General features: G+C 41.6%; 2 protein-coding genes, 2 long non-coding RNA genes, 1 other non-coding gene and 1 pseudogene across 9 annotated transcripts; 2 read left to right on the forward strand and 4 right to left on the reverse strand.

The window, feature by feature from the left end:
- On the reverse strand, window positions 355–118,076 carry LRGUK (leucine rich repeats and guanylate kinase domain containing). 3 transcript variants are annotated; one of them, XM_003134660.5, is made up of 20 exons: window positions 114,654–118,075; window positions 108,678–108,785; window positions 106,353–106,434; window positions 102,608–102,708; window positions 99,541–99,622; window positions 89,427–89,551; window positions 85,317–85,460; window positions 79,369–79,449; window positions 77,711–77,797; window positions 76,308–76,414; window positions 69,111–69,230; window positions 62,170–62,266; window positions 57,169–57,282; window positions 54,590–54,791; window positions 53,547–53,642; window positions 32,215–32,354; window positions 18,043–18,131; window positions 16,145–16,264; window positions 6,927–7,075; window positions 355–1,738 (listed from the first exon to the last, which is right to left on the reverse strand). In XM_003134660.5, exons 1-20 carry the CDS (start codon window positions 114,972–114,974, stop codon window positions 1,608–1,610), a joined length of 2,496 nt encoding a protein of 831 aa, XP_003134708.2. In that variant the 5' UTR covers window positions 114,975–118,075; the 3' UTR covers window positions 355–1,607. The 3 variants fall into 3 exon arrangements, 2 of the variants coding, with proteins under 2 accessions (XP_003134708.2, XP_013841069.1); XM_013985615.2 differs by having other exon boundaries at window positions 32,215–32,357; window positions 114,654–118,074; XR_001302322.2 differs by lacking the exon at window positions 355–1,738 and adding an exon at window positions 14,748–14,948 and having other exon boundaries at window positions 6,944–7,075; window positions 32,215–32,357; window positions 114,654–118,076.
- EXOC4 (exocyst complex component 4) lies at window positions 148,250–949,832 on the reverse strand. Of its 2 annotated transcripts, XM_021078821.1 has the most exons (18): window positions 949,681–949,832; window positions 925,778–925,967; window positions 912,477–912,671; window positions 890,717–890,901; window positions 876,618–876,727; window positions 854,990–855,233; window positions 833,913–834,087; window positions 727,387–727,532; window positions 721,881–721,969; window positions 591,252–591,348; window positions 390,244–390,463; window positions 322,286–322,422; window positions 299,252–299,407; window positions 273,508–273,686; window positions 226,011–226,152; window positions 215,507–215,685; window positions 210,080–210,239; window positions 148,250–153,994 (listed from the first exon to the last, which is right to left on the reverse strand). In XM_021078821.1, the coding sequence occupies exons 1-18, from the start codon at window positions 949,764–949,766 to the stop codon at window positions 153,757–153,759; spliced, it is 2,928 nt and encodes a 975-aa protein (XP_020934480.1). In that variant the 5' UTR covers window positions 949,767–949,832; the 3' UTR covers window positions 148,250–153,756. The 2 variants fall into 2 exon arrangements, with proteins under 2 accessions (XP_020934480.1, XP_020934481.1); XM_021078822.1 differs by lacking the exons at window positions 148,250–153,994; window positions 210,080–210,239; window positions 215,507–215,685; ... (3 more) ...; window positions 322,286–322,422; window positions 390,244–390,463 and adding an exon at window positions 520,979–523,155.
- On the reverse strand, window positions 203,902–203,979 carry MIR4337 (microRNA 4337). The gene has a single exon (NR_038592.1). It is a non-coding gene; the product is annotated as a microRNA 4337 (primary transcript).
- On the forward strand, window positions 474,561–474,938 carry LOC100524776 (annotated as a pseudogene).
- Window positions 1,012,359–1,031,123, reverse strand: LOC100511483. 2 transcript variants are annotated; one of them, XR_002340412.1, is made up of 5 exons: window positions 1,030,965–1,031,123; window positions 1,024,094–1,024,196; window positions 1,023,465–1,023,557; window positions 1,016,076–1,016,226; window positions 1,012,359–1,013,972 (listed from the first exon to the last, which is right to left on the reverse strand). It is a non-coding gene; the product is annotated as an uncharacterized LOC100511483 (long non-coding RNA). The 2 variants fall into 2 exon arrangements; XR_001302325.2 differs by lacking the exon at window positions 1,016,076–1,016,226 and having other exon boundaries at window positions 1,030,965–1,031,116.
- LOC102164216 lies at window positions 1,031,241–1,055,984 on the forward strand. The gene is made up of 3 exons (XR_001302323.2): window positions 1,031,241–1,031,454; window positions 1,053,057–1,053,295; window positions 1,054,999–1,055,984. It is a non-coding gene; the product is annotated as an uncharacterized LOC102164216 (long non-coding RNA).

Here is a 1,094,156-nt window from a genome sequence, read left to right on the forward strand (position 1 = left end):
TTGTTCTTCCTTCTACCTCTCAGTCTTGTGCTTGTTTTATACATAATTTCTAGGATTTTAGCTGCACTTAGTAGGAGAAAATTTTTAATGCATCTCTTCTACGTTGTCTGAAATTGAAACTATTATTTTTAAGATTTTCAGTGTGTCTAAAACATTTCATAAGAAGTTTTTAAAAGATTAGATGAGGAGTTCTCACTGTGGCTCCACTGTGGGGGTTAAGAACTTGACATGGTGTCCCTGAGGATGCAGGTTTGATCCCTGGCCTCGCTCAGTGGGTTAAGGATTCAGCGCTGCTGTAAGCTGCAGCATAGGTCACAGGCACGGCTCAGATTCGGCACTGCTGTGGCTCTGGTGTGTTGAGGCTGGTAGCTGCAGCTTCAGCTTCAATTCGACCCCTTGCTTGGGAACTTCCACGTGCCATAAGTGTGGCTGTAAAAAGAAAAAATTTAAAAATTAAAGAAATAAAAGATTAGATGATGCTGGTGAAAGTTAAACCATTCTTTAAAATTCTTGGGGCACAACGGCTCAGTCTCTGTACCCCTTCTTCTCCAGAGAGGATTGCTTCCCTGCTCCAGCTCAGCCTGGTCCTCTCCTCCACGTACCCCCTCCTATCCTCTCCCTTCAATCCTAGGGAAAGAATGTTAACCAGCTCCTTTTGAGAAAAGGGCTGGGTAGGAGGGAGGAGCCAAGAGCCAAGCATGTCACATCCAAGTGTGAGTTACGGGAAAGGAGGTTATCAAAGGGGGTGGGGGTTGATACTTTTAAAAGGGAAAGCATTAGAGGATTCTGACGTTTAAAATATTTAACACTTAGTAGAGCTGTCTGTGAAGGCTTTTGTTCCCATGAGTCATCATGCACAGAGGAGTCAGAGAAGCGTCCATTTACCAATCCAAAAGGATCGCGTTTCAACATCTTTACCAACCAGGATAGTCTTACTCGCACAGATTAGCTGAACACCAGCCTCATCTAGAATCACTCAATGTTTTTTTTTTTCCTGCAAACAGCAGGTAGTGAAGCCACAAAGATCAAAGCTGTATATAAACCTTTTATAATCAGGGTCAGGAAAGGGTGAAATAAAAGAAATATCTGATACTCTTTATGCCTTCATATTGCTTAAGCAAGTCAAGATGTCATGTTGGTCATGAGCTAAATGGCACTAACTCTACAATCCTTTCATAATCAGAAGGACAAATATTTCAATCCCCTCGAGTATATACTGATGTTATAAACAGACGCATTAAAATTCCAAGAGCACACTCCCCATTCGTTATATCCAAAAATCACTAGGCACATGGCAATGCAGAGATCTTGGGGGATTTTGCCATCTCAGATTTTGGAGCGGGAAGCGGCTGAAAAAAATCATTAACAGCTATGGGAAAAACAGAAATTACATTTATAAAAGCTAAGAATCACTTACATTAAAAAAAAAAGACACTATTCAGAGAATCGCAAAAGAAAATGATCAAGAAAATTAAGGCATGTAGAGCATTCTTTTGTAGTTAGTTGGCTGAGTGAGGAACAGCCAGGATCCACGGCCAGGTAAGACAAGGGGATTAGACATGATGTGAGCAAGTTTTCCACATTAAGATAAAACGTCAGGCACTGGTCTACTTGCAGCCATGAGGGATTGGAGGGAGGGTGGGTTTGGTGTTGGAACCTGGGCGACTGATGACTGAGATCGTGTGTCTTCTGTGTTGGAGAGACCCTTTTTCACTTGGAAAGGACGGTTTATGTAGCGCTGTAAAACATGAAGGGAAAAAAAAAAAGATTATAGTTAACCCTTTGGTACACTAAACAAAGAAAATGAATATTCCATGATGTAAGTACCAGAATAATTTTTAGAATTCATTTATAACAAACTGTAAGGAACACATGACATCCAAAAAAGAAAAATAGGTGATGAAGCTGAGAATATATCATATGCATGGCTGGACAAACCTTGGGTGGGCAGACCTGCCTAGTGACCAGAAGGTTGCTGCATTAGGCAATTCCTATGCTACGCTTTTACCCGGCTCACACCCTCTGTAACAATACCTGCGCCAATTTCCTTTTCAATCACACATAAGCCGACTTAGCACAGACACGCACAAAGCCCCCCAACTCACACACACCCTGAAGTCCTTCCTAGAGAAAGCTCATCGAATGCCCTTTAAGGTTGAGGTGTTCACCAAGGCGGAAGACCCAAACACAAACCATGGAGCTAGGTTCCTTCAAGGACAGTGGGGACAAGGGGCGTTTGGAAGCTAGAGACTCAAGGTCGAAGCATGGTGGTCACCGAGGAAGCCGAATTCTCAGTGGGGAGAAAGCAGCATAGGAGGGATTGAGAGAGTGAAGCAGAGGATTCTACAGGAAGTGAGAAGGATGGAGTGACTTAGAGCGTAAGATCAGGAAGACTCGACTTATTGGGCAAACTGAAGCAATCCAAAATGTTAAAGGCCAAATGGACCTTTAAAGGTATATTCAGAGCAAGAATGGCACAGTCCTTGAGAAGACGATATCGTGTTAATAAGAGGACACAAGAGAAAGAAAGAGAAAAAAGAAAAAGACTCTTCCTTGATTTTTTTTTTTTCTTCTTCACCACGGAGATATTTTTTAAGCTGGAAAAGAGTAAGAAAGCCATCTTAAGTGAATAAAGGCCCCGAGGAAGAAAGAAGGCAGTCAGAGAGCTGGCCTCCCTTCCCAGTCATTTCACCTCTCTACTCCCAGCTAAGTCACCTGCTGGCTGCTGAAATAACTTACAGACGCAATTTTAGAGTGTCTGGTCTTTGAGAATTCATTGCAATGAGAAAAGGACTGGAGGCAAATATCACTGCCATTTTTAAAAATGGAAATAAAGATCTAAAACCAGCACACCTGACTTTAACGCTTGGCGACTGTAAAGCTTGGCAAATTCAAGATTATTCAAGAAAGGATTTGTGTCTTAAGAAACTACTGTAGTGAGTGTTAAGTGTTGCAAAGAAAAACTATTTAGAATTAACTCATTTCCCTTTTACTTAGGCAGGGATCAGCACACCATAGGCCAAGTCTGGTCTGCAGTCCCTTTTAATAAATACAGTTTAATGGAACCCAGGCCATACCCATTAATTTACATATTGTCCATGGCTGCTTTCACATGGCAGTGGTAGGGTTGAGTGGTTGCAAAAGAAGCCTATGTGCACCACAAAGCCAAAAGCATTTACTGTCTGGCCCTTTCCAGAAAGCTTCCTGAACTCTGAGTTAGAAAATACCACTGATATAATGCAAGGCACACATCCAAGTTTGTCCTGCCAATACACTAGCAAGATGTGAGCATGAATCACAAAGCAGGTGGACTCTTCCTGGAAGTGAGTCTCCAGAGGCTTGTCACAGGACGATGCTACTCTTGGCCAAGTCTCGGGTCTCGATGTTGACAGTGACTGTGACAAAAACATAGGTGGCATGCTGGCTGGCTTCATAAAAATCTAGAAACTAGTAAGTCAATTCAGAAGATGAATGAAGACCCCAAAGGATCTGATCAAGTTGAAATGTGGGGCTGGAACCAAAGTGATAAAAAGATGAAAACCAAAGTTGTATTTACTTTTAAAAAATCAACTACACATATATTAGATGATAAAAACATGGTTTGGCAGTTCATGTGAAAAAAAATATGAAGGTTTAACTGACCCAGTGCCAGTAGTGTGATGTGATTTCTAAGAAAATCACCACAAAAAGACGTGGGCAGGGGTTCCTGTCCTGGCTCAGCGGAAACAAATCTGACTAGTATCCATGAGGACGCGGGTTCAATCTCTGGCCTCATGCAGTGGGTTAAGGATCCACTGTTGCTGTGAGTTATGATGTAGGTTGTAGATGTGGCTCTGATCTGGTGTGGCTGTGGCTGGCAGCTGTAGCTCCAATTGCACCCCTAGACTAGGAACCTCCATATTCAGTGAGTCCGGCCCTAAAAAAAAAAAAAGAAAAAAGAAAAAAATAAAGAAAAAGAAAAGAGAAAAAAGAAGAAAGAACATCCTTGGCAAGATGTCAGGCTAGGAAGCTCCAGGCCTTGTTCCCCAGGGAAGCAACAGGTAAGCAACTAGAGACCAGCTAAAATAACTTTACAGGACCTCCAGAAACCAGTCAGTGATCTACAGCAACCAAGAGAATGCCATCAAGTAAAAGCCACATTAAAAATGGCAGAAGTGGGATGGACAGGGAGTGTGGGGTTTGTAGATGTAAACCATTCCATTTAGAATGGATAAGCGATGAGTCCTGCTGTACAGCACAGGGACCTATACCCAGTCTCTAGGTACAGAACAGGATGGAAGACAACACGAGAAAAAGAACGTGTATGTATATGTATGACTGGGTCACTTTGCTGTACAGTAGAAATTGGTACAATATTGTAAATCAACTATACTTTAAATACAAAATAAAAGAAAGAAAACAGTAGGAAATCTGATGACATTTTTATTCACCTTTGCCTCTCCGCCTCCCAGTAGATTGAGGTACAGTTTGTGGGAAGAGAGGCCTCGCTCCTAGTTCCCTCCGGAGAACCTGGGACAGTAATATTGTAACCTGTCTAGGGGCAGCCTGAGGGGTCTCCATGTCACCTGACTCAGAGCCCAGGGGGCTAAAAGTGGCATAGCTGGGGTCTCAGGCTAGAGGAAGCCATGGGAAGCAGTGGGCAGGGCTCCTGAAAAACCTTATCGGGGCAGAGACCCAAAGATGCCTGGGATGAGAGATTCCTGCTTGCGGAACACAACAGAAGAGCTAAGGCCCCAAGAGGAAGCAGGAGGAAGACATGTAGGAAAATTAATACATTCATTAAAAAGTATCTGTGTTTACTGGGGAACTGGAAAAATAGCACATACAGAGGCCCAGGGAAAGGCCAAGTCCAGAGAGGGACTGAAAAGACCACAGCCCTTCACACTGGGCTGATCCTGGGCTCAGAAGATGCTCCGCTAATTAGCAAAGGTCTTCCCCCTGCACTGAGCCAGTCTTCTGACTTAAAGAGGAAGTTGCTGTTTCAAATGCCTGATTTTCAACCAAAAAAAATTTACAGTCTTAATACCCAGCAGGTATCTAGCACTTTACCTCTTACTTAGACCACATCTCATCTTTGCTGGTCCTGTATATCATGTATTACTATATTATGTATTAAAATACATTATTATAGTAATGTATAGTAATATAAGATATTACTTTATTATTGTGGGACAGATATTATTTTCCCAAGGCTCAGCCATTAACTGATTTGCCCAACATTGGGCAGCCAGACAATTGTAGAAAGGGAACCAGAACCCAGGTCTTCGGATTCCTAATGCAATGTTCGTTCCACAGCCCCACCCCACAGGTAACAGCCCTACATTGCTCTGACTGGACTGTGTTGGGAATGCAGCTTTCGACTCTATCCTATTTAAGGAAAGACACAGGCAGAGGAGAGAAAGTGAGATGGGAAAGGTCCGGGAACACTGTCCTATGGGAAGCCAGATCCATGATGGGTCTTGGGGATATGTTTGGTCCAGGGTCCTGGATTCCCTCAGGCAGGTCACAGCTTTTAAAGGGTTCCTAGAACACTCCCCACATTCCGTGAGATGACAGAATATGTTTACTTGAGAATTTGGGATTATTTCCTGGAACTTTGGTCTTGGGACTTGTCGAAAAAAAAAAATTAATAAACAGAAACTTCAGTGAAATGGAGTTGGGTCACCAGAAGGGGGAGCTCTCACACCCTGCAACCAAAGCAGATGCCAAGGGGAAGCAGAAAGACTCCTCCTCTCTCCAGGCAGGGACTCAGCCAATGGAAAGCCGCTGACTCCTTGTTTGCCAAAGCTTTCCCAACTTCCTTTATCTCCCTATAAAAAGCTTTTTCCTTCCCTTGCACATGACTCACCACGGTTATGGACCCTGAACTGCAACTTTCTGCTGATCCCTAATAAACCCATCTTTGCTGGAGCATCACCCGGTAGTCTGTTTCCGGTCAACAGATTTTAATTCTCATGTATTGCTTGTGTCCTCCCTTGTGAGTAAAATCCTTGAAAATACCCTATCTTGGTCAGCTGTCCTGAATACAACTACATCTGAAGAGGGAGTCCACTTCTGAAATGGTTCGATGGTCCCTGTTTTAGGAACTCCGTCCTTCTGGGAACCTAAAAAGTCTATATTCTCTTTCTCCTTCCCATGGTCACGTGAGCAAGCCGGGAACTCTTAAGTCTTCTTCTGGACTCAGGCAGACCACCCTGCCCACTCCTACCCCCCACCGCAACCAGGCTACCAGGGGTGGCTCCTCCTAGCCTCCAGGTCCTAGAGATTTCCCCCCAGTCTATTCATTCCTCTATCAATTTCTTACAAAGCCTCATCACACTGGGTTATTTCTCCCTTTCCCGTTTTCACCTCTACCTCTTCAGCCCCCTCCCCCCCCCACTCTTTACTCAATGTCATTTATGAACATTGCCAGGGACAAGAACACAATGAGCATTCCTTCCATGCCAGGAAATATGCATTCACAAGTGTGTTGGGTAGCAAGGCGCAAAAAGGAGGTGAAGGGGAGGGGTTGGGACTGAGCCTTCAAACCTAAAAAAATCAGGATTCTGCCAGACCCCCAAAGCAAGAGGGTGGCAGGCAATACGAAAACACCTCTGCTTTTCTTCACCTTCACTGAACGGAGCCCAAGATGCCAAAACTCCCTTCAGAGAGCACAGGCACCTTGCCCCAGAACACCTCTGCAGGGAGTGTGGCCAGATGGGCAGAGCAGCAGCACCCACTCTTAGTAGCTGAGGAATCTTGGGCACATTGCCAATCTTTTTGCACTTTCTCATCCATTACAATGGGGGATAAATAAACCCTGCCTCAAAGGAAAGATTTTCACTTGAAATACTCATTCAATTAAAAAAAAAATCCAAAACAGTCAGAGACACAGTGGGAAAATATGTATAATATTTATATGAGAATTGTATGTAAATGACTCATACCTTTTAGGGCTGTATCCTCAGCATCACTTGTTGTTGACTCTGGGTGTGAATAAATACCCTCCTTTGGAGGCCAAAAAGGCAAATCTTTTGACCATGGACGGGACTGAAATAATGTAGAATGTTTCATGGTACCACTGGAATCCACGCCACTGGAAAATGAAAAAGGAATGATACCTTTGAGATGCAAACCCACTAATGGCCATGTGATCACGGGGTTGCCTTTGTGAAGTCATTTCACTAGTTTGCAAACACATCCCTGTTGAGCTAAAGTGTTTAATGATACATAGGTTCATGAGACTTATATAGCAGCTGACATTAAATATCGTACACATGAGCATAACCCTCTCATCCAGGATACAAAACACTTATTAAGAGTAAAACATCTTGCCAGGTACTGGAGTTTCAAACAAGATGTGTCAGGCACAGATCCTAATTCCCAGGACTTCAGAATCAAGTGCCATTTATATACGGCAGCCCCTGCTGTTTAAAGGAGAGAGAAAACGAAAGTGTGTTAGGGAACCAGATCTGGACCACACACTGGGCATACCTAATGCTATTATATAGTGTTTTGTTCCCCTTTTTAGGACAAGGTTAGGGTGTGATCTGGTGCTGAAGTCACTGTGTCTGGGCCAGTGGGCTTCCTGCCGGTAGGCGGCTCTCCTCTAGGATCCACCTGCTCCCTGGCTTCCACCAGGGAAGGCAGCTCCTATGAGGCAGAGCTCATGCCACAGAGCACTGCGAACAGCTGAGCTTTTTTTGTTCATGGCAAGATTAAATATTATATTTTTGGCTATTCTGGGCCTTTTGTGCTTCCAAACAAACTTTAAAATATTTTGTTTGAGTTCTGTGAAAAATGTCCTTGGTAATTTGACAGGGATTGCATTGAGTCTGTAGATTGCCTTAGTTAGTATAGTCATTTTGATAATATTAACTCTTCCAATCCACAAGCATGGTATATCTTTGCATCTATTTGTGTCATCTTTGATTTCTTTCATCAGTGTCTTATAGTTTTCAGACTACAGGTCTTTTGTCTCTTTAGGTAGGTTTATTCCTTGGTATTTTATTCTCTTGGATGTGATGGTAAGGGATTAATCTCCAAAATTTATAAACACCTTCTGCAGCTCCATACCAAAAAAACAAACAACCCCATCAACAAATGGGCAGACAATCTAAACAGACAGTTCTCCAAAGAAGACATACAGATGGCCAAAAAACACATGAAAAGATGTTCAACATCACTCATTATTAGAGAGATGCAAATCAAAACCACTATGAGGTACCACCTTACACCAGCCAGAATGGCCATCATCCAAAAGTCTACAAACAATAAGTGCTGGAGAGGGTGTGGAGAAAAAGGAACCCTAGTACACTGTTGGTGGGATTGTAAATTGGTGCAACCACTGTGGAAAGCAGTATGGAGATTCCTCAGAAAACTAAACATAGAACTACCATTTGATCCAGCAATCCCACTCCTGGGCATCTACCCAGAGAAAACCACGACTCGCAAAGACACATGTATTCCAATGTTCATTGCAGCACTATTTGCAATAGCCAAGACATGGAAACAACCTCAATGTCCATCAACAGAGGAGTGGATCAAGAAGATGTGGTACATATACACAATGGAATAGTACTCAGCCATTAAAGTGAACAAAATACCGGCATTTTTAGCAACATGGATGGACCTAGAAATTATCATGCTAAGTGAAGTCAGCCATACAATGAGACACCAACATCAAACGCTTTCACTGACATGTGGAATCTGACAAAAGGACACAATGAACTTCTTTACAGGACAGATGCTGACTCCCAGACATTGAAAAACTTACAGTCTCAGGAGGAGACAGTTTGGGGGGTGGGGGATGTGCTTGGGCTGTGGGATGGAAATCCTGTGAAATCAGATTGTTATGATCATTATACAACTACAGATGTGATAAATTCATTTGAGTAATAAAAAAAATAAAATAAGTATTATATTTTTAATTAGCTTTTCTCCCATTTTTTGTGAGCTGTTTACACTTTTTTTCATTTGTCTTTTGAGGATCTGAAGGTTTTCCATATCAATTTGTGTGAATACATAGTATATGTATATGGTTATAAATTATAAATTAAATATATACCATGACACATTGAATGTTATATTACATATATTTTCTATGCTATATATCAAACATAGTATATTATATATATTATTAATACATATTTTATATAGTTTGCTGTTTTACTTTTAAAATTTATTTCGGGCTTAGAGAAACTTAAAAGGTTTATGTAATGAAAATATGTCCATCTTTTCTGTGATTTTTCTCATTTCTTCAGCAACGTTTCATAGCACTTTCATCAGCCTACTAAATACATATAGTTAAAACTAAGTCATGTTGCATAGAAGGGCTGCTAACAGAAAGTACAGTTTCTTTCTCCTGAGAGCCAATCATTCTTAACTGTCTGTTTTTAGACATTCTGACAATAATCTTTTCATTTCTAAATACCATGCCACCGACTTTTATGGACTTATCAGTTTAAAACCTGTCTTTGGTGGATAGGGATTTCTGCTTCAACAGGAAAGGATTTAGCTCATAATAACACTCCCCACAAACAGTTCTATCACTATTTTCAGTTCCTCCATCTTTCAGATCTACGTTTTCACGTATCATATGTAAAATCCCCGTTTCTTGGCGTTCCCCTTGTGACTCCGTGGGAATGAATCTGACTAGTATCCATGAGGATGCAGTTTCGATCCCTGGCCTCACTCAGTGGGTTAAGGATCCGGTGTTGCTGTGAGCTGTGGTGCAGGTTGCAGATGCGGCTTGGATCCCACATTGCTGTGGCTGCGACATAGGCCGGCAGTTACAGCCCTGATTCAACTCCCAGCCTGGGAACCTTCATATGCCGTGGGTGTGCGGCCCCAAAAAGACAAAAAAAAAAAAAATCCCCATTTCTTGTTCCATCAACAACAGACGATATATATTGACTTTCTACCTCCACCTCCTCAACTTTGTCATCAAAACTTTTCACAAAGTTGACTGTATTAAGTTTTGTATTCACAGCTATGCCTTTTCATGATTCAGCCGAAGGTTGATTTCAAATGTTGAAAATCAGAGTTCCCATTGTGGCTCAGCAGGATGTGAGTGTCCATGAGGATGTGAGTTCGATCCCTGGCCTTGCTCAGTGGGTTAAGGATCTGGCATTGCCACGAGCTGTGGTGTAGGTTGCAGGTGTGGCTCAGATCTGGCGTTGCTGTAGCTGCGGCGTAGCCTGGCAGCTGCAGCTCCAATTTGACCCCTAGCCTGAGAACTTCCATATGCCACAGGTGTAGCCCTAAAAAAGAAAAGTAAATGTTGAAAATCAGTAGGTAATTGTTTACTGCAGAGCCTAATAGTTGCTATGATTATGCTTTTTTCTCTGGACTTCCAATGAAATGATTCCCATCTCAGCAAAGAAGTACATTTCTAGGATCAAGTTCAAGTTGACCTCCATTTGTTCACCCTCCACATTTAATTTCAGTTCATATCTGGCAGTAGCAAAGGATGATGCAAATTGGGTCTGTTCAAGATAAAGCCTGTCATTTAAATGAGGGTGTTCACGTCTGTGAGGATGATGTTATGACTGGAACAGAAATGGAAAGGGTAGAAGCAAGTCCTAATGAGGTGGTCCCAGGGGTTCAGGGCTCTATCACTGGAATCACAGTCCAATCAGTTTTCTGGGCCTGTCCTTGACCTAGGATGAAATATAGTGCCTGGTGTAGGCAATTCTAAGGGGACATGTCCAACATGTTTGAATGACAAGCAGAGGCTGCAGCTCTTGGGTCGTTCGTGGCTGGAATCCAGAACCAGCTCTCCATCAAAGCTCCCATCCTGCTGAGCATGGACACTGACCTCTCGCTGGACCTAAGCTTCCTATCAACTAAAGCCAGGGCGAGATGGCACCAGCATCCCTAGGCTGAGATATTCCAGGATGGGGCGATCTTCCTGTGTCTGTGGGTTCCGCTTAGAAGTTTTTTGTGTTTTGTTTTTTTAATTTTTATTACTCAAATGAATTCATCACATCTGTAGTTGTATAATGATCATAACAATCTGATTTCACAGGATTTCCATCCCACAGCCCAAGCACATCCCCCACCCCCCAAACTGTCTCCTCCTGAGACTGTAAGTTTTTCAATGTCTGGGAGTCAGCATCTGTCCTGTAAAGAAGTTCATTGTGTCCTTTTGTCAGATTCCACATGTCAGTGAAAGCATTTGATGTTGGTGTCATTGTATGGCTGACTTCACTTAGCATGATAATTTCTAGGTCCATCCATGTTGCTAAAAATGCCGGTATTTTGTTCACTTTAATGGCTGAGTAATATTCCATTGTGTATATGTGCCACATCTTCTTGATCCATTCCTCTTTCGATAGACATTGAGGTTGTTTCCATGTCTTGGCTATTGCAAATAGAGCTGCAATAAACATTGGGGTACATGTGTCTTTCTGCTCAGAAGTTTTTTTTTTTTTTCTTTTCCCTTTTTTTTGTGTCTTTTTGCCATTTCTTGGGGCGCTCCTGCGGCATACGGAGGTTCCCAGACTAGGGGTCTAATTGGAGCTGTAGCCGCCGGCCTATGCCAGAGCCACAGCAACATGGGATCTGAGCCGAGTCTGCGACCTACAGCACATCTCATGGCAACGCCGGATCCTTAACCCACTGAGCAAGGGCAGGGATCAAACCCGCAACCTCATGGTTTCTAGTCGGATTCGCTAACCACTGTGCCACAACGGGAACTCCCTCTGCTCAGAAGTTTTGATCTACTTGTTGTCGACTAGAGAATTCTAATGGCTTGCTTGAAGGCGGCGGTCCCTCTTACTAGGTTGGACAGTTTTTTGGGTCTGTCTTATTGCTAGACAACAGCTTTTGGACCCCCTCATAGGATGCTAGCACCATTCAGGTGGAAGACCCATGCTCCTGGAAAACCTTGTTTCCTAATCTCTTGCTCCCATAGAAGGTAAGTGTGCTTGTCCAAGAAGCACTCTCTAGAGAAATACATAAACGAAGACCAGTACTGTCAACATCTGGATTGTCCAGTCATGGAAAAAAACCCATCCACTCTGCAGAGGAAAAAGGCCATGGTTAACCTGTGCTTGGGGTCTTCTCTCTAGAAGGGTAACTAGACTGAGTCTTTTCCTCCTGAACATAGCCTTAGATGCATTTACATTTTATGGGCATGATCTTTTTTTTTTTTTTTTTTTTTTTTTTTAAGGTCCACAAGTGTAGCATATGGAAGTTCTCAGGCTAGAGGCTGAACTGGAGCTGCAGCTGCTGGCCTACACCACGGCCACAGCAACGTCAGATCCAAGCTGCCTCTGTGAGTTACATGGCAGCTCACAGCAATGCCGGATCCTTACTCCACTGAGCAGGGCCAGGGATCAAACCCACATCCTCATGGACACTAGTCATGGATACTAGGGATCATTTCCGCTGAGCCATGATGGACATGATGGGAACCCCTGGGTTATATCTATAGAAGCATAAATATGTTCTTCCTTCTTGTAGTTAAAAAATAATAATCCATACATTTTATGGCCAAATCTCCAAAGTGATCAAGAAAGAGTATGTTGAAAGGAACGTACAAAGAAAATGGCATGAGAAACTTCTCTGGATTTTTAATATGTATCGTGTTTGTTTGCTAGGGTTGCCGTAACAGAGTGCTGTGCACTGGCTGAATGAATGTAGTTGTTTCTCAGTTCCGGAGTCTGCAAGCCCGAGATCAATATCAGCAGGGTCGGTTCCTTCTGAGGCCGTGAGGGAAACTCTTTGCTGGGCCCATCCCCTAGCTTCCAGTGGTTTGCTGGAGATCTTTAACCATCCTTGGCTTCTGCATCACCTCAAGCTCTCTCCCTATGTGTGTGTCTATATCTGAATTTCCTCTTTTTATATGGACACCGATTATATTGATTAGAAGTTCATGCTTCTCAATTATAACCTCATCCTAACTAAATACATCTGGAATGACCCTACTTCCAAATAAGGTCACATACAGAGGTTGTGGGGCTAGAACTTTAGCGTATACATTGGGGTGCAGGGGTGGGGGGGATGCAGTTCAACCCATAACACATATGTTTTGGTCTCTTATTTTTGGAAAAGAATAGCTCTTAATTTAAAACACACCCCCTTGAAAAAAAAGGGGGGGTCACAGAGCTAGTTCTGCCTTTTGACAATTACTTTTCTTTTGTATCAAAGGGAGTAGTAAATAAAAATGCTTCAAAAGTCACAAGTCAAAAAGTGGGGATGAAAGGTGCATATGTTACCATAAGGGAAGGGTCAGACTTGAGTGACAGGTCTGATCCACCCTTTTCATATCAACCAAAGATATATAGCGGAGAGGCCAAGGAAAGATTCTCCCTCACAGCCTCAGAAGGAACCTGCCCTGCTAATACTGATCTCAGGCTTGTGGACTCCAGAACTATGAGACTATTACTCTCAGTCATTCACTGCAGCCTACTGGGCATTTTTAATTCTATATATGTATGTATGTCTTTTTAGGGCCACACGCACAGCATATGGAAGCTCCAAGGCTAGGGGTCGAGTTGGAGCTACAGCTGCTGTCCTACACCACAGCCATGGCAATGCCAGATCCAAGCCATGTCTGCGACCTATACTGCAAAGCAGGGTCCTTAACCCACTGAGTGAGGCCAGGGATTGAACCCACATCCTCATGGATACTAGGTGGGTTTGTTACCACTGAGCTACAATGGGAACTCCTTCATTCTTTCTGTTCCCCTGCTACAACCTGAATGTTTGTGTCCTTCCCCCAAACCACCCAAATTTATGTGTTGAAATGCTAACCCCCAATGTGATGGTGTAAGGAGATGAGACCCTTGGGAGGTAATTAGGTCCGGAGGTGAAGCCCTCATGAGTAGGATTAGTGCCCTTCTAAGGAAAGACAGAAGGCAGCTTGCTTCCTCTCCCTGCTTTCCACCATGTGGGGACACAGCAAGAAGCCAGCCATCCCCACACACCAGGAGGAAGACGCTCATCGGAACCTGACCATGCTGGCCTCCTGATCTCAGACAGCTCAGCCTTTAGAACTACAAGAAATAGGAGTTCCCGTTGTGGCGCAGTGATTAATGAATCCGACTAGGAACCATGAGGTTGCGGGTTTGATCCCTGGCCCTGCTCAGTGGGTTAGGGATCCGGCATTGCCGTGAGCTGTGGTGTAGGTCACAGACGTGGCTTGGATCCCACATTGCTGTTTAGGGCCACACCCGTGGCATATGGAGGTTCCCAGGCTGTGGGTCTAATCGGAGCTGTTGCTGCTGGCCTACACCCGAGCCACAGCAATGCCAGATCCAAGCCATGTCTGCGACCTACACCACAGCCAAAGGCAACACTGGATCCTTAACCCACTAAGCAAGGCCAGGGGTCAAACCTGCAACCCCATTGTTCCCAGTCAGATTCCTTTCCACTGCACCATGACAGGACCTCCTGGTGTATTTGTTTTTAGTATTTTTTTTTCTATGCATTACCCATGAATATTTTTAAACCTACATGATACTGGATATACTTTTGCATCTGACTTTCAACACACTATTTATATTATAAGCATTGAGTTGTATTTAACTTCATAATTTATCTAAAAGGTGTTTCAATGTAGAGAGTGATATGAGAAAATGAATGGGATCTGCAGGACCAATTTTCCCCCTTTATTGAATATTTCATCAAATGCTCATGGATTTTTAAAGTTTTGGGGGGATATAAAATTAAAACGTATATATCCTGTGCAGATGGTTTAGACGTTACAGAAAAAAGATAAAGAAAATAAAAATAACAAATAATTCTCGAGGGATACCCACTGCTCATGTCTGAGTGTGCTTCCTCCCAGTCTTCTCTTGGCATTATGCTGCCTCGAGTTCAGGGACCAAACCCACGGACCCCTTCTGAAGAGCTCTTGGTTCTCTGTCACTGCTCCGGCCACAGGTGATTGGATAAAGGATGAGGGCTTGTCCTAAGGGCAGCCAATCTGCAGACCAGCCTGTTTCTCCCCAGAGGAGCACCTGTAGTAGATGGTGATTGATCCAACAACCAGATCTTTGCTTGGGAAGTTTGGATTCAAGGCCCAGAGAGAGAGTTCCTGTGGTGGTTCTATGGGATTGGCTGCCTCTCTGCATGTCAGGAGGCACATTGGATCCCGGGCCTGGCACAGTGGATTCAAGGATCTGGAATTGCCATCAGGGATCAGATCTGATCCCTGGCCCAGGAACTCTATATGCCATGGGGCAGCCAAAAAAAAAAAAAAAAAAAGACCTACAGAGAGCAGTCATGGTGGTCACAGGCACAGCTGAATTAGAAATGGAATGGAATGGAATGGCCACAAAGGCCAAGCACTAACATCAGCGGTGCAGTGTCTGCTGTGGTTGTGATCAGGCTCAACATACATGTATTCGGGTTTTGAGTTACGCTTTGACATACTAAGCATAGGGATCCAGAAAATGGCCTTTTATAAATGGGGCATCAGCTGGTACACATTTCAGAATACCACACTGTACTCATCAGAGATATGATTGCAAATTACAGGCACCAACTCAGGCTAATTTAAACAACAAAAAGGGAGTTACTGAAAAGCTAATGAGTGGTTTATAGATTGAATGGAAAACGAAAGAACCAGGTTCAAAACCTGGGCAGGAACCACGATAAGCGAGGTGCCAAGAACACAGTCAATCTACAGGACAGGAAGAGGCAGTAGACACATTTCTTATGTTCCACAGTGGATTCTCTCTCTCTCTCTTTTTTTTTTTTTTCCTTTTTAGGGCCACACCTGTGGCATATGGACATCCCCAGGCTAGGGGTTGAATCAGAGTTGCAGCTGCTGGCCTACACCACAGCCACAGCAATGCAGGATCTGAGCCATGTCTGTGACCTACACCACAGCTCTAGCAATGCCAGATCCCTAAGCCACACAGTGGATTCTTGATTCTTCTATCACTGGAGACCTGAGTGATCTCCGACTGCCGCCGCACCACTGTCTCATCTCAAGTTTCAAAGTCCCAGAGAGAAGCTTCCTTGCTTCCAGTGAACTAGGTTATATGCCTGGGTCCTCCCTAGAGAGCCAGGATCTACCCCATTCAAATTCCACGTCGGAGGTGGGGCTCTGCTTCCCAGTTTCAGGACTTCTCTGAAACGGAGGGCTGAGGCCACTATTGTAACTAGCCAGCAGAAAACAACGGATTCTATCCAACAAAACTCAACTCACCTTTTTTCAGGAGGTCCAAAGGGAGTTTTAAAATAATCTTCACAAAACTCAAAACTTCTCCTTAGTTCTAAAGCTGTAAAATAACGCAGACTACTGATGGTGGGTGCTGGAACGAGACCCCTGAAATTGGAAATTAAAAAAAAATCCAAAAAATTTTGAAATGATACCAAGCATACACGCATATGCAAATGCCAATAAAATCTATGTGGAATACGGTAAGGTATTTACTCATAAACATTCATGTCACAGCTTGCCTTAGACACGGGCAAGACACATTCCGATATGTAGTTTAAGCAAATTTGGATTTTTGTGACTATTCCTTATCCTTAAAAGACATTAACATAGGCAAATGATCTTCCTACTGATTAGTACATATTCTATTATAAACCCTCATCCTTTTGTTAATGGGAAGTCCAGTATGTATCAACTTCTATAAAAAATGAAATAGGTATTTTCCAATTTTGTTTATAATCCAGTGCTTTGAAATGATACCAGAGTAAAATATCCCTAAAAATTCTAATACTGTATTTTCAACTTCAGCATAAAATATCTTTTTTTCATCTACACTGTTCGGCCTGCCCAGAATGATTTGGAAAAAATCAGTAGCTATTTTTAGTGAATAAATCCTACTGTTATTCATTCTAGACTTGCTAAATGGAGTTGCTATGGGCAAAGTAGCCCAACTGCATATAAATGCATGCAAATTCAAAGCATGGCTCTGCCCTAGTATGACCCATTTGGAGCTCTTATTTAAAACAGCTTCAGGTCTCAGTCCACAGTGTTTTAATACGCATAGCCATTCTGCAGGTCAGAGGTCACACAGGCCCCAGCTTTAGCTGCTCTGGGAGACACTGCCCATATTCTGACCACTGCCCTCCCGACAGAGCTTTGTGCATTCCACACGGCATCTCTTCTGACCCAGACTATCTAGAGATAACCTACCAATCTAGGGAAAATTAATCACACTATTTTTTGGATATATAGCAGATCAAGATAAAACAATTTTATTTATATTGGTTAAGGATTTTCAACAGATAGCTTAAAATGATAGACAATAAAGAGAAATTGAAAAACATTTTAAGTGGCTTTTTTATTCTGCTTCATTGAATCTCTGCATTTTTAAAAGCTCTTTAAAACACTATAATTAAGGTCTTGTCAGCGCTCTTAGTAACTTTCTGAAACCAGGGACTTCATTTCAGTACTCAAATTTTCCAAAAGGTCACACAGAAAAGAGAATTCAGAATACCGATGCTTATAACATTAATGAGAAAATAAAACACAAACATTACATAAAAATCCTGATTATTCATTTTAAGCAAATCTTAAAGCCTAAAGGTGCTTCTTCACATGGACTAATTAATAGTACAATGATTGCTGTAGTCACTAATACCTACGAAGACTTGACTCTGCACCAGGGACTAAGTGAAACATTGTACATGAAGGACCAAGAATTTGCCAATTAATAAAGAAATTACAGTTTAATATGGAAAGGAAACATTAACCAAATGATCCCACAAATCATTAATTACTATCGTTTTGAGATTCATGAAAGACAAGTGCGGGGTATTCAATAGGATATAATTAAACTTCCATCATCAAAGTCTAGGTGAAAGCCTATAGCTACATTCAAACACCGCCAAAAATATCATTATTTAGTCTCCAAAGACTGCAAAAAATCATCAGTTTCTGGTAGCTATGAGTATATCATGCCTTTAAAAACACATATAAATGAAAGGGAAATACAGCTTCTAGGACTAGGTTTACTACTGAATAACTGAGTCTGTTTTGGTACAAAATTCCCTCTTCATGTTGATGATTTCGGAGCCTTTTTGTATATTGGCATACTAGAAAATCAATCTAAAGATGCCAAGGGGTAAATAAAAGTGACAAATCGCTACCTTTGAAACAGGAGTGTATGACGAGGCGGCGTCTTTCCCATGAGGGCCTGGCGGGCTGTCTCATACTGTCTCTCCATGGACTCTCTTTCCTAGGCAAGAAATATGACCTAAAATTACACGGATGTTAAAAATATATCAGATGATTAAAATAGCTATAATCACTCTCTTCTTGCTAGAGACTGCCAAAGGTGTGCAAAGAAAAAGGAAAAAAGGATAGGCTGAAAAAAACACAACAACAATATTTGTTCAGTGGAAAGAAACAAAACTTTATATAAAGTCAAAATATTTTTATGAAGAATGCAACTTAACAGGTAAACCTTATCTGACATCTAAAATAATAATGGAGCAATTTTTATTGACATTTCAGGTTTAGACTTTTTATCTTTCTAGTGAGATTATCTCTCGAGGATACAGATTTTTATTGTCTTTTTAGCTTCAGCAGATCTTGGCGCACATAGTAACTAACTGAGTGAGTATATCCAACAATGCTACGTAGGATCCTGGAACAGGACAAGTTATTTTACCGACATCCCATCATCATCACCAAATGCTTGTAAGCATTTGACATTGATGTTTTTATATTATATATTATATAGATCATATATTTATATATCATGTATTAGATTTATGTTTATATATTTATATATTACACATCATATTTTTACATTTTATATATTTATATATCATATACCTTATATTTTATATATTTTATATCTTATACGTTATATGTTTTATAAAATATATAAAATATTATACATTTATATATTATATATATATTTACAAACAAACACAGTCTCTGCATTCAAAAGGTTTATAATCTGGAGGCAAAAGGCAATCAGAAAGAGGGAAAAAAGCAAGATGGAGCATGCTTTTTATGAATACACATGCTGTTGAGAAACTGCAGGTCAAGCTTTTCAAGTTGGTCCTTAGACACATGACATGAGAGCTACCATGTGGACTCGCTGAACAGAGGCTCTCAGGTAGATATTTGCTTGCCAGGACCATGTTTCTGTTCCCCTTCTGTGTAACTGTAATGAAGCGAAAATATCTGCTGGGTAGGAGGGAGGGGATTTATAATGGGATGAGAGAGGGAGAACCTGACTCTACTTAAATTTCACCATTTAAAAACTGTATGTTCAAATAACTCCATAAACACATCTAAATTGTTTCATACCACTATGACACTACAATACACCAACCAAACCTGCTTTTGTACCCTCAGAATGATTTTCGACTGTATTGCCTCAGATCACTCTATGCTAGTACACACACTTTCTACTGTGATTTTTCTTTATACCATCCTTTTTTTACCCCATACGGATCCTTGATTTAAATTACATCGTGAGTGGGAAGGCAACAGTGGTATCGGGAGCATAGTTTTTGGACTTCTCAGAATTTCCACGTTAAAAGATAGATACGGCAACTAAGCAGCAAAATGAAAACATCAGAAATTTACAGAAAACTTGGTGACACGCTCCCCTCAAGCTCCCCCAATACAGGCAATGAGAGCCGAGATACCTGCACAGCATCCGTATCTACGCAAGAGGAAGACAAAGAAAGTAATAGGGTGACTTAAAGACCTGAGAACAGGACAACTCCCAAACAGCTAAAAAGTCTTCACTGGAAAGTAAAGCAGAACAATTTGGGAACCACAGGTGAAACATGGAGGGGTTGTTCCCATTCTAATAGCAGGTAAGAATAAGGGGTCCACAGTGAGTTCTGAAGGAGCTGGATCAACAGTGAATTCTTGGAATTGACCCACTATGCCGCCCTTATAAGATAGGGTCCTACACTAAAAAAAAAGCTGGTGGGAATGGAAGAAAAATTAATTAGTGCAGAGTAAACAGACACAAAAGAAAGGAAATCGAGACCAAAGTAGGGGAGGGGAACAGAGTCAGGAAATCTCAGGGAACTGCCACCTATTTTAACACTATTTGTAAAAAACCCCACTTCTTTCAGTAAGTTTGATAAAGCAAATTTCACTTAAGAATGAGAGATTTTGGGGAGTTCCCTGGTGGCTCAGTAGGTTAAGGATCCAGTGTTGTGTTGTTACCGCTGTTGCATGGATTCGATTCCTGGCCCAGGAATTCTGCATGCTGTGGGAATGGCCGAAAAAAAAAAAAAAAAGAATGGGAAATTTTCTGGTCAAATCCATTACAAAGTTATTATCAGAAGTAAGAGGAAAGGGGCAGAATAACACTTCTTTTACATACAATGAAAGGAAACGAATATATTCTATAATCTATTATTTCAAAATAAACTAAAAGGCATTAAGATAATGACACAAAACATTAAGGAACAAATAAATTACAATTTCATAAATTCACAAGTGAGGCAACAGAACTCAGGAAACAGAATATAAGAAGAAAATCCCACTCAGGAAATAAAAAATAAGCCAGAAGAAATACAAGAGGGAAGAAACACAACAAATAATCACTTCAGAGAAGCAGAAGCTGAATGAAGAAAAAAATTTTAACTCAAAAAGAAATGAAAAAGGTAAAATGATTCAAGAAAAAAGTGACAAATATTTGACATAGACAAGGAAGACCCAACACATCAACAAAAAAGTTTTCTATAAACTGTCTTCAGTTTTTATAATGGAGGCTGATAGTATTTAGCATTGCTATTCTGACACTCTTCTGTGTGTAAGGTGTATAAAACAAATGAGAGGAGTTCCTGTCGTGGCTCAGCGGAAACGAATCTGACTAGCATCCTTGAGGACGCAGGTTCGATCCCTGGCCTCGGTCAGTGGGTTAAGGATCCGGCATTGCCGTGAGCTGTGGTGTAGGTCATAAATGAGGATCGGATCCAGTTTTGCTGTGGCTGTGGTGTAGGCCAGTGGCTACAGCTCTGATTGGATCCCTAGCCTGGGAACCGCCATGTGCTGTGGGTGTGGCCCTAAAAAAGACGGTAATAAATAAATAATAAATAAATAAAACAAATGAGAAATTTAGTGAGATATTATAATTCTGTCATCTCCTATGTCTTTGAGAAGCAGGACTCTCAATGTGGAGAAAAGAAAAATATGTAATAGAGAAGAAGTTGAGTAAAATCCCCAAGTCTTGAATCTGAATTGGAAATATTCATTTGAACTCCTAAGATATATTATCTAGCCACAGAAAAGGTCTAGAAACAATGGCCACCCCGCAAGCAATGAACAGTCCTTGCAACCATGATGTGTTCTTTGCTACTCAAAGAAATCAGGGCTTCTTGGCAAAAATACTGATTCCAGGTTTGGGACAGGTAATGAACAATACAGTATAGTTTACCTGGTCACACTAGCTAGCAAGATGGCTACAAAGACTGCATGGGTCACGTCGGAAACACCGGGGCCAACTTGCAGAGGCTCTAGCTGACAAGACAGGACAATCTATGCTTTAACCAGGATAAGAAAATGCAGTATGCGGATACCCTTCCCTATGCACACATCAAGATCATAATGCTAATAAATGATATTTTAAATTCGTTGGTCACTTTCCAAAAATAATAGGAAACCAATTCATTATCTGGAAAAAGGCATTTATATTGCCAGTCCTGCATGAACTCTATCACTTGGTAACCAGGTGGCAGGTAAGAGAAGCATCTCTTGATAGCATTATTCCAGCTAATAAATGTGGTGCTGAAGACCAGGCCCTAAAAAATGCACGAGGAGAAGAAAGCACCTTTCTTTTGGAGTCAAAATAGACATTTCTAGAATGAGTTTGGGAGTGTTTCTTCCTCTGCAATTTTTTGGAATAGTTTCTGAAGGGTAGGTATTAGCTTTTCTCTAAACGTTTGATAGAATTTGCCTGGGAAGCCGTCTGGGCCTGGACTTTTGTTTGTTGGAAGTTTTTAAATCACAGTTTCAATTTCAGTACTTGTAATTGGTCCATTCATCTTTTCTATTTCATCTTGGTTTAGTCTTGGAAGATTGTACTTTTCTAAGAATTTGTCCATTTCTTCTAGGGTGTCCATTTTATTGGCCTATAGTTGCCTGCAGTGGTCTCTTATGATCCTTCGTATTTCTGTGATGTCCGTTGTAACTTCTCCTTTTTCATTTCTAATTTTATTGATTTGAGTCCTCTTTTTTCCTTGATAAGTCTGGCTAAGGGAAAAATAGACATTTCTAAGCTGTGTCATCTTAGACAACTCCCTGGGCTGACTGGCCTCATAGTATTGAAAGGAAGTAGTGCTTAATAGATGCAGGGCCCAATATTCTGTCATCACATCCACTTTCCTACTGGCATCCATATCTTTGGGTGCTTTATAGGATTGTACTGGCCTTATCTGCCACACACACATTTGCTGAACTGGCTTTGAAGGAAGTGGTCATTCAGCAGTTTTTTGTTTTTGTTTTTCTGGAGAATTGGCTTTCAGTGGCTTGGCCTGTTTCAGGAGTAAGAGTGTTCCCTAAGGAGCTCAGAGACTGGCTGGAGAAATAGATACAAGTGAAGTTCTGAAAATCAAGCTTCTCCGATAAGACAAAGATCTAGTCAAAACAATTCCAGAGCAAAAAATCTGCAGCTACAGTTCCGATTTGACCCCTAGCCTGGGAACCTCCATATGCTGTCGGTGTGGCCCTAAAAAGACAAAAAGACAAAAAAAAAAATAAATGAATTAATGAAATTTAAAAAAACCCTTCACTAAGCCATTATAACTTTCAAGTACGTTTTCCAGGGAGCCAACCATGCAAAATGGGGTGGCTATCAAAGGGAAATAGAAGCATAGTGATACCATGAAAACTTAGATTTCAGTAATCAATATTTTGTATAGGGAGTTCCCATCACGGCTCAGTGGAAATGAACCTGACGAGGATCCATGAGGACACAGGTTCAATCCTGGATTCACTTAGTGAGTTAGGGATCCGACATTGCTGTGAGCTATGGTGTAGGTCGCAGACTCAGCTCTGGTTCCACACTGCTGTGGCTGTGGTGTAGGTTGGCAGCTACAGCTCTGATTCGAACCCTAGCCTGGGAACTTCCATATGCCGTGGGTGTAGCCCTAAAAAGACCAAAAAAAAAAAAAAAAAGTATGTATAAATAAAAACCTATCATTGGATTGTGTTTACTATATACTTTTTGCAGAGCTGGGTTTTGTTTTGTTTTTTGTTTTTGTTTTGTTTTGTCTTGTTTTTGCCTTTTTGTCTTTTAGGGCCACATCTGTGGCATATGGAGGTTCCCAGGCTGTGGGTCAAATTGGGGCTACAGGTACCTGCCTACATCACAGCTACAGCAATGCCAGATCCGAGCCAGAGTCTACAACCTACACCACAGCTCACGGCAATGCCAGATCTTTAACCCAATGAGTGAGGCCAGGGATTAAACCTGAAACCTCATGGTTCCTAGTTGGATTCATATCTGCTGCACCATGATGGGAACTCCTGCTTTTTTTTTTTTTTTTTTTTCTCAGACTTAAAAATTGTGAGTATTTAAGAAGCAAGGGTGGTTAAAATTATATTTGTAGTTCTCTATGAATCTTTTAGAGACATTCCAATTGATGTGCTTTGGGAGTCATTCAGAAAAGTAAATACCATTTGAGCTATAAAGAGAGAAGAAATAAAGGAACAAAGGTTTACATAAGCAAAAAGGAAGAAGTGAGTACCTTGACTGTGTTATTAAATTGTTTTAATTCATATTCATAGAAAGATTTTATATTGATGAACTATTAGAGTAACAAGCAAGAAAAGTGATGTTAGCAGATTTTGAAGAGCAAAGAATACTATTCCTTCCTAAAAAAGACAAGTCCTTTGGGCCCTGGATTAAATCCCCAATGACCATAGATAAGGAAAAAAAAACCAGCTGTCGCTGTATCAGGAGTCAGTCACACTGAGGATCTCCGTCTCCAGCAGCCCATTTTCTACCTAAAGAAAAAAAGGCGGTCGTAGAAGGGCTGCAGATACACTGCCCTCACCCTACCCATGAACAGAGAGCAGAGAGTCTCACTGCTACACTATAGAGTCCATGAGGGCAAGGACCAGGACATTCTCCTTCAAGTATCTGAGCAGGATCTCATCAGAAAATTCTGCTCTATGCTGGGAAGCAAATCCAGACCTTACACACGTGGTAGGAATTCAACAAATTCGTAATGGGTAGATAGAGGAACGCGTGAGAAGGAAGGAAGGGGAAGGGGAGGGAATCTTGTGCCATTGGGATGGTCAAGGGTGGCTATGAGAACAAAAGCCTTTCCTAGGCTTCTAAACTAACAAAGACATGGGAGTTCCCATTGTGGCTCAGCGGTAATGGACTGGACTAGTACCCATGAGGATGCGAGTTTGATCCTGGCCTCACTCTGTGGGTTAAAGATTGGGCATTGCTGTGAGCTGTGGTGTAGGTTGCAGACGTGACTTGGATCTGGCATTGCTGTGGCATAGGCTGGCAGATTCAGCCCCTAGGCTGGGAACTTCCATATGCTTCTGGTGAGACCCTAGGAAAAAGAAAAAGCCAAAACATGAACTCATCCTCCAATGAAGTATCACAGCGACCATGGACATGCCTCCTGTCACACAGGACCACACTTCCCTTAGCTCAGTATTTCACCTTTCTCAGATTTACATCTATGGGATAGTAAGCTAAGCCTCAGCCCTTAAGAGTTTCCTCCTTAATCTGGTCTATTGCTGTGAGCTGAATTCCTTTCTTCAAACCTTTCAGATTGATCATCCAGCTGGACCTTTGCTGGCTTTGGTTTCAGCATCACCCTCAAACTCCCAACTGAAAGATTTCTCTTGATCTTTCAAGCTGCAGGAAATCCTGCCCAACCCCAGCATGGTTAAGTCCCTCTCTGAGGCTTGTCCAGCTAATGAACAGACAAGTGACACTCATTCCATAACCCCGGGTGTCTTCCTAACCTCCCTCCCCCTGCAACTGTCAGCCTCCCTCAAGTCTCTTGAGACCCTTTTCAGCTATTACCACCTTCTTCCCCCTCCAGAGGTAAGTACTCTCCTGATTTTTATGGCAACCACTTCTCTTTATATTTTTATTACCTGAACTTGCATCCGTAAATAACATGGTTTCCTACTGCCTTATTTTTAATTATACATTAATAGTATTATATCACATGTATTGCTTGGAGTCAAGGATTCTTTGGTCTAAGAGCATGAAAGATACATCTGAATTCCTCTTGTGGTGCAGTGGAAAACAATTCCGACTAGGAACCAAGAGGTTGCCGGTTCGATTCCTGGCCTTGCTCAGTGGATTAAGGATCTGGCATTGCCCTGAGCCATGGTGTAGGTCACAGACGAGGCTCAGATCTGGCATTGCTGTGGGTATGGTGTAGGCTGGTAGCAACAGCTCCAATTAGACCCCTAGCCTGGGAACTTCCACCTATTGCGGGTGTGGCCCTAAAAAGACAAAAGACAAAAAAAAGAAAATAAATAAAAGATACATCCATGGAGTGAATTGTGTTCATTTTCATTACTATATGTTGTGATATGAATATTCAGAATTTTACTTGACTCCTCTACTGCTGATGGGCTTTTGAGGTCTCAGTTTTGGACTGCCATGCACGGTGCTGCTATAAACACACCTGTTCTTCTCTGAAGGTGTGCACGGCTACTTGTTTGTAGTGGGTACATATTTCAGGATGACCACTGCTGAGCCTAGTGTATGTGTGTTCAATTTCAGTGGATAATGCCCAGCTACTATCCAAAGTGTCCAAACGGAACTTCCCACCAGTGGTCTTATGAGAATGTCCACTGCTCCACATCTGAAGAGTCAGTCATTGTAGCACTTCTAGTGCCCGCATAGTATCTCATTGTGGTCACAATTTGCATTTTCCTAATAACTAGGTTCAGGATCTCTTCATATATTGTTGGCCATCTAGATAGTATCTTTTATGAAGGGATTTTGCTATGGATTATTTGTTTTTTCCTTAATAATTTATAGGAGTTTTTTGCTTTGTTTGTCTTTTGTCTTTTTAGGGCTGCACTCACGGCATGTGGAGGTCCCCAGGCTAGGGGTCTAATGGGAGCTACAGCTGCCAGCCTACACCACAGCCACAGCCACAGCCACACCACATCCAAGCCGTGTCTGAGACCTACACCACAGCTCACGGCAACGCTGGATCCTTAACCCACTGAGCAATGCCAGGGATCGAACCCACAACCTCATGGTTCCTAGTCGGATTCATTTCCTCTGTACCCCAATGGGAACTCTTATAGGAGTTCTTTATATATTTTGCATACAAGCATTTTGCCAGTTTTACTTAATGCAAATTTCTTCTCCCTCTTTTATTCTCTTTAATGCTGCTTTTTTGATTAACAGAAGTTCTTAATGTTAGTGTTCCTCAGTGTTTCCAATTTTTCCTCTATAATTTGTGCTTTTTGCACATTTAAGAAATCTTTCCCCACCTCAAAGTCCTCCAAGTCTTCTCTTTCATTAGCTTCTGAAAGTATTATTGCCTTGTCTTTCACATTCATATAAACAATCTCCCTTAGATTAACTTTTCTGTATGATGCGGGTTCAGGGTTAAGTTTAACTTTTTCCATATTTATATCTAGTGCAAAATACCATTATTTTCACACTGCTCAGCAGTGACACTCTTTTCATCGATTAAACTCCTTTGTGTGGAGGTCTGCTTCTGGCCTCTTATTTAGTTCATTAGCCTATTTTTGTCCCTATTCCAGCATTTATATGTAAATATTAAAAGCTACTTATAAATCCCCACAAAAATTTATGAGGATTTTGGACTGGCTTGCACTGAGTCTACAGGCTTCTTTGGGGAGAGTTGACATTTGTACAAAACTGAGTCTGATAACCCATGAACATGGTCTCTACTGATTTAGAGCTTCATTGTTTCCTAATTAATACGTTCAGCATTTTTCCATGTAGAGATATTATATAACTTTCAAAAGGTTTATTCTTTTTTTTTTTTTTTTTTTTTTTTTTTGGTCTTTTTAGGGCCGCACCCGTGGCATAGGAGGTTCCCAGGCTAGGGGTTGAATTAGAGCTGTAGCTGCCAGCCTGCACCACAGCCACAGCAGTGCTAGATCCGAGCTGCATCTGCGACCTACACCACAGCTCATGGCAATGCTGGATCCCCAACCCACTGAGCGAGGCCAGGGATCGAAACCGTGGAAACCTCGTCCTCACGGACACTAGTTGGGTTTGTTAACCACTGAGCCATTATGGCAACTCCTAGATTTATTCTTTTTTTTTTTTTTTTGTCTTTTTGCCTTTTCTAGGGTCACTCCCGCGGCATATGGAGGTTCCCAGGCTAGAGGTTGAATCGGAGCAGTAGCAGCCGGCCTACGCCAGAGCCACAGCAACGCGGGATCTGAGCTGGATCTGCAATCTACACCACAGCTCATAGCAACACCGGATCCTTAACCCTTGCTCGAACCCTGAGCAAGGCCAGGGATCGAACCTGCAACCTCATGGATACTAGTCGGATTCGTTAACCACTGAATCACGATGGGAACTCCCCAGATTTAGTCTAACATTTGATTATTTTGGGATGCTACACAAAACATAAAGTTTTTAAAATATGAAATTATTGCTATTACAGACTAAATTTGTTTTTGTATATTGACATTGTATCTAACAATCTTGCCAAATGTACTTAATAACTGCTCCTAAATTAATATTATTTCTTTTTTATTGATAATATAATTGACATACAACATTGTGTAAGTTTGAGTTGTACAAGAGCTGAGAGCCTGAACCCCTTTCGCCTTTCCCTGCCAAACATTATCTTCAAAACAACAAAACATTTGTTTTGTGGTCAATAACATATAAAGAAATGTCATATGCATTGGATCCAATAACACTGTAAAGCAGGTGTTACTAGTCCCACTTTACAGGAGAGGAAATGATACATCATAGCAGAGAAGTGACTTTGTAAACTCAACCCAGCAGGTGGCAAGACTGTCACATGAACTCAGAGTTACTGCCTTTCCTCTTAGGTCAAGGGGTCAATACTTAAATGTAGATAGAAGCAAGAAGAAACTAAAAATACACACAGGCACACACGTAAATATATACTTACCCACCTAGTTATAACATGTGACTACCCCGGAATAGACTGGTTTCAGAAGATGTACACAAAACCAGCTACGTTATTTTGTAATCACATCTTGACAGCTATATAGTTACTAAACCTTGGACAAAGAAAGAGTGGAAAAGTAGAATAAAAGCGTAGATTGAAAGATCTCACACGGTGAGTTTAATCTAGTTTAAGAGCGTGGGCTTCAACCTAAGCTGGAAAGGATGCTTTGGAGAAACAGAACCAACAACGCATTGACAATGGGAAGTCCTACTTAGTCCACCACGACCAAACAGCTCTCTTGATAGTCTTAAAAGGTAAATATGAACACATTAAATCTACAGTTAAGATAGCAAAAAAGCACAAACATTTCTACCTTTTGGGGGGGGCCAATTTATAAGTTTTTCGACAGAGAAAGTTGCAATTACTTTCTCCAGTCTACTAAAAAAATTCCAAAAATATGTGGGAATTTATGTTGGGAAAGAAAAAGGAGGAAAGACCATCTTCTGAGGGGTTGCAGTGAGGGATACATGAGATAATTGACATGAAAGGCCTTCCCAAATTATAAGGGATGTTTAAAGGCTATTTATGGTCTCCAACATAACACCGTAACATCTCATTAAAGCTTCTGTTGTGATGATCTTAAAAAAGTTGTTGCCCATTTCATAACATGATAAGCCATACAAGAGATGAACAACTTACAAAATATCCTAAAATTTGAAAAATACTTAAAACTTCAAAATACCATTACATTCATAATCTTTATAAGAAAATGAGACACTAAAAATAACCTTAGGCAAATTCACCCTATATATATATGACAGAGGCAATTTAGTACTACTTTTGCTCTAATTTCCAAAGAGTGAATCTATCTATTTGTTCTTGGGGATTTAATTGCTTTCCTTTCTTTCTTTTTTTTTTTTCTTTTCTGGACTGTACTCGTGGCATATGGAGGTTCCCAGGCTAGGGGTTGAATCGGAGCTGCAGCTGCTGGCTCACACCACAGCCACAGCAACACCACATCCGAGCCACCTCTGTGACCTACACCACAGCTCAGAGCAACACTGGATCCTTAAACCACTGAGCAAGGCCAGGGATTGAACCTGTGTCCTCATGGATGCTAGTCAGATTCGTTTCTGCTGAGTCACGACAGGAACTCCTTAATTTGCTTTTCCATGAAGCTACTCTGTTATATCTCCACCAGTGCTGACAAGTTAAATTACCAGGACCTTGGGCTGCAGGGGGTTTGAATATTGTTGCTGTCGTGGATCAAATGGCTAATCCTCTAACACAGGACATAGTATATTTCCAGACTAAGCACTAGATGCCCTGGATTATGGGGGCTGAATGGTTTCTTGGGGTTAGGGGGTGACTGCAGGTAAAGAATAGCACTGGGCATGTCAAAATTCATTAGAATTTTTGACAAGTGGTCTGTATGCCTGTTCCCCCACTGCCACCAAGCTGGCCCTTCTACTGCTACCCTGCCTTTTTATCATACTATCTGCTCTCCAGTTTCTCCATACTGTTCATTAATTTAATATAATTTAATTAATTTTTGCTCTTTAGGGCCACAGGTGTGGCAAATGGAAGTTCCCAGGCCAGGGGTTGAATCTGAGTTATAGCTGCTGGCCTATGCCACAGCTCATGGCAATGCCGGATCCTTAACCCGCTGAGGGAGGCCAGGGATTGAACCCACGTCCTCGTGGATACTAGTCAGATTCATTTCCACTGTGTCACAAGGGGAACGCCCCATCCATTAATTTTAAATTGAGATTCTGGAGATGAATTGTAGCTGAGAACACATTGTGTGTGTGTGTTTCATCTCTGTTCTTCTGTTCTCCCTCCTGGGTCCCTGAGTGCCCTTGATCAGAGAAAAGCTGTCTTTAATTAGGCCTGAAAGTTTTCTAACAGGTAACATTTAGATTGGTCATGTTTAAATAAATCACAGATACCCACTGGTCAACAGAAGGTGCAAATCAATGGTGTATGTTTTTCATGGGCGTGTGTGAGGTTGGGTGGCAGGAGAGCCCAGCTGGGACATGAGCCAGTTCTGGCTGCAGGACACAGACGTATCATTAAAGAATAAAGGCAGTCAAGGATGTGTGTTCTAGAGTTTACGGTCTGGATACGCCGTGTGTCCTGGGAGATTAAAAATGAACTTAGATATCTGAAAGTCTAAGCTCTAAGAAGCATAAAGCTGTACCATCCAAGGAGGGGGAGAGAGCAGGTACAGAGACAAAGGGGTAGGCTGACCTGAAGGAGCTGGGTTTCCCAGGACTGGAAGGACAGACGCTGATGGGATCCCTGGGTACAGGGAGCTTCTAGAGTGTGTGGCACGTTCTCAGGGTCGGCACTGGGCAAAGGGACTGGGAGGAGAGGACAGGGAGAACCCCAGAGCCACTGGCTCAGAAAGGAACGCAGGGATTTAGACAAGGAGCATCTCCATGGCAACCGTGATGGTCTGGAGACCAGGGGCCCCTCCCTCACACCTCAGGATTCTTGAATTTAATCCAAAGAAGGCGCGTGATCTCCATTCCTAATGATTGCTGTTTGATTTCTCACAGATCCAGGTAGAAGGGAACAATCCCAGACTTACTTCGTTTTGGATAAATAAATAGGACATTTCTCACATATTATTTTGAGAAATTTAGAGGGCACCCACCCACCGCTGCTTCTAAGAAGGCAGAATCTGTGCCAAGGGGCCCTGCCTTCTGCCTTGCCACAGGGGACCGGACAAGCAGTTTAATGTGATCGGGGTAGCATGGCTTGAAAAGTCCAGCCAGGCCACATAGATTGCTTTGCTTTCCATAGCACGAATTAAGGAGACAGAGAGAAGTGGCAGGGAAGAGTGGGCATGGAGCCAAGAGGTCATGGAGAGTCAGGACGGGCAGGCCTGTGAAGGAGTGCAGGTTATGTGGCAGGGAACTGAGTGAGGGGAGGAGGCTGGTCAAGAGGGAGAGGACAACAGAACACAGGAAAAACAGAAGCAGAGGTGAGAGGAACTTGATGCCTCTGGGAGAAGAGAAACCTTAGCACACCACTTTCCAATCTGATTTCCGGTTCCTGTGAGATCTGTACTTCATCTTTGATCATGATGCACTGTGAATCCACTCATCATTTTTTTTTTTTTTAAATAATGGAACTGCTGCTTAGGATGACTTGAATGGGTACCTGTTCCTTGTACCTCAAACAGCCCATTCTTTTGACTCAGAGCAGAATGCGTAATTGTACCCATATACACCATGGCCCTAGACTTTTCATCTAGTGTACCCAGCCTAATTCCATATGGAAGTTCCCAGGCAGGGATTGAATCCGAGCTGCAGCTGCAACCTACACCACAATCCGGGATCCTTAACCCACTGTGCCACAGCAGAATTCCTAAAGTCATCAGTCCAAGTCTTTCAACCAATACCTATGGTTCTGACTTTAGGAGACAATGCGATTAGAACATGCGAGGCTTAAGGAAACACAACCAAGGAGCTGACAATCAAATTGAACGTTCTGCCACTTTGGGGGCAACTGCAATGATTTAGGTCGCTGTATTCCAGACCATCACAGGAAAACTGTAACAGACAGAAAATGGGCGTGACCTAAGGTGAATGCAGGGCCAGCTCTCACACATCCTAACTTCTCTGATTCTCAAAGAATAGGATCAGCAGTAAGTTATAGGACTAGTTTAAGTACTACAAGGTTATAAAACACAGACTCTTTGAGTGGACTTGCTTTGAAGGCTCAGCACAAGAATACTCAAAATTATATCCCAACAGCAAAGCAGGTTTTCCTCTGAAATTCATATTTCACGGTATTAGTGCTATGCATTAGAAATGCATTTTTTTTTCTTTTTGGCCATGCCTGCTGCATGCAGAAGTTCCCAAGCTAGGGATCAAACCTGCGCCACAGCAGTGACCCAAGCCACTGTAGTGACAACAGTGGATCCTTAACCTCCTGAGCCACAGGGGAACTCATTTCTATTCTTGCTAACAAAGAATTAAAAGAGTTTTGACTAGGACCCTAGGGGAAGGGAACTCACAAAATCTATACTGGATATTCTATTTTTAGAACTCATATCTATTTTGAGAGGTGTAGAAGGGGGCTGGGAAGACTTGGCTTCAGCTGACACCAGTCAGGGAAACTTAGTCTCAAAATATCAAATCCCCTTTTTATCCGAACAGTGTAACGCTCAGTTACAGCTTCCCCCTCCTCATCCATTCTTACCACTGGTGTTTTTTTGCATGAAAGTTTGGCCCATAATTTCACAAAGTAGTTTCTGTCTGTTGAATCCAGGGACTCATGCTTACTTGCAATTCTAAACTTCCTGGAAGACTTTTCCGATTTCAGCTGAGGTGTCGTAATTTCTACTAGAGGAAAAAAAAAAAAGTTTAAAGGCATAAAATAGGATAAAGCAACTTTTTGCAGTGAGAGAAATGTTTTATAACTGGATTTGCTTCAACACAACACAGTGTATACTTAAAAGTCTGTGCATTTCACCCTGAAAGTGAGATAACTGAAAACATATATGTCTTAGAATACGATGAAAATGATTATTACTCAAAATTATAAAGTCACCCACAGCATCTCGTAGACACATCCTGGAAATATACTTAGTGCTCAATTAATACAGACTTACGAATGGAATTACAGGAAATAAAACATGGCAAAGATAACGGCTTCCAGATACATACCTACAAAATCCCCTTTACAATTAATTTTCATTTGACCACATTGCCCTAAAAGGCTAGAATCATAAAAGAAATGTTTTTTAAATAAATGCTAAGCATAAACTTTAAAAAAAAGAATGGAATGGATGATGAGGTCACTATTTAATAGAATTTATAGCAAAGTAATACCTAATGCTTCCTTTAAAACGCTAGAACGTCCAGAGACATAGAATATAAAGAATCTAAATTTCTCACATAGAGCAGGCCTGGGTGTAAATACTTTTGGATATATTGGGCCATCGATACTTTCACTGTTGCTATAAAAATGCCAAAATAAATCATCTCCACATGTACCACCAGCCAATATGGCTGGCTGAGCAGATGTGGGAAGCTGGCTCCACTCACGACAAAGTAAACTCTGGATAACCGAGAACAGAAGTTTGTTTGTACCACATCGCAAAGCTGAAACCAAGAAAGAAACATTTCCGGATGCTGGAGCTGAAGCGAAGATTCCAAGGCGGAGGAGCAGGAATGGATGCCAAGAGGTCAGAGTATCTTGGGGGCCGAGGTTTCTGGACTGAGCGGTGAGGCCAGTCCCTGGGCGCTCAGTGTGCAAGACCTGGGCTCTGATTAGGCGAAGAGTTGCAAGGGAGTGTCTGGAGATCTCAGCCCTCAGACCTCAAGATGTAGCCTGGACACAGTCACACTTGGACTGAGAGTGGAACCACCTGTAGGAAAGCAGACCTCCCATCTTGTGCCGTGGGCTGGTGTGAAATCTCAACTTGAACTCACACCAAAGCGTGTGGCAATCCTGAGCCAATACAAACAAGGTAAAAGCTGTGGCAGACAAATAAAAGTATTTAACCACGGCAGGGACGTCTAAAGCTCTACAGCCCAGAACATGTCTTGACAGAAGGGGGAGAGACTCAGAAGATGCAACACACGGAGGAACAAAATCCACAGCCGAGGACTCCCAGGTAACAGTGCAGTCCGAAAAGAAACACTGAAGTAACTATGTGCATAGCAATTACAAATAGGAGACAACTGTTACGTGGAAACATTCTCTGTACATCTTCACCATGGAAAAGCCATTCAACCCATATTGGTTGCGCACCTGCTATGTGCCAGGCGGTGCTCTGGGTGTAGGCGATACAGCAGTAAATAAAATGTCCTTGACCTGTGGGATTTACATTCTAATGTTGGAGACGGACAAATTACACACTAGATAATGTCAGGTAGAGATAAGTGCAACGAAGGGCCAGGCAGGTGGATAAGGAGACAGAAGAGTAAGAGAAGGCGTGATGGTCAGAGGAAGTCCTCTCTGAGGTCATGACATCTGCACAGGGATCTCAAGTCATGAAGAGGGAAGGCGTTCAAATATCTGGGATGAAAGCACATCAGGCAGAGAGAGGCTTTGCAGGAGGACCCAGAACCATGCCTAACACAACTGAGTCACAGTACAGAATTCAGCATGGCTGAAACAAGCACACAGATGAGCTAGAAGGGCTGAATTCCATGCTCATCAAACAGACAAACAAAAAACCCCAAATACTTGTCCTTTTGGTGGGACTCTAAGAACAGAGCATTATGAAAAAGACCAGATGAATTTGAAAAAGTTAAGATTAAAGTTTGAAGAAATAGAAACTATATTTATAGAATTTCCATAGAAATGATCCTATATGTATATAAGCTTATTTAAAATAGAATACTTGGTGCCTTTTTCTAGCTTTCTCTCACATAAGTCTTTTGCACTATAATATAAACAAATCAAGTTCTATCCAATGATACAGTGCAGCTGTAATTCAAGAGTTTAATGTCTTAATGCTTCTCAGCAATGAAACATTTTGGGTAAAGGCAATGTGCTTAGATTACTATTAAACTATATTGTAATGCCACCACTGTAGTGACTCAACTCCCATAATAAAGAGTTTCGTACTTTCTTAACATAGTCTCAACCGTCTTAATACATTAATGGACAAGAGCGCTTACTTCTCAATTAAAAAAAAACCCATAATTACCAAGCTTATGATACCCTGCAACAAAGTTTCTTAAAGTGACCTTCTTCAAAGTATCTAAGTTAAAATCCACCTTGAGGCAACATTAAATATGCATATATAAAAACATATATAAAAATTACTGTACGGTCCAGAAAAATGAACAAGTTCTTCAGTATAAAGGTTAAATGGACTTAAATACCATAAATGCATTTAATGATTCATGACAGATTTTCAAGTTATTTTGTAGATTAGTATTATTACCAAATGCAGGAAATACAAAAGAAATATCTGGAACAACCAGAACTGCATCTCAAATTAATTCAAAATAACTTAGACCTTTTATCTAGACTTATATCCCTATCAGTCAAATGACTTTGAAATTATATTTGTATAAAACATTTTAAAAGAATAATCACAAAATCCAAACAAAATAACAAATGCAGTAGAAGCCATGTACCTAAGATAAAACATGAGTACGTGTATTTCATAACACATTTTCATGCAGACTAAATAGGGCCTTTACTGAAAAAAAGAGTGGAGAAAAGAAATTATGCTGATGACCTGATATTATGGGTTCCCAGCTATTTCAATAACTAGTAATAAAATTAGAATTTGGGGGTCAGATTGTGACATTTTGAAAAATAAAAATCCCCCTCCCCACCTTTTTTTCTTTTTTGGCCACCCTGTGCCCTATGGAGTTCCCAGGCTGGGGATCGGGTCCAATCCCTTTGTGCAACAGTGGGAACTCCAAATCTCTGTTTTAATAACCAATTTTTCTTCAGTAGTAACATTACTTGTACAGCAAAGCAACGAAGTTACTCCCTTGTCCAAAAACATGATGCTGAACACTTTTAAGTATACATCTTTTGAAATTTAAATAAAACCTTGCAAAAAAAAAAAGAAACAACACTAGAGTTTGTCTCTCTATGAAAACACTTGGAAATGGGCTTTTATTTTCAGACAAAAGTTCTCAGATAGCTAGAATCATTCTTTTTTTCCCACTCCAATGAGACCTTAAAAAAATATTTAGGTAGTAGTGAGGTTTTTGTTTTGTTTTGCTTTGTTTTTGTTTTTCTGGCTGCACCAGGGTACATGCAGAGGTTCCTGGGCCAGGGATTGATCTCACACCACAGCAGCCATCTGAGCCACAGCAGCGACAATGTCAGATCCTTAATCCACTGAGCCACAAGGGAACTCCAAGTACACAGACATATATAAAATGTAAATGGCTGTAAAAGCCCCTGTAAAAGAGTCTCAGTGCTGAAATATGTAACCATAAAAGACCCAAAACATATTAAAACACAATAATCTGCTACACAATTTAAAATATTTATTTATTTTTAAATAGGATCGTTACATAATTTGTAGTGGAAAATTAAAGGAAACGCTCAGTTCATTAGGAAGTAGTATCATAAAACTGAAGGTGCTGAAAAAAGCCATTTATTCCCCCCCGGGACAGAATTAAATCTTAAAAGTCTTGTGTAAATGTGCTTCAGAGAAAGGAACAAGAGCAACTACAAAAATAATCATTTCACATAATATCCATAATAATTTTCAATAGCAAAATAAGCATTTATAGTAAAAAACTACCATATGAGTCCAAAAAATATAGCCGTAATATTCACATTATACATGGTAAGATGAATACATTTACTAAACTAGTTTAACAGTAAAGTGCTATATTTTTGAGTGTCTGATCAAAGGCATAATCAGCTATTTCAACAGAGAGCAGACTCTACATCAGGACAAAGGAAAGCATGTGAATGTGTCTTCTCACACTGAGAGAATGAGCTACAAAAAGAATGCTTCTTTCCTGGAGTTCCCATCGTGGCGCACTGGTTAACGAACCCAACTAGGAACCATGAGGTTGTGGGTTCGATCCCTGGCCTTCTCAGTGGGTTAAGGATCCAGCGTTGCCGTGAGCTGTGGTGTAGGTTGCAGACGCGGCTCGGATCCTGAGTTGCCATGGTTCTGGTGTAGGCTGGTGGCTACAGCTCTGATTCGACCCCTAGCCTGGGAACCTCCATATGCCACAGGAGTGGCCCTAGAAAAGGCAAAAAGACAAGACAAAAAAAAAAAAAAAAAAAAAGAATGCTTCTTTCCATTGAACTTCATCCTGTGAAATGTCCTCAGCAGAGGTGAACTAAGGGTTTGATATTTGTACACTGTATCCGGGACGTCCTAAATGAAATATATAACAACAGTCCCTGGAATTTCAGATTGTTTTAATGGGTGAATTTATCATGAAGTAGTTGTTGGACAATTTGAAGGAAACAATGTAGGAGAGAGAAATTTCAAGAGTGGAAACTTGATGCGTAACATCTGGATGCAGAGAATTTGGGAAGGGGAGAGGAAGTGAGAAGGGTAGAAGGAAAAACAAGATGGAAACATTTAGGAAACTTGAATATACACTAAAATTTTCCTCTCCTTTGAGCAATGCATTTTTCTGGGGGGACAGGGCGCTGCAGGTGCAGCCTATGGAAGTTTTCAGGCTAGGGGTTGAACTGGAGTTGCAGCTGCTGGCCTATGCCACAGCCACAGCAATGCCACATCCCAGCCGTGCCTGTGACCTACACCACAAATCGGGGCAATGCTGGATCCTTAACCCACTGAGCAAGGCCAGGGATCAAACCTGCATCCTTAGGCGTACTAATAGAGTTTGTTTCCACTGAGCCACAGTGGGAACTCCGGAGCAATGTGTTTGATAACTAAATATCTGATGTGCTTTCCACCCGACCCTACACTGCCGCCCTGCCCCGAAGTGTGGCCTTTGCTTGCAAGGGCGCATCCTTTAAGAACATTTTCAAAGATGTTTCATCTTTGAAAGGCATCTTTTGTCACTTCTCAACCAAAGACATCTTTTGTCTTTCTTTCCTCTGCTATCTTTGTCCTTGGAAACCAAGGGTCTTTAGATCTGGTCGTTTGTGAAAAGCTTGTCTGTGTTTCAGCACACAAAGAGCAAACAACATGCCCACTATCTGGTAATTCATTCCTGAATTAAGTAACTTAATGGCATTTACCACTAAAGCAATCTGAAACACAGAATGCTTGTGATGTTATCAATGACAGGGTAACAGGAAAAATAACAGACATTTATTGGGCAAGTACAATGTTCCAGGTGCTACTATAAGTCTTTTCCATGTATATCCCAAATCAACTTTATAACAACCTCAGAACTTGTCTCCCCACTCAATTCTCTTAAGCCGCAATGATGCTACCTGTGAATCAGGCTACCAGCGAATTATGACCTGAAAGACTCTCTTGATCTCAGTAACATTTTACTGAACTGCAACTTCTTTCCAATATTATTCTGTTTAATTAATTCTCTTAATTCAATCACAGTTGTCAAAAATTTTAAAAGGATTTTCAGAGGAGACTATGCCATTTGCCCAATATTCCCACCTAGTTTGAACAGTGTTTTCCTATTCCAATTAAGGACAAAATATTATTAAAATATTTTTAATGATTTTATTTTTTCCCTTATAGTTGGAAAAAATTTTTTTTTGCTGCTTACACGTTAATGCTAACCAACACTCATATAAGCACTGAATGCGTTCCAGGCATTGTTCTGGATGTTTTTCAATATATTAACTCATTTAATCCTCAAATAATCTTGAGATAGGTCCTATCATTATCTCTATTTCACACATGAAAACTTTGTAACTTGCCCAAGGTTAGACTGCAAGTTAGATTGCACTGGAATTAGAAATTCCAATGATAATTTTGACTTTTGGTGTGATCTGAAATCATGAAATTCTAAGGCTACAAACTTTAAAAGGTCTCCAGCTTTTGTTAGTCACATCTGCTCTCTCTCACAATCCCCTTTGAGATCAACTATTTGGTGGTCTAACATTATTAATCAGTAACACAAAGAAATAGTCTCCTCTTATTTTCATCTCTCAATGAAAATAGTAAAGAAATGCAAACTCTAGAATGATGTCCTCGAACGGAACTGAGCAGTTAATCAAACACATTTATGGACACCCTCTCCTAGTCCTTTCAGAAATGATACAATCATCTGAAATGGAATTTAGAGGAACCTTTATAGGATCAAGGTGATTTTCAGCATTGTCCTGGAGCAAAAGGAAAGGGAACCAGCCAAGTACTTAGTGGTCAAGACACTATCAAGATCGTTTTGAAGCTGGTTTTTTTAGCTTTACATAAGAACTTTATATGATGTATAAAATTTTTCAATATACCTTATCCAGAGCCCAAACACTGGCAAAAAGCATAACTGCCAATACACTGAATTCTTCTATTGTCACGGAAAATATTCAGTATAAATCATGCCAACCCAACCCAACCTACCTCACTGGAAAGCAAGGACAGCAGGGAAGCATCTGGTCATAGGCCTCTAGGAACAGCACCAGAGCAAAGCTCCAGAGCACTCAGCGTAGGATTTTTCAAATTGCAGATACAGAATAAACTGTGAAATCAATTTAGTGGTCATGACCAGCATTTTTAAAAACTAAGATTGAGCAAAAGTATCGCATTACACTTTTGTTTCCTGTGTGTGTCTATGGGTAGGTCATGATATTACGAAAGGCAGTCCTAGTTATGGGTTCTGGACGAGACACTTTGAAAGCCCCTGATCTAATGAGTACTAACTGTGTGACATTTTCTAGTACTAAGCTCTCTATTTAATGAAACAGCCTGCTGGGTTCTTCAGAGCTGGCAAGAAGAGCCAATTGTAGTGGACAGATTATAGTTAGAAAAGGAACCTTAAATTTCAGCCAATCCGACTAATCCCCCAACCTAAGGAGACCTTCTGTAGATTCCATCACAGAGCATCTATGTTCTGGAGAGAGCCTGTTTGCTCCTCCGTATATGACTCTGACTCCTAGAAAGTTCTTCCTTATGCCAGATCAAAACAGAACATGAGAACTGAATTCCATGTTAGTTTTTCTGAATAAACAAAGGTTCACTGTAGAAAATTCACAAAAGACTAAAAAGCACAAATGAGAAAATAGAAATTACCATAATCTAACAACCTGGAGCAGACCAGCTAGAACCACTTAACCTGTCTTCTTAATATGTGACAAATAGTTTCCTTGTCGACATGAGTATAAGGGCAACGTACGCTGTACCAGAAATGGTTCCCCAAACTTATTTTTTAAATCCCATCAGATGGCTAGATTATTTCCAGATTTTATTATAAGGACATTAATGGGAACATGCTTGTACATGAATTATTTCCTTATGGTCATTCTTGCATTAGAATTGCTGGGTTAAAGATACCCAACATTTTAGGCTTTGACAGACACTGCAGAACTGTCCCCAGAAAAAATTGTGCTAGTTTACTTTCTCAGTGATGACACAGAGAGTGCATTTATCCTTAGTCTCACTAACAACAAGCATTAATTTGTCTTCTATCATTGCCATTTGGGGTACCCCAAAAAAGTCTACACTGTTTTGACTTATTTCAGTGATAGTGGAAGGTAAATACCTTTTGACAAATTTGGGAACCATTTTTACTTCCTCTTTTTGTAAATTACCCAACCATACCCTTTGTCCAATTACCGTTTGAGGTTTGAAAATAATTGATTTAGCTCTTTAAATATTTGAAGAAGGTTCTTGGCGCCCAGTGGAACTATTATCTCTATTGATTTGAATACCAGGTGCCAGACATTTTGAAAAAGCTGAAGATTGTATTAGCTAATGGAGTGACTCAAGCCCACAATGTTCTTTTCTTTCCCCATAAAGATCACTTTTCTGAGGAACAGAGCAAATGAAAGCGATAGGAACTTTGTAAATGTAGACGGACAATGACGGTTTTCAAATATTTATATTTTATAATTAAAAAGCAGACGTTTCCCTTCTACCAAGAAAACCAATAACAGCAGTAGGACCTCTCACCGGGGAGGAGCTGGCCATCTTTTCCACTCCTTCCCTTGAACCACAAACAAAATGCTGTCCAGCTGCACTCAAGTGGAGATGTTTCTACCACCCAAACGCAAACACAAACCTGACACTGTCATGGGCGCCAGGGGAGGGCGCTAGAGCGTCTTCCAAGTCAAACGAAGGGAAATGGGGCATCTCGCTTTGCCTGAGAACCCTAATGAAAATGCAACCCCACGTGCCTTAAGGAGCCTCAGAAACAGTTGCCCAAGGAGGAAATCAAGTAAGTTTCTCAAGTCTTTCACTTAAGGGAGATATTCGTGCCTCTAAAGTGCCCCATACGGAGCTCATAAAGAACGGCTGGTAACCTGATTCTCCTCCTTCCACAGTCTGTACTCTCCCTGCATCTGATCCGAACAGCCTGAATCTGCCCATTCCACCCAGAATGCCTTATTTCAGGCCCTTACCATCTTGTCAGGACTGATGCAGCAGTTTCCCAGCCATCCTTGCTGCCACCTGTATGGCTATCCCTCATCAAAGTTGTCCTCTATGCCAACTCATCTTAGAGGACAGATGCCTCTAAGATAAACAATTTAACCATTCAATGGCTTTCCATTTTAGAACATCAAGTTTTCAAGCTCATTAGCATAGCACACAGTGCTCTGTGGGCTCACAGACACGTACAGCTCTCCTGACATTTGGGTCCTTAGAAGATGCTATGCCTGTTCCTGCCTCTATGCTTGGACATATGCTAGTCCTTCTTCCAAGAGAACATTCCTTCCCCCTCGTCAGTACTGACTACTCAGCAGCCTGGATGACTCAGCTGAAGGATGACTTCCTCTTGGAAATGCTTTCTTTCTTTTTCTTTTTAGAGTTGCACCTGCAGCATATGGAAGTTTCCGGGCTAGAGATCCAAAAGGAGCTACAGTTGCTGGCCTACTGCCCTCCTACACCACAGGCACAGCAACTTGGGGATCTGAGCAGCCTGCAACTTACACCATAGCTCATGGCAACGCCAGATCCCCGACCTAATGAGTAACGCCAGGAATTGAACCTGCATCCTCATGGATATTAGTTGGATTCGTTTCTGCTGCACTCCAACGGGAACTCCCTGGGAGTGTTTTCTGACCCAGTTCTCATCCCAGTCTGAATTCAGTGTCTTTCCTTAATGCTCTTATGACATTACAGAAAAGTGAACACCTGGGTTTTTGTCTCTATTGGATGCTAAACCTCTCCTAGCGTGCTTTGGGGCCTCTGGTTGCCATAATCACGTGGTGTTGTAATGAACCCCCTTATCTGTCTCCCTTGAGAAAAGAGAGCACTCCTTGAAGTGTCCTGATCATCCCTCTCTGTGTGCAGCAGCTGTCACAGTGGCTGGCATATAGGAAGTACTCAGCGCTTACTGCTGAACTTGAACTAGCTTAATAAAAATAAGTTATGATATATTTAAAAATTCATCTTTTTAAATTTTGCTTTGGACAAACCAGATAAATGAGAGGATAACTGCTAGGAAAACATGGCGCTTCATTATACAAAAGAGTCCTGCATCCTGGATTATAAAAATATCAATTTGGAGTTCCCACTGTGGCTCAGCCGATTAAGAACCCGACATAGTGTCTGTGAGGATGTGGGTTCGATCCCTGGCCTCACTCCATGGGTTAGGATCTGGTGTTGCTGCAACCTGCAGCGTAGGTCACAGACACTGGCTCAGATCTGGCGTGTGCCATGGCTGCGGTGCAGGCCCGCAGCTGCAGCTCTGATTTGACCCCTAGCTGGAGAACTTGCATATGCTGCAGTATAGCCATAAAAAGAAAAAAAAAATCAATCCCTCTATTGTGCTGGAAATAACACTTGACATACAATTTTTGTGGACGCATGCCTTTTGTGTAAGATAAGACACATGTATACAGGCATGTAGTAATGTGGTTACATTTTTTGGGGGAAAATTCCCGGGCCAGGGGAATGAAGTCACAGCAATGACAACATTGACGTCATGACTGCTAGGTCACCAGGGAACACCTAGTTACATTTTTAAAATACTGGATGCCAAACACAGCTTAACATGCTGCTGAATACAGAGTAAGTACTCAATAAATAGCTTGTAAAATTTTAAGAGTCAAATCTTAGGTTGGCTGCTTTGCCTCAGTTATTCCCTTTTGTGTGAGTGTAAGGCTCACAGGACTGAACCCAATGAGTATGTCTAAATGTGACCCTGTCCCCAGCCACAATAGATTGGTCAGAAGCATCTGACCCACGGGGGCCAATCAGAGTCTTTCCCTGAATATGTACTTTTAAATCTCACAACCAAGGAGCATGTGTGCTAATCTCTTCTTAGTAATAGGAGTTGCCAGATGTAAAACCAGATAAGAACGTTTAAGAGCTGCTGATGGTCATGATTCCTGCCATTGGCAGAAACTGACGCAGAGTCCTCACATCCTAGAGAATAAAGCGGGGTGGAGAAATAACACACACGAGAAATGAAGACAGCCCTGGAGATGACAAGGGTCTAGGAGACAAGAGTCCAGTAGATGCCAAACACACTGGAGATGACGAGAGAACGAGTTGGGTTCAGAGACGGTGCCCAGTCTCGCTCCGGTTCCGCTGCCCCTCTGCCCTCCCTTCCATCTGGTGGTGTGAGACCACCCTTCTAAGGGATGCACAAGAGCTGGCTCAGGCTGAGTTCCTACCACTTGCCAGCCAAAGAATCCTGATGGTACACGTAGATAAATGCAAAACTGATTTGCCTGAATTTTTACCCCACTCTTCTTTCAAGCAATTCAACCAAACGCTTTGGCATAATGAAGGCATGGGCTGATTCACATGAGGTTCCTGTTCAAAGAGATAAGGAAGGGCTTCATTTCAAACAAAGCTAAGTTGCAGGCAGTAGAGACCAATGCACATTTGAAGCACAGTGTGGTGGGCATAAAAATAGCACTTGTCCCTTCCTCCCACAAATTTATTGTGGGTTTGGGTCTTTGGGGGAGAGACCCAGACCCCAAACTGCAAAGACTTCCTTTTTCAGCATTCTTTGCTTCGGGATCCCTACATAATGCAAGACGCACAAGAGAATCTTCTCATCCACAAGTGAATTTTTCGAAGGGCAACATGACATGCTTCAGCCAGAACCTGAAATCATGTCAGAATCTGGGTGAATCTGGACGCAAAGGCTCCTTGCCGCACCGACCCTCCAGGCAATGACGAGCCACAAAAGAGGCTCGGGTTGCACAGATGGGCTGCCTCCTAAGAATCCAATGGCGGGTCCCCCACTCACACTGACTCGGGGTTGCAGAGGGCAGCTGATGTACAGACACAGCGCCCTGGCCACAGCTTTCCATTCTGGATGGCACCACTTTAGGGGTACAGATGTTTATGACCTGCTGGCCTTGGGATGGCTTACACCTTGATGCTCTGACTGCCCCTAGCCGCAGCCTTCCCTTCTGGGTGCCCTGCTCCTCAGCAGCCACCTGCCTCTGGGGTGTGGCCAGGCTGTTGTCCCTTGGTGCTCCCTGGTGTTTCCAAGTGCGTCTCTCCTTGGCTTGCTGCCTGGAAGTGCTGTCCCTTTGGACAGAGCTTCCTGTGGTCCGACTGGCCCCCTGATGGGCTTGTGTCGCTTGGACAGGCTGCTGGCGGGGAGCCATGCCATCCTGCTCCGGGGACCTGAAGTAGTCTCTGCCTTCTGAGACCTTCCCCTTTTATGAACCTCGTTTCTTCGCCCTGGATGCTCCCTGGGAGCAGAAGCCTCTGGTGTGGATCCGTAGAGGCCTCTTCACTCTGGAGAGGTCTCCTGGGCAGCGGTTGACCTTCTGGAGGTGGTTGATCACTACTGAGGGTAGTTTTATTTTCTTGAGATAATCCTCCAGAATTTTCTCTTTCGGAGATAGTCCTTTTTTAGACACAGTTGCCTTCTGAACCAGGTCATTGGGGGTGCTTGGCATGGGCCTTTTTTCCAGAATAATGTACTTTCTCCCCTTTCTCTTCCTGTATCTGGGCATCTTTAGGCAATGGTTCAATGCGGGCTGCTTCAAGAATGTCTGGTGTATGATCTTGTCCTGGCTGGTTCCTCTGAGGGCTACTGGGAGGGTTGGGCTGCGGGCGGCCAGCGTTACTCTGGGATTCTGACTGCAATGCCTCCTTGTGGCCTCCAGGTGGCGCCCTTTGCAGCTGTGCAGGCCCTTTAGCTGTCTCTCTGTGGAGAGGGAGTTTTTTTTTTCTAGCTCCTCTCTGCGGCACCAGCTCTTGATTTGGGGGCGGGGCCTGGATATCTGGAATCTTCTTGCTGGAGGAGTGGACTGCCTTGGGAGCTTGTCTTTCCTTGGCAGGCTTCAAATCATGACGAGCTGCCCCGGTGTTGTGTGGCAGCTGCTGTTCTGAGAAGGGAGTAGGAATTCGAGGAAGCTTGACTCCCTGAGCCGCCTCTTCCTGGGGCGGATCGGGGGCGCCTGCGGTGCCTGCTCCTGCACTGGGGGACTGATCAGAGGGAGTTTCACCTCCCTGACTTTCTCCCCCTGGACTTGCTGGGGACTGGGGCCCAGGTGGGGGCTCAGATTGCGAGGCTGTTTGGAATGCGGGGGGCTGATGGGAGGCAGTTTACTGGGGTCTCCTTCCTGAGCCAGCGGGGGTTGCTCTGAGGCTGGTCCTGGAGCCTCTCCCCTGCTGGGTGAGAGCAGTTTGGGTATGGGCCTTGGGCTCTGGAGGGGAGCGAGGACCCGGGGCTGGGGCAGCCTGGTGGGAGCCAGCCGGCCTTTGGGCAGCACCGTCACCGGGTCTCCCCTGTCCTGGGTCTGGCTGGTGTCGGTTGTGTCTGGGGGATGTGGCAGTTCGGGGTAAGGAGTGTCGGCCCGGACAACTTCTGCTTTGGGGAGTCCCTCCTCCAGAGGTTGTTGAGAGTCCTCCGGAGGTGATCCAAGCATCTTGGCTTCATCAGGGTGGGAAGGATCTCCTGGAGGACGGGGACTGCGTGGTGGCTCACTGGTGGACCCAGGTTCCTCATCCTGGGTACCCTGGGGGCTGTGGGATGTTGGGCCAGACCCCTGCGGAAGCTCAGGCAGGGGAGGGCGGGTGGGGGTGACCTTGGCCTCTCCTGACTCCTCATCCTGGTCTAGCTGAGGGCCTTGGCCTGGCTCTGGGTCAGGGTGCCCAGAGGCTCCCTGGGAAGGAGCGGGGGAGGGTGGACCTCCTTCACCTGCCTTCACCTCCGAAGTCTGGGCCTCACTTTCAGGGAGACTGATGGTTACTGTCTCTGAAGCAGGACCTGCTTGCGGAGCATCCTCTTCCTTCTGGTTTGGGGCTAAGTCTTGGGCCAGCTGGGCAACACCAGTCACCAAAGAGCTGGGTTGTGGAGGAGGCTCGGCGCTGACACGGCTACCAGGAGGAAGCTCTTTTTGAGGGTTAGCTCCCTCCTGAGTCAGCTCTTGGGTCTGGGAGGGAGCTGGGCTCTGATTTTCAGGGAGTTTTGCAAGAATCTGCATTCCAGAGAGATGCTCTGTTATCTGGCCATCTGCTTGCAGTTTTGCCAAGCGCCTTGGGGATGGGACCAGGTGTGCTGGCACCCCAGAGGCAGTCTTCTTGCTAGAGGGAGCTCCTGCTTGAACATAAAAAGAAGTTAGCTAAAAATGTCTTAACAAATACAGCCATGTAACTTTAGGAATTCTTAACAAAAAATATTGTTCCCTTTTTTGATGTGCATAAGCCTTTTTGAAAAAAAAGATTTCAGTGATTTTATTGCTTTTTTTTTTTTTTTTTCTTTTTAGGCCCGAACCCAAGGCATATGGAAGTTCCCAGGCTAGGGTCAAATTGGAGCCACAGCTGTTGGCCCATGCCGAGCCACAGCAACATGAGATCAAGCTGCGTTTGCAACCTACACTGCAGCTCATGGCAACACTGGATTCTTAACCCACTGAACGAGGCCAGGGATCAAACTTGCATCTTCATGGATACTAGTTGGGTTCTTAACCTGCTGACCCACAATGGGAACTCCTTTGCATAGGCCTTTGAAAGGAAAAAATTACACATATTTAGAAGAATTTAACCTTCCTTCTTCTTAGGAATTCTAAGCGCCAAGATTCTCTTATTTAAGTGGAATTCGAGCAATTTCTAGTCAACTGAAAACATAAACTTTAACGAATAAACATAAAAAGGGTTATTCACAGAACTTAAATTTATATCCAGGTCTGAGAGTGGCAAGAACATTTTTTAAGTGAGTGAGATTTTAAATTTGCACCACCTGAGAGGTCAGTGCTGCTTTTGATGGTAGAAACTAGAGGATGGACACCAAGCCAGACGTAGTCCCACTAGTTTCCTTGTTTGATGGCCTTTTTCCTGTCCTGTCAAGAAAGTGTGAGCTCTGTAAGGTATCATAGCAAGGTGCAGGAGAGTTCAGCAGGCACTGAATAAAAAGTAAGTGATGGATGGAAAAGGAAGGAAAGAACAGCTCCAATGGAGTCACTAGGCATCATGGCTCGGAGGAACTACTGCTGAGGATGCACTGTCCAAGCTACAACCCCAGCCCCCCGACCCACCCCCAGGGCTACCTCATCCCTCCAGGTCTACTCTGGCTTCAGAAAAGGGTCTCAGAGGCCCTGAGCAGTGCGGATGCTGCAGAGAGGGATTGCTTCCTTTGGGAACCACCGTGGGAGCATGGTCTCCGAGTGATTCTGGTCTCCCGGGCTCTGTCAGCCCAGCGGATAGACACCTGTATAGTGTATCATTTTAACCCAGCCTTTAGGACACAGGTCTGAGATGCTGCTGGTGGTCAGAGGTGGCGCCCTGGTCTGAAACAGCCGTGAAGATACTAGTCTCAGCTGACTTGTTTGTGTGTGTTGCGGAGGGATCTGATGCTCAGAGATTCCAAACTCAATCAGATCTCTGAGGCGAACCCTGGGTGGTCCACCCCCAGAGGCAAACCAGGCTCTTGGCCACGCCCCCTTTCCCCACAGAGCAGGATGAGCTTGGACCACTGGAGATCTCTCTAAATCTCCTGGTCTGGGCATGTACCCCGTGCATCCGGTCAAGCCAGATGTTTCCAGGAGGAAAGTGGAAACAAGGAGAATCTTGTTACTTGGTGGGGTTTCTGAGGGGCTGCACTGTGCCCCATTCTTATCAGTCTCCTTCCTCATGGTTATAAATTAAAATAGGAGTTTATTAAGAAACAAGGTTAAAATAAAATATAAAAATGATAGAAATATCTCAAATAGGCAAATGCATAGAGATAGAAAGTAGATTCGAGATAGCCAAGGGCTGGGGGCAGGGAGGGTTGGTTCTTGGTTAAGGCCTGTGGGGTTTCTGTTTGGGGATGAAAAATATGTCAGGTAGGTGACGGTGATAGTTATGCAACATTGTGAATATAATTAATGCCTTTAAGGTGTACATGTAAAATAGGGAAAATGGCAAATTTTATGTTTTTTTTTTTTTTAACCACAAGAAAAAAGAAATTAAAAAATAAAAAGATATAAGACTGGTGAAATCCAGTGCTGAAGGTTCTTCCCATTTTAAGCCCTCCTAGTTTCCTGTAATCAGACACACAAGCAATTTCCCCCTTACTTTCACAATTTAACAATTCACATAATTTGGCAAATGATACCATGCCCTTTATTAGTGATAAAGGCACCACTTTATGGACGAGTAAATTGCGCAATTTTCCCATTTGACTCATCATCACCATCATCATTTTTCTCTATCATTAGTCAGAATTCTGAATAATGATTTTCAAATAAAATTTTATTTTATGATCTCTATCTATAGCGAGAATTCAGGGTGATAATTGGATCAGTTTTTTCAAAGCTTTACTGAAATTACTGACTATTCCAGAAATCAGCTGTATAGAGACAAATGGGGAGTAAAGACATCCCTCAAACTGGGTTATGAATATAGTGTTTTTCCTTATTTTGTTGGGACAATATTGTTTACTCAGGATTTTTAAGTCTTCCTGCTTTAGAGGTGAAAATTATCTGGGGAGAAAAAAGCAATTCTATACCTTAATTGATATATATTTTTAATTAATGGTACGTCTAAAGATCTCAAGGGCCTGTAAACATTCTATACTTGTATTAAACAAAAATTTAATTGTCTCTCCTCCAGTGAAGGTTTGCTGAAATGCAAATGGGCTGATGGGCTGCTACACTCAGAACAGATAAACCTTGGACTTACTTTCCTCACCTTCTTCTACTCTCATTGTTAAGAGTAGAATTATATTGTATTCTCCCCCTGATCAAGGAGGGAGCTGGCCTTTGGACATGAGTCCACCTTCTCCCCCTGTTGCTGGCCTCCTGAATAAAGTAAACTTTCCTTTCTAAGTAAACAAAATGCATACTCAGTCACAAATTAGCAACATAAAATCCCTAAGATAAAGCTATATATTATTACTTCAAATATTTGGCAATTATTTTCAGTTTGCATTGACACAGGATTACTGCTTCTATGAAAAGAATGCCATTGGCCATCAGATTTCTGTTGTTCAGAAGCCAAATATACAGACGGTCTAACCCAACTGGGGAAAACCTCAGTTCTGGAAGATCAGATGCTGAAACATTCCATAGTACTATATACAGCTGTTATGAGACTTTGTTTCTTAGAAATGGGAGTTCAGGTGATTTCTCTCATCAGATTAACAATTATTTTTGAAAGTTGGGGTACGAAGCTTAGGCTTCCTATTTCCAGTTTTCTAATTGCTCAGTCAAAGCTGGATTTCATAGAATCTTTAATATTTTTTATTTCAATTTCTTACCTTTGACAGCTGAATTATGTATAAAAATTATTCCAGTATACTAAAATTATGGATTTTTGCTGCCAGGGATCCCATTTTACATTTATGTAAGTCATGTGTCAGTCTTTATGTAGATTTATCTAAGTCACAGAACCTAAAATCAGAGTGACCCAGCTCCGAGGGGAGGCAGAGAGTTGAGACTCAGCTGGACCTGTGGCAGCAACCCTGCTGGGGCTCTGGGTGCTTCTCACAGAGCCACGCAGTTCATCTTGAGGTGATTATGGTTGGGCCCTGTGCTGCTACAGTGAACCTGTTAGCATCTGGCCTGCACTCCCTGACACATCACTCACAGCCCTGAGGCTCAGAGGGGCCATGGGCCACTAGAGACATGGTATATGCTCATTAGTAAGGTTTATGTTAATTAGAATTTTAAAATACTTGAATAATATCTGGCCTCCACGAAATTACTCAACGTGCAAGTTCATCCTTAAACCATCAACTGAAAAAAAGTAACTTCCTCCACAGGTTAACTGTATAAATTAAATGAAATGTTTGGCTTCTTAAGAAAACACAGTACTTTCCAAGTAGTAAACCTGACAGAAAATGGGTCTATCAAGGTCAGTTATTTGATATATTAAGTACAGACTCTCTCATCTATTTTTTTCTTTCTTTTGGTCTTTTTAGGGCCGCACTTGCAGCATACGGAGGTTCCCAGGCTAGGCCTATACCACAGCCACAGAAACAGCAATTCAGGATTCGGGCCACATCTGAGATCTATACCACAGCTCACGGCAATGCTGATCCTTAACCCCCCAAGCAAGGCCAGGGATCGAACCCGAATTCTCACGGATACTAGTTGGGTTTGATACTACTGAGCCACAACAGAACTCCCCTCCCACCTACTTTTAAAAGCTGGGGGTGGGGGGTTCTATGGGACAATAACTAGATGGCCCAGTGGTTTTTTTGTTTGTTTTTTGTTTGCTGTTTGTTTGTTTTGCTTTTTAGGGCCAAACCTGCAGTATATGGAAGTTCCCAGCCTAGGGGTTGAACCCGAGCTATAGCTGCCAGTCTACCCAACAGCCACAGCAATGCCAGATCCTTAATCCACTGAGTGTGGCCGGAGACCGAACCCACGTCCCCTCATGGATGCTAATCGGGTTTGTTTGTTACTGCTGAGCCGCAACAGGAACTCCCCTCCCATCTACTTTTAAAAGCTGGGGCTCTAATGGACAATAACTGGATGGCCCAGTTCTAGGTATCAAATGTATCTGAGAGTGCTAACACTTTACAAATTCCATCATTTATATTTTTCATTAAATTGGACAGACCTAACCTAAGTGGTCCAAATAGACAAGGTTGCATGATACCCTTTAAACTGGGTGTCTATTTTCCTATGCACGCATTACTTAACCTATGAATTTGCCAAATGGTAGCTGCACCCAATAGTCAGTGTTGCTGATGGTTGTAGAATAAGCAAAGCCAGGGGCTGGCACCCTGATGACTGTGGAGGCTGCGTCCCGCTCCAGAGCCACAATTCAGAGGTACCTTTGGTGCTACAGCTTGGGAACAACACTTTCCTTAGTTTCTCAGAAGTGCTCAGGCTCAGGGGACTGACTCATGTTTCCCCAAACCCACGAGGGGCTGATTTAAAGGACAGAATGCTTATTAATTTACAGTGGGAGCTGGGCTTGGCACAGGGATGGGGCGGGCTGCTCCACTGTGTTCACCTCTGGGGACAGCTCCACTGGGACACGTCCCAGGAGACCAAATTAAACATCAGAAGTTGCTGGGCTAGCAAAGATTTAAAGCAAAGGGAGTCAGGTTTCCTCAAAAGAAACTTCCATGGAGCTACAGAAGCCTCATGTGATACACTGCGCAACTGGACAGCCGTAGCCTTCTAAAGAACAGAGTCTGCTGTGGCGCAGGGGGGCCGTGTTGGGTAAACACTGGCCACTCCCACCTGAACATCCCCCTCTGCAGGTGGAGTGCAGCCCTCCCTCTGCAAGGGGTGCCTACCTTCACAGCGTGCACTTTTTTCAAGGTACTTTTCTGGTCACTTGTCTCCTATGAGACACCCCTATGAGGACAACCTTCGGTCACTATTTGTTGGTTGTTAGCAGTTTCACACTAACCTCATTCCAGAATTCCAGGGACACCTGACTTGGGACAGGTGTGTGTAGCTGCAACATAGCATGATGAGTGGCTCTGGCAGAGAATCATGACCTGGCCTGCCTCCACCTAACCAGGATGCAACCTGGCCAGCAAGATTCTACTTGGGGAAGAGTCACAACGGCTAAGCCACACATACACACAAAGTTGGGAAATATCTGCTCAACGTCCTCACAGCAGCAAGAGTCTCACAGTAACAATCTACAAATGTGCGATGTGAGGATACATTTCAGTCCCCTAGGGAGACATTCTTTTATTATTATTATTATGGTAAAATATATGTAACATAAAATTTGCCATCTTATCCATTTTTAAGTGTATGGTTCAATAGCATTAAATACATTCACAGTGTTGTGAAATCAGTCCCCAGAACTCTTTCCATCTTGCAAACTGAAACTCTGTTACCCTTAAACACCCCAATTCCCTCTCCCTCCAGCCCTTGGCAACCACCCTTCTTCTTTCTATCTCTATAAACTTGACTAGTCTGCGTACTTCATACAATGGAATCACATAGTCCCACGTGTTTTTGTTGCTGGCTTATTTCACTTAACATCGTGTTCTTGAGGTTTGTCTACGTTGTAGCAGGTATCAAAATTTCTTTTCTTTCTTTTTTTCTTTTTTCTTTTTTTTTTTTTTTTTTTGGTCTTTTTGCCATTTCTTGGGCTGCTCCCGCGGCATATGGAGGTTCCCGGGCTAGGGGCTGAATCAGAGCTGTAGCCACCGGCCTATGCCAGAGCCATGCAACTCGTGATCTGAGCCATATCTGCAACCTACACCACAGCTCACAGCAACGCCGGATCCTCAACCCACTGAGCAAGGCCAGGGATCGAACCGCAACCTCATGGTTCTTAGTCAGATTCGTTAACCACTGAGCCATGAAGGGAACTCCAGAATTTTTTTTTAAGACTGAGTAATATTGCCTTGTACACATAAACTGTATTTTGTTTGTCCATTCATCTGTCAATGAATTTTTGGGTTACTTCCACATTTTGGCTATGCTGCTGTGAATATGGATATACAAATATCTGCACAAGATCCTGTTTTCAATTCTTTTGGGTATAGACCCAGAAATGGAATCACTAGATCATACGGTAATTCTATTTTTAATTTCTTTAAGGAACCACCATACTGTTTTCCATAGCAGCCATACCATTTGACATTTGTAATTTCCCTGCATCCTTGCCAACATATTTTCTTTTCTTTCTTTTTTTTTTTTTTTTTTTGTGCATATGTGTGTGTGATAGTAGCCATCCTAATGGGTGTGAGGTAGGTTTGGGGTAAACTATTAAATACATCTCCAAAGACTCATGTATTAAAATCCCAAATTAGGACTAGAATTCCTAGAGTCCAAAGAGATACACTCATATATTCCATGTCTTTTGCTTGCGCATGATTCAGGAAGCAGGTGGGGAGCATGAACTTCATCTAACAAGACAGCAAACTGAAGCTCAGAGCAGCTAAGCAGCTTGCCATGCTCACCTCCTCCAACCAGGGCTCTTCCATTATACTCTGCAGGGAAACATTTTGAGGACTATGCCCACACAAAGAAAGGAGGAAAGACTCTCTTGGATGATGCAATGCTACCAAGCAGAACACTCCCTCAGCCCCCAAAGGAGCCAGACGTCCAAAAGGTTGAGTTCTGAACTGTAGGGCTGACCCTGTCTACATGAGCCTCCAAGGTGCTGGCCAGCATGTTCTTGAGAGCTTATCTGGAGGTTCTAGCAGGAGAGCACAGCTACCTGTATACCCTTGACCGAAGAACGGTCCTCCCCTATCAGGGATGACCATCCTCCTCGACTGAGTGCGCAGCTTCGGGAGGGACGCACATGGAGCAGTGAGGGAGGAAGGGGACACCCGCCCAGCCAGCCAGATCAGCCGTATCAACCCTGGTGATCAATGGGTGACAGATGTCACAGCCAGACTGCCCTCACATCCTGCCCAACATGCTCTTGAAGGGCAGTTAATCTGAGGTCAAATATGGTCGCCAAGACAAGCAGAGGTCCAGGTCCAGAGGGCCGACTGATGCAACTCATTTGGGGGGCACTTGCACCAGAGGAAGTATAGGGATTAAAGTGTGAGAACCAGTTCCAGCCTGCTTGAGGAGTCCCCACATAACAATTCACAGATTTGTTTTCCTTTCCATGAAAAATAAACAATTGTGGCTCAAAAGGGATAGGATGGTACCTTCAGGCGGAGCCAAACTCTTGGCAGTTTCCTCAGACAATCCAAGGTATTCTTTAACGAGCTGGCTCAGGTTCTCGTAGGCAACATCCAGATCATCTACAGTAAAGGAGCAAGAAAGTGATGTCAGCATAGAGTCAATCTGTGGCAATGATTTTTTAGCTCTATCTAATTTTAGGAATATTGGGATAGGCAAATTCTAAGACCTAATGACACCTTACCGTTGTGTAATCACCTCTCCTTGAGTGTGGGCAGAAGCTATGAAACGTGATGAGTTGTTACTCCTATGATTACGCTAGAATAGACAGCAAACAGGACCTTGGCAAATGTAATTACGGTTACTTATCAGTTGAGTTTGGGCTAATCCCAAAGAAGATGACACAGGTGGGCCTCCTCTAATCACATGGTCCCCATAAAAGGAGGTTTTCTGGCAGCAAAAGAAGGCAGAGACTCAAAGCATGACGTGGATTTGATGGGCTATCACTGCCCATCATGTTGCCTACAATAAGCTGAGCCAGCTCATTATAGAATACCTTAGATTGTCTGAGGAGACTGTCAAACTAAAGACAGAGGGGGCCAGGTGGATAGGACCTGGGAGCAGCTCTAAAACTGAGGGTGACCCTTGGCAGAGAGCCAGCAAGCAATCAGGGACTTCAGTCCTACAGCCACAAGAAACTGCATTTGGTCAGTAATAAGAATGTACTGGTAACAAACACAACTAATATCCGTGAGGATACAGGTTTGCTCCCTGGCCTCACTCAGTGGGTTGGAAATCTGGAGTTGCCATGAGCTGTGGTGTAGGTCACAGACACGGCTTGATCTTGTGTTGCCATGGCTGTGGCGTAGGCCCGCAGCTGCAGCTCCAATTTGATCCCTAGCCCGAGAACTTCCATATGCCACAGGTGTGGCCCTAAAAAGACAAAGTAAAGAAAGAAAGAAAGAAAAATAAAAAATAGAAAAAAAAAAAAAGAATGTGCTCTGGAGCAGATTATTTTTTCCCCAGTGACTTCACACTTCAAAAAAAAATTTTGATGGAGGTTACTGACCTGCATTGATGACTGCATCAAAATATCCTGGATATTCCTGATTAATTTTAATATAAAGGTCCACTCTGGAGACAGCAAATTCAATCTCTATACGACTAAATAATCCTTTTCTCCTCAAGTGTCCCTCATATTTTTTCTTGTCCATGGGTACCACCAGAATGTATCGAGGCTCAAAATAGGAATATTTTAAACTTCTTACACCCTGTCCATTGAAGGAAAAGATAATAAATTAGAAACAGAGACACAACTTAGAAATCCTTTTAGGAGATATGTGACAATGCAGGTATAATAAGCAGTACTGTACTGAAGAATTTATTGTATATGCATAACTTGCTATTATTTTCCTACAAATATCTCAGGATTGGATGACTTCTCTCTGTTCATCAAATACTACATTGTCATTGGAAAAATAAGGATTCATTCTACCTGGCTGTCTTCTAACTAATCACTGTAATGAATACAACTGTTAAAAAAAAAGAAAATTGCTAGATACAAATAGGTGTGCTTATGGCACACTGTATCTTTATTACTGAAAAGTAACTTCAGTTCTAGATTTCAAAGGGCATCCTTGCAGCATCAGGAGATAAGAGATCCTACTGAGAGAAAGGCTCCTTTGCTACCCCTTATTGTCAACCTGGGCCCTTCCTGTTCCTAAACCAGCAACCTGGTTGGCTGGTTCCTGTTCCATCTCACAGCCTGGACCCAAAGCATGGGAAGGCCAAGCTCACATAACCAGGGAAGCAGTGGCAGGAAGTGCTCTGTGGATCTGGGGGGCTGAGTCATGACTGCAGCTCTCCAGCTACTGGACTCGGCAAATCCCTCCAACTCCCTGAGTATCAGTGTCCTGATCAGAGAGATGAAAGAGTTATTCTAAATAGACTCTAACACCCATTCCATCTCAACTCAAAAATCAATGGAGTTCCTGTCATGGCGCAGTGAACCCTGAGGTTGCGGTTCGATCCCTGGCCTTGCTCAGTGGGTTAAGGATCTGGCATTGCCGTGAGCTGTGGTGTAGGTTGCAGACATGGCTCAGATCCCAATTGCTGTGGCTGTGGTGTAGGCCAGCGGCTACAGCTCTGATTAGACTCCTAGCCTGAGAACCTCCACATGCCAGGGAGCAGCCCTAGAAAGGCAAAAAGACAAAAAAAAAAAAAAAAAAAAAAAAAAAAGAATCAAAATCCTTGTTTTAAAAAATTCAGGGAAAGAAATTAGGCCCTTTTAAAAAATAATGTCTAAACGAGTCAATGACAACAACAGTTTGGTAAAATGGCTTAGCTGGAGAGAATCAGGAATAAAGCCTGGCTTAGAGACTCCGCCTTTTGGAAATGAGTAGGAAAAGCTCTTAGGAAACAGAAAAGTCAAATGGGAGCCAGCACTGAGAATCATTGAACTCGAAAAAGAGAGACACAAATTGCTGGAGACACACATTTCTGCAATTCCAAGATGTGTTCATATTGCTTCTGCTTCGTCTAAGGAAGCCATTTTGGGGAAAAGATCTCTCTCTCTCTTTTTTTTTTTTTTTTTTGCTAATTAGTGTAGAAACAAAGTAAACCTTCTTAAAGATGTAAAATCCATCAATTGCCAAACGATAAGAACTTCAGGATTTTGTAGGGAAATCAATGAGCTGGGGGAAACGTGACCAGTTTCACTGAAGCAAAGCAATGCTTAGATCAATACAAGGGACCAAAAAGGAATTGCAGTCTCCTGTTCTTCCAAGTTACAGAGGAGAAAAGTTTTAAGGAAGATTCAGAGTCAATAGTAGAGGATTACCAGACTTGCCTAGACTGTTTTCTGTAAGTCTGGTCTAACAAGATCCTTTTTCTAACTTTTTTTTTCTGACTCCAAAAATGTTACACTGCTCAAAGAAGGTAACTTGGGCGGGGGGCGGGGGGGACAATCACCTATCTTTAAAAATCTCAAATATTTAATAAAGCCACATACATTTAAAACAAATGAGGGAGATACTCCTGGTTTCACTCTGAATTAGATTTTGGAGAAATTTTGTATATTCTAAATACAGCAGATCATTGGTGGGGGGGGATGGGATACTGTGGAAGAAAGAGAAAAATCTTCTGAAACTGCAAATCTCAATTCCTAAGAGAATGAAAGGACTGCAGCCAGTGAGCAGCTGGACGCAAAGGGCAGCATCTTCCCTGGAGAAGGGAGGGACAAGGTCAGCTTCAGGGACCTGCTCCTGTCCTGGGAAGGGACAGGGAAACGGTTCCACACCCTGCAGGAGACATCTGATGTGCTATCACTTAGCCAAACAGAGAACCCTGCTCTAAAAAGAAAAGGGGCTAGTTTAGCGAGGAAATCATTTGGAAAATAAATCTTGTGTGGCCGTTTGACTCCATAGTGTTTGGGCAACATTTGTATTGTCATCTCGCTCCTGTCATTTGAATTATTTATATCTGGCCTCTCCCCAGCGCACTGCGAACTTAAAATTTCCGACTTTTGCATATTTTCCTCTTGGACCTAGCAGTGTGCTGCCTGAACACTGTAGCCCCCTCCCCAATCCCAAATATACACAGACACTTAGACACACATGAGACATACACTGAGTGCACAAAAGTCCTTACTTCCATTTCCATGTGAACGCAGCTTGCTAAACCATCTCTGGCGATGCCTTCCACGGTGTCCCTACTTAATCCATACTTGTGATTGCCATAATCAAAGGTCAGAATGAATTTCCCCTGAAATGGAAGACATACAAAGAGTTTCCTAGAACAGCTGCCATGGTGGAATTTAACATCCATCAAATGATGCGATGTCTTACTTCCGCATGATTCCATAACACAAAGGTTAGCAGGTATATACAGATGACCATGGGTTTATGAAGCTTAATATCAAACCGTGACAGAGTCATTCATTCCGAATCCTCAGCTGGCAAGAATAAAAAAAAAATAGGCTGTTAGAAATAATCTGCTGACCAGTGAGAGCAGAGTGAAGGCACTGGTGCTTACGGCAAACAGATCATTTTGCCTACTTACCCACTTCCTGCCAAACCTACACCATACACGTCCATTACTGAGACAGCAAAGCTAACAGTTCACTTTTGCCTCCGCCGTTTCAGCTCTGCCAACATGCCAGGTCTCCCCCCAGAAGCTTCCATTCTCAAAGGCCTTGTGTTCCCAGATAAGCCTGAAGGCCATGAATTACAGGGACATTCTAAAACCTTTGCATCCTGAGATAAGCTGTGAAAAACAGACTCATCCTGCTCTTCCTTATAAACACACCTTTTTATCGAAACTGCCCCAGATGTATTCAGCAGCTTTGTTGTGTGCCCTCTAGTCATTTGAGGTATAAATCTTGCCTTCTCTCTGTTTTCTGGAAGCCCAGTTCTTCCCAAAGCTGCACTCCCATGCCAAATGTAAAAAAAAAAAAAAAAAAAAAAAAAAAAAAAAAGCCAGTAGAACACATCCCTCAAAATCGTCTGACTTTTTCTCTGATGGTATTTATTAAACTGCAAGGTTTAATCTAAACAAGGGGGCTGATGACAATAGAAGGAAGAAAAATGTGGGCCTCCTTGGCACCTGGGACTCTTTAGATACATGATTTTCAAATAAATAATGAAGTGAAAACTCCCAGGGCTGAATGCCAGCAATGGAAGCCTGTCAAATGGCAGTGCTGTCATCAAAACCAGCAGCAGATAGGAGTCTTTTGTGCTACCCTGTGTCTCCTGGCCCCAGCTGTTCTGGACATCTGTGGGGATGCCAGAGGGTGGTGTGGGAAGGCTAGGAGATGGGGTGTCCCTCAGGTAGGATGGGTCTCTGGGGGACATGTCTGTTGCTGGTGATGAAAAAGATCCATACACACCACCAGCAAAAGAAGTTTAAGTCATGTATTCTAAAGGTGAAACATCTCATCAGTAAGTATCCTTAATATTTTGCTCCTCGATGTCCTACTGTCTTTGTTCTTTGGAACAAATACCTGTGCCTCCCTTCCTTTTAATGTCAATATTATATCTATATAGATAATAGATATCTGAACTCAAATGCACACATTGTCTTGTCTATTGTGCCTCAATCTGTTTTCATAACACACGTGAGTCACTTCTTAGCTATACCATGAGTCTGTTTCACTGTATGTACAAGTCCTCCCTCTGCGGATCCCAAAGCCTCTTCTGGAAGGATGCAGGGTTGGGAGGGTCTTGCATTTGGACTCGTGTGTATAAAACAGGCCTTGTTCAATGACTTGTTAGGACTTAGGAAGAAGTGAACCCTCAGCTTCTAGATGGTGATACTCTTTTGTTTTGTTTTTAGGGCTGCACCCCACAGCATATGGAAGTTCCCAGGCTAGGAGTTGAATCGGAGCTGTTCTGCCAACCCACACCACAGCCACAGCAATGGCGGATCTGAGCCTCGTCTGCAACCTACACCATAGCTCACGGCAATGTCAGATCCTTAGCCACTGAGCAGGGCCGGGGATTGAACCTGCATCCTCAGAGATACTAGTCAGATTCTTAGCCCACTGAGCCACAACAGGAACTCATAGATGGTGATACTCCTTTCACTGATTCCTGCCTGTGGATTTCCTAGTAAATACTAATCATCATATTTCAGAAACCTCCAGATCTGTGGTATTATTTCTACAAGAGAAGAAGGGTTTCTGCAGGTAAGTAAGTGGCTCTGTCTGTGTCCTTAAGGGTTGATGCATCTGTAGGCACAGGGTGGGGGGTGGTGATGTGCGTTTGGGGGGCAGTGTGGAATATACACAGAAGGGTGTGCTAGTCTGTGTGTACCCATCTGAACAGGTAGGAGTGCAGGGGTGGGGCATGCCAGGGTCGTCTGTCACGGGGGGACTATAACTTGGGAGGGGGACAGCCTGTCTGGGTGACTGGTCCATTAGAGGGGGGTGTGCAGGGGCTGAGTGTGTGCGTGGGACTGGCGAAGCTGACAATGGGTCATGAGTTTCAAATCTCTAGGTCTGTCTCTCTTTGTGAAACAGACTCATGCTTGTTTTAAAGAAAAGATTTGAGGCAAAATTCAAGTTGAAGATGACGACATTATAGCCAAGTAATGTGTGTTAGCAGATGCCATAAAAATGAGTACTTCTGGAGTTCCCATCATGGCACAGGGGACACGAATCAGATTAGGAACCATGAGGTTGAGAGTTTGATCCTTGGCCTCGCTCAGTGGGTTAAGGAGCCAGCATTACCATGAGCTGTGGTGTAGGTCGAGACGTGGCTTGGATCTGGTGTTGCTGTGGCTGTGGTGTAGGCCAGCAGCTGTAGCTCTGATTAGACACCTAGCCTGGGAACCTCTATATGCCACAGATGCAGTCCTAAAAAGAAAAAAAAAAAAATGAGTACCTGTCTCTCACACAAGAACTTTTGGAGAGAGAATAAAACTGCAAGGCTAAATAGAGTACAGAAAGAGTGACTTCTTAGACTAGGAACTGAAGACTTGATGACAGATACTGTAAGATGTGAGATATCAGTGGAGCACAGGGGCACAGGGTTCAGAACAGATGAACTAAACCAAGAAAAAAAAAAAAGAGCCTCAGACGCTAATGAGAGAACTTACCATCAGTTTTGGGAACTAATTGTCTTTGAACCCAATGATCCTAAGAGAATGCTTCTTACTAACAGAGAGATAATTCCTCAGATTTTTGTTACAGTTTTTAGAAATATCAAGTCTCAGCGTACTCTTGATACACGAAACTGAACTTTGAAAATGTAGCTCTGGGAGAGAAAATCATAAAGAATTTCCAAGATGTTCTTTTGACAAGATTAGAGGGGAAATGGCCTAGGGATTAAAGGATTTGCTCCTTGGGGTTTCTCTGTGGATGAAAGAGAAAATACACACTGTGTGTAAAACTGGTCATTCAAAATTAGCAACTGTAGCAACTGCAGAGCCTATGCTTAAATATGCTACAACTACGTGCCTTGAGGTATAAGCCAAGTCCATTATTTGACTATCGGGCAGAGAGAGGATGGAGGAAGGAGAAGGGGAGAGGGGAGACAGGGGTGTAGCTGTGCGAGCATCATGGGTTGGATAGTAATCATTCAAACAGAACATAGACTGGTCCTTAATCCAGGCCTTCAGCAGTCTTCGGGGCCTAAAAGAGGTGTCAGGAGCCATTTGGTGGTGGAAAAGATGATGATATAAACAAAATAGAGGCCTGGGGTGAAGGGACGATAAAAGGCTCGTCGACTCAGCAGTGGCGATGAAGATACGAGATACTCTTTCCATTGAGCTGAAGGCATGGGTGGATGTGCACTGACATGAGCATACACTTTTTTTTTTTCCTTTCCTTTTCTTTTCTTTCTTTTTCTTTTTTTTTTTCTTTTTACAGCTGTACCTGTGGCATATGGAAGTTCCTGGGGGCTCAAATTGGAGCTGCAGCTGAGACCTATGCCACCAGCCACAGCACCACCAGATCTGAGCCTCATCTGCGACCTACACACACTACAGCTTGTGGCAATGCCGGATCCTGAACCTGGTAGGCGAGGCCAGGGATCACACCTACATCTTCATGAACACTATGTAGGGTTCTTAACCTACTAGGCCACAACAGGAACTCCGGCATGTACTTTTGACAGAGATTCCCTGTGCGTGCGAAGGCCAAGAAAGGACAAATAAATTGTTCTTGAGGAAATGAACTCAGAGACAAGGGTTTCGTGAGCTATTAGCAATGACTAGATCATTAGGGCTTCGAGGGGGAAAAAAAATCTTCAATTGAGTAAGACTGCCCAGAGTGCCTATGAAATGGCCCAGGGCAGGGTAGTTGCCCTCATTGGGTAAAGACACAGACCTCAGTGAAATGAGGCATCTGCTCCTCTAAGGGCCATGGGGGCTTCCATCTGCATTAGTGACCTGCCTGCCCTCCAGGACCAAGGACTTCTCACACAGGGATGTTCTGGTGGAAGGTTAAGGCTGTCTTCATGTCCAGGGAAGACCAACTGGATGAGACACATCAGGGTGAAAAGGTGCTTAGGCTTGAGACAATTAACAAGCACTGGTGACAGCAAACAGAGGACGTAGTCTCTGGCCAGGACATGCCACCCCCTTGGAAGGATTCAATTCCTAAGCCTGGTGCATCGCATCAGGTCTGTGGGAATTGTTTATCTTGAGCAAAATCTGATAAACACAAGATTGCAAGAATTTTCCACCGTGCTTTTCCTTCCATTTTCTTAAACTATTTATTCCATTTCATTAGAAATTTATAGTATTTTCTCCAAGAGTGTAAAATAAAGCCACATGTGAACAATGACGTGTTAAGCGATTTAAGAAAAAAAAAAAAAAAAACCCTGTAAGAACACATCTCCCTGCAAACAAATACATGTAGGATAGAGAAACAGCAATATCTTCCTGTATAGCACAGGGAACTATATTCAGTAGCCCGTGATAAACCACAAGGCTAAAGAAGATGAAAAAATGTATTTTTTCGGTACAGTAGAATTTAACTCAACAGTGTAAATCAACCACACGTCAATAAAGTTTTTAAAAAACTGAGAAAAGGAACACATCTCTTGCGAAAAACGTCAACATAATGGTTCTTGTTCTTATCACTATCGCCTAAGATCTCTACTGGAGGCTACGTATTTCTCATGCATTCAATGCAAAGATCATTCTTACCATGTTTAGCATTTCATCAAAAACTTCTTGGGAGATGAAATGATAATCGACTCGATCCCCTTCTCCAAAGTAAGGCGGTCTTGTGGTGTGACAGGCCCTGCAAACAGGAAGAAGACAACCTCATCTGTGCACGAACTTGAAATTCGAAATGGAAAAGCTTTGGGTGGGAGGTATGTTTCAAAAAATTAAAATTGATCCCCAAGTCCTAGATCATCAAGTCACATAACTGTGAAAACCCTGAGGTCTGACCGCGCTCGTCTAGGTTCACGTGCTCTCGTCTAGGGGGGTTACATAAATTTTTGATTATCGACACCCCAATTTTCACTCACGGTTCTTTACCACCTTCTGAATCCCCTCCTCTGACATCACATCTTTAGGCTTTAAGAAGGGTAATAATATTTATTACCTATGTACTTCCCACCCAAGTGCCTGCCAGGATGGCAACACTGAATGGCATTCCCGGCTCAACCACAGAGGCCTTTTCTGCCGCCCATTCCCACCACACCCCCAATTACTCGCCATCATCACAACTGCCCCCTTTTCTCCACGTATCTACCCCAGTAGGGATACGAATCATGAGGGTTTATCTTGTCCATCTTTTCTGCTGCTGCATTCCCAAGGCCTGGCCTAAATATCTACAACATGAGTGAATGAAGCGTGCGTGGGACAGCGGCTGTGATGGACTCCATTTTAAGGTGACCATAAAAATGACCCATCCAAGACCACAGAGAAGGCCAGTATCAGCCTCCAGACAAGACGGTGGGGCTCCCAACGAGCCCAGGACTCTTGATTTCAGATCTTGCTAACTTCCCAAGGTTAAGTTCTGAGACTGCAAACTCATTTTTAGATTATGCTCCTGAGGAGTTCCCGCCGTGGCTCAGCAGAAATGAACCCGACTAGTATCCATGAGGATGTGGGTCCGATCCCTGGCTTCGCTCGGTGGGTTAAGGATCAGAGTGTTGCCATGAGCTGTGGTATAGGTCACAGATGCAGCTCGGATCCCACAGCATTGCTGTGGCTGCGGTGTAAGCCAGTAGCTGCAGCTCTGATTGGACCCCTACCCTGGGAACTTGCATATCCTGCAGGTGTGGCCCTAAGAAGCTCCCCACCACCAAAAAAAGGTTATCCTGTGGTTTTTAAAACAGGAGATGCAAGACGCTAGACACGCGACATGCTATTTCATTGCCTCCTCACACTCACACACACACACACACAAACATGCAGTAGGTGTTACTGTTTTATTTCATAGATGATAAAACTGCAGCACAGCAGTTGAGTAACAACAGGATGACACTGAAGTCAAGTCCATTAGTAGCACGGACAGCGGGTAAAGTCGCAACCTCAAAACCCGTTACAAAGTCAGAGACAAACACATCTTTATAATTCATACCACTGTTCCCCTTCTACTAGCATCAAGAATTAAGGATAGTATAAATTGGAAGGTCTTAGCATTACATTTAAATTGTATACTTGGGAGAGACCACATTCTAAGAGAACATGACATGACACGTGTTGGGTTGAGGGCAGTGGCGTTTCTTCACACCTCCCAGCAGGGACCTGAGACCCTCTGCCTAGGTATCCTTGACAGTCAGGACAGATAACTCAGTGACTCGGCACAGCCTGTACTGCACACCCTTACCTTTACTGGCTGCTCAAAATTTGCATTTTCCAACAAAAGAATTGAGTGGCAGTTTTTTTTTTTTTTTTTTCCAGAATATCTGAAAGGAAGACGGCACAGTAGCAATTTGAAGCTTCTAAGCAGGTAAATAATGAGATGGCTTAATGTGGAGAATGCTGGTGACAGAACCAGAATCCACTGCGGAACTTGCTATTATTAAGAAGGACCTGAGATGACCTGCAGTTTGTTGAATGGGCCATCCAATTTTCACATATGGAAACATTCACTGGAGAGTTGGCCGCCTAAATATGAACAACTTGGAAATACCTCACAGTAAAAGCAATGTTTCACTAAATTTAGAAAAAGATGATGCTGGATTTTAGACAAAGAAATTTGCTCAGGCCATCACCTTCGACATCTTTCCTCGCCCCGTCTAAATATAATTTCAGTCATAATTTCCATTTCCATGAGTTTATTATCTACTCATTAATACACTAATTAAATCACAGTAAATTAGTTAAATCATGTTTGTAATTGGAGCCATACTCTGTGTAGTTTCACTCCACTGACAAAAGAACTGAGTTAACAATTAATCCTAGGAGTTCCCATCGTGGCCACAGCGGAAACCAATCCTACTAGGAACCATGAGGTTGCAGGTTCGATCCTTGGCCTCACTCAGTGGGTTAGGGATCCAGTGTTGCCATGAGCTGTGGTTGTAGGTTGAAGACGCGGCTGGGATCCTGCATTGCTGTGGCTGTGGTGCAGGCCGGTGGCTGTAACTCTGATTAGACCCCTAGCCTGGGAACCTCCATATGCCACAGATGCGGCCCTAAAAAGACAAAAAGACAAAAAAAAAAATAATAATAATCCTAGAATCTAACCCTGGTGCTACAAATTGAAGGGTGATTTAGATATTCTAAAGGCCCATTAATTGGCTGGCCCTCATCTAGGATCCCAACAAACCAAGTCCACGGAGAGAAGGAGATGAGCAGGAGGGGAGAGGAATCTGGAAGCCCAGACCAAATAATGAAATATTAACATATCCAAGAAAATAGGAAGGAAAGAAAAGATATCTAAGAAGGAGTAGCAGGCGGATGAGGAAGTAGAAATTTTTTCAGTGTGAATCAGAAGCGTGCAGATTTAGCATCTCAATTCTGGACCAGATTGCCTCAGGAAATTATGAACTTCTTGTTACTGCAAATATTTAGGCAGAGGCTGGGCTGTGAGCGCATCCAAATTTAAGCACATTATTGCATGCCACGTTGCTACTAAGGGGACTTTTTCACTGGGTATCCACAAAAGCCCAGGTATTCCTAGGGCATCGGGTAGGCAAGTTAAATTGGTTCCAATGCTCAATGCAAATGGATGTCAGTAAACTACTGGACGCCAGTTAAGAGCTCAGGAGCACAGAAGACGCCAGCACATACTGAGTATCAAATGCCGGGAAGCCACCACCACTCTGTTCACTTTCCAGTAACGACATATCACTTTGTATTTCATGCCATCGTCACCTGTCCCTATATCCTAACCAGTCTCCTTGTCTCTGGCCCTCCCCTCCAAGTCCTCTCACAACCTGCCCACAGGGGGCACTTGCGAAAATGCAGCTGTGGTCATGACACCCGCCTACTGAGAGACCCTTCACCATCAGACCCCTGCTTATTTTTCTGGTCCTATCTTCTGCCGTCTTCTCCATGCTTCGAGCTTAGCCACACTCCACGGGGTCCCTTCGGTTCATCAAATGTACCTGTTGTTCTCTCTGCCTGGCCTGCACCCCCCAACTTGCCCAAGTCCCGCATCCCACTTTCCTTTTATTTCTTCTGACACACAGGCTCCTCACGCCCTCACCATTGCAGCCATCAAACCATCTCGCGAGACAGCATTCATGTGTCTAAATCCCACACTAGATTGTAAGCTGCCAGGAGGACAAGACCTGCGTCTCTTGTTTTACAGTTTTATCAAGGCTACAAGTTACATGGATAGTACTCCATATACACTGACTGCAGGCATACACGAAATAAATACAGACTGTCACATCTGTATAAACAGACATCAGATTAGATGACACTTAGGGACTATATAGAGCTCATGCCATCTCGTTTAGCTATATAGCTGTGGGCTTTTAGTTTACCATGTTATAGGGCTAAAAGTAAAACATATTTAGTAGTCCACATCAGGAGAAAGGTTATAAAAATAGAGATGGCTATAAAATAGAGATCCAAGGAAGAAGAATAAACTTTTGCTTTCAGGACAATTCAGATTGCCTCCAAGGCCTTACATTTGGAAGATGAACAGGTGTGCTGGTATTGTTTTATGTGCTTTTCCTATTCCAGCACTCTTCTGGGAAGCCACTGATTTGTGTGGTAATATTAAGATTGAAAATAAATGGGGAGACTCTGAAGGCAGTAAATGCCCACCTCCGGGCCAAATAACTTATACGGGCAAAGAACATCCAACCTATTTCTAAAACCAAGAACAAATAATAATATCAGAACCTCAGACAAGAGCATAATCTCTCAGCCACTCCAATATTTGTTAGACCACCAAGCTGCGTTTTTAATATTTATACATCTGGGTAGGCAACTTCACATGTGAAAATTTCATTGAATGTCTTGGTCTTGGGTCAATGCAATTTTAAGAGGCAGACAAAAAGCCAGGAGAAAGTGAAATAAATAGGAGGGAAAGAAAAGATTCAAGCAAATAGCAGAGAAAGTGGCTTTGTAAATGTTTTTGAGTTTCACAATGAGACTGTACTCAGGCATTTTTTTTCCCACTTAATTAAAAATCAATAAAATTTATGTTGGTTAAAGAATAAAAGAAAAGAAAATCTAAACAAGAGCAATGACTTGCCCCTAAGGATGTGCTTTGTTTTATGATTTGTTTTAATTAGAAAGTCGCTGCATATAACGGCAGTACCATCTGACTTTTTCTCAATGCATGAAATTACTAGCTCCCAAGTACCGTATTTCATCCAATGATAGGCTCTTTGATCCATGCTTCGGTGAAATTCTTAGAAGGATTAGCCATTGAACAAGCCTGACCTCTAGGGCCGTGAAGATGCCAACATATGGTTGGATGGGGCTTTTGCACCAGTGAGGGTGGCGGGTTAGGGGAGGGGAGCACTTGGAGTGCCCGCCCACTCACCACTCGTCCCATCCAGAGGAGGCAAAGAGCGGTGGCAGCAATAACAGTATAGTAGCAGGGAACTAATTTTAGCATTTGGTTTTGCCGACTTATGCCTCCACACAAATTGTGCATGATACTAAATATTTCAGATCAGAGCTCCCCACCAGATTACAAATCTCATTAAGGCAAGATTGCTCCCGCTATCTCTGCAGGGCTTAGCATGGGGAAGAACTCAACAAAATACTTACGGAACGAATAGGTGAAGAAATAAATGAATCCCTCCATCTCCCCATACGTCCATCAGTGGAGGTTGGAGGAAACTACTTACGCTTCTGTCACACTTATTTCCCCCTCCGTGTTGCATACAATACCTTTACTTCATCCATCTATTCACTCGCTCAATCACTTTCTCATTTGACCACTATTTCTTAAGCATTTATTAAGTGCCGGGCCATCTGCTAAACACTGAGAACTCTGGGGTGAGCAAAGCTGACTTTGGTTCCTACCCGCACTGGGCTTAAGAGTTGAACAAGGGAAACAGGCATTAAATACATCGTCATGGGCATGATGGAGAGACATTCTAAGAGGGAAAAGGCAAGATTTAAGGAAAATGAACATGGTTGGGGGAGGGCTATCCAGGTAAGAAGGCAGATGCAGACTGGATCGGAACCCTGATGGTAAGTTAATAAAAACCTCCAAGAACACATCTGGACCAGCGTGCCTCAGAGTGCAAATCCCAAACAAATATGAAGGATGGGCTACCAACCAATTGCAAGAGAACTGGTGTCAGACACGTGAAAGGAATTCTGACATGGGGAAAGCCTGGATTCTTGTAAGTCACTTTGGTTTGCGAAAAGGTTCCAGGTTTACCTATAAGCACTACGGTCAGGACCCCCTTTCTGCCCTAATTTAATGGGGTCCATTCCTCTGCTCCACTAATCTTCTGAACTAGGTTCTGTACCGCTGTACAAGCATAATGACACTCCCTACTTTTTTATTCTAATATTAAGTTTTAATGTATTGTTGTTCCTTCAGGGTGTTTAGAATATATTGATGAGTAAATTATTCTATAGTATTTGTATCCTAGAGTTGTTGTTCGAATGAGGGATGTAATTTTAGATCTCTAAATAAATGGACCTGTTTAAAATAGTATTTATCTTGTTTGAACATATCTAGCTTAAGGGAAGGAACTTTTTTGCAACAGCATTAGAAAATTTGCATTTCTTTTTCTTGCCCCCCTATATATCTCTGCAGTCACATTCTCAACTCACTGACAAAAATCACTAATCTAGAAGTGATGTCTTTGAGTTCCTTGAGTGGTGCGGTGGGTTAAGAATCCAAATCCAGTGCCTTCAGTTGCTGCAGAGGCATGGGTTCGATCCCCGGCCCAGCGCAGTGGGTTAAAGAACCTGGCATTGCTGCAACTGTAGCGTAGGTCACGGCTGCAGCTCAGATTCAATCCCGGGCCCAGGAGCTTCTATATGCCTCGGGCGCAGCTACAAAACAAATGAACAAAGGTAATACCTTTGCCATACATAAAAAATAAAAGAGGAAAGCAGCTAAAAGAGCACATTAATAACTAAATCTGAGTCCCAGAAACCTGTAAAAAGTCTGTAAGTCCAGCTGAAGATTTTCTCGAATGGTTTTTTGGATGCCTATCTCTGTTTTAACCGAGTCACTAGCGTTTTGCTCTAGAAAACTAAAAGTGTATTGCATGCTAACCTGAGGGAAAGGAAAAGAAAATTTTTTTGCTGCCATTTCTCTTCCTTCCTCCTAAAACACATCTCAAAGAGGAGGATCTGTGTGGAAATAAAGCAGTTGACGTGCTGGCAGCATGAGCTCCTGCAGAGCCAGAGAGAGGCTGTCACCGGTGCACAGACCCACCCACCACCCATCACAACATTGTGACTCGTGTTGTCACAGCACATGGCAACAGGAGGGGCTGGTGTTCCAGCGCCACGATGCTTAATGAAAACCACGTGCATTTTCAAACCTTGGCGCATGATTTCGGCTGTCGCAGAATTAAGTAAAACATTTGGAAGATTAAAGTAAAAAAAGAATACAGTGTATATCACAGTGTAATAACTGGCAAAGATGCTCATAAGCCTTCTATGTATATGTTTTAATGTGTTTAAAATTAATAGCCAACATGAGCAACTTTCAACATTTTACAGCCTTACCAGCCAATGAAGACACTTACCCGTATCTGAAGTAAGTGCTGAGCTGTCTGCAGAGGCGGTGAGCCAGCTCTCGTTTACCACACGCCTGAGGACCAGCTAATACCAGCATGGGATAGGGGGCATCCAGGCTGGGAAGGGTGCTGCAACACGGGCAGAGGCAGACACATGTGTTAACTGCCTCCAGTGTATAAAAGTGTCCATGTTCAGAATCATGATTAATCCAGCATCCAGCACAACATCCCGTTATGTGTAGACACTGTATGGATGGATGGTCCTACTTTCCAGCAGCAAGTTGATTACCATATGCCAAAAGCATTTACTGTAACACCAGGGAAAATACGGTAAGAGATGTTAATTCTTGGTTGATAAAGCATTCTCCCAGGAATTGCAAAATGAAAGAAGTAAGACTGCCCTCTGAGAGATAAACATTCATACCTACTGAATTAGAACGCAGCTGTGCAAAGAAAACAGTAATCACAGAAATTTACCTGGGCAGGTGTTATGTGCCAGACACCATTCTAGGAGTCTTACCTGCGTTACCTCATTGAATTATCACAGGAAGCTAATAAAGGTGTTTCCATCATTATCCTCACTTAACACAGGAAGAAACAGAAGTACAGAGAGGTTAATTAACCTGCTCAAAGTAACGACTCGCAGGTAAGAGCTGATGTATGAATCTAGGCATGGCTTCCGGGTCTAAAAGATCAACGGATGAATTTATTAACAAAATCTCTTGCAACAGGCAGCCCTCAAGTGTTTGGGTTCCACCCATGACACAGATTATAGGAATACAGGATAAAATAAAATATCTTGAGAAATACATGGCTAAAGTGTAGATTCTATGAAGAACAGGGGCAACGCAGCCTAATTTTTTAATCTCTCCGAATACCCTCAGAGAAACAGAACAACTTGAGAACAAAAGCCCTTGGAAAACATGTATAAGAAAACCAAGTGAAAAGCCTCAAACTCGCAAGACTTTTAATGCACTAGAGTCTGTGCAGGAGGAATTGACAGGCAGCATCTGAGAACAAGGGAACCCTGAAATAACGGGGAACCAGCAGAAAAGGCAGGTTGAGACTGTACGTGTGCAAAGGCCTGCACGGCAATGTTCATAACAGCTGAATGTGCAGTAGCCGAAATCTGGAATCAGCCCACATGTCCTTCAACAGATGATTGGTTAAACTAACCGTGTACAACTGCTCAGCAATACAAAAGAATGAGTCATTGATACATTCAACAGAGGCTAAGAAAAAAAAAAAAAAAGAAGTCAATCCCCAAAGATTATACATATCCTAGATGATTCCATTTATATAGCCTTCTTGAAATGACAACATTATCAAGATGGGGAAAAGATGACTCATTGCCGGGGGTTCAAGAAGATGAGAAGGAGGGAGGTGGCTGTAGCTATAAGAGGGAAGCAAAGGGATCCTTATGACAAAACTCCTGTATCTTGACTTGAGTGGTGCTCCTATGAATGTGCAAATGTGATAAAACTGCATAGAACTAAACCAACTAAACCAACACATGCCAAACTGGTGAAATTTGATAAGGCTGGTGGAGTGTATTCAGGTCAGTTTCGTGATTTTGATATTCTACTAGAGCCAAGCAAGATCCTACCACTGGGGGAAACTGGGGGAAAGAGATTTAGAATTTTTCTGTATCATTTCCTTCACTGCATGGGATTCTAAAATTAACTAAAGATGACTATTCAAGTAATTAAAGAGAAACAACCTTGAAAGAAAGTGTTGCATATTGAGGATAGGCAAAGGCGAGCTTCCTGAAGAAGAAAACCAAAGCAAAGGAACAGAGCAAATAGTAAAGATCGTCATTCAAGAAAACTGCCCTGAAATAAAAAATAAAACAAAATTATATAGCGTAACTGAAAAAATTAGCCCAGAACAACTGGGCTTCAAATGTTATGACAATACATAGTCTAGACATAGTCTAATAAAATTATTGGACTTTAAAAAAAAGGGGGAAAAATCATTCAGCTAGAAAAAGAGAACCCAGGATTTATAAGAGAAGGAAAATTAAATTGTCATCAGATTTTTGACGGCAGTGTTTTGCACCAAGAGAAAAGTGGAGAAATACTTTTAATATAGTCAAAGAAAAAAGATTGATCTGCGGACTTCATATATAGCAAAAATGACTTTCAAGTGTAAAGGGCAGAGAATATTATCAACACGGAAGAGTCCAAGAAATACTGATTCCATAGCCCTTCCTAAGGACTCTGCTGGAGAACAACCAAAATGACTGGAGACATCCGTGTAACGCAGGCAGCAAGCAATAAATATGCAGTTACCCATGGAACTAAGACTAAATGACAGCAAAGGAGAAAGCACAGTGTATGATAGAAATATGTCCTGACAATATAAATACAGCACACTATTTTTAAAATGAAATGATTGACACATATTAAATATATACAGCCGGGAAATTCGTAGAGACAAAAAGCACATTAGAAACTCCCAGGACTGGGAGTTCCTGCTATGGCTCAGTGGGTTAAGGATCTGGCACTGTCTCTGCAGAGGTACAGGTTCGATCCCTGGCCTGGCACAGCAGGTTAAGGATCCGGCATCGCCACAGCTTGGATTCAGTCCCTGACTGGGGAACTTGCATATGCTGCTAGTGCAGAGCAAAAAAAGGAAAGAAAAAAGAAAAAAAAGAAATTACCAGTGACTGAGAGTAGGAGGAAATGGGAAGTTATTGTCTAGTGGTTAGAGAGTTTCTGTTTGGGGTGATGAAAAAGTTTTGGAAATAGAAGTGACAATAGTCACACAACATTGTGAATATAATATATATTGTGAATATATATATTCACATTGTGAATATAACATATGTGTATATAATATGTATCATATACATATAATATATAATAAAAATATATAATATATAATACATATATATATAATATAATGCCACTGAACTATACACTTTAAAATGCTTTAAATGGCAACTTTTATGTTATATATATTTCAAAACAATTAAAAACAATGGTGAGGGCAGTAGAAACAAATCCGACTAGTATTGCTGAGGATGTGGGTTGGATCCCTGACTTCATTCAATGGGTTGGGGATCTGGTGTTGTCGTGAGCTATGGTGTAGGTTGCAGATGCAGCTCAGATCCCATGCTGCTGTGGCTGAGGTATAGGCCAGCAGCTGTAGCTCCGATTCGACTCCTAGCCTACAAACTTCTGTATGCGGTGGGTGCAGCCTTAGAAAGGCAAAACAGAAACAAAAAACCAACGGGGGAATGGTCAACAGGAAAAGCATAGGCAAAATATGTTTGCAATTTTTCAGTCCCCATTAGTATTAGTACTGTTATTTGAGTACTGTTGTAGTATAATACGGGATTTTTTTTAAAAAAGCAATTATGGGATATTCTAATTCTAACTCCCTCTGAGTCTTTGGTGAAGAAGAAAAGGAGGTGCAGATGTAACAGAGATGAGATTAAGTAAAAGCTTAAATGTAGTCTTGAAATTGAATTCTATCAGTATGAATTCAGGTGTTTACCATCCATCTGTAGACAGCACTATCTAGATACAGATTAGCTAGAACAGATCGAATAGATGTAATAGATAGGCCCAGGTAGGATGGATGATGGATGGATGTAGAGAAGGATAGAAAGATAGAGAGACAGACAGAATAGATAGAATAGATGAATGGATGGGTGGACGGGTGGAGGGAAGGAGGGAAGGAAGGAAGGGAGGGAGGGAGGAAGGAAATGGATTTCTAGCTCTGTCTACTAAACAGTGACCAACCCAGTAGCCATGATAGTGCTTGGGGAAAATCATTTCTCACTAAAACAAACCAGGGCTTCTTAGAAAAACTGCTGATTTCAAAATTTTAACAGAGCATGTACAAGATGAGCCTGGAGAATGCTGTCATAGGAGAGAACAAGAAAGCTATCACAGACTACAAGGCCAGAGTCAAGCTTCTGCCCTGTTACTTTAATATAGGATTGTCGCCCTGATCCCACCAGGAGAGGAGACAGTGATTCCCCAATATCATAACTTAATAGTCCCAAGATCAAGAGTTAGGGTTCCTCCTACACGGTTGGTGAGAATATAAACTGGTACATCCGCTATGGAGAACAGTATTGAGGTTCCTTAAAAAACTAAAAATAGAGTTAACATATGATCCTGAAATCCCACTCCTGGACATCTATTCAGAGAAAATTCCAATTTGAAAAGATACATTCACCCCAATGCTCATTGCAGCACTAATAGCCAAAATACAGAAGAAACCTAAATGTGCATCAAAAGAGGAATGGATAAAGAAGATGTGGTATACATATACAATGGAATATTACTCAGCCATAAAAAAGAATGAAATAATGTCATTCGCAGCAACATGGATGGACTTACCATATTAAGCAAAGTAAGTCAAACAAAAACAAATATCATGTGATATTATTTATAGGAGGAATCTGCAAATGAACTTACAAAACAGAAAGAGACTCACAGACACAGAAAATAAATTTATGTTTACCAAAGGGGATAGTGGAGTGGGGTGGGGGGAGATAAATTAGGAATTTGGGATGAACATGTACAAACTACCATATATAAAATAACCAACAAGGACCTACTATATAGCACAGGGTGCTATACTCAACAACTTGTAATAACCTATAATGGAAACAAATTTGAAAAATTTAGATAGATAGATAGATATAGATAGATAGATAGATAGATGTATAACTGAATCACTTTGCTGTACACTTGAGACTAATACAACATTTTAAATTAATTCTACTTCAATTTAAACAAAAGAGAAAGAGTCAGGGTTTCTCTCCCAGAGACTGACTTCTGGGGCTGCTGGGGAGCCCAGATCCTGCCTCAGAGTGGGGAGGGCATGGCAGGCTCACTCCTGCCTCCATGAGTTTTGTGTAATGGTCCCTGCTTCATCCCAAAGCATCTGGGGCCGCTTGGCCACTTGCTATTGTCTGCCTGACAGCCAGAAGTGATCAAGAAATATGTGTTTATCAGACACTGCTGTAAATTTCTTTGATACATATTTTTATATAAATGTACCCTAAAGCATGAAACAACTTACAATTTCATAAACTAGAAAAGAAATACAATGAGGACATAAATGCCCTTCTTTCCAATCAAATGTGCTTTTCCAGATGTATGCAAATAAATGATAAATCATTTCACCTAGAGGGTACCATAAATATATAAAACTGTCAGTGTCTATATTTTTAAATTACATGTAAAAAAATCATGTCCTGGATGTAAAATAAAACATTTTCTCTCTGTGGGAAACCAACCGTATGCAGTACAGGAGCAAACCACACAAAGAAGAGAAGCCGTTTATAACCAAGAGATTTTATAAGTATTTTTAAAACGCCTTTGGGTATTGATAGAATTTCTGTGGTATACTTACAGCATAAATGGCCATCTGCTGCAACAGATTGTTTAAAAAGAAATGGAGAAATCGTGGTAAATCTGTCTTTGAACTTAGAGGTGAGAGACTCTATTCTCGTGTTCAACCAAGCTGGGGGATCCTCCCTGCTGAGTTGATAGCAACTGAATGCAATCACTGTGAAGGCAGTTTAAGGTTTCCCTTAGGTGAGCAGGACCTCCTCCTAGGGAGGCTCCACACTGGTCAGAATGGCCATCGTTAGTAAGTCTACAAATCACAAACGCTGGAGAGGGTATAGAGAAAAGGGAATCCCCCTGTGCTGTCGGTAGGAATGTAAATCAGTACAACCACCATGGAAATCGGTATGGAGGTACCTCAGAAACTAAACACAGAACTACCTTATGATCCAGCAATCCCACTCCTGGGCATATATCCAGACAAGACTTTCATTCAAAAAGATACGTGCACTCCTACGTTCATTGCAGCGCTATTCACAATACCCAAGACATGGAAACAACCTAAAAGTCCATGGACAGATGAATGGATTAAGAAGACGTAGTACATATACAATGGAATACTACTCAGGCATAAAAAAGAACAAAATAATACCATTTGCAGTAACATGGATGGAACTAGAGACTCTCATACTAAGTGAAGTCAAAAAGAGAAAGATAAATACTATATCACTTATATCTGGAATCTAATATATGGCACAAATGAACCTATCTACAGAAAAGAAACAAACTCATGGACATGGAGGAGAGACTTGTGGTTGCCAAGTGGGAGGGGGAGGGAGGAGGAATGGACTGGGAGTTTGGGGTTGGTAGATGCAAACCATCACATTTGGAGTGGATAAGCAATGAGGTCCTGCTGTATAGCTCAGGGAATTATATCCAATCACTTGTGATGGAACATGATGGAGGATCATGTAAGAAAAAGAGTGTGTGTGTGTATATATATATATGTGTGTGTGTGTGTGTGTGTGTATGTGTGTAGATATATATATGAATATGCATAACTGGGTCCCTTTGCTGTATAGCAGAAATTGACAGAACACTGTAAATCACCTATAATAAAAAATTACAAAAAAAAGACCTCTCTCTAATATATAACCTGAGGTCATGGGTGCTCCTTGGCAGGGATATCTAGCAATCTCTCACAGCTAAGGAAAAAATTGAAAATGGATAGAAAGCATCACAATTCTCTATTATGAGACTAAGGTCTGTGGTTCTAGCCTACAGCAGAAAAACTGGCAGGTTTTCTCCCTTTTTTTTATTTCACCATCGAATGTCACAAGCTAGCCACCATTCAAGGATCCAGATGAAAGACGAGGTTGAATCCACTCATTGCCATACCCAGAAAAATGCCAATAAGTGAGCTCCATATTCAAGCACATGATGACAGTACGTTATATCTGAGACAACACTGCCTTTTAAATAAAGACCTGGACTTCCTCTGTGGCTCAGTGGTTACGAACCCGACTAGTATCTGTGAGGATGCTGGTTAATCCCTGGCCTTGCTCCATGGGTCGGGGATCCAGTGTTGTCATGAGCTGTGGTGTAGGGCACAGACACGGCTCAGATCCTGGGTTGCTGTGGCTGTGGTTAGGCCGGCAGCTGTAGCTCTGATTAGACCCCTAGCCTGGGAACTTCCATATGCCATGGGTGCGGCCCTAAAAAGCAAAAACAAATAAATAAATATAAAAATAAATTAAAAAATAAAGACCTGATCCCTTCCCTCAGGGAGGTGAGAAAGGAACAGGTCACAAAATAGAAGGCTAGGTAGGGAAAATGACGAGGTCATCCCATGCTTGCCGCCCTGAGTTCTACCCGAGGGATCCCTAAGGAATACCTGTCAAAGATCCTCTGTGGCTGCATCACGCTGTTGACAACATGGGTCATGTGATCTTGGGCTGCAACGACTTCCGGGGGAGGGCTGTATTTATTCACTGCGGCAACCTTTCCCGGAATTAGACAGGCGAAGGGAAAAAATTTTTTTTTTTTCATTTTAAAAGCAAAACAAGGTTTAGATTTTCTGTGATGAAATGTTCTAGACAAGCAACCAGGAATCTTTGCGTTCAGTCTTCTGCTCTAACTTTCCTAGAACCCTAAAGAATAACAGTTACAATATTGAGCTGGAGCCCCTTGGTCACCTACTTCTTTTTAGCACAAACAAAAACCAAACCTCTCAAGTCTAAGATTACCTTTAATATAGTAAACATTTCAACCTTCAGTATGAGAAGGAATAAAATTTGTAGTTTCTAGATTCTAGGTAGTTGTTACTAAAAAATATTCCCTTGTGCCGTCTCCCCAAGACCTATTCCTATTACCTAAAATTCTACCCAAACCTCCTCTTCTTTTAGTACCACTTTCTTTGTTCTAAGAGAAGGACTTTTTGCTTCTGATGTAGCGTTCTCTGTCCCCCCATCTTTGCCATCCCTCCAAATACACTCTCACCTACCGCTCCTCTACTTAACGTGTGGTTTTATATATTATTCCCTTTACAAAACGTGAAAGGGAAAGAGAGTTCTAGTAAGTGCCTTCCACTGTGAGAATAATAACAGACCTGCATCTATAATTATATTTAACCAAGATTCCAGAACTGGAATACCTGCCTCTCTGCATATTTATACCTGCTTTTTCATTCCCATCTCAAATTTGCATTCAGTGTAAGAAATCCCTCATTAATGGAGATTTCAGCTGACACCAGTCACAAAAGCCTGACAAAGGAGCTACCAGAGCTATGGAAAGGGGAGGCCGGTGAGAGCCTTCAAGGTCTGGTTGCTGTAGAGTTGTGTGTCCAGAACAATCATTATCTTAAGGGGCAGAATAAAGGATTTAAAATATCAGAGTAGTGATTTATTCGGGTCTGTTTTGGTGATGGAGTAGAATGACATTATAATTCATTTCATTATTAAACGACTTTTTTAGAGTAACAGATAAAATCACATACCCTCCAAATATGACATTTACCCAAACTAACAGTCGGCTACATTGCTGCCGGCCTATATACATGGGGGCTGCTTCTGTCCCCCACTGCCAGTCAACTCACTGTACCAAGAGCAGGGCTTTCACTGCATTTGTGTTAATGCTCAGCCTTGCAGAGGATTAATCAGATTGATCCTAGGACAAGGAAACGCTCTCTAAATAAATAAATGCACATATTGTTACATGTATCATCTATGGATTATATTGGTCCTGCAGTGAGCTTCTGAGCCTATCGTCATAAGCACATGAAATGCTACGATTACATACCTTTTCTTCCACTTTAATCTTCCTCTGATCTAAGTCTGTTAATCGGAGGAGCATAAAAATAACGAAGGACCAATAGTCAGATTTTTCCTGTTTAAAATATCAAGAAGGTTATTCAGTTGTCTTCCTTTGCCTAAATTAACAAGCTCTAGCAGGCTACTTTCATGAGCTTAGGGCTTTCACCCACTAACTCTGTCATCCACACACACACAGACCTTTACATTTTCATGCTTACCAACCCTCTTATATTAACAACTCAAATGCAGACTGTGCCTTGACTTAATAAAACCTTCAAATGCATGATCTCATTAATCTCCCTGTGAGATAAGGACGATAAGTCTGATTAACTTCCTTTCGAAGAAGAGAAGCAACTAAGGTTCAGAGAAGTGAAGTATTTCATCTAAGGTTCCATGAACAATGATTCCAACCCTACCTTCTAACTCCAAAGAGTTTCATTGTCACAAATAATGAAACATTATTTATTACTTTGTATTGCTTTATGTTAACTTGTACCATTACTTATGAATTTGTTTTACAATAAAATATTATTCATTTACAAAAGAATTTCCTTATTCTCTGCTGTGTTAGGATTATCTACCTTTTAGAAATATAATTTCATGGTTTGGTTTTTTTTTTGTATTACGAAGCTACATCTCTTTGAAAGGAAAGCTATTAAGTGGACGATGCGTTTTACAGATGAGCATACCCATGAATTGAATACAAAAGCTATCAATGTGCTTCAGTGTGCAAACGTGGGAAGAGTTTATAGATAATGAGTTAACATGTGTGAAAGCGTGTGTGCTATTTATTTATGCAAACACTCAGACGCTCTTCATGGATCTGGACCTGGGAGGGGCGGCCAGGGCTCTTTCTTTCCCAGAGATGCTTTTAAACTGCCTGGCACTATTCTCATACCAAGAACGTTTTCATTTTAAAATCTTAGTTCTCATTTTTTATTTATTTATTTATTTATTTTCGCCTGTCCAGGCATGTTTCTCAAGACATACACACAAAGAAATTTACTCAGAAATACATGCAAATTTCAGTCTATGGAAAGGTGAGCAAAGGATACAGGTGGAAAGGGGAATGAATGACAAAGGCAGAAAGAGGGAGAGACAGAGTCCAAAAGAAAGGATCCATCACTGGGGGGGGGGGGGAAATCCTGAAAAAGTCACAGATCTTTGATATCCAGAAGTGAAAAAGCAGTAGGAAATATATTATTTTTTCCTATAATCATTTTCCAATGCCAATGCCAATGTCATGGCTATCCCCAGGCAAGTTTCTTGAGGTGTCTATCTTGGACTTTCTTTCCTGTTATAAAATAGGAAACACATTCTGTCTACACCTCTACACCTCAGGCACCGTGCATTCTCTAATGTGAAAGGACAATGCTCCACAATCTTCAATAGCTCCCACCTGAAATCTTTATTACCCCCAGATGAGTCATAAATGATCACACAGAGGAGGCAACCAAGAGTCAATCTCAGGCTTGACTTGCACCGATGGTTGTGCATAGGTGTTATTTTGCTTACCTTTCTAATAGGGAATGAAGATAAATACACCTTATTCACATTCCTGATGTTCTCTCAAAAGTATTTCATGAAGAATTCCAAGTAAGTCTACACCCCTCTCCCTTTCCCCCAACATCAAGGATCTCTCACCTGAATTGGATTTCTTAGCAGACTGAGAACTCGAAGGAGAGGTAGGTTTTCAATGTATTCTATTTCACTCAGCTCAGCAACCTGTTTAATCAACAAACACACACACACACACACAATATTATCAACAGACTAAATGCACCAAGACAACAGAAAACGTAACATAAGAGGAGCTACAGTGGATCCTTTAAACTCAACTTTTTAAAATTGCTCTGTTGAATAGCCAGCTTTTTAATGAGAATGCCACAAAACAAGGAAGTCACTGCACGTCCCTTCTATACATGCAAACACACGGTCACATTTTCTTTTTCCCCCTCTCTGGACTGAGAAGATCCAGGCAGGTGTTCCTCATCTCATCTGGGTTTATTTTAAGGCAGAAATAAAATTGTACGTAGAATCAGAGAAACTGCAAAAGTACATGAAAGGGCGCCAGGGTTCTCCCCAGCACTAATCCTTCCCAGCTCCCAGCTCCCAGTTCCCCGGTCTCCGACGCTGCTTCTGCGGGTTACTGTGGTTATTTGTGACTGGGAAGACTTCATGTACACGTGCAGCTCTATTGTTTTTCCAATGAGATAATCGTTTTTAAAAAAAGATAAAATGGGAACTTGGATGGCGTATTTCTTGATGTGAGTGTTACACGGCTGTTCACCTAAAAATTCTTTGCTAAACTATACATTTTTGAGTTTACACTCTTTTGGTATAGGTTATGTCTCACACCTTTCAAAGATAAGGGGAGAAAAAGGTCTCGACAGTTCTTTCACTTGGCCAGGGATAGAGTTTGAGTTGCAGCAGGGCTGAAATCTCCACAGAACTAAAGACCAACAATTTTCCCTAAATGCCCTGTAATTAGCATGATTATAATCTTATTTCAGATGTAGATGCTGAACTTTGGCAAAAAAAAATTAATCAGCACTTTTTCATGTCCATGCCTCCCCCGGTCCTTTCAGCAGGCACGTGAAAAGCGCCCCAACAGCAGAGGCGCTGATAATCCCTGAATTATCCAACTATAAAATGCAAGTGAAACGTCAACTATCTCCAAAGTTAAATCGGGGGGAGAATGCATGCCCCACATTCAAAGGATGCCATTTTCCAAGACATAATATGAAAGGTGAATTCCAAGATACAATATACAACCTGCACATGTTAATCTGGTTGTAGCAACGCTATGCTTTTTCCATAAGGCAACTAGCTGGACGCTCCATCAGACTGTCGTTTCCATCATGGATAAGAATTAAGGTTCAGTTTTTTAACACTGACTTATTCAGAAAGGTGGAAGAGTGACCTTGGTTGACACCACTGTCAGAACTCTTCTGTTTGGACCTAATGCAAACACTGAGAGGAGATGTTTCCCCCAGTCAACACGTCTCACTGACACATCCTGGCCATGTGCACTCGCAGACATTGCTGGTGGGAGCGGAAATTGGCAGTCTGGGGTGTTATCTATGCATAAGCTCTAAAGTAACCATCCCACTTCCAGACATTTATACCGAAGAGATCATCAGACAGGCAAAAATTAGATACATGAACATTCGGTCTAAGTCAAAGTTTAAAATCGAAATTCCTAAAAACTCCATCATTATGTGATTAAATGAATCATGGCACAGTCCCATAGTGGGAAAACTATGCCCCAATTTTAGAAGATGGTGATGTTATCAATGGTGCTTGACATGGAAAGATCTCTTTGAAAATGTTGCAAACAGGAGTTCCCATTATGACTCAGCAGGTTAAGAACCTGACTAGTATCCATGCGGATGCTCATTCAATCTCTGGCCTTGCTCAGTGGGTTAAGGTTCCCGTGTTGCCACAAGCTGTGGTGTAGACTGCAGATGTGGCTTGGACCTGGCATTGCTGTGGCTGCGACACATGCCAAGAGCTGAAGCTCTGATTCAACCCCTAGCCCCGGAACTTCCATGTGTTGCAGATGTGGCCCTAAAAGAAAAAAAAAAGAAAGAAAGGAAGAAAGAAAAGAAAACGTTGCAAACCATGTGAAGAATGATCATAGCTATATAAAATATTATCGGTAAAATATCAGCTAGGATTGGCCAGGTTTTTAAGGGTCGTATGAGAGGGATCCAGCTCCCCTCCCTGGTCTTTCAAAAGTAGGATGAGGTGGGTAAGGGCAGAGGGGAGCATATGCCAAGTCGCCCGGCTTTCAGTTTCCACATCAACTGAATTGATGATGTGCCCAGGCACTGGCCATCCCACGTGCCCTCTCCTCCGTAGACCCCGCCCCACGCAGACCACCTCACATCTTCCTCTTCAAATGCCAGGACCTGGGGCTGTGTGTGTCACCAGCGATTAACAAAAGGTATAGAGACACAGTGCCCCAAACCACCTAAAGAGAAACTTTGCCAGAAAGGTTACATTCTGAAAGGCACTGCAGCCATCAGCTACCAAGAATGTCACACCAGCAGGGCTGATCCCTAGTTTCCATCTCCCCTCTTCTCCAAACTCTTCTGCCCCTGTTGGCTACTCCCTACCCTGCAGAAGCCTGTCAACTTCTGCTATGTGGGGACATCAGCTTGGTTGACTTCTTTTTGCCATTTCCTTTTAGGCCATACGTTCCAGTAATCACCATCCAGACCTAAAGGGGCCTGATAAGTCTTTTTCTTAAAATAGATGATAGATAGATAGACAGACAGACAGAAAGACAGGTAGGTAGGTATGTAGACAGACAGACAGATAACAGGTAGAAAGGTAAAAAGAAAAGAAGAAAAAGAAAGAAAGAAAGACAAAGAAAGACAAAGAGGAGGGAGGAGGAAGGAAGGAAGAAAAGAAGGGAGGAAGGAAAGAAGGAAAAGAAAGAGAGAAGGAAAGAGAGGAAGAAAGAGGAAGGAAGGGAGGGAGGAAGTGAGAGAGGAAGAAAGAAAATACGTAAGTAATAGCTAGCCAGCGAGATAGACAGACAGATAGATGAAATAATGACACCAAGACTCAGAGAAGTAAAACAGCATTCTCTAAGAAACTTTCATAACAATATTTTGCTTCCAGAAGTAAAGACTGAGGTTATACTACAGTTAACATTTTGGGGATACATTTTAAATGCTAGAAATGATCATAAAACTCTAACAAGGACTGTAGAGTGAAGAGTGACCACGGCCCCCAAATCATCAGCTAATGGTGAACATTTGCAAAGGAACTTAAAACAGATGTTCAAATGACCACATGAAGGTACAGCAATGTTTCCACAGCTAAAAACAAGTAAATGATACTGAAAAATATGCTTCTAATAAAGCAATGTCGCTAACATCAAATTACTCATATGAGAAGCAAGAGCTATGACATGTTTCTTTTAAACGATAAATTTTCCATCCCTGATACAGAGTATTCTCAGCAGTGCTGGAGAAATCCCTGAGGACATTGCTGGATGGCTCATAGAACATTTCAAAGTACTGCTGGTTGCTTCCCAACCTGCCCAGCGGGGAGTAAGAGACTTGTGTTATTGTTACAGATCGATTGTTGCCAAAGGACCCCTCCTTGGGGACATGTGGCCACTTTTTTTTTTTTTATTTTAATGGAGTCTGTTCAACACTTGAAAATTATGAACTCTGTTCTTCACTTAAGGTTCCCTCATTTTTCCCTCAACTTTCTCAAATGTAATTTGAAAAGCCTTCTGAAATGGAAGCGAACACATGAGGTCTTTCTAGACCTGTGCCATCCAATGCAGAGGCGGCTAACCCTGTTGGTGACTTACCCCTGGGAATATGGCCAGAGTGGATTCAAATGTACTGTAAGTGTAAAATACACAACAGATGTCTAAATGTAGTATGAAACAAGACAAGAGCAGGTAGCTCATCAATAATTTTTAAGTCGATTACATGCTGACAATATTTTGGGTGTATCGGGCTCAATAAAACGAATAATTTCAACTGTTTCTTTTTACCTTTTTATTGTGGCTGCTAGGCAATTTAAAATTACAGGTGTGACTCATATTCATGGCTCATATTACATTGAAACCACACAGCATTCTTCTAGGTCCTGACATGGCACACCTGTCTGAAGGGAGGGCCATTAAGCGTTCATTTATTGCGTCAGCCTGCAAGCTTAGGGACCCGGACTCGGGAAGTCAATCATTCTCTGTTTGAGCCCTGGCTTTGCTATTCACTGGATACAGTATAACTTTGGACAATTTACTTAACCTGTCTTTGCTCCACTTTCTTCATCTGTAAAATAGCGATAACAATAGAGTTATAATGAGGATTAAATGAGATGATGTATGTAAGGTGCTTAAACCAGTGCCTTGTGCCTGAACACGCAATGCAAATCTCTGCAGTATTTTATGACTGCTATTGTTAGCACTATTATTATTGCCATTACTCCTTTTCCTAAACACTGAGATGCACTGAGCGAAAATTTAATGAGTGCATTCCATCTTCTTAACACCCCCTATATATATGTACAAACCATTTTAATGGTCATCTCATGAAAAAAAGACACTAAAACTATACAAAACAGAGATTGTGCTGACTTCATAACACACATGGGACAGTGAACAAAAGTCATCCACTAGAATTAACTTTAGAAGTTGATGAGACAATGTAGCACACAAATCTAGTAAAAATGAGGAGGAAAAGTTTTGCCTGTGACAAATAAAATGTCCTTTTTCTCAGACCTAAAGACTGCCATTTCTTTATTTTTTAAAAACTCATATGTATAAGTGAACACTTGAAACTAACATAACTAGAAATTTTTTTTTTTTATTTTCCCACTGTACAGCAAGGGGGTCAGGTTATCCTTAGATGTATACATTGCAGTTACAGTTTTTTCCCCCACCCTTTCTTCTTAGAAAATTTTTAAAAAGAAAAATAGAAGTCTTTTCCTTAAAAGAAACTAGCTTTTATTTTATGTTTCTAGATTCAAAGATTTTATATATTGATGTAAGATATTTTAAGAATAAAATGATTGAAAATTTGCCTGAAAAAAAAAAAAAATCTAACAGCCAATGGAAGTTCATTGGAGAGTCGTCAGAGCCAGCTGATAAGCACCATCACAGCCAAGCATAGAAACACAGCTCACTTCAGCTGGGATCTACGTCTATTTTAGGCTTCTCCAAACTTTTCCTTTTCAAGAAGAAATAAACATTCAACTTCCTTATGAAATCTTTCCAAAATATTCGACAAAAGTACTCAATATGAATAAAATCACAACGTAGATCTTATTGCAGGAGAAGTAAGCTAAAGGTGCCAACTTACTATCAACCATGACTGGGAGCACAAATGCTTTATTTAAAAAAATATAATTAAGAGTGAAAGCCAACTGATATAATTTTTGAAGTCACATGTACATTAAGCCAGATACCCAAATTTGAATAAATCCAATCCTCAATTCATATAGGTTAGGAACATACACTATTGGTGTTTTTTTACTATTATTTTTATTTTTGTTTTTTTGGAGGGGGAGCTGCACGTGCAGCATGGGGAAGTTCCTGGGCAAGGATCAAACCCATGCCACCAGAGCGACCTGAGCTGCTGCAGTGACAATGTCAGATCCTTAACCCACTGCACCACCAGAGAACTCCTAGACACTATTGTTACAAATAGGATTCAATTCCTGTGCCTCTTCTCTTTAAATGATGCTATTCTCTTGTCTGCCATTTCCCCGCTCCGACAGGTCAGACATTCCTAATGCCATATTTCCACCCCAAATTCCACAGGAACACACATCTACTTCACAAAGTCATGTGCATTTGGATGTAGTTTAAACCTTCCAAACAATGTAATTAGGAATCCTATCTTCAAATTTTCAAAAATTAAGAACTTTAAGTATTTACTTTTAAAAAAAAACCCCAAACAGTCCTTCAACTATTGTTCCAGGAGGTTTTCTGGCATAACACATCTAAGCTGACACTGAATGGGATAGCACTTGGGAAACCAAGAGTAGGTCCAGTAGGTCCTAATATGTCTTCTTACGTAGACGACACCGATACCAAGACACACGAAGTATGACGTTACCTTATTATCCTCTAGGTTGATCACTTCCAAGAAGTCATGACTCTCTAAGCCTTGGAGGCTAGTGATCTGATTGTGGGACAGATCCAGGATTTGCAGGACTCTTAATTCATCCAAACCTGTGATCTTCTCAATCTGGTTATTGCTCTAAAATTGATAAAACACATTTCATGTCCTAAAGGCATCTAGTAGGGAAACACGTAAGTTTTCATTCTGGATATTACCCCAAACCTCTTAAAATCTGTAACACATTCTTGTCCCATCTCCTATTCCCATCATTCTCGTCCCTAAACAAATATACACTACACCCCAGCAAGAAATCCAGTCTTCCAACTGAAAGAAGATGAATGTTTAAATCAATAGGAAAGACCAAAAGTATAAGCTTTTGACATTGGTACCCTCAAGCCTAATGACAGCAGAGCTGCATGCTTATCTTCAGAAATATAAATTTAGAACAGTTCTTTTGCCACCATCACAAGAAACCACTTGAACACTGTAACTCCCACATACACTCTGTTTCAGACATTTTCTGAATGTATGACTTCCTAGCACCAGGCTGTGGTGGTCTGACACATGCCTCCGCTTAGCCAGGCGCTTGTACAGTTCCCTCCTCCTGAATCCAGGCTGGATTTGCTTTAACCAAAAGAAGACGTCAGAAGGGCCCCAGTTCCATATTTAAGACTTAAGAAGGCCTGGCAGCATCTTCTCTTGTGTCTGAGAGCCCAAAGCTGCCATGTAAGAACTTGAGCTACTCTGCTGAAGAGAAAATATGGAGAGGTCACATGGAGAGGAGCCCTTGGGACTAAATAAAGAGGAGAAACCCAGTTATTCCAGCATCTCGGCTGAGCCCAGGCCCCAGTCAAGGGCTAGCTGAACGTGGCAAGACCAGCCGACCCACTCAACTGAACCCAACGCAGATTATAGAACCAGTAGCTAACAAAATTTCTCCAGCCCACTACACATAGGGTGGCACGTTATGCAACAAGAGAAATACAAACTACGTTCTTTAATAATTTACCCATAAGCGTCTTCTTAGACAATACCTTGAAACAAAGAAAGATCTAAGACTTAAACATTGTTCTCTTTCCCAACCCCAAGTACCTGCAACAAATTACAGTGATAAAAATAATTTGCATTTTCTCCTACATTTTCCAACATTGCACAATTCCTTGGGTTCGTTAGCCTTTGAGGTATAAGAATATGCCACAGTACAATTAAACTTTGAGTTGAGAATCACAATAAAGAGTAATTCTGAAGTTTCAACTAATGTCATGTTATATCCATCCTTAAACTTTTAAAACTTGTACAGAGCACTTTAGATCTAAACATTTAAATTATAGCATTCTCTACCATCTATAATATTTTTCCTGGTACATGCTTCCTGATATATTTAATAGTAAGGGCTCATTTTCACACATTTTTCATAAGATTTCACTTCAATAACAAGCAAGATTTATGTTCATTAGTATAATTCTATAGCTCTTTAAAATATATTAAAAGAATGTTGATACTCTATAAAGTTGGATGATAGTACATGGGGGCTCATTAAACTATTCCCTTTACTTTTATATATGTCTGCCAAATTCCATAATAAGAAGGAAAAATACTCATAACCCCATTTGTTTAAGTCAAATTCCTACTGTTCAAAAAGGTCTCAATAGCGTCACAGAAAAGGGAAAGAAAAAAATTACTCTAAACCGAACATAATATCCATATTAATTTGACTTATTGAAATAAGATCTGAATATCCTATTTAAAATAGGCCCACATATCAAATTTATATATTATACAGTTCTTCCCAAAGACTTCTGAAGTGCTGTCAATGTGGAAGATAAACTGTAAGTCTTCTTTAGAGGGTCTCTGATGGCTTTCAAAGTGGTGGACGCTCGAGAAGAGAGTGAGGCACAGAAAAGTTTAATTAGACAGCCTATGGTCATAAAAGGAAGCAGGATGGAGAAATATTCCAAATCAGAATTTCTGAGTTGAAAGTCAGCCAGTCAAACCCTTTTTCCAATGATGAAAAACTGAGATGTCTCTCCTCAAAGGGCATGGCCAGTTCCTGCGTGAACAGTTCTTCTTGCTTGTTTCATCATGATTAGCAGGGAGAAGGGGGCCTTTAGAGAGACACTATTGTATTAAATAGATGAAATGAGAAACATTCTCAATCTCCCAAGTTAGGAGGGAAAAAGAAAAACAAAGGGCTTTGACTAAGACAAAATGATTTTTAAAGTTGGGAATGGATTGTCCTTACTTGCAAAAGGAGGTGGTTGACAGAACAGCCCATAAGTAAACCACATTTTCTCCTAACATTTATTGTAAAGTTGATGACAGAGAATTAACAATTGGTTTGTATACGGAATTATTCTTTTTCACCTAAACTGTACAGTGAATTATTTTCAAGGCAAACCCATTGGTTTACTGATTCCACAATTCTTTTAAAAGGATTAAAAACCGTTGAAACAAATGTGTGTCATTTAATAGATTTTATTAATATATGGAAAAGAAAACTTTCCTATTCTCATAAATGTTAAGGAAAGTGAATGATGGCATATTCTGTATTTTCTAGTTCATCTTGGGTGATACCTCTGAGGGTTGGGAACAATTCACCTAATTTACTTTAAGGGAAAATAAGTCTTTTATGCTTTTTCTAAAAGCTACATGCGATAGACTTGTCCACACAGATTATTTATTTAGTTATTGAAACAAAGTCTTAGGATGAAGGTGCCACGTGTTATTATTCTTAATAATGAGTTCAATGTGACTTTCTTTTGTAATTTGGTCATTTACAATCTAACTTAGAAAATTCATTTTCATTTATGCTTTGTCAACACACCTTAGTGGGCAGAGAACACAAAACCTCAGGGGAATTATTAAACCTCTCCATGCCTCATGTCCAACCCTGGTACCGGGAACCAGTATTTAGCTCCACCAAACTCACTATAAGGAGGGAATGGTCGTGAACAAGTACTATGGGCTCCAAGCTCATGGAAAGAAAAATTAACATGTGGCCAACCTTTAGCTGCCTATGGTTAAATAAAACAGGAAGCGGACATCGTGTATGTCAAAAATCTGCAGATAACCCAAGATGTCCTTTCAAACAACAGCTCAACACTTTCCCGTGGATAGTTCACACAAGAAATTAACATGCTGCTGGCCTCATAGCTTAAAACCCCCTCTGTCCACCTGGTAATAGACATGATAGAGGACAGCAAAGCCATCCAAGGGGAAGAAGTCAGGAGGAGGAGGCGAGGAAGGAGAACGAATCCTAGTCGATCTACAAACTAGAGTATCAGCCTCCAAGAGAGTGAGCTAGACTATTATTTCAAAAATACTACATCTCTGAAGTGGTAGGATCCTGCTGAATTTTTTAAATAAATTGTGTGCATTTTCATTCAGTCATAGTCACATAGCATGCCATATAGCTTAAGAAAGGTGCTCTCTGTGGGAAAAAACTAAAATTTTAACTTTCTGATTGGAATTGTTCATTTATTCTAAGCACTATTTCTGGTTCTCTAGAATAGGAGACCACCATAGAGTGCTACAAAAGGACTACCGAAACTCAGTGCCCAGTGGTTCATCTGAGAGCAATGGCATGTTAACTGCAATATATAGAATGCTAAAATACAGTTAAATGATATTTCATCAATAAGACGTTATAAATATTCAAAATTTTTTTATGGCTGTACTCAAGGCATATGGAAGTTCCTGGGCCAGGGACTGAATCTGAGTTGTAGCTGCTGGGCTGGGGATTGAACCCATGCCTTCAAAGCAACCCAAGCTGCTGCAGCAACCCACTGTGCAACAGTGGGAACACCTATAAATACATTTTTAATATTTGCTATTAAATACTATCTTTCTCAATGTTAAAGTCAATCTTTTAAAAAATGAAATTTATATTCCAAATTAGATAATCATTTTCCTTTAGCATAAAACATTCATCACACACACACACACACACCCCAGATATGGAAAGGAGCAAACAAAACTGAAGACAATGACATTTCATGAAGGAATTAGATCTTTATAAAATTGAAAAATCATAATTATCATTCATATATTTACTAAGGCACTAACTAGTACTTCTACAAGGAATAACATTTTTGTTAGACTTACCAGACACAGTATTTTGATGGGTAACATGCCTAAGCCATTAATGGCTGTGATCTTGTTCTTGGCCAGACTAAGGTGGGTAAGACTGCTACACATTTCCAGTCCGGTGATTTCGGCTATCTCGTTGCCTAGGTACCATGACTATGTTTAAGGAAAATGAAGTGTGTTTTGAAGGAAAATGAAGAGTTTTGAAGAAAAAAAGAATCAGTGTCACATGGTCACTAGAAAAATCAGACAAGAACATAAATTTAAAAAGGACTCTATGCCAACAAACAGAGGAGGAATGCTAAATCTTAAAATACACGTTTTCATATAGAAGTTAATACTAGCACCACTTAAAATTAGCTGTTTTTTTTTTTTTTAAGGCATAGCTTTTGATTGTACTCAGTTGCATCTGCATTCATATATATATATATATACTCATATATATATATATACTCATCAATCCATGAGGAAAAACATAATGTAGGTCAAGGCTACACTGGCAGGGTTTTCTCCTGGTTCTTTAATGGTCTCCATGAGAAACTCATGGGCTTTCTCACAGGCAAGACTCATGAATCCAGGGTCCCAGGATCACCCTGGAGAAGCTTGGCACCAAGCTCGAGCATCCCCACAGCCAGAGAGACAGCCTGAGAGGCATCAGATATCATCGGGAGGGACAGCTTTTTTCTCTATGTTGGCTTCTCTTCTTTCATTAACATAAATGAGGCCTAAACTCAGCCTTCATTACTTCGTCTGTTGATTAAGTTTCCAGTCAGTTTAAAATTTAACTTCTGGAGTTCCCGTTGTGGCACAGTGGTTACCGAATCCGACTAGGAACCATGAGGTTGCGGGTTCGATCCCTGGCCTCACTCAGTGGGTTAAGGATCTGGTGTTGCCGTGAGCTGTGGTGTAGGTCGCAGACGAGGCTCGGACCCTGTGTTGCTGTGGCTGTGGCATAGGCCGGTGGCTACAGCTCTGATTAGATTCCTAGCCTGGAACCTCCATATGCCTAGGGAAGTGGCCCTAGAAAAGGCGAAAAGACAAAAAAATAAAAAATAAAATAAAATAAAATTTAACTTCTTCCTTTTTGAGTTCCATCCTTATTGTCACCTGAAACTGCAAACTCACTCAAAGTCACCAAGTCTACTTCTCTCTCACCATCCTCCATCTCTGCGGCAAATTTCTAGGATTTAATATCATCTCCCGTCAAAGCTCAGTTTCCCCTCCGAGTAGCCTAAAGATCACCACTTTCTCAGCCATCTGTAATCTTCAGGGCATCTCATCATCACCAAGACCTGGCATTTGTGGCTTTTTAAAAAACATCTCTTCAAATACACCCTTTCCTTTGCATTCACTCCTCTGGCAAAACCCAGTTCAGCTTCAGCACCAACAGGTACTTCTCACATCAAGTCCCCTGACACACTATAGTCAGGTTAATTTTTTTCAAAAAATACTGACTAGATATCATGCTCCAACTAAAAAATTCTCACAGGACGAACTCCAAATGCCTCACTCTGGAATTTAAGGCCTCTCACGTTAGGCAAAACCTATCTCTCTAATTTCATCCCCATTATAATCCAGTGAGAATTCTCCAGTTCTGCCAGGTCAATCTTCTCCATAGTTCTGGACTATTCCATGGATTTTCTTTTTCTTTTTTTCTTGTTCATATTACTTTCCTACTTCTTTCTAAACCTTGTCCATTCTTCAGGACTTAATTTCAATTCTACTTTAAAATTTTTCTTTTTCTTTTTTTTTTTTAACCTTTACATTAAACCAACATCTTAAGGATTTCTTTTGAAAAATAACCTAGTTTCCCTATTTCAATACTTTTTAATTACATAAGTAAGTGCCAGTGACAGGCTGGGAGAACATATTCACAGTATATATAGCAGACAAAGAATTGCTATCTAGAAAACATAGAGAATGACAATAACCCAATAGAAGATGGAGAAAAAATATGTCCAAGAAATTGCCAGAAGAGCACATCCAAGCGGCTGACATAATAACACATGAAGACACCGCCTCACCTGGAATCAAGAGAAACCAAATTAAGATGCCATTTTCTCACCTATTGGTTTGGAAAACATTTTAAAACTTTTGAAGCACAGGTTCTTTCACGCCACTGGGTGAGAGGGTGCATTATGGGATGGCCACTTTGGAGGCAATCTGGCAGTGCCTATTACAATTGTAAATATCACAGCAATTCCAATTCTTTTTTTTTTTTTTTTTTTTTTTTTTTTTGTCTTTTTAGGGCTGTACTCATGGCATATGGAGGTTCCCAGGCCAGGGGTTGAATCGGAGTTTCAGCTACCGGCCTACACCACAGCTGCAGCAATGCTGGATCCCAGCCATGTCTGTGACCTACACCACAGCTCAGGGCAAACGCCGGATCCTTAAACCACTGAGCCGGGCCAGGGATCAAACCCACCACCTCATGGTTCCTAGTTGACTCATTTCCACTGCACGCCATGATGGGAACTCCAGCAATTCCAATTCGTAGTACCCCTCCAGACACGCTATTTCCTCCCAAAGTTTTTTCTGGTCAGCTTCTAACACGGCATCTATCTCCTTCATTATCACAAAATCAACTTTTTTTTTTTTTTAAGAGAAGGAAGGGATCATAAGTATCACCAAATATACATTTTTACCTTACATTTTTTGCAGTGATCCTAACTCTACTACTTCCTAGTTACATGATGTAATTTGTCTCTGTGCAGATTTTCATCTGTAAATTGGGGATAATATCAGATGGCCAAGAAGGCCAAGTCAGATCATGAGAAAACATTTTTATTTGTTTCTGTGTTTAGTTATTTATTGGCCATGCCTACGGCATGTGGGTATTCTGGGCCAGGGACTGAACCTGTGCCACAGCAGTGACAATGCTGGATCCTTAACCACTATGGCACCAGGGAACTCCAGAGCAAGAGAAAACATTTAGAAAATGGATGGGGATGAGGTGCACAAAGCACCTCAGGGTTACAAGGCTTGTTAGCAGCACTAAGTGACAAGCACACAAGGCCAAAGAATCACGTCCTCTGCCTCTCGGCAACAGCACAAAGTGGAAGATTCAAGGCCAGGCCTGATTCTGCAAAGACCTAGGCCAGAGAAATAGGTGAATCGGGAAACAAAAAGCAACCACGAGGAAATATTGCCAAATGAACCAGAAATTCCTCGATTTTCTTCACAGGTTCCAGATTCAATCCTTGGGCTGAAGCCTCGTTCTCTTTGTCATCGATATGCATTTCAAAACCACTTCCACCAAGCTTCCTGCCAGACTAGCTCTACAAATAGACACTTGTGCTCACAGACAGGATCCATCTTTCTGCTTCCATCTGCTCTGGGCTATTTAAACAATCATTCCGGGAAGTACCCATTGCGGCTCAGCAGGTTACAAACACAGTGTCCACAGTTTTGATCCCTGGCCTTACTCAGTGGTTAAGGATCCGGAGTTGCCCTGTGTTGTGGTGTAGGTCGCAGACGCGGCTTGGCTCTGGCGTTGCTGTGGCTGTGGCTGCAGCTCCTATTTGACCCCTAGCCAGGAACTTCCACCTCCTGCAGGTGTGGCCTTAAAAAGAAAAACAAACAAACAAACAAACAAAACCCCCAAACCAATCATCTGAACTAGAACAAAGACCAGGTCTTTGTAAATACAGGTTGCAACAAAAGATGTGCAATGTAGGAAATAGAAATTTAAACTCTCACCCAACTACAGAGGAAATAAAATATCCTCGGAGTAGCAATCTTTAGTAAGAAAAATTAAGTAGGGAAAACTTCAAATGGCCATCTGTCTCAATCTAGCAGAGGAAGCAATTGTCTCTGAGTCCTATTTCAGGAGCACTAGTTGTCTTAGTAGCTCCACTTGAACCAAAATAGATACTCTGGGAGTTCCATTGTGGTGTAGCGGAAACAAATCAGACTAGGAACCATGAGGTTGCAGGTTCAATCCCCGGCCTCGCTCATGGGTTAAGGATCCGGTGTTGCTGTGAGCTGTGGTGTAGGTTACAGACGTGGCTTGGATCTAGCATTGCTGTAGTTCTGGTGTAGGCTGGTGGCTACAGCTCCGATTAGACCCTGGCCTGAGAACCTTCATATGTCATGGGCTGCATTAAAACAAACAAACAAAAAAAAAGATACTCTGAATTATGATGGAGAGTAAACAAATGCCTGTGGGCAGTTGAGTCAGGAAGCATATTCCCATGGGAAGCAGGCAGGGATTAGAAAACTAGAAAACATGGAATCCAGAAACTGTCAAGAGATCCTGGGAAGAGAAAAGGAAGACTGTTTACTGTGATACAGTAATTTTCAAGACACTAGAGACAGTTCCCTTGGTGCATCTGGCTTACTCTCTAGCACTGACTAGCAGGGCAAGTCATGTTTTCTGAAATTAATATTGCAACGGCCAAACGAGGAAGAATATAGATGCCTCCCCGCAGTCGTGGCTACGACCATGGCCGTGGCCTCTGCAGCTGCCACTGCTGTCACCCACAGCCCTGAGGCAAAGGATCAGGAAGTGGCTGAACAGCTCTGCTGAGAGATGTGTTCATTTCACAAAAATCGCCTGTTTCCCAACTCTTTGCTTCCCTTTCAATGTCAAGGAATTTCAGGTATTATAAATTATAGTGGACCCTTGAAAAACACGGGTTTGAACTGTACGGGTCCGCTTATAAGATTTTTTTTTTTTTTTTTTTTTTTTTTACCAGCTACAGTGGCACACTGTAGGTCGGTTGAATCTGCTGATGCAGAATACATCATGCATGCAACACGCCATGCGGAAAACTGTGGATACAAAAGGCTCACTGTAGGGTTATGCGTGACAGTGGTATTTGACTGCTCTGGGGTCAGTCCCCTATTCCCATCATTATTCAAGGGTCAGCGCAAGTAGGTTCTTAAGTAAAGAATGTTTTTAACAGTGTTCTTTAAGAGCTCTTCCCCGGTTACTCCCAGAGTCACTTCATATGGCATCATGTGACCGGCAATGACGGTGGCCAATATGCAGGACAGGTCCGTCCAGAGCTCTGAGTTCAGGAATACCTTTTTCTCTCCAATCTCCCATCTTCTTAAGAAGCTTCCTGAACGAGGACATGCCCTTCCTCTGAAAAATGATTCTTTCGTGTTTTTTCATAGGTCTTGGAACTTTCTGATATGAAGAATATAATCAGATAAGACACTCAACTTTTCCAACAAATTAGCTTACGGGGTTAATCCTCTTCGGAATATTTTAATTTTAAAAGGCCCCTATCAGGAGAGATTCAAAGAACTCAAAATCATCCTACTGCATTCCAGCTCTCAAGTTTTATGATTCTGTGAATAAATCTTTCACAGTGGAAGGTTAGAGCCTCGTGGACACTGAGTAAAGAAACCCAAAGGCACAAAAGCGTAACTTTACAGCCAGGGAAAAGCCCAACAATATATTTTTACATGTTGGCGATGCTGTCAGCAGTTCACAGGGCCTGACATGAATTATTCACTAATTCAGTATTGGCTCTTATTCATTTGTCTACAATCATAAAATATGGGCTGGGTGGATAAAAAACAGTTACTAAAAAATAAGTGGGAAATCCATCACAATTCTCTTACTGGAAAGAGCCACAATGATGGCTTTAATCAAAGCCAATCCTGAAAGATCTACATCACCTCACCAGGGAAAAAAGCTCCTCACTACACGAGTGAGTCTCTTTAGAGAGGAAACATGCATGCATTCTAAGGGGCTACGTGGTAAAAGGAGTCATTATTCATGGAATTGCAACTTGGAAAAAACAATGGAATTCTAAAGATGAGGGTCAGTTCAACCATTTACCAAATAATTTCTGACATGTTCCTGAACCTTCCTGGGTCTCCAGCTTCTTTTCCACGAAATAATAATACCAGATGACCCCTAAAATCCTGTCTGGATTTTTAAAATTCTACGAACCACTTTCTTTAAATTTCATGATTCTTCATACAGAATAAATTCCAATGAACAATCCGTCAATATTTGCAAGTAAAGAATAAACTCCTTCCTTTCTTAAGTCTAAATAAATGCGCTTGTCCTTGGCAAAGTTTATCATCTTTTGATTATCTGTTAATCATTAGTTGCCCATATACAAGGACAAAATGATGTAACATAAACTAGTTAATGATTTATTCTGAGGTATTAATAGAATCTATGATAATCACATTGTCAGAATTACTAGCTTGATTAACTGATTTGTTTCTATTTTAAATAACTACCCTTTTATTTCCTTAATCTTTTTAGGGCCGTACCTGCAACATATGGAATTGGAGGTGCAGCTGCTGGCCTATACCACAGTCACAGCAACTCAGGATCCAAGCCCCTTCTGTGATCTACACCACAGGTCAGGGCAACGTTGGATCCTTAATGCACTGAGCGAGGCCAGTGATTAAACCCACATTCTCATGGATACTAGGCGGGTTCATTACCACTGAGCCACGATGAGAACTCCTTAAGTAACTACTTTTATTATTGATAATTATGCTTTTATTTACTTTGATTTTAAACAAAAGTGCACTTTTCCCCCTTCAATAGAAAATACATATACCCACTAAAGAAAGCTCAAACAAATGTAAAAAGTTTTAAAAAGATAACAGCCAAGTTTCTAAAGCAATTTAAAAAGGACAGATGGAATGGCATCAGATAAGAAAAGCAGGACATTCAGGAAAGGGGGGGGGAGTTCCCATTGTGACACAGCAGAATAGAACCCAGCTAGCATTCATGAGAATGCGGGCTCCATCCCTGGCCTGATTTGACCCCTGGTATGGGAACCTCCTTATCCTGCAGGAGTGGCCCAGAGAGGACTAATTAGCTTAGAGCGGTGAATCTCAGATAAGCAATATTGGCATGCCTAGGAACTTGTTAGATATGCAAATTCTCAGTACTACCCCAGACCTACTTAACCCCAAGCTCAGGAGGGTGGGGACCAGCAGCAGATGTTTTAACAAGCCCTCCAGGCAACTCTGACAGAGCCAAAGTTAGATGTTTGGTAAATACTTGTTTTCATGGAAATTAGTTTTTAATTTTCAAATTAAAAAACATTTTAAGGAGTTCCCATCATGGCACAGCAGAAATGAATCCAACTAGGAGCCATAGGGTTTTGGGTTAGATCCCTGGCAACCCTGTGGGTTGGGGATCTGGCACTGTCGTGAGCTGTGGTGTGGGTCGCAGATGCGGCTCAGATCTGGCGTGGCTGTGGCTGTGGCTGTGGTGCAGACCGGCAGCTGTAGCTCCGATTTGACCCCTGGGAGCCTCCATGTGCTGCAGACATGGCCCTAAAAAGCAAAAAAACCAACCACAACAACAACAAAAAACAAAAAAACAAAAAATATACACACAAAAAAACCCATTTTAATAGCACAGCACTGGCCACACGTGGCCTGTTAATTTCATTTACTTTTAAAAATGTAATGAATACTCTTGAAACTACTACCTCCCCCAGCCCAAGAAGTAGAACCCTAACGATAATTAAAATCTCCCTGGGCACACCTCTCCTGTCACAGCCCAACGTCTCCCTCGGAGAGAACTCCTATGCTGAACTGTCTATTTCTGCTTCCCTTCCCCTTTGGTTTCACACCCAAATTATATTTGGTTTTATTAACAGTCAACTTTATTGGTGCATGGGGATATATTTCATTCATTTTCACTGTTGCGTGGTAAGGCTACCATATCCGTATAACGGAATTTATTTATGCTTTCTCTTATCAAGGGACATTTGGGCCATGTCCATTTTGTGCTATTACAAGCAAAAAAAAAAAAAAAAAAAAAAAAAAAAAGTTGCTATGAGCATGCTTATACAAGCCTCCAGATACACGTAGGCTAAACTTCCCACATATGGGAATGAAAGGGCGATGTCATAGAAAACTGTGGGTGTTCAATCTTACAAGACAGTACAAACCATTTTCCAAAGTGCTTGAACTCATTTCATACCCTCAAGGAAGAAACACAGAGATCCTCTGAAGTATTCCCTGATACTCGGTCCTCCGGGACTTCCTACGTCCTGCCAGTTGCATGGATGGGATGTGGTGTCTCATGGTCTTGAGTTGCAGTTCTCTGAACACAAATAAGGTCGGCTATGTTTACTAGCCTTTCTGATTCATTTTCCCTAACATTCTTTTTACTCATCTCCTCCCATCTTCATATTCAGGAACATGGTCTATATTCCCCTTTAGAACTTTAATACTCTGTTACGAAGTTTCATGAAACCACTAAGAAGCAGTGTGTGAACAGCAGTGTGTTCCAGCTACTTGTCTCTGCATTTTTAAAAACAAGTGAAAAGCTGGAGACGATGGCGGAGTTCTCGCCTCCTCTCCTAAAAACACCAAAAGCACAACTAACTGCTGAACAACCATAGACCAAAACACTAAAAACAGAGGTGAGGACTGGTGCCAGGTTACATTCTAATTATGTGTCCATGTTTGAATCTCAATTGGTTCTGATGTATTAATTACAGCTTTTTATATTTTGGAGACGAGACTTAATTGCTGTACCCAAAGTCAAGTTTAACACAAACAAATAAACAAACCTGATTCCTTCTGCCACTGCCACTTGCAACGTCATAATGGTTCAGTTTTCTCCGTGGAAAGATAAATTTATATCGAAATTAAGACTTTCATGATAGAAGTGTTTCAAAGTACATCTTATGTTTTGAGTTCAAAATACTGTGGAGTTGCTTTCTCTGGCAATTGCATGCTGGACATAGAGGACTGTTTTCTGGGAGACAGAACTCCAGACTGTCATGTCACCATCCTGATCCAGGGTACCCTGGACAGGCAATCCCTTCTGGTTAGTTGGAGTTTACGGGGCAGCTGATTCCTAGACCAGTTGATTTTTCGACTTTTAAAATGCACTCACATCAGCTGGGAGGTCTTGTTAAAAATGCAGATTCAGTTTTCAGAAATCTGAGGTAGCATCTAAAAGTCTGCTAATGTCTAGGAAGCTCCAGCCCATGCTGACGCTGCTGTGGTCCTTGAGCAGCATCCTTCTAGATGGCCTGAGAGGAGTAGATCTCTGAGCCAGACAGCTGCTCAGCTGTCAGACTCTTAGCCCTTTGCAAATGCAACATGTACGGCAGTCACGCATAAAGCGAAGGTGATCTGGAGGTGCTGCTAATGGGTATTACTTTCAGTTTGTCCTCAAAACATTTTGGTTTGTTCATTTCCTCATCAAGCTACATTCAGGAAAACTCGCTCGTTTCAAGAGCACCATCTCAATGGCCACAAACCATTCAGTTTCACACGCAAGTTCCAAACAGAGGGATGCTATGCTTTAAGCTTTTCATCACATTTTTTTTTCCTACAAAACATGTCTTTACGAAAACGTACCTTCTGCTCTCCCCACAGCCCATCCTTATTACAAGTGTCGTGTGTTCTAGCTGCTGCCACATCCCTGGAACGAGGCACCCGAGGGCAATCAATTCATTCTCCACTCTGCCCTGAGAAATCCTCAGGTGGGTAGAAAGATGCTTACGGAGGAAGAGAAGGTGCTGCTCCCTGATCACGTGAAGAACATCGGTCTCTGGCGTAAAGAAGAGACTCGAGCTCATTAAACTCACAGATCCCCAGTGAACCCCTTTGGCTCTGGACACTGAGGTGTGCCCACTTTAAAGCAGGTGCTCTGTCTGCACGGAAGCCCCGCTCATGCATTAGAGATGTTCCCGAAGTTGGCTGCACATCGAATGGTGTTGGTTGGACTTTTTATTTTAATGCAAGCACCATTTGAAACACACTAGAGAAGCTTGCTATTGGAAGGGAGCTTAGTAGGAATTCTTTCGTAAAATAAATAACCACTCATTTGGGCCATATGTGGCTTTTCAGATACTGAGTATGTATAAAATATGGCATCAGTTTAAGTAGATTTGAAGAAAGGGGTCAAGAAAAAATGGAACGTCTTATCTGGTTCTGCAATTAAAAATAAGCTTTCATCGATCAGAATGACTGTCTTACTTAGTTTTTAAGATGTTCTTGGCAAACTGTGATTTACAAACTCACTCCACGGTGAGCAAACGACCTTTCTCCATTCTGTGATTATCAATTCGTCACCATTTAAACGAGTCACACATCTCTAGCAGCTGGCATATCTGGCACTCTTCCACGTATTAATGGGCTAGGAATCACATTTTCCCTTCACTCATGCAAAGGATACTGTCCAAAATCAGCTTCGTCAGAGTCTGGTATGCTGACAAGTCACACATTTCAGAAATCTGGTTGTAGGAAAAATCCACTTTCTGATGAGAGAAGGAGAGCCGTCCGTTACACTCTATGTCTCGTTCATCGTAACCACTCAATTACCTGCACAAGAGGGATGCGCTTTCTGACTAGCGGGCAGCTAACTCCCCTCCCCGTGCTGACTCCTTTCCTGGCTGGGACCTTGTCTGCCGACTTTGAGGGGCCCTGAGGAGGAGACCCTCCCCGAAGCCAGCTCAGACACCCCCACGCCAGAGACGAGATCTGTTTCGACAGCCAGTCTCTTCATGTGCAGCATGTATGGTGAACCTTCTTGGGCTTCCTTCAGAAGTCACCTCGGTGTCACCCTTAGCACCACGTCTTCATTTTCTCTGATGCCTGGGAGCCTGTGTTCACTTAGTTTCTAAGTGTGTCCTGCTTCTGGAGTCTCCGCCTTCTCTGTTGCGATCTCAATTTACTCTCCTGTGTCACCCCCTAAAGACCAGAAAAAGGTCTTTCTAGTCACCCCTCAGGCCATTCCTCTGGCCCTCTGCACCTTTTCTCAAAATTGACTATTTTAGGAAAGCATTTTCAGCAATAGACCAAAGAAAAACAACAGTAAGTAAATTGATTTACTCACTTACCAGCCAAAGATTTAAAAAAAATTTTTTTTAAACAATGCATGGAGGCGTTCCCGTCATGGCACAGCAGAAATGAATCTGAATAGGAACCATGAGGTTGCAGGTTCGATCCATGGCCTTGCTCAGTGGGTTAAGGATCCAGCGTTGCCGCGAGCTGTGGTGTAGGCTGCAGACGCGGCTTGGATCCTGAGTTGCTGTGGCTCTGGCGTAGGCTGGTGGCTACAACTCCGATTTGACCCCTTGCCTGGGAACCTCCATATGCTGCGGGTGTGGCCCTAAAAGGACAAAAGACAAAAAAAAAAAAAAACCCAAAAAACAAAAAACAAAACACTGCATGGATAACTTGCTGGGCACACTGAAATTATTTCCTGGAAAACCATCAAGCAATTATGTAATATGTACAATTTTTATCATCTTGTGCCTTTTAAAACAGTGATTCCACCCCCAAAACGCGCTAAGATTATTTTATCAACGTGTTAAATACTACTTCACTACAAATTTTAAATACTGAATACTAAAAAAAACAAAAAACAAGCCAAAAAAAAACCACCTTTTTTTTGAAAACACCTCAAGTGCTAAGAGTAGAAAATGGGGCAAGTTGACTGTAGCAGAGCAACAGGGACTCCACAGTCAGTAAAACACGAGTGTACAAACCAAGGGAGGGGACAGAAATGTGCCAACAAAGTGTTGTTAGTAAAAAACAAACAAACAAACAAAAAAAGGACAGAATATGACGCATATACAAATGGCAACTTTTAAAGGCATCACATGACTGAATTCAGAAGTCACTTTGGCAGATGGAATAGTCTCGTAGTCATTTTCTTCTATATAATAATGATGGGCTAGAAATAAACGTGTAGTTACCTAGACTCACTCACAACTGACATTTTTTTCATCCACACCTTTCATCCTCAGGTCACAGCTTCTGTGCGTTCTTGATACCTGCCTACACACTGTCAGGACCATATGCCACGACTATGCCCTACACGCTCTGATGAGATTGGGTTTGTTGAGAGACCTTAAAGGGGTTATGAGCCTGTAAGAAGCGCCCGTCGACCGAATGAACTTTCTTCTCAAACTAAGAGCAAAATCATGGCAGGAAATGCGAAAAGGGGCACGTGCGAGCTCCTGCTCTCTGGGAAAAGTATGCTTTCCCTGGTTGGTGGCACCAGGCACAGAGATAGCAAATGGAACACCAGCAGAGCGTCTCAAGAGGGTGGGACACTGTACACAAGCCTAGCTTACAGGAGAATGGGCTTTGGGCCTCAGCCATGGGCTTCAGGACCAGCCCTGCCTGTGGCAATGGTTCCCAAATCTGCCAGCACATTAGAGCCACCCGGGTGGGGCCTTTTAAAATTTCCCACACCCGGGCCTTATCTTGGACCCTTTGAGTCAGAACCTCTGGAGCAGGATCCAGACATCAGCAGTCTTTAAAATTCCCCAGGTGGACTGCAATGTGCAAAAACTTGGGGGCACCATTAGTCTACGACCTCTCTGCTTAAGTGCGGTCCATGGACCAGCAGCGATGGCTCACCTAGAAGGCTGCTAGAAAGCACAGTCTCGGAGTTCCCGTCATGGCTCAGCAGTTAGTGAACCCGACTAGCATCCATGAAGACACAGGTTTGATCCCTGGCCTTGCTCAGTGGGTTAAGGATCCGGCATTGCTGTGAGCTGTGGTGTAGGTCACAGATGGAGTTTGGATCCTGCATTGCTGTAGCTGTGGTGTAGGCCAGCGGCTACAGTTCCAATGGGACCCCTAGCCTGGGAACCTCCATATGCTGCAGGTATGGCCCTAAAAAGTCAAAAGGACAAAAAGCAAGCAAGCAAGCAAGCACCGTCTCAGCCCCAGTCTAGACCTACTGGGTCAGAACCTGATTTTCCCAAGAGCGTCACGTGATCTCCATGCATGTTAAAGCAGGAGACACAACACCCTGCTACAGAGCAAGCTGCTCAGCCACCCTTCCCCGAAATGCAAAAGCAGGTGCAGAAAAGCAAGAACGAACACCTGAAATCAGTGCTTTCTAAACAAAAGTAGAGGTTGGATCTTATTATAAGGAAGGCAAAAGTTAAGCCCCTAGGAAATTTTTTTTACCGACTTTTCTGGTATAAAACTCTTCTGCCATAATAAAAATAGACAAACAATAACTAGTATTTAAATGAAGGAGAGAGAAAAGAAAGTTAGTTCTTCGGTTTTTGAACACTAGGTTTCAGCAAAAGATGACCTCTTGACAGCCCATCTCCTTTCCTAAAATTATAACACACAACTCCTCCTCCTTTAACTGCATTTCAGACACCCACTATTTACTCCCACAACGTATTCTCTCTCAATGCTCTTTTCGCGCTGTTGTGATTAATGGACTTTGCAAACCAGTTAACATATGTAATTAGTGTATTAATAAAGTCTACCTTGAGATTTTTGGGTGGCTTGAAATTGAAGAATGCAGTCAGTTTATTCTGAGACGCATTAAGTTCTAGAAGATAAGGCATACAGCTCACACAAGACAAATCTGGGAGGGGCGGGGTGGGACAGGAATACAGAATAAGGGAAGCCAATAAAACAAAAATTAGACAAAGTCATTAAAAACAGCATACATTATATCAGAACATTTTTTAATTATGCCAGTTGCGAGCACATCTTAATTATTCCAGATGAGTGATGAATGAAAATAGGATTATGCAAAACACACACACCCACCGAGTGGAAAACGCACCATGAGCCCATAATTTAACCCTCTTCCCCGAGGCCTCCCCACCCCTCCCATCCCCCTCTCGCAGCAGAGCTGGGAGAGAAGTGACCGAGGGCTCCCCCCTGTCCCAGCTCCCTCGCCTTGAGCTGCTAACAGTCAATGCCAGCCTTGAAGGAACTGAAGCCTTAGATAATCCCCTGGATAATTACCCCTAAATAATTGAATTAGGTCTTTTCAGAAAGACTGAAAATGCCACCATTAGCTCTTTGGTATAAATTAAATTTTGTTTTAGATGGACTCAATCTTAAATCTCATTCATTATTGGGAAGGATTTAAATGATTGCCTTTGGTTTACTTTGACTCTGGACTGGTTCAAAACCATGGCCAAGGCTGCCTGATTTAAAAGACAGCATAGGCTTTAGGGGGTAACAGACAAGGGGACGCCTCCCACCCCCCACCTCCCCAAACACACAAAAATACGTATCTGAGTTCTGCAGTTCTCCCAAGCCAATATTCTGAACCCAGAATACTAAGTAAAAGACTATTAGGCTAACACTCAATGCTAATGCATTTACATATACCACATAAAACAGTGAAGCACCGAGCTGCCTTTCTCTGCCGCTCTACAGAGGGTGGACTTTGGGCCAGCAGGAGACTCGGGGAAAGGGCCAAGAAGAATCACTTGGTGGGGGTTTACAGCCCCACCTCTACCAGCAACTTGCTTCTCCACCGCCTTTTCCTTCTCCATCACACAACCCCTCAGAAGAGGGCCTCTGGCAGGAGAGAGGAGCCCGTCAAAGTGCTTCTACCTTTCACCAGGGGACAAAGACACACCCAGAACAGAAGAAGGAAGCACAGCTGAGCACTGGGGCCCTGCCTGGAGCAGGCAGGTGCCACGGTGCAGCACCTACCTGCCCACAGAAAGATCAGCCTCCTTGAGCCTGTCTTCTTAACGAAACTGTTCTAGGAGGGACCATGCACTGAACCATTAACACCTTGGTGGGAATTCATGAACAAATCCAGAAAGCTTGCCTGCGAGAGAACACTCTACAGAGAAACTGTAATAGCTTTGCAGGTTGTGCCTGTCTGTCTGATCTAAGCTCAGCTGTCCATCAGTGGTGGTCTCGACCCTCTTAACTTCCCTCCACACCCCTTGGAGCTGATCTTTCTGTGGGCAGAAACCAGTGGAGCTCTGTCTTGAAGCAGGCACAGTAGCTATTGCTTAGATGGCCAGTACATTTCACACTTTGTAGATGGCTGACACTTCGAAATCGCTCTGTGATAGGAAAAATTCAGGTCTGGGCTGCTGGGCCTCTGATGCTCCCTACTTGGTGTAATGACCTCTGTGTCCACCAGATGGCAGGATGTCCTCATGGCTACAGCCATGGTTCTCAAAGTGTGGTCCTGGACCAGCAGCATCCACTTCCCCAGGCACGAATCAGAAATGCAAATCCTCAAGTCCCACCCCAGATCTACTGCATCAGAAATTCTGAGGGGGGGGGAGGCACAGGCATCTATGTTTTAACAGGCCCCCTCCAGGCGATTCTGGTGTGAATTGAAATCTGGTCTCTATCAGGTCATAATAATCTTTCATAATTTTTTAATATAATCTTTACCCACTGTAGGTTCTTAAACACTTGATGAATTAATAAAAGTGGCCCTAAAAGATTGAAGGAGACAGGAGACAGATCTGAAGAGGAAAGCTTCATTTGCTACCAGAGACTGCTTGCTCAAGGGGCAAGGGTATGAAGTCACATCTTGGCAGAGCACTAAAGATTGCTGAAGCTCTCCTTCCCTGCAAGTAACTGAAACCAGCCTTGGAGGTGGGTGTGTGGAAAGCTCCTGCCAATAACACTAAACAGTCTTTCCGATGATAACAACGAAGCCTGGGATTTGCTTTAAAATAACCCTGGGAAGGGGGGCGGGGAGAGAGGGATGAAGTAAGATGGGCCACGGGGCAGATAACTGTTGAACCGGAACATTCCTTACAAACCTAATTGTGCACATTTTTCATTTTCCATAAAAGTTTTATGACACTAGAAAAAAATAACAAAAAGTCAAAAAACAGTAGCATTTTAAGAAGTAAAATATGCTAATATGTTATTAACCATTGAAAAGAATGAATTTTAATTATCACAGTCACAGAAGAGGAAGAAATCAGAAAATGAGTCAGAGAAGACATTATCAGAAACCTTAATCATCCCCCCCAAAAAGTCAAAGAAGCCAGTAGAAAGATTATCAGGGAAGAAAGAAGCAAATCAGAAATTTCAAATAAGGGAGTTCCTGTCATGGCCCAGCAGAAGCAAACCCAACTAGTATCCATGAGGACGCAGGTTCAATCCCTGGCCTCACTCAGTGGGTTAAGGATCCCGCATTGCCGTGAGCTGTGGTGTAGGCCAGCAGCTACAGCTCTGATTGGACCCCTAACCTGGGAACCACCATACACCTCGGGTGTAGTCCTTAAAGAAAAAAAAAAAAAAAGAAAAAGAAAGAAAGAAATTTCAAATAAGATCAGAAAATTAGAAATAAGGATCATTCACTCTTTAAAGAAAATGTGATGAATTTCATTAAATAAGAGCAGGGTATCACAAGAGATACCTTATATGAAACTACAGATGGCAGAGTTAGACTTTCAAGAATGCACTAACTATACAGAGACAGTGAAGAGAAGGGAAAAAATAAATTTCTGAATCCCTGGTGCTCAAATAAGAACAGAAGTAGCTGGCTAGGATTAAGATGTAGATGCAAATGCAAAATAGGAGTTCCCGTCGTGGCGCAGTGGTTAACGAATCCGACTAGGAACCATGAGGCTGCGGGTTCGATCCTGCCTTGCTCAGTGGTCAAGGTTCCGGCGTTGCGTGAGCTGTGGTGTAGGTCACAGACGCGGCTCGGATCTGCGTTGCTGTGGCTCTGGCGTAGGCTGGCAGCTACAGCTCCGATTCGACCTCTAGCCGGGAACCTCCATATGCCGCAGGAGCGGCCAAGAAATGGCAAAAAGACAAAAAAAAAAAAAAAAAAAAAAAAAAAAAAAAAAAAAAAAAACAAATGCAAAATAAAGAAAAGGATCCATTAAAGGGAAGGGGGATTAATTTATCTACACTGAATAAACTGAGAGAGGGAAAGAAAAGGGAATCATCAAATATTCAGGAAGCATTAAAGAAGTAATGATCCATCTCTTAAAAGGAAAAAGCAAAGCAAACATTCCATCTGATACTTTTTAATATCACTGAGTGTGTCTCAGTCATTGCATCATAGAGCCTGTTTGCTGAGCTCTGCCTTTCTCTTTACTCATCAGTCATAGGCGCTTCTTGTTCCCCCATGGAAAACAGAGGATCAATATGTAAACCGACCTACAACAGCACTTAGCTCAAGTTTGGTAGCACTGCAGTATAGTACATTCGGCCAAGCTTAAATTTTGCCATAATTCAGCAATCCATCAATTTACTAGAACGAGAATTACATACCTTCAATTTTATTTCCTGCAAGATTCAACTTCTGTAGGTGAATGTATCCACAGAGGATGCTGATGTCAATTAAATCAAGACCCTGAGAAAATAAAAGGGAAAAGACTTTAACGTTGCCTCACTAGGTGAGTACTGAGGCTTTTCAAAATCGCTGGAAATAAAATGTGGTAGAAAGAAAATTCAGAATTTCCTGTGAAAGTATATATAGGAGAAGTGAGAGAATAAAATCTGAAGTCTACTAGCAAGAGGATCTCAAAACGGACTATAAACCCCATCTACAGATGCATTCCTCTGAAGGAAATAATAGCTTGGAAAATGAGTGTTGTTAGCAAGAACAAATACAACATGAAAAGGCAAATTAAAGCAGTGTTCATGAAGACCTCTAGAGCAGCGTTTTATAAGAAAACACACACACACACATGCATAAAAGCAATAAAGCCACAGCCTTTATCTAGGAGAAGAAAAGAAAAAGCAAATGCTTAGAATTCAAATGAAATGTTCAAAGAGCTCACACCTAACAGGGAGATCATTAATAACAACACCGCCCACACTTTGTCAGGGTTCCATTTTCAAAGCTCTCTAACGATAATCCCACTGGATCAAACCAACCTGTGAGATCCAGAGGGTAGATTGTCCCCAACGTGGTGATGAGGACTGGGCGGTCCAGAGAGCTCTGTCAATAGCCTAAAGTCACTTGGCAAGTTTGTGGTACAGAAGCATCAAGCCTCCCGAATCCTTGTTGAGGCCCTTTCCATGAAATCTTGCTTCTGCACAGAGGGGACCTGGGTCCCTCGGAATCAAGCCTCAAGTCACTGCTTTATGTGGCAATACCAGAGTCAGAAAAAGCCAACCAATAAAGTGCCAGTATAAGCAATTTCTCAAATACAAGAATAAGAATGTTTAATGATGACCGCTAGAAGGGTGAAAAAAGAAATTACTGAGAGCATACTCTGTACGAGGCATCGTGTTTGGTGTGATGAAAAATGCCTACAGTGATGGACTGGAGCTATACTGTGCCCTTAGGAAACCTATGACTTTGGTGGCAGAGAAACTGGGTACACAAGTAATAAGAGAAGTAAAAAAAAATTACATGTATAATGTAAGTAAGACGTAAGGGGGAAAAATCACTAGCCTGGCCAACCCTAAGAAAGTGTCTTCAGTAAGACCGGTTATTAGGACAAAGGAATTCAACATGTGATACCTCAAATGTAAGCAGGTCAGTGGCACAGTAAGTTAAGCTTGGGTCCATCTGGCTAAAATAAGATTTAAAGGCTTGAGCTTTTTTCGTAGGTCAATTTTAAGGCATAGCACTATGTACGTAAATAGGCTATAAACTGAAGGAGATTTATGTGGGGATGGATTGGTTACTGGACAGAGCGCAATGCACCCAGGGGGCTCCGTGTATGTTACTGCCTGACTGGCTGAGTCATCCAAAAAACGTAAAGTGAAGAGAGTAAAAGACTAGGGCCTTGGTATACAGTTCTCAAAGGACATGCCATGGAACCAGGAGGGGTGAAACGAGCTTAACCTTTCTTGGAGAGTTTACTAGTGCAAATCCAAGATGAAACAGCCTTGCTATGAATTAGGCATGCTTGAGCCAAATTATGGTGCTATAGCAAAAATGCAGTGCACTTTTTTCACCTACCTATCTGCATTTACTCTGGGGACCTCCAAGGAATAGTTACTGTTTTACAATACAAGGAAGCAAAAAGAGATACATTATTTTTCCAGGACTATAGAGAAAAAAATGAGGAAGGAAGCTGAAATACCCTGGGTATTCTGCCCTTACAGCTTCCCTTATGATAAAACTAGAGCCAAGATTCTGGACTAGCATCAAGATCTCAAAAATTGAAGAATAACAATGCATTTTTTTTCTTGCATCTTTTGGAAAGTGAGCTTTAGCTCAGAGCTCCTTATTTCTTGAACCTGCTTGGGGTCCGGGGAGTCAATATCAAAATACTTTGTTCCCTTGGATTCAGACGTAAATTTTAGTCCTGGCACTGATCAGAGAGAAAATTCTAAAGAGTTTTTGATTGGTTTTACAGAATCAAATTCAACCTCTTGGAAGGAAAGCATTGATTACTATAAAATAGACTACTTATGAGGAAAGAACTAGACGGTGAAGGAAATGAAAACAAAGGAATTTGTGGGGGTGGGGGCTGATATCAAACATAAAAAACTCTTATCACTATTCTCCACCAAATGCAAGACTGTCAGATTGGCAGCCACCAAAAAAGCTGTGAGTACCGGGGAAAATGGATCAGGTCCAACCAGGGTCAAGATGCAGCCAGCCCAAGGCCATAGGTGTGACCTTGTCATACTTACTGATAAATTTAGACTGAGGTAGACCTGCTCAGTCCCAGAGCCTGAGCGTCCCAGTTGGTAGAGTTTCTCGGCCACAACCTCCTCTCTCAGGACCCCATCAAATTCCCCCTGAAAAAAAAAAAAAATCAGAAAGGTGGACAAAGAAAGGACTTCCATTAGAAAAGAAACAATTCACCTCATCATATCCATAAATTATTTAGCATATTACATATCTGGGAGCTGAGCCCTCCAAAATTAACTGGCACCAAAGAAAACTCTGTACTGAAGACCCACACGTATCATGTATGATTAAAATACCTATCAAGTCAATGTCTTGCCACTGAACTTGCAGGTGGTTGCTTGAGTTAGGTATTCAATGTGGAATGAACACAGCAGTGGTCGAAATGTCATTATTAGTGGTGACAGGTATGTGTGATTCCTTTTCTGTTTGGGGCACTGAGCTAAGAGCTCTCAATGGGTCCATGAATTTAAACCTCCTGACAACCCTCAGTTAGGTACTAGCTCCATTTTACAAATGAAAAAAGTAAGGCTCGCGGAAGTTAACTGGCCTGAAATCGCATAGCTAGTATGTGACGGGGCCAGAATACAAACCCAAATCGGTCTCACCCCAGGGCAATGCTAGCCACTACACTTGACTGCTTGTCCACACCCCAAAACGATGGTTAGATCAAATTAAGGCCATTACATTCCCACACCTCCTATCCTTGCCGGAGAAAAGAGGTCCTCAGTTCACTTTGTATTGACTGATATTGCTGGATTCCTGCAATTTACCAGATCTGTTAAAAGGATCATTCTCATCTCTAGAAGGAGGTTGGCCCCTGGTCTACAGACACCGTGGACCAGTGATGGTCCAACATGTCCCTTCCCCGGTAATGACACACAGAAGAGAGAAAAGCTGGGCTAGTGCTATTTGTGGCCAGCACATTAACACTAACCTCAGCATGAGGACACAAGATACAGAAATCACATCAGTGACACCCACATAACTCATCAATGTAACAGGTCTATGGACCTTGGCAGCAAAATACTCTCTCAGGTCATCTGCATTAAATCAGGAACCAATGATGCTGCTCGGGCTGCTGGTACTGAGGACACAGGTATGCAGGGTTGTGCCATTGTAAAGTTTCTTTCCTCCTGAATCGCCCCTATCCCAGGAAGCAAGTATCACTCACACAGAGATACTGTACAGCTGGTCAGGCTTGGTTTAAACCCCAGATCTGCCAGTTTGGATATGATTTTGAGAGCTGAAGTTTTCTCTGAGCTTCATATTTTTTCATCTATAAACAGGACACATTATTACGCTCTCTTAATGTTTTGGAGAGAATGAAAAATAATTGTCAACGTAAAGCTCTTAGCACAGTGCCCGAAACACAGCAAGAGTTCCCAATAAATGGCATTTGTTACTACAAACTGATGAATCCAGAAACTCCACATCTTAATGTTTCACTCATCCACATCCAGCAGCCTGGTCACCAAGTGGGGGAAAGAGATCTACTTTTCTGAATAAAGTTGCAATGTTTTATAGAAAGCCTGCGAAAGAAGAGAGGTGACAGAGTGTTACCTTCCCTCTAAAACCTTCCACCCGGCCCACCCCCTCCATTTCCTGGGTTCAAGAAGATACAGTAGGTGGGTGTCTGTTTTTCAACACAGCCATTGATAAGGGGACTGGCCTCGCTGTCAGCATTTCCCCAGATCCCCAAGTCAAGACTTCCATGGCCCTCCCCTCACACCTCTTTTGAGGTTCCCGCCACTGGTTAGTGTTGGATCTCTCCCTTCTGGTCGTTGGTCATTTTCAGATCTTGACCAACCCTACCCGTATCTCAGGTGGCTTCAGAATCCTTAGGAGGGCCACTCAACACCCCTACCACTCCAAGCATGGGCATACACAGGTGTTCCTTACTCTCTCAACACCAGACACCTTAAAATTGATCTCCAACCAACTTCAGCCTCTCACTCCCCCCAGCATGTCCTAGACCTCATCATCGTGCTAAACTGCTCACCCCAGAAACCTCAGACCCCGGTCTTCCATTGCTCTCAGATCCCACAGCTGCCCATCCTTCAACCTTTCCAGCACCTACTGAACTTGGTCTCTGACCACTACAAAATCTCCAGTCTGTTCATGCTTCCCTTTCTCAGAGTCTATCTGTTCTCTCCTGACTATACTTCTTTCCCTACTTGGTCTCCCAGGGGCAATTTCAGTGTCTCTCAACTCCTTGGCCCCTGATTACATCTGCCCCATATGTACTCAGACCTGAATCAACTTCACGATCACCACTGCGCTAAGGCAGAGATTATGCCGTGCTCATTGCCCATTTGGGATAAAAATCGTTTTAGCATGCAAGCACATGCCAGACAAGTCCACAAGCCATTTCAAGGGTTTGCATTTGCAGCTGCTGGCCTACCCCACAGCCACAGCAACGGGATCCAAGCCATGTCTGCAACTTACAGCACAGCTCACGGCAACGCCAGATCCTTAACCCACTGAGAAAGACCGGGATCAAACCCACGTCCTCATGGATACTAGTCGGGTTCATAACCCACTGGGCCACAACAGGAGCTCCTAATGAGAATTTTTTAAGCCTCTTCCCACCCAAACTCTCAGTAGCATAACGAACCCATTCTCATGCTGACACTCTTCTTTCCCACCCAGCTCTTCTCCCGTCTCTTCCTTCTCTCACCAGTCCTTTCCAGCTTCCTTCCCTGAATCTTCTTCATCTGCCTGCCTCGGAAATGCATCGACTCCAGAGATTTCTTTCTTGGCCCTCCTCTGCTTTCTCTCCTCTCCCTGGATGATCTCACAGACTCCCATGCCAAGGGTTCCTAGGTCTCCGACCCTGAGCCCCCTCTCCACAGTCGTGTGATTCATGTAGCCAACGCCCGAATGCACAGCTCCACCTGTCCTGTTTCTCACGGTGGCTAATGGCCTTCACAGCCCCCTACACCATGCCATAGACCTAGCAGTCAACCTAGACTTCCAATGTTCAATGAATAATAGTCTCATCTTAAATATTTTATACATGTATTTATCTCTAGCTTCCTTTCCATTCCCATTGCCTAAATCCAGACTCTTCTCCCTCCCCCATAGATACTGCTAGTCTTCTCACTGGTGCACCTGCCTCCAGGCTTACCATCCTCTAATCTAATCCCACTTGGCCACAAGAGCAGTTGCCCATGTCTTAAGAGTCAAGTCCACAATCCCCACAGTGGCACAGAGCTCTCCCCCATGTGGCCCCTGCCTCATTGCCTTTTCTGATCTCACCTATCATGGGTCACTAGGAGAAGCTGCCATCTGCCTGCCCACACACCACCTCCCCACCCCAACAAGGGTGTATGTCCCTTCAAGGCTTCCACCATCTGCAATCCAGCTCTTATATCCACGTCTCTTGACGTGCTGACTGGTTTGATTTACTCATATTCTTATCTCACCTTGAGAGCTGGGACCATGTATGTCCACCAGCACACGTTCATCTGTTCATCTTCTATCACAACTGGTGCTATTACGGATGACATTTCTCATTTTTTTGAGAGTCTGCTCTTTGTCAGACACTATGCCAAGAACTTTAATGTGGACTTTCCCCATTCAATTGGATGTTCGTAACTCTCCAGGGAGTCGGCGTTCTTACCCACATCAAGTTATTGGCAAAGAGGGGTTTTCATGCAGCAGAAACATATCACAGGCCCAGACACCCCTTCTGCCCTTCACAGTCAAAAAGTACTTCTTATATAGCAATCATTTGTGAATGTTTGTTTAATGAAGCCTAAATTAATGAAATCACTTAATGGGCTATAGTTAGCAGATAAGAACAGGGAAGTTATTACTTAAATTAGTAGCAGTGTAAATAATATATTGTGCTAAGTAGTTTACACATAGGCTCTCATTTAATTTTCACAACTCTCCTATGACGTAGGTATTATCATAATTCCCACATTGCAGATGAGACAGAAGGCGCGTGAGTAACTTGCTCAAAATCTCACAAGTCTATGAAAATCTTTGATTCCAAAGGCAATATGCTAAACAGCTGGTCTGCCCTACCTCCCTCCAGTTCATTGAGGCTACTGTGCATGATACGCACTAAATTATCACTGTGTCCACCAAAGCATCATAAATCTTAATCAGGCTAAAATATGAAAAATAAATCACTAAACATAAAAGCCCAAATGGTTCCTCTTAAAACTTTCCCATTTCTTCAGCTTATCAAAACGTAGAGACACTATAAAAAGCTAAGTGAGAATGTAAGAACACAAAATACATATTAATATTTTGAATATAAATGGAAGAAATAATAAACATTTTCCACATGCAGCCTATAAACCAAAAAGGATTAACTGGTTCACGTCATCCCCCTCCCTCTATGTTTGTTAATGGCATACTGAAGACAGATTAACAACCGCCCTAATGAACCCCAGAGCTAAAGAACATGCGTTAATTGGAATAATAAAGTTAACTGGTGATTCATTTGTTAACTCCTCTGGGGTTGGAAGCTGGTGGAAACCATACAAACATCTTGAAGTTGTAAAAACATTGCTACAGTTTTGCAATAGTCACCTTTAAGCATGGCAAAGTAGATCAACAAAAGGTAAACAAAATAAGTAATAAATTTCTATGGTCCACTTTAACCAAAATTGATGTGTAATTCAATAGCTCATGTAGAAGGAGGTAGAAGAGGAAAGACCAAATGGGGGGTGAGGGTGGGAAAAAAATGTGCCAGACGTGAAAAGTGAACCAAAGGACGTGACAGAAGAAGAAAACCCAAAGTGGGGACACAGTTTAAGTGGTTAATGGCAGAATCGGAGTAACAGAAGACATTACAAGATACAGAAAGGAGACTAAGAAAAAAAAAATCAGACAAATAAGGAAAGGAGATAGTGGAAGAGAACAGGCATAACAAAGAGAAATCTTTTTGGCCTCAAGGGGGAAAGAAAGGTGACTAGGAAAAGGTCCAATGACTCAAAAGGGATGCTAGAAGAATATCACAGAACGAGGATGCTCCTATTTCTCTGTATTATGTCTACTTCTGAAAAGAACTTGAAACAATTGATACTATGAAGGAAGAGGAAGGGGAGAGAAAAACCTAATCTAAAGAAAAACTATGAAATTAAGACAAACACTGACTTAAGGAAAAAAAAAAGTTTCCTGGAAGCCAAGACAAAGAGGAAAACCTAAGAGTTTATGGAAAGAAAGCAAATTTATTTCTTTAAAGAAAACAAACAATTCATAGAAAGCCAAAAGAAAGAAGTGATGAGCCGTGGAAAGTGACAAGTGGGCTAAGGAAGGAGCAGGACGATAATAAGTGTAAGAAAGGCGTGGAATTGCGGGGTGTTTAGAAGGATTGTAGCAAAGAAGGATTTTGTATTAATGTCAAAGGCCGAGCTGCCAATGGGGCATTACAGGTGGGAATGTTGGAAATACGCCTCACATCCTAAAATACTCCCACAGTAAGCAGTGTATGGGTGTGTGTGTGTTGCTTGTATAAGGCATCATATACCCCTGACAGAAATAATATATAAAACTTTCAAGTCACTTGGTCTTTGAGGAAGCACTTAGATTACTTCCAGAGAGTAATTTTTTTCCCCCTAGAGGAAGGAGGATGAAGGGACTAGAAGTGAGGAAGAGTATTTCACAAACACGGGGACAAAGGTGCAGAGGGTGCTGAATTCTGCCTATTCACAATACTGTCAAGGTTTAATTTTGGAAAAGGTAACTCCCAAATGCTTTTCTGTAACCATGTTGTATAACTTGACTCTTAAGAAATCAAATGTGCCAAAGAAAAACAGAGGAGATACTTGGGTATTTCAGTCAAAGGGTAATGAAACTGGGTAACAGAAATGGGAGGGGAGTGGGGGGGGTCTCGGAACAGAAAGGGAGAGGTGCTCCTGGAGATGAAGAGCCCTAGGACTGGGGCCAGCCATGGGCTGGTGAGAGGTCCAACTTCTGGAGAAGGAAGCGAGGGGATGAGGGGTAGGGGGAAGGCACACCTCCGAATTCAGCATTTCTGACTCCGAGGACGTCTCGGATTCCGCTTCACCCTCGCCCTCGCCCTCCTTCTCGTCCTGGTCCACGGATTCTCGGTCCACCTCCGACTGCAGATAGCGGTGAATGAGCTGCTCCAACAGGTAGGAGGAGGCTTTGCGGAAAGTATTTTTCGGCTTCTGCCCCATGGGAAAAGAAGACCAGCAGGCCTGATGTGCCTTTTCTGAGTACAACAGTTTCGATTGCACTCCAGTTCGTGAACTGCATAAGCTTCCCTGGAGAGAGGACAGTCTCGGCACCTGAGGATCTCTCCTGGGGGTCGCCATCTTGTTTACTGGGGTTGCCTAGGAGACTGGCCTCTGGGGAGGAGGCGCCGCAAGGGATTTTGGGGGCTGTAGTCTCCGTCCCTCCACACCTCCTCGCTTTCAGTCTGTGACTGCTGATGCTCGATTTTCCTTTATTTTTCTTTTCGTCCACCTGTTGTAGTCTGTTTCTCTTTTTCGTCCGTTCAGTTGCTGGCTTTGTTTCTTTATGCTTGTCTCTCTCGTTTTAACCCCTTTTCTCTGCACCCCCTTTGGTCCATCCGATTGTCTGTTTTCTCTCAACCTCAAGGTTCCTTTTAGAGATTTTTCATCCCACCTGAGATCACAGGTGATCGCCCCATCCTGCTTTATTCACGAAGCTCTTTCTGCAGAGTCCTACTTGCTAGGGTTAGACCTCTCTAAATCTGTCGAAAAGCTAGTAACACCGGAATTTTTGTCTATGCTGAGTGCGGTGAACATAAAAGAAATGGAAGGCATGAATGGTTCTTGTCCTTATGATTTATTTGCGGATAATAAAGAGAAACTATCAGGCGATGACCAAGAGCTGATGTGCAATTAATTTACGTTTTTAACCTGAAATGATAAGCCACATTCTTGGGGAGAAAAACTGGCAGTGGTCTAACAATCCAAATTGGGGGTGGGGGAAGGAACGACCGCCGAGCTAACACTATCTAAAAGCCTCCATAAAGCTGTTAGCATCGCATAAGTAATTGTATTCATCAATGACCTGCACTGGTAATTATTGTGATCTTGTTGCCTGAGTCCTCTTTGCAGTTTTATAAAATACTCTTGCAAGATTGCGAAGCATGATTTTATGCCAGTGTGATTTCATGTGACCCACATCCCATAGCCTTGAGCTCCACAAAGTAGACACTCTATAGAAAAGCAGAATGAAAATTATCGTAACTATTATTGCCATAGTGATGACAATAGAGATCCTTGCAGGGAAGTCACCCTCATTCTCCTGGCCTTACAGGGCTTTTTCTCCATGCTTCAGTGACAGCAGTTGCAAATACACAATGATCCTGTCAATGGCTGTCAGGGGAGAAGGAGATGGAATCCTTATGGACACCATCCATTGACTATTATCTTTCTCAGTGCTGGAGGGCCCGTTAAAATGGACATAAAGCTTCCAGAATTACCTTCCTTCATTATCTTGCTGGTCATAAATGTAAAGGCCATAATGAAAGTATCTTTTTCTGCTAGGCTTATCTTCCTGCTTGCTCGCTCCTTTTTCCAGTGGGTAGGAACTCCTGCAAGGGATTTTTCCTCATCCTCACCCCCACAGGACCCGGCCAGCAAACTGACAGAAGGATGAAAGGGGCAGAACACAGACAAATGGAAACTCAGTGTGTTTTTTGTTTTGTTTTGTTTTTCCAGTAACTAAATCAGCATTTCCAGCAAAGCAAGCTTTGCCAGTGTCAATCTGTTGAGAAAAGTGTCTTCAGGCAGAGTTTGGACCTGTGGCAGAGTAATTTTCAAAAAGTTAAAAAAAAGGATTATTATGCAAAAATAGAATGAAACACATGTGAAAGATTTTATTCAACTCGTTAATTAATGAGCGAGCCAGTAAGATGGTAACAGGGTATTTATAGTCCCAAGGAAAGACATTCTGAAATAAGTTCACTAAGTGAGAGAGAAAACTAGTTAATGTCCTACTAGGCATTACACTGTAGCCTTTGGAGTTGTATATTTCTAAATGTCTTCTCTCTTTCATCTTCCCATCTACTCTCTGTCTGTCCCAGTTTGACAGATAAGGTAACTGAGGCCCAGAGAATTTAAATAACTAGCCCGAGAACAAGTAGTGGTGCTGAAATCCAAACCTAGGAAAACCAAACTCCACGGTCTACCTTCCACTACCGCTTCTGCAGGTGGTAAATGCGGAGCCAGATAAAAGTACACAAGAGGTCTCAGAAGGAAAAACCCTCTATCAGTTAATGTTCTTAAGTGTAAATAAAAGTTCACTCAGAGAATAAGCCTTTCGTATAGAACCATAACATGTCAGACCTAGAAAGAACTTAAAAGCTCATCTTATCCCAACACTCCTCTTTAGAGAAGAAGAAATTGATGGCCCTCCAGGGACAGTGACTTATCCCAAATCACCTGACTTGTTAGCAGCCAAGCAGGAACTAGAGGCTAGACTTCCCCTTGCTCAATCTTTTCGCTTGCCAGTTTGCCAAAATGCCCCCCATGCTGGAATTGTATGAAGAGCATCCCTACTTTGGGATTCTGGGGATCAAAATAGAAGGCATCATCTCTATAAAAATTATTTTACCAGGCACAGGAGATAGAATTAGACAGAGGGAGACAAGGTAAGCCGAGGGAATATTTTATTGGAACTCTTCCTCTTAGCATAAGACATCAATAATTACTTCCATTTATTCATTGGTTCCTATAAACCTGGCCTGCGCTAAGTGCTGTGGACATATCTCAGTTAATTCCACCAACTGCTCTCTGAAAGAGGAATTGATAATCCCATTTTACGAAGGAGAAGAATGATGCTCAAAAATGCTAAGCAAGTTGCCCAATCACACAATTTCTGCTCAAACCAAAATTCCAACTCATCTTCCTAGATCCAAAGTCCATTTATCTTAACCACTAATGCTTTCCCCAGAAATATGAATTCATTTCTCAGGATGGAATGATGAGGCACAGAGAGCCTGACCCTATGAGATACTGAAAGTGTGTACGTGCATGTGCATGTGTGTGTACACGCGGGTGTGTGTGTGTGTGTGTGTGTGTGTGTGTGTGTTTTGGGGCCAGGCAGGAAGACCTGAGATTTCTGAAGCCGGGGAGGTACAGTGGGGTGGGCAAAAACAGTGGGATAAGATAATCCAGGAGAGCAACGTCTTCTGTGACAGCCTTAGTCTCTTATTCACTTGGGTGAGAGGAAAGAGACAGGGGAAGAGTATCACCATAGCACCCAAGGGCGCCTCTCATGAGAAGACTTCCAGGACTGGCTATTTAAAGGGGAGAATCAATGGGGTAAAGAGCTTAAGTTTATTTTTTTCTTTTTTACCATCGTGCCTATGGCGTATGGAAGTTCCAAGCTAGGAGTCGCATCAGAGCTGCAGCTGTAGGCTGACGCCATAGCCATGCTGGATCCCACTGCATCTGCGACCTAGGCCATGGCTTGCAGCAACCCCAGATCCTTAAGCCACTGAGCAAGGCCAGGAATGAAACTCACATCCTCACAGACACTCTGTTGGGTTCGTAACCCATTGAGCAACATTGGGAACTCCAAGAGCTTAAATTTAAAAGAGGGTGCGAACTACCAGCTTCAGCTGCTTGGTAGCTTTACCCTGGTGGTATTATTTACCCTTATCCCTAACTTTTATGTGTAGAACCGGGCTCTCCCCCAGTCTGGAGCCAGCACCCTGCTATATGACCTTCCTTCATTGAGAATGGAAAGGAAAAGCAGGGATGCACCCTCTGCTTCCTGCATGTGGGAAGAGGGTCTTCCAGGAGTGTGGACCTTGGGCAAAGCAAAGAACATACACCCCTCCCCATTGTCTTGAGGGAAAAAACAAGATCGAACAGTGCTTCTCAGGGATGCTGGGATGGCAGCACCTTGCATTCATGGTGATTTTAACAGAACACTTACATTTTCACAGAATATCGTGACATGGGGAGAGCAGATAGGCTGTGGAAGCCGCCAGTGATATAATAAGAATAAAAATAGAACCACAACTCATGTTTATGACTAATAACTATGTGCTGGGCACCCTGATAAATACTTTACATATATTAACTCCTTGTATGCCTACAAGGACTCTGTAAGGTAGAGATGAATATTATTATCCCCATATTATAGATGAGGAAAGAGAGGCATGGCGAGCTTGTATAAACCGCACAACCCACTTTGTCACGCAGAGGCAAAGCCAGACGGCAAATGGAGAGAGTCTGATTTCCTAGCCCCTCATCCTAATCAAAACGTGGTACTTCATCAATTATTTGAGTAAAACTTTAGTGGGGCGGCAGCGGAGGTGGGGTGGGGCGTGCACGTGTACAGATTGAATGTTTGTGTCCCCCCCCCCCAAAATTTATGCATTGAAATCTAATCCCCAAAGTGATGGTATGAGGAGGTGACTGGGTCCTGAGGGTAGAGCCCTCATCAACAGGATAAAAAAGAGGCCAGAGAGCCAGCTCCCTCTGTCCACCATGTGAGGATACCAGGAGCAGGTGGCTTCTGTAACCTGGAAGAAGGTGTCTTACCAGAACCTGAACCTGGCACCCTGACCTTGGTCTTTCAGCCCCTCAAACTGAAAGAAGTAAAGTTCTGTTGTCTATAAACCAGACCATATACTCTGTTAGAGCAGCCAAACGAAAACAGGGAGGAACCTTAAATGTGATGCATTAATGTCATATCCTTTCATGCTTTGTTATTCCTTTCTATTAAGAAGGGATAAAAATTCATAGGAAGGGAGGAAGTTTATTATCCAATAATAGCCAAGTGGGTCTATAGACATTATGCAGATAATTACACAATTTCAGTTGCCATAAGGGCTACGAAGGGAAAATATAGGAGCCACAAGAACATCATCTGGGTCCTACCATCATAATCTGATTACGCCTGATTTTATGATGGCAGATACCCTGGATCACATACTGGTGTTGAGCTCAAAGATAAAAATCGAAGCCTAAGATGAGATCATCTTAAAAAGCTCATAGACAGGCAGAAAAATCAAGCCAATGAAGAGTTGTCTGCAAAGAACTGCAAGCATCAGGTCGTGAATAAAATCTGAACGGAGGACTAGCTAAGGATGATGGAGAATTTCTAGGTCAGACAGAAAGGTGGGTTTCATCAGGGAAGTCACAACAACTTAAGATCAAAATGATTACAACGTTAAACTGATAGCCAGGAGGGACTGTACGAAATCTTTTGGAGAAAGATATGAAGACTTGAGGATGTCACACTATGACATTCAGAAGAAGATCAAAGAAGACCAGAAGGAATTCTGGAAGAAATCATCGCGGAAGTGATGGAAAAGAAAGGGCTTTCGAGAGACATGAGGTTTAATAACCAAAGCATCCCAATGGCACTAAATAATAAAAACAGAAGAAAGAGCAAACAGATACCAGGTGAATGAACCGTGCAAGAATTCCCTCCATAGCCATACACTTCGAAAAGCACAATGTACCTCAGTTAAGAGCAAGTTTGGAACAGTGGTGTTCTGCAGAAAAGCAAATCACGGGGGCTGTGATGTAAAGCACAGGAAACATCCAGATCGTTATTATCAGCAAGAAGAGAAGTCTGTTTCAGGTGCCAGGGATATAAAGTTTAAAATCTCGGTCTCTTTAATCAAGAGATTTGCATTATGGTTGGGGCAGCAGGATACAGAGATTCTTCCAAATGAAATCAGAAGTATAACAGGGGAAGCTAAGGCCTACCCGATTGATTTCTAATTACCGTTAGAAGTTCTCAGGGTGGGACTGAGTTGGAGGCAACATGAGCCACGACCACCTCTTTTTCTTTAATACTCTTGGCAGAAAGGACTCACTTCTTGAGGCAGATAAAGCAGTGCCCCCAGGCCGGTCCATGGGTGTTGTCAGGTGAGATCACATTTGTGTCCAAGACAGGGATGCTCCAAAGATTCATAGATGAGGTAAGAGGGGGAGCTAAGTTTTCAAGAAAAAACACAGAAAGAGGTGCTGGACAGTCCCCAAAGGACAAGTGGCATAGACAGAGGCAAAGAGGCTGGCCTGGCTGTGTTTCAGAGAGTCTCTGAGAAGTCACTGACAGAGAGGTAAAACCTGTTCTCAGTAAGGTGGGAAGGAGGAGGAGGTTGCCGCCTTCCTAGGAGACATGAGGTTGAGTGAAGAAGTGAATCCAGCTACACCATGTGTCAGATGTCTTACAGAATCTAGGGGATGAGACTTTTTAAAAAGGGGAGAAAAGATGGGGCTGGTGAGAGATTCTGACAGCTGTGAGAGGAAGGCAGGAACTTTATAATTCTGGTAATGGACAAAGTACATTTCACATAGGTGATGCTTTTCCATGAGAGGAATAGGAGACTCTGTTAGTCTCTGATATACTGTATATTTTAGGCACTTTACACAATTTACATCTATACCGTATGGCCAGACTTCCTTGGTTAACTCTCTCCACTGAGGATGCCTCCTTTCCTTGCAAACAGTACCTTGCACATAGTAGATGCTTTATAAACATGTAGTGACTACACACGAGCTTGGCTTTATGGTGAGTATATGGAAGGCAGCTGCCCCTTCATTCTTCCTGAGTGAAATCACATCCTTGCAGAGGGATGCAGGAAGAACAGAGTACCTAAATGCTGAAGTTGCCAAGAAAATAAAAAGACACAAACCAGCATTCAAGGGATCTAACAGGACTTTTTTAGAGTCAGACCTGGTGAAGCCAAGCCAGTCCTCACTCTTGCCTCTCAAGGTCACAGGGAGAGTTAAATGAGGTGAGTGTGGAGATGGCTGACTCAGTGGGGTAGACTGCACCTAGGGCCACCAATTCTTCTTATCCCTGTACACACCCCTTGCAGTGTGACTTTAGCCCCTCCCACCAAGAGGTAGAGTCTGCTTTTCTACTCCTACAGTCTGGGCTTGGCCATGTAACTCACTTGGGCCAATAGAACAGTAGCAAAAGTGGCACCAGCAGCAGAGACTTGGAAGGGCTCCGGCATTGGGACATTGCAAACATCCTATAAAAAAGCCGGGGCCAGCCTGCTGGATAATGACAAACAATGGCCTGGTTATCTGGGGCCTTGGCCAGCTCCCCCTGTTGCCAGACATGTGAATATAGGCAGCTTAGATCACCCAGCGTCAGCCAACCTGCCAACCGATCCAAGATGCCTGAAGGAACCCAGCAAACAGTGGATGAACAAAAACCCAGCAAAAACCAGACCGGAAGAACCGCAAAGTCAACTCAAAAAACTACAAACTAAATAAATGGTTCTTTTAAGCCACTAAGATTGGGGATGGTTTGAAAGGCAGCGAAAGTTCACTTACACATATAATGAATATCTAGATTGCCTAGAGTCTCACCTGACGATTCAGTAACAGACTGAACTTAGACGCTTTCTCTTCTTGCCTTTAAAGGATTGTTTTCATATTGGCCTTTGCTACTGTCAGTATTATCTTTCATCAAAAACAAATCTTTGCTACTATAAAGGCCAAAAGAGAAGCTGCGAGTCTTTCCAACAAGGCAGGTATATTCGTCAGGGTTCTCCAGAGAAACAAAACCAATAGGATATATATTTATAATAAAGAATTGGCTCACATGATTATAGAGGCTGGAAGTCCCAAGGTCTGAGGTTGGCAAGCTGGAGACCCAGGAGAGGTGATGGTATAAGCTCCAGCCTAAGAGCAGAGGAAGACAGATGTCCCAGCTCCAGAGTCAGACAAGCAGAGTTCCCTCCCACTTAGTCTTTGTGTCTGTTCAAATCTTTCACTGATTGGCTGAGGTTCACCCACACCAGGAAGGGCGATGGGCCTGACCTATCTACTGATTGAATGTTAATCTCAACCAGAAACTCTCTCACAAATGCACCTAGAATAATGTTTGACCAAATGTCTGGGCACCCCATGGTGCAGTCAAGTTGACATTAACCATCATACAGGCGGACACTTATGGGCGGTTTGTAAGTAAGGTACACAAAGAATCCTTGGGAATCTCTGAAAAAGAACAATTCTCCTATCTTTTACTGTAATTGTACCAACCACCCTGTGCAGCCAAGTGGACCGCATGGATGCTCTGTTTGAGCATCATCTTCCACGCCCCCCCGTCTGAGGACCACTCTTGCCTTCCTTAAGGTCTGTGATGATGCAAAGCACTAAGAATATTTTTGAAAAAGTCTAGGATGCACAGAGAAATAACAATAATTTTAAAAGTCACTCTTGCTTGAAAAACATGCAAATAAACGAGAGGTGGCTTTGCAAATAAAAAGAGGTGGCTCTGGAATTCTTTTCCCTTCAAATGAAACTCCGTATATTCAAAAGTAGAAAGAAGGTAGTAAAGAGAAATCATACCTTGAGGTGCCCCACAGGGTCTTTTAGTGAGTCATAGGACACTGGCAATGTTCTGGAGAACAAAAACCAGAAACCATCAGAAAAATAGGACAGGATCCTGACTTTTGACATCTTACTGCCCTTAGATACCCAGGTGAGCAAATCCGTGTTTGAATTATTTATCTGCTTTGTCAAGAGTCTTGCAGATACAAACTGTTCTGAATATGCATGGTATTTTCATGATAAATAAATGGAGGCTTAGGGCATTTTTCAATGTTCATTAATTATTGAGGTCCCCTCAAGCAGCTCTCACTCTGTCATGTTTTGATTTTTGTTCCTGACCAAGTCAAGTTACTAAAGACTCCATCTTGATCGGGAATTCATTCCGAAGGTGATTTATGGCTTTTATAAAATTCTTTTGCATCAAAATCATGTTGAAGAAATTGGATTTTAACTATTTAGGTACTGAGTTGCTTTTAATACTATATTTTAAAAAAAATGTGATAAAGGAGTTCCTGTTATGGCTCACCCGGTTACAAATCTGATTAGTATCCATAAGGATGCAGGTTCAATCCCTGGCCTCGCTCAGTGGGTTAAGGATCCAGCATTGCCGGGAGCTGTGGTGTAGGTCACAGACACAGCTCAGATCTGGCGATGTGGTGGCTGCGGTGTAGGCCCATAGCCAGAGCCCCGATTCGACCTCTAGCCTGGAATTTCCATGTACCGCACCTGTGGCCCTAAAAAGACAAAAAAAGGGGGGGGTAAAATATTATAAAATTTACCACCATAACCATTTTTAAGTGTACCATTCAGTAGCAGTAAGTATATTCACATTGTCATGCAATCATCACCACTGTCCATCCCCAGAATTCTCTTCATTGCACAAAACTAAAACTCTCTACCCATCAAGCAATAAATCCCCATTTGCCCCTTGCCTCAGCTCCGGGAAATCATCACTCTACCTTCTGTCTCGTCCACGTACCTCATATTAAGTAGAATCACACAGTATATGTCTTTTTGTGACTGGCTTACTTCACATGGCATAATGTCCTGAAGGTTTATGTGTGTCATGTGCCCAAATTTTCTTCCTCATTAAGGCTGCATCATAGTTCACTGTACATATACATCATATTTTGCTTATCCATTAATTTGTCAAGGGGGCACTTTGGTTGCTTCCACCTTTTTGCTATTGTGGATAATGCTGCTAAGAACGTGGGTGGGCAGAGACCCTGCATTTGATTCTTGAGGGTATATACCTAGAAGGGAAGTTGCTGGATCATAAAACAATTCTATTTTAAACTTTTAAATGAAATGCCATGCTGTTTTCCATAGCAACTTCACTTTTTTTTTTTTTTTTTTTTTGGTCATTTTACGGCCACCCTGCAGCATATGGAGGTTCCCAGGCTAGCGGTAAAATTGGAGCTGTAGCTGCCAGCCTACACCACAGCCACATCAATATCAAATCTGAGCTGCATTGCGATCTACACCACAGCTCATGGCAATGTTGGATCCTTAAACCACCGAGCGGGGCCAGGGATCGAACCTGCGTCTTCATGGATCCTAGTCAGGTTCATTTCCGCTGAGCCACAATGGGAAGTCCCATAGCAACTTCACATTTTACATTCCCACCAGCAAAGCACAAGGTTTCCAATTTCCCCACATCCTCACCAACACTTGTTATTTTCTGAGGTTTTTTTTTGTTTGTTTGTTTTGGTTTCGTTTTGTTTTATAGTAGCCACACTAATTGGTGTGAGGTTGTATCTCCTTGGGGTTTAGTTTGCATTTCTCTAATGATGAGTGATATGGAGTCTCTTTTCATGTGATTATTGGTCATTTGTGTATCTTCTTGAAACAAATATTTATTCAAATCCTTTACCCATTTTAAATCTGCTTGCTTTTTTTTTCTGTTGTTGAGGTGTAGGAGTTCTTCATAGATTCTGGAGACTCATCTTTCATCAGATATATGATTTGCAATATTTTCTCCTATTTTAAGGGCTATACTTTCACTCTGTTGATTATATCCTTTGATGTAGAGTTTACTTTAATTTAGTCCAATTTATCAATTTTTACTTTTGTTACCTGTGTTTTTGGTGTCATATCTGCGAAGTCACTATGTCATGACATGAAATCGCTATGACATGGCCAAATCCAATGTCATGAATGAAACTTTTGTCTTATGTTTTCTTGTAAGAGTTTTATAGTTGTAGCTTTTATGGTTTGGTCTTTGATACATTTGGAGTTAATTTTTACACATGGCGTGAGGCAAAGTCCCAGCTTCATTCTTTTGCACATGGACATCTGATTTCCCCAACATCATTTACTAAGAAGATACTACTCCTTTTATTTGTTCTCGGTTCTCAAAAGAAACAAAGGTTTTCTCTTTAGGCAGAGAGCATTAACACTCTACAAGATGGGACTAACTCTAGGGCAGACATTACTGAGCACCTGATCGGGATTAATTATAATCTGTAAGACACAGACACCGGTTAGTCTCCACTCCTCCTTGTCCCTTCTGTTTCCTTCTGGTCTCTGTATCTCTGGAGGGGCTGACTCCTGAAGAAGGTATTACCTGGATCTCTTGCCCTGTGCCCTGTAATTGCTTTTGGCCAATGGAAGGCAGAGGATGGGGGGGACAGGCAAGAAAATGGTCAGAATTTCCCTCACATCTGAATCTCTGGGACTGTGGTTCCTGTCTGAAGGTCCCCTTTCATACCCTCGACTAAGGCATTGTTCATCCTCCAGCCAGCCACAGATATATGCTTACACACGGAGCACAGGAAGTATGCCCAAAGTATGGGTTACAAACAACAATTTATATCAGAGGCTCGGAGAGATGGCACAAATCTGGAACCACTCAAGTTTTCTACTTTTTTAATCATGTTCCTTTAGTCACCCCTCAAAGGAATTATATCTTCCACGTCTCATTTCTCTTCTATGCATTTGAACCTAAACTAATGGGTAAACTCAATCCACCCCCAAGCCTGTCTCAGTTACTGAACTAATCTGACTGTGTCCAGAAAGGACTTCTACTATCTAGCTGGAATTGAATTAAGACATTCTATAGGGGTTGGGGATGGGAAGGGTTGGGAGTTTGGGATTAGTATATAGTGTATATACTAGTGTATGTATGTATATATGTATATACTATATATTAGTATATAGTATATATTCTAGTATATATAGGATGGATAAATAAGGTTCTACTGTTTAGCACAGGGAACTATATTCAATAGCCTATGATAAACATAATAGAAAAGAATATGAGAAAGAATACATATATATCTCTGAATCACTTTGCCGTACACCAGAAATTAACACAACATTTTAAATCAACTATACTTCAATATTTTTTTTTAAATGAAATCTTGCTGTTTGCAACAACATGGATGGATCTGGAGGGTATTATCCTAAGTGATATAAGTCTACTATATATAAAATAGATAATCAACAAGACCTACCATATCACCCAGGGAATTCTATTCAGTATTCTGCAATAATCTGTATGGGAAAAGAACCTGAAAAAGAATAAGATATATGTATATGTATAACTGGATCACTTTGCTGTACACACCTGAAACTCACACAACACTGTAAGTCAACTATACTCCAATATAAATTAAACATTAATAAAATATCTATAAACTACACCTAGAATTTGGTGCCCTAGGGATGAATCCTGGGCACACATGTATTCAGAATTAGAGCACTTCCCCATGCCTGCCATCTACCCTCATTGCTGATTCAATTCATAAGATGATGCTTCTGCCTTCACAACTGTCTTCCAGTACCTCTGGGCAGCAACTATCCGAACTGCACGTCTATGCCTCAGAAGAAATAATGAGTACACTAATGGTGGAATATTTTATAAACCCAGCCCTTTTTTTTTCTGCACCCATAGCATATGCAAGTTCCTGGGTCAGGGATCGAACCTGTACCACAGCAGCAATCCAAGCTACTGCAGTGACAATGCCAGATTCCTAACCCACTGTGCCACAAGGGAACTCCAATTCAACCTATTCCAAGGATAAAAATCATTACCACTTGCCAGATTACATGGCTAATTCTTGGTCCTTTGCCATCTCAAAAAATTACCTTTCATGTTAAAATTTTAAAGAAATAAATGGATATGGGTCATAGTTATAGCTATGGATGGAGAGATCTTCTCCACGCCCAATCAGTTCATACTCATTCAAATAATGACTAGGGAGCTGGGAGAGAGGGCTTCCAAATTTGATTCATATCTCCCCATCCAACCATTTCTCACAGAAGCTGCCAAGTCCTCTTAGATAAATCCTAAACAATATTTTATATTTTCATTATGCTTGTTTTAAAAAAATGAAAGCAAAAAGACAAAGTATTTTTCACCCTGGCAATAAACCTGCACAGGCAGAGAATTAGGTGTCAGAATCTTTAGCAGCAGCCACATTATTTAGCTGATGAATTAATAGGAATTTGTGGAAGAGGAGGTAGGATTTCAAGTTAAAGCTGAATAACAATGAGGTTTTAGGGTCATTAAAATTCTACTTTCAGCTGCTACTAATTTTCTTTTTGACCACCAAAGACATTCGTTTTTTGGAGTAAAGAGGAGAAAGATCTATATTGTTTTACAACACGACCCACTGAAGAGGCTGCTGCCGTAATAAGAGGCAGTCATTTGAATTGCATGGACAGCAAGAGATGAACAGAAGAAGGGAAGATGGGGGCGGGGGGAGAATGTGCTGGGATGCATGAGAATCTAGAAAAGCACAAGAAAACTCAGATTGGAAACAGTACTATTGTTTCTACTGGTAGGCAAACACATGAGAGAAAGGAAGAAGAAATAGTTTCTGGACCTCCCTACCCCAACACAGGGCAGAGAACAGGGGGCACCAAAGGGTCCATCATTGAGAAAAAGATCAGGTCCTTTGAAAGGGAAGGTGAGAGTATCATGTAAGGCCAAAGACAAGTCCACTTAATGCCAAATGATGGTGTGGCTATTGGTTTCAAGGTTTTAGCAGGTTTCCATCACTGAGATACCAGTTGGTATTTGGAACTTACATGGAGAGAAGGACTTGGCTTCATAGTGTGGTCATGCTCTCCTACCCTTCCCTCTGCTGCAAATGCTGGTAGTCACCAGGTCCATCTCTTCACCTACTTCCTGATTTGCAATAATAAATATGGAAATGGACTACCTTTCATTGTTAAGCACGTCCATTAATGTATTCACTGAGAGCAAAAGAGCAGAAGCATTTTAATGACGTGACAGACTGTAGCATCTGAGATGTAGTCTGTCCAAGTTAGGATTCTGAGCTCCACCATTCAAGAAATGAACCATCGGAAGAGAGGAAACATCACAGCATGCGTAATGTGTGGAAATCCCAAAATAGGGACGAGGCCACCACTGCCGAACTTCTATCAAGACTATTTAGAAAATTGGACATTCTTCTTAAAGGGAGTCTGGTAAACATACAGCTCCTGGAGAAAAGCAGCAAAGTGAAGAGAGCCGATCCCATAAAATCTGAGCCACTCTACCTGAAGAGAGGAACAAGAACTCCCTCTCAGGAAGCAATAGTTTAAAAGAGAGCTGCCCAGAGAAGCTCAGACAAGAAAAGAATGACTCAGCAAGAAGATGGCAGTGTCTTAAAAATGAAATGTGGGGGAAAAAAAATGAAATGTGGGTCAGAGCCTCAGCCCTTCCTAAGCCTTTTTAATGGCTCCCCGGAGGGCGGTTCTGTTCGCTTGGCCATCATCCCTTAAAGACAAAAGTGAACATCCCATGACCTCCTCATGGCACTAAAAGGGGTCACATTTTAGTTAGCAAATGGCAATCTCCTTTATAATTTACATACTAAGCAGACACTTTTATTCCTGGAATTTCTCTTAGGGAGACAAGATCAATTTAAAAAGGTTCCTATGCTCACCCTTGGTCTAGTAGGAGAAACTGAACTAAGTACAGAAGATTCATGAAGATGGGTGGGTTCTGTAAGACAATGTGAGAGATGTTAACGATGGAGCTATGGACAAGGAGCAGAAGCTAAGCGAAGGTGCGTTGGAGGGGGGTGGCTGTGGCTCCCTGGGCCCTTTTAGAATCCAGCCACTCTTACTGACAGTGGCCAGTGAACAAGCACAGTGTCGAGTCCTGGTAAGGAGACAAAGGGCACGCCAGTGTGTGCTCTTTTGTCTGGGCCCCCTAATTTGCTAGATGGACTCTAGATGCCTCCCTTCCTCAGTATTTATGAAAAATACTTCACTGTCCCTGTTTCCTCAGAAGACTCCTTGGAACTGTAATTTCATGTGTTTCCCCTGAAAACAAATCTAGGATGTCAACTCCCCAGCGAATGAATAAGCAGCTGGCCCACCCCGTATCACCACCATTTCTAACACAGAGAAAGGGGTTTCACGACAAAGGCACCTAGTATATGGCAGGCACTATCCTGGATTCCTTATATACTTTCTGTTTCTTAATATTCACAACAGGAAGAATTATTATCCCCATTTTGCAAGCCAGAAGAAAGAGTTTAAGAGGTTATGTGAAACGCCTATGAGTACATACTGCCTGTAGGCGGTACGCAAAAAAGTAAACCCAGGTCTTCTGACCCCAAAACCCATGCTTTTGCTACCACGTTCTATCATATAATTCCACAGAAAACTGAACACTCTCAGAGGAAAAAAGCTGAGGTTTCATCAGTTTAACAAGTCAAATTAAAAACTGATACTCAGGCTGGAGCATTCGCTGTTGTTAACAGACCTAGCATCTGTTACCTCTGACCTCCACTCCACACCTTCCTAACAGAACTTCAGTCCCTCCAGAAACTCTTCTTTCTATCAGCCAAGTGCTGCTTCCGGGAGGCTGGTCCCATTGCAGCCCCTGCTGAGGGCCTTGATTCATTTCAACCAATCAGAGTGTTCAGTGCCTTGCTGGTGATTGGTTTAGAAGGATCACATGGCACTTGTCTGGCCAATGATATGTCTCTACTGAAGGGGCTTATGGGTTTCCTTTAAAAAAATGGTTCAGAGGCAGAGATGGTTTCTTCTTATATGGATTGGTGACTCCCCTACACAGGGCTTTTTGAACTGTGTTAACATAAAATCACCAAAGTTTATAGTGACAGGATGGGTTCAGAGGGAGCAGAAATGGGCCACATTCTGCTCAGGCCAAGGACCATCTTGTGTCTTTCATTATTTCCCTTGATGATGGTACTCACTCTTAAATGTTTCCAATAGTTTAACCAGTTACTTGAGCCATTTTGAGATTTTTTTCCTTTTAGTAGAATCTGGGGCAGTTAATCACTTCACATTCGTTCCAGTTTGGGGATTGAGAGAGCTTTTCTGTGAAATGCAGAGCAATTTCACAGAAGCCATAGGAAACTTCTCTCACCATGTTGTTTTATAAGATCAAACAGGTATCCTGTCAACAAAGGGCAGTCAACCCAAGCTCAAGCTCTTTAATGTGATAATGAGATAATGCCGGGTCTCTGATTTCTCTGGGGCTCTTCAAGGGTCTGCCGACTGCCCCCCATGTGCACCTCTTCTCCCAATTCTCAGCATCCTCCTCCCATGTCTCTCTCTCTGAAATTCAAATGAATTTCTCAGTATTCTCTGTGTTCTTTCTACTCTTAACCTTTTCACAGTGCAAATTTATGCTCATAGGGCACCCCGGATTTTTATCCCTATAACTCATTTCAACAAATGCTTATGGAGGACTTATGTGCAAAGCACTGTGATAAGCATAGTGCAAGATTCAAGCCTGAAGGAAGTCCCTGTCCTCAGGTAAGCTCCATAAAACACCTCAAAAATTAAAAAAAATACATTAACTACATGTTGAAATGGTAATATTATTTGGACATACTGGGTTAAATAAGATATTTTATTAAAATACTAAATGTTGTCAGCATTCATTTCTCCTGTTGCCTTTTATTGTAGTATTGTTATTATTTTTTTTTGGCCGTGTCCATGGCATGTGGAAATTCCTGGGCCAGGGGCTGAACCCACACCACAGCAGCGACCTGAGCCTGCAGTGACAATGCCGGATCCTTAACCTGCTGCACCACAAGGGAAAGCCCTCTTTTCACCTTTTCAAATCTGGCTACTAAAAATGAATTGCTTGTGGTTTGCTGTTGTGTGTTGGTTTGATATGATTTCAAATCCACTTGTTTATGACAAAGCCCAAAAAAAAGTTGGTTTTAGAAGTTGCTTTGATATAAGAATGAAGGAAGCTGTGTCAGGATGTCAACATCTCATCTACTGTCACTGATAAGCACTCAGAGCTCAGCTACCCAGGGGCCCTGCTGGGAGCTTATTGATCAAAACATATGAAGAAGCAAATATGGTGAGGGGACATTTAGGTTTTAATTCCCAGAGTTTGTGAGGACCATCCCAGAGTTTTGTTCTGGGCAAGGCAATTCTTTGCTGACCTAAATAGTTCTCCAGATACCCTTGGGGCCGTGGTAAAGGTGACTCTTTTAGTGGCAGTGGCGAAAGTCATGCAGCTGCTCCTGGAGATCACCTTACCCATGGCACCAGGGCACCATATTCCCTAGCAACATACTGGAGCCACAAGGGGTGTTGGTTTTGCATTGGCGACTGGACATCAGTTCTTGGTTGGTGAAAGCATCCCTTCCAGTACCAACTTGTCTAAAGGTACAGCTCAAATGAAATTTGGACTTTATTCCTTTTGTCTCCCCTTGCCTGGAACTATAATGTGATTCATCTATCCTTGGGTTGGAGTATATTATTTCTTTATTAGCTTATTAAGAGACAATAGCCTGTGTGCTATTGGCTTCTGGAGTTATTCTAATCCTTGCAGTGAACTTATTGGCAAATCTCAGTCTCTGAGCATAATCTGCCCCCAAAACAATACACTCATTTTACATTTTTATTGATGAGGCAAGGAGTTTGAGTGCCGTTGGAGCTCTTACCCACTTTTTTTTTTTTGGCTTAATAGGTTTTGGCGATGAGCTGGTATGAGCTTTGTTCACTTTTACTTGGTGTCCTGAACACTTAAGCAAAGAAGTGGAGTATGGTCAGGTATGATTTAAGTCTATTCTTCTACTACCCTTCACTGTCAGACTTCACCAAGGCTTTTATTACTCTGTCTTAAAGAAAGTACTTCTCATTCTGGTGCTAAAAGCATCCAAAGTCTTCTTCCCAGATGCTCCTTCTTTTGCCTCTTTCTCCCAATGCGTCAATTAAGATTACTTTGATGACCAGAGCTTCCTCCATGTGAGAGCTCAGTGTTCACCAACTAATTAACTTGCCCAAGAAATCCGAGCCGAGCTGCTGCATCGGATTTTGCTTTCTTACTCCCTTGATATCTCTACCTCCACTTCTTGCTATGGTCTGGGAAGCAAGGCAGGGAGGTCACCCTTGCAGGCTGCAGGGCATCAGTCTTGAGTTCATGCTTTTGCTTTTCCAGCTGGGAGAGACCTTCCTCGACAAACAGTTATTCATTTCATCACTTCATCCTTCCAAAGAGAGGGATGACTTTGCTAAATGCAAAGTTCAGCCACGGATTAAATCTTTTCTTTGTTAATAGTAATTTAAAGAAAGACAACTCATATTTCAATAGATTAAAGCAAACTTTAAATGGATTAATATTTTTCCCCCATTTCATTTCACTTCTTATATATTACTTTTCAGCTGGGTTCAAAGTTTCAATTTTCTTGTCTGGGTGAAGGATGTCATATTTTCTTCCAAGTTCACTAGCCCACTGCACACCTTTGCTTGGGGGCCCCCAGAGACATCCCAAAGTCAGTGTGTACCAAGGAATCCCTCTTCTGCCCCCACATGGGAAGGAATTCCTTACTGAGCCTGTTAATGGCACTGTCGTCCTCTCAGTCACCAGGCTCAAAATATTAACAATGTTCTGGTCAATTCCCCCCTCTCCCTCCATGAACATGTGCCAGGGGCAATACAGACATCCATCTCTTTTCTTCATCCCTCTTCTCTGTTCTGCTGCCATTTGCCTGTTTCTGTCCTTCTTTGCTCCTTTTTTTTCTGGATGATTTTCACAGCTTCTTACCGAGGCTGCCAATTGCCTCTCGTTTCCCTAAGGAGGTGGGTCCAGGTTCATTTTCTGGTTCAAGCTCTAATCAAGTCCCTTCCCAGCACCCAATCTGGTTCCCCAAGACCTGAAGATTAGAGGAAGATAATTCAAATCTCTTCATGCCCAAGTGGATTGTCAATACATAAACACAACACAAACCAGCTGAGAAGCAAACTCCCCCAGATGAAAAATGTCCTGGCACTCAAAACTCTCTGTGCCTGAGCCCCGCATACCTCCTCCTGGGTCCTCTTCAGACTCTTGGTTCCAGTCAGACTGAGGTGTAGGATGTTTCCGAGATGCAAGCTCACTCTTGATAAGTCTTTGCTTTTCTCTTTGCCGGAGATTCTCTTCTTTCAGGTCTAAAGATATAGTCCTACAAATTAGTATTAGTTTGCTAGGGACACTAATATACATTAGGCTGCCATAACTAAACAGCACAAGCTGGATGGCTTAGAACAATAGAAATTTATTGTGTCACTGTTCTGGAGGTGAGTGCAAGGTCAAGGCGTCAGCAGAGCCATGTTACCTCCCAAGGTACTAGACAAGGATTTGTTCCAGGTTTCTAACTTCTGGTGAAGTTCCTTGGCTTGTGACAGCAAAATTCCAATCTCCATGTGGCATTTGTGTATGTGTGTGTGTGTGTGTGTCCAGATTTCCCTCCTTTTAATTGGATTGGTGCTCACATTGGATTAGGGGCTCTCTTGACCCCAGTATGACCTCATCTTCACCTCTTACATCTGCAACCACCCTTTTCCAAATAAAGTCACATTCTGCAGTAACGGGGACGGGGGTAAGGGCTTTATCATATCAATTTTGAGGTGATACAATTCAACCCATAACTCTATCCTTATAGCCAAGCTCAAATGTCATCTCCTTATGGACACACCTCAGACGTGTTCTCCGCCTCCTGCCTCCCAGCTTGACGAACTCTCCATTCCTCCTCGACAGCCTCTGGCTTAAGTAACTCCTGTAACTCTTCTGTGCTTTATGTCACAAGCGCTGGCTTTGTATCTGGTTCAGGTACTTGAATGGACTCCAAGCTCATTTTTGAAGGGAGTGTGGACTCTGCTGGCAGGGTGTCTAATTCCCTTGTGCGTCTCTCATCCGCCCGGAAGATGGAGGGGAGGCATCCATGCTTCAAAGACAGTTCTCCTTGGCTCGGGAACCTGCTGTGTGTGATGAGGGAATGCTGGCGCTCTGAAGACACTTCTGAGGACTCCTTCACTTCCAACTGCTCCCTCAACAAACTGAGACTGCTCTGGGCTGAGCCTGCCTGCTCATCCACCCACCCACCGGCAGCTCTCCCAACCTGAGCAGTTAATCTGCTCTTTAAGATGCAGATCTTGATTGCTCTCCAGAGCCTGCCCAGCCACACTTTGTGGTTTTGATCAGGAAACAGCACCCTGTGGGCAAGAACTGGGTCAGGTCACACCATTTAATAAAGCTATCATGACCCATGTGAGCACTACACACCAAAGGGAACAGGCGTCGCACGGCTGGACTCTTTGTGGCATGAAATCATGCAGCTTCCACTTGGGTAGGGACCTTTTTTGATGTCATGGGGTGAGGGATTAAGTCATAATTATGTAGATCGAAATTACCTTCCAGCAAAGCCACTGGCGCTTCTTCATTAACATCGCAGCAGGCTTTCATTCCAGCCGAAGACTGATCCCCTTTCCGCTGCCGACGCCAGCCTGCAGAATCTGTTTGGAATTAAGCAGGGACGTCGGTTGAAAAGAACATCAGGTGCCATTTCTCTACTCCCGTCTCAGCCTTGACTTTGATTAGTAAGTGTGCATCCTCCTTTCATGATCGTGTTGGGGATGTGAATTTGCTGGGTTCCATGCATTTGCCTTCACTACCCAAAGTCTGCAGCACTGGAATCTGGGAACCAGTAGTTGTTAGGACTGTTTATATCCCTGATCCTCTGAGTTTTCATCAGAAGGTAGGACAACTCCAAGTCAGATTTCTCCCAGAAACTTTTATGACCAACATGGGTCAACCCATACAACCATGAACAATTTCTATGCCCAAGTCAGACTCGGGGTCAGAGATATGACATCCTTAGTTTCTTCTTTGGGGGCACAGAAATAACCAGGTGGAGAGGCTTAGGGATAAGAGGGATCTGCTAGAAACTTGGATAATTCTATCCCCTCTCATGTTGTGGCAGGTGATCCCTGGTCAAAGTGCAGGGTGCCTTAGGATTGGTCAGTTGACTCTTCTCTGGGGTCACCCAGAAGCTCATTTCAGCAAGGAGAGTCTATGAGCCAAAACTACTTCCTCCATCTTCCACTGGGGTGGACCAAGGAGGCTGCCTGCCAGTGTTCGCAGGGCTAAATAGCCCTGTTTTAGGAGAGTTCCAGGCAGTTCCTGGAAGCCATAGACAGTGAGATCTGCTTTTCTCCATCAAGGAGGGAGCTAAGCTTTCTCATACTCACTCTAAGATGTTACAGACAAATATTTTTTCTCTCTGTAACAGGGAATTTTCTTCAGTTTACCCTATATTGGGTAATGTTTAGCCCCTAAAAAAAGCATAGAGGAGATGACAAAGTTGGGAGGAACATTCTGGGTCAGTAGCTCCTCCAAACAGAATATTGCCAGGTCCCACTCTAGTTCTTCCAAGTCAACATCTCCAGTGGTTGGGAGTTGGATTGTCTTCTTCTTGAAGCTTCTATCAGGCTTAATTTTGATGGCAACAATTCTCCTAATTCTTCTCTGTGGTTTATGGTCCCCACTTTTTTTTTTTTAATCTCAGCTTATTTATATATATGTGTCTTAATTCCATAGTCCTTCAAATTATTTCTGGAAAAATGCAGCAGCAGTAGTGATGGGTGCCAAATTATAAGTAAAGTTGAAAGCAGAGGTCATTCACAAAAATCGTCTACCCACTAGTGAAGGAAACCACGTTCATCAGCTATGATAAGGGACCATCTATCTTTGGTTGAAATCTTCAAGTGACAAGCAGCTCACTACTTTAAAATGCAACCTACTCCATTGTGGGCCACTCTCACAATAGAAAGTTCTTTGTTTTAAAACAAAATGAGCTTCCTACTAACATTTCTTACTAGGAGTGATCTTAATTCTTTTGATTACTTTAGAGGCCTTTCCTCTCAGTGTGTATTAGTCCCTATTTGGGGATAAAAGATTATCCCCAAACTTAGCTACTTAACAGTTTGTGTGAGATACACAGTCTTTGAGGGTCAGGAATCCAAGAGCAAATTACCACAATGGTTCTAGTTCAGGGTCTCTCATGAGTTATTATGATATCAGTTGGTATGATTTGCTTCCCAGGTGACTCACTCGCTTGGTTGGTGGCAGGAGGCCTCAGTTCCTTGCCATGCAGATCTACCCATAGGGCTATTTGAGTGTTCTCATGAAGTGGCAGCTGGCTTCCCCCAGAACAAGCACGGCAAATCCTCAGTGTTCACAGGAACTAATACGGTCATATACCATCGCTTCTGTCATAGTCTTTCCACTCAGTAGAACTGAGTTGCTTACTGCAGCCCAAATCAAGAGGAGTGGAATTAAACTCTGCCTCATGAAAAAAAATCTTTTTCACTTTATTGATTTTTTTTTTTTTTTTTTTTGGTCTTTTGCCTTTTCTAGGGCTACTTCCCATGGAATACGGAGGATCACAGCAATTCTGGATCCTCAATCCACTGAGCAAGGCCAGGGATCGAACCCACAACCTCATGGTTCCTAGTCGGATTTGTTAACCACTGCGTCACGACGGGAACTCCATTTTTTTTTCTTTATTGATGTTCTTTATTTAGTGAGACATTATTCTCATTCTTGACTTTAATTCTTTTTTTTTTTTTTTTGTCATTTTGTCTTTTTAGGGCCGTACCCTTGGCATATGGAGGTTCCCAGGCTAAGGGTCTAATCGGAGCTGTTGCCACCAGCCTACACCACAGCCAGAGCAATGCCAGATCCGAGTTGCATCTGTGACCTACACCAGAGCTCATGGCAACGCTGGATCCTTAACCCACTGAGTGAGGCCAGGGATCGAACCCACAACCTTATGGTTCCTAGTTGGATTTGTTTCCACTGCACCATGACGGGAACTCCGCCTTTAATTCTTTATACAAAGTTTTCTTTAGTTCTTTGAACATATTTATCATAGCTGATTGAAAGTCTTTATATAGTTAAGTCCAACATCCAGGATTCCTTAGGGACAATTTCTATTGACTGCTTTTTTTCCTATTTATGAGCCATACTTTCCTATTTCTCTGGCTTCTTATAATTCTTTTCTTGAAAGTTGGACTTTTTTCTTGAAAAAAAATTTTATTGAGCCATATACCACAATATTCACACTTTTAAAGTAGACAATTTCAATTGATTTTACTATACAGGTATACCTGGGAGATGTCGGAGGTTCAGTTCCAGACCATCACAATAAAGTGAATATTACAAGAAAGTGAATCCCATGATTTTTTCCAGTACATATAAATGTTATGTTTACAGTATACTATAGTCTATTAAGTATGCAGTAGTATTATGTCTAAATAATCTATGTATCTTATTTAAAAAATACTTTATTGCTAAAAAAAATGCTATCACCTGAGCCTTCAACAAATCATGGTAGTACCATCACAGATCACTATAATATAATAATAATGTAAAAACATGAAATATTTGAGAATTACCAAAAGGTGACACAGAGACAAGAAGTGAGCAAATGCTGTTGAAAAAATGGCACTAATAGATTTGCTCATTACAGGCTTACCACAAACCTTCAATTTGTAAAAAACACAATATCTGTGAAAAGCAATAAAGTAAAGCACAATAAAATGAGGCATTCCGATATTTACAAGGTTGTGCAACCACCATCACTAATTCCAGTACATTTTCACCACCCTCAAAAGAAACTCTATACCAATTAGTTGAAAACTGGACATTTAAAGTAATATAAAGTGGCAACTCTGGAAATCAGATACCACCCTCCACCAGGGTTTGTTGTTGCTGGTTAGTTGTTATTGTTGTTTGTTAGTAACTTTCCTGGACAAATTCTATAAAATATGTATTCCCATGCGTGGCCACTGAAGTGTCTGCTCAGTTAACTTAATGGTCAGCTAATGAATGAACAATTAGCCATTCCAAAGGGGTTGTGTGTGTGTGTGTGTGACCGTGCATGCACGTGTGCATACACACACATGCACTGAGACACACTTCGATGCTCCTGCAGTTCACAACTTCCTGCCTATGTAGGTCCTCAAAAGCATATACATAGCTCTTTACGTGTGTAGCCTTCCAGATGCCCAGTGATATAGTAAAGCTTTTCAAATCCCCCTATGACCATCTCATTCTCAAGGTCTTTTAAATTTCTGGCCAGGCTCTTGTTTGCCCCAAGGTATGCTTCTTTAGTCAGCCACAATGTTAAACAATTACTATTCACTGTTTTCGACAAAAGCCCTGGGTATTAGATCTCCTTTCCATCCCTGCCCCCAGTGAGCTGTGAATCAGGTCAAATAATAAAAATATCTTATTAATAAGGCTTTTTCATGGAGCTGCAAGACAGGTAAAATGGTGACAATCCTATGGGTATGGGGTTTTTTGAGGAGCCCCAAATCATGTCTACCCTTCCAGTGGCTGCAATGCTATTCATACTCATAGCTACTGAGACTGTGAAGCTGCCAGTTTTCAAGCTATTTCAGAATGGGGTTAGGGGTATGGGAATAGTGCAAGTTAAAATACCACGAAGGTTGCTATTCCTACCGAGATTCAGCAATTTTTCTTGAGTAAGTGCTCCTTGGGTTGTGGCAATTCTTTGGTTAATTTCCAGATTTCAGAAAAGTTGACTTTGATAACTTTTGCAAGTGTTCTTGTTGCTTTTATGGAAAGACAGATTTTCAGTAGTTCTGACTCCACCATTCTGGAAGCCTCCAAGGTCCACCTCTTTAAGGGAAGAGTACCAAAGAATTTGTGGGCATATTGTAAAACCTCCACACAACATCTATACTCAGAACCAAAATCCAAAGTCTTAACTTCCAACCTGGCTCATAGCTGCCCCTAGCAGTTATAAGATTTAACAGTAGATTTAAAGAGGTGGGGAGGCCTTACTGATGAACATTTTCCTTACAGCTGAACCAGATGTTTTTTATGGGGACTTTATCCTCTATTTGACCACTTGGAAAGCCTGTGCCCTCTGAAACCACCTGCCTGCCTTTTAGGGTAGGGAGGCCTCTACAATCAGGAGGACTGCTGGAGCCTCTCGTGATATAAAGATGAGCCAAGGGCAACCCAGGTGTCAAAGATCCATGAGCCTCTTGGAACCTCTAGGCTTTCCCAGTGAGGTTACCCAGTGTGCCTGGTAACACTTCTCCTTGCCTAGATGGTGCCCTACCAATTACTAGTCATATTCTTACTCTTGGCTAGCCTTCATGGCACTTTCTGTGTAGTCCATGGCACCTTGATAAGAGATTTTATGTGGTCTATAATACTGACCAGAAACAAGCCTCTCTGCTATTGGACAAATGAAGAAGTATTGTGGCTTCCATGGGATTATTTTGGAATTGTAACTTAGATCTGTACATTTGACCTAGAAGTAGCTGTCTTCAGAGTGGCCCATTATAAATTGTGTTCAGTGTGAGAACTAATCAGCAGAAGCTCCACACCCTTGGCTGAGCCATGTTTCCAGAAATGAATGGCTGAGACTAGGCTGATTATAACCCTTTCATGATGAAGGGCCTTCCTAGGAGATCCAGGTTGACAGTTCACTGGAGGCAGGTGGCCTTGGTTTGTGTCACATGTAAATATTAGATTGATACTACAGGGAATGTTTTTTGTTTGCTGTAATAAACCTAATATTCTATGGGGAAAGAGGCTGAGAGATTTCTGTTTTGCAATATACTTACTGGGAGGAAATGGCCCACACTGTAGAGGTGCCGAAGTATAACTGGAATGTACCTGCCAGACCTTGACTTCCTGTCAGTCCGTAACTAGGGAGTGTGGCAGATTAAAGATGGCTGCAAAGTCTTTGCTATTCCTCCTATGGAGAGTTGGAATTATTACTGGTCTATTACTTTCAGACCTTTAGAATATGGCCGAAGTGATTATATGCTAGTTTTAGGACTGGCCTTGGTCTTTTGGTTCCCTGAATCATCAAGTAGTAAGTCCAACTGGCCTGCTGTAGAGATCATGTGGCCATTGCAGCCAAAGTATCAGGCATAGGAGTGAAGCCATCTTGGATGCTGTGGACAGACCAGCAGCCAACTCAATACCACCAACTGACCCTAGTTGATACCACACAGAACAGAATTCCCTAAGCAATCTCTGGATCCATAGAACCATGAGATATAATAATAGTTTTAAGCCATTAGGCTGGGTTAGTTTGTTACATGAAGATATATAACTGGAACTGGGAGCTAGTGCCCTTCTGTGAGTGTCTTAACATGAGCAAGGGTCCAGAGTTAGACTCTGACTTTTCTGCAGCTCCATCTAAATGGGGTCCTCCTAGACCCTCCTAGGGTAGCAGGACTAAGGGGACTGCCCTGTGCATCACAGGATGGGGCTCCTAGGAGGCTGGGTGGTGTGCAAGCCAGCCACACTGAAGGAGGGTCCTCTTGGTGGATAGACCTTGTGCTTATGACCAGCAAATGAATATCTAGATAGGAAATTGCTGCGTTGTGAATGTGTCAATTTCTAAGGTTTCTGATGCATCCTGCCAAAGCGTATTCGGGAAAGATCCTACCAATTTCTAGTTCCTCCCACAGTCTATGAGAGTGCCTACTCCATGTCCCTTGAGTGAACACTGGTTGTTCTCAACTGTCATCTTTTCAGGAGTGTCATCCATTTGCACAACCTCAGTTTGTTCCCTTTGTATCCATTGTACCTTAGTGTCTGGAACAAAGAATTACACAATAAATTTTTGAATGTACAAAGTCTCCTAGGGCTGCAAAGCCCTCTCCTGTCTCTCTACTCCTGTCCTAGACGTCCCGCAAGGGCCTCACATTCATCATCCACTCAAGCTTGCTTCTCCCCCGCAACACAGGGGTTTCCCATCACACTGCCTGGCTCATCCTCTCACCATCGGTTCAGTTAACCCAGCTAGAAACCTGGGAACCTTCCTTTGCACCCTTACCACCTGTGCTTACTCACCCCCTTTGAGCCAACACATGATCACATCCTGCCACTTCTACCATTCTTTACCTATTCGTACATTCTAAAATATTTCTTGATGATCTACTATGTGCCAGAAACTGTTTAGGTGATAGAGATACAGAGAACAAAAGATGCAAAAGGCTCTGCCCTCTGAGAGTGCATATTTTACTTGGGGGAAAACAAAAATAAACAAATTAACAATGACATTATCTAAGATGTCTGATGGTGATAACTGCTATGCTATGGAGAAAATTAAGCAGAGAAGGGTGATAAGGTATGGGGGAGGGGCTGCTGTGCTTAATAGGTGGTCAAGGGAAGACTCACCTGGGAGATGAAACTCAAGTAGAAACCTGAATGAGCAATCACGTTTTTCAGTATCTTCTACGTCTATCCACTCTCTGTACCTGCACTGCCGTCACCCTAATTCAATCCACCACCATGTTCCTCCTGGATTATTACTAGTCTCCTTGTCATCCATCTTCCAATTCACTATTTATCTTCTTCCCAGGGTAATGCTTTTTAAGTCAAAACCTGATCCCACTCTATTGTTTAGAACCCGTTAGCGGTTACCCCACACTTCTCAAGGTAAATACCAAAAACTCATTAATATCTCCAATGGGTCCCTAAGTCCTTCTCCAACTGTATGTCCCTATGGCTCCCCTCCCCACCCCAATAGCTCCAGCTACTTTTCATTCCTTCAGTAAGTATGACGCTGAACTTTTAAAAACCTTTTTTTTTTCGCCTTTTCTAGGGCCACTCCTGTGGCATGTGGAGATTCCCAGGCTAGGGGTCTAATCCTCCCTATAGCCACTGGCCTACACCAGAGCCACAGCAACACGGGATCTGAGCCACATCTGCAATCTACACCACACCTCACAGCAACACCGGATCCTTAACCCACTGAGCAAGGCCAGGGATCGAACCTGCAAGCTCATGGTTCCTAGTCAGATTCATTAACTACTGTGCCACGACAGGAACTCCTTAAAAACCTTTTTAAGCCCCTCTCTTCTTATTCTACAAAGAAAGTTATGAGATTTTATTTTCGGTGTTGGTTCCTTCTGATTTGGATGTAAGACACATTTTGGAGAACTTGGTTCCCTTTAAAAGAGCCATTCATTCAGAAAGGGTGGGTTTAGGGGCAGGATGAAATTTCTCATCAGTAAGGTAAGAGCTAATCATGCAAATGAGGGACGTTTCTAGCTTAACTAAGTCAGGGGCTGCAGCTTTACATTATTAATAAGCTATGGGACGGTGGCATGGCCCTGGATATTAATAAGAAAAGCTAGATGGACTCTAAATCTTGGTGTGACAAGTGTACAAAGCTCTGCATCCTTGAACAGGGAGTCAGTTTGCCCACCAGTAGGGGTTAGGTTGTGGGGGCGCTCTCTGCACTAGCTCGTGGGGTCTCTGAGTCAGGCTTCCTGAATGGGTAGTTAGAGTGAGGGCTTAGTGGGTCAGAGAAGCACCGTATAACTGGGGCTGAGCTCAGCCTTGTTTCCAGTGGACCAAGTCAGTGTCCTTAAGCTCTGAGATAGGTTGGGACTGCAGCCTGCGTCCTGCCTTGCAAATTTGAGCTGTGGGTCTCAAGGTCTCAGGGACTGCTCAGTGCAAAGCCATGTCCACAGCTAGGAAAACTGACAGTTACTACATGTCCTATTGTGGGGGTTTTAGAAACTGGTACTAACACAGCATCTGAAGGGTCAGATATTAACAAGGGGCAGGAGAGCCCAGGCAGGTAGCTCCCTGCAAAATGCTGTCCCAAAGACCAGCCTCAGAGGCATCCTTCCAGAAGCTGTTCTCCATAGGCGGCTGTGGGAAACTTGTAAAATCATGGCCTCTAAATCTGACCAGTATCAGAGCATTGTTTAATTACCACGAGAAGGGTTAGAAATGAGTGGTGAGGGAGTTCCCTTCATGGCACAGCGGAAAAGAATCCTAATAGTATCCATGAAGATGCAGGTTCGATCCCTGGCCTCACTCAGTGGGTTGGGGATCCGGTGTTGCTGCGAGTTGTGGTGTAGGTCTCAGACACAGCTCAGATCCTGCATTGCTCTGGCTGTGGTGTAGGCCAGCAGTTGTAGCTCCCATTTGACCTCTAACCTGGGAACTTCCATATGCCCTGAGTACAGCCCTAAAAAAGAAAAAAGAAATAAAGAAATGGGGGGTGAGATGTGTTCAAGACATAAGCTTTAGCTGATAAGACAATATAGGCTTTACAACCATCTCATGAGTGAATTCAAAAATAAGAAAACCTAGAACTTGACAGCTACAGGATAGTACTTGGGGTCCTTGATCCTGTTTAATTATGGAGAATTCTGTCTCTAGATCTGCCTAGAAGATGAGGCTGATCCAGCTGTCAAAACATTTGTGTTTGCCTTGGAATGAACATTCCAGGAACCATGGTGGCAGGGAGGAGGGACAGAGAGTGGGGACTTGGCCGAACCTATGGAGCATGTTGAAAGGTGACTTGCTAAACGTTGTCCGTGGCTCACTTACTGTGCAGCAACCTATCCGCCAGCAAAGCTGTGCAGAGGAGGTATATTCCTCCTACTCACTTCCTACAGCGGAAGGAAGGCTACTGATCTTTACCGAAGGAATCCTACAAAAAGGAATCTCAAAGTGGCTTAGACCCATGCCATGGCCTAAGTGTGTGTGTTCCCTCCAAATTTATCTATTAAAATCTTAATCTTTAAGTGATGGTATTAGGAGGTGGGATCTTTGGGAGGTGCTTAGGTCATGGGGTGGAGCCCTCATAAAAGGATCAGTGCCTTTGTAAAAGAGACCCTACAGAGCTCCCCGACCCCTTTCACCGTGTGAGGGCACAGCAAGAAGGTGCCAGCCATGAATCTGAAAGCAGACCCTCCCAGACATCAGATCTTTTGGTGCTTTGATCATGGACTTCTCAGCCTCCAGAACTGTGAAAGATAAATGTCTGTAGCTTATAACCTACTCAGTCTCTGGTATTTTGTTCTGGCAGCCAGAGGGGACTAAGACGATCAGCCCCAGACGGAGGGTGGAAGATGGAGTGAATTACTTAGATGCTCTTTCTTGTCTTCCAAACTCTGAGTAGAGTTTGGGACGGTGTGTAAGCATCTGAGAGACCTGCTGGAGCACCACCTGCAGCACGCATAACTGTATCCAAGAGACACAGGAATGAAAATCTAGGAAAATTGTAACAGTTCATAATCCTGCAACAAACACTTAAGGATTTCTCTAAGCCCTGTGAAAATACTTTAATGTCTGTTATATCAGAGATGAGCGAATCAGAGCTCTTTAAGCGCCAAAAGGCCTACTACCTTGTACTTTATTAGCCTCTTAAAAATGGCTGAGTTAGCAGGATTTCAGTGCGACGTTTCCTCATTTTCAAAGAGCAACATCGCATCTCCTTCAAAGTCATTACCATTTCCTTCTACTGGGACATCAGAGAAATACAAGCATCTCAGAGCTGTTGGAGAAGAGGGTGGGAAAAAAACCAGAAAATAGATTTTTCTCCCAGTCTTTTCAATGTTTCGGTGAATGGGCCTGGGTTGTCAGAGGATAAAAACTCAATTCTGAGGACTGGCACTGACTGGAAAGCTTCCAAAGAAAAAGGGGCTGATAGAGTGAGGTGATTAGACCTCAGTGAAAATATAGAGGTTTTAAGCCTTAATAACTGCTAATTGTAATAGATATTCATTTTTTCTCTTTGGGCGTTGGATATCTATAGAAGCTTTCCTATGAACTGTTAGAAACACTGCACTAAGACCTATGTATATGTTTAGTAACATTATAGGAGTTCAAGGAAGGAGGCAGAAAAAGCCAAAGACATAAATAAACCAGGGGCGCCAGGATTACCTCTTGAGTGAACATCCCTGTTGCTTGTCTCAAGGACAAATACGCTGACCGAGGATGTGACACTGACAAATCACCACCTCTTTTCTCCTGACCTCCAAATTTGGCTCCTGTTCCCATCACTCCACCCAAATAATTCTCTTTGACGTGATAACTCATCCTTCTTTAAAACTCCCATGATCTTTCCATTCTCCTTATCATGGTCAGTCTCTTTGCTATGTGCATTAGTCAGGATAGGCTAGGTTATGCTGCACTAACAAACACCTTCCCAAATTTCAATGGCTTAAAACAACAAAGATTCATTTCATGCTTACATCACATGTCCACTGAGGGTCAGCTGGAGCTCTGTATCTTCCTCTCTCTGGGACCCAAACACTGAGTGGTCACTCTCTGGAACATTGCTGGATGTCATGGCAGAGGGGGCAGTGAGCCCTGGAGGGCTGCACAGAGGTAATTAAATGCTTTGGCTGGAAAGTGGCACTTCTCGACTCAAATTCATAGGTCACCTAGTCAAATGGTCCCAGCCAAACAAAGGAGCCAGGAAATGCAATCATACTATATTCCTGGAAGGTAGAGAACAGGAAATATTGTAAATCTGACTAAAAATTTCACACCTTTGTTTCATATAACACACACATAAACCATCCCTCCAAATGACACATGTCATCCCAAGAGATTCAAAGTTCCTGTGTATCCACTGACTCTCAGCAAGGTTTCGAACAAATAATTAAAAGAACAACCAATGTGCTGGCCCTCCTTCCTGACTAGTTTTCCCTCTGGACTAGTTTTCAGAACTGTACTCTGCTGATCCTTCTTATACTTCTGAGAGTTTTCTTTGGTGTTTAATTTCCTTTGCTTCCTTTTAAAAGAAAATTGCAGGACTTGTGAAAACACACCCCTTCAGCTCAAGTCCTCCCACCACTACCCTAGCTTGACACTTTCTTCAAGACTGTGGTCTAGTTCCTACCCCTCCATTAAGTTGTATTTGGCTAAGAGTAGTCAACAGTATTCTTTTTTTTTTTTTTTCCCTGAATTCCTCAAGTATTTGGTCTAAACCCTCAATGAGCTTTCAGCACCATGTTGGGTTGCAATATTCCATTGTTGGTTCATGTCTGTTGCCCTGTTCTTTCCACGTGACAGTCATATATTTGAAGGCAGGGTGTTGCCTTCTACCCCTTCACCTGGTAGCCTAATAGCTCCCAATGCAGGCTCCCTGGGATTGGCACTCAAAAACCTGGGTGCTGGTCTGCTTCAGTCACTGAGTGTCCCCACTATCTTGTGTTCATATTTTTCACTTGACCCCCTCAGCAAACTGAGATGGTTGGGATGAAAACTCTCCAAAATTCTGTCTAGGTCTTATAAATCCATGACAGAGTGAATTACCGAGAAATTAATTGATGTCATCTCTTAACCCCCAGGTAAAATAAATACCCCTGGAGTTCCCGCTGTGATGCAGTGGGTTAAGGATCTGGCATTGTCTCTGTAGCTGCTTGGGTCACTGCTGAGGCATGGTTCAATCCCGACCCAGTGCAGTGGGTTAAGGAACACCACAGCTGTACCAGATTCAATCCCTAGCCCCAGAACTTCTATGTGCCATAGGTGCAGCTGAAAAAAATAAGTAAAAAATAAATCCTCCCTCCCTCTTCTGCCTATGGGAAGGTTATCTGGGGACTGCTCCTGGAGCCCAAAGGGGCAGAAGAGGGAAGAGACGGGGCTCCCTCAAGCAGGATATTGCTATGAAACATCTAGGATCTCCCAGTGGCAGAAAGAAGGGATTTTGCCCTTTGGAAGAAAGAGGGGAGAGATGTCCAACCTGGACCGGTGCATCCCTGAAGCTGAGAAGAGACACAGGGGCTGTAGATTCCACGGTGACTCCAACCCATGCCCAGCTCAGTGCCTCCCAGAGGGCAGGACCTTGGGTGGGGGTCCTGACCGGGGGTCACCTGTGGAGGCTGGACTCTGAAGCCTGGGAGCACTGGAGAGGACCTCCACATCCAGAGCTGCGGCACCTGAGGGCAGCTGGCACGCAGAGCAGGTGATCAGGACACGCTGCAGACCACGTCCCCTCCTGGAAGCCTCCCCTTCCCCGCCCCAGGATGAAACCACAAAAAAACCCAGAGGTTGGACGTTTGCTGAGAATGGTAACTGAGAGCTCGGAGTTAGATTGGATTTTGGAAAAAAAAAAAATTTAAGTGATGTTTCCCACCTTGGTTTCCCATTTGCGAACTTGGAGATCCAGGATGGGACATTCCTCAGCAGAGGTGGCAGGAGTGACAGCAACCTCGAAGCCCAGGCAGAGGCCATTTCATCTGCTAAGACCTGGTCCCTAGATCGGACTGGAATCTTCGCTTTTAAGGAGAGGCGCATAATGCATGAGCAGACAATGACAGCTAAAAAGGAAGCTGGCCTGAGGAGCCAGACACGGAAGGCAGGTGTCCTGTGGTGGGGAGGGGGCCGAAACAGCGGAGTGACAGAACCAAGAAGGGTTGTTCGGCGGGAGCTTCAGGCTTCTAAATCCTGGGCTCCACCTGGCAAAACTCAGCCCTTTTTAACAACAGGGCCTGTCAGGGTGGCTGTCCTGTGCCATAGCAACAGGGCAGGTTTCCAGAGAGCCAGTCAAGAGCGCCTCAAAGAAACAGGTAAGATAATACAATTATTAAAATATTATATATCATGTATCTATAATACTTACTATGCGCCAGGCACCAAACACCCTCTTTTACTTGACAGAGTGACACTACTGGAGAGGAGCTATTACGGTGACTATTCTTCCATCTCGCAGATGAGGAAACTGAGGCTTAGGGCATGTAACGACTTGTGCAACAGCAATCCCCTTGTAAAAGACGCAGGTGCCGTCCAGAGCCGAGGTGGAGCAGAGTCTAAAACCCAAGCATCTTAGGCCCCGCCCTCCTGGCGACTCCATCCATTGGCAGAGGTCTGTGTCATCTTCCGTCTCCAGCCGGCTGGCCTCGGCCCCTGGGCCAAATGCTTTGGTTTCCAGGTTATGGTGATGTACAGGGGTGGGCGCTGGCGGGCGGGGGACTGCTGAGGAGAAGCTGAGGAGAGAGGTGACCCCAAAGCCAGTCCAGGTATGGCTCTGTCGGGGTTTACAGGAGGGGACAGAGCAAATGACTAGAGACTGTCCCCTGGACCTCCAACACAGCATGTGAGGTACCCTCTCTTTTCTGTAGGGATGAGGAGTTTTGGCCCCCGCTAAGGAACAGAGGGGTTCCAAACACGAACATCTGCCGGGGGTCCAGTCCTTACTCTGAGCCTTTATTTCCTCTGTGAAGGAGGGTGACCCTAATACCTGTCTCACAGGATTAGCGTGGGGATTTTTTCTTTTTTCTTTTTGCTTTTTAGGGCCGCATCTGCGGCAGGCGGAGGTTCCAGGCTAGGGGTTGAATGGGAGCTACAGCTGTCGGACTATGCCACAGCCACAGTAATGCAGGATCCGCACAGAGGCTGTCACCCACACCACAGCTCACGGCCACGCCAGATCCTTAACCCATGGAGCAAGGGCAGGGATCGAACCTGGGTCCTCATGGATGCTAGTCAGATTCGTTAACTGCTGAGCCATGGGAGGAACTCCAGCATGTGGATTAAATGGAAGTCTATGGTAAAGCATTTAGCACAGCATCTCACACATATTCAGTGTTCAATAAATGGTGTCTAAAATAACAGCAACTGTAAAATAAAAACCGTGAACAGAAAACAGGTATTAAGGGGTTTCCTGCTCTCTGGCGGTAAATAAATCCTCGTGAAAGAAAATGTGGCTGGTAGGTAATGAAAGAAGTTTGAGATGAGGAGGTTGCTAATTTTTCTCCTCCTGGAGTATCTATTTGCAAAGTCAGCAGGAATCTGAGGCCACATTTCTAAATGAGATGGAATATAATGGCCACGACACTCACGCGACAGCACCTGACTTGATTTCTTTTCAGTTGTGTGGACATAAATAAACCATATACACATTAAAAGAAATCCATGTGCAGCTTTTCCAGGTCATGGTGTTCTCAGGTTCCCAGGGACTCCTGCTCCAGGTGGGGGAAGGTCCTGGCATCCTGTGCAGTTTCAGACAGAAGTCTTCGGCTCAGGGGCGTGAAGGCAGGTCTTTCAATCAGGCACACTTCCTCCTACTCACACCCGGCTCCATCGGTGGAAATTCTTCTCTTGGGTTTGCAGCTTAGCTCACTTTGAAATTTCCAGCTCAACTCCAGGGGCTTTGGCATCTCATTACACTCCTGATAATTAGCTCCATCTCATTACACCCCGGCCCAGTCGGAATAGGATGAGCTGCTTTCAGGTGTACGGCTCTCGCTGCACCTCCTCAAAACTCCAGGCGGGCCTTCTGCCTCCGCCAAATTAGAACAACTACCTCCAGCTGTGCACACTTCATCACCACGTCCAGCGCCGGAAGAGCCGCCGCTGTACTTCGCATCTGGTCACACGCTTATTAATTACGTACTTCGTAGAACAACTGTGCCTAATTAGAAGGGAGTCGAGACCTTCGCGGAGCGCAGTCATCCTTTGTTTTCTTGCTCTTGGTCCCTCATTACCCTCCCTCCAAATGATGCCCGGTTTGTTGTGCATCCCTGCCACATTAAGACAGCTGCGCCCAGGTGTGCGTATTACTGCACACGCTTTGCTTTCCAAGCAAAATTGTGTTGATCAGTTCGCTTCTTGTTTTCACATCCTGCCAGAAGGACCGCCACTTTGCTGGTCTCCTCATCACGTCTGCCTCCAATGGAGGGCTTGGTGTGAAACCCTGGTAACCCCCGCTGTTGACTGTGAAATATCCGTGCCCTGGTCCTGGGGAACCAGCCACAGCGCTATCTCAGGGCACGACTGCTGAATGCAAATGGCCTTGGTACATTCCTAGGAACTGAGGCAGGAATCCATTTGTTCCATCAACTTCCAGGTACTTTGCTAGTTAAGGAGGGAACAGCAAACAATGAGATACAGTCCTGGGCTTACAAGAAAGGCAAAAAGAGTAGCGGAGGGTTGGACTGAAGATTTCAGTTCTCAATCCTTAATGAAGGGTAGCCTTAGGTAATCTGGGCTCTGGGGAGGACAAGACCGGAGTGGAAGTTGCGTGACTCTTCATCAGAGTGGAAGTACCAGCACCTCGTCACAAGGGACTGTCTCTTTTGTTGGCCATTGCATGAATCCGTGTCAGGATTTGTTACTGCCATAACAGGCAATTATATCTCTTGGACTGACAATGGATACCTTGGTGCTAAGACATTCCTGGATATGACCTGACAGTAAGAATGATCAGGCTTTGGTTGCCAATTCAACTTGGCTGTATTTGTGGTTTTCTTCTCAAGCTATCTGAAACATAAATAATGACTGGCTGAGAAAGCATCCGGCAAGAAGGAGAGGTTCTGGAGAGAGGCTGGGGAGTCTGTGCACGAGGTCACTCTACAGAGGGCAGTAATTCCAAGTGGGGGGGGGTCCCCACCAGATTCTTCATGACTGATTGTCTCAAGGGTATGGGCTGTGGGAGCTTAGGTCTGATCCTAGGGTTGATCCTCAGGTCAGAACTTGAGCTGACCTGGCCACTCCAACATGATCTTGTCTTTCATAGCCTGGAAGCAGGTCTTCTTCGGCCAAGGGCTGCATGAGGAACATATAACCTTGCTCCTTGTGAATCAGCAGAGATGTAATCGTATGCGGGAAGGAAACGTTCCACTCGGGCAATAAGATTAAAAAGCCCCATTGTAAATGTGGCATAAAAGCACGGTCCTAGGGTGAACGTCCCTGAGAGAAACTGCATGCATAGCACAGGTATCAATGAATGGCTCCTGGGGTGAAAGGGCACAGTATCAGAATACTATTTATAAATTAAGAGGTCCAGTGACAAGGGATAATAAGAGAATTAAAAGTAACAAAACCCTGCAGAAGGAGAAACCACAATCAGCAGTTCTGGGAACACAACTTGATTTACAAAAACCTCTCAAGCGCTGGATCCGATCCTCTGAATGAGTACCTCTGCTTCGCGGAGTTTATTCCAAGGGGTGCTAAGTTGGGAGAGACGCCATTAGTATTTTCTGATCCCCTGGATATACGAGGAAAGAAAGTAGTATGGGTGACACGGTTGCTGTGAGTACAGAATGGGACAACGTGTGGTACTTTACCAGAGAGTAGATGACAGTGACACAGAGAGAAGTGAGCTCTCTCGGTTGCTGGAGCTCGGGGAGCTAGTTCTCTGATGACCAGGCTGGACCTCGCCCCACAGTCCTCCCTCCTCTTGCTCCTGTCTGTTGTCCACCTCAGGACGCTTCCTCGTGCGCCTTCTCCATGGTGCTGTGACAGTCGTGTTTTACACCTGTTGATCCCCCTTGTCACCTCGTAGGAGAGAAAGACAAGAGTTTGCTTTGTTTTAGTGCCCTTTCTGGGGAGGCCTATTTTCCTGACCCTTTAAGCTGCAACAGGACCTTTGGGGAGTGGTCTTCATGGCTGGAAATGAACTCCTGTGGCTACATATCGGTGTGAGCACATGCTGGCCTCCACCCGCGGGGGGTCTGGCGCTCTCTAGCGATTTCCGGTCACGGCTTCGAGCAGCACACAAGCAGTCACACAGAATATCCCCAAACTAGGACCATAACAAGAAGAAATCCTCACTGTGTCCCCAGGGAAGGCAGGTCCTGAGGTGGCTGTGCCATCTCCATCCACCTGACCACCCACGGACTGTGGCAATGGCTATTCTTGATCAGTTGGCGAATAATGACGGATGTACCATCTTGCATAGAAATGTGGGCCTTGAAGGTCTTGGAAAAAGAACTCTAGATTGTTTTTTCTGTGCAGAATCACCATTTTTCAATCCCGTCATTACTATAAGCAAAGCAGGGAGTCTACTTTCCGAAATGATCTCTTGAAGCAGCATGTTCACCATTTGTCCGCTGGTTCTCAGTGATCTTGGCCTTTGACTGTCAAAACCCACATCCCTTTCCAGAGCCAATAAAATGCTCCTATAAACTCCCCCAGCCCACCCCTGGCTCTTCTGGCCTTCCTGTCACCACTCCAAGGTTGTTTTTCTAGGGAGGACAGAAGAGGGCAGGGGCAAGGCACGGAAGCTCTGGGCACAGGCCACGGCCACGGCGATCAGCACTGACCTCCCCCTGTCTCCTGCCTCCCGCCCCACTTCCAGGGAGATCACCTCCAGCAATGCTGCTTAGGACATTTTTCCATGATGGTCTCCCACACAGATTCAGCTTCTTCCCACCTGGGCCTCTGACGCCACATAGATTTACAACACTCCTTCCCGAATCCCCTGGAAGACTGTCCTCCAGCTGCCTGCTGAAGTCCCTACACAGCTACCCCACTGGCTTGATTTCCAACCCAGCCCCAAGTGCACACCTCTTGGGATCTGGGTCAGAGTCCAGATCCCATGCTGTCTTCGATGTAGGTGGAAAGAGTGTTCTCATTATCTTATTTCTGCTCCCACGCCCAGCAGCATTGGGTAAGGCTCTCAGGGAATGTTTGCTGAATAAACACAAGAGAAACAATACACGACACCTACGCTTCTCGAAATATTTTTTAATTTTCTGCTTTTCCCACCAAGACCTAAGTTGAACAAACAGGTGCGAAATTCTGGACCATCAGATCATGAGATATGACCTCATCTGGTCCGAGTTCTTTCAGCTCTCCCTTGCCTGTGTTTGCAAGCTGTGTCCCAGTCAGTGCATTGCTTTCTTCTGTGATATGACAGCCAGAGGCAGCAAGAAGGCTTGGAGATGTGGGGTCAGTGGGGAAGGCAAATGTGCCAGGAGCAGCGTGCTCCCGCGCCAGCCCAGTATACCTCAGAAACATCCTCAGCTGGTGGCTGCACAGAGGAAGGATATCGTGGTGGTTTTACCTTCCCTGCACCCAGTTTGGGTACCTTCTAAGGTGAGAAAGACCTTGGGTGAAATTGGTACAACACTGTAAATCAACTATATGTTAATTCAACAAATATGTTAAAAAAAAAAAAGTACACACACACATGCAAGAAAGAAACAGACAAAAAGAAAAAAAGAAAAGAAAAAAAGACCCTGGGGCTTATAAGGAGGGTGAGCATTTAAGAACCAGTCACACCCAGACAATCTTTCCAGTGAGATTAAAAATTCTCTAACAATCATTTTCTCTTGGAGAGTGAGGAAAAAATCAGGAAGAGGGTTGAATTACCTTTTGTTCTTGCATTTTCATCATTCATTTCCTGGTTCTCAGTTTTAAGACAGTAGAAATAAAAACAAAAAGGCATCAAACCAATCCATAAGCTGTGTCCAGGCTACTGCATACAAGACTCTCCCAAGGTCTGACATAAGAGGACTTCCTCCCCCCAGCCCCAAAGGGGAAATTTGCTGAAAACTACCGCCAGCTGAGAAGCCATGGGCCCTGGTGACAGAAAGCAATGCACATGCACTTGCTTCACTGAACTGTCAATGGACAAGGTCAAGAGCATAAAAACCCTACTGTTTATGCAATAGAACCCTATTGAGAGGTTTACATAGGCAACAATCTATACTTATCCGAAACGGCTGGGCATTAGTAATCGTGCATGCATCTTGTTCTGAGTCCAATGTCACACAACCTTCCTTCCCATCCCACCCCCGGACCCTTTGCAATGGACGGCATTCCAATAAACGGTCGATCCCAACATTCTGTACTGCAAATTCCCTTGAGAGTTTATATGAAAAGCCAAAACCAAAGCGGAAAAAAAAAAAAAAAAAAATCCTTCTACCTTCTCTCCACTTGAGCATCCGTGTCGAGAAAACTAAGTCAGCTCAGACTACACCCAATAACACAGCCAGAAAGGAGTATGACTAAGGAGACAAAAACAAGCCGTGCCCCTGTCCCCCTTCCACGGGGCGGCGGTTACACTGTAGTTATCTTCTTATCCTTGGTGGCTTGCTTGATGGCCGCCTGCTCGCAGATGATCTCCTTGAGCCGCTGAAGCCGCATGTTCTGGGTGGTCTGGTCTCCCACCCCCGTCTGGCTGCGGTGCAGCAAGGTCAGGGCGTGGATGTACTCCAGCTCCGTGTACTTCACGCCCTGGTCCACCACCAGGTTCAGGAGCTCATCGGCCGTGTTGTAGAGCATCTCGTAGTACTGCCTGGGAAAGCGAGACACAAGACCGGCTCTGTGGTCAGCAGTTTCTGTTCTATCGGTGCCAGGGAAGGCGCTGTTTCTAAGCCACTCAGTCCACCTATTCAATGAACATGGACTGATCATGAGACATTGTTCCAGGCCCTGTGGCAACAGCAGAGAACAAGACAGGCACAGTCTGTGTCCTCCTGGCACTCACCTCATGAGAAGCCGACCTAAATGAAGACCCAAGGAGACCACTCATCATTCACAGTCTCAGTTGACGCAAGACTTTTTCCTAATTTTGCATTTGCCTCAGGGGATCAAAAGAAAGACAAGTTTGGGCAGAGAAGCAAGAGAGAAAAATAATCACCTGGTAGGTGTTGCTAGCAGTTTCTGTCTCATTCAGTCCTTCATTCATTGGCTCATTCTTTGGAGGCTCTGAGAAATACATAGTTTTCTCCATAAAGTAGGCTAATAACAGGACCTCTTAGGGTTACAGGACCTCTTAGGGTTATTGGAAGAATTAATTAATCCATATCGAGTACTTAGAAAGGTGCCTGACATGATTCTACATGCTCCACACACATTAACTATTATTGGCAATATGTTAATGATGACGAGCGAATGGTAATGCAATAGTAGTAATTGTAGCATAAAAAAATGATGAGGACACGGTCCTTCCCTCCAAGAGCTCTGAGACAAGTAGAAAAGGTAGCAGAAAGCGAGAAATGGTGATTGCATTTCCATTGGCAAAGTTGATTTCTGTGTACGCTGTCAGGTAACCCTTACGACTCCTGGTAAGGAGTCCTTACCAGGTAAGGACACTGAAGCCCAAGGCAGTTAGAGGATGTGCCCAATGTCATAGAGATAGCCAGTGGCTGTGCCAGGATGAACCCAGGTTTCTAAGTTCAATACTCTTCTTCATGGACATGGACAAGCATGTTCCAAGGGCCTCGAGTGAGGTGTCAATGCTGTGAATTTACAGCAGAGGGGGAGTTCCTGCTGTAGCTCAGTGGAAATGAACCTGACTGGTAACCCTGAGGAGGCAGGTTCGATTCCTGGCCTCGCTCAATGGGTTGAGGATCCAGCGTTGCCGTGGGCTGTGGTGTAGGTCACAGACGTGGCTTGGATCCCACATTGCTGTTGCTGTGGCTGTGGCTGTGGCCAGCAGCTACAGCTCTGATTCCACCCCTAGCCTGGGAAGCTCCATGTGCAGTGGGTGTGGCTCTGAAAAGACAAGACAAAAAAAATTACAGCAAAGAGAAATCACTCCCTGATTGAAGGGTCAAGGGAGATTTCATATGGGGTAGGATACTGTCAGGCAGGGCTTCTGGGAAGGAAATTCTAGATGAAAGGAACATAAGAGAGATGAAAAAAAACAGGGAAGAGTCATCTGGTTAGCTTGAGGGGTGCAGCTGAAGAGCGGAGAGGCGTGGGCAAAGACAGTTAAAACCAGAGATAGAGAGCAGCACATCAAGCTAGTTAAGTCAAAAAAGAACTTTAGGCCTAGCTAAGTCAATAAGCATCCCCTACCGTGGGGCCTCAGGTATTAGTGAGAACAGAGGCTGTGCTTTGTTAATAAGGAACAGAATACAGGATGGACTGGGAGGGGACCAGATGCAATTTCGCAGTAAGGAAAGGGCTTGGGGTCCCGCTAAGGCACAAGGCATTGAGAACCTGAATGCAGCAGCTCAGGTGGCTGTGGAGGCATGAGTTTGATCCCTCACCTGATCCAGCATGGATGCGGTGTGGGTTGGATTCAATCCCTGGCCCAGGAACTTTCATATGTTGTGGGTGTGGCCATAAAAATAAAAAAAAATTAAAAAGTTTTTTAAAAAAGAAAGAGAAGAAAGGACTTGAGAATCATCTGGCTCAAGGCCATGGGCCCCGGTGCTGGACAGGAGTGGTGTCTGTGAGGTGGCAGGGGTTAGGGTGGGTCTGCAGTGCAGAGAGATGAAGGCGGGGGTCGGGGAGGGAGAAGGCTGCTACTCGCCAAACTTAAAACCAACAGGATGGGACTTCCCGTCATGGTTCAGCAGAAATGATTCTGACTAGCATCCATGAGGATGCAGGTTCGATTCCTGGCCTTGCTGAGCGGGTCAGGATCCGGTGTTGCTGTGAGCTGTGGTATAGGTGGCAGATGTGGCTCGGATCTCATATTGCTCTGGCTGTGGCTCAGGCCAGCAGCTACAGTTCCAACTCAACCCCTAGCCTGAGAACTTCCACGTGCCACAGGTACAGCCCTAAAAAGACAAAAAAAAAAAAAAAAGACCAACCCAACAGGAATGCACTAGCATCCCCCACTGAGTCTGCTGGGCCCTGAGGCCACAACCTGCCCAGCTACTACCAATGACCCGGGAAGGAGAATTCAGGTCAGGCTCTGAGCCAGTGACGCTATCTATCCCAGCCAGTTAGCCAAGGGACTGAGAGGCCTCCTCAGCTTACTTCCTTTTCTCTTCCTCACAGGAAGGGTAGTTTGGCCAGGATCAAGGGGACAGAATAAGACAGTGGGTCCAAGGCAACCCAGGGGGTGAAGGGACCTTGCCAACCAATAGGGATCATTTACTCAAACATCCTGTACCACTGGACATGGGGCCTTGGGACCTTGGATTTCTTTATCAGGAACGTCTTGGAGAAAGGAATATCCTTTGGGAGAAACAAGCCGTCCCTGAAGAAAGAACCATATCCTGGGAACTTGGTAATTTCAAGAGTGTTTTATAAATTGCTGCTACGCATGGGGATGTGGTAAGGGTGCTGGTGTCTTTTCAGGTGGCCGGTTCCTTCTCCTGTTCTGCTAAATCTCCTTTTTGAATGAACACTATCTCTTTAAATGGGACAAATGATATTAAATGATACTCGTCTTAGATTGCAGAATTTATGAGTGATCCTTGGCAGCAAACAGCTCAGCTTCCTAGTGGAGAGGATTTTCCTGGGGCTGGTCTTCTGCGGTGGTTCCAAAAACCTCATGGGGACACCTACTTAGGACAATGGTAACCTTGAACGTGGACAGAGGTACTTCTGAAAGAAGAGGTGAAGGAACTCTAACCTCCAGAGGTCTGGAAGTCCAGTGTGAGCCATAGGCAAGAATTTTCTTTTTATCCTTTTCAGGGCTACATTGGGACATACAGAAATTCCCAGGTTGAATCAGAGCTGCAGCTGCCGGCCTACACCACAGCCACAGCCACAGCCACGCGGGGTCCAAGCCGCACCTGTGACCTATGCTGCAGCTTGCTGCAACGCCGGATCCTTAACCCACCGAGCAAGGTCAGGGAATGAACCGCAATCTTCATGGATACTAGTCAGGTTCTTAATCTACTGAGCCACAGTGGGAACTCCTGGCAAGACCTGAAACTTCTCGTTAGCATAAAACTCATGTGAACTATCCCTACTCTGTAATACCTCTGCCGTAATAGAAACATACTATTTTTAAGAAAAACTTGATGCTGAAGGAAGATGCATCACGTGGACCCCATGCCTTCACAGGTCCCCGGCACACTCTGGCTTCCTTCCTGACACCAGCCCCTTTTGAGAAACGAGGCCCTCCATCCTCTAATTCTTTTTCCTTCAGATGCACAGTTGAGGGAGAGAGCTGTCCTTTCAGAGAACCACCTAAACCTACATTTGAAAAACTGTTCAAGAAGAACACATCCCTGAATCTAGATTTGCCACACGGAATGAGGAAGAACTGGGGGCTCATGGATCTTTCAAAGCTAGAAGGGACTTGATAGCTGTAGTTCTAGAATGATGGTTCTCAAACTGCAGAGTTAGTGGGGAGCTCATGAAAAGTACAAATTCCTAAGGCCCCATGTTCAGATACCGTGATTCCCAAAGGCTTGGAACCAGCCAGGACTCTGAGCCAGGGTCTGTGTGGTGCTGGAACAGTTACAGAACTATTTCCATCACCTTGAGCCCAGGATGTAATAGCATTAGAGAAAGAGACAGAAGCAATAAGTGGGTTGTTATGCTTTTAACTGAGATTAAACCAAAAGAACTGGATTTCTTTGTATTACGATGTTGATATTTTCATCATTTATCTTAAGAAGTAACAATGAGCCCATCAGACCAAATGAAATTGGATTTCTTTTGAAAAATCTGTTGAATTGTTTCCAGGGATACGGGCTGATTTTCTACAGAGACTGCTGTTCCATGCTGGGAGTGGACAACAAAACAAAGATGCCTGGATTTCTAGTCCTGGATCCTCCAGTGTGATAAGTGATAAAGGGTATGCCACTTAAATCCTTAATGTCTCAATATCCTCTGTGCAATGAAGACCTTTATAAATCCCAGAATGACACTCTGAAGGGGCCTGAGAGACTAAAAGAGTCCTCAAGAGCCTCGGATGAACAGTGCCCCAGAATTGCAAAGCTGAGTTATTAAACAAAATTGACAGGTAACTGATGGTGTATTTTCTATAGTTACCGGGAAAAAATTCCCCATAACCATGATGATATATTAGATCATAAAGAGACATAAATATTTAAAGACAGAATGAAATTCATTCATCTTTCAGAATAGTCCCCGGGAGCAAAGACTATACTAAATCAACACGGCAACAGTTCTACTTGGAGGTAGAGAAAGGGTGCTACGAGGTGCCCTAAGGAGGAAAAGAGGAAAGTGCCGCCAACTATACAATTAGAATGAGCTTCCATGATAAACACTGACACACTCAAATGAACACGTAACCCATCTGGGATAAATAATTTATCAGAGCTTACTGAGGCCCCCCCAGAAAATGAAAGCTCGATCTTTATCATTACAAACTAAAACAGCAGCCAAGGCTTCCAGGGGACCGTGTTTCATACCGGATAGCACTTTACCGAGCTCCCTGGATGGGACCAGGGAACACACATTTGATTTAGATCTTTTCTGGCTCCTGACTTGTGGAGCAAGTTTCTTCACAGCCTGTAAGATTCAGGGCCCAACTGCTAGACATGGACCAAATATCCCATTCCAGAAACCACAGACCTATGGTCCCCCTGAGGCGGGGAACATGCTGTGAGGAGATGGTTCTTTCCCGTGGTTTCTCACTCCCTTTGCTGTGTGCCTCTGAACGGAGTTCCCAACGTGTAATGAGTGGAGAGGGAGGGGGTGCAGAGATAGAAAAGTGACCGCGGGATGTCACAAAGGCCGGTCTCCCGGCCTGTAACACGGCAACATGTATATTTTGTTCTGGTACAAATTATTTTCTCATATCTTCCTCATGTTTCCTTTATCCACAGACTGTTCTTCCCCATGTTTTTTTTTTTTTTTTTTTTTTTTTTTTTTTTTTTTTTTTTTTTGTTTTTTTATATGAGGTTCAGCTAGGTTGAATTTTTAAAAATTTTTAGTTGTATTTTAATGCTATTGTATTGCAGCCTTTTCTCCCCAGTGATTATGTCTGAAAACATTCATACCGGCAAGGCATTTGGGTAAGGTGGGCAGATCTCCTTTATAAAGTGTAAAGTTAAGTTTAGTTTGGGGTTCTGTGATTGGAAAATTAACATGTGTGTAATATAGGATACAGACTATACAGAAAGATTGAGCAGAAAACATCACTCATATAATTCCATCGTAAGACATACCCCGTTTTGGCATCTTCTTCTAGATTTCCCTCCCATATGCAGTGTTCTACCTAATTCTTTCTTATAGTCGAAATATTTAGGTTGACACACTATTGGACACTTCAGTGGTTTCCAATTTTAAAAACCTTCCTTCCTGAGGACAGATTTCAAAAAGGAGAATTAGTCAAAAGATAAGTATATATTTTTAGGACTTTGGCAATGCTGGCAAATTGCTTTCTAGAAAAGTTGTATCAGTTTATCTTCCTATCAACAGCATATGACAGCATCTATCACCTCATGTTCTTTTTTGATTTTTTTTATTATAGTTGATTTACAATGTTCTGTCAATTACTGCTGTACAGCAAAGTGACCCAGTTGCACGTGTATGTGTGTGTGTATGCATTCTTTTTCTCATAATGTCTTTCATCATGTTATATCACAAGTCACTGGATATAGTTCCCTGTGCTATACAGCTCCTCATATTCTTTTGATTTACATGAGGTTGACCAATTTTTTTTATCTAAGTATCAGTTTAATGTACATGAGTATGCACATATATATAAGCAAACTGTGGATCTTTGTACCTTTTGCATGTCAGTGGTTTTTTTTTCTCTTTAAGAGCTCTTCATAAATTTCCAGACAAGAAGCAAGGAGCCTTCTTGTTTCTCATCCCTGGTTCTTCCTCCCACTTTACCATACTCAGTGTCAAAGCTTTCCCTGCATCTCTGAAAGCTACTAGAAACAGGTTCAGTTCTCTTCTTGGTCAAGTGATGGAAGAAAGCCCTAATACCACCAGTTATTTCCAACCCAGGCAATTCTCATTCCTGAACCTGTAGGTGGTCCATAATGTTTGGGTGAGGGGGTGAAAGGAAGGCACCAACTGGGGGGACTGTCCATGGTCCCCGGGGAGTGCTCTGCCACCTGCCTCCCTCTTGTAGGTGGAGTGCAGATGCCTAGATCCCCAAATGGAAACTGTATTTTCCACAGATATACAGCCATGTCTCATGCTGACTTTTAGAATCCGTCTTGACTGTATTAATTGCTACTGGTAATATCCAACTTTTAGATGCCTGAGCATATTCAACCCTTTGAAATAGCTACCACCAACACTCACACTTTATCGATGAGCAAACGGAGCTACAGACAGAGTGAGTGATTTGTCGAAGGCCTCAAAATAAAGGACTTTGAATCCCGTACTTGCTCCAAAGCCACCATAATTCAGAAACATCTGAAACTGTAAAAAGCAAATGTACTCACTGCAAAGGATATTTGTATAATTAATTCACTTTGGGTCATGATTTAGGAACTATGAATTAAATAAATATTCACATACTAACTCAATTCTCTGCCTTCCATTGTAAAGGAACAAGCCGGTATTGTGGCATTTCAAAATTCATCTATACCCTTCGCAGTAATATTTGAATAGCGCTGGATTTGATCTGGGAATTCAGTGCTCTAAGCCAAATAATGAAGTCAGGTGGTCTATTCAGCACTCGAGGGCTACAGGAAGGATTTTTGGCTTCTTCATTCTGCCACCTCTCTTTATGTCTCCATTTTTGCCCTTCCACTCTGGTAATGGACAAGATGACCTTTCTTCCCCAAAGTTGGCTGCCTTTCTGATTCATTACTTCCTCAAGGAAGAGGGATAATTAAGTCGTTTCATTTTGAAGACCTTCTGTTCTAGGCCTTCCTGAGTTAACGGTAGTATTAACGCCAATAAGAGAACTGGCTCGGAAGCTGGCTTCTTACATGTACGTTTCAAAGGAAGGAAAATTTACCTGAATGTAACTTAGTGTTGCCTGTAGCTCCTCAAATCCTTTTAGGCCAACAGGTGCCGCAGCATTATGAGCAACTTAATAAAAATCCTGTAGCAGGTGGGTCACTAAATTGTTAGGTAAAACATTCAACTCCTGTTTCCTCTGCTTCCTCAATAGGATATATGGTAACAAGCAGGGAAATGGGAAGAGAAAAGAAAGGAACTGAATAATCCATAAACTAGATAATCATCCCATAAATAATTGAGAAGTAGTTACTGCAGAAAGACACAGAGAAGTAAATACTCAAGAGATCAACTAAGCTCAGATTCTAGTTATGTCTTTCATTCTCCCCCTAACTAGCTGTGTGACCTTGGTCAATTGCTATCAGCTCTTTGAACCTTGCTTCCCATATGAAAGACAAAGAGGCTATAGGAGATGCTTTTAAGCACTGGTATTTTTGGATTTTTAAGCCTTTACAGCATCTTCTGCTTGGTCCTTTACAATCACGGGCTTCCATCAGAATTAGGTGGTATCGATTTTCCCTAAACCATGGTGAGCAAGATGTAGTAGTGATGGATTTGAAAACATTCTGAACAAGTGTAAACTTAGCTCAGATGTACTTTCCAGACCAATAATAAAGTAGATGGTAATTCTGTGTGTCAGAAGAATAAATTAGTTTATTAAAAATATAATATAATTGCTCTCATTTGTCTTCCCCTTCAAAGAGCTTAGAGTTTATTACAGACATGATTGAAAATTCTAATTTGAAAGAGTTATTTCCCTTTCAGCAGTGAGAAAACCAAGGTGGAGAAATGCTAAATAATGTTCAGAGAGTTAGGGGCAGAATTAGATTCATATTCCATGTAGGGATACTTACTAACACTCCTTATAACAAATTGTGCAGTTTTTGTTCGGACCAGAACAATCCAGAAGGAAAATAAAGAATGTTCTTTAGAAGAAAACAGTGCAGAAATTCCCTCAGCTGAGCGAGGCCAGGGATGGAACCTGCAACCTCTTGGTTCCTAGTCGGATTCATTTCCACTGCGCCACAATGGGAACGCCTACCTACATTTTCTTTATACAACATGGTGTGCGTACACACACACACACACACACACACGCTGCCTCCATCAATGGCCTGGAGTTCCTTACATGGAGTTACCCACTGGCCTGGTTCTGATAACCACCATGCTTCAGCAGTACTAGGGGGTGTGTGTGTATGGGGGTCTTTCCTGTGAAAATTTAAGTCAGCTGCAGACCTTGGTACTTTTGACAGCAGCGGTCAGAGCCTTGCTTTCTTTTTCTTCAGAAAAGACAACCACTCAAAGGAATCCCTCTGAGATTCAGCTCTTTGGAGACACTGACCCTCTCCCAAGCTCAGTTACAGATACTGAAATGGGGAGAAAATGTCTTTCTGTTCCCTTGGCTAGAAATTTTGCTCCCCACCTTTGAAGCACATCCTAAATCTATACATTTCTATGGTTAAAATTGCCTCCTCAACAACTTAAGGATTCACATGTCATTCTCTGCTATATCAGATAATTTTTTAAATTAAGTTTTCTACAACAGGGTTGGAGGAAGATCTGCATTTTAAATTCGTACAATTAAAACTGTGTCTCTTTGGTCTGGCACTGCCTTTGGTCAAACCCCATTTGTATGAATAATTATTCAGTCCATTAAGAAGTCTGCTCCACTCCTTCTCCCATTTTGAAGGTTTTAATAAATATTGATCAGGCACATTTCTGTTTGCACTTGCCAAAGCAATTCTGATGGATTCATCTTCTGATGTTATCAAATAATGAAATATGAAAGAGTGAATAGAATTACCCTCTTGTTCTGTGATTTTTTATTTAGGTCCTTCATTTTACTTTCATAATTGTGTTTGTCCCATACTCCTGTAAATGCTCTTTTGATTATCAAAAGGTGAGTCCAGGTTAAGGAGAGCTATGCTGTGCTGAATATCAGATTCTTTTCCATTAAAAATATATTTATTGAATATCACTTTAGAGAGTCTTTTCCATTAAAAAAAATTTATCTAATATCACAGGTTGATAAAAAGACACAGCAGGATGTATTTCAACGGCCTCAACAAGACACATTGTCTACCAATTAGCACAAGGCCTTTCGATTGGATATTATCTATATTTCTCAGATTAGCCATCTAGAAATAGCCGAATAAAAATAAATCAAAGGCCTGATGGCTTTTTCGGTTTTAAGTAATGAAATGGAATGATCAACTTTTCAATAAATAATGCAAAGAATTTCTTCAAAGGAAAATCCAGTATTATTATTACTAATGCTTAGGAAGAAGCTCTAATAACACTTTAAATGCTAATATAATATACGAAGGTATAGTCCTTGGCTTCAAGAAGCTTTTTTAAATCTTTAAAAAATAAAATCCAACCCAAACCTAGATCAGAGGTCTCTAAGATACCAGGCAAATGTTTTAACTTCAAGTACCAGCCTGCCTGCTAATTCTGCTACTTTCTTTTGGTACAGGAGAGAGGAGAGGAGTTGAAGGGTCCTAGCCAACGTACAGAAACCAAGGTTACTGCTTCAAGTGGCAATCAGAGTTAGGAAAGGGATGGAGAAGTGAAGCAGTAACAGGTGGTGGGTTTCTGTATGTATAACACAGAGGTTCTGCTCTACCTGTAGTATTTGGGGAGAAAGTCAGAGAGGACTGCATGACTTTGAAGGAAGAGCAGAGCATACCCATTAGAGTATTATGCCAATGAAGCCAGGATAATGGGTTGATTCTGGCAGGTGCCAGTTAGTTGTATTCTTTAGCTACCTACTCTGCCTCTAGCCAGCTACCTCGCAAGTGTGTTAAGACAAAAACGGGGTAAGGATAGGTCACAGCAAGCCATTATCACTGCTGGGGGCTTAAGATGCACATGTGCTATTCAGCCAGCAGTTGGCTGAGTTACTCAAACCCTGACTCCTAACCTTTGGGTCCTAGTATGCTTCTCCATAATATTATAGGAAATTTCTCTACTTTGTCAAGACAAAAGACTGTATCTTTTAGGACTGAGGGGCCAGAAAGAAAAATGGTTTTGGCAGAGGAACCAAAAAAATCAGGGGATTATTAGAAAAGTAAGAACATATGCAAATCAGTAGCGAACACCTGAGGGTGTATTTACTAAACCCTTACGTTATTTATGAAAGAGAGAAAAACTAAACAAACCAAAGCTACAAAATGGGCCACCTGAGAGTTAAGAACACGTGACTCAGAATGCGTGTCAACTGGGAAATAACAGACTACATCAGAAGGCGCTAATGGAAATATGTACAATATCCAGCAGGGTTTCCTTAAAGATCCAAATACTCTGACAACTGTGATGGATAGCTTTGGAGAGCCATATGGATTTGGTGGATGGAGAGGCCACGGTGGCGATACACATTTGGATGTCAGAGAACTATCTGACACTGTGCCTCTAAAAGATAAAACTAGCAAAATGAATTTATTCTGAATGGCTACCCCCATAGGACACAGACTGAAAAACAAACAAAGGGTAATGGTGGAGGCAAATCAAATTCAGAAGAGCAAGCCTCTCCTGAATGCTAAGACACCGCCTTATAACTCATCGCACCTAATACTTTAATCAATGCGCAAGAACATACAGAGTGTTGAAAGGTCAAAAGTTATGAAATGGGGAAAGGTCAGGAATAGCAACAAAGTAACAGAACTAACATCGAGGACCCCAGGAAATGTAGAATTAGGGGCAGCAAAGAACAAAATGAGATTTATTTTAGGAAACCCAAGTAAATTTGTCTAGAAGAAATTCTAACCTCCTATATTCAAAAGTTGGCAGACTGCTTAGAACAGCACTGTTAAAAATGGGCCAGGAGGGTGGGGGTAGGGGGAGGCATGGAACCTGGGGGTTTTCTTATATCCTATTAAAAAAGTTCCAGTTATAGGGCAAGGAGGTGATGATAATCCCTGTCTTTGTTGGACTTCATAGTTCAGCACTGCTTTCTACTACAAGCCAAATGAAATAAAATCTGAAGAGAGCATCAAATGGGATTAAAGGGACAGAAGGCTAGAGGAAAATAGAAGATTAAAAGGGATTCAGTCCCATTTTTGCTCAAATGTCAGCTTATCAATAAGTAAGGTTTTGCCTGACCACCTGAGCTAAAATGATAGCTGCCCCAACCTCATCAAGCTTTGTCCTTTTACCGAGCTTTCCTTTTCTTTTTAGCTCCCATCCCTGTCAAAAAAAAAAAAGAATTCCAAATATATTTTAATATATATTTGATCAACTTAAAAACGTGTGTATATGTACAATTAGAGACACGGCATAATATGGTGACAAAGGGCATGGATTCAGGTGTCGAGGGCCTGAGTTCAAGTCTCAGTTTTGCTTCTAAGAATTTGCACGGGCTCGTGGAATGTATGAATCTCTAGGTACCTTCCTTTCTTCATCTGAGAGAGGACAAAGTCAATGAGGTTGTTACAAGGATCGAATGACGAAGAACAGTGGCTAGAGCAGGGCAGGTGCTGCGTCAATATTTATGACGTTGGTGTCTGCCTCCCTCATAAAAGGGAGGCTCTGAGAGAGGAGGCTGGAATCCTCCCACTCGCTGTTACCCCTGGGGCTGAGAGGAGGACATCTAGTGAGTGGTGCACACGTGAAAAGGGGTGAAGGAGAGAGCCAGGCAGTCAGCTTCACTAGGTGACACAGCACAATGTACAAAGCGGTCGATGGTCCGCTGACACTGGGAGGGAGGAGCTGGGAACCGGAGGCTGCATAAAGGGCCTTCTGATGGAATCCTGAGACCGGGCAGTGGATGTTTGGATTAACTGGTTGCCAATGAGAAAGGGGGAGGGCCCAGAGGGGAGACCTCTGCTTTTGGCTCATGATCTGCAATCCTCCCCAATTTTTTTTTTTATTCTCTGGAAGGAATAAACATGAACCCCATACCTTTGACTGAACCTCTTGGACCTTAGAAAGGTCTTAGCCTATATGAACTGCAGCATCTTATGCAATGCGGTAAATAAAATAATATCACAGGGTAGGCTTGAGGATTAAATAAAATGGCAGGCTAGGATACCTGCTATGTAAAAATGGTAAAAACAGCACACACACACATATTACAACGTTTATGGTACTTTGTACTGGCCACATAGATTATCGCTTTGGATCTTACCCTGCCATAATTGTGTAAGGTATCATACCCCCACCACCGAAAGGATTTTTTTTTTTTTTGGCTTTTTAGGGCCGCACCTGCGGCATATGGAGGTTCCCAGGCTAGGGGCTGAATCGGAGCAATAGCCACCGGCCTACACCACAGCCGTCGCAATGCAGGATCCGAGCTGCGTCTGTGACCTACACCACAGCTCACGCCAACACCAGATCCTTAACCCACTGAGTGAGGCCAGGGATCGAACCTCTATTCTCATGGATCCTAGTCAGGTTCATTAACTGCTGAGCCACAAAGGGAACTCCAAGAGGATTTTTTAAACCTTCCCACTTGACTCTTGACTCAAAAGAAGGGTTTTTTTCCTGTCTGTTTGTTTTTTCTTTTTAAGATTGGCCTTAAGTCTTTGATCCCAATCCCTCCCAATGGATCCTGCTGGGGCTTTGTTTTTATTTCTAATTTTGTATCTAGTATCTAACCCTTTTACTGGTTCTTCCATATCTGCCTTCAAACATCATTATATTTCTCATATTTTGGAAAAAAACCCAAAAAACTAAACCAAACAACAAACTCTAAGCCCTTCTTATAAGCCTTGTATCCACTCTATATCTCCTCTTGTTTCTTTTCTCCCTTTCATTGTCCAATTTCTTGATCAAACTCATTTGTATCTGCTATCCTTCAAAAGCCTCCACTTGGTCTGAAACTGTTCCAGATGGTCACCAAAGACATCCTAGCGGACAAACAGTGGCATCTCCCTCAGCATTTTCCATCCTGCATTCACCCCCTTTGAGCCCCGTCCTTAGTCTGGCTCTTCCCCCAGCTCCCTGAGCTCCTTCCTGCCCTTTGTCGGCTCTGATTCTGTCGGTCCTGGGCAGGCTCTCCCCTCAGACAGGCACTTGCCCTTTGCTCTTCTCTCTCTGCTTCTCAAAGTCTTTCTCTAAAGATTTGGTCTCTGAATAGATCAAAGCTTCATTTTCACTGATCTGCAGACATTTCTACTGGAGGCCCTACCTGATGGGTGGTTTCTGTAACGTGCAAATGTTGCTTCCTGGAACTGTGGAAAATGTCAGTGTCACTTATGAGTCTTTACTCTTCATTTCTTTGCCTGATGATCACCAGGTCTGTGGAAGCAACGTCTTATATATTCATTTCTTCTTTCCAGTGTCATTATCACGGATCTTATCCACATCACATCTCCTACTTGGTCTCTCACAATCACTAACTCCTTTTAGACTAATCTTTTCCGGTTCTAACTGGATCAGGTCACGATCTCATGTAACACAACAACAACTTGTGCATTCACTAGTGTTATAGGATAGAGTCCCAACCCCTAACACTAACATCCAAGGCCTTGGATTTGGCCCCCATTCCACCCTTTCTCCTACGTTCCCCCTCTATCAACCTTCTCTTTAAGTTAAACAGCTACCAAAGTTCTCTGAACAAAGTTAGTACTTTTTGGCCCTGGATTTGTGTATCCAAAGCCTAACCTTCAAGATTGCTGAAATCCCCTATTGTCTATGAAGCTATCCTGAAAAATTTCTTCTTTCTCTATTACTTCTGGCATGGGTCACCCATTTAACATGTATCATGCAGAGGAGTATCTGTTTTGTAAAAAAATAACTAAGATTTTTCTGGAACTAATGATGCAATTAAAAAAAAAAAAAAAAAAGAAGGTACCAGGGTATTTACTTACTACCTAAGTACACTTGTGAAAGTTACCTCTCTGGCCTTCAGTTTTCTCATCCCTAAAATAAGGATATTGGCAACACCTACCTTATAGGGTTATCAGAAGGGTAAACAGTTAGTCTCTAAGTGCTGAGAACAGTACGCAGGACATAATACCTAAGTGTTTGTTAAATAAGGAAAATAAAAGTTGAAAAAGCATACGGTGCAGAGTCTCTCTTTTACTCCGGACTCTTAGTCCCCGGCCCTGTCTCCTTTTCTGGAGATAATCGCCGTTAGAAAATTTCCAGGGTATCCTTCCAAATACGTTTCATACATATACAAGCATAGGGGTGTGTGTGCACATGTGTGCATGTGTATGAGTATTTACAAACACACACACACACACATATTTAAAGAAAAATGGTGTTTACAAGCGCTTCTGCGACTTGCTTTTCCACGTAACAATAGATCTTAGAGATGGTTCCGTTTCAGTACATATTGACCTGCCTCATTCTTCTTAATGGCTGCAGAGGATTCAATTAGATGGATGTACCATAATATATATTTACTATCTTCTCCCAGAACGCAGCCTTCTTGATGACAAAGACTATGGCTGATGCCTCCCTGTAGCGTCCCCAGTGCTTATATAGTACCTTTCAAAATTCTTTTTTTTTGTTTATTTGCTCAACAAATAGTTAAGCATCAGTTACTCACTAGGTAGCATATAGTAAGCACTGTGGATACAGAAATGAGTAAAACACAGTTCTTGCTCTCTGGAGATGCAAAATCTGGTGTGACAGTGGCCATGTAATTATAGTTAAGGTGACAGTAGTTGTAGTAAAGGTACAAATAAGACTCTCTCAGATCACCAGCATGGAGGGTTGGGTACTTCTTACATCTTTCAGGGAAGGCTTTTTTGGAGGAGACATTAATGAGGAGGCAAACATGAGGGAAAGAAAGTACTCTTACAAGCCAGAGAGGTGGAATGTATGAAGTGCGTGGGAAAGTAGGAAGAATACGGTATTGGGGGGGAGGGGGACGATTCAGATGGTTTATCTCGCACAAGGGGTGTGTGGATGGGGAAGGAGGGAGAAGAGTTACCCAAGTAAGCTAGGGCCAGATGACAGTGGAGACTCTGGACGTCTATGACTGGGTGGAAGAATGGACGCAGGGTAACTCAGTAGCCTTGTATTTTGCCCAAGTTATCAAGACAAATAAGTATCATCTTTATCACCAGGATTTAATAAAAGACAGTATTTTCATACTCCTCAAGCAAAAAAGAAATAATCTCCGAACAAAAGTTACATGTTTTCTTTTAGGAGACTCACAAACTCACTGCATTGTCATCATTTTCGCATTTTTCTCAGGATGGTGAGGATGGTCTGGCTTCAGTTTACACCCTGGCATTGAGAGAACAAAAGCTGTAGTTGATGGGGAGGAATCTGGGAGAGAGGATTCTAGGCAGAAGGCAGACATGATGACACCTGGGCTGTCTCCAGGTCCTTCTGCAGTGGAGGGGGCGGTCTGAGAAGCAAGGGAGACTTCGGAGTGTTGGACTACCCAGCTCCTCGGCTTGCTCAAATCTTCCTCTCTCAGGCCCTATCAGTCGTCTGGGTTTCCTCACAACTCCTACTCCCGAGCTTGTAGCTGAAAAAATCAACCTCAAGGAGAAGGAAAGGTGCCAAGACGCTGACAGAAAACGACCTCCGGGTGCTCACCTCCAGGAGCACTCCTGGCACGAAGGGATGAGAGTACCCACTGCGGGACTGAGGTGAGGCAGACAGGAAGGGGAAGGCTGGGCAGTAAGAACAGAAGAAAGCAGGAGGGGTATTTTTACCAGAAGGCATATGCTATCCCTACTCCTCCACGGGTCTGGTTGATCTAAGATACTTACGATGACATATACAACTATAAATCAGGAGGACAAGCACCATCTCATTTAACCTGCTGACAACCCACACAGGAGGCCTGATAACCTTAGCATGGCTGACAAACAGAGGGTCTGAGAAGAAGGTCAAGTGCTTCATGAGATGGACATTGGATTCAGACACTGGCCCTTTGGATTTGCCGCTACAGTTATGGGGCGCTTCTGGGAGCTCCCGTATGCAGACTGTCATATTACCTAGCAAAATTGGCACCAGATTCTTAGTTTAGAATCCAGATTTGAGTTCTGAGAGGGTATCTGGAGGGAAATGAGACATAATAGGATAAAATTAACCATAGGGAAATTCATTCTTAGGGTCAGCAGAGAAAATAAGGCATTGAGGGACAGAACAATAATTTTTTTTTTTTTTTTTGGAAACTGACCCTTTCCATTTAAAAAGACTAATAGACTGCTCAATAATGCCATTCTCTGACGTCTGTACATAAAGAAAAGGGCCTTTGATGGTGAGAATATATATAGCATTTGCATTCTTTTTTTAGGAAGAAAAACGTATCAGATTTGGAAAACCTCCTAGAAAGGGCAACTTATGAGAGAAAGGTCTTTGAGTGCGCTTAATACCTCTATTTAAATGCTAATGCTAACCTATAGCTCTGGACCACACAGAAACTAAAGTTTTCAAGGAGCAGAAAGTGAATTTAAAATGAAAATTTAATTTCTGGAATAAAAGACTTTTTTTTTTTTTTTTTAATTTCCGCAGAAAAGCTGAAGCACAGAATTTCATGAGAGGGTTACCCTTCTGATCAGAGTAAAAACCTGCCAGCGACCCAGTAGGTGGGTTTAATGGCAGAACGGGGGCTGCCTCTAGTGCAAATGGGAATTTCCCTCTGAAGACTTGCTTCTGGAGGTGACTGTTTTCCACAAATTATATCTGGTGGAGGGCGATGCTTTTTCCCCTCCTCTGTAATGGTCTGTGCCAAGGGAGCACCGCTACTTGGAAGGAACAATGGAAACCAAGGTGGGGGTGGGGGGGAGCACAAGGTCTGGGGTCAGGTAGCCCAGAGTAACCGGGAGGACACAGGACACAGTCAAGGGCTCCTGGGAGGTTCAGTGCTGCTTTATTTCCCCTGGGAACCAGCAGGAATGAATGCAGTGACCGAGGCCAGGAGTGCTGGGGAAATGTCTGTTCTAAAATCTGAGTCCAGCAGAGGCTGGGAAACCACATACTGCATGTGGGGTGCAGGAAACCGAACTCAGAAAAATAAAATGACACAAAATCAGGAGATACCTGTGCTGGGGTAATGACTAGGAAGGGGGCACAAAGAGGCTTCTGGGGTGATTCTGTAACCAAGCAGGGCCTTGTGGGTTTCCGGGCACAAAAGCCCTTCTGTGTCCCCCATTTCTTGTTCTTAGGAAATGGGTCTCATTCAGCCTCCATGACCTTCCCTGAGTTCCTAGGGACAGGTTCAGACAGTTGCTGATCAGGGAAGGAAGGGGATGCAAAGACAGGGGAGGAACAGGCGAGAAACAATAGTGCAGCCTTGGGGCAGGATCCTGGTTCCCTTCAAGGGAACACATAAAGTGGACGCATCTTATACTCCTAAGAGAAAACTGATATACCGTATGCTTCTTTTAGAAATGAGTACTTTAAAAGTGAACAGCTTAGGGTCCTTCCTTGTCCTTCTGCCTGGCTTGATTGCACCCTAAACTCAATCACCCATAAGCTACCATTGCCTTCGGGTTAAACATTATTAGCACACGATGTTTTTCAGGAACTTCCCTAGTTTGTTCTAACCCCTGATCAATATGCCCTTTTCGCAAGTAGTGTTATTTTAGGCAATAACCCAGAAGACCCCCGTTGTGATCATGCCGAGATCTCCTGGCTCCAGCTTTGATGACGGAGATTCCCCCAAAGAATCTAAAGCCATTTCGCAGGGTTCCACAGAGACAGGAAGAAGGCATATTTGCCCCAATCCTGATTCCTATCTGAAACCTTCTCTCTCTTTTTTAGTATAAAACTCCTTGCAATTCTTTCCCATGGAGGGCACAGTCTTTAAGGCATTAGCTTGCTGTGGCCTCCTTTGCCTGGCAAAGTAATAAAAGCCATCCTTGTCTTCTTCCCCCGCAACTCTTTCTCTGGGTTTCAGTTCGGCACTGGCAGACAGAGGCTGAATTTTGGCAGCAAGTCTAACGTCCTGTGCTTTTATCTGGTGATGGTTATGTGAGTGTATTCACTCTGCAAAAGTGATCAAGTTGTATAGTTAAGATTTGTACAGTTCACTGTAGGCAGGGAATACTTCAATAAAAATATATTACCATCCGCCTCTACCCCTTTCTCCAGCAAAAAAAGAAAAAAAAAAGAAAGAAAAGAAAAAGAGAGTCGGCAACAGGCCAGGGGCTGGGGTTGGCACCCGAATGTGTAGCCCGGTCTCAGATCCTAACACTAAGACAACTGCTAATCTTGTGAACCTTGAAAACAATGCTAACTAAAACCAGTTCATCACTGAAGATTACACGCTATATTTCATTTATATAGTATTCAGTATTTATAGAGTTCAGAATAGGCAAATCCACAGAGACAGGAAGTAGGTGAGGGGTTGCTAGGGATGGTGTGGGAGGTTGGGGAGTGACTGCTCATGGGTACTGGCTTTCTTTGGGGGGGGTAATGAAAATGTTCTGAAATTGGCTGGTGATGATGGCTATACGACCCTATGATCATACCAAACCAGCCCCCTCCCAAACTCCAAAAGATCCCCAAGTGACCGGCACACTTTAAAAGGGTTAATGTTTACGTTATGTAAGTTACATTTCAATAAAGCTACTACAAAAGTGCTAGTTCTGTGAACTAGAACCCTGTCTTAACTATACAGAGGACCTGGCCCCAGTCAATATTGTTGTGACGATTGATCCACTAATCGAGACATTTGCTCCAGCTCCGTGTTCGTCTGAGACATTTGCAGAAAAGATGCTGTAAGCTGACAGATACAGCAACATTTTCACCAGCTCACATTTTCACTCAGTGACCCTAAAACGAACTAAAGCCATTTCACAGGGTTCCACGTTTTTGTAGGTTCTATGACTCTCTGGCATCTTTGCACTAAATGCCCTTGAACTCCTTGCATCCTACATTCTATGGTCAAGAAAAATTTATAACAACTAATAATAAATAATCTCTACTAGAAAAACAGGTTAGGATTGGGAATAATTCTAGGTATATGGTTACAGAGTAACTGAAATATAATTGAGCCAAAGATCCACTAATGACCATATGAATGCTTTTACGAAGGGGGACAGTGACCACTTATTGAACTCCTACCACATGCCAAATGCTTTACCAGTGTACCTGATTTCATCCTCACAATTGAGCAGCACAAAGGCGAAGTACCTAAGGTCAGCAGGCTGGTGAACAACGGTCAGATCCCCATCCTCCCTCCCCTGGATCATTCCAGAAAAACTTTGAGGTGGGGCACGAGAAAACAATTTCCAGCCAGAATCAAGCTTGGGGAGACAGAAATGTTTACTCATAGGCAAGAGACTCATTATGATCGTATTTGTGACAGCCTTACATAAATTATAAAGGGCTATGCAAATATAGATAGCTGGCATGATCATATGGATATTATATATTATCAGATGGGGGAAATTAGAAGCTGAGGTGCAGAAGACCGCTCAAAGTAAGACTGGTGGACTAACTTATGCTGAATTAAGGTTGAAAGTTGTGGTTTCTTGCCATCATCTGCTCTTCCACACAGCTGATTTCAGATCTTTATTCATGCCAATGAGGGACTCTTTAAGGTTGAGCCGAGGCTGTACTAGGGAGGAAGGTACGGGCGGGATGGGTACAGTTTTAAAGGAAAAATATATTGATCCTTAATGGGAAAAGTTGAATGTTATTTAGAAAGTAACAGAAATAGTCTGGATTCCTGAAGCCCGTTTTCTACAAATACTGCAGGAGAAGGTGGTAGGAAAGAGTGAGAGGGTTTATTCCATTTCCTTTGCACTTGCTACCTGCAGAATTAGGGTCTCATAAATTCCAGTGCTTTCAAAAACTCGAATGAACTTCCAGAGTGCTTCACATACAGTCTAGTGGAGCTCTGTCAGCAAGCAGGATGGAGCCTATGATAATTCTCCTATGTCCCCAGGGAAACGCTGCCTTGGTGATCTGAGCATCAGTAGAGGAAATGAAATGAGTCCCTCTAAAATCAAGTTCCCCTGCTGAGTTTATGAGTAACCTCTTTATCCAAAACTTTATTCCCTTTCTTGTCCCACCCCTGTTCCCTGCAGGATTGAGGAATAGCAAAGAAAAGGGGGGGGTCGAAATCAAGCAGGATGCTGCAGGACCTTCCTGGGTACAAAAGCCACTTGGTGTACCTTGGTCCTTCTTTGCAGGTCCTTCTTTGCAGAGAAAGTCTTTAGTCTACTGGACCTTTCCTGAGTTCCAAAGAGCATGCAAAGGCTATTACCAATCAGGAAATCGAGGGAATGCAGAAGCAAAGGAAAAGCAGTCAAATAAGAAAAGTAATGATAGCTTAAACAATAGTGTAGCCATAAAACAGCATCCTAGTCCCTCCTCAAGGGAGATCCGTAGTAATCTGACGCCTGTCTTTGAGTTGTTCTATAGAAACAATGACCCTCACCCAGGCAGAGGATGGTGACTACATAAGGACACCAGCAGGTAGACCCTAGACTGGTTGGAACCAGAAGCTCGATGGTTCTCCAAAAGAGCCTATCACCTCGCCGCCAACCAATCAGAAGAAAGTCTATAGACTGCAATCCTCACTCCAAATATTGCCTTTTAAAACCCTTCCCCGAAAGCCACTGGAGAGTTTGGGTCTTCTGGGCACAAGCTGCCTCTTCTCCCTGCTTGACCCCTGCAATAAATGCTGTGGTTTCCTTCTCTACAACCTGGTGTCAGACTGGCTTTGCTATGCTGCAGGCCAGAGGACCCACGTTTGGTTTGGTAACAGCATTATTTCAGGTCATCTACAAGTCAGGAGTAGATACGAGATTAAGCTGCTCTGCTTGGACCCCAAAGTTACTGATCTAGTCACTAGTTTATGTCCCGTCATTGATCAGGCCCATGCCACGAACCAAGATCAACTTAAAAACCCTGCTTGGGAGTTCCCGTCGTGGCGCAGTGGTTAACGAATCCGACTAGGAACCATGAGGTCGCGGGTTCGGTCCCTGCCCTTGCTCAGTGGGTTAACGATCCGGCGTTGCCGTGAGCTGTGGTGTAGGTTGCAGATGCGGCTCGGATCCCGCGTTGCTGTGGCTCTGGTGTAGGCCGGTGGCTGCAGCTCCGATTCGACCCCTAGCCTGGGAACCTCCATATGCCGCGGGAGCAGCCCAAAGAAATAGCAAAAAGACAAAAAAAACAAAAAACAAAAAAAAAAAACCCTGCTTGAACTCAGCGCTACCGTGACACTCAGTAGGGGAGTGTGGCAAAAAATAAGGAAGGAACAAGTAAGCTGGCAGTCTGTCCTTTCTACACTAAGTCTCTCTGGTCAGTTTCCTGTCTCATCTCTCCACATTTCTCAACACCTTGTCTAAATTCACAGGTACAGGCGGGAACTCGTCTGCTCCCCCTCCCCTAATCTGTAGCACTTCTCAGTGTACCTATTATAGTTCAAAACCAAAGAATGTCACAGTCTAAGGTCATGCTGGGAGATGGTGCATGTTCCTTCTGGACGAGGAAGGAATTGCACTGCCCCGGGGGGGGAGGGGTCCCTGATTGTCCCAAACCGGGTAGCTAAGGGTGGCTTCCCATTCCAGGCTTATATTTCTGTTGCAGTGTTGCTTTACTGGCAAACATTTCGAACATTTTCAAAGGGAAACACTTCAAATGTGGTGGTGAAACAAACACTGGTTTGTGACCCAAATGTTCCTGCAAATGTTTTCTCAGACGGTGGGGGGGGTGCAAATGTTTACAAAACATTTGGGCAGGAGAACTGTGGTGACATGTTTCAGAAATAGTTGCTCCGGGAGGCGAGGGAAATCCCAGCGTTACCAAGTGCAGCCAGGATGTCACTGAGAAAATGCCCATGTGTTCTTTTATATTCTACGGCACAGGATAGACACGCTGTGACATCTCAGGGGCATCTATTCCAGTCCCGGCCCGGCCACTAGCTAACCAGTGATCATAATCATACCACTTAACCCCTCTGAACCTCAGTCTCCATATCTGGAAAAGTAAGTGGATTAAAACTAGGATAGAGGACATTTAACCCCACCCCCCAAAATAAATAAAAAATAAAAACCATCCCAATCCATGAGGGACACTGATGCAGGTGGAAAGGGCTGCATTATTTATTTTAGAATAATATTATAAATATATATTATATATTTAAACATATATTTGTATATATTTATATTTAATATATATTTAAATACATAAATATATATATATAATATTATAATATATATTTTATAACATTATTTCCATTTTCCGGGAAAAGAAATTGAGGCTTGGGGAGATTAGGGCCCAGGTCACACAGCTAATCAACAGCAAAGCTTTAAATCGGTTTCTTCTAAGCCTAAAGCCTGGAACTTTTCTATCCTACCACACAGGCTCGCCACAGTTTTTTCTGGCCCGTTGGCTTCTGAGGTGTCTCTTTACAAACAACAATGCGCCCAGTCATAGATGGCCCACATTTGTTATTTGTTCTTTCCTTTTCATTCTTTTTTTTTTCCTACCACACATTGTGTCACTCGGTCTGCACTGGGAAAAAAATGTGCTTTATGACAAGAGCATTGAGCTCCCTGGGAGCGTGGTAGATGCAGCTTTATCTCAGTGCATATTCAATGGGAAGTCATAGTGGCTTCCTTGTAATAAAAGGCTTTATTGTGCTTTGTAATGAAGACACAAAGCACTTAGTTGAAATCACAGTCTTTTAAACTAATCTGCTTTCTATTCTATAGTGGAGTCACAGATACAAGGGAATTCAAAGCGATTTCTACAAAACGATTTACTCAAAGAAGCCATATGCGGCAACCTCTCTGATGCCCAGGTACTCTCTCTGGGGTCAGAGCTTCTCCCCCTCTCCCTTTTCCTCCCGCGTTGACGGTGTGCACGCTCTGATCTTTCTCAGTGTTTATCCTGCTTGTGAGGGCTGGTAGATTTCCCCACAAAAACCATTACATATTATATGATCTCAACCAGGGCATAAAAATCCTGTACCACCCACAGTCTCCACACACACACACACACAGGCACACACACACACGCCCTTGCACACCAGAATACAAGAGAGCTAGCTCAGTGGAGGGGAGGATTTTAAAGCTTTTAAATAAAGATGATAACTGTTGTTGGACTGCACAAAGATACAGAGTAATTAAAAAGCTCTTCAAAGAATGGTTAAATAATTTTTCAGAAACACTGTAAGAAACACTTCTTGCTGTTTCGTTCTCTCACAATGAAGCGAAGGAAGAATATCTCATTTTCCAAATGGAACTTTATGGAGTTTTCAATAAGCCCCCTCAGCACTTATCTAAATCTTTAATTAGTTCTATAATATACTGATGATATCAAGCCTAATTAAATTTATATAGATAAGGCGCAATGAAATTCTAACCAAGTGAGCTGGAAAGCATATATTAAATAGTAAATTTAATGGTTCAAGCTGATAACTACAATTTTATATCAAAAAATTAAATTCAATTTACATGTTGTATTCAAATTGATTTTGAGTGTGCAAATTATTGGAAAAATCTCTTGAATAGATCAGTAAAATTGCTAATCCAGCCTGTTTAAATATCAGTTATTAATGTCTGCATTTGCAAATAAGCCACACACATTTGCATTTTTACTGCACATAGTAAAAAATTATCTAAACCTTATGCCATTTTATTAAGAATACGAAGTGATTTTTCTTTTGGCTTCATGCATAAATTAAGGAGGCAAAGAAATGACTGACTATTGGCCTAAAGAAGAAAGAGTCAGCAACTTAGTATATGGCAAGGCAAAGATGACACACACATATATGTATATAGGTTATATATACATATTTTTTTTTTACTAAAGCAATATATCTTACCCTTTGGGAACAGCAATTACAATGGTAAAATTCCCTCTTACTCACTATCAACTAGACTGGAACTGTACATAAACATGTGATGTCATAATCACAGGTAGAGAGGCTGCACACAAATATGGTGGTGTCTCCCACTAGTTTGGGGAAGAGAAACGCTTTGCTGTATTTATCAGAGGGTAAAGGTAGAAATATGCTTAGGAAGTTATATTAAATATTCACTTGACTAGTCAAAGAGAAGGCCCAGCGACTTTACCATCTATGTTGATTGACAGTAGTACCAATTCTTCATTTCCACCGGTGACTGGCTACCCCTCAAAAGCATCAGCATTAAGCATGCATAAAACATATATGAGTAGTAAGGATATGACAAATATTATTAATGGAGCCTCAGTGACCTCAGAATTAGCTGTGTATTTGTAAAGTGTGTGCAGTGATCACTCTGGGCCAGCCGTTATCTGCTTTTCCCCAAACATACCTGTATTAAAGGATAATAAAGGTGTCTTTGATGCCACTGGTTAGAAAGCTATCTTTGAAATAATCAAATATTTGTTAAACACCCATTATATGTCATGTGCTTGCATCATGGGAGATGCAAAGACTATGCCAATGACTTTAGAGGACAGAAGTAAGTAAGCGAGATGATTTTAGATTAGTAGTAGTTAATCATTCCAAAAAAAGGGGTGGGAGTGTGAGGCGTTTTAAGAGCGGGCAGTTTAAGAATGAGTAACAAAGGCCAGAAGAAAGGCCTGGAGACCAGACTCTAAATCACATGTAAGGAGGACTGTGAGATCAGTGGGAACAGAAGATTCTGGAAGAAATAATGGGAGAAGAAGCTAGCCATTTAAGAAAGGACAGTAATTAACAGAATTTTTATTCAAGCCTACAAAGTCTGTGCTGGAGAGAGTGCTTATTCAAAAAGTCACTCTATGGATTGTGCAAAAAATTAATTTAAGGGAAACGGTATCACAAAGGATGGCTAAAGTGACGAGACTAAAAGACATAAACATCAGCTACTGCACTGTTGTTTTATTTCAGGTGTGATGTGGTAGTGCTGGTGGGAAAAACAGAACAGGGGTCAAATGGAGCACCATTTTGAGGAAGAGTCCACGAGGGTATAATAGGCTCACATGACACATGGATGAACCACAACAGGTGTTAGTTTTTGCAATGTAAACACTAAGGTTAAGGGATGGGGAATACAACTAAGATCCAGACCTGGCCGATCTTGAGCCTGCTCTTACAGAGAACCCCAACCAAAGAGAATGAACCTATTTTTACTGTCTGAAAACATGGAGGAACAATTGCTAGGACCAGAAAAGAAGGATAGAAGAGAATTAGGAGCCAACACCTGTCTGGATTTCCCCACTGAGTGGACAACACTGTCAAGTTTAGAAATGAAAGGTTGCCTTATGAGAAGATGAGTTTTTTCGAATGTAAACTCTTCAATAAAGTGAAAATCTGTGTCTTCTGAAATTCGATGCCCATGGTAGTTCATTCCATGGGGACAGCTAAGCAAAATGATATGAACCCCTTGGTGGGGGTGGGGGGTTATCTGCTCTGAATGGAGGACCATGACGGTGGACAGTGCGGACAGGTAAGATTGGACCATTTCATCACTAGCAAGACTGTCTATTATGATCCCTAACTTTCTGTTCGGAATGTTCCAAGGATGACAGAGGGCCAAAGAGAAGGGCTTTAGAATTTCACAGCACTTTACGAGAATTTGGTAAAATCATGGACTGTTTCGTCAGAAAAAATTAACATCCACATCCAGATTTTGCACATAATTTGGGGGTGCTTATGGACCCCCTGAAGTTTCATCAGGCACTTCAAGTTAGGATTGTATGGTTTTTACTCAGAATACCAGACACACACACACCCAACTTATATCTACATAGAGAAACACTCATCTTCTCTACATGAACATACACTGATGTGCATGCATATGTATTTAGGTACAAGGCTGCATGTAGCTCTCTCTCACCTACTTCTTTTTCTGATCAATCAGAATCTCTATTCAGACCAGATGGAAGCAAAGGTGGGTGGATCATTCCAAGGTGCAGCAAGGAAAGTGAAGGTAGAAACCTTAGTTTCATCGGAAGTAGCAAGGCAGGTTATGGGATTTATTGCATGGACACACATATGGATACCTTTATACATGCACTTGAGTGCTTTGAGATTGCTGGGTAAGCAAGTGTTCAGTTATCTTGATTTTTAGGGTCCTTGCCTAGAGCCAGTCAAGCTCTAGAGAGGGCTTGGATCAAACTGATAGCCCAGGGGTCTTACAAAAAGCCCTCATTATCACTGCTGGTGACATGTACAGGTTGGGAGTGTGCTGTGCTACATGTGTTCTGCTTTGTGGAGGTCAACACATCCTACTGCCTGGGAAAATGAGGGTTTGGGGGGCCCTGGAGGACAGCAAAGGAACCTAAGGCAAGAAGAAGTGAAAGACGTAAAACAGGAGTTCCCGTCGTGGCGCAGTGGTTAATGCATCTCACTAGGAACCATGAGGTGGCAGGTTCAATCCCTGCCCTGGCTCAGTGGGTTAAGGATCTGGCGTTGCCGTGAGCTGTGGTGTAGGTTGCAGACACAGCTTGGATCCTGCGTTGCTGTGGCTCTGGTGTAGGCCGGTGGCTACAGCTCCAATTAGACTCCTAGCCTGGGAACCTCCATATGCCGTGGGAGCGGCCCAAGAAAAGGCAATAAATAAATAAATAAATAAATAAAGTAAAACAGAGCTGAGAAGGCAGAGATAGGGAGAGATGAGGAATCAGAATGTTATGCAAGTGATTTCTCAAAAAAGATTAACTGACCCACATAATTTAGCTCGGCATTCTAAGACAACTTAAGAAATATGGAAGACAAATTAGAGAGGCCAACGACTCCTAAAAAACTGACTCTATGCAGTGGTTTCCAAAGAACAGAAATGCAAATGTAGATGTCTACGGTATCAACACAGCCCTTGGGGAAAATATTTTTATGTTACAACGCTGGAATTAACAAAGGCTTAAATCTTTTTATGTGTTCACTGGATCTTCATGGGCAAAGACTCAGGCTGCACGTTAAAATCCTAAATCTGACGTGTGAAAGTTCAGCAATGCCAGTCCGCCCTGGTGCAGAATGACTTCAGACAGTCTCCATCTGCCAGATATGCTAATTCTTACACAGTCAATAGTGCAACTCCTTAGCCTCGGGTTTCTCAGACCAGCCTCAGAAAATGCAATGTCTGTTCGTTCCACTGTGCAGTCTTCTGTGGGTGAAGGATGCAGACACTGCACTGGATTTTGTTCCCATTTAGACCTTTTAAAAGCAGGCAGTGGAGGCATTCCTTTCATGGCACAGTGGTTAACGAATCCGACTAGGAACCAGAGGTTGCAGGTTCCATCCCTGGCTTCACTCAGGGGGTTAAGGATCCAGTGTTGCCGTGAGCTGTGGTGTAGGTTGCAGACACGGCTCGGGTCCTGCGTTGCTGTGGCTCTGGCGTAGGCCAGCAGCTGCAGCTCAGATTCGGCCCCTAGCCTGGGAACCTCCACATGCCATGGGTGTGGCCCTAAAAAGCAAAATAATAATAATAATAAAAGCAGGTAGCGGAAAGACAAGTTACTTATTTTAGTTCCTTGTTATTCACAGGGCTAGGTATTTTGAAGACAACTCCCTGGGTTTGGAATCAGTTTGGGTTAGTAGTAAGATGCCAAGGAGTACTCTTTCATAACTAGAAGACAGGAAATAAAAACATATGCCTCTGCAAGAACTCCTGGGCTGCAGGTGGGGATGACAACTTGTAGAAAGTCTCAGGCACTCTTCAGTTTATTTTGTTGTGACATCCTTTTCAACTAGAGCAACTGCTCCAAGGACATTTAGAGACAGAACAAGAAAGGTGACTCTTCCACTCAGGACCAGCGAAGCCCCTGAGGAGCTGCTACATTGTGCCTGAAATGTTCGCGTAGAAAGCCACGGTGCTAAAGCTACAGGGACACTGTTGTGCCTTGTCGCCTCAGCCTAGGATGTGAAGAGCAGAACGTCTCACGCCAGGCTCTCATCGCCATTGACTGGTGACTGACACGTGTTGTAACTCATTGAGATGATATGTTTGAACTTCTCTGAGCTTCTCTACCAGGGGAAAAAATGCTTGAGAAATTCAATTATTATTGAATTATAATCCTATAACACATTTCATCCATCATCTCACGCTTTTTGATTATCTGAACCTGATTTCTTTTTATAATTCAAAGTGTCTCCATGAAAAAATAAAGTTACCGTGGTCTCCTTCTGTGAGGAGACCATTCCACGGAAATGCCCTTCAATGATGCTCCCTAGGATCCAGCTCAGGGCCATGTGGGAGCAGCTTGCGATCTTTGATTGAGAAAACTTGGTCAAAACCGCTGATACCGTCTCCCTTTGGTCTTTATCCTTGCTGCCTTTCATCTCTCCCCTTGTTACTATATTCAGGTTTCAGATGAAATTAAATTCCTCTGCCTTGCCCCCCAATTTGACTCACTTTTCAATTATGTCAACCATCAAACACATAAAAACGGGGAAACTGGATGCTGGCTATCCCTTGGCATGTTACAACAGGAAGAAACAGAATTAACAACTGCCAACACCCTCCTCATATTTATCCTAGGTACTTCCACTTGTTGTTTCATTTACTCCTTAAAACCACCCTAAAAGTCTCAACAAGTCATTTCCATTTTATTTTATTATTTTTTTAGTCTTTTGTCTTTTGTCTTTTGTTGTTGTTGCTATTTCTTGGGCCGCTCCCGCGGCATATGGAGGTTCCCAGGCTAGGCGTTGAATCGGAGCTGTAGCCCCCGGCCTACGCCAGAGCCACAGCAACGTGGGATCCGAGCCGCGTCTGCAACCTACACCACAGCTCACGGCAACGCCGGATCGTTAACCCACTGAGCAAGGCCAGGGACCGAACCCGCAACCTCATGGTTCCTAGTCGGATTCGTTAACCACTGCGCCACGACGGGAACTCCTCATTTCCATTTTAGAGGTGAGATAACTAAAGTGTTCAAAGGTTAGGAAACTACTGCATATTATACAGCTAATATAATAAGTGGTAGAGCTGGGATTCAAATCTGGGTTTGCATGTTGTTTCCACTTTACCAAGTTAACAAGACAAGAAAGTTTGGAGAAGAGATAAAAATCCTTCTCCCCCTAAAGAATCTATATAGTATGCACAGGCTATAGATTACCTAAAGAGAAGAAGGATCTTGTAGAATCTTTGTATTCTATAGAGCTGTTTAATTAAAGAAACAAACTCACTTAGCAGTTCCAAGAACCCAGATTTGACATACAAACCAGAAAGAAGGAAACTCTATTTCTCTATTTCACAGGAAAACAACCAAAGGAGGAAACCAGACAGAATGGGCTCTGTTTTTTTCTGAATTATGTCTGTAATTGAACCGAGGACAGGAATAACACGGACAGCTTTCCTTTACTAGGTCCACTGCTATGAACACTTATCAATCAAGGGAAAGATGAGATTCAGTGTGGCCATGCTGAAGTCTTAGGTTCAGGCTGAGATAGAAATTGCCATTTTCAGGGACTTCTTGCCAAGTCAAGTCAGCTGAAGAGTGGCTGTAAAAGGGCAGCTTTCCATTTCTGCTGCCAATGACTGGTTTAGTGGAGGGTGTGGGCCATACATGACATGAGGGAAAGTCAGCTGAGGAAGTGCTGGAAGTGTCTCCTTGCTGACAAACATTTGGCACAGAAGGGTGATACTCTTTCTCCACTGGATATTTTGTGATGCTTGGAAAGGCAGGGACCAGCCCTGGACCACGGAGGGCGCAGTAGAGGACGAGGCCAACACATCTTGAGGGAGAAAGAGCAAAGAGATGGCATGAACCTAGGTTCTCAGTCACATCATTGGGCCACTGAATTAGCCAACCCTCAAGCCACCCTATCTTGGCACTTGACATTATGTGGGAGACAATATTTTTTAAAATACATTTTTTAAGTCACTTAAGGCAGGATTTGCTGCTACACGCAGTCAACAGTGTCCTAATAAACCTCTTGATATGAAACATAAACACAGAGCTCACTTGTAATATTTCTCTCCTCTTCCTATATTTTATTGCTTTAGTGTGAAAATGCTGTACTTAGTAATTTAAATATATTACCGAAACCATTATTTTTACTTCTAGTGTCCTGCGTGTCTCTGCTTTTTGAGATGAAGCTATTAATGACCCTTTGAAAACCCTCCTTCCTCTGCTGTCCACGAATCAGCCTTCACGCTGCCCCCATCTTCCATCCCAGCTACATTTTTACATTTGCCCGCACTGTGCTGCAACCACAGTCAAGTCTTTCAGGCTTTGTCTGCATTCGTCCTGAAAAATTATGAAAAGCATTTACATTGCTGTGTGCTCTAAGCACCCCTCTGTGCTCGGCCGGTGCCTGTAGGTATTACATTCCCATCTCCATTGGTCAGCCATGGCCCTGGGGCCTCTCAAGGAGGACGCTTCTAGAAGTTCACTTTGTATATGGACCATACATTTCTTGTATAGCTTCCCCTGAACCCCAAAATTTCCAGCTGACTTTCCTTTTTCTTGCAGCATTTGCATGTATCATCCTGAGGGGTCCCCTGCCCCCAACTTCTCAATCCTCCTCTCTACGGTCTTGATTCTTGCCCCTCCCAGAGACCCTTCCGAGCAGGGGTAGTGTGAGACTCCACCTTGGATGGTTTCTCTGTCCTTTCACTGCTTTTCTGCATGGAATCAAGCATTTTGTGAACACTACATCTTCTAATTTGGGGGGGGGGGTTATTTGCTTGCTTTGCTCAAATACATGCTTAATTAGTTCCCTAGGAAGAAGAGCAAGAAAAGCAAACTTTCTGAATCCTTACCAATCTGAAAATGTCTTTCTCTTGCCCTCTGAATCGGCTGATACACTCTCTGGATATATAATTCTAGGTTGAGATCATTCTTCAGAGCTGAGAGGACACCAGTTCATTATTTCCTGGCTCTTAGTGCTATTGATCGCAAGTCTGACGCCAGCTGACTGTTTTTCCCCCTCCCTCCCTCTCTGTAGCGTTTAGTAGCTTTACTTTTGGCATTCTGACCTTTGCTGAGGTTGTGTTTGGGGAGGCTGGGTTTTTTTGTTGTTGTTTTTTGTTTTTTTTTTCCATTCACCACATCAGGCAGCTGGTACATGCTTTTACGATGAGGACGTGTGCCCTTCCCCAGTTCTAGAAAAGCATTTCTACTAATTCTGCAGTGCTTTTCCTTCCCCTTCGTGTTCTGATCTTCACCCGAGACTCCAATTAGTGGGATGCTAGGCCTCCAAATATCGGCTCCTAAAACGCCTCTTCTCTGGGTGGGAGGTGTTCTGCCAGGGAGGATCACGTGGGTGGTGCAGCAAGGAGTGCTAACAGGTGGCTTTCTCCTTAGGGTGAGCAGGTAGGGTGCCAGCTGTCAGTCTGGGCACTTCTTTCTCCAGATGCTATGATGAGGAGGGTTTATTCTGGGCTCCAACATCCACACCAGAAGCCTCAATGTTCCTTAACTATTTCCCAAGATGGCTCTTTCAGGAGTAAATCCTGGATGCTGCCATGTCGGAGGGGTGAATAAAACAGTGCCATGTACTTTCTCATTTATAACATTTTCATTAATTCCCCTGTTTTCAGTTTCATTTGGTCCTCTCATTCTTCACTCTTTTTTGGGGGGGTGGGGGGATGGGTGGTAGGGGGTAACTGTTGATAGTGAGCCTGAAACTTCTCCAAAGCACTCACTGAACTTCCCAGACTGAGGTTTTATCCATTAACCGTGCCCCATCTTCTTCCCATCTTCCAGAAATCTGTTGGCACCATTTGTTCACTGGGAAATCTCTTCTAATTCTCTCTCTCTTTTTCTGTTTTTTGCTTTTTGTTTTTGGCTTTTTAGGGCCACACCTTGAAATTAGGGGTCTAATCGGAGCTGTAGCTGCCAGCTTATGCCAGAGCCACAGCAAGGCGGGATCTGAGCTGCATCTGTAACTTACACCACAGCTCACAGCAACGCTGGATCCTTAACCCACTGAGTGAGGCCAGGGATCAAACCCGCATCCTCATGGATCCTAGGCTGGTTCGTTAACTGCTAGGTCATGAAGGGAACGTCCCCCATTCCTTCTCGATTGTGGATTTGTTCCTTTCTGTTTCTCTGTGAAAGTACAGCAGTTGGTCTGCCATCTTGAACCCTACATATTGTGTAAGCCTCACCAGCTTTGTTAAAAATATCAGAGAAGACGCAGAACATTAAAAAAACTTTTAACGTATGGCACTGAAATTTGATGTACAGACAGGGAGGAGCCCAGTTTTGCTTAGGTGCCTTCATCTGCAGAAACAAAGAAAGAAGAGAGAGGCCAGGCTCCGATGTGCTGACTCTTAAAGGTGCAGGAGTCTGTGAGTGCCAGGGCCAGCCTCATGGAAGGCCCCCCTGTTTCCACAGGTAGCAAGGTGACTATCACAGCGCCCTCACCAGCAAAGCGAGGGTCCTGGCTGGCATCACTGCTGGGAGGGTGGTGATGAGCAGTGGCAGTAAAGGGTGTCAGATGGCTCTGCTCCTGGGGTGGGCGAACAGCTTCTGCACCTTGACGTGGCATGGAGAGGTGCCAATCCATCCCATTAGCAGCAGGATGACAGTCGCAAGGGCAACAGCTTGCATGTGATGGTGATGACAGCAGCTACAGTGAGAACAGGCTGGCAGCTGCCATAGACACCCGAGAAGCAGCCACTGGACAGTGACAGCAGCTACAACTGCATGAGAAAGTGGTGACAGGCTTCGAACAATACATCCTAACACTTGAATGTAACAGATAGAAAATCACTTGCAATATATAAGAAACCGCTTTTGCGGCAACGTGGTCATGAGACTTCAGTATGCTTCAAGATCCCTATGACGAGGGGCCTCTTTCTAATACCTAGGTCAGAGGCTCTTATATAGGGCTTTTGTCACCATCTCTGTGTCAGAGTCTGATTCTCAGCTTGCAAGGAGTTAATCTGTTTCTAAAAAGGCGTGTTCTCTTTGCAAGGGCTGTACTCTTTGTTGTCATCAGGTGGCAATAAAGAGTCATAATTTATAATCCCAGCTGCTCTGGGTCACCAGGGAGATCAGACATTGAGCATTTTAAATCATGACTTTGTAACTAAACTCACTGTTTGTTAAAACAACCTGAACTGAGAGATTCGGTGAGAAACAAAGCTTAGGAAAGACAAACCTTCAATCGCAAATGCAAAAAAGAATCCCCTTACATTTCTGTAGCTGTGCTTAACTCAGTGGATCTAGAATGGAGTCTCAGATTCATTTGCACAGAAGTGTCTTTCTCTTCATTAGATGTATCTATTTTAACTTTGGAGTTCTTATTTCATGTAGCTTCTTGCAGCCGGGCTCATTTGCTATAATAAGAATGTCTTCTTCCAGTTGGGATGAAGTGTGTGTCGGATTTGGAATCAGCAATACCTGTTTCTTCCTTCCCAGTGTAGTCTATTCTTCCTCTGCCTGGAAGTTCTTTAGTCTTAATTAGATCCATAATCAACTCTTAATAACAATTTTTAAAAATCACTAGGACGAATAAAAGCATTCCCTTGCTACTAGAGGCAGTGATACAAACTTTGTGTCTTTCTTCAGAGAGAGAGAGAGAGAAAGACAGAGAGTCAAGGGAGGGAGGGGAGGGAGAGGCCGGGGGAGGGGGTAGGAGAGAGAGAGAGATGGGGGGGGTCCCTGACATTCCATACCACAACTCTCAATTTTTGTTCTTATTAGGTTTTTTGAAAACAGATTTATTGAGATATAATTCACACACTACATAATTCACCCATTTAAAGTGTATTCTTCAATGGCTTCTACCATCTTTATCGACATGCGTGGCCATCACTGCAAATTTACAACATTCTCATCACCTCACAAAGAAGCCCTGTACCTTAGCTGTCACTCTCCTGCCCCTCAGCTCCCCACCCAGCCCTAGGCAATCGCTAATATCCTGAATTTATAGACTTCCCTATTCCGGACTTTCATATGAATGCAATCATATAGTAAATGATCTTTTTTTTTTTTCTTTTTTTTTTTACAGCCATAACTGTGGCTATGGAAGTTCCTGGGCTAGGGGTTGAATTGGAGCTGGAGCTGCCAGCCTATGTCACAGCCACGGTAACAGTGGATCCAAGCCGAGTCTGCGACTCACGCCACAGCTCAGGACAATACCAGCTCAGGACCAACCCACTAAGTGAGTCCAGAGATCAAACTTGTGAACCTGTATCCTCAGAGACAATATCAGGTCCTTAACCTGCTAACCCACAACAGGAACTCTAGTGCGTGATCTTTTGAACTGGTTTTTTCACTTAGCATGATGCTTTCAAGGTTCATCCATGTTGTCGCATGTATCAATACTTTAATCTTTTATGGCCAAATAATAATCCATTGTACAGATATACCACATGTGTTTATCCACTCATCTAATGATGGGCATAAGGGTTGTTTCCACCTTTCGGATATTATGAATAATGCCGCTATAAACATTTGTGTACAAGTTTCTGTGTAAACTTATGTTTGCACTTCTCTTGGGTATGTACTTAGGAGTGAATCCTAGGAGGTTTTAACATCCTCTCTCATCTCAGCCACCTCTCTCAATTCTTATCCTACTGTATTGCTCCCATTAATGAGCCCACCCTGCAACATAGTGTGTAAGTGGGAACTGTATCTACATTTTTAAAACTCCAGGAACAGGAGTTCCCATCATGGCTCAGTGGTTAACGAATCTGACTAGTACCCATGAGGATGCGGGTTTGATCCCTGGCTTCACCCGTTGGGTTAAGGATCCAGTGTTGCCATGAGCTGTGGTGTAGGCTAGCAGCTGTAACTCCAATTTGATCCCTAGTCTTGGAACCTCCATATATATATATGCCTTGGGTGTGGCCCGAAAAAGACAGTCAATCAATCAGTCAATCAATCCTCCAGGAATGGTTAGCTCACAAATGTTCAATAACTACTTGATATATGGACACATAGCCCCTTGACAATTTGTCATAACCACCTCGAGCAACTGATTTCCTTAGGAAATGATACAGACATTGAAACAGTTTACATAACATGCTTTGGTGCTTTTACCTGGCTCTGGTCATTAAGGATATCACTGGTAAGAAGCTCCCCATGGTAGATGGTTCCAGAGACATGTGTGAGCTTGCGAACAGGCTGTTTTAAAAGGACCACCCAGGTGCTAAAGTGAGGCAGAGGCTTAATGTACAATAAACGAGGGAGACATCCAGCAATGTATTTTGGATAATGAGACTATTTAATATCAAGGAACACGAGTGTGTGTCGATAGTGAAGAAAAGTCACAACTGTTATCATTTCTGCTTTAATTGACTGAAGCAAAAAAGGTTCAAATTGATGTGGGCAGAGCAGATTTTTTTTTTTTTTTTTGTCTTTTTGCTATTTCTTTGGGCTGCTTCCGCGGCACATGGAAGTTCCCAGGCTAGGGGTCTAGTCAGAGCTGTAGCCACCGGCCTATGCCAGAGCCACAGCAACGCAGGATCCGAGCCGCATCTGCAACCTACACCACAGCTCACGGCAACGCCGGATCGTTAACCCACTGAGCAAGGGCAGGGACCGAACCCGCAACCTCATGGTTCCTAGTCGGATTCGTTAACCACTGAGCCACGGCGGGAACTACGGCAGAGCAGATATTTCTAGCTCAGGGAGAACATGGCAATATCGATAATAAAAGCTAATCAAATGAATACTCTTTCTGAGCTTATTTAATCACAAGGAACACGAGTGTGTGTCGATAGTGAAGAAAAGTCACAACTGTTACCACATAGTCATTTCTCTTTGTAAAGACATGTCCAGCAGCAGTGTTATTCTGGTTAGTCTTAGAGAAGGCAAACATTAAGGGGAGTGGGGTTAACAAGACATCCTGAGGGTTGTATCAGAAAATGGGAGGGGGCGGCTTCAAACCACAGGATGAGGCCCCTTCTCCCCAGGTTGTCTGTCACAGCCCTAGGGCATCAGCGCTTCTGATGTGATGGTGCACTTGTGAGCCCTTTTGATATCAGCCTGCAGGAGGCATCAAGCTCTCCAGGAGGGAGCCTTGAATGGGGAGTCATGCAATCAGGGCTCTAGTCCTGTCGGGACCTGTCACTGACCAGTTGCTCCATCTTGCTGTGCCAATCTCCTGCCTCTTAAAGGAAGGGGCCAGATCATACCACCTCAAAATTCTATCTAGCAAAGCCTTTCTAGGCTTTTGGAAAGACCATATGATCTAAGAGGTCTGAGAGCTCATCAGAACTCTTTTTACCAAATTCTATTTTGTTTTCTTTCTGTTTTTATTGATATAATTTACAATACTGTGTTAGTTTCAAGGGTACTGCAAAGTAATTCAGTTGTACATCTATCTATCTTCAGATGTTTTTCCATTATAGGTTATTACAAGATACTGAGTATAGTTCCCCGTGCTATATACACAGTAGGGCTTTGTTGTTTACCTATTCTATATATAGTAGTGTGTACCTGTTAGGCACAAACTACTAATTTATCTCTCCTCCTCCCCTTCTTACCACATTCTAAACCCCTCTCTACCCTCTCTGGCTTTCTCTTTTCACCAATCACTTGAAAACTGCAGTCAGTGTAGACGGTTCATTTTTTGATACTCTCTCCTCATACTCTCAGTTATCTTTCACTGTCTTTGAGACAGAGAGGAAGAGCGAGAGCTGGGCTCCTTTTCTTTCCCTCCTCTGCACAGGAGACAGGGAGTAAATGAATTCATATTCATGGAAACTTTCAGCTTCATAGGAGGACTATAAATGCAGCAATGCAGATTACTATTACATCTGATAATTTCAGCATCTATTGTTGATCAAAGTGACAGAGGACAACAAATGAATATATATTTGACAAGATTTTCTTTTCCTTTGATAGCAATGACCTGGGAAGTTTTATTTTTGTATGAGCCCCCGAAATACTTAAAACACCCACATGTTACACTCAAGGTTAAAAAAAAAAAAATCTTCCTTAGAACCAGGAAATCTGAAACTGTATAGTATGACACCCTTCAGTAACCAAACTCTCATTTTCTTAAAGGTACAGTTTAAGGAGAGCAGTAGCATCCCCCAATTATACTTTGTAACCTTCTTTTTAATACCTTTTGGTTCTTGAGAAAGCAACCTTTCCACTCTCTATGATATCCTCCCATGGTTTTCTATATCTTACCACTTTCAAAGTACAGGTAAAAAAACTGCTTCTACATTTTCCTCTAATTATTCCAATCCACTCTGACTAGTGTCCCAGAAACACCTCTAACTTTTGTTTAAAATGCCTTTTCATAAAATAATTTTTTTAATCATCTATCTTCTTTGGCACATGATAAACTCACTTATTGGCTGTGCTACTCACATTAAATTTCACTCATTCACCAACTGCTATTGGATGTAGTGGTTATCTCTTTTTGTTCATCCAGCATCCATCTATTTCTTCTGGTAACAGAACCTTTCCTTTTCTCTGGAACCTGTTCCATGAGGTCCAGGTTGGACTGATCTCTTCCTCCCTGTCTCAGTGGGGATCATGGCCAAAGTCACTTCAGAATCACTCTTCAAGGACAGTGGCATGAAGATACCAACGCTGAACACAGAATACCACATCTTGCTCTGCTGCCAGCAGAACTGGATGCTGACCGTGCCACAGCCATGGCCACTGCTGCTACCCCAGGTGACTGGAAGTTACTACTCCTGTTGCTGCCACGTCACAAGACTCTCCATCATCCCCGCACTCGGAGCCCCGAGCTCTCTGATCAGAGCTCAGAGTAGGTGCATCTGACTGCCCAGCTGCAGGTGGGTTCCGGTGGAGTAAGCAAGCCTGGATTGTGTGTTTTTATAATGGAAGGTGGGCTCTGCCTCCCTCAAAGGCCATATTGTGGGGAATTCACCGAACAAAGCATGAGATCTAGTAGCTAGGTGGTCAAAAAATGACAAATGTCAACCATGATCACAGGTGTATTTTCTTTTCTAAAATGACTAGTTTCTCTGGAAAGAATGAAAACGCATGGCTTCTTTCTCCCCCTCTCCTTTCTGAATATGTTAAAATCTTTTGGAAAAAAACATGGCTTCTTAAAAGCTCTTTGAAGACAATTTCATCCGTCATGGTATCATCACCACATGCCGGTGTCTTACTGATACTTGACACTTTGGGAACTGAGGTTTGCATTTGGCAGTAACCGCTCTCCCCCTGTGCTGTCCGGTCTACCTTCCTCCCCAACTCAGACACCCCCTAATGCTGCTGCTGGACCAGGTCTCTTGGTGGACCTGTCTCCCCTTCTGGCCCGGTTGCGCCCAACAGGGAATGTGATCATTCCTAGACAGGGCTTAGGTGCTGTGCTAAAATCCATTCCCATGACCTTTTTGGTCTTCTTTTGTTTATTCCCACAGGCCAACAAAACAATCTCTCCTTTCATTTTCCCTCAGGAAAGATAAAAAATTGTCACCCCTCCTTTAAGCCGTTTCAGCAAGGAACCCACCATCATCATCATTTTAATAGGCTCTGTAAAATCATGGAGGCTGTGGTCTATCTTCTTGAAATACTAATGCATAACATTGGCATGAGCTGTACAGCACAACAGCTAAAGTGCAGACAGACCTGGCTTTGAATCATGATTCTGTCATTTACTAGTTGAATAGACCTCGGGTTATTTAATCTTTCAGAGACTCGATTTTCCCATCTGTAAAATGTAAATGCTAATAGCGAAGCACACCAGGTTATTACAAGGATTAAATGAGATAACGTGTGTAAATCACCTAAGTAGGGTGCTTAGTAATAATAAGAGTAAAATCATAAAAAATACTTATTTTAAGCAATTGGTTGTTACTACCTCGTTTTACTTATATGTGGAAAAATGAAGTGTGATGACAAGACTTATAGAGGAATGAAAACTTCATGATGAAAAGAAAACAAAGGGTATAGTTAATCAAATATTCTGGTCTATACTGAGATGCCATGTTGAATCATCAATTGTTTTCTTTCCTTTTTTCTGGCTGCATCCACGACGTGTGGAAGTTCCCAGGCCAGGGATCGAAGCTGAGCCACAGCAGCAACCTGAGCCACAGCAGTGACAATGCTGGACCCTTAACGCGCAGTGCCACAAGAGAACTTCAAGTCATTAATTTTGAAAAAGCAAAACTCATTACAATATATTTACTTTAGCACAGTAATACTAAAACTATGCTAAATGCCGCAGTATTCTTTAATGAAGGACAGGGTCTTCCATTCTCAGGGGCAAACGTCACAAGCCCCAATTATCACTGCGATGAGAAAACACCGACGTCCCCATTAGCTGATTTTTCATACACAAGAATGCTTAATAACCAATTCTTACTGCTTTTCTATCTGGTTCTAAACATGACCAGTACTGCAAAGATAGAGACCGATGCAGAAAAGGGAAAAACAAACTCACGTTCTAAGAAAGGGATAGCCTGATATGGGAGGGTAAGCAAACCTTTGAAGTTAAGATGTATAATGGCTCACGGATCAGGAATGGACAAGACAGATTAGACAGAATAGAAAAACTTACTATTAATATTCATTATTTGAGTTAAAAAGAACTGTGGACATGTATAATGTATAGTTAACATTTTTAGGAGTGAGCCAGCCTCAGTGCCAACAGCAGGATACCTCTCTGCGATGGGGAGTCACACTGGCCCGTACAGAGTCCTCCCTCCGGTACCTGTGTGGGTGAGGACCCCTTTTAAGACAGGGGCCCCAAGGAAACTTCTCTCTCATTCTACAGGTGAGCTAACACAGGGCTGGGTATGATCCACGCAGATCTGCACAGGTCCTATCAGAAGAAAGAGACCTCAGGAAAGGGAGCTGCAGGTTTTACTGGAAAACTTTTTTTTTTTTTTTTTTAATTTAAAAAAGGCAAAAGAGCTATTAGAGCGCTTTGGCTTCAGGGCCCATAATTTAAACACATGCCATCGGTAAGGAGCCTCAAAATGCCTGAGAGCACGTTCTTTCCCTCTGCACAACAAAAAGTAAATATTTAAAGCTCATTTGAGGAACTGGCAAATAGCTGATAGCCAATGGCTACACATCTAAGAAGGCAATCAGCTTCCTGGCAGACATATGCCTCCCTTGTTCAAATGTTAGTTATGTGTCATTATCATTTCAGTACTTTCATCCCTGGAGAACTAGGAAACTAAAAAAGGGGAGAAAAAAGCAAAATTTCTGAAAACTGAAAATTCTCCTATGGTCTATAGAGTTAACAGCTGAAACAGACCCACCGACCACATACGTGATGTGGAGGAGAGAAGCTGAGACTCCAAATGACTGATTTACCACAGCAAGTAATTACTTTATGTTTTTCACAAACATTTGAAACCTATTATTACTTTCACAGCGGCACACATCAACAGAAGACTGTCACCTAAGGGAGAAATGGGGAACTGGGCTGTAATTAATTTCTGGTCGAATATATCACGAAGCCTTTAACGTTGTCAATAACCTGCTCTAGCCACACACACAAGAAAGAAAGTCCCCCACACCTCACCCTCCATCCTTTGTCCCCAGGCCCCTGAACTGTTTAATCAGCATCTTTGTGAACCAGATTGCTGAAAGAGCATGAGATGCCAGTATTCATGCCAGCTGCAGAGTTGGGACCATTGATGGACTCCTTCCCGTGACCCAGGTATCCAGAGAGAGGTGTCAATCAAGAGCTGGCCTCTCCTACCCCCACTTTTTTTTTTTTTTTCCTTCCCTATTTGACTCCATTTCCAATTGAGAAAAACAGAAGGTGTGCGATTCTTTGGAGAAATTTAAACATTCAGATGCCAAGCAATGGAAATCATTACGGCAGCAACCGAAGCCTGTATCCTTAAAGGTTAGAACACAAAGATTAAGGGTGCCTTCAGGAAAAAGTGAAATGGCTGATCTGAATAAAACCTTTCCATCAATTGGGAAACCACAGCCCGGCAAAGGCAATGAAGAGCTACAGCAGATGTGACATTTATATTTCTGAGTACCTACATGTTTATTTTTTGAATTACTGTTCAGAGCCTTATGAGACCTTTATAGGTCATGCAAAAAAGTAGGAGCCAGCTTCTCTAAGTGTCCAGCACATGTGAGAGCAAATGCTACAATCATGATCTTGGCTGTGAAAAGAAACAGGCCTACATTGCCTCATTCATTCATTCATTCATTCTTATCCACACGCATTAGTTTGTCCATGCAGTCAACCAATCCTAAAGTGCCTGTTATGTACTGTGTATCTCCGAAGCCTTTACAGGGTCCTTATGGAATTTGACTGAAGTTCTCTCTCTTTAAAAGCCTTTACTGTGATCACTCTTTTGAGAGCAGTGGTGGAGCTGGAGCTCTAGATCCCCCAACTCCATCTCTGGCTCTACATCATGGAAATCAGGGCAAGTCTTATCTACAAGAGACCCTAGAGTTGATCTTCAAGTCAAACCCTCATTTCATAGATAAGGAAACTTCAGCCAAGAGAGCTCAAGTGACCTGCCCAAGTTGACGCAAAAATCAGGGGTTCGACTTGTTTACCAGACAAATGACCTAACATTTTAGTTCACCCCCATACTTCCAAGAACACAACTTGACTCTGCTGAATATAATAATGATAAGTAAGGAGTTTTAAAGGATGATTTAACTTAATCCAGAAAGTGCCTTCAGGTCATTTTTACTTTCTCTGTCTGCAGCAGGAGAAAAAAAAAAAAAAAGAGTAAAGGGGACTAAAGGAGAATAAAAGGCTGAGAAAAAAAAAATGGCCTGGGTACTGTAGAGTCCCAAAGAACGTGCAGTTGGGTCAGTATTTCTTCAAGCGTGTCCGAGAGCTACCTGGACTGGATCCCCTGGGCACTTGTTAAATAAACTGCATGTGCCTGGCCCTTCCCCTCAACTTTTTAAGTCAGAGTTTTTACGGATGGAATCAGAGAATGCCACCCAAAACAAGTTCCCCAGGAAATTCTAATACCCTCTAGCTTTTGAGAATCATTTGGTTAATGGTCAGGTATTTCTGCTGTGGCACAGAATCTGACTGCAGCAGCTTGGGTCACTGCAGAGGTGTGGGTTCAATTCCCGGTCTGGCGCAGTGAGTTAAAGGAACCAGCATGGCCCCAACTGCGGCGTAGTTTGCAGATGCAGCTGGATTCAATCCCTGGCCTGGGAACATCCATATGCTACGGGTACAAGCATTCAGAAAAAAAAAAAAAAAAAAAAGAGTGAAGGCATAGACAGTTGGGATTAAGGACAGTTTACCAGTGATGTGAATCACGTGCTGGTTCTAATGTGCAGTCTAGTTCCAGGAGCGTGGTCTTGGGTGTCCAGTGCTACTGCTCCAGGACAGTTGTGTGGAAAGTGGGCAGAAGACCAACAGGTGGCATAATACCTGATGGTGAGCAGAACCAGCCCCAACACATTCCAGCCTAAGAGGGTTTGCAGAGTCTCCAGTGACACTGTTAATTAAAGCTAATTACAACTGCTGTGACCAGAACTTGATGGAGACACACAACAGAAAAAAATAAAGGAAAATAAAATGTTTGAGAGAAGAGCCTAATTGAAATAAACCATGTATATATATAGAGAGAGACATATATGTCTCTCTTTCTGTACATATATATATGTATGTGTATATATATTTTGTGTTTTTAGGGCTGCACCCATGGCATATGGAGGTTCCCAGGCCAGGGGTTGAATTGGAGCTGTAGCTGCCAGCCTACGCCACAGCCACAGCCACGCCAAATCCAAGCTGCATCTGTGACCTATGCTGCAGCTTTCAGCAACGCCAGATCCTTAATCCACTGAGCGAGGCCAGGGATGGAACCCACATCCTCATGGGTACTACTGGGGTTCTTAACCCAATGAACCACAAGGGGAACTCCGAAACCATATTCTAATTAAGCGAATCAAAACAGAGACCTAATATTTACCAAATGACAGCCCAGATTCAAGTGGTTAAGAAGTTCACATTCTGGGATTGAACTGACCAAAATTTAACTCCTATTATTATGTAAACTGAGAATTTACTTAGCCTCTTCAAGCTTTAGTTTTTTAAACTAAAAAATGGGGTAATATAACTACATACTGAATCAGGGAGGATTGAGTGAACCAAGGTAGGTAAAGCATTTCCTACTGTTAATGTCGTATATTGGGGTCCATGACATAACAGTAAGAATAATTACTCTTTTATTAAAATGGTAACAAAGCATCATCATCACTGGGAGAAAGCACATAATTTAGGCCTCTAGGTGATTTACACTAAAGTTGCTTGAATTCTAAAAGTTTTTATTGTTGTAATGAATGCAGTTTGCAGTCAAAGATCTATAAGTCCAGGCACAGAGCTAAGGAGGTTCTCGGAAACGTGCATGGAAATTCGTGGAAGTTCATATTTATCAAACATGACCTGAAACTTAAATTACATTCATGAATACCTTTTTGTTGCTGTTGTTTCTGTTTTTTAGCGCCCCGTCTGCTGCATGTGGAAGTTCCCAGCCTAGGGGTCGAATTGGAGCTACGGCTGCCAGCCTACACCACAGTCACAGCAACTTGGGATCCAAGCCGGGTCTACGACCTACACCACAGCTCACGGCAATGCCAGATCCGAGACGCATGAGCGAGGCCAGGGATCGCACTCCCGTCCTCATAGATACTAGTCAGATTCATTTCTGCTGCGCCACAATGGGAACTCCCATTCTTGAATACTTTAGATTGCTGATTATTACAGAGAGTACAAGAAAACAAAGTCTAGAAACCAAAACTACCAAAATATAATCATGGTAACCAGTCACAAGAGTTTAAAATAAAGTGGGGAGGAAGAACATGTTAATAAAACATAGAACAATAAAATATAAATGATGGGTAATCTGCACCCATATGAACACAATGTATTAATTTCAGAGAAGAGAAAAGGCGGAGGGAATTATACAGAGAGAAATCGATCTGGGGCTGACTGTTAGGGCAAGGTGAGAGTCCCCTCTCAACTTGGGTTTAGCCCTAGGGACTGGCTGGGTGCCGACCACTGAGTTCACTGCGGCCCCGACGTCCTTCTGCGCTGTGGTCTTACCCCTAGACTGGCAAAGGGTGTTAAGCCAAGCAGAAGCTGGGAACAGAAAGGCTTTCTGAATCAGATGAAAAGAAAGGGGGTAGAGATCCCTTCATGGCTCTGTAGAAACGAATCCGATGAGTATCCGTGAGGACACAGGTTCCATCCCTGGCCTCGCTCAGTGGTTAAGGATACAGCGTTGCCATGAGCTGTGGTGTAGGTCACAGACAAGGCTTGGATCTGGCCGTGCTGTGGCTGTGGTGTAGGCCAGAGGTTACAGCTCCAATTCGACCCCTAGCCTGGGAACCTCCACGTGCTGCAGGAGCGGCCCTAGAAAGACAAAAAAAAAAAAGCGGGGGTCGGCGGGGGGTGGTGAGGCAGGACGTCTGGCCTTGAAATGGTCTGTAAGGGAGGGTAGCTCTACTTTTACCACTACAGCCGTTGTACCTACTTCCTCCTCCTAAGCGTCAAAATTAAACACTCTATCTTTATTTAGACAACAAGAAAGGTCAGCTTCCAGCCTCCACTTTTTTGGTAAGAATTCTAACAGAGCCAGTAAATGACCATTCTTGGGCTTTAGTCACCGAACAAGCGTAAGGTCTTTTTCTAGAACAACACACTATTTTCCCAGCAGAAAAATGGGCCTCCCTGGGGGAATTCATTTAATTTCCAAACTAAGGCGACTTCAGAGGTAGTGGGGGTCTATACATAGCACAATTTGATGAGAGATTTTGGACGAGTCACTTCTGATTTCTGTTCCTTGGGATCTTTATTGGAATAATAACACCTGTCATCTCTGCTAATCTCTGAACCATTCCAATGTTGCAGTGGCGCTACAAAGGGAAGAAGATGACCGCTGGCTGCCAATGATCTTGGGGAATCCTAAATTATACATTGATATTTTACATATATACAAGGCACGGTGACATTAATTGAGCATAATCAAAAGAAACCTTAGTTAATCAAAGCCTCACACATGAGATAGGTTTATGAGGAATCAAACCCCAGTACTGCCGGGTATGATGAGACCCTTCCGAGTACTCGCAGTTCCCCGGTGCTCTCGGGGGATATGAAGATCGGACGGCTTACTCACCTGCCTTCAAAGAGCCTAATTAAGCAATTAATTATCAATTAATTGTCAGAGTGCATGAAACCTACCGTAAGTGCAATAAACACAGAAAAAGGAGATGGGTAGAAAGTGGTATGGTGAGAAACAGGTATGCTCAGAAAGTCCCGTCAAGGTTTGATTAGGGAGACAGAATGCTATTTAAATCTGCTTAAAAAGATTTTTATGAAAATTTTTTCAGAGATCAAGCCATACAAATTTGTGTTTTGTGATTCAATCTTGGTAGTCCCTTCCTCCAGGCAACAAAAGCTATTTAACCCCTCGTGTTTCCCAATTTCCTTGGGGACCCGGCTAGCAAGTCTGGGCTAGCTCTGCATCGCCATTACATTCAAGGGAGCTAACAAAACTTTTCGTGTCATCAGTGAAAGAATTTTAGTAGCAAACTAATCTCTCCTATAAAATGAATCACAACGCCTCACGATTAACAATCTTGAGTCAAAAAATCAGGGGTATTAGGGGTAGAGGTTGGAAAAAGGATAGGGGACTCCAAAGGCAGAATAAAAGTTAGGGACAAATGTGAAAATGATATAAAAAAATATATCTTCAGAACCAGGAAGTTGCTCTTTAAGCAAGGTAGTCAAAGACAATTTTTTCTGATAAGCGAGGGAATTTCCTATTTGCAGCCAAGTCACCTCTGAAGCCTGCCTATAGCCTAGACAGCCCCCACCTCTGACTCAGAGAGACAGGGATTTTAGAGACCGCAGGTCCGTCTGGATGTCTGTGGGTGTCTCCAGTAGATGGCAGCATGTCATTGCTGATCCCTGTCTATTAACCCGCGCCCTGGTCACTCCAAATAAAAAAACCCATAACCTTCCCTGCAGAAAACCAAAGTATCCTTCCTGGTACGGTGGGTTTGTAGGAATTAAGTCCACTGAAGCAGTTCCCTTGAAAGGAATTCAATATTCTCAGCTATGCCAGAGGTCATTCTTGGCCTTGGAGAAAGGCTAAGATCAAGGATACAGCCAGGGTCTGAACGGATACACTTCATTTCCAGGCTGCCTTTGCTACCTTGAGGAAAGCACCTGAACAGTTTACCTCAAAGGGGGAGGGGGGGTGTTGGAGAAATTAAAATGAGAAGATGCTTTCATTTACTAAGAAAGATGCCTTGCCAATTTGTGGGCAAAGCACCATTTCAGGGCAGGCAGCCCTGTCCTTTTCCGGCTCCTGTGCTGCCGGGCCTTCCCTTCCTTATCCCCTTCAAAGGTTCCTCTTCCCTCTCATGCCTTTACACGCTGGGGTTGCTCTGGAGATGGTCCTCCAGTTAGAAACAATCGTGTGAAGCAGTTTGAAACAACGCCCCTAAACTGAGGATTCCCCAAACTGTTGGATCCAGCCCCTCCGCCCCCCAACCCCCCCTTCTCTGAGCTTCTAGCCTACACCTCCAGGTGCTTCTGAGCCATCTCCACTTGGAGTCTCACAGGCACCGTACACTTGTCACCTCCACTGCGGATCCTCCCTCCACCAAGCCTACTCCTCCCTCCCCCAGGAGGCGTATCCTGTTTGTTGGTAATGAGATCCAGTGAGACACCCAGGGCAGAGAGGGGAGGGGCATCCCTGACTCTCTTCTTTTATCCGCACCATTCAATCACTCTTTAACCCCCCCCACACACACACATTTTTGTTCATTCACACTTCTTAGGTCTGCCCCCACCTCCCCACCAGCACTGACCTAGTTCAGGCCCTGCACATCTCTCTCTTGACCGTCACCTTCCAACCGGTCTGCAAAGTCTCCAGTTTCATTGCATGGTCCATTGCCTACAGAGCTCCTGAAATAATCTGCTTAGAATCCAAATCTGACCATCTCACCCTCTGCTTAAAGCGCTTTAGTTCACCAAGAGGATCAAGTCCAAGCGCCACAAACAGTTACGGGCACGCCTCCTGCAGGCCAGGTACTGTTCTAAGCCCTGAGGCTACAGGAGGGAACCAGAGTCCCAGCTTTCGGGAGCTCACATTCTACTTCCGGTAGACAGACAAGGAGCAAGTCAACAAGTAAATATAAGACAGGTCAGACGGTGATATGTGCTGAAGACAAAACAAAACCAGGGCAAGGGAATCAGGGAGCTGGTGGGAGAGGAAAGCACGTTTAGAGAGAAGGCCTCGGACAAGGCGGGGTCAAGCCGAAGCTGGTTTTGATTTTCCCTCAGGTCTCACAGTCTGCCACTCCCTTCCTGATCTGCTCCTGTCCCCCTGAGCTGCCCTTCCTCTTCCAAAGGGCTCTCTCCCCACTCTGGATAATTCTATTGAAGGTTAATACTAATTATCACCTCCTCCAAAAATCCCCCCTGATCTCTTTTCTCTCCAGATGCGTTAGGGAAACTCACAAAGAGTCAGTTCCTTTACCAAGTTCCCCATGAATGTGATTGTAAAACTTGGGCTATTCATTTCCTATGACAAAACATTCAGGACTTTTAAAGCTTTACAACTCAATCTTTTTTTTTTTTAATTGAGGTACAATGGACATAGATTAACTTTTTTAAAAAAATAGCTGTATTGAGATGTATTTCACATGCCATACAAATCACACAAAGTGCACCATGAAATGTCTTTTAGTGTCGTCACAAGGTTGTGCAACCATCAGCACAATCTATTTTAGAACATTTTCATCACCACAAAGGGAAACCTTTAACCAAAGCCCCCCATGCCCTTCCAATCAACCCACTCTAAGTAACCTCTTCTCCTTTCTCTCTAACTTTGGCTATTTGGGGCATTTCATATGAATGAGTTAAACCACACATGGTCTTTTGTGACGGGCTTCTTTCATTAAAAAAAGGCTTCAAGGTTCATCCATGTTGCATCATATATCAGTACTTTCGTTTTCATAGCTAAATAATATCCACTGTATGTATGGACTGATTATATTTTATTTATCAGTTGATGGTTATCTAGATTGTCTCCACTTTTTGGCTATTACCAGAAATGCTGCTGTGAACATGTGTGGACAAATTTCTGTGGACAGGTATGTCTTCACTTATCTGGGGTATACACCTAGGAGTGGGACTGCTGGGTCATATGGTAACTCTATGTTTAACTTTCTGAGGAACTGGTGAATTGTTTTCCATAGCAGTGGATTCGTTTCTGCTGCACCACGATGGGAACTCCCTGTCTGTCTTTGTGATCATGGCAGTTCTAGGGGGTGTAAGGTAGAATCTCACTGTGATTTTGATTTGCACTTCCCTAGTAACAAGTAATGCTGAGCATCTTTTTAGGCATATCTCCTAAATCCTTTGCCTATTTTTTTTTATTAGTAGATTTTATTTTTTCCCAATAGTTTTAGATGTATAGAACAATTGAGAAGATAGAACAGACTTTTCCCATATAACTTACACCAAGGTTCTATCATTAACCTCTTACGTTAGTATTATATAGTTATCACAACTGATGAACCAATATTGATACAAGATTATTGTCTATGGCCATACCACAGGGAGTGTGCTCAAACTCGTCTGATAAAACATCATTATTAACTAAAGTCCATATTTACATTTCCTTAGTTTTTAATCTAATGTCCTTTTTCTGCTTCAGAACCCAGTCTGGATACTACATTATAGGTAGTTATCATGTCTTGTTATGTTCCTCTTGACTATAATAGTTTCTCAGATTTTCCTTTCTTTTTTCTGGCTGCACCTGCGGCATGCACAATGTCCCTAGCTAGGGATGGAAACTGAGCCACAGCAGTGACAACACTGAATCCTTAACCTCTAGGCTACTGGGGAACTCCCTAACCTTGACAGTTTGAGGAGTACTGGTCAGGTCTTTGCAGCATCTTCTTATGTAAGAATCTGTCTGATGTTTCTTTCTCTTTATTATATGGGTGTAATGGGTTTGGGAGAAGATCAGAGGTAAAGGGCCATTCTCACCCCCTCATATCAAGGGTACAGCCATCAACATGATTTATGCATGGTGATGCTGTGCCTGACCACCTGGATGAAATACTATTTGTCAGATTTTTGCACTATCAAGTTATTCTCCTCCATTCCATACGTACTCTTTGAAAGGAAGTCACTATGTGCTAAGAAGTGGGATGCTAGGCTCCCCTATCTTGAGAGGTAGCTATACAATCTATTCAGAATGCTTCTGCACACACGAGTTGTCCTTTCCTCATTTATTAATCTATTCAATAATTTATTTATATTAGTATGGACTTAGGAATATTTACTTTATACGTTGGGTTATAATCCAATAATACTTTATTTATTTTGTTGCTCAAATTGTCCCAACTTTGCCATTGGGAGCTCTTTCCGCTGATTCCTGTGCCTCTTTGACACAATGTGTTACATGTGCGCACGTTTTTAGTACTTCCTTATTTGCTGGTACTACAAGACGCACGAGGGTCATCTTGTGTATTTCCTTCCCCAGTCCTAAAATGAGCCATTGTCCCCAGGAGTCCTGCTTCCTTTTATGGAAGAATAGTACTTAGAAACCAAATTGGGGTACCAGGTGTGCTCATTGCTACTGGGATGCCTTGACCTAGTCTTTAATTAGATTATCTGTTTTTGTATTATTGAGTGGTAAGAGTTTTTATATATTCTGGATAGAAGTCCCTTATCATATATATGATATCCAAATATTTTATCCCCTCCTACTGGTTGTCTTAACATTTCTTGATTCAGTCTCTTACTGAGTGAAACAAATATGGTGTATTGTACTTCTCCATATAAACCTATGTCCAGAGGAGGCAGCTCAGGCAAGATTTTTTTCTCCTTTGGATCCTAGGTACCAAATGGTTCTGCCTTTACCACTGAGATCTTTCTGTTGTCTTCTGTGAAGCAGATGTTCCCATGTGTGGGCACTAGACAAGATATATAAGCCTTCACTGTATGTTGATTTAACCAGTGAAGGCTTATATACCCTGTCTAGTGCCCATACATAGGGCACTAGGAAGGATATACACATCAGCATACATAGAAATGGCTCCAAAGCTAACACAGAGCTGCTGAAGAGGGACTGGGGCTAGAGAGGGGTAGGGCCTTAGGAGCAGAGACTGCCCATCATTAAAAATAAAAAACCACTTGGTTAGAATCTTTCTAAGAATGATCACAACTCTGCTTCATCATAGGAAATGCAAGTTGAGAACCTATGCTGGGAAGAGCAGGGCTTTCTTAGAAACCATTCAATGAGAACAGAGAGGCTGCCACTGTGGTCTTTTATATCACATTAGAATCACTCTAATTGCATTTTTGTTTTCCCTGAATGCTTCAGATCCTACCTATGGAGTTGAGGAGTGAGAAGCTTCCCCATATATGTGTGAAGCTTGTTCCTGTACTAGGTAAGGTGCGTAGGGAAAATAAAGCAAAGCAAAAGCAAAGCATTCCATTCTCTTAGCAAGTTCACTGGTGGCCAATTCTCTGTCCTAAGCTAATTTAACCAACCAGCAGAATCTGACACAGATGAAGACCTTCCTCTTAGAACACTTTCTTCCCTTCTGGGACACACGCCTCTTCTGGTTGTTTTCCTACTTCACCGGCTGCTCCTTTTCAGGTTTCTTTGCTGGTTCTCCTGCAGTACGCCAACATCTAAACAGCAGTGGACCCAAGGACCAATTCTTGGACAGCCTTTATTTTTTCTCTACTTGTGTTCTCCTTGAGATCTCACCTCTCACTCTGTCTCATTGCTTTAAATCTCATATATATATATGGTAATGAATCCCACACTCCTATTTCCAGCCTAGACCTCTTTCCTAAACTCTTGACTTCTATGTCCAGTTGTCTCTTCTTTGTCTCTCTTCAGATGTCCAATGGACATCCCAAACTTAGTATTTCCAAACCCAAACTCTTAATAGACCCTGTGTATTTGCCCTTTAGCACCCCCACCTCAACTCAACTGCCTTTCCCATGGTCTGGCTCCTTTTCGTTTTAGGAAATGAAAACTCTTATTTTTTGAACTGCTCAGAACAAAACCTTTGGAGTCATCTGTTCACTTCCAATCTGTCAGCACATCCTGTCAGCTCTACTTTTAGAATATTTCCTAAGCTGACCACTTCTCATCCCTTCTACTGCTACCATCTTGGTTTGAATCACCTTTCTCTTTCACTTAGATTATTGCAGTAGTTTTCTAAAGGAACCTTCTGGTTTTGCCCTTGTCTGCAACCTCCTCTCCTAAGGAAAAACAGAAAATTCTCTATTTTCAACAGAGCAGCCAGAGTGATTCTTTTATAAGTCAGAATATGGCACTCGTCTGTTTCAAACCCTCTAACAGCTTCAAACCTCACTCAAAGTAAAAGCCAGTGTTATTACAACCATCTTCTAGATGGCAGCTTCTTAGATTACACCTCCGGCTTTATTTCTTACTTTTTCCCTTGTTCATTCACTTCAGCCATAGTAGACTTTCTGCTGTTCTTTAAATGCCAAACATACGCCTTCCCCTAGTTCTCTGCTCTCAGAGCGCCTTTCCTGCTCTTCTAGATTACCCACGTGGCTTGCTTCTACTCTCCCTTTCAGTCTCTCCTCATTGTTACCATCTCTTTAAGGACTTTGTGTCTCAAACATTCCAAAATTGCAGGTTACCTTCCTCATACCCTGGCACCCTCTCCCTCATGTCTCATTTTTTTACCAGAGTGTATGTATCACCATCCGACAGACTTTGTATTATACATATTTATTAGTCTGTCTGTCTTGCTCAAAATAATGGAAATTCCACAAGGGCAGGACCTAGAGAGAAGGCACACCCAATCAATATTTGTTGAACAAATGACTATAAGGAGGAGGAAGCTTTCTTTTTCTTTTCTTTCTTTCTTTTTTTTTAGGCTGCACCCACTGCAGATGGAGGTTCCCAGGTTAAGGGTTGAATCGGAGCTGTAGCGCCGGCCACAGCCACAGCCACGTGAGATCCAAGCCGCATCTGCGACCTACACCACAGCTCATGGCAACGCCAGATCCTGAACCCACTGAGCGAGGCCAGGGATCAAACCCGCGTCCTCATGGATGTGAGTCAGATTTGTTTCCACGGAGCCACGATGGGAACTCCTGAGGAAGCTTTCTCATGGGGTAGAACCTAACCCCTTCCTGAACCTCAGCTTCCATTTCCTTATTTTTTGTCAGACTCAAGAATGAGATACACGACTAGTCTAAGGAAAACCAAAAGGACCACAAAATCAAGGAGACATGAGAGAGGCAACAGGAGAGATGAAGGAGAAAAGACGGGCGACACACACAGAAGGGAGATGGAGAAGGAGATGGGAGTTCTGGGAAGGAAACGGGGATGTTTTTTCAATGACGCCTTCATGCGAACTGCCGGATCCACCCTGGGCACTTCAGTGCCCATTCAGACGTCTCCCGTCATGCACTGCCTGGACTCCTGGGTTGTTTCAATGACTCAGTTCTGGAGAAGCACCTGGCAGCTGAGGATAAGATGATGTGTGATGAAGAGCACACTCGGAAAGGCCTTCCACTTCCTAAATCGTCTGTACTGATTTTTCAGGACAAGGCCCCTTGGGAGTCTAAAAATCACCGGTTGGGTAAAAAGTGTCAAAACTCCAGCAGAGATCATTACCACAGGGGACAGGGGCTCTGCAATCCCCGTCATGTTATAAGCTATCCTGATCTCACCCAAGATTTATCCACATGAGTGATTAGAGAAAAGGCGTGTATTTAAAAAAAAAAAAAAAAAAAACAAGAGCGAGAGAGACAAAGACCACAAGTAGAAGAATCAATACAGATGGAATCAGTCCAGATCTCTCATTTCTTTATGAGAAAGAGTGTTCTTTTTTCCAGTGGCCAGGAAGGCCATGAAAATGAAACACTACAAGAGCCTTGGAACTTCTTGTTAAGTTTTCTGACACACGGCAACTAGTGATTAATTACTGTGTTAGAAGGTAACATTCCTATGGAGACTTGCTGGAAATACAGATGCTATCCATGCTTGATTAGACATTGCTTAAAGAATGCTGAGACACGCTACTGCAGTCTATTATTTCTGGCTATTTTGGTAGTGCTGTTACATTTATTTTACATAGCTTCAAATTTATTTGAATTGATGGAGCCCATTTCATAAAACCTGTCCCTACTAAAAGCAAGAATAGAAAAAAATAAGTCTATAAAGTGTGTTTATGTATATGAGTTTACATGAGAGCAAAAGAAAATGAAGCTGAGACTATGAATGGCAGGGATACAGTACTCCTCTCCTTTTTCTGGTCTTTTTAGGGCCACACCCGTGGCATATGCAAGTTCCCAGGCTAGGGGTCAAATCGGAGCTGCAGCTGCTGGCTTATGCCACAGCCACAGCAATGCCAGATCAGAGCCTCAACTGCGATCTATACCGCAGCTCATTGCAATGACAGATCCTTAACCCACTGAATGAAGCCAGGGAGCAAACCTGTGTCCTCATGGATGCTAGTTGGGTGCATTTCCACTGAGCCATGGCAGGAACTGCCCAGTATTTCTTTTTGAAACACTTCCCTCTACAAAGAAAGAATTGTAAGGGAGATGCTCTGTGTCTCATCAATCCACCTCGGCTGGTTAAAATGTTCAGTGCATTAAACATAAACTTAACTTTGTCATCATCTAAGCTCTTTACCACAAAAAGAAGTCTTCATTTGCTACGTATTCATTCATCCAATGTACAAAAGGAACACTTATTCTAGACCGTGTACTGAGGAAAAAAGAAAAAAATCTGGGCCTCTTGGAGCTTGCAAGACCAGTAAAAATGATGTGGTATCTATGCTAGCCTACCTCCCTTCAAAATCCATTCAGAGTAAAGAGTAGGGAGTCCCTGTTGTGGCTCAGCGTAATGAACCTGACTAATATCCATGAGAATATGGGTTCAATCCCTGGCCTTGCTCACCAGCTTAAGGATCCAGCATTGCCGTGAGCTGTGGTATAGGTCACATACTCAGCTCTGATCCCACATTGCTGTGGCTGTGGCATAGGCCAGCAGCTGCAGCTCCAATTCGACCCCTAACCTGAGAACCTCCATATGCCACAGGTGTGGCCCTAAAAAGCAAAAAAAAAAAAAAAAGTAAATAGTAATAATACTAGTATTTTTCCCAGGCAGTCAAATTTCAGCTAATCCACTTCCTTGGATATCATTCAAAAGTCCAACTGTGAAAGGCATGGTTTTTCCTTTGCTGGTACATGGCTCATCAATGCCAACCTCAATACTGCCCAGTCAGCATTTCACTATTCAGATGGTAGTTTTTTTTTTTTTCCCCCAGTATGTGTTCGGGCCCCACACTGTCTGCCAAAAGCTGTGTTAACTTACTTACTTCAGCTAAATAAAAAAAAAAAATCATTTAAAAAAAGGATGATTGAATTTAGGAATTATATTCCTCAGAGAATTAGTAATGCTTCTCTGTATCCCTCAGGCCTCCATGTTCTTAACGTCTGCTTGTCAATGTTATTATGAATAGACTAATTCAATAATGAGCTCATTCTCCAAAAGAGAGACCAAGTAAATGCAGCATTCGGTCACACCTGGTTTCCCTAATCTGAGCAAGTAAGGCTTTCCACCAAATTTAGCCTAAAATCGGGAATTTAATGAACACACATATGCACAAACAGGAAGAAAAAAGACAGGGAAGCAGGACAGAAACACAAAAGAACAAGGTAGCAACAGAACAGCTGGAGTGATAAATGGGAGAAGAAAGATTAAAAATGAAGATACATGGTTATATGATTTCAAAACAAAGAGCTAGCTTCTGTGTCTTAATAATCGTCAAAGTAAGAGCACATTTCGTCATCACCTTAAACATCTCAACAATTAGTTCAAATTTTCTTGGATTTCTCTTGGAGTCAAAAAATCATGTGAAAAGACAAAGAAATGCTAAATATCAGACAGGAGCATTCTGGACTATTAAAAACAAATGACTTCCCAGCCACATGAAGGAGTTCATGGCAGGATGCACCTAGGTATAACCAGCAATAAAAAGCACCAATACCGTAATCCTCTTCAAAACCAAAGATCTGCTGCTTTAAGAAAGGCAGGGAGAGTGTTCAGACCATCAAGAGAGAATACAATTAACTCTTACGTTGGAAAAAGTGTATTACAAGGAATCACTAAAATCTGAGATAAACAAACCTAGAAAAGCGAAAGGGAAAATGTTATTTAAAAAAAGAAACCTCAATTACATGAAGGAATAACCTGGAAGGAGATGAGTAACCACTCCCCCCTCTCCCCTGTCCCGAGTGAAAACAAGAAGAGAAGACGGGTTTCAACTGGTAAAGAGAGAAGAGGTGAAGAAATAGACTGATGTAAAAATACATTCACCATGTTATTAATGATGAGAGAAAATGTAAAAAATATCCAAGTGTCTACAATTAGATAAATCAGATTTACTTAGCTCATGGAACATTGGTTCAGGTGTTAAAAATAATATTTTCAAGGGATCCAAATGGATATGGGAAAAATCATGTTTTCAAAGTATATTATTGATACTGATAAACAGTTAAATGAATAAGACACCCATTAACAATTTTGTAGAGAGAAATGATATACATGCCTAGGTGTGACAACCCACCTCCACACACAGCACATGTATAAAAACCAGGAGAGACTGTATCAAATATCAAAGTCTTTAGATTAAAAGCTTATGAGTCATGTTTATAGTCTTCTTCGTGTTTTATATTATGTATTTTATGCAGTGAGCATGCATTACTTTTAAATTGAGGAAGAAAAGTTATTGAAGTTTTATAGTAAGAGAACTTAGGTTAGACAACAGGAAAAATTACCTGCTTAAGAGCTGTTAAACATCCAGTAGAACTACTGTCTCTATGACCAAAGAATATCTAATTGTTCTATTTTCCCTTTCTTTAAATGGAAGTATAATTGACATACTAGTTTCAGATGTACAACCTAATAATTCATTATCTGTATGCATTATCATCAAAATAAGTTTAATTAACATCCATTATTTGTTTCCCGTTTTTAACTCACTTTTTAAGAACTAAGAATGCATTTAAAAAAATGACGTTGTGGACAATGAGGGCTTAGCTTTGGTGTAAGGAACTGAGCCCAGTCTCCCCTCCTACCTTGCAAAATCCAGGTCTGCCTCCCGTGACATGGTGATGTTGGTCAAATTCTGCTGAAGGACAAAAATGTTCCGACACATTTTCTTGATGCCGGACTCACTGATGCGCCTGAAGTACTGGGCACCATTAATAAGGATGCAGGAGATCAGGTGTCCTAGGCCTGAGGGATCAGCACAGGGCAGTGGGGAGCAAAGAGAAGACGGATTAGTGCCATCCTGCAGAGACTGACTCAAAGGATTTCTCTCCTCCACGTCTCATAAATGGAAAACTTATCTCTGATGGTTATACCAGCTGATCTTACAATGATTTCAGAGTATGTATTCACAGCCCAAGCAGTTACAAATGGGGATACTTTTTGCTAGCAAAACAATCTGGTATATCTGTAGCTCCAGTATTGCCATACACAGCTGAAGCCACCATGCTAGGGCTTAGCGAATATGCCTGGTGGTTTTAAACTACTGATCTGCATACAACGCTTGTTTTTCTGTCTAGTTTTTGTTTCGTTTTTCTTTTTATAGCTGCACCTGTGGCATATGGAAGTTTATGGGCTAGGACTTGAATTGGAGCCGCAGCTGTGGGCCTACGTCACAGCCACGCTGGATCCAAGCCACAGCTGTGATCTCTGCCAGGTCCTTAACCCACTGAGAGAGGCCAGAGATTGAACCTGCATCCTCACGGTGACTATGTTGGGTTCTTAACCTGCTAAGCCACAAAGGGAACTCCTCTGTATAATTTTTTTAAGGTGGAGAAGAATACATGTAAATATATTCTTGGCTTCCTTTTCCTCCCACAGGACAGGCAGAGGTGTACTTTTGGCACAGAGGTGGACTGGGAACCTACATAGGTAAAAATAAATCAGTAAGAGATCAGATTATTGGTGTTAATGTTAAAACACCTCCACCCTGACAATGGAGTACATTCTCAAAGTAGTGACTAGAGAGTCTGTAATAAGAAACAAAGTGGGAGGGAAAAGCAGATCATGCATTAATTGTTGAGTGCCCATGACACACGGGCGGATTTTTCACAAGCGGCTTGTTCTCAAAGCCAAAGGACCGTCTTAAGGTCTATGAAATTTGGTAAAGGGCTGGTTAGTACATCAACAAACGAAGAGGTCCTATTCAGGTTATCCTAGGTGGTTAAGCTGCCGAATGCTGGTTCAGACAACCTGAGGCACACGTGGCTTACCTTTTCTAGAAGTTAGATTTTAACTCTAACTACTTGAAAATAAGTAAACCTCTTTTCCTTTTCTTTCTCTTATTCTTACACAGCTGGACTCCAGCAGGACGCTTCCCCCAGAATTCTACAGCTGGGTGGACTATTTGGGAAGGGTCTGTTATTTTTGTTTTGCAGTTATTGGGCAGATCAGAGCTCAGGGTGTAACTCAGGTTCAATGGTTCCTTCTGTCTTCAAAATGAGTTTTCCACCATAGCCAAGACATGGAAACAACCCAAATGTCCATCAACAGATGATTGGATTAAGAAGATGTAGTATACATACACAATGGAATACTACTCAGCCATAAAAAAGAACAAAATGGTACAATCTGCAACAACATGGATGGAACTTGAGACTCTCATACTAAGTGAACTAAGTCAGAAAGAGAAGGACAAGTACCATATGATTTCACTTATACCTGGAATCTCATATATGGCACAAATAAACCTTTCCACAGAAAAAATCATGGACATGGAGAATGGACTTGTGGTTGCCAACAGGGAGGGGGAAGGAGTGGGAGGGACTGGGAATCTGGGGTTAATAGATGCAGACTATTGCCTTTGGAATGGATAAGCAGTGAGATCCTGCTGTATAGCACTGGGAACTATGTCTGGTCACTTGTGATACAGCATGATGATGTGAGAAAAAAGAATGTATAAAGGTATGCGTGACTGGGTCATCTTGCTGTGCAGTAGAAAATTGACAGAACACTGTAAACCAGCTATAAGGAAAAAATAAAAAGTCGTTATATATTTATAAAAAAAGAAATCAGTGAAAAACAAAAAAATTTATCCTGATTAGGATAAATGTAGGGAAAAAAAGGGACAGGAGAAGGCATTCTTTCCTGCTTCAGCTCCACTCACCCCATGTTGCTTCGAGACCTGTGACAGATTCACTTTTATGTGCCACTATTTGAAAGTGAAGTAAAAATCTTTTCACGTGAAGAAAAAGAAACGCAATATGGATTGTACACTTAAAGTTAGATAATTTATTTATGTGAAAAAATCTCTGGAAGTCAAGTTTTGTGGCAATTCCCATGAGCCTGTAACTTGAGGCAGAATTTTGTTCTGCTGTGGCTTAATGTGGTCTCCACCCTAAGTGTAGGCCGTGAGGGGAAGCAGTGTTTGTAGAGAATAACAACGGATCAAAGAAATAAATGTATATAATAATTACAATAATAACACCAATTAAAAGTTGGTCTGCCTTATCTTTTCACTATACACCAGGAATTCTTAAAGTATCTGTGATAAAAATACCCCTCCTTGGGGGAGTTCCTGTCATGGCTCAGCAGAAATGAATCCAACTAGCCTCCATGAGGATGCGGGTTCGATCCCTGGCCTCACTCAGTGGGTTAAGGATCTGGTGTTGCTGTGAGCTGTGATGTAGGTTGCAGACGAGGCTTGGATCTCAAGTTGCTGCGGCTGTGGTGTAGGCCATCGGCTACGGCTCCGATTTGACCCCTAACCTGGGAACCTCCATTTGTCTTGGATGTGGCCCTGAAAAGCTAAAATACAAAACAAAACAAAAACCCTCCTTGAAAAGGGAACCCTCTTATACCGTTGGTAGGAATGTAAACTGGTGCCACACTATGGAGAAGAGTATGGAGGTTCCTCAGAAAACTGAATAGAGAACTACTATATGATGCAGCAATCCCACTCCTGGGCTTTATCCAGACAAAACTACAACTCAAAAAGATCCATGCACCCATGTGTTCATAGCAGCACTATTTACAATAGCCAAGACATGGTAGCAACTTGACCATCAACAGATGAATGGAATGAGAAGACATGGTACATATATACAATGGAATGCTATTCGGCTATAAAAAAGAATGAAATAGTGCCATTTGCAGCAACATGGATGCAACTAGAGATTCTCATACTAAGTGAAATAAATCAGAAAGAGAAAGACAAATGCCATATGCTATTACTTGTATGTGGAATCTAAAATATGGCACAAACGAACCTGTCTACAAAACTGAAACAGATGCACAGACATAGAGAACAGACTTGTGGTTGCCAAGGGGGACAGGGGAGGGAGTGGGATGGACGGGGAGTTTGGGGTTAGTAGATGCAAACTATTACATTTAGAATGTAAGCAATGAAGCCCTGCTGTACAGCACGGGGAACTATACCCAGTCACTTGGTATAGACTAGGATGGAAGATAATATAAGAAAGAGAATGTATTATGTATGTATGACTGGGTCACTTTGCTGTACAGCAGAAATTGGCACAACACTGTAAATCAACAATACGTTAATAGAAAAATATGTAAAAAAAAAAAAGTACTTCTCCCTAAAAATAGAATAAAATAAAATCTCTCTTTGTCACACACAAGAAGACTGGAGCCACTGCCACCTCCCCTACTTGGGAAACTCAACATTATGTCCTTTAAATTTAGAAAATGATATCACAGATTTTTATATAGGAAGTCTCAAATATATGATTTTTTTTTAGATAAAAATCTCTCCTATGTCTAGGAAGTTCCCATTGTGGTGCAGTGGAAATGAATCGGACTAGGAACCATAAGGTTGCAGGTTTGATCCCTGGCCTCACTCAGTGGGTTAAAGATCTGGCTCTTCCATGACCTTCGGTGTAGGTTGAAGATGTGGCTCAGTTCTCGACTTGCTGTGGCTGTGGTGTAGGCCAGCAGCTACAGCTCCAATTTGACCTCTAGCCGGGGAACCTCTATATGCCATGGATGCAGCCCTAAAATCAGCAAAAAAAAAAAAAAAAAAAAAAAAAAATTCTCTTCCATGTTAAAGGATTAGACCTGTATTTGAAGATACTGTTTCCCAGTAGGATTAGATGTTAAGAAATGTCTGGGGTAAGATGAGAGGACAGCACTGGCAATGGTGAATGTTGATACACAGGGCTTGGAAGAGCCACAGTTAAGAGCAAAAGGGAATTTTGTGCAGTAAGGGAAGTGATTCCTCAGACAGGTCCTGCAACTTCAAGTACAGAGTATTGCTGCTGCCTCCAAAGTCACAGTGCTATGGGGTTGACTAATAGCTAAGTTTTAATCACTTTTACTTTTTAGCTAAAGTCTTTCAGGGACATTCTCCCTCAGAACATATCTCTATCAATACTATATCATTCAATGGAAAAATAGTGGGGTTTTTTTTGTTTTTGGTTGTTCCAAATTTGCTGGAACAGAACCATTTCAGGAAGCAATACATGGTGATGCATTGACACTTTCTTTCCATCTCGGGCTGCCACAATTCTTTGCACTAAGTATCTTCTTAATTGTTTTAAATAACACTGGCTGAATTCTGTGAGACGTCACAGACACTTTTGGCCCCCACATCTTTGTACAAACTAACCAGAACAAGAAAAAGGGGGACATGATTTGAAGTCCTAAAAGGAGTCCTTTGGAGGAATCATCACGAAAATGATTTGGCTGGCAGCAGATTTGGTTAAATGTTGAAGGCAAATGCCTTTGGATGCTTCTGTCTTTCACATCCTTCCTGGCTTGCTTGACCCTGAAGCATGGATGTTTTTTAACACCTCCACCTGTGGGATATGGAAGTTCCCAGGTCAGGGGTCAAATTGGAGCTGCAGCTGAGATCTACACCACAGCCACGGCAACACTGGATCTGAGCCTCATCTGTGACCGATGCTGCAGCTTGCGGCAATGATGGATCCTTAACCCACTGAGTGAGGCCAGGGGTCAAACCCACATCCTCACAGAGACAGCATCAGATTCTTAACCTGCTGAGTTGTACGGAGAACTCTGGATGCAGCCTTCTTAAAACTACTGCTCATCAGAGGTTTCTGTTCTTTTTAGATAACAATTCATTCTCTAAGAGAAATTTTCCCCTTCCAGTGATAATTTTAGCCAATGAGGGGATCTGCCAGGGTTCGTTCTTTATTGTGTGTTTCTTTTTCCTTTATGAGCTCCTCTTGAGTTAATTTGTGGTCCGCTCCATATATTTACCCAACTCTCATGAGCGGCATGTCAAGGGGGCAGCCGGGCTGCCATCTGCCTTATCTTGGATTAAATCTCCTTATCAAGAAGGAGCAGATGGCAGCCATATTTCTGCCTACCTAGCCTTGCACAGAGAGCCTAGGTATCACAGCTTTAATGCAAAAAGAAAAAAAAAAAAAAAGCAACCTTTTTCTACAAGTTTTGAACTTCAGCAATAGAGGAAATCAGAGAAACCTTCACCCTTCCTTCCTCCCAAACTCCGAGGGCCAGGGCCAGGGTCTGACCTTCAAATATATACTGGAACTTGTGTTGCTGGAGGCTGGCACTCATGGCCTCTTCAATGGCGCTGATGTCTTTGTTGAGCTTGACCACCAGAGGGTCATAATCCATACTTTCCACATTGGCCACAATGGCATAGTTCCCTTCCTTCGCCAGAGGGATGAGATAGTGGAAACAGTGAACCCTGAAAAACAGAGGGATGGGGAGAGCAGTTGGTAATAATTCTTTCTGATGACAAGAATCATCTTGTCACAGAGCAGCCAAATATTTAAGACAGCAGTGGCCTGGTACATTTTCATGTATCCTGCCCTCTTTTCACCAAAATGCCATCTCAGTGATTCCATAGAAAAGATCAGTGCGCTTGAGCAAGTCAGCTTCTGTGATCCCTGCATGTTTAATCAGACACTGGGGGTGAGAAAAAAGATAAGCTCTAAAATCTTTTCAATGATGAGATCGTGTGCACCCTGTGAGAAGCATTATCTCTTTCGGAAGAATCTCTTGTAGTGAAAATGAGAGGCTGAGGACCCAAATTTTTGAAACATTGGTTCCAATTCCCATTTACTAGCTGTGCGATCTTTTTTTTTTTTTTTTTTTTTTTTTTCCAGAGTCGCACCCGTGGCATATTAAGATTCCCAGGCTAGGGGTCAAATCAGAGCTGTAGCCTATGGCCTACACCACAGCCATAGCAACACCAGATCCGAGCCATGTCTGTGACCTACACCACAGCTCATGGCAATGCCAGATCCTTAACCTGCTGAGGGAGGCCAAGGATCGAATCTACATCCTCAGGGATGCTGGACAGATTCGTTTCCATTGAGCCGTGATGGGAACTCCAGCTGTGACTTTTGACCGCTCTTTCTAGGCCTCGGTTTCCTTATCTGTGAAATGGGGATGATAACAACACACACCTCATAGGGTGCTCTGAGGAGCTACCGCTAGAAAGAGTACAGCGCAGGGCCTGGCACTATTAGGACACTTATTACTGTTACTCTATTACCTAAACAAAACACTTACTGAACACATAAATCTATCAGAAATTGTGCTAGGCCCTGGGAATGTAAGACACAACTTGTGCCATTAAAGATGGCAGCTTAATGGAGTTGACCTTGGAAAAATAACCCCAAGAGGACAGTTTCTCATTCAGAAGCACATGTACCCAGGGCACCATGGAAGTGTGCGGAGGCTGTGAGGACAGGTTCAGAACGGGAGGTGATACTAGTCATAGAGGACACAGCTAGGTGACCCTGAGGAAGGAGTGCATCCCTATGGTTGACATGCCTGAGTCAGTCTGCTCATGCACAGTTCTTAGGGTCTTTTTGGTAGGTATCACTAACTGCCAAAGAAGTATGAGATGGGGAAGGATTGGCTACACCATAACCTATGTACTAAGCTGTAATGAAAGCAAGTTTCAGGCCAAATAATTCTACCACACACAGAAGTATTTACTAACCCCCCCACCCGCCCCCCCACACAAAGAAACCCATCATTGTTGGCAGACATAGTTCAAACAGGCTGTTCTGTAAGTTCAGTGATTGTTTTAGGTGCTCTGTCTGACCTTGCCATGGGAAGTTCAATGGAAGAAGACATGGTGACAATCCAGAGTCAGGATTCTGTTCTGCTTAGAGTTGGCATCAGGTAACAAGAACTCTTCCTCAATAATTGGCCACAGCCTTGGGCATTATCCCTAACGACTCAACTATGGCCTTAACCTTAACTTACATCTTTGGTAAACAGTATGCATTTGGGTTTTATCGTGTTATTCAGTCTGACAATTTTAGTCTTTTGAGTATTTAACCCCTTTATATTTAATGTAATTATTGATAAATTTCAATTTTAATATCTTTTTTTTCTTATTCATTTTTTAATCTTTCTTTTTAAAGTCAGGTTTATTGACAAATAATTTACAAACAGTAAATTCACCTTATACACAGTTTTATGAGTTTTGACAAAGGCAACTGATTGTATAAGTATGACCATAATCAAATTATAGAGCAATGCCATCACCTCCAGAATTCCCTTGTGCCCCCTTGAAGTCAACCCCTACTTATATCCCAAGGTTCTTGCAACCACAGACCTATTTTCTATGCCCAGAATTTTGTCTCTTCCAGAATGCCATTTAAATGGAATCATACTGTATGTATTGGGAGTTTATTTCAGTCTGCCTCAAGCCTTTGAGGTTTGTCCATGTTGCTATTCATTCCTTCTTACTGCTGAGTGGCCTCGCACATGTCGATGTGCCACAACTTAACCAATCACCAGCTGACATCTGAGTGGTTTCTAGTGTGGGATGATTATGAATAAAGCCGCTTCATGTACAGATTTTGTGTAAATAAAAATTTTCATTTTCCTTGGGTTAATACCGAGAAGTCCCTTGCTGGGTCATATGGTAAATGTATGTTTAATTTCCTAAGAAACGGCCAAGCTGTTTTCAAAAGAAGCTGTGCCATTTTGCTTTCCTACCAGCAATGTACAAGAGTTTCCATTGCTCCGCATCCTTACCAGCACCTACTGTTGTCAGGTTTTAAAAAAAGGAAATTCAGCCTTACTGAGGTACAATTATAAGATATTGTAGTGATTTGACATTGTGAAATGATTCTTCCCATCTACTTAGTTAACACACCCATCACCTCACATATTTATCCTTTAAAAAAAAAATGAATCCAACATTAGAGTACCACTCTCTCAGCAAATTTCAATTATGCAATACAGTGTTATCAACTATAGTCATACCAGTTTACATTAGATTCCCCAGACTGGGAGTTCCCATTGTGGCTCAGTGGTCAACGAATTCAACTAGGAACCATGAGGGTGCGGGTTTGATCCCTGGCCTCGCTCAGTGGGTTATGGATCCAGCATTGCTGTGAGCTGTGGTGCAGGTCACAGATGTGGCTCGGATCTGGTGTTGCTGTGGCTCTCTCTGGCAGAGGCCAGCAGCAACATCTTCGATTAGACCCCTGGCCTGGGAATTTCTATATGCTGAGGGTGCAGCCCTTAAAAAAAGATGAAAGACAAAAAATAATAATAATAATAGATCCCCAGACCTTATTTATCATAAAGATTGTACCCTTTTACCAACCTCTAATTTCCCCCATCCTCTAGCTACCACTTTTATACTCTGCTTTTATGATTTTTTCTTTTAAGATTTCACATATAAGTGATACCATACAGTATTTGTTTTTCTCTGTCTAGCTTATTTCACTTATCATAATGACCTCAAGTGTTTGTTAGATTAAAAAAAATTAGTCATTCTGATAGATGTATAGTGTTTTCTCTTTTATTGGCTGCACCGGTAGCATGTGAAGTTCCTGGCCAGGGATTGAACCCTTGCCACAGCAGTAACGGCACTGGATATTTTAACTGCTAGCCTACCAGGGAACTCCCAAATGTATAGTGGTTTTAACCTGTATTTTCCTAGTGACTAGTGATCTTGGACATATTTTCACATGCTTATTTGCCATCCATATGTCTTTGTGCTCACATCATTTGCCTCATTTTTTATTGAGTTGAGGTCTACTGAGTTGTTTGTTTTCTTATTATTAATTTCTGAGAGTTGTTTATAAATGCCGGATACAAGTTACCAGACATGCATTTTGTAAATATCTTCTCCTAATCTTTGGCTTATCTTTTATGTTAACTAGGTCTTCCAAAGAATGTTTTTACATTTTGATGAAGTTCAATTTATCATTTTTTTTCTTTCATGGATGGTATTCTAGGTGCCAGCTTTAAGAAATCTTTGCCCAAACAAAGTCACAAAGATTTCTTTCTATATTTTCTTCTAGGAGTTTTACAGTTTTAGGTTTTACATTTAGATTTATGATCCATTTTAAGCTAAGTTTTGCATAGGATGTGCTGTATTCTTATAACCTATTCATGTAAGGGAATCCAAATATCTTGACTACCAATTCATTTTCATGATAGGTGATCATCTTAACAGCTGCTGGTCAAGAAATGATTAATTTTGCCAATAAAACCTCCCTTCTCACCTTCCTGTGCAAATGATCAAAATGTATAGTTTTGATCCAGGATACCAGTAACTGCACCAGGGGCATCCCCCTCCAGAATGTGACCTTTGTGAAACAGTGAAAGTTGACCAACCCTGGAGTGGTATTCGTGACCAGGGAAACTGACTGCTACTATGGTTGAAATTTAAACTAAGAAGCTCCTAGTTGAAGATCAAATCAAGCCATCAAAGCTAAAGTGTCTTCATAGTAAATTCTAACTGCAGACTATGGAAGAGCATGTACAAAGACATGAGGGTGTGAAAGGAAGACAATTCCTTTTGATACAAACAGATCACATGACAGAGGCATGAGGTGAGCCTGGGGAGATGGGATGGGGTCAAGTACATAAGCTTTGGGGGACATCTAAGAACTCTGAACCTTATCTGAGAAGTCACAGGGAGACTTAAGAGGATTTTAAGAGGTGAAATGATATACGGTTATGAGATTTGGCAAGATGATTCTGGCACAGTATAAAGGGTGGATTAATGATGGAGAATGGCAGAAGCTGAAGATGAGACCACTTAGGAAATTACTATGAATTGGTGGTGAGTTCTTATGAGCTCCTGAAGTGAGAGGCAGAGAGGGGAGATACAAACTGTTTTAAGGTACTACCCTCCTCTCCCAAAATGATTAGAGATGAAAGAGAAATTAAAATAGTCAGTGGCAAATGTCAAGTGCAGAAAAACTAGGGTTTTTTCATTTTGAATCCTGGCATGTTATTTCTGACCTTAACATGACTTTGGCATTAAGGTTTTCTGCAAATATGGCTGATTACATGGTGGGACGGTTGATTTTCAGAAAGTGCATACTCCTACAGCGACAGGCAGTTACTTAGAACCCTCCTGATGGTGAGAGAAACAGCTGATAAAGGTGACATTCTTAGCATCTTAGACTCAAATGGCAACTTAATTTTCTTCTAAAGTTCAAATAGGGGAAAAAAAACCTCAGCAGTTTTTAATGGTCTCACCATGTCTTTCATGTCTTGGGGGTGTCACATGCCTTAAGCTTCAAACTGTAAAAAGGCACTGCTTGGTGGTTAAATGTGACTTATAGTGACACAGGTAAAATGTCGAATGCTCCTTGGATGGGTCCTTCCACCCAGAACCCACTGGATTTAAGAACATTTTTTTGGTTTGAACTTTAACAATGCTAGAGAAAAAGACAGGCTGTGGATATAAACGTATTTGGGGGAATAAGACAAATTTTTGGCACTTGAAGGTGTTGTGAACTTCTTGCTAGCATCTCCCATTCATTTTTTTCCCATTCATTTCTGTGGGGGTCTGTTCTATCTGTGCTTTCTTATTACAGTGACTTCTTGGGTAAAAGTGCCAGAGACAGTGCCTAGCCAGCCATGTCTTCACTGCACCAGCTCCTGGACGACAAGGGCCTGAGTTCGAGTTTTCTTTCACAGCAGGATAGGAACAAAACAAACATTAGCTGGTTATGATGACAAGGATGATGTTGGCCCTAAAGTCTCTGTCCCTCTTCAGTACGTGGTGTAGACCACCAAGCGAAATAATCTCTAAACCAATTAATGGTCTTTAGTGAGCAAGGGGTTTTGTTGAGGGGAAGTGGCACTTACTTTATCTGGGTTTGATTTCAAGCCAGTTAATTCTCAAGAGTCACTGAAGGTTTGACTGAGCACCCATTATACAGCAGGACTGTTCCATAGCCATGAATGGTGCGCACCTGATTGCTGTCTTCTAGGCACTAATGGTTTCTTCTACAATCACCCTCTGCAGGTACCCAGGGTGCTAAGCCATCTCTATTCTAGCACTGGAATACTACTGTAAAATAATTTACTTAAGATTTTGTTTTTGGCTTTTTTAGGGCCTAAGGAAGTTCCTAGGCAAAGGTTGAGTTGGAGCTGCAGCTGCCAGCCTACACCACAGCCATAGCAACGCCAGATCCGTGCTGCATCAGCAACCTACACCACAGCTCATGGCAATGCCAGATCCTTAATCACTGAGTGAGGCCAGGGATCAAACTTGCAACCTCATAGGTGATAGTCGGCTTAGTCACTGCTGAACCACAAAGGGAACTCCAGCTTGAGATTTTTCCTATTCACTTTCTATCGTCAACTATACAAACAAACAAAAACTGTGTTACTGTGACAAGGAATGAATAAAGTGTGTCAACCTTCACTATCGGAGCCATTCCTAGAGGCTTGAAAAGGGACTAAGACAACCTGGAGCACTTTCATAAGAAAGCAATCTGAATGGTGAAACCATGTTATAGGAAGACATAAGGAAATTTAGTTTAGAAAAAATAAACACGATTAGTGTTTTCATTGAAAGTCAAGAAAAGCTAATTCTGCAGCCAGGACTCTTAAACTCAGTCTTTTTTCATTTAGCCTTAAAATGATCTTTTTTTCTTTTTTCTTTCCTGTTTTTAAACTAATGGTGTAAATACAGCAATAGGTGTTACAGTATTGAATATGACCAAGAGATACAAAAATAAAAAGGGCAGAAGAGAGGTTAAGGATTTAAAGGCTCTCCCTCAAATGCCTTGAAAACATCCCACTTGGAATTAACCGTACCATAAGCTGATAATTCTGAACGTAGAATACATCATGTACCCACACGATCAATAGTGTACATTTCCGGAGCTGTGAGAGTAATTAATGTGATGTTCCCTTGCTTTTCTGTGTAGCCCACGTAGCAAAAGTATCAGAGTGTCACTGGATGTTTTTTCTCCCCCGTCAATTGCATTTATCTATTCACAGAAAATACCTGATTTATTTCACTCTCAGCTTGTAAATAAATAGAAAACACATCTAAAAATTATCATCAAACAAATTAAAAAGCACAGAGGTAAAGTATTTCTGAATAGCAGAATGTCAGAAATAAAATCAGAAACAGTGCTGAATAAATAGATTCTAAATCTACAATGCCACTTCTCTTGCTCTAATCACACAGCGTTTCCAAGCCATAAAGAAGTATCTCGCTGGACAAGATAATGAAGAATGAAAAAAGCAAGCAGCATACAAAAGTACCATCAATACACTGTCAGTTAAGCTTTGCCTGAGCACACGTGAAAGACAGCCAAGTTCTAACCGGTGTCCAAACATACAAACCAAAATCCTATTTACATTTTTAAAACCTCAATCTAGTAAAGACTCTAAATGAAAAGACGATACTTGGACTTCCCGTTGTGGCTCAGCAGAAACAAACCTGACTGGTATCCATGAGGATCCGGGTTCCATCCCTGGCCTTGCTCACTGGGTTAAGGATCTGGCATTGCTGTGAGCTGTGGTGTAGGTCGCAGACGTGGCTCGGATCTGGTGTTGCTGGGGCTGTGGTGTAGGTTGGCAGGTGCAGCTCTGATGTGACGCCTAGCCTGGGAACTTCCATATGCTGAACATACAGCCCTTAAAAAAAAAATAGACAATAGTGTATCCACTCTAATAATGTCTCTTGGTAATACAGAAGATGGATTACTATACACGGTCTGATCCTGGGGTTTTTGATCCTGACATTTCAAAGGTACATACCCAAATGTCGATGTGACATGGCCACCTAGATGTCTAATAAGCATCTCGAACTGAACAGCTCTGAAGTGGAATTCTTGATTCTACCCCCCTGCCCCCCACCAACCTCAGTCTCTCTCACCTCACTCAATGGCCTAGGCATCCACATAGTTGCTTTGACTCCAAAACTGGTGGTCGCTCTGGAGTCCTTTCTTTCTCACTGCCGCTGCTCTTGCACCCAATCCAATCTATCAATCAATTTTATCAGCTCTACCTTGAGAATATGTCCCAAAGCCAATACTTCTCACACCTTCACCTCTGTCACTCATATCTGGTCTCAACCAGTCACTCTGTGTCCATTCATATTTTTCCCTGCATTTTTCCCCCATACAAGAGCCAGAGTGATCTTTTAAAAATGTGAATGGGGGAGTTCCTGCCATGCTCAGTGGTTAACGAATCCAACTAGGAACCATGAAGTTGAGGGTTCAATCCCTGGCCTTCTTCAGTGGGTTAAGGATCAGGAGTTGCCGTGAGCTGGGGTGTGGGTCACAGATGTGGTTCGGATCTGGCGTTGCTGTGGCTCTGGCGTAGGCTGGTGGCTGCAACTCTGATTCGAACCCTAGCTGGGGAACCTCCACATGCTGCAGGTGTAGCTCTACAAAAGACAGAAAGGCAAAAAAAGCAAAAACAAAAAACGTGAATGACTAAATGAATGGATGGCTCTCTCTCCCCTGCTTGAAACCCTTCTGTAGCTTCTGGATGTAGTTGGAATAAAACCTGAACTCTTCCCTTGGTCTGTAAGACGCTGTCATGAGTGGGGCTCCATGACCCCTTGTGATCAGGCTCCCGTCTGCCTCTTCGCACCTTTCTTGCCACTCTTCACCAAGCTAATCACACCGGATTCCTCTTTGTTACTCAAAACTGCTCAGCCTGGTTTTGTCTCAGGACCTCGTGAGCGCCGCTGCCTCTGCCTGAAACGTCTTTGCACAGATGGATCCTTCTAGTTACCTTATCACAATTTCTCTGACCACTTTATCTGAGAAGCAAAATACCAAATCCACCTTTCTAGTCCACGCCAGCCATTCTCTGCTCTGTCTAGTATGACAACACTAGCTCTATGTGGCAACTGAGGACTTGAAATGTGACTAGTTCCCATTTTGATGTGCTATAAGTGTAAAAGATGCAGGAGATTTCAAAGGCTTAGTCCAAAAGAATGCAAAATAGCTCATTAATAAATTTTATGTTGGGAGTTCCCATTGTGGCTCAGCAGTAATGAACCTGACTAGTATCCAGGAGGACGAGGATTCGATCCCTGGCCTCACTCGGGGGGTTAAGGATCTAGTGTTGTCGTGAGATGTGATCTAGGTCACAAATGCTGCTTGGATCCTGCGTTGCTGTGGCTGTGGTGTAGGCTGGCAGCTGTAGCTCTGATTCGACCCCTAGCCTGGGAACCTCCATATGCCATGGGTGTGGCCCTAAAAAGACAAGAAAAATGATAACTTGTATGTTAATTGCATGTTGAAATAATATTTTGGATATATTGGGTTAGGTAAAATATATTATTATGATTTACATGTTTCTATGTTTTCAAATGTGATTATTACAATATTTAAATTATTTATGTGGCTCACTTTATATTGCTATTTGATAGCACTGTATTGTTTTAGTTACCCCAATCTGAAATTTTCCCTTTTATTTACTCATTGGCTGTTTACCCCCAATAAGAATGTAGCTCCATAAGCACAGGGATGTGACTGCTTTTTTCACTGCTCTATCTCAATCCTGAGAACACTGCCTGGCACAAAGAGGCACTCAATAAATATTTATTGAATGAATAAATGAAAGACTGGAGATTTCCCAGTCTTTTCTTCCTACTATTTCTCCAGTGTGAGAATAGTCTACTAAAGCTAATCAGAATATTCTGCCCTTCAGAGGAAGAAACATAAGTCCAAAAATACCACCTCTTTGAAACTACTTTCTTGAATTATTATCAAACTTAATCTCTTCAATTGGGTTGTAAATTTTCCCCCCCATTTCTAGGGCTGCTCCCGAGGCATGTGGAGGTTCCCAGGCTAGGGGTCGAATTGGAGCTGTAGCTGCTGGCCTATGTAGGATCCGAGCCGCGTCTGCAACCTACACCACAGCTCACGGCAACGCTGGATCCCTAACCCACTGAGCAAGGCCACGGATTGAACCCGCAATCTCATGGTTCCTAGTCAGATTTGTTAACCACTGAGCCACAATGGGAACTTCTGGGTTGTAAATTCTTAAAGGAAGGAGTCATGGTTCTTGCATCTGCATACTCCCTGATTAGCAGAGTACCTGACCAAAAATATTGACAGCAATAAAGTCACCATAGTCAAAAAGCTACCGTATTTTGAGCACTTCCTTTATGGCAGGCATTGTACTTACTACTTGTTATTTCATTTATAAGGTCTCTAAGTTAGAAATTATTGTTTCTATTTTTTTTTTTTTCTTGTCTTTTCAGGGCTGTCCTTGTGGCCTATGGAGGTTCCCAGGCAAGGCGTCGAATCAGAGCTATAGCTGCCAGCCTACACCACAGCCCCAGCAATGTGTAGGATCCGAGCTGCATCTGTGACCTATACCACAGCTCACTGGCATTGCCAGATCCTTAACCCACTGAACAAGGCCAGGGATCGAACCCACAACCTCATGGATACTAGTTGGGTTTGTTCACCACTGAGCCACAACGGCAACGCCTATTGTTTCTAGTTTTAAGCAGAGGAAACTGAGTTAGTAAAGTTAATGAGCTGATTTCCAAAGGCCTAGCCAACTGGCATGGACATTCCAATCCAGATCATTCATGTAGAGACCACGCAAACTCCGAATCACCGGATTCACAATACGGCATGTGCTTTCACACTGTGAAAGTGACTAGGACCAAAAACACGGCCAGTATGATAAAAAGAACAACCTCAACAGTAAGAATTAAAACCTGGGGTCAGAGTCTCCGCGAGAGGTGATTTGCGACCCACGGCACATTTAAATCACAAAGTCTTACGCGTGGCTGTGTCATACCTGACTTCTAGGTGTAGGACCAGCAAGCAGCGGTCAGCCATATCCTGGAAAGATTTGGCAAGTTCACTCAGGGTCTGCATGATCTGCTCTGACACCGCAGGGAGATCCATGTTCACGTGGTTATCTTGAGCAGGAGACAGATCTGAGAGAAGGGGAGAGGAGAAAACACCAATCATTTCATTAGATGCCTACGGATATTTTTTAAAGCGCCGCATGATTTTTGCTGTTCATCATGTATCAATTGGGCTAATGCTAGTGTTGGCAGCATTAGTCATCTGAGCCGTGATAGACTGTTTCTGTACTTGATTAAACATAGAAGCCCAGCTGATTGTCTTAAATCAATTCACAGAATGGCAGAAGCAGAATCTCAGAGTTGGAAGTGAACTTAGTCATCTGGCCCAACCATGTGGGTCTATGCTTGTCTTATCTGTACATCTTCAAGTGGCTGTTGAGCTTCTGGTTGGACACCTACGCAGATGTTTGTGAAAGGAAACTCAGCGCCTTTGGAGGCAGCCTATTCCATCTCTGAAAGATGGGACCATCTCCCCCACGCTATGTCTGTTTTCATTGACTTTGAATCATTGGCCCTCATTCCGCCAACTTTACAATCACTCCTCTGTGTGGGGGTACTTGAAGTACTAAAGAATGGTCTTTTGGCTTCCTTGAAGTCTTCTCTTTTCTGGGCTAAATGTCCCCAGATTTTCAATGATTCTTCAAATAATACAATTGAGTCATTTTATAATTCTCCTAATTCGCCAATGAAAACATTCCAATTGTACTCTATCTCTCTTGAAAGGTGAGCATCAAGATCAAACATAATGAATGCTACAGAGTAGGCCAACCTGTCCCGAGAGGGTGGTCAACTCCCCTGTTCTAGATGCCACCCTTCCTGTGTGCAAGCCTAAAATTTGGGGTGGGGGGGCGCAGTGAAGCAGCCTTGGGCTGCATTTCCCTTACCATCAGCTCATAGCCCTGAAAAGGTCTTTTTGGAAAATTTGATAAACCTACCTTCTCTCTCTCTCCCATTTGATACAATATTTAATAGCACTTGGACATTCTCTTCAGGAAAATACTAAGCAGCAGAAATGTGAACTACATTTATTTACGTCTAGACTTCTGTTGTGTATCCAGTTCCCCACAATGTCTCAAAGACCACCACCAATAATTTGGGGGCATTCCTTGGTTGTCTAGGGGTTGGGATCCAGTGCTTTCATTGCTGCAGCCTGAGTTCAATCCCTTGTCTGGAAACTGAGATCCCATATTACGAAGCTGCACACCACGGCCAAAGCAACAACAGCAACAACAACAAAACCAAAGCCCGAACAAACAAACAAACACCCAATAACTTGGCATTTCATTCAAAAGTTCTTTGAGTTCTCTAGAGACTCAAAGGCTGGCTCTGAGTCCTGTCCACACTACTTACTTATAATTGTGACCAAGAGCTAATTGCTTAAATTCTGTATACCTCAGGTTATTCTGTAAAATGGAGTTAATAGCTAATAGTCCCAATGTTTTGTTGGGAACACTGAATGGTTAATGCAGATGAAACACTTAGAGGAACTTCCTTGTGGCACAGCAGGTTGAGGATCCAGTGTTGTAAATCTTTCCTGATTCTCCAGGCAGGCTCACTGGCTGTGTTTTTCACACAGTTCTATTACACTAGTTATCACATTCCACTGATACTATATGTTTATCAGGATGTATCCCTACCAGACCATTGAGTCTGTCAAGGAAGGGGTTTTATGTATAAATAGACACACACACATACACACACACACTCTTTCAGAGCCAGCAGAGTAATAGGAGGTATTATAGGAGCTCAATCAATGCTTTTCAAACAGAACAAATGATTTAATTGGCCAATATAACATGATACATGATTCACATAAAAACAGATGGACAAAGATCAGGTAAGAGAAGACTTGCCATTTACAGCTGTAACTTTTGCTGTAGTTTTGGGAGTATGTTCTAGGGTGAGAGTAGGGTTGGGGAAGCAATTTATTATAGCTGGTTTCCTGAGCTGTCTAGGAATCTTGCAGAAGTACATTTGAAAGCAATTCGGGCCAATCCCTATAGCCTAAGCACTTTTTCTATAAACTGTATTGTCTTTGGAAGTCACTTTAATTTCATGAGCAGCCCAGACCCGGGGGGGGGGTGTGTGTGTCTCTCTTTTCTATTGGCATAAAATCCCTGGCATATCAAATACACAGCATCTCTCAAGGAAAGCCATATACTAACTGTCATGGAGAAGCCATCAGCCTAGGACATTAGGACGTCTCAAGTGGTTCCACATCCTAATATTAACCAGACTGAAATCTGTTTAGGTCTTAAAATTAGTCAAAATTGGACTCATTCAGACCCAGAAGAGCATCTGTTTTCAAGGATGCAGCTGCTCCACTCTCAATGGCAACTTACTGTGACTTCTTTAATTGACTCATATGAGGACGTCCTTGTGCATCTGCAATATTACCTAAAATTGTTACAACATTAGCTTAGACGAGTATCAGCTGTCACGAAAGCGATAAATTGCAAAGGAGAAGATGGTTATCATGGCAGGCAAAGAAAGGTTAACTCCGTGAAGTCAAACTTTTTAGAAGATGGAAAAAGACAATAAAGAATGTTCTCATGCCATTTTCTCACTGGAAAACATTTTAGAAGATCCAATGTTGGAATCATCCTTATTTCCGATTCCCCTTCCTATCTGTACAGAGAAATGACAGATACCACATAATGATCTCTGCTTGAACCTGGGATAAAACTATTTAACTTTCAATCTTCAGTTTGCCCATTTAGAAAATTGTGGCAACAGGACCTTCCTAACTCCTGTGTATTTTTAGGTTTTGTAAATAATTTTGAGATCCTTTGATGTCTAATGTCTGGCAGACGTTATTAAAAAATAAAATTAGGGATACTGATTAGACCTCTGACATGAAGAACTCATGCGGCTAATGGAGTCAATGGACGTTGTGATAGGAGACCCTTCATTTAGCCTCTTATTTCTCCTTAAATATCTGTGCGATATGTTACTATCAAGGCCAGCGCTAGGGTAGGATTTGAAAGTGTCACACGGCTAGCTCTATCCTCAGCTTTTTTTTTTTTTTTTTTTGCTTTTTTTAGGACCGCACCCACAGCACATGGAGGTTCCCAGGCTAGGGGTTGAATTGGAGTTGTAGCCGCTAGCCTAACCCACAGCCATAGCAACACAGGATCTGAGCCGTATCTGCAGCCTACAGCACAGCTCAAAGCAACGCCAGATCCTTAACCCACTGAGGAAGGCCAAGGATGGAACCTGCGTCCTCATGGATGCTAGTCAGATTAACTGCTGAGCCACGAAGGGCACTCCATATCTTCAGCCTTCTTAATTTCTCTGCACCCAGTGTCTCTACTCTTACTCATTGCCTTAAACTTTTTAACACCCAGCTCCTCTTTGCTAACAGTCCTAGCTTTAGCCCCATTATCAAGTCATTTATTTAGTCACTCTTTCCCATCGTCCTAACAATTTAGAACCTCGTTTTAAGTTCTTTTCGACATAAGGATGGGGCCTTATCTAAGGAACATGTTTGGTAGGTTTGCTCCAGTTTGCCTATTTCAAAAACAATGGTTCTTCTGTCCCTAAAAGAAGGACTACCTCTTTTTAGTCCTGGTTACTCCAGAAATTCTGGTTGAAGCTAGCAAAGTCAGTTGATTTAGAAAACAAAAATGCCACCTCAGATTGTTTCTTGATCTGTAAAAGATCTATGACTGCAACGGATGGAAACATGTGACACATTATTCAGCCAAGACCCTGTATGTCCATGCAGACACGTGTGTATAACCAGCCCTGGAAAATCCGCCTGCTCTGAGACTTAACGCCCAACCAACGGATCCTTTTATATCTCACAGCTGTGTGACAAGAATGCCAACCCTTTTCACGGCTGCCTTCGAAGGCAGCTCTCTTTTGTCCACGCTTATAGGGGAGGCAAATGGAAGAGATTTTTTAAAAGCTGGGGCAGAGAAAAGTAGAAGCAATTCATTCCTGGGAAGGAAAAAGGAGTTAAGAATGGGGGAAGTGAAGGATGCAGGGCAGGTGTCTTATTTATATTTGCTTTCCTAGGCCTAATTTACCTAAATTGATAACACATTTATGGTCAAAAAACAAAAAAAACAAACACGCTTCCATTGGGCATAAGAGGTAAGACCCACTTTCTTTTCTGTGGTACTATTTGTTATTTAATGATCATCTGTTTGAAGTTCCTGTGTGGCACAGCAGGCTAAGAATCCAGCGCTGTTGCGGCTGTGGTGGCATGGCTCACAACTGTGGCGCAGGTTTGATCCTTGCCCTGGACACTTACACATGCTGAAGCTATGGCCAATAAAAAATGGTCAGATGGGAGTTCCCACCATGGCTCAGCAGAAACAAATATGACTAGCATCCATTGAAGGCCCAGGTTTGATCTTTGGCCTCACTTAGTGGGTTAAGGATCCATCCAGTGTCGCCGTGAGCTGTGGTGTAGGTTGCAGATATGGCTTGGATCTGGCATTGCTGCGGCTGTGGCTAGCAGCTACAGCTCCAATTTGACCCCTAGTCTGGAAACCTCCATATGTCAAGGGTGTGGCCCTAAAAAGACAAAAAAAAAAAAAAAAGATCAAGTGTTCCATCATTTCCCTCTATTAGTCATAAGATGATGGGCAATATAAATTCTCAATGTTCCTTAGAACATCTCCTGCTCATGCCTCTCTCTCTCTGAAATACCTTATAGCACCCTAACTATAGACAGAACTCTTTGGGGAAGAAAGGATATGCCAGGCTCACTCACTGCCCAGCCTAAAGTCTCAAGTGTTCGGGAACATTTATTTAGGAATTTGTTATCATATGGCAAAAACAAAAATCCAAATAAAAAAAAATCCAAAGATCAAACTTTTAAAGAACTTGCACTCGAGTCCAAGTATGATGCCTAATTAAGAGTCGTTTTCGTCTCCATGAAATCATACTCTATTTGGTTGCTTCCCAAAGGAGTAAATTTTATCCTTCCACTTCTTTTTTCCTTAAATTATTTTTATTTTTTTTCCATTATAGTTGGTTTACAGTGTTCTGCCAGTTTTCTCCTGTACGGCCAAGTGACCCAGTTATACACATAGAAACATTCTTTCTCTCACATTCTCCTCCATCGTGCTCCATCACAAGTGACTACACACAGTTCCCAGGGCTGTACAGCAGGATCTCATTGCTATCCTTCCTCTTTTTATCACCACTAGAACACGTTTCTTAACAACTCTAAGTCTTGTTTTCCTCACCTCTTCCTCCTAGAGAGTTGTGAGGCCCAAATGGGGAGGGTGGCCCCTAATTCTGTGCCTGCCACAAAGCTGGAGACCGTCCCCCGAACTCTAGTAACTCCGCCTTCTTCTTTCAGCCTCACCGCTTGCATCTCGCGCTGTATTTGCCTAGAGAATCCCTGGTAAATTGTGAGATCCATGACAACAAAGGCAATAATTTATTTTCCTAGCATCTCTTGTATCCTATAGCCTTCCTTACACCCAGCAATAATGGCTGTTGAATTTAATCTTCAAGTTAAGGACACATCAAAGAATTTCACAAACTTTTTTTCTCATTACCTCTTCACAATGCTGTTAACCTAACATCTTCCAAAGAGTTCATCAGCCTGTGACATTATTCTATTTCAAGATAAGAAACCAAAGCTCTAGAAAGCCTATGAGGGTTTGAAACTGCAGAATTATTCCAAATACTGACCTATATGGGAAAAACAAAGGAGATTTGTATAAAGCCCATTGTGAAGAACAAATCCAAAATAAGGACCAAGGCTGCTCTCCTTGGCAGGATCATCTATTCCCTATTTTAGAGTCCACAGATAAGTGGTACCATGTGGTATCTGTCATTTTCTTTCTGGCTTACTGCACTTAGTACGAGAATCTCGAGTTCCATCCATGTTGCTGCAAATGGAGGGGGGAAGGAGGAGGGAGTGGGATGGATGGGCATTTTGGGGGTTTGGGGGGTGCAAACTGTAATATATAGTAATATATATATGTGTGTGTGTGTACGTGTGTGTGTGTATGTGTGTCTGTGTGTATATATTTGCTTTTTAGGGCCACACCCATGGCATATGGAAGTTCACAGACTAGGGGTCAAATCAGAGCTACAGCTGCCAGCCTATACCACAGCCACAGCAATGTGGGATCTAAGCCATGTCTGTGACCTACACCACAGCTCACGGCAACACTGGACCCCTGACCCACTGAGCGAGGCCAGGGATGGAACCCACATCCTTGTGGATACTAGTCAGAATTGTTTCTGCTGCACCACAACAGGAATTCCCATAAATTGTTGTATTTGGAACATAAATTGTTGTATTTGTGTGACTGGGTCACTCTGCTGTCCAACAGAACTTGAAGAAGCACTGCAAATCAACTATACTTTAATAATAATACAAAAACAAGAACCAAGGTTAAGAAGGATAGCCGTTGTCTTCGGCTACCATAGGAAAAGAGGCCAATTCTGAGCCCCCAGTTTCCATGACACGTCACACAGTTTCCTAGTGGGAAGATCACATCTAGTGACTCACGAAACATTGCTTGATGGTCACAAGGCTGAGCGGGCCTGGTCCTCCACAACATTTAGCTTTAGAGTCCTACCTCCATGCGGTGCAAACCAGAGCACGGACACACACACACACACACACACACACACACGATTTCTCCACCTTGCAAAGGACAGAACAGACCTCAGTCTCTTTGGGTCCTGGGGGGAAACATTAAGATTGATTTTTCTTTTATTCCAAATAATCCTCCCTGAGGCTTGGTACAAAGCTAATCATCTACTAAAAAGGCATGCGGTGTGGCCAATTCAGGTCCTGCCAGACATGAAAGAGAAATAGGGGGAAAAGCTAATGAACAGCTCCTGTCCTTCTGCTGAAAGGCACTATTGTGGAGCTATATTAGATTTCCACGGACCGTGTAAGCCTTTTGTACGTCTGCAAAACCCTGCGCCAAAGAGCGTCTTAAAATGTTAATAAATACTTAACCAGCCATTTTAACTGAAAAAGTGACACAGATTTAAGTTTTAACAGAATTTTAGAGGCAAAAATATTATATGGCAAAGAGACAACATTTATCTGTGTGTTCAACTGGATCCCTCCAGCTTTGCACTGTAAATCCTCCAAAGAGCCTTAGGGGATGGCTTATTCTCTGCGTAAATTAGAAACATTAGGTCCATTTGCAAATGGTGAAACTGAACCAAACAGAAATGAAGCACGGATCCCAATACGATAGCAAACAAGGGCGGCAAATAAAGATAGAACTAAAGAAGTTCAAATGCAAGTCCTGAATGTGGTCTCTCTTCAACTGAATTTTTTTTCTTGTGGCCTTTTGTTCATGAGTTTCCTGTTCAGGCAGCTGCGTCATTCATAAATATGCGCCAAGCTGAGAAAGAACCATCACCTTCTTGACTGACAGCAGGTACACCTCCCTTTTGTCTTTCTAGACCCCTGTACACAGTGCAGTTTCTGGAGCCAGCAGTTAAGTATCAAGTTCTGTGAACAAGAAGGTACCCTTTGGAGAGAGACAGACTTGAGTTCAAATGCTGACTTTGTCTTACACCATTTGGGTGTAACCGATTCCCCACTTACAAAAGGAGACTCTTCATACCTACCTCATGGGATGATGGATATTAAATGAGAAAATGTATAAATGCTTAGAAGAGCATTTGGCACACAAGGACTTCATACACAGCAATGACTACTACTATTACATATCAATAAAGATGTGTTGAATGAAAAACTGATAAAAATCCAGTATCTTTCTCCTCTATCTATAACTTTAAGCAGGTAAGGGAACTATTAAACTAGTTTTATACCTTTAATGGCAAAACCCAACAAGCTACTGTCATTGCAGAAGAAAAACAGGCAGCATCCTAGAAGCAGCGGTCACTCTGATCCTACTGTTATGTGGACAACACATAGACAACTGACTTATCTGCAAGCCAGAGCTGTCCAGGCCACCAGCCACACCATCACCGAGGCTAGCTGTGTCGTGGGTAATGGCCCCCTTTGAAGCAGGCTGGAAGTAAGAAGCATAGGGAGAATGGACTTGCTAACACACAGTGCAGGATTTGCAGTTGTCAATCTTACGAAGAGAACGCTTGCACAGTGAAGACAAGTGCGGCCATTTCTCCAGTACGTGGTAAAGGTAACAGTTAAGCACCTCTCCTTTCATTTCTCTGCCTCCGATTTTCCCTGTGCAGCCTGAATTGATGAAGGGGTGCCACACGCCCATTGACTAACGCCTCGTGACGGTGCATAAGACACAGCCCTATTTCTGTCTTTATACATTAGTAACACGTGCGTACTGCTCACGCATCCATTCTAGTCTCGCCATATAATCCCTAGGAAGATTAACAGTTCACAGAGATGCTTCCAGAATCAACTTTCTGAAAACCGAAAGATGAACCATCTATTTTTATGCCAGTTAAGGGTAAGCTACACAGAAAAGCAATCATGTATGTATCAGAAAATTACCCTAACTTGAGGATAGTGCCTAAAAATCTAAATAATTTTATTTCCCTAAGTAAACAGATACGTGTTCTCATATTAATTACGAACCTGATTTTTCTACCTACCACAGCACTTCTTGTGGGTTTTTAGGCTCAGAAAGTAGTGGTTAAGTTCTGACTCAACTACTCCTGAGTGGAATAACCTTGGGCAAATTGTGAAAACTTTGCATTAAAGCAGTTACTGTTTTGGCCTCCAAGGGTCACTGCAAGGATTCAATAATATACAACACTCAAAGCTTTTTCTTTTTTCTTTTGTCTGTCTGGCTGCCCCATGGCATATGGAGTTCCTGGGCCGGGATCAGACCTGAGCACTGGCTGCTCCCCATGCCACAGCTCCTTTAACCCACTGTGTTGGGCCAGGGATCGAACCTGCACCCTGGCACTGCAGAGACACCACTGAGCCTATTGTGCAGGAACTCCAAGCACACATAAAGCTTTTAGGACAATGTTCAGCACATCATAAGTGCTCGGCGCTGGCCTTCTCAGTAGGAACCCTGGGAGAGTCAAACTCCAAGACTCATCTCCTTACGCATGAAAACACCTTGCAGAAAAACAGGGGAGCTGTGGGCTTAGGTGCTCATGTGGTTAATAGGCCAAAAGGAAATGACATATTGAGATATTAAGACATTTACACCATGGCAACTCATGACATTTTGACCTTCAAATAAGGAACTGCAAAGGCCTGAGAACGCCGCGGAATTTTCAAAATGTTCAAATCAGTGGAGACATGCAGGAGGACAACGGGATTCAGGGTGGCAGCCTTAAATTTTACCCTTTCATCCACAACAGGGGGAGAATGATTTTCCCCAGAGCTGCAAATCCAGTACAAGACGTGGCCTTTGGGGCGGGCATGAGAAGGTGGCACTTTGCGGGAAAGCAAGAAAAGACATTTGGAAGCAGCTTGGGAGGGGACAGGTAGTGTTTCTCACCTTATTTTGAGGGAGGAATGACAGGGATCACTCCTTTCAAGAAAAGGGTATCCCGATGCTTGATTCTTTAGCCAAGTGAACCTGGGTGTTACCTTAGGAATTCAAAAGGATAGTCAACAAAGCTCTGAAACTGTGTTTCTGAGATCACAGGGCTGCCTTGCTCACATATGGACTGAGAGGCCATTTTCCTATTTCTTTTTTTTTCTTTTTTTTTTGGTCTTTTTAGGGCCGCATATGGAGGCTCCCAGGCTAGGGGTCGAATTGGAGCTGTAGCCACTGGCCTACACCACAGCCACAGCAACTCGGGATCCGAGCCGCATCTGCGACCTAGACCACAGCTCAACACTGGATCCTCAACCCACTGAGCAAGGCCAGGGATCGAACCCGCACCTTCATGGTTGCTAGTTGGATTCGTTTCTGCTGTGCCACGATGGGAACGCCTCTATTTCTATTCGAATCAGCATTTATTTCATGGTCACGATTTATTTCCCCTCCTGCCAACGGCATTGTGACGAGAGAGAAGAAACACACATGAGTGTGTGTCCATGTGGTGCAGGCAAGGGGGTAATGACTATGAACCTATACAGCCTCTGAGATTTTGACCTGAATGATAGAAACTGGGATTTCATGTGAAGAGATGGAAACTGCATTATAAATTATCTCAATATGCACATAAAGACACCGACAAGTCAGGTCTTCTATTAAGGCTAACACAGCTGGAGTTCCTGTTGTGGCGCAGTGGTCAGCGATTCTGACTAGGAACCATGAGGTTGTGGGTTCGATCCCTGGCCTTGCTCAGTGGGTTGAGGATCCGGCGTTGCCGTGAGCTGTGGTGTAGGTTGCATACAAGGCTCGGATCCCGCATTGCTGTGGCTCTGGTGTAGGCTGGTGGCTACAGCTCTGATTAGACACCTAGCCTGGGACTCTCCATATGCTGCAGGAACAGCTCTAGAAAAGGCAAAAAGACAAGAAAGAAAGAAAAAGAAAGAAAGAAAGAAAGGAAGGAAGGAAGGAAGGAAAGAAGGGAAGAAAAGAAAAGAAAAGAAAGAGAAAGAAAGAAAGAAAAAAAGGCTAACACAGCTGAATCGGGCTTCTCTTGGAAGGCTGTTTTTCCTATTTACTATCTAGGAGACCTATTATTTTATTTGCTTTCCTGGGAATAGGTTGCCTTTGATATCACCCTAGATTTAGGTTGTGGTAGAACATGAGCTAGGAAAACACCTTGTGCCTCTCTGACTTGGCATCCTCCCAGCCCCTTTTCTGGAAGCATAGGAACGGCATTTTCCAACTTCTTGCCGGCAGGGTTTGGAGTTTAGACTCCGCCAGTGGGAGGCACTCCCCGAAGATGTGGAAGGCGAAAAGAAAGCAAAGGCATCCTTTTCATTTTGCAGTGGGAGAAAGATGCTCAAGCAGATGGCAAATAAGAGGCTTGTGGCAGCTTCCAGGAGAGCTCCGGCAACAGCTGCTTCCTCACTGCAGGCACGTGAAACCAAGGCAAGTTTTTCTATATTTCCGCGTCCCCCTGGAAGCCAGCAGCTAGTTTCCTTGCTCTCTGCTTCCTTCCAACTATTTTCCAAGCCCTTTTAGCAATTTTTAAAACATTGGATTTCTTGTATTAAATTTCCTCCTGCTTGAAATCCCTAAAATGACTTTTATTTTCCTGACTGACCCCTCTTTTTCTTGCCCTTTTTTTTTCTTTTCTTTTTTTTTAGGGCTGTACCGGCAGCGTAAGTTGGTTCCCAGACTATGGGTTGAATCAGAGCTGTAGCTGCTGGCCTACGCCACGGCTACAGCAATGCCAGATCTGTGCCACATCTGTGACCCACACCACAGCTCACGGCAACGCTGGATGCTTAACCCACTGAGCGAAGAAGCCAAGGATTGAACCTGTGTTCTCATGGACGCTAGTCAGATTCGTTTACGCTGATCCATGAAGGGAACTCCACCTAAGTGACTCCTGATGACCAAATACAACCTTCTACTTACTCATGAGGTATTTCTGCTCTAAGGCAACTCTGATCTCAGAACATCTGGAGCAGGAAGGAGTGGGCTGAAGGATCGCTAAGACTTCCTGGGCTGCTCTTTAAAAGGTGGGTTATGACCACGAAGGCAAGGATTTTCAGCGTGTGCTCTGTGGCGTTCCTCATCTCCCAGGCTCCATCCTCTCAGTTCTGTCCTCTGCCACCTGGTCACAGAAGCTCCACTTTGATGTGTTTCCCCTAAGACTTGGCAGGACAGGTCTGTTGCTTAAAGAGCTGTTTGCAAACCACTGCCCTGGAAGAGGAAGGATCTGCACAAGCAAACGACTTACTCCAACCTCTGTGCTCCAACCTCCAAGTGTCGGCCAAAGTGGGAATAAAGCCCAAACAGTCAAAATACAGTTCAACTCCTAATTGCTGGGGAGGAACACGGGTCTTGGTTCTTGCTTTCTCTTTATCATTGCTCTCATTCTTGGTAACTCTTGCCCAGAGCCCCCTGCAAAATAGATTCAGTCTTCCCTTTGGAAAATGAACCTTTTTTTTTTTTTTCCCCCGTCTTTCCAGGTCCACACCCGTAGCATACGGAGGTTCCCAGGCTAGGGGTCTAATCGGAGCTGTTGCTGCTGGCCTATGCCAGAGCCACAGCAATGTGGGATCCGAGCCGAGTCTGCGACCTACACCACAGCTCAGGGCAACACCGGATCCTTAACCCACTGAGCGAGGCCAGGAATCAAACCCTCACCTCATGGTTCCTAGTTGGATTCATTAACCACTGAGCCACGACAGGAACTCCCCACAGACCCATTTTGCTGTCTAATTCTTCAGGAAACTGTACCAAGGGCTTTTCTACTATTTTCTGAAGAAATCCCAGAGCAAAGATGTGGGATCAACAAAGCAGACTTCTTACCTCAGTGAGGTCACTCAGTTTGGAGTTGCTTTCAGTGACTATACAAAAGACTCTGCTTTAATACTGAGCTATCTGACAAAATGCTCTATGCCTGTGAGAACACTAATTATGTAGGAACTCTGGGTTTCATAGTTTGGATCACCAGTCCTTTGGCAACCAGGTTAAAGGCATGAAATTTAGAATCATCTAAGTATTGAGACAAAAAAGGCTTAGATCTCTTTGTTTTTAGGCTTATTCCTTAGAACACGCACTTTTAAAAAGTTCATTATTGGAGTTCCCTGGTGGCTCAGTTGATTAAGGATCTGGAGTTGTCACTGCTGTGGGTCAGGTTACTGCTGAGCTGCGGGTTCCATCTCTGGCCCTAGAACTTCCAAATGTTGTGGCCAAAAAAAAAGTGCATAATATTCTTGAATTTTTACATCTTCCTCTCTCAGACTGACTAATAGAATTTCACTTTCAGAGAAACAATATTCTGATATTGGCAAATCTTGGGATTTTTTGGTCTTTCTAGGGTTGCGCCTGCGGCATATGGAAATTCCCAGGTTAGAGGTTGAATTGGAGCTGTAGCTGCTGGCCTACACCACAGCCACAGCAATGCCAGATCCGATCCACATCTGTGACCTATACCACAGCTTGTGGCAACCCCAGATCCTTAACCCAGTGAACAAGGCCAGGGATCGAACCTGCGTCCTTACAGATACTAGTCAGATTTGTTTCTGCTGAGCCACAATGGGAACCCCTTGGTTTGATAAAACGTAGGAGCTAAGCTGAAGATATATTGACGTCCACCTGGAAATTAAACATACACATTTGAGAATGTGGCTAGACTCGCCTCTGCCACCTAATTATATGCATCTATGCATAGTGCACCCATTATCTCCACTGCAAATCCTGTCCAGTCTCTTTCAGGGGCCCCTGGGCAGCTAGGATGCTTTTCTTTGCCTCTTGTGAGCCCATGTTTGCTCCCAGTACTCACCACATTCTTTTCTAGGTGCCAACAATCACAGTGGTTCTAGGGATCATTGTCAAACTTTTGCCTATAGTTTCTAGAATTTCTTCAGCTTTCATCATTCGAAGAATATGACTACCTGCTGTAATTTGGTGTTGTCATCTTTCACATGCTCTGCATTTTCTCAAATCCAGCACATTTCATTAAACACCGGAAATAATGTATTTGACCTCTGCTTTAGATGCCAGATGCCATCTGATGCTTGCCTCACAACTGCTTCTGACCACAACCTGTCCTATCCTTTCATTTGATAAAATAGTCCCCTTTCTAAATAAGACAGAAACAAAAGAGAAGTGGACGGGGTGTGCTTTCTCCTAAGGAGCTTCACCACTTTAGCAGCTGTGGGGCTCGTTCCTGTTTTCCCGGCCTGAGCATCCTCAGCATCTCTAACGACCAGCGAGTCGTGCTGGGTTTTTACCTCCCTGACGCTTTACCTACAGGCTCACCTTGCATTCTGCGTGCCTGCCACACACTCACCTAGGATTCCTCTAAGCGAGCTCATCGGAGAGTCTGATGGCTGCTGCACAATAGTGTCGTGGTTTAAAAGGTCAGAGTGGAGGCACACGGCCCAGGTTCAAATTCCGGCTCGACCAATTGGCAACTAGCTATGTGTCCTTGCGTACATAATTTCACCTCTCTGTGCCTCAGTTTCTCAGTATGTAAAAAAATGGAAATAACCATGGTATCTACGTTATGAGTTATTCTAAGGATTAAGTGTAGTGAGTGTGTGTGTTTTAAGAATACCCCTTGGCACAGAGTGCATTTGATATATATATAGAGAGAGACATTTATATTTTGTCTTTTTAGGGCCGCACACGTGGCATACAGAGGTTCCCAGGGTAGGGGTCCAATTGGAGCTGTAGCCACCGGCCTATGCCACAGCCACAGCCACACGGGATCCGAGGCACATCTTCAACCTACACCACAGCTCATGGCACTGACCACTGAATGAGGCCAGGGACTGAACCCTCATTCTCATTCATTAACCACTGAGCCACAACGGGAACTCCTTGATATTCTTTTTTTGTTGTTGAACTTACTTAGCATTTTATGGTTCGCATTTTATGTTGTATACTCTCCCACCCCTATAGAGTCATGAACTATATTCATATTCCCTTTGACTGGTTCTAACTACTGGATCATATCTATATTTTAAAACCTTTTTTATATTTTTTCCGAAGGTGTAAAAATGTATTTTGCTATCTTTGTTGTGTAAACTCTGATTTGTAATATTCTTCAAAGGCTATTATAACTATTTCTCAGTGAATTCTTTTTTTTTTTTTTTTGGTCAGAATTAACCACAGAACATTGAGTCTCTACATTTTTTCCCCTCTTGAGAAAGAAAATCCATCAAAAGACAAATCAAGAACTTACATCTTATCAAAGTTTAGTTGAATCAGACTTTTGAAAACGTCAAGTTAATTGAAAGCTCCCATCACCACTATCACCATGATATCGAGAAAGCATCATCCATAGTCTAGACCTCACTGAGCGGGCTGCAATATCCTTTTACAATCATATAACTGGCTTCGTCTTTTTATGTTTGTTTCACTCTTCAAATGAATGTTATTTCCAACCTCTGCTCAGAGAGGCGAATTTTCATGAAACATTTCTCGCATTTTACCTATTAGCAAAGATGGTTACTAAATTGTGGTTTTCTTCCATAGGAGAAAAAGAACTCAAAATAAATGTACAGACATTTCTACAGTGTTTTAATTGTCAGGGGCACTACAAATGGTCCATTTTGTACTTCAGCATTATTTGACATAAAAGCACTATAGATATAGCAAAGATCTGGGTAAGTAATTGCAAAATCAGTTGTAGAGTCAAATCCCAATGAACCTTACACTGGATCTCACATTTTCATTTTAGTTGGTAGCGTCAACCTCTTCCTTCATTAAACCCGTCACGAGAACTACTAATAAGTTTATTGTCCAGTGTGGGAATTACCTCTGAACCCTTACAGGTTATATATCTTATAACAAGCTTATAATTTCACATATTAATCCATAAAGAAACTCCTGTTTCACTCTATCATCTCCCAATATGGGGCAAATACAGGGCATGAAAAAAAAAATGACATGCGAATGAGTCCATTTTGATACATCCAGCAGGTCTGCTAGGAAAACACTATTAATAATTTAATAACGATGCTCCTTGCCAAAGATTAGATTTGTGTATGAGATCAATTATTATTAATACCACTATCTCTCTAATTAAAAAAATTTCTGTGAACCAGTCGATTGACTATATGTCCTAAGGAGAATTTTAGGCAATAAATTTCTAGTTCAACTAAATAATTTGCATAGCTTCCTTTAGCTGATGGATTTAGATTTAAGCTGTACTACACAACCATGATGGGCAGGAAGAGTCTGATTTTAACGACTGTCATTTTAACAAACAGCCCTACTGGTAGAGCTAATTCCAGATCCTGGCACAAAGCTTGGCATCACCAGAGAACACCCAGTTGTATCAACAAGGAACCTGGAAAGGCTTTGGATGCCTCTGTCTCCTGCCCCTCCTACACCCAACGAGGAAGGTCTGCTGATCATTCTTCCATAATATCTCCGAATCCATCCTTGCTGTTTCTGTCTTCGTCCCGTCTTTCACCATCCATCAGCCATACTACTGTAGCAGATTTCTAATTAATCCCTTTGTCTTGGGAATTAGTCCTCTCCAATGTACTCCCCTATATGGTCTTGCTGAAGAAATCGCTCTGTCTGAAATCTTTCTAGAGCTCAACACTATCTTCCAAATAAAATCCCAACTGGCCTTTGCCCAGATCTCCAGCTTCACTGGCTACTGCTCTCCCACAGTAGGCTTTCTGTTCTAGCCTTATGGAATGTGTGAACTCACTGGATTTTATTTGACTTTGTAGCCTTTTCTCCTCCCTCCCCTTTCCTTTCTTGGTTCTGCCTCTATATAATGCCTTTCTGTCTTGGTAATTACTATGTCATCGTTTAAGACCCAGATGAGCTGCCACCTTCTCCAGAAAGCTTTCTCTGGTAATTATATGCTCCTTTAAAATGTATACGTTATATATGCTCATCATATGCTGGGCTTACCCCAAAGTTGCCCAATCACAATATGGTATAATTACTCTCATGCCTGTCTTTTCCAGGACTTAGAAACCCCCTGCAAGCAGGGTCTGAGTCTTGTTTATTCACGTCCCCAAGGCCCAGCACATAGCTGGCACTGTGTTATTTGTTCAGCTGGGTTGATCCACAAATATTTACTGAATGAATGAGTATCCTCCCTGATGGCCCCATAAGACAGTGCTTCACTGATCTAGTAAATTAAACTAGATAAAGTTTCCATTTATCCAGTAGAAATTAAGTATTAGATAAATTCAATAGAACACATGATTTATGAATCCTTGTCTATACCTGTAACCACTGTGACTCACCAGCTACATGACCATGTGTCTTTTTTGTCTCCTCAGGGGTGGATACCTACTGGAGAAGATGGATGGAGGGTGAAGCAGCTGGCAAAGCCGGGGAACACCAAAGACTAGACAGAGGTCAAAGGCGAAAACAGAGAAAGGCAGATTTACTTCTCTAGGTCACACACTTCCAGCCCTTCCTTATTCTCTGCAGATTCAAACACCCCATAACACAGAAAATCACAGAAACTCCCCTAATATAGAGAGTGAAAAATCTCTAAATTTTTGCATTTGCAGTATTCATCTAAGAGCTGCTTTATGTGAACCTAAAGACATGTGAATAATGCTCCCTCCGCACATCCTACCACAGTGCGCCTTCACATAAGCTTTGAACTTAATGAAGCAATTCTGAGGTTTGTTCAAATGTCACTATACTTCTTTTACTAGGTAAGGAAATACCTTAAATGATAAGGAAGAGAAGTAAAGGGCTTTCTAATGCAGCAATTAGAAAGCACATCCAAGAATCACTAACAAATTTTTTAAGACGGCATTATTTATATAAGGCCCTTCAGATGAATGTTTAGTGAAAATCTGTCACAGGAGGAAGTGGGCATCGCAGAACAGACAGACCCATCCTGTACGATGAGGTGCGCTGAGAGGAGGCGAAGGACAGAATTTGAAAAGAAAAAGTTAGAGAAGTAGAGAAAAATGTCTTAGTTTAATGAAATGTAATGTGGCTCCACCGTCAGTATCCCAGCTCTGTCACTGGTAAGCACAGTTCCTACTTTTATGCCTCAGTTTTTCCATCCATGAAATGGGAATAAAGACACTAGCTTTCTACTTAGCTCAGAACGTGCCTGTGGGGATGAACCAAGGGATGAGTGTAGGATAAGTTACAAATGTATAGCACTCGAGAGTTTCTGTTGGGGACACAGCAGCAAGGCAAAGGGAAAGGGAAGAAAATGTTTAACTGGACGGAACAGCTTCAGCGCTTCTTTGGTAGCCACGGCGGCTCATTTCAATGAAGTCAGGAGGGATGGCCAACGGCGCTCGGAGGGTGACCTCAACTCATTGAGATGAGCTGGGCTGAGCAGGCCCGACCACCAGCTCAGCAAACACTAATGATGAAGAGACTGCAGGCTGCCACTGGCGATAAAGAGCCAGCTAAACACTCTATTAGTTTTTCATTTTGTGAATTAATGTCCTTCATGGCGTGTGTACACCAACCAGTAATGAATGGGCTCCTCGGAACTGCCTGGAGTACGCCTCTCTGCAAGAAGGCATGCATGTCACATGGAAATTATAGCACTTTTAGGGGGGGCAACAATTCCTTTTAAAAAAAAGTTTGTTTTCAATTAGTTTGTGCCAACATCCTGCCTTAAGAAAATGTGCCCTCTTCCTTCCCTCCTTCCTCTTCCTATTTTACAAAACTTACAGAAACAAGAGGCAAAACAATCTTCCATAAAATTTTATCGATACATAGATCTGATTTACATAAGGGCCCAGACAGAAGCTAGGGATACGTTTAAAAACCAACAACCTGGACACCCTGTTCGTCTTTTCCAACAATATAGGGAAATCAGTCTTTCACTAGTCAAGCCTCACACTTGAACTCCGATGATTAAGGTCCCTGAAACCTTCTCTCCCCGCACAATGAGGCAGCCAGGCCGGGGCCTCTGAGGCCCCCCATCACACGTCCTATCTCTGGAGCCTGTCACTGCTGTCGCTCACAAAGGACTTCAGGGTCAAGGCCCAGGTTCGCTTGAACCAGCCTCTCCCTGGCTCCTGCACCCAGAAGATCTTTCTTGAGAAAGCCAGGTCTGGGGAAGGCCATTTACAAACTGGGGGCTTCCTTCCAGGGGTGGCTGCTGGCTCTGTGGCTGATGATCTTGAGCCAGGGAGGTACAGACGGATAAAAGTTTAAAAGCCTGAGAGGAAAAATACGGTTGTTTCTTCAACTCGGCTGGCTTTCGCTTTTACTACGAAAAGTTACTATCAAGGAGACAGTATCGTACTCTGACATAAAGATCTGTAGCCAGAAGCCCTGAGTTCTGTGATTGGTCCTTCTCCTGATTTTTCTAAGAGGCCTTTGGATTATGTTTATCCCTAGTGATTCATATACTGCCGATTTTCCTAAGAATGTGAAGTTCTTTCTCCTATATTCTCTTGTATTAGCCTTGAAGATTTTAATTAAAAAGACTTCACAGGGGCATACGCACACATCAAAAAACCATCTCATAAAATGTATAAGACAAGTCGCTGTTTCTAAACTTAGTCTTAACATTCATCCCTCGCAGTGGAACGAACTGCCTCTTTCTTTGCTCCAGCATCTTCAACATATCCTAGGTGACTGTGTCAAAAATAAAACAAAACCCTCTGTGTTCCTGTAACCATGTATCTGCATTCCCTTATGCAGATAACAGCCTGACCAGGCTCTAAGGCCCACAGGGCCTGGACCCCAGGTCTCCTGCTCACCTGAAGCCCTCTGCCTCCCCCAGGCCCTGGCACAGAGCAGATTGGATGACTGAAGGCTCCACCGCACCCACTTCACCCTCCTGTTTCCCTTCGCTGGAAGTCTCATCTCTTTCTTTTTTGACACTTTACTATCATGGATTCCTCTCTAATAATTTAAGTATAAAATCGGTTTTTCCCCCAAATCCTTGCTAATCATCCCACAGTCTAGTGCCCAGAGCATGTATGTTTAGGGCCACACCCATGGCATATGGAAGTTCCCAGGCTGGGGGTCGAATCGGAGCTGCAGCGGCTGACCTATCCCACAGCCACAGCAATGCGGGATCCGAGCCGACTCTGCGACCTGCACCACAGCCAAAGCAACACCAGATCCTTAATCCACTGAGCGAATCCAGGGATCGAACCCGTGTCTTCATGGATACTAGTCAGGTTCATTACTGCTGAGCCACAGCGAAACAACTCCTACCTGTCACTTTCCTGAAACTCCTTGCCTTACTTGGCAGACACACTTCTGAGTGCTAGCATTTCTTTTGCCCCCGGACTGCCTCTGGTCTAAAGAGAGGTTCCTACAAGTTCAAAATTCCTGCCTTCCACTATGGGACATCTTTTGCAGGTGATCATGCCGCAGTGGTGCTTATGTGAGGCTGATGGTTTTTGGGTTGGTCGATTCGCATTTATTAAACACTTAAGGGTATATTCTAAAACGTGCTCTAAAATGAAAAGGCATTCACAGAGTGGGTTTTTAAAAACATTTCTGAGCCCTTTAACAGGAGCCCCATGACAACTTTTCTGGGGCACCTGATGAAGGGAGGAAGATGAGGCGCAAAGGCAGGGGGCGATGGGGGTGGGGATGGCTGTAAAGGGAGGAGCCAGGGGGAGTGGCCACAGGCTCCCTCCTCGAGGAATCAGCTCCTTGTTTGCATAATGCCTGCCACCCTCGCATCTCAAAGCCATCCCGGCATGTACAGCATGAGAAAACATATTGAAAGCCTCTCTGGATCACAATACATCTGTTCTAAGAGGCTGAATGAGAGATGCCAGGGGAACATTAACTCAGAATTTCCTAACTCGAGTGCAATTAAAATCTCAGCCACAGTACGGAATTAATGTAGCCCTTTGCATTTTAAATACATATTTTAATTAAATGACACCCATCTGTAGAATATGAGACCGCATTTTTATTGAGGATTTCAAATGATATAATCTGTTCCTATGAAGCGTAAATGGCTTGGTTCATGTTTCCAGAAACCTCCAAAGAATTATATAGATCTGGCATAAGCACATGTGGTGACACTCAATTTTGCTTAAATTTAAATCTGTTTAACTTGCATGCTAAGTGTTGTTTGTGTGCTAAGATTTAGATTATGTATAAAAGTGACAGAAAATAAGAGCACAGCCCTTTCAACGTCTTGAACCATTTCTCTGGCGAGTCTGGCAGAGGAAACACAGGGTCAAGGGCAGGGCATCTCTGCCCTAGCTCGAGCTGTACATTCGCGGTGATCATCTTTTAATTCATTTAACCTAATGAGAGGCTTCATCTAAGGTCAAAGATATGTTAATGAGCCTCGTTACTAAATTATAGACAGGACAGCTACCTGGGAGCTGCACAGTGAGTTTTGACAGAAATGATTTGGGATAGGTATGCAGTGTCTCAGGAACCTGAACTACACTGAGAGGCAGAGAGCAAATGCACCCTTGTCTCTCTGCAGCATCTTTGTTCCAGGAATTTTTTTGTTTCTTGTCACCTCTGTTTCCACATTAAGTACCTTCTTCAAGAAGATGAAGCCCTGGGAATTCCAGTTGTGGCTCAGTGGTTAACCAATCCTACTAGGAACCATGAGGTTGCAGGTTCAATCCCTGGCCTTGCTCAGTGGGTTAAGGATCTGGTGTTGCCGTGAGCTTCGGTGTAGGTGGCAGACGCGGCTCGGATTCCGCGTTGCTGTGGCTGTGGTGTAGGCCGGTGACTACAGCTCCGATTAGACCCCTAGCCTGGGAACCTCCATATGCCTCGGGAAGTGGAGGCATAAAAGGCTCTAGAAAAGGCAAAAAGCAAAAAGCAAAAAAAAGAAGAAGAAGAAGATGAAGCCCTGGAGGAGGCAGCAGGTAACCCGGGTTCTCAACCTAGTTGTGGCCCCACATTGATGTATCACCTTGTGAAAATCAGACAGTTGGTGCTCAGTTTTCTTGTCCATCAACTGCAAGAAGATGGCAAAACTCTGTTGAGATTTAAGGGTGTGGGCCTTGAGTCTAACTGCACAGATTTAAATCCTGCCTCCATCACTCTCTTTACCAGCGCTCAGCCTCAACTTTTGCATATAAGCCATGAGGATAATCACCACCCCTGATAGGCTGCTGTACAGACTGGACAAGACGGCACGGGGGAGATCTTAGACCAGGGCCTGCCCCGCTCTTGGTTGGGGTTCAATAAATGCAGCTACAATTTCAAGTGGAAGAGTGAGGTTTCATGCTTGGGAGACCCAGGAATCACACTGTCCTAGCTTCCAGTCCCAGCTTTGCCACTTACTACCAGCACGCTTTTAGAGAAGCTACTAATCTCTCTCTCTCTCTCCCCTTTATTTTTAGAGCTGCAGATGCGGCATATGGATGTTCCCAGGCCAGGGGTCCTACAGAACTGCAGCTACAGGCCTACGCTACAGCCACAGCCAACTGGGATCCAAGCCGCATCTGTGACCCATACCACAGCTCACGGCAATGCTGGATCCTTAACGCTCTGAGTGAGGTCAGGGATTGAACCCTCACCCCTCATAGACACAGGGTTTGTTATCACTGAGCCGCAATGGGAGCTCCTCATATCTTTTGAAACTTATTTTGGTCATCTGAAAAACACACAATAATATGTCTATATCAGTTTCCTATTGCTATTGTGACAAATTCCTACAAATGTAGTAGCTGAAACCAACATAGATTCATCATCTTTTTTTTCTTGCACCTGTGGCATGCAAAGTTCCTGGGCCAGGAAGTGAATTTAAGCCACAGCAGTGACCAGAGCCATAGGAGTGACAATGCCAAATTCTTAACCTACTGAGCCACCAGGGAACTCCCAGATTTATTATCTTCCAGTTCTAGAGATTAGAAATCTGATACAGGTCTCACTGGGCTAAAACTGAGGTGTCACAGGCTCTAGGGGTGAATTCATTTCCTTGCCTTAGCTAGCTTTTGGAGTCTGCCCACATTCCTTGGCTTGTGGCCCTCCCCCCAGCCCAGCCCAGCCCATGTTTAAAGCCAGTGATGGCGGGTTAAGTCTTTCTCTTATTGCATCACTCTGGCCTATTCATCTGCCTCCCACTTCTGCTTCTCCCCCTCACCCCAGTCTTTTTAGGAACGCATCTGCAGCATATGGAAGGTCCTGGGCTAGGAGTTAAATCAGAGCTGCAGCTGCCAGCCTACACCACAGCTTGTGGCAATGCCGGATCCTTAACCCACTGAGCAAGGCCAGGGATCGAACCTGCATCCTCATGGATACTAGTTGGTTTGTAATCTGGCCTACACCATAGCCATAGCAACACAGAATGTGTGTCTGCAACCTACACCACAGCTCACAGCAATGCTGGATCCTTAACCCATTGAGCAAGGGTAGGGATCGAACCCGCAACCTCACGGTTCCTAGTCAGATTCGTTAACCACTGCGCCACGACGGGAACTCCTCTCGTGTGTATTTATGCATGCGTGCAAGCACGTATAACATATGGGCTTAAAATGTTTTATCATACCTAAAAGCAAACAAACAAACCTAAGACAAATGATGAGAGTTCTACTACTTCTCATGGAATTATTGCTAATAAACTGAACCCAGCTCCATCTACTCTATGTTGGGCATCCTATTAATTTTAGCTATAACAATTCTTATGAAACCAGAAAACATCTTGGTCGAGACAGGGTATCCATGAGCAAGACAGAATATGGAAGAAGCCACCTGGGATCTAATTAAACACTGGATAGTAAAGCTTTTATCATCTCACCTAAACTCAAGCAAATAAATTCTTCTGGTAAGATTTGGGTTTGGAATAAAGATTTTTAAGGACCTATGGTTCTACAGCTCTCAGGCTGCTGATTTATATGTAGTAGTATGTGTATTCTTACAGTTTGAAATTCTTACCTCTTGAAAATCAAAATAAAAGTACAGAAAAGATTTATAATCAAAGGTTTTAAAGAACATGAGTTTATTACAGTGAAAAATTATTTCACAGTCTCAGTTTTAACCTTTCTCCACTAGGCTGGCTTTTTATTATATTATTCCCCTGCCTCCGTAAATCTTTTCAAAGAATTCCTTTTCTGCTGAACAGATTGTATTTATTAATAATAATTATTTTTTGTGTATAAAACATGATCCAACTGGTCAGCTACTGATAAATAGGAAGGAAAAAACTAGAAACAAAGAGCTTGTTTTTTAAAAAATTAACCTCGCAATCAACAAGGATCTACTGTAGAGCACAGGGAACTCTACTCAATATTCTGATAAGCTCCATGGGAAAAGAATTTAAATGGATACGTGTATATGTATAACTGAATCACTTTGCTGTACACCTGAACCTAACACAACATTGTAAATCGACCACACTTCAATAAAAATTTTAAAAAAATTAACCTCAAAAAAAAAAAAAAAAAGATTTGGGGTGGAGAGTTAACTAGGACCCCAACTAGGATCCATGAGGATGCGTGTTTGATCCCTGGCCTCGCTCAGTGGGTTAAAGATTCGGCATTGCTGTGAGCTGTGGTGTAGGTCACAGACTAGGCTTGGATCTGCATGGCTGTGGCTGTGGCTGTAGCTGGCAACTTATAGCTCTGATTCAACCCGTAGCCTGGGAACTTCCATATGCCACAGGGGTGGCCCTAAAAAGACAAAAAAATAAAAAATAAATAAATAAAATAAAACTCAAGTTTCACAGGAGAAATTGCGAAAGCCCAGATTCCAACCGACCCTGGGAAAGTCTGTTTTTCTCTAATCTGGGGATTTCTGGAAGACTGAACTAAAACTCTGTGGACAGTAGGTTCGTCACTGATTGGATCTACCTAACCTGCTCACAGAGTAGGGTAAATTATTCATTAGCATTGATTAAAACTTAAAATTGAGGATCTCAGTGAGGACTTTTGCTACTGTAATCATTTTTCAGTTCACTTCTTATTTTAATCAAATCTAGATATGTACATAGATGAAAGAGGCCAAGTAATTTTCATAAACTTCATCATCAGGCAATGACTTTTAACTCTTAGTTGAGTTCCTTAGTTGATCCCTATAGAGTTAAGGAATTTGCCTAATGTGCTTTTTGTTGTTTTTTTTTTTTTTTTTGGCTGCACCTGCAGCATTTGATGCAGGCAAGGGATCAAATCTGAGCCACAGCTGCAACCTACATTACAACTGTGGCAACGCCAGATCCTTAACCCGCTGTGCCACAGCAGGAACTCCATACTTGGATGTTGCTTGATTTTTCAGGCTTAGGTGTTTAGATGAGGATTTAACTCCCTCCCCATACACACTCGCTTTACTTTCTTACCAAAGTTGTCTCCTAACTGTGGTGAGAGCAGTATTTCATGTTTCGGTTACAACGATATCGAGGGCCATGACTATGGCGCATCTTCTCCCTGCACAACGGGTTTATTTTCTCCAGTGCCAATAATAATGGCCTAGTTATTTTGCATAGTTTTTTACATACTTAGGGATTGTTCAACCCCAAACGCTTCCCTGATTCAACACTTTCCTCTCAATAAATCCCAATACATTGGGTTTTCTATCAACGTCACCTTCCTGAGCAAATCTCTCCCAAGACCTTCTGAATCGCTTCTCTCTGGGCCAGTTCCTCCCTAGGCCTGCTGCCATCTTGGCACCTCCAGCCATGATCATTTTGGGTTTCTTTCTCTGTGTTAGACTCACCATTTCTTGTATATAAGGCCTTCCTATTTTTAGGTAAAATCTTTCATTTTGGTAGGTTTTGAGGAAGGCTGCATGGCACATAAGTTTTTTGAGATCTTGTGTGTCTGAAAAAGTTTTATTCTTCCCTCACACAGAACTGATAGCATGGTCAGATATACAATTCTAGGTTGGAAGTCATTTTGCTTAAAATCTAAAAGGTATGTTTCTATTGTCTTCTAGAATTACCTTTGAGGTGTAAGTGCTTTTTTGCTTCTTGATTCTTTCTCTAAAACCTTTTCCATGCCCTGGACACTTGTAGAATTTTCTTTCTGTTCTGAGGGCTCTGACATGTTGCAATGGCTACCTTGGTGTCAACCTAGGTCTATTTTCATCCACTTTGCTGGGTACTCTTGGCCCTTTCAACTTGAAAATTTATGTTTTTTTGTCTGGGGAAGTTTTCTTAATTTTTCTTCGATGACGCTCTTTTATTTCTTTTTTCTCTCTGTGGCCCTATTATTCAGTTGTTGGACATACTGAACTGCTCCCGAGGGTCCTTTATATTTTCTATTTATCTTCATGGTATACTTTCTGTAGATATCTGTTCAAGTCCTTCTTCTAACCTTTCTTATGAGATTTTTATTTTCACTATTTTTTTAGTACCAAGAGTTCTTTTTTGTTTTCTGAATATGCCTTTCATGTGGTGTACTACTCTTATTCCATGGAGACAAGATCTTCTCTTGCTTCTTCTTCTAGGGATAGTAACTAGAGGTTTTTTTTTAAGTAATTTTTCCTTTCTGGAGAATCCTTGTTCCAAGTTATTATTAATTATTATTATTACTACTACTACTACTACTTTGGTTTATTTCAGTCGCTGTGTTTCTGATTATATGGTCTCCTTAAATGTCTACTGTCCTTGGCTGTCTGCTCATATTTAAGTGGGACTGACTGAAGTTTTGTGCCTGCGAAGATGGAGCTTATGGGTTGAGGTCATCATTGCAGGTGATCCGGCTGGTCTGTTTCACTAGAGAACCACAGATGTCAGTGTCTTATGGGTTTTGTTTTTATCTCCTGGGCTGATCAGATTCCTCAGGGAAGACTTTTCAGTCTCTTGTCTGAAGTTACAGACTTGGCTGCCAGCCACTCTGGGGAAGAAGAAAGGTATCAACCGTCATTGAGGTGAACTTTGAATTAATTGTCCTAATGTCAGGATGGTGGCCCCACAGTCAACTGTGTCTTAATGTCTCTCTGAGCAAGGAGTTTCTTCTTAACCATTTTTAGAAAACAAATCTCCAGTGCTCTGTTGTCATTGTGACAGGAGAAATGTCACAACTATGTGAAGTAGGGGAGAAAATCTGAGGGTAAATGTCAAACATTCTTTCAGCAAGTCTTCCTAATTTTAGTGCTATCTTCTTTTTCTCAGCAGTAGCTAGCTATGCCATTTTTTTTTTTCTTTTTAGAGCCGCACCCACAGCATATGGGGGATCCCAGGCCAGGGGTCGAATTGGAGCTACAGATGCCGACCTATACCACAGCCACAGCAACACAGGATCCGAGCTGTGTCTGTGGCCCACACCACAGGTCACAGCAACGCCAGATCCCCAACCCACTGAGCGAGGCCTGGGGTTGAACATGCATCCTCACAGATACTAGGTGGACTTATTTCCACCGTGCCACGACGGGAACACCTTTTTTTTTTTTTGAATGTTACGTGGAATAACTTCGTGTTTTCTCCATTACTGGATCCCTATTTTCTTGGATTTTTCTCTTCTGTTTCCTTTACTCCCGTAGACTTATACCTTAACACTCCTTTTTTTGTTCTGTTTCAGTGGGGTTGATGGACGGAGCAGAGAGAAACGCATTTCTTTGTCTGTCATATTTTTTACAATTACTCAAAGCTCACACTAACTGACAAATTGTTCACCTTTATTAACTTCATGGTTATGTTACCGCGTGCTTGGACCTGGAGTGTACTTGACTCAAAATGGTTTTCTTCCACTTTCCCAGGCTATAGGTCCATCAATTTACCGAATGTCCCTCCTAAATTCTATGCCTGCCCCCTCCCTGGCAAACTGCATGCCTCGATGTACCAAAGCCATAGTCTACGTAAGGAACAGGCGGGCTTCAGGCATCACAACCCATCACTGTTATTTCAATGTCTTGGGAGGAAATCTGCCAGGAACAACATAAAGGATGAAGATGGCAGCTTTTATTGATTTTTTTTTTAAAGCCTCTGACTCTGGACATGAACGAGTCACAGCTGAGTCTATGAGTTGAGTTAAACACGAATCTCAGTCATCGCCTAACATTTAAGAAGGGGCTCTGGAGAAAGCCCTTCTGCTCTAGACAGAAATCCTAGAACTTGGCCTGCTCAGAACCCCTTTATCCTGTCTGTAAACCACTGCTTTGGGGCAAAAACAAAAACAAACAAACAAGGAGGGTCTAAGTCTACAAGGCATTCATCTGCTGGAATGAACTTCGAATTATTTTTTGAGAAGATACTTGACCTTGTCCTTAGCACCTCCTTTAGTCCAACTGCAGACAGGTTTTCTTAACTGGCTCTCAGAAATGCTTCCTGGATCTATGCCACAATATTCCCCTAGTGATGGCACTGCTGGTCGTCCACATCACATTATGACGGTGGGATCTCACGGTAAGGAGATGTTAAAAATCAAAACAATGTATACATGTAAGGATAACCTGACCCCCTTGCTGTACAGTGGGAAAATTAAAAAAAAAAAAAAATCAAAACAAGGGTGCTCTGGGGACCTGTAATGCATCTGGGGAGGAAAGTTCTCTCTGAGATTCAGCACAGGGGACTAAGTGCTTGGAGACATTCAGATAGAAATGTGTATTTCCTCTTAGTATTATAATATGAATAATATTATTAATAGAGGTTAAGGTCTATTGGTCGGTCCGTTTATTTGCTAACTGATAAAATCCCCACCTTTTTTCGGTCCCTTCTGTGTACTAGTTGGTGGTGTAACAAGGAAAGAGGAAAAAAGCACATACTTTCAGAGTACTTGCAGTTTGGTTGGAAAGGCAGATACAGATAGATAAATGGCATAATGCAGCATGTAAAATGCTAGAGATAGCTCTTGGGTATTTTTAGAGCTCAGATAAAGGTTACTTAATTCAGTCTGAGAAGGCCCAGTAGAGTTTCCTGAAGTGGGGATGCTTCAGCTCAATTGTAAAGGAGGAACAGGAATTAACCAGGGTGATGGGGCAGGGAGAATGGAGGCGAAAGGGCACTCAGAGGGGACACCCTGAAGAAAGGCAAGGAGGTGAGGAGTGGCATGGCATCAGGAGAACAAAGGGCAGTTCAATGCCCATAAAGTCATCTAGACTGTGAACGACCTTCTACGTCCTGCGAAGGATCTTGGACACTGGCCACAGGATGACAAGAAGCCACTGCAGAGAGTTAGCCTATCTGCATTTAGACAGATCACTTTGGTATCGCCGTTGTATCAGAGGAGGATGAGGAGAATGGGAACAGTACAACCAGTGGGAGGCTATCAAGACAATTCGGGTGAGAGAGAATGAAGGCGCACAGGTGTAAATTAGGGCTGGGACAGTAGGGATGAAGGAGGGATGTCAGATGTATAAATGTATGCTTAGAAAGTAAAATTAGCAGCTCCTCATAGGGATTATCAAAAATAGGCATTATTATTATCTCTGATTTGTAGATGAGAAAATTGAGACTTAGTGGAGATGAAAAATCATGTCCTATATCCTATAACCAGAAATAACAGTGTTTCTATGGAAGAACCATATCCAGAGCTTCTAGCAGTCAATTTACAGAAGAACTTCTGGAAGGGAACACACTCAGTGGCTGCTGAGCGACGACTGGTGCCAAAACAGGTGTTGAAGGAAAGACTGTTCGAGGAAAGGAAAGGTAAGTCAAAGTAGAAGCTCCGAAAGGACATTTTCAGTAAATAAAATGCATATTTAACAAGAGAAAATTGATATATGATTACACACATTGCTTTAAATAAGGACATTAATGACTAACAATATTGTGGTAATCGTACTGGTTAATCCTAGGGGAAACCCTTTTTTTTTTTTTTTTTTTTTTTTTTGCAAACCAGAGCCACAGCAGTAGCCCAAGCCACAGCAACACTGAGTCCTAATGGCTAGGCTATCAGGGAACTCTCTTCATTTTTTATTTTGGCTGCATCCACGGCATGCAAGAATATCTGGACCAGGGGAACCCGAGCCACAGCAATGACAACACCAAATCCTTCACCACTAGGTCACCAGGGAATCTAAGGGAAATTCTTATCAAAGATAAATGGATGACTTGGGAGGAATTTTCCTGTGCTTTGTAAGATAACTTTTACTAACAATGCTTGAAATAAGAGAGGAGGAAAGAGAATGGCAGTACCTGCAGGAATAAGAAAGGGTTGGCTCATTTGGAGACAAAGATTTACCAGCCAACTCAGCAAATGGAAGAAGAGTGGCAGATTTCAAGCCCTCACTGGAAGCACTTTGTTAATTTAATTCAATTTGATAAAACACTGACTGAGTACCTGCTATACTCAAGGAGATATGCCGTGGGAGTTCTCTCATGGTGCAGCAGGTTAAGGATCTGGCACTGCCACTGCAGCACCTCAGGTAGCTGCTGTGGCATGGGTTCGATCCCTGGCCCAAGAACTTTCACATGCTGTGGGTGAAACAATTGGGGGGGGGGAAGAGCTGTACTTTGAACTGGCTTTATTATTGATACGGATAATTAATACTGGCCTTGTCGACATCGGGACTGACACGGAGTATTACTTCACTAGGCCCAGTGCGGCACATCTGGCTGAGGGCTGATTTCTACTTGGTGCTTTGATGTACAATCTGAGCCAACATGGAGTATTTGTGTGTGTGTGTCTTTTTAAGGCCACACTTGTGACACATGGAAGTTCCCAGGCTAGGGATCGAACTGGAGCTACAGCTGCCAGCCTACACCACAGCCACAGCAACAGGGGATCCAAGACACATCTGCGACCTCCACCACAGCTCAGGGCAATGCCAGATCCTTAACCCACTGAGACCAGGGATCGAACCCGCGTCCTCATGGGTACTAGTTGGGTTTGTTACTACTGAGCTGCGACAGGAACTCCCTAACATGGGGTATTGATGAGGGAGAAGAGTCTCGGTGCTAGCTGGTCTGGCAGTGGTGGCTGGGCTGTTAACTAATTCACATGACTAATTCAGTGTGGAAAGCAGAAAATTAAGTGAATTGCAACATGGGTAATTGATCCCTAATGAATTTAGGCTGAAGAGCCATTTCCACGATTCTTATTTCTCAGCCCTTCTAAATATATTATTGGGATGCATTTCTCAACTGTTGAGATGCTGCAAATTATTCTGCTGAAGTTAATAGAAGCTCTGTGATAATGAAGCCTTTTTGTTGTTTCACAATGTAAGTGAAACCTTAAGATGTGATCCCTAGTAAACGTTTGGTATACAGAGGCAAACATGGAATAATCCGTTACGTCAGTAGTGGACATAGAAAATACTATATCAGCACTCAAGAATCTTAACTCTTAGTTGAAAGACCAGAATGGCTTGAACTCCTTGGACCCTTATGAGAAAAATCCTGCTTTGGACTAAATTATCCTTTGCCATCAGGATTGTATTCAATACTACAGACTACAGTTAATATAATCTCAGTGTGTTAAAGTTACAGTAGATGTTTTAAATTAATGCATATTTATTTCTCATTTTAAAACTTCCACTGTTTACGGCATTAATGACATGTCAATATCCTGCTGTTCACCTTCCTAGGGATATTAGGGCTACTTAGATATTTAACAGTCTGTACTAATTGTGCTTTTAAAAAACAAAATAATTTATGACAGCTAACTAAAAGAAGTCCATATAATCAATCAATTCAATGTAACATGCTACAAGTTAGTCCCTAGTGAACAAGAGAATGAAGCGAAACGCACAGACTCCTTTGATGCCTCTAAAAGGCCCAAGAGGTTTAGAGCCACTACCGGCTCTGCAGTTGGACGGTCTGTCGTTTTTTGTTACGGTTTTTACTAAAACTGCAGTGCAGCAGCTTCTTCATTTCCGTATCTCCTGATACATGGAAATGCATGTCTACAGACAAAGTCATTTAATGAAAGCTGAGGTTTAACCTTAAGTTTCATTCACGGTGGCCCTGAATAAACACACTCTTACTCTGTGCCTCAGGTTCAAGGGCCACATGGATTTTGGAAGCCTGTTAGACATACGTGCTCTGATGCCATTCACGAAAGATCCCTTGACGGCAAAATGAAATGAGCAAGCAGAACGGCCCAGTTATCAACAGAGGGACAGGAGAAGGGGGAAAACCTTGAGGCAGACTGGGTGCCGCACACTGACAAACACTGTGGGCAAATATCGACAGTAAAGTCAAAGGGGCAGAAAGGAAATATTCTTAGGATGGTTACGAATAAGGAAATGAGTTTAAAGAGAGAAGCATCAGGAGTTCCTGTGTGGCTCAGTGGTTAACGAATCTGACTAGGAACCATGAGGATGCGGGTTCAATCCCTGGCCTTGCTCAGTGGGTTAAGGATCTGGCATTGCTGTGAGCTGTGGTGTAGGTGGCAGATGCGGCTCAGATCCCGCATTGCTGTAGCTGTGGCATCGGCCAGCCAGCTACGGCTCCAATTAGACCCCAGCCTGGGAGTCTCCATATGCCATGGGAGCAGCCCTAAGAAAGACAAAAAAAAAAAAAAAAAAAAAAAAAAAAAGAAGAATCAGAAGAGGAAAACTACCATTTATTGAGATCAGTGTATGGCAGGCACTGGATCAGGTGTTGTGTGCACAATAGTTGATTTGATCCTAAAGGCAATCCTGTGAGGGATTTAGAAGACAGACAACACCGTCATGATGGTAAAAGGGCCTTGTCCAAGGCCAAGGCCAAGCCCGTGCTGCTCTGTGGAGCCAAGGAAGAGAAACAAGGCCAGATGGTAATGTTAGACGTCAGCCTTGCCTCCGCAGCCCATGGCAGGGCTGAGCCAGGGGAGAGAGAGTCCGGGCACAGTGTCGAAGAAAAGCATTCCTCCCCCTGCGAGTGTGGGAACAGGAGGTGGGGTGGGAGGAGTTTCCAGCCACTGGTGGCGTTGGTGGCAGCCATCTGTCTGCTGGTGACCGGTGCTCTGCTTCCTGGAGCGAGGCAGATCCAGCAGCATATGCAAAACTCTTTTGTGGGGGCGTTTCTCTAGCACCCTTCCAAGATTTCTGTGAAAAGCCCAAAGGCTGCTGGCTTGAGCCAATGCGTTAATTGGGCTTGTGGTACCTTTAAACAAAGAATACGATGGATGGTGGATTTTTCGTTACATTCCCTCTTTCAGAAGGAGACATGACAGAAATTCCGAACATCTCTCTCTGGGTAAAGATTGAGCAAATATTTTCCTTCTAATTAGTGTATGAAAAAAAAAGAAAAAAAAATCTCTAATGTTATTGCTGTTTTGATGCTTATAATAATCCATAAATCTTAAAATTAATATTCCAGCGAGAAGTTCTCTCTACAAAATCTTTCTCAGTATTCTGATACCACTATTTAAAGACCACAGCAAAAAAGGTCCAAAAATCTTGTCATCGGTTCTTGAGGGATGTTCCCTATTTCTCTAAAAATTGCGTAAGAGATTCCCCTTGCAGAAAATGGAAAGGTCCTCAGTTGGTCCAAGGAGAGAGTCTCAACTTTATTCTGATCCTTCGTTCAGGCTGCCTCATCTAAACCTCCCGGGGATTCCTCATTACAAAGAGGAGAGACTTGATCTTAATTAGAAAATACAACTATGCCAATGGGAGGGGCCAAGACAGAACCTGGAATGAAATGTAACCACCTAGATGCACCTGCTATGAATCAGGTCCAAAGCTGGAATAAAGTACAAGCGTCTTTTTAAAAATCACTGATGGTGAAGCACAGGGAGCTGAATCTTTCCAGCCTTAAAATGGTAAGATTCTCAATAATGAGCTATACAGAAAGAGAGATTATTTGAACTAGTATCTCCTGCCCCTTTCGCCCCCCCCCAGGTGTTAGGCTAATGACTTTATCAATTTCCTTTCACTGAGTTTCTCATATAAAGACAATTTTTATATACAGAGACCCACTTACATAGCTTATCACCACCTTTCCTGAGGTTCATTGATATAATAATTCCGATAATACCTTGTCTTCTGCCAACATCAGGCTACAGAATACCTCATTTTGGCCATAACTGTGTGTTTTAGAAGAATGAGGTTCCAAAGAGACACAGAATACACATATATTGGAAAATAAAAAGAACAAAAAAGAAGAGAGGAAACCCCCAACTGCAATTAAAACACAATCGTCTTCCACGGCGTGTCCCATGCTAGTTAATACAGACGTTTCCAATAACTTTAATCTTTAAGTGGTGATTGTGGGGGAAAAAAAAAAAGAAATCAAGTTTGCGTTTCTTAAAAGACAAGAGGGAAGAAAATGACTTGTCATATCTGACTGGTTCGGAAATATAAAATCCAATTCTGAAGAAGTAGAGATAAGAAAAGTGCTGTGGAAGTGCCATCAGCTTAGCAAACACTAAATAATGAACAATGCAGAGACTGTCCAGCATGATAAAATACCCTATTAGAGGGACTGTTTTTAAATGAGTGATAATTGTGGCACGTCCACAGTGAAAGGTTATTGAATTTTTATCTGTAGCAGGAAGCTTTTGACAGACTTGCTGAAAAGTCACCTACAAATCGCACCTTCTTTAGATGAATTTGACCAAAGGGGTTTTGCAGCTTGTAACATCTTTCTGACATTTACAGGACTGTTTTGCTTCCTTGAAGAATCAGATCAGATATTCTTGGTTTCTAGACAGACACTTAGGTTTTTCATCAGTCTTAGAGGAAAGTCCTCATTATTCTTCCTTTCGGAAAAATTGGATTAAGCCGTTAGTTAAGAACTCTAGTCAAACCCACCTAGGATTCCAGGACCAGAGCTTAGAGATGTTAGTACACAGGATTAACTGCTTTTCAAAAACAGCAAAACAACACTGTGCCTTGGAGACCTACACCCGACGCATCCCTGTACCTCAGGTGAAGGAGGAAGGAGATCTTTTACATTTTGATCGCACGGTTCATAACACTGGATATAAGTTACAGTATTGCATTTAGAATAATAAAGTAAAAGAGAACCTTTTCCTAAACACCTAACTACAAAATCTGGCTACAAAATAGATCCTTGGCGGGGTGGGGGTGGGGGGGTGTTCCAGCATTGAAGCTCCAGTTTCCTGCAGTGGGTGAAGGTGAAGACGACCCCTTAGGAAGTGCATCCGATGTCATTCACAGATGCGCTCAGGGACAGCACATGGCATTCATCTCGCTGCTGGGATCGGGGGAGAGGACTGGAGAGCAACATCATCCCTGCGGGGAAACAGAGGTGCGCCGGCCTGGGGGGACGAGGCACACGAGCAACAGGCGAGTATAGGCTGTTTTTCTAGATGCTGTGGTCTGCAGTCTGAGACACAGTTGAGTTCAGTCTAAATTTTGTCACCATCTCATTGTGACCTTGGGCCAATGGCCAAACTTCTGTTTTGTAAAACTGAGAGTGTAACGGTTGTTAATTCCAGCTTTAGGCGGGGATCAGGGATTAAGAATTAATGATGATAAAGGTCCTTGAGAGTATGAAATGCAATCTAAATGCTGAGTGCCATTATTGTCATCGCGGCATCCTCTGGGACTGTCACATGCACACACATTTGCACATCCCGTCCCTCTGCTATACTTTCCTGGGGCTGGCCGTCTGGAAAGGGTCTTTATGCACTATTGATTAATAAGTAAGCTGTCTGACAAAGCAGATCCAGTGTACATTTGGGACATTTTTCTAAATCCAATCCCACAAAGGGATGGAGTTTTCTTCCATTAAATCCAGGCCAGTCCTCTATCGTCTTTCAGCCTTCGTCTCTCCCACCCACTGCATGTGTGGTAGTTTCAAGGGTGAAGAAATGAAAAGACATACTCATTTTCTGATGAGGCGTTCATTAAGTCATGGCTTCATGGTGGCTAGGCGGCTTAGCTCACGTTTTAAAGCACCCAACTATCTGAGGGCTTTTCCAGATAAGAGCTTAGATCTAATGGCACAATCAGTGTCTTTTGGTACAATCTGTGGCTTGCTTCTCATTCACTGTGAGAAGCTTTGTCTGTTGGACAGCCACAACAGTCCCCTCAGACTTCTCATTCAAGTCCTGCTGCCTTAGAAGCCACGCCTCTCCACCTTGGCTCAGCATATCAGCCTCGGGGTGTGTGTGTGTGTGTGTGTGTGTGTGTGTGTGTAATTCTGCATTTCCACCTTCAGTCCGGCTCTGCTATTTCTGCTTGCCATTTAAAAAGCCCTCTCTTACTTTCTACCTTCCTCTGCCTCCCCCTTTCCTGAGAGATTTTCATTTCTTCCTTCCTTCCTTTCTTTTCCTCCCCTCAAGTCTATGCCACAGCCAGAGCAATGCCGGATCCAAACCACGTCTGTGACCTACACCACGGTTCATGGCAACGCTGGATCCTTAACCCACTGAGCGAGGCTAGGGATCCATCCTGCATCCTCATGGATACTAGTCAGGTTCATTAACCACTGAGCCACAATGGGAGTTGAACTCCCAGAGATTTTCGTCTCTATTTTGTCTTGTTTCCATTTTAGAGTTTTGTTGGAAGATGCAATTATTCAGCTGGAAGCTCACAGCCACCACACTTAAGTCATCCATGATATTACCACATTTTAATAAAATATTTCCTTTATGGACACAAATGTTGGCATTTTCAATGAAACAGGTCCATAATTCTTTACAAGTAGATACTTAGAGCTCCAATATTACATCAAAAACACCCACAGCACGAGCCTCCTGTAGCTTCACAACTGATAGTCACCTCCTAGTGGAGAGAGGCAGGGTGCTGTTTTCTAATCAGCACAGGACAATGAAATCTACAGATGACCAGCTGATTGACAAGAAGGAATTGTAGGTGGTTCTGGCTTGTTTTTCAGCCACATAAGAATGCTCTTTTCACAGTTTTGAAGGACACAAAGGACAGATGTTAAAAGAGCTTTAAAAGCAACCTCAAGACTTGAGATAAAAGAGAACCCTGAAGGGGCAGGAGAGCACAAAGACCCAAGACTAGGACAGCAGTGCACTGAGCAAGAGCCCTAGGGACAGGATTCACAGTGGTGACCCCAGGAGCCCCATACTGAGTTCCCACTGTTTGTCACACACTGCTAAGAACGTCAAGTTCATCATCTTATGTAATGGTTGTGTCAACCCAATGAGTATGCACCACCTTATCTATTTAACATGTAAGGAGGCCTCTTGAGTTCAGATAGGCTAAATAATTACCCGCTGGTGATACAATACCTTGCCTCATTTGTCCCCAAGTGTGCATGACTTCAAAGTCATTATGTACATATGCCTCCTAGACTAAGGGAGAAGCCTGGGAAAGAGTCTATGAGTTAGAACAAGACCACAGAGGTTAAGAGAGAGGCAAAATGATCATGATCAGCGACCATGTGAAGGTATTCAATGAGAAAAAAGAGGAAACAATAAAATAAAAGGAGAAATGTTTTTAAAGGGGACTGACCCTCGTGTATCAGTACATAAGATGTGCCAAGAACAAAGGGACCCACGGGGTCAGTCTGAAGCCTAGATGAGGATCAACAGAATAGCACCTAGGACACCAAATGGGGGAGGAGTCAGAGGGCTCTGGATGTCTCCCTTATAAAGTGAGAGGATTACCGGCATCTCCACTGTTTTGGAACAACAGGGGTCTCAGAAAATTCCCAAGAGCAATCAGGTAAACACCCCGAGCCCAGGGACTTTCCACACAATTCTTTCTCCATTAAGATACATTTCCATCAGTTTACAAGTGATAAAAGCGTACAGTTAAGACTGAAAATGAACAAAGCTGAATCATCGTAAAATTATCATTTGGTGTTCTTATTCCTACAAAACATATAATTAGTTCTGAAAGTGGTATGACATGGAAAACTTGGCCACTTTCAAGTTTTGTTTTTTTGGGTTTTTTGTTTTTTTTTTTTTTTTTTTTTGTCTTTTTAGGGCTGTACCCACGGCATATGGAGGTTCCCAGGCTAGGGGTCTAATCAGAGCTGTAGCTGCTGGCCTGCACCACAGCCATAGCAACGCAGGATCCAAGCTGCGTCTGCGACCTACACCACAGCTCACGGCAATGCTGGATCCTTAACCCACTGAGCGAGGCCAGGGATCAAACCCACAACCTCATGGTTCCCAGTCAGATTTGTCTCTGCTGAGCCAGGACGGGAACTCCTAAGTTTCTTTAAAAGTGATAAAGGCTCATACTAAAGAAGAAGTTGTATTAGTCAGATAAGATCAAAACCAATTCCAAACTGGACAGTAGGTGGGAAAGTCATGATCAAGGCAGAATACCAAGGGTAACATAATTACCTCAGTAAACAGCCTGCTTCTGCACCTAACCAGTGACAATGAACTTGGAAGTTGGCACCCAGAGCGGAAGAAGAAAGATAAGAGACCACAGAATGAGAGTCAGCTGGAGAAAATGACAACTAATAAGACCAAACAATGATTACGGCAGAGAAAGTCCAGCCCCAGAAAGATGATTAGAAACACTAAATACGTAGAGTTAGGCTAAGCAACTGCTGAGGAGGAGCTGGCTGATAACAGTCTACAAATATTTGAAACTTGTAAATACCGAAGCAGGAGAGGAATTACCATGCATGGAGTTTTAATTAAAAATAATCAGATGAAATTATGACAGGAAAACTCTGGCTTAATGGTTTGACAAAAGCAAAGCTGAAACAGGACAAGGTCCCATGAGATCCCAGCTAGGGACATTGCTATTCTCCTTTGTGTCAAGGCAGAAAAACAAACAGCAAGGGGAGGGGGAAGGAGTCTGCATTTTATCTTTCATTTGCTATTAAGGCAGAAAAAGCCTATGATAGCACGCTCTATTCATTTTCAATTCCTATTCTACCTTCTAGAAAATGTTAAATCCTCACTGGCCATGCACAAAGGCCTGTTGGTTTGCCACAAAACCATGCCCTTGAGGGATGGGGGTGTAAAGACACCTGCACCTTGTTCATATTTATTTTCAATGATCTAATGGACTTGTAAACACTTCCGCATTCATTCAATCCATTTGGCAAGGGCAGCCTTTCGTGTTAGGAGAGAGGCTTATTTCTGTGCTTGTTTCATTTAACTGATTTGAAAAGGGTAAGAAAGTTTTTATTTTTAATCCGACATGGGGGACAGTTTGGCTAACCAGGAATTACTGACCAGAGGTGGGTGGCTGTCCTGACTCCGGCACAGACACGAAGTACAATACTCTGAGCCGGTGTTCCTCTCTGTAAAATGGGAAGTCACGTTAACACCAAATTTTTGAGACAAGAACTGGCAAAATAACTATAATGCATTTCCCAAATATAAGAGCCCTAGAAATTTAAGAAATTTGGGGAGGGAGGTTTTCAAAAATTAGTGGGTCTCCACCTTGGCTAATTTGCTGAAATTGCCTGAGGTGATGGTTAAAAGCATGGTACCTGGGCACCTCCCCCAGAGAGTCTGACAGAGGCTCAACAGGTGTCTCTAAGAGAAGCCAAGCTTGAGTGCTAATCCTTTCCATCTGTGGTTTTCCACCACTGACCTGAATGGTCTGGGGATGCCCAGGCCGCACCTTGGAACAATTCACTGTCTATCTCTGGGAGTGGGACACGGCAACATTATTTTTAAAACTCCCCAGCTGATTACAGTTGATGTGCAGCTAATTTTCAGAAATGATATCGTAAAAGGACATTTCTCTGGAAGTACATTTCATTTGTCAACAGGTTTTTGAGTCAACATTGCATATTAGAGAAACTATTTATTTTTAATTTTTATTTTTTGGGGTCTTTTTAGGGCTGTACCCATGGCATATGGAGATTTCCAGGCTACGGGTCGAATCTGAGTTACAGCTTCTGGCCTCCACCACAGCCACAGCGACGCCAGATCTGAGTTATATCTATCTGTGACCTGCACCACAGCTCACGGCAACGCTGGATCCTTAACCCAGTGAACGAGGCCAGGGATTGAACCTGCATCCTCATGGATACTAATTGTGTTCATTACCACTGAGCCACAAGGGGAACGCCATACAACTTTATTTTTAGGGAAGAGAATTTGGGTAACTCTTAATCTCGGCATGGCTTTGTCTGAAATTAGCATGGTTACAGACATTTACTAAGGAGGGTTTAGCACACGTGGCACCAAGAAGTAGCTGCAGGTCCTGAGTGGCTTAGGGTAGGAAAAAACAGCTCCTCCCCCATAAACCCTTTCAGATACACAATCTGGATCTGATATTATAATCTTACAATATATTATAAGATATTGTAATATTTTATCATATATAAAACACATAGTATATGCGATATATAAATACACTATTATAGATGTAAATAATTATATATAATAAAATTAATATATATAAAATCATGTAATACTATATATGAAGATATAATCTTTATCAACTGCATAATCATTGAAAGTAGACTATTCTTTTTTCAGCAGTTATTCAACTTATCCAAACACTGAGCTTATAATAGACGCATCTATCACTTTAAAAAAATAGTCACTAGAGGGACAGACAAAAGCAATTCGGGGCGGGAAAGTGGAAAGTCGATCTAAAATTCAGAAGGAACTGTCTAGAAGGGACTACATGAATTGGAGGCGTAAAAATCAACCCCAGAAGATCAGCAGTGATAATTGCATCGATAGGCGCTGTCCTTGATAGATGTGATGGGAATGGTTTATCCTTTTCCTTCCCCAAATCCACATGCCCAGTCTAGTCACAAAAGGAGATTACACAGACCCCTTGTTTTTGTTTTTTATTTTTTGGGGTTTTTTTTTGCCATTTCTAGGGCCGCTCCCTTGGCATATGGAGGTTTCCAGGCTAGGGGTCTAATTAGAGCTGTTGCTGCCAGCCTACGCCACAGCCGCAGCAATGCCAGATCCAAGCCGTGTCTGCGACCTACGCCACAGCTCACAGCAACACCAGATCCTTAACCCACTGAGCAAGGGCAGGGATCGAACCCGCAACCTCATGGTTCCTAGTCAGATTCGTTAACCACTGAGCCACGATGGGAACTCCACAAACCCCTTGTTGAAGGACATTCTGCAAAATATCTAGCCAGTGCTCCTCTGAATTATCAAGGTCATCAACAACCAGGAAAGTCTAGGAAACTGTCACAGTCTAAATGAGGCTAAAGGGACAATGACTAAATGGATTAAGATATCCTAGATGAGATCCTAGAACAGGAAAAGGACATTAGATAAGAACTAAGGAAATAGTAAAAAAAAAAAAAAAAGTATAGACCTTTGTTAATAATAATGTAACAATATTGGTTCATAAATTGGGACAAATGTTAAGATGTTAGCAATTGGGGAAACTGAGTATGAGAAACACAGGAAGTATGTCCTGGAATTATGTACTATCTTTGCAACTCTAAAAGTATTCTAAATTAAAATTTTTCTTAAAAAAGTCAATTCCTGGGGTCCCACAATGGACATATGAGCATTCGTCAGTGAAGTAAGGTATAGAATTATATTAGTAGCTGGAATTTTTGAGAATTGTGAGGAAAGTGTTAATGACTGGTGAGCAGTCAGGTTTGAATCAGGCAAAAAGAAAGCCACAGTCATTTTATATGGGTTGACCTGAACATTTCTCAAAATAATTAAATCAAATAATAAAATAACCAAATTGCAACAGAAGAGCCATCTGATGGTGTGCAAGTTCGCCAGTAACATGGAATCACATTCCTACAGTACTGAAACCTGTCCTGTCTTGTGGCTGACTACATCAGGAGAAACAACAGATTCTGAACAAATTATATAAACATAGCATAGGCAGGATAGCAGTTCCCAGAAGTTCCACGTACGAAAATTCTTGTAAGACACTCTGGGTTGAGACAATTCCATTGATAAATAAGTCTGGGAAACTCTGCATTGCTAGAATTACTCTGTTAATATATTAAAAACCTTAAGTTGTACTGTGTGCAGGAACTAGATTTCATGTTCTTTAACCTAATGTTTCTCTGGTATATTTGACCATTAAACTCTTTTCCCTTTAGCATCAAGAGGAAAAATTTTGGACAATGCTAAGCCTCAAACATACTTCTCTGTCAAGGGATTTGGAGACTGAACAACTGAAGTATTTGTGCATGTCTTGATTTAACTAAGGTGGACATCTCAAGTATGTTTCAAAAAGCTAACTGTACAGACTGGCATTACTTTAGACCTTTCTCAGTAGCGACCTAGGTGATAAGTTATAGCACTAGCCGACAGAACTTTCTGTGGTGAAAGAAATAATCTGTAACTGCACTGTCCAAAACAATAGTCGCTGAGCATCTGAAATGTGGCTGGTATGACTAAGCAAATGCATTTTATATTTTAGTAACTTTAATTGATTACAACAGCCACGCAAGATTAGGGGCTGCCTAAAGGACAGTGCAGCAGCTAGAACATGTTCCTGGGGTCTCATAATGGACATGTGAGCATTCGTCAGTGAACTGAGGTATGGAATTATATTAGTAGCTGGAATTTTTGGAGTTCCTAACTTGGAAAACACTTGGAGAACAAAAAAAAAAAAAAAAGAGGGTGAAAAATTAATAAGATACTTTATTACAAGTAAAATGAAAGTCAAAAGGGATATGGGCAATACTCCCATATATTTAAAGCATAGAGAGTCTGCTTACACATAAGATAATGATGGTTAGGAATGACCATATGTGAACGGTAAGCGGTAAGCATTAAGGTGCTTCCCTTAAAACACATATCATGACCTTCCTGGACGGTTTAAGAGAAATACTTTCTCATTGGAATTGCTATCAGTGCCAGTACTTAACCTTGGTGCTGGTCAAGACACTGATAAGAGAAAATTAAACTGGCAGTTTGAGGACTTGTGTCCCTCCCAGTTCAGGCACAGACATCCCAGTTCAGGCGTGGACACGCAGACATTCTGAAGCCTTAATTTCCTCATGTGCAAAATAACTGATGATGATTTCGAGATTCTCTAGCATTAGTTCTACTTTAAGAGAGAAGTATATTTGCACACGCATGTGTCACTGCAGCATTATTCACAATAGCCAAGAGATGGAAGCAATCTAAATGTCTACTGACCGAAGCCTAGATAAAGAAAATGTAGTATAGCCATACAACGGAGTATGATTCAGCCTTTAAAAAGAAGGACATCCAGTCATACGCTATAATACGGATAATATGCTATAATATAACATGGATAAACTTTGAGGACATTACACTAAGTGAAATAAGCCAGTTACAGAAAAACAAATACGGAATGACTGCACTTAGATGGGGGTGTCTAAATGCAAAGAAAAGATAGTAGAAAGTATTTACCAGGGGCTGGGGGTGCGGGGGAAATAGGGAGTTGTTCAGTGGGTAGAGAGTTTCAGTTACTCTGAAAAAGTTCCAGAGATCTGTTGCATAGTAATAAACACATAGTTAACACACTGCTGTACACTTAAAAATGGTTACGATGGTGTATTTGATGTGCTAGAGTTCTCACCACAATAAAAAAGTGAGAAAAAAGAATGGGTACATGTATGTAGTAACTGGGTCACCATGCTGTACAGTAGAAAAATAAGTGTATTGGGGAAATAATAATAAAATAACATATAGAAATAACTGCATGACTAATACTGCAATTCCTGAACCAATTCTAGGAACCCAAATTATGAGATTTATTCTAGCTGAAACTTAGAGGGATGTTCAACCCCGTGGTTTCTTATATTAAAAAAATATGATGGTAGGGCTCTTTATTACCCATGCATGTGGGCGCAGCAAGAACTGTAGTAACGGGAGCTGAGGGAGTCGGAGACGAATAAGCTTGGTGTCAGAGGAACTCGTCAATTGGACCACGTTCACAAAGGCCCACAGTCAAACCACCATCCAAGAGAGTGTTCGTGAACTTGGGCTCCTAATTCTGCTGGATTTGGTTGCCCTGGACTCAGGCACTGGGACCTTTAGGCCCCAAAATCTTTAATATCCAGAGATGGGCAGGTAAAGGCCAGGGGAATGTTTTTGGACACATTAAAGTATTTTATAGAAAAAATATTCAACATTTAATGTCTGAAGAAGAGGATAGAAGAAAGAGGCTTAGGCTGAAGCAAAGGGACTTTAATAAAAAATAGATGACCTCCTTGATGGTAAGGTTACTTAAAGAGCAGAATATATAATCAAGGAAGTTTTAGATTCTCTAATCCTAGAGACTTTTTACAGAATCCAAGACAGAGAAGAGCCCCCGCCCCGAGGAAGCAAAATAGACAAAATAAGCCTCGGAATCCCCTTCAAGTTCTCTGTAGTCTATTTGAAAAAGCAATGCATTCTTAAAACAAAAAGATAAAATACGAAAGAAAATCTTTAGTGTTCCAATTGAATACACTCTAACAATTTTTATGGAGGTCACATTAGGCTGAGAATTTTCTTAACCATAACACTTAATCTCTGCGTTTTTATTTACGGTTCTTATAGCAGATACTCCAGAGGACAGATTATTATTCTGTACGTTTGCTACAAGGTTGAAATTGAGATCAGTGGGAGAAACTGTATAAACCCAGATCTTGAATGCCCAATGCCAAACAGGGGCCTGCCTAACTTCCTGGCACTGAAAGCATATTTGTTAGAACAGATCCTGAAAATGAAGAGATTCTAGAAGAGGGAGACTGAGTCATGGAAGGGGGGATAAAGAGTCAGAAAATATGGTGTCTACAAAGAGAACCTGAGAGACCCACGAGAGAAGGTCAAACTAGATCAATCTAAGTCTTCTCTAGGACTCTTTTGGGATCTCTTGGCAAAAATGCTTTTCAGAGGGGATCAAATAATCTTGGGGCTGTGGTGGCCAAGGATGTGGTCATATGAAAAGGTCTTACCTGGGATGGAAAGCAATAGAAGGACTATACCAAGAAATACAGAAAGGGAGAGAGAGAGAGCGCGGGTGTGTAAACATGTTTGTGATGTGACATTATCTTGTGAACCTCTGGATCCAGCCACACCTGAAGTCTTTAGATGTACGAGTTTTATAAATCAATGCATTTTTTTCCCTTTAACTGGGTTGTAGGCTTTCAACAGAAATTAACTTTTTTTGGAGTGGGGGTGGGGGGAAGGCTGCACCTGCAGCATAGGGAGGTTCCCAGGCTAGGGGTCGAATCGGAGCTATAGCTGCTGGCCCACACCACAGCCACAGCAACACAGGATCCAAGCTGTGTCTGTGACCACAGCTCATGGCCACGCCAGATCCTTAACCCACTAAGCAAGGCCAGGGATCAAACCTGCATCCTCATGGATGCTAGTCAGATTCGTTAAGCACTGAACCATGACGGGAACTCCATCGGTAGAAATTATCTTAAGTAGAACAGGTTAAAGGAAGATTGAGCAGTGGAATACCACAAGCAGTGGAGCAGGAATCATGGAGTGGGATAGGATAAAAGTAAGAGCAGGTGTAGTCATATGAGGTGAGAAGACCCTTTTAAATGCAAAGACAGAGTTAAGGCAAATACTGAAAGAGATGGAAAGACTATCTTTGAAAAAAATGGTTAACTCTTATCTCCTGGACAAAGGACCAGCCAAGCCCTGCAACTAAAACTGAAACATCCTCTTCGGTATGACACAAAATATTTCAAGTGGAGGAGACTCCTGCTGTAATATCTAGAGATATTCTACTAGAAAGATAATTTTCTGCCAGCTTCATTCCCTCCCATTCATAGCTTCTTAATTATAATAAGGCATGGAATGACCATACCAAATAGTTAAAATGATGCAGACAGAAAAATCAAACTTTCACTCTTCTCTTTTAGACTTTGGCGCATCCTGAGTATCCATGAGGGCGAGCTAAGCAAAAGGCTGGCATTTGCTTCATGCTGTCTCATCTCCAGACTTGGCAACCCTTTTGTTGAGGTAATCATTTGGTTCACTTTTCAAAAGAATAATAAAAAGCTGTCCCTTATGCCCTCTCTCAAGTCGCACTGACATGGAGCCATCAAAGTAACCCATTATCAGAGAATCCCCTGCTTTGTTCAAATTATAAACATCAATGGGCATTTCTCCTGGGAATTCGTGTGGGTACACGAAGCACATTGTTCGAGAGAATAAACCAGGTTCGCTGGGTGCTTTGTTTAACAAAGACAACATAAGTAGTGATTACGGTTCACTTGGGTTTTGCACCGATCGTCAAAATGCTGCCAGTCACTTAAATCACTCACTGGGTGGAATAATCACCCTGAAAGGAACGGAGAGGGTACAAGTTGCATTATAAGATGGAACTGAGCCCATGAAAGGTATTCACGGGCATGGCCCAAGAGATCTTTGTCAGAAGAACAGAGCTGATGGACCTCATAAATTAGACATCAGCTGTAGTGGGGACTCTTCGTGCCATGAACGCGACAGGTGAACTGTACATGCACAAAGCTGAGCATAGCTGTATCTCATCCTCCTCTTTGGGAGAACAGCTGAAGCCAGGTGAGCTGGTGGGAATCACTCAGTGGCTTGTTCTAGCAGTTACGTCCTATTTTGCCTTGTGGAGCCTTTTTAGAAGGGACAGAACAGAACTCTGGAAGACTGTGCTGCTCAAAATAAGAGACTGCATTATTAATTACCAGATGGCGATGGGCCACCAAGCGAGAGGACCCCTTCTAGTCACCACTAACAAACCAGTCCATGCAGCTCTGGGTTTTCAAGAGTCAAAGGACACCAGGACAAGAGGCCTCTGGTCCCTTTTCAGAGCCGTTCATATTGCAACGAGCAAGGGGGACCATCAGGGCCTTCTGACGTTTCCTTTTTTCTTTTGGTGGAGTGGGCTGAGGCTGGGAGATAAAATGGCTCATTTCAACAACTACTTGTGACAGGTTCCCTGATCTGATGGGATTATACAGTCGAACCCCTCTCAAGGATACCTACTTAGGCAGTTTGCTCAGACCCCTTCCTGTGCCCCACTCTCCATAGTGGGTGAGTGCAGCTGGAAGAATAAAGATGTATAATCTCACCATCGACTAGAAGGAATATTTTAAATTACAAAAAGTGTAAAAATAAACATATAAACAAAAAGTAGTATTTTAAGAAAATGTCTAAAGCAGAGTATATGATCGCAGAAGCCCCTTCCACCCAATTTCCTCGCCTCTTACCGACCCCCAGCAGAGCGCCAAAACCAGCACAAATTTGTAAGTAATTAGCATGCAAAGGTCCCCTAGACTCTGTCTGTGGGGCCTTGTGTTCCAGGGAATAATTTACGCCAGTGAGTTTCATCCATATCTCTCCCTTCTCTGGGCTGGAAATCATATTTACCGCCTAAGAAGAACTTAACCAAAAAACAGTGATAAAAAAATAACTTTGAAGATCAGAGTCCAAATAATATAAGCATTTTCCTTCTAATAATCTTTCAAACAGCTCACTCTAGTATTAAGTTCAGAGCTGATTTCGTCTCTTTCATGTTCTGGCTGTTATTATGATTTGGTTTTGTTTTGTTTTTTCCTGTCCTGCTTTCTATCTCTCCGTTCAAGCATTCAAATCTGCCATCTCTTTATCCCTTCTTCATATTATTTTTTCTCTGCCTTTATTTTAACTGCTTAATATTTCTGAGCCAATGCTTTTAAAAAGTATTTATGCCATAGTTCTTATTATCATTTTTGGGGCCGCAGCACACAGCAGCTTGATGCGGGGTCTCAGTTCCCAGACCAAGGACTGAACCCGGACCACAGCGGTGAAAGCGCTGAATCCTACCCACGAGACCATCAGGGAATCCCCTCTGTAGAGTTATTGAATAAAATACACATGTACTAAAGTTTTCCAAATTATTTTCTCCGAAACCCTGGTCCCTGATAAAAGAGGTTTCCTGTTTTTACTTCAAACCCTATCCCTTAATTTCCTTGAAATGTACAATGAGGTTATCTTTCAGCCACCTCTTTTCCAGAATAAGTGTTTTTCTCATTGTCTTTATTTTCTAGCACCTTAATCACGGTTATCATTCTCTTTTTAGACACTTTTTCATTCGTTTTATATCAGTTAAAATAAAAACATCAAGCACGTGCTCAGCTTGGAGTTCTGAGACACAGTTTCTCCCCTGGAGACGTTGTAACAGGACACAATGTATTGCTTTCTGTTCTTGAGTCACAGTGGTTCGATCTTACACGATTCTGTGTTTCTAAGGTTTAATATCAGGCTATGTTAACATGGCCCGTTTTTGGCTTCCCATGTCCCGCACAGGGAAGCTGAGATTACTTCCTTTCACAGAATCGCAAAGGGCTGGAGGCTCGGCGCGAGCAGAATTCTTACACGGACCTTCTGACAACTGAGACACCATAGGAGACGGGGAGACACACTCACATTTCAAATGCAAGCACTCAATCTAGTGTCTCGGCGGTTCTCGCAAGAACTGCCCTGCAAGTACTTACTCTGGGATGTGGAAAGGTTGGAGAAGGCTGCCTTTGTTCGACCTGCCAACCATTCCAGGCTTTCATGCATGTTGGCCAAGGCTTTGAGGTCGCTGACGTCACGGAGGATGTCTTGTGGAGGGATTAACTTATCACCCAGGTTCCCAATAAGTACTTCTGACTCCTTGCCAAAGGCTGCCCTGCAAAACAAATCAGCATGGAAGAAAACGGGTGGGTAAAACTCTCGAAGGCATATCTAGCAAAATGGTTATTATCATCACTACAGCATGCTATTTTTCCTAGCCTTCATTTTGAGAGAAAATTATCATATATATATATATGTGTGTATATATATATACACACACACTGGCTCAAAATTACTCTGGTGGGAGAAAGAGCCCTTGGAAGAAGAATGAAGGGACCCTGGTGTTTGTATCTGCAACAGAAACTAGCGTGGGCCCTACCTACAAGCGACGGTCCCTGAGGAAGGGGACCGTCCATTCCTGCTCTTTTGTAGGTGTTTCCCTTGTCTCGTCTGCTGTGGAAGTTGACGAACAGCTTAGGGTGTTAAGTATATACATCATTTGAAGGTTGTTATAATATATAAAACAACCAAGCTCACCTGGAAGTGAGAAACTGTTTTAAGCTGTTCAAAAGCAGAGAGATTCTTAAATCTCCCTCTTTAAGAAAGGAGATTGTGAATTCCCACTGTGGCTTGGCAGGTTAAAAAGCCAACTGGTATCCATGAGGATGCAGGTTCAATCCCTGGCCTCACTCGGTGGGTAAAGGATCTGGTGGTGCTGCAAGCTGCAGTATAGGTTGCAGATATGGCTCAGATCTGGTGTTGCTGTGGCTGTGGCATATAGGCCAGCAGATGCATTTCTGATTGGACCCCTAGCCTGGGAACTTCCATATGCCATGGGTGCGGCCCTAAAAAAAAAAAAAAAAGAAAAGAAAAGAAAGTAGGTTTTAATTGCAATGTATACTAAGCATCGGTCATTCATTCTTTCATCCATTTACTTATTCTAAAAAGGATCTGAGGGGGAGTTTTCTCTAGTAGCCCAGTGGTTAAGGATTTGGCATGGTCACTGCTGTGGCTTGGGTTTTACCCTGGCCGGGGAACTTCTGCATGCTGTGGGTGTGGCCAAAAATAAAAGAACCAATAAAATCATAAATAAATAAAAACCACCTGAGGCAAAGAAGCTATAAAGCATGTAGGCATTCATTATTTGGACAAAGAGTCCAGTAGAAACCAGCAAAAGATTCTTTTACTAGCTGGAAAAATATAACAGAGTGGATTTCACAGAGAGCCCAGTGTCTTCACAATATTTTTTGTTTTGCAGGGGGTGGAGGTGTTGAAAAAATCAAGATGTATGGGGTTCCCATCGTGGCACAGTGGAAATGAATCTGACTAGGATCCATGAGGATGCAGGTTTGATCCCTGGCCTCGCTCAGTGGGTTAAGGATCCAGCATTGCCATGGCTGTGGTGTAGGTCACAGATGAGGCTCTGATCGGGCGTGACTGTGGCTGTGGTGTAGGCCACAGGGTAGGTGTTGGCAAAACAAAAGAAAACAAAACAAAACAACAAAAGCCTGGGATTACAGAAGAATGAAATTGCAAGGGACCCTAGAGACCACAAGGCACAGCCACCACATAGAGAAGGAACTGGAGGCTCAGAATGTTAACTGTTTGGCCTACATGACACAATTCTCACTCTCTCAAAAACAGGGGTGAAGTCACACATGAGGACAGAAGATGCTAGGGAAAAAACAAAAAGCAACAACAAAAAAACATGTCTTTTCAGGAACGTTCAGGTGGGTATGCAGAGCTGATGAGGATAGAGCCGATACCGAAAGGGTTTTCTGCACGTCCCAAAGCTTTCAAACCTCACAGCACCTTACGGAAACAGAAGCAAGGGTTTGTTTAAGCAGAACCAGCCAAAGTCAGTTTCAGGCAGGCAGCGATGATCAGCAGCTGACAGAGAGTCAGAACACTGCTTCAATGACACAGAGGCATTCAGGGCCCAGCACTACAGCAGACACCGAAAGAATAAATACTGGGAGTTAAATGCTTATTACGTTATTATTAAATGCTATCAAGTAGGGACTCATGATCAGGATTTTTGCTTCCAAAGACAGTAAGATTTTTTTTTTATTATTATTAAGGAAAAGTCAGGAGTGACTGACTGGCTTGGGTAAGTCATGGCTATGGAGGCAACAGCAGTGCAGTGGGCAGAGCACAGGAACCTTGACCGTGCGTACAAACTTACTCTGGGGTCGCGTAATAGGTCTTGGCGGGGACAGGGGACCCAAAAGTCTGCATTTCTATTCAGTTTCAGTCTCCTTGTCTGGGAAGCACACGCTGAATAATAAGGGTTAGAGCACCAGTTTCTAAAACCTGGGTCTGCATCCTGAATCTGCCCCACACTCACTACGTGGTGCTGCTTAAATGCCCCGAGCGTTGTCAGCCAGGGCTAATAGTACCAACCTCCTACGAAATAATCTAAGAAGATCTTTACGGGGAAAATTTCAATTAATACCAAAGTAGAAAGAAGAGCACAAATAATAATAAACTTCCATGGAGCCATTGCTCAGCCTCAATTATTAGCAACTCATGGCGAGCACTAGTTCATTTATCCACATCTACCCCCCCACTGGAATATTTTGAAGCAAACCATTGCACTGATGCTAAGTGCATAATACAGCACAAGGAACTTGGTGAAGGCTAATACACTGTAGTTATTGTTATTCTTAGGTCTGCTGAGATGGCTAGTTTACTCAGCGTCAACCCAGGGTATGCTGTGACAAATCAATTGAAACAGAAGGGTGATCAGAAGTAAATAAATTAGATCTCAGGGCCTAGTTTTACAAATGGAATCTTGTAACATTATAGCAAACGTCACTGTGTCTCAGAGTCCAGACTTCTCAGAATCTTCAAGAGGTCAGTCATTGGGACAGAAACCCTCCATTGCCTACCTGGGGTCATGGCTGCCATAAGCCATGTACCCAGATTAAAAACAAGATGAACCGAACCAAAAACCCTGCTCGATTTCCCAGCCCCTCCTGCAGATATGGTGGTCAATGAGAGAAAAACTGGAATCAGGAAATGGGCTTTCGAGAAAATTCTTTTGAGCAGTCTTAGTTGGCAGGGACCTCTTCTGCCTTCCCCTTTCTGGAATGCAGCCATGGTAAGTGAAGCTGCAGCGGCTCTTCTTCAAACACCCGATGACCTTGAGCATGAAAATAATGCTGAGAATAATGAAGCCAGAGACGGGAGGGCATGGGGGCACTGATGACATCATGGAACTGCCAAGCTGGCCCAGATGATACACTTCTGGGCTTCATGTTATAGGAGAGAAAATGAAACCTTATTTAAGCCACAGCTATTCCAAGTTCCTGCTACTAGCCATGAAATATAATTTCAACTGACACAATTATCTAATTAGCATAAGTGATGCCATCCTCAGAAAACTTTCTCTGAATTCAGCTGTCCTAAAATCGAGTTACTGGGGAAAGCAAGACAATATCTCCTCCATGATTTGAGCCCAGCAGGCAGTTATAATATCTTCCCCTTGGCTGTCACTCAGTCAAGTTGTAAATATTTAGTTTTCTTAATCTGTCCTTATATATCAACTCTCCCAGCCCCTTAATCATCTTTGATAGATAGAACACAAAAAAATGCCTTGGAGCTGGGTGGTTTAAAAAGCAACAAGAGAGGTGAACGGCTTTGAAAACCCAACTCGGAGCCATTTTTATGCATGTAGGTGTCACCCTGGGTGGAATGTGACAATCAAGACAAATGTATTTATGTCGCAGTCTAATCTGCTTATGTGCGGATCCTGGGCCCTGGGCATGTCTGCCCCGTGCTTCCAGGGCTCGCTGCCTATCCCATTTCCCTTCGGCTCACCAAAGATTGGCTCAGCCTCCTCCTCCGACGGGAGAGCAACAGACTGAGAAAAACACAAACTGCCTCACGTTGAATACAGAGTAGACATCTCATTTGACAGGAATCCGTAATCACCCCCTAACGACCTGGAGCGAGCACAGGAACCATGACATGGAGGGTACATGATTGACAGCCAGGACCATTTCACACACACAAAATCAGTCCTTCGAGGGTTTGTGTGTGTCAGAGAGCTTGGTGGATGGTTTTTATGTGTTACAATAACCTTCAGGGGATGGCTTTAGCTGCTCAACTTCAGATTTTTTCCCTAAACCCTCTAATTTATTAAATAAATGATGTCATTTCCACACTATGGGAAACTATGCCGCTGTTAGAAATTATACAGTATAAAATACTTGGGACCCTAGAAAAATGTTTGATATAGTTGCTTTTTAGCCATAATATGCAGGTAAGTAAAATAAACTTATAAAACTGTATGATATTCAAAAAGAATATAATTATGTATCTATACGAACTGGAAAAAAGACTACATATCTATATACCCACATGTTAATTGTGTGACTGGATTATGTTTTGTGTTTCTCTGTATTCTCTATACTTTTTCCAAGAGACATATTTACTTTTTAAAGAAAGACAAAAAAACTGAAAACGCTATCACAGATGAGAAAAACTTTCAAAGGAACACATCAAGTATTTCAGCCTGGAAAATTGGAGGACTCAGGTATTACAGCTACTTGAGCCAAACCAGAGGCACTAGTTGGTCAGTCTAAGGGCTGATTTGGACTGTGGCTGCAGGCTTGCTGAGGATGCAGTCTGAAGGGAACCCTACTAACACTGCTGGTGCAAATGTAAAACGGTGCAGTCATTATGGAGAACAGTGCAGAGGTTCCTCCAAAACCTAGAAACAGAGCTACCCTATGATCTACCAATCCCACTCCTGGGCATATATTCAGAGAAAACTCTAATTTAACATGACACCTGTACCCCAATGTTCATGGCAGAACTAGTCACAATAGCCAAGACACGGAGGCAACCTAAATGTCCATTGACAGGTGCATGGATAAAGAAGATGTGGTACATAAATGCAATGGAACGTTACTTGCCACAAAAGAATGAAATAATACCACTAGGGGCAACACAGATGGACCCAGAGATTAGTTTACTAAGTGAAGTAAGTCAGATAAAGACAAATATTATAGGATATCACGTATGGATGGAATCTTAAAAAAATGATACGAATAAACGTATTCACAAAACAGAGACTCACAGACATAGAAAACAAATTTATGGTTACCAAAGGGGAAAGGTGGTGAAGAGGGTAAGTTAGGAGTTGGGAATAACAGATATACACCACTATATATTAATGACAAACGAGTACCTGCTGTAGAGCACAGGCAACTATATTCAAGGTCTTATAATAACCTAAAATGGAAAAGAATCTGAAAAATAATTGCTATATATATATGTATAACTGAATCACTTTGCTGTACACTTTCAACACTGTAAATCAACTATACTTCATTTGTTTAAAAAGCTCTCCTAACCCCCCCCCCCAAATACAGTGTCCACTGCAGGAGTGGACTTACTGCCAGCATCAGGGTCAGTATGAATTCCACTTTCTAGATCTGAATTTATATCAGGCCTCGTCTTCTATTTATCATGAAAACACATTATTTAATGAAGATATGCCATATGTCTGTGTGAAATGAGCAGCAGAATAATCATTATCCAGAGATGGTGAAGGAAGAGGGGGGCTCCGTTATGGACCGAAGACTGTCGGTCACATCCAGGAAGAGATCTCAGAACCCCAAACCTGTAGGTTTCAGGCAGAGATCCTTACAAGTGAGTAGTCACCTTTATCATCAGTAGGCCAACATCCTCAAGTAGAAGCCTAAGAAACTGCAGCAGAGTGTTAAACCTGTTAAGCTTAATTTTACCACACAATTATCATCTTTAAAAAGCTTGATCTGACAAGAATTCATTTAAGAGGATTTTGCCAAGAGTGTAAAACCTGTTTCACTTAATTTCACCATACAATTATAATCTTTAGAGAGGTCTGTCTGACAAGAATTTGTTTAAGAGAATTTTGCGAAGATGCTGAAAATGGTCTCCATTTAGTCTTTAAATAATTCTGTTATTCCCTGAAATCTTAGGAAGGAAATAAAAATGTGCACTTTCAGCAGGCCAAATGCACTTATGGAAGAAACATCACAAACACTTTCAAAGGGATGGATTTGCAGATCTGGGCTATATCTGACCCCATAACCTATAAGATCAGACCCTGTCCCCCTCCCCAAATCTTCTACCATGGCTTCCCACTGCTGACCCCGCTGAAAGATAACTGCCCCAAGAGGCAGGAAATACTGCCCCAAGAGCAGTCCCCTAGGATCCAAACAGGGCAGGAGAAGGATACGGACTGGCTCAAATGGAGAAGCAGACTGACTGCTCCTCCCTCCTCCTTGCGTCCTGGAGGGAGCAGTGCTGTACCCACACTAAGTATGGAATTGCTTTCTTCACTTCAAATGTTTCTAGCAGCACCACTATCAGGAGATTTACTCACGGTCTTATTTGTAATCACGCTATTCTATTCAACAATGTTCCTGGCCTAGAAACTTACTGGGTGAAATGGCTGATGCAGGACTCAGCTATGGTCCAGTTGGAAAACAACATTTATAAGGCTGGAACACTGGAGCACTCTGACCCAGGGACTAATATATAGTACTGTTATTCCCCACCCCCACGCCCGTAACAAGAAAATATGGATTTGGGAACCCAAGGTTTAGAAGTAGGGATGGTCCCTCTTCTCGTTATTAATATCACTCATGGCGTTTCTGCGCTTCCCCCTGCAATGCTCGGCTAAATTGGTCTAGAAGTAACCCAGGAAGGAAAGCTTCCACCTGAAAACACAACTATGACCGAACTGTAAGGGCTAGAGAGATTGTCATCCGGCTATTTTGGGCTTCTCACACCGCTGAACCAACACGCCAAGACAGGGGTCACTTTGATGCCTGGAATGACTGACGCCGACCACCAAGGGCCAAATGAATTGCTTCTATGCAGCAAAGGTAGACAGGACTATGTCGGATTCACTGGAACCCCTTTTAGTATTTCCAGGTCCATAGTAATAGCAAAAGGGAACAAAACCAAAAAAATAGCCGAGTACGAAAGACAGAACTGCAAGAACTCAGCTTTTCCAGGAACAAAGGCTCAGTTCAACGTGAACAGGTAAAACAGAGGCTGAACAGCTGGCAGAAGGTCAGGGCAACAAGGGATGGATGGCAGAAGAAGGAAGTGATAAACGCCACCAGTTAGAGAAGATACGGAGACTGCAGCAGCCCTGCATTTTTCTGCATGTGTTAATCAATGGTATCTTTCTGTTTTCCACTTACTGTACTATTTTAATTGAGTTATCATTGATGTACAATGTTGTGTTAGTTTCAGATGCACAGCAAAGTGATTCAGTTATACGCACATCTTCGGATTCTCCATTAGGGGTTATTACAAGATACTGAATACAGTTCCCTGTGCTATACAGCAGGTCCTTGTTGTTTATCTACTTTATATACAGTGGTGTGTCTCTGTTATTCCGAAACTCCTATTTTTTGTGGCAAGACAGACATAAGGTAAAACTTACCATTTTAACCATTTCTAAGTGCACAGTTCAATGCCATTAAGTACATTCATAATGTTGTATGACCATCACTGTCTCTTTTCAGAGCATTTCCATCTTCCCAAACAGAAACCCTGGACTCAGTAGCTTCCCATTTCCTCCACCTCCTACTAAGTCCCTGGTAACCACTATTCTAACCTGTGTCTATGGATTTGCCTATTTTAGATACCTCATCTAAGTGGAATCATGTATGTCGCTTGTGTCTGGCTTATTTCACTTAGCATAATATTTTCGAAGTTCACCCATGTTGTAGAACGCATCAGAATTGCATTCCTTTTTAAGGCTGCACATTTCATTGTGTGTACATCCCACATACTGTTTATCCTTTTATCTGCTGATTGACATCTGCATTGTTTCCACCCTTTGGCTATTGTGAATAAGGCTCCAATGAACATGGGTGCACAAGTATCTGTTTGAATTTCTGCTTTCAATTCCTTTGGGTGTATACAGAGAAGTGGGATTGTTGGATCATACAGTAATTTTATGTTTAGCTTTTTGAGGAACCATCAAACTATTTTCCAGGGTGGCTGGAAAACATTCCCCCCCAGCAATGCACCAGGGTTCCAATTTCTCCAAATCCTCACCAAAATGTTTCTGTTTCAGGCTCAATTTTAATTTTTTTATACTAGCCATCCTAATGGGTATGAGGTGGTATTTCTCCTAGTATTTTACATGAGGAGCTGGTAGTATTAACTTTTCATTTTTGTTCAGTGGTCACCACATATGAGGAATCACATCTGACTTGATGCGAGGGATTGCAGAGACCCTGGATTTAAGATTAAATTCAATGACAGATGAGGCTGACTCACCTTTGCTGAGGGGGAAGGGGAGAATGCCTTTATATGAGGACTAGTTAGTTACTTTGCGTCAGGCAGAAGTACCAAGTTTTATTGGATACAAAATTAAAAGGGGGTGAACCCTAAAATCCTAGGCCTGTTCACCCTAAGATTCATTCCTCACCTTTCCTCTGCTCTGATCGGCATTAGGGGGAGCTGACCCTGCCAGCTGTTTTCTAGGTTCTCAGCTGGATGCTGACAATGGGAAACCTCAGTGGGAAACTGAAGGCTAACGGGTAGGAAGTACCCAAGGTGTATTCTACTTCTTTCCCTCCCTGGCTGCCGTGGGTGATATCACCAGAGACAGATGCATCTCCTTTTTGGCTCTAGCTCTACCATGCTTCAAATTCCTTTGGGTGCCTTTGTGCTTCAGTAAATATCTCTTTGTCTCAGCACTCCATGGCTGCTTGCTACTGCTAATCTGTGGGTTCTCTAATTGCCTCCTGTTATTTTTTTTTTTTTTTTTTTGCTTTTCAGGGTCACACCCATGGCATGTAGAAGTTCCCAGGTCAAATTGGAGCTACAGCTGCTGGCCTCCTTCACAGCCATGGCAACATGGATCCTTAACCCACTAAGCAAGGCTGGGCATTGAACCTGCATCCTCCTGGTTCCTAGTTGGGTTCATTAACCATTGAGCCATGAAGGGAACTCCTTAATGTCTCCTGTTTGATGCTCAGACCCTCATTTACCTGTATAGCCAACTGTCTACATTTAATCCCCACTCGAAGCAATTTAAAGGGATACCTGAAGCAGTTTCTGTTTTCTGGGTCAGATGTATACGAGACTTACATAAAACCTAATAAGATGTCTGACCATAGGCTAAAGATGTCAGTGTGGCTGGAAATTGATTATAGTCTTTGGCATGGGATTAATTAGTTCTGTTGTATAGGTAGAGAAACAGAGACATGTTAAGGTGACCCACAAAGATCACTTAGCTATTAGCTGTCAGAGCTTAAACTGATGGAGATTATAAAAGGGTCAGGTCACCTACCTAGATTCCTAATAATACTGACTCTTACAAGATGCGACAATGACATTTCCATCTATCACTTCTGCTTTTCACAACTGTTCAATCTTCAACACGTCCAAAACCTGTCTAATTTGTCTGTGTCAAAAATAATGGAGGTGGCACCATTCTGATGGGTCCTTTAACCAGGTTTCCAAAAACTGTTTTTTCTAAAGAGATCTTGGCTAAACCCTCATAAACAGGAAGAAAGAAAACAGTCCAGTTATCTTGATTACAGTATTATTTTTTCCTTCCTAGAAACTGCTAAATCTCATCACGAAGTCTACCCTTCAGTAGTTTTCATCACATACGATACTGTGAGTAGCTATTTTTCATATTTAAGAAGTAATTGCTCCTCTTCAGAAATGTGTCTCTTTCTTCAATAATCAAAATCAAGAATTTTTTATTTGCTTTCTTTGCCTACTGTCTGTCTGCGATTTAGAAACTTGCAACACTTTGGACTGGCTGGATGTGGCTGAACAGAGGGAGAAGCGAGAATGAGGTGGGAGGGTCCTGTGTGTGTCCTTTACAAGCAAGGTGAATATGCGCGATGCCAGCAGCTTCCCCTGGGTTCTGCCTGAAACGTGTGTGTGTGTGTGTGTGTGTGTGTGTGTGTGTGTGTGTGTTTTGGTGGCAGAGAAATTGGGGTTTCTGGGTGTCTACTCACTCAGAGATGTCGGCCAAAGAAATTAATCATGACTATTACAAAAGTGTGTTGAGGGGTGACCACAAGCTCTTTCCCCTGTGCATTCATTCATTCATTCATTTTTGCTTTCGAGTCACACCTGGAGGTTCCCAGGCTAGGGGTTGAATAGGAGCTGTAGCTGCTGGCCTATGCCAGAGCCACAGCAATGCAGGAACCGAGCCGCATCTGCGACCTACACCACAGCTCATGACAATGCCTGGTCCTTTAACCCATTGAGCGAGGCCAGGAATCCAACTTACATCCTCATGGATGCTAGTTGGGTTTGTTAACCACTGAGCCACGACGGGAACTCCTCCCTTTTATTTTTAAATCACCTTGGCTATTGGGTTAAGCACAAAATATCGGACTTAATAGACTGATGGTGTTTGGGCACTAAGGACCTTGGTAGTCCATCTAAACTAGTAGCTAAAACCCTGGCTATACATTAACAATTTAACTAAGGAAGCTCGAACATAATACTCGATGCCAAACTCTACCTGTTGAAATTCTGATTTAATTGGTTATGGGTGGGCTCAGTCATGGGCATTTTTTTTTTTAATGGCTTTATTGATACAGAATTCACATACCATAAAATTTACCCACTTAATATGCGCAGTTCAATGGTTCTTAGTATAGTCACAGAGTCACACAATCCTACAAGTATTTGGGACCATTTTTATCACTTCCAAAAAGAAACCCCACACCCCACAGACTTCCCATTTATCTCCAAGCCACCAAGGCGACCACTAACCTACTCTCTGTCTTTATAGATGTCCCTCCTCTGTCCATTCATATAAATGGAATCACACAACAAGTCATCGTGTGTGACTGGCTCCTTTTACTTAACATGGTTTCAATGTTCATCCCTGTTCACGCATGCAGCAGTACTTCTTTTATTACCAAATAGTATTTCACTGGATATATCATGGAGCTATCTTGTGTTTCTCTGTTCATCCCTTAATGGACATTTGTCTTTTTTTCCAAATTTGGCTATTATGAATAATGCTGCTGTGAACATTCACGTCTAAACTTTTGGGTGGGTGTACGTTTTCATTTCCTTTGGTATATAAACCAAGGAGTGGAATTGCTAGGTCACACGGTAACTCTAACCTTTTGAGTATATGCCAGACAGTTTTCCAAAATAGGTGCATCATTTTACATTCCCACCAATAGTATATGAGGGTTCAAATTTCTTTACATTCTTGCCAACACCTGTGATTACCCGTCTTTTAAAATTATAGTCATCTTAGTGGGTGTGAAGTATGATCTTGTGGTTTTGATTTGCATTTCCTTGATGGCTAACAATACTGAGCTCCTAGTTACTGACCATGTGTCTATCTTCCTTGGAGAAGGGATCATTTTTACATTGGGTTACTTCTCTATTATTGAGTCATACATTCTTTAGCAGACATTTACTGAGAATGCACTTTACCCAGACCTTGTCCTAGTTCCTGTAGTATGTTCAAAGCCCACAAGAATGATGTCATAATTCGTTAATATGCCATGACTCAGAGTTTGAAAAAATATTGCGTTAAAGTCTGCCTGGCTCCGCACATATGTTTTTTTGACTGGGCCTCCCACCAAGATGACAAGCTTTTATCAAGTATTTTATAGAGAAGCTGAAGCCCACAGAAGATGTGCTCATTTTGTACAGGTGGAGCAAAGATGAAAGCAAAGCTAGTTTTTTTTTTCTTTGTTTACTAATCAGGGCCACAAACCATACTCTCTCACATAAGTTATGGTAGCTTTAACATTTCCCTTTGCCCAGGGATTTAAATAGGACCCCTTACCAAGACATACAACAATTGCTTATCATGGAATTGGACTTTCTTGAAGATTCAACTCTCAAATAGTGTTATAAGAGGGGAGACATACAGAGATCTCAGCATAGAGCCCCTTAATAATAATAGGCATCTTCCTACTTTTTAAGACAAAGATGTTTAATTGATGGGTAACTACCTAGCAAGAAAGTGAATCAAAAGGCTCAAAGAGAAAACAGTGTTTGTTTCAGGTGTGTGATGTGTTCATAATTTACAAATAATGCAAGAGTTTATGTGGGGGCAGAGAGAAGGAGGACACAAAACTTAAATTCAACATGGGTGGACTCTGAAAGAAGAGAAGGGTTTTCTGAGGCTTCCTGGGGGACAAAGGCAGCTACTTGTCCCCAACTCTGCCATCCTGGCCCTTAATCTCAACATGTAATAGGAAGGAAAACACATAGGTGGGTTAAAGAAAGTATTTGTAATCAGTCATGATCATCTTCAAACATTTAAATCATCCGGATGTGACAGCACAAAGACTGGCCCAACACCAGGCATCCACGTTAAAATTAGGTAAGGAATACATTCTCCAGTGCAAATACTTTCAATTCTCTTACCACCATTCTTCCTTTTTATAGAAGGCTTTCCTTCCAATTATGCCTGAAGCAATGGCTAGTTGAAAGCCACCAATGAAAAGGGGCAATTAAGAGAAAGAGGCGATGTTGGGAGGGAGGAGGGGAAGGATGAAGAGAGAGACGTGGAGGAAAAACATTTTTACAGAAGGATGTCAGCTAATGTTTTAGACCAAGTTCATCAGTGGATGCTACAACCGCTGGTTGAAAGGTTATAAGAGAATAGAAAAATCACATGGTCTGAAGATATTACCCCAGAGATCACTAATCACAAAAGGAAATAAATGCATCTTTACAATGGGACACCTGGCAGTCACTACCTTAACCAAACAGGCAAGCTTGGCACTGCTGGTAGCAGCACAGTCAGACTTCACGTGAAGTGACACAGTGGGAGGAACAAAATACCACTTACATGGTATTTTTGATGGAAGTGTTCATTCTGGATATAATCACAAAGAAACTTTTGGATAAATCTCTACTTGGTAATTGGCCTAGACTCTTTATCAAAGAATTCCATGTCATGAGAAACAGAGGGGGCTGATGAAGATGTTGTAGATTAGTAGAAACTAAAGAGACATAATGTGTGAATCTTGATTGGATCTTGGATTTTTAAAAATCTAGATGACCCATTTTCAGTAATTGGAGAAATTTGATTATAGACTGTATGTTGGATAAACTTTGAATAAAGGCTGATTTTGTTAGGTTTGGTGTGGTAGGCAGAGTAATGGCCCTTCCAAGATGTCTATTGAATCTTGGAAACCTGTGACTATGTCACTTTATAAGGCAAAAGAGATTTTTCAGATGTGGTTAAAGTTAAGGACCTTCAGACAGGGAGATTATCCTGGATTATCTGGATGAACCAAATCCAATCACAGCAGTTCTTCAAAGTTGAGAAGCTTTCCTAGCATGGTCAGGGGAAGAGATGTGACGATGGAAGAAGGCTCAGAGAAATGCTAGGTTGCTGGGTTTGAAGATGGAGGAGGAGATGACAGAGAATGAGGTTGGTCTCCAGAAGTTGCAAAAGCAAGGACATGGATTCTCCCCTAGAACCCCCAAAAAGGAATTCAGCCTTACAGACACCTTGATCTTGCCTCAGTGAGATCTGTGTTGGACTTCTGACCTACAGAACTGTAAGAAGATGAATCTGTGTTGTTTTAAGTCACAGAGCCTGTGATAATTTGTTATCGCCACAACATAAAGCTAATAGACATGGTAATGCTGTGGGTGAGGAAGAGAATACCCTTGTTCCTGGGAGAATCATGCTCAGGGTTTAAGAGTAAAGAGTTGCGCCTACCTCTGCATGGTTTGGAAGGAGGGAAGTGCGGGTATATATTTAGAGAGAAAACTGAGAGGTATGGCAAGACGTTAACAGTCAATCCGAGTCAGGGTATATATGCATTCGTGGGACTGTTATTTTAACTTTTCTAAGGATTTTAAAAATTTCAAATTAAAAAAATGTTTAAGCTTGGCAGAAAAATCAGAAGCAGGCAATATAGATGGAAAATTGACCCACGTTTCAGACAGGAACCCAGGGCTCGGCTCTCGGTTTTCTCGACATTCCGTAGCCCCTTTTTTGATACCAAGTAGATGAGTGCACTGACCGATCAGTGTGTAAAGACAGTGAAACATTCCATGAAAACCAGTACTAGGGAACAACAAGCAAAGAGCCAACTGTGAAGCAGCACGTTATTTTCAGGTGGATGGCACTGCTCAGACCTCTGCTATGGACTTAACTTGGAATAAAGCTGCACATGAAATGCTCTGTTAGCTCAGAACATGAAGGCGTTTGTCTTTAGCCAAATCACTCAAATGGGTCTGGCTACTAAATTTTCTTTGGAGGATGTTTTCAGGCCACACGTGATAGAAACAATAAGGTATAAGGCTTTTTTCTGTACGCGCTGGGACTTCCAGAAGTGTGTAATTTCTCTGCCAGGAGCCAAAAAAAGTTCTGCTTTCATATAAATAGCAACAGCTTTCCACAAGAACACTTCTTAAAGCTTCAAAACCAATGATCAATATACAGGATTAAAATAACCAATAATTATATGTTATACATTGAACATATACTTTTGTTTTTCAACTACTGAGAACGATTCCAGATGTGAAAGTCAAAATTCATATAGCACGAACTTGCTCATTGAATAGTCCAGCTTATTGATGATTCTGGTTATTTCTCAAAATGCCATACAATTTCGTTTTGAAAAATTTCAATCTATTCAGAATAGAGACATTGAACAATTGATCTCAAGCAGTAGCAATGATTCCGAAACTAAGCAACTAAGTGTCACGTCTTCAAGGTAGCTCTCTGGGGAAGGGGTTGAGGAATTGGTGGGGTTCTTAGGAGGAAGACAAAGAATGAGATGGGAACCTCTGGAGCAAAGTAAGATGCTACAGAGAGGAGTAAATACTTTGCATAAAACTGGCAGAAAAAGTGGAGATGGCTCAAGATTAAGATTTTTTTTTTTCAGGGATTAAAAAAAAAGTTAGAATATCTGTGTAGAGTTTGGAGAACTGGCAATAAACAGTAACAGGGTTTGAGGGCATGTGGAAATGTTTTGTTTTTGTTTTCATTTTATGGCTGCACCTGCAGCATATGGAAGTTCTGAGGCCAGGGATTGTATTAGAGCCACAGCTGTGACCTCTGCAGCAGCTGTGGCAGTGCTGGATCCTTGAATCCACTGCACCAGGCCGGGGATCAAACCCACGCCTCTACGGGGACTTGGACCGCTGCAGTCAGATTCTTAATCCCCTGTGTCACAGTGGGAACCCCTGGGATACTTCTTTAAGCAAATAAAAATTTTAAAGCTAAGTACTCATTACTCACGGTTAAACAACCAATATTGATAAGCAGTGATCCCCTGTCCCAAACCTCCTCCTCTCAGTCTTGTGCCCCAGAAAGAAGCACCTACAACTTAAAAAAAAGAAAAAGATTTCTGTTTCTAACTCTTCTACTGCTACATAATTTGTAGAACCGGCCACTCACTGATATATTCATTTGGGACATTTTATACTGACCTCCTGCTCCATGGATGGGTGAGGAATTAGCTTACTCATGCCCCCTCTTCCCACCCTCCAATAATACCAATTTCCCCTTCTTAGCGTGCGCACACACACACACACACACAAACACATATAAAATATAAAATATGTATTAATATATTATATGAATAATATAAATATAATATATATTTCAGTGTTTCTACTCATCTCTTTTTATATATACTTACACTTTATCTTTACCTCTAGTAATAGCGCTCACACTCTATAAACTATTTAACTTGCCCGCAGACTGTGAGATCCTAACACAGGAGGAAAGTGGAGAAGATGCTGTAGGAGTTGACACCTGAACTGCATCTTGAGAGCTGAACTGGACAGGTGCAGGAGGCAGGGGTGGGATGAAGAGAGGACATCTCAGGAAGAGGAATGGGCAGAGGCAAAGGTGAAAGAGCACGGTAGACCGGGAACCCGAAAAGGCTCCATGAAATCGAGGTGAGAAGGCCAGTGGTCCTTCATCACCTGGCAGGGAAGGAAGCCGCAGCAGAGAGCAGCCGTCAGTAGAGATGGCACTGGGGCGCAAACAGCGGGCAAAGAACTTGGCAGTGGTAGGTGCGGACTGTCTCATGCTGGTCCCTGTCTTAGGAAGACCCTTTCCTGCTCCCACCCAGGCAAGGCAGGTGTCCTTCCCACCGTCACAATAGCACAGAACATCCTTCTCAGCCTCGCTTTCAGAGGGGACTGAATTAGAAGGATTAAGGTTTTTTTCTTTTGTTATGATTCCAAATGAGAGAAAGAGGAATAGCATTCAATGTACATCTAAGAAAAGTTAAATAATTCCATGATCTAAAATTAAACAAAAAATGAGATGTAGAAAATACTGTATTGGTGACTTTTTAATGATATTAACAAATAATGATAATCCTCAAATAACTGTCTCAACAGACCAGCGTTTACGTACTATATAGAGATTTACATTTTTTCATTCACTGCCAATCTTATGCTAACGAGAGTACTATGATTTTGATATAACAACAAAGTGCCTAATTCAATAATCTCGAACATTAATTGATATGTTTGTAGCTGGGTCTCCAGTTAATTACCTGTCTTTTCTGTTTAATTTTGAGATTTAAGTCTGCTTCTCATCGTCTCGCCTGTCAGTGCCTGACATACACCTATGACCTTCATCTCGTGTAATCGAGATGGAAAAACATTATTTTAGCAAAGCATTTTCTACTCTTGTAGGTATTTCATATAGTCACCTTTTTTAAATTCATCTTTCTTTTTATATTTTAAAAGTCATATCGAGCCTGCAGAGACAGCAAAATAAATGGGTCTAATGAAGGTTTTGTTCTAGCTAGCTAAAGTCTTTTTTTTTTTTTTTCCCTGCATCAGATCTTTTATCTATTCCTTCAAATTTATCTAAAGATTCTTCAATAGCTATAGTTATCTGGAACCTTTTTATAGTCATTGCTTATGTTGTTTTGAGAACCTTTAAATCTCCAAGGGGAATTTTTCTGAAGGTTATTTGTGCTGTATTTTATTAATACCATGTTAACATCCAAATACATTCCTAGGCTTACTAGATTTCGACCTCTCTTAATTGATTAATCTCAGCTACAGCTACCAAAGGCAAAACAAAACAAAACAAAACAAAAGACATTAATTTATGGCACTGCTGAGGATTAGAACTCAGGCCTAAGAGCTTCCAAAAGGAACATGTTACTACACCTGTAACTTTCAGGGAGGCCACTGAAAGCGTTTCCTTCCGGTTAAGGTCTTTGGCTCTTCATTCTTTATTTTTTATCTGAACAGTGAATGAGCCTTCCTATTTTTTTTTTTTTTTTGGTCTTTTTGTCGTTTTCTAGGGCCATTCCCACGGCATATGAAGGTTCCCAGGCTAGGGGCCTAATCACAGCTGTAGCTGCCGGCCTACGCCAGAGCCATAGCAACTCGGGATCTGAGCCGCATCTGTGACCTACACCACAGCTCATGGCAATGCCGGGGGGATCGTTAATCCACTGAGCAAGGCTAGGGATTGAACCCGAAACCTCATGGTTCCTAGTCGCATTCGTTAACCACTGAGCCATGATGGGAACTCTTAAATTCAGTTTCTTTCATCCCACATTTACCGAGGGTCTACAATGTACTCTTTGGGTCCACAGAAGGTCAAAATGCAAACCTGCCCTCTTTTATTCTGACGCTTTTTCATTAAACATCTAGCACAGAATTCATGCCAAATAAAATCTTAGGAATTGCCTTGCTCTTTGAAAACAATATTTGTGCTGTTCTTTAAGCACTCTGAGTTCATAATTTCAAAAAATAAAAGTCCAAAATCAGTCTTGATAAACACATCACTGATATATTTCTCCAGATAAAATAAAAAGTTATCTTCTAAAGAACTCTTCAACTAAAAAGAGCTAAAAATGTCCTTTTGTTTCTCTTCTTTATTCACGTCTGTATCACACACTATTCGAAACCTATATAATTTGTTTTACATCATTTTTATATTTTTGTCCCCTTTGTATCTTTTTTCAACAGTGATTGCTTACTCAGAGGAAAGAGAAAACAATAAATTTGTTTTTTTGTTTTTGTTTTTTGTCTTTTTAGGGCCTCACCCATGGCATATGGAGGGTCCCAGGCTAGGGTCAAATCAGAGCTGCAGCTGCTGGTCTACACCATAGCCAAGGCAACGCCAGATCTGAGCCGCGTCTGCCATCTATACCACAGCTCATGGCAACGCTGGATCCTTAACCCACTGAGCAAGGCCAGGGATCAAACCTGCATCCTCACAGATGCTAGTCAGATTCATTTCCACTGAGCCACGACAGGAACTCCCAAAACAATAGGTTTTAAAGCAGCTACATTTCTGGTTTTGATATGTTGTCTTTTCCTCAAATTGCTGTCTATTCTGTTACCAATCTGTTATTGAAAAGGAGAGAACCAGCAACACCATAATACATGAAATATAATACAATTAATTATCATTTAACAAACTAAATCTATAGTAAAAGTACCTGTGTGATCAATGTCTGTGGCATTAGCATAAAATTACTAGGATGTCAGCCAAGATTCTGATGATCAATAAAAATGAAGGCATAACTCAAATGTCCAAAAGTACAAATTCTTGACCCATTTTTTAAGGCTCATTGATCACACTGTGGTAGGTCTGGGAGCCAGGATATCTGACCTCAATTTCTAGCTCCATCACTGAGGAGCCCTGTAAATTGGGGGAAGTCACTTAATTTCTTTGCACCTCAGTTTCTTTATCTGTTGAATGGGAATAACAGTGCCTGAAAATGTCCAACACTGTTGTTTAATGCCAGGTACTTACTGTCAACTCTGGCTGTTGTAATATATTACATGATCTTTCTGGAAATTCTATTCTTTATCTGCTTTCTGCATGCTAGAGCTCGAGACTCATTTGTAGGTTTCATATATTCCTTGACTTCTATCATCTAAATACTCTCCTCCCGGTCATGCCAATCACATCTATCCACCTAAGGATTTTCAAACCTGGGTCTACGGAAATGATTCTCACTCTCTGAAATTCGGGGGTCCCCGATGAAGTGGGGGTAACAAATTTGGGGGACAGCACCTCTAAGACACATGGTCTCCCCACCGCCTTTACTTCAACACCTTACCGCTTCTGCTAATTACATCTCCTGAAAGAAGGACTGCTTTTTATCAGCAGACATTCATTGATCTCAAAAGGATAAATATATACATATATATGACAGGTGCAAAGACAATGGGCTAAAAAGCCTGCTTTCGGCTTCTTTGGGGACAAAGGGATATTTGCTATTTTTCGTTTTTCTATCAAAGCCCTGGCCTGACCTATTTTCTTTTCCCTTTTATTCAAAGTTAAGCCAGGAAATAATACATTTTATTTCTTAGTCAAAAAAATAAGAACAGAAAAGGGCCTCATTTAGTAATGAAGGGAACATACCCTTTATTCAATGCAAAGGGCACTGGGTTCGATATTCATCTGGGCGCCAAACAGCCCTCTAAGCTTTAAAAACTAATTACAGGAGGAGAGTGTGATTTTTCAGTCTTTTTGGCTCACGCCACACGCTATGGTGCTCCAGTGTGCTAAATCAGGGCTCTGTCAACTCTACCACATTGGAATATCAATGAAGAGTGGCCCCCTCTACTTACCTTTGCTGTGAACTTGTAATCAGGAAAGAGAATGCGACAGGTTTACAGAAAAGAACCAATCATATACAAAACAAAATAGATCTAAATTTTTTCTTCTTCCATTAAGGCAAATATAGTTCGTTTTCAAACCATGGATGTCTGCATGCAAAATGGACAGATATCTTGAGCATGACGTTCAGCAAAAGCAATCAGACACTATGGTTAAATATATATAAAATTCGAAGGCGGTCAAAACTAAATTATGTGGTGAAAGTCAGAAGAGTGGTTACCTAGAGCGCAGGACTTCCAGGGTGCTAGGAAAGCTCCATATTTTGATTTAGGAGGTGGTTACATGAGTAAAATCACACATGAACATTTCACCGAGTCATACATCTACGATGACAATCTACTTCGTGGATATAATAATTCACCAAACCCTGAAAAAACATGTGTAATTTGTTTTGCCTCCTAATTCAAGATGGAAGGTGACGATTCAGGGAGCAAAAAAAGGAGAAAAGCAAACCAAGACCTCAAATTCTAGCTCTTCTGACTCAGAAGAATTGGGGGTATGAAGAGGTTCCTCTCTGGATTAGCGTTGTCCCTTCTGAAATCGGGTTAGAAACCCTTCCTGTAATTCTAAGCTATTGAAGATAATTAACACAATTGATTGAAAATTACTTTGCAGGGATAAAAGAAAACAAGGAGTCATATCATCATAAGCTAAGGAACATTAGGAAGAAGACTCACCATCATTTAAAGTAACCTGAAAAGTTGGGGAAAAAATTATCCTCCAGAAGTTACTTCTAATACAATTAATCAGGTTATGGCTACATTAAATGAGTACACTTCAAGAGAAAGAGTGGGGTGATGTTTACCCGGACCCCTTAAAAATCTGGCAGCAGGAAGAAAGGATAGTAACACAGCCCGACCTCTTCCTTAAGGTCAATTCGATTATTCCTACTCGGTGCTGCAATTAATCAATGTCGCCATCATTCTTTACCTCTCTTGACTGAAAAAACCATGAGGCCACTGTCTGCTACTATTGCTATGACAACATGATCTAAATTAAGAGGAAGTGTAGAGAACGGAGATAGGAACAAAAATTTTAAGAGTGTACAGCTTATTTCAGATGATGGGGAAAAACATATTTATTGCAATAAAAGTTTTAGAGAAAAACACCCCGTCCTTTAGCATAAGCAACATTCTATTTATTAAAAAATAAATTTCACTTATTAAAATTTTAAAAGTCATTTTATTTAAAGACACCACTAAAAAAGTAAAAAGGTTGGAGTTCCTGCTGTGGCTCAGCAGATTAAGAACTAGTATCCATGAAGATGCAGGTATGATCCCTGGCCTTGCTCAGTGGGTTAAAGATTCAGCATTGCTGTGACCTGCAGCAGAGGTCACAGGTGCGGCTTGGATCTGGTGTTGCTGTGGCTGTGGTATAGACCAGCAGTTGCAGCTCTGATTTGACCCCTAGCCCTGGATAGGCGGCACCCCATATGCCACAGGTACAGCCATTAAAAAAAGAGAGAGAGAGAGAGTAAACAGGCAATTTGTAAAGTGGGAATGGACATTATATACCTGCCTGTCTACCATCTACCCAGCACAAAGTGTTACATTCAAATATATATATTTGTATTCGATGCATACAAATAGATAGGGAAAATATAGACAACTTAATTAAAAATAGGCAGTAGATCTGAACAAATATGTTGTAAAAGCAGATAGTCGAATGGCCAATAAATACATAAAAGTATATTAAAATGTGTTCAACTATTCGTCATAATAGAAATGCCTATTAAACCACAATGAGCTATGTCTGCAAACCTACTAGAAGGCTAACATTAAGCAGATGGAAAATATCAAGTACAGACAATATACAGAGTCACTGGAACTTTCATACACTGCTCCGAGAGTGCTCTTGCTACCACTTTGGAAAACTATTTGGCAGTGTGCACTACAACTAAACATATGCATATTCTACAACCCAGCAATTAGATTTCTAGGATATGAAGCACAAGAAACATATACATATGACTACCAAAAAACATATAAAAGAATCCAAATTCCATTTAAAAAGAATCCAAAAACAGATTAAACTAATCTATGTATTTAAAGGTCTGGTATAGGTAACTCAGAGAGGCAAACAGTGACAAGAAGGAAGTACGAACAGGGTCACTATTGCTTTGTTCTGTTTTTTGTTGCTATCATTCTGTTTTGCGATCAAGATACGGGTTACACAATGGAAGTATGAAAGCATGAAAAATTTCCAAGTGGTGCCTTTGATGTGTGCACATATAAACTACAGGCAATGTAAGCAGAGAGATGGGAACTCTAACAAAGAATCACAAGGAAATGCTAGAAATCAAACATGGCATAACACAAATGAAGAATGCCTTTGATGGGCTAATTTAATAGACTTGGCATAACCAAGGAAAGAATCAGTGAGCAAAAATTTGCAAAATCAAAATCCAAAAAGAAAAAAAAAAACAATGGAATAACAGAACAGAATATCCAGGAACTGAGGCACAATTTTAAAAGCTGTAATGTATGTATAATGAGCCTCCCAGAAGGAGAGGAAAGAGAAAAAGAAAAAGAAATATCTGAAGCATTATAACGAGTGAGAATTTTCCCCAAAAGAATGACAGACATCAAATCACAGATCCAGGAAGCTCAGAGAACACCAAGCATGAAAAACACACATACACCCAAAAATCTACACCTATAAAATATTCAAATGACACAACCTTTAAAAAAAAAGCACGGGGGGGGTTATCTTGCAAGAAGCCAGAGGGAAAAACTGCCTTACCTATAGAAAAACAAGGATAAAAATTACATTGGACTTTTCTTCAAAAACCATGGAAGCAAGAATACTTAAAGTGTTAAAAGATAATTACCAACCCAACCAGAATTTTGAACCTTGTGAAATTATTCTTCAAAAGTGAAGAAAATATATACACTTCCTCCCAAGAAAAACTGAAGGAATCTGTCTTTAGCAGAAAGGTTGATCAAAGTTCTTTAGAGAGGAAGAAAATAACATAGGTGAGAAACTTGGACCTACAATTAAGAAAGGGAGTTAAAGAAGGAACCAGTGAAGGGAAATAACACATTTAATTTCTCTTTTTCTTCATTGATCTAACAGGTAATTACAACTTATGGGTAAATAAAGTGGAAGGCAGAAATGTTATAATAAAGGTTTGGGAGGAAGGAATGGAGACTGCTTTGTCATAAGGTACTTGCATTACTTGTGCAGTTGTATAGCACAATTTAAAAGTAGACTTGGAGATTAGTTACAAATGTATATTGCAACCTCTAGGGCAATCACTAAAAATGGTTTTTAAAAAAAAGAAGTATAATTTATATTCTAAGAGAGGGAAAATGTGGAATCATACAAAACTTAAAATCCTTAAGTTTGACTTTGCTAAAATTAAAAACTTCTGCTCTATGAAAGACACAGAATGAGAGGACAAGGCAGAGACTGGGAGAACATTTGTGCACAACACCTATCAATTAAAGGACTGGTATCCAAAATATTCAAAGAACTTTTAAAACTCAACAATAAGAAAACACACAATCCAATTAAAAAATAAAAACAAAAAGCAATTAAAAGATCTGAACAGATATCTCACCAAAAATACATATAGATATCAAATAAACATACAAAAAAGATACTCAACATTACATGTCATTAGGGAAATACAGATTAAAACAATGAGATCACCATACACCTGTTAGAATGTACCAAATCCGACTGACAACACCACATGCTAGGAGGATATGGAGCAGTGGGAATTCTCATTCATTGCTGGTGGGAGAGGAAAATGTTACAGCTCCTTTGGAATACAGTTTGACAATTTCTTACAAAACTAAACATCCTCCACATACAACTTAGTTCCATTCCTCAGTATATACCCAAATGAACTGAAAACCTACATCCACACAAAAGCCCCCACTTGAATGTTCATAGCAGCTTTATGTCTAACTACCAAAACTTGGAAGCAACGAAGATATCCTTCAGTAGGTGAATGGATAAATAAATTGTGGTACACCCATTCGAGGGACTATTATTCAGAGATTTTTTTTTTTTTAAAGAACTATCAAGCCACAAAAAGACATGGAGGAACCTGAAGTGCATACTTCTCAGCAAAAGAAACCAATGTGAAAGTGCCACACACTGTTCGATTCCAACCAAACGACTTTTTGGAGAAGACAGAACTGTGGAGGCAGTAAAGGAAATGGTAGTTGCCAGGGCTTGGAAGGGAGGAAGGGGAACAGAGGATTTTTAAGCCAGTGAAACTATTATTCTGAATGATAATGAAATACTGCACTCACTGTAACCAATGAATGCATAAAATTATTACACATTTCTCAAAACTCATATAACATACAACACAAAGAGTGAACCCTAAAGTCAATGTCAAAATGTAAGCTAATATTGATACAGTACTATTAACTAGTTGCATTACTACTAGTTGACAATAATATACCAATACTAGCTTAACAGCTTTAACAAATGTGTCAAACTAATGCAGGATGTCAAAAACAGAGGAAATTTGGAGTGAGGGTGGGTGAGGGGATATATGGGAACTCTGTTTGTATTCAATATTTTCTATAAACATAAAACTTCTCCCCTGTGCAAATAAAGTTTATTAATTTAAAAAGTAAGCTATATATATATATATTTTTTTTTTCCTACATTAATGTAACTAGCTTACAAGTGTTTCTGAGTTAATGTGAATAAGAGCAAGAAAACAAAAAAGGAAGGCTTTAGGTTAAATCACAGGTGAACTTTTGAGTCTCATGAGTTTGAGAAAGTTTTAAATGGCATGATAGTAATTTTTCATGATCAAGTCTTGGCAAAAATATGGCACTACAGTGTGTGAAAATGGGAAACCTTGTGAATAGGGAAGACCTGTTTACCTACAGTTGCAATCCACGTTCTAAGAAAGAGATGAGCTCATCATACCATGATGAATTAAAAGGAAAATACTGGTCACTATTTCTCTTATTCTTTTTCTGGTTTTTGCTTCTTTAAAGCACTTTTATTTTATTTTATTTATTTATTTATTTTTTTTTTTTTGCTATTTCTTTGGGCCGCTCTCGTGGCATATGGAGGTTCCCAGGCTAGGGGTCGAATCGGAGCTGTAGCCACTGGCCTACACCAGAGCCACAGCAACGCAGGATCCGAGCCGCGTCTGCAACCTACACCACAGCTCACGGCAACGCCGGATCGTTAACCCACTGAGCAAGGGCAGGGACCGAACCCGCAACCTCATGGTTCTTAGTTGGATTCGTTAACCACTGCGCCACGACGGGAACTCCAAAAGCACTTTTATTTTATTTCATTGTTTACTATTTATTCATTCACTTGGATAGGCAAAAGAAAATAAGAATAAACCTAATTCAAATGTGACAAAATATCGCCTCTACGTTTTTCCCCTACTTCACACAGCTCTAAAATGCCAGAGGGGAAACTATTTCACGCTGGCAATCCAGCCATGTGAAAATGGGGAGCTTCATCCAATGAAGCCACATTTTCATGGCTAAGTAAATAATTTAAATTGTACAAAGGTAAACACTGATTGATAAAGTTGAAAGAGAGACCTTACTTTTGTCAAAATTAGTAGAAAGCAATTGGAGATGATACACGGTATAGGAACACATTTAGGAAGCACCTTCATATTTCTAGAAAGTTCGACTAACAGCTCTATGAACTAAAGAACATGCCGAGAACAACTGCAACAGACTTAGGGCAAGACCTTGATCTTATTGTCATGTTAACTAGGTATGGTACATAAGAAGGTCCATATAGCTTTGCTGAATAAATACATAAATTAATGAATAAATTATCTGTTTCCCCTAAGAGGGGGAAAGGACCTACAAATTAAAAGATGTTTCAACTTGATTTAGTAATGTTCCAAATTTGATTCATAGCAATCCCTTCCTTTTATAGTTATGCACACAAGCTGTACTTGCACGGGAGATGAGGTATGGTAGGATTAAAAAAAGACTTTAATAAGTTCAGTTCACTGCTGTTGGATATTTAGAATTGGCCAAAATGTCACGTAAGAATTAGCTAAATGGATGTTTCTCCCCCCCCCACCCAGGTTTAGTGCCACATAGAAGCAGATCTTTTACCTTAAGAAATCTTCTTCCTCTTCTCTCTTGGACCTCAGCTGCTTGGGTTGAGCCATATTAACCCAGTTTGGAAGAGATTTCAAGAGCCTGCTGATATCATCATCTTTCGCCCAAGATGCGCTTATGACAAGTTTTTCTTCCGACTGGACAATGCCCCTAAATATGACCAACAGAAAAGAGACACTTCAGGACACTGCCTGGTTTCCAGTGAGCATTTCCCATCTTCCTTTGCTGTGGAAAAAGGATACCCCACCCATTTCTCTGGTTAACACCATCCATTATCTAGTTGGAGGCATGACATGCATTAATCAGTCACCTTTGTGGGAAATACCATTTCTAGATGCCACTCTTAGCGTCATCATTTTTGAGTGACTGCGAAACTAATAAGACGAATTTGTTCCCCTTATAATTAATCCTTTAGGATAAATGCAAGTGTATGGTAGGTTTGTTCAACAAGAAAGATGTTGGACAAATCAGTGTATTAACTGTCTAAGAAAGTGCAATTCAGTAACAACATAAATGATAACTGCGAGGTCATGGAAGCGTTACACAAGGCTGTTCTCTGACATCTTGATTTAAACTACCCATTAGCTTCAACTTGAAGGTATTTTCTGAATCATGGACACCCCAATATTCAAAGCAAATCTACCATCACAGAGAAATCTTCTGCCCCTGATGCCAGACAGGAAGAATCTCTGATTACTGCTCTCTCCAGTGGGCTTTGACCAGTGACCTAGAGTGACAGCCTTCAAATCCTGTCATAGGGCCCAGGGGTGAGATGTTAACACTCTTCTTACCGAAATGGACCTGAAAATTCATGGTACATGTTCAATTTCAGCTTAATTAAAAAGCTTCCCTTTCTGTTCAGCATTTCTCTCACTATAATTTTGATGGTCTAAAAATCCTCATCAGCAATTTTAGGTGACAGAATGACATTCATTTATGAAGGGACTGCCAATGAGCTGACTAGCCCTCGGGAGTTGATCAGAACTACAGGCGTTTTCCCTCCACCACAGGCAGGAATTTATCTTGGCAGAAGGGTTATACTGGAGGACATGATGCACTCCTAAATATTATATATTATATAAGCCTCCTTTACCCAACAGACAATTAATGTTTGTAAACACAAGTCATTGAAGCCTAAACTCCTTGACTCACGACAACCTAACTTGAGTTAACATGATTTCACACTGTAGGCAGCAATATGGCCCTGGTTCCCTGAGAATAAGCTAGAATAAATAATTGACCCAGAGTTGGTTTCCAGAAATCGCCTAACTCATTCTAAACAAAAGCAGAAATTTTCTAAGAGTAGCCATGGTCGGCGATACAAAAATTAAACCATAGACCCTGCTTCCTGGGGATCTCCCAGTGGTATCTTCTCTTACTGTTTTTTCCTTATTTTCTTGCATCTTTCCTGCAATATCTATGGATTAATCCCACAATATAATTTTAACATTTTTGTGCAAGGAGTGCTGGATGCAATATTATAGAAGGGCACCATCTCAAATTTATGGTAATCTATGTCAGAAGAAAGTTCAGTGTTCTTGGCGTTCTTCTCACCTGTCTTTGATCAGCTTCCTCTCATTCCTTCTATGGCTATATACATATTTTTAAGGGCTGCACCCATGGCATATAGAAGTTCCCAGGCTAGGGGTCTAATTGGAGCTATAGCTGCGGCCTACACCACAGCAACACAGGATCTGAGTGTGGCAAGGCCAGATCCTCAACCCACTGAGCAAGGCCAGGCATTGAATGCCTGTCCTCATGGCTACTAGTTGGGTTTGTTATCATGGAGCCACAACGGGAACGCCTGTCCATGGCTTTTTTTAAAAGCATTGCCCTTCCTTTGTCTCCTCATTGCTTACCCTACACATTCTTCCTACCTGATAAAGAAAGGAAGGGACCTAATTATATACTTTCTAACAACCCACCACCTATCCCCACAGAAACATGTTTCATCCTCATTCATTTTCAGTAATCCCTCTACCTAGTGCTTAGAGATACTTTCTCCTGTACACCTAGGGTCTCTCTCAATATATTCCTTAATCCACTATGTTATTGATTGATTGATTGATTGATTTTTTAGGGCCGCACCTGTGGCACATGGAAGTTCCCAGGCTAGGGGTCGAATCGGAGCTGCAGCTGCCAGCCTACACCACAGCCACAGCAACGTGGGATCCGAGCTGTGTCTGCGACCTACACCACTGCTCTCACGGCAGTGCCAGATCCTTAACCCACTGAGCGAGGCCAGGGATCAAACTCGCGTCCTCCTGGATTCTAGTTGGGTTCATTTCTGCTGAGCCCCTGCGGGAACCCCCATGTTTTTTTAAATAAATGAATGTCCTGCTGTCTCTAGCATTTCTCTGCAGTAAAGCACCTCTCCCTCCTTCACACACACACTGTCATCAAGTGAGTGTGGCCTCCATTCAGTGACTTCATGTTCTCACTTCCCAATCACTTTTTCAATTCACAAAGTCTCCCTCCAGGATCTGTTTTGTGATGTAACCTATGTATCCCTTTTTGCAAATTTTTCAGTGATGGTATTTTTTACTTCTAGATTTTCTATTCAGCTCTTTCACAGATCCACTGGCTTCTCCCCTCCAAACTCTCCTCTGCTGGTATCATGGATTCTGTTTCTTCCTTCATCTATTTGCAGTCTACCCCTGAGCTATGCCCTGCTCTTCCTTTATCTTTCTGAATATTTTTAAAGCAGTCATTTTAAAGTTCTTTCTATGTGGCTCTGTATTTTTGGTTAGTTCTTTGGATGTCAAATGTCCTGTTACTCGCATTTCCCTTCTTTTCTCACGATGGTGAGTTTTCTAATGCGGCTTGCTATTCTGGTCTGCAAGTTCTAGTTCAGTGGGACTTAGCCCTTGCAGGAATCCCACATGTGCCCTGCACTTTGGAGATATCACTCTTAGGTCAGTTGTATTTGTCTCTCCTGAATCCTATAGGTTTCTGGAGTTCCAAGTTAAGTTTTTAATTTCTTTTCCTTCCTTATGTTGGCTTAACACGTTCTCTCCCTACATGGGTAGTGCAAAACGAAATACTTAGTTGCACATGTCGCATGTGTAGGATTCTGATTTGTTTTAGGGCTACTTCTACTCCAAGTACGGTGGCTCATTCCTAAGCACAGAGTTTTCCTGGTTCCATTTATGGGGTAAAGAAAATGCGTAACTTCTGCACAGATAAAATTCTAGGCCATTCAGGTGTTAGTTCCTCTTTCATTTCAGGCACATGGAGAATTCTCTTTCTTTCTTGTGACTTTGGCTACATATTTAAAATATATTTTTTAAAGCATCTATTTTTATCTGGACTTTCTATGTGTTAAGAGCAGGAAAAGGGTTTCTTAAATCTATCCATTTCACACTTCTCACTGAAGTCAAAACTGAGTATTAAACCAACTGCAGTCAGGGTTCTAGAACCACTCCTCCCTGAAAACTGCTTTATCAATCCATGGGCAGGTTTTACTTTAAACTCTGATTATACAGAAGCATTTGCTATTTTTGACCAGTCTTCTTCTTAAAACATTACTCATTTGATTTCCATATTATCATCATCTTCTCCTAAGGCCTTTCTTAGTCAAACTGAGGGTTCTTTTCCTCTGTCCCTACTTTAAATATTGGTATTCCATAGCATTCTGCATGTCTCACTTGGGTCATTCATCTTCTTGCCAGACCTGACCGACCTACATTCTGTTGACTCTCAAATTAACATCTTCAGGGCAGCCTTCTAAATCTTCAGATCTGCATATCTAAAGGCTAACTGGAGAACCATACTCAAAAGTCTTAACCAGAAAATAAAATCAAAATGGGGAGCTCCATTGTGGCTCAGTGGGTTAAGAACCCATCTAGTACCCAAGAGGACGTGGGTTTGATCCCTGGCCTTGCTCAGCGGATTAAGGATCCCACCTTGCTGTGAGCTGTGGTATAGGTCACAGACATGGCTCGGATCTGGCATTGCTGTGGCTGTGGCATAGGTTGGCAGCTGCAACTCTGATTGGACCCCTGGCCTGGGAACTTCCATTAGCCATGGGTGGGGCCCTAAAAAGAAAACAGAAAAAAAAAAAAAAAGCAAATCGAAATGAATCAAAAGGAGTTAATTTATTATCCACCTTTCCCTCTCTCACTAAACATCTAATAATCCCTATTTTGGTCAATAGTCCAATTATCCATTCTGGAACTCAGAGTGAAGCTCATCACCCACAGAAACCACATCCTGCCAATTCCACGTCCTTAGTATCTTATAAATGTGTCATTTCCTGTCCAGATCCACTGCTCTTAACCTATATTTAGACCTTCATCACTTCTTACTTGGACCTGGCAGTAACCTGGTTGGTAACTGAGTGTCTCGCCTGGAGCTTCGAGACCACGGTTCAACTCACCACACTCATCAAAAGACTCATCTTTCCACAATTGTACAAATGCAATCATGTTTTCTCCTTCTTAGACTTCTTTAATGATTCCTAAATCTAAGACCAAGTCCAAACTTAGCAAAGCATGAACATCTAACTTTTACAGTGTCATCTCCTGGAACTGCTTTCCTCTTCTGTCTGCTCACTACTTCCTCCCAGCCAGACCCCTGCCTCTGTTGGCTGAACACCATACCCACAATGAGCACTCGAATCATTTCAGAATGGGACATTCGGTTTCCTGCTTCTGTGTATTACTTCTGCCTCAAGGGCCTTTTTTCCGTCTTCCTTGTTTGCCTCTGCGGATCAAATGTTTTGTCAGCTCTTCCCTTGAGATAGCAGAGGCCTCTCTTTTGTGCCTTATCACCCTTTTCCTGAGGTTTTCAACCCTGACCGCAAGGGGGCTTAAAAAAACAAAAGAAAACAATACCAAAAACTAGATGGTCTGGCCACATCTAAGGCTTAGTAGATCAGAGTCTCTGGTGGGTGGTTTCAGGGCATGAGAATTTTTACGAGCTTCTCAGGTCATGCCAATGCCACTCAAAGGTGAGCGTCACTGCCTGACACACACTCTGCTTTCACGGGCCCCATCACCCTTCTTGACGCGTTGGCATCCCTCACTAGCTGATGTGTTCTCCGAGGAAGGAGTTGATTTCTCATTAGTTTTTGTGCCCTCCGTGCCCAGCATGCTACCTGGTATTTGGCAAGTGTATAAGCACTGAACGGGACATAAAAATAAGCTCTCTTTAGTGTTAGAGATTTAGATACCTGATGAATTAGCTAAAACCATTCTAGTGGTTTTCCTTTACTACTTCTCTGCACTGAACGACTTGGGTGAGCCATCAAGCCATCTGGCATTTTGACCAAATTACAGCTCACTCTGCTATGCTCTCACCATACTTCTCTGAATTCAATACAAATCAGAATAATGGCTACAGATGTGTCCCCCTCTGGAAAAAAAAAAAAAAAAGCCCAACATAAAAAAGTCCTGACTCACAAAACAAAGAACCAAGAAAGTGATTACTGATAAGCTCTGCCCTTCCACTCCTCTTATTCACTGGTGCTCTATTATTGGAGAGTCTTCTCAAAGCCTCACTTTCTCTGTGAAGAATTGTTGACTATGTCAACCAACAGTCATCTCCCTCTTTGGAAAGCAAACAAATAAAAGTCCTCCTTTAAAATCTATCACTTATAGGAGTTTCCGTCGTGGCTCAGTGATTAACGAACCGAACCGGACGAGTCTCCATGAGGACATCAGTGCGATCCCTGGCCTCGCTCAGTGGGTTGAGGATCTGGCATTGCTGTGAGCTGCGGTGTAGGATGCAGACACAGCTTGGATCCTGCGTTGCTGTGGCTGTGGTGCAGACCAGCAGCCACAGCTCTGATTCAACCCCTAGCCTGGGAACCTCCATGTGCTGCAGGTGTGGCCCTAAAAAAACAAAAAAGACAAAAATAAATAAATAAATAAATTTATCATTTATAACCTCATAATTAGACCTTTGTCTGTATAAATGGGTTGGAAAAATAATGGTCTGTTAAATCTGCCCCATCAGCTGACTCTGTATGTGTTGTCAGCTATGAATAGTGTTGACCTTAAAAAATTTTTTTAATCAAAAGAAGAAGAATATTTTCTGACATGTGGAAATTATATTAAAGTTACAATTCAGTGTCCATATGAATAAAGAACATTGGTTGAGTGGTTCGCTTACTCCTATATCCACACTATAAGACAGATTCTGCTCCACAGAGTTAGAAGACCAAACCCAACTCAGTATTCTAGCATCTAAATCTTTGAGCCCATCCATGCTGGCCCACATCTACCCTAGGGTTCAGGGAAAACTTTGGGTCTATAAGTGTGAGATGGTACTGTGCATTTGCAGAATCTAGAATTTTTCTCTTTAGCATTGGCTGGAATGGAAAAAATAGCATAGTAGAACACTATATTAAAAGTATTCACATTATTTAGTTATGTATTTTTTAAAGACTGGTTTAATTCAATCATATGGTATTACATTACTGCCTTCACTAACATCCATAGATCCCATCTTATTAAAAAATAGTAATCCAAATTAACTAGCATGCTACCTACATACTGCCCTCAACAATACATTATTAATTCATATTGCAATGAACATCATCCCAAAAGCAATTCCAAATATTCTAATTTGAAATATTAGCATTGATTAGCAACACACGATTGCCCTAAAGGGAATTTGTTGTTCAAATAGCAAAGTCCCCATCCTGACTGAGTGCATTTATTAGTTTATAATTTTGTGCCAAACTAGATTATATGGGTTACAAAATTCCAGCATGTATGCAAAGAGCCTCAAAAAAAAGGAGAACTAAATCTACAGCAATGATTCCACAAGAGGAGCAGGGTTAATCACCACTACCAGGACCATCATCTACTAATTAATTCACAGCTCAATGGGCCACAGACAGAGCCATCTGTGTAACTATTTGTACCTGTTCCCAGAAGGAAGAGGAAAAGAGGTATATACCTCTTTGGAACAGGTGATAAGGCTGCCATGGGAAGAGTCCACCCTCTAGACACAGCTGAGTGAATTTCATTCAGAAAACATCTGTTGGTGTCAGTGGCTTTGATGTGCACTGCTTCCTCTCCGGAACAGTTGGGAAGTACAAGTGTGCCTGGTCCCTGGACACAGCTGGGGTGCTGAGTCTTTCATTAGGTAAACAACCAGGGGCAGGTGGGGCTAATTGGATTCATCGGTTTGGTGACAGCCTGGGCATAATGTTTACTTTCCCAGACTGAATCTTCTAGACACTTCAAAAACTAGGAGCCAAGCTAGCCAAATGAGCCCTGGACAAGGCTGGTCCAAATTAAGCTACTGTAATTGATATTTGACCAGTTGCAAGCCAACTGGGTAATGTCCAGTAAGACAGTGATAATGACAATGAGGGACAAAGAAATAAGAACTGGACTCTGCTATTGATTAAAACAAAATAAATGGGAGTTCCCGTCGTGGCTCAGGGGTTAACAAATGGGACTAGCGTCCATGAGGATCCAGGTTCGATCTGTGGTCTCGCTCAGTTGGGTTAAAGATCTAGCACGGCCGTGAGCTGTGGTGTAGGTCGCAGACACGCCTCAGATCTGGGGTTGCTGTGGCTGTGGTGTAGGCTGGCAGCTACAGCTCCAATTCAGTCTCTAGCCTGGGAACCTCCATATGCCATGGGTGTGGCTCTAAAAAAATAAAAATAAACAAAATAAAAAAGCAATGACTTAAGAAACTCCTTGATAACTCTGGAGATGGTAGATAGAAAAGCAAACATTTTAAGAAGGCCCAGGGAAAAGGACTTGGAATTTGAGAGCTTACAGAAGCTAACCCTCAGGGACAATTTCAGAACAACCTTTAAATAAACAAGTTCTCAAATGAAGGTTCATGACTGTTTGATATTTAAACAAACCAAGAAGAAAATAATTATATCGTAACATAGTAGATCAAGAATATAAAATCTGTCTCAACTGCCAACTGTTCACATTTTTAAACAAGCAAATTTATATGAATATCTTTAAGGTCTTTATGAAAAGATTCCAGACCAGGTAACCTCTGGTTTCAGCCTTATGTGAACATCTTGCAATTGCATTGAGACTAAAACTCAAATTCCCTGGTCTTCAAGTTCTTCATCAATGGTCGTTAATCCTGGCTGCACATTTAAAACCCTTGGGAAGCATTTTTTCAAATACATCAATTGCACATTCTGAAGTGGGGCTCAGCATGGGTATTCCTTAAGCTCTCAAGTGATTCTAGCGTGTAGCCAGAAATAATCTACATGATCTAACCCCTCTGCCTACCCAAGTTCACTCCATATTCATATTCAATCTCCTTGCTCCTTCTGTTCTGGTTACAGTAACCTTCATTCAGTTAAGTCTGTTTCCATCTGCATATCTGCTCCCTCCTCTGCCTGGAATGCTCCCCCTGTCTCTAGGTGAGTCCTCTTCATCCTCTAGAATTTAGCTCAAACATCATGCCTTCAATGAAGTCTTTCCTGATGCCAGCCCTCAAGATGAATCTTTTGTTTGTTAACCACATCACCCTTATGTCTGAGAAATTTATTTTGTGACTTGCTTATTTTCTACGTCCCTCCATTAATGAGTGTAAAATCCATCAAGGCAGGACCTTGTCTAGTTTACTCACTTATATACCCTAAGCTCTAGAATAATGATGCGCTCTGGAAGTGCTTGATAATTACGGGATGGATAAGGTAATGGGCTGAATGAGTGAATGATTGCAACTACTAAAGGACAGAAAACCAGGGATATAACAGAGGGCATAAAAATATTCTTTTTTTTTTGGCCATCTTATCAGAAAATATCAAAAATATTGTCAATGAATTAATTCAAAAGTAAATAATAACAAGAACAGCAGCAGCAATAATAAATAATAATACTGGCTGAGATTTATTTAGTATTTACCATGTTTATTTATTATTTATCAACTGGTTCAGTGGGCAGGATCTTTATTTGGCAGGAAGGCAGCTGATGTGCACTAAATGTTGGAACAATTAGGTGGAAAAAAATCATAGTAACTTCCTTCTAGAGCCCCAGAATTCAGATCAGTAACACATATAAGAATCACTTTGGGGATATTTTTAAAGTACTTTTGCCCAAGCCCCAGTGCTCAGTGGGTCTGGTGTGGGAAATTTAGTTTATGTGTTTTTTTGAAATCTCCTCAAATAACTCTGAGTCCACAGCTGAAAAATAGCATTTTCAAGAGAAAGGCATGTAAACCAACAACTGATCAAATAATACATAAAATTTCTTTAAATGTCAATACAGTTGACATTTAAATACCAACATAGAACGATGCATAATAAGTTTTAGGAGCACAACTAAAAGCTCTCATTTTCTGAGTGCTCTCTATGAACCAGAACCTGGACCTATTGTTACAAGTGTTCTTTTGTATCTCTTCAATCTTTAACAAAAATGAATATACCAATCGTAGGTAAGCCAAGAGACTGAAGGATATAACAGTTTCAAGAGGCAAACCAGAAGGCAAGCTGTCACAGAGCTTACAGATCACTTCCCTGGCCTATGCCTTTGGATCTTGTGAGGATCCAAATTAGTTAGCTGGTAAAGGCCAACTCAATTAGACTCTCACTCCTGCAGGACCCTGGCCTCTGTCTACATCAGAAACCCAAAGAGCTTCACAAGCCATCACAGCCCACGGTGTCCAGTCTCTGCTATTTATTTAGTGAGAGCTTCTTCTTTTTTTCTTTCTTTTTTTTTTTTCTTTTTTTTTAGGGTCACACCTGCAGCATATGTAGGTTCCCAGGCTAGGGGGGTAAATCAGAGCTGTAGCTGCCAGTCTATGCCACAGCCACAGCAACGTAGGATCTGAGCCATGTCTGCGACCTACACCACAGCTCATGGCAACGCCAGATCCTTAACCCACTGAGCGATGGATGCCAGGGATGGAACCAGCATCCTCATGGGTACCAGTCAGGTTCATTAACTGCTGAGTCTGGATGGGAACTCCCTAATGAGAGCTTCTTAAAACACCATTTTGATCACGGAGGTAGTAGGTCATCCTCTTCCCCAAGATCTGTGATAGTGCTCCTTTAATTACCATGAGAATTAAAACAAACAAAAACAAAAAACCTCCAAAACACCCAAACCCTATTCTTCCCATTCTTGCCCAACTACACCGCCCACTCTGGTCATTTTCATTTCTCAACCTCTCCCCCCACTCGTCCTGTCCACCCGTGCAGCCCTACTGCCTGCTCGCCCTCTTCGTCTATTGGGAATTTCCTCCTTCATTCAATAAACATCTTGAGGGCCTACAGGGATCCAGCCCTGTGCCAGCCCTGTGCCAGCCCTGGTTTCTGCCTTTGGTGATTCCAAGTTTACCTCCACGTCACTCTGCCTTCATGCTCTAGCATGAGTTCTCAGGCTTCTGTGGAGAAGTGGTGAAAGGTGGGCCCTGGTGATGGCTACACCTTCTCTTAATTAAAAAAAAAAAAAAAATGCTTGTGTTTTATATCAACTGAGCTTCTAAGATTCAAAAATGTTTTCTTTGTATTTTCCCACCAGGCCCAACACAATGCAGGAAGCCCCCTCTCCGATTTTTGATTAATGAACTAATGCTAAATTGGAACACACAGAAACCTTAAGAAACTGTGATTTTTTTTTCCATCTTCAAATGACTATTCTGGGACACATAAGCTGCTGCTGGTACCTCATGGCAAAGAGAGAGATGGAGCTTTGAAGGAGTGGACCAATATACCAGCTGCCTGGTCACTAATGTAGAGCCCCAGAGAATTCGCTGCCGAGTTTTCCTTTAAGCCCCAAGGGGTGTGATAAATTAAGAAAAAGACTTCCTAGTCCTCATCTCCCTTTTAGGAAACCTCTCTTTATCCAAAGCATGTAACATGACATTGTTACATAGAATGAGCTCTCTCTCCAGAGTGAGGTGCTCTCAGAAAGGTGAGATGTTTTTGACCTTCCTCCAGGTCGCTAAACTCCCAGAGGAAGCTCGGGTTCCCATGGTAAACTGGGAAAACACGCCAGCTCTCAGCAGAGGGCATTGTGAGCTTATGGATTGGATCATTTCTGTCAAAGATAGCTGCTGAGAAAAAAATCAGATTGCCATGTCTCCCAGCTCCCTTCCTCCTTCCTCAATGTTATATCATTTGGGATCATTTGAATTGTATATGGCTTTCTATTTAAGTCAGTCATTTGCTGGCAGCAAAACTAGAACATTTCCTGTTTTTCCTCTCACTGTAATCAGGAGTTGGCTGTCCAAATTAGGACCGCCCTAATTACTCCCTGGCAGGTGCCAATCTGGGGGAGGGCAATGAAGAGGAAGAGAGGAAGTAAGGACACTCCGCATCTTCAGGCTCATTCCATGAGGAAACACCTTCTCCCTGGCTTGAAAACCTGATTAAGTAACAGGTAACAGGCACCAGGAGGTTATATGTTGTGTGTGTGTATACACGCGTGCAGTTGTGTAACAACCACGTAAATGATTTTCTATATAATCCCCTCCAGAGCTTCACTGAATGACTTTTCCCAGTACTGAGATAAATTCATCCAAGGCCTCTAACTCAGCAGCTATGATAGACAACTACAGGTATTACCCTGTATAAGGAAGGATCTGACAATAGGTACCAATAAGTGGGCATCATTCCAGAGGATTTGGCCAGGTGGGATACCAAAATGGTACAGTCTCTTGGGGGGAGAATCATGATACTCGATGACAGTGTATCAATAATCAAAAACCACAGCTATGCTGTTCCCAAGATGCAATAAAACAGATACAGTTGCATTGCTTGGACTAATGGTGAAATACAAATGAGAAAGGGATAATTTAATTCCTGTAAGAAGGACAGAGCATGGTGAACAAAACTATTCACATTCCTATCTAAAGCTTGTTCCTACACTTGCTCCATTGCCTCCCACTCACAAACATCAGTAATTTCTCCTTTATTCTAAACGATTTTCTTCAAATATGAACATAGACTTATTTCTACTTAAAATAACACATAAAACAATACCAAAAAAACAACCCTTCAGGTGACCTCAGCTTAGCAGCTATTCCCCCATTTCTCTGTTCCCTTTTGCAGCAAAAATCACTGTAAAAGTTTTGCCTAGAAGGGATTAAGATGGCAGAATAGAAGGACTGGAGCTCAACTTCTCTCCTAAAAACAACAAAACTTACAACCAAATGCTAAGCAATCTTCAACCAAATGGACCGGAAACTTTCAAAAAGATATCCTATTCCAGAAGACAAAGAGGAGGCCACATCAAGAGGTAGGAGGGGTGATTATGCAATATAAGCAACCCCATACCTCCTGGGTGGGAAGCCACACAGACTGCAAAGTAACTGTATTACAGAGACTCACCTACAGGGGTGAGAGTTCTGAGCCCCACATCAAATCCCCATGCATGGGGATCTGGCACTGGGAGAAAGAGCCCCTGGAGCATCTGGCATTGAACGCTAGTGGGGCTTGTGCGCAAGAATTCCACGGGACTGGGGGAAAAGGAGACCCCATTCTTAAAAGGCACACACAGACTTCCATGTGCACTGGGTCCCAGGGCAAAGCAAAGTCTCCATGGGAATGTGGGTCAGACCTGACTGCAGTTCTTGGAGGACATCCTGGGAAAACAGGGGTGAATGTGGCTTGTTGTGGGAGAAGGACATTGGAAGCAAAGCTCTTAGGAATATTCATAGGTGTGCCTCTCTATGGAGGTAGGCATTTTGGGAAAATATGGCTCCACCCATCAGTGCTGAGAAGCCCCAGGCCAAACAATACTTCAGGTGGGATCACAGCCCCGCCCATCAGTAAACAGGCTGCCTAAAGACCCCCCAGGCACACATCCCCTTCTAATCCCAGCCAGAGACAAAGCCCTACCCACCAGAGGGAGAGGAATCAGCTCCACCTACCAGGGGGCAGGCATCAGTCCCTCCCATCAGGAAGCCTACAGCAAGCCCCCCATACCAACTTCAGCTACAAGAGGGGGTAGAGGCCAGAAGTAAGAGAGGCTACAATTCTATTATCTGTAAAAAGGTCACCACACCAAAAACCTATAAAAATGAAAAGACAGAGAACTATAACTCAGATGAGGGAGAAAGAAAAAGCACCAGAAAAATAGCTAAGTGATCAGGAGATTCTCAGCCTCCAGGAAAAAGACTTTAGACTGTTGATGCTGAAGATGATACAAGACATTGGAAATAAGCTGGAGGCAAAGATGGATAATTTACAGGAAACACTGAGCAAAGAGATACAAGAAATAAAACTTAAACAAGAAGAGATGTGAAATACAATAACTGAAAGAAAAAATTCATTAGAAGCAGCTAACAGCAGAATACAAGAGGCAGAAGAACGAATAAGTGAGGTGGAGGACAGATTTGTGGAAATCGCAGAGGAGGAACAGAAAAGAGAAAAAAGATTGAAAACAGATGAAGAAAAGTCTCAGGGAACTCTGGGACAATGTTAAACGCACCAACATCCATATTATAGGGGTGCCAGAAGGAGAAGAGAGAGAGAAAGGGACAGAAAAAATATTCAAAGAGATAATAGCCGAAAACTTCCCTAACATGGGAAAGGAACCACTCACTCAAATCCAGGAAACGCAATGAGTACCACATAAAATAAACCCAAGGAGGAATACCCTCAGACACATATTAATCAAACTGACCAAAATTAAAGACAAAGAGAAAATACTGAAAGCATCTAGGGAAAAGAAACAAATAACATACAAGGGAACCCCGATAAGGTTACTGGCAGAATTTTCAGCAGAAACTCTGCAGGCCCAAAGGGAGTGGCATGATATACTTAATGTGATGAAAGGAAAAAACCTCCAACCAAGATTACTTTACCCAGCAAGGCTCTCATTCAGATTTGAAGGAGAAGTTTTGCCTATATTTACATGTTCTCTACTCCCAGACTCTTAAGTCTACATCAATTCAGGTTTCACTCCTACTAGTCTATAGAAACAACTCATGTGACAATCACCAACGGCCTCCATGTTGTTAAATTGATCACTCGATCAAAACTCAGTCCTAACACTGACTAAAGAGCAGCATTTGGACCAATGATCCCTCCCTCCCAGGATATCACATTCTCTTGGTCTTCCTCCTACTTCACCAATTGCTGCTACTCAGTCTCCTTTGTTGGTTTCTCCTCATCTTGCAAACTTCTTCAGGTTCCTAGTCCTCTTCTCTGCCATATTTATACTCATTCCTTTAGAGATTTCTTCTAGTCCATGGTCTAAATTACCATTTAGATCTACTACTTATATACTGATGGCTGCCAAACATCTATCTCCAGGAAAGACCTCTCCTTTGATTCATATATCCAACTACCTATCCGTATCTCCATGTGGATGTCTAACAGACACTCCAAATTTAAATCCCGATCTGCTTGCCCCTGAACCTGCAGGGTCTTCCATCTCAAGAGCTGGCAACTCCAACTTTTCACCATTCAAATGAAAAATCCTGTGTCATTTTTGATACCTTTCTTTCTCTCACTCTCTACATCCAATCTGGCAGGGAATTCTGGCTGGCTGGCCCTTCTTAATACAGTTGACCTTTGAGCAACATGGGGGTTAGGGGCACTGACTCACGCACAGATAGAAAACTACAAACTGCCATTTCTACCTCAAAAACAAAGGATTAATAAGTGACTCACTGAAGGGCAAAAAGTTGTATATTTTGGATAGGATCAGGACCCAAAACTTAGTTCCTTGGATTCCACCAGTTGTGATCTCCAACCAAACACAAAATTTTCCCCATACTTAGTTAATTTAAAGATGTGCAAAATAAAAATACAGGTACTATATTTATTGAAAAGCCCTGCATATTAGTGGACCCATGCAGTTCAAACCTGGTTTGTTCAAAAGCCAACCATACATTCAGAATTCAACCAGTTCGCACCTCCTGTGCCACCACCAACCAGTATGAGCTGTCATCAACTCTCACCTGGATTACCATATCAGGCCTTAACCCATCTCCCTGCTTCCATACTTGTCTCCACACAGCCTATTCCCAATACTTCCATTTTAAAGTACAAGTTTGATCATGCTGCTCTTAAGCATAATCCTGCAATGGCTCCTCATTTCAGAGTAGGACCCAACATCCCTACAGTGGTCTATAAGGCCCTACATGGTCTGGCCCTTTGTTTCCTTTTGGATGTCTTTCTAGTGCCCTTGTGGATCACTTTACCCCAACCACACTCTTCTTCCTGCTATTCCTGCAAAGTGTCATGCAGAGTCATGCCTTTGTCCTCTGTCAGGGCACTCTTTCCAGGTATATTATCTAACTCCCAAAACTCTTCTAGCTTTTTATCAAATTTCAACTTGACAGGGTCTACCTGGACACCCTATTTAAAACCGCAACCTGGAGTTCCCATCTTGGCTCAGAGGAAATGAATCGGACTGGCATCCACAAGGATGCAGGTTCGATCCCTGGCCTTACTCAGTGGGTTAAGGATCTGGTACTGCTGTGAGTGGTGGTGCAGACTGCAGATGTGGGTTTGATCTGGCATGGCTGTGGCTGTAGCTGGCAGCTGCAGCTCTGATGTGACCCCTAGCCTGGGAACCTCCATATGCTGTGGGTATAGCCCTAAAATAAAAAAGACAAAAATAAATAAACAAACAAACAAACAAATAAAAACTGCAACCTCCTTCTCCTATACTTCAGGCACTATTCACCCTCTTCCATTTCTCCCTGCAGTACTTACTAACTTCTAAAATTCTTTATAAGATTATGTATTAGATTTATTGTCTGTCTCCTCCCTCTCATCTCCAACAGAGTATAAACCCCATGAAAGCACTATTTTGTCTGTCTGGTTCATTGCTTTTATCTACAAACTCTTGTATAAGTAAGCAATAAGCATTTGTTGAATGAATGAAATTACAGAAACCAAGTAAATAAATAGTTTTAAGGATGGAGTAATCAACTATGCCAAAAGTAACTCAGGTCAAATAACATTCTGACAGGTTTAATAAATTTAGGTAAGAACTTCAGGGCACAGAAATAATTCAAAGTTTAGAATCACAGAACCACTGTTAATAATCTTTGAGGCTTCCTTGGAAGATGGGAGAATTCCTCAGAGCAAATGCCCTGATATTCACAAAAGAAAAGAAGGTAAATTACAGAAACTGGATGAGTTTGGAACTATAGGCAAAATTTGAGAACTGATTATTTATTTATTTTTTGCCTTTTCTAGGGCCACTTCCTGCAGCATATGGAGGTTCCCAGGCTAGGGGTCTAATCGGAGCTGTAGCCACCGGCCTACATCAGAGCCACTGCAACTTGGGATCTGAGCCGCATCTGCAACCTACATCACAGCTCACGGCAACGCTGGATCCTTAACCCACTGAGCAAGGTCGGGGATCGAACCCGCACCCTCATGGTTCCTAGTCAGATTCATTAACCACTGTGCCACAACAGGAACTCCGAGAACTGATTATTGATGATGGTTTGTCAACTCTTAGGAAGAGTTGAATGAAGACATGGTAAATTTGACTCAAGGTCAAGAGACCATGTTTTCAAGGGTAATTTGTACACTGTGTCCAAGATGAGAATTTTTAACAAAGAGTTTCGCAGGGCAGGGGGCAGTGCGTCCTAACAGTGAAGATGAGAGGATTCTAGAATAAACAAACTAAGGACTGACCATTGTTGGGTTGTACATGCCTATCTTGAGGAGACATGGGGGAGGGTTAGCTGCATTGAAAGGATCAGAACTGGAAGGACACCAGTAAGAAAGAAATCTAAGCCCCTATTAGAGTGAACGATGCAATACAGTGGGTATTGTCATACCTGGTAAGAAAAGGTAATCTTTGTCACCATCATCGTCAATATCCAAAGAAGCGCTAATCATTTGGGGGAGGGGCTTACTATTTTACTAAAAACAGTTATAAAAGGTTGACATTTTCAAAACCCTCCTATGAGGGAAGAAGTACTATTATCACTTTTTGCACATGAGAAAACAAAGGCACAGGGAAGCTAAGCAACTTTGAAAAGTCATGTAACTATTAGGTTAAAAAAAAAAGCAAGTATATAAATTTAGGTCCCAGAGACTGCTCTTGAGCTACAGTCTGGGTTTACTGTTACAAAAACATGAACCCCCGAAGTACTGAGTAATATATGGATATCAATCTCAATGGAAATCTTGAGGTGTGCCCCCCAAACTCTCAACACAGACCCTTCTCCTGTTGAACATTTTAACAAAATGACATACACAAAGAAACTAAAAGATTGCTTATAAAATCAAGAATGACACGGAATTTGGAAGAATAGTATAATTTTTTGATGATAGAATGAGGATTCAAAAATATCTCAATAGACTGAAATGATGAGATAAACAGCATTAATGGGTAAATGTGAGAACTTGAAGTTAAAAAAAAAAATCCCTATAAGGAATTCCTGTTGTGGCTCAGTGGGTTAAGAACACAACTAAGATCCAGGAGGATAAGGATTCCACCCTTGGCCTCCTTCAGTGGGTTAAGGGTCCCGTGTGGCCAAAGCTGTGGTGTAGGTCACAGATGCTTCTCGGATCTGGAGTGGCTATGGCTGAGGCGTAGGCTGGCAGCTGCAGCTCTGATTCGACCCCTAGCTGGGAACTTTCATATACTGTGGGTGTGGCATGAAGAATTAAAAAAAAAAAAAAAAACCCTACAGATACAACTGAGAAAAGATAAGGTTTTTTGGTTTTTTTTGTTTGTTTTTTTGCTTTTTAGGGCCACACTTGCGGCATATGGAAGCTCCCAGGCTAGGGGCAGAGTTGGAGCTACAGCTGCCAGCCTACACCAGAGCTGCAGCAATGCCAGATCCGAGCCATGTCTGTGACCTATACCATGGCTCATGGCAACATCAGATCCTTGACCCACTGAATGAGGCCAGGGATTGAACCCACATCCTCATGGATCCTGGTCAGGTTCGTTAACGGCTGAGCCACAACGGGAACTCTGAAAAAGGTAGTTTTAACTAGTATTTCTGCTTATATTTCCTCACTACTTACAGCCAAACAGTGGCCACGTCCTACAAATTCACCTCCTTAATGTTGCCTCATGTGCCCCTTCTCCTCCATTTTCCCCGCCTCCCCTCTAACTCAGGCCTCCACTGCCTCTCCCCCCTGCACTGCCACACTCTTGCCTTTCCAATCCATCTTGCACAAAGCACAGAAAAGTGCCCCTGAAATCCGCGCAGGTCTGCCCTGGCACTCCCTGTTTAGTTACTTTCAGGGACTCCCACTCCTCCATTTGAAAGGCCAAGTTCCTTGAGTCTGGCATTCAAGAAGCTCCATTTTGGCTTCGCCATCTTTTCCAAAACCCAAAGATGTATCAGTTGTTCTTTCTTGGTCTACTCGTCCCCACCTCATGACATTGCTCGGTTCCTTCATGCCGTCCCCTGAAAGCCTGTCTAAATCCTCCTCATTCTTCACGAAGCCTCGTTCATCGCCTTCACCAAGCCTTTTTGGCCTCTTTAAGTAATTTCTTCCTCCTACAGCATGTCATCATTGCTGTACCTTATTTTCTGTCATAAATTAAGGCTGTGGACATACATACATGTTTGATTTTTTGTCCCCTACTTTCTTCTCTATCTACCAAGAATGTAAGCTTTTCAAAGGCATAATCTGTAGCTGATGGACTTCTTTATCCCTTCACACTCAAATGCGATGAAAGGATGTAGTAAGAAGCCCTGTGTCCAGCACTGGGTTCTGCACAAGGAAGCGAGTGGTTTTGCACATCGGAACACCGGCTTGGGGTAGAGAACTTCTGTTTTAAGACACTGTCAGGCTAATGGCAGCAGAGAAAGACGAGTGGGACGGTCTGCAAACCCAGGACCCGTCAGAAACCGAACATGTCCAATTGAGGGGGAAAAACCAAAACTACTAAATGGACCACGGTAGCTATCTTCACGTATATGAAGGGCGTTCATGTGTAAGGATGAAACTGATCTGGAGTCGCCCCAGAAAAAAGAACTATGCCCAGTGGCTAGGGAGTAGCATTTCAAAATAACCTGTTCAACAGTGACCACGCTGCTTTGTGGATTTAGTAAGTTTCCCATCACTTGACAAGTTGCGAGGTAGGATCATAAATAAGGAAAAGTTGGAGTTCCCATCATGGCTCAGTGGTTAACGAACCTGACTAGCATCCATGAGGACATGGGTTCAATCCCTGGCTTTGCTCAGTGGGTTAAGGATCCAGCGTTGCCGTGAGCTGTGGTGTAGGTCACAGACGTGGCTTGGATCTGGCATTGCTGTGGCTGTGGTGTAGACTGGCAGCTACAACTCCAATTAGATCCCTAGCCTGGGAACCTCCATATGCCATGGGAGCGGCCCTAAAAAGATGAAAAAAAAAATTGTTCATCAAGAATGATAGACTCACAGACTTTGAAAAACTTATGTTTACCAAAGGGGACAGGTTGTAGGAGTGGGGCCTGGGAAGGGATGGACTGAGACTCTGAGATTGACAGATGCACACTGAGGTATAAACTTTTTAAAAGATTTCTTTAAAAATAACAACAACAACATATAAATGACCACCAGTGGAGCTTAGATGCTAAAGTCAATTTTACTATATCCTGCGCAGGGTATATAATGTCTCTATTATAATTCATAGTCACTGGCATTATTATTTGTTAGAAATTGAGTTGCTAATAATGAAATAAAAGAAGGAGAAGACATACCTTTGCTTTACTAAAAAGCTTAAATTTCAATGGAGGTTGAAATAAAGATAAAAAATATTTTTAAATATGTTATTTGACTCTCATTCGGTAGATGTGATATTGGTACAACCACTTTGGGGTTTGGTTTTGTAAAGCTGGAAATATAACTCTGTGGCCCAGATGTTCCACTCTCAGACAGCTAACCAAGAGCAAGCCTTCTTTTTTTTTTTTTTGTCTTTTTGGGGCCACACCCACAGCATATGGAAGTTTCCAAGCTAGGGGTTGAATTAGAGCTTCAGCTGCCAACCTACGCCACCCACAGCAATGCGGGATCAGATAGATACATGTCTGCGACCTATGTCATAGCTCACAGCAATGCCAGATCCTTAACCCACTGAGTGAGGCCGGGGATTGAACCCGCATCCTCATGGATACTAGTTGGGTTATTACCATTGAGCCTCAGTGGGAACGCCAAGCAAGCATTTTGCAATTTTCATTTGTGTATGTCTTAAAGGAATTCTGAAAAACCATATTCTCCTTCCCACACTTTAAAGGGAAATTTAGGATTTTCTTTTAGCATCAACTTAATGGTTACATAACATATAAGTTGTGGCACATTATCAATATTAATGCCTTAAATCACTATTTTAAAGTGCATCCAGTGGAATCTCAATACCATAGGGATTTGATAGCCTATGGTAATACCTTTAAGATATACATAAATGAGCTCTTTTTTAACAGATATTTTTCATTTTTCTCTTCAAATTTCTTATTTCTATTTCATTTCCTCACAAAGGTTTATTCTGACAGAATATTTATGCTTGAAAGTATTTTACTATTACTCTGTTTGCACTTGTCTGCAAAACATTATTTGTACAAATTAAAATCTAAAAAAGTCAAAGATTTCTTTACCAAAAGACTAAATGTTAACATATTTTATGTTTGAAGTGCCATTTGAATTAACATTTGGTACACAATGGAGTACAGAATAATTTTAACCTAAATGTATTATCATTCTTTTTTTTTAATTAAATTTTTTTGTTTGTTTTGTTTTGTTTGCTTTTTATGGATGCACCTGTGACATATGGGAGTTCCCAGGCTAGGGGTCTAACTGGAACTATAGCTGTTGGCCTACAGCACAGTCACAGCAAGGCCAGATCTGAGCTACTTCTGCCACCTACACCACAGCTCAGAGCAACACTGGATCCTTAACCTGCTGAGTGAGGCCAGGGACTGAACTCATATCGTCATGGATACTAGTTGGGTTTATCACCACTAATCCACAATGGGAACTCCCTAAAGTTTCTTCTCATGTTTTAAAAGTTTTATTGAAGTACAGTTGACTTACAATGGTGTGATAATTTCTGCTTTACAACGAAGTTATATATGTGCACACACATCCATTCTCTTTCAATCCTTTCCCCCATAGACCATCACAGAATACTGGGTAGATTTCTCTGTGCTATACAGCAAAGTCTGTGAGCCTATCATTCTTGATGAACAATTTTTTTTTTTTTTGTCTTTTTGTCTTTTTAGGGCTGCACCTATGGCGTATGGAGGTTCCCAGGCTAGGGGGCTAATAGGAGCTGTAGCTGCCAGTCTACACCACAGCCACAGCAATGCGGGATCCAAGCTGCGTCTTTGACCTACACCACAGCTCACGGCAACGCCAGATTGTTAACCCACTGAGCGAGGCCAGGGATCGAACCGGCAACCTCATGGTCCCTAGTCGGATTTGTTTCCGAGTTCGACAGGAATTCCCTTGATGAATAATTAATGAACAAAAAAAAGGTAAAATATTATTGGGAGTTCATCACTCAGTGAGATGGTTGGGTTTCTTTCCTTTACTTGATTCATGTTAACTTGTGGATAAATACCACTTATTGCTGCAGTGAAGGAGGTCAAGCATTCATCTTTGTTGTACTGCTTGGCCAGATTAATCTTCCCTCAACACTGTAGCCGGGCTTACTTAGAATGGCTCCTTATTATCTACTATTAAACATCTAAATCTCAGTTTCATTTTTTATGATTTGCTCTTACTTTTCTTTTCTTTCTTTCTTTTTTTTTTGTCTTTTTGCTTTTTCTAGGGCCGCTCCCGTGGCATATGGAGGTTCCCAGGCGAGGGGTCGAATCGGAGCTGCAGCCACCGGCCTACACCAGAGCCACAGCAACGCAGGATCCGAGCTGCATCTGCGACCTACACCACAGCTCACGGCAATGCCAGATCCTTAACCCACTGAGCAAGGTCAGGGATCGAACCCTCAACCTCATGGTTCCTAGTCGGATTTGTTAACCACTGGGCCACCACGGGAACTCCGGTCTTACTTTTCTTATTCAACATTATTGACTACTACCTTCTCCGAGGAACTCTGTTCCATTCAAACCTCCTCCTCTTCATCCCCTTCACATGTTGAATATCAGGCGTTTGTGCTGCCTCTCCATCCATGCAATGCCCCTATTTATTCTTTCCACCTCCCTGAATCTCATCTACCTTTCTAAGGTCCAACGCCTATCGCATCTTCTGTGAGAGTTTTCCTGACTCCATCACCCTGTCACTCTCACGTTTTATTCCTTCTGCTCTTAGAGTCTGTATCATGAAAGCAGTACTTGATTAGGTGCTGTACTGCACCTATCTAGCCTTAATTATATATCACATAAAATTTAGTATTTTATTACACATTCTTTTCTTCCCTAATTGTTTCAGATCTTGTCAACCAGACCATAATTTGTTCCTATTATTAGCTTTTTTATAAGAAGTGCTACGATCTTTTTCACCAGCTCAAAGAAAAGCTTTGAACCCAGAGAAAAGAAATCGGACAGAAAACTAAAGGTTTTCAAGTTCACAACAATGACTTTTCATTTCCACTGAGGCTAAAAACAGGTGTTACCATCCTTTCATGACATAAAGAAGGATACAGATCCAACATCAGGAGGAGGACATTTGTACAAACCAAAAAGAAATCACATTACAGATTATTAAGGGCTACTAAGTGTTCAGAATTGCTTTTTTTGTTTTTCCTTTTTGGCATATGGAAGCTCCTGGGCCAGGGATCGAACCCACACCACCAGAGACAATGCCAGATCCTTAATTCTCTGTGCCACAGTGGGAACATTGAAATTGCTTCACTTCAAAGGTCTTTTAGAGTAATAAGAGGGACTAATAAAGTGCTGGAATTGCCCTGAGGAGGACACATCTTATGATTCTAGACTTTCATGAAAATCGAGGCTGAACTTTATCTAAGCCACCCAAGGGCAGTCCTCATAGCTTTGTCCCTTTGTCCTTTTCATCCCTTCTGTTGCCATGACTCCTAGTCACACATGTGTCTAGGAGACTATTTCTTTAGAGCATGTTCTTATCAGGCCTCTTGATAAACTCAAGGATGAGTCCTTTTCCATCATGATGGAAAGTCAGGCTACGAAGGCAACATCACAGACCACCCCAACGGTCAAGTTCTAAATTAATGGCTAAGCTCCCAACAGAAGCTCTACCTGTAGGCTGCAGTGCAGGTGTCTTTGTATTCCTGGAGCTTCACACACACCATGTTGAGGAACTGATCCGAGTAAGCACTCAAGTCATGCATCAGGTTCATGAGGTCTTGCACTGTCTTCTCCAAAATGATTGTGCTCTGGAAGAACACAAAGACAGAGGACACAGAAACTCATGAGTATGTTGACTCAAGTGTAGGACAAGGAAGGACAACTTTAAAAGGAGGCAATCACTTAAGACACTTGGGCTTTCCTGGAAGGACATGACATGTAAAAATATTCATTAAAACGAACAACAAAATAAGCATCGTACATAGTGCTGATCTCTAAACGTGGTGTTGTTTTGTTTTAAGGGAAGGACACAGGACAGGGATTTTCAAATTGACTTCATGGAATTCTTGGCATCCACAAGACAGCTCCGCTGCTTTTCAGAAAGACAATGCATAACAGTTGGAGGCTGATTTATCGCCCCCAGGGTTCTGCTTTGAGATTAGGGACCTATGACAGGCAGCATAAAGAAAAAGCCTTCCAGGATTTGTTTTAAAAGTTTCAAAACCATCAATCTATTAAATCTATTAAGAATAACAACTAACATTTGTATTGTGCCTTACAGCTTGTAGAATGTTTTCACATATACGGCATATATTACCTCACTTGAAACTCACATAATATGCATGATAACCATGCGCATTGGGGATTCTTACAGGTGCAAAGTGCCCGGCTAGGCGTTCTACATGCTTTACCTCATTTAATTCTCTCAATACACTTACCTGAGCTGAATCCCTTAATCATCCCCAGTGTAAAGAGGAGGCAGCAGGCTTAGAAAAAGAAAGACGCAAAGCAAGGGCGCAGGGCTTTGCTCTTTTAACTCCACCGAGTTTCTGCCTCGGAAACACTTTCTCATGAAATCACAGTATTTCCTACTGTTTTTGTCTCTAGAGAAGCAGTGTCCAAATAGACTCAGATGTGCTTTTTTAAAAATTTATTTCGCTTTTTTATTTTTTTGCTTTTTAGGGCCGTACCTGCGGCACATGGAAGTTCCCAGTCTAGGGGTCTAATTGGAGCTACAGCTGCCAGCCTTACGCCACAGCCACAGCAACACCAGATCTGAGCCACGTCTGCGACCCACACCACAGCTCATGGCAACGCTGGATCCTTAACCCACTGAGCGAGGCCAGGGATCGAACCCACAACCTCATGGTTCCTAGTCGGATTTGTTTCTGCTGCGCCACGACGGGAAGTCCATAGACTCAGATGTGCTTTAAAATGGAATTAAAAGAATAGCCACAGGAAAAAAATATACCCATCTTAGAGACGCATGGTCCTGCACATTAAATCAGCATTATACCCGAAAAAAGGCATAGTCAATATATTCTAAATCTTCGATTAAGACAGTGTTGTTTAAAACCATTAGTTTACATCTCTTTTGATAGGAGTACAATTACACTGGAGTAAATATTAATGACATGCTTAGCACTTTGGGATCCTTTGGTCAGTAACTGGTTTGCTGAATATGTATTTACATAGAATTATATAAGCAACAGTAGGCTTAGCCAGAAAAGTAAGCATTAATTTTTTTTCCAGTCTGACCAGTAACCTGTAAAATAAACAATGGCATTTTATTATGCTTAACTATAGACTATGTCATAAGAGTTTGGGGTTTCTTTTGTTTTTTCCTAAAAATAAAAAGAATGGAGCAGAGAGCACAGCTTTTCTCAACACAATGGAGGATCCACATGAGTTATGAGTTTGCATGTACACGCTTATTCTGGATTACTTATTCTTAGAGGTTTCTTCCTTCCTTCTCCTCTCCTCAAAACCCCAACTGAAATAATCAGAGGGTGCAAAGGAAGGAGCAGGTATATTCTGTAAGGCAAACTTCACAGGAAACCAAATTACAGTCTCTCTAGAATCCCCACAAGTTCAACTTCCTTTTCTGTATTGATTTTAAGATTAAAGCACCGCAGCTTCATCCTGATCCATAATCCTGTTCCTCTGAATCTGTGAGTGACAGGAATTGATTCTGCTTGGCTCCATGTCCCCATGCTGCTAAGAAGAATCTAAAATCCTTGCCTTGATTAAGGACACAGGCTCTCCTACAACACGTGGACGGCAACTAATAAAAGAGTGTGGAATCCAGCCATCCTAACAAAGGCCATTTAAAGTCTAAAATACTGCAGGGAAGATGAGCAGAGGGAGGTTGCTCAGATGACCGAGAGAAAGGGCCTGGTAGCATCCCAATGATGCTACTGCTAAGTACCTCCGGGGTTGGGTAGCCCTTTCCTTCCTTGCGACTCAATCTACTCTCCTAGTAGCTAAGTAATTTGATGACTCCTCTTCTCTACTGGTCCTCATCCCTCAGCGTCTTGGTGCTTTTAGATGGAGGGAATGTTGGGTCATGGTTCCAAGTCATCTCATGTGTGTCTGTTCTTCCTGATTATATCGCCACCTACTCAAAAGTGAGGTGGCTGGTGTTTTTACCCCGAACCATCTCCCATCTTTTCCTTCCCTCACTTGTCTATAATTTCTCAGGATCTTCAGAACAACCCTACTCATAGAAATAGTCCGGATCATTTTAGCCCCTACAAATAACGTGAGGAAGGTCATACAGTTGAGGGAGGCTAGACATAGCCATCTCTGCCTTTGGAAATGTCTCTGGGTGGATTCGGTTTGGTCTGTATTTCTCCCAGTGCTGTTGGGGGACTAGAACCCTGCTGATGACAGTCCGAGTGGAAGGGGAGACTGTTAGCACACAGGAATATCCCCTGGAGATAGAGGTTTCGAGATAAACAGGAAGGACCTACAGGGACTGAGTAGAATGACATGGTTTAATTCTCATGGTTGTGCTCGACACAGAGCCTAGGTGATGCTATATGATTAGACACAATTTTCCAGCTATCTGGTTGGTTTACCTTGTCATGGCAGCACTCTGGATAATCCATCACTACATTCTCTTCAAGGAAAATGACTCTGGTAGTGTGCCAAATGATGGGTAGTTTTACAGGGGGAAAGAACGAGTTCCCATTTTCCAAGAATTTATAACAATTTCCAAATCAGTGGCTCTGACAGACAAATACTGAAAATATCAAATTTGTAATAAGGTCAACCCTATTTTTATTTATTTGATCTCTCTGGCATCACCAATGATTTATTGTCTCATTATTAATTTGGGGATATGCCAGTGCTGATGATAATGACTTCATAATAAGTAAAACCCTGGTTTTATTCATTATAATTCCTATTAAACATATCACAAGTGATTGATATTTGTTTAAAAATAACTCAATTCTCATTCCTTGCAACTTATTACCAGGTAATAAGTCTGAGCATGACATGAAAAATGAGAAAAGGAAAAAAAAAATCCCAGGATAGCGGAGGCAATAAAAATATCATTGCTATGAAAAATCAACTAGCTAAAGTTTCTTACAGATACCCCAGGAATCTAACAGAAGAAGACTGTAGACAAGGACTCGCTCTTGTGTCTGCACTCAAAAATTTTAATGAATGAATGAAGGTGATGGGACATTTAACACCTTGCCCATGGAGCCCAAGCTCTAACAGGGTATGATGACCACTGGTTCACTTCTTTGTTTACATCTTCTTCCATCACACTACAAATTCCTTTTGACCTCGGACTATCCCTTTGTGTCACTACTGCCCAGCAGCAAGGTATCTGGCATACTGCAGGTGTTCAGGAGAGGTTTGTTAGATGAATTAATGTACATTCAGAACAGGGTGAAAAGATCAATGTAGAGAATAATTATAACGCAAAATAGTGGGTCAAAACTCTGATTTGGGGGGGTTCCCTGGTGGCTTGGCAGGTTAAAGATCTGGCATTGTTTTTTTATTTTGTTCTGTTTTTTGCCTTTTCTAGGGCCGCTCCCGCGGCACATGGAGGTTCCCAGGCTAGGGGTTGAATCGGAGCCGTAGCTACCGGCCTACACCAGAGCCACAGCAATGTGGGATCTGAGCCACATCCGTGACCTACACCACAGCTCATGGCAACGCCAGATCCTTAACCCACTAAGCAAGGCCAGGGATCAAGCCCACAACCTCATGGTTCCTAGTCAGCTTCGTTAACCACTGCGTCACAACGGGAACTTTGATCTGCCATTGTTAATGCTATGGTTTGGGTCAGTGTTGTGGCTCAGATTTGATCCCTGACCCTGAAATTTCTCTCTCTCTCTCTCTCTCCCTCACACACACACACACACACACACACAGCCTGATTTGGTAAGGTGGAATCAGATCATAATTGTATCATAATTCTCATGATTCTAAAGACTGAACATTTATTATCACTAAAGGTTTTAGACTTTTCTACAAAGACATTCTTAATTTCACCTGATTTTATTATTTCTATAATGGCAACTCATAAATATATACACACAACTAAACGCACTAAAGTTTTAAGATAGATAAATAAATTTGCAATTCAGGAAGTACAAACCCAAAAAACTTTAGTTTGGAGAATGCAGTCTCTGTATGTGTGTTGTTTTAGCCCTGGAGCAGGGATGGTTAGAAATGCCACAAAGGACCTAGGGTCCTGGTTCTTTAGGAAGAATTTGAAAGAAAACATAGAGTAAAACCACACACATGCACACACGCGTGCACACACACACACACACACACACACACTAGCAACTATGGAGGGAGGGGGTTTCACAAAGGTCTGGTGATGACAACAACACTCTTTATGGGGACATATCCAACTATAAGTCACCAAAACCTGTCATGCCGTATTATTCTTCCAATTACTATCAGCTCTAAGTTGGAGTTGGTTGTAAACAACAACTATGACAATGACAGTAAATACAGAAACTGAAAGGAAATCTGCTTTCTGGTTTTTAATCTACATTTAAAAATTCATGTGATGTTTAAAATATTCTGAATGGGTTTGCTCCTTTAATAACCTAACTGTAAAAGACTATGCATCCAGGGCTTTGGTAACTTAGGAAACTGCCACTTCGACTCTCTTCCAGTCAGTCATCCCCCGCCTCACAAGTAGAGTGATCTTTTATTTATTTTAATGAATTCACTGAGGTTTTGAGGGCAGGTAACACTATTTCCATAGTTTTTTTCTTTTCTTTCTTTTTTTTAAGGGCCATACCTGCAGCATATGGAAGTTCCAGGGCTAGGGGTCGAATTGGAACTGCAGATACTGGTCTATGCCAATGCCACATCTGAGCCACATCTGCAGCCTATGCTGCAGCTTGCAGCAATGCTGGATCCTTAACCCACTGAGCGAGGCCAGGAATCAAACCCACATCCTTAAAGACATTATGTCAGGTTCTTAACCCACTGAACCACAATGGGAAATTCACAAGTAGAGTGATCTTTTAAAAAGTTATGTCTCCCATAGAAGTGATTACTTAATGTCCATATGGACAAATACATAACTTGTCCTTCATGTCTCAAAAGGCATGAACACAAGTCATCAGAGCAGATTTATTCACAATAGCTGAACAGGTAAATCAACTGTGGTACGTCCATACAACAGAATACTGCAGGGCAAAGAAAAAGGACAAAATCTCACCACACATAACAACATGGATAGATCTTCCAGACTGTGTGCGAGTGAAAAGAGTCAGACAGAAAGGAGCACAACTCTGTGATGATTTTTGTCATCCCTGTAATTCAAAAATAGGCAAAAGGAACCCCTAGCAAGGGAAGTCAGAGGAGTGGCTATCTTTGCAGGAAGTGGTCTGATGGGGAAGGAGAGAACCTTCCAGGGGCTGGAAATATCTTGAGTGGGTGGTTGTTGCAGGAATAAAAATATTAAAAATTTTTTGCCCTTGGGACTATGCACTTTACAGTTTGTAAATTTTACATCAAAAGAAAAAAATGTAAATTTCTATCTGATTATGTCTCTACCAACTTAAAGATCTTTAATGCACTAGGTCCCATAGTCTTCATACAAGCCATTGGGCCCTTCATGGAAGGGCTTCTATCTACCCCCCAAGCCTCACATTCTGCCATTTCCCCCTTGCCTCTAAGATCTGGCCGCTTCGGTTCTATATTCTTATCTCAGAGCTTTGTACCCACCTGCAAAGGTTCTGCCCCTTGTCTTCCTTTCCTAGAGTACCTTTTCTTTTTTTGGCAGTGCCTGTCACACACAGAAGTTCCCAGGTCTGGGACTGAACCTGTGCCCCAGCAGTGACCCAAGCCACAACAGTGACAATGCTGGATCCATAACCACTAGGCCACCAGGGAACTCCCTGGAGTACTTTTTCCTGTTCTTCAGGTCTCAGCTAAAAACTCCTCTGTGTGGGAAGACTCTCCCTCACCTCCATTAGGTCCTCCTGTTAGAAACACCTAGAACATATCTATCTACCTATCCATCTCCCCTTCCTCCACTTTTGGTTCTGGTTGAGAACTCAGACTAACACTCGCTGTTGGTGGAGGGGGGATACTGACTGGGAGGGACATCTGGTTAGTGGTTATATGCATGCATGTTAAATCCCAATTTTAAACAATTTATGCCCAACCATCACACAAATGAACAGGCACCCTTTCCAAAATTTGTTTGAGAATACCATCTGTAAGTGTGTAAGTCTTCTATTATAATGGTTTTCATTTAGGGGTTATTTTTAAAATGTGAAGATGTGGCAGTATTGTTAGCAATTCGATTATAGACCACTGCTATGGATGAGAACTGTTCAGAAGGATCAGAAGTCTTGTGAAGAAAGAGCTGGGAATATAAACATTAATTAAAGGGATTGTATATTTATTAAGTAAATATTTCCTCTGTGCCCAATATGAGGCTCACGGTAGGAGATAAAAAGCCAGATGAGACAAGGTCCCTGCCCTCCAATGATCACAGAGAGGAGGAGGAGACACACACGTTCACAAATAAGGACAACGAAGGGTCACAGGTGCTGTTCTCCTGGGCATCTGTATATTGTACAGCAGGGGCACAGAGGAACAAACAGTTCATTGGACCAGATTCGAAGGGGGTGGAGGGAGTCCTGAGAAAGAGGAAGTTACAACTGACCCGGGTCCTCAAAGATAAATAGCAATGTGTCAATTGACAAAGATGCAGAAAAAGCACTTTGGGTAGATGGAGCAGCATGAAGCTGAAAATCCCAGGGGATGTGGGGAATTGCATGTGCTTCTTCATGGCTGCGGTGAAGGGTGTGTGTATGTGGGGGGGCTGGGGTGAAGGGGGTGTGTGTGTGTGTGTGTGTGTGTGTGTGTGTGTGTGTGTGTGTGTGTGTGTGTGTAGAATGGGAGGGCAGGCTGAGAGAGGCAGTGAGAAGCCAAATCCTGAAGCTTCTTTTACAATACACACATACCTGGTACAAAACATTTTGAATATCCCTCTTTTCCCCTTTTCCGCTAAGAAAATATAAACAAATTAATCCAATCTGTTGTCACTTGTCATTAGATGATCAACTTCTAGTGCAGGAGGATAATTTCAAAAGGTTCCATTCTACCATTCAGAAAAGACAAATATACTAAGATAGCCAAAAGGGAAATACATTCCAAGTTCTGGCAGACTAAAGAGTTAGATGGAATTTATAAGGAGGCTTAAACAAAGAAAATATGAGGTCAAACTTTGGGCAATCAGAAAAACCATACATCCCTTCAGAATTCACAAAAGTGTTCGTAAAATTTATTTGCTAATTAAAAACTTGGAAACTGTATGTGATGTAGATTACCACTAATATTTTTTTCAGGCATTTTGGGTAGAGGATCATTTATGGTTGAATAAAATCTGCACCTAACATATCTTATAAGCACAGCTGGCTTTTTAAGAGGTTTATTGAGGGGTGTATGATTCAGAACAAAACAAAATAGCAGGGGAGGAGAAAGAATACACAACAGTTGTGCTTAATTAGGTAATATGAGATCCCAGGGGACATCTGTATTTCCCAAGGTAAGACTAGGAAATAAAGGAGTATTTGTTGACTTACATACTTCTCATCGATGTAACTCTACAGCCAGGTTATCAATTCCCCTTGGCATATAAGAGACACAGAGGACAAGGAGATCAAGGAACAGGTAAGCATTAGCATTTGCAGGAAATATTCCCAACTCCACCCTCCCAAGCCCACAGACACCACACACAAATTGCAAAAGCACTTTTTTTTTTTTTTGTCTTTTGTCTTTATAGGATTGCACCCGTGGCATATGGAGATTCTCAGGCTAGGGGTCTGATTGGAGCTGTTGCTGCCGGCCTACACCACAGCCACAGCAATGCCAGATCCGAGCCGCATCTGTGACCTACACCGCAGCTCACGGCAATGCTGGATCCTTAACCCACTGAGCAGGGCCAGGGATCGAACCCGCAACCTCATGGTTCCTAGTCAGATTCGTTTCCACTGTGCCAAGACGGGAACTCCCTCAAAAGCACATTTAGGTTACCTATCATGCAAACAACATAGTGTTACAGATTAGGAGCAAACAGAAGTATAACGGGACTAAAATTAGCAGCAACACTACAGCACTTCTTTTTTCCCAAGTCGTGTTCTTGGCATAATCTAGTTGGTATGACAGCATTTAGAGCAGGCAACAAGTGGTATTCCAAGAGAGTCCAAAGACAACGTAGGAGAGCAGGAGGTGGGGAGCCTGCACTGGGATCTAGAGGGGGGATTGGATATATGGAAAGAAGGAGACAAGGCACTTCAGGCTAGAGGAAAGAGGCAGGCTACGGCTGGGGATGAGGTGAAAGCTGTCTCAAGCAAAGAGAAGACAAGGGTGGTTGGCGGAGGACAAAGTGTTGACAGGACAGGAGGAGCCAGCTGGTGGCAGGAGGCCTGAATGACAAGCGGAGGGCTTTCACCTACAGATGGAGAGAAGCGGGGCAGGGTACTAGGCGGTGGAGCTTAGAATCCCAGTTCCAGAGCCGAAAGTACCTTGCCGCCCACAGTCTAATTCTCTGAAGCCACGTCATCATGATGGTCCTAGATGGAATCCTAGTTTGGACAAACCAGTCGTGAAGAACATGTCTGTGACATTTGGGAAATGTCAACATGGACTAGATAGTATTCAATATTAAGAAATTCTTACTAATGTTGGCAACAGTGGCAATGTCATTTTGATAACGGAGAAAATGCTCTTGCTTGGCAGACAAGTAATACTAACGTATTTTGGTACAAAATAGCTTCAAGTCTTGGTTTACCAGAAAACCAGAGGAACTATATGAAGCCATTGTTTTCAGATGCTGGAAAAGGAAAATAAGTGAAGGGAGCCTCACTTATTGTATACAAATCAAAACTACCACGAGATACCACCTCACACTAGTCAGAATGGCCATCATTAATAAATCCACAAATAACAAATGCTGGAGGGGGTGTGGAGAAAAGGGAACCCTCCTGCACTGCTGGTGGGAATGTAAGTTGGTACAACCACTATGGAGAACAGAATGGAGATACCTTAGAAAACTATACATAGAATTACCATATGATCCAGCAATTCCACTCTTGGGCATGTATCTGGATAAAACTTTCCTTGAAAAAGACACATGCACCCACATATTCATTGCAGCACTGTACACAATAGCCAAGTCATGGAAACAACCCCAATGTCCACTGACAGATGATTGGGGATTAGGAAGATGTGGTATATATACACAATGAAATACCACTCAGCCATAAAAAAGGACAAAATAATGCCATTTGCAGCAATATGGATAGAACTAGAGACTCCCATACTGAATGAAGTAAGTCAGAAAGAAAAGGACAAATACCATACGACATCACATATAGCTGGAATCTAATATATGGCACAAATGAACCTTTCCACAGAAAAGAAAATCATGGACTTGGAGAATAGACTGTGGTTGCCAAGGGAGACGGGGTGGGAGTGGGGTGGGTTGGGGAGCTTGGGGTTAATAGATACACAAACTATTGCCTTTGGAATGGATTAGCAATGAGATCCTGCTGGGAACTATGTCTGATCACTTATGATGGAGCATGATAATGTGACAAAAAAGAATGTATATATGTATGTGTAACTGGGTCACCATGCTTTGCAGTAGAAAATTGACAGAACACTGTAAACCAGCTATAATGGAAAAAAATAAAAATCATTACATATATAAAAAATAAAAATCATTACATATATAAAAAAACTATAGTGAGGCACAGTATAGTCCAACTGCTGAAAACCAAAGATAAATAGAAAAATCTTTAAAAAGCAAGAACGGAAAATGCGATTTGAAAGGGAAAAAGAAGAAATCAGGCCTCTGATTCTCATCACAGCATTCTCTTTACTATCTCAGACTGTGCCTCATCCTGAGGCAATGGTGTTAGGAAGACAGACCTGGTTGGCATGCTGGGGTTGACTGGAGCTCTGTCAACCCCAGTAATATTGGGGTGGCTTGGACAGTCGAGACAGGAGGAAAAGAAGACCCAACAGAGAAAACAAGAGAGGGACAAAGACAAAACAACCAAGAAAACAAGAACAATAAAGGCTAAGGAAGGAGTTTCAAGGAAGAAGGGTAGTGTGAGGGCACCTGACTTTTAAGAAACCAACCAACCACTCACAAATCCTCCAATGGAGAAATAAAGACTCCAAAAGAGGACTTACTCCTGGTAATAGTCTTTCCAGGAATTTTATTCCCCAGTTGTAACATTCTAAACATTCTCTTTCTGTTCAAAGGGCCCAATATTATTCCATGCTCTACAGTCTAGTTGTACACACATTTAAAAAACCCAAAATATTCTTTTCCTTAACCTAACCAATACAGGTGTTTTTTTTTTTTAAGTTAATTTACTCAAAAAAAAGTTCTAATAGGAAGCTGCATAAAAGTGAACAGGCAGGAAAAAGAACAGTTTAGATAAGATTGAAGAAAACATATACATTCAAAGACAATCAAATTCTAACCCCTACTTGATTGATGAAGGTAAAACACTCATATATCTTTGTTTCCTTTCTCTTATGTTGGATATACTTGTAAAAATAAAGAGCATGCATATTATAATATAAATGGGAATGTTAGAATGAGCTACCTACCCATCATCCATTTGTCAATTGGTCCAACATTTACTGAGCACCTACTATGCACTCAGCAATGGATGCTCAGTTGTACAACTGTGCTGCCCTCTGGAAACACAAGTATAATGAAGAGTGCCATAGGGTGAAGTGCTTTAATGTCTTATGTCATTTAACTCCCCATAAATTTTATTTATATAATACACATATACTATCTCTAAGATGGATACTATCATCCCTATTTGATACCTAAGGAAATGGAAACACTAAGAGGTCAAAGAGCTGTCCAAGGTCACATGACCCGAAAGTTGTGGTTCCAGCCAGGATTTGACCTCAGGCAGCCTGAATCTTTCCGTACTTGGAGGGAAAATGTGGAAATAGTAAGTGATGAGCTCATCATTCCAGACAGTCCACAGTGACTGGTGCAGCAAGGTCAAGGTGGATGAGTACCAATTACGGAAGAAGGTTACTGTGACCTTCGCATAGCAGTTCCAGTGCTGTGACTAGTGAGACCAGAACCATGTTTATAGGATGCTGTGGAGGGAGTCACTCAGTTGAGACTTCTGTCAGTGAAGGAAGGTGTGGGGGAGCTCAGCAAGCAGGCTGGATGGAGTCAGGATGGGGAGTGCAGATGGAGCCTGGTCACCAAGCTCTTCTGTATGACCAGCCATCTGCAGCAACAGGCCACTCCCATGCCAGCAGCCAAGAGACTTAGTGACAATTTTCAGCCAGCAAGGGCTCTGATCTCTTCACACTTTCCTGATACCCTGGCCTCTTAAAGCAGCCAGAACTGATACCAAAGACAAAAGGACTGGACACCAGGACATAAGATGGCCAAACAGGCTTAGGCTAATCATTCAAAGTGTCTCAAGCTTATCGTCCTGAAATTATACTCTTGTGTAATCTTCCATGCCCTGCCAACGTCATCACTGTCTCGTTCTCTAACACCCTTCTTCCCGAGAACTTGGAGTACTTCGTAAATATCTCAATCGATATCCCAACAGATTGTGAGAAAGTAGAGCAGTCATTATCATCCCTAAATTTTTTTTTAGCAAGTCTCACACTTACAGCAGTTTCAAGGAACAAGTGTAATAGGAAGAGGTTTCGAAGGACTCTAGCACACCAAGCTGCCACCAAAGGTGACCTCCAACGCTCACGTTTCGTTCCATTTCTCAAAATCTCAATCCATGCAGGCTAGTTGCTTTCATGGCACAAAGCATCTACATTCCCTGAAACCCCTCTCAAGGTAGCGATACTATTCAAGCGTTTCATGCGATTATTTTGTCCTTTTAAAGATTACATGTCCTCAGCCCCTCCATTTAGTGCCAGCAAACAAGCAAGCCCGGAAATTCGTGGCGCAGAGTCTTTACAATTCTTTTTCCTGGCAAAGGTGAGGTCTCTTCAGCAGGAGGTTCCAATGACCCACGATGGGGCACAATCCATAAGGGAAGAGCTACAGATACATAAATCAACACGTCAGAGGAGGAAGTCCGGCCGGACCCAGTGGGAGATGCTTCTGCATGCATCTGCATTTGTTCCACTCTTCGCAGGACCCTGTCTTTGGTGGCCCACACCACAGTAACAATCAATTACGCTGACAAGCTTGCCTCCAAATTGTTTCAGCCTCAGTTACTCAAGCACCTCAAAGGTGAGAGCCGGAGTCCTCTGAGGATGAGAATGAGGAGGGAGCTTGGTTTCCAGGAAAACAGAACATATGGGACTGTCTGGGGGAAAGAGTGTGCAAAGAAGCGTGCAAGTGTGCACATGCAAGGGAAATTTTGTTCAAGGCTGTAGATCCAACTCGGTTATGACTCACCCTGGGAGGGACAAAGGAATTTGAGAAGAACTGATGAATTTCAAAAAGTAGATCTTGTGTTGGACAACACTGGCTGTTGTAAATTTTGAATTCTAGCTCATACTACACAGTTTACTGTTCTAGGTGATCTGGGCACGCGGAGCACAGCAGTATGCAAGGCTGGGCAAAGGTCAAATCGCTAGCCACCGGGACACCTGGGTCCCAAACATGATTTTTAACCCCAACTGCCTTTAGGATATTGCACAAGTTACTCTGTCTTCACTTGGGTGATATTCTTTATGACTCATGGCGACATCTCCAGCTCACCTGCCATAAAGTCAGTTTGAGCTTTCCCTCATTTTCCCCCAATTTAGGAGTGGTTCACGCGTATCCTAGTTAGCAAAACACATCGTTTGTGAAGAGAGAGGCCTGTATGAGCTTAGGCATTACCAGAGTGCATCTGACGAACTCAACTCAATGGCATCCCGCCGAAGTTTGCATGAAAGGAACAGTACTAGAACCACCCACACACTGCCCAGGGAAGAAGCTTTTCTCCCGAGTCCAAGAACAGTTAGGGGTTAGAAATCAGAATATTGAAGCTTTGATATATTTCCTTCTAAGAGACATTCTTCACACAGGAAACGCCCACACCATTGGGAAAGACTCAGCCAACACGGACGTGTACAATAATTTCTAGACTTTGGGATTTCACCAACCAGGGACAATAAATGGACCGGCATAGATCCAACTTTTTACCCTGCTAAGTTAGGATGCTTAAAACAGATCACCTGCAGTATCACCGTTTTTATAGAAATAGGATAAAAGGAATATTTTAGCACCAAAATAGGAATATTTTAAATAGGAATATTTTAACACCCCCTCCCCAAAAAAGAGGAGGAAAATGATGTCAGAAAAAGGACAGTTCTTCCCCTAAAAGTAAATTTAAAAATGCTCCCCTTCCCCCTTCTCTCTCTCTCTAACCCACCTACACCCTATTCACACACCTCCCCCCCCCACCCCCTTGACCTTGACCGAGGGGTCCCATTTTGGACTGGCTGGCCCAGGGTGGTGGATTGGCCTTTGGAAACCACAGCTCTAGAAGGGAGGTGTTAGGTATCCTTAACAGAGCATATGTTTCACAGATCACTATGCCTGATGAGATACACACGCCAAAGGAAAACGCTCAACTGCTGGGTTGTTTTCGACTTTGAGGTGGGGGGTTGGGGGGCATTCTATCAAACCAGGGCTTCATATTGTTTTGTGGAGTTTGTTATTAGACTAAGGATGAAAACAGAGACAGGCTCACGTGTCTAAACGTAGGAGAAATTAAATACACAGAGAATCGGCTGTCATGATTTTATCTCTAGGTTGTAAGTCCAACATTTTTTGCAATACAAAATTAATACAGAACTCAAAAGTACTAAATGGAATAATAAAAGTGTTCAACAGCCTCTTACTGTGGGTAACTTAGGAGGCACTTTAAGAACATGCAGATATAATTTGGAAAGAAAACTCTAATGATTCATAAAATTACCACCGTTCCCATGTAGCTGAAAACAATAGAGCCTACTGCAAAATACAGACAGAGCATTCAAATCATTTTAATGGTTTCTCATTTTTTTCTTTTAAACTCTCTGCTCCTTTTATCACTATGATTTTTTTTAATGAAAAGTGGAATGTCCCTGCTGCCCATTTTCTTCTTTCATTGTTTCCCTTTTGTTCTAAAAATGAGGGTAAAATTAAGTGCTTAGATCACTGGAGATTTCCAGATGGTCAGACAAATGAGAACTGGGCTCCTGGGCTCGCGTTTTTCATAGATATGGACATACATCTCTCACTTGGTCTCCATGGCTCTTGTTCAATACAAATTTGATTTAGCCTAAGTACCTTCAGTCTGTGACAACCCAATTTCTGCCTAGAATGAGGAGCAAAATTGGTTTAATTGCTTACATGAAAAGGGGAAATTTCTATGCAGTATAAAGTATCCCTTTAGGTTCTTGGTGTGTACATTTAAAATAAAATATACACTGTTTATACACTTTGCTTTTTGTAGATTATTCTGAAATGCAACTGTTTCTCTTCTGATTTATTTGTCTCCTTTCCTCATTGCCACCTTTTCTCCAGGTTATTTCATTAACGCTTTTCCCAGAGCTACTCATCCTGTCTTACAGCCCCAGGATATTCGTCCTCTTCTTTCTTGCTACTGTCTTAAACTGTCTACCACACAATAAGCCCGTGGGAAAGGGCTCAATAACAACAGGAACCGTTTATTAAATAAATATGCATATATGGCTTACGATAGGCCAGACATTACTCCAGGTGATTTTAAAATTATGAACTCATTTAATCCCCATAATAACACTGTGAAGCAGACACTGCCATGACCTCCTCTCGACAAATGGTGACAATGAAGCACCACTGAGCTCAGTCACAAGCCCAGGGTAACACCGCGGAGTGAATGGTAGAGCCAGACATGAGGCCAGTCAGTTAAGCTCCAGGTCCCTCGCTCTTAAGAAGAATAAAGAGGAGGAGGGAGAAGAGGGAGGGAGGTGAAAATAGAGGGAGAAAGAGAGAAATGAATGACTGGTTCACTGGGGATGAGAAGGATGGAGGGAAGGGCATCTCTAGGGCCGCCCTGGAGTCATTGTAAAAATCCGACCTGAAGTTCACAGAGCCCTGGAGCAAAGACGTGGAAGGCAGCCGTGACCACACTGGGGGAAGAGTTTTCATGGATGTGGTTCAAGATCATCAGTGACTGGAACACTGGCAGCAGTAGAAGAGGATGGCATGACTGGTCCTGTGCTGGAGAATGGGTGACAATTTTCAGGGAGATGCGGGAATCCCAGTGGGTAGTTTGCTGGTTTCCATTTGTAAACACTCCCACCCTGGCCCATTTCAAGCTGCCAATGTGATATCCCTGAACTCAGTCGGGAAGAGATGCACAGTAACCCAGCTGGTATAATATATAGCGTTTCTGCCATCAGCTATGAGAGGTACAAAAAACTAAGGACAGAGATAATAGTTAAGATGTAAAATAATCAAGCAGTGATGAGCTTGAGTATGTACTACCTTTTTTGTTGGATATCACAGAACTGACGTTTTAGTAATGGCTGTGTCTAATAACTGGCTCATGGGATTTCTGAAAATTTATCAGTCAGCTCTTGGGAACTGTGGGAGCCAGCTTCCCCACATCACTGAATGTGACCACCCAAATAATCTGGTTCTCAAATAAGTGGGTGGAGTGCTCTGGAGACTTGACCTTCCCAATGTCCCAAATTCGCCACACCAGGAAATAAATGCAGGAAGAAGGGCAACAAGCAAAAATGACAGAGCTTATAAAAAAACTGAATAACCATTCTCATCTGATGACTGGAGGGAGAGGGCAAGTGTGAAAAAGGGAGTTTAAGAAGTTCAGAGAAGGCCCGAGTCTATGTTCTCCAACATGTTATAGGTCATGAGCTGCAAACAAAAGAACTCGGTGGAAACTTGCCACTCATCCTAGCGCTGTCTCAACGAGGTCCTGCCTCTTCATGCTCTATGTAGACTCTATTCATGGGAAACAGAGATAAAGAAGGGACAGAGGATGTCTCATGAAATGACTCGCTTTAGGTGAGCCACAGCGATACACTGTATAAAAATGATGTGGGAACATCATGAATACTATTTTTCCATCAAATCTAGATACAGCCTTGAGAAAAACCGGCATGTAAAGCTCTGCTACAGAGAAAAGAAATAGTCAAATATCACAGGGAACCAGCAATCCCTGGAGAAAGCCAGTCTGATTCACTCACTAAGGTTTCCCCAGAGTCAAGCACAGTAACAATCATATTCAGTAAGTATTTTTTTTCCCACTAAATGAATCTCCATCCTCTCTTTCCATGAGGAAACTGTCTTTGAAATCCTTGTCACTTGAATACAAAGTGATGCTTGCATGTGTGAGAGAGGGAACTGTTTTTATGGAAAACGTTCTGCCTTTTTCTTTGTTGCTCAAGATTCTAGCAATATTTGAAAATTCATGAGCTCACAAAGGAAGGCACATTTAAAATTTCTGACCTCGAGTTCTTCATGTAACCTTACTAGGTGCAGCACAATGTAGAATTTTATGTATATAGCGCTTATCAAATGCTTGTCGAATGGGAAGATGAGTATAAGATCCATCTCATTACTCCAAGCTGCCAAATAATGGGCTGTTTTGCTAATTGACACCTGAACATATAATTATAACTGGCAACCCTACATAGCAGAGCACCTTAGGTCAAAAAATCAGCTAGCTTCCGGATCCCAAGTGGCAAACTGTGGATTGAATTGGAAGTTAGTTAACAGAGTTCTCACTTTTATAATTGCTAAGAGGAAGCACAGCTGTAAGCCCGAGGTTGGCTTTGGTAAAGCCAATACTGAGATTAAGGCCCTTTCAGCTTTATCGAATACTGTGTTTCTCTGTCCCCCAGTGTCCCCTTATTCAGGTGCTAAGAATTTCCTGCCATAAAATTCTGGTTTAGAGGAGGGATTCTACCTATTGTTGATGTGCTACAGCTTGGATGCAAAAAAATTGCATAATTATGTCTAATGGAGAATCTTAACTTACTTTTCCAGAACAATCATTCAGTGAATATTGTTGACCATCTGCTGCAAGAAAAACACTATGCTAAGAAGATATGAACACGGAAAGGGGGTGGGGAGACTGACCTTTATTAAGTACCTCCTATATGCCAGGGATTATGCCAACCAGGGCCACATGCTTCATCTCATTGAGTCACCAAGACCTCTTATCATGGAGAAGATAGGGAGCTTCAAGGGTGAAGTTCCTTGCCCAAGACAACAAAGTTCTGGGGCTCAGAGATGCCCTCAGACTGGTCCTATTTATTCCAAAGCCTGTGTTCTTTCCATTACACCACATGGCAAGTTAACTCATGAAATCTCAGGCAAGGCCCTGGCATGAAAAGGACTATAATCCAGTCTTCAACTTCTTGAAAAGAAAATACAAGACACATACATACACAGAACTCGAGGGATATATGAGTGCTTTTCATCATAGCCTGAGATGTTCTGGAAATGTTTTACAGACAAGGTAGAATCTGAGATGAGTCTCCAGGGAAAGAAAGTAGAAAAGGTGGACCTTAAGGGTGTGGGGAGGTAGGAAAGAAGGGGGCTGGCTGTTCCATTTTCCTCCAGTTGCCTGATGGGAGAAGCAGGGCAGGGCCTTATGAGTCAAGAGAAGAGGAATGACAGATGTACTTAGGCAGGAAGCTACTTCTGGGTAAAGAAAGCAGATTGAACATATACCGATCTGTTCTCTCTCCCTTCCAAAATCTCACTGAAACGGCAGTAAAGAGATTACTTTTGTCAAAAACACAGACTTACAAGGATAAAGGAAACAGGAGGGAGAAAGGAAAAGCAATGCAATTTCAGAAGGTGGAAAGCAGATCGGCGCGGTAAATACCTCTAATAGGCTCAAGAGAGTGGGCTCTTATGTCAGTGGCAGGAAAAGCTGAGAAGCAATTCACTTTCTGCTGCGAATTCCCAACAGCCCAGGTTCATCCAGATGTGGAGGCGAAACAGAAGGAGTGACGAATACAAGGATTAGCTGAAGGTCTATTTAGGAAGTCGTCAGATCCCAGGAGCCTCCCCGCTTCCCCGCCCCCCAGGGAACTGTCTCTCCTATCCTCTGGGAAAAGTATGAAGGTTTAATCCTTGGGAAGAGTAAAATGGAGGGTCTCTGGACCAGGAGACAGGATGAACAATGAAGGATGGGGGAAAAGAGGGAATTAAGTGAATTTATGCATATTAGATGCCAAGAACCCCCAGCCCTCTTTCGTCCTCTTCCCATTTGGTTTCCTGGATGCTGGCAGTGAGGCCTTCAACCTCCAGAGAGAAGATCACTGACTCTCTCTGCAGACTGGTCCCAGAGGAATGACCTAAAGATACTAACACTGGAGGCTCCCAAACAAATGGCCCAGTCAAATCTTCAGGGTTCTATGACCCTGGCCCAAGATAGGAAGTGAGATTAGAACAAAGAAAAGCTAAAGAGCTCTTACCCTTCATATCTGAAAAACAGAGACAATTTCTTTGAACCAAACTCCATAGAGAAGTATTAGTAAAGAGAGTTTCAAGTATTTTACTTATAAAGGAAAATTCTTGTTTTTCACCTTCTGTGTTCTTGGCAATTATTTGATTACCCGATTGATGAAATAAGCTCACATTCATGCTGGTTTAAATGAGAAGGCCATTAGCACACATGCTTTAAAGATCCCTGGGAACCGTATGGTCAGATAACACACCAAGTGCAGTGCCCAAGTTATAATCTTCCTTTAATTAAGTTAATCAATACACATTTGCTCAGGTTCTACTGAAAGGACCTGGTCTCTTTTCATATGCACACCCACCTCTGAGCCTTCTACAAATTAGTCTTTGGCAGGTTTAAGTAAGAGATAGTTTTCCACTGTTATTCTACAGGTCAGACCATGTATCACATTTAAGTGAAAGTGGCAGGAGAATCTTCAGAGAGACTGATTTCTCTTCTAACTCCCACAGGAAGCTTGGGTGTGTGTGTGTGTGTGTGTGTGTGTGTGTGTGTGTGTGTGCGCGTGCATGTGTGTGACACTCTAAGGATATTTCTCTCCTCGTCTGCTCCCACTTGTAAGAGAATAACCGAGTCTCTGCATCCTCTGGGCAAGGATTCACAGCTTCCTTTTGCTCTGAGGAATTCCCCCAAAGAAAATCTACCATTCGGGTCTCTGAGAAAGGAGCTGGGGTGCTTCAGATGAGCCTCTGCAGGCTGTGAAAGGAGTCGGGTAGTGATGGCAACAGCAACAGCGAACTTTCATGGAGTGTGGACCAGTGTGTCAGAAAGTGTTCATATTAGGAGGATGAAAGATATGGAGTTCTGTTGTGGCTCAGTGGTAATGACCCTGACAAGTATCCATGAGGATGTGGGTTCGATCCCTGGCCTCACTCAGTGGGTTAAGGATCTGGCTTGCCGGGAGCTGTGGTGTGGGTCGTAGACATGACTTGGATCTGATGTTGCTGTGGCTGTGGTGTAGGCCAGCAGCTGTAGCTCCGACTCCACCCTTAGCCTGGAAACCTCCATATGCTGCAGGTTCAGCACTAAAAAGTAAAACAAAAGAAAAGAAAAGAAAAAGAAACAAAGAAAGATAGATATGATGGAGAGACAACTATAAACTCTAAAAAGACACAAAAAGACCAAGAGAAGGTATGAGAGATTCATCAAGTAATCAAGCAAGAATGGAAAGAATAGAACTATCACCAAAACACAAGAAGACCACGTGTAATATGCTGGGGGAGAGGGGTAGATTTTTTGGTGCCCGCCTCATAGGTATCTGTTGTCTCTTCCTTTTTTTAATCTTGACACGACTTAATAGTAAACATATCTAAACATAAACCTGACTGGAAAAGTAAATCCAAGCCAAAGCAAAACCCTGGAGAAAATTCATCACACCATGTTACCCATTAAAAGACGCTCTAGAAAAAAAAAAAAAGCATAAACATATTCATATTAATATTTAAGTTAGAAATTTACATATTAATTTATTTAACCCTTGCAACAACCTTGTGAAGAAGGTATTGCCATTTACAAAGGAGAAAACTGAGGCACAGAGAGGGTAGATGCGCCGAAGGCACATGGCTAGTAAGTGGCAGAACAAGGACTTGAACCCATGCAGTCTGGCTCAGAGCCCATTGGCTTCATCATTCCTGGTGGGAATGCCTAGACTGAAGGGCTGTAACTTCCATAAGTGGCAAAGCTTCTGCTATATATTCAGGATCCCTGACGACATGGAGCCCAAGGCTATGCTATAGCCACGAGAGCCCCAGGCCAAGGTCCAGTGGTTGAGTTTGGTTGGCACGAGTGGAAGGATTGCAGGGCACAGAGGAGCCAAATGTTTTCAAATCAACTCTGAGAACTTGCAAATGTGCTGCTCAGCAAACACTAGGCTAGAGAGAACCCATTTCCATAGACAGAGCATGCACATTTCTCTCGTCATTAGAGAAAGCTGCGCAATTCTTGCAAAGCTCTAAAAACTCAAAGCTTGGGAGCACACGTGGGCTCTCCAATCCAGAAATGAATCAAAACGAGTCCTACTTTGCAGCAAGGAAAACAGATAAATAATTAAGTTGGAAGACACCTGTCAGAGCTGAGACCGAGGGAAAGAAGGAAGCAGCAATGCTCCCGATGAACCATCCCCAGGGCCCAGTTTGAAAAACCCCAAACTTCCTCACCAGGAATGGTAATGCAGTCTCACCAGGATGGCCTTTCTAGGTGGCATCACCTCTTGCCTTCTTACCCCATGATCCACAACTGTACGGAACCATACACCCTCTGCCACATCTGAGCTCTAGGACTTCCTCTTTCCAATGCCTGAAATATCCACCTCTCCTTTCTCTGCTCGCTGCCTTCCTGCTCAACCTGCAAGTGCAAAGTCAGCTTCTCTGTGAAGCCTTCCTTGACTTTTTCCAAAACAGTCATTTATTTCTTTGTGCTCCCACAGTGCTTTGGGCAAATGCTAACTGTGGGATTACTTGCTTGCCTATCTCCCAGCTATTTCAATGGAACTAGACCTTGATACAGACCAGTGGCTAAAACAGTACCTGGCACCCAGTAAGCCCAATGCCTGAGGGAGGCTAGAGGTAGTAGAGTCAGAGGCAAGAGTCAGAACGACCGGGATTCACCACCAACTGCCAGGGTCTTGCTCTGTGACCTCAAAGAGTCACTTAGTATCTCTCCACCTCATCAGTGCTGCAAAGATTAAATGAGATCCCAGCTATGAAAAGCATACGGTTCAAGAATAATGTTAGAATAATGAATGTAATCTCTCAGAGAAAACACTGAGAAATAAATATTTTCTTTATTAAGAAAACACACGCAAGAAAACAGATGTCTCCAAGTTCCCAATGGCTGGAGAACAACCAGCTCGGACCCAAGCATTTCTATGGCGGAACGGGTAAAAATAAACACACAAATGTAATAGACAGGAGGACAATCTGGTCCAATTGTATGTTGGGAGTATTAATGCAATTGAAAAGAACTGTTTATACACTGAATTTATATACACTTCTAAGTAAATTCTATGGGAGGACTCTAGAAGTTTTCATCATAAACAAACCACATGTATGTTCCCATCTGTTTGTTTCAATGCATTGCCAATGAATTGCTTAATCTTCATTTCTACAGGTATAAGGTTTCCATTGCTTTTTTTTTTTTAAGAGGATGAAAACAAGAAATTCACTATGAATAAAAAAATCTTAGAAATTATCTCACTTCTGATTGGGCAAAGGAAATGGGTCAAGAAAACAACTTTATCCCATGAAATTTATCTAGCAAAAATGTTAAGGTATTATATAATGTTAATTATCTTTCAAATTAGATATATAATTATCCTTCACTATTCATTTTCATTTTCTTAACAAAGCTTCTCAAAAATCCTAATTCCTAACAAGTGGTTTACTTGTTTCAAAATAATATTTAATAAAACAAAATTCCCATACAACCATATACTTTATATATATGTTACACTCCCATCTCTGATGCTTTTTAAAAAATATATTCATACATTTCTGCCCCTTAGAGAAGACTCCATAGGTCTCAATGTAACCCTATAGTGACTCATTAAGGATTAATGACTCATCATTATTAATACCAACCTTTCTGTTTAGTAAGGAGGCCATGCCCATAAAGACTATCAGAGCAGGCAAAGCAGTTTGTACCCCACTTAACTGGCTCTAAACAGTAGGGCATTTTATGACTGTATGTAGTTTTTCCTGTAGAGACTGGCAGTTTTAAATCTCAATACTTTGAATTAAAAATAGCAGTAGATTCTCATTGTTGTCAGTTTCTGCAATTGCTAAGTTGCTGCTCCTTAAAATAATGTGAACCAGAAAGTCAGACAGACACACTTTTCTGGAAAAAACAGGCTTTGACTAAGGGTCTGTGGGTAAAGTACATGGGCTTTGTACCTCGCTTTATTATGGTTGCTGTTCACGTAACTCAGAAGCTTTCACTTTTGCTTATACTAACCAACTTTTGGTAATTTTCTCAATCCATCATATACTTGGGGGAAATAAAAGGCAGGAGCATCACTATCCTCTCCAACAACAAGTCAGGTGTGCAAAAAGTGCTATGGATGCTTTGACGAATGGCAGGATTTATGACACAGGTGTATTTTTCATATACTTGTGTTAAAGTTCAAGTTTCTTGAAAGCAAAGCCTGGGACCATCCGTTTCTGTCTATCTCAGAGCACTTAGTGCTGTGCCCTGTGCATACATACCTAGCAATCAATTATTATTATTATTATTCTTGAAATAACCATAGGAGTAAGAGGAAAAGACCTTTTGGTATTTCATCAAACGCACCAACTGCCTTCAGTGGATAAGAGCCACACATGCGGGCCCCGCTCCCTATCAGAGTGAAGAGCACGGTAGGGGCGGCGGGGGGGGGAAAACAACTCACAAGGGTGTAACTGGGTGGAGAAACCAGAGGAGGAAGCCAGAAGATGTGCACTTAGGGGGGTCCTCCCCCTCCACCGTCCCCAGGCCATCAAGAATGCTCACGGGGTATGGGGACTAGCTGTCCATTCCCTGGGTTTCTGCTCTCAGGGCTCTTGGGCTCAGAAATCTGATCATCTAGCCTCCTTCCTGCATTCTCACTTCTGACCATGGAAGACGACCAGATCCAAATACACCACGCGTGACAGTGTTTACGTTTCCACATCTAGCATCCGTAATTTACTTTCTAAATCCAACATTTTAGTGACGGGCAATCCATCTCTTGTTCTTGAATTATCTAAACTAACCGAACGCCTCTGCCTTGCCTAATTTGAGTACAAACATCTTAAAGGCCAGAAGAAAATGATCTGGCAACGTACTGCTTATCAGTTTGCCACGGGTTGATATTTGGTAAGTTACTAAATACTAATATTTGTAGGGAAAGTTCAGGAGCCAGTAGAATCACCTAACAATTCCTACCAACTTCTATAAATTAACAAGACCCCCTAAAACCTTCTTCTTTTTTGGGGGGTAAGATTTTTATTTTTTCTATTATAATTGATTTACAATGTTCTGTCAATTTCTTCTTGATCCAGAAGAGGCAGTGTAGTTGAGTGGGAAGAATCAGGGTTTAAAGCTCTGGATACTAGATTCTGATCTACCACTTACTAACTGTGCTAAGTTGACTGAGTCCTAAGTCTCTTTCTCTTGAAAAGCTAAGAAATAACCTACCTCACAGGTTGCTGTGCACATGACTCTGGCTCTAGGTAAAACGGCATCCAAACCATTCACTCGTACTGTCAATTTCTACATAGAAGTCAGTGGACCTAGTCAAATCAAGTTTCAGGAGCTCATGAATAAGTAGCCACAGCAGCCACACAATGCTCTGGAGCATGTCATTACTGCTATGTATGCGAAGTAGCCATCAGAGGTTACAGCAGAGATGGTCAGCCACCAGCAAAAGAAGGGACGATTGTGACAGTAGTTAAGTCCTAAGCATGGAGAGGAGAAATATCAGAATCAACAGGAGACTCTATAGTTATTATTGCTGTTAATACTGTCTTAAGCATGTACAAATGGAAAACAACGGAATGGCCACTTAATGCCTGTTGTGAAATGTTTATTCATAAAGCTCTGTTTGGTCAGTAGATTCCCGAACTGTTTGTTGTGACAATTGTCCCTCCCTAGTATGTCCGAGCTTCTAGTATGCCATAGATGGGCATGTTTTCCAAAAAGGAAAACCATCCCAAATTAGATGGAGTCCTCTAACGCTGGGAAAATGTTTAAAGGAAATGGAATACACAAACAGAAAAGTGCATTTACCATAAGCATAGAGCTCAATATAACACTGGATAGACACTTTTAGGTCTGTTTTTGTTTTGTATGTTTTGTTTTGCTCCATATCACATCTCTAAGATTCATCTATATTGTGGCATTGGCAAGAATAGGTTTGTTTGTTTTTCTTGTTTTCTTTTTAGGGCCACACCAGCAGCCTGTGGAAGTTCCCAAGCTAGGAGTTGAATTGGAACTATAGCTGCCAGCCTACACCACAGCCAAGCAATGTGGGATCTGAGCCGCATTTTTGACCTACACCACAGCTCACGGCAACGCCCGTTCCTTAACCCACTGAGCAAGGCCAAGGATCAAACTCGCATCCTCATGGCTCCTAGTCAGGTTCGTTAACCACTGAGCCACAAGGAGAACACCCAAGAATCTGTTCTTTTTCTTTTTTAAACTAAAGTGTGGTTGACTTACAAGGTTATGTTAACTTCTGGTGTATAGCAAAGTGACTCAGTCACACACACACATCCTTTTTTAAAAAATATTCTTTTCCATCATGGTCTATCCCAGGAGACTGGATACAGTTCCCAGGGTTATACACAGGACCTTGACTTTTATCCAAGGAGTCTGTTCTTTTTATTGCATTAGAGTATTCCATTAAATAACCATACCACAAATTATTTATCTTTTCTTGGGTTTATAGACATTGAGTTGTATCCAGTTTGGCTATGAACATTCTAGTCCATGCCTTCTGGTGAACAGAGGTGCATAGTTTTATGGGATTTAAACCTAGGAGTGGAACTGCTAGGTAACAGGTTATTTATTTTTATGATCACCTTTAAGAGACACTGCCAAAACGTTTCCAACGTAGTTGTGCCAATTTGCACTCCTACTACCAGTGTGTAATAACTCTAGTTCCTCCATCCTTACTGTACGCAGCATGACAGCTTTCGTTAAGCCGTTTTGTTTGATGAGTAGTATCTCAATACAGTATTTTTCTTTTTCCTTTTTTTTTTCTTTTTACAGCTGCACCTACAGCATATGCACGTTCCCAGACTAAGGTTTGAATTGGAGCTGCAGCTCTAGGCCACAGCCACAGCAACACCAGATCCGAGCCCCATGTACAACCCACGCCACAGCTTGTGGTAATGTTAGATCCTTAACTCACTGAGCGAGATCAGGGATAGAACCCACATCCTCATGGGCACTCTGTCAGGTTCTTAACCCACTGAGCCACAACAGGAACTCCTCAAAATGCTATTTTATTTTCTATTTCCCTTAAGACTAATGAGGCTAAGCAACTTTTCATATGTTTATTAGAAAAGCTTATTTTCATAAGTGCCTATTCAAGTTTGTTGCCCATTTTGTTAACTGGGTAGTCTGTCTATTTGTTACTAGTTTAAGTTCTATATACATTCTGGATACATATCATTTGTTGTAAGTATGTAGTACAAGTATCCCCCCCACTCTGTGGCTTGCTTTTTCACTCCCTTAAGGGTGTCTTTTGATGAACAGAAGATCTTAAATGAAGCTCAAATTATCCATCTTTTCTTTCAGCACTGTGCCTTTTATCTTAAGACATCTTTGCCTGAATCATGAAGATATTCTTCTATAAAAGCCTTATTTTAAACTTCCAGTTGGATACCTAGTTGAGCAAACACCAACTATTGAAAGCACACAGCCCTGCAAGGGCACTTTTTTCCAGAAATCAGGTGTTGGTTTGTTCTGACTCTCTATTCAGTTTCACTAATTTCTCCTTAATGTAAAAAATTATGCTGATCTCCTTCTAGTGCTATTTGTACTTTTAATATTCATTAATAAAGAATATTTAGGGAGTTCCCATTGTGGTGCAGTGGTTAACGAATCCGACTAGGAACCATGAGGTTGCGGGTTCGATCCCTGGCCTTGCTCAGTGGGTTAACGATCCGGTGTTGCTGTGAGCTGTGGTGTAAGTCGCAGACGTGGCTCAGATCCCGCGTTGCTGTGGCCCTGGCATAGGCTGGTGGTTACAGCTCCGATTCGACCCCTAGCCTGGGAACCTCCCATATGCCGCGGGAGCGGCCCAAGAAATGACACACACACACACACACACAAAAAAAAGAATATTTAATGGGCCAAAGATACTATGAATTTAGTAATGCTTATAGATCATATTATAGTGTAGTTGTCATTATAACGTTTATGTGTATTGACAATAGTCCACTTATGTATGAGATCTATTATTCAGATTCCTGATCCCGGCAAAATCTCAGAAACTCTTAGCCTAGTGACTGTTGATTTAGAAGTCAAATTTTCAAAGCTTTTACTCACATGTTTTTGCCCTAATATAATGTCTCACCATTGACATAAATCTATCACCGCCATCAAATGTAAAAAGAAACATGTTTGTATGTACGTATGTGTGTTTGTATGTATGTACTTGTGTGTGTGTGTAAGTATGTGTGTATGTATGTATCTACCTATCTTTAGTTTACTAAGTAAACTTGGCTTCTTATAGAGATCCTTGCAAAACTCAGGAGCAGCCATGAGTTGCACAGCTGAAAGCAGTGATATAGTTTATCTAAAGGTCATCTTTGGTGCTATAACCAGTACTTCAGTTAATCAATCAATCAATCAGCCCAATAACTAAAATACCTCAATTAATGAAGCCTCTAGGAATAAAGCTCTTTTTAGTGAAGCAGGACAAAGGGGGGACAAAGGATAAAGAAAACTAATGACATGAGCCATGTGGGCCAGTGTGCCTCACGGCGTTATCGGAACGTTGCTAATGCGACGCACACAAAGAAGAGCTGATCATGTATCTGGTCCAGGACTTTTATTCATAATCACCGAAAGACAATGGGTCTGATCTTAGACTGGACTGTGAAAGCCTCACTTTGAGGTTTCCAAAATTGCCTTCTTTTTGTGTGTGTGTGTGTGGGGGGAGGGTTAGTCTTTTTGCCATTTCTAGGGCCTCTCCCACAGCATATGGAGGTTCCCAGGCTAGGGGTCCAATCGGAGCTGTAGCCAACCAGCCTACGCCAGAGCCACAGCAACGCAGGATCCGAGCCACATCTGAAACCTACACCACAGCTCAGGGCAACGCCGGATCCTTCACCCACTGAGCAAGGCCAGGGATCGAACCCTCAACCTCATGGTTCCTAGTCAGATTCGTTAACCACTGAGCCACGAGGGGCACTCCCAACATGGCCTTCTTTACTCTTCATTATTTGACATGTGAGCTCCCTCTCTCCACACTAGTGTTTCTCAAAGTGTGGTCCAGAAACAACTTCCCCAGGACCACCCTGGAGGGCTTATTAAAATTGTGGATTCTTGAGCCCCACTCCGAATCGAGAGAATCAGAATCTGTGCAGTGGGGCCCAGGAATTTCCACTTTTAAACAAGGTCCCCAGGCAATGCTATGCACGCAAACTTGAAAACCACTGTTTCCTACTGCAGCTTTTTCTCCTTTCCTGAAAAGCACGGAGGATCCCTTCCACAGCTCAGCACCTACTCTGCCTGAGCATAGGGTCTGCTCGAAAGGAATCTTCCCTTTTCATGACTCAGTCCCTTTTCTGACTTGAGAACAGATTGGGAGAATTACTTCTAGCTGAGGAAAACCAGGGCTGGCTTTGCGAGGTAGATGGCAGTTAAGCAAGCATATGTGGCTATTCGGAGATGGATGGAAAGACACTCCAAGGACAGAAAAGTGAAGAAGGAATAAGAATGTAAAAGCAAGAAGGCTCTCACTGTGTAAGGGCAACAAGGAGCTGCTAGGCTGAATTATTTCTAGCTATACAGAGAGAAATAAACCTATCGCTGTTGACATCATGTGCAGGATGCATGCAAGACATTTAGGTAGATCATGAGATTATGATGTGGCGATTATGATGCATGTGGCAACTCTTTTAAAAGCTTCAAGTGTTTTCAAGATTGTACATCAACTATACTCCAATAAATTGAGGGAAAAAAACATGAAATTTTTAAGTTTGAAATGTTTTGTATAAGGTATTATCGTTTCATAGACCTAAAATTTTAAATTTCATGCCTGAAAGCTGGACATAAAGAGGAAGAACAGAAATAACACCCAGAAGCACTTAAGCATTTTGATTCTATACTGGGTCCTTGACCATTTGATCGCCAATTCACCTTTCTCTCACACATATTTTCCTTTGTACAAAACCCAAACTAGAGGACATTAAGCTGGTTGCCCTCATAGTCACAGAGCAGCTATAAGGGCGGGAGTGGGGCAAGTTTGCTGTTCAATAGGCTTTGCATGGTTCCTCCCTCTCTCTCACAAATTGCAAAAATTAAAGTTTTTTACGGGCAGTGGCAGGTTTCAGAATGAGAAGCTGCTGGCTCTTTTACTTTTATCTTTAGAATCTATAGTTTGATGATCTCTCACGCCCTGGTATCCAGCGAGCTGTCCAGCCTGAGCCTGTCTGTGTCACCAGATGTTCCCCTCAGTGGAGCAGGGCTGAGGCCTGTCTCTGACTCACGCAGCTAATTGCTTAGCCTTGGGCTCCTGTCAAGGACACATGGGCTCTGGCCTACAGTCTTTGCAGTTCTTTCAAAGGGGAAAACATATCTCTGGGCTGTTGGCTTTCAGAATTCTGTTTTAAAAGCCAGCACCGTTTAGGGCAAATCACATGAAATTGCCAGTATTTGGCCTTGTGTGACCTAAGAAGGAGGTGATGTCATAACCTGGCAGAAGCGGTCCACACCTGCTCGAAAGAATTTTTTTTCTCAGCTTCCGGCTCTGCTTTCTAGACGATCACACAACTATTTGTTAACAAGATGTCTTGCCTTTTAAAGAGCTTCAGCGTACAAAACAGTGGTGACACTGACCGCTACATTTATAAGCGCGCAGAGCAATTTTCAGCCATTGTCTTATTTCATCTGCACCATCCCATACGCGGAAGACACACACACACACACAATCCCGTTCTTTCTCAACTCTTAAAAACTCCTAGAGAACCTCTTAGGCTAGGCCATTTATTCTACCTCTGGAAGGATTTTGTGATTTCACTCAAAAAAAAAAAAAAAAAAAAAAAAAAAAAAAAGGCCAACCAAACCCTCCTAAGTGGTAGAGGATGGCAGGAAAGCAGCTTGCTAGCCCTTGACTTCAGTATCATTTCCTTCCGGTGCTGACGACTGGAAGCTGCTACCCTGTGAATAAGCCCATTTAGGTCTCCAATGCCAGCTGCAAATAGGAAATTAAAGTAAATGGCAAGCCAGACGCTGCTGCAGTTCCAGTGTGGGTACTGCCTCCAAGAGACACTCATCCATTAACCAAACAGCAGCACTTTCAGACCCAGCGGGAACCCGTGGCTCCCTGCTGAGAAACAGAAATTAACTTTGCGAGCAGAGAAGATAATTTGTCTTTAGATGGTTGTCATATTCAGAAAAGCTCTTCCAGGGAGGTGGTGGGCGGAGTGGGAGGAAAAGTTCCTGATGACACAGCCTCAGATAAAACCAAAGCTTATCAGGGAGCCAGGTGGCACTGCAGAGTCGGGTAGGAAGTCTGGTTACCTCGGGGATGGAGGCTTGAAATGTAATGGGAGCTGGGTGCCGTGTAACCACTAACAGATGCTCAGGAAAATGAGGACTGCATCAACAGTGGGTGCAGATTTGGCTCAAATGAAAAGGATCAATGAGACAGGTGGAACAAGGTCTTTAGGAAACAAATTGATGCCACCGGGTGGGGTTTTGCAAGGTTTTGGGGGGAGAAGAGTCCAAGATGCCAAAGATGGCAGCAAAACAACCTGCTGGAGTGGAAGGCTGTCACAAAATGAGCAACTGGAATTTGAAATGCGCCCTGGGATTGGACAGCAAGTGGCAACAGGATGCTGCTTGCTGTTCAGAACAGATGAAGCGTAAGAGAGACCTAAGACGGTGACATTATTTTGACTAACTTGAAACTAATTTAATACTACAGGGTCTGGCAAGTGCCAGGAGGATGAAAGAATGGAGAAACTCTCCGATGTTTGTGAACGGAGCGGAACACCCATTCCAATTCAGAGTCAACATTTCTTGAGCACCTGCACAATGCCAAGTCCCTACCCTCAAGGAATTTCCAAGATGTGTGATTCCAGAAGGCACTCAGAACACCTTCACCAGAGCCATCTGGCAGGTAAAATGATGCTGCGTCTCAGGGCATTAGAGGACCATCACCTACACAGATCAAATGGAGGTATTATTTTTTTAAAAAAATGCTCTATTTCCCCACCTGCACTCCTGGCTTTAGAAAAGAACCCATCAAGCGAGGAACTTGAGATCTAGAGGTGTTAAGAAGCTGAGGGATGTAGAAGGGAAGCAGAGCTGGCCATTGCCCTACCAATTCAAATTTTTTGGTTATTTTTATAAACGCAAGCGACGCTTATGAAGCGCAGCTGCCTAAAATGTATAGTAGGTGATAAAATCATGCATTTATTCATTCAACAGACTCTTTTCTAAGCTACAACATGTTAGAAACCCCACGAGGAGATGCACGTGCAATGAGCAGACAGTCTCTGTACTCAAGGAATTCACAGACCTGTGGGTGACAGAGAAGTGTGCAGCCATTCCAAAAGAGGTGACGTCACACTATCGGTAAATGGCAGTGCCAGGAAGACGCCTGGGAGGCATGCCCAAGTATACATGCTTAATGGATACGATGCTCTCACAAGTCTAAGTCGCCATGGCATCACACATACATTTTCAATTTACAATTGCACGAATAAGTGAAATCTGTACGGAACTCACATACATAATGTACTTTTATACGCATTACTCATTTAATCCCCACACTGATGCTGTGGAGGGTCAAGTTAGTACTATTTTCATTTTATAGACAAGGAAACAAAAGCTCAAGGAAATCAGGCTTCCTGTAAAAGGCCATGCAGCTAGTGAATGACAGGTCTGGGGTCTGAACCCACGTCTAAGTCCAAAGGCCATGCTTTTTTAACTATATGGGCGAGCGTCTTAAAATCAATATTCATGTAGGGTTTCACATTACAAAGTGCTTTTGCATGTTCCAGATCATTTAATCTTCCAGACAACACTATAAGGTAAATATCTCAGATTATAGGTCTATGATGAAAGATAATATAAGAAGGGAAAGTTTTACATATATATGTATGACTGGGTCACTTTGCTGTACAGCAGACAGTGGCACAAAATTGTAAATCAACCATACTTTAAAAAAAAGACTAAGTATGGAAATTGAAGCTCAGAGATGTTGCGATACCATCCTTTTATACAGCTAATAAATGGTAAAGCTAAAGGCTTACACGCAGGTGCATCTAAGTTGATGCTTTTCCCACTAGAGGCTACACATGTGACAACTGTTCACCAACATTCTTGAGTGTGAAGGGGAATGCTTTGACCGGCAGACAAAGCACGGGGAGTTGACTTAATGCCAACTTTCCCATTCCTAGCTGCTTCCAACCCTCTCCCCAAATAAAAAGGTACACGCTCCGCTTCTCAGGATCATTCATCATTCCATATTACGTTGAGTACTATTACATCACCACCTGGGCACTTAGCACAGAGAAAAGGAACTTGGAGATTTGAAGGCTACAGGCTAAATATAGATCCCAGGGCCTTAGACACAAAGCCATTATCACCTTGTGCTGGTATCCTGATAAGTGAGAGTCAGTCTTGCTTACCCGATAAGTGAAAGACATGGAGGTGGGTGCTTTTTTAGGGCCAAATCTGTGATGGAAGTTCCCAGGCTAGGGATTGAATCGGAGCTACAGCTGCCAGTCTACACCATAGCCACAGCAACACCAGATCTGAGCAGCATCCCACACCTACACTTCAGCCCATAGCAAAGCCAGATCCTTAACTCACTGAGTGAGGCCAGGGATCGAACCAGCATCCTCATGGACACTAGTCGAGTTCGTTTCTGCTGAGCCACAACAGGAACTCCTGGATGTGGGCACTCCTAAATCCTCTTTTCATATCTTATTAGACAGAAGAACTCTTCCAGGGCATCTGCTGTAGTGTAGAGGCGCAGTGCAATGAAGTTGGTTTTCTGGCTTAGATTATTCCATTATTTCAGAAAGGCTGGTGGCTTGAGAGAAGCGTGTAAGGAAGTAGAATGACTCTACTAAGTGCCTGGGAAAAGCTGAACACGAGAAGCCACCGTACACTTCTCTCTGCGGGTAACAGAGCTGATCTGTTAGCGCCTTGGGAATAGGAGGGGCCATTGACAGTTTCCCCATCAGCGAGAGGGCAGCGCTGTTACGTCATCTCCTTCCTTCAATGAGACACGGACACTGAGAACCTCGCAAGAAGAAGGGGTAAGATACTGCACGCCTCTCTAGCTGATGATCTATTAATTAATAAAGGCTTCTTCCTTTATTAATTAATACCAACAGACAAATTCTTCTTCTTTTTTTCTTTTTTTGGTCTCTAGGAAGTAAAGGGATGGTGAGGAGGATTGATCGAAACAGAGGAAATGATTAAGAGAAAGACTTGGAAGGTGGGGGTGGGGGAGGAGTTAAGGCCTTGAAAGTTTAATACGCCTCAGGGTCCCACACAGTCTCTCAATTTTGCTGATGGCTGCGCTTGTGTTTTAAAAATAAAATATCTGCTGACTGGATTAAAGGAGTGAATTGAATTCCTGAGGCTCCGATTACCTTTCCCTTTGCCAGTTTTTATCAGCCACGATCAGTAAGACTGTCAGATCTGATGTAAACTTTTTCCCTCTTGCACTCGTTCTAGTTTCAGAGCATAGGAAGCTCAGGATTACATTTTCTTTTTCTTTTGAATGGTTGAGCCCAGGAGGAGAATATGCTAGAAAAACACCTCGTAACCAGGAAACCAGTAAGAGGGGGCAGGCATGTATGTATGAGGGGGTGCTGTCCTCAGAGTCTTGGAAAGCACTTCCCTGCATCGGTCCCAGGGTCCCTACACACCCGGTGTCTAGCACTCAGCTCTACCTCACTGCCCCTGACAATCAGGAAGCAGCACAGCCAGTGTGTGGAGAAGCAGGTGCAAAATGACACTGATGATCCATCTTTAGGAGGCCTCTGCCTGCAGTCAAATGGGATGGACCGGTTCACATACACCCCCTCCTAGGAACCCTGCCTCTCTGATGGGACCGCTGCCTGCCAGCCCCTGGGTAGGGCTGTGTCCTCTGTGTTCATCGCATCTCAAAGTTTCAACCCTCTCCCTCCATTAGGCAAAAGTAAACAGTGTACCCACCAGGGACCAGGAACGGCCGGAACCTCTGTGCTCCCAGACCAGTCAGGAGAAAACACACCTGGAGGCGGAGCAATCTCTGAGGAGGGAGGAGCAAAGCCTGGGCTTGAAGACAGCGTAATTCATACCTGTTGCTCAGCTGACATGAACCAATGGGTTCTTCCCAGGTTAAACCCAGTTAGAAGAGGTGGGAAATGAGATGAATACAAACACGAGCACCTGGTAAGGGTTCAATAAATGCTTGTGGATCTGAACCAAAAGGAACCGTATGGCCAGGGAGCGGCAACAGGTGTGAATGGTTTTCGGGGCCGCAGGTATGCCGAAGCCTGATACCAAGCATCTTCGCTGTTTGGGCAAAGAAAGATTTTCTTTCCCCCAAAATGAGAGGTGATAATTACTGAAACAATAGATGAGATCTTGACAGAAACAACAGTAAGAAGGAAGAAGAGGATGCAACAGAACCCAGCCAGCTACATGAAGCAGGTGTTCCAGCTGGTGACTAAGCACGCAGTTATCTTTGCTGTCACGCTAAAAGATGGCGTTGCTCCCAAAACCTTGATGGCTAACACAGAGCCAAACTGCACTTTCACAGGCACTTGTCTACCTTAGGCTAGAATCATTTACTGGATTCTGAACATCAGGAGAAAAAGACAGGTAATTGACTAAATCCAGCTTCTAGTAATTGAACCTCATCTCAGCTCTCCCAGGCCTTTAAGGAGGACTTAAGAGCAAAGACAACAGATTGTCTTTAAATTTATTTGCTATGTTTTGTGTTTTTGTCCCTAGGTCAATGAGGGAGGGCTCAATGCATATAAACTTGTTTTGTATGAATTCATGTTGGGCATGGATTTTTAGTGAGAGCAGATGCTGCTACTCGGTTCTCTTAGAATGCTTTTGTCAAAGAAGACTCCGTGAGAGTTTTGCTTGCTCCCTAATCTCCATTCCAAAGACAGAATGCTGCCGTTGTTTTTTTCAATGAGATAAAATAAACTTTAGAAAGAATTGATTAAATTTCAATCATCTTTGGGGTTATAAGCATTAAGAAAGGGAAATGTTATCTAAGAGCTATCCTGCATTCAAGGTGTTCTGTACATTTTTTCTTTTCCTATAGGATTAGTAGACCAAATGATCTATATGTCTTCAATGACTTTGAGGGCTTTCCTTATGGTAAAAAAACGGAACAGATGACAGTTCATGGAATCAAGCATTAGCAGATGGTTGAAGAGCTTTACCGAGAAAGGGATGTTTAATGGATTCTTTTCATCCCAAAGAGATGCCCATAACAGACTACGGTCCTTGGAAGTAACTGTACGACCATTTTATGGATGACGCTGCATAAAGGCATAGAAGACGTCTTTATTCAATTTAAGAAAAAGAGAAAACTGAGAATGCCGTTATTACTGTGGATGATAAAGTCAGCATTCAACAATTTCCTGATAAGCAGGAAACCAAATCAATGAAATTTAAGAGCAACACATATTTTTTCACGTAGATTCCAAATTACTGGCTTTGTCATTAGCATAAGAAAAACATAAAGACTTGAGGTTCATAATTTATCAAAAATCAGTGGGAATTAGAAATGTGATCAGAGTCTTAGAAAAATAACAGCAACAACCAAAAATTGAGAGCTGGGCTAACGGCAGTCAAGTGTTCTATCAAAGTGCACTATCAATCTAGGTCAGATGCAATGGAATTACCCTTGAGAAGTGCATGTTACTCGCCCCTTCTCTCACTCCACCCCCCAACACGGTCTTTCCTTCCACCGACAGTACTACCCACTGATGCTCTCTTCTTGGGCTTCTGTGTATCATTCAACAACAGCTCATACACCACCTCCCTAGAGTCCTTCCCTCACCACTGATCTAAAACAAGCCACCTCCTTCCTACACACTTTTTGTCTTTTTTTTTTTTTTTTTTTTTTTTTTTTAAGGGCTGCACCCACAGCATAGGCGGTTCCCTCCCAGGCTAGGGGGCGAATCGGAGCTACAGATGCTGGCCTCTGCCACAGCTATAGCCATGCCAGACCGGAGCCGCGTCTGTGACCTACACCACAACTCACAGCAACACCAGATCCTTAACCCATTGAGCAAGGCCAGGGACTGAACCTGCATCTGCATGGATACTAGTCAGATTTGTTTCTGCTGAGCCACGATGGGGACTCCCTAAATACTTTCTATCGTAATAGACATTCTTATCTTATTGCCTCATGAACATCTTTGACTCCCTGAGGTCAGCTTCCTCAATGTAGCTGTGCACTGGTTTACTTGGTTTCTCCACTTCTAGACTGTAAGCTCATGACCGTCTAGCCTTGCCTATTCTACTGCCTTCCGTATTCCCAGTGTCTGGACATGTTCCAGCCAGACTCCTGGTTCCAAAAGAATCTACTGACTAAAACGTGGAACATTTGTGCTTGGGAGACCACAGCAGACTCCGTTTAATTCTAGGGATCTCCTTTTGAGACAGTCACAGGACATTATCCAGAGCAGAGTAATCAGGAGGGTGAGAATTCTAGAAAATTCTTCAACAGGAAGAGCTGACTAAAGTAGCACTGTTCAGTTTAAAGAAGAGGAGGCTAACAGGAAGCATGACTGTTATCTTGCAGGAAGGAAGCAAACCTGTTTTACCAAAATTCAGATGGCAAAACTAGAAGGGACAATTTACAAAGAAACAGATTTTTGGTTCAGTTATAAGGAAGAGCTTTGTTTTAAGAAGAAAAAACGGAAAGGAGGCCAGAAATGGAGTGGATGGACTTTGGAGTGGTGAGTTTCCTGTGAAGCTGGCATTCAACAGAGGCTGAATGGCCACTGGGCAGGGGTCATGTAAAATGGATTTTGACATGGAGGTGGGAATCAGGAGAAGTAGCCTCGATAATGTTTTGGGGGGGGTCCTCAATTCTAAACATTATTATGATTCTGTAAGTCTGTCCATGTGTGACTGTGACAGTTCCCAAAGAGTACTGCTTGGAACATCAGGTCCTGGGGACCCTCTGGTGAGAAAAAAAAAATTCATCGGGAATTTTTCCCCCTGTAATGTGCTACAGTAAAAATACTGTTTAACGTTAAACTAATTTTTTCCTAAGGCCGTTTTTACCTTGGAACCAGTTCTTACACAAAACCTATAAACATCCCCTAGAACTGGAGCCTGTGGAACACATCTTGAGAAATGTTGGCCTGTACTATAGGAAGTGTATGATTTTCTCCTTGACGTTCCATAAAGTGCAAAGATATTAGAATCTCTAATTCTGGTCAATGCCAAAGCTTTAGGCTGAAAATATGGAAGTTATGCAGCATCTGAAGAAAATGTTATAATTTTCCACAATTTTATAAAGAGCAGTAATGTCCACATCACAGGACTTGGCAGTGTTCTGTGGTTTAGAAGAACACAAACAGATCAAAGAAATGGACATTCTACCGAAAAATAGCTCCCTAATATATTTACATTATGGGTTACCTGCCTCGTAATATATTTGGACACCATGCCTATGAAATTACTCACATACCATAAACTGTGAGATGTTGAAAATATTAATATTTCATAGGTTGAAGTGCCTAGAGATGAACGTTCATTTAGTAAGTATATTGTCAAAGCTGACCAAAACCAAGAAAACAAAATGTGGTTTTTAGAAAAAGAAACCCCGATCTTTTATTTCAAGATGTATTGATGTGGTGAGAATGCGAACAATCGGAATGATGCATTCGGTCAACAAATACCTGAATACCTACTATGTGCTAGGCATCAGCGATGCAATGGTGAGCCAACCAAGACACTGTCTGTGCTTTCAGAGGGCCTGTTACTTAAGGAAGGGGGAAGTCAGACCATTACAATATATTGTGATAAGAACAGTGGGCTGGAGCTGACTCCTATTGGCTCGTAAGAGTGAGTTACGACTTTAGCAAACCAGTTGTTAAATACAGACATTTCTAAACACACCTGTTATTACTTTTATCCATGCTCTTGAGGTTATTTATGTCTAATGCATCCATATGGTGAAAATTCCATACAATGATGTACATCTCTCGGCACTGCACTCAGCACCACGTTGAGAGGTTAAAATTGACCAGGGCAGGGAGAGCTACAACCATGGAAATTGACAAAACCACAAATCAGGACCTGATCTATTGATCTCCCTCCCATCTCCCCAATTTTTTCCCCCAGAGAGCTGGTTGTTAAACACAGTTTCCAGAACACCACTGGATAAAAAACGACTTTCAAGTCCCCAAGGTTCAGGTTAAAATAGATGAGAACTCCATTAAAAGGTAAAAGCTATCAAACAAGGTTTTTTTCTTGATATTTTCTTAGCTTCTGAAGCTAAGTACAAAAAAAATTAAAAGTATACTTTTCTGTAAACATGTTTTCACTCACTTAACACGTATTAAATGTCACACACAGGACACTAAGGGCTAAGAAAATGCCACTTATGTTTTTTCTTCATTTTTTGCTTTTTAGGGCCACATTCATGGCTCATGGAAGTTCCCAGACTAGGAGTCAAATAGGAGCTACAGCTGCTGGCCATAGCCACAGCAATGCCAGATCCAAGCCACATGTGTGACCTACACCACAGCTCACAGCAACATTGGATCTTGAACCCACTGAGTGAGGCCAGGGATCAAACCCACATCCTCATGGATACTAGTTGGATTTGTTTCCACTGCATCACGATGGGAACTCCAACACTTATGCTTTTGAGGACAGTCACCAGACCGATCAGAAACCATATTCAATTCTATCCAAAATACAATTATCTGGAGTTCCCGTCATGGCGCAGTGGTTAACGAATCCGACTAGGAACCATGAGGCTGTGGGTTCAATCCCTAGCCTTGCTCAGTGGGTTAAGGATCTGGCATTGCTGTGAGCTGTGGTGTAGGCTGCAGATGAGGCTCGGATCCCATGTTGCTGTGGCTGTGGTGTAGGCTGGAGGCTACAGCTCCGATTAGACCCCAGCCTGGGAACCTCCGTGTGCCGCAGGAGCGGCCCAAGAAAATGGCAAAAAGACAAAAACAAAAAACCAATTATCTTCCATTGCTGTCCCTTATGGGACATGTTTACAAGCTAGCTTCATTAGTGTTAAAACTATTGAAACGGGGGAAGTTTCAACATGATGAAACTTGAGTTCAAGGACGCTTGCGTTTCCTTGAGTCGAGCCAATCCTCCCTGGCTAGTTTAGAGTTTTCACCTGAGAATACTTAGGTGGGAGAGAGACCATCCCCACTGACTGCAGGTCTGACATAAAAGCTATCAAGAGCACACAGGCATCAGCTCATTCTCCTATAGGATCCTCCTGAAGTTGTGCTATCAGGCCCGAAGGGCCATTTCTGATTTCTTTCTTTTGTTCCGTGGCACATTGCTAGGGTTGCCAGCCAGAATCCTATGCATAGGAACATCTCCGGGCCAGTCTACCTCCCAGTGTGGGGCTCTTTGACAGCTTGCAGAGGTTCTGCCCACAAACTTGTTAAGTTCCAAGATACCTTGACATGGCTGTGGGAAATTACAAATGAATCCTAATCCTCTGCTCCTCTAGGAAAACTCCCCTTGCTGCTGTTAATAATATTTATCAGGAGGAGTTCCCGTAGTGGCGCAGTGGTTAACAAATCTGACAAGGAACCATGAGGTTGTGGGTTGTGGCCTTGCTCAGTGGGTTAAGGACCCGGCATTGCCGTGAGCTGTGGCGTAGGTCGCAGATGCAGCTCAGATCCCACGTTGCTGTGGCTCTGGCATAGGCCGGTGGCTACAGCTCCGATTGGACTCTTAGCCCAGAAACCTCCACATGCTGCGGGATTGGCCCTAGAAAAGGCAAAAAAAAAAAAAAAAAAAGTAATAATAATACTTATCAGGAAAAAAGGCTATGTTTACACAGTACTTCAGTGAATAAATCTTATTCATCCATGTTATTCCATTTAACTTTCTAAGGGAGGCATGAAAAGGGCTATTTCTACAAATTTTACAAATAAACATCAACGTGAGGAGACCCACATAAGACCACACTGTGATGATAAAGGTTTGTACACATCAACCACAACTCAGCAAAGGATGGGAGAGAGCCTGGGCTTACAAGGGACCTGGCTAACGTCAAGCTGACCTATGGTTTCTATTATCAGCATTTTGAGGTTTCCAGGAAACGGAACAAAGACAACTGAATAGAAAGATAGAACTGAAGACCTAAAAGATTAAATGAAAGCCTAAGGTAATGAAGCAATCGAGCAGGCTAGACATGGATTTTTATCAAACTCCAGTCTCACTTTGCTTCTTGAGTTGTCTTTTCTCAAATGCCCTTTCACTTTATCCCCTATTTCTTTGCTTGATTGAAGACTGACTACATAAATATTAGATAAATATGTTCTTTTACTATGTTTTTCTCTAATTAGAAATTTTCCCATATGTGTGTGTGTGTGTGTGTTCTATGGGGGTAATTACACAACTCATTGCAAAGCCTGTTGGGTTTACTATGGTGAACAAAGGCCTGCTTTTTATGTTCTTTTAAATCCTATAAAATTGATAAGTTTAGCCAGTCAACCAAAGATACTTCATTTCTCCCACAACAACAACAAAAAATGACTGCACCATCAGCATTCTGACACCACTGCAGCAAAGACCAGATTACTGAGACATGTGTTCTTGCAGGATTTTTCTCTTTTTTTTTTTTTTTTTTGCATTTTAGGGTTGCACCCTCAGCATATGGAAGTTCCCAGTCTAGGAGTCGAATTGAAGTTGCAGGTGCTGGCCCACGCCACAGCCACAGTCACGCAGGATCCCAGCCGAGTCTGCGACCTATACCAGAGCTCACAGCAAGGCTGGATCCCCAACCCACTGAACAAGGCCAGGGATCGAACCCGCAACCTCATGGATACTAGCTGGATTCGTTTTTATTGTGCCACAATGGGAATTCTGATGTGATTATTAAACGGACCTTTCATCTATTAAAGGAAGCAAAGCTTCCTCCACCTCACTGCCTGACCACTCAAAGTGTGCAGCTGCAGTTCAACCAAGCTCCAAACAGGTCTTCAGAAAGATGGGATTTGTTGGGAGAAAGGGAGGTGACATGGCTGGGACATATGCCAAGTGTTTGTGTCTGGGAGAACACCCACCAAGCCCTACGAAGGGTTTTCGACTTTCCAGGAGAATCAGATACCCAACAGTCTGGGATGAGTCTAAGCCACAGATCTCTTAAGTCAGTGTACCGGGCAGAGGCTGTAGCTGTCCACCTCCGCTATGACATTTCGACGGAATGGAATGTTCCCAGGGGGCCATCTGTGGTAAGAAGACCCAGGCGAAGGAGGTGCGTGAATGACGCAGCTGCAGCTCTTACACTAGAAAGAACAACATAAAGCACATGCCTGCCTGGTCTGAGTAGGCCTCCGACCGTCTGATCATCTTTCTAAAGAGGGAACGGTTTATTCAGTCTTTCACATAAAGAGAAAATGCAGCAACAGTAAAAACCAAAGTTTCCGTGATGCAGGGGCTATTTACATGCACAAGTTTCAATTTCATGGTCAAAGTTTAGACGTGCAGTCTTGAGGTAATGAAAGGCCCTTTTAAATGAAAAGAAAAAAGAAACTCACATGAGAAAGAACAAAATCCATTACAATCAAATAGAAAATCTAGGAGTTCCCATCGTGGCTCAGTTGTTAACGAATCCGACTAGTATCCACGAGGACCTGGGTTCAATCCATGGCCTCGCTCAGTGGGTTAAGGATCCGGCGTTGCCGTGAGCTGTGGGGTAGGTTGCAGATGTGGCTTGGATTCCGCATTGCTGTGGCTGTGGTGTAGGCCGGCAGCTACAACTCCAGCTAGACTCCTAGCCTGGGAATCTCCATATGCCATGAGTGTGGCCCTAAAAAGACCAAAAAAAAAAAAAAAAAAAAAAAGTAGAAACTCTAGTGTGGTTTTAACGTAAACACAGGTATTTTCACAGGTTAGTTTTGAGAGGGTCTACCATGCCTGTTTTCAGTTAGGAATGGGCTTCTGAAGAGGACTTTAAGCTTGGTTGTAAAAATTGAGGAGAATCTGAGGAAAAGGATAAAGCGATGCCGTTACCCCTACAGAGGCACGGCTGAGAGGTACGGTCGGTCCAGAACACGAGAGGACAAGTGAGCAGCAAGGATCGCACGTGTCAAACTGGTAAGAAAGGAATGTGTGCTATGGCGAAGAATCAGCCAAATGAAGCTGGTTGTCTAAAAATCTGAAAGAGGGTGTGTGGTTTGAGGTGACTGTTGAAATTAACGGAGGTGTGAAGACGGGCAAACGGGCAGGTTCTTTGCAGGACTGCGGGGGAGGTGGTGGTGACTTACACTTACCTCAATAAGTAAGTATGAATAATAACCTGTGCGTAGAATCAGAATAGGCCTAGAAGGGACGACAGCTGCAGCAGCAAAGGCCTCACCAACTGCGGATGGTCTATTCCCTATCTCAGCAAATGCCGTCTTTCTGATCAACATATTTAAATATCTAGGATCATGTAGGCCCCGACGTTTTATCCTCACCTGAGTCAGTGGCTTTGTGATTCTACTGCCTAATCCCCCCTCATACCTATTCTTCCATTACTACTGCCTTATTTCAGGGGTTTGTCTTCTTTTTAACAGTCTCTCTTACTGTAAAATATAACATATATATTTCACAATAACATATATACCACTATGGCACAGTGGAAACGAATCTGACTAGTACCCATGAGGATGTGGGTTCCATCAGTGGGTCGGGGATCTGGCACTGCTGGGAGCTGTGGTGCAGGTGGCAGACGCGGCGCAGATCCTGCGTTGCTGTGGCTGTGGTGTAGGCCGGCAGCTACAGCTCTGATTCGACCCCTAGTCTAGGAACTTGCATATGCCACGAGTGCGCCCCCCACCAAAAAATATATATATGTATGTATGTATATGTATATATGTATGTATTATAAACTTTCATATGTATATGGACATCTTAACCAACAATTATAATGCAAACAGCCAATGGACTCAATGGAGTCTGGTAAAGAAACAAAACTTTCCAGTATTCCGAAACTCTTCATTCCAGTCGAAACCATCTCCCTTCCCATCTGCGGCACCCTTTTGTGGTTATTTTTGATAAATATATCTTTTAGATATGTATCCCTAAACAATATAGTACGATTTCACCTGTTATGAATAATCATTTACACACACTTTTGGGTCTTACATTTTTTGACCATTATTTTGTTAGATTCATCCAGGCTCTGTATACCATGCAGTTCTATCATTTTCTCTGCTGCAGAGAATTCCATTATAGGCATACATAACGATGTAATTATTTCCCTGTTTCCCTAAGGTGCTGTTCTACCTCATGCTTCCATATCTGTGCCAATGCTTTTGCCTCTACTTCCAATATTCTCCCACCTTTCTATGCTCACCTTAGGATTCACATCCTTTACGAAGTCCTTCTTAAATGACTTTTTCTTCTGAGCTTCCAATATGCCATGCACATATATAGATCACGGCAGACATGACACGGATCTGTTAATATGTCTGTTGTTCTCTTAACAGTAATGCAGGTATAGCTTATATAAGGCAGGTATAGCTCTATAACAATAAGGCAGGTAGAGCTTAAGGGCAGGTATAGCTCCATGTCTTAGACCATGCTGAATGCTGAGTAAACATATGAGGCATACTGGCTGAATACGTGGAGAATAGTTAGGTAACTTTCAATTATAACAAGAACTTCAAAGAAAGAAAGTACGTGTGATCTACATCAACCATCAGATTAAAAAGGTAAATCTAATACACAGGCCTGAGCTTCCTAAGTTTAGACTCTAATTCTCCCATAAAGCACCTGTCACTACAGAATTGGGTAACTGGCAGGAGTCCTCCCTGGCTGATGACCCCCTCAGACTCAAGAGTATGCATAAATGGTTCTCATCTTTGGTCTTCATTCTTTGTTGACTTGAAATTCTTGTGTCCATTTCTCCACTACTGGCAGACAAATAGGCAAATGCTCACCAACCTTGCCAAGGAAAATACAGTGAAGATGAATTTATTAAGAGCACAGATTTTTCGCCAGAGCACAATCTTCAAAGCGATATGCTGCACTGTTATTATCTCATTACAGTAATTTCAACACTTACTCCTGTTAACTTATTAAAAAACATTTTAAATCATTTTCTTCATTGCAGGCACAACAAACTCTCTCATTACCCAAATATGGATCGGTGCCAAATGATATGGCAAGGGATGTGATAAAAGAAATGCACATATGCAGGAAAGAGTCATAGTTCAGAAAGAGGCGTGCACATAACAACATATAACTCTAAACCGCTGCGAGCCAAACTGGAAGTGGTTTTTTAAAATGTCACCATTATGCTCCAATAGCCCTAAAACTTTATTCTTAGTCCTCTAGAGGGAAAAGATATCATTGTTTGGCTTAATTTTTTTTTTTTTTTGCATAAGTCAGTAGAGCGCAAATTAATCTCTACCCACTTTATATATGTTCCTAACATGATAAAAAAATCTTATTCAACACTGGGATGAAAACCTTCAAGTTTAAACACACACATATCATTTCAAAGACATCGTCTAAAGCAGGGGTTGGCAACGAGGTCCGCACACCAAATCCAGTAGCTGCCTTTTTTGGTAAGTCAAGTTTTACCGGAACGCAGCCACGCTCATTCATTTCCATATAGTCTAGGGTTGCTTTTATACTACAATGGTACAATTATTCAGAGACCATATGGCTCACATACCCACATGGAGATATTTACTATCTGCCCTTTGCAGAAAAAGCCTGTTGATCCCTGGTCTACAGCCTTGCTACTCAAAGCAAGGCTCGTGGACCAGCAACACGAGCATGACAGAGTGCTTGGTCAAAATGCAGAATCTCAGGACTCCGCCAGGCTGACGGAATCAGACTGGGCACTTAAAAAAAAAAAAAAAAAGGACATCCCTTGGTGACTAACACAAATAGTAAAATTTTAAAAGTGCTAATCTAAAGAATGCACTCGGAAAGATAAATAAAATTACCCTGCCCCCCAAAAAGTAGGGCTTACTATCAGAGTCACGGTATTTTATTACTAGACAGTAGAGGAGAGAGCAGCTCGCAAAGATTTTTCTAAAGCTGAAGAAGAGGAAAAAGGAGTTGGATGACAAATTGTGGAGAGCAGAAATGTTGCATCAGAAGGGGGGAGATTCCTAGCAGCAGTGTATACCCCTAGAGAAGATGAGACGTGAGCAAACTACCTCACCCCCGATGGCTCGTTTTTTTTGTTTGTTTTTTGTTTTTTCCCTAAAGAACCATTACTGCTGAAAGCAGGTCTAGGCCCCATATTACTCTCCCTAGTGCAAAAACGAGTAAATAAGAAACAAATTTGCCTATTTCAACCAAGTCCATTTGGTTGTCATATTCATTTCCTTTTTAAATTCCCCATTTTCCCTGAGTAACAGGAAAACTGTTTTTCCAATAAGGCAAATGGATTATGATTTGCCCCCTGAAAATAAACATGTTCTAAAATCCACTCTAAATCTCTGTTTTTATCATGTGTCATTTGGGTTCCATTTACAACAGGCTCTATGCTGTCATTCTGGATTTACTTTATCCGACACTAGAAGGATTTGACAAGAACTGAGTCCCATTTCCTCCAAAAAGCTACAAAGCCTGATCCATCATGGGGTTTATATTTGATATCTAAGTTTCCTAAGTTCTTAAGTTGGCAAGTTTCACCACAGCCAAACCACACACCTCCAGAGAGAAAAGAACAATAAATAAAGATGGATGAGAACCACTGTGTCATCTTTTCTTCCGGTCGATGGACAGCGAAATTCAGACTTGTGAAAAACACACGTTAGCATGAGCATCCTCACTGGAACAAACAGCTTCATAAGCGAGCAAAAAGATGGCAAGCAGGCGTTTGAGAGGGAAAGATACTGCTCCATTGCTAACAACTTTCAGTTGCTTAGAGAGTCTTACCTTGTGACCCCCAACACACCCTACGATGGGCAGTACCAGACTTGGCAGGTAGAAAATACATTCAAGAAAAAGTAACCTTTTATTTAAAAGCTTTCGGCCTGGACCATCTTTGATTTATTTCAGAGGTGACAAAGTGGAGTTCCCATCGTGGCTCAGCAGAAACGAATCTGATTAGCATCCATAAGGATGCAGGTTTGATCCCTGGCCTCACTCTGTGGGTTAAGGATCCGGTGTTGCCGTGAGCTGTGGTGTAGGTCGCAGACGCGGCTCAGATCCTTAGTTGCTGTGGCTGTGGTGTAGGCCGGCAGCTGCAACTCTGATTTGACCCCTAGCCTGGGAACCTCCATATGCCGAGGGCATGGCCATAAAAAGACAAAAAAAAAAGGACACACACACAAAAAGAGGTGACAAACTGACTTCTGTCACAGGAAATTTATTCCTTTTACTACCTCCCAATTTTTCAATTAACTCTTACAAAGAAGGAATGTAGTGCGACCTATGGCCTTTTTTTTTTTTTTTTTTTTTTTTCCCCCAGAACATCATGGGATAGATGCTAGAAGGAAATTCTGAAGTGGCACAATATCCTTTATTTAGATGAGAAATTGAGGCCCATAGAGGTGAAGTGTGCCACCCAAAGTCACATCACAAACAAGGTGGTGGCAGAGCACCACAATGTCCAGTCCTACAGCAGTTTCATGTTAAAGCTTAGTCCCCCTTTCTTTTTCTTCTTCTTCTTCTTTTTCTCTTTATAGCTGCACCTGTGGCATGTGGAAGTTTCCAGGCTAGGAGTCGAATCAAAGCTGGAGCTGCCAGCCTATGCCACAGCCACAGCAATGCAGGATCTGGGCTGCATCCTTGACCTTGCAGTAATGTCGGATCCTTAACCCACTAAACGAGGCCAGGGATGGAACCTGCATTCTCAGAGACACCGTGTCGAATTCTTAACCCACTGAGCCAAGATAGGAACGCCAAGTCTTTGCACTTCTAATGCTCAGCCCAGTGCCTGGTATACAGTAGGCATTTGGAAATTGTTTGTTCAGGTGTATAAAGATATCTGAATTCTGGTCCAAAGTTTTTCCCATTGTACCACGCCTGAACATGTTTAACAATGGATTAATCTCTCTTTTATCTTCCAAAAGAATCAGAAGTCACATTTCAAATTATGCTTTTACACAGGTGTAATTAAATCTTTAAAAGGTGGGACGGCAAAGAAATTAGAGGCTAGAGCATAACAGACATTTTATAACCTGCAGATGCCAACAGCAGGCGGCCCACCCTACTCCACCCCCTTCCCCCACAGTATAACGGCAATTATATTCCAGGGTGAATAATATAATTATCTAAATGAAACCAGCCAGGAGGGAAAAAAAAGCACACAACATAAAAGGATTAGCTGCTCAAGGACTTGGAGTTGGGGGAGGGAGGAGAAGGGATCCAAGCTGACAATTTCATAAAGTAGCCATCAATTATTTAAATCATTGTGACTTTTCAGACAGCATTCTGGACAGTAAGAGCAAAAAAAAAAAAAAAAAAGAAACAAAAAGAAACACTTTCAAATTCTGAAAAGCATGAATTAGGAGAGTTGCTTGTTATTTGGTTTTGCAGTGAAACGTGCTCTGACTTTTGAGAAAGAAGCAAAAGAAAAAGCAGAGTCACCCTCAATAGGAGGTGGTTCGAGATGACACTCTTCTGGAAGTTCAGTAGAACGAGGTATTTTGCTCATAGCACAAGTGTTAGTGCTGTTAAAAGTCCAGTGTAAATACTCAGTACATGAAAGAGTAGTGGGTCTTAAATAATCCTGCAGATAGAAAAGAAAGAGAAGCGGGGCAGCAGGAGAGAGACCTGGACTCTGCTTTTGGAGCTCTCATTTATTAGATGTGTCTCCTAAGACAAGACACGAAACTTGGTCGCCTTGACTTCACTCATAAGAGCCGGATTAAATTCTAGCGCCAAAGTTCTTTTTTTCTTTCTTGGCTGCCTCATGGCGTATGGAATTCCCAGGCCAGGGATCAGATCCAAGCCACAGCTGCGACCTATGCCGCAGCTGTGGCAACACCCTCTGTGCCAGCCTGGGATGGAAGCTGTGTCCTGGCGCTTCAGAGAGACCCCGCCAATCCCACTGCACCACAGCAGTAATTCCTAGCTCTAAGATTCTACTGGAAGCGTTCCGGCTGTGGTGCAATGGGTTAAGAATCTGACTGCAGCAGGTCAGGTTGCTGCGGTGGCACAAGTTTGATCCCCAGCCTGGTGCTGTGGGTGAAAGGGTCTGACATTGCTGCAGCTGTGGCTTGGATTCAGTCCCTGACCCAGGAACTTCCATAGGTTGTGGGCATGGTCATAAAAGGAAAAAAAGTTACACTGGAATCTAGTCTCTATATGACAGAGAATATTAACACCAACGGGGGAAATTATACTGAAGGCTAACCACACACAGTCGGTCCTTTACCAAATAGAGTTATGACTTACAAAGAATATCTGTCCCATGTACAGAGTTTGGTCACACCATCCCTGTCTGCTCTGTTCTATTTCTCATCTACAGAAACCAGCCTGTGCTTCTATGTCTAGGACCCGAAAGAAGTAAGGAAGCTGAACTAAAATAAACCTCAAATTTTTGCCACTACTCGAAATATTTGCATTTGCCAAGCTGGCTGTAAAGAATTTGATTGTTTCTACCCAGGTCCAAGGTCTGTTGCAATCAGGTTAGTATTCATGAGGTTAATCTGGTCAGTAGTTTCATGAACCAATTACCTTAGTTTTCCCTAGATAGAGCTTGTTGAGAAAGAGTAAAAATAGCTTGCAATCCAGTTACTTGAGATTATTTCTAGAAAACTCCTCCACAAGAAAGCAGGCATTATAAATATGTAACTAATCACATAAATTTTTAACAACCGCCTTTTAGACAAAAACACAGCAAGATACTTCAAGATACAGTTACCAAGGGATTAATTTAAAACTTCCACCAACTAAATTGTAACATTATAAATTACAACTTATTTCTGGTTGTTTTGTTGTTCACTTACAGAGAAATCTGGAGTTTTCTCCTCTTTCTGCTCTATGCATCAAAAAGTTTCTGATCACTTGCAGCTTATAAATTTCTTGTCCTGCAGGGTGTCGGGGAGAGTCCTTTCTATCCTTATAATTTGACCCCTATATTTATTATACTCTTTTCTATGAATTCCTCTGTAAATGAAGACAACTTGCTAATTGAAGCTGAGCTTGTGTGCACGTCCCACTGTATATTCAAGAAAGGTATGCGGGTACCACCTGTCGGGCATCCCATCTCCCAGGCGGTAAATGTACTTTCTTTCTCCCTCTATTCCACCTTCTTCGCCACTGACTGGGGTGTAAGTCACTCTCCAATTGGCCCAGTAGACTCCAGGCCACCAACACTCAAAAGTGGGCAAGCAGGAAACAAGAGGCATTTTAACCTAAAAGTAAATTTATCTATTGTTACTTTTGCCTTTTTCTTAGACTCAACAGTTGACTCTTATGTTCACACCTTTGTGAAAGCACTTACCATGTGATATACTTGGTTTTGTAAATCTGTCCCATCGCGCACAACCCCATTTATTCTATACAGAGTTAAAGCAGTACCCAACCAATTTGAAAACTTATGACCACAGAAAAATCTGAATGTGGATCTTGACAGCAACTTTTTTTGTGATGGAAGCAACCAAGATGTCCTTCAATTGCTAAAGGAATAAACAAACTGTGGTATATCTACCGTATACCACATTCATCATCCATAGCATGGAATCTTACTCAGTGGTGAAAAGAAATGAGCTGTCAAGTCATGAAAAGCCATGAATGAATCTTAGGTATAGTGCTAATTTAAAGAAGCCAGTCCGAAAAAGCTAAATAACTGCATGATTCCAATCACATGGATTCTGGAAGAGGGAAAACTAGAGAGACAGTAAAACCATTACCGATTGTCAGAGGCATGGGGAGAGGGACAAGGGCTGAGTGGATGAAGTATAGGGAACTTGGGGGGTGGTGAAAACCATTTTGTATGATACTCTAATGGCAGACACATGACATGATGCATTTGTCAAAACCCACAGAACTTTAAAGGACAAAGAATGAACCTTAGTATGTGCAAATTTTAAAACTTCATCTGGGAAGTTAAAGGATATCAAGATGAAGGGCAGAATGTGACAAAATCATCTAATTGTATTACAAATGTATAAGCCTTCTTGAAAGGAAGGTGGGAGATATAGGTGGGAACCAAAGTAATTTTGGAAATTAGTAGAAACTGTAAAACTAAAGGCAAAAGAAATTGTACATAAGGACTGCGCATCCACTGATAAAGTTGTTTCCTACAGAATATGGATTATCAACTCTCCTATTGCTGTACATGAATTGAACAGTTCGGTAAATGGCTTATGGGTGGTAAGAGTCAGATTTTCCACTGTTGGAGAGGGAACTTACAGACAAGCAATGGGAAGAGGCTAGAGTAGTCTATATGGCAATGCGTTGGAGCTGGAGACCTCAGTATTAACTCAGTTACAGCTTAATAAATAAAGTAGCCACACAGAGAAATATATAGAAATAAGAATATATACAAGGATCAGTATACACACATATTTACTTTCTCTGTCAACTGAGAAGATCTAGAAGTAAGGATGCCCAAGGAGCAACACGCATACAGAATCCCCACATCTCAGTTACTAATTCTCCAAGAACAGGAACCAGAGCTTCTTGGAAAAAGGGCTGATTCTAGGACTGGGCAGGAAATACAAAGGATGGATCTTGGAGCATCTTGGAGTGTCAGAAAATAAGGAAGTGCTAAAAACAAAAAGTCACAAAGATGGTGACAGAGGAGCTTCCAGTGGTCAAAACTAGAACAATCTGAATAACAAAATGCAGTACTGAATTATAATCTATTACATGTGACACAACTCTATGAGGTCACACGGACACAGATCAATGAATGAATAACTACAGAAAGGGGAGAAAAGAGACAAAATTTCTCATGTAGAAGCATTCCCAATAACTTATGTGGGTATTCTGTCCTCCAGAACATGGAGCCCAACACCCCATTTCTTTCCTTTTTTTAATCCCTACTCCTTAAGTGTGTGTGCTGTGCATGGTGGCCCCTTTCTAAAGAGCAGACTATGGAAAGGGGGGGATGGGGAGAGTAACTTTCTGGTGGAGGAAGCTGACAAACACCGCTTCAGCCAGGTGACTGGGGTTGGCATTGACAGTGAGACGTCAAGTTGATGGCAGATACAGTTGAAGTGACGGATCTGTGGTCTTCCTCCCCAAATGCATTACCTTAGTCAAGTCATGAGAAAAACATCAGACTAATCTGTATCTCAGGAATTCTACAACATACCTAACTTGCTGTTAAGGTCATTAAAAAAAAAAAAAAAAAAAAAAAAAAAAAGCGGGTCCCAGAAATTGCTATGTGTGAGAGGAGCCTGAGGAGATAGGACAACTGAATGCCATGTGGAACCCACATGGCACACAGGAACAGAAGACATTAGGTAAAAACAAGGCAATCTGAATAAAAGTATGGGCTTTAATTAACAACAAAGTATTACTACTGGTTCATTATTTGTAACAAATCGACCACGCTAACATAGGATGATAACAATCCGGGAACCTGGGTCTGGGGTGTATAGGAACTGTACTATCTTTGCCACTTTTCTGTGCATCTGTTTATTTATTTCTCACCTAAAACATTTAAAACCCCTAATATTTAGAGCTGCTTTCCTTGGCAAACAGCCGAGCTTCACTTTTCCATACCCTATCCCTAACTGGGAGCTGGAAGGCTACCCCTTCACTGCTGGCAATTTCCATTTTACTCATTCAACCAATGGGTGCCTACTACGCATCAGACATTTCTTTTGGCTCTAAAGCAAAACTCTGAGAGGAGGGAAGGGAAGAGAATACTTCTTATTTGAGAAGTAAGAAATTCACACACTGTCCAGCCCTCTCTTGCTCAGGCAAGCTGCTCATTCTGGGCAAAGCCTCGGAAGCCATGGGCAGACACAGCAAGCAAGGTCATAGGAGCCCTTCTGCAAGCGCCTGATAGGCAGCCTTGACCTTGGAATGCCAAGGGGAGAACAAATTAAAAACTGCCTTGTGGGATAAAAAGGGAGGCACAATTAAGCTCCTGTGGTTGAAACGGGGCAAAGAGAAGCAGTGTGGGTCTGAAGAGGAGCACACAGAATGGCTCTCATTGAAGAGCAGTTATCTGAGTTTGACTTTGTAGCTATTTGCAAGTGAATAGGCAGGGTATTCTGGCCTCCATAGATAGGACCATCCATCCTGGGAATAGCTGTTTAACTATGGAGGGAAAAGAGCAGATAAAGACGAGGAAGAAAAAGAAAGGGAAACTTGAAGCCTGGATGGGATTTTTCTTTCTCTTCACAAGACTCTATTTCCAATATGTACAATCCAAAAAGGACACAATGACACAGACAACCTGTTAATGAGCTCGCTGCTTTTCCCCAAAGCAGGACGTAACTGACGGAGCTTCTGTGCATCTAAGAAGGTAATAAATGAGCGATGTACAGCTTGATCTTTAGACAGGTATGAACATGCTGCAAGCCCAACAGCTACTCTCATGGCCAGAGGTGAGGGAGGTCTCCACCCAGTCACTGCCTGTGAGGGCTCAGAGAGGACAACCTCATGACGACTGATGAGCACAACACTTATGCCACCAAGTAAGCCTGTCTGGTTTGTTTGGCCGAAGATGAAGATCAATTAGAAGAATGATTTCAAATGGGAACCAAAGGCTGGCGCTCAGCAAACCTCAGGCAGCCATGAGGTTACTACCTGAAGTTCCTGTCTGGAGAGAAACACTCAATGGAAATTTTCTTTCTTCCTTTCAAAGCTGAATCACTGGATTCCTGCTTTGGCTGGCCTCTTGGACTCCAGGCTTCCTGCTCTCTAATCTTGCCTGTGAACTGCCAAAGCCCACTCTCCCTTAAAAGAGCATCTATGAGAGGCAACCTTTCGCAACTCTGAACCTCTGCCCACGTCAAAAGGGACCCGTTTCACCAAAAATGAAGACCTCTGCAAGAGTCCTGTGTCTTTAACCTTACTCATCTCTCTCCCTCCCTTCACTCACCTAGACTATCTTGCCGTCACATGAACACCCCTCTTGGGTGTCTTCACTTAAGTTATGTTCCTTGTTTGGGTCACTTTCCACTCCGCCTTCTCCGTTTCTACAGGTCCTACAATTCAGGACCCACCTCTTGCCTAAAGTTTCTTGACAGCTGTAGCCCTCAGTTGAATCCTCAGCTCCTCAATGGCAAATCTTCTGACCCATCCCGTTCAGGGTTCAGGTGCAAAACACCCGCTCCCAGTATCACATTCACAGGCGTAAGGAATTCTGATTCCCTAAGTTGGAAGGTCCTGAGAAGCAGGAGCCATGCTTTCTCTCTCTTCCATATCTCCACATCTCCCTGTCCAGGGACAGTGCCATGCAGGTGTTTAATGGGTAAACATCTAGCATTTAGTCGTGTTAGAATTTCAACAGTGGACATTATTCAACTGTGCCGTGTCACTCTCATGACGGTGGATGTGTCAGACTTTCACCAGCCCATCTTAGGGTGTCTAAGCTAAGATGAAGTACATGCACGTTTTTGAGTAGGACAGGATCTTTGAAAAGTATAAGGAAAAACATTTGCTTTATTTGAACAGTTCATCTTTAACGGCCATTTAACTTTTTTTTTTTTGTCTTTTTGACTTCTCTAGGGCCACACCCATGGCACATGAAGGTTCCCAGGCTAGGGGTCTAATTGGACCTGTAGCTGCCGGCCTACTCCAGAGCCACAGCAACGCATCTGTGACTACATCACAGCTCACGGCAATGCTGGATCCTTAACCCACTGAGGGAGGCCAGGGATCAAACCCACAACCTCATGGTTCCTAGTTGGATTTATTAACCCCAGAGCCACGACAGGAACTCCCCCTATTTAACTTTTAAGCTAAGATAGTCTTCTTTCTTTTCTCATTAGAACATCTCTAAGCCAGAGCTGCAATATCCAGATAGGACAAAAATGACTTAGGAAGAGAACCTCAAAAATTTCCACTGAACAGCAGTTCTCTGCCTACACTCAGCCGGCTTCTACGAGGAATCGTGCCAGATCAGCAGCTCTGCTGCTCCCAAGAACGATAACTATCATTTACTTGGGCTGTCGGGCCAGCCTTTTCTCCCTTGGTATCTTTTGATGGGATGCTTTTCCTCTTCTCTAGTGTTGGAGGAAAAGAAAGACATCTGAAGATGCTTTTGTTAGCAAGCAAAGTCAAAGCTATTTCAGACAAAGGCTGCTCTCTGACGGTCAGAGCGACAGAGCGTTAGTGCAGTTCAGTCCCTGTCAGCAGATCTGTCATAAGCCATTACCTTCCCTCCTGCTCATCCAGCAAGGTGTGGCTGAGGCATGATCAAAACAGAGAGCAGCCAATCAATGTCTCAAAATTCTTTCCCCAAATAAGCCCTGCTACATGGAAGATGACGCCGAAGATGGCCATCGGTGGGCCTGCCTTTACCTAGAAAGTAAATTCGGAATCCTACTTTACTTTCAAACCCAGGGCTTACCTGGGTTTGACGTCATTCTGAAATAGCCTGGGGCTCAGTTCGGTTTCGTAGTACCACGCAAAGCCGGTAAACAGGTATCACGAACTGAAATTACTTTCTCCTTCAGCAATCCTCCTGACTCCTCTCTCCATGTGGATAAGCCCTTCTAGCCCACTCATTTTAAACTGACCTCGGAACCCAGATATAATAAACGAATTCTTGAAAAGTTGCATCTAAACTAAAATCTGTCCCAAACATATTATGTGAACTGATGGATTGCTAAAGAAAACATTTAGAATTTCAATGGACTTCAAAACATAAAAATGTCAGGAGTTCCCATTGTGGCTCAGTGGTTAATGAACCTGACTAGTATCCATGAGGATGCAGGTTCGATCTTTGGCCTGCTCAGTGGGTTAAGGATCCAGTGTTGCTCTGGGCTGTGGTGTAGGCCGGCAGCTACAGCTCCGATTCTACCGTTAGCCTGGGAACCTCCATATGCCATGGGAGCAGCCCTAAAAAGACCCCCCCCCCAAAAAAATTAGATCACTAATGATTCTGGCACCATGTATATAGGGTTGGCTGCAGATTATTTTCTACGGACAAAAGAAAAATAATTTCTTCATTTCTAGCCCCTCTGGGCTTTCTCCAAAACCCTAGCTGGCTATACCCTATAGAAGTTAGTTTAAATAGACACACACACACATGCACATATTACAAACTTTTTCTACCCCCTTCTTCTTGATTTACAAAAGCCACTTATAAAAGTCTAGTTAATCAGGGACTTTCTAAGAAAACTAGCCAACCAGACAACACGATCCCATTCCTTCTTCATCTAAGACTATAAATATACTTATAAAAATTCAATTTGATCATATTATGTGCTTATTCTGCTATATATAAAAATCATCCCTAACTTGCTCACTTCACAGTCTTTTTTCATCAATAGTTATGAGGGCAAGCTCCCTGGTAGCATCATATCAATAAAAGCAGTACTTATGGATTAATCATAAGCACGAGTCGGTCAATTTCCTATTCCATGACACTAAAGGAAATGTTTGGATGGGTACTTTTAGAAATTGAGCTCTCTTAACAAAGCAACTACTTTCCCACTTAATCTATTTGTCTTTATGTTCAGACTTTCTAAGTAAGATATTAAAACCCTATGAACACCACCAGGTCGAGTACTTAGGGAATGACTAGGAATTCAATTCTGGGAGGGCTCAAGAAGTTTTCAACTTACCAGGTAGGTGATGCTGTGACACACATTGAGAAAAGTATTCACTGTAGAACCTGGAGTGTGTAGGTGGGTTTTTTGTTTGTTTTTTGGGTTTTTTTTTTTTTGAGTCTTTTTAGATGTTTTATATATTTTCCTAATGAAATGTGGATTTAAAAAATCATCTAATTGTGTATAAAACAAACTGCTTGTAAAATCCAGTGAAGCCTTTCATTTAACAGGGAATGTTTTTCATTTCTATAGATGTTTTCTTAGCATCATTCTCTTTAACGCTAATGGAGTTTCTGAATGAGCATGTGGACGTGTGGATCAATAATAACAACAGGTAGGAGACAACAATTCCATATGTAGAGCAGCTTAGAAGGCCCTGCTGAGGACATGAGTCCTCTGAACTCCTCACCTTAGTCTTATGAGGTCATCTGAGCAGCATCATTCTCATTCCAAGGATGAGGGAAGTGGGGCTCAGAGAAGATAAGAGGCTTGGGTTTGTCTAAGGTCATGTGGCTGATAAAGAGACCAGATACCCATTTCATATGCTTTACCTATCATGCCATGGTGAAATTTACATGAGTTATTTTCCTGAATGGTTATGTAGAATTACAACAGAAATTAAAACGTGTTAACCTATTAATTCTGTTGAATTAATAATACAAAAATAACACAACTTGATAAGACAATTTCAAGACACGACAAATGTCATGAGATTCTGGAAGTCCCCATCAGCAATGGCTGAATTTGCTCAGCTGCCTCAGAGGTGGACAGGTGAGTGGTGATAGCTACCGTGACAATGCAACAAAGACAAGAACAAAGCCACCTTCCACCCCATCTTCCTGGATAAATCCAGAAGCAGCCACTAGTGCTTGGTTACATGAGGTCTCCCTATGCCATGAAAATCCAAACAATACTGTAGGTGAATAAAATAAAATTGCATTTTATTTTCATTAAGTAAAATTCAAAGAAAAGCAAAACGACAAACTGTGGAAATTAGTATTTCTTTAGGTTTAGCTAAACACTGAAGGATCAGATTAGACCCCAAGGCATCTTGGTTCTAAGACTTATTTGAGCGCAGTGAGACCATGAGCACCACGTCTCGGAGTTTACAGGGGAGGAAAAAAAGTAATAAAATCAATTGATCAGCTCTCTTTTCAACTTAATGATTTTCATGATGACTTGCAGCATACCTTAAATGGGACTAATCTATTTACGCTGATAAAAGCTGAATCTATCCCATACCACAGAGTGGAGTGGCCGGAATGCAAATACCACTCAAATCCAACATTCGTCACATTAACAAAATCTAATATGATGAAAACAATATGCTATCGCTGCTGGCCACACTTCTCTGGAAAATCAACAAGAGGTTACTGGCAGCACCCTGGCTTAGCTCAGGGAGCTAATAGGTTTGGGCATCAGTGTAATTACCTCTGGGAAATCATTATACTCTAAGCAGCAGTGTCTACCAACCTTCAACAAGCCTTAACTGGAGCTCTGGCGATCACTCTGCCTACCAGAAACTTTCTTTTGGAAGCTTGCCAACACCAAGAATTTAGGCCCCCCCGGCCCTCCTGTGATACTTCTACACTGCCCCCTGCCAGAGGTGTTCCAGGAAAATAGAGCCAGTTGAATATGTTGTTTTCTCTACCATGTGCTTCCAATCATTAACTCTAGTGGATCCAATAGTGTCCTCCCAACATTCCACATGGAATCGCAGAATGTGACTTTACTGGGAAATAGGGGCTTTTTGCAGAAGGAATTAAGGTAAGGGTGAGATGAGATCATGCGGATGAGGGTGGGCCCTAGATCAGTGAGAGTGTCCTGATCAGAGCCAGAAAAGGAAACCTGGGGACCACGGGACAAGACATGTTGAGCTGGAGGCAGAGACTGGAGTTGTGCGTCCAGAAGCCACACGGTGCCAGGACCACCTGAGGGTGGGGGAAGCGAGGGAGATCCTCCCCTGCAGCCTTTGGAGGGGATGTGGCCCCCGGCCTCCAGAACTAGGAGACCATCGGTGCTTGCTTCCAAGCCACCAAGGTTGCGGTAATCTGTTATATGTGCCCTAGGAAACTCACGTACTTACTTGCATGGTTATAAATACCGCATGCTGCTTCTGCTAACAAATGATCAGAGGGTGAAACAGAGGGCAAATCCAGGAAGAAGACAAAGGACGTGAAACAACATCATCTCATGCTGTCATCCTAGGACAGTGGGAGGCAGCAACCAGAGGTCACTGGGTAGGAGTTGGAGTACAAAGAACAGGAGTGAGTACACGGCTCGTTAGTGATGAGAGGAGATGCTGTGAACTCTAGAAAGAGGCGGCAGGGGTGAGGAAGCACACTCAGTAGAAGTCAGACGTCCATAAAGGCGAGACTTCAGGAGCAGACGTGTGACCCGATGAGGAGGCTCTACAACCATGACTCCACCTAAGCGTTAGAAATGATGCCTGCACTCCTACGACACAGATTTCATCTTTCTTGTTTTATAGAGGAAGGCCTAGGTACACAGTGGTTAGCAATTTGGTCCTACCACAAAATTATCCACTGAAACACCTGGGATTTAAATCTACTTGTATCTGATTCCCAAGTTCATGTATCAAGCTTGATTCAAATGAAATATCAGACAGAGCCCTCTGTCACAAATCCGACTGAAGAAAAGAATAACTTAATTATAATTTTTTGCACACCTTCTCTCGGGGCAATAATTGAATCTATGGAGTAAAAAGATCCAGGCCAGGCGTTCCTGTCATGGCTCAGAGGAAATGAATCTGACTAGCATCCATGAGGATGCAGATTCGATCCCTGGCCTTGCTCAGGGGGTTAAGGATTCAACACTGCTGTGAGCTGTGGTGTAGGTCACAGACGTGGCTTGGATCTGGTGTTGCTGTGGCTGTGGCATAAGCCAGTGGCTATAGCTTGAATGGGACCCCTAGCCTGGGAGCTTACATATGCCATGGGTGTGGCCTTAAAAAGACCAAAAACAAAACAAAACAAAACAAAACAAAAAAACCCACCCAGGGCAGTGGCATTAATTCTGGCAGCATAAGCTGGGATCATCTGGACATCTTATAAAACCTGGATGCCCAGGCCCCATCCCTGATCAACTGAACCAAATTTCTGAACTGGGCTCTGGATGTCTTTAGAAGGTTACGGGGTGATTCTCAAGGGTTGTGCGGTTGAGAACCACACACCCCCAGGTGGCAGTGGGAAGTGCAGGGGGCTGAGGAAGAGATGAGAGGTGGGGTGTGCAGGTGGCTTCTACCCAGCTCACTTCTTAGAAGGACTCTGACAAATACTGGAGCAATGAGGAAAATGAAAATGTGCTTTATTTTCTTTTTTTGCTTTTTCAGGGCCATACCTGTCGCATATGAAGGTTCCCAGTCTAGGGGCTGAATTGGAGCTGCAGCCACTGGCCTACGCCATGGCCACAGCAATGCAGGATCTATACTGCATTGTGACCTATACTGGAGCTCATGGCAAGGCCGGATCCTCAACCCACTGAGTGAGGCCAGAGATCGAACTCACATCCTCATGGGTAAGAGTCAGGTTCGTACCCCTCGGAGCCACAACAGGAACTCTGAAAATATGCTTTAAATGTTGCAAGATTATCTACAGTTTTTACTTGCACAGCTTACAGGTTTTTTCCCTCCAATGATGCAGGAATTGAAGTCTAAGCATTAGGAAAGCTGTCTCTGTCTCACACTGCCCTACATGAGCCAGAAAATGTAGGCGCATCCTGTGTTTGGAAAGAACTTGGCAAAATTCAGCCACGTGCTAGACTAGGAAGCAGCTTCTGCTGCCACTGCAAATATTGTTTTTACAATTTCTGGGCCTTATGAAACAAAACTGAATATTTTTTTTTTCTTTTTTAAGTAACTACTGTTGTTCACCGCAAAGCTACCAGCCCACAGCGTTAGAGCCCAGTTCCTACCCTCCACCATGGCAGTACTATGTAAGGTAATGCTTCCAAAACTTTCATCTATGACAACCACCAGAGGGGCTGGTTAGAGCAGATTAGCCTGAGCCCCGCCCCAGAACAGAGTGAGGTTCAGGAATTGCATTTCTCACGGGCTCAGGTGATGCAGATGCTGCCAGGTCATGGACCACATTTGGCGTGGTGCTGGTACAAGGCAGTGCTTCTCAAAATCTAATGTATGTATGTAAGCAATGAGGTCCCACCGTATAGCACAGGGAACTGCGTCCAATCTCAGGGATAGAAGATGATGGGGGTGGAATGAGAAAAAGAATGTACATGTGTGTGTGTGTGTGTGTGTGTGTGTGTGTGAATGACTGGGTCACTGTGCTGTATAGCAGAAATTGGTACAACACCGTCAATCAACCAGCTATATTTTAATAAAAAATATGTACATTAAAAAAAAAAACATCAAAAAACAGGAGTTCCCTTCGTAGCTCGGTAGTTAATGAACCAGAATCCATGAGGATGCAGGTCCCATCTCTGGCCTTGCTCAGTGGGCTAAGGATCCAGCATTGCCATGAGCTGTGGTGTAGGTGGCAGATGCAGCTCCGACCCTGCATTGCAGTGGCTGTGGCGTAGGCCGCTGGTAGCTGTTGCTCCAATTCAACCCCTAACCTGGAAACCTCCACATGCCACGGGTGTGGCCCTAAAAAGCAAAACAAAACAACCTCATGTACATACAAATCACCGGGGGATACAGCACAAATGCAGATTCTGACTCAGAGGTCTGATGTTCTTGTCCACCGACCACCAGGTAACAAGGATAAAGGGTATTCGGCTGGGGAAGGAGGGGAAAGCTCTGCTCGAATCTTCTGTTCACACAGATAAATGTCCGCTCAGCTGTGTGACAGGTGAGGGATAAAAACCCTAAGCATTAGTGCTCCCCCACTTTTCTGGATGGAGACAGTGAAGAGGAATAAATTAATTACATCCCCAAACCAATGAGAAGCTAGGGAACTGAGGGAGTGAGTGTTTCCTTACGTCTAATGAATAAAGAGTTGGTAGACTCCTGCTGGCATCTAGCACACGAGGGGGTATCCATTTCAATCACTCCCATAGCTCCACGTCCAGAAGGATAGAAGACTGACTCAGGAGAATGAGAAATTCCTCTTAATGGATTTCTTTCTTTCTTTCTTTTTTAACAGCCACACCTAAGGCATATGGACATTCCCAGGCTTGAGGTTGAATCGGTGCTGCTGCTGCAGGCCTATAGCACAGCCACAGTAATGCCAGGCCTAGGCTGCATCTGACCTATGCTGCAGCTTTGTGGCAATGCTGGATCCTTAACCCACAGAGCGAGGCCAGGGATCAAACGCGCATCCTCATGGATACTAGTCGGGTTCTTGACCCGACTTAGCCTTGACAGGCACTATGGATTTCTTGGATTTGACTCAGCAAGCTTTGCCTTGTAATGGATGGAAGCCATTTTGCAGCAGAAGCGATGGTAACAGAGGACTCTCCAATGCTAGGACCACAAAGTATACCCCGTCCTGCCTCCACCTGATAGCAGCGGAGGCATAAGAACTGTGATGTTTGAATGTAAACACTGTCAAGAATCTTAAATCCACGGCCATGAGTCTTATACTGTGAGGGCAAAAGATGCACACACATGCCCTTGCACTAAGGAAGCATCACTATTTAATTCACTTTCATCCATGGATCCATGGATTCGATACTGCCTTCTTTATAGCAGGCGTGGTTGTAGGAGTGGGAGGGAACCGTCTGTGACAAATATCCAATCTCTTCCATCTGCTGGGAAGTGCCAAAGACATTGAGGCAAATGATTGCATTTGGAGCAGATAAGCAATGAGATCCTGCTGTACAGCACAGGGAACTATAGCTAGTCATTAGCGATGGAATATGATGGAGGATCATGTGAAAAATGGAATATATATATATATGTATGACTGGGTCACTTTGTTGTACAGTAGAAATTGACAGAACACTGTAAATCAACTATAATGGAAAAAATAAAATCATAAAAATTTTAAAACTAAAAAATAAAACTCATAACACTTTAAAAAAAGAAAGAAAGATGGTTGTTTGTACATTTTTACTTCCTGGTGAGGCAAGATATGGATTCAGAACAGTGCATCTCTGACTCAAGTGAGAGGCTGGTTCCAAACCCCACCCTCATCTGTTGCAGATTGATAATTTTAGAAAATAAATAAAAATGAATTTGTAGAAAAAATGTAAAGCCCACAGTGATAAAAACACAAGTCCTCATTTTTTATGATTAGATCCAACAGACAACACCAAAGTGCTAAGGGAAAAAAAAGCATCTAAATGCTTGCTCTCAAATTCTGTACATCTCACAGGGGACTGGTAACATTTAAATTGCAGACAAGTTTGAGCCAATAGTTTGCTCTTATTGAGCAAAACTGGGTTAGGGCACCAACTCCAGGGTTAGGTTGCCTGGGTTTGAATTACAGTTTCTGGCACTTAACTAGCTGGGTGACTGTGGGCAGTTATTTAATTTCACTGTTCCTCAGTTTTTTCCCCACAATAAGAATTATCACCTTCACAAAGCTGCTGTCACTGCGTATAAAACATTTACAAGTCAATACACAGAAAGCACTCAGCAGAGTGTCTGGCTTATACGAAACGCTGTTAAAGTGTTAGCTGTCACCGTTACTACCATTTGCTATTATGAATGCTATCATTACTACTATTTACTACTTCTACTGTTACTATTAGTACTAGGCTGCTGAATCATTTGGAGCCAACATCTGCCCAGCTGTTTCCCCTGTAAAATGGCGCTTGTTATTTCTTCCTTCCAAATCCTTCCTTCCCTCCTATGAATTCCACGCCTAGAAAATAAAACTACCAACGTGAAAGCACATTATCACCCAAGTAAATGCCCCTTTAAAACGAACTGCCTAAGAGTTCCTGCTGTGGCACAAGGGGATGGGTGGAGTCTTAGGAGCGCTGGGACACAGGTTTGATCCCTGGCCCAGCATAGTGGGTTAAGGATCCAGCACTGCTGCAGCTGGGGCTTAGGCTGCACCTGCAGCTCGGATCTGATCCCTGGCCCAGGAACTCCATATACTGTAGGGCGGCCAAAAAGGAAAACAGAAAAAAAAAAAAAAAAAAAACCAAACCCTCACTGCCTCTTCTGACCAAATGCCATCACAGAGAGGTAAGGACCAAGTGTCCTGGGGTTCTCTGTGTCTGCACATCATCAGATAAATGGAAACAGCGCTCAGACAGCTGTCTGTCCATTCTCCCTGGAGCATCCAGTTGGGCTGATGCTTTATGACAATGGGTGCACCTCAGGGGAAAGGCCCAACACTTTCTAGGTGAACAAACAAGAGTCTAGCACAGGGAATGACTTTGAAGGACATGTAACTGAACATTTAACCCACCTGCATCTGTCACACATACATACATTGTCCAAGCTCCTTTCTTTTTTTTTTTTTTTTTTTTTTTGTCTTTTTGCTATTTCTTGGGCCGCTCCCACGGCATATGGAGGCTCCCAGGCTAGGGGTCCAATCGGAGCTGTAGCCACCGGCCTACGCCAGAGCCACAGCAACGCAGGATCCGAGCCGCGACTGCAACCTATACCACAGCTCACAGCAACGCCGGATCGTTAACCCACTGAGCAAGGGCAGGGACCGAACCCGCAACCTCATGGTTCCTAGTCGGATTCGTTAACCACTGTGCCACGACGGGAACTCCCCCAAGCTCCTTTCTTAACAATTGTTTTGGATTCTCAGCTAAAAGATTTGAGAATTACTTCTCAATCATTTTTCTTTTTTTAATAATGATTTTTATTTTTTCAATGATAGCTGGTTTACAGCGTTCTGTCAATTTTCTACTGTACAGCAAGGTGACCCAGTCACACATACATGTATCCATTCTTTTCTCACATTATCATGCAACATGGATGGAACTAGAGATTCTCATACTAAGTGTAGTAAGTCAGGAAGAGAAAGACAAATACCATAAGATATCACTTATATCCAGAATCTAATAGTTCTCAGTTTTCTTTAGATCAGTTACCTATAATTAGCTGAGAATAAAAATATCAAGGTGACAATGAAACACATTTGAGAAATACTGAAACTTGAACATGGGAAATTATGTTAGAAAAAATTTATAATCATTATAAAGCAGGAGACTTTCTCAAAATGGGAAAGGAAAATAACCATCTCCTACCTTGCTTTTTTAAGCTCATAACTGAGAATATTAACCAAATTCATTGATACGATCTAACTAATTTGCCTTCTCATAAAATAAAATTTTTATGAAGAAGGAGAGGAGAACAAAATAACCAAATAAGAAAGCAGGTGTTTGGGCTCTGGAAACAAATTTGGAGATTAGCAGCTTGAATGGTATTACTTTTAAGATTTATTCACGTACATATAATTATCACATCTTTTTTTTTTTTTTTTAATTTTGCCTTTCTTTTAGGGCCACACCCATGGCATATAGAAGTTCCCAGGCTAGGGGTTGAATTGGAGCTACAGTTGCTTGACTACGCCAAAGCCACAGCAATACGGGAGCTGAGCCATGTCTGCGACCTACATCACAGCTCACAGCAACGCCAGGTCCTTAGCCCACGGAGCGAGGCCAGGGATGGAACCCTCATCCTCAGGGATCCTAGTCGGGTTCGTTAATCGCTGAGCCACAAAGGGAACTCCCATAGTTATCACATCTTGACAAGGTCAAAGAGAGAAGAGAGAGAGCTGGAGCTCTTACCTAGCCTCAGAGTGGAAGAACTGACTTAAAGAACAAGAGGCACAGGAACATGAACCCATGGCTGGTGACGAGGTAGGGAGGCCTTGACAGGCAGGCACATGGGTAGACTGCCCAGAGATGTGCATGACCCTGACACAGCCCAGGCTGTTGTCAACTAGTCAGGAGTCTCAATGTGTCTTTGTTACTCAAGTTGAAAATTATCCTGTTTAATGAGCCAGCATCTTTTTGTTCCCAGATTCACTCTGGGGTGCGTTCTTTTACATTTGCAACACTAAGCATTTCAAAATTGCTCTGTACAACATGGAACATGACACCTGAGGGATATACATACTGAGAGGTATTCTGATGGAGAGGAAGTTAATGATATGGTCAGACATAAGATAAATGTAAACAATTTTCTTTCTTTTCTTTTTTTTTTCTTTTTTTTTTGTCTTTCATCTTTTCTAGGGCTGCACCTGCAGCATATGGAGGTTCCCAGGCTAGGGGTCGAATCAGAGCTGTAGCTGCCACCCTACACCAGAGCCACAGCAACTCGGGTCCGAGCCATGTCTGCAACCTACACCACAGCTCACAGCAATGCCAGATCCTTAACCCACTGAGTGAGGCCAGGCATTGAATCTGCAACCACATGGTTCCTAGTCAGATTCGTTAACCACTGAGCCACGACAGGAACTCCGAATTTTCTGTTACTCTCTCATCTTCCCTCTCTGACTCTGCAGTTAGTTAAGATTCTCAAGACATATTCAGTGTCCATCCATCCACCCATCCCCATAGCCATCTACACATTCATTTGACAAACTGTCACACACCTTCCTACTGTCTGATACTGTGCTATATACTTTGGGAACAATTTCTAGTGGGAAAAGATAGGAAATAATCAAGTGGGAAATAAATAATTACAGTTATGCTAAAAAGGAAAAAAGTTTAAAATGTTAAAACAGTGATTAACTGGGGGATCTATTCAGGATTCTAACAAAAAACAGAATTGTAGGCAGATGATTAACTCGAGAAATATCAATGAAGAAATGACGTCCAGAGGTGTGGGCAGCACTCAAAGCAGCAGCCAGACATGTGGAGGGACCAGAGGGCAGTATCAGCAGAAAGCCATCATCAAGGGACAAGGGGAAGAAATGGTGTCGCCAGAGTCCACCGAGAGCTGGAGCCAGGGAGGCAGTGTCATCTGGCAGGACTGCTGGTTACGGAGGAAGGCACGCGAAGCCAGAGCTAGGATCCAAAGTGGATAAGAACCTTTCTTCTCTTACCCCCCAATTTCCTGCTTCCTATTGGCAGAACCTGACCATCAGTCACCAGGAGAGGGAGTTTTGGTGATAGAGTCCATGATGTTTGGTTTCGGTGTTGAGATGAGCATGGGGCAGGTGGGGGTGGGGAGGAGAGGGGAATGGAGAATAACCAAGGAAGGGGCCCTACCTAGGTGGCTTCTCCGTGGAGGTGGCATTTAAACTGACACCAAGAGAAGAGGCCAGCCATGCAAAGAGCCAGGGCAGGAGTAATCCAGCAGAGGGACGAGTGAGCACATGACGAGAACCTTCTCTCTCTGCTTCCCATACTCAGTAAAGACCCCTCACTAGGAACAGATCTAACACAGACTCAGACAATCCATATGAATGTTTTCCTAGGGGTGATGCCTTTTTTTTTTTGGCCTTTCAAGGCCACACCCATAGCATATGGAAGTTTCCAGGCCAGGGGTCAAATTGTAGCTGTAGCTGCCCGGCACAGCCACAGCCACGTGGGATTCAAGCCACATCCTCATGGATCCTAGTTGGGTTTGTTATTGCTGAGCCATGATGGGAACTCCCAGGTTTGATGCTTTCATTCAAGTTCTGGGAGAAGTGAATGCCTCTATTCCATTTTCTCAATACCACAGAAGACTTGGCTCATAAAAAAGAATGCTCATCACTAGGACAATGCCCTATGACAGGGCCAACATCTCTATTCCTTCTAACGTACAAAGAAGGAAAAACCAAGGAAGACATATATACAGGCAGGGACGGGCAGGTAACTAAAGCAGCTGTAACTCCCTTCCATTCATGTAACTTGCCTTAAGAGTTTAAGTCTCCACAGTTTGAAATATCCTCATAAATTGCAACTTATGTAAAAATATGCTATTGTGTCCTCATTCTCTTAAATGAAGAAACACTATAAAGATTTGATTCCAGAGTAATAAGCATTAATGTGTAGCCATCATGTCAATTCACACTAATGTTCTTTTTAGTTTTATGTTGATCTCCAAGTCACTGGCTTAAAGCATATGATGTAAATACCTCAAGCCTATTAATCCAAATATCTGACCATTCCTTTATACAGTGAAGGTAAACTTTTCACATTAACATGACCATCATTCAAATTAATAAATGATCTGACTTTTAAAAGCCAGTGTGCTAGGTGAGTTCCACTTCCCCGTGAGCTGGCCAAGTTCTTTATAGTAAATCTGCCCTCAACGTGGCACAGAAGGTCTATTGCTGGTAGCTGAGATTAGGCAGGGTGCCTTCCTTCCTGTGGATCCTTTGCGCTTGCATTCACCATGGGAAAAAGAATTCCTTTCAAGGACAAGTTCCAGGCAAATAATAAGAAGTTGCCTGCATGTTAATAAGACTCACCATCTCCCATATTCAAAGCTCGCTACTTTCTTCCTCGAGATCTTCAGGAATTTCCATTACCTCTACATTCGGCCTTCATCTCCCTAGTGCCTATTTAATTTCTTTCCTCTTGTTTTGTCCCTGATGAATATGGAAACAGATGGTAATTCTTCTTCGTTTTCCCATTTGTGACTCTTGCCAAGTCAATGAAACTGCTGATAAGAATGCTAAGTTCAAAATGGATTAAAGACCTAGATATGAGACCAGACACTATAAAACTCTTAGAGGAAAACAAAGGCCAAACACTCTCCAACATAAACAGCAGCAACACCTTCTCAGATCCACCTCTTAGAGTAATGGCAGTAAAAACAAAAATAAATGGGCTTAATTAAACTTAAAAGTTTCTGCACAGCAAGGGAAACCCTAAACAAAATGAAAAGACAACCCACAGAATGGGAGAAAATCTTTGCAAATGAATCGACTGACAAGGGATTAATCTCCAAAATTTATAAACACCTACTCCTCCATACCAAAGAAACAAACAACCGCATCAAAAAATGAGCAAAAGATCTAAATAGACGATTCTCCAAAGAAGACATACAGATGGCCAAAAAACACATGAAAAGAGAAATGCAAATCAAAACCACTATGAGGTACCACCTTAACACCAGCCAGAATGGCCAGCATCCAAAAGTCTACAAACAATAAGTGCTGGAGAGGGTGTGGAGAAAAAGGAACCCTAGTACACTGTTGGTGGGATTGTAAATTGGTGCAACCTCTGTAGAAAACAGTATGGAGATTCCTCAGAAAACTCAAAATACAACTACCATTTGATCCAGCAATCCCACTCCTGGGCATCTACCCAGAGAAAACCACGACTCGCAAAGACACATGTACTCCGATGTTCATTGCAGCACTATTTACAATAGCCAAGACATGGAAACAACCTAAATGTCCATCGACAGAGGAGTGGATCAAGAAGACGTGGCACATATACACAATGGAATATTACTCAGCTATTAAAAGGAACGAAATACCAGCATCTTTAGCAACATGGATGGACCTAGAAATTATTATGCTAAGTGAAGTCAGCCATACAATGAGACACCAACATCAAATGCTTTCACTGACATATGGAATCTGAAAAAAGGACACAATGAACTTCTTTGCAGAACATATACTGATTCACAGACTTTGAAAAACTTATGGTTTTCAAAAAAGATAGGTTGGGGGGCAGGGGGATGCGCTGGGGGTGTGGGATGGAAATCCTATAAAATTAGATTGTGATGATCACTGTACAGCTATAAATGTAATAAAAAAATAGTAAGTTCAACGGCTGTTATTACCTGCAGGAGAGGCCGCTGCACACCCAGCACCTTCATGGTGTCTGCATTAGCTAGGATCTTCAGGGGGTCGGATGTTTTCGTGACCCCTTCAATCTCCTTGTTGATCTCAGCCAAGACCTGATTGAGGAAGATGTTTTTGATGTACACGGTGAGAAACTCTCGAAGAGGACACTGTTTGGCTGGGCCAAGTCCCAGGGCATGCTCTATCTCCTGAATAAACCTGAAAGACACAGAGAGCACAACCGCTGTTAAAGGTATCAGAAAGATGGTTAGAGAAACATGCCCCAACATGCATGGGTATCTCTGGCTTTGGCTATTTCCACAGAGAGATGTGGGGATATTAATCAGAATTCTAAACAAGAGCAAGTCACTCTATTATTCATCTATGGATGAGGTTTTTCTTTTTCTTTATCTTCTTTTTATGGCCACACCTATGGCCTTTGGAAGTGCCCGGGCTAGGGGTCAAATTAGAGCTGCAACTGGCCGGCCTATGCCACAGCCACAGCAATGCCAGATCTGAACCTTATCCACGACCTACACTGCTGCTTGTGGCAATGCAAGATCCTTAACCCACTGGGCGAGGCGAAGGATCGAACCTGCATCACCATGGTAGTATACTAGTCAGGCTCTTAACCCGCTGAGCCACAGGAGGAACTCATTATGAGGTTGGTTTGCCTGTTTTTTTTTTTTTTTAATTCGAGTTATTTCACTTATTCCATAGAAACAGGATGAACAGAAACAGAACTTTCAAACTAGGTGGAAAAAAGAGAGAGATAAAAATATTTTTTATTAATTCAAGAAGGAAGTAAGAATATAAGAAGCAAAAGAAAGCATGATAAACAGAAAATAAATTATGATGCAAAGTAAAATGTACACCTGAGTTCCCTGGTGGCTCAGTGGGTTAAGGATCCAGAGTTGACACTGATGTGGCTCAGGTCACTGCTCTGGCATGGGTTCAATCCTTGCCCTGGGAACTTCCATATGCTGTGGGCATTACCAAAAAAAAAAAAAAGTTCACCCTAAATACATCTGTTCTTATTAAGATCTTTATATGTGTAGAAAGAACTTTAAAAAGTATGACAATAAAGGATATTCTTCAAACTTGTGAAAATATGTAGATTGGGAGGTTATGAAAGGAAACCAGATGGAAAGTAGGGGCAAAGGAGAACTTCAATCTTATTTAAAATGATCAATTTTCTTTATGAGAAACACGTAAAGCATGTATAACCGAATGTTAGTAACTGCCAAAATTCAGAGATGAGCACACAGCTATCTGTTACGGTATTCTTTGTACTTTTCTATCTTGGCAGTTCCTGCTCTGCGTGGTTCTAATATGTACAAATTTAAGTTACTACAGGTTAGTGAATAACACCGGGACCACAACAAGATTTAAAGTCTAGTTACCGCAATATATTAATTGTGACTAATGGCATGAAGTACAAACCCTAGTGCTTTCAGGCCAGAAATCCCACATAAGTAATTGATGTTCATCATAAACAATGATCATGTCGCTTCTTGCAAAGTCAATGACTGGTCACGGCACACCTGTTATTCAGTTCATGGACAGACAGCAAAGTATGTAGCTGTGTTGTCGCCTTGTCTCCCAGTGATAAACCCATGTGACAGTTTACAAAAATGGCTAAGTGAAAAAAGGAAGGATAAATAAACCTACAGAAAAAACCACTAGGGCGAGATCGAAATTGAACGTCAAGAGATCTGCAGAAGAAATAACTGACCCTGAGAACACCGACACCGGCTCCTGTTCGAGGCCCCTGCAGCCAGAGGGAGGGTGAACTTCCAGACCTTAAAAGAGAACGTGGTTATGATGAAGGAGAGGGAGACAACCCCGAGGAAGTGATGCTGGCAAAGAACATTCCCTTAAAGGAACTCTTGGAGCTATTTCATGACATTGAAAGGCAAAGAAGAAAATGCTGGCAACTGATCCAAACTGAGAAGGAAGTATGACGTCTCACCAAGGCATAGAAAAGACGCTCGCTGTGTATTGTAAAGGATCCAGCAAAAAGATGTTCGAATTACTCTCGCTAAGATTTTAACTCAGAAATAAAACACTTTAATTTTCACTGTTTCTTTTTTTAATTACTCAATGAACTTATTACATGTATAGTTGTACAAGGATCTCACAACCCCAGTACATTCCCCCACCCCCCAAACTGTCTCCTTTGGGAGCCATGAGTTTTTCAAAGTCTGTGAGTCCGTATCTGCTCTGCAAAGAAGTTGATTGCTTCTAATGTTACAGTGTACTCATAAATACTAGTTTTCTTATTTTTCATTTCTGTATATATTTACAACTGGCAGGAGAGTTTTTCATGTTTGGAGAAAAAAATTTAAAAGTCATGCAGCAGTTGTGATTTCCCCCCACTGCAATATTGCTTTGCATGGTGATCCTTACAGCTCTGCAGGGGCCTTTGCAAAGCAAGGGTGGCCTTGGACTTGACATTTTTCTCGAAAGAGTGGAAGTAAAATAAAATGAAACAACGGGAAAAATAAATTATTAACTGGGGAGATACATTTATAACTTATGCCACAGATGACAAGTGGTAAAAAAAAACGAACAACACAGTAGAAAAATGATCAAAGACATGAAAAGACAATTTATAGTAAAAGAAATACAATGGCCATTAAACACAGGAAAAAAATTTTAACTTCATTCCTAATGAGAAAAATGAAAAGTAAACTATACTGAGATACCATTTTTTACATCCATACAATGGGCTGGATTCCAAACATTGGAAAACACACACTGCTGGTTAAAGTGTGGGGAAAGAAACGTTCTCAGACATTGTCGATGGGAGTGAAAAAAATCTTACAGCCCTCATGAAGGGCAAGTTGGCACCACCATTTAAAATTATAATTGCATTTCCTTTTGACCTAGAAATCCCACTTCTGGGAAATGCTTCTGACAGCTATTATCTGAACACACATGAGATGATCTATGTACAGGTACAGAGACCAGTGTAGCATTGTTTTTATGGCAAAAGACTGGAAATAGCTTGGAAAGATCCATCAGAGATCAGTTTAATAAGCTGTGGAAGCTGTATGTATGAATGTATGTCTTTTTAGGGCCACACCTGCGGCATATGGAGGTTCCCAGGCTAGGCATCAAATCGGAGCTGTAGCTGCTGGCCTATGCCACAGCCACAGCAACGCCAGATCCAAGCCACGTCTATGACCTACAACAGAGCTCATGGCAACGCTGGATCCTTCACCGACTAAGCAAAGCCAGGGATCAAACCTGCGTCCTCATGGATCCTAGTCAGATTTGATTCCACTGAGCCACAATGGGAACGCCCCAAATGTGGATGCTTTTTGATGCACTAATGTGAAAAGATCTCCAGGATATATATTGTTAAGTGAGAAAAGCAAGGTGCATATCAATATGCATTCAGTAGTGTTTACATTTACCATACTGACCTTTGTATAAGAATTATATAGTCCTCATTGGTTTATTTTATTATAAAGACACCTTGGGAAGATTCATAAAAAAGTAGTAAAAGTGAGTACCTATGGAAGCAGGGATGCAGGTGGGATCTGACAGAAGCGTGGGAATAAGTCTTTCCAATTATAACTTTTTATAATCACTTGATTTTTAAAAATTGGACTATATTAGCTGCTCAAAGGAAATTAAATTAGACAATATAAAAATTATCTACATATATCAAAGACTTGTACTTCACAAATTGCTTTCTAATTAGACCACATTTAAAGTTTGGTGTATAAATGTTCCTTAAGTTTAGCTGTTTAACTTAATAAAGAGTTTCCTTTACTTAAGAGATAAATATATTAAGTAATATATTACTTAAAATTAAGTAATATTAAGTATATTATATTAAGTAATATATTTAACTGGTGATATGGTTAATCTTCCACATCACCAGTTAAACATGCCATTAACCTCTGGGGCGTGTGTGTACGGTGGGGGGGACAGAAGGAGAACACACAGGATTATTACAGTGAACAAGTCACCCAGGAAAGTGGAAATTGGGAAGCCATGAGAAACAGATCACAGGACATGAAGAGCAGACTTGTGGTTGCCAGGAGGGAGCAGGGAGGGAGTGGGATGGACTGGGAGCAGTTCGGGCTTGGTACATGCAAACTATTCCATTTAGAATGGATAATCAGTGAGGTCCTACTGTGCGGCACAGGGAACTGCATCCAGTCCCTTGGGGTAGGACACGATAGAAGACAGTATGAGAAAGAGAATGTATATACGTGTATGTCTGGGCCACTCTGCTGTACAGCAGAAATTGACATGACACTGTAAATCAACTATACTTCAGTAAGAAATCAGAAAGAAAAGAAAGGAAACAGCAATGAGGTTCCTTAACTGATGTTATCAATGTGGAAGGGGAAGTAAAAGGCTGACCCTCAAACAAGATACAATAAATCTTTAAGAAGAGACTGAGTAGAAGAAGGCAGGGGGGAAAATGAGGAAATAAAAAGTAAAGAGTTAACCGTGGCTATAATTTTATGACCTCCCAATCCTACAACGTGCTTTGTTGATTCCTGATCTCATCCGACCTCAGAGAAATCCTCACCCAGGTGCACCTGGGTCCCCTGGGTCTGAACCCGAAAGAAAACCACAGTTATTAATTTGATAACGAGTAAATACACCAATCATCAGAATCCCTACTGCTTTTTTTTTCAATCGGTCTTAGAAGAAGAGTTTTCTGAGCAGAAGTACTTCCACCATTTTCAAAGTCTTGAACAGTTATTAGGATGAAATTTTTATAGTTAACCTGCTCCTAAACAGAGTCACAGAAGGCTCAAAATTTTCCATTTTTCCCCCAGTCCCTTGTTTGCCTTTGTTGCCTCTAAAATATGAAACTGCTCTGAGCAGCACGGATGCTCCCAACACTTTCAGCTGCATGATTTCCGTCAAATACAAATCATTTATTCCCTAAAGCACACCCATCAGTCTAAAATGACACATCCAGGTTGATGCTGTCATCTCTAACTCGAGGGGACCCATTCAACATGTTTCCAAATCTGCTCTCAGAGCTGTGAGGGTCCTTGTTGTGCAGAAAGCAAAAAAAACGCAAAAGAGAATGAAAGAGAAAAATTAGGGCTGTCTCACCAGCCTCTTCTTTACTCTGGTCAAAAAGGAGAAGCCATCACATTCAATGGGCAAAATGCCCTTTCTTGGGCAGGAGGGACACAGGATGAGGACTTCCCGGGGCATCCAGGAAATAAATCACGCTCAAAGTCGTTGCAGAGAGGAATGGTTTAGGAACACTGAGTGGCCAAGGGCAGGACACTCCAAGTGGGTATTCTTGCGAGTCTTGAATCTTGAATGGACAGACTTGGGCAGGCTACCTGGCCTGTCTTATACTCTTACTTGTATGTTCTTTAAAACGGATATAACACACTGATGACTAAATAAGGAAGTCAAAGCTAAGCACTCAGCATAGAGGTTGACACACAGTTCACTGCTATGGGGTGGCTGCTGCTATCTGCATAATTATTATCAGTACATAAATCCCAATGAGGTTGGAGATGAGAGGAAAATGTGGCATATTTTATGATTTCTTTTTTCACTTGCTCCTTTGCTTTCCCATGCAATTATCCATAAGTGGCAATGTGGAGCACTAGATTATTCCTTCGACTATTTCAGCAACACACAGCTGTAGCAATGACCAAAACCCATGTGGCCAGGGGCCGAGTGTAAATATCTCACTGCAGTATCCTCAGCATCTAGTACTCGCCTCTGGCTAGCACATAGGAGGTTCTCGGGAAATATTTGGTGTATTGGGTGAATGAAGCGTTGAATAAAATAATGAATAGGTTCTTTAACTTCAATCCATAGTTTCTGAAACTTGGGTGTGACCTTTGGACAACAGTGCCCTTCTCCCAAGGGTGGGGACTGGAGATTAAAAAAGAAGGAGCAAGAAAATCACCCCAGATCTCTATCACAGCTGCTTCTGGAGGAAAGAGCATGCCCTGGTCCCTGCCCACATTCTCACATTGTTTCTTGCTCAACGAATAGGAGTTGTTCACACTACTTATTTGCCCCAAGAGGGCAGAGGATAATCCTCATGAGACTCACTCTATCGCGCCAACGGACGTTATTAATCCAAGTACCTATGAAGGAACGTTAATGCTGCTTCCAGGTTTGATTCTAGATGACCCTACAGCGAATACCTTCATTTGGCTTCTGTTGAATTATTCCCACAAGTTAAAATACCGGGAGTAGCTCCTCATCCCTTTTCACGGGTGAGTCTCTGTTTCATTCCTCCCAGACTCCCACAGTAAGCTGCATGGATCCTTTTGCCTGTGAAGTACCTTGAAAATAATCTGTTGCATGGGAGACAGGAGAGAGAGTCAAGGGGGTAGAGGAGACTCCAAAAGGCCCAGTTTTTCCAACAATGCTCCTAATCAGCTCTATGGAAGTAAGAAAATATTGAATTTTGAACACTGAAAAGCAGCTCATTAGGAAAGAAAACATTTCACTTCAAAGTTAAGATGGAACACAGATGGAACCCTGTCAAAAGGATATTATCTAATCTCGAGAAGTGCTTTCACACTGGGGATTTCCTATCCTTGTAAGAGACGAGAAGGCAAATACAAGCTCAGGTACATCTGTGTACAGGCAAAGAGAGAAAATGAGAATCAGAGAGAAGGATCTACATAATGCTATATGCAGAGTATCTCATTACAGGATTTTGACCAACTCTGTTCAGACCAGCCTCCCAAACCTGTAGCTGTAGAGAAAGGATAAATCAAAAAACAGGGAGTTCCCGTCGTGGCTCAGTGGTTAACGAATCCAACCAGGAACCCATGAGGTTGCCAGTTCGATCCCTGGCCTTGCTCAGTGGGTTAAGGATCCAGTGTTGCTGTGAGCTGTGGTGTAGGTTGCAGACGCAGCTCGGATCCCCTGTTGCTGTGGCTCTGGCGTAGGCTTGGCAGCTGCAGCTCCGATTAGACCCCTAGCCTGGGAACCAACATATGCCACAGGTACGGCCCTAGAAAAGGTAAAAAGACAAAAAAATAAATAAATAAATAAAAAAGAAAAAGACTGTAGGAAACCTATTTTTATTGCCTTTGAGTATCTTCAGCATGGATCTTATCCCCCAAATTCTAATATTGCTATATGTGAATTTTTTTTAAAGAAAGGATCATACTTTTTAATGTGCTGAATTCACCGGAGTATAATACCCTTGACTTATTTCCTATCAAATGTGACCTTGTGTAAAAATAACCATATTCTATGATAATATGTTTGTATAGTAGGATTAGGGCCAGAGCAAAAATGAAAGGTAGAGCAAGCAAAAACATAAGTGTTCATGGAAGAAAAAAAGGATTAACAAGTCGATGACATGGAGTATGGACCTTTTTTTTGGGCTATAAAACTTTGGAAGCTCCCAGGCCATGAATTAAACCCATGTCACAGCATCAACCTGGGCCACTGCCATTTATGTGTGAATATTTAACCAAAGGTTTTTTTTTTCAGACTATCATCAACCAGGGGGCCTCTAAAAGTCTGGATACATGCAGTTTCTATATTTTAAATTTACCCTTTCTTACAGCAAATATGTGTCCTCTGGAATGCATACATGAGCACACAGTACCCACACTTGATCCAGTATTTTCAAAATTTTTATCCTGATTTGATTTCTATCTAGGAAAATTGTCAACTAATTAAAATTTCACTCAAGCTTCCCAAGCCCGTGCTTTAGCCCAGACTCTTCATCATAAATTCCATCTTCATTTCTTCCATTTTATCTCATCCAAGAATTATGACTGTTAACAGCTGAAAATATCCTTGAACACAAAGGTTTTATACTGTATTTTAGAAGCTGCAATAGAGCAATACTCAATTGAATAAAAATATTGCTGTAGGAGTTCCCTGGTGGCCTAGTGGTTAAGGATCTGTCATTGTCACTGCTGTGGCATGGGTTCAATTCCTGGCCCAGGGACTTCTACATGCTGTGGGCATGGCCAAAAAAAAAAAAAAAAAGTTGCTCTTACATACAGATGGCCAATAGGCACATGAAAAGATGTTCATAATTGCTAATTATTAAAGAAATGCAAATCAAAACTATAACGAGGTACTATCCTCACACTGATCAGAACGGCCATCCTTAAAAAAATCTACCAATAACAAATGCTGGAGAGAATGTGGAGAAAAGGAAACCCTCCTACACTATTGGTGGGAATGTAACTTTGTGTAGCCACTACGAAAAGCAGTATGGAATTTCCTTAAAAAAAACTGAAAGTTTTTTTCCTTAAAAAAACTGCCATATGATCAACAATCTCACTTCTGGGCATATATTTATAAAAAAGCATTAATCTGAAAAAAAAATGCATGCACCCCTTTGTTCATAATGGCACCGTTTACAACAGACAAGACATGAAAACAATAAATGCCCAAATATCTCTAGAATGGACCTAGATATTATCATACTAAGTGAAGTAAGTCAGAAAGAGAAAGACAAATATCCAATGATATCACTTATACGTGGAATGTAAACTATGACACAAATGAACTTATCTACAAAACAGAGAGACTCAGATATAGAGAATAATCTTGTGGTTGCCAAGGTAGAGGGGAAAGGGGGGAGTACTGGGATTAGCAGATGCAAACTATTATACACCGAATGGATAAACAAGGTCCTACTGTTTAGCACAGGGAACTATATTCAATATCCTGTGATAAACAATAATGGACAGGAATATGAAAAAGAATATATATATATGTGTAACGGAATCACTTTGCTGTACGGCGGAAACTAACACAACATTATAAATCAACTATACTTCAATAAAATTTGTTTATAAAGGGAAAGAAATAGTTGCTCAATACTTATTTACGAGTGTTCCTTGCAGTCATAGCCTACTAATTTAAAAAACTCTACGGCCAACATTGTCAGTAAAGGAACACGCTGACATCACATGCCATCTGACATGATACAGAGAACAGCCTAGTATCACCTCTCTGATATTCTTGCTAAAAATGCATTACGTGAATCCTATCATGGGGAATTAACGTCTTTCCACAGAACCGAAATGCAAAATCAAAGGCACAAATCTCAGAAAATTCAAATTCAGAATTCTGGCTTTTGGAATACAGGAAATTCCTTCATGGCTCTCTCATGAACAATGTGTCACTGTCTATTGCTAATTCTGCTGTTCATGTACATATCTATATGTAATGCATATCACACAACAAAACATCTTAATTCTCTGCACTTTGGTATCTCCTGATCTTTGTCATGTATTATCACACATATGTTTTGGTAGCTTAGGCTGAAGCATGTATACAAAATATTTATGTGAAAGGCTTGGGAATTTTCTCTTGATCCCATGTGTTAGAACCAGCAGACATGTATGATTTATCCCTCTGAGCTCCTCCGTTCTGCAGAATCTCACAACGTACCATTGCCACTAAAGAAACTTCTCCTCTAGTCGTGGCTCTCTGCAGGAGGCCACCATGCTTCCTTCCACCAAGAAGCCTTGAATCTCTTCTACTGCATATTGGCTTCGAAAACAAACCATCTTCTTCCCCTCATTTTTAGTTCCAGGTTTCCATGTGACAAGTTACCAGACATTTACAGGCCTGCAGAGGCTCTGTTAATTCGTCAAGTCCCCACGTCACCATCCTCACTGTGCCGTGCTCCCCTGTCGCCTTTAATACACTTACACTTAATAACGTCGCAGGACACAGATATTTATAAATATCTACATTAAGAACTTAATTGGCAACAGACAGTGATGCACCACTTATGACAGAGACAGGAATAAACAATCGTGCTTTCAAAGCCCGGATTCTGAATATTAGTTTTCTGAAACCAACTTTGTATTTTGGCTTTAATGAAAAGAATGCAAACCACCGCAGTAACGAGAGCCTTAGAGCATGAATGACACAGTAGTTATGAGAGACACACAAAAAAATGCACATTTTCCCTCCCATCCAGTAAACAAATAATCTGGATGGGATTATTCACCCAGAAGGAGAATGGAACATTGAATGCCACACACGGGACTTTTCTGGAGAAACATGGGCCCCTGTGAAAAGAAGCCAAGTCACAGTAACCACGGAATCCTGCATGCTGAGGACACTTCTGCGGAATCCTGCATGCTGAGGACACTTCTGCGCATCGCTCTAAGGGGAAGCCCAAGTTTTTAGGAGAACATGACACACTCAAAATCCCTGCCACACTTGATTGGCATGGAAAAAAAAAATTAATCTACAGCCCAACATCAAATCCATTCCCAGACCCAAGCCCATGCTTGCACAAAGAACTGGGACCAGTTAGCTGCACTCAGGGAAACGGGCCTTTGGAATCAAACCCAAGTGAGGCCGGGCAAAGGCTGGAACCAACTCGGAACAAGAAGGAGTTACCCAGCAAGCACGGCTCCTTTACGACATATTTCCTACTCAATTACTCGTGGATGTGACATGTAAGGCACACAGCAAACTGAAAATAACCTGGGCAAAGAAGGAAAGAAGCCTCAGAGGGATGGACTGGAGATATATTCTACTCACTTGGATTATGTGACTCGAAAAAGATCATTTAGAAATGATTTACAAGGGACTCTTTCAGAAACAGCAGCAACAGGCATATTTAAGACCATAAATCAGTGGAACATGAAAACCAAAGAAAAATCCATAAAGGTTAATGCACTTTGGAGCATATTTGCCTCTTAATTCATGGGAGTGAGTCCCGGGCACGTGGGGAAGTGCCTCCCCCAACAGCCTGTAATTGTGCATGCTGCGTATAACTGGTGTAACTGCTTCTGTGACTTCTGCATAGAGAGAGGTTTCTGGGTAAAAGTGCAAAATAAGCTCATCATCCCAGAACCCAATCATGTCCTCAGCCCATACCCTTAGGAGACAATTTGCTGAACTAATGAAAGAGAGAGCTGGGTGCTCTTATTTGCAACGAGGGAAATTCACACCTAAGACCAGAGGAGAAAAGAGGCAAAACGCCTCAAGGAAAGGAAGAAAAGAATATTATCTGCCAAACTTGAACTGTAGGCTTGTAAACAAATTTAACTTTTAAAAATCTTACCGTGAGGGTATTGCAAGTGATGTGTGACTACATTTAAGTATTCCCTCTAGACTGAAAAGCACTTTAGGTAAAATGGAGTCAGCCTCTTTATAATGACAGCTGTTTAAATTTTTTAAGCGTGTGATTTGGAAGTTGAAATACCTCAAATGCTAACTCTTAATATCAAGCAATCATTTTTAACCAAAAAAAATCATATAAAGAGCCACTATTGATATAAAACGCAGAGAAAATGATAATCCTGCTTTTCCAATAAGCCTGGAATTCTGTTTTTAGCCTTTTCACTTAACTTCTTTATAGTAAAATAAACTGTCCTTGGTATTTTTTTTTTTTCGGTCTTTTTTTTGTTTTAAGGGCCACACCCATGGGCTAAGGGTCAAATCAGAGCTGCAGTTGCTGGCCTATGCCTCAGCCACAGAAATGACAGATTTGAGCCATATCTGTGACCTATGCCACAGCTTGTGGCAACCCCGCTGGATCCTTAACCCACTGGGTGTGGCCAAGAATCAAAGCCGCACCCTCATGGATACTAGTCTTAACCTGGAGAGCCACAAAGGGAACTCCCACCCTTTGTATTTTTAATGGAAGATAAGGCTGTTGGAAAATTTTTCCAAAAAATCCTAATTTATTATGAGATGTCACATCACCTGAAAACTTCTGTGTAATACGTTAAATATACTTTGAGTGCTTCACATCAGTCTGGCACATCTCCTACCTGTTGCTATGCCAGGAGGAGTGGTATTAAAACCTGCTCTACTGAGTCCTTACCATGTCCTAAATGAAGCGCTTGCTATAGATGACCTTATACAGTTCTCACAATAAGTTTATAAAGTCTGCCCTATTTTTTTTTAAATCTTTTTAGGGCCACGCCCAAGACATATGGAGGCTCCCAGGCTAGGGGTCAAATCGGAGTTGTAGCCACCGGCCTACACCACAGCCACAGCAATGCCAGATCCGAGCCGCATCTGCCAACTACACCAGAGCACATGGCAACGGCGGGCACTTAACCCACTGAGGGAGGCCAGGGATCGAACCTGCATCCTCATGGACGCTAGTCAGATTTGTTTCCGCTGAGCCACAATGGGAATTCAAAGTCTGCCTTATTAATATCTGTATCTTATGATGAAACAGAGCAAATGAAAAAAAAACAACAGTAACAATAATACCTGACAGCTATACTGCACTAATAATATGCTGGCACTGTTTTAAGTAATCACCAAGCTTTGCTTCACTTATTCCCTCCAACACCAAGGAGATAAAGTACTTTTATCAATGTCATTTGGAAGAAGTAATGAAGGCATTAAAAAAGTTAAGCGCTTATAGCCAGTAAGTGATGGGGCCAGAATCGGAACCTGGGTGGCTTGGCTCCAGAGCCCAAAGAGGACTTTATACAACCCTCTTCTAAAACTGTTGCCTCCCAAATGTTTGCCCCTGGAGTTAGAACTACTGAGGAAGGCTTGTGCAGGAGACACAATCACCAGAATCCACGAGGAAAACCCTAGTACGTGCGCGGATGTCGTGGAACCGTGTGTGGATTGAGGGGACCGTGTAGTGCTAAATACAAATACTGCAACACACCAAAGCCCAAGCCGCTTCTCTTGATGTATAAGAAATACGATCTCCAGCCCTAACTTCTTTCCCCAAGGCCCTAACCTGCATTTTCAATCACCTGTTAGACGGGTCCTCTGGATGTCCTCTTGATAATTCAAACTCTGTCCAGAACAGAACTTCCTGGCTGCCTTCCCCTTTTCCAATCCTCTCCTCCTGTGTTCTCTATTTTTGGAGCATCCTCATTCAGCTACCGTCTCAAACGTAATTATCTTTCACTTCCTCCTTTTATTTTCAGCCTTGCTCCTCATGCACGATGCTCCCAGACTTGGAGACATTTTCTTTATGTTAGCTCTTGATTCGCTTGTTTACCCTTTCATTTATTTAAACAACATCTATGCTGTGTCTACCTTATGCCATGTGCTGTGTCTTGGGCTAAAGCCTCCACTGTGAAAGTATCCTGGCTCAGGACCTGTCACGTACCATGGCACATGATACGAATGGCACCCCCTCAATTAGTTCCATGCCAGTGCCTGGGAGAACATTCCTGCTTCTCCATTTGTAACACCCAGCGCCATACTTCAGCCTCTCGTTGGATGAAATGATGTAGATGAATAGATGGAACTTAACATAAGGTAATTTATTGCCCAGGCCTCCCTAAAACAATCCCCTAACCGGTTTTTCCATCTTTTACCCCTTCCTCCTTCAAGGTATCGAATGTACAGCTGTAATATTAACTTCAAAAAAGGCACAGACTATAGGGAGTTCCCTTCGTGGCTCAGTGGTTAAGAACCCAACTAGGATCCATGAGGATGTGGGTTCGATCCCTGGCCTCACTCAGTGGGTTTAGGATCTGGTGTTGCCATGAGCTGTGGTGTAGGTCACAGACGTGGCTCAGATCCTGCATTGCTGTGGCTATGGCGTAGGCCAGCAGCTGCAGCTCCGACTAGACCCCTAGCCTGGGAACTTCCATGTGCCTCAGGTGTGGCCCTAAAAAGCAAAAAAAAAAACAAAACAAAAAAACAACGAAACACAAAACACAGGATATATAACTACTTGCGGTTTCATGAATGTGTCCTGTTCTCTTACTCCCAGGTCTCTGCCAATGCTGGTCCACTTGCCTAAACACTCCAGCCATACCCCTTTTTCCAAATGCCATGTGCCTATAGTCACTCCCTTAGATATTACTTTCTCCTGGAGGGCCTGTCCCTTGAGTCTAAGGTGAATGCCTTTCTCGTTGCACTGCCCACGCCCCACCCCCTGCACCTTAGGTCCACAGAGTGTTTCTATTGAGGTATCTGTATTCCCTCCTAGTGTGTAAACATCTTGAGGCGAGGAGATGTGTCTTGTTCACTGCAGAAAGGAAATTAAGAGGGAAGCACAAAGAACTCTACCCAACATTCTGTGATAATCTATGTGGGAAAAAAATCTGAAAGAGAATGGATATGTGTATGCGTAGCACTGAATCACTTCATTGTACAGCAGAAACGATCACAGCTATACTTCGATAAAACTTAAATAAAAGAAGCCTAACGTATTCCCACTTCTATTCATCAGCAAACTCTGTTTTCTGTGTACTCTCTATATTTAAAAAAAAAATCAACTACACTTCAATAAAACTTAAAAAAAAGAGTGTAACGTATTTCCACTTCTATTCATCAGCAAACTTTGTTTTCTGTGTACTCTCTACATTTAAAAAAAATTCGATGCCTTTTGGCACGATGTCCCTGTGGTCTACTTCTAGGTCCTCCATGCATTTTCTCTATTGTGACAAAAAAGCAAGAGTGGCTGTCTGGAGAACTGACTTATTCATGATAACCTCCCTTCAAGGACCCATTCAAAGCTCGCTCACTCATAAACTCTTCCTTGACTTCTTTAAGCTCCTTTATTAATGTGAACGACTTTACTTCATCACACAGCATTATTTTCCTCCCTATGTGTTTTTTTCTCTCCGATCAGAATTCAGCTCTTTCCGAGCAGCAAATGTGCTTTGTGTATTTTCCAATCATACGTGAAGCGCTTAACACTATGTCAAGTACAATGGACATCGTTAATAAATGTTTGAGGAAATAATATGTTTTGATCACAACTTACTTAGGCTTGTCTGAAAGGTCAGTGCTTTTTCAAAGGGTTACAATGCCCCGATTATCGTAAGACTACATTTGAGGGTATACATATGGGGGGAGGGGAGGCACGGAGAAGAGCAGGAGTGAAAGAAAAAAGAAAAGATGGTTGAGTTCAATGATGCACGCTACATTAGGTGACATCTATTAATGCGGGGCATTTTTAGGCGAGCTGTTAACGAATCGCATTCTGGTCACCCGCCTGGTAATGTGAAATTGAGCGAATCGGGGCTAAACGGAAGAGCGCTTCGCGATCAGTGACAGAAGTCAACCACGGGATGGATATCACATGTCAAAAACACGAACTGTGAGCCTGCTGGGATAAAATTACCGTATGTGTTTGCTGGGAGAGACAGGCTGGCTACTGGGTTCTCTCCGTTGCTCAACAGGATGGATTTCGTTATATTTAATAAATGAATGCTTTGGAAAACTCAGTTTGAATGATCTCTAATGAGCCTATTTGGCAGCTAACCTTGTTCCTGAACTTAGCTTATGATTATTTCATATCCCACTCTTATGTTTATCATCATTTGATTAGCTGCCAATGTGAATGCAAAGTGCTCTGAGAAAAAGTACCTGGGAGAAGCGTGACTGACCCCCTCATCGACAGTGATGGCACATGGGAGTCACAGACATGTCCTGCCTAAACGTCTTCCGTTTTGCCTCCTTTACTCACTAACAGTTTGAATTAAGCCATGATCATCCTCTCCTCTCACTGTTGGTTCCAGCCTCTGTTCTTGCATCCACACTTTTCCAGACCAATAGGGAAAATTATCCTGCAAATATTCACCAAGTCATTTTCTAGAGCAGTTTAAAGTTCTCCTCAAATTTGCCTCCTGTGGAGCTCCTTCCTATTTGGAAGAGATCTTCTGCTTTCCAGAGTCTCACTTTGGGCCATTTAGAGTCCTATCACACTCTCAGGGTTTCAACATGACACAATGGGTTGGAGGAACAGCAATTTGCTATTGAAAGTCAACCGTGCTAAACATTTTTAAAGCCATCTCAGCTGCCGTTCCAGTGTTATAGTCCTACTTTCCTTCCAGAGGCCTGAGAGTCATTTCCTAGTTTCATAAATAGGTCCACTTATTGGAGGGATTAAAGACTTTAGCACTCCAACCATCCTATTTATTCAACTTTACTTATCGTCTCTAAGGCTAAATCACAATTAAAAATTCTGCTCACAAATGTGAGATGCAGAAAAATATAGACTATTACATTTGTATGTAAAATAATACAGGAAAAAAATATAGCCTCTTGTCTAGCAGATTACTTGTAGGTAAATATCTATCAATCATATAGGCATTAAAATGATGGAATATGCAATATTTCTGAAGAAAAACTAGACCCTACAGAAAAATTTCGATTACAACTTTATCAGTTCCTGCAGAACTGATATTCCTCTGGATGACGCTGATGACAAATACCACATCACAGAGAAGATAAAAGGCCTGTCCAGTAGTCAGTGTCTGCAATCAGGTAACTCTGTTCAGTAAGTTAAACTCCTGGGCTGATTGTTGCTACTAATTGCAGCTGAAAACGCAAGAGAGAGAAAAAGCCTATCGAAGTAGCCTGAGATAGCAAAAGCCTATAGAAGTAGCTTGAATATGAAAAAGAAAAAACTAATGTAAGCCCTGGTTTCATCTGAGAAATATTTCATGTTTTCAAAGCAATGGAAAAAAATGCAATGAAAATATGATTTATCATAGCACAAATGTGAAGAACATCTTAATGGAAAAAATTATTTCTGAGAACGATTTTGTTTCATATTAAACTTGTGAAAAAATGTCTAGCCCATTAGACTGCAAATTCCCTCTCATGGTTTATTTTCAATAAGATAGCAATAGGTTGTATTTTATAGACATACATACATATATATAAAACATTATATATATACACATGATGACTGTTAGGATATGTTAGATATAGGATTAGGTTATATTGTATATTATATAATTATGTATTATATATTATATATAACATTATCATATGATAGGTTATATATGTAGGATTAGATTACATTACATATATAATATATGACTCTATATTATATATAAGGCTATATATAATGTAATTCAATTGATAGAATTAGGTTATATTATATATAAGGCTATATATAATATAACCTAATTCTATCATATTGAAATTATTACACAGATGATAAAATTATATATTTTATAAAATACTAATGACCTAATATTATCAGATAATATTAGGTTCCAAAGTCCCTGCAGATACCGAAATCCGTGGATACTCAAAATCTCCTCTATACAATGGCATAGGACAGTCAACCCTCTGTATCAACCCTCAGAAGAGGGCCAACTGTACACAAAAACTGTCTATTTTTATGAGGTCAACAATGAAAACCTATAGCCATAGGCATGAAAGCCACAAGTACAAGGGTTCTACATCTATCATTTACGTATTCAGATCGTAACTATGCGCATTCAGAATTATCAACATCTTTAAGTGTTTTTATATCATTTCCCACACATGCATATTTTGTTTTGATAGCCATATAATAAGCTCCTTTTGGACAAGAGATAGCCATGGTATTTCTGTTCTTTTTAAAAAATACACAAATTTGTTTTTGATGAATTCTTGGCAATCATCATTCAGGTGAAATCCCAGCAATTACCTGACTGGGTAGTAAACCTTGCTATTATTTAATCCATTAATGAATTCAATTAACATTTCCTGACCTTGTCTAAGCCACGCCCTAGGAGGGAGGGAGTCAGGTCCTCCAAGTGCAGGGGATGCATGATGATCTCTTAGACCTCCAGTGCCTGTCAGCACTCGCCAAGGACTTTCACAAACTTGAACCTCACCCTGCCTTGACAATGGTGATTTTACCAATAAAGAAACTGCAGTTCAGACAAGTTAAGTAATCTGCTGAAGGTCACACTGCTAGCAAGTTTTAAGATTGTGTCTTGTACCTAGATCTGGCTCCTGATCAGTTCACCATTCTTTATTTTCTAGAAGAAAGATTGTTCTATTCTTTCTTTCATACCCTCAAGATGGCAAACCACATATGCATGGAAATCCAGAAGAAAGTAAAATAAATGGTCACAGATTCAGTGATTTTAAAAATTTCCCAATGTGCTCATTCCCAAAGATGAAAGGCATTATGCTTCACAACTAAGTTTTAGCTATTTTGGTTGTTTTAAAAACACTGGCAAAGTCAAATACATGCACCTTAGTTGGAAAAAATGAGTGGGCAAAATGCATGTATGAAAAGGAGAGATGTGACAGGAACGTCCACAATTGGGGTGCTTCTACAGGAAAGGATTCCAGAATGTGTTATGACCTGACACCAATGCCATACAAGGGCCTGAGGAGCTGAGAGGAATCTGGAATTTTTGGATACGCAATCACAGTGTTAGGCCAAGCACAACATCTGCATCTTTTGCCTCTTGGTTCAATGTTCTATTTTACAATGACAAAAGTGAAAGAGTAATTAGACTTTGTGGGTTTCTCTTTAACCTGGTTGGCCATTTCTTCTAACAGCACAATTACCCTGCTAATGAGATTAAATTTGGTTTAACTAGGGGATTATTCCACAGCAGAGCCCCCAGCTGACTCCAGTTCCCACGGGATCCATCTTTCTGAGGCTGCACCCACCTAACATTCATTTGCCTTAATGAAAGCCAGACAGAAGAATTGGGCAGGCACAGTGGTGAGAAAACACAAGGGCTTTTGTTTATATTGAAAAAGAGCCTCATTTAGTCAATCTGAATCTTCCTAATACCCAGTGAAATATTTATTAATGAGTATCAGCACAGCCAGCCAGAAAGTCTTATTTGCATTCATTTAAACCATAAATAATTGAAGGTAGATTTCATTCCTTAAGTCACGGTTTCAGAAGAAAAAAAAAAATCCTCAATAGCATGCTGCATAAAAAGAGACTATTAGGGAAGTAAAATGTATTAGGAGTTGAGGGTGGAAGATGTTTTGTCTACCCTTGGTCGGCATGGATTGTTTCTCAATAATACGTAATTCATTATCCTGTTAGACTCACCTCAGTAGAGGAGACACAATGAGACATGGATGCCTTCTTTTTCTGTCAGTCAGGATTATAGGGACTCTATCTGTGCTATCTGTCAGGGTGCATCAGAAATTAGTTTGGAGCAGGTCTGGGTGTCCATTTCTTTCCTCATTCACCAAACATTCAGTGTGCTTACGACATGACAAGCGCCACCAGATGACCAGAAGGAAAAGATGCACAAAACACAGAACCTGCTCTTAAGACAGAGCTCAGGCTAAAGTAATGCTGAATCCAAACCATAATTTACAGGCGAGGGGTCATGAAATAAAATGAAAGGATCTTGCAATCAGCACTGAGACACAGCGTTGGGGTGGGAAAGGACGGAATAGGATAGAAAATATCAGAGTGTATATTACATGTATTAATGGTAAATGTCAATTTGTATAATTTTATCTCAAATGTGTGTGTGTGTATTTATTTTTTAACACACAGCGAGGTATTTCCTGGTGTGAAATACAATTTTTACTGTGAAAAAAAGTATGGAAGCCACTGATCCCGAGAGTAAAGACTGAAGAATTACACTCTAGACAGGCTGACATCACTTATGGTCCTGACCACTTGGTGATGTGTTTACCCAACCTCATCCCCTCACATGACTCTGGATTCTTTGAGGAAGGATACTGATGAGCTTTATCACTGCATTACCCTCAGAGCTCAGGACAGTGTGTCAGCAGAAGCTCAGTGTAAACCTTCCCGCACAAAGGGGTAAATGAAGCCAGCTCTGAAAATATCTTGATGTAAGCCAACCAACTTGGGTCTGTGATTAACTACGTCTATGTGAAGAAAATGTATATTCATTTGCTGTTGGCTAGTGTTTACCATCATTCTATGCTTGTATCCTCTCTACCCTTGACAATTAGATCTAAATTCATTTGTGTAAGCTCTTAATTAATTCATAGCTCTTTCTGTAGGAAGCATTCAGAAATTACAAACAATACTGCTGCTAAGACAAACTGTGCCTCTCATTAGTTGGGGAGGCAGTGATGTACTGGGGAAGGGAGGGTGGGGAAGTCAGCCTATTGACTATTCATAAAGAGCAAATACAGCATATTCAACCAACAGGAGAACATAAGCATGAGAGGATGCTAGTCAATAATGTCTATCTCACAGCCAACAAGAAGAAAGTCATTTCCAAATAGAGTCCATGCCTCTTATCTCACTGCTCCCTTGGAAATTAGCACAGGAATGAAGAGCACTGTTAAGAAAGCAGTAACAAGTAGAGAGACACCTTCATGCTCTTGCATCACCCTGGCCCCACAGGCCATGCCTTCATCATCAGCCCTCACAATGTACAAGAATCTGCCATACAGGTTATGGCTTTTGGCCAGTTATCATGTAACAATTTTTTTTTCATCTGAATAAAACTAAACTTGATCAACTTTGACCAGAAGGCTGAACCATTCTATGTTTCTGTTCCCCAAGGTAATGTTTGTAAGTTACAACACTGGAAAGGAACAAACACATAAGATGATCTTAAAAAGTTCATATCTTTCTCTCTGACTTGAGAAGTTAAGCATGATTGAAACGTTGTAGTATTTTTACTAGAGGATAGAAGATGCTTGCCTGTTAGGTCCCACACGGGGAAAAAGTTTTAATTAGATGTCAACACTGTCAGTTACTTGGGTCACCTAAACCCTGAAAGCAATGACCAGGAGATGTCCATGAAATGGTGAACTTGAAATGAATGAACTTGCTTTTGACCACTGTTTCTAAGATTGTCTGAACTTCCGAAACAAAAGAAAAAAACCGTATCATCAGGAGAGTGAAAATTCAGTGCAGGAATATTACTTAGTATCACTATTATTTAATACTGTTTATGAGGAAAATAAAAGGGATATTATTAAAATGGCAAAACTTCTTTTTGGAGTTGTGGCTCTTTCACTCAGAGTATTATCAAGAAAACCAAAGTGATTTATTTTATGTCCTGAAGAAGAGAAGGAAAACTCCCTTCTTTGATCAATTAATTCTCTCCTAGAGGTGCTGTCAGAAAAATGCAAAAGGAATCAGAATACTTCGAAACTGGATCACTGGAGGATGTATTTCTTTTCAAGTGTACAAGCAATACATAAATTTACTTCTCTAATCTAAATATGATTTTAAGAGACTCCAAAAGGGATGAAAACTAAATAATAATAACCATAATGTTTCAAATTTGTTTCTAGAATTTGCATTGCTTTCATATTCATTACCTAAATCTATGCCACCAACATAGTGCTACACTATGTCTAGGGACGTAATGTGTTTGTGAGTAAACTTAGAGAAGGAAGAAAAAATATGAGATGGATGGATGAAATACATTCCAAAAAGCAATAGCTAGCTGATTCAATAATTTCTTTGTATTTAGCTTACTCCTTCAAATGGACCTCCTTCCCTTTCATGAGATCAAGTAAGGTGAAAAGGCAACAAAGTGTCACCAAACAAGTCCCTTTCTCTACGACTGGTCTCTAGTTCTGGTCTACACCCTCTTCTCCTCGACTCTTAGAACCATCTCTGAACTGGTCTCTCCCAGCCCCACTTCACTAGCCACCCCAGGCTCCACCTCCAGATTAATCCACATCAAGAGATCCCTTGCACAGGGAAAGACCATTTCTCACACACCTTCGGTGGCTTCTATTTCCATCACGTGAATCTAGAATTCTCTCTGGCTTTCAGGGCTCTCCTATGATCTGGCCCCATTGTGTTCCCACATCTCTGCAGGATACTCATTTACTCATTAATGAAGAATCCCAACTTGTACCTGCCCTTGTCTTTTCACTTGTGTGTTCCCACTCATTCAGAGCACACCTCCTTTGAGTGAAGTTTCACAACACCCATATTCATTGTATATGAATCAACAACACACCAGCCGAAAGGGAGAGCAATGTAAATTCTGCAATGTAAATTCGCTTGCCTTTCTACCTGATGAGAATATGGCCCAGGGTGAGCAGGACAGGAAGGCATGAATCCAGGTCTCTCAGTCAGATCCAGTTCCTGGCTACCTTCGGTGGGGTCAGCATCTAGCTACTCTGAGTGTGACTCTAATTGGATATTTTAAAATATGGTTTTTTTGTTTGTTTGCTTTTTGGGGCCGCACCTGCGGCATAGGGAAGTTCCCAGGCTAGGGGCTGAATCAGAGCTAGAGTTGCTGGTCACAGCCACAGCCACATGGGATCTGAGCTGTGTCTGCGACCTACTCCATGGCTCATGGCAATGCTGGATCCCCGACCCACTGAGTGAAGCCAGGGATTGAACCCACATCCTCATGGAGAGTAGTCGGATTCGCTTCTGCTGTGCCACTATGGGAACACCTTAAAGTATGTATTTTTAATGTCCTATTAAAATAATGCCTATTATTTCTAAGGTGAATACTTCTTTGGAGCTTAACCAAAGAGGAAAAATGGAAAACCTCGCTTTTATTGACCACACTGAGAGATATAGTTCATTTCTAACTCGCTAAGTGATTTTCATAGGCAATCATGATGACATCAGATTTTAGGTGGAGGAGTAGTTTCTAACACCCACGTTTGATTGAAACGCTACGACAGCACCTACCTCAATTCCACCTGTCTCCTTAAAGCTTAGTTTCAAGTCTCTTGTCTCCAGCCTGCATTAATCTTTCTCTCTTTCCTAGCTCTCACAGACCAAGGAACGCAATTATGTGTTTATACCTCATCTTTCACTGTCTGCTGTTATTTCTCATGTAATCATCTCTTCCCAACTATATTTTCATTTCTCCAAGGACTAAGACTATGCTTTTATTTTTTTTTCTCTGTTTCTCATGGTTCCTAACATAATGCACCACTCAGACTAAGACGTCGGTGGTATGATCGTTTGGACAACATCATACACAGAAGAGAACACAGAGTCTGGGGTCAGACAGGCCCATCTCATCTCATCTCACTGGAATCTCATCTCTCTCAGGCATTTAACCAGAGGCCTTCTCTGACCTCCCCCGACTCCTAAGGTACAAAAGTCGAACGTAATAGCTCCCCTAGAGGGTTACTGTAAGGTTGGTAGTGATGCATATATTCAATGAATACCTTATATACACCTTGTAATGTATATAAGCAAAGTGCCTGAAATATACTAACACTCAGTATATGGAAGATAATACTTCTAACGATTAATTCATTTGTTCATTTATTTGCAAATAAGTGATAGATAGAGTATTTGTATCATGAAAGTTCAGTCATCACAGAGTCTCTCTCTCTTTTTTCAGGGCCGCACCCACAGCCTATGGAGGTTCCCAGGCTAGGGATCTAATCGGAGCTGCAGCTGCTGGCCTACACCACAGCCACAGCAACGCAGGATCTGACCTGCATCTGTGATCCACACCACAGCTCACAGCAAGGCTGGATCCTCAACCGAGGGAGGCCAAGGATTGAACCCTCGTCCTCATGGATACCATTCGGGTCCCTAACCAGGTGCGCCACAACGGGAACTCCACTGAGTCTCATTAAGCAGGAATTCCTTTGAAACTTTTAAAGACTCAGTTTACAATAACGGAACTTTCTAGAGCTCACTTGGAGCTTACTCACCAGATCTACGTCTTGTGTATCACTTCGAGTTTACAGCACCCCTTCATACCTATTATCAGTCTTTCCAAACTTCAAACCAGAAACATCAGGGACCTTCGACATGCAAAACAACCTGGCAGCACCTCGAGTCTTGCTGGTACCACCGACGATACACCGTGAAATGTATGCTGGGCCTCAGAGAACGCCGGCCCCTCTGCCTGGACGGTTCTTCCTCCCAGCCTCGCAACTTACTCCCTCACTTCAGCCAGGTCTTGGCACACACGTCCTCTTCGGAAGAGGTTCGAGGCAGGCCTGACAGCTCCCCAACCACAATCTCCTTAAATTGCCTCTTCTTCTTTGCAGACCTTTTCGTAACTGGATACCATATATTATTTTCTCACTTTTTTGCTGATTTTCCATTGTAAGTAAGTGTAAGCCTCAGGAGGGCAGGGACTTAGGTCGGTTTACAGATGTATTACCAACAACCATGTGAGTGAAAAAAATGTTGCTGGTCTTATCAGTCAACAAAGGATGTGTCAGCCTTCATCCCAAGACATGACAGCCACCCTGACGGGGAGCTCTGAGGGAACTCAGGACTGAAACAGGACGCCTGCAATCCAGCCGTCAGCCACCCCAGCCACCTCCCAACGGTGCACCCTGAGGAGACTCAGGATGAGAAAGCCTAGGATCCTGGCCCCAGAGAGCTGAGGTGCACATCAAAGGCATGATTTCAATGAGCCCAGAATTTTCCAGCTTCCCATGCATAGAAATGTACTCAATTCATTAACTTGAGAAGTCTGGTTTTCTTTAATTACAAGTCACCATTTGTTTGTTTTTAGAGCTGCACCAGAGGCAGGCCAGGGGTGGCATCAGAGCTATAGCTGCTGGCCTACGCCACAGCCATGTCTGAGAATGCAATGCAGAATCTGAGCCATGTCTGCGACCTACCCCAGAGCTCATGGCAACGCTGGATCCTTGACCCACTGAGCAAGACCAAGGCTCAAACCTGCATCTTCACGGATACTAGTCAGGTTCATTATCACTGAGCCACGACAGGAACTCCACCAGTCACCTTTTGATTTTCCAACTACCTGGTCTTTATTGCAAAAACGTCTATCAATCCTGCTCCTGTCTTAACTCTTGGGAGCAGTCTCTCAGAGCTGAGAGGCTGTATCTCAGGCTTAAGTCCTCAGTTTTGTCCATCAAATAAAACATAACTCCCGACTTTCCGGATGTGTGTTATTTTTCAGTCAACAACTAGGAGAGTGCAGACAGCACTGCAGGTGCTCTAGAGATATGTGTTGAATAAATGTAAACTTGCCAGGTCCTTGTCTAGTTCTAGCTGCGAACTCCAAGGGCTGGAAACTCTAGGAGGTGATGGTTCTCTCTGAAGCAATTAATGAATGAAGAGGCGTGGAAAGGCCTTTACCACCACCCCCCCAAGCCCCTCCCAGCCAGTCGTTCGGAGAAGAAGCTGCAGAGCCCATGTCCACTTCCCAGCTCTTACACTGGGTCCGTCCCACGAGCCCCTTGACCTTCGGTGGTGCCAGGCAGTCAAACTGGCCTCTGAGAGAGGAAAAAAGCGCGGCTGCGACACAGTGCTCTGGCCCTTGTCACCTTTCCTTAATGCCTCTTTGAGATCATTGTTTGATGATCATCCCTTAAAACAAGTTTAATGACATTCCTTGGGTGGGCAGAATAACTGAAATTCCTTTTGAATTATCACTGGTAGCACATTCTTGCATGTTCCAATCCTGCAGCTCTCAATCTGGCCCCCTGTAAAAAGTAACATATGCTCATAATAAATCTTTAAAATGGCTCTATTAATAGAGTGGCTCCGGTGACAGTTTTATAAATGGGCCCCATCTTTATGCAAACTGTGTTTTATTAGATTGCATTATAATGATTTGTAATAAGAACAGAGAGATGAATTCTGAGAGAAGGAACTCCAAATGCTCCTGAGCCGGTCAGGGGTTTCAAAGCCCATGAATTCTGTGTGGCGGACGGTGTATTCTGGGAACAACAGACATCAACAGATTAGTTTTGCTACAGTTGTATGCGTCTCCGCCTGCTTTTTCCAATCAGATAATAACAGTCTAATAACTGGCTTTGTGTCTGTCAATCCAATTACTTCCTATTTGGGATGTGCTGACACTTCATTAAATCGGCAGACAGATGGCAGGGTCTTTCATTACCCTCCGACTCAATCGTTAGGTTCCTGGGCACAGAACTAGGGAAGCAGCCCATCTATAAAGTTAGGTGTCTTCCAAATAAAACCAAACACACAGATCACTCAAAATAATCTCGTTAGTCTAATGTTATGTCGACGCCATGCCTAAAATAGGCAAAGCTATCTGGTTTACCCTTTGGTCCACTGCAGAGCCTGGCTGGGCAGCCTTGACCAGGAGCAGTGGTCCTTTGGCCGTATTTCCACTAGACCTTTCCCGCTAGAGATCTCACTGGTATTCACTTCGGGAAAAGTACCACCTCGGTCTGGGATCCAAATGCTGTCACTTTGGGAAAGCTAACCTGTTCTGCATCCAACCCAATTCCATTGACGAAATTAAAGGATTTTGATACTCATTAAAATAAGCTGCCTGTGGAACGAGTAAAGTACAATTTAACCTAAAACTTTTAAAGCTGAGGACTGCGGGCCTGCAGTAAAATTCAAATATAATCATACGAATTTTAACAAAGTTATCTTATAATTGTAAATCTTGATAGGATGCTTACAGAACAATTAAGAAACAAAATTTTAAGGAAGAACCATCATCATATGTCTTCACAGTCTGCACTCTATTGACCATAAGGATCAGCGTTTAACAGGTGTCTCATAAACGCTCTGTGCCTCAGCTTAAAGATGTCATAAAGAAGTTACTAATAATCATGGTAATTTTTCAAAGGAAACATGTGATGCAGTTGGGGAAATTAATGCCCCCCAATATGAGCGCTTACTCCTAAAAACCCACATGGTCGACAGAGACCCTTTTCCAGTCCTCTTCCCTCCTGGAGCAGCTATGGAACAAGCCTCTCACTGTCAAGGTCGAATTCTAGTTAGCTATGTGGCATTTCACACCGTTCAGTGGGTTAGAACCCCAGGAATCAAAGAGGTAAATGAATACGGAGAGAGCATGATGTCATGGAAAGAATACGGCCTGGGCAAAGACCTCGTCGTTTCCAGGCCGGACGCCCCGTGATAACTGTGGATCCCTGGACCTCAGGTTACTCACTGGATGAACTTGGCAGTCTTCGCCAACGCGCCCACTTTACACGATTCAATACGGGAATCGTATGATGTGGCCCTTTCCCGGGAGCTAAGCGTTATTCCCTCAGGGCCCTAAAAGGGACCTGGAATATCACCACTATCCCATTATGAATATTCATTTCCAAAGGCCACACAGACTAATAAACTGCCAGCCACAGGGCACAGAGGGTCAACGTACTAAAACAGTTCTAGAAGCGAGGAGGAGACATTAATGTGGTGAATCACTAAAGCAGACAACTTTATAGCCCTTTAATGGGGATTATATTTTTTCATAGTTGTGGTGAAATGGAAAGGCAGGCTGGTTAACCATTGGTCTTGCTTTTGTAAATGTCTTTATTCCTTAGTTATTGAGGACAATAGTTATGTGCAACAATAGTACTATATGAACTTGCATATGTAATATCTGAAATTTTTTTAAGTTCTCTGAATACACAATCTTTTTTTTTTTTTTTTTTTTTTTTTGTCTTTTTAGGGCTACACTCGCACCATATGGAAGTTCCCAGGCTAGGGGTGAAATCAGAGCTACAGCTGCCGGCCTACACCATAGCCACAGTAATGAAGGATCTAAGCCACATCTGCAACCTATACCACAGCTCAAGGCCACACCGGATCATTAACCCACTGAGCGAGGCCAGGGATTGAACCCACGTCCTCATGGATACTAGTCGGATTCGTTACCCGCTGAGTCACAACAGGAATTCCTACGCAGTCTCTTTGATTGGACACTTAATAAATCACTCATAATGAGCAGCTGCTGTGAAAAACAGAGCAACGAGCCTGGGAGAAGCCCAGTCAATGGAGCCAAAGAGTGAGAGTGGAACCATGATCAGTGGGGACCGACTGTGACATACCCAGGCTGTTGCTATGTCAGCCTGCTGCTGGACAGTGGCCAAGAAAATCAATATAATGATAGAAGGAACACTTGGGCTGTAAGAACTGAAACCTGAATGGGTTGAATTGAAGGTAGTGCCAGTCAGGGCCCAAGAGAAGAGATGGAATAATTTAGTGACTAAAATTCAATATTGGGAAAAGGGTGGTTTAATTTTGAGATTTTATAAATGCTGAACATTAGGTAAGAATGGGAGGCTCTGCTTCCAGGCTCACCAGGGAGGATCAATGCTTCTAGTACTGGTAACAAGAGGCTAGGCTCTCGGTAGCTTTCTGAAGTAAATCACTGTTTTAAATGCGAGAAGAATGGTCTACAGCTCTTCTGAACAGCAGAGGTCAAAATGCCACCCTAATTACTGAAGTCACCTGAGTGTTTATGAGATGGTATCTCTAAAGAGTTATTTTTTGGAGTTCTCATTGTGGCTCAGGGCTAACAAACACTACTGGTATCCGTGAGGATGCAGAATGGATCCCTGGCCTTGCTCAGTGGGTCAGGAATCCAGCATTGCTGTGAGCTATGGCGTAGGTCGCGGATGTGGCTTGGATCCCACGTTGCTGTGGCTGCAGTGTAGGCTACCATCTACAGCTCCCATTTGACCCCTAGCCTGGAAACTTCCATATGCTACAGGTGTGGCCCTAAAAAGACCAAAAAAAAAAGTTACTTTTCCAATTAGGAGGCCTCCTGAAGGAGTCAAAGTTGATTAGCGACTGGAAATTAGAAGAAAAAAAGAAATTAGAAAACCCACTCAGCAAAATAATGTGCAAGATACATGAGGAGAAAATGGCTTCCCAAGCTCAAGGTCTTCAAATCTAACCCTTGAATCATCTCCCACCGTATCAGGAGAGCTTAGCGGGGGCAAGACCTACAAAAGGCAAGTGTATTTTCATTGTTGTTAAGAGAGTAACTTAAAGCCAAAAGTCTTCTTGGAGTCATATGTTTGAGACTCACGGTTCAAAAGTTATAGAGCGTCTGATAAACTGAGTCAAGATCAACAGAGCGTGACTGGCTCTGTTGACATCCCTTTCAAATCACTAGAATTCAAATCATCCAGGTGAGATGAGAAGGCTCCCCACCCAGCTCCCCTCTGAAGATTCTAAGTTCGGTCGGCTCTTATGAACCATTTCATTTGCCACTTAAGCCCACTGTGCTTGTTTTCCCAATAATCACTTAATTTCACAGGTAAAGGAGAAGGGTGGGGGGTGGGGTGGGAGAGGGTGCCTCAAAAAAGCCAAGGGTGGGAGTTCCCTCTGTGGCTCAGAGCTGTGGTGTAGGTCACAGCAGCTGCAGCTCAGATCTGGTGTTGCTGTGGCCGTGGAGTTAGCCAGCGGCTACAGCTCCAATGTGATCCCTAGCCTGGGAAGCTCCACCTGCCACGGGTTCAACCCCAAAAAGCAAAGTAAAAAAAAAAAAAAAAAAAAAAAAAGCCAAGGGAGCCTCCACCTTGCTGCTTTCTTGCACCTTGACCATTCTTGCACCTGCGGCTGTTCCAAAGATAAGCACACCCTGGGAGAGCAAAGGCCCACCTGGCACTCTCGGTACTAACCAGCTAAAGCTGACTACTCCTTTTGATACCTCCTCCTGAAGAGCTAGAAATGCATATTATTTTTATGCACTTTTTTCAGAGCCTCAAAATTGTCTCAGTTTTTAACAGTTGCATTTCCATTTAAGAGACAAAAAATGTATATTCTACAATAGCTCCACTTATGGCTTCATCACAGCATAGTAATTTATGTTTTTGCTCCCGTGAACAATTTTCTTCTAAAGCAGGTTTTTTTTCTCATTTTCCACATTTTTTTTAAAAAATGAAAATATCTTAGTTGTAAATAAAATAATCCCCTTCTGTGGACAATGTGAAAGTGCCCTTTGGGGTGTTTTAGATGATGAATCATTATGAGCTGTTTAATTCTGATCTGAGCAGAAACAAATGTGCAAGCCCCCAAGACAACCTCCCGGACTATGAGAGGGACGAAAGGAAAGGCAGCAGATTCCTTCAACCAGAGTCCTTAGCCTGGGGTCTGTCAATCACCTGAGGCCATGTGCAAAACTGCACGGGTCTCGACTTTCAAATATTTCTCCAGGGTCCACAGCTGCCATCAGATTCTCTACGGCAGCTGTAACCTCCCCCCCTCCCAATTCCCTGAATCACAAAACTCTCCTAGATTCTCATCTGCATGGAAAAAGCAATGTTCGGTTTAGTTGCTGCACATCCTACATAAGAATGAAAGTAAAGTAACTATAGAGCTAAGCTTTATTTAGAGCCACAGATGTTTGCTTTCTAAATTTTAGATAACATTTCTATTTCACAAAGAGGAAACCTACAAAGAAGCGAGCATTGTTTTAAATAATATGTTTTGTGGTGGCAACACTGTGTGGGCCAATAGCTCTGGATTCTAATCCTGATTCTGCAGCCACTCCACTGCTCAGCTTGGAGCAAGTCTTGCTGGGTCCTAAATCAGAACTACCAGAAGCAGTGAATACACCCAGAACTTAATTTACTAATTTACTCTAAGGGTTTTTTGTTTGTTTGTTTTTGCTTTTTAGGGCTACACCTGCAGCATATGGAGGTTCCCAGGAAAGGGGTCAAACTGGAGCTGTAGCCACCGGTCTACACCACAGCCACAGCAACGTGGGATCTGAGCTGCGTCTGTGACCTACACCACAGCTCATGGCAACGCCAGATCCTTAACCCACTGAGCGAGGCCCGGGATTAAATCCACAACCCCATGGTTACTACTCGGATTAGTTTCTGCTATGTCACAACGGGAACGCCTAAGATTTTGTTTTGAAGTATTTTCAGTAACCAAACCGCATTTAGTAAACAAAATTTATTTCTCCTTTAAAAAATCAATCCAAATGTTTATAACTGCCAGCTGAACTTCTGATCAGTGCATCTACCGATTTGTCCAACCATGCAACCAACAAATAAGTTCCTAGCATGTGTGAGGCCCTATTTAGGAAGCTAAGGACACATAACAGGACTAGGCAGACCCAGCCTCTGCTTCTACAGAGCCTACAGTAAACGCTACACCCTGAGCGGATAGAACCCCAACCAGAATATAAATAAACCTCTGTAATTTTGTAGCCATATCATGAAGTGCATCCATACTCATGAACAGACTGAAAATAACTTGTGAAGCTTATCACCAACTTCACAGACTTGCAGGGGATGGGCAGCCGGGACAGTCAGCTGCTGCATGAAATCAGCTGTTCGATTCCTTTTGGTTCTAAAATAGTGCAATCTCCCCATTCTAGGTGGAGGAGAGAGGATCCCTGACTATCCAGCCCTGATAAAATGAGACTTCAATAATTAAAACATGCCCACATCGCCCCAATCTACACAAATGTCTTCCTTCACTAAAACCTAATTATGTCTATAACTAAAGTAGATATTTATAATGATAATTCAATCGATGTAATGTACATCTTCCTCTATGCGTCAGAGAGTTGAGTTTAAATGCCTTTTTTGATGACTAATTATTTTCTAAGTGAGTTAATGCTTGTGAAAGCTATTGGGACCACATGCCTGAGAATGAACGTTCTGTTTCTTTGACACGCAGGTTCCACGGAGCCCCCAGGAGCACGCAGCGCAATTCTCTACCCGCAAATCTCCACCTGGGAAGGCTGGTCTTATGAAACTGAGGAATATTTCAGGCATGATTTCTTCCCTTCAGTTGCTGACTGGTTCTAAGTCTTAAGAAAGAGGACAACCCAGCTCTAGTAATAGGAGAAAAATTATATAAAGAATTTGCCTGATCATTTATTCCAAATAAAATGCATGTGACCACTCAGGAAATAATTATGTCAAGCAGGACTAATTATGTGAAGAATAAGTTTGCCTTGAACTTGCGTTAAAAGCAAAGAGCTTTGGAGTTCCCAGTATGGCTCAGTGGGTGAAGAATCCAACTAGTATCCATGAGATGCAGGTTCGATCCCTGGACAAGCTCAGTGGGTTAAGGATCTGGCACTGCTACAAGCTGAAGTGTTAAGTTGCAGATGCGGCTCTGATCCAGAATTGCCATGGCTATGGCATAGGATGATGGCTGCAGTTCCAACTGGACCCCCAGCCTGGGAACTTCCATATGCCATGAGTGTGGGCAGAAAAAAAAAAAAAAAAAAAAAAAGGCGTCAGCAAAGAACTTCTCTGTCTTCTACCAACTGCGTGAGTTCTATCACTTTGGTGCAATTTGAGGTGTTCTGGCCACCACGTCCATTGCTCCAGGAAATCAAATCATGGGGTTTTTTTTTGCATCATTTGTTCCCGCCTACTCAGGGCTTACAACTTGTAAGTGCCCCCAGTGGGATGGGCAGAGGCTCGTTAGCAGCATCAAGCTTTAGGACTATGAAGCAATCTCAGGTGACGACACGACTCAGACTTTTCGAGTGAAAAACCCATTCATCAAATTCCTTTCCTGCCCACATTCCATTGCATGCTCTACTGCTCCTAAAAAACGCTTCTTTCTCCTCCAGCTAGCGCCACTGCAGTTCCCCCAGCACCACTGATCCACTGACCATTCTGCAGACTGTAAAGCAGGCTGACTCTGCTTTCTGTTGGGAAGATGAGGTTGTGTTGGATACATGCTTGTTATTGACTAGGCTGGAGGCAGCATCTGACTCCCTCAGGAGCCACCTCACACTCACCGCATCAAGTTTGTTACATAAGAATATACATATTTCTTCTAATTATATGGTCAATTATACGGCTAAAGATCTTGCTGTCCAAAAAAAAGGGGCAAGTCCTGGGACTCTTTAAGCTGGATGATCAATGTTAACTCCATTTAAGATGAAAGAGAAACTAAGATACAGTTGTAAGGCTTCAAATGCACAACTTTAGATAAAGTCTTGAACTACTTTCAACAACATTGTAGTTTGAGAAGCTGAAATGGAAAGAAGAAAGTCTTTTTCCATTATGTTCTACAAAGAACACCAAAATAACATTTTTCTTTTGAAATGGATAGACTTAGATGGATTAGTCAACCTGTAATTATTATAAGGTAACTCCAGCTTATAAACAAACTAAATAACTGAGGTATGGAGTTTTATAAGTTACCACGGCTATACCTCGGTCAATAGTCCTAAAACCTAGAATTTTCAAATCCTCTTCTGGTCTTCTTTCCAATTCATTGCTTTGTTTTCCTTTTTATTATCAAATGTAATCCTATGTTGTTAGTGTGATTAAATATAAAATTATACTATTTATTGCTCAGTGGGTTAAGGATCCAGCGTTGCTGTGAACTGTGATGTAGGTGGCAGATGCAGCTTGGATCCCGAGTTGCTGTGGCCGTGGTGTAGGCTGGCGGCTACAGCTCTGATTTGACCCTTAGCCTGGGTCAAATTCCATATGCTGCAGGTGCAGCCCTAAAAAGACAAAAAATACAAAAAAACAAAACAAAACAAAAAAACCAATAAAATTATTCTAGAAAGAGTGCTGGAAATTAACAATGGAACAAATCAAGAGATGCAAAAAGAAAACATGTGCCATTTTGTGGTAGCATCAGGTGAGATAAAGTGGCCTAGAATTGAATCAAGGTCCGCACAATACAAAGTGGCTCAAGGCGGAGAGTTTCTTTACAGCCTTAAGCCTGAGGAAAACGTGTTTCTCAACCCAGTGTTCCAGAGTTTTCAAATAATTTTCTTCTTCCCTCCCTTCCTTCTTTCCTTTATACTGCCTTTACTTAAGATCTAATTTACAGACCATACAATTCACCCATGTAAAGCTTGTCATCCAATGGTTTTTAGTGGATTCACAGAGTTGTGTAGCCATGACCATAACCAACTTTAGCACATTTTCATCACCCTCCCATGAAGCCCCAGACCCATTCGCAGGGATGCTCCCTTTCCCCTTTAGCCCCACCCCACTTTCAGCCCTAGGCCACCACCTCCTGCTTCTATACATCTGTCAGTTCCAGACTTTTCATATAAATGGAATCATACAAGAGGTGGTCTTTGTGACTGGCTTTACTTAGCACAGTGTTTTCAAAGTGCATCCCTGCTACAGCACGGATCTGTACTTCTTTCTCTTTTTATTCAGGAGAGTATTCCACTGTATGGATAGACTGCATTGTACTTATTTATGCATTCATCAACCGATAGAGGACTCTTGCTTTTCAACATGTTAAAATCCCTCCTCTGAGCGCTTCACTAACTTTCAGTCCACACCTATCACGATTTTTCTTTTTTCATTCATCATCACTAATGGAACAGTGACCAAGGAAACCAAGGCAATCAAAAGATGACCTGAAAGCCAGATGAAAGATAACTGAAAGGCTTTGGATCAGTGTGAATAATAACCAAATCAACTGTAAACCGTTCCCGGAATACCAAAAGAAAGCGATGTGGATCTCGGGAACTAGGTGACATTACCCAGCAAAGTGCTGGTGTGTAGATTCAACGGCATCACCACGCAACAGCGACCAAACAGAGACAGCGGGTTTCATGGCGCCTTCGCGATGATTTCTCAGCACGTCATTAGCAAAAGGCAGTGTCACGGCTGGAGCTACTCATGTGCCAGCTCCTGTGTCTTGCACATCTTTGAACCTCCGCAAAAGCCTAAAATAGCATCTGGTCCAAGTAGAGTTAACAAATATTTATTAAATGATCACATATTCCAGCTTCAGGGTTTCCTGTGAAAATGCCAGATCCATACCCTGGGATCTGACAGCAAACTTTCTAAGAGACACGCTCTTTCAGGTCACTGAAAAGTCTACAGATATTTGATCCTTGGAATTGTACTTAAAATGACTGATTTGTTTAATGTTGAATAAACGTCTGAACCCAAATGCTCATCAGTTCACAGGCATCTGTTGAGTATCTACTATGTGGAAGGTATTGTTCTAGACACTAGGGACCCAACAGACAGAGATGCTGACTAATGCAGCTTACAATCTGGTTAGGAGAGAAAGGCATGAAGCAGACATGCATCAAGTAGTGGCTGATGCTATGAAGTAAAATGAGATAGACTGGGGGATGGGAAGTGGTGAGCAGTTGCTCTTGTACCTGAGAGAGTCAGGGCAAGCCTCTGCTGAAAGTGACATTTTAAACAGAGACAAGAAAGTCAAAAGTGGTGCATTTTCTGCTAGCTACAGCATTCCAGGATGGGGGGAATAGCAAGAGCCAAGATTTCGAGCAAGAACTTATCTTTGGCATTTGAAAAACGAGAATGAGGCAAGTGTGGGTGAAGCAGAAGGAGGGAGAGAGTCACGAAGGATGACACCAGAGGAGTCAGGGGGGGCCAGGTCTAGAGGGCTTTAAAGGCCATGGTAAAGAATCTGAGTGAGTGCCACGATTGACCCTGTGTTTTAACAAGATCGATGGCCAAGTGGACCACAAAGTGGAAGGGCAAGAAAAGTAGTAAGAGCTTCAGAGAGTAATCTACTGAAACAATGCACATGAGAGATGATGCTGGACTAGATCAGAGTGGGAGCAGTGGAGACGGTGTAAAGTAGCTCGATCCTCTGTATAGCCTAAAGGTAGAACACATAAGCCTTGCTGTGTACAGGGCATGAAAGAAAGAGGTGTCAAGCATGGCATGATGAGTTTTGGTTGGAGCAAACGGATGGATGGAACTGGCATTTACGGATGAGTATGACAATAAGGAACAGGTCTGGTGAGAAACTAAGACTTTTGTTTCAGACAAGATGAGGCTGCCAGTTAGAAACCTTAGTGCAGAGTTAAAGTAGGCAGTTGGATACATGAGTCTAGAGCTGAGAGGAGAGACTGGCCGTGCAAGGTTAAAATTTAGAAAATATTAGTGCATAGCTGGTATTGAAGGTCATAAGATTAGGAAGAGCATCTGAGAGAAAAGAAGAGAGGTTCGGAGAATAAGCCCCGAGATAATGTAATCTGGAGAGAGAAAACATAAGGAGAGGCCAAAGAAGTGAGAGAGAGGGAGAACCAGCCAAGAACCTAATAATTGACAGTGTTTCAAATATATATGAACTTTATTCCCTTTCCTCTAGGAAATGCCCTAAAATGATTAAGAATATGAACACTGAGAAGAAGGATCAAGGTCATGCAATTACTACCTATGTGACTTTGAACACGTTCTTTAACCTCTACGAGCCTGTTGCTTCTCTACAAAACAATATCACCTATATGTTGATGGAGTTAAACAACGTAGCCCATAAAAAGTGCTCAATATAGTACCTGACAGTAAATGCTCAAAAAATATTATTTCTCTCTGTCGTTACCTATGAAACCTTCCTCTTTTATGTCTAAAGCACTTTCCATCCATACACTGATCAGTTGGGATTTATTTACAACCTTGAAGTATAATGGTACCTACTTCTGGGTTTATGTCTTATATTGTCAACTAAAGGGTAAGCTGTTTGAATTCAAACACTCATTCGACATCCTTATATTCTCCTCAATTTGAGCAGAATACTCTGAGCACTGAACAAGGCTGAATATATATTAGTGGACTAATTGCATTATTTTTTTTTTTTTTGACAGAGCAAAAAAGAAAATGGGTTTTTGGAATTTTCTTCTCCATTTGCGTGGATAGTTGGAAGGGAAAACTTAATATGCAACGAACTAATATGTTCCTTAGAGATTCATAAAGCAAATACCAGGGTGATAAAGTCACCACTGTGAAATCTTACCTGGTCTTTTGTTGGATGGGGGAAGAAGTGGCAAATAAGAGAATAAAATCAGTAAAAGGTAACATGACACCAAATGCAGACCTTCTATGTGGTCTTAAGCCTGAGGAAAAATGCATTTCTAGACCTACTGTTTCAAACTTGTCAGGTACTAAGATGCTCTGACAAACTTCATTACATTTCTGGGACGAGTGCTGGTCTAAAAGACACTGACACCCACTTTTTTTTTAAGTCTTTTTAGGGCCACAACCAAGGCATAAACCACAGCCATAGCAATGTCAGATCCAAGCCACATCTCTGACCTAAACCACAGCTCATGGCAATGCTGGATCCTTAACCCACTGAAGCGGGGCCAGAGATCAAACCTACATCCTCATGGATTACTAGTTGGGTTTGTTACCACTGAGCCTCGACAGGAACTCCTGACACCTACTCTTGACGAACTAAAATGAAGCCCCTGAAACCCTGAACAACGAGGACCCTTTGAGGATGGCCCACCCACGCCCATTTTCAGGGAAGAATCCATAACCCACAGGGAAGACAGACTCTTTGAAACTAGTTTTTTTCTGCTGCACGGCCCTGTCTTTATATGAAGTGACTTACATGGTATCCAGAGATATGTGGCCAAAGTGGGAGAGCTGAGTCATGCAAAGAGCACGCTGCAGAGGTAAAGTCAGACTCCTCTTGCACAAGTCCCCAGAGCTGTCCTGGTTTCCGTCCTCCCAAAGGCTTGAATTCTATCAGACATTCTATTGTCCTTCCAAAAAGTTTTCTTTTGATATTGGTTTCTTTCTTACAATCCAAAAAACCATCATTGATATAGTTGTATGAGATCTCAAGTAAAAAGACTTTTTAATGTTTTGAAAATAAAACCAAAAATAGAGAACATTTGCCCACTTCCTTCCTCTATCTCTTCCTCTGACCTCTTATTTGGTGATGGAGACAACAGCTTTCTCACGGGCTGAGGATGGAAGAAGCCAGGCAGATTCAAGAAAGGGAGAAAGGAAGGAATCTGGGGTGGTTTTTGTCCAAGTCAACCTGGTTCCTCCCTCTCTCACCACTGTCCCTGGGTTATTCAGTCAATCAAGATAAAAGCCCTAAATCATAATACAGTAAAATACACCAGACATATATGGGAAAGAAAAAAAATCTACTGAGGAAATTTCTCACTTCTATAGACGTGCCAAAGAAAATAGTTACTGAAAAACCTAAGACTTGGTTAAGTACCAGTATTATTTTTTATATGTAAAAGGGAGCATCACAACTGAAAACTAGAAAGGAAAAAAAAAGATTCATGTACAAGTATGAGCTGATTGTAGTCACATTTCTGACATACCTGATGTGTCAGCTTTTTTCTACAATCAGTTCAACAACTCTCCAGACCCCACCTGGATGTCTAACGATTTAATTCAATTCGGTTCTGATATTAACTACCCCGAGTCAGTGTTAGGCCCCACAAGTTCAAGGCTCAGTCCTACAAGACTGCCCCCACTTCAGTCAGACACCAGTCACAAGGCTCAGGCCTTTCATGCTTTGACTGACTGGCGAAATAGGAGCTACTAAGTCGTGGGACAAGGATGTCCTCTCTGGGTTTCATAATTTGCTACAACTACTCACAGCATCAGGGAATACAGTTAACGATTACCAGTTTATTATAAAGAATATCATAAAGGAAAAAATGGACAGCCAGGGGAAAAGCTACACAGAGCGAGGTCCAGAATGGACCCAAGCACAAGACCTTCTGTCCCCGTGGAGTTGGATGTGTTCACCAACCTGGAGGCACCATGAATCCTGCTGTTCAGGGGGTTTTACTGAGTCAGGCATGGTTGATTAAATCATTGGCTGTGGGGTAGTAACTCAATCTCTAGCCTCTGTTTCCTCCCAGGAGGCCAGGGGGTGAGGCTCAGAGTCCCCATATTCATGCTTGGGTCTTTCTGGGCACCAGCCCCCATCTGGAAGCTCTCCAGGGGTACCCAGCCACCAGTCACCTCATTAGCATACAAAAGACAGTGGGTCACTCCAGGGATTTAAGAGGGTTTTAGGAGCTACATGCCAGGAACCAGAGACAAAGATCAAATAAATACTTCATACCGTAGCACAGTGATAATACTCTAATTCTAAAAATTAATTCTAAAAATTGCTTGCCCCAGTAGGCCTAAAAGACGTAGTCGTATTCCAAAAGCGGTGGGCCTTTGGGCCTAATCAACAGAGGTTTTTTTCCAGAGTCCCTTTTTCTTTCTTTTAGTTTTACACTCATTATTAATTTCATAATAGGTTTGCTCTGCCAGAGCAAGTCACTCCTTCGTAATTTTCCTGTTTTAAAATGCTCCAGACTCCCTTTTGCTGTGAGACAGGAGTATGGGAGATGGGCAGCCAGGGTTAGAGATACGGTAACTAGTGATTTAATCTAGTAAAGTTAGTTGGTCCTATAAGAAGTAAAACACACAGTCTTGGTCTCACTCAAACTGTACTCCAATTAACTACAATATTCTATTCTAGAGTCATGCCGCTGCTGATAGCTTCCTGGAATAGCACAACTGTTCAGCAGGCAAGCAGTTAACTGCACTGGGGAAAGAAAAAAAAAATTTTTTTTTTTGAAAGAAAAAAAAAAAGCCTTCTTTTTTTAAAAGTTTGCCTGAGTGCAGCTGTGATTCTTGAACAGCTTGTTCTGAACCACATGGCCTTCCAGCCTCCCAATCTTCCCACTATGTTCCATGCTCAACTGGCTTTCAACAGCTTTCCTGAAGCATACTAAACTTGGGATTCTTTCACACCAAGTAACACTTTTCTCTCTTTAATGGGATAATTTAGCCTTCTGACTTTCACAGCAGATGCATTTAAGACTTAGTGATGTCATTTAATTACAGACGCTGAAGAAATCTGAAAGCATCATTATAACTAGCCTGTGCTGTCAGCTCCCTGACGGAGCCCACCAGCAACGCGGGTGTATAAGAACCGACTCCAGGGAGGAAGAAAGAGAAAAAGGCACAGGTCAAGGCCTGTGCTCCATCACCTGAATACTGATGTCTGAGGCTCTCCATCAATCATCTAGTTAAATGGAGATAAAACTCAGAAAGGCAAAGACAGAGGGTCCAAATTAGAAGGCAAATGAATGACCAAGTCAATATAGCTAGTGAATAATTATTAAGGTGTATTTTCTCAACTAGAGCGATCAAATTAAGATATCAAAGGTACATTTTTTCTGTGCTCTTAATGGTCTCATGAAGTCTTAACCACTAGAGTTCAATAACTACGATGCACCATTACAAGCAATTGCACTTGACCTTTTGCCTAGAAAGAGAGAGATGATGAAGACTGAGGGGAAAAAGTATGAGCGAAGAAAAGCCTATGTGTTCATCAAATGGGAAAGTGCTTTAAGAACAAAATTAAATGGCATAATTAAAATTTTATTACTTGAATTCCTAACATAATAAGTATTAGTAATATTATTATTGAAAATGGAAGGATAGATAAAACAGATACATATATATTTTTGTCTTTTTGTCTTTTTAGCGCCACACCCGTGGCATATGGAGGTTCCCAAGCTGGGGGTCGCCTACACCACAGCAACAGGAACACCAGATCCGAGCTGCATCTGCCACCTACACCACAGCTCATAGCAACACCGGATCCTTAACCCACTAAGCGAGGCCAAGGATCGAACCTGAAACCTCATGTTCTTAGTCGCATCCATTTCCGCTGCGCCGCGATGGGAACTCCAATAAAACAGATAATTTTAAACTAATGATTCTTTAAGAACATAAGGATGGGGACATGAAGAAATTAACACATTCAAAGTTGCCCAAAGAAAACAGATGAAAACAAAAAAAACAAATACACATTTTCTCTACTGCATAAAACTTTCTCTTGGTATTCACTGCCATAAACTAAGGGTCTGAACAACTAAATTGGATAGAAGAGTTTAACAAAATTTGAGAGCATCACAACCCCAAATCTGTATTACTTCCTCGTACTAAGAACACATATCACTGACATATCATAAAGCATAGGAAGAAAGACGAAACTATACCTGTTAGTGTGTGAGAATCCAAAACGTCCTCCTTTCCAAAATAATTTACAATTTGAAAAACTATCTACAAGCAATGATTCTACCCACTGACTCTCCACACAGTTCACTGCAGGCACACTTTATTACACCACTTAAATGCAAGAGTTCAAGAGCCCACACATGGACGAGTAATTTGGCACATGGTGAATGAGAAGAACACGCTGGCCTTTTGCCACTAGGAATCATATAAAATTCATTGTTCATAAAAGCAGTTAATGTCATGAGGGAACTGCAAGCAGATAATGGCCAGGGCCAGGGCTTGATATCATGATGTCACACACAGCAGTGCTTCCTGTGTAAGCATCAAGGTCCACATGGGTATGTGATGTGACCCCCTCTCCCTCAGGCAACCACAGATAATCCCTGGTCTCTGGATATCTCCAATCAGAGCTGGACTTGGCAGCTATGAGATTTAAGGAGGCTATGAAGATACACATGGTCTAAGTTCTCTACTACTGGGAAGGAGCTAAAAAAAAGTACAGCATTCCAGGGATACAGTGGCTCACATTCACAACAGAAGATAAAAATTATAGAAGGTTCTTTTAAAAAAATCACTTACTGAATAATATGAACTATATGAAGGGCTATATACATGCTATTACCACGAGATAAACAACTCATTTTATTTTATTGTTTGTTTGTTTATTTGTTCTCTTTTTAGGGCCACACTGGTGTTATATGGAGGTTCCCAAGCTAGAGGTCGAATTGCAGCTGTAGCTGTTGACCTATGCCACAGCAATGTTCAGAGTCCAAGCCTCATCTGTGACCTAGAGCACAGCTCACAATGCTGGATCCTTAACCCACTGAGCGAGGTCAGGGATCAAACCTGCGTCCTCATGGATACTAGTCAGATTCGTTTCCGCTGAGCCACGGCGGCAACTCTAACATCCTCATTTTCAAGCTGAAGCACAGTGACTTGACCTGTCCAAAATCAACAGGCAAATACAAATGGCATATAGTTGGGATTCAAATCCTAGTCTGCCTTAACACCTGGGTCTTTCCCCTCTGTCACCCGCTACTTCGCAATGGCTTGAGCCAGGGACCAGAGCAGGATCCACTGGTGTGTGGCCTTGAAGCCAGAGGACAGGACTGCGGAAACTCATCTGGTCTCTTTGTATATTCCATACTACACCATCAGGCCTTTGATCTCACACCTCTCTCCCAGTATAATCTATACAGTATCATTGTAGTTGCATAGGTACCTGGGTCCTAGGAACATTTAATCTAAAGACAGTGATTCCCGGCATTCTTTAACTGGATTTTCTCTACAAAATAATGCGTTTCAGGGGGCCCATTAAAGGGTGACTTGCCCCAGGCTCCTCTTCTACTGTGGATGATGCTTCCAAGAAAGTCTCCCACGTTGGGATCATTTTTCTGCCCTGATTTGAAACTTATCCTTTGACAGCTTTCAGCCTGCCTGATCTAAGTCTCATTTGTTCAAACGAGACTCCTTGCCTAGTGAGATCAACATGCAGGGAGCATCAGATAATTTCTAATTGAATTTTGCATCACTTTGATTAATGTGAATGCCCTCAAAGCCCCGAAGAGGGGTGCATTTGTGTGATTCGAAATGATCCAACAATTGTATAAAACCAAGAAAGGATATTTGCTTATTGGTAAGCCTAGAGGCCCAGGTATCTAACTCGTTTGGATCTCAGAATGACTGTATCTCCTCGGAGATAACATCTATTTTAGTAAACTTAGATATGCATAAACACAACATTTCCCGATGTAGCGTTTTGACAAATAATTACTGATGTCTGGATTGATGACTTCCTCTAAGCTATGGAAGCTCCCTTGTTCTCAACAAAAGCTTAAAAGATGCTATGAACACAGACAATACGGCAACCCTTGGCAGCCTTTTCGTATTGACCCAACTTGGTTGTATTCATCCCCAAAAATAAATTAGGTGGAAAGACCCATACAGGCCAGGATTACCAAGAAACAATAAAGAATATATCTTAGACGCCAAAGGGGAATGATTAAAATTAGAAGTGGTTAATTCTGACTCAACAATTGCTTTTTTGTGTGTTGTCATTCATGAAGCGACATTTCTAGAAGAAGAGGTATGATTTGTGTATTGTAGCTGGTGAAACTATAAATGCATTAGACAAGTTGCCCAGAGTCAAAAGAGGTGTTGAGTCAAGAAGACAAGTCAGAATTGAGACTCTGTGCCCCTCCCTCACCACAGATCACAGTCAGTTAATGCTCAGTCCCAAAGGGGAGACACTCACAGGAAAGAGGCCCCCTGCCGGACAGATTCTGTGCAGATGTAGTGCTCTCTCGCATCAGTTTCAAGTATGGGGGTGGCTGGGCTTCCAGCTACAGCTCTGATTAGACTCCTAATCAGAACCTCCATATGCCGTGGGTGCAGCTCTAGAAAAAGCCAAAAAAGAGAAAAGAAACAAATGGCATGGAAAAAGCCCCTGGACAGAATCAACAGATTTTAAAATTGACAAAGGGTCTCTGCATTCACTGGTATTTCAGTTATTGGATTTTGCAGGTAAAGAAACAAAGCCAGAGTGGCTGAGTGATGTGCTGAAGGAAACCCAGCTGGTAAGTGGCAGAGACAGATCCCAACTTGGGTCTACCACCTCCTAGCCCATTTTTTTTTTTTTTAACGATTTTTATTTTTCTCCATTATAGCTGATTTACAGTGTTCTGTCAGTGTTCTGTCAGTGTTCTATTGTACAGCAAGGTGACCCAGTTACACATACATGTATACATTCTTTTTTCTCACATTATCATATGCCATAAGTGACTAGACATAGTTCCCAGTGCTACACAGCAGGATCTCATTGCTTATCCACTCCAAAGGCAAAAGTCTGCATCTATTAACCCCAAGCTCCCCATCCATCCCATTCCCTCCCCTTCCCCCTCCTCCTTGGCAACCACAGGTCTATTCTCCAATTCCATGAGTTTCTTTTCTGTGGAAAGGTTCATTGGTGCCTTATATTAGATTCCAGATATAAATGATATCATATGATATTTGTCTTTCTCTTTCTGACCTACTTCACTCAGCATGAGAGTCTCTAGTTCCATCTATGTTGCTGCAAATGGCATTATTTTGTTCTTTTTTATGGCTGAATAGTATTCCATTGTGTATATTTACCACATATTCCTAATCCAATCATCTGTCGATGGACATTTGGGTTGTTTCCATGACTTGGCTATTGTAAATAGAGCTGCAATGAATATGCAGGTGCATGTGTCTTTTTCAAGGAAAGTTTTGTCTGGATATATGCCACATTTTTAGAGAACATCATTGCAGGGTGGACAAAGCATCTTTAGATTTCAGAACCTACAGAAAGCCAATTTGCTTTCATCATGAACTCAGGAGCCCTACAAATTCTGGTCTAATCTAGAGGTTAATGACCCCCCTGGGCTACCAACCAATGAACCTGATAACCTAACTCAGCCTTGAAAAGTTTCCAGTTTCCAACAGCCTTTTGCATAAACTGTTTTCAATTCTCCATTCAGAGAGGGTTTTTTGCTTCTTGATACTTTATATTTCCCTTTCATACTGTGACTAGCTAAGAGTCATCATTTTCTTTTAGAACCAACGTGTTGAGGGGAACATAGCAGCATGTTCTACTCTCGTCACTGTGGCTGATGTGCTGGCCAGCGCCTCATGCTTCCAAAGATAACAGAAGATCATCCACTCAGTTTGGGGATGTCATATGTGGAGTCGCCATGAAGCAAGGCTTCTATAATTATATAATTAGAGGGCTCTTCAGAGGCTCAAGTAAGCACTTCGCATTTCAGGAGGCAAAATTTAACAATTCCTAGTTTTAAAAATACCAACAGGGCTTGTGGCAGCCAGGGAGATGGATCCACCTAGATGTCCCTTTAAGAGACAGCCCTGGGGGGAGCACAGCGTACCGTCAACCTCTAAGGGCCACATCCTCAGACTCCCTTGGTGTTCACTGGGGCCCACGTTTTCCAGAGTTGCTCCCAGCCAGTGACTAAGCATGTCAGGCACACCTGAGCCAGGCCACTGCAGCCCAGTGTGGGATCTTTATGATATGCTGCTCTGCTTCAAAGCAAACAAAAGACATGGCTCTTGGGAATTATTAACAGTAACTCTAGTACACACCTGGTAAACCCAGGAGAGTTGCTAAATATAATCAAGAGGTTTACTATATTGCAAGTAACAAATGCTGAAGAGGGTGTGGACAAAAGGGAACCCTCCTACACTGTTGTATATACGTTGATGTGTTCGCTATGGAGGTTCCCCAGAAAACTAAGGATAGAGTTACCATATGACCCAGCAATCCCACTCCTGGGCATACATCCAGGCAAAAGTATAATTTGAAAAGATACGTGTACCCCTGTGTTCGCAGCAGCACCCAAGGCATGGAAGCAACCTACATGTCCATTGATAGATGAATAGATAAAGAAGATGCCGTACATGTACACAACGAAATGCTCCTCAGCCATGAAAACAATGAAATAACACCATTAGCAGCAACATGGATGCAACTAGAGATTAACATACTAAATGAAGTCAGAAAGAGAAAAACAAATACCATATGATACCACTTATATGTGGAATCTAGAATGTGACAGAAATGAGTCTCTCTACAAATCAGAAACAGACTCACAGACAAGGAGAAGAGGCTTATGGTTGCCAAACGGCAGCGGGCTGGGGAGGGATGGAGTGGGATGTTGGGGCCAACGGATGTAAGCTATCATACCTGGACGGGATAACATCCAGATCCTACGGTATAACACAGAGAACTATATTCCATGGCCCGTGATAAACCACAATGGAAAAGAGTATTAAAAAAGAGTATATACATGTGTAACTGAATCACTTTGCTGTACAGCAGAAATTAACACAGTATTATACATCAATCGTACTTCAATTATTAAACAAAGGAGGTTAACCTCGAGGCAAACTATTCCATTTAGAATGGATCCGCAATGAGGCCCTACTGTACAGCACAGGGAACTATATCCAATCTCTTGAGGCGGAACATGATGGAAGATGATATGAGAAAACGAATATATATGTAAGACTGGGTGGGTCCCCTTGCTCTTCAGCAGGAATTGGCACAATGTTGTAAATCCACTGTACTTTAAAAATAATAAAAAAAAAGAGGACATTATTAACATAAAAGGGCAGTTTAAAAATATACACGTTAAGGAAGAAATCTGTTTAGTGACAAGCTCTTAAAATCAGTTTTTGAGCTCCCAAATCTAACACATCTCAGAGGCTGCTAATATCATTCATGTTTCTCTTTTCCATATTCACAAAAATAGAACAAACAAGAAAACCTCTTATTGACTTGGTAACACTGTCAAATGAAATGCTAAACATGAAGCTTTTTTTTTTTTAAGATTCTTAAAAAGCAACCAGAGGAAAAAGAAATTATTTCAAATGTAAAGAAAATGAAGGCTTTTTTTTGGGGGGGGGAAAGCATGTTAACTGTGAATGTTAAGGCGTTTAGAGGACGGCTTGATGACTAGAAATAAAAACATAATGGATTGCAAAAAAAAAATTGTTAGTGACCATTAGTTCTATGATAATATCACTTATCAAGCAAAACCCATCCCGTTACCTTTGAACTCCTGCTTTCCCAACCTACTAGAACACACCGCCCTGCTCCTAGTACAGCATCCGGATGAGTCCTCTGACCTAGTTATCAAGAAATCCAACTGAAATTTGCCAAACGATCCAAAGGGCTACTGAGTTCTAAAAAGTTTCAAAGAATAGAATTTCAAAGATATTTGTACATTCTCTTTTTTCCCTTTACTCTTTGCTTTTTATTGTATCATAAATCCATACTTCTCACCCAGCACTACATCAAAAAGAAGAGTTAGTGGTATTGAGAAAGCCATTTAAGAAAGAAAAAAAAAAATCCTTCGTCCTTACAGACAAGGGTATTAGATGCATAGCATTTAAACTTCTCACTTATGTAATGAAGACGGCAAGTAGATATAAATTTCACAGTATCTAAAAGCAAAATGCTTTGGCCTACCAAAACAAAATTGCCTTTCTAATGTGACTTTGCAGATGGAATTTAAACTCCAAAGGTAACTTTGCATCCAGGGTACTTCCTGATACATGAATTATACTCACAAAGACGAATCAATAGAATTTATTTGATTGCTTTATCATTCCTCCATTATAACAAATTTTCTAAGGCAGCAGACAAGATTATAAAGAATGTCTGAGGATTGTTCATTTGAAGATACAGAGGAGGCAAAATCCTATCATACCTATTATTGAATAGAGCCTGACCATGAAATCCTAATTAACACTGTAACAATTTACTTAAAGTCTCTGATGCAGCCCATGTGAGGCTAAATCAGAAGGGAAACGCTGTTGGCATTTTAGAAGAATTAAATTAAAAGGAAAAAATCGACATGGCAGAGGCCACATTATGGACTAATAAGGGATTAGATAAAGCAATCATTGCTTGGGTAGTGTTTCTGCTAGGTGACAGAATGAAGGGGAAAACAGCTCAGAAACGTGGGTCAGACTATAACTTTTAGAATTAGTAATGGTGGGAAGATAGCAAATGAACCACAACTTTCTGACTCTATCCATACTCTAGAAATAGTGGGAAAACAAGATAACATCTCAGATCAAGTCCTACTAAAGTCTACAGGGGAATCATGAGGAATTTGGCTTATATTTTTTCTCATTAATTATACCCTACGATCTGAATGAAGAGACAGAGCAGGATTAATAGCAACTTGAGTAAAACTCTTAGGCTGTATCCTCTGGACCTTTCCTTTGTTTTCTTCACCTGGCGAGGGTACGGTGCCAAGACCATCTCCCGGATGACTCATCATAAAAGCGCTGTATATGTCTAGCTATTTGCCAGAGACGGTTTTAAGAACTTCATGTGTATTAGCAAGCTTAATCCCTACAACAGTTGTATAATATAGGTCCATTACTATCCTCCCCATGTACCAGATCGAAGGTCAGAGCGGTTGGTGACATGTTCAAGGTCACACAGCTAATAAATGACTGGGCCAGGATTGGACTCTAGACAGGGTATTTTGAAGTCTGCATTCTCAACCATATGCCATATCTCTCATCTATACTGCTTATCGGCCTCTTCCTACAATTCCAAATAAGTCCATCCCTGATTCTACCCATAGTCATAATATTGTTTTATTCTTTAGAATGGCACTAAGAATGTGAAAGCACTTTCCGGTTCCAGAGCAGCCCTCTGCAGCAAGTTTTTTTGTTTTGGTTTTGGTTTTTTAATCTTTTTAGGCCCACATCTGTGGCATATGGAAGTTCCCAGGCTAGGGGTTGAATCAGGGCTGTAGCGGCTGGCCTATGGCACAACCACAGCAACACCAGATCCAAGCCTCATCCGCAGCCTACACAGCAGCTCACAGCAACACTGGATCCTTAACCAACTAGGCTAGGCCAGGGACTGAACTCAAGAACTAGTGGATACTGGTAGAATTCGTTACAGCTGAGCCACGATGGGAAAGTGTTTTTACTATAAATTGTGAGCCAAAGAGATCCTCAGATTGTCTAAATTAGAACTGGCTATACAATTCAATGATAAAGTTTCCTGATCATTTCTTCCAAAAATACATCTGTAAAAAGCAAATTCAATTGATTTAAAAAAAAAAAAAAACTCAGTAGAAATTCTGATAAGTATCATGTTATTCTCCTTGACAGAAAACAAGAATCATTAAAGCTCATAGGAAAATCATTTTAAACCTTAATCTTTGCAGACTAAATATAAAAAATCAATATCAAAAGACAATTATGAAATAATGTCTGAAAATATAAGTTATGTAATTTCCTTAGCCCTCAAGTGGTCCTATATTTAGGACAAAATTAAAGTGTGTGTTCTTTTCTGTCTTCACTTTAGTTCTTTCCAGAAGGCTAAAGGGGTCTTCTTGGTACAGGAGAGTTCTGTTTCATGTTTTTAATATGGTAGTGAACGACGCATAAGTATTCTTAGATCCAAAACAGTTAGGAGGACATCGATAAAACAGGCAACAAATTTGTGGCCTATAACTGGCAATAAAGAAACATGGAAAATCATACTTTGTTAAGAACACCCATTCGAAGATCCAAAGCAGTAGGTTTCTGAACCTTATCCAAATTATTGGGCAGATGAATAGGTTTACTTGGAGCCAAATGTAGCTCTTGAATATTTGATAGCTCTTAAAAAATAATATTTCGATGATTTAAGAGGAAACAAATCATATACGGATTGAGTTTTTCATAAACTACACATGATCTTACAAATTAGAGACAGGAGTGAATGAATCCTGTCCACATTCACAATGGAACCCAATTCATCATTCGTGTGCTGCAAGTCCTTCACTCACAAAGAGGTCAATTAGTCTTCGCTGGTGGTCCCTTTTTCCACATAAAGGGATTGAACTTGGGGCAACACGTGCCAAATGTCTGGAACGAGGGACAAGATGTTCAATTAACTCCTGAAAGATGACTGCATAAATTAACATAGAACTGAAAGAAATGTACAAATCATGTCAGTGCAGTCAGCATCAGAAAGGGAGAGGAGGGGTAGCCTGAAAGGAGGATGCTGTGGTGGTGTTTTACTGCGCAACAGCATAAAGCACCACCATGTTTATTCCTAGCTACCAAAGGGTGGAATTAGAAAATAGAATGTGACAATCCACAAAGAGACAATAAAAAAGAAAGAAAGAAAGAAAGAAAGAAAGAAAGAAAGAAAGAAAGAAAGAAAGAAAGAAAGAAAGGAAGGAAGGAAGGAAGGAAGGAAGGAAGGAAGGAAGGAAGGAAGAAAGAAAGAAAGAAAGAAAGAAAGAAAGAAAGAAAGGAAGAAAGAAAGAAACCAAAGAACTCCATTTCCTCAAGTGGCTAGCCTCTTTCTTAAAGTCATACATGCTGGCAACTTTAAGTCTCCACTTTAGCTTTCTAACCTAGCTAGAGTTATAGTTCTACTTTATTTTGCCCTATTTCTTTGATTTAAGAGTGCTTTTCATCCACCGAATACTCACAAATGTTCAAAGCACCTTAAGCCCACTAAGATTATAAACAAAAAGAAGATAGATGTACTTCCTTCAAGAGAATGGATGATGTCGTTTTCTCCTAGCACTGGTTCTAATTCTATACTCCCTAGAAGTCCTTATCTGAAATTTCAAGAATGCCCAATTTCAGGTTTTCTTTGATGGATATTACAACATCCCAGATGGCTATAGTCATGACTTAGGACGTGCACTGTAGGCTCCATACCAGTCCTACTATAGCCTATGTATTCGTGGACTTAAGACAGTCAACAAAGGAGTGAATGAATAAGCTTTTATGGTTGCCCCACAAAAGACATGGACAGGGGAAAGATCTCATGAATTGTCTTGAGCATTCTGATTCCTTAACTGTGTCGCTGTCCTCTCTATGGTACTACATCCACAGAAAAACTATAGCGAGAATATATCGTAGATAACACTAATACAGATATATATATATATATATATATATACATTTTTTTCTCCCAGGTGCATACGCCACATATTTGGCAGATAAAATTAATTCGTCTTCTTGTCTAACTTCATTAAGGATGACAAACTAAAAGACAAGAGTACAAGGACAATGCTACATTGTGCACCCAGATTAAGAAAGCTGTGTGTTGACAGATCACCCTGTGGGATTATCAAATTGACTATTTTACTGAACAGCCTGAAGAGACTGCTCCATGACACTAGCTAAGAATGATCAATGTACACTCTCCTAATTTATATAAATGCTCAATGCATGGAAGCTGTGTATTTCATCCATGTTGATTTCTATTCCTTTTCCCCAAAGGACAGGCATACTGCAGATTAAAGCAAAATTAAGAAAACTTGGCATGTGACACGACATGGTAAAGAGTTTAAGAAGGAAACAAAAATTCCTCCCTTTTGACAGGACAAACTAAGGGGAAAAACCATGTAAAGTGTTGTCTACCTTTGGTTTTTTTGGCCATACCCACGGCATATGGAAGTTCCTGGGCGAGGGACCGAATCCAAGCTGCAGCTACAACCTACACCACAGCTGCGCCAACACCAGATCCTTAACTCACTGCCCAGGCCAAGGATGGAACCCACACCACCTCAGAGACGATGCTGGATCCTTAACCTGCTATGCCACAGTGGGAACACCTGTTTATTTTTTTTTCCCCAAACTGCCACAATTATGACTCCATAAAGAGTTAAATCCGCTTAAAACCCATGGACCTGGAGCCCTGGGGTAAAGGCAGTGCTCCATCTTGTTGCTTTACATCTGAGTCACTGCTGGAGGGAACAGACTTCAGTCAGGTTAACCATATTTTCATCATCATTTACTCAACTAATAAGGGGGGAGGTAAGTTGAGTGGAAGATTAGACTCTTCAGGGAAAAATAATCATAAACTTTGAAATGACATTGTGAAGTAGTCGTAAGCCTCAGTGATTCCTGAAATTGGTCCAGGGATGGGATTCATATAGCCCATTTAATTCACCTAAAAACATCTACTTCACTAAGCCCAATGGAAACATGAACTCAGGACTAATGTCCGTAAGTTAAGGATCATATACTGCGATATGCACAAATAGAGTAAGAAGTGAGGCTTCAACTAAGTGGTTATTTAAAATTGCTTTTTTTCCCCCCTAAATGCCCTCAAGTTTCCATATTTAATATCCATGGTCAATATGTCACTGATTATCAGCTATAACTTAAAACAGCAGTGGCAGAAGAATAATAACAATAACCTCAACTGGAGTTTACATTTATTAAAGGCTTACTATGTGCTGGGCTTTGTCTAAGCTAACTTTGTGTGTATATTATGCCATTATCTTTGATTGCCTTCTTTTTCCTACATCTTTATTCAATGTCATTCTACTTCCTCCTGGAACATCTTTAAAACTTTACCAACACTAAGAGTCCACAGCTGGTAAGGAAGCTGCATTCATTTGGAAAGCAAGCGAACCATTATAGTAACACACATGGAATTGGCTAAGCATAGGCTCTCTGTTCGCGGCTAAGAATGATTCAAGATACCAGCCTGGATCTTTGAGGATGTGGATGCCCTGCACCTCTGCAGCCTTCCCTGCTTTGCCCCAGCTGGTTAGCTCATAGTAGAAATGCATACAATGAGGACAAGACGATGGCTCAGTCTGCTTTCTGATACCAGCTTACTCTGCACAGAGAATAATCACACAATATCACACATCATATCCTTAATTCCAACTATGTGTTTTGAAAATATACATCTTTGATCATGAAGGGACAAGATGTAAGAGAGAATGGCTTTATTTAAACTCAGTTCTCTTACTAGGGTGGTAAGTGTGGGGAGATGAAACCCACCGCCACCACAAAACAGAACACATTCCAAACTGATAGTGGACAGCTTCATAGACACTGGCTATCTGCTCTCTAGTCCTTTTAGGTGGTAAGGGCTGTGGACAGAGGGGTGGTGGCATTATGTGGGGACCGTGGGGGCAATAGCTTTTGTAGATATGACCGTAAGGGCAGGGAAAGGAGAGTCAGTACCTCCAAGAATTAGATCATCAGCTTACTGCTGACATTTCAACCTCCAAAATGTAAAAGTTAATTAGAATCTACAAAAATGCGTCCAGAGAGTTTAGCAGCTGTTAGAAGGTAGCACATTTTGGGATCGGATCTGCTTCGGTAAGCAACATTTCCCAGGCAGTCATCCAGGGAGCTCAAAAAGCAAAAACAAATAAAAGAAAATCTAGCAAAGTCTACAGATTATTAGGCTCTGCTCCAAAACTACTATATTAGGTTTGTTCTCCAGGGGGATTAACAGGAGGAGAAAAGTAGAGTGGGGAGTGGGAAAAGAAACTCTCCAGGGAATCTTCCTTTGTCATGTTTGGAAACCACCACCCTAGACACATCAGTTGTGATACCTTGGGTTGAAAAGCTTGAATTTCTGCACATGGCTTGAGTGGCCACGAGGGGCCATGTCTCTAAAAAGAAACTGAGTAGGTAGCCTGTAAAAGAGCACTGTTTCCAACTAGAAAGGTGCCGAGAGCCTTCTTATGCCTCTTTGCAGGAGTCTGTGAGGCCCAGGCATGCCCGGGGGAACACTGACACATGACAGAAACAAGCAGAAGGCAACACAGGACCGCATGGGGACCCAGAGACAACCAGGAAGCAGCTTCCCCATTCAGGCTCCCTGAAAGAGGCAGGGTCAGCCCTATGCTCATTTTACACTTAAGGAAACTCAAGGTCAGAAAAGTCCAGTGAGGAGGTCCCTGGTGAGGGACACAGGTTTAGGATTTGGCATTGTCACAGCTGTGGCTCAGGTCACTGCTAGGGTATGGGTTCGATCCCCGGCCCCGGGAACTTGCACATGCCCTGCCCTCCAAAAGTCTAGTGATTTCCACAGTCACCTAGACATTAAGGTAAGAGGCAGTGCTGTAAAGGGAAAGGAGCAAGATTCTAGAAATCAGGAGAAGGGAGTTTCGGCTCGGGCTTGCCATGAAACTGCTGGAGCACTCTGAGCCTCAACTGTCCTTGTTTATAAAGGGACTGGATTACATCATTTCTAAGGTCTCTTAAAATTTTTCCCATCGTATGATGTTTAAGCTGCCCCATGCAGCTGCCGCGTGGCTTGGTTTGTTTTCTAGCACAGGCAGGCCATGGTTATAGTGACGTTCAGCAAAAGGGGGCAGTGAAAATCTAGGTTGGGCACTACCGCAGGAGTTACCCAAATTTAACAGTTATATCTGAGACTAAATCATTCTAATGAATGCATGCAAGTTCGTCTTTAGTCAAGACGGAAGGAGGGGGGTGGGGGTGGGGCCTAATGGTTTGCATTCAACAGTGTAAGAAACTCTTTGTGTTCAAACGCCTAAGTTGCAACGATAAGTGGCATGTTCCATGAAACCGGGTGTGAGAGGCTGCTGTGAGAGCTGCTCTTAAATATTACCAGGGTTGCAGGAACCACTCTGTCTGCAAAATGCATGCTGGGCATAGCCTGGGATGCAGAGCCCATACTAAGTAGGACCCATAAATGTGCAGAACGGCTGTGTAATTGTTGAACTCGTGCCTCATATATTCATAGTTAATTTTGGCAACCGATTTCAGTTACGGGAAGGGGGAAGATGGGGAGGGGGGTGACTTCTCCCGTCCTTCAACTTCCCAGAAATGTATTAGAAATGACAGCCTATGATTGCTGCAGACAGTATCTAATTAACTGTCATTATAAAACACATGTCAGAGCCTGGGGCCCATGAGAGATCTGATGTCTAATTTCTCTCCAGAATAATAAGAGTCTCCTTTGAAACAAGCTGGTGAATGAATTTTGTTGTCTTATTAATCAACTGATTTCACTCTGACCCCCAATTTCCCTTCCATGCCTTATTCTTTCTGCGGCATCCCTCCCCACCCCCTAACTGCTTTGGAACTCATACTTTCGACAAGTGATGGATTTGAAACAACTTCTTGTCATCTTCTGCCTAGGCAATCTCAATAAAGAGCTACTGCAGAAATATGATATGGAAATGGGAGCTGTTTGTAAAAACTATTAACTCCATAATGAAACAATTATTCCTAAACAACCATGAAAATTACTTACAAGCCTTATTTTCTCTCATTTTGCCATACCACAGATTACAATTCTATTTTCATTCCTATTAATTAGAACAAAGAATGTAATCCTTTTCTCCTTCTATTATGCAAAAACAAGCGAGGTTATTAGGGAACTATCTAGTTGGCAATTAATTTTATTTAGGAATGAGCTGCAGAGACAGAATCAACACAGAAAGTCAGTAATTTCTGACTTTCTGTTCACTATTCCATCCACAAGATTACTCATCAGCTTCTCCACATGAGTCCATGGCACTCTGCAACTAAGCAAGGAGCAGTAACAAACGAGGCCGAATGAAACAAGAAAAGAGACTGTCATTTGACAGATGTTGTGTGAGATCCAGCATCTAACACGTCCAAGGTTACTCCCAGGCACCCCCTCCAGCACGGGTACAATGCACATCCACAACCATGTACAATTTCATGGGAGTGGAGGCCACATTTTGTACCTGGTTACTACGTGATCAAAGCATCATTTCTCAAACTACATCACAGCCAGCATGGAATGGACTGAAATGCAGTGGAGTAGGACAGAACAGAATAGAAAATACCAGAGTGTATTTTATGTAGCCATATGTGTTTATATATATATATATATATATATATATAGAGAGAGAGAGAGAGAGAGAGAGAGAATGTATGTATGTACGCCTGTATATGGTTGGTTATGGCCAGAAAGTCTGAAAGTCCTTGCACCAAGGCAAAGAAATTGATCAAAAAATACTCCTTAAATACATAGATGACCTCAAAGCAAACTCAAGAGGCCCAGCGCTTCTCAGCTACTTCAGACTCTACTCATTAGACATAACTGATCCCATCTTTGTGCTACAAGGAGTAATCGGACAGTGTCAAAGGTCTAAAGATAAATCCATGACTTTTAATATTTTTTTAAATTTTCATTTAAATTTAATTTTTTACATTTATTTTTTTAATTTTTGATTGGAGTTGAGTTGATTTACAATGTCATGTTAGTTTCAGGTGCACAGCAAAGTGATTCATTATACATACACATATATCCATTCTTTTTCTGATCCTTTCCCCATATAGGTTATCACAGTATTTTGAGCAGAATTCCCTGTGCTATCCAGTAGGTCCTTACTGATTATCCTTTATATATAATAGTAAGCATATGTTAATCCCAAACTCCTATTTTATCCCTCCTCCCCACCTCCTCTTTGGTAACCATAAGTTTGATTTCTATGTCTGTGAATCAATTTCTGTTTTGTAAGTTCATTTGTATCATTTTTTTTTTAGATTCTACATGTAAATGATATATGATATTTATCTTTCTCTGACTTAACTTCACTTAGTATGATAATCTCTAGGTCCATCTATGTTGCTACAAACGGCATTATGCATTCTCTTTTATGGCCAAATAATAATCCATTATACATACATGCCATCTCTTCTTTATCCATGCATCTGTTGATGGACATTTAGGTTGCTTTTATGTCTTGGCTATTATAAATAGTACTGCTAAGAACACTGGGGTGCATATATCTTTTTAAAGTATGGTTTTCTCTGGATAGAAGCCCAGGAATGGAATTCCTGGTCATACGGTAGTTCTATTTTTAGTTTTTTAAGGAACCCCCATGCTGTTCTCCATAGTGGTTATACCAATGCACTTTCTCACCAACAGCGTAGGAGGGTTCTCTTTTCTCCACACCCTCTCGAGCATTTATTGTTTGTAGACTTTTTGATGATGGCTATTCTGACCAATGTAAGGTGATTCCTCACTGCGGCTTTGATGTGCATTTCTCCAGTAAATTAGCGATGTTGAGCATCTTTTCATGTGCTTTTTGGCCATCTTACATTTCTGTGGAGAAATGTCTATTTAGATCTTTTGCCTCCTTTTTGAATGGGTTGTTTTTTTATTTTGAGCTGCAAGACCTGTTTGTATATTTTGGAATTTTGGAGATTAATCCCTTGTCAATAGCTGTGTTTGCAAATATTTTCTCCCATTCTATGGGTTGTCTTTTTGTTTTGTTATCTAAACACAAACTTTTTTTTTTTTTTTTTGGCTGTACCTGTGGCACACAGACGTTCTGTGGTCAGGGCTCAAACCCATACCAGAGTAGCAACCCAAAACACAGCAGTGACAACTATGGATCTTTCACCCACTGAGCCATCAAAGAACTCCCCCATAACTTCTTAGAGTCAGTTTCAACTTCTGTTGAAGAACTAGTTGAGATCTAGGAAACTGGTAAATGTTGAAGAAGCTCAATTATGTGAACTACTGAAATGTAAAGTAAGCTATAATATTTTATCTAAGTGATCATAGTAGATACTTATATTCTATTCTGAAATGCTTTGAACTTTACTTGTCAGAAGCAGTCACTTAATTGTGACATATGTGAGAACCAATAAAATCCAGTAATCTATTTCTATATCAGATATCTACAACTGCCCGTGAGAGTACTGATAAGTAATTATTGTATTGAAAACCAAATCTGAGGTTCCCTACATTAGCTCAGCTGCAATAAATACCTTGTCCAAACTCTTATGCGGTTCTGGTCTTGGAGGTTGAAACTGGCCTAGAGATAAAACAAGGCTAATGAACTTTGTGAACCAGATTGCTGTGTACAGGGTCCCCTCAGGACAAAGTATTTCACCTGTCCACACATCTATCCATCTATCTAACTCATACTTACTGAGTGATAACCATGCATCAGGCCTCATGGTAGGTACTAAGGATATGTGGATTGAAAATATGTTCTTGTTCTCAAAAAATTTACTATCTATTAAGAGGATATCAACCTGTATACAAACAGAAGCATTAACCATTAGAGGTTCTGTGATGCAAATATATATCGTTTACGGCAAAGAGGAAAGGAGGGAGCAATTAGTTTCAGGAAGGGTTCATTAGGGGAAAGCTAGCTTAGGTTAGACAATAGTTGGAGAAGGAAAGGATTCGAAACATTTGGGCATGAGTGAGACAGAGGTAAAGCAAGGCAAATCAAACGACGACCCTGCAGAGCCAGGTCTCGCATGGTTCACTGAGGCGTTTGGAAGGTACCTAGAAAGTGGGGAAGGGTAGGTAAGGTAACAAAGCGACTGGCTGGGCATTTTAGAAAGACTGCTCTGGGGAGAAAGACGAGACTCAAGAAGTTCATTTACAAGTCATTGACTATGAACCTCTCCATTCAGGGTTCATCTTTTCAAAGTTATGAAGTCTATATCCCTCAGCACATAATTATCTAATACCCTGTTAGTTCCTGTCGAGACTTTATCACAGAAGAACTTTACCTGAGCCCACCTTTTTTTTTTTTTTTTTTTTTTTTTTTTCCAGCCGCCCCACAGCATATGGCACTCCCAGGCTAGGGATCAGATCTAAGCCACAGCCTCAAACCAAGCCTCAACTGTGGCAATACCCAATCCTTAACCCACTGTACTGAGCTGGGGATTGAACCCACATCCCAGCGCTCTCAAAAGGCTGCTGATGCTCCAAGCCCACCTTTTCAAAAGGAAAAAAGGGATGCCTTAAGATTTCCCCTCACTTACTTTTATGCTTCAATGAAAGAAATTTGACTGGACAATATTTATTTCACACATTCAGTATATTTCTATAATACCCAAAGCACCACATAGGATATTCTGAAATAAGACATCTACTTTCTAGACGAAAGAAAATTGTTTGGTGCATAGGTGATAGTTCTCATCCTTGATGCCCAGCCTAAGTGTCATCTCCCCCAGGGAGTGTACCCCAATCTCTTGGCAAAAGTACTTCTATCACCCTCTTAACTATGACACCATTTTCTTTCAACTATTTAATGCACGTGTTACATTTCACTTTTCATTCTGTACCTGTCCTACTGGGTTATGAGTTCCATCTTAAGGGAGCATTAACAGCATAGGCTTTTGAGGAAGACAAACCAGAGTAGAAACCTCAATTCTGCCCTGAATAATTGTGTGGGCTTGGCTAAGTCAGTTCTTCACTTACAGAACAGACGCCATCACTACCTACCTTTCAGGGTTGTTTGGAAGATGAATTAAGGTGCCTAGGATAGTGCTTGGTACATGGTTTGGGCTCAGAAACTGCTGCTTCCTCATCTTCCTCCCCTGACAAGGGGCTGAAATCATCTCTTTTTTGCTTAGAGTGCCCAGGAAAAGGCAACACGTCAAGGATATGTAATGTAAACTTGATGGCTGAATAGACACATAATGAAAACAATACATTAACTCAATAAATCTTCAGTTGCGGGGTTTAACTGCAGTATGAGACTCAAGGGAGAAAGACTTTTGGACGTGGTTACGTCTCTGGACCCCCTCATGTCAAATCATGAAGATGACAATCTCATGACTTTACAGAAAGACAGGTCTTATAGTTGGGGCTATAGCTTTGGAAGAGTCAATCATGTGATATAATTTTGTGGATTTCTTAGGACAGGTGATGAAACATGTTGCTAATTAGACGGAGAGACACTGTGAAATATCATGTACAACTGCCCACTGAAGGTGATTTATGAGTTTCAGTCATTACCCATCCTTCCACCACCAACCACACCACTAAGGTTGTAAATAGCAGCTTCTAAACCTCTGGCTGAGGCTTGGTTCTTTAGAGTCAGTTTCCCATGGGGCGGGGGGGGGGTCAAACATGATACTTTTATGTGTAAAAGAAGCTAATCTTTCAGGATTTTCATGAGCAATTAATCAATGTAAGATGTCTTGTTTACAAGTTGCTGGAGAAGATGCACAGGGGCTAACTTCTTTAGCAATACAGACATTCTACAAGAGAGAATTTGCTATTAGGATAAAACAAAGAAATTTCTCGAGAGAACGGCTTCCCATAGTATCTTCTCTACATGACGATCAAGAGTTCCATAAAAGGCAAAGTAAAAGCTCCTGATGAAAGAGGACAAGCAACATTATTATCTAGATGTGAAGCTACTGGACTCCTTTGTTCTTTCAGTTTGAAAATATTCTTCAAGATCCTCCTACCATCAAACTTCCACGCCTCACCTAAAAATACAGAAGTTGTGAAAGACATTTTATTACGGAGTGATGGAAGTTGCTTGGGTCATAGTTGAATATAATTCTTAAAATGTGTAATTCCATAATGGAAAATTAAAAAAACAAATTAAAAGGTAAGTTCTAATTGGTACTTGATTTAAAGATTATTCTTGGTCTTAACCCTAGTCCTAGATTAGAATCTCCCTTGGTAACTCATCTGGAATTCACTTCTCCAACATCAAGTCCACAGGAAGGCTTGTCAGTGGCATCAACACTTATTACAGCTAAAAACCAAAATCTCCTCAGCTATTATCAAAGTATATTGAAAAACATTCAATGACTATTTTTTAATAGTCTTGTTGTTGGAGACAACATCTAAGAGGCTTTAGCTGGTAGGAGTCTCCCCTTTATTTACAAAGGAATAGAGCAGTAAGCTATAATCGATAGCTATGCTGAGAATCAACATGTCACTTCAATCACTTGTCGCCTTTCAAAATTATTTTGACTGTTATCTCTTTCTCAGGCCCTTTCTCTCTCTCTTCTCCTTCTGGGACCCCTATACTGTGGATGTCGGTGCATTTAATATTGCCCCCAGAGGTCTCTGAGACTGGCTTCATTTCTTTTCATTCCTTTCTCTAAATTATTTTGAAAGATGAGAGAACCCTCTGTCTTGTCCATGCCAGTTTTTTTAGAGCAGTCTACACTAGTGGTGGGTACCTCCTCAGCCACCTGAATGGCTCTCGCGAAACATGCTGGCTTGAAAGTGACAAGTGATCTCTTGATAGCGCTCATTCTCTCTGATGATGTCTCCACAGCATCTGACAGTATCACCTGACATCTCACACAGGAAGGAGACCCTGCCATTCTTCCATTCCTTGCTACACCTCCCTATTTCTTCTCTGCCACTCCTCTTAACCTCTTCAGCTTCGTTTCTTCCATCTAACTTAAATATAGGTCACCTGTATTTTTTCTTTTTAACTTTGTAGACCCACTCTTGAAAATATCATTTGCTATCATAGCTTCAAATCATCATACACACACCAATGACTAAATACAAAATTTATAACTCGTGCTTCAGACCCCGAATTGCAACTGCTTGCTGTACGTCTCCACAAGCATGACAGAGAGGAAAGTTAAATTCGAAATGGACGTGATCACTAGTGCCACCAGCTCCTCTCCCAACCCAAACCCTTGCTCTTCCTGCTGTATTCCATGTCCTGGGTAATGGCATTCCCATGTGCCCAGATGCTCAAATTAGAAAACTTGGAAGTCAGCTTTGAGGTTTTTTGCTTCATCTCTCAAATCCATCTCCTCTGTTCTTGCTTAATTACTGCCATGGCCTGGTTTCAAGTCCTCTTCATTCTGGACCCTGTTTACTATTGCAGCCTTTATGCTACGGCAAGAGGGAATTTTCCACACAAGAAATACAATGAGACGATTCCTCTGCTAAAGACCTTCCCAGGGCTCAACTACATAGAGGACCACTGCCCACTCCCTGTGGCATGCAAGGCTCTTCATCATCTGGAGCCAAATTGCCTTTCTAGCCCATCTCCCATATACACCCTTGCCACATTCTTTAATGATGATATGTCTCTGGCCTGGACTTCTGCTCCACCTGGACTGCCTTCTACTTTTGGCAAATTCTATTTTCAGTGCCCGAAGCCTCTCTTCTGTGAATTTTTTAAGTCAATCAAGTGACCACTCTTTTCTCTGGGCCTCCACATCTCCACTCACTGCGTAGGTCCGCAAGCCCCTCTGCTAAAACCCTCGGAGGTCCCTGATGTATTTCAGAAAGGAGAAAGTTCAGAATTTAGAAAAGTTGTTCAGGGCATGTACTATATATTATGTAGTAACTCCAAAAAGCCATATATAGCCTCCTATCAGTTCAGGTCAGGTTTCGGGGCTAAATGAGCCTCATACAAAAAAACAAAAACCTTTCATGTTTCAGAGCTTTTTGGAATTGGCAACTGGGTACTCTTGTACATTTTGCCAACTAAATGCAACCTTCTCAAGGTCAAGAGACAGCTTTTTTTTTTTTTTTTTTTTAATAAACTCCAGTGCCTAGTACAACGTTTGCTTATTATTAGCAAAAACCTCCTTGCTACATAAATATCTTATTAGGTCTGCATGGGTTCCAGCTTGCTTTCATTGTTTACAAACAAAACTATTAATAAGCTAGCAAGCGCTATCATCAAAGATCAAATGATGCTTAACATTAAGGACTGTCATGTGGAAGTCAACTTTAGAAGATCGTAGAAGGATTAAAAAGATGTAGTACAGGGAGTTCCTGCTGTGGCACAGCGGGCTAAGAATCCGACTGTAGTGGCTGGGGACGCTGTGGAGGCACAGGTTCAATCCCCAGTCCGGCGCAGTGGGTTTTTTCTAAGGATCTGGCATGAGGTTAGGTTGCAGCTGTGGCTCAGATTCAGTCCCTAGCCCAGAAACTTCCATATGCCAGGGGTGTGGCCATAAAATAAAAAAAAAAAAAAAAAAAAAAAAAAAAAAAGTTGCAGTATAGGCTGGTGTTTCAGAGCCTGGGCTCTGGAATCAAGTCGGGTGTATATCCCAGCACTGTGAGCTATATGATAATGGGCAAGTTGCTTGACTTCTTGAAGCCTTAGTTTCCTAGATAAACGCTATCACATAAGCATCTACGTGATAGGGCCACTGGGAAGATAAACAAGATAACACATGCCCGGCGCTTCATATAAGTTAAGTGATTAAAAAAATAAGTAACTCATATTAAGATTATAAAATGACTATTACATTTATAACATTTTCCTATTGAAACAGCTACTTGAGGGATTAGATACAGAAGGCTGTGCATGCTGATTTTACCAAGCTTGCTAAAGCAGCGACCCACTCTTTCCCAACATATAATTTGGTTATTTTCTTGATGTCTCTTCTCGGCAAAGTGGACATGTTTAAAATAGAGCTGATGAGGCTGGCGAACCAAAGGCACTTGCTATAACTACATGGAAAACGATTCTGTTCTGGAAAAAAGGGTGACAGATATAATCGGAGTGTGAGGCTCCCCGTGGTGACTGCTAATAGTCCTTCGAGCCTGCAAGCTAATTCCGAACAAAAATCGGCTCCTTTGGATATTAAACATTTATGATAAAGGGAATAAGGGAAAAGTTCAAAATGGTCTCAGATTTGCTTTGTTATCTAGAAAATAGGATTGATGTACTGCATTTAGAGATTTTCTTCCTCATTAGAAACTTTCTCTCAAATAAGTCTTCTTTTGCTTTCAAATGTTAACTCGCTCCCTTAGTTGTTAATAAAACGAATAATAAAAAAAAAATCATTTTTCTATCTACCGCATAGCTCAAGGCACGATGTGTGCAGACAGACTTTAAAATTGGAATAAAAACCAGACACAACCCCAGGACAGAAAGCCTTGATGGATCAAAAACATGCCTATTGCAAGCCTCTGAGAAAAACGGTGCATTTATTGGGAACGAAGCTTTCCATTCGAGTAGCCTAACCACTGGGTAGAAGCTTGGCAAGTCCAGCTGCCATCCAATACCAAAAATTGGCTTTCTTGGCAGTGAAAATCGAATTCTCAGCGTTTACAGTCATACAAACAACGATGCCCCAGGCCTCAGGCCTCAGTTAGCCCCTTGATGTTTCATTCTCACAATGTTTTGTGGTAAATGCTACAAGAGGATGTGGAAAGTGACGCTCAGAGAGGTTAAGGCACTGGGCTGTGCATGACCACTTAGCCTTGCACGTGGCTGGCGCGGTCTCTGGTGTATGAGATGGCAAAGCTGGTGTGTTTTCCGCTCTAAGAGAGAGCGTGCCCGACAGTCTCCCCCGTGTCTTCATCTTCCTAGTGCCTACTTTATCCCGAGACGCGTTTAAATGCCCCGGCCTCTGAGGTGACACCCTCTTTTCTATGTTCCCAGAGCTGCTCGTTGCATTTCCTTTGCAGCACTTAATACAATATTCCAGAATTATCCACTTCCCGATCCGACTTCTTCACGAGCCCAAGGCTCTCTGAGAAGAGGGTGCGTTCATTGGGCACGACCGCCTTTTTCCTCTTGTACCCAGCCCAGTGCTGGGTATACAGTTCGTCAGCTAAAAAGCATTTGTTGAATTGAACAGCTGTTCCACATGTGGCATCACATTTTAGGGAATTTCTCAGACTGTTTTCACGCAGCTAGTAGACACTGCTTTCCTATGACCCAAATACAAATATCAGATAACTCGGACTCCCTCTCAAAAAAACCAAACAACAAACAACAACAAGAAAAAACCCCATAAAACAACAACAACAAAAAAACCCAAACACTGTAGTATTTAGTTTTACCAATTAAAGTTCACTATCTAACCTTAGCGATGGTTTAAACTAAAGGCTTTATATATGTTAAGCCATTTGACTTGCTCTCTCACCTTACAATGTAGACTCTACTTCTGGCCCCATTTCATAAAGACCCTGAGGCTCAGAAAATTGGCAGTTTACCTAAAGAGGCATGTTTTAAACCCACTTTTGTGTGGAGCCAAAGCTAAAGCTCTTGAAGAGCCTTCTAGAAGAGAAGGTTTTTTTTTTTTTTTTTTTTTTAATGTGAATTAGGCAAAGTTAACAGGAAAAATATATTACCAAAAATGTAAGTTGGGATTTTAGAGGGAAAAACGAGTTTTAAACTCAATGAAGAAAATGAACAGCTAAGAATCAAGCCCCCTGAAGAGGTGCAAGTGTGCATGCAAAGGAAAGGGGACACTTACATAAAGAAGAGTTCCCAGCTCATCAGGAGATAAGTGGTGGACATCTTTTAAAAATATCAAGTGTCTGACAAAGAGTGGGAGGAAGAGGAAATCTACAGAACGATTTTGAAACTGAGAGAGGATGAAAAAAATAAAATGGAAAAAAACCAGCTCCACTGGGAATCTTATTTTTAACTCTAGTGAAAGACGTGCAGGCTTGAGAAAGTCTATAAACAGACCAAGTATCTTGAGGAATCCTAACCAAGGGATCTGGGGAATCTGACATCAAACAAATGCTTCAGAGAATGTGTGTATTAGAAAGAGAAGCCCGAGACACAAGGAATGGACTTGTGGGTGCTAAGCCGGAGGGGAGAGGAAAAGGGCTGGACGGGGAGGGTGGGGTGAGTAGAGGCAAACTATTACATTTAGAACGGATAAAAAGCAAGGTCCTGCTGTATATAGCACGGGGATCTACATCCAATCTCCTCGAGGAGACAATGATAAGAGGAAAAGAAAACTAAAAAGAATGTGCATACATATATTCACACGTATATATGTATAACTCTGTCACTTGGCTATACAGCAGAAATTCATGTGACATTGTAATCAACTATACTTTAACAAAAAAAGGTAAGAAAAAAAACTCAAAACAAAAAAGAAGTGCGTTTGCTGGGTCTTTAGGGATCGCTGTCAAGTACTAATTCTCCCCTTCTTTCTTCTAGAGTAGGTGATAAGGAGGTTCTGAAGGGCAGGGCAGGTTTTTCTTAAAAGATGAAAATTTATCCTTCAGTAGATGAACCGTATGTAGCATGGGACGATGGTTTTGTCACACTGACCATTATACTCTAGAACTATGATTTCCAATTACAATTTGATATCAAAACATCTCTGTTAAGTTTTAGCCAGTCCAAATTCCGTCGAGGTCGATCAATACTTTTCAACTACCATTCTCAGGCCACATCGCTGCTATTATTTCAGAAAGCATATTAAATTGAAATTTAATTTAAATAGAAAGGGAGTTGCTTTCCTTTAAAGAATTACACTGTTTCCTGTGTTAAGCAAATAATAATTAACACAAGTACATACAGTTATAATTAGCAGGGAATTTAATTAAACAAATATGCCAACATAACCAGATGCATGACAAAGTAATTGTAATAAGCCTTCCCAATGTATTCTTTCCCACTTCATAGTCCTTACATAGTAATTATAAAGCTATCTCTGTCTTTTTTTTATAAGCACAGAAATTCTAAATATGAGCCTCCTGGAATTCATATTCAAGTAAAAGGATGCAAAGAAAAGAAATCTTACTGAAGGGGGAGCACGGGCAAATGCAATCAATTATTTGGCTCAAACTCCTGATAAAAGTTCAATAGTTCAATTCATTTTAATTCTTTAGCTCCATCCAAACGTCACCAGACTGCATCCTTACTTCAGTTTTATGGGGTAGGACCCTAAACTGGGCACCTTATAGAAAAGATTACAATATAGTGAAGGTGCTTAATGCAAAAAGAGAAAAATTTAATTAAGTCCTTTCGTGACTAACTCCAAGCACAAACGTTAACATCATGATACTATTGCTATACAAAGATGTTAAATACACTCCTTTTTTATTTTTATTTTAGATATTCAAAACACATGATGCTTTTAGCGATTAAGAAGCAAATGATTTGCCCATGGTTAAAGGGCTCATCTAGAGAGACACTTCGAATTCCTGAGCCTACCCGACTTACTCCATTAATCTTGGGTTTTCAAAGTGAGAACAAGCTGTTTTAAATTCCTATCTATTCTGCATACAATGAGTCAGCTATTCAGCTTTTAAAATGTTACCCACCACAGATTACAGGTAAATTAGTGATACATTCTATCACAAGGCAGGTGGGTCATGACTATTTCTCTTAGACATCTCTTCCACTCCAATAATAAGTCCTGAAATCAAGGAGAAAAAAAACAGTGGTCCTAATTAGATATAACACCCAGTTCAATGCAAGTGTAAACTCTCCCAGAGCAACAGGATATGCTCATTTCAAAGGGTGTAAAAAACAAAAACAAAAACCAACCAACCTCCTCCCACCCCAAAAAAGCTTCTGTTCACAGGGTCACACGGAGATAGGAGCCAATAACCTAACAAGTCCTACCTACCTTGATGTGAAACTTGCTAAGTTTTCACAGATTTTACCTTATCTGATTGTCCAAACAACTATGACCGGCTAGCACGTGGAATCTGTGTTTAATAATGCAGCATTTGAGACCTGGAAAGGTGACACGTCCTGCCCAAGATCATCCCCCTAACAAATGACACAACTGGGATCAAAACCAGACCTTTGGCTTTTGAATATCTTGTCTTTTTCACCACCATGTAGCTGTCACACAAAGAAGAAAGGCCTGTATGTATGTATAATAGATCTCAAGACTCCAGATTAGCAAAAGCTTGATCAATATTAAGCAACTCCCAGCTGGGTTCGCTAATGGCGAAACACCTTATCAAGTGACTCAATACTCCTGACACTAACGTTCTCATTATTTCAAACACAGCTCAAAAGAAAAATAAATGGCAACTGTGCACATCTGAGATACAGTTTCTTTCCTAACTGCCTCACAGGAAATGACTTTTCTGAGACTAGGAAGTTTCTAAACTGGAAACATCAAACCAAACAAATTCCAGGGGCACGGTGGCCTCAGGAAAAATGCCATATTTCTGGGGCAAATCTCTCAGCTCACAGCTTGCTGGAGCTCTTCTAACAGGAGTCGATGGATGTGTCCCCAACTGAGAGACACCATAATGAAATACCCACAAATATTTCTTGCACTGGAAGAGAGTATAAGCCTTCGTATTTTCAGTGAATGAATTAACTTCTTAAAGCACATTGTCTCTTATTTAGCAGCACAAGTATCAAAAAGATCACTTCAAATTTTAACCTTTTAGAGTTTTTGAAAATGTATGCCAATCCTAGTTTTAAAAAAACAACAAAAAACCACTTTAACTTCCATTCAACATGGGAAAAGTACATAGAAATTGTGAAGAAAGATGAGCAGATGCGAAAGCAGGGAACTGAATCAGTTGTGTGCCTGGCAATTTGCTAGTTCATTTACCCCCAATTCCTCATTTAGTATTTATTTATTTTTTGTCTTTTTAGGGCCACACCCGCGGCATATGGAGGTTCCCAGGCTAGGGGTCCAGTCGGAGCTGTAGCTGCCAGCCTACTCTACAGCCACAGCAATGTGGGATCCGAGCCGCATCTGTGACCTACACCACAGCTCCTGGATTCTTAACCCACTGAGTGACACCAGGGATCAAACCCAGGTCCTCATGGATGCTAGTCGGGTTCGCTAACTGCTGAGCCACGACAGGAACTCCCAATTCCTCATTTAATCTTCACTTGTAACCTAGATGGAAATCAATATTGTCATCACTAACATAAGAGACATGGGCAAAAGCCACAAGATTAAGAAATTCTGATCCACAGAGAGTTATGCTTCTTTGTAGTTTATTTTTCTCCGGCTACAGAAATCAAAAGAAGACCAAAAAACTTCAAGTACTTTGACAGGTTCCATAGTTGGTAAATCGTGGGACTATGACGGCCACCCAAAGCAGAAATGTCCAGTAGAAATTTGTCAAATTGCTTTCAGAAAACTCTATTTTCTCTATGGCCCTTTTCTCAAGTTTTTGTACTTAAGAAAGGGATTAGAATTTCCCTCTCTTAAAAGGGTTTAGTGTTGCAAATTTTTTTTTTTTTCTGAATGCTCAAATAACTTTTTTGAAAACATTACAAATGCAGGTAGTCCCATATGAAAGTAACACCTGCTGCTAATGTGTATTAAGTACTGGAGTTCCCTTTGTGGCTCAGCAGTTAATGAACCTGACTAAGATCCAAGAGGATGCGGGTGTGACCCCTGGCCTCCCTCGGTGGGTTAAGGATCTGGCTTTGCCATGAGCTGTGGTGTAGGTCAAAGATATGGCTTGGATCCTGAGTTGCTGTGGCTGTGGTATAGGCCAGTAGCTGCAGCTCCCATTGGACCCCTAGCCTGGGAACTTCCATATGTTGCGGGTGCAGCCCTAAAAAGCAAAAAAAAAAGTATTAGGTACTACTCTAAAATGTGTATATTAACTCATTTCATCCTCCCAACAAATCCACAAAGTCATTTTACATATGAGCAAACCGGGACACCAATGCCACATTGCTAGTAAATTAAGGGAGCCGGGAAGTCCAAGTTATTTTTTATGGCTTCATAACTAGCCTCCTCACTTCTAATTCATTCAATAAACCAGCCAACATGACTGAAAAATTCTCTCTAGACCAGGTACTGCGCCAAGTGAAGGGCAAATAGAAAGGAAAGACATGGCATTGAGTCCTCAGGACAGACACATATTAAGAGAGTGAGCAAACTGTACTCTAAATTTCCATGGGTTAGTGCTTGGTGACTTACAAAGAGATGAGCATTTATACTTGGTGCTTGGTCCTGCTTTAAATAAACCTAACCACCATTCATAACACTTTCTGTGTGGTCCCCAGACTAGCAGAAGCACCACCACCACATGGAAACTTGCTGGGAATATTCTATGGTGACATGCTAACCCCTTTGGCTAAGGAGACATCCTGATTTTATAAACTGGTGTCTGACAATTGTTTTAACTGTCCTCCCACATTATAACAGCAACACATGTTAACTGCGTAACAAAATAAGTTTAGAGAAAAGAATAACTTGGTCAATGTTTTGGTGTACTTTCTTGTCTGTTCCAGACACTTTTCGATATCATTAAAAACAACTGGTAAATATTATTTGAATAACTGTGTAACACCCTATCATATGGATGTAGCAGGATTAATTTACCATTCCCCTATTGAGAGATAGTTTGTTTCCAATTTTCTATTGTTATAAACAAGCTGTGATGATCATATTTATGCAAAAAATATTTACTCACGTATCAGTGTACTACCTGGGTATAAATACCTGTAAATGAAAAACACTAAGATTAAATATTCCCATACTTAGTGGTTATAGTAATCCATGATCCCACCGGCTGAGTCTAAAGCTACCTGTTGGCTTACCATTTAACAAAATTCAAGAAATCTGACAAAATTCAAGAAATGGTTTCTTATTATAATGCTCAGTTTTTGCTTTCTAGTAATAGTCACCAGCCATTTATGACATTTTTGCCCATATGTGATTTCATTGGTTGATTTTTACTATTTACTATTATGAACTTGTCCTTCAGTAGGTAAATTACAATTGAAAATCAGCAATTTCATATAGTTCAAACCTAACAGCTTCATTTCTATGATTTGAACTTGTCTCACACAGCGAGTATTTGGGACCCAGGACATATGCGCATGAAAACAAGAAGAATACATTCCTGACACTAGTTTCAGTATCATCTTTGTTTCCATTCAGAGCTCTGCCTCCTCCTACAACCACGTTCCTGATGGGATTACAAAATTTATAATCTCATCCTCATTGTTTCCTTTAAGAGAATGTCCATTCGCAGAGTAAGGAAGAGACAAGGGAGCATTAGGAAAATCAGCGGAAACCTGACCCCTCCCAACCTCAGAATCCTGTGTCTTCCAGGCCAGGTCTCTACCCCTCTCACCTCTGTATCTGATAGGACCTGCGTTTTGTCTCTCCTGCTCCAAAGAGACAGTCCACAAAGTCCAGGCATGAGAGAGCTGAACTCAAAGAAGTGGTGAAGAGCATTCACACAGCTCTTCACGGACTTTTTTCCCATCCCTTCTTGACACGCCACTTTGGTGAAGGTTCACATGAGAAGAGAGAAGACACGCTTTACGAGTAAATGTCCACCTGTATTAGCCAGTTGGTTAGTCCCACGTTAAGTGTAAGTAAAAAAATTACTGGGCCAGGTCAAAGTATTTGCTAATAATTACTGCTAGTAAGTCACACAGGGAGGTGGTTAGAACCCAATCAAGTCATACAGAGAATTCACTTATCAGCTATTACCTCAATCAGTGGAAGGGAGTGCACACTGCAAAGAACCAGGAAAGCAATGTGGTGGGGTGGGAAGAGCAGTGACCTTCTACTTCAGCTTTCAGGTGATCTGGGGTCTCTCCCAACTCTGGCACCCCTCTAGCCATGGGACCTGCCCTGAGTCAACAGCCAATCTATTCATCAGTTCACTCGTTTGTAAAAAGAGATAAAAGAGCTCTCAATTTTCTTTCCAGGTCTAAAGTCTATGAAGATGTTGGCAACTGGCTAATACTATAGTCAGCCTCTTTTCCTTCTAACTCTGGCAACAGTACATGTTATCAGGGGAGACTCACAACAAATCCTTCAAAGTGGGCTCTTAAGCACCCTTAAACTCTCACATATGCTAGAAAATACACGGCATTTTATGAGTTTCATGAGTCTATTGCAGATGCTTTAAGAGAAGTAGTGTTATCTAAGCTAATTAAATCATTTCATTTGTGTGGCTCTATGCAATTGTTGGGATTTTTCCAAAAATGCTCCTTAGGGGATCTTCCGCTTACGTTGTTTTGTTCAAAATTTCAGAGGTAAACATCAACAGAAAATGCTACTCGTCCTTTAAGACTTCTTAATTAGGGAAGGTTGAAGCCCCAGTAGATTTACTGTTAATGCTCAATTCTTAAATTATCAGTTGGTTTGCTCTTTCCCTGACTGTTGATAGGCTGAGGCATGCAAACTGTGCTGCAGGGTTGTGAATGTGCTGTCTTGTTTTTGCCATCAAGTCGTAAAGCCGGGTATTACAGGTCATATAGTGATTACAGAAAATCCAAAAGATGATATGGTGCTGTTTACTCTGTTGCAATGCTGTTGTACTAAATATTTCTCGTAATAAGGAGACATTTCCTAGGCCTTGAAAATATTTTTGTCACACAGACAATTTCTGTTGTCTAGGAAAAAGAAACTTTCATTTATTTTTTGTCTTTTTAGGGCTGCATCCAACACATATGGAAGATCAGAGCTACAGCTGCCAGCCCACACCACAGCCACAGCAATGCTGGATCTGAGTTGAGTCTTCACCCTGCACCACAGCTCACAGCAACACTGGATGCTTAATCCACTGAGTGAGGCTAGGGATCGAACCTGTGTCCTCACGGATGCTAGTCAGATTTGTTTCTGCTGAGCCACAATGGGAACTCCGGAAAAAGAAACTTCTATTTTTTTTTTTTTTTTTTTTTTTTTGGTCTTTTCTAGGGCTGCACCTGTGGCATATAGAGGTTCCCAGACTAGGGGTCCAATCAGAGCTGTAGCTGCTGGCCTACGCCAGAGCCACAGCAACCAACGCAGGATCCAAGCCGCGTCTGCAACCCACACCATAGCTCATGCCAACGCCAGAGCCCCAACCCACTGAGCAAGGCCAGGGATCGAACCCGCAACCTCATGGTTCCTAGTCAGATTCGTTAACCACTGGGCCACAACAGGAACTCCAAAGAAACTTTTCAATCAGCCTCACAGGACATTAGATAGGTTGTGTGAGATTAAGAACTTTTTTTTTTTTTTTTTTAAGGAAAGACACTTTTGTGTAGAGTGGAGATGAGAGAGGAATGAAAGCCAGGAGACCCAGGCCCCGTCTTTGCTACCAATGTCTTTCCTAAATGAGGCCCAGGATGGTGCAAGGTCAGATGCCCTGGGCAGAAGGGAAGCCCCTGGAGCTGGAAAGCACAAGTGCAGGTACAGGTGACATCAGGTAGACACGTGAGAGGGGCAGAGACTGGTCGTGGGAGACACTGGATTCTACGATTCCAAGGGGACAGGCGGCCAATGATTTGACAGCCCTCGCTCCTCACTTCCCCTCGGGCTGAGAACTGACATCCTGTTAAAGGAAAAGACGACGATGTACGTATCCTTCCATATCCGCTCCCATCATTAAAACAACATTCTGAAAGAGCTTCTGTGTTAAATAAGAGTACGGGACATATTCAAACATAGTTACTGTACAAAGATACTACACCAAAATGCTGCTCTCTTCACTGCAATCAATTAAACCGACAAGAATAGGGCCCTCTCAATGCCTCTGTTGTACAAACCTGCTTTGACTCAATACCATGTGCGGTGTCCACAGGCTCTCAGGAGAGCTTTTGCTTTTTTTTTTTTTTTTTTTTTTTTTCTTTTCAGGGCCACATCTATGGCATATGAAGTTCCCACGTTAGGTGTCAAACTGGAGCGACAGCTGCCAGCCACAGCCACAGCAATGTGGGTTCCAAGCCATGTTAGCTACCCACACCATAGCTCAGGGCAACGCTGGATCCTTAACCTACTGGGCAAGGCCAAGGATCGAACCCACGTCCTCACGGTTACTAGTCAGATTCATTTCTGCTGAGCCACGATGGGAACTCCTAGGATTATTGTTTTTAAGCTACAATTTAATACACGTTCGAATTACATGGCAAAAACCCTCCCTTAGAAGAATGGCCAAGCAGTTTTGACTCCAAAATCTCTCATGAAAAGAGCTGTCTGATGACTGTCCTCTTTCCCATCGCAACACGGCCATTTCCAAAGCTGAAGCATCCTCACGACACGCCTTTGAAAGCAGCTGAATCGCAAAGAGAACAGAGTCTACATCATAAATAAATGAGCCGCTTTGTATTTTCTGAAACTGATTTCTTCCCCTACCTCCTTGAACTCAGCGGAAACATCCTGAGCCATTTAACTAGAGCCATAAAATGCAACTTATGGTCAATGGTGTACATTCAAAAAATCACATCATTTCTCCACTATAATCGCATTTTAAAGTAAGGATTCACTGGCTTCCCACGGAAGATGATGATGCTGGAAGAAAGAGGGGCCTCATGTATATGAAGACTCAATGTTAGCATCCACTTCTGCTCTCGTTCCACACGGAGAACAAAACCTTGAACAACCAATTTCACAGACTGGTTTTCTAATAACATACAATGAAACTAGGGAATATACTCAGTTCCTCAGCACACATTTTTTAAAAGTAGCCATACAATTGTGATCGTGCCCACTGTTCCTCTCATTCTAGAAGCCTGAATTCAGTATTTCCAGGAATAGCTTCCAGAGCCACAATTTTCAACTACAGTAATAGTGAGTCTCCTCCGTTACATAATCAGATCACGCTCATGTTTTAAACTCATTTTGGTCAATGTTTTTATGTAACTTTACAATGTGTTCAAGACATGCTTTTCGGAATCTCTTCCCATATTCTGCCTTCTTGGTTACATAGCATTAGAGAAAAAGGTAGAATATTTCTTAGGTAGGAAATATTTTCTGAATTCTATGTCATTTCCATCCATTTTTCTTTCCTGTGCTTAGAGCAAAAGATTCTTGGTCCCTAGATGGTCTTGCAGGAAATATTTTATGTGTTTGTGCATAGGGGCATTTCTAATGAAGAGGATCCAAAGCTTTCACCATATATATTTTTTTTTGGGGGGGGGGCTACCATGTGCAGCTGCTTTATGTGGGACCTCATTTCCCAGACTAGGGACTGAACCCAGGCCAAAGCTGTGAAAGCACTGAGTCCTGACACTAGACCACCAGGAATTCCCCACCACTTCCTTAATGGAGAGCAGGACACACAAAAAACTAAAGAACTACCAATGCTATAAAGGTTTATTAAATTAAGAGTCATAGAGTCATGAACTAGTCATCATGTAAAAGGACTGAACGTCTTAGCGACAATCAAGTTCAACACCTTCATTCTAGAGGTGGGACAGTGGAAGCTCAGAGCAGTTAAGTCAATGTCGAGGAAGTTTTCTCCAACACCTTACCTTACCAAAATAAAAAGAAAGCGAGTGGCAATCGAAGCTTCTTTGGCTATTTAAACATGCCTACCTTCAACCTTAAATTCTAACTCAGGTATTTAGAGAAAAGAGGAAGTGTCGTCAAGATGGTGATTATGTGTGATTTACTTTCTGTAATGGGATAATACTGTTTCTATGATGAAAATGATAATTAGAAAAATTACATGGAAATATGGAAAATATGTATAAGAGAAAAAGCAGAATACAAATGAGTGCATGTAGCATTATACGAGTTTATACTCCTGAGGAAAATTACTGGAGGATATGGAACTAAAAAATGTTGTTAAGTTGAAAAAGAATGATAACTTTTTTTTTTCTTCACCTACACATTTCACTGGTATCACCCTGTTTTTCCAATGATTTCTTTGGGAAGGGAGCCACCATGCAGACTTGGGTAAAACAAGCTAAGTCTTGAAGGATGAAGAGGAATCAGAGAGGAGGGAGGGCAAGATATTGGGAGCGAACATTCCACCCTGAGTCAGGACACGAAGGAATTAAAAACAGGAACCTCTGGGTATAAGTTAAAAGGGTAAGTAAAGTTCAGGGAGTGGGAACACTTAGTTGTCGAGAAAAGAAAGAGACATGCATTGTGCCTATTTGCACAGGGCTTGGAGCATAGCAGGCTCCTAAAGACTCATTTATGTCTCTACAGCACTTACGATGATGCCATCAGGGGTGGAGTCTTTGGGAGGCGATTAGGTCATGAGAGTGGAACCTTCAAAAAACGGTATCAGTGCTCTTACAAAGGAGGTCCCACGGAAGTCCGTAGTCCCTTCCGCCCTGTGAGGACACAATGAGGGGTCTACAACTTAGAAGAAAGCACTCACTCAGACATGCTGGCACCCTGATCCGGGATGTCCAGCCTCCACAACTATGAGAAATCAATTTCTGTTGCTCATAAGCTGCTCCATCTGGTATTTTGTTATAGTGGCCTGAAGGGACAAAGACAATGGTATGATGGTCACAGAGCCTTCCTGGACCTTCTAGGTCATTTCATCCTTCTGGTACATCTTTACAGCATGAATGATATCTTGCTGTAACTATTAGGTATTTACATGGCTAATTTCTAGAATTTGGGGTTGTTGTTTAGACATAATCTAATCTCATCTCTGAATGTTTGCTAATATATTCCTTTACTTAAAACCATCTCGTTGGCATGGTCTCAATGTTTATATTCCCCCAACATGTGCATGTTGAAATTACAGCCCCTAAAGATGACGGTATTAGGAGTGGAGTCTTTGGGAGGTGATGAGGTCATGAGAGTGGAACCTTCAAAAAATGGTATCAGTGCTCTTATAAAAGAGGTCCTGTATCTACCAAGCATCATGTTCTGGGGTGTGCCAGTGATACCACAGTGAATAAGCTGCAGTCTCTGCCTCAGTCAGAGGGCCAAAAAGTAAGAGATTTAAGAAATACGCAGGTACAATGAAGACTACAGAGCTAGTCCTGGGAGAGAACAGCTATTTCAACTTCCTGGTGTTCATAGTCCTACTAGATGAAAGTTTCCTGTATTTATAAATTTAAATTGAAAAGATGAAGAACACATAAAAGAAGCACACACTAAAGAGATTTAGCTCTTTGATCTTTGAAAGAGATGGTCAACCCGGTGGAGAAAAACATCAAGAGCATTCTGCAGGGTAGGGATAACAGGAAGGGGGTCAGAGAATGAGGAGTGACCAGATTCGAGGGAAAGGAAGTAGGCATTAGCAAAACACGGGGCCAGATGCAGGCAGATTATGTGCACTAATGTCTGGCAGAGCAAGCTGAGGGTTCAAAGATTGAGGCACATTGGAAAACTGGGACTCTGGTGAAAGATGTGCAAAATCTGCTAAGGTCACCAAAGCATGGCCTATTTTAGCTCACCTTCTATGGAAACATCCATTAAGTTAATATTTATTTGCTCAGCAAAGTTGCTCATGACTTCTCTTAGTCTTTCCCTTGTGGCCCACCCCCTCCCCAAATTTAAAAATACTTGGATGGCTTCTGCTATAGCCTGAGTATTGGTGTCCTCTTAAAATGCATATGTTTAAACTTAATTCCCAATGTGATAGTATGTAAAGGTGGGGCTTTGGGGAGCTAATTAGGTCATAAGGGTGAGGCCCTCCTGAATGAGATGAGTGCCCTCGTAAAAGAGACCCCAGAGAGCTCCCCTTCTCCTTCTGCCATGCGAGGATACAATGAGGATGGCCACCTATGGACCAGAAAGAAGGCTCTCGCCCAACAGTGAATCCGCCAGTGCCTTGATCTTCAACTTCTTAGCCTCCAGAACTGTGAGAAATTCATTTCTGCTGTTGAAGTCACTCAGTCTATGGTATTTTGTTGTAGCAGCCCAAATAAACTAAGATAGCTTCTCTCTGTTTCTACCCTGTAATGCTCCTCTGGCATTCTGTACTCACTCTTTTTTTTTTTTTGCTTTTAAACAGTGTTCATGCTACTACTTATTTAGTGCCCACTTTTCCCAAGAGATTATAGGCATCCTAAGAACAGAGACCATGTCTATCTTGCCATCCTCGGCACTGGCACAGTGCTTGCCAAAGAGCAAGGGCTCAATACATATTCTGAACAAATGAATGAAAGAATCCACAACCCAAAAAATGAACAAATGTAAAAACAAACAACACCCCAGAAAGATGAGTGCCTTTGGTCTCATTCTATGATGAGAAGAGCATCATTCTGAACTGTTAGCTAATCTGACCAAGCTCACAGAGACAGTGAGCAGCAAAGCCAGCTGTAAACCCAGAATGATTCAGACTCTCCCATGCAACCTTCTTCTTATCTGGTCACACACCTTCCCTTGGGCAGCGATGCAAGAAGAGTGAGCCATTGAGGAAAAACTAAATTCTTAAGTGCTATAGAGACATAAAGGAGTCTCATGGGAAAGGAAGACTAACCAGAAGAAAAGCTTTTAAATACTGGTCTTAAAGAAAATAAATTAGAAAGTCCAGGAGCTATAATGGAGTAGCCAATTCCAAGTGAGAAGAAGAGTAGGTAAGAGGGCAGTGTCAAGGGCTCTTGAAACAAGTTAAAATGGAAAAGTAGATGTTAAGTGTTTTGCAGTTGTGTCTTAGGACAACACATCAAAAAACCAGCGCGACAAAAAGAGCTCTATGTGAAAGTGTGGTTTTGATGAAGATGAAGAACAGCAAAGACCAAGATGCTGTTATATGTGGAGTTATTTGCTCACGTACATCCTCCGCCTACCTTTTGCTTTCCTGCTTTAATTCAGTCTCTGAAAACCAATTATACTTGAATAGAGTGGAAACCAAGCAGTTTCTTAGAAGATCGGATGCCGGTTCACACGCTGACAAACCAAATTCGGATAGAGGCAAAGCAGCAAGGAAATTTCAAACTATTTTGGGTGAAGTGTTTTCTCCGGTCTTTCCTGGCTAACCCTCGCCCTGGATATTTGACTAATTGGAACTCTAGATGTCAAGCAGAAGTCTTGAGCTGTAATTTGGCACATCTGCTTAGAAATGTGACTAGAATCTCAAACGACTCGATTGTAACAGTTGGGGATGGTGAACACCCGTGCAATTACAAATGACGACGAGAGAAATGCTAATAAATGTCACTTTGTTGGAAAAGAAGAAAGACAGGACCCAACTTCACACAAGCAATTAAAAGTGCCTTTGTGACCGTGAAATGCACTAGTCTTCCAAACATTTTTATAGCCTTCGATGAAACAAGAGAGTCAAAGGATTCAGTAAACCTCTTACTTTCCGAGTGAGGCTCCTTCTCCACAGTAACACCCTGGTGTGGGTATGAGATACAGATGACTCCTCTCCAAGTGCTCTGCCTCATGCATCTTAGGAAGCTGTACATTCTCCAATAATTGATTTTCTCAAGGCTTCCCACTGGCCAAGTTCAACACAAGTTTATAAGCCCCTTGCACGTCCACTACCCGCCTCTCATATCCCACACTGTCTTATGTTAGAAGTGGACTCCCCACAAAATGAAGCACCACAGGCATTTCTGCTTCACAAATATATTCATTCCAGAAGAATCCAGTGACCTACCAATGGTTTTCTGGGTCTCCATCCTGGGACGTGCATACAAAAATCAAAATCATCAAAGATTTCCTGAGCAATTGGAAGACACCCTGGAAAAAGCATTTTAGACCAATGATTCCTAAATGCATTGGGGTCTAAATATGCTTGAACTGTACCATACATTTCCATTAACCATTAGTAACAATGGCTCAATGTTAAGGGCATGCAGAATCCGGTCTTGGGAGAAAGGAGACAATGGAGGCAAATGCGTTTGAGAAGCAGAAGCTCAGGTAATCTGAATCCCTAAATAATTCTACTATACAACATACCTTCTCTGCTGATGGCTAGCAAATTGCAACATTAGGCCTTGTAGCTTTCCTTCACTTCAGATAAATTTGAAGCAATCTCATTTTTAGTCTCAGACGCTTGCCTGTTTAGTATTCAAGGCACTAAAATCCACGGGCAAAGAAAAAGCCAACCAACCTTTATGAAGGCCAGTGGGGAGAAGAAGCAGGGTGTGTTAAACAAGTGGCTAGAATTCATCTTTTACTGATCCTCAAGGTACTGCAAAAGGATAAACAATTTTTTTTTGTCTTTTTTTTTTTTTTTTTTTTTTTAGGGACATACCCTCAGCATATGGAGTTCCCAGGCTAGGAGTCGAATCAGAGCTGTAGCCACTGGCCACAGCCACAGCCACAGCAATGCAGAATCCATGTCTGCGACCTACACCACAGCTCACATCAATGCGAGATCCTTAACCCCCTGAGCAAGGCCAGGGATCGAACCTGTGTCTTCACGGATACTAGTCGGGTTTCCACTGAGCCACGAAGGGAACAAGGAGAAGCAATTTAGTGTGCAAAAAGAATTGAGTACCAACTTGACGTTAAAATATTAGTTCACACTGGATCCTGCTCAGTGCTTGAACTAGAGAATTTTAGATGTGATCCTATCCCTGTGAATTGCGACCTGCTTAGAGTCACTTATTACTGAATGACACAACCAGTCACATTTTTAGAGTTCTTCAGTCTGATTAGACATAAAGCTTTTTAATACAGGCAATTATCCATCAGGACCCAGAGACATGCGTAAAGGGGAAAAGCAGGCCACCTGTGGGCATCTCTCTCCTTTCCATCACTCCTTTGGATTCCAAAGTGCATCGGCTAGGGGAGAGAGCTCTTTAAAAAGAAGGAAAAGGAGGAGGAGGAGAAGAACAAGCACACGAAGAAAGAAAAAAGCTTGATGCTAGAATCTGATTTTAATTTCCAAGGAACCGAGTTCCCCCAAGTTACTACCACAGTGAGTCATCTTTGTTGAGGTGAGGGTGGGAGTGCTTTGCTATTATCTACAAAAAGAAGAATCTGACCTAAAGCCAACAGTCCTGGCTCCTGCCAGGGTGCCCTTTAGCCATCCAGCAAAATCACTTAAGGTCAATACCCGTGTGTGGAAAGGGACTGACACTGCAAGCCTGAGGCTTGCTACCTTGAGAAGGACCTGCCTGCAAAGTTGGCCCTGGGCTAGCATGTGGGATTTTAAATTGTGGACGTGTTCTTGCCTTTCCCTGACTGAGAAAGATGGTTTACCACGCCTAGAATGTTTGTGCAAACAGTGTGCTTCATGCCAAACACGTGCTTTCATTCTTAGTGTCTGGGTTTGGGGTGCAAGGCAGAGGGGGCCTACAAAACCCGGGGACCAGTCGCTGACTTGGGCCATCGTATCTCTCACATACGTTGTTGCATTTCTGTTGCTGGGAGAAGGTGCTCTGACCCTTTCATGGGAGAGGGAGCATAAGGAAGTTAGTACATGAATTCCACCAGACCTGTATATATATTTTACACTTATTGGCCAGTTATGTATCCCGACTTCATCACTGTCATAAATGTAAGTCATGACTACAACTCTATGCCAGGTTCCATGAGTCATAGGAATCTCCCAACATAGGAATGACCTTGGGGACTCCCAAGGGAACTATGAAATGACTTTTCAATCTTGGTCTCACGGGTTTCCTTGCTCAAGAGGGATTCATTCATTGGTGGGTTTCACATTCCCTCTCCTGAAACTTGTCCCAGATTATTCGTAACGTCTATTCATGAAAAGAATCACTGTAGCTTTCTAAGATCTGGGCCTTCCTTCAAAAGTGAATCATTTTTAATAAGTACCTCCTTCTGAAGAAAATATTCTCAGGTTCATCATGTAACCCAAAGTATTAATTCTGGGATAGGAAGATGTCAGTGCAAGAACTCATCACTATAAGAAGTACTGGAGGATAATCCAGGCTCTGCAGCACTTCAGCTCGTACTGCACCAGCAGTTTTTCGATCTGCAGATAGGGCTGGGCTTGCACAAAGGAAGGTTTTAAAGGACATACCCACAGGAAGAGAAAATCTACTGGTCTTCTAGCCTGTTTGACTGTTTAGATTCTTCTTTCTCACTGTGAGAACAGGGAGCAAAAAGTTAATGAGCCATTCTAAGTCTGAAAGACTAAATTTTCAATCAGGATGTAGATGTTGCAATTATGGTGATGGCTGATAGGCAAGAAAATAATTAATATTCTCCCTCGTTGCTGGTTTTTCTTGCTGAATCATACAGATTTTAGACACTGCCTCAGAATAGGAACAGTTATGCTGAGTTAGGGCGAAGGGGAGCAATGAAGAGGCTAAGTTGGGTTGCATGCTCAGGCTGACCTTGTGAAGAGCAAGGCAGCTCAAATCACCTTTATTTTTGAGCAGAATAATGCAATACATAAAGGGTCTGGAAAGATATATCATCATGATTTTGCCAACATACATTTTAATGTATGTGGATTTTGAAATCAACTCACAAATTATTTCATTTGACCCTCAGAGCATACCAATTTCTGATAGGATTTTTCTTTTTTTTCCTTCATCTTTTTAGGGCCACACCTGTGGTATACAGAAGTTCCCATATAGGCTAGGGGTCAAATCAGAGCTGTAGCCACTGGCCTACACCACAGCCACAGCAATGCCAGATCCAAGCCACATCTGTGACCTACACTGCAGCTCATGGTAACACTGGATCTCCAACCCACTGGGGGAGGTCAGGGATCAAACCCCATCCTCATGGATACTGGTTGGGTTTGTTACACCAGAACTCCCTCTGGTGGGATTTTAAATCAATCATGTTACTACTAATCCTCTTAGAGATTTTTATTACAAGTTAAACACACCAAATTTATTTTGTATACAAAAAAATAGTAACAGCAATATAAATCACCACAACTGCTGCCATAAGAGCAACAAGGCACTTGCCCTTTATTCTTTCTGCTAAATATTTAGCTGTCTTAATATTCGGGACTATGTTACTTTCGACAGTAATTGCTTTTAGGTGTGTTCACTGCAATACATCGCAATATTATATAGAATTTTTAAATAATAGGTCTTTTTTTGGCTTGTTTTTTAAGGGCTGCACCTATGGCTTATAGAGGTTCTCAGGCTAGGGGTTGAATTGGAGCCACAGGAACACAGTATCTGAGCTGCATCTGCAAACTACACCACAGCTCAGGGCAACATCGGATCCTTCACCCACTGAGCAAGGCCAGGGATCAAACCTGCAGTCTCATGGATGCTAGTCAGATTCATTTCCCCTGAGCCATGACGGGAACTCCTAAATAACAGGTCTTAATATACAGCAATAATGATATTTCAGAAAACTGAATCAGTAGCAATTTGGGGCTAATCTGACTTAGAGGCTCAGAGAAGAGAAGTCTGAGACCCTCAAAGCAACAAAGTGCTATTGGAAGATTCGCTACATCCAATTTATGTCACTTTTATCACAGGCTTGGAGACAGAGGTGCTTTTCTAAGTGCTTCTTGAAACAGCGTCTCTTCTGTCTTGATACACCCGAGTTCTAACCCTGCCCAGGTGGGGCTCTACTGGGCTAACATCCTTGGGAACCTCTGATTCTCCTCCTCAACATAGTTTCTTCTCTCTTTCTCCTGGTCGCCTTTGTTTGGTTTTTCTCCAAAGTGCTTCAGTGAGATCTTCTTTAGAAAAGAGACATTTCTGTCCTGACTTATGAGAACCAAGGCAGAATTCAGTGCTGTCCATCTGGCAGTGGACTGAGGAATTCTGGGCAAGATGGGATGCGTCTCTGCGACTCTGAAATGTTTCAGCAACAAGCTTTCGGCATTCTGTTTGAATTCTCTCTGTGTGCACCTGTGTGCATTGTTACAATCTGACTTCCCTCAGTTTCCCCTTCAAACTTGAGCACTGAGTTAAAGAGCTACCAGAGAACTTTATGGACCTCAGCACTGGATGCGAGGGCCCAAAAATTCACTGGAAAGCACAGAAAAAAGCATTTGCCCTCACTCGCTCATCTGCACGTAACTCAGCCTCTGGCAGAGATGCAGCGTGGCTTAGGGGGTCAAAAGAAATACTAGCTGGCAACTCTAGCGCTTGAGAAATTAATGATGAGTAACTGGCAGAAGGGATCTGTGACTTATTTTTTGAGTTAAAAACTGGAGTATTCATCTACACTAAAGTTTTAGGGTAATGCTTAACTAGCAAAATAACTGAAGCTCTCTATATAACTGGGAGCTGGTAATTATCCTAACCAAAAAAGAGTTTTAGTATGTTTAAAAAAATAGCAAAAAATTAATCTTCTTAGGATTTTTCTAGTTGGTTTTTTTTTGTTTGTTTGTTTGTTTGTTTGTTTGTTTTGACTTTTTAGGGCCACACCCAGGGCATACGGAGGTTCCCAGGCTAGGGGTTGAATCGGAGCTGCAACTGCTGGCCTACGCCACAGCCACAGCAATGCCAGATCCGAGACAAGTCTGCGAGCTACACTGCAGCTCACAGCAATGCTGGATCCTTAACCCACTCAGGGAGCCCAGGGATCGAACCTGCGTCCTCACGGATACTAGTCAGATTCTCTTCCTCTGCGCCACAATGGGAACTCCGAATTTTTCTAGATTGATAAAAAAAGCTAAAGCTAAATGTAAAAAACTAAAATAGATGAAGGCTGTCAGTTGGTATGATCCCATCAAAAACCACCACTACCAATAACAAAACAAATAAACATGCAATGTGAGAAACATTTTCCTACTATTTGCTACCTTACCATGAACTATAGCATAGCATAATAATATGCCTTTAGCAGGGCTGAGAGAAGTGTTTAAAACAGATTTTTTTTTTTAACTATTATAGAAGTTAAAAATTTTCTTTTTTTAATTGAAGGAAAGAGTCTTTAAATTCTACAGCGCTTTACAGTGTTCAAAAGTTTCACACACACACAATTTCATACAATCCCATAATAACCATTTGCTCCTCTTACTCTATACCGCTTCTCCTACCCCTCTCCCTCCTCCCACTGGTAACCACTAGTTTGTTCTCTGTATCTGTGGGTCTGCTTCTTTTTTTGTTATAGCCACTAGTTTGCTTGTTTGTTTGTTCAGATAGAAATTTTCTATTAGCATACTTGAAAAACAGAAAAGAAGTAAACACATTTATTCCACAGATATTTACTGAAGGGCTACCCCCTGCCAGACACTTGGACATGGGATGTGCAATGGCGGAAAAGGCCAGCCTGAGTCCCTTCTCTGGCAACTTCCATTCAAGAGGGAGATAATCGAAAACCAGGGAAACAGATCAATAAAATAACTGTGTACTGTGATAAGTATCCCAAATTTACAAAAATAAACAGATCAAGATTAACGGGAGGCAATGGTTCTAAAGCAAACCCTCAGTCTCTTTAAAAATGTTTCGGTGTTTATTCTTTATAGCTGTAATCAGACATCCCTTTCTATCCTATTTCGTTCATTTAAAAGATCTCTCATGAACATTTTCGATGTCATTAAACATGCCACATGAACATAACTGTATTAATAGTTTTATTATTAAATATGCTAACATTTATAGGGCACCGTGTACAAGGCACATTCTATATGCTAGCTCACTGAATCTTCCAAACAAGCCTGTTAGATAGGTACTTCTATTAGCCTCATTTTGTAGATAAAAAATTCGACAATAAATTTAACTAACTTTTTAAAGACTGCATAATTTAAAGCATATCTAAGATTCAAGCCAGGCCACTGGACTCATGTGTACTCTCTTATCCCATAATTAAACTATACTGTCTCAATAACTACGTAATATTCCATCACTCTTATTTGATACACACTTTTTATATGGTAAAAATTAAAATGACAAAGGTAAAAAAATACAGAGCCATAATAGAACCAACAGGTATGGGGGGGTGAGCAGAGAAAGAAAGAGAGAGAAATTTTCCTTGGGATGTCTAAATAAAATGGGTCAGGAGGGAGGAAGAAAATGAACATTCAAAAATTATCCCTTAGCAGACTCACAGATCTAGAGAAGAGACTTATGGTTGCCAGGGGCGGGGGGGGGGGGGAGAAAAGGATTGGGAGGTCGGGATTAATAGACGCAAACTATTATACATCGGACAGATAAACAAGGTCCTATTGCATAGCACAGGGGACTATATTCAATATTCTGTGATAAATCATAATGGAAAAGAATATGTATATGTATAACTGAATCACCTTGCTATATAGAAGAAATTAATACAGCACTGTAAATCAACTATACTTGGATAAAATTTAAAAAAAATACCCCACGGCAAATTTCTAAACATATTTAATTCATAAATGGCTGTGTACTTAGAACAACCTTTTTGTAAAGCAAAGGAGCAAATGCTTATGATGTACCATTTTCACGATGAAAGCATCGGCCAGAACCTTCCCAACATTTGGAATTGTGGGCAATAAACAGCAAAGATTCAGATATCACATGTGTTCTGCCTTAGCTGCGTTTGTACTTTCTCGGCCTCCGACAATCTAAAGAGTGCACAGAAACTTCTGAGGGCTTTGACACACCCTTATAAAAGTGAGACCCAGGGGAGTTCCCATTGTGGCGCAGTGGTTAACAAATCCGACTAGGAACCATGAGGTTGCGGGTTCAATCCCTGGCCTTGCTCAGTGGGTTAAGGATCTGGCGTTGCCATGAGCTGTGGTGTAGGTCGCAGACGCGGCTCGGATCCCGTGTTGCTGTGGATCTGACATAGGCTGGAAGCTACAGCTCCGACTGCACCCCTAGCCTGGGAACCTCCCATATGCCCCAGGAGTGGCCCAAGAAATGGTAAAAAGACCAAAAAAAAAAAAAAAAAAAAAAAAAGTGAGACCCAAATCACCAATCAGGACTGGTTTTATTTGCTGGAAATTCTACAACAGAGATTCACATATGCAAGCAAGCCCAACAGTGGTGGAATAATATAAGACCACGTGTGATGTTGAGAATTATGAACACTTCATTTCTGTCCAACATCTTAGCGAGGCGGCTACTCTACCAGCTGCTCTCCCGGCTTCGCTATGCCACCCAAGGACAATAACAAGAAGAAAGATGCCAGAAAGTTGACCAAGAAAGACAAAGACCCAGTGAACAAACCTGGGGACAAGGCCGAAAAGAAGAAGTGGTCCAAAGGCAAAGTTCGGGACAAGGTCAATAGCCTAGTCTTGTTTGACAAAGTGACATATGACAAGCTCTGTAAAGAGGTTTCCAACTATAAGCTCATAACCCCTGCTGTCGTCTCTGAGAAACTGAGGATTTGTGGTTCTCTGGTCAGGGCAGCCCTTCAGGAGCTCCTGAGCTAAGGACTTATTAAACTGGTTTCAAAGCACAGAGCTCGAGTAATTTACACCCGAAACACCAAGGGTGGAGATGCCCCGGCTGCTAGAGAAGATGCATGAACAGGTCCCACCATATACTGTACACTTTGAAAAATAAAACTTTATTAAATAAAAAAAAGAATTATGAACAATAATTCTCACCAAAGCTCGAGCTCTACCTGTGGCTCCTATCTTACTTTTCGAAGCTTCTGGGTATGTACGTTTTATTCCGTACTCTCCCATCCCCATGCCCTAGCATCACTATCACTAATTAGAGTTGCCAATACTGAGTAAAGATCATACTTCACACATTTCATCTTTCCCTAGAGAGTCTTTTTAAAGCTTCAAGTAAATATCATAATGTAATAAAAGAGTTAAGAACTTAGGCTTTGAGGAGTTCCCTTCATGGCTCAGTGGTTAATGAACCTGACTAGGATCCATGAGGATGCGGGTTTGATCCCTGGCCTCACTCAGTGGGTTGAGGATCTTGCATTGCCATGACCTGTGGTATAGGCCGCAGGTGTGTCTCAGATCTGGCGGGTTGCTGTGGCTGTGGTGTAGGCCAGCAGCTGTAGCTCAGATTCCACTCCTAGCCTGGGAACTTCCATATGCCGCAGGTGTGGCCCTAAAAGCAAAAAACAAAACAAAACAAAACCCCCAAAAACTTAGGCTTTGAAATTGGACTGTGCTGGATTCCAATCTTGGCTCCATCACTCACTTCTGATTTAGAAATTAGGTGGCAGGTTGTGGGGTGGGGTCAGTGTGCAGAAATTTTATTTCCTGTATCAAGGGAATCTTCTATAATGCTTTGTACATAGCAGGTGCTCAATAAACATCTTCCTATTATCTTCTCCCTTATCTAAATTTTCTCTGTGTATTTAACCAGATCTAATTCTCATCAACTTTTTTTTTTTTTTTTTTGTCTCTAGGCAGTACGTACCTGGCAGATGTTTAACAGCTACATATCGGGAGTGAATGAAGTGATGTTGGTACATAATTTGGTTGTAAAGTTTATAAAGTGCCTTGAGCTGACAGAAATAGCACAAATGACGACTGTAAATGGGCATAAAACATGAAATATCTCTCTTACTAACCCATCTTTTCTCCTTAGGATTTATCTTTCCCCAACTAGGGATTCCTGTTTTCTTTCATCTGCTAAGAGGCAGACATACCAACCTCATATGCAGCAGTTAGAAACAGGGAGACCCTGATTTATTTAGAATAAGCATTGGGACACAAAAATGTCAAAGTAGCTCAAAACCAAAGATTAGGCTCATTGACCTAACGTGGATACATGGTTCACTAAGGCCCTGTAAATGGACAGTGATCCTGCGGATAAAAAAACACAAGGGGTGGTGGCCAAAGTATGGCAGTCATAGGGGTTTGAGTTGTTTCATGGCTTTGCAAAGGATGGCATCTAATTTTCCGAAACATCTTGTTTCTGGGAGAAATTCATCCACTATCCTCCACCGGTGCTTTGATACATAACATGTCACAGTGCCTGTGACTGGGCTTCTGCCAGTAGCGCAGAAACCGATGACATGAAACAGGTACCGGCAATGGCACAGCTGCTAATGGGTACATTTAAATCAACGCCTATTCTTCCCATGCCATCATGCAAAGCCCCCTTGACTGCTCTAAAACAAAGATAGCTTAATTTTATTTCCTGCCTGGCTTTGTGTAATTTTGACACGTCCTCAGTCAAACACGACCCAGTCCTTCAATCAGGCCCTATTTTTCTGGAGATGGGAAAACAAGAGGAAGCGAAAGTAATTATTGAAAACTCATAAGCAGCAGCTTTAGCCTAATTACCTTGACTTTCCTTTTTAATTTTTCTATCGATTGTTTCTTGTTAATATACAAGTATTGACTGAGCTGGTAGAGGCTGGTGCTACTATGATAAGAACTGATGCTGCTGGGAAAGAAAATGTAATTAGGAGACCCAATATTCTGCTCTTCTTCCACAGAAGCACACACTAAGAGCAGCGACTTTGGTTTAAGACCCTCTTAAGAATCACCAGCAGCACCTGCATAGCCAGGATCTTTGTTCAGTGCCTTTGCTGTCTGTTGTGCCTTGGCCACTAGGGGGCAGCTGGGAAAAAGAAAAACAACCCCTTTTCCTTTGTTCTTCTGATGTCAAAAGAATATGTGTCATCTACTAACACAGCAAACTATATATCTAATCACTTGTGATGGAACATGATGGAGGATAATGAGAGAAAACGAATGTATATATATGTATGAAGGGGTCACTTTGCTATACAGCAGGAAGTGACAGAGCACTGTAAATCAATCATAATAAAAAAATTTTTAAAAATACATTTCCCTTCTTTTCAGCACATGATCTACTAGACCTCCTGGGTCAATAACCCCAGGGGGACGAGCAACCCAAGAATGAAGGTGATGTCCCTTGGAGCTGCATGTGTTGGCTTTAAATGCTGCTGTATTTAAAGTTCCAACTTGAAAATGCCTAAGCACTACTGGGTGAGCTGCCCTGAATATTAATGTATCATTGATAAATGCTTTTAGCCATTCCTGATTCCTTTGTCAGGGAGAAATGTGACGTTTTCTTGCTGTAGAATATGAAACTCATTTTAAAAATAATTTTTTCTAAAGCACTTTCAACTTTTCCATGTCTTACATAGCTAAGTTTTCTAGAACATTAATAATGTGCTAGAGGTTGAGAGTCTTAAATTGCTAGCAAGGCATTACCTCATTATATGCAAACACAATTTAGGAACGTTGTGTGGCAATCAGTTTTCTTAGGGGCCAAGAAAACCCTGGCAAACTAGGGTGTCATGCTGCATTCTGCTTCATTTCACTCTTTAAAGCAACTCTAACAGAAGATAAAAAAGCAGGAGCAGTTAGCAAGGCTAAAATTAATCAGAGATATCTCAAAGGGGGAGTTCTCAGAAAAATATATCCTGCTCACAAATTCTACCACACAATCCAGAAGGAAAGAAGTATTCTTAAAGAAAAGACTGGAGGAGTTCCCATCGTGGCTCAGCAGTTAACGAATCCGACTAGGAACCATGAGGTTGCAGGTTCGATCCCTGCCCTTGCTCAGTGGGTTAGGATCCGGCATTGCCATGAGCTGTGGTGTAGTTGCAGACACAGCTTGGATCCCAAGTCGCTGTGGCTCTGGTGTAGGCCGGTAGCTACAGCTCTGATTCAACCCCTAGCCTGGGAACCTCCATATGCCTTGGGAGCAGCCTTAGAAATGGCAAAAAGCCAAAAAAAAAAAAAAAAAGGACAAGACTGGGAACAGCCATAAAAACCAAGAGAATGGTGCAAAATCCAAGAAGCAGGGGAGAAGTAATAGGAAAAGGAAGCCAATGGATCAAAAGGGGGAAAAAAAATAAATGAAAGAATCATTAGACTAAGGAAGAGAGTTAAGGACTGGTTTTCAGCTGAAATGGTGCAATGAACAGCAGAAGGAGGAACAGAAGTAGCAGAAATAGTTTAGTCCCTATAAAGCATACTATAATAACAACAAACGTCCATCAAATCTAAAGTAACAAGTTCACAGACTTGGGGGACAGTAAGTGAAAGGGCAAATGGATTTCTATTAAAATAACTTCATCAGCCCCTGAGAGCATCGTTGTCACCAGAAAGTCACAGGCATAAATACATCATCAATCCAGATCAACAAATGGCAAGTAATTATTGGAAGGTACGGAGAAAGTCACACTACAATCTGCACAACAGCAGTACATCCCATCAGAGACTAGCACAGATATTCACCTCTAATAGAGGTTTTAAACATGCATTAATGATAGGTTCAAATACCTTATATAATATTTAAGATTCAAAAAATAGCTTCAGAATTTTTCCTTTTAAGGGCCACTACATATGGAAGTTCCTAGGCTAGGGATCAAATTAGAGCTGTAGCTGCCAGCCACAGGCACAGCAACACCAGATCTGTGCCATGTCTGTGACCTACACCACAGCTTATGGCAATGCCAGATCCTTTAACCCACTGGGCAAGGCCAGGGATGGAACCCACATCCTCGTGGATACTAGCCAGGTTCTTAACTTGCTGAGCCATGATGGGAACTCCCTCTTCAGATTTTTAATTAAAGAATTCCAAAGAGAATACTGTGATCTGCATGGAGCTGGGTTAGAACACCGAGACAACGTTGCAGCAGCTCAGGAAATATTTTCTGAAGGCCTACTATGTTCTAGACAATGAAATGTTGGTATGACCTCGTCTTTCTATCAAAGTCATCATCTCGTGGAGAGAATTACCATACAGTGTGCCAGAAACAATAGTTACCTTAGGAACAAGATAAAAAGGAGGAGAAAAAAAGGGGGAAGCTTCACTTTCAAAAACGTTGTATTTAAAGCAAATCTGTAAACATATTTGAATTGACCATCGGGAGGACAGTGTGGAAAGAGAGGTCCCAGCATCCTCAGGTCTCTCAGGCCTCCAGTGGGGAGCAACAAACTGATATTGATAAGAGAAAATCTGGATTTAGAAAGATCAGGGTGGGAAGGGAGATAAAGACGCTGCTGGGAGGCAATTGTAAGGAGACAAAGGAAAAGGCAGCCAAAAGGAAGGGAAAAAGCAGAGTCATCTTCCAGAAATTGAGTTCAATGTCTTAGCTGGTATCGGCATCCTAGTCATGGTATAATGGAAAGAACTATGGATTTGTCATCACATGACTTGGACTGCCGTCCTAGAGCCTCTATTTACTACGTACGTGACTGTTTCAGCCAGTATTCGTTCAGCCCCAAGTCATAGAAAACTGACTAAGAGTACAAACAGTTGGGGTTTCACAGGAAGAAACAAAACACACTCCAGTTTATTTTTTAAAGCAGAAATGGACTCCATGTAAGAAATTTGGTCCTTATGGTATCAGAGGAAGGGTGGATGGAGTGGGGTGGAGGCTGCATTTCCAGAAAGTACTCAAAATTAACACTAAAGAACTGACCCACCAGAAGAAGGACCACACCTGTCACTATTAGGATAGTGAGGAATTAGGAGGCTGCCAAGGTTAAGGTTATCTCTTCTAGACAGTTTTGAAATGAGTGAGTGACTTTTAACATTGTGGAAAAAACACATGTCCATTTTTGCTCCCAGAAAGAAGCCAAGCCACCCAAAATAGCCTTCCCCTCAGTTCCCCCCTCCAAAGGCCACACGAATGCACCTGATAAGAAGAACCTAATTCATCCCCTAAATTCTGCTGCAGGGAAATAAGGAAATGCAGTCGTGAAGGAACCTAGGAGGAACGTGGAATGTTCCCTGACTGCCATACCACCAGGTTCACAACTTGACTAAATAATCAAAATAATGACTGCATTCAGGACAAGAATCCCAAAGGCAGGGCAATCTCAGAATGAGTTAATTCAGCGTCTTGAACAACATCATGAAGAACTCAGGGTCTTTCCATTTTTCTCCTTTAGGATCAGAGGCTTGCCCCCTTCTGATGGCAAGATGGCTGTCATGGTTTGAGGTAACACATGTACGGTGGACATTGTGACAGAAACAAATGGGCCTCTTTCTTTCTGTTGTCTTTTCACCACAGAAAACCTTTCCCCCAGAAGCCTCTGGAGACCTTCTCTCAGATTTGCTGAACGGAACTGTATTATTTACCGACGGCCCAGATCATCTTAGTGAAAGAAATAGCATTAGCATGACTGGCCTAGAGAAGTCATGACGTACCCTGAGGGGCAAGAAAAAAGACTCTTCGCTGAGCACAAGGTCTTGCAAGAGATCAAGAATCAGCATGGGACAGCCAGGAGGAACTGGGGTGAGGGGGGGCCGGTAAAGGCAATGCAGAGGTGCAGCAGGCTGTTTATCTCCTACTCTCAACGTCTTACTTTTTCCTCAGTTCTAACATGAAGATGTTAACATCTGCTTCTTCAGCTAAGAGGACCACCGTTCCCATGGTACCCTATGCCTGTGGTCCAAGAGGGCTGTCGTCATTCGCATCCATGTGAAGTGATACAGGTAAAACCTCTGCAGATGATGTGCGATGTCATCCGTATTAGTACACGGTTAGTACCCAGGGAAGTGAGAAAGGAGACTTTTGTTCTCAGCAAGTACCACCCTCTCTGGCTGGTGTTAATTGAAAGGGCAAATGCTCGTCTTGAGGAAAAGCAATTTGCTGAGATGAGCGTTTTTTGAAGCGTTTTATACTGTCATTATGGAAAAGAGGGCTAGATTCCATCGGAAGAAAGACAATCAATAAACCATGAAACTGCCCAACAGTACTGGAGTGTTTCCAGAGAGAGAACTTTGTTGATTTGAGCTGTGTGGTTCTGGTGATGAAGCAACCATGTTTATGAAGCATGTTAAGCATCATCACAGCAGGTAGTAATGGATCAAAAGCCTGGAGTTGAGAGGACAGGGCTTACTACTGATGCACATGCCAATATCCACACAGGCTGGATATATAAAATGTGTGGATAATTGCAAACCCTCTAGAGTCGTGGAGTTTCCAAGAGTCATACCTGTTGCTTAGAGGATACAAGCTAATGCATATCAATTCCTCCTGTCAAGTTCACACTCCTTTGTACCCTCAGTGGAATTTCATTTCCTAAGGTTGTCTGAGAGGAGCAAGGCTCACTGCCCATTAATATGCTTATGGGATCTTTCTGCTTGCCAAAGTTAATTCACTGAATCAAATTACACTGTAATCGGAACTATTATTATAGAATTGATTTCATAAATTGATGATGAGACTTTTCAAAGGCATTTCCCCTGTAATATTCTCATTTATTTACTCTTCATTTTACTACATTGGAATCCTATACCCTCAAATACAATGAGCCATTATGTAGGATGCTCATCCCCACAGAAACATTAATGATGCAGTTAGATATACTGGCTATGCCTAGAATTTTGTCACACAGATGTAATGAGAAGGTTGGAAGAAGCTGTGATCTAAAGGATATTACCTTCTCCAAATGATAAAGATGTTACACGGGAAGGCTAATTTGTCGTATGGTAGTTGCGTAATGTGCCAATTTGGCCAGGCTAAACCACATTGCTCTGATTTCCTTCCCTGTGTTTCTGGTTGAGGTGGGCTGTCAAAGACTCGAGATGGCAGGGGGGTGAGTGAAGCAGTACCTACTGTTTTATAGATTGAAGAGGCTGGTCTCCTAATGCTGATGCAGGTTCAATCCCTTGGCATGGGGCACCGTTAGGCCCACAGCCACTCCACCATCCCCTGGGATCCTCTTACAGGTACTTTGACCCATATGCCAGCTGTGTCTTAAGCTCAGTGATGAAGGGGGCAACTTATCCTGTAGGATACTCATATCATCAGGGTTGGAGACAGTGAGAAGACACAACTGCTAGCCCATTCTCATGAGTTCTAACTTGTCCCCACTACCCCTTACTTATGTCCCTCTCCCCACTTCCATCTGCCCTGCAGACTTCAAACCATATATGAGCTGTAAAGAAAGTATTTAACCAGAGCCCACAACTGCACAAGGTCAAGTCCCTGTAACACATTTTTTTATTATATGTGTGTTTTTATATAATATACACACATACCTACACAGCCTTCTGCTTTTCAGACTGAACGCCAGTAATTTAATGCCATAATTAATTTGTCGGAATACCATTCAATGGCATACTGTCCATAAAGATCTTCGTTTTGAAGAGACATGACTAAAGGTAAGCTTTTTTCCTTACATTCCTACAATCCAGTAATTGACAGATGTGTGAATCATCAAGAAATGGATAGTGTAGACCTAAAGGGGCAAGAGAGATTACTACACAGTAAACAGAGATTTCCATCTGAAAGGTTCAAAAGCAAGTTTCAGCATTCAAAGTTAAACCTCAATTATCTGCTAAATTTTGCTTTCAAAACTTATGCCCCTATCATTCTAGAAAACCTTGGTGTTGCTAAACCTGAAATTTTGATTTTTCAAAAGACATAATTAGAAAAATGAAAATAGCATGAACAAGATGTTAAATATAGAGATCTCTAGAAAGGAGGAAGGCGGGAACAGCAACAGCTATTGTGCAAAGGGGTTAAATAACAGGAACCTTCTAAAGAACTTTTACTATTATAGCTAACACTCATATATATAGTTCTGCAAAAAACTTCATTAAAAATACAAGCCTGTTTCATGAGTTTCACGTGTAACCTTTCACCTCAACAACTGCTCTATAGGGAAAACTCTGATTACCCCCTTGTACTGATCAGGAAGCTAGGATAAGAGCCAGAACTTTCCTAGAATCCCCATAGGAAAGTAGCATGACAAGGTATTTTTGCCAAGTTCTGAATTCACACTCTCAGCCAAAATGCCATGCTACAATTTTTGAAATTTAAAAATGTTTTAATACTTATCATATTCAATTACTCAATAGACAGTGCCTCTTAATGCCACACTCGGATTCCCTGACTAAACCATCAACCACTTCTCTCTGATCAGCATGTAAGCTTCTTGAGGCCAAGTCCGTAACTTCTCCAGAACACTTTGGTACATCTGAAAGTAACATGCAAATAGTCACGGTTTTTATGAATCAATGGTTTGTGGTATTTAAGTGCCAACTGGTATAAGCCTCTTGATGGCAGATACCATCTCTCCTACTTCCTTGCATCCTCCTGCCTGCACATAGAACTTTAGAAACAGCAGATACTCAACAAAGCCCCAGGCTTTAAATAGTCAACTGCTCTCTAATCTGACAACAGAAGGCTGAAAACAGACACAAAACCAGATTTTTTTCACTCAAAGAAATCAATAAAACTGATATGCAGGCTCATTCACCGAACTGCTTAACTCTACGGCAAAGGGGGCCTTCCGCTGAGTCCCGTCGTGACTCAGCGGAAACGAATCCGAGTAGGAACCATGAGGTTGCGGGTTCGATCCCTGGCCTGGATCCAGCATTGCCGTGAACGGTGGTGTAGGTTGCAGACGTGGCTCAGATCTGGCGTTGCTGTGGCTCTGGTGTAGGCCGGTGGCTACAGCTCTGATTAGACCCCTAGCCTGGGAATCTCCATATGCCGCAAGGGTGGTCATAAAAAAAAAAAAAAAGACAAAAAACCAACCAAACAGAAAAAACAAAGGGGGTTTATCTTGAAGCTTAAAGGTCATTTCAGAATAAATTCAAGAAAGTGTCATCAACAATGGGTAGACGTGTATAGCATTTCTTATTATTATCCAAAGAGGCAATATGGATTCAAAATTATAAAGACTGCAAAAGAGTTTTGATAAATTAAAAATACACATTCACTGTGAAAAAGACCAGGTAGGCTGATGTCACAATGTTCAATGTCATCCTTTCACAAAATGTCTTTTGTTGCCCTGTTAGGAAAACAAAACAAAACAAAAAAAGCACAGCCCTGTACTACCTGTACTCCAGTGGGTATTCTTAAAAGGCCAAGGAGAGGTAGGAGTGTCAGGTCTTGGATGACCGACCACACAGAGTCTGCAGCTTTAAGCCCTTGTAGAGTTTAGATTGCACTTTTGGATCGCAGGATTTGTTTCAGTCTCCATTTGCACCAGTTAGCTTCGCTCCCTTCCCCAGCTACGAGCTGTCAAAACAAGCCATCTATTTTATAAAATTTAATTTCATTTTATAAAAAGGAAAACCAGTCTAGAGCAGGTTCATCTCAGCTACTGAGGAAGATTCTAATGGAATGGAACACAACTTGGAGAAGGCATGTTGGTTCAGAGGGCACCCAAGCTCCTTCCTGCAGTAACCATGGATACGTAATTAACATTATCGTCACATCCGAAGAAGCTCATTGTTGGCATTTCCTTTGTGGCTTCCTGGTAACAAGCCCGACTAGTATCCATGAGGATTCGGGTTCGATCCCTGGCCTTGCTCAGTGGTTAAGGATCCAGTGTTGCTGTGAGCTGTGTGTGGTATAGGTCACAGACATAGCTCAGATCCCACATTGCTGTGGCTGTGGCTGTGGCTATAGCTCTGAATCGACCCCTAGCCTGGGAACTTCCATATGTTGCAGGTTCAGCCCAAAAAAGACAAAAAAAAAAAAAAAAAAAAGAAAGAAAGAAAAAGAAGCAGCAGCTCATTGTTAAGGCAATCCCTAATAATTACTCCTTGAAAAAAGATTTTAAGTCATGTTCTATGACAATGATGGTCTCAAAATACCAAAAAGCACGTCCAAGATTATCTATGCAAAACAAGCCATGATGACTGGAACAGCTCAGCTCATGCAGAAATGCAAAGCCTGCTAGTTAATCTCTGTCAAACTCCTTATGGCAGGAAGCTCAAAGAGCACGAAGTTATCAGTTTGTCATTCCATTATCCATACCTTCAAGTATAAAGCTCATTCTGCTAAAAGAACCCTTCTTGTCTTTTAAAATGTTGCACTAAGCATTATACTGTTTTCCAGCAATGCTAACCACAAAGGTAATGATGCTGTACATTTAATTTTTCCAGCCTCCGTGTGTCTGCCAGCATTATAAATGAGTCATTAACAGTCTTGAATAGATTGACACTGTTGTTTGCCACTGCTGAGAAATCTCATTTCTTTTAAGACAGCGGGAGGACAATTTGGGTTTAATCATTGTGGGGCACAGAAAGCATGCAAAGTTAAAGGAATTTAAAAGTGTAGTGGTCCAACTTTCTCGGATATTTATTTTGTCCCTGAACTCAGAGGCTGAATGGCTTATTTCATCAAAAGGTCTGAGCTGGAAGATAGACGCTAGCTTGCAGAAAACATGAGAAGGGTCTCCAACAAAGAAAGCAGCAAAACCTCATCTTTACCTGGTATGGATCGAGGTGAAGAAGAATTTGCTAGACCAAGTCCCCGGATGTGCCATGCATCCCAATGAGCCACAAGCCGTCTTCAGATATGCAAATGCACTCTGTTAAATGATATCCAAGCAACTAGAAACCTTAAGCTACTTGGTGCCACGTTGACTTTGGAAGTCAAGTTACATGAGAAGGATCCACACAGCCTAGAACTTTTACGGCAAAAGCCCTCCTTCCTAAGGGTTTCGGAAACAAAATTAGAAAGCTTCCTAAGGTAGAACATTTATACAAGAAAAGCAATGTCAGAAAAAAGCTTAGAGGCAGGGGAACAGTAGACAGTCCAGTTTAGCTAAAGCACAGAGTCTTGTGGAAGATAGATGGAGATGGGTTGAAAATGCTGGCAGGGACCTGTCATCAACGCCTAGAATTTCCTGATAATGATATTCAATTACAGTCAATAAGGATCCATAGAAAATTTTAAAAGATACTGAAAAGGTTGGAGCTGAGCCTGAAAATTAACCTAAGAGCACTGGGGAGGACACAGGGGAGATCAGCTAAAGGACTATTGTAATTGTTCATATGTAGCCAGAAAAAGATTAATGACTGAGGAAATAGTGAAAGAATAGCAAACCAAGGAATAATTCTTAGGAGAGAACCTATATGACTTAGATAATAACTGGTAGTGGCAAAAAGGAAGATAAAATTGAAGATGAACGTGATTTGTATGTCAATAGAAACTAGAAAGAAGAAACAAAAAGTTCCAACAAGACAATAAGCCCTTCTTTGGACATGAGTAACAATGGTGTATGTAGGCAAAGATGTCTAAAAGTCAGTTTATCATGAGGACTCTTCTTTTTGGAAGAGACAGCAGAGTGATACTATATACATACCATGGTAAAGCAAAGATTTAAGACCTCCGATCGCAACTATAGAGACCAGAAGACCAATCTAGGTTCATATTTTGGGCAGAAGCAATACTTCAGGAAAAAAGAGAAAGAGGAGGCAAAAGAGGACAGAGAAAATGACCAGTCACAAAGACAGGAGAAAAATACAAAAATACAGTACACTGTTCCAACCATGAATATTCATGAGCTTAAGGAGAAGGTTTTTACCTATCTTGAATTAATAAGACAAGCCGAAAATAACACTGGGGAAAACCTATTAGGATTTAACAATTAGGGGGCTATTACAGGGATCATTAGGACCAATGGCTCTCAACCCCTGGCACATCAGCAATCTTCTGGGAAGGTTTTTTTAAATTATCAATGGGGAAGATTATCTCTGACCAATTAAATCAACATTTATCAGGGTGGTCGCCAGGCACTGGTAGGTTTTAAAAGCCATCCAGGTGATTTAAATGTAGCCACTTTTGAAAACCATTGTTGTAGACAAAATGATAAAGCAAGAATATATTAAAAGAAAGAAGAGAGGAGAGAAGGAGAAAGAGGGCAGAGGAAGAGAAAGAAGAGGGAGAAAGAGAAAAGAATAAAGTTGGGTGGCAGAGAAGAGAAACACAGTCTACTCTTTGGATAAACTTAGTGTAGAAAAGGCGGCAGTGTCTTGAAAAGACCTCAAGACAGGGAAAAGGTAGGATAAGGAGGTAATGAGTATGTATGGAGGTGGAGGGAAAGAAGCCAGTAGACAGAGAGAAAATAAATATTACGTGGGAACAGTGATAGGATTGGATTGGGGTGGACGGGGAGTCATGAAGCCAGACTCTAGAATATTTAGGAGAGGAGATTAAAAGCATAAATGGGGAGCTTAACATAGGTGGCAGAAGAAGATTTATTCCCCAGGAAAAAAAAAAAAAAAAGAATAAAGGGAGAGAAGAGGAAGATGAAGAGAAAGTTTTTGAAGTTGAGTAGAGCAGGGACATAAGAGAATCCTCTTCAGATGGTCTCACTAGATTAATGAGATGAATAGGGGAGGATGTGGGGTTTCAAGGATTTGGGATTCACCTCCCAAAAGCACAGACCTCAAGATCCCATTGGACCAAGAGAGGTAAACAATCTTCTAATGTCGCTAATCAGACTTCTCAGGAGAAAAGCCAGGAAGATGACTGGAGTGCACGGAGAGGACAGATAAACTTGCCAGTCCCCAACAGGGCTCAAGATCAGAAGTTGGCCACCAACTGCGTTACAGAAAAAGGAAAGAGACTACTTGAACCAAAGTCTCAGCTGACCTCTATATTAAGTGTGAAGAAAGTCAAAGATCCAAACACAATTTTGAGTGAGGCGTGGCTTTAAAGCAGTTGATGAACCCTAAGGTAATCCTGTAACCTTCAAGAAACACTGACAATGAAGTGACAATGGTCACAATGTGTTCAATCCCTTAAAACTTCCAAAAGTTGCACGAGATCAATACAGGAAAATTAGAATATCAAGGAACCACTGGATTTCCAGAGGGCACATGGAAACGAAAAGAAACCTGAAAAAAATTCCAAAGATAACTTTTTCCCCAATAAATGGAGTCTAACAGAAACAATCAGAGATTATCTAATGTTTCTGCCTCATACCTATAATATAAAAAAAAAAAAATGAAGAATGTATCATGAGATAAGTGAACTTCAAAGATTCCATTTACATTCTGCCAGGTCCTGTTTAAATAAAATGGAAAGCCAATTTATGACCCATTACCATCTCCCTGCTTAGATGGGAGATAATGTGATAATGACCGCACAGGCTTAAAAGGTTTAATTTTAAATTCTTTCTAGTACTTGGGATGTTCCCATCAATAACTTGAATTTTTAAGTGTCACCAACTCTCACCCTGGGCTGCTAACGGAAGCTGTCCCCATGATACAATGAAGCTCTCCTGTGGATAACAAACAACCTACCTGCACAAATTTGATCTGCCAGAGGCGCTATTGTCTAGTGCTTGGTAAATGGTTTGTATAAAAATCCATATATTGAGTTCAGCAGAAATGAAATAAAGTCTGAGCAGTGACAGAATGTCAATTACGGAGTTGGCAAAATAGCCCTTTTAGAAAGTTGTTAACTTCGGCACTTTTTTGACTCTACCAACTTTATCTAAATATTATATTCCTCTGTCACAAGCTACATTTTAAAAGAGAGCAAAAACTGCTCAGTGAAGATGAGAACAATTATTCTTTTGGGCAATGACCTTCTTAGGACCTGACTAAAAAGGAGTAAAAATTTGCATGTTAAATTATAGCTCCATGACACATTTGGAACAGAGGGCAAATATGCAACAATACCCATCCCCTCTTATCAAAGTAACAGGTTACATGTCTCTGTCTCTTGCCTAGTTATCTTGAGGAATTCAAAGGGAAGAATCTCAATAGATCACCGCAAGATAGCTACAGAGATGCAGTGGGTTGCAGACGCTGAAAAGGAAGTCATCCTGGACTTATAAAAAGTAAAGCTTAGAGACAATAAGAATTAAAGAACGACATTCACATTTGTCAAATGTAAGGACAAAACCTCAACCTCAAGACCTGGCAAGGAAAGGTACTAAGAGGAGAACCTTCGAGGATGTGGCGTAATAATTTACACACTGACATTTAAAATGTGAGCTCTGAGATCAATACAGGAAAATTAGAATATCATAATTACCTCCTTGGTTCCCTACCAGACCCCCAAGAGGTAGGTAAAGCCAACTTCTATTCTACCCACTCTAGAGCTGGGACAACTGGGGCTCAAAGAGATGAAGTAACACTTGTCCAGAAGCAACTATCTAGAGTTAAGTGTTGGAGCCAGGATCAAACCGAGGTCTAAAGACGCCACATCCATGCTAGTGCACCATACCAGTGAGTGTTCTACTTGGCTGGACAAATGCCTACTGTATCTCTTTATCCTCTTCCTCTGTCATTGTGCAAATTAAATAGTCCTAACAGTATCATTTTTTTTTTCTTTTCTCCTTTTTCTGGATTTTATTTTATCCTTTTAAATGACTTTTATTTTTTCCATGATAGCTGGTTTAGAGTGTTCTGTCAATTTTCTACTGTACAGCAAAGTGAACCAGTCACACATACCTACATACATTTCTTCAAGTCTTTTTCTCACATTACCCTCTATCAGCTCCATCATAAGTGACTAGATATCGTTCCCAGTGCTATACAGCAGGATCTCACTGCTTATCAGTTCCAAAGGCAAGAATATTTGTTTTTCATACCCACCAATAAACAGGGTCTTCATGTAGCACCTAATACTTTATGAAGAGCCCAAGGATAAAGGACACGCTTTTATTTATGTGCTACTGTAAAGAAATCAAAAGCAATAAAAAGGGGATGGAAGAGAGTTCCTGTTTAGTGGGTAGGATCTCAGTGTGAGAAGAGGAAAAAGTCGTGGAACTGCAGAGTGGTGATGGCTGCACAACAATACGAACGTGCTTCATTCCACTGAACTGCACGCCCAAGAATGGCAAAAACTGTAAATCTGAGGTATGTATATTTTATCACGATAACAGCAGGTAATAAACCATTTTTTAAAAATCACACTAAAACTCTTTGTTGTTTGCAAAGTAAATAACTGCAAGATGCCATCTCCTACCGCTCTTCATTATCTACGTAAAGTAGGCTGCTCTGCTATTTAAAGGTGACCCTCGCTTTCAGTAAAATCTGAAGTAAAAAGAAAAAAACTAAATCTCATTTTCCATTTGAACAACTAGATTCACGTGGTAATGATCATCAAGCAAGCCCTGTAAAGTCAGATGAAGTCTGAGAGAGCAATGGAGACTGCTTCATCCTACTAAAGTACTCACGGCATTGACATGACCTGAGTACAGCTCACTAATAGGACCTATCTGTTCATGTGGGGGGATCCATGCAAAACAAGGGGGTGGGGGAGCAATAAAGGGCCGAATTCTAAAGCCTTATGATTCAACATTAGTATTTTTGGAGACTTCTTCCAAAACGCTTTGGATGGTAAGCTCCAGGGGCACAGGATTGGTCGCACTCTGCTTTGTTCAGAATTTACCAAATAACAAAAGAGATAAGCTTCAAGGATCTACTGCACAGCACAGGGAATATAGCCAATATTTTATAATAACTATAAAGGGAGTATAACTGTTAAAAATCATACATCACTATGTTGTACACCTGAAGCTTATGGAATATTGTAAATCAATGGAACTTAACAATATTTAAACACTTTAGTAAGTAAAAGCAATTAGCAAGTAACAGAAACGAGAGAAGGAAGGAAGGGGGGAGGGGGGCGGAGAAGGAAAACTAATAGCTTTATAAACACAACCAAACAGGTATCCAGAAAACTTGGGATCTGTCAAATCTAAACTGGCAGTTTACCAAGTAGACTTGATTATAAAAAGCTTTTTCCCCACTAGAGCCATGCTCAGCAGATATGGCAGCACCATTAATAACATCTTACCAATCTGTCATCTGTTTGAAAGAAATAATGGGAATTTAGACCATTTTAGTAAAGGTCATCACAGGCAATTAATCCGCAAACCCTGTGCTTGGGGATCCTGCTTGCTAACCTTTAGGATTTCCCCTATAAGATCCTTGTCTAGGTAGCGAATGTAATTTCAAACCTATTGAACAAGATTCCCATTATTGTCACCAGTAATTATTACCCTGAGCCCAGTCGTCTCATTTGTAGTATATACGTCAGAATAAGGTCACTAAAAATGCTTTATCTGTCTTTAAGATGTATAGAGGGCCTTTTTTTTCCCCCCTTTTCCAACCTCTCTTGTTTTTTGCGGTTGTTAGAAATAGTACTACGGTTAGAGTCACAGGAACGCAAAGGCATGCTATTATTTGGTCAAAAGCTCCCATCCTATATTCCCTTCACCTAAGCCTAAGGAAAGTAATCACAAGAGGCCATTATTAGTCATTTGAATGCTATAACTTTTAATTTCCAGAGGTCAATTACTTTATATCTTCCTCTGGGAGGTTTCCAGATTAAGATTTAATTAATCTTATTCCTTTGACCAAAAGACGAAGCTCTTTTAGACCTAGAAAAAGAAGGTTTCTTAGTCTTCTCTGGTAAGGAGAAAACCTATCTCCTGAATCCATCAGAGTCTTTCGAAAAGGAGAATCCTGAAAGTGGATTTTGACCGTTTCAATTCTTAGAAACACAAATAAATAAAAGCCGTGAGTCTGAAGCTTAGAAAAGGAGACTTACCAGGTCACATATAAAAACCTATAGCTGGAGTTCCTATCGTGGCCCAGTGGAAACGAATCTGACTAGGATCCCTGAGGATGCGGGTTCCACCCCTGGCCTCGCTCAGTGGGTCAGGGATCCAGAGTTGCCATGAACTGTGGCGTATGTCACAGACAGGGCTTGGATCCCGCGTGGCTGTGGCTGTGGCTGTGGCACAGGCTGACAGCTGTAGCTCCAAGTTGACCCCTAGCCTGGGAACACCCATATGCAGCAAGTGCAGCCCTAAAAAGCAAAAAAAAAAAAAAAAAAAAAAAAAAACACCCTATAGCTAACTAAAAATAAAGTAACATCAGGAGAGTTTGGAGAAATCTTACCACACCCAAGGACCCAAGAAGATATCCTGCGAGCAACCCCCCGCTTCCAGGCACACCAGGTAATATCATTTCAATAGGAAGCATGATGACTCCGTTTCACGATGCCCTGATATGCAGTGACCCAACAGTGCCCTCTCCTCGTAGCTAAATAAGTATTTACCTCCATGCAGCTTTCATAGAAGTCTCCCTTCCCCATTCCTTCACACAGCACTTCTCCAGGTTTTCTGAGAAGTCTAAATGAGTCCAAATCCATTGCTCAGTGATGAATAAGCAAATAGCGGTGCTTTAATAATTACACAACATACCAGGGCAATAACTGTCTTCTAAAAGTAAGCTTTTTTTTAATGGCATAGTATATATTTACTCAACAGAGAGTAACCAGGTCACCTGTCAATCACTTCCACATTTCTCTTACAGCTGGCCCTGAGTTTGAACTTAGAAATGAAGCGTTTTGCATTTGCTATCTTTAACTGTTTCTGCAACGAATTCTAAGAAAAAAATACAGGGAGACGACTCAACAATAACCAACATTACCTGAGAACCTACAGGGTTTATAGGATAGAACCATGGTCTTGACATCCAAATATCTGAAGCATTATTTTGTGGAAGAAGGATTAGACTATTTCCTTAAAAACCCAAAGGCTAGAACAGGCAAGGACAGGTAAGGCCTTTTAGGAGACAGAGTGTTTGTGCTGGCAGAGTGCTTTCTAATAGGCAATTTCATTGAACGTGAATGATGAAGCACGTTTCCTCAAAAGGTGGAGAGTTCGGTATTGCTAAAGGTCTAAATGTTGGAATGGACAAAATTCAAGATGCAGGGATACTAGAGAAAGATCACGTCAGAAGACCGTGTTAGAAGATCCTCAAGGTTCATAGGAAAATGGCTTAACACAGAAGTCATTCTTACTGTTATGAGCTCTCCAGAAAGACGGTTAAAAGCCCAGAAGGAGTTTACAGAATAAACAAATTTTACATCATGTTACAGGGGGACATAAGGTAGGCTCCAAACAGCTAAAAGGCAATGTCCAGTAAGGAGAGGTTGTACCTAATAATACCAAGACAAATTACGGGCCAATACAACCATTTACCAAAGCAAAGACAGAAAACCCAGCTCCAGTCTGACAAGGGAAGGTATTGTTTGGTTGATTCAATAGAGTCAAAAAGGTCTGAGGCATTCTGTAACTCCCAATGCTATCCACAGTTCTGAAATAAAAAGCTGTCTTCAAAAAACACACTGTGACAACATGAATGGAAAGTCTCCATAAACTATCTGCCAGTACACACTGTGGCAGAAACGATCCCTTCAAGCCAACCCCTTAGCAAATAGTTATTTGGGGAAAAGCACAACGATGTTTCAGCTGAAGCTTCACAAAGCCACGAAGCACAGGTTCGGCTCCCCATGTAACTTCCCCTTTCCCTACCTGACGTACTACCATAAATTTTTAACATAACATTTTAAGGGCTAATGAAAAAGTTGTAAGTACTGACTTGAGCAGAAGCTTCTTCTCACTCAGAGACGCTCTGTTGATTAACAAGAAGAGTGTCATTTGGGGGCTGAGAAAGAATCAGATATTCATGTGTTGTTATCAAGTTAATAAACCGTCAAGTGGCAATTACTTAAGGGAACTTCAACAAAGATTGTCAAAGAAAAACAAAGAGAGAGAATTCACCTGTAATTATCTTAAGGCTTAAAAGTTAATGCTTAATCCTTTCAATGTAAACAATGTAAGAGGAGGCCCTGCAAGAGAAAGTGATAAAATTCCACTGAGGTAAGTAAGAACAGTGACCTCACACCAACCTCTTGGTGTTTGTTCCCTGCACAAACTTGGGAGCTGTAGTCACGGGCCTACACCACAGCCACAGCCATGCCAGATCCAAGCCAAGTCTAAGACCTACACCACAGATCACAGCAACGCCGGATCCTTTAACCCACTGAGCGAGGCCAGGGATCAAACCTGCATTCTCATGGATACTACATAGGGTTTCGTTACCACTGAGCCACAATGGGAACTTCCCATCTCACTTAATTCTTAACATACAAAACCTTATTTGTCTAAATTTACAGGTACAGAACTGAAGACTCCAAGAGTTTAAGTTACTTATAGCAAAGTCACAAGCTAGTCGTGGCAGAGCTGTATCTTAAAAGAGGTCTGTTTTATAGCCTTCTCCGCGCTCATCATCATTCCCCTCTAGTGCCATGCTCATGCCTACAGGGACTAAAATATCACGTGGGGATTAAAATAAACAACTAGAATCAAATGTAAGGGGAGAACTGTAGTAGAGCCATGACAAAGGTTTAAGAATGGATGAGCAGAGAGGGATGGCTGGAGCCCAAGTGGGGAAGTATTCACGGAGAAGAGGGATCTGAATGGGCCCCTAAAAGAACTGCCAAGATTTCAACAGGCAAAGAGAGACAGAATGCTGTTCCAAACATAGAGGAGTTTGAATAGAATGCATAAACAAAGAAATGTAAAATTGTAGGGCTTACTGGAGACCTGTGAATTGGTGTACAGTTCGGCTCACAGCCACATTCAAATATAAATTCCTGGGAGGTCCCGCCGTGGCGCAGTGGAAACAAATCCAACTGGTATCTGTGAGGATGAAGGATTGATCCCTGGCCTCACTCAGTGGGTCAGGGATCTGGCGTTGCTGTGAGCTGTGGTCCATGATGTGGCTTGGATCCCATGGGGCTGTGGCTGTGGCGTAGGCCGGCAGATGTAGCTCCGAATTGACCGCTATCCTGGGAACTTCCATATGCCACAGGTGAGGCCCCAAAAAGAAAAAATAAATAAATAAATACAAATAAAAAACATATTCTTGATCAAGGACTTGGAATTGATTTCCCCTTGGCAAAGGGGAGCCATTAAAGGCTCGTGAACAGAGGGTTTGCATGTTACAACCCACTAGCACTCAGTAGAGAGTGGTGTGTGGTCAATGATCCCTTGATTTGACAAATATACATGTGCTGCTAGGTCCCAGGAGCACTTGATAGGTATGGATGCATCTCTTTGACACGCTTTTGTCTGGCTGCTAAGACCTCTCCTTGCCTCTAACACACTGGGGCAGGCCAATCCTCAGATATTCTCTCTTCTTTATCAGACTCTCGCTTGAGAAGATCTTATTTGTGTCCATTTTAAGGTTTAACACCATTATTTCTGGTGACTATCAAGTGTATCTCTGCAGTCCAGCTCCCTCTCCTGAACTCCCCCCGATGCCTACCAGACTTTGCAAACTTAACGGGGCCAAATTCATCTGGGTTTTTCCCCCAATCTGCTCCTATCCAACCAAGTCTTCTCCATCGTAGTCCAAGTACACTACCACCTCTTGTCCATATCAGGGGTCAGCGAACTACAGCCCGGGGTCCTGATGACCTGCTAAGAAAGTTTCATCAAAACATGCCCATTCTGCTTCATTCTTACATCATCTATGCTGCTTTCACGCTCCAATGACACATGTGAGTAGATGTAACAGAGACTGACCTGCAAAGCCTGAAGTACTGGCTAGTCCCCGTCTGGGTTATTACAACAGCCTCCAAGGTCTTCTCCCTGCTCTGCCCTTTTGCCTCCCCATACACCCTTCTCCACGGAGCTACCAGTGAAATTTAAACTGATGCTGTCCAATAATGCTGGCCTCTAGGTACATGTTGCTGTTCAAATTAAAGCTCTATTAAATAAAAAATTTGGTTCCTGAGGTATATGAGCCCCAGTTCAAGCGCTCATCAGTCACGAATGGGCAATGGCTCCCTCCCTGAACGCCCTGCAATATTAGAACATTCCCATCATTGCGGAAAGTTCTATTGGTTCAGCACCATGGACCATATCCATCCACTTCTCTAAACCCTCTGATAACGTCTTCTGGTCAAAGTCTCGGCTAAGACCTACTATACGATCATCTCCCATCCCCAGGGCCCCACCACTGCTCTGTCCTCATCTCCTTTCAAATCCACACTCACTGTGGGTCGGGTCTTCACAGCGCCCTCCATGCCCTCCAAATGCCAGCCATGCACTGGTCTCAGGCACTTTGCACTTGGCGTTCCTTCTACCTAGACCTCTGTCTCCAAAGAGCTACAGGAATTATTCCCTCACTTCCCTTGCCCTCTGCTCAGACAGCACCTCCACAGAGATCCCTTTCCTAACGGGCCCATCAGTCAGTCCACTGCATCTGTCCATATAGCATGTCACCAGCTGACCCATGATATCTGTATTTTATCAATAAAATAAGAGCTATGCCATTATTAACATCTGTGTTTACCCACTCAAGCGTAAGCTCCAAAAAGCAGGAATTTTTTTCTCTAAAGTATCCTCAGAGCCTAGAACAATATCAGGTACACAGTAGGTACTTAGTGAATAGGTATTGAATGAGTGAGTGAGTGAATGAATGAGTAAGTGGGAACGCCCTGCAGAAGAGGCTCCAGAAGAATTCAGGTATGAGAAGCTCTGCTTTGAAATCTGCCTCACTGACCCATCTTCCAGGTGTGGGTTTAAAATTTTGTCTTTACTATCATGTGACATCATTCATATGTAGAATCTAACATATGATACAAACGAACTTATTTACAAGACAGAAAGAGACTCACACACACAGAAAACAAACTCACGGTTACGAAAGAAGAAAGGGTCAGGGAGGGATAAATTAGGAGTTTGGGATCAGCAGATACAAACTACTACACATAAAACAGTTAAACAACAAGGTCCTACTGTAAACATCAGGGAACTACATTCAATGTGCTATAATCAACCATTATGGAAGACGATGAAAAAGAATACATGCATACTCACATAGACATATATATGTATAAATGAATCACTTTGCCATACACCAAAAATTTACACAGCATCATACATCAACTACACTTCAATTTAAGAAAAAATTTTTTTTGTCTTTTTGTCTCTTCTAGGGCCACACCTGTGGCACATGGAGGTTCCCAGGCTAGGGGTCTAATAGGAGCTGTAGCCGCCAGCCTACACCACAGCCACTGCAACACCAGATCCGGGCCGCATCTTCAACCTACACCACAGCTCATGGCGATGCCGGATCCTTAACCCGCTGAGCGAGGCCAGCGATCGAACCTGCAACCTCATGGTTCCTAGATGGATTTGTTAACCACTGAGCCATGACGGGAACTCCAATTTAAGAAAAAAAAATTTTTTTTAATATTGTTTTTACTTCCACCAAAGCTTAGTTTTGCTGAGCTCTCTTTTCAGGTGACTTTGGAGTAACTGCTCATGAAATTTTCTCAACAGCTCCAATTGAATCCTCTCTGCCTCAAGCTGTTCAACAAAAAAGGCTGTAAGACTTTGGAAACCTCAGCCTGGGAAAACCAGATCTGACTGAGCAGCCCAAGGCCTCTACCAGCCCAAGGGCAAAACCTGCCATTGCCAGAACTGCCAGCCTGGGGTCATTATTAATGGTGATAAGGGTATTTCGGATTCTCACGTAATTTAGATTGTCATGACTAGTCATTGCACGTAAGATTTTTGTGTGTGTGTTTCTCTAAGTCACGGCTTCCCTAACTTTGAACAAGTCATTGTGGAAAGAGATTCCACTATTGTAGTAACTCAAGAGATTATCAGCCATCAAGTCGGGAGGTATTGTCCTATCTCTGCCCAGAGGGAGACACTACTTCTCTTGTTTTAAACTAAGTTCTCTTTCTCCATCCTAACCAGCTCCACCTGGGATTAAAGGAAGGAAATACACAGGAGGCGGAAGGGTGAAGGCAACTCTTCAAGGTTTAGTGAAAGTGGGTACCAGCCACAGCAGGGCCACCTGGATATACACCACCTGACCTCTTCTCTCTTTTCTGTCCTTTAAAACAGACTTTTGATTTGTACCAAAAATTGCAAGCCAGATTTTTTTTTTTTTTTTTTTTTTGCTTTTTAGGGCCGCACCCACGGTATGTGGAGATTCCCACGCTAGGGACTGAATTGGAGCTATAGCTGCTGGCCTACACCACAGCCTATGGCAATGCTAGATCCTTGACCCACTGAGCAAGGCCAGGGATCGAACCGGCAACCTCATGGTTCTCAGTCGGTTTCGTTTCCGCTGTGCCACAACAAGAACTCCAAGCCAGCTGTTTTAATGGGCAACAGATAAGTAGCACAAGTCTATTCACTCTTCTGACAGCTTTCATCTGGCCAATTTGCAACGGATGAATTCCAAAGCAGGTAAATAATTGAAGATTACTAATGTAAATGGAGAAGTAACATTTCACTTATAAATAATAATCATGAAAGAAAGGAATTTTTATCCTCTAAGGCATACGCATAAAAGCAAATCTATGAGATGATCATTGACCTAGGAAAAGGTTAAGAGCAGCTTAAATAATAAATGCAAAAATAGAATTCAGCCCGACATAAATTTATTTTTTTCCTGCTACTGCTCCCATATGGCAATAATCCAGATATGAGAGGCTGAACTTATGTGGCCGGGCATAACTCAAAAGCCTGCTTGTTTAAAAATTCAACAATTTAGGGTAGTCGGGAGTAATGATATGATACACTGTTCTGCATTTTGAATGGCAGGGAATTTTTACATTCATTTTCACAGAAGACACTTACATGAACACTCTAGTAAAAATTAGTGGATTATTTTCCCTATCCCAATGACCTCTGAAATGCCTAGAATTCCAACTGAAGTACCTAACAGTTACCAGGGCTGCTTACTACACCAGTTACATTTTACCAGAGACCTAAAGTTACAATCACATTTCCAAATTGGCTACTGACAGAGACATACAATTGCTCAGAGCCAGTCTAACAACAGCCAGCTTCCCTTCCCTTGTGAAAAGGATACATTTATTTCTTCTTTAACATTTCTTTCTGCACAATCTTGATTTTTTTTTCTAAAGGAGAAAGAAATGAACTATTTTCCTCCATTTAAAGAGCTTCTGCTTCCTGCCCCACCCCATTCCTAGATAAATGCAGAAGCAACAGGAACTTCATGAATTTAGGTAAAGTAGCTGTATACGTATGGCCAAAGATACTGTTTCCCACTAGTTTTTTGTTTTCTGTTTTTTTTTTTTTTTTTTGGTTTTGTTTTAAACTCTCAAAATCAAAATGCATAATCCATTGATGTCTAACATTTCATAGCAGTGAGATGAATGGTTTTAAGGCAAGTCCCAAATGGGGTAACAGGTAAAGCCTGTTTAGCAAGAAAATCTTATAGTTACATCTTATATCTTTAGTACCCCCCCGGCCCCCCACCCCTTCTTGTGGGTCAGAACTCTTATATATGCAGCTGCCAATTTCACCAGATGCAAAATTTCATCTATGCACCTTATTTCAAAATCATTATGTTCAAACGCAACTCTGTCAAGAATGTGAAGGGTCTTGCGATTTTACCCTACTTACAAGCTGACAAGTCAGCATGCCAGGGTTTCTAGGATGCTGGCAGAAGAAAAAAGCTCCCTGGGTCAGCAACAGAGTACACGTCAGTATTTTCAGCAATAATAGTAGCCAGGGTATTATCATTTCTTGCTCAGCTTCCTTGGGGCCCCTGTTTCCCCTGGAGTCACATGAGAGGGTCCAGGAAGTACATGACACATAGTGGGCTCCAGGAAGAGAGGAGAAGCCTGAGGTCAGGAAACCCCGATTCTTTATAATGGGATGCAAACAAACCTGCCCAATCTTTGCACACTGGATGGAGCTGTTATTTTTATGACGCTGGACAGTAAAGAAACCTGCCCTTTGCCCCAGAGGAGAGACACTTCTTCTTCCAAGGCTGTTCACTAAACAATCATCCTTGAGGAGACAATCCCCAACAGAACGGTACCATGCTTTTCTGTCCACGAGACGTGAAGAAACACAAGAGACCCACAGAAACCTGTCTCCAAACAAAGCTCATCTTACTATGTATTCCTGCACAGAGGTCACATGGAAAAGAGACACCTGCTTTAGCAGGAGGTCAGGAAAAAGACCACATGATGCTCTTGGCTGACGACAGGGGTTCAAAAACTTAACCGCATCAAATTACATCTGCTTGTTTCTTTCTCTAAATCCTACAATGGCCTACATCCAGTATGATCAAATCTGGTCTCTGACATGGTAACACAATTACAAGTAGGAATAAGACCTTTTTTAATTTTTTTTGTCTTTTTGCCTTTTCTAGGGCCGCTTCCGCGGCATATGGAGGTTCCCAGGCTAGGGGTCGAATCGGAGTTGTAGCCGCCGGCCTACACCAGAGCCACAGCAACACGGGATCTGAGCTACATCTGCGACCTACACCACAGCTCACGGCAACGCTGGACCCTTAACCCACTGAGCGAGGCCAGGGATGGAACCCGCAACCTCATGAGTCCTAGTCGGAATCGTTAACCACTGCGTCAAGACAGGAACTCCTTTTTCTTTTTTTGCCACACCACACTGCCTCGATATTAAAAGATTCACTATTTTATTAATGGTTCCAAGTATCAGTTTTGATTCCTAGGTTTTTCCCTGAGGACACTATATTAGCCCCAAATAGGTAACACTCAGAAAGCATGCCTGATGATGTTCCGAAGCATTTTTCTTTATAACAAGCTCCTAAGAGTATGGAAAACAGTGAACCGCAAGGTGATGCCATTGCTGATAAATGTGCAAAATATGGTTGTTTTTCTTAATCTTAATGAAAAAATGGAAATGAAGCTCCACATTTTCCCACCTCTACCCCAAACCAAGGCCAGTCCATTAATTTCGTGACAAGAAGAGTGGAGTCTCTGAATTTCAAATTCTCCTTTTTTCCTTAATTGGATATAGACAAGCGGGTGCAAGGGCACGTCTACCAGAAGCAAAAGGAACAGAGCAAAATGCCGGTCTTAACACCACACACCACTCAGCTGCACATTTCCTGAGGAAAAGTGAAGGGTTCTATTTAATGCTAAGAAGTTCTGTTTTAGCCCCAAATTACTTCTTAAAATTATCAGGTAAATGTAAGCCCTAACACTGCATGTTTCAAAGGGCGGTCAAGTGTATCTCAAGTTGTCTGTTCCCTTGCTGGAAGGTTCGTTTTCCAGGTTCGTTCTCCAAGTGATCCACATTCTGTTTATTCACCACGGAAATGCTACCGTTTAGTAAACGCCACAGCTGGGCTGCCGTGAAGATCATCAGTGAGGTAAGAAAAATACTATTCTGACTCTCTTAAAAGGTCTTTTTCTCTGATTTTATTTCTTTGTTATTTTATTTTACTTTATTTTATTTTTGGTTTTTAGGGTTGCACCAAGGCATATGGAAGTTCCCAGGCGAGGGGTCAAATTGGAGCAACAGCTTCTGGCCTACACCCCAGTCACAGCAAGCCAGGTTCTGAGCCGCACCTGTGACCTCCACCACCGCTCATGACAACACTGGATCCTTATGCCACTGAGCAAGGACGGGGATATTTTAATAGAAAATGACTGAGGCAGAAGTGCCACATTAACTATCTTGTCACAAAGTTCTAGTCGTACTCACTGAAATATCTCCAAAGTATTTCTTTTTCTTTTACATAAATAAGAAAATAAAATACCTCCCAAATCAGATCCTAAGGTGGGCTGGTTTATGTGTGATGGTTTCCTTGTAAAAGTGGTCGTTTCCTTATGGGCAGGTGTGCCCTGAAATCTCATTGTCAGGATGGCTCTCAGGCAATATTCAGGAAACAAGCATCTCTGAATTACTTGCAGATTTAGCAAATTGAATTACTAAAATTCTGAAGTACTTTTCCTATTTTATTGGGGGGGGGGATATTTTTAGTGGTGCCAGCAACATTGGAAGTTCCCAGGCCAGGGATCGAACCCGTGACAATACTGTATCCTTAACCTACTGAGCCAACAGGGAATCCCTGAAGCATTTTTTTAAATTAAATTTAACCTATTATTTACTAGGAAAATAAGCATTCTATACATTTCTTACAGATCAGGGAACTAAAACTCAGAATTCTTGAGTAGCCCAAGGCTCAGAATATAATCCTTTATTGGTGAGTGCTCTCAAAATACCATAATTCATCTGATTTCAGGGGCAGATTCACTTAGTGGAGACATAATCAAAGACCATTCTTTTTTTTTTTTGCCATTTCTTTGGGCTGCTTCTGCGGCATATGGAGGTTCCCAGGCTAGGGGTCGAATCGGAGCTGTAGCCACCGGCCTGCGCCAAAGCCACAGCAACGCGGGATCCGAGCTGCGTCTGCAACCTACACCACAGCTCACGGCAACGCCGGATCGTTAACCCACTGAGCAAGGGCAGGAATCGAACCTGCAACCTCATGGTTCCTAGTCGGATTCGTTAACCACTGCGCCATGATGGGAACTCCAGACAATTCTAAGCATTGAGTTAGGCATTGAGGACACAGTGAGAAGAAAAGAGGTGCAGTCCCTGTCCCAAGAGGCCCAAGGTCCAGTGATGATGATGGTGGAGACGCATTAGTCAATCATGCACCACCAGTCACAATCCAGGGGGCAGTGCTGGAAAACAGAATGCTAAGCAAGACACTGCAAACTGTTATAAAACTGAAAAACAATTATTTCTTGAAAAGGGATTGTTTCTAAGTTTGTCAGTCCAACTTAGTGAGAACTCACCAAAATCTACTTCAACCAAATGCCTTCAAATATATTATTTGGTAGTTTTTTATCTGCTCCTATGTCCTATGAAGAATAATTCAGATTACCGTTTAAACTCTTTTTTTCCCCACAATGCTAAGCTTCAAACTCTGCACGCCATGAACAGATGGACACAGGTCTGAAGGCACAGTGCAACTAAGATTACAACTAACCAGAAGCAGGCTGATGGCAAACCAAGTGGAAGTCAAAGTTCAAACAACTCACATCTGCAGCTTCCTGGAAAATAAATTACTTCTAGCCTAAAAGGTCTGTTTTCTGTTTCTTTACCTTTTAATATGCCTGGAATGCCTACCACCACATTTTTCTTCTGAAAAATTCCTCTACGTGTCATGCTTTGACAAGAAAATCTCCAGTGGCTCCAAACTGACTGGAGGATGGTTCTTTAATTTGCATCCCAAATCCAGTCCTAGCCTCCCCAAAAGGACCCTTTTCCCTGATAAAACTGTCCACCCACTGTTCCCAGAACATGCTCTTCCCACACAATTGTTCTCACTCCTCCCTTTCTTGAAGGATCATTATCCTTCCTTTTCAGCTCAAGTTCACCGAGTATTCACTCTGTGCTCAATGTCTATTTTATTTAATCCTCATTACAGTCCTACGAAGAATGAACTATTATTGTCCTAATCTCACATGTCAAAATATTGAGCCTTAGAGAGGTTAAGGACCTATGGTCACATAGCCAGTAAGTGGGCAAGTAGGGATTTGAACTGATGACTCTACTTCCAGGATCCACACTCTTAACTATTGTAGTGCAATGAGCAGGATTATCTGATGGTGACCCCAGAGCTCACTCAACGTTGCCTGGACAACAAACTAGCTGGGGCAGGTGGACACCTTTTTCCCAAGAGAAGGGACTGTACTTCAGATCAGTTCTCTCCAGTGCTAGTGGCCTCCTCCTTCAAAAGAGGAAAATGAAACTTCTCATGGGTCTGAAAGCATCTAGACCAGTTGGTGACATTCTTAGATGACTTCTGTAGGTAGCCAGGACACCAAACTGAGCTGCTTGGTCCTAAGCAGCCTAAGTATTCCTCCAGTGACAAGGATGCTTTCCTCAAACCTACGCTAGAGGCTCCTAAAGACCAAACCCACTATACCTCTGTGCGGTATGAGGGGAGAACAGAGGCAACTGGGCCTCTTTTCTCCTCCTGACTTAGCCATGTACTTTTCCATTTCCCTTGTAAAACCTATTCCCTAACCCATGCTGGGTGAGGTTGTGCAATCAGTCCTGAATCCCGGGATGTGATGAATGAAGACTTAGATGGAATCTGCTGGACACAACTACCACCTATGATGCCCTCTGGCATAAATCTTACCCAGTCTTTTAAAGTTGCACTCAGGTGCCATTTCTTCTGCAAAGAAGTTCCTGATTCTCCTTAGTGAAGGGATGATGTTATAGCAAAGATTATCCTTTGGCCTCCGTACAAAGCATACATTTTATATATAAATATATATATGTTATTAATCATGGCATCTTTTCCACAAACACAGACATGCCTCAGAGATATTGTGGGTTCAGTTTCAGAGCACCACAATAAAGTGGGTAACACAATAATGCAGGTCTCATGCATTTTTTTGGTTTTCCAGTGCATATAAAAGTTATTTATGTTTACACTGTACTGTTATCTGTTAAGTATGCAATAGCATTGTGTCTGGAAAAAATAACGTATAAACCTTAATTAAAAAATATCATTGCTAGGAGTTCCCATCGTGGCTCAGTGGTTAACGAATCCAACTAGGAACCATGAGGTTTTGCGGGTTCGATCCCTGGCCCTGCTCAGTGGGTTAAGGATCCAGCGTTGCTGTGAGCTGTGGTGTAGGCTGCAGAAACGGCTCGGATCCTGCATTGCCGTGGCCCTGGTGTAGGCTGGCGGCTACAGCTCCCATTAGACCCCTAGCCTGGGAACCTCCATATGCCACGGGAGCGGCCCTAGAAATGGCAAAAAGACAAAAAAAAAAAAGTCATTGCTAAAAAAAACATTAAGCCTCATATGAGCCTTTGGCTACTTGTAATCTTTTTGGCAATCGTTAACATCAAAGATCACTGATCGCAGATCACCATAATGAATTAATAATAATGAAAAAATTTGAAATACTCTAAGAATTACCAAAATGAGACACAGAGACATGAAGTGTGTAAATGCCATTGGGAATGACTTGTTTGATGCCGAGTTTGTAAAAAACACAGCATCTGCGAAGTGCAACGAAACAGCGTATGCCTGTACGCATTTAGATGCCAATGAAACTGAACGCTTCCCAGAGGTAGGGGAGGGGCCCTGTACATTTAGTATATTTAGTATCTTCAACAGGCCCAGTGGCAACCCTATATGCAACAGGGATTTAATGCATATTTGATGATGCTGTGGGTGTGTGTATGTATCCACATTTCATTCATTCATTAGATACATACAAGTACCTATTATTTGCCAAGCACTATAGAGTCCTGGCACAAGGAGCTCATAATCTACCAGAAATGTGAATATGCGAATGCCGCGTAACAATGAAATTATACAAGACCTTGGGGTGCAGTGGAGAGATCCTGGAGCGCCCCACCAATAGGGTCGGGGAGGGGTGCACATGCAGAAAATTCACACTTGAGTCAAGTCTTGATGAATTAAAGAGACTAAAAAGGAGCAAGCTTCTAGAACTGAATGAGAGAAATATGTGGACTCTTGAGTTACTAAATGAATAATATTAATTTAAAAGGAGAAGATTCCTATCATTTGTAAAATGATCAAGCTCACCTAATGACCAAAAGTTCTTTCGCCAGTTATTAACCTTGAATTACACAAAAAAGGGCAATCTAACTGACTTCATTCTTTGGCAGTAGCCACCTGAAAGGTTAAAGCAGAGCAATGAAACTTCCAGAAGTTCTAAGAATTCATCAATGTCTGAACTTCTTTTTCCACTTTGGGTTTTTTGGTTTTTGTTTTTTTTTTAAGGGCTGTAGAAAATACCAAACAGAATTACTCGCTAACAAGATTTTTCAAGAAACTTAAATGAATGATAAAGATAATTTGTTTATATCCGAGTCTAAGGAACACAGAGCTGGTGTAAATTATCATCAATTGCAGAAATACACTTTTAAAGATTTTCTAAAACTAATGTAAAACAAATTCTTCAATTAAAAAAATACTCTAGGAGTTCCTGTCGTGGCGCAGTAGTTAACGAATCCGACTAGGAACCATTGAGGTTGCGGGTTTGATCCCTGGCCTTGCTCAGTGGGTTAAGGATCCAGTGTTGCCGTGTGCTCTGGTGTAGGCCAGCAGCTACAACTCCGATTGGACCCCTAGCCTGGGAACTCCATAGGCCAAGGGAGCAGCCCTAGAAAAGACAAACAAACAAAAAAAACCTCTAGGACAAAACTCCAATTTGGGGGTTATTTATTTTTGTATTTCATGACAGGAAACCAGAACTACATAAAAAATCATTTTCAGCCTTCAAGTCAAACAGGCAAGGCCAGGTGTGAAAAGTGCATAAAGTTGTCCTCAGTATCCATCCCTTGGACACGTGGCTCTGATAGAAAATCCAAGCTCTTTATATACGATGGCATAGTATTGGGAGTTCCCATTGTGGCGCAGCAGAAACGAATCCAACTAGGAACCGAGAGGTCACAGATTCAATCCCTGGCCTCGCTCAGTGGGTTAAGGATCCTTCATTGCCATGAGCTGTGGTGTAGTTTGCAAAGGCAGCTCGGATCAGGTGTTGCTGTGGCTCTGATAAAACCCCCAGCCTGGGAACCTCCATATGCCACGGGTGCGGCCCTTAAAAAAAATTGATTAAATAGCATAGTATTTACATGTATCCTATGCACATCCTATATACTTTATTTATTTATTTTTGGTCTTTTTCTAGGGCCACATCTGCAGCATATGGAGGTTCCCAGGCTAGGGGTCGAATTGGAGCTGAAGCCGACAGCCTACACCACAGCCACAGCAACCAACATCACAGCTCAGGGCAACACCGGATCCTTAACCCACTGAGCAAGGCCAGGGATAGAACCTGGAATCTCATGGTTCCTAGTCGGATTTGTTAACTACTGAGCCATGATGGGAACTCCCCGCCTATGTACTTTAAATCATTTCTAAATTACTTATAATACTAATACAGTGTAAATGCTATGTAAATAGTTGTAAATACAATGTAAATGATATGTAAATAGTTGTAAATACAATGTAAATGCTACCCAAATAGTTGCCACATATGGCAACTCTAAGCTTTGCTTTTTGGAACTTTCTGGAATTTTTTTTTTTTTTGGTAGTATTTTCAATCCATGGTTGGTTGAATCCACGGATGTGGAACCCATGGATATGGAGCTGTTATTATTCTGTGAGTAGGGAGAACTTGTCTCACGGGTTCTTCTCAATGCATGCTCTTCTCTTTCAAAATTTTCTAAACTCATATTTATTTATTTTTCAAAGTTTCTGGCTGCAGCTTGTGGAAGTTCCTGGGCTGACCTGGGTGATGGACCATGCCACAGCAGGGACCAAAGCCACTAGAGTGGCAATGCAGGACACCTAAACCCCTGTGCTACAAGGGAACTCCTTAAACCTGTGTTTATGAATAGGCTGTGTTCACATATGAGTCTCTTTCATACGTACACAAGTATTTCAAGCTCTTTAACAAGCCCCTGAGACTACTCAGTTTGGTTTAGTTTGGTTTTGGGTTTTTTTGTTGCTTTTTGTTGTTGCTGTTGTTTTTCCCACCAAACTCAAAGTCCCTTAAGCTTTCTATTTAGGTCAAGGCTAAGCTAATTGCTTTAATGATTCTGCATCACCTATAAATGTTTTTTTCCATTTGAACAGGAAGAGTAGGACTATTCAACAGTACCTTTTCTATGAAGTATGCTTTCTAGAGTGAGAATAGGAGTTACCATGAGAAATAAACTGCCCAGATTCATGCGTTTGTACTACCAATATCCTTTCCTCTCCAAGTTCAATAATCAAAGGCACTGGAACCCTAGCACCCTCCCATTTCCTCCCTTCCTCACTCACTCTCTCTGTGAATGGTCCCAATAGTGAAAAGAACAGAAACAAGCAAGCAGTACCTGGAGAAATAAATGCCAAAGAGGTAAGAAGGGCTCATCTCCGAATTCATCAATTAGGACAGAAGCACATTCATTAATTAGGACAGAACGGCCCTGAGAAGTAGTTTAGGAATTAAGAGAAACACACAAAAGAAGAACAGAAATAAGGCCAAACATCTTTTAAAGTCCCTTAAAAAGAATACAAAATACAGGGGCCTTTATGTCTAAGACTCCGAATTACAGTAACTTTTAACTTAGAATTTTTAACCTTGGATCGCTCCTGTTTTTCAATGCCCAGTACTACTATCTCCCTACCCTCTCAAGAAATACTCATTAGAAAATATTCTTGCTTTTAATGACTACTTCAGGGTCAGAGGAAAATGGCTAGAGACCAGATCCATTTTTGGTGTCTCGGGTGAAGAAAGACCATTTCCAGTTGGGATTGTTCAGTGGTGGCAGCAAGGAACGAGCGGACAGTGAGGACCCCACGGTCCCGAAATAATGGCTTTGGCATTCCCACGCCTCAGAGACTGAAGTACAGAGCTGCTCACAGTTGTTATTCTCTGCCTTCTAGCTTTGTGCTAGCTACAAAACCCAGCATGAAACTGTTGCTCTCTTGTGAAGATTACAGTAATTTTCATAAAAAAGACAAAAGTGAAAAAAAAAAAATCATGGAATCCGGAGGTTTACACAAGAATATCTGGAGATCAACAGAAACAACCTACTTCACTATATGGAAGAGAAAAAATGAGCCTCAGAGATGGACATCTTGCTCAAGACCATACAGTGACAGAGGCTCAAGTCCAGAGATACTTATCCCTTTCTAGTCCAGAATCATTTTTATTATATTACGGCAGTGATTATGATATGAGTGGGAAAGAGTGCTGGAGTTGGGTTCCAAAGAAAAGGACGAGAATCCGGCCAAGCCTCGGGCAAGTCCCTTCCCCACTAGACCCTGTATTTCCACTCTCCTGTGACAGGCACGATGCTTGCTACGTGACTAGGTTACTTTCTAAAGCAATACTATATATTTGTACAGTACAGACTGTGGAATACAAATATCCAAGGTGATCTAGCCATCTGTGTGCTTCAGCAGCAAAGGAACCCAACAGGCCAGCCAATGACCTATCTCCTCATAGAGCAAGAAGTCCAAAAATGGGAGGGTGTCAGGAATGGGAAAATCAAGGCTCTTACACCAGTTGTTGTGATTCTCTTGGCTCTTCACTCCTCCACAGCCGGCCTGTCCTTAGGGTTATCATCCCCTCAAATTGCCAAAGACAGAAAAACCTCTTTTCCCACTGTGGAATAAAAATCCTTTCTTTCAGACTGATTGGGCCAGAAAATATTTTGGACTTTATCTTCTTCTTCGCTAGCTGAGCTGTTAAGACGACCTAAATAAGCAATGTTGGAAATATTTAAGGGCCATTATGCTGGCTCCCACTACAGGCATGTACACCCCAAGGCTGACAGTCTGAGTTCTTCAAAATGTAGGGGGTCTTCCACTGTAAATCAGCTATACTTCAATTCCAAAAAAAAAAAAATGTAGGGGGTCTTATTGGTATCTTGCTGAGTCTATTTTCCCTAAAAACATCCATGAATTGCTTAATACCATGTACTTCCATGAGACACTCAAAAGCGATTGAGGGTATCTTATCAGTGGGTTTCAGTCTGTGCATCCTTCTACAAAAATCCATGAAACCCTCTCCTTTTGAGTTTCACGAAATCCATTTCTCTCTTATTTCAGTCTGAGCACTGCAATCCGGCTCTACAGGTAGCAAATTGAAATGTTTAGTGGCCCATTGCAGACAGATTGAATCTGAAAAGAATACGGCCATAAGAAAGAAGCAAAGCATCAATATCATATAGTAAAGCTCTCGCCAACGACAGTGATGATGTAGGTGAATGATTGAGCATTTGTTAAACTTCTACCATCGTGAAAATAACCTATTATTTTCCTGGTTGTGCACTGAAATGCCTCAATCACCAATAGAACAAGTCAGTAAAAATGATACAGTTTATTTTCTATCATTGCTGTTCTATGGGGACAGTGTGGCATATTGTACCCACCCCCCCTCCACCCCCCCAGCCCTTGAACTCCACTTTACCAATAGTGTGCTTAATTTTCCCCTCTCCTTCCTTCACTTTGTAATATGTTTGATATACTGTTAGCGATAGCTTTTCCTTCTTTTTTTTTTTTTTTTTTTTTGGTTGTTAAAATTCAGCCCTATGGAGTCTAATTTGAAACTTCACGTGACATGGCTGTCTGATTTAGGATTACTTTTAAAAAGGAAAATGAAAAGAATGAGGCAGTCATGTCAAAGTAACACAATGGAAAATGAAATTAGCGGCAGCTGCCCTGGAATATTCTTCTTTGTCTCTGATGGACTGCACAACAAAAGCAGGTGAGGTTACAGGATAGGTCTCACATAGTAGCGGTTTGTATCTGCACCTACCAATTTATATCCCAACTAGTTTTCACATCCAAATCATCTCACCACTGAGCGTGATCTCCAGACACAGCGGGAGCCACAGCAGCTGCACTGACCCAAGTCCGTAAGCAAGTGAGCAGACACGGGAAGGTGCCTCAAAGGTCAGAAGATAAGTGTATCTGCAAGGTCTGCCCCACCATTACCTGTGCTGTTCCCGCTATGCTTCTTCCCAAGTGCTGTGGACTAAATGCTTGCATGTCCCCCAGATGTGTAAGTTAAAGTCCTGATAACCCCCCGTGCAAAGATATTTGGAGGCAGGAATTTTTTTTTTTTTTTTTTTTTTTTTGCTGAACTCCCAACTTATGGAAGTTCCCAGGCCAGGGACTGGATCTGAGCCACAGCTGCAGTAACAACCAGACCCTTAACCCGCCGTGCCACAGCAGCAGCAACTCCTGGAGGTAGGAATTTTAGGCAGTAATTAGGTCACAAAGGTGGAGGCTTCAAGAATGAGATTAGTGCCCTTTTCTCAGAGAAATATTCTCTCCTTCAGCCATGTGAAGATACACCAAGAAGGTGGCCACCTGCGAATCATCAAACAGGACCTCATCAGACGCGGATCTGCCAGCACTTTGATCTTGGACCTCCAGCTTCTAGAACTATGAAAAATCAGTATCTGTTGTTGTAAGGCACCCAGTCAATAATATTTGTGTTACAGCAGCCAGAACTAAAATATCAAATATTCTGTTCTAAATGCCTGACTACTACTACATGCAGTGTTTTATAAAATTCACAAGTTCTTTTATGGTTGATACAAATGTCTCAACACTCACAAACAAAGGACTGAGACTCTAAGAGGAAAGGCTCTTGTTCATCTGCCATTTGATGCTAAGAGGATAATGGACACCAATGAAATTGGCCTTGATGACGTGTCTGTGACAGTAAGAACATAGACAATCACAACTGTCCACAGAGCCCGGGCCAGGGACTCATCTAAGAGCTTTACTCACGAAAATCCTATCAAGCAGATTCTACTGCTCTCCCCGTTTAACGTAGGAAGAGACTGAGTCAATGAGAGATGAATTCATCTGTCCAGGGTTTCACAGCTAGGAAGAGATTGGCACCAAGGCATCTGGTTACAGAGCCAGAGCTTCTCACCACTGCACTAAAATCCCATGCCTCCCTAAAAATGAAATAGAAATCAAATTAGGATAGTGCTGATTCCAACACAGGAAATCTTAAAAACAATGCTGAACTCATGTAGGCAATGACTGGATATAACCCCGGAGTTACTAAAGTTTGGCCCAAAACATACTAAATACAATTAGGCCCCTTCTTCTATTGGCAGATGTAATCAGATGGAATCGAAACCTTGATGGGATGAGAAACAAGGTATCTTAACAACTTGGCAGATAACAATTCTAACCTGCTAGGGCAGAGCCTGGTGACAGGCCACTGCTAATAATCACTTTGCAGAACTTTTCCCTGTAGCTCATCAATAATGTGTGAAACTGCCTTCCCCTTCGTATCCTTTTTTTTTTTTTTTCTCTTGATGCCATCTCTTGAAGGCTAGTCCTTCACCAAGTCCAAGTATTTCTATAGCACCCCTCCATGTCAAATGGCAGACACTGCCTGATTATAATTGGCTGTCCTCTGCTATTACACAGACACACTATTAAAAAGGCAATTGCTTATCAGAACCCCTGTTCTGAAGGGAGTGCCCAATAAGAACCTTCCTGGCGTTTTTGAGGGGAAGCAATCATTTGTGCTACCAGATCAGAATAAACATATCAGATGTAATTTCTTTTGAAGACATAATCAAGCCCAATACTACGAAATGACTTCTCTGAACAAAAGCAACAGAATGATGAGCAAACTTACAGTTTTAACATCATTTAATGCCGGTGAGGTATTCTTAAAAAGACCGTGACCACGGGAGACGATATATAGCTGCGGAGCTATTCGGTGAAGGGGACAGAACAAACAAGGTTTAAGTACTGTTACCAGCTCCTGTTGGTGACTGGTTGCATTGTCTTGAACAACTTACTGAGACTCAGTTTCTTCAACTTTGAACTGCAAATAGTGGTAATGCCATAAGTTGCTATGAGACTTCTGAGAGAATACAAGTACCTAGCACAGGGCCTGTAATAAAACAGAAGCAACTCCCCCACCAGAATTCAAGCTCCATGATGGAAAAGACTCTTGTCTGTTTGTTCTCCAGAATGAAATAATTTATTGCTCAATAAATAGTAGGTCGTGATGATCATTGTACAACGATAAATGTAATAAAATTCATTGAGTAATTTAAAAAAAAGAAATGCATTTCCAATAAAGGTTGAATTTTTACATTAAAAAAAATAATAATCTGGGGAGAACAGAGATTGCAAAAGCATTGCCCTTTAAAGAGCTTATTTGATCCACGGTTAGGATATACATACCTTCATTAGAATCAGTAAAATAATGCTCCAAAATTTTATGCTAAGTCCACCAGGATAACCAAAAAAAATGGACAGCCGTTCCTTGTCCCCTTCCTTAATATATTTCCTATTCACATGAAAACTAGTTGAATGTAAGAAAAGAACAAAAGTTGAAAATAGGTGGTAAGACATCACAGACCCAGTGAAGTGCAGGTGTTAAGAAACATTTTTCTTCCCATTTAACTGACATCATCAGGAGCATACTTACCTATAATTTTGAATTTTCTTCTTTTATTTAAACATTTACATTGTAACATGACCTTTTCTCACGTTATTAAGTTTCTTCTGAAAATTTTTTAGTGGTTGCGTGATCATTATATTGTATGAATATGTCATCATTTTCTTTAGTCATTCCCCTACTCTGAGGCATTTTGTTGTTTCCATTGGGGGCTACTGTAAATAAGAGTGTAAGGAACATCTTTGTATGTATATTTTGAATAGTTACTACTGATGTATAACTAACATAATAAAATGACAAAGTGTAAAAATATAGTTAAAGAGCAGTAAAAGAATAAATGTACTGATTGCTTCTTTCCCTTTTTTGGGGGGTGGTGGGCAAGGAGAAAAAAATAGTTTTATTGCTTTGCCAAGCAAAGGAGGCCACAGCAGGCTGATGCCCTAAAGACTGCCTTCTGATTGCTTTCTTTCCTTCGAGCAATGCTGAGCCATGTTAACTTCTTTTTTCCAGTGATGTACTAAGAAATGTTTTTATTTGGACTAGGTAAACCCCCCAAACCACCTAACATCTTTGTTCTTTCCAAAATTTAGTACTAAAAACAAAAGAAGACTTTGTGATGATAAATGCCTCAAACTCCTCATTTTAGTTTACTAAGTCACTTACAAGGAATCCCTCTTTCCTGTATTGACCACAGAGTCTACTTTTTTGTCATCTTCTTCTTAATACTAATTCTTTTAGGTCAGGAAGATTCACCTGCATTATAATAGAAGGAGCAACAGATCTCCAGTGAGAAGTAGGATTTGCCTTAGCTGATGGCTGTGTGGTCCTGCCTCAACATTTCTGAGTCTGAAGGTTCTCATTAGATTTCAATAAAGCACTTATTGTATAAATCACATGAACTATAAAGCACCATACAAATTTTAGATATTAATTCTATTATTCCATTATCGAAGTAACTGCCCACTGTCACTTAAGATAATCAGAATTTCAGGTCCTCAAGTCTGTCAGAAACCAAAAATGACAGCAAAGTTTAAGAATTTGGGACTTGAGAGAAAACCAAGCAGATTTCTGTAATCTACTTTAAAATAAGAGAGTGTTAATCTAATTAGTACATCCTTGTCAACTTTTCTTTTTTTCTTTTTAGGGCCGTACCAGCAGCATATGGAAGTTCCCAGGTTAGGGGTTGGATCAGAGCTGCAGCTGCAGGTCTACACCACAGCCATGGCAGTGCTGAATCTAAGGCGCATCTGCGACCCACCCCACGGCTTACAGCAATGCTGGATGCTTAACCCACTGAGAGAGGCCAGTGGATTTTCCTCTGGCATTTTCTTAAGTAATCGCTGGTATCAAGCTGAGTTCTATAATTTTACCAGTAAAAGCTTCAACACAAACCCTTCAAAGCACTTGACAATTCAAAAATGATTCTCAGAGTTCCCGTCGTGGCGCAGTGGTTAACGAATCCGACTAGGAACCATGAGGTTGCGGGTTCGGTCCCTGCCCTTGCTCAGTGGGTTAACGATCCGGCGTTGCCGTGAGCTGTGGTGTAGGTTGCAGACACGGCTCGGATCCCGAGTTGCTGTGGCTCTGGTGTAGGCCAGCGGCTCCAGCTCCGATTCAACCCCTGGCCTGGGAACCTCCATATGCCTCGGGAGCGGCCCAAGAAATAGCAACAACGACAAAAAGAAAAAAAAAAAAAATGATTCTCTTGGCTTCAATTTTATACTGATTTTGTAAAATGAGAGGCAGGGAATGGCCACTAAGTGCATACACACACAAAATATTCTAAGAACTCTGGTTTACTAGGAATGGAGATGCTGGAAGTTTGCGGTAGGAAAGCAATTCCCATGGTATGGTCTGAATGCTTGTGCCCCCAACACCCAAGTTCACATGTGAAGTTTTAATCCCCAATGTGATGGTTGGAAATGGGACCTTTGGGAGGTAATGAGGTCTATATTAGATTTTCATGAAGTCACAGGGGTACAGCCTCCTGAGGGATTAGTATCCTTATAAGAAAAGGAAGAGTCAGGAGAGCTTCCCCCCTTTTTATCATGTGAGGACAAAGCAAAAAGACAAGCCAGATCTAAAAGCCAGAACTCCACTAAGCTGGCAACCTCATCTTAGATGTACAACTTCCGTCAGTGTGAGAAATACATTTCTGTTGACTAAGCACCTAGCTTAGGGTATTCTGATATGAAGCCCTCAGCTAAGACCTTTTTTATACTCTGTTCTATATTCATATTAACTAGGCCTGAGTGTGCAGGTGCATAATCTTTTGCGAAGAAAACTATTCAAATAACGGTGCACCTCCCACAGGAAGCTTGGTCCCAGCCCTCAGCACCAGGAATGTGTGTGGAGGCCTCCTGCAGCTGGGAAACAGGAGTACTTTTCCTCCCCAACCCGAGAAGGAATCAGCAAGGACTAGAAATTTCTATGGTTCTCATCCCTAATTTGAATTTGAAAAATGTTGCTGTTAGCAAAGAAAGAAAAATAACATAGACAGCTCTTTTGGCAGATATTCCTTGTGTCCACATACATTGAGGAAGCTGTCTTTTTTTTTTTTTTTCTTTTTTTTCTTTTTTTGGCTGCACCAACAGCATGTGGTAGTTCCAGGCCAGGGATCAAATCCATGCCCAGCAACGACTCTAGTCACACAAGTGACGACACTGGATCCTTAACCCACTATGCCACAAGAGAACTCCTAGGAAGCTGTCTTTTTTTTTTTTTCTACCCTGTGTTTCTTTCTTTTTTTTCTTTTTTTTTTCTTCCTTGTCTTTTTTAGAGCCGCACCCACGGCATATAGAGGTTCCCAGGCTAGGGGTTAAATCAGAGCTACAGCCGCCAGCCTACGCCACAGCCATAGCAACGCCAGTCCGAGCTGCATCTGCGACCTACACCACAGCTCAGGGCAATGCTGGATCCTTAATCCACTGAGCAGGACCAGGGATTGAACCCGCATCCTCATGAATGCTAGCCAGATTCATTTCCTCTGAGCCACGATGGGAACTCCTGCCCTGTGTTTCTTTTCCACTTCCTATAGTAGAGAAGCAGTGATTACTGGAGAGGCTGTTAAACCATCTATGACCTCATCTTTTTTTTTTTTTTTCTTTTTTTTTTTTGTCTTTGGTTCTTTTAGGGCCCCATCTGTGGCATATGGAGGTTCCCAGGCTAGGGGTCTAATCGGGGCTGTTGCTGCCGGCCTATGCCTGAGCCACAGCAACAAAGGATCCGAGTCGCGTCTGTGACCCACACCACAGCTCACGGCAACGCCAGATCATTAACCCACTGAGTGAGGCCAGGGATCAAACCCTCAACCTCATGGTTCCTAGTCGGATTCGTTCTCACTGCGCCACAATGGGAACACCCTACGACTTCATCTTAACTTCCTTATTCTCAAAATCCCCATCTTCCTTGCAACTCATGCTGCATGTGCACACGGACGAGCATCTCGCTGTGCACTGTCCAGCACAGTAGCCACAAGCCACACGTCCCCAGTAAGCACTTCCAATGTGGCGAGTCAAACTGAGATGTACAGTACACAGTTCTATCTAGTATGAAAAAAAAAATGTAAACTATCTTAATAATAATGTTTATGTGGATTACAGGTTGAAACGATACTTTGGAGGCACTGGGTGAAATAAAGTATATTACTAAAATTTTTCTCATCTGCTGCTTTTATACTTTTTTAAAAGATGGTACACAGTATATTTCTATAGGAAATAAATTTGGAAAGCGCTAATCTGTATATTCATTAGTCAACCATGTCTGAACTTGACTTAGGAGTCTGGATATGTGTACAAATGTAAACACTGATACACATACAAATGTGTGTGTGTGTGTGTGTGTGTGTGTGTGTGTGTGTGTGTGTGTGTCTACCACATCTGTAGGATGCTTTTGTTATTGATAAACCAAGTTTGTAAATTCCTATCAAGGAGAAGGACAGTACCATGCTGAAAGGTGTTTAATCAGATGTTTTCATCATCATAATTTTATTATATTGAGGCCAGTGGAACTAATCAAATGGAAAGGTGTATATACATACATGTGTATTTTTTCACACACAGAGACACGCATACATACACGTGGATGGTGGTTCTGAAGGGGCATTCATTCAAAATAGCTGGTAGGAAAATCCATTCGCACACCAAGAGAAAGGACAGGTGAATGCTGCACTTTTACTTAAAATTAAGTTTCATCATTTCTAAAGTTACAAATGCACTGAACTTCTAGCTCAATGCTATCTAGGAGAAAGTATAATTTAATATACAAGTAAAAATCACAGTCGGCCCAGCAAAGCCTCAGTGGAAGCAAACGCTTTAACAGTGCTTAAAGACGATTTGATTATTAGCTTTTGATCTTGTTGATCTTGTTTAATGGTGTTAATATTCCCCTTCATTAAAATCTTTAAGGTAATATTATGCTTCAGCTCAGCTCCCGTTCGAATTATCCTATCTTAGATTGTGAATTATGCAATTCTATTACGCTCTGCACAGATCTTTTTGAGGATGTGTAAGAGCTATTCAGCTAATGGGAAATTTCTAAAGCCTAAGACTACATTGCAATTTTAATTACTCAGGGAAAAATTCAACTTGGAAAATTAAGACTCTCTAGGTATTTCTAACCCTTTGGTGTAGTACCACTTATAAATTCAAAGATACTGTTTGTTTTCATTGATACCTATTTCTGCATTCTGATTCTCAAGCCTTTGCTTACCTGGTCCTTTCTGTTTATTTCACCAGATACGAACATGCTCTAAGATAGCTATTTTTAGATAACATATGAGAATTTAAACATCTAAGTAAGAGTTAAGTTTCCAAAGTACTTGCTTATGGGTATTAGATATTTATTGCAGAGCTGTGGTCACTGTTAAAACTATTCTAGCATCATTTTTAGGAGCTGTCTTCAAAAAATTAAATGGTAACATTTCTTTTTTTCCTTTTTGCCTTTTTAGGGCTGCACCCACGGTATATGGAAGTTCCCAGGCTAGGGGTCAAATCAGAGCTACAGCTGCCAGCCTACACCACAGCCACAGCAATGCCAGATCTGAGCCTCGTCTGAAACCTACACCACAGCTCACAGCACTGCTGTATCCTCAACCCACTGAGCGAGGCCAGGAATTGAACCTGCGTCCTCATGGATGCTAGTTGCATCCTCACGGATGCTAGTTGGATTCATTCCTGCTGAGCCATGATGGGAAATTCCAATGGTTAACTTTACTTTGTTTGCTACAGACTTTTTGACTATTTCAAACCATTCAAACCTCAGCCTAATGAGTGAAGCAGTAAACAAATTAGGCACTATCATCCGATATTAAAAATATATACACACACAAAATATACATAAGTATATATAAATATTTATAACTACATAAAACAATTGTACTTAATTTGGGGGTCTTTAAATTTCCTCTAAGGTAATTCCAAAGATAGATTTTTTTTTATTGTTTCAAACAATGGCAGTATTTTTATATTAAAAAAAACCTAAAGTATTTTTATGAATAAAAATTCAATCAGACTACCAAATCTGGAATGTTTAAAAATCGGTCTGTGATCATGTTTCTAACATATTGATTCAAAAATGAGAGTATGGCCAAGAAGAGCAGATTTGGGGTTCCCAGGTCAGGAGGGAGTGGGAGGGATGGGCATTTTGGGGGTTTGGGGGATGCAAACAGTTATATCCGCAATGGATGGGCAATGGGACCTTACTGTATAGCACAGGGAAACGTGTGTGACTGGGTCACTTTGTTGTACAACAGAACATGATGGAACATTGCAAATCAACTATACGTTAATAATAATTTTTTAAAAAGTTAAAAAAAATCAGTCTGTGATCATGTCTCTAACATGCTCCTTCAAAAATCAACTGTGCAGACAAGTCTGCCTTCCTTTCTTTGACCCTCCCAGCTCGGTATCATAGAATCAGTCATATTAGGTAAGACCTCCCACTTTTCTCTTAAGTAAACAGAGAGATGGAGTTGCCTGAGGTCATAAAGCTAGAAGACAGCAGAGTCTGGGGGCCTGAGGCACACTCCTCCCACACTAACTCCCAGCTAGAGCTCTCCCTTCCCTTTCCAGTCCAGAGAGACCATTCAGCATGAGTCAATTTCTCCTACTGAAATCCACAATTTCTTTTGTGTGGATGTTTTATTCCAGGCCACATTTAACCAAATGAAGCTACTTCTTCCCTTGGGGAAGCTATAAAAACTCAACTGTCCCTTCTACCATTATGAACCCACGTAGCGACAGCATTTATACTGCCTCGCACTGATGATCCTGGACACTCACGGGTTCTTTCTCTCTATGACTAGTGCTGTGGGTCCTCTCCCCAAACCTCCAATCTCTATTAGCTTTCTGAGGGTGCCTTCTCAAATCACAATATAACTACCTCTAACGACCCCCTTGTAATTAAACTGGAAATCATATTAAGCCTAGGATTTGAATTTGATAAATTTAAATGTTCTCCCAACAGATACTACGGAAACAATTTCCTGCCATTTTGGAATCTGTCAAAACTCACGGAGTAAGTCGGAGCCAAATCCAGGAAAAAAACCCACAACCAATATTTTTCCATTTCTTTTGTTCACATACAAAGTCAAGATGACTTTGACATAAATAACTTATGAACATCAGACAGAATTCATTCAGTACAGCTCCTCTAAATCGTATCTTTCAAAAAAAAATAGTTTTTTAAGAGAAGAGAAATTTTAAAGAGGGGTTGTGTTAATATATGACTTTGCAAAACACTGCATGCTATAGCCATCTCTTTGGCAATATGCACTTGAGCCCATTATAGTTCAGAAGAGTCCTGGAGTTTTTTGTTTGTTTGTTTTTGTTTTTTAAACCATTAAATTTTCTTTAACTGAAGGTTTTTTTCTCCCAATATTACACATTCTCCTTTACTGGACATGACTCCAGTTCCATAGCCTAAGGCCCTAGTGTCTGTGCAGCATAGTTTGGCAAATGCTGGTCTTGAAAAGTACATAGGAGGGAAAGAGAAATGAACACAGTGCCAACTCAGTTTAAGGAACATTCTGTATAACTTTAGCAAGCAATACAGCTGCTTTGGACCTCAGTTTTTCTAAAACCGAGAGTTATGGTGTATGTTGCTCACAGCTATATAATGCAAAATTACTCTAATATATTTTCCACTGCAAAGGCAAATCATAAACTTTATTCCTTAAACCAAAAATCAACCATTTAGTGTATAATCTTCAGACTCCACTGGGGCTCCTAGAGATGGTCCTTACATGAAAGAGCTCACATTTAGCTGAGAATTCTCACACTTCAGTAAATCACTACAGGGAGCTATTAGAGGAACAAATACTGATTCAGCCCAAAAGGGTCAGGCCCAGAAAGCTCTAAGGAGGAGGAGTGGACCTGAGGGATGAATATCAATTTATTCAAAGGGCTAAAGGTGAAGGGCATCCCAAGCAGAGCGGAGTTTAAGAATATGAATCTTTAAACAGTCTGAAAGTAAATACAATTCCTCTGTAAATACATTTCACCCTAGCCTCTTCAATGCGTGTTCTACTTCCACCCTTGCAAATATTAATATCTTATCTATCAGTGTGGCTCGTTTACAAGAAGGTTGATACTAAACAATAACAGTCCTTAAAAAATAACAGTACTTTTAAAAAGCAACCTTGGGTTAGTGCACAGTTTTATAAGAAATAATACGTGCATGGCATAGAACTGAGAAAGCATCTGCCTACTTCTATTGACTAATTGATTAATAATGACCCTATTTTCAATTTCCATATTACAGACACCCAACACACACAAATACATTAACCACCAACCCTTAAACGTTAACATTCTTTCTAAAATCTCAATGCATGGACTCAAAAAGCATCAAGAGAGAAAAACAAGAGCCAACATATGTGACACAAGAACAAACACGACATCAGATCTTGGTACAGAGTAACGGGTCCACTGAATGTTGGGAGCTATTTTCCTGAGTTTGAGAGGTAGATACATAGTCTGTAGTGCTAAAAATAAAGTTGTACAATATCTCTATGCTTCTTCTTTACATCTCCACTCAACAAGGTCTTTAAAAATAGCCTAAGGCTCTTTTCCAGGGAGAGGCACTGATACACAGAGCAAGAGGGGGGAAAAAAAAAATCATAGGTCACAAATATAAAGTGCACTTCATCTTTTTCTTTCAGAGAGCATTTGAGCTTTTTTTTAAATGAAGCATTCAACTGTGCATCTTTTCATTGTTCTTAAAACAAAATGTACAGGCAGGTAGCACAACACGTTTTTTTTTTTTTTTGTCTTTTTTGTTGTTTTTGTTGTTGCTATTTCTTGGGCCGCTCCTGCGGCATATGGAGGTTCCCAGGCTAGGGGTTGAATCGGAGCTGTAGCCACCGGCCTACATCAGAGCCACAGCAACGCGGGATCCGAGCCGCGTCTGCAACCTACACCACAGCTCACGGCAACGCCGGATCGTTAACCCACTGAGCAAGGGCAGGGACCGAACCTGCAACCTCATGGTTCCTAGTCGGATTCGTTAACCACTGCGCCACAACGGGAACTCCACAACACGTTTTTAAAACAACTACTTTCAGTCTTAAGGTACAGCTGGTTATATTGAGAGACAAGAAGGGGGGCTCTTGAGTTATTCAACTCTGGTTTCTGAACCACACTTTACCACTCATTAGATGTGCGTGCGACCTTAGATTTTATCATCTGTAGTGATCTATGGGGGAATTTTGAAAGGGAATAATATTTACCTCACAGTGTTACTGTAAGAGCTAAACGAGATAATTAATCTCGGTTACAGTGCCTTCCCATTCCTTAAGCTTTAAAGTAAGACACTACATCTCCCCATTTCCTCAATTTCTAGTTTGTCTCCAAGAAGGAGAACAAAGAAAAGGAACAACAGAAATAAAGATAAGGACAACAGGTAAGGAAGACCAACCAGTCTAGGGAAAGGACCACTGTTGTCTCTCAACCCTGAGGGTACATGAGAATTACCCTGGGAGCTTTAACACAACCGCTTCCCAGGTCCTGGGCCTTACCTTAAAGTATCAGCATCACCAGGAATGGAGCCCAGGAATGTGTGTCGGCTCTAGTTTATTTCTTTTCAGGGCCATACCTGCAGCATATGTTAGTTCCCAGGCTGGAGGTCAAATTGGAGCTGCAGCTGCCAGCCTACACCAGAGCCATGGCAATGCTGGATCCGAGTTGCATATGCAACCTAAATTGTAGCTTGTGACAACACTGGATCCTTAACCCACTGTGTGAGGCCAGGGATCGAAGCCACATCCTCAGAGACAGCACTGGGTTCTTAACCCGTTGAACCTCAACAGGAACTCTTGTGTTGGTTTTAAAGTCACTCAGTAATTCTTTTTTATTATTTCCTTTTTCTTTTTATGGCCACACCTGCAGCATACGGAAGGTGCCCAGGCCACGGACTGACTCTGAGCCACTGCTGCAAGCTATGCCAAGCCTGTACCTCCTCAGCAATCCAAGCTGCTGCAGTTGGATTTTTAACCCACTGTGCCACAGTGGGAACTCCCCATAAGTAATTCTCATTGGAGTTGAGGTAATTCTCAACTGCAGGCTTATGTTTATAACAAATTTCCTTCCAGCAGATAACAGTCCTAGCACAAAGTTGGTTCCCAATAATGTCTGTTAAAGAAATACACTGCAAATGACTGATGGAGCCATTTGTGGTATCATTTAAAAAGAATCTCTGAAAACTAAACTAATAATGTCCCAGGCATAGGACGTTGACATATGAGAATTTTTGCCTTCAGAGTTTAATAAGGGAGGTTGACATGTAAACTGATAAATGAAAATAAAATTGTGATAAATGTAACAACAGAAACACAGCGAGAAGGAGAGTGGGATTAATGCACTGCTCTAAAGCAGCTATTTTCAAGAAACCCACAGATTATGTTACTTCAAAGTCAACAACAACAACAACAAAACCTGAAAGATTATATAGAAGAGAGACCAAAATTTAAGAGGGAATATCCATTTATTTTACATCTAGAATGTCATGCTTTAAATGCTCCTTGATTAATGGCACATTCTGTTCTTCAGCTTCCTGAGAAACAATACAAATGTGGAGAATATGTGACCCATATTTCTGTGTTAATTTTCCTTTAGGACAATAGCATTTCAAGCAATCCCTCATACAGCCACACTTCAGGGTAATAAACCAATCTGGATGGTCCTTTGGCTTTTATTTTTTACCATGATAGGATTTGATACACACGCAACATAACTGTTGAGATAAGTGTAATACAGATGCCTCGAGAACCGCATGGTCAACTTTTAAAACGCTGAGACAACTTAATGGCATCACTGATGATGAAGCCCAGAAAAGTTGCTGTCAGTAACAGCAATTACCAACCCAGACTTACTTAAGCTGCTAGTGTCTTGGTTGTGTCCCAGCCACTGCAAAATGACAGTAAGTCTTCTCTAAGCCGATAGGTTAGTTGGGAGGAGGCTCAACTTTTGAGGGTCACGTGGTCCCAGGTCTTCAAGTAGCTTCGGAACGTAATGGGGAGAGACAGACGATAAACAAGTCAAGCAAAGGGTCCCTGGGCAGGTGACAGTGAAGCTGGAAACCTTCCTGTGGTGGGGAAGGGCTTGGCATGTTTGAGAAACTGAAAGGAGGCCGGTGTGGTTAGAGCACAGCTATGTTATAGCACGTGTTGCATGTGACACAAGGATTCACATGAGAGATACATGTGCAGGTCTACACCGACCACTGGAAAGCTCAAAACACCCACCTCAGTCCACCTGAGACATGGACCAACACCAAGTCTGGTTCTGTCTGAACTTCCGAGCCACGATTTTCTTTAGCTTCCTATTTCTCATATATTGTTAAGTTCGGCTTACATACTTGTGTCTTGACAAGTCAGTATAAAAGGAAAGACTATAAACAAATGTATTTGTTCAGAGACCGAGTTACTTGATTTAGCAGAAGTGCTTCAAGAAAAGGCCTCCAGCAGAGAAAGGCCCGTGTCCCAGGAAGCAGAGTCAGCATCAGCAGCGAGGGGAGGAAGAGTGTAACAAGGAAAAAACAGCGAGATGGGGCCTCTGGACACATGTTTAGCAGCTGTTGTGGCTCATAGGTGTGGGGTTTAGAAAAGCTACCTGAAGAGGGTCTGTACAAAGTTTTGCTGCAAGATGATTTTTTTTTTTTGGGGGGGGTGTCCTTCTAGGGCTGCACCCGAGGCATATGGAAGATTTCAGGCTAGGGGTGGAATCGGAGCTACAGCTGCTGGTCTATGCCACAGCCACAGCTGCAGCCATGTGAGATCCGAGTGGCATCAGTGACCTATTCCATGACTCATGGCAACACCAGATCCTTAACGCACTGATAGAGGCCAGGGATTGAACCCGTGTCCCCATGGATACTAGTTGGGTTCTTACTGCTGAGCCACGATGGGAACTCTGCAAGATGAATTTTGAAAAGTGATTTTTCTTCTCGTCAAGAAAACTGGTAGTCAAGATCTTTATTAATTCATAGCTGTCATGGTTAAACTGGTATATTAAGACTAGACCACGAGACTGCCCAGTTTTCTGTCATTTCTAAGTGCTAGAATAGAGATGCGAGAGGAACTGCTGAACACTAAAGAAGGCAGCTTCAATGGATCAGAGAAAGTATTTCAGCATGGTCACGGCCACTCTTTATCAAGAGGTTACTGGAGGTACTGGCTCTTTTACTTAGAGACTGAAACATAGTTTTCGAGACTGGATTTCTTTTCCAAACTATTTGACCCATAGCAATGAATCTGGAGATGAGAGGTACTGGGTTGCATACAGAAGAAATGATTTGGATCAATAGCAATATAACAGAATATACATATGGAAAGAGGACCTCTGCACAAGTTCGGGGCATAGACAGAAGACTGCAGATGCTCGAGGCATGGAGGAGAGACACCATTGGCATCCTTTGGTTTCTCGAGTATTCAGAGTGTAATAAAAATGTCAAAACTTTCACACAGAAACCAATGAAGCATCTCCTGACAAAGAGAAATGGGTCTGGACCATAGGGATAGGTCTTCTGAGATGTTTAAAATGACAGACAAGCTAAATTACATGGAAAGCTTTTATTTTTCTAAAGCAGACAAACTATATTTTTACTGATACTGAAAGACCATTTACTTGTTTAAAAAAATAAGTTCAGAGCATGTTCTTTTAGTTCCAGAGCTTCCCATACCCTCTATAACAGAGAATACTAATGACTAATAAAATTGGGCACCATGTCTTTTCTTATCAGTCCCAAAAGAGCAATAATCACCACTCTACTGCCATTTCCAGTGTAAAGTGAAATCACTAATCCACTGGGACTCAAAGTGAAAAGCTGCAAGATATGGTTTTATTGCTGCCACTTTTTCAATACATATTTCCATTTTTGCGGAAGACTTCTGTTTAATTACCCATGGACACCGATCACAGGAAAAACACATGTGGAAATGTACAGACTATATAATGCCCATTCTATACACTGTGTGCCTACAAACAGAATTCCATCTTTAGCTGGCTTCACAAAAAGGCTATCTTTTTCAGAGTTAATCATGCTATAAAAAATACTACCTTTTCCCCGGTTTTGGTGAAGATCCCTACAAAATTATGCAATGAACTCCAGGCATTGCCATTTGCATTACAGGGTGTCTAAGTCATGATTCTGACTCTGAGTTCAGTGGCATGTAAAGTGATGCTAAATAGTTCTACTCTGGACCAGCTATTTAAAGAGCGATTTAAGGCAAATACAGATATTCTTTAAGGCTGCTTAAAGGAATTTACATATGTCTGTGCACACCATTTGCTAGATGCATACGCAAGTATTTTAAGATTTAATTGAAATATTCATGTGAATAAATACCCTTACCCAACAGGCTCTTTTCTTTCAGGCACATTTCATGGCAACTGATTAATAGCTAGTTAAGCTAAGATAATGAGCAACTTCTTGAATACATTTTAAGGTCAGACTGAAAAATTTATCCAGTTTAGAGAAAAGTTAGTACTTACACTAATAGGTCCTGAGGGGTGAGGAGGGAAGGAGCTAAGGAGCCAACAGAGAGAGGGGCAAACGCCAATACAGAAACTTAAAACTCAACGTAGAGGGTATATAAGGACAGTAGAGAAATCCAATTGCTAAACTTAGTAATATTACAAAGCATAAATATTCTTTGCCTAGAGACTTATCAAAAACATAGGAGCCCATTCAAGTCTCAGTTTGTCCTAGATGATTATATGGAAATCACAGTCTGGGCCCGTACATGACTAGACGTACAAATTACATCAATTTATTCTCTGCCACAGTCACTGAGTGTTATCTGATCCACCTAAGGTGCTTGTTGATGGGGTCAGTCTAGAGACCTTGTTTCACTGTGTGAGTCCATCCTACCAAGCTAGAGCTAACTGGACAAAGGGGAAACATCTTATCCAATGGCAGCTAATTCAAAGCCAAGAGCACATTCTTACAGTCAGTAAGCTGACATTGAAATAAGGTAGTTGGTGGTGGGGGGGACAACGAAAGGATTATGATGTAGAGAAACAGTGGAAACGTTATGATATGTAAGTTGAATTTTTTAATTTTATGATTTTTATTTTTTTCCATTATAGGTGGTTTACAGTGTTCTGCCAATTTCCTGCTGTACAGCAAGATGACCCAGTCACACATACATGGAAACATTCCTTTTGCTCACATTATCCTGCTCCATCATGAGTGACTAGATATAGTTCCCAGTGCTATGTAGCAGGATGTGTAAGCTGAATTTTTAAAAGAACCTAAATTGTGAGGAAATAAAACTACCAGGAGGAAAAAGCAATCATGAAAGTTAGTTGAATCATCTACTAGGAGACAGCATCGGTGGGCCAGCCATCACTCATGTTCTGCTGTCTCTTTCTTACTCAGCTTTGCAACGTTTACTGTCATTCCTGTTTCCCCTGCCCTTTTTTTTTTTTCTTCCTTTCTTTTTAGAGCTGCAGGTGCAGCATATGGAAGTTCCCAGACTGGGGGTCGAATCAGAGCTGCAGCTGCTGGCCTACGACACAGCCACATCAACACAGGATCAGAGCCACGTCTGCGACCTACACCACAGCTCAGGGCAACACCAGACTCACTGAGCAAGGCCAGGGATCGAACCTGCGTCCTCATGGATACTAGTTGGGCTCATTTCCACTGAGCAGCAACAGGAACTCCCTCCACTGTACATCGCATCCATGCCGTAACACTTGAAATAATCTGAATGAGTCCCTGTTCTTTGCAAAGATCCAATTAGAAGACTGAGCTCAAGTTTTGCCAAAGGCTATTAAAACTGAGGTAAATCTCTAAGCTTTCACCTCCGTAACCTGCTCTTATCCATTTGACCAGATTACCATTGGAGAGAGAATAAAGATGGTAGGGTAGCCTCACATCCAGTATTCTTAGCGATTTTATAATCAGTAACTTGTTCACTTCCCACCTATCTCTTCCCAGGCTCTCCTTCCCAGCCCCATACACATCCCCTTTCTCTCCTGATAACACTCACTCACAAGACTGCATTTATTGCTGACAAATCGCAGTGACTGCCAGGTGTGAGAGAAATGAAACACAGTCATCTTCAACAAAATGTAGCAGATTATTTATTACTAAAGATATTCAGAAGACCAGGAGAATTTATGAACATAAAGGTGTTTCAATGGCACCTCTAATGATGTAAAAGTTCCAATTGCACCTTGCTCATTATCAGCCGACATGTCTCATTTCTAACAATTGCAAGTCCTCAGCCATACTGTTCTCTATTCTCTGATTTCACTTCCTTCTCCCCTCCCCTACATCCACCAAGGCTCAAAATCTCTCAATCAAGTAGAACGGATTTTATGCCACATCTGCTTTGATCTTTTTCCTATGAGTTCAAATATCCACTGAAACCAAAACGTAGACAGGATTTACTTCACCTCTATCCTGCAAATCCTTTCAGACTAAGTATGTACTTCCTTAAAGGAGATGTCACACTGCGTCCTATGACTACTCGTCGTTAAATCTTCACGTTGTTGGTCAAATTTTTATTGTAAAGTATTCAAGCAAACAAATGAGGGTAAAGCATAATAAATACTCATGTGGTTGCTACCCCGCTGGAGAAAGCAAATGTCACAGAATTAAGTGCTGGGCATGACTACATTCCTCTTCCGTCTTCACTCCCACTCCCAGAACAACAGACTTCAACGTCTGTCATTCAAAGTAAGTCTTTATATTTTGCACATGTACGGATTGCTAAAGAGCACAGGCACATATCCATATGTGCAGTTGCTCCTATTTTTAGACTTTATATAAATGCCATCACACCATATTCTTTACCACATGTTATATTTGGGAGATTGAGTCACCTTGATATACGAAGCTGCCATTCAATGACTTTTCACCTGCTGGGTACTATAGGAAGCTTTTTATTGCTGTAACATATTGAGGAATTTATCAATCCTTCCACCACCAATGAATGACTGAGATGTGTCTAGTTTTTTGCTAAGCCAACTAACGTAGTTGTACTCCACTTGCAAGTAATCTACCCTTTCTGTCTGCTTTTAATATCCTGGACTTTAGTGCTCTCCAGTTTAATTCTGCTGCATTAAGGCATGAGTTTCGTCTACCTTGCCTGCCTACAATTCATTACACTTCTGGGATCCAAAGATACATGTTTATCACTTCCGGAAATTTCTCAACTTCTATTTCCTTAGATGTGGCCTCTTTCCCAGTCTTTCTATTATCTTCTTTGGAAACGTCTTTCGGGGGATGTCAGAACTTCTCATCTTGTCTGTTGCACTTACCTACTGACGTGTGAGAAACCACTCCAAAACTTAGTAACAACAAGCATTCTGGGGTTGAGCCATTCACAGGGCAGAGCAGAGGTGGTCTGTGTTTGCTTCAGGATGGCTGGCACCTCCACTGGGAAAACTCAAACAGCGAAGAGGGACCCAGAGAGCTGGGACTGGGCTCTCCATACGGTTAAGGATTCCTCAAGACATCAGAGCCACAGGGTAGCTGGATTTCTTTCCTGTCAGCTCAGGGTTCCAAGAATAATTATTTCAGCAAACAAGGTGGAAGACATACAGCCTTTTCTAACTTAACCTCTGAGATGACATAATATGATTTATGCCACACTCTTGGTTCAAACAGTCACAGACCTGCCCATTTTCAAAGCTGGAGACTCCACTTCAAGATAGGAGTAGCATCAACAAATCCGTGGTCCTTTGTCAAAGGGCCACAGCATCCTACATATTTTAAGTTTCTTTCCTATTTTTCTTAATCTTTTGTCTTTATACACTGCATCTTAAGTAATTTCTTCAGATTTTTAAACAGTTTAGTTCTTGTTTGAGTACATCTAATCTAATAGCTAAGCCCTAATTTATTTATTTATTTTTGTCTTTTTAGGGCCACACCTGTGGCATAGGAAAGATCCCAGGCTAGGGGTCAAATCGGAGCTGTACCTGCTGTCCTACACCAGAGCCACAGCAACGCCAGATCCGAGCTGCATCTGCAATCTACACCACAGCTCATGGCAACATTGGATCCTTAACCCACTGAGCAAGGCCAGGGATCGAACCTGCATCCTCATGGATCCTAGTCAGATTCATTTCCACTTAGCCACGATGGGAACTCCTTAAATTACATTCTTAATACAAAGATGAAAATTCCATTCTAAGAGATCTATTTGGTTCTTTTTCAAGACTGCCTAGTGTTTTTCAGAAAGAAAAAAAAGCCTTATTCTTTTATAATGACTTTGATACAAATTTTATTTTTAAAATGTTTGAAACAAACCCATTTCATATTCTCTATCATTAGTAATTCTATTACTAAAGTAATTGGGAACTAATTCAAGTTATTATTTCAGCTTAACTCCAGCTCATGATTACTTATCACATGGGGCTGTGAACTCATGTACGAGGAAATTTTATCCATGGGAAGAACTAAGGCCTACATCAAGCACATCCCTCTGGAGAAGAACTGTTTGTTCCGCCAGGACAAATTTTCTTGTCATCTCCCTTTGCTGATGAGGGGATATTTTCTATTTCACCCTTTTACTGAAAATGCAACCCACCCAAAGTTCTAGGTTTAATACGGTAGTTTGAATCCTAAATCCCCTCTTGGCAAGGCCCAAGGTCCTGTCTCCAGCAGTGATCCAGCTGTGAAAACTCAAGCCTCTTGGTTAGTGAGACTGACAAATGCCCCAGGGCAGCTGCAATATCAGTATCAGCTTACTGCTCTGGATTTAAGTTTTCTCTTTATTTTCATCCCGAGGGGCCTCTTACTCTCTAACAAGGTCAGTAATACATTTAAAAGGAAGTTTATATCTTATATCCAGCTTTTCTAACTGCTTTGTACTGGAAAATTTTCCACACTTTTTAGGTTTCAAGCTTGCCAGAAACCAAAGTCCCTTCACTTTGTTTTTATGTGGTTATTTCTAATATTTTTTTTTTCCTTCCCCATTTCCTTTGACCCAGAACCCACAAATTTGTCACATAGCATGCACAGTCTTTTTACTTCATCAAACCTAATTATTAAACAGGTGATGCGGGACTTCCCGTTGTGGCGCAGCGGAAACGAATCCGACTAGGAACCATGAGGTTGCAGGTTTGATCCCTGGCCTTGCTCAGTGGGCTAAAGGTCTGGCGTTGCCGTGAGCTGTGATGTAGGTCTCAGACGTGGCTCAGATCCTGTGTTGCTGCGGCTCTGGCATAGGCCGGCAGCTGTAGCTCTGATTAGGCCCCTAGCCTGGGAACCTCCATATGCCGTGGATGCGGCCCTAAAAAGCTAAAAAAAAAAAAGTGATGCAATTTGGTAATCTTTAAAATTAGCAATCTTTAAATTGAAAAAAAAAAATAAACGAATGGTAGTTTTGTAGTAAAATTGTTTTTAAAAGCATATCATCAAATTTACATTTAATAAGTTAAATCATAATTTTACATCATTTTCAAAGTTACAGGAATCCATTAAAACTGGAAGAATAGGAGTTCCCATCATGGCTCAGCAAGTTAAGAACCCGACTGGTATCCATGAGAATAGAGGTTCAATCCCTGGCCTTGCTCAGTGGGTTAATGGTCTGGCATTGCCATGAGCTACAGAGAAGGTCGTTGCAGATGAGGCTTGGATCCGCATTGCTGTGGCTGTGGTGTAGGCCTGCAGCCATAGCTCCGAGTTGCCCCCTAGCCAGGGAACTTCCATATGCCGCAACTTTTCAGGTGAGGCCCTAAAAAGAAAAGAAGAAAAAAAAAATGGCAAGAATAAACTTGTCTGGCATTTGAAATAAATTTTAAATTAATTTAAATTTAATACATCATGAAAGATGAATACTTTATCTTTCATTTGTAAAGCACTATTTCATAGTTTACATGTCATTGGGCCAAAAGGCAGAAGGATGATAAGACAGAGACATCTTTTCTGAGTTACACCTAGTCCTCATACAAATTCCTCCTATGTGTGCTAAGCAGTGTGCACTCGTTAAGCTTTCTTAAAGCAACTAATTGGATATACGCAACATGTCACACAGGCAGAATAACACACAGCAAGTGTGATTTTTCTGACTTTCTAAATGATCTAGGACAGCTTCTACACATGTCTAAACAAACTTGACAGGGCACTGTGATCATCTGCTTAATACACCACGTTTTAATAAAAAGGGGAGACACTTCTACCTTCTAGGTATTTCATTTTACATCCTCTTCTACATCCAAACATACAGGCAAATATTTACCAGCTTTTTATGTTTTGATGTTAATATTTATTACCTGCTTTTTCTTCCCATATGAAAGACAGTGTCACCCAAATGACAACTATGTTAACAAAACTGGCAAGATTGCTTTCCTTGGTTCAAGAACATCCAAAAATCTCATGTGAATTTCCCAAAGTTGGGCAAAATAGACAATGGTGTGCTGACCACAAAGCTATACCAGGAGTAAAGCGTTTAAATGAGGATTTTGCTGGAAATGATTTTTATAAGTGCTGAAAAATACTCAGTGATCAGTGAAAAAATAATAATCACCATGCTTTCTTTGGATCAAAAGCTACAGATATTAGTTATAATGGCTCAGATAAGCAGCTTATAAACCATTCATGCTTCTATTGCCGGCCGCTGGACAGTTTCATGCACACGTTGAAGAGTGAGCCCCAAGATATGAAACGACACTGCATACGAAATGAGCCCACGGTGAGCAAAATTAACAAGTCAGATGTGGAATAAGCTGCAAACTTGATACTGATCAATTACGCCCCAAGCAGAGCAATCAAGGAATGCCATCTTGAAAGCAAGCCTGTTGACCTGAAAGAATGAGAAGCCACGCTCACGGTGATTTTACCCCTTCTAATCTGTCTGATAACACTAACAAAATGTGTCAGCTGGAGTGAGCCATGTAATATAAACACAGAGGGAAGGAAAAGTGAGGGCCCCCAAAAACAGGCGGAAAAGAAGAGGAGAGATGACCATCAAAAGGGTCAGAGTGTTCAGAAAAGCAAGGTGAGAAGGGCAGTCTTTCAAAGGGGCTCTCGTATTTTTTTCTCCCTTTCATAGAAGGACAAAGTCTCTGCGAGACCAGAACACCAACTTGGTTAAAGAGAAGCATTTCCTGGTGTTCCACACAGAGGCGAAATCCATACATCCTTTTGCCATGTGTGGACCAGCTTCTTTCCTTCAAAAGCATGCATTGGAGCTTGAGAAAATAACACTTGTGCTCCAGGACCCAGCAGGTGTAGCTTCTGAATCATTTTAACAGAAAGACTCAGGCCCTATGCGGTGATAAAAGAGTCTGCTCATAAACGCTGCTTTCTATCTGGTACAGAACCAGTGGGCAAGGAAATGATAATGTGTGATGAGAAAGGCGGCTTCTGGAATTGTTCAGTGTACGCACCTCTTCCATAAAGCCACCTATACTTAACTGGGTGTTTCTTCAGTAAACATTACGGTACGAACCTGACAGTGTATGAAGTCTCAGAAGCAAGGCAAAATGGTTCGTTTGCGTATTGTCGGAATTTGGGTTTTGCCTCTGTGTGTCTCAGGGTTCCTCGTTTACAAAATGAGAGTAATAACTGTGCCTGCCCCATAGGTCATAAATTTTAGCTGTAAGGATTACAGAAATGAATCTACATAAAGTGATTTTAAACAGTGCTGAGTTGATACTACTGCAGCGTTGGTTATTCTCATAGCATTATTATTTTCATCCATGTTTAACAGACTGATTTCTAGAACATTAATCCAACCTCACTTTTCATATTTTTTATGAACTTCCATCTCAACCATGTGGATATAACATTCCTCCCAGTAAATGTAAACATATGTGTTACAACATGCATATTTCATAATGAAAAATAGAAAAGTATAATAGCAGATTTGCCAGAAGAAAAAATCCAATGAAAACATAAATAGAATGGTTTTGTTACTCTAAAATGGAAACAAAAGAAATTAAGTCAAAATCTCATCAGACTAATAACATTTTACATTGTACGGATGACATAGATTTTTCTGATACATATCATTGAATATGGTACCCAGAATGTCACTTCTTCTGAATAAAGTTGTTAAACATCTGTATGATACTTCTCATGTACTAGATGTTCTTTTTGCCATTTTATTTTGAAATAATAGTATACTTTGAGAAGAGCTACAAAGACAATACAGAGAGTTCCTATACACCCTTCATCTATTCTGCCTTATTTAACCATGCTGTAATTACCAAAACTATGAAGTTCACATTGGTATAATACTATGAACTTGTAGCCTTTATTCTTATTTCTTGGTTTTTCCACTAATGCCCTTTTTCTGTTCCAGGATCTAATCCTTGAGTTAGAGCTTTTTCACTATCATGTCTTAGCTTCCTCCAACCTATGTGAGTTCCTTGGTCTTTGTCTTCCACGATTTCAAAACTTTGGGCATATACTTGCTTGTTCTTTTGTTTCTTTGATGTTTTCCTAGGATTTGGGGGAGGAATACCACAGCAATGAAGTGCCCTTCTCATCTTACCCCATCACGGGACGCAGGATATCAATAGGCCTTATGACCAGCGCTGTAAACTTGGATCACCGGCAAGGTGCTATCTATCAAGCTTCCTCCCTGTGAAATTATTCTTTTCCATGTTCCAGACACTCTGGTTGTTAGAAAGTCAGTCACTATGTCCCGTCTAAGGGCAAGTGTTAATTCCTTACACTCTAAGGAAAGGAAATTAGCTTTGCCTCCTCTTGGAAGGAGGACTATCAAAGAATTTGTGGATTTACATTTATTTATTTATTTATTTATTTATTTATTTATTTATTTATTTATTTGTCTTTTGTCTTTTTTGTTGTTGTTGTTATTGTTGCTATTTCTTGGGCCGCTCCCGCGGCATATGGAGGTTCCCAGGCTAGGGGTTGAATCAGAGCTGTAGCCACCAGCCTACGCCAGAGCCACAGCAACACGGGATCCGAGTCACGTCTGCAACCTACACCACAGCTCACGGCAACGCCGGATCATTAACTGACTGAGCAAGGGCAGGGATCGAACCCGCAACCTCATGGTTCCTAGTCGGATTCGTTAACCACTGCGCCATGACGGGAACTCCTGGATTTACATTTAAAACTACCACAGTAGTTAATAAATACGTTGAGAGAGGTACTTTGAGGTGATATAAATATTCTGTTCCTGTAATTCAGATGTTTTCAAAAGCCATTTTAACCTACATCATTTCCTTTGACCTTCCCAAGAATTCTTTACCTTATGAATTGATAAACTAAGCCTGAAAAAAGATGGACTCTACTCACTACAGCAAAAGGATAAATTCACAAGTTAATGATAAGGTTATAAACCTACACGGCAGTGCGAATTCTGTCGCTCAGTATCAGCACTGGAAGACTTCACATCCAAAGACAAAAGGGGACAAAAGTAGGCAGGCAAGTCTACTCATTTAGATTAACTCCCTTCACTGCAGACTAAATTCGAATAACAGAAAGGAAAGAGGGCTGAGCTAGGAGACAGTTGAGAGCTGATAGCTGAGTTCTGTGTGCACAAAATCGTCATTCCCCTTCCAAATCGAGAGAATTATTTACTGACCTAAGAATGTTCACGTGAGTCTCTTCTCTATTAGAATAAACTAGACTCTGAACTACCTCATCAGTTCTCCATGGATACCTGAATCCCGGGGGGGATACAGTTTAGGCCGAAGCCTAAGATACAGTTTTACATAAACCTCTTTTCGAACTGTTGAATCATAGTTCATTCCTTGTTAACAATTTTATTTTTTTTTTTTTTTTTTTTTTTTTTTTTTTTTTTTTTTTTATTTTATTTTTTTGTCTTTTTGCTATTTCTTTGGGCCGCTCCCGCGGCATATGGAGGTTCCCAGGCTAGGGGTTGAATCGGAGCTGTAGCCACCGGCCTACACCAGAGCCACAGCAACGCAGGATCCGAGCCGCGTCTACAACCTACACCACAGCTCACGGCAACGCCGGATCGTTAACCCACTGAGCAAGGGCAGGGACCGAACCCGCCACCTCATGGTTCCTAGTCGGATTCGTTAACCACTGCGCCGACGGGAACTCCTTTGTTAACAATTTTAATAAATATTTTTATTAGTTAACATTGTTCACACCTGAAAGTTCATGATGCTGAAATTTTAAAAAGCACAAAAAGCCTCTGCAAACTTTTACGTCATATTTATAAAGCACTTTGACATATATTTCCTCATTCCATTCTTTCAACAATATTATGAGATAAACTGAAAAAAAAAAAAAAGATCTTATTTCCATTTTACAAATGAGACCTCTAAGATGTTACTGGTGGCATTAGGATTTGAAACTAGATAGAACTATATTATGCTGTAAATCTGCATTTGTTCTACACTGATGGACATTCACTTTTGTAATGATATCTGAATTTGCCTGAGCACACTTGGCTGTATCAGATCATTTCTTTTATTTATTTTATTTTTTATTTATTTTTTTCCCACTGTACAGCAAGGGGATCAAGTTATCCTCACATGTATACATTTTCTCCCCACCCTTTGTTCTGTTGCAAGATGAGTATCTAGACATAGATCATTTCTTTTGGACAAAACGCATGCTTGGCTACAATGCCAGAGCTATTGACACTTTGGAAAAATCATATTTTCGTCAAGTCATAAAACATATGTTCACCTGGTTAAAAATATATATATAAAATATAGAAAAAAACATAAAAAGTAGAAAGGAAAAAGAATACACAGGAATAACTATGTTTGCTATTTGCTATATTACCTCCTAGTACTATTTCACAGAGTTAAGATCATTTTTATCTATAATCACAAATCCACTTGAAACATACATTCTTTGCTGACCAAGGCTCTTCATGGACGTTTATTAGCATTTACCGCTAAGAACAAAAGCAAACAGCTATCTGCTGCTTATGCGCCTCAATGTTCTAAGTGCTTTACATATGTGAACATATTTGGTCTTCAGCTCTGCCCTAAGAGGTAGGTATTATTATCTTCATTTTAAAGAACAGGAAACTGACTTCACATAAACTATCTGAGAATACCATAACTGACTTGGCCTTCCCGCCCTTCCTTGATGTTTTGGATGCTCACAAATGATAAAACTGTAACGACCATAGTTAATGTTAAGTTCTGATACTGCACGTTATTAGTAACGTAAATGTAACATGACTGTTTGGCTGGAACTGAGGATTAGGCAAACTAAAAAGGGAAGCGCGGTCTTTTTATTTACTTATTTTTAATTTTTTCTTTTTACAGGCACACCTGCAGCGTATGGAAGTTCCCCAGCTAGGGGTCAAATTGGAGCTGCAGCTGCAGCCCACACGACAGCCATGGATCCAAGCCACATCTGCGACCTACAGTACAGCTTGTGGCAACACTAGATCCCTAATCCACTGAGTGAGCCCAGGAATTGAACCCGAGTCCTCACAGAGACAACGTCGGGTCCTTACCCTGCCAAGCCACACCAGGAACTCCACACACACAGCCTTTTTATTAGACATTGCTGAGTAAGTGGCTGCAAAAAGAAAAGGTAATAAAAAGCAAGGCCGTTTTTATACTTTCAAGACTCTTGGACTGACTATAACACTGATTCTAAGTCTCATGGCCAGAAACTCACTGAATCATGTTTTTCCTAAAGAACAGTCATTACTGGTGATGCCACCTTCCCTCCATGACCATAAGAACGGGTGGTACGGTCTTAGGAAAAGGAAACTGTGTCATGACAAAGCAAAACTACTCCAGTATGATCAGTCAGCCAACAGCCAGCTGCATCAGGAAATCATCTAGGTTAACTATGTTGTTCTGGCAGACCACACTGCCTTTCTACCTTCCAACTAAAGACAACGTTGTCAACTCCTTCAGAAATGCTTCCCTAGGAGTTCCTTGTGGCGCAGTGGTTAACAAATCCGACTAGGAACCATGAGGTTGCAGGTTCGATCCCTGGCCTTGCTCAGTGAGTTAAGGATCCGGCGTTGCCGTGAGCTGTGGTGTAGGTTGCAGATGCAGTTCAGATCCCCGCGTTGCTGTGGCCCTGGCGTAGCCCAGCTGCTACAGCTCCGACTCGACCCCTAACCTGGGAACCTCCATATGCTGCGGGTGCGGCCCTAGAAAAGGCGAAAAGACAAAAAGACAAAAAAAAAAAAAAAAAAAAGAAAGAAAGAAAAAGAAATGTTTCTCTAAACTTCGATGGTAAGACCTCTGTCCCTATACTAACCATACCAAAGGTTAGCTAAGTTTCAGTGAGTAGGCAAATGCGCCTTTACTGCCAGCCTGATTGTTTATAGGAATAAGCCACTGTCCTATTTTGTCATAAACACAGCCTTTTGCTCACTACAGATAGAGTATTTCTTTTTTAATGAAGAAAAAAAAAAGTTCCCCCTTGAAGCAAGCTTCCATCACTCAAAAGATACCTGGGGCTGAAATGCCCTTTACCTGCTTTATTTACATGAGAAACACGGCAGAAAGAAACTTTATGCTCTCCACCATCTAATTTCTCTGAGCTACAGCCATTGATTCTTTGTAAGTTTATTTATTCAAAACAACAGCACAAACAATCCTTTTTTCTTGGGTCAGCAGCTTAGAGAATTAACATCAATCATCAAAGGAGACGGGGCTGAAAGCAAGATGGAAGCCCATTTTCGCAGAGATTGATTTTTTAAAGCCAAAACACCCAGGCATAAGCAGGAGGCTATTTACCATTGAAAAGGTTCAACTTGAAAGTCACAGCTAAGAACTGGGCACTCACAGTACTGACCAGCTTCCTTGAAATCTTAAAAATTTTTTAAAAAAAATCACTTACATTTTTGTTTTTTGATGGCCTGTGAGAGTTTGATTACTTCACTTTATAAAGCCCACCTGAATAGATTAAAACAAGAGGAGGGGGCATTCCACAGCAGAGGGAAGTAAATCAATGTTGGTGTTTATTATAATGATTTTCTAATGGCTTCTCTACTCTCTTTACTCACTTTGATGTATTTTAAAATGGGAAAAGTTCATCAAAGACCACTTTGATTAGAAGCTTAAATACATTTAAATAACTATCTCTGGCATGCTTTAAAGGTGATTTGCTCCATAAGTCCTAGCAAAATCATTCTTTGAAAACCTTGATTTGCTCCTTGCTAGGCATGGAGCTCAATTATTTTTCCTTGCAAGGTGGGGGTAGAGGGTTCCTGTCTGAAAATGAAGTCAGAAGGGTCAGTATTCCCGAGACTAAGAACTGCAAAAAGTAATTGGTTTATAGCCATTTTACACCTTGTCGTGTCAGGGGAATGTGTTTCCTTCCTATAGCTCTTCTGGAGATTTATATAAGGTGAGGAACGTATTAGACCAAGCATGTATAAACTATTGGCCTCCTATTTCGGTAGAATGTGCTATATTCTGTACTTTAGATATTTTTAAAGGTCTGCCATATTGTTAAATCAATTTCAGGAGAAAATGTGAGATTTTTCAGCCCAGGGTATAAGCAAATAAAGAAAGATGAAAGAAAGGCCCCATATATCCAGGTTGGTGAGTGGAAAGGACCCTGGTGTTATCACTATTTTCTGTCAAATTGAGACAAAAAATTTATTTCAGTTAAGAAGTTGATATCAAAGCCATCAATCACCCACTTGTCTGAGAATGAAGTGGGAACATCCATTTGCTCTCCAGATGTAAAAACAAAGATTTTTAGCCTTTAAGTCACAGGGATTATGCTGAGGAATAAGGGCCATTCCTTGGAAGGGAGAAAATAAATTCATTAAATTAAATCCATTAAAACCACAAAGGACGTTTACCTAATTTAAACACACACACACACACACAACTTGACAATGCGGTATAATCTGTTAACCATTTGGCACGTACTATTTACTCCCACCCTTAGATCACAGACAAATCAGCAAACTAACAGAAGGCATGTATTATTATCTTTGGCTATTCTGAGTAATCTTGTAGCGTCCACGTTCTGCAGGATGTTGTGCAGTGAGAAAATGCAAAATCGAGGAGAAAAACAAAAGGGCTGCCACAAAGAATGACAGCAATTTTAACAGATTATAAAGCATGATAGTTAATATAATGTCTATGCCCATCTCTGAGGATTAGGTGAAATTCAAGTGAAGCTACCTGCCCCCTCCGCCCCCCGGGCCAGCTCTTGGGCATAATCCACCAGCTTCAGGAGGAGACGCTGGAAACCCAAGCCAAAGTCGCTGTCTGCTCCAAATGGCTGTGCGGTGGCCTCCACAGTGAGAAGCGATCTCAGAGGCCTTCAGGGACGGGGGGATGCGTATGAGATCACAATCAGTTGTGAGGGGACCTCAAAGACAACGCTGTTGATCAAAATGCTCTGAGACAAGGTACGTTTGAAAGCGTGAGTTGGAACGAAAGTGGCAAAAGGAAGAAAAAGGCTTTGGTGCGCTCTGAAAATAAAATTTCCTAAGTGGCGCATCCATTCTCAGCATGATGGTCCAATCCCCAAAAAACAATATACAGGAGATAAGCATCGGACTTTCAGGGGCCGTCGGTGAAAATGTGTCTTACTTGTCCAAGGTCGGGAGCATTGAAAAACATACTCCAAGGCAAAGGCCTGGGTTACTAACCTAAAATAGATGGGGGTTCTTTCAAACAAAACACAAGTCCTGAGACTGGTTTGAACCCAAGAAGGATAATACAGAAGAATATAAAAACAGGACATCAGAGTGAAAGAATTAACTTGAGACAGTTCCTGTGTGGCGCAGCAGGTTAAGCATTCAGCATTGCAGCAGCTACGGAGCCGGTCACAACTCTAGTGTGAGTTCGATCCCTGGCCTAAGAACATCCACACGCCTCAGAGGCGCTGGGCTGGGGGGAGGGAGAAGTAACTTGAGATCAACGAAGCAGGAAGAGAGAGGGTAGAAGTTATAAAGAGCTGGTGTGGTGACACAATGTGGAAATTTTAAAGGGGAAAAAGAAAAAGAATGAGACCAGGTGTGGGACTAAATTTACGAGCTCAAAAAAAAAAAAAAAAAAAAAAAAAAAAAATTTCCCCCAAAATAAACATAACCTTGAGAAACCAGTTACTTTAATAAAGGGGTCAGCATGAGGGAACCAGTTGGGAGTAAACTGCATTAAATAATTTCCTTGTGAGTGAACACACAGTGTAATAAGCTGTGAAGAGTGGAATTCTGTACTTACATCATGTTTTGCAAGCAAAGTGGGAAATTGAGAATTACTGAACCTTGCTTAAGTTCTTTTCCAAATGAGTGTTTCAATTAGTTAACTAAGATTTCATCTAGGTTTAGAACTGGGGCTAGGATGTGGCGCTCCATCTACGGTGCTGCAAAACGGCCCAGCCAATTCGTTATACATGGGATGAAATTTAACCAAAGAAGGCTATTTGTATTTATATTATAATATTATTTAGGGAAGATTTTCTACATCAGTCCACATATACATAACAGCTTTACTGAGATATCATTTCCATTCCATTAAGCTCATCCTTATTTTAAGGTTACTCCTAACTTGAACAAAATAGGAGAAAACAGAGGCTTATTAAAAACAGTCAATGGGAGTTCCCATCGTGGCACAGTGGTTAACGAATCCGACTAGGAACCATGAGGTTGCGGGTTCGATCCCTGCCCTTTCTCAGTGGGTTAATGATGCGGCGTTGCCGTGAGCTGTGGTGTAGGTTGCAGACGCGGCTCAGGTCCTGCGTTGCTGAGGCTCTGGCCTAGGCCAGAGGCTACAGCTCCGATTCGACCCCTAGCCTGGGACCCTCCATATGCCGCAGGAGCGGCCCAAGAAATGGCAAAAAAGACAAAAAAAAAAAAAAAAAAAACAGTCAATGAAAGTTTAAGAGCACAATTATAGCAATGCATTTTAAGCCTAGTATGCTGGTGAATTCATAATAGGATATTAAATAAACGTACTAATTCACTAAATGATGAAGGCTGTCTAAGAAATACCTATCCACCAATCAAAGAAACTTAAACAAATCTTTAAGTTAAAACTAAAAAGAAAAAGGAGAAAAACCCAAGCATTCTATTTTGATGTTCTTTAGCAGAAAGAAAGGATTTAGGAGTGATTGCTTCCTTGAGTGGCTTTGGAGTGGGGAAAAGGAAAGGACCTTTCATTTATCTTTGTAACCATCAGGGTGGTTACAGTTTTCTGCACATAGCTATCACAAATATTTGCTGAATTAAGCTAAAGAATGAAGAAAGCGGAGTTCCTGTTGTGGCGCAGTGGTTAACGAATCCGACTAGGAACCATGAGGTTGCAGGTTCGGTCCCTGCCGTTGCTCAGTGGGTTAACGATCCGGCATTGCCGTGAGCTGTCGTGTAGGTTGCAGACGCGGCTCGGATCCTGTGTTGCTGTGCCTCTGGCGTAGGCCAGTAGCTACAGCTCTGATTCAACCCCTAGCCTGGGAACCTTCATATGCCGCGGGAGCTGCCCAAAGAAACAGCAAAAAGACAAAAAAAAAAAAGAATGAAGACAGCTAGAGTATAGAAAGAAAGCAAAAGCCAAGGTGAAAGAAAAAAAAAAAAAAAAAAGCAAACTTCAAAATACAAGCCTGTAATTCTGAATTGAAGCTATGGAATTTTATTCTTATGGTTGATAACTTGGATGACAGTCATTTTTTTTTTAACTGCATGCAAGACATTTGACATCTGAGAATTTCTACTACATATCCCTTGTGGGGTGATCAGGACGGCACTGACAAAGATGGAAGTGTCTAACTATGAAATCATGGAACAAATCTAGCCCAGTAAATCACCTGGATAGGGTACCCTGATCCATGGGTTTGGTAGAAGGCTTGTGGAATGACAAAGACATGGGGATTTGTCATCCGTCCCTATAAACAGCAACACATCTTAACAGTAACAGAGATGTCAATAAGAATCTTGTCCGTTTTTTTTTTTTTTTTAAGAACTTAAAAATGAGGAATAAGGGGCCTCGCTCGGTGGGTTAAGGATCCAGCAGCTGCAGCTGGATGCTACCCCTAGCCTGGGAATGTCCATTTGCTGAGAGTGTGGCCCTAAAAAGCAAAAAAAAAAAAAAAAAAAAAAAAAAAGAGAGAGAGAGAGAGAAATAAAGGAAACAAATAACCAAACCAGTTGGCTTTATGTAATGAATAAGAAAAGAGGAGTTCAAGTGAAATAGAAAAATATTCTATAAGGATAAGATAAACATTACCAGTATAAACAAGAATGACCATCAAAACAAAGGAGGCAAGAAATTCAAAGCTTGGAGATTTATCATTTCAATTTCATCCTCTCTGTCTCTGTTTCTCTCCCATACACACACGGACAGACACACTGACTACATTTTTGTACCCACAAATAATAAGTTTGTGACTTTTTGAAAAGCTTTCTATAATATGCATTAAAACTTCTTACTTCAAATAAAAGGTCTTAATAAACTTTTTTTTTTGTCTTTTCTAGGGCCGCACCAGCGGCGTATGGAGGTTCCCAGGCTAGGGGTCTAATCAGAGCTGTAGCTGCCAGCCTACGCCACAGCCCCCACAACGTGGGATCCAAGCCACATCTGCGACCTACACCACAGCTCACGGCAACGCCAGATCCTTAACCCACTGAGCGAGGCCAGGGATCGAAGCCGCAACCTCATGGTTCCCAGTTGGATTCGTTAACCACCGCGCCACACCGGGAACTCCAAATCATAGACATTCTTTGGACAATTTTTTCACTAGTGAAAATTTTTAAGAAGATAAATAGTTCAAGGGCCTACATGCTGGAATGTCATACAGACACCAAACACCCTGTTAATTACCGTATTTACTTAATAAGAGAGAGAAAAGTAAGGCGATCTTGGGGAAAAAATGGAGAAGGCGGCGCTTAGTAAGTCCTTTTGGGAAATTAGTGAATCACAGAAAGTGTAGTTCCTTCCCCCCACTTTGTCTAGATCAAATCCCATCATGAATGCGATATTCAGTCTTGTTCCTACACATGAAAAGGACAATAATCTACTAAAAAGAACCAAAGAAGAGCAATCCAACCATAAAGAAGTCAGAGCTGTCGAAATTAGGGCTATTTAGCCTGGACATGATGCTAATGTGACAAATATATTTATGGCTGTCACAAAAGGATTAGATCTAGTCCATGGTTCTCTCCAAAATGTGTATACTAGATCTTTCACGCATTTAAAAAATACAATTCTGAGCCCAATCTTAATGTAATGGCCAGGTGAGGTAGAAGATACAAGGGTGATTGGACAAGAATCCTGTTCTTAAGGAGTATACAATCTAGAAAGGAAACTAAGACACAAAGTTACAGTCTAAGTACCATCTAGTATCTGGAAGAGTGCCTGGTATATAATGGCCACTCAACATTTTTTTTGGAATGAATGAATGACTGCATCTCTCAGCCCACTGATCTCATGACTCTCAGCCTGCCTGAGTTGCCTCAGCAGATCTGTCTGACTCATGGGCTTCAGCAAAGCCGCAGGCTCGCAGAGTAGGCAACCTTCCAAAATGTTGCCATTCTTTATTCATGAGACAAGTACAGATAATGCACAAGGCAGAAAGCATCAACTGCCAGAGAAGACAAATAGTGCTATGAGAATTTAAAGGATGAAGAAATGAGAAGTAAAAATTACAAGAAGGCAGATTTCATCTCAATCTAGTAATTGAAGATGTCCAAAAAAAGGAACAAGTATTGAACTCCTGGCTTCCAAAATCAAAATTGTACTTTCTGAAGCCTCTCATCATAGGGTTATTTTATCCTGTTCCCCACTCCTACCCTGTTATCTGGAAATACCATCCAGGGCTATTTATCTTAGCAGGGCCATCAGGAATAGAGTCTGCTCTAAATCGAAGATCTACAAAGTGCAATGATTTGTTCACACTAGAAGCAGACAACTAGTAAATCAGCCCTCAGAATCTTTCAGAGTGAAGTCAGCTCTCCCCTGATGGAGAACCACAGCCTAGAGTGCATTTCCATAATACACTGCCTGGTTGTTATGGATAACCTGGGGTTTTCTAAGGTGATTTAACATACCCTTAAATAGAAGTATGAAGACGAAAAGACTTCATAAGTTGACAGGCTATTATACACAGATACAAAGAGGTCATTCTAGTTGATGCTAAATACATCTTTATCTAGAGAAGCAACATTGGACCGTAGAGAGATCAGGAAAAGCTCTCTGGAATATCATACAATAAACAATAAAATTATGACCTTAAAAAATGGCTTTGGATGAAATGAGAAAACCCTTCGATACTTAACTTGTAACATAAGCCTACAGTTGATTCCTCCCTTTAATGGTGACTCTACTTATGATTTGCTACTAGCAAAACGCACATCACCAAGTCACTTGTCTATGATTTGATTACCATGAAGGTAAACCCTAGCTTATTCCTCTACCATCCATTGATTTCTGTATAAATACACAATAAAATTCAGCTATATTGATTTTTAAGGACTGAAAAATGCAACCTAAGTATTCTGCGTTTTTTGAGACATACGTACTCTACTTTGCAATACCTCACCTTATTCAGCACTCTTCTTTAAGAGATGCTAAGGGTTTTAAGCTGTTCATTTTCATGGAAGAGCCCTGGACATGTATCATGGTAAACAGGCATGACCAGGGAGAATGAAAATGGGGGCAGACTCAACTGGGAGAAGATAACTGGAGCGAGCAGTTCATTGTATAAACATTTTCATGAACTTATACTCTGAAGCACAATATCAAGCTGGCAGCCTATGAACCCAAACCAGAGTGCTGATGAATTTGATACGAGGCTGCAGTATTTAACCTCTAAAAATTAGATGACAATTGAATACAAGAGGTTTTTCACATGAAAATCGAAAGTATCTGCCTTGTTCTTCAAATGTAAACAATCTGGCTCCACTGAGATTAGACTCTACACGACAGAGAGGAGCTGGACCCGAGCACAGTCTGCCCGTTTAGATAGAACAAGGGTCCTCCAATTTGCCTCATCCACTCATTTATCAGCCAAGCTCCCAGAACCATGTACATCTGCACCCCTTTCTTTCATGGAACAAATATCTAACAATGGGAAATAAAGGCAAAGATAATACAAAAATAACCTGTATTGTCTGGGAATATAATAGGCATACATTTATACACACAAAGTTTTGAATATTCATGAGCTGCCTCTTTCTGGACGTCAACCATGAAATAGATTGTCCCTATTGGTCAATGACCACATTGAGGATCTGGCTTGCAGAGCCTTCATGTGTGGCCAACTGACAGTTAGGGTCACCTTGAAAACCTCGAAATTGAACGATAAATTGATAATGAAGAAATTGTGAAACAATGGCCCCCCGCCTCCATCCCCTACCCCCCCAAAAGCCCAAGAGTTTTCCATGGATGAAGGTGGTAGAAAATGCTACCTGCTTTTGAGAACACTTTCTTACTTGAATTGCTAATTCAGATTTGACATTATCTTCTAAAATGTGGCTAATATGACTGAGTCGTTTTCCTCTCCCAGTCTCATTACATTCAGATGCCAACACTAAGCATAATGTTAAGCATTGTAATTCTGCCTTTATTAGATTCAGGTATATAAATGGCATCCCAGTGAGCGTGGTGAATTCTGATCATTATTTCTCCACTCAAGTTGTGTTCATCTTCCTGCTGAGAGGATGATCATGGAGTTTTACCACAAGCCCAAGGGACTCATTATTTATATGACGTTTTATGGTGTGGAGTAAATAAATAGCATTAAAGTGCTAAATTCATTCACAGAGATGAACTGTATTCATAAACTGGAGAAATTCTTTAAATCAAGCCTAAGCTGCTAATAGGCTCTACATAAAAATGCAGAAAACATTCATTGTAACATGGCAGCAATAAAGGGGGCAGCTGAGTTAACACACAGAAATATTAGAAGGCAAACATTCTAGGCGAGGCACATAAATGGCATGTGTAACCAAATCACGAGGTTAAACACACAAACCTCACTTCGTAATCTGTCATTTTCATGTAACCGGATTGTAAAACTTCATACCTTAATGTAATTATCATAGTAGAAGAATTCAACATAAACGAAATGTGTGAATGCCTGAAGAATTCAGCAACCCTGACGCCTCCTAAGATGTCCCTTAATTACTGTGCTTTTTGTCTTAATCGGCTTGTCTTCTATTAAAAGCCCGTTGGGCAGGGAACGTGTGCGCATGTGTTGTTTGTATTGTATATAATCCACTCTCATTTCCTCTCAGACTTTGAGGGTTCTATGCAATTGCTATAAAAGATTTTCTAGCCACCAACCCTTTGGGATTTTCCTTTCCCATCCCTCATGTGACTTTTAATCAGATAAGGCAAAGCTACGACTCTGCATTTTCCCCTTGGCAGCTTGAAACCCAGTAGAGCTTGAGAGGGACACAGATTCCTCACCTCCCTCGGACTTCACTAAAAACAGCCAGCGTGGGTCTCAAGCGTCCAGCCCCCTACTCCCGGAGCACCTGCTCCTCCTTACACAGTGGTGCCCCAACACGGTCCACATGGCTGTATTTTAACAATAGGAATGACAGGGAATTTTCTGTGCCAATTATATAGCACTTGCTTAGTATCATAAGGTGGTACAATACACAGAACAAAGAAAATGAGTATTAACAAAGTATCCTCGTAAGTATTTAAAATCATAATTAGAGGACTGCCATAGGAACTAGAATCAACACATAAAAGGTAGCAAGGAGAAAGGCATGGCTGTTTTCTTTGTTTTGGAGATTTCTCCCTAAGCCGGTCAGATGACAGAAGCAATCTAAGGGGCACACAATGGAAGGTAAGACAGAGCCCGGTGCACAGAATAAAGTCACAGGTCTGGACACAACGGAGAACTTCCCAATGGAGGCATATTAGGAAAAAGCAAGACAAAGCAATGATGTGCGTGGTTAGAGCAACTAACCATCTGAGTCAGGACACAGGAACAAGGAATGGGACTGTTCCAAATTGAGGAAGAAATGGAGAAAAGAACAAGGGACAAACATAACACAAGAGAGAAGACCAGAGATACAAAGCCAACGGTCAACACAGCCCAGAAGAATCAAAAGGGAAGCTGAGGGGAAAACTTTAGATGGAGGTACCACAATACCCAACTTAATAAGCCAAGCCAATGTTTCGGGGAACCGGGGTAAAACTGCCCGCATCTTTCCAGCCATACACATTAAGGTCTTCATTTGACCTAAAAGTCAGCCCAGGCTAACTACACACAGCTAGAGAGAAAGCCTAGGGCCAGGCAGACATCTGGTTCTTTCTTGTCAACTGCTGAGATGAGAGGTGCTGATGCTGTTTCCACCCCCCAGCTTCTCCAAACCATGTCCTGTTAAAACGGGGTAGGGTGAAGTGGTAGAAAGTACTAGTGGGAAGGAGGTAAAAAGCACAGTCTGCAGAGTTCCCTTCGTGGCTCAGCAGAATCGAATCTGCCTAGCATCCGTGAGGACACAGGTTCAATCCCTGGCCTCGCTCAGTGGGTTAAGGGTCTGGTGTTGCTGTGGCTGTGGCATAGGCCAGTGGCTACAGCTCTGATTAGACCCTTAGCCTGGGAACCTCCCTGTGCCAAGATTTCGGCCCTAAAAAAACAAAAGCAAACAAACAAACAAAAAAGCACAATTTGGGATCTCAGTGCATGGACACTAAATTAGAGAGCATGTTTCCTCAAAATAAGTGTGTGGAAGCTGACTGAGGGATCCATTCATTTGTTCAATATTCCTTATTCTGCAATCACAAGGCAAGAACAACTTGCCAGGCGTGGGGATAAGCAGGCTTCAGAGAGCCAAGTCCTTAAGGGATTCAGTCTCTAATGAGGGTGATGCACAGCTCAGCAGCATTGGACAGAGTGGCTCACTCTCCTTAAAGCACTTTCTTCCCTTGGTTTCCTGGAAACCACTTTCTCTTGGCCTCTTGCTTCCTTACCATCTGTTCCTTCTTGAATGTCCTCTGCTGGCAACTCTGTCTACGTCTGCCTAACCTCTCCGCATTACAGGTCTCCACCCGCAGATGTCCTGTCTTCTTGACCCCCGCTCCCTCCAAGCAGACTGTATCCAGGCTCACGGCCTTACCCAGCACGGAAACGCTGATGACTTTCAAATTTCTATCTACTGTCTTCCATGCTGATCAAATGTGGGCATTCCAATTTAAATTCATGAAGAATAGGTAAAGTAAGACACCAATGCCTCAGTTGCACCAGCCACATTTGACGTGCTCAGTCAGGGCACATGGCTGGCGGCTACCCTAAGGGACAGTGGAGCTGGAAAATGTATTTCTATCACAGCAAAAAAGTTCTATAGGTCTAGTTCTCGCTTTCAAAATGTAGAGTCATGTAGTCAACTAATTACTCCACAGAGTCGCTTGGCTCTCTAGCAGACACCTCAAATTCGGCACCTCCAAAACGGACTTCATGACCTTACGCCCCGCCTGGCTCTTCCCACGGTCCGCGCCCTCTCTGGAAAGCATCCTTCTCGTTGCCTCTGCGATATGTGTCACTCCTCCTTCTGTCATAACCCACATTCGACCCACTGGCAAATCGTCATAACACACCCAGAATAAGACCACCGCTCAAGTCCACTGCTAGTGGTCCAAGCTAGTTTGTGCAGGTCACCATCTCTTGCCTGAAATACTGCAAGGGCGCCCCGACTCCCCGCTACTACTTTTGCCCCCTACAGCGTATTCCTCATACGGCAGCTAAAGCAAGACTTTACAAAAAGTTACATCGGAGTACGACGCTCCTCTATTCAAAACGCTCCACTAGCTCTCCACCTCCCGCAGCATAAAACCCAGAGTCCTGCTCTCCATCTACCAGGCCTGAACTAATTTTGTCCCCCGCTTCTCTGTCCTCAGCTCTCATCCTTGCTCACTCATCTTCAACTATTAGGGTCTCAGAGTTTGGGTGCTTCTTCTTTCCTCTGCCTGGAAGGCTTCTCTCCCGGGTAGCTTATGGTTTGTTCCCGAATTTCCTTCCAGTCTTTGCTTGAACACATGCACTGAGCGCCCCATGGAAAACAGCGCACCATCCTCCTCTTCCGCCCGCTTGATTCTCCTTCCCAGCACTGGCCACGCCCGAGGCATCTCTGCCTGGCTTCTCCCATGAGAACACACGCTCCATGAGAGCAGGGACTTCATTCCCTGCATTGCTTGGGACATAACAGGAACTAAATAAATAGTCGTTAAACTTCAACAAAAAATCACATCACTGTGACAAATGCCCTAAAGTGAGACGGTTAAAAAGAACATTCAGAGTTCCCGTCATGGTTCGGCAGTAATGAACCCAACTAGTATCCATGAGGATGTGGGTTCAATCCCTGGCCTCGCTCAGTCGGTCAAGGATCTGGCGTTGCCATGAGCTGTGGTGTAGGTCACAGACTCAGCTTGGATCTGGCTGGGGCATAGGCCAGCAGCTGCAGCTCCGATGCAACCCCTGGTCTGGGAACTTCACATGTGGCGGATGTGGCCCTAAAAAGAAAAAAAAAAATCTCCAGATCCATCAACTCAGTCCAGCAATGGGGAGGACTTCAATCAGGCAAATACTATCAATGAATATAAGGACTCAAGGACAAACATTCAAGAGAGCACCCCACTAATAACAAGTTACACAGGAGGAAGAAGGGAGAAGTAGGGAATCAAGGAAGGGAAGGAGGAAATTCCAGGGACTCCTGTTCCTGGGAGAGGCAAAGCAGTCTTGCATGTTGGGTGGCTCAACAAATACCCTCCAGCCAGAGGGTTTGTGTGTTTCCATCTGCTTGTTAACACCAAGCCAGGAGCACAGTCAGAAATGGAATCAAACTCAAACAAACCAAACATTTGCTGGGCCGCTAGCAAATGTCAGGACCTTTTCCAAACAGCATTTTAAGTTGACACTTAGAATAACACTGCCAGCTAGTTATGATTTGCCTCATTTTACAGATGAGGAGACAAGTTCTGGTGATTAAAGAATTTGCATGAAGTCACAAAGCTCACCAGGGGAGAATTTTCACCTAAATGTGACTCCAAAGACTCTGAAATCTGTGCTAAGTTAATACAGCTACTGAGGGCAGCATTCCACGTGGCACTGGAAGAGCCGACCTTTGCACTGGACACCAGATCACAAAGAAGCATCCACTCAAACCAGGTATTTGCAATTTGAATGCCCATCACCAAAACCAATCCTGAAATGAACTACCAAAGGTTGAGAAAACGAACCTCCAGAAAATTACCAAAATTTCATCAGAAACTTGAGTCTTAAAATAAAAAAAATAAAAATAAATGAGTTTTCTGTTTCCCTTCCTCAATCTCATAGCTACAAAGCCAAATTAGGTTAAAAAAAAAAAAAAAACTTTATGACAATAAAACGTTTTCATTTAAAAATATTCTAAGAGAAAGAGCTGTCTTCAGAGTTCTTTTAGGTGTTCCTCAGAAATGAGAATATTCTCTCCTGAGCTTCAAGAAGCTTAAATGAATCAAGTCACTTCTGGGCATTTTTCTGAGTCATTTTTTTGAAGAGTTTTATTTTGTGTGTCAGTCTCCTATCCGCCCCATCTTTTCAACCATCCTTTTTGACCCCAGCCATACATAATTACATTTTACTGGAAATTTCTATTTTTAAAAAATAAAAATATTTATCTTTAGGTTAGATTTTAGATGATTCAGGGTCAAGGAATATACTTCCTTGTGTTTAAACAGAGTCAGGCCACTCAATGAATATGGTGCTTCATTCAGAGTGGTGTTTGAAAGTTTGTTTCCTGAAGTCCAGTTGCCCACACTGTCCAGGATCTGTCTCTGTATCACAAATTCTGATTCATCAGGAAAGCACCGAGTTTCCTTTCAACCCTCCACCACACCCCCACCCGTCTGCCCCAGCTTCGCCACGGGGTCAGCACTGTTTTTCTCTCTACACCTCTTATTAACCTCCTTCCTCACCTTATCACTGGCTTCCCCGACGCTGTGATGCGGGGATCCAGCCATGTATTTACACAGCCTCATGACTCACACAGCCTGGCTGGCTTGCCGTCGAAGCTCCTCTTCCTTACCGTACGGCTGCTAGAAACAGCCTACATGTAGTCCCTCCCTGCACCAATGCAGACGCTGTAACCACTAGAGACACATCCAGCTTGCTCCTCACCTTTTCTTCCAGCAAGGCCTCCTGGGGGAAGGCGGGCATCTGTTTGGATGCATAGTGGTACCAATGGGGGACAGAAAGATGGATGCTCTCCTACCCAAGGAAAGGGGGTTCACTCAAAACACGTTAATAACTAAAAAGGGCAAGAAGATCGAGGGTAAAAAGAGAGAGGCAAAATGGATTCCTTTGTGGCCATCAAGAAATACAGTCTATGTATGCAGGAATTTGTACCAAAGGCACTGGTTGTTGGAGCTGCGAGTAGCTGCAGGAGAAGCTTCTGATCAGGTATCATCGGAGGCATAGTGTGGTGTCACGGAAGTCAGGAGACGAGGGTTTTTTTCAGGCTCTGCTTTTAACTAGTTCTACGATCCTAGGTAGGTCACAAAGCCTTTTTCTACTAGCTTCAATTTCCTCTCAAGCTATAGGGTCTAATCATTCAAGACTTGGTGTCACGAATAAAAATAGCTTCCACAGACTGCGCATAAGTGTGAGTAGCGGGGAGGCAGTCTGCTTCCCTTTCACAGGCTGTTACTCAATCTGGGGGTGGGGTGGGGGGAACAGCTTTGTGGAGCACCTAGATGAGACCCTCACCAGCTGTGCTGGGAAAGCTGGACTGCCTGCCCATGTTCACTTCCAGTGCTGCCTGGCAAGTGGATGGTTAAAAAAAAATAGCCATGTCGTCAGTTCTTTAAGATGTGTTCCCAAGAGTACTCACTCCAAAATATACTTCTTAAGTAAGGAGATGATTGCTCCCATAAGCTTAAAAAATGCTGCATATGCTATTTGTCTCTGGAAATTCACAAGGGACCCTGAATATTAAAGGCTCTGAAAAGTTCTGTAATAAAGAGTTGTTTCAGGAGTTCCCATTGTGGCGCAGCAGAAACAAATCTCACTAGAAACCCTGAGGTTGCGGGATTGATCCCTGGCCTCCCTTCAGTGGGTCAACGATCTGGTATTGCCATGAGCTGTGGTGTAGGTTGCAGACGCAGCTCAGATCCTGCATTGCTGTGGCTGTGGCGTAGGCCGGCAGCTGTAGCTCCACTTCGACCCCTGGCCTGGGAACCTCCATGTGCCATAGGTACGGCCCTAAAAAGCAAAAAAAAAAAAAAAAAAGGTTTCAAAATCCAGCAAACAAAAAGTATATTACAATGGTACTAAGAGGGATCGAGGACTGTGTCTTAAATTTACCTTTCTGGCCACGGCCCTTAGCACCATCTCTGATATATGACAATGCTCACATTTTTTGAAAAACCAAAACAGTCTGGAGCCTGGAAATATGACCAATGTTTTTTTAACTGAGCAAAAAGTCAGATGTACTAAGAAAATGCAAATGTAAAAGTAAAGTGTACAGCAACAAACAACAGCTTTCCCTGAGGACACTAAAGTCAAATCAAGCCAGAGGTTCCTGGGAATCCCTTCCTCACTCAGTGAGGGGCAAGCCAGAGACCAAGCAGACAGCACACAGTTTATACAAGTGTTATGCTTCACATGGGCTCAATAAACATTAGCTGATGTTTCCCAGCAGTGTCCATAACTTATTTATCTAGCCTCTTAGGTTCTCAATGCCTCAATTTCCCTGTCTATAAAATAAGCAAATATTTACTGTAAAATAAAACAGTAAACTCCTGAAGAGTTAGGAGGCTTGATTTATGTTACAGAAGCATCTGGGACAGGCAGGTGATGGATGGGGTGTCGGTCACCAGTCCCATCACAACTGCTACTGTGGTCAACAGGTTCGAGAGGCGGCATACCAACGGGCTTAGCTCCTGAATTTCCTGTCATGGGGAAAGGTCCTTTTTCTAAAACCATACAGTACTCAGTTTCTTAGGGTATGGAGAGGAAGATGAGAATGGCTAGGTCAACAATACTGAGTACAGCTCAGTTCCAATGACAGGCATTAATCAAGACTTCTGTATCCAATCTCTTGTGAGAGAAGATGATAGAAGATAATATGAGAAAAAGAATATATATACATATACATATATATACATATGAGACTAGGTCACTTTGCTGTACAACAGAAATTGACATACTGTAAATCAACTAAACTTTAATAAAAAATTTTTCAAGACTTCCTTCATTAATTTCTGACAAATGTGTTTTCCTGAACACTGTGTATACATTAAATTATTTCCTAGGAACACTCAAGATATATAGTTTAAAACAATGAAAAGGGTACAGGCTTTGAACAGAGTTGAGACCAAAAAAAAAAAAAAAAAAAAATCTTTGATGAGGAATTGATGGGTGCCTAATCCATCAGGTTTTAAGTTACTTGAGAACTGGGATCGTGGCAATCACTCTTCCATCCCGGAGTGTCTGGAATACATTAGGCGCTGAGGAAAGGTTGAATGAAAGAATGGATGAATGCCTCAATGTTTTATCAAGCAATAATCAAAATCTCACCAGCTCTATAAAGGCTGACAGTAATGATTCAGTTGTTTGTAAAATGCTTTTATAAATAATTTTAAATGTTACTATCCCTGTTAACATAAGCCTTAAAGGTAGGAGAAGGGAGGGGTGGAAGACAGCATTTATATACTTTATAAAATGTCCACCAGCTTAATATTTGACATGGCTATCAATCTGTACACCAGTCACCTCAATCCATTATGAAGAAAAATCATTGCTTCCACCATAATACACTAAAATAAATTTATAAATGTTAATAAAATTTTTAAAAGGTCAGGTCACTACTTCCTGAAACATATGTCAGGGGGAACCTAATACATCTCAGTATCAGGTCATTGGCAGGACAGCTATGACATTAAAGAACGGAGAAAATGAAATTTTTTCTCTTTTAAAATTAGTTAACCAGCACATCCGTCTGTTTCCCCCTTGGCTGCCTGGTATGGAGCAGCGAGCACTGAAACAGGGAAAATTTATTGAAACATACCGTTAAATCAATATGGCAGAGCGCTCTACTTTATATGGGGCTGTAAAAGTCATGCATGTGGGAAAGATGAAGGAAACACGTTGGCACTGAAAATAAGAACAGAACTTTTTTTTTTTTTTTTTTAAATAAATGAATGGGTAGACTATACAAAGTTAGTAGATTAGGCAGCAAAACCCGGGTGTTGAAATTTGCCTTGTAATCCTTTCTTCTTAGACTAAAATTAGAGCTAGCCCTCTTACTCAAGAATCTAGCTTGAAAACGGCAAGCAAAAGTAAGAGGTCTGGCTGAATTATCAGAAATTACTTTGGAAGAAGGTAATAAAACTGGATTTATAGCCACAAGTCATAGCAGGGTTTTATTCAGTAACAAATGGAGATGCTATTTTTTGGTAGATCATCCACGGAGATTCAGAGGGCAGGGAGGAAACGTGTTGTCGAGTCATCCTGCAGTAGAGTAAAATGTGTTCTGAATATCTGAGAAGCCAAAGCTGAAAATACAGGATGTGTAGCTCATACTGACATTCTGAATAGATGTTCTAAAAAGTCCTAGACCAGGCCTGATTCGTCAATAGTACGGCTAACTATACCTCTTTACATATATATGTAAAACCGATGATTTCTAACAGTTGAACGTGAAAGATTTCTGTTTCCATATTCCGTTTACTTACATTTATAGAATATACTAGAAAGACTGCTTTGGGAAATCTTAAAATAATTTTAAGATTAAAAGGCATCTTAGAGATCCACTGTTCTAATAGCCACACTGGCATCATTAACTTAAAAGTTTACAGTAGTGCATAAAGCATTTCTACCCATGTGTATTTGATCCTAAGGATCATGTGCAATAGAAAAAGTTGACTAATTTAGCCAAGACCCCTCAGCTACCCATGTGAAAGTCTAATGGGGAAGAGAAAGACACATAAGTAAACAAGCTCCTCACTTAAATTAAGAATGGAAAAGAAATGCACAGAAGATGAAATCGACCAATCTGAATCACTATCACAAGCGTCTGTGAGTGAAAATAACAAGCAGCTAAAAAACTCAATTGAACAATTTGCATGACAAAGCCTATGCCTCCAAAAAGGAAACAAAAGAACGGTATCACGTTGCTACTGGGAATAAAGGTCGGAGCATTTCTACTTAATACAGCGCAGTCCCCCATCACTGTACAACAGCGCACATACCTTTTACAGCCAAGCGGCATGTGCTTACAAAAAGGAAAAAGGAAAAAGAAAGAGATACCATGAAAATCACCTTGAACTCTTGAACTTGGCTTGCAGGTTGCTTCTTTGCATGTTTGGATGCAATATTGTTGTTGGTTTGGTTTGTTCACTACCACTGTCAAGAAGAGAGAAGAATCCCCACCTTGCATGGCAGCTGAGCCTAGAGAGACCCACTTTGTCACAGGCCATTAGTGTTCATCATTACACAGCTTAATGCTGTTGTCTGTTCTCTTCAGTGAACTCTGCATAGATTTATCTTTAGCTAATGCAGCAGAGACTAAGGGAAACGACAAAGGTCTCTGGATTTGTGTGCCTTTATGAAATAGCATTTTGAAACCATTCTGGGCCATAGGGACTCCATAGAATTGGAGATGGTAATATGCACTTTTGCCATCACCCTGCCTCTACTAGGCAACGGCTGTTCATAGGGATAAAGATCTGGGTACTCAGAGGCACCTTTGTTCAGAGGTAGAAAGTCGTCATCTTGGGACTACAGCTTAGAAAGCAGGAGAAAAATTTTATTCTCAAGACGCATTTACTAACATACTCTGATTCTATCATTTCTGAAACGTCATCCACTCACTCAAACTTTCTAAGGACCTCGCCATGTGTGAGGGACCATTCTAGGTGACGGGGAAATAATAGTGACCAAAAGAGACAAAAATTCTTGCCCTTGGGTAAGTTACATTCTTAGTGGCAGGAGTTAGGAAATAAGCCAGAGGGAAGATAAAGTAGAGAGGGCGATAGAAAAAATTTTTAAAAATTGTTCTCCAAGAATGTAGACCGTGATAAGGGAAACAAAGAGCAAAAAGTAGAGCATATGCCAAGTATAAACAGGATAAGCAGGAAAGGCTTCACTGGGATGGTGACGCTTGAGAAGACTCAAAGGTATGAAGGTGGTGACGCGCAGGGACAGCTGGTGCACGTGCACTCACATTCAAAGGCTCAAGGGTAAGTTCAAGAAGACCAGTGTGGCTAGAGGAAGTGATCCACAGAGAGGGCTGCGGGAGACGCTCTCAGTATCAACCGGTAGGGGCAGACTACGTAGAGCCTTGCAAGCCACTGTAAAGAATTCTGGGTTTTGCTCTCCATGAATGACCACTGGAGAGTGTGGAACCAGAAGGTTTATATGAGGTGACTTACATTTTAACAGGACCATTATAGTTACGAGGGAGGAAAGCAAGGCATCAGGCATGAGACCAGCTAGGAGCCTAATTCACTAATCCCCGCAAGCAATGATGATGGCATAGATCAGGCTAGTACTTAACACCGAAAACGAGCAATGGTTACATTGATTTGGGGGAAAAACCAGTAACGTAAGCCGATGGATTGCTTCTGGGTGTGAGAAAAAGAGAGTGTGCCTCAATTTTTGGTCTGAACAACTGGCAAGAATGGTGTTGCCATTTATCAGAATGAGGAAGACCAAGGGATTGCAGTCAGTGAACAGATGGTGTGACATACTGGGATCTCAGTTTGGGACATTTTAAATTTCAGATTCCCATGTGACACAGAAACAGAAATGCCAAGTAAGCTAAAAGCATGTAAGGCTGGAGTTCACTGGAGGAGTCCAGGCTGGAGAAATAAATCTGGGAGTCAACAGCTTCAGATGGTATTTTAAACCCTAGCATGAGATGAGATCCCAAGGGAAATGGATGTAGATCAAAAGAGAGAAGGTGCCCGAGGACGAAAGCCTGGGTACCACAGGCTCAGAGGTCAGGTGGGTGAGGATGAAATGCACAGGCGGCCAATGAGGTGAGGGGAACATGGGAAGACTGCACTGTCCGGGTCCAATGAAGAAAGTCTTCTGAGGAGGAGGCGGTGATTAGCCACATCAAATACTACAGACCAGTTTAGGAACATGCCAAAGCAGCTGGTCAAAACAGTGGTGGCACTTTGTCCTGACCAGCAGGAAAAATGTAGAACAGGAAAGAATGCACAGAAGTGGAAAACTGAGGGTTATGTTTGTTCTATGCTCTCCCTTTTTCAATTTCAATTTCTCTATCACCAAGAGAAAAAAAAAAAAAGGAAATGAACAGCCTTGCCCAGGTCATATTTTATTTATGAGAATTGAGCATGTCTGTGCAATGCTTTGAGGACTTAGTAAAAAGCACAGAAAATCTCACTCTCCATAGAGTCCATGAACACATTTTGCACAACACCTGTTGCCTTCTTGTTTCTACTCCTTCTTTTAAGTCTTCCTGGGGAAGATTTAAAAAAAAAAAAATTCTAGTCTTATTGTTCTCGGTAAGGCAGACACCATGTTATCCCCCCCCCTTTGTTTTATATATATGTACTTATTAATTTATTTTGGAGGAGGGAAGGAATGGGACCAAAAAAAATGAAGAAAGTGTCAGTCTCTCATTTGCTAAAAAAATGTTCAAAACTCTTGTCCTAGACTAAATACACAAGGATAATCAACAAATAAACTGATCCGAAGCTTCAAAAATGAATGGCATACTGAGATGTGATTAAATGTCCTACTCAAAACTTTTCGAGGCCAAGTTCCCAAAGATGCATAATCTATCTAATAATTTCTTCTTCTTGATTTCTCTGCAGCTTTTTAAAATAACTCTCTCCTCCTCTAAACCCTCTTACATGGTTACCATAATGGGGCTTTCTTTCTACGTTCTTTGCTGTCTCATCACTTCTCTCATCCACTGAATGCGGCATGTTCTAAGATAAAAGTGACCTCAGCTTTCCACTATATTCAAGGCTTAGAAATCACCTCTGCAGAATACCTCAGGCATTAAGAGCTCAATTTAAACATCACCAAGACTTCTGTTTGAATCTCACTGTAAAAAATGACTAGTTGTGGGACCTATGGCAAGCTACAAAAATCTTGTCTGTGCCAGTTTCCTCACCTGTAAAATGTGGGGATTACTACCACCTGCTTCAGAGAGCTTTTGTGAAGTTTTTGTGAAAATTACATGAGCTAATCCATGAAAGCCTCATTACTGAGATTGGCACAAGTTGAGCATACAAAAATTGTTGGCTATCATTGGGACTCTCAACCACAAATTCCCAGCTCTAGCCTCTTTCAATTTCAAGGTTAATTTCTGTGGGCTACCAGAAGCAGTCATTTGACTCCCTCAAACTCTTTGTGAGCCAAAGACAAAATAATTAAGGGACATCAGATTAAAGAAGATCTACTATTGCATCATTAGTGAGTCAATTATAGCAAACCATTCAATAAACATTAGCCTAGGAGAGCGAATGGTCTTTCTGTAATGGAAACATAGCTTGAGATAGTAAGAATGTCTAGAAGGTGTTTTACAATCTCTTTGGTTTATGCCTCCTCCAACGATATTCCTCTATCTTCTGTGCCTCTGGTCACGTTTCATTCTTACTATTTTTGTTAAAAAAAAACAAAACAGCACATTTACTTAATCATCCCCACCTTTCATCAAGAATCACTGGTCTAGAAAATGTCATATAGAACTTCAGAACCTCATGTTTCTGTGGCATTTTCCTTTTCTTAAAAAAAAAGAAGAAAAAAAAGTACATATATTATCTTTTACATAAAAAATCATTTCCACTTCAAATACAGTATCTTATTATTCTAAGAATTGTTTTGGAGGCAACACAGAACATTTCGCACCGAAACCTGTCCTGCTCTCACCTACAAGAACATTCTAAAGTGTGTTGTCACACCAAACTTCTGCTGGACAGGTAGCTCACTGCATATTTTTAAATGAATCCTCTGTATCTGTTGTCAAAGCCTAAACTTCCCCATAATCTACTTCGAAATACAACTTTTCAATGCCATCAAAATGCTGTTATGTCACATTTATATAGCTCCTAACCACAGGTCGCTAATAACATATATCCAAAGGACCAATAAAATGAGTATTTTACCACTTCTGTGTGAGCTTTACACATTCTTTGGAGCCATAATCTTTTCACGTTTGCTCAGAAGAAGGGAGCAGAATACCACTGTGGTTCAGGTTTTGGAGGTGGTTACTAAAAAGTATAGAATTCCTCCTGTACTGCTCAATGACCCAACACAGTAAGGCGCATATGCGGTTCACTGCGATTTTGTGTCTCCTCCCCTCCAGCATCGGCTCCTAAAGGAGTGATTCCCAATGCGTCACCCTCTAAATACACAGGTGCTCTGTGGACACGGAGGAACAGAGACTGGAGAAGGTGTGCGTCCTCCCTCCTGGGATGCTGCTGAGTCCCCTCCGCCCCTGCAATTCTCAGGTGGCCCAACTCACTCACCCCCCAACCTCAAAGCCCTGGCTAGCTCGACAGCTGGGCTGGGAAGCCAATCAAACTTCCTGCCAGATAAATGTGAGTTCAATCTAAAATTGACCACGTGGTTCTGTGCTCGATGACCTTGAGCAAACCACTCTGTCTCTTTCTCAGATTCCTGATTTTTCAGAGCAAGCAACTGTTAAAAGAATTAAGACAAGATGTGGAATGCAGGAGGTATACAGCAGGGGCTTAAAAAAATGAATCCGGGCAGCTCCCTCCCTCCAGGCTATGTGGGGCCGACTTCTGCAGGCAGCAGCAGAGCCCTGCTCATCCACCCTTTCCATCAAATTCTGCAACCAGCTTTAATGAGGTGCTTCCTGCGTATCCCCATGGGATAAAACTGGCATTGAGTCTCCCCATAAAGTAATCAAAGGGAAGGAAGTTAAGAGAAGATGAAGGAGAAGGAGGAGGAGAGGAGGAGAAGAAGAAGAGGAAGGAGAAAGAAAAAGGAGAAGCAGCAGCAGCAGCAAGTGCTGAATTGCACTCAAAGGTATAGTATTCTTCTGAGTGGATGCTTTTCAAATCTGCAGAGTTCCATCAGACCCTTTCAGGAGGGAAACCATCTTTTCCACAGCTGATAGATAGCAACACAAACCACAAACAACGGTCATCAAAATGTTACCTGCCTATCATCAAGAGGTCTTTGGCATCATGGGGCAGAAATAATACCTTAAAGGGATAGGCATCATTACGGCCATTCCTTCTCGCCTGCTATTCATTCTTTTTTAAAAAATTATTGCAATAAACACAGGCACACAGCTGCCTGTCTCTGCCTCCACATTTCCTTCCGCCCCAGCTCACAGGCAGCGGTTTCCCCATGTTCACCTTTGCTTGGAAAATACTCTGTAAAGAAATGACTGGTAACAAATTAGTCATTCTACAGTCTATTGATTAAGCCACACTAAATCAGGGTCACACCGGGTGTGCTTTGGGGGAAGGGAAGCAATCAATTCAAGGCTGCAAAAAAAAAAAAAAGAAAGAAAAATGAAAAAACATGCGCAGAAGCTTCCATTCTTTTTTTTTTTTTTCTTTTTAACCTCATTTTTAACATTCAGGCTGTGGGTCCTGAACATATTGCCCAAGGGCAATAACAAGCCCTGCAACTGGAAAAGGGAAAAGCAGGTCATCAACTATTATCTCACTGAACGTGGGGAGCACACAGGTGTTAGCGTCTCGAATTTTCAAGAAATGGATGCTCGTAAAAGAACACTTATCCAGAGAGGCAGACGGTTCAGTCATACTTTACTCTTTTCTGGGAAAAAAATGTATACATTAAGGCTGCTAAACAAATAATTGAAAGTAAAGCAAGGAGGGTTTCTCAGGAATCAACGCTGCAGAGAGCTCACACAGCAAAAAGAACAGGAAAGCGACTGACTGCTAGCTTTCCTTAATGTAGCACCAAACGGCAAGTCAGTGGAACCCTGTGATCCTAACCGGTTACGGTCTTCAGTGTGCGTGTGGGATCCACCTAGAGAGCCTGGTGAAGGGGTAGATCCCCCCACGCCCCGCCCCGCGTTCCGAGTTAGCAGGTTCAAAGTAAGGACTGGGAATCCCCACTTTTAATAAGCTCCCCTGCTGATTTTGATACAGGTAGTTCTTGGAAGGCAGTCTGACAAACACTCTAAAAGGATGAAATAGAACCAAAATAAGCAATAATTTGGCTTTGAAGAAAAAAAAAAAAAAAAAACAGAGGAAGAAATTCAAATCGTAATACAAAAGCAGTCATTTCCCCCTAGGATGAGGCGAGATGACAAGGCTCTTTGAACATCCTTAATATTTACTCACTTGGTGAATGAATGAGTAAATACCCTCATAGTTAAGTAACGGTCCCCTTTTATTGAGTACTTACGTGACTCTCAATAACTCTGTGAAACAGAAAGAGAAAGAAACAAAGATGAAACAACCTGCTCCACTGTCACACAAGCAAAACATTTCAAAGCTAAGTCTACCCTACACCACAGTCCCACCTCCTAACCATGACGAAGAATCAAAGACTAATGATTTGAGGGCAGTTTTCCTAAGAGGGGAGAGCATAGCTCCTTCTGTCCTGGAGAACCCAGACCCAATAATGGCTCTTTTCACCCTTTATCTTAATCAGAAAAATGCTTCTCACAGGACAGATGAAGGTAAGTTTTAACCTTCTGGATCCTGTAAGGCCCTAAAAACACACTGGGAGGGGTCATGTGGCCCATGAACCCCTGGTTGCATTTTCAAGCCATAGAAAAGAAGAGCAACCGCTGATGACCAAACAAGTTCACACCAGCACAGTCTGGTGACGGTACCATGGAATCCCCGAACTCGACGGTAAGCTCACAGACCCTCGAAGTCCAGACAGATGCGTGTGGATCTCTCCCTCTCCCCACTCGCTGTCTCTGCACATGCTCTGCTCTGTGACAGGAAAGTATTCCCGGCCGCTCCGGACCAAGTTCAACTCATCCTCCAGGTTGTAGGACATTTCTTCTTTTAGGAAGACGTGCGTCATTCTCAAAGGCTGAGCTGGGTTACGCTACTAGAGTCCCCCATGCTTTGGGGGCACTTAACTGTTTCCTTCAAGATTCCGTACCTCCCCTACTAGCCTATGAGCACCATGGGGTTGGGAGTACTACGCATGGCTGTTTTATGGGTGGGCACAGGCCTGAGCATGCATACCGGGCTCCCTGAAGTGGTACAAAGGGCCTGAAAGCAAAGACCATGACTTGATTTCTTCTGAAAGCTCAGACCAATGCAGACCATTAAAAGATGCATCAAAAAATAAACAAGCAAACCACCCCGCCCCCCAATATCTCTTGGTTCCAAGTATTTCCATGGAGCCTCAGTGACCATTCACTTCTCTCCCAACACTGATTCCATACTCAACCAAGGCAAGATCCACACTGATGTTGCAAATAAGAGTACAACTCTTACGGGATGAGAAAGAACTCAAAAAAATATACTCCCCCCAATGCAATATGCTCAGGAAATTGAGATCATTTCTGCTTATAACTCCAATTTATATTAAAAAGTATAATGACCCTCTTTAGTGAAAACATATTTTCTAACTTGGAACATCATTGAAATTCAATTGTGTCTGTCAAGGGGGTTGGGATAGATTAACCACTACAGAACTTCCAATGACTTTTAAGATCCGTGCTTAAAAAATGTCCTCAGCAACAAAACTCTAAGAACTTCTTCAGAGCTAAAATGCAATCTCTTTTTAGGGGTGAATGTTAATTATGAGCAGTGAGAAATTGATGTCAGTGACTCTCTTTTTCTGAACATCCTTCACTAAGTGAAGAAGACAGGAGGGATCCGCAAACGTGCAGCTGTGATCTATGCAGCTGGCATGACTTACATGTTTTAATCATGCCTCGGTTTCTAGAAGAAATGCCATTTTACCTTCCCAGACTAAGAGCAAAACAGCCAAGAAATAATACCTGCCACTTCTGTTGATCTTGTTGGCTGTTGTTATAGCTTCACAGCACATGTTAAAGTAAATGAATGCGGTTTTGTTTTGTTTTTTCTCCTAAATGCTACTTGTTATTTGGAATACTCTTCTGAATTCTTTTCATGTCAAGGCCCCAAATCAGAAATCCGTCCCTCCTCCCCCATGTCTGAATTCTTAAACCTGGAAATCCAAAGTAAAATACAGGTAAGTATGTTGTGTAAAATATTAAGATATTGCTAAGAAACCGTGCTACACAATTTCACAATGGTCTAATGGATGTTAACTAATTGAGACACATCACATAGAGTCAGGCTTGATTCAATTAGTTCAAATAATTGCAATTCTTGTTATTTCTGAAATTATCTTCTGCTACAGATGGAAACATTTTTAAATGGGTAGCCATCTATCCTTTTATTCCATAAGGGTTCACTACAGTCCTCGCAATAAGTTTAATGTAACTGTCTTTAAAGGGTAATTTCATCTATATTCTGCTGTCTTTTCATTTGCACCATTATTTTAATTAGCAGGTCATTCATCATTTTACTAGAGCTTTTTTTTTTTTGTATTTGAGGGAGCTACTGTCACCTCCATAGTATATGTATTTAGAATTTAAAAATAATTCTCACCATTCCAATTACATACTTTGGATACTTTTCTATTTCTTCCAATATCCAACTTTGCTATTGTCTTTGCAAAGGCAGAAAAGAAAGTAGCATATTCTATGATTAGTGTGTTGTGAATCTCCTCTCCAATGTTGTCTTTGTCACTAGAGCTTAAAATTCAGACCTTAATAATTTTTTTTTTTTTTTTGGTCTTTTTAGGGCCACATCCATGGCATATGGAGGTTTCCAGGCTAGAGGTTGAAATTGGAGCTGCAGCTGCCGGCCTACGTCACGGCAATGCCAGATCCTAGCCACATCTGTGACCTACACCACCGCTCATCGCAATGCTGGATCCTTAACCCACTGAGCAGGGCCAGGGATCAAACCTGTGTCCTCATGGATGCTAGCCAGATTCGTTTCCCCTGAGCCACGACGGGAACTCCAGACCTTAACAGTTTAAGTGTAAGCAATCTTTGCCCAAGTCTTCCAGGCTTCAATATAGGAGCAATATATCCTATTACTTTACCACGAATGAGCCCTGAGAGACAGGCAAAGAGGGAAGAGCTGCTGGGCCCAGTACAGAGAAAAGGGGTAGATACTCTATACTTCACCCCTCCCCCAACAGCTCCCAAATGGTGAGGCCTCTCAGATCATCTAAAAATGATAATCCATTTAACTATCCATTTTCAGCATCTATGATAATAACCTCTACAAACATCATTCAGCGAGACCTCATGTTTCAAGTGCAATTCTAAGTAACTCTGGTATATCTGCTCCTCTTCTAACAATCCCACTAAGCCAATGGCATTATTCCTATTTTACAGATGAAGAAACTGAGACTTAGGGAAGTTCAGTAACTGAAATGGGAACAGCACTTAGATGGTGTGACTCCAACACCTGAATCTCAGCAGTATTTCTGCCTTCAGGGCTAAACTCACGCACAGCTCTCAGAATTCTAATGAGCTGAAGGCACTCTTTTAAATTCCTACTGAGGCAGAGTCTTTCATGCAGAATTGATTTTTATAAACCCTCATTCACGCATGCACAGAACCAGTGCTGAGATCACCTGGCGTACTACTCGATTTCTCATTAACAAACAACTCCATACATCAGAAACCCTATTTTATGAGTCCCAAAGCGGGGGGAGGGAAACACATGTCATCTATGAGGAAACTCAGGCCTTCCCGGGATGGCCTGTATCTTGCCCAACCAGGTTTCTTAATTACCTCCTAGTGGAACATGAATCCCTCCAGCCCTCAATTCCCCGCTGTCCCAGGCACTCTGAAGCCTTTCTCCCACCTCCCACCCTTTCTCCCAATAGAGAGCTCCCCACGCTTACATAGTTCTAGTTTGCTAACTTCCAATGCTGTGCACTTCAGAAATAGGGACGCTGTCTGGAGAGTGGCAACAGAAAAATATTCATCAAGCTGGGCTTCCTTATTCTTACCTGTCAAAAGAGGGGGAAATGGAGGCAGGCAGGGGAGAAAAGTCAGCTCAAAGTATCTGCTGAACTTTGGAGAGTTTACAAGGGGTGAGGGGATGTTTGCAGAGCTCGAGACCCGAGACCCGGGGTGGGGGTGGGGGTGGGGAGGAGATTGGAAAGGTTAGCCTGTTAACCTGCTAGAGGGAAGCAGAAGTTCTAGAAGGTAAAGGAAGGAGTGAGTTGTGTTCCAACAGAAAACTGTGCAAAAACAGCACAGAGCAGTCTTGTATACCCTCTGAAAAACGACTCCGACACAATTTCACAAATGAAAGGGTGTGTTGGTACCGTGGGTGTTTTCAGCTGTGATGGGCACAGCTGATCCTGGTAAAGTGCAGAGGCCTGCCTTGGCCTTTAGGGAAAAAAAAACTTCTAAAAGCTGAGTTATGGTTTTGGATTCCAAACCAATTCTGTGTTAATAGAGAAGCTGAAAATCTATCTACCAACAAACGTAAAACGTTATTAGTAATATTAATAATGTCTTCCTTCCTCTGTGCAGTTTCATTAGAAGACACCCTCGGGCCCATCCAAACCTACAAGAAATGCTCCATACAGCTGCTCCACTGTGGGTGCAAGTATGTAACTTCGGGTTTCACAACCCTTAAAGGACACAATCTCATTTGTTTGCTCATGTTGCTCTCTTGCTAAAATTTACCCTGATTAGAAAACAATAAGCAATAACATTATTATTATATATTAAATTATTACTGTTATAATAAATGACGTCATTATTTATAGTTTTAAATTTGTCAAATGTGTTTGCCCTGGAGATTTGTAGTCTTAGGTTTTTCTTCTTACCAACTAGGAAAAGCGGGGTTAAAACTCAAGTCCAAAAAAGGTCCACTTTCATAGAGTGCCTGGCCTGTGAGTGTTTAGGACAATGCCGCAAAAGCAATTTTTATTTTTAGATCTGTAAGTAAAAATGGCTATTATGAATGAGAGCTTGGAGAATGGAGAAACAGTCAAAATTCCATTAAAAAAGGAAAACCAGCCAATTGCTCTGAGGCTGACAGACAATGAGGCACCAAAGGCCATTGGTCCCCAGGCTGCTTTTCCCTCAGCAGGTGCCACCCTGTCTCCACTTCTCTCTTACCATGTCTCCTCCTTGAATCCTGTCTCACTCTCCCCCCCTGTTTCTCCTTCTCTCTGGATCCATGACACTCTTTTCCTTCTTCTTTAATTCTCCTTTGTCACTCTCGACTCCTTTCCTTTGCCCGGTTCCCTCTAAGTGGCTTAAATAAAACTGAGAGCTTTGGGGTTCTTTAACAACAATGGTTGTGTTCATTAGAAACGCATTATAATCTCTATATTATGTTAAAGACAAATTAAATAGCCTATATTTCCCTAAGAACAAAAAGAGAGAGAGAGAGAGAGAAAACTGAATTTACCAGTATGTAGCCTTAAATTTCTTTGGGAGTCATCAAAAGAAAAAATTCCCCACCGTGTCCCACCTCATTAAAAATACGCTGCACCTCTAGGCTGTTGGTAAAAGTAATCACCATTGACTTTTTCCCCACACATACGCATCTCACAAAACATATCCTCCTATCATAAGTACTTATACGGGTAGTTTTCACGTGCACTGAGGTAAGTACTGTGGGATGTTATGAGGGAATGGCAGTTATAAACCATCAACAGCATAGCCAAATTACCTGGAAAAGGAAACCAGCCAGCTTTTCTGTTTATCTCTAAGCTAATAATGCACATCAATCTACCAAACAGTATCTGCCTCCTAGAGTTTCCGGGTTTCAACGTGAGGTCCTTGAGGGCAATTCTGGTATCAGAGCGAAGTCCTCAGAGTAATATTTAAAATCATCCTATTCAGTGAACAAACAATCTGTATCTTCATATTATGGTTTAATGCTATGAGGCTAATTCATACTACAAGTGATCCAAAGCCTATTCCTATTAGAGTCAACAATCCTTTTCTTATGATAATACCATAATTTTTCGGCTTAATGAATCATGATGTTTTTCTGAAAATGTTCAATTCAAAACAAACACGGGATCTGTCGTGCTAAGAGACTATGGAGGTTTAAGTTTTTTAAATCATTTTGTTTTGCTTTTTAATTTTTGGAAGCTACGTCCTCCGTTTCCTCTGTATGTATTCGAGTTTGAAGGAAAAGTTCCTGCCTCAGTTCAGAGTTTTGATCTTCTTGGCTATGATGTCTTCCTTGGCCCACACTCTAATGAGACGAAGTCTCCACGCAGGCTGTCAATCATCTACATCAAATGCTGAGCGTGAGGAGAAAGTGACTTTTTATTACAGAACTCCTAGCTCCTCTTTGGGGAGAAAAAGGGGGAACTGCGGTGCACAACTTCTTTCAGTGTTTCTTCTTTCGCACACGGTTGAGTACTTAGGACATACTCAAAGGAACTTTTATCATCGTAATAATTAAATCAGCAAAGAAACTCCCTGCCCCCCACTTTCTTCCCTTTCTTTGGGGATATGTAAGAAATGTCCACTCCAGAAATGAAACTGACCAATCTCAGTACCGAGAAAGTTTTATGTACAAGCTAAAATGAAAAACTTCTTTCGACTGTAGGATAAAATAACATAGAAAATAAAAATATGGCTCCTGGCTTTTCTCCCTCTTTGAATTTCTTCTACCACAGTTATTTTACAGATTCGAGTTAACGTCCCCATCCCCAAAACAGTAAATACCCAGCAGGGTAGGTTATTAATTATATTTATGGTAAGAATACGCTTTCCAGTCTGGGCTCTACCACCATATGAGGAGTCTGCCAGAATTATTAGTATAAAATCTTAATATAAGACTCACTTCCCTGTTCCAAGGCATAATTACTGTAGTAAGGGACCTTGAAATGGCCACTCCATTAGCTTTAAGTGGTGCTAATTAGGATTTATCATTTCCATCCTATGAAACACAGACGCAAATGTGAACCCCATAAAGTTTTGGCTCTTTCTATAAGAAAATACCAATCTGAAGATTAAAAATATGACTAAGTAGCCTTAAAGGGCATGATTTTCATTCGAGAAAGGAAATAAGCAGCCCCAAGTTGCTGCCAATGGGAAGAACAACTGAGTTTAAAGCTCCATTCCGCAAATTAAATTCTGGCTGCATTTTAACATCGAGCCTTTTTTTTTCCTTCCACAGTGCCAGAAATACATTCCAGAGCCAATGTTCTCAAAGTGAAAACATACAGTATTTAGACAAGCAGTAATTCGCTAGTAATGTTTCCACATAATCATTTCACACACGACTGCTAATCATGCCATGTGAGGGAAAGCTCTAAACTCGGGAACATATACTGGCCGTAAAATTAAATGATCAAAGTGATAAATCAAAGAGTGTGTTCTAAGATCAAAGTGATAAAGTGGTTCAGAGTATTAATAAAGTCCCTTTGGGATACTTACAAAAGGGGAGAAATTCAGAACATAACCAAATCTTAGAAATATAAACAATTCCTTTCTCTTATCTCTGAAATGTTTAGCTAAAACTATCCTTTTTTCCCCAAAGTAGTGATAGAATATTCAGTTGTTTCTCATTGAGTCACTTACCATGATAACTTCTAAGGACTAAAGGCCTTAAGAAATTATTTACTGGGGTCTATTCCAATAGTTTCCCCATCAAACGACATACTCCACCGTAACACACTCTCAAGCCACTAAAGGGTCGAAAGGGAGAGGTACGGGCTACACCAGAGCTTCTGAGGGCGTCCTCTTGCTGAGAAGCAAGGCATGGCATTCTAGACAACTCCATCGGCCTCCTCTTGCTCAAATGGAGAGACACAGAAGGGGGTGACTGCAAGCATCAGTGAGGGTTACAAGAAAAACACTGAGAGCAGGCATCCCCCCACCCCACCCCCGCCCCTCCCTGTCTTCTTCAGAAACACAAATGAGCACAGAAGAAGTCAAGTTATAAATAATCTTTAGTGGTTAAAAAAAAAAAAAAAAGTAGAAATGCTTCACACATGGCAGGATCTGGCAGAGTGGGTTATGGAGCCAGCTCATGAAATGCTCAGCTATCAAATTAATTCCAGTTGGCTGGGATATGAACCCTGTCACATATATTGAAAACGAGATGAAACATAACTAAACGTAATGATCAAGAGCAACGAAAGTGGTGCTGGAAAAGTAATCAGGGAGCTTCAGGCTTGTTTAATGATGTTGTCAATATCTGGAGAAGAGGAATTCCAGGGAACCAGAAGAAACCCCGGGGGGGGGATTTCTGCAAACATTAGGAGGAAATTATATAAAGGGTTGGCAGTATCAGTCCTTTTAAAGGGGGGAGGGGGAACAGGGGATTATTTTAAGATAAAAAGCTCAAGAAAAGGCTAAGCTGAATTTTAAAACTTAAAATGATTTTCCTTTATGAGCGGTATACTGAGACTTAGCCCCACTCCAGAAAAAGTCCACTCGATAATCCCCCACAAAGGAAAACCATTCCTTTCACTTCTCTCTCTTCCTGATATTTAAGGCATGAGATGGAGAAGGACAGGAACATTAAGAGAAATGAATAAGAAAAACTAAATACCTCTACTGCTTTCCTTTCATAAATTGTTTATGGCACTGTTTCCCCACAACTTCAGGGTTTGTTTGTTTTGTTTTGTTTTGTTTTTGCTTTTTTAGGGCCACACCTGCAGCATATGGAGGTTCCCAGGCTAGGGGTCGAATCAGAGCTGTAGCCGCTGGCCTCCACCACAGCCACAGCAACACCAGATCCGAGCCGCATCTGCAACCTACACCACAGCTCACGGCAACGCCGGATCCTTAACCCACTGAGCAAGGGCAGGGATCAAATCCGCATGCTCATGGATCTTAGTTGAGTTCGTTAACCACTGAGCCATGAAGCGAACACCCACAACTTCAGTTTTTAACTGCTCCTCAAGCAAAATAACAGTTGTCCCCTGAACAACACAGGTTTGAACTGTACAGGTCCACTGACCTGTGGATATTTTTCAAGAGTAAATACGACAGTCTCACCCGGTCCCAGGTTCTTTGGATCCGAGGGAGCAGAAGGCCAACTATAACTTACAGGTGGCTCACCCTCTGCATTGCTCAAGGGTCGACTGTGTTTAATCAGCTGTCTCGCAATCTTTTCAGAAAAGGATCAACACTAAATGAACGCATAAGTGAATTTTAAAAATTAAGGAAATTTCTGAATCAAACTGCTCATCATTCACTCAAACTTTTTCAAATCAATATAGAGATGTGCCCATTTTTCCTCATAAGAGTTAGGATTATCAAGATGACACAAACAAATGTCCTGGGGTAAATCAGAACTGTTTTCCTCTCCTTTGATGGCTTCTATTCTATCATCTTGCTTTGAAATAAGGAACAAGGAATACATCATGTACATCAAGAGACAGGTATGTTTCAGGTCAACTCATAATAGCCACCATGAAGGCTAAAATACTTGAGAATTATATGATACTTGTCATATCTCACTGAAAAAAACAAGGTCCACAAGGGCAGGAATCATTCGAGAAATAACGTAATGCCACGAAATACATGGAAATGCTTGTATTTTCCGTGCATAAGCTTTTCAGACGATAATGCCAATAGAGAAGCTTCATAAAGAAGATATTCCTGCAGGTAGCACAAGGGCTCTTGAAAGTTTTCATTTCCCTTCCTATCAAGATCCAAAGCTGACAGGGAGACCACAATGTTCCATTCAAAAAATATCCAAGTGCTAATTCTTTCTTGCTATAGAGACATCCCTAATCTGTGTAGGGAAATTTTCTTTCGCATTAATTAAATTGTATCTTAAATAGGCTTGAAAATTTACCTTGGTTAAATTTATGTAATAAAGGTTATGGCATGCAAATAATTGTACCAAAACTCATCAGTTAAATTCCTAAAGTTTTCTTCGAAATCAGCCCCACCGTTTCAGACACTTATCCTTTAGAAGCAAAACCAGGAGAAGGGCATAGTGATGTCACCGTGACAAAGTACTCTGAGCGTCTGATCTTGACCTGGCCTGGGATGTCTCTGGGACCCAGAGCTGGTCATACTGCATCTTTCCATCATAATTTTCTTAAGAGAGAAATCATTTACTCTAACCCAGCTGGAGAATTATGTTTATGTACTACTTCCATGGATGAGTCCTAAAGCCTGAGAAACTTCCTATTTTAAGATTTTGGAACGGAGTCACATCCTTGAAATACAGAGCAGGAGGTCAGGACACCGGGGTATTTCTGCCTAGGCTTGAATCCTGGCCCCTCCATGTGCAGTAGGGTGATCTTGGTCAAACTCTCTAGGCTTCAGGATCCTCAGCTATGAAATAAGGAGAGGAATAATGCCTACCACATAGAGCTGTGGTGAGGCATGATAGGTTATACATATCACGAGGGCGCAATCATTTCAGTTATTTTTATTACTGTTTACCTGAGTTGACTGAGACCTTTATAAGACATGGGGAGACGGTAAAAACGACACCCAGAAAGTACACTTAGATGATCAATCCCACCCCACCTTACCCATTCCTAGAATTCAGAATGTTTCGAAGCTCTTATCTACTCCCTTACATATAATCTAAAACACAAGGATTCAAGATGTATATTCATTGCTCTAAGTACAAGTAGGAAACAATATTCGAGAAATGCAATGTTTGCATGGCGTCAAACTTGTGGTGGCAAATTGGATGTGAGCAACACAAGCACAGTCACTAGGACTGTATCAATAAACGGCCTCCTTATGACTTCAGTGATAGTTTTCCTGGAGTTTACTGTGATAATGAATATAGACAGCATCGATCCATTAAGGACCATGCCTGCTGCCTTAATACATTCCCTCAAGTAATTCAATCATGTTTGTTCAGGAGAGACTTTGAGTTATCTTAGGGACATTCAAACGCAGCTTTCTCAGGATATGCTAATGTATTTAAATTAGAGAGGGGCTTCCTGATTGCATTAGAAATGCATCCATCTTCCCCTCCTTGTCTTTGCAGAGGGCAAGCCACAGCCTTCATCACAACCAAATGCAAACTTCTAGGCTAGGGTTGCTAATTATATTTAGGAGAGCAACTGGTTTCTTTCTCTGGAGTTATCCACCAGCCACCAAACAGTGTCTGAACCAAGTGTAGCCTGCATAATCATATTTCATCCAACTCCCAGTTAAATCCATATGTGGGATTTTTTTTTTTTCAATTTGACCTCAACCACTTTTTTAAAATTATTTATCTTTTAGGTTTTTATTTTTTCTATTATCGTTGATTTACATTGTTCTGTCAATTTCTGCTGTACAGCAAAGTGACCCACTCATATGTGTGTATATATATATATATATATATATATATACACACACACACACACATATGGGTCTTTTTCTTACGTTATCCTCCATCATGTTCCATCACAAGTGACTAGATAGAGCTCCCTGTGCTATACAGCAGGATCTCATTGCTTATCCACTCCAAATGCAAATAGTTTGCATCTGCTAACCCCAAACTCCGAGTACATCCCACTCCCTCCACCTCCCCCATGGCAACCACAAGTCTGTTCTCCAAGTCCATGAATTTGTTTCTTTTCAATATAAGGATAAGTTTGGGAGTTCCCACTGTGGCTCAGTGGAAACGAATCCAACTAGGAACCATGAGGTTGCAGGTTCAATCCCTGGCCTCGTTCAGTGGGTTAAGGATCTGGCATTGCCATGAGCTATGGTATAGGTTGCATACAAGGCTTGGATCCCACATTGCTGTGGCTCTGGTGTAGGCCGGCGGCTGTAGCTCTGATTAGAACCCTAGCCTGGGAACCTCCATATGCCACAGGTACAGCCCTAAAAGGACAAAAGACTAAAAAAATAAAAATAAAAAAGTAAGTTTTGGAAGAGAGTCTAGAAGACCAGGAAGAAGGTAAAAGGAAAAACAAAATTTTAGAACTATCAAGGCCTACTTTCCAGAGAAGGTAGGGAAAAAAAAAAAAAAAAGATAATGGGATATAACTAATATTTGAAAGTAAAAATGTCCAGTTCCTGATATCACAGTTCAGTCAAACTGCTAGAAAGGATTCAAAATGTCAGCAGAGCCTTCCTTCCTCCCCACCTCCCCCAAGAATGAATCAAACTTCCTGCAGACTCTCCAAAGCCTGTGACAAAATGCTTCGTACACCTACATCGGTGATGGTTTTTCTTTTAGAGAGGCGAGAAAATACAGGAAAATAAAAATTTTGACAGCCTTTGTGATGTTCAGTAAGGTGGAAGGATGTTTGCAAACTTCAAACCTGAGTGACTTGTTGTCGCACCTTTTCTGACAGGCGACGTTAAACAAATGTCTCACATAGGAGGTACCTCTGGTGTGTGTGCTTGGGTTTGGGGAGCGGAGGAGAGAAGGCGCTTTATGTGCTGTCATGGGAAATTAACGGTCTACCTGAAGGAGTTGTATAGACAGTCACTTTAAATCAGACACAGGCAGCCTGTCAGCTAACACAAGCAGTAACGACAGCAGAAGAGGTGACTTTCTCTCTTGGCTTCCTCCTCATCTCTACAATGACCTAAATCAGAATCAATTCTCCTTAAATAACTTCGCCATAACCCACATTTGGAAATTTTGTAATTTACCTATTTGGATCTCAAAGCAAAGACCTTGAGTTTGAATACAATCCAATTCCTTTTCTCAACCCTATTCTTTTCCTTCTTTGCAAACGTCACTAGCAATGGAAGATGTTGGCATTTTCCCCTGATAAGGTTATTCTTTAACCTAACATTTTCACTAGGTATGGGTATATTATTTTCAAAATAAGACTGTGTCCAGCCCTGAGCCATCTCAAGATAATGTGTCAAGTGCCGTAATGAAAACACGGCTAAAGCAAGATAACGTATAAAATTCAAAAAGAAAGTTTCCAAAAATTCAAAAGGAAATTCATCTCATATCATTGCAAGGGTAAGTGAGTGTAAGACCAGGTAAAAACAGATAGAGAAGATGACGCCTGACTGAATCTGGAAGGACAAGGTGTGTGCCAGATAATGAAAATGAAGAGAAGGTCAGCTTGGGTGGGTAGATGTGGGACAGAAGTAAATTCAGATGGGTCCTATAGGATGACACATCTGGGGAAAAGGCAAGCTTCCGTGAGCATCTTCAAGGTCAACGGTGGCTTACACTCCACACAGAGGTATTCTGACCCGACGGGCAGACAACGGTGGTCATTCTGGCTTAGATATAAGATGGATTAGAGAAAGTTAGGTTTAGAGTAATGAAAACCCATTAGAAAACTGAGAGAGGAAAGCCATGGCAATAGATGTGGGAAGGAGAGAGTGGACTTGAGACTTAATTATGAAGCATAATTGACAGAAATGAACAACCGTGTACGAGTGGGGTAAGGCGGATAAGAACTTCCTAGATGGACACAAAGGTTGTTTTTTTTTCGTTTGGTTGGTTTTTTTCAGTCTCAATCACTGAAGAGCTGGAGGCATCATCATCTCTCAGGATAGGGAATAAAGGAAGATTAGAAGCAGGAGGAGACTGGGGCTAGGATATGAGTAGGTGTACAGCAGTAGAGATTGGGGATACAATTTTTTGACAGATAATTATTGTTCCCTCTGTTTTAGAACTGAACCTGCTTCCTGGACCTATGGAGAGAGCCTCATTTGGAGATGGCATTTCGAAAGTAAGAGCTAAGGCCACTGGATGGGTGAGACAGTGGCAGAGTGAGCAGAAGAGAGACAAGGAAGACTCTGGAGAGCTTGGGTTGAATGAGCCCAAGGAGAGAATGGAACCCTCCCTGAGAATGAATGGTCTGAAGGCGAACAAGAGGCCAGAGAGGGTAATGACAGAGAAGCAAAGAAGAAAGGTTGAAATACCAAAGCATGATCACTTGTGTAAGGTATTAATGAAATCAGGTAAGACGAGGCGGAAACATACCCTTGGGACTTGGCAGTGAGACGGTGACTGGGCAGGAGTGTGCAAATGAAGGGCAATGGAAGGAAGGAGATGAAGAGCACAGAATATACTTGAACTGCTTAGTAGGAAGGAAAAGAGAAATTTAAGTGATGTGTGGAACCATAAAAAGAGATTTTATAAAACAGGAGAGGCTGAGCATATTTACAGGTCCCAGGGAAGGAGGCGAGATAGAGAGAAAAAGACCAGAGACAGAGGATCTAACAAAAAGAACAAGGTCTCAGTGGGGGTGGAAGGAGGTGGGATTAAGTCTAGAAGAGAGAAGTTCCCGTCGTGGCTCAGTGGTTAACAAATCTGACTAGCATCCATGAGGACACAGGTTCAATCCCCGGCCTTGCTCAGTGGGTTTAGGCTCTGGTGTTGCTGTGGGCTGTGGTGTAGGTTGCAGACACAGCTCAGATCCTGCGTTGCTGTGGCTGTGGCTGGCAGCTGTAGCTCTGATTGGACCCCTAACCTGGGAATCTCCATATGCCGCAGGTGTGGCCCTTAAAAAACAAACAAACAAAAAAAAAGACTAGAGGAAAAACTGTCACTGCAAAAGGAAAGGGCACACAAAGAGATGCACGTCTACAACAGCTGAACATCTAAGAGTAAAGAGCAAAACTTAAGGAAACTCAGCACTAGTGGGTTAATGGATTTCTCTCTCAAGGATCTTCTTTTATTCTCAAATCACCAGGATGCTTTAATAGGAACCAAAACCTTCACAAAGGCACGGACAGTTTCTGGCACAGAGTAAATGCTCAATAAATACTTGTTGAAAAAAACTGAATAAATGAATAAAAAGTAACTGACAGAAAAATACGATTAAGTTGAAGAACTGCCCCCTGAAAATTCAGTTTAACTACAGTGAACTCCTATTGAAAGTCGGAGCTGCATCTTCAAAAATCAACATGTCAATCAAAAACAAGTAAAAGAGAAAATGTAATGAATTAAGGCTTACAAAGCAGAGGGCTTCCAACTTTCAAAGAAGGGTGTTGGGTCCTTTTTATTCTTCAGTGAAATCCGCATTTCAATTTTCTTTAAAGCTTCAAAATGAGAAAGAACTGTAGATTCACTCAGATGCATTTCTGAGCAATGATGCACACCTTTCTCAAACCTGCTCAGCATTTCTAATTTCATTTTAAAAAACAGATTGAGTAGCCTCTTTTCATACAACTTTCTTTGCTCTTCTTATTTCCGTTCTTCCATTTAAAAATAAATAAACTATGCAAACAAGATATCGATGGCTTTGCTGATGCCAGCACCCCCAGGCACTCTGGGCAGAAAGCAATAGCTGTCTGTGGGTGGCAGGCATCTCTGCTGACAAAGGAGTTCTAGCGGCCACGGGAGAGGCTGCAGACGGATTAAAACTCAGAAAACAAAGCAGCTATGACAAATATGACTGTACAGAACAGATGAGATTCTAAAAGTAGCTAAAGTGAAGGCAATGAATGGCTATAATTAACAAATAAGCTTAAAGTCTGAAGAGGTTAAAAAACACATATCTTTTAATAGGCAAGCATTAAATTGCAAGAGTCCAAGGCCTTCTAAAAGAGTATTTAATATCTATCAAGTTTATTTTGTGCATTTACAACCAGCCCACTCACTTACCAACGATTCATTTGCTCACTTACTCGAAACCTTTTTCCTGACTGTCCATTACAGACCGGAAGCCTGGCAGCTGGGTCCAGGCCTGCTCACTGCTTCCCCCTGGCTCCTGGTCACTCCCTCCGGTCCCACTTCTCACCGCCTCCTCGCCCACCCTGGGACTAAATTGACTGTTTCCAAGCATTAGCCACATATTGACATTTGTCAAAGAAGGTTGACTTAAAAGTTGCCATCTATTTGTCTCTGAAAAAAATTATTAGTTCAGAAGTAATAGGATTTTTTAACTTTTCTTAGCATTGAAATTCTTGTTCTTGAATACGACTGGCAAACTATATTGCTTCAAATTGTTTTTTTTTTTTGTTTTTTTTTTTCATTGATTGATTCATAAAGCCCAAGTCTGGGAAATACAGAGTCGATAAATTTTAACATCCCAGGCTTTTACTTTCAAGGCTGTAGGACACAGTATACATTCATTATCTAGGCGATCTGGCTTCTGGGCATCCTGGCCCTACCTGACCCCACAGAGCCTCTCTTACTTACTCAGGTGGCTCCTTGTCTGCACAAGATAGGAAATCAAAAGATTTCTTGAATTAATTTATTCAATTTATTTTTTATGGCCACACCCCTGGCATACAGAAGTTCCTGGGCCAGGGGTTGAATCTGAGCCACAGCTGTGAACACACTGAGCTGGGCTGGAGATGGGACCTGTGCTCCCCAGCAACCTGAGCGGCTTCAGTGGCATCCTTAACCCACTAGGCCAAGGTGGGAATTTCAGAAAGGTGTTTTGAAGAAGTGTTCATTGTAAGCAGCTCTTAGGACCATCAAATCCTAAACAGTTCTCATTTATCCCAAAACAGGAATTAAATATTGTGTTTTTATAATTGCTAATTTCAGTGGTAAACTGATACAGTGACTGACACAAAGGAACCAACTTCTGCTGTTACTCCCAATTACCTGGTAAGTGACACAGACACGATGTTGCACCAAAGACACCAGACACCAAACACCAAACACCAAACAGGACTTACTCTACAAAGCACTTCATTTAGATGAAGTTCAAGCACAGGCAAAACCTATCTATCTACAACCACAGAAATTAGAATAATGACTACCTCTTAGGGATGGATATCGACTGTCAAAAGAAGGAATTCTTCTGAAGCACTGAGAATGATCTATTATCAATATTTCATATCTTGACCTAGCTTGTGGTTACAATTGAGTATATATGTAAAAATTCATACAAATATATGGATATATGTAAATATGTATGTAAGGATTCGTACATGTTAATATATGTCATATCTCAATAAAAATGAAAAAAAAGATTAGCTTTCAAAATATTTACAAATTTTGAATTTGTAGAGCTCAACTAAGTAAAATACTTCAATATTCTCTCACTAAGGAGCAATATTCCGGAACTTTGTGGCATCACACTCTTGTCTTCTTGCCAGGTATCAAACCCTTCCTTACCTATTTACAATGTAGTAGTTTGACTTGAAAGAATGCTCATTGATAGAGTTCCCGTCGTGGCTCAGTGGTTAATGAATTCGACAAGGAACCATGAGGTTGCCAGGTTCGATCCCTGGCCTTGCTCAGTGGGTTGAGGATCCTACGCTGCCGTGAGCTGTGGTGTAGGTCACAGATGAGGCTCAGATGCCGCGTTGCTGTAGCTCTGGTGTAGGCTGGTGGCTACAGCTCCGATTAGACCCCTAGCCTGGGAACCTCTATATGCCATGGGAGCGGCCCAAGAAATGGCAAAAAGACCAAAAAAAAAAAAAAAAAAAAGAATGCTCATTGAGTTTAATAATAATAATCACCAAATAATTTTCTCCCACAAATACTGAAAACTACTTGAGGACATCAAAAACTCCAGTATCTATTTCTTTGTTTTGTTTTTTTGTTTGTTTAGTTTTGTTTTTCCATTATAGCTGGTTTCGTGTTCTCTCAATTGTCTACAGCATGGTGATTCCGTTCCACATACAAGTATACATTCTTTTTTCTCACATTATCATGCTCCATCATAAATGACTAGACATAATTCCCAGTGTTATGCAGAAGGATCTCATTGCCTATCCATTCCAAAGGCAATAGTCCAGTATCTATTTCAGTTGCAAGAGAAAAGAAAGGACAAACCCAGCATTTCAAAGTTCAAAACTACTGCCCTTATCAAAAAATGAAATGGGAGTTCCCGTCGTGGCGCAGTGGTTAACGAATCCGACTAGGAACCATGAGGTTGCGGGTTCGGTCCCTGCCCTTGCTCAGTGGGTTAAGGATCCGGCGTTGCCGTGAGCTGTGGTGTAGGTTGCAGACGCGGCTCGGATCCCGCGTTGCTGTGGCTCTGGCGTAGGCTGGTGGCTACAGCTCCAATTGGACCCCTAGCCTGGGAACCTCCATATGCCACGGGAGCGGCCCAAGAAATAGCAACAACAACAACAAAAAGACAAAAGACAAAAAAAAAAAAAAAAAATGAAATGAAGGTAAGTAAAAATTGAATCTTCTTTTATGATATTTCTACCTCAATTCCTTAAACTGACTGTGCTTGCTTCTCTTGCTTGAATCAAAGAACTCTACTTTCCCACTTATTAAACACCAGTCTCAAAAAAATACTGTGCTTAGTTTGAGATTTCTTTTTGTTTTTAACCACATAAAGGAAAATTAAAAGGGTTTCTTGACCATAAAATGGAAAATATTTCACATTCAGTACGACATATTAAAAAAAATAATGAGTAGTATTAATGATTAAATGTTCAAATGACATTTAATGAAAGTTAGAAAGTTGAAAATGACCAAGGAAGAGCCCAAAGCAGAAATAAGAGAACGAAATAAAAAAGAAGTATGTTTTCTGAGGGGTAGGAGGAATGATAAGATAATCTTCCAAATGATATTGAGAAACAATGTATAGCCAAACACCCGAAGGAATGTAAGTTATTAAAGGGAGAGATCAGGTTTTTCCTCTAGGTATTCCTATGCTGTTTTTGATACCAAATTAGATTACCAATTTAAGTTTCAAAATCAGATGTAAATGGGCCTCTGGCTGGACGTAAACCTATTTCGATGAATGCTGAATAAGCATATTTTGGCTATTGCAGTCCAAAACAAATACATGTTCAGAATACATAAAAAGCAACACACAAATGATGTCAACATTTTGCACTGCAAAGAATCTTCTCTATAGTCTTTTATGTGTAAGCCTCCAATAATGTGCATTGATAATTATAAAATTTAATTGGTAACGATAAGAAAACCTGCAACTAAAATATCACTGTAAATCTTGATTGAAAATCACAGCAGCAGTTGTGATGGGTTTAGATTTATTTGACAATATAGCTTTAGTCCCATATTAGTTCTACAGCAGAAGCAAGCCTGCTTTTGACTCAAGAATCACTGAAAGGGTTAACTTGCAATCACATGGACCCTGTTACTGGCATAAGAAAAAAAAAATAGAAAAACAGAAAAATTGGAGCAGGGAAGGAAAGAAGAAGATAGAAGGAAGTCCACTGTGGAGAGGGGTGCAGTTCCTCTAACGACTGCTCTATATATAGCCATGACCCAAGTTTCTATCTTACCCTGGGTCAAAAGAAGAAAGTCAAAGCTGTAATGATACGGAAGTCAACTGAAACATCTTGACCTGGTCAGTGATGATCACTAGCACTAAACTGAAATATTAAAAAAGCAACCCTAATGAGCAAGATTGGAAGAAATATTTCTACCCAGATTCTGAAGCTGCATAGTATATTAGAAAGACGTCCAATCACAGATTTAAAGAATGTAAATCTGACAATTCAGCATCTTCTTAACTGCATCTTGAATTCATCTTCTGATTAAGCATCTCCAGGAAGGATACTGACTTCCAAGGAAAACTTTCCTATTTGGGGATTGCCTTATTCATCAGAAAATTCTCATTATGTAGAGTCAACATTGCTGCTGAAATGTTGAAATTGACATGTGGGCTGGAACCTTGAGGGGCTCTCTATTTCACTCAGTAATATACAATTGCCAGTTAGCTGCAATTAGTGTTTGGCCACACATCACACAACATGGTTTGAAAATACCAAAGTAGAAGAAGAGCTTAGGAAACAATTTTATAATCTCTAAAAGTTACGTTGTTTGAAAATTAAACGCATTTAACATTTATAAGTTCTAAAGGAGAGACTCAAACGTGGGGTTGGAAATCTCACTATACCACCGCTCAAGGGTTTCACGGGCCTTCACAGGTCAGACAGTCTGAAAAGAGCAATATTTTTCATAATTCTGAGGACAGGGAAAAAACCCATTGTGTTTCATAAAGATGCAACAGGGCAGCCACATTTCCTCCCATGCATGAATAATGTATGATCTACAATGTTATTTGCTAGACTGTCTAATCACCAGCATCTTTCAAAATGTCTATATAAGCTTTAGCTCATTAAGAACAAACATGTTATCTGTACAAAAATATCACATACCTGTGAACACTCAGAATAAAATTCTGCTGGATGCCAATGCGCATATCAAACTGACATGGGTAAGCTAACTTCTGTCCATTTCTCAAAGATACAAATATTGGGAAAAGAAATACAGAAGAATTTAATTTCAGTTTGTGAAATGCATTCATGCTTAATCAAACGCATGCACACACAAACACACACACACACACGCACGCACACACACTTTATCTACCTAGTACCAAGAAAGAATCAAGGGGCTATGCATCCTTTTAAATAGAAGTGGAAAAAAAACTTAACAGAAACAGAAGTGGCTACTTAAGAAAGCTTTTAAAGCAAGGTTTCTTCTATTAGAAAAGGTTTTATAATCTTGAAAGGGGCTTCCATAATTCATGAAAGAATAATAAGGCAAAGTTACTTTGTGCAATCATAAGCTTGCAATGTGATAATAAGACAAAGAAGAGGAGAAAGGCAAAAGTAAGTTTCTGATAGGTACTAAAAACAAAATACGAGATTAAATTAAAAGAGTAGTAGTTTAGGACCAATGCTGTTTAAAAAAAAAGAAAAAAAGGAAATTTCTAAATTCACCTTTTCTATATTTTATCATTTAATAAACACTATAATTATGATAGAGGTAAAATGATGTTAAAAATAGCTTGCCAGGAGTTCCCGTCGGGGCTCAGCAGTTAAAGAACTTGACTGGCATTCATGAGGACACAGATTTGATCCCTGGCCTTGCTCAGTGGGTTAAGGATCTGGCATTGCCGTGAACTGTGATTTAGATCCCAGACGAGGCTCAGATCCCAGTTCCGATGGCTCTGGCATAGGCCAGCGGCTACAGCTCTGATTGGACCCCTAGCCTGGGAACCTCCATATGCCGTGGGTGTGACCCTAAAAAGACAAAAAGACAAAAAAAATTAAAATTAAAATTAAAAAATATATATAAATTTAAAAAAAAATAGTATGCTGGAATTTCCTGGTGGCTCTGTGGGTTAAAGATCCAGCACTGTCACTGCTGAGGCATGGGTTCAATCCCTGGCATGAGAACTTTGGCATGCCACAGGTGTGGCCAAAAAAAAAAAAAAAAAAGTATACCATCTGTAGGTACAAAGGAAAGAATGACGTATTTCAATATCATATTAAAAATAATTTCCTTTATATTTTTAATAGTATCTGATTAAAAAATTCGCTTCAAATCAACAAGTATTTGCTAAGCACGCCTGTCAGCTTCCTATTCATTCTTTAAATAAATATTTATTGTTTACCCCACTTATACAGAAGACACATCTGAACCACTATCCTCTCTTTTATTTTGGACATAACATTAAGAAAAGATCCCAAAAAGGGAAGATAATGAAGGGCAGAAATCCAGGACGTTACAGGAAAACAGACCTGGAGGTTTGAAGACTTAAACGAGTCTTACCAAATTCATTCCTTTGTTAGTATCAGAAAAAGTAGAAAAGAATTTTTGTGCTAGAGTAGGTTTATATGTATGTGTATATATATATACACAGACACACATATACTACAGAGCAGGTTTAGACTAATATAATATTTAATGCATATGGAGTGAAGTGATTATCCCTGATTTCTTTTTTTTTTTTTTTTTTTTTTTTGTCTTTTTAGGGTCACACCCACGGCATATGGAGCTTCTCAGGTTAGGGAGAGGTTGAATCACCACAGCCACAGCAACACCCGATCCGAGCCACGTCTACAACCTATACCACAGCTCAGGGCAATGCTGGATCCTTAGCTCACTGAGCGAGGCCAGGGATCCAACCTGCATCCTCACGGATACTAGTCAGATTTGTTTCCGCTGCGCCCCCATGAGAACTCCCCGGATTTATTTTCTGTTCAAAATGGTTAAATTTGTTGGCCAACTGTATTACAAAGCACAAAACAAACCACAGGTCTTCTGCACAGCCGTTCATCAAACCATACCACTTCTTGAAGAGAAAACAGCCATCGCTAGCTCAGCCACAACTATTTAAAAACTCTCATCTATCTGCAGTGTCACACAGAAAAACTCCTTCATCACATCTTGGGAGGCTAAAAGCATAATAACATTCACTTGACATCTGTGGATAATACTGCCCAAGTTGGCTATATAGCAAAGACTTACTTTCCACTTCAGGAGAAATAACTGTTAGGCGGGATAGAGGATTTCACTGTACCAAACAGGGGAGTGTTACTGGCTTCTCCCTTAAAAAGAGGGCTTCCTGAGAGTCCAAACTATACTAAGATAAAGCCACAGAAAACAGTTTTTACTGGGAGCCATCACAGCAGGCTTTCGAAGCCTTTGCAAGTTTCTGATCTAGTCGCCAAAGTTTCTTATAAATGTAAATACAATGTCCTCCGAGCTGTTTAAACAAAAAAGAAGGAATTTGGCCTTCTTTACCCGGTGTATATGCTCTACGCCTCTTTCCCATCATGTGCACCAGTGACATCCATCCCCATTCACAGTTCCTTGAACCTATTCTTCGTCTTCCTTTTGATTTTTTTTTTTTTTTTGGCTTTTCACCACCGCACCTGTGGCCTATGGAAGTTCCCAAGCTGAAGGTCAAAGCAGAGCTGTACCTGCCAGCCTACAGCACAGCCACAGCGATGCGGGATCCAAGCTGCATCTGCGAACTACACCAGAGCACACAGCAACACAGGATCCTTAACCCACTGAGCGAGGCCAGGGATCAAACCCGCATCCTCAGGGATAATAGTTGGGATCGTTACCGCTGAGCCACGACAGGAACACTGTCGTCTTCCTTTTCACCCACTGTAACCCCTGCCTAGGTCACTCTCCCCAGAGAGTCACATGGGGTCCTCCCTCAATTCATTTTTAAGTCTCATCAAATGCCATGTTCTCGGCATGGCCTGCCCAGTTCACCCCATCTAAAATACCATGCCTCTACTTCATCCGCCATCACGTCCCTAAATCTTTGTTGTTCTTCATGCAGCTATCACTACCTCATACTGTTTGCCATGTATATTAGTTTATTTTTTTATTCTGACTTTTCCACTAGACTAAATTCCACCAGGGAAAAGTTATTGTTCGTTAGATGGAGAAGACGTGGCACATAGTAAGTGCTCAATAAATTTTATTCAATGGATGACTGGAGTTCCTGCTGTGGTGCAGCAGACTGAGGATTTGCTGTTGTCTCTGCAGCAGTGCGGGTTCAATCCCAGGACTGTTGTGGTGGGTTCTGGATCCAGTGTTGCCTCAGCTGTGGCTCAGATTCTATCGCTGGCCCAGGAACTTCCATGTGCAGCCGAAACAAAAAGGAGAGGGGGATGAATGGATTTTTATTAGGAACAACTGTAACAATGAATTTGATATACCTCTGATGAACCAGTATTGTCAACAGGTGATATTATAAGTACCATAATTAATGAAACACACAAATATAAAATTGTAACTCACAATGATCATTGACTTTGGAAAGTCACTTTTAGGAACATGTTAATGGCATCATCAATTTGGGAGCCTTACATTGCTCCAGGCTGGGTTTTGGCCACTTCTTGACCTCCTAACTCCAAACGCTCCTTAGCCATCACGGGTATTTCAAAGCTATTTCACAACCGGGTCGTGGGTAACTTTAAACCAGTTCCCTCCACTGCGCTAAGTGGCAGTTTCTACATCTGACAAGATTAACTTTTAGAAGTTATTCTTCTCCATAATTACAGGCAAATACGATTAGGCGGTATGATTGCAATTACTTGCTGTTCCTACTACTGTTTGCACAAAGAAAGGCACGTGGGCGACCAGAGAGATGTTGTCTATCACCAAGGCTCAAGTGGTCAGGAACGTTTCATCGCCCCAACTGACCCAAAAAACCAGCCTACTCCTTACTGACCAATAAATATTTCATTTTCGGTTCTACCCAGGAAGCCTCTAAGTGCTGCCCAATTTAACGAAGTGTGGCTGAAAATAGTGAGAAATGTTCACAGTCCGGATGTGGAACATTCCAGTTGTGTCCAAAGAGAGGAAGCATCAGTCACATTTTTGCAACTTTAAATACCATCATCATCCCCCATGCCTCTAGCCTCTTACCTCTGCCAAGTCACCCCAAGACCGCCAACATCTGCTCTTCAATTTTCTCATAAGAAACGTACTTTACAAATACAAAGTGCTTATTTCCCTAAAGAGCCACACGCCTTTTAAAAGCTGGTTGAAGCAGATCAGCAAAAGAAACAACACTCTGTCGTGTGGACTTTTAAATTTTAAATGTCAGGCCTTTGGAGTCCCTAAACATTATAAAAGCATTTCTCAGTCACAAAAATCATAAAACTCGAGCGAGAGAAGACAAAATTCAGACCAACCAACCCTTGTATTTACAGCTATGTAAAAACTCAGACCAACAGTGATTTGGCCAACATCAACGGTAAAAAAGTGTCACACCTACACACCCCCACCCACTTTCAGTGGTCTATATCCCCTGTATCATGCAATTTATACAAAACTCCTTTCCACTGCAACAGCTCCCAGGCTAAAAGAATGCCTGAGGCCCTACGGGTGGGAGCATAACGGTGGCATCCTTGTTACAGGAGGCTAGGTGAGGACTCAGTAAAGAGACTTCTTTGGACCCCTGTGTCCTCAGCTCTGACCTGTCTTGGCTCTGAACACTTGAAATTTTTGTTTCCGAAGTGATGATGGGCTGCATTAAATCCCATCCTCTTTCTTTGATGATTCCCTGTTTAAAACCCAACATCTAGGTGTGAGACGGGGCAGATGCACCAATCAGATGTGTGACTTTGGCTACATCAGTAACACTCCCCACTGATGTGCCTAATTGTTTTGGAATGAGCACAATAAAAAATGCATGAAGAGAGAAAGATAAACCTAAGGCTATTTCCTAAATACTTTGGTTAGATGTTGTAATTTAGATTTTTAAAGGAGTAATTTTTGTTGTGACCTATTTTTTGTTACATGAAGGAACTGTATTAATAAATCTATGGTACAATATAATCTCTGTTTTTAGGCTTTTAGAGAATGAAGAATAATGAACAGTTAAAAAAACAAAAGGAAAACTAAATCTGCACTCCTTCCCCTCAAAACCCCACAAATAGCAGCCACAAAGTAATTTCAAATTTCCAGAAATGGCTAGATTGTATATTAATTGTAATTAAAATAACCTTTGCACAGTAAAATGAACACTTTGTTAGTAAAAGCTTATTTATACTTAGATCACAGCTAATAATTACTATGAAGTAATTATTCAAAAATAAAAATATTCATAAAAAAATCTAAATACACATCAGACCTAGACTAAAGAAAGGAACTATGTCAAATTTCAACATTAAACTAACATAACTTTCTATGTCAACTATATTCTGATAAAATTCATTTTTAAAAATAAAATCTATTTATTGGAGTAAGCCCATCCATTCCTCTTGAATGTTTCCAGAAAAACTAAAAAAAAAACAAAAAGCAAAAAAAACCCAAAAACCCCAGCAAATACGCCTGGGTGGGGCGGGGGGGGGAACCAGTCCCATCATTTTCTGGGTCTATATTTTGGTGAAGTATTTCAGAATCTAGCTAGGCTTGGTTCGAAATCTTTTTATTTCAATATGCTTTTGTTCATTTAGACCCACAGGCAGAAAAATTGATTAGATGAACTTTTATCACCGAAAGCTTACATTAAGGATTTAATAGCACACAACGTCTTGTTCGGCTAAGTAAAGCAACAAGATAAAGAATACTATCACCCACCTTTCTAAAACTTTACTTCCTAAAGACAAATTGCTGGTTCCTTAACTGGAAACAAAAAAGAGTAAGGAAAAGAATTAAAGCCAAGGGGCCAAAAGAATTAATGGGTAGTGGACCAACTGGAAGTTGGTATATTTGCCTCTAGAACCCCATAGGGTTTCCTAATGATGAGACTGCAGTGGTTATGACACAAGTACAAGAGTAAGTTTGCAAGGTTACCAGATCTGGGACCTTGTACAATGATATTGTAGGAGGACAGTATGAACAACTGCTAAGAATATACGAAACAGAATAATGGGAATCTGCATCTCAGTGTTTCCAGTAGTGAAAACCTTTAGGTTGCAAAGAATGCACAGCCAATTAAATAAAAATTATGAAAATATTTTAAATAAATGAAGTACAAAAAAGTTGTATTCATGGAGTTCCTGTCGTGGCTCAGTGGTTTACAAATCCAACTAGGAACCATGAGGTTGCAGGTTCGATCCCTAGCCTCACTCAGTGGGTTAAGGAGCTGGTGTGTAGGTTGCAGACCCAGCTCGGATCTGGCATTGCTGTGCCTGTGGTGTAGGCCGGTGGCTACAGCTCCAATGAGACCCCTGGCCTAGGAATCTCTGTATGCTCTGGGTGCGGTCCTAGAAAAAAAGGCAAAGAAAAAAAATACAAAGTAAAAGGTCGTATGCTAAGTTTGAGGAAAACAGAATACAGGTGTTGCTGGACAAAGGGGAAGAGTAGCAATGAAAAAGGAAGGACCCACACACTTCAGGGTTCTCTCCTCCAACAAAAACATTTGAGATGACCCTGAGAAAGCGTGAGACAACGACATACCGTTTACATTGGTGTTGGCTTGTTATAAAAGCCAACTTGTGAGAAGTCCCTTCTAAACTTGCTTTTTGAATACAATTTAAGTTATAAATAAAGAGTAATTACTATAATCAATTAAAGAGAATTTGGATGGAAAAATGATGTGAGTCCCTCCATACAAGTAGAAACACATTAGGAGGCTACCTACTGGGTAACAGGATAGGTGACAGCTCAATAAGGTCAAACTGGTTTTGAGAGGCTGTACCGATTTACACACTGGGTATAAGAAATCCCATTGATCCACATCTCCTCCAGTAAGTGGTGTTTTCAAGCTTCTTAATTGTTCCCACTCAGACAACTACCAAGTAAGTACCTTTAAGGCAAGGATTTGATCTTGTTTCTTTTGTTTCCCCAGGACCTGGCATAGAATCAGAGGCTGATAATATAACCTGTGAGTAAAACCGAAGGCATCTCAGATTTAAACCTAGATAACCTATGGGGGTTTCCATTTTTAATTTCAAAATGTGTGCTTTTCAGTTTCTCTACCCTGTCTCTCCCGCTATATTGTCTTTTAAATAGTAAAATGTAAAATCCCTTTACTTATAACAAGCATGGACACACACACACACAAAGCAAAAGACATTCTAAAGGATGGAAAATTATATCGAAACCTATTATACTTAAAGAATCCCATAAAATTGAAAGTCACTATTTCTTAACTAGAGTCCAAATCTAATTTAGAGAAGGAAAACATGTAAGTGCTTACTAGACACTTGAATGAAGTGTTGATTATGAATAAATGAATGAGTATAGGAGAAATGAGAAAGCTTTATAATTGTAAAAATGAAATATTCTATGTATGATAATACATGCTGGTTCTTCTCATTACCAAAACTAAACTTCTAAACTTTAGCAGAAACAATAAATCCAATAGTCAGCCAACAACGAAGTGTAAAAACTGAAATTAAAACAAACCCCCCCCCAAAAAAAAAATCACTAAGAGATTTTAGTTATTTTAAGTTCCACAAGCCTATTATGAGTTTTCAGCTAAGGCCCTATAATGAGTTAGAGAAGCAAGGTTACAATTTGACCCAATGGCTAATTTAAAGTCTATAATGATCACCTGCTTAGGAAGGAATTCACTTACCTTGTAGATCATATAACTGTCTTGTGACTCCCCCTAAGAGTTACACAAAGAATGATCAACTACCTGCATTACCCAACAAAACTTTCTCCAGTTCTAATCAATAATAAACGAAAATACTGAATGAAAGTAGAGACCAAACATGCAAATAAAACTAGTAGCATTATCAAGCCTTAAAACTTGGAACATAAATATAAAAAAGGGCTTGTTAAGAATATATTAAACTCTACCTGAAATGCACTTTATTGTGTGAAATAAGTATTTTTTCCATTCTCCTAACTTCCCATTTAAAAAGAATAAGTTTATGCAAAAAAACCCAAACTCTTGAAATGTGCTTATTGACAACACAGCTAAACAAACTTCCAAAGGGTCTTCTTCCTTAGTTCAGAACAAACGTAAACATAAGGATTTCATTTACTGAAGTCATAGTGTAACCTGGTAGTAAATTACGGCGTTAAATCTAGGTTAGAAGATGCCTATAATGATTAAGCTATCTTCTCATTTTCCTAACAATTAGCAACACCAACTAAGTAGAAATCAATTGTAATTGGAAAAGCGAGTAAGTACTAAGTGAATTACCAAAGTCAGTTGATATTTATGAGCACTGTTAGTCAATTTTGGAATTCTATATGCTGTATTTATTCTCTCTCTATATATATATAAAATGAATTATGTATACTAGGTATATATGTAAATCAACTGAATTAATAGAGGAATAATTCTAATTCTCTTAATACCATGATTCTTAACTCATCTTAATTTACTTGCTGCAAATTTTGCTAAAACATATTTTTAAAGTTAGTGACATTTCTTCAAAAATCTCTTACTTTTAATTGTGTGAAAGTCAGGTATTTTTTGTAGATCAACTTATATATTTGTGTTCTTGCATTTAAAACTAATTGGGTAGGGAATTCCCGTTTGACTCAGTGGAGAAACAAAACTGACTAGTATCCATGAGGACATGGGTTCAATCCCTGGCCCTGCTCAGTGGGTTAAGGATCTGACATTGCTATGAGCTGTGGTGTAGGTCGAAGACATGGTGTTGCTCTGGCTGTGGCACAGGCTGGCAGCTGCAGCTCCAATTTGACCCCTAGCCTGGGAACTTCTATATGCTGCAGACGCAGCCCTTAAAAAAAAAAAAATTAATTGGGTAAAATGTTCCACTACAATGATTGAAACTGGTTATGTGAGTAAGAAATTTGAATTAAGCTAGTTCTAGTGATAATAATTTAGGAAGTGCTGGATAATGAGAAGGTAGGTAATTCCAGCAATAGATTGCTTATGTTTTGGAAAAGTATATACACTATTGTCTCTGGCCAATGCAGTAGCATTTGATTGACTGTTATTCCAAATGCCTCAAATATTATAGGAGTTACCTGAGAAAGTTAACACGGTGATCTGAAGTACTGAACTTCTAATGAGTTTCTGGTCCACCGCATGAAAATGCAGCCAAACTAAATACTAGTTCGTCATAGAGGCAACATAAAATTAATATTAAGTTGCAGATCTGTGTCCCCAGAATAGCCCTTTTTGTTATACTCAAAAACACACAAGACGTAACATTTCTTAACCTTTCCTCGGTGGGCAGTGCAGCAGCGGTGCGAGTTGTAGGCACATTGTTGTGTAACATCTCTGCGACTTTTTCATCTTGTAAAACTGAAACTTAATAGCCATTGAACAACAACTCCCCACTCTTACACCCCCCAGAAAGTATCCTTTTGAAGATATTTGGGACTCCGAACTTTTTTAAAATGGAAGTATCACAGATTCTTATTTTCTTAAATCATTGTTATCGCAATAAACTGAGCAGATTTCATTCTAATCACCATCATGTTACTCTTCAATATATAAAACCGCGTATTTGATTGATACAGTGTCTTTCAGTTTTTATAAATCGCATGTGTTCAGAGACCTGCCAATTCGCAAGAGGTATTTGAGTCATTAGGGCAATCAGTGAGACAGATCATGGGTCTACAATTTTTTCCTGCAAAAGGCCAGTAAGGAGGCTTTGAGTGCCATATGTGTTCTGTTGCAAATATTCAACCCTGCAACTACAGCATGAAAAAAGCTATGGGCAAATTCATAATGGATAAGCATGACTGTGGCATATAACAATTTATTTACAAAAAAAGTGACAAGCTAGATTTCTCCTGTGGGCCACTGTTTGCCCATCTCTGAAATAGTTTAGGAGGGGAAGGGAGAGACCGTGACAAGGAGCGGGGCAGAGAGTAAGAAACAAAGAAAATCAAATAAATGAATTTATGAAACATTAATCCTCAGAGAAAGTAGCTACTTAGTAGAGATGACCTTGTTTTTCTTTCTTTTTTTTTTTTTTTTGGTCTTTTTGCCTTTTCTAGGGCTGCTCCCTCAGCATGTGGAGGATCCCAGGCTAGGGGTCTAATCAGAGCTGCAGCTGCGGGTCTACACCACAGCCACAGCAGCTCAGGATCTGAGCCACGTCTGCGACCCACACCACAGCTCATGGCAACTCTGGATCCTTAACCCACTGAGCAAGGCCAGGGATTGAACCCGAAACCTCATGGTTCCTAGTTAGATTCGTTAACCACGGTGCCACGACAGGAACTCCAGGGATGACCTTATTTTTCTATTGTTGAACTAGATTGTGAAGCCTATAAAATGGAGCAAGTTCTCTTTATGACTTATTTTAACACTGACTGACCTACTGGCATTCAGTACATCAGCATAAATAATGAAAAGGTTGATCTTACGCACATAGGATTTGGCTTACCTTAGTAATGGATGGAATATGACAGTAATATTTCTAGCTCCTGGTTTGCAGACAAATTTTGTTCCTCCACCTTCAATTAAGTTGTCATCAGGACCCCCTTTTAGAAAAAAAATAAATAAAAGGGAGATTAGCTTATTAGAACTTTTATAAAGAAATAAACCAAGGCTATCAGATGGATGTAATATTGTCATAAGGAAGACCATCTTTGAAAACAACTGCCTTCAATATTTACAAAATTACTGTGAATGACTTCGATATGACAGTCTTCCCCATAAGCAAGCTATGGATAAGCCTGTTTACTCTGGAGTGAGAGCAAGGAAGCACTGTAAGAATATTTGCAGAAGCGCCCGTTGTGGCTTAGCAGTAACAAACCTGACTACTATCCAGGAGGATGCGGGATTGATCCCTGGCCTCGTTCAGTGGGTTAAGGATCTGGCGTTTCTGTGAACTCTGGTTTAGGTCACAGAAGCAGCTCAGATCCTGCATTGCTGAGGCTGTGGCATAGGCCGGCAGCTGTAGCTCTGATTGAATCCCTAGCCTGGGAACGTTCATATGCAGTGGGTATGGCCCTAAAAAAAAAAAAAAAAAAAAAAAAAGACCAAAAAAAGAATATTTGTGTATTTGAGGAAATAATGCGAGGGTATAACCCAATTAAGGCTAAAATGTTGATCTCTATTAACCAGTGTCAACCTTGGACAGCACAACACATGAAAACTTCAGAAGGAAGAGTGCCATCGAAGCTAGTCCAGGGCTAAAAAGGTTGGAGCAGAAACCCATCTAAACCTAATGATATTTCATCAAATCTACGATACACAAGGTACTATTGCTATAAGGAACACTAAGAAAAATAAAATCCTGCTATCAGAAGTATATGTTTCCTTATTACTTGAATCTTTTTTTTCTTACTTAAAGTTCTTTACTATTGAAATATATAGAACAAGGTTAAATCACTTATAAGTAAATTTAAGTCCTCATTCAGATTTTTTTTTTTTTTTTTTTTTGTCTTTTTGCTATTTCTTGGGCCGCTCCCGTGGCATATGGAGGTTCCCAGGCTAGGGGTCCAATCGGAGCTGTAGCCACCTGCCTACGCCAGAGCCACAGCAACGTGGGATCCGAGCCGTGTCTGTGACCTACACCACAGCTCACAGCAATGCCGGATCCTTAACCCACTGAGCAAGGCCACGGGACCGAACCCGCAACCTCATGGTTCCTAGTCAGATTCGTTAACCACTGCGCCACGACGGGAACTCCTCATTCAGATTTTTAAAACAAAGAGATGTTTAGCACAAATCTCTCATACACATATAATGAGGAAATTTAAGAAAAGTAGTTGGTTAAGGTGTTTTTGTTTTTGTTTTTTTCAGAGCGCACTGTCGGCAAACCTAGGGGTCGAATTGGAGCTACAGCTGCTGGCCTACGCCACAGCCACAGCCACAGCCACAGCCACGCAGGATCTGAGCCCCGTCTATGACCTACGCCACAGCTGACGGCAACGCCAGATCCCCGACTCACTGAGCGAGACCGGGGATGGAACCCATATCCTTATGGATACTACAGATTCTTTTCCACTGCACCACAATGGGAATTCTGGTTAAGGTATTCCTCAAACCATTTAATGTTCAGACCCCAGCTCTTCCGAATGCCTCAGACTTGCCAACAGCTTTGCTTTCTAAACAGTGTCACTAAGTGGAAATTCTTTTTTATACACAGATTAATATAAAAATCTTTTTTTCTGTTTTCTTATCATTGCTCAGTGATAACAGTGACATGTTAGATCGGAAATCAGAATCAAAAAGAGAGAAGGCAGATATAATAAATATTAAACTCATGAAATGGAGCCTAAAGTGGAAAACTTGCCATGTGCATTAGACAAGGAGTCCAGGCCAAAAAAAGCAATCACAGCTGGTTAGTCCATGAGCCCATTCCTTTGCTGTGGTTTACAACGGGAATGAGAGATTTTAAAATCTACTGGATTTCTTAAAAGAATACATTCAGTATTTCCTCCAAGCTGCTCATATTCATTCTGAGAGGTTCACTGTGGATATGTTTCTGATGCTCTTAGGTGTTCCAACACTAACCAAGGCTCATACTCTTTCCCCAAATGGTTCTTAAGAGGTTCACTGGTGGAAATATTGAAAAAGTCAAGATGTGAAGAATGACCATTCAGCTCATCCATACTGAGGCAAAACCAACTCATTATGTCTTTTTTTTTTTTTTTTTTTTTGTCTTTTTTCCTTTTCTAGGGCTGCTTCCTGCGGCATATGGAGGTTCCCAGGCTAGCGGTTGAATCAGAGCTGCAGCCACCATCCTACGCCAGAGCCACAGCAACGCGGGATCCGAGCCGCGTCTGCAACCTACACCACAGCTCACGGCAACGCCGGATCCTTAACCCCCTGAGCGAGGCCAGGGATCGAACCCGCAATCTCGTGGTTCCTAGTCGGATTCGTTAACCACTGAGCCACGATGAGAACTCGCTCATTAAGACTATCTTCTGGTCAAGAGCCATTAAGATGCCATTGATTGAAGCTATATGCTAACTTCGGGGTTTCAAATGTGACAAAAAGGTACATTTTGGGGTGCTGGGAGAAATTCTCCCCTTGCTTCCCACTCCTCATGGTCCTTTCCATTAGAATGATGCTCAGTTAAAGTAATCCTGGCCTCTTCTCCATCATTTACACACTGAAGTTAGTGAGATAACTCCTGTGACAAAACTAAGAAGAAAAAGCTGGGCATACATGGCTCAGCAACCTCCTTATTCCACTTTAGAAACCAGTGCGCCTGTGTAAAGTCAGTGCCATCTAAGTTTAGCAACACAAGTCCTGTTCTGTCACAGAAGTACGAAGCGATCCAGCACCTTTTGTGACTAAGTAAATTTGTCTAATTTTGTTTTTTTAAATTTGTTTATTTGTTTGTTTGTTTTAAGGCCACACCTGTGACACATGGAAGTTCCTGGCTAGGGGCTGAACTGGAGCTGCAGCTGCCGGCCTACACCACAGCCACAGCAACGCCAGATCCGAGCCGCATCTGTGACCTACACCACAGCTCCTGGGCAACGCCAGATCCTTAACCCACTGGGCAAGGACAGGGATTGAACCCACATCCTCATGGATTCTAGTCGGGTTCTTATCCCACTGAGCCACGTCAGGAATTCCCAAATCTGTCTAATTTTAATGTTCAATTAGCAAAGTCATTCTGCTCTCAAACTAGGCTACATCATTCAGTCTACTTTCTATTGACATAAAAGTGGCATTTCATATTCCATCCACCTCCTAATATTATTTCAACATAGTGTCAGAATTCTGAGAGCAAAGGCAGATGCTATTCAACAGACTTCCCCAAAACCCTAACAATCGACCCCTACAAGACTGCATTTCTCTTTCCTAAGTCAAAAGTTTCTTAATTATAGTTCTTTGCATGATGCCAAACATAACTAAATCTCATCTGATTTATTATCTGCCTTAATGGTCTCAGAGGTATCTTGGAAATTGACTGATAAAAACATGTGAAGCTTTAGAAATCCATAGCCTGGATCATCAAGACTTCCCGGAGGCATCTGAGTCTAGACAAATCCCATTTGGATCCCTTGTTTCCACCAACTAATCAAAGGATGGTTTTTCTTAAGAAAAAGAGAACATATAATGGCATGTACAGCTCTTGATTCAAAAATCACGAGCTGTTTGTTCTCATTTGGAAAAAAAAATCCATCTTGCATTATTATATTTGCATCGGCAATACTGGTGTTCGGCCACATTGGTAGGTTTGCTCGGTTAAAAGGAAAGCAGAGGGAGAGCATCAAACTACAACAAACAGCACATTCTAATCAAATTCCTCCTCGGAAGGTCACGTGGTGTGGCTACAAATGAAAAAAAAATACAACAGAATAAAAATATCTTCCTTATTAACACTTCTCTAAGATCATAAAATCAAGTCACAGTTGAGTCACCAGGGATGCGTGGTATGTCCAGAAGAAAGCAGGTTGTACTCTGCACTCCAGGAACAATGTAAATGACAGCCTATGAAATAAATAAATCTGCCCATAAAAAAATAACGCACTAATCTACTCAACATGAGCAGACCTTGAAAGGACAGATGTGAGCTGGACTACATCATCTCTAAGGGCCTCTAAAAACTCTGATTTTAGGTACTCAATAATTAAACACAGACCTGGTGAACCCAGCTCCAGAACAGGGGAGCACACTGTAGGCACGACCTCCTCAGGGGAGCACACTGTAGGCACGACCTCCTCAGTGCCTCGGTCCACACTGAGTTCTATCTGGGGAGCCCTCTCCCCTTCCACCATTCCTTTAGGGTCCCCTCTCCCAGTGTCCGCAATTCCATTCCCGGTGACTCCGCGTAAAGTAACCCCTATGACCTAACACATGTCTCTTCGCTTACCGTCATTTGTTTTCTAATTCTTCCGTAACTCCTTCCTCACATGGAAGGTAACTTCCGGGAAAGTATTTATAAAAGCACAGGTTGTGCCGTGACTGAAGGAAGACATGACGGCCTAACTTAGTCGGTTGTTATTAGAATCAGATATGCAAGGCCACGTGCAAGCCCTCGGTGAACTGCCAAACACCCAACCAGTGTCAGCAGTTCTGCCTGTGTCCCCCAAGCCTTGCAGGCAGTAGATGTGCTACATCAACATCTGCTGATGACAATCAAAGACGACAAAAGGCAAAGACGCGATGCCAAAAATAAGGCACGGAGGCCACTGGAAATGTCAGTGAGAGGAAGATTTGGCTGTTCCAACAAACTGTAGGCCAGGATGGGCAAGGATATGAAGCAGATATTGTATATTGTAAGGTAAGTGGCATCATAAGTGGCTACAATGACAAAGAGAAGAGAAATACATGTACTCTGGGGTCCCATCACGGCTCAGCAGAAATGAATCTGACCAGTGGCCATGAGAACGTAGGTGTGATCCCTGGCCTCTCTCAGTAGACTAAGGATCCGGATTGGCTATGAACTGTGGGGTGGGCTGGCAGCTACAGCTCCGACTGGGTCCCTAACCTGGGCACCTCCATATGCAGCAGGTGCAGACCCCCCTACCCGCCCCCGCAAAAAAAAAAAAAAAAAAAAAAAAAAAAAAAAAAAAAAAAAAAAGGAAAGAAAGAAATTCGGGTACTCTAATAATCATCTGCAAGAGGATAATTAAATGTTCAGAAAAATCACAAACGAAAATAAGGCAGTTTCACACTTTTTGTGACAGCAAAGGAAGTTTTCTAAGTAGGTCATTAAAATGGATGACTGTAGAAAAGAAACTAACATATTGTAATGCATCATAATAATATACGCTTCCTTTTAAAATAGGATCTTCCTCAGAATATTTACGTGCTATGAGCTCTGGTTCTTTTTTTCCTTTTTTTTTTTTTTCATTTTAGGGCCGCAGGTGTGGCGTATGGAAGTTCCCAGACTAGGGGAAACTAAAGGCATGAGGAAGGACAATGCATCAAGCTAGAAACTAAGAGTTTCACTTGCTCTAAATCTCTGCTAGCTACATGAAGGCTATTACCGATTCACACAGTAGGGTTAAACAAATTAAAAAGAAAAGATTGGGCAACATTATTTAAAAAAAAAAAAAAAATCTTGGAGTTCCCGTCGTGGCACACTGGAAACGAATCTGACTAGGAACCATGAGGTCGCAACTTCGATCCCTGGCCTTGCTCAGTGGGTTAAGGATCCCGTGTTGCTGTGAGCTGTGGTGTAGGTCACAGACGTGGCTTGGATCTGGCGTGGCTGTGGCTGTAGCTGTGGCTGGCAGCTACAGCTCTGATTGGACTCCTAACCTGGGAACCTCCATATGCCGCAGATGCGGTCCTCAAAAAAAAAAAATAAAATAAAATAATGGAAAAGAAAAAGAAAGAAAGAAAAAAAATCCCCTCTATTCCTCAACCTGCAACCAAAATTCCACTCTCGGGAACGTGGTATACTCTTCCATTACCAACTGCCATCAACAGTGCATTTGATGTGATTTCCTCTTTGCAGAGCGCAAGTCCAAATCTAGCTTCCTAAAGTACTAATAAACAGCACCAACCCAGTGAAAACAGTCTTGAAAATAAAGCTGTCAGAACCCAAAGCAAAGGCCACGGCCAAAGACCATATGGCCTGGGAGTCTCTATTCTCTGAGGTTTATTCTAGTATTTTAATATTCTGGGAGAGAACCAAAACCCACCTCTCCTTGCACCACCCGCCCCCCGTAACCAAGTAACCTGGGAGCCACTGTCATGACCGTTCTTAAGGAACTCGTCACCTGATCCTGAGATGAGCATGGGGAGGGCGGGGGCCTCTCCCTTCCCCTTCATTCATTATGCTTACAGTCTAATCCCGGCTGTCAGAGGCCAGGGGACAGGCACCAGAGAAAATGCTGGATGATGATGGATGGCTGCAAAGAAAGGGGACCTGACAACAGTATTACAAGCCGAATATCTATTGTACAGACAGGAGGGGAGAAATGCCCCAGTCATATTTCCTGTTCCTAATAAGGACGGCAATGGCTGACAGGCTTCCTCGGACGACTGGCAAAATGCACCAGGGCCACCCAATGGCTGTGGGGGTGACAGCAATTTAGTGCTCCTGGGCTAGGTCCTTCTTTTAGTTTAGACTCCACCTGTGTATCAGCAATGAGCTCTGCAACGTACTTAGTCCCTGCTTCGTCCCAGCTGGACCCTGATGAGGTTTCTAATGAACACCATCACATTAATAAATCAGAAAGCCCAAGTCTCAGAAAGAAACGGATATTCTCACTGAGAAGACTACGGTATACTGCAAAGAATCCCACAGATCTGGGGCAGACCCCAGATCTCTACTTGCTATTAGTGTAAGTGTGATGAAAACACCTAAATACTCTAACCCTCAACTTTCCCATGAATAAAACACAGATTGCAGGAAACTTGTTCAAAGTGGTAATATTTATGTAAGATAATATACTCCAGGGCATTCAGCACCGTGTCTGAGATCCAGTACATCTCAAAAAAAAAAAAAAAAAAAAAAAAAGGGGGGGGGGGGCATCTACTCTTTCTTTTAGAATTACCAAGCAGTTAAGGATCTAAATGATCTCTCTCTCACACACACAGACACATACACACAATTATCACTGGAACATGAACTAAAAACCAAAAGGTTCAAATTTTTAAAAATGTTACCCTCGCTATCCTGGTGTTTAGGCAACACCACACCGGTCAGTATCATTAATGAGACCAATTAAAACACATCTGTCTTATTTGGTGGGGGGAAGGGGAAACATCATTGCAGTGAAAGTTTAAAAAAAAAAAACTACTGAAGAATACTTACAGTCTGACAAAAGGAAATTGGTCTTTCTCTGAATTTTTCAATTTAAAATAATCAGTATTAAATGCATAGATGTTAATTAAAATTATGAATACTTTGTGTCAAGAGCTTAGATGAAAATAACAGAATTTGATGGTCACCTGTGTTAAGCCACAGAAAGCATTATGCTTCATCTGACATTTTTAATGTGTTGTGGATTTAAAGTTGGCCTTTCCACACAGAAAAGAACCAGAGTGAAGGTGAACCTTTTTACAGCAAATATTTTGCTTCATAAATTCTTCCTAAGGATTATGAAAATGCATACAGTACAATAAATATGGAATTCCTGCTGCACCAATAAATAGGTTCTTTAATTGGCTCTAGGAGCCAGGTGAGTGGCCTAAGAATTCCCTGAATTCACAGCTGTCACCTTGCCAGAGTGTTCTTTTAGATTAAGGTCTTTAGCAAGTGCCTATTCTTAGAGCACAAATTATCATTATGACTTAATGCTGTTGCTGCTGCTACCACCACCTCCAAGTTTGTAACAAGGGTCTGTACATGAGCTTGGTGTGAGATTAAGAAGAAAATAAAGATGAAATACTTCCCTTACCCTCAGATGACTTACTATTACAGAGAGTCAAGCCAATCAGGATTGGTGACAACTTTCTATTGCTATTGGCTCTAGGTAGAAAAATCCAAGCAATTAGCCCCTTTGAAAAAAAGGATCACCTCTTACCTAGGGTATAATGATTAATAACAACACTGTTCACATACTGTTTTCACAGATGTACCCCCGTGCCTAGGATAATTCTGGCACATAATAAGCACTTGGTGAATGTTTGTTGAATAAATATGTGAATAAGCATGGACAGCACCAGGAACTATATTCAAAATCTTGTAATAACCTGTAACTCAATCACTTTGCTCTACACCTAAAACGAATACAATATTGTAAATCAACTGTGCTTCAATTGAAAAATATATGACTAAGCAAATGAACGAACAGAACATGGTCAAGAATATCTCTTTTGGACCAAATTCTAAGCAAAAACCACATAGAAACAAAGAGCAGTTGTGTTTTACAGCAACTATACTCAGTTGAGGAATCTGTTTCCATCAAGCGCTGAAAAAGTATATTAAGATACTATTTGACAGAAGACAATCTCCCAAACAGACACAAATTCGTCGTCCCCACCATAAGGGAATGGCTGGCCTGTATTTCATTGCTCAATCATGTTTTACTCTTGGGTGGCTCTGATGTTATGCTGTTGATAATTAAGACAGGCGTAAAGCATCACACAGGGGGTGGGAAGAAGATCACGAGGGGAAAAGGGGATTGGTGTTATTAAACATTAGCTAGGAAACTGGTACTGATACTCACTTAAGCCTAACAACAGCCCCATAATACTATTACCTAACGGAGATGAGGAGACGGAGGCTCATGGAGGGCTTTGGGGGATGTGTCTTGCTCAAGGTCACAAACGTGGTAGGTTCAGCATTCAAACAGTATTTTCCCAACTGCATATACTACCACGCGTTTAATACCATTGTTCGGTCCCAAGAAACTCACAGGTTGAATCAAATGATGTTGATGATGGGGCATACAGCGAAATTCTAAAATAGGAAGGAGTAAACCCTGATTTTACTGTGGTCTGACACGTAAAATGCATCTTCCATGTAATCATCACTAAATACCAGAGGTGGTTTTCCTAGTCAATGCACAAGAAGCCTCTCTGACCAAAAATGGAAGAGAAGCTTAAGATAAACAACCTTCTAGGGATAAAACCACGTAGAAAATGTTTCCGGGGGGAAAACACATTTAATGGTTCAACTGAAGCCAGAAATGACGCTTTCTAATACAGTCCCAGCACAGAACCTGGAAGTCTACTCCCCCTTCTCCAAACTCGCCACTAGGAGATGTAACGACCCCTCCGAATCTAAACTGCTGGGGGAGGGCTCCTTGGAGATGCAGAATCCTGAAGGCACAAAGACAAGAAAGGGCTGGGGGCTCCGGGGGGGAATTGGGATAGTCTACTTATATTAATACTTAACACACTGAAAGAAACTCATTTTTTTTTTTCTCCTTTAGGTAAAAAATTCCAACAGCCCTTCCTGGCTTCTTCTTTTACTATTACTACAGGTCAGTTCTATGTGTCTACTCATTGGAGACCCATACAATGTTTTACAATTGTTGTTTTTTGGTTTTGTTTTTAATTTTAGCAACAGAAGAAAAAGGGAAGATGAGAAATACATTTTTAAGAGTCTCAAAGTTCTCACAATAAAATAAGCAGTCCTAACATGTAAATGAAGCAAAGTTTATTTTTTCCTCTTTGTAAAACTTAAAACCTTGTATTTCTGCACAGTTTTACTGAGGTATAACTAACAAAACTGAAAGATATTTAAAGTGTACCTCGTGATGATTAGCTCTATGTACCCACTATGAAAGGATTCCTCCATTCATTCACTCGTCCATAACATCACATATTATTTTTTCATAAGAATACTTAAATTTCACTCTCTTGGTAAGTTTCAGTTATAATATACTCTTGTCTCTCCTTCTGTTGTCCTTGGTAATTCTTGAAAATCCTGAGCATGAATTTGGGACTAATACTCATGAAAAACACTCTCCCTCTTCTCACCTGCAATCACCCATAAGTACACATAAACCTGGCAAACCTAGTGAGAAAACCAAGTGATGCTGGTGGGCTCTTTCATCCTCAAAACTTACAATGAAACTGAGATGCCATGTGTCACTCAGGATGCCATTCATCCTTCTCACAAGCAATGGCAGTCACTGCCAACTGAACCAGAATCCTTCTGCGTTCCAAGTAGCCCCAACAGTTGTCAGGAGTCGAAGCTTAACATCCCTGCTGCGAGCAAAAAAAAAGTGTCTCTTTCTCCACATTCTTCCTTCACTGGGATCCAAAACCAAACCCAAACAATCGAATAAACAAAAATTGCTCTCCTGGGCATTCTGTCAGAGGACTTTTATCATACAAAATAGGCCTTTCAGGGAGTACCATGAAGAAGCAAAGAAATAGGAGTTCCCGATGGGTACATTCAGGCTAATTTCCTTAGTGGGTGAGTGGTACTGAACCGAACTAATCTTTGAAAGGACTGGAAGAAAAAATATTGAGGAAGGGTTCCTGGATAATGCTTCCATACTGCTAAAGGCCCAGGAGAGAGAACATAACTGGAATTTATAGCAACACCATATAATTATGGAACATTCTAGAAGAGAAAAAACATGTGAAGGAGAGAGACTTTGAGAGTCAGAGGTAAGGATTTACCAGCTGGATGTGTTAGAAGAACAGGGAAAAAAGGACTTGAAGGTTCTGGTAGGACAAAAAAATTCAGGTGATTAACCAGAGATGGGTCAAGACTGGATAAGAAAAGAAAGGCAGTTTGAAAAGGGCTTGAATGAAGAATATAGTGGAAGCTGACGTGTAAGCATCTCTATAAGGTCAAAGAGCATTGAGGCTGGAACGAGAGTGAGAGATTTGCAAGGAATGCAAAGTTAAAAGAGAGAAAACATCCTTAGAATTATACTCATCCTCACTTTCTCTGGGGTCACAACCATGGAGCCCTCCGTGAATGAGAAATGGGGCAGTGAATGTGGGGTCAGTTAAGTCTGATGCTTAGTAGTTAAAGAACTAGGCAGTTGCAAAGTTTGCGAGTGGGGTTAAGACCAAAGAGTGAAAGAAGGAAAGGAAATTCCAGGGGTCTCAGCTCAGAGGAAAAAGGCAAGTTCCTTTGGACTCTACCTAGCCACTCCCAGGTAAAAGGTGCAAGGTAGGGAGAGACCCTCTGAATTAGAGACTATCTAATATGAGGCTATTGTGAGAAGGACAAAGAATACACGCTTGGAAGCATAAAGAACAGTAAATATGTGCGTGTGCAGTATCATGTCTTTTGGAATTTTCAATGTGAGTAGCCTGCTCATATTCAAATGACTCATTTGAGTTTTGTTTCAAGGAAGACGATCTCGCCTAGATTTCTGGTTAAAGCCTGTGAGAAATTTTTCATAAGAAAATGAAAATCTTTTTTTTTTTTTAATTTAAATTTTTTCTTTTTTGGCTGCGCTCATGACATGCAGAAGTTCCTGGGCCAGGGATCAAATTCACACCACAGCTGTAACCAGAGCCACAGCAGTGACAATGCTGGCTCCTGAACCTACTGAGCCACGAGGGAACTCCAAGCAAGAAAATTGCTATTTTACACTTTAAGAATTGAATACATCCTAGCTCCTAAATGAGAAGTGAAACTTGTAATAATTATTACTGCGGGGTGATTTCTTGGTTTAAAAAACAGAAGGAAAAAAAAAAAAAACACCCAGTTCCTTAATTATCTTCCTAACAATTAAGCAGAAGAGGTGATGGAAGAGAGGATGACCAGGAACAAAGTAAAATGAAGCAATAATTTTTAAGGTTAATAATAGCCCATCCTGGAGTTCCCGACGTGGCCAGCAGAAACGAATCCGCGTAGAAACCATGAGGTTGAAGGTTCGATCCCTGGCCTCACGCAGCAGGTTAAGGATCTGGCGTTGCCATGAGCTGTGGGGTAGGTCGCAGGTGCGGCTTGGATTTGTCCTTGCTGTGACTATGTTGTAGGCCAGCAGCTGTAGCTCCGATTAGACCCTTAGCCTGGGAACCTCCGTAAGCCATGGGTGTGGCCCTAAAAAGCAATAATAATAATAATAATAATGATAGCCCATCCTGACCCATCAGTAAAATGTGTTCGCCTGGAGCTCTTCCACGAATATGAGTCAAACAAAGTTCCATTAGTAAGAGTGCTGACTGTTTCTGTGATGGAGTCTGCACCGGCATGCTCTATGAAGAACAAAATGTGAGATGTGAGCCAATTACCAAAGGATCCACAGTCACTGCACACAGATTTTTAAATGGTTGATCAAAAAGGCACAAGGGAGCTTGAACTGACCACGGTTGAGGAGCATTCCTATCTTAGTGACATTATCCCCCAGCTCACTTTAAGCTACATACGGGGACCACATTGATTCTTTCTTCTCTTTCCACTGTCTAACAGCTTCTCTAGTTTTAATTATCTTGGATCTATGAAACCTATTTTAGAGGCTGGTTGGATATATCTGGCTCAGAGGTTCTCGCGTGCATAACCTGGGGTCCCCACCTTACTTATCAAGTGTGCCTGGTTTCTTAGCCTAAAGTTCGTCTATGTTGTAGCATTTATCAACACAGCACTTCATTTCTTTTTCTGGTTGAATGATATAGCCATGTATGTATATGTCACACTTATCTATTTACCAACCAAGGAACATCGGCACGCTTCCATTTTTTGGCTATTATGAACAATGTCACGGTGAACATCCATGTACAAGGGTTATGTGGACATGCGTTTCCTCTTCAGTCTATAACTTGAACCTGAACTGCTGAGTCACAGGGTAAATCTATGTTTAACAGTTTGATGAACGAGTAGACTGTTCTTCAAAAGTCTACGTCCTCATGCTCATTGTTATTGTGTTTTTAAATAATTAATTCTTTAAGAGAAAAGCTGAATGTGAGTGTGTTGGGGTGGCGGTGGGGAGTTTGTGATGGGCAGCACAGAGAAGAAGCGTTAAGTATTTTCATCTCCGGAAAAACCCTTCCCCCACCAGCCCGAGACCACCCTCGGACTCCTCCAGGGTGGCCCTGTCTGTTTTGATCCTTACGGAAACATGACTGGGTGAAGGCAGAGGCATTTGGGCGCTGGTACAACTGGGTAACTATCAGTGCTGTCTGCACTGGTTCATCACCTGTGATTAGAACAGACAATAAAGTTTCTTTCCTCACTCAAGTTTCAGCCTGCAGGAGATTTGACTGTTTGTTCAGCAGTACTTGTTAAAGTATAGCAGGAGTGATAAGAAGGATGACAGGATACAGAGAAGTTCTCTCATCATATGAGCCCATCTCCAGGCTGACCTAACACGTACATGTGACTAGTCAGGAGTCTTCTGATGATGTCTTGCCAGCTAAGCGGTAGATTTATGGTGCGAATAAGCACCGAGCTGAAAACAGACTGAGCCCATCCATCTTATTTTGCCTGTGAAATGGTCTACGATGGAGCCCAGGCCACTAGAAATGATTAGTGCATAAATATACTGGTTCATTGGAAAAAAAACGGTACTAAATGCTGCCATTGCCTCCACCCTCCAAAATGTGCTTAAATCCAAGTACTGCCGAAGTTTGAAAGGGATTATTTTGCAGGGCTTGAGGGAATGGGTACAAGGTGTAACAGCTCCAAATGGCTATCACAAGTAAGAGAGATAAAGGCTTCTTTAAATACAAGTGACAAAACATGGTGGCATTAAGCTTACTGACAAAGATAATCAGTGCTGGCACCCAAACAGAAACAGTATTATTTCATGGCTCACTGGAAGCATCTGGATTCCTGAGGCACAGGTGGCTTTAAATAACTTTACCAGTCACTGTTTAGGTTTAATCAGCAACAGTCAACTTTCCAGGCACTCTGGGCAACAATTCTTGCAATATTCTCACAGAATTAAAATTGGTTTTCCAAGCCAGCTAAACATGGCTTGAGCAAGGACATGATCAACACTCAGAACTTCAGCCGGCAGAGGCATTTTGTTTGTTTTTTGGTTTACTGCATATCAACAGAGCACAATATAGGATTGTGCATGTCCAATGTTCAGCATATAACTCAAAACTAATCAGTGTTTTACATCCTAGGTAGGCTCTCCATTCCTTGCAGCTCTCTATGTCCAATATACTTTTTTACCTTAATGGAATGTCATATTGATAAACAATTAAAAAAGGAAATACAGTCCTCGCATTTCATTTACAACTGAAATAATGATAATCAGTAAAAAAATAATAAAAAATTTAAAAAAGATGCACCTTCTATATTTGAAATCTTGACTTCTGTCCTTCATTAAATGCAGTTAAGTTCAATGTCAGCCACCCACCAAATCAAAACGGAGTGCATTTGTAGAGAATTTTTCCAATCATATTTGTTCCACATTTTTCTGGCACACGTATTTTGTACATATTCTCAAAATTTTAATTTTCCATTTGATCAGTCATGACTGTTGAAAAGCACATGCCCTAAGTGTTAATATTTCATATGCTACTTAATCCCCATATTTCGGCTCTAGGAATTTCCTCATAAGCTCAATTAAAAATGGTATCATGAGTGAAATTAAGATTTGAGAACAAGGATGTTCATCACAGAACAGTAAGTTAAACTTAAAAAAATCACATAAAAAAGTAAAACAACAAGAGAATTAATTATAAACATAAAAACAAATATGTATATATAATTGATACAAAATTTACAGATATAGGTATCTATAACTAGAATATGATGTAGCCTTATTTCTGCAACAAGGTAAGAAAAAGGTATAAAAGGCAGGACCCCATTCTGGCAAAAGGATATTAATTAAAATAATATTGTGAGATAAGCCCACATTACATGTCTCATAATTACAATACTAGAAGACTTTGCTGGTCTGCTTCTTATGTTTCTTTTTTTTTTTTTTTTTCTTTTTGCCTTTTCGAGGGCCACTCCCGCGGCATATGGAGGTTCCCAGGCTAGGGGTCCAATCGGAGCTGTAGCCACCGGCCTCCGCCAGAGCCACAGCAACGCGGAATCCGAGCCGCGTCTGCAACCTACACCACAGGTCACGGCAACACCGGATCCTTAACCCACTGAGCGAGGCCAGGGATGGAACCCGCAACCTCATGGTTCCTAGTCGGATTCGTTAACCACTGTGCCACAACGGGAACTCCTCTTATGTTTCTTACCTCTGCTGGGTCTTATTCCTGAATCCTTTTCTTCCTGTATGTGTTCTGTATCAGGTATGTATATGTTTTATAAGCTCATTCCCTTAGAAATTCATCTGGAGCAATTCTTTGAGGCCTGGTTGAAAGGTACATTCCTCCAGAACACATGAGTGATAGTAGCTTCTACTAGTTTACCTGAGGGAACTACCAACCTAAAACCCATCTGAAACTAACTTCTCACCTTGAAATTTTCTCACATCATCCAGGGGATGTATATTTATGCAAAAAACTTTGTTTTTCTAGCAATTTTTTTTCCCCTTTCAGTCTATGCCAACGTGATCAATTGTGTTTCAGTCCCTTATAAGAGGTGGCGAGTTTATGGGAAAGAGACAATGTTTCTAGATGATCCATATACTTATTCTACGTGGAGTACGGGGGTGTGTTCTACTAGATTCCCCAAGGTGAGCGGGTTCTGGGCTTTGCAGATTCACCTGGGTTTGGCAAATACCCTCAGAGTGAAAACCACCTTGGTAGTACTTTCTCTCACATCTCTCTGAAGTCTATTTATTTGGGGGGTGGGGGGGGAGGGGCCTCAATAATCCTAAATTTCTTGTCAGCTCATCAAAGCAACTTAATGTATTTGAAATGTTTTATCCAACAGCTTTAAAAATTTTTCATGTGAAGTTCAGTGAAGGTCCCAGTCATATTGCTAGAAAGAGAAGTCTCCATATAATCTATTCTTTATAAAACAGTCTACAAATAACTTCCCCTCTGAATCCAATTCTTCCTGTGCAAGTATCTTTGGAATCTATTCTCATATTCCTATTATTGACTGTTTTTAATCAATTTTCATAGTTATCCTAAGATAATCATTACAAGTAACACCAAAAAAAGAATTAAAATAAATACGGCTCTTGCCTTAAACATTATCAGTTAACTTGATATAGTAAAATATAACAATATATAATAAAATATAAATTATAAAATCAGGTATGAGGAGAATAAAGTTCTCTTCTCAACTTTGATATCAAGTAATTATACGGCATTAAGTTGTTTAAGTACCCTGAGCCTTCTATTTCTTGTCAGTAAAATAAGGAGGATAAACCAGATAGTGTATTCTCGAGAAACCCTTCCATTTATGAATTGTTATTTTCTAGATTATAAAATTTCCTTTACAATATATTTTACCCATTGGTTTCAATTACATTTTCTGATATTGTATAACATACATACCTTTATGAAGTAGAAACTTTTGCCAATTCTTATAATCACTGAGATATCATATGCAATAATTCTAAAGGGAATTTAAATGAACTGTATTTTTACTCTGGGATATTAGTTATGCTTCAGGGAAAAATAATTACTATCATTTTGGGCTGACATTTTTACACCACCTGATTGTGATTATCTTATGCTCTTCTTCTTTTATGGGCAGCATCTTAAATTCTGCCTTAATTATCATAAGAATTCCCCAATGCAGAGAAATAAAATGGGCAAAATTCATGGCATGTCTGTGCAATTCTGAGCTACGATGTTTCTCGGTTTTTCACCCTAAAGCAAGTATCAGAACTTTAAACAAATCACTAAAATCAATGGTTTTCAAAAAAGCAATTACAACGGAAACATACTTAACAGGAAAACACTATTTAATTGAATTCAATCTGTAATCAAGAACTCAGCATTTTTGGGCCTGGGAATCAGGTCATGGTGATATAAAACTAGCTAACAGAACACCAACAAGTTGTTCACGACACCAACAAGTTCAGGTTATGATTGGAGTATAATTAAAGAACACACCAAAAGTCAGAAATAAAGTTACTATAAAACATAATGAAAGAGTGAAAGAACAGCATTCCATGGAGATGAACTATTGCTCTTGAGTTTGGAAACCAACTTGCAGAAACACAATAAAACTCAGAGAAGATATGTGAAGTTTCAGTTGTTTGGCAGAGAAAATACACCATTGTTCCTCTACAAAGTAGCCTGATATTAATAATACTAGAAAATAGATTGGCCAAGATAACACATATAATAAAGAGCTCCTAATACCTGGTATTCAATAAATACTCCATTTGGCTTATCAAAAACAGTGACTCAATCACATAACAAAGGAGCTACTTATCAACATTTTCTAAATACATCATGTAAAATTATTGCTACAACCACTTCCTGGGAAAGTACTTTTCTTTTTTATTTCTTCAACCATCAGTGAATCTACTTTTAAATGTTGTTTTTCAAAAATCTAAAATACAAACAAGGCTTTTATTAAAATACACAAAAGAACGACTTGTCAATTTAGCTCAGGAGGGAGCAGAAATAGGCGGAGATTACTAAAAAAAAAGGCTCTGAAGATACTAGACAAAGCAACTTAGGCTGAGAAACTAATGGTCCCCAAACATAGCTTCAGCGTAAACATCTTTTTATCTCAACAATCAAGCACCACTCCAGCAAAAGAGAACTAAAGAGAGACTAGAACAAAAAGACGAGAGGCAGATTAAATTCAAATACATTCACCAAGTATTTATTAAGTACCAACAATATACAGGTACCGTATACAAGGTCCTGGCAATAATAAGTGTAACATCAACCTTTGCTCATGTCAAAAACCCTGGAGTCATTCTCCCTCTTCTACTTTTTTCACGTCTCTCATCTAATCCATCAGCAAATACTGTCTGGTCAGCCTTCAAAACAAAGAATTCCAGCACTTCTCACCACCCATGCTGCTACTACATTCGACCACCAAGCCACCACCATCTCTCCTGCTTCCTGGCATCCCAACTGGTCCTCCTGCCTCCATCCTTGCCCCTTTTAGGAGATTCTTAACCTTCAAGGCAGAGGATCCTGTTAAAATACAAAGCCAATGCAGTTACTCCCTTCTCTGTAGAATGTTCCTCTCTCTAGCATCTCATTTGAATCACATCGCATTTGAAGTAAGAGCCCAACTCTTTACAATGACCTAGAAGACTCTCTACTACCAGCCCCTACACTTTTCTGGGTTCATTCCCTACTGCTCCTTCCCCGTCTCCCTCTGCTCCAGTTGCACAAGCTGTCCTGCTCTTTTGTGAACACGATGCACACGCCTCTTCCTCAGGGCCTCCGTTCATCCTGTTCCTTCCACCTGGCAACACTCTTCCCAGATCCATTCGGCTCACTCCCATAGCTCTTTCAGGTCTTTCCTCAACTATTTCCTTCCCAGGCATGCAAAATCCAAGTGAAGTATGCATTCATTTAAATAGTAAATTGAGTCAGTAGAAGGCACATGTTTCTACAGACCAGCAACTGTAAGCCTATAAAAAACTGAGGTCCTAAAATCTGGCCAGGATGATAAAATTCTGAGAAAGACACTACACAGGGAAGGCCTGCTCAAACAACACACTAACACAAGCACACAACAAAAGCATACACATAAAAAAAATTGAAACCATGCATATAGTAAAGATCTGCACCAGCTTTCTCCTCCTAGTTTTCTCTCCTGAGTATTTTCACGTCATGAATTCTTCTTTAAGGACATGATTATCAAAGGCTAAAATAGCAAATATTTTAGGGACACATCAAACAACAACCATTCAGCAACTATTACACAGCCTGTTACATACCAGGCACTATGCTGGGTGCTGGAAAAGAAGAATGATCAAAAAAAGACATGGCCCAGGAGTTTGGGGTAGTCTATTACATTTCAAACGGATAGGCAACAGAGTCCAACTGCATAGCACAGGGAATTTTTATCCCATCTCCTGGGATAAACCATAATGGAATGGAATATTAAAAAAAAGAAGAAGAATATATTTGTGTATAACTAAGCCACTCTTCTGTACAGCAGAAATCAGCACAACCTTGTAAAGCAACTATACTTTAATTTAGAAAGAAAGAAAGAAAAAAAAACCACAGAAGAGTTACAACAACAACAAATATATAGCCCATGCCCTTATGGAGTTGACCATGTGGTAATGAGACAGACACTAAGCTATCACACAAATAAATATGTATTTACCCACTGTCTTCTATGTTAGGAGATTGGAACAGAGTGGCAGGAAATGTCATGATACCTATAAAATACTTAACAACTATCTCTAAAGTATCCATTAGGGGCTAACTTAGTTCAAGGTCAGATGAAGTGACATTTACACAAAGCTTGAAAGATGAGTGGGAGTTGGTCTGTAAAAAATTGAGGAAAGAGGGTTCTAAGCAGAGAGAACAGCACGTGTAAAGGCCCCGAGGCAAACATTCAAGGCACTGAGAGTGCAGAGTTCAGTGAGCAAGAAGCGTAAAACAAGGGGGAAGCAAGCAGAGATCCCCAGAAGGTCTTGCTAAGGAAAAGAGACGTTGTAACCCTAAGTAAATAGAAAGCCATTAAAGATTTGGAGCGACAGAACAGTGTAGATCAACTATAATATAAACATTTTTAAAAGGATTTGGAGCAGGAGAGTGTCGTAACTTAATGCCAATATGAGAAGATGCTGTTTTTTAAAAGCCAAAGTAATCCCTAACACAACCCTCTCCTAATTTTTATCCTCACAAAGTCTTGCCTTAAAAATGCTTCTCATCTCTTCTCCAAAGCAAAGTGAAGTCTCCTGCAATTCTATGTGCTAAGCAGCACCCAGAGTCTGCAGCTCCTAGGACCACCATCGACAAAGCCAAAGGTGACAAGACCTCTGGCCACTTTGCCCAAAGCCTATGGCACCTCTCATTCCTACTTCATTGGCTCATCAATCTCCTTGGACAGCACCTAAGTACCAACACCCTGCTCTCCTCTTTCTAACATTCTGAATTGCTCTGTTCCTGATTCAGACCCTACTTTTCTCCAACCTCCAAAACTCCTCACCACCATCCCTGGTTTTCTACTGTAAACACGACTTCTCCACAGGCCTCTAAGTGCTAATTCTTTCCCCTCTCAGAGGCCGGAGAAGTGATACTCTAGACTGCGTGGGCTCCCTAAGCAGCTTCCAGACCCGTCCCTCCAGGACTTGAGTAACAACTTCTTCAACATTCTGACACTTTAGGGCCCCTCCCATCAGGCCGTGTCACCCCATCCTTTCTTCCTCACTCCCAGTTCACAACCTACGGCTTCCCCGGACTTCTTCCAATATCTAGGATGACGACCCCAACGTTCATGCTCATGGCCCAACAAATCAAGGCCACTGAGAGCTGTGACGTTTTCATCTCCAATGACCTCCCTCGTTTCACCTTCACCACTATGGTTGACACAGATCCGCACTACCCCGCAGAGCGGTTCCAGCTGTCGGCCGCTCCAGGGTCTGCCCCTTCAGAGCCTCTCCTCTGGAGGCCAAGCTCGGCGACTGGGCTAGGCAGGGGTATAAAGTCCCCACTACTTCAGCTTGATGCAAGACAGCAGTGATCAGTTGTGATGGGCAAGATCCATGCCGCTGATCCTTGCTGGGTTGGGAGAGGCTCTAAGGAGCCCTCCTCCAATTTCACTTTTCTCTCTGCTCCATCCTAATTCCACGCCCCTGACACTTTCCTGGGTGCTGAGTCCCACTGGATATCTGGCACCTTTGACTGAGCCTTGATGTCTGCCTCTGGAGAACCCGACCTCCCACAGCGGCCCCCTCCCGCAACCCCCGCCTGGACCCGTTAGCATTTATTCCCACACTAACCACTAAGTTCTCACTCTGCTCACACACTCTTCTTTAACTCCATCATGACTTCCAATCAATAGGCCCTTCATCTTTCTCCCTTTTCATCACCTTTTTTAATCTTTCATTTCTTCCTTATTCGACCAAGATCTCATGATGCATAATGTAAGGACCACTCTTGTTAATATCTTCACTCATCCTTCTGTCCTTTCAAAATACCATCTGATAAAAGCCAACCATGGCGGAGTCCAGTTACCTGCCCTCACTGCGTTTCCACCAACCACTGCTAAAAATCATCGCCCAGCAAGGTATACTGGGCTCTTCAACACTGCTTAGCAAGTCAACTCTATTTTTCTGGATAATTCATTCTCCCACCACCCACAACAACTCTGCCAACCCTTCAGTATCCTCAAACCCCCCAACCGGACTACGTTCACCCTCACTCTCACCAGATGGCCTTGCTTTTCACTTTATGGAGAAAATAGGTATTAACAAGCTGGATACCCTTTCGCTTCCCTTTTCCAGAAAAACAAATGTTCCTACATCTATACCCACTCTAGCTTTCTTCTAAGCATTTCAGAGTTTCTCCAAAAACTAAAGCTAATACCTAAAATTCCTGGAACATTTTTAAGCATATTACATAAATGAAAATGCAACACCACTCAAAATAACCAAAGAGAATTGATGGCACACATTAAACTCTGACAGGAATTCAATACTATTTAATGAGGTGTGACAATAAAGTAATAAGACAAGTTCCATAAACCAGATTTATTTTTTTGAAACTTATTTTCTTATTGTTTATAAAACTAACAATAAATTATTTTGAAACGCTAACATTTGAAAAGAATGGAAAGTATAAGAGAGGGTAAAATATATATGTGAAAGAGACAGAGAAAAGCAGGGGGGTAGGGGTGGAGATCTGGTTAGATTTTTAACCTATAAAATGTTTATTACATACATACGCATTTAAAAGAGTCGGTAGGTTCAGCCTAGAAGAAGACATCTTTGCCCTGTGGTATGGATCTCAATGAGAGCTGTGGCTCTACCAGAAGGGAAGTATTAAAGGCAAATCGCTTATTTATTGAAGAGCCCACCTCTAAATAATTTCCTGATGAATAATCTTTCAGAGAAGCAGACAACATGGTGATGGCTCTTCACCTCGGTGAGGTCACAAAAGCCATTCCGAGTCTGATCGAAACTACGCATCTTCTCCTCAGAAAACACACACACACATACATGAAAACAACATTTTACAAATAATTCCAGAGGGTACACAGACAGCCTCAAGACCAGAGACCCCAGGTGCAACAGAATTAGCAGACTTTCTGGAGTCTGGAAAGAGCTGGATTCAGATTCTAACTACACAGCTTCCTCTAGGTGTGTGTCCTGGGTCAAGTCTTTTAAATTTTTCCAACTTTTATTTACTTAATCTATCAACAGAATAATACATTCCTTGCCCTCAAGGACTTAATGTAAGAAACAAACAAAATTATGTATGTAACACTCTTTGTCAAATTTTTGTAAAGCACAGTGTAAATGAGAGCTGTCATAACATGGAGTCAGTTATGTGTCTTGCTAATCCCCACTCCAAAGAAGTTTCCAGAGTCAAATCCTCAGAGGAAACCAAGTTCCAATCATGGTTTTATCTTCAGACATAAAAAAAAAAAAAAAGTGGGGGGGGGGGGGCTGAAGAAATGGGAAATGTTTAGGTTTGACGAATGGAGAGTGTGGGGAGGCGTGTGACTGTCTTCAAATATGTGAACGGCTACATTCGGAAAAAGGGGGTGAAACTGTATTCTGTGGTCCCAGAGACGAGATCAAGACAAACAGTTTGGAATCTTCAAAAAGGCAGATCTGACTTAATAAAAACTTACCAAGGATTACTAGAACATAAAAAAAATAAGGACTATTTTAGGAGACAGTTTCTTCCTTGTAACATAAGATCTGCATTTTTTGTTTTTCCTGAGACAAGCCAGATGTCCATCTGTCGAGGTACCATAAAGGAGATTTAAAGCAATGATTGGAAAGTAAGAATCAGTTGCAACAGTGAGATTCTGAGATTTCATAAAAATGTCCTAAGATTAAACCCATAAATATTATTAAATCAAAGACCATCACCAAAGATTCTGCAGCAGTTAACTTCCCTGAAGAATTCACCATTATATTCTGTCACAGTCACGGAGGATCATAAAACTGAAATTAAACTTGTGTCTAATTATATCCAGTTATGTCGAGTCATATCAAGAATAAAAGGACCTACTGCCCACATTAAAGAGCACATGATTATAAAGCAATGTGAACAGAATATTTTTAAAAGGCTGAGGGTACAACATAATAAAGCAATATTTAATCCTCTCATTTTACGAGTACTATAAGATAGGATTTATAAAATACCATGTACTATATATATGCACATGCTACATACATATACACACACACACACGTAATATATAAAATACTATAAACTAATATATAAAATACTATAACCATATATGGTAAAATCATATACAGTCTTCATGGACTAGAACCACTGCCGTATTAGTAAATGTTTAATAACCAGCTCTCTGAGGGGAGCAGAAGCTGATTTGTAGCCCTTGCTGATTTCTGGGGTGGAAATTTTCACATCAAGGCCAATTTCAAGCTACCAATGTGATGTCACAGAACAAAGAGCAGGAAGGCGAGGTACAGGTCAGCTCCACCCAGTCAGGGCGAGTCTGCTCTGCCCACCAGGGAGTCTGAAAGGATTCTCCAGGTTCTTACTACGTAACTTTACCACCGCCCCTTCCCTCCCCACCAAAAAAAAAAACAAAAACAAAAAACAAAAACACCTCTCCTTTCAATACAGATTTTTCCCGTTTGGACTTTAACTGTGTTTTACACATGTATGTGTATATTCATATCTCAATTTGAGAACTGCAGCATATAGGAAAATATTACTCTATTAATATTTCTCCTCAGCCGACATCTACACACTCCCTATGCTTCTCACAACAGAGGGAGAGTAGACTAATTGCCTTGGACCTATTATGAATTAATAATATCAGAAAATTATTAATAGTTTCCAACTCACAGCAGGCACAATATAGACTATAGAGAGCAGGCACAATGTACACGCACAATTGGAAATCGGCTAAATTCACAAAAGTGAGAAAACATTTGGTGTACATTTCTGAAGCAAAACCTTGAACAACTACAACTTCAATTTAAGTATGGAAATATGTCATACCTAAAACATAAAAGTTCTTGATTTTTATGTTGGATTTCACGTAATAAAATTTTTTTTTTCTACCACCTCCCCTTAGTTGGTGAATCTTTAATGAGGCAAAATATATAATGAGAGTTCCTAGCATTCCATGGAGCTCAGGACAATATTAAACAATTGTCAGAACTGTGGCTGTCTAAGCAAGTATCCTCAGTACTTAAAGATGGATAATCAGGCATGCAGGGATAAAAATGATACACTGTTTGAGAATTGCTTGTAAATACTTCAGCAAAGAATTAAAAAGGAAAATCCAACAGGAGACGAAGCAAATAAGGTAAACCTTGATAACTACTGAATCTGGGTGATGCTTATATAGAGAAGTCATATATACACATATGAGTATGCTTATGTACGTATGCATATGTGTGTACATATATATGTCCATACACACACATACACTGTGTATATATATACACACGGTATTTCCCCAACTTTTGAGTTTGTCTGAAATTCTTCCCAATACCCCCCGCCAAATAAATAAAGCTACCACAAATACACTACAGATGGTCCCTGACTTATACTGGTTCAATTTACATGACTTTTTGACTATGATCTTCCTTTTACTATGATGATGAAACAGCAATATGCGTTCAATAGCAACCATAATTCAAATTTAATTTTGATCTCTCCCCTGGCTAACAATATACATATGATACTCTCTCAAGATGCCCAGCAGCAGCAGTGAGCCGCAGCTCCCAGACAGCCACACAACCACAAGGGTAAACAAGCAACCCACTTGCAGCCATTCTGTGCCCAGACAACTATTCTGTTTCTCACTTCCAGTACAATCTTTGACAAATGCCCTGAGATAGTCAACACTTTATTATAATATAAACGTTCTAAAAAATGTGAGATGACTTTGCCCAACTGTCAGTTCATAGAAGCATTCTGGGTATGCTTAAGGTAGGCCAGGCTAAGCCATGATGTTCTCTAGATTAGGCACATTGAATTCATTTTTGACTTACAATATTTTCAACTTAGGATGGGTTTATTGAGATGTAATCCCACCGTTAAGTCGAGGAAGATCTATAGTTGTATTGAACACCGAAAACATTTAATTTTCCCTGGATCCATTAAAGTTAGTGAATGCCCTCCTAAATCCGGTTTCGGCATGTCTGAACACTAAATATACATATTACTATTAACAATTGAAGGATAATAACACAATTTATCTACTAAAGCCGAAACTGTTCACAATACCCTCTAATTCAAACATACTTCCGTGAAGCCATAAGACCTTCCTAGGGTTCCTTTTTAACCTTGCACAGGTATCTTCACTGTATTCACAATATTAATTGTTCTCCTATTACAAGAGACTCCCTCAAGGTAAACAGCTGCTTTCAGTCATTTTCCACCTCTTTTGCTGCATACTGGCCTAGCAAATAGTACACACTCAGGGAGCCATGACTTAGGCAAAGCAGAAGGCTTGATAGCATGACACTTAGTGTGTATCATCAGAAGCATCAAGTTTAACAGGAGTTGCTTCAGGGGTGGATTCAGTGGTCTCAAAAATATCTAAGTAAAGAAATAATCGGACTTCACACATGCGTACAGTACCCCTCCAAATCATGACACAGGCTGGAAGCAAAACATCACCATTAGGTTCACGGTTGTTGCAGGTTTATCAAAACTGGAGAGAAGTTTTACTATTCTGGGCCCAGATCGAATGACTGCTCTGCTAAGCTGTTCTTAGGTATCTCGTATTCTAAAATTTGACTTCATTTTTATTTTCATTCCATTTTTCAGACAGTTAAACATCTCTCCCCCGGGGAACTGTGACCATCGCGAAGGCAGGGTCTTTTTAATCTCCTGGTTAAGTATAACGCCTAAAGCTTTAATATAGTGTTCGGTGAACAATGAACACAGTAATATACGACCGTTCTGAGGAAGCAGAAAGCAATTACCACAAACTTCAATAATGTAATCAAACACACTGTTCACCCAGACATCCTTGAGGAACCGAAGAGAATTCCTTCTTCCTGTTTTCCATGGACCCCACAAAAAATCTAGTCCTGATCTCAGATTAAAGTGTTCTATGCTAAACTAAAGATCCAGAATCTAGCTTAAAAGAAATTCCCAGGAAAATTCTGATATGAAATATTGAACAGTTTCAAGTTGAAGCATATTCTAAAATGCTTCAACTTGAAGCGCCTTATTAAACGCCTTATTAAAAAAAATCGGAGGAGGAGTTCCTTCCAGGCTCAGTGGGTTAAGGATCCACCATTGTCACTGCTGTGGCTCTGGTTACAGCTGTGGTGCGGGTTCGATCCCTGGCCTAGGAACTCCTGCATGCTGCAGGCGGGGCCAAACAAAAGTCAATAAAGGATGACTTAAAATTTCTTAAAATCATTACATTTTGCTTCCTTCCTCCCCCTGTACATCCTTTGTTGGCAAATTCAAACGTCAGAGCCATGCTTGTTTGTTTTCCTAAAATCTATTTTTGTACTTCAGTGGTACATAGTTTTATGCAATGGTTCATTTTGTATCGCTCTTTGAACAAAAGAGACAGCCATATAGCTACATTCCAAGCACAGAGCAGGTTCACAAGCACTGACACAAATGTATCCATTATGGCAATTTGCATTTCTACTGTCAATGCTTTTTATGAGACATCTATAAAGCGATTATAGTCTTCTGATCTTCTCAAAGCACAATAGAGAAGGAAAAATTTGAATGATCATAGAAGGCTCGTGGTAATACAATTTCACTCTGATCTCTTTCATGTACAACTCCATGGAGATCTCGAAGGCTCCTCTTGGCGCACTATAATTATTTACTAAATTTCTGAGCTTGGTGCCATGAAATGAATTTAAATATTGTTATGCAGATGACGCTTAGGTACAGTGTCCTCCTGGTGCTTCTTAATCTATTTTTCTTCCAGTACTATCTTGTCTAAGATCCAACACCATATGTATTGAAATAAGTTGTTCTTCAGTGTTTCAAAATCTGATTTATTAGTTGTTCTCATTCCATCTGCCTCCAAAAATGGCCATGTGCCTTAATTTTCACCGGCTGCACAAAAGGTTGAGGCTCAGTTTTCCTCCACTTTATCATCTGATCAGCATAGCTGACACATGTGTTAAGTTCTCCCCTCAACTATATAAATCACTTAAAATTCACACTTTAAAAAAAGAAGAAGAAGAAGATCAGGCCAGTACAGCAGGCGCTGGACTAATGCATTTGTCATCTTCCATATTTACTAATGCTTCAAAAAACTGGTCTCAAAAAACTGTCCTTGCTATTGTAAAAAACAGTGAAGCCAGGCTGAAAACACTGAGGCTTGCCCAAACCGGGAAAACAAAATTATTATTAGCAAATACAGATTGCATGATCTACAAGCTGGGGGGGGGAATGGAACCAAGTTAAAGTCTGTAAATAACTACAATAAAAATATTAACAGATGGAATAATCTAAGGGTGTGGGAATTTTAGGGAGAAGAGAAAGAAAATGGTCTGGAAGGCAAGGAAGACACCTATCACATCTCTTTATGGGATAGAAAGAGCCACCATTTAGAACAGCAGCAACAGAAGCAGGCTCTCAGGAGTGAGATAGGTTTCAGTTCCAATTGCTCTAGGAAAAAGGTTAAAATAATATTCTTTTCTTCAGTAAAGACATCTGATATAGAGGATTCACAATGATGAGACAGGTAACTTCACTGGCCAGAGGAGGGAAAGGGAGATGTATAAAATGCAATTGGGGAGAAGGGGCCTGAGAACATCAGATACCTGGGGATCCAAGGCTCATTTCAGTAACTGCCATGAATGAGATACTGGGCATAGTGAGAGGGTCAGAGTAGAGCAATGAGCATGTAAGAGTTCTGGAGGATTCGGGGCCACGGGAACGACCAGGGACAGACACAGCTGTGGGGCCCTCACCTTCACTCTTTCCAGTGGAAACTGCCCTCATAAAATGGTCTTAGCCAGAGAAGAACTCTCAAGCCTCATCTTTCTTACTGGATGGAGCAGCATCAATTAACTCCATTAGCCACTGCTTTCCTGAAACACTGTCCTCCATTCCCAGGATCCTACCACCACTTGATTCTTCTTCCTCGGAGGCAGTGCTCCATTTTCTTGTGCTTCCTCCTGAGCTCCCCAACCTCTGATTAGTCAAGTACGCCAGGGCTCAACCCTTTCTCTGCTCTAAATACAGGCCATAGAACAGAGTCCCCATCGTGGCACAGAGGAAATGAATCCAACTAGGAACCATGAGGTTGCAGGTTTGATCCCTGGCCTCACTCAGTGGGTTAAGGATCTGGCGTTGCCGTAAGCTGTGGTGTAGGTCACAGATGTGGCTCGGATCTGGCATTGCTGTGGCTGTGGTGGAGGCCAACAGTTACAGCTCTGATTCGACCCCTAGCCTGGGAACCTCCATGTGCTGCAGGTGCGGCCCTAAGAGCACAGAAGACCAAAAAAAAATAACATAATAAAATAAATAAATAAATAAAGGCCACAGAAGATTACATTTAACCTTGTGGCTTCAAATATAAATACCCTCTATATGCCAACGACATCTCAATTCATAGCTCCCGTCCAGACCTCTCGCCTCAACTCCAGACTTGTACATCCAACTGGCAGCTCAGTATTTCCACTGGGAAGCTAGCAGGAACGACTCTAACTGAACACCTCCCAAACCAAACTCTGAGCAACTTCCCGCTCCCTCCCTCTCCTCCAGCAGTCTTCCTTATCTCTAAGTACTGACTCCTGCTACAACATGGCTGGACCAGAAAAACATGATGCTAAGTGACAGAAACCAAATACAAAAGGCCACAAATGGTACCGTTTCATTTATACTGAATGTCAAAAATACGCAAATCCACAGAGACAGAAAATAGATTAGTGCTTCGCCGGGGCTGAAGAAGGAGGGACAGAGTGACAGGTGATAGACAGGGATTTCTTTTTGGGGTGAAAACAATGTTCTGGAATGAGACAGCGGCGAGCGTTGCAAAACCCTGTGAACATACTAAAAATCACTGACTTGTACACTGTAAAGTAGTAAATACTGTGGTATGCGCATTTTATCTCAATAAAAACATTTAAAATAAAAATAATAAAAGTTTATAGGAACTTTGTTTTGTTCTTGTATCTCAAGCACCTGTAACATCATCTGACAATAAAGGGTACTCAGAAAATTTCTGCTGAATAACTGATGAACTTTAGTCTCTCAAATTCATGTGTGTGTGTGTGTGTGTGTGTACACTAGCTGTATATATATATATATACAGCTACTATTTTGCTGTTCTCTCTTCCATGAAAGAGGAGCAGAGGTAAGACCAAAAGTCCACCATTCTGTCTTGAAATCAGCTCTAAAAATTAATGTAACTATGAAAGAAGAGCTAAATAAAAAGTACCAAGTGTTTCAATTTTTTAAGTTCAGAACTTCCTCAAGTTTAACTTTGCTTATTTAACACTGCATTAAAGTTCAAAAATAATTTTTTTGTTGGGCACAAAAATCAATCTGCAAATAGGTATTATGAAACAGTTTTGCATACAGTATAGTGAGAGAAAAGAATAAATCTAAGATACAGTGTCCTGCCAGCAAGGAATTTATCATCGACATGGGCTGAAAATAAATACCCAAGTCCTAAAACTTCCAAAGGTAAAAGACCAGCAAATAAAGGGATAAAACGCTGTAGGATTTTATTTGGTAGCAATGCAAAACAACCTCATATCCAGTGTTTTTAATTTTTTCTAATTTGGCACTTTTTTTTTCCAGTGTGGAAAAGAACTGATTGTTAACTGGGGTACTGTGAGAGAGTCAACAACTGTTTTTATTTAAACAGCTATAAATCCAGAGTGTATCTTAAAACCCAGAAAACCACACACCTGACACTCAACAAACTTTTTTTTTTTTTTAAACACACATAAGAAAGGAGCTCATTTTCACATCCCATTGGCAGGCAAGGAGATCATCCCTAACAGCATGTGTTTCCCAAGTGGGCCACTGCCTGGGGCACTCATGCCAAGACACAGGAGACACCTGTCAAGAAGAGAGGTCCAGCTCAAGCTGAAGTATCTGTCTATCTCTGCCCTCGCCCTATCCTATTCTTCTGCCTGTTCATCCATAATCTTTTTTAGATGGGTTTCTCCTCCTTTCATCATGGCAGCATTGTTTTGTCTGAAATTCAATCACAGATGAATTAGACTTTCGGAAACATTCCCATTCTAGCTGTGGAGTCACACCAGAAACCCGAGACCCCGTGTTAATTTTGTTACAGCTTTCGGGTCTCGCATTTCAATGCAAAATCACTTTCCCCTGGAGAATGCCACTGATATTGGCAAGAGAGCAAAAGGACTGCCACACAGCTCAATCGCCAATAACAACCGGGAAAACTCAACCCTCAGCAGACATTAGTAATTACGGGAAAACGGCCAGAACTTTAATCACAATTCTTTCAAAAACAGCCAGGGATTTCAAAATGCTGTTATTCTAGGATATGACCCTAATACGGTGCTTAATCAAAGCCACTGCCAGTACAAGAATAACCTGCAGACTTTAATAAAAACCAATTTCATTAAAGTCAGTGTGTCGGCATCATGCTGAACTCAATTTAGCAAAACTCTAAAAAGTTTACATCTATACACATTCTCCAGATAAAATCTGTTGAAGATCCCACATAGCACTTCTCTACCTGGGACTGCGAATTTATACAAACACACACACATGTATTTACTCTGCACCAGCAATGTACACTGCCATGCTGGCACACGATCACACAATGATGGTTATATCATCAACAAAAGCACTGCAAAATGTGAACCTGTGTAACTGGTGACCAGCTGGGTGGGCAGGTGCAGGATCTGGATCGGATTGCCCCCACGTCCCAGAGATGGCCTGGAGGCTCTTTCTTCAAACTAGAAATTGGGGACAGAGTATTTTTGGTGCCAGGCCTCTGCTGGCAATAGACTCAGGTCCCAGATGTTCACAGAGCCACAAGGCTTGACTTAACTCTGCCACAAGCTCTATTTTTAGGCTACATCCTGGTGCAACGGCAAAGGCCATGATGGTACCTCAAGTTACAGCAGCTGCCACGACTGCTACTGTAGCTGGAGGGAGCACAGCCGAGCTCTCCTTTGTCATCAAGGAGAAGGAAAGAAAAGGGAAGCAGGATACTGCTTCCCCATCCTGCCTGCCATACCCCCTCTTTAGGATTTTTCCCTTCTCCTTGTCCCCAACTAGGAGAGAACTGAGGAAAGTAGCGGGGAGCAGAGGGGCATGGAGAGGGAGAGAGAGGCTGAACTGAAGTGTTTTGATATATTTATAAAGATGACTTCCACCATCTAACAGCCAAGTCAGAGTGGTTTATAGCTTAGTAGAATTGAAAGGAGGAGTTCCCGCTGTGGTGCAATGGGTTAAGAATCCCACTGCAGCAGCTCAGGTCACTGCAGAGGCGCGAGTGGGATTCCCAGCCCGGAGCAGTGGGCTAAACGATCCCACGTTGCTGCAACCGCAGGGCAGGTCTCGGCTGCAGCTCAGATTCAACCCCTGGCCTGAGAACTTCCATACGCGGTGGGTAGGGCCCTTGATTTAAAAAAAATATATAAACTGACAGGAGTGCGTTCACTCTTAATGCTTAAAAAACATATATGGCCATATGTGAGTATATACAAACACATACACATATGCATACACACCAAATACTTCCAAACACTCCACCAGCTCTTTCTACTAATAAAAGAAGAGAGATTCCTCTGAATAGAAATAATGTAACTCTAAGTGAATATTCTAGGCCAGTAACACCAACAAACATCAACATTAAGCATTTCAATTAACTAAACAAACAACCTGAGTTTTTTTTAATCCCTTGAAAAAGTACCCCACTCACAAAGACATCTATGGTAAGAATATGCCCAATAAATTATTTCTTAATTTTTTTTTAAGTAGCATATAAACAAGAGAGAAGCTGGACAAAGGAGCCTAGATCTGTCACATTTCTATTCACTGTTATCAGGACAATCTTTAGGCAATTATTCTCAGGATCAGTAATTCACAGCAAACCTGCTTTCAAATGTATACTGACAATATTTAATCATAACTTTCTTGGCATAATCTGTATGTAGTTTATGCATCTACAGAAGCTAAGACATGGGCTATTTCACAAATGTCTGTTCCCATCGGACCAGATGAACATTTAAAATACTAAGAAAATAAGTCAATGATGCTTTAAGCCAAAACCCTTCACTGGTTAGAGGCATAGATACGCTTCAGTCCCACAATAGGCCATGGGGGAAACAAAGGGATAAGACAGCAAAGTTATAAAGCTGCTTATTTTCATCTGAGTCACAATGAAAAATTTTTTGTTGTTCTTCTTTTGTTTCCTGAGTTATGAATTCTTGGAGCATCAAAGAGACCTGTATGTAAAAGCTGAAATATCTTCTAAACGATTCCCTCATTATCTGCCTTTCTGGATATTCACAACGTTGATTCTCTCCATTAGTGCAAATAACAGAGGGACCTCTGCACCTAGACAACTAGGCAAGTGGGAAACTGGAGCGCCCTCGTTTCACTGAAGAAGAAGATAGGTCTACACAAATAAGACCTTACAGCAACATAGCTGCTAAATGTTCAGACTGCTTTTGCAATCATCCTCTCCTCTGAGCCTTGATGTACTGTGTTATCGAAGCAGCTGATGAGTAAATCAAGATACCAAGAGGTGCAGCACGTTGCCTCTGATCCCTGCAGATGGTCAGCAGTTGAAGATGCTGGGCAGTGCAAGGAACATTCAAACATGTCCAAAGTCAAGGCACCTGTCTCATTTCCAACACCTGTCCTGTAATTAACTTGCAGTGTGATATTTGGGGGAAATAATGTGAAGCTGGACATGAATTCGTAGTTTGTAGATGAAGAATCACACTGCGCCTCCTCCCCCGACCCGCCACCGAAATACCCCATCACATGTACCAAGAGAAATGAAATAATAAATAAGAGGTAGGCTTTTGGACACAAAACACTGCACATCATTTTAATGTGTAACATCAAACTGGTTCCCCTTTAAGGTTTTTGGCAACTCTCAAGATTCTAAAACTTCTCGCCCAGTTCAGGCTGTGATAGTTTTGCCTCAAGGACACGCAGAATGGTCAGTATGACTGCCTTTGGTTTGAAGACAGTCTCGTAATCACTATTCCTCAATTCAGCTTGTTGGAAAAAATTATTTTTACCAAATGTACAGCTAGGCATCACAGGAGGTTTTTTTGTTTTGTTTTCTTTGCTTTTTAGGAGGTTCCCAGGCTAGGGGTCAAATCAGAGCTGCGGCTGCTGGCCTCCGCCACAGACACAGCAATGCAGGATCTGAGCCGTGTCTGCAACATACACCACAGCTCATGGCAATGCCGGATGCTTAATCCACTGAGCAAGGCCAGGGATTGAACCTGCATCCCTCACGGATGCTAGTCAGATTTGTTAACCGCTGAGCCACGACGGCAACTCCAATAAATACATTTTTAAAAAATCATTAAATTCTACTTCATCCTTATGTAAGCACATAAAATGTGTATTTTGAAAGGAAATTAGAATGCATTTATTCTTGTTTTAATATTTAATCAGAACAAAACACAAAATGGGTTTACTTTTATGTCCTTAATAATTTATTTTCTGTATTGTTTTTAAGATGTATATTTTACTGTGTTTGCTCAAATATGCTTGCTCATGTATTATAGAAACATGCTGTTATAAGAATTTTGGGAAAGTGAGGTGCAGGAGTTATGAGAAGTAAGTGGGTGTAACAAGAAAAGGACGGTCTCTTAAAGCCAATCCTTCTATGCGTGGAAAATAGAGAATGGAAGACTCTAACCATCAACGGGATGTCTATAATTCAAAAGCTTCTATCCATCAAGATCGCCTCTGATCATACCAATCAGCCAACTGAACTTCACTCAGCTATTCTTCTTCGTCCAGACTGCCAAAGACAGCTGATGCCCATTTTAGACTTACTTAGACTTTAGTAATTCTGGGAGCAAGACGCCCTATGGCCTCAAGATTTCCAGATGGATTATCTCAGCTCTGAAGGTTATGCCTGCTGGGGAAGGATTACCAGAGCTAATTTCAGATAGTGAACTGGAGATACCAAGGCTAAGGGAGGAATGCAAATCCCCAAATAGAACAATAACGCAGCAAGCTAGTCTTGCCTTGACAAACCTCTCCTTGCCTTCATGTATACACTCTCCTGCTGCCCTTGTAAAAACAAAACAGCAACACAATACTGCTCTGCAGTGCACAAATGGTGATTGTTGACGGTACTTTTCCTCTCCCGAGAAATGAAGATAAAAGTATTACTAAGACCAAAACAAAAGACTTTCCCAATTGTTTGAAGACTGCATCCCTTTGATTAATACCCATTTAGTTGTTGGATGGATCTTTCCAGGCTTTTCTAGAAATCCCAGGAGTGTATATCCCTGTATGCAATGTAGCAGCCAAAGGGGAATGCTTGCCAGAGGCTTCTTAGGTTGCACAGACCTCAAGTTCAGATCTTGCCATGCTTTTGTTTGGCCAAAGAATAATCCCAGCAGGTGAATTTTAGAGTTCAGAATGAAAGGAATACAAAAACTGGTAAGCAGACTCAACAGACTCAAATTACATCTTCAGGATACAACACACATCACTGCTTCATGTCTACCTATCTGAATCCAACTTGTTGCCCAGCACAGGGCAAATCAAAGCAAAAGAAACAGTTCTCAAACCTACATCCGTCAGATCCCCTGCAAACCAGCCAAATGTCATCTTTTATATGCCATTCCGCCCAGCAGTGCACAGGCCTGAGAAAACTCACTTCTGCAAACAGTTAAATAAGCCCCTTAACAAATTCAAATCAGCAACTTAATTCTAGAAGGTGTATTTTTAAAACACACATATACAGTGTTTAAAATGAAGGAAAAGAGTTAGTGTTGTTAGGAAATATGACGACTGATTATATATTTTAAATCATTCATTTAAACAGAATTACATCAACGTAGCTGAAAAGGGAGCAAAAAATGCTAGATCATCATTTCCTTTTTACTTCTCCTATTTGACAAAAAAAAAAAAAAAACAGAAAATAATGGCAAAAAGGCAATCTTTCTTATTATTCTACTCAATGGCTAATAAATAATTATTCTCCCATACAGAAAACCAGAAATAAACAAGTCAGAAATACTGAGAAAAGTAGTGTTTTGTTTGTTTGTTTTTTAGGATGCTGTTTACTATTTCTCAAGGGTTGGGTGGGAAGGGCCAGGTGGGGAAAGAGAGGGAAAAGAAAATCATTCATTTTATGTATTTGGTATTTAATTTCCTTTCTGGATTGAACTGAGATCTGATCTCATGAATCTAAATGCTGCCACATGGCCCAGTTCCTAATGATTGGTCTATTACACTATAGTTGGATTTATTTAAACAATTAAATGGCTTGTACAAAACAGAAGGCATACCTGCCTCCCAGTAGATCAAATGCACAAATTCCCTTAGGGGATGAATATAGGACAGGAATACAAAGAAGTGTGCCTAACAATGGTAAAAATGTCAGGAAACAGAAAATGTCAAATCCCCAGGGGAAAAACGAACTCCAGCTTTGGCTGGAGCACAGGCACCACTTTTTTGTGTGATGAATTTGTAGTCCACATCTCCCCTGCGGGAAAACAACTGCTTCGACTAATCAAAGGGTAGTGTTTGGTGGATTTTCTTTTTTCAAAGTTCAAAACAAAAGCAATAGCATCAACATAGCTTTCATGTCATTGTTGGCAGGAAATTTAACTCTTCTCAAGATAACTTTTCTTTGGGGGGTGGGGGGGAGAAACCGAACCAGAAATGAGAGTTGCACATTTCTGAGTTCCTCTTTCTGATTCCAATTTCCTGCCTGGTAGGCTGGAAGCTACAGAAATCTGGAGGACAAATGTAACTGTTAATTATATATTCAAGACATCATCCGATTTTGCTGATGGGTTCCAACAATGATGCTGACGCTTGGGAATTCCACTGAATATTTGCTCAGGCTGACACGCAAACACCTTGTAAAAAACAAATGATTTGAATAAAGTTCGTTATGGACTCCCCACCTGTCCAGTCCATTTCAGTATCAGCATGAGCACTGGCGTTTCACTTAGTTCTGAGTTTAGGCAGTTTCCCCTCAGAGGTCCAGTTTTCATTATGAAACCCAAAGGTACCGCCATCCTCATTCAAAGGCTCCAAAAAAGCCATACATGCCTGATGGAGGCCAGGAGTCTTTATTCTGGTTTTGATTTTGCAATCTTAAGTGTCTGGCCTAATAAAAATTACATGAAACAAGTATTAAATATTTAACTTTCATGGAATATTATCAATCTCCTCTTAGATATGAAAGGCCCCTTTGCCACCACTTCCAGTTATACGTTGACATCGTGTCCATTTCTTGTCAGGACGATACATTCTCACTGCAGTAAAAGTGGGGTGAGAGGGGAAAAATAGAGCTCATAACAAATTTCTCCATCAGTGCAAGGAGCTCCTAACAGAGCTGAGGTCCAGGCTGAGATCTAACCACACACTCCTAGGCAAACAACAGCGTGTTATAGACTAAGTACAATGAGTCTGTCAAGTGTTTGGGGATTTCTAAAAAGAAAACTCCACAGAGAGGCCTTCCCCAGCCCCATCTGAAAGTCCCACCTTCCTTCTTCATATTTCTTTTTTTGTTTGTTTGTTTGTTTTTGTTTTTGGTCTTTTTGTCTTTTGTTGTTGTTGTTGCTATTTCTTGGGCCGCTCCCGCGGCATATGGAGGTTCCCAGGTTAGGGGTTGAATCGGAGCCGTAGCCACCGGCCTCCGCCAGAGCCACAGCAACGCGGGATCCGAGCCGCGTCTGCAACCTACACCACAGCTCACGGCAACGCCAGATCGTTAACCCACTGAGCAAGGGCAGGGACCGAACCCGCAACCTCATGGTTCCTAGTCAGATTCGTTAACCACTGCGCCACGACGGGAACTCCCCTTCTTCATATTTCATGTCTCCCTTTCCTTCTTCAATTTTTCTCTTTGGCAGTTACCCTGATGAAATCATGATCTATCTCTTGCTTATCATGCATCTTCTCTTCTAGGACGTTTGTTCCACAATGAAAGGGATTTTTGTTCATTCCGTTCACTGCTGTATTCCCACTGCCCAGACAAGCACCAAAACAACCACTTGTTGACAGACGGCACAAATGAACCTTTATGGGCATGGAGAACAGACTTGGGGTTGCCAAGGGGGCGGGGGAAGGAGTGGGATGGACTGGGAATTGGGAGTTCATAGATGCAAACTATTGTCTGTGGGATGGAGAAGCAATGAGATCCTGCTGTATAATAGCACAGGGAACTATATCTAGTCACTTATGACGGAGCATGTTAATGTGAGAAAAAAGAATGCACACATGTATGGGTGACTGGGTCACCTTGCTGCACAACAGAAAATTGACAGAACACTGTAAACCAGCTGTAATGAAAAAAATAAAAATCATTGTAATAATAAAAAAATAAAAGCAAAAAATTTTGAAAAGTTCATAAACAGACCAAAAAAAAAAAAAAAAAAAACAAAAAACAAAAAACAAAAACTACTTGTTGAAAAAGTTGAAATGAGTGAGATGACCTGAAGGGCAAAGATCAGAAATATTAACTACTGTGCTTCCCTTGTTTCACTTGGTCAGTTTAACCCACACGACAGCCTATTTTACAGGTGAGGAATCTGAAATTCAGAAAAGTAAGTTGTTCACAATTACTCAGGTAAGAGGCAGCCACACAAGTCCTTACACAAATCACTCAAAGCTCATTCAACACCACCCCCAGGCCTCCTCCTCAAAGAGGAAATAAGACTTGAATTGCTGACTTGGGCCTTTGTCTGAGCGAGAAGGAGTGAAGGTGGTAATGGAAACAGCGTAAGAAAAGGCAGCAATGAAAATTCAAATACTGCAGAATGGCAGAAACCTGGTGATTACGCTGAAATTTATGTTCCCAAAGATAAATCAGAGAAAGACTCCACAGGGACTTAAATGCCAGGACCTGTATTTTTACAAATGAACACTTTCAAACTTTATTTTTCTTAAGCAGGAAAGTTCTTTGCCATTTGAAAGCTTATAAAGAAATCTGATATACTAAGTAGATAAAAGTCTGAGGAAAACTCTAGAGACAAGAAGGGAAGTTAAGAGAAAACTACGCTAGACTCAAAGGCCTGAAAAACAATGACACAAGAGGAAAAAAAAGAAATGCCATATCTGAAAAGTACTGTAAAAGAAAAAAGCAAAAGAACTTGGTGACAGATTAGGCAAAGGCAACTGCTAAAGAGAACAAGCAATTTTGGATTCTGACTACACTGACACTGCTGTTATCCTGAGAAAACAAGGAAATTTCGGAAGAAGTAGATTTTGAGGAGAAATAACACCTACTTTAGGTAGGTGTGGTCTCCACACTTCCACGAGTGCCCAGGCCCCCGAGGTTCTGATCCCTAGTTCTTTGTTCTTCTCCTCGTCCTGAATGATCAAATACACAATCGTGGTATCAATTACTGCCGAAGTACCAGGAAAACCCAAACACGTGTATGGCCTTGACCTCTCTCCCAAGCTCCAGATTTCACATGAGCATCTCGCACATTTCAAATTCAACCACCTGAGCTCCTGGTTTCTGTATCCTGCCCTGCTTCTCTCAAAGCTAAGCCCTCCGCCACCCCATTTCCCATGCCAGGGGTCATCTCACACTTCTCCCTGTCCTTTTTACCTTCTCCTTCCTCCACCCAGTCAGGAGGAGCAAAGACGTACTGTCAACTTTACTTTGCACCTTTCTCCATTATTTGAATCTATGCAAGAAGTATATGTAACTTCCCTAACTTAAAAATCCACAGAGTCAACAGAATATAACAAGTGTGGATAAAGACGGAGAGAAACTGGAACCTATGTGCACTACTGATGGGAATGTGAAATGAAAAACAATACGGTGATTCCTCGACAAATTAAAAACGGAATTACTCTATGGTCTAGTAATTCCATTTCTGGGTATATATCCAAGAGAACTGAAAACACGGTCTCAAGGAGATATATGTACACTGTGTTCACAGCACCATTACTCACAAATTGCTACTTTTATAGCTAAAAGCAGGAAGCAAGTCAAATATAAAACCAGATGGATGAATGGGTAAACCAAACGTGGGCTCTAACCACAATGGAATATTACGCAGGCTTAAAAGGGAAAAACTTGTAACACACATACACTACACGATGAAACCTGAGGACATTATACTAAGTGAAATAAGCCAGTCACAAAAATATAAGGAGTATATTATTCTATGTATATGATGTCCCAAGACTAGTCAAATTCACTGAGACAGAACGTAGAAGGGTGGCTGCCAGGGACAGGGAGAGGAGGTAGTAGGGTCTTACTGTTTAATAGGTACAGAGTTTCAGTTGGAAAAGATGAAAAATTATTAGAGATGGATGGTGGTGCGTGCACATAATAACACTGTACTATTCACTGAGGAAGATGATAAATTTTATGTGTACTTTACCACAATTAAAAATTTTACAAATAAGTCAATTAAGCAACTTGAGAAACCCCAACTACATAATTATGATAAATAGTAGAGCTTAAAAAAAAAAGATGTTCATAGTATGAAAGATAGTCAGACTAGATCTATGCCTTACACTACACCCAAGAGAGGTCTTTTCTTAGCAAAAGAAATAATGCATTGCAAGAATAAACAAATTCAGTAATATAATGTCAGGTATTACATTTTCATTTCAGACACAAAACGCCAATATATTATACTCTATGCTTAAGTATCCTTTCACTGTTAATTTTAAATAAAACTCTTTATGGATGGCTAGAGACCTAAAAGTAAAGTATCAGTACACCATTAATATTTTAATTGAATCCATGAATATTCATAGCCATTTATTTCTTTAAAGAACAAGATAACTAAGTTATTCTAATATGCTAATTTAAGCCCTGACAAGACTGCTTACCTTATCTACATTACAAAAACCAATGCATGTAGGGCCCATTCATTATTTATGTAATCCTGGAGTTTTCCAGGTTACTAGGAGCTACTGAACAGAAGCAGCATTTTCTCAGATGGAGCAACAGTAATTGTGGTATTCCAAAGTCATTTTGCCCTAGCCATCTGAGAGCGTTGTATTTTATTTTTTCCTGACTCTAAACTCATTTCAACATCACCGCCAAAACCTGTTCTTCGCTACAAACCTAAGAGATTAAGGAGAATGCAGTGTTATAAAAGATTTGTTTCTTTGATTTTTCCTTTCAATGGCCTGGGACACTCTGGCTCTAACACTACAATGAACGCTAAGAACTTGGATGGTTTTTCCAATTGTTTTATTAAACTATTAGTTCATTTTTTTAATTATTAAAAAAATTGTATGCAAAACAACTGATAATCCCCCAAAGCAAAGCAACTCATTTTGATGCAATGGATATAAATAACCTGTTATTCAAGGACTAACCAAAGTACCTCACCACATCAGGATTTTATGTACAAATACACATAAAATTAAATCATGTTGTTATTTGAAGTGAACCATGATGATAAGAAATATAATGGCTATAAGAAATTCTAATTCTCATTGATTCTGAGATAGAAAAATACACCCCAAGGAGTTCCCTTAGTGGATCAACAGTTAACGAACCTGACTAGGATCCGTGAGAATCTGGGTTGGATCCCTGGCCTCGCTCAGTGGGTTGGGAATCCGGCATTGCCATGAGCTGCGCTGTAGGTCACAGATGCAGCTCAGATCCTGATTTGCTGTGGCTGTGGTGTAGGCGGGCAGCTGTAGCTCTGATTCAACCCCTAGCTGGGGAACTCTCATATGTCACAGGTGCAGCCCTTAAAAAAATAGAAAATAAATAAATAAAAAAATACACCTTAAGTTAAAAAAAAGTGACTGAAGAATGTGACTTGGTCAGTGTGAACAAGAAGCTGGATGTTTACTAACCCAAGAAGTAATTAGCAATGTGGATGGGAAATTCCCTTGTGGCACAGGTGGTTACGGATCTGGCATTGTCACTGCAGTGGTTTGGGTCACTGCCATGGCACGGGTTAGATTTTTGGCCCAGAAACTTCCATAGGCCACAGGTGCAGCCAAAAATAATACTACTACTACTTAGGAATGTGAAACTGGATTCAAGGTTCTGTAGCATTAACTCAAGTAAAAAGAGTCCTTTCCATGGACTAAGAATGGCCAGGTAAATCATGAAAATCCCACTAAGTATTTGATAAGAGATGCAACTGAGTTCAAAGGGAAAAATACGGCCAAAGTGGGGACAGAAAGCCATGGGCTTTCTTTTCTTTGAATCCAAAAGACAAATACTACAATTTCAACAAATTAATGTAAGAATAATAAACATCAAATGCACGTACCGAGTTGAAAAAATCTGTATCTACCTATTGGAGGGTTATGAAGGGAACACCTGTACTATTCTGAAAATCTGTAATCTCTGTCATTTTGATTCGTCTCCAGTCATGAACACATACTATCATAATGCGATGGTGCTGGCATTTGATGCAATAATGTCCTTCCAAATAAACCAGATGGATCCATCTTGGTTTCTTTCTTTAACAGAAATCAGAAAAATTGCATTTGCCAAAAAAAAAAAAAAAAACCAACAAAAACCTACCTACCAGTTTCATTTATTCAGTCAACATATTTGATCTTTTTACTATATAAGGCCAGTGGGAAATAAATTTGAACACACTTGTTCTATTATTAAAACATGGATGAGGAGTTTTCACTGTGGCTCAGCCGGTTAAGAATCCAACGTAGTATCCATGAGGATGCGGGTTTAATCACTGGCCTTGTTCAGTGGGTTAAGGTTCTGGCATTGCTGTGGCTGTGGCGCAGGCCTGCAGCTGCAGTTCCAATTTGACCTTTAGACTGGGAACCCACCTACGACACAAGTGCAGCCTCAAAAAAAAAAAAAAAAAAAAAAAAAAACATGATTGAAAACATTGTTAATAATGGCTAGACTGAAAACAGCACACCCTTGACTTTTACACTCGATTCATCCAGAAGGAGAACGTGATAGGAAGCAGCATGGTTAGAAACAGAAGTACTGAGTGGGAACAAAGAGATCTGGGTTCATCTGCAGACTCCAAGACTTCAATTGCTCTGCCGTCCTAAACAAGTCACCTAATTCTGGGGGTCCTCCGTGATCTCTTCTATAATGCAAACCAGACTTTATCCAAGAGACCTTCTAACTTTATTATAATCACTGGAATAACTGGTAGGAAAGGTCGTGCTGGGAACAGTTATTACATGGAAAAGAAGGAAAATGCTTTTGGTGGTGATCCAGGAAATTACAAGGTGGCATTTTTATAATTCAAAAACTTTTCCTAAAGAAAAACATTACTATAAGGGGAAAAAAAAAATGTAACTTTCCTACTTCATCATCTATTTGTCAGATTCCTAAACTCTGATGGCTGCCTTAAGTAGACTGATTATTTAAGGGTGAGTGGAAGTAACACATTTTACTTTTCTATTCTAAAATATTATCCAAACCTTAACAAAGGTGTGTCCGAGCTTTATCATCTATATAATGTATTCTTTGATGATGTCTATCTTTAAATTACATTGTGAAAGAGACAGCCACGTCCAAGTTTCTGTGTAAGTATGTAAGCATCTTCGTCCATTTATTAATAAATGAAAATAAATATCCAACGCTGAACATATTATCTTTTTCTGCTCATTCATGTACTCACATGCACACACGTAGCGAATAGCAGTACTGGAGAGGGAAAAACAGATTAAGTTAATTTATCTTAACATCTTGTTATAAGCAGAAATAAATGTCCATTATCACTAACACAGGAATTAGGTGTTACAACAAGACTGCTGTACACGCTGGTAATTACACAAAGGCTGAAAGTGGAACGACCTTAACCATGGATGTTTTAAAGGTCATCTTCTCCTGTGTCATCACTGAAGTGAAACAGATGAAGTCATTTGCCCTCAATCTCAAGGCCCCCCATAAAGACTTGCTGGGCTGTGGAAGGGCTCGGCGAATGCCAAGGACTCATGGCCCTCCCCACCCCGACCCCCAGCAGCCTGTCTCCATGTGGGCAGCCAGTCTTCAATGAGATGGTTTCACGGGTCTCGTTTCTTTCTTCCCCTGAGACGGTGGTAAGACCATCTCTAATGTAATGTGGGTGGTGAGTGTTCCTTCCCCTTAAAAACCCACCTTTACAGAACTGGGATAATCGGGATCCCCTCCTTTGCTCATTTTGATTTTGCTGGCTGTTACTAAATTGGCCAATATAAGAAAATGTTTTCAATAACTCAAGCTCAATGAACAGATGCCCCCTATAAATGGGTTAAATGAGTTTTTGTTTTTTTCTTTAAGGCACAGTAACATACTACATGGATGGTAATGTGATTGTGACGGAGACAACAGATTAAAATGAAAGAGACAAGCCAACCAATCACTTTTCTTAAGGTGTGATCTGCCAATTATCTCAACCAACACAGATCCTAATATTATCATTCTAGGCCATATGTGTAATTCTCAGGCAAAAAATATATCTTTTAACAAGTCTGTAAGAACTGTTGGCATCCATTCATGCCAGCCTGCAGTAACATCTTGAGGATTTTCTGTATTCAAAAAAAAAAAAGGAGGGAGCAGAAGAAGTGGGAGAGACCCTCGCCATAAATGTGATTTAGTTAGAGGTTTCAGAGGTAAAGATCCAAGCGATTCTTCTTGAATTGGCTAATAGCGAGTAAAAAAAATGCTGGCTGTGCTCACCCCTCACAAGCTGAGGGAGTGTGCGGGGGTCCAGAACGCTCTCAATATTCACGGTGCCCATCTGTCAGCGGCACAGCCACCCAACAGAACCGGCAATTACCAAAGCCCTTCTCAGATATAATCTGTCAACCACATCTAGTCTTCCTGCCAAGAGAAATCAGAAGAGAGGAATGCAAAAACAGACTGGCCGTATGGGACCACGGAGAGGTTCATTTAAGATGAACTTGGAGGTGAGAAAGGGAAGGCGGAAATTAGAGTGCAGTTAAAGCCACTCCCCAGAATATGCTTCAACTGTACAGGCTGGGCTGGGCATCGCAGCAGCGTGGAGGGGCAGGGGCACCACCGTAATACAATCCCGCTTTGCACGACTGCGATTATTACTTCAAGAAATTGTCTGCTCATTCCCAGAACTGATTCTTTCTGACGCGGAACATACTGGACTGACCCCCACCTCGACAACCATCCCATCCCCGGTCACCAAAGCAGTCCGATTTTTAAAGCCGGAAACAGTATTAACTCATTAAATATTAATTAAATGTTTGCAACATCGAAAGCAGTATTGAGTGAGAAATGGCTCCACAATTGTTTTTTCAGGTGAAGAGGAGCTCTTAGTGACAGCGTTAATGCTCTGCTACAAGTCAATACTTCTGTCTACTGTGTGGTGGCGCTTTCCAGTCGAGATGTAAATAAAATGTGCTGCGAGGAGTGCAGGATACAGAATGGATCTGAATTTGGAGGGAAAACAGGAGGAGGACCATAAGGCAGGTGTGAGATGGTGCAGACCTGGGCAAGACAGTCGCAGCGAGATTAGGAAGCCACAAGAGGTGAATCTAAACGGAAGGGGAAATGACAGGGTGACAGGTTAGATCTAGGAGGTAAAAGAAATGCAGTACCTCTAAAAGTCCATTAAAGAATACATACTCATTTCCTTGGGGTGGGGGGGGGATTACTTTAAAACTTTTTAGGCTGAGAAAGAAGCACAGTGCTTTCTTTTCAACAAATGCGTATCATCATAAGTACAGTTATTTGATTATTGGTGTGCACGTCACTGATCAACCAGGGAATACTGAACAACCAGGTCATCCATTGCATGAAGAGTGTCATGTTTCTTAAGGTATTCCTTCTAACAACTTGCTTCTAACAGATTTGTTACCACCACTGAAGATAAAAGATAGCATTTTAGTTTTTAAGGGGTTCCAAATCTTCACCAAATAGCACCTCTGCAGGTGACATCTTTTCAGATGCACTTGGATGCAGAAGGCAGGGTTCTAATGAGACGAAAATGAGAGGAGCCAACATGAAACACCAGTACAACAAAATCCTAAAACAGGTGAAGACATGCATTGCAGAGAAGCCCTCCTCCTGCGGATCACCAACTGCATCTTCCATGCTTGTGGAAAGCAGACCTTTCGGGATAAAGGCAGTTAGCAGGGGTGGCAGGTCAGCAACACTTTTAGACAAACTGACTGACACATGGAAAGAAAGAGCCCTGACCTTATTTATCCTTCAGAAAAAAATCAGCACCTTCCTTAGCACTAAAACCACCGCAATCAACAAATATGTGTATCAGCATCTACCAGTGAGAGTAACGATAAGGTCATTTTAAAATGCTTGCTCTTAAAAAGCTTACGATCAAGTTCAAAAGCTTATTAAAACATAAATTGAGTCTAATTCTCTCCCTAATAAATCTTCAAAGGCATGTGTATGCATGCATTGGTATATATGCATTCAATATTTAAATAAGTATTTTATATAGATTTTTACACATGTAGAAATTGTATATATAATCATACGTATGACTATATATCATTATATATGTATGTGCATACATACACACAGACACACAGTGTTGCATTCAAAAGCCAGCGCTTCTTCATATACTACATGCTTTCTACTTACTCATTGTAAATATTGCTTATAAATAATCACATATAATTATTACCCAAACTTTTATTAAAAAGCTTATGAGAAGTCTTACAATAGCCAATTTTATGAGGAAGTATGTTGAAAACACAAAATCTCTTATGTGTACTAAAAAATAACTGAAAAAATTATAACGTATAAACAAAAGTAGTTTAAAATTTTTCAAGGCTGCAGACTATCTTCTCAGAGCAGATGTAAAGTTTCCGGCAGCTTTAATGAATAATTGACACAGGAACATACAACCCTGATGGCTATAAATCAAAACCCTAGGTTGGCGGTTAAAGGCCTGGCTCTAGGTCCATGAAGTTTAGAGGATTGCATACTTTGGGGTGCATTACCACACCTCCCTAGGTCCCCGATTCCCCACTTAGAGTCACCTCTGATGACTCCTTAACTGGATGGGCACAAGGAAACGACCAGAGGTGAAGACTTGCCAGAGGATGAGGAGGAGACCAAAGTGCTACCCTGTCTACACCACCTGTCACTGAAGCTGGTCCTTCCTCCACTTTTCTCAGTAGCCCCATGGCTCATACAGACTGGTGCTCCCCACCAAAAAGCTGGGTTCCTACTTTTCTCTGTCCATAAATAGTCAATTTCCTCCAGATCTCAGTTTACTAACATAAAAATGAGATTCCTTCCAAAGCTAACACTTTAAATGTTTGGGTATTAAATATACCATAGACTCATACTGCTTTTTATTCATCAGAAACTTTAAAAAATCAACATTTAACTGTATTCAAGACCTAATGATTATGTATTATTACAGCCATATGTGGCCATACTCTCTTGTTTTTAGAATTACTATAGTTTCAAATCACCCACATAAAGTAACTTTTATCATACAGCCATTTCCTTAAAGATTATTTTACAATCTGCTCGGGCTTCATGCTAAGTGGAAGATATCTTAAGCGAAAAATTCAAAAACAATAGACTGTTTCTCCCAAATATTTCCCAGCTTCATAGTGTGGAAATGAGTTTTTTAAACTGGAAAATTTTCCAGTAGTTCTGAGTAGGAGATACGCTCTTTCAGCAGGACAGTATTTAGAGATGTCCCCAGAATCCCAAAGGCTACTCAAATCAGTAATATATCTATCCCACAGTTTATTATTTTATTTTACCATAGTGATTTTTGCTATGTCATAAGGAATGCCTTTTATATATTTTTTCTTCATATTTCTTTATTCTGCCATAACTTTTCAAAGGCTAGAAATCTTTCATATGCATCCGCACAAACTATCAATTCTTTTTGTTTATGTTGTTCAAAGTAAAACGATTATCTAAGCAACTCATTTATTATTCTTGATTTATTGCTATTTTTATATTGAGTAAGCTTGAACAAGCTTTTTCCCTACGCTCATTGATTTTTCAGTGCCAGTCGTCTTTTCCAGGCAGGTTCAGGTTTGAGTTTATTCAATTATTCACTGCTAAGACTCAGATTCACTGTTTGCATTGCTGCAAATTTGGGACAGAAATTTAGATAACATTCTAGTCAAGAATTTAGGCTGTAATGATGGGGAAACAAAAGAAAACAGGCTGGAATGTTGTGTTAAAGTACCTCTAGCCACAAACAAGTATGACCATTCTAATAACTGCCTGCTTTTTCCTTTTTTTTTTTTTTTTTTTTTTTTTTTTTTTGCTTTTTTAGGGCTGCACCTGCGGCACATGGAGGTTTCCAGGCTAGCGGTCCAATCAGAGCTACAGCTGCCGGCCTACACCACAGCCACAGTAATGTGGGATCTGAGCCACATCTGCAACCTACACTACAGCTCACGGCAACACCACATTCTTAATCCACTGAGCAAGGTCAGGGATCAAACCCACCACCTCACAGTTCCTAGTTGGATTTGTTCCTGCTGTGCCACAATGGGAACTCCATGACTGCTTTCTTTAACACCTACTAACAAATTCTTTATTTGCAAATACTACTGCATTTTCCATTAAATTCTGCCCATCATCCTCTAGCTTACTTTCAGGCAGTGGCTCATTACAAAGAAAATCTTCACGTCTAACTCTTGCATGAATCCTAATTTTTCATTACATTTCCTTCAAAAGGTATTCATTTTTCTTAGTAGTTTCCACGCCCACTGGCTCCCTTCTGCCTGAAGACACTGGTCTATATGGACCATCCAAGGGTTATCTGGCCGCTGCTCTGGCTCACCCTTCTCTCTTCTCTTATGAACCCTGACATGACCTAGACCCTCATAAGTCATCACTTAATAATGTTTTAATATTGTTCCTTAACTGCATATATATCTAAGTTGGCTGTTCCCTAAGTTACTTAAAGGTAAAATTCTGAAACAATTCTAAATTCCACTGTCTAGGTGGGCAAGGCCACCTGAGATACCCAATAGGATAAGGACTGGAAAAGGTGACGATACCAATATTTAAATCAATGTCTCTAAATAGTTTCAAATTAAATCATCTTTAAACATTAGTCGTCACAGTCTTTTTTTTTTTTTTTTTTTTTTGTCTTTTTAGGGCTGCACCCTCAGCATGTGGCAATTCCCAGGTTAGGGGTCGAATCAGAGCTGTAGCTGCTGGCCTACACCACAGCCACAGCAAAGCAGGATCTGAGCCATGTCTGTGACCCACACCACAGCTCACACCAATGCCAGATCCTGAACCCACTGAGCAAGGCAAGGGATCGGACCTGTGTCCTCATGGATATACTAGTCGGGTTCATTACCACTGAGCCACAACAGGAACCACAGCCTTACTTCTTTGAAATGCCTATATAAAGGCTGCTTTTTGGAGTTCCCATCATAGTGCAGCATAAACAAATCCGACTAGGAACCATGAGGTTGCGGGTTCGATCTCTGGCCTCGCTCAGTGGATTAAGGATCCGGCGTTGCCATGAGCTATGGTGCAAGTCACAGATGAGGCTTGGATCCTAAGTTGCTATAGCTCTGGCATAGGCCGGCAGCAAGAACTCCCCTATGCCACAAGTGAGGCCCTAAAAAAGACAAAAGACGAGGAGAGAAAAAAAAAAAAAAAAAAAAGGCCATTTGTGCTGGGCAATTTTACTTGGGTTATTAAGAAGCCTACATCATGCTAAGCGGTGAATCATGCTGATTTTGGCTACTTCCTAAATCTTGTCCCCAGCGTCTAGGTGGAATCAGCCACTTCATTTTCCGCAACGTGAAAACCATACATCAAAACCATGTTGAAGAGTGTGTGCAAGTCCTGGTTTCACAACTTCCTGGATTTGACACCTTGGCTATATAACATCCACGTGCTCCAGCTTCGTGTAGGACAGACTACCCTTCTCACAATGTGGCACAAGTGCCACCTTCATCTGAGTGGATACTTATTTAAAATGTAGATTCTTGGGCCCAGATGCCAGACCTGCCAAATCAGAATCTCTGAGGATGGAGCTCAGGAGACTGTACTTTTTTTTTAACCAACCTAACCATTTGGCGTGCACTGAAATTGAAGAACCACTATAGCAAAGGAGCAACATGCGCTGAAAAATAAAAAGCAATAAAGGAAGTCAGAAAACCTGATCATTAATCACACATCTCTGCCACCACACTGGCTTGTACACTCAGAAAAAAAACTTCTTTAGGTTTTCCTCTCCTAAACTGTAAAATGGGGTTGAACCGGATAATCAGTAACTGCTGAGGCTGGAAGACCTCAGATTCCCAATTCCCATTCTACAGAGACCTGGCAGCCCTTACTGCACCCAGTGTGAAAAGCCTGCAGAGGTTCTAAATACATGAGGTCGGCAGTACTCACACAGTATCATCTATCATACAGTACATCCTGGCACTAGAAATTGACTTTTTTAGACCAAATTCGAGCCATCAAAGATTTCCACTTAACCCACAGAGGCCTTTCCTGCCAGCTCACTGCCGTCTTGGCACAAAAGGAGTTAAGCAACTAAGTGCTACATTATTGCATTTTTCCATTATCTTGTAAAAATGAGAGGTGAAAAGCAAAACAAAAGTGTGTACACTCCTGATTAATATAGGTCTCATAATCAAACGCCAGTGGAGATACAGGTGTCAAACATGAGTTGTGCAAATGTACAGACTATCTAGCAGCTGCCACCTGTTCTCGGCGAGAAGTCGTGAAATCCTGAGGATTCACTTACAAACGAAAATTACAATATTAATCTTCAGGTGTGAAATGCAGAAGACAGACCAAAAAATTGAAGAATTATTAGATATTTTATACTTCTCTTGGCTCTCGGGAACAAAACTTAATGCCCTACCATAGTGTCTGTGTGTGCCTGTGTGCACAGGCACACACAGGCATACACATATACGAAACATAATCCACATATTTTTTCCCCACGATACTGAATGTTCTTCATTCTTTATTCTTTTATTAACATCAGGCCAACGCATGTTTAACTACAAAGCTATTTACCTCTACTCTGCTTTGAAAACAACTTGGTATCTTTTCCAATTGAAAATAACTTCCTGTTGGTACCTGACATCCTATTTCATACACTTTTCTGAAGCTTGTGTCACTTTACACATTTCTTCCTATGTTCAAAACTTAAGGAGTTCTCCTGTAGGGCAGCAGGTTAAGAATCTGGCATTGTCAATGCAGCAGCTCAGGTCACTGCTGTGCTGCAGGTTGGATCCCTAGCCCAGGAACTTCCACATGCTGTGGGCATAGCCAAAAAGAAAAAAGCTTTAAAACCACACACAGACACACACACACAAAAACAAAAACAAAAAAAAAGAAGCTCTTCTCTGATCACTTACATGCTTTGGACATATGTCACAACTTTGTGCTCCCGTCACACAAGTCCTGCAGAGCAACTAAAAACTCACGGCTTACTTTTAACAATTGTATCAAGTGTTATACATTTCCTCAAGTGATAAAGCTTCTTTTTCTTTATCACTTCTTTTTTTTGGGGGGAGGGGGGGGTCTGTCTTTTGAGGGCCACACCTGCAGCAGATGGAGGTTCCCAGGCAAGGGGTCAAATGTGAGCTGTAGCTACTGGCCTCCTCCGCAGCCACAGTAACATCAGATCCGAGCTGCATGTGTGACCTACACCACAGGTCACAGCAATGCCAGGTCCTTAACCCACTGCAAGGCCAGGGATCGAACCTGCATCCTCGTGGATCCTAGTCAGATTGGTTACAATGGGACTCCACAATGGGAACTCTCCCTCTTTATCACTTCTTATGTCATTCTTTCACCTAATTATCTACGGCTCTCTTTTATTAATACTTAATGGCATTTTAAAAACTCTTTATTAATTATTCTTGGTTCTCAAAGGGAGTTCCAAAATCATAAAATTGTTATGTTATTGTTCTGACACTACCATCCTCTCCATCTTGAAAACTGACTCTCTGAAGTTAGTTTCCCCAGTTTTCCTCATTAGTTTTTTTTTTCTAGATAGATATATATATATATATATATATATATATATATATGCATCTATTGCTAGGGATGCCAAACTTATTATAAATGTGAATTATATCATCAATCTATTCACATAATAGGCTCATCATTCTTATAACTCAGACTGTACCTGTTCTTCTAAATCAATTTTTCAGTGAGCATCTTATAAATCTAAATTGTTTCAAGACACTAATCACTTCAAAAATTAGTAGGGTCTACATATCTCCTCAGTATGAATCCTGTCCTTTATTTACTTATTTTTTTTTTAGTCCTTTGTCTTTTTAGGGCCGCACCCACGGCACATGGAGGTTCCCAGGCTAGGGGTCTAATCGGAGCTGTTGCAATGCCAGGCCCGAGCCTCATCTGTGACCTATATCACAGCTCACGGCAACGCGGGATGCTCAACCCACTGAGCAAGGCCAGGGACCGAATCCGCAACCTCATGGTTCCTAGTCAGATTCATTTCCACTGAGCCAAAACAAGAACTCCCGAATGCTGTCCTTGACACAGAAAGCGTTAACCACTAATTGTGAGTGTGTGTGTGCGCGCATTCCCAAACATCTCTACCATTGTACATATCATGCTTCTGCAAATTCTATCCACCCTACCAAGCAATAAGGTGCCCTATAAGTGCATCTAGCAAAGTTCCTAGCACATAAATGGTACACAAAAAAAATTAGTGAGGTCACAAGTAGAACAAAGTCAAAGCATAAGTCAAATGATTTTTTCATAATTTATATTTAGATAATTTCCAAATGGATTAAAAAATTTTAAGCAGGAGTTCCCGTCGTGGCGCAGTGAGGTTACGGGTTCGGTCCCTGCCCTTGCTCAGTGGGTTAACGATCCGGCGTTGCCGTGAGCTGTGGTGTAGGTTGCAGATGCGGCTCGGATCCTGCGTTGCTGTGGCTCTGGTGTAGGCCAGTGGCTACAGCTCCGATTTGACCCCTAGCGTGGGAACCTCCATATGCCATGGGAGCGGCCCAAAGAAATAGCAAAAAGACAAAAAAAAATAATAATAATTTTTAAGCAAAAAAAGAAATTATAAAAGTAATGAGAGAAATTATGAATAAATTCCTTCTAACTATATATATGTAATGTAATTTACATTACATAATCTATCATATAAATTCCTCATATTATAACCTTATAAGCCAGTAGAAATCTTTTATAGCTGTGTCATAGAAAACAAACAACCAAAACCAACAAAAGGCAAGCAAGCCTGATATTTTTTTTTAACAAACATTTCTGATGAAAAAACTATGGTAAGGAAAATCAAGAGATAAATGGAAAAAAATTGGAAACTCCTATCTCAAAGTGCTAACTTGTCTGATAAAGAATTCCTACAAATCAATGAAAACGGGAAAATGATACAATTAAAAATTACTCAAAACAAAATCGACAGTCACAAAAAATACAGAAAGTTCTTGAATGTATGAAAAAATGTTGACCTTCACAAGAAAAAGTCAAATTCAAACTAAAACAAAACAGTCTTTTACGTATCAGAATAGGAATGAGTTAAGAGTTAGGTAATACAATGTGTTGATAAGAATGTGAAGAAACAGCCTCAAACATGGCCTGGCAAAAGTATAAATTGAGCACTACCACAATAAACTGGCATAGTGCCACTATGGTGGGCAGTAGAACAGTGTCCATCAAAATCACAAATGTTCATGTCATTTGACCCCTAAACTCTACTTCCGGCATTTAGCATTCAGATACATTCATACAGTATGAAAGGACATTCATACTGCAGCTTTGCTTATGATAGCAAAGGATCAGAAACAAGTTGAATTCCCACTAATAGGGGAGTAGTGATATAAATACAATGAAATACTCTCTTATCACAAAAAAGAATAAAGAAAACTCCATGATATATTAAATGAAACAAAAAGTTCAAAACTATTTATAATGTACTACCATGTTATGTAAAAAAGAGAGAAAAGAATACACATATATTTGCTTATTTACACAAAAGATATCTTTGAAAGCAAACAAAAAGCTAATGAGGGAGTTCCCATCGTGGCTCAGTGGTTAATGAATCTGACTAGGAATGATGAGGTTGAGGTTCGATACCTGGCCTCGTTCAGTAGGTTAAGGATCCGGCATTGCCGTGAGCTGCGGTATAGGTCACAGACACGGCTCAGATCTGGCGTGGCTGTAGCGTAGGCTGGCAGCTATAGCTCTGATTCAACCCCTAGCCTGGGAACCTCCATGTGCCACAGGTGCAGCCCTAGAAAAAGACAAAAAAAAAAAAAAAAAAAAAAAAAAGCTAATGATACTAGTTTCAAGTGGGAAAGATAACAAGACGGCTGGTATTAGAGGTTGCATGGAGATGTTTACAATTTATATTTTTAAACTTTGGAATTCTGAGGCATGCGAATGTATTACTTATTTACATTGGCTTTTTTAAACTAGTTTTTTTTTTTTTTAAGGTAACATAGTATATTAAATGATTAAAAAGAAGAAGGAAACAGCAGTTAAGTGCTTCTATTCTCACATCAGTACTTTAAAAAAATGTGTAAAAACCTTTCCATTTCTTCTTGGTACTTTGTGTGATTCTGAATTTATGCTCAGATTTGTTGTTTTACATATTCTAAACCTTCGGTCTAACATTATAGCCATAAAAACTTACTCTTTCAATATAACAAGATTACCTACATCCATAAAATCTTTAAAAACAGTTTATTGAAAGTGTTTGCCAATGGCAGTCATCCTTCACTCTTTCCACAAGTACCGGATTATGTGAAAAACACTGGTCGAGACAGTAAAGATAAAACAGAGAAGACAATGAGCATGGTTCCTGCATTTTTGAAGCTAAATCTAGTAGATAATAAACCAAGGGACTACATTTAAATATGCATCTTTAATTAATGCATATTGATTTTTGCGTCATGAATCAATGCTGTTTCTTGGTCAAAAACAAAAACAAAAACAAAAAAAAAAACAAAAAAAAAACCAACCCAACTTGATTCAGAGGATTTATTAACAATAGCTTAAAAATTTATCCACCAAAATGAAGATTTGAATTTTGTTAATCCTAATCCTATTTTAGCCAACATTTAAGTGTTTATTCCATGCTAAGCCATGTTGCATGTGTCCTCTCATATGAGAGCAAGCTTACAACCAGGCTATGGAGATAAGTATATTATTATTTCCACTATACAGATGAAAAACTGGATTTGGGGCTAAATAACTGTCCAACTCTAAAGCTTATGAAATAACTACTCTCAGATACTCCCTCTTGTGTGACTAATTTCTAGTCTCTGACTTAGAAAATATAAAGAACAGATGAGTTTCAAGTTTGGCCCTTGGCCCTCTCAGCCCAAACCTAAAATACAATTCCTGGCATTAAAAGGCTATAAATCTGAAATTCATGAAGATATGGCTAAATTAAAAACATGCTAAAAAATGGAATCTATTATTTTTACTTCATTTAGGCCAATGCATTTACATATCTTCATAAATGACACTGACTTCATATTCTTTATTTTTAAAAATCACACCACATAGCTGTAGTCCCCACTGAACTGTCACGATTTTGACACTAACATTACTGCATTTTTTTCTTTGACATCCTTTGAACTTGCAGGGAACTTTATCTACATCATGCACTGCAATTATCTGAAAGTCTATTATCACAGTCCTTAGTTCTAGCCAGGCCAGCTACTGAGAGGTTCTCAAAGTGTGGTCCTGAACCAGCAGCAGCTATGTCACCTGGGAGGGAACTCATTTAAGAGGCAAATTCTCAGGCCCCACACAGACTACAACTGTCAGATTTCGCAAAATCAAAACAATAAACAAGATGCCCAGTTAAATTCAAATTTCAGATAAACAATGAATTTCTTTTTTAGTGTATGTTCTAAATATTGCATGGGACATACTTTAAATATTAGTTGCTGTTTATCTGACACTCAAATTTAACTGAGCCTCCTGTTTTATCTGGCAACTCTACACCAAAATCAAAACCCAGGCAAAAACTCTGAAGGTGGATCTCAGCAATCAGTTTAAAAACATCCTGATTCTGATGCTTTAAGCTGGAGAGCCACTGGCTTAGACTTAACTCTCCCTGGAGCCATTTCTAACCAAGTCTGTCAAAGTTAACTCCTTTGAGTGGATAGGATCTATAATAGCCAACATATTTATTGAACATTCAATATGTCCCAGGCACCCTTTGAAGAATTCTCCATGGATGTTCTTTTAAGGCCCATAATAACCCCATAAGGTAACTACTACTATTAACTACCATCATTTCACGGATGAGAAAAGCAAGAATAAGACATTAGGTCCAGGATTCACCATGCTTGGCAGAGCCCACCCAGTTATGACCTTCCAGAGGCACGCCACCACCCATGCCCAATCCATGGGATAAGCTTCTCCCTTGGCTCCCACTTAGCTCCATTTTGCTCTAGTTCTGAATGGGAAAGTCTTTCCCTGAGTCATTATGATTCTAAAACTAAACATGGTACAACTGGATGAACCAACCCCACCAGTCACAAAATTAGAGATTTCTTCGCAATTCCCCACTCACCAGATGAGACCCCTGGGTTATCTGCAGTTGGCTGGAGCTCCTTGAACAATACCATTCAAACAGCTGGTTGTAACCTTAGCAACCTCAGCTCACAGGCCTCCACTTGCAATCTCTGTGGCAATGCTCATTGCGAGTATAATTAATATCTCTTTTCCTCTCTCTCCTCACAAGACATGTCAAAAGCCTAACATACTATAAACCTTGAAGAATTATTGAATGAACAGTGAAAATCTTAGCCTGTCTTCTACCAGTCAATTACTCACCGAAATTTAGCCTTTCAACTGGTCCTGACTTTCAAAGAGGATCACTACAAGTTGGTTTAGAAGGTACAGTTCATAGTATGATATCCAGTAACTGAAACATCTTTATTATATCAAATTTAATTTCTTATTTAAAATAAGTTGAGCAAGAGGGCAAAAAGGTGGGAACTTAACTTTGATTTGAGTAAGCAAAATAAAAGAATTCCTGCAACGCAAATGATCGTTCAATAAAGCTCAATTTGAGTCATGCCCACATCAACAAAAACAAAACAAAGTCTCAAAAGCTTAATTTTTTCTCACAGTTTCTTTCAATTTCATATGCCATTAAAAATGGCCATTAATTCCAGAGTGTGACAACCTACCAGTATAAATCAAACAAATGAAATATAACTCACTTCTATAGAATTACGCCCAAAGAAATAATTGAACAAGAAAACTCAGACGGACAAAGTGGCTGAGGTCAAAATACAGGAGTCTCAACATGCAATTAATTCAATTCCTGGCAGTTTTGTAGAAACACATTTCTATCATCACCAAGTTTTGCCTTCATGTTGAAGGTGTAAACGTGCATATTTGAACCACTATGTTTTAAGGCCCTATTTTGCAAGGTCTTCATCTAGGAAAGGAGTTGCCTCCAACCAACTTATGCCCACTGGTTTTAGCAAATCCACTTCCATGAAAACACTGGCAAGACAGACCACGTATCAGATGCCTCCCACTCAAACCGCCATAACTAGGCTACAGCTTGTGCAGATTCAATTCAATTATTAACGGGTGTTTGGAAGAAAAGGCTTTAACAGAGAAGCACGCCTGTCTTCAGGTTCTTAAAAATGACTGGTGTCTCTTAGTTTTTCTACACAAACAAACCCATCTGACCCAGGCAACGGCAGAAAAGAGAAAAGAGAGTGGCAGATGAGAGTGGACGGAAACTGGAACAATAAAACTAGAAACCTCTCAGCCAAGAGCACCTGCAGGGCCATTAAACTCAATGCTTATAGATGTTCGTGAGAGAGAATTGCCCAATTTTGGGCGGGGGTGGGGGTTAAGGCCACTCGCATGGTAAATGGAAGTTCCCAGGCTAGGGGTAGAAACAGAGCTGTAGCTGCCGGCCTACACCACAACCACAGCAACACAGGATCCAAGCCATGTCTGTGATCTATGCCACGGCTTATGGCAAGGCCAGATCCTTGACCCACTGAGCAAGGCCAGGGATCGAACCCGTATCCTCATGGATACTAGTTGGATTCTTAACTTGCTGAGCCACACAGAATTTGCCCAGTTTTGATTTACTTTTTAAAAACATATATCTGTTTACATATATCCCCCAAAAGAGCCTATTTCATTCTGGATAGGTTAACAATTAAAAACACAGCTTTCCTTCTAACACTCCAGTCTCTTTCAATTTCATCTGTCATTAAAAATGACAATTAAAAATGATCACTAGTGCCAGAGAGTGACACCCCAGCAGGACAAATCAAACCAATGAAATATAATACTCAACCTCCCAAATGCTAGCCACTGACAGCCTTTCTTGGCCTAAAACAGTCATTTCGCTTTTTTTTTTTTTTAAGTGACACAATGACCAAAATGATTTCATCCTCTTTGTGACTTGGCAAGTCAACAATCTACCCCAACAGACCACAGCATTCCTAATGAGTCTTTCTATTATTAAAATTAATTAGTAAAGTATTCAGTTTGGCCACAGGGGGGCTAGCAATACAGAAATGTGATGACTCAGGGACAAAAAATTAAAAGCTCTTATTAAGAGGCATGAAGATTACTAAGGACACATTAAGATCCTTTTATTTTAGATTTTGTAAGTAACAAGGTCCCAGTAAGATACATGAACCCATAATGCATCAGTTCCATCATTAGAAACTCCCATGACTGAGTGGCCTCAATCCTTCTTTCATTTTATTGCCTTAGTACAAAACAAGAATATTTCAGCTGTGCTTATGTGAAACTAATTGCAATTTTCCAGCTCTTTACACACTTGTGAAAACAGCCATGGCTAAAATAAAGCTAATATTTCTCCTAGGTAAGAAAGAACTCTATTTGTCAGGGGTATGCCCTGACTGCTGAAGCAATGAGACCTAATGAAAATGACAAGTCTGGAAGTGCCAGATGAATGGGATTTAGAGAACCATGGGAACCAAAAGCACAAAGCTGCAATTTTGGGAGGCAAAGGACCCTAGTAACATGGAACTCAGGCATCAGAGACGCCCCATGAGCATCTCTCTAATCCAGAAGTCAGATATGGTCCCATGCAGCTGCTGTCTTCCTATCATCTGAACAGAAACCAACCCCTGGGCAAGGGCAGTCCAGAACAGAAGAGAGCAGATGCACCCTTTACTGAAGCTCAACCATTTCTTCACAGTAAAAACAAATGGACAAACACAAAGAGACACACTATTCCGACTAAAAAGGAATGGCCAGGGCAATCTAGGATTAAAGAGTCAAGGAATGACATTTAAAACTGATGGGAATGAAATGTAAATGAGTTCTATTGTTTCTAGGACTCTGGACAGGTAGTAGGCAAGTAGGAATAATGGCTTCTTAGCAATCCTTGAGAGGAAAAAAAAAAAAAATGAAGTATTAACCAGACATAAAGAACAGGCTTGTTGCCAAGGGGGAGGGTGCAGGATGGATGGGGAGTTTGGGTTAGTAAATACAAACTATTCCATTTAGAATGGATAAGCAATGAGGTCCTGCTATAGAGCACAGGGACCCGTATCAAGTTTCTTGGGATAGACCATGATGGAAGATAATGTAAGAAAGGGAATGTGTATATACATGTGTGTATGTATGTGTGACCCACATATATATGAGTCACTTTGCTGTACAGCGAAAATTGGCACAGAACTGTAAGTCAACTATACTTTAACTTTTAAAAAAATGAAGAATTAATTAAGGGGTGCAGGAAAATAATGATTAAAGAAGATAGAGAGAAACTTAATCATCTATGGTACAAAACTGGGTTTACACAGTTTAAGATATTTTCAAGGGTGATTTTTCGCATTATTTGCAAAGATGCTGACTGGCTACCCAAGGCCAATCAACCCCACTTCCCAAGACAGAGACTAAAATGCCAAATGCTTGCTTTTGTCAACCTTATTTGTATAGAAGAATGGTCACATGAGCAGACATAAGGGAGGTGACCTGAAATACCTTTCATTTTTCTGACAAGGGAACAAACTGACATATCCCATTCCCTATCCTTCTGCCTCAAGCATGAATGCAACGACTGTCACTGCATTAACGATCTTGTGACCACCAGAGAAAAGCCAAATGAATTAAACAGGATCAGCGCTGATTTCACCTAGGCATTGAACTAACTGCCAATCTTCAGAGTTTTTATGTAAAGTAATAATAAACTCCTGCTGTAATCGGGTTCCCTGTTACCTACAAGGGAATGCATTCCTAACTGACACAAGTGCCATCTGTTGTATCCTAAAGGTTTGCCCTCTGTGGAAGATGCAGTCCCATCATTTCTCTCAATGTAAACAGTTATCCGAGTGCCAGGATTATAGGAAACCTTTGTTTACTTCCTTTACTCACATGTGTTGGCTAAATTATTATTATTCTATGAAGCAGTTATTTGCTTAAGTACAAATTAGGAATGAATATTCATTTGACACTAATACAGCATGTAAGACAATTTAGCACAAAAGAAATATTGAAAAAAAAAAAAAGATAAAGAGGCATACCACGATTGTGGTCTCAGAATAAGAAGCCAATTCTCAGCTTATAAATATAGAAGTTCAATATATTCTCAGCAAAAAAATGATGGGATGTGTAATGGAACTTGACATGCTGATTGTAAATTTCATCTGGAAGAATACCAGCCAATAAAATTTTTTTTTTTTTTTTTTTTTTTTTGTCTTTTTGCCTTTTCTAGGGCCGCTCCTGCGGCTTATGGAGGTTCCCAGGCTAGGGGTCGAATCAGAGCTGTAGCCACCAGCCTATGCCAGAGCCACAGCAACGCGGGATCCGAGCTGCCTCTGCGTCCGACACCACAGCTCACAGCAACGCCGGATCCTTAACCCACTCAGCAAGGCCAGGGACCGAACCCACAACCTCATGGTTCCTAGTCGGATTCGTTAACCACCACGCCACGATGAAAACTCCCAATAATATTTTTTTTTTTTTGTCTTTTGTCTTTTGTCTTTTTGTTGTTGTTGTTGTTGTTGTTGTTGCTATTTCTTGGGCCACTCCCGCAGCATATGGAGGTTCCCAGGCTAGGGGTCTAATTGCAGCTGTAGCCACCGGCCTACACCAGAGCCACAGCAATGCGGGATCCGAGCCGCGTCTGCAACCTACACCACAGCTCACGGCAACGCCGGATCGTTAACCCACTGAGCAAGGGCAGGGACCGAACCCGCAACCTCATGGTTCCTAGTCGGATTCGTTAACCACTGTGCCACGACGGGAACTCCCCCCAATAATATTTTTTAAAGAAAAAAAAAATAAGAAGGTGCTTGTCCTACAGTTTTGTAAGGACAACAGCACATGGCCTTAAATTGGAACTGGCAAGGGTAAACAGCTTATTTATCATTTCTAGAGAGCCTATAACCAGAACTAAATACCTAAGATACAGTAAGCATTTAAGGAAGTATTAGCCTTTTAGTATGTGCCTTCTTCTGTATGGTTCTCATTGGGCTGGCTATGTTTTTACATGACTTAATTTCCAGAAAACAATGAAGGGAGCTGACCCAAACTGAGATTTTTGGACTAGAGATGAAAAGAATCAGTCCCTTTCTGAGTATAGGAATAGCTAAGGAACCATTTATAAAAAGACAAGTTTATAGTAAGAAGAAAAACCCAGTATGTGGAGATGAGAAATGAAGACAAAGAAAATCTGATGGCATCTGAGTCACTGGCCATAGCTGTTTCCACTATTAACTATTCTGTGTTCTGATTAAACAAAACAAAACAAAAAAACCGTTCTTCTTAATAATCACCCCCTTCTTATCAACAAAATCAATGTGATACATCACATTAAAAATCTGAGGTTGCGGGTTCGGTCCCTGCCCTTGCTCAGTGGGTTAACGATCCGGCGTTGCCGTGAGCTGTGGTGTAGATTGCAGACGCGGCTCGGATCCTGCATTGCTGTGGCTCTGGCGTAGGCCGGTGGCTACAGCTTCGATTCGACCCCTAGCCTGGGAACCTCCATATGCCGCGGGAGTGGCCCTTGAAAAGGCAAAAAGACAAAAAAAATAAAAATCTGAAGAATAAAAATGATATGGTCATCTCAACAGATGCAGAGAAAGCTCTTGACAAAATCCAACACCCATTTATAACAACTTCCAGAAAGCTGGCATAGAGGGAACCTACCTCAACATAATATACGACATATATTTGCCATGTATGACAAGCCCACAGTTAACATCATTTTCAATAGTAAAAAGCTGAAAGCATTTCCTCTAAGATCAGGAACAAGACAAGTATGTCCACTCTCACTACTTTTACTCAACATAGTTTTGGACGTCCTAGCCATAGCAATCAGAGAAGAAAAAGAAATAAAATGAATCTAAATTAGGAAAGAAGTAAAACTGTCACTGTTTGCAGATGACATGATACTATACATAGAAAATCCTAATTGCTACCAGAAAACTACTGGAGCTTATCAATGAATTCAGTAAAGTTGCAGGACTCAAAATTAATATACAGAAATTCCTCATGTTTTTATACACTAATAACAAAAGATCAGAAAGAGAAATTAAGGAAATAATCCCATTTACCATCACATCAAAGAATAAAATACCTAGGAATAAACCTACCTAATGAGACAAAAGACCTGTACTCTGAAAACTATAAGACAATGATAAAGGAAATTAAAGACAATACAAACAGATGGAAAGAAATACCATGCTTAGAATTAGAAGAATCAATATTGTCAAAATGACTCTACTACCCAAGGCACCCTACAGATTCAGTGCAATCCCTATCAAATTACCAAAGCATTCTTCACACAACTAGAAAAAAAAATTTTTTAATTTGTATGGAAACACAAAAGAGCCCAAATAGCCAAAGCAATCTAGAGAAAGAAAAATGGAGCGGAGGAGGAGGAGAAGAAAGAAAGAAAAGAAACTCACAGAATGGGAGAAATTCTTCGCAAATGAAGTGACTGACAAGGGATTAGTCTCCAAAATATACAAACATCTCATTCAGCTTTTTTTATTTTATTTTATTTTTTTAGGGCCACACTTGCACCATATGGAAGTTCCCAGGCTAGGGGTCAACTTTGTAAGTCAACTATATTATAATAAATTTTTTTAAATAATAATAATTACCCTTTTTGGCTTAAGCTCACTAAGCTGGTTCCTTTTCACCTAAAATCAAGAAATCCTAATTATGCATATGGGGATTAGAATATATTTCAGGAGTTCCCGTCGTGGCGCAGTGGTTAACGAATCTGACTAGGAACCATGAGGTTGCGGGTTCGGTCCCTGCCCTTGCTCAGTGGGTTAACGATCTGGCGTTGCCGTGAGCTGTGGTGTAGGTCGCAGACGCGGCTCGGATCCTGCGTTGCTGTGGCTCTGGCATAGGCCAGCGGCTACAGCTCCGATTCAACCCCTAGCCTGGGAACCTCCATATGCCGCGGGAGCGGCCCAAGAAATAGCAACAACAACAACAACAACAACAACAAAAAAAAAAAAAAAGACAAAAAAGAATATATTTCAAACCAATGGAGGAAGAACAGGATTGATCAATAAAAGGTGGGTAGTTCACTAATTTCACATCTCAAAAAATTAAGGTGAAGTTCTACTTCACATTCACACCAAAATAAATTCCATATGGATTAAAGACCTAGATATGGTAAGAAACACTGAATGTGCATAAAGACTTGTAATAAGGAAAAATTTACAGTCTAGAGAAAAATGTTTTTTTAATATTGAGGTAGGGAAGCTTTATTTAAACAAAATTAACAATCAAGAAGCTGTAAAGAGGAGTTCCCATTGGGCTCAGTGGCAATGAATCCAACTGGTATCCATGAGGACACGAATTTGATCCCTGGTCCCACTCAGTGAATTAAGGATCTGATGTTGCCCTGAGATCAGTGTACACTTAAGACGCAGCTCGGATCCTGCACTGTTGAGGCTGTGGTGTAGGCCGGCAGCTACAGCTCCAATTCGACCCCTAGCCTGGGAACTTTTCATATGCCACAGGCGCAGCCATTTAAAAAAAAAAAAAAGAAGAAGAAGCAGCACTAAGCTGTAAAGAAAAAAAGACGATAAGTGACAAAATTTTAAACTTTTGCACAATAATAGATACTCTAAACAAGGTTTTAAAAAAGCAGATTACAGTGGAAGAAAATGATTTTGCTATACCTGAAAACATGAAAAGTTATACATAACATATACGAATTAACAAAAACTATGGAAAAATGGTCAAGGATTAACAGCAGGCAATTTGGAAAGAAAAAAATAGAAACACACCAAATGTAAACCAAAGTTCAGGATAATTTGTTTAAAACTTCATTACTGTGCATTATCATCTATTTCCTCTTATGCCCTTTAGTCTTAAAAGAGTATAGAAGCTAATCAAGTTGGTCACATGGGACCCTGGGGTACCAGAGCTGAGCGCAGACTTTCATTTTTCTGCCCCTCATGCTTTTTTCTGAGGACAGTCAGCAGCAGCGTTTTCCTCCTGAGCAACTGCACATTTATGAAATGATCTGAAGACGTATCAGCAGTGTTAACTGTCAAACATCTTAAACAATCAGGATTCCATGATAAAATTTTTATCTCATATCCCTTCAGTGAGCATAAGCATAGCTTATGGGGACCATCAGAAACATTTTAAATTAATTCCTTTAAAATTGAAAAAAAAAAGAAAAAAGGAATATGAATAACATTTGCTTGTAATTGCCAAAAGTATTGTTCTACCATTAAAATGGGGAGGTGTTAGCTTAAACACATTCTTCCCATTAAATGAGTCAATATTTTACTCCCTCCCCCCAAATGCCACAGGTATTTCATGCATTATTCATACATTACATTGAAGAAATTGATTATTATTGAAGCTGCACCTAGAAAACGAATGTGAATTAAAATATTCAGTAACTCTTTTAATTTCAAGTTATATCTAAATTCCAGAAAGCCACAATACTAATGCAGTTATTAGATTTTACTTTTACACATTTCCTGAGAATTACATTTTTAACAGATTCCAGGGCAAAATGTTTTTACTAAAAAAAGAAAGTAAACCAAAATGCCATCTAACATTTCCCTTCAAGAAGCATTTCACCATGGGTGTTTTAAAAGACATATTTCAGCTTTGATCAAGGAATAAAAAGCAGATGAATTAACAAACATATGACAAAGGTCAGAAGCAAAGCGTGAGGGGAAAACACTCTCATTCCCAATGCATGTGCTCTTTTAAGTACAATGAAGAACAAGCTGTTGGGTTTGGGCAGTTAGTATCAGGAGAATCCTCTTTACTATTCAGAGCGCCATCAAAATCATGCATGCTTTACGCACCATACACCTGCATCTCAACATCCGGACTAGTTCTAATAACTCTATTTATTTAAAAAAAAATTCTGAAGTTCCCGTCGTGGCTCAGTGGTTAACAAATCCGACTAGGAACCATGAGGTTGTGGGTTTGAGCCCTGGCCTCACTCCGTGGGTGAAGGATCCAGCGTTGCCGGGAGCTGTGGTGTGGGTAGCAGACGCGACTGGGGTCTGGTGTTGCTGTGGCTGTGGCGAAGGCCAAGAAGCTACAGCTCCGATTCGACCCCTAGCCTGGGAACCTCCATACGCGGTGGGCACAGCCCTAGAAAATAAAAAAATAAAAAAAAATAAAAAAAAAATTCTAATGTTTAAAAGTTCGTGAAAATGGAAAGCTTTGTTTTTAAGATCAAATCATTAGCACTGGGCTTAAGAAATCCCAAGGCAATTTGTAACATGCATATGGCACAATCAGCTCACTGGCAGAGAACCGATATGCAACCTAAGATTGCTGTGTTTGTTTTTCTTGGAGGAAGAGAGGAGGCTAGGTGGTATTTAAAGGCATGTGATGGGAGTTCCCGTCGTGGCGCAGTGGTTAACAACCGACTAGGAACCATGAGGTTGCGGGTTCGGTCCCTGCCCTTGCTCAGTGGGTTAACGATCCGGCGTTGCGGTGAGCTGTGGTGTAGGTTGCAGACGCGGCTTGGATCCCGCGTTGCTGTGGCTCTGGCGTAGGCCGGAGGCTACAGCTCCGATTCGACCCCTAGCCTGGGAACCTCCACATGCCACGGAGCGGCCCAAAGAAATAGCAAAAAAAGACAAAAAATAAATAAATAAAGGCATGTGATGACCACAACACTCTGAGGAAGTCAGGCTGAATAAAATGTGTGTTGTTTATGGTGAAAGGATGGGTCGCTCGCTGCCTCTATGGTCAGTTAACTGTTTTAGGTTAGCTGCTCTCCTCTGAAGGGCTAGATGAGCAACACTGGGGCGAGAGGCACTTACAAAGTCCCAAGAAGGCCCATCCTCTAGCTGCCTAACAGCTCCTTTTTCTCTGATTTAACGGCATTCGCACTCCCTCCCTCACTGCTTGAACAGAGGGAAGCAGGAAGCCTCTGAGAAAGCCCCTCGCAGGGAGCTCAATCCAGTCCTTAGGGATCGAGAACACTTCCTTGCTGGCTTGGCGCCTTTCCTTTTCACTTCTGCCCACTCCGGATGCCCCCAAGACCAAGACCAAGTCTTCAGGCCTCTGCACTTGAATCCAACCACTCTCTCAGCATTTCCGTCATCGTTTCCATCAACACCCACAAAAAAATACTCCACTAGGGCCTTATCCCCCTCGTGTGAATAGCCCCATAATTCCTCCCAAAGCGGTTCATTCCTACCATAATGCCTCCTCCGTAGGTCTTTAGCGTTTAAGTAAAAAGGCTCCTCTTACACACCGAAACTCCTCCTTACTGTGGTGCTTCTTATTTTGTTTCTTCCAAAAGCTAACATGGTACATCCTTATTAAATGTAAAGCTGGGACTTGACTTCCTCTTTCGGGCCAGCATGGGAGTCGTGAACTTGGCAGTGATGCGAGATTGAAGATGAGGTGACCACGAGGAACTGGTCAACTAAAATTAAGCTCACCTCAAAATGGGAGGAAAAAAAAAAAGAATGACAAAGGAGGGCAAGAAATCTCCTTTCAAAATAAGAAGAATTAACTCTAGATATGTATGGAAATTCCATTTAGGATAAGAATCAGCGACAGCAACAGCCAGAAGGGACTATTTGTACTGAAATACAAGCCATTAACTTGAGCCAAGCTAACAGCAAACGACTGCAGTGGCAACTGTGGGCTGCAGATAATTAGTTTAGAACCTATTTGAACATGAATATTTTATCATCCAGCACAAAACTCGTTATGGAGAAGGATTAGAGAGCCTGGATGTCCAAAGGCTCTGGAGAGGTGATCTGTCAGGTCCCAGTAAGGAGCCTTCTAGGAGAAAGCAGGTTTAGTGATTCAGCTAGACTGGATTTCATTAAAGTTACACCAATCCATTAAGAACCTATCTGGTGACAAGTTAAAGAGCACAGGTACCAAGTGACACTGCAACAACTTAACTATGGGCAACAACAGTCAAGAAAACTGAAGTCAGTGAAAAATCATCTCAAGCAATTGTAATTCCCTCAGTGATGCACACATCCCATTTCTATGAGAGACTTCTGTCATAAAAGCAGACCTACCTTATATAGCTACATATAAAAGGTAAAAATCCAAAATTCTGAAAATTCAAAATTACATGTTTTGGGCTATGCGGGACTAGATAAACTCGAATTTTTATTTTCAAAACAGTTGCACATAGGATATATGTTCAATTAGTTAACAACCATTGTTAAAAACCTTATTTGGGGAGTTCCTGTCGTGGCGCAGTGGTTAACGAATCCGACTAGGAACCATGAGGTTGCGGGTTCGGTCCCTGCCCTTGCTCGGTGGGTTAACGATCCGGCGTTGCCGTGAGCTCTGGTGTAGGTCGCAGACGCGGCTCGGATCCCGAGTTGCTGTGGCTCTGGCGTGGCCAGTGGCTACAGCTCCAATTCGACCCCTAGCCTGGGAACCTCCATATGCCAAGGGAGCGGCACTAGAAATAGCAAAAAGCCAAAAAAAAAAAAAAAAAAAAAAGTCTTATTTGCATTTTCTCATTTAATCCTCAGCATCACCCAGGAGGTAGATATGACTCTAGTCTGTTTTGTAGATGATGAAACAGCAAAGAGATGCTAAAGTGACTATGTTTAAGATCATGTGGCTGAATTAGTGCTGCCAAAGTTTCAACCCATGCAGTCTGATTCTAAAGTCTGGGCTGTTTCTCTGTGTATGTGTCTCAAGTGACTCTGAGGCTTCTGAATGCAATGCTAAGTTCTTAGAAGGTCAAACTTAATGTCTTTGAATATAAGCAAAAAAAAAAAAATTAAAAAAAAATAAAAATAGTAGCACATAGGTATTACTCAAAAATATTACTATTGTAAAGAAAGAAATGCAGTTTAAAAAGAATAAAGTTACAGGTTAGCTGTGAAAATGAAACATGAAATGTCTTACCTGGGAAGACAGTTAACGTATGACTAATGTACAACCATCTTCTTAACCATCACATGCTCAGCGGCCAGCAAAGAAAGTCAGCATTTTAATGATTGCTAGCTTTATAATCTATTGATATGCTTCAGTCTCTACACAGAATAGCCGCATCCAGTACAGTCCCTTAGGCAGATGGAGACTCAATAAATATTTGCTCATTGTTATTTAGATAAATAACATGCCTAGATCATTCTGTGTTATAGGAATTAACCCATACCCAAGGGGCATTACAGGCTAGATCCAATTTTGCCAATAACTTCTAATCCACTGCTTTCCTAAACATTTTTTCATCCCTAGCAGTCCTGGGGGTTTCTATTTCACGACATACTGCCATGCCGAAGGGGAGTTAGAAGATGAGGAATCCTCTGACTGTTTATCCATCTTTTGATTCCACACACACTCACGGCATGTAGGGTGCAAGACACAGGGTTTTAAACAAGAAGACAGACATGATTCCTGCCCATTAGGGTCTCACAGTTGAGTTGAAGAAAAAAACATAAATTAAAAATTACAATACAGTGTGATAACTGTTAATGCATAAGGAGCTAAAGGAATAGGAAAGAGAAGAAATTAAACTCCAAGAAATCAGGTGGAGCTCTACTGATGAAAAGTGACATGCAGGATGCTAGCCTGCAGCATCAGACGGGACTAGGGACAGAGCACGCTCAAGTGCAGTAACCAAGAGGAAATGACAACAGCCACAAAACCTAATATCGGAAATGAGCCCTGTGATTGGAATTCTGGTTCATGGTAATTTTGTTGGGGGTTGGGGGGGGGAGTCAATTTGGTTGCACATTTTGAAGCATAGATCAGGCAGATTGGCACAGATACAGCCCAAGTACTGGAGGCTGGAGGATATAGCAATGAAATTCTCCACCAGAGATTAATTTATTTTGAAATTGACCAAGATTATAGCAATTCTACTTTGGCGTAGCGGGCTTGGGAACTTAGAGTGTAAACGTATTTTTCAAGATTCTTGTTAAATCAACCCTTCCTAACAATAAAGACTTTTAGAGAATAGTATTAAATTACTGAGAGCCAAGGGAGTCCCCACTGTGGCTCAGTGGGTTATGAATCCAACTAGTATCCATGAGGATGCAGGCTGGACCCCTGGCCTCGCTCAGTGGGTTAAGGATCCAGCATTGCCATGAGCTGTGAGGCAGGTCGCAGATGTGGCTCGGATCCTGTGTTGCTGTGGCTGTGATCTAGGCTAGCAGCTGCAGCTCCAATTCCACCGCTAGCCTGGGAACTTCCATATGCTGCAGGCAAGGCCCTAAAAAACAAAAAACAAACAAGGAATACTGAGAGCTAAAACTTAAAATCTGATCAACCTGTGATAATACAGTCTGTAAGCATTTTACAGTTTTCAGGAACAGGCCTGGGTGACACTCTATATAGACATTTCCATCTACCATGAAATAAAGTATCACTTAAGAAAAGCTGATATGTAAAAATCTAAATTTACTAACAGATAAACTGAAATTTTTCAGTATACACAATGAATTTTTACTTTCAAGACAGTTCATCTCTGTATTCCTCTATACAGCCTAGTTCATGAAGAAATCATAAGATTTATTTTAAAAAATATTTCTTTAAATTTTGCATTATATATATGCATACATACATACACACACACTGTGTGAAATGGGAAACTTACAGATCTACATACAACCTACTTATTAGGTAAAGGAAAATTTAAGCACCACAGAAGGGATGTGGGTGAGGGAAGGAGACACCAGAGGATGACAGGCTATAGGACACATAAAAATCTACCGCAACTCTCCATTTTCCAATAGTAAAATAAAACCTCTCGCTGTGTTGGGAACAAAAAAAAAAAATTGGGTCATACTGCCTCCCCCTGGCGGCCAACCCTTATTCTGGTTCCCATTATCTATGCCATTTCTAGACAAAAAAAAATTGGGTCTGATAAAATACAGGGAATAATTAAAGGCAGAAAATCATGTTTGAGGTGGACTTTGAAAGACAGGTCAGATTTTATTGAGTAGATACAAACTGAGTGTACAAAGAAGAAAAGCGGAGTTCCCGTACGGCTCAGCAGAAAGGAAGCTGACTAGCATCCATGAGGATACGGTTTGATCCCTGGCCTCACTCAGTGGCTTAAGGATCTGGCGGTGCCATGAGCTGTGGTGTAGGTTGAAGATGCGGTTCGGATCCTGCATTGCTGCGGCTGTGATGTAGGCTGGCAGCTGTAGCTCCGATTCGATCCCTAGCCTGGGAACTTCCACATGCTACAGGTGCGGCCCTAAAAGACAAAAAAGACAACAGGATTCCAGGTAGAAGTAACAGCACATTTAAAGGCACAGAGGTGGCAAGCAGAGAGTCTGAAGCACAGCAAGTAGTTCAGGAAATGGAATGGGCAGAAGAAGAGGAGCAGGAAATAACAGCTGGTGGAATAGACAGGTGACCCCATGAGGAAGTTTTGAAAAGGAAAGTAACATAATTGGAATATTATTTCAGGACTACTCTACACATTCTATAAAAGCCAGAGACAGGAAATTCATTTAGTAGAAGATTAGATATAATCCAAATGCGAAGGAGGAAAACGTGTGAATTAATTGGAACAGGGGGATTAAAAAAATTAGACAAATGTAATATGATATACTTTATAAAATACTTTATAACCGTTATCTTTTTGATTCTCATAATAAGCCTATAAAGCGAGTAGCATATAAAACATAAAATGCTGTCCCCATGTTATCAGTGAATAATCTATGCTTGAGATACTGTAACTTGACCAATGTTACCTACCCACTAGGCCAAGGGTAGTTTTAGACCCCAGTGCATGTTAACCCAATGATTCTTCAACCTTGCAAAAAGCAAACAGATTAGGCATGAGGAAGGGTAAGTTCTGCTCCCTTCCTTTCATATCTCAAACACATTTTGTTCAAATATTTAATAAAAGTCTTCAAAGATATGGGTAAATACAACATATTAAAGGGAAGACGTGCCTTGATTTCAGAAATATTTAAATGTAAAAAAAAAAAAAAATCACGAGGAGTTCCTACTGTGGCACAGTAGGTTAAGGACCTGGTGGTGTCTCTGCAGCAGCTCAGGTTGCTGCTGAGGTGTGGGTTCAATCTCCATCTGGGTCCAGTGGGTTAAGGATCCGGAGTTGCTGCAGCTATGGCATAGGTCACAGCTGTGGCAAGGATTCAGTCCTTGGTCCAGGAACTTCCATGTGCTGCAGGTGCAGCCAAAATAAATAAATATAAAAAACGTGAGTTTTCTTATCAAGAAAATATGGTTTTTCTACTTTGTTCCAGACACTGTGCCAGGGCCTATGAATATGGTGGAGGATACATTCGTGCAGGCTGACTGGGCTGGCTGTGTTGATTAGCTGGCAACCATCAGTTCTATCACTGGTTTAGGAGAACTTTTCCCCACCCCCATTTCCAGTCATCACTGAATTTCAGCAAAAGGAGCCTGCACTAACAGTCCAAGCTACCAATCTCCTGTTCCTAGGAGGTGGCTCTCAGTGGAAAAGGAGGTAATGCCTAATGTATCTGGCATTTGAAGTAGCTTCAAATTATCAATAATTATGCCTCAATTTCTCTAACATGTGGGCATCGACAAAATCTCTCTGGTTAAAAGTTTCCAGTGTTGGCTAGACCATAAACGAGAAGTACCTTTTTGCTTTTACATGACGACAGTAGCACAAAAACATCTTCAATGATTTCTGCCCTGTCTATTACAACAGCTGCTTTGAAGGAAAGCTAAAACATTTAAGATGCAATGTAAAACAATGCTAGCTGACATAGAAACCAATAACTCTGTCTGGAGCTTCGAGAAGCATTTTTATGAGGTCTGAAATCCATGGTTCAATGGAGCCATGTTTTGTTTCTTGCTTTTTGGGTTTTTTTCATTTCTGAAATCAAAGGTTCTTGATGATATAAAACAACCGCAATATCATGCAGTCAGAATGCAACTAGTTTTATTACTTTTAGATGCAATCAAAATGCCAAATGCCATTCACAATACCATTATTCCTGAACCATGAAAACATACTTAAATTCATTATTATTATTACTTTTAAGGATGCCCCAAATGATCTATCTCTATCTTCTCGTGGAGACTCAATAAAACAACAAAATTAATTTCCCTCTCCACAAGTCAGAACGGATACCCTACTCCCTGCTGTTAATGAGGTGACAGAAACACTTCTGCTATAGCACAAATGCACTCATTTAATGACTTTTGTCACTTGGCAATTACTATAATAACAGCAACTCATCCCAAACTTCAGTGTTTTAACACTGGCGTATTATTTCCATTTCCATATTTAGTTTGCTTACCTTGTGGACAAATTTAAATGAATGAAAATCAGCTAGATTACAGGTGGTAAAAACCCCAAAAGAAACACCATATGGAAATCCATATGCTTTGGCACGCTATCAGCATGTGACAGAATCCTGGAATATAACTTAGAGCATAACTGACATCCCCTCTGGACTGGTGCTCTAGAACATTCACATGTGAGCCTGGTGCTAACAGATCCTACGTCGAACTACTGCATACAGCACATCAAAATGCACAGCCGTTACTTTTCTCCTTCCAAAAAAGCAAACAGAGCAATTTCAAAACAACGAAAATTACAGAAACATTATCTCCCTACACTCTAGACCAGAAAATTACCAGATGAAACTTCCCTTCTGAAGAAAAACCTGGACCGAAAAAAAATCAAATGGCAAAGCCGTGAGCAGCTATAGCAGTACGGTTTTAGGGCAGCTGCGCAACTGAAAAGTCTGCAAAATGGAGACATGTCTCACATCGCAAAGAGCCTTTTGAAACATGTAACACAGGCACAGACGGATGAATTAGGAAACATGCTTTGCATCACACTGTTCATTAAAAAATGATCAGGAATCACCTCTCTAATAGGGTGACGTATGAGTCATGGTTGAACCAGAGAAAAAGAACGAGTAGGAGACGCACATTAACAGAGTGTAAGTGACTGGGGACCAGCGAGGCAAGGCTGAAATCCGCAAGGCGGGCGCTAATCCCCAGGCAGGAGCTGAAGTTGTTGCCAGACAGAATTTCTCCTTCAGAGAAGCTACAACTCTGCTCGTAAAGCCTTTTGCTGGTACAATCAGTCCCACCCAGATATCTAGGAGTACCTCCCACACAAAGTTCCAATTGTGGGCCTTAATCATATCTACAAAATAACTTCAGAGCAACCCCTAGATTAGCATTTTATTGAATTAACTAGGGACTGTGGTCTAGTCAGGTCTACGCATCAGAAAGAGCATCACAAGTAATAATTTGGCATCTGGCACCATGCCCTTATTTGTGGTTGGAAAATAGCAGACAGCACTCCTGCACGGTAGCTTCAGCTACATTCAAGTGGGTATGCTTTCTTCTTTTTTTTGAATTCATAAAAGTGGGGGATCAAGTACCAAAACACCTTAAACTAATGATGCTGCTGGTGTTAATAAAAAATAGGAAAGCCACTGCTCTTGGCCGAAAGCTAGATGTCATTAAACACAAGATTTGCTCAGAGATGTAGCTTTCATAGTCTCAAACTTGGAGATCTAGTTTTTTGGGGTTTTGTTGTTTGTTTGTTTTTTTAAACCTTTATTCTTTAAATTCATGCAGGTAAGATAACTGTTATCTTAAAGGATGACCAGAAATATATGATCATCCAAAAATATATAATAAAACAAGCCTAGAAAAGACCTGGTATTTAATACAACTGAACACAGTACATTCTGCTAGCAAAGGAGTTGGGGTCTAGAGTTAAAGATTCTTATTTAGGGAGTACCTGCTATGGCTCTGGCACTCTGCGTGATGCTGGAGTCTGAGTGGTACACCAGGAAGACACGCCCCTGCTCTTAGAAAGCTTATTTGGTAAATATAAATGATTTACTACATAATATCTCTTCCTTATCAGTGTAGGGTTGATTAATACATACTGAAAGTGACAAGAGTTTCATAACAAACCTTGGCTTCAATTCAAATACAGAAACATCTTACAACATACTTCATGAAAGTTTTGATTCATAAGAAAAAGTCAGTTCAGACACAAAATTCATTACCACTTATGGATAATGGAAAGTACACGATCACACGTATTCCAACATTAAAACCATCAAGGAACAGAAGCGACAAGAGAAATAGGAATTTTAACAAGTAATGATAGTTTGATAGTTTCAAAGACACGTAAGTAAGCAGAACAGGTTACTAGACCATTACGTGATGGAAATCCAAGATAAAAACTATGTTCCAGACTTCAACAAAGCACCTGCCAAGATCTCTTACGGTGGCTTTGGTTAAAATATATATATAAATATAAGCAGAACAATAATGTACTTCGGTAGCTTAATTAAACCACAAGACTAAAAGACATTGAGAAGTGAATAGACGTCAACTCAGAAAATGTTATTCGTGTCAAACAAGGGTTCTGCCTCGGCTCTTGTTTTTGGTCATCCTTTTTTTTTTTTAAATAACATGGAAGAAAAATACAGCCACAATGTGTATCATAGTTACGCATGTCATGAGCTTGAAAAGACAATAAAGACAGAATCAGAATCCCAACAGACCAGCATAGTCTAGAGCTATGCACCCAAAGCTGAGATGAAGAAAATGTCAAAGAATAAAGGTCAAGTTGCACAACGAAGCAGAAAAATCGGCCTGGTAAGAAGGGAGGGGTATCGAGAAAAGGCGAACGTACAAGGACCGAAAGGGTGCCACACCTGACGGTAGGGGAAGAGACTGACTTTAATAAAGGGGCAGCAGGGAGCTTCAGAAAAGGAGTGAAATGTTCCATCAGTTGTGATTACACGACTACGTACATGTGTCAAAACGCATCCAACGGTTAACCTAAAAAGAATGAGTTTACTGTATATCAACTACATCTCAATAAACTTATTTTAAAAAATAATAAAGTGGACAAACAGAGCTATAAAACAGCACCAATGGAGAATCCTTAAAACTCCATATGGATGAACAGAGTAACTAGCTATAAAATAGATCTAGAGTAAGAGACTAATAGAAGCTTGCATGAGCAGACATACAGTGTGCAGAACAAGAAAAGTAAACCTTCCAGCTCTCCCCTGGACAGATTAAATCTGATCTGGAAAAGAATAGCCATTTTTTTAAGAGCAAACTGAACCAACTGAAATATTAAGAAGATCAAACAGAACATCAAAGGCACTGGAAAACCAAAAACATCAACTGGGACCGGAGGGCTTCCACCTGAAAAAGACGACGTTCAGTGAGAACATTCTGGCCATCCGCGTGTATCACAAGGACTGCCCAGAGAAAATGGGAAAAGACACTCTCTGAGGCCGGACGGGATCAAAGGGGAGTTCCCGTCGTGGCTCAGCCAACCCCTCTAGTGTCCATGAGGATGTGGGTTTGACCCCTGGTCTTGCTCAGTGGGTTAAGGATCCAGCATTGCCGTGAGCTGTGGCATAGGTCACGGATGTGGCTTGGATCTGGTGGTGCTGTGGCTGTGGTGTAGGCCAGCAGCTGCAGCTCCAATTTCACCACTGGCCTGGAAAACTTCCGTATGCTGCACATGCGGCCCTAAAACATAAAAAAGAGGGACCGCTATGTTTTAAGCAATGGAAAGACTGGAAAACTCCTTGAAGAAGTAATGCAGAGAGAATTCAAGTATCCCAAGAGTCGTTAAACTAGAAGGCTTTTAAGACCTTTCAATATTTATTGACTATATTCAAGTGAGTGATAACAAAAAAATCTGAACTGGGAAACCTGTAGCAAATATGGAAAGGAAGATAAGAAAACTCTGTGAATGCAAAATCTAAGTGAATCTGTGCCTATGACAATGTGAAGAAATAAGAAAAAGGGAAGTTAAACCAAGTTATGATCGTTACCATGAAAAGTCAAAGAGCCTGCTATGTATTAAACGGCTATTGGTAACAAGTACTGTCCACAGTTACTCCTCAGAACAACCCACTGAAGGAGTTATTATGACAAGTCTACCTTTAGAAAAGAGGTAACTGAAGCTCAGAGAAGTTCGATAACTTGTTCAACATCTAGAAATTGGAGGAGCTGGGATTCTTTCTTGGATTTGGCTCAAAAGCCTACCCTGTGCCCACAGAACACGAATGTGATTCCCAGACGTAGAATTCCGTTACCTGGAAAATTAACTTCTGAGAGATGCTTTGCTTCTTAATGATACTAACACATGAGGCATTACTATACTTTTTTTTTTTTTGGTCATCTCGCAGGAGCCCTGAACCTAAAGCCTAGAAGGGGGAAAACGTGAGAAATAACTTTCACACAGTCAAAGAAACATAAACAAGTTGTTTAACCTTTTTATCTCTTGCAACTTTTCACACATCAAGCATCTATATAAATCCCTGGACTTTTAAAAGCCCAAACTGAAACAGAATGAAGAAAAAAAATTAATCAGAACAAAAGATAAAGAGTTATCTTCCTACTCATCCAAACCTTATCTCCTACTTTTTTCATATATGAGATACAAAGCTCTGAAGCATGCTGACCAGGAAAAAGAAGGAAGGGAATCTACAAATGGAAGATAACAAGGTTTTTTTTCTGCAGCCAATCACCCCAGCACATCAATATCCTGTTTCTTTAGAAACAGAACATAAAAGGTTATGGCTTTAATTCCCTTGATTTGGTTAAAACTCACACTGGACAAAATACCACCTAACCAACTTATTAACAGGGTCCTGGACATCAAGAATAGAAGAAAGGCGGGGGGGGGGGGGGGAATGACAGTGCAGAGGTTCTGAAAGTTTAGCTAAAATGTAGAACGAAAAGGAATTAGATACTGCAAGGTGACCTAATTTAATTTGTTACAGGCATTGATAAAAATGGATTCTGTAGTCCTTGATCCTGACTGACAAAGAAAAGACATTTCAAAACAAAGGTATCTGCATCACATAGAGAAGTAAGGTAAATCAGTGTCCTACTGGGAAAACAAATGAATGGCGGAAGTGACTATAAAAGTCACTCTGCCAGCGGGAGCTGTACTAGATTTCAATTTAACTTGATCTTTAAATGATTACGGGACTAGAGGGAAGACAGATAAAACAATGAAAACATTAGGCCTAGACATGCTGTGATTATCAGCATTTGAAAATTTATTTTAGGTCTGAAAAAAAAAAAAAATCAAAGCATTAATACCGGATAAAAATTTATCTTGAGCAAGTTCTTTTTCAGTCTGCCTGGGTGTAATTTTTAAGTTTGGTCTCAGGCAGAGGTGATGAGGAATCCTTTGTTCTCTTCAGGAAATATGTGCTGTGTTCTTAACACCTTTATTTTTCCCAAGGCACCAGTATTTGGTGCTAAAAGTCAGGCAAAAAAAAAATATATATATATATATACACACAGACACATACATACATATGTAATAATAATCAAAATATAGCCCCTAGCCTTTACTATTTAACTTTGTTCAGAAAGGTATAATTCAAAATTTTCTAAGTAATGCTATTTCTGGGAGAAATAAGATAAACCTAATTTCATTTGCAGCCTAACTAAGGAGTGAGGGTCCATTTATCATTTTTAAAATGCTAGCCAGCAGATCAGATTAGTCTGTCACTCACAGCACTGTCAAGATGACTCAATGTGATTGCAAAGTCGATTTTTATGGCCATATTTGAACGAATAATAAATGTTCCCATAGAGGCTTCAGTCTGAGGATCTCGAAGAATGTGACTGATACAGAGGATAAACGACAAGCACACTTCTGGCAGGAGTTTCATTGTATAATCTCATCCCACTCCTTTCTAAAGAAGATCTATCTGGAAGAAGCCCCTAAAATGATTAAAGCCTGGATAAAAGTGGTATAGAAATAAAGCTTGGAGGAAGCGAGATTACTGTGGCTGAAGAAAAGACAGCATAAGGATAACCTAATAATAGTTATTAAATATGTGAAAGCTTATTGTCTGAAGGACAGGTGAAGCTGTTCAAGCAAGCAACTGAAGCAGAAATGGGAAGGAAGGAATCACGTAAAATGAAGGGACTCGCCCACAGTATAATCATTAGATACCGAAAGCTATAAAAATACTCTTCGGAAAATCAACAGTGGGGAACAGCCACGGAATAATACCGTCAGTGGAGTCAACGGAATTAAATTTTATCTGAATATTCAAGATAATCTACTGAGATTCCAAAGAAATATTGAAAGAAATAGAAATATTAAATTCAACAGAAAGGGAAAAATCTGCTTTCAGGAAAAAAATCTTAGGCCACTGAGATTATTTCAGGATACACAATTTACATTCAAAGTGAATTCCGGAAGAATTATAAAAAAATCTGATGGCCATAAGTCATTATTAAAGGGAACTAAATATCAAAAACAAACTGCAAAGCCAACCGAGAGTTCAAAGCCACATCTAAAAAGCTCAAGTTTCCCAAAACACTCAAGCTGTTATGTCTGTGGTCTAACTGAAAATATGGAACTTTTATAACTTTGGTCATCTTATGGCTCTCAATTGGCATATTTCTAGTCTAAACACATGATATTATTACTATTTTTCATCTGTAAGTTTCATTTCTGAATTCATTAATAAGTTTGAAAAAACAATTTCAATTTTTCAGAAAACATACAAATAAAACTGGTACCAATAATCAAATATAGAATTTAATGTCATCAGTTAAATCAGTTTGAAACCATTTTGAAGCATTTTGTGGACACTTTTTCTTTTTTCATTTTTTTTAGGGCCGCACCCACAGCATATGGAAGTTCACGAGATAGGGGTCGAATTGGAGCTCCGGCTGCCAGCCTACACCACAGCCACAGCAACGCAGGATCCCAGCTGCATCTGTGACCTACACCGCGGGTCACAGCAATGCCGTATCCTTAACCCACTGAGTAGGGCCACGGATCAAACCCACATTCTCATGGATATTAGTTGGGTTCTTTACTGCTGAACCACAACAGGAACTCCCTTTGTGGACACTTTTAAGTGGACATTCTCTGGCTATCTTAAAAAAAAAAACAAGAGATAACAAATGTTGAGAATACGAACAAAAAGGAACCCCTATGCATTGTTAGCAGCCACTGTATGGAAAACAGAACAGAGACACCTCAAAAAATTAAAAATAGATCTACCATATGATCCAGCAACTCCTCTTCTGGGTATGTATGCAAAGGATACATATATGTATACAACAGGCTAGCAAAGAGATAACCCGAACTCCCCATGGTCACTGCGCACTAATCACAATGTCCAAGATAGGAAGACAACCTAAGTAAGTATCCATCAACAGATTAATGGATAAAGAAGGAAGATGTGAGGTCACTCACACACAAACATAATGGAGTATTATTCAGTCATGAAAAAGAAGGAAACCCTGCTTTTTACAACAACGTGGCTAGATCATGAGGCTATGCTAAGTGAGAAGCCAAACAGAAAAAGGCAAATACTGTATGCCAGCACTCCTATGTGGAATCTAAAAAGGCCAAACTTGTAAAAATCACTGAGTTGAACGGTGGTTACCAGAGGCTGGGGGTGGAGAAATTGGGGAGATGCTGTGTAAGGGTGCACACTTGTAACCAGTGGAAAAGTCAGTCCTAGAGATCTAATGCATAGTGATTATCGTCAACGATACTGTACTATAAACTTCAAAATTAAGGGACCAGATCTTAATTGTTCCCACAACAAAAAAGAAATGATAATTATGTGATTGGATAAAGGTCTTAGCTAATGCTATGGTGGTTATCACACTGGAATATATAAACATTCAAACCAACACACTGTACACATTAAACTTAGACAATATTATCTCAATAATAAAAAGGTAAAGGTAAATGGGTCTTCTCCAAGCAATATATTATCTCAAAGTAATCTCTGAATTAAGTTTTTACCTGAGGCCTTCAGCTAGCAGCCACACTCTCTAGCCGCAGTCAAGTCTTAAGTGACCACAGTCCTGACTGGCGCCTGTCATGCGAGACCACGGGCCAGAACCAACTAGCTAAGCCGCTCCTGAATTCCTGACGCATAGCAATTGTGAGATGACAAATGTTTGTTGTTTTAAACCAAAAAAAAAAATTTATTATTATTATTATTTTTTTTTTGGTCTCATTAGGGCCGCACCTGCAGCATATGGAAGTTCCCAGGCTGGGGGGTCTAATCAGAGCGGTAGCTGCCAACCTACACCACAGCTACAGCAACACAGGATCTGAGCCACGTCTGCAACCTACACCACAGCTCATGGCAATGCCGGATCCTTAACCCAGTGAGCAAGGCCAGGGACTGAACCTGCAGCATCATGGATACTAGTCAGGTTCATTACCACTGAGCCATGATGGGAACTCTCCCCCCACCCCACCCCCAATTTTTTTAAGAAAATGCACTTATACTGTGTACTAATAGAAGAGACAGACTTAGGTGAGAGTTCAGGACCTTGGAGTTTCCTAGGAATCAAAAGTGTGTGACCACAAGAGACCTGAGCCTCTGCCTTCCCCACTGGCAGCCCTTCACTCACATGAGGCAAATAGAATGTCTGCACAAAATTTCTTTCCTCCAAATTACTCCCAACTCTGCCTAGAATTTTTCACTCTATCATCATGCTGAAACACCCACCAAGTAAAGGTCCAAGTGCACGGATAAGAATTTTTCAGTAAAATAGAAATATACCTGGATGGATGATTCACACCTTAAAAAATATATATATTTATGGGGGATCATGTATCATTATTCCCAAGTGTTTACAGCCAATAGCTTTCAAAGCTATTAGAGAGATGCTAGCGAGCAGTGCAAAAAAACTGAGCAGGTAACACTGACTAGACATTCAGAAATGGAAAATTAATGCAAAGGCCATTTGGGCACAGATTCTTGAGAGATGGCATACCTAACTTTGGTTTCCTGTGCGGTGCACAAATTCTCAAATTGTTTGGGGAAAAAATGGGGACAATCATTTCCAGTAAGAAAAAAAAAAAAAGTAAATAAAGACTAAAAGCAGCTTAATTAAACCTAATTATCTCATGTAGACAGAAATATTCAAAACATGAGCCAAGACTTTATTGTTAACATTTTTTTTTTTTTCCCACTGTACAGCAAGGGGGTCAGGTTATCCTTACATGTATACATTACAATTACAGTTTTTCCCCCACCCTTTGTTCTCTTGCAACATGAGTATCTAGACATAGTTCTCAATGCTATTTTGTTACCTATTTTAATGAGAAAACGTTCATGTGCCTAGAGTTATAAATACAAATGTTAGTGACATCAGCAATAGGGAACTAGCTAATGAGAGAAGTGCTTTGATTCATTATGTAAAAATACCCCACATATCAAGGGATTTCACATTTCAAAACATTAAGTTTTTTAAGTTTTTGGATGAGAAGAAAATAGAGAATAAATAACTTATTTCTGCAACCACATCTTTCTCGACCTTATAATGGGAAGCTAGCTATTTAGCTTTGCAAGAGAAACTGGCCAAGTCCATCAGGTCCTTATACTGTCCCATAACATGCAAACTGATAACTGCTGGCAGAAACCTTTCGGAATAAGAGACTCAAAGCTTCTGAATAAGGAAGCAATGGTAATTTACCAGAAAAACACACACATGCATATACACAATGAGCTACACATTAGTAAATGAAAGCATAGATTTGGAAATTGTGTTTATAAATTTGAAAGTAAATAAAAAGGCAACTTAGCAATTTAGGAAATGGTTATAAAAATGAAGCCATGCATGCAAAACTTATTAATGTTCTTTTAATAGTTTTCTGAGGTAATAAGAACTATGATGGGGTAATCAGTTGGAGTTACCTGGTTTTTAATCTACTTTCTTCTCCTGGGCACCCTGCACCATATGTTCCTAAAATTTTTCCATTAGTGGCTCATTGACAAATGGGACAGAAACAGTATCCTAAGGCTGGAGTTTCAAGAAAAAGACATCCAATGGCAACATTTAGATGGTATGTGGTTTACCACAGATTACATAATGACAAAAAGTGGCCATCAGGAATAAAATTGCAGCTCCTGTAAGCAATTGCATTAGTGAGGCAGGTGCTACATAAATGATAACAAGTAATGGCAACAGTAATAACAAAAAATGCCTTATGTTTATCTAGTGCCTTCCTTCTAAAGCATTCAACACTACCAACAGGAATGAGCTAACTGCTCCTCTAAGGTTTTAGAGGTTGCGGGCAGTGATATTTCTTTTTTCAGTATCTGAATTATAGAAAGGCTTATCAAAGAATCATAAAGCAAGAAGGGATTCTGGGAGATTATCTACAGCAAGCCCACTACTTCTAAAGCAGATGTGCCCCTCCGCATGCCTCCTAAGAATTTTCTGGGAAAGAGTAAAACTTCCCCAATCCAGGGACTCATAACCTTCATAGACAGTGTGAAGAACTTCTTCCAGAAGGACAACTGCAAATTCAGATTATATCCATGGTGGGATCGAGGGAAAGCTTTCACGCTTATTAATCTATATCACAATTTCCTTTCCTACAATGAAAACTGCTATGTCACCTAAAAGAGGGGAAAACTCCGAATTCTTAAATCATCACCATCTATACAGATATTACAGTTAGCTTTCAGAGAGAACCTATGTCTGAGACAATGGCTTTTCCTCTTCTTGATTAACAGGTACTATGACTGCCTGTCTTCAGTTAAATCAGTGAAGAATAGAAGGCAACTGAGATCCAAAACTCTGTGACAGGGGAGTTAAGTTCATTTGAAAGTTCAGACATTGGCAGCTATGCAAAATGGAAAGATACAGCCCAGGGGATAAGGTTAAGGACAAAATGAGATACAGGAGAGATGGTTATTTGCATCAGATACCAGCTGGCAACAATAAAAGAAAAAAACTCTTACCTAATCAAAGCATCACAGTGCTTAAAGTAGGTCAGAGTACAGAATGGTTTGATTCCCATTTCCATGCAGGGTAGGACACTCTGCCACTGCCTCCTGTCCTACTCTTTGTAATTATAAGATGATGAGCTGCTTGTGGGCATAAATATAAAATTGTCCTTTTCTAGAGTAATGGAGGAAAGCCACATCTTAAGTATGTCATGGGTACAAGACACACAGGTAAACGATAAAGGCAATTAAGTACACATTTCCAGAACCGAGAATGCCGGAGCAGAATCAGTTTATATTAAAAACATACTGGATGAAGAATACGAAAAGAAAAGAAAAACATACACATGTAGCCATTTCACCGAGGCAAGTGAGCGACCCTTTCCTCATACATATATCATGTATCCCAAAAGAAAATTCAAGCTCCTTGAGAGCATGAATACAATTTTTTAATCTATATTATCAATTCAACCATAGGGGGGCAAAAAAAGAAAAAAGGACTAAGAGCAAAAGATTTTAAGGAGAGGAAAGGAGGTCTTTGTTAAGCTATGGATGCAGAGAAAACTGGTTAACAGCAAATAAAGGAACACAACTGTACACCAGCTAACATTTTGGTTCTCCCATGAAGGATGATCCATCATTTAGGGGAAAAAAAAAAAAAAAAAAAAAAAAAAAAAAACAGCAACAGATTGAGAACTCACAAATCCGTGGTAAGTGAAAGAATGTGCCTATTTTCTAGTTCTTACACCAGAGTGCAAAAGCAACTGTATTTGGATTCAAAAGATCTAGGTCTGGATCCTAGTCTGCTGCTGACTAATTATATGACCTTGGACAAGTTATCCAATCTCTGAACCCAGCTGCCCCATCTATTGAAATAAAAGCATCCTTATGGCCTGTCAATCACAACAAAGCATGTGAAAAAAGCAGGGGAAGTTCCTGAAGTTGTTTCTGTTATAAAAATAAGACATTTAGTTATAAGAGAAAACAAAATGAACCAAAAGGATGGGCTACTGTGATCCATATGTCAAACTTTTAATAATTACATACATCTTCAAAACAGTTCACGATTGTACTTGAAAACTGATATATCTTGATAAAAATAAACTGGAAAGTTCTACAGCACCATAATTCTGGCTGAAGACAATATTAATATCCTACATGTAAAATTATTACTATTTTTTATGGCTGCACCCATAGCATATAGAAGTTTCTGGGCCAGAGATCAAATCTGAGCCATGGATGCAACTTACACCACAGCTGTAGCAACACCAGATCCTTTTAACCCACTGCGCCAGGCCAGAGATTGAACCCACAACTCCACGGGGACCTGAGCCTGATGTAGCCAGATCCTTAAGCCATTGGGCCACAGCTGGAACTTCTCCACATGCTGAATTACTTTCCCAGAGGAATATAAAGAAAATAGTTCAACATGGCATTCTGCTAGACTTGCCTGCTACGTGTACAGCGCATGATCATGATGGCTGATTCATGAGGCAACAAAGAATCTGACTAGTAGGACCACTTTTCTCTTGGTGAGAAATGAACAAAAATAGAGCACAAGTGGTATTTATTTCCAGAGATAATATAGACTTAAAAAGATGAAGCACAGTACAGAAAAAGGGACATGTCCTACTTTGCCCCTGCCTACTTCCTGATGACTACTATGTGGATATGATGGCAAGAGTTCAAGTAGCCATCCTGGACAAAAAGGAGATACTGGGAAAGGAGAGCACACGTGCTGGAACTTACTAAGAAAGAGCCGGTTCTTTGAGGATATCATGAATCAAGGCCACCATGCCAGGACTTGACTGCCAGACTTGTGTGAAAGAGAAATAAAATCCTGTCTTGTTTATACCACTGCTGAGTCTCTTATTTAGAACCAAACCTACTTTTACAGCCAAGATGAAGCAGGAAGTCTGTCAACTTGATAAGGAGAGTTTTTAAATGGATTGACAGTAAAACAGAAGCAAGCTTAGATAAAATAGTTAAGTAAAAGGGGAGACATCCGGTATGACTGGAGAAAGTAGTATGATGCAGATTATACCCAGTCATACTTTGCTGAAATGAAAAAACAAAGCCTGTTACAAACAACACTGATGAGCGGATGAGCCTGTGTATCCAAGAGCATAGACAGAGCCATCTTCCAAAGCCATCTTCCAAGTGGGTAAGCATAATAACCTCCTAGGAGTCACTAAGGCTTTGAGGCTGTACATCGAAGGAAAAAGAGAGAGGGGGATGGAGAGAGAAGGGGATGGAGGAAGAGGATGAGGGCGGGGAGAAAAGGAGGGAAATTATCCGGTTAAAAAAAAAAAAAAAAGTATGGGAAACAATACTGCATATAAAGGAAAATTATAATTTATTGAGCACACACTCTAAGGGACTGCATGCTATGTCTCTTCAGTTGACCTACTGAATCCCTGCAATAACCCAACTAATCCCTATTATTGCAGATAAGGATAGTGTGGCTGGAAAGTTTAGTAACTCAAAACGCTACTAAGTAGAGAAGCAAGAATCCCAATTCAGGCCTTTGTCTCAAAAGCCCACACATTTCCATTCCATGGATGGTGCTGCTGCCTCAAAGCTCTATTTCTGAACAAAACTAACTAGACCCAGGTATTTGATTTTTGGGGGTGCAATTTAAAAAGTATTGTGTTTTTGCATTCCTTTTCTAAAGTTTCATTGTCAGTATACAGAATGCTACTGATTTTTGAATGTTAATCTTATATCCTGCTACAATGAGATCCTGCTGTGTAGCATTGAGAACTATGTCTAGATACTTACTATGCAGTACGACAATGGGAGAAAATATTATGTATACATGTATGTGTAACTGGGTCCCTGTGCAGTACAGTGGGGAAAAAAAGTGTTGGGGGAAATAACAATAAAAAATAAATTAAAAATAAAAAATAAAGAAATAAACACACACACACCAAAAAAAAAAAAAAAAAAACCTAACTAGATCCAGAACAGAAGCAAAGTAAAACACTCAGTTTGGCATAAAAGACAAGAGAAATAAATGTGACAGCACTCTATTAAGCTGAGCCACTGGAAAAGAAAGAGATAATGTGTCAGTCACAGAAATTTTGGAAGAAAATGAATATGTTCATTCAGAGTTTAGAGCAGCAACAAAATGTATGCTGGAAATGCTTAAAAAAAATGTGCACTCACTAATCTTAACAGAATGAAGAATCTTAATGAAACCTAACAGAATCACATGTTTAGAAGATACATGCGATTCTAGGGCTAGAGTCTATAAAAGAAAATAAAATCTACAATAAGGTAATGTTTTAATTGGATGCAAGAATTGATATTACTTTACAAATAGGTATTACACTGGCTTCCATAAAAGAGTACCAGAGTCCTGATCCTCATGCTGTCCTTCGTTTGAATGTAAATCCTACAGCCTCCGGAGAGAATGCTGCTATCACCCTTGCTTTCTTCAGTGTTTCCAATGTTAGTGCTTATCCTAAGTGAAGTCAGGATTCACAATGACTGTGGTCACTCAGATAGGACTGTAAGCAACAAGGTGTGAGAAACTTCCTTTTTCTCTTTATACCCATACCTGAGGCATATGGACGCTTCGGGCTGGGGGTCAAGTCAGAACTGCAGCTGCAGGCCAGTACTATAGCCACAGCAACACCAGATCCAAGCCACATCTGCAACCCACGGCAGAGCTCGCAGCAATGCCAGATCCTTAACGCACTAAGGGAGGCCAGGGATCAAACCCGCATCCTCACAGAGACAGAGACAACATCGGGTCTTAGGCTGCTGAGCCACAATAGGAACTCTGCGACATTTTTTTAGAACACATTCCTTACACCACCATTTGTGATCATGTCAACTCTAAACAAAAAACCTATCCCATCTACCTCATAGTTTTTCCATTTCTGTCCCCAAAGAGCATATTTTCAATCAAGCAGTTCTTTTGTTCGATAGGAATGACTCAAGAGGACTGAAGGTAACTATGCTGTTTATGTTGGCTGACTTGAAATCACAAGAGAAGCCATCCTCAAAATCTATTTATTTCCTCCCTTTGTTTGATTCAGTCTGATTGACTTTGAACACTGATGTAACACTACTTGTGTGTGTACGTGTGTGTGTTCGTTAGTGTATATACATGTTAATGTAATTCAATACGACGAGGTTAAACTGCAGAGAAAACATTTCTCAGCCCTTGATTAAGGCCTGCATTAAGCCATCAGGCCCCATCACAAGCCTTGCTGATGAGTAGCTATTTGGACACACACAGAGCTGTGATTTTCATCCACTTTACTAATCAGCAAGTTCAGATTTGCTGCTAATGTGACAGTGATGAACAGGAATGATGCTAATGTGACAGTGACGAACAGAAATGACAGCTCAGGGATGATTAAAATTAGCTAAGGCTCTTCATCCCCGGACAAAATGACAGGGCTATGAAAATAACTACAACCAAACGTACATCTCTGAGACAGAAAGCAAATACCAAAAACATATGTTTACCGATTATACATAAATTTGAACAAATACACACTGCAATGTGACATTGTTTACAATGTAGCCAGTCGTTATTCAGGTCCTACACAAAATCAAAAATGACAATAAACACATGACTACACCGAACAAAAGTGCTGAGCAGAACGAAACGTCGAAGGGTAGAGAATATGATTTGATTACGTAAATATAGGGCAGACTAGAAACACAAGCCAAGAGCTTACTGGCGCTGAGATAAAATTCTCTGATCTACACTAATTTAGGAAAAGCATTGTCAAATGCGACGTGGACTTCACACACTTGCTGTTCTCAGTCGTGGAGTTGGATCTCTCATCCACAGCCTTCAAGGCAAGGACCGTCCTTTCCTTCCTTTTCCTTTCCTTGCTTTTCTCACCATCCACTCCCCGAGGCCAAATCGGTACATATGAGGAAGCTGAACTGGATTTTTAAGAGTCAAAATGTAAACCTGGCAAAACTAAAGAAACTAGTAACATATGTATTTTCTGACACACTCCTCTTAAGCCAACCACCAATGTTTCTTGCAGCATATTACAATTAAACAAACAAACAAACAAAAAACAAGCAAATCAAAACCAGAAAATCTACACAGAGAAGGAGAGTCAGCTATGGCACTGCTACAGCTTTTTATGGCAAGCTGACCATGAGTAATCCACACTGTACAGGCCACCCCCAGATATCTTTTTTTTTTTTCTTAAAGTAAAAGTCCGTGAATACATTCTGCCACTGCTCAATTCTAAATAAAGTAAAGCAGATTCTCATGTTGACATTGTAGAATTTAATTCCTAAGGAGCAGATTTACTCAAAATATTACCTGCATCAAAGAATCATTCTAAACGAGCTGGCACCCATAAGCTATAAATGCCCTGGCAGAGGCCCTCACTCGAACACTCAAGTATTTCAACCCAAACATTCATATAGATGAGGTTCTACAAAGAATAAGTAAATATATCATATGCCAAAAACATGAGCCTCAGAATTCTAGCAAATTTTATTTCAGGTTTTGTATGTTACTACTCATCAATTGACATATTCTACTGATAAACACGAAACAGAAACACTAAATGACCTTCTAGGAGCCCAGAAATCTATAGATAAACCAGACACGTTTTACGAGCATTTCTGAAAGGAGGTAACAAAGGAGATCAAAGAATAAGATACACTGCTCCGAGCTTCTGTAATCAGATACGGAAAGTCAATCAACACAGGCAAACCTTCAATTACTCTATTCCCAGTGGCAATCATTGACAGGGGTGTTTCTGGGTCATACTTCATCCATGTAATTCTCACCCTGAAATCTCAGAGAAGAGACTATTTCCAGAGAGAATCTCTCAATTTAAACTCTATCTATAGTTACTCCCTTTTTAGCAGATAGTCTTTTCTCATGCATAATATAATTGTCTAAATTATCGTGTATTAGAATTCCTTCTCAAAAGCAAATTTTCTGAAATTATCTGAATTACCTTATTGCTTCTAAATAAATCAATTATAGACGCCTCCAAACAAATTTATATTGGAGTAAATAATTCACTGTGTTTTTCCTCCTGCTAAGGTAATCAAATATGATTTCCAGACCTAAGAACAGATGATGCCGATTTGTATCTTAGCCACACCAAAGACCCGTTTGCCTCTAGATGAAAAGAGTACCAAAAGCAAGCTTTCTCCTAGGTCAGAATTTCCTTTTAGCACTAGGCTTTATTTTTCTCCATTAACTTCCGACTACAGCACCATGTATGAAAAGCCCTCAGCAATTAGGAAAATAAATCGCCAACTAAACTAAGCACCACCTCTTGGTCAGTGAGGGTGGCTCCTTGACTACGCTGCTCATAGCAGGAGAATGCAGCTGACACTCATTTCCTGAGAGGGTTTTCAATGAAGCCATTTATCCTAAATCTTGTCATTCTGAGACCGCCCCTCCTTTTATTTTTCTAAAATACTGAATTATGATGGGGCACATGCGAATGGATATAGTTCCAGAGTCAAGTTCAGGCTAACAGAGAAAGAAGAAGTGCAGAGAACTTGTGCAAAGAACTGGGCTCCCTAAAATGAGAAATAATAAATGCTGGACACTTCCAAGCTTTTTGTGCTCAAACCTTATCCCTAAAAACTATTCAATGGGAAGGGTTTTTTTAATTAAAAAAAAAATCACATTATTACAAGTCAGGTTCACTGAAAAGAAGCAGTACTAATGAATTCTCAACTGTAACTCCAAGAATGATCCATATCCTGAGAACTAGTACACTTTTCACATGAAAAAAAAAATCTTTGCTCGTGCCTTTCTTCATAATGAGCTTGATATACCTGCTCACAAGCCTTGCCATAGTCTCAAAGAAGTGCTAGTGCCACAAGCCCCAACAGTCATCCTTTGCCTCCCCGCCAACTTCCACCAGCTTGTCAAATTTAACAAAAGGACGTAAATTCAATTAATGGGTGTGTAGTCAGAAGTCAAGTAGACCAAAAATGCTAAACATGAAATGGTTTATACCATATCAAAACTGGTTAAAGATAAAATAAAAAAAATTTCCATTATAAAAAAAAAAAAAACCTGATAAAGAAACATGGACACTCCGACATGGATGGTTCCATGTCAGATTCCATAAACCACAGATGGCAGAATGTATGGTTCAGAAGTTAAATTGGGAAACACCATATAAGTACATTAACAGTCAATAAAATAAAATAAAGATACCTTTTCTTATAAAAATAGTATCAGCTATATTTTAAAGGACATCAAAAACACTATGTATGGGGGGAGGGTTGGGGGGTTTTTTCTGTCTTTTTAGGGCCATACCCTCGGCATATGAAGGTTCCCAGGCTGGGGTCTAATTGGAGCTGCAGCTGCCGGCCTATGCCAAAGCCACAGCAACATGGGATCCAAGCCGCAGCTGTGACCTACACCACAGCTCATGACAACGCCAGATCCTTAATCCACTGAGCAAGGCCAGGGATGGAACCTGCAACCTCATGGTTCCTAGTCGGATTCGTTTCCACTGTGCCAGGGTGGGAACGCCAATATAATTAATTTCAATTAAAATATCTTCCTCACTAGAAATCTCACCCCTTCCTACAGTTTCGCTTTTGCTCCAGAAAATATGTATATTAAGAGGTGCTTGCATGTATACGGATATTATGAACTATTACTCCACTCAAATGTTCAATGATTAGGGTCTCTCCTGGGTCCCGCTTCCTTGAGTCTTGCCATGATGACAGAAAAGTCACAAATCTTACTGTACTTGAGGAAAAAGGATTAGGGTAAGCCCCTCCACTGCACTTGAGGTTAGCAGTTAAAAATGCCAAAGCACCTGACATCATTGCTTGTGTCCTCACGGAGGCATAGGGATGGGAAAATGAACCAGATTCACATCCTTCATCTCCTTCTATCTTTGACAAAGCTGTGTGTGTGCAAAACCTCTCTTCTTTCGCCGTCACTGCTTTTTGCTATTTTATTCTCTAAATCACCATGTCTATTTACACTCAATTAGAGTAACTGAGAAAACATATAACCAACTTTCCTGGATTAATCGCAAGTATACAAAGTAAGTACACGCGTATTTTAACTTCTCTTTATGAGATTAGTATTTAAGGAAGGACACCTCTATTGTCTTCATATTTTCTATTTTGCTGATAGAAACAGAAAATATCCAGGTGTCCAAATCATTTACCTCTCTTTTTCCTGGCTTTGATGTCGCCCATTCCCATGTTTTCAACTGCCACTTCTTGGCAAGGTAGCATAGATTGAGACAGTGATTTCTAGAATCAGATGGCAGCTCTTGCACCAACTGTACACTTGCAGGTTATATTAGGCATATTGTTTCAGTGCTTTGGCCCTCATTTTCCACCTCTCTTCCTCTACTTCCTAGGGGATTAAATGAAATAATGCATGTACGTGGCTGGCACACTGCAAACTCCAATATATATTAGTAGAGAGGTTGAAATGTTTCCCTCTAATTACAAAGGAAGCTCCAGATTACTATTCCTCATCATCCCTGCCTATTTCATCTGCAAAGAGTGAATAATCCTCCAACTAAGAAAATGACGACCTGGACATCATTCAGAATATCCAGGTGAAAGCGCTATTTTTACGCTTTCTTTAGTTGACTTTTTCTTGTTCTGAATAATCATGCTTTACAAGGAAACAATAATGCCACATGAAAAATGAACACGGATATGTGAATTTATATATCACTCACCCAAAGTTTGCATAAGTAGCCCAGAGAGAGACTGCAGAGTCAGAATGACACAGGTGTAAATCCCTGCTCCCCAATTTACTAATTGAGTTATTTGATCTTTCTGATGCTTCGTGCCCCATCTACAAAATGGAGAAATAATACTTAAAGCTCATAGATTTATTACCACAATCAAATGAAGTGATACGAATGAAGCACCTGGCACAAAATAAGCATTCAAATCCCAACTCCCCCCGCCTTGATAAGCATGATGAATTTAAATTGCAACCTCTTCCCCAGCAAAGTTGCTTTTCAAACCCAAGGGAGCAAGGATGTCTGAATGGTAGGGATTTATTTGTGGAAATCTGTTCTTAATATTCTTCTGGTTACATAAACAAGTGATGTGTACTAATTAGACCGGGGCTTTATTTTTTTGAAATAAAAAGCACAACATACACCATAAACATAACAAAAAGCCAAAGAAGAGGGAGGAGAGATAGCAAGGGAACAGCTGGTATAAACTGTGCACATCATTCAAAGAGGCAATGGGGCCAGTAGAGTTTTTCAATAAAAGCAAAGAGAACACTAGGTGGTAATGGAATGGATACTTTAGATGTGGGGAAGCAAAACATATTCACTGCTCTTCAGGATGCCAGGGGAGGCCTGGATAACATCTCCTGTCTTAATGAGCTATACTCCATTCCCAGCTGTTCAGAACAATGACAGAGTTCACTGCGGCAGGGACTCCACATACAAAAACTCCAGAGTCCCTCGAGCCAGAGGTACAGGGCAAATGCTAAATCATACATCTGTTGGTGTTTGGATGTATAAATGAAGAAGGATTTTTTTTTTTTTTTTCGAGAAAATCCTACCTTGCACGTCCAGGGTCTTTCTTCTCCAACAGCTGTCAAACTCATGTATATTTCTAATCCCTTCTTTTTTGCTTGGTTCTGAGCACTTTTTAAAAAATTAACCAACTTTATTTTTCAGGATAGTTTTAGGTTTACAGAAAACTAAATAGTACAAAGAGCACCTATATGGCCTTTCAATTTGTAAGGGTCCTGACTCATTTAAAGTATTAAATGGTCCCCCAGAATTTGAATGAACCAATAAATAAAATGACCAAAGTAGAGAATGTGAGACCCTATTAAGATTTGCATTAACCAAGTGATGGTGACAACAATCTGAAAATAATAATTACTCATCAGAAAAAAAAAAAATGTATAGCTGAAGATTTTACAACCCCAACGAGGGCATCACTAAAGCCAAACTCAAAATCACAGTAACGAATAAAACATTTAAAGTGTATGTGTAATAATCAGAATTAACAATACAGTATCTCCTTAAACATCATATTTGCTAAGACTACAATGAAACATTTCATAATGGGTCTTTCTCCAATCTAAAGGCTCCTGAGATCAAGACTCAGCTTTCTTTTTATGCCTATTAAATAGCTTCTTTTAACTTCTTTTGTTTTTAATAAGATGAGGTGCTCTATTGGGCCATACAGACACATTAAGCAAAAGAGCATCTGGTAAGTCATCACTTGGGCTAGGGAACAATTACACTGATGATGCAGTTCTGAGGTTCTCAAAGTGTGGTACCTAACTTGTTAGAAAGGCAAATTTAGGGGTCCCACCCTGACCCAATATTGAATCAGAAATCTCTGGGGAGGGGAGCGGCAGTGGCAGGGGAGAACACACACACACACACACACAGAGTTGTTTTATCAAGCCCTCTAGGTGATTCTGATGCAAGAACAGTTTGAGAATGACTAGTATGTTCAAGGATGACTGACCATGAAAAGAAAAAAGGGGAGGGGGGAGTAAAAAATGAACAGCAAATATGTACCCCCACTATTTTTGGCTCAAACCAGGAAAGAATTTTGACTGTTGTTAAACAATGCTGTATTTCATTTGAGAATTCCAATGACTGTCTTATAGGGCTTGCTACAGTAGCCTACTGAATAGAATACTTGCAACTACTGCCAGTTTTCTCATCCGAGAACAACTCACATTTTTCATGCATCCTAAATCAAATGAAACCCTTTGTTTCACTGATACACAATGTTTCTCTTCTATACAATCTGAAAAATACTCTTAACTGGGATTGTTAACTTATTTTTTTTTTCTTTAGTTTTCCAGAGGCTTTCCAACCTTTCCAGAATACCTTCCACTTTTCTGCCTAAATCTTCTCTTTCCTTTACCTGTAGCTCTAGATATAATACAGCAGACACATCTGAAGAAGATCTGAGATAAGGGTCTCTAGGTGTATGCTCCGAGCCCTTAGTTAACAAAAGGCCCAAAATATTGCATGACTCAAATATGTATTATTTACTTCAAATCAACTACAGCTTGATGCAAGAAAGAAAAATCCAATTAATAGGGAGAATATTACGGATAGGGGCCCTAGAGCTTTGCTCTCTTGTCTATTCTCTTCTAAATCTCCTTCCCAGTAAAACTCTCCAGTAAATCAGCTTTCTTCTTACTGCTGATTCTCTCTAATGTGCCCACAGAAGTGAAATGTCTATATAAATCCATAGTTTGTTGCACTGAAGCTATATCCTGATAATCTGCTCTCTTGAGAAGTAGAATGTAGGATCAATGGAAAAAGTTTTATATAAGCTCAGGTCACATGTTAAAAAAATAAATAAATAAAACTCTTTGCAAGTCAGTTTGGTCTTTCCTCTTAGTCCAGTTTATTTCAGGTGACCGAACCTATATCACAAATGAATTCCTAGCCTGGCCTCAACTTGGATACAGGAGTCGTCGTCAACATTTATAAATGAGATTAACTTATTTGGGCAAATTGGAAACAAAAAGAGTGGCTATTTCTGTCAAACTGATTTATGCTTTGGCCTATACCATTCCAAAGAAACAAGAATTTCTCAACAGTTTGGCTAACAAAATGGTACTGGTCTCCCAAGTGAAGAAAGAGCCAATTACTGGGGAAAGGAAAATAATGACCAAACATATGTCTCTCCTGGCAGAAGAAGCTAAAGAGACTGAAGCGTTAGCAGCATTATCGGCCTCATCTGCTAGTGGGTAAGAAGTCAGCCCTTCAGGAGCAAAGAGCAGGTAATGATCTCACACTGGAATACTGGCTCAGGAAAAGCACCTGTCAGACCCGCAGGAGGCCCTGCAGAAAGGGGGAGGTACTTAACCTGAGGTCCACAGACAGAATTCAACGAGGGTATGACCTCAGATGGGGAAGAACATCTTGAATCTACTGACTGCTAGTTGGAAATTAGCATTTTCTTCAATTCTTATTATAGGCAACAACAGTAATAGTATTAACATACTGTAACTTTGTGATCAACAGAAGTCAGTACTATTTTAGTAACATATACAATTGTAGCAAGTACCTCAAAATTACACTTATGCTAACTTAACAACTGCCATTAGATATTGGATCTTTTGTTTTTTGTCTTTTTAGGGATGTTCCTGTGGCAGGCTAGAGGTGGCCAAAGCAATGCCAAACTGTATCTGTAACCTATGCCATAGCTCGCAGTAACGCTGGGTCCTTAATGCACCAAGTGAGGCTAGGGATCAAACTCATGTCCTCATGGATACTAGTCAGGTTCTTAACCCGCTGAGCCACAATGGGAATTCCCCATATATTGCTATTTCAACCATTTCAACATAGTTGGTTCCTCTTGCGCTCCTATGACTTTTAAAGTCAAAAGGGTTCATGATTCAGAAAAGGCAAAGAACTCTACCTTAGAAAGAAATAAGTAAGATGGAGAAGAGAGAATAATCCCAAGTGGTCCCAGAAACTCGAGCATAAAGCCCATCAGGAGGAAGAATTTTCCAAGACAAAAACAGGTATACTGTTCTCTTCTGAAATCCATAAACATGTTAGGAAACAATACCAGCTTACTAATCTCACTTGGAAACTACAATAAAACCTTAAAAAGCTTGAGATGTCTTATTTGGTCTCAAGAGAAATAATTTCCACCAACAGGCTTGACCTTGGAAATCTTACACTAGCAACAGTGGCTGTTCCAGGATAGGAAAAGGCAGTTCTGCAGCAGCTCTGCAAACAGGTTACACTTTCCTCAGTCCAAAACAGTACCTTAGGTACTACTGAAGTGATGCTGTAAGGCACTTCCAAGAACCATGGACCTTACGATACGGTAGTCCTGACTAGCAAATAAACCTATGGCAACTCAAATGGCTAAATGTCACACTCGCAAGCTAGGACAGGTCGAAGCTCTCTGTATAAAAAGGATTTCAAATGCCCCAAACAGAATAACTTTGTGAAATTCTAAACGAGATTAAAACAATCACAAACCACCATCTTTATAATTATCAAATATGTTTTAATAGCGCAATCTCTGTACATAAGGGATGCTGCTGAAACAGTGTTGTTTGCTTGCTTGCTTGCTTGTCTTTTTAGGGTCACACGTTCAGCACAGGGAGGTTCCCAGGCTAAGGGTCGAATCGGAGCTCTAGCTGGTGGCCTCCACCACAGCCACAGCCACGCAGGATCCAAGCCGCATCTGTGACCTTCACCACAGCTCACGGCAATGCCAGATCCTTAACCCTCTGAGCAAGGTCAGGGATCGAACCTCCGTCCTCAGGGATGCTAGTCAGATTCATTGACCGCTGAGCCATGGTTTTGATGTCAGACACTTTCAATTTGCTAAGAGCGAGCTCATTATTGAAAGGAATCTTAACAGGAAGATTTGAGTTGTCTGGGACCATGGTTAGGAAAACATGACAGTAAATTATCTCAACACTGCATGGATCTATCCAAATGAATTTACAGGGAGCTAGTAATCTTAATATAGTCAAATCCCTACAGAATCCAACATGTAGCATAGCTCTTGGGCACTTCAACATGTAGAGGTACCCAAGCGCTAACATCTCTTATTTATGTTATGAGATTTTACATTTAAACTTTTTTTGTTTTTTGAGGTTTCTTTTAGGACCACACCCGCAGCATATGGAGGGTCCCAAGCTAAGGGTTGAATTGGAGCTGTAGCCACTGGGCCTACACCCCAGCCACGGCCCCACCAGGTCGTAACCATGTATGTGACCCATACCACAGCTCGCGGCGATACCAGATCCTTAACCCTGAGCGAGGCCACGGATCGAACCTGCATCCTCATGGATCCTAGTCAGTTTCGTTTCCGCTGAGCCATGACAGGAACTCCTCAACTTTCAACTTTTCTTTCCAGCGTGATCTTTTCTTCTAACCTATTCCAGAAGTGGGTGGTCTCGAGCAATCGGTGCCTCAGAAGTTGTGGCATTTTAGAGCTATTAGCTGGAATTTTAACGGAGGGTAACTAAAAACGATCACTATATGATGCGCCTTTACAAAGATTTCTGCATGGCACTGGGCGACAGCAAACACAATAGGCAACCTGACTTGGTTCCGAAATGAAACGTTGCAAGTGCCCCTCAAATGGGACAGTTTCTGAAAAGAGTTCAAAACCAATGACCATGGCTTTCACACGGCCACACCATAGGGCAGATGGGCTTCTACTTTATTCTGTTCACTCATAAAATGAAACGACATAAAATCATGTGTGTGCGAGAACCTTACAAAGGGTTATTTCTGAGACAGTCTGTGCATTTTAAATGCTCTGCAGTGGCAAAATAATACCTCTTCCCTCCTTGAATGATCGATTTTCTACCCTACCATGCCACCTCAACTTTTTTTAAAAATCTGCACATGCAATTATAATTCAGTTGAAAACAAAGATAGTGCCACTATAATTGTGCCCAATGAGCCCAAAATATTAAACTTTTATTTTCAAGTGTGGCTTTCATCACTCCCTTCTCCAATGCGGTATATATGATAATATATTACTTGTTATTCAGAGGGGAAGAGTTCCACACAAAATGAATGGCTTCAATTGCCTTATAAATAAAACATAGATAAATGTCTTGGTAAAATAAATTAAAGGAGCATTCGTACTTGATCACTCCATCATATTACTGTCTTTATCTACAAGCAGAAGGTGTTGTTGTGTACTTCCTGAAATTCATTATGTGTAAAGTTCATAATGGAGAAAAATCACTACTAATTTATGGCTGAATCTCAAACAAATCACATATATTATGCACCCCAGAGAGACCCAAACACATTAAAGGCACAAAACTCGGAAAAGATAATGGTGGCCCACACCTGTAGTTTGGGGGGTTGTTTATATGTTTGTTTTGGGAAAGCTCTTGCCAGTGCATCTCTTTTATAAATTAAGCTGTAACACATCAGTAAAGGTTGATATTGAACTCGACTTTTACTTCTTAAAGTTTTCTCAAATTGCTGAAGAGGATGAATATTAGTCTTGATGAAATGCCTCTGTTGATTTTGATCTAGTAAATAGGAATCATGGACTATTCAAATCCATTTTTAAGGAAAGCTGAATCCACACCACTGTTATGGCACTGTTAAAGTTACAAATATAATAGGAAACAGAACTGGAATAAACAACAAATAATAAACCTCAAATATTTTGCTCAGGGGTGTAATTCTACGTTATCCTTCATTTTTCCCATTATTGTTGAAATATACTGGGAGCAATACACATTTCAAAACCTATAGAAATAAATAAGGAAAGCTGATTGTTTAAGAAAAAGCTTTTTTAAATAGAAATGACAAAAACTATTTTCAGTGAGAAAATCATGAAAGGAAAAGCTTTTTCCTCACATGCTACAGCAGGGTGATCTACAAACAAAATCTTAATTACAACCATCATGAAAGCTTAGGTAAAACAAAAACCATCCAATTTCTAAGCATTTCAAATTTTCAACTAGTGTTTCTTTCCCATAGCATAAATGGCTCTAAAAGAACGATTAAAATAACAATATTAAGTGTATTCAATGCAGTAAAAGTTAAAGGCTGATTCATACAAATGTCACCGTGCAAATTTATAAACACCGTCATTTCCAGGAGCCAGGGTTAAGCTGGCTCAGTTTACCATCCAGATCATGTAATGTGTGCATTTCAGCCCGGAAGGAACATTCCACATAACATCCTTTTATTTATTTTATACACCATCGCCAACAGTAATCATTCTGCATTTGAAGCTTATTTCCCCTCATACCAGGGCTATCTTCACAACATACTTGATTGGTTTTTACGGCTAAGTGGGGAAAGGCACAAACTCAAAACCTTCACTCTTGCTCAGCTTGTCGTGGGGAGAAGTGGGGACAGAGAGAGAAAAAGGTAAAGGAGAAAAAGGAGAGAGGTGAAATATGACAGGCAGAATAAAGCTAGGATTTCGGGAACAGAAAAGGAGACGAATTAGCAAGAACAGCAGAAAGATCTTCCGTAATTTCTACATGTGACAACTTGTGTTATTTGCAGTTATAACTTCCATTACCACTCATTTTTCACTGGACTATATATTTCTTCTTTTAATATTCTGTACCAAATACTGTATTTGGTGCAAATAAAATTTGTACAACATTTTAACCAAACACTGTTTTCCCCTTTTCTTAAATCAGCTTCATCAATTGACAAATTCATTTGTCAACATTTCATACCTCAGGAAAACAAGGGCCCCAATATCCAATTCCTTCCCACTCAGATGCTACTAAATTCCTTCTATGGGACAGATACAATACAGTAATAAAAACAACTGAGGGTAAGTATGTTGAGAGACATGCCCAGATCTTCTGGAGCATCCAAAGCAGGCTTGCATCTGCTTAAGAGTGAAATTCGTTGTTTGTGACAAAGTGTATGGAACTAGAGGGCATTATGCTTGGTGAAAAAAGAGAGAGAAAGATAAGTACTGTATGTTTTCAATTGTACGTGAAATCTGGAAAATAAAATAAATGGAAGAATATAATAAAATAGATTCACAGAGAGAACAAACTAGTGGTTAACCAGAGGGCTAAGAGGTAGGGTAAAAGAGGTGAAGGAGATTAGGAGTACAAACTACTAGGTATAAAATAAAAAAAGAAGTTCTAAGGATGTAATGTATAGCACAAGATAGTCAATTTTTTATAATAACTCTGTATGGAGTATAATCTATAAAAATATCAAATATACCTGAAACCAAAATAATACCATAAGTCAATTATACTTCAATAAACATAAACACGTAAAATACATAAATACTCAGTTACTCAGCTTTACCATCCTGCTGGTTTCCAATTAACTAATTAAATAAAATCTTTCACATATGTTCATTTTTAAAAATTAAAAATACAGTGTTAGGCTGCTGGGAAGAAACTTTAGCCTTTCTGACATTATTTTCAATTTGCTTTACTTATTATGGTGATGGCTACACACCCAGGTATATCCTACAAACCACTGACTTGTACATTCGAATGGGTGATTTCTTTGGTCGTGTGAATTATATCTCAATACAACTGTTATACATTTGAGTTTTAAAAAATAGAAACAGAATAGACTCCACTTGTCTGTCATAGGGTAAAGGAGCTGTCATCTCTCGTGATGGTCGGGAAAACTAATTTAGGTGAAGGGCCACATGCAGGGTATTTTTCATTGCTTTGTTTCTTGAGCTTCAAAGGCTATATGCAAAGGGGTGCACCAATAAAGCAATAAGAACATATAAATTTGGAACTTGTATCTTTAAATGTGTTAGTTTTCAAAAGAGTTTCTTTATGAGAACCATCCACTTATTTTAATGATCAGTATATTCCACATTCTTCGGTAACAGAATTCTAATCTGTTACAAAGGAAATCTATTTCATTATAATAACACCTTCTATTAAGGGAAAAGCTCAATTTTTGACCCAACGAACTGTCTTGCTCACCAAACAGCTCTGAATTACTACCAAATCTGTTCATTAGGAATAAAGACTTTAAAGTTTGAAAAAGCAAAAAAAAAAAAAAAAAAAAAAAAAAAAGTTACAAAAAGTAACAAAAAAAAAAGAGAAAGATCAAAACAAAAATGCTCTCTAAAACCTTCTAGTGTTCATACAGTTGCTGAGACTGTCACATGGCCCACGTCAGAAATAGCGATGTGTCAAAATTCTTCCAACATTTTAAAAACACTACTCTTGAGAAACAATTCAAAGACCTATTGATGAGATGTCAATTAGCAACAAAAACCAATTTTCTCCTCAGATTGCTGAAACCACAGTAACTGACAACAAAGCTCTTCAGTGGTATATTTTCGTTATTTTGACCATGTTTCTAAATTATAAGACAAAATAAAAGAAAAAAGAAAAAGAAAAGAAAGTAGTTTTCTTATGGCTCAGTGGGCTAAGGATCCAGTGCTGTCACTGCGATGGCTTGAGCCGCTACTGTGACACAGGTTTGATCCCTGGCCCAAAAACTTCCACATGCCATGGGCATGGCCCCCCCAAAAATTTTTTTTTCTTCTAAAAAGACAAGCTGTTGTTAAATTCTTTAGAAACTGGCCATACTAGAATATCTATTTTTGCTACTATAAAAACGTGGCTATTATGACAAACACATGCCTTTGGAAAATTCAGTGACCTGTGCTATACTGATAGAGAGACCTCCATGGTCAAAGAATGTAAAGATCTTACAGCCCGCCTCAAGAGCTTCTTGCAATACACTGTACCATGCATCAGTATGGACCAGGTGCAAAAAATTATCAGTCCCTTTATCCCCCTCATCGTATAATAGTTAAAACCAACAGTAACATAAAGTCATAGACCGCAAAATGAGGAGCTGGTACATAGTAAACTATCTTGTAGAGATATGAAAGAAACGTGCTCTAAAAAATTTGTCCTTTTGGCAGTGGAATATACTGATCATTAAAGTAAGAACTAGATTTTAATACTTGGTTTAGCAAAATGAACTTCTCAGTAACAAAGAATACAGTAGTGGCGGCAACAAAAAAGTTTGGAAAGTTCTTAGTCTATTGCATCAGAGAAAATTTTCTTAAATGCAAAGGATCTAATTTACCAGAGTATAATGAACGTTAACTATTGAATCAAAAAATAATCCACACTCTCCTGTGGAGAACCCAGATTTTTCTCATTATAGTTTCTGGTTCCTAGCACCCTGAAGTCTAAGCCCTCAGAGTTTTACTTCTATCTAATCAATTAAAAAATGTTAACCTATACTTGGTTATACATGTTTGTATTTTCATTTCTCTTTTTAAGAACTCTGGTGGCTCTTGTTGTCTCCATGGACAGCCTCTAAATGTAGACTAGGCAGCCTCTCATCAATAATTCAGATACTGAAGGAGTTAACTGGTGCTGCACACAAGTACCTCTTTGTCAAATTTTCTAGACCATTCATTCCAGAAGTGGATTTATCAGAAATCGCATGAAGGAAAAAATAGCTGGTTGTTTTAAATATAGGGATGTGCCTCTGAGTTGAATATTCGAACTAAATTAATCAAACTGAATTATCTAATAGCAAGAAAATGTTATCACCTAGAGCAATGCCTGGATATAACAGAAACTGAACAAAGGCTGGGTATCACACTACATACAGAAATTAACAAGCATGATATTGGACCCTGGGTCAGCCACAAGTGTGCCAGGAAAACACCACTCAATGGAACAACCAGTTCTGTTCCCGGCCCAATTACTGTCCAGCAAATTGGGAGAGCAGATACAGCTCCCATATACCCAGCAATTTCATGAATTCAGATAATAATCAAGAATTGGAAGTAAACAAAAAAGGCTGCTCAAGGGACAAGATAGATGGTACAAATTTCATAAGCCTTACTACTCATCTTATGTCTATTTATTTTTACTTTACAGAAAGAGCAACACCATCCTTATACCCAATCTCTACGTCTAAAGGAAAGAATGCCAACAAAGATTACTGGCGGGAGGTAAGCTAAGAGCAGAAGAAAAGGTCTGACAATAAGAGAATGAATAAATAAACAGATAAATATTAAATAAACTCAAGAACCCCAAGAGCCAGGATACTGGATGTTTCAGATGGAGGACAAACAGACTTAAAACTTAGTATAATATTCTGTCTGAAGTTCATAATGATGACTCAAAGTTATCAGCAAAAACTTGTTTTAAGTATTCTTTTCAAGAAGAAAAGAAATACGTGAAGTATCTTAGAAAGTTTTTTCTTTTTTTTTTTTAGAAAAGGGTACAAATTTTTAAAAGAAAAATAACATCAAACATAGGGCTAAAATGGAGTTCCCGTCGTGGCACAGTGGTTAACGAATCCGACTAGGAACCATGAGGTTGCGGGTTCGATCCCTGGCCTTGCTCAGTGGGTTAACGATCCTGCGTTGCCGTGAGCTGTGGTGTAGGTCGCAGACATGGCTAGGATCCTGCGTTGCTGTGGCTCTGGCATAGGCTGGCGGCTACAGCTCCGTGATTCGACCCCTAGCCTGGGAACCTCCATATGCCGCGGGAGCGGCCCAATGAAATAGCAAAAAGACAAAAAAAAAAAAAAAAAAAAAAAAACATAGGGCTAAAATTTGCATATACTTTATCTTCAATTCTAATGGCCTCCCTTATTAAAATATGTACTTGCCCACTGCAATTAGAGCTAAAGATGGTTCTGACCTGCCAAGCCATACGAACAACCAAACAGTACAACTATTGCATCACCAGAAGTATCATCATATAGTTGCTACAGCTTCTGCTGTGATCTGTACCATCCTGTCCATAATGCACTGAACAAACTATCACTCGACAAGGCTAGTTAGTCATTTGCAGCCTTATACCCCCCGTTATCTCCACTCACGGTGCATTACTGGAAAAACAAAAAACAAACAAACAAACAAACAAAAAAAACAATGTAACTATGTTTAAGTATGCTTTTAAAACAATATTACTTATATGTCTCCACTGTTTAGGTTTCTCAATAAAGGATCCCATAATACTTCATTTAATCTTCACAGCAATTCCATGAGGAAGGCTATATCATTATCTTTTAGAGAGAAGGAAATCACAGATTTTAGAGATGAGCAGTTAGGGAACTTACCTAAGGTCACCAGACAATTAACGTGAGGAGCTAAGGGTCAAAGCCAGGTGCCCCCAAAGCCTTGCAGAGCAATGTTCAAAACAGCCAAATAGTGGCAACAATCCAAATGCCCATCATTGATGAGTGAACAAAATGCAGTATGTCCATGTGACAGAATGCCATTCATCAATACAAAGTAATGATACACGCAGACAAAGCTCAAAAACTATGCTAAATAGAAGAGGCCAGAGAGAATAAACCACATCATTGTAGGATTTTACTTATATGAAATGCCCCCCGAAGACATAGAAACCTATAGAGACAGAAAGCAGATTAGTGATTACAGCCGGGTAAGCATTTACTGTGAACAGACACAAGAGATCATATTGGGGTGATAAATAATGTTTTAAAACTGGACTGTGCTACTGTTTGTACAACTCAGAAAATTCATCAAAAATTACTGAGCTGTACACCTACCATGGGTGAGTTTTGTTATTTTTATTATGGCTCAAGAAAGTTGTTAAAAATAGAACGGGTGTCTCTGACCCTAAAAACAAGCTAGTTCACTGGGAGGAAAGAAGACGTGTAAAATGACAGGGATCCAAACATGTGGGATAATTTATAATGACCTTACAGGATCAACAGTGAAAATACCTCCTAGGTTTTAAGGATACACCCTTCTTTAAAAGGAGAAGAACTGCCACCTCCAATATTTACTTGCAAGATTTACTTGCAAATTGCAGAAAATCCAAATAAATTGCTTATATAAGACAAAGGTTTATTTCGCTCTGCAGTCTAAAGGAATAGAGTCCAGGGCTGGAATGCTCATCAGGGGCCATCAGGGACGGAGGCTCTTTCCTGCTCCACCAACCGTTAGTGCTTGGCTCCCAACATCAAGGTGGCCTCAGTCCAGGGTGGCTGTTCAAACTGCCACTGCCGCATCCCAACTTCAAGCAGAGAGAAAGAGGAAGGGTTGATAAACGGGTACCTCCCAGCTGAGTCGGCTCCTTTTAAATGTGTTCACAAAAGCCCTATCCAACTGCCTCTGCTTCTATTTCATTGATCACATCTACTTGCAAAGTACACCTGGAAATGTGTTTTTTAAGCTAGGAACACTACAGTCTAGACAAAAAACAGGAAGGGGATATTTTTAGGAAAAGGAGAAGCAACAGGAAGGTAAATGGATTCAGACTAAGCAACCAGCAAGTTCTGCTCAATTCCCTTTAAAATTGCTCAAGACCGAAAATAATCAACACAAAGTCCAGAATAAAAGCTCAACACTAACACACAATTAAACACCTAGCACAAAGATAGGATCTTTTCGCAGTATTTGGTCTTCTTAAGAATGTGGTAGATTTCCTTTGTGGGACGGCAGAGCAAGGATCCAGTGTTGTCACTGCAGCGGCTCAGCTCCCTGTGGAGGTATGGGTTCGATCCCTGGCCTGGGAACTTCCACAAGCTGCAGGTGCAGCCAAAAAAGAAAAAAAACAAAACCGAAATTACTTAATTAACAAATTAATTAATTAAAATGTGGTGTTCCTATTACAAGTATCTAAACTGACTAATCATTTTTAACACAGAATTAGGGTCTGCAATCTCTGTCGGAACACAGAGTCTGAAAGCTGGTCCTCCATCCTTTCCCTAAACATTCTCCCATCTCCAGCTCTGCAATTCATGCGTAAAACCCAAGTGTAGGAGGCTTGCACAAACACCCAATTATAGAGTCTGGTAATTGTTAATTTGTTACTATAGCTACAGGTTTTATGTCATTTGATGGGAATGTCTCTTTTCCAATTGCTCTATGCCCAGGGGGAAAGGTGTAAGGTGGATGATCTCTTAATGCACATGTATAATTCTATTAGGTTTGATAGTCTCCAGGGAAAATATGACAATTCTTAAGTGCCCGGGTATTAAAGAGGCAAGGAAAGCAGCTGGTCAGAGACCACGGGGCTATCCTGACCAGCACCACTTTTCCTAGTTTTATTACCAGGCTTAGAGTAGAGGGTGTCAAAGTGAGTCCTGTGAACCATCAGCATCACATAAGAACATGCTGGAAGTGCAGATCCTCAGACGCTACTCCTTACTGATTCAGAAACTGGGGAAAGGGAGCCCAGTGGTCTCTGTCTTAACAAATCCTCCAGGTTTTCTGATGCGCCCTCGAGTTGGAAGACACAGTCTTAGGCTATACCCCCTACTGCAACTCTTTCTCTGAAAAGACGTCATTTTTAAGGACAAATAAGAAATGTCCTTATAGGAGTTCCCATTGTGGCTCAGCAGAAATGAATCTGACTAGCATCCATGCAGACACAGGTTCAATCCCTGGCCTCACTCAGTGGGTTAAGGATCAGGTGTTGCTGTGAGCTGTGGTGCAGGTCACCGATATGGCTCAGATCTCACGTTGCTGTGGCTGTGGTGTAGGCCAGCGGCTACAGCTCTGATTCCACCCCTAGCCTGGGAACCGCCATATGTCTCAAGTGCGGCCCTAAAAAGACAAAAAAAAAAAAAATCTATGTAGCACTGAGAACTGTATCTGGTCACTTACGATGGAGCATGATAATGTGAGAAAAAAGAATCCAAACATGTATGTGTAACTAGGTCACCATGCTGTACAGTAGAAAACTAACAGAACACTGTAAACCAGCTATAATGGAAAAAATAAAAATCATTATGTAAAAAAAAATTTTTTTAAATCTCATACAAGCTTTCACTGCCAACATTTTTGAAATAGCAAATTTGGAAAATGTGTACATGGGATCACGTAATACATATTATAAACACAAGGAACAGGAACCAGAAGGATGCACACTGAATTAATTTCTTTTTTTTTTTTTCTTTTTAGGGCCACACCCATGGCATATGGAAGTTCCCAGGCTAGGGATCGAATCGGAGCTGCAGCTGCCAGCCTATGCCACAGCCACAGCCACCACAATGTGGGATCTGAGCCGCATCTGCGACCTATACCACAGCTCACGGCAACGCCAGATCCTTAACCCATTGAGCGAGGCTAGGGATCGAACCCACATGCTCATGGATACTAGTTGGATTCGTTTCTGCTGAGCCACGTTGGGAAATCCTGCACACTAAATTTCTTACAGTGGAGAGTCTGGGCAGAGGAACTGGAGTAAGAGGTTAAAATGTTTTAGTAAATGTTTTTTAAAAGTACACTCATCAAAATGAGAACAACAATTTCACTTATAAAATTAAAACACACAATTTTACAGAGCAACACTTCAAAGAAAAAAAATTGAATCAAAACATATAAAAAAACAAGGACCTTAAGCTTCCCTTGTTGGAGCTGTCAAGGGATGGCTGGGAATCCTGACTAGTCAATTTCCTAAACCTTTTCAAGCTTCTAGGTGTTCTAGAACAAACGCGGTTTTAAAACCACTAAACTGTATTAACTCAGAAAATGGTTCCTAGTCCCACAGGAGAATATAATGTTTGGGGTTTAATACCACTAAATCCATCCAAATTTCATTGACACACATGAGTATAATCAGATTACTAGATCACTACCATGGCGTTACCTTCAATTTAAGTCAATTATACATAAATATCAGACATGTATCTTCCGCATATTCAGATATGCAAATATTTCTTCAGCATATCTCCTATTTCAAAGAAACTCCAGTTGAACAAGACTACTTGCAAGTTTGTAGACATTCCTTAAACACACAAAGGAGGGACTGTTCATTCATCCTGTACTAAATACTGATGGGCAATGACTATACAGTAAGCAGGAGACTTCAGCAGTGGTTAGTGGCAATAGTGTGGAACACAACCATAAACACGTGGCAATTAGCACCCCCGAGAGGAATATGGGCAGTTATCCAAGCGATCAATCATTTATAACATTTTTTACGCTATTGAAGGGAATCCAGCTACAGAACATCAAGCTTTTGTTATTATACTATTAAGCTTCTGTTATTATGCTACCAAAGCAGTTAGAGAGAAATCTGAAAACATTAATACGATTTGTATCAGTACGAAGTTCTTAGAGGAATCAGACTGAGTCTGGAGTCTTCTCAGGCACTTGGGAGGTTTTGCAATTGCCTGGGCCTCAATGACGAGGCCATGAATGAAGAGGCCTAAGAAAGAATAAAGAGGCCTCAATAAAAGAGACAGGGAGAAATTCTTGGTGCTATATTTTAGAAAAAACTTTCATGACTCCGATTCACTTCATGCATCAGAACAAAACATTAAAGATGTGATACCATTATTTGTCCAAAGACTGACCATTATCACAATGGTCGCAGAAGCCATACGATTCTAACTCAGAAACGTGCATTCAGGAGCGGACTGCTAAAATCATTACAATAAACCCATAACTGGGCTTCCAGAGAGAGGTACAGTTATCAAAACTGACAAAAGGGCACTAGAAGCCAAAGCAAACATTTAATTATGGTTACTGGGGATTCTAAGACCTCAACTAGATGAGTTTTTTAAAAAATTGATGGGGGAAGATTTTTTTATACTCATAACCTTAGTTATCCACTTTCCTCGCTCGCCCTAATTTATTTAAGACACTGTTCATGGCTCCTGAACTATTCTTCTTCAACCAAGACTGAGTTCTGAGGTTTTCAATGCACTTGTCCCTACTTTTTAAAAAGCTTGACAACTCCAGAGTTTCTACCACATCTATCACATAGATGCTCTGTGAGTGTGCTTTTTTCAATTCCTGATCTAAATCTCTCTTAATCCATTGCTTTGAACCCTGAGGTTTCAACCTTTCATTTCAATGACCAATACTGGCTCTCATGCTCATAAAAATCTAATGTTTACAAATTAGATTGATCAGGATCTCAAGAAAATGAACATCTTTTTCCTACTATCTCTAACTGTTCCTACTATCTATTTCTGTTAGAACAGGATTATCCTTATCAGATCAAGTATTTCAGTGGGAATTGGGATTAAAGACGTGAGTTTTAGACACTCAGTAACAATGTAATTGTCCTAGTATAAATTTCAATAATAAGTAATTATAGATTTAATAGTTAAATATCTACATATACATATATAATCATATAAACACACGAGTCAATCACTATTAAAGATTGATTATATCTTAAAGTAAAAGCTTTCCTTTCCCAACATGGCCAGCCAAGATTGTTTTTTTTTTGGTCTTTTTGCTATTTCTTTGGGCAACTCCCACGGCATATGGATGTTCCCAGGTTAGGGGTCGAATCGGAGCTGTAGCCACCGGCCTACACCAGAGCCACAGCAACGAGGGATCTGAGCCGAATCTGCGACCTACACCACAGCTCACGGCAACGCCAAATCGTTAACCCACTGAGCAAAGCCAGGGATTGAACCCACAACCTCATGGATTCCTAGTCGGATTCGCTAAACACTGAGCCACGACGGGAACTCCCCAGCCAAGATTTTTAAATAGCCTTCTTCCACGTCCATCATCCACCACTGTGCAAACTGAGCACACAGCAAATCAAACAAAGCAGAAATGCTGCCAGTAGAACAGCTGACACCCTCACCCCACCCCAGGGAATTCCAGAATGTAATATGGTTATTACCAATTGTAAGCCTCTTAAAGCAAATCAAGCTTCTCAATTAATTTATTGATTGAGCTATATCAAACTATATATTTTTTAAAAAACCTAACAACAGAGAAGGAAAAACTTGGAATACTCTTGTTTTTTTTTTTCACTCCACTAAACAATAATCCTTGCTTTCTACAAAGTGATTTATATTAAATTACCATGCCTTTTCTGATTCATTTTCCCAATTTTTATCAACTCAATTATTTCTGCCCACCTTTGATAGTCAAACATTTGAATGCAGGTGTATTTGTACTTAATTCACACTTCTTGTGAATTTTAGGATATCATTTTAGGTGTTTTTACTGAAGTTAGTTTATTGTTTTCTTCTATAGAAATAAGGCTCACGAAGTTGGGAACTATATTATATATTACTTGTAAATGTGTGTATTTACACATACACACGTAATAATAGCATTCTGCAAACCTAGTGAAAACTAGGCAACTTCTTTCCCTCCTCCCTGCAAACGTGCATACAATGACGGGGTCACAGATTCCCTGTAAGCCATCCATGAGTCCTTTACCCTAACACATGCACACATAGGTTACCAGTCCCTAATTCACCTGCTTAAAGGCTCCCTATGTTAGGAACTTGGAAATGTAGAAACATTTTCCAATGGGGGAAAAAAAATGTATAGAGCTAACTAACACTGTAAGTTCTTCAACAAGTATTCATTTGACATCCAAAAAGCATACAATTGTCAACATCCAAAAATGTGAAAATCGGCACCGAGGCTGACGATGACAAATCTAGTAAGATCAACTCTTCAGCCTTTGATTGGCAGTTTTTCCTCCTCCTTTTCCCAAGATTAAACTGCAGCCAATATTCACCCAGCCACTGATGGATACTTTCACCAACAAAGGAAGGAGGGTTAAAGCAAGACTGACACATCAAGTTGAGAATCCACAGTGGGACTGCAAGAATGACAGACTAGGTCAATGAATCATGTTCCCAAATCAGAGATGCTTTCGAGCAAGAAACGCAAAGAGCAATCACTGACTATATAGATGTCGCACGGCCTCTTCCATTCATGGTTAGCATAGTCCAGAAAATTGCTTATGAAGGTATTTTTCAAAATAACCCCAGGAATCTCACAAAAGCTCCTGCCCTTTATGGAAATAGAAAAAAACCAAGTCTGGGAGAAGAGGAAATAAACCAGATCCACACAGACCTGTTACATCTTCAACCCCCAACCTCCATGCCAAGCCTAGGAAGGCATCCTTAACCTGTGGTCATCTTAGCACTGGATGCCAACAATTTCCCTGACGTCAGTAAGTAGGGAGCCCATAAACAGTACAGATCAACAGCTTCCGGAGTCACAGAGCACCATCGTAAGTGCAAGACAACAGGGCAGTGACGGGAAGGACTGACTGGTGATTTAACAATATTGACGCGGTCCCTTGACTTAGGAATCTTAGAACCTAACAGAGGAAGAGGAGAAAAGTAAGAGAGCTACACCGGCACAGTGAGCAAACACAAAACACGCCTTGCGCCTCTATTTCTCAGCTGAAATTAGATATCTAAAATAAGAGAAAAGAAGGCGAAAAGTATTTTGCAGAACAAACCAATTTTCCTTATGCCGTACCTCCTTGGGGAACCCCAGTTATGCGTATGACAGCATCCGCTTTGTTTTACAGGAGGTCTGGGGTTGCCGTACTTCTTACCACAGACACCTAAGCTTGACCAAGGGCATGTACCATGAAACGGTAATCTGGGTTTTGAGATAGCTCACTACCGCAACTGTTCTCAAGTGATTGAAAATAATTACAAACACCAATGAAAATAAATCAACTCCCAAAATAGCAAACCACCATTTAGAAAAGAAACTTCCTTTCTTTCAATTTGCTTTCAAATTTCTAAGAAATGTGGGCCTCTCTCCAAAGCATACGAACACTCTAAATACTTGTTCAGCCACTGAATATCTAAAAGAAATCTACCAGCGAAAGACTGAATAATAAATAATAATGTAGGAACAAAATATATTGCTGTGTTTCTAAACCATATTCCAAGCAAACATTTACAACAGATACTCTGCATGGCAAATAGGCCACTATAGAATCGGGAATTTCAGGTTCTTGCATTTTCAGATTTTTCCTTCTTCCACTTCCCTGAATTTTCTATTGCCTTAATAGCAATCTCAGAATTAAAATCAAAAGGCAATTTTTTTTTTTTTACATATAATTTCACACTCTCCCACCCCCGCTTTGCTGTCAAGTGTCTGACCCTGGTTTGATAATCTCATTTCCTGAGAATCAAAAAGCTGGAAATTTAAGCTTCCTAGAGTGTTAATTGCGGCCCTGCTCCATTGCTAATCAAAAAATTGGATGTTTTGCATGAAAATGCTTCTCTAATTAATTCTCAGTCATAAATCGCCCTGGTTTTAATAACCCCTCCTTGATTGGATAGCCTTTGAAGAGACAGTGCAGCTAATCCGCAAAACTAGAAAAAACACACGCAGAGGAAATAATAAGTGGGCTTACAAAGTATGAACTAGATGATGGCATTAACACTGTCAAACCAAAAAAGTGAGTTTCGTGCCTTTCCGGCCTCCGCCTGCACCCCCAGAAAATAAACCAGGAATCTAGGAATCACCGACAGAGGCGACTGCCAAAGAGGTCAGACATCGAAAGTCAAATCTTTCCACCTTCCTTCCATAAAACAGCTCTTCTGATCATTTTTGTAAAAGAGGTTTCCCTTGACATTTTTTTTCCCCTAGAAACTGAAGATCCAGCAACGTCCACTTGTCACACTGTCTATTTTAATAAGACAGGGTTTTTGCTTCCCCCTTTCCCTCTGCCTCTGACTGACAATATATTATCATACATATCTCTAAGAGGTGCTGAACTGAATTTTCATTATCCCAAATGTCAGGATTCGTTTTTGTCATCAGAGAACACAGCTGGTCTACACCGGCAGCCCTTTGATTAATTCAAATGGAACAAGTCACCTAGACATAACTTCATTTTCCCTAGACCAGGTCTTGCATTCTGCAAGTTTTAATTTACAGCTTGTCAGTTTAAGATACCATTTGCTGCCATGGTGGCACTCAAAGAAAAACAGAAAATCTTCATCAGCAGCCTTTTGCATGAGCCCTGTGATTACTAATAAGGCAACGATTGGGATGGCTTAGCTTCAGAACAAGACTTGTTTAGAAGTCACTCACTGCTGTTGAATAATATTATACAAACTTTTAGAAGATGCTGGAAGTATACTGTAGATACCCAATAAGCAGGACTTATAGTAAGCACTGCTTTTAACATAGGAACAAGTATATACGAAGCTCTCCAGTTGTAAAATAGTCTATATCTATATACGTACAACCTTCATGGAGGTAAATATTTTAATAGTTACTTCAAAGGAAATAAGTGATCCATAGGTCTGGACCACTTATTAGAAGAGAAAAAAAGACTTGAGGTGGATTCTAATCTGAATTCAGAATGCTCAAATCCACAGTCGTATTAACCTTCTACATCAAGAAAACATTATGTTAAAGACGTTCAGGCCACCACAATAAACCATCATTACACACTCATTTGCAAGTCTGAAATTACAAAGATTGACAAAACCAAGGTTGGCAGACACTGCTGGTGGAAATATAAAATGATTTCATCATTTCAAAAAAACTGGCATTTTCTCAAGAAGTTAAATACACACCTACCATGTGATCCAGCAAGCCCACTGTTGAGCACTCCCAAGGGAACTGAAAATACGCGTCCCACACAAAGACTTGTACATGAACGTTTGCAGCAGCATTACTCAAACAACCAAAAACTGGAAACAATCTCAACATACATCAGTAGCTGGAAGGATAAACAATGTGACATGTCGCTATCCGTCACAGTATATCCATACAATAGAGGACTACTCAGCAATAACAAGGCGCAAACTACTGAAATGTACAATATGGGTGAATGTCAAAATCATTATGTGGATGAAACAAGACGACACAAAATTGTATGCGGTATGATTCCATTTATATAAAATATAGAAACTGTGAGCTTATCTTGTGGCATAAACCATTTCAATAGCTGTCTGGGGCTGAGAATGAAGGGAGAAACAGGCTCAAAACGGCACAACGAAACGAAACTTCCGGGTGATGAAAATGCCTGTATCTTGATGGGTATCCATATTCATCAAAACTCATCAAGTGGTTCGCTTTTAATGTATGTGGATTATTGCATGCAAATTATCTCAGTAAAGCAGAGTGGCTCAAGCCATTTCAAATCTCAGTTATTCTGAAACTTTATAAACCTTATCTAATGAAATTAGTATTTTTTTTAATTGTTTAACTCTATCATCTATTGGTTTTGTGACTGTGAGCAGGTTCTTAATGTGTGTAAGCTATGGTTTCTTAGCCATTAAAGTGAGAAAAGAAGACCTACTTGAGACAAGGATTGTGAGAATCAAGTGATAGTTATGTACATACTCAAAAATGCAATCTCAATAACTTCACTCTCTTCTCTCAAACAATATTAGTTTCCCTTAGCTTCCTTCTTAGTATAGTCTATGATATATTACTATATCTCCTCAAGTATTATTAGCATACAGGAAAAAGTTCCAAAGGTGGAGAGAAAAGAGCTAAGCTTCAGGAGTTCCTGTTGTGGCTCAGTGGGTTAAGGACCTGACATAGTGTTCATGAGGATGTGGGTTCGATCCCTGGCTTCACTCAGTGGGTTAAGGATCTGGCATTGCCACAAGCTGTGCCGTAGGTTGCAGATGCGGCTTGGATCTGGCACTGCCATGGCAATGGTGTAGGCTGGCGGCTACAGCTCCGATTCAACCCCTAGCCTGGAAACTTGCATATGCTGCAGCTGTTGCTGTAAAAAGAAAATAAAAAAACTGTCTTAAAAACAAAATAAAACAAAAAAAGCCCCTAAGCTTCTGTCTAGTTCACATTTGGTTAATGTGCAACATTGAATTTCTTTTCATTTGTAAAAAAGCATGAATAATGAGCTTACTGTATGTCTGACACTGGACTAAAAGCTTTAAGGAAACCACAACTGACAAGGCTTCTGCCTCTGTGGAACTTAAAATGAGTAAGTATATGTTTCAAACAAACAACAAGTAATTAATTGAATAACTATAAACATGTCATGTGCTACAAATAAGGACAATAACCTTGCCTGGGAGAATTGAAACAAACAAAACAAAAACTTCCCAAAGGAAGTTAAGAAGATACAAGATACTCCATGCAAAAACATTTAGAGTACTGATTGACACATGGTAAGTACTTACTGTGTATTACACTAAAATCTTTTCATACAGCAAAGGACCACCTTAAAGATGAGAACAAGTTATGAAGGAGAAGATAGGGGTGAGCCACTTGCAAGGAAGGAAGGGCCAAGGCTGAATGAGCATGACAAGCTGAGAAGTCCAGCAGGGCTGTGGTGAGAAAGGGGGCCAGGAAGAGGCTGGGTGTTAGTGGAGGCCAATCACACAGACCCTATTAGGCATATTAAGGACATGGGGGTTAGTACAAGGGACATAAGAAGTTACCAAATACTTTGAAAGCATTCTGGTTCCAGTATAACCAATGGTTTGGAAGGGTTCAAGGTAGAGGCAGCACCAACCAAGAGGTGACAGCAGTGAGAATCTGGGCAAGGCAAGAGACCGTTTTAAAAAAAAGCAATGGGAGTTCCTATTGTGGCTCAGCGGAAACGAATCCAACTAGTATCCATGAGGATGTGGGTTTGATCCCTGGCCTTGCTCAGTGCGTTAAGGATCTGGCACTGCCGTGAACTGTGGTGTAGGTCACAGACGTGACTCAGATCCCACGGAGCTGTGGCTGTGGTCTCACTAAGCTGAAATCAAGGTGTGAGTCAAGGGTTGTAACCTTTTCTGAGGCTTGAGGTCCTCTTTCAAGCTGATTCAGATTGTTGGTAGAATCCAGTTCTTTGTGGTTGGAGGACTGATGTCCTTGTTTTCCTGCTGACTGTTGGACAGAGATTACTCTCTGCTTCTAGAAACCGAGGCCCTTGCCCTATGGCCCCCTCTTCTCACAAGAATTAGTTCCTCAAGGCTAGCATCCTTATTGCTTCTTGTCTCTTAAGGACTCACTTGGTTAGGTGTCAGGCCCAACAAGGGTAACCTCCCTTTTGATTAACTCAAAGGTAAATCATTAGAAACTTTAATCCTATCTACAAAATCCCATTACAGGTGACACAGGATGTAACCTAATCATGGTAGTGATATTCCATGATGTTCCCAGATCTGGCAGACACAAGAGGAGAAATTATAAAGATCATGGGTAATTGGGGGTCCATTCAGAGTTCTGCCTGTCACCAGTGAGAATATCAATACGATCCATGCAATAAAGATATACTTCAAAATAGAAAACCACTGACCAAAAAAAAAAAAAAAAAAAATGGCAGAAAGAGAAGAGAGGAGGTATCTTTACACTCCACCACAAAAGCGATGACGGATTAATAGGGGATTTATAACAAGAAAAGCCACCCAAGAACCCTGGGTAAGGCCACATTTACACAATCAGGACTTCCTAGGAATGACAAAGGGTCACTTTGCTAGGAAAAGCTATAAATCAGCACATTGGAAAATAGCCTTTAAACTGAAAACTCATATCCAGAAGTAGGGAGACCTCAGAAAAAAAAATTTTTTTAAGTAAAGTAGACTGCACAACCACCAGATTGCAGAAAACTTAGTAGGGTGACAAAATCATATGTTAGTGAGAATGTAGAATAATAAAATTCTCAAACAATTTCTCATTCACTTTTGTAACTGTAAAGTGCCTGTTAAATATCTTCTAAAGCTGAGCACAGGCTAAGCTCATGACCCAGCAATTCCAGTCCTAGGTTTATCCTTGAGAGAAATGCGTGCCTATGTACAAAATTCTTCAGAGCAGACATGCATATCATAGCCCCAAAGTGGAAATGATGAATGTATACTAACATGGGGAGTGGATAATTAGCCCTACAATCATACAATGGAATAGGCAACAATAAAAACAAACTATGCCCTAAATAACATGAATGACTCTCCAGACATTATGGTGAACAAAAGCAGGCAGATACGTAAGACCCTGTGTGATTACAGAGAGTTAAAGAATACGCAAAACTAAGTGACAGCATTAGAATTGGAATCCTGGTTACCTTGGGGGTGGGACCGACTGGGAAAGGGCATGAGAAAACCTCCTGGGTACTGGTTACATGATTCTGCATGCAAAATTCTGGACGTGTGTTCAAGATAAGCACACTTCACACACTTCACTGTAGCCATAGTCTATCTCAATAAAAAGTACAATAAGGAAGAAAAGGTAGAAAAAAGGGAGACAGTTCACAGGGAACCAAAGCTCAAATGTTAGAGACATAATTTCTATTTATACCACTAATATAAATACTTTTAAAGACATCTGAGGCAGTGACAGATTTCCAAGTGCAAAATAAAATAATTGTGGCTAAAAACTAAGCAAACATCATCTAAAAAGAAGCGTAGTATTCCCCTTGGGGCATTATCTTTGCCTAAAAATATCCTAGCAGCGAAGGCAAAAAAAGAACCGTACTGACCAATCTAGGGATGACAAAGGATTTCAATTTCTTAGGAAATAAGACCAAATTATCTATTTTGAGGAACCACTATCTATTAAGTAAATCAGAGTAAACAGTTTTGAAATGATCGCAGTCTGTCACTCAAATGAGATGCTAAAGAATTTTTGTGGCAGAAGATCATCTCTTGAAAAAAACTTTTTTTTTTTTTGCTTTTTAGGGCTGTACCCACAGCGTATGGAGGTTCCCAGACTAGGGGTCAAATCAGAGTTGTAGCCGCCGGCCTACCCCACAGTCACAGCCACGCAGGATCCGAGCTGCATCTGTGACCTACACCACAGCTCACGGCAATGCCAGATCCTTCACCCACGGAGCAAGGCCAGGGATCAAACCCGCAACCTCATGGACACTAGTCAGATTCATTTCCACTGCACCACAGGGGAACTCTGAAAAAAACTTTTTAAATGATTCATCAATTATTTAAGAGAAGTTGGAATGACTGATTCCAACGGGTTCCAGTAAGAGCCATAGGTAGATGGTGGCAGGATAGATAATCACTGGTGAGTGAATGGTCCATCCTGTCCACAGCCTCGCTTTTATCAGGCCTTTTTCTACATTCACCACGCGTGGGGAGTAATGACCACACACAGTTCCCTGCTCGCCTTCCAGGTCCAGTCACAAATCCCCCTTTCAGATTAGCTGTAATTTTTTTTTTTTTTTTTTGGTAACTTTGTTTCAGTCATACATCTTTTATTGGTTTTAAGAATTTATGTTGTTTTCAAAAGATCATTTCCATTTATTTCCCTTTAAGGCACTCATCAGAGCTCTCCGCTAGCTCTGGGAGTTTTCCACGCTAAGAGTTGTTAGCAAATCATGAGATAGAGTGTAACTTCGTTTTTTATTTTTCATGTTCACAAGTTACAAAGAAAGGATTTCAAACTGGAAGAAAGAGGAAAGCAAAACAAGGCTGTACATAAAATGTTGCCAAAGACTCGGATGTGAAGCAGTTAATTCATAACTAGAAGGAATGTCCATGCTGTTTTTTGCCATTCCTTTTTTTGCCATGTAGTCATCATTCTAAATTTTATGCGTAGCAAAGTTCGGAGTTAGTGCCATTGAAGAACTGAAATAATTTTGAAGAGAAATGGCTGCTTTCACTATTGCCACGAATATTTATCTCTGGGAGGGGGGATAAATATTCGTCAGAGCAAATCACTGAGGAGTCCCTAAGTGTTACCCTCTTATGGTTAGAGATATATGTGAATTCCACCCAGACGACCACAGTGGGTGCCACTTAACATTCTAAGACTGGGGAGTTCCCATCGTGGTGCAGCAGAAACAAATCCGACTAGGAACCATGAGGTTATGAGTTTGATCCCTGGCCTCGCTCAGTGGGTTATGGATCTAGCATTGCTGTGGCTGTGGTGTAGGCCAGCAGCTACTGTTCTGACTCAACCCCTAGCCTGGGAACCTCCATGTGCCAGAGGTGTGGCCCTAAAAAAAGACCCCCCCAAAAAAATTATAAGACTGGGATAATAGGAAACATGTTTTCTCAACCCTCTAACTAAAAGGACGTCTGTCCAAAAAAAAAAAAAAAAAAAAAAAAAAAGGCAGAAAAAAGGAAAAAGAGCTTCTATAGACCACTCTAGGATATTCCACTTGAACTTATCTGTCCATTAGCATGCTTATTCATTCTTTAATTTACAAAGAATTTATCGAGTGTCTCCTACATGTGAAGAAGGATGCTAGGTGTTGGGGGTGATGGCTGGGGGGCAGTCATAGATAAGTTAACAATAATTTACATTTACTCAGTACTAAATATGTGCTGGGCACAGTTCTAAACACTTGTACACATATTAACTCATTTAACCCTCACTATGGTCCCATGAGACAAGCGTGTTATATCATAGTTTATAGAAAAAGACACTGACACACAAAGGAGTTAACGTTCCCCAAATCATCCAGATAAGAAACCTAGTTGCAGACACCACACCGACTGGTTCTCAGATCAGTGACCAAGCAGCTGAGGCTCAAGCATCTAGACCTTTGGACAGAATGGGTCACAGAAATCATTTAACTTCTCTTTACAATTGAGAAAATCAGTTAAGTGACTCATACAAAAATCATAAAGTTATTAAGAATGATGATTTTAATGATAATAAACATATAGGATATATCTAGAAATAAAAATTAAAGAATTCGCATTCTTCAGAGACTTAAGAGGGCACCAAAATGAACAGATCAGTCAAATCCTGTAAAAGAGAAAGCAGCATTTGCAATTTAAAAATAGGAAGAAGATGAAGGAGGGTAAAAACCTTTAAGTCCAACGCTCTGCGCTTTGGAAAGATAACAGGTAAGCAGACACTGCTGAAAGCCTTCGTCATGAGGCAGTAGATTATAGATCAATTCAGTGGGTTAGATTAGCTAAGGTTAGATTACCTGGACCTAAACAAAAAGGAGAAACATGAAAATAGACATTTAAAAAAGCTATCTTTGCCCCTAGCTAACACTCCATAAAAACAGCTTCTCTTCTTGTATTTCCTAACTTGCAACAAACAACACCGTGATCCACCCAAGTCACCAGATTGGAAAGCTGGGAACCAAGCCTATCTCTTGCTCAAACTCCCCACAGAACGCGGCATCGTGTCCAACTGACTCTACCTCAAAATTAGCTTTTGGATCTGTTCCCACCTGGCCATCCTCACTGCTATTACCCTTCAAAAAGCTGGCATCGTCTTCTACAAGCTCTCACCTGAACCAACACAATTTGCCTCCTTGTCTCCAATCTCACCGCACCGGTTCTCCCCCACAAGCCGCCAGACACTTTTACTAAAATGCAGAATTGAGGCAATGCCCTTGCAGCACAGGGGATTAAGGATCCAGCATTGTCACTGCAGCAGCTTCTCCGATCCCTGGCCCTGGAACTTCCACACGGCTCAGGAGCAGCCAAAAATAAAATAAAAATAAAATCAGGAGTTCCCATCGTGGCTCAGTGTTAAAGAACCCAACTAGTATCCATGAGGATGCAGGTTCGATCCCTGGCCTCACTCAGTGGGTTAAGGATCCTGTGTTGCCGTGAGCTGTGGTGTAGGTCACAGACGTGGCTCAGATCCCGCGTTGCTGTGGCTGTGCTATAGGTGGGTAGCTGCAGCTCCGATTTGACCCATCGCCTGGGAACCTCCATATGCAGTGGGTGCAGCCCTAAAAACAACAACAACAACAACAAAAGACAAAAATAAAATAAAATAAAATACAGATTTGACTATGTTAAGTCTCCTGCTTTAAAGCTTTAGAGCACCCCTTCTCAGTCACAGAACAGAAACTGTACCTTCTTGCTATCAGACCAGGTCCTAGAGATCTGCCCATCATGCCTCCTTGTCTAGGTCCAGTCTTCTCCGGGTGCTTCAAACACAATGAAATCCCTACAGCCCCACGATGCTCTCCCATAGCTGTGTGCTGTTTCACCTCTTCTACCTACCTGCAGTGAGAATCCTTCCTCTGATCAGTGCAGTTAACTTATCTTTTCCAATTTCAACACAGACTCTTCCTTTCTAACGCCTTCTGTGACACTCCTAGGAATACTGCCTTCTCCTCCACGCTCCCCGAGGTACTGACAACATTTCTTAAAACTGGCTGTTTGCATATCTTGCCTTCCAGGGCACAAAGAACCCTCCCAGATGTACATGTTCCAGGAGGAGGGCCTAGAATACCGCTGGCCTAGATATGTCACCTGCACGCTGTCGCCTCCAATACACTGCTAGACCCCGAAGAAAGAGGCAGAGTGTGTGTCACGAGCTTGTTACACAGATGAGTAATCGGGGGCTCAGAAGGGTAAAGTCACTTGAGAGTAAAAGCAAGATGAGTAACAAGTACTCTTTCCATGAAACCACGCTGCCCGCCCAACTGTTCAAAGCACAAACAGCCGCACCAAGATCCCACACATGAACCTCACTAACCAACTGAACAGGGACATGCAGATTAGTTAACTGGTGCAGAATCAGGCGTTAACGTGCAAACAAACAGGGACTTATTTGAGCTAAGTGGGCATGAATATGCAAATCAACTGGCTGCAGTTCCGTGGATGTCATCACAATTCTAGGAAATGAACATCCTATCTTATGACTACTGTAAGATTTGTGTAAGATTCATACATACTAGCCTGCATTACTGTAATATGGGCTCTTTGAGTTTAATATTGTAGGGTGAAGCCAAAAGTTACTTGATGTATATTTTCCTTTTTTTCTAAATTAATGTTGTTTTTTTTTCCATTATAGCTGGTTTACAGTGTTCTGCCAATTTTCTGCTGAACAGCAAGGTGACCCAGTCACCCATACACATTTCTTTTTCTCACATTTTCCTGCTCCATCATAAGTGACTAGATACAGTTCCCAGTGCTATACAGCAGGATCTCACTGCTTAACCATTCTTGATGTATATTTTCACCCCGCACCGCAATTACGAGCTGGAAATCCAACGTGAGCACACAGAACTCTGCCATCTCCAAGCTGCCTAAGGTGAACAAGGTACTTTGGGATGAGGTTAGGCTGGTCCTTCATGATCCAGGCGCTGCCGATTTCTCCAGCCAAAGCTGCCATGCTGAGTCTGATACAGTACACAACAATGGTTGTTTAGAAGTTATTCTTCCTATAGGACTTGCAGTGATAAAGTGGCAGGACTATACCACTCGAACAACACTCAGAAAAACCGGTAAGTGATCACATTTAGCTCTTGTTCTAGTACACTCATGATGTTGACATTCCTGTCATCACCGACACACCACTTGTGTTACAATGAACCAGAGCCAAAGCCATTCACAACAGCTGTGAGGTTCTCTCCATCATCTCTGGTTCCCAGAAGTAACAAATTATAACCAGGAGAGGTCTGTCTACATCAACTGCTCTCCTTAATTCACAAAGAAGAAAAAAAAAGTTGTATCTAATTCATGTTAGGAAACAAGAAAGGCCTATACTCTCACGTCCATGCATTTATCCTCCAAGCCCACTGCCTGAAATGCCCACCCCTCTTTATCCACAAAGCTTTTCTTCAACCTTTTTAAGCAGCTTGACCATTAAATACTTATACAAGCCTTCCTGCCTTTCCCAGAACCTGTGTGCACATCTCAGCTACATATATACGTGCAAATCCAACATGGAGCACATCACAGTCCTGTGATCACTTATTTATATGTCAAATTAATGAGAATATATGTAGGGCTGCAAGTAATAGAGAATCCAAATACTAGTGACTTAAACAAAAGTTTATTCCTCTCTCACAGACAAGTCTGGGTGGCTCCAGTCATCAGAGTGTGACTCTGCACAGTACTCAACACCCAAGCTCCTTGTAAACCATTGCTGTCCCATCCCTAAGGTGACTCCCCACAACACTTCACTCATAGTATGTGTGTGTGTGTGTGTGTGTGTGTGTGAACATCTTCACACAGCACACAGGCTTTGAGAGCCCGGCCCTTCCCTTTAAATAGAAGACCTGAAGTTACGTCCATCACTTTCACTCACATCCTATTGGTTAGAATTCTGTCCATGGCTGGTTGCAAGGAAAGCCTAGAAATGTTTGTATTTTGGGTGGCCAAGTATCCAGCTAAAAATGCTCGAAGACAAGTGCCCATCTCTGTGACACATTCACGGTTTCTCTCTGCTCTTTTGCCTTTCGCAGGCAAAACTCCAAACCTGATCCTGTTCGTTACTGTATCCTAAGAGCTTAGGGAAGTGTCCAGTTCGAACAAATACAACTAAGTCTATACTGATTCCATAAATACCTAGGAGGTCCTAGAAAACACAGGAAACAGAGTAGAATAGCTGCTGACCTCCCTTACTGCTAGGTTCTGACACCCAGATGGAAGAAGAGGAACAGGAAGGCACAGGCCAGGGGAAGGGAGCCCTCCTGACCCCGAAAGTTGTTCTTCTCATCAGCTCCTTAAGGTACGGTATTAGTTCAGTAATAACGCAGAGCGTTGGCAGGGACGTGGAGTTCCAGTGGAAGGGTGCAAGCCCAAGAACCAATCCAGCTGTCACAGAAAACTCCAAATCTGGTTTAGACTTGAAGATGGCAGCATTACACTACATCCATGGCTTTATCTCTGGTGACATAGAGGCCTTTTAAAAAAATTTTGTATTTCTACTTTTTATGAAATGTTTTATACATACACATGGATGTACATGACATTTATAAGGTTCTAAAAATACCAAAACAAGCAACAGCATTTCTATCACTTAGCTTAAGAAACAGAAGACTACTACTGCCCGTCAAGCCCCATGCGCTCCTCTCTTTGATTAAATCCTCCTCCAGAGGTGATCTCAGAGTGTCATGCCCCCATCTTACCTTCCTCACATTTTTGTCACATAAAGATGTATGTGTAAAGAAAATATTATTCGGTTCTGCTTTGGATCTCGGTAGAGATGAAATTAGACTCACTCTATACACACACACACATACTCCTATGTGATGGCTTTTGAGATTCAACCAAGTTAATGTCTAGCAGAGCTCATTCATTTTTACTGCTATGGAGTATCCCACCACGTGGAATTGTGGCTATACCAGGATTTAGAATTCCTTTCTCCTGTCTAAGGCACTTGAGTTGTTTCCAGTTTTCTGTTATTCAAACAATGCTGCTGTGAACCTACACGTGCAAAGGTTTTGCCTTTCGCATTTGGGTTCTCAACCCAGCAAAAATGCATTTTCCTAAATGATATGAGATTTAAATCCCATGTCATTTTTTCCTTTATGGATAACAATTGACTCATCATCCATTATTGATTAGTCAGTCTTATCCCTTTCAATCTATAATGTCATCTCTCTCCCAAGATCGAATTTTCTGCTGTGGAGAAGTCTGCTTCTGGGAGTGGGAGGTTTCCTCGATGTCCCCCAGAGGAAGGGGAAAGGAGCGAGTGGAGTGGGGTCTAAGCAGGCAGGGCTCCGAGCCCCCACCCCCACTTAGTCAAACCAGCTCCACTTCAAGCTGTTTTCTATACGCAACTGTGACATAAGACTTAAGAAATAGGAGTTTAAAAGCACTAGGTTATGAGCCTAAAGCACTTTTTTTTTTTTTTTTTTTTTTTTTGTCTTTTTGCCATTTCTTGGGCCGCTCTCGCGGCATATGGAGGTTCCCAGGCTAGGGGTCTAATCGGAGCTGTAGCCACCGGCCTATGCCAGAGCCACAGCAACGCGGGATCCGAGCCGCGTCTGCAACCTACACCACAGCTCACGGCAACGCCGGATCGTTAACCCACTGAGCAAGGGCAGGGATCAAACCCGCAACCTCATGGTTCCTAGTCGGATTCGTTAACCACTGCGCCACCACGGGAACTCCTAAAGCACTTTTTATCATCGAAATCTACTGTTTCATTTTCTAGACATCCTAGTATGTGTTTATATCAATTTCTTCTGAATTCTGAAAACAGATCATTTCAGATAAGGTAACCTCTAACTATTAGTACTCCTAAAAGACCCAACCTTCTTTTTGAAAATGTAAAATTACCCTATGAATAGTGTCCTATTGGGACAATGACAAATTTGTTACATAGCATTCTCACTAGTTTCTGATAATTATTTTCCTCACTACATACCATAAATATTTATGGCCTTCTCTGTTTCCTAAAAAATCTCAAGTCAGAATTACATGCATCATGTAAACTATCCGAGTTGCCAAAATAACATTTCCTATGGTCCTAAATAAAAGTCCAAGAAAAAAAAGTAGTAATAGCAGTGCTATTATTTTCACATTATTAAAAAGTTAATGTGAGCCAAATGGTGAAAAATATGAGAAGCTAACTTATAGTTTTTCTGTTACATCATGATAAAAGATTTTGTTGTTGTTTTTTCATTCTTTTTTTTTAATTATAATACAGATAAATATACAGGCATATATATCACTTTCAAAACTCAAATATGTATCTCATTTAACAGCATTCCCTCTTTTCTCATAACTGTATGGATGAATGAATGGGTCCAATACAAGTTTTTTAAAAATAAGGTTCTATGTCAATGTCATTAACTAGTTCTGCATGATGACCAAGGGTCATTTCTCAAAAGTGAGGCTGTTAGGTTTTACCAAGGCTTTGTGATGGCTACTTTGCACTGTCAAGACTGATTTTTTCATGACTGGTTCAGCTACCAGAGGTTCATCCATTGGGTAGCAAGGATGTTGTATGAACTAAACTTCTTCAGAAAATAAATCTATTTTATATAAACTAGACCCACAAAAGAATATTTTAAAATCAAATAAATATCTACATTGCATAGATTAAGGCTAAGAGCTGGTACACTCAATAACAATTGTGGCATAAGAACACTTTCATTTTCTAAATGATGTGAAATAATGCATTTGTCTGTTCAGGACCTGAGGAAAGTGTATTTACTACTTACTACTTCTTAGGAACAGATAAAGTAATTAGCATTCATAAAACTCTATTATAATTTCATGACAAGACAAATCTTACATATAAGTAAGTTAAGATCTGTATTTTTAAAAAGAATGTAAATATACAAAAGGAAGATAAATCAATTTTCATACACAATTTCAGAATGTAAAACAGAAACCATAACTCTAAGAGATGATGGTTATTTTAAAATAATTATATGCAATTTTAACAAGGAAAGAAAGTGCTTTTTTTTCCTCTGTCCCCTGAATACTGTTACAGTTATTCACAAAGTCATTAGGCAAAATTTTGAAGACTACAAAGAATTTTCTAATCAAATTTCAGGATATAAAGCTTTACAAGTACTTCTTGTATGTAAAGCTGTAGAACAAATGGATGATATGAATGTAAAACCACTGTACCTCACTTCAGCCACAATGTCCCTGAAAAATGTGTACATGAAGGAAATCTTGCTTTAAATGCTCCATTCTAGAACGGCTTACTACTTCGGAGACTCCTACTATAAATCCTTTTGTCAAAAGGATCATCAGCTCATTTCAAATACTGCCTTACCTTAAGGCAAGGCCCCTCTAAGCAGATTAATTACATGGGATAGTATTAAGTATTCACAACCCCAGTTCCCAACTACTCAGAAAATTCAGGTCAGGTCAGCCTAAGAGCCCAGTTTTCCCTGATCCCGGTACTTACATATTTACTATGTAACACAAATCCTCTTAAAGAAGTCAATTCTCAACTGGTTGGACCTTTACAGAGTATTTCAATGTCAGGGCCATAGAAACGCCACTCATTAAACTAATGGGAATAAAGCTGATACTCTCAAAGGTAGTATTATTGGGTACAAAGAGAAGTACTACGTAGCCCCAAGACAAAGGAAACTGTAATCAAAGCTGAGCATACACCTCAGTTTGATCAGTGACAATTAAAGTACGATACCCATTTATGAGATTTATCATCTTGAAAAATGGGCAAAGACAGGGAGTTCCTGCTGTGGAGCAGTAGAAACGGATACATGAGGATCCAGGTTTGATCCCTGGCCTCACTCAGTAGGTTAAGAATCCAGCGTTGCTGTGAGCTGGGGTGTAAGTTGAGGACGCAGCTCGGATCCCAAGTTGCTGGCAGCTATAGCTCCAATTCAAGCCCTAGCCTGAGAACTTCCTGTGCCATGAGTATAGCTCTAAAAAGCGGGAAAAAAGGGGGGGGGGCAAAGACAAATCACAAATCCTAGTCTATTTATTAAAGCTCCCTCTACAGTTTCTCAAATAAGTAGGCTTGTACCTACAAAATCAGGAGATTTCAAGGTGCCTCCTTCATCATGGATTTTCTAAGTGCCTAATTCGAGCCAAGCATTGCCCTAGGCACTGGAAGGAACTAGTAGGTAAGGGAAGAAAAGTTTTAACAAGTTAACAAGATGTCCATATTTTTTAACCATATGAGGAAAATTCTTTAACTGCTGTGGTTAAGATGGATAGGAAGGGAGGGGGAGGGGAGAGAAGACACTGGAAGAGATGAGGAAACGACGACATCTGGGCAGCAGACCAAGAGCTGGAGATGTGGAAGTCACCTGCACTAGGTCCTAAACAAAGCTTGGTTTGGGCTGAGATCACCTGGGAAGGGTCTCCACAGGGAGCACAAGAAAGGTTCCAAGACTAAATCATGAGACACTCCGAGAAGCCCTAGAGAAGGCCCAGGAAGAATATGAGCAAGAGAAAAAGGAGCACAGCTGCTGAAAGAGCAAGTGAGATGAACACTGAAAAGCAAACTCTTCATCTACCAAGACGCAGGTCACTGATGACCTTGAGGAGAGCCGACCCAATGAGAAAGGGAGATTGGAAGGGAAGAAAAATAAGAGCTAAAGAGGCGGATATAGTTTTTGCCGTGCCCCAGTGATAACTTTTTTCAAAGCACCACTTCAATTTAAATCAATTATAACTATCCTCATTTTTCCAGAGTTTTAATAGCTAATTTTAGAGTCACACTATCCCCCTAAAAGAGCCAGAACTCATGACAGCTTTATTTTTCAAATGAGAAAACCAAGGCACAGGGGACTGATTAACCAAAGAGCTTATTTTGGTCCTGGGCAGCAGTAAGCATTTTGATTTTATTTTTTAACCCTCACGAGATAATGTGTTCATCAGCAGTCTTATTCTCCTGAAGAATCACATTAAAAGCAAGATGCTAGATTCAAGCTAAATGTTCCTAAAATGAGTGTCTTGCTAACCTACAACACAGCGAAGCCATGCAATGAAGCAGTGGAGAGGCTCAAAACAACAGGACGCCTATGATTAACGTCGACACATCCGCAAGCTAGAGTTCCACCTGTTACCCTGCACGCTATGAAGCAGCACCCCCACCTCCTCGGCGCAATTGCCAACAGCAAACTATATAATGAACCATCTGTAACTTAACAGAGCCAATTGAGATGGGTTGATGATACCAAAGAAATCTCATTTGTTCATTCTTTCTTCCCCTTGCGTGCTGTTAGGCTGAGGAACATTTTTAATTGCATGATGAATTAGAAATGTTGGCAGGAACCTAACTTTTGTCAGATTTGAGCGTTTTTTAATGTTACGTTGAGGCTCTGTCTTTATCGCTCTCCTGCAAAAGAAGGGAGAGCTGACCTTATGGTCCAAACCACTGGGGAGGTGAAGCCGGCAGCTCCACGGCATTAAGAGAAGACACAAAAATCAAATGTGTCTCAGGATCTGACTCAACTATTTAACCACACCTTTGCAGGATAAGCTGAAAGGCAGATCTCACTGTGGTCCTTGGACTAGCCAGATTAACAGAATAACTGAAAAAGAATGGCTGTTTTTAATGGAAAAGAGTCGTGACCCCTCCTTTTTTCCCCTGCTGAAATATTAAAAGAATTCATCAGAGAAACGTTTGTTCCTCAAGGAAACACCATCAAACTTGCACAAAAATTGGTCATCTGATACGCTCTCTCAACAAGCTTGTGATATATCAGCTCAGCTAAATTATTTTTTAATGATTATTATGAACATGATATGTTTGCCAACTACTTTCTCCCCCATTTAAATTCTTCTATTTTGCTGAACGCTGGTAAGTACAATAGACCATGGCTTGGAAGTTCCATATTACAATTAATGTTTTGAAGGATGGGAAAGTTACTGGTTAGATTACGGTGATTTTTCAATTAACCATCCTTGGAGAATCTAAGTCCGCTGTGACTTAGTTGGATTATAAAATGTTTTTCAATTACATACAGCAGTGTTGTCCTAGACCAGACAGCTCAAGGGCAATGGTTCTATTTAACAAAGCTACATAAAACTGCAAAGAACAAATACACACACACACACACACACACACACACATATACATATGTATCTATCTCCCCTCCTCTACTTTGGCTTAAACTTAAAAGCTAACGGAAACCTACGAAGCTGATAATGGCTGTCAGTGGCCCGTATCTTTTGGGGCCTTCCCTAACCTCTCAACGGTTTAGACTCTGCTGCCCTCATTCCTTCTGTCAGTGAATCAGTCGGTATTTACTGAACATTTACTACACCAGGCACTGGCCGAAGCAGAGGAAATAAAACGCTAGGTCCCTCATGGGACAGTGCCGCGGGGAAGGAGATCGCGAGGGAACACCAAAGATGTGAGCACACGGCAGGGCCCAGGGCCCAGGGGGACAAAGAGAGTGTGGGGAGGGAAGGAGGCAAAGGGGAGGGCTCAGCCGAGTGAGGGACAGCTACATTTAAGGTGGAAAGCGGAGTAAGGTTTAGCCCAACGAGGAGACGAAGAGAAGATACATGAAAATTCTCAAGCGACGGTACTAGTAATAATATAATAACAATATTGGAGGAGAGGGAGGAAGCCCTAATGTGTACCACTGGTCAGGCGCAGCATCTCAGCATGTCCAGAGCTTAACTTTAACAAGAGCCTCATTGAACAGGCACTGTTTCTTCTATTCCCAAGTAGAGAGAAGGCAACAGGCAGAGAGCTTCCGAAGCTAGGAACCTGGGAGCGAGATTTTTTTTTTTTTTTTTTCTCTTTTTGCTATTTCTTTGGGCCCCTCCTTCAGCATATGGAGGTTCCCAGGCTAGGGGTCCAATCGGAGCTGTAGCCACCGGCCTACGCCAGAGCCACAGCAATGCGGGATCCGAGCCACGTCTGCAACCTACACCACAGCTCACGGCAACGCCGGATCCTTAACCCACTGAGCAAGGGCAGGGACCGAACCTGCAACCTCATGGTTCCTAGTCGGACTCGTTAACCACTACGCCACGACGGGAACTCCCTGGGAGCTAGATTTTAAGTGTTGACAATAAGGGCCCAGAACCCTCTACGCTTCACTGATTGGCTGTACTCTCTCCCAAGAGATCATGGACCACAGGTGGGAGTGGGGGTGGGCCAAAGACAATGCTTCGGCCTGGCGAGAGCAGGAGGCCGGGGGCTCACTCCCCATTCTCACGAACCAAAAGGAGAATCGACTATCCATCATTTAACCGCGTTCACGAACGATGCTTGAGTCAGAGCGAATGACAGCTTGCGTTGCCGTCCCATTAGTTACATACATGGTCTGCCTTCTCATCTCTGAGGGTCAAGTGAAGGGCTTGATCGGGGTGCGGGATGCTGAGGGGAGGGGAGGGAGCGCATATGTGCGAACAGGCGCTACTCTCTGTACATTCCGCCCAGGTTTTCTGTGAATGGAGAAGTGCTCTAAAAAACTAAGTTTATTAAGAGACACGAAATGATCAAGATTCAGGTGAAGAGGAGGAGGAGGAAGAGACGGATGGGGGAGGCGGAGGGGAGAGGAGGAGGAGAAGAAGGAAAAGAGGAAGAAAGGCTTTGTGTGTCCCCATTAAAGGAATTTCACATACTAGAAGCCGGTGGAGAGGAATTACGGAGGTAAACTTAAACTATCCCTTCGGCCAACTCTGGATTTATAAATAGGACACTGTGAACAAACAGGCAGATAACAGACGATCTCTCCGACCCTCCATCACGGCAGCGCCCCCTAACCGGCAGTTCAAGCAGGATCAAACCCATCATTTCCTTCCAAGCCCCCACCCTCTACAGCTGGGGGACAGCTGCCTGCAGAAGCCCAGTCTCCCTCCTCCTTCCCTCCTGGTGACCAGAGAGTGGCTCAATCTTTCACTGGGCCCAAATCTAACTGCTTCTCTGTACTCCTGGACGTCAAGCCTCCAAGACACAACTTCGGGTCTTCCAGGATGCACAGCAATACTTTAATGTTAAATAAAATGCTGGCAAGCTAATGTCCTTTTCCCCATACCCTCGAACATATTTCTAGGCTTTCAGTCTGGGCAGTTGGGTCTTGGAACTGTGGAATTACTACCAGGATGTAACTGTGAGTCAGCATAGCAAAGTCTTTGGAAAAATCAATAGCTGTTTGGGTTAATACGGAAGGTGAAGGTAGGAATGATTAGGCAACAGACTTTTAAATCCAGAAAGGCTGGCTGGTTGTTTTATCATATTTCGATGTAGAATTATGATGAGTCTTAACTACTAAACATTTAATTGTGTAGGCTAGTCACTGCAAAATATTCCAAGTGCCTGCAGTGCATCAAAGATGGTGAAAGTGTTCTTACCTATCCCCTGGGAAGAAAGCCCATGGTTCCAAAATAATTTAAAGACACACTCCGTTCTCAGCGCCTCCAGCAATCTGAAGGAGGAGTCAGTTGTCACCACCGATGGCCTGATATTGGTGAGTGATATTCACTCCTTACTTTCATAACTGGATCTTAAGGCTTTTATCTCATTTCCTTGTACTCTACCTTCATCCCTTCCAGTGCTTGGATGTCTTAGAGTTTGCAGGCCCTCATAAATCTTTCTCCATTTTTTTTGCTTTTTAGAGCCGCACCCACCACACACAGAGGTTCCTACACTAGGGGTCAAATCAGAGCTGTAGCTGCCAGCCTACACCACAGCCACGGCAACGTGGGATCTGAGGCGCATCTGTGATCTACGCCACAACTCCAGGCAATGCTGGATCCTTAACCCACTGAGCAGGGCGAGGGATCATCATGAATACTAGTCAGATTCATTTCTGCTGCACCCAAACGGGAACGCCGCAAACCTTCCTCAATTGTCACCTCTACCAGGATTAGCCTCCTTGTAGTCACACACACACAGTTATTGGTCTGATTTTTTTACTTAATTAAAGTTGCATATAATTTATTCTCTTAGTATTTTCTTCTGCAGATTCTAACTTCTTAGTGACCACCCATGAGCCTCAAATATCCCGTGTGTCACAGTTAGGTGGATTGGAACATATTGTTGAGAGACAGCTTTCTTCCCTTTAAATCATGACACAGGCTGCATCTGCACATTTCCAAATCTCAAACACTCCTGCCATGTTCCAAAAGGTATTGAAAACAATAACTAAGAAGCAGCCACAGAAGTCTAGAATCCCCCAGGCTGTGACTGGACTCACGCCTGCCATCTTTAAGCAAGAAGACGCTGACCTCATTTCCCGGTGCTTTGTGTTCCCACTTGAACGGTACACCAGGTCCATTAGTCCTGTGGCCACAACAGCAGTGTGAGCTGCTTGGCAGCAGGTGTTGGGAAGTGACAGAAGAAACAGATTACCAAGTCCTTAAATCTTTGCTATCTTGAAAGAATCCCATGAGTGCAGACCTCAAATTCACATGCTGTAAAGACTCCAGGTCTTCCTCCAGAAAACTCCTTTTTCCAAAGAAGGTCAGTTACCCACCTTGAAGTTCTCCACTCCGACTGTACAGCTCCCTTCTCTGTTCTCGCAGATAGGCGCTCATGCTGATGGCGTGGGAGGATGATTCGAACCTGCAACGAAGGGCAATATCAACAATACGGTTCGGTAGCAACCAAGTGGTGGGGCGGAGAGGAGGGGGAGGGGCAGCCGTGCCTATTCCAGACGTTTTCTCCTCTAGCCCGTGTGATGCTCCCTAGTGTTCAATGGCCAAGACTTTCTGGCTATTCCAGGCCAGGGCAGGCTGGGCCAGGCCTGATTTGTGAACCATATTCCTGGCTAATGCTCCTCCATGACAGTGTCTGGATCTCTGCCTATTCCCATGTCAACTGATACAACGTATATGTTGAAGTTTTCTTTAGCGGCAGAATCCTTGCCAGGATCCCTACCCGCACAGCAACAAGAGCATCCTATGAAGTCATTCTGATTTTTGCTCCTATGCTGTTCAAAAGCCATCAGTGACTGCCAGATGTCACCACAGAAACACTGGCTCCTCAGAGCAGACTTCCTGCCTTCCTAGCTACCCCCCGAAAGGGCTGTTAGAAATGACATAAAACAACTACACCAAAGAAACAGGGAATCTGTGGTCTTTCCTTAAAGTCCTCAAAAACAATGTTCGTTCTTTCTTAAAATTTTTTAAATTTACTTTTTATTTTTTTGCTTTTTAGGTCTATACCCGTGGCATATGGAAGTTCCCAGGTTAGGGGACGAATCAGGGCTACAGCTGCCAGCCTACGCCACAGCCACAGCCACACGGGATCCAAGCCGCATCTGTGACCTAAAGCACAGCTCATGGCAACACTGGATCCTTGACCCACTGAGCAGGGCCAGAGATGGAACCCACATCCTCATGGATGCTAGTCAGGTTCATTACCGCTGGGCCATGACGAGAACTCCAAAAACAATATACTTTCTAAATGGCTGCCAGGATTCTTACCTGCCACCTACCACACAAAATACTTCCAAAGATACCAAGCTACAAATGTTGTTCACACCTCCCCAGGAACTGTTTCAGGGAGTAGAAACACAGGGGATAGGTTCCTGATATCGAAGAGGTCTTTAAGAGCTAAAATAATGACTACATAATAGAAAAAAACAAATCACAGCCTTTAAAGTAACTTGCTGGTAAGGAACAACAACAGCCAAAAAAAAACCAGGTAAAACTATGACTATATCAATCCATAACTCCTTTGATGGGCAAAGAAATTCCATTTCAAACCTGAGATTTTCAAAGTCAGGATAACAGGCTGCCAGGAGGAATCCTTCTACGAATGACAGCCACGTAGGGCTAAACAGCAGCAAGTCAAAGAGTGACAATGACAACGGGGTTTCTGGCCACAAGGAAGGAGCACCAACATTTTCTTAATGACGCCTTCTTTACCCATTCTTTGACAAAGAAGATGAATACCAAGACGATTGCTGGGCCGAGGGAAACACTTGGGTTACGTGATCCTTTCTCTGCTCCCTGCCAAGAACTAAGAGGGCCCGAAAAGCCAGAAGGAAGGCAACGTGTGCAGCACTTCAAAAGTGCCACCTGCCAGTCAAGTGCCGAGGAGAAGCCACTGACCTCCCAAACGCACGCTGACAGCTATTGATCAGAAACGGCACAGGGAAAGAAACACAACTCTCGAGCAAAGAATAGAGAGGCACACATTAGACAATAAGGGAGAACTTAAAACACACTTAATTAACCCTGACGAGGGGCAATTAGAGAGAGTGATAAAGTTCTTCGCGGCTGTGATAAAAGCAGGTGACGGCTCGCCAAAATCTGAATCCGTTGTGACCTGACGCACTCAGGAATCCTTTTTGTGTTTGCAACAAGTCACAGATAGCTATCATTGTGCAGTACAAGAGGCGCCAGTGATTAGCCGGTCTCAGCTCCTTACTTTAGAGCCAAAGGCACTGAGGCCCACTAAGACAGGAGCACTATCCTGGCACAGGGCTCGTGAATGGTGGCACCCAGGCCAGAAAGAGGCACATCTCCAAGAATGGCCTAATTCTCTGTGGATGGTGCGTTTTTATCACTATGGAAAAAGTAATAAATGTGTAATGATAATTTAAGCGCATTTATTCATTTTCAATACGAGCTTCAGGACTGGATAAACGCCTGGAAATGTCTCAGTGGGTCTGAGGTTGAAAGTGAGGGGTGAGGGTTGGGAGCATGAAGTCTAAACGTGCTGCTTTTGCAATTCTCATCGAAGAAGAAGGGTAAGTGAGCTTGCGAGGGGTGTGAGGATGGGGGGGCGGGGGGGCACAGAGAGAGAGAGAAGCCCTAACCGTGGGCCTGAGGGCCTCTGTGAGGCAGCCTTAGCCGCCTCGACAGCCACCTTCCCTCCTGCCGTCTTTCCCGCTTGCTGTCACAGCCCCATCTTCTGTGGGCCTTCGGCTTCCTGGCTGCCTCTTCATGCAGCGGGGTGCTCAGGAAGAGGGGCTCCCTCTCCAGCTGGAGACGGTCCCCAGAGAGGAACCCTGACGGGTTTCAGACCTCATCATGGTCTGCTTCCCCTGGCCAGTGACTGCTTTCGGAATGGGCCTGAGACCCAATGCCAGTTTTCTTGAGGACAATTTACAGGGGGGCCTTGTGTCTGGTGGGAAAGATTAACAAATGGTTAACTAAGAATTAATCCTTAATAATAATAATAATAAAAAGGATTTGAAATGGTACAGCCATTCTGGAAGGTAGTGTGGCAGTGTCTGACAGTGGGGTAGAGTCCAGTAATCATGCTCCGAGGTAGTCACCCAGATGAGCTGAATACTTACATCCACACAAAAACCTGCATATGATTTTTTTTTTTTTTAATGTTTTTTATGGCTGCAGGCGTGGCACATGGAGGTTCCCAGCTAGGGGTCAAATCGGAGCTACAGCTGCCGGCCCATGCCACAGCCAGAGCAATGCAGAATCCGAGCTGAATCTGTGATTCACAGCACAGCTCACAGCAACACCGGATCCTTAACCCACTGAGTGAGGCCAGGGATCGAACCTGTGTCCTCATGGATACTAGTTGGATTCATTTCCACTGAGCCACAACAGGAACTCTCTGCACGTGAATGTTTACAGCTGCTTTATTCATAATTGCAAGAAGCTGAGAGCAACCCCGATGTCTTTCAATAGTTGAATGGAACAAACTGTGGTACACATCCAGCATGAGTAGCAGTATTCAGTAATACAAAGGATGCTACAAAAAGCCACAGAAAGACATGGAAGAACCTTAAATGCATATGGCTAAGTGGATGAAACCAATCTGAAAAGGCCATGTACTACATGATTTGAACTTTAAGACATTCTAGAAAGAGCAAACTATAGAGGTAATAAAAAAAGATCAGTCATTTCCAGGGTTTCAAGGGTTAAGGAAAAGAAGCAGGAACGAATAACTGAACAACGGAAGGTGATCAGGGCAGCAAAACTTCTGTAAGATACTATAGTGGCAGATATAGGACATCATGCATTTCTCAAAACACACAGAACGATATCGCCCAAAAAAGCCAACCCTCATGGAAACGATAGACTTTATAGTGATGTATCAGTATTGGTTCATCAATACTAACTCATGTGCCACACTAACTGTGGGGAAGGGAACATACGAGAAAGTTCTATACTGTCGGCTCAACTTTTCTGTAAACCTAAAACCACTACAGAAATAAAGCCTACTAGTTTAAAAATAAATAAATAAAGATTTGCAGGACGAATCACAAGCTATTTCCTTAGCAGCACCCTTTTATCAGAGCAGGACTGAATGCAGAGACGTGGGCAGGGCTGGGTTCTTAATGATACTCTACTGATGGATTAAGGAATCCTCGATATTCAACCTTCTGTGTTGTAGCAACAACAACTTCCCTATGGGTGAATCTATTCATTTGGGGTTCGATGCTACTTGCAGACTAAAGCATTTTAACTGATATTGCATCCAGCCTCTGAATAAAACTGTTAAAAAAAAAAAGAAGAAGAATGAAATGAATGAATTCAATAAACAGCATGGATTTTATTTCAGTGTGGGCACAGAAAAAATCTCCACTAGATCACGAGACAAATGAACTGTTGAAACTTTCCTTAATGATTAAGGAACTCTATGAATCCCTGATAAAAAACAAATCCCAGAGTGAATCAAGAGAAGATACTGGCCCTTCAACTATTCAAAAAGAATGAAATCAAGACAGTGGGGGGACACTTCTGTAGCCACTTTACATGCTAAGATTTACAGATACAACTTCTTATCTATAATTTATCTATAACTTCTCAGACAGTGGGGGGGACACTTCTGTAGCCACTTTACATGCTAAGATTTACAGATACAACTTCTTATCTATAACTTCTTATCTGTGTTCTCAGAAGAACACAGGTCTGCCAAGGTTTAAATCTTGTTACTACCATGGGAGTTCCCGTCGTGGCTCATCGGTAACAAATCCGAGTAGTACCCATGAGGATGCGAGTTTGATCCCTGGCCTCGCTCAGTGGGTTAAGGATCTGGCGTTGCCGTGAGCTGTGATGGAGGTCGCAGATGCAGCTCAGATCCCAAACTGCTGGGCAATTAGACTACCTGCAATTAGACTCCTAGCCTGGGAACTTCCATACGTCGTGAGTGTGGCCCTAAAAAACCAAAAAGAAAAAAAAAAAAAAAAATCTTGTTACCTCCACTTGTTAACCATGTGAACTTACTAAGTTCCTGAACCTCTCCGGTGCCTCAATTTATTTTTAATGTGTAAAAGAGAATAAAAAATAGAATATACACACCACAAGACTGTTACAAGGAATGAGGAAATAAGATAATCCATGAAAACGGCTTAACACTTCGACTTGGACTAACAAAGGACCCAGTGTCGACCATGATGCCTGCTATCGAAATTTGATAGACTCCAAATTAAATTATGTTTAAGTAAGCTTATTTTGAGAAACTCACCTACCAAAGTGCCTGGTACATAGTAAGCACTCAAGCACGGCACGTAGCTATTATTATTATTAATGTTAATAATAATGTTAACTGTTAGCTATTACCAGGTGACATACACTTGGGATACACTGCCAGGTGAGGTTAGTTAATTGTAATTAGCTAAAAGAACTTCCAGACTGTTCCTTTATTAAATCAAATAAAAACCAACACTACCCAGCAAGGGAGATTTGCATGACTTTATTAACAAAGGCTGTTTCTTGGCACCTGGGGCCTTTTCAAAAGGCTGAAATACTTCATTTCCTTTCATTTCCTATAAAATTCCCCAGAAACAAGAGAATTTCATTTCTTTTCATTTTATATAAAACTCCCCAGAAACAAATTTCAAAAATTTTTATTAAAAGTTGTAGCTAGTCCCGTAACCATACTCCAAAAGAGCCACTTCCCTCGTAGAAAACAAAAGTACACAAAACTGAATCCAAGTTCACTTCCTATAAGTTATTTCAAATCAACACTGGCTTAAGTAATGGCTGTCAATCAAAGACAAAACCAGCCTACCTGAATCTAACGTGCTTTGACACCTATCTTACCAGCAGGGAGATACTTACTTGAAAAGAGAGTTTTTTGGCCTTTGAGGTTTCTTCTTGGCAAAAAAGGCTGCAAACTCTCGTCCAGTGCTGGCATAACTCAGTTGCGCTGATGGTTCAGAAGCCGTACGCGTATTTTTCATATCCAGGTACTCAGTCAGCAACATCTGTACAATCAGAAACACAACTTAGCACACATATTTATGTCGCGCGATTAAGAAAAGGCCATTTTAGGAGTTCCCGTCGTGGCTCGGCAGAAACGAATCTGACTAGAATCCATGAGGACACAGGTTCCATCCCTGGCCTCGATCAGTGGGTATGGATCCGGTGTTGCCATGAGCTGTGGTGTAGGTCACAGACGTGGCTTGGATCTGGTGTTGCTGTGGCTGTCGTGTGGGCCACTGGCTACAGCTCTGATTCGACTCCTAGCCTGGGAACCTCCATATGCCATGAGTGCGGCCCTAGAAAGACAAAAAAAAAAAAAATCTGAGCCACCTCTGTGATCTACAGCACAGCTCACCACAACACCAGATTTGTAACCCACTGAGTGAGGCCAGGGATCAAACCTGCATCCTCATGGATACTAGTCAGATTCGTTTCCACTGAGCCACGATGGGAACTCCTGAAAAACCTATTTCAAATCCATGAAAACCTAATTCTAAAACCTCCTTGAAATTCAGAAGTATATTAACCTAGTGATTCCTATTTCTAGCTGTAGACGTCAAGAAAGATTCATTACAGAAGGTCATCTACTTGCTACCTGCTCCTAAAACTGGGAACAGGGAAGCAGGGGCATTTGCACACAGGGATAAAGCGAGTGTTTTTATTGAGGTTCTGCTATGTGTCAGGCACTGTGCTGGGTGAGTTCATCAATATACTCCTTGAGTCATAATTCAATCCTCATTAATTCCAAATTATAGCAGCAGCAATGCCATAACAGTTATTGAGTTTACTTGGCTATAGGCAAGAGGCTAATCCATTTGGATGTGTTATCCTGTTTAAAATACGAATGTTTATCAGGTAAGTAAGTTTTCAGATTTTAGATAAGAAACTGGATCAGCACTCTAACAAACCTGCCAGCCAGGGTGGCAGAGGCCACAGCAGACTGAGCAGCCCCGACCGGCAGTAATTTCTAGGGCCACTATTCATCTTTAGTGCTTCAAAACAACAAAAGCGACAGCTCTTTTGATCACTACTCCCAGCAGATCCTGCTTATACACATGAATCCACCTTAGAGCCTCCAAAGTTGGGGGGCTGGGTAAGAATCAGCTATTCTACTATTTCTAAGACAAGTGTTATATAACGTTCCCACTGTTGTGAAAGAAAAGAGCAGATATGGGAAAGAAACCGCCATGGTGCCTAAGAATATATAACCTGGGACAAAAGTGTATCAACTCATTTCCATAATCGCCTGCCACATTTAAAATCGCGAGATAACCAAGTGGCATACGTACAGAGTACATGTGGGCAAACCATTCTACTCGTGACTGACGCGAAAGCTTTTCAGAGAATCAGGGTCCCATATTAAGGACTATTCCTGTTCATATGTTTATAATCAGTCATTCATTCAATAAAGGTTTGAGGACCATATTAAGCATTTCATCAAAAAACACTGATGGGAGTTCCTGTGTGGCCTAGCGGGCTAAGGATCCAGCATCGTCACTGCAAGGACTGGGGTCACGGCTGTGATATGGGTTTGATCCCGGGCCTGGGAACTTCCACGTGCCACAGCTGTGGCCAAAAAAAGAAAAAAAGAAAAGAAAAAGCTTTCAAAAACCATTTATAGAGCACCTATGAAGATACTGTTCCGAGTAAGTTTTAAAGCCAGTTCTGCCTCTATTATGAGCCCATACGCCTTACTGAGAACTAGGCAAATACCTGACATTTTAAAAACGTGATCTTACTTGATCCTCAACTCTGTGAAGTACTACTGTCATTTAGAGATGAAGAAACGGAGAATTAGTGGCATCGAGAATCCAGTCTATGTGCATGTGTGTGGGAGAGCAGCAGTTAAGGCAAAATCTCCCCTCAATTTCACTGTGAATTTTCAAGTTCTCTTAAAAAACACAAACAAACAAACAAACAAACGAAAAAAACTTACAAGAAAGAGGAGCAAGGGGGAGGAAAAGAGGTAAGGGAGAAAAACGAGAAGAGGAGACGGAGGGAGGAAGAAAGGACAGAAGGCCTGAAGGAAGGAGAGAGAGGGAAGGGCATTAGCCTAAGGTCGTCACAACTGCAGAGTAACAGGCCAGGGTTTCAACTCCAGTTTAGTTGACTCCAAAGTTCTTTTCCCCATGACACTCCACTCTCACCAAGAGCAAAGAAACTACCGATGAGAATGATTACGGGGGGCGGTAAATGGACTTAATTTATTTTATTTTCCATACAATAAGGAGTTCACCGGAAAAGCATAAAACATGTTAAGAGACCAATCGATGCGGTTTTGTTTTTTTTTTTAATTTATTTATGAGGCCACTGGAGAATGACTCAGCATGCTGATGAACTAATACAATGACAAACACTATCTTGGTCCATCTATCACCCAAACTGAGTCCCAGAGAATACTGAGTGGGGTCTCCACCTGAGTAACAACTCCGATGAGGGGCTCCGTTATTCCGTGGACGTGGCAGTGCTGCTAACAAGGTTTGCAGGAATCTGAGATCAAAAGAAGGCTCGTCACTCCGAAAAGAATTTCAAATGGTTACAGCAGAGAAAACGCGTCTACCAACACCTTGTTTCACTCAAATGTTGGTTACTACACAGATAGGATGTAATTATGTTGCCATCAAAGCTCGAAGATACACTCAACCAAGTAATTCTTTGGACGTAATTATTGTCCTAGAATTTCATGACTGTCCTTGTATGATAAAACACTAACTGACCCAGGACCTACCTTTGCAGCATCCTTAAAACCCAGATATTTTAGGATCATGGTTCTTTTTCTACATATCACTCAAGTGCCCTTATTAGCGCTCAGGGTTGTTCAATTTTTTCTGTCCACCGGCTTCTCGCTTTCTATCTACACACACGTCCTGTTTCTCTACCTTCTCAACAAAAATCTTGCTTTGGTCCTCAGGTTCTGTCTATAATCTTATTTCCTTTCATCTTCAGAGTCGCAACTTTAAAATCAGCCTTCACAGGAGTCTCTTCCCTGACTCGACGCGGGTCATCCCTCATTTCTCTCCCAAGCTCCAGCCCCACGTCCCACTGCATATGCTTGACCTGGTCACATATTTCACGGAGAAAATCAACCCTACATTCTGAAACACAGTCATCTCCCCATGAAATCAGTAAATCCTTCTGTCAACTTTCGGTTTTCTAGTATTTTCTTATTCTCACTCATCTCCAGGTTTAAAACTTCAGATGTTTAATGTATCTTCTAATCCTTTGTATCCACAAAAGAATTCGTGCCTAAATTCAGTTATCATTTTTTTCTCAACTCTCTGAGTTCGCCCCGTCTGGTCCTGTCAGACAGTTGCCATCTTAGTTCAACTCAGTTTTTCTCATTGAGTTTTCTGCCTCTCATCTCGCGGTCTCCCAGTCCTCCTCCCATACCTTCGACAGAGGTATCTTCCTAAAACACAGTGGCTGCAACCATCACAGGAATCCTCATCTGATCATCTCCAAAGGTCTGACCTCAATTTTGCAAACAGACCTTATCCTCCCACGCAGGAACCCGACCCTCCAATCCAGATCACTTACTTAACCCTTACCTGAATACGCCTGAGACTGTGCCTTCCTGGAATGCCTACCCTAGATAACCCTCTCTCCTAATGCCTATCAGACCCTTCCAAAAAAGAGTTCCAGTGTTTCTCTTCAAGGACTCCTTTGCCAGGCCACTAGAGGGGTCAGCTGTCCCCTTTTCTGAATTCCTTAAGTACCACACATCATTCAGTAAGGATGTGCCTATACCTGCCCGATACTATTAGCGATTATTCAATAAAAAGATGCCTAATCATTAATAAATATGAGGAGTTTTCATATTTCTTAAAGCATTACATTTCTTAATTTCTTCCAGAGCCATGCAACATGCCAGTGAATCCAAAAGTATAGTGAACCAATGAAATGCTAAAAGCACATGATAGGAAGTTCCCATCGTGGCTCAGTAGAAACGAATCTGATGAGTACCCATGAGGATGCAGGTTCAATCCCTGGCCTCACTCAGTAGGTTAAAGATCCGGCATTGCCCTGAGCTGTGGTGTAGTTTGCAGATGTGGCTTGGATCTGGTGTGGCTGTGGCTGTGGTGTAGGCCGGCAGCTGCAGCTCTGATTCAACCCCTAGCCTGGGAACCTCCATATGCCACAAGTGCGGCCCTAGAAAGACAAAAGCCCTAGAACCACCGAATTTCTAAAAGCACGTCACCGAATTTCTAAAAGCATGTGATAAGAAGTCTTGATGTATACGTTCTTGTATGCAAATTTGAAATTGTCCCCAAAATAGAAAGAGCCCTGTAAATGAGTCCTTAACACAAAAACCTATACTGTGAGCCAAATGAAAAAGGATAGGCGTGACTTGCATCAGAGGCTTTGTGAATGTTTCCTTCGCTGTGTGCGCCTCTTTTTCCTAACACCATTCCCCACCAGCTAAAAACTACTGCTTTAAAACAGATAAAGTTCTACACTGACACCCAGTTTGGTCAAAGTGCAGATTTTTAATATCTCAAAGAACAAATAAGCCCCTACTTCTAAGAGGCTTGGATTGTGTTTGAATGAGGCTACATCCTCTACTACATAGTCTTGACACAAACGTCAGATGCCTTGTGTTAAAACATTACCAATGGTTCTTGGTGATTCTACATCATTGTGGATAACACACTGCATCGTCCAAAGTATCTATAAATATCCTAAGCACTCATACATGAGTTCAAATTTCCTTTTTTATGAAAAGAGATAAGCTCTACACCTTGTCTTTTGCCTGAGGAAAATCACCCAAGATTGGAATTCTGGGGCAGAGGGCACTACATCTAATACCAAATACATCCCGCCCAGAACATCTGCAGAAGATAAGCCCATGTGTGTTCCTGCGGTTCTAAATTCCTCCATGTCTCATTCATTTCTTTTCTCCTTTTACTTACCAGGAATTGCTATTTCTTGTTGACAAACAGTTCAAAAAATTAAAAGTCATTGTGTTTCAAGTTTAACTTAAAAGGTATTAATTTGTAAAACCAAAGACAAGACATATGAAAATAGAATTGAAAAGCACCCTAAAATCTATAAAATCCCAATGATACCATGATTCACTTAATTTTTTTTATCTTTTTTTTTTTTTTTTTTTTTTTTTTTTTAGGGTTGCACCTGAGGCATATGGAGGTTCCCAGGCTAGGGGTCAAATCAGAGATATAGCTGCTGGCCTACACCTACACTATAGCTCACGCCAATGCCAGATCCGTAACCCACTGATCAAGGCCAGGGATTGAACCTGTGTCCTCATGGATGCTAGTCAGATTCATTTCTGCTGAGCCATGATGGGAACTCCAGATTCACTCTGTTTTTTTTTAATATCTGGTAAGTTAGATGGTTCTACAGTAGAAGAAAAGAAATAGAATGTGTTAATGAGAATATAAATTGGGACGGTCATGTATCTCTTCTGCTATAATACTGATCAGCAGTTGCTAAGATGCTATCAGCAATCTCATGATATATAAATCAGGGTCAAGATTTTCATATTTATAACTTGCTAGAACATTGGTAATATCATTTTGAATGAACCCCTCATTTACTTTAATCCTCTTTAATTAGCATAGGAGTTTCCCAGTGGCTCAGTATGTTAAGGATCTGGTGGTGTTGGTGTTGTCACAGCTGTGGCTTGGGTCACTGCTATGGCACAGGTTTGATCCCTGGCCTGGGAACTTCTGTAAGCTGTGGGCACAGCCAAAAAATAAAATTAAAAAAAAGACAAATAACATACTGCCTGTGGCTGCCTGTGGTTATACACATCAAATTTTCTACAAATAAATGTGAGATTTATAGACTCAGAATCCGTTCATCTCCTGTCTTCAGCTTCTCCATTTATCCAAGTAGCTACTCACTGAAACACCTAGATCCTTCTAGATACTAAAAGTGGTGGATTCTTTTTAGAATCGTCCCAGCTTACAAAATCCTTGCCTCATCTAAGGACAGTTCATCACCTACACAACAGACTTGGGTAGCCAGGACTGTACCCTGGGATCGCGCCTTCTCAGTCAGAGCCTGCTTTGTCAGGGAAAGAACCAACCTCCAACCAGCCAATCAGATTCTCTTTCCCAGAAACGTGTTAGTAGGATACAGTCTGTGCTGGTCAATGTGAATGACAAGACGTAAATACTTCGGGGTAACCACCTTTTACCATGTGGAGGAAGAAAAATCAAAGAAAGCCAATCCGTGCAGAGAGAATAAAGAATAAGCCAGACGATGAGAAAGAAACAGGAGACCCACAGAAGAGAAAGAAGAGAGTCAAAGATTGCAATCTCAGTTTTCCATAACGCAAAGGTAGTAAACCCAGTTGCTAATAAGGTTCTTATATTTTCTACTCTTGGATTTTATGACATATCCCTAGAGCTTTTAATACCTTTTCCTTATGACAACTTGAATGAGTTGCTGCTTCTTCACTAAGATATTTAGGTATAAGCGAATACATACTAATACTCATCCAGTGACATTCATATCACAAATACTATTTTGCTAAAACACTGGTATCTCATGACAACAGGAATAGTGGTTTGCACAGATTTCAATCTCTGCAACTAGGAAGACAATTCTGACTACTAACCTCAAATGTTCAATGATTCACAGCAAAGCCATACTGTACCTATGCCCACCCACCCGCCCATGAATCTGAGAATTATACTGTTTCATAATGGGGGAAAAAAAATCACCTTGGGCTCCCAACATGCACTAAGGCTCAACTTTCTTGTGCAGTATCTTAAATGTGCCTCCAGTACATACTGTTACTTTCAATAATGTACTCTTTTAAAATGCAGATGCCCAGGAGTTTGTGTTCCAGGCACTGCAAAGTAGCTTCCACCTAGACTAACCTTCATACTGATAATAACTATAAAAGCTGAAAAATGGATTAAAAAATTAATTTGGGGAATTCATTTCGTGGCTCACTGGAAATGAATCTGACTAGTATCCATAAGGACGCAGGTTCAATTCCTGGCCTTGCTTAGTGGATTAAGGATCCGGCGTTGCCATGAGCTTAGTGCAGGTCACAGACACACCTCAGATCCCACATTGCTATGGCTGTGGTGTAGGCTAGTGACTACGGCTTTTTGACCCCTAGTCTGGGAACCTCCATATGCTGGGGGTACAGCCCTAAAAAGACAAAAAAAGCAAGAAAAGAAAAAAATAAATTTGAAGGCCCTTGGGAGAAATCAAATTAGGTAGATATTGTTGGCTACAATCTCTGAAAGAAAAGTTAAGCCGACAAGGTAAGTTCCTCTGTTTTTTTTTTTTTCCCCCCAAAGAGCCCCTTTAAATTTCTAGGGAGCAAGGCTAGAACCCAAGCAGAAATTACAGTCTTACTGGGTGGAGGAGATAAGGTCTAGGTAAAGGGATTCCAAGACGTCCAGAATTTGAGAAGAAAACTCTAGAGGAGGAGGAGCAAAATCAGGGTAAAATAACCCTCAAACCAGCACTCTTGATTTCAGAAAATACTGAAAGACTGAAACAATATAACAATATTTTTTAAAAAATTAGGACCACCATTTAAAATTACTAAACACTCTCAGATTTCTCCCATAAGGTAGCTAATGGATAAAATAAGAAATGACACAGAAAATACAAGAAAAGTTATCTTTCGAGTATAACAGTCTCATTCCCCTCACTGTGTAAGGACTAAAATATTCTGTAAGGAAACCAAAAGAAAAATAAACAGTCATTCTGCAAATGGAACGGCTGCCTGTTTAATTATACTCATTATCAACTGCAATTGTATCATTAAAATCACTATTATTATGGTCTTGTGAATAGCTCCTAGTGTTCAAAGCTAAACATACCGAAAAAGACCAAGAGCACACATTTACTTCCTGCACCTCTGTCAAATTCCTGATAGGCAAAGTCTCGAGAGCTCACATTTAAGCCCCCCGGCCCCCCGACCAGCCCCAAAAGAAGAGTTTTTAACAAAGGAAACCCAGTTTTTGTTTTTGGGGGTGTTTTTTGCTTATATTTTTAGGGCTGTACGCGAGGCATATGGAGGCTCCCAGGCTAGGGATCAAAACAGAGCTACAGCTGCTGGCCTATACCACAGTCACAGCAATGCCGGGTCCTTAACCCATTCAGCACAGCCAGGGATCAAACCTGCAACCTCATTCCTAGTCAGATTCGTTTCTGCTGCGCCATGATGGGAACTCCAAGAAAACCCAGTTTTTAGACAGCTTTGGAAAGAAATCTTTCATTTATTTTAAATGAGACATATATTTACTTAATACATAAACTATGCAAGGAATTGTCCTGGATGTAAAAGGCAAGACTAGAAAAATAGAATCCTTCTATAATATCAAAACAAGTGAATTTTACTATATGTAACTACAAATTTTGGAGTTCCCGTCGTGGCTCAGCAGAACAAATTTGACTACCATACATGAGGACGCAGGTTCGATCCCTGGCCTCGCTCAGTGGGTTAAGGATCCAGAGCTCCCATGAGCTGTGGTGTAGGGTACAGACATGGCTTAGATCCCATGTTGCTGTAGCTGTGGTGTATGCCGGCAGCTGCACTTCCAATGCAACCCCTAGCCTGGGACCCTCCATATGCCTGTGGGGCATGTGTGGCCCTAAAAGCCTAAATAAATAAATGAATACATACATACGAATTTTAAGTGATTTAAAAGCCAAATCAATCAATCCTTCCCTCAATATGCCTATCTAGTAACAGAGACACACGCGAATGACTACCACACAGGGACAAAGTGAGAAGCACCGGGTCAAAGAAAGGGCTGTGAGCATTTATAGAAGGACAAGATTGCTCCCAACCAGAACAATGGAAAACTTTCAAGACCATGGCACTATAGGTCCTAAATATCACCTTAAAATATGTAAAAGGCACAGGAAAAAAAAAGGGGGGACCAATACAAATACAGAAATAATGCCAGGGAAATTCTAGGTCTCTTTAGTGGCCTTGCAAGTAGTTCAGGTAACGTAAAAATGAAGTCTGAAAGGTAAAGCCAGAAAAGGTGACAAAGAGATAAATTTCTCAGGGCCTTTAACACACCAGGCTCAGCTGCTGAAGTCCAAAATGAGGAGGCAGCAACAAGTTCTGAATAGGAAAATAAAATGTTGATAAATATACTCTACGTTGGAGTTCCCGTCGTGGCGCAGTGGTTAACGAATCCGACTAGGAACCATGAGGTTGCGGTTCGGTCCCTGCCCTTGCTCAGTGGGTTAACGATCCGGCGTTGCCGTGAGCTGTGGTGTAGGTTGCAGACGTGGCTCGGATCCCGCGTTGCTGTGGCTCTGGTGTAGGCCGGAGGCTACAGCTCCGATTCAACCCCTAGCCTGGGAACCTCCATATGCCTTGGGAGCGGCCCAAGAAATAGCAACAACAACAACAACAACACAACAACAAAAAAGACAAAAAGACAAAAAATATATATATATATACTCTACGTTAATCCACCAGCAGATACACTAACAGATTAGCAAGCAGTGGCTCATTTGGGGCAAAATTTGAGATGAAGGAAGTGTGAGAAAGGCAAGGGGACAGGAAGGACAATCCTACCAAGAAAGGAGAAATTTCAAAAAAAGAAAAGATTTTCAAGCAGTGGTAATGAGATGGTAGAATCAGGAAGATATCTGAGTCGATGCAGAGAAAAGAAAAAAAAAAAAAAAAGAACAAAATTTAACCAGTTATTCTACAAAGGAAAGAAAGGTTTAATTGCTTCAAAGAGTGTACATGTGAGGGACTAAACAATTGTAGTGCCATGAACAATGATCAGGAGCGCAGGAAAAATGAGTTTGAGAGGGACAGTGAATTTAGTTGGGGATACAATCCGTTATCAATAGTCACGTGTACCCGCAAATACGTAATTGTGAAAGAGGAAATAACGTTGATGAGATTTCCATGATTTACACATCAGTTAGCTTCCATTAGGACTGTTGAGTGTTTGTCTACAAGCCCTCTGAAGGACACTGGGAAGAGCATAGGTGTCCGAATTTTTGCAATCTGATTTTATTCCATAATATTTTTTAAAGTTTCGCTGAGATACCACTTACGCGCCACAAAATTCACCTATTCTAGTGTACAGTTCAATGGTTTTTAGGTAAATGGATGCAGTTGTGCAACCGTCACTACAACCATTTAAAACCCTGACACTTCAAAAAGTTCCCTGATGATGTTAGCTGCAGGTTTTTTACAGAACCTTTTATCAGGTTGAGAAAGTTTCTTTCCTGTTCTAATCTGCTGAAGACTTTTTTGTTTTGTTTTCTCTCTTTTTCAATCATCAGTGGGTGTCAAGTGCCTTCCTGTGTCTGCTGAGATAATTATATGGGCTTTTCCTTTATGGATATGGTATATTACATTGATTTTTTTGATAAATTCCACTTAATCATGGTACATGATACAGTTTAATATTGATAGATTCAATTTCCCAATATTTTGTTCCAGATTTTTGCATCTATGTTCATGAGGAATATTGCTCCAGCTCCCTGTGCTATTTCGCCTTTTTATCAGAGTAATAATGGCCTCAGAGGATGTGTTGGGAAAGTGTTTTCCACATCTCTCTTTTCTGAATGAGCTTGCAAAGGACTGGTTAATGTTTGATTACACTATTTGTGCACCTATGTATATGTAGGAAATAAAATTTTTAATTACTTATTTAATTTATAGCACAACTTCCAGATGTTGTGGGTTCAGTTCGAGGCCACCACAATAAAGTGAATAATACAATAAAGTAAGTCACCTGGATTTTTTTAGTTTTGCAGTGCATATAAAACACATGTTTACACTAACTATACTGCAGTCTATTACATATGTTATAGCATTATGTCTAAAAAAAAATAATGTATACACCTTAATTCCAAAATAATGCTATTGAGGAGTTCTCCTGCAGCACAGCAGGTTGAGGATCCAGTCCTGTCACTGCAGCAACTTGGGCTGTTGCTGTGGCACAGTTTCGATCCCTTGCTGAGTGAGGAACTTCCACATGCTGTGGACACCATATTAATAGTAATAATAATAATGCTGTTGAAAAAAATGGTTCTGATAGATTTTCCCAACACAGTGTTGCTACAAATCTTCAATTTCTGAAAAAAATTGCACTACCTGCAAAGCACAATCAAGAAAATTGCAATAAAACGAGACATGCCTGTGGAGTTCCCATCACGGCTCACTGGGAAATAAATCTGACTAGTATCCATGAGGATGCAGGTTCAATCCCTAGCCGCACTCAGTGGATTAAGGATCCGGCGTTGCCATGAGCCATGATGTAGATCACAGACTCGCCTCGGATCCTGCGTTGCTGTGGCTGTGGTGTATGCCAGTGGCTACAGTTCCGATTCGACCCCTAGCCTGGGAACCTCCATATGCCATGGATGCGGCCCTAAAAGACCAAAAAAGAAGAGAGTCACACCTAGATTTGCTATAGGACAATATAGATTTTCTGTTCCATCTTAAGTAAGTTTTGGCATTTTGTGTCTTTCCAGGAATTTGTCCATTTCGACTAAGTTGCCTAACAATTGGCATAAAGTTGTCCATAATAATTCGTTATCTTTTTAACTTCCATAGGTTCTATAGTAATTTCTCCTCTCTCATTCCTAATTTTGGTATTACTTGATATTTCTCTCTTTACACTCACCAATCCAGATAAAGATTTAATCAATTTTTGATCTTTTCAAACAAATTTTGGTTTCATTACTTCTTTGCATTATTCCTCTGATTTTTATTTCATTGATTTTTCACTTTAATCTTTATTGCTTCTTCCTTCCGCTTGCTTTGGGGTTGGTTTTTTTCCCTCCTTTTTCTAGAAACTTACATTGTTGGTCTTTAGGTCTTTCTCCTTACATCCATGGTGTATTCAGAAGTCTGTTGTTTTATTTCCAAATATTGAAGAGTTCCAGTTTTTTCCTACTGTTAATTTAACTCTGTTAGGGATGGAGAACACACTTTGTGTGATGTCAATCCTTTTAAAGGACTGAAACTTAGTTCATAGAGTAGGATGTGATCTACCATGAAGAATATTCTATGAACACGAAATAATCTGTATTCTGAGGTAGTTTGGGTGTACCGCATACGTCACTTTAAGTCAAGGTGCTTGATGGTATTGTCCACATCTTGTTTGTTTTTAGTCCAGTTGTTCTATTAATTATTTTAAAAGAATACTGAAGTCCCTGACTCTAGTTGGAGACTTTTCTACTTATTTCAATTCTACCAGTTGTTCCTCCATGTATTTTGGGTCCCATAGTATTTTCATGGTTTGTTATTTATACTCAGAGAAAACAGAAGGTAAAGAAGTCATGCTAGGGAAAGACACCGAAGTGGTCTCAACGCTCAGAGGCAACATCCCTAACTGCAGCTCACTATATTCCCTGTCCGTTTCACTAAAATATATTTTAAGTTTATTCCACATATTTATATCTCTTTCTCCTTTTTTCTCAAAGTTGGCCACCAAGCTCCTTGATTTTCTTATACAATTACAAAAATGTCAGCTTTGCTGTTACAGTCTTACTCTGTACTAAGACACACAGGCTTCATCACAATATGTTAATGACTCCTTTTATTAGTACCCAGTCTTTCTCAGTCTCAATTCCAGTGAGTGGCCTCTACTCTATTATTCTTGACGTTCTTTCTCCTTTGGGAATATTCTAAGGTCTCTAACTCTCAATTCTCCTCTCTGACCACAATGTTTTATCTCCTCCAAAAAAACACATACATCTCTTCATTCTCGGCTTGTGCTAAAATTCTAGAGTGGTCCATACGTACCAATCACTTGAAGAGCAACTTTAAAATAAAGATTCATGTGCCCACCTTAGAATCGCAAAATGAGAGGACAATATAGAAAGTCTGTGCTTAAAATTAGTTCTACCACTTATTAGCTATGTGACCCTGTCAAGTTAATCTCGCTACACCCTACTTCCCTCCACTCTCTATCTGTGAAATAAAGATAATACAAGAACATACTTCATAGAATACAAAAATTAAAATAACATATATAAAATGCTTGACTCATAACAGGCTACTCTTATCTCTGAGGATGAGGGTCTGAAATGTGTGGCTATTTTTTAATGCACCCCAGGTAACTAAGACATTACCACTCTGTGCCTAACAATCTGGGTTTCCTTATCTCTAAAACAGGAATAAGAGTACTTATCCCACAGAACTACTATCAGGATTAAATGAGTTACTGCTGTAAATCACTTAGAACTTTACATGGAGCATAGTCCTTTACACATGTTATTAAATAAGTAAAATTATCTCTATAGCCTCATCATCTTCTCACTGCTCTCACTCTTCTTTCCTCCTCTCCTTCTTTCTATGATTAAGACCTCAATCACTAAATGTAGACTTCTGCTAAGAGTCATCTCTAAACTTTTGGTGTTTGCTTTTTCTTAACATTTTAAACATTTTTTTGACTATTTCAACATCCTTACTCTTGTTCGTTTGCATTTTAGCTACATCTACGTTTCAGATGACTTCTAAATCTTCCCCTACCTTCCTAATTTGTCCCAAACTCTCCAGAGATGCATTGTCATTGCCTGCAAAAGTATCTTAGCAAGTAAGGAAGTGGAAACAGCACAACAGACAGTAAGAAAGTATTAGATGCTATCACTTATATGTGGAATCTAATTTTTAAAAACGATACAAAAGCACTTATTTACAAAACAGAAACAGACTCACAGATTTTGAAATCAAACTGATGATTACCAAAGGGGAAATGGCAAGGGGAGTGATAAATTAGCAGGCTGGGATTAATATACACTCGCTACTATACATAAAACAGGCAACTAACAAGGACGTAGCGTTTAGCACTGGGGAATCCACTAAATAGCCCGTAATACTCTCCAGGGGGGAAGAATCTGACAAATAATGGATATATGTATATGTATAACTAGTTCACTTTACTGTACACCTGAAATGAACACAGCATCGTAAGTCAACTATAATCCAGAAACACTTTTATAAAAAAGAGAGCGAGTAAGGGGACATGAGGTCAACAAACAACCTAACCAAACAAACTCGTTATTATCACTTCTCTTCAAGAGGAAGAAAGGAGTGGAAAACCGAAGAAATCCAGGTTCCCCTAGCGGTCCTCCTCGTTAACACCTCTGTCATACCTCGGACCTCCCAAGATCAAAATGTGAAGCTAGTTCCAACTCTTCTCAGCCTTTCTTTCCCAACAGCTGAGTCCTTTCTTTCACTACATATCTCACGTCCACTTCCACTTTCCAACATTTCCACTCCTACCTTTTGTCCCTTTCAATCTGATCCTCACTATCCTGCACCCAGTTTAGCACAACAGTCTCCCAACTGGTCATCGGCTTATGCCCCCCATGACAATCGTACCCCACAGCCAGCTAAGCTCACCAGGGCAGAGCTCAGTGTCGTCCTTCTTTTGCTCAAAGCCTTCAACGGAGTCCTTGCCAGCGAAATGATCCGATGTCTCCCCCCTGTTAACCAGCACCTTCCACAACCCCCGATCGTCTGCCGCTTTATTTCCTATTAGTTGTTTTCACAGAATGACCATTTTGTTTAACCTAGATACTTTCCTGCTCCATAAATGAGTCCCCAGGGTTTTTGTCCTGTCTGAGTCTATCCTTCCTTCCCCTCTGCTTGTAACTAACTCTACATTAATTAAGCATGGGAGAATGAGATAACAAAAGTGAATTTAAGTTATTAGCTTGATTTTTAACACATTACAAGTGCTCTGTGCAGATGCACACATGCCCAGAAGAGAGGCCAACCCCCGGCATGAGGAAGCAGAGGTTGGGGTTACACCTCTGAGGTGTCATCTTCTCACGATGTGTTACTTCTACCTTCTTTCCAAGGTTCTTTTTTCAGTGGTCGTTTTTGTCACTTACCCGTAGGCTTATGATACTACAACTAGCTGCCCCTATCCCCACAATGTATATAAATGTGTGACACGTGCTGGTGGGTAGGACAGACGTTTCTCAGCCTCTTCACTAGCTGACGGTCAATTGCCCATCGGCAGGCTGACACACAATCTGCCACGATCAGACAATCGGTGAGCATATCTCCAAAAGATGCTGCCCTGTTTTTCTCGTTTTCACATCTTCACCGTACACATTTTAGATGAACACCAGACATGACTAATTCATCTTTCAAAGGGGCAGAGCACTTATGTGAAAATTGTAAAAAAAAAAAAGCTTCTGATTGACCTAGCTCATATTTACCATTATATGTATGGATATACACACATGTATTTGTTCATATTATTATGTATACATACACATACATACATACCATACACCTGAAACTAAGACGACATTGCAAGTCAACGATACCTCAAAAATGTTTTTTAAGAAGAGAGGGAGAGAGAATGAACATGAAGGAGCATATGGTGTGAACCACTCACGGTCCCTTCCTTCCCGTAGGTTACCAGCTGTCTTAACAGTTAATGACGGTATTTCACTCTCATTGAAATCCACACTGCAGTTCGTATCTCTCAAGGATTTTATTGTGTGGTTGCCTTCTCTCCCACCTCTTAGTTCAAGCCATGCCTTTTCTTTGCATTCCTGTTAACGTCTAGCCCAGTGTCTTGAACAAAGTAGATGCTCCCTAGTAGCTTAGCTAAATTCAAAGGAAGATGTTTGAAAGGGCAGCTGCTTATTGATGTTTTACATTCACAGATGAGCTCCTTGGAGGAGAACTCTCAACACCCGTGGTGAAACTTCAGACTTCGTGAGGTACATTAATTTACTCACATCCCAGGAATACCATTTATTAAATTTCTGCTCCAATGAGATAAGTGCCACCCTGATGACCTGAAAGAGTTAATGCATTTTGGAAAAGACCCAAATTGCTCTCCGGAGACAGTTTATTCAATTAAGTGGCTACGACCCAGAATTTTCAATTAGCAATTCAGTTACTAGAGAGGCCTTCATTTTGATTATCTGTAATCTGTGAACATTGACACACCTACAGAAAAAAAAAAAAAAAAAAGCAAAACAATGTTTGCTTACAGCTCATTCAAAATGGAATATTTAGGAATAACAAGTGCAAATTCAGATTTGCTACATTTATATTGTACCTACTGAGTTAGCACATTACATTAGGATTTAAGGGAAATACTGTTAAGACTGGGAGATAATGAGATTTGGAGGCACTGAGAATACAAAGCACAAGGATGAAGTGATTCCTTTCTCTAAGGAGTTCACGAGGAAGATTTCAGGCTCTTCAGAGTCTGGTTGCTATCTCATCACACGTGACACCCTTCTATACAAATTGTGTATATGGTTAATTCAGTAAGGCACTCGCTGTTGGCATACATGCATATCCTACCTATCTAGAAAGACCTTCCCACATGCCTGAAGACTAACCTTCCTTCAAGAGCCAGGTCCCACTACACACACAAAACCTCCTCTGGCCAATCTATCTTAAGCCACCTCTTTGAATTCCTTCAGGACCTACGGTTGGTTACCTAGCTTTGGTAATTAGTGATATTCTGCTCTATAGTTAACATCTCTGGTCCTTATCTCTGCAACTCCCAACATGAGTTAATGAGAAGGCACTTTGTCCCTTTATTACCACAAATCCATGCCTGGCTGAAATACCTTAGCTAAAATCCTATAAACCTGCAGAACAACTTAATATCACTCACTTCTAGACTTTATCAACTCTTGTATTTACAGGAAAGATTTTGACTATAACATGGAACAAAATTCTACCTAAAGGTGAAGATATATATCCCTTAAGTAAGACATTAAAAAAAAAAAAAAAAAAAAAAAAAAACAAACCTGTTGACAGCTTGGTTCAACCAAAAGTAATCTTGTGTTATCAGCTTTGTGGCCAGAAAAACATTTGTTTTCCAAATCTGTAAGAGCGCTATGATTATTATACACTATTTCTACTGAAATATTTTATGTTAATTCAAAACATGGGACTAAACTATTTATCTACTACACTTTAGGTTAGCCTCTAACAGAAAACATTAACCAGCTAAGTGCATAACCAATTAGTTTAGATAAGTTTATAGTAAACACAGAAACTCTAGGGTCTAAAAATGGAGAATTACTTCATTGGTATTTCTGGCATCAAATTTATTTTTTTCAGAACAGGCTTCCTATTTAAATTTATTTTTCCCAAATACTTCCTTGTTTTATTTTGATCTTTTATTGAAAAGCAATATATGCTCATAAAAATTTCACCTGGTATAGAAACATCTAAGGATTTAATATTCTTTAATAATACTGTTATAGGCTACATATTTTAATGATTTGCTTTCATTGAGACTTTCATTATTTTCTCCTGTCATTCCTCTAAATGCTAATACAAACTGCCTAAGAAATGCATTATATGCATCTATCAGAGAGCCCAATTCTATCGGCAAGTGGTGAAAAAACCTGCCAGATTGGCAACACATGGTTCAATAGAAGCCTCTTGGCCTTTAACCACTTACTTCCCATTTTCCATACATCACAGCACGTCTCAATTTGTCGATTATGCTACATGGACTCGCTCCAACACATTGACCTCCACCTTTCTGTCCCCACCACCCAAGGGCAATGTCTGAATAGCCTACCAGTTTAGAAAGAAGTTGCATACCTGAATCATGTCTGTTTCCACAATGTTCATCTTTTAACTCTCAAAAAGACTACTACACCCAGTAGAGGAATGCAATAAAAAAAAATTCATGCACTCTATGTTTTCATTTACATGCGGAATCTAAAAAACAAATGAATAAATAAAACAGAAACAGACTCACAGATACAGAGAACAGACTGGTGGTTGCTAAAGGGGAGAAGATGAGGGGCAGGAACAAAGTGGGGAAACGAGATTAAGAGATACAAACTACTAGGTATAAAACAGGTAAGTTACAAGGATGTAACGTACAGCACAGGGAATACAGCCAACACTTTATATTACCTTTACATGGAATACAGTCTATTAAAATAATACATTACTATGTCGTACACCTGAAGCTAATATGATATTGTAAGTTAACTATACTTCAAAAAAAACCACAATGCAATAGGATGATGAATCAAACTCCTTACACCCTGAGACTGAATGTTTGTAAACATGACTTCAGAACATCAATGGGAGGGGAAATGGAGCCTAGCCCTCCTACTTACAAAAATTATTACAACTCCACCTAAGTTATCGTTGGCCCTATTCCACCACTCGGTAACAAGCTGATACCATAAAGCAAGTCATAGGAAAGAAAGAGACAGCATGCTATTTAAATACCAACCATGTTAACTCAGAAGCAATACGGTACAACGCATGTACCTCATGTTCTCTGCTAATTGCTTAAGACATCCTGCTAAGGAGAAGACAGCAACAGTGGCCAGGCCCTAGTCTTCTGTAAATGCCAGCTCTTAATAACAAACTCCAAAAAAGGTCTTAATTGCATTTACCAGGAGCTCATGAACTTTAAAAGTTGTTAATCAGATTTCCATGTAAATGGAATGACGATTAAAGGTTAAGTACAGGTTTCTGAAATTTCAGAAGTTGCGAATATATTGCCCTTCACAGGAGGAATTAAAAAAAAAAACCTACCACTGTAGTTCCTAGACAGGAACTAAACATCTTAATTAAACATGCAGAAGTACCAAGCTTATTTTTACGTGAAGTTCTATTTTCAAATGTCAAAGTTAATCACGCACTTGAGTAAAAAGCGTGCAGTATTCTTTCCGCCAGAGCAGAACTGTCTTGGTATTCTTTTCTGAGACAACACCTGCAGGGCTCCCCAGACTCCTCTGGTGGCCCTCAGACCTCATCTCCGCCTGCGCTGCACAAAAACCTGAGAATCGTAGCGAAACGCCTTCTGCAGAGAGATCTTAATTGCCCTCCATCTGAGGAGTAATTGAGAGCCCCACATTTTCAATCAAGTCGGCTTCCTATTTACGTGGCCCGGGAGAAACACAAGGTGCTTCCGCCACAAATTTGCTGCACCTGTGGCCCTGGAGTGACATGTTGACAAATGAACATGACATCTCCTCAAACTCCAATAAGAATTTATGATTGTTTGAAAGAATATATTTGATCCATTAGGGTGTCATCACAGTTGAAAGCAAAACCATGTCTTTGGAGTGTGCTTCATCAAATTTGCAAGCACTTGTATTCTGCAACAGGATAAATGGCAGATCCCAAACCCCCCAGAGTCAGGTCCTCATTCCAGCTTTAGTGCTCAATTTCAGACCCTCCGGTTTAAGAGGAGCTGGGTACAACCACCAACCACCGCTGAGTACTGTCACGGCTCAGATAAACAGCTATGTAGTGCTCTAGATAAAAGAGCAGCAGAATGCAAAATTGCCAGTTATTTGCAGTGTAATAATATCTAGCCAATAAAAAAATCATTCTTTTATCTAGGAAAGGAAAAATCCCATCTGCAACCCTACTCTTTTTCTGCTTTTGTCTCTGATTATACTTCTAGTTCTTCTGATTATACTTCTGATTCTCCCTTCTTCTATGCCTTCTAAACGTCTGAGAAACGTTCGGTGTTTGCTCAGGACCAAGTACCCGCATGCTTTAAAGCAAAGCGTAGGTTCTGAGTGTTACCACCGGAGCTATAACCACCACTGCTGCTAGAATTACCTGTAGTAATTGTGCAATCAGGATTAACTTTCTCTGAAGAACAAGCCAGAGCTCATGACTTTAAAAAAGAAAAAAAAAAAAAATCCACAAATGAAAATGTAATACAACATAATGGCTAGCCAACTTAAGGTGGAAAAAGAGGAATCAGAGAATTTTTCAGCGGCTATTTTCGGAAAATGCTTTTGCTAAATCATGTGGTCCCTTTAGCAACATCTGCAGTTGCTTTTTAAGGGCTGGCACAACAATGGGACATGCCCACTTCAGCTCCCTCTGCCTGAGCAGTTTCCAAGTTTGACATTTGAGGCAATCTACCAAGTGTCAATTGGAATTTTTTTTTTTTTTTTATCTTTTTAGGGCCGCCCCCGAGGCATATGGAGGTTCCCAGGGTAGGGGTTGAATCGGAGCCGTAGACACTGGCCTACACCACAGCCACAGCAATCTGTGCTTCATCTACAACCTATACCACAGCTCATGGAAACGCGGGATCCTCAACCCACTGAGGCTGGAGATGGAACCTGCGTCCTCATGGATGCTAGTCAGATTCGTTCCCGCTGAGCCACCATGGGAACTCCTCAATAAGACTTTTAATAAGCAATCTGATTGAGAAAACGACCTACTCAATATGGTGACCTCTAAGCTGCAAGAAAGTAGGTGTGTTTCTTGCTACAGCTTTGTCACCGGCAGCATACAGGAAGGTCCCGGACCAGGAGTTAGGAGATGTGTCTGTGAGAATTTTTCAGTAGAAGTGTCTCACTTCCTCAAGAAGCAGGCACAGAGTCCTTCTCTGCGTGTGTGCACACGTGTGTATACACGCACACGTGCGCCACAATCAACACCAACTTCATGGTTTTTATGCAGAAGAAAACGATAAGCCTGGCCTTATTAGTACCCTGTTCTCCTAAAGTAGTTTTATCCAACAAGATAATCAGGACAGGGCATCAATAAAGACAGAACACAAAATTCCCAGGAATTGCTTTTTAAAACACCCTTTTACAACCATTGCTGTCCGGATACCCACCGCAGGCCTCTAATCACACTGACCTCTCCCGTGTCTCTCAGAAGTAGTTAAACTCATTCCAACATCTGTGCCTTTATTCACAGTCCTACTAATCTGAAAACCCATCTCAATTCCCTCTGCTACAGCAGATTCAATCACCTCTCAAGACCCAGCAACAACATCGACTTTTCACTGATATGTCTATTCACTCAACCAACATTTTTCAGCACAAGGTACTGCACAAACACAGGTGCATACGCCAGTTTATGCTCTGAAAGGGCTCTCGGCATTGCTCAATGGTCTCCAATTCCTCTGAACCCCAGCATTTATTTCCCTGCTGGCTTATACAACTAACTCTGCAAATAAAATTAACCTTTAAAATAATACGAGGAGTTCCCATCGTGCCCCAGCAGGAACAAATCCAACTAGTATCCATGAGGTTGTGGGTTCGATCCCTGGCCTTGCTCAGTGGGTTAAGGATCCAGCATTGCCGTGAGCTCTGGTGTGGGTCACAGATGGCTCGGATCTGGTGTTGCTGTGGCTGTGACATAGGCCAGCAGCTGTAGCTCTGATTCGACCTCTAGAGCCTGGGAACCTCCATATGCCATAGGCATGGGCCTAAGACAAAAAAAAATTTTTCTAAATAATATTACAAACATGACACCAAAGCATGCACCCAGAAAAGTACCACTAAAGCCAACTCCAGCCACTGACTTGACTCGTGTCGTTGTTCTCCATACTCTCTGGCTTACTGCTATAATTTCCTTTATTAAACAGTATTTATGAGTACCTGCAATGCACTGGGCACTCGTATAAAGACCTTCATTTGTCCCCTCACTGGCTGTGTGGAGCGACTCATTTCTCCAAACCATCCGTTATATCCTCCAACCTTGGGCTCTGACACCCGATTCTATACGGGGAGCAGCTACAGCCCAAGAGGGAGCTCTGAGAACCAGAGAGGGCGCATCTACGTTCAAGGACCAGCTGACTCTCTGCGCCATCCAGAGCGGCTTGCGGAGCTCAGTTCAGGATGTCTCCCAAGTTTTCTGATACGAGACGATGATTAGACAGACTAGAGTCTAGTTTGCTATCACTACCCAGTTGACCACAGCAGCTCCCTCCTGATCTCAAGTTCCTCTCCCTCCTGATCACATGGAGATCACGACGGGCGCTGCTCCTTCAAGGCCAGGAAAGATTCCGTTCCTGACAGGGATGTACTCCCACATGGTGAAGATATCATGATTAGTGCCTATCTTGTTCATCTTGGAACAGCTGTTCTTTCTTCCGGACCCATAAAGGCATTATCTAAACACTTTCCAGCCACGTGTTGACCCCTCTGGAATCTGGCGACCCATACGAATACAGTGATTCTACGTTTCACTTACAGTAACTTGCAAGCAGAAATAAGAATCATTAGTGACAATGCATAGGCTGGGATACAGTTCATTTCCTTTGCGTTTACTTTTTTTTTTTTTGGTCTTTTTAGGGCCCCACCCAGGGCATATGAAGTTCCTAGACTAGGCATCTAATCAGAGCTGTAGCCACCAGTCTATGCCAGAGCAAGCACGCTACTTTAGCTCAAAATCAATTATACGTATCTAGGTGGTATTCCTGAGCTCTGTCCCAGATGAGCTCAAAGTTGGCAAGATAAAGATTCTGTTAAATAATAATCACATATTGCCACCTTAGAAATATGCTCTATTCTTAGCAGGAAAGGAGTTTGATGTTTCATAACCTTTAGCCTAATAGTGAACCAAAGCAAATCCTCTTAAGGAATGAAGGTAATGTCAGAGAAGTAATTAAAAACATAATACAAAACATAAAAACAAGGGGTTTAGTACAGAAGAAATTTCCTTTTAGAAATAGATTAAGGAAAATATCTCAATCTATCAGAGACTGAATATTTAGAATGTTTTCAAAAGTCCAGTTATGTGTGAATAGGGGTAAAAAAGTAATAATAGCCTGTCTCTAGTTTTCTTTAAGACTGGCATTTAAAAGCAGCCCGAACAGACACAATTTAGAACTTAATCATATACTGTCTTGAAATGTCAGTGTTATTAAAAATAATATTAGTTTGAGTTCAACTCGGGAAAAAAATCTAAGAACCAGCACTTACACTTTTTCTTTATCTCCTGCATTATCTATAGAGGCTGCTCAATTCCGACGACATGAATAAAGCAATTTTATATAGAAAGGAAATAATCCTGCTTTCAAAATAACCTAACTCTAAACTGTATAAGAGTTATATATTAGAAAGAAAACTTCCTAAAGCAAAATATCCCATCTGCTAAAACAGCTAATGAACCAAGAGATGATCCTTCAATCATCTTCCATTGAATATTCTCTTCAATACATGCTTAAAAATAGCTTCCATGTTTATGGTTAATTTTCCTTATTAATTTTTGTTAAAATAGACCCAATAGACAGCAAATTTTGCTAAAATAGATACAAAAAATTTAAGGAGAGTCTCTTTTTTTTTTTTTTTTTTTTTGTCTTTTGCCATTTGTTGGGCCGCTCCTGCGGCATATGGAGGTTCCCAGGCTAGGGGTCTAATCGGAGCTGTGACACCAGCCTACGCCAGAGCCACAGCAACGCGGGATCCGAGCCGCATCTGCGACCTACACCACAGCTCACGGCAACGCCGGATCCTTAACCCACTGAGCAAGGGCAGGGACCGAACCCGCAACCTCATGGTTCCTAGTCGGATTCGTTAACCACTGCGCCACGACGGGAACTCCAAGGAGAGTCTCTTGATGCTTCATAAATAACCCAAAATTCAATCGCTAATTTCAGAGAAAGTTTTTAATTAAGTGAAAATATAATGTTTAAAATTTTCAGTATAGAAATGTCTATTTTAAAGGATCAAAATATGTATGTTATTTTCTAAGAGTAAATGTAAAGAGAAAAGGGAAAGATTTCTTTTGATGACATCTTGGTAACAATAAAAAGCAAATACAATCTCCAATAGCAAATAGCATCCCTGTAGCATGGTATCAACGATCACCCAGAAATTTTACTATGGAACTTTCTACTCTATTCCATGTCCAATATGGTCGACCAATGTTATCGAAATCACTGAGCATTACTATAGGAAGAAATATACTTCCACTTTCATATACAATGACTTCTATAATCCTGCTGTATTATTTATAAACCACAATGATTTTTATATTCTCACAGTCTACTACAGATTTTTCTTAGTGATTTATGTTAGGTTTCTCTAAAGGCTCCTCGTTCCTATTTATGGTTTATTCTCCTCCCAGGAAAGGTAACAATCCATCCCACGTATATGTGTCATGATAAAATCACAGACTGAAAAGGGTGGACACACGTGGCATTTACATAATGGAAAGGAGACTGATGAACAATTGGGGATGCCGTTTTAAGGTAATTCTCACTTGGAAAAATAACAGAAAATGGACTATAGAACTGAACAACTAAGCTCGCGGGACAGCATTTTAAACAGACATATATTTCAAAATGTCCATATAGCCCTCATTTGCTCCAAGGAAACACGAGGGTCAGCTGCTCACATATGTAACACTTTGTTGGCTAGTCTGTCATTATTACTAAGAACATGTTTCCACAGGACACATCTGTTACACTGTCAGTTGCTGTCAGTGACCCATAATGGCAGAGAATCAAAGCAACATACTTAGAAATAATTCTGATGGGAAAAAACACCCTATTACCTAGATCAATGAGCATTAGCTATTCGGGATATCTGAGATGGGCCGAGAACTGAAGATCGTGTGGCCTATGAAGAAGGCAGTGGGTGCTGAGGTCAGCATGACTCCTGACCCTTCTTATGCCTGGGCTGTGGCACTGATCTGCTCTTTGGTCACCAGCATCCCCGAGACCCAACATTTATGGCTTCTCACCACCATCCATAATACCCTCTATTTCTTAAGATTCTACAATTCACATTTTAGCACTTCTCAAGTAACTATCTTTTATCTTTAAAAATAATTATCAACAGTTGTTTTACAAGGGAAGGACACGCTTAAGGTATTTTTTCATTTCCCCCTTATCTTATACTTCTTAATACCTTCGATGAAGGAGATGAAATAGTCACTAAGACTGCTGCTACAGGGACTAGTTCTAATCTAAGCTCTATCGCTCTTGCCTCCTCTCTGCTTTTTTATTTTATTTTACCACTGTCTTCAGTTGTTTCTCACACACTTCTTTCACGGATTGTTCAACAAATCACCGTGCATTTGATTAACAGCAGAGCTTCGCCTCTTCTCAGATGTGGGAGAAAACACAACGACGTCAATATACGTAACTGAACTGCGCTTAAAAAATGGTTAAAACGGTAATAAATTTTGTTATGTGTTTTTGCCGCAATTTAAAAACAAAATTTTTTTTTAATGGAAAAACAAGGCAAGAGGTCTTTCTGGAGTCATCTTGGTATGCAGCTATGTCTTCTCAACTCATAACCACTTTTTTTCGTTGTTGTTGTCTTTTTAGGACCACGCCTGCAGCATATGGAGGTTCCCAGGCTAGGGGTCGAATCAGAGCTGCAGCTGTCGGCCTACACCACTGCTCATGGCAATGCCGGATCCTTAACCCACTGAGCAAGGTCAGGGATCAAACCCACATCCTCCTGGATACTAGTTGGGTTTGTAATCTGCTAAGCCATAAGGGGAACTCCCCACCGACCTCTTTTCATCACATCAATTAGCTCTGAGCTGAGCAGATATCCCAGATCAACACAATGTAAGCCAGCAACATGCTTGGAGATCTTACTGAAGAAAGGTCCAAAGTGCGGGTCCATTTCACATTCTGCCCCTTGCATGGCAGTTCACTGATGGGCAGCAACCATTCAAATCAGAAGTAAATCCCTGCAACTCTCTCTCGGACTCAAAGGTTTTAAATAAAATATGCTTGGAGATAAGGAAAAGTAAAATATACAAATAGGGAAAAGGGAAAATGTTTAAATACTATGAGGTTATCAAATGAATGCAAGAAATATTCATTTGCTCAACATATGCATTTTCGCTCAAGAATGCAAGAAAAAAGGTATTAGCAAATACCTGAGTATTGATATTAATCTGTGTTTAAAATATACATTTAAAATTCCTTTCAAAGCTGAAGAAACTAAGATTAAAAGATGATCTTGGAGGGCCCTGTGTGGCTCAGGGAATTAAGAAACCAACATGGTCTCCATGAGGATTTGGGTTGGATCCCTTCTCACTTAGTGGGTTAAGCATCCAATGTTGATGCAAGCAAGCTGCACTGTAGGTCACTGATGTGGCTCGGATCTTGCATTGCCATGCCTGTCGCACAGGCTGGCAGCTGCAGCTCCAATTCAACTCCTAGCCTAGGAACCTCCATATGCTGCAGGTATAGCCCTAAACAAATAGATAGATAGATAGATAGGTGGAAGCAGGTAGGTAGGTAAATAAAAGATGATCTTGCCCTAAGTTACAAGTCAACAGGACATTTTTAAGTAGAAATGACAAATCGACACTGGACTCTGAAGTTAAAATGTAAAACCGGTATTTGGCTAGTAGCATCCCACACAGTCTCTCCCATACAGTGAGTAAAATATTTGTGAGGCATTCTCGTCGTGGCGCAGTGGTTGACGAATCCGACTAGGAACCATGAGGTTGCGAGTTCGATCCCTGCCCTTGCTCAGTGGGTTGAGGATCTTGCGTTGCCATGAGCTGTGGTGTAGGTCGCAGACGCGGCTCGGATCCCGCGTTGCTGTGGCTCTGGTGCAGGCTGGTGGCTACAGCTCCCATTAGACCCCTAGCCTGGGAACCTCCATATGCCATGAGAGCGGCCCAAGAAATGGCAAAAAGACAAAGATAGATAGATAGATAGATGGATAGATAGATAGATAGATAGATAGATAAAATAAAACATTTGTGAGTGCTCCAGAAGACAAACAACAACTCCTAACACCACAACTCTGGAGCCACATACAAGTACCCTCAGAATCTTTAAATAATTTCCACTAAATGAAAGGGCGATGGAATAGGAATTAAAACCTACACTTTTTTAGGAGTCCCCTGTGGCTCAGGAGGTTAAGGATTCAGGGTTGTCACTGCTGTGGTGCAAGTTTGATACCTAGCCCGGGAACTTCTGCATGCCAATGATGCAGCCAAACAAAAACAAACAAAACCTACACCTTTTTAGTTTAAACGTAATAGTAACTGCTATTGGAGGGAAAGTGAGTCTGCTCCCTTGGGAACCGGTATACAAAACCTTTTCCACTCTCTCACCATCTGTACCCTCCAAATCAAACCAAAGCAGGCAACTGGCTTGAGACACTAAAGCCCACTGCTTACATGCCACACAAACGCTTCTCATCCCACATCCACTGGAAATAGCACTGCAAATTAAACCATTTGCTACAAAGTAGGAAAAGACTGGCAATGGAGCTCTGACAAATAGAATCTTCTCATGTAAGAGACTACAGATGAAAATAATCATGGAAAATGCATTTATGTTTACTTTAATATGTCATCTATTTTCTGTGTACTAGGGAGCCAGGGAGTAATGGAGGATGAAGATTCCATCTCAAGGAAATAGATTTGCATTATATGAAAACCAAGAACCGAGCTGGCAGACATACACATGAAATTGACTTCTAGCAGTAAAACTCGAAAATGATTTCATTAGCACCTAAATGTTTAAATAATAGGTTAAGAAGCAGTCTTCATATTGGAATAGTCAGCAAACATTGGGTCTAAATGGACTTCTGTGCATTTGAGAATGAGTAAACAGGAAAAAGAAAAAAAAATGAGGAAAAGATACATTTCAAGAAACTGGAAACATGAAAGCTGCAATAAATTCTGGCAATTCCAAATAGTATATAAGAACACATGGCCACTTGCAATAGTAAAAAACATCTTTAAAGAGAAAAAAGGCTGAAAAGAAAAGAAACCAGTGTAATGTAAAAATGGACAAGAAAAATACTATCAAGAAAATGAAATATTAGAAGAGAAAACTATAATAAAAGTGCTAAGTTAGTCATTGATAGTCCATCAAATAAAATCAGAGGTACAAAAAAATTTGGGAAGCACTTCTAAATATGGATGGGGAAAAAAAAAAAGGTTGGAGGTTTGGAATAGATGATAGATTATAAAGATTTGAGAATAAGGATTCAATCCAAAAGTTATAGGAAAAAAAAATGTAAAGATATCTACAGCTGCACACATACACACATACCCTGAAGTGTATTTTCTTGCTTTTAAGGGGAAAAAAAGTACCATGAGTAAAACAAGAGTTTATCAATTTAGGGGTGTGAGGCAGGGAAAGCAGTGAAATGACCCTTATCTAAATAAACCTAATTTATGAAGCAAATGAGAAAAAAAAATTTGGCAGAACGAAAGCTTTAAAAAAGTACAAAAAGCAAGACAGCTTTATACTTTCCGCAACACTACATGATGGAGAAAATTATGTAATAATGTCTACAGATTTTTAAGGGAAAAGTGCATGCCAAAAAATAAATTATTTTTAAAAAGCTCAGAAGACATAACCTGACAGAGTTCAGAAAATAAGGAACCCGTGTTCTTGGGAGTGTATTAGTTTCTTAGGGCTGCGGTAACAAATCACCCAGACAGGATGGCTTAAACCACAGTTAATTACGCTCTCACAGTTGTGGAGGAGAGAAGCCTGAAAGCAAGGTGCTGGCAGGCTGCGCTCTTTCAGAAAGTTCTAGGGGAGGAGCCCTGCTGCCTCTTTCCAGCGTCGGCTGATGGCTTACAGGGGCATCACTTCCATCTCCCACGTGTCTCTTTGCCGTTTCTTTACAGGAACCCTAGACTCTGAATTAGCCTGGGCTCACTCTAATACGCGGTGCCCTCATCTTAACAGGATTACATCTGCAAAGAGCCTCTTTCCAATAAGGTGTCATTTACTGGTACTTGAGGTTAGGACTTGAACGTATCTTTTGGGGTACACAATTCTACCCATTACAGTGCGGTAGTTTTAAGACACACTGTAGGCCATGAGGAATGCCTACAAATTTAAGACTGAAAGCATAAGGAAGTCATGATACAAACTGGCGGGTTTTCGCATCCTCAAGGCTAATAACCCAAATGGACTGAACGTAGTGGGGCGCACTGTGTGTGTGGGTCAAGGGCCAAGTGCAGCCAGAGAACGCTCCCCAGTTCTGCATCTTTCCTCTTCTGCCCTTCACCAGGAACCACTTATTTTGACCCACAGTCAAAATACTTCAGGTAGACATAAGACAGTAACAGTGTTCTTTCTACCACTAATGAGAGCTCAACTATTATAAACACATTTGGGACAATATCCCAGGGAAACTATCTAAATAAAAATTGTGTTTTTCTTTATAAAAAGGGGCAACTACGTTCTAGCCTTTTTTTAACTAAGAAAATTGACAATAATGTTTCACATCTTTGAAACTCATACTGAATGACCTAAATCATTAACCTTTTTAAAAATTATTATTAACCCTTCTCTCATCTAGGTTTTGTGACTTTGCCTCTATGAGATAAGCTTAAAAATAATTAGGATATGAATTCAACTATGCTTTTAAAAACTGAAAATGAGTAAATATATTGAAAGTTTATCCATAGGATGTAGAATTCTGGGTGATTTTTTTTTTTTTTTTTGCTTTTGCTTTTTAGGGCCACCCTCTCAGCACATGGAGGTTCCCAAGCTAGGGGTCGAATCAGAGCTGTAGTCGCCGGCCTACACCACAGCCACAGCAAGGCAGAATCCAAGCTGCATCTGCAACCTACACCACAGCTCGTGACAACACCGGATCCTTAACCCACTCAGTGAGGCCAGGGATGGAAACTGTGTCCTCATGGATGCTAGTCAGATTTGTGTCTGCTGAGCCACGGCGTGGACTCTGAATTCTGGGTGATTTTTACAGTTTTCCTTATTTTCTAAACATGTCTACATGCACGTGTAACTCCTTTTATAAACTGAATCAAATGGCTTATATATGTGCATACATTTTTGCATTTCAATATGATGACAATTTTACGATTTTTAAGGAAGCAAAAATTTGGAGAAGAAAATCCACTAAAATGTGACAAGACTTATTTCCAGGTGCTGGAAACATGCAAAAGTTAACTTTCCTTCTTCTATTTTTCTGAATTTCCCAAATTTTCTGTAATGATCAAGCCTTATTCTTACAACAGGAAATAATAATGCAAGAGAAAAGGCAGGAAGCCTGGGGGACTCTGGGGAAATTGTGGAGAGCCAATCTTCCTTTTTCGTCTTTAAGATCCACATACCCTAGCAGGGAAAGAAGCAAGCAGAAGTCCCTGATTGCCTACATCAATGCGTAATAGAAAAGGATCAACACTGGTGTTTCCACATCTCAATACGCTTTAGAAAAGAGTATCTTCTAGAACATAATAGTGCAGAGTCAAAATACACCTGAATATAAAAAAACAAAAAACAAAACAAAACAAAAAAAAAAACAATGGTATTCTCATTGCGTCTCAGTGGGTTAAGAACCCAACATCCGAGAGGATGCAGGTTCACTCAGTGGGCTAAGGATCCAGGGTTGCTGCAAGCTGTAGGGTAGGTTGCATATGTGGCTCAGATCCAGTGTTACTGTGGCTGTGGCGCAGGCCTCAGCTGCAGCTAGGATTCAACCCCTAGCCTGGAAACTTCCATATGCCATGGGTATAATGTCAAAAAAAAAAAAAAAATTATGAGGGAGTTCCTGTCATGGCGCAGCAGAAACGAATCCGACTAGGAACCATGAGGTTGCGAGTTCAATCCCTGGCCTCGCTCAGTGGGTTAAGGATCTGGCATTGCCATGAGCTGTGGTGTAGGTCACAGACGCGACTAGGATCCTGTGTTGCTGTGGCTGTGGTGTAGGCCGGTGGGCATAGCTCCAACTCGACCCCTAGCCTGGGAACCTCCATATGCCGCAGGTGCAGCCCTAAAAAGCAAAAAAAAAAAAAAAGAAAAAGAATAATAATGAAATGCTTAGTTGACTTGACCAGAGTCACTTCAAAATGGAAACATATGCTGCCAAAGCAAAAACTGAAAATGATTTTTCCCCTTTAGTTCTTGACTCATGGTTAAAAATTCACTATTAAACCTACCAGAATTGTCTGTGTCTTCAAAGGGATAAACAAACATATGGAAATGTAACCACAGCACAAGGAGGACAGGTGGTAAATAAACGGTCAGAAATAAGTTTAGAAATTTAGGCTGTAAATTGAGGCTGAGTCAGGCTGATCCCCATCACCAAAACCTTTAAGTTTACTATATCATAGTTTGTCACTCTACGTCCTTAAAAATAGTCCCAAACCAAGTAACTTATCACTACTCATCTGAAAAAAAGTGGGGGTGCTCCTTAGTTCCTTCCCTTCCTGCTGGATTCAGAGATCTAGTCCAGGCATCTAGGAGGGGGCATCAGTGTTCATACTTTTGTAAAGCACAAAAAGAGTAAAATTTTAGAAAGACACATATGAATAAACCCTAAGTTCCAATTTTATTTTTAATACGCAGTTCCACAGACATAAAATGACTTCGTGCAATCACTAAGAGTTCAATCTAATCCCTGTACTTAGCTCGGCGAGGGTGGGTCCCAGTGAGCCTACTAGCTAGTGTGGTTGGCTTAATGCCAGCTTAGCAGCCCTAATACAGTCAAGCAAGAAGCTGGCTATTTAACAGTTAACACTAGTTAAATAGTGAGAGAATCACTAGTTAACAGTGAGAGGACCTGAGAGGAAGCCTTCTCATCTTAATCCTGCTTTCAAAAGTGGGAGTCACTATTCAAAACACCATGAGGAGTTCCCGTCGTGGCGCAGTGGTTAACGAATCCGACTAGGAACCATGAGGTTGCGGGTTCGATCCCTGCCCTTGCTCAGTGGGTTAACGATCCGGCGTTGCCGTGAGCTGTGGTGTAGGCTGCAGACGCGGCTCGGATCCTGCGTTGCTGTAGCTCTGGCGTAGGCCGGTGGCTACAGCTCCAATTCGACCCCTAGCCTGGGAACCTCCATATGCCGCGGAAGCGGCCCAAGAAATAGCAACAACAACAACAAAAAGACAAAAGACAAAAGACAAAAAAAAAAAAAAAAAAAAAAAAAAAAAAAAAAAAAACACCATGAAATCACTTGAAAGAATTTGACAGCACCAAGAACAGAGCAAAAAATTACAAAAGCCTATCTCTCAATCCTAAAATCTGGACCAACTCCCCCTTTCAATGAGAGGTCAGTTTTGTCTTGTATACGGCGACAGCCACGGGGGATCTGAGCCACATCTGCAACCTACACCACAACTCATGGCAACACCAGATCCTTAACCCATTGAGCGAGGCCAGGGATCGAACCCCCGACCTCATGGTTCCTGGTCAGATTTGTGTCCGCTGCGCCACCACGGGAACTCCTACAGTATGATTCTAATGTGCAGCCAAGGCTGAGAACCAGTGAGGCTCTGGCTCAGAAATGAAAGCCCTGGCTTCTATGGGGCCCTCACAATTTTCAGTTGTGTTGCCCCGTACGAATCACTTTGAATTCCAGTCCTTACTCTCCACAACCACAACCGTAGGGGAAAGATCATCACACCTTCCTACCTCCCAGGAGTTTGGGAACGTCACCCAGCTATGTGTTTCCTGTGAAGCACTTTACACATGTGTCAGCAACCTTTTCAAATACAATGTTTACTAAGAGAGAGGTTTCAGGGACTCTTAATAAATCTGAAGATCAGAAACCTATGACTGTCTAGACACACTTGAGCAGATTCAATAATGAGTTTAGAAAAATTTCAATCTGTCAGGATGTAAGTTGAAACCTTTGAGAAATGCTGGTTCTTAGAAATCAAGGAAGGGGGAGCCCAGCAGTCATGACATATGCGACCTGGAAATATGGGGGGGAAAATAGGCACTTACAAAATCAAGCACATTCACACCCCCAAAGTTCTGCGTCATTTTTTAAAAGTCCTGTGTAAAATTAAGGATTGCATATGAAGTTTATCTCTAGGCGAACAGACCTGATTAAAAAAAGAGCCCCACGGGGGGAAAAAAAAAAAAAGAGCCCTACGCAAGTGTGAAGCGAGAAGCGATCTCACCCAGTCCTATGACTTTAACGTTTCCTCTCTCAGCCCGGATCTCCCCCCTCAGCACCCAGAACCGGCCTCTGCCTCCCGTCTCACAAGCACCGCCAACAGTGTGGCCAAACACAAGCCCCCGCCTGCCCCTCACTTTCTCCCATCGGGCCGTGACTGGCTCCTTCTCACCTTTCGAGGCTCACCGCCAGCATCATCGTCGCTTCACAAAGAGAGCTTGCAGCCCGTCCCGGCCTGAAGCCCCCTCCCCAACAAGTCACCCCCACAAGCGCTGCTCCCGCATTTTACCTTCTTCAGAGAAACTCATCAGGAGGGACAATACGGCCTGTACGCACGTGCGAGTGTACGGTCTCCAACTGCCCACGAGGCCCCGGGGCTGAGGGGACCCTTCTACATCCCAACCCCGAAACACCATCTGATAGAAAGTCAGCCCTCAGTCAGTATTACTCTCCAAACGGGTGTGCGTCTAACAGAGACCAACCAGGGGGGGAGATTCAAGAAGATTAACAGAAAAGGAGCTAATTACTCACACCTGGTCAGGCGCTTTTAAAGTGTTCTTTTTTCACATTTGAGACCATCTGTACCCCGATATCTAAAAATGCTCACTTCGGTGCAAAAAAAAAATCATTCAGACTGTATTTGCTAGTCTCCACGCTGATCCTGCCTTTTCTGGTCTCCTGGTCCATTACACTGGCTCTCATCCAGAATCTTCCTTACCCCCTTCAGACCAGAATCTCTCGTGGTCAGCCAGCTTGACTATAATTTGGCTCTTCCTGAAGACAATACTCAGACTGGACCCACTGCAGCCACCCACCGTCAGTGAGCCAACCAACCCCACTCCAACGTGGACCTAGTTCTCAGCATACCTTTCTGGCCGGGGTATCCGTACACCCAAGCCTACTGGAAACGAGAGGACAGAAAGTGATCACAGTTTCCTGAACCACATAGCTCCTGGGGTCTATCATTTACCCCCAGTCCCAGCACAATGGCCAAGATGAGGGCAATACTCCCCCCACCCCAAGCTTTCGATGTCTGGGCACCATCTCTGGTGCAAGGGTTTCTTGTTTGCTTTCTTGGCAGAGAAGACAACACCTCACTTCACCACACTCCACTCAGACAAGCTGACCCCTCCGGGAATATACCTCTGAGAGATAGGGATGAGGCCCCAGGGCCCTTAGAAATTAGGCTTGGGTCTGGCCCCACATCACAGCCAAGAAGACAGGGAAACTTCCTAAAGGCCGCTCTTACCGCCCACTGATACCCACCAAAGGAGGCAACTGAAGGCAGGAAATGCAATCTGCAGAGCAGCAGAGAGAAGCCTCACCCAGAGTATTCACAGACTCCTGCGCCCTGGTGCTTGCCTAGGGAAAGGCACATGGTGAAGTTTTTGTGCCTAGGTTAGCATCACCACAGTGAGGTAACCACAGACTCTGGGGCAACTACGCACTTCACAGGCCAAGTCTTTACCCACAGCCCTGATTTCTGACTCCATCCAAGGCTACCCAACTGCTCTCTGGTGAAGAAACCAGTGCTGAGCCCACAGTCTGCACTGCGCAGGGGACAGTTAACCAAGAGGTCAGTGTGTCTGCTCTTCATCTTTCCCCTTGCGCGGGGCCTCTCCTGCTAGGCCTTCCGGGAAAGCCACCCTGCGATCCTACTTCCAGCACTATTTCTAGTTCCCACACAGGTCTGACCTCCACCGTCAGTCCTTGCCTGAGATCTTGGACAAACACATCACCCCTGCAAGACTATCTGGACATCCAGGCTAGGGAGCCAGCCAGACAGGGAAATGAATTGTCGTAAGACTCATTCCATGCCTCCCTTCACAGCAACCAGGACTCTCACAAGCTCCCTCCACCCCCCTTCTTGCAGACATGCAACGGGTTTGATAGATTACATTATCAGGATCCCTCTCATCTTTGATCAATGGCGCTCACCCTTATCGTTCACAGGTCAACCTTATCAACCTTCGCTACAAGCTTCCTATTGGACCATCAGCATCTCAAACCAGTGGGTTTAAAACAAATCCATCTTCTTTTATTACGAACAGCACCGTCATTCTTTTAGTTACACAATACTGTTTACTTGGTTAGCTTCGATTCCTTTCCTCTCTATGCAGCCAATCTTCAAGTCCCCCAAATGCCTTCTTACAGTCAAAATGCATTTACTCCCACTTCCTCCATCTTCTTTCATTTAATTTTCTCTTCTCTCTCTTTGATCCTAAACCAACCCCTCCTTCTCTACTAGGTTCTCTCCTTTAAGCTTATGAAGAAGCTCAAATATCACCCCTCTCACACTACCCTTGAGTCCCGTCCCCATGCCTAGTAGGCTGAGGAATTCGCCCCCTTCCCGGTTCCCACAGCACTTCAGTACTGTTTTATCATTACGCACATGGTGGTGTCACAGTTTACTTATCTGACTGCCACCAGTGAGGGTTCTTTAAAGCAGAGGATCCAGTTCTTTCAACTTTCCATCTCCAAAGTACTATAAATTTCAATAAATGTTTAATAAGTAAACATATTCTCCCTATATCCCTTTTTTCCTATTCTAACTGTCCTTCTTCTGTCCTTCTCATCTCATGCTGCACTTTCCACAGGGTCATTTTCATCAGCCTAGAGTTATCCCCTCCAACTCATCAGAAAACTACATGCAGTACACAGCCTTTCTCAAAGAGTGATTTCCTGCTATCGACTCTAGAATGTCAAAAACACACAAAACACAGAAAACCAAACCAACAAAAAAACCTCCAATGGTTCCCACTGCTTAAGGCAAGCCTTGTCAACAGGTTGATCATTGGAAATTAACAGATCTGAAAGACCAAGTGGTCAGAACTGCAATTCACACAGCTTTCCAAGATGATTCACAAGAGGAAAACTCAGCCAGCCAGCAGTGCTGTAGTCCTGCCCACTCTGCTCATGGCCACCTTTCTCAAGAATATCTATCAGTTCATACATTGTGTTTGCATATGTGTGTGCACCAAAACAGACACATCTGATGCAAAGCCTTGGGTTTTTTTTTTTTTTTTTTTTTTTTTGCTTTTTAGGGCCACACCCATGGCATATGGAAGTTCTAGGGGTCGAAAAGAGCCATAGTCGCCAGCCTATACCACAGCCACAGCAACACAGGATCTGAGTCGCATCTGTGACCTACACCACAGCTCACAGCAATACCAGATCCTTAACCCACAGAGCAAGACCTGGGTTGAACCCACATCCTCATGGATCCTCAGTTTGTTAACCACTGAGCCACAAAGGGAACTCCAGGCTTAGAAGTTCTCATCAGAATTAACCCCACTGCAATATTCATAAGCTCTCTCCCTTAGAGAATGACTGGAGCCTTAGAGGGAGTGATTCATGACTCTTTAAGATGTTAAACTGAAAATCTCTACTGGGATTTCTAGACCCTTTATGACTCAGCCCCAAGGAACCTGGACAGGATTTTCTCTCATGCACGTCTTACACGTACAGCTTCTGTGCCAGTCCGTTTGGCACAGTCCCTCTCTCCCACCCCCCCTACTCTCCCGCCTCTACCTTTTTCTGGTGGGGTCCCATCTGTAATACCCTTTCCATCTCTACCTATTTCCAATAACGCAGTAATCTCTCCTTCCCTTTAACTCCTCTGGAACATGGAGCCCACTATCAGTGACTTGGCATTTACCACTAGCCATTAAAGTTAGAAACTTTTTTTTTTTTTGTGGTCATTTTTAGGGCCACAACCATGGCATATGAGGTTCCCAGCTAGGAGTCTAATCAGAGCTGTAGCTGCCGGCCTACACCACAGCCACACAACACCAGATCCAAGCCACATCTGCAACCTACACCACAGCTCACAGCAATGCCGGATCCTTAACCCACTGAGTGAGGCTAGGGATCGAACCTGCGTCCTCATGGATACTAGTCAGATTTGTTTCCACTGCACCATGACAGGAACTCCAAAGTTAGAAACTTGTGAAATGGAAGATTTCACCCAGAACCTCCCAGTCGTACTAAAATATGTCCGGTCAAATGATGAACACTGATGAGCAGATGCAGCAGGAGGAGTTCCTTCTAGGCCTAAAAGTGCTTGAAAGCAAGAGGGAACCGAATGGGCACCCAGGGGTAGAGTTAAAGGTGAGAAGAACAACGGAATGAGAGCCTCCATAAAAGTACAGAGCTGATTCCAGGACTTTGTTCTGTATCCATGAATATGTCAGCCAGGAACAGTAAGACTCAGTGAAAACTTAAGAAGAAATCGGATGGCCCTTGCAGTTTCCAGGAACCATGATAACTTTTTGGAAAGTTTAAAAGGTCATTGACGTTACCTTTGCAAGACCCTAGCTTGGAAAGAGTGAAAATGCGTGGGGGCTGGGAGAGGGTTGCTGGGAAGTGTTTATTCGATTGGGCTACCAACCTTGCTTTTAAAAAGGCTTTTAAAGGAACCCATGTAAATTAAAAGGCAAAAATAAATAAAGAGGTTATAACTCACTAGAGGCCCTGTGCAACCTGAGTTCGGTTCTTTTGAGCTGTCTGAACGGAGTGACAGATGGGAGAGTGGCCCACTGAGTTATGGTCGCCCTGATTGCTTTATTGTTAGCAATCTCGCCACACTCCATGACTCAATGGTGAAGCAAATCCAGGGGAAACACGAGCAGAGTCGTTGGGGCTGAGAGACCGATAGACCCTCACTGCATCTTTGCTTCTTTTGTGTTATAGACTTTGTATATTTTAATAAATCCTGACCCTTCCATGAGGACCAGGTCAGTGGATGCATCTTTTTTGGTCCCAGGTAACCATGCGTCAGGAATTAGAAAGTAGTTTCAAGTGGCATCACTATCCTCATAAATACACACACACACACACACGCACACGCAATGTCTCCTTGATTATATGATGCACATTATTTCACATTTTAACATCTCTCAAATTGGGGGGGGGGGGTAAATGATGACATATGAGAACTGAAGAAACAGGGTGCATGTCCTCTCAACTTGCCTATAGGAACTTAAAGGCAGAGAACGCAACCGAGATTCAAACGCTGACCGGAAGGAATGTTAGTGATATATGTCAACCACCTCCTATTATCTCTCTCTCTCACACACACACACAGAATCAGAAAGAAAAACAAACCTAGAATCCAAAAGCTCCTGATTCCCAGTCATCGCTCTTATAGTGTGTAAGCCTCTCTGCAAAAATACCGATAACCTGACTCACTATTACAGGTAAACAATAGGAAATCAAGGAAGTTTTTGAGATGAGGAAGACGTGAAGAAAACAGTGCCATACACTATAAGCACTGCAGGATCAGGGCACAAAATTCTTCTTGCTCAGGATGATATGCTGAGTGCCCAGCATAGAGCCTCGCAAACAGCAGACATTTCAGAAATTAATTTATGAATGAATGTTCTGAAATGATAAATCTGGCTGTTGTACGGAGGGTAATTAGCAGGCAGGAGCAGCAGTGCACAGCAGAGTGGCCAGTGACCACCTCATCAAAACTTCTTAGATGCCTGTTAAAAATGAAGAGATCAGGAGTTCCTGTCGTGGTGCAGTGGTTGATGAATCCGACTAGGAACCATGAGGTTGCCGGGTTCGGTCCCTGCCCTTGCTCAGTGGGTTGAGGATCTTGCGTTGCCATGAGCTGTGGTGTAGGTCGCAGACGCGGCTCGGATCCCGTGTTGCTGTGGCTCTGGTGTAGGCTGGTGGCTACAGCTCCCATTACATTAGACCCCTAGCCTGGGAACCTCCATATGCCACGAGAGCAGCCCAAGAAATGGCAAAAAGACCAAAAAAAAAAAAAAAAAAAGAGGATATCTAGGCTCTTTCACAGCCCAAATGAGTTAGAATTTCTGGGTCTAGGAAATTAATGGTGATTTTTAACAATCAATTAATGGTGATTCTCACATCTATTCAAGTTTGAGAACCAGACTGCATAAGAAAATAACCTAACAAGAGGGGGGAGTTCCCTTCGTGGCTTAGTGGTTAACAAACCCAACTAGGATCCATGAGGTTGCAGGTTCAATCCCTGGCCTTGCTCAGTGGGTTAAGGATCCGGCATTGCTGTGAGCTGTGGTGTAGGTTGCAGACACAGATTCCGTGTTGCTATGGCTATGGTGTAGACCAGCAGCTGTAGCTCCAATTTGACCCCTAGCCTGGGAATTTCCATGTGCCACAGATGCGGCCCTAAAAAGAAAAAAAAAAAAAATTACCTGCACTGGAGGCAATGGAAAGAAAGGAGAAAACATTGGAGAGGATAAAAATTTAAACCTAAAAACACAGGGAATTAGATAAAGAAGAGACAACTTGGATGATGGGGGTAAAAGCAAGGGGAAGTTAGTTATAAACTAATGTGAAATCTGTTTAAATATAAATGTACAAACATCACAGAATCAGGAACTCTGAGGAGCCCTAGGATGAAGGATTAATTCCATCAGTGTGTAAGAGGCCAGGGGTACCATCTGAGACATCATTAGGATAATTAAATAATTAACACACGTAGGAGTAAAATTCCTCTTGGGGAAAATGCTAATGAACAAGGGACACCTAATGTAGTTTCACAAATGACTCTTCAAACATCTACAGACAAAGACAGATCTGAACTAAATATGGAGAAAAGTGAAAAGTATCTCATTATAGTCAGCTCAAACTTTGAAGAGTGAGTTGGAGGTAGCAAATTAATTCACGCTACTCAGGTAAGTTAGACGTGAGTAGACGAACTTTTAAAATTATCAAGGGGGAAAAAAGAGCAGGGAAAAGAAAAATGCTGCTAAAAATGGAGTGGGGGTATAGAATTAATGAAGACTAAACTAGCTCCGAAACTGAACTGATTCTTTTTAATTTGTCTTTGACAAGAAAAATGAAGAAGACATATTTGTATAATTAGAGAGAATGAAGACTTTGCAAAAATAGCGACTGACAAAAGCAGATGGGGAACACTTGACAAAACTGAACTCATACCAATCAGTAGGCCCAGAGGATGGGAAGCTAAACCTCTTAAGGGATTTCACTCACACACTCGAGGAGTCACTTACAATCATTATGGAAATATCACCGAAAAATGGGGAAACAGAAGATTTGAAGGGGGGGAGATTACCTAATGAAATATCCTATCAGTCTTAAAATGGTTACGAAGAGACATTAGGGATAAATGAGTCATGGGTATGAAATGTAAAGTGTGGGAAATACAGTCAGTAACTGTGTCATATCTTTGTGTGGTGACATAGTGTAGCTAGACTTACTGCGCGATCAGTTTGAAATGTTTATCGAGTCAGTAGGTTGTGTGTCAGGAACTAACAAAGGGTTGTAGGTCAATGATACTTCAAAAACAAACTCCAAATTCATAAAACATGATGAAACACAATGTGAGAAAAAGAATGTATACATATGTGCGACTGGGTCACTTTGCCGTTACAGCAGAAATTGAGCGAACATTGTAAATCAACTCTAATAGAAAAAATAAAAATCTTACCAAAAAAAAAAAAAAAAATCAGATTTGTGGTTACTAGAGATGGAGGGGGGAGGGGGTAGGGGAATTGCATGAAGGTAGGCAACAGGTGCAAACGCTCAAGTTACAAAATCAGTAAGAAATAGGACTGTACTGTACAACATGATAAATACAATTTACACTGCTGTATGTTACATATGAAAGTTGTTAAAGAGACCAACTCCTGAGACTTATTTTTACTGGGAACTTTTTCTTTAATTTTGTATATGATGGATGGTCACTCAACATATTGTGATTAATTTTTTTTTGTGTGTGTTCCTTTATATTTCTTTGTCTCTTTATGGCCACACTGGTGGCATACACAAGTTCCCAGGCTAGGGGTCGAATCAGGGCTACAGCTGCCAGCCTACCCCACAGCCACAGCAACACCAGATCCGAGCCATGTCCGTGATCTACACCACAGCTCATGGCAACGCTGGATCTTTAACCCACTGAGCGAGGCCAGGGATCGAACCTGTGTCCTCATGGATGCTCGTCAGATTCGTTTCCACTGAGCTGCGACAGGAAGTCCTATGGTGGTAATTTCACAACGTTAAGTCAAACCATTATGCTCAACACCTTAAACCTATATGGTGCTGTATCTCAGTTATACCTCAATAAAACTAGGAAAAAGTATTTAAAAAAAAAAAAAGAAAAAGAAAAAGTTGGTGGTAAAACCAGTGACCTCTTCTCCCACAGAGACTGTGAGCTCCATGAGGCCAGAGACATTCTTCCTCAGCACCCAACATCAGCTCTAAGTTGGGAGCCAAGAGTGAGGGACCACCAGATGGTAGAACACGTATAAATTCAAAGAGCTAGACAGGGACTGCAACCAAACTTTCCCATTTCTTCTGAGCAGAAAATTGTACCAACTATACTCATATTTTCTCTAATGTATAAAATGATGTCATAGCAAAAGGTAAAATGCCTGAACATCTGGTGGATAATTAAATCATAAACCATAATCAGAATAAAAACCTAAAAACTCTAGTAACATAAATACAATAGCCTGGAGAAATACAAAATAAATGTAAAAAAATTTTATGTGTACTATAAATTTGAACAGATATTCTCAGTGCTTCCTTTTGAAAAAAAAAATCCTCAAATGTATTTAGGGGACGCACTAAGATTAAAGAGAAATCAAAAATAAACAAAAATCCTAAAAATGACCTTTATTACAATCACTATATAATTTAATGATTAACGGAAGTTCCTCGCACACACATTCCAAAAAACCTCCAGCCACGAACACTCAAATCTATTTTTATTCATTTAGCCTCAATTTAAAGACAGGGCAGACAGGCAAATTTACATAGAGGCATATGCTTTCAGGAGGTTGACACAAAGCTAATAGGAAAAGATCTCAATTATAAACATAAGCAAAAAAGACTAACTGCTGCATTTCCTACAAGCTAAATTAAAAGGGGAGGGAGACTTCATCTAGGGGTATCTGTCTGTGTAAAGCATGCTGCACTGCAGGGAGCACATATTAATAACTGTGCACGGATTAAACTGAACTGATGGCCACTGAACTCACCTATAGGAAAGGTGCATGACACTTACGAAGACCGTTTACGCCCCAGGTCAGTCTTAGTCTTCTGACCAGGTCCCTAGAACTGACCTCTATAGCATTAGTGCAGAAGGACTGGGCTAGCAGACCATCTTGAATGAATGGAATAATGTTAAGCATTTTTCGTTAATTGGCCACAACTGTCTTCTCTCAGGCAAAAGAAGACAAAGAGAAAAACAAAAAGAGTACTGGTCCCGATTCTGGGGAAAGTGTGTTTCATCATTTATGACTCAATGCCAAATGAGGAGCAAAGGAGAAAGCAGACGGAAAGGTAATCATATCACTTCTATGAATAGCAATAGCTCTGACCTACAGAGGAGAGGAGAGTCAAAATCGAAACCTCATTCAAAAGGCCGATCTCGGAGGGCACAGATGGGCAGGTCAAGACATACCAGCCAAGACAGTGAAAAGGGAGTACAAGGAGCCCAGACCACTGTAGGTTTGACCAGTTCATATCCACTCAGTGTATCTGGATGCCAAAAGAAAACTTTCAAAAACCACCATATATTGTATACCAAGAAGGGTATATACAATATGTGATATAAGGGTACCACTATCATTTAAAACAACTGCCAAGAGTAAATTATCTCCTTAAAACAGCACATGAAAAGAAAGCTGCTTAAGATAATTCAGGCGTTCCCCCATCATGGCTCAAGAGGTTAAGAACCCGATTAGTATACATGAGGATGCAGGTTCGATCCCAGGCCTTGCTCAGTGGGTTAAGGATCCGGTGTTGCCATGCACTCTGGTGTAGGTCACAGAGGCAGCTCCTATCTGGAATTGCTATCTATGGCTGTGGCACAGGCTGGCACCTACAGCTCTGATTCAACCCCGAGCCCGGAAACTTCCATATGTCACAGATGGGGCCCTAAAAACAGGGGGAAAAAAGGATAATTCAAACAACCTTACCCTTAGGAATAAACGATCAATAAGGACAAATTAAGAGATCGTTTCCCTATCTTGACTACTGTGAATAATGCTGCAATCTAAGTGTCCCTCAGTGGATAAATGGACAAGGAAGGTGCAGTATGTTTACCTATGTGTGTACATACAACCGGTTTTAGGTATCATTTGCATGCCACTGTCAGCATAATAATATCTAATTTATCTGGCAACCTAGACCACTGAGAACTTAAAAGGATAGGCGAGAAAAAGGGACACACCGTAGCCAAAATTTACAACATTCACAGTTAACAACTCAAGCACCTGATGCCAGAGAGTGCTTCTCTGTTTACTGTTACTCTGTTTCTCCATCAATTCCAACCACCCTGTTTGCTGCCCCTGCAGCTCATACCACAGGGGTTGGGCAACTTAGACAGCAAAAGGATCGTGTGGGAGACAGACACAGAAAGCAGCTAGATGTGATAACCTACAACCACACAGCAAGAGACAGAGACAGACAGCCTGAACAGCAGACAAGGAGACAGAAAGAAGGCGAAGCGTGCGTGCGGCTGGTTCCAAGTGGGGGCAACACTGCACCTGCCTCCAGAGGCGATAAGACGACCTCAGGCGCTCAGCAACACACTCGATAAGGGGAAGGGCTGCTGAGTTCAAGTGAAGCCTCTGCTAACAGGGTTCAAATGATGGCCTTCGATCGTCCCCATGAAAAGTCCCAATGTGCTCGGGACTTTGTGACAAAAGGAGCTGAAAGAGTTCTGAGCGTGTCACCTCAAAATATGCCACTTTGGCACATTAACTCTTTTGACTCAAAGGCACTTGAAAAACAGCAAATATAAGAAAAGCACTCTGGTCTTCCTTTTTTTTCTTACACACAGGAGAGGAAATTCCTACACGCAAGACATCCTCTCGCCACCGGAAGGAGAGTAACATGCTTATCATGGGAGGAAGGGAAGTTGAGACAGAAATAATTCTATGTACACAGACTTGATTAAAATAATTCTTATCTTTCTTTGGCCCCTCACACAGTTGCCATTCCTGCCGCTCTTTGTTGGACCTAATCTAAGACAGCAAGTAGGTTTTGCCAGGTCTTTGGGTCGTCATTTCCACCTGAGGGTTCCCACATCACATACAACGAACAGTAAATAAATGAGGAAGATTTTCTCCTATTAATCCATCTTTGTCAGTTTCATTTTCGGACGCAGTCAGGGACCCTAAGAGGGTAAAAGAAAACTTTTTTTCCTCCCCTGCAGACCCAATTTGAGAAAGGCATTGTATAAAATTTTGCATTTAAGCAATGTTAAAACACAATCTTTGGTGCTTTAAAGACGTGAGACTGTTTCCTGAAAAAGTAAGCTACACTGAAAATCAGATTCCGAAACAGCGCTAAATAAATTGGGCATTACCCATCTTTTTTAAAGAAAACATGATCCAACAGTTAGGAGTTTACTTATAATCAGTCTTTATCAGAACAAAGATAGCCATTTGAGAAGAAGCATGAGGATAAAGCTTTAATTGGGAAAACAAAGAGCCATATGGCTCTATTATGACAGCACAATCCTGAGGTCTGCAAAAAGGCACCTCATTTCAGTCCTGGTGCCCAAGCCTTAAAAAATAGTTAAACAAGCTCAAAGTATTTTTTTTGAAGCAACATCAATGGTGCATTGGGTTTCCAGTTTTTTTCTCCACTGAATTAAAAGTTAATAAATGTTCCAGGCAGTTCCTCTGCGTTCCTTAATCCACACCCCGCCCCAAACTCTAGGAAATAAGGCAGCTGGAACCAGCACTTATATTTCAGTCTAGAGGGCTTGCAAAAATGACATGGTGGGGGAGCTTTGAAGTTTGTAATAATAGAAAGAGAAATATACCAAGAATGCCAGAGGGGGGAGCTCAGAGCAAAGGGAAAGATCATGTCTATGCCGGGCAAGAAAGGGAAATTCTGAAAACCTCCTGAGCTTTTACACAATATCCTTTTTTTTCCCCCTTTTTTCAGTGTTCTCTTTTGAAGGATGAGCTCCGATACCCTTTGAAATAAACAATCTTTTTCCCTCTTCCCAGGAAGAGGGAAAATAAATAACAGTACTGCTGAGGGTAGCCGGCTTCAACAATGGGCAGGTGTCTGCCACTCTGCTTTTGGGAAGTCTCTGGCACACAGCCTCCCCGCTCCCATCAGTTTTGTTTGCAAATGAACCTGCACAGTAGGTCTGGCATCTAATGATGTGGAGGCACAGTGAAGGAATTAGCCCAAGACAATCATTATTTTAAAGGGGTGTTTGGCCTCCTCCAGATGCCTTTGTATGTTTACTTCTAAAGACAAAATGGAATTTTAATAGGCTCTTTCCATAATTAAAGGGACCATCTTTGTGTATTCACTGCCCTTTTCACCACGGAGGAAATACCAACAAGAAAGGAGCCAATGGCCATTATCTTCTTTGAGAAATCACTTCCAAGTACAAAACAGGTTTGCAGAGAAAGCCAGGGTCAACCAGCGCCCCTCTTCCAGATCTGAAGCACTTCTTTTAACGGGGCTTTCAATCCTGAACAGTTTTGTCAGTTACCAGAAGACACAAAATTGGCATTAAGACAGGTACAATCAAACAATAAGGGGTCTTTTTTTTTTTTTTCTAAGAGAAACATAAGGTTCCCACATCAGTGATCAAAGAAAATCTTTAAAAGAAATCAGCCCCCCCCCGCCCCAGCCGCTTTGTATCTGTTAGTTACTGCCCCAGCAATACGGAGTAACAAACCACCTTAAAATTTAGCAATATACAAAAAGCATTTCTTTCTTGCTCACATATATGCTGGTTATCTGGGATTCAGCAAAAGACCAAGCCCAAATGCACAAGCATATTTCAAGCCTTTGCTAGTGGCATATCTGTGACCACTGCATTGGCCATGGAAAGTCACATGTCCAAGCCCAATGTCAATGAGAGCAGGAAGCACACTGCTGTCATAGAGGCAGGGCTGGGTGGTTTGGGAATGGAAGCGGATTGGGAATGAATATTTACCAAATGATAACTCAAGCTACCACATCCTCAAAGGCAGGCTGCTAGAGGTTTTTTGGTTTACCCACACCTGGTATCCTGCTGTTAATGGAATACAAAGATCCTGTCACTTATACCGTGAAGATAAAAGAGACCTAGTCTTAGAAGCTTGCCAACTGAAGGGACCATTAGAAAATAAGAATCAAACAATGCTTTAAATTCGGAATATATTGTATTTCTGAGTATGAATGGACAGGATTAAAAGCTGTACTAGCACCTCAGTAATCTGTTGACTAATAAATTGTCTACCTTACCGCAGCATCAACAACCTTTTATGCAGTATTAGCTTTCCATAGAAACAGCCCACTAGGCAGCAAAATTACAAAGAAACGAGAAGGTAAAAAAGATTCCAACTTGGATAATATAAGCACTAGTGGTAGCACTGACAGAAACTGGAAGAGAATGCAAAGCACTTGATAAACAGATTTCTAGCAGCTATAAACAAATCTTTACAGTAAACAACACTGGAAGATCATTTTCAAAGGTTCTGATTATCCACATACATTTAAGATTTAACTTGACAACCACCTAAACAGTTCAATCCTATCAGAAACAAGATATGGGGGGGGGGGTGTGGAATGTGCTTACATGCACACATGTGTGCGTGTGTGTCTTGGGTGTATGTCCGTATGTGTATACATGTAACAAAGCTTTATTAAGGCGCTCCAAGGAGCCCCAAGTTCAGATGCCACTAACAGCTACTGAAGACCATAAAATACCTCGACAAACACAAAATCCATGTCGTAAGGAATTATTATTATCCCTATTTTACAAACGAGTAAGTGAGCCTTGGTGAAGTTCTGTGACTTAAAGACTACCTAACTCATTAGGCATAGGATCAAAATTTGAACATACATCTTGTGAATAAAACCCCGGGTCTTTTTCCCCACCGCCTCATGCTAATCCCTAAAAAATTCCTTTATTTCTTACCTTAACAGAAAAGAGAATTCTTTCACATTTTCTTGCTCTTAACTCCTAACAGTACAGGGATGTAAGAGACCAGAAGTACAATTAGGACTTCAAAAGCCTTATGACCCTTCCTAGGATGTGTCTCACAGATCTGGACAAATACATCCAAAATTCAGAATAATCTATTAAACCTGTTACTTTAATACCAGGTATCAATCAGCTGAGGAAGAGTTTCAGAAAGGGGTTAAATCTCAATACCTTCAAGAAACGTCTTGATATTCTGTTTCCTGGAATGAGTTTTAACTAAAGTAATTGAACTGTTTCCCATAAGGCCTTGTAAAATAAAGGCTTTTGCCAAAAGGAAGTGTAATATATATACTCTGTGCATTCAAAGGCTCTAGATTTTTACCTATGGCCTTTGCACAGCAATTCTCAACTTCATTGCGGGTCCGGTCTATAAACCTATCCTTCATGGCACACAATTCCACTTAACATGCAAATGTGGCTCCGAGAACACAGCCTCCGATACAGGCTAATCTATGCTTACTTACGCTAAGCTACATTTAATTCATACAAATATTACTCTGGAAGAGCAAAGTATGGAGGCAAGATTGATAAAATGGATTCTTCCATCTACAAGGGTGATTAACAAAGAAAAGGATACCAGTAAATAGATATAGAAAAACTGCTCTCACTTTCAGATAATTAGTTGTGAATTTTTAAGGCAAGTGGCTCACAGGGGAGGGAACAAATTCCTTGTCTTCCACAATCTAATAATCTTGGAAGCTATGAAAGTTATCTATTTATTGATGGGCAACTGTAATTTATCTTCCCTAGGTAACATGCAGTTATTTAAATGTTTTTTCTCCTTTTATGAATGCTGGCCTCAGCAATAAACATGTAAATGACTTCACAAGAACAAAAACCCTCATTAAATGTCAATAAATCCCCAAAGCAAAGTTATAAACCGTCAGAAAATGCTGTACCAGGTCAGCAACGGCCCACCAAGCTCAGGAAGAACTGTGAATTTGAGATGATGGTGATGGTAAGATCCTGACAAAGAAATCAGGACTTCTAGCTATCGCTCTGCCATTAAGTCTGTGACCTGTCTTCTCTGAGCTTCACTTTTCTCATTAAAACACAGCGGTAGATGTTCCCTTTGGCAGCACATATGCTAAAACTGGAACGGTACGGAGAACACGATCATGGCCCCTGAGCAAGGATGACACACAAAGTCATGAAACATTCCTTATTTTGTTTTAAATAAATTTTATTGGAGTAAAGTTGACTTAGAGAGTTCTGTTATACAACCACTAGGGAAAACAGTATGGAGGTACCTTAGAAAACTATACACAGAACTACCATATGACCCAGCAAGCCCACTCTTGGGCATGTATCTGGACAAAACTTTCCTTGAAAAAGATACATGGACCCGCATGTTCACTGCAGCACTATTCACAATAGCCAAGACATGGAAACAACCTAAATGTCCATCAACAGATGAATGGATTAAGAAGATGTGGTACATATACACCACTGAATACTACTCAGCCATTAAAAGGAACAAAACAATGCCATTTGCAGCAACATGGTTGGAACTAGAGACTCTCATACTAAGTGAAGTAAATCAGAAAGAGAAAGACAAATACCATATGATATCACATATCTGGAATCTAATATATGGCACAAATGAAACTTTCCACAGAAAAGAAAATCATGGACAAGGAGAATAGACTTGTGGTTGCCAAGGGGAAGGGGGAAGAAGTGAGATGGACTGGGAATTTGGGGTTAATAGATGCAAACTCTTGCCTTTGGAATGGATCATCAATGAGATCCTGCTGTAGAGCACAGGAACTATATCTAGTCACTTATGATGACCATGATAATGTGAGAAAAAATAATGTACATATGTATATGTGACTGGGTCACCTTGCTGTACAGTAGAAAATTGACAGAATACTGTAAACCAGCTATAATGGAAAAAAATAATCACTAAAAAGAAAAAAAAAGAAAGTTTTGTTAGTTCCAGGTGTATGGCAAAGTAAATCAGTTCTACATATACATATATCTGTTCTTTTTCAGATTCTTTTCCCATATAGGTTATTACACATTCCATACATTTTGGGGAAATGCAAAAGAAGACGGGGTACATATATACAATGGAATATTATTCAGCCATAAAAAACGATGAAATAATGCTATCTGTACCAACACGGATGGACCCAGAGATTATCGCACTGAGAGAAAGACAAATATCATGTATCACTTACATGTGGAATCTAATAATGATATCAAAGAGGTTATTTTTAAAAATAGAAACCAACTTACAGATATCAAAACCAAGCTTATGGTCACCACAGGGGCAACAGGTGGGGAGAGTGAAGAATGGGGAGGATGGGAATAACATGTACACACACTACTACATAAAACAGATGATTAACAAGAAGCTGCCGTAGTGCACAAGAAAATCTACTCAATAGTTTGTAATAACCTATATGGGAAAAAAGAATGGATATATTTATATGTATGACTGATTCACTGTGCTGTACACCTGAAACTAATACGACACAGTAAATCAACTACCCTCCAGTAAAAGTAAATTGAAAAAAACACAGAGGTTCATATTTGATACAATTCATTCGTTCAGAAATATATACTGAATTCCTACAACTTTAGAGCCCTCCTCTCAGAGGAGTGGATACAGCAAATGAACAAGGTGCCTGACCTCAGTCAGGGACCTCACAGACTGTCCATTCCAGTGGGAAGATGAATGCATTAGAATCCCTCCACCTCTAAAATTCTATTACCTTTCAGAAATTCAGGTAATAACTTCATCCCAGTAAACGTGATGTCCAAAAGGGCAAGAAATAAAGACCAAACTTATTTTATCAGAGTGTCAGTTAAATTTCAAATAACATGCCCAATATAGTGGGAATATAAAATTGTGCAGCCAATTGGAAAACAGTTTGGCAGTTCCTCAAAAAGTTTAAACACAGAGGTGCCAAAGGACCCAAAACTTCCTTTCCTAGGCATACTGAAATTATAAACATATCTTCATGCAGAACCTTGTACATGAATGTTCATAACACTGTTACAGCTAAAAAGTGCAAACAACCCAGATGTCCATCAACTGGTGAACAGAAAATATCGAATGACCACACAATGGAATACAATTGAAAGGTATGCAGTGCTGATACATGATATAACACAGATGAAGTCTTGTAAACACTATGCTCTTTGAAAGAAGTCAGGCACAAAAGATCACATATTGTACTATTCCATTTATATAAAATGTTCAAAACTGATAAATTCACGGGGACAGGAAGTGACTCGGGGTTGACAAAAGCTGTGGAGGAGGAGGAACGGGAGTTACTACTGATGGCGAGTTACTGCCAATGACCAGGTTCCTTTTATGCATTATGAACGTACTCTGCAATTCAACAGAGATGACAGATGCACAGCCCTAGGAACATACTAAAAACCACTGGATGTACACTTCAAAATGGTGAGTTTTATGGTATATGAACAACAGCCCAATTTTGAAATCTAGAAACATTTTTTAAACTATGGAAAAAAAGATGGGTCCCAATAGCTAATCAGTCACCTTAACAAAACTTAGAAAATGGCCTATTGCAATAGAAAGGAGATGATGTGCTTAAAAGGATACCTAGTAAAATATCTTAAATATTCAGATTCTGATTTCAAAGTCCATTTGACACTTGGCTCATTATTTTAGGTCCAGGGCAAACACTGTTAAAGGTGATTAAAAGACTTGAAAAGCCAGGTTTCTATCAATTCTTTCCATAATATTCTAGCCTAAGACATCATTGCTCTAGAACCCTTGCACCAATTACATCAACATACTCTTTCTCCTTCATCATTGTTTTCCTTAATCCCTATCGTTCGTTATTTCAATTCCCGTTCTCAAGTTCTCTCTCTCCTGGTTTATACTTTCCCTGCCTCTCTTGCTTTTCCAAGCTGTCAACGGTCCTACCATCCCCCTTAAACAGCTTTTGACTCATATCAAATCAAGATTTTCAGGTATCCACATCTATATAATATTTATAAAATAACTCTTGGTTAGTGAAAAAGAGGACGAGATAAAGCACAAAAATGATGATGATACCAAAATTAATTTTTTTTTCCTTTTCATGCTTTTTAGGGCCCCGCTTGCAGCATATGGAAGTTCCCAGGTCGAATCAGAGCTACAGCTGCCGGCCTACACCACAGCCACAGCAATGCCAAACCTGAGCCGCACCTGCGGCCTATACCATAGCTCACGGCACACCGGATCCTTAACCCACTGAGCAAGGCCAGGAATCGAACCTGCATCCTCATGGATCCTACTCAGGTTCATTACCACTGAGCCATGACGGAGACACCCCCAAATGAACTGTAAGCCCTGGTAAAACCCAAATTAGAACTAAATACACACAATAAGCACCAATAAAACGTTTGTGGAGTAACACGACAACACACTGACACAGAATGAAGCTGAAGGAACCCGGAAATTATATGAAACAAGTCTTAAAACCACAAGTACTAAATCCATTTCTGGGCCTATAAATGCTACAGGAGCCTCTTTCTGAACATGAAGTTGATGCATACTGAGCCAAACCTCCAGAAGCTTCGGGGATTTTTAGGAGAACTCTATGAGGGCCTACATCATCAACATCAAATATCAGCGTAGAGTCATTACCATTTGTTCTGAGTTGCTTCCTCCTGACCATTCCAGGGCAGGTGCTCCAGTTTGTGGCCCAGGCTGTGGCTGCTTGGAATAACAAATGGCACTTAGATGTCCGCAAAGGGCAAAGTCAAGGGTGAAGGACATGTTAGTTCATTCTCTGAGAAGCCCCCGAGGGGAGACCTCTCCACAGCTCAGTTTGGTAGAAACTCACCTGCGGTTGAGCAATTTACATTCTACAACACAAGACCCCAGAAAGGACAGCTGCTTGCTCCTCACATCAAACCAAGGGAATACAACTGGCAAATTTTCAATCAGGACCTTCTCTTTGCTGAGGTTTAATAATCCGTAGACATACAAATCACTGTCAGGTATGATCCAGCAATTCTGAGCGCTGCATTTTAAGCTTCCGTGAGGCTGGAGCACTTTCACCGTGATCTCATCAGTCATAAGCTGAGCGGTTCAATACCCTTTTCCTCAAACTCCTGAAAGCATCACAGACTGAAAGCAAATAATTTGCCAACATGAGGTGGTTATGTCTCTCATGTTCTTCTGTAATAAGGAGACTAATTCTCTCCTCAACAACTACCCACTGAGTTTTCTCTTTCTTTTAATCAGGATTAGGAAAGGTACTATCATTTCTCTACCCGGGAACCTCAATCTGAAAGGAAGTACAGCGGAAGAGTGGATCCGAGCGGTGGGCGTGGGTGTACTGCCCTCACCCTCCAGAAGCAGAGTAAGAAAATATTTGGCTGCCAGCCTTTCGAAGCCTAATCTCTACACTGGCAATCGATGGGGAGGACTAGCAGACAGAGTCCCCCAAGGCACGAGCTTCATTTCCAGAGTTCAAGGGTTCGACCTTCCTAGGCCCCCCCCATGTTCCACACCCCAACCCACATGTCACCACTAGATGGCAAAATGAGGTTGGAGAGGAACGGACACAAACGAATTCCAGATATCAAACGCTGTTTTCCTTTTTGACTAGATGCTACAATCCCTTCTCTAGCAAAAAATTACAGCAAAAGTCCACTTCTGTTCTACTTCCTGTTTTACAAACAGTAGGGGATGAATAACCACACGGAGCGGTATGCCGTTAGGATAGTAGTTCCAAAATGATGGCACGATGTCAGGCTTGTTGATGAAACGGCACAGAAGTGAGCAAAATGCCTGAGACCCAGCACAAAGAGAGCCAGCAAGACAGCAGCCTGGTGGGAGTGGGAATCGCCCGATCGAGGGAGGCATTCCGTGGATAAGCCCAGCCTGGAAGGTCGGAGAGAAAAATAACTATTCCTTATCCCTACCAAAATGCGCCCTCGCTTATGCGGCATCTGATACACAATCCAAGCGAACAGCCCACAAGAACGGATTATCTTGAGAGAATGAAAGAGCTCGTCTCCTCACCTTGATGTCCCTCAAGGAAGCGGCGCCCAGGAGCGTGGAGACGCGCAGCAGGAGACAGCGGGCTCTTCTGAGTGTGGGGAGCACGGGGCAGAGTTTAGAGACACCTTTTCAAAACGAACCCAACCACTCATGGGCAGAAAAGGCAAGACCCCCACCATGGATCACACCGTCAATATAAACCACTCGATTCCCTGTGTGGCCCTAAGAGAGGAAACGTCTGAAGTTTTTACCAAGAAGTTGACATCCAAAGATGTTCATGAGAAAAGATAAACAGAAAGTCAATCCGAACTGAAATACATGAGTTCAATAATCCATTCAATAATAAGAACCTGCGTGTTGGAGTTCCCATTGTGGTGCAACAGAAATGAATCCGACTAGTATCCATGAGGATGCAGGTTCGATCCCTGGCCTCGCTCAGTGGGTCGGGGATCAGGTGTTGCCGTGAACCATGGTGTAGGTTGCAGATGCAGCTCAGATCCCGCATTGCTGTGGCTGTGACATAGGCCAGCATTTGTAGCTCCGATTCAAGCCCTAGCCTGGGAACTTCCATATGCCTCCCATACACAAGTGCAGCCCTAAAAAGAAGAAACAAAAAACCCTGTGTATTACGTACGTAATGAAGCTTATGATGGTGGCCACTTGTTTAAGGCAGAAAAAAACCCACATGCAATTAACAGTTCTTCCTTCCTTCTGTAGTATGTGTACACAAATACTGTCTTGAGAATTGCCCTTGGCAAGGCAATGATAGCAAGACAAAGTAACAGTTTCCACAATTTCTATGAAGTATTTCTGGAAGAAAGGCAAAAGCAACCAAGTATTTATCATTTTCCACAGGAAAATTAGCAGAAAATTGAGCCATGTAAATAAACTTGCCATAAACATCCAAACAGATACTATTATTATCCCACACTTCATGAGCAACAGTTATTTGCATGTAATTAATTTGCTTACTTCTGGTGCCTCAGACAATGTAATATGCTTATCAGCTTGGTTTTTAAACAATAAGTGTTTTTAACTCTTCCTTTTATATTTATTTATAAGAAAATATTTATCTTGCTCTTTCCTTGACAGATGCAGAGCCATCTGCAGGCATAACACAGAACTGTTTTTGCGGTGGTTACAGTTCCAGACCTAACCCCCAACTGGGGCACGATGTCACCAACAATAACATGAACGTGGAATTAACCCAAGGTCAGTTCAGTTAACAGCTCTACTATCCAGGCAGGCTTGTGGACCAGTGACTTGTGTTCCGTGCAAAAAGCATCTCCAGGAACAGAGGAAACACCTAAGGGAAAGGGGTGGGGGAGGGGCACAATCGGCCCGAACTCCAACTACTAAAACCCCGTCCTCCCTTGAAAGGGCACCCCCCTACCCACGTCCCCTAGTCCTCTGCAGCTCACTATCCTCAAAGGCCTCCTCCCTAGGGACCCACAACCAGAATTCATGGAGCACATTCCCCTCCCCTGAAGGGCACTGTGCCAGGGTCTCCTTGCCCCACGCCCGAGCTCCAGCCCTGGGAGAACAACTTCGCTTCCTTCACTGGAATTGCTGCCACCACTGACTTAGTCTGTGGCTCTGAGAACTCTCTTAACCTTGTCTAGGCACTGGCCAACCTAGTCACTAGAAGCTTCGTTCCCAGAGAATTTCGGTAGTCATTTGCTAAGTCGCGGGTTCAAGATGATAAATGTCCCAACTGCTGATCCCCTTTCCCTTATTCTTCTGTTTTCTTTTAGGGCCGTGCTTGTGGCATATGGAAGCCCCCAGTCAGACCTGAAGCTGCAGGTCTATGCCACACCGGACCCTTAACCCACATCCTCACATACACTATGTCGTGTTCTTACCCCGCTAAACCCCAGTGGAACTCTTTTCTGGCTTTAAGGTTAGCTTCTCTCTGACAGCATATAAGAGTAAGAGTCAAGCTGGTCACAGTTTTTATGGATTATTGACTACATTCATAGCGCTAATAAACCTTACAGCACAGAGACAGTATTCTAAGGGCCAAACAATGATGTTACTTATAAATAGTTCTGGCATATCTCTGTATGAGTAATACTTGTCGAGTGTAGAGTTATGTGAAAAAATAATAAATATCCATTCATTCAATAACTAGTAAGTGCCAACACAGTCCAAGGGCAGTGCTAGGCACCGGGTACCTAGGGAAAATAAGGTAACTGCACGATTCTCATCTTTGATGAGCTTAACATCTGGTAGGGAACTGACACATGTATACACGTGTACATACGTACACGCACACATGAGTAAGCACACGCATGAGTGCACATACATATACACACAATTACAAAATGAGCAAAATGATGTAAAGGTAAGATAGAGTAAAGGTAAAAAAAAAAAAAGTAAAGGTAAAAAAAAAAAAAAAAAAAAAAAAAAAACTACATATGCCTTGTCTAAGACAAGAAAAAAAGGATACAAGGTGTAAGCCTGCATTGGTTTTACCGGTGGTTTCACTCCTCTGTACTATCGAGTCTCCAAAACAATTTTAGAATTATCTCCAGAAGAATTCTCACTTCAAAGAAAATTATTCAGCTCATCCTTGGGTTATTTCATTAATTCTATTATTCTCCCTAATGATATTTTCAAAATAAGACTAATTAATTCCTTTTCGTTTCAAAATATAAGCATTCCTGGAGTTCCCCTCGTGGCTCAGTGGAAAGGAATCTGACTAGTATCCATGAGGATGCAGGTTGGATCCCTGGCCTTGCTCAGCGGGTTAAGGATCCGGCACTGCCGTGAGCTGTGGTATAAGCTGGCAGCTGCAGCTACAATTTCACCCCTACTCTCGGAACCGCCATGTGCCATGGGTACAGCACTAAAATCAAAATCAAAATAAGCATTTCCCACAACTTCTTTAGTAAGATAAAGCTTCACGTATTTCTCCAAAATTCTTTCTACAGATTTTTTTTCTATTTTGTTAAAAAGAATGAGATTCCTGTTTTTTTTTAACTGTCCATAACTCCCCAAGGGACTTTTCACCAATGCTCACTTCAATCAGCTCTTAGTTGAATGTCATTCTGAACTGGGTCATTTTGAAGAACTGCAGAAGCCTATAAAACATATAACCTATATAACCTCCATGTGAGGAAAATGTGGTTCTAAAAATCAGCCCTCTGCTGTTTAGCTCTAATTCCACTGACTTCTACCTAATTTATACACCCATTTTATTATGTACTGCAAGCTAGAGGGAACACAACTCTTATATCGGGCAACCTTTTACGATGCAATGCAAAGTGTGTAAGTACCCTTTTTATTACATAATGCAAACTATGGGGAACACAGAGATCTTACATGAAGTACCTTTTCTGGCATTTAGCACAAATTACATAAGCACTCTTTTATACGTAATGCAAGTTATTAGGAACACAGAACCTCTAAGACCAACTTTTAAATATGGAAATGTTCAAATCACCCCCAGGTAAGGGCAATTCGGTTATCCTTCGAGAGCAAAGAACTTCCCTGACCAAGTTTTTTGGTTTTTTCCTAAAATCTCAGATCTGAGCCTCTGTTGTCACCCGCTTTCAGTTTTGCCTACATAGTTGTGATTTCTGCTATCTACTCTAATAAAGAAAGGCATATGTGGCCTGATTGCCTGAGCTGCTTGCAGGGCTCCGAGGCATGGGGTGGGGGGTGGGAGGGTCCAGAAGCATGAGTCACAACCTTACCATCAGAGACAAAAGGGCTGGCTACTTGCAAACAAACAAACAAAAAATGAAATTTTTCAATGGCCGTTAAGTAAGGCTATCAAGCAAAAGATACAGATCACATCATATGAGCTACACAGAGGCATCTTCCTTTCTCCTTCCTAATATGAGAGGTGGTCATTTGCATGTCCATCTCCATCAGTAAATTAACAATTGCTTGAGGGCAAGGATCATGTTTCTGCATCTCACATCTCTAAAGTGCCCTGAAAAAGTACTCAATGATGGTTCAATAAAAGAAGGAATATAATTGGCCTTTGAAAATGAACTCCATAGACCTGAAGGGAGAAAAAGGAATACGCAGTTAAGGGATTTAAGAAAACAAAAGTTTAAGTACCATACTCCTTGGGCCCTCTTTTCAGCGTTCTTGTTGAAAAGTAACAGAAAATAACGCAACATAGCTTAAACAAAAAAGAGGGGAATCAATCATACGAATTTAGAGGTGTGGTATACAACTCAAGGGCCAAAACGTAGCCAGAACCAGGAAAAGCAAGCAGGCAATGGGAAGCAGAAAGGACCTCTAGGAGTGGGTCTTCTGATTTGCTCGGAAAGTCTAATTTCTCTCTTCCCTCTGTGACAAGATTTCTCTGTCACTCATGCCACAGAGTAGAAAACAGCTGCACTAAAGCTTCCGAGCTTTCTCATCTCTTTACCCTAGATCAGCAAGGCCAGAATGGCCATCTTTTGGTTCCAAGTTCAAATTTGCAGATGGAGAACGCACGCAGCCCTGTCTGGGTCAGGTGTCCACCCCTGCTCTGATAAACATGACCAAGGTACAGTCAGGACTTTCAGGCGCCCGCTTCGGTGGGAAGAGAGCAGCGCTGTGAATTAGGCATCTGCCACAGGAGTTCACGCCAACAGTCTGAACACTTTACCAAGAACTTTCACGTCCTTTAACTCATTCAATTCACACACTCACCCTCTAAGAGAGGAAGGACGGGACTCACCTCCCAGGGCACGGAGGCCAAAGACAGGCCATGACTTTCCTATTAGGGCAGGGAAAAATCCCCACGTCCCACGACTCACCAACTCCCATGACCAAAAAGGAATAAAGGAGAACAACCACTTCTTTCCAAAAAGTCAAAGTCAGGAATTCAAAGACTTACTCAGGGAGAAGCGTCTGACCACATCACAAACGTCAAAAACACGACACTAACCGGAGGTGGTGACCTCGGGGGAAGTGGTGGCAGACAGGGTAAGCTCTCCGACGTGGATAAGCCTTTACACAGCAAGTTATCTTGGCCAGAGACGTCTACACCTGGCTGAGCCAGGCCCAAAGAATCGTCTTCTCTCTAAATCAAACTCCTCTGGCACCAACCATCCAGAACTCGGCTTTTCAAAATGTCATTGCCTGGGGAATACAGTTTCCGTGTAGACATTGAGTTAGTAGGTGTTGAAGACAAACTCGAAGGCGGCCCTCATGATGCCCTCGGCTCCCGGTACCCACACTTTTTTATAATCCCCCTCCCACCTTGAGTGTGGGAGGGACCTGCGATTTGCTTTTAGCCAGAAGAATGTGGTAAAGATGATAGGATGTTATGTAACATTATATAAGACTCTGTGTTGAGAGGAAACTGTTTATTAGTCCGTCAGTCTCCACTGTCAGCTGGCTTTGAAGAAGCAAGCTGCCAAGAATCCTGGAGCAGCAATGAAACGGAACTCAACCGACCATCAAAGAAGGCTGGAAGCAACCTCCTTCCCACTGGGTCCTGAGGCAAACCCAGCCCTGACCGACACCTGGACTACAGCCTGGTGAGAGACCCTGATAGAGGAGCCAGCTCGGCTGCCAGGACCGCTGACCCAGAGAACTTGTAAGGTAATAAATCCATGTGCTGTTTCGCATCACTGAGCTTGTGGTCATTTGCAAGGCAGCCACAGGAAACCAATAGAGTTTGGTAGGTCTGGGATGGGGCCTGAGCCCTGGACTGTCAGTCTGAACAGCAAAAGCCTTCATCTGATACCAACATGTGCTGTCCTCTGTTTGGGCGGACCTTTCAAGTTGCTCTTGTCCCAATCGGACTACAATCTTCTTAAAACACCAACCACATGCACCAAGGCTCTTAGGACAGTACTCAATAAATACCTGTGGACTGGCTGTGTATGATCATACACCTATTACCTTCCTGATAGCAGTCATTGAGGCTTCAATTTCCTTGATAAATCTTTTTCACAGTAAAACACCACAGGCAGGGGGTAAATTTCTCTACAGCTGGTTCTCAAAACTTTTTTGTAAAAAAAGTTTAATTGAAATATAATTGCAAAACACAACAACAACAACAAAAACATGAAGTTCCCGTCGTGGCGCAGCAGAAACGAATCCGACTAGCAACCATGAGGTTGTGGGTTCAATCCCTGGCCTTGCTCAGTGGTCTAAGGATCCGGCATTGCCGTGAGCTGAGGTGTGGGTCGCAGATGCGGCTCGGATCTGGCGTGGCTGTGGCGTAGGTTGGTGGCTACAGCTCCGATTAGACCCCTAGCCTGGGAACCTCCACCTGCCGCAGATGCAGCCCTAGAAAAGGCAAAAAAAGAAAAAAAAAAAAAAAAGAAATATAATTGACTGGGTGCAGAATCACTGAAGTCTAGTTAACATCCATTACCACACAGAGTTACAATTTTTGTGTGACGAGAGCTTTTAAGATCTACTCTCTTAGCAACTTTAAAATAGGCAGCACGGTATTGTCAACTATAGTCACCATGCCGCACGTTACATCCCAGGACTGACTTGCTTGATAACTGCAAGTTTGTACCTTTTGACCATCTGCATCCAGGAAACTTCCTCCTTCATTCTTCCAATGATGATTACCAAGGTGCAGAAGTGGAGAAAGTCAAACTTGCATATTAAGTAAGCCTTTCATCTGTTCTAGGCTATGAGCCTCCTTTCCTGATATTCCTTGTCATTTTGCCAGGCCTTGGGGCCACACAGCAGCTCATGTGCCCCTGTCCTGTTATTCCATAACCACCAAAATGTTCCAGCAGCCGATGGCTCTGGCGTCCTTCATGTGAAAACCACCTTGTTATTTTCCTTAAACCACTTTTCTACCTTCTTTAATTCTGCCTCGACACCCTGCTGCTCGCAATGAGCTATTCGGAGTCTCTTCTGCTGCACAAAACCCCTTGAATTCACTCATGCCAGGAAGGTCCTACTAAACTGCTTTTCACATTAAACAGCACAACTAAACATAGGCAAGGATGATCTCTTTCTCAACACTGAAAATATCTATCCTTACAGTATTTCCCCACAAATGTCCATTCTTTTTTCATTTTTAATTAAAATCCTACAAGCTTATCATGTATGAGGACTTTATCTAATCCTATATCCTACATAAGAGTTGCTATGAAAGAGCGAGGCAATCAATTACAATGGTCTCCCAGCCCCAGAGGATATTCACCAGCATTGTGGCTCTTAATTCACCTTATATCTAATAATCATAATAATCCTAACTGCAGTTACAGGTAATGAGTATATATACTGATTCAAAGAAGGATTAAAGAAAAGGTAGACTCCCTGGAGTGACAGCTTGAGCACAAGTTCAGGAAGTGGATCATGCGTATTTATAAAAGTGTTTTTTCTTTTTACAGCCACACCTGCAGCATATGAAAGTTCCCAGGTCAGGGGTCAAATCAGAGCTGCACTTGTGGCTTACGCCACAGCCACAGCTACCAGATTCCGAGCCACATCTGTGACCTATGCTGCAACTTATGGCAATGCTGGATCCTTAACCCATTGAGTCAGGCCAGGGATTGAACCCACACCCAACGTCAGGTCCTCAAAATATGGGAACTCCATGTTTAGAAAAGTTTTGACCAGAGATTCTGCTGTGGCTTCTTGAAGACTGTAGCCCCCAGCCCTACCCCACGAGAATCAATGTACTGACTGACCACCCCCCTTTTTTTCCTCTCCAGCACTTCACCAACCTGTGTACATCTTTGATATTGGTCTTAGTAATTTCTAACACATTGTTTTTTCATGAAAACCCTGACTTTAATTAAATAGTATCTTTGCAGTACGACACTAAAGAGGCACATTGTTCAGTGTTCTCTAGAAACCGACACACAAACTTAGCAAGCAAAAAGAGCTAACTGGCCAACCTTCTGATCTAAGCTACTTGCTCATTCCTTTCACATTCAGATGAAGAAAGAGCAACCGCAGTAATCAATACTAAATTTCTAGACACTAATGTACTACATCAAAAAAAAAAAAAGGTTGAGTTGGGGATCCAAATGATCACAGCCTATGACTTAAATATGTTAAACACTGAGCCAGAAAGAAACCAATAGGTGAATTTGGTGTGAATTATTGTCCTTTGTCCCAGACTTCATGGGATGCTTGATGACATTCTCTCCATGGGATGAGTAAAACTGCTAAAACCGCTATGATCTTTCTGTTACGAAGAGGGGCGGGGGGACTTGGGAAACAAGAATTATTTCAGAATTTTCAGTAAAAATCAGAAAAACTTACTTAATAATAAAATCAAAAATCTGTTGATTGATGCCAGTGGGGGAAAAACTCATGCAAAAACTGGAAATGTATTTAAAGTGTTCACATGTAACGTGTAATCCACAAATAAATTTAAAACACCTTGGCTTTTATTTCAAAGTTAATTCACTCTAAAATGACATTTTAGGAGTTCCCGTTATGGTGCAGCGGAAACGAATCCGAACTGGGAACCTCCATATGCCCCGGCTGCAGCTCTAAGAAGACAAAAACAAAATAAATAAATATAAATAAAATGAAATTTAAATCAGAGTAAAAACACATGGAGCCCAAAGGTACTACTAAGTAAGATAGGCTGGTTAAGCATGACTGCAAGTCATGGGAGATACAAGTGATGAGACCACATTGTTTTTTATTGTTGTTTTGTTTTGTTTTGTTTTTGTTTTTTGTCTTTTTTTGCTATTTCTTGGGCCGCTCCCGCGGCATATGGAGGTTCCCAGGCTAGGGGTCGAATCGGAGCTATAGCTGCCGGCCTACGCCAGAGCCACAGCAACACGGGATCCAAGCCGCGTCTGCAACCTACACCACAGCTCACGGCAACGCCGGATCGTTAACCCACTGAGCAAGGGCAGGGACCGAACCCGCAACCTCATGGTTCCTAGTCAGATTCGTTAACCACTGCGCGACCACGGGAACTCCATGAGACCACATTGTTAATGCTAAGAGTGAAAAAAAAAAAGCTTGCAACTATGGCATGGATATTTCCCAATGTCTTACTTAGATCTTTGGCTCTTTTCTGGCTAAAACTGATGTCCAATCTAGCTTGCCCTCATCATCACCATTTTTTTTCTGCTCTTAAACTAAAAACTAGATCTTCTTACCCATTAACCTTTTGATCATAAAACCTTTTAACACCCTATGTGTTTAAAAGGTTTTTTCCATTGACATGCAGTCAGACCTTCCATCTTCACAGCCTGCCCCTTCTCTCTGAATTCTTCCCCCAACAGGAAAGTCTCTCTCTCTCAAAATAATGCATTACAATATCAGATGGCTCTAATTATTGGTAAGTTCTTTTGCCGAGAAGGGATCTTCCTTCGACTCTTCAGCCTGAGTTCTTTTTTTTTTTGTCTTTTTGCTATTTCTTTGGGCCACTCCCGCGGCATATGGAGGTTCCCAGACTAGGGGTTGAATCGGAGCTGTAGCCACCGGCCTACGCCAGAGCCACAGCAACGCGGGATCCGAGCCGCGTCTGCAACCTACACCACAGCTCACGGCAACGCCGGATCGTTAACCCACTGAGCAAGGGCAGGGACCGAACCTGCAACCTCATGGTTCCTAGTCGGATTCGTTAACCACTGCGCCACAACGGGAACTCCAAGCCTGAGTTCTATATTCTACTAAAATAGGCTTAAAAGAGTTATCACATGGGTACTGTTCAAACTTCTCCAAGGAAATCACCATGTCTCCACCAAATCTTTCATCTACAGCCCTGTGAATCCCCTCCCTTGTATCACACTTTCTGGTTGCTTTTCTTCAATGCCAACTTCCAAAGCCTAAAAATCGCCTAGAAGCAAACACCTCATCATGCATACTGTCTAAACTCAAGTGAACTCTCAATGTTACTGGACAACCCATTGAGTCAACTGGCTTTTACTTTCTTGCTCAAAGAAAGATATTCCAAATGCTATTCATTCTCTTCAAAACGCCACATGGCTGCCTCCATCAGTGTAGGACCTCAGGTCAGCCCACCGAGGGCACTGACCATGCCCTGCCACCATTCCTCCTCTATGCCAGTGCTGGCTTCTGCCCCATCTCTCCATACCTCTCTCTTTAAAATCTGGACCCTGTCAACCTGAGTTTCCTAGAGTGGTTTCTCTCAATTATTTCCTCTCAGATAGCTGGGAGGGCGAGAGCCATGAGGAAATACTAACACATATAGACCATGAGTTGGGTGTTTTGTGGGCACTTTGTACACATTCTCTCATGCAACTGTTCCAGCTTTTTGATGGCTTTCCCCTAAGATCTCTCCATGCTAAATAAAGCTCTTCCTTTTTTAACTAAGGTATATTATTCATGCGTCTACCATATGCAAAATACTGTGCTTGGCAGTGGCACAAAGATGAATCACCCATTACTCCCTCACCCAAAGGATCTGAAGAGCTAGAAAGAGAAAGAGCCATATATGCAAATATAATGTTTTTAACAAGGGAGGAAGGAGAGGAGACATGAATAAAGTAGCAGTCGCTCTCCAGTTCCTAAATCAGAGCAGTGTTGCTGTGGCGCCACTTAGAAATTCCAAGCTGTTCACATGAATGATGGTCAAGTCCTGCGCCAAGTTTGGATGTGCAACGCTAAAGAAAGTTCTTTGTGGGGTTCCTGCTCTGGCGGAGTAGGTAAAGAACCTGGCTGCAGTGGTTCAAGGTGCAGCGGGTTAAAGGATCCAGCGTTGCTCCATCTGTGTCTGGGATGCAATCCCTGCCTGTAGGTGCGGCCATTGAAAAAATAAAAAGTCCTTTGTCCCATCTTTCCTTTTCGGCTATTGCCTTATTTCTCTGCTTCAATTCACTGATAATCTTCTTAATGTGTTTTACTCTATCTCACGTGGCAAATACTGCTTCCCTCCCAAAAGTGAAATTTGAACCTTACTTCTCAAATCAAAACTCCATCCTCTGAGAATATTAATGAGCTGATTATCACACAAAAAGGTTCTGTTGCTTTTCTTGAACAAGACCACATCCCCTCCATCTCCACAAAATTTGACATTGGTGACAACGCTTACTTGGTTATCTGTAGTAATAAATGAGTCTTAACTTATGTCTTTTTGACCAATCTTTATTTCCTGTTTTGCATATCTCACCAAAATGGAAGCATGCACCAAAGCATTCCTGGGATTTCCATTTTTTTATTCTTCCTCAGAAGAACTTTCTACTCTCACCACATCAGCTACCATTTTCCATAGTTGCTTTTATTTATAAATAGAGAGATGTTTTTATACACATATACACAGAAATAATGTAGCAAACAACTCTATCTACCACAGTGATTTAACAAATGCTAGTATCTGACTTACTAGTGTCATGCCTTTCTTTGCTTTAAGAAATGATAAAAACATACCTAAAGCACCACCCTCTCATCTCTTCCCTTTTTTAATACTTTGATTATATAGATATGTATTGAGAAACAATATATACTAATGTTCTGTATGCTTTTATTTATTTTATTTTTTATTTTTGTCTTTTTTCTATTTCTTTGGGCTGCTCCCGCGGCACATGGAGGTTCCCAGGCTAGGGGTTGAATCGGAGCCGTAGCCACAGGCCTACGCCAGAGCCACAGCAACGCGGGATCCGAGCCACGTCTGCAACCCACACCGCAGCTCACGGTAACGCCGGATCGTTAACCCACTGAGCAAGGGCAGGGACCGAACCCGCAACTTCATGGTTCCTAGTCGGATTCGCCAACCACTGCACCACGACGGGAACTCCTCTGTATGCTTTTAAAATGTATAATCAAGAAGCCACACATGAAAACATGATCAACATCATTAGCTAAGAGGGAAATGTACATTAAAACCACAATGAGATGCTGCCTCACACCCACTAGAATGTTTATCATAAAGATGGAGGGTCACAAGTGTCAGCAAGGATGTGCAGAAAAGTGAAACCGTCATACACTGCTGGTAGAACACAGCCGCTCTGGAGTTCCCGTCGTGGCTCAGTGGTTAACAAATCCAACTAGGAACCGTGAGGGTGCGGGTTCGGTCCCTGGCCTTGCTCAGTGGGTTAAGGATCCGGCGTTGCCACAAGCTGTGGTGTCGGTTGCAGACTCGGCTCGGATCCCGCGTTGCTGTGGCTCTGGCGTAGGCCAGGGGCTACAGCTCAGATCAGACCCCTAGCCTGGGAACCTCCATATGCCGCGGGAGAGGCCCTAGAAAAGACAAAAAGAAAAAAAAAAAAAAAAAAAAAAAAAAAAAGAACATAGCTGGTCTGGCAAACAGTTTGGTCGTTCCAACACAGAGTTTCATTAGCATGTATTCCAGCAATCCCAATCCTAGGTACATACCCAAGAGAAATGAAAACATAATTATGTCCAGAAAAACTTGTACACAATGTTCACAGCAGCATTCAAAAGAGCCAGAAAGTGGAAATAACCCAAACACCCATCAGTTGAGGAATGGATAAATCAAATGTGCCATCTCTCTAAAACAGAATAGCATTTGGCAATAAAAAGAAATGAAGGACTGATAAACGCTACATGAACCTTGAAGAGATGCTCCACCTGCAAGAAGTCGGTCACAAAGGACCACACATAGGACCTCATTCATATGAAAGTTCCAGAAGAGATAAATTTATAAAGACAGAAAGTAGATTGGTGGTTGCCTAGGGCTGGAAAGGAGGGGAGCCTTGGGGGGTTGGTGGCTAAGGGTTTCTTTTAAGGGTTATGAAAATGTTCTAAAGTTGACCATGGTGACAGACACACAACTCTGTACATACACTGAAAGCCACTACACTGTGCTATTTGGAATAGGTGAATTATATGACATGTGAATTCTCTCTCAATAATGCTGGTTTATTTTTATATATATAAACATAGTATGCATGTATTGTTACAATTATATTACATATATTACATAATTTACAATGGTTATATTACAAATATATAATATAGTCTCTCACAACATACGCACTTAGTATTATATTTATTTAGCACAAGCTAGTTTACTGATCTTAACTGCTCGAGTGCATAGGGAGAAAATTCTACCAGATTTATCAGTTCCCCTACTTGTTTCTCTCTACTTGAAGTAGTGCGACAATGAACATCCTTGAACACGTCTCATTGCCTCACATGTGACAAATTTCCGGGCTAACCTTAAAAGGAGAATGGCTTCATTGTGAAATACGCACATCTTCAACTGTACCGGGTGTTTCCAAATTGATCCCAAAAAATAATACGGCAATTTATTCCCATTAGGCATGTACAAGAGTTCCTATCTCTTGTCCTCCTTGCCCGCACTTGGCGTTAGCAAGCGTATTAAGTTTTGCCAATCGATAGGTGTAAAATGGAATCTCACCAGGGTTTTACTTTTTCATTTCCCTGATTATTGGTAAGGTTGAGTGTTTTTCATAATTGACCATTCAGTCTTCTTCCTCTGGGAATTGCCTAGTCATATCCTTTGCCCATCTTCTATCGAGTAGTTTGTCTTCTTCTTATTGATTTGTGTGACTTCTGCTGAACCCTGGATGCTTATCTTTCATCACACGGAAGAGTTGCAAATATGTACTCTCAGTCTATGGTCTGGCTTTTCATTGTGTTTTTCATGTCTTTTGTTACAGTGAAGATTTTTATGTTAATATATTCCAAAGTGTCAGTCTTTTCTCTTAGGGCTTGTGATTTTTATGTCTTGTTTAAGCAATTTTTCCCTAGCAAATGTCACGAAAATAAGCATTTTGTCTTCTCCTATGAAAGTTTTAGAGTTTTGCTTTTTACATTTGGACCTACAACTCATCTGGAATTTATCTTTCTGTATGGTATGGGGTGAATATTTAAATCTTTTCATATGCATAGCCAATAGCTCTAGGTTCATTTACTGTCTATCAAATCCATCTTCACCCCTGTTAGTCAGTAATTTCAAATACATATTACCCATTATTTTCAAATACATATTACCCATTTTATAACCACCATGTATTAACTGACTCAGGCAAAAATCAAAACTATCTGGTATCAGGTTGTTAAGAGGATAAGCAAATGGTCTCTGAGTATCATTGGACAGATTGCTTACTAATTATAAAGGAGTTCTATCTCAAAATAGAGAGTTGGAAGAAGACTTTCATCAAGTGATCAAACTCAGCATCACCAATAACAGAAGAAATATGTACTTCCTACAGATAAAATGGAAAGTATACAACACTTCCCATGTAATAGTCTTGCCAAAATTTGCCAAGCTGAATCTAATCAGGAGTAATTAATTAGACAAATTAATTATGGAACAGTCTTACAAAACAACTGTGCTGCACTCTTTAAAAATACCAGTAAAAACAAAATAGGTGAAAGGACTATTCCAGATTACAGGAAATTAAATGGGCAGGACAAACCAAAATGTAATATACAACTCTTAGGTGGGTCACAAATTATTTTTAAAAGCCCAAAGTAAAAGATCTTTTTGTGTAATTGGAGAAATTTAAATAGCGACTGCATATTAAATAACATGACTATTATCAATATTAAACTGTGTGTGATAGCAGTACTAAAGCTATGTAAAAGAATGCTCTTATTTTAAGATGATACAGGCTAAAATATTTAGAAGTGTCTTGATGTGTGCAACATCGTGAGTGTTATAGATACATAAATATTTCTATAGTTTTATATAGATATGTGTATACACATAATATGTAATATGTATACATACACAGAGGGAGAGATTAAATAAATATTGGGAAATGCTAAGAACTGGCAAATCTAGGCGAAGGATATATTAGTTTTTATTATACTATTCTTTCAATGTTTTTCAATGTTTGAAATTTTTCTCCAAAAATGCTGCGAGTAAAAGCTATACTGTCTCTCCTGAATTCTGTCTTGAATTACTACTGCCTTTCAGACATTTCATCTTGGATGCCATTGTTATTTTAATATTAACCTATGATAAATACATTTCCTGACATAACCTCTCTTTTTTCTTTCTTATTCCTAGTAAGTTCTTTCAGTATCTACTTTAATTTTTTTTTTTTTTTTTTTTGGACACGCATCTTGCATGCTAAAGTTCCTGGGCCAGAGACTGAGCTCACGCCACAGCAGTGACAATACCAGATCCTTAACCCACTGAGCCACCAGGGAATTCCTCCCCTATTGTTTAGACTCCAAATATTGTAGTCAACTTGGAGGATACCAGGAGGTTGCTAATTAATAAATACTATAATGATTACTTATTAAAACATGTTACTCATTTTTATAATTATAGTTTAAAAAGGATTTCTCCCAAATAGTCTAAGAAGTAGAGCAAGAATGTTTAATTTTGTGAAGGAATAAGCTTGTTAATCTGTGAGGGACAAGGTAAGTCAAAGGATGACTTTTTTAAAAAGCTAGACCAAAGACACTCCTCATCAGAGAGAGTGAATACAGACTTGCTCCAATTTCAGACCTCTTAGATCAAAAAGCCATCAACTGACAAGACATCTTGGAGCCATAAAGTACAGCTGATCACGTATCAGGGCTTCTCCCAACCCAAGGCTCTGGGCTGCAAGTCATCGACACACAAAGCAGACCTCTAAACCTGCCAAAGCAAGTGCTGATGTAACACAGAGCATCTGCGCATGCACCCCAGCACTGGGCAGTAGTCCCTGACTCCTGGGACCTCTCAGGGTCATAACCAAGTTGTCTGGATTTCGTGAGAATTTGACCATAGTCGGAGCAACACAGAATCTTCCATCAACCAGCTTTCCAAAGAACATTTATTGTCTGCCTATGATGTGCCATTAACACCATTCTGCATGATGAGAGACAAAACATAAAAGCAACGTGGGCTCTGGGCCCAAGAAGGTCACAAGGAAAATGGTTAGGAAAACACCAAGTTACCACAGTGTCTGAGAAACAGAAATGCATGTCATACACAGACCAGGAAGCTGATCATTCTTTTTAGGAACAGGTTTTCCCGACAGGAACTCTGAAGGCTTGAATGGAACTTGACCAGGTGGACCAGAGCACCTGCAGGGCACACCGGCAAGAATTAAAAGCACGTTCCCAGGTGAAGAGGCATCAACAGCACACGATGTTCCGGCCTCTTGTGTGCACTGAGAAGCTAAAGGGTACAAGATGAGAAGGGAGTGCCACGCTGGAGGAGAAGCTCTTGACTACCATGCTAAGAAGAGCGTGAAAGGCCAAGCTGAAAGGTTTCGAGCCAACAGGAGACAACCATGTGTGCAGAGGAAGGGGTGTGTGAGTGTGTGAGTGTGCCTGTGTGTCAGTATTGAGACGACTGTGATTCAAAGGAGTCACTACTCAAAGGAAGTAACGCAAAGCACCAAAACCTGTGCCAAACATTATCTCATTTAATCCTCTCAAGAGCTTTATGATATCTATCTTAATTCCCTCATTTACAGAGCAGGCATCTAAGGCTTAAAGAGACCTATTAATCTCTCAAGGCCATGCAGCTGGTAAGCAACAAGGCTCCATTTCCCAGCACCTATTTTATTAGTACCTATTAACTCTGGCTTCATTCACTCCCTCAGAATTATTACTCCAGACTCTTCCCTGTGGATCCATATGGACCAGATCGAACACCCTAATACACTGCTTTTAGCGTATTACTTCTGTGCTCAAATCATCTCAACGGCTTCTCATTACCTATAGGAAAAGATCCAGATTCTATCATTAAATCTCTACTCTCCAAATTCCCAAACTGAGATCCTCAGAAAACACACTCTGAGGCAGTTTAGTATGCAGGATGTTTATTAAGGCGTATTCTTGGGATCAACACGCACAGCTTCTTTTCAGAGAAGCAATGGAAACCAAATGGAGCGGAGGGAGAGGTTAGGCCACAATGATGGCCAAATGACAGCATCAGCTAACACTGGGGGGAGCAATGGAGCTAGGATGGCCCTGTGGAATCCTCCAGAGTTTGGCTGAGACCGCCTGGCCTTTCTACTCCCTCACTGCTCAATGCGAGCCAACCCAAAAAGAGGCGTCTTGGGTGATGGGGCCCTTGGCAATTTTGGCAGTCCCTGAAGGGGCTGATAGCTAGAGTCCAGGGCACCAGCGCATCTGGTCTGATCTACAATACAATTATGAATGTTCCCCTATTTTAAAGTCTTCACAGGCTTCACTGCCCTTCCGACAAAGTCCAAACACATTAAGCATAGCCCACAAGTCTCCATGGGGAAACTGAGATTTGTGAAAATTATGTCGCTTGTACAGTATCTCGGAGGCAGCCAAAGTGGCTGAACAAAGGCAAGCTTTGATCTGACATCAAAGTTACTTCAAAAGTATCCATGATGTCATCAATAAAATGCCAACCTGAGGGTATGGAAAGGGACTCAAGCCAGGGATGGCTCAAGAAAGTCTATCCACAGCGACATTTTCCTACTGGCAGTTCTACCATCTACCTAGGTCCCAACAAAACATGACTATTAAATAGAGTGAATTAAGAAAGCCCCCTGGTAACTCCTTTGGATGTAAGCACTAAGCAAAATGACAAGGAATTTGGTTTTGAAATGGCCAAATTACCAGTTTCAGCGTAACCTCCATTGGAGCTTATAAATCAGAAGAAAATTCAACGAGCTGTGCAAAAAGGAAAATCACTGAACTCAACAGAAGGCATCATTCTGAAATGGGCCTTCAGTAGATGGAGCTCTCCCCTCTGAATCGGTGCTGAACCACAGAGCAGGGAAATCTGAAGAGCTGGAAACAGTCATTCAGACGAAGGTTCCGAACATTTGCACTGATTAAAATGCCAATCACCCTTCTCCTAAGAGCACTGGCATTAACCCTGGTGTGCCAGCCACGTTTCAACCCCGAATCATGTTATTATTAAACATGAACTGTGCACCAACAATGCCTTCAGCACCCTGACGAAAGAGACAGAGCCCCTGCCTAGTACTTTGCCATCAAACACGTGTTCTGAGAAAGACAGCAGAATGACTGCAAACTACTTCTGGATTTTATTTTCATGAGGAAAAAAGAAACCCTTCAAACTTCTTTTCCTGTAAATCGTAACACAATTTGGGACTTTATTATTAATGGGGAAATGTCCTTTATAATGACTGTTGTCATATCAATTAGGCTGATGACCAGGCTCTGTTTAATGAAGAGGTTATTTGATTCTATATGCTGGTATGACATTAGCATGTAATTGTGAGGTTGCAGAACTGGGCTGCCCTTAGATGCCAAAAAAAAAAACCCTTGTACCCAAATGTGGGCAAAGAGTTAGACATTACTCCCAAACAAAGATGGAAATGTTAAAATACCCAAATATAGTCCAACAAAAATATGCCTAACCCTCCAAATGCTCCACCACAACACACATTTTTTTAAATCAGGCTAACTAATGCTGGTCCATCACTTGTTGGGCAAGAAGAGCTCAATGCTAAGGACACACCAAGTATGAATCACAAATTCTGCACAGCCTGGAAGCTCTTCCAAGGCTTACAGTTAGATTGCCCACTGCAGAGCAGGACTAACTTTGGCCAGCAGCCAAGGAACAACTTCAAAAGCAACACGCCCTATAAACAAGCTCAATCAAAGACAGGTGATTATTATTTAATGGCTCACTTTAAGATTTGGGTCCCACCTCTTCCTTTCAAAGGCCATACTTAGAAGTAAACTGTATTATTAGAGAGGAACAAAAAACTTGCAACTCAACACGAAGGGGGAAAAACTGCTCTATTACCGTGATTTACTCTGATTTTTTAAAGGCAGAAGAGAGACAGCAGGTGAGAACACACATTCAAGTATTTCAGTAGAAACAACAGTGCATGAGTTCCAAATAAACGATCATGTCCACCTGACACTGGGACACAGCTTTTCCGAAGCCAGCATACTTTTGTGACCTTGAAGCTAAGTCTCTCCTAATCTGATCATAATTTGCACCAAGAGGTACCTTCACTGGGGTATTTGATGTTGGGATTTTTGTTCAAATGACTTTCTGGGGAATGTCAATTCATGTCTAGATGAAATGTAAAGACCAAGAAATTGTTCTACTTTTGCTGATGCTGAGTCCTGAAAACATTAAATCCGTAGATACATAATCTGTGATAAGATCTAGTTAAAATTCTGCAAGTGTAAGGATGTGCTAAGTGCACTGGCAGAGGTCAGGAAAAGGGAAATGTTTTTATAATGCATCAATAACAGCGAATATTTCTATTTAACAAGAATTCTCAAGTTTAATGACATCCCCAACTATAAAAGACCATTTAATGATAAAGAGATTCAATGAGGAGCAACCATCTATAGATGATAGAAAGATGCTTCAACTTCCTTACATTTGATAAACATTTTTTTTTTTTGTCTTTTTTGTTGTTGTTGTTGCTATTTCTTGGGCCGCTCCCGCGGCATATGGAGATTCCCAGGCTAGGGGTTGAATCAGAGCTGTAGCCACCGGCCTACACCAGAGCCACAGCAACGCGGGATCCGAGCCGCGTCTGCAACCTACACCACAGCTCACCGCAACGCCGGATCGTTAACCCACTGAGCAAGGGCAGGAACCGAACCCGCAACCTCATGGTTCCTAGTCAGATTCATTAACCACTGCGCCACGACGGGAACTCCATGATAAACATTTTTAATAAACTATTTGAGGACTTTTCCTTTGTATCCAAAAATGACTCTACAGATGTAAGATATGAGGTTTAACTGCTTCTTACAGAAGCAAATATGAGTTTACACTAATGTCCACATATTCTTTTGCCAAGTTCCTTTTGATACAAAGGACATCTTTAAGATGGCTGATTTAACTTATGTATGCATATTTTTATAAGTATGTGTATATATACATATAATTTATAATCTATAGCCAAAAAAAAAAATAGAACAAAGTTAACTGACCCAAGGATAGCCAGTATTTGTAACTTTAGCCTCTTTTTTTTTTTTTTTTTTTTTTTACTTATTTTTGTCTTTTCTAGGGCCACATCCAAGGCATATGGAGGTTCCCAGACTAGGGGTCGAATCAGAGATGTAGCCGCCAACCTATGCCAGAGCCACAGCAACACCAGATCTGAGCCGCGTCTGCAACTTACACCACAGCTCACGGCAACGCCGGATCTTTAACCCAGTGAGCGAGGCCAGGGATTGAACCCGCAACCTCATGGTTCCTAGTCAGATTCGTTAACCACTGAGCCATGACGAGAACTCCTAGCCTCTTAAGACCATAACCTCATTCCATGCAGTGCTGGTCCTAAACTTAATTAAGATGGAAGATGTTGACCTAGCACAATTTAAACGGTTTAGACCTATTGATGCTAATGTGCATTTCAAACATTAAGTTTGACTACCTTCTTTTGGGGGCTTTAGATGTACTTACCCAATCAGAAGACAAAGTAAGACAGTAGACAGAGACCCACGTACACACAACATAAAACACATATAGAACAGAGAAGAAATTCACACACATGCAGACATATATTCCTCAATCTTAAGGTGCTTTTAATAATTCTATTCAATACTCTAATCTCCCTAACGCGTTTCTTTTTCTAATATGCTTTCTTCTCTCCCTCCTCTGACATCCTGTAAGATTTAGGTCCTGATAAGAAAAGCCTGAGCTACCTTAAAACACATGCCTGACACATTATGACGATTCCTGCAGGCTAAATGTGGGGTGCTCATGGACATAAAACCACTTCAAAAGCACACTCACTGCATATTGGCTCAGCAGGATGGGCTGTCTGGAGGTGGGGAAGAAATGCAAAGGTGTTAAGCCAGCAGGCCCAGGTAAAATAGTGTTTCATTCCTTAGCCCCGAAAAGATACCCCTTGAAAATCTATATGCTTAGTCTCTATGTCTTTATTTGTAACAACAAGGCTAGTACTTCTGAATATTCTCCTAAGGAAATCATACAGATAGGCTATGTAACAATGATAAAAAAAAAACGAGGAAAATGCAAAATTCTTTAAAAATGGTAACTGTCATCAGGTCTCCCAGCAAGAAAGGTCTAGTCATTTCTAGTTCTTTCATTCATTTTCCCTCCCTAGCCCTGCAAAGCTAACTAACCCAGAGCCATGAAGAGCGAAGTATTTCCAATGCTTATCAGGCTGGCCAAAAGTAGCATTCCTCAGAACACCAGATCCCTGGGGCAATTAAAGTGTAGAGAACAGAAAGGAGGAATTAATTGAATGACCACAGCTTCCCAAATGAGTAAGGCTGAACAAGGCTCGTTGGTAACATATACGTTCCACAGTAAGAAAAGTCGAGCAGGGGTCAGGAGGAGGATAGAAGAAAGTCACACTGTGCTCTGAGCTAGGGATCGCGAAAGGTCATCACGGAAATGCTCGGAAAAGCAAAAGCAAGTCAACTCCTCTGGCCATTTGTGGAAGCATTTTGAACATAAAGAAATACCGCCTCCGGCACATTCTGCTTCTCAGAGCTGGTGCTACTCCACGTGACCGCAGGGCGGAGCAGACATTACCTGCAGCCCTGCTCTCCTTGGGCAGCAGGCAGGTTCAGCACTGGGAATGGATTAATTAAGTCAGGGTAAACCGAACACTGTTAAAATCCTGGTATTTTGACGCCATCAGAACAGTAGCTCTGTCGGCGGAAAACAAAAACTTCAATCAAGTGGCAATAAAGCTTGATCATTCTGTTGTTGTCTTTTAGCTAAACATTTCTGAATTTGCTAGGTGATCGTATAATTCCCGATGAGCAATGGGGAGGCACAGCCCAGGAGTAAGGACGATGATGATTTATCTATATCCTAACCTACTGGGAGGTTTATCTGATTTTGATTACACTTCTCTTTTATGCAGTCACTCAAGATAGCTCCAGCAAAAGAAAACTGTCTACATAAGATGGTCCTAACACAGGCTACCTACAGTGCTTCAGAAAGGGCTTTTGGGGAGTTCTCGCTGTAGCTCAGCAGTAACGAACCTGACTCGTATCCACGAGGACATGGGTTTGATCCCTGGCCTTGATTAGTGCGTTAAGGATCCAGTGTTGTCATGAGCTGTGGTGTAGGTCACAGATGCAGCTCAGATCCGGCGTTGCTGTGGCTGTGGCGTAGGCCGGTGGCTAAGCTCCGATTCAACCTCTAGCCTGGGAACTTCCATGTGCTGCAGATGTGTGCCCCCCGACCCCGAAAAGAAGGCTTTTGGTCTCATAAGGCAGCAAATATTAAAATATCCAAAAATAAATAAGAACCACTGATACCTGTTTGACCACCTTCTCTTAGCCTCACAGTCCCAGAATCCATGGCTAACGTCACCAATCTATGAAAACATAGAATTCACACAGGGGAAGACTGAAAAGAATGTGGGACGCAATATAACATTTAGTACAATATAGGGGCATTAGGGTCAGACTGATTCAGGTTCAAACCCAACCCTTGCTACTTGGTAGCTAAGGAGTAAAACAGGGACAGCACATTAAAATGTAGGTAAAATAAGAACACAGAGCTTAGAACAAAAGGAATCCTAAGCCAAGACTGCCACCTCTAACCACCACCACCTACATCAGCACCACCTCTACCACCACCACACTAACTTCATCATCACCACCAGCACCGACACCATAACGATAGAGGACACAAACAATTAAAGGAGACCAAGTATACATGTAGAAATCAATTATTAAGAATGAGCCAACTGGAGTTCCCCTTGCAGTGCAGTGGAAACGAATCTGACTAGGAACCATGAGGTGGCAGGATCAATTCCTGGCCTCACTCAGTGGGTTAAGGATCCAGCACTGCTGTGAGCTGTGGCGTAGGTCGCAGGTGTGACTCAGCTCTGGCGTTGCTGTGGCTGTGGTGTAGGTTTTCAGCTGTAGCTCCAATTAGACCTATAGCCTAGGAACCTCCATATGCCGTGGGTGCGACCCTAAAAAAAGCAAAAAAAAAAAAAAAAAAGAATGAGCAAATATCCTACTAAACTCACTAGTAGGATTATTGCTAAAACTGAACCCAATAAAGGGGAACACAGAAGCCCAAGGTGAAGGCCTCATCACAAAGAGGGCTAGAGGAACCTAACTCAAGTTTGATCAAATCCAAGAGTAAACAACCCCAGAATGAGGGCAAGAGGAGCTGTCCTAAGAACAAACTTGAGGCTCACAGCATCCACTCTAGGACATGCATACTGGCATCAGGGGACTGTGCCCTCTCACAACTCAGTCCAAGCTGAAGATTAGAATACTGCTTAACATTCCTATCACATATTAGGTTAACTAAACCATGGATACATTCATTTTTAACAATTGATACTGTCAATTGATAATGGTTGCAGCCTAAATGAAGGCTTTCTGTACAAGCAGATACAAAACTAATTTCAACTACAGAGAACTATATAAAACTGTGTTTTATTTACATGCTAGAATCCCAGGAAAAGGTTTCTTTCCCTAACGTTCCCTCTAGCTCTAAGAACTTTTCACTTTGTATTTTATCCATACAGAAAGGAATTACAGGAGGCAAAAAGAACCAAAAGAAATTTCGAGATATATATACCCTTTGGACTACTAAATTAAAAATACAATCCCAGAAAACGGGAAGGGTAAAAACATGTTTTTTAATGTTTTAAAGCAAGAGAGACCCAAGAGGTGATCCAATGGGCAGAAATTTAGTTACATTGGTTCACAATGCTCAAAAATTAAGCATTGGAACATGTGCCATAAATTAAAAAAAGTATTTTTTTAAACCATGATCTTGAAAACTTGCTGAGTTCTGTGAGGTATCTGCACAGCTGCCCATGGACGTAGTACAGATCATGCAAGAAAACAGCATGGGATTTGGAATTGAAGTCTACCCTGAAGAACTCAATCTACTCTCTCTACTGGGTAGCTCTGTGCCTTTGTGTACATCACTCTCAGCTTCAGTTTCTTCATCTGTGATGTAGGAACAAAAGGAGATAAAGCACAAGAAAGAGCTTCACAAGCAGTCACTCACTCGATTCGGGTATTAACTACATTGAGAATACCAGAGCAGACTCACACTTGAGATGCTTTTAAAAGTCTTGGACACATGGTATCCTCAAGATAATATGTATCTTGCTTACAATCTCAGCATCTAACACAGTGTCTTGCCCACAGTAGTCACACAAATATTTGCCAAGTTGAGGTGGATGGAGAGGTGGGTAGATGGATGGAAGGACGTGCTTTCTTTCTCTTTGGCTAGCTCTAAATTATACTCCCATGACCATCTTAGAGTGGTGCATTTGCCCTAGAAGGCACATAAAAGTCATATTCAGCAAACATGAAATTGTAACACTAACATTTGTTAGTAAGTCTTGGATTATTTTACCATGATCTGAATAGAGAAGTCACAACAAGTAGCAAATTTTTTACATTTTCCCCAACCTCTCTATACCTTCTCAAATATCTGCTAATGGTCTTAACGATTATTATCCTAGATCGTTTCCCTCTTCCTTCATATTTAATACAGACCATTGCCTAAAAACACAAAATTATGTTTTCTCGACATTTGCTCTACATACATCATTAAAACTTTACGACCAAATCAACATTGTATGATGTTAATACAAAGTTTCTAGAGCCTCAAAAACACTGAAAATTCTGCCTTAGACAAAATAAAGATATAATACCAAACTTTTCTCTTTTTCCATTCAGCCTCTTATTCAATAAATAATTCGATGTGCCAGCCACTGAGACGACACCTATCTGACTTTTCAACAAATGATGCTAGGAAAATTGGTTATCTGCAAGCCAAAGAATGAAGCCAGACCCTTATCTAACATCATCTACAAAAATTAATTAAAAATAAGGACCTAAATATATAAACTTAAAACTACAAACCTTTTAGAAAAAAACATAGGGCAGAAGTTTTACACTGGGTTTAGCAATAATTTCTTGGACATCTCATCAAAGGCACAGAGAGCAAAAAATAATAGGAAAATTGGACTTCTTAAAAATTAAAAAATCATGCATGTCAAAAGACAATTATCAACAGAGCAGAAAGGCAACCCAAGAAATGGGAGAAAGTATTTGCAAATCATACATCAGATAAGGGGTTAATATCCAGAATATATGGAGAACTCCTAAAACCCAACAACAAAACAACAAACAACATGATTTGAAAGTAGGCAAACGACTTGAATAAAAAGATACAAAAACAGCCAATAATACTGCCCATGAAAAGATGCTCAACATTACTGATCAATAGGGAAACGGAAATCAAAACTACAATGAGGTTAAACTTCACACCTATTAGATGGACACTATTAAAACACATACACACACACAGATGATATAACGAGTGCTGGCAAGGATGTAGAGAAATTGGAACTCTTGTACAGTGTTGAGGGGAAATATAAAATGGCACAGCCACTGTACCAAAAAATTACAAACAGAATTACCCTATGAGCCAGCAAGTCTTTAACTTCTGAGTATAGACTCAAAGGAATTAAAAGCACAGTCTCAAAGAGACAGTCAGACACTTGTGTTCACAGCAGCATTATTCATAATAGCTAAAACGGAGGCAATCCAAATGTCCATTGAAGGATGAATGGGTAGGCAAAAGTACTATATACATACAAGGAATAATATTAAGCTTTAAAAGGGAAGGAAATTTTGATAGATGCTACACCATGGATACGCTGTGAATACATGATGCTAAGTAAAATAGATCGATCACAAAGACGCACTGTATGATTTCACTTATACGAGGTACTTAGAGCATTCGAAATCAGAGACAGGACGACAAAACGGTGGCTTCCAAGGGCTGTGGAGAGCAAAGAAGAGAGTTACTGTTTAACAGATACAGTTTCGGTTTTACAGTTTATCAAGACGGATGGTAGTAATGGTGGTACAGCGGCGTGGGCGTCGTAACTGGTGACCTGAACGAAAGCTGGAGCCTTCCAGCGAGAGAGAAACGAGAGGGTTTCAGAGATCTGAGGGGGTGCAATTGTTAAACTCGAGCAATTAATATGGAACTTTTTAAAGTGGAGCATCTGGAATGCTAATATTCAGACGTCACTAAGCAAGAGGACACATCCAGCGCTGAGTTAAGCAAAGACACAGAACTCAATAATGTTGGCATCACTGCAAGGGCCAAACTCATTTCTACGAACACTGACAACTCATGGAAACGTTCAGAACTTGAGTTGTGGGTCAGAGGTGATGCCCTGCCAGCGGTCTTTCCACAAATGCAGTGCGATCCGAGTAATGAGGGGGAACGGATACTGAAGAGGCAGGAGTAGAGACACAGTCCTTTACAGACCTCGAAAAACTCCCAATCTCTCAAGGCAAGAAATGCCAAAGGATGGTGTGCGTGTTTCCCAGGAATAAAAAGATTTCTTCCTTTCATTCCAGAAATATTACTATATCTTGTTACTCAAAATTGTGGTCCACACAAAATTGCTATCACCTGAGAGCATGCTAGAAATACAAATTTTCTAGCCCCACCCCAGAACTACTGAATACAAGTCTGCATTTTAAAAAGTCAAAGGGAGTTCCCATTGTGGTTCAGCAGTAATGAACCTGACTACTACCCATGACGATGCAGGTTTGATCCCTAGCCCCAATCAGTGGGTTAAGGATCCAGCTTTGCCATGAGCTGTGGCATAGGTTGCCAGATTACAGTCCAGATTCCATGTTGCTGGGGCTGTGGTGCAGGCTGGCAGCTCCAATTCAACCCTAGCCTGGGATCTTTGATATACAGTGGGTGCAGCCCTAAAAGATAAATAATAAATAAATATTTTTTAAATTACAAAAATTAAAAGATCAACAGGAGATTTATACTCATTAAAGCTTAAGAAGCACTGAATTAGAGGTTTGGTCCATGACTCACCTCCCTAAAGCTAAGATGTACACATCAGCCTTGGTGCCTCCAGACCTGAAGGGGTAACTCAACAGCCACCTTCAAATTTTGCAGCTTACAAAGCAGTACATCCTGGTACTTGCTGGCAATTAAGTCCAGGGTCAAAAGCTAACTACCAGATTCCCTGCATTCAGTAGGCCAGACTACTTAGGCAAAACTAATGTAATTATGATCTGTTCTCGTTTTAAATACTTTCCAGAGGAAAAAAATCTCATTTCCACTACACATGTATTTAGTAGAACAATAGATAATTTACATACTTATAACTCATCCCCAGTTTTGTAGTTTCCCAAAGGGCTTTGCAAAGTCCTTAATTATATATTAGTCTGGAACAACTATTTCATTAGCTAATTTTCTGCCCACCCTCTTTGTCAGGTGAAAATGTGTTACCACGGTTCTTAGAAGAGACACGGTTAATGTGTTTTGGATAGTGATTTGCTTAAAAGGGGTAATTAATATTCCTACTTCCAAAATAAACACATCTATTAAAATAATGCATTCAGGAATAGATTAAAAGGTTAAAGAAGCTAAACTTACATCAAAATGTAGACAAAACCAAAAAAAAGTCATGCAAAAAGCGATGTATATATTATTTAATACCTTTTTTTTAATCTTCAATGAAGAAGATTCAGACTGATGACTTATCCTCTCATTAGTTAAAGGACACAGAGCACTGTCCATTTAAGACCAAGTTTTAAAACACCTAAAATCCTAAGAGGTTAAACAACTGACTGAATGGACAGCGTAGAAAATAGATACTTCCCTATATTGGATCAGTATTAATACGAAAACCACTACAAAGAGGCTCGAGTGCTTCAGACTGCCCAACACACACGTGCACTTGGCATCAAGAAACATCATAAACAGGGAGTTCCCGTCGTGGCGCAGCAGTTAACGAATCCGACTGGGAACCATGAGGTTGCGGGTTCGGTCCCTGCCCTTGCTCAGTGGGTTAACGATCCGGCGTTGCCGTGAGCTGTGGTGTAGGTTGCAGACGCGGCTCGGATCCCGCGTTGCTGTGGCTCCGGCGTAGGCTGGCAGCTACAGCTCCGATTCGACCCCTAGCCTGGGAACCTCCATATGCCGCGGGAGCGGCCCAAAGAAATAGCAAAAAGACAAAAAAAAAAAAAAGAAACATCATAAACAAACAGCAGTGTTAACTAAGATTCTTAGGCACATGGTGGAGTGGCATCAAAAATCACGCAACTCTTCCAGTTGGTTCAAAGAACACTTGAAGGAGTTCCCGTTATGGTGCAGTGGAAACAAATCCAACTAGTACCCATGAGGATGCGGGTTCGGTCCCTGCCCTTGCTCAGTGGGTTAACGATCCGGTGTTGCCGTGAGCTGTGGTGTAGGTCGCAGACACGGTTCAGATCCGGTGTTGCTGTGGCTGTGGTGTTGGCTGGTGGCTCTAACTCTGATTCGACCCCTAACCTGGGAACTTCCATATGTCCATATGCCCCAAGTGTGGCCCTAGAGAAAAAAAAAAAAACAAAAACCTTGTAAGACATTTTTATAACATGTACCTCTTCCTGCACAAGTAGACTTCAACCATGAACCTATGGCTACACACAGCTCCTCCCATCACCACTCTGAGGTCTCACACCTTCTCATTTTCTGTCTCATTTTCATTCTATGTGTATTTTACTCCCTGCATCTATCTGTTCTTCTTCCCTTCCTTCTTATGTCCCTAGCACACAATTCATTTCCCAGAATACCCACCAGCTACCAATCTGTACACATCACTATCTCTCTACTCATCCTCTCATTGTCTAGTTTACTAACACATCACGTCAACACAAAAGAGGAACGAAACCCCCCAAGAGGTGTCGTGGAAGGCAAAGAGGGCCCTGAGACAAACGTTACTTACTTGTTATGGCCAACAAGTGCTGAAACGAGGAGAAAGAGGTCAAAAGTAATTCCTCAAAGAGATATGGCTTTGGATGCTAAAATGATGAAGTGAAAATGAAAAAAAAAAAAAAGAGAGAGAGAAACTATAAACTCGTTACAATGATCTGACATTAGCATGCTGCTGTAAAAAAGAATAGCAAGAATTCTTAAGACAAAAATGGAGAGAGTACCCTTCAGCCAGTAGGGTGACTTCTTAATACCCTGTTGTTTATAAGTATTAGGAATCACTTACTATTGGTTGCCCCCAAATTAACCAGTGCCAAGTGAGCAGAGGAGCAGAGTGAGCAACCAACCAACCTAGTATGGAGATGTTATCTACAGAAGTTATCAACCTAGTAAAGAGATGTTTTCCAGGTAAGAATCTACCAGCTAAGTACTCATCATATTATTATAAATTCTTACATTAGATAATACAACAAATAATCCAGAAATCTAAAGTCTCGATTTCTCTAGGATCATCAAGCAGCAGGATTTAAAAATTTTAGGACTAAACCTAATCCAAGGTCTTATCATATCATGTCTGAGCAACCTTAATAGTCTTCTAACTGCTTCTCCTGCCTCCAGTCCCATTTTTCTCCAGGCAGCTCATAATTCTTCAGTGCCACTAATCCCGCCCGCTGCAGCCCTATCTTGAGTGGAAACTCTAAATGCATATAAAAGCACTAAGTATTACGCCTAACACACAGATGGTATTCATTAAGTGTCCATTTACTATGAATCTTTGGCTGGCATTCCAAGGCCCTCAAAAATCTGGCTCCTACGTCCCTCTCAAATTTGAATGGTGACTATGCCCTCAAAGGAACCATCTACTGCAAACCAAGTAACTCTCTGTAACCAGAACATGCCACGTGCACGCTATCTCTATGTTCCCTGTTTGGAACATAATGCCACGCGACCCTCCACCTTTTCCCGTCCTTAACTCAATCCTACTCTACTGTCCAAGTGCTCTATCCCCGGGCAGCCCGGCTCGCACCTCACCTCCACGTGAGGCTTTTTCTCAAAGGGCCCAACTTCACTCCTGTGATATCCAAGAGTATATTTTATCTACTGTCACACACGAGGTATGCCTCTCTTTCTGTGAATATTAGGCGCAACTTTAAACCACTGAAATAAAATTTCTGCAGTGGATCAAAATGAGTTTCATAAGGGAAGCAACATCTCAGTGTGGAAACTCCCTGTGCCCAGAATTCCAACAACAATCGTCTTTGTGTCTCTCGTCAATAAGGCTACATCTTGCATACAAAGGAGCTTAATGAACACGTGATGAGAGAGCTTCCAAGTCCCTGACCGTGTGTTATTTCTTGATCTGGACATCGATTACCTATATATTTAGTTTGTAAAAACAGATGAAAAATAGACACTGACAACACGGACACATTCTGGTATTCTTTAAAAAAAAATACAAAATAAACAGGTAGAGAAGTGCAAGTGAGGAAGATGACAGAGGAAAACCTAAGGTATATAATCTGTACAAAGGAAATAAATTAATTCTCAAATATTGGCCCGGTACCATCTCGGGAGTTCCAGGTACCCAGTTATCTTCGAGGGTATTTAAGAATGTTTACCTTTAGTGGTTTAAAAGCTATTAATCACTTTCACCTTTTTAACAAGGTATAGTTCGGCTGAAATAATAACTATAAACTAAAAACGTCAACATTTCAGAGGGTAATACAGACATAATTCATAGCAATACCAGGAGGACCAGCTAATTACCTGAATAAAGCACTTTGGAAATGTAAATGGTATATAAATTCTAAATGATGATGATAATGATGGTTGAGTTATCAATATTTTAACCTTTATAAACGTAATTTAAAACTAATAAACACCTAAATACCGCTTTACATTCTCTGATCAGTTTAGAGATAGTAATTAAGCCACAGGTCATCCTGAGAAACACGTGCAGATAATTCCATTTAGAGAAAATGGAAGTGAAGTCACTACGTTAGGCTCACTCCGACAGCAACTACAGGGAATCCAATTCTCTCCGGTCCTCGGGACTTCAACTGAGAAGGTGGAACCTGCAGAAATAAACCTAAGAAGACCACAAACACTCAACTTTTTCCTTTTGCTTCTCGCTCCCTCTGGAAACCTGGCTTCAAGAAGGAAAGAATTTCCTTCTTGAAGAAATTCCTTCTGGAAAGGGAATGTTATTAGGACGACAAGCTGGCCCTGCTATGTTCTGGGCTACCCCAAAAGTCCAACACACCTGAATAAAGCAAGGGCAGAGAGCCAGTGTAAAATAAAGAACAAGGTTCACATGCGAGGATACAAAGTCACCAAGACCCGAGTTTGAAAGGGATTATCGATAACCCTGTTAGGCTGACAGAACCGTATTTCCTCATAGGACCGTGTGTACCCCTTTACCCTCACACCGATGCTGGCATCTACTGAAAATGGCACCCATGCTTAAGCATGAACTAGAATGAGGAGGCGGCTTGAGCCACGTGAAATACATCTTAACCTGGGAGGCTGTGGCCCTTACAGTCCCTTGTGATGTTCAAGTCCATGAGTTCCCATAGTGGCTCAGCAGGTAACGAACCCCTGACCAGCAGCCGTGAGGACACAGGTTCAATCCCTGGCCACACTCAGTGGGTTAAGGATCCGACGTCATCGTGAGCTGTGGTGTAGGTCGCAGATGCGACTCAGATCCTGTGTTACTGTGGCTGCGGCATAGGCCAGCGGCTGCAGCTCGGATTGGACCCCTAGCCTGGGAACCTCCATGTGCCGCAGGTGCAGCCCTAAAAAGACCAAAAGACAAATAAATAAATAAAAAGATATTCAGGTTTGCTTTGGACTTGTATATCATAAGGGACTATATGGGGCACGACCTCCCAGGAATAAAGATTCCCAAGACTTTATGTGCAGGAGCAGGAGTTCTGGCCTGAAAGGCTTGTGTGGTAGTCTCTACACATTTTTTCTCAGATGCTAAGTATGTTATGCCTCATACATGATAAGATACCATAATGAAGGGAAGCAGACATGCCAATAAACATTTACATAAATTTTGAAAACAACGGAGGCAATGCATATGGGGGCTAAGTGTCTCACTGGAATTAGACAAAAGAGTTTAAATCCTGCTTGGCCTCACCACTGAATAGCTGGAGCTAGTCACGTAACTTCTTTAAACCTCACTTTTGTCACCTATAAAGTAAGAATGAAAACGGCACTATCAGTGTGGGCATTAAGTGGGATGTGTACTAAGTACTAAGTGAGCATAGAGGCATCTGGAAAATGCTCTATATGTGTCGGCTGTCATTTTTACAGGTTTTAATTATTAATAGAGAGTAGTTTTAGGGAAAAGAATGGTGTATCTACACAAATGGAATGAATGGCAAGTACAAATGCTCAGAGGTAACCACGACGAATTATGAGTACTGAGAGAGAAAATAATACACACAAGACAGGTTTGGTTTGGTTTGGTTTGGTTCTGTTTTTTTTTTTGGTTTTTTTTTTTTTTTTTTTTGAGGACAGGATTTAAAGTAATAGGAAACAATAGCAAGATATGGAAGGATTAAAATGTTAATTTCATGACATTACTGAGGGGTCTGCCATGAAAGAAGGTTAGTTTACAGAAAAAAAAACAAGTTTTCCTCAATCCTCAAGAGCTTACAATTCAGCTGAAGAGACTGCAACTTTAGGTCACAGACAGGGGTTAAAAAATATACATGAAAGAGAAAGGAAAAAAAAGGAAATGTACAGGTCCAGGCAAGACAGCTAAATCAGCTCTTTTTGATAGATTCAGACCGGTCCAAAGATGCACCAAGGCTTGAGATGGACAGACCTATGACTGTCGTGACCAACAGCAAAGTTGCAAGGCGACGAAATACCTCAGGTTTGCCAACGGACTCCTACATACAACACAGGCAAAGGTGAACGTCAGCGTCATTCGTTTGTATGGCTTTGCTCTTTGCAACAGGATGGGTACAGTTGCAGGCTCACACCACCAAGACGAACAGAAGCAAACGGCAGCGCTTCTTTCACTTGAAAGGCGAAGATGACCTTGAAAAAGTCACTCCTCTCTGCTCGTTCTCCCAGTTTTAAGCAAAAGCCTCTCTGGGAAAGAAGGGCCACACGTCACAGGTGGTGACGGTCATCTACGGAATCAACTAAGTGAACAAAACTAAGGGACTGAGAATAAAGGAAGAGGTAGGACAAGAAACCCGTTCTAGGTTTATCCTCTCGTTTGCTTTTGGCACTCAGCTGGCCGTGTAACTTCTTGGGCACAGTCCTCATGACAACACACGTGGTTGCTAACAAGTCACAAGCACAGTCACTTAAATTTTTTTTTTTTTTTTGAGTTGTCCTACTCAATAGTATTTACGACAATAAATGTTGCAATAAGACCAGAATTCAAAGGCTGGCTTTGTTGCTTACCAATCATGAACTTGGGCACACTGTCACCACACGGGCATTGGGAACAACAGTACCAAGCTCTCTGAGGGTTGAAGCAAATAATGTATTTAAGGTTTAGCCCACATCATATCACTCATATGAGTGATTATGAGGTTTGAACACCACTATTTCCTTATTACAATCTGGTGCCTAATTCCTCAGTTCCCCTGAACGTCAGAAGAATCACGAGGGCTTGTTTAACACAGACTGCAGAGCCTTGTCCTCCCAGAGTTTCTCAAGCAGTAAGTCTGGGATGGAGCCCTAGAATTCACACTTTTTTTTTTTTTTGACCGTGCCTATGGCATGAAGTAGTTTCTGGGCCAGGGATCGAACCTGTGGCACAGCAATGACCCGAACCACAGCAGTGACAATGCTGGATCCTTAGCCTGCTAGACTAGAAGGGAACTCTCTAGAATTCACACATCTAACTTGCTCCCAAGTGATACTGATAATGCTGGTCTGGGGAACCACACTTTGAACCCCCAGTCTGTCTAAAGTCATTCCTGATGCCACTGCCTACTCAGGTATTTTCATATGACAAAGAATTGAACCTCTTCCAGAAGGAGTCAGAATAGGCTAACACTAAAAAAACACTGTAATAGTTTGCTATGTATACGTGCAATACAGAAAAAAAAAAAAATCCGAGTTGGGAGCTAACTAATCTCTAAAGAGAAAGTTTGGGTTCCCCCCACACCCCTCTGGCACCTTTTTTCATAAAATGTTAGCACAGGTTTATTCTGTACAAATCCCAAGTGATTCATGTCAGATTAAATCCCCACAGAAATGAGGCAAAATGAACAGATGGCTTTTTCCTTTCTAAATGGTGTGTGTTATTTTTTTTACTTGAGCAATAAAACTCCCTGCCTCCTGAGTCACACCGGGTCTAAATATGAATCATCTCAATGCATTCACAACCACAACTCTGGGGTCTCATACACTTGCTCCTCCAATACCGTGAACTGCTCGTGCCCTTTTCAGATCCCAGCTGGCCATGGATGAAAGGAGATACAGTAGATAGGAAATCAAGAGCATAACAGATAGAAAAGATGAGGCTTTTCCCGAGCTCTTCTGCCTGCCTCCAGGTTTGTTATTTTAAAGAGAAGGGCACTGTTCTTCATGGCACACACTTTCCCATGTCTCTCGCCCTCTGATTAATGATCCCAGACAATGACCAACAGCTCTTCACATGTATCGGAATGGCGGGTATGGGTGGGTAGAGCAAAAGTAGAACACGATTAAAAATGCAAACTTTGGAGTTTCCGTTGTGGCGCAGTGGTTAACGAATCCGACTAGGAACCATGAGGTTGCGGGTTCGATCCCTGGCCTCGCTCAGTGGGTTAACGATCCGGCGTTGCCGTGAGCTGTGGTGTAGGTTGCAGACGCGGCTCGGATCCCGCGCTGCTGTGGCTCTGGCGTAGGCCAGCAGCTACAGCTCCGATTGGACCCCTAGCCTGGGAACCTCCATATGCCGCGGGAGTGGCCCAAAGAAATAGCAAAAAGACAAAAAAAAAAAAAAAAAAAAAAATGCAAACTTTCAAGTGCACATTTTAAAGAGCCCTTCTTTCACTTTAGAAATTTCATCTTTAACCTTCCCCAAGTAAATGGATTTTTCATCACCTCTGATGGCTACCAGGTTTAAAGAAAATTAAAAAATTAAAACAAAAAAAAACAAAACCAAAAACAGACAAAAGCACCGCTCTTTGACCAGCAACAAGGTAAAGACTTGGCGACCGTGGCAAAATTATACTCATTACCACAGACTAGCTGCGCATCTTCAAATTGAGGCTCTCAGAAGTAATTTACTACCACAAACTGATTCAAGTACAGCAATTTTAATTTCGTATTCTTGTAGTTCCTTTTGCCCATTTTTTTTTTTTTTTCTCTTGTAACTTTGCTGGTCTTTAAAAGGGCGCTGTCACCTTTGGTCGGATCTTTTTTTAAGCTAGATTTGTAACATTCTCTTGAAGCTTGAAATTAAAATTTCTTTTTCCTACCAATTTAGTCCCTTCCCACTTGGCAAACATCTTTTTTGATTCCTGCATCTCTTACTTTTTCAATGCTTTGATTATGCAAAAGAATCATCAATGATGTGTGCATGGTACTTTCTGTATAGAAACCCAGGAGTTATAGTCAAAGCCTTCCCTTTCTATAGCACCTCATCTCCCAGAGAACCACAAAACACTAGACAAACCACACTCAGAGGACACACCTCCACACCACTCACTTGGAGCTGCCCCTCAGGTAAAATGCATGCTCTGATTAAACAGCATTTACTCAAAAGAATTCTATAACAGCAGCTCTAATGATCCTAAAGAAAGACTTGACACTCAAAGAAGGTAATTGCACACAAAAGATATCACTGAAAGAAGTGGATTTAATTTATAGCGAGGGTGGTTCACTTACAGCGAGACAGGAAAGAAAACTTTCTTAGTAAGGATAAGAAAATCAAACCGAACTATCAAACAGTAAGTCTTTCTTTTCAAAAAACCAAGAGCAGTTTTTGGAGAGTTTCGGCTTAACCCGCTATCAAAGTTGTCACAATTTTTCCAAAAGCACTGTCACACCCACAATAAAAACGATGCTGACGGGCAAACGCCGTTATCGTTAGGATGGCAGAGTCGTGAGCAACAGAGGCTGGAGCAGTAAGTTCGCAAGCAGATTTATCAACCAACAGAGTGGCCAGGACCACTGAGCACAGAGAACTCAGGCTCCCTGCTATTGAGGCAAGGGCTTTTTTAGAGTTAGGGTTTCGTGTGATACGTTACACAGTCTCAAGGAGAACGGGGATGGGGGCTTGGGAAACGGCGAAGAGGGATTTAGGTTATTACATGTGAATTATTATTCTTATTTTCTTTTTCTGTCTTCTTAGGGCCGCACCCGCAGGATATTAAGTTCCCAGGCTGGGGGCTGAATTGGAGCTGCAGCTGCCGGCCTACACCACAGCCACAGTAACGTGGGATCTGAGCCGCGTCTGTGACCTACACCACAGCTCATGGCAACGCCAGATCCTTCACCCACTGAGCAAGGTCAGGGATCGAACCTGCATCCTCATGGAGGCTAGTCAGATTCATTTCCACTGAGCGACGATATGAACTCCCTAAATGTGAATTTTAACAGTCCTTTTGGCTCTGTTTGAGGTTCAACAGCTCCTTAAATGATCTTGTTCCTGGGGCCTTCATCCACGCGGGAGTCTCTCTCCTGTTTGTTTGGTGTCTAGAGTCTGGGTGGGATCTCGATGGTATGGTTGTGTGACATCCTCCATTTGGTATTCTCCCTCCAGTTTCTAGATACCACCTAAGACCACCTAGTAACAATACCCAGGGATTGAAACCCTGGTAATGATTTAACTGCCAGCCAGCACAAGAAAGGATGAACTGGTCTCCTGGGAATGTAGCAGCCTTTCAAATCTTCAACATAACGCTTTCGTGAGTCCTCTGCCACTTGATGTTTAAATCTACAAAGTTCGTCGCATTCACAAGGCGTTTAAAATTCAATCCTAAATCAACCAATCAAATGATACGTATTGGTATCCACCACTCATTTCATTCAAGCAATATTAATTAGGTGCACACTGTACCTAAGAAGCGGTGCCCAATTCCTGGGAGGCAGGACCACAATCAGTAACAGTCCCACCCCTTCTCTCACAAGGCTTAAAGACTGGTTGAAAAGGAATTAAAAACTCCACGTGGGAAAGCGCTCCGAGACACTGGAAGACGTGTAAGAAAATGGCCCTCCGGAGGACTCTGACGTGATTTAAAAGGAAAGATGTAGATTCAGCAGAGGAAAAAATATTTAACTATGAGACATGTCAAATGAGTAGTAAGACAAGAAGAGCCGTGAGTTCTCAGAAGGAAACGCTCGGTGAATGCTTCCTAGTGGAGACAGGAGATAGAGCAGACCAAAGCACAGGACAGAAGCTATTTGGAAACCGGGGCGCAGACAGTGGGAAGGAAGGGGAAGGACCGCCAAGCACTGGTATGGGAAAGGACAGAGAGAAAATCCGGTTTAATTAGAACACGGCCTTTCTATAGGACGAGAGTAAACTAAACAGAAGAACAGCCCTTGTTCAAATTGTGGAAGTATTTGAATGACAAACTAAGGGGCGGGGGAAGCCCTAATCCCACCTACAAATTAATACAGGGCAACGCAGACTACTTGTAATAAACCTAAATTTCAATTTGCACATCCAATTTGCTTCTTTGATTACACAAAGATCCTACTACAAAGAGAGGCACACACATCACCACCAAACCACAAACAGCCAAGCTTTTCTTCGGGAGCCTTGACTCGGCCAAAAAGTTGAAATTGCCACATTTTTACAGGACCAAGGAAGAGTCTATGGTCACCCAGGCGGCTGAATCGCCTTTTTTCTGAAATTAAAATCCTGGGAGACGCAGGAGGGTCAGTTGTGGGATTCACTCCTGCAGCTCTCGGACTCCCAGAGCAGGCCAGCCTGCAACCCTCTTGGGTCATTAGGTGTCTCTGAAGAAGACCCTGACCCCATACACGCCAGCCCACTCTATCAAATATACCCATCCTCAGTAAGGGTCTCTACAGACTGCAGTGGTGCTGCATCCCAAACAGAGGAGAATAACTCCATCAGATCAGGGGAGATGGCGCCGGGTCAACCTTGGGGCAATCAATCGCCACGGTAGCCTATGTCCATCAGCAGAGCATCTAAAATGTGCCTGGATGGAGAAGAACAGGAAGTGCTATTTCTTTCTGATCACGGCAGGTAAACAGATCATCAACCAGGGCCCAGAATCAGAGAAGAAAGAAAGAAACAAAGCCTGCAGAGATATTCAGTCTATTTCCCTCCTGATACACATTCAATCAAATAGCCGCAGGAAATTCAGCCCCACATCTCTAAGGGATGATCCTATGGCCCAATATTCTCACTGTAGAAATACTTCCTGATAGTCAGTGTACCTTCTGCATTTCTTAATTTCCTTCTGCTGTACTCATCTATACCACTAGAAAAATAAACAATCCCTTTATTTTATATTTGAAATTTTTTTTTTTTTTTTAAGAGCTGCACCTGCAGCATATCCACGTTCCCAGACTAGGGGTTATAGCCACCAGCCTACACCAGATCCAAGCAACATCTGTGACCTACACCACAGCTCACAGCAAAGCGGGATCCTTAATGCATTGGGTGAGTCCAGGGATCGAACCTGCGTCCTCATGGATGCTGGTCAGATTCATTTCCACTGAGTCAAGATGGGAACTCCTGAATATTTTTTTAAATTACTATAAAGTCTCACCCCCATTGTTCCCAAGTTTAACATCTGCCTTTGAATTTTAAATCAAAAGCGCCAGGTCCACATTGTTCATTACAACTGTGTAGTCCTTGTCCCATTATAGTAGGCGCTGCCGTCCTTGTTGAGCCCTTGAGGCACTGCCTTCCTCTTTGAGCCCTCGATTAAAAACACGTACTTAACAATAAGTAAGTACTTAATTGTACCTTGGAGGGCACCCCCCTCCTCCCGCCTTTGCTTTTTTAGGGCCATGCCCACAGCATGCAAAAATTCCCAGGCCAGGGGTCAAACCCATACCATAGCAGCGACAGTGCTGATCCCTAATTCACAGAGCCACCAGGGAACTCCTGGAGCCCTTTTTTTTTTTTTTTTTTTTTTGTCTTTTTGCTATTTCTTGGGCCGCTCCTTCGGCATATGGAGGTTCCCAGGCTAGGGGTTGAATCGGAGCTGCAGCCACTGGCCTACACCAGAACCACAGCAACTCGGGATCGGAACCGCGTCTGCAACTTACAACCACAGCTCACAGCAACACCGGATCATTAACCCACTGAGCAAGGGCAGGGATCGAACCCACAACCTCATGGTTCCTAGTCAGATTCGTTAACCACTGTGCCATGACGGGAACTCCATGGAGCCCTTTTTTGATGACTTGCTATCTATGAAAATGCTTGAGTAACCCCTCAAAAGTGCTCTGTATAAAACCAGTGCCAACGACGGAGTCCTGACTCTCTTCGGAGTCATCCACTTTACAATGATGCTCTTTCTCCAGTGTCAACCTCTCCCCGTAAAGGTTAACATCTCTGTTCAACGTGCTTGTTCCTCAACACGCCAGTTCTGCCCCAAGCTTTGAAACTTGCCTCATCGCAAGTCCTTCATCCCAGCAGATGCTCAGCTTGGGACTCCCACCCGTGTGTCTGTCATTCTGGCGTACACGTGCCCAACACTCGAGGCAGCAGCCCAGATGCCACCTCACCGGAACGGGGGAGACGGGGAGGATCAGCCCCAACTCCGTGACCAGATGCTGTTTTGTACAGCGCCGCCAGAAATAGCGCTGGCCTTTCTCAGTGCCATATCACGCTGCTACCACACAGCCCAGGCGCTGTCGTGCATCACCCCCGCGGGACCGGCTACTGCGTGCTGAGCATTCGTCATCGGCTGCAGTTCACTAGGTGGCAGCCCTCATTTCCCTTAGATGGAGTCACATCCAAAGCGATGAATTTTGCTCTCCCTGTGCACCTGACAGTTTTCAGTATCCTTCACAAGTTTCAGGCAGCTAACCAAAAGAGGTTCATGCCACTCACGCGTGTGACACAACTCTTGGGCAACACCAACACACACCTGGGGAAGATCGGAACTACTGGGAAACAAAACAAATCTGCACCTTTGAATGCACTGGAATTTGCTTTCTCATCCTATGCAAGATAAAAAAAAATTAAAATGCTTTCAAAAAAAATTCCCCCCACAGGGCCCAGCATTTGTTTGTTTTTTAAATACCCCATTATAGTAAGGGCATAGATGTGACAGCAAAAATGTACTTTGTCCATCCTTCTATGACTAGGCAAAAATAAACTTAAAACATAGGTGGGTGAATGTGATGCTGTTACAAGTTTGAGAGAGATCGCCAAGGAACACATTTTCTTAAGAACTAAGTTAGGATGGACTTTTTTATGACCAGCTGTAATTTGCAGGGCTTCCCATGAACCACTCTCCCTGCACTTGTGGGGGGTTTAAGAGAGGAACCAGGAGAGGGTAACAGGAAACTCCTGGTGCCCATCTACACTTACCAGTTCTCAGACACCAGGAGAGGGTAACAGGAAACTCCTGGTGCCCACCTACACTTACCAGTTCTCAGACATGACGTAGCCACAGCGCAGGCTAATGCAGGGAAACAAACAGCAAACAGCCTCGACCTCAAGGTCTTTTCCTAATGGCTGAGCCAATGTACTCTTTGTCTTGCTTGCTCTGCTCCTTCAGTTCCTTCAAGGCTCAATTCTGGACCTATTAAAACCGGCTAGTATTCCCTCTGCAAGCCGTCTGTCCATATCCCCTAAGGAATGGCCAGCTTCTCTAAGCCACCAGCCCTAACCTGAAGGGCATTTGGGTCTTGCTTAAAAATCTGCTTCCATATCACCCGCACATACTGGAAAAATGCTAAGCAATGGAAGCCTAAAGGTGGCATCACGGTGAGAAATTCCAATCTCTGGAGACTCTCTAATTTGCTACTTGTGGCAACAATGGAGAGCGGACTGAGCTGATGAACTGCTGAAGGAAATCGGTCCTCATTGCACTTTCACGCTCCTGAGTTTCTGAGCTGGTCCATCGGAACAGTCTCAACCATGTCCCCCAAGGAGAGAGATGATCCTGAAATGTCCATCTCCCGCCCTAACCTCTCCCCTAACCTTCCGTGCACAATCTCTAGCTGCTGGAACACAATTCTTCAGGGATATTCTGCCAACTCCTCACATTTAACAGGCACAGAGCACCGTCTTCCTGATCCTATTCCCAACCACACAGGCTCAAGACTTCACCCTGCCTCAGAGCTCTCCATTGCTTCGAGTCAGTGTTAAAAGGGTTTGAAAATTCATTCTTCTTTCAAAATCTCTTCCATCTCTGTCCTCTTTCTTTTCACTGGCCCTGCCCTCATCTGGTCCTTCCTTCCTGTATTGAGTGAACCTGCCCTCTCATTGGCATCTCTCCATTTTACTGCTTTCTCCACCAATTCATCTTGCAAATAAATTATCCTAAAAATAACACTTTCATTCTTTTACTCTTCCATCGAAAAAAACCGACATCTAATATCATCTATGAGGTAATCTCGCCCCCCCAAATCAACTTAAATCTGATTAAACCTCTTGATGTAAGTTGCAGGGCAACAATAAACAGCAAATGATACCACGGGGAAGCCATCAACAAAACCAGAATGTGGGAAACACTATGGGTCAAAAAATCTGGTTTCTTCAATACACACATTTGAAGAGGAATTTTCAAATTTTGAAAACAATGAGATGGAGAGGAATTTATACGTTCAAGGTTTTAAGTTACTTACCAATCATACTGAAGCGTTTAATCTTTATTTGAATCCTGACTCAGACAAACTGTAAAAAGTATACAGTTATGACATTTGAGACAGCTGGAAATGTGAACAGTGGCTGGATATTTGACGGTAAAACAAAAAACAAAAAAACATTATGTTTTGAGGTTATGGATCTATTTTTTAAAAGGAGACTTTACCTTTTCGAGATCCATACTGGGATATAGATGAAACAATATGACCTCTAGGATTTTTTCAAAATAATAAGGGATAGGGAAACAGGCAGAAGCAGTACTAGAATGATATTACCATAAATTGTTAACTTCCAAAGCTGGTGCAACCAGACAATGGGTTCATGGCGGTTCATTATACATGTCTAGGTACATCTGGACACGTTTGAAATTTTCCATAATAAAAAAAGAACACAGAACTCCCGTTATGGCGCAGCAGAAATTAATCCGACTAGGAACCATGAGGTTGCCGGTTTGATCCCTGGCCTCGCTCAGTGGGTTAAGGATCTGGTGTTGCCGTGAGCTGTAGTGTAGGTCGCAGACACCACTCAGATCTCACATTGCTATGGCTGTGGTGGAGACCAGCAGCTATAGCTCCGACTGGACCCCTAGCCTGGGAACCATATGACACGGGTGCAGCCCTAAAAAGAAAAAAAAAATTGATAAAATTAAATTAAAAATTTTAAAAAGAGCAAAAAAAAAAAAAAAACCCATCCAATCTCTTATTCAAAGATCTCCCTGTCACCCTAAAACATTTAATCTTACTTTTTTGGTAACATTTTGCAAAAACAAACAAAAAAAAAACCTTCCTTCTCCCCAGCTCCCTATAATACCATTCGTGTTATGTATTCAATCACAGCCATGTTAAGATGAGCTGAGTCTCCCATGAACTCAACTACTTTAACCTGTTCTGACCTAACCTTCTATGTCTTCTCTGAAATTTTCCCATAGGACCATAAACGGCTCTGTGTTATGTTTTTGTCTTCACTTCCTGCAAGGTTAAAATAATTTCTTAAATTCCTTTTATATAAATATCCTAGAAAAAAAATACCTATTTGTCTCTCTAGTTAAAACAACAAATTTCCATTAATATAAATTTTAAAAACTCATATAGATAACAAATAGGGGTAGGGAGAAAGAAACAAAGAAAAAAAAAAAAACCTTTTTTTTTTTTTTTTTCTTTATGGTTGCATCTGCAGCATATGGAAGTTCCTGGGCCAGGAAGAGAAACTGTGTCACGGCAGCGACCTGAGCTATAGCAGTGACAACACCAAGTCCTTAACCACTAGGCCACCAGGGAAGTCAAAAACCTCTTTTCTTAATAAAAAGATAATAATTACTAACATTCTTATATGATTCTTTCCATTTCAAAAAAATCTTGAATGAAATAACACAGTTTGCAATGTTCTCAACAATTCAAGTCAGAAAGAGGAACTACTTAGGTTGTCTGTCTTTGGGCTGCTACTCTAAAGTGGACCAAAATCTCTGAATGCAGATTAGTTACAGCACATGTAGTTTTTGTCTTCCCTTCAAAGTGTGTTTAATTTATACGAGAACATTTTCCCATCTTCATGGAGCTTCAACATGGGATCATCACTTGCTACACAGCAGAGAATACACACTCTGAAGGAGTGACGCATTTTTCCAAATTAAACTTTTTGTAAATTTCACCCACCTCCTTGAGACTGTCTTGGTTTTAATATGGCCAAGCCTATAATACTTGCTTAACCTAGCATTAGAAATAGCTGAAATCCTACTGAGAGAGACTTCCCCTGTGAGGGTCCACTGATAATTCTGATTGGAAGGGAGGAAGGAAGGGACAGAGGAAAGCTCAGTGACTAATAGCTGTGACTGCCAAAACATTCAAAACACTCAAAGGATCTAATCTAAAGCCGCTGCCAAAACATAAATGAAATTACCTTCGTTTTCTTGACCCTATAGAGTAAAGCAAAGGCTTGTACCGATGTTAGTCCATTGAACAAAGTATTTGGCATTTGAGACCTTGAAAAGGCAAATCTCTATTCAGTGACTGCTTATTTTTTGAAACTTAAAATTCTCAATTTTCACAGTTTGAAAACATGTATACATATATAGGTACAGATCAATTTCTTCACATGCAAACACTTAGTCAAATGCCTAGTGAGACACTCCCCAATACAGGCTCTATTTTAAAAATATGTGAACTAAAATCATTTTAGCTAAATGAGTCAACTAAAAGTATCACAGATTCTCAAGTTAAATGTCAAGATGCCAAAATATAAGGCAAAGGAGGCTTGTAAATCACTGACTTAAACCTTCAAAAGGAAAGCTAGGGAGGGCATGCTAAGTTCTACATTTGACTCTGTGGTGCTATAAACACGACTTAAAAACTCCCACCTCAGTTTCTCCATCTCTAAAATGGGGAAAATGGAGCAAATGACAAAGAGAGAAAGGTCAAAGGAATTAGAAAAGATATAAGACATCATTTTAGTGCTTGAGTCTCAAGTGACAGATATGACCGATAAAGAGGAATTACTCTCAGAATTTCATAAACTCACTTGAACCAAGCAATTCCATGAAAGAGCTGTATTTTCCCAAATGCGTTTTACCCATCTCTGTTTTCAGTTGATCAAAATGGTAAAATTTGCCGAGCCTGATAACCACTGAGATATTCGCTAACCAATTAAGATCAGTAGGCAAGAATAAAATCCTGGTCTTTATCTTGTGACAAAGTCACAGCAACAATAATCCAATAGCATTGTCTGATTCTGATGGATTACTCTCTAAAAGCAAACTTACAAACCTTACCCTATTGTGATAAAGTAAAAACTGCTACGATTTCCTTGCCACTCTTCCCATTGAGTAGACTATTTTCCCTCACATGAATCCTGGATGCCCTTGGGACCAACAGGATGTGGCAGGGTGACACCATATAACACCCAAGGCAGGGCCGGAAGAGATCACCACCTCACCCTCTGCCTTTCTGAATGCTCCCCATTGGAAGCCTGCGTTCACATAAGAAGTCCAGCTACCCCGAAAGTGCCATGCTATGAGGTCCTAAGGGGAGTGAGAAACCACGTGAAAACACCTCTTGGACCTTCTCACCCAGCCCAGCCTTCAGCTGAAGCAGCCAAGTCAATGATCTCAGCTGACACCCCATAGGTAGAAGTGCCACCCAGGTGAGCCCTGAGGGAACTCCTGACTCACAAAACCGAGAGCAAATAAAAAGGCCGCTGTCTTAAGCCACCAAATTAATGTGTAATTCGGTATGCAGCAAGAGACAACCTAACAAAAAACTATCACTATACTCAAGAATTTAGGCACATTCTCAAATTACTTCCACAATCAGACTAGGTTTAGGGAAAGGAAAGGAAAGGAAAGGAAAGGAAAGGAAAGGAAAGGAAAGGAAAGGAAAGGAAAGGAAAAAGGAAAGGAAAAAGGAAAGGAAAGGAAAGGAAAGGAAAGGAAAGGAAAGGAGAGGAAAGGAGAGGAAAGGAAAGAGCTTGAGTATTAATTCAGGAACATATCATCGTTGTTGCCCAAAAATCTTCTCCGGCAGCCAAAAGCAATGCCAGGGAAGCAATGCCAGATGCTTCAATTTCACTCAAATCATAGAATGACAGGCTACATCCCATTATTTCACCTATTCATCACCACCATTTATTACGGCCTTTTGGTTCCCAGCAACCCCCTTGCTTCGGCCCAAGTACACCAAACCTTGATAATCATACGGCCTCCACTAGGACATTTAAATCACCAGTAGCAGTACAATATCTGACTTGGCTCTCAGGGGTTCACCCTCCAAAATCTCAGATGAAATCAGACAAAGAGAAAAGCTTTGAAAGTGGTGGGTTGGAAGGAAGACCTGTTCTTTCTACCCTTGGTCCCCTCAAGCACGACCTAATCAGGCCCAAGCAGATCCTTTCTGGGCAACTTCGAAATTTAACGAGAACAGACTTTCAACCAGATCCATCTCTTCCGGGTTATCAGCCACCAAGCTCCTGTCTTCTCTTGACCCAGTGTATTAAGACGCTCGTGACATTCACAGTAAGTTTCTCTGGGCCATAGACACTCAGAGCTCTGACTCATGCACCTGCCACATGTGAGCTGGGAGCCAGAGGCATCTCCATGGTTACCCACAGTTTCCTGATTTAAGAAGTGAACAGAAAACAACACAGGGGAACCCTGGTGCTATAGAATCGGACTTCAATTCATAGGATGGTTTCTCCTTTACTTCCACGTGCTAACGCCATCTATTCATTGGGCAGCACACTGTCCGTTGACAAGACAGAACATAATTTCCAGGCCCAAGCACCACCTTTCTGAAGACTCAGCGGCCTGGCTGACAATATGCCACCCCAAATAGAGGCTATCAAAAAGTCGTAAAGGCTGGAAAAACTATGTCTGCAACCATCATCTCTCAAGTTAACTAACCTGGAGTACCGAAGGGGGAAAAGAAATAGCTAGTTTTGCTTTAAGAAATGGAATCCTCAGCAAACCAAAGCATCAAATGAAGCAAAATCTATGAAAAACCTAGTTTCAGACCTGGATTCAAATTAGAGATTGGATCTCCCTCCTGGAAAAACCCCTCCAAGTCATGGAGAAGTACCAGTAAGATGTGTGGATTTTCTGACCTGACAGCAAACTGGAAGTTCTCTCTCTGTGCGAGGTTAACTGTTCACTGTTTAGGCATTTAGATGCCAGTTAACAAAAGTAAAATGATTGCACATTCTGTCTCTGTTCATCTCCAGAAAGAAAGATCAGGACACTAAAAAGTGCAGTGACTTGTGGGTGTCACTACCCATGGTAAACAGGATAATTACAACCCACTACCTCCACCTACAGAACTCCACTGAGCACACTAAGGGGCCATGCACTGAAGCCAACAATGGATAATTGGGCAGTTTTATTTTGAAAAGAGATATGGAAAAAAAAAAAAAAAAAAAGAGAGAGAGAGAGAGAGAGCTTTTTCAGAATCATAACACCTGAAAGTTGGACTTGTTCAAAGCGACCCTCTTCATATCCCACGAGAGATGGAGGATCTTATGTGTCTCATGTACCTCGGCCTTAAACACTTGAAAATGTGCAGCTAACGGCATGACAGGCATGTCACTGAGCAGGTGACATTTTGGAAGGTGCTGCTGCTGCTCAGAAGAGCAAAAACATGTATTTCTATTATCACAGTTTCAAAGACTGTAAAACTGAGAAGGGGGTTCAACGGTGTGTGGTCACAGGGCTGACACCAGGAGAAAATGCTGGTACCCTGTTACTCTGATAGCTGCAGCCCCGTCTCCCTGCACGGCTGTCTCCAGACACAAACACGTCGAGACAAACGAGCCTTCCAGCTACCGGACGGACTCAGCCTGCCAGAGACAGGCCAGGTTCCAGGCCAGAAAAGCTGAAGTCTCTGTGTGATCAAAAGCCATGTTCTTTGCCAAGATTTAATAAATCGAAGCATTTCCATTTTTCAGCAAGAAATATTTTCCATTCAAAGAAATATGAATTTCAACTCTCAACACGCGTATCTCCATGTGTCACATGGTCCCATCACCTTCATTCACACTGGCGATGATTAACTGTAGGCATCTATTGTTCTCAAGGGTGTCTGTCCTCCAGGAATGATTTCAACCTACAGAACATTCCATTAACAAATATATGAAAATCAAATTGACCCTAAGCATAATAAAACTGCACAAAAACGTAAACCAAAAATTTCTTTCTAAACCACTCTGGCCAACATTCTCACGTGTTAGTTCTTGTGCCATGTGACGAACAGTGAGGTGCGCGCTCCCCTCAATTCACCAGAGGGAGCTCTCTGACTCTCCCGTGTTCATCTCCATTCTCCACTACCCAGAACACGGGTGGCCCTAATACCACAGCACTAAAACATCACTAAAATGGCTGTCACATTGGAAACCAGCCCGATGAGTTGACTACATGGTTTTACAGACTTTCCCAAAGACCTCCAAAAGTTTTGCAAATCCTTCTCTCTTCTTTCAACTCCTTTACCACGCCTCATGAAAGCCTGTCTTATTTATTCCACGGTTAAGGCACTGCCTCAGGTAATATAACCCAGAGACGCTCCATCAGCCTACAAAAGAGTTTCTCCGACTTGGGATTCCCCATTGTGGTTTAGCAGGTTAAGAACCAGGCTAGTTACCCATGAGGATGCAGGTTCTATCCCTGGCCTAGATCAGTGGGTTAAGGATTTGGCATTGCCATGAGCTCCGATTCAACCACTAGCCTGGGAGCTTACATATGCCACGGGTGACACCCTAAAAACACACACAAAAAAGAAAGAGCTTCCCTGCCTTAGCCTCCACCCTCTACACTCAGTCCTTTTCATTACTACCATACTAATCCCACCGCCTCTCACCACACCCCAATCAAAAATCCACAATGGACCATTATCACCTAAAACAGAGGCCCTCAAACTGCAGCGTGCATATGAATCACCACCAAAAGGGCTTGTTAAAATACAGACTGCAGGGCCTCAGCCCTCAAGTCTGATTTGGTAATTATGAAGCAGGAATAAAAACTTGCGTTTTTAATATGTTCCCAGGTAACACTGATACTATTGGTCCAGGAAACATATTTTGAGAACCACTGACTCAGAGCAAAGACCCCAGTTACAGGATCCTGAACAAATGTATCAGAATCATCTCAGGAGCTTAAAAAAAAAAAAAAACCCAACAGAAAACAAAGAATCCAGCTCTTTTCCACGAGTGATCCTTTTTTGTATTTTCTTTATAAAGTGTAGTTGATTTGCAAATGTTGGGCCTATCCTTGCTGTATAGCAAAGTGACCCAGTCATACACATATATACATTCTCTTTCTTTTATTATTTCTTTTTTGTCTTTTGTCTTTTTAGGGCCCCACCCGCAGCATATGGAGGTTCCCAGGCTAGGGGCTGAATCGGAGCTATAGCTGCCGGCCTATGCCATCGCCACAGTAATGCCAGATCCGAGCCACATCTGCGACCTACACCACAGCTCACATTCTCTTTCTTAATACTAACTTCCCTCATGGTCTATCCCAAGAGAGGCCTCTAGACATAGTGCTCTACGATCCTTAGTGAGAAACTCAAGGATGGGGCTAGGAATCAATCCAGAGATAAATCTAATGCAAACCCAGCTTCAGAAACCATTTGCCTAAAGATAAATCACAACCCCCTTAGAGGACACTAGAGGCTGCCACAATCTGAACCCCAATCTACCTGCCTGAACTTACCCTCTTGGCCACAAAATTAACCCCTAGCTACAGCTAAACCACTCTTTTGCTTACTTATCCCTGAAGCTCTGATTATAAGATACTCAAGAGATGTACAATCGATGCTTCTTTAGTGTCTTAAGTACATCTTGAGGGAGAAGGGAGTGGGGAATGGGAAATGACTGCTAATGCTTTTCAGGGTGATGAAAATGTTATAAACTCCTATCATGGTGCAGTTGCACAACTCCACAAATAATACCAAAAAGCTCTGAAATCTATACTTTAAACAGGTAAAACCTCAATAAAGCTCTTTAAATAAACAAATAAATAACTCATTCTGTAATATTAAGCTAGGATCCCTTGATCATCTTTTGAAATGATGTATGTGAAAGGTATAACTTATTTAATAAGCCAGAAACATACTTTCATTCATTTTTGCATTTCAAGTTAATTTCTGATGGAACTTAAAAGTTCCTTAGTTTATTATAAACATTTTTAATATGAGATAATGAGTTTTGTTTTCAAAAGTGTAGGAATTATATATACATTTGACAAATCCAAAGTAAATAGGGCTAAGAAACACTGAACATCTTACTTCATTCATAACTATAATTAATTCTTCACAATAGTACTATCAATAGTATCCTAGCAGATTCAAAAGTTGTTTTAAATTTAGGACATTACTGGAGCTCCTGGCGTCAAATCTAACTAGGAATCATGAGGTTTCGGATTCCATCCCTGGCCCTGCTCAGTGGGTTAAGGATACAGCGTTGCTGTGAGCTGTGGTGTAGGTCGCAGACAAGGCTCGGATCTGGCGTTGCTGTGGCCCTGGTGTAGGCTGGCAGCTACAGTTCTGATTGGACCCCTAGCCTGGGAACCTGCACATGCCACGGGTGTGGCCCTAAAAGGAGAAAAAGACCAAAAAAATAATTAATTAATTAATTAATTTAGGATATTAGTTTTAGTCAAATATCAGCATCAAAAACTTAAGTATTTTTATTAAGTCAAAACTTACAACTTTTAAAGTACTATAATGAGCATCCTAGCACATTCAAAAGTTCAGTTCAAAAGTTATTTTTAACTAACCTCATGACAATAGATTACATCATCTGTAACATACTTACTAGGGCTTCATGTATTCAAGTTTTAAGTGCCATAAGAACTATGAAACAAATAATTCCATTTGATATTATATATTCTAATAGTGTCTGATATATTTGCATAATACAAAATATCTTTATTAGTATTTCATGGTACATCTCTTTCCGTTCATATACTTTTAATCTACCTCTATCTTTATATTTAAAGCATAACTTTTAAACCCAAAATGAGGAACTTGTATTAAAAGATGGGGCTATAGATGGAGTGTATTCTTCAAAATGGCACTGTTACAGTAAAAGGTAAAGAAAGGCCATGGACCTGTTTGAACTTAAAGGAAACTAAAGAGACATGAAAAGCAGATGCAGTATCTAATGCTAGACTGAATTCTCTACTGAAAGGGCAAAAAAATAAAAATAAAAATAAAAACCTGTTTTAAAGAATATATTGGGTCCATTAACAAAGCTAGAATAGAGACAACAGATTAGATAATAGAGAAAAACACACAGAAGAATATATATACATAGAAGAAACAATTTGTAAAGTACAAAACCATTGAATATGAATAAAGAGGTATACAGGTACCATCTGTACCATCCTTACAACCTTTTTAAAAGTTTGAAATTATTTTCAAATTAACAAATAAAACAAAATGCATCTCTTGTAAACAGCATGGCTGGGTCTTTAAAAAAAATTTGACAAATGCTGCCCTTTCACTGAATTATCTAGTTCATTTACATTTAATGTAATTATTTATATGGTTGGTATAATTCTAACATCTTGTTTTTTTTTCCAGTCTTCCTATCTTTTCTGTGTTTTCTTTCTTTGTTCTTCTTTCTTCCTTTCCTGCTCTCTTTTGAATTAAATATTTATTCGCTATTCAGTTTTATCCCCTTTACTTGCTTTTTTATAAGCTAGACATCTATTTTACAATTTCATGTTTGCTCTCGGGATTAAAATATGCATCCTTAACTTACCACGGTTGACCGTGAACAGTGTTATCTCTTCACGTATGAGAAACTTAGAGCAGCAGAGTTTCATTTACTCTACTCCCAACTTTTATGCAATGATCATATTTTATTTCTAAACATATTATAAAACCCATATACATTATCATTGGTTTTGCTTTAAACAAGAATTAAGAAATGAAGAAAATGTTATTTTATTTTTACCCACATATTTACCACTTCTGGCCTTCTTTACATCTTCCTGTAGATGAGTTACCATCTGGTATTATTTTCCTTCAGCTTGAAAATCTTTCTACAACATTTCTGCAAGTGCAGGTCCCATGACAACAAATTCTTTCAGCTTTAGATAATGTGAAAATGTCTCTATGTCACCTTCATTTCAAATGATTTTTTTCAGCGAATATAAACTTTTAGACTGACAATTTTTCTATTTTCCAGCACTTTCAAGATGACATACATTGATTTCTGGCTGGTATTGTTTCTGATGAAATGTTAAGTGAAAATTTTTATCACTGATTCCCTGTAGGCAATACGTCTTTTTTCCTCTGGCTAAGGGTTTTTTCTTTGGTTTTTCAGCAACCCAACAATCATCTGTCTAGGTATGGTTTTCTTTGTGTTAATCTTCCTTGGGATTTGTTGAGCTTCTTGGATCTCTGGATTTACATTTTTCATCACATTTAGAAAATTTTGGTCATTGTTTCTTCCAAAATTAACTGCCCCAACCTCTTTCTCTTCTCTTCATCTGTACTTGCAAACACACAAATGCTAGACAGCCTGATATTGCCTCACAGGACATTATGGCTTTGTTCATTTTTCTCTTCACTCTATTTTCTCCCTGTATTTTAGACTGGATTGGGTTTTTTTGTTGTCTTTCGTTTTCTGTTTTTTTGGGGGGGTCTTTTTGTTTTTTGGGGGTTTTTTGTTGTTGTTGTTTTTTTTTTTTTTTTTTTTTTTTGCTTTTTAGGGCCGCACCTGCAGCACATGGAAGTTCCCAGGCTAGGGACTGAATCAGAGCTGCAGCTGCTGGCCCATGCCACAGCCACACCATATCCAAGCCACATTTGTGACCTATATCACAGCTCATGGCAACATCAGATCCTTAATCCACTGAGCAAAGCCAGCAACTGAACCTGCATCCTCATGGATCCTGGTCGGATTCATTAACCACTGAGCCACGAAGGGAACTCATGGATTGGTGCTGATCAATTTTTCTTCAAGTTTTCGGACCCTTTCTTCTACAGCGTGCAATCTGCTGTGAAATCCATCTGGTAAAATTTCCATTTCAGACACTAATTTTTATCAGCCTTTTAAAATTCCCAGTTGAGTCACATTTTTCTGCTTTTTTTGTTAATATAGTAATTGTATCCTGGACAGTGGATGCTTCATTATTGAGAATATGGTTCTTACTTTAGAGTAAATTCTGTTCTGGCAGGCAGTTAACTTATAAGTGGATGAGTCTGATACTGTGGAAATTTGGTTTGAGCTTAATTATGTGAGATCTACAGTATCCCTTATTCTATGCCTATGACAGCCCAATTTCTAAAACATAACCTTTCTGAGGTCACAACTGAAAGCACAGGCTGTTCACCAAATTCTCCCCACAGTGGCTGGTCTAAATTCCAATGTTTTCAATCATTTGGCAATTTCTGCCATTTCCATTCATCTCACACAGTCCAACTGTGGCTATTTTCTGCCATGACTTGGGAGTACGTGAAGCTTCATATTTAACCAAAGGCTTGATGGCACTCTTTTCAAGGTTCTTAGGCTCTTTCTCTGTGCAGTCCCCTCTTCTCCAGTATCCTAACCCACAAATTGCAGCTGCCTCCATATCCCTGAACCCTGATCTCTGCTTCATCTGCTCAGAGAATCTGCTGATGTCCTTTCACTTTCCTATGCCATAGTTTGAAAAGTGTTCCCCAGGAAAAAACCTTGGATGAATGTGAAACTGACCTCATGTATTCTCTTCTCTCAACTGCCATGGACAGAACCATAAGTCCCTAACTACTCATAAAGTAGCTTTAACATCTATTATATTATTTCAAACTTAAACATGTTAACCTGAAAAATGCATGTTTCCATGACAGATTAGCAAACCAAGATATAAAATGTTAAATAATCAGTTTCTAAGCAACAAAAATATTTTACTCAATTCACCAATATTCATCAAGCACCTACTATGGGCACATGGTAATTGACAGAGCATCAAAACAAACTCAGGGAATACAGTTGCAACATACATTCTTTCTCTGAACCCTCAATAAAGCAAACTGACTACAGTCAAAAAACTGTCTAATGAATGAATAACAGGGAATCAATCAATCAAACAACTGCATGCCTGTACTCTCAAAAATGACTACAATTTACATTCATGATTTATTTTTTCCTGCAAAGGCTCCTTTTTGCCATGCAAATAATTCCATTTCTACAGTTACATTTTTCAATTCCCTATATATACTTAATTTTATTTCTATTAGTAGATAGTGTCTAACCAAATCACTTCTATTTAGCTATGTCAAATTTGTTTCAGCCAATTCCTAATCATATTTCTAATTTTCATCTGGCCAAATCAAATATATTCTCCTGGCACATGGAAAGAAAATATAATAACATTTCTAAATACCATCTCTGCAGTATCATAGCAAACAGTACTATCATGTCTCCAATCTTCAACAAATCAATCAAAATGATACATTTAACCTTACAGGTTATTTCATCTCTTAAAAATAAGCTCTTGAACTGTCTTTTACCCCAATATATTCAAGAGTTGACTATAAGAAAATTGTCATAAAATTAAGCTACATGTTTATAAAATAATGTTTAAGAACATTTTAATATTGATTACATAGACATATGACTTACTCTAGTGAAGTCAAGTACATTACAACAGAAAGCCAGATAGTATAGATCCTTGATTGCTACACTTTGAGAATCTTCTAATTTTAAAATCTGGCCAAGGAGTTCTCATTGAAGCTCAGCAGTAATGAACCCGACTACTATCCATGAGGATGCAGGTTCCATCCCTGGCCCCGCTCAGTGGGTTAAGGATCTGGCGTTGCCATGAACTATGGCATAGGTGACAGACGTGGCTTGGATCTGGCATTGCTGTGGCTGTGGTATAGGTTGGCAGCTGCAGCTGATTCAATCTCTAGCCTGGAAACTTCCATATGTTGTGGGTGTGGCCCTAAAAAGACCCAAAGGGGGAAAAAAAAAAAAAAAAGGCCAAAAAAAGCTTTTTTAAAAGGTCTTTGGAAGACGATAGACGTCCATAACATCAGCAAGCATCACCTTGAAATGGAAACATTATATTCTCATTCTATTTAGGATTAAGGGACTATTTTAGGTGGCTGATTTTTTTTTTTTTTTTTATGTTCTTCCTTGTTACTCTGAATCAAGAGAGCACCTTTTGTAAAAGGACCTTACCTGCAGAACATCTTGGATCTTCACCCACACGTCTGCCATGTCATACAATTTGACATCTTCCTGCTGCGTCAGTGGAGTCACAACAGTGTCTTGCAGGTATCCCAGGACTACAGAGTGTGCAGTGGCAACAGCATTGAACTTGTCAAACAGCAACTCCAGCAGTTCTAGAAGTAACCTAGTGAAAAAAACAAACATTTATACACACACACACAAACGACACTGGCCTGTAAGAAAAACATCTAACTAAAGTGAAGTACCACACTACTGTGTAAACAGCACCTTAAATTTCAACAGATTTCATTTCAAATGGCTGACTGATTTACACGACTTTTGAAAATTTATCTAAGCCTCAAGTTTCCGCTGCTGTAAAATAGACATGGTAAAGTAAGTCAGAAAGTGCTACAGGATGACGCATATATGGGGAATCTAAAAAATTATAATACAAATGAATCTACATACAAAACAGAGCAAGACTCAAACACATAGAAAACAAACTTATCACCAAAGGGGAAGGGGGGGCACAGATAAATTGCAAATATGGGATTAACAAACTACATAACAGATAAGCAGTAAGAATTTACTGTATAGCACAGAGAAATACATTGAGTATACTGTGATAACTTATAACGGAAAATAATCTGGAAGAAATATATATAACCAAATCACTTTGCTCTATGCCTGAAACTAAGCTAATATTGTAAATCAACTATACTTCATTGTGCTTTTTTTCTTTTTCAGCCACCCCCATGCCATATGGAAGTTCCCGGGCCAGGGATCGAATCCAAGCCAAAGCTGCAACCTACGCCACAGCCGCATCAATGTCAGATCCTTAACCCACTGTGCCAGGCCTGGGATTGAACCCATGCCTCCACAGATACAAGCCAGGTCATTAACCCACTGTGCCACAGCATTACCTCCTATATTTCAATTTTTTTTATTGGACATGGTGTTGAAATTTTAAAGATAATTGTAAAGTCCCTAAAACAGTAGTAGCAGCTGTTCCTTTTTAATAGAATTCAGTGACCACTATACTTGAATTCATACAGGCAGTTTTCACAAGGAATTCAGGCAATTTTTCAGACAACAGTTCAAATGCTACACAGAATATGCTATTCTCTAGCAATAAATTGGACACTTTGGTAAGGATGCTAATCCTTTTAGTCATGGAAAGTTGCGCTTACTACCATTGAAATGTATGGCCTAACTTGTCTGAAAAAAACTACACAACCGCCAAGCAATCTGACTTTCACCACAGGGAGCAGCTTAGGCATCAGCATTATCTCATTTTTCATTGTGAGAGATGCTGGATACATATTATTACATCAATTTTATATACTCAAAGACACAAAATGAGGTTGCAAAGCAGCTAAGCCAAGAACAAAAGTTGATTTCCATGTCAGTGCATTGAGCCACCTACCACCCACTACAGTTCTGCATGTAGAAAGATATTCAGAGATGGCCCAGAGCTTTATGTCATGGATGCAAAATAATTCCTCGGAGCCTTATAGCATCACTAATCACCCACATGTGCAATCACCCTTTCCTCCTCTGAACTTGTACTTAAAACCCAGTTTTGAACTTATGGTATGTGGCTCCCATCTCTGACTCAATCAACATGGGTCACATTTATTTATGCATAGACATTTTATCTCTCCTTCTCCATTATTAGTCTTTTTTAGATCAGGCAGTGCTTTATACACCTCTACATACTTAGCAGCACTCAGAACAGTAACCAGCAAATATCTGCTAAATGAATTTAATGCATATACCATGAACGAGTATAAGCAATTTTGGACTGTGGCCTTTGATGTGTAATATGTGGTTCTTAGTTCATAGTTCCTAAGTAGACTTATAAAGCAACCTGGAAAGCAGAAAAGGAAAGAGAAGAGCTTGTCAACGGTGTCAATTAACAAGATTTTATTACCATAAATAAGAGGCTATAACTATAATCCCATCAAAACGTATAGCATATTATCTAATCCTATGGCTTCTTTACTGCCCAATTACTATAATTAATGTGCCAATGTGACAGCCAATAACTATCTTATGATAAGACCCTAATACTTATTTGACATTTTAATTTAGAAAAGACAGAATAAAAATTTATGTATTACTCCTAGTCCAGAAAATATATATATAAGCTAGAAATAACACATCATATTTGTAAATAGGAGCTTTGTAAATCTACCTTTGAATGATGATTTCTTTAAATCTTTTAAAGGTCAATTCATATTTATACTTAAATTTACCTAAAACAATTCTTCATTTTCATGTATGTCATATAAGAACTACGTCTCAGCAGAGAGAGGTACAGAGAGGAAGTTAGGTGCATCTAAGATATACCTAACTTAACAACTGAAACAGTTAATTCAGTGTGGCTAAATAATCTCTATGAGACTGGTATCTGGCATACAGAGAAAACACTCGATTAAGTTAAGGTTAAATCAACAGAGTACCAAAAAAAATTAATTTACTTTTATGAAGTGTCAAAATATGGTCTTATTTTTCTTATTTTGCCATCCACCACTGAAAAAAAAAAAAAATTATGGCCTACGGATTGATATTTGGGAATCACAGGCTTACAAACTCAGCATAAATCTTTATTTGAAAAAGTAGAACCTTAAGATGCTCAACATCTTAGTCCAGTTATAATGTCCCTCCTTGACAAAATTAAAACTTAGTAATTTTATGCTGTACCTTTGCTTTTTGTGGTCGTAAGTTTTGCTTTTTGTGGTCGTACCTGTGGCACATGGCAATTCCTGGGCTAAGGGTCGGAAAGAGCTGCAGCTGCTGGTCTACACCACAGCCACACCAGATCAGAGATGTCTGAGGCCTACACCACAGCTCGCGGCAATGCCTGAGCCGTACCCACTGCATGAGGCCAGGAGTTGAACCCGCATCCTCACGGACTCTATGTCAGGTTTGTAACACTCTGAGCCACAATGGGAACTCCTATACCCCAGCATTTGTTGACATCATATTGATCCATGACATTCAGAAGCATGTGGCTCGCTGGTGCCCAACTTCCCAGTGGCATGAAGTTCTAGGCACGGGCCTCTAAACCAGCTACGAAACAGAAAACAATGGAAAAGAAGTGTTCCTCTGAATGAAGGGGCTGCTGTCAGGTTCTCTCTAGGGCCACCCAGACTCCAGGACTACACACACCCTGGCTGCCACTCAAGGCCAAGAGCAACTCAGCAACCAGGGCAGAAGGGGCCTCAGGAGAACTGAGGTGTAAAATGAGGCCCATGGCATCTTAATATTATGGAAACGACAATCCCCGGATAAAATGCTGACACATGGCCACATTCTGTCCCTCCTGGAGGATCAAGCCCAAGACAGACACATCGTAGTGTGACCATCACAGGCCCTCGACAGGCTACACAGGGAAGGAAGAAGGGAAGAAGCCAGACCAGAAGTGGAGAAGTTCTACTTGCGCTTTGCCTACTTTCAAACATCCGCCTGCTGAAGAGAGGGAGGCTCCCCACTGCCTCACCACAGCACAATCACAGCAATAGTAATAAAACCCACGGCTCAGACAACAAAATTTCTCCATGTCAGGCTGCAAGTGATACCACCAAGAAGGTGAAAAGACAACCCAAGAAATGGGAGGAAATATTTGCAGAGAATTTATGTGATAAAGGGTTTATACCTAGAATGCCTAAAGATTTTCTTACACCTAGTAAAAAAAAAAAGACACCCGAATTTTTAAATGGTCAAAGAATTTGAATATACTTTTCTCCAAAGAAGATACACAGATGACCAAGAAGCAAACAGAAGATGCTCAACATCTTAGTCTTCAGAGAAATGCAAACCAAAACCAGGAGCTACCACTGCAACCCACCTGGATGGACATACTCAAAAAGATGGGCAATAAACAGTGCTGGTGAGGACGCTGGAAAATTAGAATGTTCCGACAGCACTGATGGGAAGGTAACATGGTACAGCTGCCTTTGGAAAACACTCTGGCAGTTGCTCAAACATTAAACGGCGACCATACAGACCCAATAATCTCACTCCTACGTTTATATCCAAGAGAAAGAAAAACATATATGGACACAAGAACTTGTACACAGCAGTATTCATTATAGTAAAATATTGAAACAGTACAAGAATAATAATAGAGTAAAACCAGAAAAGTAGAAATGATCCAAATGACCATCAACTGACAAACGGACCCCCCCAAAAAAAGGTGTATTCATAAAACACAGTATTATTTGGCTTTAAAAGGCTGACATGTGCTACACCGTGAATCTTGACAACATTATGCTAAGTGAAAAAAGTCACAGAAGACAACGTACTGTGATTCCATTTACATATAATATCCAGAATAGGCCAATTATCCAGATGAAAATATGTTAGTAGTCACTTAGGCAGGTAGGATTTGACCACTGAAGCCTGTGGGGCTTGTTTTGGGGGGAAGGGGGACAAAATGTTCTGGAACCACAAAGCAGTGATGGTTGCACAACCCTGTGAATAAAAAACACTGTTTCAAGGGGCGAAGTGTGCAGCATGTGAATTATATAAACGTTTTTTAAAAAATAAGCAGCTCTGGCTTTGAGTGAGGACAGTGAGGGGCCCAACACCTCCCTTGTGATGAAGAGAAAACATAAAGAAGAGTGAAAAAGGAAAACTGATGTCTCAGAAAGTGAAGTATTAAGAAAGCTGACTCCTTCAGCATCTTACTACCAGGAGGATATTAGGTTTTTTTTTTCTTTTGGTTCACGTAGGTTTTTTGTTTGTTTTTCCTTCTTGTAAGATTCGCCTTCTTTCCCAGCAGTGATCATTCTTAACTCTTTAATTATGAAACAATCTCTCAACTTCACCAAGTGTCTCCATCTGCGAAACCAGAGTATTCATAAATACCTGTTCCAGAAGCCTCATGCAACGACTGGATGGATCCCATTTGAAAATGGAAAGAACTAGTTGAGGCAATGGTACCATGTTAAACAGAGAGAAGGGGTCAGGATCCCTTTATCCAGCTTTCTGGCTTGAGCAGCTCTGAATATAAAGATCACCCTTCCTGAGAGAAAGGTGGGGATGGAGAAAATTACAGGAAAAACAAAAATCATTGAGGGAGAGACGCTGGGTTGAGATCTGAACTGTGAAGTTTAAGGTGCTATGTTATAGTACTTGGGTATGCAAGTCTGGAGCTCAGGAGTGACCCTGATATTGGAAATTTACAAAGCGATAAATATTTGAGAGGATGTGATTACTCAGAGATAATACGCAGAAGCTAAGGGAAAAAAAAAAAAAAAAAAGCTAGCCAGGTCCAGAGCCAACACTCCCGAAACAGCAGCATTGACAAGATGGTTAGGAAGTAACGAGGGAGGAAGAAGGAAGACGGGAGGAAAGTCGCAGAAGACAGAGGAGAAGAGAATAGCGACAGAGTCAAGGCTACACAGTGGTCAGGTGAGGTAATGCCAGAAATGTACAGCTCACAGGTTCCGGTGACCCGAAAGCAGGAGGGGTTTCAGGGGAGCCCTGGAAGCTGAACTTGGCAGTGAACGGCTAATAGGGGGAAAGAATCCAAGTCAAAGACACACTTTGCAAAGGCCCACCATGCCTCTGCAGCATAGACCCTCCTAAAAAAGAAAAAGGAAAAAGCAAGATGACTCCCGATGCAGCCAAGAATCCAAGAACTCAGGAATCACTCACATCAACAGGACGTAAACTGCACGAGTCTGGCCCAATTTACAGCTACCAGCAACAAGCTGAAATACGCTGTTAATGTTCATATACACTCGCCAACTGCCCACACGACATTAAATTGAGAAAACAAGTGTTTGCCTTTATCTGCAGACACACTTAGGGTAACCCACACCCACAAAGCCCCACAAAAGTCATCCCCACCCACTACTCCCCCCCAAAGTATTAGCTAAATCAAAGAAGAAATAAAACATGACATTGCAGCTAGCTCAGCTGCTTAAACCCGGGTAGGCTCAAGGTTTTCACCACTGATCTAAAAGACTAAGGAGCAGGCAGAATGACTAAATGACTAGTCATTTCTTAAACTGAATTGAATACGAAAAGGCCTTGGATAGGAATAAGCCTCAGAACCACAAAGATTAAAATTTCAGTTAATTGCCATTTCTACCCTTCAGAAAAAAATCACACAAACACACAGACACACAGATTATTTCCAGAATCATAAAATAGGAATGCAGTAATGCCACATCACAGTTGGCCAAAGAAAATTTCAATCCAGGGAAGGCCATGTGCTATAAATGACGATATAAAGGCCTGGCACTAGAAAGCCGGACTCGGCGCCAGCTCTCTGCGGAACAGCCACGGGACTTTCAACACATCATCGAGTTGTTCCAGATCTCAATCTCCTCAAACACAAATTTCCCCAATTAGAATTTCCTAATCACAGACTGTGAGAATTAAACCCAATATTTTACTAAAAAAACAAACTCGCAACCACAGCAAATTGCTTCCTGTATCTTTTTTGCAGGGTCATACCCTCGGCATGCGGAAGTGTACAGGCCAGGGATCAAACCCATGCCACAGCGGCCACCCCAGCCACTGCAGTGACAAGGCCAGCTCCTTAACCCACTGTGCTTCCTGTAGCTCTAACATTACCATCGGGGTGGGGGGGACACTCCAGATGTCCCCATGGCCCAGCTGCCTCTCTGTCCTCCCAGCTTGGTTAGTAAGGACCTGATTATTGTCCATAAGACTGGCCAGGAGTTCCCGTCGTGGCTCACTGGTTAACGAATCCGACTAGGAACCATGAGGTTGCGGGTTCGATCCCTGGCCTTGCTCAGTGGGTTAAGGATCTGGCCTTGCCATGAGCTGTGGTGTAGGTCGCAGATGCGGCTTGGATCCCACATTTCTGTGGCTCTGGCGTAGGCTGGCAGCTATGGCTCCGATTCGACCCCTAGCCTGGGAACCTCCATATGCTGCAAGAGCAGCCCAAGAAATGGTAAAAAGACAAAAAAAAAAAAAAAAAAAAAAAAAAAGACTGACCAGTATCATTCCAACAAAACTCTCTTTAATTAAGGTAGTCAGAGGTGGTTCTGTCACTTATAACTCAAAGAGGCCACATTCGAAGAATAAGGGCAAGTTTCTTCATCTCTCTTTGATTCCATAACCCCCGCCAACCAAAGAGATCATTGCAATGGACTGAGAGAGGTGACAAGAGAGCAACATGCATGGCCTCCTGGGCCGGACAGTGAAGAGCACAGTCCCCGTGTGTGGTAGTTATATAACCAGACCTCTCCCGCAACACACGGCCAATGCCCAAAATGGAGAGCCTGGTCAAGCTGCGTGGGTGCCTGAGTACAAGAGGCAAAGAATCAGCAACTGAGCTTGGCTGTATCAGGAAAGTAGCATTAGAGCCACCACCCTGGGGTCCTCTGCGTGGGGCTGGCAAGTCAAGCTGTTATGGCGGAAGAGATCCCTACAAAGGTAAGGCTGGAGTGAGAAGATGGTGACAATGACAAGGACCACGACAAAGACCTCTACGTCATCACAACCACACTGATGACAACAGGCCAGGTGTGTGTGAAGGGCACACTGAGTCCTCAGGACTCGCCTCCGAGGAGGGCCCTATTTCTATCCCCACATTATCAACAAGAAAACTAAAGCTCAGAGATGAAGAAATAACAAAGGCCTCAGTCTTGGAGAAGGTTTCTTTTAAGGGGTGTTAGAAAAAAGCAAAGAAAGTAATTTAAGAAAAGGGGCCGAAGAGTGATCAATACCATACAATGCTGGGGCATCCGCGGCTGGAAAGAGTCAGTGCAACTGTCCACACTGCCTCTGCGTTCTCACTGCAAACCGGTTCTTAATCCTGGCCCTTGAGTAAGATGATTCTCCTCCAAGTCTCAAATCATCATCTGCCCCATCGACAGACCCTCTTCAGTCCTTATGCAAACAGAGGCAGCGTTTGTTTCTACTGGCCGCTTGCTCTTCCTTGAAACACTGCCTCCCACTGGCTCCAACCCTACACTCTTCTGCTCTCCTTCTACCTCCCTAGTTGCTCCTTCTCAGGAACCTCTTCCTCTGCCTGCTGTCAACTCTTCTCAATCCTCATACGCTGCCTGGGCAGCTTCCCTCACCACCATGTCTTCAGTCACCCACCCACGAATGACGCCCAAGCATGTCTTGTGGCCAGAGGGCTCTCCTGAGCTGAGACCTCAAACCCAATACAGCTACAATGAAACTCATCCTCCTCCCAAACCTCCTTCTCCGCTTACCTATGTCCGTGATCGCTACCACTCGCCTCGGCAAATCACCCTCCCCTCCCCTCTTCCTCAAATCCAATCAATTACCAACTTGCTGGAGTTCTCTTGGGGCACAGCAGGCTAAGGATCAGGAGTTGTCACTGCAGTGGCTTGCGTCGCTGCTGAGGTGCAGTGCCAACCCCTGGGCCCAGGGAACTTCCACATGCGATGGGTGCAGAAAAAAAAAAAGAAAAAAAAAGGAAAAAAACCTTCTTTTATTTCTGCCCCTTTACCACCTCTCCTATGGGCCTACTTCAGTCCACTGCCACTGTTACTTGGCCAACCCAGGCCTTATCTCTTCCCTGGATTATTCAAACAGCCCTTATAGGAATCTCTCTTCCCCCAGTCCTTGCCTCTCCTTGTCTAGACTGTCAACTCAATGAGGGTAAGAAGTGCGTCTGATTTATCGCTGTATTCCAGTATTTGTCATAACAGTCAGCCTATGACAGGCAATAAATGAGTATTTGTTGAACAAAAGAATGCAAAAATGAGCTCCAGCAGGAGGGACAGATAGAGGCCTGATTACAGATAACAAGTGGTGAGGAAATATGTATTAAAGATTATAATCTCCTGGTTTTAGAAACTCACAACAAAAATATTTCATACAAAACTCTCCTCTCAAGAAGACAGCCTCATCAAGCTAAACGTAAGAACCACAAGAAATACAGTTACAGGTGAAAGGTATATGCATACCTTGAATAATACTATAATAAAATCTATTTTGTATTTTTGAAAAAGAAAAGGATCAAGATACACAAAGTATTTGTTTGTTAAACACACTTCCAATTACCTGGCAGGTTTAACAACAGCCTTCTTACAGACACAAGCAAAACGTTACCTATTCTCCCAGATATTCTACTAACTTCCACAGCCGTCCCTATGCATCTGGTCTTGGAGCCCCCGCATGGAAAAAGGCAGAGGATGAGGAGGAAGCAAAGGTTAAGAATAGTCACAGTTGGAGTTCCCGTCGTGGCGCAGTGGTTAACGAATCCGACTAGGAACCATGAGGTTGCGGGTTCGGTCCCTGCCCTTGCTCAGTGGGTTAACGATCCGGCGTTGCCGTGAGCTGTGGTGTAGGTTGCAGACGCCGCTCGGATCCCGCGTTGCTGTGGCTCTGGCGTAGGCCGGTGGCTACAGCTCTGATTCGACCCCTAGCCTGGGAACCTCCATATGCCGCGGGAGCGGCCCAAGAAATAGCAACAATAACAACAACAACAACAAGACAAAAGACAAAAAAAAAAAAAAAAAAAGAATAGTCACAGTTGCACAAGGCAAGCAAAGTCTATGGTATAAAGCTCTATCATCAAGCTGTGAAAAATGTTCAATATTTAAGGTGAGATCCGACTCTCTGAATCTAAATTTAACATCCAGGGAACCTTGAATTAGTCATTTGGCTGGAAAACCCATGTTCACAGCCAAGAAGCTGCCTTACTTGGTCACGAAGCAAAGACACACACAAGGTAGAAAATCAGTTTTGCTCCACTACTTATTTGCTGAGACCTTAATATCAGGTGGTACATTTTCCCCACTGCCAGACAAAGGCAATAACCAGAGGATATTTATTTCCCTACCTCTATGCTCTAAAGGATCAAAAAACACTAAACTCAAAGCTTAGGTTTTATGTGAAAAATTAAGAGAAACTGATCATTAATTATTTCATATCAAAATGGTCTTAAGTTTTATATGCCTGTCTCTCACGTACACATTTTCATAACGAGCCTGGCTGAGCCAGTATTTTTCATTTCAAACAGGACATTTAATCTTCAAGGTTATCTAATACCTACTTCTAAAGGATGGAGATTGGTTTCACCACTTATTAATAACAGTCTTCGTGTGAAAAGAAGTTACTATTTGAGGAGTGCTGACTAATTCTCCATCTGCACTATGAAAAGAATAGGAAAAAAACTATTAGCAATATAGAATGAAACACAGTAAAAATAAAAAGAACTGGATTCTGGTTCTAGTAATTTCCTTCCTGTGTCACTTCCCGACCTGTCAATCAGACTCTCATGCTGTTTCTGAATTCTCAGTAGATGACCTCGGATGAACTTCTAACATGCAACACATTAGTGCCCGAAATTAGAAAACAAACCCAGGCCCTCTATTTCTTTATCAATGTCATTCTTTCAAAAGCCTTTCCCGGGATAGTCTCTTGAACAAAAAAATGATGGGAAAACTGGATAGTCCCATGCAAAAGAATGAAACTGGACCACTATCTTGCATCATATACAGAAGTCGACTTGAACATAGACCTGAAACCATATGACTCTTACATGATGCTAAAAGCCCTGGCATCAGTCTTGGCAGTGATTCTTTGGATTTGACACCAAAAGTAAAAATAAGCAAGTAGAACCACATCAAATTAAAAGCTTCTGCACAGCAAAGGAAATCAAGATAAAAGGCGACCTACAGAATGAGGGAGAAAAGTATCTGCAGATCCTATAACCCATAAGGGGTTAATATGCAAAATATATGAAGAACTCACACAACTCAGTATCACCAAACACAATCAGACTAAAAAATGGTCAGAGAAACTGATTAAGACATTTTCCCAAAAATATACGAATGGCCAAAAGGTCAACAAAATGTTGCTCAACATCTCTAATCATCAGGAAGATGCAAGTCAACACCACAAGGAGATCGAGCATCACAAAAGCAGTAAGAGCACCGGGGAGGTTGTGGGGGAAAAAGGATCCTTTGTGCATTGTTCGCTGGGAAGGCGAACTGATGCAGCCACCGTGAAAAACAGCATGGAGGTTCTTCAAGAAATTAAAACGGGAACTACCATAGGATCACCGGGAAAGAATCCACTTGTAATGAATTCTTTTCTTTACAAAAAAGAAATGGCACAGGTGTTAGCTAATGCTATGGCGGTAATCATATTGCAGTACTTGATTCGACACACTCCAACACCTTAAACTTACACAGTGTTATCACGGCCTTGATCCAACACGAACGATTATACCGAAATAACGTCACCAATAACATAAAATGTACATTTTATCAATCATTCCCTTAGCTGGCCCAATCTCTAATTTGAACCTGCATTCCATTTCTGGGTATATACCCAAAAGAAATGAAAACAGAATCCCAAAGAAATACCCGCATTCCTATGCTGCATTACGCATAAGAGCCAAGATACATACACAACCCAAGTGCCCATCAGTGAATGAACAAACATCCATTCCCACATACACACCATGAAACAGCATTCAGGCATGAGAAAGAAGGACATCCTGCCATTTGTGACAACGGGACAGACCTTGAGGGCTACAGTGAAATGAGTCAGGCAGACAGAGTAAGACAGATGCTCTATGTTCTCACAAGTGGAAGCTCAAATAGCCATAGTCGAAGGAACAGAGACTAGAGTGTTGGCTGCCAGGGGTGAAGGAAAAGCACAAACTTCCAGGTAGAGGCTAAGTAAGATCTGAGGAGCTGAGGTCAAGCATGGTCATTACGTACTGTATTACATACCTGAAAGTTGCTACGGAGTCCACCTTTACAGTGATCACCACAAAACAGAAAGCGTAATTACCCCCAGTGACACAGGTGTTAGCTAATATTACGGTGTCATCATTTTGTAATATTTGTATATCAAAGCAACACACTGTAACACCTTAAACTTACACGGTGTTCTGGGTCAATTATATCTCACTAAGGCCAGAGGGAAGGAAAGCCGTTCTCATCATAGTGTGACATTGGAAAAACTGTCCACAAATGCAACTCCCAAAGATGAGAGTTAGGGTTTTCGGTGTGTATTCTCAGTACTTTGTTGTGTAACAGTCTCAGTACAAAAAGATGTACAAGGGTTCTGGGGGCCTTGTTTAAGTTTATCTCAGTCATCAGTTTGATTCTCAAGTGAGCCAATCAAGACTCATGTACCCTGTGGCTTCTGGTCACACTTTTTCACAGGTCCAGTCATTGCTGGGAGGCCGCCACTGACCACAGTGGGGAGGATGGGTGGGAGAATGGAGATGTCAGCACAAATACTGCCCTTATCAAGAAGCACAACAAAATCAGGTACAGGAAATGAATGAGGAACGCCAACTTTACATGAACCAGACAGCAGTCTTACTTGGCGGAAAGAGACGATGTCCCCTCTTAATTCCACCACCACCAAGCTTTGTGAACTGTCAAATTATTGCAGTTTTCACGTTTCCCTGGGTTAATTTGGGATTAATAATAATGCCCCTACCTGTGATGAGGCCAACAGTGAGGCTCACTCAGGTGAGATGCCAGATGGCAGAATGCTCTGCAAAGCAACGATGCTACAAAACTGCAGAACCCCGTGATGTCTGAGATCTCAAATTTTAGAGTGTTCTCAAATTTTAGCATGCAGAGAATGATCTCAAGTCGAGACTTCTGTGGGTCCTGCACCCAGGGATTCCAATTTAATCACCCCTCTACCACAGGGATAATTTGCATTTCTAACTCTCAAGTGGCATTGGTATGTACTGCTGATCCTTAGACCCCACTGTGTGCAGTGCCAAGATTTTTTTTAAAAAATTTTAAAAAAATCTCCTTGTATTAAAAAATTATCTTCTTTGCATTTTTCTTATTTATTCATTCATTAAACTTCCTGGGCATTTACTGTGTGCCCAGCCCTAAATAAGGCTGCAAACACAAACTTAACTCCCCCCTCTTAGAAGCTCAAAGCCCCATCGGATTAGAGAACATAATGAGGATGGGGCCAGGAGCTAGCAGAGCCCAGAAAGTATCAACCACAGCTTGAGACACACACAAAGGTGCTTTCATCATATCTGACACCACTCCTAAACATCACCTACACATCGGATTTCACTTGACACAGTTTTTGTTTGCATGTTTTTGCTGTGAAAAAGATTCGGTGTCAGTCTAAGTGTGCAATATCTTTGTGTTGTGACACCAACAAGCACACAGAAAATGCCAAGATCTAAGGCAGCTCCTACTATCTGCCAAGTGGAGAAGCAGCCTTGATCCAACACGAAGGATTATATCTAAATAACATTACTGATAACATAAAATGTAGACTTTATCAATCATTTCCTTAACTGGCCCCATCTCTAACTTGAACCTGCTTTCTTCTGCAAAGCAAGAGAAAGTGAAAGCAACTTTCTCGTGTTTACTCTGACCAATACAAAACAAAGATTTAAGAAACGTAACACTAAGTATGACTTGGAAGCCTCTTCAGCCATGCACTCTTTCTCCAGAGACTATAACCAAAAGACATTTACAATCAGAAAGACAGCTGTCCTCTGCATGTTTACCAAAGAGCTTAATTCACCTGGTATGTTAAGAAGCTCTCATCAATTAATTTGTTGAAGTCTTACTGGCAGATCTGGGACCAGTACTACCTTCCATGGTAATGAATTGTGTATTTTAGTTAACAATTGGCGTAGTAAATCCCATATGTAAAGAAGTAATTCCTTTCATTTGTTCTAAAAAGAGTTCAGTAAAGCTGCAGGGGATACAGTCTACTTGAGGAATAGTGGAATTTCTTCTATATGTCCCTGGTTCATCCTATTCATACGCTTCAGTATTTAATAGTTGGGTGTATTTAAAGCATGTTCTCACTGATATGTGTAATCAAAAGTACAGATTTAATCAAACGGAGTCATAATCACTGAAGTTAAATTTACTTGCTTCCCGGTTGCTTTGATTCAAATTAAATACTCATAGAAATTACACTGAGGCCCTTCCTGATTCCAAGCATGTCCGGGTGCTACATGCAGTGCTTGGGGATGGCTACCAGAAGCCACAAGGACAGATGCTTGACCTTGCTTCAGAGCTGCTCTTAAATGACTGCTGTAAAGAAAATGACCAATTCCACCAACTCCTACATGTCAGATATTATGGAGAAGACTAACTAATAGAGAAGGAGAGATGAAAGGAAATGCCACTCATCTGAAAAAAAATCATTCCTGACTCTAGTCACAGATATAAGGAAATCATGAGAAATACTTCATTCATTTATCTCTTCACAACACTGTACTAACTTGGGCCTAACTAACTAACTAACTAACCTTGGGCCTGAGCCTTTAGACTTTCTCACAGGTAAAATCACCTCGGAAGACTGCCCTATCACAAATGGAAACCCTTATTCCAAGTTCTAGGCTCTGAATTTTTCAAATATTTTTAAAATATATTTTGCCAACTTCTAGAGCAATAATCTAATATACCTCTATAAATCTACTGCTTTCACAGACTGAGAAACCATGAAGAAAAAAAAAAAAAGTTTTAGGAAATAAGGTCAATACCAACTATGAAAAAGGCATGACTATAAAGCAGGTGATTCAGTGTTAGAAATACTTAGCAAGCATTCATCTAACACTGACAATCAATTGTGTAACAGAGGCTTAGAAGGCAGAAATTAAAGGGGTATACAGTCATTTACAATACAATGTAATATGTGTTATGACTGCTTAAAAGTAGTATAGCCACTCTTTCAGATTCAAGATACATTAAAAATATTAAGACTGTACTAGAAGCATGGGAAATTTTATTCATAACGTAAGAGGAAGACCTAAGTTCTGACACAAAATCCAGAACTATAAAACAAAACACTGCTAAGTAAAGCATCATAAAGATAAAAACAATGTCTACATGATCAGACATCACAAAGTCAAAAGAGAAAGAAACTAGGGAGCTAGAAAGCCCAAAGAACGAATTTTCTTCACATATAAAGAGTTCCTACAAATCAATAAAAAGACAAACATTGGAGTTCCCGTCGTGGCGCAGTGGTTAACGAATCCGACTAGGAACCATGAGGTTGCGGGTTCGGTCCCTGCCCTTGCTCAGTGGGTTAACGATCCGGCGTTGCCGTGAGCTGTGGTGTAGGTTGCAGACGCGGCTTGGATCCCGCATTGCTGTGGCTCTGGCGTAGGCCAGTGGCTACAGCTCCGATTCGACCCCTAGCCTGGGAACCTCCATATGCCGCGGGAGCGGCCCAAGAAATAGCAACAACAACAATAAAAGACAAAAGACAAAAAAAAAAAAAAAAAAAAAAGACAAACATTATCATTTACAACTTATCTTGTTTTAGTTTTATCTATACTTGCACACAACCTAGATTATTATGAAGTAATATATCCAGATACAATATATACATCATAACAAATTATTTCTACACAAATGAAAAGAAGAATAACCTCAAATTTTTTCTGAAAAATGCAAATCAAAACCTTGGAAATATCCTTTTTCATCTATCAGATTGACGAAGATAAAAACATTTGATAATACAATCTGTCATGAAGGATATTATCTCTAAGAATACCTGGCAATAATTATCAAAATCTATTCACCCATAGAGGTCAGCAGAAACTTTAAAAATTTCCTATTTGCTATCAAGAATCAGGATACTTTCCTTCTCAGATCTTATGTGTTGATGTCAAGCGAACTGCACAACAAGAATAACTAAGAGGTGTTATCAAGTGACTGGAGCGTGCTAACTACAACAGTATAAAACAGCAATAAAAGCCACCTTACTTAATTAGTTAAAACACACACACAAGATACCCCTTAATGACCATGGACCCAGACCAGATCCGGTACCCATATTTATATGCTTTCAAGGCACATCTTCCGGGTTTTTCTGTTTGTTTGGGGGGTTTTTTGGTTGGTTTATTTGTTTTTTTGGTTTTGGGGGATTTGGTTTGTTTGTTTTTGCTTTTCCTCTATAGCACTTAACACAGTTTGTTAACAATATACATCAGAGAATTCTCTGATTAATGCCTTTGTCCCTAAGGACAGGGACTTTAAAATTCCCTAAGGACAGGGACCATGTCATATTTGTTTGGCTTTTTAACCCAGTTTCTGGCCCATAACAGAAATTCAATATACGCAGAATTCCTTCTTTCATTCAAAAAATATTTATTATGAGTTTGGTGAGCACCGTGCTACCTGCTGGAAGTATGGTGATGAACAAGGCAAACTAATTATTGCTTCTCTTAAAGCTTCCACGCTAAGAGTAGTCAGAAAAATCCTCTCCCCGCCCCCCTCACTCAGTCACTCACTCCATAAAAAGGCATCTAATGAACATAATCCAGCTGATCTACAATCGGGTGTTATTAATACTCTCAACCAGCATTTCCAATTTTTAATGATTTCCTCTGAGTAAAATAACTTGAGCAATACTTTAATTCTTACTGTATTTATTTTTCACTGTAACTTAATCACATTTACAAAACAGTGGGGGGGAAGTACCTATAACCATACTATCCAAACACCACTACTTTTAGCATTAAAGCTTATTGCATCTGGAGTTCCCACTGTGGTGCACTGGGTTAAGAATTTGACTGCAGTGGTTTGGGTTACTGCAGAGACTTGGTTTTTTTCCATGAATTTTCCTTCAATATCACAAGAAGCACAAAGTATGCAATGTTCTCTGCTTTTTATAGCAGACACTTACTCTTCCCTCATTCATATCAGAGATCAAAGAACACTATAAAATGGTCTTCTTCCAAAAGGGGGAAAGTTCTCCCTGGCAGCCATGGCCTCCACTGATTGCATCCTTTCTGCTCTCTTCCAGACCAAGTTTCTGCCCTTTTCTAGACCAACTGATTTTCCAAAGTGCAGCAGGCCTGCAGCACTCCCTGTTCAGCTCATGTTTAAATAAGACCATTTTCAACTAAGTCGAGTAATTAATTGTTCCACACATGCCAATCCTTCTCTTTTGCCTCCCACATTCTTCTCTCTCCCATATTCTTGGCAAGATAGGACACCTTTACGATTTTGTTTCTTCCACATATTTCTCATGCTTTTCTTACTTATTAAATATCAGAGAACTTTCTCCAGCTTTTTTGAAACAAAAATGACAGGAAAATGCTCATGAGCTAGATTTGGAGAACCAATTGCTGGGCAGCAGGGGTTCATGAAATTGGTTTTGAGTTGTACAGGTTGCAGACCACATACACCCTCTGAAAGTGAAGACACTGCCTACCTTTCTGAGGAAATTATGGGTAGCAGGTGGTTCTGGGAGATTAAAAAAGCACGTGGTACCCTCCCGTTCATCAAGTTGTCAACAACAGCAATTGAACACTTCCGTTTCTTAGCAAACAGGTTCCTAGACATTAGACAATGAATGAAAATAAAGACAAACTATTTCTCCTGTAATTATTCAACAGATAGTTTGGAGGGTAACAAATAAAGTAATAAGGGGCTGACCAAAGTGAATGCTGAAAGCTGGCTGTGAAAGTATTCTGGCTCTGCAGGAAGTAAAAACAAAACAGAATTCTCTAGTCTGGTGCCTTCTGCTTTTCTAGCAAAATGGCACGCAACATTAATTCCCTTTACATAAAGACAAATGAAAAGAGGCCTGCAATGCATCACAACCAGAACATACTTAATAAGATGAGGTTGAGCAATGAAACTTTTAGGGAAAAGTTACAAGACTGGTACCTAGCTTCAAAGTAGCAATTATATGCTAATGATTTGGAAGAGGTTATCTCATGGCAGGGTGAGGGAGAGAATCCATGTGGAAGGATTCAGTGTTCTTTCTGCCTATGCTCCAACTTCCTTTAAGCAAAACAGACTCAGCGTTAAGAGTCCTTGATCAGTAAAGAACATAAGTAAATAAAAAGTAAATTGTAATAATAGTGCAAAGTATTCTGGGACTTTACTTCTCTCTAAAATAATGTTATTAATATCTTCCCAGTACAACTTAACAAAGTACCAGGAAAGCTTCAAGGATAATCTGACAATATCCCTTCGGAAAGTCTAAACCTCTGGAAGCAACAATGCTATTATCAGTTGGGAATGAAGTTTCCCACGTAATTAATTCTGGAGAAGTTTTAAAGCATTAGTTGGCACATGGCCACCACAGACTGGATCAGAATCATCAGTCATTTGGAATCCCAACCCAAGAATTTAATCTTTTTCTTTTTTTTTTTTTTTTTTTTTTTGTCTTTTTTGCTATTTCTTGGGCCGCTCCTGCGGCATATGGAGGTTCCCAGGCTAGAGGTCGAATCGGAGCTGTAGCCACCGGCCTACACCGGAGACACCAGAGCCACAGCAATGCTGGATCCGAGCCGCATCTGCAACCTACACCACAGCTCACGGCAACACCAGATTGTTAACCCACTGAGCAAGGGCAGGGACCGAACCCGCAACCTCATGGTTCCTAGTCGGATTCATTAATCACTGCGCCACGATGGTAACTCCTAATCTTTGATTTTTTTTTTTTTTTTTTGTCTTTTTGCTATTTCTTTGGGCCACTCCCGCGGCATATGGAGGTTCCCAGGCTAGGGGTCGAATCGGAGCTGTAGCCACCGGCCTGCGCCAGAGCCACAGCAACGCAGGATCCGAGCCGCGTCTGCAACTACACCATAGCTCACGGCAATGCCGGATCGTCAACCCACTGAGCAAGGACAGGGATCGAACCCGCAACCTCATGGTTCCTAGTCGGATTCGCTAACCACTGCGCCACGACGGGAACTCCTAATCTTTGATTTTCAACAAGAGTGGTTCACTCCAAATATATGCTTTCTCTGTAATATGTTCTCTCACAATAAAGAGTTTTGGCCCAAGATTTCAGATCTGTACGTTTTATACAATGCCATCATGTTATAGACATGAAATCAAGACGAACAGCTGGTTCATTTACCAGTGTCCAACATATCCCGGCTGCAAAAACCTTTAAAATACTGATGAAAAAGCTGAGGAGGAAAAACCCCCCTGCTGACTCATTCCTCATAGAAAAACATTTCTTACTTCCCAGGGCAACATGCTGAATTTCCACTTCTACAGCTGTAATTTCCATCTGTGAATTCTGGAAGAAACTAAGGGAACGAAAGAGGATGAGGTCAAAATCCTAGGAAAGACACATTGCTTTGAAGGGTCTGTAATGAGATCTGCAGAAAAGTTATTGATCCGTGCCCTTTTCGTTTTTCTCCAATATGTACTATGGTTATGCTATTTCCCTATGAAAGTTCAGTGTATTCATCTAGGGACTTGCAGCAACAGGGCAAATAGCAAACCCGAACTGAGTGTTCATTAGTAAGGACATGAAAGGTCTTCACAAAAATCCAGGCAGCAGGCAAAGAAACAAGAAAAGCACAGTTCACTTGAGAACCATTCCCAGCTTCTCTGGATCTCAATGTGAGTGATCAACAAACAAGATGTAAAAGGAGCTAAGGATAAATAAGAGGAATAAATAAGAAGAAATAAATTTACATATTCAAACACACACAAAGGCATGCAATAATACTGGCACCACTCTACCAAGTTCTAAGCATACAACCTCATCCAACACACGCCTCTAAGACAGGTGTAATTTTCCTCCGTTATAGGGCTGGAATTCAAAGTGAGCTCTGCTCGACTCCAAAACTCAAGTTCATCAAAACATGTGCTGGGAAATATTCCATGGCAAAAGAGGGATGGGCAATGTTTTCTTCAACAATCGTGCTTCTGAATGAAGTTCACGGGGAATGAATTTAGAAGAGTTTTGTTTGTTTGTTTTTGTCTTTTTGCCATTTCTTGGGCTGCTCCTGCGGCATATGGAGTTTCCCGGGCTAGGGGTCCAATCGGAGCTGTAGCCACCGGCCTATGCCAGAGCCACAGCAACGTGGGATCCGAGCCACATCTGCAACCTACACCACAGCCCACAGCAACGCCAGATCCTTAACCCACTGAGCAAGGGCAGGGACCGAACCCGCAACCTCATGGTTCCTAGTCGGATTTGTTAACCACTGCGCCACGATGGGAACTCCCTAGAAGAGTTTTAAAGTATAATTAAAATCAATGTTATTTAGAAAAACAAAAGAATGTATAAATAGAATACATTAATTTCTTCAAAATTTTTAAGGTAAGTTTGCAGAACTCCATACTAGGCTATTATTATATATTTCTCTTTAAATTTGCTTATATTCTTTTTTTTTTTCATTTTGAGGTCCCAAGTACAAACAGAACTTTCTTAACAATGTATCAACAAGATGAGATCCCCGTCTTAGCTCACTCATTCCTCATAGAAAAACTGTCTTGCACCTGCCAGAGCATCTCAAAAGAAATGCTCTACTTTGCCCTCTGTTCTCAGATAAAACCATAGTTTTCACTGGACTTCACCCCTCAATGCCAAACTGCTACCTTGCCCATGCCTGGTGTAGTTGGGGCGGGTTGGGGAATAGAATGGAGAAGGGGGAGCAGGGAACAGACAGTTCATCTTGGAATTTCCAGAAAAGCCTCAATGTGAACAATCTTGGCCCACCATCAGAGGACATTAGTTTATTATGCCCTCAGCTCTGGTTTGGCAGACAAGCTCACCCAGTGAATGACAGTCAAGACAGAACTAGGATCAGAGGACACTTTCAGTTTCCCCCTTAGGAAACAAAAATTATGAAGTGCAAACCTTACTAGTTGTTCCAAGGAGATAAAAGAACTTTTGAGACTGATTTGTCTCCTGGCAAGTATCACCCCACATTAAGGAAGAAAGCAGGGGACAGAGGAAAGACCACGGACGCGCACTCAACTGTAAGACCATCCACTTGTTCTGTGACCTTGAGCTAATTACTTCATCTCCGAGCCTCTGTTTCCTTAGTTGTAAAATGTGGATACTATACAGGTAACTGGTAAAACTGTATTGAGAATTAACTAAGATAATACACATAAATTGCCTCAACACTGTTTAGTACTTAACAAGTATTCAATAATTGCTACATTATTTCATTTGAGTATGGACAATATGCTTCACAACTTCTCAACTACAGCAAAAACCAGCTGAACCATGCCTGTTCAAATTGTTTTCACCATCTTGAGTTTGTATGAGCCATAATATCCCAAGTTCAAGAAATGAATCAACATAAGATACTTACTTACCCCCTATCCTAGAAAGGTACAGTAAACACAATTATCAGAAACACAAACCACAGTCCCTCCTACCTTGGTTGGTTCTCAGCAGTGATGTTCTCTCCCCTCTGGTAGCCACTGTCGGCCACCTGGGTTGTGGACCTCTTCACAATTTGCTTCAGCTCCTGCTCCAAGCGTTCTTTGATTGCCTTCACTGTCTCTGGAATCTTCTTCAGTTTGGCCAGCCCCTTGATGAGAATGCCCATAAAAAGAGTGCTATTCTCTTCCGGATCCAATTCCAAATCTTCCTTGATGTCCTGGAGGCTTATCTCCTTCACTATAAAAAAATAAAATAAAATAATTAATAAATAGCTACAGATTCGGGAGTTCCCGTCATCTGCAGTGGAAACAATCCGACTAGGAACCATGAGGTCACAGGTTCGATCCCTGCCCTCACTCAGTGGGTTAAGGATCCAGCATTGCCCCAAGCTGTGGCATAGGTCACAGCTGCAGCTCTGATTCACTATTCAACCCATGTGCCATAGGTGCAGCCATAAAAAGGAAAAAACAAAAACAACTCTGGCATAAAAATAATTCTCTCATTTTACAAACGGTTGGATTAAGGGAGACAAAAGCCAAAGTGAATATAAGCCTAGAGATGGACCCTAACGAAGCTGTTTCATCCTCCCCTCTCCTCTATTACTCCAAACAACTGAAAGGTTTTTAGAATATGATATCCTGAAAGAACATGTGCATTCTTCTTTGCAGACTCAACTATACAACACATTTACTCAAAGTTGTCTGGCACCACTGGGATGTTTTGAAATCAATTTATTTAGGGAAGAATGAAAATATCCCAATATATGGAGTAAGTCCTTGCAACTACTGCATCAAGTTTTAGAAACCTCTACTTCAGATGACACACAGGCTATTCTCAATATCTTTTTTTGCTCCAAACTCATAAAATGCACTTAAATACGAATATTTCATTTTCATTTAATGACATGCATGATTAATTACTTACACAAATTTGTTCTTAAATCCTTACATAACCCATAATGCTGTTATCTTGCCTAGACTCACTAGACCCCAAAACCCACAACGAGAGAGAGAAGCACAGAGAATGACCAAATCCATATGGTTTTCTTCATATGCAGAGGGCATCTGATGATACGGTATTTGATTTTAAAAATCTAATGCTAGCAAACTGAACAGAACCGAGAAGACTTAAGCCTGTATATTGATATGACAATTCTGAAGGCAAGCCAAAAAAAGTCATCACTGGAAAAAAAAGGAAAAAAAGAGGGAGTTCCCATTGTGGCTCAGTGGGTTACAAACCCAGCTGGTATCCATGAGGATGTGGGTTCGATCCCTGGCCTCACTCAGTGGGTTAAGGATCCGGCGTTGCTGTGAGCTGTGGTTGTAGTTCGCAGATGCAGTTAGGATCCCATATTGCTGAGGCTGTGATGAAGGCTGGCAGCTACAGCTCCAATTCAACCCTTAGCCTGGAAACATCCATATGCCACGGTGTGGCCCCAGAAAGAAAAAAAAGTCATCGCTATCTCCAAATGTAATACTCCAAGCGCCGACATTTCAATTACTGGTTTTGTTTTACACATGAAGAACTAGACACCTCCGGCCACTGAAGTACTCCATTCTGCAAAACCAACCCCAAGAGCAAAAGAGAAAAGAACTCAGCAGCCAGGGAGCCACCTAAATTCAGCATGGCACGGGGGAAATGAAGCAAAATTCTAAGCAGAGCTTCAGGCAGCAAAGAAAGTAATAGAAATTTAGCTGGGATAATATGATCTTCATAAAAGAGTACATATGAGTCACAGACAGGACACATGCAAAGGGCCACCTCAACAGTGCTGTTGCCAGAGTGATGGGTGACACCGTAAATGTACTTGGAACCAATAAACCCCTAGAGTACATGGAATAGCTACTGATATGCACACTACTACGACAGATCACCTATTAAAAAAATAACAAATTAGCAAGGTATGAATACTAAAATGCAACAGCCCCAAATGGCACATTTGTTTACAACCTTATCTTTGTCTCCCAAAATCTCCTAGAGCATCAACACTGAACAGAGCCAATATTAATTAATTTATATTATCTATTTCACTTACATCAGCTGAAAGTTAAAAGGCAATTTAAAAGATAATATAATCAACCATGAAGACGAGTCTAATAGTCACAAAAACCCTGTGAGGTCAGACAGAATTACTGGTGCTTCAAGGAAAAAGCCTCGTACAAAAATAATTTAGCTAAAATTCAGTAAGGCCTCACATCACCATTCAAACATACACATTTCCAAGCTAAAAAAGCCCAAATCTTTCTACTGAATGTATCTCTGTTGCTGTAATATGTCCCCAATGTGTAGGTTTTAGAGCACTTTAAAGTCAGAAATGCGCTAATTCCTTTTCCCAGTGCTCTTAACTATGATTTTTTGTTTGTTTGTTGTTAGGTGTTTTTTTTTTTTTTCCCTGAGGACCTTATCAAGTGAGGATTTGATTTCTTGAAGGTGTTTTTGAAGACTTTCACTGACAGGGCAGTGCTAAATGTTAAAAGATTTTCATGCTCTTTAACCACTTATTTCTACTAAAATTCTGTTGGCCCCAATTACTTCTTTTTACAAACACGCACACACACATACACATTCCTAAATAGATAAACAACCAGATCAGACAGATGGACAGACACAGATGTGTAGGTATATATGCTTAAGTGGATATAAACCTGTCCATGTGGAATCATGGAAGGAGGATTTAACTAGACACTGTGGTCGTCATGAAAGGATTAACTAGATGCTACCTAAGGTCTTTTCAAGCTCTGTAAATCTGTGATTCTATTTACTACACTAACTCTAGATATTTCTGGTTACAAGGTCTATGGCTAATTACATATACCTATATTACAGGACCCCCTTTGAAAAAATAGCAGATAAGCAAGGTGAAAAATCCATTTATGCAGCAAAATACTTTATAAAAGAAAACTACTTTTTGGTTTCCCAAGTGAGAATAGAAGGCAATCCAGACCAGTCCCTGGCTCCTTGTTTATCTCAGTATGTTTGGTAACACAAGGTAACACATCCCCTACCTACACATGCCATCAAGTTACACAAGATAAAAGGCCCTAGTAAGACACTAACCACTGAACCTGCTGTGTTATTTCATCTATCACTTATATATGTCAATTAAGGTATAAGAGATAATAGCATGTTTACTACAGAAACCCCTGGAGATGTCACTCCTTACACCGCTTGTGGTTCATAAAGTACGTCAAGTTCATATATATGATTTCAACCTACAGAACTTCATTTACATTTTGCGTTCAAGAACATTATGCCCATTGAACAGGGTTACTGTCTGCCACTATTGAACAGAATTCAATACAAAAAGGAGCCTTCCGAAAATTACCAAGCCTAATTAGACCACAAAGTATCAAGAGAATTACACATCCTCAGTGCTGCCCCCACAGATGGAGCCTGGCCTCCAAACACTGACAACATTCTCAAATAGAAAACAAGAAAGTTACCACTTAAAAATAATTCTTGTGCTTCTGATCAAAATGGCACTGTAAATTCATACTTGAAATATCCAACTGTTCAAAATATAATTATACATGAAATGTAACTTAAGAAAGCAAAAACAGTCAGGTCAAAATTGAGAGTAACATCTTTGTAGACCAGAAATGCCGATAAGTTGAGCCAGAGTATGTTTCTCATGAGCTCTGAATGGAGAAGCTGGCAAAGATAGGCAGGATTTGGCCCCCGTAAGGTTAGACACACTTAACAAGCTCAACTTCCACTAACCAGGTGAGCTGACAAAATCCTCCATCAAAGGCTGCAGCACAGAACCAAGCCAAGACCTACACTGGAAGGCTACTGACCTCATCCAAGCCCTATCCTCATCCATGTCCCAAGTGGAAGTACTTGGTCAACTACTTATCTTAACCACCATTGGGTTCACCAATGAAAAATTACTTCTAACATCTTTTATTCTAATTAACGCACCCACTGGTGCAGATTCAGAGAGCAGTATCTGTTGCACTGGTGGCCTCTAGAGTATAGAGTCTTGATTAGGGTCTTTCAAATGTTAACTAACTACCCCAGGAGTGTGCCTTCCTGATTAAGGTGCTTCAAAAATGTTAACGAAGCACTCCTAAGGTGCAGATTAAATTCCTTTAAAGAAAGCTACAGACAATACAATACCACACTCCTGAATGGAGCCTGCCAAAAGCTGTTGCCCGCTGCAACTTGGGGCGATCATTTACAAGGGGCTAGGAGGTTTTACCGCCTCAGCACAGGGAGAGTTTCAATTCAGAGGTGGAGAAGATCCCCCCATTGCCCTGAGTTTTGAAAAAAAATGAATATACACTGGTCCTTCCATAGTGAAAGTGGGCTGTGGGGGGAAATGATGGCATGTTTATTCTGGAGAAGGCAGAGTGGAATACTCCCTGAGGATCAAAACACACAAAACTAACATCTGTTGAATCAGCTTTCCTTGGGACGGCACTTAAAATCACATTAGCTCACCTTATCTTCCATAAAGCAAGGAGGATGCACCTTTCTATGTCAAGGAGTAGCAAATAATGGAGAACAGTCTACCAGAAATTTAACAGGGATACAGTTAAGAGACAAGAACAGATGTAAAAACTGAAAATTTCTATTGCTATTCATGGAAGTGTGGTCCTTTGTTAATATAAGATCTTTCAAGTTCAATTGCCCAGTGGCATAGTATAATTTGGTAGAAAGAACAAGAAGTAGGCATCATTTTCAATTTAATGATTATGTCTACCACTTCTAGTTGTGTGATCTCTTTCAAGTCTATCAAGTCTTGCTGGACCTCCATTTCTTCATTCGTCAATTGAAAATAAAATCATCTACAGAATTAAGTGATATAATGTGACATCAAAACAAACTCTAAAAAAAAAAATTGGCTGCTTAGATCCCTGTTTCTCAACATTTCCTTCCAAAACAACACAGAATAAGAAACAACACTCATAAAAATCATGCCTTCAACCTAACTTGAAGACAAAAATTGACCCAAATTCAAAATAACTGTAAATAAAAATAAGGAAAAAATACCTAATCCAATGAAGTGATTTCTCATGCTCCTGCCCAACTCCTGCTCTGCCTCAAGGCTTTGTTATAAGCAAAGGTTTCTATAAAAAAACTATGATGAAGAGATGAGAAAGCAGTTAGTGATGAGCCTAAGTTTGATCTAAAACGATCGCTGGGAAAGACAAAGTTCATCCTAAGTTTCAAAATACTAAAAAGGTATCCAAGCAGATCACAGCATGGACTATAGGGAGGGGACTTAAAAGCAGACTCAATTTGAAAGAGCAGTTTGAAACACGTACCCTTTGAGGAAGAAAGAAGACAAAACGGAAGAGAGAAATGCCCTTTGGCTATGGATGGTGTAGGGAGAAAAAGGCCAAAAGGAAAAATTCAGGATCCTACAAGACAAGAGTCAAAATTCAGAGAAATGTAACAAGCCCCCACCACCACCAAAACAAACAAAAAGTCCACTAAGGTATCTGGAGTTTGCTATAATGACAGAAGAGGGAGCCAATGAGCTAGGAATCCTAGAAAACACCCCCATATCATAAAAAGAAAAAAAGAAGAAAGAATGAACGGATTCATAGGAGAGTATTACCAAAAAACTCCAAACACATCAAGGAAGGAAAATTCCCTCCAATAAAACAACAATGAAGCACAAGAAAACTAGAAGACAACACTCCAAGGTGAGTTAATAAACTCAAAAAAGAATTGGGGAATTTGAAAGCCACCTTTTGTCAGAAATCCAAAAATCATGACAGACATGGACAGTGAAAAGCAAAGTGTGAAAGGAAAATTTACTAAATCAGGAAAGAGATGGAAGAGAAAGACAAAATTATCTCAGATATGAACAATAAATTACAAAATACCCCAGGGAGAACAGGTTCAAATGAGTGTTTTATAAAGGATATTGAGGAAATACAAGGAACCAAAAGAGAGGATAAAATGGAGATTTTAAAAAGTGAAATCAGGAGTTCCCATCGTGGCCCAGTGGTTAATGAATCCAACCAGGAACCATGAGGTTGCGGGTTCAATCCCTGGCCTTGCTCTGTGGGTTAAGGATCTGCCGTTGCCATGAGCTGTGGTATAGGTCGCAGACGCAGCTCAGATCCTTCGTTGCTGTAGCTCTGGCGTAGGCCCACGGCTACAGCTCCGATTCGACCCCTAGCCTGGGAACCTCCATATGCCGCGGGAGCGGCCCAAGAAAAGGCAAAAAGACAAAAAAAAAAAAAAAAAAGTGAAATCAAAAGACAAAAGAGAAAGTAGTGGAAATAGAAGACAGGCAAAGAAAAAAATACTGTGATAAGACTGATAAAGAAGAAAAGCCAAAAGAATGCTTAAATTTGTAAACCAAGAAAACCTACCCCCAAAAAAGAAAATCACAAGTGTACAAAATCAAACAACAGCCCATTGGGTATCCAGGAAAATTAACTCTAAAACAATCAACTCCAAGACCTATCTTACTAAAACTATTGAATTCCTAAGACTGGAAAGAAACTGTCAAGGATCCTAAAGAATCCTAAGGATCAAGCAACTTACAAGAGGGAAAAAAAGAATTAGGCATCAGAATTTTTATAAAGTACACAAAGCAAGACAACAATGAAAAAAGTTATTTACTAAATTTCAATAATTAAAAGTGTAAAGCAAGGAATCTGTATCCTTCCATGTTGTCCTTTAAGTGTCATGATTATAAGAAAGGCCAAAAAGAAAGTTTTCAAATGATGGAACTCTGCACCCATGAGCCCCTCTTGAGAATTTTCTTAGATGAAGAACTTCGTCCAACCAAGAGATAACTAGGAAAGTTCAATAAAAAATCTGACCATGAACATTTAGAACATTTTAATGTAGATTTAATACAAAATAAAAATGGTAGAAGACAACTATACAAAAGTAGTATAATGTGAAAAACTAAAAAATGGCAAAAGAGATGAAAAGGAAAACAGAAAACTTATTGTTTCTTATCTAGGCAGTAGATGAGAATTAAGATACCAACAGGGAGTTCTCACTGTGGCTCAGTGGAAGAAAATCTGACTAGAATCCATGAGGATGCGGGTTCGACCCCTGGCCTTGCTCAGTGGGTTAAGGATCCAGTGTTGCAGTGAGCTGTGGTGTAGTCTCAGATTCCACGATGTTGTGGCTGTGGTGTATGCCAGTGGCTACAGCTACGATTCGACCCCTAGCCTGTGAACTTCCATATGCCTCAGGTGCGGCCCTAAAAAGAAGGAAAAAAAAAGAAAAGAAAAGATACCATTAAAAACAGAGAAATCTGGAGTTCCTGCTGTGGCTCTGTGGTAACAAAACTGACTAGCATCCATGAAGTCACAGATTTGATACCTGGCCCTGCTCAGTGGGTTAAAAGATCCAGCATTGCTGTGAGCCAGATGTGGCTTGGATCCCGTGTTGGCTGTGGCAAAACCCAGCAGCTGCAGCTCCCTAGACTGGGAACTTCCACATGCCACAAGTGCAGCCCTAAAAAAGACAAAACAAACAAAAAAACAGAAATCTCAGAGTAAAGGTTGAAGAAAAAAGGGGCGAAGAGTATTATTAAAAGGTTTACATTAAAAGACAAGCATTAGGGAGGAAAAAACTTTTTTTTTTTTTTTTTTTTGTCTTTTTAGGGCCACAGTCGCGGCATATGGAGATTCCTAGGCTGGGGGTCGAATCAGAGCTACAGCTGCCGGCCTACACCACAGCCACAGCAATGCCGGATCCTTAACCCACTGAGTGAGGCCAGGGATCAAACCCATGTCCTCGTGGATGCTAGTTGGGTTCATTAACCACTGAGCCATGAGGGAAACTCCTGAAAAAACTTCTTAAACAAACAAAAAAAGTCTGCATAGCTTAAAGAACAGAGAGAAAGAAACACAGCATATGTAACAATACACATACCAATAAAATACTATGGTAGAATTGAGAAAAACATACCCGTCATACCAATATGTATCAATGGATTCTACTCATTAAGAAAGGATTTTCAATTTGGCTTATAAAGCAACTCCAAACTATATACGCTATACACATACTAAAGTCAATTTAGAAAGTCTAAAATGAACAAAGGTGTACAAGTCAAAAAGCATTAAGCCTGACAACAAAGGGCATTTTTTAAATACCAAAAGCCACAATTTACAATGAAACTACAACACTTGTGATTATTTGTTCATATACCAAATAAAACAGCAACCACCATTTTTAAACAAAAATACAGATGATGCAGAGAGACTTAGAAGAAAAATACACTAAAAATAAGAATGGAGATAGAAGATCTAGACAACATAATTAAATAAGGTGAATCTCATGAATATTTATCAAACTCTACACCTGACAATAGAAAAATGCATCTTCTCGAGTAGCCCCTGGGACGTACAAAAAATTGATAATATATTGTCACAAAGAAAATGTCAGTAAGTTCTATAATGTAGAAATATTACAACAATGAATCCAATGCAATAAAACTAGACAATATTAAGGAAAAAAAAAAAAAAAACATGACAGACTCTTTCATCTTTAAAGTTCTTCATTCCAAAGCACTTGGATTAAAGAGGAAATAAAAACTGAAGTAAATCCATTTTAAGTGATGTCTACATTTATAGTAGTGATGAGAGAAAAATTCTTATCACTTAACAAAAATGAAGGAAAATACATAATTGCAATTTCTAGCTCAGAAAAAAGAATAAATGAAAATTAAGTATAAAGAAGGAATGAATATAAAAGCAGAAAATAATGAGGCAAAGAACGCAAAAATAGACCTAATCGATAAAACAAAATCCTGGTTACTTCTTGGGGGAGAAAAAAACTTACCACAATAAACAACCCATTAGCTACTTTGATCAAAGAAGAAAAGGGAGCTAGCATAAATTAAAAATAAATGACAAAAAAGGAAACCAAAGAATTTCAAAACTGCAGGACAATACTTTACAGATCTCTATATAAATAAAATTTTTAAAATGAAATTAATAATTTTCTAGGGAAATAAAGATTATTAAAATTGAACCCAGGAGTTCCTGTTGTGGCTCAGCAGGTTACGAAGCCAGCTGGTATCCAAGAGGATGCAGGTTCAGTACCTGGCCCCACTCAGTGGGTTAAAAATAAGTGTTGCTGGGAGTTCTCGTCATGGCTCAGTGGTTAATAAATCCGACTAGGAACCATGAGGTTGCGGGTTCCATCCCTGGCCTTGCTCAGTGTTTTGAGGATCCGGCATTGCCGTGAGCCATGGTGTAGGTCACAGACATGGCTCAGATCTGGTGTTGCTGTGGCTCTGGCGTAGGCCAGCAGCTACAGCTCTAATTAGACCCCCTAGCCTGGGAACCTCCATACGCCGCAGGAGCAGCCCTAGAAAAGGCAAAAAGACAATAATAATAATAAAAGTAGTAGTAATAAATCAGTGCTGCTACAAGCTGCAGTATAGATTGCAGATGTGGCTCAGATCCCATGTTGCTGTAGTTGTAGCATAGGCCGGCAGCTGCAGCTCCATTCCAAGCTCTAGTCTGGGAACTTCCTATATGCCTTAAAATGAAAACCAAAAAATTGATCCTACTGCAGAAATAAAGTTTAAAGAGAAAAATTCCTATTGATAAAGCAGAGAAAGTTAGTTTAAAAAAAAAGAAAAAGGCTTATCAGACACAACCTAGAATAGATTTACAAGGAGATCCTGCTGAATAGCATTGAGAACTATGTCTAGATACTCATGTTGCAACAGAAGAAAGGGTGGGGGAAAAAACTGGAATTGCAATGTATACATCTAAGGATAACCTGACCCCCTTGCTGTACAGTGGGAAAATAAAAAAAATTAAAAAAAAAAAAAAAAAGAAAAAGAAAAAGAAAAGAAAGTAAGTATTAAGGGAAAAAGGGAGAGAAAGAAAGTATTACTGGAAAAAAAATGCCAAGAAGTTTAAAAAAGCAAAACTTAAATTTGATGCATGCTGGCAACTATTCACATAGCATGTACACTGTATTTATAACTATTTCTATAGCCTTTATTATGTATTAGGTATTATAAAGAGTCCAGAGATAGAAATAAATAAATAGCCTAGAGATGATTTAAAGTATAAAAAAGAATGTGCATAGGTTATGCAAATTGTACATAATTTTATATTAAGAATTTGAGCATGCACACATTTCGGTATTCGCACGGATCATGGAACCAATCTCTTGCAGATTCCAAGGGACAAATATAATGACGATTCACAAAAAAAATTTATAAAAATGGATCTAAAATACAAGAAACATTGTACAAACCAACTCTTAGAAAAATACAAATGGAACAATACTGTGATACCGTTTCTCACCTAGCGAATTGGCAAAAAAATATGAAAAAAAGCTATTATCGTTTGACTCAACTATCCCTCTATTTCCCTTAATGATTTATCTCCAACAATATGAAAATGCATATTCATTGCATCACTGCTTATAACAGCAAAATACTGAAAATAATCAATATATCTCTACATAAGGGGATAACTCAACTATGGTAAATCAACACAATGGAGTACTATGCAAGCGTGAAGAAAACTTCATGAACTAAGGTGAAGTGATTTCTAGGACACATTATAAAGGGAAAACTGCAAAGTTTATTAGGAGAGTATCTATAGTATTCTATCCATCATGGAAGAAAGAGAGGTATAAGTACACATACATCTATCTGCTTATTTGTGCAAAAAGAAACCCAAGAAGGATAAACCACAAGCTGAGGTAGATTATCTAAATGGGATGGGTAGAAATAAAATTAAAATGTGACATGTCTGCACATTTGTTTACATAATTTTAACGCTTAGAACACTTTGTTTCATATGCCCTCCCCCATAAATAAATGGAAATCAACCAGAATCAGGGAGGGGGGTGGGAAGGTACCCAAATGAACTACAAATAGTAAGAAATGGGAGCTCCCATCGTGGTGCAGCGGAAATAAATCCGACCAGGAACCATGAGGTTGTGGGTTCAATCCCTGGCCTGGCTCAGTAGGTTAAGGATCTGATGTTGCCATGAGCTGTGATGTAGGTCACAGAAACAGCTCAGACCTGGCGTTGCTGTGACTGTGGTGTAGGCTGGCGGCTGTAGCTCTGATTAGACCCCTAGCCTGGAAACCTCAATATCCCGAGGGTGGGGCCCTAAAAAGACAAGAAAAAAAAAAAAAAACATATATATATATATATATATATATACACACACACACAGTAAGAAATGAATCTAAGTGTATTACAAGTAAATAACATAACCCTACCAAGTGAATTAGGGAAGGAAAGAACTAGCCTACATCCCTTTGTTTTGACCAAATACCTTATGGCATAGAAATACAATTATACACAAATACTGTTCTCAATAAATCTGGTTTTCACTGGGACATGAATTGTTTTTCATGGGTTAGCAATTCTGAAATTATATTATGTGTCTACCAGGATTGTGCGCATAAATTTTTTAAAGAAATGTACAAACACAAGCAAACATGCATGTATTATTTCCTAGCTCTGTCATCCAAGAGGAACTGTAATAACAGTAGCACAACAGTAACTACACAACAGGAGCAATGACTACCACTACAGCAGAGATCTTGGTTACAAAGGATCATTCACTTAAAAGAAACGAGAGCTCATTAGAGAAATAGTTCATGCCAAGGCTAGCGCAAGGAAAGGAAAGGTGAGCCTGAACTGTCTTATGCTAACAGAATGCAAGAAAGTGCCCAACAAATGATGGTGGCATGTTGCGGGGACACAGGAAGCAACCTGAATGACCTACCAGTGGCCAAATCTGGGACAAATGGAGCAATAAAATCACGGTGGCAACTGATTATAACTTATAGAACAAAAATAAACACCCATGAATTAGTACTGATATAATTAATGAATAAAATATGCAGAAGAGACAGTTTTTCATCACAGTAGAATTCCAATTAGTAAATGTATCAAGAATGATAGAAGAAAATTACAACTTGGCAAAGACCTAATAATTGCTGCAGGCAAGAATCATCACTTGGAACATGTACTCCATTTGAAAGCAGAAAAATAGATGGTTGAGAATTTTTAAGTATCTCTACAGCACAGGAGATAACCAAAAAGAAAAAGAAAATACAATCTATAGCTTCCCACCCAGGCTAAGAGTAAATAACTGGTCAAAAACTAAGGGTAAATATCATACTGAATGGTGACATTTTAGCAGCATTTCCATTAAAGGTGAGACCTGCTATTATCTCCTCTTCAATTTTATGCTGCAGGTTTTCCTGCTATGGAAAAATTAACAAACAAAGAGAAAGGGAAACAAAGAACAAATTTTAAAGAAATAAGGACAAAATTACCCTTACCTGAGATATTATAACTGTTTCCCGCCCCCCCCCCGGACTAGTGTTCTTTTTTTTAAGATATTATAACTGTTGACACACAAAATCCAGCAAGCTACATAAAAATATATTTCAAATATTTTTTACTAATTCAGCAAAATTGCTAGAAAAAAGTTCAACACGAAAAATTCATACTGCTTAGAAGTATAGTCAAACAGCAAATGTAACAGAAAAAAAGTTCACAATAACAACAAAAAATATTAAGTACTTAGGAATACATCTAACAAAATATAAGCAAGAAACAGATATGAAGAGTTAAATGATGTTTATAGGTGGGAAGACTCAAAAACAAATTCTCCCAAATTACTCTATAAATTCAATAAAATTCCAATCAAAACCCCAACAGAATGTTTAATAGAACTTAACATCTTGATTTTAAAAAGCATATATACGTAAGAGTAAAGGGCAAGAATTGCCTAGATAATTTTGAAGGTGAGGAAAATGGGAATACTTTTCTTGCCCGTCATCAAAACAAACAATAAAACTGGGAGTTCCTACTGTGGCTCAGTGGGTTAAGAACCCAACATAGTGTCCATGAGAATGTGGGTTCAAGCACTGACCTTGCTCCGTGGGTTAAGGATCCAGCATTGCAAGTTGCAATATACATCACAGATGCAGCTTGGATCCTGCATCCCTGTGGCAGCTGCAGCTCCAATGTGACCCCTAGCTCAGGATCATCCATAGGCTGTAGGTGCAGCCACTAAAAAATAAAATAAAAATAAGCAATAAAACAGCAATGTCAAAACAGTGTGTTATCAGTCCAGTGAAACAAAAAGTCTATGAAAGCGTGCATATATGAAAACACAATACAAGTGGTGCAAAAAAACCAGTGGGACTATGTAGTCTCTTTGCCAAGTTTTCTATATATCAAAAGATATATTTTTAAATAAAAGTCCACCCTAAAAAAATTTTAAAGTCAGTGGGGGAAGGACAGACTACCAGTAAATGTTAGAATAATAGCTATGCATCAGAAAATGAAATGCAGGTCCTCATAAAATAAGTAAATAAAAACAAATTCCAAGTCGCTTAACAGTCCTATAAAATAGTGAGACAGGTAAATACTTTGTTATGAAATCACAGTAGGAAAGGCCTTCTTAAAATAGAAGGAATACAAATTATAAAGAAAAGTATTGACAAATTTAACTACATTAAAATCTAAAATATATGACAAATAAAAACATAAAGAAAAGCTATAACTAGAAGATATCTGCCAGCAACTCACAGTAAAATTATTAGCACCTACTTACATACTAAGAAGTGGCTTAAGGAGTTCCCATCGTGGCTTAATGGAAATGAATCTGACTAGGAACCATAAGGTTGCAGGTTCGATCCCTGGCCCCACTCAGTGGGTTAAGGATCTGGCGTTGCTGTGGCTGCGGTGTAGGCCGGCGGCTACAGCTCCAGTTGAACCCCTAGCCTGGGAAGCTCCATATGCCATGAGTGTGGCCCTAAAAAGGAAAGGAAAGGAAAAAGGAAAGGGGAAAGGAAAGGGGAAAGGAAAGCAAAGGAAAAAGGAAAGGAAGAAAGAAAAAAAGGGCTTAAGATTGAAAACAATAGACAATTCATAAAAGAGACACGAATGACCAATATATCATGGAAAATGCTCAAACATCAAACATCACTAGAACTAAGAAATGCCAACTAAAATAACTAAAAATAAAAATAAAAACACAAAGCCTGTCAGATCTGGAGGAATCAATTTGCAAAATTTAAAATCTAACAAAGCCAATTTTAAGGGCAGGGAAGTAGAGAATCAAAAGTTCAGGAACTGCTTGGAGAAATGCACATGGGTATGATCACTTTAAAAAGCAATTGCAAGTAAAGCTTAGGAGGTGCAACATTCCTGTCCATATACACACATGCACCCTAAGGGCAAGGCTTCTCCACCCTCTGGGGATCATGGCACACATAGAAAACAACAGTATTAAACAGCACAACTAGGCTACATGTGGTAGAAAGGACCTGCCCAAGACCCAAGACCCAACTGGCTACTCCCAAGTCTAAACAGCTCAGTGTCTTAAGATACATCTATAAACCATTACCAGTGGTTGGGAAACTCTGTCCTAGAGAAATATGTACAAAAATCTTCATTGCTATCAAGTTCCTGATAACAAAAAAACTGGAAGCTTACACCTTATCTATAAGGCCATGGATAAATGTGGTCTATTTATGTAATAAAATACTATACGATGGCAATAAAATTAATAAAGTCATAGCTCATGAGAAAATCCAAAAAATATAATGTTCAGTTAAATAGCAGAACGAGACATGTATTATACAATTATAAGTTAATGGAGCAAATTACATAGTTAAGTAAATAAGTAAATTATGTAATCTACTTAAGCCTTAAAATAGTCCAAGGACAATATGGTTTGTATATACAAACATAAAATTTATATATAAATATATCAACTACACATATTCTTTCTGTATTTATAAATGCACAATATACATACACACACATAGTAAAAGGAAGAAAACACAGAATAAAGATATAGAACGATTTCCAAATAGCATTTAACCTCCAGGGTAGAAGTGAAAGCAAAGAACTGGGAAGAAGTCATGCATTCAAGGGGATGGCAATCATACCTGGGAAGTTTTATTTTTAAAAAAAACAAGAGAATATGAAGCAAATACAGAAATAAAGTAAGATTTATTAATCTTGTGGGAAGGAAGCACGTAGATGATAGTTCTATTGATCTCTAGTGCGTAATGTAATAATCATATTTTACAATAATTATATTTATTTTGCTTTTGAGGGCTGTGCCTGCAGCATATGGAAATTTCCTGGCTAGAGGTCAAATCGAAGTTGCAGCTGCTGGCCTACACCACAGCCACAGCAACATGGGATCCAAGCCAAGTCTAACCTACACCATAGTTCACGGCAATGCTGGATCCTTAACCCACTGAGCGAAGCTAAGGATGGAACCTGCATCCTCATGGATACTAGTCAGGTTTGTTTCTGCTGAGCCGCAATAGGAACTCTCTATAAATACATTTTATCAGTTAAATACAGGCTACAGGCATGTCTTATTTTATTGTGCTTCACTGTATTGCCCTTTGCTTTTTTTTTTTTTTTTTTTTTTAACAAATTGAAGGTTTGTGGCAACCCTGTGTCAAGCCAGTCTCTCAGTCCATTTTTTCCAACAGCATTTAATCACTCCGTCACATTCTGGTAATTCTCACCATATGCCTAAACGTTTTTATTATTATATTTGTTACAGTGATCTGTGATCTCCGATCTCTTTTAATTATCTTGGGGTGCCACAAATCACACTAGCTAAGACCGAGACCTTAATCAATAAATGCTGTGTGTGTTCTGATTGCTCCACTGACTGGCCTTTCCCCTCGCACCTCAGGCCTCCCTATTCCCTGAGACATAACAGTACTGAAATTAGGCCAATGAACACCTCTACAAGGGCCTCCAAGGGTTCAAGTGTAAGGAGGGGTCAATCAATAGAGCAAACTTCAGTGCTGCCTTAATAAATTGCCAGAGCTGCCCCAAACTTCAGTAACCACCAGCCTGATCAGCTAACCTCCATCCACACCAAGATGAGACTCTCCACCAGTAAAAAGATTATGACTCACTGAAGGCTCAGATGATGGCTGACATTTTTTAGCAATAAAGCTTTTTATAATTAAGGCATCTACATTGTGGAGTTTTTTTTTTTTTTTTTTTAGATATAATTACACACTTGCTATTGCACACTTAATAGACTATAGTATAGTGGAAACATCACTTTTTTTTTTTTTTGCCTTGTTCTTAGGGCCGCACTTACGGCATGTGGAAGTTCCCAGGCTAGGGGTCAAATCGGAGCTGTAGCTACAGGCCTAGGCCACAGTCACAGCAACACAGGATCTAAGCCATGCCTGCGACCTACAACACAGCTCACAGCAATGCTGGATCCTTAATCCAATGAGTGAGGCCAGGTTTCGAACCCACATCCTCATGGATACTAGTTGGGTTTGTTACCACCAAGCCATAACAGCAATTCCCGAAACACAACTTTTATATACACTGGGAAACCAAAGAATTCCTGTGACTCACTTCACTGTGGTACTCTGGAACCAAACCCACAATTATCTTCAAGGTATACTTGTATTTATATCCTGTATCTTTTTCGTCTTCGTTTCATCTTTTTACCATGTGTATACATGTATATGTGTATATTACACTGTACATTTGTAAATATAGTCTACGTATTTGTATATGTGCATATATGCTAGATAGCACTTATTTATAAATGAGCTCTATTATTTTTTTTCTATTATTCCTTTTAGTAGTTTTAATAAACTCTGGCCTTGCTTCATTTTTACATTTAGAAACATTTGATCTATTACTTCTATTTTTTCTTCTACCTTCTATCTACCTCAGCTCTACTTTTGATCAATTGTGGAAATCAAAAGAGCAAATGCCAGGATGCTTCGGGAATAGTTCCTTTAAAATACCAAGAGCGGTCCGGTCCTGAGGACACAAGTAATTCAAAAGGTGTCAGTATTCTAGAGCCTCAGATCTTCACTCTTCCAGAGTTCCAAAAAGAGAGACCTCATCTCCTTTTATGTCAGGGTTCATAGCACCCACCCCTTTTTAAATATTAGACCCAAAATTCTCAAAATAAACACAAAGTCTCAGGGTTTTATGAAATAAAACATACATCAGGAAAACAGCAGCAAAGGGGGAAAAAAATCATTTAATGTGTGCTCTAAGTTGTATTGCTTAACCTATGCTGGTTCCAGAAAGAAAAGGAGTGAGAAGTCCAGTTTCATTATAGTTATATTCACAGCAATTCCAGCAGGAGCATGAATGAAATGAATAAAGAAGCCACATATGAAATGCCTGTGTACCCTGGGAGTAATTGCTCAGTCAAAATGTTCCAAAGGCAATTTGCCAAATGCAAGGACATACTGGGAATCCACAAGCTTAAACTAACATTTTACTACAATTATTGGCTTTTCTCCACACTTCTCCCATCTTTCTACCTAAGTTATAGCTGAAGTACTACATCTAAATTAAACACCAGTTTCCCTGTACATTACAAAATACTGTGACTAATGAGAGTAATAGAAAAAAGGCTTGCAAAACACATCCTTTACAAATTTAAAGTGAGGACAGCATGAGGCCAGCCTCCAACAACTACCGTTTTTGGTTGAACCTGGACAAATCACTCAACCTCCCTGGATCCAGTTTCCATACTTATGAGTTTTAAAAGTAACAATTAACTGGCGGGTGTAAGCAGTTTTTCACATATTTACTAGCATAGGATACCCTCTTATGCAAATTGTGTGTTCATATTTTCGCCTATTTTTCTGTTTTAATGATTTATAGGGGTTCTTCATATATTCTGGATACTTCTTCTCAGATAAATGCTAATCTTTCCATGTAAATGGACTCTTCAGTGAATTACCAATTTTTGCCTAGTTCTTTATTATGCCATTGCTTTTATGCAGCAAAGTTAAGTGCATGCTAATCTTTTCCCTCTTCATGAATTGCTTGCTTCTGCCAATCTGTGCCTTGATTTTGCATTTTGTATTTAGTTTTATTTTTTAATTAGATGATATGTACACAGATATAATTCTACACTTTTATGATAACTTAAATATCTGATAATGCACTAAAATATGACCAATATGAATATAATACTCATAAGGATAATGACACCAGTACCTTCCCCAACCACCTCACAGGACTGCTGCATAAGCTGAATGATGTAGCCAGTCTTGCAAACTATAACATGTCAACTTAGATAGCAACCCTCTCACAGCAAAGTCACTCACAACTCCACCTCGAAATGACATCTGAAAAACGACTCATTCGCAAGCCGTCTAAATTCTCATTTAATTAGTAATAATCTGCAAGTTCTCAGGAATCACCTCCATCCTTAATTTATGGCACTACACTGGGAGATCTATTCTACCCAGGGATTCCCTATTGGAACTTCCTCTATAAAAATGTCAGTTCTAATGGATTATACCCTCCATCCTACTGTTTCACAAGATGAGAGAGGAGCTTTAAGAGCCTCTGTTAAATTCCCCACTCAAAATGACTATTACTCTCTAGGCTGACTTGCTGAGTACTTCACAAATAGACTATTCATTATTAGAGTAAGACAAGCTTTCTGTCCTTTGTTGTAGTGTATTTCATCAGCCCCACACTGTTATGTGTATTTAGTAACATTTTATGCAGTTCTTTACATAATTTACATCTTCCTCATAATTTACATCTTACAAACCCCTTTAGTGACGTGACCCAGATTAATACAGTCCTCAAGACTACAACTGCAAAGACTTCACTCAATTTCAAGAAAGTCTAATGTTTATACATTGGATCCTAAAAATAATCTCAGAAAGAAAAAAAAAAAAAAAAAAAGGCAATGCAGAGTGTGACAAGCAGAATAATGGTCCCTGAAAGATCCCCATGTCCTAATCCCCAGAATCTGTGACTATGTCACCTTACCAGGCAAAGGAGACTGTGCAGATGCGATTAATGTTAAGGACCCTGAGATAGTAAAAGTAGCCTAGATTGACCAGGTGAGAATCAACTGACGCACACGGATCCTTAAGAGAGGGAGGAAGAAGCAGAAGAGTAGGTCAAAGATGTGTGAGGTGCAAAGGGTGTGACCCAGAGTCCCTGGTTTTGAAGACGGAGGAAGGGGGCCACAAGTCAAGGAAAGCAATGGCCTTTAAGAACAAGAAAAGGGGGAGTTCCCGTCATGGCGCAGTCGTTAGCAAATCCGACCAGGAACCATGAGGTTGCAGGTTCAATCCCTGGCCTTGCTCAGTGGGTTAAGGATCTGGCATTGCCGTGAGCTGTGGTGTAGGTCGCAGACGCAGCTGGGATCCCTTGTTGCTGTGGCTCTGGCGTAGGCCAGTGGCTGCAGCTCCAAATGGACCCCTAGCCTGGGAACCTCCATATGCCAAGGGAGCGGCCCTAGAAAAGGCAAAAGGCCAAAAAAAACCAGAAAAAAAGAACAGGAAAAGGGAATAAATCACTCACCTATAGAACCTCTGGTAGGAACAGAAATAGCCCTGCCCACTTCACTTTAGTCCAATGAGACCTATATTGGACTTCTAACCCACAAAACTCTAAGATGACAATGATGATTTATGTCGTGCTAATTTCTTGTGGCAGCAAAAGAAAACTAATATCTAGTTTATTTGCAGGAAAACAAACTGAGCATACGCTGGAACCCAGCTCCTGAGCTGAAATCACAATTCTACTATTTGTCAGCTGTGTCAACCTAAACCAATGCTTAACCACCTTCGGGCTTAGTTTCCTCAACTGTAAAATTGAGCTAACAGTGTCTCTCTCATGATATTGCTGAAGAACTAGACGAATTAATTCATGTAAAGCACTCATTTCTATTGTTTCCCAAGAAAGCACTAAACACATCTTAACTACTTCACTATTACGTCTTAACTATTATTGACTTATAATTGATAATAATTTAACTACCTTCTTTTTCAGTCACCCACAAAGAAGTCCAGGGATCAACAGTCTTCCATAGAGTGAAGAAATGAGCCCTTCTAAAAAGAAAGGTTTTGTTCACAAGTCTACAAGCCACCTTCACAATGGTCTCAGGCACCACTAAACTACCAGGCAATTCTTCAAGTCATTCGCAGTGATGAAGGAACAGATGGCTGGAGTCAAAGTGTCACTGTGAACTCCATTCAATGATAAAGGCTAACTACAGGGCCTGACAGAAAAAGTGTGCCAAGAGTAAGAGCTGTCTTATTAAAATAATAGATGTTGCAAAATTAGTTTCTACTGAAATTTGCCATAACTGGTTTTTTTTTTTTCCCCCAGCTTATTTGGTATTCATTCAGTACTCAAAATGTCTGGCCCATCATCTCTCCACAATTAAAATTTTTATTTCACTTGGCCATTGACTCAGCAACATTTATGTTAATTGGTATAGCTAGGCTAAGCCATGATTCACATGATAACAAGACAAAGATCTAACGACTGGTAATTTCCACAAAAAGCAGAGGTAAAATGCAAATTAAAAGTATACATTTTCTATTTTATAACTCCACACTCTACAACAGCTCTAAGCAGTGTCAAAACTCAAATACTACATCAGAAAGGGAGAGGAAAAACAAAATCTTTTAACTCCAAGAAAAGGCTTGAGTACAAAGCTTTGTAAAGTGTCATAATAAAAATAAGCGTTCGGATTAAAAAAAAAAATCAGTAACTAAGACTAATAGAAAAATCTATTATAAATCAATTCCTATACTTTTCCTATAGTAAAAGCAATTAACTTCAAGACTTCAAGCCTAAATAACCCTAAAATTTAAATTACATTTTATAAGGTAATTAAATATGCCCCAGCAACAATATATTGTTAGGGCCTCAAAAGAAACACTTTGTTAGTTGCACAAAACTTACTGATTGAATCCTTTGCACCATTTTAAGCCCTATAGGATTACAGAACTAGTAAGAACTACAAGAACTAATTTTTATCTGAAAAGCCAATGATAATCAACTATTACTATTACTATTTCTTTATAAGGCACTGAGCACTTTGGCTGTCACACAAAGGTAACTGTGGGACAGCCTACAAAAACACTCCCCAGCTCAAAGCTGCAACAGCAAAGCAGGTATGTTCAGCTGCCTAGAAGCTCTCCAAGCCCAGCTGAACTGATGGGGCAGGTCTACGCGCTCAGGACGAATTCCCCTATATCTCCGCATGTGTTGTCAAAGTTCACCATCCCTCCCTCCCCCACCAACCTTAAATATGGGCAAACATGGTTTTCCTTTGTCTTATTCCACACAATGTTAGGTTGCCCAAGAAGCAACAAGATTAGTTTCCGGCTATGTCCTCAGGTAGCTTTGTGTCTGTGCACATGCATGTACACAGGCACATGCAGACATGGAGAGGTTGCTGGAAGATACGCGGAATCAGACGGGGTCACGCACTCAAAAGCTCTTATGGACCAGACTAGGGAATGCAGAATGTGCAGCAGTTGGGTAAAAGCTAGTAGGAGCAAGAGAAGTTACAGAAAAAAAAAAAAAAAAAAAATGTGATCCATCAAAAAGCATTCAAATTCAACTTCAGAAAAACAAGCAGTGCTGGTCAAATAAAACACTGCTGGAGTCAGCAGAGAGGCCAGCTTCAGCCACCAGTTTTTAAAACCGATAATGCAACAGGCCCAACCAATCATCTTATATCTTATTCCTTCTGAGGGTGGCCAAGGGCTCACCACAAGCTCCAAGGAGCTCACCTTAGGACCTCCCAGCCCTGGCCCCACGGGCTTCCCAGGTGTGTGCGTAGGAACTGATGCCTGCTCAAGGAAGTTGAATGGCTGAAGAATTCATCAATACTTACCACTTGAGCTTCCCGGAGTAGAATACTGAGAGGTGTCGAGGAATTTTCGAGGAGTAGGAAGGTTTGTAACATCAAGTAGAGGAACAGGAGAAGCATCTTTCACAAGGGAGCTGAAAGGGGAAAGCAGCAGGAATTATTCACCACTCTCTCCAAACTCTACTCAAGTCCCACTACACGCCCCTCCCTTTCTGCTTCCTCTTTGACACACGTCCTCTTCATACTGTGACCTCAAATATCTCCCAAGTATATTTCAAGTTGAGTAGTAATTGTCACAGACAGGAGACTCAAGATCGCATGTCGAGGATTCTGAGTATTTACATTTTTATTTTGTCTTTTTTATTTCTATACCAGGTTAAATTAGGTCAGGTACACTCTGATCATCTGGATGACCACCTTATAACCAAATTATGCCACACAATTTCAGAACCTTTGTTTCTAAGTTAAAATTCATTTATCAGCAAAGAAACATCAAGTAACATCTGATCATGTTAACTGAATGAATGTTTTAAGTAGTTAAGCCTAGTTTAACGTGTGTTTTTCAAGTTGGAGTTTTCTTTTTTTTTTGACATATTTTGGGAGTTTGTTGCATTCCGTTTCCTTTAAAAAGGTTCATAAATTTCAACGAGTCGAGAATCGCGCCTATAAAAGATGATTTAAGGAATCTCAACCAAGTTAATTCAGTATTTGATTACCCATTTCACCTTTTCCAAAAAGGCCTGGCAACTCATCTTAATAATTAACTTCAGAGTCTCCAAAATAAACACATTAATTTTAAATGACACAAAGACTATAAAAAACAAATTTTCAAGTTAATTCCCATTTACAGGCATCTGTTAAGTGCAAGAATGCAAGCAATGCCAAGGCAAATAACACCTGGGCCCTACTCTGAAGAAACAGAATCATCTCAATCACACTGCATCGTCAACAGGAAAGCTTCTCTAACTCAGGTTTCAAGGGTAGACAGGTCAAAGCCACATTTCTCACCTCTTCCCAGCCTCAATCAGATCACCAGTAACAGTGGCTGCCCACGGAAGTGATTCTCAAAGTGGGCTATAAAGGGAGAGCAGACAGGAGGGGAGCAGGAACAAGACGACACCTTCCAGAAAGCTTCCTCCAAATGGGATTTAAAAAAAAAAAAAATGTGTGGTTGAAGTTTGAACATCAACCTCCATAGTGAAATACATAGCGCTATGTCCCCATCCCCCTCTTACTACACCCTCTGAAACCAAAGTGCTAGGTATGTGTTTACTATCAAGCTCATAAAAAAAATACCCATGTTCTTTCAGAAAACTTCGAAAAGCCCACTGTCCACTAAGGGGTGAGATGATCCTTTAAGGTATTATTCTCATCAGGTGTTAACAATGTGTGAGCCATTGTCCTAGGCCCTGGGGATAACTATGAGAGTCATTAACTTCTTTCTTTTCACTTATTAAAGGGAAGGAAGAGTCATTACACCAACAAGTCTCAGCATCTGTTATGTGCTTGGCACTTCACTCAGCACCGAGGATCCAAGTATGACTAAGATATGAGCTATACCAAACTTAGCGCATTTCCAAGTGCTGGAATCACTTACAGACTAATGTGAAGTATAAAAGTAACAGAAATAGCATTTACCAGGAATTGAACTAACACAGTTAGTTCCAGTAACTCTCTTCCTCCAATAGAAAGCTGTAAGGTCCTATTTGCCTACACTATCTTAAGAAAATCCAAAAGAGCCTTCAAATCCTCTGCTTTGTGGAGTTCCCACTGGGGCACAATGGGATCAGTGCTGTCTTGGGAGCGCTGGGATGCAGGTTCCATCCCCAGCACGGCACAGTGGATTAGGTCGCAACTGCAGCTGGGATCTGATCCCTGACCCAGGAACCCCATGGGCCATGGGGCGGCTGAAAAAGGAAGAAAAAAACAATCCACTGATTTGCTACAATAGTCTAATCATAAAATCAATTAGATCACAGATTTATCCATTCATCTTTTATATACCAACTACTGCTGTTTTCTCATTTTTTTCTTCCATTACATCTTCCTCTTTTACCTTCATTTTACTCACAGTTGGAAAACTCCCTAGGCCTGGATATACATGCTAAAAGAGACAAGGATCATCACAGATGTTTACAGTACTGTTACTAAGTTGATTGCAATTTTTTTTTTTTTTTTTTTTTTTTGTCTTTTTGCTATTTCTTGGGCCGCTCCCGCGGCATATGGAGGTTCCCAGGCTAGGGGTCCAATCGGAGCTGTAGCTCCCGGCCTACGTCAGAGCCACAGCAACGCGGGATCCAAGCCGAGTCTGCAACCTACACCACAGCTCACGGCAATGCCGGATCGTTAACCCACTGAGCAAGGGCAGGGACCGAACCTGCAACCTCATGGTTCCTATTCGGATTCGTTAACCACTGCTCCATGACGGGAACGCCAGTTGCTTACAATTTTAACTTAGAGGAAAAATGGTTTGATCAACGTTATAAATATTCCCATAAAAAAGAGGAAGAGCTATTTTTAAAACACTGATAAAGGAAGGTACCAATTAGCAGGAAATTCAGAAACATGGCTAGAATACCACCCACCAAGGCTATAAATGAGGCAGTCCAGTAATGCACACTGCTGTGTGTATATATGAGTATAACACACTTCTATAAACACATGTGCACACGATTCACTTTGGATTAAAACCTGCAATTATTTTCTCAGTTTTAACCTAAAACGTATTTCAGTTAAATATAGGGTGATAAATGGCTTGCCATTTGAACTTTGAAAAACATAACCTGCTGACTTTATGATCAGAGCCAGAAGGGCCCTCAAACTCCATCAATAAAACCTTTGAAAGTCAATTTGCTACAAAACCATTTTCATAGATTCACCCCTTTCTAAAAATTTTCCCTTGGGCTTCAATTTTCTCCTTTGTGAACACTAACCCAAAGGCAAGTAACTCTGGAAATGACTTTTAGTTTTTCTCTTTTTCTTTTATGGAAGGACTTAAGAGTTCAAGCAAAAGGAGAAACACCCACTCATTTAGCTTCTTCAGACATGAAACTTGAAGGTAGATGCTCTTAGAGAACAGTGCATTCAACCAGTACGTACCTCAGTTTCCATTTCAAATGAGAGAAAAGACCTCACTACACATCAGAAATAAAGTTGAGAGGTATCAACACCCTCAAAGGGTTTATAATCTCTCAGAGGATGTATTGTCGGAAACAAAAAATAAAATCAAAAGTAGATTGTTCTTAAAAGGAAAGAAATAACAGATGTTGGAGAAAATGTGGGAAAAGGTGAACCCTCATTTGCAGGAATGTAAATTGGGGCAGCCACTACAGAAAACCATATAGAGATTCCTCAAAAATTTTAAATAGAATTACCTTATGATCCAGTTATTCCATTTCTGTGTATTTATTCAAAGAATATAAAACACTCATTCAAAAAGATACATGAACCCTATTTTCACAGCAGCATCGTTTACTATAGCCAAGCTATGCAAACAACCTCAGTGACCATCAACAGATAAACAGATAAAGATGTGGTATATGTGCATGTATGTGGGGTTTGCGTGTAACATAGACTACTACTCAGCCATAAAAATGCTGAAATCTTCCTCATCTGTAACAACATGGGCGGACCTTGATGACATTAGGATAAGTGAAGTAAGTAAAATAAAAAAAAAAAGACAAATATCTATGATTTCACTCATATATGGAATATGAAAACCAAACACAAACAAGATAAACGAACAAACCAGAACAAAACAAGTAACACAGATAAAGAGAACAGAGTAGTGATTACAAGGGGGGGAGAGAGATGAGCGGGGAGGTAAACAAGTAAAGTGGGTCAAATGATTGGTGACAGATGAAAACTACATTTTTGGTGGTGAGCACACTACCGTGTATACACAAGTGGATATAATGTTGCACACGTCAAACTTATATAATGTTATAAACCAGTTACCTAAATTCAAAAAAGGATTGTTCTCAAGTTTTTACTATGAATCCTCTGGACTGTTTTATTTTGAGAGAAATATTGATAGAAATTTTTGTTTTTAAATACCCATGCTTACAAAAATCTATTCAGAATCAGTCATAGCCGAGTTGAAAAAGACAACCAAGGCACTAAACTCCTTCCCAGTGTAAGATACCCCCCAAACTAATAACCATATATTGTGATTAAGTTGTTTGCTACTTAACAGCCACAGGGTGGCAGACAGGAAAACTACAAAGCAAATTAAACCACACCAAAAAGAAAACAACCCCTACTACCATAACCCCAAGGATTTTCTGGCCATTAACCACCCATCCAACTAGTAAGGATCTACGTCTGAATGTCTGCGATTTTAGTATTTCAAACCATGAGGTTTATCCTTTTAAGAAGAGTTAGAAGTGCTAACGGCTTACTAAACATTGGCTTTTCAATTAGAACTTGTTTCTGTGCCTTCACTGAGTAATAAACATGCCCAACTATGTCTAAAACTCACAGCAGCAGTTGATCTGGTTGATTTTATCGTCAGGCTAAAACTTGACAGAGGTGAGCTGAACTTTAAGCTGTAAATCTAGTAACTCACACAGTCACCTCTGTAACCCCAACAACTGGCACAGTACTTGTCAGAGAAAGAATTTGTAAGAGTTTGTTAAATCAAATTCAGCTGAGAAGTTTCTATCAAAGATAATTTGACCTTAGAAAATTTCCTGGAATAATGAATCAGGAAAGTCTGGCATGGTAATCCTCTATGGTTCTAAGATCTGCCTGACCACACAGGAAGAAAAATGGGCCATTCAGAGGGTCTAAAAGCCAAAACGCAGGCATGGGCTCCAATAATAAACCAAGAGTGAAGACACACAATACAAAATAAAGTGAAGCTAAAATCTAAGCAAAGAGGAAAAGCAAAGAACTCAAAGGTAACAAAAAGCAAACAGACATAGGTCAAAAGAAAAATATGTTCAAGACGAAATAGCTAGGGAGCCAATAATACAAAGGAGTCAAGGATGGGCACTCTTTACACACTCAGAGACAAATACGGTCACCAAAATCTACAGGTCTCAAGTCTTCTCCTCCGTGAGCCAGAATATCCAGGGAAGCAAGGTCAAATCAAGTGTTAACCCAGGATGCCTGCAGTTAAGTGAAAGGATTAACCGGTTGTTTGGGGGTTTTTTTGTTTTTTTGAAGCACCTATGCCAGCAGTTGTGCCCAAACCACCGCAGAGACAATGCCAGAACCTTAATCCACTGCACCATAAGGGAACACTGGATCAACGCTTTCTAAAGTAACTTCATATTCATTTTATCTGCTAATAAACGTATCGAAATGTTCTTTTTTGAAAATATGAAGAAAACGAAATCATCTACTAATATAATTATGGTATAATACCTTCAAAATAGTTACCAGAAAGGAGTCTCTCCATCCACACACACACACGCACACACACACACACACACACACACACTCATGCTTCTTCAACACTCAGGATCATCCCATATAAAATCTTAAGACTCTAGTTATTCCTTTTAACAGTCAACATTTTGCCACTTCTTTAAAAATTATCTTCAAAAGTATCAACAAAAATAGTACTACTATTACTCAAGTATTATTGTTTAATACATGCTCCTGGTGAATACATTCCAAGTGCAGAGGGTACGAAATATGTCCTTTTTATTATTCCCTGCCCTCCATTTCCATTTCCCATAGGTCACTCCTTTTATTGGTGTTTTTCAGCATTATTCCAGGAAGCTTCTATACATGTATAACATTTACACGTACATATAAAAGATAAATATTTAAATATCTATCCTTTCAGTTCTTACACAAACAGATTCATAAGGTACATACTGTTTTTCAACTGACTTTTTTTGAACCCAAGATACACCTAAGAAATCTCTTCCTATCAGCATAAAGGGATCTCTCACTCGTTTTAATGTCCAGCATTACACAGCACAGATACACCACAATTCACTTAAACCTAGTCCACGTGAACATTTAACTTGTGCATCTTTGTTGTTCTTACCCACAGTGTTCAATCGACATCCTGTTAAACCTACTTTTATGAAAAAGGACTATTTCTATAGGGTGTGGGCCAAAAATCCTCCAACACACATATTCTCCTCTTTTCCTAATGCTAATAGAAAGTTTCACTTGACTTTTACAAGTTAAATTTTTTCTAACAACAGGTAGGCATCTAAATTTCTTTTCTTCAAATAGCTGGCTGTCTCAATACCAATAACTAAATAGCCTTCATTCCCTTCACTGACAACTATCATTTAAAAAGATTAAAATCTCATATACGCTGTGGTCTATTTCCAAGTTCTGTTTTCTTCCAACAGTCTGATTGTCTGTTTGCCTATCTGTACCATTTTGGTTGAAGTAGCTTTACAACATGATTTCTTATTAGATGAGAAAAGCCTCCCTTATAATCTATCTTCTCAATTTTTTTTTAAACAATTCTTACATGTTTATTCTTCCAATGTGAACTACAGATTTGACAGTTTCAAAAAACTGAGTTTTTACCTGGGATTTATATCTTTATGAGTTAAGAACATGGAAAGTTTCCATATTTGTTGTGGTCTTGTTTCATACCCTCCAAAAAACATTTTTATATTTTTCATGTAGACATGTACCTTCCTATTATCAATTCTACTAGCTGTCCATTTCTTTTTTTTTTTTTTCCCCCGACAGCTGCATTTGCAGCATATGGAAGTTCCTAGGCCAGCAGGTGAATCAGAGCTGCAGCTATGACCTACACCACAGCTACGGCAACATCGGATCAGAGCCGCATCTGCCACCTATGTCGCAGCTTGCAAAAACACCAGATCCATGACCTGGTGAGCAAGGTGAGGGATGGAACCCACATCCTCACAGACACTACGTCCCGTTCTTAACCCACTGAGCCACAATGAGAACTCCTACTAGTTGTCTATTTGTACTTCAGAAATATCTGTCCTTCTTTATGTGTGTGCCCTCGTATAATTTCCTTTGTTTTCTCCTGTAATAGTCTGTTGTTGGGTATTTATTTTTGGATACCAGCAACTGCAAAAGTCTTTGTATTTGGTCTGGGTCAAAGCCAAAAACCAAGAGGGCCACTCTTCCTACTACACAAGTTGAAAGAGGCCAGACAAGTCTCAGGCTCAAACAACTAGATGCTTCAAGCCAGGACTTTGAAACTTGATGAAGTAAGGAGAGATGCCGTGACATTTAGAGGTCATTTACATGAGAGTTAAGAATCCAGCAACTGTAGGCCATGATGCAGCAAGCCAACCAGACCCCTTCTAAGGCTTGTCTTAACGTACACTCAGCTGTTGCATTTCCCCTGATCCCTCCAAGGTTTTACAGACTAATTATACAAACTTCCTTCCCTTAGAAACTGTGACCTACCTAGTAACTTTTCACTAAATGTCTTTCCTTGTTTTATTACCAGGACTGATTTCTGTTATTTGCAATCAAGAATGCAGGCTAAGAGTTCCCCTCATGGCGCAACAGAAAGGAATCCAACTAGGAACCATGAGGTTGCGGGCTCCATCCCTGGCCTTGCTCAGTGGGTTAAGGATCTGGCATTGCCCTGAGCTGTGGTATAGATTGCAGATGCGGCTCGGATCCTGCGTTGCCATGGCTCTGGCGTAGGCCGGTGACTACAGCTCCAATTTGACCCCTAGCCTGGGAACTTCCATATGTCGCGGGTGAGGCCCTAAAAAAAAGACAAAAAAAGAATTCAGGCTAAATCATCATACTTTGTGATAAAGAATATTATCTCCTCCTGTTGTCTCTAGTGACTTTTCCTATAAAATCTTTAACTATGCATATCTAAGTTAATGAAGACAAAATTAAATCCTTTACATATATTTTCTCTATTTGTTAAAATCCAAAACAACTTCTGACTCCTTTTGAGGATTCAGTGTTCCTTTCAATCTCCTGCCTATCCAAATTTCCCAGTCTCTACCAAGTTAATGTGGGGATGTAAATCCTGTTTATTAGAGAATATTCTCCAGCCACATAGACCTTCTTTATCAAAAATAGATTTCAGCTCATGTTTCCCATCTCACAAAAATATCTGTCACTTATTTAAATGCAAACCTACATACTAATGTTGTGTAGTCCTGGAAGCAGTTTCAAACTACCTACAACTTTATTGTTCTCAAGCTGCTGATTTTGATTTATAGCTTACAGTCCATCTTTCAGAATTTCTCAGAAAAAGAACACTAGATTTTGGTTTTTTTATTACTGTGTATCTCTGTGCTGAGAGATGTCTCTGTGCTGTGTATCAGTGTCCACTTGGCTGGGTATAGAAATCTTTGGTCCCAGTTCCACCCCATTCAAAAGTTTGTCGACGTTGCTCCTCTGTCTTCTGTCATCTTGTGTTTAGCAGATCCTAGTGAACACTGTTTTTCCTCTTTTCTATTTATCAGGACCATGTTTAATTGCATAAAATACAAGGCCCAAATAGCAGTGGCCTAAGTACAACAAAAGGTTTTCCTTCTTTTCCTTTAAAAGATACAAAACACATTAAGGCTAACAAAGGCCCCATGTCATTAAAGAATTTAAGATCTCCAGAGTTACCATTGTGCTGCAGTGGAAAACGAATACAATCAGTACCCATGGGATGCGGGTTCAATCCCTGGCCTCACTTAGTGGGTCAGGGATCTGGCATAGCCTCAAGTTCTGGTGTAGGTTACAGACGTGGCTCAGATCCTGTGTTGCTGTGGCTGTGGTGTAGGCCGGCAGCTGCAGGTTCAATTCAACCCCTAACCTGGGAACTTCCATATACTGCAAGTGTGGCCCTAAAAAGCAAAAAAAAAAAAAAAAAAACAAAAACAGAATTTCAAATTTGGCTTCCATGTTCAAGGTCATCTACTGTCCCAGATGACGCAATGCCACCAATCCATACCTTGGACGAGAAGTAAAAGAAGGCAGTGAAAAGTCAAACGGTGAGCACACCAGTTTAGTTGGCGCCTTTAAGGAATATTCCTATGAGCCCTGTTTCAACAGCTTGCAAGCAGAAGTCTCACCCATCACCTTTAGCTATCCAGGAGGCTGGAAAATACAGCCTTTTTGCTGGGCATATGGCCACCTGGAACAAGCTAAGGGTTGTCCTTTAAAATGAATTAGAGAGTAGATATTGGGTGGGCAAATAACTATCTGTCAGGGCAGGTCACAATTTTTCTTCTTGGTGCTTACATTACGTTTTTTAAAAATCATAAAAAAATTTCTTGATCATATCTCAGAGTTAGTTTTTCATTAATTTTACCTTGACTCCTCATGAGTTGCAGATCTAAGTCTTTATTTATTTTTTTTTCTGTTTCAGTAAGTTTATTTCTTTACCCTCTAATTACTGCTGCTGTTCCTCTGTATTAGTTTGCTAGGGTTGCACAGACTGGGTAGCTTAAACAACAGACATTTGTTTTCTCAAAATTTTGGAGGCTAGAAGTACAAGATCAATTTTGGCAGAGTTACTTTCTTCTGAGGCCATTCTCATGAGTTTGTAGATGGCTGTTTACCACTATATCTTTATATGTTCTTCACTCTGCAGACACGTGTATCCAAATTTCTTCTTATATGGACACCAGTCATACTGAATTAGGGCCCATGCCAATGACCCCATCTTAACTTAGTTACCTCTTGGAAAAAACCTATCTTCAAATTTAGTCACAGTCTAAGATACTGGGGGTTTTAAAATTCAGCCCATAAAAGTATCATTTTAGTGTCAGTCTGTAGAATACCTAAAATCATTTGATCACTATTCTCCATCTTCCACAGTTATTATTTGTATTATTTATTTACTATTATTTATTCTGCATAATGAGGAAAGCTTTCCCTCCATAACACGGATTCAGTTTTAACTTTTTTTTCAGTTTTTTAAAATTTTTTTATTAAAGGATAGTTGATTTACAATGTTCCTTCAATTTCTGCTATATAGCAAAGTGACCCAGACACCCATACACACATTCTTTTTCCTTTTTCATTTTTCCATCATATTCCATACATAGTTTCCTGTGCTGTACAGCAAGACCTCATCATCCATCTGTTTTAAATTCAACAGCTGTGCATCTACCAACCCCAAACTCCCTGATGGTCCCTCTCTCTCCCCACTCCATCCTGGCAAACACAAGTCTGACCTCCATGGCCATGATCTGTTTGTTTTGTAGATAGATCACGTGTGCCATATTTTAGATTCCACATAGAAGTGCTATCATATGGAGTTTGTCTCTCTTTCTGACTCACTTCACTTAGTGTGAGAATCTCTAGTTCCATCCATGTTATTGCAAATGACATTATTTTGTCCTTTTTGACAGTGGATGGTATTTCACTGTATATATGTACTACACCTTCTTAATCCATTCTTCTGTTGATGGACATTTGGGTTGTTTCCATGTCCTGGATATTGTAAACAGTGTTACAACGAACATAGGGATGCATGTATCTTTTTCAAGGAAAGTGTTGACCAGATATATGCCCAGGAGTGGAACTGCTGGATCAAATGGTGGTTCTATATTCAGTTTTCTGAGGTACCTCCAGACTGTTCTGCATAGCGGTTATACTAATTTACATTCCTACCAACAGTGAAGGAGGGTTCCCTTTTCTCTCCACATCCTCTCCAGCATTTGTTCTTTGTTGACTTGTTAATGATGGCCATTCTGACCAGTGTGAAGTGGTACCTCATTGTAGTTTTGAGTTGCATTTCTCTAATAATTAGTGATGTTGAGCATTTTTTCATGTGCCTGCTGGCCATCTGGATGTCGTCTTTGGAGAAATGTCTATTTAGGTCTTCTGCCTATTCTTCCATTGGATTGTTTGTTTTGTTGTTGAGGTATATGAGTTTGTTTTGGAAATTAAGCCTTTGTCAGTTGCATCATTTGCAAAGATTTTCTCCCATTCTGAAGGTTGTCTTTTCATTTTTTTATTGGTTTCCTTTGCTGTGTAAAAGATTTAGAGTTTAATTAGGTACCACTGGTTTATTTTCATCTTTATCATCATTATTGGAAGAGGTAGATCAAACAAGATGTTGCTCTGATTTATGTCAAAGAGCATTCTGCCTGTGTTTTCCTCTAGGAGTTTTATTATATCTGACCTTACATTTAGGTCTTTAATCCATTTTCAAGTTTATTTTTGTGTATGGTGTTAGAGAATGTTTTAATTTCATTCTTTTACATGTAGCTATCCAGATTTCCCAACTCCACATATTGAAGAGGCTATCTTTCCTCCACTGTATGTTCTTGCCTCCTTTGACATAGATTAGTTGACAATAGGTATTTGGGTTTATTTCTGGGCTTTCTATCCTGTTCCATTGATCTGTAGTTGTGTTTTAGGGCCCGTACCATACTGTTTTGAAGTCTATGGCTTTGTAGTATAATCTGAAGACAAAGAGCCCGAATCACCCAGTTCCATTTTTTTCTTTTCAATGTTGTTTTGACTATTTGAGGTCTTTTGTGTTTCCATACAAATTTTAAAATATTTTGTTCTAGTTCTATAAAGAATGTCATTGGCAATTTGATAGGGATTGTACTGAGTCTACAGATTGCCTTAAGTAGTACTGTCATTTTGACTATACTGATCCTTCCAATCCAAGAGCATGGTATATCTTTCCATCTGCATCATTGATTTCTTTCATCACCATCTTATAGTTTTCAGAGCACACGTCTTTGGTCTCTTTAGGTTTATTTCTAAGTATTTTATTCTTTTTGATGTGATGGTAAATGGGATGGTTTCCCTAATTTGTCTTTCTGATCTTTCATTCTTGGTATATAGGAATGTAATTGGTTTCTGTGTATTAATTTTGTATCCTGCAACTTTACCAAATTAGCTAATGTACTCTAACAGTTTTCTGGTAATGTCTTTAAGATTTTCTAGGTATAGTATCATGTCAGCTGCAAACAGTGATAATTCATTTCTTCTTTTCCAATTTGGATTCCTTTTCTTTTTCTTCTCTGATTGCAATGGCTAGGACTTCCACAACTATACTGAATAACACTGGTGAAAGTGGACATCGATATCTTGTTCCTAATTCAGCAGAAATGCTTTCAGTTTTTTACCACTGAGAAAGATTTAGCTGTGGTTTGTCATAAATGAATTTTATTATATTGAGGTAGTTCCCCTCTATGCCCACACTCAGGAGGATTTTTATCAGGAATGGATATTGAATTTTGTCAAAAGTTTTTTCTGCAGCTATTGAGATGATCATGTGGTTTTTATTTTTCCATTCATTGATGTGGTGTATCCTGTTGACAGATTTTCAGATATTGCAGAATTCTTGCATCCTGAAATAAATCTTACTTGATCATGGTGTATGATCTTATTAATATGTATTCAGATGCTATTTGCTAATATTTTGTTGAGGATTTCTGCATCTATCTGAGGTGATATTTGGCCTGTAATTTTCTTTTCTTTTTTTTTTTGGGTATCTGTTCAGTTTTGGTATCAGGGTGATGGTGGCTTCATAGAATTGAGCTTGGTAGTGTTCCTTCAGTTCTATTAATGTTTTAGACAGACTTAATTTCCCAACTCTATTTTGGTTTTCCTTACATTCTGTGTTAGGTAGCTCCTTTTGCATCTCTCTCACTTCCATTCACATAGCTTCCCAGTAACATTTCCTAGAGTTATATACTTCCTGCATACAACCACAAAATCTCAGTCACGTTCAACAATAAACACGTATTTTTGAGGCTGGCTGATCCCCACTAGGCAGCTCAGCTGATCCTAGCTGGATCCACCTATCTTTGACCCTCCTCCTGGGGCCAACATCATCATCATGGCAATGCAGAGGCATGACAGAGCATGCTCCCTGGCACAAGCATATTTCAAACCCCTCATGTCATGTGCTAACCATTAGCAAAAGCAAGAGGCCAAAAATCAAAGAAAAGGAAATATACGTCTCCCACTCAAGTGGAGAAGGAAGGGTGATAACTTTGAGCAATAATCTAACCTATCATATCATCTCGCATCTTTTGAGAAATGTCAACCTTAAGATTCCTAAATTTTTCCTTTTTCAAATAAATGCTTTTCTTTGAGACCTCAAGATAATGTTCATTTTCCATTATGCATACTCTATTTTTCCCTTATTTTTATAATGGAGTGTTTTTTGTTGGTGATGTTGTTGTTTTTTAATCCTTGCATGGGAAGATAACTATTTAGATTTGCTACTCTCCACCACATCTGCGGAAGGAATTTCCATAGCACTGATCCCACCCACCATTTGATGCTCCAAAGAGGAGCAGTTATTATATTCAGATCCAGTGCTCAAACTAAATCTCAGGTATACAACCCTCAGCTCGATTTTTGTGCCCAGTGGAAGACGATGGTGGCCATCTGCAGAAAAGAGATGGAAACTTCTCTTTCTTTTTCAGTCAGAGACCACGACCAAACTGAGGCATCACACACAAAGCTGTCAATTTTGGCTTGAACAGGATGGGACTTTACAGACTTCATTTCCAGCACGCACTGCTTACAGGGTTCCTCTCATCTACAGCCAGATGAAAAAGTACCTACAGCATGAAGTGCTAAACTGTATTTTAAAGGCATGGCGGGAGGACATGTGACATGCACAAGTTAATTGATACAGGTTCACAATGCCCATGTCCCACCCTCCTAAGAACTGACCTTATTCTCTACCAAATCTCCTCTAACCTAATCGATTTCCACCCAGGCCCTTAAACCCAGGAGCATCCTACCACAAGCGCAAGGATAAAAGAAAAGTGTTCTCTCTCAACCTCACCTGAGCTACTCCACAAAGAGGACTGGCTAAAGCTGAGCATACCCTTGAGTAAAAAAGAATCTTTTAACTTCCGTTCATACATCTCTATTTCTTAACTAGGCTGACTTCCCTATCCTAGTAAAGGACTTCTTTCGCTTCCTGAGATATATCAGAGTCTCTCCAACCTAGTACATTAAAGGCCCACAAGTAAATGTTTCTTATGCATCTTTACATGAAAGGACTACAAGATATGCGTGATGAGGGAATGAACAAATGGTGACTGTCGGCCTTTCAAAACATGGAGTATTTGCTACCCTAAAACCACCTTACATTTTCAGCGACAGTATGTTTCAAAAAGAAGTAAAATAAACTCCAGCAATATTCTGGCAAACAATTGATAGATATTCCTTAAAATTCTACACCGCCACAAAACTCCTCTTTAACTAACCTCATCCTCCCCTTTTCCTTGTTCTGCTGCACAACTCGGCTCGTGGACTTGATATAAAGGTGCCGGTGCAGTTCATCTATGAGAACCAAGTGAAGGTTCATCTTCTTGCTGTGAAGCTCCAACCTGAGGTCGCTCAGGCCTTCCACCTGGAGCAAGGGGCCCTCCAAAGACTCGACTGCTGACACCTGAAAAGAGAAAAAAATGATGAAGACAACTAAAAAATCTAGCACTGTTACTAAATATGAAGGACTACCTTTCAAAGATACTGTTAAGAGTTTATGAGAAACTTTTATCAGCATACATGGTACTTTGTTGAGTATAACGTGGACAGGCCCAGTCCTGCTCTTGAAGGAGACAGAATGCTGAGTAATTGTTTATTTTAATGGCCACACCTGCAGCATATGAACGTTCCCAAGCCAGGGACTGAAGACAAGCCAAAGCTGCAAACTACACCATAGCTGTACCAACGCTAGATCCTTTAACCTACTGCCCCAGACTGAGGATTGAACTCGTGCCTCCATAGCAACCTCAGCTGCTGCCATCAGATTCTTAACCCACTGTGCCATGGTGGGAACACTCAGGAAGAAAACAATCTTGATCAACATGAAGGCATCAAGGAGTTTCTGTCATGGCTCAGCAGAAATGAATCTGACTAGCATCCGTAAGGACGCAGGTTCGATCACTGGCCTCACTCATCGGGTTAAGGATCTGGTGTTGCCGTGAGCTGTGGTGTAGGTTGCAGACACGGCTCGGATCCCACGTTGTGGCTGCGGTGTAGGTCGGTGGCTACAGCTCCAATTCAAACCCTAGCCCTGGGAACCTCCTTAGGCTGTGGATGCGCCACCCCCCCTCAAAAAAAAAAAAACTGCATGAAGACATCTAAAACAGCTCAGCAAAGCTGTACATACTATTAGTTCCCACACACATGGCCAAGTAAAATGACCTTCTGATTAAATAATTCATACTCTCCCAAGATTATTTATATCAACTTTTAGCCCAAGTTAGCATTTTAAGATAAAATAAAAGCACAAAATATCCATTTTTAAATAATTCTCATGATGATCATGAGTCAGGGCTTGGTTAGCCTATGTCTACATGTGCGTTTAGATATAGTTAGTCACTCTTGCTCTTTCTTGTATTCACAGACACACAGAGGTAAATATATTTTTACATCAATGCTACAAGCAGAAAACAGCAGTGATCACCTCTCCTTGGAATAACCCAGTTTGACAGAAGAAACAGAATTTGAAAGGTGAACAGAAGATAAACCATGAAGAGGGAGTAAAATGCAACTTGGGAGATTTTAAAACAAAAAGGACTGATTGAATAAAAACGGTGTGAGAATGCCTACAACAGAGAAGACGAGGGACTCAGGGAACTTGGAATAATTCACTTTGAAACCAAAGTGAGAACTGCAAAGGGGAGAAGAACAAAAGTACGTATTATATAATCCCATTTATCCATGTATAGAAAATTTTATTCATATCTTTCTATATGTGAAGAGCTTATGTATTTATTAAAGAAAAAAAGAAGTGAGAAGTATACACTAGGTACTGTTCCTTGGGAGATTAAAAAAAAAATACCAAGACTGCTAATAATAACAATAGTTGCAGTATCAGTGGGAGTATTGATAACAACAAGAACAATAATAATAATGCAGAAGTGATGACTACAAGCTGAACTCAGGGAGGAGAGCCCTACCAAGCTCCCCGAAGGAATTCAGGTGCAATGATTACTCTCCACTTTGGTTATGCATCTAAATATTTCTCATTTGCACAGGTAAACGTAATAACTAGTAACACTACTTCAGGGTAAATGTAATTTATGGCTATAAATAAGCACCTAAATGAAAAAGCATTTATACAAAAGCAATAAATAATAGAGCCATGAAACTTATCAGTGATCAAAAATGATGATCAGAGATCTACCCCAGTATATGCAGAGGGAAGTGAAATGCAACCAGAAGAGTGTGGGTAGTGAACAGAGAAGGCTTTGCAGCTACTAACTACAAACTGGGCTGAGATGGGGAAGAAAATGCAATGGCTTAGCCACAAACCCATCACTTGTTCTGTGATGTGCTATAATCAAATGGCATAGCAAATAAGTTTCCTTAAGTTACCCAGGACAGAATGGGGGAATGCAAAAGTGACAAGCCCTGGGCCAGCTCTGCCCTCTGAAGCCTGCCAGTTCATTTTCACGCCGACTTGCCCCTGCCCCTGCTATGAGAGCCCCTGGGCCTGGTGGGAGCAATTCCAAATAGAAAGGTAGCCTCACGAAATGACCAAAGTGTCCCCAAGGAGGAGAGAACAACAACAAATTCATTTACAGTTATGCTCTAAAATGGATTTTAACTCCGGTCTCTAGCAGAGAAAAGAGGATGCATTAACCTTCAGTGACATCAAGACCCAGAAAATGAAAAATAATTTGGTAAACCACTGGCCCATCATGTAGCCTCATCCCTCACGGTAATTAAATCCAGCTGAGATATTTAAGCTTAAAAACCACCCACTGCACATCCACACTCCATTTGTTTGTAGGAATTTGCATGAAGACTTCTTTTTTCTTTTTTTTTCCCCCGTCTTTTGTCTTTTTAGAGCTGCACCCACAGCATATGGAGGTTCCCAAGCTAGGGGTCTAATCAGAGCTGTAGCTGCCAGCCTACACCACAGCCATAGCAATGCCAGATCTGAGCCACGTCTGCGACCTACGCCACAGCTCAGAGCAACACCAGATCCTTAACTCATTGAGCAAAGCCAGGGATCGAACCCTCAACCTCGTGGTTCCTAGTCGGACTCATTTCCGCTGCACCACCATGGGAACTCCAGCATGAAGATTTTTAACCCAAACAGCTCATGTTCCAAGTACAAAACTATAGGATAGTGTCAACTTTCAAGGCTACTTAAATTTTTCTTAAATGCGGGTAACACAATTAGCATAGTGCCTGGCACATACCGAGCACTCACTGTTTTTAACAGCAACTATTATGTGGACAAAGAAACTTCAGAGGGTGTTTCCAACATGTATTAATGAACAATTTCAATAAAGGTTACTTCCACCATAGAATCATGATTGACCACTCAAACAACAAACTTTCTGAATTGGTTTTGACCCAAAAATCCAAGCACAAGTACCATATATACAATCAAGGTAGTCTCAGAAATTCAAAGATTTGCAAACTTTTACGACAAATAGCATAGAGAATAACCTCTTATTTCTGTATGAAAGCACTTTATTTTCTGGCCTTCACAAATTAAAAGTCTCTTTACAAAGCTCCAATTATGGCAGCTAAGCAAGGTCACTGTCTTGCTCTACTCTAACCTCACTAAGTGGTACTCAAACCAATTTGAAGAAAAGAGTTGTCAATGCTATTATTGCATCTCTAGAACATCAGTTTAGAAACCTGATATTTATCTTATGTGGTTTTAAGTAGCTTGTACCATGAGCCTAAACCTAAGGAAAATGTGGTGAGGCAGCAGTGAACCCAGGCACCACTGATGATGAATTCTGTAGTACTGGGGAGGAAAAGGGAAAATTTGGTTTCCAAGTATTTCATAACATTTAGCACTTACTGGAAGAGAAATCATTAAATGTCCATCTACGGTTAGAAATGTGCATAACTATTGATAAAAATACCAGTAACGGGGTTTTTTTTATCATATGGGAAGCAATCATTTTATAAATCATTTCACTGTGTTCCAAATGTAATGACTACATGTAACTGAGCAGGACCCTATGTGCCCTTTTCGGAACAAGATCCCCACCCCCACTGTCCCATGTCCTTTGCTTGTCTCTTGTCGATTAAAAAAAAAAATTACTCAAATTATTATTTAGAGGAGTGAGGAAATCCAGAAAAAAAGGAAAACAGTCAGGCAAGACAAAATAATACTTTAGCCATGGACCTCCAGTTCCTGCTCAAAGACTATAGATAATACTCTGAGCTGTGTCCTTTGAGCCATTTTGCTGATACTGAAACCCCCGCCAGGGGGAAGAATTTAACTGCAGGCTGCCCAGAAGCACACAGACGCCAGACCAGTTGGAACCAGAAGGCTGATGTCGTCTCTCGACCTCATCACCAACCAGTCAAAAGAATGTGCACGAGCTGATCATACACCCAGCGACTCCCCTCCCCTGACCTTGTCCTTAAAAACTTTTCCCTGAAAGCCTTCAGGGAGTTCAAGTCTTTTCAGCACAAGCTTCCCTAGATCCTTTCCTTGAGCCCTGCAATAAGGCCACAGTTCCTGTCACTACGAGCCAGTGTCAACAGACTGGCTTTACTGTGCACACGGGAGCGGACCCACATTTGGCCCAGTAACTTACAGAGCACTTTATTTTTTTATTATTTTTTGCCCACACCTGGGGCGTGTGGAAGTTTGAGGCCAAGGATCGAACCTGTTCTACAGCAGCGCTGCAGTGGTAACACCAGATCCTTAACCAACCCACTGTGCCACAAGGGAAACTCCCAGAACGCTTTCTAAATAAATCACTGATGAAACATCAAGAGATGCAGGTGGATTAAAGGGGGCAGTTAATAGGTTATTTGAGAAATAATGAAAATCAGGTTCAGAAGTCTAACACACAACAATGAATCATATCATAGTATATACTAAAGTGACAGGATGAGATACTGCAGGAGTTCCCGCCGTGGCGCAGGGGAAACGAATCTGACTCATATCCGTTAGGATGCAGATTTGATCCCTGACCTCTCTCAGTGGGTTAAGGATCTGGCGTTGCCGTGAGCTGTGGTGCAGATGGCAGATGCAGCTCGGATCTGGCATTGCTGTGGCTGTCGTGTAGGCCAGCAGATACAGCTCCAATTCAACCCCATGGGTGTGGCTCTAAAAAGACGAGAAAAAAAAAAAGGTCCTGCCAATGCAAGATCAGACAGACAACATACAGTGGAACGGTCCACTGGTGAACGCTATGTATCTGCTCACAGATGGATGCCATGAATAGCGTGGTCCCAAATGATCTCTCCCATGACCTTCTAGAATTCTCAGCTCTGCTGCACTATTTCTTAAAGGTAGATTACACCATAATGAGCCAACTACATGTGTTTGGAAGTTTTCTTACACATATTTTCAAAAATAAATCGGGGAGGAGAAAGGGGGAGTGGGTACTGCCAACAGGGCATTTTTTCACAGAACATCTTTTTTGGTTTTTTTGGGGGGGGGGGTTGGTCTTTTTGTCTTTTTAGGGCCATACCTACAGCATATGGAGGTTCCCAGGCTAGGGGTCGAATTGGAGCTACAGCTGCCAGCCTACACCACAGCCACAGCAACACGGGATCCAAGCCATGTCTGCAACCTACACCACAGCTCACAGCAATGCCAGACCCTTAACCCGCTGATCCAGGCCAGAGATTAAACCCACAACCTCATGGTTCCTCGTCGGATTGGTTTCCACTGTGCCACAGTGGGAACTCCAGAACATCTATTATAATGTTCTACTTTAATCTAGAGATCTACTTTAGATCTTTAGTGTTCCACTCATCAGAGCTGGAAACTGCTCACAGGGGTAACAGCAATCTGTTTTGGAGTTGAAAACAAGAATTTCTCTTAGGGTTATGACAAGAAGCAAACATCTACAAAATGTTTTAAGACATGTTAGTGAACAGGATAGTATGTTTCACTGTTAGAAACCTATCCATTTAAGAAAACAGCCATCTGAAAAACTACTTCTATAAATCAAAAAATAGGTCAAGGGGTTATTAATAGAATGTACATAATCAAGAATTGTCTGGCGTTTCAACAAATTTTGCCCTGAATTGAGACATGAGTCTACAACAAAGGAAATCTTTGTCATTAGGAACGACAGCACCCTTTAATTTTCTTTCCCAAATGCCCACTTCTCAACTGCATTTTAGGTTAAGGTGGGAAATAATTATTTCATAGTGAAGCATTTGTCCTCTGCCGGTCTTGCTCAAGCTGATTAGGTGAACAGATCTAGTTGTGTGCTTTAACATGAACCAGTGGGAGTTTTCGTGGAACGCCAAAGTTGGCCATGCTCAACAGCTGCTTAAATGAAGAAATGCTGGAAGAGAAAGTACCCATCTTTATTTTAGCTGGAGGAGGTGAGATATACCAAGGTAAATGAGAATACTAACTCTTTCTAAAGAGAATAAAGGTTCAAGCCAAAACAGAAGAACACCTTTTAAGCACAAACAAAACCAATTTAGAAAAGGTCTGTTAGCTAATAAAAATGCTTATTTTGGCAACAATGTTCCCTAAAGAAAGCAAGTGTGTTGCCCCTGTTGGGTCCAAAACAATTATTTCCTTTAGGACTTTGATGATGACATCTTTCCAAAATGTTCTATTACTTTTCAACAGGTCAGGACGTTTCCCTTAAAGGAGTATTTTTCTTATAAAACAACATAACCACTCCGAAAATGTTGCCTTGGCCCAACTTACATATGCAGTAGAAAGATACAAAATAAAAATATTTCAGGAAACAAATCTGAGTCTATCCATGAGGTCCCTGGCTTTGCTCAGTGGGTTAAGGATCCAGCATTGCTGTGAGCTGTGGTGTAGGTCATGGACTCGGCTCAGATCTGGCGTTGCTGTAGCTGTGGTGTAGGCCGCCAGCTGGAGTCCTGATGGGACTCCTAACCTGAGAACTTCCATGTGCCGCAGGTGCAGCCCTGAAAACACACACACACAAAAAAAAAAAAAAAAAAATTTAATCAAAATAAGGATACTCCAGAGAATTGATAGCTTCCCATACGTATTTAAGACACAAGTTAAATTTTTTTGAACAATCTCAACTACATAAGGCCACTAAAAATCTCTGGCCATGAACAAAGAAACATGCCCTGGAACAGGAGATTGACTTAATATCCAGGTCATTGGCCTGCTGCCCCTGGGCCCCTGAACTGGAGGAAGGCCAACTCTGGTGTCTTTAGTCCCTCCTGCTCAAGACAGCCCTCCACCTACAATTCTCCGCATTCAGGCCCAGGGTGTCCCGGATGAGCCCAAGATGTCTCCTCCTGGATCTCGACGCAAGATGTTCACCACCAGGAATCCTGGGTCACTCACCAAACATCTCCATTTAGTCTCAATGTATTTCCCGAAGATAGATTTTACTCTTCACCAGAAACTGGTCAAAGAAACCAAAAGCAGGTTAAAAACAAAAACACAGGATTTCCTTTTCAGTTTAAAATTTGAACCCTATGATACTACTGTTTTCTTGAGTCAAAAATGATCAACTATTGCAGTTCCCCTTGTGGCACAGGGGAAACGAATCCGACTAGGAACCATGAGGTTGCGGGTTCGATCCCTGGCCTTGCTCAGTGGGTTAAGGATCTGGCATTACCGTGAGCTGTGGTGTAAGTCCCACACTCGGCTTGGATCTGGCATTGCTGTGGCTCTGGCGTAGGCCGGCAGCTACAGCTCCAAGTGGACCCCTAGCCTAGAGACCTCCATGGGTGCGGCCCCTAAAAAGGCTGTGGCCTTACATAGAGCCCTACATGTAACTGCACAGGGAAACTAAGAACAATTTTACTTGCACAATATAATCCTATTACATGTATATGATTCTAAAAAACAAGCATGTGACCCCAAAGGGTTTTGTTCACAAAAATCCTATTAAATATAAACTTGATAAAGGCAATCCATCCAAGGCTCAGGGCTATCATGGGGGTTTCAAGGAGTCTTAGAGGATCTGGAGGAAAAAGAGAATCCCTGATCCCAGGTGCACTGGAGAAGACTGAGAGATTTTTGGCTCCCTAAGGTTCGGCCAGCCCTTTGACTGAAGGCCTCAGGTCTACTGAGCTTGGTACTGAAGACAGACGTCCCAAGAAAGCTGCATCACAGTGTGGAAAGCAACATAACGTCTCTTCTGTCCAAGGAAATCTTGGTGACTCCAATTTGCTCTGGTTTCAAAGCCTTCCTGTGACCCCTCCTTCCTCTTTCCTTCTTCTCCCAGTAACATTTTGTTTCAAATTAGCCAATGGAGATGAATGTGCGCCCTGACCTGACCACTGGGATGGGGACGGGTACATCACCTGCCTTAGGGATAAATAGGGGAGGGTCTTTCCTTCTTCGCACGTGCTTTTTGAGCCCCCGCGCCCTCTTGCAGAGGTCAAGAGACTTGTCGAGATCTCCCCGTGTTCAGGTGTCTCATTTTCCCACACTGACAATCTGAGCCACGTCCCCAACAACAGGAGCAAGGCCCAGTGCCTGGAGCAAGAACACGACTCCAACCCCACCCCCAACTCCTCTGCTTGGGGCCAGTCACCGGGGATCAAATCAATCGGGCCATCAAAAAAGCCCATTCTTAAAGTCAGTTTGCTAACGTAATATTGATCAGCCCCATTCAGGTGCCCCTTCCCCTCCCTCAGGAAACCCAATAGCTGTGATGCAGACCCAGCAGGCTCTCACCACTCAAACAGGATGTTGTCCACCTCCATTCCCCCTTCGTTGTCGCCAGGGTTATTGCCTGTTTTTATTTAATAAACCTTCATCAGCTCAAATGAAGGGTTGTTATTAGTTGAGCTAACAGCCAAATGATAATGCTCCGGAGAGATATCAGTGCTTGCTGGTGCATTAACAAAGAGAGGAGAAGGGCTGAGGTCAAGCACGTGTCAATGTAAATGAGGCGATATTAGGTACTAAAGGCTTAATGCAATAGACTGCCTGGGAGATAATGGAATTTACAGGATAAAGCAAATGAGATGAAGTTATTGATAAGTGAAGGAAGGGGGGGGCTGTAAACTAAAGTGCTGTCAAAGAAAAGGCCTTTTACACATGAATTTCTTTCAAGGATCTTCAAATCTATCTCAGAAAGCAAAACTCAAAAAGATCAACTTCGATTTCCAACTTCATGAAAGAGCTCATCCTGTAACTGCTGGTGAAATGTTTATTCTAAAAGCAGACCACCTATTCACTCTTTTTAAGATTTCTTTGGGGTTCTCCCAAATTTTCTGGTTTTTCGTAAACAGGGCACACTACCAGATATAATTCTCATTTTATGAGAAAAAAAGCATATTATAAAGCAAACCTTTTTTTTTTTTTCCCCTCCTTTTGTAAAGTATAGGAAACCAAGTCTTCAGTCCAAGCTTCACGGAATGACAGTATCTAAGAAATGAAATGTAAGCATTTTCCATTGTAAGGGGCCTTTAAAAGTTAACACTGAGGCCCCAACCCCAATTTTACAGACTGGAAAAAAAAAGGTGAGGCCCAGAAATGTACTTCTCTTCTTAACCTTTATGTTTCTTTCAAATTATACAAGTAATAGATGTTCGACCAAGAACACAAGAACAACAAAACTGAGGCAGGAGATAGATGGGCTCCAGGATAGACATTTACAACCAGCCTCTTGTTTCCACTTCTTGAGGCAGGAGATGGTTGGGTTCTGGGATAAACATCTACAATTTACAACCAGCCACCTGTCTATACTTCAAGACAGAACTAACAACAGGTGTAAGGCAAATAAATGGTACGTGTCTTCGGTGAACTTGTTAAACAATGGTAATGACAGGATCAAAAGACCTGCTTGGGCAAAAGGTCAAGAGGTCACATACTTCCCATCCTCAGGTCAGGGAGACCCCCAACTACACATGCACAAAAAGACCCCTCCAGGTCAGAAAGGGAGGGGGCACCAGGCCATAGTAAGTCTAGATAACCTTCCTGCCACGCTCATCTTTGGGATTCATCTTGGCCAAAAGAGGCACAGGCAGATCAGGGGAGGGCCCTGGGTCTGGGGTGGTGTCAAAGATAAAAAGGCAATTGGCCAAAGGAAGACAAAGACTTGGAAAAAGTGTCTGTATGTGACTTAAATCACCTCTCTGGCACACTCCTCACTCAGGGGGATGCCTGCACCCTCGCTTCCCCTTTGGGAAGCTTTGCTTCTGCCTTAAAATATGTATTACAAAATAAACTAATTCTCTGTGGGCTCCACCACATGTTGTACTGTGTTTCTAACAATAAACTCTTTTTACAGTATGTGTCTCCTCAAAACATTCTTGCTTTCAACAGGGCACAAGAGTCAGGGCAATTCTGCTTTCAGCCTCCAGCTGGTCTAGTGGCTAGGATTCCTGGTTTTCATCCAGGCTCCTCAGGTTCATTTCCTGAGCAGAGAATTAAGATCTCGCTTCAAGCCATCACCCACTGCTGTCTCTCCAAGATCAGAATTACGAAGCAAAAAAAAAAAAATCCCCATTTTTACTAATTTTATAAAGTAATATATTTTAACCTGATTCCTTCCAATCATTTTTCCACGGGCAATTTTTACAAAAATATTGTTATTCTTAAATATGCTTTTCTCACTTGGCAATGCATTGGGAACATCTTCCCACCACTAAACATATGATGTTTCGTGTTTTCCTACTAGTTCATAATATGAATATTTCTCAAATGACCTAAATCAACTCCCCATCACTTAGGAATTGATAATTTTTACTTCCATAAATCTTAGTGTGATAATTATCTTAGTATACATTCCCTGAATACCTCAGAGTTAAAATGCTTAATTCCTTCCCCAAAATAACAGTCAAGAAGTAGAATTCCAAGTGCAAAGTTATGCAGACATTTAGGGCTTCTAATGCATAACGCCAAATTAGAGCCTTATTTTGTTCTAAATGGACTTACAAGAGATTTGTTCACAATCACTTTCATGATGAAATGAAACTGTACCTCACACCTTGTAAGATAAGAATTGTAATTGCTTATGGAAAAGCTCATGAAAGAAAACCCTTCTTTGTTCTTAATCTTATGATCCCTTCAATTCTCGGTTCCCATCAGTGCTCCATAAAGAGAGCATTAAAACCTAGGTTTCTACTCTCTAAAATCCAAGAGAAGAGACAACTGGGCAAGATATTTGCATTTTTAACAAGTGTCCCAAAGTCACTTGCCTTTGTCATCTTATTTGTTATTTGAGGAAGAGAAAAATTTACACAATACTCTCCTCTGAAGGGTTGGCAAAGAGGTCTCTGTAAATCATTTTAGGGTCACCTAAGTGAATCAAGACAATTTCACCCACACTTGGCAAAAGCCCCAAATCCATTAGAAATGATCAGCATTTCTGTGGCTCTTCACCAACATCAACTCTTAAAATCCCACAACAGAATGTGAAATGACAACGGCTTTTTTTCATTCTAAGAGCTAGGCAATCGTAAGTAATTTGTATCAGGATGAATCAGATTTTTTTATTAGGGCCACACCTGCAGCATATGGAAGTTTCCAGGCTACAGGTAAAATAGGAGCTACAGCTGCCTGCCTACACCACAGCCATGGCAATGCCAGATCCGAGCCGCATCTGCGACCAACACCGAAGCGTGAGGCAATGCTGGTTTCCTTAACCGGCTGAGCGAGGTCAGGGATCAAATCCACACCATCGCAGGCACCATGTCAGGTTCTTAACCCACTCAGCCACAGTGGGAATTGATCAGAGAAGACTTCTTTCTTTAGCAAACTCCCCCTGTCTTGTCAAGGTCAAGCAGAAACTACCGACCCGCATCCGCAGACCACCATCAAGTTGAGAGAGGGGACGCCCAGCAACGACAGTGTGTTCCCACCTGCAATTTATGCATTTATTGGGTCCCCAACTGGCCACAGACTGACCAATCAAAACCTTGTTCAAGCGAGTCCCTAGGTAAGGCTAAAACCCGAAATGTGATGGAGGATATCAGCAAAGGACTTGTGTATTATTCCTGACTGAGGTCATTCCTCCTACAAACTCAAGTGTGAAAATGTTTGTGCATGTGCATAGAGTTAATCTGATTAAAACATTCCTACCCTAGTGATCGCAGCACTGTCCAATGCAACAAGCCCCAGACTACCACTTTTTCTTTTCACCTGGCCCTGTGTGACAGTGATGACAACAATGCTACCTACCCCACCCAAATTTGTATACCGCCGCTCTATTTCACAAAGCACTGTACCCATACAAAATTTCATTTTATTCTCACCATCACTCTATAATGTAGACAGGGTAAGTAGCTGTATAGCCACTCTACAGAAGAGGCTACTGAGAAAGTGATGCATTTATCTAAGCTTACAGAATGGGGGGCTTGTTGGGTTGGGACTAGACTTAAGAACGTCTGGCTTTTCGACACATTTTGTTTTCATCATACCATGTTGGACCTAGCCACCACTGACCCATAAACAAATCTGTACTCCAATTTCAATCCATTAAATCCCAGCAGTAAGATAAAAACACAGTACAGGTACAGAAATCAGAGCACCAAGACGACGGCTTCAAAAAGTTCAAGTCATCCCAAACCTGATGAGCATCTCGTTTAATCATTAGAGCATCTCATTTAATCATTAGACAAAACACACTGACCAAATATTCCAGCTAAAAAATCTGAATAAGAGCCAAATAACCATCAGCTCAATCCAAAATCTGCAACAGAAGATAGCAATACAGCAACTTAGGTCAACATACAACTACTCCATGTCAATGTGAATATCACCATGTGTGTCTTATGCAGTATTTGCTTTCTATGTACCAGTTAGAGCAGGTGTTAAATGAAGTCAGGGACAATTAGTTTTAGCCTATTGCACAGTAGAGGGCATACCCTCCATTAATGGTTCCAGGTTTGTCTCAACACTAGAATCACCTGGAGAATGCCAAAAACTACTCAAACTAGGGTGTCCCATCCCTCAGAAATTTCAATGTAATCCATCAGTCTTCTAGGGTGTGACCAGGCTTTAGGATTCTTAAAAGATCCCCTAATGTGCAGAGTTTGGGAATCACTGCCCCACAGCCAGGTGAGCCAGTTAAAAACTGCTGAACCTTATGAGATTAGTGTAGTAAAACAGAATTTCTATTTGCTTTAAAATAAAAGAGGCAAATGAAGAGCAGATTAAAAAAAAAAAAAAAAAAAAGCAAACTACAACACAAGGAAAGGTATTACAGTAACCCAGTGCCTATCGGTGTGGCTTTTAAAAACCTGAGCCTGCAAAAACAAAGTCAAGGGCATTGAGCAACAAGAAAAATAGTTACTGCAAAGCCCTGTGCTTTCATTCTCGAGAAGAAAAATAATGCTGCCACACCGAAGTTACTTAATTTAGGACACAAAAACTGAGGCTACTCACTTAATATCTTTCCTTTCCGGCTTTTTCTTAATCTTTTTGCAAAGAAATTTAGATCTAAGTATTTGAGGGAATGCAGGGGTCCCAAATGCAGTCAAGAGCAGGCACAGCTGACTCCCCCGATTTAAGCAGCAAGCCAGGAGTTCCCATCATGGCTCAGCAGTAACGAAACCGACTAGTATCCATTGGGCTGCAGGTTCAATTCCTGGCCTCGCTCAGTGGGTTAAGGATCCAGTATTGCTGTGAGCTGTGGTGTAGGTCACAGATGCAGCTCAGATCTGGCCTTGCTGTGTTTGTGACATAGGCCTGCAGCTGCAGCTCCGATTGGACCCCTGGCCTGAGAACTTCCATATGCCACAGGTATAGCCCCCAAAAGCAAAAATAAATAAATAGCAAACCAGGAGTTCCCTTGTGGCTGAGTGGGTAAAGGATTCAACCCTATCATTGCTGTGGCTCTAGTTACAGCTCTGGCATGGGTTCAGTTCCTGGCCCAAGAACTTCTGCATGACACATGCGTGGCCCAAAAAAAAAAAGCAAACCACACATACTACTCTTCTCCCACAACCAGTATTCCCGAATCCCCTACCTTGTTGTACTGATCAGGATGTGAGATGCTGTTTCTTCATCATCTGTTTCTTCCTACTAGTATGTAAGCTCCCTCATGATTGAGGCCACCTTCACAGATCCATATACATATAACACAAGAGATCAGCAATGGCACAGTGACATTCATCTGTCTATCAAAATATGTGCCAAATTCTTCCTGACTAATTATTAGTACAGAATATTGGCTTTCAAATCAACATTCCACACTAGGAACAGATGGGCTTTAATGGCGGCTATTTCATTATTGATCACTGATATATTTTTTATCATGTTGCAGAAAAATCTATATGGAATCTTGAAACATCTCTGCAATCACTGAACCACTTTCAGATTAAGTCCAGGAAGTTCACTATAATGTCCAGCTCCTGTATTTATAGTGCTTTCACCTCAATACCATTCCCAGAGTCATGATGGGAAAAAGCAGTCCTGTGACATCTCAGAAACTTTCAGGTCACAAGAAAGGGATATGCATTTTGGCCTTTTTTCTTACTTTCAGGCACTGAACCATTTCATATTGGATGCATGACCACCCATTCCCCACCCATTTTCTAAGAAAAGAGGAATTAGTCTATTCGCTCGTGACATAGAAGGACCAATGAGGTGCCAGAAAAACTATCTAAGGACTGTCAGAAACAAAGCTTAACCTCAACTATTCTACTACTAAAATCAACGTTTTTTGATAAGCTGCCTCCGACAGTGAACCGGCTTACATCTAATGACAACACCCAACAGATTAACACATGTAGTTACCTAAGACTAGACTTTACAACAAAATGATCTTGGATAGTTTACAAGCAAATTATATTGTTTATAATTAGACAGTCAACAAGTATCCAACAAACATATACTTGATGTAAGCAGAAGAGTTGACTGATGACAATCTTAAATTGGTTCATGCCAATTTCCCAGAATACAGCATATAACCTTGGGGTCTTGGTCATGCATCTGCGTATGTATTAGAGCAGACTAGACTTGTTCCCTGAGACATGATCTCTGACTGTAAGACTTCCTTAACCTTATAAAATGTGGGGTAGGTAGTCTTTCATTCAGCCCAATGTCCATGTTGGGCAAGAAGAAAAGGAATCAAAACGGCCTAACCTAGGGAGTTCCCATTGTGGCTCAGTGGAAATGAATCTGACTAACATCCATGGGGATGCAGATTTGATCCCTGGCCTTGCTCAGTGGGTTAAAGATCTGGCTGTGAGCTGTGGTGTAGGTCGCAGATGCAGTCTGGACCCTGCATTGCTGTAGCTGTGATGTAGGCCGGCAGCTACAGCTCCGATTAGACCCCTAGCCTGGGGACCCCCATATGCCAAGGGTGCGGCCCTGAAAAGACCAAAAAAAAAAAAAAAAAAAAAAAAAGCTGTTTAACCTACCCAGCCCTACTTCAATTCCTATCAGCTCAAAACCTGTACAACTCAGACTGGGTTTTGAGGGCATAAATGGGAGCAAGTACTGTATCCTTTCCTACACTATCAGTAAAAATAATCAATTACAAATAACATTCCTAAGGTCTTACTATATATACTGTGGGAACTTCATACGTATAGCTTTGTATTTCATTTAATCCCTTCAACAACCCTTGGGGGCATTTATCATTCTCAACTCCAACTTTCAGACAAGTCAAATTAACTATTTAGCCCCAAGTCACTCAGCTAGTAAGAGTCAAAGCTAGGATTTCAAGCACAGGTCCATGGGCCCACTAAGGCCCATACGGACATTCACACCCTTGACTGTTGGCCAACAACTGCAAAAGATCTTGTAAACTAAAAATACTACAAGTACACTTATTTTTATTATACAATCTTAGGAAACCATGCAATCAAATAGCTGAGAGTTCCCATCATGGCTCAGTGGTTAATGAACCCAACTAGTGCTCCTAAGGATGAGGGTTCGATCCCTGGTCTCGCTCAGTGGGTTAAGGATCCAGCATTGTCATGAACTGTGGTGTAGGTTGCAGAAGTGGCTTGGATCTGGCATTGCTGTAGCTGTGGCGTAGACGGGCAACTGCAGCTCCAATTCAACCTCTAGCCTGGGAACTTCCATATGCCAAAGGTGCAGCCCTAAAAAGAAAAAAAAAAAAAAAAAAAAGCTGTTTGACTTTCCTAATCCCAGATGTGGCCACATTTTCATAGGGTAAGTGAATTAATCCTGCTATACCATTCACTCAGCAAAGCACTCTGGAATCCTCTGGGAAGAAGGCTGCTAACAAAAATATGTTATTATAATTATAATAATCCTTATCTTACTATACAGATATGGATTCTATTCTGAAAGGCCTATCAATAAAAAAGACAAAAATGATCAAGAGACCTTAAAAATCTCTACTATCTCAGGAAGCCTTAGAAAAGAAAAATATTATTTTAGTTATACGCCTTGTGACTGTCAGCTAAAGTGCTTCCCAACTACTCACACTGGCTTGGTTTCCACTGATTGAATGCAATTATGAATTGACTTCTAGGGGTGGATACATCAGAACCTGTGTGAGTGGTTTTCAAAGCTCATCTGTGCAATTTCAGTTTGACGCAGACTTCCACACAAATTCTCCTTTTAAAAAAAAAAGTTCATAAAAATATTGACTATCATGAAATACCTTCCTGGGTACCTCATGCCACTGGGAAGAAGCTATTATTCTTATATTAATAATTCTTCCCAGAATTAATCAGTCATTGTACATTAGAACCAGCAGCTGGAGTGTTTTGAGTGATAATGAAACCTGTAACAAGGCATCTTCAGCCGTCTTTTCAAGACAATAAGGGAATTAAAATTTCAATTTAAATGCAGAGGTTTGAAACACGCTTCACTGGCAAAATTACTTCAATTAATGTGAGTGGAATACAAAGGACAGACGGCAGAAATGTGATGCAGCAACCAGAAATTCGGTCATTAACGGGCTTGCATCAATCCGGCACCACGACTGCAAAGGTCTAATTTAAACCATACATATCACAAAGCTACAGGCTCCAGTATTAATCAACTCTCTGATTTCAACGTGACGGATACAGGCTTCTCGTTGGGTCACTTCTAGCTTTTCATAAGCTAACCACAGCTGTTTACCTTGAAGGAGGAAACAAAAGGCCATGCCTATTTGCAGACATTCCCCTGTCATGACAATTTCATTATTTTAGGCAGTGCTCAGGTTATCATATCCAAAGAAATAAATATCCCATCTAGCAGCCAAGTCTATAGCTCTCAGCCCATTCTGATGGGGAAGCAGGAATTGGAGGCGCTGACAAGAGCCACGGGTCACCACTGATTTATTTACTCTGGATTTATTAACTTGAGTAGGGATTAAATTACTGGGCATCTGCACCTGCCTTAAAATGGAAATGCAAAAGCTTCTGATAAACAGATCCAAGGAAATCAGAAGGTTTTGAAAGACTAGATTGTCCTGTCTTCACTTTCCTCCAATGTCTCAGCAAAGATTTCCATTTGGACCCTTGAGACGCCTTAAGTAGATTTTACTTCTAATAGCACATAGCCACGGGGAAAGGAAATAGGATTATTTGCTCCTATGAAGTCCAATGAAAAAGCAATTATGGACCTTACTGTTCACTCTTATATACAAGGGGCCAAATTGAAGAATATTTCTTTTGAGCATGCTTTAAGTCCTACCTTTATGAAATCTTCCTGTATATTAGGATATGCTAAGCTTCTAGGTCCTTCAAAGCAACTACCTCATCTGCAAAATGGGGAGGCTATCAGAAAGCTCTCTCTCACATGGGCTCCTGAAAATGCAAAGTGTTAACAAATGCAACATACTTACAAGGATACCAGCACACAGGGAGGGCTGAATACATATTAGCTACTATTATAATTATACTGTTTTTGTTGTTCATTTCAATATTGCAGGGGGGGAAAGGGTCAGAAACTAGAGAACCTTGCTGTTAAAAAACAAATGTGAATAGATTTACAAGGAGATCCTGCTGAGTAGCATTGAGAACTTTGTCTAGATACTCACGTTGCAACAGAACAAAGGGTGGGGGGAAAAATGTAATTGTAATGTAACATGTAAGGATAACTTGATCCCCTTGCTGTACAGTGGGAAAATAAAAAATTAAAAAAGAAACAAATGCGCAACACAAAACCCAAACCAGAAGAGAAAAAGCAGACCAGAACCCCTGGAGATAAAAGTACCCTTTCCTGTTTAGTGGTGTGAAAGTCTTCCATGTAGTTACCCATGTGGCCAATCATCTGTGAAGGCTGCCAACATGAAGTGCATTATGCTAAATACAGGGTAGACAAAAATAGGTAAGATACATAGTCCCTGTGCTCAATGACCTACCCTACAAACAAAAGGAGTTATAGTTCAATGAAATACATACAGCTTATGGAAACAAAGAAAAGCATCTACTTATGTGTTAAGTATTCTTACCACAACAAAAACATGTAATTAAAAAAAAAAAAAAAAGAAAGAAAGAAAGAAAGAAAAGCATCTAATTACCTGGGACATTCAGAAACCGAATGAAATTTGAGCCCAGTCTTCAAGAATAAAATCATTTTCCAAGCATGATTAGGATTAGGTTCAGGGAAATTTATCATTTGTAAAAAAAATAAAAATAAAAATCTATCACACCCCTATCTATCAGCAACACAGAACGAGATAATATCATTAATAAAGAGTGATTGTTTTAAAAAGGAACAAAAAATAATAGCCAAAACTAACAAATACATGAAAGACCTCTGGGGAATACCTTACTAAGCATTATTATGAAGGACATACATGAAGACTATAATAAATGAAATACCCTGTTTACTGAAAGATTTGTTATTACTAAGATGAAATTCTCTTAAATTTAATCAAAATCCCGTCAGGTTTTTCACAGAATTTGACAGGTTGACAACCAAAACTCACATGGAAGAGTAAAGGGCCAAGAACAGAACAGACAGTTCTGAATGTCAAAGTGATGGAATGTCTTCACCTGCAATCAAGATTATTATAAAACAGTAGTAATTTAAAAAGCATGGTTTTAGTGCAGATACAGACAAGACCAACTGAACAAAATAAAGAGCTCAGAAACAGGCCCACGCATTAAGCGAAAACTGGGAATGTGACCAAGGTGGGAATGTGACCAAGGTGGAATTATCTATCAGTAGGAAATGAAGTCAATAAATGATCTGAGCCAATTATTAAGCTTATGTAGAAGATAAAATTAGATCTCTAGTTCATACCATATATGAAAAGAGATTTTAAATGGATTAACGATAATGATATAGGATATTCTCTTTACGACAATCAGATAAAAAAATTCTCTCAAAACAAACATCACCTAACAAAGGAAAAAAGAATGAAAAACATTATTGGATTAAATTTTTTAAACTTTTTAATAAGAGATAATCCAAAAAAAAAAAAAAAAAAAAAAAAGATACACCACCAACTGGAAAGTGGTATTTACAATACATCAAACAGACAAAGGATTAGTATCTACAATACATAAAGAACTACAAACAGATAAAAGGAGCTTCTGGGAAATGTCTCTCACACACTTTTCTGGAGGTGACTGCCCTTCCTTCCCAGCCAACTCTTCAGGCCCCCTCTTCCCCCGACCACATGGTTTTTAGTTAGAACTGACAATCACAGCTCCTAAGCCGGCCCCACCTAGAACTGACTCCCATATTTTCAAATTACAACAAAAAGATTATTTTCCACGGCAAAGCTAGAAAGATGTAAGATACAGTGTACAATCCTTCTTTTCCTCCAAACACCCAACCTGCCCACACGTGGAAGAAAGTCTACAGTAAAGCAATGAAGAAAACACACAGGAAGACCATACAGATGGCATTCCACACACACTTCCGTTCCTTCAGCAGATTGGGTACATGAGTAAAGCAACTGCCTTACTACGTAAGTGAACTAGAGCTGAATTTCTCTAACTTGAGACCATGAATTTGAAGAAGTAGTTAACAGGGTCCTTAAAAAAATAATTTAGGGAGGTCCCGTAATGGTGCAGTGGTTAAGGAATCCGACTAGGAACCATGAGGTTTCAGGTTTGATCCCTGGCCTTGCTCAGGGGGTTAAGGATCTGGCGTTGCCATGAGCTGTGGTGTAGGTTGCAGACGTAGCTTGGATCCTGCATTGCTGTGGCTCTGGCATAGGCCGGTGGCTACAGCTCCGACTGGACCCCTAGCCTGGGAACCTCCATATGCCGCAGGAGTGGCCCTAGAAAAGGCAAAAAGACAAAAATAATAATAATAATAATAATAATTTAGGAGTTTCGGTTGTAGTGCAGTGGAAGCGAATACATGAGAATGCAAGTTTGATCCCTGGCCTCGCTCAGTGGGCCAGGGATCTCGTATTGCCACAAGCTGTGGTGTAGGTCACAGAAGAGGCTCAGATCCTGTGTTGCTGTGGCTGTGGTGTAGGCCAGCAGGTGTAGCTCCAATTCAAACCCTGGCCTGGGAACTTCCACATGCCGCAGGTGCAGCCCTCTTAAAAAAAAAAAAAAAAAAAAAAAGGTGCAAAAAATAATTTTAAAAAATAATAATTTTTAAAAACCAGATTCATTATTAATTAGCTCTTAAATAAATTAGCCCTTAAGGAATAAAGGCTAATCCTAAAATCTGAAATCCTAAAATGAACATAATTAACACAGAAATAAATACTAAAAACCTTTATTTTCTTCTTTGGCCACCTGGCAGCATATGGAGTTCCCAGACCAGGGACAAGATCTAAGTTGCAGCTGCGGCGATGCTGGATCCTTTAATCCAACCCACTGTGCTAGGCCAGGGATCAAACCCACATTACAGCCCTCCGGAGATGCCACCAACCCCACTGCACCACAGAGGGACCTCCCTAACTACCTATTTTAGTATATGGCATTTACTTCAACGCAGGCCCACTACAAAAAATGTTTCAAGTAGATGTATATATGCTACACAAATATACATAAATGAGCTTGTCTACTCTGATTGCTGCATCTTGGTAATTTGGCACCTATATGCCTTCCTAACACACAAACCAAGAGTAAAGCTGAGAGGTGACTCATTTTTTGGCAGACACCATATAGTCATTATTAAAGAAGACATCACTATAAACAGATCCTGAAAATAATCAATTATTTTGCCACTCTGAAGACAAGACCATAGTCAGTAGTGAAACTATCATATAACCAGGTTTTTATGACAGAGTATCACGGCACATCTCACCTCTTGGTTACCAAATTTCCTTAAAAGCTTCTTATGATGGACGTGGAGCAAAATTCTTCTTGAAAGTCTGAATGAATTAGAACCACTTAGAGGACTTAACCTGTTTTTCTCCCACTAATTCCTCTCAGTGTTTCTTTCCAGGGCTGCAGCCAATCTAATTTGTTGAAACAAAGATAAGGGACCTTTACCTATTGTGGAAAACAAAATCCAAATACAGTCCATCTGCTGCTGAGAGTTTCTGTTGTCTCCAGACAACTCTGAGAAGGCAGCGGGGGAGTGTGTGTGGAAAAGGCAGGTAGAAAGAAGAGCAGCCCTCTCTAGGAACCACAGGCCCTGGGCAAGGTGGAACTGTTAGGGAGCAAGATACTGCATTTTTATTTCTTACTCATCTTTCTGATGCTCAGCCTCGTGTAGCACCAGCTGCAACCCTCTGTGAATTTTCATTTCTAATTCAAAAAGTAGCAGAATGGACAAAATGGAGGCTAAAGGCTCGGCTGTTGGGTACCCTTGCTTGACAAAATTACTTCCAGAATTATTCCAGCCAGAATTACTCCTTACCAATGTAAAGGAAAAAAACAAAGCTCTAATGTGAAAGTGCCTTCATAGAATTCGGGGAACGTCAAGTTTATTAGTCTCCTAGCATCCTCTCCCATGCGGATCACACTCTTCAAAATGAGACTCACTGACTATCTTCCTCTGAAGCTAAAAACAACACCTCTCGTTACCATTCCAACACGACTTAGGTACTGGTTTCTCACCACCATGCTCCTCACTGTTGTTCCAAAGCAGGCAATACATCAAGAATAACTGCCTGCCGTTTTGAACACTGAAATGAGGAAGCCAACTAGCCAGGCTTCACCTGCCAGGGCTTGTGAACCCCAAAAGAGCAGTGCGTAATGTGCTTCACGAACGGCAGAATTCGCAGAGAAGGGAAGGAAGGCTCTTTGACCTCAGCATCACAGGAGCTATGCCCTTACCAGCATGTCGGTGGCACTGAGGTAGTGCTTGCTCGCCATGCACTGTTCCAGCTTTTGAGGCACTTGCTTGATATTCTCGATTTCATCCAGCAGGTTCAGGACATGCTTATGTTCAATCCCTTCAATCCACAACTTCCGCAGTTCGTCTCGTTTGCAGTGCAACAGCATCTTACATGAAAGCAGATTCTCCTTCACCTGCAACACAACAGTTTCAAGCTTGGGTCAGTTCCAAGTCTTACCAGCCCAAACCTGCAATGTGGTGTGTGTTCTGCACCGGCACTGTTTCTAAGCACAGTTCCCAATTCTCACTCCTGTTCATTCCCTTCTGGCTCATCTGCTTGCAAAATTCCGAATCCCAGTTCTGACAGGCTCCCTTGCATTGTGTGACCATGTCTACGTTTGTACTTTCTCTTCAGTGACATGCAAAAATGACTCCCCACCTTTGAGGATATCCAGGAAAAATTGCTCAGGATATCAAGCACCCTGAAACTATCAAGTTCCCATAGCGAAGTTCATCTATCGAAAAGAGAATGACTGCTTTGAGAGTCCACGCTACTCTTCCCTGCCCATTCTTCCTGGGCTATTTCCTATTCAGCTGATAGGTGACTGGGTCCATCCTTCTGGAGCGAGAATTTCAGTTTAAGTTTCCAACCAAGGAACTGGGAGTTCACCTCAACTGACCAAAATCTAAGGCTACTTTCCAGAAAAGAAATGATACATCCAGGGATAAACTCAAAATAAAGCGAATGGGGACACACGGCCATGTATTCCAATTTTTAGCTACTAAATAAGACAAGTGCAGGGGTGATCATTGATCTGCACCGTTTGGTGACCAGCATACAGGCACAGCTTGATAAAAGGAAGAGGAGAGGAAAAGGGACAGAACCACAAGGTACATAATTAGGACATTTTCATCTTCTACCCTAATGACAAGTTTTTGATTTTTATAGCGTGCAAGAGGAGAATCATGATCTTTCAACATTCACAGAACTCTTTTCATAGACTTTTGATATTCCCTTGGATGTGTTTTTATTTAAATTAGGATTTTGTATTTGTTTACAGTTTTGGTTTTGTTTTCAGGGTGAGATTTACGCATGACTGCCTCAAGTGTACCATTTGAGGAGTTTCAGCCAATGCACACATCTGCGTAAGCCAAACCCTCATCACTGTCTAGGACATTTCCGCCACCCTACAAACTCTACCGTATTCTTAACTATTGAAAATCTGTCTTCTTCTATAGTATTTGGTGTGGTGGTGCACAGACTCACTGATGCTGTATTTCTGGTAATTGCAAAAATAAATTTCAGAGTTCCCAGGTCATGGCGCAGAGGAAACGAATCCAACTAGGAACCATGAGGTTGTGGGTTTGACCCCTGGCCTCACTCAGATCCTGAGTTGCTGTGGCGTAGGCTGACAGCTACAGCTCTGATTAGACCCCTAGCCTGGGAACCTCCATTTGCTGTGGGTGTGGCCCGCCTCCCCAAAAAAAAAATAGAACAAAGAGATTTAAAAAAATAAAAATTAAAAAATAATAAATTTCAACATTTTTCCAACAAACAAGGAAAACATGAAGATAGAATGCTAAAATTAGAAAGCGTTCTGGGAAAGCATCTAATCCAATCCTACAACGTTAGGACAATGCCTCAATCATAGTTTTATCAAAACTCTCTAATGTAAAAAGAGCCCTGAAAAGGGGGATTTTGCAATCACTCTTGTTAAGCATAGTGGTATGACTGTTAGCTTTGGTGGGAGGGTCATTAGACTCCTTTGAAGACCTGTTGAAGAAGGTTCTATACCTCTATTCCTTCCTGGAATCCCATCAGAGGGCCAAAGCATTTTATTTATCTTTAGCATAGAACAAGAAAAGAGAACAGAGAGAAGGGAATGCCAAAGATGACGAGAAAACCTTGGAAGCCATCGAGAAGATGAATGGCACCAAGTGGGGTTGCTAACACTGCAAAGGAGGCACCGGGGAAAGACACAAGGAGGCAAGAGAAGAGGTTAAAACTGAGTGTTTTGAGCCCTCATCAAACATCCTCATCAAACCACGCAGATACACACTCCCCTCCTCCCAGCAATGGTCAAACAGGAGAGGTACAATCTGAAGAGCGTCAATTAGAAAGAATCTGGGCCAAGAAATACCAGACACAGCTGAGAGAAGAGTGTGAGGCCCTGGAGAGAGAACAGGAGGATGCAGTCCAAGTGGACCCACGGACAAATAACGTCCTCAGTGCTCTCTGGACCCTTAGCCTCCTGGGCTGGCTCCGATAACACGCAGCTTGACTTTGAGCCCCAACACAGGAAGCTTAGGGCTTTCCCCCGGGAAGGCAACCAAGTGCCAAGGGCTATTGATAGTCCTATCAGAGGTTTCACCAAGGAAACCGCTGGGTCCCCACCCAATCAGCACTAAACAAGCCCCACCACATGCTCCGAATTTCCAATCATCTTTGCAGTACACCTCCCTCCTCCATCCAAAGTGTTAGACAAGGATCACCATTAAGTCAAGCAAAGCCTGCAATATGGAGAGACAGGCATCAAAAAAGAAAAAAAAATTACTGAGGGGGGTAGAAGAAGAAAAACTAGGCAGGAAAAAAATGTTTAAGCTTTAATTAATATCCCTTGGGGGGAAAAAAGAAGATATTACAATGAAACAAGAATGGGATGCTATTAAAAAAAATCAGAGCATGAAAAACAGCTCTTGGAAATTAAAAATGACAGAAAAGGAGTTCCCGTCATGGCGCAGTGGTTAACGAATCCGACTAGGAACCATGAGGTTGCGGGTTCGGTCCCTGCCCTTGCTCAGTGGGTTAACGATCCGGCGTTGCCGTGAGCTGTGGTGTAGGTTGCAGACGCGGCTCGGATCCCGCGTTGCTGTGGCTCTGGCGTAGGCCGGTGGCTACAGCTCCGATTCAACCCCTAGCCTGGGAACCTCCATATGCCGCGGGAGCGGCCCAAGAAATAGCAACAACAACAACAACAAAAGACCAAAAGACAAAAAAAAAAAAAAAAAAAAATCCAAAACAAAGGTTAGAAGAGACTCTTGAGCAAAGTTCCAAAAAAGTAAAACACAAAAACAAAAGAAAGGAAAATAAGAGATTAAAGAAAACGGGGAGACTGCTGCACGAGGTCCAATGCTTAGCAAATTAAGAATTCCAGTAGAGGAAAAAAATGAGACAGAGGAAACAATTAACATAAAATGTTCCAGAGCCAAAGACACGAATTTTCAGACGGAAAAGGCATACCAAGTATTCAAGATGAGGGAATAAAAAAAGACCCAAGTCAGGGTACACTATCCTGACAAATAAGGACACAAGGATATAGAGAAAATCCTAAAAGCTTTCAAAGGAAAGGAGCAAAAAAACCCATACAAAGGACTGTGAATCAGAATGCATCAAACTTTTCTCAAGAGCAACACTAAAAGCTGTAAGACAAACGACTAATAGATCTTCAAAATCCTAAGAGAATTATTTCCCAGAAAAACTATCAATCAAGTGTGAGGAAAGAATAAAGACATTTTCAGACATGCAAGCTCTCAAAAAATAAACCTTATCTCAGCAAGCTACTGGAGAATGCTTTCCATCAACAGAAGGGAAAAACAGAAGGGAAGAAACAGGATCCAGGAAAGAGGGAAGCCGATGCAGAAGAAAGGAAATGGGATGTTTCAGTCACTTCCTCCAAGGAAGTCAACAGTATTGCCCAAGGAAATACACACCACTGTCTACAAAACTGCTAAGTAACCAGAACTATTGTATAGCATAGGTAAATCTCAATACTCCATGATAGCCTATGTGGGAAAAGAATCTGAAAAAGAATGGACATATATAAATTTGTAGAAAACTATGCAACTGATTCACTTTGCTGTATACCTGAAATTAACGCAACATTTAAGTTAACTATACTCCAATAAAAAATTTTCTTAAAGGAACGAGTATGCTGGATAGCTTAGATGTAAATGTTTATGTCATTATAATAAAATAAGTACTAGCTATTTAACCAAAAACTGAGATACAAAGGGTTTGAAGGAAGATGAGGTGAGGTGGGAGAAAAAGGGAGAACCACAACCAGCAATTCACATACAGTGTCTAAAAGAGAAAAAGCCAGGTGTTCCCACCGTGGCTCAGTGTAAGCAAATCCGACTAGGAACCTTGAGGTTGCAGGTTCGATCCCTGGCCTTGCTCAGTGGGTTAAGGATCCATTGTTGCCTTGAGTTGTGGTGTAGGTCGAAGATACGGCTCCGATCTAGTATGGCGGTGGTGTAGGCTGGTGGCTACAGCTCTGATTAGACCCCTAGCCTGGGAACCTCCATATGCTATGGGTGCGGCTCAAAAAAGAGAAAAAGGCAAAAAACAAAATCAAACAAAATAGAAAAAGCCAGAAAAACAGGGTGTTACTTAGAAATACAGAAATATTAAATATCTGGTGGGGGGGGGACTTCAATGAGTAAAGGTCTATGCCTCTGAAGTGTTGGCACTGGGACTGGGGTAGGACGAGGTAAGGGAGTACTGCATTTTTTTTCTTTAATCAGCACTTGTGGTTTTATTTGATTTTTTGAAACACATTTTTCAAAGCCATTCCTAGATCCTCTTAGAATTCTTGGTCTCTGGCTTAAGAACTCCTGCGATTAAATCTATCGTATTTTACCTCTTAGTTAAAACCTATTAGACTCTGATAGCTGATATTCTACTTAAATCACCTTGGTTCCGTATTTCTCAGCATTTTCCTCTGTGTGTAATAGTTACCACACAAACGGTTAAAAATAAATTTTGTGTCATACAACACACAGCTAGACGCTTCATCAAAAGAGTGGGAGACAAACTTACAGAGTGTCCTTAAAGCTGGGCAAACTCCTTTCTGACCATGAGAGCACTCCACACTAGGATATATACCATATCATCAGCTCACTCCTCATTTTCGATTACTACGTGGAGAGAAGACGAAAAGGAAGGTGGAATTGGGGTGCGTGTCTGGGGTGGGGGAGGGGACATCAGGCTGTGTGCCAAATGAACACGACCCAAATTATCCCCTCAACTGAGTTTAGCCAAAGCTGCCGGCATAAGCAGCTCACATGAACTTTTCATACTAAAGCGCCCTGAGGCTTCAGCTTTTTGATCAGAAAGTCACAGTTTCAAAGAAATGTTCTTTTAAAACTTGGGGCAGCAAGGGGAACATTACTCAGCAATAAAAGGGAAGAGACATGCAGAATCTTAACATTACGCTGAGTAAAAGAAGCCAGACACTAGAGTATATGCTATTCAAAGTTCTGGAACAGGCAAAAATAATCTCTGGTGCTAAGAATTCAAATCAGGAGTTGTTTGGAGCAGGACTGGGTGGGCTGGGGGGTGGGGGGAATTGCCTGTGAAGAAGCAGGAGGACAGTTTCCAGATTGGATACAGTCTCCATTCAAGGATACAAACATTTGCCAAAACTCACTGAACTGTACTCTAAAAATTTTGTATGTAAACTACAGCTCAATAAATACAATTTTTTAAAGAGGGAGGGGAGAAGCGGGGCTACATTCACCAACGCATAACGGCATCTAAAGTAAGAAAGGTACCATATTATACCTAAACGTTTATTTCTCAAATGCCTGGGGGTTTTTTGTTGTTGTTTTTCTTTTTAGGGCCATACCCATGGCATATGGAAGTTCCAGGCCAGGAATCGAATCGGAACTACAGCTGCCGGCCACAGCCCCAGCAACGCAGGATCCAAGCAGGGTCTGCGACCAACACCACAGCTCACAGCAACATCAGATCCTTAACCCACTGAGCAAGGCCAGGGATCGAACATGCATCCTCACGGATGCTAGTCAGATTCGTTTCCGCTGAGCCACGATGAGAACTCATCAAATGCCAGTTGTTTTAGAAATGTGGTGACAGCATTTTAATTCCATTATAATTTATCAGGATAATTAAGACTGAAAAATTGTGTTGCTCTGTTTCTCCCTTAAACAAAACCACGAAGAGTCAAGCTTTTCAAATCATGATATCAAAACCCAAGAAACTGGAGTTCCCATCATGGCGCAGCGGTTAACAAATCTGACTAGCAAACATGAGGCTGCAGGTTCGACCCCTGGCCTTGCCCAGTGGGTTAAGGATCTGGCGTTGCCATGGGCTGTGTTGTAGGTCAAAGACGCAGCTTGGATCTGGTATTGCTGTGGTGTAGGCTGGCAGCTGTAGCTCCAATTCGAACCCTAGCCTGGGAACCTCCATATGCCGTGGGTGCAGCCCTAAAAAGACAAAAAAAAAAAAAAAAGAAAAGAAAAAGGAAGAGAAAGAAAGAAATCTTTCCTCAAACATATTTCCTTTGCTTTCTTAGAATTCTAGTAACTTCACGGTTGGTCCAAATCATCCATTCAGAAATTATTTCAGGGAGTTCCTACTGGGGCTCAGCAGGTTAAGATCCCAACTAGTATTCATGAGGATGCAGGTCCAATCCCTGGTCCAGCTCAGTGGGTTAAGGATCCTATGTTGCCGTGAGCTGCAGCACAAGTCACAGATGCGGCTTGGATCTGGTGTTGCTGCAGCACAGGCCGGCAGCTACAGTTCCAATTCAACCTGTAGCCTCGGAAAATGTCCTATGCTGCAGATGCAGCCGAAGAAAGAAAGAAAGAAGGAGGGGAGAGGAGAGGCGAGGAGGAAGGACGAAAGAAAGGACCTGGCATTGCCACTGCTGCAGCGCGGGTTCAATCCCTGAGAACTTCCATATGCCACAGGCACAGCCAAAAAGAAAAGAAAAGAAGGAACACAGGGCCCCAAAGGTTACTGTGAATGGGTATGTGAAAGGTTACAGAAAGCAGAGAAATAGATTTTTGCAACCCTGCCTTGGGAGAGAGCAAGCAAAGAGGAAACAAACTGGGGCCTCTGAAGAGCACTGTGGGAGTATTTGACAAGAAGGATGCTGACGGAGGCCCCGGGGGACATGGCCGAGGTCCTCACTTTCAAGTCAGGAAATCAGCAAAGCACTAAACCTGGATCAAGGATAAGGTAAGAGGGAGTTCCCGTCATGGCTCAGCGGAAACCAATGACTAGGAACCATGAGGGTGCGGGTATGATCCCTGGCCTCGCCCAGTGGGTTAAGGATCCGGCATTGCTGTGAGCTGTGGTGTAGGTCGCAGAAGAAGCTTGGATCCGCAAGGGTTGCTGTGGCTGTGGTGTAGGCCAGCAGCTGTAGCTACAATTTGACCCCTGGCCTGGGAACCCCCATATACCACAGGTGAGGCCCTAAAAAGCAAAAAAAAAAAAAAAAAGGAATAAGGTAAGAGGAGGAGAGGAATGCCTTGGAATGTGCCTATTATCTGTAACAAAGCACAACAAATCTGCAAGCACCTCACTGAAACTGTAGACGAGAAATATCCTGTGGGGTTCCCCATAACCAAAGGCTGGTAAATGAAAATTAAAGTAATAATCACCATTATTCTTACTTCTAAAAGTACAAAATATCCTTATTTTCTTTTTGTGGTTTAAAAAAAAAAAAAATCAATCTTCCTATAAGCATTGTCATGGGTTTCCTCTTAACAAGTGTCCAAACCATTCCTTCCCCGTAGTCTTAAAGCAAGTGCCTAGAAGGAATGAACTTTAGAAACACCACTCACTGGTCTGTTTAAAAGCCCTTTAGAACTATCGATCATTTTTAAATTACCTTCAAACTTTTATTTCTCATGCTTTTTTTGCCCCTTCGTTTTTTAGATTCCATTTTAAGGTCTTAAATGCTGAGAGGTTCCACTCAGCGCTTTCCAAAGGCAATACTTTTGAGTTGCAGAGTCTGTTACCAGTACACAAATACAGATACTGTTAAACTTAATGCAAAGCTTCCCTCCTAGGAAGCCTGAGATGGCATTAATGATCCAGGCCCATCTAGATTTTAAGTGGCAGTATCTCGTTACTGCCCACAGTTTGGCATGTCCATTTCTAGGCTTTTTTCCCTTTCTCATACAAGTAGCTTGGATCTTCTATCATTTATCTAGACTTAAACAACTTCCTACCCAAACCATGTTGTTCTCTTGTGATGGTGTCCGTATCAAAATTTTCTTCATTCTCATTCTGCCTCTCAAAGTATACGTTACGTTCACTTAAAAAGTCACACAACTATTTTCGCTACATGTCAGGTAATGAATATTAGATTGCTCAATGATTAAGCCCTAACAACTTCGTATCAGTAATCACCTATGGTTATTTCCAATTACACGCAAGAAGAATGAGTTAAGAACTTGACTCAGCATTAACAGAGCAGCCTATTGGGGGGAAATATAGTGTTTATGCACACATCACAACACGGATATGTTTCTTTGTTTTCCCTTCAGCCTATCTGATTCTATGTTAAGTATTAGATAGATACTTAGTATCTTTAAAGAAATTTGATGCCATCTCATCTACTTAGCACAGGTCAACTACTACCAACAAGCATCACCCATACATACAGCGCCAAGTCCCCAACTCATCATCGATTTTCAGTGATGCTGCGGCCATTAACAGTCATTATTATGAGAGACACTGGCAGAACCAGTGGATTCGGGGGGTAGGGGGTGTTTGATTCTCCTTTTTGTTTTTACGAATGCACCTGCAACATATAGAAGTTCCTAGGCTAAGGGTCGAATCGGAGTTGTGGCTCCCAGCCTACACCACAGCAACGCTGGATCCTTAACCCACTGATTGAGGCAAGGGATCAAATTCAAATCCTCACAGAAACAACATTACGTCCTTAACCTGCTGAGCCACAACAGGAACTCCAGATTCTGAGGTTTTTCTAAGGCAGCAACATCTCCTTTGTACTCAATAACACATTCGGCAATAAAAGGAGAGCCCCACTATTTTACTTACTATTGACATTAATTGACCCGATCAATCATACATGGCATTTTATTTGCATGTATTTTTTTTTTTCTGGAAAAAAAAAATTCCAGAAGGACTTGATTGATTTATAAAGAAGTCTGGAACATCTGGGAAGAGTCAAATCCACCTATCAGCTCCTATTATCCTCAAGGACAGATTCTACCATAGATAAATTCATATATAAAACAAACACCAAAATGGGAAATGTACACTCAACAGTTCTATGTTCTCAAACTCTACAAGGTAACAAAGCACAAACATGAACATCCTTGTCTGCTTTGGCCCCCACTAAAATCTATTCTCATTTTAACACCTACAGTGAAATTAAAAAAACAAATAAAATAAAAAAGGAGTTCCCGTCCTGGCTCAGCAGAAACTAATCTGCCTAGTTTCCATGGACCCACAGGTTTGATCCCTGGCCTCGATCAGTGGGTTAAGGATCTGGCATTGCCATGAGGTGTGGTGTAGGTCCCAGACGCAGCTTCTATCTGGCGTTGCTGTGGCTGTTGCGTAGGCCAGCGGCTACTGCTCCAATTCGACCTCTAGCCTGGGAGCCTCCATATGTCCCAGGTATGGCCCTAAAGACAAAATATTTTAAAAAATGAAATAACACCTAGAGTGGCCCTTTTAAAGGTTGCCCACAGTGTGCCATTCTTGGGCTCAAAACCTTACGATTTTCCATCATGCCTAGAGTTAGAGTCACAGTCCTTACAGTGATCAGCAACCCACACGACCTGGAGTTCCCGTGGTGGCTCAGTGGTTAACGAATCTGACTAGGAACCATGAGGTTGCGGGTTCGATCTCTGCCCTTGCTCAGTGGGTTAAGGATCCGGTGTTGCCGTGAGCTGTGGTATCGGTTGCAGACACGGCTCAGATCCTGTGTTGCTATGGCTGTGGTGTAGGCCAGCGGCTACAGCTCCAATTTGACCCCTAGCCTGGGAACCTCCATATACCACGGGAGCAGCCCAAGAAATGGCAAAAAGACAAAAAGAAAAAAAGAAAGACCCCACATGACATGACCCTCCACCACAGCTCACCCTTCAGCTCTCTCATCTCTGTTCCTTCTCCCCACTTCCCACTCCAGCCCCACTGGCCTCTGCACAGCTTTCCCCCAATTCCAATCATGTTCCTGCTTCTGGAACTTTCTATATCTGCTATTCCTTCTTCCTGGGGTGCTTTTCCAGACTCTCTGTCACCTCCTTCCAGTGCTGACTTGAATATAACCTCAGTGAAGCATTCCCTGACCACTCTGTTCAAAACAGCAACTCCCTACTCTTCTTCCTTGCTGGCTGTGTGTGTGTGTGTGTGTGTGCGCGCGCGCGCGCGCACACTTTTTAGGGTGCAGGCACAGTATATCAAAGTTCCCAGGCTAGGGGTCAAATCAGAGCTGCAACTGCTGGCCTAAGCTACAGCCACACTGGATCCTTAACCCACTGAGCGAGGCCAGGGATCGAACTCATATCCTCATGGATACTAGTTGTGTTCGTTACCACTGAGCCACAAGAACTCCCTTCCTTGTTGTTTTGTTTTGTTTTTTTAAGCCTAGCATTTCTTATCACCTGTTATAACCTCTTTTACTCCTTAATTTATTGGCATTCCCTTGTGGCTCAGTGGGTTGAGGACCCGGCACTGTCACTGCTATGGCTCGGGTTGTTGCTGTGTCATGGGTTTGATCCCTGGCCCTGGAACTCTCACAAGCTACAGGTCCAGCCAAAAAAGAAAAAAAAAAAAAAAAAAATAGCCTGTCTCCCTAATCGAGTATGTAAAATCCACAAGAACAGGAAATTTTGTCTATTTTATTCACTTCTAAACCCCAGGACCTAGAGCAATGCTCAGCACAAAACAGACACTTAATACATTACAAAGGCTAAATCTGTGTTGCTACATCTCATCTGTCTTCCTGTCTCCTCCCACCAGCCTGTAAGCCCCATGAAGACAGGGACTGGTGGTTTCCATTCTATGGAAATCGAAAGCAGATCTCAGAATCTAAAACAGTCCCAGCATACGGCGCAAATATTTGTTGAGTAAGTCCTCATTCCACTCTTTTGGCAGAGAGCAGAAAGAAAATGTCAACTCAGATCCACACCTTCTCAACATCTTGCTTGGCCCTGAAATAAGGGAATCCAGTGATTACTGAATCATCCGCATTTGTACTTTAAAAATACACACACTTTTTTTTTGTATATAATCCAAAGTGCAAGTAAAAACCAAAAATGACAGGCAAAGATTAGTGCGGAATCATCAGTGTTTCCTTGGTGATCCGCAGTGGACTTTCACAGTACAAAATTGTCAAATTACACAGCGAAAACAAATTCGCTTTCATTTCTCCCCCCAACAGTTTTCTTCTTCCCTGTGTCAATCATTAAAGGCTTCTTTGAAAAGAGATTTAGCCCGTTCTTTCTCTTGCCAAGACTGAAGCGAAGCCCTCAGAGTTCTGTGACATTTACTTTCTTGACAACTGCCTGACGTCATAGACACAAAGTTGTCTTTGTTGTTTTCTTGTGCTCAAAACTCCCGCACTCTTAAAAATGAGGGCAGTGCCAAGACTCCGGCGACTCGAACAAATGTGAAATCCTCACGCTGAGGCTCTTCCGTTTCAGCACCAGCCAATACTCTGTTTCGGCCAAGATCCTATCGACTCAGAGTGATAGGGAGTCAAGGCAGAAACCACCGCACTGCTTGCCCTGAGACTAGGACAAAGTCCTTCCAGTCAAGGGCACTCATCAGAAAACACCAGTACCACGAGCTCCTTCACCCTCACTGTGATTACCCGAGGCAAAGCCAGCAGGTCAGCCGCGCTATACATTCGTTTTCTGACCCCTCCTGAGCTTAGCATATTGGGTCAAAACGGACTACAGTTACTTTAAATCTGGAGTCAATCATCTATAGCTTTACCTTGTTTCAGATCAATCCATAGGATGAACTCACCACTTGAAAAGGCTAAGAACGGTAGGATTCCTTTTGAAACTGCCCAGTTAATTTTAAAATGTGAAGAGGTTGGCACATTGCTGCAAAAAAAGGTTATGAGCCTTCTGAGAGTGAAACCGTGCTCTTGGAGGCCCAAACTTTTTAACAGCATTCTTAGAAGAATCATTTATGTATCTACTCACACCATAACATAAGGCTAGAGGGCAGGGGAGAAGACACGGGAGGCTGTTGTAAGCACAGCTATCACTGGGCAGGTCCAGACCAGGGAACTCCTGAACCGATCCAACAGCACAAGGTAGGTAGTGCTTCAAACGGTCTATGCAGCCCTCTGGCCACAGTGCTGGAAGGTCAGCTGCTGAGTGCTAAGGGGCCCAGTATGAGCCTTTGCATCTCTAACCCCAACAAAACAAGAGGTGGCTTGTATGCTGGGGTTCTGCAAAATCTCATTTACAAAGAAGCAGCTTATGCTTAAACGACGTCTGAAAACCAGCAAAAAGCATCTCAGAGCAGGGAGACCAGAGTTCAAATTCTATACTTGTTGAGTGAGAAACAGACCTTAATCATGCTTGGCAAGGAAGCAGTGCTAAGTGCTGGCAGGTGTTATTTATCAGAAAGTGGAAGTCTAAGTATTAAAGGAGTGACCCTCAAAATGCACAGCCGAGAACCACATCACCATGATGTGACAGTACATAACCTTCATTTGAGTAGCTCGTCCCTTGACCAAATATAGAAATACCCGATGAACCCACTTTATCCTTCAGCGACTAAGAAGTCGGCATTCGAGAGTGAAAAGGTTTTCCAAGACCAACCCTGAGAGGAAGGAGGTGAGGGGGTAGGAAGGATGAGCCAAGAAGAGGGAAGAGGGGGAGGAAGAGAGAAAGAAAATAAGAGGAACAGCTCAAGATATGTAACACAATTACAAAATAAAAATTAATACATGCTTGTCACTAAAGAATGATCTTCAAGAATTTCAGGATTCATAATATTTTAACTATGTTTAAATAACTTGTAAGTTAGATTTTTCTTCTCCCAAGTTAGCAAGAACGAACACTGACTTAACAGCAATCACAACCAACCTCAAATGGAGTGACAGATTCAAAAATCAGAATTTTTTTTTTAATGTTCAACTGCTACAGCAAACACACACACACACACACACACACACACTCATGTGTAATGTGAGCATATTAAGTACATTTGATACATTAAAATGACACTCACTAACAGTAAAAGGCCCTAGAGGCTTAAAACATCTCCCCTTTAGGCTTCCTCAAATTGAGGCCCTCTCCTTTGTGTCATTTCACGCGGCAAGGACAAGTAATGGCCAGAGTCAAGGATCAGACACACGGGAAAAACGCAGCAACGCCAGATGCCTTCTGTGATCCTCTTCAGCCCGGCCTTCCAGAAACTTACAAAACTCCTTGCAAAGCATCACTGCGAATCACCCGTGAAGGCCATTACCACCACCAGAGCACCTCCCCGAGCTACAACGCCTGGGCAAAGGGAAGGCCCTGCAATGGCCAGACCAGCAGGATGGAGGCCCACCTGCTTTATCTTGTTCCGGGAGTTGGTGATGCGCTCTGTGATGCTCTGGTACGTGCGAATGGCTGTCGTCAGTTCTGTGTAGTGCTGCACGATCAGTTCATCCAGGTCTCGGTCACACTTCTCGTAGGCCTCTTCCAGGCGCCCCTTCTCGTTTTCTCGGTCTTCAACGTCATCACTGGTCGAGAGGGTCCTGGTTAAGACAGAATAGATCAAGCCGCGTCCAATGCGAACGCCAAAGGTACAAGAAAGGGGACTTCGGCAACGCGAGCACATTCATCTCACTCACTAGGACATGACACAGGTTACTAAGAGAAAAGATGGAACCATGTGCACAGTATATTCCAGGAGCCCATCTAAGTGGATTTACTGGTTTGCCTTGCTGAGGAGGCCTTCCCTTCCCTTTTCCCCTTGGCAAGGTCAGGTGAACAGCCAGCATGAACTCTCCAAGAGTCTGAGCAGCTCTCAATTTGCTGGAGGAACTCCGCAACTTCCATTGCCCTTACCAGTGGCAAGCCCGGCCAATGAGACCTCAGGGCATCTAGGAATGGTTTTCTTGCAACAAGATGCACAGGAAGCAGGTGCCTTTTCCCAACACTGCGATTGTCATACAATGACAAAATACTCCAATCCACTAGCTGTTTTACAGTCCTGAACAAGAAAGCTAAGACACATGCGCCAAGCTACTGCCATGACGTCCCTGGGCCCCCAAAGCAGCCAGCCCACAGCTGCCTTACTTTGCAACTGCTTGTGAAGGGAGATAACATCCACTGTTAAGTCACTTTGGCCTGGTCTTCTTTTATATAGAGCCGAAAGCCTCCCAACTACACAGGTGCTTCTGCACTGAGGAACCACCTTCCCAACAGTTCATCCCAATGACCTGAATTTGGAACCGAGCCCCCAAATAAGGTCACAGTCATTCTAAAATCCACTGCAACAGCAATAATATCAGCTATCCTACGAGAGAGTCCCCCCATTCACTATTCTTCCAACAGCACTAACAAGATTGATATGAATCAACAATAAGCCGGGAATGAGATAGATACACTTATTAAAAAAATCTTCCAATAACTTCGTTTGATACATGGGCCACAGAGCTTTGTTTCTTCTATTATCTCTCTTGGATAATTTTTTTTTTAATTTAGTGTTATAATCAGTAACAAAGAAACCTTTTCCTCTTATCTGTTGGCTGCGGTAATTTAGGGTTTCATTAAATTCCCTCGGTTGTCAGCTTATACATGCAGCAGACTCTGTTCCGTTCATCTTTTTTAATTTAGGGAGGGGGTGGTTTAGGCTCTCAAAGAGGGATGCCGTCAATTCTGAGTCGATCATTAGAACTGCCTTCAGAAAGGATCTGTCAGGGAATCAATCGCGTGTCCCCTCCTCGCATTTTTGCCAGCGCGATACTGTACGACAGCCTTCTCCCAGCGGCCACGTAGAGCAAAAGATCTTCCTGCATGAGGCACCTGACGTATAACATTGTTCTTTCCATCTGGAGGGAGACTCAGCAGACCTAACCTCCAAAACGAATTTTGTACATGTGCTAGGGATGCCCAGAGATGGGGTCCAGCATAAAGTGGGGTGCGGGTGCGGAGAGACTGACAGGGAGTGAAGACAACACCCAAGTCTCTAAGGGCTGTGACATACACTCAAGGAAAACCACACACTGAGAACCCCGAGACTTGAAGGAAGGCCTTTCCCACACCAGGTCCTGTGTCCTCCTCTGTCACCCGGGCAGACGACCGCCAAGCTTCCCTTCAGGTAGAAAATACCACATGGGCATTTGACTAATGAAGTAAATCAGAGCGGAGAACTTAGGGGGAATCTGGTTGTAAAAGCAGAGCTCCCAATCTTACTTGCAATATTCGGGTACAGGATGGCGAAGGATGTCCACCTGTTGTTTCAATGATACATAACATTGCTCTTTAAATCTGATACCTTCCAGGCTGTGAATCTCGAGTCAAGCACCATCAGAAAAGGCTTTCAATTTATCAACTGTCCCAAAGGGAAGAGCTCCTGGATATTTAACTCTCCTACTTCCCCCCTTCGCCCCCCATCACAGCCACAGACTTTTCAAAGCTACAGGGGATCGGCCAGGCATCGTCATGACGCTGTGTGACCCCCCCCACCGCCCCCTCTGTGGAAGGAACCGTGCCCAACATCTCCCACTGTTTACAGTAACTAGTGGAATTACCATTAAGGAAAATGTCAGGCTGAGAGAGAGGACAATTTCTCAGGGGCATCAGCTGTCAGTGTAACACATTACCACAGCATTAGGAGTTATTTAGAAAACAGAGAGGGTTACTCAAGCCAAGATGAGACACTAAACTGGGTCGGGGGTGGGGGGGCTAGGTTCTAATTTCATTTTCAGAGAAAATATTTATACAAGGATCCAGCCTATGCCATGTCGCCCTGCATTTCAGATTCATCCTCCTTTTTTGGCCACACCTACAGCATGCAGAAGTTCCTGGGCCAGAGATCAAACCTGCGACACAGCAGGGACCACGCCAGGTCTTTAACCTGCTGAGCCATCAGGGCACTCCAGAAATTCATCCTCTTTTTGTCTTTTGAGGGCCGCACCCATGGCATATGGAGGTTCCTAGGCTTGGGGTCGAATCGGAGCTGTTGCTGCCGGCCTTCGCCAGAGCCACAGCAATGCCAGATCCAAGCCATGTCTGTGACGTACACCACAGCTCACAGCAACGCCAGATCCTTAACCCACTGAGCAAGGCCAGGGATCGAACCCGCAACCTCATGGTCCCTAGTCGGATTCGCTAATCACTGAGCCACAACGGGAACTTCTTTTTTTTTTTTTTTTTCTTTCTTTTTTCTGGGGGGAGCTATAGCTGCCAACCTACAGCACAGCCACAGCAATGCCAAATCCCAACCATGTCTGTGACCTAAACCACAGCTCACTCTAATGTCAGATACTTAACTCACTGAGCAAGGCGAGGATCAAACCCACATCCTCATGGATACATTTCCACTGAGCCACAATGGGAACTCCCAGAAATTCATTCTCTCGATGTCAACTGGGCTGAATGGCATTTTGCCTTTAGTCAAAAATACTTAAAGAACTCTGAGGACAAAACCACTAAAGTTTTTTGGTTATTGTTTAACTACAGAAAAGTAGTAATAGTAATATCTAGAGAGGTTGTTCATTTTATAGAAGGTATGTTTAACCCTCAGAACAGCCCACTGGAGAGGGTCTCTCTTTTTTAAAGACGAAGCAACATGAGATTTGAAGAAGGTACATTAATTTGCTCCACCTCACCCAATGAGGGGGAGGGAGATAATGCAGGGATTCAAAACCCAGCTCGGTCTGTTTTCAGATTTTGCTTCTACCTGCTAGAGTTGTAGGCTCTGGAATCCAACTGCCTGGATTAGCACCCTGGCTCCACCATCACTGCCCACAGGATCTTGGTCACAGTATCTTATCTGCTCATCTATAAAATGGAAACGATAAGTAACCTTCCTTATAGGGTGGTAGGTGAGAATTAAATGAGATCGAACGAGGCCTGGCATATCACTAGCACTCCACAAATGCCGGCAGTGGTTGCTGGCTGTCATTGTTAGGGCAACAGCAGAAAAGGCAGTAGCATTTTTCCACAATGTCATGGTAACGGCATCCTTCGGAGACAAAGATTCAAGCTTCATCACCCCAAACACTAGATCATTCGGCACTGGGCCTGAGATTTGACCCCTCTTTCACTTTACTCCTTAACATCAAGAATCATGAAGATTTAAAAAAAAAAAAAAAAAAAAGAATAGGATAAAAGTTAAAAAAAAAAAAAAAAGAATTGTTAAGATTTTGAGATTTTTATCACACTTACAAGCTAACAAGTTAGCCTGCCACAGTTTCATGGATACTGGGAGAGGTCATACAACTCCCAGGTCAGAAGCTTAGGACTTTATTACTCACAGCACAGCAAGCAGCACGAGCATCAGTGTATTTCTATCAGGTTCCCCTGTCCCCCAAGTCCCATGAGTGTTGGGCAAATGGACCCCAATGGATACCTACACATACTGAGTTGCTGAAAAGGAACCATCAACTTAAGACACTGAATCTTTTATACCCGACAGTTAACATGCTTGGCCTTTGCTCTAGAGGCAAAGATTACCCCTATCCTCCAAACATCTGAACATGCCCAAGAATCTCCAACCAGTGCTTTGCTCACAAGAACTTCAGAAACATGACCCTCCCAAAGAGAACAGTCTCCCAACAATAATGAAACCAAATCCGCTGGGTTCCTCCACGGACTGCATGGTGGCAAGCAACAGCAGATGGGAAACAGAGATTCATTTCCAACCTGCTTTCTTCTCTGCAAAATGAGACCAGAAATACAATGTCTCACATGATGAAGATTTGCAAAATGAATGAAAGACCGACCATAAAAGTTGATGAACTCGAGGGAGAAAAGTTCCCGAAACCTAGCAAACGTCAGGGTGGGATCATCTGACTTTAAGCCAGTGACTTGATCATCCAGTTCACACTGCCTGCCAGGTCAGGAAGCTCCCCTCAGCCTTCTAAGCCTCTGTGGGAGGGAAAGCTCACTGGCTCACAAAGCCATTCACTGCAACTCTGAACAACCCTACGTGTTACAAAGCCTTTCATTTCAATAAAGTACAATCAGCCTCTTTATAATTTCTACCCATTGATCCCAGTTCCACCTTTTTCAGTAACATAAAACAAGTATTTCCTCTTCCATAAAAATCTCTCTTTAAATGGTAAAGGGCTCTCAGTACTTCTTTCTTCTCAGGTTCAACACCTCCAATTTCTTCATCTGTTTCTTCCACAACGTGGCAGCCTACAGGCCTTGTTCATTTCTTCTGAAGCCCCCTCGAAAATGGTTAACCCTCTATTTCACCACATTAATCTAAGAGGTTTGCACATAATAATTTATTCCTGACAACAACCCTGTGAAGCAGGTGCAATTATTCCCCCTCTTTTTACATATGAGGAGACCAAGTTGTGGTTTAGAGGCACAGAACTTTTAAGCAGCAGAGACAGGCTTCAAATCTGGATAGCCTGGCTCCTAAGGTTCTCTATCCTGCCTCTGGAGATGTGGTACTCGTAACTGACACAACATACTCCTATTATGGGGGTGACCAGTCCAAAGAGAAAAAGCTTCTATATCCCGTAATATGGGTGCTCAATTTCTAATAATGTAGACTAAAACGCTATAGTATTTTCATAAAGATTGAGTCCAAAAATGATCGAAGATCTGACAGTAAGTGCTGACAATCTAGCTCTCATTCCCCGACTTTGGAAATTTGAAAATTAAATGGACACATTTACATGCATCCCTGTGTCCCACATTTTGAGAAAAGAAGGTCAAAGTGAGGCAGGGGATATAAATAACTGGGTTTCTATTAAACACCAGACATTGCAGAAGTTCTTTTGCCCACGTGGTCTAAGGCGATACTCAAAAACCGTCTGGTGAGACAGTATCACCATCTTTTTACAGATAGGAATCAAAGCAACAGAGATGTCAAGTCACATGCAAACCAGCACACAGCTAACAACATCCCAAATGAAATTAAAAAACTCAGTGTGCTAGACTCTAAAACCCATGCCCTTTCCACCATACATGTTACGAAGTCCTGCCCTTCCTGACTTCAGCTCCAAGGCTGCAGAACCACACCCTCGTCAAGCTACCGCTCTCGTGTAAAGAAAGGAGTGGACAATGGGAGATGTGCACAGAGCACTCAGCAGCTTTGTTAGCAGCAACAATCTTGAATCTGGACAAGGATGTTTAAAAGCCATGACCTAAAAGAAGACATGAAACAGGAGAAACTATGTAAAGCTGCCATCTCATGATGCCATCAAGTCACTCAGTCATTCTGTAGAGATTTTTCCATTCCTATGTCAAAACCACGATGCTTTCCAAACCATTGCCAAGTTCATGGAGGCACATAAAAAGCACAGATTCCAGGAGTTCCCGTTGTGGCGCAATGGTTAACGAATGTGACTAGGAACGATGAGGTTGCGGGTTCAGTCCTGGGCCTTGCTCAGTGGGCTAAGGATCCGGCATTGCCGTGAGCCATGGTGTAGGTCACAGACGCGGCTTGGATCCCACGTTGCTGTGGCTGTGATGTAGGCCGGCAGCTACAGCTCTGGTTAGACCCCTAGCCTGGGAACCTCCATATGCCCTGGGAGCCGCGCCAGAAAAGGTAAAAAGACAAAAAAAAAAAAAAAAAAAAGCACAGATTCCAGTTCAGCTGGGCACAGAAACATTTCTGGATCACTAAGACAGCTCTGGCATTTGCAGGATGAATTACATCTCCAACCATGACTAATTAATCCCAGGAAGGAATCTATTTACCTGATGGGCTAAAAGGACCATGGTACCTATGCTAAGCTATGGTTAACAGCACCTGGTAGAACACACAAGTTAAATGGTTCTAGTGAATTCACCACCATCGGCTCCAAGCAAGCCCTACAAACAAACAAGCATAAAAACCCAGGGTAAATAACTACAGATCTAAAACTAAATTTGTCAGTTTCCTTTCTGATACCAGCCTCTGTATTTCAGTGTAGCCGGTCAAGTGCTTTGAAAGGAAAATAACTAGTCACCATCGCTGGCTCCTTCTACGGAGCAATTTTGCTTTCATTTTGGACTTAATAGAGTAATGGAGTCCAGACAGGAGAAAATACACAAAAGCCAGTATTACTCTTTAAAAAGACAAAAGGAAGATCAAATACAAGAAAAAGCACACCTATGAAAATAGCGTTAGAAACCCAAAGGTAACCCATCACTCAAGAGGAACAGTAACTGTCAAAGACAGAGTAAGAGGATGCAACAAGAAAAAAACACTCATCTAGAATACCACCATGAGCAATACACCAGGGGTGTCTTAGTCCTCTCAAAACAAGGTCAACCATAAGCTGTCTGCGACTTTCGAGCTCTCTGACCTTGGGCAAGTCACTTCACGGCTTTGGATCTGTTTCTTTCCTTATCAAATAGACAAGATAGTAAGAGCACCTGCCTCTCCAGGTTACCGTGAGGACTAGAGAAGTGTGTGAACGTGCTTTGTAAACATCAAGTGCCCTCAACATGTGGGCTGATGCGTTGTTAGAAACAAAATCAATCATTTGTGAATCACAACACTGTTCGCCCAAACCCCCTAAAGCCAAGCCTCCCCCATTGGCAAATTCCTGAGGGTTACTTATAAACTAACATCAGAGCTTTTCTCCACATTCTTCTGGTAGCTGTTCCATTAAGTGCTTAGGAAAAGCTAAATAATGAGCATCAGCAAAAGGCAGGAACTGAAAGGGGTCACGGAGGGTCCCTGCCTTAAGAAACAACTGCAACTAGACGATCTCACACAGAGAAATACCTGTTCCCCAATCTCTAGGAAAGGACGAGTAACAGTTCACTGGACCCTATTTCGTTCATTTAGTCACTGAACAGTCTGTACTGCACCTGCAACTTAGCAGGCACAGTTCTAAGTGGCTAAAAAGACAGATGTGAATAAAAGCAATCCCTCCCTCATGAAGCTTCCAATCGAGTCTAGTGGGGGAAGCAGGCACATGGGAAGGCCAGCGGGGGGTGGGGGGGAGCAGGAGGAGGGGGACACTCTGGCACACAGGGAGGCCAGGAATTGCCTCTCAGATCAAGATGGCATTTGAACAGTTTTCTAGAAAGCTGGGGGCTGCCGGGGCTGGGGGGGGAGAAGAGGTGGCATTATCTGGGGAAACTGATTCCAGAGACAGCAAAAGAGGCACAGGTCCTGAAACCAGCTATGTTTGGCCTGTCCAAGGAACAACGAATAGCCAGGCAGTCAACGTGGCTTCAGAAAAGCGAGGAGGGGCAACAGAGATAAGAGTTAAGGTCGAGGAGGATGCTGGGGGCTGGGTTAGTACAGCTCGGCAGGCTTTTACTCTGCAAGTGCTCTCTGAAGTCACCTAGGAGTTAGAACCCAGGCAAAGCATGACAGCTTTCAACCAGCATTTAGTGGTGAATAATGAGTAATAATACTTCCACGTTTCATTTCAATCCTACCCCACCTCTTTCCAAAAGATCTGAGACAGTTCATACAAAAATACAGACAACACAAATGAGAAAGGGGAACTAGTGAGAGATGCAGGACAACAAGGCCACACACATGTAAAACACAGGTACGCAGGTCATAGGGACCAACGCAGTGTGTATGAAGTGAGCCCTCTGTCGAACTCTGAGGTTCCTAGCAGCCAATGCAAAAAGGAAACAGCTACGCAATTCTCATGCTCAAAAAGACAGATCCAAGCTCCTCTAAAGAAGTAAACTTTAAATTAGAACTAATTTTTTTAACCTTTCAGTTAAAATAAGATGTTATACAATATAGCAAACAATGTCCTCGACAACCTTCTAAAAACAGATAAATGACAATTTTTTCTAAGTCCCTCCAAGAACGTAATACTCAAACCTAAGAGATTTTGAAAGACTCTGAATATAGTTTGAGCATTAAGCTTTACAAAGATCCCTTTTTTTTTTTTTTTGTCTTTTTGCTATTTCTTTGGGCCGCTCCCGCGGCATATGGAGGGTCCCAGGCTAGGGGTCCAATCGGAGCTGTAGCCGCCGGCCTACGCCAGAGCCACAGCAACACGGGATCCGAGCCGTGTCTGCAACCTACATCACAGCTCACGGCAACGCCAGATCCTTAACCCACTGAGCGAGGGCAGGGACCGAACCTGCAACCTCATGGTTCCTAGTCGGATTCGTTAACCACTGCGCCACGACGGGAACTCCCCATTTTAATCTAAGAGTAGAATTGAGAGAAGTCCGACGACTAAATGGATCTGATCATGTCTCATTAACTTCCTCCTCTCCGCCACCCTTTTTCCATAGTTCAAGCTGACCAGACAGCCATTCTTTGCCAAGAGTTCACAGTACAAGCATTTGGGATTAGAGAGCTAATAAAAGACGGTCAAACCTTAAAACACACAAAACCATTTAGCAAAGGTGACAACCAACTGTAGAAAAGTACCCTGACCAGGGCTCTTCCTTGAGCCTCAAGATTGCCAGACTGTCACTCTGGGGGCACCTTAGTGTTATCTGAACAAAGGAGTAAGACGTCTCCAGAGCACCGCGTGTATGGACTGAATTGTGACACACGCACCACCCACCTCCCCCAGAAGCCCTCGCCTCCAACGGGACTGTGTTTGCCAAGAGGGATTGGAGGGAGGTAATCCAGGTTCAGTGAGGCCCTGTGTCCAGGGCCTTAATGCTGCGGGACCGGGGTCCTTATAAAAAGAGGAAGAGACCCAAGACAGCGCCCCTCCTCTATACTCAAGAGCAAGGGCCGTGCAAGGACACAGCGAGAAGGTGGCCACCTGCCAGCCAAGAAAGAGAGGCCTCTCCAGAAACCAACCCTGACAACACCTTAGCCTTAGACCTCTAGCCTCCTCAACTGTGAGAAAAACTATTGTTTAAGTCACTCTGGCCATGGCATTTTGTTATGGCAGCCTGAGCTGGCTACTACAGCACCCTGTAAGACAGAGGCAGCATCACACTAGCTGGGTAAAACCTCAAGGCAGATGTTATCAGTCACCCCCCCTCCCCCGCTTAACCATAGCAACGCAGATGCTTTCACAAGCAGAGTTAGCTGCCCGATGGAGTCTCAGATAACTCAACTAATTAACCTGCTATAAGAAATTTTAACATAATACACCTGAATTTGGGTGACACCTGCAGAATAATTAGCATTAAGTCGGGCTTTCTGAAAACAGTTAATACACTTAATTGTCTTCTAAAGGCATTCCTTGTTGGCATCCCATGACCTCTCCTCCAGGAATAATAAAGATTAAGGAAACAATTAATGGAAATCCCTTCAAGCAACTCAGAAAAACTAATTACAAGTAAAGCTCCACATATCCAGAAATCACCTATCAAGAAGTACAGCTCTACAGGGGAAAATCCACAGCTACAAGCCAATCTCCTCAGTAACCCCCACTCTGGGAAGCACTCAAAATGGGCCTCTTGGCAGGCAATCCGGATGCCACTGAGCCCCTGCCCTTTTTGCTCCTAAGCACCTGAATCCCTCCATCAGTACCGCCCTCTCTCATGAGAACAATTCTAACGAACATTTTTACCTGCATAATGAAAAGAGCAGAAGACAAGAAGCCATCCTCACCATATAGTCAAACACGTTACCTTCCGACCCAACCTGAGTAGTTTTACACTCTCAACAGATATCCAAGGGTTAACAAGTTTCAGAACCTCCAAGTAGGAAGAGAATGAACAATTAACTAACCCATCTTTCAAAAAGGAATATAATATTCCTTGTTATTGACCCCAACACAAGAAAAAATCTAGAGCCGACGTGATTCTTGAAAACGTGAATTCTATTCTCTTTCCCAAACCGCTTTTAACCAGCAAGGTATTAGGTTACACTATGAGATCTATTTAGCCCTTATCTCACACTGTGAGTCAGGTTTTCTTTTCCTTTAAAATATGTAACAGCCAACCTACGAAATGCCTGACAGTAACATATGCCTATTAGGTCAGCAGAAGTACTAAAGACACTTCTGAGCAGAGTGAAAGTACAAACTGAGAAGGAGGAAAAGAGGTTACTGAGATGCTGAACCCTAACCAACAAAGTTGAGAAGTGGTCTTTAAGGCCCACAAAGCAGAGCACTTTGTAGAAGATGCATAGTCTACAAATGCTTAAAATGAATAATAAAAATAAAAGAACCTCGGAGTTCCCTGGTGGCCTAGCAGGTTAAGGACCCAACATGGTCACTGCTGTGGATGGGGTTTAATCTGCGGCCCAGGAACTTCCACATGTTATGGGCGTGGCCAAAAAGAAGACTCATTATAATTCTGAGTTTTGTGGAAGAAAAGAAAAAAAAATCACACATCAGATTATAAGATGGGTATCACTATATAATCACATAAGATAGGGCTTCACTCAAAGCATAACCAAATCTGCATTACACTTTTAAATCAGATTTTATTATATTCAATTATACACTGCAATTGCTTGTTTAACTGTCTTATTAGATCCCACAAAATACAAGATACTACCAGCCCAACTGATAACCATTCACAATGACAAGTCCCTCTGAAAAAGTTTTCTGAAACCTAAAAACAACATTCCATAATTCACTACTAAGAGATTCAGTTAATAACAAGTGACAGTAAACAATTTCTGCTTTAAAGTCAATTGAAAATTCACTGGCAGCTTGCTTCAAGACAGCACTTAGGGCCAATTACGACACCCGACAGGCAGTTTTTCTGTATTTCAATTAACTTGGTTATACAGAACACTTCCGGAGACCAACAGCTATAAATCTTGTAGCTTAAAAGAGAAGACCATTACCAAAATAAAGTAAAATCACCCCTACTAAAAAATCAACACAGTCCAGGGTCAACAAAGTCAACCTAAAACCTCCCCCACCCTTCCTGATCCAAACTCTCTTTTCCACTCGCATTTTAAGCCCTACATCCTTTTAAAACACTGTCTTCAGGCACCCCATTTTTCGCCTCCACTGGAATGTTTCTGTTAGTACAACACATTACAGCATCTGATCTTTTTTTTTTTTTTTTTTAAGGGCTGAACCCGTGCATATGAAGATTCCCAGGCTAGGGTCGAATCAGAGCTACAGCTGCCCACCTACACCACAGCCACAGCAACGAAGGATCCTCAACCCACTGAGCAAGGCCAGGGATCAAACCCATAACCCCATGGTTCCCAGTCGGATTCACCTCTGCTGCGCCAAGATGGGAACTCCCATCTGACCATTTTAAATGTGTATGTTATTTCCTAATGAGGAGTTTCTGGTGAGTTCCTCAGAAACAGTGTCTTCTAAGATATTAATAGATGTCACGTGATAATGGGCTCTTCTGTAAATTCTGGGTTACACAAATTGAAGCAGGTTTCCTAACAGCGTTCATTTTCAGGAGACTTTAATATGTTAATGTACAAGGTGCTTCTGGGAGGGAGGAAGGGGGGGAGGGCAAGGTGGACAGGACGTGAATATATTATGTAGCATTTCTGCAATTTATTAACCTACGTAACCTTGTAATTTCCACCACCTTCCCTCTCCCCAGCATATACATAAACATACATACACATGCGTTTTGGTGTTTTTTTTGTTTTTTGGTTTTTTTTTTTGCTTGTTTAGGGCCACATGTTGGGCACATGCAAGTTCCCAGGCTAGGGACTGAATTGGAGCTACAAGTTGCTGGTCTACGCCACAGCCACAGCAGTGAGGGATCCAAGCTGGTCTGCGACCTACACCACAGCTCACAGCAACGCCAGACCCTTAACCCACTGAGCAAGGCCAAGGATTAGGGATCGAACCCGAATCCTCATGGATACTAGTCAGATTCGTTTCCACTGAGCCACGATGGTAACTCCCCACATGTTCATTTTTATGGAAATTCCCAAACATGCACGAAATTAAGAGACTCCTTGAATAAACCCAGCTTCAACAATTATCAAACAATTCCCATCTTGTTTCATTTATACCTTCACTGACTCCAATCTTCTTCCCTATTATTTGGAAGCAAATCCTAGACGTTATTTTTATTGCTGTATATATTTCACTACGTATCTCTTACGAATAACACTTTTTTAAAAATAGCCATACCATTATCTCAGCCAAAAGTTAACAATGTTAATTGATTTCTTACAACTTCTTTTCCCAAATTATCTCCTAAGGGCCACTCAAACTCTAATTCACCTGAGACTCTTAACAAAACTGCTGACTCTTAAAAAACTGCTGATTCAGGCCAGATGGTTCAGCAGGTGCCTAAGATCTCCTAAGATCTCCATTTCTAACAAGATCTCCATTTCTAACAAGCTCTCAAGTGATACTTTAAGTATAAAATACTCACTTTAAGTATAAAATATTCTGTAATATTCAGCACAATGATAGGTATCAAGTTTCCAATGGAAAAACACCTTCTGCATCATGTGCCACTGAACTTTCTGCAAGAGCTTTATAAAAAACTTTTAAAAGAATAAATGTCAGGAAAGGTTCTCCTAAGAATCTTGAAATGGTTAAATTTTCCTTACAATGTCAAAGGATACGCGAGCATTTTCCCTTATAGCATCATGTTAAATGGTGAGTCCCTACGTTTTCAAGGTGAAAAACACCATAAAGAAAGACCAAGGTCATAACTCATTTCATAGCTTGAAAGCAGTTAACAAACATGGAAGGGGCAACAGAATATAAGACAGTGGGGAGAGCTGCTCACGACTGCCAACTGAAAAATGCAAACACAGGTTGCAAAAGCATCCACATGCAAATAAAAACAACCAAGAGAAAGAGTCTAAGTACTATGCTACCCAAAGAAAAGCCATTTACCAGCCACACTAGACCTCAGGCTACAATAAACTGTACCCTCACAGGCATTCAACAAAGAACTCTATTTTTTAAACTGAAGAAATATACAATCAGACGCATACTAGTTCCAAGGTATTTCTAAGAGTTCTGAAAGAGTACTACATGAAGTAAACACACAACACAGTAAAATCAGAAAAACCATCAATGCTGAGATACCTAGCTCACTTTCGTGCCACAACATCTGCTTACCTTCTTCTTCTTCTCTGAGCCTATGCACCCTAAAACCCGACCCATGAAAATGAGAGATATTCTTTAAGACAAGAAGCATGGCAGGCTTCTACTCCGAGACAGGATGGAATAACAGCACATGGATTTACTCTCCCATCTGAAACAGCGAACAAACCAAACAGATTTGAAAACCTTGGACTCTTGCTGTTCGCCAAGCAGAGTGCTGGAGAGAGAGCCACCCCGAGCACCCTGGAGAGCTGTGGAGGAGCTTCCTTGAGTCTTCATCTGGGCATGCGGGGTAGAAAACTACTCAAAGCCACACCAAGAACCACCTGAAAGCATTAGCGAGAACAATTATCTCAAATCACACACAGCCAGAGTGAAAAATCTCAGCACTCAACAAAGCACTGGATGGAGCACTCAGAAGGATTTTGCCAAAGCACAGAGGCAAAATGGCCCTAGACTAAATGTTACACTGCTCCCAATTAGCAAAATTTTAAAGAGGACCTGAAAGTGCCACCCTGTTTCCGATTAACTTAACCACATCCCAAAAGAAAGCTCAAGAATATTGACAGGAGAACAAAGATATCCAATATCAGTATCCAACAAGGTGAAATCCACAAAATCTAGCATCGAAAAAGTGCAAGGCATGTAAAGGGAGGGGCAGGAGGCATCAATCAACCACAATGAACCCCAAAATGATGACAGATGATAAAATTAGTGAAAACATTGAAATAGTTACAACACCTGTATTCTATATGGTCAATCAGCTATGGGAAAGTCTGAACACGTAGGCAGAGATTTAAAGACATTTTTTAAAGACTCAAATCAAACTTCTTGGAGAGCAAAACCACAATCTAATAAACTTATATTACATGGAATTAACAGCAGATTATGAATTGCAGGAATGATTAGTGAACTTGAACACACAGTAATAGAAACTATGCAAAAGCAAACATCAAGAAAAAACAAAGAATGAAGAAAAAGAAAGAAAAGTCACCATTCAGTGAGCTGTAGGACAACCTGAAGTGTCTTAAAATACTTAGAGGTAAATCTGACAAACAATATGTAAGACTAACACATTGAAATCTACAAAAAAAAAAAAAAAAAAAAAAGGATTGAGGGAATTAAATGGAAAGAGATACCCTGTAGATGAATCAGAAGTTTCATACTGATACAGTGTCAATTCTCCCATATTAATCATCCCAACCAAAATCCCAGCAGGCGTTTTTTTTAGAAATTGATTAGCTAATTCTAAAATTAATACGGAAATGCAAAGGACCTAGAAGGGCTAAAATAAATTTGAAAATATAATACAGCTGGAAAGCTTACATGATATGTAAAAAAGCAGTCAGCAAGGCTGTGTGGTATTGTCAACAAGATCAACAGATAAATGGAACAGACTAAAGAAACAGATCCACAGTAGCCAACTAACTTCTGACAAACACGCAAAAGAGTCAGCGAAAAAAAGAACAGCCTACTAAACAAGTTGTGTTGGAACAACAGGAGATCCTTAACAACAACAACAAAAACTGAACTGGGAAAAAAAAAAATTGGCAGGGATGCTGGAATTGTTTTCTACCTTGACCTAGGGAATGGTTACACTGGCAAGAATTCATTAAGCCATTAAATCATACAATCAGTATGTATGTGCTTTACTCTTTGTATGTATATCTCAAAATGGAGACAATAAAGTTAGCATATACTTTTAGCACAGAGCACATCCCATATTTCTGTTAAAATATATTTCTATCTATACATCCAACATTTCATACAGAGAGACAGAGATGGGGGTGTGGGTAACTTATGGAGGATAAAGTTTAGCATATTTTTTTTACTTTCATCTTCACATTTTTCTACATTTCTATTATTTGAATTCTTTATAATGAGGGTGGACTATTTTTATAACAATGCAATGATTTTTGAAAGCTGGAAGCAAAGTTATTAACAGTGATTAATTCTGAGTGAAGAGAATTTGAGTATATTTCCGTCTCTGTAATTTTCTACATTTTTAATTTTTCCCAGGTAAAAAATATTTATATAACCATATAATACTTACATTATCTTGTTATGCTAAAAAAATGTTAACTTTGTTACAATTACAACTATTAAGCCTCCATGTGTACCTGGACAGGATCCACACAAAAACCTTAAAAACAAAAACATTGTTTTCAGAAATAGTATTTTTGGACAATGTTTCTCTTTAATGATTTTTAATAAGTTTACAGAAATTAATTTTTATAAAGGCAAATGGAAAAAGTTACATTGACAGATGTGCAGAAAAAGAGATCAAAAAGCAGAGGATGTTGCCAAAGGTCCCGCACATATACAGCAATGGAGAAAAGGTAACCTTTTCAACAAATGGTATGACAACTCAACAGTCACAAAAAAAAAAAAAATCTAGACAGAGATCTTATAACCTTCCCAAAAATTAACTCAGAATGAATATGAAACCTAAACACCAAAAATCCTAGAAGTTAGCATAGGAGAAGCTAAAGATGACCTTAGGCATGGCAATGACTTTGTAGCTGCACCAAAGACACGATCCATGGAAGAAGCAACTGATAAGTGGATTTTATTAAAATCAACAACTTCTGCTCTGGAAAAGACATTCTCTTCCTAGAAAGTAAGATGAAAAGCTACAGAGCAGGAAAACATATTTTCAAAACATATATCCACATACATTTGACATCACTAAGTGGCAGTGAGGCAAACACTCCCGTCTTAACCATGCGATAGAGTTAGTGGAGACAACACCAAAAAAAAAACCATTTCGAGAGTTCCTATGTGACTCAGCGGGTTAAGAACCTAACTAGTATCCATGACAATGTGGGTTCAATCCCTGGCTCTACTCACTGGGTTAAGTATCTGGCATCGCTGTGTGCTGTGGTGTATGTAGGTCGCAGATGCAGCTCAGATCTGGTGGGGCTGTGGCTGTGGTGTAGGCCCGTAGCTGCAATTCTGGTTAGACCTCTAGCCTGGGAACTTCCATATGCCGTAGGCGCAGCCCTAAAAAAAGGGGGAGGGAAAAAGAAGAAGCAGTTTCAGCATTCCTCTTGTGGCGCAACAGGATCGGGGCATCTCCACAGCGCCAGGACACAGGTTCAATCCCCAGCCAGCAACAGTGGGTTAACAGATGCAGCGCTGCCACAACTGTGGCACAGGCTACAACTGTGGCTTGGATCTGATCCCTGGCCCAAAAGCCATATGCCAAAAAAAAAAAAAAAAAAAAAAGACAGTTCTGGCAAGAATATGAGAAAACAGGTACTTTAATAGACCACTTGTGGGACTGTAAATTACCATCTTTCTGGAGGACATTTTAGTTCTATTTGTCAAAAGACAAAAAGCACATATACTCCAAAGCAGCTATTCTATAGCAACTGCGATGAATTTACACCATGGATATGCAGCCAATGAGCACGACTCCTCACTGCAACTTATCTTTAACAGAAGAAAAAAAAAAAAATAGAAGTATATGTTAAAAAGTCGGGGGTAGGGGTCACCAATTAAATAGATTATGGGGTATCCACGGGACAGAATGCGCACAAGCACTAACAATGAGAAAGATCAACATGTACATAGTATGATCCCACGTGTCTAAAGATTATATGTTACTGTTATGACTATTCCTCACACAGAGAAGCTCAAAAACAATACCACATGTTAATATGTTAAAAAACAGATCCCCTTTGGGAGTTCCCATCGTGGTGCAGTGGTTAACGAATCCAACTAGGAACCATGAGGTTGCGGGTTTGATCCCTGCCCTTGCTCAGTGGGTTGGGGATCCGGCGTTGCCATGAGCTGTGGTGTAGGTTGCAGACGTGGCTCCGATCCCGCATTGTTGTGGCTCTGGAGTAGGCTGGTGGCTACAGCTCCCACTAGCCTGGGACTCTCCATATGCCTCGAGAGCGGCCCAAGAAATGGCAGAAAGACAAAAAAAAAAAAAAAAAAAAAAGATCTCCTTTTGTCTAAAGATTATATATTCACACATACTTAAATATAGTCTACTATTTTTCTCATGAAATCACAAGACACTTAACAGGTGTATATTTCAGGAAGGAGATGAATAGGGAGGGAGAAAAACTATTTTGCACCCCTTGAAATATCTGAATTTTCTAAATATGTAACTAATTTTAGAAAATCATGTATATAATTTTAGAAAATCACAGAAATCATTTTTTTTAATGGCAACAAAGTTTATCTAGATGGAGATCATGGACCCTTTGGTTTGCTCATTTATAGTTTGTGTCTTTAATAAATGTTTTACATTTGGGAGTTCCCGTCGTGGCTCAGTGGTTAACAAATCCGACTACGAACTATGAGGTTGTGGGTTCGATGCCTGGTCTTGCTTAGTGGGTTGGGGATCCGGCGTTGCCATGAGCTGTGGTGTAGGTCACAGACGCGGCTCGGATCCTGCATTGCTGTGGCTCTGGTGTAGGCTGGTGGCTACAGCTCCACTTCGACCCCTAGCCTGGGAACCTCCATAAGCCGCAGAAGCGGCCCAAGAAAATGGCAAAAAGACAAAAAAATAAATAAATGTTTTACATTTTATGTCTGTTCATATTTTACATGTTTTGTATACAGACATAAGCATATATATATTTAAATCTAGCTTCTTCAGCTGACTCTCAAATTATCAAATAATTACCATCTTATTTCAGCTACACAAGGTTTCCTAGTTACAGAGAGAACATTCTGACAACTGGAATCAGGCATTCTAGTCAACCCAGCAAGAATATTTCTGATGGAAAATTATATCCTGGCTGCTCTCTGGCAAACTTGATATTCAAATCAAATTTCTAACCAGAGAAGCTGGTGCTCCTGCAAAGAAGGAAATGAGCATCTGTGAGCCTTTTCTGTGCCAAACTGTGCTAGGCACGCTTACATACTCTTATGCAATTTTTCCAAACCCACAGCACATTGTGTTATTATCCCATTTTACAGATGACAAACTAAGACACAAGGTTTAAGTAATTAGTCCAAGGTCAACTGACATGGATAATAGACTAAGTTTCCTCTAACTATATCGCAACTTCCACTGAAAACTGTGACCATATTTACCTATAAGAAATGGCTTAAGGAGTTCCCGTCGTGGTGCAGTGGTTAACGAATCCGACTAGGAACCATGAGGTTGTGGGTTCGGTCCCTGCCCTTGCTCAGTGGGTTAACGATCCGGCGTTGCCGTGAGCTGTGGTGTAGGTTGCAGACGCGGCTCGGATCCCGCGTTGCTGTGGCTCTAGCGTAGGCCAGTGGCTACAGCTCCGATTGGACCCCTAGCCTGGGAACCTCCATATGCCGCAGGAACGGCCCAAGAAATAGCAGCAACAACAACAACAACAACAACAACAACAACAAAAAGACAAAAGACAAAAAAAAAAAAAAAAAGAAATGGCTTAAAAAACCTGACCTAACACCCAACATTAAACAATATGCCTTGGAGTACCCTTGTGGCTCAGCAAGTTAAGGATGTGGTATTGTCACTGCAGGAGCTCAAGTCAATGCTGTGGTGCAGGTTTGATCCCTGGCCCAGGAAATTCCACATGCCACAGGTACAGCCAAAAAAGAAAAGGAAAATTAGAAAACTATATGCTTCAAAGTCTTCAAGAAATTTCACTGCTAAAAATTACCCATGAGGATAGAAACTTAGACATGGGCTCTCAAGATATTACTTCTGTGTGTTTAGCTAGAAAAATGGGAATTCTTTTGTCCCTTAAATCTATAAAGGCTGTCAGATGCCCCAGGGCTTCCAGAAAGTTTCTATGTGGTTAGTCTCCAGATATTCCAGCAGTAATTTTCAAGCAGTACTATATCGCTAGAGTCAAGATTCTCCAGGGACCAGAGAGAGATGGAAACCCTAAAAACCACTACAAGACAGGCTCGAATGAAGAGATGAGTCAGTGCTGGAAAAACAATAGCAAAGCCCTCACAATAACTTCCCAGACTGCTCTGAACAGCGCCTCCTTTCCTGCTTCAAGGCTATTGGTTCAGAGGTCTGATCAAAACTCGGACCCTTTCAACAAAGTTTACTTTGAATGAAATACAGGGCTGACCAAGATGCTCTCAGAGAGGGAAGGGGATTTAACAGGTGTCTACAATAAAGGATGTTCTACGTTTCTGAAAATTCCAACGTCTGTGAACACATAAAAGTTGATGAAAATGTGTGCCTTCAAAGCTCTCTGACATCTGTAAGCAGTCTGTCCACAAAAGCTCTGCTCTGAGGTCTCAATGAGGTCCCCTCAAGTCACAGCCGAAGTCTGTCTTCCCAACTTATACGGAGAAGAGAGTCAACATTTAATTGGTAAGTAAATCACCTAACAGTTAGCAGCAGACACATTTCCCAATTAAAAATCTGACAAGACCTCACAAAAATAAAATAGCACCTCCAAAATGCCATCTTGCTTATTTCCTATTTAGAAAGGCTGGCCACCCCAACCTCACACCAAACAAAAGATGGGGGGGGGGAATCAATAGAAAAGTAGGAAAAATGCTCTGTATGTACGCGTGTGAGCCCATAAAACTGTCCAAACTGTGCATTAGCAGGTAATCAGGACTCAGTCCACCAAGTTAGCTTCATTTTAAAAGGGCCAGTGGCGAGACTTAAAACCAAAAGCTGAGGTCAGTGGCAGTCTCCAAAAGATTCAACCCCAAACACTGTCTCCTGATTCCTCATCAAAGCCCCACCTCAAAACAGAACCACTCTTCTGCAAAACCCCAAAGTCCACTCTTTGAAACATCTGACTGTCCTGACACATTTTGATTCAGTACTTTATAAATGGTTAAGAATTTCATGTATGAGTCTCAAGGTACTTAAGAATAACCCATCTACCAAATGTAACACTTTCACTACAATTACACTGTATTTCTTTAAATTATTTTGACTTCTAAATGCTTTAAAGTGGTGGACTATCACACTAGCAAAATGCTTATCATTTAACTATCTGGTACCATGACTGCAAATTCTGATGAGATTTGAATATTTCTCATGTTTACACCTACCCTCTCCTCAGGTCAAATCCTTATCCACTCAACGTGGTTCTTCCAGTTAAAAGATGACCATAACAATAAATGCTGTTCCAACAAATAGGAATAGTATGAAAATATACATATGAAGTGTTATGCTGATAACAGTACAGAAATGACACTTTTTACATATCAGAGAAAGAGAAATAAAGAATTTTTAATATTCACTATTCAAAAAGGAAAAACAACAGCTCATCGATAGAAAAAGATAAAGTGAAACTAATTCAACTCTTCAAAGGACAATGGACTCTATCACTAACGAGTAATTTATTTTGTGACAAAATGACAGGTCCAAGGAAACAAGAAAGAGAATTAGCACGTACTAGATACATCTTCAGAATGCTCAGATTTTAGAAACACAAAGCCTAAAATCATTTTCCTTTTTGAGGCTTGTTGCCAAAGCAACCAGGAAAGCTAGTCTTTGAAAGAGAATTTGAAAAGAGGTTAAGGATAAGAGGTAATCAAAGTTTTATGTAAGGAATTTAGAATCATGAATACAATGTGGCAAGAAGGGTGACACAAAGAATACAAATTGGACAGCCAAACGAAGCAACTTCAGAGTCACAGAACAATTTACTAATAAGAAATGTGCACACTCCATTCTTTTTATTTCCCTTTCACTGAGATATATTTGCCATATAACATTGTAATTGTTCAGGGTGTACCACATAATCATCTGATGTATGTGGCTATTGCAAAATGATAATCACAATAAGTTAGCATCCATCACCTCACAAATGGTTTTTCTTGGAGTTCCCGTCGTGGCGCAGCGGAAACAAATCCGACTAGGAACCATGAGGTTGTGGGTTCCATCCCTGGCCTCGCTTAGTGGGGTGAAGATCTGGCGTTGCCGTGAGCTGTGGTGTAGGTTGCAGACACGGCTCGGATCTACTGTGGCTGTAGCTGTGGCCAGCAGCTGTAGCTCCAATTCGACCCCTAGCCTGGGAACCTCCATATGCCACTGCTGGTGCGGCCCGAAAAAGACAAAAAAAAAAAAAAAAGGTTTTTCTTGGGATGAGAGCTTCTAAGGGCTCCTCTCCTATCAACCACATTCCCCTTTCCATGTTCCCCTGAGGTATGCTTCCCCTCCCCCAACTCTCCCTCACCCCAAAAAGGCCAAAGTAATACTTAACATTTTCCTCTCATTTACTGCTACTGTTAATGAATGTAAACCACTGGCTATGTTCAAAACACCTCAAGGAGGAAAACAAAGAGTTTGCAATAATCTCACTCCAACACCAAAATTTTCCTATTGCTCAGGGAAGTGCTGCAACACTCCACACCACCAACAACCAGTCTTAAACAAGGTCAAATAAAACCGTGAACTCCAGTCCGTATTACACTGGCCCAGGATGCTAGATCTGGACACTCCATGACAGCATGCTGGTAACAGATATAATAAAGTAAAAATGTTACTCAAGTGGTTAGGGATAGGGAAGACAAATGGAAGGCATACAACAGAAGTTAGACTAATTAATGCTGGCAACATGAAGGTAAGAGAGATGGAAATAATAGGTGGAAAACCAGCAAATCATATTCCAGACCATCCAGAAGTAGGAGATTCCCCCTGAAGAACACAAAGGTACAGTCAGTCAACCACAGGCAATGTATGTTTCGGATCAATATCAGTAAAAAAAAAAAAAAAAAGCTCTAGCTTGATATTTAGGTTTGTTTTCAAGTATAGGATATTTGGGGTACACTTAAATGAGCTTTAACCATAAGAGAAATTAGGCTACAAACTCACGTACACAAAGCTGAGATGATACACTGGCATGTAGCCACCACTTTGCCCTAATCCCCACTCCACATCAGTCAGAAGTAACCACTCCTCCTCCTAAATTCCCAGCACATCTGTCACTTCTAGTCTTATGTCACAATTGCTCCATATTTTATCCCTTGAAAAGACCATATTCTCAAGGGTAGCATCATGTCAGATCCATCTTTACAAAACTGGGGGCATTCACTCAGTCATTCGACAAATATTTACTAACTACATAAATAAGTGCCAGGCACCATACAACAAACTGACACTAAATGCATACTGTTTAAATAAATGTTGACTATAAAGCAAAAAAAAAAAAAAAAAAAAAAAAAAAAAAGATTCAAAAAAGGATCCAAATGAATTCATGTATTATATTTCCACAGAGATTAAAACGGGACACTACAAATACTCTAGCTGGAGTTTCTGTATAGTGAGAAACATTTACAATACCTGGGTATCCTCACAGCAAAACTGTGGGTCCACAAGAGAATAGCATTTCCTCTGTATGGCCCACCAAGTATATTAATGTTTTCATACAGAGAAGAATTATCCTCTTAATCCTAAAGAAAATTTAGTAATAATGATGTAATATGCCATAATCTTAAATTAAAGGCCTCCAAATAATACCCATGAGAAGGATCTTTATTAGTCCTTGAGCAGCGGGCTCTATTCGATCTGTTCATTCATTCAAATGCTGATTAACTACCAAGTCAGTTGGGCCTGGGTTTTAAAAAGATCATCAGGACACTCCAGGAGCCCTCCAGGAACACAACCAAAGCTTTGGGGGTTCGGGGGAAGGGATGTTTTATGAAAAATACGTAAGTTGAAATTCAAATGCCAACAACGTAAAAACGTGTCACAATACGTTTTATTCAGGTTGTTTTAGTTATTCCCTGTATCATCCTTACGGGTGTTTAAAAGGGCCCTCCATCCTTAATTTATTTCACTTGCAGAATAAAGGGCCCTTAAAAGGTCGACCACTCCTATCCCCACCATATAGTCTGGGAAAATGCTATGCATATTTAGGATAACTTGAAATCTGCTTTGTTTTGTTTTTTAAGAAAAGACTTGGATAAGAAGGCAGAACAATAATCAAACACGGATATGCATGCCTTCAAACCCAGAGTCCTCCTACCAGCTCACTACAGGCTCGTTCTAGTATGAGGCTGTGGCCATTCACAGGTGGTTGGAGGTGTCCAACACGTGAGAACACAATTGGCAACTCGTGACTGGAGTCTCCGGACGCCAGGGCCTGACACCCAGAAAAGCGGAGGCGCCTTCCACAGTGAGCGCCGCTGAAGGCGATCAGTCAATAAATGTATGACAAAGTGAACACACCTGGCTTTCTCTACCGAGCCCCAAACAGCGTGATTTTAGGGCGTGGGCCCTAATGGAAAGCTCTGGCCCTAAATTAGGAAAACAGTGCAAAGCCGGGCTCCTCCCCCTAGCCCAACCCCAGAGAAAAGGAGGAACTCTGGGAGCCCTTGGAAGGGGCTCGGGGGGGAGGCAAGGAGGGAGAGGAGGGGTCAGCAGAGTGGAACCCAGCTAACCCTTCTCCCTGCCAAAGCGGAGATCGAGCCGCTGCCCCCAGTCCCTGACCCTGTCTCCTGCCTCCCTCACCTGATCACAGAGATGAGCAGCCCCGAGGGGTCTTTGCTTTTGCTGACTGTGCTTCTGTATTTCCCACCAGCTCCTTCTGCCGCCATCTTGGTACTCGGGGGGAGAGCGGGTGGGTTGGAAGGAACCAAGCATAAACTCTGTAATTGACGTCTCTGGGCAGTGTACCAATGGGAGGAGAGAAGTCCAGAGTCGCGGAACTGGATAATCCAATCGCTGAAGGGAGAAGGCAGGACTGAGGCAGTAAGTTTCAGAGCCCGACGCGCTCTCTAAGCATTCTGGGAATTGTAGTTTCCTTCTGTAGTTCTTGGGTTCACAGGGAAAGTAATCCAGCTGCGATGTCGTGAAGTTTCCTAATGTCTTCATTTACATTTATTCTGATCCTGGGTTTTGTCCCAGTATTCTTGTTTTTAGAATTTTATGAGTTTTTACATCAAGTTTATTTGAGGAAGCCAAAGTGCTTATGTAGGTTGTATATTCAAGTAGTGTCTATGCTTGGTGTCTGTATACAAAGTTTTTATTTTAAACAAAAGAAGTTTTAAAAAATGCAATAAAATGGAAAATGAATAGACACAGAAGTGCTTTTCTTTAGAATTCTCTAAAAAAACTAAATATTTGTGCATTCGTTTAATGTGTGAATTCAATTATTTTATATTTCCAGATAATCCTAAAAAATATGCAAGCAGGAACACACAAATGAATGTTGATAAAGAAAAGACAAAAATACCAAGAAGGAAAAGTGATCAGACTGCAGATTCCCCTTCTTCCCAAGCTAAATTAAGCATAGTTGGTAATGATGCACAGTTGTGTTTTATTAATATTTTTACTGGGATGATTTCGTATGCCCTGCATATGACTCTACTGGCTTACTCATTAATTCAGTAGATTAAATGAACAACAGTCACAAAAAAAAAAAAAAAAGATTAGAGTAAGAATGGAAAGTGCATAAATCGAGGAACAAGATGAAAACTAAGGAGTTCCCTTGTGACTCTGCAGGATAAGGATCTGGCATTGTCACTGCTGTGGCATGAGCTCAATTCCTGGCCCAGGAACATCCCCATGCCAAGGGTGAAGGCAAGAAGAGAAAGAAGAAAAATAAATATTGAGAAGGAGAAGGTAGTGGTCTGCTTAGTAGCACCAGAGAGAAAAGAACTTCAGAGATGAATAGAAAGCAAACTCAGAGGTCCTAGAGTTGCAAAATAGCAAGCACATAGCAAATCCACTACTTTGATTAGGCATATATAAGCTAATAGATTTTTTAAAATAAGTTGGAAACATCATTTTTTTAAAAGTTCCTTGCCTTTAGCCCAATAATTCTGGTGCAAGGGACTTTGATACTAAAGAGAGATACAAAAAAATATTGAAATTTTTAAAACATAGAAGTATTAAGTTACGGAACATCCCCATGAGGATACAACATATATAGCAACTAGAGATGATAATTTTAGTGGCTTTTAATGAAGGGAAGTTGTTGAAAGCAGGCTATAAAATTAAAGAACTCACAGGGGAATTCCCTGATGGCTTAGTGGCTAAGGACTGGGCACTTTTACCCTGAGGCAGGATTAAGACTTCTTGATTTCAAAACTTACTAAAAAGCTACAATAATCAAAAGTGTAGTACCTGCAAAAAGATAAACACATAGATAAATAGAATGCAATTGTTAGTCCAGAAGTAAACCCATACAGCTATGATCAACTGACTTTCTACAAGGCTTCCATTATCATTCAATGAATAGTCTCTTCAAAAAGTGACGCTAGAAAAACTGAATATCCACGTGAAAAGGAATGAAGTCAGATCCTGTCTTAGTCCATCCAGGCAGTTGTAACAAAACACTACAGACTGGGTAGCTTATAAAGGACAGAAATTTATTTCTCAGAGTTCTGGTCAGTCAAAAATCCAAGATCAAGATGCCATCATGGTCAGGTTCCAGTGAATGCTCTCTTTCTAGTTTACTGCTATTGTGTCCTCACATATCCGAAGAGCCTAGGAATCTCTGTGAGGTCTGTTATAAGAACACTAATCCCTAATGACCTCCAAAGGCCCCACTTCCTAATACAATCAACATACAGGTTAGAGTTTGATACATGAATTTTGGGGGTGGGGAGGTTGACACCTATTCAGCCCTCAAACCATATGGAAAATTCAACTCAAGATGCATCAAAGACCTACATTTAAGAGATAAAACACTTAGAAGATAACATAGTGACCTTAGATTTGGCAATGAATTCTTATATTATGACACTGAAAGCATGAGCAACTAAAGGAAAAATAGATGTTGGACTTCATCAATATTTAAAACATGTGTGCATCAAAGAACACTGCAAGAAAGTAAAAAGACATCCTACAGAATGTGAGTAAATATGTGCAAATCATATATATGATAAGGGTCTTGTATCCAGGATATGGAAAGAATTCTTACAATTCAAAAGCAAAAGACAAAGCTCCAATTATAAACTGGGCAATGGGGAGTTCACATCGTGGCTCAGCGGAAACAAATCTGACTAGTATCCATGAGGATGCAGGTGCGATCCCTGGCCTCAATCAGTGGGTTAAGGATCTGGCGTTGCTGTGAGCTGTGGTGTAGACAAGCGGCTACAGCTCCGATTCTGCTGGGAACAGCCTGGGAACCTCCATATGCTATGGGTGCTGCCCTAAAAAAAAAAAAAAGACCAAAAAAAAAAACCTGGGCGATGGACTTGAATAGACATTTCTTCAAAGGAGATATACAAATGACCAATAAACACATGAAAAGATGCACAACAAATTTAGTCATTAGGGAAATGCAAATCAAAACCACAGTGAGATGCCACTTTATACCCACTAGTATGGCTTTAATTTTTTTAAAAAATGGAAAAAAATGTTGACAAAATTGTGGAGAAATTAGAAGGCTCAAGTTTTGCTGGTGGGAATATAAAATGGTACAGCAGCTGTGTAAAACAGTTTGGTGATTCCTCAAAAAGTTAAACATAAAATTCCCATATGACACACCAATTCCACTCATAAGTATACATTAAAAATAATGGAAAACAGGTGCTCAAAAAAAAAACTTGCACAAAAATGTTCATAGCAGCACTATTCACAGTAGCAAATAGGCAGAAACAACTCAAATGTACGTCAGTGGATGAATGTGGTAGAGATGATATGTGGCATATGACTGAAGTATAAAAAATGTGACATCCATCCAACGGAATACTATTCAGCCATAAATAGGAATGGAAAACGGATGCAGTCTACTTCATTAATGAACCATGAAAACATGACACTAAGTGAAAGAACCAGACACAAAAGTCCACACTGGTTCCATTCACACAAAATATCTAGAATATTCAAACTCACATAGAGTCAGAAAGAAGAGGAGTGAGTCCCAGGGGTTACGGGGCGACAGAAATGGAGAATGACAGCTTTATAGATACAGGGTTCCACTGGGGATGATGAAAATGTCCTGGAACTTAATAATGGTGGTGGTTACACAATTTTGTGAATGTATTAAAGGCCACTCAATGATACACTTTAAGATGGTTAAGATGACAGAGTTCCCTTTATGGCTCAGTGATAACAAACCTGACTAGTATCCATGAGGATGTGGGTTCAATCCCTGGCCTCAAGGGTTAAGTGGGTTAAGGATTCAGAGGTGCTGTGAGCTGTGGTGCGGGTCGCAGAGGCAGCTCGGATACGGTGCTCTGGCTGTGGCATAGGCTGGCAGCTACAGCTCCAATTTGACCCCTAGCCTGGGAACTTCCATATGCTGTGGGCACAGCCCTACTAAAAATAATAATAATAATAAATTTAAAAATAAAATTGTTAGGATGATAACTCCTATGTTATATTTATTTTACCACAATAAAAAAATGATGTAGGTTGTGCAGTAGGACTGCCTAGATTCAACCCCAGAACTCCTCTTGCTTGCTAGATTATCTTCAGTAAATTACTTAATTTTTCTATGCCTCAGTTTCCTTATCTGATGATAAGGAAAACAGATGATAACAGTACTTCCTTTAGAGGGTTATTTTGAGACTGTATAAGGCATGTATGGTCACCACTTTGTAAATATCAGCTATTGTTACTAAAGAATTGTATTAATCCTGTTTAAAATACCTCTCTTTAGGTATTATAAAGTTGTTTTGAGGAGCAAGAAAAAGATAATTTTTCATTGTTTAACTCTTTACTGTGTTCAGATTTTCCCTGAATGGGCGTTACTTTTATAAACTGAAATTTATATAAAAAGCAAGAATTGGATAAGCCTCCAGACTGGAAATGGAATGACATGATAATTAAAGCAACACACTCCCATTAAACCTGAATTCAATACATTGTTTTTGCTTCTCTGTTCCACTTCTTTCACACTCACCTCAGGAAAGCTTTGTACCATTGTACCTCTCATTTTCAGGTGACAATTATACCTTTTCACATTGCTTCTATTCTAGGTGACCTTCTAAACCAATTTCAGACTTGCACTAAACTGTGAACAAAGGGGGGAAGAATTCCAGGGAAGGTATAGCAGATCTGTTCATTTGTAATCTTCAGTCTTCATCGCAGACTCCCAAACTCAGCAGGCTACCTGGAACCAGCTAAATACTATGAACATCAAAGGGACTGACTATAGATTCCTCTGCGTGGAGAGGCTGACATGCTATATACCCAGAATGAAAAGAAAAGGAAATGATCATAAGGCACAGCATCACCACCCACAGAATAAGAGCATAACTGCTGCAGATGTTTCAATGGGAAATAAGCAAGAAAGGCTAAGATGCCATGGCAGCCTTCATGGAATAGGTGGTATAAATAAGCTGGACTGGAAAAAAGAAAGAAAGAAAAGGACAGACCTAGAACACCTGAAGAGGAGGAGAAGGACCTTCTAGAACTGGTTAAGGTGCAAAGTGAAAGCATGCATCCTATGTTAAGGGAATAATTGGACTAGAATAAAGAATCCATGGAGAAAAGTGAAGTCCGAGGTGAAGAGCTACATGGAGATCTGCTCAGAAAAGACCTTGAACCCCATGGCCAGGCATCGGATGTATCTGCACAGGGAGGGTGAAAAGCAGTGTATGTTCAGGTATTGTTTTACGCTGTCTATTATATTGTAAACCAGGGCAGACGACTTCTTATTATTACATTTGTAAATATACCCAGAGGCTCTTAAAGCCACGGGAACATCCAATTAAATTAAAATGCTTTGACCTCTTTGGAGGGAGGCTCTATATAAATCCAAGGTATTGATATTCTTATTATTGTGGATAAATGAAATGTACAAGTGAGGCTAGCTCAGCAGCAGAATGGCTTCCCTGAGATTCATAAAAAAAAATAATGCCAGGCCTGGGTGTTAGCAGGACGCCCAGATCCGGGGGATTTTAAAAAGAGTGTCCCAGAATATTAGCCATGTGGGCAGGACTCTGAAAAAGGAGCTATTTCATGCCCCCCTCAACACTGCTGGCTCACCTAAGATATAAACAACATGCTTTAGGCATGGCTGAATAAATCAAGGCACAGCACATAGATTATAAACTGTAGGCAAAAGTCAATGATGCTTTCATCATGGCAGAAGGAACTGTTTTCTTTATACAAGATTTCAATTTTATATCAGTTTTTCACTTACTTTGATTTAAATAGATCTTACATAAATATAAGCTTAGATTAAGACAGACACACATCGTATTCTATCTGAAGGGAAATTTTATAAGTAGATCACAATAGGCCGTCTGTCTCTCTCACTATGGGTTGATTTTTGCTGTTTCCTCAATAGCTGGTTCAGCCTGTGTTGTCTGATCAGGGAAATGTGGATTAATCTTGAAGTTGCATTTGACTTTCTGACTGTTTTAGGAGGTTGGCCAAAAATAGTATCTTCCAAAATAAACAACCACTTTGATGAAGGGGGCATATCCTTTGTTTCTGTGGGATACAGGCTGACAGCTTGTAGCCAAGGAGCAACCATTCCCCAGCTTCTCTCCCAGAGTCCCTCAATCAGCATCAACATATACCATAGGAGGCTCCAGGCACTGTAGATAGCCAGGTCTTCTAGGCAACCCCATCTAGATTGCCAACCAACACCTCCCACTGCACTCACTTTTCCTACCCATTTCTCTCCTCACTGGCTTCTTCCTCTGGGTTTCCTATTTCAACAAATGTCTTGAGAATCTCTTGACTGAAAAGATAACCTACATGCAGAAGCATGGATGGAACTAGAGACTCTCATTCTAAGTGAAATAAGTCAGGAAGAGAAAGACAAATACCATATGATATCACTTATATCTGGAATCTCATATACAGCATAAATGAACCTTTCCACAGGAAAGAAAAGCATGGACTTGGAGGACAGACTTGGGGTTGCCAAGGGAGAGGGGGAGGGAGTGGGATGGACTGGGAGTGTGGGGTTAATAGATGCAAACTATTGCCTTTGGAATAGATAAGCAAGGAGATTCTGTGTGTAGCACTTGCAGGCATATCTAGTCACTTATTATATCTAGTCACTTATCAATTATCATGAAGCATGAAAAATGTGAGGAAAAAAGAATGTATATGTTTATGTGTGACTGGATCACTTTGCCATACAGTAGAAAATTGACAGAACACTGTAAACCAGCTATTATGGAAAAAAATAAAAATCATTACAAGAGCTAAAAAAAAAAAAGATAACCTAAAAAATAGGAAAACACTTTGCAAAGCCTATATATCTGATAAAAGTTTAGTATCCAGAAAATAAGTGTATTTTTAAAATTTTACAATTCAGCAACAAGGCAACTAATTCATGTTTTTAATGAGCAAAGGATCTGAATAGACATTTTCCCAAAGGAGATGTGCAAATGGCCAACATGCCCACGAAGAGATGCTTGACACAATTAGTCATTAAGAAAATGCAAATCAGGAGTTCCGGTTGTGGTGCAGCAGAAATAAGTCCGACTAGTATCCATGAAGATGTGGGTTCAATCCCTGGCCTCATTCAGTAGGTTAAGGATCTGGCATTGCCATGAGTTGTGACGGTGGCAGATGTGGCTGGGATCCCTCCGGCGTTGCTGTGGCTCTGGTGTAGGTTGGCAGCCATAGCTCTGATTCGACACCTAGCCTGGGAACTTCCATGTGCTGCAGGTGAGGGCCTAGAAATAAAAGCAAAAAAAAAAAAAAGAAAGAAAAAGAAAAGAAAAAAAAATGCAAATCAAAGCCACAATGAAATACCATTTCATACCCTCTAGGATGGCTATAATTTTTAATTTTTTTTCAAAAGGAAAATAAGCACTGGGAGGTATTGGAGGAATGGAACCCTAGTACATTATCTGTGAGAATATAAAATGGTGTCACTGCCTGGAAAACAATTTGGTGATTCCTCGAAAATTTAAACATAAAATTCCACATTACCCAGCAATTCTACTCATAGGTACACATGCAAAAGAACTGAAAACAGGTGTTCAAATAAAAACTTGTACCCAATATCACAATATTGTTTTCACAGGTGAAAACAACCTTAATGTTCATCGATGGCCAGATGCATGAACCAAATGTGGTATATCCATACACCGCAGCATTATCCAGCCATAATGAGAAACGACGCACTGATAGATTCTACAACCTGGCTGAGTCTTAAAAACAGCATGCTAAATGAAAGAAGTCAGGCAAAACCTCACATATATATGATTTCTTTTATATGAAATATCCAGATAGGGAAAACCAAAGAGAGACAAGTAGATTAGTGCTTATCAGGGCCCAGGAGAAGTGAATATGGGGAGTGACTGTTTATGGGTAGAGGGTTTCCCTTTGAAGTGTTGAAAATATTCCAGACCTAGATAATGTTGCATACCACGTGCATATATTAAATTGCACAAAATTGCATATGTTAAAATCACTAATTTCAGGTTGCAAATGTTACCAAAAATACATATAATATATATATATATATATATGTACATGAATACACACACTCACACACATGCGGATAGGAAACAACAAAGTAGGATTCTTTCGATCACCTTTCAGTTGGTCACCAAGTTCTATCAATTTGACCTGCACGATATTTGTTAAATTTGTTCCCTCCTCAGCATTCCCAGCCCATCACCTTGCTCAAGTCTTTATCGTCTCGTCTCTCAACTCTTTCCACAGCATCCCACTTGATTTCTCTTCCTTTTACTCCACCCTCACTCCAGTCTACGTACCACTTAGTCAAAATCTGTTGGTTCAGGTGTGTTGTACACATCATTTTTGGCCTTTGCTGACGTGAGGCAGTCCTGTGGTTTTCTTCTCAACTAATGACTTAGTGATCAAACTTTGCACTATGGATTTAAAATATCTTTCTTATGTATTATATCCAATCTACCACTGTATGAGTAGAAATTAATACTTTATGTGGCTTTTGTATGTTGCGGTATTTCTTCAAATAAATATCTCCTGTAAACAATAAATAAACAAGGCAGAAATCTGATCCTTTTACTTCTGAACTCTCATTATCCAAAGTATGGACAGCTTTGCAGCTTCCTTATTCATGACTTCCCTTGATACCCAACTATGCCAGGGGTCCTATATCTCCCTTTTTCCTACCTACTTTTGCTCAACCTAAAATGTCTCTGAGCCTGGATCCCACATTTGTTAAAAATGTAGCCTCCTAGCTTCAGGTTTGCTGAGATACTAGAGATAATAAAATATGTTGGTAGGGCACAACATATTTTTTTTTTTAATGTCTTTCAATTAAACTGGTTAAAATTCTGCTTACTTTTAAAAAAAACTTTTTTTTTTTTTTTGTCTTTTTGCTATTTCTTTGGGCCGCTTCCGCGCATATGGAGGTTCCCAGGCTAGGGGTCGAATCGGAGCTGTAGCCACTGGCCTACGCCAGAGCCACAGCAACGCGGGATCCGAGCCGCGTCTGCAACCTACACCACAGCTCACGGCAACGCTGGATCGTTAACCCACTGAGCAAGGGCAGGGACCGAACCCGCAACTTCATGGTTCCTAGTCGGATTCGTTAACCACTGCGCCACAATGGGAACTCCAAAAAAAAAAAACTTTTTATTAGAGTTGATTTACAACATCGTGCCAATTTCTGCTGTGCAGCAAAGTGACTCAGTTATATACATATATACATTCTTTTTTATATTATTTTCCATCATGGTCTACTCCAGGTGGTATATCCAATAGTTTGGGGTTAGCAGATGCAAACTACTAGATTTAGAATGGATAAACCAAAAGGTCCTACTATACAGCACAGGGAACTATATTCAATCGTTTACTCACCGTTTAAAGCCAAACGTCAACAGCTCACTAAGACCTTATGCACCACACACACAAACACACACACACACACAGAGTACAACTCCCTTAATTCTTGGTCAGTAGCAGCTGTAACAAGAGAATGTGATTGTTATAAAGAATGTGTTTGTCTCCTTCAGTGTTGTTCGTTTGCAAAAAAAAAAAAAAAAAAAAAAAAAAAGAAACACTGTTGAATTCATTTTTGTACATTTAGTGCCTTCCACAGAACAGGGGCTCTGTAAGCATCTGTTGAATTAAAGCATCCTCTCTACTCTAATATTTAATAAGGTTGCAACTGAATCTTCCAGAAATACTTGATTTTAAGGAAAAATGACACCTGAGAGGCTGGTAAAAGTCACCAGAGTCATCAAACTAATAACAAGTGATTTAGACACAGTATTTCCTTTAGCTATTTTATTTTTTAATTTTTTATGATTTTTATTTTTTCCATTACACTTGATTTACAATGTTCTGTCAGTTTCTACTGTACAGCAAAGTGACCCCGTCATTCATATACATACACTTTTTTCTCGCATTATCCTCCATCATGTTCCATCACAAGTGACTAGATATAGTTCCCTGTGCTATATAGCAGGATCTCATTGCTTACCCGCTCCAAAGGCAGAGAATGACAGCCTGCTCACACTGTCCTTTAGCAATCTTAAGAGGACTTCACCATTTAGTTAAATTAATTCAAACCTAGGTTACCTTTTGGGCTCAATAACAAAAACAAACATTTTTGATAGATTTATAGATTATAATCACATCTTAACATACAAAATCAGGAGGAACATTAAAACAGATCAGCAACATGATTTCATGTCTGAAACTTTTCAAACTGTCTGGAGTAAAATCCTCTAATGGCACTGTTTAAATTATCATATATATAAATAAAACTGTAGATAATACAAAACCCCATGTGCTTGTTCTGTAAAAACGCTTAGAGATGTTTATTATGGAATGAAACAAATATCCAAAATACGCAAGTGGGAGTTCCCGTCGTGGCACAGTGGTTAACAAATCCGACTAGGAACCATGAGGTTGCGGGTTCAGTCCCTGCCCTTGCTCAGTGGGTTAACGATCCGGCGTTGCCGTGAGCTGTGGTGTAGGTTGCAGACGCGGCTCGGATCCCGCGTTGCTGTGGCTCTGGCGTAGGCCAGTGGCTACAGCTCCGATTCGACCCCTAGCCTGGGAACCTCCATATGCCGCGGGAGCGGCCCAAGAAATAGCAACAACAACAACAACAACAACAAAAAAGACAAAAGACAAAAAAAAAAAAAATACGCAAGTGTTTAAATTTTTATTTAATGACTTTTTGGTGCTTGTCTTTGTCCTTAATTGGCTCATCAGCAACTTAGGAGACAAAACAACTTGTACCATCAGTTACATAGCGACATTGTCCATTAAGGTTTAGGCACAGGTTTCCCGCACTATCCAAAATTAGGCAGTTCCTCAGATATTTCTCCAAAGACATACAGGTGGCCAAAAAAACACATGAAAAGATGTTCAACATCATGAATTATTAGAGAAATGCAAATCAAAACTACGATGAGGAATCATCTCACAACAGTCAGAATAAGCATCATCAAAAAGTCTATAAATAATATACACTGGAGAGGGTGTGGAGAAAAGGGAACCCTTCTGCACTGTTGGTGGGAATGTAAATTGGTGCAACCACCATGGAAAACAGTATGGCATTTCCCCAGAAAACTAAATACGGAACTAACATATGATCCTGCAATCCTACTCCTGGGCATATATCCAGAGAAAACTCTACTTTGAAAAGATACACACCCAAAGAACACACACAGATGGCCAAAAAACCACATGAAAAGATGTTCAACATCACTCTTGATTAGAGAAATGCAAATCAAAACCACTATGAGGTAGCACCTTACGCCAGCCAGAATGGCCATCATCAAAAAGTCTAAAAACAGTAAGTGCTGGAGACGTTGTGGAGAAAAAGGAACCCTAGTACACTGTTGGTGGGATTGTAAATTGGTGCAACCACTGTGGAAAGCAGTATGGAGATTCCTCAGAAAACTAAACATAGAACTACCATTTGATCCAACAATCCCACTCCTGGCATCTACCTAGAGAAAAACATGACTCGCAAAGACACATGTACTCCGATGTTCATTGCAGCACTATTTGCAATAGCCAAGACATGGAAGCAACCTAAATGTCCACTGACAGAGGAGTGGATCAAGCAGATGTGGTACACATACACAATGGAATATTACTCAGCCATTAAAAGGAATGAAATACCAGCATCTTTAGCAACATGGATGGACCTAGAAATTATCATGCTAAGTGAAGTCAGCCATACAATGAGACACCAACATCCAATGCTTTCACTGACATGTGGAATCTGAAAAAAGGACAGATGGAACTTCTTTGCAGAACAGATGCTGACTCACAGACATTGAAAAACTTATGGTCTCCGGAGGAGACAGTTTGGGGGGTGGGGGGATGTGCTTGGGTTGTGGGATGGAAATCCTGTGAAATTGGATTGTGATGATCATTATACAACTACAGATGTGATCAATTCATTGAGTAATAAAAAATAATAATAATAATAAAAAAAGAAAAGATACATGTATCCCAATGTTCACTGCAGTACTACTTACAATAGCCAAGGCATGGAAGCAACCTAAATGTCCATTGACAAAGGAATGGATAAAGAAGATGTGGTGCATATATGCAATGGACTATTACTCAGCCATAAAAAAGAATGAAATAATGCCATTTGAAGCAACGTGGATGGACCTAGAGATTATCGTACTAAGTGACGTCAGACAGAGAAAAACAAATATCATATAATATTACTTATATGTGAAATCTAATAAAAGTGATACAAAGGAACTTATTTTTTAAAATAGAAACAAACTCACAGATTTCAAAACCAATCTTATGGTCACCATAGGTGAAACCACTGGGGAGGAGGGAAGAATTGGGAGGCTGGGAATAACGTATACACACTATTGTATAAAAGAGATAATTAACAAAAACCTACTGTATAGCACAGGAAAATCTACTCAGTCTGTAATAACCAACATGGGAAAAAAAGAATGGATATATTTAAATGTATGACTGATTCACTTTGCTATATACCTGAAACTAATATGATATTGTAAATCAATACAATTAAATTTTTAAAAAGTTAGAGCATTCCTAAGAAACCTTGTGTTGGCTCTAATAGCCTAAAGGGGAGAAGTAGTTAACTTCAGACAGATCTTGGTAAAGGATACACAAAATACATCAACATAAAGCACAGACGCACAAAGACAGAGTTCAAAGCTATGGCAGCTTGATGCTGAGGTGCTGAGTGTAATTTCCAGGGAAGGAGCTTGGCAGAGCCGCCCTCCCTGCACTGAGTGTGTGCTGCCTCTATAATGGCTTGCTACAGAAGGAACGCTGAACGCAACTTTGGTTTTTCACCTTTTTTCGTAAAAGTGAAAATCCTGTTCAGATTTTTCAGTTAGCCTGAAATAGATTCCAATGTACGTCTTTTATAAAAACGAAGTGGTGTAAGGAGAACTTTCGAAAACAGAGGATACCTGTGTTACTGTCTCAAGAAATTCAACCACCCTGAAATCAGACTTCGCATGGCCATGGGTTCTGGCTGCCAGAGCGAGATCATCTCCAACTCTTCTGAGAGGATCTTCAACCATCCACAGAGATCATTTTATTTGTTATGACATTGCCCTTTATTTTATTTTATTTTATTTGTCTTTTTAGGGCTGCACTCACAGCATATGGACGTTCCCAGGCCAGGGGTCCAATTAGAGCTGTAGCCACGGGCCTACGCCACATCCACAGCAACGTGGGATCTGAGCCACGTCTGTGACCTACACCACAGCTCACGGCAATGCCGGATCCTTAACGCACTGCCTGAGGCCAGGGATTGAACCTGTGTCCTCATGGATGCTAGTCGGGTTCATTAACCACTGAACCACAACAGGAACTTTGACAATGCCCTTTAATACCCAGAGTTTGAAAGGCATCACATGGAAAACTGATTCACAAGTAGCATCAATTATTCTGTATGGTTTGAACATCTATTGAACAGAGGTGATCAAACAGAATTGGCTCAACCTGTAAGGGAAAAACAGCAACCTATATGGTACAATTTGATTTGCCCACCCAAAATAACCTGCCTCTATTAATCCTATTTCATAAAAACCCTTGTGAAAAAAGCTATTGTGGGTGTGGAGAGACTAATGTGTTAAAATTTATTTATATTTTATGTCCATATTTTCCTAACAGATATATGACTATGTATATACCAAGAGACATGTAAAAAATATTCATTGCAGAATTCTTCATAATATCCCCAAACTGACAATTGCAGAAAAATACCCAGCAGTGGAATGCATAAAGAGTGCCACCGTGGAGTTGCCGTCGTGGCGCAGTGGTTAACGAATCTGACTAGGAACCATGAGGTTGTGGGTTTGGTCCCTGGCCTTGCTCAGTGGGTTAAGGATCCGGCATTGCCTTGAGATGTGGCGTAGGTCACAGACGTGGCTCGGGTCCCACATTGCTGTGGCTGTGGCATAGGCCAGCAGCGGTAGCTCCGATTGGACCCCTAGCCTGGGAACTTCCATTTGCCGTGGGTGGGGCCCTAGAAAAGACAAAAAAAAAAAAAAAAAAAAAAAAGAGTGCCACCGTATGAGAGAATACTCTAGAACAATGAAAAAGAAGACAACTTCCATTACCCACATGAGCAGGTGTCAAAAATACAATGTGGAATAAGCAAAGACAGACACAAGAGAATCCATACTGTCTAATATCATCTATATGGAGTTCAAAAACAAGCAAAATAAACTACACTGTTATAAGTCAAAATAGTGATTACCTTCTAGGTAAGAGGGACCAAGTAGTGACTGAAGGGGAAGAGCACTGATAATGTTCTCTTTCTGGATTAGGTGTGGTTATGTGAGGCATGCCTTTGTTTTATCTTCCATTTGTATTCTTTATATTCTATTTAAATAAAATTTTCAAAAAGATTTTACCAACTTTTCTTTTTTTTTGTCTTTTTGCTATTTCTTGGGCCACTCCCGCAGCATATGGAGGTTCCCAGGCTAGGGGTCGAATCGTAGTTGCAGCCACTGGCCTACGCAAGAGCCACAGCCACACCAGATCCGAGCCGCATCTGCAACCTAGACCACAGCTCATGGCAACGCTGGATCCTTAACCCACTGAGCAAGGACAGGGATCGAACCCGCACCCTCATGGTTCCTAGTCGGATTCGTTAACCACTGCGCCACGACCGGGAACTCCTGAAAACATTTTTAAATTAAGTGATTGTTCAAAATCTTATCAAATTCTTTGGTGATGTCAATAATTACTCAGAAGCACCACTTTTCTAAACACTTGTATATATTAAGTCAATGAAAATAGATGACATTTGTTTAACTTTACAGGTTTGTGAAACTCCCACACTTAATTTCAAAACTATTAAGTAAATAAATGTTCAGATATGCACACAATTCTTTTAAAAAAAAAGTCATTACCACCTGTTACCTGTTCAGTGCCAACCCATATAAATTAATAAATATGGTTTTTACCTGAGCACCGAATACTGGGTTCTTTGGCTGGAGTGATCATGTAGAAAATGTACTCTCCTCGGAGGAAGCATAAACAGGACTGTTACTATGACAGAGTGAGTGTAATGAAAAGCAAAATGAGGAGCTCCCATCGTGGCTCAGTGTTTAACGAACCCGACTAGTATCCATGAGGATGCGGGTTTGACCCTGGCCTTGCTCAGTCGGTTAAGGATCTGGCGTTGCCATGAGCTATGGTGAGGTCACAGATAAGGCTCGGGTCCTGTGGTGCTGTGCTGCGGTGTAGGCTGTCAGCTATAGCTCCGATTAGACCCCTAGCCTGGGAACCTCCATGTGCCATGGGTGTGGCCCTAAAAAGACAAAAGACAAAAAAAAAAAAAAAAGAAAAAGAAAAGCAAAATGAAGAGAATTATGGGAATGAGTAACAGGACGATGTAACACCTTAAATGGTAAAAACTGTTTAATCCTAAATCTATTGTGTAACTGATAAAATATCAGTAGTTCCAAAATAATAATTTTAACCATGATCTCATTTAACAGGTGGGAAAAACTGAAATAGAACAGAGTAATCTGGAATAAGTCTGTTCAAAGTTCATTATTTTAATCCAGGAGTGATATTTAATACATTAAGAATAATATGACTGAGGGAGTTCCCTTCGTGGCTCAGCAGTTCACAAACTCGACTAGGATCCATGAGGATAAGGGTTGAATCCCTGGCCTCTCTCAGTGGGTTAAGGATCCGGTGATGCCATGAGCTGTGGTGTAGGTCGCAGAGGAGGCTTGGATCCCATGTTGCTATGGCTGTGGCGTAGGCCAGCGGCTGCAGCTCTGATTCAACTCCTAGCCTGGGACCTTCCACATGCTACAGGTAAAAAGCAGGTGTATATATATATATATATATATATATATATATATATATGACTGAGAGTTCCCTGGTGGTCTAGTGTTAGGATTCGGTGCTTTCACCACTGTGGCCCAGGTTCAATTCCTGATGGAATTGAAATGAGATCCCACATCAAGCAGCTTCACTCTGATGCAAAAAAAAAAAAAAAGAAAAGAAAAGAAAGCGGGTGGCTGCTCAGGCAACAGCTATTTCTCAACAAATCAACAGTAAACAACATTTCCATACTAACACCAATGCACCTGTGCTGCACTCATCAGTAGACATCATCCCTGTTCTAATCCTAATGCAATCTCCAGCCCCTCTAAGATCTTTCTAGGCAGAAATAATCATTCCAGGTTCCACCAAAAAAGACAATGGGAGAGAAACAATAAATGAATGACTTTGAACTTCCACCCTCATTCAAACTGACTTTTTGGATATAAGAACAAAATGCAATTCATGAACCTCAATGGAATCCTAGATTTTTTTTAAAAAGCAATAGCAACAACTATAAGAACATTTTAGAGCTGGTTCTAGGATTTGAAATATGGACTGTATATTATTCTTTTCCTTAGGTGTCATGATAACACTATGGTTATATAGGAAAATGTCCTTTTTTTAGGAAGTGTGTATTGCACTATTTATGGGCAAAAAAAAATTTGTGATTTCTGTAGCTTATTTTCAAATGGTTTAGAAAATAAATAAGATATACATAAACAGATAAATCAAATGTGGCCAAATATTGGAAACTAGTAAATTTAGATATACAGGTTCTCATTGTTTTATTTTTCCCAACTTCTCTGTAGGTTTGAACATTTGAAAAATAATACATTGTGGAAGTTCCCTGGTGGTTCAGTGGCATTGCCATTGCTGTGGCTCAGGTCACTGCTGTTGTGCAGGATCTATCCTTAACCCAGAAATTTCCCCATGCTACAGGCTCAGCCAAAACCAAACCAAACCAAACCAAAAACTAATACACTGAAAGGAAAAATATGAAAAGTATACGTGTACAAAGCATATTTATTGGTTTTTTGGGTTTTTTTTTTTTGGTCTTTTTAGGGCCACACCCATGGCACATGGAGGTTCCCAGGCTAGGGGTCTAATCGGAGCTGTAGCTGACAGCCTATGCCACAGCACAGCAACACAGGACCTGAGCCACATCTGTGACCTACACCAGAGCTCTCAGCAATGCTGGATCCTTAACCCCCTGAGCAAGGCCAGGGATCGAACCGAACCCATGTCCTCATGGATGCTAGTCAGGTTCGTTAACCACCGAGCCACGACGGGAACGCCTTTATTGGGTATTTAATACATACACAGCAATGAGCCAGACATGGTGGAAAATAAAGGAAGTGTGAATGCAGCTCCCTCCTTGTAGAAATACACCAGCAAGTTGGAAAATAATGCGGGCGTGGTGCATGACTGCAATTTGACATTACTACATGGATTTAGAACTGGAGTGCTCAGACAGAAACACCAGCAGTCAATGACACACTGAGGAATAGAATGTTTCATGGTGTTACCAGAAAGTGCCAGCGTGTGGCTCAAAGCAGGATCTTTTAATGCAGCTGCCAAGCAGGAAGTGGTACTTTCAACAAAGGGGGTGAAACAGCTCTGAGATGATCACTATCCAGGGAACGTGAATGGTACCAAAGCTAAAAGAGACCAAGGATGCAGGGTGTTCTCAGCAAAAGGAGCGATGCTGCAGCACCCTGCACCCACTCTTGTTAACAAGTCGAGCAGGCAACCAGCAAGTAATTTGCAGAACACATGGTAGGCAAATCTTCCATAGAAAATTAGTTAAAAAGATTCAGTCCTTAGCGTTGATGCTTTGACAGGCAAATGAGTCTGCATTTGCAGCAAGAAAAACATGGAACACATAAAAGACAGAGCAAGCGAGACCCAAACCATCCTCTTTCAACATACTGGTTAAGGGTTTTTACCAGGGTGTAAGAAGATACGCTTTAGTCTACGTTTAAGTGCCTAGAGACAAATAAGCTATTTTCCTTACTGAGTACACTCGGTATTTCTCCACAAATCTTTGCTGCCACTTCCATAAAATTTTGAGATAAGATATTTTTTCAAAATATTATATTTAGAAATGAAGCTCGTGTCACCAAGTCTGTATTCCCCTAACCTGAGCAGACAAACAAAAGCTAAGCTGTCCCTTTGGCAGAATCTGAATTCAACAGTCTTATTTCTATCTAGGATGATGTGGTACATTAACATAAGGGACACCAAGACTTTTAAAAGATTGGAAGCTGAGAATGGGACTCGGAGAAACAAAATTGAGGGTGAGGGAGAGGAAAAAAACATTAGGAAACCCAGAAATATGACACAGGATGGGGTAGCATGGGATGGAAGGATTTGCCGATTGTAAGGATGAATCACAGGAAGTTTCCGCTGTGGTGAAGCAGTTTAAGAATCCAACTGCAGCAGCTCAGGGTCACTGAGGAGGTACGGGCTTGATTTGCAGCCTGGTCAGTGGGTTAAGGGTATTCAGCATTGCTGCAGCTGAGGCGTAGGTCGATCCCTGGCCCAGGAACTTCCAAATGCCATGGGTGCAACCATGCAAAAGAAAGAAAAAAAAAAAAAAAAAAGGATGAGTCACAAGGATAGGCACCTGTGGGATGTAAACACACACACACACACAAACACATACACGGTTTTCACAAATATCTGTATGACATGAAAATTCTATTCTCAGAGTTCCTCTTGTGGCTCAGCAGTAATGAACCTGACTAGTATCCATGAGGATGTAGGTTCGATCCCTGGCCTCACTCAGTGGGTTAAGGATCCAGCGTTGCTGTGAGCTGGGGTATGTATATGTCGCAGATTTGGCTTGGATTCTGCGTTGCTGCGGCTGTGGTGTAGGCCTGCTCCAGTGAGACCCTTAGCCTGGGAACTTCCACATACAGCATGTGTGGCCCTAAAAAAAAGAGAAAGAAAGAAAAAAAAGGAAATTCTCTTTTCCCCACAAAATCAGAACCATTCTTTCTACAAAAGGAAGCGCTCCCTGGCTGACCTCCCCTTCGCAGGCATCCACCCCACCTTCTACTTCCTTCCTTATCACTACAAGACGAAAGCTCAAACAGCAGCCTGCAGCAAATTCTAAAAGGCCTTTGGCATATCGCATTGGTTTTGCATCAAATTTATTGCTGAATTTCACTGGCTTCTCCTGATCTGGTTTATTGCTGATTTTAATCTTGTTTGTTTTAAGCCTCTGAGCCTACTGCAAAATATCTAATATACTCTTTGTAGCTAGAGATTATATACATAAAATGTATCATATTCCCATTATAACCGCACTCTATCATCCACGTTCCGCAGCACCCATAGGTGGCCTACATTTTTAATTATTTCCCCCCAAAACTCTAAATTACCACAATGAATTTAGAAACTTCTCCACCTCTCATCAGAGCAAGTAATTGAATCCTCTATTATGATAATAAACGATTTTTTTCTCAGAAGCGCTCATTCCCAGAGGGCTTTGCTCTGCACAGCAAGTCCACAGGCAGTAGCTCTGAAAGGGCGATGTGCACTGTGTACTCAGATAATTATGCTTTGTTATTTTGCCTCAGATCCTAAACTACCTTTGGTCAAACAAACCCTCCCTGTATTCTGTGCCCAGCATGTCAAGGGAGCACCATTCTTTGGGTAGTAAAGTGATGCACAGTCTCTGGTAAGGAGGATGTTTCTATACTTCCCGATCCAGAGAAGGCAGCTTTCCCAGGAAATTCCCTGGCTTGTTTCTAGAGAGACGTCAGAGAGCACTTCCTGCACCTGCTGCTTCTAGAGGGCCTTCAGCTCCAGAGGAACCGATGTGCCAAAGCAGCATCTTGGGGATGGCAGCCTTCACCCTCGATGGGCAGCCAACACCATGGTGAGGTTGGAGGGCTGGTAAAGGGACTCACTGAATAGCTTCATCTCCCCCAACAAGCCACAGGGGTGATGCACACCACTCATCCGTCCTACACATCACATCAGAACCCCTGCTGAAAAATAAAAGTAAAAGTCATAACCAAGAGGAGAAGGATGACAGCATCTGCTCAGCACTCCCTTTAAAACCTGCAGCTTCCTGGTCACCCAGAAACAAACTCTCCCCCCGCTCCCCATAGCTTTCAAAGCCCTCTTCTGTCTGGCCCTGTTGCTTTTCCCATCTGAACTCTTAACTGCTTTCCCCACTTAACTCTGGGCCTTCTGTTCATCCAGCTGCTGCTATTAAATCCATTTTCTCTAGAAGTAATTCTTCTCCAAGCATCTTTTCTAAGGGGGGGGGAGCTATTTACCTGACCTGGGCACGGGAACCACTGACAGCAAATGCCATCAAAGTCTCCCAAGTGCCTCTAGGGTTTTCATAACAGAAGGATTCCTCATTCACACCGCAGTGGAAAATGGAAATACAGCAACCAGCAGTAGATCTTCATCAGAAACTCAAGCTGTAATTGATAGTGCAATGACAGTGTCATTCTCTTGCACTTCCAGTCCCTTCACACAAAAGGGCACTGTGTGCTGTGTACCCAGCTCAAAGGGAAGAATCTGTTCCCTTGGGGGCGGGGTTCTGAGGCGGCACCAGGAGTACCAGGAGCCCCAAGACAAATGTGGAGCTTCTTTCTGACCCTCGTCCTTTGCATCACGCAGCCCTTGTTGTTCAAGTGACTAGCAAACAACTGGGAGCATGTGTGGTGGCTAAGCACGTCTCCCACAACAAATCAGACAGATTCAGGACGTCAAAATAAGTCTTCCAAAGGAAAATGCAAAGGGGCAAGAAGGAGCTTCTGCAATGCCTGTCATGTCCAATTCCTTAATCTGGGTGGTAGCTACGTAGGGGTGTTCATTTTGCAAAAATCCATGCCGCTGCATACTTATGAGTTGTTTACTTTTCTCTGTGTGAGTTATACTTCAATTAAAAACCTCATTAAAGTATTAAAGAAAATTGAATATGCTAAGTATATGTACTATTTGAAATTTTAAAGGAATTTTCATTAACTCTGTAAATGGACTAAATAGTAAGCAGTCAGTTGAAAAGTTATTGTTCAAAATTCACTAATTCTATGAAATAGAATAATTAGATTTACAAGCTGAACTTTAAAACTTAGGAAAAAATATGATTTAGCCATTAAAAAGAAGAAGGAAGTACCAGTACATGCCACAATGTGGATGAACCTTTCAAACATTATGCTGAATGAAGGAAGCCAGACACAACAAGTCACAGATTGTATGATTCCATGTAAATGAAATGCCCAGAATAGATACATTCATAGAGACAGAGAAAATTAATGGTTTCCAAGGTCTGGGAGGAGTGGGAAATAGGGAGAGATTGCTTCCTGGATAAATGGTTGTACTTTGGAATGATGGAAATGCTTTGGAATTAGATAGAGGTTGTGGTTACTAAATGTCAATTACTGAAAGTACTAGATACCACTGAATTATTCATTTTAAAATGGCTAATTTTATGTGAATTTCACCTCAAAAAACTTAAGATGAGATTTAGATTTTAATTCATAAAAATTTAATACATTCAATTGCCATTTCAAAACCTCTAAATATTTCTTTCTGGGCACCATAGCAACCCTCTAGGGCACACAAAGCCATCATACTTTCTTTTGGCTTTGAATGTGGGGGCTGTTGATAGGGTCAAGTCCGCGGTTAGGAACAGAAATCAGAGTATTCCTCTACATTCTTTGTAGGCAACGGCTTACTGACCCTAAAAATCCAATTTCATAGGTTCTCCCTAAAAAAATGGAGAACTAGATACTGCAAATAAAAATGCAATTGATTTAACCTGAGGAATTGTTTAGTCTTCGCCCCTGCCATGCAATAAACCTAAATTCAATCCCTTTGAGATGACCTTTCTTAACTCCTGGGAAGGCTATTCTACTAACTTTTTGTGATAGATCTTATACCCAAAGAGAAGGATTTGCAAAATATATCCAAGAGAATCATCCGACATGGGTGATCAAGGCTTCCTAAGGATATCCTACGCGGTCCATAAGGAGGTGGACATGGAGTTTACTTTGGGATTTAATTGGAGATGTTTGCTAGTTTGACAAAGGAAACTATCGTGATGGTTGTGGAAGTAACTGAGCATCTCTGGAATTTGAGGAGAGAGAGAAGAGATTCCAATATATACCTACTTAAAACATTTTCCGGAGTTCCCGTTGTGGCGCAGTGGTTAACGAATCCGACTAGGAACCATGAGGTTGCGGGTTCGGTCCCTGCCCTTGCTCGGCGGGTTAACGATCCGGCATTGCGGTGAGCGGTGGTGTAGGTTGCAGACGCAGCTCGGATCCCGAGTTGCTGTGGCTCTGGCGTAGGCCGGTGGCTACAGCTCCGATTCAACCCCTAGCCTGGGAACCTCCATATGCCGCGGGAGCGGCCCAAGAAATAGCAACAACAACAACAAAAGACAAAAGACAAAAAAAAAAACAAAAACAAAACAAAAACCCAAAAAACAAAAAACATTTTCCCAGCATTGGCAGAGTGCGAACTGCACTTAGGAGCTTTGAGTGACTACAGACAGAAACTAAGAAACATTTGCGACTAATATGCATGTCCCAGTACATAAACATGGCTATTCTAACATAGGCCAGCAGGGGACAGCAACAATGACCTCAGCTCTGATTAGACTACATTCAGAGGTAGAAAGTGGATCTAAAGTTTAATTAGGCTAAGGTTTCCAGATTTAACAAATGAAAATACAGGGCATCCAATTAAATAGGAATTGCAGATAAAGAACATGTTTTAAAATTATGTATTGCATATACTTAGACCAAAAAAATGACTTGTCGTTTTCTCCGAAATCCACATTTAACTGGGTATCCTATATATAAATATGTTTGTTTTTTGGGCCACACTGGCAGCACATGGAGGTTCCCAGGCTAGGGGTTGAATCCAGAGCTGTAGCTGCCGGCCTATACCACAGCCACAGCAACCCAGGTCCCAGCCGTGTCTGTGGCCTACACCGTGGCTCACCACAAGGCCAGATCCTTAACCCACTGAGCAAGGCCAAGGATTGAACCTGTGTCCTCATGGATTCTAGTCAGATTCGTTTCCACTGAGCCATTACAGGAACTCCGGCGTCCAATATTTTATCTGGCAGTGCTGAATCAGCAAGGGTGTGTGTGTGTGTGTGTGTGTGTGTGTTTAGGAGGGAAACAGGCTCAAAGAAGACATGTAGCTCATTCCAGTTACACGGTCATATACAGTGAAATGGGGTCTCCATTCATTTCCCCCCGAGATGGTATGAAAAGGTGAAATACTCGTCCAGAAGTATTTGATCTCCTTTACTGCCTTTTGTCTTTCATGCTTTATGGCCAAGAAAGGTTCTAACTAACCTCGTCTCTTCCTTATATTGGCAACCAACTTCCTGGTTTCCGTCTCCAATGGAACCATCTTCTTCTCCCTGCTTCCTTATCCTGCGGTGTGTTTCATTTTGTTCAGGAGTCTTCTCAAAATAAGTAGAAAGTAGACGAGGACTGTCAACTTAGCTCAACCTGGGCCAAGCGGAAGTAGGGAGGTAGTGAAAAACGAGAAGCAAAAGAGAAGGAAAAAAATCACCTGTTTGACTTGCCCCTTTTGGGCACATAGCAGAGAAGGAGACTTGCCGTGAATGTGCATACTTACCATCAAAAGAAGCTTTATGTAAATTGCGTAAGCCACTTGACCTCAGGTTTTTCCAACTGTAAATAAAAATAATCTCAACCTGTGACTGCAAAGAGGCGCCAATGAGAAAAGGATGCGAAAGTACTTTAGGGGACGTTAAGGGCTATGATTATGGGAGTTATTTTGTTATATATCTTTTCCTTTTGGAATACCACATCAAACCCCCGTTTTGATTTCTACAAAAGAAACGTTGTTATTATATTCTCTTCACCTTCACCCTAATCCCAAGAACTAGTTACAGGTGTTAGAAGCGGTGATGGTGACGTTTCACTCAGGTGAGTCAAGTGCTACCTCCAGCGTAAATGACCTTCACCTTCCAATGTCTTGAGTTAAGCCCCTCCATTGGGAGCAGGCGACAGTCAGGGAAGAAACAGTCTCTTTTTAAAGCTTCAGATGTATGAAACACTCTGGAGCTAGTCACCAGGAAACATCTATCAAAACACAAAGGAAATGACAAATTACTTTATAATGTGCAGAAAAATATGCATTTGAATGATCATCTTTAAAGGCTTTTTTGGGGAAAATAACACATTTATAGATGTTATGCAGGAGGATGGGTGACTGCTTTATTCTTCTTTAAATTTTCCCAGAGAAGGAAACTTCAGGGACTCGAAAGGTACTTGCAAATCACACTTATAGCTTCTCTCTTTATCTTACTGGCCACTTTTGGACTTTTGCTCTCGATAAAGCACCACAATTCTGATGGCTACATCCATCACCCGGGTTAAGTCTCTGCTGTGATTTCTTTTTTTGTTTTGTTATGTTTTAAAAACATCCTTCTTGGGAGTTCCTGTTGTGGCTCAGTGGTTAAAGACCCCAATAAGCATCCATGAGGATGCGGGTTCAATCCCTGGCCTCGCGCAGTGGGTTAAGGATCCCCCATTGCTGTGGCTGTGGTGTAGGCCGGCAGCCACAGCTCCGATGGGACCCCTAGCCTGGGAACCTCCATATGCCATGGTGCGGCCTTAAAAGTCAAACAAACAAACAAAAAACCATCCTTCTTGTGACCTCTTCTTTTCTGCACCCCCAGAGATAGCTAAGTATTTTCTGGCTGTTTGTATTCTAATATCCCTTGCATTCAATCGGGTTTGGAAATCCAAGTTACAGCAATTCCCTCCCTCTTACAAAAGGGGATGTGCCTCTCAGGAGCTCTTGCTGTGGGCCCTGTAAGGCCACTGAACGCTATTTGTCAGTGTTAGTTGCCAGCAAAGGATTAGACCATAGGTCTCTAAAGGGGGATGGAGGGAGGGCATAGGAGTTAAACTTTGATAGCATATGGATCGATACTGCCACCCTCGCTTGGTGCCTTCAGTCATTTGTCACTGGTGATACGCTAAATGTCTTGTGAAGAGTGGGGATTCCACCGTTGAGACTGACAACGACCCCTCTTCTCATTTGCTCTATTTCACAGAATTGTGAAATACTGCAATTTCCATGTATACGGTAACACAGAATTACAGAGTATGTGTTTTAATCTTAATCCACCAAATTAAGAAGTAGCTTTAAAATATTCCTGTAGGGAGACCATGAATTGAATTGAATTTTTTTTTCTTATGGCTGTACCTGTGCCATAAAGAAGTTCCTGAGCCAGGGACTGAATCGAAGCTACAGCTGCAAACTACACCGAAGCTGCAGCAATGCTGGATTCTTTAACCTATGGTGCTGAGCCAGGGATTGAAATTATGCCTCCACAGCAACATCAGCTGCTGCAATCTGATTCTTAACCCACTGTACCACAGCGGGAACACCTGAGTTGAATTTTAACAATGTAAGCATAAAGGAACACACTGACAGAGTTTTGGAATTCCTAGCCACAGCAATCAGAGAAGTAAAAGAAACAAAAGGAATCCAAATTGGAAAGGAAGAAGTAAAACTATCATTATTTGCAGATGACATGATACTAAAGACACTACCAGAAAAATATTAGAGCTCATCAGTGAATTTGGCAAAGTCCAGAATACAAAATTAATACACAGAAATTAACTGCATTTCTATATACTAATGATTAAAGATCAGAAAGGGAAATTGGGGAAACAATCCCATTTACCATCGTATCAAAAAAAATAAAATACTTGGGAGTTCCCATCGTGGTGCAGTGGTTAATGAATCTGCCTAGGAACCGTGAGCTTGAGGGATCGATCCCTGCCCTTGCTCAGTGGGTTAAGGACCTGGCATTGCCCTGAGCTGTGGTGTAGGTTGCAGACATGGCTCAGATCCTACGTTGCTGTGGCTCTGGTGTAGGCTGGCAGCTATAGCTCTGATTCGACCCCTAGTCTGGGAACCTCCATATGCCACGGGAGTGGTCCTAGAAAAGGCAAAAACACAAAAATAAATAAATAAATAAATAAAATAGAATAAAATACTTAGGAGTAAACCTACCTCAGGAGACAAAAGATCTGTATGTTGAAAACTATAAGACACCGATGAAAGGAATCAAAGATGACAAACAGAGGGAAAGACATACCATGCTCTTGGATTGGAAGAATCAATATTATCAAAATGACTATACAACCCAGGGCAATCTACAGATTCAATGCAATCCCTATCAAATTACCAAGGACATTTTTCACAGAACTTGAACAAAATATTTTAAAGTTTGTTTGGAAGCACAAAAGACCAAGAACAGTAAAAACCATCCTGAGAAAGAAAAATGGGGCCAGAGGAATCAGTCTCCCTGACCTCAGACTATACTACAAAGCTACAGTCATCAAAACCATATGGTATTGACACAAAGACAGAAATATAGATCAGTGAACAGGATAGAAAGCCCAGAATTAAACTCATGCACCTACAGTCAACTAACCTATGACAAAGGAGGCAAGAATATGCAGTGGAGAAAAGATAGCCCCTTGAATAAGTGGTGCTGAGAAAACTGGACAGCCACATGTAAAATAATGAAATTAGAATAATTCCCAACACAATGCACGAAAATAAACTCAAAGTGGATTAAAGACCTAAATATAAGACCAGATACTCTAGAACTCTTAGAGGAAAACATAGGCCAAACACTCTCTGACATAAACCACAGCAATAACTTCTCAGATCCACCTCCTAGAGTAGTAATGACTATAAACACAAAAATAAATGAATGGGACTTAATTAAACTTAAAACTTTCTGCACAGCAAAGGAAACCCTAAACAAAACAAAAAGACAATCCACAGAATGGGAGACAATATTCGCAAATGAAGCGACTGACTAGGGATCAATCTCCAAAATTTATAAACACCTTGTGCAGTGCAATACCGAAAAAACAAACAACCCTGTCAAAAAAATGGGCAGAATATCTAAACAAACAATTCTCCAAAGGAGATACACAGATGGCCAAAAAACACATGAAAAGATGTTCGGTATCACTAATTATTAGAGAAATGCAAATCAAAACCACTATGGTACCACCTTATACCAGCCAGAATGGCCATCATCAAAAAGTCTACAAACAATAAATGCTAGAGAGGGTGTGGAGAAAAGGGAACTCTATTATTACACTGTTGGTGGGAATGCATATTGGTACAACCACTGTGGAAAACAGTATGGAGATTCCTCAGAAAACTAAAAATAGAATTAACATTTGATCCAGCCATGTCACTCCTGGGTGTCTATCCAGAGAAAATCACAACTCGAAGAGATATATGTACTCCAATGTTCATTGCAGCATGCTATACAATAGCCAAGACATGGAAACAACTAAAATGTCCACAGAGGGGTGGCTAAAGAAGATGTGGTATATATACACAATGGAATATTTCTCAGCCGTTAAAAGGAACGGAATAACAGCATTTGCAGCAACATGGGTGGACCTAGAAATTATTGTGCTAAGTGAAGTTAGCCAGACAGTGAGACACCAACATCATATGCTATCACTTATATGTGGAATCTGGAAAAAGGACACAATGAACTTTGCAGAATAGATAACTGACTCACAGACACTGAAAAACCCTTGATTTCTAAATGAGACAGGTTGAGGGGAGGGGGGATGTGCTTGCAGTTTGAGATGGAAATGCTATAAAATTGGGTTGTGATGATTGTTGTACAGCTATAAATGTAATAAAATTCACTGAGTAAAAAAAAAAAAAAAAGGCAAAACCATGCCAAAAAAAAAAAAAAAGTTTACTGACTACTGGATGAAAGTCTGCATACTGGAATTTTCTCATATAGGCTCGTGAACTTATTTTTAAATTTTCAGGAGTATTTTCATGCTATCTGTTAAATACAGCTATTATTAAAATTTTAAGTATATAAATTTATAATGATATAAATTGTGTTAAAATCAAAAGTAGTCAATATCAAAACCTATCATTTCTTTATTATTTTACTATTATCTCTGCTCTTAAAGTTGTTTATATCTATTTGATCTGTATGGTGGTGTATTAGTTATCTACTGCTGCATCACAAATTACCCCCAAGTTTAGCAACTTAAAATAACAAACATTTATTAGCTCACCAGGGTTCTAAGTTAGGAATCTGAGAGCAGCTTAGCTGGTTATTTCTGCCTTAGTGTTTCTCATGAGCCTACAGCCAAGATGTCTTTTGGGGCCACAGCCATTTCAAGGCTTGATTGGGACTGGAGGATGTACCTTCAAGAATGTTAATTCACATGACTATTGCCTGGAGGCCTCAGTTCCTGCTGCATGAGCCTCTTAATCAGGCTGGTCACAGGATGGCAGCTAGCCTCAAAAGAGATGGAGCTGGACAGGAAGAGGGAAAGGTGGAGGGGGCGGGATGGTGGGGGGAGTGGTGGGGTAGAGACGGGGAGAGAGGGGGAAGCTGCAGTGTCTTTTATAATCTACTCCTGGGAGTAACATACCATCACTTCTGCCATATTTTATTGGGTTACACAAACCACCTCTTGAACAGTAGTGGGAGGAGTATAAACATTAGATGTGAACACTGGAGGAGCGATCTTGGAAGCTGGATGGCATAGGTGGAAGCACTCTACAATGATGTGTTACTGTGTATCTCCCCCAGCTCCATACTGATTGTTCGAAATTGGCCATGGCAGAAGTATTATACCACAGAAATCAGCACATGGTGCAAAGCCAAGTGGTTGTTGTTTCTGTGTGTTATTTTGTTTGTTTTGTTTTGCCCAGAGAGCCGCAGTTAAACATTTACCAACCCGTCCCGCATTAGAGTATACCACCCCACTGTACAGTTCATGCTGTGTTTGCAAAGTAATGGGGGTGGGTACCCATCTGTAGGAGCACATGATTGGGAGGATCAGCTGTAAATTAGTTGCGGTTAAAGAAGCAGAGCAGAAGCAGCAAACCAAGATGGAGGTGGTAGGAGGTGGGATCAAGTGAGGGGCTGGCTCCTCGGTGGTTCTGAGGAAGGGCAGGGCAGCCTGCAGATGGCCAGATGCTCATTCTAAAGATCCAGGATGAAGAGAGACTAGACGGACACTTACTAATGCGTCATGGTGAGGACCCAAGCCTCCCACTCCGTAAGGGACTGACTGATTGGATCTGAATTTTGACTTGAGCTCAGTTCAGTGCCCTAGTCTGAGACAGACAGGAGTGAGTGAAGATTTGGCAAGCAAGAATTTGGTCCAAGAAACAAGGAGGAAATACATGGCAACAGAAATGCAGCAGCAGACAATGGGGATAGTCTTCTGGATAACAAGAGGCTTTTGCACAAAGAGTGAGCAGGACAATGACAATAATGGCCAGAAATGACTCTACCCTGTGAGAGAAGATTTCTTGGAGTCTTGATTCACTACTACATGATTAATGTAGGCTTGTTTCATCATTAATTTAGTCAATCAAAATTCAACTTAATAAGTGATTATTTAAAGTTGCCACAGACTGGGCTCTTGGGAATGGGAGTTGGGGTAGGAGGTAAGGGAACTGTATTAAACAATCTCTACAGACTTGTGGGTCTAGTTTATAACATTTTAATCTCTAATTTTTTTTCTGATAACAAGTGGGGATATTGGCATTTAAGTTTGTTTTATTTTACTGTGCTAAAAAATATACACAACACAAAATTTACCTTTTACCCATTTTCACATAGTTAAATGGTGTTAAGTATACTCACAACGTTGTACAACCATCACCAATATCCACTAACCGTTTTCATAAAATGTTCATCATCCCTAACAGAAACCTCTACCCGTTAGACAATAACTTTTGTCTAAGGGATGTTCAAACTTTTCATATTTTGGATTGCTTGTATTTTTCTTCTCCTTAATTTCTTCAAAATCTGGACATTTGGCATTAAATATAGAATCATCAAATCATTAGCCAATGTTACTGAACCCGATGTGGATTAAAATGTTTTAAACCCAAATAAAATAAGGCATTAACCTACATTGTGTAACTGCTGACAAATGAACTCAAAATTTAAAGATAAATGAAAGAATGGGTTAATCAATTTAATTGCAAAATTGGAGGACAACTGGATGCAATCAGCCCAGCAACAAAGACCAATTAGTTCGAATGTCCACTGAACAAAGAAATTAAACGGGCTGAAATAAGAGTCAGAGCTGTATCTTTTAGAATTTGGCCATCCAACTGTGTATGGAACCAGATGCATATCTGTCATATACATACAAACAGAACTGTTCTAGAGTCTAGCAGTCTGCCTACACCGTGCCCCTCCCCCATGTCTAGACTTGATGCCTAAATCTATTTTTTGTCTTTTAATTATTTTTTCAGCTTTTAAAGTTTTATTGAAGTGTAGTTGATTTACAATGTACAGCAGAAATGAACACAACACATATCTATTCTTTTTCAGATTCATTTCCCATATATGTTATCATGGGATATGAGTAGAGTTCCTGGGCTATACAGCAGGTCCCCATTGACCAGCCCTTCTATATACAACAGTGTGCATATATGGCTAGACCTATTTTATTTTCTTTCTTTTTTTTGGTCTTTTTATTTATTATTTTTTTTCTTTTTAAGGCCGCACCTGTTGCATATGGAGGTTCCCTATGGAGCTACAGGTGCCAGCCTACACCACAGCCACAGCAACAGCAATGCCATATCTGAACTGTGTCTGCGACCTACACCACAGCACACAGCAACGTCAGATCCTTAACCCACTGAGCGAGGCCAGGGATCGAAACTGCGTCCTTAAGGATGCTAGTCAGATTCATTTCCACTGAGCCTTGATGGGAACTCCTAGACCTATTTTATTTTCATAGCAAAGTACTATGGGAGGAGGGCTGGGAGGGCAGGTGGAGCGGGAGAAGGAGAAATAATACACCTCAGTTTAGTATTTGTCCTTGTTGGTACTTCTTTTTTTTTTTTCTTTCTTTTTTTTTTTTTTGGCTGCACCCATGGCATGCAGAAGTTCCCAGGCCAGGGATCAAACCCATGCCACAGCTGTAATCAGAGCCACTGCAGTGACAATGCCAGATCCTTAACCCACCGCTCCATGAGGGAACTCCTATCCTTGGAACTTCTTTAATTTTGAATTTTGTCAGAAGAAGTCCCTTAGACAATTATACAAGTGCAGGTAGTTTATGCCGGAGAAGCAGGAAACTCCCTAAGGGAATGGGGAGGTGTGATGGAGGCAGGAAGGCAGCCCATAAAGAGCATGTTATCAAGCTAACTTCCACTTAGGTGACACACGGAACCCCATAAGAAGCTCTGGTACATGGAATAGAACACACATCTGAATCATCCGAGCCAAGGGCTGAAGGACCTGGGGCTTTGTGGGGGAGAAAAAATATTTTTCCCTCTACTGTTTTGAGTTCTTAGCTGAGACCTCTGTAATAAAAGACAGATTAACAGGAGAAAAACAAACAGAAGTTCATTAGCCCGTACACTTCCTATGTACATGTGAGACACCCAAGGAAAAATGATTAACTCTCTGATGTGGCTCAGAATTGGGCTTAAATACCACCTTAAAAGGGCAAGGGGAAGGTAAATATTTTTTAGGAAATGTGAAAGGACCCTTCGAAGATTCTATGGTGTGTCATTTTGTGACAAAATTTGCCTGGGTGTGGTGTTGATTTCTAGTTTCCTTTCCTGTGATGAGTCAACCTTCCCTGGCTGAAACTCCTAAGGAGGGAATTTATGACTATTGAGTTCCTTTTGCAGCATCTGTCTTTAGGCAGATAAGTGTAGTTCAGAGAAACCTCTCCCATTACATTTGCAGTTTTTCAAATACCCACAGCTCAAAATAAGCAATATACCAAAGTGCTATATTTTGCAGTGACCTGCCCTAAACTCATACAGTCACATTTTGGAGTGGCATATTCTGCTCTTCTCCAGTATTTATATACCAATTCCCAACAGTCACTGTTCGAGGGCTGTCCTCGGGGGTTGATTTGAAAAAATAGCATAAAATGTAAGTCTGCATTTGAATTCATACGAGAAGCTGGAGAGGCAGACCAAAGGCTGCAGGGAGTTGAAAATAGGATGAGCAGTTAGAATTTTATTTTTGAAATCGAGAATTTCATCCAAGAAGTTACTTTTGAATTATTGGAAAGCATTTTCAACATGGGAATGTTATCTAGCTTATGTTTTTAGCTTACTCTGGCTGCTGTGAAGAATAAATCACAGGAGAGCAACAGTTAAAACAGAGAAGCTATTAAATTAGTAACTGGGGCAATAGATGATGGAAACTCAGGTCAGGGTGATGGCAGCGGATACTGAGAGAAGTGGCATCATTCAAGATAGAATGCAACAGTATGGTAAGTAAAAATTAAGAGAAAAGTCTTAATTGGTGACTCAGGTTTTGAATTGAACAACCAGCATAGTGGCAGTGCTAATTCTGGAAAGGCTAGAGAGGCGCACGTTTGGAAAATCAGGAGTTCTGTTTCTAACATATTATGCTTGACATGTCAGTTAGACACGCAAGTGAAGCTTCAAAGTCGGCAGTTGGAGCTAGATTTTAAAGCAGTCTGGCTTGTGATATAAATTTAGGCCTAATAACATCAATTTAGGTGTCAAGAAAACAAGAGATAACATTTGAAGTCAAGAGATCAAACGTCTAGTTTTAAAATAGTTGCAGAAGGGAGTTCCTACTGTGGCACAGTGGGTTAAGAATCTGACTGTGGCGGCTCAGGTCACTGTGGAGGTACGGGTTTGATCCCCAGCCCGGCTCAGTGGGTTAAAGGATTGCCATGAATATACTTAATGCTACTGAACTGGACACTAGTTAAGATGGTCTATCTTGTGTTTTTACCATAGGTTAAAAAATTAATGCAAAAAAAGAGATAAATAGATTTCTGTGTGGGCTCAATGTAACCACGAAGGCCTTCAAAAATGGAAGAGGGAGGCAAAGAATGAGAGAAATGCCAGTGTCAGAAGGACGTGGCCCATCCTTGCTGACTTCAAAGATGGAGAAATGAGTTATGAGCTGAGGACTACAGAAAGCAGCCTGTAAAAGCTAGCACAGGCCAGGAAACAGATTCTCCCCTAGAGCCTCCAGAAAGGAATGCAGCTCTGCTAACAACCTGATCTTAGCTCAGACCCATTTTGAACTTCTGATCTCCAGAACTGAAATATTATGAATTCATTTGGTTTTCAGCCCCCCTCTTTCTCTAAAAAGGTATTTTTAAAGAAAATCCAACTGAAGAGAGGCTACAATTATGCTAATTCCAATGAACTTTTTATTATTAACAGTTAAATAAGCCCTCAAGTTAATATGATACTGCATTGGTCTTAGCCCCTTCCTATAGTTGATATAAAAGTAATCAAAGCATAGTGATAGGAATGGCCAAGCAGATAAACCATAGGGAAATTCTTCCTGTAAGATACTCAATAGTCTGTTGTCCCCTTGCCATCCCTTTGCACAACCAACCAACCACAGTGCAGACAGCACCACCACAGGTTCTCAGTGAGAAGACAGAGACAGAGCGAAGGTAAGCTCCAAGACCTCAGGATCTCAGTGGTGGACAAGGGGGTAGGACCTCCTAGGTCAGGGCTATTTCCTAGCTGAACTCTCTTCAGAAGCCACAGCCAGGATCAGAACAGTAAGACTCTGGCACCAGGCCCAAAAAGGAGAGTCTGGGAAATACTAACCTGAAACACTATTGAAACTTTCATCTGCAGTGATTAGAAGAGTACTGAGAGAGGAAGCCCAGCAGTGAGAGAGAAAGGCCACCGCTCACCAGGCTCTTTGTCCTCTCCAGGGCTTAAGGGAATTTCATTCCCAGAAATGTGTACAGAGCCTCTGCCATTGTGTCCCAGATGTGTTCCACCTGCTGATCCTTTGAACTTTAGATTGCATTAGAAGAGCTAACATTTGCTTGTTTGGAAGGAGGCTGAGCTTCTTCTCCATCCTTCTCCCTGGCCATTTGAGAAAGTTCTGAGAGGGAGAATAATTCCTTTAATAAATGGAGACAGAGCGCCATTTTGCCAACAATATTTTCACTGATCTTTCATTTCACTATTTTAAAAACAGAATTCGAAGTGATTTTCAGATTTGCTACAATTCCTCTGATTCCCCAAGTCTGCAGATTAGTGCAGGACTTTCTGGCTCAAAGGGTGGGGAAACAGAGGCAGGGAGTGGGGGAATGATGGAGTCCAAGTCATTCAAATTTAGAAAAAGGGGAATTTCAGGGGGAAGGGTTAAATTGGGAATTTGGGATTAATAGATATACATTACTATAAAATAGATAAACAACAAGGACCTACTCTGTAACACAAGAACATATAGTTAATATTTTGTAATAACCTGTAGTGGAAAAGACAATGAAAATGAATACGTAATATACATTATATATATTTTCAGTCTTTGTATATACATATTGATATGCTTTTTCTTTGTCTATTCATATATGTACATTGTCTTTTCATATATATAACTGAATTACTTTACTGTACACCTGAAACATGGTAAATCAACTACAATTTAAAAAAGAAAAGAAAAGACAAAGGGGAATTTGAGAACCTGTGACAGCAAAATGAGTTGATGAGAAACTCATCCAGAAGCTTTCCAATTTTCTCCTCTCTCTTCTCCTCAGTGATTCCTCAGCATCTTATAATAATTATCTCCTCAACTTAATCTATAGCTGTCTTTCTTTCTTTTTTGTTCTTTCTTTCTTTTTTTTTTTTTAGGGCCACACCCGCGGAATATGGAGGTTCCCAGGCTAGGGGTCAAATTGGAGCTACAGCTGCCGGCCTACACCACACACCACAGCCACAGCGACGCCAGATCTGAGCCGTGTCTGCGACCTACATCACAGCTCACGCAATGCTGAATCCTTAACCCACTGAGCGAGGCCAGGGATTGAACCTGCATCCTCATGGTTCCTAGTCGGATTCGTTAACCACTGAGCCACGACGGGAACTCCATGCATACAATCATTTTTATTAGGACTTCCACAGCATATTATTTTTTACAAACTACTTTCTTATGTAATCTTCCTCATAAAGCAGTTTACTTAAGAAAGCAGTTTCTAAAAGTTGTAAGCTGTTAAGATGTTACTAAAGAAAATCATTTACGTGCAAAATAAAATATCGATCAAAGAGTTATAACTTGGAGTGAGCTCTCACATAAAAGAAAAATAAAACGCAAAGATGTAAAGGCATTCAAGTGAAGAAAGATCTAGAAATAGAATTAATTACTAAGAGGTTTCTTTTTTTCTTTTCTGTCTTCTTTTTTCTTTTCGGAAGGGCTGAAATGCCTTACCTGGTCATAATCTTCTCCTTTTCTTGCTCCCTGGAAAAGAATCGATGAAAAGACCTGATACTTATAAGGAACTACTTCAACAGAAGCTGTGAGAAAGGGGAGCCTTTGAAAGGATTCTTTAACAAATAACTAGTAGCCGATAGAAGCTATAAAAACAGCTTTCACCCTAAGGCAGAAAAGCCATGGACATGATCCTTCTGACATATTATATGACTTTAAAATAAGAATTAAAGAGAAATTACAAAGTTTTTGTGGTTTTTTTTGGTCTTTTGTGTTTTTAGGGTCACACCCATGGCACATGGAGGTTCCCAGCTAGGGGTCTTAATCAGAGCTACAGCTGCCAGCCTACACCACAGCCACAGCAACACCAGATCTGAACCGTGTCTGTGACCTATACCACAGCTCACGGCAATGCTGGATCCTTAACCCACTGAGCAAGGCCAGGGATCAAACCCGCAATCTCATGGTTCCTAGTGAGATTCATTTCTGCTGCGCCACGATGGGAACTCCAAAAAAGATATTAAAAAAAAAAAATCTTGGAAAGAAAAAGACAAATCTTGGGAAAACAAACCATGCTATGAATGATCACCTTGAGGATTCGTAAGAAATGAGCTGAGTCTGCCACATACCGGAGTTTTTCCCAAGTAATACCCCCAGATTAGTGCATTTGAAGCAGTGCCAGGATTCACTAATATCCACGCCTTTTCTGGGCTGCCTAAACATACATTGAGAGCACATTGCCATCCCCAGTTTACAGTTGGGGGTGACCTCTCAATTGAATTCAGCCCTAGACCTATTATCATAGTTGCCATGACACCCTGTAAGAACTCTCAGACCTCATGTACTATACACACCATTCTTTTTTAAAACTACTTTTTTTTTTTTCTTTTTAGGTCCATTCCTGCAGCATATAGAGGCTAGGGGTCAAATTGGAACTGCAGCTGCCAGCCTATGCCACAGCCACAGCAACGCCAGATCTGAGCCACGTCTTCGACCTACTGAGGCCAGGGATTGAACCCGCATCCTCATGGATCCTAGTCGTGTTCTTTAAGCACTGAGCCATGAAGGGAACTCCCCACACAGCATTCTTAATCTTTCTTCATTCCTTGGCTGGAGACAGGGGTTTCCCAGAGATTTCACATCCCTAGAAGATGATGGAACCATGAATTGTAAGGTGTCTGGATCCCTGAAACTGCAAGGAAAGCTGCCAATCCACTTGGATTGAGGTATGAGCAGGAAATGACCCTTTTGCTCTGTTAACTCTCTGAGCCTCGGGGTGATTTGTTATGGCAGACAGACCACCTTGATTAATACAGTGCTTATTAAAACTGCAGATTCCTTGCTGCATTCCAAGATATATTGAATGGGAAACTCTTGAAACGGGATCCAAGAATCTGGAATTCCTAACAGGTTCTCCAAGTGATTCCATGCACGCTGAAATTAGAGAATCACTGGTTTAAAATTTGATTTCTTTGAAATCATCCATATATATCAAATGAAATTTTCCTTTCTCTCTTCCTTCCTTCCTCTTTTTTTCCTTTGTCTTTTCAGGGCTGCATCTGCAGCATATGGAAGTTCCCAGGGTAGGGGTCAAATCAGAGCTGCAGCTGCCGGCCTACACCGCAGCCACAGCAACGCCAGATCCTCAACCCACTAAGCGAGGTCAGGGATTGAACCACATCCTCATGGACACTAGCTGGGTTCATTACCACTGAGCCACAACAGGAACTCCAAATGAAACCTTTTTTAAAGGTGTTAAATCGAACTATTCGAAAGAGTTTTCAATCTGTTAATATAGAACAATTCCTTTGACACAATACTAATCTGGTTTTCAACACCCCATTTAGATTTTAAATCATGTATGTCAGAGTATGCAACATTTATTCAACAAATATTTATTAAGTACCAATTCTGTACCAGGTCCTATGATAGATGCTGAAGATAGAGCAATAAAATAGTCATATTCCCTGCTCCCACAGAGCTTCCTATGGATGGGTAGCTGTAACATGTTGTGATAAGTGGAAATACCTGGAGCTCTGGGAGCAAACAGGAAGAAAAATTAACCCAGGCATGCTGGATTCAGGGAAGACATCTCTACTTAAGAATGAAGGATGATGAGGAATTCACCTGACGGAAGGGAAGTGGAAAAGGGAGGGTAAGACATTGAGTGTGCCGTAGGATCAAAAGGTAAGAAAGCGCCTGTAGCCTAATGTTGGGCATGGGCACGAGGAGAGCTGGGATTAGAGAGCTAAGTACGACCAGGTCAAAGAGGGCGAGGGGAATCAATTTAAGGAAGCTGAACATTTTCTTGAGGGGAATGAAGTGTCACTCAAGGGGTTTATGAGGAAATGCATGTTATCCCGCTGCATTATGGAGAATGGGTTGGCTGAGGCAAGACTAAAGGAAGCCCATTAAACATCTAGTTTGTATGTGTTTCATAATGTCAGTTGATGTGTTACCTCGTGAATTTGTTCATTCAATTTACTTTCATTGAGTCCCAGGCAAGGGGCTTAGGATACAAGGGCGACAAAGCACACATGATTTCTTTCCTCGTGGACTTTAGAGCTTAGAGACAGAAAGGGTCAGAGAGAAGCTGAGATTGAATATTTAATAAAAAGATGACAATCACTGAGAATAACCACGGCAAGGGTGGAAAGAGGGACTGGGAATTGACATGCAGGAGTGGAGGATGGTCTGCTGTCCGGCATGAATGGCGCCGCCATTCACTGTGATAAAGATGAAAAGGATCAGACGAGGTCAAAAGAGAGAGTGTGTTCAGTTTGGAACTCACACTGTTTTATTTCAAGACTTACTATAAAGATACAATAATCAAACAGTGTGCCGCTGCATAAAGATAGCTCAATCGATCAATGGAACAAAGAGAATTCAGAAAAAGATGCACGTGTATATGGACAACTGATTTCAACAGAGGCACAAAAGCAAGTCAATGGAGCTAAGATGAGATACTCTTCTCAACAAAAGATTCCGTAACAATTGGAAAACCATATGCAAAAAAACACTTTGATTCATACCTTGTGCCAAATTAGAAAAAAAAACTTAGAGTGGATTTTAGACACCTATAAAATGAAAAACTGTAAAACATCTAGAAGCAAAATCTGTAACTTCAAACAACGATGTCTCAGACACGATACCAAAAATACAAGCCATAAAAGAAAAAATGGATACTTTGGATCTAATCATAGTCAAGAACTTTGAAAGAGAAAACTTCATCACAACTAAGAACTTAATTAAGGGAATGAAAAGACAAACCACAGATTGGACGTAGGTATTTGAAAATCGCTTATCTAGTAAAGAACTTAGATCCAGAATATATAAGAAATTGTCAAAACTCAATAATAAGAAATTTATATTAAAAATGCGCAAAAGATTTGAGGACTCATTTCACCAATGAAGATATATAGATGAAAAATAATCACATGAAAAAGTGCTCAACATCATTGATCATTAGGGAAATGCAAATTAAAACTACAATGAGGAAGTTCTCATGTGGCGCAGTGGGTTAAGGATCTGGCATTGTAGCAGCTGTGGTGCAGGTTGCAACTGCAGCTTGGGTTTCATTCCTGGCCTGGGAACTTCCACATGCCAAAGCTATGGCCAAAAACAAAAAACAAAAAAAAACTCTACAATGAGATGCCACTGCATACCCACTAGAATGGCTACAATTAAGACTGTTCATGGGAGTTTCCATCATGGCTCAGTGGTAATGAACCTGACTAGTATCCATGAGGACATAGGTTTGATCCCTGGACTCGCTCAGTGGGTTAAGGATCCGGTGTTGCTGTGAGCTGTGGTGTAGGTCACAGACGTGGCTCAGATCCTGATTTGCTGTGGTTGTGGTGTAGACCAGAGCTGCAGCTGAGATTTGACCCTTACCCTGGGTGCCTTCCATATGCCATGGGTACATACCTAAAAAAAAAAAAAGACTGATCATACCAAGTGCGGGAGGGGAGGCAGAGTAGCTGGCACCTTCATTCGCTACATACACTGTACAGTGCTGGTGGGAATATAAAATTAAACATACACCCTACCATACGACCCAGCCATTGACTTCTAGCCATTGACTTAACAAAGAAAAATGAAAACATTTGTCTATACAAGACTTATATGCAAATGTATATAGCAGACTTATTTTATTATTATTTTTATTATTATTACTATTTTTGTCTTTTGTCCTTCGAGGGCCATACTTGAGGCATATGGAAGTTCCCAGGCTAGGGGTCTAATCAGAGCTGTAGCTGCTGGCCTACACCAGAGCCACAGCAAAACACTTTAAAAATAAAATTATATGGATAGGCCTCATCCAATCTGTTGAAGGCCTGAATAGAATCAAAGGCTTAGGAAGAAAGAATTCTATCTCTCTTGACTGTCTTCAAGCTGGGACATCGTGTTCTCCTGCCTTTAGACTTGGACTACGACTAGAACCTACACTGTTGGCTCTCCTCGTCTCTGGCTTGGGACTACAGATCTTGGACTTCTCAGCCTCCGTAATTGCAAGAGGAATCTCAATCAATCTCTCTCTATGTGTATATATGTGTGTGTGTATATATATATAAATCATATATAAAATTATAATTGTATTATATTTCTATAAAATATATTCTCTCTACATATAATTGTATATAGTTCTTTATACAGAGAATACAGAATGTATATTATACAGAGAGTCATATCGATAATGCTATAGAGAGAATATAGAATACGGTCATATATTCTCTGGAGGACGAAGACTAATACAGAAACAGAGAATGTGAACAGCTGGACCAGTCAGGGGTGCTACCTGGCCAGAGGGCTGAATTGGACAAGAGAGTTAAGCAAAGATAAAGCAGTGGAGACAGCGGAACAGAGGCGCTGGGCGCGGGGAAAACACAAGAGTCGGGAAGCAGTGCTGCCAATGGGTAAACTAACAGAGAAAGAGGGAGTGATGGGTGAATGGTGTTGTTGTCAGGACGAGAACTTTAAAGTGAACGTTTTCCAGGCAAACGCTGTCTGATATCCCTTATATGCGGAATCTAAAAAATACAACGAACTATTGAATGTAACAAAAAAGAAAACAGCACAGGGAATTCTGTCCAATCTCTTGGGTTAGAACATGATGGAGGACGTATGACAAAAAAAGAATGTGTTTATATACGTATGACTAGGTCACTTTTCTGTACAGCAGAAATTGGAGGAATATTGTGAATCAACTGTACTTTAATACAAAATTTAAAAAATCCAAACAGCCATTTGCAGCAACCTGGATGTAACTGGAGATTCTCATACTAAGTGAAGTGAGTCGGAAAGAGAAAGACAAATACCATATGACATCACATATAAGTGCAATCTAAAATATGGCACAAATGAACCTCTCTACAGAACAAAGACAGACTCCCAGACACGGAGAACAGACTTGTGGTTGCCAAAGGAAAGGAGGGAGAGTGGGACGGCCTGGGAGTCTGGGGTTAGTAGATGCGAACTAAAACATCTAGAATGGATGGTCCAACTGTATAACACAGGGAACGGTGTCCAAGCTCTTGGGATAGAACATGATGGGGGATGATATAAAAAAAGAAAATATGTATATATGTGTATGCCTGGGTCACTTAGCTGCACAGCAGAAATTGGCACAACATTGTAAATCAACTATAATTTTTTAAAAAGTGAAAAAAAAAAAAAGGAGACTCACAGATAAAGAGAACAAACTAGTAGTTACCAGTGGGGAGGGGTAAGAGGAGGGCCAATATAGGGGTGGGGAGTGGGAGGTACAAACGATTGGGTGTAAGATCAGCTACATGGACGTATTGTACAACACGGGGAAGAGAGCCAATGGTTTTAATAACTGTAAACAGAAACCAACCTTTAAAAATTGTATACTTTTTAAAATTTTAATTAAACAAAGTAAAATGATAGCTTTCAGCAATGGAGACAATCTAGATGATGACAAGATCCAGGAATGTGGCCGTGGAAGTCGATGACTGAGAAAAAGTGGAGGTGATTCTTCTTGGTATTGTGTGAACCAAGGAACGGATTGATCAGGTGTTGAGTCATTCACCTGTTCTTGGTGAGAGGAAGATGTGCACAAGTCCAGACGTGTTGCAGAGAGATATCAGCATCTCCTATTCACAAATTTCGCTACTGTACATGTTGCAGTACCTCTAGAGAAATTATACACCTAAACACATAAAATGGTCATGGAAAATATCATGCCCGAAATATTCTGATCAGAAAAATGGTGCATCCACTGTTCTAGACTGTGCAGGCTTTTTTTTTTTTTTTTTTTTTGTCATTTTACGGTGTTTTTAGTCTTGCAAGCTATAGGACTTAAAAAAGTCTCATTAAAAAGATTCCTTTCCTGCAATTGATTTCTCCTAATCCCTCACCCAGCAGCTCTGCTTTAGTAACTTGAGGAGTTATGATTGGCTAGGTTCTCTGAAATGAGGTCATTGGATTAGATCAGTGAGAGGTTCTGAACCTTTTTCTGATTATAGACCTTTTGAGAAATTTGATGAAAATACGACTCCTTTTTTCAGGAGGGCAAACATTTGCACGTATCCGCACAATTCTGCATTCAATTCAAAGGCAGTTCACAGACTGCCACTTAATATACCCTGGATTTGATTACTGTGGCTATCTTTTCAGTTCTACAATAGTATGACTGTAATTATACTACACAATCAGCTGGCTCATTAGCCAGAAAAAAAAAAAAAGTTTTAATGTCATTGCAATCCTTCCCCACAAACTTGTCTCTGAGATCCTTTTCTGTGACTGGGGCGGTCTAGAGCTACCATACAAATTCCTCTCTGATGGTGACTCGGTTAGTCTTTCCTAGTATGACCCTTCCCTGCCAGGGCACCTGAGAGTCATGTTATTCACCTCAACAGATTTTATTTAAAAAGGATCAGTCTCTTCAGTTGAAACAGCTGAGACTGATATCCTGTTTGCTGACTGGCGACAGCCCAACCCCACAGCTGAAGTGGTAGAAGGGACACAAGAGACACTTGCCATCCAGCCAATTCACTCTGAACTGGGAATTACGAGCCTGAGAGTCGGGAGTTTGGCACAGAAGGCCGTGCAGGGAGCTGATGGGCTGTTGACAGGGTCTCTGCTGAACACATTCGTGCTTGTGGTCTCAAGGGTGCTTGGAAATGACAAGCCTAGGAAGAGTCCATGGAGCGAAATGAGGAAAGAAAGGATCCCTCCCAGACAAGCAAGCAAGCTACAAACATACACCATTATCTTAAAAAAAAAGAAAAGAAAAGTCTAGAGATACCTGTTTTTATTATTCTTAAATTAAAACCAATCCCCAAGTTGGTATCTGTCTCTTTCTGTTAAAAAGTCACTAACCGTTTGTCCAAAGCAGCAGCAGGAAATCTATTTGTTCAGTATCCAGAGTAGGTGCAAATTCTAATCCATTTTACAAAATGTGTGTGCTCTATAGATCGAATTATTTGGGCCTGCTCTTCCTCTTGGGTAAAAAAGTTACCTTTATTCTGTTTCTATCTATGCCTTCTCTTTTTCTATGGCAGTTAATTCTCTCTCTACCTCTAATTATGCTCTATCAAATTCCTCAAGTGATGATATAAAAATTAGGTACAGATTATCTACATAAACTGGATTGTATCTATTGCCCAAAAGATTTGAAACAATTTATAATAAATATTAGAAAATCACTGAAAGTTAGCAAAAGAATAAGAGTCAAGCAATATGTGGATCATAGCTGTGTCATAAAAAACTTAGGCTCAATGAAACTACTACAATAGATCCCAAAATATAGTTCTGAGCTCCCTGCAAGCTGAGGTAAGAAATACAATTTTAGGTAATCTTCTCTACCTATTAAATTAAATATGCCAGCTTAAGAAGGTTTTTCTACAAATTCTAAAATGAATTTATCTGTCATGGAGACATTCAAATAATGTGGTGAATTTAAATATCTTCGATTTTATTTGAGATACCAGAATATTTTTATATGGAAAGTTCTCAATATATCCTTGATAAGTACCAAAGGGAGAATGTTAAGTCATGGATTTGTTAAGGTTTTCTCAGAGGAAGCTTAAAGGAGTTTATCATAATCTTTGCTAGTTTTTGACTTGGCAGGAGGAAAAACTGAGGCTAGAGGAATACATCTCTTTAGGTATGCTTCTTAGAAAATTCTTTTTAATTATCAGCTGTCTTAGGTGGTAATTAAGACAATGAATGGCAGGGAACTTGAGACCTAAAGCAAAGACCTTCCTCATTGTTGACAGAAGAAGATTCGTGTGAGGTATGTCTCTGGGGTGCTGATGGCAAAGCCAGAGTTTTATTATAAAAATTAAGAAGCTTGATGTATATTCTTGCCCAGAAAAAAGGTAAGATTCAGGTGTATATGCCAACAGTGCCAAAAATTTTCTCAGGAAAGAACTTTGGATAATCAATATAGCCCCTGGTAACTAAATTAAATAACAAAGTTGTTTAGTCTGGAAACTGGAGCACATAGAGTCATGGTGCCTATTTCGAAATTGGCATAATTAATTTTAGACTTTTCTTTTGGATAGCAGTTAATGAGTGGAAATATTTGCTGTCGGGTGATTGCTTAAGAGAGTTAAGACTATGCCATCACCAAAGAAAAGAATGTTTACATTCCTCTTTGCTATGGGGAGAGAGAATACATCCAGCTCATCTAAAAGCTGTACAATATATTGATAATGAGCTCCAAATATGCAGTTACTACTAAAAAGGAGTGGGATCTCTCATTTCTCCTCAAGACTCATTTAAAGGTGCTGTTGAAGTGAGATAGAGTGGGATCAGATTTACATTATTCATTTCGGTAAAGACAAAAGGGGTCATGGTACAAGCGATGAGAAGCAAAAGATTCACAACGTCAGCCTGATTGTCAGAACAAGAAGAAATTTGCATTATAGTTTTCCATACTATATCACAAACATAAAAAGATTTCATTTAGAGAGTCCAAGTTCACTCAAGTACTTTATCCTATGATTTAGCCTTGACAATAAAGAATTCCTTTGGCCGATTATGAGTTACTTGTTCTCTGGGAACAAATTTGTTCTCGGGGAATTTGGTTATCTTATAAATCAATTAATAGTCAGGCCGAATGAAGGTTCTCAGAAGAAGAATATAGTAATGAAAGATACTTCTTTGAGTTCCAGGATTGAAAAACAAATCTAACCAATGTTGATAGTGATACAATGAATAGAGGAGTATAATCAATAGAACCATGTGTACCCAAGGTCCAAATAAACAAAAAAACCAGCAACACAAAATGTCTAAGTTTTAAAATAGACTACAAGTTAAGATTGTTTATAAGCAACAAAGGTCACTATATAATGATAAAGGGGTCAATTCATCAAGAGGATGTAGCAATTGTAAATATATATGCACCCAACATTGGAGCACCTAAACCTACTAAGCAAATACTAACAGATCTGAAAGGAGAAATAGACAACAATAGAATAATAGTAGGAGACTATTCAATACCCCATTTTCAACAGTGGATAGGTCATCCAGACAGAAAATCAAAAAGATAACATTGGATTGGAGCTACACTTTAGTCCAAATGGACCTAACAGACATATACAGAACATTCTATGCAAGAACAGCAGAACATATGTTCTTCTTAAGCTCTCAAGGAACATTCTACAGGATAGATCAGATGTTAAGCCACAAAATAAGCCTTAGCAAATGTTAGAAGATTTAAATCATATCGGGTATCTTTCCCAGCCACAATAGTTTAACACTGGAAATTTTACAAATGTATGGAAATTAAACAACAGTCTCCGGAACAACCAATGGGTCAAAGAAGAAACCAAGAGGGAAATCAGAACATATCTTGAAAAAAATAAAAACACAACATATCAAAATTTATGGGCTGCATCAAAAGCACTTCCAAGAGGGAAGTTTATAAAGATAATTATTTACATTAAGAAAAAAGAAAGGAGTTTCCATCATAGCTCAGCAGTTAACAAATTCAACCAGGATCCATGGGGACGTGAGTTTGATCCCTGGCTTCACTCAGTGGGCTAAGGATCTAGCATTGCTGTGAGCTGTGGTGTAGGTCGCAGATGCAACTCGGATCCTGAGTTGCTGTGACTGGGGCATAGGTCGGCAACTACAGTTCCTATTTGACCCCTAGCCTGGTAACCTCCATATGTGGCAGGTATGGCCCTACAAAGACAAAAAGATGAAAGAAAGAAAGATCTCAAATAAGCAACCTAACTTTATACCTCAAGAAACTAGAAAAACAAGAACAAACTAGACCCAAATAAAAGATCAATGAAACTAAGAGTTGGTGTTTTGAAAAGATAAACAAAATTGATAAACTGTTACCTAGACTTACCAAGGGAAAGAGTTCAATACCCACAAATCAAGAAATGTAATAGACTAATTTCATAAATTAAAATATAAAATCATACTATTATCTAAATTGATGTAGAGAAAGAATTTGACTAAATTCAAAATACTGTATGATAAAAACTCTCAGGAAATTAAATATAGAAGGAACATACTTCAACATAATAAAGGCCATATGTGACAAACATTACACTCAGCTAATATCACAGCTAATATCACACTCAATAGTGAAAGGTTGAAAACTTTCCTCCTAAGATTAGGAACAAGTCAAGGTGCCCACTCTCACCACTTCTATTCAGTATAGTACTAGAAGTCCTAGCCATAGCAATTAGTCAAGAAAAAGAAGTAAAAGGCATCCAAATCAGAAAGGAAGAAATAAAATTTGTCTCTGCAGATGATATGATCTTACATACAGAAAACCCTAAAATTCTACCAAAAGTCTGCTAGAACTAATAAATGAGTTCAGTTAAGTTGTAAGCTACAAAAACAGCACACAAAAGTCAGCTGTATTTCTATATATTAACAACGAACTACCTGAAAATGAAATAAAGAAAACCATCCCATATACAAAAACACCAAAAATAAAAAATTCTTAGAAAAAATTAAACCACAAAGGTGAAAGATCTGTACACTAAAAACTATGAGACACTGATAAAAGAAATTGAAGATATAAATAAATAGAAAGATATCCCATGCTCATGGATCAAAATTAATGTTGTGGAGTTCCCGTCGTGGCGCAGTGGTTAACGAATCCGACTAGGAACCATGAGGTTGCGGGTTCCGTCCCTGCCCTTGCTCAGTGGGTTAACGATCCGGCGTTGCCGTGAGCTGTGGTGTAGGTCACAGACGCGGCTCAGATCCTGCGTTGCTGTGGCTCTGGCGTAGGCCGGTGGCTACAGCTCCGATTCAACCCCTAGCCTGGGAATCTCCATATGCCGCAGGAGCGGCCCAAGAAATAGCAACACCAACAACAACAAAAAAAAAGACAAAAGACAAAAGACAAAAAAAAAAAAAAAAAAATTAATGTTGTTACAATGCCCGTACTACCCAAATCTCTAGATTCAGTGCAATCCTTAAATAAATTCCAATGTAATTTTTTCACAGAAAAAGAAAAAATTGTCCTAAAATTTAAATGGAACCACAAAAGATCTGCGATTGCCAAAGCAATCCTGAGAAAGAAGAATAAAGCTGAAGGCATCACAATTCCTGATGTCAAATTTCTCTACAAAGCTATAGTAATGAAAAAATTATGATACTGGCGTAAAAATACACACAGACAAATGGAACAGAATTGAGATGTCAGAAATAAACCCATGTAGATATAATCAAATAATATTTGGCAAAGGAGCCAAGAAGACTCAGTGGGGGAAAGAATAATCTTTTCAATAAATTTTGCTGGGAAACCTGGATAACCACATGCAGAAGAATGAAACTGCACTCCTATCTTATCCCATTCACAAAAATTGATGCAAAATGGACTATGGACTTAATATAAGACCTGAAGCTGTAAAACTTCTAAGAGAAAACATAGGGAAAAAGCTCTTTGACACTGGTCTTGGCAATAATTTTTTGGATATGACACCTAAAGCATAAGCAACAAAAGCAAAAATAAACAAGTGGGACTTGGTCAAACTAAAAAGCTTCTGCATAGCAGAAGAAATAATCAGCACAATAAAAAGGCAACCTATGGAACTGGAGAAAATATTTGCAAACTACCTGAAAAGGTTAGCATCCAAATTCATTAAAAAAACCATACATAAGTAAAAAAGTTGATTAAAAAACAGGTAGGAGTTCCCGTGGTGGCGCAGTGGTTAACGAATCCATGAACCATGAGGTTTCGGGTTCGATCCCTGCCCTTGCTCAGTGGGTTAACGATCCGGCGATGCCGTGAGCTGTGGTGTAGGTCGCAGATGCAGCTTGGATCCCGCGTTGCTGTGGCTCTGGCATAGGCCAGTGGCTACAGCTCCGATTCGACCCCTAGCCTAGGAACCTCCGTATGCCGCGGGAGCGGCCCAAGAAATGGCAAAAAGACAAAAAAGACAAAAAAACAAAAACAAAAAACAACAAAAAAAAACAGGCAAAGGACTTGAATAGACATTTTTCCAAAGAAGACATACAAATGGCCAACAAGTACATTAAAAGATGTTCAACATCACTAGTCATCAGAGAAATGAAAATCAGAACCACAAGGTGGAAACAACCTAAGTGTCTATTGACAGAGGAGTGGGTCAAGAAGATGTGGTACATATACACAATGGAACATTACTCAGCCATCAAAAGGAATGAAATAATAGCATTTTTCGCAACATGGATGGACCTAGAAATTATCATGCTAAGTGAAGTCAGTCAGTCAATGAGACACCAACATCAAATGCTTTCACCTACATGTGGAATCTGAAAAGAGGACACAATGAACTTCTTTGCAGAACAGATACTGACTCACAGACTTTGAAAAACTTATGGTTTCCAAAGGAGACAGGTTGGGGGGAGGGGAGATGCGCTGGAGGTTTTGGATGGAAATCCTATAAAATTGGGTTTTGATGATCATTGTACAACTATAAATGTAATAAATTCATTAAGTAATATTAAAAAAATAAAAAATAAAAAAATTGAAAATTGAAAAAAATAAAATAAAACCACAAGGTGATATCACCTCACATCTGTTAGAATGACTACTATCAAAGAGACAAGAGAGGGGGTTCCCGTCGTGGCGCAGCGGAAACGAATCCAACTAGGAACCCTGAAGTTGAGGGTTCAAACCCTGGCCTTGCTCAGTGGGTTAAGGATCCAGCGTTGTCGTGAGCTGTGGTGTAGGTCGCAGACATGCCTCGGACCTGGCATTGCTGTGGCTGTGGTGTAGGCCAGCAGCTACAGCCCTGATTGGACCCCTAGCCTGGGAACCTCCACATGCCGTGGGTAAGGCCCTAAAAAGACAAAAATACAATAAAAAAAATAGAGACAAGAGACAATAAGTGGTGGCAAGGCTGTAGAGGAAACAGAACCCTGTGTACTACTGAAGGGAATGTAATTTGTGCGACCACTTGGAAAACTGTGGATGTCCCTCAGAAAATTAAAAGTAGAGCTACGGGAGTTCCCGTCGTGGCGCAGTGGTTAACGAATCCGACTAGGAATCATGAGGTTGCGGGTTCGGTCCCTGCCCTTGCTCAGTGGGTTAACGATCCGGCGATGCCGTGAGCTGTGGTGTAGGTTGCAGACGCGGCTCGGATCCCGCATTGCTGTGGCTCTGGCATAGGCCGGTGGCTACAGCTCCGATTCAACCCCTAGCCTGGGAACCTCCATATGCTGCGGGAGCGGCCCAAGAAATAGCAACAACAACAACAACAAAAGACAAAAGACAAAAAAAAAAAAAAAAAAAAAAAGTAGAGCTACCATGTGATGCAGCAATTTCACTTCTGGGTATGTATGGGCAGGAAATGAAATCACTGTCTCAGAGATAGTGTTCATTGCACCATTAGCCACAGTAGCCAAGCTGTGGAAATGACACAAGTATCCATCAATGTATGAATGGATAAAGAAAATATGGTGTGCACATAAATAGAATGTTAGTCATAAAAAGAAGGACATCCTGCCTCCTGTGAAAACATGGAGGGACCTTGAGGGCATTGTACTAAATGAAATAAGTCAGACAGAGAAAGACATATCCTCAAGGTTCTCACTTATATGTGGATTTTTTTTTTAAGCTGAGTTAAAAGAAGAAGAGACTACAGTGGTTGTTGCTAGCAGGTAGCAGGTAGGAGAAATGGGAAGGTATTGGTCAAAAGATACAAACTTTTACTATAGGAGCCATTTTGCCATATAAACATGTGTATGAAATCCTCATGATGTACACCTGAAACTGACATAGGTGATGTGTCCGTAATATCTCAATAAAGCCAGAGTTCCTGCTGAGGCACAGTGGCTTAAGGATCTGGCATTGTTGTGGCTGTGGCATAGGTCACAGCTGTGGTTTGGATTCAGTCCCTGGCCTGGAAGCTTTCCTATGTCATGGGTACAGCCAAAAAAGAAAAAAAAAAAAGAGAGAGAGAGAGAAAAAACATTTGGAAAATAAAGTTTTTAGGTCTCAACTTGAGAACTGATTGTGTGTGTAAGAGAGAGACAGAGAGAGACAAGGATTCCATTTAAATAGATCAAAACTTCCTGGGAGTTCCCGTCGTGGCACAGTGGTTAACGAATCCGACTAAGAACCATGAGGTTGCGGGTTCGGTCCCTGCCCTTGCTCAGTGGGTTAACGATCCGGCGTTGCCGTGAGCTGTGGTGTAGGTTGCAGACGCGGCTCGGATCCCGCGTTGCTGTGGCTCTGGCGTAGGCCGGTGGCTACAGCTCTGATTAGACCCCTAGCCTGGGAACCTCCATATGCCTTGGGAGCGGCCCAAGAAATAGCAACAACAACAACAACAACAAAAAAGACAAAAGACAGAGTTTTCACCAGGGCATTATTTATGTGCTGCTTGTGAGTTTCCTACTAAACATGCTTTGCTAAATACAGCAGTGGATGAATTGCCTTTTCCCATGTCCCTGGAAATTTAAGAAATATTGGCCATATTTCTAAGTAGACTCTAATGTAACAGCTCTATGGTGATCTTGTAAATACGGAATCCACTGGGCAGAAGACTATCATGACTTTGCCACACTTCACTCAACGCAAAGTTCTGACAAATTAAGACAAGTGCCTAAATTTTGGATTTTTTTTTTCCTATTTGCACAATCAGTCCCAGAAAAGCCTGGCTTCTTTCTTAGAATCTACAGACCCTATTACTTCTGCATCCATGGAGGAAACAAATCTGCTCATGGAGATCCAGATGTTGTAGAAAGCTACCATCCCAAAGGTCCCTGGAGTCAAAAGCGTAAAACTTGTAAAAACTGCAGATTTTCCTGGTTTAATATGGGTAAAATAAGCTTTACATGTGTTGCATTTTCCTATAACTAATCCCCTATAAGACTGTCATTATTGGAGTTCCCATTGTGGCTCAGTGGTAGCAAACCCAAACTATTACCCCTGAGGATGTCGGTTCGATCCCTGGCCTTGCTCAATGGGTTAAGGATCTGGCATTGTTGTGAGCTGTGGTAGGTTGCAGATGTAGCTCAGATCCTGCATTGCTGTGGCTGTGGTGTAGGCTGGCAGCTGCAGCTCTGATTCAACCCCTAGCCTGGGAACCTCCATATGCCGTGGGTGCGGCCCTAAAAAGCAAAACAAACAAAACAAAAAAAGGGGGATTATTATTATTTGCTTACGGTGACTGTTTAATAGAGGAAAAGCAAGGCAGGAGTGGGAACGATTTGTCACCAACTCTCTTCCAGCTTCTATGCTGAGTCCTTTGCATTAGCTGTCCATTTACTATTCACAACAATCCTATAATGTGGGCCTTATTAGCCTCTTTTTCAGATTTGAAAGTTGAAGCTCAGCAACATTAATAGGCACTCCTCAAAAGTAGGAGGATCAGAATTTGAAGCCAGGTCTCTTAGACCCTAAAACCTATGTTTTTCTACTTTGTCCTTGGGTATATGGGACATGGGACACTGGGAGAGGGGTTAGAGTACAGTGGCCACTTAATAAATGTATGACCTTATCCCAGTGCTGCCCATAGAAAGGTGATGCCCGATAATGTGAGAAAAAAGAATCTATTCGTGCATGTGTAACTGGGTCACCTTGCTGTACAGCAGAAAATTGACAGATTGCTGTAAACCAGCTATAATGAAAAAAAATAAATCATTTTATATAAAAAAAAGAAATGTGATGCTGGTCATATAACATAATTTAAAATTTTCTAGTAGCCATATTTTGTTTTATCCTTTTGAATTTAGCACTTTTTTATTTTAATTTTTATTGAAGTATAGTTGGTTTACATCTAGTAGTCACATTTTAAAAGTTTGAAAAAAATGGCTAAAAATCATTTAAACCATGATACGTTATTGACTTCATTAACCCTAGTATAGCCAAAATATTATCATTTCAACATATAATCAATATTTTAAAATTATTCATGAGATATTTGATGCTCTTCTTTTGGTACTAAGTTGTCAAGATCCAGTATGAATTTCACTCTTGTAGCATATTTCAGTTTGGACTGGCCACATTTCAAGGGCTCAATAGCCATCTGTAATTAGTAGCTACTAAATTAGGCAGTTCAGCCTCAGCCTGTATCATTTCCTCTTTTGTAAAATAGAAATAATAATGTGACTCTCAAGGCTGTCTTCAGCGATATGAGATAATTGATCCAAAAATGTTCTTGACGAGTTCCCATTGTGGCTCAGAGGTTAACGAACCCAACTAGTATCCATGAGGACATGGGTTCGATCCCTGGCCTTGCTCACTGGGTTAAGGATCCAGCATTGCTATGGCTGTGGCGTAGGTTGGCAGCTGTAGACCCCTAGCTTGGGAACGTCCATATGCCATGGGTGCCACCTTAAAAAGACAAAAAAATAAAATAAATAAAAATGTTCTTGGATGAAATAATGCCATTTGCAGCAATATGATGGACCTAAAGATTATCATAAGTGAAGTAAGTCAGATAGAAAGATGAATATCATATGATATTATTTATATGAGGAATTCAAAAAATGATACAAATGAACTTATTTACAAAACAGAAACAGACTCAGACATAGAAAACAAACTTACGGTTACAAAGGGGAAAGGGAGGGAAGAGAAAAATCAGGAGTTTGGGATTAACATATACACGCTACTATATATGCAAATAGATAACATACAGGGACCTACTGTATAGCACAAGGAACTATATGCAATATCTTGCAATAACCTGCGGTGGAAAAGAATCTTAAAAAGAATGTGTATATACGTATACATACACATATGTACATACAACTGAATCACTGTTGTATAGCAGAAACAAAAGTAACATTGTAAGTCCACAATACTTCCATTTGAAAAATAAATTAAAAACACATACATAAATTAAAATGTCCTTAGAATAAATGGAATGAGTAGGATAGCCTGAATAATGGACACCTCTAAAGATCATGCTAATTCCTGGAAGCTGTGAATATGTGACCTGATGGGGCAAAAGAGCCTTTGAGCTGGGATTAAGTTCAAGACTTGGAAGGGAGACGATCTTGTATTATTACCTGGTGGGCCTGAGAGAGTCACAGGGTCCTGTATAAGAGCTCTGGGGGCTGGAGATCAGCGTGAGCTGTGGGAGGTGCCATGACGGAAGCAAGAGGTTGGCAGAAGGTTTGAGGAAAGCGCCTTGAGCCAAGCAGTGGGGGCAGCCGCTTGAAACTGAAAAAGGACAAGGAAATAATTCTCCCCTGAGACCTTCCTGGGCAACCGGTCCTGCCAATGCAGGAACTTCAGCCCAGTGAAACTGGTTTTGGACTTCTGACCTCCAGAACTGTAAGATAACAAATTGGTATTGTTCTAAGCCACCAAGCCTGTGATCATCTGTAATAGCCGCAATACAAGACAAATACAACAGGCAATGTAAATGAAGGGTATCATTGTCGTCATGTGTTAATATGTCAACATACAAGAGACCATTGTAGGCTTGTCAAGAATTGAGCTTTAACAGTGGGTGGTGGAGGGGCTGGGTGTTGGCTATTGCCAGATGGAGGGGTGATTCCCCACTCTTATCCTCATCTATTTGCATTCAGAAATAAGAGGCAATGGAGGTACCTCAGAAAACTAACTATAGAACTACTATATGACCCAGCAATCCTACTCCTGGGCATATATCCGGACAAAACTTTCACTGAAAAAGATACATGCACCCCTGTGTTCATTGCAGCACTATTCACAATAGCCAAGACATGGAAACAATCTAAATGTCCATTGACAGATAAATGGATTAAGAAGATGAGTTACAGGGAATTCCCATTGTGGCTCAGTGGAAACGAATCTGACTAGCATCCATGAGGACGCAGGTTTGATCCCTGGCCTCACACAGTGGGTTAAGGATCTGGCATTGCTATGAGCTGTGGTGTAGGTCTCAGACGAAGCTCAGATCTGGCATTGCTGTGGCGGTGGCATAGGCCAGCAGCTCCAGTTCTGATTTGACTCCTAACCCTAACCCTAACCCTAACCCTAACTTCCATATGCCATGAGTGTGGCCTTAAAAAGACCAAAAAAAAAAAAAAAGAAGAAAAAGATGTGGTACACGTGCACAATGGGATATTACTCAGCCATAAAAAAGAACAATAATAATGCCATTTGGGGCAACATGGATGGAACTAAAGACTCTCATACTAAGAGAAGTAGGGCAGAAAGAGAAAGACAAATACCATGTGATATCACTTATATCTGGAATCTAATATACGGCTCAAATGAACCTATCTACAGAAAAGAAATAAACTCATGGACATGGAGAACAGACTTGTGGTTGTCAAGGGGGAGGGGGAGGGAGTGGGATGGCCTGGGAGTTTTGGGTTAGTAGATGAAACTATTGCATTTAGAGTAGATAAGCAATGAGATCCTGCTGTATAGCACAGGGAGCTAGATCTCATCACTTGAGAAGGAACATGATGGAGGATAATGTGAGAAAAAGAATGTGTATATATGTATGTGTATGACTGGGGTCTAGTTTGCTGTAAAGCAGAAATTGACAGACTATCATAAATCAACTATAATAAAAAAAAAAGGAAAGGGAACTCGAAAAGAAAAGAAAAAAAAGAAAGAAAGAAACAAGAGTCAGTTGAGCCATTGGGCGGGGGGATTACTGGACCCTAAATCCTTCCTGCTGAGAATGAAATATATGAAGTTATGTGTGTGGTAGACTAGTCCTCCGGCCCAAGGCCAGACTGCAGAACATTTGGATCCCTGAAAGAAGATACCACAAAAGAGAAGGAAATCTGTGTTGGTGGCTGGACTTAAGATGAGAGGTTTGGCTCTCTGAGAATAGTGCTGGTTTGGAACAGAGCCCATGGACTAACACTTCTCACCCAGCCTTCCCAGTACTCTGAGGGGTGAAATGGCTTTAAACGCACAGAGCTGTACCCCTCTGAGACCCAGGCAGTCATGTGGCTGGCTGCCCCTCCTGGCATTCCATTTAACCTCATGACGGGGAGCAGAGATGAAGACTTCAGGCCAGGAGAAGACCCAGCAGGTGCCATTGCTATTGACTGGAAGGTTGACCTCAAGGGCAAATGACTTCTTCTCCTGGCTGCCATCAGCAGGCAGACCCTGAGGGATCTTCCCAGGAGAAAATGTGTGGGTCTTGAAATCTGACAAGTAGGACTCAGTGGTGTGATAACCAGGGGTCTTTTTTTTTTTAATTGTTATTTCCCCAATACAATTTTTTTTTCTACTGTACAGCATGGTGACCCAGTTACACATACATGCACACATTCTATTTTCTGACATTATCATGCTCCATCGTTAAGTGACTAGACATAGTTCCCAGTGCTACAGAGCAGGATCTCATTGCCAATCCATTCCAAAGGCAATAGTTTGCATCTATTAACCCCAAGCTCCCTATCCCTCCCACTCTCTCCCCCTCTCCCTTGGCAACCACAAGTCCATTCTCTGAGTCCATAATTTTCTTTTCTGTGGAAAGGTTCATTTGTGCCGTACATTAGATTCCAGATATAAGTGATATCATATAGTATTTGTCTTTCTCTGACTTACTTCTCTCAGTGTGAGAATCTCTAGTTCCATCCATGTTGCTGCAAAAGGCATTATTTCATTCTTTTTTATGGCTAAGTAGTATTCCATTGTGTGTATATACCACATCTTCCTAATCCAATCATCTGTCAATGGACATTTGGGTTGTAACCTGGGGTCTTAATGAAAAAGGAAGCATCTTATTTTTGCTCATAAGATTGTGGTTTTGGATACCTGGCTTTGTTTGGGGAACTTTTCAGTCCTACATTTGCATCAAGAACTAAGAAATGACCATGGCTAAGTGATCTGATGGGATTAGTGTCCCCCCCCCAAAAAAAAAAGACATTATACAATGTCCATTGACAGTGATACTCAAAATGACCACCTTTCCTGGGGAGACTCTTCTTGTCTTATCAAGGAAGAGTCGCTTGAGCAGAACACCTGCATATTTAGGAGGGGGGCCCCTGAAGCGAGAGGAAGGAAGCAAGGCTGCTCATGGACAGTACTTCTTAATAAAAGGGCTTATCTCTGAGAAAGGGCAGAGAAGCTGTCAGAGATGTAAGACAGCTCTAGAGGGGAAACGCAGGGGAAGGTCTGATGGAGGGCCTCAGGGATTGTAGTGTGTGCTGGTAACGCTGGCCCCATTGCCATGGGCTGTCACCACTATTCCCAACACTCTCTCCCTGGGGAGGAAGCCATTAGTGTCCATTTGATATTTCAAACCATCAGGGCAAATTTTAAGAGTGAAATCCTGGGCTCTCTGCCAATAAGCCTGTGGGCAAGTTTTGCTGTAGGGCAAGTAACCCTGGAGAGAGTGAAAGGACTGTGAACGTCTTTGCACGGTGAGTGTGTGAAGTTGCACAATTGCTATAAATAATGCTCTACTTCCTGAAATACCTGGCACTTGGTAAGACAGTCAGTCTCACCATGTCACTCCTGCTCAGACATTGCACTGTCTTATTGTCCAAAACCTCAACCTGGGCCGTCTCAGGAGAAGAGGCTGGGAAATGCTCACGTAATCTTTTTGCTGCCACCTTTTGCAAACAGGACTCCAGACAAGCATCCCTGGGTTCGTCTGCCATTTGCCAAATTCCTACATAAATAACCATTACCTAAATCTCTCGCAGCTGGGACATAAATAAGATTTAATGGGTTCAGATTGATAAGGTGGTCAATCCAGCTGACTTTGTTTGGAAACAAGATTAGATCCCCTTCTAGGAGCCATGAGCATATAAGTATGTGCTAAACGTGGCCCTGAAAGCTTGTTAGACACAGCTCTGGGCTTCACAGAGGTGTGAAGGGAAAGAGATTTCCTCGGTGTACAACCGTAGGACATTTTAACCCCCTCTGTCTCTGTGGATGAAATACTGTCATCCCGTGTGGTCGAAAGCCTCTCTGTGTTCTTCTTTAATATTCAGTTTTATTCAGAGAAAATGATACACGGTCATTTTAAAAGGGAGCTATCACTGGAAGAGGTCAGGTTGGAAAAATGAACTGCTCCAGGCTGCTGGCGCTCTTATCGAGGAGACAAGACAATGGCAGATGAAGACAAAGACAGGCTTCAAAGACGGAGGGATCGCCCAGAGCACGTGGGTAAAGAGACTGGAAAAATCTTTTTGGGTAGGGAAACGACCGTTATGGAGCTTCCACGGTGCTGACCTGCGGGGGTGGGGATGGGGGTTATAAGTCTCTCTTTGCAGCAGACCTGAGTTCAGTCCAGGCCTCCTGATGCAATGAAGGAAGCTCTGGATATACTCGCTTGCGTGAAATGCAGTGAAAGGAGTTGAAGTCCCGGGAGGAAAGAGAAGGGACCTGGTGGCAGACAAGGCCTCTGGGAGAGTAGGTGTCCATCCACTTCCTCTCCAATATCTTCCGACTGTTCGCTGATGTTCAGAGTTAACAATTCAAATCCGCCCCGGATGTCAGTAGTTGAGCTGGGGTGGGATGTAGCTCTGCCACCCAGTCCTGGTCATCTAGTTCGGTGAGCGCTTTCCACCCGCAGGGGAGTGTCCTGCTTGCAGCAGAGACAGCGGGAGGGACAGCAAGAGTCTAGAGTCTAGGGAAGTTTCCCAACACTCTGAAGTTGTTCGGTGTCCCAAGATTTACAGGAGGAGGGCTGTGCTCATGGCCCCGTGGTGGAGGCAGAGGTTGGGACAGCGGACATTTCCATGCATGGCTGCTTGTAATTCACGTGTCAAGTCCCAAGTTTCAGGGACGAAGCCGAAGGTCTCTGTCAGCAATGGAAGAGTCAGGAAAGACATAAGGCACACAGAGTAGGCCATGAAGAGAACACAGGCAAGTCTGTCTTGGTGCTAGTGACAGGTGTAGGTCATGGAGATAATTCTTTGTTCAAGTGTGACATAACGCAACCAGCCCCAGACTTCTTGTATTTCAGCTTCCTTAAAACTCTAAACCCCGGGAGTTCTTGTCGTGGTACAGTGGAAACAAATCTGACTAGGAACCATGAGGTTGCGGGTTCGATCCCTGGCCTTGCTCAGTGGGTTAAGGATCTGGTGTTGCCGTGAGCTGTGGTGTAGGTTGCAGACACAGCTCGGATCTGGCGTTGCTGTGGCTCTGGTGTAGGCCGGCAGCTGAGGCTCCGCCTAGACCCCTAGCCTGGGAACCTCCATATGTCGCAGGTGTGGCCCTAAAAAGACAAAAAGACAAAAAAAAAACCAAACAAACAAACAAACAAACAAAAAAAACCAAAAAACACCAATACCCACAAAACTCTAAACCCTGTCTCTCAGGAAGAGCTAGATGCTGTATCGGGTTGCTTGATGGGCTGAGACCCATCAATTTCAATACCCCCAGATTATGGCAAAATCGTTGAGAGGCTCCTCTGACTGATGGGCTATTCTTTTTCTCTTCCATCATCACAGCATGTCGACTATGTTCTTGCCGTAATGAACTAACTTAATGTTAATAGCAAACTCCAATGATGTATATCAGCCCTCAAACTCCCTGAGATCTTAAGAGGAAAAAAAGGGAGAGAGGCTAATTTTTTCCCCTTGCTTAACACAATCCCCTGGGGAAATCAGAAGCTGAGGAAATTTCCAGCAAAGAAATTAAAAACTATTCCCTCAGTGGATTAATTCAAATAATAAGGAACAATAATGGCTGTAAGTTAACTGTAAGGGACATTTTAGTGTCACTTCAGAGTTGACAAGGCTGTCACACAATTGGCCTTCAAAAAAAGGCGAAAGGAAAAGAGAGAGAGCGAGGGAGAGAAAGAGAAAGAGATTAAGAAATGAGGGACGGATGTGGGAGGAGAGAAAAGGGCTGTGGAAAAAGGGTTTCCTGACTGAAATGTAGCTCTTATTGTTTAGGAGGCTAATGAGGAGAGGGACTAAAAATACACACACACACACACGTATGTATGTGTGTGTTGGAAAAGTACTTATTTGCTTATAAACACTTTGGTTTATATAAATAGTTACACTGACATAAAACTGACAATCAGGAGCATCCTGGAAATAGTTTATTGCAGTAGGAGGAGTCCCCCGAAAACTGCAGTGTCATGCTTGAAGTTATGATACTGAGTGGCATCTGGAATGGGAATAAATGAGGCTAAGCTGAGTCAGGTAAAGATAAAACTTACCGGGAAAAGTGTTTCTCCTAAGACTCTTGAATCAAAATGAGAAAACAATGGTACCTCACAGTCTCAACCTCTTTAAAAAAATAATATATATTATTCATATATAAATATATATATGTTATAAATATGTATAACTATATAGTGTGTGTGTGTGTGTGTGTATATATATATATATATAAAACGATATATATAGTTTTGAATTAAAAGGTTCAGTTGTCGAAATCAGGGTTCACTTAAGACCCTTCCTGGTGACTAAATTAAAGCCGTCTTATAACACTTGAGATCTATCTTGACAATGTGGATGCTGCATATTAGAATAATATTGACAGATGACTGGTCCCAGTCCATAGCGTTTTCGTTTGGGGCTCAGAGTGAGGATAATATACACATTCATCACTCTGCCAAAAATTCTAAATGAAGGGTGTGACCCTATTCCACAGATACTAATCTAAGCCCAATTAAATATAAAATTATATACTTTAATTATATATTATAATTTCTCAAGTTCCTCTCTTGAACTCAATTGAGAAAGAGTGAAAGAAATGTAAAAATGGAATGTAAAGACACTGGACTAAAGGAAGGGGAAGATGAGAAGAAGGAAATATAATGGAAAAGGCCTTGAGAGGTGATCAAAACGAAAAGATATTCCAAAAAAGGTCATTGATTAAATGGTCAGAACACCACCCCATAAGCTGGCTGGCATGACACCAACAGAAATATATGTCACCATCTCCCAGAGGAGCAAAGCTCTTGCATCTGAAGCAGAAAGTCTTAGGTCCAAAGCCATCTGCCTTACCCCCTCTTGTGCCCTTTCTCAGCCACATCTTCCATATAATTCAGACTCCACCCTCCAGAGTGTAGGGACCTGAACATGCAAACTGGGCAGGAAGTGAACAGCAGGGCTCATTCAGCCCAACCTGCTTCCTCAAACCAGTAGGGTTCACACAGGGACTTCCAGTTTTCTTTCCCACCAACACCTTCCTCTTGCCAGTTCTGGGATATATATCCTTAGACACACTCTCTCCTTTTGTTCTGTACTAGCCAAGTATCTTTCTTTTACTTCCTTGTTCTCTTAATTTATAAGGGTTTATATTTTATTGCATCTTGGTTTATTAGTTGTGGATTATAATTTGGGAATAGACAAAGAAACCAAGATTTTTTTGGGTAGTTGTTGCAAGTGACAGACATCTAACTCAAAATGACTTTAGCACAAATGTTACCTACTGGTTCTTAGTATGGAAAAATCCAGACCTTCAAGTGTGGCTGGGTCCAGGGGTCTTGAACCGTATCAGATCATTATAACACAGTTTTCGTCTTCTGTCTCTTCTGTATCAACATCATTTTTAAGCTATTTCCCATATGGGAGCTCCCAGCAGCTTCAAGCATCTATCTTCCTTAAATTAATAGCTAGAAATATCTGCAAGAGCTAATCTTTCCTAATAATTCTGGTGAAAGTCCCAGGATTGAATTGCATACCCATCACTGAACTAATCAGTGTCATCAGCAAATGGAAAGTACTGGCCATGCTTGGGTCATGTGCACATTTCTGGACCTACTGTGTGTTGGGACGGTCAATCCCACAGACCCACACAGACTGGGGGTGGTGTCATGATGAGAAGGGTCTGCAGAAGCAATTAACGTCCACCATCTATTCTTTCCCTTTTCCTCCCCATTCCTGGAAACGTAAAAAGGTCCTTTCCTGTCCTTTTCGGGAATCACTTCTCCTACCTCCAATTATAATCAGAAAATGAATTTCTCAGCTACATACAACCTAAGTAATGCTCTCCTCACCCCCTGCTCTCCTTTCTCTTCTTCCAGGCTTTCAAACCAGGCGAAAAGATTCCACGCCACCTCACCCCATCATTTGCTGTCTGCTTTCAAGTCTCTGTAGATGACCTGCCTCTGCTCAGGAAATTGCTTCTTTTTTGAATTCATCTGCCTTCCTCCCTGTTGGATCACATCCCTCTACACCATTCTGCTGCCTGGCCCATGCCTCTTAAGGCTTCCTCTTTGCTCCTTCTTTGAACTTACAGGCCTAAAGGGCCATCAGCCTGCCAAACAATGCTGACCTGAGCACAGAGTACCACAATTATTTGTTGAACTATTACCATAAAGGAAATAGTATTTTTAAGATGCACAGGCAATTGGGGGGTGGGGGGAATTGATTATAGTAAGTGATGGTAAAAGTTGCAAAATTATTGCACGTGGGTAAACGTATGGAATGGTTTTGCGTTGCGTTCCAGCGGTTAGTAATCTGGTGGTGTGATCAGTACTCTGGGAGGTTATAAGGACAATGCTCAATTTATAGGCTGGGCTTTCCCTCACAAAATATGCAATGCCAAGGGTGCAAATTCAAATAAACAGAAGCCTGGCAGGTTGGCAGGGCAGAACTGGACCTCAGACAGTAGAGGGGGATGGGGACGGCTAAAGGGAAACACGTGTGACTCTTCTAATAGTGGTGTGGAGCGGTTAACAGCACAGATTCTGGAATCAGACCATCTGAGTTCAAATCCTGGTATCACCGCTTCTCACCTGTGTGATCGTGGTCTAAATACCTGACCTCTCTGGGCCTCAGTTTCCTATCTGTAAGATGGATATTTTGGTGGTTCCCACCATCTGAGTATTGTAAATGAAGCTACAATGACCGTTAGCGCCTAAGTATCTGGGTGAATTCCTGGTTTCGGTTCTTTGGGGTATAGACCTAGGAGGACAATCACTGAGTCATTCGGTAATTCCAGGACTAACTCTTCGAAGGACTGCCCAACCATTTCCCACAGCTGCCACACCATTTTACATTCCCATCAGCAATGGAAACACACTCCAACTTCTCCGCAGAGATGTTCTTGAACTGAATTTCTGCCCTTAGTGGGCACAGGCCACGTCTGTATGCCCTAACCTCACCGCTCACGTTTCTGGGATTGAGGATGCTACGGGGCCCACTTAGGGTGAGTGAGAGGCCCCCATGTATCAGGAGACGATGGAGGGAGGGGGAGGGATCGTGTGATACAGATGTGGTCACCTGGGGGAGGCACTGTGTGAACTAGACAGCCAATCCAGGAGGTTTGTACAACACTCAATTTCCTCTTTTCTGATATGGGGATAATACTACGTAATACCGTGTACCCATGAGGATTAAAGGAGATGATGAATACACAGCAAGTCTTTCATGATCACCCAGCACTCAGTGACGGAAGGACAGCAGCATGGTCTGAGAGTGGGGGAAGGATGCTGGGTGGGCAAGCACAGCTATTCCCTGCCAAGTGCCAAGGACACCCAGCTTTCCTATTACAAAGGAAACCCTCTGTTGTAGATTTATAAGTCTTGAATTTATCCAAAGCAATTTTCAGACCTATTTCTATGTTCAACTTCTATCGCCTTCGGGGGCGACGTTTCATTTCTTTACTACCTGCTCTGTCGAGTAGTAATTTGTTGTATTTGTCCTGAAGCCACCTCTTTGGAGCTCCTCAGACAGCTTCTTGTTTCTACCTTGGTGGCCCGGGAGACCCTCCCCACGAGGACTGCTCACAGTCCTGAATCCAAGTGCATGGGAATGTTTGCACAGGCCTTGGGCTTTCTTTCAAGTTACATTCCCAAGCACTTATTCTCTTTGCACATCTTCACAGATAAGCTAATAGCCTTTTTAGCTTTATGGACGTGTCAGAAGGAAATCAGTTCTTTACAGCATTCAAGCAATTGCTGCCTATGAGAAGGCCAAAGCTGAGATGCTGAATGGCTGCTTGGTGGGCAGGTGTCACCACCAGCTGCAGGCCTCCTTCCTGGCACTTGGCCCCCAACACAGGTGGTCCAAACTCATGCCTCAATGAAAGGACAAATCACCTTACCTGCCTGTGGAGGTACTGTGATTACAAACCAAAATTAGTGACTGCAAGTCTACCGATTCAGAATGTAGTGAACACATGTACCTTTTACCCTCTTTATTCCTTTTATGAGTCAGGGTGCCATGAGGGACATCTGAAAAGCGATTTTTCTCCATATAAAACTACAGAGATCCTCACACTCTCTTCCATCACGTGCTATCCCAAGAGATTCGACACAGTTCCCTGGGCTGTGCAGTAGGTCCTCATTGCTTATCCATTCTAAATGAGAACAAGAATGTGTACATATATATTTACATATATACACATATATACACGTGTATATATATATATACATATCTACGACTGGGTCACTATACTGTACAGCAGAAATTGGTACAACACTCTAAATCAACTATCCTTTTATTTAAAAACTATAATAATAATAATAAAAACCTAGAGATGCAACATGCTCTTCCTTGGGCTCCACCAACTGAGTTAATCATGTTAACCCAAACTCTGAGAACTATTGCTGTGATATGATCCACGTATGACGACTGTGTATCTTCCCCACATACAGTCACCTCCCAATTATCTGCACAAATGCAGGGGTGCGGTGGTGCAGATAATTCAAAACAGCAAACAGTCCAAATGCCATTTCTGCTTGGCTTGAGACTACATTATGCAAATTTTGACAGCAAATTTACTTTCTTTATTACATTTTGCTTGGATTCATATTAAAAAATTGTTTGCATTGTCTATGAGTGTGTGTGTGTGTGTGTGTGTGTGTGTGTGTGTGTGTGTGTATGGGGAGGTGGTAGGAATGGCATCCCTGGAGTTCAAGAGAATCATAAAACCTTGGCACTCACAGGAGACTTAGAAATCTCCTCCATTTATTTATTTAGAGGAGGCAGCCAAGACCCAGAGAGGTCATGTGCTTTGTGTGCGCTCCCAACGTAAGCTGGTGGCAGAGCAGGAACCAGACTTACCTCCCTGACTCCCTCCCTCCAAGGAGAGAAACACACACTGTTGAATGAGAAGCCCGACTGAGCGTTCCAGCCTTGTCTGGACAAACCCAAACACAAAAGCAATCTTGTCACTGCTGCCAAAGGGAGAAGCCATCTGCATTCTTACTGCTGGAGGCATCAAATGTCCCGAAAAGGCTGTATCAGGAGGCTCCACCTCCGTATGGACTCGATAACACCTGTTCTCCCAAGGCAGCTAGTGGCCCAGGTGGGCGCTGAGCCTTCTCACCACAGGCTGTCAAGATTTGAATTGCTTGGCATTAGCCAAGCGCTCTCAAGGAGGGTCACCCGTCTTCTGTGTGAGTTGCGAGTAAGGCATTGCAGGGAGGCTCCAAACACTGGCATCGTCGGGTCTATACCTTGGGAAGTGCAGCGAGGGAGAGCAAAGTAAGCACTGTGCTTTGAATCAGGGCTCCAGGAGCACATGCCAAGCTGATGGGTAACCTGGGGCTTGGCTGCCAGTGAGTTAGGCTGACCTTGAAATAACCGCTAAAGAGCAAACACGAAGCAGATAGGCAGGGCTCCACCTTTGGCTAACCTCTCCAAGAGGTACAGGAGCGAGGTCGGAGAAAAGACGTTCCTAAGATTGGCCAGCCAGCAAATAACAGCTCTGGTGCCTCTGGGGAGGTGGGCAGCTGCAGGAGACTGTACCAGCTGTGCTGGGTTGCCACATAGCCGCCCATCGCCTTCCGAAGCGACAGTGTCTTTTCCAGGGGTCATTATCAGCTAATGGCTCTTTGTAGCTTGGAGCCGACTGGCAGTAGTTCCTTGAGCTTTTCTATGAGGGCAGGTGTTCTTCATGCCTTGGGTCCTCCGGGAGCAATTCAGCAGGAGGTGCTGGAGCTTCTGGAGGTGCTCAGAGGCTGCCATGGCAGCGGAGGCTGGCTTCCAATGGGAATGGCCCCAGGGACTGATGACAGGCTCCGGGCAAGGACCCAGGCAGGTTTGCTTGGGCTTCCAGTCTGGCAAGTCAGATCCATCAATACCACACGCCTGTCCTGTGCGCTTTTATTTTCTGCCAAGAATGAAGACAAATATTTACCTTTGAATCCAGAATAATGTCTGAAGCGCCTTACGGGGTGAAAGTTCTTCCTTTTAATGAGACCAGTTGTATTAAGGCTTTATTCATTCTTTCTGGGCCGAGCCTTTTTCTCTGCTCATAGCAACATCGGCTTAGAATCGCTAAGGCTGTCAATAATACTCTAGGCCAATAACCTACTAGGTAATAATATACTAGGTTGCTAACAGGAATACATAATAACAATAAAACTAGTTTATGAAATGTTAACGTCGATGCAATAGTTTGCTTAGGATTTCCCCCTTTATTCTCCCAATAGTCATTTTAATACTCCGGGGCTTCGGGGAAGTAAATGGCTTATCCAAGGACACAGGAACCAGGAGATGAACCCAGGTCTTACCATTTTTTCTCCAGGTTCTACAGCTCTACCTTTCACCCAGTAAGTAGCTTTAGACATTACTCTGCACTCAAAGGTAATGGCAAATATTTGGAGCGGGGATTAAACGGCTTATGATAAGACAAAGTGAGAGGTAAAATCACAGAGTGCTCAGTGTGGAGCAGGCGGAGCACCAGCATGACCTGCTCTGCCCTAGATCACACCTGCCATTTGGATTGAGAATCTTCTATGACCAGCTCATCGAGGACCCAGAACAGGGAGTTGACTGTTTAGGGTAGTTTGAGCTCATCAGAAAAGAATTAGAAATGTAAAGTTTTAGGCCCTATGCAGACCTGCTGAATAGGGTGTCCACTCTGGGCTGGACAAAGCAATCCTCTTAAACAGGCCCTTTGGGTAGTTCTGATGCACACACTCACGTTCCAGAGCCACTGGCTTAGACCAGGGGTCAGCAAATCTTTTCCATAAAGGACCAGAGAATAAATGTTTTAGGCTTTGAAGCTACACAATCTCTGTCAAGATTATTCAGAGTTCCCATCGTGGTGCAGCAGAAAAGAATCCGACCAGGAACCACTGATCCCTGGCCCCGCTCAGTGGGTTAAGGATCTGGCGTTGCCGTGAGCTGTGGTGTAGGTTGCAGATGCGGCTTAGATCTGGCATTGCTAAGGCTCTGGCGTAGGCCAGCAGCTGTAGCTCTGATTAGACCCCTAGCCTGGGAACCTCCATGTGCCTTGGGTGCGGCCCTGAAAAGACACACACACACAAAAAAGATTATTCAACTTTGTCATTGTACAACAGCTGTAGAGAATATGTAAATGAATGGATGATGCTATATTCTAATAAAACTTTATTTAGACTTAAAATAAGGGTTCACCTGGTTAACGGTATTAGTGTACACTGAGTGTAACTAGAAAATAAATTCCTACAAGTAAAATTGATTTTTTAAGTGCATTTTACAAAAGTAAGAAGTCCTATTTATTTTTTATTTATTTTTTTGTATTTTTTGGCTGCACATGCAGTATATAGAAGTTCCCAGGCTAGGGGTCGAATCAGAGCTGTAGCTGCCCAAGCCTCAGCTGCAGCTACTCCAGGTCTGAGCCACATTTGTGACCTACAGCAGCTCACAGCAACACCAGATCCTTAACTCACTGACCAAGGCCTGGGATCAAACCCCTGTCTTCATGGAGACTAGTCGGGGTCGTTTCCACTGAGCCACAACAGGACCTCCTATTTTTATTTTCTAATGACTCATTTCTAGTTTAAGATAGTTAGCTTTTCAGTATGAAAAAGATATCTAAATGTGCTGTTTGCCATTTTAAAAAAAACAAAATCACATTCTTTTTAATATTGCATCAGATGTGCTGCCTAACAAACTACCCCAAAGCTTAGAGACTTAAAACAACAACCATTTATTATTGCTCTTGATTCTATGGTTAAGCTGGATGATTCAGTTCCTCTGGGCCAGGCTTGGCTGAACTTGACTGGGCTTGCTTCTGTGTCTGTGGTCAGCCAATAGATTAGCTGGAGGCTTCCTGGTCAAGGATGGTCTTACTCACATATCTGGAGGTTAGCTGGGGTAATGATGGTGACTGGGCTGCTTGTCTCATAGGAACTAGCCCAGGCTTATAGCTGGGCAGGGCTCTAAGAGAACTGGTGGAAGGTCACGAGGCCTCTTGAGGTCTATGCTTAGAACTGGCACAACTCACCTCTGTCCTATTCCATTGCTAATGCAATTCACAAGGTCAGCCCGGATTCAAGGAAGAGAGAAGTACACAAGTCTTCTTGATGGAAGGACCCGCAGTCACATTGTGAAGTAATTTGGATTCAGGCAGAGGAATAACTGGCCATTTTTGTAATCTATTATAGAAATATTTGCCATTTTTAATATTTGCTTTCAGAAAGTTCTGAGAGGAGTTCCCACTGTGGTGCAGTGGGTTAAGGATCTGGCATCGCTACAACTGTGGCATAGATTGCAGCGGCAGCTCAGATTCCATCCCTGGCCTGGGAACTTGCATATGCCAAGAGTGCAGCCATAAAAAAAAATTCTGAGAAAAATTGTGTTGATCATGTAGTTAACACGAAGTCCTGCATGACACTTTGGGTTTCTCTGTTCCCACTGGTAGATCTGGAAGAGTTATATTGAACTTCATGGCTTATGGGATCTTAATGACCTACCCAGTAAAGACAGGAGAGGCCCAAAGATGTAGGGTTATTTTAGTCTCATCTGACAATATGTGAAGCTAAAATTTTGGGGGAACAATTGTCCATGTGCTCTATTTCTTCACTCTCTTTCTGAGATACACTGTACGTTTAATAAAGTTTACCCTTTTTATTTTATTTTTAGGGCAGCACCCACGGCATATAGAGGTTCCCAGTCTAGGAGTCTAATCAGAGCTACAGCTGCTGGCCTACACCACAGCCACAGCAGCATGGGATCTGAGCCACGTCTGTGACCTACATCACAGCTCGAGGCAACACCAGATCTTTGACCCACTGAGTGGGGCGAAGGACCAAATCTGTATCCCCATGGACGCTAGTTGGATTCATTTCTCCTGAGCCACGATGGGAACTCCCAAGTTTACCCTTTTCAGGGTGCAGTTCTATGAGTGTGACAAATACATACACAGTTGTTCAACCCCCAGGACAATCCAGATGTAGATTAATTCCATTACCTCAAGCACCTTATTCCATCACCTGAGCACCGTTAGTCAACCCCACACACACTCTACCCTGAGTTCCTCGTAATCACTTATCTGTTTCCTATCCCTGTAGTTTTACCTTTTCCAAAATGACACGCAAATAGAATCATATATTATCTAATCCTGCAGTTCTGGCTTCTTTATCCATGTTGTTGCATATATCGGAAGTTTGTTCTCTTTCATTACTGAATATTATACTTTAAGAAATTAACTTTGGCCAAATTCAGAGGTAGGTTCTAATCATACAGACATGTTCTTTTCTGATCCGAAGCCAATACAATTAGCATAAGAGCAGAAATAAAAAGTCCATGCCCAAAAAAGCCTTTATCTAGTCCTTTAACATGCTCTTTTCATAATTTTCACATCCAAGTGGTTTCTTACCTTTAAAGTTTTTAATAAGTGCCTTTCAAACTAGATGTAGCCAAGACATGGAGACAACCCAAATGTTCATTGGCAGATGACTGGATTAGGAAGATGTGGTGTATATACACAATGGAATACGACTCAGCCATAAAAGAGAAAATAATGCCATTTGCAGCAACATGGTTGGAACTAGACTCTCATACCAAGTGAAGTAAGAAAAGAGAAAGACAAATACCATGTGATATCACTTACACCTGGAATCTAATATACGGCACAAACGAAACTTCCCACAGAAAAGAAAATCATGGACTTGGAGAATAGACTTTGGTTGCCAAGGGGGAGGGGCAGGGAGCAGGATGGACTTGGAATCTGGAGTTAATAGATGCAGACTATTGCCTTTGGGATGGATTAGCAATGAGATTCTGCTGTGTAGTGCTGGAAACTATATTTGGTCATGTATGATAGAGCATGATAATGTGAGAAAAAAGAACCGAAGAACCTATACATGTATGTGTGCCTGGGTCATTATGCCGTACAGTAGGAAATTGACAGAACAGCTATAATAGTAAAAATGAAAATCATTATTAAAAATGTATACCACCTTGGAAAAAAAGTAAAACTAAAACTAGGTGAAAGTTCATTGAGTTAAAAACTATTTTAAATTAAAAATAAATAAAGAGAAAAAAACTAGGTATAAGTTTAAAGATCACCTGATATAATCTAGTTATTATTATTTTTAAATTTTTTTTATTTGCTTTTTAGGGCCACACCTGCAGCATGTGGAAGTTCCAAGGCTAGGGGTAAATTGGTGCTGTAGCTGCCAGCCTACACCACAGCCACAGCCACTTGGGATCCAAACCGCATCTGTGACCTACACCACAGCTCACAAAATGCCTGATCCTTAACATTGAGTGAGGCCAGGGATCGAACCCACGTCTTCATGGATACTAGTTGGATTCATTTCTGCTGAGCCACACGGGGACTCCCTAGTTATTATTTTTAACAAATATTTACGGTTTGTTTCTTTTTCGTCTTTTGTCTTTTTCAGGGCTGTACCCTCAGCATATGGAGGTTCCCAGACTAGGAGTAAATCGGTGCTGTAGCTGCCGGCCTACACCACAGCCAAAGCAATTTGGGATCTGAGCCATGTTTTTGACCTATACTGCAGCTCAAGGCAATACCAGATCTTTAACCCACTGAGTGAGGCCAAGGATCGTACTTGAGTCCTTATGGATGCTAGTTGGGTTCATTAACCACTGAGCTGTGACAGGAACTCCAATATTTAGTTTTTACTAAATTATCGCAGGTGGGTAATTTTTAAAAATCAGGAGTTGCCTTTATGACTCAGCAGGTTAAGGACCCAATGTAGTCTCCATGAGGTTGCAGGTTTGATCCCTGGCCTCACTCAGTGAGTTTAGGATCTGGTGTTGCTGTGGCTGTGGTGTAGGCCAGCAGCTGCAGCTCTGCTTTAACCCCTAGCTTGGGAATTTCCGTATCTTGCAGGTGCAGCTGTAAAATGAAAAAAGAAAAAGAAAAAAAAGAAATATGGCTAAAAGACATAACTAAAAACCAGTCTCCTGCCCCACCATTTCCTGATGGCCCATATGCCAACTCCTTCACTTTTAATCCTTTTATTTTTCTTTCTTTTATCTTCCTATTTCTAAATCATGTGCTTTTTTTTTTTTTTTCTTTTTTTTTTTAGCCATAGCCACAGCATAGGGAGATTCCCAGGCTAGGGGTCGAATCAGAGCTATAGCTGCCGGCCTACAGTACAGCCACAGCCACAGCCACTGAGGATCTGAGCTGCAACTATGACCTACACCACAGCTCATGGCAACGCCAGATCCTTAACCCACTGAGTGAGGCCAGGGATCGAACCCACAACTTCATGGATGCTAGTTGGGTTCGTTAACCACTGCGCCACGACAGGAACTCCCGTATCTAATTTTTCACCCAACACCACCTCAATATAATCTTCGGACAACCATTCATCGGACACATTCATCAGACAACCAACCAGTTCCTCCCTTCTCCTGGAACTTTCTACTCTCTTGCTCCAATCTTGACTGCTTGCTCACTGGGCTTTCTAGTCAAATTCTAATTCTCTTTTTTCTCTCTCTTGCATTAGATCCCCGAATACCTATTTCCCATATTTTTCTCTGCTTGTTGTAATCCTTTTTATAGACTACATGTTCTAGTAGCTTCCTGAGCATGATTAATGAGAGGGAGAAAAATTTAGGTCCTTTTATACCTGAAAATGTCTTTGTTTTAAACTCACTGTTGATAGTTTGGCTGGTTATAGCTAGAAAATAATTTTCCTTCAAATATTTAAGACGTTTTTCCCTTTATCTTCTAATTTTCCAACAATGCTATTAAGAAATACAATACCATTCTTTTTTTTTTTTTTTTTTTTTTTTTTGCCTTTTGTCTTTTTAGGTTAGGGCCATACCCGAGGCATGTGGAGATTCCCAGGCTAGGGGTCTAATTGGAGCTACAACTGCTGGCCTACGCCAGAGGCACAGCAACGCTGTGTGCCAGGCGGGAACTCCAAAATACAATACCCGTCATGGCGCAGTAGAAACGAATCTGACTAGGAACCATAAGGTTGTGGGTTCGATCCCTGGCCTCGCTCAGTGGGTTAAGGATCCCGGACTGCCGGGAGCTGTGTTGTAGGTCGCAGATGTGGCTCGGATCTGGCATTGCTGTGGCTGTGGTGTAGGCCAGCAGCTACAGCTCCGATTGGACTCCTAGCCTGGGAACTTCCATATGCCATGGGTGTGGCCCTAAAAAGACAAAAGACAAAAAAATAAACAAAATACATACCACTCTGATTCCTGATCTTTTGTATGTAACTTAAAAAAAAAAAATCTCTAAATGTCTTAGTCTCTTTATTCCCAATCTATTGAAATTATACAATAATATCCTTGGTGGGGGTGTTTTTCATTTTTTGCATTGACATTTCTTTCAATCTGGAGACTCATGTACTACAAATTTCTTTCTTGGTTTGAGCCTCTAATTTTTTAATTGTTTCTCCAACATTTTCTTTTTTTTTTAGGACCATACTCGTGGCATACCGAGTTCCCAGGCTAGGTGTCTAATTGGGGCAGTAGCCGCCGGCCTACACCACAGCCACAGCAACACCAGATCTGGACTGTGTCTTCGATCTACACCACAGCTCATCGCAACCCCGGATCCTTTACCCACTGCGTGAAGTCAGGGATCGAACCTGCACCCTCATGGATACTAGTCAGATTTGTTACTGCTGAGCCACGACAGGAACACCCCTTTCTCCAATATTTATCTCCTTTCCTTTTTGTTATATGCTCTGAGGGATTTCCTAAACTCTTTCTTCTACCCTTTTATTAAGAATTTAAAGAAATTTTTGTTGTGATATTTTTCATCTTAAGAGCTCCTTTTCTGACTTCTCTGTTCCTATTCTTTTCCCATTGACACATTTTCATTATGTCTAAGAATATCAACTATATTGATTTTTTAAAAGAATTTTTTGCTACCTACTTGTCTCCATTTCTTCCTGGTTCCCTCTTTACCTGTACGTGTGTATTTTATTTATTTAGTGTCTTTCATGTTAGAGGAATTCCTCAAATGTCAAGAGACACTGGTTGTCAGCTTACGCTGGAAGAGGAGCTCTTAAAGAGCTGACTGGAAATTCCGTCTGTGGAGTGGAGCTTGCCCACCTCTTTGTAGGTTGGTGGAGTCATAAGCTACTTGATTTTTGTTGTAGGAATTGACAACCAACTGTATCTCTAGGTCTTTTTTTCTGGAACATTCGGTTATTGCAGAGAAGAATTCTACCTTTTACTTTCTTTGGGTAGAGGGTGTGGAGAAAGGAGGAGGCCATGGCCATCAGGCTGGTTCCCAGTGTCCTCGCAGCCGAGCCTGGGGCGGGGAGCGGGGGGGGGGGAGGTAAGGGTCTCACTGTTTAACTTCATTTTTAGCCTCTTTCCTATTCCAGGCCTTCTACTGGGCTGGTATCCCCGCGTTTGAAGGTACTCTTTCAATTTCCTCTTGGTTCAAGGTATGAGAGAATCACTTAGCTGCTCAGGATGGGGTGAAGCTTTGAGGGGGTTCTCTTTGCTTTTTTTTTTTTTTTTAATTTTTTTATTTTTGGCCACCCTAGCAGAATATGGAAGTTCCCAGGCCGAAGCAGTGACAATGCCAGTTCCTTAACCCAGTGATCCACCAGGGAACTCCCTGAAAATTCATTTAAAATTCACTTTAGATTACTACACTTGACTGTATATAAGCTATACTTCAATTAAAAAATAACTATGCTATTTGACAGTCTAAGACTGATGTCTTTTTTTGGCCATGCCTGTGGCATGCAGAGTTTCCTGGGCCAGGGATTGAACCCACGCCAAAGCAGTGACAATGCTGGATCCTTAACCCACTGAGCCACCAGTGACCTCCCTCTGCTTCTCATCTATACTTTAAACCATTCATCCCATTTTAAGCCCCTTCCCTCACTCCTGTTTTCTGTGGTATTAAGTGTCTTAAAAATCCTATCGTTAACCAGCTCTCCAAGCTTCCTCCACGCTGCTGAGTGATTTCAATGCCCTCATTTTCAGATTTGTAGTTTGAGGATATAAATACGTCCTCACTTCACAGGTTATGAAGTTTGTGTTTGTTTCTCATTATCCTCGTTGGTTGCGGGTGATATCTGAGAGGAAAGGGGGCAGAAAAAACTTTATGCTCCCATCTTAAAATTGCAAGTCTCTGATAGCACATTTTCATTTTGACAGATCTTCTCAAATTGCCCTCCATACAGTTTGTACCAATTTATACATAACGATCTAAAAGGGTTCGTTCCCCGTATCTTCCCCATCTTAATATATTAGCTTTTTAATCTCAGTCAATCTTACTGAAAAATGGAGGTGGCACAAGTTTAACGATATATTTTGTAAAGGGCACCAAGACCTCATTCATTCTCGGTACAGTCCTTCAGTAAATACATGTCCTTGCATACAGACGTTTGTAGATAAATTACTATACGCTCCCATTGGGAAGCATCTTACTGCTCACTGTGCTGGCAGCAGAGTGCCAGAAGGGTGTCTACTGCCAGTGTCAGCAGAGTCATATTTATACATGAGAATTTGCACATGAGTGGGCTTGCCCATATATAATAAAGGGTCCAGGGAAGTGGAATCTTAAGAGCCCTGGCTCCTGGGCCATTTCCCCCTCGTTTGCCCTCTCGGAGTGCCCTCCAGGGAAGCAAGCAGAGGCGACAGAGAGAGAGGCATGAAGAGATTTATGCGGCATTGCGCTCTCATCTCTGACGCCTGCCTTCTTAGGGCTTGGTTTTTATACAGTACGTGTCCTCGAAGCTGTTCAAGGTGGGATAGAATCTCTTTGACAGTGAACATTTCATAAACAGCACAAGAGCCCAGCTGTTAAGACACCAGCCTAGAGGGAGACATTTGGGCCAGAAGCTAACCCAAATCTCTGGACTGCTGTCACCTATGGTGGTGGAAGGCGCTGCTGAGAAGAGGAAGTTCTGATTAGGAAGTCATGTATCCTCACATCTGAGAAATGAAAGCAGGTGGGATTTTTCATTTAATGGCTGATTCTCCACTGAGGGTCCCTGTCTTTCTAGAAATATAGAGAGAAAAACATGAATGGAAGGTATGTATGGGAGATTTGCCACATTTGAGCAAACTGAGTTGCAGCAAGTTGTGAAAGAATTTGCCAGGGTGTGGAAGACTTGTTTCTTTCCCCTTTATCGACATTTCATGAAAAGTTTTTTTGGCTGTGCCCACAGCATGCAGAAGTACCTGAGCCAGTTCCACACCAAAGGAATTCGAGCCACCACAGTGACAACGCCAGATCCTTAACCCACTAGGCCACCAGGGAACTCCCGTGACAATTTCTCTACCTAATTCCCAATCCCTAGCTTGTGCCTGTGGCTAGGATGGGGAAGTAACTGCAGTCCACGGAGAGGCTGAGGGCATAGGTAAAGCAAGACTCCTGTTTAGTGTGGCAGATGAGTGACACCAACACCATGACATCACCTCTTACTTGTAAAAAACTTGTTTTGTTTGAGCCTTGCCAGCGGTAGCTTATCTTCTAAGGGCTACTCCCTTCAAAGATTTAAATGGGTCTTCTGATGTTCTGAAAAATTTAAAAAGCAAACAAATGATGAGGCTGGTTTCATTTAAAGTGGATTTATGGTGCTGAATCTACTTCACTGTATTTCATCATCCTCATAAAAGGCAAAATGGAAATAGACCTGTCTTTCTTGGCCTGAGATGAGAAAACAAAACCACGTCGGCTTCCAGACTTTTCTAGAGTGCAATATAGATGAGGAGGTCTGCCTTATTTCAGAGAAGTTTCTCAGCATGATTTTTAGTTTCCCTAGAGAATGCCTAACACCTATGGGTCTCCAGTGCCCTATGGTATTTCTGCCTTAATTTAAGAGACACCCAGCAATTTCATCAATAAGCTTTTTTTTGTTGTCACTTGACAAGGGAACAATACATTGACAGACTAAGCCCACAATAGCATCTATCAATCAAGCACTTTGGGAAATCAGAAATGACAATGCAACTCACTGCATTAAATAACCCATGGTGCTGGGAATTAATCAGAAATCTGGTGTTGTTGAAAATAAATGAGTTTTTAATAAATTAGATTTGAGAATTACTTACAAGCTGTGGACTATGGGTCTGTGCAGAGGCGGCTTCTGATTCATTGGGAAATCCATGGGGGGGCAACTGCTGCTAAAGCAGACAGGAAAATATGCTCGTGCCCCTGGGGAGAAGGAGAGGAGGTTACCTAAGAAAGTGCCAACTTTCTAGCCCATTCCCACTTTGCCCAGGCCGAATCTTTGCAGGAGGTACTTATCTTCTCCAAGTTGACTTTGATATCCCACAAAACAAACAAAAAAAATTGCCCTACTTACGCTCTCACTCTATCCATCTGCTTTTCATCTTAGATTTAAATTACCTGAAGTTTTAGAGTAAATTATTTAAAATATGATGACACTCAATTTCATAATTAAATTCATCCACTTAGTTTGTTTGGGAGACATTCAATTAATGATCTCCAACAGGCAGCAAGACCCGGTCTGCCAAACCCTAACATTCAATTAAATTTCATTCAAGACAATACACCATTTAGTGATGGAGTACCTACTACGTGTCACATGCTAGGCTCGGCGTTAGGAATACAAAATTGCCAAAGCTCTCTTAACAATCTTAGAATCTCCTGAGTGAGCTAGATTTCAATACAAAGCGAGATGTCTTAGTGCCCAGAAGAATTGACAAATTGATGGAGTTCCCTTTGTGGCTCACAGAGTTAAGGACCTGACATTGTCTCCATGAGGATGTGGATTTGATCCTTGGCCTTGCTCAGTGGGTTAAGGATCTGGCATTGCTGCAAGTTGCAGAGGAGTTCACAGACGAGGCTTGGATCCAGTGTGGCGGTGGCTGTGGCATCCACCTGCTGCTGCAGCTCCAACTCAACCCCTGGCCCAGGAACTTCCATTAAAATGAAAATAAAAATGGGACCAACTGCTGTGGAATGGCAGAGGAGAGGCAGGAGATTCTAGCTTGAGGTATTTGGGAAGACTCACAGACAAGGGGGTATTTGGAGTGGATGTCGGAAGACTAACAGGTGAAGAAAGGGTTAATAGCATTCCTAGCAAATGCAACAGTATGAACAAACACTATGATGGAGTCTTGAAAGTAGAGGCTAAATATAGTCAACAACACTGTATTGTGTACTTGAAATTTGCTAAGAGGGTAGATCCTAAGTGTTTTTTATCACACACACAAAAAAAAGAAGGAAAAGGAAAGAGAAGAAAACAAAATATATGAGGCCATGGATATATTTATGAGCTTAATCGTAGCTATTATTTCACAATGTATGTGCATATGAAAACATCATGTTGTATTGGCACAACACTGTAAATCGAATGTATGTTAATAAAAAAATCAAGTTGTATACCTTAGATAAATACAGATTTTATTTGTCAATTATACATCAATAAAGATGGGGGGGAGAAAGTGCAGAGCACATTTGAAAGTTGTGATTGATTTATTCACCCAACAAGCACTGAATGCCTATTCTAGCTTAGCTACTGTACACTATAGCTCAACTATAAGTTTGAGCAAGAATATAGGAGGAGATGAGGCAAAGGAAAACTTGAGACTACAGTTCAAAGGACCAAGAATTCATATGAAATGTTTATTTTTGGAGTTCCCTTGTGGCACAGTGGATGCAGCCACATACACACAAAAAAAGAAGTGTTTTATTTTGCTTAATATTGTGTCCATAAATAGGGTTATAGTGAGCTTATTTTTCTGTCACTTAACTTTTTCACTTAATAGGTGTTGGTGATATTTCCATGTCCATATCTGCAAGAACACCTCATTTTTTTCCTATTTCTGCATCACACATAGAAATGGACTATAATCAATAATTTATTCAACTATTTTCCTTTTTATTTTATTTGTTTATTTTTGGTCTTTTCAGGGTCTCACCCATGGCATATGGAAGTTTCCAGACTAGGGGTCGAATCAGAGCTGTAGCTGCCAAAACAGCAATGCCAGATCCAAGCTGCATCTGTGACCTACACCACAGCTCATGGCAACACTGGATCCTTAAACCCACTGATCGAGGTCAGGGATCAAACCCTCATCCTCATGGATACTAGTCGGGTTCGTCCACACCACAGGAACTCCCTATTCAACTATTTTCTTACTGATGAATATTTAGGTTGGGGAAAATTATCTCAAGTATTTTCTTTCATGAAAAAAAATCAGCCCAAATGCCATTATTCTATCTAGAAATGTTTAAAGGACACTATGTTAGAACCAAGATTGGATAGTATCAGTCAACGAGTCAATTAGTCAACCAATCAATAATTGCCAAGAACTCTCTCAGAGTCGTGTCAGAAAATAGTGCATTCTGACTAGGTGACTGAGAAGAGTTTAACGAAGTCTGATAAAGTTAATAGCATTAATGATATGCTGTTTTAAAAAGTATAGGCATGATTTAGGGAAACTAACAAAAGATGGTGTTAAACCCTACAGGCTAACATCAAGAAACTGTCACTGACCCTAAGCCAGACTGGCACGGAGGGGGAGTGGTTATCAGAATCTAAGGCACAGGGAGAGGCAGCCAGGTCCTCGTGGAAGAGACCCCTCGGTCATACTGATGCTTATCTTTCGCCTGGGTCTTCCATTGGTCAAACCATTAAGCAGCCAGAGGGCAAGATGGTGCAGCCCACAGAGGTCAGCCTCTGGGTCACAAAGCAGGATGGAGAGAGAATCCGAATGCGTATTCAGAAAACTCCCAGCATAAGGAGCAATAAAGAGTTATCAATATTTTTGTATTAAATAAAATAGAATATAAGATCATTGGGCTATACTTGCCTGGAGTCAGTCACAGAGACATCAGTGGTTTAATGGATGAGAGAGCTTACATGTCTGAAGCAAGGTCCGGGAGCCACACTCAACCCTGTGAGGCATTCTTTACTCCCTGCGAGGGGTGGAGGGGGGGAGATTGCCATTTATAGGGGTAATTGGCTGTAGGTTGGCTCACTAATTACCAGGGAAACCAGCAGAGGAACAGGCCCCGCATCACCTTTTCTTTCTTTTTTTTTTTGCTTTTTAGGCTGCACCTGTGGCATATGGACATTCCCAGGCTAGTATCAAATGGGAGCTACAGCCACAGCCACAGCCACAGCCATAGCAATGCCAACATACCTCACAGCTCAGGGCAACTCCGGATCACTGACCCACTGAGCCAGGCCAGGGATTGAACCTGCATCCTCATGGGTATTAGTTGGATTCGTTTCCCCTGGGCCACGACAGGAACTTCGACCCCCTTTGGATAAGAACAATCACTAGCTGGGGCCTGGCGCAAGTATATAGGAAGGTCAGCGCTATGAGTAGGGTGTAGACAAGCAGGCACTGGTCGGAGCAGAGGGGGATGTAAAGAGGGCAAGAGAACAGCCATCATGAGTGGCCTGACCATATGAAGATGGAGAGTTCTCATTGGGAGTTTTGTAACTGAGTGGGGCCCAGCAGGGCCTTCCCAGGGCCAGACTTCCCCGCACATCCTCTGGCTATAGCTCCTCTCTGAAGAAGCCAGATAATAGTATCTCATGCGTACCTCCTGAGGTTTTTCAGATGCTAAAAACCATGTAAGAAATCAACTACTTGAAGATCCGAAGCACAGAGCCCCCAGACCTACTGGCGCCTAAGGACTGATAAAGTCAACCTCTCCACTATCTCCACATCAGCCAGCAAGAGAGCTGTTCAGAGTTCATCACATACCCTGGGACCACGCCACTCACCCGGCCTTTAAAAATAATGCATTGCGGAAACCCTTTGGGGAGGTTGGGGAGGTTGAGGGAGGGGGAACGAACCGTTTGTCTCCTTGCCTGGCCCTGCAATAAAATCTTCCCTCTTCCAAATGCCAATGTTTTGGTATTGTTTGGCCTCACGGTGCATTGGGCAGTGGAACTTGCATTTGCTAGCAGCGTTAGCATAAGTACTTGTTGAGAAAGAACTTCAATAGTTTGAAGGGTCAAAAACAGACCTTCTAAGACATCCTACAGTCTACGCCACTCGTACTCCACAAAATAGGACTTCTGTATCTATCTCTTGATTCTTGACTTTTCGCCTGAGTTCCAGACTCAGATTTCCGTTGATGGCTGGGCATGACTTGTGTGTCCAATTGAAACATTGCATTCATGCCTCTCCAAACTTGTCCCTAAACACACCCCTTTTCATTTCCTCTCTCTGTCCCCTTCATCTTTCTCTCACTTCATTATAGGAGCTATCTGTGCTTCTTCCTCAACTAGATCACTGAACCTAAGACCAGGATGTGGCTCCTTCTTGCCTGTGTAGAGCTTGTCTACCTCCATCTTGGGGAGGAATAGAGACTTCCTCTCCTGAAGCAGCTCTCTTCCAGGTGATTCACCCTACTCTCTAGGACCCTAGTTTTTCCCAAACCATTCCACCTTTTTTTTTTTTTTTTTTTTTTGTCTTTTTGCCTTCGACCACAGCTCATGGCAATGCCAGGTTCTTAACCCACTGAGCGAGGCCAGGGATCAAACCCGCACCCTGATGGTTCCTAGTCGGATTCATTAACCACTGAGCCACAACGGGAACTCCACCATTCCACTCTTTTAAAAGCTGTTTCCTCAGGGTATTAATTGAAGCAGGGGACCATGTTTACTTGTGTTGCTAAGTTTCCTGGTTTCCTATTTTCTCAGGAAAGAACTTAGCACTCGGTAGGAGACCAGTGGCCACTGTTTCTGGTTTTTGCTCTCACTGTTAATTGTGTCTGGAGTAAACCAGGTCTCAGCTTGGGCACCATCTAAGTTTACTAGACCAACGTCAATGCAAGAACTAAGTTTGGATGTGTTATATTACAGATGGATGCCTGCTGTGTCAAGCCTCCCAACTGGGAAAATTGCTTTCAGTTCAGCCAGTATTTAACTGCTTTGTCAGCTGACATGAATATGCAAAGGAAAAAAAAAAAAAAGATCACGGGGTGGCTTGTGATTAGGCATTAACCATCAAAGTTTGGACAGAATGAGTCTTCAAGGGCTGCAGGTATCAAGAAAAGTTCCTAAATTGTTCTGATCTCTTTGAAATGGCTGTTAGACAAGACTGAAAAATACATGATTGTAACTCTCCCTTTGTGGGTCTTTTCTACACGCATTTGAAAGAGGAATGGCAGCTCATAAAGAATTGCAACTTCCTCACAAGGTTTAATGCAGAATTAAGGAGATGGCAACCTTGTAGCTAAAATAATAGAAAGAAAATTGAATTATTCTTCCCATATTAAATGCACATATTCCTGAGTGTTTCTGCCAAAATGACTTTGCTAACCCGTGGAGTGAAATACACTTTGTTTTTCACATGGGGGCATTAAACAAAGCTGTGGGCTCGACTACAACTGTTTAGAAGGAAACAAAAACCATCAGGATGAAAAAGTACTCTCGACGTATGGTTATATCAGCCCTAAATTGTATCCCAGCTGCTTCTGGCACCATTAGATGGAACACTGGGTAATTTATAGAAGTCATTTTTAACAATGTGATTGTTGGTATATATCTGCTGAATTGATTGGTTGCGGAGACAGATCTTTATTTTTATAATAGCAATAACATCCTTTGCAGATTACTGCTCAATTTATCCCCGATGCTAACATTACCAAGGCGCGCCTATCAATTTATATTGGAAAAATATGTTCTTATTTCTTAATTATCTGCTTAATTGTAGGGAGACGAGAGTCCCGTGACGCCCTGATTTGCCAGCACTGGGGAGCCTGCCAGTCTCTGAGAGTCTTGCTGTTTGGCTTCTAGAGGGCTCTTGGCAGCCTCATATCAACCACCTTTGCCCCTGTGTCTGAGAAGGTGCTTTTGCCCTGAATCACAGCTGCCCTTCTGCACCCGAGACGCCCTCTCCGAAAGCCAAAGCTGGCAAATGGCTCCTCCTTCAACCTCCCTTCCTGTTGATCAGAAATCCTTTTGATGACACCCTCTTTGGGGCCTCCCTTGAAGAGTGACTGACGGGAGGGTAGGACTACTCAAATTTTGTGATAGCTCCCAGGAATAAATTACAGGCCTTGTTTCTGACCAATGGCTTCTGAATGGCAACCATAGCAGCTATTCACCCCAGCTGCCACCACCATCAAATAGAAACATAAATCTATGCAACAGATGTACATTAAAAGGCAACTATAACTAAGTCCTATCATTCACATTTGCATGCTTTTTTTTTGCTTTTTAGGACTGCATCTATGGCATGTGAACGTTCCCAGGCTAGGGGTCGAATAGGAGCTGCAGCTGCTAGCCTACGCCACAGCTGCAGCAACTCGGGATCTGAGCTGTATCTTCGACCTACACCACAGCTCACGGAAACACCAGATCCTGAACCCAATGAGTGAGACCAGGGATCGAACCTGCATCTTCATGGATACTAGGCAGGTTTGTTACCGCTGAGCCTCAATGGGAATTCCTGCATTTGCACACTCTTGTGAGATTTTTTATTTTAAAATTAGTTTTCTTTTTTTTTTAAATATATTTTTAGGCCCACACCCACAGCATATGGAGGTTCCCAGGCTACAGAATAAATTGGAGCTGCAACCGCTGGCCCACACCACAGCTCCCGGCAACACTGGATCCTTAATCCACTGGGCAAGGCCAGGGATTGAACCTTGGTCCTCATGGATGCTAGTCAGATTTCCTTCTGCTGAGCCACCACGGGAACTCCTATTTTTAAATTATTTTTATTTATTTTTATGGTCAAATATATATATAAATATATACATAACCTAAAACCTACCGGTTTAATCCTGTAAGTGTTCAGTGATATTGAGTACACTCATGCTGTTCTGCATCCGTCGCCACCACGCATCTCCAGAACTTTTTTCCACAAGCGGAACCTCGCTACCCGTTAAACACTAATTTTCCATTTCCCTCCCCCCCATGTGTTTTCTTCCTATGAATTTGACCACTCTAGTTACCTTGCATAAGTGGAATCATACAATACCTACCCTTTTGTGTCTGCCTTCTTTTCTTTGTCAGAATATCTTCGAGTTTCGTCCATGGGGTAGCAGATAGCAAAACTTCATTCCTTTTTAAGGATGGGTCATAGTCCACCGGGAAACAGGGCGGAAGACATTGACCCGCTGAAACCAACGTTGCCTCCTTAAATAGGTTGTTGATTCATCGGCCTGAAACAGCACCAGCTTAAACTGGTTTTACCTCCTTAAATAGGTCGTTGATTAATCAAACCTTGAGTTATTTTTCGAACACAGCATAGGAACAGGATGGGAACCCATGTGTCCAGGATGACCGGAAACCGAATCTTCAGTCTACAGAATTTAAAAACTAGAAAGGTTGCCATCAGAGCCCGTAACTAAGTGAGAAGTCCTTCAATGAGGAAAAGCTGGCTTCCAGCAGCATGAGCAGCTTACACAGATGAATTCAAGACGAGCCAATCAGCTTCCAAGTCTTATCCTGACCGCTGGAGCCAGGAGACAGGTTTGAGCCTTGCGTCCTTCCGGTCAACCTGGCAATAAAACTTCTTTCCTCAAAAGTCAGAGCCATCGCATTGGCTGCTATGCTCTTCAGGCAGGCAGTGAGCTCTTGATCCATAAGAATCGTTTGGATAAATATATTTTATTTATCAATGGACATTTGGGTTGTTTTCCACTTTTGGCTATTGTAAATTTTTTTCTGTTCTTTCTTTTTAGGGCCACACCTGCAGCATATGGAAGTTCCCAGGCTAGGGTTGAATCAGAGCAGCATCTGCAACCTATGTTGCAGCTTTCAGCAACTCCAGATCCTTAACCCACTGAGCAAGGCCAGGAGTTGAATCCACACCCTCATGGACACTATGTCCAGTTCTTAACCCACTGAGCCACAGTGGGAACTCCTTGGCTCTTGCAATTTTGTGTAGTGGTATGCTTTCCTGGCCTCCCTTAGTGGGTTAGGGATCAGGTGTTGTGGCGGTGTAGGCTGCAGATGCAGCTTAGATCCCATGTTGCTGTGGTTGTGGTATAAGCTGGCAGCTACAGCTCCTATTTGACCCCTAGCCTGGGAATCTTCATATGCCACAGGTTCGGCCCTAAAAAGACAAAAGAGAAGAAAAAGCAAAAAGACACCAAGGCAGAGCAGGCTAAGAAACTTGCCCAATGGAGTTCCCGTCGTGGCGCAGTGGTTAACGAATCCCACTAGGAACCATGAAGTTGCGGGTTCGGTCCCTGCCCTTGCTCAGTGGGTTAACGATCTGGCATTGCCGTGAGCTGTGGTGTAGGTTGCAGACGCGGCTCGGATCCCGCGTTGCTGTGGCTCTGGCTTAGGCTGGTGGCTACAGCTCCGATTCGACCCCTAGCCTGGGAACCTCCATATGCCGTGGGAGTGGCCCAAAGAAATAGCAAAAAGCCAAAAAAAAAAAAAAAAGAAACTTGCCCAAGGCCACACGTTCTAGGTCTGTTGATTCTTGGGTATATGTTCTTAATATTCACAGGTTTATAGATGCTTACTCTGTTGTTCATGGAAGTGGAAATAGAACAAGCTGTATTCCAGCCTTTTACATATAAATTACAAATAGGTACCTACTTCAAGATATTATGTTAACTAGCCTACCTCTACTTCTGTTTGCAAAGAGTAGATAACAGAGTTAAATAAAATTTCTGCCTTTAATTTTTACTGACCTAAGGCCAAGAGCTATCTAGAAGGCTGATATATTGATAATATCTTCCATGTACAAACATGCATAAAGCATGGAGATTCCTTATCTCATCTTCTGCTAAATATCTATTCTCAACATTCCCTGTCCTGGAAAGGAGACTATTAATCCTTTCTCCTATCTTGCCACCTCCATCACTCTCTGCAAATTGGTGCATAAGAGATAGTGAATGCAAATGGCAGTTCAGAACCAGAAATGATCTCTGCAGGTAATCCTTATGCAGAAAGCTGTCCATCCTCCAAAATCATTGGATAGACTGCTTATCTACTGGAAGGTCCCATTTCTACTTAAGAAAAAAAGTTTCCTAAGAAGTGTGGCTCTCCCAGGTGCTTCCCCCTAACCCCCGGACTGGGCCAAGAAAAGCTCAGAGCATGGAATTTTTTTAAATGGATAGCCTAGGAAGCATCTGTAATCTAAAGGCAGCTATGGGCTCTTGAAGCCCTCCTGAGATGGCAATGACTTCTCCTTTCTTAAGAGGAACCTGTAAGGATTCCCATCCTGCTGTGAAACTGACAGTGTGAGCCATACTCCAATGCTTCTCCGTCCCTGAGGGCTCAATATTCCCTCCCAAGCTTCCTTACTGCTCGTTGAGTTGGGTTTGAAGAACACAGGGTTTCCATGACTACCAGGTCTCAGTCTTTCAGGCAGCAGCTGGAGGAAGAAGAGACTGTAGAATTCTGCTGTCAAATCTTTACAGGGAAGAACTGGCTTTTGGGGCCCAGGACATTCATTCATTCATTCATCATCCAGCATCCTAGTTGTCCTGAAAAGTCACATATAATTAGTTGATTGGTTAGAAGAGTAATGATAACAATTTCTTAAGTTTCAACTGCAAGTCAGTCATTTAGCATTATTCTGGTTTGAGGTGAGAGCTGTTAATCTAGTCACATGCTTCCTAAATTTCTTGCTGTTGAGGGAGTTCCTATCATGGCTCAGTGGTAGCAACTGGGACTAGTATCCATGAGGACTTGGGTTCGATCCCTGGCCTCCATCAGTGGATTAAGGATCTGGTGTTGCTGTGAGCTGTGGTGTTGGTTGCAGAAAAGGTTCAGATCTGGCATTGGTATGGCTGTGGTGTAGGATGGCAGCTGCAGCTCCGATTTGACTCCTAGCCTGGGAAATTCCATATGCCACAGGTGCAGCCCTAAAAGACCAAAAAAAAGTTCTTGCTGTTAATCCATCAGCATCTATCGCATCCAATTATTCATTAGACTAAATATTAGAAGATCTCCTCACAGGGTATGACCCATCCCATGGTAGACTGGAGGCACCATCCTCTTATCAAGAGCTTGGAGAATTTTCGTTTGTCTGATCCTCTCGCACAAAGACCCAGTAGTTGTGGAGTTTTCCAGTAGAGAACTGATAATTCTGCATAGTGGATGAACTTCGTCTCTCAGATGGAGTGTGACACAGATGCTCTCCCTTGATGCATTTTATCCCCTCAGCCAGCACTTTCCACACATTAGATCGCATCCTCTGAATAACGTGCATCTAGTGTCCAAACCAATGCGTGCAACTTGACCAATGTAGGTTTAAATGCTACAGTGCATTACAACATGCTGCGTGTCACCCCAGGTTGTGTTCACCTCCATCATGGCTTAGGCTGATGGGCTGCAACCTAACAGGATGTGGCAAGCTGGGTGATGTATAATGCAGGGTTACGTGTTCTGCCTGCAAAGCAGCGTGTTCTCGGTGGGAGCAGCACATCACAACAGAAAGCCCTGCTCTCCACTGATGCTGGGTCTGTCAGTGGACTGAGGGGGAGCTGGCTCACTGGGGTAATGGGCTTGCTCAACACCTTAGAAACCACGGCTCAGTTTGAAGTTTCATTTTACCCAGTTTGATCAGCAAATGCTTTCAGTAATCGAAGCCTGTCAGCCTCAACAAAGAACCACCTCAGGAGAGGGATGAGCCTGGAATTTCATGTCTGTGGTTAGAGACTAGGCTTGCTGGAGATCTTGGCTTTGGCTTCCACTTGTGAGGGCAGTTTCCCACATAGCCTCTGAGGTGTTGGTCAGATTTGCATTTCACTCTGAATATGATCAAGTCACTGATATCAAAGTGTTGACTGGAAGCTACTGTTAGCCTAGAGTTCTCCATTTTGTAAACTGGGAAAAGGCCCTGTCTTTTCTATCAGGTACCTAATGATGGGCTGCATGTTCTAACAATAGCCACTTGCTACCCAGAGTGACCCTCAGTTCTTGGTCACTTGATAAGATCTCTAGCCAGTTCATCGCAGAAGACTTCCTCTCAAGTTATCCTTGTGTCTTGCCCATTGGCATTGCCTCCAGGCAGGACCACCTTCAGAGAAAACCTACATGGAGATGAAGTTGCAGGTTGTGTAGAACTCTGGCTCCCTGAGGGCAGGACCAAAGCATGACAATATATATCCCCAATAGTTATGTCCATAGAGAGAAAGTTCTGGCCTCTCACTGAATGCAAGATACCAAATCATGGTTAATAAATGAAGTATTGATGTTTATAAATAATTGGCTTTCCCAATTATAAAACTAATGTTCATTAAAGAAAAATAGGAAAATACAAAAAGTGCAACATAGAAAATTAAAGTCATCCATAAGCCTTCTATTCAGAGATAATAATTATCAATGTTTTGCTGTATTTTCTTCCAACTTTTGTTATAGATATACAAATGCATTAAACATTTCTTGAATTTATATATATATAAAATACATCTTGTGGAGTTCCCACTGTGGTGCAATGGGATTGGCAGCATCTCTGCAACACCAGGACGCAAGTTCAGTACCTGGCCCTTCAGGATCTGGTGATAATGCTGCAGCTGCAGCGCAGGTTGTAACTTCTGCTCAGATCTGATCCCTGGCCCAGGAACTCCCTATGTGGTGGAGTGGCCACAAAAGAAAAAAAAAAAAAATCAAAATACATATTGTTATGTATAACTATATAATTATTATGTTGTGTTATAATAATATGTATTATTGTATATGTGTATATATATAATTGTGTTTCCTTCTTTTTTCCACTTAATATAATGTTATTAACATGTCCCCATAATTTACTTTGGATAAATTCTAGCATAGGAATCACTAGATGAGAAGGACATTTGTAAGTCATGTATACGTAATTCAAATTACAAGAATATTGTCTGGCTTTAAAATCTTAATAATCTCTCAGGGCAGTGAATAACCATCTATCACCTGCCCCTGAGAAGGTCCCAGGTTCATTCCTGGAAGCAGCCCACAGTGGCTGGAGGCTGTTCTCATCTCATCTGCTGAGTCACCAAAACAAGAAATACATCCACCCCAAGGCTGTTTCCACTTTGATGAGATGAACCTAATGACTACCCCAGGAGTCCTGAGATCTTGCTTGGAGGCTTGCAGACCCCCAGGATAGGCTCCCAGACCTCCTCACCCTTCTTTCCCACCATTCTTGTCTTTCTCCGGAAGCCCGTCTTTTCATACACTCAGATCTGCAGACTGGGGAGGCGGTTCCGGCTCGGGGAGGGTCCCGGGGAGGAGTGAGGGCTGAACAACAGGGGGACCATGTTACAGAAGCCCAGGCTCTGCTTCCTTTCCTAAAGTCTTCCTCAATTCCCGAAGACCTCCTGGGAGACGTAGGGAATAAAGCATAGACATTTTCCATTAAACTCGTCCAAGGCAGTCGCCGCTGGCTCACGTGTGGCTATTTAAATGAAACAAAGGAAGATGGAATATAAGAAAATACTCAGTTCCTCAGTCTCACTAGGCACTTTTCAAGTGCTCAGTAGCATATATATATACACACACACACAGTATATATTATATATGCTATTGAGTGTATATATGTATACATAGTATATACTTTTCAAGTGCTCAATAGCATATATATACTCATAGTATGTGTGTGTGTGTATATATATATAATATATGTAATATATAATATACATACGTGTGTGTGTGTGTATGTATGTATAAAACATTTCCATGATCCCAGAAAGACTTATGGACAGTGCTGCTCTAATCAGTTCTGAGATAGCGGAGGGTAAATGCATATCCCTGGGATTCTGGAGCCTCTGCCAGAACTTCATCAGGGGAGAAATTTCTGTAAAGACTCTCATTTTCTTTTAAAAGCACGTGTGAATTTTTCAGTCTGTAATATAAAGCATACTTTATATTTGCTTTAATGTGAAAAAATGATTTTAAACACCAAACATTGAATGCAATTGACAAATCACAAAGGCCTTCGCTGTATCCTGTGGTTTTGCATATGGCTGCTGGAGGAACATAAGCTTTTTTTTTTTTCCTGATTGCTGATATTTTTATTTTCTTAAAATTAAAAAAAAATTTATCCAGTTTTTAAAGGCTACTTCCCATTTAGAGTTATTACAAAATATTGGCCTGTGTTGTGCAATGCTATCTTGAGCCTGTCTTACACCTAATAGTTTCTCCCTCTAACTCCCCAACCCCTGTTTTGCACACCCCTCCGCTGGTTCTTTATATCTGTGAGTCTGCTTCTTTTTTGTTGTCTTCACTAGTTTGCTGTATTTTTGATATTTCACATATAACTGATATCATTCAGCATTTGTCTTTCTCTCTCTGACTTATTTCACTTAGTGTAATGCCTGGCGGGGCCCAGCTTTGGGGACACTGAAGGTGTGGCTCTCCTCTGCCTATCACCAGTAGTGAGCCTTCCCGCCTTCCAGAAGAGAAGGGGCTATTCCAACAAAATGATTCATAATTAGGCTGGAGAGTGACACCTGCTCACACCTCCGCCCATACCCAGCGAGATACTGTGACCCACAGGGGACAGGTAGGGTCAATGCAGAAGGTCTTTCACTTTTTGTTTTTCCTTTTTTTTTTCTTTCCTGCTTTTTAGGGCTGCACCTGCGGCATATGAAAGTTCCCAGGCTCGGGGCTGAATCAGAGCTGCAACCGCTGGCCTAGGCCACAGCCACTACAACACAGGATCTAAGCTGCCTCTGAGACCCACACAACAGCTCATGGCAACTCTGGATCCTTAACATACTGAGCGAGGCCAGGAATCAAACTCACATCCTCGTGGATATTAGTTGGGTTCGTTACTGCTGAGCCCCAATGGGAACTGAACTCCTTCGTTGTTGTTCACCTTTGTTAAACTATGCTGGGACCACCTGGCCAGCTGAGTAGAGGCAAATTGAATTCAATTGACCAGATAACAGATATAATCATTAGCCTTCTGTCCTGGATGCTGTTCTCAGAGAGATCACCTCAAGCCTTGGGCTATGATTTGGTTGTTCTAGGCCAGGCATTTTCCAAATCATGTGGAGAGGTTATTGTACATGTGAATTCCCTGATAAAAAGAGGCTTGTGTACTTACATTGCATGTGGTCCTTTTATAACAACATTTATTGAGCACCTACTATGTTTTGGGGCATAGTAGCAAACAATGGAAATACCAGGCAAGTGATGATCAATTTCTAGAATCCTAAGATTAGGGGCAACCTCCAAAGGATATACAATCCACACCCAAGCCCTAAGTGGCTTCAGTTGGAAGCAACAGACTGACCCCACTTCCAGTGCAGGAGATCAGGTCCTTTGTTAACATTTTGGTCCATATTTTTTTTCTAAGGTAGTACTTTCATCTAGCAAAGGCTGTTTAATGATTGCCAACGAAGAAGATGTTCAGAATAATAGCAAGAAATTTTGTGCAGAGCATGGAGGGGGACTGTGTTGGGATTTGTGACTTCTCTGCAATTCTAAAGGCTTTGAGGGAATTAGATCAAATATCTGTGTAATCTCCTGTTTTAGAATCTAAAACAACAGATTTTTGCGTTGCTCAAATTCCTCATTCTGCAGTTGAGGTTTATTTCTTCTTTGTGCTCAGAAGGAATGGTAAAGGCGACTTTCCAACCTCGAAAAAAAAAAAAACATTAAAATCGTCTCCGAGTTTTAAAAGTCTGAATTCATGTGTTATGCAGATTTACCGCCCAGACTTAATCATCTCTTTTCACTCACCATCCCCCCAGGTGCTATTTTTCCAACTGGAACCACTCCTATTTGTTTCTGGATCTCCTCCAATTTACCCATGCCCACTCTTGGTTAAATATGCTGCACAGAATAAGGTCCCAGCCAGTGCCACAGAGTTGGATTCAACCAAAACTACCCCAAGGCCATCCAATTGCAACTGGCCCATTGGTTTTTCCTCTAACCTGCAGCCTAACACCTGTTTTGCTGTTACTGGAACCCCTGATGAAACCCCTCTATTAAGATTCTTTTAGCAGTCAGCCGTTGCAAATATATCATATATAGGAAATGTTATTGCAAATATTTGTTTCAATTAATTAGCTATGGCCTGATGATGAAGCCTGACTGCATTTTTCTATTGTAACCATGTGGTAGCCTTAGCCCCAGGGTGATGCACAGCCCAGCAACACTCCTTAACGATCCTCTTAATTACACAGTTGGGGTAACCATTCTGTCTAAAAAATCTGCTTCATAATTACAAAATCACCAGCCCAGCCAGCCATGTTGACCCATCAATCGCTTGCATTCCACTGTGTCCTTAAATTGTGCTCTGTCTTCTCTCCCAACAACAGGGAAGCTTTGGAAGCTGGTGCAGGTGGGGTGCAGCTGCTCCGGTAATAAATGTCTCTGCCTCTCTCTGCCCAGGGCTGCTCCACCGCTGGGCTTCTTCCTTTACCTCCTGCCATTTTTTCCTTGGCGATAGCCTCAAAACACAAAGGAAATCATCCCTTTCTTTCGACTCCATCTACAAAAAGCGAGTCGCGGTAATTTAGCATAAGCCCGAGAAAGTAATTATGGCCTCTCGGGTTGACTGGCTTGGTTCCTTGGATGCTGAAGCCGTTGTTGAAATTGCCTCTTCACTTGTTCCCATTTACTAACCAGGCTTGTGTCATCGGGTCCGAAATCAATGTGCGTCCCTCTGTTATTCTGGGTATTGCCCTGAATCACGATGATCTGTGGACGTGTTGGTCTCCTCCGCTGGGCTAGGAGTTGTGGGATGTAGCACCTAGGGCAGCGACTGGCCCGTAGCGCAGGCTTCGTGCATCTTTGTGGTTAAGTGTTGGCAAATGACAAACCTGGCAAGTTCTTCATTTCTCTATGTCACCTTGTTTCACTTTGAAAACACCTATTGGTAAGCTTGTCTTGACTGCATGCATCTTGAGGGTCTGCTTAGTGGAGCTCCTTTTTTTTTTTTTTTGTCTTTTTAGGCTGCACCGTGGCATATGGAGGTTCCCAGGCTAGGGGTTGAGTTGGAGCTGTAGCTGCCAGTCTGTACCACAGCCACAGCAACCCCAGATCCAAGCCTTGTCTGCGACCTACACCACAGCTCACGGCAACGCCTGATCCTTAACCCACTGAGCGAGGCCAGGAATCGAACCCGCAACCTCATGGATCCTAGTCAGATTCATTTCCACTGAGCCACGACGGGAACTCCTGGAGCTCCTTTTGGATGTCACAGAACTACTGTTCGGCTGTGTAATGAGAATTCCTGGCATCTTGGATATTTCTCTTATTTCATCCAGAATATCATCACATCCCTCAAACTGCAAAATTTTTGCTTGTCCGAGTGCCCTTTGGGAGCTGGTGGCCCCAAGAGCCGTGGCATGGGGGATTCTGAGGACTTGAACCCCAGTCACCCCCTCTTCCTATGGAAACCCTGCCCTCTAGAGCAGTGGAGATTGGCTGGGAGCTTTTCTTCATGTTGAGTGTGACATGTTTGAATCAAAAGGGAAGGCTTAGAGCAATAGGAACCCTCATACACTGCTGGTGGGAATGCAAAGTGATACAGTCTTTGGAAGAGAGTTTGGCAGTTTCTTGCAAAGCTACACATAGTCTTTTCATACGATCCAGGAATCGCGCTCCTGGGTATTTACTCAATTGACTTGAAACTTCACAAAAGCCAGCACAGAAATGTTTAGAACAGCTTTATTCATAATAGTAAAAAAACTGGAAGGAACTAAGACGTCTGTCAGTAGATAAGCGGATAAACCGTGGTACATCCATATTATGGGGTATTAATGGTAAAGAGAAATAAGCTATCAAGCTGCCAAAATACATGAAGGACCTTAAAGTTCCTGAGTGAAAGAAGTGAGTCTAGAAGGCCATATGTCATATGATTTCCATTTCCTATCAATCTGGAAAAGGCTAAATTATACAGCCAGTAAAGGGATCAGTGATTTCTAGGGTCTCAGGCAAAAGAAGGATGGGAGGGATGAATAGAGGAAGCACAGGGGATGTTTAAGGCAGTAAAATTGTTCTATATGATGCTATAGCAGATACATAACATTAGGCATTTGTCAAAACCCATAGTCCTGTATAGCACAGAAAGTGAACCTTAATGTATGTAAATTTTAAAAAACCATTTAGGGGGTTGAAGGGCCCCAGGAAGGAATGCAGATTATGGCAAGAGAATCTAAACATATGAAATAATCTCACTGAAGGGGGCAGGGGAAGTGGTGCTGACCTAAGTAGATTTGGAAATTGGAGGAGTCTGCAAGACTCAGAAAGAAAGAGCCTTGAAGAAAGAAAGAAACAATACACTGAAGCACTGTTTTCTCTGACATAATAAGAAATACGTATTTGGTTTCAGTCCCAGTTCCTGGCACAGAATTCCTAAAACTCTTGGAATTTCCTGAGCAATAGAGTGAGACGGATGTCTCCTATTATTCGAAATAAGCCCCTTCTCGACTTCCCATCATGGCTCAGCGGTTAACGAACCTGACTGGCATCCATGAGGATGCAGGTTCAATCCTTGTCCTCGCTCAGTGGGTTAAGGATCTGGCATTGCCGTGAGCTGTGGTGTAGTTCGCAGATGTGGCTCGGATCCTGCATTGCTGTGGCCCTGGCGTAGGCTGGTGGCTACAGCTCCGATTGGACCCCTAGCCTGGGAACCTCCATATGCCACAGGTGCTGCCCTAAAAAGATAGAAAGATACACACACACACACACACACACGCACACGCACACCCACACACCTCTTGACCATGTCTGAGTTTATGCTCTGAAGTGATTCTTGGAGGATGGGGACTGGTTGCCAGAGGAACTCTATCTGCTCCCGTGCTCCACCAGCCGCTGTCCTTCCAGAGAGGGAAGAGGGGCTAAAGATGGAGTTAATCACCAATGGTCAGTGATCTAATCAACCCTGCCTCTATCATGGAAACTTCGTCAAAACCCTAAACCAATGGAGTTAACAGAGCTTCCAGGCTGGTGAACAAATGGAAGTGCTGGGAGGCTGGCACACCCAGAGAGGGCATCAAAGCTCCGGAGTAGTTCCCTCTGCCTTGCCCTGTGTATCTCTCCCCTTTGGATGTTCCTGAGTTGTATCCTTTATAATAAATTCGTAAAGTAAGTACAGTGTTCCTATGAGTTCTGAACCCATTAAGGCAAATTATGGAACTCGGGGAGAGAGTTATGGGAACCTCCTATGTGTAGCCAAATCAGACAGGCGTGCCACTGACCTGCAGACCCACCACTTGCGATTGGCATCTGATGTGGGGGCTGTCTTATACGACTGAATCATTTGCCTGCTGGGTCTTCACCACCTAGTGTTAGAATTGCTTAATACGGAGGAAAACTCCACACATGTGGCATCAGAAATCCTCCATGGGTAGAAGAAATAGTATTTCTTTTAGCATGAAATACACAAGATAAGCCCAGAGCATCTTGTAGAGCCAGAAAGTAAGGAAATGCACGCAAAGAAACCAAAACCAAAACCATTGATGGGGATGTGTCAAAGGGATGCAGAAGCCAAATGAAAAGCTCCCCATGGCCCACGTTGGGACAATTTGAGCAACAAGATAGATAAAGCAGTACTGGGTTATAGCCCAATGTAGAAAATAAGTATCTTTGAATTAATACTTATATAATAAATGATTGAATAAAGTAAATGGGGGAGAAAAGAGACGTCTCCTATGCAAAAGAATTCCAAATAATTTATGTACTACTTCACCTTCAAATAATTCCCCTATTTTTAGGTGTCCCACTGGGTAACTTCCTTCCAAAGAGAACAGTATGGAAAGGGGGGAAAAATAACTTTCCAGTGCAGAAAACTAGCAAAAACACGACCTCAGCCAGGTGATCAAGGTCAGCATAATAGTCGTCAATCACGTTGATAGTAGGTGCTCCTGATATGTTGTGATAAAAATGGTACTTACTTCTGTGGTTTTCCTCCCCATAACCTATAACCTTAGTCTCATCATGAGAAAAACATCCAATTCCAATAGAGTGACATCCTACAAATACCTGACCCAAACTCCTCGAAAATGTCAAGGTCCTCAAACGCAAAGACAGTTTGAGAAACTACCTCAGCTCGAAAGAGCCTAAGGAGACATGATGACCGAATGTAATGTGATATCCTGGATGGGATTCTGGGTCAGAAAAAGGCATTAGAGAAAAACTAAGGAAATCTGAGAAAAACAACAGCATTTTTTTTGTTTTTTTGTTAGGGCCACAGATGCAGCATATGGAAGTTCCCGGGCTACAGGTCGTGTTGGAGCTGCAGCTGCTGCCCTCCTCCACAGCCACAGCAGTGCCAGATCTGAGCCACATCTGCAACCTATGCTGCAGCTTGTGGCAATGTCAGATCCTTAACCCACCAAGCGAGGCCAGGGATCGAACCAACACCCTCATGGATACTAGTCGGTTTCACTGCAGCTGAGCCACGACAGGAACCCCCTGGACTTTAGATAATAGTATGTATGTATCAGTATCAGTTCATTAATCCGGAAAGATGTACCATAATAATTTAAGGGGTTAATAATGGATAAACTGGGTGCAGGGTGTACAGAAACTCTGTATTACCTTTTCCACTTTTCTCTAACTCTGAAACGGTGCCAAAAAATAGTCTATTCAAAAAGGAGGAACACTGGCGTGCCCTGGTGGCTTAGTGGTTAGGAATCAGGCATTGTCACTGCCCTGGCTCATTACTGCTGGAGCACAGTTTTGATCCCTGGCCCAGGAAATTTGGCACAGCCTCAAAAATTTTTTTGTAAATTTTTAAATGAAAAGAGGTTGCCAAGGAGGGGGTGGGAGGGAGTGGGATGGACTGGGAGTGTGGGGTTAGGAGACGCAAACTGTTGCATTTGGAGTGGATAAGCAACGAAGTCCTGGTACCCAGCACAGGGAACTATATCCAATCACATGGGATAGAACATGACGGAAGGGAATATGAAGAAAAGAATGGATATGTATGTATGTAGGGTCACTTTGCTGTACAGCAGAAATTGACAGAACATTATAAATTAACTGTAATAAAAATTTTAAGTAGAAAGATAAATAAATAAGAAGGGGGAACAGGCTCTATGGCCATCAGGGCTACCATGCTACTGTCCTGGCCCTTTCTCATGCCGTCTGCCCCCCCATATTCCCTCATCACTTTTTCTCTCTGCCTCTAGAAGTTGTCCACTATGAATGACACCAACTGGGCTTCCATGCCCTTTGGCTTATTTGGGGTTTTGCCAAGGGAGATCATCGAAGGGAAGATCTTGCCCAGGACAAGAGAGCAAAAAGCAGAAGGAGAGAGAAGTTGGGGCGTTTATTCCCAATGCCCTGTGCTTGGCTGTGGGCTCTCGGTATCTGCGTTGTGCTCTCTAAGGCTGACTCTCTGCGTGGCCCTCTCGGCGGCTCCGTCCAGGTTTCCCTAACCACTCCCTCCTCTTGCTCCTTCAGGCCTAGGCTGCTAACTGGTGTTATTGATATCCAGACCTTTTACCATCACTTACTGGTTTCTCTTAACCCCGTCCACATCTTTGTTAGTAGCCTGTCCATTAAACTCATCCCAGTTTCCCCACTTGGACAGGTCACCTGTCTCCTGCCCTGATCCTATGGACACTCAGGGCCTCAGGGCCCTGATTACCAGCGATGCTCCCTTATATGCTTGATTCACCGCCCGCTGCCCTAAAACAACCCCTCCATCCCTAGCCTGTATCCCACATGCTTCTTTAAGAGAACATGAGAAGCTTACAGCCTCTGGCACTCTGAAGCCCACCCTATCTGCCCAGTGTGTGCGGACCAGGTAGAAGCAGGAGGATGAGAAGTGTACCAGTGGTGAATAGCCCTCTCGCTCCTTACCAGCGCCTTTCATTTAAAAACTGGGCTGCTTGGAGTTCCGGTGGTGGTGCGTGGAAATGAATGAAGTTGCGGGTTCGATCCCTGGTCTCACTCAGTGGGTTGAGAATCCGGCATTGCGGTGAGCTGTGGTGTAGCTTACAGACACAGCTCAGATACTGCATTGCTGTGGCTGTGGTATAGGCCAGCTGCTGTAGCTCCGATTCGACCCCTAGCCTGGGAACCTCCATATGCCATGGGTGTGGCCCTAAAAAGCAAAAATCAGGCAATAAATAAGGAGGTGGGAGGCTTGCCACAGGCCTACCTCATTTCTCTGTAAGCATTGCTAGTGAGAACAAAAGTGTAGTCATGAGTAAACCCCAAAGAAGCATACGCTAACATTTGGTAATCTTTTCTCCTCTTTAGAAAAGTAATATAATGTCTACGATATTAAATTTTTTACAGTAAGCATGTCTTCATGCATTACTAGTGTAATTAAGAGGCTATAAAGAGAGACTATAAACATAACCGTAATAGATGCTTATTTTCAAAACTCTGAAAAATATTTTTTAAATTTAAAGGAGAAAATAAAAATGACCCACGATGCTGGTGAGTCAAAAGAGCATGAGAATTCTCAGTTCAAATACTGGCTCCATCATTTGTCTGTAACCTTGCACAAGTCACTAAGCTCCTCTGAGCTTCATTTGTCACAGCTATGAAAGAGGGACCCTAATACCTCCCTTGCAGGATTGTGGCAAGAATCAGGTAGAATATGAGCAGGCCTGCAGCATGGTGCCTCATGCAGACTATTTATAAATAGGGACAGACCTGGGTTTCAATATCTGACCTTGCCAATTCCAAGCCGTTTGACCTTGGCAAAGTTAGCTAACCTCTAAGTCTGTGAAACAGGGAGATAAGAAATGGTAACTCTTTCCAGGGGTGAAACAGGGCAATTCATGAAAAAAAGGAGCTTATTGCAATGACCTACCCAGGACCAGCACATTGCATTACAGCTTGGTATTCATTTTCATCATCTTTGTACCTTTGTTAGCAGCAAGAACAATCATCTTAGGAAAGGAAATCAACCCTGAAGAGGCCCCCCCACCCCCGTGACGGGTCTGGTTTCAGGAATGGGGTTTTTACATATTCAGTGAGACCTGGGCGGAGGGGGAGGGGCCATATTGGGCCCATTTGCTGTCCCCAAAGTTACACCTTCAGAGATGTGTTTCTTTAGTCCGAGCCTATTGAAATGCAACAAGAAATAATACAGGTTACAACAACAACAAAAGACAAAAAGACAAAAATAAAAAAATTTTAAAAAAAATAAATAAATAAATAAAAAATAAAAAAGAAATAATACAGGTGCATGTGGGCCACCGAGCTTTTAAAAGGATTACTCCCGCCCCTGTGTTCTCAGACCTGTGACTCTTGGTGAGAATAAACTAGAGCTAACCTTCAATCGAAGGGGCGGAAAGGAATTTGGTGTGAGGAAGAGGAGGGAGAGAAATGGGGGTGAAAGCAAAAAAGAGAGGTAATGGGGGGCATTTGAGGAGAGGCTGTCTTCAATGGGGGAAGATGTGTCAGTTTCCTATTTATTTTGTTTGTCTGTTGCTGAAGAATCCCATAATTGTTCGATGGGCCAGGCACTGTTCTAAGCCCGTTACAATTATTAAGTTTGTTATACATATTTACAAGTATAATCCCTTGATTGTCTGTAGGCCTAAGCATTTCTGATTTTTTATTTTTATTTAAAAATTTTTAAAGTTTTTGTCTGTTCCACGGCATATGGAGTTCCTGGGCCAGGGATCAGATCCAAGCTGCAGCTGCAACCCATGCAGCTGTGGCAACACCAGATCCTACCTGTGTCCCAGTGCTGTGCCACAGCGGCAACTCCTGATCCTTTTTAAAGCAGCAGTCAAGAAAGATTTACTTGGAATTCCTGTTGTGGCTCAGGAGGTTAGGAACCTGACTAGTATCCATCAGTTTGCAGGTTCATCCCTTGGTCCCGCTCAGCGGGCTGAGGATCCAGCATTGTCATGAGCTGTGGTGGGCGGTGAAGGTCACAGACACGGCTCGGATCTGGCGTTGCTGTGGCTGTGGCACAGGCTGGCAGCTGCAGCTCTGATTTGACTCCTAGCCTGGGAACTTCCATATGTCACAAATGTGGCCCTAAAAAGAAAAAAAAGAAAGATTTACTGAGTACCATTTCAATCAGGGAAATAGCTCACATTGACCTCTCGGAATTGATATTCCAGTGGAAAGAGACAGACAAACAATTAGTTATAAGTAATTATTCTCAGGAGCCCAGTATTTCGGTATCTTTTGATAGACGAGAGGGTGGCAAAAGCCTGAAGGCCAGGTTTTGGAGAAGAGGGATGTATGGGGACATGTCAATTAGAGGAAGATTCGTGGGGTGACCAGAGGTCTGGGCTATTGCCCACTGCGCGTCTTTGCCCGGGGTCAGCCCAGGGTCCCTGCCTGAAGACTGCAGGACTTTGGCGTCTTTAGGACAAGAAACTCCTCCCAACCTCACCATGTTTCTCCAGGAGCTCTTGGATGTGTTGTGTACCTGCACAGTCTCCAAGAATCTAGGTGATGCTGAGCCTAAAGGCCTGGCAGTTCCAGGATTGCCTTATTTTTTATTTATTTATTTTTTGTCATTTTGCCTTTTCTAGGGCTGCTTCCTGTGGCATATGGAGGTTCCCAGGCTAGGGGTTTAATCAGAGCTGTAGCCACCAGCCTATGCCACAGCTCACAGCAACGCCAGATTCTTAACCCACTGAGCAAGGTCAGGGATTGAACCTGCAACCTCATGGTTCCTAGTCGGATTCGTTAACCACTGTGCCATAACGGGAACTCCAGGGTTGCCTTATCTTTTTATCTCCTTCAGGGAACTGTTTCAACAAGACAGAGGGGAACTGGGGATGATAAATTTTCTTAGGAAAATCATATTAAAGTTCAATTTGTTAAATCGGCCTCCTGATCTTATCCACGGTGGGCACTTGTTCTAGCAGCAGAGCTCAGAGGTGATAAATCCTTTAGGCTGAGTCCGCAGATGGTTATCCTGACTGAGGACAAAATTAACGGGGAATTCAGCTGAGGAATGGGCTTCTAGAATACCAGACTGGTAATACTGCTTGGTCAGATTGCAGTCCTCACTTTCCCCTGGTCTGGGAGTCATTTCAATAACAGAGCTCTCCACATGGTTGGAATTTTCCTCTTCTCCCGGCGACAGCAGCAGAAACACCTGTTACTTACATCCCTGCTTTCAGCACCCAGAGTCACCAGCTTACTGGGCCAATGTTTCTGGGAGAATTGGGGGAACAAGGCTGGGAAGGGAGGTTTTATGATGCTGGAAATGAATACAAAACCATATGATATAAGTGCTTCTCAGAGAGCCTTTGATGTGGAGGAAAGCATCCCAGCAGCCTGAGGGGAAGCATCCTGCCTCTGGGGAGACTTCGTGGGCAGATGGGGCATGAGGTTAAGCCAGTGAGTGTTTTTTAAGAGGCAGTGTAAGGATGGACATTTACCCCATTTATTTAGTTACCCAGTAAGTGCTGAGTATACTGTGTGCCAGGAATGACATAAAACAGAGGAGAAGCTGCTTGGACAATTATTCCTCCTCTGAAGGAGCTGAGGGTCCAGGGCAGTGTTGGCTGAATTTCCCCTGCTTACTTTCATCCAGCCCAAGGGCTAGAATGGTCTTTACATTTCCTTTTTTTTTTTTTTTTTTTTTTTTTTCCTTTTTAGGGCCACACCTGCAGCATATGGAAGTTCCCAGGTAGAGGTCAAATGGGAGATACAGCTGCTGGTGTACACCACAGCCACAGCATTGTCAAGCCACACCGCACACCACAGCTCATGGCAATGCTGGATCTTCAACCCACTGAGCAGGGCCAGGGATTGAGCCGGTATCCTCATGGATGCTAGTCAGGTTTGTTACCGCTGAGCCGCAATGGGAACTCTGAGAGAGTGTTCAAAAGAAAGAGAAGTTGGGGCTGGCTGGGTAGTGATTAATCATATCACAAGCAGAGGCCATTCACCTCTTGAGAGACGCTGGTGAGGGATCAAGGAAGGGGCCTGACTTGGTTTGGAGCTTTTTGGAGAGCAGAGCCTGAGACAAGAACTTGAGTGTAAGGAGTTTGTTTGGGAAGTGATATCAGGCAACAGGAGTGAGAGGGTGGAGAGAGTGAGATAGAGGAGACAAAAAGCTAGTAAAAGGCTTGTGTGACTGGTCACTGCTGGGGGCAACTGGGTCTCGGTCCTTCTGGGAACTCTTTGAGGAACAGTGCAGAACAAGCCTCAGAACTGCCTGTCCCGCCACAGGACCAAGATGCTGGGGTGTGTATTCTCGGGGCCTTCCTTGGTTAAGCTTGCATCACCACCTCTGCACTGACAGGCTGCCCCTGCCCCTGGCTGCTTGGGGTCTGAATCTTGGGAGAAAGCCCTGGGTCAGCAAAGCGGACACCTTGTGCCTGGGACCCTGCATGGCTCCATCCAACACATCTGTGCTGAAGTCCAGTTTCCAAGGGGATGTGGGTGCCGTGTACGAGGAACATCTCCTGCAGAGCTGCCCACACAGCTGAGAAGGAGCAGAATTAAGCTTTGGCCTCAGGCTATGATGCATGCTATTGGCCTAATATGTCCTGCTGCTGGATCCTCAGATGCCCTGGCTGGCCTCACAGCTCCTGGGGGAGCCTGTGCCTCATGTACTGGAAAGAACACAGTTCTGGGGGTCTGAAGGCCTTGGTTCCATCTGGAGCTACCCTTCTTGGTTTCTGATTAACCAGGGTTCTCCATAGAAATAGAGTCAATTACAGATACACACACACACACACACACGCGCGCGCGCGCGCGCACACACACACACAGGAAGACGTTTACTATAAGGAATTGGCTTATCCAAGTATGGAGGCTGAGAAGCCCCACGATGTGCTGCCTGAAAGCTGGAGGCCCAACAAGGCTAATGGTATCATTCAGTCTTAGTCTCAAAAAGAGGGAGCAGCGGTAGAGATTTCAGACCAGGTCTGAAGGCCTGAGAGCCGAGGGCAGAAGTTCAATGTCCCAGCTCAAGCAATCAGGCAGAGAGAGCCAAATTCTTCCTTCGTCTTCTTTTTTCTTCCTCAGGCCCGCGGTGGATTGCATGATGTCCTCTCAACATCTGGGAGGGCAAACTACTTGAATGAGTCCATCGATTCAAAAGCTAATTTTATGGAGTTCCCGTTGTGGCTCAGTGGGATAGGAACACGACTAGTATCCATGAGGATGTGGGTTTGATCCCTGGCCTCACTCAATGGGTTAAGGATTGGGGGGCTGGTGGGGGGGGTGCCGGGAGCTGTGGTGTAGGTCGCAGACACAGCTCAGATCTGGCGTTACTGTGGCTGCAGTGTAGGCCCGCCGCTTAGCTGCGATTCAACCCCTAACCTGGGCACTTCCATGTGCCACCAGTGCCACCCTAAAAAAAAACTGTAATTTTATCCAGAAATACCCTCATGGACACACCCATAGATAACATTAGTCCAGTTTCTTGTTACCCTCTGATCCAGTCAGGTTGACACATACGTTAACCATCACAGTTTCTGACTGGTGCTGAGAAGCTGTGTATAATTCCAGACTAGAAAACGACCTTTTCCAGCTCATACATCCATTTGTGACAAGGATTAAACATGTTTCAAGCTTCCCCAAAGAACAGAGTGCCACATACGCCTGACATTACTGTTACTGTCGTGGTGGTGGGGGTTGTTTCTGCCAGAGGCCCCCGTATTTTTTCCTGTACCACAGCAGACTTTTCAGAGATCGTTAGTCTCCCATTAGCAGCTTGCCAAGAACCCAATCTGTGCACATTTAGTACCTACCAGCAGGGGAGGTCTGCCTCTGTGGAGAAGATGGGTTCTCTAGGCCCCAGGATGTGTCTAATTACCCACTGGATGCTCTGACATTTTCTCACCGCTTTGTTGATCAAAGCTTCCAGCTTCCAAGCACTAAGGAACGGTAAGCAACCCGGAGAAACTGTAGGAAGATTCCTGTCTCTGACAAACAGACCAAACTCTGACCCGGACTTTTCTTTACAATTAAGAAAATAATAACAATCAGGAAGCCATGGGCCCTTTCTCAGCCCCAGCTCGCTTTCTTTCTTGGACAAGAAAAAGGGGGAGGCTACGTTGAGGTGGCAGATGGTAAACCTCTTCGTGTTACAGGCGTCTCGCTTTCCTGGGACCATTGAAAAGACACTTGTCATATTGGCAAGCAGTTGATCTTGGACTGTGTTTGCTACCTGTGCGATATCTGCGGAGGAACGAAAATGTCCTGTTGCTTTTAAATAGATGCAGAATATCTCACCCTGGTAGAAGGCAGGTTTCTTCAAAGGGAGAACTAAGCAGGGAGAGGGCGAGGGAGACGAGGAGGGGGAAGAGACGGGGAGAGCAGAGAGCTATCGCAGGATGCCATCCGTGCCCTGGGCTGTCAAAGAGGCAGGCGTGGAGAGAAATGATAGCAGTAGGGGATGGGCAACATCTGGAACTCACCGCTCATCACGTCTTGGTTCGGTCTAGGTGAAAATGTTATGAAAAGATCTATTCCCCTTCAATCCATTCATTTTCACAGCAGCCGAGAGAGAGGCACCGAGTATAACCAATTCCATTTTGCAGACACGGGAAGTGAGCGCCTAGTGTTCTATGACTGAGGGGCTGGAGAGGGAATCCAGAAACATCCCCTCCCTTGGACCAGCATTGGCTCGAAACAGCCTAGTTCCCTGAGATCCCTTGCTGCCCTTCCATTGCAAGTTCGTCCTTTAACCTGTAATAGCATTTCCTTCTCCAAGGGAATCACGAGTGGTAGTTCTGTGGTTCTGCCGTTTGGAGACATGATTTTTTCATAAGTTGAAACTCTCAAACCCTGGAGTCCATCCTTGAAGCTTCCTTCTTATTTTAAACATGGAAGGGCAGAGATGCTCACTATCCTTAAAGACAAGATAAATCAAGGGCAAGAGTTAAGCCCACAGCTACCGATCTGTCAGAAAAGATTTTCCCACCATTGCTGTGTTTGAAATTCGCAGCAAGAAACATGTGGTCATGTCAATTTCGTGCACGTGCCCTGTTTTGCAGACTTTGACAATCTCAAATCTCTCAATTTGAATATGTTTCCCCCCAGTCATAAAAGTCACTAGGTTATTCTTGTTTCTCCTTAATAGACAAAGGCCCCAAGACAGAGAAATGGGAAATGGCTTTTCTTGTGGCCTTATCAAAGTCAGTGAAGAGTGGGCATTTGGAATTAGCCCTCTGGAGTTCCCTCGGCTTACAAACTAACATGTACAGTCCAGACCTGGGCTGACCGGACTGTAATAAGCAAAGAATAGTAAACTAGGAAAACTCACTCTCAAGGGGATCTGGGTAATGCACATCCATCACAGGGCTCTTAAGACAAACACTGATGATCCCCCTCCCCAAATTAAATCAGGTCTGGAGAGCTGATCTGCTGTTTTCTGTGATGACCTTTCAAGTCCTGAGTAAGTAGAGAGTCAAGTCCATTCCTGGAACTGAGCCCGGCCATAGGCCTGATCTGCTGGGATTACACCACAGCCACAGCAACGCCAGATCCAGATCGGAGCTGAGTCTGTGACCTCAACCACAGCTCACAGCAATACCAGATCCTTAACTCACTGAGCAAGGCCGGGGAACAAACCTGAGTCCTCCTGGATGCTAGTCTGATTCCTTTCCACTGAGCCAGGACGGGAACACCCCTCTCATTCTTTTGACAGACATCTTTGTGGACCCACTCTGGCCTCGGCATTGCGTTAGAAACTGCAGACACGAAAAGGCTAATTAACAAATGGACCTTTCCTTTGGGGGAAATTACAGTGGGTTTTATGTTAGTGCTTCCTAGAACCACTCTGTCAACCATAGTATTGGGTGGGGCAGAGTAGGAAGGATAATCAGGGACCAGTCTTAAGCCCAGATGAACTTGGCTATTGATGTGAACTCTAGCGTTTCTACTGGGGCAAGAGTCATGCTCTGAACCTCAGACATTTTGACTTGGGCCTTGATAGCCTATCTGGCACTTATGAAATCACCTACCTAGTGTTGGGCTTTGATAAGGATGGATTTCTTGAACCTTGAGTGTGCCATTTTTCTACCTTCATGCATCTTAGCACCATAGAAACTTCTGCAGACGTGCCTCACCCAGTGGGCTACACCCCTACTTGTTTATGCCACCCCAGACTAAGTCTGAATTTGCTATGGCCCTTGGACCTTGGGGGTTGCCTGCTTGTATCCCTTCCTTCCTCCTGCCTTGGGACTAAGACCACTGGCTACTCTTCCTCGAGGGCCACCCAGACACAAAGTTAACAGGTCAACCCCAGCCCTACTTATCTGTGGCTTCTTCTCTTTCAGCTTGGCCTACAGCTGAAAGCCCAGCACAGCTTCAGGACAATCTCCACTTAGGATACTGTCCAGATGAAACCTTTCCCAAGGAAGACCTCGTCCTCGGTGTCATCCGTATCCACCTCCTTCCCCTGTCCTCCCATCGCAGATTCCTGTGTGAGTAGTGGGGAGGACGGCGGCCTGAAACTATGCTACTGCTTTTGGATCCTGGGTGGGATGATGATTCTGAACCCACGTGGAAAGTGGAGGTGAGCCTGACAATCAGCCTCCAGAGCCTCCTGTGACCTCTCCTCTAGCTAGTCTTCAACATAGGAGTTAAACAGGCACTTCAGGGGCAACAGACCCGGTTCTAACACCAGTTCTGCCTTCCTCTGTGACCTTAGACGTGGACTTCAGCTCTCTAAGCCTCAGCTTCTCTACCTGGAAAATGGGGCCAATCCCCTCCTTCAGAAGATTGTCAGGGTATTTAATGGGATGGTGTATTCACAGGCTTAGAAATCAGTAAGAGCTCAAAACTTGGCAATGATGATTCTTTTCCACTGTGATGGTTATTGTTTCTAAGGCTTCTCCCTCACTACAGTCTTAAAAGAGACTCAGTCCTAGTTTGCAATGACAGTGCTGAACTGTGTGACTCGGAAAGGCCTGGGGGAAGAGCACAGCAAAGTGTGCAGGTGACACGCGGGATCAAGCTGGGAGAGAAAAAGGCGGTCCGGCGGTCCTGTCGCGGAGGTGAAATGAGCTGATTGTGTCCCCCTTTTTTGGTTCATGTTCCTTTCTTGGGTTTCCCGTTCTCCTTTGTATTTTGGATGTGTTCACATATACACAAAGACAGCGTAATTTCGTCAGCCTCCCAGGGACTCATCATCCAGCACCCAGGGTTATTTGCCAACTATGTCAAACTTGCCTTGGTGCCTTAATTTCTCCCATGTATAGTAAGGAAGGACCAGCATCTAGTCCCCTCCTGGTTAACAGGAAAGAATGGTGACGTGGTGAGAACCTCCCCTCCCCCGCTTCCAATAACTTCCCCGACAGCCTTGATACACAGCATTTCATCATTTCAACTGCAAGAGGTTCAGGAAAACATTGACTTTCCCCCTTCTGGTGTCCCCATCCTCTTACTTGCGCACAAATCCCTATCACACTTTCTCTTCCCTCTGAACTCCTGTCATGTATTGCAATATGAAACAATTCAAGATTAAAGTGACAAATTAACTGTTACCTGCTGAATACTTAATGTCAAGAAAAAGTCACTTAAAACCCCGTAAAAATTCAGGCAATAAATCTAGATAGCATGGTGGTGGAGAAGTGTTACGTGAACTTAGATTTTGCCATACCTTAATATTGCCTTATAGCAGGCGTTTGCCAATTGGAGAAGGCACAGCACATTTACTGCATAAATTTATGAACATGTTCCAGTAACCCCATCCATTTTCTCTGCATTGTTTTCTCTTGGCATTCAGAGCAACTTCAGTTTCTCACTGCACAAGGATAAGTGATTTTTAAATTTTTTCTTCCAAATTTGGCCCTTGTTTAGAGGAGTGCACTCATGGCCCATGTACTTAGCTTTCATCGCCCTCAAAAAAATCAGGTTGGTTTTTTGAAACATAAGGGATAGAATCTAAGGCAGGACTGGAAAGGAGCTAAAACCCAAGGATGGGGACGCTCTGACTTCCCATCTCTGCCAATAATTCACTCTCAGATCCCAGGTTGCTACTTTTGATATCTTCTACTGAGGTTGCTGAGAGGGGAATAATACTTGTCACAAAGTCGTCCTCCAGAGATGTAGAGGGAGTTAATGAAGGAATAACAAGATGAAAATGCCTATGATTTTATAAATATTCCTTGGGATAAAGGGGTAAGATGAATGTGAATCAAATGAGAGCTTCAGGGTCTTTCCTCACATTGTCTTCACCTCTTGGAATGCATAATCTTCTTCTCGGCCTATCCACAGGGACAGCCTATACAGCTACGCAGGTTGTGCACTGCTCAACTCCAGGGACTCCGTTCACCCAGACCGCCATGTGATCCGCTCTCCAAACTGTCATGTCCACCTCTGGGAGGTCTTTCTTGATCCCCTCCTTCCGCAGGTCTCTCTTCCTTTGGTGGACATTCACGGATGCCACTAGGTATACCTCAGACAGGTGCCTCCAGCCCCAATCTCATCAGAGGATCATGCTCCAAAGAACCCCGAAGAACTAAGACAAGCTGCCAAGAATGAGCCAAGAGGGAAGCCTTAACCTCTCCACTAAAACTCAGTCCCTTCAATGATGCTGAGCTACTGGAGGAAACCACATCAAGTGTTCCTGGGCCAAGGAGGACTCACCCATTGCCAGAGGGAAATCAGATACAACCAGCTCTTTCTTCTGAAGGGAGATCAGGTGATGGTCCAGCCTGAGCTCCAGCTGAGTATCTCAGGATGCTGCTGCCAAAAGTCCCCACCTAGGAGCTAGGATAGAGCAGGACACATGCACTTTTTCCAGCTTCTACTTCCATAGATAGGAGTCTCAGGAACTGGGTTTAGTTGAGCTGCCACTAAATCTCACCTTGCTTCAAACAAGAGCCTAGAACTTTTCTATTAATATCACTCGGGCCTTCAGCCCAACTCCTGCTATAGACCGTGACCTAACCAGTTGGCCATGACCTTGAAGCCTGGACAGTACACCTCCCCATCACTGCTCTGTCCCGCTGTCCAGCCCTTGAGGCAGCCCAGGACAAGGCAGCTGTACTGGAAGTCTGACAGTTGTCTCATGTTACCTGGGATACGTGTCGAACATGGTATGCTATCACTTCAGCCTGGAGGACCTGGGCCAGTTTGCACTGATCTTTCTATTCCCTGGGGCCAGCACAGTGATGAACACACAGTGAGTATTCAGAAAGCATTTGTTAATAGGGTAATGCATATAAAATGAGCCGTTTTAAATTTCCTAAAGTAATAAAAAGAGCATAGCTTTAGTGTCATCTATTTTTTATGACCTTGTGTTTACATGCCTCTGGTTAGTAACCCAAACCTGTTTCCATGGTGAATGTGCAGGACTATAGGTTTATGGGTCTGAAACATTCTCTTCTTTTGAAAAAGCTATGTGATTACCAGAACTGTAACTTTATTTTCCTTTGTAAATTATTTCTATTATTTCGTATCTAACCCATCACTGCCAACAGCCTCCTGGAATTGGTTTCTCCTGCCATGTGGTTAACTGTTCTATGAAAAGTTCTTATACATTTTTTTTCTTCTTCTTTTTAGAGCTGCACCTGAGGCATATGGAAATTCCCAGGCTAGGGGTTGAATCAGAGCCGCAGCCACAGCAATGCCAGATCTAAGCAGCATCTGTGACCTAAACCACAGCTTGTGACAATGCCAGATACTTAACTCACTGAGCAAGGCCTGGGATTGAACCTGCATTCTCATGGATACTAGTTGGGTTCTTAACGCACTGAGCCGCAACAGGAACTCCTACTATTGAATGTTGTTAAAATTATTTAAATAAAATAAAAATTCAGTTCCTGAGTTGCACTAACTACATTTCAAATCTCAAAGCCACTTGTGGCTGGTGGTGACCCCGTGTGGTAGTGCAGTTAGAGAACATTTTCATGATCAGAAAGTTCTATTGGACAGCAACTTAGAGCACAGCCTTCGGTGTCGGGCAGACTGGGGCTGAGTCCTGGTTGCACTATTCAATAGTTGTGTAACCCTGGACAGCTAATTGATCAACATTTATAAAATGGAAGTAACAATAGTATCTGCCTTGGCCTCGGTTCCCAGAAAACAAAGCCTAAGATGGAGGCCTGTGTGCCAAAACTTTCCTGTGGAGGGTCCTTGCGGAGGCCAAGAGTAAGGGGTGGGCGAGTGGAGAAGGAAAGGCGGGAGAGCACATTAAGAAGGAATGTTGGAGCAGGCCTCAGTTATAAGCACCCATCTGCTTGATTCGGCGAGACTTCCTGCAAAGCCATATAAGGTGCAGCTCAGATTCACTCAGGGCAGCTCAGATTCTGGGGAGTGGGGAGGGATGGAAACCATTGATGTGTTTATTGGTTTTTACCCCCTTTGCTTCTCTCACTCAGGGTGATTCAGATACTCATCTCCGGACAGTCTAAGCTTTGGCAGCCTTGTCCTTGCCAGCCAGTGATCACAGCAGTCCTCACTCCCCATCAAAAAGAGCCCCTGTGGATTCCCTAGGTTGCGGCCTTGCTCCTCCCTTCTTGAGCTGTACAACAGTAGCTCCTTGTGGGCACTCAGGGTCAGTCGCCTGTGCTGGTATCATCATTCCTTTCTTAGTCTCCCTGTTCATCAACGTGGGGAACCCAAGGCAATCAGGTGGTGGTGACAGCTTCTTTCCTTCTACTAAGTTTGGGTTTTGTTTATTCTTTTTTCTCTAGTTGCTTTAGGTGTAAGGTTAGATTGTTTGAGATTTTTCTTATTGCCTGAGATAAGACTGTATTGCTATAAACTCCCCTCTTAGAACTGCTTTTGCTGCATCCCATAGGCTTGGGATTGTCCTGTTTTCATTGTCAGTTGTCTCTAGGGTTTTTGTGGGTTCCCCCCCTGCACCTTTGGTCCCTCATTTTTCTCCTTTTTAACTAAAGTATAGTTCATTTACAAAGTCCCTATCTCTAGATATTTTTTGCTTTCCTCTTTAATTTCTTCAGTGATCCATTGGTTGTTGAGCAGGTACTGGCAGCTTCAAGTTCAGTGAGTGAGTCCCCCAGTACAATTCCTCCCCATGCCATGTAGTGTAGCTTTTGGGGAGATAGCATCACATATCTTGATGCTATCACATATGTTTATGCTCCTTGGCATAGTTAATGCATATACTATAACCTGGGGCAAAATGTCACACCCCAACAGAGTGTTAACTCTGAGATGGAGCTTTATTGCAGATGACACTTCTCAGTAAAGTATTCCCTTAGGCTGGTTGCTTCTGAATAATGGGATACATGGTCAGACCAGAGGATCTTGTGGTCATGTATCCATTTTTGCACCTGTTTTCCATAACAAGCGATCTTTTTTACTAAGGCAGTGTTGTGCTGCATACCATGTTAATAGATCAAGCATTCTGTAGATCAATAATAGTGGCTCTGGTGGAAGAACTGCAGGCTGGAAAGGCAAACATATATGTGGAGTAAATGTCAATTCTGTGAAAAGCAAATTTCTGCTCCTTCTGGGGTAGGAGGATCTGATATAATCAACCTGCCACTGGATGTCTGGGTGGTGTCCTTGAAGAATGGTGCCATATCAAGGGCTCAAGGTCATTGTTTGCAGCTTGAACTTTCAATGGTCAGCCTTGTTGAGAGAGAGCCAGGCACAAGGATTACTCTGTTTCTAGATTCATTGTCTGCCACTGGAGTGGCTTAGAAGGAGACTGGCTGACATCCACAGGATGAGTCATCCTAGCTCTACACCTGAGTGAAGGTTGAAAGCCTCCACTTATCATGTGGCCCAAGTGTCAGGGCAGTCTGTCCCACCGCCTGGTCCCTGTTGCTGAATTGTTTTTGGTTCTGGATCCCACTTGAAAATGGGAGGCTTGGAGTTCCTGTTGTGGCTCAGTGGAATCAAATCTGACTAGTATCTATGACGATGTAGGTTCTTTCCCCGGCCTTGCTCCGTGGGTTAAAGGTTCAGCGTTGCTGTGAGCTGTGGTTTTAGCTCTCAGATACGGCTCAGATCCCGCGTTGCTGTGCTGTGGTGTAGGCCAGCAGCTGTAGCTCCGATTCGACCCCTAGCCTGGGAACCTCCATATACTGCAGGTGTGGGCCTAAAAAGACAAAAAAGAAAAAAGAAGAAAAGGAAAGAAAGGAAAAGGAAATGGGAGCATTTCTGTCACAATTTATTTCTGTCAATAAATTGGTCAGAAGAGTATTTTCAAGTGGAGGCCATGCTGCTTCCAAAATCCAAAAAGATTCATCAAACACTGCGCCTCCTTCTTAATGATAGGATATGTAAGATACAAAAATGTTTCCCCTACCTTAGAATGGATATCCAGGGACATCCTAGACTCTCTGGACTTCTAAAAATTTTATCAACTACATAGTTACAGGAACATGGGGGAACATACCAGAGGACACCACAGGGATCCCTTTAACAAAATCCAACCTGCAGAAACAATGACCCAGTTCCTTTAGTAAATACATTGCAAGAGAAAAAAAAAAAACAAAAAAAAAAAAAACAGAGAGATGGAAGGAGGACCGATCAATTAGAAGAGACTTTTAAAACATATTTATTAATTGCAATGTGTAGGTTTTATTTGTATCTTAAACAACCAACATAAAATATTTTGGTGACATTTATGAAACAACTGGAAATTTGAAACATGACTGAATAATTGATGATCTGAAGGAATTATTAAGCATTTTTAGATGGGAACATGAACATGATATTGTAATTATGTTAAGACGTCTTGTCTTTTAGAAGTATGTATGGAATATTTATGAGTGAAAGGATATGATGTCTGGGATTTGTTTCAAAATGACATGGGCAGGATAGAATGGAGTTACAGATGAAACAAAATTGTCTACAAGTTGATAATGCTTGAAGTTAGATGAAGGATACATAGTGATTTGTTCTGTCATTCTGTCTAATTTTGTGTATGTGTGAAATTTTCTATGATAAAAGTTTAAAATATTTTGGGAGTTCCTGTTGTGGCTCAGTGGAAACAAATCTGATGAGTATCCATGAGGATGCAGGTTTGATTCCTGGCCTCTCTCAGTGGGTCAGAGTTCCAGTGTTGCTGTGAACTGTGGTGTACGTCAAAGAGGTGGCTCAGATCCTGAGCTGCTCTGCCTGTAGCGTAGGCCAGCAGCTGTAGCTCCAATTAGCCTGGGAACCTCTAAATGCCTTGGGTGTGGCCCTAAAAAGCAAAAAAAAAAAGTTTAAAATATTTTAACTTAAAATTTAAAACATCACCAGTAGGTAACTACATCAATAGGGTGTGCAGCTCCAGTCTTTGTAGAATTTATCTCCACACACTGGGTCACTTACAAGGACATCCCATTCTCACCCGATCCCATCAGTATGACAGTCCTGATGTCCGATGGAGCGTCAAGACAATCAAGTCCCTGCAGACTCTGTTGGGGCAGAGACTAGAATTTAGCACAGCCCCGGGGCAAGACAGTAAAAGCAAACTGATTCTGATCCTCCCCATACTGAACTGGCTGGGGAAGAAAGCATTTGCCAGATCAATAGCCACATACCTGGAGTTAGGGGATAGGTTGATCTGCTTTAGTTAGGGTGCCGCAGCTGGCACAGCAGCTGCTATTGAGGCCATCACCTGATCAAGGTTTATGGTTGTCATCCACCCTGATTGATCCTGGGTTTTCTGTTTGTTTGTTTGTTTTTAATTTTAAAGCCTCCAGATAGGTGAATCGAATGGGTATATTATAGGAACTGGTACCCCTGCATCCTCTAAGCCTCTGATGGCAGCATTAATCTCTGCAGTTCCCATGGTTGCTTTACTGTCTTGGCCAGAAAGCTGGCGGAGGACAATGACAGGAGCTTCCACACTGTATTTCCTATCATTAATGGTTTTTACTCTAGAGGTCAGAGAACTAACAGGAGGATTCGTCCAACTTCTGAGTATATCCATCCCAATGACACATTCAAGGACGTTCTCACCACAACCCATGCTGAGCATAAGAAGAGAGGCTCCAGGGCAGAAAGCATGATACCGGAGGCTGATAACCGGTTACATCTATATGAAGCTGGTTGGACTGCAGGAGTGGTTCCTGAACGTTGGTGAGAGGATCAGATAAGTGAGGCTCAGAGGATTTGCAGTGGTATCCAGGGGGAGTCCCGTGCAGTCAAATCCATGTCAAAGGATCATTGGGATAAACCAGGTAACGCCGCATCGCACCTTATGTGCATAAATACTCAAAACTATTATCGACTCTGTCATTACTGTCATTATAATTATTATTTCCCCAAGGAACAGACCTTTTATTTAGGGAAAGAGCAAGGTCCAGAAAGCTTAGATTATTATACCACCAACTCCCATCATCTCTGGGATATTTTTCTTAAGGAAATCATTTTCTTGCTAGGCCCCATAAAGCACACACGACAATTAAAGCTGTAGTAGTAATTGATATTTTACCTCTTCCACCAGAATCTTTTCTGGTAATAACAAGTTACCTTGTTCAGCTATCTTTCCTCCCATTATTAATTAGTTTTTTACTCAGTAGCTATGCTGGATACCTCTCACTCCTTAAATTCTCTTATCGGAAGCCTGTGGTGATTTCATTATGGCACCTGGATTCTCAACTATCCTTATTCTGATCTTGCTGACTATATTGACTACATTATGAAGTGTAAATTCCTAGAAACTTTCAAACTAGTCTAGAGCGAAAAACCAAGAAAGGTAAAAATAAGCCATTTAAAATAAAGCAGTAGTTCCCATTGTGGCACAGCGGAAATAAATCTGACTAGGAACCATGAGGGTGTGGGTTCGATCCCTGGCTTTGCTCAGTGGGTTAGGGACCCAGCATTGCCGTGAGCTGTGGTGTAGATCAAAGATGCGGCTTGGATCTGGCATTGCTGTGGCTGTGGCTGTGGCGTTGCTGTGGCTGTAGCTCCGATTAGAGCCCTAGCTTGGGAACCTCCATATGCCATAGATGCGGCCCTGAAAAAGACAAAAAGACAAAATAGATAAATAAATAAAATAAACAAAATGAGAAATAAGAAAAGTAAATAAATACAGACTAGAAAGAAACTGTATACAGATGAGATGATAGATACAAACCTAAATAAATCAGTAATTGCTCAATAAAAATGGACTAATGCTTTAACTAAAACAGCAATTTTCAGACTAAATTTAAAAGATCCAAATACATGTTATTGATAAAGACTCATCTAAAATATGACACTATTAAAAGAGTAGAAGTTAAGGGATGAAACTTCTGCTTCCAGCCAAGATGGAATACCAGGGATCAAATTTAATTTACCTCTTGAAACAAACAAACAAATAATAAAATCAGACAAAATATTTAAAATAATGATTTTTGAAACACTGGACGTAGGCAATGAAGAACATCTCTGAAAGATGAGAAACAAATGAAGTGGTTCTTGCCCTTCTCCCAGTTTAAAGTCCTAAGAGTCTCCAGGTTACTGATGGGAAGGAGAGCCCAGGTAGAGTTTGGTGGAGTCCCTGGTTGAGGAAATGGAGCTAAGTGTCCAAGGAAACAGGGATGCATGGAGTTTGCAGGACACGGTACTGGGAAGGAAAGAGCTGAAGAGGTAAAGAACTCTGGAGACCTGCAGAGGGTCCCTTGAGTATTCAGCTGTGTGCTGATCAGAGCATGCATGTGAGGGAAACATCTGAGATGGGGAAAGAACCTTTGAAAGGATGCGAGGGAACAGTGCACCGCTCTCACACAGGGCTGAGAACAGCGCTGTTGCCAGCAGCCAGACTAGAAACCTCATTCACTGATAATTGGAGAGAGGGCTTAGAAGGGTCCTGTCTCGGGAGTGAGGAACAGTTAGTCCTAGGCTAACTACTGCTCTGGGTCTACCTAACAAAACTTAAAGAAAGAGCAGAAAAGATCAAATCGTTTCCAAGTAAGCTCACCACATCTCCAAACAAAGCTTAAAAATATTTAGAGGAATGCAAAACTACCCAGCACCCAGCAAGAGGAAATTCATAATGACTAGTATTCAGTTATAAATTATCAGGCATGCAAAGCAGCATGAAAATATGACCTACAAAGAGGAGCAAAATCTGTTAGTCAAAATTGACCAAGAACTGACAGACAGATACTAGAATTAGCAGACAAAGATATTAAAGCAGCTTTTATAACTGCATCCCATATATTTTCAAAGGTAAGTATAGATATGGAAGATACTCGTTTTTGTATAAAAAATTGAACTTCTGGATATGAAAATTACAATGTGTTGAGATGAAAAACATGATGGATGGGTTCACCGTAGGTTAGACATTGCAGAAAAAAAGATTGGTGAACTTGAAGACTAATAGCAATGAAAACTATTCAAAATGAAACAGAAAAAAAAAACCATTTTTTTTTAAATGAAAAGATCCTTAGTGAACTGTGAGACAGCTTCAAGTGGCCTGATGTATATGTTAATGGAATCCCTAAGGGGATTGGTAGAAAAAATATTTAAAGAAATAAGAGGGAATGATCTATTGATAGACACAATGTGGATGAATTTTTAAATAATTATGCTAGGTGAAAGAAGTCATACAGAAAAAGTACATAATGGAAGTTGCCTTGTGGCGCAGTGGCTTAAGGATCTGGCATTGTCACTGCAGCAGCTCGTGTCACTGCTGTGGCACAGGTTCGACCCCTGGCCCAGGAAATTCCACATGCAGTGAGCACAGAAATAAAAAGAAGAGGATTAGATTGGGGAGTGTGGATGAACAACACATGGATGACCCTTTCCAAAGATATCCCAATTCTTGGCCTCTACTCCCCTTAATAAATTTGCTTTCTCTTATTGCCTGAAGATGAGTGATGGGCCAATGCTGGTCAAAATGTGTTGTCACCCTTTCTTTTTCATGTCCTATATCAATAGTTTAGCTGTGTGATTGAGAACGTAAGGGTATTTTGCACCTATAGTTGGGGAGCCTGAGCCAAACTTCTGAGATAGGAAGACTCCCATATTTACATCCTATTACAATTCCTCATACTTCACTTTTCCCTGTCTTCATTTGCGGTAACTCGGCAAATCTCTTCGGAACCCAAAATCCAATTAAAGCCTATATATGTTGGTGAATAGGGTATTAATTACAGGCGAGGAAACAGGAGTTTAAATATCTTTGGAAAGTACTGGAGCATTAGTGATATTTGAAGCATATGGCACAAGATCTTTTGTTATTTCTCAAAGGGTGAAACAAATTTTACTGAGCAGGGAAAGCTTCTAAAGGCTGGCGTTGATTGTTGTCTGTATTCTGTAAGACATCCATCTGTGCGGCATTCTCTTGCCCCCCCAGAAGCTCAAGTCCTACGCGTAGGCCTCCCACTTACCCATGACGTAGTTCAGAGAAAGTTTCCATCTCAAGTCCAGAACCCAAAAGTTGCGGAGATCATTTTCACAATCTGCTCAGCCATGAGCAGACTGAAACACCCCAATCCATCAGAATTGCTGGGCAAAAAATAATGCAGCCAACTCTACCAGAGAGCTCACATAACTTACATTGGAAGGTCTCCCAGTCCTAGCTCTTGGGGTTGGGCAGTTAAAGTTCCACAGGGTCTTTCAGATACATCTCTCCATTCCCAAGTCTTGCCTTCTTAGATGAGGATTCCATATGGCTTATCTGGACCACAGTCTTCTGGAAGATTTTCTTGCCTCCCACCACTATCTACCCTGTAGCCAGGATAAGCCACTTAAAATACTGCTTTCATCATTTTCTTCTCTTGCTTAGTAGCTATTCTGGCTCTCATTTTTTAATCCAAGGCCACATCCTGGCTTTCCAAGTTTGATCTTTCTTTATCTGTTGGAAATACCCTATCCCTAACTCCAAATGTGTATCCCACGTCCCACCCCCACCTTGTCTGGTCTGTTGCTCTTTCTTTCTCACACTGCATACGCTCTTCCTGTTCCATTCCCACCCACTGCTAACCTAGCCACATGTTACCCACAGAGATTCTATGTGTAGGAGAATCTTATGCACTACTTGATAGAGTCAATCTTCATATGTCGGTCCCCTCCCCACCAACCTCATTGGTTATAATGTAGGGTCCCCCCATCATGTGAAGCTTTCTATTTCAGGGGAATGAGGCAGAAAGGGACACTGATTTCAAACTTTAATCAACAGGGCCTTCCAAACCAATCAATCTGAGAGCAGCCCCCTTTTGTGACACTTTCATTCCATTTAATTTTTTTCATAGCATTTATCATAATTCGAAATTAGCATCTTCATGGACTCATGGATTGTCTCCCCCTCCCTACGAGGTGGGATCCCCACTGGACAGTTGCCTGTCTTGTTCAACACTTTATCCCCAGCACCTGTGCATAGCACAGAGTAACATATAAAAAGAAAGAAAAGAAACGGTAACTGAATGAATGAATGAGTGAATATATTTCATGACGCTTTCTCTTATGCAGTGAGCTAATATTGATTTCTCACCTTCCTGACTGCTAACTGAGTTTCTCCTATTTGCTGTTTTGGTTATATCTAGAGTGGCAGCTTACTAAAGTTATCTGAATTTATTTTATACATGTATCTCTTATTTCCCCAAAAGAAGTATGTATATTTCTTTTCTCTTCCTTTCTTCCTTCCTTTCTTTCTTTCTTCCGTTCATTAACTCGTTTGTTTGTTCATTCGTTCTTTCTTCCTTTCCATTTATTTTTAGGGCTGCACCTCTGGCATATGGAATTTCCTGGGCTAGGGGTCAAATCTGAGCTGCAGCTGCTGGCCTACGCCACAGCCACAGCAACATGGAATCTGAGCCACATCTGCGACCTATGCCACAGCTCATGGCAACACTAGATCCTTAACCCACTGAGCAAGGCTAGGGATTGAACCCACAACCTCATGGCTACTATTTAGGTTTGTTTCCACTGCTCCACAAGGGGAACTCCCTGTATATTTCTTGTTGGTAAGATTTTAAGCTTGGTGATTGAGATCACTCGTTTTAGAATTAGACAGAACTAACTTTTGATTCTATTTATTAGCGGAGTGACTTTGAATAAATTACTCAATTTTTTGAACTGGCACAAGGTAAAAACAGCACTTTCCTCCAAGGATTGGTGGAAAGATTAAATGAGAAATCATGTTAAGGTGCTTGGTGGAGTGTTTTGGACATGGTAAATTCTCATTAAATGGCAGATGATTTTAATTAATAAGGGTACATACGGGAGTTCCGTGGTGGCCTAGTGGGTTAAGGATCCAGTGTTGGCACTGCTGTGGCATGGGTTCCATCCCTAGCCTGAGAACATCTGCATGCCATAGGTATGGCCCAAAAAAAAAAAAAAAAAGGCAAAATAGAATGCATATTAATATACATCATAACATCTGTTATTTTCACACATAGCATATATTTTTTAAAAGAAAATAATATTACAACCATGTGCTCACTACTCAGAATTAACAACTGTTAACATTTCATCATTTTTTCAGATATTTTTAAATAAAAGAAATAGCCCATCATAGATACGCGTAGATGTGTCCCTAGTGCAAACTGTTATTATGACTATGATTATGATTTCCCTCAGAAGCGCTCCTTGAGGATAATAATCATGTCATATATTTTTTCCATTCCTGCCTTCTTCTGCACTGGCACTGCAGCAGTTTGGGTCACTACCGTGGCACAGGTTCGATCCCTGTCCTGGAAATTCCCACATGATGGGAACATGGTCAAATAAATAAATAAATAGGAACCATATAGGAGTTCCCGTCGTGGCACAGTGGTTAATGAATCCCACTAGGAACCATGAGGTTGTGGGTTCAATCCCTGGCCTCGTGCAGTGGGTTAAGGATCCGGCATTGCCGTGAGCTGTGGTGTAGGTCACAGATGCGGCTCAGATCTGGCATTGCTGTGGCTGTGGCCTAGGCTGGCGGCTACAGCTCTGATTGGACCCCTGGCCTGGGAACGTCCATATGCTGCGGGAGCGGCCCTAGAAAAGGCAAAAAAAAAAAAAAAAAAAAAAAAATAGCAACCATATAGAGAGATGGGGCTCACATTCCACTCCACCCCAGAAGCCTTAGTAGCAGCATCCAGCCAGCTCAGAGAGGTTAGAAAGGCTTCCAGCAGGGAAGAGACGACTAAGAAGGTGCTAGTCCACTCAAGGCCCTCTCCTTTTGTGGACCAAAGCAGAGGGACCAGCGTTCAGGGTGCTGGGGGTTAATGAGCTGGGTGGCCCCAGTGAATAGAAGGAGCACCTGAGCAAGACTCCCAAGACCTGGGTCTAGCTGTTCTCACTCCCTGCCTTTGAGCTCAGGCTCCTCACCTTCCTAATGAATTGGTCCAAACAGGTGAGCTCTCAGGTCCTCCCTCACATTCTAAATAAGAGGATATTCTGAGTCCAGTGTGTTTCTGAACAGCCTGGCTCCCTCAGAGTTTGAAGGTGTATACTTATCCATTTCCATGTAAGAAGATACCCCAACACGTAGTAAATTAAAAAAAAAAAAAAAAAGTGTTATTTTCGTGTTTGTCTCAGTGTCTGGAGGCCCCGCATGACCTAAGCTCAGGCTGTCTCACAAGATAACAGGCAAGGTGGGGTCAGGGGCTGCAGTTAGCTCGAGGCTGGACAGAGGGTGGTTCTGTGCCCAGATGCAGTCAGGCGGCTGTGGGCGGGTCTCAGGACCTCGCTGGCTGGTGGTGGAGACAGGGATTCCTTGCCATGTGGGCTTCTCCATAGGGCTGCTGGAAACCAGGCTGCTGGTTATCCTCAGAGGGAGAAGGAGGAAGAGGGAGAGAAGAAGGGGAAAGGGAGGGAGGGAGGAGGAGGGCAGAGGGCCCGGAGTACCCAAAATGGAAGCCACAGTCTTTTTGCTAAGTTAATCTCAGATATGCCATCCTTCCACCTCTGCCCCATTCTTATCAGAAGGGAGTGAATAATCCAGCTCACACTCAGTGGGAAGGGACTGCCAAAGGCGTGCAGACCAGAAGGTGGGGATCACACGGCCACCTCTGAGGATACCTACCCTTAAATGGAAATGGAAATAAGGTTGGATGGAGACACAGACAGGATCAGGAGGAATTTACCTGGTGGGGACAGTGGTGGAGACATAGGTAGGCTGACCAGCCGATCTCAGTTGGCTCGAGACTTTTTTTTTTTTTAAGGGCTGCACATGTGGCATATGGAAGTTCCCAGTCTAGGGGTGGAATCGGAGCTGCAGCTGCCGGCCTGCGCCACAGCCACAGCCACAGTCATGCCAGATCCTAGATCCTCATGGATGCTAGTCAGGTTCATTACTGCAGAGCCACAACAGGAACTCCCTGCTTGAGACTTTCTTGTGTTTTAGTCCTGTATCCCAGAAAACCCCTCAGTCCCTGGTACATCCAGACAGTGGGTCACCCTGAGGGTGCTCTGACGATTACTAGTTCTCCTTTCCAGGGTGAGCTCTGTGGGTACAGATGAGCTGCCCTCTGTCACATTAGCTCGATGCAGACAGAACCCACATCACTCAGGAGACAGGGTCTACATTGAAACGGGCCATGCGTGACTTGCCGTGATGAGAGGCTTGCTCCTTTTTGGGCAGCTTGTGCCCTCCCTGGGAAGACCTTCTTGCTGAATGGTGCACAGTTTATTGTGTCCTGCAGGGCATTGTTGCTAATGCCGCTTTGGCTGGCACCGGGGCTGGTGGGGATTGGCATGTCATCCTGTGGCAAGGGCAGCGTGCCATCATGACAGATGGATTCGTGTGCTGGCATGTTGTGGAATCAACAGGTCCACCCAGGATGAAAGACAGGCAAGAAAGGTTTTCAGAAAAGAACTCAGACAGAATCCCAGAAGATTTAGGGACATTATCAAGGCTGTGCTAAGAGCTTTGAAATTTTTTGAGGTGGATTTTCTAAAAATGCAATGAGGTAGACCAGTGTCCTTTGAAAGGCTTTGCAAAAGAATTTGGCACCAGAGTTCCCGTCGTGGCTCAGTGGTTAACGAATCCGACTAGGAGCCATGAGGTTTTGGGTTTGATTCCTGGCCTTGCTCAGTGGGTTAAGGATCCGGCGTTGCCGTGAGCTGTGGTGCAGGTCACAGATGCAGCTTGGATCTGGCATTGCTGTGGCTGTGGCATATGCCGGTGGCTACAGCTCTGATTAGATCCCTAGCCTGGGAACTTCCATATGCCTTGGGAGTGGCCCTAGAAAAGGCAAAAAAACAAACAAAAAAAAGAACTTGGCATCAAAGAATTGTTCCACCCACGCTTGCTTTTTTTTTTTTTTTTCTTTTCCCTATCTTTGTGGCAACGAATGCCAAATGCCTAGGTGGAAGATCATCTCCTTCCCATGACCACGATCAATCAGAGCAAAACAGAGAAAAAGAGAAACAAAATCCACCAAGTCTAATTAGACTTTCAAACTTGCCTCCACTTTGCCTATTTATTGGTGCCTGTGTGGCTAAATCAGGTGTCAAGTTAATAGAAAAATAATTTGGTAACATCTCCTTTAAGAAATACTTTTGCGGGAGTTCCCATTGTGGTGCAGCAGAAACGAACCCTCCTAGTATTGATGAGGATGCAGGTTTCATCCCTGGTCTCGCTCAGTGGGTTGGGGATTGGCCTTGCCCTGAGCTGTGGTGTAGGTTGCAGACGCGGCTCTGATTTGGCATTGCTGTGGCTGTGGCATAGGCCAGCAGCTGCAGTTCCAGTTTGACCCCTAGCCTGGGAACTTCCATATATCATGGGTGCGGCCCTAAAAAGCAAAAAGGAAAGAAAGAAGAGGGAAGGAAGGAAGGGAGAGAGAGAAGAAGGAAGAGAGGGAAGAAGGAAGAAAGAGAGGAAGGAAGACTTCTTTTGAAAATAATCATAGATATCTCGTACATTATTACCAATTTTTACCTGAGAATCATCCTCATTCCACTAGAATGAAATTCGCCTTACCATTGTGGCGATAATTCCCTGTGTTTTCCTTAGAAATCCTGGGAAATGAACTCTCAGTGAAGAGAAATAAAATCAGGAATAGAAAAGGTATGTTTCGTGTTAATGCAGTTATTTCTCTTGGTAATTAATCGCCAGGGGGAAACCGCTAATAAGGCAAGGGCTGCACTAGCTGGACGTCGATAGGCTAATAGTTCAGCAGCTCATCCGTCTGGAGCTTGTATCGGGCTTGCCTTAGGCTGCCGTGGGGAGGGAGACAAAGAATCACAGATAGAAACCGCTAGAAGGGAGTTCCCATTGTGGCTCAGTGGTAACGTACCGGACTAGTAGCCCTGAAGATGCCACTTCCATCCCTGGCCTCACTCAGCAGGTTAAGGATCCGGGTTGCCCTGAGCTGTGGTGTAGGTGGCAGACATGGCTCAGGTCTGGTGTTGCTGTGACTGTGGTGTAGACCGGCAGCTGCAGCTCTGAATGGACCCCTAGCCTGGGAACTTCCATATGCCACGGGCGCAGTCATCAAAAAAGGCGGGGAGCATGAAAAGAAAAGGAAGAAAAAGCTGGAAGTTGTGAGACTGGGAGGAGATACAGAGTCTTGGCCAGGATGATGCCGTGTCAGCAGGGTCTGTTAACTGTTCTCTCTCCTCCTTTCCCATCTAAAATCCCTCCTTGCAGAGGAGGCAGGGAAGTTATTAACCTCACTTTATCTGGGAGAGAGGGGTAAAGAGACTTCCTTCACGTATCTGAACCCCCAGCCAGTATCTTATTTGTGCACCCAGAGAACGTCACTAGAACCTGTTCCCAGAGCTGACTCATGTATCCTTCAGTGCCTACGAAACCCAAATCTCAGCACTTCACACCCAATAAACAAGCCCCTTCACATAGTGTGACAAAGGGAAAATATTTCCTTCTTTCCCAAAATAGATTTTAATGTTATTTTAGACAAAATGCGTAATTCAATAGAAATACCATTTGACTTGGAGTCAAAGAACCCCTAGATTTAAGTTTAATTCCATTATCCAATTATAACTGGACTTCTCTTGCCTTTTTTCTCATTGACTTATAATAGATTTATAACATATTTGTTTCAAATACACAGTGGTGATTGGTATTTGTATGTAGGACGAAATGATCACCCCACAAGCCTAGGTAACATCTGTTATTGCACATAGTTACAAACTTTCCTTTTCTACGATGAGAGCGGTCAAGGTCTACTCTCCAGCATCTTTCAAGCATGTAGTACAGTATTGGCAACTGCAGTCACCATGCTGTACATCACATCACCACGATATTTATTTTATAAGTGGAAGTTTGTACCTTTTGACCCCCTTAATGTCATTTTTCAGTCCCCCCCTTCTAAGAAAGATGGATGCCAAGTAAGTTCTTTTTGTTGTTGTTTTTTCCTTTTGTTTTTTTAGGGCCAAGTTTGAGGCATATGGAGGTTCCCAGGCTAGGGGTTGAATTGAAGCTACAGCTGCCGGCCTACACCATAGCCACAGCAACTGTGGGATCCAAGCCATGTCTGTGACCTACACCACAGCTCACACCAACACCGGATCCTTAATCCACTGAGGAGCAAGGCCAGGGATCGAACCCACATCCTCATGAATATTAGTCAGATTCATTTCTGCTGCATTATAACGGGAACTCCCCAAAGACGTTCTTTTGTGAGGATTCAAACTGAGCGAGGTAAGAGAAGCTCTAAATGTTTCCCATGGGTAAAAGGGAGCTTGGGGAGCTGGTGATGCTCAAGGCCAGGTAGCTGAGAGTTGGCTTCATAGGAAGGGTAGGAAGGATATTGATATGGTGCTGCTGAGCAAACTGTAGTAGAGCTCTCCCCTTTGTCTTACCACAAAATCTGTCAAAATGCACACAACTAACTTCCCGGTGCTTTCAGAGTCTGAGTTCTTTTAGATGGACTAGTTTGTGTTTTGTGCTATTCGGGGGATGGGGCGGATGCCCTAAAGTGCTGAGGTGACCCCATGGGGAGCGCTGAGCGTGGACACTGCCCACACGGAGGAAAGCCCTCCATCACCCTGGTCAGAAATAAAGCACGGCTCAGTGGTTTGAGACATTAGACATGGTCCAGAATGTCACAGAGGCTTAGACATGCTCAGAAAATAAGGGGATTGGTTGATTTACTTTAGAGAATCCTTTAGGGTAAAGAACACTCTCAGATAATCAAGCTCAGGAATTGAATAAATAGGGCAGGCTTCTGGAACTTTATCATTGGGATGCCTTCTGGTTGACCCTGCTTGAGAACAACACAACTTCCTATCAAGAACAGAGCAGGGTATCAAGATTTCTTCCAATCCAGGCTAACTTTTCCTGTTTTCTCTGCTTTTCCTGATGATATGTTAGTTGAAAAGGGAAAGTGATGAAACCTGTCCCCTATCCATTCAATTATTTGTTTTGACCACTTCTGGCCAAGAAGCTACTGAACTAACTCCTTTGATCACCACAGCTTTAAAACACCAGATGGTATTAACCTGTACTTTAAAAGCAAGCAGGTCAAACACATTAGCAGCAGAAGCTTGTAAGAAGAGTCTTTGCACCAATCTCTTCCCGAGAAAATAGCCTTTTGCGGTTGCTGGCAATTAATCAATCTGCTGTTCCATGTGGGAGTCCGTGGTGCCCATGTTTTCCATAAGCTGGGAGCACAGTATGTTTCTTCTGAGTAACAATCAGTTCCCACCGGTCCTGAACCACAGCTGAACCAGAACAGAAGGAGTGATGCCCAGAAGTGAGGAGGGTGCCCAGCAATGGGAGAGGATTTACCCTACTGCCCCTCCCCCTGTGGCCTGAGTAGCAGGAAAAAAAAAAAAAGGGGGGCTCCCACATGCCAGTAAAACATCCGTGTCTGCTGCAGCAAACCCCCATACTCATTCCCTCTGCCTTTGGACTCATTGCAGGAATCTCATTATGAACTCATTTCATCTCTCCAGGGAGCGAGCTGATGGAAGACACCGTTAAAAATTGTATTTCAGTGTCTTGAACCTATTTAAAGCAGACTGCTGGGAGGTTATTATCATTTCTGTCATTAAAAGTGGAAACAATGCTAACCATAGTAATATTTTTACTGAGCACTCAAATTGCAAATATTTATTAAATAAGTATGATGTCTGCCTAGCCCTATTGGAACGTCAAAGCAGCCTGGTACCTTGCCCCTGTCTCAAGAAGTGTACACCATAGTTGGAAGACAAGATGTACCTTAAAATATTTTTATTAGAGTTGGGCTATGTCCTGGTGAATTTCAGCCCAGAGATACAGAAGACCTGGATTCTAGCTTTGGCCCCACCATTTATTCCCTGTGTGACATGGAGCAAGCCCTGTGGACCTCAGTATCCTTATTAATAGAGTGACAGGTTTATCCTCTATTATAGATTCACCAAATAGTTATCAAGCATGTATGTATCAGGCATCATACTGGGGTTATAGGAACAAAATAATCCACACTTGAGGGTGAGTTAGCAGCAAAGTCAGGAGATAATTATAGTCTTTTAGGCAAGGTAATGTAACAGAGATTTGTTCAGAGTCTGTTATGTGTTCATTTCACACCTACTGTGTGTTATGTCCTCTTTGGGTTGGGCTACATCAGTGAACAAAATGGACAAATGTTTCCTACCTTCCTGGAGCTTAGCAGGGAGAAGACAGAAAATAAATCGTAACAAGGGAAAGGAAAAAGGAAAAATGGATGTGGGAGGTTTTGCTTGAGGAGGATAAACTAAAGGGAGGGTAAATGGAATTAGGAATGAGGAGAGGATGGGGAGAGGAGAGGATGAGGTGAGGAGGGCTGAGATGATATTTTTGGGCTGCACGCGGAAGTTCCCAGGGCAGGGATTGAACCTGAGCCACAGCAGTGACAATGCTGGATCCTTAACCTATCGAGCCACCAGGGAACTCTGAGAAGGCACTTTTTGAGCAAAAGTTTGGTGGAAACAAGAGAGTTAATTACACAAATAGCTGGGGAAAGGGTATTCTAGGTGGAATGGTCCAGCCAACACAATGCAGCCTACAGTGTTTGAAGGATGGTGAGGAGACCAGCACGGGTGGAGCAGGTGAGCAAGGGGCAGATTAGCAGGTGAGGACAGTGAGATGTGCATTTGGTGGGGCAGACTGTTTCCATTCCAGTGGGGCCCTGGAAGGATGGATATTGGCTCTTAACTGGGAAATGCGGAGGTTTGGGAGGAGGTTAATCTCTCACACATGGAGTGAATGGCAGCAGTACCAGACGTCTCCATACCCCCAAGGAGCTTGACCTATAGTCTAAAGACAGCAGAGTCTTGTAAGCCCCGGGGTGACATTTCAACTATTTGAATTTTTTTTTTTTTTTTTTTTTTTTGTCTTTTAGGGCCACACCCACAGCATATGGAGTTTCCCAGGCCAGGGGTAAAATCAGAGCTACAGAGGCTGGCCTACGCCACAGCCACAGCAACGGGGGATCTGAGCCATGTCTGCAACCTACACCATAGCTCTTGGCAATGCTAAATCCTTAACCCACTGAGGGAGGCCAGGAATGGAACCTGCATCCTCATGGATACCGGTCAGATTCATTTCTGCTGAACCGCGATGGGAACTCCTCACTGTGTGAATTTTAGAGGGTTACTTCTGACAGTTGTGGAGAGAAAGGGTTGGCGTATAAAGACTGGAGGGGTAAAAAGAAGCCTCTGTTTCCAGCATTACTGAGATATAATTGACACATAACATTGTATAAGCTTAAGGTATCCAACCTCTTGCAAAGTGGTTCCTACTATAGACAGTAGCTAACACCTCCTTACCTCCCCTAATGATCATTTCTTTTCTGTGGTGAGAACATTTAGGGTCTACTCTCCGGAGTTCTCTTGTGGTGCAGTGGGTTAAGGATCTGGTGTGGTCGCTGTAGTGGCTTGGGTCAATGCTGTGGCATGGGTTTATTCCCTGGCCCAGGAACTTCCGCATGCCATGGGTGGGTGCAGCAAACAACCAATTACTCTTTTAGCAACATTCAGGTATATAATACAGCGTTATTAACTATAATCACTGTGTCGTAAGTAGATCTCAGGAGTTTATTAATCTCATAACTGGAAGTTTGCACTCTTTGACCAACATCTCCCCATCTTCCTCACCACATCCCAACCCTGTAACCACCACTCTACTCTCTGTTTAAAAGAAGCCTCTTTTTAAAAAGTAAGGCCAGCTGATTGGGATAGACCATGATGGAAGATAATATAAGAAAGTCTATATATATATGACTGGGTCACTATGCTGTACGGCAGAAATTTGCACATTATAAATCAACTATAATTTTTTTAAAAGTAGGGCATGCTGAAACTAAGACAATGTTAGAGATGGAGAGGGGAACACCAAATAAAATATCTTAAGGTGATAGAACCAAAAGGACTTCATGACCGCTTTTAAGGGAAAGGGCGGCCTCAGATTTCAGACTTGAACAACTGGCTGGATGGTAGTATGTGTTGCTAAGAGAAAAAGTACATAGTTTGGGATCAGGAAGGGTGGGTGGGATGGCAGAAGATTCATTCATTCCATTTCAGACCTGTTGAATGTAAGGTGCCTGCGGGCCACTGCGTGAAGATATTTAGTAAGTCGTGAGACGGACATGATCAGTGTTTGCCGATATCTGCCCCTGCCCTCTTTCCAGGCGCCCGGAAGCCTTCACTTCCGGTCCCCCTGCTTTGGGGCAGGGCCACGGGATTTGTTCTGACAGCTGAGTAGTGAATGAAAGTGATGGCTGCCATTTCTGGCACGATTTGCATATTCATCCAGCAGTTCTTCTTGAACACCTACTGTGTGCCAGCTACTGTGCAGTGAATGAAATAGACCAAGTGTCTGCTTTTAGGAATCAGTCTTGTGTAGGGAAGGTAGGTTGACAAAACATTTTTTCCACCTCATGTTATTTCTGAAACTGGGATGTACCATATAATTGATGGTATGTCATGCTTAATTGGTAGCATGTTTCCTTCTTTGTAGCATATAAAATAATAGTATGTCTTACAATTCATGACATCTTAAATTTGATGAAATATGGCTATAGTCATAATTGTCACTATATTATAAAAAATGACTATTAATTTAAATAAAAGTTCTGATATACTATGATGGTGTGTCGGAGGTGAACAATAGCAGAAGTGGTATAAATGAACTAAATTCTCCTTTGTCATTGTAGGAAGTCAGTGGATAATGTCTACCATGCAAATAACAGGATATGCAGGTTATTCAAAACACTGAGATAAATACTCAGGGAATTAGAAAAACCAAAAGTATTCTGACTGGGGTGGAGAAAGTTTGGGCAGGGGACTGCTGTTTGCCAGAAAAAGCCTTTTCACACCTTTTTGCTTTCAACCATGTAACATATCTCTTTGATTAAAATATAAACTTGAGGAGTTCCTGTCATGGCACAGCAGAAACAAATCCGACTAAGAACCATGAGGTTGCGGGTTTGATCCCTGGCCTCACTCAGGGGGTTAAGGATCTGGCATTGCTGTGAGCTGTGTTGTAGGTCGCAGACACGGCTTGGATCTGGCATTGCTGTGGCTCTGGTGTAGACAGGCAGCTGTACCTCCGATTTGACTCCTAGCCTGGGAACCTCCATATGCCTCAGGTGCACCCTAAAAGGGCATATATTTAGGCCTACATATATATAAAGAGAGAGAGAGAGAGTTCACGTTGTGGTTCAGTGGCTTAAGAACCTGACAAAGTATCCATGAGAATGTGGGTTCGATCCCTGGCCTTTCTCAATGGGTTACAGATCCGGCATTGCCACAAGCTTCGAAATAGGTCACAGATGTGGCTCAGATCCGGTGTTGCCATGGCTGTGGCATAGACTGGAAGCCGCAGCTCAGACTGGACCCTTAGCCAGGGAACTTCCATATGCCACAGGTGCAGCTGTAAAAAGAATATACGTATATACCAATTGTTAAAATAAAATGACTGTGCATGTGTCTTAGATTGTGTTCACTAAAAGCAGAGGCTGATGGGGATTCAGGTGCCTGGGATTAACAAGCTTCTCAGGAAATCTCTATGAAGAAGCAGGTGCAGCAGTTTGAGAAGGGAAGGGCTGAGCTGGGGAAGGCCTCCGCTAAAGTCTAGCCTTGGTGTGTCCATGGGAAGCTCTGGGTCATAGGTTGCTCTGCAGAGTGGTCCCACTTGAGGCAGGAGGCCTGTATCAGTTGGTCAGGGACTGACCCTTGGGTGGGATATGACTTCGTAGGCATCTCAGGGTGAAGGTGCTCTGTCCTCTGGGGACTAGCCTGTCATTAGCATAACTCTAGGAATAGGCCTGTCATTGGCATAACTCGAGGGCCACTGGTGAATGGGTTCATGAACTGGAAAGGTGCACTTCTGGGTGGGTCATCAGCAGTGTTTACTCTCTGCCATAAATCTCCGGGATAAATGTGCAATCTGTAGTAGTCAGGGCTCTTTGGGTTGTAAGTGACAGAGAGCTGCCCCCGACTAGCCTGGTGGAAGAAAGGCAGGGGAAGGATTTTATTGACCCATTTAAACTCAGACTTGGGGGTGTTCCCGCTGTGGTGCAACAGATCAGTGGGGTCTCTCCAGAACCAGGACACAGGTTTGATATCTGCCCGGCACAGCGGGTTAAAGGATCTGGAATTGCTGCAGCTGTGGCATAGGTTGCAGCCGTGGCTCAGATTCAATTCCTGGCCCTGTTGGAATTTCCGTAGGCCAGAGGGCAGCCAGAAATGAAAAAAAAATAAAATAAAATAAAAAATAAAAAAACAGAATAAAATCAGACATGGCTGCACGCAGGGTTCAAAGAATGTCACCAGGGCTCCATCCATCTCCCTCCCTCATACAGACCCTTTCAGTGTGATGATCATCTCGACATCCCACAGCCCAAGGTTTCCATCCTGCTGGATTAGCAAGTCCGGCGGAAGAAGAGGATTTCTTGTAGCTCTCTCAGAAGAGGACCAAGGGGGGGTTGCCGAGCGGCCCTGGGGTTGTACGCCTCTCCCGGAACCAATCGCTCCCGGAACCAATCGCTCCCGGCCCTGGGTGGGAGAAGGGGAGGGCACAGTCCTCTGATTGTGATGAGACACAGGGCGGCTCTATCCCCACTGCCCATGACAGAGGCATTTTCCTGCAGAAAAGAGGAATTCTCTTACCCGAAGCAACAAGGGATCTTAGGTGGGAAAAACCCAGTGGCCGTCCACACCCATCCATTTCCCCCCTGCTCTCATTCTCCTGTGGCCAGAACCTCATCGTCAGCAGGGAAATTTCACTCTTTTATTCACTCCAGCTCCACTTTGCTGACCTGAGCTGCCATCTCTAAGAAGCCCAGGGACCTATGCGAAGTAGTATTTGTGACTCCACTTAGTTCATCTCAATTCTGCTTTATGCCGAGAAGGTCTGGGGAGAGCAGGGGGCTTGTGAAAGGTCAAACTAGAAGTAAAAAAAAATTTCGACTCGGTGGTAAGACAGTAAACGGCATAGCCGTGAGGTCTTGAATCAGGATATTATGACCTTTCGCTCTTCAAGTTGGGTGCTCTGCCAAACTGGGAAGTCGCAAGGGTTGAGAGGAACCTGGGGGCTGGATGGATGAAATATCCTAGCATGATGCTTTCTAAAATTACAGTTTAGCTAAACAGGCCTCATGCCCTTTTCTTTCAGCATTAAAAACTATATTTTAATGAAATAGAGGATGATATCTTCAGAAAAAAACATATCCATTCACTTTTTCCCTGACTGACTTTATATTTCCTGTTCGCCTGAGCATTTTGTAGCTCAGAATCTCTAAGCTGCTTTTTATAAACAAATATTGCAGCTTGCCTCAAAAATTAGATTCTAGGGAGTTCCTATTGTGGCTCAGCAGGTTAAGAGCCTGACATAGTATATGTGAGGATGCCGGTTCGATCCCTGGCCTCGCTCAGTGGGTTAAGGATCCAGCATTGCTGCAAGCTGTGGTGTAGGCCTTCAGCCCCTAGTGTGGGAACTTCTATATGCCACGGGTGCAGCCATAAAAAAATTAGGTTCTGATTTAGACTTTAAACACCAACCAGCCTAAGATCTTGCACCTCCAAACCTCTCTCTAGCTCAAGACTGGACCTTGCGGACATATAGGGAAAAATAAAAGTTGAGTCTTAATAAAAATTATTATATACAGTGGGGACATAGTCAATACCAAAAAACAAAGTGATGGGGAAATGTCAAATGCCACAAGATGACGGTTTCTAGCCATGGAAAACAGGAAGCCCACCTTGGAGATACTAACACTGGAGCAGTAGTCTAGACCTTAGAGCACTATATCAGAATCACTGGGGGTGGTTATAGAAAAGGCAGATGCCTGGGGCCCCACCCCAAACCTAATGTGAATCACAGTCTCTGAGGGTGGGGCCAGGTGTTTACACATTTAAGAAGTTTCCAGGCATATATACACAATGGAATACTATTCAGCCATAAAAAAGAAAAGGAATGCTGTCTGCAACAACATGGATGGAACCAGAGATTCTCATACTAAGTGAAGTAAGTCAGAGAGAGACAGACAAATACCATATGATATCACTTATATCTGGAATCTAGTATATGGCACAAATGAACCTATCTACAGAAAAAAAAAAAAAAAAACTCATGGACGTGGAAAATAGACTTGTGGTTGCCAAGCAGGGTGGGGGTGGAGTGGAATGGACTGGGAGTTTGGGGTTGATAGATGCAAACTATTGCATTTGCAGTGGATAAGCAATGAAGTCCTGCTGTACAGCACAGGGAACTATATCCAATCACTTGTGATGGAATATGATGCAGGATCATGTGAGAAAAAGAATGTATGTATATGTACAACTTGGTCACTTTGCTACTCAGCAGAAACTAACAGAACATTGTAAACATAGTAAATCAACTATAATAGAAAAATTTTTTTAAAGGTATCTAGGTGATTCTGGAGGACATTAATGCTTAGAAATGCCACCTGAAACAGAAAGCCACTAAACTAGGTAGAACTGTCTCTTTGACACCCAACAGTACCTGGCACTTGATAGGCACTTAAATTTTAAGGCTGCTTTGGAGAGCTAAATCTTTGTAGGGACAGATAAAGAAATTAGCAATGCAGTTGTGATGTCCTTCTTCATAATATGATCACTTTGTAGAAAGAGGACAAGAAATGCTTAGCATGAAGTTAGTATTTTTGTCTTTTTTTTTTTTTTTTTTTTTTTTTACAGCCACTCCTGTAGCATATGGAGGTTCCCAGGCTAGGGGTTGAATCGGAACTGCAGCTGCTGGCCTACGCGCCACAGCCACAAAAACACTGGATCTGAGCCACATCTGCGACCTAACACCACTGCTCATGGCAATGCTGGACCCTTAACCCACTGAGGGAGGCCAGGGATCTAACCTGCGTCCTCATGGATGCTAGTCAGATTCGTTTCCCCTGAGCCACGGCGGGAACGCCGAAGTGAGTATTTTTAAAGAGAACGTACTATTTGATCAGGAAGCCTCTACCTCAAGTTTTAAAGGATAAAAGAACTGAAAGGATTTGAGAGGACTTAGAAGAGTGTTTCTTTGAAAAAATATTTAAAATGTTGCTTGAGTATTCAAACTTTCTGCTAGCCAGTGTCACAAGATTTTGTATATAAAAAGCTACTGCAGAGTAGCTGCATCTCTGAGAAGTGCCAAGTTGAAAGAACATTCATGATGAAACTACTACCTGTTCACCAAGGTCACCCCACTGCGTTCCTGCCGAGGTGAGCTCCCAGCTGTCAAGGCGAGAGGCCAGGGTGAGGGGGGAGAGAAACAGGAACGGGCAGCTCTCTCTCTTACATCCAATGGGAGCTACCAGTGGCTCTTTGAGAGGAAACTATTTTGTTGGTATTTTGGGGGGGTGGTTTAATTTCTGACTCAGCCTCAGCATGCTTTCAGCGTCCAAATACTTTTTGGACAAATTCCAGCAACCACGAAAACAGTTAGCTTCAAATTTCTTCTCTGTCGCTTCTGTCCCCGCCCTAGGGACTTGGTTCCTGTTCAGGTTACAATGTTCCCTCTCAGGAGCGATAACTTGAGTTCCGTATGGAGTGGTCCAGACACACCAAAGTCAAAGACAACACTGTCATGCTTACAAGTCGCACTTCCACATGGTCGTTCTGGTCTAAGAGGGAGCTCAATGTTATGGGAATGAAGAAACCAGAAATCAACTGCTGTGCCTTTGTTTATTTAAGACATTCGGTTTGTTACACTGATGTATTATCTTCCAGTGTCAGTGTTTGTCCACAAGGTTAGCAGGAACCACGTTCAAATTACCAACTTCTGTTGTTCCTGGGTCTGGATTATAAATTCTATCTCCAGCTTTTCCCAATAGAAAATCAGGGCTGTGGTAGTTGACACTCTTCTCCTCCTGGTCAGATGGACTTTGGTCCTGGGGTCCACTTTATCCTGGGAGGATGGCATCTGAAGGTGATAGAGGGTGAGAACTGGGCATCAGCATCCCATCCCAGCTCTGAAAGGCAAGAGAAGGCAGGGTGGAAGAAATAAAGAGGAAACTTGCCAAGAATTCTTCCTTCTGGAGTTCCCATCATGGCTAGTGGTTACAGAATCCGACTAGGAACCACGAGGTTGTGGGTTCAATCCCTGGCCTCGCTCAGTGGGTTAAGGATCCAGCATAGCTGTGAGCTGTGGTGTAGGTCGCAGATGAGGCTCGAATCTGGTGTGGCTGTGGCTGTGGCTATGGTGTAGGCCGGTAGCTGTAGCTCCAATTCGACCCCTAGCCTGGGAACCTCCATATGCCTCAGGTGCGGCCCTAGAAAAGGCAAAAAGAAAAAAAAAAAAAAAGAATTCTTCCTTCTGCTGTTCACAGTTCCACTAACCATTTATTCATCGATAGGGGGAGGCTGGCATCTCCTGCAGGGGTTTTGTCTACTGCGGAATCCCTGTGTTGGAACACCCAGGCAGCCCCATCATGAAGATGGTACCCATTTGAGACAGGTAAGGTTCATCACAGCTCGAGATTAACTCTCAGTTCTAATGTGTTGAGGTAAGATGCGCCTCCACTTCCCAGCAGACAAAGAGGCAAACACAATGATCCATGGAAGAAAGAAACAGAGATGCTGCCCAAGTGCAATGAGCCTTTATATGTCACCTTCCTCACCTTGTGTTTTTGTAGCCGTACCTTCAGGCTTGCAGATTGCTGCCGGAGGTTTACTGATGGTTTCTTTCAGGGATCATTAAAAGTGATTTCTGTGCTGGGCAAAGCTTTTATTTTTCGTGCTCAGGATTCAGTTGACAGCCTGCAACTTGGGAAGGGGTATCTGGAGGTCTGCTTCCACATCCAGGAAACCTTGTACTCTGGAAAGTCAAAGAGGGCTTCGACAGTCCATTGGTGGTTGATGGCGCAGGGCCGGAGCCCAAGGAAATGGCTCCTCGGGACTCTGGGTGAGGGTGGGGTGAGGGCACCTGCTGTGGCTGCCTCTCTTCCCTCATATCAGGCTGCCCCGTGAAGGGGGCCTGGGGAACATGGCCTACGTTCAGGGACCCTAGAGATCAGTGCTAATGCCGCAGGCAGGAGAGCTGTGCCTCAGATGACCAGGCTGCGCCAGGAGTCTTGGGCATATTTTCTTTTTTCCCATTGCTCCACAAACCTTGCTTCCCCTTGTCCCTGCTGGCCCCTCTTTCTTCTTAGGAGCTGTTTCTAGTTACAGGTGGATAGCACCTCTGGACTCGCAGACGCTTGCTGGCTCTCACTAAATTACTGTGGATGCAAATCTGCATATCAAGCTGCCCTCCTCCAAGATTCTAACCTCCTATCAGGCCAGCTCTTCACCCTGGGGTGTACATGTTCTGCTGTCCCACCTTCGCAGAGAAGGCCCTTTCCCAGGAATCCTCTAAAGGCAGAGCCGAATGCCCACCTGCCCAACTGGTTTTCTCTTTGCCACAGTAGTGACTGGAGCTACAGCAGTGACAGGCCAGATTCTTAACCACTAGGCCACCAGGGAACTCCTCACCATATAATTTTCATCAGCAGAAGTGCTTTGCACAGTACCTGCTTAATCGATGGAGTGACGCTGGTCCCTCTGTTTCTATGTGCGAGAAATACGCATCAACAGCAGTAAATCCCACTGCACTATGTGGTTCGGTGATAGGCCTGCAAAGAAACAGTCCAGAGACAAAATGTAAAGCAGATCCAATCCTTACGGGTGTGATGGTCCATTTTATGTATCAACTTAACTAGGTCCCCATTTGTTCCGTCATACATGAATCAAGGTGTCCCTGTGGAGTGCTGGGTAGAATTGGCTAACATGTACAATCAGTTGACTTTAAGTACAGGAAATTATCCTCAATGTTGTGGGTGGGCCTTACCCAATCAGTAGAAAGGCCTTAATTGCACAACTGAGGTGTCCCCGAGGAAGAAGAATTTCTGCCTCGAGACTAGAACATCAGCTTCTGCCCCAGAGTTTCTGAGCTGCCAGTTTCCCATCCTTTAGATTTCAGGTTTGCCAGCCCTCACATAAACCAATTTGTTGAAATTATCTACTATCCCTCTATCTGTCTATCTATCAGTCATTCTATCTATCATCTATCTATCCAATTACTCAATCTCCTACTATTTCTATTTCTCTGGAAAACCCTGACTGCTGCAACCAGCATAGTAGAAGGTGATAAAGCAGAGCCAATTCACAGTTCACAGAAGCATTGGTTGAGTTTCCCTAGCTCCCTTGTCCAATCCCTAAAACCCTCCTGTCCTGCAGCTAAGCCCTGATACCCTCTCTGCGGTGTGTAAACATACACAGAAACATTCACATATGTGTGGATGGGTGTATCTGTGTGTGTCTGTGTCCATATCTGTGTCTATTTCTAAAGTTTTCTCAGCCTTCCTCTTTGGCATCTCTCTCTCCTCCTCTCTTCCTCTCTCTCCCCCTCCCTTTTCTGCTGGTCTCTCTTGGAGTCCACCAGGCCCTTCGGCCCAGACCCACCATCCTCATGCCTCAGCCTCTGCTGAGTAGCTGTCTCTTCCCCAGGGGGAGGATGGAGAAAACGGAGACAGAAACGAGAGAGGACAAGTACATACGTGACTTAATGGGTAAGAGTGAGGAAAACAGGACGTATATTCTCATAGCTTAGTCACTTTTAATTTCTATTTATTTATGTATTTATGCACATATGTATGTGTTTATTTTTAGAGCCGCACCTGCAGCATATGGAACTTCCCAGGCCAGGCATGGAATCAGAGCTGCAGTGGCCAGCCTACGCCACAGCCACAGCAATGCCAGTGTTGAGCCATATTTGCAAACTACACTGCAGCTTGTGGCCACACCAGATCCCTAACCCACTGAGCAAGGCCAGGGATCAAACCTGCATCCTCACAGACACTATGTAGAGTTCTTAAACTGCTGAATCACAATAGGAATTCCCATTCTTTATTCTAGGAAGCTTTTCCAAGCTACTGTTACATTTAAACAATTAACAAATTTTCCTGAAGTCTTCATAACAACCTATAAGGCTATTTGTCTATTACCCTTAGACTGATATTACCCTTAGAGTAGGTTGATGTTATTCCCTTTCAAAGATGAAAAAAAAAAACAAGAATTAGAGAAATTGAAAGTTGGATCCAAGGTCCCACTTTAGGTCTCCCCTTACAAATCACAAAGTTGGGGTTAGGAGTTCCCGTCATGGCTCAGTGGTAACGAACCCAACTAGTACCCATGAGGTTCCATCCCTGGCCCCCCTCTCAGTGGGCTAGGGATCCAGCGTTGCCATGAGCCGTGTAAGTTGCAGACATGGCACAGATCCGGTGTTGCTGTGGATGTGACATCAGCAAGCAGCTGCAGCTCTGATTTGACCCTTAGCCTGGTAACTTTTGTATGCCATGGGTGCAGCCCTAAAAAGACCAAAAAAAAAAAAAAGGGGGTGTTAGAACCTAAATTTTCTGACTCCACAACCATCATGCCAGCTCTCTGTAAAGAGAGAATGTCCTTGGTTCACATTAATGAATCATTTAATAAACATACATCAAAAACAAAGGACACTAGATAGACTCAATAGGAAGTTAAATAAGAGACAACCCCCACCTTCAAGACCCAAGGAAGGAGAATGCGTGCTGTTACAAAGTCCAACAGCCCTGGTTCCTCACCACAGGCGGGAGAGAGACAGTCTGTGGAGGGGCCTGGCCCGGGTAGCATCTCCTGCCTACCTTCCCGCCTTCCTCACGGGGCATGGTTGGCATCGCTTGCCCCACATCTAGTGGCTGTGCGTATCTGTGAAAGGTCTGGATACAGAACGGCCAGAGATAATAGCATCCGCACAGAAGCACACACAGGCTCTCACCGTGGTCAGAAGAACTGGTCTGTGGGTCCCCCAGGGCTGGGGGACCAGCTTTGGAAGGAAAATCTCTAGTAAAAGAGTAACGTCAGGGCAGATGGATAAGGAAGACTTCAAAACGCCCATCATGAACTAACTCCCGTATTGCTGTTCCTGTGCCTCTTATTAGTTCTATAATCATATAAAAGATAATTAGAAGCCGAGAAAATGATTTTCAAGAGAAATAAGGAGAGGATAAAATGAAGGATTATACAAGGCAATAAAATGGTTGGACGAAAGTATTAGAAGGACTCAAATTAGATAACAGCAATTATAAAAAATTGAGAACAAATTTGAAAGATTAACAACTAAAAATAGACATAAAATGAATCAAAGTAAAAATTCTAATTAGTAGTATAAACCAAAATTACAATTAGTGTTATAAAGCAAAATTATAATTAATTATACTTTTTAAAGATGATAATTAAAAAGTAGAGATAAATAGTACCAAATTAAAAACTATAATTAATTAGTATTTTAGAAATGATAAGTATACCAATAGAAAAATGGGCAAAGAACATGAATTCACATATGAAGAAATGTGAATATTAACATGTATGTGCAAAAACGTTCTATCTTGCTAGTAATAAAATAAATGCACACTAAAATTATGAATTACTGATTTTTACTTAACAAGTTGGTAATGGTTTGAAAAAAGATGATATTCAATATAGCAAAGGGTACAGGAAAAAACAATTTATATCTTACAAGTAGAATTATAAATTGTTTTAGCATACAGAGGTTGGCAAGAGACACCTGAGTACCTTCAAAATATACGCCTTTTTTTTCCCCAATTTTTAAAAATTGTGGTAAAAATAGAACTACCATATGATTCAGTGATTCCACTTCTATGTATATATCTAGAAAAAAACAAAGACACTAGTGTGAAAAGATACATGCACTCCAATGTTCTTAGCAGCATTATTTACAATAGCCAAGATATGGAAGCAACCTAACTGTCCATCAACAGATGAAAGGATAAAGGAGATGTGGTAAAGATACACACACACACACACACACACACACACACACACACACACACACACACACTCACACACAGTGGAATACTACTCAATTTTGAAGTTCCTGCTGTGGCGCAGTGGGTTAAGAAACTGTTAGTGGCTCTGGTTGCTGCTGAGGTGTGGGTTTGATCCCTGGCCCATGCAGTGGGTTAAGGATCCAACATTACTGCAGCTGTGGTGTAGGTCACAGCTGTGGCTCGGATTGGATCCCTGGCCCAGGAACTTTCATGTGCCATGGGTTCAGCCAACAACAGCAACAACAACAACACAATTTTGCCATTTTGTAGCAGCATGCATGGACTTGGAGGGCATTATGCTAAGTGACATAAGTCAGGCTGAGAAAGACAAATACTGTATGATGTCACTTATATGTAGAATCTAAAAATACAACAAATTAGTGAATATGAGGAAAAAGAAGCTGACTCACAGATAAAGAGAACAAACCAGTGGTAACCAATGGGGAGGAAGTAGAGGGGAGAGACAGTATAGGTGTGGGGGAGTAAGAGGAACAAACTGGTAGGTATATAAGGATATTCTGTATGACACAGAGAATATAGCCAGTATTTTGTAATAACTGTAACTGAGGTATAACCTTTAAAAATTATGAATGACTGTATTATATAATATTGTACAGCAACTATACTTCAATAAATTTTTTTTAATTGTGGCACATTATATATAACATAAGCTTTACCATCGTAATCATCTTTAGGAGGACCACTGTGGCTCAGTGGTAACGAACTCAATAGTATCTGTGAGGACACAGGTTCCATCCCTGGCCCTGCTCAGTGGGTTAAGGATCCGGTGTTGACATGTCACAGATGTGGCTCGGATCTGGTGTTGCTGTAGCTGTGGCTTAGGCCGGTGGCTACAGCTCTGATTTGACCCCTAGCCTGGCAACTTCCATATGCTGCAGGTGTGGCCCTAAAAAGACAAAAAAAAAAAAAAAAGTATAGTTCAGTGGTTTTAATTGATTGATTACGTTCCTTCATACCATTGTGCAATCATCACCATCCATCTCCAGAACTCTTTTCATCTTAAAAAATTGAAACTTTGTATCCATAAAATAACTTCCATTTTCCCCTCCTCCCAGCTCATGGCAACCACTTCTCTCTCTTTCTCTATGAATTAGACTATTCTAAGTGCTTCTTATAAATGGAATCATTTAATATTTGTTTTTTTAGTATGCAAACGCTTGCCCACTAATTTCATTGCTTGGATTTTATCCTAGGAGATAATCACAAATTTGCTCAAAAAATTACCTACAAGGATCTTCATCAAAGCATTGTTAATAGTGTTTTGAACGTTAGGGAAAGAATCCCTAAGTGCCCAATATTTGGACATTTAATAAATTAATCTGTTGTATAAAGGAATACTATGCAATCATTGAAAAGGACAAAGAAAAGAGAATCACAACCTATTAAGCAAAATCCCTAGCAGGCTAAAGAATAGTATTTCCTATATATATGATCCCATCAATTTTGGAGAAAAAAATGTGTGTATATTCTTAATTATTAGCAGTTACTATTTATGGGTAGTGAATATTTATGGGTGATTTGAACTTTCATTCCTTTGTTTATCTACATTTACTATAATGAATACATGTACTTTTTAATAAGCAAAAGTTACTTAAGGAAGACAAAGTAAAATTAGATCATGTAATAATAAGAATTTAAAAATAAAATCAGGAGTTCCTGTCGTGGCGCAGTGGTTAACGAATCCAACTAGGAACCATGAGGTTGCAGGTTCGGTCCCTGCCCTTGCTCAGTGGGTTAACGATCCAGCGTTGCCGTGAGCTGTGGTGTAGGTTGCACATGCGGCTCGGATCCCCCGCGTCGCTGTGGCTCTGGTGTAGGCCAGTGGCCACAGCTCCAATTCGACCCCTAGCCTGGGAACCTCTGTATGCCACGGGAGCGGCCCAAGAAATAGCAAAAAGACCAAAAAAATAAAAAATAAAAATAAATAAATAAAATAAAATCAATCTAAGTAATTTAAATATCTAAAACACATACAAACAAGATACAATCTTAAGGACTTAGGAATATAATTAATAAGATATTTTAAACCAAACAGAATAAAATTAACATTACTGGAGTAATACAGAATTACCATTTACTGAGCTCCCAGTGAGTGCCCAATGCTATCTGTGTTAGGTGTTTTAAATACATTAACTAAAAGTAATAAGGTAAAAAATTCCTTTATTTAAATGAATCAATGGATAAGAAGAGGAAAAAGGCAAAAGTGTCTGAGGACAAGTTTTAATCCTTATAGAAGCCTCTAGAATGGACATCCACTCCTTCTTAGAAACTCCTTCTTCACAGCCAATCTTGGGGGCAATTGATTTTTTTCTTTCTGAGAGTCAACAGACATCACGAAGCAGTGCACTCAAATGGTTCATCATGCTCCAATCCAGTCTAGACAGTTTCTGTCTCAGGTCAAGACTCTTAAGAAAACCCTCTGCCTCTGATCCAGTCCCTATCTCCCACCCTATAACCACAAGGACTGCTGAGGCTCAGGGCAATGACCACTCTGTGCTACCCTAAAGAACAGAGGGTGGGAGTTCCCATTGCAGCTCAGGGGTAAGGAACCTGACTAGTATCTATGAGGATGTGGGCTTTATCCCTGGCCTTGCTCAGTGGGTTGAGGATCTGGCATTGCTGTGAGCTGTGGTGTAGGTCGCAGATGCAGCTCGGATCCCGAGTTGCTGTGGCTTGGTGTAGGCCAGCAACTACAGCTCTGATTCTGTCGCTAGCCTGGGAACTTCCATGTGTCGCAGGTGCAGCCCTAAAAAGGCAAAATCAAAAACAAAAACACAAACCAAAAAACCCCACAGATGGTTAGGTTAGAGTTAGGAAATGTATGTGACTTGATACACAGAAGATCAAGCAATTTATCAGTCAGTACACTTTGCATGACAACTTACAGAAAATGTGACTCATATATTTACTCATATTACTTAAAAGTCCGAGACCTCTGGCTTCAGGTTAGGCTTGATTCAGAGCCAAGAGATATGACAAGGGCTGTTCCTTTCTCTCCTCTCAGTTCTTGGCTCTCTTCTCTTTGGATTGGCTCCATTTTCAGGCAGGTTTCTCTGGGGATCAGAAAGGGACACCCCAGAATGCTTCTTGTGCAGCGGGAGCCCATTCCAGTAGCTTCCTCAGAAGATCAAAAGCATTTTTCTCTTAGAAGCATCTCAAGATCTACTGATAAGCTTAAGCCACTCAGGAACCTCACTTCACCCCTTGATGGAGTTGAGTGTTGAGACAATCTCATTCAAACCTGAGCACCGAAAAGGAAAAGAATGAGTATTTGAATAGAAAACTAGAATATATATATTTTTAATTATTTATTGATTTATCTTTTGGCCACACCATGCCATGTGGAAATTCCTGGGCCAGGGATTGAACCTGAGTCACGGTGGTGACCCATGACAGCCACAACACTGGATCCTTAACCCCCTGAGCCACCAGGGAACTCCAAAAACTAGAATATTAATGAAGGAAGAGGAGAGAAGCAAATGCTGGGGAAGAGCCAGCTACTGTCCACACCAACAGTTCTCTGATTTTAGGCACCTGGGGAAGACCTTACTGTGGAGGTGACTTGTGAGCTGGGGCTTCAAGGACGTTCATGAGCTGAAGAATCGAAGGAAAGTCATTCTAGATGGAGGTAACAGCATGCTACCAGAGGGGCTGGGATCAGTAGATGGAGAGCAAATACATTCCATGTAGAGGTACTTCCTTTTAGTACATGATCTGGTCCTGGAATCCTGGATGCAGTACACCCACCCATGTGGATTATCTTTAAATCTGATTCCATAACTTGCTGTTGAGCAACCGGCTTGAAGATAAAAGAGCACTCATTTGTAAGGTTTGCCTTCCATTATGGGGAAACAGTTGCCACCACGGTCAGTTTCAAGCTACCAAGGTGATGCCATGAACGTAGAGTTGGGATGTCACTGAATGTGGGAGGGCTCTACCAATCAGAGGGAGCTGGCACATCACTGTTTAAAATTCCTCAGTTTGGAACCGCCTTGGACACATCTGTCCCATCGCTTCCTCTTTTTTTTGTTGTTTTTTGTTTTTTGTTTTTCATTTTTGACTTTCTCAGTTTCAGAGCTGGAACTATAATAGCTTATAATAGACTCAGAATATTCTTGTTAATTATTAAGTTTTCTGGATCCCAGCTTTGCTGTAGAGAATGCACTTCTCTACATGATATGTTATGATATGTTCTCCCAACCAAAATTTTCTCTTTAAATTTGTTCTTTAATGAAGTAATACATCTTACAGATTGTCAAATACACACCTCTTAAGCATCCATCTCAATGAATTTTTACACATGCATACACTCACGTGATAGCCACACCATAAAACATTTCCAGCGTACCAGAAGACTCCACTGGGCCCCTTCCCAGTCAACCTCACTCAAAAAGGTAACAGCTACTCTCGTATCTACCATCATATATTAATTTTACCTGTTCTTGGACACAATGTAAATGACCTCAGGCGGTATGTATTCTTCTGTGTCTGGTCTTTTTCTCAACATCATATCTATGATACTCAGCCGTGTCGTAGGGTCTAGCAGTAATTTATTCTTTTTCATTGCAGTATAGCATTTCCTTGTCTGAATATACCACAATTTACTTAACCACTCTAAAGGTGATGGCCATTTAGAGCTCTTGTGACCAAAGCTGCAAAGAATCTGTTTGTGTCTTTGGGGAGATAAAAGCATTCAGGTCTGTTGTGAATATTCATAGGAGTGGTATTGCTGGGGCATTAGATAGTGCGTGAGTAGCAGATAAGATGATGAAGCTTCAGATATTGCCATGGGGAAGCTGTACTGATTCGTGCCAGCCTTGAGCCACCTCTGTGCTGGATGCCTGCATCACCATCTCACAGCTGTGCATCCTCCCTTCCCATTTCTGCTTAATAATCAAACTTGCTATGATTCCAGCAGCTATTGCAATATCTCAGATTGGTTCTCAGAGCCTGGAATATAAGGCTCCTGAGGGCATTTTCCCATGGGGAATAGCACAAGGTGGTGGCAAAATACTAGACTGAATGATTAGAGATCTGTAATCGTCTCAGATTCTGATGCAATGAGGCTGTGTGGTCTATTATTCTTATTCTTATTCTTATTGAAGTATAGTTGAGTCACAATGTGCCCATATCTGCTGTACAGCAAAATGACCCAGTGAAACACACACACATACACACACACACAGACAGACACACAGACACAGACCCACACACTTTTTCTCATATTATCTTCCATCATGTTCTATCCCAAGAGATTGGATATAGTTCCCTGTGCTGTACAGTAGGTCCTTATTGCTAACTAACCCCAAACTCCCAGTCCATCCCACTCCTTCCCGCACCCCCTCAGTGGGCTCTCTGGGAAACAAAGAGGAAGATTAGATGATCATCAAGATTGCTTCCCCTTGAAAATTCCGTGACTCCTGAGGAACTGCATTGTGCAGATTCGTGTTCCAGGCTGAGGCCTAGGATGCACTAGGCATTGGAAGATGTGGCTAGAACAGGTTCGCTGGAGTCGTGGTGCCCACAAAGTGCCCTCCTTGGATGCATCTCTGAGCCGGGGCAAAAGTGGAACTAAACGGGGCCACACAGATACTTGAGGACCAGTTAGAGAGAATGTGTACTAGGGACATTTCTACACCATTAGCCTCAATAAGCAGGCATTTCTCTGCCTGTCCAGCATCACAGTAAAAGCGCTTATGTAACCTTGATGCATTTCGAGCATTTGTTATTCAGAAGTAAAGAGGCTAACAGCCTGCATTTCAGAAATCTCTCAAGATCCATGGCAGGTAGATATTGCTGAAGGGTTAGGAGACTGTCCCTGTGCTCTCAAATAAAAATGGTTTGAAAATTCATCAAGGCCAGAGGAGCCATTCGGGAGAGATGAGAGATGGGGATGTTTGCGCCTGTCTAAGGGTTAGAGAGGAGAAATGAGCCTCTTCTGACTTGGGCTCTGTTTGTCAAAGATGATCACTCCAAACCCAACACAAAGGCAATCGAAGAGCCCTGGCGTCCTTGCAGGGCTTGAAAGTAGACAAGACTGGGGCTTGGTTGGGTTGACCTCTCACTCCCTGGCATCCCTCCTTCCATGCCCCAGGTACCACCCTCAATATTTCAGCCACTTTATTCTGATGAGTGTATAATGAGGAGAAAAAAAACATAAAAATGAAAAAAATGTAACAGAAGAATGTCTAGGAAATGGCAGAGAATGGCCTTTTGGAAACCTATTATAAATTTGTCGAGACTTTGCTCTGGAATCATCTTTGTGCCAGAGGTACCAAGGGATCTTCTTGATGCGTAGCCCACGTATAAAATTTATTTTAACTATGTGTTAAGCAGATTGCTCATCAGAGTCCACCCTGTGACACAATGTGGCACAGCCTATACAACTTATTGTGGAAGTTCCCATTGTGGTGCAGTGGTTAACGAACCCGACTAGGAACCATGAGGTTGCAGGTTCCGTCCCTGCCCTTGCTCAGTGGGTTAAGGATCCGGCGTTGCCGTGAGCTGTGGTGTAGGTTGCAGACGCGGCTCGGATCCCGCGTTGCTGTGGCTGTGGTGTAGGCCGGTGGCTACAGCTCCAATTCGACCCCTAGCCTGGGAACCTCCATATGCTGCGGTAGCGGCCCTAGAAAAGACAAAAAGACAAAAAACCAAAACAAAACAGGGAAAAAAAAAAAAACCCAAACCCCACAACTTATTGTAGACAAGGAATTAGCAGTAAAGGCTACTATTAAGCCTCAGGATTTTACTAGATGCATGGGTAGTGCAGCCATGAGTTTTCCCTGAGCAGTGATGGGAGGTAAAAGGGAGGCGATGGGATTTGCAGCTTTGCTGTGGATACTTTCAAAGATACAGAGGCTCATTGTCATACCGTACTTGTTATAATGCCTTGTAATTATTGCTGACTTGTTTCCTGCTATGTTGGGTTTTTTAATCTCTTCAAGGGTGCAGTCCAAAATTCTTGTTTTCGAATATATCACATAAGTGCATTCATGCATGCCCAGCCCCCATCCCAGCAATGCACGCGCGCGCGCGCGCACACACACACACACACACACACACACACACAGACATTCACACTGAGGACTACTGTTTTAGGGTGGTGTTGGTTTTCTATGATTCTATATACAATAAAAATTGGGGAAGGCTTTAGGGTTGATGTCCTATTACAGTTTGTCAAGTATGTTTTAGTCCATATCTTTAGAATGTCCTTATATTGATGGTACTACATAAGAAGCCCTCTTCAGAGATTTTAATTGGTTCGCTTATAACTATGGCAACTATATGTCCTAGATTTTCTAGGATGTTTCTGATTTCAAGGACCGATTTAATTGTCTAAATATACAAATAACAGAGCATGAGCTCCATTTGCAGCTCAGAAAACATGATCATTATATTTATATTCTATTTCTACACAGACTCTGAGAACGGTACTGTGTGGCTGAAATGCTACTCAGAAGAGCTGAGCAAGAGCTACCAGGAACAACATGCTGATTAGTTTTTCTAGCTGGAGCCCAGGAACAGGTTTCTCCTCCCTGTGCTTTTGTTTTTACCCTCTCTCACCCATCTCTTCCTTCAAGCCCAACCAGTATGTTAGGGAGGGTCAAGAAAAGTAGTGGAAGAGGCATCACCAGAATTTTGCCTTTTGCAACTTTTTGTTTAATGTTGGAATTGAGGAGGTCCCATCGTGGTGCAGCAGAAACGAATCTGACTAGGAACCCTAGGTCACGGGCTTGATCCCTGGCCTTGCTCAGTGGGTTAAGGATCTGGCGTTGCCTTGAGCTGTGCTGTAGACTACAGATATGGCTCAGATCTTGTGTTGCTGTGGCTATGGTGTAGGCCTGCAGCTGTAGCTCCGATTGGACCCCTAGCCTGGGAACCTCCATATGGTGCAGGTGTGGCCCTAAAAAGCAAAAAAAAAAAGTTGGGATTGAAAAATCAGAAACCTTCTTTTGGCAATTCATTTGTGAGGGTGATTTGGATGTCTAGGTTTTTTTTTTTTTTCTTTCTTTTTTTTAAAGAATGGGCATTAGGAATGATTGAAATTTTGACAGCAAGAGCATGTTTGTTTGAGCTCCCGCTGTGGTGCAATGGGATTGGCAGTGTCTTAGAGCTCTGGAACACAAGTTCGATCTCTGGCCCAGCACAGTGGTTTAAGGATCTGGTGCTGCCCCAGCCTCAGCATAAGTCGAAACTATGCCTCAGATCTAATCCCTGGCCTGGGAACTTCCCTATGATGCGGTGGGGGGGGGGGGAGAAAACAAAAAGCATTAT

Source organism: Sus scrofa, chromosome 18 (assembly GCF_000003025.6).
Source record: "Sus scrofa isolate TJ Tabasco breed Duroc chromosome 18, Sscrofa11.1, whole genome shotgun sequence".
NCBI lineage: Eukaryota > Metazoa > Chordata > Mammalia > Artiodactyla > Suidae > Sus > Sus scrofa.

Excerpts from the sequence above, each read along its gene's own strand:
- LRGUK (XM_013985615.2), bottom strand. The coding sequence starts at position 114,974 with ATGGCGACCCCCAGGAGAGATCCTCAGGTGCCGAGACTGTCCTCTCTC. Across the intron at positions 62,267-69,110 it reads AGCACTTACTTCAGATACGG|GGCCTGTCACACCACAAGAC; the intron begins GTAAGTGTCTTC and ends TCCTGTTTGCAG. Across the intron at positions 1,739-6,926 it reads TGAGGATACAGCCCTAAAAG|CGCTACATAAACCGTCCTTT; the intron begins GTATGAGTCATT and ends CATGTTTTACAG.
- EXOC4 (XM_021078821.1), bottom strand. The coding sequence starts at position 949,766 with ATGGCGGCAGAAGGAGCTGGTGGGAAATACAGAAGCACAGTCAGCAAA. Across the intron at positions 226,153-273,507 it reads CAACCTTTCCACATCCCAGA|ATCTGTCTCCTGCTCAAGAT; the intron begins GTAAGTACTTGC and ends CCCTTCTCTCAG. Across the intron at positions 215,686-226,010 it reads GTCCTACACCTAGAAGTCAG|GGTTCACTGTTTCCACTATC; the intron begins GTATGACACAGC and ends TCTGTTTTTCAG.